At 48.8% G+C, this 1,153,433-nt stretch overlaps 6 protein-coding genes across 8 annotated transcripts in view; 3 read left to right on the top strand and 3 right to left on the bottom strand.

Moving 5' to 3' along the window:
• Window positions 1-12,383, bottom strand: part of DDX31 (DEAD-box helicase 31) — a 227,763-nt gene extending 215,380 nt beyond the window's left edge. The window contains exons 1-3 of the mRNA XM_078646174.1: window positions 12,243-12,383; window positions 1,568-1,809; window positions 24-99 (exon numbers count right to left, since the gene is read on the bottom strand). Coding sequence (XP_078502300.1) covers window positions 24-99; window positions 1,568-1,809; window positions 12,243-12,260 — 336 coding nt within the window. The 5' untranslated portion in view covers window positions 12,261-12,383. The remainder of the gene's footprint in view (window positions 1-23; window positions 100-1,567; window positions 1,810-12,242) is intronic.
• Window positions 12,384-29,125: 16,742 nt separating this feature from the next.
• LOC144756388 (general transcription factor 3C polypeptide 4-like) lies at window positions 29,126-77,770 on the top strand. The gene is made up of 5 exons (XM_078646173.1): window positions 29,126-29,504; window positions 50,582-52,363; window positions 68,019-68,149; window positions 68,603-68,691; window positions 76,855-77,770. Exons 1-5 carry the CDS (start codon window positions 29,223-29,225, stop codon window positions 76,917-76,919), a joined length of 2,349 nt encoding a protein of 782 aa, XP_078502299.1. The 5' UTR covers window positions 29,126-29,222; the 3' UTR covers window positions 76,920-77,770.
• Window positions 77,771-119,175: 41,405 nt separating this feature from the next.
• Window positions 119,176-146,395, top strand: LOC144754020 (general transcription factor 3C polypeptide 4-like). Its single transcript, XM_078641534.1, has 5 exons — window positions 119,176-119,467; window positions 136,654-138,402; window positions 140,934-141,058; window positions 144,818-144,906; window positions 145,835-146,395. Exons 1-5 carry the CDS (start codon window positions 119,222-119,224, stop codon window positions 145,897-145,899), a joined length of 2,274 nt encoding a protein of 757 aa, XP_078497660.1. The 5' UTR covers window positions 119,176-119,221; the 3' UTR covers window positions 145,900-146,395.
• Window positions 146,396-207,252: 60,857 nt separating this feature from the next.
• AK8 (adenylate kinase 8) lies at window positions 207,253-1,021,017 on the bottom strand. 2 transcript variants are annotated; one of them, XM_078646171.1, is made up of 13 exons: window positions 1,020,843-1,021,017; window positions 945,167-945,251; window positions 868,774-868,823; window positions 785,205-785,318; window positions 703,835-703,903; window positions 610,941-611,022; window positions 596,796-596,867; window positions 595,369-595,569; window positions 517,354-517,485; window positions 500,575-500,664; window positions 394,267-394,408; window positions 219,281-219,361; window positions 207,253-207,647 (listed from the first exon to the last, which is right to left on the bottom strand). In XM_078646171.1, the coding sequence occupies exons 1-13, from the start codon at window positions 1,020,924-1,020,926 to the stop codon at window positions 207,356-207,358; spliced, it is 1,494 nt and encodes a 497-aa protein (XP_078502297.1). In that variant the 5' UTR covers window positions 1,020,927-1,021,017; the 3' UTR covers window positions 207,253-207,355. The 2 variants fall into 2 exon arrangements, with proteins under 2 accessions (XP_078502297.1, XP_078502298.1); XM_078646172.1 differs by lacking the exon at window positions 703,835-703,903.
• Window positions 1,021,018-1,074,305: 53,288 nt separating this feature from the next.
• Window positions 1,074,306-1,078,105, bottom strand: CEP97 (centrosomal protein 97). Its single transcript, XM_078646169.1, has 2 exons — window positions 1,078,008-1,078,105; window positions 1,074,306-1,077,162 (listed from the first exon to the last, which is right to left on the bottom strand). The coding sequence occupies exon 2, from the start codon at window positions 1,077,112-1,077,114 to the stop codon at window positions 1,074,649-1,074,651; it is 2,466 nt and encodes an 821-aa protein (XP_078502295.1). The 5' UTR covers window positions 1,077,115-1,077,162; window positions 1,078,008-1,078,105; the 3' UTR covers window positions 1,074,306-1,074,648.
• A 515-nt stretch (window positions 1,078,106-1,078,620) lies between these two features.
• SPACA9 (sperm acrosome associated 9) lies at window positions 1,078,621-1,149,323 on the top strand. Of its 2 annotated transcripts, XM_078646168.1 has the most exons (5): window positions 1,078,621-1,078,728; window positions 1,085,179-1,085,332; window positions 1,097,233-1,097,435; window positions 1,136,386-1,136,665; window positions 1,144,647-1,149,323. In XM_078646168.1, exons 2-5 carry the CDS (start codon window positions 1,085,189-1,085,191, stop codon window positions 1,144,656-1,144,658), a joined length of 639 nt encoding a protein of 212 aa, XP_078502294.1. In that variant the 5' UTR covers window positions 1,078,621-1,078,728; window positions 1,085,179-1,085,188; the 3' UTR covers window positions 1,144,659-1,149,323. The 2 variants fall into 2 exon arrangements, with proteins under 2 accessions (XP_078502294.1, XP_078502293.1); XM_078646167.1 differs by lacking the exon at window positions 1,144,647-1,149,323 and having other exon boundaries at window positions 1,136,386-1,137,003.
• Window positions 1,149,324-1,153,433: the final 4,110 nt, after the last annotated feature.

Below are 1,153,433 nucleotides of genomic sequence, written 5' to 3'. Positions count from 1 at the left end.
GATTGAGAGACAGATGTACTAACCAGATGTGGATGCAAATCAAGCGCCTCGAAGGAGTCAGAAGTGAAGACTTTCTCCTGTAACTGCTTGACGCTGGATCTGACAAAAAGAAAGAAAAAACAGATTTGGATTGTATTTTAAACGTTTCTTCAGCGCTGATGTAATCAAGCCAGGTACTGAAAAAGGCACCACAAAAATCACAAAAAGAAGAATTCCAAGTCAGCTCTGGACCATCCAGTCCAGTAACTGCCTATTTACAGTCTGCATCTCACTCACACACACACTCAAGGTCTGCAGCTTTACACTTTCTTTGTTTTCATTTCCGATCCCCTCTAAGGACTTTCTCAATGTACAAGTCTTGTTTCTACAACTCTTGTAGGGAAGCTAATCAACACAAACTACATATACTGTGCAAAAAAATATTCTCTGATGTTACTCCTGTTCTTCCGCCTCTGATCTACTAAATGTCTTCACCCTGAACTTCCAGGCTCATACTTGAATGTGTAACTCCCAAGACTCTGACTTCTCTGCTAATCTGTGGACCTCTGACTTCTAAGTGAAACCATTTACTCCCAAATCTTCTTTAATGACATAGAATGGCCACATTTGCTGATACTCCTTACCGCAAGCCTCATCTAACAACCTCCTATCTATGCAACGCCAACTGTGCTGTATTGCATACTCTTATTCCACACTCCTCACCAGCTCATGTTATGCCATCTAATTCATTTTACAACTAAGACAGCAAAGTCAACTGCGCTGAGGATTTATTTTGCCCATCAAACTGCCTCTCTCATCACGGTGTGTTAACCCAGTGAAGGCATCACACTCAGGCATGGGGAAGTACCAGCATTTCGATATTTGAGTCGCAGAGGGTACCGGACGTCAGAGGAGTGGAGGTGCACTACAGAATATCTATTACACGGTGCAGCCGAGCTATTATACAGATGAACTGCTGCAACCTGCAGACTAACTGAACACCTTCGCTGCACAGAGGAGCGGAGGAGGTGTACACTATCACATGAAATGTGCAGTGAAGGAGTTATGAATAGTATCTGCAACAAAGACATACCCTACATCTGATTTAATGTGCAGTCAAGGCATTGCTATATCTGCTATTACGCGCAGGCTGGTGTAATGTGCAGTCAAGGCGCTGCTATATCTGCTATTACATGCAGGCTGGTGTAATGTGCAGTCAAGGCGTTGCTATGTCTGCTGTTAAGGGCAGGTTGGTGTAACGTACAGTCAAGGCATTGCTATATCAGCTATTGCGCACAGGCTGATGTAACGTACAGTCAAGGCGTTGCAATATCTGCTATTACGCGCAGGCTGATATAACGTGCAGTCAAGGCGTTGCTATGTCTGCTGTTAAGCGCAGGCTGGTGTAATGTGCAGTCAAGGCATTGCTATATCTGCTATTATGCGCAGGCTGATATAACGTGCAATCAAGGCGTTGCTATGTCTGCTATTATGCTGCGCAGGCAGGTGTAATGTGCAGTCTAGGCATTGCTATATCTGCTATTACGCGCAGGATGATGTAATGTGCAGTCAAGGCGTAGACACTCACCTGTGTATTTCAGGAATCTCTGGGTTGTTCTTGAACAGTGAGGACGTCTTGATAAGGGGTCTCCCTTCACGGCTGGCATTGAAAGTTAGCTTTGCTGATGAATCGGTGTCTGCTCCTCGTTTTGAGGGTCCATACCTCTCCTTTGAGGTTTTTCTTTCCGACGAGGAGAGCGGTTGAATGTTGAGCTTCAGCGGCGGTCCATCCTCGGACTGCTGCAGTTTCCGTTTTGCCGCCTTATTCCCCTTTAAAGGAGGATTAAAAGGAGAATGCATCAGGCACTTTGGATTATCCAGGCAAAGATACAAGGCTGGGCCTGGATTACTTACAGTGCAAGGGCTCTTGCACAGCAGGGGGTCTATTATGTGCTACTTAGAAGCATGTTGTGCTAAATAACTGGATACTGCGATTCCTCCTACAAGGTTAATAGTTGCACCAAGCAACAATATTACTCACTTGAAATCTACTGCATTACACCTTCCCAAGCTATATACATCCCAGGAACACTTTTGCAGATTGACTGTGACAAGACCTATGTGCTGTACACCAATGATATTGAACAAGTGGCCGCACTTGCTCTGACTATGTGATGCTCAAGTTTTGCATTGGAAACTCAAACACATTCAATTAAAAAAACCACACACATCTTTCCATACTTTACGAGATCATATGCATCTACATACTTAGAACCCCAGGGCTCTAACTGCTCAGAGATCTATTCTGTACACACATGTAAACTGCTTAAAAGGTCCTCTCAGGTGCACGCTCTCCCAGCCACTACTTTATATTGGCAGGCTCTTGCAGACTCTTGCCCTGGGAAGCATACATGCCTGCTCTTTTCAAGCAGAACTGAAGCAGTCCACAGGAAGAGAAGCACTTACCAGCAGGCTGCATGCACTTCAGTATACGGGAGCTCCTGCCTGCTAGCTTTTATACAATCTAGTTTTGTGTCACCTTTTGACACAAAGACCATAGGAGCTTTGTCCGGGGAACATCCTTTACAACGCAACTTTTACCACGCAGTGCCTTTACGACGCAACTATTACAACGCATGTCATTACAACGCATTGCGCTGGGGGGCGCTCTAGAATAGGGAATAGATTTAATTTACTATCCAACACCTTCCCTACTATCCACGGGGACTGGAGTTGGAATAGTAAATTAAACTATCCACTATCCAGCACCCCTTAGCGCTATGCGTTGTAACAGCATGCGTTGTAAAAACTGCGATGTAAACGCATGTGTGGTAAAAGCATGCGTTGTAATGTCATACATCCGCTTTGTCCATACAAAGCTTGGTTGCTGTCCTTTGTCTGTTCATTGCCAATGTCAATCTAGTTACCACTTCTGAAGAGAGCTCCGATTTCACATGATTACCTATTCATTTATGAATACGATCTGGGTCTTATACCAGTGTGAACTTTTTCTCTCATATTTCAACATGCAGATGCACAGGCAATACAGATGAGCTGAGTTTGTTCTGTGTGTCCCTGTGTATTCCTAGTATAGACCTTTGACCCTGCTCACAGGCAGGTCGCTCCCCACGCTGCTGCACGGCCAGGTTGGCATTGTCTTCTGCGCAGATACTGAATTGCTTGCGGTTGTGTTTTTTTTTGTTTTTTTTTTGCTCACTGCCTAAATTCATGTTTCTCCCTCCTGCCTAATCTCCTTCTAATCTCCTTTTTCCCGCCCTGCCACTTTTCTCTCTGCCCTGCTTTGCTTTTGTTTTCCCCCTTGCTGTACTCCACCTGTCTTTTCCCGCCGCTGCGTCCCCGCCCCCTGCTCGCCGCCCGCTCCCGCCTCCCAGCTGCTCCTCCCTCCCACCTCCCCTCATATCGAGGCTGCGCAGCGGTGAAAGGAGCGACCTTCGACCCTGCTCTCAGGTAGGTCGCTCCCCACGCTGCTGCACGGCCAGGTTGGCATTGTCTTCTGCACCGATACTGAATTGATTACTGTTGCGATTTCGTTTTTTCCTCACTGCCTAAATTCCTTTTTCTCCCTCCTGCTATAATCTCCTTCTAATCTCCTTCCCCCCTGCCACTTTTCTCTGTGCCCTGCTTTGCTTTTTCCCCCGCCCTACTCCACCTGTCTTTTCCCGCCGCTGCGTCTCCGCCCCCCTGCTCGCCGCCCCGCTCCAGCCTCCCAGCTGCTTCTCTCTCCCACCTCCCCTCATATGGAGGCCACGCAGCTGGCTCACAGCATGCATGCCGCTGGCAAGCCTAAGGCAAGCCCGTCTGCGCCTGGCCGCGCCCAGCACCAGAACCCCTGGTCCTCACGAACACCACGACGTCCGTCGCCACTACGACTCCAGCGCCCTCCACACACTCAACGCTAGAGGATCATGCACCTGCTGCCTGGCCGCCCCGAAGCGCACCCAAGGACCCTTCTCCAGCCGGAACTGCAGCTTCACCAGCATCCAACCCACCAACCAAAGAACCCAACTACCTCAGATGCATCCCCCTCAACACCCGCTCCGCCCGCAATTACGCTGTTGAACTCTGGGACCTACTCGACTCAACCTCCCCCAGACGTCGCCTTCCTGACAGAGACCTGGCTGAACCCCTCCTCGGCACCCAACGTCGCCTTAGCCATCCCGGAAGGCTACAAGATCACCTGCAAGGACCGCAACAGCGGAGTAGGAGGAGGACTCGACATCATCCACAGGAACACTCTCAAAGTCTCGACAAACACCGACGACACCCTCAGCTCCGCCGAACACCTGCACTTCCAGATCCACACCGACCCCAACACCACCCTCAGAGGAACACTCGTCTACAGAGCCCCCAGACCCCGACCACAGTTTAGCGACTCCATCGCCGATTTCGTCAGCTCACACGCCCTCGCCTCCATGGACTACATCCTCCTCGGGGACCTGAACTTCCACCTCGAGAACAATAACAACGCCAACTCTTCAACCCTGATCGACAACCTCGGACTCAGGCAACTCATCACAACACCCACCCACTCTACCGGCCACACGCTCGACCCAATCTTCTCCGCAAGCTCCCACGTCTTTTTCTACTACACCACCGAACTCCACTGGAGCGACCACCGTTACATCCACTTCACCTTCCGGAAACCCACCACCGCACCCAACAGATGCCTCGACCGCTGCTGGAGCAAAGTCACCGAAGACCAGCTAACCACCACCCTTGCCCGGAGCCCACCCGCAGACCTGACCGACCCCGCCGCCAGCAACCTCAGACAGTGGGTCGATGACTGCGCCAACACCCTTGTCCCGCTCAAGAAACACTCCAACAGCCACACCTGAAAGAACAAACAACTAATGGGAAACCCAATCAACCCTTGTAGGTATGGGCAATAAACTGTATGTTGTAAGGGTATCTACAAGGGATTTTATTTCCAATATCTCTTAGTAATATTCTTGATATTAATTCAGTAAAGAGTCAGTCATTCGATCAAACTCATATGTGTCCTTAGGACAACAGCAATCAATGGTCAAGTTCATACAAAAAAAACAATGAAAAAGCACACGAGAGCACCTGATAGTATTGCGTAGATATGTATTTCAAAATTTCATATCTTTAAAACATGATTTACATGGGGATATATATACATAGAAAACCAATCAATTGCAAAAGATCATGAACAGATGTATGATTAATAGACAACTAAAACAATTCATGACATTCATCAGCTCCTTTAGACATGGGAGTAACTGAAACAAACGATATGTAAACGTTACTCAACAGCAGATAAAGGCTTATTTGGAGATGATGGAGAAGTCTACGTTTCGGTCTTGGCAGCAAAAGTCTATAAGACCATCATCAGGACAATGGATATTGCAGAATATGAGCCCCGTAGATGTAGAAGGTACGCTATCACACTTGCGGTTTCCTGTTTGGGTCGGATTCCATGCTGTACTCTACTCTATTTTTCTCTGAAAATTATCTCCGATACTGCGGCAACCTAGAAAAATTTGAATAGACGGATGCTTCAAGATTCAATATTAACCCAATTTTACAAGGAATTTGACTGTTTAGATACCTTTGCGGTCTGAAAACAAGTGATACACCTGAAAGAAAGCCTGCTGGTTCACTGAAGACCTCCAGGCCTCCAAACAAACCTGCCGAAAGGGAGAGAAGAACTGGATCCATGAACAAACAGCGGAAAGCTGCACAACCCACAAGAACGCCACCCGCAGACACCACCACCTCATCAGAACCGCCAAAAGGGCCTCCTTTAAAGACCGCCTAGACCACAACGCACACAACAGCAAAGAGCTCTTGAACATCGTGAAGGAACTCTCCAACCCCAGCTCCAACACCAACGACATCCCATCTTCGCAAGACCTGTGCGACTCGCTGGCCACCTTCTTCCACCGCAAGATCGCAGACATCCACGACAGCTTCAACGCCACGACCGCCAACCACCGAGACCTCCGCCCCCATGACCACCACCCACACCAACCGCTTACTCTCCTGGACCAACATCAACGTCGATAACACCATCAAGATCATTAACACTGTCCACTCCGGATCCCCAACAGACCCATGCCCACACCACATCTTCAACAAAGCAAGCACCACCATCACACTGCATCTCCAGAAAGCCATCAACATCTCCTTCGAGACAGCAACATTCCCGGAGAGCGGGAACCACGCCGAGATCAACGCCTTACTCAAGAAACCCAACGCGGACCCCAGGGACCTCAAGAACTTCTGACCCATCTCCCTGCTCCCGTTACCGGCGAAGGTCATCGAGAAGGCCGTCAACAAACAATTGACCAGCTTCCTCGAGGAGAACAGCATCCTGGACCCTGGTTCCGCAGCAACCACAGCACCGAAACTACCCTCATCGCCGCCACCGATGACATCAGGGCCCTACTGGACAATGGAGAAACCGCAGCCCTCATCCTCCTAGACCTGTCAGCCGCGTTCGACACGGTCTGCCACCGCACACTACGAACACGCCTCAACAACGCCGGGATCTAAGAGAAGGCCCTGGACCACCTCCTTCCTCTCTGGCAGAACACAGAGCGTCAGCCTTACGCTCCGAAGCCACTGAGATCATCTGCGGCATACCCCAGGGCTCATCCCTCAGCCCAACGCTGTTCAACATCTACATGGCACCGCTCGCCCACATCGCCGACTACACGACCTCAACATCATCTCTTACGCCGATGACACCCAACTGATCCTCGCCCTCACTAAGGACCCCCACACCGCCAAAACCAACCTCCACAAAGCTGAACTTGGACAAGACGGAGGTCCTCATCCTCAGATTCTCCAGCTCGGCCTGGGACGACTTCTGGTGGCCGCCCGCACTAGGAAGAGCTCCAACACCCACCGACCACGCACGCAACCTAGGGGTCATCCTCGACTCTACCCTCTCCATGACGAAGCAGGTCAACGCCATATCTTCCTCCTGCTTCAACACCCTCCGCATGCTCGGCAGGATCTACAAGTAGATCTCCACAGAAACGAGAAGGACGGTCACCCAGGCCCTCGTCAGCAGCAGACTGGACTACTGAAACACCCTCTACGCAGGAGCCTCGGCCAAACTTCCGAAACGGTTCCATTGCATCCAGAACGCCTCCACATGCGTGATCCTCAACATGTTATGTTATCACAATTTCTATTGCGCACTACTACCCTTAGGTGTCTAGTCCCTCGCCGCAGCCACATCACACCCCACCTGAGAGACCTGCACTGGCTCCAAGTCAACAAGAGGATAACCTTCAAGCTCCTCACCCACGCACACAAAGCACTCCACAACACCGGACCAGCATATCTCAACAGCGGACTCAGTTTCTACACCCCCACCCGCCAGCTCGGCAGACCATGCCCTCGCCACTGTCCCCCGCACCCGAAGAGTGACCACTGGTGGGAGATCATTCTCCCATCTCGCCGCCAAGACATGGAACACTATCCCCATCGGCCTACGGCAGACCGAAGACCTACTGACCTTCAGAAGACTCCTCAAGACCTGGCTTTTCTAACAGTAGCAGCTTTCCCCACCCATTAGCACCTTGAGACTCTCACGGGTAAGTAGTGCGCTTTACAAATGCCTTGATTGATTGATTGTTGAGGTCCACATTGTAGAAATCGTTTGGTGGGGGTATCTGGCTATCAGTTGCTACCCAGTGGGGTCCACAGAAGTGAAAACTGATCTAGAAGACAACATGAAACATCATACCACAGTGAAGTGAACATAACCTGGACCCCTCAGTAGTATCATTACTGAATGGCAGCTACTATGGAATACTATCCACTTATTTACTCCATAAGTCGAACAGTCACTCTGCACTTAAGCAACACATTTTACCATTATACTGTCTACAAAACAAATGTTATTGAACTTGGAAGAATGAAAAGCTTTGTTGGCCTAGTTGCCCGTGAACGTGGAGGAGGTCTTTGCTGCTTTACTTTTCTCTTTTCCATCCTTTACTGGAAGAGCAGCCTACAAGGAGCTGCAATACTCCCATCTCGATTTGGATCCGTACTCCAATCAAAGTAAACTCTTATGGTAAATAATATTGCATGAATATTTTATAACCATTATGACTTCTATCAAACCTAGATTGTCTAACACTGCAAAACGTTTCTGCTTCCTTTGTATCAGACGCAATGCTGATGAAATGCTTCAAAAGGTCACTATTTTAATATGATTAACTTCTACAGAGTAGTAAAGTAGCCAATTATTGGGAGACAACGTGTGCATACAAAAAATCAGTTTGTCATATATGGTAAAACATAAAAATGAAGGAATCCACAGAACTATTCTACGGTCATTAAAAACTACGACTAAGTACATGGTGAAGGAAAACGTTAAATGAAAAACACGAAATGCAGCCCGTCTGATAGAGAACTCTATGGGCAATATATAAAGATTGAACTAAGTATAGTGAGCCACGACAAAGGACAAGGAATGGGGGTGAAAGGGTAGGCACCCATTCCTAATTCACCATCGACATCAAGGTTTACTCAAAGAGGCAAACAAAAGAGGGCCCACTCCCATTCTAGCATTCAACCAACTACCTTGCATCCACTTACTGAGAGACACTCAGTGAAAACAAAAAAATAAGAAAAGCATTCCACTTAAGATGTCTCGATACCGGTAATTCTTTAACATGATCAGGCTATCACTACAGTACCAAATAAATAAAGATCGTAGCACATGAGCCACTGCACAGAGGTAAATATGTGATTAACTGACAACAAGGATCACACTTGGGGATACAGGAAGAGTAAATGGAAGTTTTACACAATCTGTAAAAGTTTAGATTTTGCTGCATATTCTCGTTGACAGCTCAGACTTCCATCGACTATCTTCAAAACAGAACAATTGAGCCATTTCCAAAACTGAAATTCACTCTCTTGATGCTCTACACTGAATTCCATCTGGGGCTCACCGTTCACTTACATTAAACTACCCTGAACTTTTCCATTACATTTTTGTACAGTGGGTACTTATAACACATCAACGCTAGTTAAGTTGTTTCAAGTCACCAACAAGTAATTATTACAAGAAGCAGAAAGATTGAACTTCATGCCAGTACCATTCCATGACATGACAATCATTATATACAAGAACCATAAAATTATTTGTATTGATACCCCTAGAAAATTTGTTAACTGTCTGGGGAACTGGGTTCGAGTCTTGGCAGCGACACTGAACATCCTGTGATTCTGGGCAAATCACTTAATCTCCCCGTGCCTAACAAAAAATGAATGTGTCCTCATGTAACGCAACTGGTGCTATGTAAAGCGCTCTGATACCCGATACCTTCGGGTCAAGATTGCGTTATATAAAACTCTGTAAAAAAAAGAAGAAAAAAAATTGATGGCCTCCACCTCAAGAATATGTTGTAGATTTTGACAAAGGGGTTGTGTTATTTATAATAAAAATACTTTTGATGATCATTTGATTAATTGTCTTGGTCATTACAGTTTTTGATTAGCTACATCATTGAGAATCAACAAGGTAAATTTCACGCTTTTTTTATATTTAGCGTGGCAACTTTCTGTGACTTAAGGGCCCACCTCCTCCCTTGAAGAAATGTTGCTCCAATGAGCAGTCACCACCAGTGCTTGGGCCACACATGGAAAGATCCTTTAGGTTAGAAAGTCTTTGCAAAACATGGGCACCCCGGGGGCACACAAGGAAGATTCAAATTAACCTTAAAACTAAGTGCAATTCACAAGTTATGGGCAGGAAGCCAAAAGAAGACAACGATGTCAAATTGAAAGGGGGCAAAAAAAAAAAAAGGTTGTGTCCCAATTTTAAATTGAAAGAGCTTGGTCTCTGATAGGTAGGGAAAACAAGTAATACTATAGGTGCTCATGCTTGCTCCACGAAATCCATGGTGATTGCACGTCCCAGGACAGCAGCATACAACGTCTGAACTGGAAAATGCATCTCAGTTCAGTTCTGTGTTTACAACAAGCAGAGCAACCTTCGAATTTTAGGATAATGCATCTCAAATATTAATCTCAACGTTATGGGTTATACATTTCTACGTAGTACTCCGAGTCCATTAAAAGTTATACTTACTTACAAGAAGCTCTTTTGAAAGTTTGACAAAACATATTACACAACTTCATAAACTGCAACTCCATAAATATGTTTGTTTTTTTAACCTAGTTTTTAGGAGTGATTACAACTGGTATGAAGGTATGCAATATAAACGGAGGTGTCGGAGACTTCATATTAGAGAAGTGTACTATGCCAACTACTGTGAAAGCAAGCCAAATTACATTTCAGATATATGAAATGAATCTTTCTAAAAAACTCGAAGGTGCTTCGTTTGTCATACTATTAAAATTAAGGCATCACCAGTGTACTGGCAGTGCCAAAAGAGCTCATGTGTGCTGATATGATTATGTAAATGCCTTTGTAATTTTGCTAACCAGTGCAGTGCATGGTCGTGCAATCTCCAAACAATTGTATTAGCTCTGTACTCGAAAATCCGAACCGGTTCTGTGGTTGGTATGCAATCTCTAAATCTTTTTATAACATCGAAACTCAAACAGCTGAACTGGTTCGGTACACGGTCATGCATTCTACAAAATAACTGCATAACATCTGTAATAAAAAATCTGAGCAAAACTGTAACGCACTGCAGCTTGGCGCTGGAACACACGATTTAAAGACCATATAAAGTACATAAATCCTTGCACTGTTGCACTGAAGCCTCTCTATCTGAGGTACTTCAAACCTAAAAACTTGCCAATAGTCTACAATGACTTCCCTCAACTAACTCCCACTAGTTCGACCAGACAGGAACAGCTGGAGGATGATCACTATATGCCCTTGGAGCCGCCGCGGCAGCGCTTATGATCTCGAGAACACTTCATGACACAATTTCAATGAAGGGGTCGAGCCTTTACCTCCCTGTATAAAGGGCAGCCCATTTACCAGAAGCCACAAAGCCTCCTGTAAGATCCACGTAAATCAATTAGCAGGAATCAGGTGTGGGGGTAAAGGTTACTTTATTAAGATCCAAGTAACTGAGACCTCATCCAACGCACAGGACTAGCAACTGTCATCTGAGTCACAGCTCTGCCCTACACCAAGTCCAGTGTTCTAGATTCCATACATAGTTAAAGGGCAACACAAGTTTACATTACATCAATTAAGACACTACATTACCCTCCCCCTATTAATACAACGTAAATAAAGAAAGAAAACATGCTTAACATAAGACTAAAAATCATTATACCCGAGAATAAAACTAAACATGTTCATGATTAAGATCAATGAAATCCTGTAACTTAGGACGTCTAACAGCCCTTTTGTGTCTCACGCGAGAGGATGATGACGAAGTATAAGCTGAGTGAGAAGAAGTAGAAGCTGAGTGAGAAGAAGTAGAAGCTGGGAGAGATGAAGAACATGACACTTCCAAGGAAGACACTTAGACACTCTATTTAGATCCCATCCTCGTCGCCAAATGTAGGATCCAAGTAAATTAATTAGCAGGAATCAGGTGTGGAGGTAAAGGTTACTTTATTAAGATCCAAGTAACTGAGACCTCATCCAACGCACAGGACTGGCAACTGTCATCTGAGTCACAGCTCTGTCCAGCACCAAATCCAGTGTTCTAGATTTCATACATAGTTAAAGGGCAACACAAGTTTGCAATACATCAATTAAGACACTACACCTCCCTCGAATGTAACAAATGTTGAATAAGGATGCCTTTACGTAATAAGCGGCAAAACATATTAGAAGTAAAAACCACAAATCCCCTTCCGGGTGCAAATCGTTTTGGCTGAACCAGTTATCATCAGACTCACTTCATGCTTATAAAGTGATTACAATATCAGAACAGACTGGGTATTTAGGGTTAGAATTGCTGGGTTGCAGAGAGTGGGCAGAGGTCTTATATTTATGCTTGGAAGTAATGAAGGGCAATGAAAAGTAAAGAATAGCCAGAGTTACTACTGCAAGACGTGCAAGCAAAGGGCACTGACAACAGGAGAACCAACATGCTCAGAGTGCATACCAGTGATCTGATGCAACTGGGCATAACATGAGAATTATTTTGGTTCAGCTACGAACAAGGAAACATCCGATAAAAATGCAGGTCTAAGAAGCCACGATCGACTAAATTGCCATGATCATTTGAAAACATCTCTGGGATCAATCACCACTTTGTAGAGAAGGAACAAGTTCTAAGAGCCCTTTACACAAAAGCTGTACCAAACACACATACCGAAAAGCCCAACGCCATGGCTCCCTTACTGCTCTCCCCCTGGAAGCTTCAATCCTCAAAGGAACGATTCAAAGACTCACTACTGCACCCTAAAACTACACGCATCTACGAAAACCACGTGTATGCAACTGAACTGTAAACATTAGCACTTCCGGGTCGCATAACAACCAATCCGGAGGCAGAACATATTATAGCAGCCATCTGGGAGTAGCCATTCTGCGGGAGGTGACGAAGGATTGGTTCAGCTCAGCCAATCCTAGTGCGCCATGCAGAAGTCTGACATGCTGATTGGTTGTGATCTGCTGATTGGCCCAAAGTGCCTTTGCCCTTTTCCTCGCTTTCCAATCGGCGCTGGGGGTGGGAGTTGATATTGTCAATGGGTTAAGCGAATTGCCCAGAATCACAGGATGTTGAGCCGACGCTGAGATTCGAACCTTGTTCCTTTGGGTCTGTCAGTCTGTTAATGCCTTATAGAGTGGAAGCCTTTGTTTCTAGAGCTCAGGTCAGGCGTAAGAGCTCTAGGCTGGCACCGCGGCCCTGTTGGATACTGGTTGATGCACCATTGGCATACCTAGCATCGTGACACTGCATAGTCTGTTTTTAAAGCATGTCCTACTCTCTGGTCATTTCATTTTTATGATGCAGAGTACAGGGCCGGCTCAAGGCATGGGCAGAGTGCATGGGCAGAGTGGGCAGCTGCCCAGGGCCTCGCACTCTACCTACCAGGATGGGGCCCCACACAATGGCAACACCCCACCAGTCCTCGTGTACCCCTGCCCATCAAAGTGAAAGAAATGCGTCTCTTTACAATTGGACTCATGGGAGCCCCCCCTTCCTGGGGCTTCTAAGATGGTGTGGGAAGGCCTAGGGGAGGGGGACACCTCTCTGGCTGCCCATTCAGAGACTCTGCAGGCCGCCCATTGTCAACACTTTACCCACACAGGTTTAAGTTCGCCCCAAAGCAATTCTCACACGTTCAGTTCGAAATAGCTGTACAAGAGGTGCTTGGGGTGGCTGAGAGGAGGAGCTGTGGCCCAGTTGGAGTCTGCATAAAGCAGCTTCCCAGACATCAGAAGGTGTCACGTATGTAAATTTCAGGGGCCTCCCACATTCCCTTTTGCCCAGGGCCCCGAAAATCCTAGGACCAGCTCTGGCAAAGTAAGTAAGGCACAGGCTTCTCCAGTGACAGCCTGTTAGTTGGAGGAGACTCATGCCTGCTGATGGCCAATTGTCTTCAGCCAAGTCACAATCTGTTTTCACCCCACGGTCCACCATTAATTCACTTTCTGTTCAGGACAGCTGCTCGGTCGGGTTAAGCTTTCTATCTCCAAACTTGAACACTGTTCTGGAAGTCTAATTCCTCCAGTGGGGCAAGGCCGAAGGTGGTTAACATCATCAGATGCTGGCCAGGACAGCTGAAATGGATTTGCTGCTACAGAGAGGAACATAGCGGGAGCGATGGCAAAGTCAGGCCTATCGGTGATACGCCCTCAGCGGGTCTGCTTGGCAGGTTGCTCCTGGTCTAATGTCAGTTACCCAGGCATCAAGTCTTGAAAAAGTTTCAGAGTCCCATGTTTTAGGGTTATGCAAGAGAAGTAGACCCTAACTTCAGGCAAGGGCTCCAAGACCTTAGAAACAGCACTTGGGAGTCAGCACTTCAACAGATGCCACCAGCAGGGTTTAGAGCAGCTCCAGTAGAAACTGTTCTGCTGGGCTCTTCTAGACAAGTTGGCTTCTTACAGTTTTTGTGGCCCTGTAGCTCAATAGATATGCACCAGCTGACCATTGCAGTTCATTTCTTTGTCCTGGGTAGAATTGGGAGCAGCTCCTTCCCTTTGGGTTCTCCTCACAGGTCTCAAGAGCAGGCACAGTCCCCCTCCTGTCTTCCACATGTCGAATAGTGTTCTGAAGAGGCAGCCCATGAGTGCCACAGTTATGTCTGGCACTAGCCTGTGGGTGGGGGGACACCTGCCCCCCAGTAGAGAAAAGTTTGTAGGGGGTAACCCTATTCACTTTTGCAAAAACAACAGTTGATGGACAGAATGCAGAAAAATGTCATACATTCACCCCAGTACAGAGATCTGGGCCTAAATCCATCATTGTTTTGCTTACCATGCCGTTCTAGTTTGAACCCAGCCATTTGCAAATCAGTCTTGACCCTGTGCCTCATGGGAACAGTCCAGCCCGAACTGCCAAGCCAGGTCCTCCCTGTACTGGAAACAAGCATCCTAGGACCGGTTTCGGGGTTTCACCCCTCTTCAACCAGGATAGCTTGATTCCAGTGGCATGGAGAGTACGGAACCCACATCTGGGCATACCCGTCCCACTCTGGGTAACAAATACGAAAACAACAGTTGATGGACAGAATGCAGAACAATGTCATACATTTACTCCAGTTCAGAGATCTGGGCCTAATCCATCGTTCTTTTGCTCACCATGCCATTCCAGTTTCAACCCAGCCATATGCAAATCAGTCTTGACCCTGTGCCTCATGGAACAGTCCAGCCCGAACTGCCAAGCCAGGTCCTCCCTGGACTGGAAACAAGCATCCTAGGACCGGTTTCGGGGTTTCACCGCTCTTCAGCCAGGATAGCTTGATTCCAGTGGCACGAAGAGCACGGGACCCACAAGCATCCTAGGAATGGTTTCGGGGTTTCACCCCTCTTCAGCCAGGATAGCTTGATTCCAGTGGCACGGTGAGCACGGGACCCACAAGCATCCTAGGACCGGTTTCGGGGTTTTTACCCCTCTTCAGCCAGGTTAGCTTGATTCCAGTGGCATGGAGAGCACGGGATCCAAGTCTGGGCATACCCGTACCACTCGGGGTGATAAATGCAAAAACAGCAGTTGATGGACAGAATGCAGAACAATGTCATACATTCGCCCCAGTATAGAGATCTGGTCCTAAATCCATTGTTTTTTTGTTCACCATGCCATTCCAGTTTGACCCCAGCCATATGCAAATCAGTCTTGACTCTGTGCCTCATGGGAACAGTCCAGCCCGAACTGCCAAGCCAAGTCCTCCCTGGACTGGAAATAAGCATCCTAGGACCCGTTTCGGCGTTTCACCCCCCTTCAGCCAGGATAGCTTGATTCCAGTAGGATGCTTGTTTCCGCTCCAGGGAGGACCTGGCCTGGCAGTTCGGTCTGGACTGTTCCCATGGGGCACCGGGTCAAGACTGATTTGCATATGGCTGGGTCCAAACTGGGGTGGCGTAGTGGGCAAAAGAACGATGGATTTAACACTTTTCGCCTTAAGTGGAATGGGTATGCCCAGATGTGGGTCCCTTGCTCACTGTACCACTGGATTCAAGCTAGCCTGGCTGAAGAAGGGTGACATACCCAGAAAGTGGTCCCAGGATGCTGGTTTCCAGTTCAGGGAGGACCTGCCTGGCAGTTCGGTCTGGATTGTTCCCATGGGGCACAGTGTCAAGACTGATTTGCATATGGCTGGGTCCAAACTGGGGTGGCGTAGTGGGCAAAAGAACGATGGATTTAACCCAGATCCTTTCGACTGGGGGAGAATTTTTGCATTGTCAGCATTCCGTCCATCATTTGTTTGCAGTAACACTTTTCGCCCTAAGCGTGATGGGTATGCCCAGACGTGGGTTCCTTGCTCACTCTGCCACTGGATTCAAGCTAGCCTGGCTGAAGAAGGGTGACATACCCTGAAACCCGTCCCAGGATGCTTGTTTCCAGTCCACGGAGGATCTGGCCTGGCAGCTCGGTCTGGACTGTTCCCATGGGGCACCGGGTCAAGACTGATTTGCATATGGCTGGGTCCAAACTGGGGTGGCGTAGTGGGCAAAAGAACGATGGATTTAACCCAGATCCTTTGACTGGGGGAGAATGTTTGCATTGTCAGAATTCTGTCCATCATTTGTTTGCTTTAACACTTTTCGCCCTAAGTGGAATGGGTATGCCCAGATGTGGGTCCCTTGCTCACTGTGCCACTAGATTCAAGCTAGCCTGGCTGAAGAAGGGTGACATACCCTGAAACTGGTCCCAGGATGCTTGTTTCCAGTTCGGGGAGGACCTGCCTGGCAGTGTGGTCTGGATTGTTCTTATGGGGCACAGTGTCAAGACTGATTTGCATATGGCTGGGTCCAAAGTGGGGTGGCGTAGTGGGCAAAAGAACGATGGATTTAACCCAGATCCTTTGACTGGGGGAGAATGTTTGCATTGTCAGAATTCTGTGCATCATTTGTTTGCTGTAACACTTTTCGCCCTAAGTGGAATGGGTATGCCCAGATGTGGGTCCCTTGCTCACTGTACCACTGGATTCAAGTTAGCCTGGCTGAAGAAGGGTGACATACCCTGAAACTGGTCCCAGGATGCTTGTTTCCAGTTCAGGGAGGACCTGCCTGGCAGTTCGGTCTGGATTGTTCCCATGGGGCACAGTGTCAAGACTGATTTGCATATGGCTGGGTCCAAACTGGGGTGGCGTAGTGGGCAAAAGAACGATGGATTTAACCCAGATCCTTTGACTGGGGGAGAATGTTTGCATTGTCAGCATTCCGTCCACCATTTGTTTGCTGTAACACTTTTCGCCCTAAGCGGGATGGGTATGCGCAGACTGGGTCCCTTGCTCACTGTGCTACTGGATTCAAGCTAGCCTGGCTGAAGAAGGGTGACATACCCCGAAACCGGTCCCAGGATGCTTGTTTCCGGTCCAGGGAGGACCTGGCCTGGCAGTTCGGTCTGGACTGTTCCCATGGGGCACAGGGTCAAGACTGATTTGCATATGGCTGGGTCCAAACTGGGGTGGAGTAGTGCGCAAAAGAACAATGGATTTAACCCAGATCTTTTGACTGGGGGAGAATGTTTGCATTGTCAGCATTCCGTCCATCATTTGTTTGCTGTAACACTATTCACTTTTGCAGCAGTTTATGCCCAACTGCAAACAATCCCACTGTGCCTTCTCTGCCTAAATCCAACATTGAAGAACATTTATAACCCAGTACAGAGCTGCTGTGCCCACCCTTGAAGTGTAGCCAAGGAAACGCCCAACTTCTCTGTGGTCACTCAAAACTGGTTCTGGGGCAGCTCCTCTCCTGGAATTGGAGCATGGCTGACTGGAGGGACAAAGGAGGGGGCAGGCCCATTTGGTAGCTAGATCTGCCTGTGACAGAGTAGTCCTCTTTCAAGTTAATTAAATTGATGGGCACTTCCCAGATGGTCATCCTGTCAGAGAGACAGAACATATCCACACACCCAAGGCCTTTGTCTCAGCATTGTGTGCAAGTTCACACCACATAAAAATGCTATTCAGCTCTTGGTTAACAGTTGGAAGCTCATGTCGTGGGATTCTAAAGGCTTTAAACAGGTAAAATGTACTTTTTTTTTAAAGTATCCTTTTCAAAATATTTATTACAGAGCTAACTTTACCAACAATTGGGCTGGTAATAAATAGTTTTACAAATTCAATGATTAAATGTTTAGCTCTGTCCTAAGCAGAGGTAGCAAGGTTATATTTTAATAGTACTTCTCAATGCTTTCCTATGGAACAGCTAACGTTTTCATGTCCTGTTTTCAAATACCACACACTCTGCCTTATGGGTATTTAAAGCCTACCCAAGGGTGACTTATTATTTAAAAGGATGGTTTAAACCTTCCAAAATGGGTTATTGTGGCGGGTCGCATTTGCAGTTTATAACTGTACACACAGGCTACAGTGGTAAACCTGCAGTCATGTTTTGTACTGTCACTCTAGTGGTGAAACAATTTATTTAATGTATTTATTTAATGTGTTTTTATAAATTGCAAACTTTACCTAAAGGTGTCATAGTGCTTCACAAAAGGACCAGTTACATTACATCAGGACTTCAGAGTACATAAGTTACATGAAAGATACCAACAGAAAAACTCTAAATTTACATGAGAATGGTAGCAAGTAGAAAAGCCTACTACAGATACTAGTGATTAGTTACAAATATAAAAGTTGCAAATTAACTCCAGGAAAAGATACAAACAGATTAACTCTAGATTCGCATAACAATGGTAGTAAGTTCATAAGACTACTACAGTACTAGTGGTTAGAGTTACATATATACAGGTTGCAAATTCACTCAAGATTACATTTTAATGAAAGTGGAAGCGGTTAGGGTTGGACGAATATAAAATCAATATTTACACCACATGATCTCGCCATTGTTTGTGTTCTTGCTTTCAGCCAGGCCTTCAGGGCGTACACTCACGGACGGTGATCTTGGGCCTGGAGGGATCCCTGAGCTGGTGATGCACAGAGCACTCCACATGCTGCAGGCGATGTCCATAGCAGGGCTCCTCTTTGCCATGTTGTTTACAGGGACAGGCAGTCCCCCGCCGGCAGCAAGCGCGCCTCCCCTATGCTGCGGGGCACCAATTGCACCTGTACAACACTTACCAGCAGCAGGTGAAGTCCGCAGCGGGGCTACCCCACACCTCGCGTCCACCGGTACAGGCAGTCTCTGGCCAATGTGTGCTGCATCCACTGATGACATTTAACTTGTAGGCCCGGGGTTCACTTTGTAACGTATACTGGGCACTTATAGGTAGGTTAAATATACCAGTTGAAAGTGTAGTCAAAATGTAAATGCTTTATGAACCAGAGCATATGCACTAGGGCCTGGTTAAGTGAGTCCAAGTGCACAGAGTCAAGAAAATGTGGATGATCTTGCAAGGAGAAATTTTGCTACAGAGACTATGTAGGAAACACCTAATTGCAGTTTGTTCTGGTAACTGGAAATATAGCCTACATATTTCCTATATTCCAATGACATGATCTCCTAACCAATTGTTTGTTCTATGGGTTCGAGCATTTCAGACATAATAACTTGGTGCTTTTTCCTTTCAATTGTGACTTTTGTAAGGTAAGACAAATGTGCCATTTAATTCTAGTACAAGGGACACTATCCGTTCAAAGCTTCTTGTATCAAGAACAGGTCTGCTTGGTAACTGATGTAGAGTCTTCTTGGTGCACAGGAACGTCCTACTACCTCCTGAAACAAAAGAATGCCTGAGTTAAACTAGGTATCTAGAACTGCCCCTGAAATGTATCAGGTTGAAGGTAAAAACTGGGGGTTAAAATAACCTTTCCACTGTTCAGGCCAAGCAGCAGGGTGAAGAGCAAGGAAGAGTAAAGGCAACAACTGGAGAAGGCAGAGATTTCACAAATCCACGAGCAAGCAATGAAACAAGCACCATTGTGATGCAACTGGACTCCTTTTTTATAGTACCAAAGTGGGTGTGATGTATTGTTAGACTAGCTTCAGCCATCTTGGAATGGAAATAAAAAGGATATTAAAACAATAATCAATAGTTATATAATATACTAATGCTTCTGGAACAAATATGATAATATGAAGGGTTATCCAGGAATGAGGGTGGTGTTAACAAAATGTGGGGCTAACAACTCTTCTGAATTCTGCAATCCAGGGATGCAGGGTGTGATTGCCCCATAATGCCCTACACAGGCTCGGCTGAGATGAAGAAAAACAAGCTGACTGTCTACGATGCTGTGGCATCCTGGGACTGGTGGAGGCCGGGCATGAGTAGGAGCCCACAGAGGAGATGCACCTCTGCACCCCTGCGCATGTCTTGCTTTACACTCCCAAATAAAATTAATTCAGCACTCCTTAGCAGAGGCATTTGGCAAAGCAAGAAAACACCTGGAAAGGGGCTCTACCCTCACCAAGTGAGGCACATCAAGAGACAGTTTTCAGAATAAAGCATGGGGTTTTATTAGTGCAACACTCTCTTAACAGAAAGGCTTTCCCAGATGTAAAATGAAAACAACATGCAAATGTAAATATACTTATATATATGAGCAAACAGTCAATAATGAAACACTCACAAAATAATCATAATGCATGGGATAAAACACAAGTTGATAATTATGGTAAAACACATGCAGATAATAAAGACTTACAAGTCAGATTATAATGAAACATTCACAAGTGAAATGCAAGGAAGTAAAACCTAAGCAAATAATAATAATAGATCGTCCAGTGCAAGAAACAAGCGCTATCAAATGCAAGTAATCAAATAAAAGAAATAAACACTATGAAATAAAAAACTCAAATATAAAGAGCATGTATACGCAGAATGCATCAGATAATGCCAATGAACAAGAACCAATGAATAAAAATACTTCACAGGCTGGCAGGCCCGGACTGGCAGTTGCGGGCACCGGGCAATCCCCCGGTGCGTCGCAAGGGTGGGGGGCGGTTTTGGGCCCTGGGGGCCGTTTTTGTTACAGGGCCGTTTTTGCAGCATAGCTGCAAAATCAGCCCTGTAACACAATCGGCCGAAAACCGGCCCTGGCAAAGAGCTCGGTCGCACCCCCAGGGGGCCGGCCGAGCACTTTGCCAGGGCCGGTTTTGGTTCTCAGTCCGGCCCTGCAGACTGGCCACTCAGCACACAGACAAAAACGTAGGTACAAATAACTCTATCTCTACATATATCTCAATACCAATGATCAAGGAAAATACCTCACCGGCTGTAATATCTTCATCTTAGCCCACACAAGACTGGGGTAGCCCAAATTACAGTCCTGGGGTCAAGAGACTCCTCAAGCCAGTAAATGCAGCACTGAGCAGAGGTGTCCGTCTCTCAGGAGAAAACCCGGTTTCCCAGCCAAGAAACCCCAGTTGTATAATATCCTCAATGCACGAGAATACACTCTCTACAGCAAGGAAACTTACTGGTTCTAGCCAAGCTCCTGCAAGCATTCCAAGGCAAAGGATTTCTCACACATTCTCGACATGTTCCAGCCACTTACCTTAGCGAAGCTTGCAGAAGTAGAAAACATCGACAAAAGTATAGGAAACACCCTCAAAGAGGAAAACAATCTTGAACGCAAATAACCTAAATAAACGTGAATATCCTGGGGGCCTACTTGTGTGTGTGACAGAGTCAGAACTCAAGATGGAGTTAGGGCATGGTAAGGCCCATAGGTGAAACTCAATTTCACAAGGTACAAAATAATGCACATTTGCGCACCACTGCCTACATCACTATACTCTGAGACAGAGAAGTAAATTCTACACATTTCTGTCTCTCGTGGTTTCAGACGCACATCCCACACGTTCTGCCTCAAGGCAAGACTGTCTTAAAACACTCCTACGCTGAAGCAATAAGAGACACTAAATGAAATCACAAGTTAAAATGCAAGTGCACAGAAAATTATATTGTACATTTAAGATAGAGGAAATTGAAACAAATGGAGTCAATTAGAACATTGGTATTCAAAGGTCATCATGTGGTCCCAATACATACGAGTGCATATAGCACTATAGCACCCTGGAAAAACAGGTAAGGGAAAACCCCCTTCAACTCTGCCTTTTCTTAGGAGCTCCCAGATTATAGAGACATTTTACATTGAGTTGTTTAACCGAAAAAGGAACATGAACTTGTTCTGTTCTGATAGTTCCCATGAGTGATCACAAAGATTGTACCTGTTCCAGTCACTGAGATAATTAAATTTCCCTTTGAAATTCGAGGAATCACAAATCTCCTAAACCTCATACTCAGGTTGTCATCCATCAACATGAATGGGAGCTGGTCTTTTTTTAATCTTAAGGCCTTTACTACAAAGATAGGGTTTTAGATGGAAAACATGAGATGAAGGGCAAGCAGTCCAGGAAAGGAGAAGCACGAGTCATACAGTGACAGGATTAATGATCTTGGACATTTTATAAGTTTTAAAGAAATGAGTAGAAAATGAAAACTTAGACCTACAGTTAGAATTAGGCCTGTAATCTTTGTTTCAGTTTATATGCCTGCACATTTTGAATTACCTTTTCTCTGACCATTCTTAACTTCTCTAATGAATCTTAAACCACATGTACTAACTTCCACAACTGCATGAAGAATGTCTCAGACTGGATGAAGGGCAACTGTTTGAAACTAAATATGACAAAACTGAAGTGCTGATCGTTGGCAGACATGCCTCCCACTGTAACAACACCTGGTGGCCTGCCAAACTCAGACCCACTCCTGCACCAAAAGACCATGCCTGCAACCGCGGCATCAGCCTCGAGAGTAAACTCACCATGAAACATCAAATCAAAGCAGTCACCTCCATCTGCTTCCACATCCTCTGCATGTTCCAAAAAATCTTCAAATAGCTCTCCATCAACACATGAAAAACAGTCACACAAGGCTTAATCACCTCTGGCTGGACTATGGAAAACGTACCATACGCAGAAACCACCTCCGAACTCATGCGAAGGCACCAGACGATGCAGCACCTATCAGCCAAATTGATAATTAACCTGCCAAAATGAACTCCCACCACCTAACACCTGAGGAACCTGCACTGGCTCCCTGTCCAAAAAAAGATACCAATTCAAGCTACTGACACGCCTACAAAGCCCTTAATAACCAAAGGCCAGCATACATGAACCATCGCCTAAATTTCCACCAACCATCCAGAAACCTTTGCTCTGCCTCCCTTGCACTCGCACAGACCTGCACATCTGCCATAGCCACAACAGAGGACGCTTCTTCTCCCACCTCGCCGTCCAGTCCTGGGATGCCCTCCACCTTAGAACTGCACCCTTGCTGACAGACTTCAGGAAGAGACTCAAGACCTGGCTGTTCGACCAGCCTAACAACCCTGTACTTCGATACCCTCATGGATAGTAAGCCATGCTGTACAACTACTGGTTGATTGATTGCTTGATTGTCTGACTGCTACACCCTTCAATAAGAATGGCAAACAATGTGTTTGATACCTGCACAGACTATTTAGTGCCTTGTAACCTTGCTGCAGTCTCTGCTGTCAGTGAACACGATTTTATGATGCCATTATTTTATATTTTTCCATGCATGTTTGAGTTTTTATTGTTTTGAGCTATACTTTCCTGCAGTTGCAACTTCAGTGACTGTGGTTCGTTGGGCTGCACCTGTTTCCTGTAATCTGTGAGCCGGACATGTTGCAGATCAGCTATTCCATCATAACCCCTGTATGCTTATACAAAGTTGTGTACATTAATAGCCATTTTCAACTTCTATTATAAGTGTACAGTGCACCGAAAACTGTTTCAGGTGGAGTTCATGCTGTGGTTTTTGAATTAACAGGTGCTGCAAATTGATGCTTTTGACCACTCTGTTGTTCCAAGGAAAGAGGTCAGAGTAGAACAAAAAGTCCATACTGTTCACTTTTATAGAAATGGAAGGCAGTATTCCATGGTTTGATGGGAAGTCAAATACAGTGAAGCCTAAACGACAGCTTCCAGAAGCTCGTTGTCTGTATTTGCTTTGTTTATAGACAAAAAGTTTTCTTTCATTCAGTGGAAAACATGGTCCATAACTGTGGAGCGTTCCTTTTTGGAAGAAGGCATTTAACGTGAATGAGATATTTGGGGGGAAAACCAAATGGATTCCAGGCACAGGTATCCAGCAGCTGTCTTTATTATCCACAGCCGCCTCTAACTCCAGATGCCCTATTAAAAAAAAAACTCCCTTTACATTCTAGAGCACCTTCCAAGAGTGCTCCAGCAGTGGAACTGTATTCAGTGTTCACTGCTGCAACCAGGACTCCGATCCCACAATATCCTCTTTGATTAGGGGAAGGAGTAGTTTCAGGAGGATGTACAAGGTTTCGTAGGCATCGTATTTAGTTTTAGGAGCCTGAACTTATTTTTTTCACAATGCCCTGTCATTTAATTGTATTACATGCAGATTTCAAGCAAGGGGTGTACGGGTAATGGTCTGAGTGACAGGAGATGCACTTGCCTATTTTTGTTATCACATGGTAAGTTATGACATCTGATTAGACAGCTCCTGGTAGATGTTTAAGATCTCCTTTGCTTCATTGAGGCCCTCGTTGTTCCACATTGCATGATAGGCTCTAGTTGGTAGCTTTATGATAATTCCATGTATGTGTCCTGCAGAAGGGCTTGTCCACATTACCAAATTGTTTGCGTCTAACACTATGTAAGCTTCGTAATTATGACTCTCTTGTTAGTGGCCAGGTCACTTAGAAAAATAAACAGGCGAAGGGTGGAATGTTTGAATTATCCTCAGTCATTGTGGGGCTTCATTCCAGTCCATCGATTTTTTGCCTGCTGTGCCACTGAAGATAGAGACCAACCATATGCAAATCAGATTGTGTGCTGCTCCAATGGGAGGAGTCATTCCAAACTTGCGTGCCCCTGTGCCTCAGCCTCCAACCTTGTACATTGGGCCTATGTTCCAAATGCTACTGCCTTGGTCTCAATCATAAACCTTCAGTTGTATGAAATTCTATGTATTTCCACAACAAAGCAGGGGCTTACCAGAACACAACACTACTGTCAGGTATAAGGCTCCATTAATTGGGAATGTGCAAGAGCGTGCACCTGTCATTTAGGTGCTGGGGTTTGGCATATATTAGAGCTGCAGTAGGAAGTATCAGTAGCACCTTTGTGGAAAGAGTACTACAAATCTATTCCACCATTGTCATAGTTCAAGCAATCCTGGCTGGTTGAAAGGTGCGTTACAATAGAAGGTATATAGGCTGCATAAAGCACAAAGGTGAGGCATGTGCCAGGTGTACTTGCAAATGTTTGGAACAGCAGTAAAACGCCTTCAGATTGGGCAGAAGCTGTGAGTTTGCTTTCTGATGATTTCTTCTGAGAATTGACACAAGGCATAGACTGTTGTCGGGAAATTCAGCAGTTGTGAGGTTACTTGGAGGTTCCACACCTACTACGTAAAAGAGTGACCCCTAGGCCCTACTTTTCAAAGAAACATAGGCCACCTGCTATATAATGAAAAAGCGAATGACCTGCAGATTCCAAGATACCTCCACGTTTCACATTTCTCTCGAGTGAAAATTGGTAGGAAAGAAATGACTGCCTTTGGGTAGGTTGTACAGGTCTTGGCTTCTGCAGGACTTGTAGATCGTTGAGAAACAGTTCCATGTGAAATATCATTTGATTATAGTTTGCTGATTCTGTATTATCTGGGAGATTATTAGTGTAATCATTACTGTTAGGCGCTGAGTAGAGCTGGAGAAAGATGCTCACATTAACAGCATTCACGTGAATGTAGAAACTTAAGACTTGGCTGCGATTTCCACTTGAAGTCATTTTTAAAACAGATTTTATTGTTTGCTTGTGTATTTTAGGTACTTATTCCAGTATAGTTCACTTACAGCGCTTTCAAGTATCTCAGATCCATGTGTAAGTAGCTCATCCACTTCAAGTTGATTCTCTGCGTTCTGCCATGAACAGAAGGTAGGTGCAACTCATGAATAAATATTTATTAAAATAAAAAGATATGTATAATTGTGCACAAATTGTCCAACTGCACTGGGGCCCATGGCAAATATATATCTTTTGATACATAACGATTGCTTCAGTATTCCAACGCCTAAAGGTCAGTGTGCACTCCAAATGTACATGAAACATGTCTCGTAGCCACTTATTAGCATGTATAAATTGGCACAGCTGAAAATGGCAGACATCTTTATTCAAAGGTGGCAATCATTGTCAATGGACATAGTGTTTCACGTCCCCGCATGTCAGACTCCCAGTTTTGAATGTATTGGTTCTAAGGTGGTATATCTTCATCCAATATTCAATGGCTATTAGGCAGCTACCTAGATTTGAACCATCTATGTAATTTGTTTTGTCAAATTTTAAAAATATCTGGATATCATCAGTGTAGTTATAACGTGTTGAGTGAGAGGATTTGATTATTTCTGGCATGTTATGTTATGTTATGTTATTTATTACTTATTAAGCGCGCGTACGCCCAAGAGCTTCTTGGCGCTGAGGAGAGAATCAAAACATAACAAAGCATAAAAGAAAATCGCTATTTCAAATAGGCCTGTGTAAAAAGGAAAGTTTTAAGTGCCTTTCTAAAGGCGAGAAGATCCCTGCTATGTCGCAGAGTCAAAGGAAGGGAGTTCCACAAGGAAGCGGCTAAAAAATGAAAACTGCTACCTCTCTGTCGTTTCTTTTTAAAACGGGGGACCGCAAGTAGGTCTTTGTGAGCTGATCTCAAACTTCGTGAGGGACTATATCTCCCTATCAGTTGTCTGATAAACATTGGGCCCTTGCCCTCCAAGGCCTTGAAAACAATGCAGCCTACCTTGAATGTGGCTCTCTGTGCCACGGGCAACCAGTGCAAGTTCTCAAGTCCAGATCGAATTGATTCCCATTTAGGTACCTTGCAGATTAGTCTGGCAGCTTGATTCTGCAGGTATTGCAATCTTCTGAGTTGACCAATGGGTGCGCCCAGATAGAGGCCATTTGAGAAATCAATATGAGAGAGAACTAAGGCACTGACTACCTGAATTAAAGCCAAGTCAGTGAGGAGGTGTGCTATCTTCCTAATCTTCCTCAGTTGGAAAAAGCCAGAGGAAACCACCGTTCCAATATGAGATTTCAGGGTAAGGTCCTCATTGAGAGTCACTCCCAGGCTTTTTACTGTTTGGGATTTTTTTGGAGGGGAACCCATGTCAGGCGGCCAGAAGCGTGGGCTCCAACTGATCTCGCTCTTCCCAGGCAAGATCAGTTCGGTTTTCCCCGGGTTTAATTTGAGATGATTTAGAGACATCCACCTTTGAATAAGAGACATGGTTGCCTGAAAATCCTCGGCCGCATTTAATGAGTTTAATACAAAAACCAACTGCAGGTCGTCTGCATAGTTATATACAGTAACCTTGTGCTCTCTTAGGGAGAACAGAAGAGGCCGCATATATAAATTAAATAATAAAGGGGATAGGGAAGATCCTTGAGGAACCCCACACAGGGAACTGTTTTTTGGGGCTGTGAAAGATCCCAGCCGAACAGACTGGGTACGTTCTGATATAAAGGACTTGAGCCAGGCCAAGGCCGAGTCTCTGAGACCGGCCTGTTCGACACGGTTGACCAGAATGGTATAGTCAACCGTGTCGAATGCAGCAGACAGATCCAGAAGCACCAAGGCCTGGTGCAAGTCCTTGTCGGCATTAGACCTTAGAGTATTCTGAACGGCCAGTATGACTGCCTCTGTGGAATGGCCAGGCCGAAAGCCTGCCTGGTTAGGTTGTAAGTAACCGGAGTCTTCCACAAAATTTGAAAGGCTGTTGGTGACATGAGCCTCCAATATCTTAGATAAGTAGGGCAGAAGTGATATTGGCCGATAGTTAGAAAGGTCTAAAGAGTCAATACCTGATTTCTTTTTTAAGGGAATCAGTAAGGCCTGTTTGAAGCTGTTAGGAACTATCCCCGACGTAAGGGAACTGTTAAGCAAAGGGATCATGCTATCTGGGATTGCCCGACCGATTTCTCTCATTATTTGGGGGGGGCAAACATCCTCAGGAGATCCAGATTTAACTCTAATGAGTAAATCTAAAAAAGTTTTGTCATCAATTAAAGAAAAAGAATGCAATGTTGAAGGATTAAAAAAGATATCATCCATAGGGGCACAAACTGGAAGTTTGGCATGTGGGTTAATGTATATGGTAATGAGACATGATGATTGACACTTGGGGTACCCTGCCTTGAAACTGCTAAATGAAGAGGATGTACCATTATCATGCTTGATTTGTCTGAAGTTAAGAGAATCAGCCTGGGATGGTTCCTTGAAAGTCTGCTTTGTCTGTGTCTCATAAGGAAGGTAATTGTGTGTTTGAGCACCCTGTAATGTATGTTGGTTATTCAGAAGGGATGAATAATAAGCGTAGGTTTCAATTCAAAGAGGAGTTTAATCCAGATAAATCAGCATCACACGGGAGCGCCACTGGCAAGTAGCAAGCATAACAGTTGAATGACAAGTTAAACCACAGTTAAGCAAAGCAATAGTTAAACAGACATTGCATCCTCGAGAGATGCACCTTCAAACATAAACATGTTTGAAGGAACACTCTCTACGAGGATGCAGAGCATGGAACATAGAAGGTTAAGAATGCATGACCTAATAAGAGCAGTGATTACAAAGGAAATAGAAGAAATACAGTACCTTACATCATCTCCCTTTTTATAATGAAGAATAAATGAAACACAAAAGAACTAAGACATATAAAATTCTTTAAACCTAAAAGGAAAGGAACAATTATGATTTAGTCTAATAGGTTCATGTATTTCACTTGACATATAAGATATCTGTGAGGAAATTGGTGACGTTTGCAAAATCATACCTGCAGATGAAGTGAAAGGAATAACAGAAGAACAAGCATTGTTATGAAGAAAATCTGATGAAGTGGGAGGTAAAACAGGGAAAGAAAGAAAGTTATGAGGATAATCAGAGAGTTTATCTAAAGAAAATTGTGAACATACATCATAGGGAAAATCAGATTTGTAACAAAGAATTCTTTTAGTTATAACCATGAAAATGTTTGAACCATGAACATTTTCATAAAAGCCCTATTCCACCACCTCTTCTTTTCAAGAAAATTCAGACATTTTGAAGTCTTCAGAGTCCTTCATAGAAAATTGAAAAGAATCCGAAGAAGCATCAATCTACTTATTTTGCAAGTTTCTGACTATTGGTTTTCATATATAACCCCAAAAAATGAGTTTTTGGAAGATTCTAAACAGAAGATGGTAACAGGTAAACTGCTTCATTTCCAATAGAAAATAAGCATTACCCTTATTAATGCTCCAGTGCCCAGGGAGTGAACTTCAAATGTAGACTGGAGTATAATACCAAGAGAATATATATTTTATTACTGAACCAGCTGGGCTTGACTACATAACAGAAACTGACCTCTCACGTGTAGTCACAAACAGCAACAGTTATATTTAATTTTGACATTTCTGTTTGAAAAGGTTAATGAAGGACTCTTGTAAATCTTGGCGCCACCAGCATACTTAAAACTCTGGCTAATACAAGAGTGGGCGTGACACGGCGGCCATGTTACTGCAGGGTAACCTCTTCAGCCATCTTGGGAGAGGCTTCACTTTGCTAACAGAGCTTTACAGCCTGCCCTGACTTAAGATGGCCGCTGCGCGCACGCCACGCCCATATCTGAGGGCGCGTGTGTCTGTCGCCGTGACGCTATGACGCCGGAACGGAGGGAAAATGTCAGCCACGGAGGAACCCGAGCCGATGCTGCCTGAGGAGGAGCCGGCGCCCAGCGCGGGGTTCCGCCTCAACCCCACGCGCCGGGAGCCGCCGGTGAAGCTGCAGCACCCCTCCTGCGGCCCTCAGCCGCTGCGCTGGTCCGAGGACCACCGCGTGTCGGTGTGCACGAGCCGCGGGGTCTCGGTGCTGGAGCAGATCTGCGACATCAACACCAGCTCCTCCGACCTGGTGCTGCACCGCACGGCCGTCCCCGCGCCGGAGCAGGCCTGCACGCTGAAGGTGAGCCCGGCACGCGCTGCGCCTTCCTACAGCACACTGTCCAGTGCTGGTCTTGACGTGCGCCGTTGGCATGGCTCTCTTCCTATTGGTCACTCAGATATCAACACCGTTACGTTTCTATCTTCTCTTTGGTCTCTTTTGATGATGTCATCACCTGTGGTATGGCAGCTTTCCCATAGGCTGCCATGTGTGATGATGTCATTTATAGGTATGGTCACTTTTTTTCCTTCCAATTGGTTAGTAACTGGTGATGGCATCAGCTAAAGGACGCCGTTGCCATGGAGGTCTTCGCAGTGTTCAGTGTTAGCTCTGTCAACAAGCATTTGCAATGCAATAGGTCTCTCATTTATGCTAGTTTAAGCAATTGGCATTGCACATGACAATGCCTTTTATTTATGCTTTCAAAACCAAAACCTAAATAAAGGACATTGTCATTTACAATGCCAATAGCTCAAACTGCGTAAATGCAAGACCTATTACATTGCAAATGCTTGTTCTAACCTTGGGGTCGATCGTCGTAGCCGTTGGGCCTGTGAGCTGGAGAAGCCCCATGACCAGTTAACACCAGCACTCACACTGCATGCAGTTTAGAGTTTCATGAAATCACCCCACCCACCCCTCTGACAAACTAAGTGTGACGAGCAAGCACCCGAGAGCAGTGGGAGGTACAGCGCCCAGGTCTTACGAGAAACGCACCTGGACAGCCACCACTGGGGTACAGCGCGGGAACCTCATGCTGGAGACGGAAGACAGGGGGGCCTTATCACCCTGATGAGGCGGCACCCTCCGGAACACAGAGAGAGACTCCGCCCCACGGAACTTATGTACCACTGCGAAACTGCACAAAAACTGCTAACACATACACACTCCTGCATGACTTTGTGAAAACTCTGCACTGATTTCCTGCAGAGTGTGACTAAATCAGTAATAAGATTGCTGCCCTGTGGTGCTCAGATGTTATGCTTTTCACCACCACCACACACACACACTCACCCCTCAGTCACAACAGTGGGCGGTAAACAGCTCCTCTTTAATCCTATCCTGCACTTTACTCCTTCAGCCCGGCAGTATTTTCAGTGTGGAATATGCAATTGTATTTATATAGCGCTTACTACCCCATCGAAGCGCTTTTCGGCGAGTAGTAAAGGATTAGAGGTGAATTCTCTGTTAAAAGCGCGCACATTTAATTCCAGCCACATCTGCAATTGTGTCTAACTGGCCTCTAAAGTCATTCTTGCCGCTAAATGCACTTGTAGGTTATGTCTTTCAAACAACAAAATACCCGAAACCCTTGCGGCTCCACATAAAGAAACCAACCCTGGAAGGACTTACTGTGTGTCATATTGCATTGCAGCCTTCGTCACTGAATAATGGACCGTAACGCGTGATGTTTTGGCAGAAAACCTGCCACGCATGTACCTTGGAAAAAGGTGCGCAGGTTCATCCATGTACCACCTTAGGACAGCGAAAACAGGAGCGCCTAAAATGCAGACTCTAGCAGGATTTTCAAGAACACCAGAGACGTCACGGAGAACAAGCGCAGTGCGCCCTGAAGCCACAGTGCCAGGACAGCTCATGACGCAGCATTTTCTCGCCAACTTAAAAAAATGTGCAATGCAAACTTCTACTGCTCCTGAAAAACTGCAGTCATGATGGGTTTTGCCTAGTCCCTTGCCATTTACAAGTTGTACAGCATATATAATTTAAAAACAACACGGCACATGTAGCATCTGTAACAAATGGTGCAGAGAATCGAAGCAAGGAGGTGGCTCAACATAACGCTGCTGACTTTGGAGCTGGAGAACACGGGTTGAGCCTCAGGTGGGCTGTATGACTTAATCGCATATAAATAAACTGAGATCTCGGAGGGGAGTGGGGAGAGACAAATAAAACAAGGGGGTCACAAAGAGCGCATTACCTCCTCGTCCTGTCTTCCTCGCCACAGTAATATACATATGAGCCTCCGGCTCCACACAGAACTCCAAGTAAAATAAAAGAGCAGCGCTCTAGTCTCCCCTCCCTCCTCCAATATGGCCCCCGAGGCTTCATCCAATCCTATAAAAGGATACATATCAACCAGCCCAGCCTGTTCTTTTTTTCTGCACTTCTCCGAGTGCTTTGACTTCCCTGCTGGTCAGGTGAGTGGGGCTGGGTTCCTGCTTTAGCGGTTCCCTGTATCCTGTGGTATTTAGTTGGGGGAAGTTAGTTTTTGTTATATGTGCTGACTTCTATTTCGTTGTTTGTTGTGGTCGTGACATTTTTCATTTAGGTAATTTAATGGTTTTTCTCCCCCTTCTTTTGCCTTTGTGCCTCGTGTCCTGCTTTAGCGGACTTGCGTGGCCTTGCGGTTGTCGGCTGTTTTACTGGGCCGACTTGTGTCCTGTTTGCCGTTTTGTACCGCCGCCGCCGGGCTCCGTCATACCGGCGTCTCGCTCAGGCTGAGTTATGATTCCCCGACCGCGCGTCCTGCTGAGCGGACGTTGCGCGGCCGGGTGCGGGTTCTCTGGGAGCCGGAGGCTTCTTTTCTGTTCCCCTTACCTTCTGCCTCACCGGCGTGGTTTTCCTGCATCTTCGGATCTCGGCGCCGCTGGTGACGCCTTCGGGGGTGGACGCGCTGCGGTCCTTGCCTCGTTGGTTTCCTTATGGGTGCGCGCGGCTCTTCCTGATGCATTTCAAGCCTTCGGCTGAGTTGAGGTGGGATTTGTTGGTTGCTTAGCTACCTTGGGTCCTATTTTACCGGGCTGTTCTGCTTTTTGCCGGTGTTTGTTTTCTTTCACGGCTGGCTGTCGTGGATCTTTCCTCTGGTGATCCTGATCCTTTGGACGTGGCTTCCGGTTCGGGGGTGCGTGTTCCCTCTATGGCAATTTTGCAGCGGATGATCAATACTGCTGTTTCTGCTGCTTTGCAGGGTCATGTTCCTGTCCCTCCTACTAAATAGGCGAGGGTTGATGGCGCTGCGGCTGATTCTGCTTCTGATAATGAGGAGGAGGTTGATGTCAGGGGTCGCTTTGTGCAAGGTGCCGACCTGAAGGTGGTGCTGGGCCACATTCGCGTAAACTTGGTGTTCCCTGCTTCTGTGGTGCCTATTGAAGACGATCTGTTCTCGCAATATCGTCGTCCCGAGCCTGATTCTTTGCCTCTCCATTCCTCTGTCTTGAAGGTCCTGGAGAATGAATGGAAGGAGGTGGACAAGGGTTCTTTTCCTCGTTTCTTGAGTAAGCGGTACCCTCTTCAGGATTTTGCTGTGAAATACCCTGCCTCCGTGAAGGTTGACTCTTTGTTGGCTAGCATGTCTTCGCGTGGGTCCATTGTCTCGGAGGACTCTTCTCCTGCTGACCCGGTTGACCGTAAGGTGGATAGTGCTGTGAAACGCACTTTTGCGGCTGCCAATTTTTCTATCAGGGCTGCGGCCTATTCGTCTTACACGATCCAGTCCTTGCTCAATCATGGAAGGCTGATGCTGCCCTGAAAAACTTGCTTATGGAAATCCATTTTTCGGGGGTTGAACTTTTTGGTTCCTCTCTTGCCGACATGGTGAAGAAGACGGCGGAGGACCGTAAGCTGCTTGCTCCTGACCGTCCTGGCAGGTTCCGTGCCTTTGGTTCTCAGCGGTCTTTTGGTGCCTCGAAGAGGGGTCGGGCTGGTCAGCCCTTTCGTGGACGGGGACGTGGCCGGGGTGCTCCCTCCTTTGATAAATCCCGGTTCTCCGGAGCTTCTGCCTCCTCCGCTCCCGCTTCAAAATCATGACTGGATCGCTCCTGGTGTGGGTCCGGTTGGGGGTCGGCTCACTTGCTTCCTGGACTCTTGGCAGGCGACTGTGTCGGACCAATGGGTGCTTCAGGTGGTCTCAGAGGGTTTGCGCTTTGATTTGCCCGGACACCCCCAGACTGTTTCAGGGCCACTCCTTGCCCGAGAGATCCTGTGGAACGATTGGCACTTTTGGACGGCATTGCGTCCCTGTTGATCAAGAAGGCGATCGTTCCTGTGCCCAGCGATCAGTTGGGGCAAGGGGTGTATTCGATCCTTTTCCTAGTGTCCAAGCGCACAGGGGATCTTCGGCCTGTGATGGACCTGAAGTGGGTGAATACTTTTCATCCCTCACCAACGGTTCAAGATGGTTTCCCTTCCCTTGATCCTTCCTCTGTTCTCTCAAGGGGATTTCCTTGCTTCACTGGACCTGATGGATGCTTACCTTCATGTTCCTCTTCATCCGGACTTTCGGAAGTTTTTCCGGTTTTGTGTGCGGGGTCTTCATTACCAATTCCAGGTATTGCCTTTTGGGCTCTGCTCTGCTCCCCGGATCTTTACTAAGGTTCTGGCTCCTCTTATTGGACATTTGCATGGAGAGGGAGTTAGTGTTTTTCCTTCTCTGGACGACATTCTAATTTCTGCTTCTTCTCTTCCTAAGGCGGAGTTGCGTGTCCAGATGGTGTGCCATGTCCTGGAGCATCATGGGTTCCTCGTGAATGTGCCGAAGTCCTCCCTGGTTCCAGCTCATGAATTGACTTTCATTGGGGCTCTGTTCAAGACTCAGTTGGGGATGGTGTTCCTGCCCCCTCCCCGTGTTTTGTCCCTGATGTCTGCTGTTCGTTCCCTGTTGGTGGGGGTTTCTCGTCCTGTGAGCCTGTGGTTACGTGTTCGGGGTCTGATGTCGGCTTCATTGTTGACGGTGCCGTGGGCTCGCCTCCATTTGTACCCGGTGGTGTCCCACATTTTATCGCATTGGGACCCCTGTTCCCTCGATATGGATGTTCTGGTTCCTATGTCGGAGGTGGTTCGGGTGGTCCTGGGTTGGTGGTTGGACGTGGGTCATCTGTCCAGGGGCCGCCCTTTTCTGATTGTTCCCACCCGCGTGGTCACTACCGATGCCGGCCTACTGGGATGGGGTGCTACTCTGGGAGTTTCGGCGACTCAAGGGGTTTGGCCTCAGTCGGTTTTGTCGTGTTCCTCCAACTACGAGGAACTGAAGGCCGTCCTTCTGGGTCTGTTGGACTTCTCGGATCTTGTTCGGGGTCACCACGTGCAGATCCGGACGGACAATCAGGTTGTGATGTCTTGTGTGAACCATCAAGGGGGGTGCGAGGTTCGCTCCCTCAGTTGCCTGGCTCGTCGGATTGGTTCTTGGGCGGAGGTGCATCTGGAGTCCCTGTCTGCCATCTACCTGCCTGGGGCGGAGAACACTGTGGCGGATTGTCTGAGCCGGGTGTTTCCTTCCATGGGATCATTGTCTCTCACGAGGTGGATGTTCGGGTGGTTGCGGATGATGTTTGGGTGTCCGATTGTGGACCTGTTTGCCTCCCGGGACAATGCCCAGACCCGTTGTTTTTGCGCGATTATGCCTTGCCAGGATGCCTGGAGGGTGGACGCCCTTTCGTTCCCATGGCCGGTGGGTCTGCTGTATGCGTTTCCCCCTGTTCCCCTGCTTCCTGCTGTGTTACAGAAGATCATGAGGGAGGGGTCGTTGGTGCTTCTGATTGCTCCTTGTTGGCGGCGGCGCCCTTGGTTTCCCCTTCTGAGGGAATTGGCTGTGTCTCCGGGGTGGCCCTTGCCGTTCGTGCCGTACCCTCTGATGGGTCCTATTCTTCCTCTGCCTGTGTTCCGTTCCCTGGGTCTGCGGGCCTGGCTCTTGAGAGGGGGTCTCTGATACGTGAGGGTTGTTCGGTGGCTGTGGCTGGTGTCATTCAACAGTCCCGGAGGCCTTCTACGCTTATGTCTTACGCCAAGCATTGGGATCATTTTGCTTCTTGGTGTGTTGTTCATGGGCTGACGTTGGATTCTTTGGATCCGGCTCGCGTTCTGGACTTTCTGAACGATGGGTTTGTGTTGGGTTTGGCCATTTCGACCCTTCGGGCTCAGTGGGCCGCCATTCGGGCATTTCATGTCCTGCCTTTGGTTTCCATTTCTCCGTTGGTTGCTCGACTTTTAAGTCTCTTTCTTTCCAGCGACCACGTCCTATCATGTGTCCTCCTCCTTGGGACCTTCCTTTAGTTTTGCGATCCTTGCAGTTGGCTCCTTTCGAGCCTTTGGAGTCTGTGGACCTGAAGTTTTTGTCTCTCAAGGTGGTGTTTCTGGTGGCGATTGCCTCTGCCAGACGTGTGGGGGAGTTGGGGGCTTTCCTCCGTTCTGCTCCGTTTTTGTTGGTTTTGGCGGACCGTGTGGTCTTGCGCCCTCATCCCACTTTTGTTCCTAAAGTGAATTCTTTTTTTCACCGGTCTGCCGAGGTGGTTCTTCCGGTTCTGTGTCCTGTTCCCTCCTCGGCTGAGGGGTCACTTTTGCACCTCTTTGATGTTAGGCGTGCCTTGCTGATTTACATTTCTCGCACTTCTCCCTTCTGTAAGGTTGACTGCTTGTTTGTGAATTATGGTTTGTCGCGTCAGGGTATGAAGCCCTCCCTGTCCACGATCAGTCAGTGGATCAAGGAAGCCATTCTCTTGGCTTATGCTTCGGTCTCTGTGGTTCCTTCCCTTCCTGTTCAGGGTCGTTCCACCAGGTCGGTGGCTGTCTCCTGGGCTTCTTTCGAGAGGGTGTCTATGGAGGATGTTTGCAGGGCTGCTTCATGGTCTTCTCCACATACTTTCGTGAACCATTACCGCCTCCAAATTGGGGGTGGGGGTTCTGTTTCGTTTGCCTCTTCTGTTTTGTCTGCTGGGGTACCTGGAGAGGTTGTCCATTTTTTGGGTTGTTATGCCTCTGTATATTGAACATGTGTTTCGCTGCACTGATGATGTGGTATGTTTTCCTTACATGAAGCTGATTGCTTTGGTATCGGCTCATATGTATATTACTGTGGCGAGGAAGACAGGACGAGGAGGTAATGCCCCGGTTACTTACCGGTAATCTTCATTACTCCGAGTCCATGTCTTCCTCGCCACAGTATAGTTTCCCTTCCCTCCCGGCCCTGGTGGTGGCTTCATGTCTGCGGCTTGGTTTTTTCAGGCTGGGCTGGTTGATATGTATCCTTTTATAGGATTGGATGAAGCCTCGGGGGCCATATTGGAGGAGGGAGGGGAGACTAGAGCGCTGCTCTTTTATTTTACTTGGAGTTCTGTGTGGAGCCGGAGGCTCATATGTATATTACTGTGGCGAGGAAGACATGGACTCGGAGTAATGAAGATTACCGGTAAGTAACCGGGGCATTACCACTGCATCATGCTGCTCCTTTGACAAAGAGCGCACAACGCAGGGCTCCTCTGCAGAGCGTTGTCATTGTGCTAATACAAGCAAAAAATTATTAGCGCTAATTAAGAGACGCTGCATCACGCCATGAGCAAAAGATCCAGTCCGGGTGGGCGGGACCACAAGGAGACAGGGCAGTAACCATGAAGCCTAATTTTAAATCTGAAGCCAGCGTTTAGCATAAATGATGCCAGCCAATGAAAATGATGGGCGGCGCTTCAAGTCCCCTTCAGCTAGGCGACAACGAAAAAGGCTGCTGCGTATTGTTTTTCTACCACAGAATATCAATTTATCTGAAAATTAACTGAATTTTTAGTTGTTTGTCGTCTTAAGGAAGTGTGAATGAAATGTAGTTTTTATGGAATATTTGTAGATATATACTTGTTATTTGAAGGTATTTATTATTGTTATGAATATTTTTTTTTAAATTAATACAAAAATACGTTCATTCGTCAGTGCTTGATTGTCATCGCCCAAAGCCTTAATGTTTTCCAAGTGGTCTCTAATTATGTATTGTCCAGGCTGCCTTTCTGCTGGTTAATACTTTTGATGTAATTTCGTACCTGTTATGGTTGTAGGTTCACATCTGTGACTGTTGTGGTACTGTGGATGTCCTCACCTATTGATATTGTTGCGTTTCTATTGGTTGCAAATCGTTATCCCATCAATTATTTTGATGGCCAGGCTTACTATCTGTCATATTGCTGTTTTCATCAGTTAAAGGAAAGTTTTATGAATGTCTCCCAACTTTCCCTCATGATTGTTTGCTGGGCCACTTATTGGTGTCTAGTGATATCAACGTTGTCAAGACAGCCTTAGACACTAATGTTTGTCACATTTTGTGTTGACTTCCTTCTGAGCTGTCCATATTAGGGTGTGGGGTGATGCATAGTTTTTTGTAAATATAAATCCGTATTTGTAACGCGCAAATTACTCATCCTTACGGGTCTCAAGGCTGTCTTGGAAATTAAGTGAGCTATTGCCCAGAGTCACATGGTGCTGAGCTGGAGCCGGGGATCGAACCGTGAACCCTGTGCTCCAAAGGCAGCTGCCCTGGCCGCTGCACCACACCTCTCCACTAGCTTTTAGCTTTGTACTGCGCCAAGGTGGCCTACATAATGCTTCTAAACATAGTGGCTATCTCGGAACATTAAAACTGTATACTGGAAGAGCACCATTCAGAGTTATCCGCCTTATGTAGAAGTGGTATCTGCACAGGGTGCAGCACACTGCAAACTAAATAAGCAGCATGCATGTAGACAGCCCGTTAGAACTGTATGGGGAGCTTCAGGTTGCTCTAAAACAAATGGAGGAGGAAACCAATGTAAGGGGGCCTGCAAAAGGAAAAATATTGAAAACTTAATGATCTACAAGTATCACAGACTCTGAAGCACACTTTTTTTTAATTTATTTTTTACGGATCTCAGGACAAATGCCGTTCCTCCGAGGGCAATTGAGCCAATGGTAGAAATGAGTTGGCCCATACAGTAAGGAGGATATGATTGGCACTCAAACGGATAGAAGAGGACTGACCCAATGACCAATATATGTATTTTTATTTTTTATTGCAAAGGACCTTGCGGGTCCTTTCTAAGATTGTCTAGCAAGGATTATCACAGTGTAGTTCTTCTACCCTTAGGATTTGTCAAAAGAAATAAGCACAAAATTAACATAGTAATTCCATGTTTGAAAATGTCTGTCTACAGGTATTAACAGTGTAGTATCAACCTACCCTTAACGTCCTGTTGGCTTTAATGTATGGGGTACACAATAAATTATCCAGACTTACTGCCTCCAGTAATTTTTCATAATTAAAAGAATGTCCCTATGGCCTCTGACAAAACGTTTTCAACCAACGCCAACTAAAATGTTCTGAGATTCCATATAACAAAATATCTCTGTTCGAACTTTAACACAATGTAAGACAATCTGACCGTAAAGGCTTATTGACTGTAACAAGCTTTTCAGTGTAAAGAAGGGAGGCCTACTGTCTTTGTTATAACTTTATATAATAAACTGATTAGGCTTATAGCCTTATTTAATGTCTCCTCATAACAAACTCAGTCCTGCTGTTCGACACAAGCTTTTCTACATGGCAAAACGAGCACCTTTTTTAGTGGAAGCACACAGCTTCTGTGCAGCCAGAATCTTTTCTCAAGGAAATTCATATAGGGTTGGAGCTAATGCTCCTCTCATTCGTGCTTCTAAAAAGTATTTTTCTGTTGATTACCTAACATCTGGCAACAGCTGCGCCAGCAGGACATCAAGTGGACTGCAACCCATTCAAAGACAGCTGCCAAATGAAAGTCAAAGCGGTTTATGGGAGAGCCTCATTACAAACAAGAGTAAGTAAACATCAAGAAATAGAACATTGTCCACCACTGCTTGGTGAGGTGAGTGTGTGTGGTAGAGAAAAGTTGAGGGAAGGTTGTCTATGGAGGACAACTCACTGAGGCCTTCCAAGTGAGGACCTGAGTCTGCCAGGATTGTTTTCTTTCACCTTTTTCTTCTTGCTGGCCATAGACTGGATCATGAAGATATCCACAGCAAGGAGAAGAAATGGGATAAAGTTGACACTTTTTGGACGCAGCTCAACGACCTGGACTTTGCAGACTATCTAGCCCTACTCTCCCATACCCATCTGCAGATGCAAATGAGGCCCGACAATGTTGCAGCCCCATCAACACAACCTGGCCTCAACATCCACAGGGGGGAAAAAGATCCTCAAGACTAACCTGGCCAGCACAACTGCAGTCACTCTTACAATCAATGCACTGGAAGATATTGAGGCCTTCACCTACCTGGGCAGTGTCCTGGACAACCAGGGTGGCACGGACGCCAACATCAAGACAAGAATCGGCAAAGCAAGGGCTACCCTCATTCAGCTAAAGGAGATCTGGAGCTTCAAGGACATAACGCTGCAAACCAGGATCAGGCTTTATAACACCAATGTAAAATCTGTCCTTCTGTACGGAGCAGAAACTTGGAGGACAACAGTGACCACACCAACAAAGTCAAGACCATCAACCTTTGAGGAAAATCCTTCAAATCTGCTGACCAAACCCCATCATTAACAACTATGGCAGCCGACGTCCCAACTCCCTGCTCATGAAGAAAAGACGCTGGGGTTGGGTAGGTCACACCTTCCGCAAGCCCGCATCAATCACTACCAGGCAAGCTCTAACCTGGAACCCTCAAGGGAAAAGAAAGGGGGAAGGCCAAGAAACACCTGGTGCTTCCGCCTCGAGGCGGACTGCAAGGAGATGGGTTGCACCTGGAGTCATATTGAAAGAAGAGCCCAGGACCGAAATGGCTGGAGAGTCCTGGTTGATGGTCTGTACCCGAGGAGGGGTAGAAGGCACAAGTATTCCTGAGCTGCCAACCCAGATCTTCCACTGGATGGCTCTTCAGTGTTCAACTCCTATAAAAATCAAATTGTCTTCTTCCTTGCCTCAAGAAACCACAATTTCTCAACCCCTCTGTTTCTTACCCTCCCAAACACACTTATCACACCCTCCTTCGATGTGGAATCCCAACATGGATTTTGATTCCCATTTGAGTCTGAGCTCCTTTATCCCTGCTGCCTCCGGAGTCTGTCAGCTGCTCTATATAATAACAAAAAAAACTGTCACCACCTTCCATTCCACAAAAAAGAATATTCATTCCCCCATCATGCACAAGCAGGGCTACCTCAACAGCTGAGTATGCTTCACTCTATACCACGAGCCCAATACCCCATACCACTTAAAAATGTAACAGTCTAGTTAATTAAATGTAAACTCCTTGCCCTGTTTTTCAGCACCCCCTCCCGTTTGCAGCAGCCCTCTCCTGCTTCAGCCCAATGCTTACTCCTACTTGACCCTCTCCGCTGGACTACCACATACACCATCACGTATGCTTTAAAATAAAAAGAAATACATAAAAAATACCCCACCTCCTTGATCTACAAGTCACTACAGCTAACGAATCGAAGTATTTTATTCATTTTGTTGACAGATTTTAATAAGCAGACTAAATATATATTTTTTCCAAATTATGACCACTTAATGAGGTATAAAATGTTAAAAACCCTAAACAAATTTCAGTAAAATATGTAAATACTAATACATTGGCTTAGTTGCGCAGGTAAGAAGACCAAATGTAATAATGTCTGTGATGCTACTTTACAATCAGAATTTAGAATGTTTTTATGTTAATAAAATTTTTGCATATTTTAAAACCGGGCAGTTTAAAATTACCTGACACAATTATTTTTATTATTATTATTTTGACAACTCAATTGTAAACAGCTACATATGTTAAATCTTGGTCTTTCTTTGCTGTTTATCCTACCATAAAATAGAGAATCAGTACGCCACCGCAGCCATTCACCCTTCAGTATTTTAACTCTCTTAACGGATTATGGTCATAGGTGCCAAAATTGTTCTTCTCCATAGCTTTTGTCTGAAATACTTCTAGGCATTAAATGAGAAAACATGAACACACGGAGACCCATTTTGATCCCCTGTCAAGCAGCACAGCCTGGTCCGTTACTCAATAGATCCAATAAATCAAATTGGTATGTGTACTCTTAGTTTTCTCTACTCTTTTTCTCCATTCTTATTCAGCATTTTTCAATTCTTTATCGATTTATTTTATCCATTTTTAACCAATTTCCAAGGAACTTCACAACCAGGAGGTCTTTCCACATATAACGACTTTATTTAAAATGTACCCAATGCATTTCGGGAAAGATTTCCCTTCGTCAGGGGTATCTATAAAAAACATTAACAGAGCACCATTAGTCTAAAATGTTTACATTACTCATTCCATACACAACAACGAGATCTCTTTAGCTTTACACCAGTGTGTTACTTGCTGACATTTGCCTGTGCACCAAAAATGCTTACCAACATTGCTCCCTTTTACTTATGGATATTAATTCGAACTGTCATCCCTTATTAAACACTCCCGCTGTTATACTAACAAATCACATGATTCTTCACAAAAACTCTCAGTTGGACTACAGCCCCATATCTCACCCGCAACTTCTTTACTATTATCTAACATCTATAGCAATCTCTCTTACCGTGATATATGTGGCTTTAAAAACACAGATTCAGAGCCCCATCTTGCTCTGTTTACAATTTCATTCTCGTTTCAGCGAGTGCCCCAGCACGTCCCCATAGAGAGTAACTATATAAACTGTTTCTGCTTCCCGCCACCGTTTATTACTCCTCCCACTAATTTCAGGTGTGCAGTCAATTAACTAGGTGTGAACAGCAAGCTTAACATCCGCGTTACCAGACTGCATTTACCAATGGCGGGAAGCAGAAATAGTTACTCTCTATGGGGACGTGCTGGGGCACTCGCTGAAACGAGAATGAAATTGTAAACAGAGCAAGATGGGGCTCTGAATCTGTGTTTTTAAAGCCACATATATCACGGTAAGAGAGATTGCTATAGATGTTAGATAATAGTAAAGAAGTTGCGGGTGAGATATGGGGCTGTAGTCCAACTGAGAGTTTTTGTGAAGAATCATGTGATTTGTTAGTATAACAGCGGGAGTGTTTAATAAGGGATGACAGTTCGAATTAATATCCATAAGTGAAAGGGAGCAATGTTGGTAAGCATTTTTGGTGCACAGGCAAATGTCAGCAAGTAACACACTGGTGTAAAGCTTAAAGAGATCTCGTTGTTGTGTATGGAATGAGTAATGTAAACATTTTAGACTAATGGTGCTCTGTTAATGTTTTTTATAGATACCCCTGACGAAGGGAAATCTTTCCCGAAATGCATTGGGTACATTTTAAATAAAGTCGTTATATGTGGAAAGACCTCCTGGTTGTGAAGTTCCTTGGAAATTGGTTAAAAATGGATAAAATAAATCGATAAAGAATTGAAAAATGCTGAATAAGAATGGAGAAAAAGAGTAGAGAAAACTAAGAGTACACATACCAATTTGATTTATTGGATCTATTGAGTAACGGACCAGGCTGTGCTGCTTGACAGGGGATCAAAATGGGTCTCCGTGTGTTCATGTTTACTTGCATGCGCAATTGGACGGAGCGCGTATCGAGCATTGCACGCCAGAACGAGTCTGAAGCTGTTAAACAGACCTTCAAACAATATGAGCAGATAAGGAGTACAAAGGTGTGCATCTCACCATCTCACATGTACATTGTATTAAATGAGAAAAGCCAGACATGTTGTCAGTGATTACATTTGGGAAGGAGCAGTGATGCATTGGAACATTTACATCGCCTATCCCATGGGTCCATGCAAGGTAAATCATCCACCTTTGTGGTTGGTTAACCCTTGTGATATTGTTGGCTGTTGTTTTTGCTGCCATTTCAGCAGTCTCTACCCATGATTTTGACATCTACTGCTGTTTATCACAACTTGGGCTGGCATCAGTCCGTGTCAGGGCATCCCAGTGTTCAGTGTTTCTCATTCATCATTAGTGGATCTTGCTTCGGGTGGTCCGGATTCATATACAATGAGGTCTCAGTCTGCCTTGACCACTGCAGCGTTGAAGCTTTGTATCCACTGTTATCTGGACTGTATTATAAAAGGCTTTTCAGTATGGTCTACGTATCAGGCTCCGACCAGTGATAAGAGTAGAGTGCTTATTGCCAAAGGACCTCGCGTATAACAGTGCTGTTTTCAGACTGAGTGGTATTGCTTTTTCTGCTGCTAAATTGGTGCTGAGGTGGTGGTACGCTGGTGCTTAGGTGGTGGTACACTGATGAGGTGGTGCTGAGTTGGTGCTGAGGTGTGGTTTCACTGATGCAGAGGTGGTGCTCTGCTGAAGTGGAGGAGGTGGTGCTCTTCTGAAGCGGAGGAGGTGGTGCTCTGTTGCTGTGCTTGTGCGGAGGTGGTGATGTGGTGGCGCCGAAGTGCTGCTGTGTTGGCGCTGTGCTAATGTTATGCTGTGCTGGTGGTGCATTGATGCAGAGATGGTGCTGTGCTGAGATGGTGCTGCCCTGACTGTGCTTTGGTGGTGCTCAGGTTCTGCTGTACTGTTGTGGAGTCATGATGCGGTGGTGGTGCTGAGTTGGTGCTGCAGTGGTGGTTCACTGATGAGGTGGTGTTTTGCTGGTGCTTAGATGGTGCTTTCCTGGTGCTTAGTGATGCTGAGATGGTGGTGTGCTTGTGTTGAGTGATACTAAGGTGGCGCTGAGATGCTTTGGGGGTACTAAGATGCTTTGGTGGTGCTGAGGTGATGCTGTATTGGTGCTGAAGTTGTGCTGCGCTAATGAAGTGGTGCAAGGCTTGAAAAATCCACTGGTCCACAGGGTCAGAGCTGATTTGCATATAGCCAGTGTCTAACCCAGGGTGGTGTGGAGTGCAAAAAAACGATGGATTTAGGCCCAGATCCTTGTACTGGGGTGAATGTATGACATTGTTCTACATTCTATCCAACTGTGTTTTTTGCAATTTTCACCCTGAGTGTGCTGGGGATGCTCAGACGTGAGTCCCAGGCTCTCCACACCACTGGAGTCAAGCTATCCAGGCTGATGAAGGCTGATAGCCAGAAACCGGTCCTTGGATGCTTGATTCCGGTCTGGGAAAGACATGGCTTGGTAGTTCGGACTGGACTGTTCCCATGAGGCACAGGGTCAGAGCTTATTTGCATATAGCCAGTGTCTAACCCAGGGTGGTGTGGAGTGCAAAAAAACGATGGATTTAGGCCCAGATCCTTGTACTGGGGTGAATGTATGACATTGTTCTACATTCTATCCATCAACTGTGTTTTTTGCAATTTTCACCCTGAGTGTGCTGGGGATGCTCAGACGTGAGTCCCAGGCTCTCCACGCCACTGGAGTCGAGCTATCCAGGCTGATGAAGGCTGATAGCCAGAAACCGGTCCTTGGATGCTTGATTCCGGTCTGGGAAAGACATGGCTTGGTAGTTCGGACTGGACTGTTCCCATGAGGCACAGGGTCAGAGCTGATTTGCATATAGCCAGTGTCTAACCCAGGGTGGTGTGGAGTGCAAAAAAACGATGGATTTAGGCCCAGATCCTTGTACTGGGGTGAATGTATGACATTGTTCTACATTCTATCCAACTGTGTTTTTTGCAATTTTCACCCTGAGTGTGCTGGGGATGCTCAGACGTGAGTCCCAGGCTCTCCACACCACTGGAGTCAAGCTATCCAGGCGGATGAAGGCTGATATCCAGAAACCGGTCCTTGGATGCTTGATTCCGGTCTGGGAAAGACATGGCTTGGTAGTTCGGACTGGACTGTTCCCATGAGGCACAGGGTCAGAGCTGATTTGCATATAGCCAGTGTCTAACCCAGGGTGGTGTGGAGTGCAAAAAAACGATGGATTTAGGCCCAGATCCTTGTACTGGGGTGAATGTATGACATTGTTCTACATTCTATCCATCAACTGTGTTTTTTGCAATTTTCACCCTGAGTGTGCTGGGGATGCTCAGACGTGAGTCCCAGGCTCTCCACACCACTGGAGTCAAGCTATCCAGGCTGATGAAGGCTGATAGCCAGAAACCGGTCCTTGAATGCTTGATTCCGGTCTGGGAAAGACATGGCTTGGTAGTTCGGACTAGACTGTTCCCATGAGGCACAGGGTCAGAGCTGATTTGCATATAGCCAGTGTCTAACCCAGGGTGGTGTGGAGTGCAAAAAAACGATGGATTTAGGCCCAGATCCTTGTACTGGGGTGAATGTATGACATTGTTCTACATTCTATCCAACTGTGTTTTTTGCAATTTTCACCCTGAGTGTGCTGGGGATGCTCAGACGTGAGTCCCAGGCTCTCCACACCACTGGAGTCAAGCTATCCAGGCTGATGAAGGCTGATAGCCAGAAACCGGTCCTTGGATGCTTGATTCCGGTCTGGGAAAGACATGGCTTGGTAGTTCGGACTGGACTGTTCCCATGAGGCACAGGGTCAGAGCTGATTTGCATATAGCCAGTGTCTAACCCAGGGTGGTGTGGAGTGCAAAAAAACGATGGATTTAGGCCCAGATCCTTGTACTGGGGTGAATGTATGACATTGCTCTACATTCTATCCATCAACTGTGTTTTTTGTTTTTTTTAAATCTTATGTTGTCACATTTGCTAGGCTTTCAGAGACAAAGGTCAAATGTCAGTTTGTCTTCCTACATTTACTTTTCTTTCTGTGACTGAAGAGAACTGTGCAAAGCATGTAAAATTAAAGGCTGTAAGATGGCAGGCTTATTTTCTAACCCAGCAGTAAAATAGTCAATTTGGTGAACTGTTCAAACATTTCACATATATTTCACTAGTTATGAAGACACATTATTGTAATTCTATGGTGGAAAAAAGACTTTTATAGGATCAAAACAAATTGGAACACTTCGTGATGTGAAAATGTTAACTATTTTCGCTGAAACCCAATTTCCAAACATTGTGTATGCGCTATATAGATAAGTAAAGCTTCATGTTAGTGGGAACGTTTTGTGTCCATTTCAATGGAAAATGTGCAATCTGTAAATAACAGTGCACTACTAAATCATGCTTTCATACTAGATTTATGAAAAGTGAGTTTTTAAACATGGACTGGGAAATATTCCTGCCCAGGTGACAATGCTATTAGTGAGCTAAGAGGCAAGCCAGGGATCATGTGTACCATATATGTGGGTTTATTCTTATTATACATGGAGCAAACATTTAGTCTAGTAAATAGTTTCTTTTGTACTGCAGAAATAGTAAACTTGCATATTTGAAGGTGCTTTCTTGCGTGATAATGAAGAATAAGGCGGCTCCTTAAGACAATAAATTTGCCTAGGATCAAACAAATAGAGAGAAGTTCACGGAGGAAGTACATTACAGTTAGGTCGAGTAGATTATTCAAGTTACTAGACCTGCAGGTATTGATTTTTCTAGCCCTCTTGTGCTGCATAGGTGCAGAAGTAGTACTGCACTGGGGCTGAGTTGGTGCTGTGCTGATACACGGAGGTGGTGCTGCTGTGCCGCTGCACTGATGCTTGGGTGATGCTGCGCTGGGGCTTACTGATGCTGAGCTGCTGGAGTTGTGGTGCCCATGTGCTGCTGAGTGATACTGAAGTAGTGGTGCGGAGTGACACGGACTGGTGCCGAGCTGGTGATGCACTGATGCGGACTGTGAAAAACAAAATAAGGACCTGATTTGCAGCCCTTGGCTGAGCGCATTCAGAAAGCCAATATAAGCTCAAACAAAGAAAAAAAGTAGTGAAGGGATCCATGTAACGGGGCCAGTCTCCAAGGTGTCGACACAACAGCAAAAGGAGAGACAAATGTAAACTATTGACCAACCAAAATGGAATTTCTAAAGGCACATGAGGAACTAATCGAAACCGATGGGCATGCTGAAAGCCCTTACGGTAGATACAGCATGCCTTGAAAGACCGCACATGTGCCTCCTAGGTGAAACCTAAAAACTGGCCAGAGTTGCCAAGATTGGAACCTATAAAATGCAGGGTGTCCACAGACAGCCACAGGTGTTAACCCTTTTCTAGCTGAAAGGCATAATCGACAGTACTTACAATCAGTATTGTAAGCCTTCACTAGAAACTTCGTTTTCTGCACTCACAAGGTTATCTCCAAATTCTTCTCTGCACACAAAATCACAAATGGAAACTGCAAATTATCTGATTTGGGAGATAGACTGCTAGAAATGAGTAGCCCAGGGGAATGGAAGGGCTCCTTCACAGTGCTAATGGAGGAGGAAGTCCACTTTAAGTGTTAGAAAATAAACGGACAGTCCTTCCGTGCCAGACCTTCCAGTAAGCTGTCCACACTGATCTAATCGGTCAGTGATATACCCCTCAACACTATGCGGTCACACTCCAATTGAGCCATTGTATTTATAATTGGGCCTATTCACCCAAACTGCTGTTACCTAGACTTGTATGCACCAGTACATTAATTACAGAGTAATAGCTATGCTCTAGACTTAGAATATTGCTTATTTAATCTTCTTGCGGACATATTTGCTCTTCAAATCACCAAACAATTAAAAACCAAGTTAAATGCTTCTACAATGCTCAGTGTTCTTCAGTTTTGAATGAATACAAAGTAGATATGTGAGCTGGAATGTTTATATACATTTATAAAAGTGCTCAATCACCCACAAGAGTATTAGGACACTGTGCAGGTGTGAGAGCCTAGCACCGAAGGTGGGCTAGGGTGTTGGTCTAAGAGCCAGGTCTTAAGCTTCTTGTGGAACCACAAACGAGAGGAGGAGACTCTGATGTGCAGTTGGAGGTTGTTCCACTCTTCAGGATCAATGTAAAAGAATGTTTGTCGTGTTCTGGGCCTGTATGTGTGGGGGCATGTGCAAGTAGAAGTCTGGTTTAGTAGAGGTGCCTGACTGGTTGATGGAAGGAGATGTGGCTGATCGGGTGGGCCCGTGTTGTTGAGAGCTTTGAGCCACTCTAGTTCCCTTAGGTGTGGTGTTGTGTGTCTTGCGTGAGAGGTTTAGGATGAGTCTGTCTCCAGTGGTCTAGATGGTTTGCAGTCCATGTGGCTACTTCAGACATGCAGTCGGTGAACTTGTCCTAGTTTTGGGATTTTTGCCGAGAGGGACTACGTTGGTTGCATCCCATCGACGTAAAAGATGCTGATGTTGGTCAATGGGGTCATGTAGCTTGTGTAAGATGGTGGGGCTAAGTGAGCCTTACAGTACTCCGCAGACGAGTTCTCTGGCTTTTGAGGAATAGAGAGCCAGGTTGACTGCTGGAGTTCTCCCTGTTGGGAAAGAGCAAATCCAGCCGAGTGCGGGTCCTTGAATGCCAGTCTTGTGGTGTTGTCTGATGATCATAGGGTGTGCAACTGTGTCAAATGCTGTTGATGGGTCCACTAGGTTGAGGGCTGCGGTATCTCCTTTCTCTAGGATCATGCAGATGTTTGTTGCTGCGATGAAGGCCATTTCCGTGCTATAGTTTGGTCTGAATCCAGACTGTGGTGTCAGGGTGATGTGTGAGGCACTTGTTGATGGCTTTTTCAAGGACATTTTCCAGGTAGGGTAGGAGGGTGATACCTTGATACTTCAGAGCTTTGGTGGGTCCGCAGAGGGTTTCTTCTATAAAGCGGTGAAAACTGCTTGTTTCCAGTCTTCTGGGAAGGTGAAGCGTCAATGGTGGTGTCTCGCAAATGCGGGAAGAGTCCTTTGCTGAAGGCGTGGTAGGGGCCTGGGTCAGAGGGGGCTCCAGAGTGGTTGGACTTCATTGTTACAGGGATCTCCTTTGTGGTGATGGCTTTCACGTGGTCGGGGTTTGTTTCTCTTGCATTGAGATTGATGCGGTCCTATTGGGGTCTAAGTTGGCATACATGGCTGTGATTTTGTTGAAAAAATCCAAGAGGTTGTTGCAGAGGTCTTTGGAGGCAGAATGTTGTGGTAGCGGGCATGGTGAAAGCTCTTATGAAGAAGAATATTTCCTTGTTGCTGTTCGTACCCGTGTTAATGCGTTCTGCAAGGACTGGTCACTCTGTTTTCTGGATTTGCTACTGGTAGGTTCTCTGAGCTGACTTGTAAACCTCTTTCTTTGGTGTAGTGGTTCCTTCTCCACTTACCTTCCAGTTGCTTGCAGTGCCTTTTTCGTCATCCAGAGTTCTTCAGTGTCCGTGTCCGTGTTATTGCTGTTTTGCAGCGTTTCAGTGGGACCAAGATGCCTGTGCAGGTGCAGATCCAGGCATTGCAATTCTTGATATTGTCGGTTAGGGTGTTGTTTATTTCGGGACAGTGCTCCGGGAGAGTTGAAACCCATACATTCTCTGAGATGTTCCAACTGTGACCGCTAAGTCCCACGGTGGTGGGTCTAGTACGATGCAGGATGGTGACTTTGAAGCTGATGAGGGCGTAGTTAAGTTAGTCCATGTGAAAGGTGTAGGTTTGTAGACCGTGATGTTGCTGAGGGTGGAGAAGATAAGGTCCGTAGCGTGTCTGGCCGCATGGGTGGGTCTAGTGGCCTGCTGAGCGAGACCGCGCTTCTCGAGGCTCTCGAGGAGGATGGTCAAATGAGGTATGTGCTGTCATCTAAGTGAAAGTTTAGGTTCCCAGGCAGGATGTAGGTGCTGGTGCTTGCGTTGATGAAGAGCAAGGTGAAGTCTGTGATGTTGACAAAGTTGGTGCGGGGTCCTGGTTGTATGTATATGAGCATTCCGCAGATGTTAAAGTTAGATGTGGCTAGTAACTTTAAGGAGAGGTGCTCCATGTACCTGGTAGTAGTGTCCACGAAAGTGGTGCAGCTGAAGGCGTCTTTGAATATAATGGTGACTACTCCTCCGGCGTGTGTTGACCTCTTTTGTGATGATTTTGTAGCTGTTACAGATAGTTGCGGCAATGGCATGTGTGTTTCCATGAAGAAAATGTCTAGGTCAGCAGGTCCCACATCTGTAGTGTGTTCGCTCATCGAGCCGTTATTGAGGAGCATGCACATGAAGGTAGAGACGTGAGAAAGTAGTGGCTGGTTGGAGTTTGCAAGGGCAGAGGAGGTGCTGGGTGGGGTGGTTGTGTTTGGTGTTGGAGGAGGCGAAGTGCAAGAGAATCTGCTGGCGATGCAGGTGAAGGCTTCTAGGTGTGTGGCACAGTGCCGCAGCACTGTGTTAGCAGGAGCCGGGATGGGGTTGTGGTGGGTCAGTGTGAGACTAAGGGTCCAGGGGCTAGGTGCAGTTCAGGTGCAGGGGGGCTGTCTTTGGAGTGAAACTTTGACGAGCTGTTGTTGTGGATTGTTTACAGTTTGGACTTTTGCTTAGCACAGTTTAAACCTTTCATGTTCGTTTCATGTTGGTAACTATTCTGCAAGTGTCTATTGCTTTGTTATAAAATACCTGTTTTATATAACCCCACAAAACTGCAAGTGAATAATGGCAGTGCTTAAGAAAAACAAATGGCTATTTGCAAACTTTATTAGTGTTTTGTGGATCCCTCACTAATGATGTGGTTTCTTTCAGGTCGGCATAAAAGATGAAGTGGAAGAATGTAAACAAAAATTTGCCAGCTCCAGCGATCCAACAGTCAGCCAGACTTTTATGCTGGACAGAGTGTTCAACCCAGACACGAAATCCTTACCATCCATGCGAGGATTCAAGTACACCAGCTGGTCCCCAATGGGCTGCGATGCCAATGGGCGATGTCTTTTAGCAGCGCTGACTTTAGACAATAGACTGACCGTTCAAGCCAATCTGAACCGATTGCAGTGGGTCCAGCTGGTGGATCTGACCGAGCTGTATGGGGATCGGCTCTACGAAGCCAACTTCAAACTCTGCAAAGGGGACATCCCGAAAGGAGAACTTGGGGACTTTGCAGAATTTCAGAGGCGTCACAGCATGCAGACACCGGTGCGCATGGAGTGGTCTGGTATCTGCACGACTCAGCAGGTGAACCAGAACAATCAGTGTCGTGATGTCGGCTCTGTCCTTTTGGCAGTCCTCTTCGAGAATGGAAACATTGCAGTCTGGCAGTTTCAGCTCCCCTTTGTAGGTAAAGAATCCATCACTTCCTGCAATACTATTGAATCTGGAATCAGTGCTCCTAGTGTCTTATCCTGGTGGGAATACGAGCATTGTAACCGTAAAATGAGTGGACTAATAGTAGGAAGCAACCATGGACCCGTTAAAATCCTTCCTGTCAACCTGAAAGCAGTCAAAGGCTACTTCACATTGAGGCAGCCGGTGGTGCTTTGGCAAGATGCCGACCAGATGCCCGTGCACAGCGTTCAATGCCTCCCTTTGTACCACCCCTACCAGAAATGCAACTGCAGCCTGGTGGTGGCTGCTCGAGGCCCCTATGTCTTCTGGTGCCTGCTCCTAATCACCAAAGTAGGTTTAAATGTTCATAACTCCCACGTTACTGGACTTCATTCGTTACCTATCGTCTCAATGACTGCTGACAAGCAGAACGGCACAGTTTACACCTGCTCAGGCGATGCAAAAGTGCGGCAGCTAATCCCCATATTCACTGATGTGGCGCTGAGGTTTGAACACCAGTTGATCAAGGTGCACGAGATCTTCGGCTCCGTAAAAACCCACGGCATTGCTGTCAGCCCATGCGGAGCCTACCTGGCCTGCATCACCACTGAGGGCATGAACAATGGTCTTCATCCTGTTACCAAGACGTACCAAGTTCAGTTCATTATGCTGAAAACATTTGAGGAAGCTGCGGCACAGCTTCTTGAGTCCCCTGTCCAAAATTTGTTCAAACAGGTGGATCTGACTGACATAGTGCGATGGAAGATTTTAAAAGACCGGCAAATCCCTCAGTTCTTACAAGAAGCCTTAGATAAAAAGATCGAGGATGGGGCTCCATACTTTTGGCGTTTGAGGTTGTTCCTGCTTAGAATATATTGCCAGTCATTAAAGAAGTCTCCCCCAGACCCTCCTTGGAGGCCATTGCACAATGAAACTAAAGTCCTGATAACCGATACTGGTGCAGAAGAGAGCAAAGTTTCTGAGGAACAGGAAAGTATAAAGTCAGAAGAAGTAGAGACCTCTTTAGAGTCAACAGATATAGCTCCTTCAAGTGAAATTGAAGTACAGGAAATGATGGAGGAGAAGCTTTTGGAAACACAAGGGAAGATTGAAGCAGTGGAAATGCATTTGACCCGCGAGCGCATGAAACGTGTCCTGGGAGAGGTGTACATGCACACATGGATCGTCGAGAACACCAGCATCCCAACTAGAGGAGTCTGCGACTTCCTGACCTCTGATGAGGAGCACGAAGACCGCACCGCTAAGGTAAGGCGCGTGGGAGAGCTAACTGCAAATTCAGGTTTTACTGGGTAGTCTTGCTTAATGAAGTGTTCTAATTTGATTCTTAATAAAAAATAAACTAACCCTAACCTTCCAGCCCCAAGATGACATTTCCCTCCCTCCTGAAGGCTGAGCTCTTAAGATCCTTAAGAAAAGTCCATCGCTTTAGCCAGTGGACGTATACATTTTCGTTAATGGTCGCTTTCCAGTTCTACTTCCCAGGATCTAAAATGTTGGTCATAACTACAATATTTCTGTACCTTTCGGTTACCTGCTTCTCCTCCACCCTCATCACAGAATTGAACAGGGAGGTACTTTCACTCTTGATGTAAAACAAGCTGAGTAGCACGTCACAAAACGAGATGGTCTGAAGCATGACTGACTGCTCCTGGATTTCATACCAGAGTCCGCCACGGTAAGTATAGAGCCAGGATGAAGTAGCAGTTGGGTCAGTGAGTTTCAAGGGCTCTGCTAAGTGGTGCCCTTTTGGTCTTCTGTGAAAACATTACTATCCACGTTTAGGGATGATAGGGTTTGTACACCAGTGGGGTTAAATTTGTTCAGGACATTGCTAGTCACACATTGAGCACTTTAATTCATTTTGAAATAATGTGATTTTACTGCACTGCAAATGCATGGAAATGCCACACTGGAATGTAGGACCAGCCAAACGTTGCTGCTAATTCTACACCATTACATTTTGAACCACTTAACGCAAGTTATTTGCCTTTAGAAGTACATTTATGCTAATACTGCTTATACCAGGAGTGGTAATTCAATTATCAATGCACAAGATTATAGCGCATGCACTGACAAATTAAATGCAGGCCAAAGGCTTTCTGCAAGAGCACGGATGCAGCTCGTTCAAAATGATGAACCTGCTGAAGTGAAGAAGAGGCGTGGAGGGTGCCCTCCTGTTGGGCCACTGACACTTGCAGAATAATTAAATAGGGGACTCTGCTTGCGTAGAGAACATTGTGGAGCAAAACTTAACACCACCGAGTTGGGTATCAAACTAATCCCAGACAAAAAAGAGCACTACAACGAAAAGACCATTTATCTGAAAACTCTTTGCATGAAGTACCTTTATTCTAGGATCTCAGAAGCCTAGTATAGGACGCAACATGGGAGACAATGGAGGAACGAACCATCAAAAGCTGCCAGGCTACTTCCACGTAATCTATCTTACTTTAATTATCTTGTTCTAAATTTACTCCACTGAAGACCCACACATCACAAAATCATAAGTGCCTTTTAGCTTTACTACAAGCCAGAATTATCAGAACTGGAGAGGTTTCGCCCCAACCTGACAAGTGTGCACATAGAATTCAAACTCACTGGTGAAGTTTTCACACACAAAAGACTTGCACTAGATTAATTTTAGTGCCCTAAGAAAGGGGAGTCAACTTTGTGTTTGAGAAAGGCAGGGGAAAAAAACATGTCCGATCGTAGGCAGACACTGCAGATCATAAAAAATTTAAAAAAAGCAAAAGGCGGTTAATTTGTGCATATTGTGAGCATTCAGCAAGGTTGCCACATGCTTAGGCTGCCCAAGCGAAGCACGTGGATAGTCTAGCGCCACCCCTATTTCACATCTGTCACCACCAAAAGACCTATCTGCCACAACAGTGCACTGCATTGTGACTGCGTAGCACTCTGGAAATCTATTGTCCCCAACGTTACTTCAAAAACATCAACAATTGTTTCAAAATGAACTTACTGACATTCTGAACCTCATATTACTCAAGAAGTGCCCATATGCATAAAGTCCTCTCCCCCCCCCCCCTCTTTACCCTGATTCAATCTGAACCTGCTATAATTTACCACAATAAACCGCTATTAAAGCACCCCAGAACCCAGTCTCATAGAGCAGTGCTTAGCAACTAGAGAGAATGTAAACAGTCTAGGTCCTTGATCAGGGGTCATAAAAGTTTCTGCAGGTCTGTGTTCTGCAATATAAAAAGTAGATCTTAACGCCACCCTCTGTGCCTTACCTTAAATCAACAGTAGATTCACTCCTCATTTTCTTTAAAGAGGCACCGCGCTGCAAGTCTGCCTGTACCTTTACACCTCTTTCATGAACGCCTTGCCCCCTGAAAGCCAAACTGTCACCCAGCAGCCTGGCAAATATTGTGCCTAAAGGTAGTTACATGTTGCTGTTGTCCACCAGTCTAACTCCAGGCTGCTGTAATCATTCAAAATGTGCCCAGTACAGATGCACTGGGTCACTAAGAGAGGAAGCTGACTACCTCACAAGGGCCTGATAAAAGTTTGAATCCATGAAGGTGAGAGAGCTGTTTTAACAGACTAGGTGGGAAAAGAAGCATTTGTGAAAAGATGACATTGAGGTGTAATAATTCAAACAAAAGACTTGGAGAATTTCTGAAGGAGAGAGGGGAAAAAAAACTTGGAATGGGCAATTCCAAAGCAGAAAAACACTAAAACCAAAAACCTGGTGAAAGTCTGTTTCTAAGGAACCAGTAAGGGGACCTGCCTTAAATTCTGAGTGCCAAGAGAGGAGGCTGTGTCCCGGTCGGTAGAAAGTGATGACTTTGAATCTTAAGGAGCAGGGTTGCTAGAGCTTCTGTTAGCACTTGTGATACACAGGTCTATCAGTAGTGACTGGAGTAATCTGGACACTCTAAACCAGAATTTAAAAATGTTTCTGGCTTCGCATTGTTTGGGAGTCTTCTATTTAAGCCTAAAATGGGGACTTGTCTGATTATGACAAAGAGTTGAACTTGTTCACATTCTGAACGAATGCCAACGTGCCGTTATGACTGCTGTATACATGCTATGGTACAATACAGTGACTTGTTCGAAAATAATAATAAAACATAAGCACTAGACTTTCATCCAAAGGCAAAATAGGAGTGTTGTATTTCTTAATTCATTCAAATGCATCTGAAAAAGACTTTGGGCCAGATGTACAACTGTTTTTGTGGTTGCAAAAGGGTATTCAACTTCTTTGCAACCGCAAAAAATGGTGGTGGTATGTACCAATGCTATTTTGCGAGCCTGTGACTCGCAAAATAGAGTTTGCGACTCGCTGTTAGGAAGGGGCGTGCCAAAGGCGTCCCTTCCTAATAGCGAGTCCAAATGGTATGTACCATTGTTTTCGGTTGCAAAACACTCGCAGTTTACCACCTACTTCAAGTCGGTGGTAAACCATTCGCAAACGGGAATGGGTCCCCAGGAGACCCCTTCCCCTTTGTGAGTGGATGCGAAAATATTTTTTAGGAAATATTTTCCTGGGACCACTGCCTGCCCTTAAAAAATGAAACTGAAAAGTTAAATTTTTCTCTTTTAAATGCATCCTGTTCTCCTTTAAGGAAAACGGGATGCATAAAAAAAAAAAAAAAAAACCTGCTTTATTGAAAAAGCAGTCAGACATGGTGCTCTGCTGACCCCAGCAGGCCACCATCCCTGTGAGTGCTAGCCTTTTCCAATGGGGTCGCCAATTGTGCTTGCCTCATGAATATTGATGAGGCATGCACTTTGCGACCCCATTGAGAATCGCAAACAGTGTCTGAGACACTGTTGTAAATTGCATTTTGCGAGTTGCAAGGCAATTTGGGAGTCGCAAAATGCAAGCGTCGTACATCTGGCCTTGAGTTTCTGTGTCAAGACATGCAATGGTTATTTAATAGGCTGAGGCTGCAAGGTGTCTTGTTGCAAAAGACCAATCGTGAGTTAACAAAAAGCTTACAGGGACTTTCATCCCGCCCATTGGTTAGCTTTATTGTTACTCTAATTTCCTTGCTTCTTATTCATTGCCTTTCCTTGTCCATCTTGTTTGTTCCTCCCCTGGAGCATAGTCTCTTTACCACTCTCTTGACTGGCTGACTTGTGTCATTTCCCTCCTCGCTTTTTAGGTCTCGCCTGTCGATGCGCATGCGCATCGAGCTTGCGAGACTATGGGGGCTTAAACAGTCTTTAACCAACTTGCAAGGAATCGTGGCGATTCCTTGCAGTGCCCGTGAAATTCAAGCTCAATGCGCATGCGCTTAAAAGCGCGTGCACATGCCCCCAGCCGCCTGCCTGCCCCTGCTGCTTTCACACCCTCTCCCCGCTCCGCCCCCTCCCCTGCCCGCCGTGTCGCATTTCTCCTCCCCCCTCCCCTTCTCTGCCTTCCCTCCGTCTTGTCTCTTTTGGGCCCCCTCCTCCTCCTACTCTCCTCCCCCCTCCTCCTCCTACTCTCCTCCCCACTCTCTCTCTCACAGCCTCCCCCAGCTCCGCCCCCTCACTTCTTGGTTGCACGGCCGCTAGGCCGTGCCTCCCCTACTCTCCTCCCCCCTCCTCCTCCTCCTCCTACTCTCCTCCCCCCTCCTCCTCCTACTCTCCTCCCCACTCTCTCTCTCACAGCCTCCCCCAGCTCCGCCCCCTCACTTCTTGGTTGCACGGCCGCTAGGCCGTGCCTCCCCTACTCTCCTCCCCCCTCCTCCTCCTCCTCCTACTCTCCTCCCCCCTCCTAGTGCGTTAAAAAAAAAAAAGAACACTGCCATCACCTTAGCAACCGCACCGGGGCAATTTCTCATTGCATTCTCCTCGTGTCAGATCCTCGCAGCCATTGCACGCTGGATCTCTTACATAGTAAATTGTAATTGTATTTATGTAGTGCTTACTACCCCTAGTGAGGCGTCGAGGCACTTTACGCTGGCCAGCACGCAGCTCCAGAACCCAAGGTTAGTCCAGTGTTATGGGTTACTGTTAGTTATTGAACGTAGTCTTGTGCGCTCAAAGCAAAACATTCCATGTCGTCATTTCCGTTTCTGTGCAATGCTCTTTGTTTCACAGACGTCCTCACACGCAACTCGGCCAGCTCAGGTCACACTTCTGTCGCACAGTCCTTCCACGCCCCCTCATGCCACTGATCCGTCGTGCACACGGCGAGAACTGGCACGGATCCCAGGCACGCCCCGTGCCAGCCGTCGGTTACCAAGCGGCGCCCGGTGTTTAAATCAGGAAGATGAGATTATCTTAATTGCTGTTTACTGAGCTGCGCGGCAGGTGGTGGGGGGTTAATTACAGCCCTTGGAAGGGGAGAATGCGTGCTTTACTCCTGCCCAGGAGGCGTGGGCATGCTTACCTCATTTTACACTGAGTGTTCCATTATTTCACTTCTGCTGGCTGTGTTTTTTTTCTTGACGTGTTTTGGCCACCCCCTCTTACAAAAGCGCACCAAACGCACGCCTACACCACCCTCAAGCTACAGATTTTGAAGGGGCCACTAATTAAGCTGAACAGGTCACGCAGGCATCCTTACCGCCATCTCTGCTTTAATTGGATGTATTTTATTGTGAATAGCGCAGTAAGGCACAGAGTTGGTGTGATCTTGCGTCACACATATAACCCAGCAAAGGACCTTGGGAAACATAACTTAGAATGACATTGTTATGACATAACAACGAATGCAAAATGGGGGACCGAAAGGTGTTATCGATGCATAGGGTCAGAGGTCAAACCAGTTTTGGGCTACCTCTCAGCGAGTTATATTTGCGTTCAATAACACATCACACACAAACAAGCATACACTTCATTTAAAATAAAAAAATAAAAGCCCGCCGTGTCGCATTTCTCCTCCCCCCTCCCCTTCTCTGACTTCCCTCCGTCTTGTCTCTTTTGGGCCCCCTCCTCCTCCTACTCTCCTCCCCCCTCCTCCTCCTACTCTCCTCCCCACTCTCTCTCTCACAGCCTCCCCCAGCTCCGCCCCCTCACTTCTTGGTTGCACTCTCCTCCCCCCTCCTAGTGCGTTAAACAAAAGAACACTGCCATCACCTTAGCAACCGCACCGGGGCAATTTCTTACAATTCTAGGTTTCCTTAAAATTAAAAGTGAAATTCTACCGGTGCTATGCCCATAACCTCACAGCAGGGCAACCCGTGCCAATATCAGAAAGGCTGACTGAAGCACAAACAACAAATATATATAGAATGAGCGAGTCTGCATGATTCAGACTGTTCTACTGTGTCCTTTCCTCCGTTCTACTCTCAACATTTTAAAAGTTTCCGAATGAAGCTCTGGTTGGAAATTCTTAGTACGAACCCTTCAGGTGGGCTGAAAAATGTGTGTGAGGGTTGCTCTGAAAAAGGTGCGACCCACAAATTGTAACTAGTAATGACGTAAGTAATTATATGTTTGACTTACACGTGACCTAAAATACTGTGCATTATATGCTGTGCCACACGACCAGTTTTGGGCTACCTCTCAGCGAGTTATATTTTGGGTTCAATAACACAACACATCACACACAAACAAGCATACACTTCATTTAAAAAAATAAAATAAAAAAAGACAAACATTTTGGAATGTTAATGGCTTTTTTTATTTGTAATTCTTTACCATTGGCTACAGGAAACAAAAATGCTAAAGATTTACAACAAAAACCCATAAACAATTCTAAAAGCACTAACTCTAATGATGCGAGACCTATTGCATTTCCAATGCTTGTTTAGGTTAAGCATCCCCATCAGAGTATGCGTTTTCCGGGGGCTCTTCTTCCTGTTTTTCTCTTACCTTCCCCTGCTCTGTTTGCAGTTGCGTTTGTGGTGACTCGCTCCTTCTCCCGTGTTTTCCCTGTTGCTGACTTCCTCGTTTGCTTCTCCCCCGTGCCACCCTTTTATGCTGCGGTCTCGTGCCTCCTATTGCTTATTCACAACCTGCTTTTCCATTGCGCCCCCACCCCGCAGTTTTTCTAAAATGTGTGTGTGTGTGTATATATATATATATATATATATATATATATATATATATATATATATATATATGTGTGTATATATATATATATAGGTGTGTGTATATATATATATATAGGTGTGTGTATATATATATATAGAGGTGTGTGTATATATGTGTGTGTATATATACTTTTTTGTCTTATTCACTTGTTTAGAGAGCACTTTTCTGTTCGTTGGTTTTAATAAAAAAAAAAAAAAAAAATGAAAAATATGCACAAAATAATAACATGAGAAATAATTCGTTTAAGGGTTAGGTTCTGGGGATGCACTGTGTATATTTTATAGGCATTTAGATCAAACGCATACAATGATGGTTTAGATATCAAATGTGGTACTAGATTCGTAATTTGATATTGACAGAGGTAAAGTGTCAAAAAGTTGTAAGTAATTTTGCCAAATTAACTGTATACTATTAGGAGTTTGGCCATTCGATATACAGAAGCTAAAAGTTACTGCATTTAAGCACGAATGTCACTTTAAACCATTATTTAAAAATATAAAAAATTTTGTATTATGTATTTTACACTTGCTATCTAATTTAGAAACGCTGTCAGTTTGGTACATGTATTATACAAAAATGTAAAATGAGAAAATACTGACAGTATTTCTTCTATGCCTATTGTTGCACTGTCACTTTAAATGGAGGTGTATCTCACGACACTGTTGTCATGTGATCAAGGCAGGGATCTGCCGAAACGCGTCGTGACGATATGGCAAGCACAGGAATAAATATTTGAAAAACTTGCACTAAATTTGGGTCTTCCTCGTCTTTTCGTCTTGTTGAAGGCGAGCCTTGCAGTATATAGCGCTGGATAGCTTTCCCCAGCGACGAAGACCCCCTCCTCAACAAGTTGGCTCTGGAGACAGATGGAAGGTTGCAGGTACGGACGTTCTACAAACTGCTTTTGCGTAACTGAGGTGCCTTGCTTTGAAACGCGCCGGAAAACGGAAACCTTCGGAGCCCCCTGCTGTGGCGGAAATTTTGCTGAGACCAGGAAGAAGGAGTCGCCCATTTCCGGTAGTCAGGCGAAGCTCGGAGGAGCGGGAGCTCGGCAGCTGGAGTAAGCGGCAACGGACCCTGGGGGCGAGGCAAGTCCGAAACAAACAGCAGGTAAGGAGGTGTGCGCCCAAGTAGCTACGGGCAAAAGAAAAGAAGCCCGATATCTGTGTGCAAAGCAAACAGTGGCGAAAAGCGGCAAAGACCAATGCGTGCAATTTTGCCATGGCGGCAGCAGTAAAGAACCGCGAACATGCAGCGGCAGGAATGTTCTCTGACGAGGCAGTGCAGCCAAAGCAGACAGAGACAGTTACCGGCTTAAACATTGCTGCCGGGGGGACAGGAATAAAAGACAAATATAAAGCGCTAGAGAAACTAATGCGCAGAGAAACAGCCAAATGGTGGGAGGCCAAATCTTTACGTGGCTATCTGGATGTTAATCGCATACCTCGAGGGCTTAGGATAATGATAGCCCCTAACTACGATACACCAAACCCCCGCCTAATGGCTGAATGGGCAGAGTGCAATTTAGATCACTCCAGGAGGTTGGTGGAGATTCTAGTAAGGCACGCGGAAACTGACCGCGATGAAATTCTGCCGAATATTGATCTGCTGCGCAGAGAAATAGAGGCGCTTAGTGACTCACAAGAAATCAAAGACAAGTTTGAGCAAGAAATGGAACAACGCTTACAAAAAGAGGAAGAAAAAATAAAAGTGCGCAAAACGAACAAATTTAGACGAGACAAGGAGGACTACGAAAATGGAAGGATTTTCACGTTTTCTAGAAAATATGATGTGGTGAGGCAGAATGCAGGTAAAATGCCTAATCAACCTAGTGGCGGAGTCCAGCAAGCAGCGAGCTCTGCACCTGAAACCTCCTCAATCTCGGGGTCAAGTGTATATACAGAAAGTGGCTCAGATGAAGGAGAGGGAAACAGCAATGCCATTAAACCTACGATGGGGGAGGAATTGGAGTATATACGGCAGAGCAGGCGGGAGACTCTACGATCTGCAACCACAGTGCAGCCGGCAAAAAACGGCGCAGCAGGAGGGAGAGGAGGACCGCCCAGAAGAAACGCGACAGTGCGAGGAAGTTGGAATCGGGGCTCATTGAAAAAGAAAAACAAAAATCAATGAGAGGAGAAAGAGACAATATGGTGGAGGTGGGAACAAACGCCAATACCATCATCAATTTGTCCGAAGTAACCCTCACAGTGGCGGAGAAGCAATTGCTAATATTTTAGAAAAAGGGGACCCCTATATGTTATAGTTCTACTTGCTATACATAGGGAAGGAACAAGACATTTGGAAAAGGTCTATAGCCAAGTAGTACAGATTCTTTTTTAGATATCAATATTCGAATGTTTGGGTATATCAACATCTATCCTCCAATTGTAGTAAGACACTTCAAAAGGATAACTTATTTGATATTAAATTTTATTAATGATTTATGTTTTACATACGAAAAATGTTTATATATCTTTTTGTAGATTTTTTGTATATTTCTCTTTTTTTGTTACAATAACAGTGTTCGAGGCATGTGGGCTGCTAACATTCATATCTTAGCATTAGATCGCCGCCTAGTGTTGGGCTCGGATGATTGCACATTGTTGTCCTGGAAGAGTCTTCGAAGTATCCTGAGATAGGTGGCTCCTCCCCTGGACTACAGTGCGCATGGGCATCGGCTCCATCCCCAGATTGTTTTTCGCCATTGTGGCAGGAGATGGAGTGAAAGTGTAAAGGATGTCCATGCTAATGAATAAATACAATAGTATATCTGCAGCTGCGACAGGCACCGGGGAGGAGGGCGGGCGATATGAATGTTAGCAGCCCTACATGCCAAGAACAGATGCATACTGGTAAGTAGCATATTCAGTTCGAGGCATGTGGGCTGCTAAATTCATATCTTAGCATAGAATACATAGCAGTCCCTCCATCAGCGGCGGTTGCCCGTGCCAGCTGCAGAAACCTGAAAAAGTGTCTTGAGAACAGCCTGTCCTACAGCTGCTTGCTGCTTGGAATGCACATCAACACAGTAGTGTTTTGTGAAGGTATGTGGTGTGACCCACGTGGCTGCTCTGCAAATATCCTCTAAAGGAATGTTCCCTAGGAAAGCCATGGATGCCCCCAGTTTGCGTGTGGAGTGCGCTCTGGGGGGTATTGTTAAAGTGCGCTTGGCTTTCTGATAACATATCTGGATGCACTTAACAATCCACCTGGCTATCCCTGCTTTGGAAATTGGGTTGCCTTTGTGTTGTGGTGCGAAGGCAACAAAGAGTTGTTTTGTCTTTCTAAAGGGTTGTGTTCTGTCTATGTAGTACATCAACGCCCTCCGTACATCTAAGGTATGGAGCATTCTTTCCGCCACCGTTTGCGGGTTTTGAAAGAATGCTGGTAAGTCAATAGTTTGGTTAAGATGAAACTGTGACACCACCTTAGGAAGGAATTTAGGGTTAGTGCGTAGCACTACCCTATTTGGGTGAATTTGAATGAACGGCTCTTGTATGGTGAGCGCTTGCAGCTCACTGACACGCCTCAGAGACGTAATAGCTATCAGAAAGGCCACTTTCCACGTAAGGAATTGGAGCTCACACGAGTGCAGTGGCTCAAATGGTGGCCCCATCAGTCTGGTGAGAACGACGTTGAGGTTCCACACCGGAGCTGGTGGTGTTCTTGGGGGAATGACTCTCTTCAGACCTTCAAGGAAGGCTTTAATGGCGGGCACTCTGAAGACAGAGAGGTGCTGCCTGTTCTGAAGATAAGCCGCTATGGCTGAGAGATGTATCCTAATGGAAGTGTACGCCAGATTGCACTTGTAGAGATGTAACAGATAGCAGATGATGTTGGGAATAGATGCATCTAGTGGGTTGATGTCATTGGACGTACAGTAGATGACAAAACGCTTCCACTTAGCAGCATAGCATGCTCTAGTAGTTGGTTTCCTCGCCTCCTTGATGATACTCATGCATTCTGGAGGTAGGTTAAGGTATCCAAACTCTAGGACTTCAGGAGCCAGATCGCCAGGTTGAGCTGTCGTGCAATGTGCAATCATCCGAGCCCAACACTAGGCGGCGATCTAATGCTAAGATATGAATGTTAGCAGCCCTACATGCCAAGAACAGATGCATACTGGTAAGTAGCATATTCATTATGAAGAACAATACAGTGTATGAAGTGACTGATATTATACATAGGATTCGTGTATTTACATATTTATCTAAATTCAGAAAAGGTTTAAAAAACATGAACACAGAAGATAGAAGACATAATCAAAAAACTAAAAAAACTCAGCAATTGAGTTGAAGGCAATACGGTAGATAACAGAAGCAATTGCTGTCACTAGGTCTATCATATTGCCCAGAATCCAACTTCCAATATACACGGACCAGAGCTGACATTTACTAGTTTATTCGCAAACTAAAGCTCCAGAAATTCCATAAGCTGCAAACGAGGGGCAAATCAAAAAATACAGCCATGGTTGAGACAGGAAACAAGAATTCTAATTTGTCGTCCAGTGATTTTGAGACTTTGGCTGCGGCCCAAAGTATCATCAACTTACCAGATTCGGCGCTGCAAGGTGAAATGTCACAGGAAAGAGAGATCTTTGGAGAACCTTTCCCAATTTTGCAAAAAAGTACGCAGCCTTGGTAACACCAAACCGGAAACACCGTTCAAAATCAAGTCTAAATTTGTGCCAGTCATGATTAAAGATTCGATAGATGTCTTCAATGAAATTGTAGTGGCACAAGTGAAAAAATTAAATAGGAGAATCCAATCCACAAAAAGACAACGTTCAAATGAAGAAATTAAATATGGTCGATTAGTCGACAAACTGAAAAAAGAAGATAAGGTAGTAATAAGAAATTCGGACAAAGGAGGGAATATTGTGTTGTGACCCCTTTCTGAATACCTTATCGAAGCAAACAAACACCTAGGAGATAACCAATGCTATGTCACCAGTACACCACTGAATTACAAACGTATGCAAGATGACCTATGTACTTAATTACTGGCTTGGAAAAGTTTGGGGTTGTTAAACAATGACGAGTTTAAGTACTTGAAAAAGAATTCCCCAAGACACCTGTAATTTACTTTATACCAAAGATACATAAGGACCGTGCAAAGCCTCCTGGTCGTCCAATAATTGCAGCCTGTGATGGCCCACTTGAAAATCTATCCAGGTACATCGACTATTTTTTACAGGAGCATGTGGTGAACTTGGAATCTTTTATAAAAGACACAGGAGATTTTTTATTCAAGATTAACAAAATCGATTGGCAAGATGGATACTATATCATTACCTTAGATGTGTCATCACTATATACCTGTATTAGAAATCAAGACGGGCTAAGGGCAGTGAAACACTTTCTAAATAAAAGAAATATGGAGTTTGCAGAACATAACAGGATGCTTATAGACCTATTGACTTTCTGTTTGGAACATAATTACTTTTTGTTTAACAAGCAAATGTATCGCCAAGTCCAAGGGGTAGCTATGGGGGCCAGTTTTTCCCCCAGCTACGCTTGCCTATTTATGGGCTGGTGGGAAGAACTGGTCCTCAAAAGGCAATACTCCGATATATATACAGAAAAAGTTGTATCTTGGCTAAGATACATAGATCTGATAATTGTGTGGAAAGGTACAAGAGAAGAAGCCATGGATTTCATTAGAGAGATTAACATCAATGACATCAATTTACAATTGACGCACAACATAAGCAACTGTCAGGTATCCTTTTTGGATGTGTCAGTAAATATAGTTGACAACAAGATATGTACAACCCTGTTTAGAAAGGAGACAGCAGGGAACACGTTGCTACACGCAACTAGCGCACACCCCAGACACCTCATACACAGCATCATGTACGGGGAAATGCTTAGGCTACGCAGGATATGCAGCAAGGAGGAGGAACTCAAAAAGCATCAGCAGGATAGCAAGGCCAGGTTTTTAGAACGGGGCTATGGTGCAAAAGTGATTGATGCCGCAATTGCCAAATCCATTGTAAGGCCAAGGGAGGAACTGATTGAAAATACGGTCAATCTTAGGCAGTCAGCCATTGCTGATGCCCAAACAATTCAAACACCCCCCAGGCTGATTCTAACTTACAACAGACAGCATAAGGATTTACGTAAAATCATTCAGCGTAATTGGCATGTGGTGAGGGATGACCCTGTGATAGGTGGTTATCTTCCAGAGTTCCCGGCAATTACATATCGTAAGGCCACCTCCATGGCTGACGTACTGGTAAAAAGCAGTCCTGAGTATAAGGATTCCACAGGTCTATCTTTGGCACGAAAGGGATTTTATAAATGCCCTCAGTGCAAAGCCTGCACATATGGAGTAAATAGGACCTCTTATCTCACTGCCTTTAACACGATACCACAAAGTATTAAACATCACCTTACTTGCAAAAGTGAGTATGTGGTATACGTGTTAGAATATAGCTGTAATTTGAAATACGTCGGAAGTTCTAAGTTACCGGGCCATAGACGTATATTACAGCACATAATGGCAATCAATAATAACGATCAGAGCTATCCGGTGGCCCGTCACTTTCACGATGTGCATGGGGGAAAACCTAAAGATCTAAGATATTTCCTGATAGATACGGTACCGATGCAAAGAAGAGGAGGGGACAGAGAGGGGATGTTACGCAGATTGGAGACTCACTATATTCTCCTATTAGACACAAAACAACCAAATGGTCTAAATATGAGTGAGGACCTGTACACCTATCTGGATTAATAGATCAAACATATACTGACACAAATGATTTGGGTACCAAGGCGTTCCACTTCCATCACATAGAAAAATATGCCTTCAGGACCATAACATCATCAAACTTTGTATATAAGAAATGAAATAGGCAACTATGGTTAACATTTTTTACATTGTACATAGAAAGAGATATATATATTTTTGATACTATAGCTTAATATTATATTGAGATTTTTTAACAAAGATTTGTATTATATTTATGGATGAATTAATTGATGGAGTACTGATTGGCAACATTGATTAACTGTGGGAATCTTTCATGATTATGAATATGAAAATTTGTCGTTCAAATTAAGGAAATCCTGTTTTCATAGTTGACAAATTTAATTCAAGCTATAGTGGTCTATGCAGTGAATTACATGTATATATAATTCTTTTATCAATAATCTTTGGCTGCACGTAAGTTCCTTAATGACTTTTTTGTCTTATTCACTTGTTTAGAGAGCACTTTTCTGTTCGTTGGTTTTAATTTTAAAAAGAACAAAAAATAAAAAATATGCACAAAATAATAACATGAGAAATAATTCGTTTAAGGGTTAGGTTCTGGGGATGCACTGTGTATATTTTATAGGCATTTAGATCAAACGCATACAATGATGGTTTAGATATCAAATGTGGTACTAGATTCATAATTTGATATTGACAGAGGTGAAGTGTCAAAAAGTTGTAAGTAATTTTGCCAAATTAACTGTATACTATTAGGAGTTTGGCCATTCGATATACAGAAGCTAAAAGTTACTGCATTTAAGCATGGATGTCACTTTAAACCATTTTAAAAATATAACAAATTTTGTATTATGTATTTTACACTTGCTATCTAATTTAGAAACGCTGTCAGTGTGGTACATGTATTATACAAAAATGTAAAATGAGAAAATAATGACAGTATTTCTTCTATGCCTATTGTTGCACTGTCACTTTAAATGGAGGTGTATCTCACGACACTGTTGTCATGTGATCAAGGCAGGGATCTGCCGAAACGCGTCGTGACGATATGGCAAGCACAGGAATAAATATTTGAAAAACTTGCACTAAATTTGGGTCTTCCTCGTCTTTTCGTCTTGTTGAAGGCGAGCCTTGCAGTGTGTGTGTGTGTGTGTGTGTGTGTGTGTGTGTGTGTGTGTGTATATGTATGTGTATATATATATATATATATATATATATATATATATATATATATATATATATATATATATATGTGTATATATATATATCTGTATTATATATATATATATATAGACAGACAACAAATTGATGCCGGCCGGCCACAAAAGCACTTCAACGCACTTATTTATTTTATGACCAATGTCAATGGCGGTTTACACTGGTCAATAAAGAATGAAAACTGCACCTGCATCACTCTATAGACGCACACAAACAGTAATTGATGTGTGTGCTACAGAATGATGCAACCATCTATAGTGGGCGCATCATTGCACTTTTTATGCTGATACTTAATGGTATCCGCAAAAAGCATTGCTTTTAACTGATGCTGTTCATGGTCACCAAAAATCATTGGCAAAACTAGTAGGCCCCAAAAACGAGACCTATTGGCTTTGATAATGTTTATTTTTATATAAGACAATTGTATGTCATTTGGGGACTTTCAAACATAGGCATATAATTAAGGAATCCCACAGATTTCTCTGTACAAATGTTGGTTTAACCATAAGATCAGATGGGATTGTAACCAAGGTTTTAGACTGTTCTAGTCTGTAGCACCCTCTTCTTTATAAAGTAACTTGGAGCCTCGTGCAGTTGGAGGAGGTTTCGATCTATAGTCCCTCAATCTGTAAATTATGCAGGATTTCAGGTAGCTTGAAAATAGTATATTTAATATATATATTGTGAGTGGGGGTGCTTTGGTAGTGTTAATGTTTTGTATTCTCAGATAATCCTGTGTGGAAAGACACCGCTCCTTGGCTGCCAGTGTTTGATTGATTTCCTCCATGCCTGCACCCCCAGTTCTTGTGATGTTTGATAGTCTAACTGCTTAATGATGATAGTCTTGGAAGCCCGGAGACACCTCAAAGTGCATGAATAAACAAACCTGTTTTTTGACATGTACAATTAGTCCTTGCCAAGTGGCCAGTCTGTAAATTTTGTTTACTTTGTGCTATACTCTTAGGTACTGATTGGACACGTACTCAAGAAGATGAACAAGCAAACGTTCCCAGAGCACTGCAGCCTGTGCAAAGAGATCCTGCCTTTCACTGATCGCAAGCAGGCCGTCTGTTCAAATGGACATATCTGGCGAAGGTAGGCATCTTCATGGAAGGATTTTCCCTCCAAGACTGTATGCATGTTGTGGAACAAGAGGGCTAAAGGTTGGTGATCTCCAGTGGTGTGCTTGGGAGTGCTAACCACAAGGCCAGTAATAGTGTGGGAGAAGAGGTGAATCCTTATTCATTGGTAGGAAAAACAGTTGTGGTGACACAGATTTTTTGATGTCCTTGCTTCTCTGTTAGTAGAAAGAGGCTTCATTAAAGTGCTGGTCACTTTACCCACCACTTTGGTGTGCTCTTCAATGGTCTCGCAGTTGTTTTATTTAGTCACTGTATACATCTCCGGATTAGCTGCATGGTTGAATTGATGCTTTACGAAAATCTTACATGTCATGATTGAAAATAACCCTCCCCATAGGCAATAATATCTTTCAGCGTTTGAATCAAACTCCCATAGCATCATTTGTTTACTGATTTCTTCTTTCAGATGTTCCTTAACCTACCAGGCCTGCCAGAGCTTGATCTACAGAAAGTGTTTGATCCAGGACTGCATCGCAAGGTATTCCGTTCCAGAAGGTAAGCCAGGAAGAACCAGAAATGTGTGCAAAGATTCCAGTTTATATTGTGCGTAAGCTTTGCTGCTTGTAGTAGGTTGCTCCTCTTGTGCAAGCCACCGCATACTGTGTTAACACTTGGCAAGGTTAGTTGAGAGCAAGTAAACACCACTTCAGCATTTTCAATGTAGTCTTCTCTGTATGGATAGGTTTCCCCCAAGCTTGCTGATAAAGTGTTTGAGTTTATGCACTACCAATGCAAACGGTGTGCACAGTTTGATCCTTCAGGTGCATTCCTTTAATATCCCTTGCTCTTTGCCAAGGCTTGGAGGTCATCAGTACTTTATTAGACCTACTCGAGGGGTGGCCATACTAATTCACAGATCAACTAATTTGCATCACTTATGCACACTCCCAGACCCTAAGGGGGAGATATATTTTGGCACTGGGGTTGTTTGGCTCTGTCCATATTACCCTGCTGAATTCATTTGACCCAAACGCTGCTGGAATTTTTTACAATATTAATCTCCAACAGCCATATGTTGGATATGCACACACTGTGCTCTGGGGAGGGAACCATAGTCCCACCCTCATCTACCGACCCCCGGGACCACGCACACAATTCAGCGAAGACATCGCCGACTTCATCTGCCCGCATGCCCTCCCCTCCGCTGACTACATCCTCCTGGGGGACATCAACTTCCACCTGGAGAACAACAACGACCGCAACACCACCGCCCTGCTTGACAACCTCGCCAACCTCGGACTTAAGCAGCTGGTGACCACCCCCACCCACCTCGCCGGACACACACTCGACGCCGTCTTCTCATCCAGCAAGGACATCGTCTTCAGCCACGCCACCGGACTCCACTGGACGGACCACAGCTGCGTCCACTTCAGCTTCAGAAGGACCACAACCCACCACCACCAGCAACAGGTCGCTCGAAGAAACTGGAACAAGATCACGGCAGACCAGCTCGCCGCTTCCCTGACCCAGCACCCTCCCGCCAGCTCAGCGAACCCCAGCCAGGCCGCCGATAACCTCACGAAGTGGATCAGCAACTGCGCAGACGACCTCGCCCCACTGAGGACCCCACCTAGCAGACCCGGCAGCAAGAAGGCCCCATGGTTCACTGACGAACTCAAGAGCTCCAAAAAGAACTGCCGAGCCCTCGAGAAAGCCTGGAGAAGGGAGCCAACACCGGACAACATGACCACCCTCAAGCTCGCTACCCGGAAGCACCATCAACTGATCCACGCCACCAAGAAAACAGCATTCAAGGACCGACTAGACAACAACGCACACAACTGCAAGGAACTCTTCAACATCGTGAAAGAGCTCTCCAACCCCAACGCCGGAAACAACGACATCACCCCTTCGCAAGACCTCTGCAACTCCCTCGCCTCCTACTTCCACAACAAGATCGCTGACATACACAACAGCTTCAGCCCACGAACAACTCTCCCCACGACCGCACCAACGCCCCCCACCACCACCCTCAGCGCCTGGACCCAGATCAACACAGAAGACACCATCGGCACGATGAACTCTATCCACTCCGGATCTCCGACCGACCCCTGCCCCCACCACGTCTTCAACAAGGCCGACGCCATCATCGCACCCCACCTGCGGGACATCAACACCTCCTTCGACACAGCCACCTTCCCTGAGAGCTGGAAGCACGCCGAACTCAGCGCCCTACTAAAGAAACCAACAGCGGACCCCACCGAACTCAAGAATTACCGCCCCATCTCGCTCCTCCCGTTCCCAGCCAAAGTCATCGAGAAGACCGTCAACAAGCAGCTGGCCGCCTTCCTCGAGACGAATGGATCCCTCGACCCCTCACAGTCAGGCTTCCGAGCCAACCACAGCACCGAGACCGCCCTCATCGCTGCCACCGATGACATCCGAGCCCTGCTGGACAACGGTGAAACAGCGGCCCTCATTCTCCTAGACCTCTCCGCGGCGTTCGACACCGTTTGCCACCGCACCCTAGTGCAGCGCCTCAGCGACATCGGAATCCAGGAGAAGGCACTGGAGTGGATCATCTCCTTCCTCGCTGGAAGGACACAGAGTCCGCCTACCACCGTTCAGATCGGCAGCCACGGAAGTCATCTGCGGCGTTCCTCAGGGCTCCTCGCTCAGCCCCACCCTCTTCAACGTCTACATGAGCCCCCTGGCGGCCATCGCACGCCAGCACAACCTCAACATCATCTCCTACGCCGACGACACCCAGCTGATCCTCTCCCTGACCAACGACCCCGCCGACGCCAGAACCAACCTCCACGAAGGGATGAAAGATGTAGCCGAGTGGATGACGACCAGCCGCCTGAAACTGAACTCAGACAAGACGGAAGTCCTCATCCTGGGCTCCTCGCCCTCCGCCTGGGACGACTCCTGGTGGCCCCTCGCCCTGGGCACCGCACCCAAACCGACAGACCACGCACGCAACCTGGGCTTCATCCTGGACTCCTCCCTCTCCATGACCAGACAAGTCAACGCCGTCTCCGCGTCGTGTTTCAACATCCTGCTCATGCTACGAAAGATTTTCCGGTGGATCCCCACCGAGACCAGGAAGACGGTCACCCAGGCCCTCGTCACCAGCCGACTGGACTACGGCAACGCCCTCTACGCCGGAACCACCGCCAAGCTCCAGAAAAGACTCCAGCGGATCCAGAACGCCTCAGCCAGACTCATCCTCGACATCCCCCGACGCAGCCACATCTCCGGACACCTGAGACCTGCACTGGCTTCCCGTCAACAAAAGAATCACCTTCTGTCTCCTCACCCACGCACACAAAGCCCTACACGACCAAGGCCCGAGCTACCTCAACAACCGCCTCAACTTCTACGCTCCCAAACGCCACCTCCGATCGACCAACCACGCCCTCGCCGCCGTCCCCCGCATCCGAAGAGCGACAACAGGAGGAAGGTCCTTCTCCTACCTGGCTGCCAAGACCTGGAACACCCTCCCTACCGCCCTCCGCCTGACCCAAGATCACCTCTCCTTCAGGAAGAAGCTCAAGACCTGGCTGTTCGAGCAGTAGCGCCCCCCCCCCCCCCAAGCGCCTTGAGACCCTCTGGGTGAGTAGTGCGCTCTAGAAATTGATTGATTGATTGAGTCCAGTCCTAGACCCGACACTTGATCGCACCATGGGTTCCACCCGCACACATATCCAGGCAGTGATGATGATGGGCAACATCCTACGAGATAACGACATGCTAGACATTTGGAGGGCGCTGCACCCCCACGACTGGGCCACACATTCCATTCATCGGTACAAGATTCCTCCTCCAGGTTGGATCCTTGGTTTGATATGAAAGATATTCTGGGGTGGACACATTCCAGTACGCTCATGCCCTGTAGTCTGTCTTCCCCTTGCGCCCCCATACTACTTGATTAAGGCGCATTTGCCCCGAGAATTTGCTAGATGTGGCTTATTGCAACGATATACGCCAAGCCACTAGGAATTACTTTACCTAAAATATGAGCTCTGTGGATTCTGCTTTTACCTTATTGGAGGCATGTAAGGTGGTAATTAGGGAGGGGGGGGTGAATTGCCAAAAACCAGGGTATTCTAAAATCACAAATGAATGAAGCTGGAGGGAGAAATACAATCACTAGAGAAGTATGACCGGTGAGGGAGTGGATCATAAAGAAGTGGCTGAAAGAGAAATCAATTTTTGTAGCAAATACAAATCAGTTTGTATCTATGGTGAGGGAGAACGCCCGGGGTATATACCCTTTCACCGCTGCTCCAGGTTAATTGGGCGGCGAGCCATGTTACAGGGATCACATATGAAGATTGGTGGGATCACAAATGAAGATTGGTGGGTATGTCATGGATCACGAGATATACTGGATTGTTTCACCGCCTTCTATAAACACTTGCATATCTCCAGAACAGCAGATTCCATCCACAACATGCATAGTTATCTAGATGATGCTCGCCAGGCATCATTGACCCCTAACCACTGGGAGAAGTTATGCCAGCAGATTACGGGGGAAGAACTTAAGGGAGTTGTTGCCCAATTGAAGAATGGTAGCGCTCCTGGGAGTAACTGGCTCCCAGCTGGATTCTACAAAGCTTATGCCAATGCCCTGACCCCAATCCTACTCTTGGTCTAAGAGGAGGCATTCCGGACGGGTCATCTCCCTAACTCGATGGCTGAGGCAAATCGTTATCACGCTCTTTAAAGTTGGACAAAGCCCCAGATAAATGTAGCTTTTACCACTCCATATCCTTAATTAATTTAAACGGTAAAATACTTGTCAAACTTATGGCCAATAGACTTTTGCTACTAATGCCTGCCCTGGTCCGGCTGGACTAGTCTGGGTTTATACCTGGCCGTTGAACAGCTGACGATTTGCATTCAATATTTATAGTTACACATCAAATAGACTCCAAGCTTGAACTGGTGGCTACTTTTTTAGATGCTGAAAAGGCATTCGATTCAGTTGAATGCGGTTCTTGTTTATGGTCCTGGAGAGAATGTGTGTGGGAAGGGCATTTTTACAATGAATTAAATTCCTATAGGATTCTCCAAAGGCATGGATATGGGTGAATGACTTACTGGCTGAGCCATTTAATATTGGCAGAGGGACGAGTCCCAGCTTCTCTTTGCTATTGTCATAGTCGATGACCTGCCTCCCTATAAGACCGTCACCACCATAGAGGTATCCGCTTCAGATAACTGCATGCTCTATTGTTCATATATGCGGATGATCTCCTACTAATAGTTTTTTTTGTCTAAACCCTGCCTGTAATTTGAACCCAATCATGTGAGATAGAATTGCATATGAATGGTGGTCGGGCTCCAAATAAATTGAGCACATCATTATTAGTCACCTTCGTTGATACCATTTAACGAACGGCGCTCGAATTCCCGTTGTGCTGGACAACCGAGCCTGTCCGATACTTGAGTGTAATGAACCATAGGGATATGGACACTGTTGTGCGGGCAAACTATGGGACCTGTATTGCCGGGCTTACTTACTCGATCAAGAAACTGATTAAATTGTCTTCATCGGTCACTGACCAGATCGCCCTAATGAAAATGTTAGTGCTTCCAAAACTACTGTATCTGTTTCAGAACATTCCCATGGGAGAGGTGTGGCGCCGCGGCCAGGGCGACTGACGCTGGAATCTGGGGATCACGGTTCGATCCCCAGGGCCGGCGGCAGATTAGCTCAGCACCATGTGACTCTGGGCAATAGCTTGCTTAATCTTCCCGACGGCCCCCAGCCCCTGGAGACCCTCACGGGTGATTGTTCGCGCAAATGTGGATTATTATTATTCCCCTCTGCAGAGTGTTTCTTCACACCTGTGCTCCCTCATGATCACTCTGGCATGGCCTGGGAAACACCTGAGGATAAGCTGGTCTAAGTTAAAGAAGTCCTATCATTTGGGAAGGGGCGGTTTGGGGCAATGCATTTTGAGCTTTACTACTTAGTGACTCAGGCACAGTTTGCTCATCATTGGGTCTATAATGTCCGATGGGCACTGCACGTGGACTTGGAATGTGATTTGATTGAACTAGCCCCCGTTCAGTCTAAACTTTACTGCGGATCACCTTACCCAGACAAGGAGATATATATATATATATATTCAGTACTCCGCAGTTTTGCCCCGCTCCGGGATGACCAGCCAGGGCACACCAAAAAACTCACGGACACGGACCACAGAAATCTTTTCTTCAGTTTATTTTCAGTGCGGGCATGTCAAAGACGTTTCGGCTCCACGAGCCTTGTTCATATATATATAGTGGTGTGCTCAGCCTTGGCGCTGACTCGGCTGGCGGAGCTCAGTGGAGACCGTCTTTGGTTTGCGGCCCCTGACAAACAATAGTCCTTTTGTTGTGCACAAACCAAAGAAATCTCCCAGAATGGGAAATATAGACTTAATCATTATAAATACTTGCACAGTATCTATTCTACCCATGTTGGCATGATGAGCCATGCCAACATGGCCGCGGATGTGTTGCGTGAGGGCTGTCGCCAATTTCCAAATTAGATTTGGCGTGAAGGTTACCCCCGCCGTGAGCCCAAAGAAGGTATTGGACGCTTGGAAATTCCAGGATTGTCCACTCAAACCGCGAGTTAGTTCCAGTAAAACACACACCCCGAGGTCAGGATACGCCTCAGCGTGTGTATACCGCCCGGGGCCACTTTCTTTCCATTGGTCCTGATGAAAGCTCTGCTGAACAAGCCACTATGAGCAGAAACATGTCGACCTATTTTTTACACTAAGGACACTATTTGTTCAATTTTATGACCTTTCCGTGTCCGCCCCACTTGTTATTAACGAACGCATTCTGGTCCTTTAATTTAAAAAAAATTGGGATACAGGCTGCTTTCTTTTAAATCCTCACTTATCACCACCCCAAACACAAAAACCAGCTCCGCTGTAACAGGCATTGTAGCACACCGGGTAGACATTCGGTCTTCCCGGTGTGAACCCCATGATGAAGCATGTCACCGACCGGTGAGGGTTCTTTATACTAAACAATAATTTTTCCTCACTAACCCTTTTCTTACCCCAGTTTTTCCTTTGCGGGTGTAACCACTAATCTCATCTTGGTCCACATCCGTGGTCACTCTTTTGTCGTTTAATTGTATTTGTCAGGGGCTGAAGAGTGATTCGTTGCCCTGTCTCTCTCTTTGTTTGTGTTCTCACCCCTGCAGTTGGCACTACCGGCCTCTTTCATAGATTTTAATGAAGGCAATATGTTGAACTAGTAAATTAAACCTAGGAGTGTTTACACCTTGGTAATTGATCCCATGACTCGTTCAGCTCGCTGAGCATTGCATTATATTGTCCTGCGATTACTTGGCATGGCTTTGTTGCCGGTATTACGGCCTGCGTTCTGCAGTGTCTTTAGAAATGTTTATCGTGCTTTTTCGCAAGCCAGTGCGTGTTGAAATATTCTTTGTGTAGCAGTTGTGCGGGTGAGTTCCCCCATATCAATGTATATCCAATGACTCCTTCAAGTAATCAATTTGTGTCTGTGTAGTAACCACATCATTGAAGCTCTAACTTGGTCTGAATGGCATTTTTCGGCTGGTTCTGCTGAAAAGCTATGCAGATTGCGCTCTCATGACATGAATGTGGGTTGATGTGACCGCCTACTCTCCTGTTAATAATCTCCAGCCAAGAAGTAGAGCACATGCATTCCTGTGCAAGCGTTTAACCCGTTGCATGCAGTGCGAATTTTCGCGCTGTGCGGCCGTTTTGAAGAGTGGGCGGGATCATGACGGCCCCCAGCCGTGATCAGCACACGCCCACCGTGATGCATGACGGCCGGGGACGTCATCAGCATGCAAGGGGTTAATCTGCATGATAGCGATTGCACATTATATCCTGTGCGGTGTGATATATTTGAGCTCAAATGCTATAGCTAATTTCAAAGCAAACTGCTTATAGCAGTCACTTAATTAAGCTAAAATATACAATAAATAACTATGTGCCTTATTGGCCCTTTCGTGTGGGAAAGGGCAAATGAGTTACACCTCTGTTGCGGTCCGGTGCAGTTTTTCTATTGGTTTTCTCCATTACTGGCCTCCTAATACGAGCCGGTGATGATCTGAGCCTGCAGTGCAGCAGCTGCCGCCGCCTGTTACCCACTTTGCCCTTCACAACCCCCCAAGCGCCCATACACAGCAGCATGCAGATTTGAGTTATCGGCCTATGCTGCCTTCCCACAGTACACAAGTCCACCCATATGGAAAAGTGCCCGACAGGCCCACCCGAGCTTCTGATGCTTCCCTTTCCACATCTGCAGAAAGGCCCCAGGAATGCCCTCGGAATGGCTCTAGTCCACCAACTCTACCAAGCAAATATCGTCTTTATGTTCCGGGAACCACAGCTGGAATGGTGTTTAGTCAAATTAACACAGATAAAAGTACTTAAGCAATGCTACGTGTCTAATATGTAAAGGCCTAAGTGCAAGAAATGGGAAATAATCTAAATGTCCCCATCCATATAACAATGAGTGGGAGGGAAGGGGGGACGGTCGGGGTGAGCACTGCTTCTCGAGTAAATATTGGCCAGTAAATTACCAAAAAGAGACACTGCCCATTATCTCTAGAGCAGTGCTGTCTTGTCAGTGTTTCTTGACATTATATTGTGTTGCAGCATGGTTTCTCTTGGGTGGTGCTAATTCTAACTTGTTTTTTCCTTCTAGATCCCGAGTGGCTGCAGAGGCTGCTGCAGGATCCCTGCAACTTCTGTGATTCCCCCGTCTTCTGAAGAGTAGTACGGCGGAGCGCTCGCGCCACAAACACGTGGGAGCTGATGAGTGGACACCCCCCTTCACCTGCAGTCAGAGTGCACAATGAAGCCAGCTGCCTTTGCGCATTGTACGGTGGCCACCAACATTCTCCAGGCAGTGCTGCGGGCATGTATCCTGCAGTGTGGATTGTTGTAGGAACTTCTCTCCCTGTACAGTGTCTGCTCTGCTCACTCATGGTCATGTGACTTGCAGCTGCCACAAACTGTTCGAGACACTTAACAAATGAAGGTCTTTATGGGGCACAGATTGTGCCCGTTTCATATAGGGTACCCAATGAGATGATTAGGGAAACTGTTTTTGTTCCCTTACATCCTAAGGTACATGAAATGCATGTGCACCGTGTGCACGTGTATAGCCTTTTGTGTTTCAGAGCAGGAATCTAGTGGCAAAGGGAGATTAAACCCCCCCGCCCCAGGTCTGTGGGAATCCCAGAGAGGCAGCGGCTTAGTTACACACATCACCCTGCATCGATCAAGGGATCAGCAATTAATGCCCACCTCCGCTCAACTGGTTTGTCTTTCATCATCAGCTTGGTTCGTTGGGGTCCAGTCGCTAAAACTCCAGGTCATCTTCACGTCATGAGTGCGTCCTGGTTTGTAGGACGATTAAAGAGCAGACGTCGTCGGAGGCTGCTCCCTGCAGTACATGGTCTCGTTACAGCAGGAATGATAGCACCGAGGTTGGGATGGAGCTCGAGAGGAGGTGACCTCTAGTGCCCACCATACGAACATCGAGATGTCTTCATTTTTTTATTAATGTACTACTGCCATGAGTTTGTAAATAAATAACTCCTCTTGTTTAACTTTGATTATGTTCTGTTTTCAGTAAGAAAATTGGTTGATGTGATTAAATTGCAATATTTGCCAGGGATATAAGGCACCTAAAAAAAGACACTAAGAACATTGCACAATGCAGGAAACATGATGGGGACAGATCCAGTTCCCACTGCTCTCTATAAATAGAGAATCTCTTATGTTCGAGGCATATGGGCTGCAGATGGTACATTTATGAATAGATCGCCATCTGTTGTTGGGCTCGGATGATTGCACTTGTTTTTCTCTTGGAGAAGTCTTTTGTAGTCACGAGACTGGTGACTCCTCCCTTGGGTGATAGTGCGCATGGGCATCGGCTCCATCCTTAGATTGTTTTTTTCCGCCATCGGGTTCGGATGAGGATCGAAGCGCTCCGGATCGACTTCGAGAAAGAAGCTATATTTCGGCGCGTATTCCCTTTCCAATTCGACGGTATTGTTTATCGAACGTGAGTTCATTCGCATTTCGACGCGCTTCGACGTCAACAACAAAAATTTCCAACTCTACGTCGACGAGACCGGGAGGCATATCTCGACGTAGTCCAGCCCGGAGTCCATGGAAAGGACTCCATTCAAAAAATGTCCAACGTGTGGAGCTAAATTCCCACACAAGGACCTACACGAGGTGTGCAACCTCTGTTTATCACCTGACCACGAATCCGGGGACTGTGAAGCCTGCGCGGCTTTCTCCTCCAACTCGACGATTAGAAACCGTCGAGCCCGTAGACACGAGATGTCGAGGATGGAGTCGGATGCAATCCCAGAACTGTTCGAGGTCCAACACCCTGAGGAGGAAGAAGATGAGAACGGGTCGGGGTCGGAAGCGGACAAGTCTGAAGTCGAAGAAGTCGACGTTCATCAAACCGTGAGTACGACGTCCCTTTGCCAAAAAAACGACCCCCGATTGGTGTCGACCCCGCCTTCGAGCCCGGTCTGACAACCGAAAAAAGTTTCCGACGCCCCGCCTTCTGGCTCGGCACGAAACCGAAACACTCTGCCTCCCACTATGTCGGACCCGAGAAACGGTCGACATCGACACTGAAGCTCCATACCAAAGAGAGCTTGCAGTCGAAACATTCCCTGTCGAAACCGAAACATGCTTCGACGTCGATTCCCTCGACACCGGAAAAATCGGACTCGAGCAAACTCTCGGTGCCGAAAATACATAACACCGAGACACAGAAGCAAAAGCACCTTTCGGACCCAAAGACTTCGGTACCGACACAGGAGCAACACACCGATCCAAAACAAAAGACTTTGTTCATTGATCCACAAACTGGCATGGTGGTGACAAAACTACCTAAAAAGAGGAAGACTCAACAGTTGGAAAACAAAGCTCCTCCTCATAAGAAGAGAACAATGGGACAAATACAACTCCTCCCCTTTCTCCACAGCCTATGGGCACACCCTCTTCTCCTCTTCCTCATACTCTGCCAGCTACTCCTCCACCCTCTACACCACGCCCATCTACACCTCAAACAGATGTAGAAAGTGACACAGGGGATAGGGACCTTCCTAGGGATGATAACAATACTATCCCAGAAGACACAGACCCATGGGAGGATTATGACGCAGTGTCAGATAATGATAATGACCCTGACCTGTATCCCTCAAAACCCTCTCCCCCTGATGATAATTCGGGTTTTGCACAATTAATTAATAGGGCAGCAAAATACCACAAGGTAGATTTACATACCGAACCTCAGATAGAAGATTTCCTTTTAGAAACACTACCTGCTGCACAAAAATCTTCAGGGACCCTACCAATGCTTAAGGGTCTCCTCACTCACACATCATACATATTCAGAGACCTGGTGAGGGCTAGGGTGTTAAACCCAAGAATTGACAAAAAGTATAAGACAGCCCCAAAAGACCCAGTATTTATTAAGGGGCAAATACCTCTGGACTCGTTAGTAGTCTCAAACGCTCGTAAGAGGGCAAACTCACTAACAGCAGGAGTCCAAGTTAATAGATGCCTCTGGCAAAAGAGTAGCATCCCAAGCAGCAAACAGCTGGCGCATAGCAAATACTCAAGCGCTACTTGCACGTTATGATAGAGCTCATTATGATGAGTTAGAAAAACTCATTACACATCTCCCTAAGGAACATCAAAAAAGGGCAGATCAGCTGATACAAGAAGGGAAGATAATAACTAACACTTCCATTAAGTGCGCCTTAGATGCAGCAGACACTGCGGCAAGATCCATAAACACCAGTATCCTGTTAAGAAGACATGCATGGCTCAGGGTTCAAACAGGAGGTACAAACTTCTTTATTGAACCAGCCTTTTGAAGGGAAACACTCTTCGGCTCAGGTACAGATAAGGCATTGGAAAAAATGAAAAAGGACACAGACACGGCTAAGTCAATGGGAGCATTGCAACAGCCAGCTCAGAGGGGTTCCTTTCGTAGGTCCACCTATAGAGGCGGATCAAAGAATACAGGCACAAGCCAGCAATCAACCTCTTTTACACCAACATCACCCAGAGGGAATTCTAGAGGCAGTTACAGAGGTAACAACAACAAGGGTAGAGGTCGCGGAAACCACAACGACCGCAACTCTCCTACCCTATAACAGTGACTTCATACAGCTCCCCCCCCAGACCATGCAACACCGGTCGGGGGACGCCTATCACAGTTCCTACCTGTCTGGGAAAACATCACATCAGACAGGTGGGTGAGACAAATTATCCAACATGGTTATTGCCTAGAACTCACGTCTACCCCACCAAACACCCCCTCCCCCCCCAGACAGCGTCCAATGAGTCAAGATCATCTGGCATTATTAAAACAGGAAGTACTATCACTGCTACAAAAGCATGCCATAGAGAAGTTTCCACAACATCAACAGGGAACAGGAGTATACTCTCTATACTTCCTAATTCCCAAAAAAGACGGATCTCTAAGGCCAATACTAGACCTCAGACCTCTCAATGCATACATAAATTCGGAACATTTCCACATGGTCACGCTCCAACAGGTACTTCCTTTACTGAAGGAAGAGGACTTTCTTTCTACACTGGATCTAAAAGACGCTTACTTTCATATCCCAATTCACAAAGCCCACAGAAAATACCTCAGGTTTGTAGTAGAAGGACAGCATTATCAGTTCAAAGTCCTTCCGTTCGGAGTCACAACAGCACCAAGGGTGTTCACAAAATGCCTAGCAGTGGTTGCTGCACACCTAAGAAGACAGCAAATACATGTCTTCCCTTACTTGGACGACTGGCTAATAAAGGCCACGTCACAAAAGGAATGTCTTCAAAACACACAAAAGACAATTCAACTGCTGCACCAGCTAGGGTTTACGGTGAACTACACAAAATCCCACCTGCAACCAAACAAGGTTCAACAATATCTAGGGGCTACTATAAATACAGAAAAAGCCAGAGTATACCCCAATCCAGTCAGGATTCAGACAATGCTCACATTGATTCAAAGATTTCAATCGCAACACTCATTAACAGCTCGAGTGTTCATGCGGGTATTGGGGATGATGTTCTCTTGCATACTGCTGATCCCATATGCCAGACTACAAATGCGTCCGCTTCAAGAATGTCTAGCAACACAGTGGAATCAGGCTCAAGGTCAGATTACAGATCTGGTGTTGGTAGACGACCGCACGCATCGCTCTCTGAAGTGGTGGAATACAACAAACATTTCCAAAGGGCGGTCGTTCCTAGAACCAATTGCACAAGTGGTGCTAACAGTAGATGCATCGCTCACCGGATGGGTAGCTCATATGGACAGATACACAGTACAAGGAAGATGAGTGTGCAACAAAAACAACTGCACATAAATCATCTAGCACTACTAGCGGTGTTCCTAGCATTAAAAGCTTTCCAAATGCATGTTCTCAACAAGGCAGTCCTGATCAGAACAGACAACATGACAGCAATGTATTATATTCAAAAACAGGGGGGACACACTCTCTCCAACTATCCAGACTAGCGCAGGAAATTTTGAGATGGGCCATTCCTCAAGCCATCTATCTGTTTGTAGAACACCTACCAGGAGTTCAAAATCAGATAGCAGACATCTTAAGCAGAGAGTCGGAACAAATACACGAATGGGAACTGCACAACCAAATACTGCAGCCATTCTTCCAAAGATGGGGACAACCGGAGATAGATCTCTTTGCCACTCATCAGAACGCAAAATGCCAAAGCTTCGCATCCAGGTACCCACACCACCTGTCGCAGGGCAATGCATTATGGTTAAATTGGTCCAACAAATTTGCATATGCTTTTCCCCCTCTCCCACTAATTCCATTAGTGGTTCGAAAACTGCAACAGCATTCAATGACCATGATACTAGTAGCACCAACGTGGGCACGGCAGCCGTGGTTCACCACGCTCCTACAACTCTCACAGGTGCCACACCAAAAATTAAGAATCTCACCCATGCACCTTGCACAGAACCATGGAGAAATAATGCACCCAGATCCCAAACAACTGAACCTAGCGATCTGGCTCCTGAGGTCTTAGAATTTGGATACTTAAATTTACCTCCAAACTGTATGGAAATTATTAAGCAAGCAAGACGTCCCACCATCAGAGCCTGCTATGCAGAAAAGTGGAAAAGGTTTGCTGTATACTGTAACAGTAACAACATCAACCCTCTGGACGCATCTACACAAAATATTATTTGCTACTTACTGCACTTACAGCAATGTAACCTTGCTTAAACTTCCATTAGAGTACATCTTGCAGCTATAGCAGCATACCTGCAAAACAGGCAACATCTATCCCTGTTTAGGGTACCCGCAATTAATGCTTTCATGGAAGGCCTCAAAAGAGTTATTCCACCAAGACTACCACCTTCCCCAGTCTGGAACTTAACATAGTACTCACCAGACTAATGTGACCACCTTTTGAACCTATGCATAGGTGTGAAATACAATTTCTTATATGGAACGTGGCCTTCCTTATAGCCATTACCTCCCTCAGGAGAGTGAGTGAGTGAGTTACAGGCATTAACAATACAAGAACCATTTCTACAACTAGACCAGAATAAAGTGGTTCTTAGAACAAACCCAAAGTTCTTACCTAAAGTAATTTCGGCATTTCACATCAATCAACCAGTGGAACTACCAGTCTTCTTTCCAAAGCCACAGATGGTAGCAGAGAGGGCCCTACATACACTAGATGTCAAAAGGGCAATATTATATTACATAGAAAGAACTCAAACTTTCAGAAAAACTAAACAACTATTTGTAGCGTTTTCCCCAACACATAAAGGCAATCCTATCTCTAAAGCAGGCATTGCCAGATGGATCGAAAAATGTATACAAATATGTTACATAAAAGCAAAGAGAACATTAACTGTTCCCCCTAGAGCTCATTCTACATGCAAACTAGGGGCATCTATGGCATTCTTGGGGAACATTCCCCTAGATGACATATGCAATTCAGCAACTTGGTCTACACCGCACACCTTCACAAAACACTACTGTGTTGACGTGCAGGCAACACAACAAGCAAGAGTGGGCCAGGCTGTATTAAAAGCTTTATTTCAAACTGTTGCAACAGACACTGGTGACCACCGCTAGGGAGGTAACTGCTGTGTAATCTATTCATAAATGTACCATCTGCAGCCCATATGCCTCGAATGGAATATGCTACTTACCAGTATGCATCTGTTCTTGGCATAGAGGGCTGCAGAATGGTACATGCCTTCCCTGCCTCCCAGGAAACCTGTGTCTGTTCCAACATTATCTTATTTAGATACACTTACATGGGCATCTCTTTCTGTATTCTATGATATTACTCCATCTAACCCTACTATGGCAAAACAATCTAAGGATGGAGCCGATGCCCATGTGCACTATCACCCAAGGGAGGAGTCACCAGTCTCGTGGCTACAAAAGACTTCTCCAAGAGAAAAACAAGTGCAATCATCCGAGCCCAACACCAGATGGCGATCTATTCATAAATGTACCACTCTGCAGCCCTCTATGACGAGAACAGATGCATACTGGGAAGTAGCATATTCCTTCTGTGCTCACAGAAGTAAACATTACTTTCAGAGACCATTGTGAAGTGAAATTGGGAGAGGAGTTAGCCTAACGGCTAAGGCGCTCGACCTCGGACCTGGGGATCTGGGTTCGAGTCTCGGTAACGATGCCAAAAACCTGTGATTCTGGGCAAATCACTTAATCTCCCCGTGCCTAAAAATGAAAGTGTGTGTCCTCATGTAAAACGTAACTTGTGCTATGTAAAGCGCTCTGATACCTGATTCGGGTCTAGTTCGCGCTATATAAAACTCTACTAAGAAAAAGAGTGTAAACAGCAGTTGGAAGAATCCCAGTTTACCCACGACCAGCGTGTAAACCTGCGTTCTGACTGACTCTGGTTGGAGTGGCCATGTTAACGAGCAGACCTTTGCTATGTAACGTGCATCCAAAAGTGTGATAATGCTACTGTGGGTACACAACTTATGTGATCTACTTGACTTTGGTGTCAACTCTTCCGTAAATCAGCTCTGCAGAGCCCCTACAACAAAGGTTTCCACGCAGGGCTATAGGAGTGACAAAGTCACGATCTGGTTTGATTTAATAAATATTCCATTGGAGGTGAGAAACTTCAAAGGGTGATCAATATTTTTTTTATTTCTCTCAAATACTATAAGGGTCATTCAGAAGGCAGTTAATTCTGTTATCAGGCTGACTGTATCAACAGCATTCATCATCCACTGAGAGTAATAAAGCACTAAATTTAAGAAGAGAATGCAAGCTGAAAGTCCATGCGAAGGAAGTCCATGCAGGAGGTGTAATGTTTGTGTCCTGATAACAAGCCCCAGGGACGTGTATATGAGCAACCTGGGTCTGAGGCAGCAAAGGACGCGGACACAAGATTCTTAGGCTTAGTAATAAGAATGAGGATCCGGATAAGCAAGAGAAAAGAAGCAAAATCCAGATGAGTAGAAAGCGATACCATAACCACCGTGGGAGCCTGGGGCAGCACTGCACAGGGCCTGGAACCCCTTCCTGATTGGGGAAAGAAGGGTAGGGGGAGCAGGGATGGCAAGCTGGGTGTTGGGGTACGGCACCCAAATGCAAGTGGGTCAGCAGTACCCGAGTAGGGCTGAAAAACCATGTTATTTAGATGAAAATAGTATCTAGATGGCAGCTTCGAAAATGGTGAATCCAATTATGAACTTCAGTCTGTCTAAATTTCTTTTGGGCAGTTTTCTGCTCCTTGCTCTTATTAGATGTACCCTGGCGGAGCAGCGCAGGCGCTTCCTATCCAGCGGGTGAATTGTATGACCTCCTGCTTCACCCTAGGCTAACTGCTTCCTCAGTACCCAAGTAACTGCAACCGGTCACCAACAAACTGCATGTCTCTCCTCCTCCTTACATCATGCAGGTAGGAAACCAAAAATGACCCCATCAGAGCTACACAGCCTTCAGGAGGATCCGCGCAATCTATCTCAGCCACACTCCATGGTGTGTGTAGACTCCGCCTTTGAATAGTCCAGGTACGCACAGGTCTGTGACCATTAATCTGTCCATGGGTCACCGCTGCCATGTAAGCCAAATTTATACTTAATCTGATGGATTTGTCATATGTCCCTGGTGTATGAACTGCACTCACACTTCCTACACTCAGGCTGTTTATCAACCAGACATTTGTCAATACGATTGCCACTATGAATGAATGAATGTAAGACTTTTAGAGCGCGGACTTAGCCCAAGGGCATCAAGGCGCTAGCACCAAACAACATACAGGCGGAAGTCGGGTTTGAGTAGGAATCGGTTCTAAGGAAACAACCACGTCTTCAGGATGGATGCTCTTTTTGCAAATTACTGGCTCGTAATACGAAGCCACTGTGCAGCATTGCAAGTTTCATGCCTGTTAATGGGAGGAGAAGACCACCGGTTGGTCCTGAGTGACTGACATCTGATCAGGATCGAGTGAAGAGTGGAAGTCCTGGTGCTTCATCACTCACTAAGCACATGTCCAGCACTGTCCTATGGAATGGACCTACCACACCATAGGAAATGTGTCCCACATGCACAATAGTGTATGTGCTACCAGTCAGCAGTATTATTCGGGATAGCAAGCCACACATCAGATTTCCCCTCCCCCTCACGTCTGTGTGCAGCCACAGTCTCAAATTATTCATCACCATAGAAAAAAGATCTTGTGCCCATGTTAGTCACACGTTTAGTGCAAATCAGCAAAAAAAACCTTTTTCCTCATCTTCTGAATGTTCCGATTGCTTGCTCTTGTAGAGCTACTGTATTTATACCATCGCAGCCTAAAGGAAGGATATATTTATATATCCCGATGTGTCCACACGATCTCTGAGCAAGCATTGAGTTCGCCAGGCCAGAGATGATGTAAATGCTTGTAAATGTAGTAGTAGTACTTGTATAGCGCACGAATCGACCCATGAGGGTATCTCGGCGCTTGTATGCATACTGCTGTGGAACCCTTCCTGGCTGTTCCCTGTAAAGTGTCCACTCCTGGGCACCCCCAAGGTGAAGCCAGGCATCCCAGCGCTGTTGGGGCCGTTGTGGAGATTAAGCAAGCTATTGCCCAGAGTCACAGAGTGGGACCCATGAGAGTCACAGAGTGGGACCCATGATTAGAGTAGGCACCGAGGCGGGAATTATCAGGTCCGAGGAAATTGAGCTCAAGACCCGCCGAGGCGGGAATTGAACCCTGGTCCCGGGCTAGACCTCTACATCAGGGTCTGCCGCTCTAACCATTGAGCCACACTTCTCCACTGCTTCAAACTTGTTCCACTGATTTCTCCCATCCCCACTTGGCATTCCACTCCGCTCCTTTCTTCAGACGTCGAAATCTTCCAGCATGGTGGATTTAATAAATATCACCCTCGCCAAAGAAATCAAATAAAGCTCGGTGTGTACGCTCTAGGATGCAGAAAAAGCTTTCCATAGGGTAATGTTGCCTTTTTATTTCAGACTGTCCTTGCATGACCTCCTTCCGACTCATTCAAGTTCACCACTAACTAAACAGGGGTGTAAAACATACTGCTACCAGGCCCGGACTGGCCGTTGTGTGCACCGGGCAATCCCCCGGTCGGCCGCAAGGGTGGGGGCCGGTTTTGGGCCCTGGGGGCCGTTTTTGTTACAGAGCCGTTTTTGCAGCACAGCTGCAAAATCGGCCCTGTAACAAAATCGGCCGAAAAGCGGCCCTGGCAAAGCGGCCGAGCACTTTGCCAGGGCCGGTTTTGGTTCCCAGTCCGGCCCTGACTGCTACTGCCCCTGAGGTTCAGGGGGACCTTCCAGGGGACCCCCATAATTCAACAGAATATGCAAGATATGAGACCCTGGCCCCTTCATCCCATTCTGTTGGGGGCGGGGGACATCTTGCATGAGGCCACTACGCTTTAAACACTACACTCTACTAAACCGCTCCAGCCAGGTGCACCTCTCTGGGATATCCCCCTTCTCACTAATATCTTGTCATGCATTCAAACTACAATAGTCTTTCTGGCAAACACCCCATGAAAATAGATATCTACTCCGGACATAGGTGAAATTCGAATAAGCAATTACAAAAACCTATTATCTAGGCTTGCAGTAGTAAAAATGAATTTCAAAGCATCACTTTGAAAATTCTTGTAGGCACCCACAAAAGGTGCAATCCTTCTGGAGAGGGAATACATTACCAAGAGAACAATTGTTGACACACCAATGTAGTTTAACAAAGAAATCAAGATTAGCATGGGAATTAAATACTGGAAGAGCTGGAAAGAAAAAGGAATTTTCAGATGTGTTCAGTTTTTTTTTCTCCATGGGGCAGAATGGACTTCTTTCACCACTTTCTAACTACAGTTTAATTAGGCATTCATTCCTCCTGCATGAGGTGGAATTCCTCCATAAAAGGCTGAAGGTGTTTGTATGTAAATTAACTGGATGCATATAATTTATTAAATGGAAAAATCTTGAGAACTAATAAAAGCGAGATCACGCCGAAAACAAAATGCATGCCTAAGTCCGAAAACATTCAGAAAGGAAGAAAATTAGCGTCGGTATAAGGTAACACACATGAACAGTATGGCGGGGAACATTTAACAAACTGAGTCAAGATTTCCCAGTGCATGTACATTGAACAAATGCATGGTCAGGTGAAACTAAACATGAGCGGTGGTAAGCAGTAACCCTTGGAAGTATGAAACAAGCATTAGAAATGCAATCGGACTCGGATTTATTTGAGTTTGAGCTAATGGCATTGTAAATGCCAATGTCTTTTTGCCATGTGTTATGGAGTGTGTGCATGTGGTGTGTAGTGGAAGTATCTTGGTTGAATTGTAATGTTACCAATGGTGGCATGCTGTGCTTTATATGAATATGTTTAAAAGTAAAGTGTACCATACTGCGATTGCTTGGTGGAAAAGTGCACTGCCGGCTGGAGGTGTGTGTGCCTGGTGGAAGGGTGCACTGACGGCTGGTGGGTGTGTGCTTGGTAAAAGCGTGCACAGATGGATGATGGTTGTTGGTGTTTGTGCATGGTGAAAGTATTCATTGACGGCTGGGGGTGTGTTGTTGTGTGTGTTGTTTTCTGTGTGCTGGTGAGTGTGTGGTGGTGAGTCTGTGGGGGTGAGCCTGGGGAGTGAGTGTGGTGGTGAGTGTGTTGTGTTGAGTGGTGACAAGTGTGTGGTGTTGAGAGACTGAGGTGTGTGGTTTGTGTGTGCGTTATGTGTGTGTGGTGTATGTGTGTGTGGTGTTTTCTGCACACTCACACACTGCCCCTACACATTCACACACTGCTCACCCGCACACTCCCAATGTCACCCTGCATAGTCACACACTGTTTACCCTGCACACTCATTCTGCACACTCACACAATGTGCACCCTGACACACTGTCTCTGCAGTCACTCTGCACTCACTGTCACTCTGCACTCACTGTCACTCTGCACTCACTGTCACTCTGCTGTCACTCTGCAATCACTGTCCCTCTGCACTCACTGTCACTCTGCACTCACTGTCACTCTGCACTCACTGTCACTCATTGTCACTCTGCACTCACTGTCACTGCACTCACTGTCACTCTGCACTCACTGTCACTCTGCTGTCACTCTGCAATCACTGTCACTCTGCACTCATTGTCACTCTGCACTCACTGTCACTCTGCACTCACTGTCACTCTGCACTCACTGTCACTCTGCACTCACTGTCACTCTGCACTCACTGTCACTCTGCACTCACTGTCACTCTGCACTCACTCTGCACTCACTGTCACTCTGCACTCACTCTGCACTCACTCTACAGTCACTCTGCCCTCACTGTCACTCTGCACTCACTGTCACTCTGCTGTCACTCTGCAATCACTGTCACTCTGCACTCATTGTCACTCTGCACTCACTGTCACTCTGCACTCACTGTCACTCTGCACTCACTGTCACTCTGCACTCACTGTCACTCTGCACTCACTGTCACTCTGCACTCACTGTCACTCTGCACTCACTGTCACTCTGCACTCACTGTCACTCTGCACTCACTCTGCACTCACTCTACAGTCACTCTGCCCTCACTGTCACTCTGCACTCACTGTCACTCTGCTGTCACTCTGCACTCATTGTCACTCTGCACTCATTGTCACTCTGCACTCATTGTCACTCTGCACTCACTGTCACTCTGCACTCACTGTCACTCTGCACTCACTGTCACTCTGCACTCACTGTCACTCTGCACTCACTGTCACTCTGCACTCACTGTCACTCTGCACTCACTGTCACTCTGCACTCACTGTCACTCTGCACTCACTGTCACTCTGCACTCACTGTCACTCTGCACTCACTGTCACTCTGCACTCACTGTCACTCTGCACTCACTGTCACTCTGCACTCACTGTCACTCTGCACTCACTGTCACTCTGCACTCACTCTGCACTCACTGTCACTCTGCACTCACTCTGCACTCACTCTACAGTCACTCTGCACTCACTGTCACTCTGCACTCACTGTCACTCTGCACTCACTGTCACTCTGCTGTCACTCTGCAATCACTGTCACTCTGCACTCACTCTGCACTCACTCTACAGTCACTCTGCACTCACTGTCACTCTGCACTCACTGTCACTCTGCACTCACTGTCACTCTGCACTCACTGTCACTCTGCACTCACTCTGCACTCACTCTACAGTCACTCTACAGTCACTCTGCACTCACTGTCACTCTGCACTCACTGTCACTCTGCACTCACTGTCACTCTGCACTCACTCTACTGTCACTCTGCCCTCACTGTCACTCTGCCCTCACTGTCACTCTGCCCTCACTGTCACTCTGCCCTCACTGTCACTCTGCCCTCACTGTCACTCTGCCCTCACTGTCACTCTGCCCTCACTGTCACTCTGCCCTCACTGTCACTCTGCCCTCACTGTCACTCTGCCCTCACTGTCACTCTGCCCTCACTGTCACTCTGCCCTCACTGTCACTCTGCCCTCACTGTCACTCTGCCCTCACTGTCACTCTGCCCTCACTGTCACTCTGCTGTCACTCTGCTGTCACTCTGCACTCACTGTCACTCTGCACTCACTGTCACTCTGCACTCACTGTCACACTGCTGTCACTCTGCACTCACTGTCACTCTGCACTCACTGTCACTCTGCACTCACTGTCACTCTGCTGTCACTCTGCACTCACTGTCACTCTGCACTCACTGTCACTCTGCACTCACTGTCACTCTGCACTCACTGTCACTCTGCAGTCACTCTGCCCTTACAGTCACTCTGCCCTCACTGTCACTCTGCCCTCACTGTCGCTCTGCCCTCACTGTCGCTCTGCCCTCACTGTCGCTCTGCCCTCGCTGTCGCTCTGCCCTCGCTGTCGCTCTGCCCTCGCTGTCGCTCTGCACTCGCTGTCTCTCTGCACTCGCTGTCACTCTGCCCTCACTGTCACTCTGCCCTCGCTGTCACTCTGCCCTCACTGTCACTCTGCCCTCACTGTCACTCTGCCCTCACTGTCACTCTGCCCTCACTGTCACTCTGCCCTCACTGTCGCTCTGCCCTCGCTGTCGCTCTGCCCTCGCTGTCGCTCTGCACTCGCTGTCGCTCTGCCCTCGCTGTCGCTCTGCCCTCGCTGTCGCTCTGCACTCGCTGTCTCTCTGCACTCGCTGTCTCTCTGCACTCGCTGTCGCTCGGCACTCGCTGTCGCTCGGCACTCGCTGTCGCTCGGCACTCGCTGTCGCTCGGCACTCGCTGTCACTCGCTCTGCACTCGCTGTCACTCGCTCTGCACTCGCTGGCACTCGCTGTCACTCGCTGTCACTCGCTGTCACTCGCTGTCACTCGCTGGCACTCGCTGTCACTCGCTCTGCACTCGCTCGGCACTCGCTCGGCACTCGCTGTCACTCGCTGTCACTCGCTGTCACTCGCTGTCACTCGCTGTCACTCGCTCTGCACTCGCTCGGCACTCGCTCGGCACTCGCTCGGCACTCGCTCGTCACTCGCTGTCACTCGCTGGCACTCGCTGGCACTCGCTGTCACTCACTCTGCACTCGCTGTCACTCGCTGTCACTCGCTGTCGCTCGCTGTCACTCGCTGTCACTCGCTCTGCACTCGCTCGTCACTCGCTCGTCACTCGCTCGTCACTCGCTGTCACTCGCTGTCACTCGCTGTCACTCGCTCTGCACTCGCTCTGCACTCGCTCTGCACTCGCTCTGCACTCGCTCTGCCCTCGCTGTCGCTCTGCCCTCGCTGTCGCTCTGCACTCGCTGTCTCTCTGCACTCGCTGTCGCTCGGCACTCGCTGTCGCTCGGCACTCGCTGTCACTCGCTCTGCACTCGCTGTCACTCGCTCTGCACTCGCTGGCACTCGCTCTGCACTCGCTGGCACTCGCTGTCACTCGCTGTCACTCGCTGTCACTCGCTCTGCACTCGCTGTCACTCGCTCGGCACTCGCTCGGCACTCGCTGTCACTCGCTGTCACTCGCTGTCACTCGCTGTCACTCGCTGTCACTCGCTGTCACTCGCTCTGCACTCGCTCGGCACTCGCTCGGCACTCGCTCGTCACTCGCTCGTCACTCGCTGGCACTCGCTGGCACTCGCTGTCACTCGCTGTCACTCACTCTGCACTCGCTGTCACTCGCTGTCACTCGCTGTCGCTCGCTGTCACTCGCTGTCACTCGCTCTGCACTCGCTGTCACTCGCTCGTCACTCGCTGTCACTCGCTGTCACTCGCTGTCACTCGCTGTCACTCGCTGGCACTCGCTGTCACTCGCTGGCACTCGCTCTGCACTCGCTCTGCACTCGCTCTGCACTCGCTCTGCACTCGCTGTCACTCGCTGTCACTCGCTCTGCAATCGCTCGGCACTCGCTCGGCACTCGCTGTCACTCGCTGTCACTCGCTGGCACTCGCTGGCACTCGCTGGCACTCGCTCTGCACTCGCTGTCACTCGCTGTCACTCACTCTGCACTCGCTGTCACTCGCTGTCGCTCGCTGTCGCTCGCTGTCACTCGCTGTCACTCGCTGTCACTCGCTGTCACTCGCTCGTCACTCGCTCGTCACTCGCTGTCACTCGCTGTCACTCGCTGTCACTCGCTGTCACTCGCTGTCACTCGCTGGCACTCGCTGGCACTCGCTGTCACTCGCTGTCACTCGCTGTCGCTCGCTGTCGCTCGCTGTCGCTCGCTGTCACTCGCTGTCACTCGCTGTCACTCGCTCGTCACTCGCTGTCACTCGCTGTCACTCGCTGTCACTCGCTGTCACTCGCTGTCACTCGCTGTCACTCGCTGTCACTCGCTGTCACTCGCTCTGCACTCGCTCTGCACTCGCTCTGCACTCGCTCTGCACTCGCTCTGCACTCGCTCGTCACTCGCTCGTCACTCGCTCGTCACTCGCTCGTCACTCGCTCGTCACTCGCTGTCACTCGCTGGCACTCGCTGGCACTCGCTGTCACTCGCTGGCACTCGCTGTCACTCACTCTGCGCTCGCTGTCGCTCGCTGTCGCTCGCTGTCGCTCGCTGTCGCTCGCTGTCACTCGCTGGCACTCGCTGGCACTCGCTGGCACTCGCTGGCACTCGCTGTCACTCGCTGGCACTCGCTCTGCACTCGCTCTGCACTCGCTCTGCACTCGCTCTGCACTCGCTCTGCACTCGCTCTGCACTCGCTCTGCACTCGCTGTCACTCGCTGTCACTCTCTGCACTCGCTGTCACTCGCTGTCACTCGCTGTCACTCACTCTGCACTCACTCTGCACTCGCTGTCACTCACTCTGCACTCGCTGTCACTCACTCTGCACGCACTCTCAAACTGCACTCTCCACTCTCAATCTGCACTCTCCACTCTCAATCTGCACTCTCCACTCTCAAACTGCACTCTCCACTCTCAAACTGCACTCTCCACCTGCACACTGCACTCTCAATCTGCACTCTCCACTCTCAATCTGCACACTGCACTCTCAATCTGCACTCTCCACTCTCAAACTGCACTCTCCACTCTCAAACTGCACTCTCCACTCTCAATCTGCACTCTCCACTCTCAAACTGCACTCTCCACTCTCAATCTGCACTCTCCACTCTCAATCTGCACTCTCCACTCTCAAACTGCACTCTCCACTCTCAAACTGCACTCTCCACTCTCAAACTGCACACTGCACTCTCAATCTGCACACTGCACTCTCAATCTGCACACTGCACTCTCAATCTGCACTCTCCACTCTCAAACTGCACTCTCCACTCTCAAACTGCACTCTCCACTCTCAAACTGCACTCTCCACTCTCAATCTGCACTCTCCACTCTCAAACTGCACTCTCCACTCTCAATCTGCACACTGCACTCTCAATCTGCACACTGCACTCTCAATCTGCACTCTCCACTCTCAATCTGCACACTGCACTCTCAATCTGCACACTGCACTCTCAAACTGCACTCTGCACTCTCAAACTGCACTCTGCACTCTGCACTCTCAAACTGCACTCTCAATCTGCACACTGCACTCTCAATCTGCACACTGCACTCTCAATCTGCACACTGCACTCTCAATCTGCACACTGCACTCTCAATCTGCACACTGCACTCTCAATCTGCACACTGCACTCTCAATCTGCACACTGCACTCTCAATCTGCACACTGCACTCTCAATCTGCACTCTCAATCTGCACACTGCACTCTCAATCTGCACTCTGATTCTGCACTCTCAATCTGCACTCTGATTCTGCACTCTCAATCTGCACTCTGATTCTGCACTCTCAATCTGCACTCTGATTCTGCACTCTCAATCTGCACTCTGATTCTGCACTCTCAATCTGCACTCTGATTCTGCACTCTCAATCTGCACTCTGATTCTGCACTCTCAATCTGCACTCTCAATCTGCACTCTCAAGTCTTATACTGCACTCTCAAACTGCACTCTCAATCTGCACTCTCAATCTGCACTCTCAAACTGCACTCTCAAACTGCACTCTCAAACTGCACTCTCAAACTGCACTCTCAAACTGCACTCTCAAACTGCACTCTCAACTCTCATACTGCACTCTCAACTCTCACACTGCACTCTCACACTGCACTCTCACACTGCACTCTCACACTGCACTCTCACACTGCACTCTCACACTGCACTCTCACACTGCACTCTCACACTGCACTCTCACACTGCACTCTCAAACTGCACTCTCAAACTGCACTCTCAAACTGCACTCTCAAACTGCACTCTGCACTGCCCGTAGTCCCATCACACGCAGGCGGCTATGTCCGAAAACAAATGGAAGCGCACTAGCTGGTAAAACAGTCCTGAGGGTTAATGCTCCTGCTCCTGCTGCTGAGGTATGGGTGTAGCCTGCAGGTCTCAGGGAAGAATCCAATGGACAAACCTAGGTGAGCGACTGTACATTCTCTAAGCTCCGTGTTTAATTTGCAGATCACACCCTCGTATCCGGGTAAGATAGCTCAGTTGGTTAATGTTGCTGCAATCTTTGTATATTCACGAGGCAACAGGGTTGAACGCTGGTCGAGTACATCAGTGAGTTAATGGTTCTTCAGCCAGTGTCTCCTTCTGCCCATGGTTACGAGGAGCCAAAGCAGGGGCCAGGCCCACCCAAATGTGAACTTTGGCCCACCCAATCACGGCAGAAGAGGCCACGGAGAAGGCACCTGTTAAGTGCTCCATCAATCTCAACGTCAGCATGTCGAAATGTTGTTTTCACCGTCTTTAAAATTGAAAATGGGTTTTGGGGTTAGAGGTGAGAGAGGAAACAAGTTAACAGGGACAGCCAAGCTCAGGCTCTGGCTTGGCTCTTAGAGCCATGCACAATCCGAGCCCTGAAAATGTTTGCTATGTAAAACATATAACAAACATCATGTAATTTGTTATTTATGGTGTAGTTTTCTCAACTATTGGGTGAAACCTGACGATTTTATATCTCTGCAACTGTAATGTTAATTGTGCTTATATAGAGCTTCATGCATCTGACGAGTCGCCAAAGCGCTTTACCGAACGGGTACCATCTGTGAGGAAGTGCTTGATCGCAATAATTTGCAGAGGTCTTGTGGGAAGAGTTTAGTGTCACTCATGAGTGACTGACCAGAGTGGCCCTCTTATTCTGTCTGTTCAGTAGTGGAGAGAAGAGAGTGAGTGATAGCGGACACATGGTTTAACATTAGTTGGTTTCTAACACACACACGCCCGCTTGTAAGTATGTTAAGTTGCATGTGGCTGCTTTGAAACGGGCATCTTTTACCCAATTCGAAGCGCTCCATGGTGCATCTAGCCAGCTCCTAGGCACTCTTTATTGCATCTGTCCTGTTTCGCCGATACAGATGAGGGAGGGGGCCTGTCTCAGCGCCGGATGAGTGAGGCTAATGAAGCCCTTTCCCGGCCTGGCATGCAGCAGCTGCGCGCTGAGCGCTGCTGAATGGTGAACGCGCCCGGCCATCTGGATTCACTTACGGAGGCACCCTGACAGCTCCTAATTATAATTAATGTACTTCTTTGCGCGCACACGAACGAAAAATGCCCAACATGGCGGACGGAAACTACATTTACCCTATCACTTCAAGCCTATTAAAACGACACCACAACGAAGACGAATCACTGGCCAGATGACAGAACACACTAAGGAATGTGTGGAATTTGTCTCGCCAAAGCCCTAGGAGATACTTTTTTTTTCTCTTCTTTAACATTAGGATCTCGAAACTCCTCCCACTTACGTGGGCGGAGGCCTCGCCCTAAAAAGCCTTTGACGTGGCTGCTCGAGTCATTTTGTAGACCCATGTGTGTGCCTACAAAATGACTCTGGTGCTTTTTTTTTCTTTTTCGTTTCTTTCTCTCCTTTTTAGGTCTCGCCTATGCAGCGCACGTGTTGCATAGGAGGACCTTTAGCTGTCGCTCTGGTCATTTTCAAGCACACACTCTTGCTTGTAGCGGCATCACCTTGCGGGAGTGCGCAGGGGCGCGCCACAAGCACCAGTGCAGTGCTTGAAAGTGAGCAGACCGCACGCAGCACTCCCGGGCGCGCTCTCCACTCGCTTTCTCTCTGTCTAAATCCTTCAATTGCCTTTGCATTCTTATCGAAGTCTTTCCTATTTGCTCACTCCCTAAAACTCCCTTCACTTCCCGCACCACTTCTCAATTTCTCACAACACACACTGCTCCAGCTCAGCCACCACGTCACTCGCCACCATCTGTTCCCTACTCTACACTCTAACTCCACCTTCGCACATCAACTCCTACCATCTATTCCTCTAATGCCCTCAGCATCCTGGTCACTCCAGCACCTTCTCTACAGATTCAAACGTACAAATTGTTGCCCCAGATCACCACCTAATTACCTACACCCCTTCAAACCAATGAACACACAACCTCCACAGTAATCGTTGACATATTTATTCAGTTCCCTACCAATTATCTGAAAACCTACAACTCAGCCCTCACTTGGGAGGAAATAACTGCAGCCACTAGGACAGCATTTGAAAACTCCCAAGCCAGCTGTAAACTGGAACACCCACAACCACCCAATGGCAGTGGATCCAACAAAACTGTTTTCAGTTGAGAAGCTTAGGAAAACCACATGCTCCACAATAGGCACCCTGATTAACAAGAGAGAAACCAAAGGTTCTGGGATACTACAGAACAGAGGCGTAGGGCAAGGAAGACTACCACAACAGTGCTTAACTGAGCAAGTCACAATTACAACAAGCATTGGCATAGCCAATAGGTCTCGCCTTTGGGACCTTATAAGTTTTTAGCCATGCAACAGTTAATGTTGCAGTAAGGATATTGTGCTGCATAACTAAATACTTATAAGGTCCCAAAGGCGAAGCCTATTGGCTTGCCAATGCTTGTTTAGTTATATCAGTTGGATCGGTAACCAAAAAGAAAATGCTACCTGTGAAAGGATTTCTTTTTTAATATAAAGTGAGCCATTGATGCTGAATGGAAGCTTCGGGGAGCCAAAGGAATACATGGGATGAGAGAGAAGTAGCGAATGTGGAAACAACACAGAGAATGGTTCGGAGGAAAGATACAGAAGCAACATTGGAAGGGGAGCTGGGGTGGACTGGAAAGCAGCTTGGGGAGGGAACATGGAGCGTGCGAGTGATGGGGAGAGGCACACGCGTGAGCAACAGCAAGGGGATGGGTGACTGAGCACCGTCGGGAAAGAAGTGAAAGAGGAAAACTGCTCAAACACATGCACTCTCTTAGTGAATAAAATAAGTGATGGTAAAGAGGCAATACTCCATGGGAAGGAAAACCACAAGATTGACATGCTGGGATACAAATAAGTTGACAAATGACATAGATAAGGAAAGCCAAACAATGGTAAACAGTAGGCAGGCTTCAAGCCCCTCTATTTTTGGTAAGTCACAATTTGCCTCGCAACAGACCACACATACACAGTCTAGTACGATTGACCTAACAAGGTTTAACTTAGAATGTGGTCACTTACAGATGAATTGTTATGTTCGAAGTCAATATAAAATTTGTTGCAAAAATATTTGGGCTTTTAAATCTAGTTTGATTAAACAGTATTAGATTGGAATTAAGTCTGCTGTGGGTACCTCCAACAAGCTTGTGGCTCTTCCGACTGACAAGTCAGCAACACATGTACATAAAGAGATTTATTATGTTGTGCTTTAAGTGCAACATGTAATAGTCACTAGAAAACACGGATGGCAAAAAATAGATAGCAGGTCCATTTCTCAACGCCTATTACGAGCCATTTCGTTGCTCTATTCAGACACCTGGGTCAGGGTAAAACTCAGTTATAACTGGTCAGTCTTGGCTAAGGTTTATGCATATAGAGTTCTTAAACAAGGGTGTGTGCTAGCCCCGCTGCTTTTTAACTAGTATATATTGGACTTAACCAGGCAACTTGGTGCTGCAAACTCTCATCCACCAAAAATCCGTTCTTGCCATACAACTTCCCTTCAATATTAGGATAGCATAGTTTTATTAAGTCCTACAGGGGTGAGTCTCCAAAACTTAACTTTGCTGAATTCTTTCTGCCAAATGAATTGCATGTTGGTGAATTTCAATAAAACAAACCTAGTTGTTTTTGATAGGAAAGTGCATACCTGGGGCTTGTGGAACGTCTCCAAATACTCGGTTGGTAAGATACCCAAATATAACTGTAGGAGAGTAGGATCTGCATCCGATGATCACCCCCACTTTTTTGCTGTGCCTCACTGGTGTTTCGACTTTAGTCTGGCTGTGGCCCTGCTAATCAGGACCACAGCCTAGCTGTTCTCTCTCTAAATTGATACCATGTACTTTACGTACATACCAGCTTGGTTACTGGGTTACCCTTGCGAGTCCCTATATATTGTACCTTAGGTACTAAGTGCATAGGTACCCCGGAGGCCTACCATGGGCTGAAGCATGTATTATGCCACCCCTAGGAAGCCTTCCAAAATGGCACCACAGGTCTGCACTTCCAGCATGGGTAAGGTGGTGTAAGCACCCCTTACTTAGATATAGTATACCTATATCTACCTTTACATATAGACACATAGTAACCTATAAGTCACTCCTATGGCAGGCCTTGCCAAACCTGAAGGCAGAGTGCTTGGTTTTGATTTAGAGGGTGCCCTAGCATGAGCTGAGCCCCTCAGCAGCTTTCGGAACCATCTCCTTATAGCTGTTCTATGATATAGCCATACCATATACTCTTAAGTGCATTAAAATCCTCGCGGTTAATGCTAACTTTGGTTTGGCTTTGTCAAAACATGTTGTGTAAGGTGTCAAATACTTTGGAATACTACCCCCCCGCCAGTTCTGGCGGCGGGGGTAGCATTCCACCCTTCTAGAGGGAGAAGACCTGTACACACTGGTATACCCGGGTAAAGTTTAAAAGAGCCTCAGCATCACAAAATGGATGCTGCTGCCACAGACACAAGTCTGACCTGCTGCTGGACGAAACTCCGGCAGGGGAGGCTTGGACAATAGGTTTCCTGTCCAGGGAGGTGCCAGCACCTCCCCAGACAGACTTTAGTGTATTGGGGCATGGTTGGTTGCATTCAGTGAATGCTTTTGAGACCCTGTCTGGGGCACACCAGGTGCTCCATGTATTTCCCAGTTCAAACCGGTTGCTGGCGCACTCTGCACCAGCTCTGGCACGAAACTGAGCAATACAAAAGGGGATGATGGATGGAGCGTTTGAGCAAATCAAACACTCACCCCCAGTCAACTGATCTGGGTTTAATCCATCACCATTCTTTAGCCCACTCAGCCACCCCATTTCAGACATGGCTATATGCAAATCAGTCTGACCCTGTGGCTCATGGGAACAGTCCAGCCCGAACTGCCAAGACATGTCTTCCATGGACCGGAAACAAGCATCCTGGGACCGGTTTCGGATTCATAATCCTCATCAGCCAGGCTATCTTGAATCCAGTGGCCAAGTGAGCAAGGGACTCACGTCTGAGCATATCCTGCCACACTTAGGGCGAACAAAGCGATACAAAAGGGGATGATGGACGGAGCGTTTGAACAAATCAAACACTCACCACCAGTCAACTGATCTGGGTTTAATCCATCACCATTCTTTAGCCCACTCAGCCACCCCATTTCAGACATGGCTATATGCAAATCAGTCTGACCCTGTGCCTCATGGGAACAGTCCAGCCCGAACTGCCAAGCCATATCTTCCATGGACCGGAAACAAGCATCCTGGGACTGGTTTCGGATTCATAATCCTCATCAGCCAGGCTATCTTGAATCCAGTGGCCAAGTGAGCAAGGGACTCACGTCTGAGCATACCCTGCCACACTTAGGGCGAACAAAGCGATACAAAAGGGGATGATGGACGGAGCGTTTGAGCAAATCAAACACTCACCCCCAGTCAACTGATCTGGGTTTAATCCATCACCATTCTTTAGCCCACTCAGCAACCCCATTTCAGACATGGCTATATGCAAATCAGTCTGACCCTGTGCCTCATGGGAACAGTCCAGCCCGAACTGCCAAGCCATGTCTTCCATGGACCGGAAACAAGCATCCTGGGACCGGTTTCGGATTCATAATCCTCATCAGCCAGGCTATCTTGAATCCAGTGGCCAAGTGAGCAAGGGACTCACGTCTGAGCATACCCTGCCACACTTAGGGCGAACAAAGCGATACAAAAGTGGATGATGGACGGAGCTAAGCATGGGCGTAAAATCCGTTCCGCTCGCGGATTTTGCGGATTTTCGGTAAATTCGCAATCCGCGAACTCTCGCGAACTTACCGAAAATTCGTAAATCCGTGCAAAGCGGATTTTTTTGCTTGGTCGCACTTGCCAACTAGCATACTATACAATTTCGCGGGAGTAAACACTTGCGAAAACGTAGATGCGGCGGGCAGCGACAATCTCGCAATTGCGAGATTGCAAAATTTGCAATTTCGCACAAGAAATCCACCAGCAGGGAGCATAAACCTTAAATTATGATTTTTATCAGAATAACTCCTCAGGTTGACATTTGCCTGCACTTATTTTTTGCAAGGAGTCCATTTTGGGGGGGGGGGGGGTGGGAGGAAGGAAGTGCCCCACAGTCTCCAACTTCCTGTTCCTGTCCAGCAGCCTCCTCTCAGTGCTTTCTTCATGTGCTGGTCACTTTGATTTGGATCTTGACCTGGAAGCACTCAGCAGGTGCAAAAGTTCAATCTTATCATTAGTAACCATTCCCTGTAGTGCCTGGAAGGATTACTTTTTGTGGATGCTGCTGGATATTTGGATTTTTGCAAAACTGAAAGCACTCAGCAGGTGCAAAAGTTCAATCTTATCATTAGTAATCATTCCCTGTAGTGCTTCCTGAGGGGCCCCTTCAGAGTTCAGTTGCCTACTTGCAACTATTCTATGACCCTGCTCTGACCCTCACAGCAGGCTCAGAAAAAGCAATTACAGATAAGGAAGCAGGTTCCAGCCAGGAAGTTCAAATTCAGAAACACATTAATCAGCCCCTAATTCATTTATGTCAGTTGAGGCAGGGCAGGTGTGCTTTTCCACCCATAATCTACAGTGATGAACTAGAGGGTGGCATGGGAGAGCCAGAGGGTGGCATGGGTGAGCCAGAGGGTGGCAGTGGTGAAACAGAGGGTGGCAGTGGTGAAACAGAGGGTGCTGTGATGAACCAGATGTAGAAACAACATGTTCGCGACCGTTGCTACCCGAAAAGTAAGTTCGCGTTTGCAAACTGGTACAAAATCCTCGCGAACTGGCAGAAATCCTTGCGAACACAAAAAAAATAAAAAATTCGCGAGAGTTCGCGGATTTTGCGGATTGCGAATCCGTAAATACGCAATTTCGCGGATTGCCAATTCGCAAAATCCGCCCATGCTTAGACGGAGCGTTTGAGCAAATCAAACACTCGCCCCCAGTCAACTGATCTGGGTTTAATCCATCACCATTCTTTAGCCCACTCAGCCGCCCCATTTCAGACATGGCTATATGCAAATCAGTCTGACCCTGTGCCTCATGGGAACAGTCCCGCCCGAACTGCCATGCCATGTCTTCCATGGACCGGAAACAATCATCCTGGGACCGGTTTCGGATTCATAATCCTCATCAGCCAGGCTATCTTGAATCCAGTGGCCAAGTGAGCAAGGGACTCACGTCTGAGCATACCCTGCCACACTTAGGGCGAACAAAGCGATACAAAAGGGTATGATGGACGGAGCGTTTGAGCAAATCAAACACTCACCCCCAGTCAACTGATCTGGGTTTAATCCATCACCATTCTTTAGCCCACTCAGCCACCCCATTTCAGACATGGCTATATGCAAATCAGTCTGACCCTGTGCCTCATGGGAACAGTCCAGCCCGAACTGCCAAGCCATGTCTTCCATGGACCAGAAACAAGCATGCTGGACTGTTCCCATGAGGCACTGGGTCAGACTGATTTGCATATAGCCATGTCTGAACTGGGGTGGCAGAGTGGGCTAAAGAACGGTGATGGATCAAACCCAGATCTTTTGACTGGGTGTGAGTGTTTGATTGGTTCAGAAGCTCCGTCCATCCCCCCCCCTTTTTTTGTGGCACGAAACTGGACAAAGGGAAAGGGTGAAACCACCCCCAACCCTGGCCCTCCCATAGGAGAGGCCATAGAGCTAGTCCATCCCCTAAACTTGGTATAAGTATAGAATCCCAGTCCGTAGGACTTTAGATTACCCTGGGCGAAACTCTGAAACATAAATCTTGGACCTTCGACATTCCATATCGACTGGAAGACTGAATAATCTCCTTTGTGGTCAAGGGGTGACCACCCTGTTCAAACAGGCAACAAGAAGCATCTTTGCCGGTCTGCATTTTCGAGGCTCCCACCGGATCCTGAAGAATCTGCGACACAGGACACCGACTTCCAGACAGCTCTGACGTTGACCCGAGCTCCCAGCAAAGCTGAGACCCGTAGCGGACACGAGAGACATGGGAGCAGAACTCCTGGACATCCTGCATTTTTGCAACTGCACCTACTTCCCGAAGTTGTGCATTGGGGTATTTGAAGCCCCTGCCCCGAGCACCTTTTGAACCGAAGCTCAGAGGCCTACACTCCACGAGTGTCCCGTGGGCCCTCTTTGTGCATTTCAGCTCCAGGCTCTTTCGCGGTTCCTAGTCCATTAGCTAGTGAGCCCCCACAAAGGACAATCCTTTATTTCTTGAGCTTTCCTGGTTGCTCCAGATGTGCTCTCACTCCTCTCCAAATGAGGTGTCCCCAGGCCTTGCTGGTCTGAACCGAAGCCAATCTCGACATCTTGCGTGGGTTGCTGTTGCCAAGGCTTGTTGGATCCAATCCGGATTCTTTCGCTGCAGCACTCTACATCCTCCGTGGGACAGCTCGAATCCAGCTCCTGGTCGTCGTCGACCCCTCCTGGTCCTAGTGGCTGAAGAATCAAGCTTCACCTCTTTTACCTGAAAACACCTGACATTGGTTGGCATCTTCCCAGTGCCATCCTCGTCACTGGCAAGTGACCCAGACTCTGTCCCCTCTGCTCTCAGGTTCTTCAGATCTCCGATCCACCCGGACACTTTTCCTCTGGTCGCCTGCAGCATTTCTTCGCAGCTCTCCATAGGAATCGATGACGAAACCCGACACCAAAAGACACCTACGCACCCGACTTCCCTGGGTGAGGTAACACGAGTACTCCGGTGCTCCCGTGGGTCTTGACTCTCTAAGTGACTAAGTCTAAAAGGGTTCCATCGTAGTTAACCTAGAAGTGTCCGTAATCTTTAAAATTGTAACTAGTTTGTTTTCCATAGAAAGTCAATGGTGATCCGCAGCTGTGTTTAGACACTGCACGTGTCCCCCGTGGGCCTCCTACGTCCTAACCTTGGGTTGTTCCTGGTTGCCCCAGCGGTTCTACAGGCCCTAGGCCTGCTCTCTCTCTCACGTGGTTCTTATACCACTATTTTAGTATATGGTTTGTGAGGCCCCTAGGGCATAACGTATACTGTGCAACTTATCGTATGCTAATTAAGTTCCTGGTATTGTACTTTTACCTCTGACCTCATAAAGAGACCAGAGGGGTTGTGTTTAGATTAAATACATATATATTTGATATATACCTTGTGTGGTGTGCTTTCATTTAACCATTCAAGAGATTATAATTGGTAAAACAACTTGCTTAACTCGCCTATAAGTCTTAGCCTGAAGGCTGCTCTCCACAGCTACCACTAAGATAGCTTTCTATAAGGTTGACTTTACAACCTCAAAACGGTGGGGCTGCCTTCTAGCCCCACTCCAGTTGCAACAGCCTTATTTTTAACAACGCATTTGCATCCATTTTCTTCATTTAAACAATGTGTCATTTCTTATTCGCAATCTTTTCCTGTTGTTCTTTCTGATTAATGTTACATTTAGTCATCCATTTTCTCTATACCCTCATGCAAGGGAGTGCTAATTTTCAAAGTTTCTCATGATCTGGCGGGCCATCCGAACCTCATTTCCAAAATCACGAACAAAAAGCGTGGTTCTTAGCAAGCAGTATATTTTATTTTCCAATGCATTTCGGACCCACCAGGTCCTTCGTCAGGGAAATACTGTAAATAATAATTGGACATACTTTAGCACATCTCATTTATAAAATTGAAAAATTTCAAATACATACAGTGTCACATTTCATCCTTCCCAACTGTATTGTATTTATAAACGCTACCACAGCATGCAGAACATTTCATGAACGATCTATGACAGCTGCCCATTCCCCTGCTATAAACATCCTTTCACTCTGTTTATTCTCCCTCCAAGTCAACACGCCTACTACCTATTGCGCTGTCGTCTTCCTGTCCCTTATTTTCCATCACTATGTGTGAAACACATTACGTTCCTGCAAACTACCGACTGAACTTCCCCACGTTTCTCCCCTTCCTGCCTTACCCTCGTCTTTTACTCTCTTTGCCTTTTGAAAACCCGCAGTGAACTCACTTGTCTAAACATACCTTCCCCCTTCACCCCTTCACAATCCGTAATTCACAACCCTCCACATTTCTCTCAGGACATACCTGCTTAATTTTCAAACATCCTCCTCCATATCGAAAAACGATTTTATGCCTCCCCGCCTTTTAAGCAGTGCGCTCCCTCTTGACACGCCCAAATAATCACTCGCACCTGGGTGACCGGACATTTTTCCAGAATGCCTACAACTCCCATAATCCTCCTACTAACTCCCTTGCCCATGCTAACGTGGTTTCTGTCTCCCCAAACTCTGCGTTACTGAAACAGTCACATTAACTTTGTATCATTAAAACGGATTCATGTGTTTGCTTCCATATTACACGGTCCATAAAAATGTTCACAATATTATTCGTTCGTTATCTGACTCATCTTCCAAAAATAAAATATTGGCTTAATGAACCCATATCTTCCTCCTTGCATGAAGTGCGTTCTCATTCCTCTCGTTTCCTTCTGTTCACGTGTTGATTTATCACTGGGTGCAAACCCGAAGGGGCTAACCAATGAAACATTCACATAAGATGGGTTGCACTCCTTACTTCAAACAGCTTAGTCAATGTCTTTTATGAACCTATATTTTATTCAAGCGGCGTGCACACTGTTTCATGCCAAGCCCACACGGCATGTGTAAACGAAACACCAAAACGGTGGGGCTGCCTTCTAGCCCCACTCCAGTTGCAACAGCCTTATTTTTAACAACGCATTTGCATCCATTTTCTTCATTTAAACAATGTGTCATTTCTTATTCGCAATCTTTTCCTGTTGTTCTTTCTGATTAATGTTACATTTAGTCATCCATTTTCTCTATACCCTCATGCAAGGGAGTGCTAATTTTCAAAGTTTCTCATGATCTGGCGGGCCATCCGAACCTCATTTCCAAAATCACGAACAAAAAGCGTGGTTCTTAGCAAGCAGTATATTTTATTTTCCAATGCATTTCGGACCCACCAGGTCCTTCGTCAGGGAAATACTGTAAATAATAATTGGACATACTTTAGCACATCTCATTTATAAAATTGAAAAATTTCAAATACATACAGTGTCACATTTCATCCTTCCCAACTGTATTGTATTTATAAACGCTACCACAGCATGCAGAACATTTCATGAACGATCTATGACAGCTGCCCATTCCCCTGCTATAAACATCCTTTCACTCTGTTTATTCTCCCTCCAAGTCAACACGCCTACTACCTATTGCGCTGTTGTCTTCCTGTCCCTTATTTTCCATCACTATGTGTGAAACACATTACGTTCCTGCAAACTACCGACTGAACTTCCCCACGTTTCTCCCCTTCCTGCCTTACCCTCGTCTTTTACTCTCTTTGCCTTTTGAAAACCCGCAGTGAACTCACTTGTCTAAACATACCTTCCCCCTTCACCCCTTCACAATCCGTAATTCACAACCCTCCACATTTCTCTCAGGACATACCTGCTTAATTTTCAAACATCCTCCTCCATATCGAAAAACGATTTTATGCCTCCCCGCCTTTTAAGCAGTGCGCTCCCTCTTGACACGCCCAAATAATCACTCGCACCTGGGTGACCGGACATTTTTCCAGAATGCCTACAACTCCCATAATCCTCCTACTAACTCCCTTGCCCATGCTAACGTGGTTTCTGTCTCCCCAAACTCTGCGTTACTGAAACAGTCACATTAACTTTGTATCATTAAAACGGATTCATGTGTTTGCTTCCATATTACACGGTCCATAAAAATTTTCACAATATTATTCGTTCGTTATCTGACTCATCTTCCAAAAATAAAATATTGGCTTAATGAACCCATATCTTCCTCCTTGCATGAAGTGCGTTCTCATTCCTCTCGTTTCCTTCTGTTCACGTGTTGATTTATCACTGGGTGCAAACCCGAAGGGGCTAACCAATGAAACATTCACATAAGATGGGTTGCACTCCTTACTTCAAACAGCTTAGTCAATGTCTTTTATGAACCTATATTTTATTCAAGCGGCGTGCACACTGTTTCATGCCAAGCCCACACGGCATGTGTAAACGAAACACCAAAACGGTGGGGCTGCCTTCTAGCCCCACTCCAGTTGCAACAGCCTTATTTTTAACAACGCATTTGCATCCATTTTCTTCATTTAAACAATGTGTCATTTCTTATTCGCAATCTTTTCCTGTTGTTCTTTCTGATTAATGTTACATTTAGTCATCCATTTTCTCTATACCCTCATGCAAGGGAGTGCTAATTTTCAAAGTTTCTCATGATCTGGCGGGCCATCCGAACCTCATTTCCAAAATCACGAACAAAAAGCGTGGTTCTTAGCAAGCAGTATATTTTATTTTCCAATGCATTTCGGACCCACCAGGTCCTTCGTCAGGGAAATACTGTAAATAATAATTGGACATACTTTAGCACATCTCATTTATAAAATTGAAAAATTTCAAATACATACAGTGTCACATTTCATCCTTCCCAACTGTATTGTATTTATAAACGCTACCACAGCATGCAGAACATTTCATGAACGATCTATGACAGCTGCCCATTCCCCTGCTATAAACATCCTTTCACTCTGTTTATTCTCCCTCCAAGTCAACACGCCTACTACCTATTGCGCTGTCGTCTTCCTGTCCCTTATTTTCCATCACTATGTGTGAAACACATTACGTTCCTGCAAACTACCGACTGAACTTCCCCACGTTTCTCCCCTTCCTGCCTTACCCTCGTCTTTTACTCTCTTTGCCTTTTGAAAACCCGCAGTGAACTCACTTGTCTAAACATACCTTCCCCCTTCACCCCTTCACAATCCGTAATTCACAACCCTCCACATTTCTCTCAGGACATACCTGCTTAATTTTTGAAATTAAGCAGGTATGTCCTGAGAGAAATGTGGAGGGTTGTGAATTACGGATTGTGAAGGGGTGAAGGGGGAAGGTATGTTTAGACAAGTGAGTTCACTGCGGGTTTTCAAAAGGCAAAGAGAGTAAAAGACGAGGGTAAGGCAGGAAGGGGAGAAACGTGGGGAAGTTCAGTCGGTAGTTTGCAGGAACGTAATGTGTTTCACACATAGTGATGGAAAATAAGGGACAGGAAGACGACAGCGCAATAGGTAGTAGGCGTGTTGACTTGGAGGGAGAATAAACAGAGTGAAAGGATGTTTATAGCAGGGGAATGGGCAGCTGTCATAGATCGTTCATGAAATGTTCTGCATGCTGTGGTAGCGTTTATAAATACAATACAGTTGGGAAGGATGAAATGTGACACTGTATGTATTTGAAATTTTTCAATTTTATAAATGAGATGTGCTAAAGTATGTCCAATTATTATTTACAGTATTTCCCTGACGAAGGACCTGGTGGGTCCGAAATGCATTGGAAAATAAAATATACTGCTTGCTAAGAACCACGCTTTTTGTTCGTGATTTTGGAAATGAGGTTCGGATGGCCCGCCAGATCATGAGAAACTTTGAAAATTAGCACTCCCTTGCATGAGGGTATAGAGAAAATGGATGACTAAATGTAACATTAATCAGAAAGAACAACAGGAAAAGATTGCGAATAAGAAATGACACATTGTTTAAATGAAGAAAATGGATGCAAATGCGTTGTTAAAAATAAGGCTGTTGCAACTGGAGTGGGGCTAGAAGGCAGCCCCACCGTTTTGGTGTTTCGTTTACACATGCCGTGTGGGCTTGGCATGAAACAGTGTGCACGCCGCTTGAATAAAATATAGGTTCATAAAAGACATTGACTAAGCTGTTTGAAGTAAGGAGTGCAACCCATCTTATGTGAATGACTTTACAACCTACCATCAATAAGGGTCGTTTGGACTGGTGCAAGGTGCCCACTAGTATAGTGGACATCATTTAACAGGCCAACTTCTCACATTGGTGTGCAGCATGTGGGATTACAGCTTGCATTGTTTTACAAGATAATCTTGAGAATATCATTTGAAAAATCACTTAAGGTATCAGTAGGTACATATAAATCAAAGCTTATAATACATACGGTCTACTGAACATAGAAGTTGTAGGTGGTAAGGGCTTAGCACACCCTGACTACAACTACTAGGGAGGTTTAGTAGGAAACCAAATAGTGTAGGTAGGTGCATAGACCACCCCTCACTAGCCATGTCCTTAAGGGCTGGACCTAGTGGGTCTATGCCAGATGGCAGTCAGATACAGCCATCTAAGTATGACACATTCCCTTTTCAGGAGTTAAGGGCTCTGTGTTCATTCAGGAAATTAAAGACCGGTCAGAATCCCAATACCAACCGCCTTATAGAGGTGTTATTGCTGGATGACTTCCTAAAAGCATCCAATCCTTTGGGGACAGATAATGGTAATGGGGTTAACACATCAGAAGAAGAGGATCCTAGTGGGGTGACCCACCAGGACTCTGAAGATGATGAACACCAGGATGAGGAGGAAGATCGCAACCTGGGGAATACAGATTTCCCTGGGGATGAGGAAGGCCAAGGTGTGTGTCTCTTTCTTCTACCAGGTAGAAATAGTGTGGTACCAGGAAGGAATAGGTCTCCTTCCAGGGAGTCTAATCATTCTGCAGGATCACTAGGGTCGTCTGCCTCTGCTCATAGGAGGAGAACCTCCCCTGAGAAGAGGGAGTATGAAGCTAGGATGGAAGAAGCCCAGCTTAGGATAAGGAGACAAAAAGTAGCCTTAGAAAAGGAGAGACTGGCTCTTGAAAGGGAGAGGAAAAAGATGGGACTAGAGTCCCCTGGTGGCAGCAATATCCCTAGTGGCAGGGATAGGTCTTATGACCATAAAAACCTAAGCAAGATTGTCCCTTTCTATCAGACTGGGGATGACATCCACAAATGAATCACTGCTCTGGAAAGGGCCTGCAAAGTGCAGTAGGTACCCCCAAAGCAGTGGGCAGCAATCTTGTGGCTCTCCTTTGCAGACAAAGGTAGAGACAAGCTCCTCACTGTCAGAGAAGAGGATGTTGACAATTACAAAGTCCTGAAGAGTGCTCTAATAGATGGGTTTGGCCTAACCACTGAACAGTATAGGTTGCAGTTCAGAGATACCCAGAAGACACAGACTCCGGACTGGACTAACTTTGTAGATTGTGCTACTAAGGCTCTGGAGGGCTGGTTACTGGGCAGTAAAGTGTGTGACTACACAGGATTGTATAATCTAATCGTGAGAAAACAGATTCTTAATAACTGTCAGAACCAGGTGTTGCATGAGCACCGGATTGACTCTCATCTGACCTCTCCCCAAGAATTGGGAAAGAAGGCAGACAAATGGGTCAGAAGCAGAAGGTACAGAACCAAGGTGGTGACCAGAAGAAGCAAGATCAAAAGGGTGGGGAGAAAGCAAAACACCAGAAGTCTGCACAAGGTCCCCAAAAATATTCTACTGGTGGGGGTCCCCAAGCTAAAAAGAAAGAAGGTCCAGAGAAACCATGGTGCAAGATTTGTAAGGTTAATACTCACTGGACTAGTGAGTGCGCCAAAAAGGAGACGGCTCCAGCCACCATTGCCCCTAAGGCAACTGTTCCCCCTAGTTCAGCTACAGGTGGTGGTTCTCAACAGAAGTGTGTAGTAGGGTTACTCCTGGGAACTGAGATGGACTCTGGCCTAGTCAGAGTACCAACTCAAGCTGTTTTGATCTGTGATGGAGGCGTGAATATGTCCTCCTCTTTGAGTCCCAGTAACCTAGGCAAGTACAGTAAAACTCCTTTAATCAATGAGAAAAAGACCTATAGGGACACGGGCTAGTGTCACCATGGTGATACCTGACTTTGTGGACCCTGGACAAGTCATACTTGGAGAGACTTACCAAGTGATCAATGCTAGCAACGTCAGTACCACCCATCGTATGGCAGTTGATAATTTCTCCTGTGGAGAGGTAACTGGCCTTAAGAAGGTTGTGGTTAGTTCAGACCTCCCTGTTGAATGCTTGCTTAGCAATGACCTAGAAACTTCAGCCTGGTCTGAAGTGGAGTTTAGGACTCATGCAGAAATGTTAGGAATCTCAGCACATGTCCTTGCAGTGACTAGGTCACAGGTCAAAAAGACTAATACTGAACAGGCACTGGATTCTGGAATAATGGACCAGTTGCCTACCAGGAAAAGGAGCAGTAGGGTTAAGGCAGTGCCTTCCCCCTTGACTCAGAGTGAGGATCAGCCTTCTGAGGAAGCTGATTGCGAGCCTGAAGAAGGAACTGTCCTAGATGAGCTTGAGCCTGATCAGGTTATGTTTCTTGGGACAGGGGGCCCTTCCAGGGCAGATCTGAATCAGGCGCAGTTGGACTGTCCTTCTCTTGAATCCCTCAGACAGCAAGCTGCTGCTGAGGCTGCAAGGAATGCTAGTGGTACCCATAGAATCTATTGGGATGAAGGGCTCCTGTATTCAGAGAGTAGAGACCTCAAGCCTGGTGCTTCCAGGAGGTTGGTCATTCCTTTGGCATTCAAGGGCTTCCTTTTTACACTAGCCCATGATATTCCCCTTGCAGGACATCTTGGCCAGAACCAGACTTGGGACAGAATTGTCCCTCACTTTCACTGGCCTCACATGTCAGAAGAAGGCAAGGAGATTTGTCGCTCCTGTGTGACCTGCCAAGCCAGTGGCAAGGCAGGTGGCACTACAAAGGACCCCTGATACCACTACCTGTGGTGGGGTTTCCCTTTGAACATGTAGGGATTGACATTGTTGGACCAATGGATCCCCAAACAGCATCTGGGCACAGGTTTATCCTGGTGGTAGTGGATCATGCCACTAGGTACCCAGAGGCAATTCCCCTTAGAACCACTACAGCACCTGTTGTGGAAGGAGCCCTCCTGGGAGTTTTCTCAAGAGTGGGTTTTCCTAAGGAGGTAGTTTCAGACAGAGGTGCAAACTTTGTCTAGCTATCTGACTGCAATGTGGAAGGAGTGTGGAGTGAACTACAAGTTCACCACACCCTATCACCCACAATACAATGGTCTAGTTGAAAGGGTATGATTAAGGGTCTCCCAGAAAAGCTCAGGCGGATATGGGATATCCTACTGCCCTGCCTTTTGTTTGCATACAGGGAGGTTCCTCAGAAGGGGGTTGGCTACAGCCCATTTGAACTTCTGTTTGGACACACTGTCAGAGGCCCACTTTGTCTAGTGAAGGAGGGATGGGAGTTACCTCTCAAACCCCCTAAACAGGATATTATGGACTATGTACTTGGTCTCCGCTCCAGGATGGTTGAGTACATGAAACGGCATCCAAAAACCTTGAGGCTAGCCAGGAATTATCAAAAGCCTGGCATGACCAAAAGGCTGCATTGGCTGTTTACCAGCCAGGACAGAAAGTGTGGGTGTTGGAGCCTGTGGCCCCGGCAGCACTCCGAGACAAGTGGAGTGGACCCCATACTATTGTTGAGCAGAAGGGAGAGGTTACCTATTTGGTAGACCTAGGAACTCCCATGAGCCCCCATTGGGTGCTTCATGTCATCAGACTGAAACCATATGTTGACAGGGCAGACATGGGCTTGCTCATGGCTACTGATGAAAGACAGGAGGAAGAGAGGGACCCTCTCCCAGACCTGCTCTCTCAGAACCCTGATGATGGATCAGTAGATGGTGTAGCCTTGGCAGGCAGCCTCACTGATCAGCAGCAAACTGATTGCAGACAAGTTCTGCAGCAGCACAGACATATGTTTTCCCTGACTCCAAGTCATACTACCTGGTGCACTTATGAAGTGGACACTGGGGACAGACTACCTGGTAAAAATAAGATTTACAGGCAACCTGATCATGTCAGGGACTTTTTTTTAGGACTGAAGTCCAGAAAATGTTAGAATTGGGGGTGATTGAACCTTCAGATAGTCCAGTAGTCCTAGTGCCCAACCCTCACACCCATGGTGGTAAGGAGAGATGGGGTTTTGTGTAGACTACAGAGATCTCAATGCTGTCACTAAGACAGATGCCCATCCAATACCCAGAGCAAATGAACTCCTAGACACTTTGGCCTCAGCCAAGTTTCTGAGTACATTTGAACTGACAGCTGGCAAATCAGGCTAGCTGAGGATGCCAAGCCAAAGACAGCATTTTCAACAGCCCATAGTGGGCATTATCAGTTTGTGGTGATGCCCTGTGGTCTGAAAAATGCACCTGCCACATTTCAAAGGTTGGTGAATAAAGTCCTAACAGGCCTGGAAGGCTACCGTGCAGCTTATCTTGATGATATTGCTGTCTTTAGCTCCACCTGGGAGGATCACCTGATCCACCTGAAAAATGTTTTGGAGGCCCTGCAAAAAGCAGGCCTAACTATCAAGGCTAAAAGTGATAGATAAGGCAGAGTCAGGTTGTGTACCTGGGCCACCTTGTAGGTGGAGGCCAGGTTCAACCATTACAGAGCAAAATCCAGACCATAATGGACTGGGTTGTTTCAACCATCCAGACTCAGGTCAGAGCTTTCTTGGGCCTGATTGGGTACTATAGGAGATTTGTCAAGGGGTATGGTTCCATTGTGACACCCCTGAATGACAACTTCTAAAAGAATGCCTAAGAAAGTTCAGTCGGCTGTCAAAAGGCATTTGATGACCTGAAACAGGTCATGTGCACTGCACTAATTCTGCAAAGTCCTAACTACTCCAAAGAATTCATTGTCCAAACAAATGCATCTGAGTTGGGGACAGGGGCTGTGCTATCACATTTGAATGATGAAGGTCAGGACCAGCCAGTAGCTTTATTAGCAGAAGGCTGACCCCTAGCGAGAAACGTTGGTCAGCTATTGAGAGGGAGACCTTTGCTGTGGTTTGGGCTCTGAAGAAGCTGAGGCCATACTTGTTTGGCACTCACTTCACAGTTCAGACAGACCATAAGCCCCTCTAATGGCTTAAACAGATGAAGGGTGAAAATCCCAAACTACTCAGGTGGTCCATTTCCCTACAGGGGATGGACTATACAGTGTAACATAGACCTGGGAGTAACCATGCCAATGCAGATGGACCCTACAGATATTTCCACTTAGAACATGAAGACTCAACTGGTCAAGGTTAGTTTAATGTCCCTGCGTTGGGGGTGGGTGGGATGTAGGAGAGTAGGATCTGCATCCTATGGTTACCCCCACTTTTTGCTGTGCGTCACTGGTTTTTCGACTTTAGTCTGGCTGTGGCCATGCTAATCAGGACCACAGCCTAGCTGTTCTCTCTCTAAATTGATACCATGTGCTTTAGGTACATACCAGATTGGTTACTGGGTTACCCTTGTGAGTCCCTATATATATATATATATATATATATATATATATATATATATATATATATATATATATATATATATAGTACCTTAGGTACCCCAGAGGCCTACCAGGGACTGAAGCATGTATTATGCCACCCCTGGGAAGCCTTCCAAAATGGCACCACAGGTCTGCACTTGCAGCCTGGGGAAGTGGTGTAAGCACCCCTTACTTAGATATAGTATACCTACCTTTACATATAGACACATAGTAACCTATAAGTCACTCCTATGGCAGGCCTTGACAATCCAGAAGGCAGAGAGCTTGGTTTTGTGTGAGAGGGTGCCCTAGACTGAGCTGAGCCCCTCTGCAGCTTTCGGAACCATCTCCTTATAGCTGTTCTATGATATAGCCATACCATATACTCTTAAGTGCATTATAATCCTCGCGGTTAATGCTAACTTTGGTTTGGCTTTATCAAAACATGTTGTGTGAGGTGTCAAACACTCTGAAATACTACCCCCCTCCCCACCAGTTATGTCATTGAATGAGTCATGTCAACGGTACAAGATATTAAGTTGCTTAGATGAAACGTTGTCCCACTGCGGTGTCTGCTTGCTTTAGAGGTAACAGTCTCCCACTTGCTTTAGACTTGGGCGTTATAATAGCTACATTTTGTGATGATCTAGCGACTACTTGTTTTTTTTTTAATCATTAAAAGTTGATGGAAAAATATGCACAAAAGGGGCTGTTGAGAGAAAAAAATTAGCAAAATGTGCAGAAAAGCACCTATTGCGAAAAGAGGCCCAGAAGCAATCTGCAACGTCCAGGCTCGCCCAAAATAACGTAAAAAAGAATGCAACTTGGAAATACAGAGGAACAACAAAGTATCGAGATGGAGGGGAGGAAGTCAATGCTGCCATTGGCGAGAGCGCCGATGGATGGGGCAAGGAGCAATGGAAAAGCGGGCGCATTTTTTAAGTAATGGAATGGCTGTTGAGGGGGGAGACACGTAGATTGAGGGCTGTGAGGAGGGAGGCATTAAGAAAAAATGGGGTAATCCTAAGGCATGGACCTGGGTATACAATGTTATCAAAAAACAATGGTCCTAAACCTATGAATTCTAAACCATATATATTTCAGTAGCTACTGAAATATATATGGTTTAGAATTCATAGGTGAGGAGGGAGGCAGCACACAAGGGAGTGAACAAGAAAACACATGAAAACAGTAGTTCCCTCTATGCAAGCTATGTAAGGACACAGATCATTCAATAAGCACACAGGAAACCAGAAATGCGCCAGAGGTAGGACAAACACAAAATAGGGAGGCAATCCATTGCATAAGAACAAGGAAATGAGATACACAAGAGAGCCATCGAAGGCAAGGGCAGACCTAAAGCCCTAATATATGAGAGACAACAGGTCTACAACAACATCCCGCATAAGGTACCTGTAGGCGAGACCTAAAAAGCACTTGGGATTTAATGTACAAAATATTCTAAGGAGTCTGGAAATTTCTACAAATCGAATTGTAAAAACAACCACTAGGAGGGTAAAGTAGATTAATTTCATGTCTACTTATTTCCTTTACCTTAAGTTGAATTCACAGAGTAATGTATTGAAATACAAATCTATGGATAAGAAAATGTAAAAAAACGAAGTTATTAAAAAGGTCAAGAGCGCACAAAAGGAAATATGAGAAATATAGCAAGCACCCGTAAAATATGGTCATATCAAGTGTCACGACGCTGACTGATTTATTAGGAAATGAAAGATCACACCTCCAGACTAAACAATATAGAATAGATCGCATAGGACCAATATCTTGCGATCGTTTGCCTCGGAAGCGGTGTCCTAATCCTCAGTACTAGTGATGTGAGCTTTGATGAGGCGACATTTACAGATGTCAGCGTACCGTACTGACTGCAGCTACAAAATACAGACATTTCTTTATATCACCATAGAGAGAATACATGACGGCCAATAAAAACATCTTATTTGGAAGAAGCATACAAACAAACACACATGCATTCTCCTATTACTGCAAGGAAAAAGTCAAATCCGATGTCATTGCCATAGGGCAGCTACATTAACGTAAGGAAACATTGCTTCCTCGTTCATAAACTGTATGTTACAATGACTGCAGACCTAACCAACTGGGCACATTTTCATAAGGCAGCTTTGATGTGATTATAACTTGACGGGTTTAACTCCTTGCGTCCTGGCTCCTTAGTTTGGAACTGCTACATTTGAACAAACATTATGACAGAATCTTCACATGCGTATGGAGTGACTCTCTATTGATCAGCAGTGTTTAGAGCCGAGGGACTTCGTGGGCCACTCGATCCTTCGTATCTCACCAGTTTTGGCTATTACCACACTGAGCAATAAATAGCTTCATCCATTCTACACAACTGTGTGGTGTGTGCGCGCACACATAACATATCGTGCATTTGTAAAGCGCACGTTCACCCAAGGGCGTCTTGCAGCTGAATAACAGATGCTTATTGTTACCCAACTCAATGGTACACAGTTCATCGACCTCAGCCCTATGTAATTTGCCCATATGCATGCCAAGTCTAAGATTTGCTGACGACATGGTGCCAAGCAGAGGTCCAGCCTGCTTCAACACCCTTGGATCAAGTTAGTTTACAGCTTTCCCCTGACTCAGTGATAAAACTGGGTTATAGCAGCGCAGGTCACAGAAATCGAAGCAGCTAAGGGGAGCCTGCTAGGGTAACCACACTAGACGCTAACGTATTATTTTCACATTGAATCTCCCTTTTACTCTGGAGCTAAATAGAAGTCTTATATCATGAGCATACGCACGTATTCTGCTCTTGCTGAGGCGCACCCTATAATAAGACACATCAACACGTCATCAGAGACAATATACTGCAATTATACAGCGTTCCACAGCAGTTGCAACACAAACTGTTTAACACTTGAACTTCACAGATGAACTGATAGTATGAAACATATCGAATCCGAGGCAGCACGAAGCTAGAATACTACAAATTAAAACAAGCCGTGGGCGGTATGGCTTCCAGCTCCTCACCTTCCCCTCCCACCGTCATCAGCAGGCTAAAAATAAGTATATGTGGCAATGCAGCAGTGAGTTCTCTCACATACACCAAAAGGCGCGGGCGGCATGGCTTCCAGCAGTGCATCTACCCCTGCCGCTGTCAGCACGATGAGAATAAGTGCATGTGTGAACACATCAGCGCATTCTCTCCGGCATGCTTAACCCGTTCCGTGCTTCCGTCGGCCAACGGGAGCACGCCCTCCCCAGTGCAGTGTACAACCGTTGGCCGTCGCAGCCCCGCCCACCCTTCAGAACGCCCGCACTGCGCCGAAATAACGGCCGCAGTAAACGGGTTAAAGCCGGGAGCGGTATGCCTTCCGGCAGCACTTCTTCCCTGGTTATCTGCAGCATCAAAATAAGTGTATGTGGCAATGCAGCAACGAATTCTCTCCTGCACGCCAAAAGCCACGGGTGGTATGGCTTCCAGCAATGCGTCTTCTCTGGCCATCAGCAGGATGAAAATAAGTGCATGTGGCAAACAAGCAGCGATTTCTCTCCCGCACACCGACAACAGGGGGAATGACAAACAATGAGCGGTATGGCTTCCAGCTCCTTGCTTTACCTGCCATCATCCTCAGCAGGATTAACATAAGTGTATGTGGCAGTGCAGCAGCGTGTTCTTTCACACACATTCAAAGCCACAGGCGTTATGGCTTCCAGCAGTGCGTCTACCCCCACCGCCGTCAGCATGATGAAAATTCCCTGGCCATCAGCAGGATGGAAATAAGTGCATGGGGCAACAGGGCAGCATGTCCACTCCCACACACTGACAACAGGGGGAATCACAAGCCAAGGATATCCAGCAGTATGTCTTCCCTGGCCTGCCGCCATGAGCAGGAGCAGCCTGGTTTGTGCAGGGTGTGCAGACTGCACAAGTGAAGGCAGGAAAGGGAGAGATGAAGCACTTCCGCGGACTACTGCCGCCCTTCAGGAAAATGAGCCTAGGGTGGCTGGTAACAACTAATATATAAACAAGCATTGGCTGCGCGGCCGTAAAAGTGAAAGTGATCGCGATGAAAGCGATCGCGAGGACGCGTACTGTGGTAAGCACGCGAGTGGTGTGTGCGCAGCTGTGATCGCGCTGGAAGGGAGGCAGATGGCGGCTGCGCGCGTAACCGCAAGCTTGAGGCCAGCGAGGTCTGGTAGCACTTTGAAAACCCCAATACTAAATGTATGGCAGCGCATGCGCTGGCTCATGCGAGACCTAAATAAGCACCTGCGGCACGCTAACAAGTGAAAAGCCCTTAAAACTGAATCACTGTCTTCTGCATGACCTTAATGCGAACAGGTCTGTGCGCCTTTCTAAACACTGGCCCAAGCTCGCCCATGTAGAAAGCTGGCCCTGCTAGCTTCTAAAGCAGCAGTGTTGACATATATGTTCCAGAAAAAGAAGTTATGCTTCCTTATTTCCTCCACCGCAACCTGAATTATAGGTATTTTGAAACAGACTGTTATTGACAGAAGCAGCTTGCTTCCGCACTCACTTAATCCATTTCCAGTTATTGGCACTCTTATTCTCATTACTGATTTATCTTTTCTATGCTGTTTTTCACTTGTAATGTAAAACGCAATAAAGATTCATTACAATTCTGCTGGTATACATCGGTGCTGCCTGTTAGTGTGTTTATTATGTCTCGTCAGTTCTGGATTACTAAATAGGCACCGGCCTATGGGCCCCGCTACTTTTAGGGGCCTGCAACAATAGATCAAAATAATAGTTAATTTGATCTTGAAAAAAATTACAATCAAGCTTTCTTAAAGTGTTTCCAAAAGAAAGAAAAAATGAATCAACTCAAAGAAATGAAAACTTTCCATTAAAGACTATAGAGAAACTACTGTATTGTGTAATGTACCTAAATCAGAGACATTAGATTCACATAAGAGTTTGTCTCTTAAAAGCTCATCTTCTGGCAACCTTTTCGAAGTTAAAACTACTGAAAAATTGTCTTTGCTCTTACATGACACAAGAGCGACTGAACTCACTGGCGATTATGGCCACTGAATACGAAGTCTTGAAAAAGTTAGACTTCCAAGATATCCTGAAAGATTCACCACAAACAAATTGAGGAAAGTAAACATTGAAAGTTTTGTTGGTTTATTAAAATGTAAAAAAAAAACGTTAATAACAATAATTGTTTAGTTGTGAGTAAAAAAAATTGGTTTATTAAAATTGTTGGTTGGTAAAATTGAAAACACATTAGGACATAATTTTGCGAAAGGAATCGACACTGTCTGTCGTGAGCCAATCATTCGTCGAGCTGGTCTCGGTGCGAAGTTGCTGTCAGCGGCCATGTTGGGTGAGGATAAACACTGCCGCTCGGGTGTATTTCAAACGTCAGTCACGTCACAGCGCCTCCGCGCGCGGCCTAGTGAGAAGCCGGATGTCTGCCGAGCAGGGGATGCCGGCCTCGAGCCCCCGAGCCACCCCCACGCGCCGGGAGCCGGCAGTGCGGCTGCACTACCCCGTCTGCGGCCCACAGCCCCTGCGCTGGTCCGAGGACAACTGCGTGTCGGTGTGCACGAGCCGAGACGTGTCCGTGCTCGAGCAGATCTCCAACATCCACAGCAGCGCCCCTGAGCTGGTCCTGCACCGCACGGTCCTACCGGAGCCGCCTCGCGCGCCCAAGGTGAGCCCACCACGTGCCACAAAGCCGGACGCTCATTGGGCTGCGCCGAAGACGTCACCAGTCTCTGCAAATGCCTGTTTTCTATTGGTCCCCGTGACGTCTGCTTTGTAGAACTGGTTGAATTCAGGACTCAGCCGATGACGTAATCTCACATGAATAAGGCTCCTTTCTCATTGGTCCGCTGACATAATTACCTGCGATGACTGCATTTTCATTTGTAGCCACTTATGATGTCATCACCTGTTATTACAACTGATCATTATGTGTGGGCATAACCCACGAGTCCAATAGGGCCCTACTACTGACATCACCGATTGGTATGATCTCCTTGCTATTAGGCATTTCTGTCAGGGTTAGTGACAGGAATAATTTTAATGTGCCTGATGCAATCCTATTTGTTGCTACAGGTGATGTGATCACAATCTGTTGCTTTGACTTCATCACTGATTGTTCTGACAGCTTTTCCATTTGTCGCCTACTAGTGATGTCATCACACAGTGCCATGGCTGCCCTCCCAGAGGTCACTGTTGGTGCTCTCACACCCATTGTTATGTCTGCCTTACCATTATTCACTGCTATGTTATGGTATTGGTGTTCTTATAGCGTGCTAATCGCCCGTGAGGGTCTCAGAGTGGTCTATACATATATATAGCAGGAGGCCTACCTATCCTAGTTACTACATGTGCAGGCTCCAGCTGTCCAATCATTTGTCGAGGCAGTCTTGGTGCAAATAAAAGTGAAGAAGTTATTAATGCGCTCTGCTTGTTAATTGATGTGTTCCGACATCCTATCCATTCTGGAAGAGGTGTGGCGTAGTGGCCAGGGTGCCTGACTCCGGACCACAGGGTTCACGGTTTGATCACCGGCGGCACGTGAGCCCCGCACCATGTGACTGGGCAATAGCTTGCTTAATCTTCCTGAGGGCCCTCAGCGCCGGGAAACCACTTCGGAGATAGCTGTGCGCTTTGCAAATTCAAGGTTATTATTATTATTATTCTGTAGGAGAAGGCATCCATCTTCCTGTTGATTTTGGTTAGGCTAAGTTGCTTAGATGTTAGGATTTGCCTCAACTCGCTCCCCATCCCTTGTCCAGAAGCATCCGCGGTAGGCTCAGGCGCCACCGCCTCCCTTTGGCAGGTCCTGTGCGTTTTGTGGTGCTCCAATTGCATTTTAGGTTGTTTTTTGTCTGTTTTCTCCAAACTGAACAGTGTTGCAGAGATTGTAGTAACAGTAATGGCCAGGATATGTGTGCCACTGGGTACCAGGTCAAAAGATCAGACGGCCAAAGACTCTGTGAGTCACATCCAGCGCAGACTCCTTCCAGGAGAAAACGGCAGCAGACACCTCGAATCGGGTACATCCCGCAACTTTGTTATCTCAGGCAGCAATGCGTGCAGGGCAAGGGGCAATCCAGTCCTGGGCCCCACTCTTGTGTCTCAAGCAGCTGATGACTCAGTAACCCCCAAGTAGTACACAGTCACACCAAGCACTGACACATCAACCGTTCTGGTGTTACATTAATATGCATTGCAAAGTCAAATGACACCAACTAACACTGGCAATTAGTAGTCTCGTACAGAAGCTCTTGTAGTTACTGGCGCCTTCAGCACCACCTGAGATGAACACAGTCCCCGCAGTCACTGCAGGACAGGCCCAATGCAGCCCAGGACGTCAGGGAGCAGGTCAGGCATAGTCCAAGGATCACACCTCCTGCAGTGTAGGCAGGGACGGCCTTAGGCATGTGGAAGCTGTGCACCTGCACATGGCCGCCAAACGCCAGGGGCCGCCACGCCAATATATATCCTTAATATAATAATCCTCTGAGGATGGATACATATTTGCGTGGCGGCCCCAGTGGCAGGGATTTGGCAGCCTCCGGCTCTGCTCCACTTCCAAACACCATGACCCCCTTCATGAGCTCTGCCCCACCCAGACCCCCTCTTCCGGGGCCCACTACCTACACTCCTTGCCCAGGGCCACCATGAGCCTATAGCCGCCCCTGGTGAATGGCTCAGGGGACCCGCCGCAATATACTGAAAGCTCAGTCAACCTCCCAGGCTGCCGGCGCCTGGTCACCTTAGACACACCACCTAGCACCGGGAGGTCGCAGGCCGATGCAAGTCGTCCGACCCTTGCGGCCAGGTCCTCAGCAGGGCAAAGACATCAGACCAGAGGTCTCGGGCCCCCGTGGCATCGTCAACGGTTCGGAGCTGCCGCCACCATCCGTCCCCCCGCCCCCCAAGACAACAGGGTCTCCGCCAAACGCCAGTGGTGGTTCACACAAGGTAGTGTAGAGAGCCACCTGGCATCTTCCGTACTTGGTTTCACCCCAGACACCCCTCGACTGGGCTCGGTCCGAGGGTGTAAATAAAGGAGCCAGGATTGCATGCAACCACTGGCTGAAGAGAGACCAAAGTGTCTTGCGTGAGCTTCTTTTGTGCTGCGTAGTGCAGGCCTTCACTGCTGGGCCTTGTCTGCTACAGGTAGGTAGCTGCCAGGGCCAGGCCTAGTGTGCGTCACGTCCCAGTCAAGGGGTAGGGCGTACAGGCTGCCACAGACCTCCAGGAGCCTCTCCTCTGCACAATAAATGAAGCGGTGCACAGGCAGCACAGGGCAACGTTTTAGGAAGCGCTCTGCAGCCCGATGAGGCAGGATAATTCATGAGAAACATCGAAGGAGCTCGCTTAGCAGGCGGCCATCTTTGGTCCAGGCAAGCCCCGCACAATCTATATTAATGTTTCTAAAGTGGCTATGTGTCTTTGTGACTGGTTCGAAGATGGTGACAGCCTGTGTGATATAGTGCTTGTGCCTGCCGCCTGAGACAGAATAACTATCTGAGGAGAGCTCCTGCCCGTTCTTTCCTCAGGCAGAGCCCATGGGTGTGTGCACTCCTACTAATTTTAGCCCTGCTACGACTAGTAGACTGAATCGTAATGAAGATTTGGCTGTAGGAGGAGTGCTCGAGTTCCAGATGTTGGTAATTTTATTATGCACACCTATTTACGTCTTTGTACGAGACAGTTACCTGTAGTTCAGTCACATTTCATGCACGTATTATACAAGAAAACCAGCCCTGTGGTTAAAACAATCCTTTTAGTCGCCAGCTATTTTTCATACATGTAAAAGTAATATGACGGTTTCACTGCCTTAAGTTAACCCTCTACAATCGCAGGCACACCATCTGAAACTTTTTTAGTAATGCCGCGCTCCTCCTTATTTATTTTAACGCGCTGGCCTCTCTGCTCTCTCTTGTCATGAAAGAACATAATATTTTACCTTCTGACGTCACTGCCAATCAATCCCACCGTCTCTCATAACACTGTTTTTTTAAAAATATTATGTGGCAAACTACCCATGCTACATGCATGGTGATAAACGCAGCGACTGTTCGCCATCTTTTTATCTAGCACATCAGTAGCGCTCTTCATTTACTGTCCTCCATAGATGTTCCTATTTTTGATCCTATGTGTTACAATCTTCTATCCCACATCTTTTGCCTATACTACTACTACATTGTTTTTATGTAGCACCTAATACCTCTGTTTTTGTGGTTCTCAATCTATCAGCCTCAGAAGAATGAAAGACTGACTCATCTCTGCTGTGAATTGATATTGTGACCTATAGGAGATACAAGATGCCAACAATTAGAACTTTACCCACTTTGTGCTCTTGCCAGCTCAGATTACTATGTGCAGGAGGCCTTACTAACCTAATTAAAGTCTGCATTGAATTCCTAGAGGTCACCAGAGTGTGACAACACAAGCTGCCACTAGTGATTCCATTTCAGGGGGTCGCAGCTTTCCAACACATGTACAAGCATTTTGGGGTCTTTAGTAAGATCCTGGGTTAACTTTTCTCCAAAGGACTATTGATCACCGCTGCTCCGATCATGGAAGGCTCTGGCCAGGTGTTGCATGGGTTCAGCCAGCACCCTTCCTGCCTATTCTCTTTCTGCTGAGTATCTATGTTTTGTTTCTAGAACACTTCTGACCAGGTTATATTCTGTGTCGATGGTTGTAGCTCACAACTCTCCCTTTAGAACACCTTCCACAATGAAAGGGGTCCAGTGCCTGTACCCCACTATTATTATGTACGTAAGCACCATTCTTCGTCACTTAAACAGGCACACGAACCAAGACTTCACAACTCCTTGGGAAACAAGGTACTACCTGTAACTCAGGTGTGTCACTGTGAAAAACTGGACAATGCTCACACGGGCTGAGCTCCGCTGGTAAGGTTGCTCCCCAATTGCTTTCTGTCAGGTATATTTGTAACCAGCAAGTCGAACCAGACAGGATCTGTTAAGCCCTTTAATATACCGAGCCTGAGTAAATGACTACAGTTATTTTAGTTATTTATTAATTTCTGAATTTACAGCCCATGAAAAGGCAAAAGTGCATCTCTGACCCAGTATAAAATGTTTATAGGTAACTAGAATGTAAAAGCATTTGTACACACAACACTTAAAATAGAATAGGAGGGTAACGTAGTTTCGGTCTTAACTGGTAATAGTCCTAATCCCTCCCACCCAACATGCTTTTCACATACAAATAGTTTCAGGTTATACCATAAGACATTTACATGGTTAGATAAGTAATTTTGTACTGAACTTTGAATGTCACATTGGGTGCAAATAGTGTCATTAAGCGCCACCACAGGATAACTGAGCACCACCTGAGCAGCATCTCCTCAGCATCACTCAACACCAACACAGCGCCACCTCACCATTACCACAGCACCAACTCCACATCAGTGCACCAGTGCAGCACCACCTCAGCACCAGTGCAGCACCACGTAAGCAGCAACTCAGCACCACTTCAGAATTAGCACAGCACCACCTCAGCACCAGTGCAGCATCACCTCCACGCCAGCGAAGCGCCAACTTAGCATCACTCAGTACCAGCACAGCATGATCTGAGCACCACCTCCGCATCAGTGCAGCTCAACTTCCGCATCAGTGCAGCACCACCGTAGAATCAGAGCAGCACCACCTGCGGTCGCGGCTGCTACCTTCCAGCCGCAGTGGGGGGGGGGGGGGGGGTGTAAGGGGCAGGGATCGGATAAAAAAAAATCACTAGGCTGGCCGTCTGGCCGGCCGCTGCTGCCTCTCCTGTGTCCTCTTCCTTCTTGGGAGAAACAGGAAGATCCAGGGCTCCCACGCTCCCTGCAACCAATCACGACGCTGCAATGCAGTGTTGTGATTGGTCTGAGCACCGTGACACGGCGCTCAGCCAGGGACTTGAGGGGTGGGCATTTTCTCCACGCAGGCTGTAATGCCGCTTGAATGGAGAACACTGAAAGTGTGCAGGACTGTTTTGTGCGGCCCCAGACGGCGGACCGAAGAGGCACTGTGCACTTAGGAGGGTTGTACCCTCCTCCCATGCTCTTCAGCTCTGCCCCCTAGCATTAGTTATTATCATTTAATTTTTTCCTTTCTTTCCCTGCATCAATGCAGTGGGGTGACGCTCCTCCGCCTTAACCAAGGAGCCGCCACTGACCACCTCAGCATCAGCACCTCCCCGTGTTACAAAGTAGCTCTGTTGTTGGCTGGTGTGCAATGCACTTTGCCATCCCAGCACAAACGTGGAAGCTCCCACTACACACCTCTGTCTTGCACCAGTGTGTGAATACTGAGGCAGCCGCAGGGGGTGCTTCTCTGCCCTTGCGTGCACAGTGGTCTGGTATCCCAGAACTGGCTCATTACCCCCAGGTCCCTCCTGTCCTCGTCCCATTCCTCAACATAGTGGAGATCACTATCTCCGCGACAGAAAAAAAGAACAGGAGCATGCTGGGATACCGAACACACTCCCTCCTGCTGGGAGTACATAAGTGGTAGCAGCCCAGAATGCAGCCTGTTCTTTTTTTTTTTCTGTCTTCCGACAGAATGGGACGTGTTTGCTGACTTATCTGTGAAATGTCTTCCATGGATGTCTCGTCAGGCTGCTGATCTGTCCTCGACGTCCTGTTCCGCGTCTCCTGGCCTGCCGGGCTTGCTGGGAGTCGTGTTGATGGGCTCCCGGCCCTTTGCGGCTGGGGCGCCGTTCCTCAGGGTTTTTTCTGGGTTACTTCCTACGGTATGGCCGGACTGGAAGACGCGCAGGTGAGGCTGTTTTGGGGGTCCAGGGGCTGCGCTGGGCGGTGCTTCTGGTCTCCCTGCTTGGCTATTTGGAGGTGTCTGGGCAGGGGGTTGAGGGGATGGTCTCTGTGTGGTGGCGTTGGCCTGTCCCCCTGGTAAGTACTGCATTGCAGATTTCTTTCTTCCCTGTGCTGTGCTCTACTGCTGTGCTGGCCTGTAACCTTGGCTCCCTGTTTTCCACTGCTGGGGGTGTGCCGGGGCTGGCGGGTGCTGTGGGCTTCTACCCGTACCCCTGTGCACGCGTCTGCTCTCGTGGGCTTTTCGTTTTTGGGCGAGATTCGGCCTGGTTCGTTCCTCTGGCCTCTGGGCATCCAGCCTTCCTGCCCTGCTTGCTTCTGTTCTCCCTGGTCGGGCCTGGTTGCTGTCTGGTTGGGTGTCCGCCTTGGTTTGCCTGTTGCCCGGCTTCTTTTGCCTACTGCCTGTCCGCCCTGTTGGTTCCTGCCCTTTCTTGTGGGTTTGGGCCTGGTGTGTGCCTGTCTGGGTGGCTGCCTGCGGCTCCTGGTGCTGGGTGCTCCTTGCGTCCTTCCGGGTGTGCTGGCTTGGCCTGTGCTCAGGGTGCCTTGTTTCTTCCTGCCTCCCTCTGCTTGACCGGTGCTCTGGGCTTCGCTGTGTGGGTTTTCCTGGCCTGTTGCCTTTCCTCCCTGCTGGCGCCTGGTCGTGCCCGGGGGTGTCAGCTAGGCCCGCCGGTGCCCATGCGACCCCGCCTCTCCTCCCTTCCAACGAGCGTTCCTGCCCAGGTTGGTGGGCTCCTTCCCACAGCCCAGCAGGTTCCCTGTGGGTGGGGTACGTGAGGGTTGCTTGAGGGGGAGATGGACATGCGGTCCCCGATCCCGCCCCATCTCCAGGTGCGGCTCTCAAGCTTGGCCCCTGCTTGGGTGTGGCTGGGTCGCTTCTTGCGTCCTGCGTCAGGGTCCTTGGGGATTGGTTTTTCTGGGGGAGGGGGGCTGTTCTGCCCTCCCTCTATCCTGGCTAGCCTTGGTTGGCTGTTGGCTCCAGGGCTGTGCTGGAGGGTCCCCTGGTGGGTCTTTCTGGCTGGGGTTGCTGCTTGCCTCTTACCTGGTGCTGTGTTGTGTTGCACTTGGTTGGCTGGTGGGGTTTGGTTTCCTGTTGTGGTTTCCTTCTCCCCTCTGGTGTTTCTTTTTGTGGCTTGGTGCGCTTTGTCTCGCTGCCACTCCCTTTGCCGCCTGTGGTGGCTGGGTGTTGTGGGTCTTCCTTGGCTTCTACCTGGGTGGCTCCTTGGTTTCTTGGGTGCAGTGCTTCTGTGCCCCTCCCTGTCTGTGGGTTCGGGCTGCCCTGTGCCCTTTTTCCTGCTTCGTGGGTGCCGTTCCCGGTGTCCTCCACGCTGTGTGTTCTCTTGGTCTTGGCCGGTGGGTTTGTTGGTGGGGCTGCTAGTTGTGGTCTGGTGTCGGCCTTCCCTGGTGTGTGGGTCGCGTTGATGCTTCCCCGCTCCCCTCTTGTCGACTTTGTGCTGGCGGTTGGCTTTGCCTGGGCCCTGGTGCTGTGGCTTTCCCCTTGTGGGCCTGTCCTTGGGCTTGTGCGTTTCCAGCTTCTGTGCGGAATGCTTTCGGCCTGTGGTGTTTCTGGCCGTTGCTCTTGCTGGCTCTATGGGGTTCGTTCTTCCCTTTTTGGGTCTGTTTCCGCGCCCCCCGGTGGGTTGTGCGCCTCTGGTTTCTCTGGGCTCCTCTCCTTTGGTTTGGTGGTGCCTGGGGCGTTCCGGGGTGCTGTTGGGGCCTCAGCTCTGCCTCTGTTGGGTTGAAACCCTTGCGGTCCCTGTATTTTGCCTCCCTTCGCGGGGTCGCTGCCTGGGTCCTTCCCTGGCCGCTCGTTCTCTGGTGCTTTTGGGCCTCTTTTTGGGCCTCTTGGTGGCCGTTGGTTCTGGCCCTGGTGGTCTGGGTACTGGGTTCGTCCTGTGTTCTTTCCTGTGCCACTCCTATGTGCCTGGCTGGTGCGCCGGAGCCTTTGTGTTGGTTGACGGTTGTGGCTTGCCCGTCTCCCTCTCTGTCTTCCTGCTGCTTCTCCTCTCTTGGTGGCATGGCGTGGCTGGCTTTGGTGCCGTTCCATGGGTCCCTTCTAGGTTGGGGGTTTTTGGGTTTGGGTCGGTTGGCCCTTTGCCTCTCCTTCCGGGTTCTGCGGGCTGCCGAGTTGGGGGCCTCCTGGCTGGCTGGCCTGTCGGTTGTCTGGATGGCTTCGTGGGTCTTTCTGGGCCTCCTGCATTGTTGGGCTGTTGGCCTTCTTGTTGGTCCTTCCTGTTTTGCCCTTCTTTGGGTTTGCCTTGGGTGGTTTCTTGGTGTCCTCCTGACCTGTGGGTCGGCTCTTGGTTGGTAGCGGTTCCTCCTTCCCGGTTCTGCGGTTTGTTTCCCTGGTTCCGTGTTGGCCCATGGTTGTTCTCACTTGGCTGTGCCCTGGTCGTGTGTGGAGTCTGCTTCGGGTGGCGCTTGTTGCTCTCTCTGGCCTTGATTGGGCGGGTTCCTGAGTTCATGTCCCTGTGTCTCCTGTTTTTGGGGGTTTGCCTCTCGCCTGGCCGCTGGGGGGTTCAGGTGCCTTGGGTTTCTTCTCCCGGTGTGGCAGCCTTAGCTGCGGCCGTTCAGTGTCTCTGCTGGAATTGGCGGCTTGTCTTTCCTGCCTTTTGTCCTGGGCCTTCTGTGGGGTTTCTGTGCCTCTGGTTCCCTGTTGCCGCTGTTGTCTGCTGTTGGTCGGGGGGGTTGTTTTGGTTCCTTGGCCCCTTTCTTCCTGGTTGTTGCTCTGGGTAGGTGCCTGATTTCTTACCTGGTTCCTCCCTCTTTGGTCTTTACGGCTCTGCTGGTGGCTTCCCCTGGTGTGTTGGGGTTGGTCCTGTGGTTGGTCATGTCGTTTATTGTTCTCTTGCTTTGTCTGGCCTCTTCGGTCTCATCTTCTTTCCCCTTGCCTTTTGGTGTGGTCGTTTGTGGGTTGGTCCGGCTGTGGGTTGCCTTCTTCCCTGCTCTGGGGGATTCGCTCTCTGTCTTACCACTGCTGTGTTCCTTCCAGGGCCTTCGGCCGTGTCGCCATGTGCGGCCTGCTCTCGTATGCTCTCGGGCAGTGGGCCGGGTTTGCCTGTTTTGTCCCTGTGGGGCGCTGCTTGGTAGTTTCTGGGGCTGTGGACTTCTTCCTTGGTGGTTTTTCTCCCTGGTCGTTTGCCCTTCCTGGCTGGGTTGCTCCGTTGGGGCGCTTCTGCTTCTCCGGGGCTCCCTTTCCCCTGGAGATTCGGGGTGGGTCTTTATTTCTGCCCCTCCGGGTGTCCCTTGGGGCTTGGCTCTGGGTGCGGGGCTTCCTTCGGGCTTGCCTGGGGGGTTTTGTGCTTGTTGGCGGTCCTTTCTTGGTCGTCCCCTGCTTGTTTTGGGGTCTCGGCTCTGCCGGCCTGGTTGGGGGCGTGGCTGGTTGTGTGCTCCTGCCTGTGTTTTCTTGTGGGCTCCCTTCTGCTTCGGTTGAGTGCCGTTTTGCTTTTCGGTCTGGTGCCCCTGGCGTTGGTGGGTTTCCAGAATGCCGGGTTGTTTGCTTTGGTATTCTCCACTATGTTTAGGAATGGGACGAGGAGAGGAGGGACCAGAGGGACCTGGGGGTAATGTCCTTCCTATTACTTACTGGTAATCTTCATTACTGCTGGTCCCGTTGTCCTCATTCCATTTGGCGAAGAGGTGTGGCGTCACGGCTAGGGCGACTGACTCAGGAATCTGGGGATCATGGTTTAATCCCCGGCACCGGCGGCAGATTAGCCCAGCACCATGTGACTCTGGGCAATAGCTTGCTTAATCTTCCCAACGGCCCCCAGCGCCTAGAGACCCTTGCGGGTGATTGTGCGCTTTACAAATGTGGATTTATTATTATATTATTATATTCCTTGCGCCTCTCCCTCCCTCCTGGGTGGTCGGCCTTCCGGTTGTTGGCTCGGTGTTTTCATGCTGGGCTGGTACCGCTTATGTACTCCCAGCGGGAGGGAGTGGGTTAGGTATGTTTAGGAATGGGACGCGGACAACGGGACCAGGAGTAATGAAGATTACCGGTAAGTAATAGGACATCAGCCGAGCTCTCTCCCAAAGCACCTCTGTGGGAGCTGGAATCTCTGGGCTGAGGTACTGTGAGCACTCTTAATTGATGCAACATATTTGAGTAGAAATTTCCTTTAAATCTTTTTTTAGGTAATAAAGTTCAGTGGTTAACATATCTTCTGATATGTGCTTGACTTGCAGGTTCACAGTTTCAAATCCCTGGCGGAGGGGGTGGGGGGGGGGCTGTTCTGCGTTTAATCCTTCAATGGAAGATTAAAAAAAAAAACCTTGAGTTTAGTGATAGGATTTTTAATTAACTGCCTCAATGTAGTTCACTTTAAATGTTCTATTCAAATGCTGCCCTTTTCATCTTCAAATCGCAAGTGCTTGTAGAAACTTAAATGTGTAAGGTAATAAAATTAAGCCATTTAAATCCATCTCACCTTTCGGATATCTGCGGTGTATTAATAGATCCTGCGAGGAGACATTAAAAGCTGATTGAGCCGCAGAAGGCTGTGTTCTGTAGGTTCTAACACCGGCACGGTCGCTCGTGAGGTTTAGTGTCTGCTGCTGTGGTCTGTGTTTTACTTACCGGTTAGAGGCTCGGGTGGCAGGAAGGTAGCTTGGTCTGTTAGTGCTCCTGCTGCGGAAGTGTGTGTGATACAGAGGAGGTGGGAGTTCGTCTGTAGTGAAGTTTCTGCAGCAGGGAAACAGTTTCTCTGTGTTTATCTAAGGGTCACGTGTCCCTGTCGCTGTGAAATAGTTCAAGTTGTGAATATTACTAGTGTAGAAAGTTCCATCACAGTAGCGATGGACGAACTGGCACCTCCCTCCCTACGCTATTCTGTCAGAAAAAGGCCGTCGGCCCCTTGGTTCTCTGAGTCACTAAGACGCCTAAGACAGGGTTGTAGGAGGCAGGAACGACTTTGGAGGGCCACTTGGGATACACAGGAGAGGGAAACTCATAAAACTCTTCTGAGGGGTTATAAGGCTGAGGTTATGAGAGTAAAACAGGAGTATTTTTCGAATCTTACTACCGCCCTTTCCTCACCGAAAGAGTTGTTTAAGATCGTGGACTCTTTGACTACTCTGCAGACCCCGGACCCCGTCATCTGCACTCAGCAGCTCTGTGACGATATTGCCCTTTACTTCTATACAAAGATTGTCGAGATTGTCTCGGCTTTAGAGGTACAAAGGGCTTTAACACCTCTCTCCCCCTCTCAATCCATTCCCTCCTTAGTATCTACTGGGCCTTCTACTCGGGGATGTCTGTTTAGTTTTCCTCCCCTTTCCCTACAGGAACTGGATGTCCTTCTCACTAAGACTAGATCGGGGTCTCCCCTTGACCCTTGCCCTCTTATAATCCTTAAACAGTGTAAGGAAACCCTCCTGCCCCCTTTACTGGAGATTATGAACAGGGCGATGCGGGATGGCATTTTTCCCTCTCAGTGGAAGAGGGCGGTGGTCAAACCCCTTTTAAAAAAGCCTACCCTAGACCCGAAGGTTCTCAAAAACTTTCGCCCCATTTCGTTGCTCCCAGCTCCTGCAAAGATGCTGGAAACACACCTTAACCAGCATCTTGCATCTTTTCTGGAAACCTCTGGTCTTTTGGACCACTCGCAGCACGGATTTCGGAGGGGCCATAGTACGGAATCGGCCCTTACCATAGTGCTTGACAACATCCGCACTACAGTAGATAAGGGCATGGGTACCCTCCTTATCCTGTTAGATCTTACGGCTGCGTTCGATACCCTGTCTCCCTTGGTGTTAATATCTCGGCTGAGGGAGACAGGGGTGGAGGGGCCAGCTCTTAGTTTGTTGGCCTCCTTCCTTGACCAGAGGGAACAGAGAGTCAAGCTGGGGGAGTTCCTATCTCCATCCAAGCCTGTGCAGTGTGGGGTCCCACAGGGGTCGGCATTAAGTCCGACCCTGTTTAACATCTATGTGACCCCCACTTGCCAGGCTTATTAGATCGTTTGGGATGGAGGTAGTTTCCTACGCCGATGACACTCAGATACTGTTGTCTCTCGCCCAGTCTGTCAGCTCTTCTGCCTCCAATTTTAGACACTGTATGGAGGCAGTTGCTCAATGGATGATTGACAACTGATTGAGGCTGAATGGCGAGAAGACGGAGATCTTAGTGTTCGGCGGGAAGGATGACATCTGGTCTGCGGAATGGTGGCCCGCATCTCTGGGGACTTGCCCTGTTCCTACCCTCTTGGCCCGAAATCTGGGGGTCATGATTGACCCGGCCCTTGCGATGGGTCAACAAGTGAATAGGACTATTTCCACTTGTTGGGGCATTATCAAGATCCTGCGGAAGATCAAGCACTATCTGCCCCTGCAAGCTCGGAAGCAAGTTGTAGTTGCACTAGTAGCCTCTCGGCTGGATTATTGTAATGCTTTATATGCAGGAATAAATAAGTGCTTATTACAGCGATTACAAACTGTGCAGAATGCCGCGGCAAAGTTTGTCCTGGACATGCCTAAGAGGTCATCAGCCACTGCCGCTAGGAAATCTTTGCACTGGCTTCCGATTGAAGCCAGGATCTCCTTTAAGGTTCTTTGTCTGGTCTATGGTGCCTTGACCAGAAAAGAGACGGGAGGAATAAAAGATCTGTTGGTTCCAAATGTTCCTTCTAGAAACCTCCTTTCTTCTCAGAAGCTTCTTCTATCAGTCCCCCGAGTCCGTAGAGCTAAGTGGGGCGGCAGGGCTTTCTCCAGCCTTGCTCCTAGCTGGTGGAATATTTTACCCTGTGAAATTAGGTCCCTGCCATCGATGCAAGCTTTTAGAAAGGCCCTGAAGACATGGCTTTTTGCCAAAGCTTACCCCTAGTTTTTGGGATCTGCCTTTTATGATTCTTTTGATAGGCGCCTTGATGCCGTCGGGCAAAGTTGCGCGATATAAGTTTTTATTCATTTCATTCATTAGACCTACTTTACTCTACAGTTCACTAATGTCCGTCCCTGTGGGATGCATCTGCTGAGGCAGCCTTCCTGGGCGACTCATCACCCCTCCTACCTGGACACAGCCACTGCCACGCCAGATCTTGAGGCTTCGAACTGGACTTCCTGTTGGAGACTGCCTCAAGGGGCGAGGGGGTGGTTATGTGCCTGCTGTATACATCTACTTGTGATCTGCAGCCCACAAGCACAGTCCCAAAGACACTTTTCAGTGACCTAGCGTTCTGTGTGTGCTCGGCAGGCCGGAGGATGGAATCCTTCAGGGCCAGCTCCGCGCTTCACTCTCCTCTGGACGACAAAATAAGCAGGTTTGGACATGATAAAATAACCATCATTTGTCAAATGAGAATCAGATGACGCAATTTTAGACTTGCTGGTATTTTAACATGGAAGCCCCGTCTCAAGAAATAAGATTCACTGCCTGTCGACATTTGGCTGAATTCATTTTAATAAAATGAGTAAAAATGTGAACACATGCATGTAATAAATGTGGGTCTTTGAATGAAGACTTGTTGGCATAGACTTAGAGGAAGAGCTTGGGTGCACAGGACAGCCCTGGCCACATCCCTACTCCCAGGGGAGCCCAAAACACATGGCGCGGGGTGTCGGTTTACTTCTGTCTGATGATGAACGGCGTCAACTCAGACAAACGGAAAGGTCTTGGAGACAGAACCCCTCGACCTTACACCTAACACAACTTAGATCTGCTCGGCGGTCATACAAAAAACACATTTTCAGTGAAAAGGCGTTTTTTTTCTGCAGCCAACTAGATCTGGCGAAAAACAGACCAAGAGAACTCAACATTGTTAAAAGCCAAACTAACTGCACTCCCTGTCAAGAAATCGAAGCCACCCATGAGCGATGTGAAGAAATTGCCACCTTCTTCACTAATAAAGTCTCTAAAATTGATCAATCCTTAATACAAACGCTAACCCTCCTTCCCTATTAACCTGCCCCCCTTCAACCACCCTTGACCACTCAGAAAGAGTTCTTAACAAGGACAATCAGACCTGCCTCCAGCTAAAAAACAATGCGCATTGGTCCGACTTTGAGCTAATGTCGGTAAACGAGGTCTACGATATAAGGTCTAATTAAAACCTTCCTCCCACACTATGGACCCCCTCCCATACACAATTATAAAAGACCTCAATCACACCATTTCCCCTTTCTGGACAAAAATCATCAACGCCTCACTCACCTCAGGTAGTGTCCCAGAATCCTTTCAACTAGGACAAATCACACCCATTCTCAAGAAACCTGGGGCTGATCCTATTGATCTTAACAACCTCAGACCTATCTCTAACCTCCCATTCCTTGCAAAAACATTGGAGAAATGTAGTCTCCACCATCTCAATACACATTGATGAGTTCAACCTCCTCAACGCCTTTCAATCTGGATTCAGAAAAGGCTGTAGCACGGAAACAGCTATACTCAACGTCTCCGACGACATTCACAAGGCCTTAGATAAAGGCGATGCCTCTCTACTCATCCCTATTGACCTATCTGCGGCATTCGACACAGTAAACCATCCAGCTCTTCTGGAGACCCTGTCGAAGCGCTCCGGCATTAATGGCACAGTACTAAAATGGTTTACCTCCTTCCTTCTACACCGCTCGCAACAAATTAAAATCAACTCCTGTCTCTCAAAGCCAACAAAAGTCACACTTGGGGTCCCACAAGGCTCGATCCTCTCCCGTCCCTCTTCAATCTCTTCATGGAGCCCCACACAACCATCTTGAAAAAAGCTGGAGTGAATTACCACCTTTACGCGAATGACACCCAAATCTATTTCAAAATCAAGTCTCCCAGCGACATCCAACTCCTCAATACCACTCTAACCGAGATCCAAACTTGGTTCAACGTTAACCACTTAAAGCTCAACCCAGATAAAACAGAACTAATCCTAGTCTCTCCAAAAAGCAACCATCGTCCAATCCAAGAGTGGCTCAAGAATCTGGTTGCCCTAAACTGCCCCCTCACCCTATCCAACTCAGTTAAGTCTCTAGGCATCACCCTTGACAAGAACTTATCAATGGAGGCCCACATCAAAAACTCTGCAAAAAGTGCTCTTTTCTCTCTAAAACACCTCAAGAAATTGAAACCTTTTCTTCCCCATGATGACCTCAAGACAGTAGTCCAATCCCTAGTTCTCTCTAAAATCGACTACGGGAACGCCATCCTTACAGTGTCTCCAAAAGCTCACCTAGCCCCTCTAAGGGCAGTGCTGAACATGTCCACTCGACTCGTATCTGGAGTAAAAATATTTGAACACATCACTCCAGCTCTCAACTCCCTCAATTGGCTTCCCATGGAAGGGAGGTGTATCTACAAGCTGGCCTGCATCACACACAAATCCCTTCACTCTCCTGCCCCCAACTACCTGAACAACAAACTGTTAAGAGCAGGCCAATCCAGAACACTGAGAAGCTCCAACTCACTCCTTCTTATTCCTCCGAAACTGAAAAAGAAAACCACCCAATACCGATCGTTTTCTGGCAACACTCCCAGGATATGGAACGCTCTCCCGGGAGTCCTCAGATGCAACCCCCCCTTCTCCTGTTTCAAAAGGGACCTGAAACTCCATCTCCTTAACAAATACTTTCCTGACCAATGTCAACCAACCTAGACTTCAATATCCGAGTTGACTCCTCTCTCTCTTGACATTCAAGGATAGTTGGTGACCGGACTATGTTAATCACCTTTTCCTTTGTATTGTTCTCGCCCCCTCCGCTGCACTGTATATTTATTTCCCATGCTGTATTTTTTATCTTTGGTTTGCTTCCTTACTGCCGGCCTACTATGTAATGTAATGTCCTTCTGTTTTTCACAGTGTGTATGTAAAGCGCTCTGATACCTTCGGGTCAAGCTAGCGCTATATAAAACTTTAAAAATAAAAATAAATAAATAAAATTGACAGATGGCCACCTGGATCAGGGGTTCCCACCCAGGGGGCGCGAGATGGCATTTCAGGGGGTTCCACAAAGCGGGGAAGGTGTGTTCTGCATGCAGTAAAAGCGGATTTGTTTTAGTTAATTTTGTTCACCCGCAGTCCAGTATGTGGTTCAATCCCTGGTTCCAAAATAAAACGTAAACTTTTCATCTTCAAATGTGATATTACTTTTGTAGGCGGTGCGAATATTAATCAAACATTTCCTGGGGGTGTGGGCAGTTTGGGAAACCCTGACCTGGCTGATCATAGAATCCTTAAAGCCGAGAGAGGATGCGAGCACATGTTAACATTTCACTGGTTTCTCTGGGATGCTCTTTGAATGAGCCCAGAGCCAGGCCTTGGTGCTTGTAACCACACGAGCTGTGTTGTGACTGCTTCACACACCTCTTGCATCTGTGTGAAGCAGGCCTGTGGTTGCAAAAGCAGTAATTCCACCCAATGGACGAGTTTCTGGGTTTGCTGATGCCATTTTCCGGGGTACCATACCCCCACCTCTGCCCCTCAGGGCAGATGGTTTGATCCTTGGGCATACATTTATTTGAGAGCCAGTGTTGACTCGGGTGTGCACGTACAAGGGCAAGACACCAGCCCTGATTGATAGTCTGGGCGGGTGGCACTGTACCCTCTTGTATGGCACGTGCCCACCTGGAAACTCGACCAGTACGGGGGGATTGTTGCCTTCACCCTTATAGGGCTGGGCACTGGTTAGGGGACATTCCAGACAGACCTCGCCTGCAATAGTGGGTACGCGGTGGGAACAGGGACGAAAACAGCCCATTTGAAGTGGCGGAGAGGAGCAGGTCACAGCACAAGGGAGGGAAATAGTTGTCCTCTGGAGAAACAAAAGTTAAATATGCGAATACACATTGTCACATTTCTTTGTACATGGCTTCTCACCTGGTGGAACTCTGCATGCGCTTCTGAAACTCCTTGAGGGTTCCGTAAAAGTCAAGTTTGCTTCGTTCCAAACATGGGAGTCAAAAGGTTATCCATAGGGATCAGCCCAATCTTGTCCGTCCGTGATGGTACTCACACACTGTGCTTCACCTGTACCTGCATGACCTGAAATGCTGTCCTATGCACCAACATTCATTCTTTGGGACCTTTCACTGAATAGTTGTTTTATTTCAGGTTGCCATAAAAGATGAAGCAGAAGAACGAAAACCAGTGTTTGCCAGCTCCAGCGATCCAACAGTCAGCCAAGACATTATATCGGAACAAAGTTTCAACCCAGAAAAGACCCCGTTACCATCCATGCAAGGGTTCAAGTACGCCAGCTGGTCCCCGATGGGCTGCGATGCCAATGGGCGATGCCTCTTGGCCACATTGACGATGGACAACAGGCTGAGTGTTTATTCCAGCCTGGACCGGCTGCAGTGGGTGCCGCTGGTGGACCTGACCGAGCTCTATGCACAAGAGCTGCACGAAGCCAACTTCAAGCAGTGCAAGTGTCGCCTCTCCGAAGCGGAGACCCAGCGGCGGCAAAGCATGCAGACGCCAAAGTATATGGAGTGGTCGGGACTCTGCACTACCACCAAGAAAACGCACAACAACCAGATTCTCAACGTAGGCTCGATTCTCCTAGCCGTCCTCTTTGAATATGGAAACATTGCCGTCTGGGAATTTCAGCGTCCATTCAGGGGGAAAGAGTCCATCGTTTCCTGCGACACCATTGATTCGGGTGTAGCTGCCCCTAGCATCCTATCCTGGTGGGAGTACGAGCATTCAAACCGTAAAATGCGCGGGCTCATAGTGGGTAGTAACAATGGACCAATTAAGATCCTTCCCGTCAACCTGGCGCCAGTCAAGGGCTACTTCACGGTGAGGCTTCCCTTGGTCCTCTGGCAAGATGGCGACCAGATGCCAGTGCACAGCATTCAGTGCCTTTCCTTGTACCACCCACACCTGGAATCCAACTGCAGCCTGGTGGTGGCCGCACGAGGGACATCTGTCTTCTGGTGTCTGCTCCAATACAGTAAAGGTAATCTAAATATCCATAACTCCCACGTCACCGGACTCCACTCCTCACCCATAGTCTTCATGACGGTGGACAAGCAGAACGGCGTCATTTACACCTGTATGGGAGACGGGGCCGTGCTGCGGCTCAATCCTATTTTCACCGACACGGCGCTGAAATTCGAACACCAGTTGATCAATTTGAAAGACATTCTTGGCCCTGTGACCACCCACGGCATGGGGCTCAGCCCGTGCGGCGCCTACATGGCCTGCGTGACCACCGAGGGCTTGGACCGCGCACTGCCTCTGGTGAACAGAACATTCCAAGTTCAGTTTGTCACTCTAAAGACTTTTGAGGAAGCCGCTGAGCAACTTCTGGAGTCACCTGTACAGAACCTTTTCAAACAGGTGGACTTGACAGACGTCGTACGCTGCAAAATTTTAAAAGACGAACAAATCCCTCCGTTTTTACAAGAAGCTTTGGACAAAAAGATTAAGGAGGGGAGCACATACTTCTGGCGCTTGAGATTGTTTCTACTGAGGATATATTGCCAGGCGCTAAAGAAATCCTCCTCAGAGGTTCTTTGGAGGCCCTCGCACAATGAAACAAAGATCCGGGTGACTGATGCCTGTGTGTTGCAGAGGAAAGACTCTGAGGAGGAGGACAGCAAAAAGGGACCAGTGGGAGAAACGGATCTTGCGTCATTAGGCGTGGCTGAAGGACAAGCATTGATGGAGGAGAAGGTCCTAGAGCTGCAAGGGAAGATCGAAGCAGTAGAAATGCGAGTCGTCCAGGAGCACATGAAACGAGTCCTGGGAGAGGTTTACCTGCACACACAGTGCGCCGACGACACGAGCATTCCGGTGAGCGGCATCTGCGACTTCATAACGTCTGACGAGAAGTACGACGACCATGCCGCGCGGGTAAGTCTTGGCAAACATAAACTGATCATTTTCTGGTTATTTGTCTCTCCAATCATCTTTAGTGATAGCGGCACATTTAGCTCAGGATTCTGCATGCACATGAGTGGTTGCCACCAGCTCACTGGTGTAACGTTGCATCGTTTGGTCCAACTGAGACTTCTGACTTTCTTGCGCTCCGTCCCAATTCTGCCTCCGGATACCAAGACGCCACCATATGGGTTTAGCATGGAACAACTTTGTCGTTTTCATGCAATGTACCCTTCTTCCACAGTACCCAACTAGCTGTTAAAGTTGAGCTCTTTTCTCTAAAGGATACTAACCTCCCACCCAGCACACCCTTTTCTTACCAGTTGTTAGTGTAGCCGCCTTGAACTTCTTGAATATTCCTGGCTCTGTGCTATCTTTTCGACATTCCAGGCCATCACTGATGGATCTTGCAGATGGTGTGCCCTGCTTGCATACCAGGTCACAACATTAACCTGTGATTCTCACTGAACCTTGATGCAGGTTCCCAATGCTTTGTAACACTGCACCTGGGACTGGAATAGATCCTGTGAGCATAATACAAAAACACGTCAATTGATTGTGTTGGTGAAAGGGGCAGGCTGGGTAAATACCCAGACAAGCACCCTAGTCCATAGGGCTTTCGTGGGTTCAAGAAGGCTGGGTTCCAGTGGAAGCCCTACATTAGGGGTTCCAAGGCAAGTTGTGTTTCCAGGTCAGCAAAGGTCAGCGACAGGAAGTCACTGGTAGATATGATCTTGGCGAAGCTGCATGAAGCATTGGGCATGCTTTGTTTTGTCGAGTTGTGACAGCCATTTCCAAGTAATGTAAGCAGTTTCCTGTTCAACTTTGTTTGCTTCACTTGGAAAAGGGTTAATGGAGGCAGTGGGATGAACCTGTCCATCTTCAGTGTAAGCGACAATCAGGGGGTTGTACCTGAGTGTCTTCTTGCCCATACGCGACAGATCCTTAGGACAAAGCTCAGTCCCAAAGCGAGGTGATGTTGCTGGTGATGTTGCTGGAGTATCCCCTGATCTGTCGGAGACACTTTTGAAACAAAGGGAAGCTGCTGCTTAAAACCCACATTGGCCTGATCAGTAAAAGGGGCCCTTGTTCATTCAAAAATAAGTATGATTTGAAGCACACAGAAGGCGAAAAATGTCAAAGAAGCAAAATATGTGTAGTACTGGATTTCAGAATGACTTTACGTGCAAGGGGTGGCGTCAAGGTGCCAGGCATGTTTCGATTGTCGCATTGTGAACTGTAGGAGTGTTGTAGGGCAGTGTTTCCCTACTGTGGGTCGTGACCGTCTAGTGGTCAGCAACCAGTTTTTGGTGGGTCATGAAAGTCCAAGCAATAAATAAAAGAAGCTTCTAAAAACCTGTATTTATCTTGTCAGTACTGCTGTGCTCCAAAGGCAGAGGCCAAATTCTTCTGACAACCTGCTGCTTATGTTTTTTTAGCACTTGGCTTGATTTTTACAAACTTCTCTCACTTCAGTCAGAGAAACGAAAGTAAAGGGAATTCTGAGACATATTTCTGGGTTACAAGGAATGGCTGTAGGATGTCATTTTTGTCAATGTAAATACCTGTAAATGAATTGTGCACATTCAGCAGTTAGGAAAGCACAAATGAAGTAAATTTTTGGAAGGAAAGATGTTAACAGGACCAAAACAAATCAAGACACTTTCCTTGGTGGTGCACAAATGGTAAATATTCACTGAAACCCGATTTCCTCACATTCTCATTTGTGTGCAATAACATTTTATCAGTAAAACTGTGTGTCTGTGCACATTTAGCAGTCATTTCAATGGAAATGTGCTGTCTGTAATTGACAGTGCCCTGCCATTCAATGCTTTAGTTACATTACAAATCACCCGCCTCATATTCATTAACGCTAGGTGGGTCTTGAAAGTTTGTCATTCTAAAAAGTGAGTCCAAGACTTTTAGAGAGCACTGTTTTAGGGCCTTGTTTACAGTTAGATGGATGCAGGACATGGGCCAAAAAAGCAGGGATGTCCATCTGTATTGAGGGCATTGATGTCAGTGGTACTCCAAATATGGCGGATGTTGGCAGATGCCACGCTCTGCCGCACTCTTGATAAGTTCCTTTGCGGTTGATTATCATGAGTGGGCCTGCATAGTTAGTACACTAGTCTCTAAAATGTGCAACAGGTTTTTGTTCTTTAACAAAAACAATTAAAATTTATTTTTGGTTTTACAAATCCAGCTTCCGAATATTGTTAAATTTATGGCAACAAACCAGAGCATGGGGGAAATGTTAACTGTGAGCCCTACAGAACTAACCCATATTCCATTTAGTAGTGTCTCTTAGTCCTACACAAGTGAGATAATATTGGGTAAAGTTAAGTTTAGCCCGTGTGATGATTGGCAACCTCCCTCATCCTGGCTTGAGGCCCAGCTTGTCTTTTCATCACAACCTAGAAGCATATGAAGAGATCTGTGCCCTGCCTTTGCTTTCAGGGGCCTTTGCAAGGAGTTTTCTTAATGTGTTTCTTGTTTTGCAGGTTCTGATCGGATATGTGTTAATGAACAAGAAGTTCTTCCACGAGCGCTGCAGCTTGTGCAAAGAGGTCCTGCCTTTCGCTGATCGCAAACAGGCCGTCTGTTCAAATGGACACATATCACGAAGGTATGCAGCCTTTGGATCAGTGCTAAAAGGGTTCCCGGACTAGTATGGTGGGTGAATGCTAGCCAGCTGGATAACTACCGGCCAGTCTCGCTACTTCCATACTTTTCTAAAATTGCAGAGAAGGTGGTTAACATGCAACTAACCTCGTATATGAATGAGCACAACCTATTACATCCCACTCAGTCGGGTTTCTGGGCCTCTTATTCGACGGAGTCAGCTCTTCTTGTATCTACTGAAACAATACGTAGGCATGCAGACGACGGCAAGACGGTGGCGCTGATGCTGCTTGACCTCAGCGCCGCTTTCGACACCGTCAACGACTCTCTGCTCCTACGCTGCCTTAAAAAGGGAGGGCTGGACGAATGGGCCTTGGAATGGATGAGATCCTTCTTACAAGAACGGAGCTTTCAAGTGTCTCAGAGTCCGTTCTACTCGAAAAGCATCAGGCTGACTCAAGGAGTGCCCCAGGGGTCTATCCTTAGTCCCACCCTTTTTAATTTATATATGCCCCCCCCCCCCCGCAGACCTAATTGCAAAATACGACATTGTGTCTTCCACATATGACATGACACTAATTAGTGGTATCTCTATCGCAATTCCATGACAAAGCAGCCATCGATTTATCCACTTGTTTACAGGAGCTTGAGGTCTGGATGGCTAGCAATTACCTTAAATTGAATGGAAACAAGACGGAGGTTCTAATAGTGGATAGAACTCCGTCTATATGGTCCTCGAGGTGGTGGCCTCAGTCCCTGGGCTCCACCCCCGCACCCAAGGAGCAGGTTAAGAACCTGGGGAAATGGCTGGACCCAAAACTTTCCTTTGACCACCACACCAGGGTGGTTGCTGGGAAATGTTTTGGAATAATGAAGGTCCTCCGGAAGACGCTGGATGGGCTCCCTGCAGCCGCCAGAAGACGCTGGTCCATGCACTAGTGACATCGCGCCTGGACTATGGGAATGCGCTACACCTTGGGGCAAATAAGAGGTGTGTCCAAAGACTGCAATGCATTCAAAATGCAGCAGCCTGCCTTGTTCTGAGGCTACCCAGAAGAGCTCCATCCAAGAACGCTCGCGCAACGGTACACTGGCTCCCGGTTAGGGAAAGAATTGTGTTCAAAACACTATGCATTAGTCACCCCATCCTGCAGGGAAAGGGCCCTAGCTACCTGCACAATCTACTGACCCCTTATATGCTTACTAGAGCTTTGAGATCTGTAGGGACAGGAAGGGTAACACTACCAGTAATCAAAAGAGCGACATTGGGGGGGGGGGGGATCTTTCAGATGGATGACTGCCAAACATTGGAACGACTTTCCGCAGTCACTTAGGTCCGAACCATCGGAGAGGATCTTCCGAAAATGTAAAAACATGGCTCTTCCACATATAGCGTCTTGGGGCTGTTTGGTTCATCTTGGATATCTGACCAGTGATGGGTTACTTGCTGGGGACATACTTGGTAGTATATCCACGCGCTTTAGAAACTCATTTATTATTATTATTATTATTCCACAGTTCCCAAAACTACAGGTGTCCTCTTGGAAAAGGAGGCTGGAGCAGTAGGTCTCCTCTGTCAGCGCCTTTTGCAAATGTGGAACAAATTGCCAAACATCATAAAAAGCCTTTGCATCACACGTCCACACATTGAGATGATGGACGGAGTGCTGACACCTTTCAACCACACACCGGCAGTCAATGAGGTCTGGCTTTAATCCATCGTTGTTCTGCTCACTAAGTTTCCCCAGTTTAGACCCAGCCATATGTAAATCAGTCTTGACCCTGTGCCCCATGGGAGCAATCCAGACCAAACTGCCAGGCCAGGTCCTGCCTGGAGGTGATTGGAGTGGGGTGAGTTGTTGAGATGTTTCAGCACTCTGCCCATCATCATGTTGTGTTTGCGGTTGCATCACATGTCCGCAAAAAATGTAAAACAAAAACCCTGCAGCAAGATGACTTTGACTCACACTTAATCACACGCATGTGCACCGGTTCATCATAACATGGCAGACATTTTCTTTTACACAAAGTTTACCATTCCAAGATGGCAGGCACCAACTTTGGAGTGGTAATAAAAAAATAAATTTGCAAAAGGGCATCAGAAAGGAGCAGCTCCACAACAAATTGCAACTGACAGCATAGACAATCTGGACAAGGGGTTGTAAAATAAAATTAACGTCAGAGGATGAGCGCTGAGAAGCAACAGGTGTACTGAGGGAGGGGCAGGGTTTGAGGAGGGAAGCAGCACATGATGATGAGTAGGAAAATACATATACTCCCATGGAGCGTCGGAACAATCCAAAACCACTTGTTCCCCTGAGAAGTGAATGCATTATCTAGCCAAAATGATGGTAACAAGGCTCTGCTCCAGTGGAGGAACAAACACAAGAAGGGGCAAGCACATGAGATTCAGAAGAAAGTCAAGCTACAGGCAGACCCTGGGCGCCCTGTCGGTGGTCTTGTGTGAAGCCAGGCTCTGATGGCGCTTTCTAGATCTACAGAAACAGGACACAATGTGCTTCATTCCGTTGTTTTCTATGGATACACTGCGTTCTCTTGTCTGACATACCTGTTACAGCCCAAAGTGGAGCACTGTGAAGAAAGAAAGCATGGCCGGGCAGCGGCCTCATTGCCCCAATACGTGGTTGAGGATTTCCTGGATTGAGAAGTGATTGGACTGCAGGACGTAGAAATGTAATGGGAACAATGATGGCCAGACACTCGTTGAGGTCCAGGGTAGGCTACCAAACGGAGGGCGTACCAGGGCGAGAGAGAGAGGATATATATATATATATATATATATATATATATATATACACACACACACACATATCTCCTCATTCAGAGCTGCGTGATGGCTGCGTGCAGCCCAAACGCCAGGGGTGCTTGCAAAATGCCTGGGCGAGTTCAAATAAGTTCCCTCCTCCTTAGATACCGAATGAAATGGCTTCCTCGTAGCTTAAAATGTTTAGTTTATTTACTTGACGGACATACTCTAAAAGCGCCAGGCAAACTTTACCTTTCTCACGATGCCTGCGTGCAGTAAGAATTCAGATTATATCGTCATGTGTCAGAACTATAGAAGGAAAATACATGCCATTTTTATTTTCGGTGGCCATCTTTGAACATGTTCTATTAGATGAAATCTTAATATTTAAGACTGCAATGTAGTCCCATTGGACATATGCACTAAATTCCACATGTGAAACAAAACATGTGTATGTATATATATATATATATTTATATATATATATGAACAAATCCTCGCCACACGCCACAAGCGCTACCAACTTGCTGCTGGTTGAAATGACGATGAGCTGAAACCCAATCTGATGCCAAACAAATATATATATATATATATAGATATATATATATATATATATATATATATATATATATATATCTATATATATATATATATATCATCTCCTGCCCAGACTGATTACCTGAGATGGGGTAGCTAGGATAATCCAGAGGTTGGGTATAAAATGCAATTTTTGTTATGATAGCAGACACACAAAAAACCTATAATCCTCAAAGTCATGCGGCTCCTTTAGGACACGCTTGCAGAATGCCACGGTGTGGTGTTCACGGGCTTCCCACTTGTCACCTTTCACTGTGTCCCTTTGTCCTAAAGCTGTGTGAAGCATCCTTAACGATGCGTGGTAGTGCGACCTCAAACCACTCCCATGAATCATCACAGCATTTCTTTGGTTTAGACTCTCTGTAGTTTTCCTTTTTATGGAGTTATTCTTTTTTTCAGGTGCTCTTTGACCTATCAGACCTTCGAAGGCGAGATGTTCAGAAAGTGTTTGCTCCACGATAGCATTGCAAGGTGTTCCGTCCCTGAAGGTGAGCCACGAAGCGCATTCAGTTCCTGAGCATGATTCAGTTTTAACTTGTACCCTTGATTCAGTTTGTGTAAGTTGCTTTTCTTTGATGCTTTAACATTTTGTGCCACTGAATAAGAGATTGTTAATTCAGCTTGTTGTTTTTAAAGGGTAGTCCATCTTTGTGGAGTCCTGTCCTTCACAACTTCCAACAGTGCCTAATATTTCAGACTTCTGTTGCTGCTCACGGTGGCAGATTCTCTTCTCTTCTCTTTTTAGCTACCAATGCAAGCCTCACCCCCTCCTAAGCAGTGCACAGGTTCACTTTCTGTGCACCACACCTGCTCAGGTTCATGCAAAACAAAATCAGAATATACATCAGCACTGCTGCGGGACGATTGCACTGCTCCTGATATAGTGCATCTGTACGCAATATTCTCCTTATCTGTCCCAAGAGCAACTAATATTAAACATTTTATACAAAGACATAACCCACTGTAATGCACTGCTGAAATTCCAATATGCAAAAAACATAAATATTGATTGTTCCACCGAGCAACCCACCACAATTAAAGTTATGCAGTCTACCCCCTCAAATCTCACTGTGTGTCAGTAAACGCAGGTGCATGTAGACGTAATAAACCACTGGACAAACGCCAAGCTGTGAAATGGATGGGTAACTGCAGGGAATAGAAAGCATGTAGCAAAGTATGTCTTTCAAATATTTGTTTTTTCTCTTTTGTAAATCACTCCTTGTCAGATGTGACTTTTTATTGTTTCTTAATATGAACAGTTGACAGAATTTAAGGCATCACCATATGTGTGTAGATATCACTTATTTAAAAGTTGTGAAACACACACTATGTAACTACTCTGCTCATGCTTTTCAGCCCGACAGTATCACTTGGAAGGCTCATGTTTCTAACTTCTTTATCCTGCCCTCTTTCCAGATCCAGAGTGGTTGCAGAGACTGCTCCAGGACCCCTGCACCTTCTGTGATTCCCCCATCTTCTGAAGACGAGCCCCGCTTTCTTCTCTCAGTTGGGCAAACAACTTTCAGCCCAGGTGGCCAAGAGGACCATAGGACTCTAAAGAAGAACTTTACCCACCCACACCCCTGGCTGCATCATTGTCCTTAGAAGCACAGGAACATGGCGGCAGCAGAACCTACTTCTGGCTCAGGAGGAAGTTGGGAAATATCCACCACGTCTTTCAGGTCTCACACGCCTAACTCCCAGGGAGCGGCTTTGGGTTCTTGACTTAGAAACGGCTGAGCACCGCCACGGCCTCCTTACAGCAGCTGGACATCCTTGGGTCAAGGGAGCCAGCAATACAATTCTTTATGATGTGCTCTCTTCATGCCACTTTTATTGCTTGGTGAAACTACAGATGCCAGCGGAGACCGCTACGGGCAGCGATTGGGTTCAGAATTGAGCGTTACTTACGGAGTTTATTTTTATAGTTGTACCTCTACTGTGAGTTTGTAAATAAATATGTTTGTAAAACTTGAAGTCTCCTTGTCTAAAGTGAGCTAGATCTCGGGGAAAGGCTAGATTTTATTTGAGGAAACTCTTAAAGCAAACACTAGGTTGCTACAAGTATTGGTGTGCCCTTACCGGCACCACCACCGCAGGAGCATCTGGTCACAGGGAGGCAAGGCTATTGTTGGTTTCTAGTTGGCAGTGGCTTGCACCCTGTCCATGTAGGGACCCTTATCCTAGTCAGGGTAAGGGGATTACACACCCAAGATAACAAGACCTTGGCAGCTTGGCACAAGCAGTCCGGCTTATCTCAGTGGCAATCTGTAAAGTATTTGCACATAAACGTACAGTAACGTAGTGAAAACACTATAAATGGACACCATACCAGTTTAGAAAAATAACCATTCTTTATCTAAATAAAACAAGACCAAAACGACCTAAATCCAACATACACAAGCAAAGTTATCACTGTTAAAAGGTTCAAAATAGTTCAGTTCAAAGAAAAGTATGGATGCGTCACTTTTGAGTGCAAAGTACCTGGTATGCGTCAGAATCAGAAGACGAAAACAGGCGCATGGGAGGTGAGGCACCGAAAACAAAGCGATGCATCGAATCCTTACTCTCAGGGGAGGTGATGGTTGATTCCTTACTGCCAGAGGAGGTGATGCCACGATGCCTTGCTGCGGTGTAGAGGACGGGATGTATCAATTCCGTGCTGTCAGGGGAGGTGATGCGTCGATTCCCTTCTGCGAGGAGAGGTGATGCGTCGAGTTTCAGTCTCACGACATCGGTTCCTTACTGCTGGGCAATGGTGATGAAGATTTGGTGCACAGGGGCGATGTGTGAAAAATCCAGTCGCGCTGCATCGATTTCCCATCCGCGATGCAGGTGATGCGTTGAAACTGCAGCCGCACAACAGAGCCGGCGCCAGAGTCGGAACGGGTACCTCGGTACTCAGGTTATCTTTGGGCCGTACAGCCGGTGCTGCATCGATTCTTCTGCTGCACCACGGCGACGCATTGTTTTTTCAACCGCCCGGCAAGACTGCAGCAGGAAAAACAGGCACTGAAGGTCGGTGCATGAATTTTCTTCTCTTCTTGCAGCAGAAGCCAAGTCCAAGGGCCCAGAATTGGAATTAGAACCAATTGGCAGTTCAGCACTCTCATCAGAGGAGTTCCAGGCTACAGGTGAAGTATGTGATGGCCCTGAGACTTCTTAGCAGGAAGCAAGTACACACAAGTCATTGTATAGACTTGACAAGCAGGATGATAAAAACAAAGTCCAGTAATTTCACTCTCCAAGACAGAAGCTGCAAGCAGCAGGTCAACACAACCCAGCAAGAAGAAGAGTGGCAGTTCCCCTCCTACAGCTTCTCCAGCTCTTCTTCTTGGTAGAATCTCCTCTTAGTCCAGAAGTGTTTTGAGGTTATGGTGTCACAGCTCCAGTACTTACACCAGCTTCTGCCATTGAAGTTGACAAACTTCAAAGGAAAGTCTTTGTAGTGCACAAGACCCTGCCTTTCCCTGACCTGGCTCCAGACACACTACAGGCGGGTGGAAACAGCTTTGTGTGAAGACAGGCACAGCCCTGTTCGGGTGTCAGTGACAACTCCTCCCACCACTCTAGCTCAGGAAGACCCATCAGCCATCAGAATATGAGGGCACACCTCGGCTCCCTTGTGTGACTGTCTAGAGTGAATGCATAAACAGCCCAACTGTCAGTCTAAACCAGATCTGGATTCCACAGGCTGGCAGAGGCACAGAAATCTAAAGCAAGAACATTTTCATTTTCTAAAAGTGACATTTTCAGACATGCAATATAAAAACCAACTTCACTAAAAGATGTTTTTTTAAATTGCGAGCTCAGGGACCCCAAACTCTAAATCTGTATTTCTTCCCTATTGGAAGTTTCAATTGTAAGAGGTTACAAGGCAGCTCCAATGATAACCCATGGGAGAGTTAGTCCTTGCAATAGTGAAAAACAAAATTAGCAGTATTTCACTATCAGGACATGTAAAACACACCAGTTCATGTCCTACCTTTCAAATACAATGCTCCCTGCCCAGGGGGCTACCTTGGGCCTTCCTTAGGAGTACCTTCCATGCCGAAAAAGGGATGTTTTGGGCCTGGCAAGTGGGTGCACTTGCCAGGTCGGCATGGCAGTTTAAAACTGCATACACAGCAGTGGCAGGACTGAGACAGGTTTGCAGGGCTTCTCATGGGGGTGGCACAATCAGTGCTGCAGACCCACTAGTAGCATTTGAATTACAGGCAGTAGGCACACACAGTCACTATACTAGGGACTTACCAGTAAATCAAATATGCCAATCACGGATCACCAATCATAATCACAATGTAAACAGGAAGTACTTACACTTTAGCATTGATCAGCAGTGGTAAAGTACCCGAGTTCTAAAGCCACCGAAAACTAAATTATTATTATTATTATTAAAAAAATTTATAGAGCGCGTAGTCACCCTAAGGTATCCCAGCGCTGAATGCAGCACACAGTCAAAAACAGGAGGTCAGAAGCAAAATTGACAGGGGAATAAACACGCCAAAGATGTCGGGTCTAACAGCAACATATTGTGCAGGACTGAAAACATGGCTGGTGATTACATCATCCCCAAACAAAACACATTTGAAAAAAAAATTCCCAGCATGCTGTCAGTTCCCATAGAAAAAGTATAGATTGAAAAAGCATGGCGGAAGCAATTCAAATGGTGCCACTGGAATGAGTTTTAACACTAGATTGTTTCTTTTTTAAATATGTTAGTGCCCATGGATTTAGTTTTCTGATATTTGACACCAAGTTGCAACCACAGAAGTGATGTTCTTATTCTTGACTTCCAACACTGGAGTATGGGCTACGCTTCTTTCTTTCAGAAACAGGTTAGAGCCACCTTGGTGGCTGTGATTGGATAAAATTGGAGATCAGGTGTTATTTCTATCCCTCAGCGGAAGGGCAGTGACAATACATCTGTGTGTAAGAAAAGCCTTCTTCGGTCTAAGCACCTCATATAGGGGATGCTTTTTCCTTCCCAGTTTTTACTCTTGTATGTGCCTTCCAGCTCCTTAAAATTCAAGGTCTGCCTTGTTCTGAACGCTCTCTGGGATCTAGAGCGCCACAGTCACTGCACACGGGCAGTATGAGAGTTGCTTGTATCTCCAGCCAGAACATCGCTCCGCGCTTGGTCTCTGGGAGAGCAATGACACAAGCGCTGCTTGGGGTTGGCTGTTTTGACACAAAGTGATTTCTAAGCCCCTGCCATGTTTTTGTCTTTTTTTTTATGAAACCATGCACCTTTCTCCTCAATGCTGCCAATTTCTCCATATTGGGTGACCTCAGCCTTCACTTGGAGGACCCCGAGTGTGCTATTCGCACCACTTTCATTTCTGACTTGGCAGCAATGAATATTCTACTCTGCAACTCCGGTCCGACCCATGTGGCTGGCCACTTATTGGACCCCATTTTCTCCAGCTTACCAAACATCATATGCTCCTCAGCCTTGCCACTGTACTGGTCAGACCATTTTGCGGTCGTTTTCTGGTTCGAGACATTGATGAGCCCGTCTATAGCTGTATCTGGCACAAAAAAGCGAATTAGAAACTGGGGAAAATTGGACATTGAAGCTTTTAATAAGCTCTAATCTGCCAATGTTCCCACCTTTAAACAAATGTCTGTCATTGCCCTGGTCGCCATCCAGAACTGGATTCTGAAAGCCATTGATGCTTATCTTCCAGCCTCAATCAAGAGGGTGAACTAACATTGCCCCTTGGTTTACCGAGAGGTTAAAAATTGAGAAAACTAAATGCAAGATTTTGGAGGGAGGCTGGAAGAGGGACTATGCGTCTGACACCAAACTTGCCTATAAAAGAGCCAAAAGAGATTATCATTCGCTCTGCAGGTCGGCCTGTGCTGAATATGTTTCCTCTATGATTGCCGGAGCACAGAACCGCTCCAAGATTTTGTTTAAGATGGTTAAGGAATAGTCTGGCTCAGAAACTCACCCATTCCCCCTAGCCTGAATGCATTGCAATGTGATGATCTGGGTAAATTTTTTCTTAATAAAGTAGAAAAAATATACTCTGTTTTGAATGATGATCAACTGGTTGACACCATCCAACAAGCATCTACATTACCACAAGAAGTCAGAACTTATGATGACAGAGATAGTAAGGCCTCAGTATCCGCTAATAAACTGGAATCCTGGTCGCCATTAGATATGAACTCCTTCAAGCAGCACCTAGGAAGCATTAAATCAGACTCCCCCCTGCGATCCCCTTCCTATCTCAGTGCTGCAGCAGCTTGAGCTGCCTTTATTTACGATAATCATGGAGCTCCTTAATGCCTCTTTACAGGAGGCATTTGTCCCCCCAGAATGGAGACATGCAATGGTCCTTCCCTTGCCAATGCTGACCCTGCCCAGCCCTCTAATCACCGGCCAATTTCACTACTCCCAGCTTTTTCCAAAATTCTAAAAAAAACACATCAATGGGCAGCTATCCCGTTTTGTTGAAACACAAATTTTCCTACACTCTTCTCAATCAGGCTTTAGAGCCGGTTTCTCGACTGAAACCACCCTTCTGGGAGTCACGGAAATGTTACGACACCACTGGACGAGATACAGTTGCTCTTATATCACTGGACTTGAGTGCAGCTTTCGACACGGTGTCTCACACCGTGTTACTGAAGGCTCTAGGGGCCATATTATCAAGAAAGGGCGATACATTAGTGCCGCTTTTATCGGCAGGAAACTGCCGATAAAGCGGCGATAATGGGCTTGATAATATGCCCTTGTGAATTCCCATAGAAGCCCAGGTTCTGGTGTTAACCTGGGCTTCTATGGGAATTCACAAGGGCATATTATCAAGCCCATTATCGCCACTTTATCTGCAGTTTCCTGCCGATCAAAGCGGCGATAATGTATCGTCCTTGCTTGATAATATGGCCCTACATTCTTTGGGTGTAGTTTGCTCTGCACTCAACTGGCTTACTTCTTTTCTCGCTGACTGTACGTTCCAGGTTTTCTCCCCTACTCAGTCCTCTCCTTATGGGGTACTTCAGGGCTCGATCCTTAGTCCTCTGTTGTTTAATATTTACGTTAGACCTCTTGCAAAGATTGCGGAAGAGGCTGGGTTGTCCCTGTTTTCCTTTGCAGACGACACCCAGATTATTTTCTCTCTCTCCGCTGAAAGGGAGTTTGAGTCATCTGTTCTCCGGCTGGGGTTGGGTAAAATCGCATCATGGATGCAAACCAATTTTCTCAAACTTAAAGGTGAAAAAACGGAGGTTTTGATTTTGGGGAAAAACAAAGATCTCTGGGGCCCCCCATCATTAGCCTGCAGAAATGGGTGCTCTGCCTCAGCCCTCTCACCAAGTCCGCAATCTTGGCTTTATTATTGATGACCAATTATCAATGCGTCAACACGCCGTGAAGGTGGCCGCAACCTGTTTTACCATCTTGAAATGGCTTAGGAAAATTGTCTGGATGCTGCCTGGTTCTACCCAAAGCATCGTAGTCCAGGCTCTTGTCATCTCTAGACTGGACTACGGCAACATTCTTTACCTTGGGGCTAATAAGGATGTGATATGCAAGCTACAGGTGGTGCAAAACTCTGCTGCTAGACTGCTCTGTCAGATTCCCGGAGCGGTCTCCATTTCAGGCTCCCTGAGGGACCTTCATTGGCTTAGGGCTGAAAACCAGATCAAATTCAAAGCTTTGATTTATAGGTTTAAGATCAAATCCGGAATGGCCCCATAGCATCTGCAAGCCTTAGTACATCCCTACCGGCCATCACGCACTCTCCAATCCACTAACTCACATTAGGCCCTTCTTTGTGGAATTCTCTTCCCATGCCACTCCGCAACGAAACTGCGTATGGGAATTTTCGTAAATCTGAAAAAACTTGGTTGTTTTGATCAATAATCTTTAACTGCTTTGTTCCTCTCAGGCTGGTGCCGGGAAACCCTTATTGGGTAGCTGTTGCGCCGTATAAATCTAAAATAGCATAACATAACATGCACCTCTTTAAAACAGTTGTGTAATTACAGTTTGCAATTTGAGGACAAAAGTGTTTCTCATACTCACTCAAAAAAAGCTATTTTTACCATTGCACAGTGGAACCAGAATTTGCTACTACTGATCACAACAACGCGGTTCTTAGAAGTTGGTTCAAATAATGTCTCGATTTAGCTCTGAAACCCAGGTTATCGCAAGACCGGTGTCTTGAAGACCTGCCGAGTGTGCTTCAGGCACATTTCCCTACTTCTGATGTGAGCACATGATCATCAGTGAAGTGGGCCACCTTTTATGATGTCTCAGACCACTGCAATGTGACCTTGCTCCAGCTTGTGATATCTGTGTTGTGGTGCATCGCAATGCACAAGTTGTGAGGATCTAACAAAGTCAGACCTAGGATGGACAAGTAAGACTTTAAGACTTGCAGCTTCCACATTAAATAGTGTCAAAAAGTCTCCTTTAGCGGCGGAAGGTGACATGTTTATGCAAACTGCAACAGTTGCATTTTTATTTTTTAATTTTATAAAGTTTCATATAGTGCGAACAAGCTTCCGAAGGATATCAGAGTGCTTTAAAAAAGGATGGAAGGAAGGACATAAATGCAATAACGACATCAAGTAAAAATTAAAATAACAGGAATAAACTCATGTTTACTTCCTGCCTTCACAGTTGCCCTCAGAGCACCCTCCGCCCTCTACCTTGTTTCTGGTCAGGTGCATTCTCTCATTCTTTATTTCCATCCCTCCCCAACACTTGGCCTTTGGTTCTTGTCACTTACATTAGTTCCTCTGCTCTGAAGGTGACATGGCTGTTCCTGCAGAGAGGTCATGAAGTGAACATGTCTGAGCAGGTCTCCAGGACCCTATAACCACAAAGAGCTGAGGAACAACTTTCAATGAAGGTTGATTTGATGGAGATCTGGGTGATGTGAGGCTGTCGTTGAGCTATGACTTTCTGCTCGCTACGTCAAGGTGCGCCAGCAGCAAAACTGGCATCCTGGGCACCGTCTCCCACAGAATTGGCCAGGTCTGGGCATGGAGCGAGCGCGGACGATTTTGTGGAAGTGAAGCAAATTGCATGTGACATTGTGTTGATTATTTCTCACCTCCTAGGGGCCTGCCACCTCAGATGAGGTGTAATCTTGGCGTAGATCACTCGCCCAGCGAGAGCTGAAGCGGTGTCAGCAGGCTCCAGGGTCGACCAGAGACTCTGAAGGGTACGCCAATGACTGCAGCCGACAAGGCTGGTTCTCCTAAACGCGAGCAGTCGGCCGATAGATCTACGCTAAACCTTCGTTGAACAAGGGCCACCTCGCCTAAGCGGCATCAGCTGCCTCGTCGCCGTCCCAAAATGGCTGGAGGTGCCTGTGTGAAGACCATGGAGTACAAGGCCACCATGGGGACCCACGCGCTTTAATGCACTTGATTCAAAATGGCCGGCAGGGAGTGGTGGTTGGAGGCAGTTATTCTGCAAATCTGATATTTGGCCATCTGGTGATAAAACAAGCCCAAGCAAAGCCGATAAGTAGGTCTTGGCAAGTTGGTGTGATGCTCAATGTTTCTTTATGGTAAGTCCAAACATGCTACAAAAATGAGAAGAAAAAAAATTGGAGCCTCCTAAACCTGGTTGCAGATGCTTGCAATAAAGATGTTAAATTAAAAATGAATTAGCCACTGTGTGATTTTGCTTTAACAGTACGAGTGCAGCCGGGGCAGGTGTATGGGACATTATAAACCCTTTTCCTTTTTAAAACACATCACAGGAAAATATAATTCTTATTGCACAAAGGAAAGGCACTATTAGCTTTTATGTATTGTAACCCGAAGACATAGTTTAATTGCACCAAGGTTACTAAAAACGCGAGAATGGAGGAAAAACGGAGGAAAAAAACATTGCCCGTCAGCCCTGGCATTGCAGTTTGCTTCTTTTTAGGCAGAGGCAATCAGACAAAATGCTGTGCAAGAGACCGTGGCTGGCATGGGTTGACTCACTGCCCGTTCTGTTGTGGGCAGAAGCAACATGTGAATGACAGTCGAACATACCAATGGATGAAGAGGGCTGACCTAAAGCCTATCTATCAAGCTTGTTTTCCAATTGTGTATTTTAGCAGTTTTTAAATGGGGTTAAAATATAATCAAGTCTTTCTCCCAGCATACATTGGCAGGGACGTGATCACAAAGTCACTCAAAACAAGGCACCACTCTGCAGCAATGTCCTGCACTCCAGGTACCCTTAAAATAGTTGTGTCATTTCTTTTTATCCGCTCACTGAGTCAAGAACTGTTTTAAGGCAGTTTAATGAAAGTTTCTTTGAAGTGTAAGAGGTCCATGATATGTACTCTTGCGAACAGATCGAAGTGATGTCATGACCGTATGGCTGCCGCGCAGGGCACCTTGTAGGATAAGTGTCTTGTAATCTGCATCGGTCTGAAAAAGATGTATAGCACCAAACGATGAGCTGTAAGGGCATTGAGTGCTGCCTTCGGAGCATAATGTCCTCAGGACCCCAGAGAGAGACCCTGAACAGCTAACGTTGAACACTGAAATGTGGCAGCTGGTACATTTTCACATATTGGGGTGTAAATACATGGATCCTCTTCAGAAAGTCTTTTTTTAGGGGGGAGTTCTCCTAAAAAAAGTAGGTAATAGCAACATTTGCCAGGTATTTTGGCAAAAATGGGTTCTACATGAAAGCTGGGGGAAGGCCCTGAAATATTCTAGTGCTTCTGTTTCTGCTGCAGTGCCCTGGTGCAGTGCTTCTCTGCAGCAGCAAAGTAAAGTGTGTCTCTCAGGTGACTGCATCTGCAGTAGAAACGCACAATACAATAAGCGGATTGTATGCCAGTCAAATAATACCAGCTTCACACATGCCCCCCCCAGAATAGTCAATGTGCATCTTTGCTACTGTGCCAGTTAATTGGACAGGATTTCTAATGCATTGAGATTTCCTGCAGTCTGTGCCAGGGGTGCTGCATACATATGTCTTATGTTCTCCTCCATGTGCCCCAGTAATCTGTGTTTACATTGTTAAGCTAATGTCACTGTGCCCCCTGTAAACACACATTGCTGTGCCAGTTTTTGGATTCTCCCCAGAAAATGGTACTGCCAGTTTTTGTATTGATCAGGGGCTGATAAGAGCAAATGATTCAATCAATCAATCAATCAATCAAGGACATTTATAGAGCGCACTACTTACCCGGAGGGTCTCAAGGCCCTTGGGGGGGGTGCTGCTACTGCTCGAACAGCCAGGTCTTGAGCTTCTTCCTGAAGGAGAGGTGGTCTTGGGTCAGGCGCAGGTCGGTCGGGAGGGAGTTCCAGGTCTTGGCGGCCAGGTGGGAGAAGGACCTTCCTCCTGTTGTCGTTCTTCGGATGCGGGGAACGGCGGCGAGGGCGTGACTGGCTGATCGGAGGTGGCGTTTGGGAGCGTAGAAGTTGATGCGGTTGTTGAGGTAGCTCGGGCCTTGATCGTGCAGGGCTTTGTGTGCGTGGGTGAGGAGACGGAAGGTGATTCTCTTGTTGACGGGGAGCCAGTGCAGGTCTCTCAGATGTCCGGAGATGTGGCTGCGTCGGGGGATGTCGAGGATGAGTCTGGCTGAGGCGTTCTGGATCCGCTGGAGTCTCTTCTGGAGCTTGGCGGTGGTTCCGGCATAGAGGGCGTTGCCGTAGTCCAGTCGGCTGGTGACGAGGGCCTGGGTGACCGTCTTCCTGGTCTCGGTGGGGATCCACCGGAAGATCTTCCGTAGCATGCGCAGGATGTTGAAGCATGACGAGGAGACGGCGTTGACTTGTCTGGTCATGGAGAGGGAGGAGTCCAGGATGAAGCCCAGGTTGCGTGCGTGATCTGTCGGTGTGGGTGCGGTGCCCAGGGCGGGGGGCCACCAGGAGTTGTCCCAGGCGGAGGGCGAGGAGCCCAGGATGAGGACTTCCGTCTTGTCTGAGTTCAGTTTCAGGCGGCTGGTCGTCATCCACTCGGCTACATCTTTCATCCCTTCGTGAAGGTTGGCTCTGGAAGCGGCGGGGTCGTTGGTCAGTGAGAGGATCAGATGGGTGTCATCGGCGTAGGAGATGATGTTCAGGTTGTGTTGGCGTGCGATGGGCGCGAGGGGGCTCATGTAGACGTTGAAGAGGGTGGGGCTCAGCGAGGATCCTTGAGGGACGCCGCAGATGACTTCGGTGGCCTCTGACTTGTACGGTGGTAGACGGACTCTCTGTGTTCTTCCGTCGAGGAAGGAGACGATCCATTCCAGTGCCTTCTCCTGAATTCCGACGTTGCTGAGGCGCTGCACTAGGGTGCGGTGGCAGACAGTGTCGAATGCCGCGGAGAGGTCTAGGAGGATGAGGGCCGCTGTTTCTCCGTTGTCCATCAGGGCTCGGATGTCATCGGTGGCAGCGATGAGGGCGGTCTCGGTGCTGTGGTTGGCTCGGAAGCCAGACTGTGAGGGGTCGAGGGATCCATTCGTCTCGAGGAAGGCGGCCAGCTGTTTGTTGACGGTCTTCTCGATGACTTTGGCTGGAAACGGGAGGAGCGAGATGGGGCGGTAGTTCTTGAGTTCGGTGGGGTCCGCTGTTGGTTTCTTTAGTAGAGCGCTGAGTTCGGCGTGCTTCCAGCTCTCCGGGAAGGTGGCGGTGTCGAAGGAGGTGTTGACGATGTCCCGCAGGTGGGGTGCGATGACAGCGTCGGCCTTGTTGTAGGACGTGGTGAGGGCAGGGGTCGGTCGGAGATCCGGAGTGGATGGAGTTCATTATGCGGACGGTGTCATCGGTGCTGATCGGAGTCCAGGCGCGGAGGGTGGTGGTGGGCGGCGTTGCTGCGGTCGTTGTGTGCGATGGTTGAATGCTGAAGCTGTTGTGTATGTCCGCGATCTTGTTGTGGAAGTAGGAGGCGAGGGAGTTGCAGAGGTCTTGCGATGGGGTGATGTTGTTGTTCCCGGCGTTGGGGTTGGAGAGCTCTTTCACGATGTTGAAGAGTTCCTTGCAGTTGTGTGCGTTGTTGTCCAGTCGGTCCTTGAATGCAGTTTTCTTGGTGGCGCGGATCAGTTGGTGGTGCTTCCGGGTGGCAAGCTTGAGGGTGGTCATGTTGTCCGGTGTTGGTTCCCTTCTCCAGACTTTCTCGAGGGCTTGGCAGTTCTTCTTGGAGCTCTTGAGTTCGTCGGTGAACCATGGGGCTTTCTTGCTGCCGGGTCTGCTGGGCGGGGTCCTCAGAGGGGCGAGTTCGTCCGCGCAGTTGCTGATCCACTTCGTTAGGTTGTCGGCGGCCTGGCTGGGGTTCGCTGAGCTGGCGGGAGGGTGCTGACTCAGGGAAGCGGCAAGCTGGTCGGCTGTGATCTTGTTCCAGCTTCTTCGGGCAACCTGTTGCTGGTGGTGGTGGGTCGTCGTTCTTCTGAAGGTGAAGTGGACGCAGCTGTGGTCCGTCCAGTGGAGTCCTGTGGCGTGGCTGAAGGCGATGTCTTTGCTGGATGAGAAGACGGCGTCGAGAGTGTGTCCGGCGAGGTGGGTGGGGGTGGTCACCAGCTGCTTGAGTCCCAGGTTTGCGAGGTTTTCCAGCAGGGTGGTGGTGTTGCGGTCGTCGTTGTTCTCCAGGTGGAAGTTGAGGTCCCCGAGGAGGATGTAGTCGGCTGAGGGGAAGGCGAGCGGGCTGATGAAGTCGGCGATGTCCTCGCTGAATTGTGTGCGTGGTCCCGGGGGTCTGTAGATGAGGGTGCCTCTGAGGGTGGTCTTGGGGTTGACGTGGATCTGGAAGTGCAGGTGTTCGGCGGGTGCGATGGTGTCGTCGGTGTTGGTCGTGATGCGGATGGTGTTCCTGTGAATGATGGCGATGCCTCCTCCTGTCTGGTTGACGCGGTCTCTCCGGATGATCTTGTAGCCGTCCGGGATGGCGATGGCGGTGTCGGGCGCTGAGGAGGCGTTCATCCAGGTTTCCGTGAGGAAGGCGACGTCTGGGGCTGTGGTGTCAAGCAGGTTCCAGAGCTCGACGGCGTGTCTGTGGACGGAGCGGGTGTTGAGCAGGATGCACTTCAGGTGGGTGCTGCTGGAGTTCGGCTTGGTGGGTGCTGGTGCAGTGCAGGTCCGGGTGCAGGAGAACTTGCAGGACTGGCAGATGAAGGGTCCGTGGGTGCGTCTCGGGGTGGCTCGGTAGCATCCAGGGGTTCGGCCGGCGTTGAGTGTGTTGAGGGTGGCGGCGTCGTACGTCCGGCGGGTGGGCTGGGGTCTGCGAGGGCCAGGGGTCGTGGCGCGGTCCAGGCGCGGACGGGCGCAGACGGGCTTACCTTTGGCGCACCTTCGGCGCTCAATCGGTGCTCCCGCTGCGCGCGTCCGCTGCGCGGTCGCTCTGGGGACGTCATAAGAAGGGAGCCGGTCGGGAGGGTCTGCGGGGAGGCGGGAGCGCGAGCCAATCGGCTGTCGGGGGGGCGGGGCCACGGGCTGGGGCGGCGGGAAAAGCTGGTGTGGGCTCGGCGGCCCTCGGGAGGCTGGGGCGGCGGGAAAAGCTGGTGTGGGCTCGGCGGCCCTCGGGAGGCTGGGGCTGCGGCAGCGGCAGCAGGCACAGGAGCGTGGGGGTGACCAGGCCGTAGGCGCAGTGGTCACTCCCTGGATCTTGCTCTGGCTCCCCTTAAGAAGGGAGCCGGTCAGGAGGGTCTGCGGGGAGGCGGGAGCGCGAGCCAATCGGCTGTCGGGGGGGCGGGGCCACGGGCTGGGGCGGCGGGAAAAGCTGGTGTGGGCTCGGCGGCCCTCGGGAGGCTGGGGCGGCGGGAAAAGCTGGTGTGGGCTCGGCGGCCCTCGGGAGGCTGGGGCTGCGGCAGCGGCAGCAGGCACAGGAGCGTGGAGGTGACCAGGCCGTAGGCGCAGTGGTCACTCCCTGGATCTTGCTCTGGCTCCCCTTAAGAAGGGAGCCGGTCGGGAGGGTCTGCGGGGAGGCGGGAGCGCGAGCCAATCGGCTGTCGGGGGGGCGGGGCCACGGGCTGGGGCGGCGGGAAAAGCTGGTGTGGGCTCGGCGGCCCTCGGGAGGCTGGGGCGGCGGGAAAAGCTGGTGTGGGCTCGGCGGCCCTCGGGAGGCTGGGGCTGCGGCAGCAGGCACAGGAGCGTGGGGGTGACCAGGCCGTAGGCGCAGTGGTCACTCCCTGGATCTTGCTCTGGCTCCCCTTAAGAAGGGAGCCGGTCGGGAGGGTCTGCGGGGAGGCGGGAGCGCGAGCCAATCGGCTGTCGGGGGGGCGGGGCCACGGGCTGGGGCGGCGGGAAAAGCTGGTGTGGGCTCGGCGGCCCTCGGGAGGCTGGGGCGGCGGGAAAAGCTGGTGTGGGCTCGGCGGCCCTCGGGGGGCTGCGGCAGCAGGCACAGGAGCGTGGGGGTGACCAGGCCGTGGAGTTTAAGGCCTAGAAGGAACTCTGACCCAGGGAGCCTTTCCCTAGCTGTGTTGCATTTTCTTTGATACACATCTCTGGGAGTTTGCCATTCACTTGAAAGTAATGGTGTCATCATAATCATAAAATGCGTAGTTTGGGATGGGAATTTTGGGGCAATAGAAAATAGCTTTTTAAATACTGATTTAGATTTGCATCCTTTAAATACCTCTGGCTGTGCCAGTGACCCAGACAAATACACCGGAGCCTGAAAGAGGATGGATGAAACTATCTGCCAACCACTGGGTCTCAGGATTGTACCAGGTGATCTCCTGCGTTACTCCCCGGGACAAAGGAAGTGATGCGGGCTGGTGTAGGGCTGTTCGGCCTGTGGTAATTTTAGAGTGGCCTGTTATGAAGCTCTGTCTGCCCTATGGGGCTTCTTCCCTGAGGACCTACGGGTGCTTTAAAGAGACTTACAGACATACGTTTTTTTCTGGTCGTCCCTGCTGCTGTTTACTTATGGGCCAGTCAGTGCTTGGGGGTCACATAAGAACTGCAAAGACTTTTCTATAAGTTAAATCAGTGCATTGGGGGTTAATGCCGCCTCGTCATGGACCTGCTTATTAAGATTCTAGAAACTGACTCCGTGCACCTCGACAGCTTCATGCTCGATCCATCAGCCTGACTTGATGTCCAAACTGTGTTTGGACTTGTTCATCTATCGACACCGCTTTCTGGAACACACAAAGGCTGTTTGTTGGCTGTAGGCTTGAGTTTGACTCGTCTGCCACTGTTCGTCTTCACGGGCATGGCTACACTAGAGTGACAGCTCGATGTTTTCCACTACTGATTCAACCCAATGCCTTACATCAAGTTCCTCATTTTTAGGTCTTGCCTGTGACAGTGCATGAGTTCTTGCTTGCGAGACATATTTGATACAAAAAGGGGTGTGCAGCCCTCTCATTGCTTACCATTCGTTGGCTTTATTGTCACTCATATTTGCTGACTTCTAATTGGCCAGTGTGTACTGGCTTTACTTCCTCTTCTTCCGGCTAGAGCATGGACCAAGTACTGATTGCTTCAGCTTGATGTCTGTCCTTCCCGGGATCCCGCTATGATACGGGTCCTACTTTTCTTTTTCCTGTCCTTGTTGAACCTCTTGCCATTTGTAGCTATGCACACTTCAAAGAAGCCCTTTTCTCCTTTGAAATAGATGTTTATTGTGACGACAGATGTTATCTATTTTTATTGTGACAACAGATGTTATTTGCTTCCAAATGCTTTTTCACTTAAACATGAACATTGGTGCAATTGCTTTCTTTATGTGATAGGATCGTTTGCCAAATGACCTATTTCTTTCTTTTTCATACATGGGGATATTAACTGATTTGATTAGAATCACAGGGTTGTTTTGTGTCGAGACCTAAAAAGCATTGGCAATGAAAATAGGTTCCGCCTTTGAGACTATTGGCACTGCCATAGCCTTTTGGTCCTGCTGTACAGTATGAGCATTGCCCACTTTGGCAATGTTGTGTAGCCTCATGACCAAAAATAATAATATACAAGCATTGAAAATGCAATAGGTCTCGCAATAGAAGAGTTTAACATTTTTCGTTTTGCAAATAGATGAGTGGCGTTGCGTGGATGAGTGGCGTTGCGTGGATGAGTGGCGTTGCGTGGATGAGTGGCGTTGCGTGGATGAGTGGCGTTGTTTGTGTGAGTGGCGTTGTTTGTGTGAGTGGCGTTGCGTGTGTGAGTGGCGTTGCGTGTGTGAGTGGCGTTGCGTGTGTGAGTGGCGTTGCGTGTGTGAGTGGCGCTGTTGTTTGAGTGGCGCTGTTGTTTCAGTGGCGTTGCGTGTGTGAGTGGCGTTGCATGTGTGAGTGGCGTTGCGTGGTTGAGTGGCGTTGCATGTGTGAGTGGTGTTGCGTGGATGAGTGGCGTTGCCTGTGTGAGTGGCGTTGCGTGTGTGAGTGGCGTTGCGTGTGTGAGTGGCGTTGCGTGTGTGAGTGGCGTTGCGTGGCTGAGTGGCGTTGCGTGGCTGAGTGGTGTTGCGTGGGTGAGTGGCATTGCGTGGGTGAGTGGCATTGCGTGGGTGAGTGGCGTTGCGTGGTTGAGTGGCGTTGCGTGGGTGAGTGGCGTTGTGTGTGTGAGTGGCGTTGCGTGTGTGAGTGGCGTTGCGTGGTTGAGTGGCGTTGCGTGGTTGAGTGGCGTTGCGTGGTTGAGTGGCGTTGCGTGGTTGAGTGGCGTTGCGTGGTTGAGTGGCGTTGCGTTGTTGAGTGGCGTTGCGTGTGTGAGTGGCGTTGCGTGTGTGAGTAGCGTTGCGTGTGTGAGTGGCGTTGCGTGGCTGAGTGGCATTGCGTGGCTGAGTGGTGTTGCGTGGGTGAGTGGCGTTGCGTGGGTGAGTGGCGTTGCGTGGGTGAGTGGCGTTGCGTGGGTGAGTGGCGTTGCGTGTGTGAGTGGCGTTGTGTGTGTGAGTGGCGTTGTGTGTGTGAGTGGCATTGCGTGGTTGAGTGTCTCGTCTTCATAAACGTTGGACAGAGTAGCGGATTGCCTCGTTGACAAAGGCCACATGAATTAGACAAACGGAAATCCAGGTAAGCACACACTGACACGGGAACTGAACAGAAAAAGACAAGCATGCACATGCATTAAAGGACATACACACAAGCCTATGAAAACACATACAATGCTAAACTAAAGCACTAGTTAGTCAGATGAGACGTTATGCAAACCTTCTTTACACAGTAATCCCGCACCAAAATTAAATAGCAGGGCTAGATTTTCCTAGAGGTTAGAGAAGCTATGTGGCCTTTAATTGAGATAGATGGCCGCGTATGACAACTCCATGTTTGTTCTGGAGTGGTTTATTGTCCCAGGAGAGCCGCAGAGTCTCATGTGAAGCAGAGGGTTGAGTAGTGTCCGCATTTTGGCAGCCCCTTTATAACAAGCATGAGATGGGACCCGAAAACACTGGAATGAGAAGGGGCTGAAAGGAGCTAGTGACAGAGTTCAACTGGAGGAGAGGTGGGCAAAAACAATGAAAAGGTGGACAAGGGAGGAGAGAAGGAAAGGTGACAGAGAACTGCTGGAGGAGCAAAGAGGAGAAAAGAAATGCGACACGGCGGGCAGGGGAGGGGGCGGAGCGGGTAAAAAAAAAAACAAGACGGAGGGAAAGGCAGATAAGGGGAGGGGGAGGAGAAATGCGACACGGCGGGCAGGGGAGGGGGCGGAGCGGGGAGAGGGTGTGAACAAATATGTTTACTCACAAGTTAAGTAATTTCACTCCATACCTTCTGGTGCTAGCACATACAATTACATTAAGAATATTACAGTGAGTGGATTGATTTTGTTACGGTAATTTTAGCAACATATCATCTTCGAGCAGCGTTTTCACTAGACTTCAATGGAATTAACAATATTTGAGGATTCTGTCAATTATTCAATCGTTTTAAGGTCTGTTTCTTTCTGATGTAAACAACGAGAACACTAGCAAAGGAGTAAAACGTGATGTGTGCGAGTGATTAATCAATGCTTGTACTGCGTCTGTGTGGTGTTTCCTGGTGCGTGTCTGTCCGTTTTCCCGTGCATTTGCAGGCAAAGGGAGCTTAACCCCAAGCATGAGATGGGACCCGAAAACACTGGAATGAGAAGGGGCTGAAAGGAGCTAGTGACAGAGTTCAACTGGAGGAGAGGTGGGCAAAAACAATGAAAAGGTGGACAAGGGAGGAGAGAAGGAAAGGTGACAGAGAACTGCTGGAGGAGCAAAGAGGAGAAAAGAAATGCGACACGGCGGGCAGGGGAGGGGGCGGAGCGGGTAAAAAAAAAAACAAGACGGAGGGAAAGGCAGATAAGGGGAGGGGGGAGGAGAAATGCGACACGGCGGGCAGGGGAGGGGGCGGAGCGGGGAGAGGGTGTGAAAGCAGCAGGGGACTGGAGTGCGGCTGAGGGAACTGATGTGCACGCGCTTTTAAGCTCAATGAGCATGCGCATTGAGCTTAAAAGTCACGGGCACTGCAAGGAATCGCCACGATTCCTTGCAAGTTAGTTAAAGAGTGGTTAAGCCCCAATAGTCTCGCAAGCTCGATGCGCATGCGCATCGACAGGCGAGACCTAAAAAAGGACTAGGATACATCCAGCGCTAATGTACTTTAAAAAAAACACATCAGCACTGGCTGTGTATAACCCTTTTAAAGTTAGCTTTAGCCGCAATGCAATGCATCTGAGTTGCTGTCTAGCATGGCTACATAACATTACTAAATCCAATAGCTCTTAGGGAGACCTATTGGTTTTGCCAATGCTTATCCACCAAGGAAGCTTTGCCTGGCTGTAGCACAATTTGCCAGGCACAACTACCGATTCCAGCTCTGGTTTGACAGCAGTTCTAGTAAACACTGTTGTTTCGCATCCAGATGGGCTGCCACTGTTTTAAGAACGCTTCGATAGCTAGAGCCTTTATTCTCTTGGGAACATATTTTGATGATTAATAAACTCTTGATTCAAGGATGCAGTTTGATTGTCATGCAGGTAATTTTTATTAAATATTTAACTTTAATTTGAATGTGATTTTGCCTTTCAAGTATTTAATGTCGTTTCTGTGACCATTCGGAGGTATCTGAGGGCAGGGCTTTAAATGGTATGAAAAAACTGTGGGGGGGAGGGTCTCAAAGGGACGTGGCCAATGTAATTAAGGGCGTGGCTTAAAACACATAAGCTAAAAATCTGTGTTTAGCATAGTGTGCCGTCTGAATTGTATTTTGCTGTTTCTGTCATTGCATCCAGATATATGATACACAGGTAACATCATACCTACAACAAGTCAGGACTATTGGCTTTGTCAATGGTTGTTAGTTGTATTAGATAAATAAGCAGCAACTATGGCTTGTATATAATATTGAAAAAGCTTCCACTTAAAGCCCTGCTGACACCAAAACAATGTTGGTGCTTTTGAGTTTCAAAAAGAGAAGTGGCAATTTGCCGTGTGCGCTATTCAATACGGCCCCCTCCCTCGCAACAGCGCTCGGAGTCTTGAGTTTTAAAAAGTAGGCACATGGGAAATGTAGAAGCAAGGATTTCCCTTCCCCTACAACGCTCACTTGGCATTAGGTCATGCCATTACTTCTCCACTAGTGAGAAGTGAGGCAGTGTGAGCAGCGCCCATCAATGTGCCTGCCGTCACTGCAGTCTGGAAAAAACGGAGAACCGGTGCCAGGGCACAAAACAGAGCCCGATAGAGACCCGTTTCAAGGCCCCCTTTAAAAAACTGCCGGTGCTCTGCACCGGTGAGACCCGGCCCACTTAAAGCCCTGTCTGAGGGTCTGTGGGAGTCCCAAGCTGCAGTGTCTGAGGTGATAGGAATAGGAGCGTAGCTGATGGTCAAAGCCCTTTGATCAAAGGACCCCAGAGGGCCTGGAAACTTTAGCCCAAGTGTTATCTCAAAATGGTGGCCAGAAGATGTTTGTGTCGTATTGTAATTGGATTTATATAGCGCTTACTATCCCCAATGAAGCGTTGAAGCACTTTATTGTGGGTAGCACACTTCACCTTAAACCACAGTTAGTAGTTTATCCAGTGGGTACTAGTTATTGTTGTATAATGTTGGCTATTGAATCAGACTTGTAATCTTATTAAATTGTTGGAGGCATTTCCTCCTATTTCTTGTGGTGTACTAAGCTTGTAGGAGTTGGGTGATATTATTAGTGAAGGTTCATGCAAGTTGAATATGGAGATGGGCTAGAGGAGGTTGCATCATGTTAGTTAGCAAGGAGAGGTTACACGGCAGCAGAGTTTGTGATGTGTGAAGAGCGGCGGATCACACTGGTAAGCGTAGACAGGTCTGATAGGATTGGTTACCCAGAAGCCAAGATAGTGATTCTGAGGAGAGTTATGGATAGTTTGCTGAAATGTAGTAGAGAGTAAAGTGGACAAGCATGCAGCAGAGTAGGACGTGTAGGCATTAGGAGCATTCAACAGAGAGGAAGTAGAGAGAGTATTCTCAAGCTATAAGACCAGGTCCATTTTCATGTAGGGATTTCGGAAGTAATGGGAGCAGGTGTTTGAGATAGGATGAGGTCTGAGGAGGTAGAAAGAAAGCTTGAGGGTGATTGATGCGGTTGATATAGTCTGCCCATTTTTGTTACATAAATATATGAGTATTTAGATTTTTCTGACTTCATACATGGCTTTTTGGAATATGAGGTACGTGGTATGTCCGTATAGCTGGTCCTTTACAATTATTCTGGTATGATCCGGAGGATTAGGGGATCTCCAGGATTTGCAGTTAATAATTCCATTATGAATGAGTTTGAGCCGGGCGTGTGGATGGCATGGTTCCAGAGACACGTGCTTCTCCCTGAATAAGGATGGGACTGTTTGTCAAGGTGTCCTCCTGATGTGGTTCTTATTTAATCTTAGAAGGTCCTCGAGTGGCATCTATCCATAGGTTCCGAGGCCAGAAATTGAGGTGATGTAAATTTGCTGTTGTATCACATTGGCAATATTCAAGTCTTAAACATTCTTCTGAACTCTTCTGTGTTTCTTAGCGGCCTCTACCAGGAGATGCCGCCGGACCCCCACTGAGGGTGGTTGAGATCCAATACTCTTTATGATGGAGCAGGTTGCAGACTCGCAGCGGGGGAGTATGATTCTTGAAACATGGATCCATCAACAATGCGAGAGGCTAGATTTTCTGTGGCCTTGAATTGCCTCCCCTGTTCCCAGCGAAGTCTTGCAAAGCGTAAGCTCCCCAGAGGATCCAAGTTTAAAGGTTGCACAAGGCCTCCGCAAGTTTTTTGTTGCACAAAGCATTGCTCTTTAACTGGCGAATTGACTAACAGCCTGTTTTACCGATCCGCAAGCAGGGTAAAAATGAATTAATAAGGCTTGACGATGGCTAGTGTATAACCCCTTCGCTGCGGGGTGTTTTCCCCCGGCTGTGCGGGATGTGGGGGCGCGCAGCGCCCCCATGCTGGAGACGAGCTGAGCTCGTCATGAGGCAAAGCGGAGCTGCCCTCATGACGAGCTGAGCTCGTCACGGCCGCACCCGTTTTTAGAACGTTCAGCACAGCGGGGAAATTAGCCCCGCGTGCGAACGTTCCAACGGCCGTGACGAGCTCAGCTCGTCATGAGTGGTGCTCAACTGTACTCCATGATGACCAGGTAGTAGCTAATTGCTCTACCTCAAAACCCCCTTCTTAACGTCCCCAGCTAGGGAAGTGAATAAATTGTTTTTTTCCACTAGCCAGAGGATTTTTAGCTTTTTCTTAATTCCCACACATTACTAGGTCCCTACACTTCACTGACACCACCCACCTTGCACTGTCACATAGCCTTTGTCACCATACTAGTGCTCCCGCGTAGTTCGTCAGGTCGTAGCACGCCCCGCCCCGTAGAGGGACGGGAAGACCCCAATGATGAAGCATGACACTAAAGGATTTTTCTAGTGTGTGAGGGGTATTTTAACAAGCACATTGTGCTCTCATCTTTACCACCCAAAGAGAGAGTTAATTAATTTTTCACCACCCACAAAAACAAATATAAAAATTTAATTCACCACACATTGATAGAATCTCTTTGTTTATGCATATCGAATTGGAGGGTGATTCTGTCAAAACCTCTTCACTTCCTCTATTGTTTTGGAGCTGAGCTCGTCACCAGCATGGATGAAGTTAAGCTGTCTAAAGGCACTTGCACTTTTCCCATACAAGGAGTAAGCAGTAGTGACATTCTTGGCTTAACAAATTATCTGCACTTTTGCTTAGTTGCATTTTACTTACAACAGTTTTTTTATTGCAGGATATTCTACACAATTTTAGAATGCACCTTTGAAACATTTTAATGGATTTTAGAGATGTTAGGAATGATTTTACTCTTTTAATGTACTTGAAATGGTTTTATTGGTATGCAATTTTTTAATTAACTATGTAAAAAAAATAAACTTGAAACTTGGAGCAAAAAACAAACAAAAAAGGTTTCTAAAGAAGAGGTGGGTTTCTTCCCAAAAGGGTGCCACAGAAAGGACCCTCTTGATCCTATGCCAAAAAAGGGTGTATTATATGGTGTGTTTGTGCGACCTCACCGTGTAATAAACTTACCAACCCCTTTAGGTCCAGTAGGTTTTGTCTGTAAAACCCTCAGTTCAACCCTGGGTAAATGTGGCACTGAGCAGCAAGGCATACACAGAGGAACAAGTGTTAAGCATTTAAACCGCACCAAAACTATTGAAGACTAAATCGACATGACACTCAAGAAATCGCACACCAATTTATAAACATAAACTGTTATTTTATAAGAATTTAGACACTAGAATGAAAAAGATCCACAAGAGGTTCCAGAGATATAGATTTTACAAGCAATAATAAATCAAAGCAATTTTACTCAACCACAAACAAGCCTTGGCTAAGTCAATGAATTAAAGAATTAGAAACGTTCTCAAGGAAAGCTTAGGTAAGTGTCAATGCGGTTGGTTGAGGTGACCAACTCCGGCAAGGACCTAGTCAGGGGGACAATCAAGGTGCTCAAGAGCAGTTACCTTCACAGAAGAAGCAGCCCTTCAGCAGTTCCAGGCACTTTATCCGCATTGCAATCCGCTCTTACATCAGGACCACTCCATAGGACCTGATGCAAGAGATGAAGGATAGTGAAGATGCTCTAAGGATGCTGTGAATACGACACTGTCAACGGGGGTCTTCCTTCAGGGAGTCCTCAATCCACGAAGATGGTGAGGAGGTGCTGGTTGCAGGGTCAACGTCCCACGGAGTCCTCTCTGGTCTAGCCAAAGTCCAGTCGCCACTGGACTACCAGTTGCCCATTGTTGTGGTCACATGCCAATCCTTCCTGGTTTGGGGACTCGCCTTATGAGGGTCCCAGTAACTCTCCCACAGCACTCCAGGGCTCAGCGAACTCGGGTGCAACTCTGTGTGTTGGGTCTTGGTCCTCGGTCCTGCATGGCATCGGTGGTAGTGACTTGAAGACTTTGGGCTGCCAACTTGCCCCATCAGGCTTCTTCAGCTGTTGTGTCCCTGTGCTGCGAACAGGAGGCCAGTCAGTTGGCCCTTGGAGTTCTCTTGGCTTGACTGGGCTCTTGGAGGCGACTCCTTCTCGACCAGGACAGGGCAGGCACACTCCCTCTCTTACTTAGCTAGCCACCAGGTGCAGTTCTCATCCGTGCAGCCTCTTTTTGCTGGTCCCTCGGTGCAGCAGGGCAGTTCCCATTTGGTCATTTTTCCAAGTCGTTCTTAAGTTTGGGTGCCAGTGCTGCCCCCATTATACTTGGAAAGGGTGCTCGGGGCAGGATGGGGTTGGCAGCCAAAGGGCTACCAGGTTCCCTCCCACCTGACAACCACTTCCTGTATAGTGTGGCATCTGGCTACCGCAAGGTGCACCATTCTGCCCATTCCTAAGATGGCGAGACCCCTTCTAGGTGTTCATACCTCGCTAGCCCACCCCAGTGCTGTGGCTACCTCAGGGTTAAATCCCCTTGGGGAAACTGATTTGGCAGCTTGCTTCCTCTCTGCTTCTCGTGCCAGCCTGTCTACCTCAACACTGGGACAGCCTTCCCTCCTGGTGTTACACATATGCGCTTGAATGGCGGCTTCACCTTTGAAGCCTGCCTTTTGAGGCTAACACCCAAGTGGCTTCTTGTAGGAGGGAAATGCCACCTCCCTTACCTGCAATCCCCCATTGTTCTCCTTCATGAGAGTCATTGGCACGTCTCGCCAGGAGGGCAGAAAGCTCTCTCGTGGAACAGGAGGCACAGGAGTTTTAAAGGCAACAATGTATGTATGTATGTATTTTAATGCTTGTTAAGCGCAAACTGTCACCCCGAGGGTATCCTGGCGCTAAGATCAGTTCAGCCATCTGGTGTAAACTTATTCTGCTCTTGGGAAAAGGTAAGTTTTAAGGTCCCTTTTAAACGAAGTCAGATCTTGTCTGCTCCTAAGTGTCAAAGGAAGAGTGTTCCACATTGTGGCGGCAGTGAAACTAAAAGCACGGCCGCCCATTCTCACTCTATTTATCCTCGGGATTCTTACTAGAAACGCCGAGGCGGATCTCAAAGGTCTGGCAGCCTGGTACCATGAAAAAAGATTTTGCAAAGGTATTGGTCCTTGACCATGCAACGCTCCAAAGGTCAGGCATAAGGCCTTATAGGAGATCCTCTGCTGGACTGGCAGCCAGTGTAGGACTGCCAGGGCGCCGAAGGAAGAAGCCGATCGAGGAAGGGAAAGAGCCAATTTAGCCGCCATATTTTGGATCCTTTGTAGTTTAAGGATCAGGGTCTTTGGGGCTCCCAGAAGTAGTGCGTTGCAGTAGTCTAACCTACTGAGGATGGTACTACGCACTACTTCTGTTCTAGCTTCCCGAGGGAGGAGCGGCAGTATCTTCCGAAGAACGCGGAGCAGACCCATACACGTCCCTACAGTCCTGTTCACAGAGACATCCAATTGTAAATTGGATTCAAATATAACTCCCAAGTTGCGGGCCGATTCTGTCACCTCCACCGAGCCTGGTATGGAAGTAGGCCAAAAGTCTTCCGGCAGTGGGCGGGGGAGTCGGTCTAAGGAGCAGTGCAATATCTCCGTTTTTGCCCCATTGAACTGGAGTGAATTGGCTTGCAACCACTCTGCTGTGGCCGACATACACTGATGGAAAGTGTCCCTCGATACTGCCTCTGAACCCTCAAAAGAAAAAATCAATTGAGTATCATCGGCATAATTGATGACTTGTATGCCGAAAGACTTTATTAGTTGTATCAAAGGCTGGAGGTACAAACAAGGTGGGAGCTTTGCTAAAGCTGCACGCTGCAACAAGTTACATTGATTTTGACTTGGGATACAAGTCGGGTTTAATATAACAAGTTGTTTGATACCTTGGAGTACTCACTTTTGGTCGCACCATTCAGTCAGTGTGTAATCCAGTACTCACCAATCGGACAACCAAGTCTTTACACAGTAGCATTGGTAGTTTTGTGTGTTTTACTGCCAAGACATGCAAAGTACATGTCCTGCCTGTGTTGCACCCTGTCTTTAGGGCCTGGTAGGCCGGACAGAGGCATGACTGCCACACTTGTCCACAGGTAGAGGAGGCTTTGCCATTGATTTTAATGGTAAAGTCAGGCTAACCGTGCATAAAGGCTCCAAAAAGAGGCATTTCTTTACAGTGGGTTTTCCCCAAGTGAGGCTATGATTATGTTGCTTTGTGATTTACAGCATGATTCCCAGTGCATTGAGACAAAAATATTTGCACAGACAGTAATCTTGGACGAAATTAAGGGCAGTGAGAAAGTGACTGAGAAAGGGGTGAATGATGTGGAGAACCTGTGCTTAGACAGGGAAAATGGCCATGAAGTGTTTTCTAACCAGGGGGTGGTGGTCCGTGGGTGTCAGACCAGCATCTACCACCCTCTCCATGAAGTGTTTTCTATCCAGACGGTGGTGGTCAGTGGGTGCCAGAGCTGCATCCTCCACCCAGTCCAATGCAGTGTTCCCTAACCAGCGGGTGGTGGTCGTTGGGTGGGTGCCAGACCAGCATCCACCATCCTGTCCATGAAGTGTTCTGTAACCAGAGGGTAGTGGTCCCATGAAATGTTCGCTAACCAGAGGGTGGTGGTCTCATGACGTTTTCTGCAACCAGAGGGTGTTGATCCGTGGGTGTCCGACAAACATTCACCCCCCCTGTACATGAGGTGTTCTCTGTAACCAGAGTGTGATGGTCCACGAGTGCCAGACCAGCATCCACCACCCTGTCCATGAACTGTACTCTAGCCAGAGAGTGGAGGTCGTCCACGGGTGCCAGATCAGCATCCCCACCCTCTTCATGAAGTGTTTTCTAACCGGATGGTGGAGGTCTGCGTGTGCCAGACCAGCATCCACCACCCACCACCCTCTCCATGAAGTGTTCCCTAATCAGAGGGTGGTGGTCCGCTGATGTCTGACCTGCATTCAACACTCCCTCCATGAAGTGTTCTCTAACCAGAGGTGGAACGCGGGTGCCAGACCAGCATCCACCACCCTGTCCAACAAGTGTTCTGTATCCAGAGGATGGTGGTCCGTGGGTGTCCAATCTGCATTCATCCCCCATCCATCAAGTGTTCTCTACCCAGACGGTGGTGGTCTGCTGGTGCCAGACCAGCATCCACCACCCTGTCCATGAAGTATTCTCTGTAACCTCAGAGTGGAGGTCAACGGGTGCCAGAGCTGCATCCACCACCCTTTTCATGAAGTGTTCTCTGTAACCAGCAGGTGGTGGTCCGCAGATGCCAGACCAGCTTCCACCACCCGCTCCATGAAGTGTTTTCTAACCAGGTAGTGGTAGTCGGCGGGTACCAGACCTTTATCCACCACCCTCTCCATGAAGTGTTTTCTAACCAGGGAGTGGTAGTCGGCGGGTGCCAGACCAGCATCCACCACCCTCTCCATGAAGTGTTTTCTAACCAGAGGGTGGTGGTCTGCAGGTGCCAGACCTTTATTCACCACCCTCTCCATGAAGTGTTCTCCACGCAGAGGGTGGTGGTCTGCGGGTGCCAGACCTGCATTCACCACCCTGTCCATGAGGCTTCCTCTGTAACCAGAGGGTGGTGGTCCTCTGGTGCCAGACCAGCACCCACCACCCTCTCCATGAAGTGTTTTCTAACCAGAGGGTGGTGGTCCGCAGGTGCCAGACCAGCACCCACCCCCCTCTCCATGAAGTGATTTCTAACCAGAGGGTGGTGGTCCGCAGGTGCCAGACAAGCACCCACCACCCTCTCCATGAAGTGTTTTCTAACCAGAGGGTGGTGGTCCGCAGGTGCCAGACCAGCACCCACCACCCTCTCCATGAAGTGTTTTCTAACCAGAGGGTGGTGGTCCGCAGGTGCCAGACCAGCACCCACCACCCTCTCCATGAAGTGTTTTCTAACCAGAGGGTGGTGGTCCGCAGGTGCCAGACCTGCATCCACCACCCTCTCCATGAAGTGTTTTCTAACCAGAGGGTGGTGGTCCGCAGGTGCCAGACCAGCACCCACCACCCTCTCCATGAAGTGTTTTCTAACCAGAGAGTGGTGGTCCGCAGGTGCCAGACCAGCACCCACCACCCTCTCCATGAAGTGTTTTCTAACCAGAGGGTGGTGGTCCGCAGGTGCCAGACCTGCATCCACCACCCTCTCCGTGCAGTGTTTTCTAACAGGAGGGTGGTGGTCCGCAGGTGCCAGACCAGCATCCACCACCCTCTCCTTGAAGTGTTTTCTAACCAGGGGGTGGTGGTCCGCAGGTGCCAGACCAGCACCCACCACCCTCTCCATGAAGTGTTTTCTAACCAGAGGGTGGTGGTCCGCAGGTGCCAGACCTGCATCCACCACCCTCTCCTTGAAGTGTTTTCTAACCAGAGGGTGGTGGTCCGCAGGTGCCAGACCAGCACCCACCACCCTCTCCATGAAGTGTTTTCTAACCAGAGGGTGGTGGTCCGCAGGTGCCAGACCAGCACCCACCACCCTTTCCATGAAGTGTTTTCTAACCAGAGGGTGGTGGTCCGCAGGTGCCAGCACCCACCACCCTCTCCATGAAGTGTTTTCTAACCAGAGGGTGGTGGTCCGCAGGTGCCAGACCAGCACCCACCACCCTCTCCATGAAGTGTTTTCTAACCAGAGGGTGGTGGTCCGCAGGTGCCTGACCTGCATCCACCACCCTCTCCATGAAGTGTTTTCTAACCAGAGGGTGGTGGTCTGCGGGTGTCTGACCTGCATCCACCACCCTCTCCATGAAGTGTTCTCCACGCAGAGGGTGGTGGTCTGCGGGTGTAGTGTTTTCTAACCAGAGGGTGGTGGTCTGCAGGTGCCAGACCTTTATTCACCACCCTCTCCATGAAGTGTTCTCCACGCAGAGGGTGGTGGTCTGCGGGTGTCTGACCTTTATTCACCACCCTGTCCATGAAGTGTTCTCCACGCAGATGGTGGTGGTCTGCGGGTGCCTGACCTGCATCCAGCACCCTCTCCATGAAGTGTTCTCCACGCAGAGGGTGGTGGTCCGCAGGTGCCTGACCTGCATCCACCACCCTCTCCATGAAGTGTTCTCCACGCAGAGGGTGGTGGTCTGCGGGTGTCTGACCTGCATCCACCACCCTCTCCATGAAGTGTTCTCCACGCAGAGGGTGGTGGTCTGCGGGTGCCAGAGCTGCATTCTCCCCCCTGTCCATGAGGCGTCCTCTGTAACCAGAGGGTGGTGGTCCTCTGGTGCCAGACCTGCACCCACTACCCTCTCCATGAAGTGTTCTCCACGCAGAGGGTGGTGGTCTGCGGGTGTCTGACCAGCACCCACCACCCTCTCCTTGAAGTTTTCTCCACGCAGAGGGTGGTGGTCCGCAGGTGCCTGACCTGCATCCACCACCCTCTCCATGAAGTGTTCTCCACGCAGAGGGTGGTGGTCTGCGGGTGTCTGACCTGCATCCACCACCCTCTCCATGAAGTGTTCTCCCCGCAGAGGGGGGTGGTCTGCGGGTGCCTGACCTGCATCCACCACCCTCTCCATGAAGTGTTCTCCCCGCAGAGGGGGGTGGTCTGCGGGTGTCTGACCTGCATTCACCCCCCTGTACATGAGGCTTCCTCTGTAACCAGAGGGTGGTGGTCCGCAGGTGCCAGACCAGCACCCACCACCCTCTCCATGAAGTGTACTCTAAGCAGAGGGTGGGGGTCCTCCTTGCCAGGCCTGGGGGCTCGAGGCGCGCCCCCCCCACTGCCCCCCTATCGTCTGTGCGCCCCGCTCGCCCCCTCAGACTTCGAAAGAAGCTTCCACTTTTCAAAGCGCGCACTTCATGCCCGAACTTCAGGAAAGAAGCCCCATTTGCACTTGAAAGCCGCCTGAACAGACTCTGCGATAGAAGACCTGTGCCCCCCGCAGCGCTGCGCAAGAAGCACCGGCTCACCCCCCAGCCCCCCAGGGCGGCTTTCATCCTGCCCCGCTCAGATCACCAGCCGCCACTTGATGTTTGTTTCCGGGAATAAAATGCAAATGCGTCGCCGCTTCTTGTAAAACGAGGTTTGAAGATGAAGACATCGCGCTGTCCCTGCACCGGCGGAGTGCGCGCATTATCAGCGTCAGTGGGGGCATTAACGCTCTGCAGCCCCTCCCTGCAGGCATTAATGAGCCTCGGGGGTGTCCGGGGGAGGCTCGGACATGGTGTCAGCGTGACCCGCTCCCCTCCGCTCCCCTCCGCTCAGTACTGCGGCCCTGAGACAGGCCCATGGGGGGCCTGGCACTGACCCGGGGCTGGGGGAGCGCGTGCGGTGCCTTATAGGAGCGGCCCTGCGACCCCCCAGCATGTGGAGGCGGCGGAGGGGAGCTAACAGAGCTGAGGGTACAGATGAGACCGGAATCAGGGGGACAGGCCGGAGAGAGGGGCCCTTACCAGACAGAGGGGCCCTTACAAGAGGGAGAGAGGGGGCCTTACCAGAGAGGTGGCTTTACCAGAGAGGGGGTCTTACCAGGGGCGTAGGAGACACTAAAATTCTGGGGGGGACAGGGACAACCTTGTGGACTTCCCAGTGACCCTATACAAATCACCTCCCGTTAAACAAATACAATCGCATACTTTCGAAGTAAAATTGTGAGAAAAGCAGGCATGTTGTCACAGTTTGCATGTATGCTTGTTTGTTATTTCATATAGTAATCAGACTAAATGTTAAAAAAACATGTACATGAATTTTGCATCTTCATGCACCAAGCAAACAAAGGTCGCGGACTTAGGGTGGGGACGTCGTGTTTGCAAGTGCATTATGGTTTGAAAAATACCTGCTGCTGCATTCCTGGTCTCCAGCAATTTTCAGGCAACAATAAAAATGTGAAGATAACTTTGGTGATTAATAACCTTTATTGAGAGAGATTGGAGGTTTGTCTAGTGGAAGTTTTGACTATTGGTAAGGTAGCCACAGTGGGGTAATGTGCCTGCAGCAAAGAACGTGCACCACACAGATCACAAAATGCATATCATGTAAATAGGTCAGTGAGTTACTACTTTTGTCTGAGAGATTATTTTGGTATTTGCAGTTTAGAAGTTAAAATCCTAACATAGAAGAGTGAGCTATTAACCATCATCAAAGAACTGCATGAAAACTTCAAGGTATAGATTAGAATGTTATGATTTTTCCCCAGTCTTTCCTTATCCTAATGTTGGGAAATGGGTTCATTAGGATAGAAATCAATTCTGATTATTAAAGAGAACCCCACAACCACGCTGTTATGTTTTAAATTCTGATTTGGTGCTTCTTTAGTGTTGCAAAGCCATCCTCTGCCCTGGGCCCTCTCCAACGTTTTGCTGACTGGTACTGGTGGTACCTGACCCTGGCCTCTGCCTGAACAGGCACAGGGCCAGTGCTATTCTGAAAGAGACACCTAAAGATACTGTGAAAACACCTACATACACTAGGGTGCACTATGGGCTAGGGTACCCCTATGATTAGCATGACCTCTCCTATAAGGCCCTATTACATAATAGGGCAGGGGGATTAGAACTACCTTTTAGTCCCTAGAATATAATAGGGCATGGCAGTTTTGAGGCCAGCAGCCCTTTCTGCGTTTGCATGTGTGCTCTGCTGAAGCCTGCAGTCAGTTTAAAAATAGCCCTGTGTTGTAGGACTGCTTTTAAAATGCAAATGTTGTGCCCAAACTCGACTTTTGGGTTTGGGGAACTTGCAGATTGATCAACTACAATGCTGGGGCAAAATTAAGTTAAGTGGAAAAAAAAATTCCACTTAACTATGGCTGTGTCATATTTGCCACATAATACATCATCAGCTGCATAATCTAACGATTTGACCCAAAACAATTTTGTTGCTCAAACGGATCAAAAATTACTAAGAGAAATGTGACTTATGTTGCTGTGAAGTGTAGGGCCCTTTGCAAAGGTTGACGAGTCACCTTTCCCACTGCTGCATTTGTATGTTACACAGGTAGTAATGAGGCAAAAGCTTTGTGGAGGGTGTTAGTATGCATAAATATGCAAAAATAATAAAGTATCATAAATGCCCTGCATTACGCTGCAGCCTTTTTATTGTTGCATAATTTAGTCAACACTGCAACATCTTTTTGGCCTCCATTGCTGCATAACCCCAGTTGCCCGAAAGCAGGCTGCACATGTTAAAAGTGTTTGTGCATGAAGCAGAGACCATGAAGTTTGCAAACTTAGGGGCTGACTACGATGGCAGGCGGACTTCAGTCCATCCGCCATCGAATCGGGGAATGGGACAGCTGGCCTTCAAGGTGGCGGCCTCACGATAGGCATTACAATGCGACCGCCACTATGGCATTCGCAAGTGCCTATCTTTTACATTGCAGCAGGTACTGCTGGCTGCATCATCTGCCGCAATATAAACAAGCATTTGCAATGCAATAGGTCTCGCATTATTAAAGTTTGAGCTATTGGCATTGCTAATAATAATGCAACACCAATAGCTCAAACTTTAATTATGCAAGACCTATTGCATTGCAAATGCTTGTTGGTATGGTCCACAAGAGGCTTTGGCCTTCAGACAGCAAATTGCTGTATGTGAGGCCTAAAAACAGAGATAGAAGTATCAGCTGCGAAATCTTTGCAGCATGAAGACATAAATAAGGTACCATTGGGTAACGTGGCAGCTACAGAAATCTATGTCCTACCTGCAGGTCACTGGCCAGTTACCCAGAGACTGACTTCATTTTTCATCCTCCCAGGATCTATAAATGATGTACTAGTTAATGGGATAGTTGCAGCAACTAATATTTAAAGAACCATGCAAGCATGAATCATCGGACAATGGCAGCGAACATAATATCAACTAGATACAAAGATAAACAAGGTGATGAATGAATGGCCGAGAGATGGATGGACGGAATAAAGTGATATAAGAATGGAAGCAGTAGGGTGATGGGTGGATGAATGTAAGAAGGCGATGGATGAATGGGTGCCTGGCGGATAGATGAAACAAGTGGACGAATGGAATAAGATGGATGGATGGGTGGATGAGTGGGGATGGATGGATGGAATAAAGTGATATATGAATTGATACAATATGGTGATGGATAGGTGAATGGTGCTGGCTATGAATAAATGGGTGTCTGATGGATAGATGAAATGTGATGATGTGTGGACGAATGGAATAAGATGGATGTGTAGGTGGGTGTTTGGGTTGGAGGAAGGAAGGGTGGATGGATGGGTGGACAGGTGGATGGATGGATGGTGGGTGGGTGGATGGATGGATGGGTGGGTGGATGGATGGGAGGATGCGTGGAAGGGTGGGTGGATGAATGATTGAATGGTGGGTGGGTGGATGGATGGACAGGTGGGTGGGTGCGTGGTTGAGTGTATGGATGGGTGTATGGATGGGTGAATGGATGGGAGGATGGACAGATGGGTGTATGAATGGATGGTTGGATGAATGGATGGTGTGTGGATGGATGGACAGGTGGGCGGATAGTTGGGTGGGTGGATAGATGGATGGGTGGATAGGTGGGCGGATGGACGATGGATAGGTGGATATATAGATGGATGAATGGAGCAAGTGTCTGTCGCACACCGTGAGCTGGGTGCATATTCTCTTACCTTGCATTTCAGGGCCGCCTCTTCCAGGGGTGCCGCCTCGTGGGAGCGGTGCTCCTTGGCCTATCTGCACACCCCACAGATGGTCGTCTCCTCCTTCCTACAGAAGAGCTGCAGCTTCTCGCAGTGCCGGGTACACTCCCCCTCCACCCTCAGCTGTGCCACCTGCTAGCACAAGTCCTTGGCGATCTGCACAATGTTGGCCAGCTGCTGGTTGGAGCTCAGGGCATCCTTGGGTGACGCCTTCCGGCACTCGGGGCAGGGGAAGTTTGAGGCCACTCCTGTCCAGCATCGGGCGAGGAAGGGCAGGTAGAAGTTGTGCCCGCACTGCGTGGTCACCGGGTCTGTGTCGTAGTCCAGACAGATGGAGCAAATGGTAATGACGCATGCGCTTCCACTCGCCTGTTGATGTGAGCCGAGCTTCTCCATTCCTAAGTCCTGTGGGAGAAGCCTAGGAAGTTGTCTTTTGAAGTGACCAGACATCCATCTGAATTTCCAGGGTGAATTTCCAGGGTGGATTTCCTTGTGATTGGGCACTAGTTCTATACCCGCTTCGCCCATGCTGAAGAAGCTCTTTAAACTTGCATTGAGAAAATGGGAAAAATCGGAAGTTTCCTGCTTTGCTACGACCCAGAAAACAAAGATTAGACCTATGACTACGAGGACCCCCAGCTGCTGGGCTCATTGTTCAGAATGGAGGCTCAATGCTACAAGGACCTGCTCGAAAAGATGGCGCCTTGCAAACACCTTGATTCTGTGCAAAGGCCTAAGTAACTGCTTAGAACTGATGAGCAGCTCTTAAAGGCCGCTGGAAGTTATTGAGTCAACAGATTGATGGATAGCGCCGTGTCCAGGTCCAGTGACGGCACTTCAGTGAGTCACTCCAATGGGTCCTTTCCTGGTGTCGCAGGGTGCACAATATAGTAGTAATCCCGCCCCACACATGCTGAAGTAGATGTTCAGGTTCTTGATCACTCTTGAAGACTCTGCATCTTCATGTACGTTGTGCGGCTGCCAACAGGCACTCCGCTGCTACCAACATGCATGTGCTCAAAACAGCAATGAATTAATACACATGACTAAAGTGAACTTCTGTGTTAAAAAATCTGGTTGATGGCGGCTCTCAATGTGATGTTGCCAAGACATTGAAAGAGTCGATAGCATTGCATCTTAATACTATTCTCTGCTTCGCTTTCATTGCTTTCCTTCCATAGTCTATGCCTCACGTTTTTCTTGCAAGCAATTTTAAATTGACCCAGGAAAGTGTGATTAAGTTCTCAGGTCCTCTTCTCTCCTCTCCTTCTCTGATCTATGCGATTAATTGAGTCCAAGATTGCAAATAACTACAGTTCCACCAAACCGTAGAAAAGGTCCTCCTACTTTAACTTGATATATGACTGAAACTTTTGAGGGATTTCAAGCCTTCCAGAAAAAAAACTGTGCCCCATCTCTACTGTCATCCAAGCAAAAGACTGGGCTGTTACAGGCCTTTCAGAGGCACATGTTGCTTGTGACTGACTAGCCTTCATTTCATAAGCGTCTTTCAGGTGTTGCACTGACTTTGACAATGTCCTACCAGCCTCTCAGAGCAATGCTTGGGCTTGGATGACGCTGCTCCATCACTTGCAACCTTTCAGAACCTGGCTAGCTCATGGGGCTAGTGGGTTTGTTTGAGTTTGATGGCCCTGTTCTGCTCCTACACACCAAATGTCAAGTATCTTCCTGACACACTTTTTTGACAAAATTCAGCAACGTTATGTGTATCTATACCAAATGTGCCCTTATTACATTTGGTATGACATCAATAAATATGAAAAGCAAGAATTACAAACAGATACACAAAAAGTACAATAGGTTGTCTTGCATGCTTTTCTCATGATTTGCAGTATTCCAGCGTTTAGCTTCAGATGAAAACAATTCCTGTGTCACATTGTTTGGTAACTGCCAACCCGTGTTTCGCCGAATATTCCACTTTACCAAGGCTACAGAAAATTCTAATGGTCTTCCTATTGGACACTGATTCATTCATTGAAAATGTTGGCGCACGACACCTAATCAGTGGTCACACTGCCTTTTACAAGCCTTGTCCTTAGGGATTACTTTAAAATCCGATGAACATTACAGCCATATGCCTGAACAATCAACCATGTTAATCGCCCACCATCACAAGCCTTTTGACAGCGCAGTACTTATCAAAGTTTGAAACATAAAGGGTGCCTTGTAATAAATGGCAAGCCATGTCAATCCAGGAATCGATCTCCAATTGAGAAAACAATTGTCATATTCTGTAGCCTTGAGAAAGTGGAGTGTTCAATGGCATCTGTGTTGGCTGTCACCACACATTATGACATGCAAACTTTTTAAATCTGAAGAATAAAACCGTGGCTCTACAAATCACAAGAAAAATCACACAAAGCAGTATCTTGGACTTTTTGTGCATCTGTGTGAACCTATTGTGTGAAATATTTTTTAATGTCATGTCAAAAATAATAAGGACAAATTAGTTATAGGTGCACTGAAGTTTCTGAATTTTGTTGAATTGTGTTGAATAAGTATTTAGGCTACTCCATCCCACATACCAGCTTTTCAAAGGGGGGGGGGGACAGTATTCCCTCAGCGTGCACACATTTCAAACTTCCCTCCTGCACATTCCTCGGTATGTACAGGCACAGCTGTCGATGAACTATAAAACGGTGATGCTAGTGAAGGGAATGAGCTCGGATTGTGTAAGGATGGGCCTTTCACCCAACCCATCTGTCGGGTTATCACACTCACACATCAATCCACTGGGGGTAGAGTGTACGTGGTAGTGGGTATTGACTCCTCCATCTTTTGTTGATATGCGTACTTTGGGTGGGGGAGGCGTGGCTTAAGATAAGCACAGTTTAACATTAAGCCTCTGTCTGACTCAGAGAAATGTCCACCACGACGCACAGCACTGGGCCGCACACATTCTGGAGACAAGCCAATCCCAGTGGAGAGATGGCTCCCATAAGTTATCGACTGTTTAGAAAAGGCATGAAGAGCGCTGCGCTTCGCAAAGAAGGCTTTCAGATGACTATTTTGTTAGCGTAATTAAAGTATCTATTGCACACCCCCCATTATAATCACCCCCTAAGTTTGGTGTGCATGCAAATCCTTCATTGCTGATCCCTAAGTTTGGTGTGCATGCAAAACCTTCATTGCTGATCCCTGGTGAGTTGCACCACTACTGATGAAAAAGGCCAATGGAGGTACCAATGGGTGTGGTGGACTGGCCTCAAGGATCTTGTGACCTCAGTGACAGTCACTGTCGATGGTGTGTCTAGGATGTGCTTGTATGCCTGCTCGCAAGACTGGAGGTGAACTGTGGTGGACTGTGGTGGACAGGCCTTCAAGGTTAACTCACACTTGCCGCCATTAGGGTCCGCCATTAGGGTCCACCTACGGGTGCTAAGACACCAGGGCTTCTAAGGTCTATCGGGCCTTCTAAGGTGTAGCATCAGAATGAGCTCTGTCAGGAGTGTGTAGTCTGGTGGACTGGTCATGAAGGCTGAAAATGGTGCTAAAGTTCCAAATTCAACAGCTCTGGCCAGCGTGCCACATCCTCTCCCACACTGAACACCATACTGTCCCACTGAGAGAAACTTGCACTGCCTTCAGCTACATATCAATTGGGCTGCGACTAAATTCAAATTATGCTCTAAACAACAGTAAAATGCTGCCTGAAAAAAACGAATAACACCCTGGAAAAAGCAGACACTCATAAGGAATGCAAGAGTAAGCAAAGCATGTGAAATGTATACAGGAACAACATGGTTCCCTTAGCAGTTTAAACTCAGTATTCAGAAATCAGTAAGTGATTTTTCCTGTAAAATTCAGGACATGGCTACAGGACCAGGCAGGAAGGGACCTGTTTCAATGTCCATTGCTTACATCCTTTCAAAATGTAAGCAGTTTGGTTTAAAAACACCACATCCACGAACAAAGAGCCGCAGTACACATTTTATAAGCTAAAATAATAAAAACAGTTGAAAACGATCATATTAAATGTTTCTACTCCACTCAACCAGGTATTGCAGACCCTTTAGGAATGTAGCACTTCCCCACCCTGGAAAAACAATGTTGTTCAAAGAAAGAAGAAAGTAGCGCTTTCACTGGCAAACTCTGTAAAGTTGTGCTAATGTGTGTGGGTGTAAATAACAATCTGGCCTGTCTGCTGACCACTCTCTATCGCTTTATTTAGGTATTCAATAATGTTTTCTCTCCGTCCCGAGGTTTTTCTTTGGAATTATAAAACGATCAGCAAATGAGGACATTTCCAGCCAGTGTTCTTCCTATTTTGGATCCATTTCACAAGGGAACAAATAAAGACTAGGAGAGGCAAGAGAGAGAACGTAAGAGCTGTCTCTTGAAATCAGAACTTAACTAGGAGAGAGACAGAGACAGACGAGATACAGGAAAAAGAAAGAGAGGGGGAGGAGGGCCGCTGCCAGAGGCAGATCAGGAGAAGTTGACACTCTGCTTGCCTTCTCTGGGATGAATGAAAAGAGACAGAGTTTTTTTCCTTCTCTGCCCTTCCCAGGACACTGAACCTTCCTGCAGCATAACAAAGGGCAGAGGGCGGGTGGCCTCTTTGACTCCTGGCAGGTAAGTGCAGGGCCATTAGGTAGCGCTTTCACGCGCTAATGGCCCAGTGAATAACAGACGGGTGAGGGGAAATTCTTTTGTCCCCCCCCCCCGTGCCCCCCCCCCCCACACTTTAAAATCTGGGGGGGATATATCCCCCGCGTCCCCCACGCTTCCTACGCCCATGGCTCTTACCAGAGAGGGGGTCCTTACAAGAGGGAGGGGTCTTTACAAGAGGGAGGGGGCCTTCTAGCAAGGAGAGGGGTCCTTACCAGAGAGGGGGTTCCTGACTACAAGGAGAGAGGGCCTTACCAGACAGAGGGGGCCTCACTAGAGAGAGGGGCCCTTAATAGAGAGAGGGGGCCTTACTAGAGAGAGGGGGCCTTACAAGACAGAGGGGGCCCTACTAGAGAGAGGGGCCCTTACTAGACAGAGGGGGCCCTACTAGAGAGAGGGGCCCTTACTAGACAGAGGGGGCCTGTGGAAGGGGGATACCACCTACCTCAACCGGGCGACGCCCGTGTGGGGGTACCACGACCTCTAACCCTCCCGTGTCTCTGACGACCGGGAGTCCTTCTTCTTTGTGTCCTGTGCAGGTACGAGACCAGAGGAACAGACACCGGCCCGTCCCAGAAACGGAGAACCCCGAACACCCGGAACCCGGAAAACCCGAACCGGAAACAGCCTACAGGGGAACCGGAAGTCCTGAACCGGAAGCAGTCCACTGGGAAACCGGAAGTCCCTCCCCCTGCCCAGGACCTGGACGTACAAAAGCCGACGACGAAGAGAGGAGAGCGTTCCAGATAGCCGACTCGTGGCAGGAGACAGCGCGCAGCGAACCCTTGGCGGAGAGTGGAAGGAGTGAGAGGATCGAAGACGGAGAGTTGGAGGACGTCTGGACCGAGGAGTGGTGGAGTCCTCTGGAGGTGGCTGGAGAGCGGCCGTAACTCTCGGGAGAGTTACGGCGGGGCACGTGAGTACCTTGTTACCGTCTCCGTGTCCCCTTTGTATATAGCTGTATCTACTTGTAAATTGTATAGATATTGCATGCACTGAGAGAGCACCCTTACGCACTGTATATATTAGAACGTAGAGACACTGCACTTAGACCTTGTATCATAGTCCATACACCCCGACCCATCACCGGAGCACCTCGTCTATACCCTTTCCCCTCCTACTTGATCCCCTCCCGTCTACCCCCTTCCCGTTCCCATCCTCACGGTCCTCTTTAGTCCCACACGACCCTGGTGTTGGTAACGGTACATGTGTAGTCCATACTGAAAGGACTAACCCCTGCTTCTCTATCTCCCTCCGAGGTTATCCCAACGCCCGGAAGACGTGAAGACCTCCGGACGATCCATCAGCCGGTGCATACCAGAAAGGCGACTACGGCTTCACCCCAACCCTCTGTACTGACTCCGGTTTTCCTTGTTACACCGAATAATAAAAACATCTACCATAGCCCAATACATACGGCCTCCACGCCTGTTATTCCGGACCGCCGCAACCCCCAGTCCACACCTGGTGTCAGAAGTGGGAACCGGAAGCATGGAGGCCGCCGTGAAGCAACTCGCAGAAAGCCAGGATCTTCTTGGGAAGATGATGGAGCGGTTTCTCAAGACGGCCGAAGACGACCGTGGCCAGCTGCACGACGTTCTGAAGGATCAGGGCACCGCTCAAGACCGAGCCCTTGGGAAACTAGTCGAAGTCATGGGGCAAGCTAGACCCGCGACTGCCTTACCCTCGGTGGTATTACAGAAATACGTCGCAGGAGAGGACCCGGACTTCTTTTTTACAAACTTTGAGCGTTTGGCTCAGGCGGCTGCTTGGCCAGTTGATCGCTGGAGCCACTATCTTGGGCCACTGCTAACGGGGGAACTCCAGGCGGCGTTCCAACAGGCCAACATCCAAGGGCTGACACCATACCAGGATATAAAGACTTGCATCCTTGAACGGCTTGGGATCGATGACGAGACCTACAGGGCACGACTGCGACAGGTGCGGGAGGGACCACAGGAAACACCCCGAGCCCTGTCGTTTCGCATCCAAGACCTAACCAATCGCTGGCTGAAGCCTGCCACGTCTACCAAGGAGGACATAATGGCTAAAATATACCTGGAGCAATTCCTGTCCTCCCTTCACCCAGCAACACAGAAGTGGGTCCGCCAGCACTCAAGACTCACCCTGGACACAGCGGTCGAGATCGCAAGCGCCTTCAGCCGTGCACAAGACTCCCAGAAGAAGGACGAACCTCCAGCACGAACGATCCATGGAAATCATCCCAGAACACTGAGGCCATTGGTACCTCGAAAACCAGAACCTATCCCTTTTGTTCCCTTTCCGGTGATTCCAAGACCAAGTCATCCCGGCCCTCAATGCTACCACTGTGGGGGATATGGCCACATTGCACGGTTCTGTCCACAGAAGGAGGAACCAATGGAGGTTGGACTGGCTCGGAACTATGTGTGTCTCACCACGGATGCCAGTCCTCCTCCCTTCCGGTGTCCGGTGAAAATCGATGGCTACCCCATGATGGCGTTAGCCGACTCCGGTTGTCGGCAAAGCGTGCTAAGGCCTCAAGAAATGGCCAGGCCAATGGGGCCTGTGACTGGCACCGTTGACATCCAATGTGTACACGGTGACACCAGAAGATATCCCACCACCCAGGTGCAGGTACAACAACCCTCCGGAGAAAGAAGCCCTCTGAACGTCGGCCTAGTACCCAACCTGCCGGAACAGGTTATCCTGGGTAGCGATTACCAAGGACTACCCCGTCTGTTGCATGATGCCACGAATTCCTTGGAGAAATGGTGGTCTGAGGCCCCCTTTTTCAGAAACCAGCCTCCCGTAGAGCCAACAACCAAAATCCCAAAGACCAGACGGCAAAAGAAGAAAGAAAAAAGGTCATACGCCCCTGCCTATCCTGTTCAGGTGGACCCGCATCCATGGGAAACCGACCGGGAATTTCATGCAGCCCAACAAGAGGACCCAGTGTTACAAGACGCCTGGGGACGTGCCCTGGAAAACGAGGATCCCTTGCACGTATGTCCCTATTTCTTTAAACGAAATGGTCTCTTGTACAGGAAGGGCGGACCCCAACAAGAACCACAGCTACTCGTTCCCGGTCCCTTTCGCGACAAAGTACTATTTTTGGCCCATAGTCATTTGTTGGGAGGGCATTTCGGGGACGAAAAAACCGGACAAACGATACTGGAAAAATTCTATTGGCCTGGCATACACAAACAAGTGAGCCAATACTGCAAAGAATGTCCGGTGTGTCAAAAGAACAGCCGATACAGGCCCCCAAGAGTTCCCCTTCAGCCGCTCCCCCTCATAGATGTCCCGTTCACCAGGGTTGGGATGGACCTGATAGGCCCCATGTTACCCTCAAAAAGTGGATGCCGGTATGCTCTCGTTCTCGTAGACTACGCCACTCGGTTTCCGGAGGCCGTTCCACTGAAACATCCCACCACACAAAACATAGCAAGAGCCCTTGTAACCATCTTCACCCGAGTGGGTTTTCCCCGAGAGATCTTGACGGACCAGGGAACCCCGTTTGTCTCTTCTCTCATGCGTCAGGTATGTTCGCAACTGGGCATTAAACAAATCAGGACCTCGGCCTACCACCCCCAGACCGACGGACTCGTGGAACGGTACAACGCGACCCTGAAAACCACACTCAAGAAATTGATGGGTCTAGAAAGCCGTCGCTGGGAGGAAATGCTTCCGTTGGCCCTCTTTGCTATCCGTTGCAAAGTACAGAGCAGCACAGGGTATTCGCCATATGAACTACTCTACGGAAGACCCCCTAGAACCCTCCTGGATATGGCACGGGAGGCATGGGAAGCCGAGCCCGACCGTACCCGTCCCCTGCCCGAATACGTGGCCAACCTTAAGACGCACTTGGGCCAGATCAGGGAAATAGTGAGGCAGAACCTATCAGCCGCTCAGGCTACACAAAAGCGCCAATATGACAGAGGATCCAAAGCCAGAACCTTTGCCCCCGGAGACCTTGTACTACTCCTCCTTCCCTCCTCCGATCATAAACTACTGGGACAATGGCAGGGACCGTATCCGGTGACGAGACAGGTAACCCCTGTTACGTACGAGATAGATTTAGACCATACCCGTAACCAGAGACAGATCTATCACATCAATCTGCTTAAGAAATGGGAGGGTCCCCAACCTGTACTGTCCAACGCGGTTGTTCCTGGAAGCCCACTCTTCGAGAGTTGTGTAGACCCAGACCTATCCCCGACACAACGAGATGACCTCAGGAATGTCTTGTCCCCCATACAAAAAGTGTTTTCCACTTCTCCGGGACACACCGCGGTCATAGAACATGCAATTCATACAGAACCAGGAAAGGTCGTGAGACAGCGCCCCTATCGCGTCCCAGAAGCCCGCCGGAAAATAATCCAGGAAGAAACCAAAGAAATGATGAACATGGGAATTATAGAGCCATCTATCAGTTGCTGGAACTCACCCATCGTGCTTGTTCCCAAACCCGATGGCTCCACAAGGTTTTGCATTGACTTTAGGGAAGTCAATAAAGTGTCGAGTTTTGATACGTATCCGCTACCCAGAGTAGACGAGATGATAGAACGCATTGGTCGGGCTCGCTACATCAGCACGCTGGATCTCTGCAAGGGATACTGGCAAATCCCCCTGAAAAGTGAGGACAAAAAGAAAACGGCGTTTTCTACGCCTGATGGACTATTCCAATTCAGAGTCATGCCTTTCGGGCTTCATGGGGCCCCCGCAACTTTTCAACGGGCTATGAATATTGTCCTGCAGCCCCATGCCCGATACGCAGGAGCATACCTTGACGATATTGTCATATACAGTGATGACTGGCCGGAGCATCTGTCCCACCTGACACGGGTGATCACCTCTCTGGGGGAACACGGGTTCACTATTAACCCCGCTAAAACCACTCTTGCTGCACAAACAGTCAAATACCTGGGTTACCTCCTTGGGAAGGGGGTCATACGACCCCAAGATAATAAAATAAAGGCTATCCAGTCAATACCCTTCCCCCAAACCAAAAAGGATCTCCGGGCTTTCCTTGGGCTTTTAGGTTATTATCGGAGGTTCATCCCTAATTTTTCTCAGTTAGCCGTGCCCCTAACAGACCTCCTAAAGAAGAACATAGGAACAGAATCCTTGTTACGCCATCCCTCCCTTCAGATGCTGACAGCTTTCCGGTCCCTTAAACAAGCACTACTGTCTGAGCCGGTTCTCATCAGTCCTGATTACACGCGTCCCTTTATTCTCCAAACCGACGCCTCAGAACAGGGACTGGGAGCAGTCCTTTCCCAAAAAGACCAAGCAGGCATAGAGAGGCCCATCCTCTACCTTAGCAGGAAACTCTTCCCTCGTGAAATGAACTACGCGGTAGTCGAAAAGGAAGCCCTGGCCATTAAATGGGCCATAGAGAGCCTGCGGTACTATTTGGAGGGGCGGGAATTCGTCCTATACACTGATCACGCACCTCTAGAATGGATGGCACGTAACAGGGGACATAACGCCAGAGTGCTCCGTTGGTTTTTGTCCCTACAGCCCTACAGATTCCAGACTTTGCATAGGAAGGGGGCCGAGCAGGGCAATGCGGATTACCTGTCCAGATATCCCCCGCCATCCTCCCCCACAAGAAAGACAGCTAGGGAAAGGGGATGTGGAAGGGGGATACCACCTACCTCAACCGGGCGACGCCCGTGTGGGGGTACCACGACCTCTAACCCTCCCGTGTCTCTGACGACCGGGAGTCCTTCTTCTTTGTGTCCTGTGCAGGTACGAGACCAGAGGAACAGACACCGGCCCGTCCCAGAAACGGAGAACCCCGAACACCCGGAACCCGGAAAACCCGAACCGGAAACAGCCTACAGGGGAACCGGAAGTCCTGAACCGGAAGCAGTCCACCGGGAAACCGGAAGTCCCTCCCCCTGCCCAGGACCTGGACGTACAAAAGCCGACGACGAAGAGAGGAGAGCGTTCCAGATAGCCGACTCGTGGCAGGAGACAGCGCGCAGCGAACCCTTGGCGGAGAGTGGAAGGAGTGAGAGGATCGAAGACGGAGAGTTGGAGGACGTCTGGACCGAGGAGTGGTGGAGTCCTCTGGAGGTGGCTGGAGAGCGGCCGTAACTCTCGGGAGAGTTACGGCGGGGCACGTGAGTACCTTGTTACCGTCTCCGTGTCCCCTTTGTATATAGCTGTATCTACTTGTAAATTGTATAGATATTGCATGCACTGAGAGAGCACCCTTACGCACTGTATATATTAGAACGTAGAGACACTGCACTTAGACCTTGTATCATAGTCCATACACCCCGACCCATCACCGGAGCACCTCGTCTATACCCTTTCCCCTCCTACTTGATCCCCTCCCGTCTACCCCCTTCCCGTTCCCATCCTCACGGTCCTCTTTAGTCCCACACGACCCTGGTGTTGGTAACGGTACATGTGTAGTCCATACTGAAAGGACTAACCCCTGCTTCTCTATCTCCCTCCGAGGTTATCCCAACGCCCGGAAGACGTGAAGACCTCCGGACGATCCATCAGCCGGTGCATACCAGAAAGGCGACTACGGCTTCACCCCAACCCTCTGTACTGACTCCGGTTTTCCTTGTTACACCGAATAATAAAAACATCTACCATAGCCCAATACATACGGCCTCCACGCCTGTTATTCCGGACCGCCGCAACCCCCAGTCCACAGGGCCTTACTAGAGAGAGGGGTCCTTAGAAGTGGGAGGGGGCCTTACTAGAGGGAGGGGCCCTTACTAGAGGGAGGGGGCCTTCTGGCAAGGAGAGGGGTCCTTACCAGAGAGGGGGTTCCTGACTACAAGGAGAGAGGGCCTTACCAGACAGAGGGGGCCTCACTAGAGAGAGGGGCCCTTACAAGTGGGAGGGGGCCTTCTGGCAAGGAGAGAGGACCTTACCAGACAGAGGAGGGGCCCTACTAGAGAGAGGGGCCCTTACTAGAGAGAGGGGGCCTTACTAGAGAGGGGGGGCCTTACTAGAGAGGGGGGCCTTACTAGACAGAGGGGGCCTTATAAGACAGAGGGGGCCCTACTAGAGAGAGGGGCCCTTACTAAACAGAGGGGCCTTACTAGACAGAGGGGGCCTTACTAGACAGAGGGGTCCTTAGAAGTGGGAGGGGGCCTTCTGGCAAGGAGAGGGGTCCTTACCAGAGAGGGGGTCCTGGCTGCAAGGAGAGAGAGCCTTACCAGACAGAGGGGCCCTTACATGAGGGAGGGGCCCTTACAAGAGGGAGGGGCCCTTATTAGAGAGAGAGGGCCCTTACTAGAGAGAGGGGCCCTTACACAAGGGAGGGGTCCTTCCATGGAGAGGGAGCCTTACTAGAGGGAGGGGGTTCCTTACCAGACAGAGGGGACCTTACATGAGGGTGGGGCCCTTACTAAAGAGAGGGGGCCTTACTAGAGAGAGGATGCCTTACCAGAGAGAGGGGGCCTTACCAGAGAGAGGGGCCTTACTAGAGAGAGGGGCCTTACCAGAGAGAGGGGCCCTTACATGATGGAGGGGCCCTTACAAGAGGGAGGGGCCCTTACTAGAGAGAGAGGGCCCTTACTAGAGAGAGGGGCCCTTACACGAGGGAGGGGTCCTTCCATGGAGAGGGAGCCTTACTAGAGAGAGGGGCCCTTACATGAGGGAGGGGCCCTTACTAGAGAGAGGGAGCCTTACTAGAGAGAGGGGCCCTTACATGAGGGAGGGGCCCTTACTAAAGAGAGGGGGCCTTACTAGAGAGAGGAGGCCTTACCAGAGAGAGGGGGCCTTACCAGAGAGAGGGGCCCTTACATGATGGAGGGGCCCTTACAAGAGGGAGGGGCCCTTACTAGAGAGAGAGGGCCCTTACTAGAGAGAGGGGCCCTTACACGAGGGAGGGGTCCTTCCATGGAGAGGGAGCCTTAATAGAGAGAGGGGCCCTTACATGAGGGAGGGGCCCTTACTAGAGAGAGGGAGCCTTACTAGAGAGAGGGGCCCTTACATGAGGGAGGGGCCCTTACTAGAGAGAGGGGCCTTACTAGAGAGAGGGGGTTCCTTACCAGAGGGAGGGGCCCTTACTAGAGAGGGGGCCTTACCAGACAGAGGGGACCTTACATGAGGGAGGGGCCCTTACTAAAGAGAGGGGGCCTTACCAGAGAGAGGGGCCTTACCAGAGAGAGGGGCCTTACTAGAGAGAGGAGGCCTTACCAGAGAGAGGGGGCCTTACCAGAGAGAGGGGCCTTACCAGAGAGAGGGGCCTTACTAGAGAGAGGGGGCCTTACCAGAGAGAGAGGGGCCCTTACTAAAGAGAGGGAGCCTTACCAGAGAGAGGAGGCCTTACCAGAGAGAGGGGCCCTTACCAGAGAGAGGGGCCCTTACCAGAGAGAGGGGCCCTTACCAGAGAGAGGAGGCCTTACCAGAGAGAGGGGCCTTACTAGAGAGAGGAGGCCTTACCAGAGAGAGGGGCCCTTACATGAGGGAGGGGGCCTTACTGCAAGAGGGAGGGGGCCTTACTAGAGAGAGGGGCCCTTACACGAGGGAGGGGTCCTTCCATGGAGAGGGAGCCTTACTAGAGAGAGGGGCCCTTACATGAGGGAGGGGGCCTTACTAGAGAGAGGGGGCCTTACCAGAGAGCGAGGGGGCCTTACCAGAGAGAGAGGGGGCCTTACCAGAGAGCGAGGGGGCCTTACCAGAGAGAGAGAGCCTCACCAGAGAGCGAGGGGGCCCTTACCAGAGAGCGAGGGGGCCTTACCAGAGAGAGAGGGGGCCTACCAGAGAGAGAGGGGGCCTTACCAGAGAGAGAGGGGGCCTTACCAGAGAGAGGGGGCCTTACATGAAGGTGGGGCCCTTACTAGAGAGAGGGAGCCTTACTAGAGAGAGGGGCCCTTACCAGAGAGAGGGGGCCTTATCAGAGAGAGAGCCTTACCAGAGAGAGAGAGAGAGCCTTACTAGAGAGAGGGGCCCTTACATGAGGGAGGGGGCCTTACTAGAGAGACGCTGTGCATGAGAGAAGGACTTTACAAGAGGGAAGGATCCTATGAAGAGAGGGGCCTTACAGGAGAGAAGGACTTTACAAGCGGGGGGGATCCTATGAGGGAGAGCGGCCTTACAGGAGAGAAGCAGTGCATGAGAGAAGGACTTTACAAGAGGGAAGGATCCTGTGAGGGAGAGGGGCCTTACAGGAGGAAGGGTCCTATGAGGGAGAGGGGCCTTACAGGAGAGACGCTGTGCATGAAAGAAGGACTTTACAAGAGGGAAGGATCCTAAGAGGGAGAGCGGCCTTACAGGAGAGAAGGACTTTACAAGCGGGGGGGATCCTATGAGGGAGAGCGGCCTCACAGGAGAGAAGCAGTGCATGAGAGAAGGACTTTACAAGAGGGAAGGATCCTGTGAGGGAGAGGGGCCTTACAGGAGGAAGGGTCCTGTGAGGGAGAGGGGCCTTACAGGAGAGACGCTGTGCATGAAAGAAGGACTTTACAAGAGGGAAGGATCCTATGAGGGAGAGGGGCCTTACAGGAGAGAAGCTGTGCATGAGAGAAGGACTTTACAAGAGGGAGGGATCCCTTGATGGAGAGCGGCCTTACAGGAGAGAAGCTGTGCATGAGAGAAGGACTTTACAAGAGGGAGGGATCCCTTGATGGAGAGCGGCCTTACAGGAGAGAAGCTGTGCATGAGTGAAGGACTTTACAAGAGGGAAGGATCCTAAGAGGGAGAGCGGCCTTACAGGAGAGAAGGACTTTACAAGAGGGAAGGATCCTGTGAGGGAGAGGGGCCTTACAGGAGAGAAGCTGTGCATGAGAGAAGGACTTTACAAGAGGGAAGGATCCTAAGAGGGGGAGCGGCCTTACAGGAGAGAAGCAGTGCATGAGAGAAGGACTTTACAAGAGGGAAGGATCCTATGAGGGAGAGCGGCCTTACAGGAGAGAAGCTGTGCATGAGAGAAGGACTTTACAAGAGGGAGGGATCCCTTGATGGAGAGCGGCCTTACAGGAGAGAAGCTGTGCATGAGAGAAGGACTTTACAAGAGGGAGGGATCCCTTGATGGAGAGCGGCCTTACAGGAGAGAAGCTGTGCATGAGTGAAGGACTTTACAAGAGGGAAGGATCCTAAGAGGGAGAGCGGCCTTACAGGAGAGAAGGACTTTACAAGAGGGAAGGATCCTATGAGGGAGAGGGGCCTTACAGGAGAGAAGCTGTGCATGAGAGAAGGACTTTACAAGAGGGAAGGATCCTAAGAGGGGGAGCGGCCTTACAGGAGAGAAGCAGTGCATGAGAGAAGGACTTTACAAGAGGGAGGGAAGGATCCTATGAGGGAGAGCGGCCTTACAGGAGAGAAGGACTTTACAAGAGGGAAGGATCCTATGAGGGAGAGGGGCCTTACAGGAGAGAAGCTGTGCATGAGAGAAGGACTTTACAAGAGGGAAGGATCCTAAGAGGGAGAGCGGCCTTACAGGAGAGAAGGACTTTACAAGAGGGAAGGATCCTATGAGGGAGAGGGGCCTTACAGGAGGAAGGGTCCTGTGAGGGAGAGGGGCCTTACAGGAGAGAAGGACTTTACAAGAGGGAAGGATCCTATGAGGGAGAGGGGCCTTACAGGAGAGAAGGACTTTACAAGAGGGAAGGATCCTATGAGGGAGAGGGGCCTTACAGGAGAGAAGCTGTGCATGAGAGAAGGACTTTACAAGAGGGAAGGATCCTAAGAGGGAGAGCGGCCTTACAGGAGAGAAGGACTTTACAAGAGGGAAGGATCCTATGAGGGAGAGGGGCCTTACAGGAGAGAAGCTGTGCATGAGAGAAGGACTTTACAAGAGGGAAGGATCCTAAGAGGGGGAGCGGCCTTACAGGAGAGAAGCAGTGCATGAGAGAAGGACTTTACAAGAGGGAGGGAAGGATCCTATGAGGGAGAGCAGCTTTACAGGAGAGAAGCCGTGCATGAGAGAAGGACTTTACAAGAGGGAAGGATCCTAAGAGGGAGAGCGGCCTTACAGGAGAGAAGGACTTTACAAGAGGGAAGGATCCTATGAGGGAGAGGGGCCTTACAGGAGGAAGGGTCCTGTGAGGGAGAGGGGCCTTACAGAAGAGACGCTGTGCATGAAAGAAGGACTTTTCAAGAGGGAAGGATCCTATGAGGGAGAGCGGCCTTACAGGAGAGAAGCTGTGCATGAGAGAAGGACTTTACAAGAGGGAAGGATCCTAAGAGGGAGAGTCGCCTTACAGGAGAGAAGGACTTTACAAGAGGGAAGGATCCTATGAGGGAGAGGGGCCTTACAGGAGGAAGGGTCCTGTGAGGGAGAGGGGCCTTACAGAAGAGACGCTGTGCATGAAAGAAGGACTTTTCAAGAGGAAAGGATCCTATGAGGGAGAGCGGCCTTACAGGAGAGAAGGACTTTACAAGCGGGGGGGATCCTGTGAGGGAGAGGGGCCTTACAGGAGAGAAGCTGTGCATGAGTGAAGGACTTTACAAGAGGGAAGGATCCTATGAGGGAGAGGGGCCTTACAGGAGAGAAACTGTGCATGAGAGAAGGACTTTACAAGAGGGAAGGATCCTATGAGGGAGAGGGGCCTTACAGGAGAGAAACTGTGCATGAGAGAAGGACTTTACAAGAGGGAAGGATCCTATGAGGGAGAGGGGCCTTACAGGAGAGAAACTGTGCATGAGAGAAGGACTTTACAAGAGGGAAGGATCCTATGAGGGAGAGGGGCCTTACAGGAGAGAAACTGTGCATGAGAGAAGGACTTTACAAGAGGGAAGGATCCTATGAGGGAGAGGGGCCTTACAGGAGAGAAACTGTGCATGAGAGAAGGACTTTACAAGAGGGAAGGATCCTATGAGGGAGAGGGGCCTTACAGGAGAGAAGGACTTTACAAGAGGGAAGGATCCCTTGATGGAGAGCGGCCTTACAGGAGAGAAGGACTTTACAAGAGGGATGGAACCTATGAGGGAGAGCAGCTTTACAGGAGAGAAGCTGTGCATGAGAGAAGGACTTTACAAGAGGGAAGGATACTATGAAGAGAGGGGCCTTACAGGGGAGAAGGACTTTACAAGAGGGAAGGATCCCTTGATGGAGAGCGGCCTTACAGGAGAGAAGGACTTTACAAGAGGGAGGGATCCTATGAGGGTGAGCGGCCTTACAGGAGAGAAGCAGTGCATGCGAGAAGGACTTTACAAGAGGGAAGGATCCTGTGAGGGAGAGGGGTCTTACAGGAGGAAGGGTCCTGTGAGGGAGAGGGGCCTTACAGGAGAGACGCTGTGCATGAAAGAAGGACTTTACAAGAGGGAAGGATCCTAAGAGGGAGAGCGGCCTTACAGGAGAGAAGGACTTTACAAGCGGGGGGGGGATCCTATGAGGGAGAGCGGCCTTACAGGAGAGAAGCAGTGCATGAGAGAAGGACTTTACAAGAGGGAAGGATCCTGTGAGGGAGAGGGGCCTTACAGGAGGAAGGGTCCTGTGAGGGAGAGGGGCCTTACAGGAGAGACGCTGTGCATGAAAGAAGGACTTTACAAGAGGGAGAGCGGCCTTACAGGAGAGAAGGACTTTACAAGCGGGGGGGGGGGTCCTGTGAGGGAGAGGGGCCTTACAGGAGAGAAGCTGTGCATGAGTGAAGGACTTTACAAGAGGGAAGGATCCTATGAGGGAGAGGGGCCTTACAGGAGAGACGCTGTGCATGAGAGAAGGACTTTACAAGAGGGAGGGATCCCTTGATGGAGAGCGGCCTTACAGGAGAGAAGCTGTGCATGAGAGAAGGACTTTACAAGAGGGAGGGAAGGATCCTATGAGGGAGAGCGGCCTTACAGGAGAGAAGCTGTGCATGAGAGAAGGACTTTACAAGAGGGAGGGATCCCTTGATGGAGAGCGGCCTTACAGGAGAGAAGCTGTGCATGAGAGAAGGACTTTACAAGCGGGGGGGGGATCCTATGAGGGAGAGCGGCCTTACAGGAGAGAAGCTGTACATGAGTGAAGGACTTTACAAGAGGGAAGGATCCTAAGAGGGAGAGCGGCCTTACAGGAGAGAAGGACTTTACAAGAGGGAAGGATCCTATGAGGGAGAGGGGCCTTACAGGAGAGAAGCTGTGCATGAGAGAAGGACTTTACAAGAGGGAAGGATCCTAAGAGGGGGAGCGGCCTTACAGGAGAGAAGCAGTGCATGAGAGAAGGACTTTACAAGAGGGAGGGAAGGATCCTATGAGGGAGAGCGGCCTTACAGGAGAGAAGGACTTTACAAGAGGGAAGGATCCTATGAGGGAGAGGGGCCTTACAGGAGGAAGGGTCCTGTGAGGGAGAGGGGCCTTACAGAAGAGACGCTGTGCATGAAAGAAGGACTGTTCAAGAGGGAAGGATCCTATGAGGGAGAGCGGCCTTACAGGAGAGAAGGACTTTACAAGAGGGAAGGATCCTAAGAGGGAGAGCGGCCTTACAGGAGAGAAGGACTTTACAAGAGGGAAGGATCCTGTGAGGGAGAGGGGCCTTCCAGGAGGAAGGGTCCTATGAGGGAGAGGGGCCTTACAGGAGAGACGCTGTGCATGAGAGAAGGACTTTACAAGAGGGAAGGATCCTAAGAGGGAGAGCGGCCTTACAGGAGAGAAGCTGTGCATGAGAGAAGGACTTTACAAGAGGGAAGGATCCTAAGAGGGAGAGCGGCCTTACAGGAGAGAAGGACTTTACAAGAGGGAAGGATCCTGTGAGGGAGAGGGGCCTTCCAGGAGGAAGGGTCCTGTGAGGGAGAGGGGCCTTACAGAAGAGACGCTGTGCATGAAAGAAGGACTTTTCAAGAGGGAAGGATCCTATGAGGGAGAGCGGCCTTACAGGAGAGAAGCTGTGCATGAGAGAAGGACTTTACAAGAGGGAAGGATCCTAAGAGGGAGAGCGGCCTTACAGGAGAGAAGGACTTTACAAGAGGGAAGGATCCTAAGAGGGAGAGCGGCCTTACAGGAGAGAAGGACTTTACAAGAGGGAAGGATCCTGTGAGGGAGAGGGGCCTTCCAGGAGGAAGGGTCCTGTGAGGGAGAGGGGCCTTACAGAAGAGACGCTGTGCATGAAAGAAGGACTTTTCAAGAGGGAAGGATCCTACGAGGGAGAGCGGCCTTACAGGAGAGAAGGACTTTACAAGCGGGGGGGATCCTGTGAGGGAGAGCGGCCTTACAGAAGAGAAGCTGTGCATGAGTGAAGGACTTTACAAGAGGGAAGGATCCTATGAGGGAGAGGGGCCTTACAGGAGAGAAACTGTGCATGAGAGAAGGACTTTACAAGAGGGAAGGATCCTATGAGGGAGAGGGGCCTTACAGGAGAGAAACTGTGCATGAGAGAAGGACTTTACAGGGCGGAAGGATCCTATGAGGGAGAGGGGCCTTACAGGAGAGAAGGACTTTACAAGAGGGAAGGATCCCTTGATGGAGAGCGGCCTTACAGGAGAGAAGGACTTTACAAGAGGGAGGGATCCTATGAGGGAGAGCAGCCTTACAGGAGAGACGCAGTACATGAGAGAAGGATTTTACAGGACGGAAGGATCCTATGAGGGAGAGGGGCCTTACAGGAGAGAAGGACTTTACAAGAGGGATGGAACCTATGAGGGAGAGCAGCTTTACAGGAGAGAAGCTGTGCATGAGAGAAGGACTTTACAAGAGGGAAGGATCCTATGAGGGAGAGGGGCCTTACAGGAGAGAAGGACTTTACAAGAGGGATGGAACCTATGAGGGAGAGCAGCTTTACAGGAGAGAAGCTGTGCATGAGAGAAGGACTTTACAGGACCGAAGGATCCCACAAGAGAGAGCAGCCTTACAGGAGAGAAGGACTTTACAGGGCGGAAGGATCCTATGAGGGAGAGCAGCCTTACAGGAGAGAAGCTGTGCATGAGAGAAGGACTTTACAGGGCGGAAGGATCCTATGAGGGAGAGGGGCCTTACAGGAGAGAAACTGTGCATGAGAGAAGGACTTTACAAGAGGGAAGGATCCTGTGAAGGAGAACGGATTTACAGGAGAGACGCTGTGCATGAGAGAAGGACTTTACAAGGGGGAAGGATCCTATGAGGGAGAGGGGCCTTACAGGAGAGAAGCTGTGCATGAGAGAAGGACTTTACAAGATGGATGGTGTAGGAAGGTGGAGGCTGACTATATGGTTACCCCCACTTTTAGCTTGGTGTTTTGCTGGTTTTTGACTTAGTTGGACTGGGACCCTGCTATTCAGGACCCCAGTCTATCTGCTTTCTCTATAAAAATGGACTCTATGTACCTTAGGTACATACCAGATTGGTTACTGGGTCACCCTTGTGAGCCCCTGTATATGGTACCTTAGGTACCCAGGGCATAGGTGCACCTTAGGCCTACCAGGGGCTGCAGCATGTATTGTGCCACCCCTGGTTAGCCTTCCAAACTGACACCACAGGTCAACAATTACAGCCTGGGTAAGGTGGTGTAATCATCCCTTACTTAGATATAGTATACCTATGTCTATATATCTATATAGACACATATTAACCTATAAGTCACTCCTATGGCAGGCCTTGACAATCCTGGAGGCAGAGTGCTTGGTTTTGTGTGAGAGGGTGCCCTAGCATGAGCTAAGCCCCTCTGCAGCTTTCGGAACGATCTTCTTATAGCTGTTCTATGATATAGCCATACCATATACACTTAAGTGCATTATAATCGGTACACAGTCTAAATATCGAGTTTTTAATATCGAACTACAGAAATATCGATTTGGAAATATCGGAGGTACAGAATATCGAGGTCAAGAATATCGTTGGACAGAATATTGACCCTATGGTAAGTAATATCGATTTTTTTTATATCGATGTAAGTAATATCGAAGTCAGTAATATCGATATCAAAAATATCGATGTTACTAATCTCGATGTTACTAATATTGATATTTGTATTATTGGTATGTATTTAATATGTTTTATTATATGTTTTTTGTTAAGTATTTTACTTGCTTTAAATTATATGTGTACTATTTTTATATATTAATAATGTTATTTTTAAGTCAATTTTATATTTTAGTACCGGAGCGGGTTGTGGGTTTATAGGGGAATAGTGTGGGAAGTAATTTAATTATACTAAATTAATTATTAATTTTTAGGAGTTATAAATTAATTTAAATTCATTTTTGCGTTTAAGTTCTGTAGCGGGTTGTGGGTTTATAGGGGAATTGGGTGGGAAGTATTTTAATTGTAATTAAGTAATGATTTTTTTTATTTATTGGTATAGATAATTAATTTTTTTAATTGGTAATTAATGTTTGTAATTGGTAATTAATGTTTGTAATTGGTAATTATTTTTTTTAATTGGTAATGTTTTATAAAAAGTATTTTTGGGTATAAATAATAATTTTATTGTTTAATGTTTTTTAATTGCTAATCAATTTTTAATAATATGTTTTTTGTTTTGAAAAATATTTTATTGTTCAATATTTATTATTTGGGGACTAATATTTATTAATTAATATTTATTGGTATTCATTGTTAATTTATTGTTAATTAATTATTCAATTGTAATGATGTTTTTAATAATTATTAATGGGTATTTGTGAATGATGTAGAGTTATTTAAAATTGTAATTATTAATTATTTTAAATACAAAAATTATTTATAAGTATGTTAGATTTAAATTCTATGCTATCCAACGCTTTCCCTACTGTTTCACTCTCTTGAGTGGGAATAGTAATTTTTACCCCTACGCTATCCAATGCTTTCCCTACTGTTGCACTTACTGGAGTGGCAATAGTAATTTTACCCACCCGCTATCCAACGTTTTCCCTACTGTTGCACTCACTGGAGTGGGAATAGTAATTTTTACCCACCCGCTATCCAACGCTTTCTCTACTGTTGCACTCATTGGAGTGTGAATAGTAATTTTTACCCCCCATGCTATCCAACGTTTTCCCTACTGTTGCACTCTTTGGAGTGGGAATAGTCATTTTTACCCCTACGCTATCCAACGCTTTCCCTACTGTTGCACTCACTGGAGTGGGAATAGTAATTTTTACCCCCATGCTATCCAACGTTTTCCCTACTGTTGCACTCTTTGGAGTGGGAATAGTCATTTTTACCCCTACGCTATCCAACGCTTTCCCTACTGTTGCACTCACTGGAGTGGGAATAGTAATTTTTACCCACCCGCTATCCAACGCTTTCTCTACTGTTGCACTCATTGGAGTGTGAATAGTAATTTTTACCCCCATGCTATCCAACGTTTTCCCTACTGTTGCACTCTTTGGAGTGGGAATAGTCATTTTTACCCCTACGCTATCCAACGCTTTCTCTACTGTTGCACTCATTGGAGTGTGAATAGTAATTTTTACCCCCATGCTATCCAACGTTTTCCCTACTGTTGCACTCTTTGGAGTGGGAATAGTCATTTTTACCCCTACGCTATCCAACGCTTTCCCTACTGTTGCACTCACTGGAGTGGGAATAGTAATTTTTACCCCTACGCTATCCAATGTTTTCCCTACTGTTGCACTCTTTTGGAGTGGGAATAGTAATTTTTACCCCTACGCTATCCGTTTTCCCTACTGTTGCACTCACTGGAGTGGGAATAGTAATTTTTACCCCTACGCTATCCAATGTTTTACCTACTGTTGAACTCTTTGGAGTGGGAATAGTAATTTTTACCCCTACGCTATCCGTTTTCCCTACTGTTGCACTCACTGGAGTGTGAATAGTCATTTTTACCCACCCGCTATCCAACGCTTTCCCTACTGTTGCACTCTTTGGAGTGGGAATAGTAATTTTTACCCCTACGCTATCCAATGTTTTCATTACTGTAGTTTTTTTGGGACTTTAAATAGTAGTTTAATTTCTTTATCTTTTTAATAGTTTTTGTATTATTTTAGATAATGTAGTATTTAATTAATTTTAAAAATATTGAAAGTATATTACATTTTTTTATTTATTAAACATAATTATTTACTTTTTATTTATGTTATTATTTTATGTGTGTAAATGTATTTGTAATTTATAGTATTTTTAAATAATTTATAAGTAATTAAAATAATTATTAAAACATATTATTAAATAGGTATATATTATATATTTTATGTATATGGTTAATTAATGTTTTATTATTATATATGTATTATTTATTAATTTTAAACATTATTACATATTTTTAACAATGTTTATTTTATTTATAAGTATTATTTACTTTATTTTACAAATTTTGTTAACAGAAAAAACCCAATATTTTTAATTACGATATTTTTAACATCGATATTTTGGTTTCGATATTTTTGTACTTACAATGTTGTAGATAGGATGTCGATATTCTTGCCTTCGATATTCCAGCGTCGATGTTTCTGTAGGTCGATATTCTGTCGGTCGATATTCTGTCAGTGATTCATTATAATCCTCGCGGTTAATGCTAACTTTGGTTTGGCTTTATCAAAACATGTCAGGTAAGGTGTCAAACACTTTGGAATACTACCCTCCCCCCCCCCCGCCAGTTCTGGCACCGGGGGTAGCATTCCACCCTTCTAGAGGGAGAAGACATGTAGTTACTGGTAAACCCGGTTAAAGTTAAATAGAGCCTCAGCATCACAAAATGGATGCTGCTGCCACAGACACGAGTCTGCCCTCCTGCTGCTGGACGAAACTCTGGCAGGGGAGGCCTGGACAATAGGTTTCCTGTTCAGGGAGGTGCGGCACCTCCCAAGACAGGCTTTAGTGTATTGGGGCAGGGTGGGTTGCATTCAGTAAATGCTTTTCAGACACTGCCTGGGGCACACTAGGTGGTCCATGCATTTCCCAGTTCAAACCGGTTGCTGGGGCACTCAGCCCCAGCTCTGGCGCGAAACTGGACAAAGGGGAAGGGGTGTAACCACCCCCTCCCCAGGTCCTCCCATAGGTGGGACCCTAGAGTTAGTCCAACCCCTAAACTTACTATAAGAATAGGATCCCAGTCCCTAGGATTTTAGATTACCCTGGACGAAACTCTGCAACATATATGTTGGACCTTCGACATTCCATATCGACTGGAAGACGGAAGGAATCTCCCTTGTGGTCAAGGAGTGACCACCCTGTTCAAACAGGCACCAACTGCATCTTTGCCGGATCCCGAAGAATCTGCGACACAGGACACGGACTCCCAAAATCTCTGACGCTGACCTGCGCTCCCAGCAAAGCTGAGACCTGTAGCGGACACGAGAGACGTGGGACCGGAACTCCTGGACATCCTGTATTTCTGCAACTGCACCTACTTCCCGATGTATTCCGAAGTTGTGCATTGGGGTTTTTGAAGCCCCTGCCCCGAGCACCTTTTGCACTGAAGCTCAGAGGCCTACACTCCACGAGTGTCCCGTGGGTCCGCTTTGTGCATTTCCGCTCGAGCCCCCTTCGCGGTTTCTAGTCCATTCTAGCGAGCCCCCATGAAGGGCCATCTTTGATTTCTTGAGCTTTTCTGGTTGCTCCAGACGTGCTCTCACTCCTCTCCAAAGGAGAAGTCCCTCAGACCTTGCTGGTTCGCACCGAAGCCAATCTCAACATCTTACGTGGGTTGCTGTTGCCAAGGCTTGTTGGATCCAATCCGGATTCTGACGCTGCAGCACTCAACATCCTTCGTAGGACAGCTCGAATCCAGATCCTGGTCGTCGTCGACGCCTCCTGGACCCCGTGGATGAAGAAGTCAAGCTTCACCTCTTTCACCTGAAATCACCCGACATTGGCCGGCATCTTCCTATCGCCATCCTGGTCACTGGCAAGTGACCCAGACTCTTTCCCTTCTGCTTTCAGGTTCTTCACATTTCCAATCCACCCTGGATCCACCCGGACACTTTTCCTCTGGTGGCCTGCAGCATTTCTTAGCAGCTCTCCATTGGAATCGACGACGAAACCAGACATCAAAAGACACCTACTCACCCGGCTTCCGTGGGTGAGGTAACTCGAGTACTCCGGTGCTCCCGTGGGTCTTGACTCTCGAAGTGTCTAACTCTAAAAGGGTTCCATCGTAGTTCACCTAGAAGTGCCCTTAATCTTTAAAATTGTAACTTGTTCGTTCTCCATAGAAAGTCAATTAGACACTGCGCGCCCCCCCCTGCATCCTAACCTTTGGTGGTTCCAGGTAGCGCCAGCGGTTCTACAGGCCCTAGGCCTGCTTTCTAACGCTCACGTGGTTCTTATGCCACTATTATAGTATATGGTTTGTGAGGCCCCTAGGGCATAACGTATACTGTGCAACTTATCGTATGCTAATTAAGTTCCTTGTATTGTACTTTTACGTGTTTAGAATATATACATATATATTTGATATATACCTTGTGTGGTGTGCTTTCATTTGATCATTCAAGAGATTATAATTGGTAAAACAACTTGCTTAACTCGCCTCTAAGTCTTAGCCTGAAGGCTGCTCTTCACAGCTACCACTAGGATAGCTTTCTATAAGGTTGACTTTACAACTTTCCATCAATAAGGGTCGTTTGGACTGGTGCAAGGTGCCCACTAGAATAGTGGACATCATATACTAGGCCAACTTCTCACAGATGGATCCTATGAGGGAGAGCAGCTTTACAGGAGAGAAGCTGTACATGGGAGAAGGACTTTATAAGAGGGAGGGATCCTGTGAGGGAGAGCGGCGTTACAGGAGAGAAGCTGTGTGTGAGAGAAGGACTTTACAGGAGGGAAGGATCCCATGAGGGAAAGGGGCCTTAAGTAAGTGAGATGCTGTACATGAGAGATGTAGGGGTAGATTTATGAACTTGTCAGGCAGTGCAGCACAGGGCAGCAAGTCACCTTCTTTGTCTGCACTACATGACAGGGTAAGGGCAGGAATGCCCAGTAATCACGGCAATCTGGTGCATTCCTGTCTTTTCTGCTACATTGGCACCCTTTTGGCAGCCTAGCACCAACGCAGGCACCCTGGCACCATGGTGCAAGGATGCCTGTGTTGCAGCAGATTGTTTTGTACAGGAAGGGGCTCCTTACTGCACATAAACAATCCTGAGAGGCATATTCCTCTTACTAAATAGATATTTCTCCTTGTTACACCTCTCCTGGGAAGGCATATCTTTTTGGCGACATCTCCCGTTTACCAGGGATCCTTTGAGGAAGAGGGGCCTACGGACGCAAGAAGCCGTACATATGAGAGATAGAATGTACAGGAGTGGGGGGGGGGGGGGTCCTATGAGGTAAAAGGGTCTTACAGAGAAAGAAGCAGTACATGAGAGATGACTTTACAGGAGGGAGGGACCCTATGAGGGAGAGGAGCCTTACAAAGAGAGAAGGTCTACAGGAGAGACAAACTTTACAGAGGGAACAGATCCTATGAGTGAGAGGGGCTCTACAGAGAGAAAAACTGTACACTGGAGCTGTAGTTTACAGCAGCGAAGGGTTATAAGAGGGAGAGATGCCTTACAGGAGAGGAGCTATACATGAGAGATGGACTTTACAGAAGGGAGGGATCCTAAGAGTGAGAAGGCCCTTACAGGAGGAAGGGTCCTGTTGGACTCGGCCCTTCTGGCAGGTTCACCCCTGAACTTTTTGCTGTTATTGGTGACCTGGTGATGGTGATTGCTGGTCTTTGCGCACTTTGACACTGTGGCGCAGTGTAAAGTGCGTGCGCTCCCTGAGTGCGTGTGTGAGATTGGCCTGCCCTCCCATAGGAATGCATGGGGAATGTATGTGTCCCTGGTAGTTCCTGATGCGTGGGGTGTGCAGGCTCGAGTCTGGTGTGTGCGGACTCGTGTGATTGAATGCTGCGAGATGATGTATGCGGCGTGTATGTGTCTAGTGTGGAAGTGCTACTTCTAGACAATGGTGTGCGTGTGCAGTAAGTATGCTGGCGCGTGATTGGCTGAAGCTGGCTGGGGAGCCTGGCTCCAAGAGTCTGTGTGGGTCTGCCCCGGTGGTGAATGGAGAGATTAGCATGCTGATGTGAGGGAGGGGCTGCACCTGGGTCCTGAATAGGGCTGGGCTTTTCCCACACAATGCCGGCTCTGCCCCCTGTGGTGCGACTGATGACCATAGCCTGCCTGGTGAATGGAAAGGGTGGCTGAGGTAAACACAGTGCTCCACAACCAGCTGCGACTGGTTCTCCCCCCACCCTGCACCTGAAGACAAAGGGAAAAGGTGTATAAAAGAGGGGCTGTGACCCCATGAAAATGTTCTTGTTCTTGTTTGCAGACTAGAATCTTCCAGGGGCGTGCTGCTGCTGGGGCCCAGGGGAAGGCTTGCCTCCCTGGGCCCTGCCCAGCCCCTGGCTTACTGAAGGACTCGGTTGTTCTCTGCTTGCCCTAGCGCTTTCCTTTGGCCCCTAGCGCTTGAGAGCGCTTTTCCTCCTGCCTAGCGCTTGGCAGCGCTGGTTATTTCCTTCTAGCGCTTGAGAGCGCTTCATTTCTGCCATAGCGCTGGAGAGCGCTGTATTTTACTGCTAGCGCCTGAGAAGCACTTTACTTATCTTTACCACCGGTGCCCACCCGGCATTGCCCGGCGAAATTGTCCCCGTTGCCGCCCGGCCGCGACCAGGAAGTCAGGCAGGCCGGGGGCGGGACTGCGGGACACTCCGTGACATCATTCCCCGGGCAGCGCTCTGATTGGCTGCCGGCCCGGGACAGGAAAGAGGAATCCGGAAGCTGCCGGGAGCCGGCCCCGGGATCCGGTAAGTGAAGAGGGAGAGCGGCGCCTGCCTTCTCAGGGCTCCCGGGACCAAGGGAGAGCCCCGGAGCCCAAGAGCCACCGCAGCACGACCGGGAGCAGAGTGGAGCTCCCCAGCGTGGAGAATCAGCCCGAGAGAGGAGACGTCCCTGCGCGAGCCACTGGTGAGTGGGGCCCGGTGTGGGTGACAGAGGGGGGCCGTCGGGGCACATTGCCGGTGCCCCCCCCCCCCCCCCAGTGCTCTGTCCGTGTGGGCGCAGTGTGATTTTGAGCCCAAGAGGCACCGGGGGCCATTCGGGTTGTTTGAGGGCCACAAGAGGCCCTTGGGGGCATATCGTTATTTTAGAGTCCCCCGAGCGGGACTCCGACGTCTGGCCCGCATTGCTTCCGAGCCCACGAGAGGCTCCACCCGCCTACCTGAGTTACGAGCCTGAGAGGCTCCCAATGCCCCAGTTATTCTTGAGTCCCCGAGCGGGACTCCAACGACCCAGGGGGCAGTTTGCTCACTTCGAGTCCCCAGAGAGGGGGACTCCAACGCGGGGCATATTCTTAATTGGAGCCAGAGAGGTTCGTAGCGGCATCACGTTGTTTTCGAGCCTAAGAGAGGCTCGTGGGGGCAGATTGGTTTCATTTGAGCCCTGAGAGGCTCAGGGGGACATTTTATTTCTACAAAGCCTGCGACGCTCCCACGTTGGCCCCATCATTGTTTGCACCAGTTGCCCAGCACTTTGTGGGCAACTGCCACGTTTAGGCCCCTGACTTTGGGACACAGGGCGTCCTAGCCCCTGCAAGGCCAGTTGGCCTAGGGACAGTCACAGGTGGTGACTAATGTGATTTTTGCGCAATTGTGTTCTTTGATACACCTCTGAATGTTTTTAGGCATCATGTGTTTTCCTTCTCTGCACCTCTGAATGTGTTGTTTATGCATCATGTGCCTTGTTCCTTACACATCTGAATGTATGTTATGCATCATGTGTTATGTGCTTATACCCCTACAGGTATTGTGATACTTAGGTGGTTGTTCTCCTAGTACAGGTGGTGCTAGTGAGGTCCTGGTTACCAGTAGTTACTGGTTGTGTGCTAAAGTGATTTTACATTCTATGTTCTATATACTAAGTGCTAGTTCTAAAAGTGCTGATCCCTGACAGTGGTCCATGTGGCCCTGTCTTGTACATATCCCCTGTAAATTCTGCCCGTGCCTGTTGGCACATTGTAAAGTGTGTGTTTTTATCTAATGTGTTTTGGTGTAATACAAAGGCTATTTTTATATATAACCTTGTGTGGAGTTTCTTTTGTGGTGGGCCTTGGGTGTTGTTGCTGGGGTGCGTGCGCAAATACTTAACTCACATCGCCTCCAAGTTTAGCCTTACTGCTCGTGCTATGTTACCAAGGGGGTGAGCAGGGGTTATCTTGGCGTGTAACTCCCTTGCCCTGACGTGGAAGTGGTGGTCTCTGACTGACTTTGGCGCAAGCCCTGGCCAGCCAGGGATCCCATTTCTAACAGGTCCTAATGGAAACAAGTCTTACAGGTGTAAGTGGCTTTACGCAAGAGCCACATCTTACAGGATGGAGGTGTTTTAAAGGAGCTGAGGGTCTTACTGAAGGACAGTGAGGAAGATGAGAATAGACACATGATTCTTACTAGGGTAGAGTCAGGTGCCCTGGGAGAGAAGGGCACAGTTGTATGTGGTGCAGATATGCCAATGGCAGAGAAAGAAAAGCCCTTACTATCCCCTCCAAATCTCATTAAGCTTTCAGGAGCATCTTGATTTGATTTGCAAGCTACTGATTAAAATACATTTAAACTATTTAAAATACATCTTTATTATCTACTGCGCTCATACCAGGGTGAATATGCCAAACAAATGTCTATACAAAGACATCAACAATGACGCAAGAGCCCTAATATTCCTCTGGTTCCCCTTCAGTGGTGTGGGGGATGGGCGGGGAGGCTTCTTTGGGGCCCGCCTTTGGTAGGGGGTGTATGATGCAGCTTTCGATGTACTCAAATATGGTGTTGGGGTCTTGGTCAGCGTTGATGTGGATAACCCCATCATAGAACTCCTCCACCAGTTGGAAGTTGGCGTGGTAAACGTCAAGCTTCTCCTGTATTGCGTCCAAGGAGTTCAGAGGGTTCTGCTGGAGGCGGGCCTGCACCTCCAAGCTGGGCGCTGGCTTGTATACGGTGTGGTACCTGCAAAAGAGGGGACAAAGACCAGATCTGAGGTCCAAGCGCAGCTCAGTAACACATGCTTCAAAAATCCAATGCCAAATCCGCCCTACACCCAAGAGGACTTTTCATCAGTGGTCACAGTACGAGCGGCTTAAAGATAAAGCATTTAAACAAGGAAGAGGTGTAAGCACTCTTTGCTTTGTTGATGAAACAGTACTATGTGTATTGACAGTCTGTGCAAGGATTAAACGATCATCACAAGAACGGGTAGATCATTCTACAATCATCGCTAGAACGGTTAGAAAACGCTGAATCATCACCAGAACGTTTGGATAATTCTGGGATTATCAACAGAATGGGTGGATGATTCTGGGATTATCACCAGAACAGGTGGATAATTCTGGGATTATCACCAGAACAGGTGGATAATTCTGGGATCATCGCCAGAACAGGTGGATAATTCTACAATCATCGCTAGAACTGTTAGAAAATGCTGAATCATCACCAGAATGTTTGGATAATTCTGGGATTATCAACAGAATGGGTGGATAAATCTGGGATTAACACCAGGGTGGGGATTATCACCAGAACAGGTGGATAATTCTGGGATTATCACCAGATCAGGTGGGTAATTCTGCGATCATTCTTAGAACAGTACTAAATACTGGGACTATCACCAGAAAAGGGTGAATAATTCTGGGATCATCCTTAGAATGGTAGGTCATTCTAGGATCATCAACAGAACGGGTGGATAATTCTGGGATTATCACCAGAACTGGTGGATAATTTTGGCATCATTGCTAGACCAGTAGATCATTCTGGGATCATCACTAGAAAGGAAGATAATTCTGTAATCTTCGTTAGAGTGGGTAGATGGATAATTCTGGGACTTTGATGTTTAAAAGGGTACGCAGAAACCTGAAAGGGCGAGCTATAGCAGACATTGGGTGAGCTATAGGAGACAAGGAGCGAGCTATGGCAGACATGAAGTGAACTATGGCAGGCATGAGGCGAGCTATGTTAGACATGAGGTGAGCTATGGCACACATGAGGCGTGATGGCAGACATGGGGCGATATGGCAGACATGGGGCGGGCTAGACAGGGGAAGAGCTATGGCAGGCATGGGGCAAGCTATGGCAGGCATGGGCATGGCAGGCATGAGCTATGGCAGACATGAGGCAAGATGGCAGACATGGGGTGAGATGGCAGACGGGTGATTGCGATGACAGACATGAGGCGCTATGGCAGATATGAGGCGAGAAATGGCAATCATGGGGCGAACTACGGCAGACATGGGACGAGCTATGGCAAACATGGGGCGACCTATGGCAAACATGAGGCGAGTAACGGCAGTCATGGGGCGAGCTACGGCAGTCATGGGGCGAGCTACGGCAGACATGGGGCGAGCTACGGCAGACATGGGGCGAGCTACGGCAGACATGGGGCGAGCTATGGCAGACATGGGGCGAGCTATGGCAGACATGGGACGAGCAATGGCAGTCATGGGACGAGCTATGGAAGACATGGGACGAGCTATGGCATACATGGGACGAGCTATGGCAGACATGGGACGAGCAATGGCAGACATGGGACGAGCTATGGCAGACATGGGACGAGCTATGGCAGATATGGGGCAAGTTATGGCCGACATGGGGAGGGCTATGGCAGCTATGGCAGACATGTGGCGAGCTATGGCAGACATGGGGCGAGCTATGGCAGACATGGGGCGAGCTATGGCTCACCTGAGGCAAGCTATGGCTCACATGAGGCGATCTATGGCAGACATGGCGCGAGCTATGGCATGCATGGGGCGAGCTATGGCAGGCATGGGGCGAGCTATAGACATGGAGCAAGCTATGGCAGACATGGGGAGGGCTATGGCAGCTATGGCAGACATGGGGCGAGCTATAGAAGGCATGGGGCGAGCTATGGCAGACATAAGGTAACCTATGGCAGACTTAAGGTGAACTATGGCAGACATAAGGTGAACTATGTAAGACATGGGGCGAGCTATGGCAGACATAAGGTGAACTATGGCAGACATAAGGTGAACTATGGAAGACATGGGGCGAGCTATGGCAGACATAAGGTGAACTATGGCAGACATAAGGTAAACTATGGCTCACGTGAGGCATGCTATGGCTCACATGAGGCGATCTATGGCAAACATGAGGCGAGCTATGGCAGACATGGCGCGAGCTATGGCAGACATGAGCGGTATGGCAGAAATGGCGCGAGCTATGACAGATGAGAGGTATGGCAGACATGGATGGAGCGAGCTATGGCAAACATGGGACGAGCTATGGCAGACAAGGGACGAGCCATGGCAGACATAGGGTGAGCTATAGCAGACATGGGATGAGCTATGGCAGACTTGGGGCGAGCCATGGCAGACATGGGGCGAGCTATGGCAGACATGGGACGAGCTATGGCAGACTTGGGGCGAGCTATGGCAGACTTGGGGCGAGCTATGGCAGACTTGGGGCGAGCTATGGCAGACATGGGGCGAGCTATGGCAGACATGGTGTGAGCTATGGCAGGCATGGGGCGAGCTATAGACATAGGGCAAGCTATGGCGGTCATGGGGCGAGCTATGGCAGTCATGGGGCGAGCTATGGCAGACATGGAGCGAGCTATGGCAGACATGGAGCGAGCTATGGCAGACATGAGGCGAGCTATGGCAGAAATGGGAGGAGCTATGGCAGACATGGGGTGAGCTATGGCAAACGGAGTGAGCTATGGCAGACATGAGGCGAGCTATGGCAGACATGGGACGAGCAATGGCAGTCATGGGGCGAGCTATGGCAGACATGGGGTGAGCTATGGCAGACATGGGGCGAGCTATGGCAGACATGGGACGAGCTATGGCAAACATGGAGCGAGCTATGGCAGGCATGGGACGAGCTATGGCAGACATGAGGCGAGCTATGGCAGACATGGGACGAGCAATGGCAGGCATGGGGGGAGCTATGGCAGGCATGGGGCGAGCTATGGCAGACATGGGGCAAGCTATGGCAGACATGGGGCGAGCTATGGCAGACATGGGGCGAGCTATGGCAGACATGGAGCGAGCTATGGCAGACATGGAGCGAGCTCTGGCAGACATGGAGCGAGCTATGGCAGACATGAGGCGAGCTATGGCAGACGTGGGGCGAGCTATGGCAGACGTGGAGCGAGCTCTGGCAGACGTGGGGCGAGCTCTGGCAGACGTGGGGCGAGCTATGGGAGACATGGGGCGAACTATGGCAGACGTGGGGCGAGCTATGGCAGACATGGGGCGAGCTCTGGCAGACATAGGGCGAGCTCTGGCAGACATAGGGCGAGCTCTGGCAGACGTGGGGCGAGCTATGGCAGACATGGGGCGAGCTATGGCAGGCATGGGGCGAGCTATGGCAGGCATGGGGCGAGCTATGGCAGACATGGGGCGAGCTATGGCAGACATGGAGCGAACTCTGGCAGACATGGAGCGAGCTATGGCAGACACGGAGCGAGCTAAGGCAGACATGGGGCGAGCTAAGGCAGACATGGGGCGAGCTCTGGCAGATATGGGGCAAGCTATGGCAGACATGGGGCGAGCTATGGCAGACTTGGGATGAGCTATGGCAGACATGGGGCGAGCTAAGGCAGACATGGGGCGAGCTATGGCAGACATGGGGCGAGCTATGGCAGACATGGGGCGAGCTAAGGCAGGCATGGAGCGAGCTATGGCAGACATGGGGCGAGCTCTGGCAGACATGGGGCGAGCTAAGGCAGACATGGGGCGAGCTATGGCAGACATGGGGCGAGCTAAGGCAGACATGGGGCGAGCTCTGGCAGACTTGGGGTGAGCTCTGGCAGACTTGGGATGAGCTATGTCTAAGTCTTGACAAAGGCTTCACCCTTAAGCACGGTTTATGCTAGGGGTCTCGCTGTAGTGGAGGAGAATGTCTCTTCAGATTTAGAAGGTATTCAGGACACGTGGGCGGTGACAGTTCAATACTGAAGCGTTGAAACATTAATCACACTCCTGAAGGCCAAGTCCAACCTTCCACATTAAACTCAGGGATGAGATATTTGTACCTTTTTGTGTGAGCTCCCAGCTGGAGCTTGGAGCCCTCGCCCCCGCTGAGCCCAGCGCGCAGCACACACCTGCTGAGTCCATCCCCACCCAAGACCCAGAATGCACACACCTGCTGCGAGTCCATCCCCACCCAAGGCCCAGAACGCACCCGCCTGCTGAGTCCATCCCCACCCAAGACCCAGAACGCACCCGCCTGCTGAGTCCATCCCCACCCAAGGCCCAGAATGCACACACCTGCTGAGTCCATCCCCACCCAAGACCCAGAATGCACACACCTGCTGCGTCCATCCCCACCCAAGGCACAGAATGCACACACCTGCTGCGAGTCCATCCCCACCCAAGACCCAGAATGCACACACCTGCTGCGTCCATCCCCACCCAAGACCCAGAATGCACACACCTGCTGAGTCCATCCCCACCCAAGGCCCAGAATGCACACACCTGCTGAGTCCATCCCCACCCAAGACCCAGAACGCACACACCTGCTGCGTCCATCCCCACCCAAGGCACAGAATGCACACACCTGCTGAGTCCATCCCCACCCAAGACCCAGAACGCACACACCTGCTGCGTCCATCCCCACCCAAGGCACAGAATGCACACACCTGCTGAGTCCATCCCCACCCAAGACCCAGAATGCACACACCTGCTGCGAGTCCATCCCCACCCAAGGCCCAGAATGCACACACCTGCTGCGTCCATCCCCACCCAAGGCCCAGAATGCACACACCTGCTGAGTCCATCCCCACCCAAGGCCCAGAACGCACACGCCTGCTGAGTCCATCCCCACCCAAGGCCCAGAACGCACACACCTGCTGCGTCCATCCCCACCCAAGGCACAGAATGCACACACCTGCTGCGAGTCCATCCCCACCCAAGACCCAGAATGCACACACCTGCTGCGTCCATCCCCACCCAAGGCCCAGAATGCACACACCTGCTGCGTCCATCCCCACCCAAGACCCAGAATGCACACACCTGCTGTGAGTCCACCCCCACCCAAGGCACAGAATGCACACACTTGCTGTGAGTCCACCCCCACCCAAGGCCCAGAATGCACCCGCCTGCTGTGAGTCCATCCCCACCCAAGACCCAGAATGCACACACCTGCTGCGAATCCATCCCCACCCAAGACCCAGAACGCACCCGCCTGCTGAGTCCATCCCCACCCAAGGCCCAGAATGCACACACCTGCTGCGTCCATCCCCACCCAAGACCCAGAATGCACACACCTGCTGCGTCCATCCCCACCCAAGACCCAGAATGCACACACCTGCTGAGTCCATCCCCACCCAAGACCCAGAACGCACACACCTGCTGCGAGTCCATCCCCACCCAAGACCCAGAACGCACACACCTGCTGAGTCCATCCCCACCCAAGATCCAGAATGCACACACCTGCTGAGTCCATCCCCACCCAAGACCCAGAATGCACACACCTGCTGCGAGTCCATCCCCACCCAAGACCCAGAATGCACACACCTGCTGCGAGTCCATCCCCACCCAAGACCCAGAATGCACACACCTGCTGCGTCCATCCCCACCCAAGACCCAGAATGCACACACCTGCTGCGAATCCATCCCCACCCAAGACCCAGAACGCACCCGCCTGCTGAGTCCATCCCCACCCAAGGCCCAGAATGCACACACCTGCTGCGTCCATCCCCACCCAAGACCCAGAATGCACACACCTGCTGCGTCCATCCCCACCCAAGACCCAGAATGCACACACCTGCTGAGTCCATCCCCACCCAAGACCCAGAACGCACACACCTGCTGCGAGTCCATCCCCACCCAAGACCCAGAACGCACACACCTGCTGAGTCCATCCCCACCCAAGATCCAGAATGCACACACCTGCTGAGTCCATCCCCACCCAAGACCCAGAATGCACACACCTGCTGCGAGTCCATCCCCACCCAAGACCCAGAATGCACACACCTGCTGCGAGTCCATCCCCACCCAAGACCCAGAATGCACACACCTGCTGCGAGTCCATCCCCACCCAAGACCCAGAACGCACCCGCCTGCTGAGTCCATCCCCACCCAAGACCCAGAACGCACACACCTGCTGCGTCCATCCCCACCCAAGACCCAGAATGCACCCGCCTGCTGTGTCCATCCCCACCCAAGACCCAGAACGCACACACCTGCTGCGTCCATCCCCACCCAAGACCCAGAATGCACCCGCCTGCTGAGTCCATCCCCACCCAAGGCCCAGAATGCACACACCTGCTGAGTCCATCCCCACCCAAGACCCAGAATGCACCCGCCTGCTGAGTCCATCCCCACCCAAGACCCAGAATGCACCCGCCTGCTGAGTCCATCCCCACCCAAGACCCAGAACGCACACACCTGCTGCGTCCATCCCCACCCAAGACCCAGAATGCACCCGCCTGCTGAGTCCATCCCCACCCAAGACCCAGAACGCACACACCTGCTGCGTCCATCCCCACCCAAGGCCCAGAATGCACACACCTGCTGAGTCCATCCCCACCCAAGACCCAGAACGCACACACCTGCTGCGTCCATCCCCACCCAAGACCCAGAATGCACACACCTGCTGCGAGTCCATCCCCACCCAAGACCCAGAATGCACCCGCCTGCTGAGTCCATCCCCACCCAAGGCCCAGAATGCACACACCTGCTGCGTCCATCCCCACCCAAGATCCAGAATGCACACACCTGCTGTGAGTCCACCCCCACCCAAGACCCAGAATGCACCCGCCTGCTGAGTCCATCCCCAACCAAGACCCAGAACGCACACACCTGCTGCGTCCATCCCCACCCAAGGCCCAGAATGCACACACCTGCTGAGTCCATCCCCACCCAAGACCCAGAACGCACACACCTGCTGCGTCCATCCCCACCCAAGACCCAGAACGCACACACCTGCTGCGAGTCCATCCCCACCCAAGACCCAGAATGCACACACCTGCTGCGTCCATCCCCACCCAAGACCCAGAATGCACCCGCCTGCTGAGTCCATCCCCACCCAAGACCCAGAATGCACACACCTGCTGCGAGTCCATCCCCACCCAAGACCCAGAATGCACACACCTGCTGCGAGTCCATCCCCACCCAAGATCCAGAATGCACACACCTGCTGCGTCCATCCCCACCCAAGGCCCAGAATGCACACACCTGCTGAGTCCATCCCCACCCAAGACCCAGAATGCACACACCTGCTGTGAGTCCACCCCCACCCAAGGCACAGAATGCACACACCTGCTGCGAGTCCATCCCCACCCAAGACCCAGAATGCACACACCTGCTGCGAATCCATCCCCACCCAAGACCCAGAACGCACCCGCCTGCTGAGTCCATCCCCACCCAAGGCCCAGAATGCACACACCTGCTGCGTCCATCCCCACCCAAGACCCAGAATGCACACACCTGCTGCGTCCATCCCCACCCAAGACCCAGAATGCACACACCTGCTGAGTCCATCCCCACCCAAGACCCAGAACGCACACACCTGCTGCGAGTCCATCCCCACCCAAGACCCAGAACGCACACACCTGCTGAGTCCATCCCCACCCAAGATCCAGAATGCACACACCTGCTGAGTCCATCCCCACCCAAGACCCAGAATGCACACACCTGCTGCGAGTCCATCCCCACCCAAGACCCAGAATGCACACACCTGCTGCGAGTCCATCCCCACCCAAGACCCAGAATGCACACACCTGCTGCGAGTCCATCCCCACCCAAGACCCAGAACGCACCCGCCTGCTGAGTCCATCCCCACCCAAGACCCAGAACGCACACACCTGCTGCGTCCATCCCCACCCAAGACCCAGAATGCACCCGCCTGCTGTGTCCATCCCCACCCAAGACCCAGAACGCACACACCTGCTGCGTCCATCCCCACCCAAGACCCAGAATGCACCCGCCTGCTGAGTCCATCCCCACCCAAGGCCCAAAATGCACACACCTGCTGAGTCCATCCCCACCCAAGACCCAGAATGCACCCGCCTGCTGAGTCCATCCCCACCCAAGACCCAGAACGCACACACCTGCTGCGTCCATCCCCACCCAAGACCCAGAATGCACCCGCCTGCTGAGTCCATCCCCACCCAAGACCCAGAACGCACACACCTGCTGCGTCCATCCCCACCCAAGGCCCAGAATGCACCCGCCTGCTGAGTCCATCCCCACCCAAGACCCAGAACGCACACACCTGCTGCGTCCATCCCCACCCAAGACCCAGAACGCACACACCTGCTGCGTCCATCCCCACCCAAGACCCAGAATGCACACACCTGCTGCGAGTCCATCCCCACCCAAGACCCAGAATGCACCCGCCTGCTGCGAATCCATCCCCACCCAAGACCCAGAACGCACCCGCCTGCTGAGTCCATCCCCACCCAAGACCCAGAATGCACACACCTGCTGTGAGTCCACCCCCACCCAAGACCCAGAATGCACACACCTGCTGCGTCCATCCCCACCCAAGACCCAGAACGCACACACCTGCTGTGAGTCCATCCCCACCCAAGACCCAGAATGCACACACCTGCTGAGTCCATCCCCACCCAAGGCACAGAATGCACACACTTGCTGTGAGTCCACCCCCACCCAAGATCCAGAATGCACACACCTGCTGAGTCCATCCCCACCCAAGACCCAGAATGCACACACCTGCTGAGTCCCTCCCCACCCAAGGCACAGAATGCACACACTTGCTGTGAGTCCACCCCCACCCCAGGCCCAGAGTGCACACACACCTGCTGTGAGTCCACCCCAGAGTGCACACACCTGCTATGAGTCCCCCCAGGCCCAGAGGGCACACACCTGCTGTGAGTCCACCTCAGGCCCAGAGGGCACACACCTGCTGTGCGTCCACCCCAGAGTGCACACACCTGCTATGAGTCCCCCCAGGCCCAGAGGGCACACACCTGCTGTGAGTCCACCTCAGGCCCAGAATGCACACACTTGCTGTGAGTCCATCCCCACCCAAGACCCAGAATGCACACACTTGCTGTGAGTCCACCCCCACCCAAGGCCCAGAATGCACACACCTGCTGTGAGTCCATCCCCACCCAAGACCCAGAATGCACACACCTGCTGTGAGTCCACCTCAGGCCCAGAATGCACACACCTGCTGTGAGTCCACCCCCACCCAAGGCACAGAATGCACACACCCGCCTGCTGAGTCCATCCCCACCCAAGACCCAGAACGCACCCGCCTGCTGAGTCCATCCCCACCCAAGACCCAGAATGTACACACCTGCTGCGAGTCCATCCCCACCCAAGGCCCAGAATGCACACACTTGCTGTGAGTCCACCCCCACCCAAGGCCCAGAATGCACACACCTGCTGTGAGTCCATCCCCACCCAAGACCCAGAATGCACACACCTGCTGTGAGTCCACCTCAGGCCCAGAGGGCACACACCTGCTGTGAGTCTGCCCCAGGCCCATAGAGCACACACCTGTTGCGAGTCCACCCCAGGCCCAGAGTGCACACACACCTGCTGTGAGTCCACCCCAGAGTGCACACACCTGCTGTGAGTCGACCCCAGGCCCATAGGGCACACAACTGCTGTGAGTCCACCCCAGGCCCAGAGGGCACACACCTGCTATGAGTCCACCCCAGGCCCAGAGTGGGCACACCTGCTGCGAGTCCACCCCAGGCCCAGAGGGCACACATCTGCTGTAAATCCACCCCCACCCCAGAGTGCACACACCTGCTATGAGTCCCCCCCAGGCCCAGAGGGCACACACCTGCTGTGAGTCCACCCCAGGGCCACAGAGCACACACCTGCTATGAGTCCACTCCAGGCCCAGAGGGCACACACCTGCTGTGAGTCCACCCCCACCCCAGAGTGCACACACCTGCTGTGAGTCCACCCCAGAGTGCACACACCTGCTGCGAGTCCACCCCAGGGCCAGTGTGCACACACACCTGCTGTGAGTCAACCCCAGAGTGCACACACCTGCTGTGAGTCCACCCCAGAGTGCACACACCTGCTGTGAGTCCACCCCAGGCCCAGCGTCCACCCCAGAGTGCACACACCTGCTGCGAGTCCACCCCAGGCCCAGAGTGCACACACACCTGCTGTGAGTCCACCACAGAGTGCACACACCTGCTGTGAGTCCACCCCAGGTCCAGAGTGCACACACCTGCTGTGAGTCCATCTCAGGCCCAGAGGGCACACACCTGCTGTGAGTCTACCCCAGGCCCAGAGGGCACACACCTGCTGTGAGTCCGCCCCAGGCCCAGAGGGCACACACCTGCTGTGAGTCCACCCCAGGTCTAGGGTGCACACACCTGCTGCGAGTCCGCCCCCCAGGTCTAGGGTGCACACACCTGCTGTGAGTCCACCCCCACCCCAGAGTGGGCACACCTGCTGCGAGTCCACCCCAGGCCCAGAGTGCACACACACACCTGCTGTGAGTCCACCCCAGAGTGCACACGCCTGCTGTGAGTCCACCCAAGGCCCAGAGTGCACACACCTGCTGTGAGTCCACCCCAGGCCCAGAGGGCACACACCTGCTGTGAGTGCACCCCAGGCCCAGAGGGCACACACCTGCTGTGCGTCCACCCCAGGTCCAGAATGCACACACCTGCTGTGAGTCCGCCCCACGCCCAGAGGGCACACACCTGCTGTGAGTCCACCCTAGGTCCAGAGTGCACACACCTGCTGCGAGTCCACCCCAGGCCCAGAGGGCACACACCTGCTGTGAGTCCACCCCGGGCCCAGAGGGCACACACCTGCTGTGAGTCCACCCCAGGTCTAGGGTGTACACACCTGCTGTGAGTCCGCCCGCCCCAGGTCTAGGGTGCACACACCTGCTGTGAGTCCACCCCCACCCCAGAGTGGGCACACCTGCTGTGAGTCCACCCCAGGCCCAGAGGGCACACACCTGCTGTGAGTCCACCCCCAGGCCCAGAGTACACACACCTGCTGTGAGTCCACCCCAGGCCCAGAGTTCACACACACCTGCTGTGAGTCCACCCCAGAGTGCACACACCTGCTATGAGTCCACCCTAGGCCCATAGTGCACACACACCTGCTGTGAGTCCACCCCAGAGTGCACACACCTGCTGTGAGTCCACCCCAGGTCTAGGGTGCACACACCTGCTGTGAGTCCACCCTCACCCCAGAGTGCACACACCTGCTGTGAGTCCACCCCAGAGTGCACACACCTGCTGTGAGTCCACCCCAGGTCTAGGGTGCACACACCTGCTGTGAGTCCACCCCAGGCCCATAGTGCACACACACCTGCTGTGAGTCCACCCCAGGTCTAGGGTGCACACACCTGCTGTGAGTCCACCCCAGGCCCATAGTGCACACACACCTGCTGTGAGTCCACCCCAGAGTGCACACACCTGCTGTGAGTCCACCCCAGGTCTAGGGTGCACACACCTGCTGTGAGTCGTCCCCCACCCTCACCCCGAGGCCCAGAGGGCGCACACACCCTGGTAGTTTCACTTTTAGGCAGCTCGGGCCCCGTGGGGGTCACACCGAGATTTAGAATTACGGCGGCCCACAAGGCCTGGCTCGCTGCGGGCTGGGGTCGGGGGTCCTGTTTGAGTCCCCCCCCCCCCAACCCCCCCCTCTTGAGCGACGGATAGCCCGACTCACCTCTCCCCCGTCACGGGATCCGTCATCCTCTGGGTCAGCCGCTCCAGGGCAACTTCATCCGGAATATTGAGGAAAAACACCCTGCGGGAAGAGGAACAGAGCTTTATTAATGTCATGTCCTTCCAAGCTGGACGCCACGACTTTCAGAGCAGATAAGCAGGGACATCTTAAGGATTTTGTGGGCCCTGGGCCACACGTATTTTGGGGGCCCCTGCTCGGAATAGCTTTGAATTTATGATCTACTTCAGCTCTTTAATGTACTCTTTGGCCAGGCCGCACTCGTCCAAACTTTAAATGTGTTTACATCTAATTTTCAGGGATTGTGATTGTAATATTGCTGCAAATAATCTCTGTGACAGCCTCCTATTTCTCATATGTGAGGTCCTGTTTTCATCTAAAAAACTTTTTTATGGACGTTGTATTAAACCTAAACACAAGATTTCTCTGCAAAATGTTTGTAATAGACACAAACAACAACCACATTAAAAATACATTTAAGGAAAACATTATTTATAACAATCTGTTTAAAAATTACTCAAGGTGACAAGGACAAGACTTTCTGCAGAACCCAGCTAGCTCTATCAGGTGGCCCCCTGAAAGGCTGAGGCCCTGGGCCAGAGCCCACTTTGCCCATGGCTTAAAACGTCTCTGCAGATAAGCATACAGCGGCCGAGCCCCCTGTACAACCTGGACAATAGGAACCAAAACCACAGACCACACTGCAGGAAACACACAGGACCCTTCGTTGCTTCTCTCGAGACGGTCTGGAGGTAGGGCTGGGGAGGGTAGGTGACACGGGGGGCCACTGAGGGGCCACTGAAGCCCATTCCTGGGGGCGGGGCGGGGGGCAGAGGAGGCCTCATCACAGAAGAGAAATATCTGAGCGGGCAAGAACCCTGGAGGGAAGAGACGAGCTCACTGTGGTGCAAGAACCCCGGAGGGAAGACACGAGCTCACTGCGGTGCAAGAATCGAGCCAGGCCCGGGGAAGTATCCTACGGCTGGGCTTGGTTTAAACTAACAAGATTCACAGCTTCTTTAGGGTGAGCGGTGGCGTAAGGGAGGGAGACAGGTAGAAAGGAGGCGGCATGTCCTCCGTAAGTAACTGCTGACTCTCCTGGGACGCGGCACCAGCCCCTGCCAGGTGCAGACGGGCGCAGGTTGGCACCATCACACATGGAGAGCTGGTGGGGGAGGGGCTCTTCTGGAAAGCATCGGCACTTTGGGGCCCAGGAGTTCTCATCCTCTGTTAAATGCGCAGATTTCTCATTCCAGTTCAGGTGGCAGCGACAAAAATAGCATGCCATGCGCCCCGTGCCAGAGACGCCATCCATCCAGCCTCCTCTGGCCGCTGCCAGCTGCAGCGCTTCCGGCCTCTGCGCCACTGAAGACAGCGAAAAAGGTCCCTGCTGGCCAAAGCTTCTCGAAAACTGTACATAATTAATAGTGGCAAATGTGCCCAAGCTGTGCCCAGGCTCTCCAGGGGGCGCAGGAACACGGTCTGCGATTGTCTTTACCCAGTGAATTAGCGCTACGTGAGGCTCAACATCCAGGCTCAACGGAGGGCATCTCTCTGCTCCACGGAGGCTGGAGCGAGGTATGGATTCTGTACGCAGTCTACCGACTGGTGCCATGTTTCCTGGATGGACCACTGTTTACCATCACCACCTTCACCTGGTGAGCACCTCTGCTTGAAGGTCAACACTGTCACTAGGCACTACAGAAGGCATCTCTCTGCTCCACGGAGGCTGGCGCGAGGTATGGATTCTGTACAGTCTGCCGGCTGACGCCATGTTTGATGGATGGACCACTGTTTACCATCACCACCTTCACCTGGTCAGCACCTCTGCTTGAAGGTCCCAACACTAGGCACTACAGAAGGCATCTCTCTTCTCCATGGAAGCTGGCGCGAAGTATGGATTCTGTACAGTCTGCCGGCTGACGCCATGTTTGATGGACGTGCCCTGGTTTACCATCACCACCTTCACCTGGTGAGCACCTCTGCTTGAAGCTCAACACTAGGTTCTACAGAAGGCATCTCTCTTCTCCATGGAGGCTGGCGCGAGGTATGGATTCTGTACAGTCTGCCGGCAGACGCCATGTTTGATGGATGGACCACTGTTTACCATCACCACCTTCACCTGGTCAGCACCTCTGCTCGAAGCTCAACACTGTAGGTACAACAGAAGGCATCTCTCTTCTCCATGGAGGCTGGCGCGAGGTATGGATTCTGTACAGTCTGCCGGCTGACGCCATGTTTCCTGGATGGACCACTGTTTACCATCACCACCTTCACCTGGTCAGCACCTCTGCTCGAAGCTCAACACTGTAGGTACAACAGAAGGCATCTCTCCGCTCCATAGAAGCTAGCGCGAGGTTTGGACTCTGTTCGTAGTCTACCGGCTGACGCCATGTTTGATGGACGTGCCTTGAGTACCACCACCTGCTCCTGATGAGGCACCATTGCTGGAAGGTCAACACTGTAGGTTCGACAGAAGGCATCACTAGTCCACAGCGTATGGTGCGATATATGGATTCTGTACACAGTCTGCCGGCTGATGCCATGTTTAACAGGCGTGCCCTTGTTTACCACCACCTCACCTGGTGAGGTACAACTGCTCGAAGCTCAACACTGTAGATTCTACTGAGGGCATTGGTCTGCTCCATGGAGGATGGGGCAGGGTATGGGTTCTGTAGTCTATCGGCTGATGCCATGTTTAATGGACGTGCCACCTTCACCCAGCGAAGCACCATTTCTCGAAGGTCAACAATGCAGGCACTATAGAGGGTATCGCTCTGCTCCACGGATTCTGGTGCAGGGTATGGATTCTGTACACAGTATACAGGTTGGCACCATGTCTAACGGACACACACTGGCTGTAAAGAAGGAATCCCTCTGCCCCACGGAATCTCGTGCGGGGTATGGATTCAGTACAGAGTCTACCGGCTGACACCATGTTTGATGGGCATGCCCTTGAGTACCACCACCTTCTCCTGGGGAGGCACCACTGCTCGAAGGTCAACACTGTAGGTTCTACAGAACGCATTACTTTGGCCCATGGAGTCTGGTGCGGGGTATGGATTCTGTACAGAATCTACCGGCTAACACCATGTTGCACTATATGACATTGCACTCTATGCCACTGCCCTCTACTCTGTATCACTCCACTCTACACCACTGCACTCTATGCCAATCCACTCTATGCTACTCTAATCTACTCTGCACAGCTGCACTCTACGGCACTCTAACTCAGCACCACTGCACTCCATGCCACTCTACTCTCACCACTCTAAGCACTCCGCTCTGCAATACTGCACTCGCCACCACTGAACTCTATGTCACTCTACTCTGCATCACTGCACTCGACTCTGCACCACTCTACACCAATGCACTCTAAGCCACTACACTTCACTTCACTCCACTCTATGCCAATTCATTCTATGCCAGTGATCTCTAAATAATTGCAATCTACTCTGCACCACTCTACCCTATGCATTCTATGCCAATGTACTCTAAGGCACCACACTTTGCTCCACTCTACTTTGCATCACTTCACTCTAGTGAGTGAGAACTTTATTGTTTGATTAATTAAAATCATTACAATAGGAAACATACATCAGCGAGAAAAAAACAAAACACTTGTCTAATCTCTAAAAATTATTTTTTTCCTTTAAGAATATTCCTGTGAATGTCCGTTTTAGTCCGTTTGTTTCATCACAGTGAGTTAAAAGGTAACATTCATCTAAAAAATGGTTTAAAAATAAAAAGAATTATTTCGCATAGTTGTACAACCTCATAGTGAGTATTAGAAAAATATTTGGGAGCCGTTGTTGTCCCTTGTGGTTTAACATCTGCTAAAAACACAGAGCAAAACCATGGTTATTGAGAATACATAATAGGTACTACTGGAGGCGTGAATCTGCTAATATGGTAAAGACACTACACATGATGGCTTAATGGTCCTAGAACACACGGGGCCCAGAAATAGTCTGTGTAAAGAATGAGGCCATGGTCAACTGCTATTTGATGGAACAGAGGAGTTGGTCCTCCCATTTATTGTTGACCATTGTTTACTTGCTGGCTTCTCCGGTTGTAAATCTTCTTACTGCTCTTGTCATGAACTTGGTAAACCGAATATTGAGCATTGGGTTGTCTGGGTTCATTGATGCAAGTATAGCTTGTCTGCACGTGCGAATGCAGAGTTTATTCCATTCGCTCTTTAACATGATCTTCCGGTCGTCGAGAAGTGCAGGACAAAGGCATGCCACATGCTCGATTGATTCCTTGCTACTCCCAACCCCCCTGCACATTACATTGGTATTTACGTGTTGCCTGCTCGGCAGGTGTTACAGGAATGGCCATTCGCCCATTCTGAGGGCCATGAATCTTTTTTTCCACAGCGCAGAGTAAGTACATGACAGGTATGGAGCCATAATCCCTGGCTTCAACCATGATACAATTGTCCAAGCGTGCTTACGTTCGGCCAGTTGAGCTCTGTCTGAATGAAAGGACCAGAGGCGGACATTCCTTTTGATGTGGATTTTGAGTGCATGCTGCGATGGGTTCAAATTCCAGATTTCTTCAAAATCCAGGAGTTTTAGTGAGTTTTGTAGATGGCGCCAGTATGATCTACCAAGCTGACCGACTAAGATTTCCTGCCACAGGAGTGCCTCCAGGCTTCCTTTTCTGGAGCTTCGCAACTTATTACACAGCCTGATGAATGCTCCAGCCCCTACTGCGTGATGATCTTGAAGGCCAAACTCAAGACGTATTTGAGCAGGGGATGAGGATTTCAGAAGGCTCAACGCTTGTTTGAATGTTCTTGTTGTTATTTTATTCACAAGATTGTTGTCCTTCCCTTGCATAATCTCCTGGCCGTAGGTGAGGAATCTGGTAATTTTTGCCTTCATGACTGTTATGAGCGGGGTCAGGGATGGCCCGCAAAGTTGTCTGGCAAGGGTCTTAAAGGCAACCTGGATTGACAGGGCTTTAGCTTCTACCTCATCTCTGTGTTTGGAAGAAGAGCCCCTACTGTCCATGTGGACCCCCAGGTACTTATAAGAGATGGCTTTATCTACACTTTTACCGTTACATAACCAACCCGCGCATCTGTATTTCCTTGACACAAAGATAATTGCCCTTGTCTTTGTTAGCTTCAGTTCTAGTTTGTTTCCGATGGTATAAAGGGACAGTTCATCGAGGAGTCTCTGCAAGCCAACCCTGGTATGGCTTAGCAGTACTAAATCGTCTGCGTACAGTAAGTTACTAACTCTTACCCCGGCGAGTTTTGGTGGTTGAGAATTAACTTCGTCGAGTGACTCTGACAGGTCGGAAATGAAGAGGTTAGAAAGAAGGGGCGCTAACACGCAGCCTTGTTTTACCCCGCATGATGTTAGTATTTTCCTTGAGGAGTGTGATCCGTCCCCAAGTTTTATGCGGATCCAAGCATTGGTGGAATCCCCCATTTCCGCAATTTGAGCCATAGTAGGCTTCGAGGCACGCGATCAAAGGGGGCCTTAAAGTCCATGAAGCAGCCGTGCATAAACGTTCCTGAGGAAACCGCTTTGTCCAACAGGACGGATATTGCGAGCAAGTTTGTTATGGTGCCTTATTTTTGCACAAATCCTGTCTGATTAAAAGGTATTAGATGATTTTTTTGTTGCCCAGGACGCCAGTTCATGAAGGAGCAGTTTGGCGTAGTATTTCGCCTCCACATCCAATAGAGTAATCATCCTATAATTTTCTGGGTCTGATCTCTTGTCTCCTTTAAAGATTGGATGTATGATGGCGCCACGCCATGATTCTGGTAATTCAGAGTTAGACCAGCAGTGGGAAAAGAGGGGTACCAGTTGATGGGCCCAGAATTCTGTGTCTTGTTTAAACAACGCCTGTGGTAGGCCATTCGGCCCTGGGGCTCCGTCAGTGCGACCCTCAGTTATGATTCAAACTATTTTATCCATGGTAATTCTCAAGTTTGTAAATGCATGGTCAGGTGGTTCTAAAGACTGAAGCGAGGATTTAGTATTGGTTGCCAGTGGCGTCCTTGTGTTGCATTCAGCTTTTTTCTTTGATGAGGCTGCATCCGTTGTGCCCGATGTTCAGCAGCAATTGGGTTGTTGGACCACTGCTGGTGAATTGACAGGTGGAGCAGCTTTTTTTTCTTGTTCCTCAAAATGCGTTGTTAAATAAAGTACCCATTCGGCTTCAGGGATGTTAGTGCTACTTAAACCTCCTTGCTTGTGTATTTTGGAGTTGACGAGTGACCAGAAAGCTTTTGGGTTATGACTTTTATTCGCATGTATCAGTTTTAACCAAAACTGTTCAGAGCGTTTGTTTTTTTCGCAAAATATTGCTTGTCGAAGTGCTTTCTGGGCGACCTTGTAGTTATTGCATTTATGATCTTCCCCTGGATGCTTACAAACTTGTCTTAACATTCTGTCACATTTTGATTTTAATTTCTTGATTTCATCTGTTATTGTTGCTGGATTGCATTTTGTGGTGTTTCCTGAGGTGCGGGAAAAGATTTTAAGCAGTTCCTGGGAGAAGCGGTCCCATGCCGTAACTGGTGATGATTTGTTGGTGCTCCTTTGGTTTTGCAAGACTCTACATTTACTCATTATTGCTGGTATAATTGGATCGGACCATTTCAACCTTTTGAGGTTTTCAGTATAATCTCCTCCTGAGGTTTGGTTGGTTACGGCGTGATATGCTAGGTTAGATGACATTGTGATCACTTGAGGACGGTGATCACTGTCACCTCGAGCAACTATGGTGTAATTCTCGATCAGGGGGAAGATTTCCTTGTTACAAACGCTGTAGTCTAGGAAGGAATGAATAAGGCCATTTGACCGTGTCCAGTTCGGTGGATTATCCTTAGGGAAACGACCATTCAAGATTGCATCACTTTGCACTGCACTTTAAGCAACTGCACTCTATGCCACTCTACTCTGCAGCGTTCCACTCTATGCCACTGCACTCTGCATCACTCTACACCACTACACCCTACGTCAATCTCCTCTACGTCACTGCATGAAACTGCACTCTATGCCATTCTACCCTAAGTCACTGCACACTTCGCAACTGTACTCTATGCCGTTCTACTCTACTCTCCACCACTGCACTCAAGGCCACTCTACTCTAATCAACACCACTGCATTGTACGCTACTGCATTGTGTGCCTATGCGTTGTTTGCCGCTGCATTGTCCGCCACTGCACTCTATGCCACTCTACTCTGCACCACTCCAATCTATGCCATTGCAATTTACGCCACTCTACAACACAGTACGCCAGTCCACTCTACTGAATGGCACTTTGCACCACTCCACTCTATGCCACTCCACTACATGGCACTCTATGCTACTCCACTCTACACAACTCCACTCCACACAGTGCCACTCTACGCCACTGCACTCTACTCTGCACTACTCCACTCTATACCACTCCACTACTCTATGCCTCTCTACTCTGCACCACTCTACCCTATGCCAATGCACTCTACGCCACTCTACTTTATTCTGCACTCTACAACATTGCCCTGTAGGCCACTCCACTCTATGCTACTCCTCTCTACACTACTACAATCTACGCCACTGTACTCTGCAACAATGCACTCTATGCCACCTTACTGTACGCCAATACACTATGCCAATGCACTCTACCCTGCACCACTGCACTCTATACCACTAGACCCTGCCCAGCACCACTCCAGTCGATGGCACTTCACTATACTGTGAACCACTGTACTCTGCCACTGCACTCTACGCTGCACCACTGCACCAGTCTACTCAATTCTACAGCACTCTATGGCACTTGAAACCACTGCACTCTACTCTGTACCACTCCACTCTGTGCCACTGCACTGTAAGCCACTCCACTCTACACCTCTCTACCATGCGCCATTCTACTCTTTGCCACTGCACTCTACGCCACTCTACTTTGCACCACTGCACTCTACAACACTCCCCTCTAATGCACTCCACTCCATTCCACTCTGTACCACTACACTCTGTACCACTCCACTCTACTCTACCACTCTACTCTACTCTATCCAGTCTCTTTCAAGCCTGACCTGTAGGCAGATGCGGACTTCGATGTACACCAGAAGATAGTACGGCTTCGCCATTAAAGTTCACACAATAATACCTACATTCTGTTAAGTTGTTGCAACTTGGAGTGCGTGCTGGGGGGCACCCAAGATTGCCACTGGGATATGATCCTCCCGTCTCCCCCAAAGAAGCAGTACATTTTTTGGTTGTTATACTGCTTTCAGTTTACTGCAGGTGAGATGTGGTGGCCTCTAAATGGGTGGGGAGTGACGTGATCAGTTTTTAGACCTTTTTAAGGTAATTTTCTTCACTTGCCAATGTGTGACATCACTCATCATGCTGGGCCACCGTGGCCGCCATTTTGTTGATATTCCGCCCTCACAGTATAGGCGGGCTCTTGGCACCACCACATCTTCATGAAGGGGATGAGATGATGCTAGGTAACACTCTCCCCCCAAATAAACTTCTATATTTTATTCAGGATCACTTGCTGGTGGTTTTTGGGGGCACTTTCTCTGTGGCATATGGTTGAAATGCATGATGACTGAGCACCTCATTATCATCTTCAGGAAATTGGTTACGCAACGCTTTGAATACATTTTTTCCCTCCAATACTTTACTGGTGCTCCTATTTATCTTCTTCATTATCATCACTGAACTGCTTCATAAAGTTCTCATTCTGTTTGAACCTCCATACTCTACCATGGATCCTCAATTGCAGTCTACATCTAAACATTTTACTTCCCCCATTCCATCCTTTACACCGCGTAGCAAACCATCTGGAAATGTTAAAAAGAGGGTGAAAAAGGATCCAACATTTCCCTCCAAATCTCCTTTGCCTCTTACGTTGGAAGATTTAAAGATGAAATAAAAAACTGGAGGCCTTTCTACATGGACACTAACACCACTCTTCAGAGAATGGAGGAGAAATAGCCCAATGTTGAAAACAGAGTATGCAAAATTGAACAAAGGATCAGCGATGCTCAGGATTTTGCTACAAAAGTGGATAACATGACTAAGGAAATATCCCAACTAAAAAAAACACACAGAAGACCTAGAAAATTGTATGTAAAGAAATAACCTCAGAATATATGGTTTCCTGAGGGTCTGGAGGATTTGGACATGAATACCTTCCAACAACTTACCATTCCTAAGATTGTGGGACAAAACGATTGCTCCTCTCTCAACATATAAAGAGCACATTGAGTTGGTCCGCCACCCAAATCCTCTATTGCTCGCTGATGAGGTACCATTGCATATTTTCTGCAATATTCTGATCAAATGACACCTCATTCGGCCTCTAAACAATGCAAACAAATGCTGTGGTCCAGCCAGAAGATTTTCATTAGCCAAGATGTAGCTCGCCCTACAATCCTCAAAAGGAAAGTATTTCTTGACCCGCACCCTGCTCTGAGATCTATGAATGCCCATTATGGCATTATCCATCCGTGCATTTTTAAAGTCACATATAAGGAGAGATCCAATGCTTTTGAAAACTGGAAGACTTAAAAAAAATCATTCACTTGCATAAAGAAGAAGCAAAGGACCTTGCCAAAACCTGAACTTTTTTGCCTCATTACTGTATTGACTTTATATATGTTCATTGTTGTTAACGCTTACGCTTCCACCATAGTATATATGACGATGTGAGATTTGTTCCCACTCCTCCGCAGTTTCCCTTCATGTTACGGAAGTTGGATTGCTGTGTTCCGTGGCCCTATGTTTTGTTGATCCCACCTGTTTATAATCGTCATTGTTTGTCTGCCCAATTGTGTTGTACTGGTAAGTTTTCAAACCCCTTTATACTGTTCTTTTCACCTCTCCTTGTTGGTACCCCCTCCTATCCCTCTCTCACTATTTCCTTTGTCATTCAAGGGTTTGTCCTCCAAATCACTATTTCTTATTCTTCCGGTTACTTCCCTGGTCCGGGGTACAGGCTCCTGGCCAGTCTCTGATCCTGCGCTCCACAACTTTCTCTGTTTTCTGTGTTTTAAAAAATAAGATATATTTTCATTCAAGGTTAGAGCCTTGGACTTTTCACCATCTACTAATCTACTTATTCGTCATGTAGAGCTTAATGATTTTCCCTGTGCTACCTTCCCTCTCCTCATCCTCCTTGATATTTTCTTTTTCTGCCCTTTTCTCTTCTCTTCTTCTTGGTTTCTTTTTCTACAGCCTATTTATTTGCTATGTTTATGTATACAACTCTTATTGGATGATCTTATTGTGTACCATAGTCACTGGCAACCTTGTATTTCTCAGCATATATATTTTGTAGTTATATCTTTTTGTCCTTTGGGTTGGCTGCTACGGGTAGCTTACACATTGTCTCAGGGAATGTGAAAGGCCTTTGTAATCCCATAAAACAAAGAGTTGTGATTCATTTATCTAAGCTGAAATGTCAGATTGCTTTATTACAAGAAACTAACCTTGTAGAACAAGATATGCATCCTTTCCAAAAATAATGAGTGGGACATACTTTCTGTTCTGCCGCTAATCACAAAAATTGTGTTATAATCTTATTTCACAATCCTTAGCCCTGAACGAGGCAACTGTTTTTAAAGAGGATAATGGTAGGTGGCTACTAATAACTCTCAAAATCAATAATGTGCCTCTTTCTATATGTAACGTCTATGGTCCCTCTGGAGTGGATTTCCAAGTTTGGGACTTTTTTTTGCTTTACTCCAAACATGCTCTCAAGATAATTTTGTTGTGGGAGGGGATTGTAATCAATGAATGGACCCTTTCATTGATCTTTGTTCCACATCCAGATATATCCCTGATAAAACGCAAAAATCCTTTACAAAAGCAATTCCTTCTAGAGGACTTACTGATGTTTGGAATACAGATAATTCTAGAACCTTTTTAAATATTATACATCTCACCTCTAAATGCAAGGTCCCAGTTGCAGCCTTCCCCGTAGATGCGGTAAAAGCTTTTCACCGCCTGAATTGGGATTTTATGTTTTGAGCTCTGAAAACATATGGTTTTAAAATACATATGCCTGTTGTACTCCTCCCCTACCCCTTCTATTTTTCTTAATGATAATCAACGCTCTTATTTTCAATTTTTTAGAGGCGCTCGACAGGGGTGCCTTCTTTCTCCTTTATTGTTCATCCTTTCTCTTGAACCATTTTTGGAAAAGATACGCCAATTGAGTTATTTCTCTGGCTTTAAACAAAGATATTGAGGTCAAATTTACAGCTTATGTAGCTAATATCTTTCTTTTTGCTTCTGATCCTACCCAAACTATTCCAGATTTTTTCACCCTATTAAAGGAATATTCGTGGGTATCAGTTTATAAATTGAACATTAATAAATTAGAGATGTTTACAGATTCGGGTTTCACTTGGTGTTATACCGCTATCAAATGCTTAGGAATTAGATACTCTTCTTCTTTACAGGAAACTTTACAAATCAATATCTCGACAGTCAAGCAAAAAATACTTACTCTCTCAGAACAAAAGTCACCATCTTTTAAATCACAGTGGGGCAGATTAGACACTATTAAGTGTTGTCTATAATGAACGTCAACTTATCTATATTAACAACGATGCTCCCTCATTTATTTTGCCAATATTTAGATAGCTCCATAAGAACATTTATGTGGAAAAATACAAACGCACACATTTTCTTGCTTAAACTCCAACAACCTTAAGCTCTTGGTGGAGTGAATTTTCCTAATTTTAAGAAATATTCTGTGAATACTCTGAAACAGATTTGGAGCTTTTTACTTGAGAATCCTAACTCCATTCCACAATTTGGCAAAGGCTAGAAAGTTATATTTACTACCCTTTTTCCCTCCATCAATTGGCATGAATTTCACTACCTCCCAAATCTTTTTCTTCACCTCTCATTTCTTTTTCTGTCTCTCTAGCAAAACTTCTTATTTCACATGTATGTTCCGGCAATGGAACTGCATGTTGTTCCCTCTAAGGTATTGCAAAAATATTAACATAATTAATAGAGTTATATTCGGGAAGGACTGGTGCCAGAAAAGTATTGTTATAATAAACCAAGTCGTTTCAGACTCCAGCCTTCTCCCTTTTTCTACACTTCAAACTCAATTTGGTCCACCCACTTCCTCCCTTCCAAGATATAATCAAAGTAAGGCTTACTTTTTACATTCACCTTTATTCACTACAATCTCAATACAAATTTCTGCCAATAGGTCTCTACATTCGATTTCACACTTCCTACTAAGGCTTCCTTCATTTCTAAAAATACGATAATCACCTTACTAATTCTTCAGAAAGATCAAAACAAATCTTGACACCCAATGGGAATCTGATCGCCAACAATTCTTCTCAGGACAGTCATGGCACAAACTTTGGCCTACAATACACACAATCTCTCATTCTGCCAGCACCACACAGACATTTTTTTTCTCTTTATAACAGGCTATATCTCACCTCTCCTCTTTATACAAGTAATAACCAGCTACGGATAATCACTGTTGGAGAATCGTGATCTTCTTCACATGTTTATTGAATGTTCCCTGGTCAGTCATTTTTGGTCACAGGTATGGGTCATCCTCATTGATATTTGTTCCATCTCCTCTCCATTTGATAAAATACATATTTTTCTGGGTGGTTCCTCTAATTTAGGGAATAATTCTATAATGATGGGAAAATGTGTTGACATGTCAATAGCATTTGCTTTTCAGGTTATCACATCCAGCTGGAAGAACGCTCAAGAAGTTGTGTTGATCAAATGGTGGAATATGCCCAGCAACCATCACAGACTTGACTGTGCTAAAGTCACTTCGATACAATAATTAAGAATCCGTGATATACTGTGGATGCCACTTTTCTTCCTCGACAATTGCACACTCTGCTGCTGTTACTCATCAGTTTGACCCCCCATAATATATTTTTTTAATTTGAATTTAAAATAACTTATAAAGCGCACGTACACTGAATCAGTTTCATGGCGCTGGTGAGGTCACTGAGTGAGAACAAGGAGAGAGCTTAGGTGCCAAAGGCCTGCTGGAATAGTAACGTTTTTAGTGACCTCCGAAACTCCATGTAGGAGGAGGAGAGTCTTAAAGGTAGGGGGAGGTCATTCCAAAAAGTGGGTGCAAGTACAGCAAACTTCTGCCCCCCTGCCCGCTTCTTTTTAAAATGAGGCGTAGTTAGTAAGGCCAGGCTTGAGGAGCGAAGGTCTCTAGAGGGAACATAGGGAGAGATTGCCGAATTGATGAAGGCAGGGGCAGTGCCCGCTCTTGCTTGAAAAGTTAGACACCCTAACTTGAACCTGGCTCGTTGTTTTATAGGGAGCCAATGGAGGCTCCTGAGCAATGGGGTCGAATGATGAGACCTGGATAAGCCAAAAACCAGGCGAGCAGCCTGGTTCTGTACCAACTGCAGGCGCTGCAGAGTATAAGCAGGGGCTCCATTGTAGATGATGTTGCCATAGTCAATCTTTGACAGGACCATGGCCATTAGGATTAGTTTTAATGCAGAGGTGGAGAAAAACCTGGCAACTTTCCGGATAACTCGAAGTGTAAAGAAACAGGAAGAAACCACCGAGTTGATATGTGAATGGAGAGTTAATTGATTATTAAGCAAGATCCCGAGTGTTTTAACTGAACAAGAAGGGAGAGGAGGGGACCCAAGTGAAAGGGGCCAAAAGGAGGGGGACCAGGGGTTGGCAGCACCGCCCGTCGCCACAAGTTCTGTTTTATCCGGATTAAGTTTTAACTGATTGATGTTCATCCAGTCTCGGATAAATAGCATGACGGACTGGAAACTGCCAACTCCTGAAGGGGAAGAAAGATCAAAAATGAGTTGTAGATCGTCTGCATAATTATATACAGTGACCTCCATATTCTGTAAAGCAAACACCAGTCTAAAGATATAAAGATTAAATAATAAAGGGGAGAGAGCAGACCCCTGGGGGACACCACAGTTGACATTACGAAGAGGAGCCGAGAAGGTGCCTAGGTGAACTGTCTGAGTGCGGTCCATCAGGAAAGACTCGACCCAGGCTAATGCTAACCCCCCTATCCCCGCCGCCCTGACACGTGATAACAGAATGTCATGATCCACAGTGTCAAAGGCGGCGGATAAGTCTAATAGGACCAGTATCTTGGGGGTGTTGGCGTCGAGTCCCTCCCTAAGTTGGTCCATGACCGAGATCACCACCTTCTCGGTTGAATGTCGTGGTCGGAAGCCAGCTTGACATGGGGCCAGGTAATTGCTGTCCTCAATAAAGGAGCTCAGCACCTGGGAAACATGCGCCTCAGCCACCTTTCCCAAGTAGGGGAGCAAGGATATGGGACGGTAGTTAACTAGGGAAGAGGAATCAGCCCCGGGCTTCTTTAGAATGGGGATGATAGTGGCAGATTTAAATGCAGTGGGGACTAGGCCTTTAGAGAAGGTATCATTTAAGACAGTGGGGGCAGGGGCAGGACAGGCCAAGAACACCTGGGCCAGAATGCGGGCCGGACACGCGTCAGAAGGAGACCCAGATTTTACACGCTTAAGAAGCGGGGAAAGAGATTCACTAGTTAGCTCCTGAATGTAAGTGAGGCACTGGGTGTTTTGTGGCGAGGAACAATCTAAAGAAGGGTTTGAGGGGGGAGGGATATGTGCTTTTATTTGTGCAACTTTGTCAATAAAAAACTCATTCAGTGAGTTGCACAATGACTGGGAGGGTGTGATCATGGGTGAGGGCCTGTCTGATAGAGCTAGCTCGTGGACAGTTGCAAAAATTTCACGGGGCTGGCATTCTGCTGTCAGTATGCGTTGTGAGAAATAAACTTTCTTGGCCTCTTGGATGGCTTTTTTATACTCTGAAAGTAAGGTGGTATAGTTAATTTTACTGGCAGGGCAGTATTTCGTCCTCCAAGCCCGTTCTGCTTGACAGACCGTTAGTTTAAGTGCCTTCAGAGCAGGAGTAAACCACTTGTTAGCATAGTGGTGGTGGTTAATGGTGACCTTCTTCAAAGGGGCCTTTTCATCATGAAGATGGATTAACCAACTGTCCAAAGTGGCCAGCTGGAGTTGAGGAGGTGTATCAGTAAGATCAGGGCAGGTGGCAATTAAAGAATCACAGAACGCAGGAATATCAACACGATTCCAACTTCTAGCCCATAGGGTTTTAGAACCGCGAGGGGCATTTCGCAAGCGCAGGTCCAGGGAAAAGGACAGTAGATGATGGTCGGACTATACGCAAGGAGCGATGGACAGGTTGGTAGTGGGTAAATTAAGGGTCCATATTTGGTCTAAAATGTGGCCCCGGGTATGTGTAGGGGCACGGACGTGTTGAATAAAATTTAAGCTCGATAGCAGTGAGGTAAAATCCTTAGAAGTAAGGTCTTCTGCGGGATCGCTGGGCCAGAAATTAAAATCGCCAAGCACAAGTACAGTAGCGTTATTAACCACTAGAGGGGCCAGCAGCTCCTGGAACGCAAGAATAAACTGGGAAGGGGTCTGGGGAGGGCGGTAGACCAACACACAGGTTACGGGGGATTTGGGTAGAACAGAGCGTGCAACCAAGCAGTCCGCTACAGGCAAAGGGGGGGATGCCAGTATTTGAAACCTGAGGTTGTCACGGAAAATTAAGGCAACCCCACCACCCGTTTTGCCAACAGGTCAGTCAGCTCGTAGAATGGAGTAAGAAGGAGGAAGAGCCGCCAAAACACTAGGTTGGGAGTCAGGACGATACCATGTCTCGGTTAAGCACAGTATGTCGGGGCTGTCGCCGTCAAGGAGGTTAAAAATCTCCTGCTGATGCGCGACTGCCGATCTGGTATTTAATAAGGTAATGGAGGTGCCTGGGTGCGGGGGATTGCTAGGGGGTGAGGGCAGGGGGTTAATAGCCTCCAGTGAAGGTGGGGGTCGGGTAATGCCTAGGGCCAAGATGTGTGAGGCGGTTAATGGGTCTATGGGGTGGCTCTTACGCAAGGATAACAAATACCTGGATGAGTATTCCAGGGAGAATCGACCATGGTGGCAGGCCCCGGGTCCCGTGCGGTCACGGACGGGCACAGACGGGCTTTCCTTTGGCACGTCTTCGGCGCGCCGCCGTCGCGCCCGCTGCGCCCGTCCGCTGCGCTCCCGGAAGCACATTGCCTTTTGTATCCTGTCCCACCCGAGCACTGGACCGCTAACTCCGGCCAGGCTCGTGGGACTCCCCCTCCCAAGATGGCGGCCGCCCTCTACTCTCTCGGCACCGAGGCCGGTGAGGATCTACGAGGGGAAGACCGTGAGGAGTATAGGAGCGCTGGGATCCTGCACAACAAAAGGGGTTAGTGCACCAGGAATACAACAGTACAATTAACATTTGTTAAAAAATATCGCCGAACGGCGCAATTAAAACAGTTTCTGGCACAGCTCTCGAGAACGTTTTTCCCCCCCTGCAGGAGACCTCAAGCGTGCCTCAGGCTCTGCCACCGCCTGAAGATCGCAGCGACCCCCTGCCTAGCTGGCCCTTTTGTATCCTGTCCCACCCGAGCACTGGACCGCTAACTCCGGCCAGGCTCGTGGGACTCCCCCTCCCAAGATGGCGGCTGCCCTCTACTCTCTCGGCACCGAGGCCAGTGAGGATCTACGAGGGGAAGACCGTGAGGAGTATAGGAGCGCCGGGATCCTGCACAAAAAAGGGGTTAGTGCACCAGGAATACAACAGTACAATTAAAATTTGTTAAAAAATATCGCCGAACGGCGCAATTAAAAACAGTTTCTGGCACAGCTCTCGAGAATGTTTCCCCCCCCCCATATTTTGACTTCTTTAGTTGTTACAGATCATCGATATAATACTTTTGTACCTTATAGCCTCCTTTTCTCCCTATTTGGCTTCTATTCTCTCCCCCCCCCTTCTCCAACCCTTTATAAAAACTATAAAATGTTGTGTTATCTTATTATTCACTTGAATATTTATGTGTAGATTCACATACGGTTATAAGGTATCTGTGTTATTACTCAATCATCTTCGTTAGGTTATGATGATACTTTCACTTTTTCTGTTCTAGTGAGTTTTATTTCATTCATACTGAACCTTTACTGATGTAAGTTCTACAACTATCAAATAAAACATATTTAAACGGAGCACCTCAGCACTTGCACAAGGAAGCGGTCTCCGACCCACAAGCCAAGGGCGAAGCCCATAGAGATGTGCCCATGGAAAGTAGCAGTGGAGGTGATGGGAAGGCCACTCAAGGGGGCATCAATTGAAGGGAGCAAAGCGGGGGAGCCTTACCAGGACTGGTTGATCACAATGCTTGCTGCTGCCACAAATCAGCAAGACCTGGCTCTTTAGCTAAACAGATGTACGGACCCACCCAACCCCCCCTCAGTGCCTTGAGACCTTCACTGGTGAGTTGTGCGCTTACAATTCCCTTATTGATAAATTCCCAATAAATGAGGTCCGTCTCCTCTGATCTCACAGTGGTCGCTGGTAACACCCTGGCCACAGGGCACCAACGGAGAAGGGCTACCTCACATTCCTTTGTAATGTGCGCGTGTACCACCCTCTAGGGAGGAGATACTAAAATCAACTGATCAGTCGTATAGAACATATTGTAACACAGAACTCATGGCTTCTGATTCCTCTGTGAGTGAGTGTGACTGCAGTGCAAGATCAGACTACACAGATTGTGAGTCTAAGGGAGAGGGGGGTTCTTTACAATAAGATGAGAGGCTGTGTGGTTTAAGGACAGCCTTGATAGGCCGAGCAGCAAGGACTGCTTTGGACTCTATATGGGTGAAGGAACAAGCTCCTGATGGCTGGAATATTCCCAGAGGTCGGCGTGGGAAGGGTCTGTGGGGCACAACATGCCCATACATTTTTAATTGGACAAAAAATTTCCCTCGCTTTTTGTTAAAAGACAACCATCTCTCTCGGACTGTTAATTCCCACATTTGAGATGCCTCAGCTGAGGTAGGGGGGCGGGGTCTCTTGTGCTATGAAGCAGAGGGAGGGCAACGAGCTAAACAAGAACCGAGCCTTCTTGCCAGGGTGCCTGCTCCCTGAATGATATGTAAACGTGAGTAAGACATAAACCCTCCTCAGAGGAGGAGAGGGGTCAGGCATCAACCCTCCTCAGAGGAGGAGAGGGGTCAGGAATCAACCCTCCTCAGAGGAGGAGAGGGGTCAGGCATCAACCCTCCTTAAAGGGAAAGATAGACAGGCAACAACCCTCCTCAAAGGGAGGGACCAGGCACCAATGTTCCTCCAAGGGAGGAGGGACCAGGCATCAACCCTCCTCAAAGGGACGAGGGATCAGGCATCAACCCTCCTCAAAGGGAGAGAGGGGTGACCAGGCACCAATCCTCCTCAAAGGAAGAGAAGGACCAGGCATCAACCCTCCTCAAATGGAGGAGGGGTCAGGCATCCACCCTCCTCCAAGGGACAGGCATCAACCCTCCTCAAAGGAAGGAGGGATCAGGCATCAACCCTCCTCAAAGGAAGGAGGGATCAGGCATCAACCCTCCTCAAAGGAAGGAGGGATCAGGCATCAACCCTACTCAAAGGGAGGAGGGAGCAGGCACCAACCCTCCTCAAAGGGAGGAGTGACAAGGCATCAACCCTCCTCAAAGGGAGGAGGGACCAGGCATCAACCCTCGTCAAAGGGAGAGGGGGGGACCAGGCATCAACCCTCCTCAAAGGGTGGATGGACCAGGCATCAACCCCCCTCAAAGGGAGAGATGAGGCAGCAGGCATCAACCCGCCTCAAAGGGAGGAGGGCCAGGCATTAACACTCCTCAAAGGAAGAGAAGGACCAGGCATCAACCCTCCTCAAAGGGAGGAGGGGCCAGGCATCAACTCTCCTCAAATGGAGAGAGGGGGGACCAGGCATTAACCATCAACAAAGGGAGGAGGGACCAGGCATTAACCCCCCTCAAAGGGAGGAGGGACCAGGCACCAACCCTCCTCAAAGGGAGGAGGGACCAGGTATCAACCCTCCTCAAAGGGAGAGAGGGGCGACCAGGCATCAACTCTCCTCAAAGGGAGAGGGGGGGACCAGGCATTAACCATCCTCAAAGGGAGGAGGGACCAGGCATCAACCCTCCTCAACGGGAGGAGGGACCAGGCACCAACCCTCCTCAAAGGGAGGAGGGACCAGGCATCAACCCTCCTCAAAGGGAGGAGGGACCATGCAGCAACCCTCCTCAAAGGGAGGAGGGACCAGGCATCAACTCTCCTCAAAGGGAGGGAGGAGGGACCAGGCATTAACCATCCTCAAAGGGAGGAGGGACCAGGTATCAACCCTCCTCAAAAGGAGAGAGGGGGGACCAGGCATCAACCCTCCTCAAAGGGAGGCGGGACCAGGCATCAACTCTCCTCAAAGGGAGAGAGGGGGGACCAGGCATTAACCATCCTCAAAGGGAGGAGGGACCAGGCATCAACCCTCCTCAACGGGAGGAGGGACCAGGCACCAACCCTCCTCAAAGGGAGGAGGGACCAGGCATAGACCCTCCTCAAAGGGAGGAGGGACCAGGCAGCAACCCTCCTCAAAGGGAGGAGGGACCAGGCATCAACCCTCCTCAAAGGGAGGAGGGACCATGCAGCAACCCTCCTCAAAGGGAGGAGGGACCAGGCATCAACTCTCCTCAAAGGGAGGGAGGAGGGACCAGGCATTAACCATCCTCAAAGGGAGGAGGGACCAGGTATCAACCCTCCTCAAAAGGAGAGAGGGGGGACCAGGCATCAACCCTCCTCAAAGGGAGGCGGGACCAGGCATCAACTCTCCTCAAAGGGAGAGAGGGGGGACCAGGCATTAACCATCCTCAAAGGGAGGAGGGACCAGGCATCAACCCTCCTCAACGGGAGGAGGGACCAGGCACCAACCCTCCTCAAAGGGAGGAGGGACCAGGCATAGACCCTCCTCAAAGGGAGGAGGGACCAGGCAGCAACCCTCCTCAAAGGGAGGAGGGACCAGGCATCAACTCTCATCAAAGGGAGGGAGGAGGGACCAGGCATTAACCATCCTCAAAGGGAGGAGGGACCAGGTATCAACCCTCCTCAAAAGGAGAGAGGGGGGACCAGGCATCAACCCTCCTCAAAGGGAGGCGGGACCAGGCATCAACTCTCCTCAAAGGGAGAGAGGGGGGACCAGGCATTAACCATCCTCAAAGGGAGGAGGGACCAGGCATCAACCCTCCTCAACGGGAGGAGGGACCAGGCACCAACCCTCCTCAAAGGGAGGAGGGACCAGGCATCAACCCTCCTCAAAGGAGAGAGGGATGACCAGGCATCAACCCTCCTCAAAGGGAGGAGGGACCAGGCATCAACCCTCCTCAAAGGGAGGAGGGAACGGGCATCAACCCTCCTCAAAGGAAGAGACGGGGACCGGGCATCAACCCTCCTCAAAGGGAGAGACGGAGGGACCAGGCACCAACCCTCCTTCAAGGGAGGAGGGACCAGGCATCAATCCTCCTCAAAGAAAAAGAAGGACCAGGCTTCAACCCTCCTCAAAAGGAGACTGGGACCAGGCATCAACCCTCCTCAAAGGGAGGAGGGACCAGGCATCAACCCTCATCAAAGGGAGAGGGGGGACCAGGCATCAACCCTCCTCAAAGGGTGGATGGACCAGGCATCAACCCCCCCCTCAGAGGGAGAGAAGAGGCAGCAGGCATCAACCCTCCTCAAAGGAAGAGAAGGACCAGGCATCAACCCTCCTCAAAGGGAGAGAGGGACCAGACATCAACCCTCCTCAAAGGGAGGAGGGACCAGGTATCAACCCTCCTCAAAGGGAGAGAGGGACCAGGCATCAACTCTCCTCAAAGGAAGGAGGGACCAGGAAACAACCCTCCTCAAAGGGGAGGGACCAGGCATCAACCCTCCTCAAAGGAAGAGAGGGATCAGGCATCAACCCTCCTCAAAGGGAGAGGGGGGACCAGGCATCAACATTCCTTAAAGGAGGAGAAGAGACAGACATCCACTGTTCACATGAGGATGTATTCTGTGGGGCGCAGTGCTGACTTCATAAGTGCCATTTCCAGAAATGTACATCCACAGGACATTGGAGAAGTGACAGGCTGGACACTGCAAGACAGGGTAGCTTCCTGCTGGGTAGGCCTGCACGTTAACAAGTAACAGGGTCGGACCCAGATAGTCACTGGGACCTGGGTAATTGGTTATTATGAAAGAAGGGGGGTCCCAGACTGTAAGACAATTATTTAGAAAAGCAATGGAATAACAATAATTGAGGAATTCATATAGCATATGAATTAGAGGTTACGGTGTTTTATTTCACAGAGTAACCTAAACAAACCGATACATGGTTTATACAATTTTAAAGTTTCTTTAAAGTTCATACGCATATTAGTGCCCACAAGGAAGAGGGGGTGGGAAGTGAAGTGAGGGATTTCATGTGAAAAAAAGTGAAAAAATACATAGTTGGTCAATTGCACATCATTGATCAAGAGTTCTTTTTTACACTGGTCTCCTCAAATTTGGAGCCAACTTCATACAGGATGAGTCAAAATTCAAATGTCAAAAGAAACAATATCTCCTCTTTATGGCTGTATAAATCCTGTGTGACCATAGGAGTACATATCAAGGAAAAAACGTCTACGTTTCGACCCTATGTGGTAGGGTGATTGGCCCTTACAAGGCGGGTCTTCATCAGGACATTAGGGCAGTGGGCATACCTCCTAGGGTAAAGAGAAAATGAGAGACTACTTAGCAGGATAGTAGTTATCAAATTACCTCTGCGTGTTTGATACGCAGGGCAGGACAATAAAAACAGTATTAAAACAGGACTATCATGATCACATGCTATTACCTTTAGGAATGGAGGGGCGATGTAGTGGCCTTTAGATTTGTTCGTTCTTGCTTAGGAGTATTCTAAATGTAAAACGGAACCCAAGGGTTAGGCCCATACACATCTGAAAAAGAGATCAAGAGACACTGATTGTTTACATACGGAGAGAAAAGGCGGAAAGTACCTCTGGTCCCGTTCAAAACGTCAGGAAACTTGTCAACAGATCTAATCTGGGATAAATGAGAAAAATAAGTTCTCATCAGTTACGCAGGGTTTACTGCGAGGTATTAGCGCCTGAGCGCGTTCGTAGGTATCTATCTGCAGGAGCGGGAAGTTACCTTGTTAGACACAGCAGTGGCGTGGTCTCGAGGCAGTCAGTGTCAGCGGCTCGCGTAACCAGGAAGTGAGAATGGAGGGGCGTGGTTACGTTTATAACTTCAAGCGCAGACACAGTTGAAGGACTAAAACCCAGCGGTTGCTAAGAGATGAAGGACGCTAAAAAGGCACCGGTGAATGTGTGCATATTAAGGACATCTGTCGCACAGTACGCTCTGAAGGCTGCGATATTACCATATTATTACTGCATATGGGTGCATGTACCTACCCAACATGGCGGTAAAATGCCCTTTGTTGAGATGCAGTCAGGACGAGATGTACACATGTTAAACAATGGGCATGCCGGCATAGCATGGGTGCATGTACCTACCGTGCAAGGTGGTAAAATGCACATTCATTTTGATTGTTAAACTGTTCGCAGAAAAAGGTAAAATGCCAATGTTTTTATCAAGAGATATCTTATAGAATCGCAAGTTGGGCAAAGCTGCTATCAGATTCGTTCAACCCCTTCTGTACTGAGTCAAAAATTTGCATCCATTTAAGTTCTCTAAGATTGAGGATAGGTGCAATGTTGCCACCCCTGGGGCCTAATTTCACCTGTTCCAAAATGATCCACCTCAGGCTTTCTGGTAGGTGGTTGTTTTTAAGGCAATGTTCCACAAGGGGTGCACCCTCCACCGTGCATCTTATTCTACTACAGTGCTGGAGGAAGCGCGTTTTCATGCGCTGTTGAGTTTGGCCGACATATATGAGATCACATGGACATATAATGCAGTATATTACATTCTCTGTATTACAATTGGTGTGAGATTTGAGTTTCACACGGTGCTGTTTGAAGGTGAACTCCTTGGTTTGAATAGTTGATGGGCAAGCTTTGCAGCTCCCACACTTGAAGTGTCCCACAATCGGAGGCAAGTTCCAGAGGGAAGTAATGGAGGGCGTAGGGGTAGTGCCCAGGAGTGCACACACCACATGGTCACGTATGTTCTTCCCTTTCCTAAAAGAGTGTAGTGGTAGGTCGTGGCACCCCAAATCTTTAGATATCATTGGCCAGTGTTTATTAACCGCTTTTTTAATCTCATTACTCTTCGTGGAGAAAGTGGTAACGCAGATGAGTTTATGCTCATTCTTGTTGACGCGGTCATTGGGTTGTAACAGCGTCTCCCGATGGTTGAACCACGCTCTCTTGAGGGCCTTCTTAGTCAGTCTCGTTGGATAACCTCGTTCAATTAAACGGTCCATCAATCTTTGTGATTCCTCCATGTAGTCTTCCTTCTTACTGCAGTTTCGTCGTATTCTGAGGAATTGCCCGAAGGGCAGATTATCCCTCAGACTCCTCGGATGATGACTTGTGTATTGCAATAGAGAATTTCGTTCTGTGGGTTTCCTGAAAAGGTTGGTATGGAGTACCCAATTTGCAGCAATAATTGACAGGTCTAGAAAGTTAATCTTGTGTTTATCAAAGTGGATCGTGAATTGTATATCACGTGATCTATTGTTGAGCCAGCAGAAGAAGTGGTTTATGTCGTCATCTGTGCCTGACCATATCAGGAGGATGTCGTCTATATATCTCATCCATAGTTTTATTCCTGACCGGAAAGGGTTGATATCATTCAAGATGAAAGAGGTTTCAAAAGTGGACATAAAGATGATCGCTAGGTCCGGGGCATAGGCGGCTCCCATTGCCACCCCCTTTGTCTGTAGGTAGAAGCAATTCTGAAAGATGAAGAAATTACGCATCATCGCAATTTTCAGTAATAGGACAATAAATCTGGTCGGGACCCGGACAGGAGCTACCCGTTTCTCCAGTGCCAGAGTAGCCACCGCTATATTGATATGATATGGGAACCACTGTGTCGATACATAGACTTTTTTCTCAAACCGCTGGCTGAACAGACTGGAACATAGCTGCGTGATACTACACATACAATCAATATAGTTGACGGACGCCCTTTTGACCAAAGTAAAGAACTACTGGCAACATGTGACATCGTTTCTTTGTACACGAGTATCCCCCAGGACGAAGCACTCGCGGTGGCTACTCTGGCACTGGAGAAACGGGTAGCTCCTGTCCGGGTCCCGACCAGATTTATTGTCCTATTACTGAATATTGCGATGATGCGTAATTTCTTCATCTTTCAGAATTGCTTCTACCTACAGACAAAGGGGGTGGCAATGGGAGCCGCCTATGCCCCGGACCTAGCGATCATCTTTATGTCCACTTTTGAAACCTCTTTCATCTTGAATGATATCAACCCTTTCCGGTCAGGAATAAAACTATGGATGAGATATATAGACGACATCCTCCTGATATGGTCAGGCACAGATGACGACATAAACCACTTCTTCTGCTGGCTCAACAATAGATCACGTGATATACAATTCACGATCCACTTTGATAAACACAAGATTAACTTTCTAGACCTGTCAATTATTGCTGCAAATGGGGTACTCCATACCAACCTTTTCAGGAAACCCACAGAACGAAATTCTCTATTGCAATACACAAGTCATCATCCGAGGAGTCTGAAGGATAATCTGCCCTTCGGGCAATTCCTCAGAATACGACGAAACTGCAGTAAGAAGGAAGACTACATGGAGGAATCACAAAGATTGATGGACCGTTTAATTGAACGAGGTTATCCAACGAGACTGACTAAGAAGGCCCGCAAGAGAGCGTGGTTCAACCATCGGGAGACGCTGTTACAACCCAATGACCGCGTCAACAAGAATGAGCATAAACTCATCTGCGTTACCACCTTCTCCACGAAGAGTAATGAGATTAAAAAAGCGGTTAATAAACACTGGCCAATGATATCTAAAGATTTGGGGTGCCACGACCTACCACTACACTCTTTTAGGAAAGGGAAGAACATACGTGACCATGTGGTGTGTGCACTCCTGGGCACTACCCCTACGCCCTCCATTACTTCCCTCTGGAACTTGCCTCCGATTGTGGGACACTTCAAGTGTGGGAGCTGCAAAGCTTGCCCATCAACTATTCAAACCAAGGAGTTCACCTTCAAACAGCACCGTGTGAAACTCAAATCTCACACCAATTGTAATACAGAGAATGTAATATACTGCATTATATGTCCATGTGATCTCATATATGTCGGCCAAACTCAACAGCGCATGAAAACGCGCTTCCTCCAGCACTGTAGTAGAATAAGATGCACGGTGGAGGGTGCACCCCTTGTGGAACATTGCCTTAAAAACAACCACCTACCAGAAAGCCTGAGGTGGATCATTTTGGAACAGGTTAAATTAGGCCCCAGGGGTGGCAACATTGCACCTATCCTCAATCTTAGAGAACTTAAATGGATGCAAATTTTTGACTCAGTACAGAAGGGGTTGAACGAATCTGATAGCAGCTTTGCCCAACTTGCGAATCTATAAGATATCTCTTGATAAAAACATTGGCATTTTACCTTTTTCTGCGAACAGTTTAACAATCAAAATGAATGTGCATTTTACCACCTTGCACGGTAGGTACATGCACCCATGCTATGCCGGCATGCCCATTGTTTAACATGTGTACATCTCGTCCTGACTGCATCTCAACAAAGGGCATTTTACCGCCATGTTGGGTAGGTACATGCACCCATATGCAGTAATAATATGGTAATATCGCAGCCTTCAGAGCGTACTGTGCGACAGATGTCCTTAATATGCACGCATTCACCGGTGCCTTTTTAGCGTCCTTCATCTCTTAGCAACCGCTGGGTTATAGTCCTTCAACTGTGTCTGCGCTTGAAGTTATAAACGTAACCACGCCCCTCCATTCTCACTTCCTGGTTACGTGAGCCGCTGACACTGACTGCCTCGAGACCACGCCACTGCTGTGTCTAACAAGGTAACTTCCCGCTCCTGCAGATAGATACCTACGAACGCGCTCAGGCGCTAATACCTCGCAGTAAACCCTGCGTAACTGATGAGAACTTATTTTTCTCATTTATCCCAGATTAGATCTGTTGACAAGTTTCCTGACGTTTTGAACAGGACCAGAGGTACTTTCCGCCTTTTCTCTCCGTATGTAAACAATCAGTGTCTCTTGATCTCTTTTTGAGATGTGTATGGGCCTAACCCTTGGGTTCCGTTTTACATTTAGAATACTCCTAAGCAAGAACGAACAAATCTAAAGGCCACTACATCGCCCCTCCATTCCTAAAGGTAATAGCATGTGATCATGATAGTCCTGTTTTAATACTGTTTTTATTGTCCTGCCCTGCGTATCAAACACGCAGAGGTAATTTGATAACTACTATCCTGCTAAGTAGTCTCTCATTTTCTCTTTACCCTAGGAGGTATGCCCACTGCCCTAATGTCCTGATGAAGACCCGCCTTGTAAGGGCCAATCACCCTACCACATAGGGTCGAAACGTAGACGTTTTTTCCTTGATATGTACTCCTATGGTCACACAGGATTTATACAGCCATAAAGAGGAGATATTGTTTCTTTTGACATTTGAATTTTGACTCATCCTGTATGAAGTTGGCTCCAAATTTGAGGAGACCAGTGTAAAAAAGAACTCTTGATCAATGATGTGCAATTGACCAACTATGTATTTTTTCACTTTTTTTCACATGAAATCCCTCACTTCACTTCCCACCCCCTCTTCCTTGTGGGCACTAATATGCGTATGAACTTTAAAGAAACTTTAAAATTGTATAAACCATGTATCGGTTTGTTTAGGTTACTCTGTGAAATAAAACACCGTAACCTCTAATTCATATGCTATATGAATTCCTCAATTATTGTTATTCCATTGCTTTTCTAAATAATTGTCTTACAGTCTGGGTAGGCCTCCAGGCAGAGCTATCAAGAGCATAAACATGGTTGTGGTCTGGCAGGGGCTCAATGTGGGCTCTCTATGCCATCCCAGATGAGCTAGAAAACACTACAGGGACAAATGTCACATTCACAAAGAAACACTGAAGGAAACCTTCCCACTGTTTGGACAAAACACTTTCCACAGTGCACCTGAACACAACACACATCACATGTCATAACTTACTAGACGCACGGGGAGTGAAGAACTACAGTTAGGGGGTGTGAAGTAGAATATACTTGGATAAGGCTTGCTGACACCTGTCCCAGGTACTCCTCACTATCATCCCAGCTGCTATTAATGGATGCCTCTCCTCCCCCATAGCCTGGGGAGGGAACATTAGCTACTATGAGTGCACCCACCCCTGGCCACAGTGCTTTAAGTTCTGCTGGAGGAGGTCACAAAAGATGGCGTCACATTGGTGGACACACATTGTTGAGCACAGTGAGGGAGAAACACAGGATAGGTTAGAAAAAAGTAACAAGCATTGGTGAAGCCATTGGTCTCGCCTGAGGGACCTATTGGTTTTGCCAATAGCTTTCAGGGATAATGTACACCATGGATACTCGCAAAAATTTCCTAGGAGCCAAAAATTATGGTCTGCGATGCAGCTGAGGGACGCAATGATGCCAACAGGGTGGGGGTCAGGGGACAGGTAGATGTAAAGTGGGTGTAGGTGGAGTGGAAGATGGACATGGTGTTGGCTGTGAGTATTGGAGTTATTCCAGCCTGCCCTCTAAATTATGCCTCAAGTCTCTTGAAGAGACACAGACTTGACAATACTGTGCTAAGCTGAATCTGGTTCACTGTCCCTCTACCACACCCTGGGGTACGCCATCTCTGGTTGCTACCTTTGGCGAGTCAAGTGTGCAAAGGAAGTACCTTAGTTATTGAAGTGGACTGAAATGGAATCTTAGGTCTCCAACTCCCCTTATTCCTTGGATCCCCCATCTGTAAACACTAGGCATGCCTAGAAACAGGCTCTGTTAAGGTAGGAAGTGCTATAAAAACTATTTGACAAAGAGCCCACCCGCTTTGTCGGGATTTGGGCTACAAGTGTTGCTGATAAAAGAAGCCTATTGGGTCGTTCTAATTGTTATTTCTAATGTCTTCGCACATTCTTCCTTTATTGTTTTGATTATATCACTGTAGTTTTAGATACTTGTGAAAACTCCTCTGAATGTGTCCCTGCACCGTCTTCAGCAAATCCTATTAACATCTGGTATAATGTTTTGTTGATATGTGAATTTCAAATGATACTGTACACACGCTTCATTGATGAAGACTAGTTTTTTCAGCACTTGTGTTAACACTTCGGTACTGAAGTAAAAACTGAGAAGTGCACATTTAAATTACAGTCTTCTGCTTCTTTCAAGACCTGCGCAGGAACAGGACAGTGGAAAACAAGTGTAACGGCAAGGGCTCATGCATGAATTGATATTTTGCAAACGTCACGGTCCAGTGGTGCTGACGCAATTTTCAGAATGGGGGTGCTGCCATTAATGTTACATCACTGAAGTCTTAGGGATTGTGAAAAATCCATGTATCACACATGAAAACAAGTGTAGAAAATGTATTCAGGAGAGTGCTACTGATGTAGTATGTAGCTGGTGGTATGTTTTGGGGCACACTGTCACAAATATATCACTAAAGCCCGGTGTGGGAGCGCACTGCCATTACAGGGAACCCATTGACATGACCACTAAATTTGCACAAACACACAGATTTACTGATCAAACTATACAGTGCACCAACAATAATGTGGGAACTCTGCATCATCTAGTGTATTGATTATTATTATTTTTTTAATTGGTATTTACACATTTACAACATATGACACATAACATGTATAGTCCCTTGGCGTTTGTTCTCGCGGGGGCCATTGTCGTCCACTTTTGGCTGACGGTATCTGTGGAATTTTCCAATTGTCCATAGTCCATAGTTGCCTGCGCCGGCAGCGGCCAAAACGGTGCTAACCAGATGGAAAGACACAGCCAAAGCCACATTCAAGGGGTGGCTGAATTGATTTGTTTTGATTGTATTAAAATATTTGTTTCCACCACACTTAAGAATTACAAAAAAGACATGTTTCATGTGTGCTTTTCTTACTTTATATTTTCTGAAATATTTGTATAGTTCATTTGCTAGCATTTAAATGTTGTGTGCTAGAAGAAAATGTCATCCTACAGCCTTTCCTCTCACACTCTCAGTATCCAGCAAGATTGTCACATAAATCCTCTCACTTTGCAGTTAGAGAAAGAAAAGTAAACACCAATCTCCCTTTCAAAAGAAAACACAGCATTTTGTTGGAAGACAGCGCCTGACATTTGACCTCCGTCTTTGAAGACACAGCAAATGTGACAGGATCAAAACAAAGTGTAAAGGCCTTTTTTTGCTCATTGGACTTCTGAACTCCTGCATGGTTATTTTGAGGGTGCTTCAGCACCACATGCCACCCTGCTTTCAGTGTCTAAGGCCACGATTAAGGGAGATTGGCGAAGTGGTAGTGGCAGAGATGAGTAGAATCTGTCAAGCAGACGGATAGGAGGCAGGAAGAAACACAGCATGTTTCTTCTTCCTGAACTAGCATACAAGGGAGTCAACTGAAAACACATGCACTCTCATGAACTGCCTCACAGAAAAGAAACAACAGAGTTTCCGGAAAACGAACACTTGAGAAAAATACAAAGATTCAATCAGAGAGGCAGTAAACTGGCTATGCTCCACTGGGGGTGGGGGGGGGACAAAGACATGCTGGAAGGCCTAAAATAAATAAAGACCACAAATAGAAAGCAATCAAATGTGATTCATTAAAACACAAAGCCAATGGTACGCAATGGGCAGAATGTATTCCTTGGTAAGCTTTCAGCATGTCCCCAAATTGTCTTTGCAACCTGTCTGGTAGATTTCAACCTAAAAATAAAAATACAGATGGCAAAATGTCTCCTTACGTTATTGCTTTCACCACTTTGGGGCATTAATCCTGGATTTAGTGTAGGACACCATGTGGAAGTCATAGGGGACAGACAGGATGAATTAAAGAAGGGTAACGTGAGAGGACCGGAGCGAGGGAGTGAGTGTGTGTGTAAGGAAGGAAGTCAAAAATTAGGCACACAGAAGAGGGCCCAAAATTGGGATTAAGTGCACTAGCAGGAGACGGGCACAAATGTGGTTTAGTATGTGTGTGGTGGAGTGGAAGGGTATGTGCGTGTGTTTAGGATTAGTAACCAGGGGCGGCCTTAGGCATGTGCACGCTGTGCACCTGCACAGGGCCACCAAACCCCAGGAGCCTCCACGCCAATATATATCCTTAATATAATAATCCTCTGAGGATGGATACATATTTGCGTGGTGGCCCCTGGCAGGGATTTGGCGGCCTCCGGCGCGGTTCCACTTCCAAACACCCTGACCCCCCCCCCTTCACTGGCCTCCGTGCTCCGCCCGGACTCCTCTTCCGGGGCCCCCTACCTACGCTCCCAGCCCGGGGCCGCCATGAGCCTAGAGCCGCCCCTGTAGTAACCAATGAAATCCGCCCTGCAAATGTATTTATTTTCAGAGTTCTGTAAAGTCCAATGGTGTTGGCTTTCTGCTACTTCAAAGTGATTGGAAACTCACGAAAGAGAGGAGGTGAAAGTGATCTAAGTAAAGATAGGGACCACGCAGGGACGGCTCCTCCACTAGGGTTGGGAAGCGTCGCCCCACTGCTTTCACACAGTGTGAGAAGCAGATACATAAAATGATAAAACTACCATTTTATGTTTCTGCTTCTCGCATTGCGAGAAAGCAGAAGGGTTTGGTTGGGGGAGGGCGGGTGGGCAGGTTGGGGAGGAATGGCTTGCCCACTGCTGAGGGCGCTGACCGGTTGGTCGGCCCAGTCGTGCGCACTCTGCCTTTTCTCCATATAGGCTGCATGCAGCCTACATGGAGAAAATAGCCTCCCCATAGGCGCCTGGATGGTCGGCATCCCGACCAATTACAACTCTGCCATTGCAGCATTGTGATTGGCTGGGAGGGGGGGGGGAAAGGAGAGGCTGCCTGTTTCCTGTTCTGTACGGAGGCAGGAGAGGAGCAGAGATTACACGGGAACGGGAGGCAAAGGTAAGTTAACTTTTTTTTTAATTAACCCCCCCCAGTGCGACCCCCGCCCCTTCACAAAAACAAGGCAGCCGGCCATCTATGCACCCAGGATCTGGAGCAACATCCCCTTATCCATCAGGACTGGCCCAACAATGCTCCAATGTAGGGAGAGTTGAAGACTCACTTCTCTAAAGAACTCTTCACCACAAAGCAGTAACAATGCAATAACCAGCTTCCCCTCCTATAACCCACTGACTTCATGCTTATCTTTGACTCTGTACAGCGCTCTCGGCCTCTTGGCTAGGTATGTGCTCTAGAAATTACTTACATTAATCGTCTTTTTTCAGATGGGTTTTTCTTTTTTTACAAAATGCACCCTGAACCTTAAATTGTGTCTCACTACATTTCCGAAATGATACAAAATACAGATGTTAATACAGCGCCTATGAAAACTCACCGTTAACGTCACATGAAATTAGAGCACAGCAGTGGAGATGATGCTGAAGTGTTCAAGACTATGCCTACCAATAGGGTCGTGTGTCGTCCACTCATGATAGACAATAGCAGTCGGTTTGATATCCAGCAAGTCCAAGACAGAGGAGGCCAGATGACAGTGTAGCTTGTAGTTAAAGCTATACAAGTGCAGAAGACATCCAGTCAGTTCAAGATGTGAAAACAGTGGCGATGATACACAGTTGTTTAAGATAGCATACTCCAGTGGAGATGATACCTCATTGGTTCATGATAGACAATGACAGTGGATATGATGTCCAGTCGGCTCGAGATAGAGGACACCAGCAGATACGATATGCAGTTGGTTAATGATAACCATAACACACAGAGATGATATCCAGGGCGTCCAAGGCACAGGGTACAGGCAGTGAGAAGAGCGTGCCAATTAGGGATATATCATATCAGTGGAGACAATATCCAATTGGTTCATGATAAACAATACCCATGAAAACGATATCCAGTCCCTCAAAGACAGAGGGTACTAGTTTGGAGAAGATATCTTTTGGTGACAGTTGACAATACCAATGGAGAATATATCCAGTCAGTTTAAAACAGATGATAACCAGGTGGTGGAGATCATACCAAGTCAGTTTGCGATTAAGGAAACCAGTGGAGATGATACCCAGACGATTTGATATCCAGTAAGTACATGGTAGACATTACGAGTGAAGGCAGAGGATACCAGAGAAGGTTGAGACCCAGTCCATCCAAGAAAGAGATTATCGGCCCAAGATAAAGGATTCCAGTGGAGATGAAATTCAGTCATTTGAAGACAGACATTACCAGTGGACATGACATTTAGTTGGTTCAAGACAAAGGATCATACCGAGTTGGTCCAAGACAGAGGATACCAGCAGAAATGATAGCCATTTGATCAAAGTCAGAGGATACCAGTAGAGATCATACCCATTTGATCAAAGACAGAGGATACCAGTTGAGATGATACCCAGTTGTTCCAAGGCAGAGTATACCAGCAGAGATGATATTCAATTAGTACAAGACAGAGGATACCAGTGGAGATCATACCCAGTTGGCCCAAGACAGTATACCAGCAGAGATGATACCCAGTTGGTCCAAGACAGAGGATACCAGCAGTTGGTCCAAGACAGAGGATACCAGCAGAGATGATAGCCATTTGATCAAAGACAGAGGATACCAGTAGAGAACATACCCAATTCATCAAAGACAGAGGATACCAGTAGAGTAAATACCCATTTCATCAAAGACAGAGGATACCAGTGGAGATGATACCCAGTTGGTCCAAGGGAGAGTATACCAGCAGAGATGATATCCAAGTAGTACAAGATAGAGGATACCAGTGTAGATGATACCCAGTTGGTCCAAGGCAGAGTATACCAGCATAGATTATATCCAATTGGTACAAGACAGAAGATACCAGTGAAGGTGATACCCAGTTGGTCCAAGACAGAGGATACCAGTGGAGATGATACCCAGTTGGTCCAAGACAGAGGACACCAGTGGAGATGATACCCAGTTGGTCCAAGGCAGAGTAAACCAGCAGAGATGATATCCAATTGGTACAACACAGAGGATACCAGTGGAGGTGATACCCAGTTGGTCCAAGACAGAGGATACCAGTGGAGGTGATACCCTTTTGGTCCAGGATAGAATATACCAGTGGATATGATACCCTGTTGGACATCTCAAATCTTGCCCCACCTGCAGGGAATATAAAAGAGAAGTCAGACTTCCCTTTTATTCCTGTGGCAATCAAAAAGACAAGAGACTGATGGTCTCTCCGAGAGACAACACTTGTCACAAGTATCTCTCCCGTCACTAGCTGCACGAGTTACTTAGTGATGCCCTTATAACTGCCAAAGGAATTGTTAACCTAAAAGTTGTCTTTTCAATCTGAAGTTCTAGCCACTTTTAGGAATTGTGATTGAAAGGATGAGCTGTCACCATCCACTTCTTAACAGAATCTTAATCATATAAGATGGTGCCAGCCTGGCTTCTACCTCATACATGGTGTTGAGACAATACAGACTAGCCCATATCAAGTAGTGGAACTTCTTTCTTGGCAAGCTTTTAGTAGCCAAAGCTTCTTCAAAGCTTGATGTTCCTGTGGCTTATTTGTACTGTCCACTTCCACCGACATAGGAGTGATGCACTTCTGTGAGCACCATTACCATCTCAAAGTTCACAATCCAACCACATCCTCCAACTGTCCCGAGTGTCCATAAAGCGTGCTCCGCCAAACCAGGTGACATTGACGCTGTGAGTAACTGGGCCACATCAATGAGAAGAAATGACAAACAAAAGTCCTTCATATAGGTGTGAAAGGGAAGAAGCTCTGCAAGAATCAAGTCGAGCGATCTCTGGCATCATAAGGATGAGCCGTTACGACAGCAACACTGTCAATAAACCTGAAACCCTTATCAATGCCAACTTGCCTACCCTGCCAGGAGTCAAATAAATACCCAAGACAAAGACAAGGGTTCTTCCTTCTGAACCAGCCTTAGGCCATCAGACCAGTAGGAGACATTCTAGAGGATCCCAACCAGATTTTGGTATCAAGCTGTCAACAGGGTTTAACAAAGGGTGACATGTTCCTTGCAAAAGTTCATGGAATGAGGTGGATAGCTAATGAGCGAGGTGTGGTGGCCACTGTTTGAGTACAACAGAAAACACAACCAGCCTCACTTGAGGCTGCTCCACCGATACTTGAAAAATTCTGAATTGAGCACATTGGCGCGTCAGTAGAAGGTAGTCGAGCACATCAGAGCACCAGTAAAAGGTAGCGCAGTTGAGCACATCAGAGCACTGGTAGAAGGTAGCGCTTTCGAGCACATCAGAGCACCAGAAGAAGGTAGCGTAGTTGAGCACATCAGAGCACCAGTATAAGGTAGCGCAGTCGAGCACATCGGAGCACCAGTAGAAGGTAGCGCAGTCAGGCACATCAGAGCACCAGGAGAAGGTAGCGCAGTCGAGCACATCAGAGCACCAGTAGAAGATAGAGCAGTCAGGCCCATCAGAGCACCAGTAGAAGGTAGCAAAGTCGAGCACATAAGATAATCAGTAGAAAGTAGCGCAGTTGAGCACATCAGAGCACCAGTAGAAGGTAGAGCAGTCGAGCACATCAGAGCACCAGTAGAAGGTACCGTAGTCGAGAACATCGGAGCACCAGTAGAAGGTAGCGCAGTCAGGCACATTAGAGCACCGGTAGAAGGAAGTGCAGTTGAGCACATCAGAGCACCAGTAGAAGGTAGCACAGTTGAGCACATCAGGGCCACAGTAGAAGGTAGCGCAGTCGAGCACATCAGAGCACCAGTAGAAGTTAGTGCAGTCAAGCACATCAGAGCCACAGAAGAAGGTAGCGCAATTGAGCACATCAGAGCACCAATAGAAGGTAGCGTAGCTGAACACATCAGCGCACCGGTATAAGGTAGCGCAGTTGAGCAAATCAAGCACTGGTAGAAGGTACCGCAGTCCAGCACATCAGAGCACCGGTAGAAGGTAGCGCAGTTGAGCACATCAGAGCACCGGTAGAAGGTAGCACAGTCAGTGAGCTCTATTCAGACCCTCCAGGATTTCGTGATTTGCAAAAAAATTTAGAAATCTGCAGTTTTATAAAAAGGCTACGCTTTTTACAAAGTCGGCCGCGAAATTGGAAGAAAATGCGATCTGAGATTTTTACAGCAAGTCAACTTCATCACTTTGACAAATGGCCAGATTGGTAAAACACAGAATGCGAAAACGTAGGTTTCTATATAAATAATGTGCTCATGCAGAGGTAACGTACTCCAGAATCAGTGCCTACATGCTAGGTGATAATGGGCCCCCAGTAATGAGATTGTGCAAAAATGAATAGAGAAGAAATGTGTTGTACTCTGCTAACAAGTCAATTTCTTCTATACTCCAGCAGCAACATTGCCTACTTGTAGCTCCTCTGTGCTCACATCATTGAAATAAAAGTGCTACAGACATATTTGTCTAATACCACTTGTATCAGACCCCAAACTAACCAGGCAGGCAACTCCCCTGCAGCGCTGGCTAACAGCCACCTTCAAGTAACTGAGCCAAACGGCATGTTTAGAGGGAAAAATACCACACACCACAAGCTGTCACAGTGGGTGAAGACAACCTAATTTGTACTCAGCCCCTATTTGTGGGGGAGCTGTCTGTCACATGATGGGCTTTTGGATATACTCACGGTTGCAGATAATGGAGTATGTTACTCCTTGTATGAATTTGGTGGAAAACAGATTTCTTAACAAGTTATACAAGCATTGGCATAGCCAACAGGTCTTGCTTTTGGGACCTTCTAAGTATTTAGTTATGCAGCACAATATCCTTGGTGCAACCACATCAACTGTGCGTGGCTAAACACTTATAAGGTCCCAAAGGCGAGACCTATTGGCTTTGTCAATGCTTGGTGTGGTTGTGTGTTTGGTTGTGTGTGGTTGTGGGTGGGGTTGTGTGTGCGGGTGTGGTTGTGTGTGGTTGTGTGTGTGGTTGTGTGTGGTTGTGTGTGTGTGTGTGGTTGTGTGTGTGGTTGTGTGTGTGTGGTTGTGTGTGTGGTTGTGTGTGTGGTTGTGTGTGTGGTTGTGTGTGTAGTTGTGTGTGTGGTTGTGTGCATTGGTGTGTGTGTGTGTGTGGTTGTGTGTGGGTGGTTGTGTGTGTGGTTATGTGTGTGGTTGTGTGTGTGGTTATGTGTGTGGTTGTGTGTGTGTGTGAGAATGTGTGTGGTTGTGTGTGTGTGGTTGTGTGTGTTTGTGTGTGTGGTTGTGTGTGTGGTTGTGTGTGTCGGTGTGGTTGTGTGGGTGGTTGTGTGGGGGTGTTGTTTGTGTGTGTGTGGGTGGTTGTGTTTGTGTGTGTGGTTGTGTGTGGTTGTATGTGTGGTTGTGGGTGTGGTTGTGGTTGGGTGTGGTTGTGTGCGTGTGTGTGGTTGTTTGTGTGTGGTTGTGTGTGTGTGTGAGTGGTTGTATGTGCGGTTGTGTGTGTGGTTGTGTGTGTGTGTGAGTGGTTGTATGTGCGGTTGTGTGTGTGGTTGTGAGTGTGTGGTTGTATGTGTCGTTGTGGTTGTGTGTGGTTGTGTGTGTGTGGTTGAATGTGTGGTTGTGTGTGTGGGTGTGGTTCTGTGTGTGGTTGTGTATGTGGGTGGGTGTATGTGGTTGTGTGTGTGGTTGTGTGTGTGTGGGTGTGTGTGTGGTTGTGTGTGTGGTTGTGTGTGTGGTGGTTTTTAGGTCTCTAGCAAGACCTGAAAAGGAAAGCGCCCTAAGTGCAGAGATACTTTTATCAGTCCTGAACATGTATGCTGTACATTTGAGTAGTAGAATAGCCAGGGCACTGCTTTGTACTCGGACAGCTGGAGGAGAGAGGCACAGAAGCCAGCATGCGATGCAGAACATACATTAACAGGTGGCTGTGTACTGTTATACGCTACATTTTACCACTCTGAAAAATCGCCCGACCTCGTGTCATGCAGGCCACTGTGTCGCCTCGATGGACACGTCGGCAGATTTCACTTATTACTGAGAACATATTTGGCTTCAAAATGAAATCAAACAAGGGCAAACTCTGCAACGTTTAAGAATGAAACAGTGCTATGATATGTTGGAAAAGGTTCATTTTGGGCTGAAATGGAACTCCACATTGGCTGTCTGATTCAATGGGAAGATCGCGCTTTGTTTGTTTGCTTTACTTTTGACATTAAACGTCGCGGCACCCGCGCTTTACTTTTAATGTTAAAAGTAAAGCGCAGGTGCAGCGATTATAGCAAAAGTTAAGAAATAGAAGTTTTTTTCTATTTCTTTACTTTTGCTATAATCGCGGCACCCACGCTTTACTTTTAATGTTAAAAGTAAAGCGCCGGTGAAACGATTATAGCAAAAGTAAAGAAATAGAAAAAAAACCTATTTTCTTTTGCTATAATCGTGGCACACGCCTTTAAGGCGCCGCGAAAGTGAAAGGAAATGTGGCGCACGTGCTTGTGCGCGTGAGAGTAAGCTGGCGGCAGCTTTGGAGGCACTTCCAAAAGCCAGTTACTAAATGTCTCGCTGACAGCGCATGCGCGCTGGATCAGCGAGACCTAAAAAGGACTAATTTTAAGCAGGCACAAAAAATTCTAAACCATTTTTACCTGTTGGCAATAAAAAAAGATGTACGTTCGTTTTGCCATGATATGGGGAGTCTCTCACGTCTCCATGGTCAGGGGTCTCTCCAACATCTCTATGGTCAAGGGTGTCTCCAATTGGACCATGGTCAGTGATGTCTAACATCCCCATGGTCAGGGGTGTCTCCAACGTCTCCATGGTCAGTGGTGTCTAATGTCTCCATGGTCAGGGGTGTTTCCAACGTCTCCATGGTCAGTGGTGTCTAACATCCCCATGGTCAGGGGTGTCTCCAACGTCTCCATGGTCAGTGGTGTCTAATGTCTCCATGGTCAGGGGTGTCTCCAACGTCTCCATGGTCAGTGATGTCTAACATCCCCATGGTCTGGGGTGTCTAACGTCTCCATGGTCATGGGTGTCTCTGACATCTCCATCGGCAGGGGTGTTTAACATCCCCATGGTCAGGGGTGTCTCCAACGTCTCAATGGTCTGGGGTGTCTCTCACGTCCCCATGGACAGGGGTGTCTCTGAAATCTCCATCGGCAGGGGTGTTTAACATCCCCATGGTCAGGGGTGTCTCCAACGTCTCAATGGTCTGGGGTGTCTCTCACGTCCCCATGGGCAGGGGTGTCTAACGTCTCAATGGTCTGGGGTGTCTCTCACGTCCCCATGGACAGGAATGTCTAAGGTGTCAATGGTCTGGGGTGTCTCACGTCTCCATGGTCAGTGATGTCTAACGTCCCCATGGTCAGGGGTGTTTCCAACGTCTCCATGGTCTGGGGTGTCTAACATCCCCATGGTCAGTGATGTCTAACGTCCCTATGGTCAGGAGTGTCTAAGGTCTCCATGGTCAGGGGTGTCTAATGTCTCCATGGTCAGGGGTGTCTAACGTCTCCATGGTCAGTGATGTCTAACGTCCCCATGGTCTGGGGTGTCTCTCACTTCTCCATGGTCAGGGGTGTCTCCAACGTCTTCATGGGCAGGGGTGTCTCTCACGTCTCCATGGTCAGTGGTGTAGAACGTCCCCATGGTCAGTGGTGTCTAACATCTCCATGGTCAGTGATGTCTAACGTCCCTATGGTCAGGAGTGTCTAAGGTCTCCATGGTCAGTGGTGTCTAACGTCCCCATGGTCTGGGGTGTCTCTCACGTCTCCATGGTCAGGAGTGTCTAAGGTCTCCATGGTCAGGGGTGTCTAACGTCTCCATGGTCAGTGATGTCTAACGTTTCCATGGTCAGTGATGTCTAATGTCTCCATGGTCAGGGGTGTCTAAAGTCTCCATGGTCTGGGGTGTCTCACACTTCTCCATGGTCAGGGGTGTCTCCAACGTCTTCATGGGCAGGGGTGTCTCTCACGTCCCCATGGTCAGTGGTGTAGAACGTCCCCATGGTCTGGGGTGTCTCCAACGTCCCCATGGTCAGGGGTGTCTAACGTCCCCATGGTCAGGGGTGTCTAACGTCCCCATGGTCAGTGGTGTAGAACGTCCCCATGGTCTGGGGTGTCTCCACTGCCCCCATGGTCAGGGGTGTTTAACGTCCCCATGGTCAGGGGTGTCTAACGTCCCCATGGTCAGGGGTGTCTAACGTCCCCATGGTCAGGGGTGTCTCCAACGTCCCCATGGTCAGGGGTGTCTCCAACGTCTCCATGGTCAGGGGTGTCTAACGTCTCCATGGTCAGGGGTGTCTCCAACGTCCCCATGGTCAGGGGTGTCTCCAACGTCCCCATGGTCAGGGGTGTCTAACGTCCCCATGGTCAGGGGTGTCCAACGTCCCCATGGTCAGGGGTGTCTCCAACGTCCCCATGGTCAGGGGTGTCTCCAACGTCTCCATGGTCAGGGGTGTCTAACGTCTCCATGGTCAGGGGTGTCTAACGTCTCCATGGTCAGGGGTGTCTAACGTCTCCATGGTCAGGGGTGTCTAACGTCTCCATGGTCAGGGGTGTCTAACGTCTCCATGGTCAGGGGTGTCTAACGTCCCCATGGTCAGGGGTGTCTAACGTCTCCATGGTCAGGGGTGTCTCTCACGTCTCCATGGTCAGGGGTGTCTCCAACATCCCCATGGTCAGGGGTGTCTAACATCCCCATGGTCAGGGGTGTCTAACGTCCCCATGGTCAGGGGTGTCTCCAACGTCCCCATGGTCAGGGGTGTCTCCAACGTCTCCATGGTCAGGGGTGTCTAACGTCTCCATGGTCAGGGGTGTCTCCAACGTCCCCATGGTCAGGGGTGTCTAACGTCCCCATGGTCAGGGGTGTCTAACGTCCCCATGGTCAGGGGTGTCTCCAACGTCCCCATGGTCAGGGGTGTCTCCAACGTCCCCATGGTCAGGGGTGTCTAACGTCTCCATGGTCAGGGGTGTCTAACGTCTCCATGGTCAGGGGTGTCTAACGTCCCCATGGTCAGGGGTGTCTAACGTCTCCATGGTCAGGGGTGTCTCTCACGTCTCCATGGTCAGGGGTGTCTCCAACATCCCCATGGTCAGGGGTGTCTAACGTCCCCATGGTCTGGGGTGTCTCTCACGTCCCCATGGTCAGGGGTGTCTAATGTCTCCATGGTCAGGGGTGTCTCTCACGTCTCCATGGTCAGGGGTGTCTCCAACGTCTCCATGGTCAGGGGTGTCTAACGTCTCCATGGTCAGGGGTGTCTAACGTCTCCATGGTCAGGGGTGTCTCCAACGTCCCCATGGTCAGGGGTGTCTAACGTCTCAATGGTCAGGGGTGTCTCCAACGTCTCCATGGTCAGGGGTGTCTCCAACGTCCCCATGTTCAGGGGTGTCTAATTTCTCCATGGTCAGTGATGTCTAACGTCCCCATGTTCAGGGGTGTCTCTCACGTCTCCATGGTCAGGGGTGTCTCCAACGTCCCCATAGTCAGGGGTGTCTCCAACGTCCCCATGTTCAGGGGTGTCTCTCACGTCTCCATGGTCAGGGGTGTCTAACGTCTCAATGGTCAGGGGTGTCTCCAACGTCTCCATGGTCAGGGGTGTCTCCAACGTCCCCATGTTCAGGGGTGTCTAATTTCTCCATGGTCAGTGATGTCTAACGTCCCCATGTTCAGGGGTGTCTCTCACGTCTCCATGGTCAGGGGTGTCTCCAACGTCCCCATAGTCAGGGGTGTCTCCAACGTCCCCATGTTCAGGGGTGTCTAATGACTCCATGGTCAGGGGTGTCTCTCACGTCACCATGGTCAGTGGTGTCTCCAACGTCCCCATGTTCAGGGGTGTCTCTCACGTCTCCATGGTCAGGGGTGTCTAACGTCCCCATGGTCAGGGGTGTCTAACGTCCCCATGGTCAGTGGTGTCTCCAACGTCCCCATGTTCAGGGGTGTCTCTCACGTCTCCATGGTCAGGGGTGTCTCCAACGTCCCCATGTTCAGGGGTGTCTCCAACGTCCCCATGGTCAGGGGTGTCTCCAACGTCACCATGGTCAGGGGTGTCTCCAACGTCACCATGGTCAGGGGTGTCTCCAACGTCACCATGGTCTGGGGTGTCTCTCACGTCTCCATGGTCAGGGGTGTCTCTCACGTCTCCATGGTCAGGGGTGTCTAACGTCTCCATGGTCAGGGGTGTCTCCAACGTCTCCATGGTCAGGGGTGTCGAACGTCTCCATGGTCAGGGGTGTCTAACGTCTCCATGGTCAGGGGTGTCTCTCACGTCTCCATGGTCAGGGGTGTCTAACGTCTCCATGGTCAGGGGTGTCGAACGTCTCCATGGTCAGTGGTGTCTCCAACGTCACCATGGTCAGGGGTGTCTCCAACGTCACCATGGTCAGGGGTGTCTCCAATGTCACCATGGTCAGGGGTGTCTCCAACGTCTCCATGGTCAGGGGTGTCTCCAACGTCACCATGGTCAGGGGTGTCTCCAACGTCACCATGGTCAGGGGTGTCTCCAACGTCCCCATGGTCTGGGGTGTCTCCAACGTCACCATGGTCAGGGGTGTCTCCAACGTCACCATGGTCAGGGGTGTCTCTCACGTCTCCATGGTCAGGGGTGTCTAACGTCTCCATGGTCAGGGGTGTCTAACGTCTCCATGGTCAGGGGTGTCTCCAACGTCTCCATGGTCAGGGGTGTCTAACGTCTCCATGGTCAGGGGTGTCTCCAACGTCTCCATGGTCAGGGGTGTCTCCAACGTCCCCATGGTCAGGGGTGTCTAACGTCCCCATGGTCAGGGGTGTCTAACGTCCCCATGGTCAGGGGTGTCTCCAACGTCCCCATGTTCAGGGGTGTCTAACCTCTCCATGGTCAGGGGTGTCTAACGTCCCCATGGTCTGGGGTGTCTCCAACGTCTCCATGGTCAGGGGTGTCTAACGTCTCCATGGTCAGGGGTGTCTCTCACGTCTCCATGGTCAGGGGTGTCTCTCACGTCTCCATGGTCAGGGGTGTCTAACGTCCCCATGGTCAGGGGTGTCTAACGTCCCCATGGTCAGGGGTGTCTCCAACGTCTCCATGGTCAGGGGTGTCTAACGTCCCCATGGTCAGGGGTGTCTAACGTCTCCATGGTCAGGGGTGTCTCCAATGTCCCCATGGTCAGGGGTGTCTCCAACGTCTCCATGGTCAGGGGTGTCTAACGTCTCCATGGTCAGGGGTGTCTCCAACGTCCCCATGGTCAGGGGTGTCGAACGTCTCCATGGTCAGTGGTGTCTCTCACGTCTCCATGGTCAGGGGTGTCTCTCACGTCTCCATGGTCAGGGGTGTCTCTCACGTCTCCATGGTCAGGGGTGTCTCTCACGTCTCCATGGTCAGGGGTGTCTCCAATGTCCCCATGGTCAGGGGTGTCGAACGTCTCCATGGTCAGTGGTGTCTCCAACGTCTCCATGGTCAGTGGTGTCTCTCACGTCTCCATGGTCAGGGGTGTCTCTCACGTCTCCATGGTCAGTGGTGTCTCCAACGTCTCCATGGTCTGGGGTGTCTCTCACGTCCCCATGGTCAGGGGTGTCTAACGTCTCCATGATCAGGGGTGTCTCCAACGTCTCCATGGTCAGGGGTGTCTCCAACGTCCCCATGGTCAGGGGTGTCTCCAACGTCTCCATGGTCAGGGGTGTCTCCAACGTCTCCATGGTCAGGGGTGTCTAATGTCCCCATGGTCAGGGGTGTCTAATGTCCCCATGGTCAGGGGTGTCTAATGTCCCCATGGTCAGGGGTGTCTAATGTCCCCATGGTCAGGGGTGTCTAATGTCCCGATGGTCAGGGGTGTCTCTCACGTCACCATGGTCAGGGGTGTCTCCAACGTCTCCATGGTCAGGGGTGTCTCCAACGTCACCATGGTCAGGGGTGTCTCCAACGTCACCATGGTCTGGGGTGTCTCTCACGTCTCCATGGTCAGGGGTGTCTCTCACGTCTCCATGGTCAGGGGTGTCTAACGTCTCCATGGTCTGGGGTGTCTCCAACGTCACCATGGTCAGGGGTGTCTAATGTCCCCATGGTCAGGGGTGTCTAACGTCCCCATGGTCAGGGGTGTCTCCAACGTCTCCATGATCAGGGGTGTCTCCAACGTCTCCATGGTCAGGGGTGTCTAATGTCCCCATGGTCAGGGGTGTCTAATGTCCCCATGGTCAGGGGTGTCTAATGTCCCCATGGTCAGGGGTGTCTAATGTCCCCATGGTCAGGGGTGTCTAATGTCCCGATGGTCAGGGGTGTCTCTCACGTCACCATGGTCAGGGGTGTCTCCAACGTCTCCATGGTCAGGGGTGTCTCCAACGTCACCATGGTCAGGGGTGTCTCCAACGTCACCATGGTCTGGGGTGTCTCTCACGTCTCCATGGTCAGGGGTGTCTCTCACGTCTCCATGGTCAGGGGTGTCTAACGTCTCCATGGTCTGGGGTGTCTCCAACGTCACCATGGTCAGGGGTGTCTCCAACGTCACCATGGTCAGGGGTGTCTCCAACGTCACCATGGTCAGGGGTGTCTCTCACGTCTCCATGGTCAGGGGTGTCTAACGTCTCCATGGTCAGGGGTGTCTAACGTCTCCATGGTCAGGGGTGTCTCCAACGTCTCCATGGTCAGGGGTGTCTAACGTCTCCATGGTCAGGGGTGTCTCCAACGTCTCCATGGTCAGGGGTGTCTCCAACGTCCCCATGGTCAGGGGTGTCTAACGTCCCCATGGTCAGGGGTGTCTAACGTCCCCATGGTCAGGGGTGTCTCCAACGTCCCCATGTTCAGGGGTGTCTAACCTCTCCATGGTCAGGGGTGTCTAACGTCCCCATGGTCAGGGGTGTCTCCAACGTCTCCATGGTCAGGGGTGTCTAACGTCTCCATGGTCAGGGGTGTCTCTCACGTCTCCATGGTCAGGGGTGTCTCTCACGTCTCCATGGTCAGGGGTGTCTAACGTCCCCATGGTCAGGGGTGTCTAACGTCCCCATGGTCAGGGGTGTCTCCAACGTCTCCATGGTCAGGGGTGTCTAACGTCCCCATGGTCAGGGGTGTCTAACGTCTCCATGGTCAGGGGTGTCTCCAATGTCCCCATGGTCAGTGGTGTCCAACGTCTCCATGGTCAGGGGTGTCTCCAACGTCTCCATGGTCAGGGGTGTCTAATGTCCCCATGGTCAGGGGTGTCTCCAACGTCACCATGGTCAGGGGTGTCTAATGTCCCCATGGTCAGGGGTGTCTAACGTCCCCATGGTCAGGGGTGTCTCCAACGTCTCCATGGTCAGGGGTGTCTCCAACGTCTCCATGGTCAGGGGTGTCTCCAACGTCTCCATGGTCAGGGGTGTCTAACATCTGCATGGTCAGGGGTGTCTAACGTCTCCATGGTCAGGGGTGTCTCCAATGTCCCCATGGTCAGGGGTGTCTAACGTCTCCATGGTCTGGGGTTTCTCTCACGTCTCCATGGTCAGTGGTGTCTCTCACGTCTCCATGGTCAGGGGTGTCTAATGTCCCCATGGTCAGGGGTGTCTCCAACGTCTCCATGGTCAGGGGTGTCTAACCTCTCCATGGTCAGGGGTGTCTCCAATGTCCCCATGGTCAGGGGTGTCTAACGTCTCCATGGTCTGGGGTGTCTCTCACGTCTCCATGGTCAGTGGTGTCTCTCACGTCTCCATGGTCAGGGGTGTCTAACATCTCCATGGTCAGGGGTGTCTAACGTCTCCATGGTCAGGGGTGTCTCCAATGTCCCCATGGTCAGGGGTGTCTAACGTCTCCATGGTCTGGGGTGTCTCTCACGTCTCCATGGTCAGTGGTGTCTCTCACGTCTCCATGGTCAGGGGTGTCTAATGTCCCCATGGTCAGGGGTGTCTCCAACGTCTCCATGGTCAGGGGTGTCTAACCTCTCCATGGTCAGGGGTGTCTCCAATGTCCCCATGGTCAGGGGTGTCTAACGTCTCCATGGTCTGGGGTGTCTCTCACGTCTCCATGGTCAGTGGTGTCTCTCACGTCCCCATGGTCAGGGGTATCTAACGTCCCCATGGTCAGGGGTGTCTAACGTCCCCATGGTCAGGGGTGTCTCCAACGTCCCCATGGTGAGGGGTGTCTAACCTCTCCATGGTCAGGGGTGTCTCCAACGTCCCCATGGTCAGGGGTGTCTAACGTCCCCATGGTCAGGGGTGTCTAACATCTCCATGGTCTGAGGTGTCTATCACGTCCCCATGGACAGGGGTGTTTCCACTGCCCCCATGGTCAGGGGTGTCTAACGTCCCCATGGTCAGGGGTGTCTAACGTCCCCATGGTCAGGGGTGTCTAACGTCTCCATGGTCAGTGATGTCTAACGTCTCCATGGTCAGGGGTGTCTAACGTCCCCATGGTCAGGGGTGTCTAACGTCCCCATGGTCAGGGGTGTCTAACGTCTCCATGGTCAGAGGTGTCTAACGTCCCCATGGTCAGGGGTGTCTCCAACGTCCCCATGGTCAGGGGTGTCTAACGTCTCCATGGTCAGTGATGTCTAACGTCCCCATGGTCTGGGGTGTCTCCAACGTCCCCATGGTCTGGGGTGTCTCTCACGTCTCCATGATCAGGGGTGTCTCCGCTGCCCCCATGGTCAGGGGTGTTTAACGTCCCCATGGTCAGGGGTGTCTAACGTCCCCATGTTCAGGGGTGTCTCTGGGGTCTCCCTGTGCTATTGTGCTGGTTTTAACCTTTGCTCCAGAATGCTACTATAAAGGAGAATATAGCAACAACAAAAAAAACACTCTCATTCACTTTAAACATGCCTATTTCAAAGTTAAATACTCTGCTAAAACAGTTTCCATTGATTTAAGGCTGACGTCCCCATGGTCAGGGGTGTCAAACGCCTCCATGATCTGGCGTGTCTCCAACGTCTCCATGGTCAGAGATGTCTAACGTCCCCATGGTCTGGGGTGTCTCCAACGTCCCCATGGTCTGGGGTGTCTCTCACGTCTCCATGGTCAGGGGTGTCTAACGTCTCCATGGTCAGGGGTGTCTAACGTCTCCATGGTCAGGGGTGTCTAACGTCTCCATGGTCAGGGGTGTCTCCAACGTCCCCATAGTCAGGGGTGTCTCCAACGTCCCCATGTTCAGGGGTGTCTAATGACTCCATGGTCAGGGGTGTCTCTCACGTCACCATGGTCAGTGGTGTCTCCAACGTCCCCATGTTCAGGGGTGTCTCTCACGTCTCCATGGTCAGGGGTGTCTAACGTCCCCATGGTCAGGGGTGTCTAACGTCCCCATGGTCAGTGGTGTCTCCAACGTCCCCATGTTCAGGGGTGTCTCTCACGTCTCCATGGTCAGGGGTGTCTCCAACGTCCCCATGTTCAGGGGTGTCTCCAACGTCCCCATGGTCAGGGGTGTCTCCAACGTCACCATGGTCAGGGGTGTCTCCAACGTCACCATGGTCTGGGGTGTCTCCAACGTCACCATGGTCTGGGGTGTCTCTCACGTCTCCATGGTCAGGGGTGTCTCTCACGTCTCCATGGTCAGGGGTGTCTAACGTCTCCATGGTCAGGGGTGTCTCCAACGTCTCCATGGTCAGGGGTGTCGAACGTCTCCATGGTCAGGGGTGTCTAACGTCTCCATGGTCAGGGGTGTCTCTCACGTCTCCATGGTCAGGGGTGTCTAACGTCTCCATGGTCAGGGGTGTCGAACGTCTCCATGGTCAGGGGTGTCTCCAACGTCACCATGGTCAGGGGTGTCTCTCACGTCACCATGGTCAGTGGTGTCTCCAACGTCACCATGGTCAGGGGTGTCTCCAACGTCACCATGGTCAGGGGTGTCTCCAACGTCACCATGGTCAGGGGTGTCTCCAACGTCTCCATGGTCAGGGGTGTCTCCAACGTCACCATGGTCAGGGGTGTCTCCAACGTCACCATGGTCAGGGGTGTCTCCAACGTCCCCATGGTCTGGGGTGTCTCCAACGTCACCATGGTCAGGGGTGTCTCCAACGTCACCATGGTCAGGGGTGTCTCTCACGTCTCCATGGTCAGGGGTGTCTAACGTCTCCATGGTCAGGGGTGTCTAACGTCTCCATGGTCAGGGGTGTCTCCAACGTCTCCATGGTCAGGGGTGTCTAACGTCTCCATGGTCAGGGGTGTCTCCAACGTCCCCATGGTCAGGGGTGTCTAACGTCCCCATGGTCAGGGGTGTCTAACGTCCCCATGGTCAGGGGTGTCTCCAACGTCCCCATGTTCAGGGGTGTCTAACCTCTCCATGGTCAGGGGTGTCTAACGTCCCCATGGTCAGGGGTGTCTCCAACGTCTCCATGGTCAGGGGTGTCTAACGTCTCCATGGTCAGGGGTGTCTCTCACGTCTCCATGGTCAGGGGTGTCTCTCACGTCTCCATGGTCAGGGGTGTCTAACGTCCCCATGGTCAGGGGTGTCTAACGTCCCCATGGTCAGGGGTGTCTCCAACGTCTCCATGGTCAGGGGTGTCTAACGTCCCCATGGTCAGGGGTGTCTAACGTCTCCATGGTCAGGGGTGTCTCCAATGTCCCCATGGTCAGGGGTGTCTAACGTCTCCATGGTCAGGGGTGTCTAACGTCTCCATGGTCAGGGGTGTCTCCAACGTCCCCATGGTCAGGGGTGTCGAACGTCTCCATGGTCAGTGGTGTCTCCAACGTCTCCATGGTCAGTGGTGTCTCTCACGTCTCCATGGTCAGGGGTGTCTCTCACGTCTCCATGGTCAGGGGTGTCTCTCACGTCTCCATGGTCAGGGGTGTCTCCAATGTCCCCATGGTCAGGGGTGTCGAACGTCTCCATGGTCAGTGGTGTCTCCAACGTCCCCATGTTCAGGGGTGTCTCCAACGTCCCCATGGTCAGGGGTGTCTAACGTCCCCATGGTCAGGGGTGTCTAACGTCTCCATGGTCAGGGGTGTCTAACGTCCCCATGGTCAGGGGTGTCTAATGTCCCCATGGTCAGGGGTGTCTCTCACGTCTCCATGGTCAGTGGTGTCCAACGTCTCCATGGTCAGGGGTGTCTCCAACGTCTCCATGGTCAGGGGTGTCTAATGTCCCCATGGTCAGGGGTGTCTCCAACGTCACCATGGTCAGGGGTGTCTAATGTCCCCATGGTCAGGGGTGTCTAACGTCCCCATGGTCAGGGGTGTCTCCAACGTCTCCATGGTCAGGGGTGTCTCCAACGTCTCCATGGTCAGGGGTGTCTCCAACGTCTCCATGGTCAGGGGTGTCTAACATCTCCATGGTCAGGGGTGTCTAACGTCTCCATGGTCAGGGGTGTCTCCAATGTCCCCATGGTCAGGGGTGTCTAACGTCTCCATGGTCTGGGGTGTCTCTCACGTCTCCATGGTCAGGGGTGTCTCTCACGTCTCCATGGTCAGGGGTGTCTCCAATGTCCCCATGGTCAGGGGTGTCGAACGTCTCCATGGTTAGTGGTGTCTCCAACGTCTCCATGGTCAGGGGTGTCTCTCACGTCTCCATGGTCAGTGGTGTCTCTCACGTCTCCATGGTCAGGGGTGTCTCTCACGTCTCCATGGTCAGTGGTGTCTCCAACGTCTCCATGGTCTGGGGTGTCTCTCACGTCCCCATGGTCAGGGGTGTCTAACGTCTCCATGATCAGGGGTGTCTCCAACGTCTCCATGGTCAGGGGTGTCTAACGTCTCCATGATCAGGGGTGTCTCCAACGTCTCCATGGTCAGGGGTGTCTAATGTCCCCATGGTCAGGGGTGTCTAATGTCCCCATGGTCAGGGGTGTCTAATGTCCCCATGGTCAGGGGTGTCTAATGTCCCCATGGTCAGGGGTGTCTAATGTCCCCATGGTCAGGGGTGTCTCTCACGTCACCATGGTCAGGGGTGTCTCCAACGTCTCCATGGTCAGGGGTGTCTAACGTCTCCATGGTCAGGGGTGTCTAACGTCCCCATGGTCAGGGGTGTCTAATGTCCCCATGGTCAGGGGTGTCTCTCACGTCTCCATGGTCAGTGGTGTCCAACGTCTCCATGGTCAGGGGTGTCTCCAACGTCTCCATGGTCAGGGGTGTCTAATGTCCCCATGGTCAGGGGTGTCTCCAACGTCACCATGGTCAGGGGTGTCTAATGTCCCCATGGTCAGGGGTGTCTAACGTCCCCATGGTCAGGGGTGTCTCCAACGTCTCCATGGTCAGGGGTGTCTCCAACGTCTCCATGGTCAGGGGTGTCTCCAACGTCTCCATGGTCAGGGGTGTCTAACATCTCCATGGTCAGGGGTGTCTAACGTCTCCATGGTCAGGGGTGTCTCCAATGTCCCCATGGTCAGGGGTGTCTAACGTCTCCATGGTCTGGGGTGTCTCTCACGTCTCCATGGTCAGTGGTGTCTCTCACGTCTCCATGGTCAGGGGTGTCTAATGTCCCCATGGTCAGGGGTGTCTCCAACGTCTCCATGGTCAGGGGTGTCTAACCTCTCCATGGTCAGGGGTGTCTCCAATGTCCCCATGGTCAGGGGTGTCTAACGTCTCCATGGTCTGGGGTGTCTCTCACGTCTCCATGGTCAGTGGTGTCTCTCACGTCTCCATGGTCAGGGGTGTCTAACATCTCCATGGTCAGGGGTGTCTAACGTCTCCATGGTCAGGGGTGTCTCCAATGTCCCCATGGTCAGGGGTGTCGAACGTCTCCATGGTCAGTGGTGTCTCCAACGTCTCCATGGTCAGTGGTGTCTCTCACGTCTCCATGGTCAGGGGTGTCTCTCACGTCTCCATGGTCAGGGGTGTCTCCAACGTCTCCATGGTCAGGGGTGTCTAATGTCCCCATGGTCAGGGGTGTCTCCAACGTCACCATGGTCAGGGGTGTCTAATGTCCCCATGGTCAGGGGTGTCTAACGTCCCCATGGTCAGGGGTGTCTCCAACGTCTCCATGGTCAGGGGTGTCTCCAACGTCTCCATGGTCAGGGGTGTCTCCAACGTCTCCATGGTCAGGGGTGTCTAACATCTCCATGGTCAGGGGTGTCTAACGTCTCCATGGTCAGGGGTGTCTCCAATGTCCCCATGGTCAGGGGTGTCTAACGTCTCCATGGTCTGGGGTGTCTCTCACGTCTCCATGGTCAGGGGTGTCTCTCACGTCTCCATGGTCAGGGGTGTCTCCAATGTCCCCATGGTCAGGGGTGTCGAACGTCTCCATGGTCAGTGGTGTCTCTCACGTCTCCATGGTCAGTGGTGTCTCTCACGTCTCCATGGTCAGGGGTGTCTCTCACGTCTCCATGGTCAGTGGTGTCTCCAACGTCTCCATGGTCTGGGGTGTCTCTCACGTCCCCATGGTCAGGGGTGTCTAACGTCTCCATGATCAGGGGTGTCTCCAACGTCTCCATGGTCAGGGGTGTCTAACGTCTCCATGATCAGGGGTGTCTCCAACGTCTCCATGGTCAGGGGTGTCTAATGTCCCCATGGTCAGGGGTGTCTAATGTCCCCATGGTCAGGGGTGTCTAATGTCCCCATGGTCAGGGGTGTCTAATGTCCCCATGGTCAGGGGTGTCTAATGTCCCCATGGTCAGGGGTGTCTCTCACGTCACCATGGTCAGGGGTGTCTCCAACGTCTCCATGGTCAGGGGTGTCTAACGTCTCCATGGTCAGGGGTGTCTAACGTCCCCATGGTCAGGGGTGTCTAATGTTCCCATGGTCAGGGGTGTCTCTCACGTCTCCATGGTCAGTGGTGTCCAACGTCTCCATGGTCAGGGGTGTCTCCAACGTCTCCATGGTCAGGGGTGTCTAATGTCCCCATGGTCAGGGGTGTCTCCAACGTCACCATGGTCAGGGGTGTCTAATGTCCCCATGGTCAGGGGTGTCTAACGTCCCCATGGTCAGGGGTGTCTCCAACGTCTCCATGGTCAGGGGTGTCTCCAACGTCTCCATGGTCAGGGGTGTCTCCAACGTCTCCATGGTCAGGGGTGTCTAACATCTCCATGGTCAGGGGTGTCTCCAATGTCCCCATGGTCAGGGGTGTCTAACGTCTCCATGGTCTGGGGTGTCTCTCACGTCTCCATGGTCAGTGGTGTCTCTCACGTCTCCATGGTCAGGGGTGTCTAATGTCCCCATGGTCAGGGGTGTCTCCAACGTCTCCATGGTCAGGGGTGTCTAACCTCTCCATGGTCAGGGGTGTCTCCAATGTCCCCATGGTCAGGGGTGTCTAACGTCTCCATGGTCTGGGGTGTCTCTCACGTCTCCATGGTCAGTGGTGTCTCTCACGTCTCCATGGTCAGGGGTGTCTAACATCTCCATGGTCAGGGGTGTCTAACGTCTCCATGGTCAGGGGTGTCTCCAATGTCCCCATGGTCAGGGGTGTCGAACGTCTCCATGGTCAGTGGTGTCTCCAACGTCTCCATGGTCAGTGGTGTCTCTCACGTCTCCATGGTCAGGGGTGTCTCTCACGTCTCCATGGTCAGGGGTGTCTCTCACGTCTCCATGGTCAGGGGTGTCTCCAATGTCCCCATGGTCAGGGGTGTCGAACGTCTCCATGGTCAGTGGTGTCTCCAACGTCTCCATGGTCAGGGGTGTCTCTCACGTCTCCATGGTCAGTGGTGTCTCCAACGTCTCCATGGTCTGGGGTGTCTCTCACGTCCCCATGGTCAGGGGTGTCTAACGTCTCCATGATCAGGGGTGTCTCCAACGTCTCCATGGTCAGGGGTGTCTAACGTCTCCATGATCAGGGGTGTCTCCAACGTCTCCATGGTCAGGGGTGTCTAATGTCCCCATGGTCAGGGGTGTCTAATGTCCCCATGGTCAGGGGTGTCTAATGTCCCCATGGTATGGGGTGTCTAATGTCCCCATGGTCAGGGGTGTCTAATGTCCCCATGGTCAGGGGTGTCTCTCACGTCACCATGGTCAGGGGTGTCTCCAACGTCTCCATGGTCAGGGGTGTCTAACGTCTCCATGGTCAGGGGTGTCTAACGTCTCCATGGTCTGGGGTGTCTCTCACGTCTCCATGGTCAGTGGTGTCTCTCACGTCTCCATGGTCAGGGGTGTCTAATGTCCCCATGGTCAGGGGTGTCTCCAACGTCTCCATGGTCAGGGGTGTCTAACCTCTCCATGGTCAGGGGTGTCTCCAATGTCCCCATGGTCAGGGGTGTCTAACGTTCCCATGGACAGGGGTGTTTCCACTGCCCCCATGGTCAGGGGTGTCTAACGTCCCCATGGTCAGGGGTGTCTAACGTCCCCATGGTCAGGGGTGTCTAACGTCTCCATGGTCAGTGATGTCTAACGTCCCCATGGTCAGGGGTGTCAAACGCCTCCATGATCTGGCGTGTCTCCAACGTCTCCATGGTCAAAGGTGTCTAACGTCCCCATGGTCAGGGGTGTCTCCAACGTCCCCATGGTCAGGGGTGTCTAACGTCTCCATGGTCAGTGATGTCTAACGTCCCCATGGTCTGGGGTGTCTCCAACGTCCCCATGGTCTGGGGTGTCTCTCACGTCTCCATGGTCAGGGGTGTCTCCGCTGCCCCCATGGTCAGGGGTGTTTAACGTCCCCATGGTCAGGGGTGTCTAACGTCTCCATGTTCAGGGGTGTCTCTGGGGTCTCCCTGTGCTATTGTGCTGGTTTTAACCTTTGCTCCAGAATGCTACTATAAAGGAGAATATAGCAACAACAAAAAAAACACTCTCATTCACTTTAAACATGCCTATTTCAAAGTTAAATACTCTGCTAAAACAGTTTCCATTGATTTAAGGCTGAAAAGGAATGATCACAAGTAAAATAAAGTGCTGCAATAATGCCACAACGTTTCAATTGTTGTGCCGCTAAATTTGCAAATCTATGGCGCAATATTCCGGGGGGGGGGGGGAAGGGGTCTGTCTGTTGGGGCTTCCTTCGCGTGACTCCAAGAAAGACATAGAAGCACCTGTGGCTTTGGCACTAGTGAAGCCAACGTGTGCAATACACATCTGCACTGAACCGGTGCCTATTCTGTGTAGATGTAGTGCCTTGAGGCTGCATTCTGCATTAGTGTCGAGCTACTGTTTAAGAGGTGGCAGTACCTTACCTGGATGGACGTGTCACCACACATCACTACTATAGGAAATGCGAAGCCTTGTAAGACATCTTAGTTGGCGCCATGTCGCAACTAATGTCCTTCCATGCTACAGAGCCTGGCCTGGAAAAACCACAAGCCAACAAGTGTTCAAACATGGAGTAATGAGGCCCAACGGAATGGGATTCACAGTTGCCACCAATGTCGAAGTTCTACCTCGGCCCACTGACGTCACTGGGCCCAGCCACAGAACCCCACATGCCAGCCTACTGACGTCACTGGGCCCAGCCACAGAACCCCACATGCCAGCCCACTGACGTCACTGGGCCCAGCCACAGAACCCCACATGCCAGCCTACTGACGTCACTGGGCCCAGCCACAGAACCCCACATGCCAGCCCACTGACGTCAATGGGCCCAGCCACAGAACCCCACATGCCAGCCCACTGACGTCAATGGGCCCAGCCACAGAACCCCACATGCCAGCCCACTGACGTCACTGGGCCCAGCCACAGAACCACACATGCCAGCCCACTGACGTCACTGGGCCCAGCCACAGAACCCTACACGCCAGCCCACTGACGTCACTGGGCCCAGCCACAGAACCCCACATGCCAGCCTACTGACGTCACTGGGCCCAACCACAGAACCCCACATGCCAGCCCACTGACGTCACTGGGCCCAGCCACAGAACCCCACATGCCAGCCTACTGACGTCACTGGGCCCAGCCACAGAACCCCACATGCCAGCCTACTGACGTCACTGGGCCCAGCCACAGAACCCCACATGCCAGCCCACTGACGTCACTGGGCCCAGCCACAGAACCCCACATGCCAGCCTACTGACGTCACTGGGCCCAGCCACAGAACCCCACATGCCAGCCCACTGACGTCACTGGGCCCAGACACAGAACCCCACATGCCAGCCTACTGACGTCACTGGGCCCAGCCACAGAACCCCACATGCCAGCCCACTGACGTCACTGGGCCCAGCCACAGAACCCCACATGCCAGCCCACTGACGTCACTGGGCTCAGCCACAGAACCCCACATGCCAGCCCACTGACGTCACTGGGCCCAGCCACAGAACCACACATGCCAGCCCACTGACGTCACTGGGCCCAGCCACAGAACCCCACATGCCAGCCCACTGACGTCACTGGGCTCAGCCACAGAACCCCACATGCCAGCCCACTGACGTCACTGGGCCCAGCCACAGAACCCCACTCGCCAGCAAAGGGACCCTGGGCCGGTCCAAGAAACACGTCCACTTCACAATCAAATGTGTAAATGATCCAAAAAGGGCCTGCTGAATATTTCATGGATATTTGTCATAAAACAGAAATAATAACCAGCGTGCAAAGCTATTAGAATTAATATTTATGGTGGCTGGCATGAAATATTCATGGCTCCCGCAGCGCGGGCGGAGTGACGGTACAAGGGATGCTGTTTACCTGACGGCTTGATGTTTAAAGATGGCTGACAAGGGGAGATGTGAACCCGTCACTCACAGCTGGCGCCGCGAGGCGGGGTGGGCCGGGGCTGCTGACACTTCACCCGCTCCCTGCCTGACAGCCTTTCAGGGGGAAAGCAAACCTTCAGGCCCCCCACGCCTTTTTTTATCCCTTATTTCATGGCCTGAGGCGGTCTGTACTGCCTCCTTCACCCAATCTCCCTTCCATCTGCTGAAATTAAGGAATTAATGAGATATATACACTTTACAGCGGGGCCCCAGGAATGTTTACTGCGTATTAAATTATAATGCAGCGGCGTGTATTATTCATGAGCCAATTAAAGGAAGTGTTACTTGATTTGATGGGCTGAGGACGTACAAAATGCATTTAACTAATAGCGAGCCGCCGGGCTGCCGGTTCGGCGGCTCGCTCGGATTACGCGGCTAATTGCCTGACTTTACAGGGCTGTCATGGATAGCCCCATGCATTTTTCATCCTTCCCAAAGACTTCAATTGTCCCCCCTCGTGTCGCTGCTGTAATATGTAGCAGGCCGGCCAAAGTTGGGTGTAGTTAAAGCGTCGACTCTGCGCGCGGGCGGGGGCGCGCGGCCGGGGCGCGGGCCCGCTCACAAAGAGGTAACACAAGTCCGCAGACTTGGATGTCACTTCGCAATTACATGATTAAAAGGCTCAACATACGATCGTCGTTTGTTTTACAACTCCTGACACTCATTGTGCAGGCTGACTTCATGGCAGAGGCAATATTAGGAAACGACACCATTCGGGGCAGTGATTTTTGGTAGGGAGGGGGGGTGGGGGGAGGGGAGATTGGTCCAGGGTGGGCCCCCAGAACAGAGAGTCCTGGGGTCGTTTCTGATAATCCTCCTGTGAGTAGACCAGGCAGGTGCGAACACCTCAGCCCCTCACAGGCCTATCTTTGCTCCATACAGTGACATCGCAGGGGTGTCTTCAATATGATATTAAAGGCATATGGCCAGGTACAGCCGAGTCCCCCTCCTCCCTTAACTCTCGCCCTTGGGGGGTGGTGGCCCCGTTTCCTGGTGCCCAAGTTGCTCACCGCCCATCTTCCTCCAAGGCAAACACCGTCATCAATACCAACATTTGGATTAAGGGTCGTAAACCCCGGCCGTATTTATTACAAACAATAATCACACATTAATATATTTACATTATATACACAATACGCAGAAAGTCCAGTCAGTTACATTGATAGGGACAGTATGTCTTTTGGCTAACCTTAACATGTTTCTAATACATAGCCATGCCTATCCTAAGCTAAACATTCAACAACATATCGCTGTTTGAGCCTACGGCAAGGTCAATGACTGGATCAAGCTATACCCAAACTCCTACCGGAGTGACCTTGCGCAGGAGGGCCCGCTCACCGAAAGGATACCTCCCCCCCGGGCGGCAAGGAAAGAGGACGTCCCCGCCGCTCCACAGCCTTTTTATGGCTCTTCATACCGGCAGCCGGTTCAAACCGGCTTTCCCGACATTAGAACGGCGCGCGACGCTGAAGCGGTTTGTACCGCTTCAGTTGCGCGCCGGCCCGCCAATCAGAAGGGAATGCAAGGCGTTGCATCACTGTTGCGCGTGGCGCAGCCCCACCTCCCTGCTGCTGCAGGGGACCTGCACAACTGCCTTAGATGCGGCGCGTCTGATGCCGTCCCCTGCCTTGCTAGGAATGGGGTTTCTTGGCTGCCGCTCTGCGAACATGCTGATCTTGGGCTCATGGTTCATTCGAAGGCACATTCGGTGTGCTGCTGCACAGCAACACTTAGCAGTGCTTGTTTTGTAAAAAATGAAGTGCCAGGGCCCTCGTCAGGAGGCCAATGCAGCCTGAGCCACGCATTGCCCTGCCAGTGCTGCCAATAACAGTACCAACATAACACCTACAAATGTGACAATTCAGACTATCTCAGGCCACACAAAGATATAATTATGGCATGAGAGGCTGGTATCATTCATTTAAATGCGATTTGACTTAAACACAATTGTGCTCATCTCAAAATGAAACAGACAGTGCCATCATGGTGGACTGTCACTATGGCCGGTGCTGATGGTTGCCGAGCACTGGAAACCACCGGCTCGAATTAAGCACTGGTAGGCAAATAAAAAGCCATGCCGTTCTAGCCCCATGGAGACCAGCGGGAACTCTTCTCCTGCATTCTAAGCCCCCTGGGTCAGAAAGCTGCCCAGCCAGGTTCACCAAGCTACTCCTCTATATCTGCGAGAGCCCAAACCCACAAATCTTAGTCATAGCATTGTGAGGGATGAGCTGCCCCCGGCCTGTGGCCAGAAGGTGCCATGGTCTTTCTGAGGTGGGCAGCGATTGGGCATGTACCTGGGGCACAAAGTAGGCATTTCAGCGCTTCGCTACTCAAACTTCCAGCGTCGCTGGCAATTTCCACATGTCGAACAGTGGTCCTTAGGCGGACGTGCTTACAGCAAAATAGAAGAAATGTTGGTCCGCCCATGTAGCTGCCTCTCAGATCCCCAGTACATAATGGTTTCAGGAAAGCTCCTACGTTAATGTCATTTTTGCACTTCCCATCATGTGAGCTAAAGGCAGATAATCGGAATCTTACAGTTATATTTGGTGGTAGCCCCAGAGTAAGCCACAATGAGACTGACTAGAGGTTTCTACCCTGCTTTGCCTGCTCTTCTGAGAGATCATGCCTTTTTAGCTTGCTTTGCTCTATACAACTACACCCCACTGTAATTATGTTGGAACATGCTAACATCTCTTACCCTACTCCCCCAGTGACTGAATTTGGTAGCGTTGCCTTGGGTTGCATTCGCACTGGATTGACTTTACAAGGCCTACGCCAGTTGAAACTGGTTGTGTTGCTTTGGGTTGCATTCACGCTGGATTGACCTGATAAGGCCTACGCCAGTTGAAACTGGTTGAGCTGCCTTGGGTTGCATTCACACTCATTTGACCTGATGAGCCCTGCGCCGGTTAAATTAGGGTTGAATTGCCTTGGATTGCATGCGCCCTGGATTGACCCGATGAGCCCTACGCTGGTTCAATTGTGTTGAGTTGCTTTGGGTTGCATTCGCACTGGATTGCCCTGATGAGCCCAGTGCCTGTTGAATTGTGTTGAGTTGCTTTGGGTTGAATTGGCACTGGATTGACCTGATGAGCCCTACGCCTGTTGAGTTGTGTTGAGTTGCCTTGGGTTGCACTAGCACTAGGCTGGCTTGTATGTCTCCTGTGGTGAATCTCAGCATCAGAAATGCCCGCATCCCTCTGTGACCATGACTGCAGCACGCGACTGGTACTTATCTGCGAGCTACGATCGACTTCAAATGGTCAGCGTGCTGAAAGTAAATGGTCAAGCGTCTCATCTGCTCACGCATGACTCACTTGTTAAATATTAAAAGGTCTTTACGCTGATAGACACCACTTAGTGAACACAAGACCTGAGGGAAGCAGATGTCCAGGACACGGTGCCTACCTATCTTAGTTGTAACTAAATACACGCCTGCTCCTTCAGTGCCACAAGCATCTTTTTGTACCAGCTCCTACAGAGGCCTTTCCTTTGCTTGCTTCTCTGACGTGGTCTCAAGTCTGTGCCAAACTTCTTTCTTAAAAAAGCGGCACCCTGAAAAAAGTCAGTCAACGTAACCACCTTCTCTGTGACTGTATTTTTGTGATGTAGGCAGTGTTTCATTTGAGCCAGTTGTTTCTGGTACTCGGCACCAGCACTTAATTGTCAACATCAGAAGTTATGATAGTCTGCCACATAGTGGTGCTGTTTTTCTAAAATAGAGATGAACATAACAGCAAGTGTTTATTAATTCAATAGATATTAAAAATGAGGCATACCTGCTGCCCACGCCATTCTTTTAGCTTTGGGGGTGGGGGGGGGTGGGGCCCTGGAATAATCTGAATTGTCACACTTGTAGGGTGAGAGGGTTAGTATTTGTGTTGATTGTGTCCCTGGCAGCGCTAGCAGGGGCAGTGGGTGGATCAAGCACCAGTGGCCTCTTGACAAGGGCCCATGCATGTATTTTTTTTTTTACAAATTAGGCACTGGAAGTAGGTGGTCCAACACAGTCCTCCTGCCCTGTCTCCAATCCGAAACCCTGCCAAGTGGTTTATTATCTCAGCAGGAGGTCTGCAGCCAGTGATACCTGAATGATTTCCAGAGTAGAAATGCTGATACACATATTATATCACTGAACTAAAAGGGATTCTGAAAAATCCTTGCATCACACAAAGAGCAAGTGTTGCAAATGAGCTGCGCCCATTCAGCAGGACCGGGGTACGGGGTGGTATGTTGCTGGTGTTGCATTTAAGAGCACACTGTTGCAAATATATTACTAATCCATGGTGTGGAAGCCACTGTCATTTATAGACAGCACATTTTCCTTTAAAATGACCACTACATTTGTACTGACAAAAAGGTTTACTGATAAAACGCCTTAGTACACAAACAATAATGTGTGGAACTTGCGTTTCAGCGAATATTTGCCATTTGAGCATCTACAAGTAAAGTGTCTTGATTTGTTTTGAACCTATTAACATTTTTGCTTCATCACACTTCAGAATTAGAAATTAAAGTGCTTCCTTTGTGATTTCCTAACTGTTTGTTTATTTGGAAATATGTGTACAGTTCACTTATAGGTATTTAAAGTTTGTTGTGCTAGAAGAAAACAACATCCTAGAGGGTTTCTTTTACACCAGCAAGATTATCACATAGTTCACTTTATAAAATCCTCATCCTTTGCGGTAAGAGATAAAAAAGTAAACACTAGACTCCATGTTAAAATAAACAGCAATTTGCCAGAAAACTAGAGTGACATTTGATCTCTCCTATTCACCTTCTGAACCCCAGCATGGTTATTTTTGAAGTGCTGCAGCACTCTCCAGCCCCCCAACTTCCAGCACCTATGTCTGGGGCATTGGCGTCGGTGGAGGACATTGCGAAAGGACTTTAAAGAGGCCGTAGTCTGCAGGGTGCACATATCCAACTAGTCCTCTCTAGTTCCAGGCAGAGACGTTTGAAGGCATGGGCAAAGTGAGCTCTGGCCCAGGACCCCCTGATAGAGCAGGCTTTGTTCTCCACACAGTCCTGCCCTGATGACATTGAATGATTTCTAAAAACAGATTATATTAAATATAATTTTCCTTTAATGTATTTTAATACGGGTAATGAGTGGGAATCTATTACAGACATTTTGTAGGGAAAAGTTGTGTTTATGTTTTTCAGTAACATGCAACAACATGCAAAACAGGACCTCACATATGAGAAATGGCAGTGGGTCGCAGAGACTATTTGCAATGATATTAGTGAGCTGCTGCAGTGTTACAATATTTAAAAAGACATCACTATCCCTGGACATTAGATGGAAACACATTTAGAAGTTGGACCAGTGAGTTTGAGCAGTATTAGTGGCCTGGCCAAAGAGAGCATGAAAAAGCTGAAATTGGATCATAAATTCAAAGATGATCCGAACAGGGGCCCCCAAAATATATTTGGTCCAGGGCCCCCAAAATATGTTAGGTCCAGGGCACCCAAAATCCTTAAGATACCCTTGGTTCCAGCCAGATGAGGCCACAGGCCATCTTCTGAGTGAGAGGGATAACTGGAGATCCCCACCTCAAGGGGCCAAAGCGCTCTGCTGACCACCAGGTGCCATTCCTTCCTCATTTAAAGTCAAGGGAAAGCTTAAATCTTTCTTGGACAACGGGTCTTACCACCCGAGAGACAAAGGGACCATGGGCAGCAAGTAAGTCCAGTTTCATTTGTAGCGACTGATGTTATCTGATAGTCCTACCCTTATGCATCACAGGTACTGCACTCTGAGCTGTTGAGCTCAGATCTTTAGAACAATCTGAACACACAGTGGCATGATATGCCACCCCAAGGTAATTCGAGGTGGCATAAGTGAGGGCAACCTTTCAAGGGGATCCATCATGCCCCGTCACAATGTCCAGCATCTTTCTGAACCCCGAATCATCATCTCACCATGGTCTTTATTCAACCATGGATCCATCAATAGAGGGGGCTAGTGGTTGTCCACACAACGCCCTCCAAATCCCTCCTCCAGGCTGATGGAAAGTTAGACAAACTGTGTTGTTGCCATTCCAGTTTTTGGCATCAGTGTAGCTACAGTCTCCTCTAATGGGTTAATGAGTGCCACTTCCAAGGAAGAGGCGCTTTAGGCAGCTACCTACCTGTCCGGTGCCTGGCAGACGCTCCACCACCCCGTAGCTAAAATCAAACAACACCTCCAAGTAAGGGGAGCTTTAGAAAACCACCTGCGTGACCTGTGCCTGGCAACAGCTCCTCCTTTCAGCTAAAATCCAACAACACCTCCAAGAAAGAGGAGCTTTACACAACCACCAGCGAGGCCTATGCCTGTCAACAGCTCCTCCTTTCAGTTAAAATCCACCTCCTCCCAGCAGTGGGATCTTTGGACAACCACCAGCGAGGCCTGTGCCTGGCAACAGCTCCTCCTTTCAGCTAAAATCCAACAACACCTCCCAGCAAGGGGAGCTTTACACAACCACCAGCGAGGACTGTGCCAGGCAACAGCTCCACCAACATGCAGCTAAAATCAAATGACACCTCCCAGCAAGGGGAGCTTTGGACAAGCACCTGCGAGGCATGTGCCTGGCAACAGCTCCTTTCTTCAGCTAAGATCCAACGACACCTCCCAGTAAGGGGAGCATGAGGCAGCCGCTTGTAGGGTCTGTGGGATGTTGTGGAGGGAGTGTTGTGATGGTGAGCCTCAGAGGTCGAGTGTGATTCTGTTGGCTGCATTCTGGATGGTCTGGAGTTTGTGTAGGAGTTGTTTGGAGATTCTGGCGTAGAGACTGTTGCGGTAGTCCAGCCTGCTGGTGATGAGTGCTTGCCTCCACATTATGCATTCTGGATGTTGTTTGTGGCCAGTGGCTGTGGGTCTGTAGACACTGGGAGATTTCAAGCTCTGCTGCCGTGGACACTCCCTTGGAGTACAGCCCTTACCGCCCCTTCTATCTGGTTGTGAAGTCAATGATAATTTGGGTCTTGTTCCAAATCAGGCGGTAATCTCATTTCCGCTACTAACCGGCATTACCAACTGACGCTGAGTTACTGATAACAGGGTCTCACCACACTGTTGATTTTTGGCTGGCTAGGAATCAGGCCTTTTACTATTATTCCTCAATGAAGACTCAAAATCTGATTTCCACTTGGTGAAGAGTGTTTAGTCTCCCATGAGTGGGTTCCCTCACTCAATCAATAATTTATTATTTTAGCCCTAAACCAAACAAAAAGAGACAGGACAATGATGCTTAGGAACATAAAAAATTATCGATGCAAACATTCCAAAGCGCAAGCCTAAAAGCGCTACGTATGTTTCAATTAATATGTATAGCGTTGCCAAAATCTCAAAATACTTAAGAGTTAAATTGGCCAGGTTTATCTAGCCAAGTGTATAGTATAAAAACGAGCATTGGCAATGCCATTAGGTCTGGCTGTAAAGGAATGTTGTATGACAATGTGCAGAATTACAAGTAAATAGCATGGGGTATGTATTTTGTGGAAACAAATAACTGTTGAATAATATTGGTGTAGGTTAAGAGGACACGTGATGATGGCACTGTCAAGCCAGACCTAAAAATCCATGTATGGTAATGACTGCCCTTTTCCCATCTGTATAAGTGCCAGAGAAAACAACACAAATTAACTAGTTATCTAAGGCCCTTTATTTGCATTACAATGGCATGCGTGTGCCCCTGAAAATTCAAGATTAGGAGCTGAATAAAACAAAATGATCCCCAATGTGTGGCGGGCAAGCACTTTTTTGTGGAAGCACACAACTACTCAATCAAGACACGTACTCCTGGCTCTAAAGATGTGAGTGGAGCCAAAGACCCTCTTCTGGTGACTCTTGCCTAATTGTCTGGCGACAGCTACACTGCTAAGCCAGATCATATTATCAGTGCAAATGTATCACAGTGCAACCTAAGAAAAGTGTGACGTATACCTTTAAATTCCTATCTGCAGCACTGCCAGAGTCTCAAGATACTTAAAAGCTAAGAGAGCCCTGGTAGTGGAGATCTGCGTGGCCCTGACAGTGAGGGAGCTTGTCATCAGTGATTCAACTGTCCCAGAGGCTTGAGGATATCAGGGACGGCAAACAGCCTGAACAACACGGGGAGAGCCACAAGTGCAGTGCCAACGCAAGGGCAACCACGCTTGCCTTAACCACACAAATGCCTTAACCTCACATATGCATGGTGAAGGCAATGCGTGGTCTAGATACTGAAATGTGCGGGCCCAGGAGCAGGAAGGATCAGGAAGGATCAGGAGAGGACCTGGTTAGGTAAGTGGGGCTCGACAGATTTGGATGGGGGGGGGGTACTTTTTAAGGGTTGGTGTAGTCTTTAGGGCTCAGGGTAAGGGCTGGGAGGCGGGATTGTTTTAGGGCTGGGGGGTCAGGGTTGCTTTTAGGACTCATGGGGTGGTAGGGTCGTTTTTAGGGCTCAGGAGGGGTTGTAGTGGTTTTTAGGGCTCAGAGGGCAGGGGCTTGGGCAGTTTTTAGGGCTCAGGGTGTGGTTGTGGTACTTTTTAGGGCTCAGGGGACGGGGTAGTTGTTAGAGCTTGGGGGGTCAGGGTCGTTTTTAGGGCTCGGGGGGTAGGAGAAGTTTTTAGGGCTGGGGGGTAGGAGAAGTTTTTCTAGTGTTTGGGTGGTCATGTTCGTTTTAAGGGCTCAGGATGGGGTTGGGGTACATTTTAGGGCTTGGGGGTCAGGTTGTTGTTTGGGCTAGGGGCAGGTGGCATACGGTGTGATTTTAACCACACATCCCTATACCAGTCATGCCTTTAGCAAGAAATTGCGTGGTAAAGGAATGCGTTGTTCAGACGCATTCTTGGTTTAGGCAGCGTAGTAGAGGCAGTAGCAACACCGAAGGACTGCCTTGGTGGTGAGCCTAGAAGTCAGTAGTGACCCCCAGGGCTCGTGACCAAGTGATGAACAGAGGGGGTGATGCCTAAAGCTCCCAGAAACACCATGACTGTGTAGGACCCTATATCACCAGCTCCTGGGAGGATATGAGAGCTCCTTCTCCGCCAAACCTTTCATTTTAGGCCAGAAGGGGCAGTGGGGTGCAGAATTCAGTTGAACTTGTTGTAATGACCTCAGAACTCTCTGAGACATAGCCCTAAAATCTGCAGTTCCTGGATTATCACGGTTTAAGGTCGGCTGACAACCTCACCCTAATCCTGTGGACAATAGAGCCTCACCTGGGCCATGCGTCCAGCTGGACTGTGACCAGCCATTTTGGAGGGAGGTCCCTATAGACTTGAAGCAAGTGTGAGGGCCCATTAACCTGCACCCCTGGCACCCACATTTAATTGTAGGACCAGATAGGGCCATAACTGATCTCTGAGGTGTGTTCAGTAATCCCTCGTTATTCCGCTGGAGGACCTGCTACACCAAAGGCTAAAGAAATGTTAAACTCTTCCAATCCCCTGGTACTTGTCAACGCCCTGCATCAGAAATGGTGTGTCAACACTAGAGCTGTGGCATTGGCTTCCGAAGGTCCTCTCTTCCTCCACAGTTTCTGAAATCATGACAACTATTCTCTCTGTGCAGCCCAATCTGCTGAGGGAGTGGTTCTGCAGCCCTAGTTCACGAGAAAAAAGCACTATGGTCTTCTTTTGATCAAACACAGAAGGATAAAAGACTGAGACCAAAGTCATGGGATGCACAGACCTACCACTAATACAAGATGGCATTACACTCCACCCTCATTAAATGTTACTACTTTTTGTGCCAGAAGATAAACACTGGAAAGGGTAACAGAGGGATGTACCTGGGGTTAGCAAGGTTTGAAGACTAGCCTTCACAGTGCACTTGTAAAACCAGCTGTATGGTGTTACTGGTGAAAAACCGTGAGAGTTTCCCCACGTTCTAACATCCATCCCAATAGTCAAAACTAGCTCTGTTGGACCAGCATTCAAGCTAAGTACCCAAAACTCCATCTGGGCGTTCGCACACAGACCAAGGTTTGGGTGTCCTACATGATGAGGCTCCGCCATCTGGGTGGGCTGATAGGACTCAAACAGCAATTGTTGACAGTCAATCTGATTTCTGGTTACTGACTCAATCCTCTCTGTGCAACTTGTCCAGTGTTAGTTCAAGTATCTCAGCGTCACTCGACCTACAGGCTTTTTTGTTCTTTATGTAGTTACACTGGGGGTATTCACCTGTTTGGTCGTTAAACATTTCCCTCGGACCCTCCCCTACGAGTAGTTGTTATATTGACCAATTCATACCCAGAAACAGCATCACACAAGTCACTTGTGCATATTATCCACTTTGCTGCGTGCACGATTTCCCCACTGTGCGGGCGAATTCCATGAGTGCGCAAATCAGTGCCCAGGTGCTGTTGCAGGCAATTAGCTGCGCCCTATAAATGAATCCTGATTGATTGATTGTGTTATGTTATATTGATTTGATCTGTATACCACACTAATCACCCGAGAGGGCATAGAGTTGCTTGGGCAGGCGTGTAGGTTTGTGGTTGCGAAGGTGCTTACACTAAGAGTGTTATTCAGCTTCTTATGGAACTCAAGAAGTGAGGAAGAGGCTCTTATGTGATGAGGGAGGTCATTCTATGTCTTGGGTGCAATGTAGGAGAATGTGCAGCCTCCAGTTTTGCTTCTGCAGATGCGGGGAATGTGTGTGAGTGAGACTGAGGCGGAGAGTAGGTGTCTGGTGGGTTTGGTTCAAGTGGACGGGGTGTTCAGGTATGTGTTGTGTAGGGGTTTGTATATGTGTGTGAGAAGTTTAAATTGGCAGCACTTGTGAATGGGAAGCCACCGAAGCTTCCCGAGGTGTGGTGTGGTGTGGTGTAATGTGGGTGTGGTGTGGTGTGGGAGGTTGAGAATGAGTCTTGCAGCAGTGTTCTGGATGCTCTGGGGTCTGAAATGTTTGGGGATTCTGGTAGAGTGTGCTGCCATGGTGCAGCAGGTGCGGTAACACTGGGCCCAGAGTCCTGAGGGGCCCACTGAACCCTGATTATTGCTGTATTTGGCAATTCAAATGGCGGCCAGGAGGGCCATTTCCTTCCTCACACAAGGGCCCATGACACACCAGGGACCCTCTGACCCGCTTCCCCCTTCCAGAGAGAGCAGGTAAGGCTGGCAGAGCAAACATACAGAAGGCTAACAGTGTGACTTGGGACGAGACGTGACGTCACACGCTGCCTCGCCCTCGCAGCCGCACGCTCGGGGCAGACGTAGCGCCCACGTCGCGTCAGATTCTGCCTGACCTGGTCATGGCGGCTGCAGCCAGGTGCTGGTGCGCAGCTCCGAGCACAGGTACGGCACTGCTAGCGCCCACGTCCCGTCAGATTCTGCCTGGCCTCGCGATGGCGGCTGCAGCCAGGCCCGGCGCTGCACGGACGGCTGCCGCCGCCACGGCCCGGGGCACATTGTTTACATCACTTACGGCCAATTACTAGAGTGGCTCCAGCCTTCCTTCCGAGTGCCAAGAAGCCCGGCCCTTCGAGCGCGGCTGTCACTTAGCGTCCCTGCCGGGGAATCCGATAGCCGCTAATTAATAAAGCTGTCAGGCGGATGGTCCGGGCTCGGATCATTATCCATGCGGTAACACGAGCCCGGATCATCCCGGCTCTCAACCCGCGCTTCCAGCGCAATTAACTTAATGCTATGCAAATCAGCCTCTCCTCCTCGTTAGCTTCCCGCGCACAAATGTTAATAGTATAATTGGGCCTTCAACGGGGTAATTAGACACGATTCCTTCCATTACTCTTACAAGGCTAATTACTGGTGATGGCGGAGCCGGGGCCGTGTCCCTGGCTGCCTGTACAGAGGGGGCATCTGCTTAAAGCTAATATAGACAGAGCTTCAACAAGGCACAACAATGGCTGAGATATGTAGTGGGTCAGGGGGCGCCCAGGAAGACATCAAGACGCTTCCCAGCGGTGCCACTGGTTCAAGAGCGCGCGCCTGCACGATCAGCCCTTGGGCAAAGCCTACTCATTACTGGCAAATATGACTCAGGGTAGCGTCTCGCTTCAAGGCACCAAAGATCGCTGGCAGACCTCCTTTCTGACAACATGAATCAGTGTTACCTGTAGCCAATTGTAACAGGTGTTTGAGGTCGCTGGTAGAACTCCTACCTGGTATCATAATCAGAGTGACACATAGCTAACCGCAACAAGGCATTTGAGGTCGCTGGTGGACCTCCTTCCTGGTAACATGACTCAGAGTAAGGCATAGCTAACCGCAACAAGGCGCTTGAGGTCGCTGGTAGAACTCCTTACTGGTATAATGAATCCGTACAACACATAGCTAACCGCAACAATGCGCTTGAGGTCGCTGATGGACCTCCTTCCTGGTATCATGAATCAGAGTGACGCATAACTAACTGCAATGATGCGCTTGAGGTCGCTGGTAGAACTCCTTACTGGTATAATGAATCAGTATAACACATAGCTAACCACAACAATCCGTCTGAAGTCGCTGGTAGAACTCCTTCCTTGTATCATAATCAGAGTGACGCATAGCTAACCACAACAAGGCACTTGAGGTCGCTAGTGGATCTCTTTACAACGCAACTTTTACCACGACCTACCATTACCACGCATTTTTTACAACGCATGATCCATGACAACGCATACCATTACCACGCATGTATTTACAACGCAGGTACTTTTACAACGCATACCATTACAACGTAAGTATTGGTAAGTATATTATTTTATTAAAAATATTATTTGGGTTTTTTTGTAAAGGGGTATTTTTTGGGTTCAGGGTCAGTTTTGGGTTTTTGGGTCAAGGTGTATTTTTAGGGTTCAGGGTCAGTTTTCAGTTTTTGGGTAAAGGGGTATTTTTAGGGTTTAGGGTCAGTTTTCAGTTTTTGGGTAAAGGGGTATTTTTAGGGTTTAGGGTCAGTTTTCAGTTTTTGGGTAAAGGGGTATTTTTAGGGTTTAGGGTCAGTTTTCAGTTTTTGGGTAAAGGGGTATTTTTAGGGTTTAGGGTCAGTTTTCAGTTTTTGGGTAAAGGGGTATTTTTAGGGTTCAGGGTCAGTTTTCAGTTTTTGGGTAAAGGGGTATTTTTAGGGTTCAGGGTCAGTTTTCAGTTTTTGGGTAAAGGGGTATTTTTAGGGTTCAGGGTCAGTTTTCAGTTTTTGGGTAAAGGGGTTTTTTTAGGGTTCAGGGTCAGTTTTCAGTTTTTGGGTAAAGGGGTATTTTTAGGGTTCAGGGTCAGTTTTGGGTTTTTGGGTAAAGGGGTATTTTTAGGGTTCAGGGTCAGTTTTGGGTTTTTGGGTAAAGGGGTATTTTTAGGGTTCAGTGTCAGTTTTGGGTAAAAGGGTATTTTTAGGGTTCAGGGTCAGTTTTGGGTTTTTGGGTAAAGGGGTATTTTTAGGGTTCAGGGTCAGTTTTGAGTTTTTGGGTAAAAGGGGTATTTTTTGGGTTCAAGGTCAGTTTTGGGTTTAAATTTAAATTACTATAAATTAAATTGATTAAATTAAATTAAATTATTTAAATTAAATTACATTAAATTAAATTAAATTAATTAAATTAAATTAATTAAATTAAATTAAATTACATTATATTAATTTTAATTAAATTAAATATTAAAAAATATTATATACTTACCAATACTTACGTTGTAATTGTATGCGTTGTAAAGGTATATGCGTTGTAAATACATGCGTGGTAATGGTATGCGTTGTCATGGATCCTGCGTTGTAAAAAATGCGTGGTAATGGTAGGCGTGGTAAAAGTATGCGTTGTAACGTCATACATCCGTCTGTAGTCGCTGGTAGAACTTCTTCCTTGTATCATGAATCAGTAGAGCACACAGCTAACCGCACCGATGCGATTGAGGTCGCTGATGGACCTCCTTCCTGGTATCATGAATCAATACAACACATAGCTAACCGCAACAAGGCGTTTGAGGTCGCTGGTTGACCTCCTTCCTGGTATCATGAATCAGTACAACACATAACAAACTGCAACGATGCGCTTGAGGTCGCTGGTTGACCTCTTTCCTGGTATCATGAATCAGTAGAACACATAACTTACCGCAACGATGCGCTTGAGGTCGCTGGTGGACCTCCTTCCTGGTAACATGAATCAGAATAAGGCATAGCTAACCGCAACAAGGCGTTTGAGGTCGCTGGTTGACCTCCTTCTTGGTATCATGAATCAGTACAATACATAACTAACTGCAACGATGCGCTTGAGGTCGCTGGTTGACCTCCTTCTTGGTATCATGAATCAGTACAACACATAACTAACTGCAACGATGCGCTTGAGGTCGCTGGTTGACCTCTTTCTTGGTATCATGAATCAGTACAACATATAACTAACTGCAACGATGCGCTGAGGTCACTGGTGGGCCTCCTTCCTGGTATCATGAATCAGTAGAACACATAGCTAACGGCAACGAAGCGCTTGAGGTCGCTGGTGGACCTCCTTTCTGGTATCATTAATCAGAGTGACGCATAACTAACAGCAATGATGCGCTTAAGGTCGCTGCTGGACCTCCTCCCTGGTATCATGAATCAGGGTAAAGCATAGCTAACCACAACAAAGCATTTGAGGTCGCTGGTGATCTCCTTCCTGGTATCATGAATCAGAGTAAGGCATAGCTAACCACAACAAGGTGTTTGAGGTCGCTGGTAGAACTCATACCTGGTATCATAATCAGAGTGACGCATAGCTAACCGCAACAAGGCACTTGAGGTCGCTAGTGGACCTCCTTTCTGGTAACATGAATCATAATGAGGCATAGCTAACGGCAACAAGGCGCTTGAGGTCGCTGGTGGACCTCTTTCCTGGTATCATGAATCAGTACAACACATAGCTAACCGCAACGAGGCGCTTGAGGCCGCTGGTGGATAATGAGGCGCTTGAGGTCGCTGGTGGACCTCCTTATTGGTATCATGATTGAGTGTGAGGCATAACTGACTCCAATGATGCGCTTAAGGTCGCTACTGGACCTCCTTGCTGGTATCATACATCAGAGAAAAGCACAGCTAACCATAACAAGGCATTTCAGGTCACTGGTGGATCTCCGTCCTGTTATCATGAATCAGAGTAAGGCATAGCTAACCACAACAAGGTGTTTGAGGTCGCTGGTAGAACTCCTTCCTGGTATCATAATCAGAGTGACGCATAGCTAACCGCAACAAGGCTTTTGAGGTCGCTGGTGGACCTCCTTCCTGGTACCATGAATCAGTACAACACATAGCTAACCGCAACGAGGCGCTTGAGGTCGCTTGTGGACCTCCTTCCTGGTAACATTAATCAGAGTAAGGCATAGCTAACCACAACAAGGTGTTTGAGGTCGCTTGTAGAACTCATACCTGGTATAATCCGAGTGACGCATAGCTAACCGCAACAAGGCACTTGAGGTTGCTGGTGGACCTCTTTCCTGGTAACATGAATTAGAGTAAGGCATAGCTAACCTCAATAAGGCGTTTGAGGTCGCTGGTGGATCTCCTTCCTGGTATCATAAATCAGAGTAAAGCACAGCTAACCGCAACGAGGCATTTGAGGTCGCTACTGGACCTCCTTGCTGGTATCATACATTAGAGAAAAGCACAGCTAACCATAACAAGGCATTTGAGGTCGCTGGTGGATCTCCTTCCTGGTATCATGAATCAGAGAAAGGCATAGCTAACCACAACGAGGTGTTTGAGGTCGCTGGTAGAACTCCTTCCTGGTATCCTAATCAGAGTAACGCATAGCTAACCGCAACGAGGCGCTTGAGGTTGCTGGTGGACCTCTTTCCTGGTAACATGAATTAGAGTAAGGCATAGCTAACCTCAATAAGGCGTTTGAGGTCGCTGGTGGATCTCCTTCCTGGTATCATAAATCAGAGTAAAGCACAGCTAACCGCAACGAGGCATTTGAGGTCGCTACTGGACCTCCTTGCTGGTATCATACATTAGAGAAAAGCACAGCTAACCATAACAAGGCATTTGAGGTCGCTGGTGGACCTCCTTCCTGGTACCATGAATCAGAGTAAGGCATAGCTAACCACAATGAGGGGCTTGAGGTCGCTGGTGGACCTCCTTGTTGGTATCATGAATCAGAGTAACCGATAGCTAACCGCAACAAGATGTTTGAGATCTCTGGTAGAACTCCTTCCTGGTATCATAATCAGAGTGACGCATAGCTAACCGCAACAGGGCGTTTGAGGTCGCTGGTGGACCTACTACTGGTATCATGAATCAGAGTACGGCACAGCTAAACGCAAGCAGCCGTTAGAGGTCGCTGGACGACCTTCGTGCTTGTATCATGAAGCAGAGTGAGCCACAGCTAACTGCAATCATGCGCTTGAGGTCGCTGGCGGCTCTCCTTCCTGGTATCATGAATCAGAGTGACGCACAGCTAACCGCAACAAGGCATTTCAGGTCACTACTGGACCTCCTTGTTGGTTTCATAAATCAGAGTAAATCATAGCTAACCGCAACAAGCCGTTTGAGGTTGCTGGCAGAACTTCTTCCTGGAATCATGAATCAGAGTTACCCACAGCTAACCGCAAGGAGGTGTTTGAGGTAGCTAGTAGACCTCCTTCCTGATATATTGGGTCACAGTAACGCATAGCTAAACACAACAAGGTGTTTGAGATCGCTGGTAAACTGGTATCATGAATCAGAGTAACACAGAGCTAGCCACAAGGAGGCGTTTGATGTCGCTAGTAGATCTCCTTACTGGTATCATGAATAAGAGTAAGGCATAACTAACCGTAATTAGGAGTTCGAGATTGATGGTATACCTCCTTGCTGGTATCATGAATCAGAGTAACACATCGCTAACGCAAGGAGGCGTTTGATGTCACCAGTAGATCTCCTTCCTGGTATCATGAATAAGAGTAAGGCATAACTAACCTTAACAAGGAGTTTGAGGTCGCTAGTGGACCTCCTTGCTTGTATCATGTATCAGAGTAAGGCATAGCTAACCACAACGAGGTGTTTGAGGTCGCTGGTAGAACTCCTTCCTCGTATCCTAATCAGAGTAACACATAGCTAACCGCAACAAGGCACTTGAGGTTGCTGGTGGACCTCCTTCCTGGTAACATGAATTAGAGTAAGGCATAGCTAACCGCAACAAGGTTTTTGAGGTCGGTCCTTCCTGGTTTCATGAATCATAATGATGTTCAGCCAATTGAATTGAGGCACTGGAGATCGCACGTAACTGGCATTGTGAATCAGAGTATTGCATAGCCAATTGCATTGAAAAGTTGAATATTGCTAGTAGACCTTCTTATAGGTATTGTGAATCAGAGTAAAGCATACCTAACCGAAACGAGGAGTTTGAGATCGCTATTAGATGTTCTTTACTGGTGCTGTGAATCAGAGTAACACATAGCCAATCGCTACGAGGCGTTGGAGATCCCTAGCAACCTTCTTTACTGGTGCTGTGAATCAGAGTAATGCAGAGCGAATCGCAATGAGGCGTTAGAGAACCCTAGCAACCTTCTTTACTGGTGATGTGAATCAGAGTAATGTAGAGCGAATCGCAACGAGGCGCTGGAGAACCCTGGCAACCTTCTTTACTGGTGCTCTGAATCAGAATAACACATAGCCAATCGCAACGAGGACTTGGAGAACCCTGGCAGCTGTCTCTACTGGTGCTGGGAATCAGAGTAACGCAGAGCGAATCGCAATGAGGCGTTGGAGAACCCTGGCAACCTTCTTTACTGGTGCTGTGAATCAGAGTAGTACAGAGCAAATCGCAACGAGGCGTTGGAGAGCCCTAGCAACCTTCTTTACTGGTGCTGTGAATCAGAGAAATGCACAGCAAATCGCAACGAGGCGTTAAATAACCCTAGCAACCTTGATTACTGGTGTTGTGAATCAGAGTAATGCAGAGTGAATCGCAACAGGACGTTGGAGAACCCTAGCAACCTTCTTTACTGGTGCTGTAAATCAGAGTAACACATAGCCAACTGCAACAAGGCGTTGGAGATTGCAACAAACCTCTTTACGGCTATCATGAAGGAGAGTAACGGTTAGCCAAACACTTCATGGTGTTAAAGAAACTTAGCAGCCCTCTTCCCTGGCATCAGGGATCCAGTCACAATGACGCATTGAACGGGTGTAGACCTCCTTACTGGCATTGTGATTCAGAGCAATGCTTAGTCAATTATTCTAAGGCAATGGAGAATGCTAGCCGACTCCCACCCTACGGTCATCTCTCCAGGAGAGCGAACATGGCAAAGCAGGAGTTCTGATAATGTGCACCAACTTTCAAAGTGGGTCTTCATCAAGTAAGTCTATGTATCCCGTTCATAGCTGGGGAAGTGGCGGATGGAAACTTTTTGTTTAAACTACAAAACTTTGGGCCATGAATACATATACAGGTGTCATATAAGTGCCATCAAAAGGTTCATCAAACTCCCACAAAAGCACTTCTTTAACCAACCAGTCTAGAACTTAGCATGCCCCAGAAGCTGTTCTGAAGAGCCCAGGGCTTGAGTCGGGGGTACACGCAGGTACACGGTGTCCCCCCACTCTTTTCACAGGGTGGACTCTGTCCCCCCTGCCAAGAAGATGGGATCCACAGAAATATGCTGAACGTGTCCCGTAGTAATTTTCAGACACGTTCAGCACTTGACGTCATGAGGTCATTTGCATATTGTCAGTCACCCCACTTCTTTTTATAGGACTTGTGCCCAGGAAGAGCCCCGCTTCATAAGGGTTCAGTATGTGCCTGGAACTGGCCATTTAATGACAGAGAAAGATATCCAAAACAAGTCTTCATCGCCCATCATCATCATTTCATTAAAATGCGCAACACAACGGCTAACTCTTAAATTAGCCAATCCTGCCGCCTGGTCACTGCGATCATCTGTTTGGTGCCACGCGTGTTAAGTGGTGGCTTTGTAACAGAGTGCCATCGGCTAAATATCATCTGAAAAAAATACACTGTCCAAAATATCACCCCTTAAGTTAATGAGAGAAAACCCACGGCCAATGGTACAATATTTTTGTAAGCAATATTTAGGACACAATGTTTTAAAATTCGATATTTTGTAAATTAATTCTCACATACAAGCGTAGGTGGCACCTCCTATGGGATCCTGCAGTCTTGAACAAGGTCCCTGAAGATATCAGATCGAATGAATCCAGACCCTCCTCCAGAAGAAACCTGAAGACCCACCAACTTAAAGCCTCTCTGTAAAACTCTAGTGACCTCGCTATGTTCGCTCGTCACTGTGGCACCTACAAACAGCATCCTCCGATGGGGCCCTGTAGTCTTGAACAAGGTCCCTGAAGATATCAGAATGAATGAATCCAGACCCTCCTCCAGAAAGAAACCTGAAGACCCACCAACTGAAAGCCTCTCTGTAAAACTCTAGTGACCTCGCTATGTTCGCTCGTCACTGTGGCACCTACAAACAGCATCCTCCGATGGGGCCCTGTAGTCTTGAACAAGGTCCCTGAAGATATCAGAATGAATGAATCCAGACCCTCCTCCAGAAAGAAACCTGAAGACCCACCAACTCAAAGCCTCTCTGTAAAACTCTAGTGACCTCGCTATGTTCGCTCGTCACTGTGGCACCTACAAACAGCATCCTCCGATGGGGCCCTGTAGTCTTGAACAAGGTCCCTGAAGATATCAGAATGAATGAATCCAGACCCTTCTCCAGAAGAAACCTGAAGACCCACCAACTCAAAGCCTCTCCATAAAACTCTAGTGACCGCATTATGTACGCTTGTCACTGTCGCACCTACAAACAGCAACCTCCGATGGGGTCCTGTAGTCTTGAACAAGGTCCCTGAAGATACAGAACGAATGAATCTAGACCCTCGTCCAGAAGAAACCTGAAGACCCACCAACTCAAAGCCTCTCCATAAAACTCTAGTGACCGCGTAATGTTTGCTCGTCACTGTGGCACCTACAAACAGTATCCTCCGATGGGTCCTGTAGTCTTGAACGAGCTCCCTGAAGATATCAGATCAAATGAATTCAGACCCTTCTCCAGAAGAAACCTGAAGACCCACCAACTCAAAGCCTCTCAGTAAAACTCTAGTGACCGCGTAATGTTCGCTCGTCACTGTGGCACCTACAAACAGTATCCTCCGATGGGGTCCAGTAGTCTTGAACAAGGTCCCTGAAGATATCTGAACAAATTAATACAGACCCTCCTCCAGAAGAAACCTGAAGACCCACCAACTCAAAGCCTCTTAGTAAACCTCATGTGACAGCGTTATGTTCGCTCGTCACTGTTGGCTCCTGTCTTCCTGGCCCCCTACACTCCATTACCCATGTGGACAAATATGAGCTATGGCAATGCGTTTAATAAATAAAGAAATACAATACATAAACACAGCCTCTAAAAAAATTAAAGGGAAAAGAAATATTCAGGGCATTGGCATGGAAGAAATTTGTGATCTCTATCTTTGAGAGACAGGCACCCAAAGTAGGAATGCTCACTCACTAAAATGTGAGGGGTAGCAAAAAAATATGTCATACTATTAAATATCATTCAGTCTTCCTTATGGGCAGTAGGGCTAATATAGAGGTGATGTATTAATTTTTAAAAGGAGTGTGGACGCCTCTCAAAAGGAGTTATTGCCACATAACATTTGCCAACCATGGGCTACAGGCCAGAGGCCTCTTTTGGCAGGGGACTGCCTAGACAATGAGTGGATATTGCCTCACATGATAAGAGAGCTGCTCAGTACTGTGCTAGGCCGCATGAGGGGGAAAGGCCCATGCCAGCCTTTGGACAGGTGCCTATATAACTATTTAAGACTCTCAGCGGTGGGAGATAAGGGGTTCTCTTGGTTGGACTACATGGGGGCCCATACCCCTGGACAAGCTTCCCCAGATTGCTTGCCGCTTCAGGCCCTGAAGGGTGGGCAGTGTGAGGTGTTCCTGCCACACCTGTGCCTCCGTCTGCCCTCCAACTCCCCCCTGACACCCATCTTTTCTTATTTCACCAATTGGCCTGCTTGGAGCCTGGGCATAGAATTCCTTGCCTGGCCTTGAAGGGGAGGAGGGGGGTTGAGGTTGTCCTTTCTGGACACTGCCTCGCCTGATGACACCAGCGGCCTCGCTTTGGTCCCAGGAGGAGGATTCCTAATGAAAACCAGGAAAGAGGCTAGTGGATGCAAGAGGGCCCCCATCCTGTGCCACCTTCCTCCTGTTGCTCGCTGACCCCCTAGATAACGGGCTAAAATTTAACAATCTCCTGCCACCGGTGGGGGTCCCCTTCTATGCAGTTTCGGGAGACCCCCAAGGCCTTGCCCTACCTTCTTACTGCACTCCTTTTCTAGTCACCCTCCTCCATGACCCACAGTCAACGTCATCATCAATATCATCCAGTGAAGAATACCGGGCGAGCACAACCTGGACTACTGTAGCAGTAGTAACTTCACTACTAAGCAACTGCCCAGAGGCTGTGAACTATGTTAAAGACTGCTGCTCCTCTGACAGGTTGCTGGGGCTGGTCGCATCCTTTGGTGCTGGTGGCCATGGAGGGCAGGCCTGTGCCTCAGACCTAACCACTGCTGGAGTCAATAACTGGTCAGTGACGTGAACTCGGAAGATGTGGTAACCAAGAGTGGAAGGGTCATGAACTACTGCTGAGATAGTGATCTAACTACAAGCTGCTCTCCTTGAACTACTGCTGAGATAGTGATCTAACTGCAAGATCCATTCCTTGAACCACTGCTGAGGTAGTGATCTAACTACAAGCTGCTCTCCTTGAACTACTGCTGAGATAGTGATCTAACTGCAAGATGCTCTCCTTGAACTACTGCTGAGGTAATGATCTAACTACAAGCTGCTCTCCTTGAACTACTGCTGAGATAGTGATCAAACTACAAGATGCTCTCCTTGAACTACTGCTGAGACAGTGATCTAACTACAAGCTGCTCTTCTTGAGCTACTGCTCAGATAGTGATCTAACTACAAGCTGCTCTCCTTGAACTACTGCTGAGATAGTGATCGAACTACAAGATGCTCTCCTTGAACTACTCTTGAGACAGTGGTCTAACTACAAGCTGCTCTCCTTGAGCTACTGCTGAGATAGTGATCTAACTGCAAGATGCTCTCCTTGAACTACTGCTGAGATAGTGATCTAACTGAACTGAAAGCTGCTCTCCTTGAGCTACTGCTGAGATAGTGATCTAACTGCAAGATCCTTTCCTTGTACCACTGCTGAGGTAGTGATCTAACTACAAGCTGCTCTCCTTGAACTACTGCTGAGATAGTGATCTAACTGCAAGATGCTCTCCTTGAACTACTGCTGAGATAGTGATCTAACTGAACTGAAAGCTGCTCTCCTTGAGCTACTGCTGAGATAGTGATCTAACTACAAGATGCTCTCCTTGAACTACTGCTGAGATAGTGATCAAACTACAAGATGCTCTCCTTGAACTACTGCTGAAACAGTGATCTAACTACAAGCTGCTCTCCTTGAACTACTGCTGAGATAGTGATCAAACTACAAGCTGGTCTCCTTGAACTACTGCTGAGATAGTGATCTAACTGCAAGCTGCTCTCCTTGAACTACTGCTGAGATAGTGATCAAACTACAAGCTGGTCTCCTTGAACTACTGCTGAGACAATGATCTAACTACAAGCTGCTCTCCTTGAGCTACTGCTGAGATAGTGATCTAACTACAAGATGCTCTCCTTGAACTACTGCTGAGATAGTGATCTAACTACAAGCTGCTCTCCTTGAGCTACTGCTGAGATAGTGATCTAACTGCAAGATCCTTTCCTTGAACCACCTCTGAGGTAGTGATCTAACTACAAGCTGCTCTCCTTGAGCTACTGCTGAGTTAGTGATCTAACTACAAGCTGGTCTCCTTGAGCTACTGCTGAGATAGTGATCTAACTGCAAGATGCTCTCCTTGAACTACTGCTGAGATAGTGATCGAACTACAAGATGCTCTCCTTGAACTACTGCTGAGACAGTGATCTAACTACAAGCTGCTCTCCTTGAGCTACTGCTGAGATAGTGATCTAACTGCAAGATGCTCTCCTTGAACTACTGCTGAGATAGTGATCTAACTGAACTGAAAGCTGCTCTCCTTGAGCTACTGCTGAGATAGTGATCTAACTGCAAGATCCTTTCCTTGTACCACTGCTGAGGTAGTGATCTAACTACAAGCTGCTCTCCTTGAACTACTGCTGAGACAGTGATCTAACTACAAGCTGCTCTCCTTGAGCTACTGCTGAGATAGTGATCTAACTGCAAGCTGCTCTCCTTGAACTACTGCTGAGATAGTGATCTAACTACAAGCTGCTCTCCTTGAGCTACTGCTGAGATAGTGATCAAACTACAAGATGCTCTCCTTGAACTACTGCTGAAACAGTGATCTAACTACAAGCTGCTCTCCTTGAACTACTGCTGAGATAGTGATCAAACTACAAGCTGGTCTCCTTGAACTACTGCTGAGATAGTGATCTAACTGCAAGCTGCTCTCCTTGAACTACTGCTGAGATAGTGATCAAACTACAAGCTGGTCTCCTTGAACTACTGCTGAGACAATGATCTAACTACAAGCTGCTCTCCTTGAGCTACTGCTGAGATAGTGATCTAACTACAAGACGCTCTCCTTGAACTACTGCTGAGATAGTGATCTAACTGCAAGATCCTTTCCTTGAACCACCTCTGAGGTAGTGATCTAACTACAAGCTGCTCTCCTTGAGCTACTGCTGAGTTAGTGATCTAACTACAAGCTGGTCTCCTTGAGCTACTGCTGAGATAGTGATCTAACTGCAAGATGCTCTCCTTGAACTACTGTTGAGACAGTGATCTAACTACAAGCTGCTCTCCTTGAACTACTGCTGAGACAGTGATCAAACTACAAGCTGCTCTCCTTGAACTACTGCTGAGACAGTGATCTAACTACAAGCTGCTCTCCTTGAACTACTGCTGAGATAGTGATCTAACTACAAGATGCTCTCCTTGAACTACTGCTGAGACAGTGATCTAACTACAAGATGCTCTCCTTGAACTACTCTTGAGACAGTGGTCTAACTACAAGCTGCTCTCCTTGAGCTACTGCTGAGATAGTGATCTAGCTGCAAGATCCTTTCCTTGTACCACTGCTGAGATAGTGATCTAACTACAAGCTGCTCTCCTTGAACTACTGCTGAGACAGTGATCTAACTACAAGCTGCTCTCCTTGAACTACTGCTGAGATAGTGATCTAACTACAACCTGCTCTCCTTGAACTACTGCTGAGATAGTGACTAACTGCAAGATCCTTTCCTTGAACCACTGCTGAGGTAGTGATCTAACTGCAAGCTGCTCTCCTTGAACTACTGCTGAGATAGTGATCTAACTACAAGATGCTCTCCTTGAACTACTGCTGAGATAGTGATCTAACTGCAAGCTGGTCTCCTTGAACTACTGCAATGGTAGTAATCTACTGCTGTGGTAGTGATCTAACTCCAAGCTGCTCTCCTTCAACTACTGCTGAGGTAGCAAGCTAACTACACGCTTCTCTCCTTCAACTACAGCTGAGGTAGCAAGCTAACTGCACGCTGCTCTCTTTGAGCAAATGACCCATAGACCTGTGGAAGGTTCATCGTATTCTCTCCTAGCCGGATACTCGCCCTCTGTAACTGGCCACATCTCTTGGGGTTGGCCTGCTGTGGAAAGCAGGTCTGTGCTGTAGATTTGACGACCACTGGCCTGAACAACAGCTCACTCACCTTGCATGCTTATACAGGATGAGATACACTGGTTTGTACGTGCATCTCTCCTATCTATTAATGCACGTAGAGCCACTGTGATGTTGAGAAGAACCTGACTTGTCAAAGTAGCCCAGTCTTCCTCCAGGGTTTCTCAAAGCTCCAAGGCCACAGCTTCTTTGACCTCAGATACCCAGTCATGTTAGCCTGATACATCTAACAAATAAAACACTATCCTGGAAACTACTAAAAGGTCAAGTACATCCAGTAATCATAGTGTGAGGGGAACTAAGGGGCAGGACGTGCTCAATATTTGTTCATTTCAGAAAAACAGTGCCCCTACCTTTTGTGGAAACACAACCATCCCAAGATGGTTAATTCCAATAGTTTAAATGCTTCAGCTGAAGTGTAAGGTAGTGACTCTCTTTTGCTTTGAAACAGAGGGAGGGGAGATAGCTACAAAACCTTCCTGCCAGGGTGCCTGCTTCCTGAAAGAATGCAAATGTGTGCGACTGGTCAATCTGCGAATGTAAAGGGTGCTTATAAGCCGGTATTGGCTTTAATTGATGGGATCACTTGAACCTTTCTGATGACACTTTTTTTTTTAGAGGTATTGTAAGGGAGTTACCAGCTAATCTATGAAGTGCGTGCTTTTATATCTGCCAACTTGAATTATCTCACCATGTAAGGAGGGGGTAGGGCCCCGTGTGAAGAAGTAACAACGAGGCACTTTTGAACCCCACCATGCCCTCAAGCTCCCTTCTGCCAAAAATTAAACAAAAGCTTGAGTAGGCTGCTGCTGATGTTCTGGGGTGTTTTCACACCCCTTAATGGACGTCAACAGTTCAAAGCCTTGAAAAACAAGCTGGAACACCACTATTTACAGTGGTTTTCAGCTCTGTTTCCCTGCCACCATGTGATATCGACTCCTTATCGGTAGATCGTGTGAGGGGAGCCGATATCGTGTGTACCACTGTTGCTCCGTGTGAGTTGGCAGGTATGGCGCTACGTACAGTGTGAGTATTACCAAACTTTATATTTTCAAAGCACTATCTTAATCCTTTTTGTAGCAGTCTATCTTCTACAGTATGTAATGCAAGTATAAAATAATGACTTACATATTCACAGTAGTTTCTGTCACAGGCTAGGACCTCGTAGCACTAAACATACACAAGTCACTATTATCCACTGCACCAACCAGGATTCAATTCTTTGGCTCCCAGGTGCAGTGCATTATCTAACAGAGATTTCATAATGTATGTTAGTGCATTTCCCACTGATTAACATAACTTGCATTTACTTTTCATTTGAGCTGTGCATTATTTTTTGTATTTACCTGAAGGTGAAAGACTAAAACAATTACTGAATATTTTGTTTTTTAGCCACGCCTTTGACCACGCCCTACGCTCACTCACCCTGCCCCCTTTGCACACAGCATCACTGTTCCCATCCTTTTTTTTGCACTTCGACGACTGAGTACATCCTTTGAAAATAAAATAGATGCTGTGGCGCTTGATGTAAGCTTATTATGAGCAGACAATAGAATAATGTCTGGAAGGTTGTCTCAAGCAGAACACAGACCACAAGACCTACAACCCCAAACCCCAGAAGCACAGAAGAAGCTACTTGATCTGAGAGACCAAGAGCATCTAATGGAGGGCAGAGCTGAAGATGCTGAAGGCCGATCTTGACGGAGGAACATCAGAACTGTGGGCCTGCTCAAAGGCTCCGAGGGCTAGACACTGAAATCTTTGGAGACATGGTTTAAAAGGTTTGTGCTCCCTCATAAGCTATCTTCATTTTGGGCCATCGACAGGGCCCACAGAGGTATTCTGCACCGAGGCCTCCTCCTGGCTCTGTGCCTGGACTGGTTGTTGCTAAATTACTGCACTTCAAAGACTGCAATAAAATCCAGTGTCCTGCAAGAAAAGCTACTCACTTTAAAAGAGGCAACAATCAGCTTCTTGTGTTCTCGAACTATGGTATGCCTGACAGTACAACACCAGTGAGCCTCCGTCGGGGGAGTAAGATTTAAGCTGGGAGAAATGGGGCTAAAATACTCCTATTCCCTGTGAAACTCAGAATAATATCTGAACACAAATCACATGGTTCCATTGATCCAGCACAGCGACTGGGAACTGCTCCCCAAGAGATGCCTCCAGGAAATGTGAACAGCAAACAGGAAAACACTTGTGGGGAAGAAGCAAGAAGTCTATTCATACAAACCACCTCACAACCCCATTGGATGAACAAGCAGAAAGATGGCAGATGCTGGGAGCTTCATTCAGAGACTGGCACTAGTCACTGAAGAAACTTCCTCCTTCCAAATACCCCTCCAAGGGTTAATAACCCTTCTGGAGAGACCCCACAAACAGTGGACAAGCTACTCTTAAGACGTATCCATTAGGACCCCTGCTCCTACTGAGCTGCTGTTGGCTGGTACTTGCCCCAACAGGCGCCGCCCCACCACCTGCACCCACATTTAGATCCTATCCTTAGTACCTAGCATTTGAGATATTTGTGGCTCCCTACTTACTAGACCCAAGCACACATCAAAATGAGTAAATAAAAAGCTTGTTACTTTAGTGGTCCCCACGCCCCTAACACCCTCAGAAATTAAACTACCCAAGCAGGTATTCTGTTCAGTACTGATGTTAGGGTGTCAGATGGAACCCCAATCAACAAGGCTTTTCACCCAGGATCTAAAGGACACCATCGGCTAATCTCAACCTCATCGCAAGAGACACACCATATACTCAAACACCAAACAGAGGGATGCATATCACCCCACTCTAAGAATCCCACAGCACAGAGATAGACGCTTAATGGCTTCAGAAGCATTGGAGAGGACAGATGTTCTCCACAAATTACTCTACATATGCCTGTGGAGTCCCAGTTCAGTGTTATACTGCAGTATTGGATAAAAGCTGGAGTCCCAGGTCAGCCTTATGCCACAGTATTGGATAAAAGTTGGAGTTCCAGTTCAGCCTAATGCCACAGTATTGAATAAAAGCTGGAGTCCCACCTCAGCCTTATGCCACAGTTTCAGATAAAAGCTGGAGTCCCAGGTCAGCCTTATGCCACAGTATTGGATAAAAGCTGGAGTCCCACTTCAGCCTTACGCCACAGTATTGGATAAAAGTTGGAGTCCCAGTTCAGCCTAATGCCACAGTATTGAATAAAAGCTGGAGTCCCAGTCCAGCTTATGTCACAGTATTGGATAAAAGCTGGAGTCCCAGTTCAGCCTTATGCCACAGTATTAAAAAAAAAAAGTCCTCGTTCGCCATTATACCAGAGTATTGGATAAAAGCTGGAGTCTCAGGTCAGCCTTATGCCACAGTATTGGATACAATTTAGAGTCCCAGTTCAGTCTTATGCCACAGTATTAGATAAACGCTGGAGTCCCAGTTCAGTCTTATGCCACAGTATTGGATAACAGCTGGAGCTCCACTTCAGCCTTATGCCACATTACTGGATAAAAGCTGGAGTCCCACTTCAGCCGTATGCCACGTTATTGGATACAAGCTGAAGTCCCTGATCAGCCTTATGCCACATCCTTGCATGAGGCACAGGGTCAAGACTGATTTGCATATAGCTGGGTCTGAAAGGAGGTGGCGCAGTGAGCTAAAGAACAATGATGGATCAACCCTGATCTGTGACTGGGGGTGAGTGTCTGAAATGTTTCAGCACTCCGTCCATCATCTCTTTGTGTATGCCTTGTTCGCCCTAAGTTGGCAGGGTATGCCCATACGTGGGTTCCTTGCTCACTTTGCCACTGGATTCAAGCTAGCCTGGCTGAAGAGGGCTGTTACCCCAAAACCGGTCCCAGGAAGCTTGGTTCCGGTTCAGGGAAGACCTGGCTTGGCAGTCTTGCCTGGACTGTTCCCATGAGGCACAGGGTCAAGACTGATTTGCATATAGCTGGGACTGAACTGCGGTGGCAAAGTGAGCTAAAGGATGATGATGGATTCAACCCAGATCTGTGACTGGGGGCGAGTGTTTGAAAAGTTTCAGCGCTCCGTCCATCATCTCTTTGTGTTTGCTTTAATAGATAGTGAAGGCAGATATGTCCTTCTGACAGGGAGGTTGGCGGGTTGGGAGATAATGTTGGACAACATTTATGCACCTAATCCGGATCAGGTTGCTTTCCTCACCTCCCTCTCTGCTAAAATGGCCAAACACATAAGAAGACAAGTGGTGCTAGGTGGGGACTTCAACTGTGTCACGGACATGGCGGCTGAACGCTCGCACCCCCCTCTCCCAGGTGCACAGACACACAGCATCAGGGTTCCGGGACTGGATAAACCACTGGAGCCTGGAGTACACCTGGAGGATACAGCACGAAACAGACAGGGAATTCGTTTTCTCCCAGATCCACCAAGTACACACCAGACTTGACACCTTCCTGTGCACACCGGCTTTCAGCAGCTCCATCACCCACACTGAGTATTTAGGGTGCACCTTATCTGATCATAGTCCACTATTGATGACCCACCTGCCTCTGGATGGTACACTTATCGAAACTTTCTTTCCCACTAACGCTCACGTAGCCTCTTGTGCCTTAGTGGAATGGGAGGCATTTAAAGTGGTGGTGAGGGGCCATTGTATGGGTCAGTCCACTGGGGTGCAGAGAGAAATCCATCAAGAAATACTTGACCTAGATGGTAATCCACGTCAACTGGATAATACTCAGAGCATTGATCCCACATCTTTGTTAAGATTGCAGGAAACGCGCGTGAGCTACAATGAAGTGCTAGAAAGTATTGGGATGCCACAACTATAAGGAACATCTGGACAGAATACAGAAGGAGGAGGGGAGGGCTGGTCGTCTCCTGGCATGGCTATCAAACCGGAGACCAGTCCGTCACAGATCACACAGCTGCGGGCAGAAACGGGTGACCTAGTTTACCATCCTGTGGAAATAACACTTTATTCCAAGAATATTATGAGAGATTGTATACCACCCCTGTAGCGGTCCCACAGACATTTATCGGGGACTTCCTGGACCCCCTGCCACTTCGGACAGTAGACAGACAGACACAGGAAGAATTGGGGGGGGGGGGGGGCGGTGACTCTGCAGGAAATCTGTGCAGCCATTGCAGATATGGCGCCTGGTAAAACACTAGGACATGCTTAGTGCAGCAACTAGTGACATTATACGCGGAGTCTCTCACACTCGGCAAGCTTCCCGAAACTACCCAGAGTGCGCTTGTGATTCCCCTCCCTAAATCTAAGCAGGTAGGTGCCCGGTTGTTAGATTTTAGGGCCCGCTCTATACTTAATTTAGATTTTAAAATTCTTAGTAAGGTACTGGCGGGCAGGCTGCTCCCTCACCTCAAATCTCTAATCCACCCTGACCAGAATGGCTTTATTCCCTCCCGCAGTACCTCTTACAATCTGCGCAGACTCTATTCTGTCCTTTATCACTTGGAAGAGTCACTGATGCAGCAGGCTGCAGTACTCTCAATTGATTTGGAAAAGGCCTTCGGCACAGTCTGCTGGTAATACCTGTTCGAAACAATGCTGCGTATGGGCCTTGGGAGTGGCTGGGGGAAGTGGGTACAGCTCCCCTATGCATCTCGTACGGCGAGAGTCAGGACGGGCAAAACAATATCTAGTCAATATAAGATCTCCCTGAGAACTCGGCAAGGATGCCCTCTCTCTCCCCTCCTGTTTGCCCTGGCAATTGAACCGTTGGCTGAGAGGGTCAGTCAGGGTGCTGAGGGGATGTGCCTCAGGAAGGGTGAGCGGGTTCATATTATCTCTCTTTACACCTATGACTTGGTGATTTACCAGGGGGAGGCTGTGAAGGGCGTGGCCTCTACAATGCAGCTCCTGGTGAGGTTTGAACACATATCGGCTTCCGGGTTAATAAAGCAAAGATGTATTTATTTCCAGTGGCGGGTCCTATACCTAGGCCAATAGCCCGGACAGCTGATATTAATTGGACCCTTCAGTCATTCAAGTATCTGGGCATTCACATCTTCCACTCTATGGAGGACCTGAGGGAGGGAATTTTGAATAGAGCTATGCAGTCACTTAGATCCTGTGTTATTTTTTGGCTCACCCTGCAGTTGCCTTTAATGGCTAGGATTTCCTTATCTACAATGGTTATGCAGCCCCGACTACTCTATTTTTCGTCAATCTTCCAGTCCTGATGCCCCCAGGGTGGATCCGCCCTTTGAACTCCCTACTACGTGACTTGGTGTGGGAGAGATGGGCGAAGGAGAGTGTCATTGAAGACATTACAACGACCTATGACAGAAGGTGGGTGGGCGTAACGAATTTTGAACTTTATATGTTAGCCTCCCAAATGCAATGGCTGGTCCAATGGCTGGAAGGAGTGAATGAGAAGGGCACATCTTTAACGGAGCCCGGCGCCTACCCTAGCTTCCTGTTAGCAAAGCTGTTGGATCCAACAATTGCAGTCCCATATCACTCAATATTGCAAAAGCCAGCCTTGCAGACCTAGAAAAGATGTCTGACCAAAATGCTAAGAACCCCGAAGTATACCTAATGCTGCCTCTAGTGGGCCTGCCCCCGAACAGTTCACCCGAACAGTTGGCACCCTGGAAAACGGCAGGGCAGGAGAATGTTGGGAATTGGATAAAGCACTGATCCCATTTAAGGAATTGGTGGAGAGATGTGGTCCCCTCCCCTGCCCCCCGGGGCAGTTCCTACAGTATGAGGTCCTGACTCGCACCTTTGGACAGTTGTGGGAGATGGGAGGGAGTAAACTGAGACTGACCCAGTGTTGCAATCGTTGATCACCCTGGGTTGCGCGGAGCACCAAGTGAAGTGGTTCTATGCTACCCTGCTCACCACGTCCCTTACCCCATTGCACGACTTGTGGGGGAGATAGGAGAGGATTGTAGATGGGGAACTCTCAGATGTAGAATGGGGCACAATTTTACAATCCCCTAAGAAGGTCTCCCGAAATACCCGCCCGAAATATATACAGTTCCATTTTATACACATGACCTACATGACACCTCACCACCTCAACGTCGCTTACGAAGGGGAAATACGGAAGTGCCCAAGATGTTCCCACATAGACGCACATTTCATACATATGACATGGGAATGTCAGAGCACACGTATATTCTGGAAAGCAATGTTAGCTAAGATTAAAGATGCCTTGGGACGAGAAGAACAAGTTACTTACCTTCGGTAACGCGTTTTCTGGTAGATACAGTATCTGCATGTGGATTCCTCACCTTGTGAATATCCCCCTTGCGTCAGCAACATCCGGAAATTCTTTTGTAGCCTCGCGCCGACGTGGACGTGGATGACGTCATAGAGACGCAGCATCGCACGTGCCTCCGCTGACGTCACCGACACTACAATAGGCCCACGCCGGCGTGATAACATCAGTTCCGCTCTTTTTTCCGTGCCGTTGAGGCACAAGGACGGACCAATGACAGTAGACATATACACAGTATACGCAGTACAACATCAAGGAAACACACATAGTGTGAAGCACATGCAATAAAACATTTGAATAAAACAACTCCTTGACAATAAAATAAATACATTAGAGCAACTCTGGTATAGAAGAGTGGACAACGGGGAGGCGGGTGGGTCAGTGATGAATCCACAGGCAGATACTTAATCTACCAGAAAAAGCATTACCGAAGGTAAGTAACTTGTTCTTCTGATAGATACATCTGCCAGTGAATTCCTCACCTTGTGAATAGAGTCCCACAGCAATCCCCACTCCCGGAGGAGGGTGTCCACTCTCCTAAACCAGAAAATCCTGGAGGACAGAGCGCGCAAAGTGGCCGTCCCTCCTCACCTCAGTGTCCAAGCAATAATGCTTTGCGAAAGTGTGGAGGGAGGCCCAAGTAGCCGCCCTACAAATGTCCTCAACAGGCACACCTCTAGAAAGAGCAGATGTTGCAGACTTAGCTCTAGTAGAGTGGGCTCTAATACCCTCTGGAGGATCCTTACCAGCCAAAGGAACATGTTACTTACCTTCGGTAACGCTTTTTCTGGTAGATACAATATCTGCCTATGGATTCCTCACCTTGTGAATATCCCCCTTGCGTCAGCAACGTTCGGAAATTTTCTTCGTAGCACGCCGACGTGGACGACGTCACAGGAGTACGACCTTGCGCGTGACTCCGTCTGACGTCACTGACTCCTTATAGGCCCACGCCGGCGTGATGACGTCAGTTCCGCCCTTTTTTCCGTGCCTTCGAGGCACACGGACGGACCAACGACAGCAAATATGCAAATATACAATGTACACAGTACAAGCAAATCAAAATCGCACACAAAGTGTGCAGCAGAAATAGTACAAATTGCAGAAAACATATATACATAAAGACCAGGTATAAAGACCAGGTATAGCAGGGTGGACAACGGGGAGGCGGGTGGGCATGTGAGGAATCCACAGGCATATATTGTATCTACCAGAAAAAGCGTTACCGAAGGTAAGTAACTTGTTCTTCTGATAGATACATCTGCCGTGTGGATTCCTCACCTTGTGAATAGAGTCCCACAGCAGTCCCCACTCCCGGAGGAGGGTGTCCACTCTACTATACCAGGAAATCTTGGAGGACAGAACGCGCGAAGTGGCCGTCCCTCCTCACCTCGGAATCCAAGCAGTAATGCTTTGCGAAAGTGTGGAGGGAAGACCAAGTCGCAGCTCTGCAAATATCCTCAACAGGTACACCTCTAGACAAAGCAGATGTTGCAGACTTTGCTCTAGTTGAATGTGCTCTAATACCCTCAGGAGGGTCCTTACCCGCCAAAGAGTAGAAAATCTTGATGCACAGGATTATCCACCTGGAAAGTGTGCGCTTGTGCACCGCTCTGCCCTTCTTGCAGCCAGCAAAACCAACAAACAGCTGGTCGTCCATCCGGAAGTCTTTAGTCCTGTCCAGATAGAAAGACACCGCCCTCTTAGGGTCCAGGCGATGCAGTCTCTCTTCCTCCTTAGATGGGTGAGGGGGAGGATAGAAGGTAGGAAGGGTAATGGACTGTCCAAGATGGAAGGGAGTTACCACCTTAGGCAGAAAAGCAGCCCTGGTCCTAAGAACCATCCTTTCAGCATGAATGGTCAGGAATGGGGGTTTGGAACTTAGAGCCTGAAGCTCACTTACCCTCCTTGCCGAGGTGATTGCAACGAGGAAGACCGTTTTAAAAGAAAGAAGTCTCATGGGACACTTGTGCAAGGGTTCGAAGGGAGAACCCATCAAAAAGGTCAGCACAAGATTCAAATCCCAATGAGGAACAACAAAAGGAGTAGGAGGGAATCTATTAGTGAGTCCCTTCAAAAATCTCAAAACAACTGGAGACTTAAAAAGAGAAGGCTGATCCGGCAAACAAAGGAATGCCGACAAGGCTGAAAGATACCCCTTGACTGTGGCAACAGCAAATCCAAGCTGCGCCAGAGAAAGAGCAAACTGTAAAATGTCAGACAAATGAGCCCTCAAAGGGTCAACATCCCTCTCCCTGCACCAAGAGACAAATTTAGACCATCTATACGAATAAATGGACTTAGTGGAGTCACGCCTGGCAGAAAGAATGACATCCACCACATCGTGAGGGAGAGAAAAAGAACTCAAGTTGCCCCGTTCAATCTCCAGGCATGAAGGTGTAATGTCTGGAGGTGGGGGTGTAGAACCTGCCCGCCCATCTGGGAGAGGAGATCTGCCCTGTGAGGGAGACGGAGCGGCGGGTGAGAGGAGAGGTGGAGTAGGTCCGTGTACCACACCCTTCTTGGCCAATCCGGGGCGACCAATATGACTTGGGCCCGGTCTTGACGAATCTTCCTCAGAACCCGAGGAATCAAAGGTATGGGAGGAAACGCGTAAAGGAGTTGATTTCCCCAACTCAACTGAAACGCGTCCCCCAAGGCTCCTTGCATCGGATACTGGAGACTGCAGAAAGACGGGCAGTGAGCATTCTCGCGAGTGGCGAACAGGTCCACCTGAGGAGTCCCCCACATCTGAAAGATGTCTTGAACCACCTCCGGGTGAAGCCTCCACTCGTGGTCGGCAGAGAACTGCCGACTGAGAACGTCTGCACGTACGTTCAGAACCCCGGCCAGATGATTTGCCATCAGACAAATCTGATGGTCCTGAACCCAGGACCAGAGACGCAGAGCCTCTCTGCAGAGACACTGCGACCCCACTCCTCCCTGTTTGTTGACATACCACATCGCGGTCGTGTTGTCCGTTAGGACTTGAACCGACTGACTGCGAAGGGAGGGGAGGAAGGCCTTGAGCGCCAAACGTATCGCCCGCAATTCTAGATCGTTGATGTGAAGCAACCTTTCCTCTGGAGACCAAAGACCTTTGACCTCTAGATCCCCCAGATGAACACCCCACCCTAGAGTGGATGCATCCGTAATCACCGTGGCCACTGGTGGAGGAAGTTGAAAAGGCTTTCCTTGAGACAGATTGCCTTCCACGCCCCACCAAGATAGATCCGCCGCAGCTTCTCTGGAGATCCTCACTGACTCCCTGAGATCCCCGTTGTGCTGATACCACTGCCTGCGGAGGCACCACTGGAGTGCCCTCATATGCCAGCGTGCATGACTGACCAACAGAATGCAAGAAGCCATCAGACCGAGCAGACGAAGGACCTTCAGGACTGGAACGACCGCTCCATTGTAGAATAAAGGAATCATTTCCTGTATGTCGTGAATCCTTTGAGGTGCAGGGAATGCACGACATACAGTAGTGTCCAGTACCGCACCTATGAACAGGTTGCGCTGGGAGGGCACCAGGTGAGACTTGGGTACATTTATCGAAAAACCCAACCTGTGCAACAACTGAGTTGTTTCCTGCAGATGATGGAGCACAATCTCCGGCAACCCTGCTTTGATTAGCCAGTCGTCCAGGTAGGGGAAAACTGGAATCCCCGAACTTCTGAGATGCGCAGCCACCACTGCCATTACCTTGGTGAAAACTCGAGGTGCAGTAGTAAGTCCAAAAGGAAGGACCACAAACTGGTAGTGCTGCGATCCCACCGTAAAACAGAGATACTTCCTGTGCGACTTCAGAATGGGGATGTGAAAATACGCATCCTGCAAGTCGATCGACACCATCCAGTCTTCTTTCATCAGCGCTTGAAGAACCTGAGCAAGGGTGAGCATTTTGAACTTCTCCTGTTTGAGATAGAGGTTCAAAATCCTGAGATCCAGGATTGGCCGAAGCCTGCCATCCTTCTTGGGAATCAAGAAATACCGGGAGTAGCACCCTTGACCCCTCTCCTGCTCTGGAACCACCTCTATCGCACCTTTTCGGAACAGAGCCAGGACTTCTTCCTGCAGGAGCAGCAGGTGGTCCTCTGAACAATAACCTTGGCAAGGAGGGTAATTGGGAGGGAACTCCTGAAAAGGAAGTGCATACCCATTTTCCACGAGATTGAGAACCCAAAGATCTGATGTAACCGATTCCCAATCTCATAGAAAATGAGTAAGCCGACCCCCTACTGGACCCACATGATCCAGAATGGTGGATCTAGGGCTGCTTTGCTGATGCGGGTGGGGGTTGGGCATTATTGGAGGAAGTGGAGGAAGAGGAGACTTGACGCCCACGTCCACGACCTTTCTGTCTACCTCTATAGGATTTGTACAGAGGGTTCTGTTGCTGTTGCTATTGCTGTTGACCCTGTCTGAAGGGACGAAAAGAGGATCTACCGAAGCCTCTAAACTTTCTAGTTGTGGACCCTCTCATCTGGAGACCCAAAGATCTTGCAGTAGCTCGACTATCTTTAAATCTTTCCAAGGCGACATCAGCCTTTTTTCCAAAAAGACCAGTCCCATCAAAAGGTAAGTCCAGCAACGTAGATTGAACATCCGCAGAGAAATTAGAGGATTTCAGCCATGCAGCTCTCCTGGTTGCAACCGTAGAGCCCATAATCCTGGCAACAGAATCAACAGTGTCCATGCCACTTTGAATAACCATACGTGCCGCAGCTTGAGTATCAGAGACCACTTCGTTAAAAAAATTTCTATCCTCCTCTGGAAGCTTAGATGATAATTGCTTCACAGAGTCCATCAATGCATGGACATATCTCCCCAAAAGGCAAGTAGCATTAGTGGATTTTAGAGCCATGCTACCCGAAGAGAAAATCTTCTTTGCAGACTGATCCAACTTTTTGGCGTCCTTATCTGCCGGTACTTGAGGAAAAGAACCCGCAGATTTTTTTTTTTTTTTTTTTAAACCTTTATTGAATCACAAAAGCATACAGACACAGGCCTACAACCATCGTGGCCGGCCTCAAAAGCAATATGCAGCACAAATGTAACCATAGAACGGCTCAACAGTCTCCAGAGAAAGACCAACCAGTGGTCAAAATGACACATATGAAAAGGTGACCGTCGAGCACAGGATAGATCAGGTTAAGTTTTAAGTTTATAGTTGAAAAATATATCGCCATACGATCCACAGTTCACAAAGAGGGGGCAATGAACCCAACAAGTTATCAGCAATGCCAACAGTTGCAACCGGAGGATTAGCTAAAAAATATGTTATCAGGATAAAATCACATGTAAATCAAATAAAGATCAGAAGGCCATGAAATAACCTCCAAAGGTCAAGTCATCGTGCATCACAGGATCGTGACATTAGAAACTCCAACGATGCCAGCAACAATAAATCAGGTTAGACGATCAGAATCGGCCGCAGTTGTACAGGATGTGAGAGGCGTCCAGTTCAAATAAAATTGAGGAATCAGATTAAATGCAGCAGTACGACATCATTCGCTATACAATGCACATCTATGGACAATAGCCTTCAATTCAGCGCAACAATGAGAACATAACAAGAGGATATAAGTCCGGAAGCAGTCTATCAAGGCACAGGTACCCACCCACTAAGCGAGTAACATGAACAGGATCATGAAGCAAAAAGACACAAATAACCATCCACTCGAGGAACCTAAACCCCCGACTCCAACTATAAAGTTAGAAAGGAAGAAATATTAAGACATAAAAAGGAAAGAAAAGGAAAGAAAAAGCGGGCCATAGAGACAAAGAGAAACGAAAAAACACACCCCACCCCCACCCCCCACCCAGCATGCAGCGGAAGGCCACGGCCCCCCCCCCCCCATAGGCATGCCTGTCGCCCTAGAAAACCCGAAAAGGGAAAAGAAAAAGGGGAGAGAAAAAAGAAGGGGGGAGAAAGGTTATCACGAAAGTATGGAGGAGGGTCATATACGTAAGTCCAAACCAGTTAGCATGGAAATCCTCGGCCGCCCATCCCAGAACCCGCAGATTTGTTAGAACATGCAGCCTGCACTACTAGACTCTCCGGAGAAGGATGTGTAGAGAGAAACTCCGGGTCATCAGGAGCCACTCTGTAGCGTCTTGCAACAGACCTAGAAACCGCAGGAGCAGTCAACGGTCTCTTCCAGACCTCCATTATCGGATCAGTCAAGGCATCAGTGAACGGCAGAGTAGGTTCAATAATAGAAGATGGAGAGTGCAGAACTTCTGTCAAGATGTTGGGCTTGTATTCTACAGTAGGCAAGGTTAAGTTGAGAAGATCTGCAGCCTTCCGTATAACCACATGGTAGGGTGCCACGTCCTTAGATGGTGCATCAGAAACCGAAGGCAAACCCCATTCAGGAGAGAGCTCCAGACCACTAGCATTATGTAGGTCTTCAAAATAATCATCATGATCAATAAGCTCACCCTCTTCCACATCAGAATCTTCACCCCTCTTTTCTTCCAAGAGACGCTGAGCCCTGCGTCTCGACCACTCCATACGAACCGAAGTCGACGGATCCGGTAACGACTCCGACGGAGCCGGTTCCGACGTCGAGCGAGGAGTCGGGGCAACTGGAAGACGAGACTCACGGATTGGCGTGACACCTCGATCCAAACTACGAGGTCGATCCGGAGTCGGCGAAGCCACATGCGGAGTCGAAGACCTCGGCGGAGCCGTACCGAGCCAAGGTGTCAAAGACGTCGGAATAAACGGCACAAATGGAGCTGGGGCATAAGACTGAGGAATCCCCAAATTGTAAGACAACGGACCCATGGGACCAACAGGTGCTTCAGTGGGGTACATTGCTCTAGAGTAAACCCCAAACATCGCATTTAGAAAATGCGAGGGGTCCTGTCCAGGACCAGGAAATGGAGGGTAAGAACCTACCGGATGTTCTGACTGAGGTCGTTCCGACATAGGTTCATTTTGACCTTCCTGATCTAAGGGAGTTTCCATCGGAGTCGGAGTTTGAGGAACAACCTCTTCCTCTTCTTCATGCACCGAAGAATGCGGAGACACTGGATTCGGTTCTTGTTCCGGAGTCGGGGAACGCCCGGGAGACTGAGCAGGAGAAGGTGAAACGAAGTCTTTACGATGCTTACGAGACTTCTTTTTCGAATCCGAGGAGTCCTTTCCTGAATGATGTCTAGAGCTGTGCTTCCTCCTCTTGTGCTTCCTCTTCGAGGAACTCGAAGCGTGACCTGAAGCCGATTTGGATCCAGATCTCTATCTCTCCCTGGATCTCGACCTCGCTCTGGACCTCGACCTTGAAGCCGACCTCGACTTCGAGCGAGATTTTTGCCTCGATTTCGAGCGTCTCGACGTCGACCTCGAAGATCTCCCAGCTTCTCTTTCCTTTATCTTCGCCAGAAGAAGTTTTGCCTCGCGCTCTCGTAGAGCCTTAGGGTTCATCTTGAAACAAGACCGAGAGTTCTTGACATCGTGGTCTGATCCAAGACACCACAAACAATCGCCATGTGGATCGGTGATTGACATCATACGAGCGCAAGATCCACATTGCTTGAAGCCTGTCTTTCTCGACGACATCTTCGATGAAGAAGGAAGAATTAAAGGAAAAACAGTAACACTGATAATTGTAGAAAGATACTAAGTATCATCCCAGAAACCGTTAGCGTCGAGGACGCGGAAAAAAGGGAACTGACGTCATCACGCCGGCGTGGGCCTATAAGGAGTCAGTGACGTCAGACGGAGTCACGCGCGAGGTCGTACTCCTGTGACGTCGTCCACGTCGGCGTGCTACGAAGAAAATTTCCGAACGTTGCTGACGCAAGGGGGATATTCACAAGGTGAGGAATCCATACGGCAGATGTATCTATCAGAAAGTAGCAGATCTTTATACAGAGGATGATCCATCTTGAAAGAGTTCTTTTATGTACCGCTCTTCCTTTCTTGCAGCCAGCAAACCCAACGAAGAGCTGGTCATTCACCCGATAGTCTTCAGATCTATCAATATAAAAGCTCACCGCACTCTTGGGGTCCAGACGGTGTAGCCTCTCCTCCTCCTTGGAAGGGTGAGGGGGGGGATAAGAGGTAGGAAGGGTAATAGATTGACCTAAGTGGAAGGGAGACACCACCTTAGGGAGAAAAGCAGCCCTGGTCCTAAGAACCATTCGATCAGCATGAATGGTCAAGAACGGGGGCTTGGAACTAAGAGCTTGAGGCTCACTTACCCTCCTTGCCGAGGTGATCGCAACCAGGAAGACTGTCTTAAAAGACAAAAGCCTCATGGGACACTTGTGTAAGAGTTCGAAGGGAGAACCCATCAAGTAGGTTAATACAAGATTTAAATCCCACTGAGGAACAATAAAAGGAGTAGGAGGGAACTTATTTGTGAGACCCTTCAGAAATCTCAAAACTAAAGGAGATTTGAAAAGAGATGGCTGGTACGGCAAACAGAGAAATGCCGACAATGCCGAAAGATAGCCCTTCACCGTAGCAACAGCAAAACCTTGCTGTGCCAAAGAAAGAGCAAACTGTAGTATATCAGATAAATGGGCTTTCAAAGGGTCAACAGACTTCTCCCCACACCAAGAGACAAATTTAGCCCATCTGTAAGAATAAATGGACTTAGTGGAGTCAAGCCTAGCTGATAATATGACATCCACCACATCGTGTGGGAGAGAAAAGGAATTCAGGTTGCCCCGTTCAATCTACAGGCATGAAGGTGTAATGTCTGGAGGTGGGGGTGTAGAACCTGCCCCTCCATCTGAAAGAGGAGATCTGCCCTGAACGGGAGACGGAGCGGCGGGAGAGAGGAGAGGTGGAGAAGGTCTGTGTACCACACCCTTCTTGGCCAATCCGGGGCGACCAAAATAACTTGGGCCCGGTCTTGGCGAATCTTCCTCAGAACCCGAGGAATCAAGGGTATGGGAGGAAACGCGTAAAGGAGTTGTGAGCCCCAACTCAACTGAAACGCGTGCCCCAAGGCTCCATGCATCGGAAACTGGAGGCTGCAGAATGACAGGCAGTGAGTATTCTCGCGAGTGGCGAACAGGTCCACCTGAGGAGTCCCCCACGTCCGAAAGACGTGACGAACCACCTCCGGGTGAAGCCTCCACTCGTGGTCGCCCGAGAACTGCCAACTGAGACTGTTTGCTCGCACGTTCAGAACTCCGGCCAGATGATTTGCCATCAGACAAATCTGGTGGTCCTGAACCCAGGACCAGAGGCGCAGAGCCTCTCTGCAGAGACACTGCGACCCTACTCCTCCCTGCTTGTTGATATACCACATCGCGGTGGTGTTGTCCGTCAGGACTTGCACCGACAGACCGCAAAGGGAAGGGAGGAAGGCCTTGAGTGCCAGACGTATTGCCCGCAATTCCAGAAGGTTGATGTGAAACAACCTTTCTTCTGGAGACCAAAAACCCTTGATCTCCAGATCCCCCAGGTGAGCACCCCACCCTAGAGTGGAGGCATCCGTGATCACTGTGGCAACCGATGGAGGCAGATGAAAGGGCTTTCCTTGAGACAGATTGCCCTCCACGCTCCACCAAGACAGATCCGCTGCAGTTTCTCTGGAGATCCTCACTGACTCCCTGAGATCTCCATTGTGCTGATACCACTGCCTGCGGAGGCACCACTGGAGTGCCCTCATGTGCCAGCGTGCATGGTTGACCAACAGAATGCCTGAAGCCATAAGACCGAGCAGGCGAAGGACCGTCAGGACTGGAACAACTGCTCCATTGAAGAATAAAGGAATAATTTCCTGTATGTCGCGAATCCTTTGAGGTGGAGGGAATGAGCGACATACAGTTGTGTCCAGTACAGCACCTATGAACAGTTTGTGCCCGGAGGGCACCAGGTGAGACTTGGGTACATTTATCGAAAAACCCAACCGGTACAACAACTGAGTTGTCTCCTGCAGATGCTGGAGCCCTTTCTCTGACGACTCTGCCTTGATCAGCCAGTCGTCCAAATAGGGGAATACAGGTACCCCCGACCTCCTGAGATGTGCTGCCACCACTGCCATCACCTTGGTGAAGACTCGAGGCGCAGTAGTAATTCCAAAAGGAAGGACCGCAAACTGATAGTGTTGCAATCCCACCGTAAAACGGAGATACTTCCTGTGCGACTTCAGGATTGGGATGTGGAAATACGCATCCTGCAAGTCGAGCGACACCATCCAGTCTTCTTCCAGCAGCGTTTGAAGAACCTGTGCAAGGGTGAGTGTAGGAAGGTTGATCCCTGACTATGGTTGCCCCCAACTTTTTGCCTGGTGTTTTGCTGGTTTTCTGACTTAGTTGACCTGAGGCCCTGCTATTCAGGACCTCAGGCCCACTGCTCTCTCTGTAAAATGGATTCCATGTACCTTAGGTACATATCTAAATTGGATACTGAGTCACCTTATCAGTCCCTGTACAGTGTACCTTAGGTACCCAGGGCATAGGTGTACCCAGGGCCTACCAGGGGCTGCAGCATGTATTATGCCACCCCTGGCTGGCCATCCAAATCTGACACAACTGGCTGCTTGACAGCTGGGGCAAGGTGGTGTAATCACCCTTTGCTTTAGATATAGTATACCTATATCTAACCCTAAAAATGGACACACAGATCTCCTATCAGTCACTCCTATGGCAGGCCTTAACAATCCTGAAGGCAGAGTGCTTGGAATCGTGTGAGATGGTGCTCTGGCATGAGCTGAGCCTGTCTGCGGCTTTCGGGATCCATCCCTTAGCCGTTTCCATGATATTGCATACCATATACTCTTAAGTGCATTATAATCCTCGCGGTTATATGCCAACTCTGGTATCGCTTTATCAAAACATGTCGAGTAAGGTGTCATACGAATTGGAATACTAACCCCTCGCCAATTCTGGCGACGGGGTTAGCATTCCACCCTTCTAGAGGGACACGACATGTATGTAACCCCTAACCCCGGTTAAATTCAGACAGAGCCTTAGCATCCACAAAATGGATGCTGCCACCGAGACACAAGTCTGCCCTCCTGCTGCTGGGAGTCCTCCCAGAGCAGGAGATAAGGACAAAGGGTTTCCTGCCAGGGGCGGTGCCAGCACCGTCCCAGACAGGGTTTTGTGTATTGTAGGTAGGCAGGGCTTTAGAGGAAGGTGACTGCACGTGGCACCCCGGTGCTCACTGTGCATAGGCTGGCTGGAACCAGTTCCAGGGTCACCCCAGACCCTGTGCTGGGGAAAAGCCCGCCAAGGAAGTGGGTGTAACCACCCCCCTCCTAGTCCCACCCATAGGGCAGGACTTAGTCGCGTGCCAGCCCCTTTTTACAGGATAAAGGTAGAGACTGGCCCCCTTCCAAAGCAGATCATCTTTGAATCCTGAAACTACTTTCTGCGAAAGGAACTCAAGACTTCTTCCTAAGATTTCTCCCTTGTGACTAAGGAGTAGTCACCCTGCATCCGCAGGCACCATCTAAGAACACTGCGGTCTGCTGCAAGTCCTTCCTCCGGAATCCGACTGCCCAGCTCGACGAGAACCGGCTTCCCTGGCACCTCTGACCTCTACCTGCATCATCAGTCACGCTGAGATTCGTGGGTGTGACGAGACCTCGAGGGACCGGCCATCTTCAAGACTGCACGACTTCTTTCCAGCAAGCCCGCCGAGTGAATTCCTGGTGAGTGCTTTGGGGTCCGAGAAGCCCCCACCCTGAGCAGCTCCAGCACCGAAGTGCAGCCCCCCAGCATCTCCACGATCTGCGTGGGGCCCTTCTGCTTTTTGCTGCCCACCGCGTTGTTTGGCTACTAGCCCGCTGGCTTGTGGCCTTCCTGACGACGCCCGATGACGTTTCTGCTGCTGGTCTGGTTGCTCCAGACTGGCCCTTGCTTCCCTCCATCGGAGAAGTACCCTGGACCCTCCGGGTCCGCCCAAGACGCCATTTTAGGTCCACCGCGTGGGCCTTGCATTTGCCAAGACTTGTTGCCCAATCCTGGGTCCAGCGACGTCGACAGCAAGAACCTTCGTGGGACAGCTCGCACCTCCATCCTGGTCGCCGACAACGCCTCCTGGTCCGAGAGACTGCAGAGCCCAGCAGCGCCCACTCACCTGACTGCGGTGACTTCGCCCGGTGCCATCCTGGTGCCCACTTAATCACTGGCTAGTGATTCAAGAACTTGGTCCCCTCTGCTTTCAGGTTTTCTTCTTCCTTGATCCAGGCTTGGATCCATCGAACTTTTCTTCACTGGTCGCCTGCCAGCAACTTCTTCCTTCCAGGCTCCTGGTCCGGCAACGAGATCCCCGACGTCTTTTCAGACCTATGCAGCTGCAGCCCCTGGGCTAGGTAACTTCGGCACTTCGGTGTCCCAGCATAGCCTCACTACCCTAGGGTCAGGATCCACTGTCGTTTTCTTCCTACCAGGTCGGGTTCGCCCGTGAACACTAACTTTGCCTTTACTAGCCTCCATAGACTTTGTCCCGCATCCCGCGTGAGAGTGCACACTCTGCACCCGAGTCCCCTAGGTCTCCTAGTAGTAATCTAACGATTCCCTAGTCCAGTCCTAGCGATTCCAAAGCCTATTAGTACTGTACTTACCTGCTAGTAATTTCGCATTCCACTTTTTAAGTATATGGTTTTTCGTGCCCCTCGGGCATTTGTGTATAACGTGCTAACTTAAGTATTTTCGTAAGAGTTTTGTTGTGTGCCTAGCACCCTGTCCTCATAAAGAGTACAGGGTTGTTGTGATTCTAATAAATACACTGTTTATTTTCATAACACTTGTGTGGTGTCCTTTCACTGGGTGTTCAAGGGGTAATGTGATGGTAAAACAGCTGGCTTAACACGCCCTCTAGAGTCTTAGCCTTAGACTGCTCGTATCCACGCTACTAGGATAGCTGGTCTATAAGGTTGACTTACAACCAATCATCAATAAGGGTTGTTTGGACTGATATATAGTGATCACTAGAATAGTGAACACTGCACATCAGGCCAACTTCTCACAGTGAGCATCTTGAATTTCTCTTGTTTCAGATAGAGATTCAAGATCCTGAGATCCAGGATTGGACGAAGCCTGCCATCTTTTTTGGGTATCAGAAAATACCGGGAGAAGCATCCCTGACCCCTTTCCTGCTCTGGGACCACCTCTATCGCACCCTTTCTTAACAGTGTCAGCACCTCCTGCTGCAGGAGTAACATATGTTACTCGATACAAAAACCTTGGCAAGGAGGGTAATTGGGAGGGAATTCCCAAAAGGGAAGGGCATACCCATTTTCTACGAGATTGAGAACCCAAAGATCTGATGTAACCGATTCCCAATCCCGTAGAAAATAGGTAAGCCGACCCCCCACCGGACCCACATGATCCTGAATGGCGGATCTAGGGCTGCTTTTCTGAGGCTGGGGGGTTAGAGGAGGTAGAGGAGGAAGAGGCTTGACGACCTCGAGGCCTAGCTCTTTGCTTTCCCCTATAAGATCTGTACAAGGGGTTCTGCTGCTGCTGTTGCTGCTGCTGACCTTGCCGATAGTTGCGAAAGGAAGAGCGTCCAAAAGCTCTGAACCTCTTGGCTGAAGAACCTCTGATTTGAAGCCCTAAAGATTTAGCAGTTGCTCTACTGTCTTTAAATCTCTCCAGTGCCGTATCAGCCTTCTTGCCAAAGAGGCCAGATCCATCAAACGGCAGATCCAGCAAAGCCGTCTGAACATCTGCCGAAAAGTCTGAAGATTTCAGCCAAGCCGATCTCCTAGTGGCAACAGCAGTGCCCATGATACGTGCCACCGAGTCTGCAGTGTCCAGACCACTCTGTATCACTTGGCGTGCCGCAGCCTGTGCATCTGATAAAACCTCCTCAAAATCTCTCCTGCTGTCATCAGGAATCTTAGGAGCTAAAGTACGTATAGTGCCCATAAGGGCATGCACATACCTCCCCATAAGGCAAGTGGCATTAGTCGACTTCATCGCCATACTTGCAGAGGAGAAGGTCTTTTAAGCCACCTGATCTTGTTTCTTTGCCTCTTTGTCACCGGGGACCTGAGGAAAGGCACTCACATTCTTTTTGGAACAGGCCGCCTGTATGACTAGACTCTCAGGTGACGGATGAGATGTCAGAAAAGCAGGGTCTTCAGGAGCAACCCTGTACCTTCTCGCCACACTCTTGGATACTGCAGGAGCTGTCAGTGTTTTTTTCCACACCTCCATAATAGGTTCCGTTAAGGCTTCATTCAATGGAAGCAATGGCTCCACCACAGAGCTAGGTGAATGCAAAACTTCTGTAAGAAGATTAGACTTAAACTCCACTGTTGGTAAAGTCAATTGCAGAAGTTCTGCTGCCTTCCTCATCACTACATGATAAGGCTGGACGTCCTTTGAAGGTGCATCAGAGCCCACTCTGGAGAAAAATCCAGACAACCAGCATCAGCCAGATCCTCAAAACAGTTATTCTCCAGTTCACCTTCCTCCATATCAGGATGTGACTCCAAATATCTTTGCTCCTCCAAAAGGCGTTGTGCTTCCCTTCTGGACCTCTCCTTTACAAGCTTCGCAGCCGGATCCACCAACGGCTCCGTTCGACGTCGTATAGAATCGGATGGCCCAGTGGGATGCTCTTGAGGACGATCTGGAGCGGGCGAAGCCGGAACCGGCATCGACGACCTCGGTGGAGCCGGGTATTGCCATGGCGGCGTCGGCATTAAGGGCATGAATGGAGCAGGAGGATAGGAGTGAGGGACTCCTAAATTGAAGGCCAGAGGACCCATGGGACCCGAAGGTGCGCCAGAGAGGTACCACGCCCTTGAAAAGACGCCATACATAGCGTTTAAAAACTCTGATCGGTCCTGGCCTGGGGCAGGGAAGGGTGGCTGAAAACCCTCAGGCTGGTCTTGTGGAGGGTTCGGATTGGGCTCTTCGACAGGCGCAGAATCCACATCCACATGAACATCTTCCTCATCTCGGGCCAGGGACGGCGCCGGAGACGGATTCGAAGCCGGAGTCGGCGACTGTACCTGCGACTCCGAAGGCGAGGCCTCACCTTCATGATCCGAAACAGCCATCGTGACCACCTTGGAACGTACCTTCTTCGGTGACCTCGACCTCGAGCCCGACTCCTTACCGGAACGACGTCGGGACTCATGCCTCTTCTTCTTATGTCTCCTCTCGACTTCAAAGCATGGTCTGAAGCGGACTTCGAAGACGACTCCTCTTGAGATCTGGATCTTGACTTCGATCTCGACCTCGCCCGTCGAGAGCGAGACCTCGAAGATTTTCCCTTGCCAGCCTTCAGCTTTGCTACCAGGAGTTTGGTCTCTCTTTCTCTCAGGGCCTTCGGGTTCATCTTCCGACAAGATGAACATCCATCCACATCATGGTCAGAGCTCAAACACCAAATGCAGTCCTCGTGCGGGTCAGTAATGGACATAATTTTCCCGCACTCCCTGCAGGGCTTGAAGCCGGTCTTCTTTGTCGACATCGTGAAGAAACAAGAAACAAAAAGCAGAAATCGAACAATAAGGCAACAAAGTCACCAGTTGGCTACTGAGATTCCCGAAGCCGTTAGCGTCGACGACGCGGAAAAAAGGGAACTGATGTCATCATGCCGGCATGGGCCAATTGTGTCGGTGACGTCAGCGGAGTTGCGTGCGATGCCGTGTCTCTATGACGTCGTCCACGTCCACGTCGGCGCGAGGCTACAAAAGAATTTCCGGATGTTGCTGACGCAAGGGGGGTATTCACAAGGTGAGGAATCCACTGGCAGATGTATCTATCAGAATTAGCCCTTACAGTGCAGTGATGTTTATTAACAAGAAACGATGAGGAACCAAGAAGGAAACTAGTATATTATGAGAAACCCTCCCAGCCCAATTTGGGGCCCATTGATGAGCTCTGTAAACTGTATACCATGAGTAAGACACTTTTGTTTCCATACACATACCACCCACCTGCACAAGTTTTAGTTAATAGTTAGAAGCTATTGTTTATCCCTCAAATATGAAGGATGTTGTTATGTACTAGAATGGCGCTGACAACTGCCCACTTAGAAAAGACTGAATAGACTGCGAAACACATTGCGGAGTAAATATCTGTTTATTAAAGGCTAGGCCACGCCAATAGGCTGCATTCTGGTTCCAAAATCTGAGTACACATGGAATTTGACATGTGTCCTGTGAACTCGAAAGTGTATAATTTGATGCAACAGTACTGTACAAGATAATTGTTTTTAAAGAATAGCTGGATTTTTGTAAGCAGTAATGTTAAATATAAATGCCAATAAAAATATGTTTTGAAAAATCATTCTACTTTCCAGGAAAAGCTTCCATCAGAATGTGTGAGGGACTATTTGCCGCTGCAGCAAGTGACATGGTATTAGCATGTGTCATGGTATTGGCTCACTTCACAAGGTCACCCGGGGAAGAGCCAGTATCACATGGTGGATGGAAACCCTTTCACAGCGTGGGTTTTCCAGCTTTGAAGCAGGGGCGGCTCCTCCATAATGGTGGAGAAGCGTCGCGCCACAGCCCGCACCAGCAGATGTTAAATGAAATAATGATACCACTAGCATTATCATTTTATTTATGCTGTCTGAGCCCCGCAATAAGTATAGTGCGGAGCCGGGCATATCAGGTAGGAGGAGTAGTGTGCACTTATAAGTGCGCATGTATGTTGCCAAATACATATGCGCACTTATTATTCTCCAACCCAGTTGTGTTACTCAGCCGGGTCAGATAAAAGCTAGAGGCTTCAATGCACTGTCTGAGTGGTCAAATTAATCTGCTCAGACCAATCATGGTGCTCCTCTCAGGCTATGAGAGCAGCGTCTTTATTGGGTCTGGAGCTTGTGCCCTGAGGGCCCAACTCCTTCCGGCCCGACGAGAGGAGCAGTGAGGCAGCCGTCAGCGGTGACGGAGCGGCAGGTAAGTCTTATTTTTTTTATATTATTTCTCCCCCCAACCCCTCGCCCTCCCCCCACAGGCGCCCTACCACTTTAGATAGGCGGGCCACCACTGCTTTGAAGTACTGAAATTCATTACTGATTTCACAACCTCACTGGGGCTAACACACTGTGAATGCAGTTCAGAAGCCTTTTGTGTTTGTGGCCCAAGAAGGAGTCACTACCCCCCTCTCCAGGTCCCATTCCGTCAAGTGCTTCCCCAAACAATTACAGTTTAAGCACTGTTGCCATATCTAGGCCAGGCCTCCATCAATGTCCTTTACAAGGTTCACCAGGCTCTCATAGTCTGCAGAGTCCCACCCCCATCCCCGGGTCCCGCCCCCTCTGTTGCCCTGCTTCCACCCTCACACCTTGAAAATGTGTCACAAGTTGGCAGGTCTCAATTTTACCTCTTAAAAATGCAATCACCAGTTTTTGTTGTATTCAATTTGTTTTCTCCTGTATGTGGTCTATATAGAAAGCATTCCTTTTTCATGGTCCAGGTTGTCAGCACAGCTGTCACCATACAATTATGTGATTATCACTAGAGGCAGGCGCTTTGACTCCTCCCATAGGTTGGGTACCAGGAGTACATGTTTTGATTGGGAAGAAGTGTACATCAACAAAAAGAAAATGCTTGCTCTCCACCGGCTGTGATTAATTTGTTTATTTATTCAGCTGCCTGAGCTTGAACTTTCAGGGGCACATACATTACACAGTAATGCTATTTACCAGCGAGGTGTGCCTGTCTATCGGCACTGTTTAAAAAATTGATTCAATTGTGCTTTTAACTTCTCTTGCTGCTATTTGTGCACTTACCCACTTGCTCTGTGTCCGCTTGAGACGCCCCGGTCCACCGCAGCCATTCTGGCTGATTGTTGTGGAGGGCGCCCCGAACACTTTGAGGGAAGTACTCACTTCCGGCTCGTCGGCTAGCCGCCATATTGGTCGGCGGTCTAGCTGTCAGGACCTCCCTTGCCTCCTTGGGTATTTAATCGGGCTCGAGTTAGGGGCCTGGTTGATACCAGCGAGGTGTGCCTGTCTATCGGCGCTGTTTTAAAAATTGATTAAATTGTGCTTTTAACTTCTCTTGCTGCTATTTGTGCACTTACCCACTTGCTCTGTGTCCGCTCGAGATGCCCCAGTTCACTGCAGCCATTCTGGCTGATTGTTGTGGAGGGCGCCCCGAACACTTTGAGAGAAGTACTCACTTCCGGCTCGTCGGCTAGCCGCCATCTTGGTCGGCGGTCTAGCTGTCAGGAGACGGTTCCTAGCAGTATTTAGGAGGGCAATAAAACGGGAGCGCAGCGGACATGCGCAGCAGGCGCGCCAAAGGCGAGCCCGTCTGCGCCGGCACGGGCCCAGGGACCAGGCACCATGGTAAAATTTTCAGCTACTCCTCTATGGAGCTTCGCTCATTAAAACATTCATGCCTTCCATGCCTGGACCCAGCTACACTAACCTGTTTAGTGGCTAATAACATCCTCCTCTCCCGGGTGGGCCTGGTTTCTCCACCTACACCCGAACCTTGTTTTCCTCCCATTAGAAAAACCTTGATGATCAAGGACTCTATTCTCCGCTGTCTGTATTTGAACACGCGGTCCTTGGTAAAACATCAATTGAACATTTTTTTACTCCTTAACACCGACAAGCCCGATATTTTACTTATCACTGAAACGTGGCTCACCCACGATTCTCTGCCGAATGTTCTCGCAGCCCTCCCCTCTGACTACTATATACTGTCAGCGAACCGGTCTCCGGGGAAGCTGGGGGGTGGTGCTGCAGCCATTATCCACAAGGATCATAAGTTCACTATTCTGTCCCCCCTGATCCTGCCGGACATAGAGAATCTTGTAGTTAAAATCGACACAGATAAAGGGACCATGGTGTTGGCACTTATTTACCGCCCCCCTTACGTAATGCCCACCTTTCCGGTCTCATTAAGTGATCAATTGGCAGGTTTAGTCGTCAATTTCGCCATGGTCCTGTTGGTCGGGGACTTAAACTATTGGTTCGATGACATAGCGGGAGGGCCCCGGGCCACCGAACTCTCTGAGCTACTCTCTCACTTGAACTTTATTCAACATGTTCGGACCCCCACTCATGAAAAAGGACACATTCTGGACCAAATTTGGTCCTATAATGTACCTTTGTCCATTCCTACAGCAACTCCATGTATCTGGTCAGATCATTATCTAATCCAGTTCTCACTTACTTGGCATGGCCATTCAAAAGCCTCCATCCCAGTGGGAGGGGTAACCAGGAAATGGAGATCATTGAACAACCAGGATTTTCTCAGTTCCCTGACCAAATCAATTCCTGCTCCCAGTCATAATCTCAACCTCATGGTAACTAATCTTTCTGACTGGCTCCTGGCAGCATGTAAAGAACATGTACCTCTCACTAAATTCTCTTGTGCCCGTCGCTCAGATGCTCATAGATGGTTCTCGGCTGACCTAAAGAAACAAAAATTGGAACTGCGTCAACATGAAAGGAAATGGAGACACGGTTACTCTGACAAAGACAGGGTGTTATATAAGACTGCCCGTAGGAAATACAAGAATATCATACTAACTACTAATGCAGCATTTTTCTCTGAGAAAATCTTAAATGCTCAAAACAAATCAAAGGAAATGTTTAAGGTTGTGAACGACCTTTGTAACGATAAAAGAACTTCTCCTCCCCAAGTCCCGACGCAAGAGCTCTGTAATTCGCTCAATGACTTCTTTATGGATAAAATAGTTACCATCAAAGAAAGCATACCGGAAAGGTCTAGTATTGCCCCAACAGAGGACATGCCTAGTAACCCCTTTGAACTGGATGTTATCCCTTCGATCGACCATTCAATGCTAGTCGAACAGATGACCCGGGTCAAATCAGGCTCACCTAATGATTGTTGTCCCCCTCACGTCCTAAAGGACGTTTTTTCGGCGCTACCACTTAGCGTACTCCCCCTTCTTAACGAGTCACTCGCACATGGTAGGGTTCCCGGTGCTTTTAAAAATGCGACGCTGGTACCGCTTATTAAAAAACCTGGGGCGGAGCCTGCCAATCTTTCTAATTATCGGCCCATATCTCTCCTTCCTTTTGGAGCAAAAATCCTGGAAGCTCACGTGGCTAGATGTCTCTCCAACTTCATCGAATCTTCAGATTATTTGGAGCCTAACCAAGCCGGTTTTCGTCCGGCGCACTCAACTGAGTCTGTGATTCTTGCGGTCCTGGACACTATGAGATCTAATGCTGACAGGGGTATCCATCAGGCCTTAGTGCTCCTGGACCTGTCGGCGGCGTTCGACACGGTCGACCACACCATCTTATTGCACCGTGTCGAAGAGGCCGGCCTGCGGGGCTCCGCTCTCAGCTGGGTGAACTCCTTCCTGACCGACCGTACTCAAGCGGTCAGGCTCGGGAACTTTACTGCGCCCAAGCTGGCTACTACCTGCGGTGTCCCACAAGGCTCGTCATTGTCTCCACTTCTGTTTAACTTATATCTTAAACCCCTGTTATACTCTCTAAAAACCGAAAGGTCACAACCTTTAATTATTCCGACGACCTGCAATTAATATTCACATTGGACTCCCCGGACTCTGCCACAGAATTCCAGGCCACTATGCTGCACATCCAGCGGTGGATGGAGTTGAACCATCTAAAACTTAACCCAGGGAAGACAGAGCTGGTGCTTCCTGGCAAAAGTGAGGCCAGTTGGGGCTTGCACTTCTGGCCGTCAAAAATGGGGTCACCTCCCTCTCCATCTCCCTCCGTGAAAAGCCTCGGGATCACCATTAACTCAGATCTTTGTCTTAAAGGACAGGTGGGAGCTGTGATTTCTTCCAGCTTCCATCAATTGCGCAAAATTTAAAAAATTGCCCATTTGCTTACCCACTCCGCGCTTATATAGGTGGTGCTTGCTTTGGTTTTATCCCGACTGGATTTTTCTAATTCCATCTATTTAGGATTACCTATATTTTTGTCAAAGAGCTTGCAAATTGTCCAGAATCAAGTGGCCAGACTCATTTTCAAACATCCTAATTGGAGATCGGCAAGACCGCTGTTGGCCGACCTTCATTGGCTACCTATTGTTCAAAGGGTGACATTTAAAGTAGGATGTTTGGCTTTCAAGGCCCTGCATGGGAAAAGTCCCAGGTTTATCAACAGCATGATCGTGAAGCATGAGCCTACCCGCAATCTTCGCTCAGCTCATCTCTCTCTGCTTACCTTACCCTCCTTCAAACGGAAGCGACAGGGAGGGTGTCGATTTGCTTATCTCGCCCCTGGAATACTCTCCCTTTGACAATCAGGAGTTGTGCAAACCTTATGGAGTTCCGGAGAGCCTTGAAGACCTGGCTTTTTAAGCAAGCATCCGGATAGGTTATCTGCCGTCAATTTTCCTCACTGTCAGCGCCATGAAACCCTTGGGTGCCCGTGCGCTTATAAATTTTGATTAACATAACATAACAAGTGTCTTCGATAACTAGGTAAATTGATGGTGGTGTTCTCTGGCCGCAGCATGGATGGGAGGAGGGCAGTCATTAACCATGGATTTTTCGGTCTGGCTTGAAAGTCCAACTGTCACCTGACCTTTTAACCTACACCAATATTATTCTACAGTCCTTTGCTTCCACACGAATACATATCCATTCTCACGCTATCTACCTGTAATGCTGCAAAGTAAAACCAATTAGCATTGCCAATGTTTGTTAGTAATTTTTCCCAGTATTGGCAAACCCAATAGGGCAGGCTTTAAAGAGATAACCAGCGTGTTTGCATGCACTGTATCACGCAGCACATGCGAATAGCTGCGCTTAAATGCGTTGGAACATGAAAGCCAGACATACCCCCTGTGCCATTGCTTGTTTTCCTTCAGCTCGTACATATGTGAACGGTAGTAGAGCGCCCTCTAGTGGTCAGACGGGCTCGTGCTGCTCAATACACAGACTGAACAGGCACAAGCAGGGAACACACTTCGGATTCAATGTCAATCCCGTTTGTTGTGAATATTAGCCTCGGATTATGGGGTAAAACTGCTGGGAACTACTTTATCTAGAACGCCTGTTCCGTCTGATGTCACCCAGGAAGACATTCTGAGTATACACGTGTGTTTTTTGTTGTATCTTTACCGTAGCCATTAGTTTCTTCTCCTCCCAAATGGCTGGGGAGTTTATTCCGGATTAGCCAAAACAGTGTAATCCTAGTCGAATTAGCTGGGGATGTGTATCCATTCTTGAGTAAACAATGTATTAATGTATGTTTCTCAGTGCGCCGATTGCATCTTCAACCCTTTGAACGTGTGTGTTTAGCTCGTGCAGTTTCACTGTTTTTAAATCTACTTTTGTGTAGTCGCTCCGTTCCTTATTTCTTGTCGGTTCGAGTCGTGCATCTGTCAGTGTTGAGGATTTAGGCTCGGACAGAGCTATCTAATGGCCATCCCCGGTGCCTGTGTTCGCTTCTAGGCGCTCACAAACGGGTTTGGGAGTTTGCAGGAACTCTGCTCCAGCGCATTGAACCCGTGGCTTCGGTGCCACCGGGAGGGGCCCTGCCAGTGAGGCCCTGAGGATATGTTTGCTTTTTCATATGGATTCGGCCAGGCGGGCAACTAGAGCCAAATTTGGGGGGGGGGGGGGGGGAGGAAGAGGGGGAGGGGGCTGGGGATGAAAATATTTCGGGGAGGGGCTAATTCTTCCAACCATGGACAAAGTGGCTGTGAGAAGGGGTGACCACACAACAAAAGCCTCATTTACAACTAAATGGTATTTTAAAGACCTGTTAAGTACTCGGGTGCGGCTGCAATTACATGCTCGCCAGCCACGAAGCTGTCTCTGCCCGGGCTGACGGACACGAGGGGTTTTTTTTCCATTCATCTTCATCAAACCCTCCCTTGTGGCATTCTTACATGTTCAAAACTTTTAAAACACTTGTACAAGCCGCTCATATCCTGCCCACAAAAACGACCTGGTTGCGTCATGAAGGACGGAGGTAGCAAAACGGGCGCGAGCCCGTGGGGGGGGGGGCAGGGATCTCCGAAGACACGGTAACAGATCAGCAAACCCTGCAAACCGGAATCAAATAGAGCAGGTTATCCCAGCTCCTCCGCAGCCTAGAGCAGCAACACCGACCCGGTGATTGTGATAATAACATCGACTTGTCATACCACATTCCTGCCGTTTCTAAGCGCTACAAATGACAGCGATTGCTAATTTATCGCCCTTTGATGTATTAAAGGCGGGATCTACCTTGCCTCGTGTGAACTCGTGACCGTCAGAAACTTCCATTGCCAGCAGCGAGAGTTAAACTAGTGAACACATCTTATGATTCCATCACAAAGGGCGCACTGCAAGAGCTGTCAGGGGGCCTCCGACCGCACAACAGGGCCCGTGGCCCCACCCAAAGGTGGCAGTGACCCTCACTGCCTGGGGGCCTCCCACCGCACAACAGGGCCCCTGGCCCCACCCAAAGGTGGCACTGACTCTCACTGCCCGGGAGCCTCTCACCGCACAACAGGGCCCCTGGTCCCACACAAAGGTGGCACTGACCCTCACTGCCCGGGGGCCTCTCACCGCACAACAGGGCCCCCTGGCCCCACCCAAAGGTGGCAGTGACCCTCACTGCCCGGGGGCCTCTCACCACACAGCAGGGCCCCTGGTCCCACCCAAAGGTGGCACTAAGCCTCACTGCCCGGGGGCCTCTCACCGCACAACAGGGCCCCTGGCCCCACCCACAGGTGGCACTGACTCTCACTGCCCGGGGGCCTCTCACCGCACAACAGGGCCCCCTGGCCCCACCCAAAGGTAGCACTGACTCTCACTGCCCAGGGCCTCCCACCGCACAACAGGGCCCCTGGCCCCACCCAAAGGTAGCACTGACTCTCACTGCCCAGGGCCTCTCACCGCACAACAGGGCCCCTGGTCCCACCCAAAGGTAGCACTGACTCTCACTGCCCAGGGCCTCCCACCGCACAACAGGGCCCCTGGCCCCACCCAAAGGTGGCACTGACCCTCACTGCCCGGGGGCCTCTCACCGCACAACAGGGCCCCCTGGCCCCACCCAAAGGTGGCAGTGACCCTCACTGCTCGGAGTCCTCTCACCACACAGCAGGGCCCCTGGTCCCACCCAAAGGTGGCACTAAGCCTCACTGCCCGGGGGCCTCTCACCGCACAACAGGGCCCCTGGCCCCACCCACAGGTGGCACTGACTCTCACTGCCCGGGGGCCTCTCACCGCACAACAGGGCCCCTGGTCCCACCCAAAGGTAGCACTGACTCTCACTGCCCGGGGGCCTCTCACCGCACAACAGGGCCCCTGGTCCCACCCAAAGGTAGCACTGACTCTCACTGCCCGGGGGCCTCTCACCGCACAACAGGGCCCCTGGTCCCACCCAAAGGTAGCACTGACTCTCACTGCCCAGGGCCTCCCACCGCACAACAGGGCCCCTGGCCCCACCCAAAGGTGGCAGTGACCCTCACTGCCTGGGGGCCTCCCACCGCACAACAGGGCCCCTGGCCCCACCCAAAGGTGGCACTGACTGTCCCTGCCCGGCCTGCCTCGCCTGTCAGAGGGCCTCTCACCACACAACAGGGCCCCTGGTCCCACCCAAAGGTGGCACTGACTCTCACTGCCCGAGGGCCTCTCACCGCACAACAGGGCCCCTGGTCCCACCCAAAGGTGGCACTGACTCTCACTGCCCGAGGGCCTCTCACCGCACAACAGGGCCCCCTGGTCCCACCCAAAGGTGGCACTGACTCTCACTGCCCGAGGGCCTCTCACCGCACAACAGGGCCCCCTGGCCCCACCCAAAGGTGGCAGTGACCCTCACTGCCTGGGGGCCTCCCACCGCACAACAGGGCCCCTGGCCCCACCCAAAGGTGGCACTGACTGTCCCTGGCGGGCCTGCCTCGCCTGTCAGAGGGCCTCTCTCCACACAACAGGGCCCCTGGTCCCACCCAAAGGTGGCACTGACTCTCACTGCCCGAGGGCCTCCCACCGCACATCAGGGCCCCTGGTCCCACCCAAAGGTGGCACTGACTCTCACTGCCCGAGGGCCTCTCACCGCACAACAGGGCCCCTGGTCCCACCCAAAGGTAGCACTGACTCTCACTGCCCGGGGGCCTCTCACCGCACAACAGGGCCCCTGGTCCCACCCAAAGGTAGCACTGACTCTCACTGCCCGGGGGCCTCTCACCGCACAACAGGGCCCCTGGTCCCACCCAAAGGTAGCACTGACTCTCACTGCCCAGGGCCTCCCACCGCACAACAGGGCCCCTGGATCCACCCAACGGAGGCACTGACCCTCACTGCCCGGGGGCCTCCGACCGCACAACAGGGCCCCTGGCCCCACCCAAAGGTGGCACTGACTGTCCCTGGTGGGCCTGCCTCGCCTGTCAGAGGGCCTCTCACCACACAACAGGGCCCCTGGTCCCACTCAAAGGTAGCACTAACTCTCACTGCCCAGGGCCTCTCACCGCACAACAGGGCCCCTGCTCCCACCCAAAGGTGGCACTGACTCTCACTGCCTGAGGGCCTCCCACCGCACAACAGGGCCCCCTGGCCCCACCCAAAGGTGGCACTGACTCTCACTGCCTGAGGGCCTCCCACCGCACAACAGGGCCCCCTGGCCCCACCCAAAGGAGGCACTGACTCTCACTGCCTGAGGGCCTCCCACCGCACAACAGGGCCCCCTTGCCCCACCCAAAGGTGGCACAGACTCTCACTGCCCGGGGGCCTCCCACAACAGGGCCCCCTGGCCACACCCAAAAGTGGCACTGCCTGTCCCTGCCCGGCCTACCTCGCCTGTCAGAGGTCCTCTCACCGCACGAAAGGGCCCCTGGCCCCACCCAAAGGTTGCACTGACTCTCACTGCCCGGGGGCCTCTCACCGCACAACAGGGCCCCTGGCCCCACCCAAAGGTGGCACTGACTGTCCCTGCCCGGCCTGCCTCGCCTGTCAGAGGTCCTCTCACCGCACAACAGGGCCCCTGGCCTCACCCAAAGGTGGCACCGACTCTCACTGCCCGGGGGCCTCTCACCGCACAACAGGGCTCCAGGTCCCACCCAAAGGTGGCACTGACTCTCACTGCCCGGGGACCTCTGACCGCACAACAGGGCCCCTGGTCCCACCCAAAGGTGGCACTGACTCTCACTGCCGGGGGCCTCTGACCGCACAACAGGGCCCCTGGTCCCACCCAAAGGTGGCACTGACCCTCACTGCCCGGGGGCCTCCCACCGTACAACAGGGCCCCTGGCCCCACCCAAAGGTGGCACTGACCCTCACTGCCCAGGGCCTCTCACCGCACAACAGGGCCCCTGGCCCCACCCACAGGTGGCACTGACTCTCACTGCTCAGGGCCTCTCACCGCACAACAGGGCCCCTGCTCCCACCCAAAGGTGGCACTGACTCTCACTGCCCGAGGGCCTCCCACCGCACAACAGGGCCCCTGCTCCCACCCAAAGGTTGCACTGACTCTCACTGCCCGGGGGCCTCTCACCGCACAACAGGGCCCCACCCAAAGGTGGCACTGACTCTCACTGCTCGAGGGCCTCCCACCGCACAACAGGGCCCCCTGGCCCCACCCAAAGGTGGAACTGACCCTCACTGCCCAGGGCCTCTCACCGCACAACAGGGCCCCTGGTCCCACCCAAAGGTGGCACTGACCCTCACTGCCCAGGGCCTCTCACCGCACAACAGGGCCCCTGGTCCCACCCAAAGGTGGCACTGACCCTCACTGCCCGGGGGCCTCTCACCACACAACAGGGCACCAGGTCCCACCCAAAGGTAGCACTGACTCTCACTGCCGGGGGCCTCTCACTGCACAACAGGGCCCCAGGCCCCCATGGTGAGGTTTAGCAACACCCCAGCTCTCCCTGGGGTGCTGGGTGGATAAAGGATGCTACTTGGGACATACAGTGCCCACCAGCAGCAAAAACAGGAAGAATGTCCACACGGGGACATTTGAAAAAAAAGAAACCGCCAGGTTATTGCTACAATAAATGCCATGAGTAAAAATGTCAAGAATGTGAAATCATGAATCCGATACTATCCGATGTTCACCTCGTGGTGTCAGTGGCGCTGCAGGGCTGGGGTGTCTCTCTGTAGCGCTTCTGAAGCCCAAGGCTGGCGCGGCGGGAGCTTGTCTTTGCAGTTACTGCATAATAGGGGACTCCCTCTACAAATTGCACTTTCAGGCCAGGGAGAAGAGGGGGAAAGGACCAAAAAACACTGAATATATACTCCCTTGTGGCCTATCTTTCTGTTCTATTAGAGACTTAGGGAAGCATTAGGATGGCGAGCGGACATTCCGACGCAAAATGGGACCGCCCGCCATAAGGGCAGGGGTCCCGTTTGGGCCATTAGGATGCGCCCGCCAAAGTGGCATGCGCAACCCGCATTTTCAACATTGCAGCGGGCGGTGCTGAAAGCACCGCCCGCAGCAATGCTAAAAATGCATGTCAAGCAGTTTAATGTACAACATGACAGGCAACGCGCGGTGCCTGCCACTTTGTATATTGAAATGCAGGGAGGTACCATAGGTACCCCCCCATATGCACTCCCCAACCCCAGAATCCCTGGGGGCCCGCAACGGGCCCCCGTAAGTGATTCCCGCATGCCTCGTTGCCGCCACGGAAAGGCATGTGTCCGCCCCCATCATAATATGGTTGGCGGTGTCTAACAGACACCTCCAACATATTAAACTCTTTTCCGCCCGATCAACTTGTCGACCGGGCAGAAAAGCGGTGGACGGTCTTCCCGTCCGCCGTGGTCACCCCGCCATAGTAATGTGGTGGGGGGAAATGGGTGGCGGGCGGGGGCGGATGTCGGGCGGATCGCCACCGCCATGCGGGCCGTGGCGATCCGCCCCCGACATCCTAATGGGGCCCTTATTCTCTTATGGGCTACATACTACATTGACTCACAACAGTGACAATAAACATATTGATTCTCATTTCTTTTATTATTTCATTACTTCATATACTTTATAACATTTCATTTTTTCTTTTTTCTTTTTTTAAATAATTTTATAAACATGTATACATTACAAAAAACAGTCACTTCAAAGGCATATTATACCTATTTCCATACATACATTCACTTAGAAAAGAAAACAACCCCATGGCACACTCATATAAATACATCCATAACCCAAAACCATTCAAACACATCCAAACTCACACAGACTTCATACAAACTTCATCTGAACAAGGGGGGAGGTTATAGATGACGAATACATCTCCACGACCAAGTTGAATCTGATGTTCAAAACAAGGAGCTGAACATATGGTCGACGCGCGTTTCGGCGGTATACGAAGAGTAGTTAGACAACCTGCATCAGGACCTTTTCAGATACCCACATAACTTTCACAGCAACCAGGGGACAGCAGAAGGACAAGATGGAAATTCAGGGCCAATGGCACCTATTCACACCTTCCATTTAATCGATTTCTATATTTCTAGCGAGAAGCCGGCGCTCTATCCTAGAGATGTCATGCATTGACCATGATGCCTAGGGGCGAACCTGCTGGGAGGTGAAGCAGTGTGATCCCACATTTGTTTTCTATATTCCTTATTGTAGTCAATTCACCAACTATGTTCAATAAAACCCGTACTTAGAAAAGAACAACATCTTCACAGAGGTATATTTTGTAGATGGATCCTAGAGCTTTTCCCTCATTTTTCTTACATCAGCTGGCTCAGTAATAATTGTTCGGATTTTCCAGTTTTTATAGAAGTAATTCGACAGCCAATAATATGCTGCTGGCGTTAAAGTTTCGCTCTTCCTCTCCGGGACGCTCCACGCCTGGAGACGGCGTGCCCTGGAAGACATTTCTGTTCTACCCAAGCTCTCGACTGGCAAATTAATAAAACAATGAACATTAAAACAAAGTTACTGGGCTTTTGCTAACAGACAGAGCAGATGTGTTCTCCAAATTAAAACGGAACGCTTCCCGATATATTCTTTTGCGTCATTTAATAAAATATATTGAGCAAATATGTAATGCAAGACAAACACGCCTCGGTGCCTGGCTGATCAGTGTAAAGGGGGGGGGGGGGGGGGAGGGCTGGGACATGCTCGACTCCCTGCTCGGAAGATTCCAGCACCTCAGTCAATCTCTGCTGGTTGCACCGAGCGCAGCGCCCAGCCGTGAACGGCGGCTTCTAGGCGCCAGCTCATTCAAGGGCGTGGCGCTGAGTACCAGTGTTGTTACTCGTGCGGTCAACAGAAGGTCAAGGGTCACCTCAGTGGAGTAAGGCAAAATGATGGGGGCTGCCCCGGAATCTCCCCGCTTGCACATATATTCCTTGGCTTGATGGGGGTCCCCTGAAAGGTTTTGGGGTCCCGGAAAGGTTGGGGGGGGGATGAGAGAGGGGGGAGGGGGCTCCTGCTCCGCAGGGGCCTGTGTTACTCCACTGGTGCACCTACGTCACAGGCTTTAGATACATTCGTACTGGGCAGCTCTTGAAGGGAGCAATTTACAGAGATTAGAAAAAACCTAAACTACTAGGATCTGTGTAACTCACACCTACGAATGCACGAGGAACACATTACTTACGACTGGTAACCCTCTACCTGACGGATACCGTATCTAACTGCAGATTTCTCCCCTTTGGAGTAATCCCATGCCCCAGGATGCATCCAGTTTCCGTGCGCTGGTAGATGGCTCAGGTGGACTCCATGGTGGCCCGAGGCCGCCAGAGAACTGACAGGGCCGATGATATGATGATGAGACGCTAGGAGGTATTTATAGCGCACTGTCACTCATGACTGAGCATCCTGGCGCTAGGTCAGCAACAAACACAGTAACCCATCACCTACCACATAACAAAGTAGTATGAAGAACCGAGGAGAGAAAGGAGAACCTACAAATCCGTAGGTCGAACGCCTACAGGAATCATCAGATAGAGAAAAAAAGCCAAGTTTTGAGATGTTTAACCCGTTCTGTGCTCCCATCGGCCAACAGCTGACGGGAGCACGGATCAAGCACCCTGCCTTCAGGTTTGCAAAGGCCTTCTATAGGCGTTAAGTGCAGTGACCCTTAGATATAGTAAACCTATATCTTTAGTAATTGGTGCATGCACCAACTTACACAGGCTGCAATGGCAGGCCTGGTCTCTCATGGGTGGCATAATACATGCTTCAGCCCATGGGAGGCCTCTGGGGTACCTATGCCTTGTGTACCTTAGTACCATATACTAGGGACTGATAAGGGTACCCAAGTATCCAATCTGGGATGTACCAAAGTACTGAACACAACAATTTAGGGAGAAAGCAGACAGACTGGGGTTCTGATTAGCAGGATCCCAGTCAAACTAATCAAAAACAGCATCACAGCAAGCAAAAAGTGGGTGTAACCATAGAAGCAGATCCTACGTTCCTACAATGAGATACCAAAAGAATCTATAAGACACATAAGAGGGCTGCACATTGGCACCACCTATTGGCACTAACAACAGTTTTGTCTCCGCATTTTTTCACGGACACAGACGCAGATCAAACATGGCAACAAGGAGGTGACAATGCACAGAAACTAAAATGGGCCATTTTTAACAGCTACAGGAGTCCACTCACAATGAGGTAAAGTATCCACCAGAAAGAACCTTACTGACAATAAGTAACTTATTTTCCTGATGGATACTTCTAAACACAGATTCCTCAGCTTTAGAATAGATACCTAAGCAGTGGAGAAGTGTGGCTCAATGGTTAGAGCGGCAGACCATGATGCAAAGGTTACGCCCGGGACCAGGGTTCAATTCCCCGCCTCGGCGGGTCTTGAGCTAAAAAATTCCACGTACCTGATAATTCTCGCCTCGGTGCCTATTCCAATCATGGAGTCCCACTCTGCAACTCTGGGCAATAGCTTGCTTAATTTCCACAACGGCCCCCACAACGCTAAGGATGTCTGGCTTCACCTTGGGGGTGCCCAGGAGTGGACACCTCACAGGGAAAGCCAGGATGGGGTTCCACAGCAGTATTCGTACAAGCGCCTTGAGACCCTTGCGGGTGAGTAGTGCGCTATACAAGTATCAATTTACATTTACATTATTTTTACCTCGGAATAGGAGGAGGGTCTGAGGTGTGGACTTGTACCAACAAGACCTACAGAACCAACAGGTGTAGTTTCCCCCTCTGTGGACTTGACTGTTGATGCAGCAGTGCTTGGTGAAAGTATGCACGGATGCCCATGTAGCAACTTGGAAGATGACTAGGACAGGAAAACCCACCAGCAGTGCCGATGAGGCAGCTTTGGCTCTGGGAGAATGAACATGTATAACACACAAGATGTGCAACATCCCGTCCATCATCTTGTGTGTTTTGCTGTTCATCCTATGTGGGAAGGGTATGCCCAGACGTGGGTCCCGTGCTCTCCATGCCACTGGAGTAAAGCTATCCTTTCTGCTGATAGCCAGAAACCGGTCCTAGGATGCTTGATTCCGGTCTGGGAAAGACATGGCTTGGCAGTTCGGGCTGGACTGTTCCCATGAGGTACAGGGTCAAGGCTGATTTGCATATGACCATGTCTGAACTGGGGTGGCTTGGTGAGCAAAATCACGATGGATTAAACCCAGATCTTTGACTGGGGGTGAATGTTTAGCCATTGTGCAACATTCCGTCCATCATCTTGTGTGTTTTGGAATGATCATGTATGCCCTCAAGGAGTTCCTTCTGGGCTACTGTGTAGCAGGTCTTTATGCACATGAGGATCCACCTGGACAGGGTCATTTCCAGTACTGCCTTACCCTGTTTAGGACCTCTAAAGCCCACGAAGATCTGGTCATCTACACAATAGTCCTTTATGCACTCAATGTAAAAGCGGAGTGCTCTCCTGGGTTCGAGCCACTGGACCTCTCCTTTTTCAAGGGATGTGGCTGAGAGAAAAAGGCAGGAAGGGTGATGGACTGACCCACATGGAAGGGTGATGGACTAACCCACATGGAAGGGTGATGGACTGACCCACATGGAAGGGTGATGGACTGACCCACATGGAAGGGTGATGGACTGACCCACATGGAAGAGCGAGGCAACCTTTGGCAGAAAGGAAGCCTCGGTGCTCAGCAGCAGTTTGTCAGGAAAGAAAGTGCTGTACACAGGTTTCATTGATATCTCCTGCAGCTCGCTGGCACAATGCATGGATGTCATTGAGATTAGGAAGAACATCTTGATGGTCAGGAGCCATACAGAACAGATATGCAGGGACTTAAAGAGCCTGTACATCAGAAACATGAGGACCTAACTGATGTCCCATTGAGGCACGATTAAGGGCTTTGGATGGGAACAGGTGTGTTACCTCTTTTCACCACCTCATCACAACAGGTGCCTTGAGTAAGGAAGATAAGCCAGGCAAACGTAATAAGGCTGAGAGGGCCCACATATAATCCTTAACAATGCCCACCACAAAGCATTGCTATGCCAAAGACAAGACAAACAGTAAGACATCTGATACCTGTACCTGTAAGGGATGAAGGTGAAGGTCCCTAAGCCAGGCCACAAATTTCACCCAATGCTATGAACAGATGGACTTACTCAAAGGGCGCGTGGATGTGAAAATCACATCCAGTACCTCAGCCAGCAAATTGGAACTACTCAGTTGTTGCTGCTTAATCTCCATGCAAGGAGATGTAGACTGCTAAATAGCCCCCTTACCTACCTCCTGTAGTCTGAAGCACCTTCATCTCACAGACACGGCTACCTTCAGAGAGCCTAGCTAAGAAAACCCAGTGTCAGAGCCCCAAGACAAGATTTCTGTCACCAGCCAGGTAAACTGGGAGGGCACGGAGACAGTGACATTCAACGTTTCAGTATATGGGAATGAGTGGGCACATGCCAATGAGCTGGCACCCAGTTCAATGAATCAGAATCTGATTGGCAGCGCCCGATGGGTTGATGGTTAGCAGATGGGGCAACATTTTGGCTCTCAATGGCATAGTGGCAATAGCAGGCTACAATCTCGCTGCCCCTGGCAGAATGGAGACCCATGCTTGACACAGTGGACAGCATTCTGCCTACCATTGACATAATGAAGGCATAGCCTTCACACCGTGAGCGTTCTTGGCAGTATCCCGACTATCGCTTGTACAATGGCACTAAAAATCTCTCTGAGTGGGTGATGGTGGTAAACGGCAGAATCTGTTTACATGTAAGAGCAACAACAACAACAAACAACATTTGTAAAGCGTGCTACATACCCGTGAGGGTCTCAAGGCTCTGGGGGGGGGGGGGCAGCTACTGATCTAAGAGCCAGGTCTTGAGAAGTCTTCTAAAGGTTGGCAGGTTCTGGGACTGTCGTAGGTCGGTAGGGAGAGTGATCCAGGTCTTGGCGGCGAGGTAGGAGAAGGATCTGCCGCCGGCGGTGGTTTTCCGGATGCGAGGAACTGTGGCGAGGGCGAGGATGGCTGAGCGGAGGCTGCGGGTGGGGGTGTAGAAGCTGAGTCGGTCATTGAGGTATGCTGGTCCGGTGTTGTGGAGGGCCTTGTGTGCGTGGATGAGGAGCTTGAAGGTGATCCTCTTGTCGACGGGGAGCCAGTGTAGGTCTCTCCGGTGGGGGGTGATGTGGCTGCGTCGTGGGCCGCGGTGTTCTGGATGCATTGGAGCCGTCCCAGGAGCTTGGTTGTTGTTCCTGCGTAGAGGGCGTTCCGGTAGTCCAGTATGCTGGTGACGAGGGCGTGGGTGACGGTCTTTCTCGTGTCTGAGGGGATCCATTTGAAGATTCTGCGGAGCATTCAGAGGGTGTTGAAGCAGGACGCGGAGACGGCGTTGACTTGCTTGGTCATGGAGAGGGCGGAGTCGAGGATGATCCCCAGGTTGCGTGCGTGTTCGGTGGGTTCTGGGAGTGTTCCTAGCGAAGTGGGCCACCAGGAGTGGGGGGTGGAGCCGAGGATGAGGACCTCCGTCTTGTCTGAGTTCAGTTTCAGTTTGCTCTCCTTCATCCATTCGGCGACGGCCTTCATTCCTCTGTGGAGATTGTCTTTGGCGGTGAGGGATATGATCAGCTGGGTGTCATCGGCGTAAGATATGATGTTGAGGTTATGTCGTCGTGCGATGTGGGCGAGTGGTGCCATGTAGATATTGAACAGCGTCGGGCTGAGGGAGGATCCCTGTGGGACGCCGCAGATGATCTCGGTGGTCTTGGAGCGGAAGGGTGGGAGGTGGACGCTCTGGGTTATGCCGGAGAGGAAGGATGTGGTCCTTGCCAGGGCCTTCTCTTGGATTCCGGCGTCGTGGAGGCGTGCTGTTAGGATGCGGTGGCAGACCGTGTCGAAGGCTGCTGATAGGTCCAGAAGGATGAGGGCGGCTGTTTCTCCTTTGTCCATCAGGATCCTGATGTCGTTGGTGGCGGCGATGAGGGCGGTCTCGGTGCTGTGGTTGCTGCGGAAGCCGGACTGAGATGGGTCCGAGATGCTGTTGTCTTCGAGGTAGCGGGTCAGCTGTCTGTTGACAATCTTCTTTGTGACTTTCGCCGGGAAGGGGAGCAGGGAGATGGGCCGGAAGTTCTTGAGGTCCTTGGGTTTCTTCAGTAGGGCGTTGATCGCTGCGTGTTTCCAGCTCTCCGGGAAGGTAGCTGTCTCGAAGGAGGTGTTGATGGTTTTCCGGAATTGGGGTGCGATGACTGTGCCGGCTTTGTTGAAGACGTGATGGGGGCATGGGTCCGATGGGGATTCGGAGTGGATGGAGTTCATGGTCTTGATGGTGTCTTCATCGCTGACGTTGGACCAGGCGGTCAGGCGACTGGTGCGGGTGGAGGTCGCGTGGGTGGTGTCGGCGGTGAATTTGGGGGTGTCGGAGTTGAAGCTGTTGGATGTCGGTGATCTTGCGGTGAAAGAAGGTGGCCAGTGAATCGCACAGGTCTTGTGAAGGTGGGATGTCGTTGGTGTTGGAGATGTGGGGTTGGAAAGTTCTTTCACGATGCTGAAGAGCTCTTTGGAGTTGTGTGCGTTGTTGTCTAGGCGGTCCTCTTTGCGGTCCTGATGAGTTGGTGGGCTCAGCACCGCCACTTAATTGTCAACACCAGTGCTTATGACAGTCTGCCACATGGTGACATGGTCTATGTAATTTAGAGATGAGAGCAACAACAGTTGTTTATTAATTCAATATACATTAAAAGCGACAAATAGCTGCCGCCCAAGCCATTCTTACAACTTTGGGGGCTTGGTATAGTCTGAATTGCCACATTTGTAGGAGTATTAAGGTTAGTAGCTGTGTCGATGCTGTCGATGGCAGCACTGGCATGGGCAATGGGTGGTTTCAAGCTTCAGTGGACTCCTGATGACGGCCCTGGCAGATATTTTATCAGAAATTAAGCACTAGGACCATCATGTTTATGATCGCATTTAAATAAAGTAACCATTAATTTTTAAATACGGCCCATTTTCCTTCAAGAAAAAGGGTCTGCAATTAAAAAGAAAGTTTTTCTTTTTTTCTTTTGAGAGTCCCCCCCCCCCCCGCTCCCCTGCGCCCCCCCCCCCATCCCCCCTTTTTTCGAATACATTATCACCCCATCTCAGGAGTCTGTAACTTTTAAATGTTTTCCTACTGGATTTCAGTTGCAAAACATGGATACATATCATAACAAATATTGATACAGAAGGGTCCCCTAAACACTCCCCTCCAAATCGTCATTTGTTATGCATTTCTAAACCCATTTTGTGATTCGATAACCATTTACCAGATCTCAAAATGGGCTTAGTACGTAACAAAAATCATTTTGCGGTCACACACACTGTGATTTTTCGACTCACAGGCTTTGTGATCACAAAGTGGCCTGGTACTTCTGGCCCACAGATCTCCATTTAATTGTTAAGGAAATTGTGCTGGTAAATGTCCTCTTTTCCAAGCATGCAGCGGGACATGCAAGTTACCGGTGCCAAGCCAGGATGCATGTCCTGAAACTCATCACCTGGTAATGCAGAGGAAGATTTGTAAGGTACCAGTTGCTACAGGCTGGCCCCCTTGGCTCGCTTGTAAGGTACCAGTGGCTACAGGCTGGCCCCCTTGGTGCGCTTGTAAGGTACCAGTGGCTACAGGCTGGCACCCTTGGCGCGCTTTTAAGGTACCACTGGCTACAGGTTGGCCCCCTTGGCATGCTTGTATGGTACCAGTGGCTACAGGCTGGCCCCTTGGCACGCTTGTAAGGCACCAGTGGCTAGAGGCAGCCCCCTTGGCACGCGTGTAAGGTACCAGTGGCTACAGGCTGGTCCCCTTGGTGCCCTTGTAAGGCACCAGTGGCTACAGGCTGGCCCCCTTGGCGCACTTGTAAGGTACCAGTGGCTACAGGCTGGTCCCCTTGGCATGCTTGTAAGGTACCAGTGGCTACAGGCTGGCCCCCTTGGCGCACTTGTAAGGTACCAGTGGCTACAGGCTGGCCCCCTTGGCGCACTTGTAAGGTACCAGTGGCTATAGGCTGGCCCCCTTGGCACACTTGTAAGGTGCCAGTGGCTCCAGGCTGGCCCCCTTGGTGCGCTTGTAAGGTACCAGTGGCTACAGGCTGGCCCCCTTGGTGCGCTTGTAAGGTACCAGTGGCTACAGGCTGGCCCCCTTGGTGCGCTTGTAAGGTACCAGTGGCTACAGGCTGGCCCCCTTGGTGCGCTTGTAAGGTACCAGTGGCTACAGGCTGGCACCCTTGGCGCGCTTGTAAGGTACCAATGGCAACAGGCTGCCCCCTTGGCATGCTTGTATGGTACCAGTGGCTACAGGCTGGCAACTTGGCACACTTGTAAGGCACCAGTGGCTACAGGCTGGCCCCCTTGGTGCGCTTGTAAGGTACCAGTGGCTACAGGCTGGCCCCTTTGGTGCGCTTGTATGGTACCACTGGCAACAGGCTGGCCCCCTTGGCATGCTTGTAAGGTACCAGTTGCTACAGACTGCCCCCTTGGCAGAGCTTGTAAGGTACCAGTCACGAAAGGCTGTCCCCTTGGCACACTTGCAAGGTACCAGTGACTACAAGCTGGCCCCTTTGCTACACTTATAAGGTACCAGTGGCTACAGGCTGACCCCCTTGGCGCAACTGTATGGAACCAGTGGCTACAGGCTGGCTCCCTTGGCACGCTTATAAGGTACCAGTCACTACAGGCTGGCCCTTTGGTGCGCTTGTAAAGTACCAGTGGCTACAGGCTGACACCCATGGCGCGCTTCTACGGTACCAGTGGCTACAGGCTGACCCCCATGGCGCGCTTCTACGGTACCAGTGGCTACAGGCTGGCCCCCTTGGCATGCTTGTATGGTACCAGTGGCTACAGGCTGGCCCCTTGGCATGCTTGTAAGGCACCAGTGGCTACAGGCAGCCCCCTTGGCACACGTGTAAGGTACCAGTGGCTACAGGCTGGTCCCCTTGGTGCGCTTGTAAGGCACCAGTGGCTACAGGCTGGCCCCCTTGGCGCACTTGTAAGGTACCAGTGGCTACAGGCTGGCCCCCTTGGCATGCTTGTAAGGTACCAGTGGCTACAGGCTGGCCCCCTTGGCGCACTTGTAAGGTACCAGTGGCTACAGGCTGGCCCCCTTGGCGCACTTGTAAGGTACCAGTGGCTATAGGCTGGCCCCCTTGGCACACTTGTAAGGTGCCAGTGGCTCCAGGCTGGCCCCCTTGGTGCGCTTGTAAGGTACCAGTGGCTACAGGCTGGCCCCCTTGGTGCGCTTGTAAGGTACCAGTGGCTACAGGCTGGCCCCCTTGGTGCGCTTGTAAGGTACCAGTGGCTACAGGCTGGCACCCTTGGCGCGCTTGTAAGGTACCAATGGCAACAGGCTGCCCCCTTGGCATGCTTGTATGGTACCAGTGGCTACAGGCTGGCAACTTGGCACGCTTGTAAGGCACCAGTGGCTACAGGCTGGCCCCCTTGGTGCGCTTGTAAGGTACCAGTGGCTACAGGCTGGCCCCTTTGGTGCGCTTGTATGGTACCACTGGCAACAGGCTGGCCCCCTTGGCATGCTTGTAAGGTACCAGTTGCTACAGACTGCCCCCTTGGCAGAGCTTGTAAGGTACCAGTCACGAAAGGCTGTCCCCTGGGCACACTTGCAAGGTACCAGTGACTACAAGCTGGCCCCTTTGCTACACTTATAAGGTACCAGTGGCTACAGGCTGACCCCCTTGGCGCAACTGTATGGAACCAGTGGCTACAGGCTGACTCCCTTGGCACGCTTATAAGGTACCAGTCACTACAGGCTGGCCCCTTGGTGCGCTTGTAAAGTACCAGTGGCTACAGGCTACAAATGTGGACTTTTTTTTGCTGACACCCATGGCGCGCTTCTACGGTACCAGTGGCTACAGGCTGACCCCCATGGCGCGCTTCTACGGTACCAGTGGCTACAGGCTGGCCCCCTTGGCGCGCTTGTAAGGTACCAGTGGCTACAGGCTGGCCCCCTTGGCGCGCTTGTAAGGTACCAGTGGCTACAGGCTGGCCCCCTTGGCATGCTTGTAGGGTACCACTGGCAACAGGCTGGCCCCCTTGGCATGCTTGTAAGGTACCAGTCACTACAGGCTGGCCCCTTGGCACACTTGTAAGGTACCAGTGGCTACAGGCTGGCCCCCTTGGCACGCTTGTAAGGTACCAGTCACTACAGGCTGGCCCCTTGGCACACTTGTAAGGTACCAGTGGCTACAGGCTGGCCCCCTTGGCACGCTTGTAAGGTACCAGTCACTACAGGCTGGCACCCATGGCACGCTTGTAAGGTACCAGTCACTACAGGCTGGCCCCTTGGCACACTTGTAAGGTACCAGTGGCTACAGGCTGGCCCCCTTGGCACGCTTGTAAGTTACCACTGGCAACAGGCTGGTCCCCTTGACGCGCTTGTAAGGTACCAGTGGCTACAGGCTGGCCCCCTTGGAGCACTTGTAAGGTACCACTGGCAACAGGCTGACCCCCTTGGCATGCTTGTAAGGTACCAGTTGCTACAGACTGCCCCCTTGGCAGAGCTTGTAAGGTACCAGTCACGAAAGGCTGTCCCCTTGGCACACTTGTAAGGTACCAGTGACTACAGCTGGCCCCTTTGCTACACTTATAAGGTACCAGTGGCTACAGGCTGGCCCCCTTGGCGCAACTGTATGGAACCAGTGGCTACAGGCTGGCTCCCTTGGCACGTTTGTAAGGTACCAGTCACTACAGGCTGGCCACTTGGTGCGCTTGTAAAGTACCAGTGGCTACAGGCTGACACCCATGGCGCGCTTCTACGGTACCAGTGGCTACAGGCTGACCCCCATGGCGCGCTTCTACGGTACCAGTGGCTACAGGCTGGCCCCCTTGGCGCGCTTGTAAGGTACCAGTGGCTACAGGCTGGCCCCCTTGGTGCGCTTGTAAGGTACCAGTGGCTATAGGCTGGCCCCCTTGGTGCGCTTGTAAGGTACCAGTGGCTACAGGCTGGCCCCCTTGGTGCGCTTGTAAGGTTCCAGTGGCTACAGGCTGGCCCCCTTGGTGCGCTTGTAAGGTACCAGTGGCTACAGGCTGGCCCCCTTGGTGCGCTTGTAAGGTACCAGTGGCTACAGGCTGGCCCCCTTGGTGCGCTTGTAAGGTACCAGTGGCTACAGGCTGGCCCCCTTGGCGCGCTTGTAAGGCACCAGTGGCTACAGGCTGGCCCCCTTGGTGCGCTTGTAAGGTACCAGTGGCTACAGGCTGGCCCCTTGGCGCGCTTGTAAGATACCAGTGGCTACAGGCTGGTCCCCTTGGTGCGCTTGTAAGGTACCAGTGGCTACAGGCTGGCCCCTTTGGTGCGCTTGTAAGGTACCAGTGGCTACAGGCTGGCCCCCTTGGCATGCTTGTAAGGTACCAGTGGCTACAGGCTGGCCCCCTTGGCGCACTTGTAAGGTACCAGTGGCTACAGGCTGGCCCCCTTGGCGCACTTGTAAGGTACCAGTGGCTACAGGCTGGCCCCCTTGGCACACTTGTAAGGGACCAGTGGCTATAGGCTGGCCCCCTTGGCACACTTGTAAGGTACCAGTGGCTACAGGCTGGCCCCCTTGGCATGCTTGTATGGTACCAGTGGCTACAGGCTGGCCCCCTTGGTGCGCTTGTAAGGTACCAGTGGCTACAGGCTGGCCCCTTGGTACGCTTGTAAGGTACCAGTGGCTACAGGCTGGCACCCTTGGCGCGCTTGTAAGGTACCAATGGCAACAGGCTGCCCCCTTGGCATGCTTGTATGGTACCAGTAGCTACAGGCTGGCAACTTGGCACGCTTGTAAGGCACCAGTGGCTACAGGCTGGCCCCCTTGGTGCGCTTGTAAGGTACCAGTGGCTACAGGCTGGCCCCTTTGGTGCGCTTGTAGGGTACCACTGGCAACAGGCTGCCCCCCTTGGCATGCTTGTAAGGTACCAGTTGCTATAGACTGCCCCCTTGGCAGAGCTTGTAAGGTACCAGTCACGAAAGGCTGTCCCCTTGGCACACTTGTAAGGTACCAGTGGCTACAGGCTGGCCACCATGGGGCACTTGTAATGTACCAGTGACTACAAGCTGGCCCCTTTGCTACACTTATAAGGTACCAGTGGCTACAGGCTGGCCCCCTTGGCGCAACTGTATGGAACCAGTGGCTACAGGCTGGCTCCCTTGGCACGCTTGTAAGGTACCAGTCACTACAGGCTGACACCCATGGCGCGCTTCTACGGTACCAGTGGCTACAGGCTGACCCCCATGGCGCGCTTCTACGGTACCAGTGGCTACAGGCTGGCCCCCTTGGCGCGCTTGTAAGGTACCAGTGGCTACAGGCTGGCCCCCTTGGCGCGTTTGTAAGGTACCAGTGGCTGCAGGCTGGCCCCCTTGGTGCGCTTGTAAGGTACCAGTGGCTACAGGCTGGCCCCCTTGGTGCGCTTGTAAGGTACCAGTGGCTACAGGCTGGCCCCCTTGGTGCGCTTGTAAGGTACCAGTGGCTACAGGCTGGCCCCCTTGGTGCGCTTGTAAGGTACCAGTGGCTACAGGCTGGCCCCCTTGGTGCGCTTGTAAGGTACCAGTGGCTACAGGCTGGCCCCCTTGGTGCGCTTGTAAGGTACCAGTGGCTACAGGCTGGTCCCCTTGGTGCGCTTGTAAGGTACCAGTGGCTACAGGCTGGCCCCCTTGGCGCGCTTGTAAGGCACCAGTGGCTACAGGCTGGCCCCCTTGGTGCGCTTGTAAGGTACCAGTGGCTACAGGCTGGCCCCTTGGCGCGCTTGTAAGATACCAGTGGCTACAGGCTGGTCCCCTTGGTGCGCTTGTAAGGTACCAGTGGCTACAGGCTGGCCCCTTTGGTGCGCTTGTAAGGTACAAGTGGCTACAGGCTGGTCCCCTTGGTGTGCTTGTAAGGTGCTACAGGCTGGTCCCCTTGGTGCGCTTGTAAGGTACCAGTGGCTACAGGCTGGCCCCTTTGGTGCGCTTGTAAGGTACCAGTGGCTACAGGCTGGCCCCCTTGGTGCGCTTGTAAGGTACCAGTGGCTACAGGCTGGCCCTTTGGTGCGCTTGTAAGGTACCAGTGGCTACAGGCTGGCCCCCGTGGCGCGCTTGTAAGGTACCACTGGCAACAGGCTGGCCCCCTTGGCATGCTTGTATGGTACCAGTGGCTACAGGCTGGCCCCTTTGGTGCGCTTGTAAGGTACCAGTGGCTACAGGCTGGCCCCCGTGGCGCGCTTGTAAGGTACTACTGGCAACAGGCTGGCCCCCTTGGCATGCTTGTAAGGTACCAGTGGCTACAGGCTGGCCCCTTGGCATGCTTGTAAGGTACCAGTGGCAACAGCCTGGCCCCCTTGGCATGCTTGTAAGGTACCAGTGGCTACAGGCTGGCCCCTTGGCGCGCTTGTAAGGTACCAGTGGCTACAGGCTGGCCCCTTTGGTGCGCTTGTAGGGTACCACTGGCAACAAGCTGGCCCCCTTGGCATGCTTGTAAGGTACCAGTCACAACAGGCTGTCCCCTTGGCACACTTGTAAGGTGCCAGTGGCTCCAGGCTGGCCCCCTTGTAAGGTGCCCGTGGCTACAGGCTGCCCCCCTTGGCACCCCTTCAAGGTACCAGTGGCTATAGGAAGGCCCCCATGTAAGGTACCAGTGGCACAGGCTGCCCCCTTGGCACGCTTGTAAGGTACCAGTGGCTACAGGCTGCCCCTCTTGGCACGCTTGTAAGGTACCAGTGGCTACAGGCTGGCCCCCTTGGCACGCTTGCAAGGTACCAGTGGCCCCTTGGCGCAGAGAGGCACGTGGAAGGCTGCACGCAGTAGGCCGCAGCCCCTTGGCTCACTGCCTCCACAGGGTTCAGAGGTAGGGTACATTTTGATGGAGTTGCGTCAGAAATAATTGCTCCTGGGTGCTGCAAGGAAGACCAGGAGGCTGTCATAAACTCAGTTTTAACCCGCGCGAGCAGCCGTGACCCCCCTCATCGGCTCACAATGTAATTCTGCGGATTTTTCGAGCGCAAACACTTGAAAGAGACAATCAGACACCGCGCCCCCCTGAGGACGGGGAGCGGGGGAAATGTCAGCGCTCATTTCTGGACTCAATTTAAAGGCGCCCTGCAATGTTCGGGGGCTTTGGAAACAGATTGCCGAGGGGTGATCCCGGTCCGCGGGGGGGCACGTCTCGGAGTGCGATGGCGAGGGGTCAGAGGGTCACACGGAGCAGCGGTTGTCTCATTTCATGGCGCAGACACTGCAGGAAAGATGCCATTTGAAACGGAAAAGTGAAAATATCACAACATAATGAACTAGCAAAGACGCTGCTTCCCTCAGACGGGCGAGTTTGGCTGCACTCTTAGAGGGTCAAATGGGCAGGTGCAGCATCTGTAACACAACTTTGACGCAAGTTGCTGCTGCCGCGGGTCACGAGATGTCGCGACTCTTGTGAGGGAGGCACTGGTGAAACCTCTGTCCCTGTGGGTCCTCTGGGCATCTCACCAGCCACACCAATAACGTGTGCCCCTCATATCACTACCGTCTAAGTTGATATTCAACGCCTGGGGCACTGCAGGGCTTACTTTGTGAAAAAGAAAAGAAAAAAACATTCTAAAGTAATAATAAGCGCCGCCAGGGCCAAAACCTTTGTTGGCAAGCCCGCCACCAGTATTATCCAAGGTTGGGGTGCTTCAATTCATAGGGTGGGCAGAACACGCGGAGTTTCACTGCACGGAATTCCGTTAAGTTACATGAAAACTCCCCGAGATTCCACAGAGTTCCGCGAACAGGCAGAAACCGGCTCGTTGCGCTGCTCGTGCTGACTTTTAGTACGGGAAGCTCGATCCATGCTACCAAACAAGCAGGATCCAAGAGGGCGCTACTGCTCCAGCAAGACGACAGAGGGCACCGCTGCTTCAGCAGGACGCAAGAGGGTGCAGCTTCTCCAGCAAGACGCCAGAGGCCGTCCTGGTCATCAACAAACAACTGATCCGCTACCTAGAGGAGAACAGCATCCTGGACCCATCCCAGTCCGGGTTCCGCAGCAACCACAGCACTGAAACCGCCCTCATTGCCGCCACCGATGACATCAGGTCCCTGCTTGACAACGGAGAAACAGCGTCCCTCATCCTCCAGGACCTGTCAGCCGCCTTCGACACGGTCTGCCACAACACCCTACGCACACGCCTCCACAACGCCGGAATCCAAGAGAAGGCCCTGGACTGGACCACGTCCTTCCTCTCCAGCAGAACCCGGAGCGTCTGCCTCCCCCCCTCAGCTACAGTGCCACGAGATCATATGCGGCGTGCCCCAGGGCTCTTCCCTCAGCCCGACGCTGTTCAACATCTACATGGCACCCCTCACCAACGTTGCCCGACAGCACGACCTCAACATCATCTCCTACGCCAACTGAAGCTGAACTCGGACAAGACGGAGGTCCTCATCCTCGGAATACCCCTTCGGCCTGGGATGACTCTTGGTGGCCGACCACACTGGGAACCGCCCCAACACCCACCGACCATGCACGTAACCTAGGGGTCATCCTCGACTCCACCCTCTCCATGACTAAACAGGTCAATGCCATCTCCTCCTACTGCTTCAACACCCTCCGAATGCTCCGCAGGATCTTTAAGTGGATCCTCACCGAAACTCGAAGAACAGTCACCCAGGCCCTCGTCACCAGCAGACTTGTCTACGGAAACGCCCTCTACGCAGGAACGTCGGCCAAGCTCCTGGGACAACTGCAACGCATCCAGAACGCCTCGGTACGTCTGATCCTCAACATCCCCTGCCGCAGCCACATCACACCCCAACTGAGAGACCTGCACTGGCTCCCCGTCAACCAGAGGATAATCTTCACGCTCCTCATCCATGCACAAAAAGCTCTCCACAACACCGGCCCAGCATACCTCAACAGACGCCTCAGCTTCTACACCCCCACCCGCCAGCTCGGCTCTGCCGACCTCGCCCTCGCCACAGTCCCCTGCATCCGAAGAACCACTGCCGGCGGCAGATCCTTCTCCCACCTCGCCGCCAAGACCTGGAACACCCTCCCCATCCACCTACGGCAGACCCAAGACCTGCTGTCCTTCAGAAGACTCCTCAAGACCTGGCTCTTTGAGCAGTAGCAGCGCCCCTTCCCCCCCCCAGTGCCTTGAGACCCTCACGGGTATGTAGTGCGCTTTATAAGTATCCTGATTGATTGATTGAGAGGCCGCTGCTTCTCCAGCAGGACGCCAGAGGGCGCAGCTGCTCCAGCAGGACGCCAGAGGTCGGCGCTGCTCCAGCAGGACACCAGAGGTCGCAGCTGCTCCAGCAGGACGCCAGAGGGCGTGGCTGCTCCAGCAGGACGCCAGACGTCGCCGCTGCTCCAGCAGGACGCCCAAGGACGCCGCTGCTCCAGCAGGACGCCAGAGGGCGTGGCTGCTCCAGCAGGACGCCAGAGGGCGCTGCTGCTCCAGTTGATTTTGCTGCCGCTTGAGTCGATTTCCTACTCGAGTGGCGGCTTTCGCATTGCGAGCTGTTGCAACCAACCACGACCGCCCGGGTTGGGAAAATATCGCCAGTGCCCTCCTAGCACCTGAAAATTGTGCCAGGGGACGCCAATCCTGGCTCGCCAACTTATCATTGGTGAGCCACGTGCAAGCAAAAAGTCCGCCATGCAGAGTTTGGTCAGTAATCCGCGTTACAAGTGTCCAAAACTCTGCCAACTCCGTGGGCAGAGCGGAATTTATCACCTCCCCTAGCGCTGAATACCGGGGCTCCCTCATCCATCGGCAGGAACTCTCGGCCTCCTTATCTCACTCCTGGAGGTTCTTTTCATCCCTGTTTACTCTTTTAGACACTGGTTATGCGTCTTTCCCTCCTTTCCCTCTTTTATGTTTCTGTTTCTTGCTCTGGAGTCTGCAACCACCGGTTCAAATTAAGCACTCGATCTCTAAACCAGTTTTGTTGACAAGGCCTGCGAGGCACAGACTTTGAGAGTGAAAAACATATGCAGCGACACACCAAAGGTGCAGTGCAAGCGGCCACGGTCTGCGCCAATCACAATGGACACTTTACTGCTCCTTATGAATCTTTGGGAAAGGTGGCCTGGGACGGTTGCCCCGCCCCCTTCGGCCCCCACCCCTCATGATTCATCAATGCATCAATGGCTTGCAACCTCGGTTCCAGAGGCAAAGCATTCATACCGAAGGGGGCGGGGTTTCGGTCTGTCTCTCAATAGTTATACACCAGTCGCCCACCTCAAGGCCCCAGTACAACCCCTCCCTCGCCAAGGCGGCAACAGTCTGAGAAGAGCAATGCCTAGGTTCAGCAGGGGCAGTGGCACCGGGGCCCTTTGAACCTTCTTGTTAGCTGCATCAGGGCCCATGGCCAGAGGCGTAGCTTGGTCAGTAAGAGTGTGTGTGGGGGGTGGGGGAGGGGGGGCTTCAGATTTTCCAACAGTCAGACTGGCATATCATGTTAAAATACATTATTCGACACGCAGGGTGCACGAGAGAGGCCCAGGGAGCAGTGGAAAGGGAGAGGAATGCGGATTTGTAGGAATACTAAGAGAAAGCACAATATTTTGTAAAATAACCAACTTTTTTGAGGACATTCAGAACAGAGAGGGGAAGAGCATGTGTGCGTTTTTGTCAGTCTGTGTCCTTAAACCAGACAGACCTCACCTTACCCGAAGGAAAGCACCTGGACCCAACTATTTATCGGAAAATACATGTATTAGGAGGGTGCGTGTAACACACCAATACCCCCCCCCCCCCCCCACAGCGTTCCCTGCCAAGCTACTGGCAGTGCCCTCTGTATCACCCTGCTCTCGTGGGCTCGTCTTTGATCCGTTAGTGGGACCCCCCAGCAACCGGTCCCGCTGCTCCTCCAAGGAGGGGGTCTGTGGCGTTCTCGGCAGAGCCCTCACCCTTTCTTGCAGTCTCTGGGTGGAGTATGAGGGAACCGTGAGGCCGTCTCCCACACCAGCCTTAAAATTCTTCCCCATTTCCATCCACCCACCACCGTTCACTCCTCCGACCTACCAGGTCACTGCTATCTGCCTGCTCCGGGAGGGTACTCCCCTCCCCTTCCAGCGACCCCACCCACCCACAACACTTCCAGACCTTCTACCACTGACCTTAAACCCCCCTCTCTACCAACCACCCCACCCACCCACAACACTTCCAGACCTTGTACCACTGACTTTAAACCCCCCTCTCTACCAACCACAACACTTCCAGACCTTCTACCACTGACCTTAAACCCCCCTCTCTACCAACCACCCCACCCACCCACAACACTTCCAGACCTTGTACCACTGACTTTAAACCCCCCTCTCTACCAACCACAACACTTCCAGACCTTGCACCACTGACTTTAACCCCCCCTCTCTACAAACCACCCACCAACCCCACCACTACCTAACCATGTACCACTGACTTTAACCCCAGTCCCCCTCTCTACCAACCACCCCTCCCAACCACAACACTTTAAGACCTTGTACCACTGACTTTAACCCCAGCCCCCCCTCTCTACCAACCACCCCACCCAACCACACTTCCAGACCTTGTACCACTGACTTTAACCCCCCCTCTCTACCAACCACCCTTCCCAACACTTCCAGACTTTCTACCACTGACTTTAACCCCACCCCCTCTCTACCAACCACCCCTCCCAACCACAACACTTTAAGACCTTGTACCACTGACCTTAACCCCCCCCCCTCTCTACCAACCACCCCACCCAACCACAACACTTCCAGACCTTGTACCACTGACCTTAACCCCCCCTCCCCTCTCTACCAACCACAACACTTCAGACCTTGTACCACTGACCTTAACCCCCCCCTCTCTACCAACCACCCCACCCACCCACAACACTTCCAGACTTTCTACCACTGACTTTAACCCCACCCCCTTTATCAACCACCCCTCCAACCCCTCCACTACCTAACCTTGCAACACTCTGTCGCTCCACTTCCCTCCCCTACCAAGCGTACTGCTCACATCTGGTATAAATCAAAAACATTATCGGATTCTCAGAAATATCGACGGAAATATGGTTTCTTCTCGAACGCCAATGAATCTGCAGCAGGTGATTCGGAGGAGTGGGGTGGGCGGTCAGTTGAGGCAGAGGGGTGGGGGGAGTGGGGGGGGCGGTCAGTTGAGGCAGAGGGGTGGGCGTGGGGGGGAGTAGAGGGGTGGGGGGAGTGAGGGGGGCGGTCTGTGGACGCAGAGGGGGGGGGCGTGGGGGGAGCGGTCTGTGGACGTCCATGGGGAGGGAGGGGCGGCCTGTGGACGCAGAGGGGGGGGGGGGGGTCTGTGGAAGCAGAGAGGGGCTTCCGGGACTCTCAAGCATATGCCGCTGCATGGCTGGCAAACGAAGAGATAATGGAGCCGGGAGGGGTCGCCGGGTTGTGTTAGCTCAATTAATGCGCAGTAAGCGAGGCGCGCGCACCTAGCGCTTCGGCTGCCGAGGCGCTTAGCTGCCAGTAATGGAGTTATTAACCTCCGCCAGCAGTGAGATGGAGCCGCGCATTCAAAACCCATCATCCAGTTCAAGCCGGTATTAAGAGCCTCTTTATGGGCATTAAACCGCAGGGGCGGGGCAGGGAGAGGGGACGGTGCAGGGAGAGGGGACGGTGCAGGGAGAGGGGGCGGTGCAGGGAGAGGGGGCGAGCTGTCGAAATCTGAGGCGTCTTTTAAAGTCTGAACTGTAAGAGAGGTGACAAGAAGATCGCCCCACCCCAGTCAATAATGTCTTATGGGGGTCATCGATGAACATGTAAACTCTGAACTGTAAGAGCGGTGACAAGAAGATCGCCCCACCCCAGTCAATAATGTCTTATGGGGGTCATCGATGAACATGTAAACTCTGAACTGTAAGATCGGTGACGAGAAGATCGCCCCACCCCAGTCAATAATGTCTGATGGGGGTCATCGATGAACATGTAAACTCTGAACTGTAAGATCGGTGACGAGAAGATCGCCCCACCCCAGTCAATAATGTCTGATGGGGGTCATCGATGAACATGTAAACTCTGAACTGTAAGATCGGTGACGAGAAGATCGCCCCACCCCAGTCAATAATGTCTGATGGGGGTCATCGATGAACATGTAAACTCTGAACTGTAAGATCGGTGACGAGAAGATCGCCCCACCCCAGTCAATAATGTCTTATGGGGGTCATCGATGAACATGTAAACTCTGAACTGTAAGATCGGTGACGAGAAGATCGCCCCACCCCAGTCAATAATGTCTGATGGGGGTCATCGATGAACATGTAAACTCTGAACTGTAAGATCGGTGACGAGAAGATCGCCCCACCCCAGTCAATAATGTCTGATGGGGGTCATCGATGAACATGTAAACTCTGAACTGTAAGATCGGTGACGAGAAGATCGCCCCACCCCAGTCAATAATGTCTTATGGGGGTCATCGATGAACATGTAAACTCTGAACTGTAAGAGCGGTGACGAGAAGATCGCCCCACCCCAGTCAATAATGTCTGATGGGGGTCATCGATGAACATGCAAACTCTGAACTGTAAGAGCGGTGACGAGAAGATCGCCCCACCCCAGTCAATAATGTCTTATGGGGGTCATCGATGAACATGTAAACTCTGAACTGTAAGAGCGGTGACGAGAAGATCGCCCCACCCCAGTCAATAATGTCTTATGGGGGTCATCGATGAACATGTAAACTCTGAACTATAAGAGCAGTGACAAGAAGATCGCCCCACCCCAGTCAATAATGTCTTATGGGGTCATCGATGAACATGTAAACTCTGAACTGTAAGAGCGGTGACAAGAAGATCGCCCCACCCTAGTCAATAATGTCTTTTGGGGGTCATCGATAAACATGTAAACTCTGAACTGTAAGAGCGGTGACGAGAAGATCGCCCCACCCCAGTCAATAATGTCTTATGGGGGTCATCGATGAACATGTAAACTCTGAACTATAAGAGCAGTGACAAGAAGATCGCCCCACCCCAGTCAATAATGTCTTATGGGGTCATCGATGAACATGTAAACTCTGAACTATAAGAGCAGTGACAAGAAGATCGCCCCACCCCAGTCAATAATGTCTTATGGGGTCATCGATGAACATGTAAACTCTGAACTGTAAGAGTGGTGACAAGAAGATCGCCCCACCCTAGTCAATAATGTCTTTTGGGGGTCATCGATGAACATGTAAACTCTGAACTGTAAGAGCGGTGACAAGAAGATCGCCCCACCCCAGTCAATGTCTGATGGGGGTCATCGATGAACATGCAAACTCTGAACTGTAAGAGCGGTGACGAGAAGATCACCCCACCCCAGTCAATAATGTCTGATGGGGGTCATCGATGAACATGTAAACTCTGAACTGTAAGAGCGGTGACAAGAAGATCGCCCCACCCCAGTCAATGTCTGATGGGGGTCATCGATGAACATGCAAACTCTGAACTGTAAGAGCGGTGACGAGAAGATCGCCCCACCCCAGTCAATAATGTCTTATGGGGGTCATCGATGAACATGTAAACTCTGACCTGTAAGAGCAGTGACGAGAAGATCGCCCCACCCTAGTCAATAATGTCTTATGGGGGTCATCGATGAACATGTAAACTCTGACCTGTAAGAGCAGTGACGAGAAGATCGCCCCACCCCAGTCAATAATGTCTTATGGGGGTCATCGATGAACATGTAAACTCTGAACTGTAAGAGCATTGACAAGAAGATCGCCCCACCCCAGTCAATAATGTCTTCTGGTGACCTTAATGAACATGTAAACTCTGAACTGTAAGAGCGGTGACGAGAAGATCGCCCCACCCCAGTCAATAATGTCTGATGGGGGTCATCGATGAACATGTAAACTCTGAACTGTAAGAGCATTGACAAGAAGATCGCCCCACCCCAGTCAATAATGTCTTCTGGTGACCTTAATGAACATGCAAACTCTGAACTGTAAGAGCGGTGACGAGAAGATCACCCCACCCCAGTCAATAATGTCTTATGGGGTCCTTATTGAACATGTAAACTCTGAACTGTAAGAGCAGTGACAAGAAGATCGCCCCACCCCAGTCAATAATGTCTTATGGGGTCTTAATGACAATTTAAACTCTAAACTGCAAGAGCAGTGACAAGAAGATCGCCCCACCCCAGTCAATAATGTCTGATGGGGGTCATCGATGAACATGCAAACTCTGAACTGTAACAGCAGTGACGAGAAGATCGCCCCACCCCAGTCAATAATGTCTTATGGGGGTCATCGATGGACATGTGAACTCTGAACTGTAAGAGCGGTGACAAGAAGATCGCCCCACCCCAGTCAATAATGTCTGATGGGGGTCATCGATGAACATGCAAACTCTGAACTGTAAGAGCGGTGACGAGAAGATCGCCCCACCCCAGTCAATAATGTCTTATGGGGGTCATCGATGGACATGTAAACTCTGAACTGTGAGAACAGTGACAAGAAGATCGCCCCACCCCAGTCAATAATGTCTTATGGGGTCATCGATGAACATGTAAACTCTGAACTGTAAGAGCCGTGACAAGAAGATCGCCCCACCCCAGTCAATAATGTCTTATGGGGTCATCGATGGACATGTAAACTCTGAACTGTAAGAGCAGTGACAAGAAGATCGCCCCACCCCCGTCAATAATGTCTTATGGGGGTCATCGATGAACATGTACACTCTGAACTGTGAGAGCGTTGATGAGAAGATCGCCCCACCCCAGTCAATAATGTCTTATGGGGGTCATCGATGAACATGTAAACTCTGAACTGTAAGAGCAGTGACGAGAAGATCGCCCCACCCCAGTCAATAATGTCTTATGGGGGTCATCGATGAACATGTAAACTCTGAACTGTAAGAGCGGTGACGAGAAGATCGCCCCACCCTAGTCAATAATGTCTTATGGGGGTCATCGATGAACATGTACACTCTGAACTGTGAGAGCGTTGATGAGAAGATCGCCCCACCCCAGTCAATAATGTCTTATGGGGGTCATCGATGAACATGTAAACTCTGAACTGTAAGAGCAGTGACGAGAAGATCGCCCCACCCCAGTCAATAATGTCTTATGGGGGTCATCGATGAACATGTAAACTCTGAACTGTAAGAGCGGTGACGAGAAGATCGCCCCACCCCAGTCAATAATGTCTTATGGGGGTCATCGATGAACATGTAAACTCTGAACTGTAAGAGCGGTGACGAGAAGATCGCCCCACCCCAGTCAATAATGTCTTATGGGGGTCATCGATGAACATGTAAACTCTGAACTGTAAGAGCGGTGACGAGAAGATCGCCCCACCCCAGTCAATAATGTCTTATGGGGGTCATCGATGAACATGTAAACTCTGAACTGTAAGAGCGGTGACGAGAAGATCGCCCCACCCCAGTCAATAATGTCTTATGGGGTCTTAATGAACATTTAAACTCTAAACTGCAAGAGCAGTGACAAGAAGATCGCCCCACCCCAGTCAATAATGTCTGATGGGGGTCATCGATGAACATGCAAACTCTGAACTGTAAGAGCAGTGACGAGAAGATCGCCCCGCCCCAGTCAATAATGTCTTATGGGGGTCATCGATGGACATGTGAACTCTGAACTGTAAGAGCGGTGACAAGAAGATCGCCCCACCCCAGTCAATAATGTCTTATGGGGGTCATCGATGAACATGTAAACTCTGAACTGTAAGAGCGGTGACGAGAAGATCGCCCCACCCCAGTCAATAATGTCTTATGGGGGTCATCGATGAACATGTAAACTCTGAACTGTAAGAGCGGTGACGAGAAGATCGCCCCACCCCAGTCAATAATGTCTTATGGGGGTCATCGATGAACATGTAAACTCTGAACTGTAAGAGCATTGACAAGAAGATCGCCCCGCCCCAGTCAATAATGTCTTATGTGGGTCATCGATGAACATGCAAACTCTGAACTGTAAGATCGGTGACGAGAAGATCGCCCCACCCCAGTCAATAATGTCTTATGGGGGTCATCGATGAACATGTAAACTCTGAACTGTAAGAGCGGTGACGAGAAGATCGCCACACCCCAGTCAATAATGTCTTATGGGGGTCATCGATGAACATGTAAACTCTGAACTGTAAGAGCGGTGACGAGAAGATCGCCCCACCCCAGTCAATAATGTCTTATGGGGGTCATCGATGAACATGTAAACTCTGAACTGTAAGAGCATTGACAAGAAGATCGCCCCGCCCCAGTCAATAATGTCTTATGTGGGTCATCGATGAACATGCAAACTCTGAACTGTAAGATCGGTGACGAGAAGATCGCCCCACCCCAGTCAATAATGTCTTATGGGGGTCATCGATGAACATGTAAACTCTGAACTGTAAGAGCAGTGACAAGAAGATCGCCCCACCCCCGTCAATAATGTCTTATGGGGTCATCGATGGACATGTAAACTCTGAACTGTAAGAGCAGTGACAAGAAGATCGCCCCACCCCCGTCAATAATGTCTTATGGGGTCATCGATGAACATGTAAACTCTGAACTGTAAGAGCGGTGACGAGAAGATCGCCCCACCCCAGTCAATAATGTCTTATGGGGGTCATCGATGAACATGTAAACTCTGAACTGTAAGAGCGGTGACGAGAAGATCGCCCCACCCCAGTCAATAATGTCTTATGGGGGTCATCGATGAACATGTAAACTCTGAACTGTAAGAGCGGTGACGAGAAGATCGCCCCACCCCAGTCAATAATGTCTTATGGGGGTCATCGATGAACATGTAAACTCTGAACTGTAAGAGCGGTGACGAGAAGATCGCCCCACCCCAGTCAATAATGTCTTATGGGGGTCATCGATGAACATGTAAACTCTGAACTGTAAGAGTGGTGACGAGAAGATCGCCCCACCCCAGTCAATAATGTCTTATGCGGTCTTAATGAACATTTAAACTCTAAACTGCAAGAGCAGTGACAAGAAGATCGCCCCACCCCAGTCAATAATGTCTGATGGGGGTCATCGATGAACATGCAAACTCTGAACTGTAAGAGCAGTGACGAGAAGATCGCCCCGCCCCAGTCAATAATGTCTTATGGGGGTCATCGATGGACATGTGAACTCTGAACTATAAGAGCGGTGACAAGAAGATCGCCCCACCCCAGTCAATAATGTCTTATGGGGGTCATCGATGAACATGTAAACTCTGAACTGTAAGAGCGGTGACGAGAAGATCGCCCCACCCCAGTCAATAATGTCTTATGGGGGTCATCGATGAACATGTAAACTCTGAACTGTAAGAGCGGTGACGAGAAGATCGCCCCACCCCAGTCAATAATGTCTTATGGGGGTCATCGATGAACATGTAAACTCTGAACTGTAAGAGCATTGACAAGAAGATCGCCCCGCCCCAGTCAATAATGTCTTATGGGGGTCATCGATGAACATGTAAACTCTGAACTGTAAGAGCGGTGACAAGAAGATCGCCCCACCCCAGTCAATAATGTCTTATGGGGGTCATCGATGAACATGTAAACTCTGAACTGTAAGATCGGTGACGAGAAGATCGCCCCACCCCAGTCAATAATGTCTTATGGGGGTCATCGATGAACATGTAAACTCTGAACTGTAAGAGCGGTGACGAGAAGATCGCCCCACCCCAGTCAATAATGTCTGATGGGGGTTATCGATGAACATGCAAACTCTGAACTGTAAGAGCGGTGACGAGAAGATCGCCCCACCCCAGTCAATAATGTCTTATGGGGGTCATCGATGAACATGTAAACTCTGAACTGTAAGAGCGGTGACAAGAAGATCGCCCCACCCCAGTCAATAATGTCTTATGGGGGTCATCGATGAACATGTAAACTCTGAACTGTAAGATCGGTGACGAGAAGATCGCCCCACCCCAGTCAATAATGTCTGATGGGGGTCATCGATGAACATGTAAACTCTGAACTGTAAGATCGGTGACGAGAAGATCGCCCCACCCCAGTCAATAATGTCTTATGGGGGTCATCGATGAACATGTAAACTCTGAACTGTAAGAGCGGTGACGAGAAGATCGCCCCACCCCAGTCAATAATGTCTGATGGGGGTCATCGATGAACATGCAAACTCTGAACTGTAAGAGCGGTGACGAGAAGATCGCCCCACCCCAGTCAATAATGTCTTATGGGGGTCATCGATGAACATGTAAACTCTGAACTGTAAGAGCGGTGACGAGAAGATCGCCCCACCCCAGTCAATAATGTCTTATGGGGGTCATCGATGAACATGTAAACTCTGAACTATAAGAGCAGTGACAAGAAGATCGCCCCACCCCAGTCAATAATGTCTTATGGGGTCATCGATGAACATGTAAACTCTGAACTGTAAGAGTGGTGACAAGAAGATCGCCCCACCCTAGTCAATAATGTCTTTTGGGGGTCATCGATAAACATGTAAACTCTGAACTGTAAGAGCGGTGACGAGAAGATCGCCCCACCCCAGTCAATAATGTCTTATGGGGGTCATCGATGAACATGTAAACTCTGAACTATAAGAGCAGTGACAAGAAGATCGCCCCACCCCAGTCAATAATGTCTTATGGGGTCATCGATGAACATGTAAACTCTGAACTATAAGAGCAGTGACAAGAAGATCGCCCCACCCCAGTCAATAATGTCTTATGGGGTCATCGATGAACATGTAAACTCTGAACTGTAAGAGTGGTGACAAGAAGATCGCCCCACCCTAGTCAATAATGTCTTTTGGGGGTCATCGATGAACATGTAAACTCTGAACTGTAAGAGCGGTGACAAGAAGATCGCCCCACCCCAGTCAATGTCTGATGGGGGTCATCGATGAACATGCAAACTCTGAACTGTAAGAGCGGTGACGAGAAGATCACCCCACCCCAGTCAATAATGTCTGATGGGGGTCATCGATGAACATGTAAACTCTGAACTGTAAGAGCGGTGACAAGAAGATCGCCCCACCCCAGTCAATGTCTGATGGGGGTCATCGATGAACATGCAAACTCTGAACTGTAAGAGCGGTGACGAGAAGATCGCCCCACCCCAGTCAATAATGTCTTATGGGGGTCATCGATGAACATGTAAACTCTGACCTGTAAGAGCAGTGACGAGAAGATCGCCCCACCCTAGTCAATAATGTCTTATGGGGGTCATCGATGAACATGTAAACTCTGACCTGTAAGAGCAGTGACGAGAAGATCGCCCCACCCCAGTCAATAATGTCTTATGGGGGTCATCGATGAACATGTAAACTCTGAACTGTAAGAGCATTGACAAGAAGATCGCCCCACCCCAGTCAATAATGTCTTCTGGTGACCTTAATGAACATGTAAACTCTGAACTGTAAGAGCGGTGACGAGAAGATCGCCCCACCCCAGTCAATAATGTCTGATGGGGGTCATCGATGAACATGTAAACTCTGAACTGTAAGAGCATTGACAAGAAGATCGCCCCACCCCAGTCAATAATGTCTTCTGGTGACCTTAATGAACATGCAAACTCTGAACTGTAAGAGCGGTGACAAGAAGATCACCCCACCCCAGTCAATAATGTCTTATGGGGTCCTTATTGAACATGTAAACTCTGAACTGTAAGAGCAGTGACAAGAAGATCGCCCCACCCCAGTCAATAATGTCTTATGGGGTCTTAATGACAATTTAAACTCTAAACTGCAAGAGCAGTGACAAGAAGATCGCCCCACCCCAGTCAATAATGTCTGATGGGGGTCATCGATGAACATGCAAACTCTGAACTGTAACAGCAGTGACGAGAAGATCGCCCCACCCCAGTCAATAATGTCTTATGGGGGTCATCGATGGACATGTGAACTCTGAACTGTAAGAGCGGTGACAAGAAGATCGCCCCACCCCAGTCAATAATGTCTGATGGGGGTCATCGATGAACATGCAAACTCTGAACTGTAAGAGCGGTGACGAGAAGATCGCCCCACCCCAGTCAATAATGTCTTATGGGGGTCATCGATGGACATGTAAACTCTGAACTGTGAGAACAGTGACAAGAAGATCGCCCCACCCCAGTCAATAATGTCTTATGGGGTCATCGATGAACATGTAAACTCTGAACTGTAAGAGCCGTGACAAGAAGATCGCCCCACCCCAGTCAATAATGTCTTATGGGGGTCATCGATGGACATGTGAACTCTGAACTGTAAGAGCAGTGACAAGAAGATCGCCCCGCCCCAGTCAATAATGTCTTATGGGGTCATCGATGAACATGTAAACTCTGAACTGCAAGATCGGTGACGAGAAGATCGCCCCACCCCAGTCAATAATGTCTTATGGGGGTCATCGATGAACATGTAAACTCTGAACTGTAAGAGCAGTAACATGAAGATTTTCCACCCGCAGCAGGACTGGTACTGCTAGAAGCTGCTGATCACAGGGACACTTCCCACACACAGCAGGTCTGGTACTGCCAGGAGCTGCTGATCACAGGGACACTTCCAAGCCGCAGCAGGCCCAGTACCGCCAGGAGCTGCTGATCACAGGGATATTTCCCACCCGCAACAGGCTTGGTACTGCTAGGAGTTGCTGATCACATGGATACTTCCCATCCGCAGCAGGCCCGGTACTGCTAGGAGCTGCTGATCACAGGGATATTTCCCACCCACAACAGGCCTGGTACTACTAGGAGCTGCTGATCTCAGGGACACTTCCCACCCGCAGCAGGCCAGGTACTGCTAGGAGCTGCTGATCACAGGGACTCTTCCCACCCACAGCAGGACCGGTACTGCCAGGAGCTGCTGATCACAGGGACACTTCCCACCCGCAGCAGGCCGGGTACTGCTAGGAGCTGCTGATCACAGGGACACTTCCCACCTGCAGCAGGCCCGGTACTGCTAGGTGCTGCTGATCACAGGGACACTTCCCACCCGCAGCAGGGCCGGTACTAGTAGGAGCTGCTGATCTCAGGGACACTCCCCACCTACAGCAGGCCCGGTACAGCTAGGAGCTGCTGATCACAGGGACACTTCCCACCCGCAGCAGGCCCGGTACTGCTAGGAGCTGCTGTTCACTGGGACACTTCCCACCCGCAGCAGGCCCGGTACTGCTAGGAGCTGCTGATCACAGGTACACTTCCCACCCGCAGCAGGGTCGGTACTGCTAGGAGCTGCCGATCACAGGGACACTCCCCACCCGCAGCAGACCTGGTAATGCTAGGAGCTGCTGCTCACAGGGACACATCCCACCTGCAGCAGTCCCGGTACTGCTAGGAGCTGCCGATCACAGGGACACTTCCCACCCGCAGCAGGCCCGGTACTGCTAGGAGTTGCTGATCACATGGACACTTCCCATCCGCAGCAGGCCCGGTACTGCTAGGAGCTGCTGATCACAGGGACACTTCCCACACACAGCAGGTCTGGTACTGCTAGGAGCTGCCGATCACAGGGACACTCCCCACCCGCATTAGGCCCGGTACTGCTAGGAGCTGCTGATCACAGGGACACTTCCAAGCCGCAGCAGGCCCAGTACCGCCAGGAGCTGCTGATCACAGGGATATTTCCCACCCGCAACAGGCTTGGTACTACTAGGAGCTGCTGATCTCAGGGACACTTCCCACCCGCAGCAGACCTGGTAATGCTAGGAGCTGCTGCTCACAGGGACACATCCCACCTGCAACAGGCCCGGTACTGCTAGGAGCTGCCGATCACAGGGACACTTCCCATCCTCAGCAGGCCCGGTACTGCTGCTAGGAGCTGCTGATCACAGGGACACTTCCCACCCGCAGCAGGCCCGGTACTGCTAGGAGCTACCGATCACAGGGACACTCCCCACCCGCAGCAGGCCCGGTACTGCTAGGAGCTGCTGATCACAGGGACACTTCCCACCCGCAGCAGGCCTGGTACTGCTAGGAGCTGCCGATCACAGGGACACTCCCCACCCGCAGCAGGCCCGGTACTGCTAGGAGCTGCTGATCACAGGGACACTTCCCACCTGCAGCAGGCCCGGTACTGCTAGGAGCTGCTGATCACAGAGACACTCCCCACCCGCAGCAGGACCAGTACTGCCAGGAGCTGTTGATCACAGGGACACTCCCCACCCGTAGCAGGCCCAGTACTGCTAGGAGCTGCTGATCACAGGGACACTCCCCACCCGCAGCAGGCCCAGTACTGCTAGGAGCTGCTGATCACAGGGACACTTCCCATCCTCAGCAGGCCCGGTACTGCTGCTAGGAGCTGCTGATCACAGGGACACTTCCCATCCTCAGCAGGCCCGGTACTGCTGCTAGGAGCTGCTGATCACAGGGACACTTCCCATCCTCAGCAGGCCCGGTGCCACTAGGAGCTGCTGATCACTGGGACACTTCCCACCCGCAGCAGGCCCTGTACTGCTAGGAGCTGCTGATCAGAGGTACACTCCCCACCTGCAACAGGGCCGGTACTGCTATGAGCTGCTGATCACTGGGACACTCTCCACCTACAGCAGGGCCGGTACTGCTAGGAGCTGCTGATCACAGGGACACTTCCCACCCGCAGCAGGGCCGGTACTGCTAGGAGCTGCTGATCACAGGGACACTTCCCATCCTCAGCAGGCCCGGTACTGCTAGGAGCTGCTGATCACAGGGACACTCCCCACCCGAAGCAGGCCCGGTACTGCTAGGAGCTGCTGATCACAGGGACACTCCCCACCCGCAGCAGGCCCGGTACTGCTAGGAGCTGCTGATCACAGGGACACTTCCCACCCGCAGCAGGCCCGGTACTGCTTGGAGCTGCTGATCACAGGGACACTTCCCATCCTCAGCAGGCCCGGTACTGCTGCTAGGAGCTGCCGATCACAGGGACACTCCCCACCCGCAGCAGGCCCGGTACTGCTAGGAGCTGCCGATCACAGGGACACTCCCCACCCGCAGCAGGCCCGGTACTGCTAGGAGCTGCCGATCACAGGGACACTTCCCACCCGCAGCAGGCCCGGTACTGCTAGGAGCTGCTGATCACAGGGACACTTACCACCCGCAGCAGGCCGGGTACTGGTAGGAGCTGCTGATCACAGGGACACTTCCCATCCTCAGCAGGCCCGGTACTGCTGCTAGGAGCTGCTGATCACAGGGACACTTACCACCCGCAGTAGGCCAGGTACTGCTAGGAGCTGCTGCTCACCGGGACACTTCCCACCCGCAGCAGGCCCGGTACTGCTAGGAGCTGCTGATCTCAGGGACACTTACCACCCGCAGTAGGCCAGGTACTGGTAGGAGCTGCTGATCACAGGGACACTTCCCACACACAGCAGGCCCGGTACTGCTAGGAGCTGCTGATCACAGGGACACTTACCACCCGCAGTAGGCCAGGTACTGCTAGGAGCTGCTGCTCACCGGGACACTTCCCACCCGCAGCAGGCCCGGTACTGCTAGGAGCTGCTGATCTCAGGGACACTTACCACCCGCAGTAGGCCAGGTACTGGTAGGAGCTGCTGATCACAGGGACACTTCCCACACACAGCAGGCCCGGTACTGCTAGGAGCTGCTGATCACAGGGACACTTACCACCCGCAGCAGGCCAGGTACTGCTAGGAGCTGCTGCTCACCGGGACACTTCCCACCCGCAGTAGGCCAGGTACTGCTAGGAGCTGCTGATCACAGGGACACTTCCCACCCGCAGCAGGCCCTGTACAGCTAGGAGCTGCTGATCACAGGCCAGGCCCGGTACAAATATGAATATATTCCAGGCCACTGGTAGCCCGGTGCTGGCTCGTGACGTGGAGACGGCTCGCATCGGATCCAATTTATAAGCCGAGTCTGGGATTTGTGCCTCGCTCCGCGGACTGGAGGCCCCTTCGGTAAACACAGGAAAAGAACCCTCCGCGGCGCCGAGCGCGGATGTTACTGGATATTTCAGATTTGCTTGGCTCGCTTCGTTGTATATCCTCAATAATGCTAAAATATCGGATTCTTCCGGCAACGGGAAGATGCGGCTGAGATGCACCAATTCAGCCCGAATAAGACCCCCTGCGAGGGATAACGGGATGTGAATCCGAAACCGGTCTAAACCTGACGGACGCCGCCCAACGTGGGGACCTTCACCGGGGTGAATAGTGCCTCGGGTTCAAACACTTGTATATGTGAAACAGCGACAATATTTTCCCAAACGCGCGGCATTTACCCGTATTCCCCTGTGGGGGGTGCACTGCAGTCGGGGCCCCTGGGACGGGATGCACTGCAGTCAGGGCCCCTGGGACGGGATGCACTGCAGTCAGGGCCCCTGGGACGGGATCGGGATGCACTGCAGTCGGGGCCCCTGGGACGGGATGCACTGCAGTCAGGGCCCCTGGGACGGGATGCACTGCAGTCAGGGCCCCTGGGACGGGATGCACTGCAGTCAGGGCCCCTGGGATGGGATCGGGATGCACTGCAGTCGGGGCCCCTGGGACGGGATGCACTGCAGTCAGGGCCCCTGGGACGGGATGCACTGCAGTCAGGGCCCCTGGGACGGGATGCACTGCAGTCGGGGCCCCTGGGACGGGAGGCACTGCAGTCGGGGCCCCTGGGACGGGATGCACTGCAGTCGGGGCCCCTGGGACGGGATGCACTGCAGTCGGGGCCCCTGGGACGGGATGCACTGCAGCCAGGGCCCCTGGGACGGGATGCACTGCAGTCAGGGCCCCTGGGACGGGATGCACTGCAGTCAGGGCCCCTGGGACGGGATGCACTGCAGTCAGGGCCCCTGGGACGGGATGCACTGCAGTCGGGGCCCCTGGGACGGGAGGCACTGCAGTCGGGGCCCCTGGGACGGGATGCACTGCAGTCAGGGCCCCTGGGACGGGATGCACTGCAGTCAGGGCCCCTGGGATGGGATCGGGATGCACTGCAGTCGGGGCCCCTGGGACGGGATGCACTGCAGTCGGGGCCCCTGGGACGGGATGCACTGCAGTCAGGGCCCCTGGGACGGGATGCACTGCAGTCAGGGCCCCTGGGACGGGATGCACTGCAGTCAGGGCCCCTGGGATGGGATCGGGATGCACTGCAGTCGGGGCCCCTGGGACGGGATGCACTGCAGTCAGGGCCCCTGGGACGGGCTGCACTGCAGTCAGGGCCCCTGGGACGGGATGCACTGCAGTCAGGGCCCCTGGGATGGGATCGGGATGCACTGCAGTCGGGGCCCCTGGGACGGGATGCACTGCAGTCAGGGCCCCTGGGACGGGATGCACTGCAGTCAGGGCCCCTGGGACGGGATGCACTGCAGTCGGGGCCCCTGGGACAGGAGGCACTGCAGTCGGGGCCCCTGGGACGGGATGCACTGCAGTCGGGGCCCCTGGGACGGGATGCACTGCAGTCGGGGCCCCTGGGACGGGTTCTGGGTGAATGTGGACTGGCTCCTCGTGACACATAATTCACTGTCTGCTGCTGCACAGTTTGAAGAGTTCAACAAAAACGTTTCTAGCAAAGACGGGCCAAAGATCGCTATAAGTGCCAGATGAGACAGGACGCAAACGATGCGACTGTGAACTGTCCCCTCACAGCTGCCGTCTGCTGGGTTCCGGCACTTACAGGCACGGACGGCAAGGCACCGAAATGCTGGGGGTCGCGGAAGTGACATCACAGGCCATATGACCCCTATGCGGCACAAAAGGGGGTGGTGATGGACGGAGCATCTGAACCAATCAAACACTCACACCCAGTCAAAAGATCTGGGTTTAATCCATCACCGTTCTTTAGCCCACTCTGCCACCCCAGTTCAGACATGGCCATATGCAAATCAGTCTGACCCTGTGCCTCATGGGAACAGTCCAGCCCGAACTGCCAAGCCATGTCTTCCCTGGACCGGAAACAAGCTTCCGAGTACCGGTTTCGGGCATTCCAGCCGTCTTCAGCCAGGATAGCTTGAATCCAGTGGCAAAGTGAGCAAGGGACTCACGTCTGAGCATACCCTGCCACACTTATGGCGGCCAAAAGCGGTACAAAAGAGGGTGGTGATGGACGGAGCATCTGAACCAATCAAACACTCACACCCAGTCAAAAGACCTGGGTTTGATCCATCACCGTTCATCACAGGAAGTGACATCCCCTCACCTGTAACCCTGATTACATCACTGGAAGTGAAGTCAGATGATATTTGGTCTGAAGAAACCACTGAAATCAACATTAAAGGCGAATATCGTTAAAAGTACGTATCCCAAATCCCAGTAACATTTTCCACCCACATACTCTTGATCGGGACAGTTGAAGGATAGCGGTTGGTGCTGTCTAGAAGACGTGCCTTGACGTCTACCCACAAACCCGTTGGTGAATGGCTGGCACTCAAATAGTGCCCAACTGCAATCGATTCACATTGTGTCACCAGGCGTCAGTTACTTCCCTTGTCACGGACTCACCTAACACCACAAAGTTATGCACTTTTTACATAAAGTCACCTTTATCTCTAGCAGTATTGGGGCTAGGGAGGCAGGCGTGAACCCCAGAAGGAGGGTGCTGCCATATAAAGCCATTCATAAAGGGGGTGGTGATGGACAGAGTATCTGAATTAAGCTGAACACTCCTACCCAGTCAAAAGATCAGGGCTTGATCCATCACCGTTTTTTAGCTTTCATAAAGGGGGTGGTGATGGACAGAGTATCTGAATTAAGCAGAACACTCCTACCCAGTCAAAAGATCAGGGCTTGATCCATCACCGTTTTTTAGCTTTCATAAAGGGGGTGGTGATGGACAGAGTATCTGAATTAAGCAGAACACTCCTACCCAGTCAAAAGATCAGGGCTTGAACGGTGATGGATCAAGCCCTGATCTCTTGACTGGGTAGGAGTGTTCTGATTAACTCAGATACTCTGTCCATCACCACCCCCTTTTTGTAATTATTTTGGCCATATAAAGCCATCTCTGATGTTTCGTTTATACAGCAGTTCTCAAGTAGATTATTTTGTGAATTGTGGGAACGAAATTTATTTTAATTTTCAGACTTTATATAAGTAAAACGAGTCTTTTACTGGCTAACTACCGATAAAAGTGTCTAATCCGTTTGCCTGTTGTGTTTTTTTCTTGTATGAGGTAACATTGCTGTAGTGCGTTTCCGGCAACTGCTGAAACAAGCACTAAAAATGCAATAGGTCTTGCCTTTTATTAAGTTAAAGCCATTTGCTTTGCTATACAATACCCTCTCTCCTCTCTCTTTCCTACCCTCACTCCCCCCGCCTCGCATCTCCCTTACACATTACTGCACAGGCTTGACTTCCAAGCACCCCCCGCTGTGTATGGCGGAGTCTGCTGTGACCCTAAATCGAGCCGGACATGAAGCCTCCCAGCTATATATTTAGGGTGAGGAGATCAATCATGAACCCCAAAACCTTCTGGCTGGAAATGCTTCACGGTCCGATTCCCCACACTGCACTTCGTGAGTACCCTGGCAAGGAATGGTGGATGGGCTGGCAATGTGCCACTCTTATCAGCCAGCCCAGTATGCTGATTCTATTGTCCTCAGAAGGATGAATGGCTGAATCCAGCAAGACACAGGACCAGCTGTGCCTAGGTCCGGATGTCATGCGCCCCAGTCAGTTATATGCAGGGCCACTGACAATATGGGATTGTGCGGCTGTGGTTTTCGCATAATTGCATATTTGCTGCCTTTGCCACACAATTCATCGTCTTCTGCAAAAATTTTAACAAAAGAAAAAAAATCTATCTCAAGCGATCCAAAAGTTACAAAAAATGCAGCAACACGTCACACGTGTTGCCGTAAAGAGGAAGGCCCGATGCAAAGCTTGACTGTCACCTTACTGTTGCTTATTGCTGCCTCGGGGTGTCACACTGGTACTAATGAGGTGCAAACAATACCAAGGCAGTGTAAAAATGACAAAATAATGACTACTTTCACAAAATGTGCGACATTGCACCGCATAATTTACTCACATTTGCTGCATCATTTTTGCCTCTCCCCTATCACATAATGCCAATGGCCCTGGTTATGTGACTAATAATACAGAACTTTGCTTGCCTTGTAGAGACCCCAGACATGCACGTTACGGACTACTGACTACTCAGCCCTATTGCCCTTCCTGATGCAGGAAGTTCACACGTGACTGACCCAGCGCCAGCTTTACCGTCCTTTCTGCGTCCCCAGATTTAAATGTTGCCTGATCGACCCCAGTCCTACCGGCCTCTCCGAGGCGCTAGATGTACATGTGACTGTTAGATTGGGTGTGCCCTGGGGGGCAGAGGTGAGTACATCTGTCCCAGCCGGGACCAGCCTTCTCTAGTTAGGATAGGGGGCTATCCCCTTAGTAGTATCACCAAGCAGTCAGACTGAACCTCGAGGGCCAGTGTAAAGCATTTATAATCATATACAGTGATATCTTGCCACACTACGAACAGACACCACACCGGGTTTCTATGAAAATATAGTATCTTTATATATTGATTTAACACAAGGCCCAATGGCAGTACACTTCCACAATAAGTCGGTTCGGGTGGGGTTCGAGTAGGTAGGGCGACTCAGTTACTCACAGTCCAAGGGTAGGCGTGCGATTCTCAAGGTTCGAGCCGCGACAAAGTCAGCAGGGCTCGGGCGGGTGAACTGCTTCGCGTACCGGAGGTACGATTCTCAAGGTCCGAGCCGCGACAAAGTCAGCAGGGCTCGGGATGGTGAAATGCTTCAAGTACCGGAGGTACGATCCTCAAGGTCCGAGCCGCGACAGAGTCAGCAGGGCTCAGGATGGTGAAATGCTTCAGGTACGGGAGGTACGATTCTCAAGGTCCGAGCCGCGACAGAGTCAGTAGGGCTCGGGATGGTGAAATGCTTCGCGTACCGGAGTTACGATTCTCAAGGTCCGAGCCGCGACAAAGTCAGCAGGGCTCGGGATGGTGAAATGCTTTAAGTACCGGAGGTACGATTCTCAAGGTCCGAGCCGCGACAGAGTCAGCAGGGCTCGGGATGGTGAAATGCTTCAGGTATCGGAGGTACGATTCTCAAGGTCCGAGCCGCGACAGAGTCAGCAGGGCTCGGGATGGTGAAATGCTTCAGGTACCGGAGGTACCATTCTCGGGGTCCGAGCCGCGTCAAAGTCAGCAGGGCTCGGGATGGTGAAATGCTTCAGGTACCGGAGGTAGGATTCTCAAGGTCCGTGCCGCGACACAGTTAGCAGGGCTCGGGGTGGTGAAAGGCTTCAGGTACCAGAGGTACGGTTCTCAAAGTCCGAGCCGCAACAAAGTCAGCAGGGCTCGGGATGGTGAAATGCTTCAGGTGCCGGAGGTACGATTCTCAAGGTCTGAGCCATGACAAAGTCAGCAGGGCTCGGGATGGTGAAATGCTTCAGGTACCGGAGGTACGATTCTCAAGGTCTGAGCCGCGACAAAGTCAGCAGGGCTCGGGTTGGTGAAATGCTTCAAGTACCAGGGATACGATTCTCAAGGTTCGAGCCGCGACACAGTCAGCAGGGTTCGGGGTGGTGAAAGGCTTCAAGTACCGGAGGTACGATTCTCAAGGTCCGAGCCGCGACACGTTCAACAGGACTCTGGATGGTGAAAGGCTTCAAGTACCAGGGGTACAATGCTCAAAGTCCGAGCCGCGACACAGTCAGAAGGGCTCGGAATGGTGAAAGGCTTCAAGTACTGGCGGTACGATTCTCGAGGTCCGAGCCACGACAAAGTAAGCAGGGCTCGGGATGGTGAGATGCTTCGTGTACATGAGGTATGATCCGTGAGCCGCGACGGGGTCAGCAGGGCTCACTCGTGTCCCAAAAGCGATCTGCCCTCCAGTTCAAGTGTTCCCTAGTTATATCCCAGAAAGTCTTTGAAGTCTTTGATCTGATAGGGTGTTCCCCTCCACTCAGGTCTCTGTTGTCGGTCTTTTCGGCCAGATGGCACCCTCGTACTTTGAAGGAGGGAGTCCGGCATTGTTGTAATCAGGACACTTGCCAGGACTACCCCGCCTCTCTGATCTGGCAGCAGCCAGCCACCCCCAGGCTGTGGGAGATAGCCTAGACATCCAACTACACATCTGGGCCCACTGCAAGGTTAGGAATCTGGACATTTCTCTGCAAGGGTAATTTCTATGTTCCGGTTCTAACCTGCATTCCTCGACAAGAATATCTCACATACCCCTGACGTTAGGGACACTAATCTGGAGCTCCATTTACTCTGGGTCAGATACACTGTTCGTGGTTATACTTTGAAAGGCAGCACTCTCACTGTGGCGTTGGTTAGCAGGGGTGCAGTACGCAGCGCGTCGTAGTCCAGCACAAAAAGAAAGGGGTCATACGTGAGAGGGTGAAAAAGTGGTTGGGGAACCCACGCCAAGGATGTCAGATCTAACAGTGACTGACTCCTCCCCAGCTCCACAGGCCCGCAGCCAGGGCTTACCTTGTTGATGAAGGAGACAAACTGGTTGTTGAGGCCTTTCATCTGCTCCTTCTCCATGGAGTGGATCTGGTGCAGCTGGGGGTCGATCTCCAGGGTGGGCATGGAGGAGGGCAGGTAGCCGGGGGTGGCCCGAGTGAGCCCCGACCCATTCCAGGCCTGGGTCAGGGCGCTGGTGGACCTATGGAGCCCGAGCTGGTAGCCCATCACCCCACCGCTGGACCCGGGGCGGAGGGACAGTGACCCCTGGGAGCTGCTGCTGAAGCCGCCGCGATCGTCCCCATAGCGGCTGCCGTACAGACTCATCGCAGGCACCGGGTGGGCTGGGGCACTGTCAGGCGGGGTGGGAGCTCTTCAAAGAGAGGGGCACTTGTGGGGAGTCCTGGAGCTCCTAGAAGTGGAGCACTGGGCGCTGCGGGAAGAACTGCTCGGAGTACCACCTGGGGGTGCGGGTACCAGCTAAGAGCTGCTCAGAGAGGGCACCTGCCAGGTGTGGTAGCAGGGCTTCGGGGTTGGGGCACCTGCAAGGTGTGGGAGAACGTCTTCAGAGTGGGGGCATCTGCCAAGGGTGGTAGCAAGGCTTCGGTTGGGGGCACCTGCCAGGTGTGGGTGAAGCTCCTCTGAACCAATGTCTCTCAGGAGTGAAGAAGGCAGAGCAGCTCCAACTGCTGGACAGCTGGAGGTGGTGGCGTAATAAGAGTGGGGGTGGGTCACCCTGGATCCTCGGAACGTGCCAGGGTACACCTGCAACCAGCACCCTTCAAATCAGGTAGTACCTGGCCAGCCTCACCTGGGCAAATCTGCATAGCCCGGGCCCTCGAGGGGTGTATGGAGTACTCATCTTGTGGCTCTGCCCCCTCTCCCCCACACCCTCCCTCCGTGGGTCACTAAGGCTGTGCTCGGCGCACCTCTAAAGGGGTCCCACCTCACGCATGAAGGATTGGAGGGGATTTGTGAGGGGCGGAAGACAGGAACAACAGGCGGCAGGGGCGGGAAGAGATGGCGGAAGAGGGAATAAGGGAGGAAAGAGGGACTGGAGGTGGGGGGTGAGGAAGGAAGAATGTAGCAAAAGAAAGAGGTTGAGTGGAGGGATGTCTGGTGAAGATAACAGAAAGAACAGGAGTATTCAGAGAGAGAGGGGAAGGAAGAGAAATACAGTAAAGCAGAAGGAAGGGAGAGAAAGAAGGGGAGAGGGAAGGAAGAGGGGGACAAATAGGAACGGAAGGAAAAGGGATAGAGGGAGGAATTGCGAGAAGCGGGGCAGAAGATGAAACATGGGGGGAATGAAGAAAGGAGGTAGCTAAAGAGAGAATGAGGAAAACGAGAAGTAGGGGCAGAGAGAAGGACTGCTGGGCAGAGAAAAGAGCAGTATTAGCGAAAGCTGGGTGCCGCTTCCCCTCATATAGCGCTAGAGGTGCCAGAGGAGACAGATCCGCTCAGAGTCTCGCAGACACCCCGGAGATGTCTTACCAGGTGTCCATGCGCAGACGCCACGCTCCAGCTCCTAGAGTCTGTATGGCGCTCCCAGGGAGCTATGCATCTCCACCTCCCGCTTGAGTTCCCTCCAGGCCAACATGGATGCCTCCCTGCCCGGGCTCCGGGTCGGCATGGACCCGCTGCTGTCTGCCAGTAACCACCAGGAGGCCATGCAGGGACTGAACGAGCGGCTGGCCAGCTACGTGGAGAGGGTGAGGGGCCTGGAGGCGGCCAATCGCCACCTGGAGGAAGAGATCCAGGACATCTCAGCCAACCGGAGCACCCCCGCCCAGCGGGACTGGGAGCCCTATGAGAGCCCGCTGGGGGAGCTGTGCAAGCAGGTGAGAGCTGGGGGCTGTCCTAACACCGCGGTGAAGCGAGCACATCATAGCACCTCGGTACCGCAAGCAGGTCAGATTTGTGTGCTGTCATAGTTTCGCGGTACCGTGAGCAGGTCAGATCTGTGTGCTGTCATAGCGCCTCGGTACCGCAAGCAGGGCAGACCTGCATGTTCTCTTAACGCTTTGCTGGGCTGGGGAGAGGTCCCGTGTTCATCAAAGATCATACACTGTCAGACTAAGATCACACAGAGTGTCAGCGCCACAGACACCAAGACCACGCATAGGGTCATCCACAGTCATTTGTGCTACAACAACTTCCAAGGTGGGGTAGGGGGCGAGAGGGAAGGGGGCGCTGCCTTTAATGTTAGCGATAGTGAACAAGCGCTCGCCACGAAGCAGAGTTCTCTTTTTCTGCCGTTCCACTTGGACGGACTGCCCTGACTTCCAGCTGGCGTAAAAGGTTTTTTATGGGGCCATGTGTTTAGCCCCATAAAGATAACATACCTTTTCAGCAAGCAGGAAGTCAGGCCAGTCTGTCCAAGTGGGACGGCAGAAAAAGAGAAAAGAATACGTCACCATAACCTCTTTCCCAATGACTGGCCACCGTTTAGCATAAACGGTGACGCTAGCCAATGGGGAAGAGGGGTGTGGTTTAAACCCCGCTAGTGAACCCTCCCAAAAACACTAAATCTCGCAAGCAAGACTGCGCATGTGCGCAGCTCTAGGCTTCGACCTAAAAAGACCCCTATTTAAATTATGGCACCAGATTAGAGGAAAAATGTGTAATTGCCGCAAACTGCAATACATATTCATACTTCGTGCAACTCTGTAATGTTTATAATTGAGGACAGCGTCAAACTTTCTTGGTTTCCCAAACCCTAATTGGAATTGGATTCTGTCAGACCTGACCCTCCCTGGCTGTATTGCTTAAAGTGCTCGACAAGCTAGTGTTGCCACACGGCACGTTTTAAAGCACACAGTGACATCCCCGTCCGGCAGCCACCCAGACACTCACACCTTGAGTTTACAAAGAAGTGGCTCTTTTATTTCCTTCCGCTTTAGGCGCGCTGGCCCTGCTTACTCGAAGCCAGGGGTCGCAGAGTGCAGGTCAGGGGTCGCAGCTGCGACCCTTGAATGACATCCATGCTTACAGAGGAGCCAGTGTTGCCCCAGTGGTGTTAACATCCACATATGGATGGGAAGTGGGCTTTTGTCTAGAACAAAAACCACAACCCTCACAAAATTCGATGGAATTCACATAGGGTGTAATGAACCAGTCCTTCCTCTTGAAAATGTTTTCTTTCAATATTCATGCTCATATCGCGGACACTGTTCCGAAAGTACCAACTATTCCAAAAGGCCACTCAAAGTGTCTTTTAAACTTTAGATCTATGCAGCCCTAAATGCAGGATGCTGTCCTGCAGAACTGATTAATATTGAAAACCACTGATTTTGGACGCCGTCTGCTGTGAGCCTGGCATAGCTTTGGATATCTGGGCAGGATCTTGCCTACCGTATTTTCCGGGGTATAAGACGACTGGGCGTATAAGACAACCCCCCTACTTTTGTTGTTAAAATATAGGGTTTGGGCTATACTCGCCGTATAAGACTACCCCTCTTCAATGGGTCAATGGGTATTGAAATTAATGACCCATCCAACCTCAAATATGTTCAAAAGGCCTATCCAACCTCTATTGTGTTGTGATTCACTCACCCTTGGTTCTTTAAAATCAATTAATAATCCCAGCTGCTCTATTCAGGGAGTGAATTTATCCAATCTGTAAGGAAAAGAATTCAATTGTACACTGTACTAATCTTGTGCACTGTAACATTGCACATTACTTGAAGGACACAATTTACAGATCAACACACGCTCATTTCACTTGACACTGGGACACTGGCAATTAGACACCCGGCGTATAAGACGACCCCTGACTTTCAAGAAGATTTTCAAGGGTTAAAAAGTCGACTTACACGCCAGAAAATACGGTACTTAAGGCAATGTGGTGTGCAGTCACACCGCGGAAGGCGTTCTAAAGGCAAGCCCGTCTGCACCCGTCCATGCCCGTGCCGCACACAGCGTCAGCCATGCTTCCAGGATTTCCATCTACCAGCTACAAGGTAACACGTCTTCCATGACAGGTCACATAAGGTAATCCAGGTAGATGCTGTTAGGCTGGACAAGACTTGGCTTAACTTCTCAGACACAAGTAGACCTCCTAACTTCTCAGACACAAGTAGACTTCCTAACTTCTCAGACACAAGAAGACCTCCTAACTTCTCAGACACAAGTAGACCTCCTAACTTCTCAGACACAAGTAGACCTCCTAACTTCTCAGACACAAGAAGACCTCCTAACTTCTCAGACACAAGTAGACCTCCTAACTTCTCAAACACAAGTAGACCTCCTAACTTCTCAGACACAAGAAGATCTCCTAACTTCTCAGACACAAGTAGACCCCCTAACTTCTCAGACACAAGAAGACCTCCTAACTTCTCAGACACAAGTAGACCTCCTAACTTCTCAAACACAAGTAGACCTCCTAACTTCTCAGACACAAGAAGACCTCCTAACTTCTCAAACACAAGTAGATCTCCTAACTTCTCAAACACAAGTAGACCTCCTAACTTCTCAGACACAAGTAGACCTCCTAATTTCTCAAACACAAGAAGACCTCCTAACTTCTCAAACACAAGTAGACCTCCTCCTAACTTCTCAGACGCAAGTAGACCTCCTAACTTCTCAAACACAAGTAGATCTCCTAACTTCTCAGACACAAGTAGACCTCCTAACTTCTCAGACACAAGAAGATCTTCTAACTTCTCAAACACAAGTAACCTCCTAACTTCTCAAACACAAGTAGATCTCCTAACTTCTCAGACACAAGTAGACCTCCTAACTTCTCAGACACAAGTAGACCTCCTAACTTCTCAGACACAAGTAGATCTCCTAACTTCTCAAACACAAGTAGATCTCCTAACTTCTCAGACACCAGTAGACCTCCTAACTTCTCAGACACAAGTAGATCTTCTAACTTCTCAAACACAAGTAACCTCCTAACTTCTCAAACACAAGTAGATCTCCTAACTTCTCAGACACAAGTAGACCTCCTAACTTCTCAGACACAAGTAGACCTCCTAACTTCTCAGACACAAGTAGATCTCCTAACTTCTCAAACACAAGTAGACCTCCTAACTTCTCAAACACAAGTAGATCTCCTAACTTCTCAGACACAAGTAGATCTTCTAACTTCTCAGGCACAAGTAGATCTCCTAACTTCTCAGACACAAGAAGACCTCCTAACTTCTCAAACACAAGTAGATCTCCTAACTTCTCAAACACAAGTAGACCTCCTAACTTCTCAGACACAAGTAGACCTCCTAACTTCTCAAACACAAGAAGACCTCCAAACTTCTCAAACACAAGTAGATCTTCTAACTTCTCAGGCTTGAGTTATGACACTGTCCCATATGCAGCAGTCCGACCTCTTGCTTATGAGTCAAGTGCGATGATGGAGCCTACCCTGACTTGCATATGTGCCCTGTCAGGAGGAACCTTCTCATCCATAGCGACTCAATCAAAGCACGGTCATGAGTAAATCATGCTGAGGAAATCAATGATGTGTTGCTTGTGGAGAAATCAGATCTACTTTTTATTACCATCACTGAGTCTAATCCTCGCCGGTGCCTGACCTGCAGGTTTTACAACAATGCACCTCCCTTGGGCCTTATGCAGAGGGGGCAGGCTGTCCGTAATATTCAAAGACTTTGGGAACCCGTGGTCCCCTACGCTTTTTGAACTCTCCCAGGCTGACCTGCTTGGACTTTCACTGCCCACGATGGGCTCCCTCACCATAGCAGCATTGCTGTCATTGTCCACCGGGTCTTTCTTGTGATTTTCCAGAACTATTGGCTGAGTTTCTTACACCATTGCTTTTGTCGCACACACAGTTTGTTGTTTTCAGTGACTTTGATGTCTGCGCTGATATATTTGTCAGGTTTTGAGTTGTTCCGGTTATGCGCTGCCTGTCATCGCGCGATAACCAGAGAATTAGTCTCAGGAAAACTACATGTCCCAGCATGCTAGGGGAAGCACGTCGTACGTGCTCTGGGCGTCACGCAACGGAAAGAGAGTAAATGGCAGCCGGAACTCCCCAGCACTGCTGATAATTCTGGGGCGGATTCCCAGACATTCTCCTTCGGTATTTGCAGCCTCTCATATAGTGGTGTAAGAGTGTGGTTTCCCTATTTTCAGTAACCTTGATCTCTCGGATGAGATATCACCTTTGCCGTACAGCGCTTTCGTTTTCTAGCCTCCCCGTTGGCGAGACTGCTTGTGCTGTCTCTTGCGGGGAAGGGCTGGTCTATCTTACTAACTCCCCCAGAGGAGCGAGTTTGTCTCTCCCATTGGCAGAGGCTGGCTAGTAGCAGTCTTGTGCGGGGGAGGTATTGTGGTAAATCCTCATTGTGTGGATTTAGCTCTCCCATTGTTCCTTTGGTCTCTTGCGGGGAGCTTTGTTTTGCATTACTGTTTACACTCAGTTCTTGGATATCATTTAATTCATGGCTTTGGAGTTATCCGCTAACAGCACAGCGAAAAGTAAAGTATCATTACCAAGAGAAATTGCCTAAACAGGATTGAACTATTTCTTTGTTGACGCTTGGATGAACTAACACTTTACAGCGGGCACTGTTAAGAAGTATTATCATTGCCTGTTATGTACTTTATCTTATCCTGGTTGTTCTTAATATTCTATCCCAGGAGAGAGGTAGAAATAAGGGTGCCATACCAGTCGGGGCTTTGCAAACTCCAGGTGTTAACACAGATATTTATGGGTAGGTAGAGAGAGAGCTTTTTGAGATATGTAGACGTGTCACTGTTGCTAGATCTTGCTTCTCATGTGTATTCTTTTTTCCTTATCAGAGTATGTGAGAACCATGCTTTCACCCTACTCTCTTCTGGCATCAAAAGAGTACTTTTTTTTCCTTTACAGGTAGGAAGCAAGATAGTTAGTACTTCTTTTGTGGGGATACGGGATATAAGTAAAGACAGGCTTATGATCATACACTTATGTTGTGTTCCATTGTTTTGTCTCACCCAGATCTCCCTCCCTGCTGTTCCTACCCTTTCCTTCCCTCGCTTGACTATCCCAACAGTCTGTGTGTATACACATTCCAGACTTGGGGTCGTCGAGAGGTGGACCCCATTTGAGCATCAGCATAATCCCGAAGATTCTGGAAGGAGGAGCCTGACAAAATCAGTCAAGGATTAATAAGTGTTTGATCTTGCAAGCCGCATGTTTGGTGGGACCACTCTGAATCTATTTCAGTAATCCACACTCGTAACAATCCACAGAATGGTGCCATTACACTACCTCTGCATTCACGCACCCACGGTCCGACCTATGCCATAAGACCCCTATGATGCTCATGCTACTAGGCAGTGATCCTCACACAGCCCTTCTATAGATGATGAATACAGCATCTTTGACAACCTGATTAAATCAGCTTTAGACACTGTTCTACCTGAAAAGAAAATATACTTACGTTCACGCCCTTCTGCTTCTTGGTAGAGCTAGGCTCTTAGAGCCGCCAAGGTTAAATGTAAAAAGTGCAAAAAACTCTTGCAGGCAAATTATATGGCTTATCTCAAGCTCAAACTCAAGGCATCCTTGAAATCCTACAAAAAACTTTTTAGTGCTTCTGAAGCAGAAACCTATGCTAAAGAAATATTGGACGCCCTGAATTCATCTAATTTGTTTCCTCTATTGCGCATTCTTTAGCAAATCCGATCTGAATCTCACAAAGATTTCAAGGTTCCCAATGTCTGTGACATCCTCGGTTCTTTTTGTCACAACAACATTTTAAGTATGGTCAGTAGTTTAAGTCCTCATGTGGCCATTTTAGAGCCTCTCAGCCCCACTACTTTGTCGCTGGATATGCCCCCGGTGGGAAACACCTGGGCGTCTGATTTGCCTTTAGACGGGAGTCCTTCTTCCCTCTTGATAACCAATTTGGGCAGATCAATTTGGATAGCTTTACAAAGGTGGCTAGTTCCATATCCTCTGGATCCCCGTTTGATCCCTTAAGGCCAAAGATTTGGAAAGTAAAGCCTTCTTTCTTGACTGATCCTTTGCAAGGCATCTGTAACCACTCCTTATCGATGGGCTCAGTGCGAAAGGAGTATAAAAACCCATGGTGGCTCCATTATTGAAAAAACTGGCCCTTCCAATCTGAATAAATTCCAACCCATTTCTCTTTTGCCATTTCCGGTAAACTTTCTGGAGAAATTTGTGAAAAGGTGCCTTCCCAAATTGTCCGGCAGAATTTTTTTCTGGAATACGGTGATAATACCGCTAGATCTGCTACTTCAGTAAGAAACATGGGGTTCCACTTTTTGACGAGTCACTCACTCTTTCCAGTGAGGCCACTAGACTGCGGTTTACTTGCGTGTCCATGCTGGAGCTCCCACGTCATGTTCTCCCGCTTCTCTCGAGTCATGCTCGTCCTTTGGTGGTCCAGGCCTCCAGCAGGAGCAGGCTGGATTATTTGAGTGCTCCTGAATCCCTCCTTAAACGACTCTATCCCATCCAGACTGCCTCAGCCAGGCCTGATGGTCTTCCAAAGCCGGCATCCGCCTCCTGGTCTCTTTATAATTTACATAGGCTCCCTGGACCTGAGAGATTTGTGTTAAAAGCTCTCTGCTTGGTTCACAAAGCTTTTCTTCAAAGAGGACCCCAGTATCTTCAGCAGAATTTTCAGAACTACTCACCTGGACGCTAACCTGGCTTATCAACCTACAGTAGGAAGATCATGTTCAGGAGGCAAAGGTTCTCTGTTCAAGCTGCCTGTCCTGAAACAGCCTCCTCGATCGACACACAATCTTCTTCGGTTTAGGAACGCTTTAAAAGCATGGCTTTGCAGATGCTAAAACTGCCTGTTTTATATTGTTTCTTACGTGCGGTTATCAACGCCAGGAGGTCTAACAGGTATCAGCTGCGCTTTATAAGTTGAAATACTACTACTACTAACAATAATAATAATAATAACATGGGGTATAACTGAACCCCAAGACTCGTTTCGAAACAGAAATGGGATGTGCAGAATAAAAGAGGCACATCTTTTATTACACGAAGCATGCACATGTAGGCTTATTTTCTGCCACATACAACATTGTTCATAAAGGTTAAACACAAACTGTTTTACTCTGGGAGGCAAATAGAGATAGAACAGAAGAGCGTTCATGCAAGACAAAATCAATAATTGTTTCTTAATACAATGTGAACATTTCTGCTCAAGATATTCACCGTTGAATAATTCCTTTAGCAATGGCTCCAGTGCCCGTTCCCTAACAGCGGGGGCTGGCACTCCAGTACCCAGGAGCACAGGCTCCCAGACTCCCCACGCAATCCCAGCGATGCTCTCATGCTATTACACGCAGCATGAGAGAAGCGCTGGGATTGGGCGGAGCGGTCCAGTCTCACGCTCAAACAGGGAGTGGGAGCCTGTGCCCTGGGGATAGCGCCCGTATTACTCCCAGCATGACAGAAGCGCTAGGATTGGGTGGAGTGGACCAGTCTCACGCTCCAGCAGGGAGTGGGAGCACAAGCCCTGAGCACTGGGGATATCTCCAATATTACTCCCAGCATGAGAGAAGCGCTGGGATTGGGCGGAGCGGACCGGTCTCACGCTCCAGCAGGGAGTGGGAGCCCGTGCCCTGAGCACTGGGGATATCTCCAATATTACTCCCAGCATGAGAGCGGCGCTGGGATTGGGCGGAGCGGTCCAGTCTCACGCTCCAGCAGGGAGTGGGAGCCCAAACCCTGAACACTGGGGATATCTCCAATATTACTCCCAGCATGAGAGAAGTGCTGGGATTGGGCGGAGCGGTCCAGTCTGACGCTCCAGCAGGGAGTGGGAGCCCGTGTCCTGAGCACTGGGGATATCTCCAATATTACTCCCAGCATGAGAGAAGCGCTGGGATTGGACGGGGCGGTCCAGTCTTACGCTCCAGCAGGGAGTGAGAGCCTGTGCCCTCGGATAGCTCCAATATTACTCCCAGCATGAGAGAAGCGTTGGGATTGGACGGAGCGGTCCGGTCTCACGCTCCAGCATGGAGTGGGAGCCCGTGTCCTGAGCACTGGGGATATCTCCAATATTACTCCCAGCATGAGAGAAGCGCTGGGATTGGGCGGAGTGGTCCAGTCTCACGCTCCAGCAGGGAGTGGGAGCCCGTGCCCTGAGCACTGGGGATATCTCCAATATTACTCCCAGCATGAGAGAAGCGCTGGGATTGGGCGGAGCGGTCCAGTCTCACGCTCCAGCAGGGAGTGGGAGCCCGTGTCCTGAGCACTGGGGATATCTCCAATATTACTCCCAGCATGAGAGAAGCGCTTGGATTGGACGGGGCGGTCCAGTCTCACGCTCCAGCAGGCAGTGAGAGCCTGTGCCCTCGGGATAGCTCCAATATTACTCCCAGCATGAGAGAAGCGCTGGGATTGGGCGGGGCGGTCCAGTCTCACGCTCCCACAGGGAGTGAGAACCTGTGCCCTCGGGATAGCTCCAATATTACTCCCAGCATGAGAGAAGCGCTGGGATTGGGCGGAGCGGTCCAGTCTCAGGCTCCAGCATGGAGTGGGAGCCCAAGCCCTGAGCACTGGGGATATCTCCAATATTACTCCCAGCATGAGAGAAGCGCTGGGATTGGACGGGCGGTCCAGTCTCACGCTCCAGCAGGGAGTGAGAGCCTGTGCCCTCAGGATAGCTCCAATATTACTCCCAGCATGAGAGAAGCGCTGGGATTGGGCGGAGCGGTCCAGTCTCACGCTCCAGCATGGAGTGGGAGCCCGTGTCCTGAGCACTGGGGATATCTCCAATATTACTCCCAGCATGAGAGAAGCGCTGGGATTGGGCGGAGCGGTCCAGTCTCACGCTCCAGCAGGGAGTGAGAGCCTGTGCCCTCGGGATAGCTCCAATATTACTCCCAGCATGAGAGAAGCGCTGGGATTGGGCGGAGCGGTCCAGTCTCACGCTCAGCAGGGAGTGGGAGCCTGTGCCCTGAGCACTGGGGATATCTCCAATATTACTCCCAGCATGAGAGAAGTGCTGGGATTGGACGGGGCGGTCCAGTCTCACGCTCCAGCAGGGAGTGAGAGCCTGTGCCCTCGGGATAGCTCCAATATTACTCCCAGCATGAGAGAAGCGCTGGGATTGGACGGAGCGGTCCAGTCTCACGCTCCAGCATGGAGTGGGAGCCCGTGTCCTGAGCACTGGGGATATCTCCAATATTACTCCCAGCATGAGAGAAGCGCTGGGATTGGACGGGCGGTCCAGTCTCACGCTGCAGCAGGGAGTGAGAGCCTGTGCCCTCGGGATATCTCCAATATTACTCCCAGCATGAGAGAAGCGCTGGGATTGGACGGGCAGTCCAGTCTCACGCTCCAGCAGGGAGTGAGAGCCTGTGCCCTCGGGATAGCTCCAATATTACTCCCAGCATGAGAGAAGCGCTGGGATTGGACGGGCAGTCCAGTCTCACGCTCCAGCAGGGAGTGAGAGCCTGTGCCCTCGGGATAGCTCCAATATTACTCCCAGCATGAGAGAAGCGCTGGGATTGGGCGGAGCGGTCCAGTCTCACGCTCCAGCATGGAGTGGGAGCCCGTGTCCTGAGCACTGGGGATATCTCCAATATTACTGCCAGCATGAGAGAAGCGCTGGGATTGGGCGGAGCGGTCCAGTCTCACGCTCCAGCAGGGAGTGGGAGCCCGTGCCCTGAGCACTGGGGATATCTCCAATATTACTCCCAGCATGAGAGAAGCGCTGGGATTGGGCGGAGCGGTCCAGTCTCACGCTCCAGCAGGGAGTGGGAGCCCGTGCCCTGAGCACTGGGGATATCTCCAATATTACTCCCAGCATGAGAGAAGCGCTGGGATTGGGCGGAGCGGTCCAGTCTCACGCTCCAGCAGGGAGTGGGAGCCCTTGCCCTGAGCACTGGGGATATCTCCAATATTACTCCCAGCATGAGAGAAGCGCTGGGGATGGGCGGAACGGTCCAGTCTCACGCTCCAGCAGGGAGTGGGAGCCCGTGCCCTGAGCACTGGGGATATCTCCAATATTACTCCCAGCATGAGAGAAGCGCTGGGGTTGGGCGGAGCGGTCCAGTCTCACGCTCCAGCAGGGAGTGGGAGCCTGTGCCCTGAGTACTGGGGATATCTCCAATATTACTCCCAGCATGAGAGAAGCACTGGGATTGGACGGGCGGTCCAGTCTCACGCTCCAGCAGGGAGTGGGAGCCTGTGCCCTGAGTACTGGGGATATCTCCAATATTACTCCCAGCATGAGAGAAGTGCTGGGATTGGGCGGAGCGGTCCAGTCTGACGCTCCAGCAGGGAGTGGGAGCCCGTGCCCTGAGCACTGGGGTATCTCCAATATTACTCCCAGCATGAGAGAAGTGCTGGGATTGGGCGGAGCGGTCCAGTCTGACGCTCCAGCAGGGAGTGGGAGCCTGAGCCCTGAGCACTGCGGATATCTCCAATATTACTCCCAGCATGAGAGAAGTGCTGGGATTGGGCGGAGCGGTCCAGTCTCACGCTCCAGCAGGGAGTGGGAGCCCGTGCCCTGAGTACTGGGGATATCTCCAATATTACTCCCAGCATGAGAGAAGTGCTGGGATTGGGCGGAGCGGTCCAGTCTCACGCTCCAGCAGGGAGTGGGAGCCCGTGCCCTGAGTACTGGGGATATCTCCAATATTACTCCCAGCATGAGAGAAGCGCTGGGATTGGGCGGGGCGGTCCAGTCTCACGCTCCCGCAGGGAGTGAGAACCTGTGCCCTCGGGATAGCTCCAATATTACTCCCAGCATGAGAGAAGCACTGGGATTGGGCGGAGCGGTCCAGTCTCACGCTCCAACAGGGAGTGGGAGCCCGTGTCCTGAGCACTGGGGATATCTCCAAAGGAACAGCCTCGAGATATCCAAGTGTTCACAAAAACGGCCCTGCACCCTTCAAATGTTTAACACAATGCAGTTCGTAACATTATTCACATCATTAACAATTTCAATTGTTTTCCCAAGTAACCAGATGACCGCTTACATTTGAGGATCTACACCTCTTGTTGTGAAATTACTCTTGACATTTTTTTTTTTTTAAATAATCTTTTTATTAGAATAACCAGCTCCATAACATTGCACATCGGGTAGTAGCGGGAGTTCATTGACCATTACAAATAGAATTAATCATAAAATCACTGTAAATAATTGGACCTACATACAAAGATCAAGCCCCTGAACAGACATTGATGTAACAGCAAAGGCGCCCCAATTGCCACAGAAATATGTCAGATCATCTGCAATCATCGTCCACAGTTCGCTCCCCCCTTATCCCTCCGAATCCCTGTTGTGTCCATCTTGATCCACAGTAGCAGCCCGTGTGGCTCAACGCAGGCCGGGTGACACAGGACATCAGCATAAACCAAACAGTCAAGAAATACAGCTGGGAATCCATCAACTCTCCCCTGTACCGCCTCCAAGCCACCCATATTTTCTCCCATTTCTTGGGGCAACCACGGCTTTTATAGATAACCTTTTCAGCCCATTGGCACCAGTCCAGATCCCGCTCCCACTCCTCCACCGTTGGCACAAGGTTACTTCCCCATAACCTTGCTATATTTCTCTTGGCTACCATACTTGCTAGAGCCAGCCATATCTTGTCCCATTTCGGCCAGGTGACGTTGCTCGTAATACTCTTGAATTTTAAAACGCCACTGGAGCACATATACCAGTTTCTTTCAAATTCACTGATTTTTATCAATATGTAAGGATTTGAAATGCGAACACTATAAGGAAGTCAAAAGCCTGAAGAAGTCCGGTAACGGACGAAACGCGTTGGCTATCTGTTGTATAAAGAAATCTGAATAAAGAACCCTTTTTTAAACTGAAGAGCCTTCATCTGAACTTCATGGGAAAACGATTGAAATTGTTAATGATGTGAATAATGTTACAAACTTTACCAAGCATTGTGTTAAACATTTGAAGGGTGCAGGGCCGTTTTTGTGCATATTTTTGTTGAGGAAGTAGGGGATTTGTCTCACTTCTCTCACTAATGGGACATAGGGGATTATGTTCTAGGCCATTTGCACCTTCATCATATTAGATATTTACTCTGGGGACTTTAGTACCGGTGCAGGCATCTTAGCCTTCATCCCCAATTGTTCTTGTTGCGATATCAAAGTGTGCATGTCGGTTTGGCCGGCCGTGAACAGCCGGCCAAACCAACATGCACACATCCGGTGCATAGCACCCCACTGCCCCTCCACCCCTCCACTCCCTCCCACTGCTGCTGACGTGACAAGGCCCGTCCCGGCCCTAGACTCGCGGATTAGAAGTAAAAAATAAAATGACAATATAATTGTTTTACTGTCATTTTATTTTTCTTCTGCCTGCTGCGTTTCAGCAGTGGGGCGATGCCCCTCCACCGTAGTGGAGGAGCCGCCCCTGCCTAGAAAGACTCCCCAGACTTTCTGCCCACTCTTGCTGCCATGGACACAATAGTAACTCATGCGCAGGCCCAAAAAAACCATATCAAAACCAGTCAGAGCCAGGAATTTGCACTCAATTGGAAAGCTTTATGAATCCTGGCAAAGATGTGGTTTGAGCTACAGCAACACTACACTACACTCACATAAAACTAATATAACTACCTCAGAATCTCTGTAACAAATGCGAACAACTAGAAATAAATTGCCAAACACTCCTGTTATCCTGCGTCAGAGGGGCAGAGGGCACTGCCAATCTGGCTAGGGGTGTATTTAGTGGTAGTGCCTGACCATGGAAGACTGGAGCCCTTATGCAGGTTTCTGCATCCGCCAAAACGTGTGATCTGAAGCAGATCACTTTATCTCCATGTGCTCAGGTCTCTCCTCAGTAAAAAAGTCACAACACTTAGAGGCAAATATATAAGATAGGCCCCTTGCCAGCAGAAAGACTAGCAAACGATGTTTTGTTATTGTCGTTTGCGCTTCACTTTACACGATTGTTATGGCTTTTAGGCGCTTAATCAATCTGGGTATCTTTTTGCGTGGACCTAGGAATGCCAACACTTGATTGTGGCTTTTATTTTGTTGTGTGGTTAGTAGAAGTGTGTTCCATGTTTAGTTTAGAAGTGGTTTGTGTAGGTTACCGTGGAAGTAAAAAGACACTGATCTTGGAAGAACTCTGCAGTGTTGTATGTGTGTGGGTGGGTCTTCCAGAGGATTTGATTGGACGGCCTCTTGACCAGGACTTGACCACAGCAAGGAGCTTTGTTCATGTGCGCCAGATGCTCTCGGTAGGTAATGCTGATGCAGATTAGTGGGTGTAGATACATGCAGGGTTCATTGGAGTGGTTCTAGAGTGAATGTTGGTGCGGCACCTCACAGTGCTGTTGGTTTCGGTGGCACATTGCAGCATTATTGCTTTGGTGCTGTCATGTCCAAAAAGGATTAATGGTCTGTGCAAGTGTAATGGTCATTTCAACTGAAAATGTGTTGTCTGTAAAGGCAGTACGCTACCACAACATTCATCGTCCACTCGCAACACTCTACTCCACTCTATGACACGTCACTTCATTCTACGCCACCCCACACCCCTCTACCCCACTCCATTCCACTCAGCATTATGACACTCTACTCCACGTCACTCCACTCTTCAACATGCCACTCTACTACGACACGCAGCTTCACTCTATGTCACTCCACGCTACACCACTCTATGACACCCCACTTCATTCTACGCCATCGCACTCACTTTTCTCTATGACACTCCACTCTAGCACACGCCACTCCAATCTATGCCTTTCCACTCTACGCTACTCTATGACATGCCACTCCAATCTATGCCTTTCCACTCTACGCTACTCTATGACATGCCACTCCACTCTATGCCTTTCCACTCTACGCTACTCTGACATGCCACTCCAATCTATGCCTTTCCACTCTACGCTACTCTATGACATGCCACTCCACTCTATGCCTTTCCACTCTACGCTACTCTGACATGCCATTCCAATCTATGCCTTTCCACTCTACGCTACTCTATGACATGCCACTCCAATCTATGCCTTTCCACTCTACGCTACTCTATGACATGCCACTCCAATCAATGCCTTTCCACTCTACGCTACTCTATGACATGCCACTCCAATCTATGCCTTTCCACTCTACGCTACTCTATGACATGCCACTCCACTCTATGCCTTTCCACTCTACGCTACTCTATGACATGCCACTCCACTCTATGCCTTTCCACTCTACGCTACTCTATGACATGCCACTCCACTCTATGCCTTTCCACTCTACGCTACTCTGACATGCCACTCCAATCTATGCCTTTCCACTCTACGCTACTCTATGACATGCCACTCCACTCTATGCCTTTCCACTCTACGCTACTCTATGACATGCCACTCCACTCTATGCCTTTCCACTCTACGCTACTCTATGACATGCCACTCCACTCTATGCCTTTCCACTCTACGCTACTCTATGACATGCCACTCCACTCTATGCCTTTCCACTCTACGCTACTCTATGACATGCCACTCCAATCTATGCCTTTCCACTCTACGCTACTCTATGACATGCCACTCCAATCTATGCCTTTCCACTCTACGCTACTCTATGACATGCCACTCCACTCTATGCCTTTCCACTCTACGCTACTCTATGACATGCCACTCCAATCTATGCCTTTCCACTCTACGCTACTTTATGACATGCCACTCCAATCTATGCCTTTCCACTCTACGCTACTCTATGACATGCCACTCCACTCTATGCCTTTCCACTCTACGCTACTCTATGACATGCCACTCCAATCTATGCCTTTCCACTCTACGCTACTCTATGACATGCCACTCCACTCTATGCCTTTCCACTCTACGCTACTCTATGACATGCCACTCCACTCTATGCCTTTCCACTCTACGCTACTCTATGACATGCCACTCCAATCTATGCCTTTCCACTCTACGCTACTCTATGACATGCCACTCCACTCTATGCCTTTCCACTCTACGCTACTCTATGACATGCCACTCCACTCTATGCCTTTCCACTCTACGCTACTCTATGACATGCCACTCCACTCTATGCCTTTCCACTCTACGCTACTCTATGACATGCCACTCCAATCTATGCCTTTCCACTCTACGCTACTCTATGACATGCCACTCCACTCTATGCCTTTCCACTCTACGCTACTCTGACATGCCACTCCAATCTATGCCTTTCCACTCTACGCTACTCTATGACATGCCACTCCACTCTATGCCTTTCCACTCTACGCTACTCTATGACATGCCACTCCAATCTATGCCTTTCCACTCTACGCTACTCTATGAAATGCCACTCCAATCTATGCCTTTCCACTCTACGCTACTCTATGACATGCCACTCCACTCTATGCCTTTCCACTCTACGCTACTCTATGACATGCCACTCCAATCTATGCCTTTCCACTCTACGCTACTCTATGACATGCCACTCCACTCTATGCCTTTCCACTCTACGCTACTCTATGACATGCCACTCCACTCTATGCCTTTCCACTCTACGCTACTCTATGACATGCCACTCCACTCTATGCCTTTCCACTCTACGCTACTCTATGACATGCCACTCCAATCTATGCCTTTCCACTCTACGCTACTCTATGACATGCCACTCCACTCTATGCCTTTCCACTCTACGCTACTCTAAGACATGCCACTCCACTCTATGCCTTTCCACTCTACGCTACTCTATGACATGCCACTCCAATCTATGCCTTTCCACTCTACGCTACTCTATGACATGCCACTCCACTCTATGCCTTTCCACTCTACGCTACTCTGACATGCCACTCCAATCTATGCCTTTCCACTCTACGCTACTCTATGACATGCCACTTCACTCTATGCCTTTCCACTCTACGCTACTCTGACATGCCACTCCAATCTATGCCTTTCCACTCTACGCTACTCTATGACATGCCACTCCACTCTATGCCTTTCCACTCTACGCTACTCTATGACATGCCACTCCAATCTATGCCTTTCCACTCTACGCTACTCTATGAAATGCCACTCCAATCTATGCCTTTCCACTCTACGCTACTCTATGACATGCCACTCCACTCTATGCCTTTCCACTCTACGCTACTCTATGACATGCCACTCCAATCTATGCCTTTCCACTCTACGCTACTCTATGACATGCCACTCCACTCTATGCCTTTCCACTCTACGCTACTCTGACATGCCACTCCAATCTATGCCTTTCCACTCTACGCTACTCTATGACATGCCACTCCACTCTATGCCTTTCCACTCTACGCTACTCTGACATGCCACTCCAATCTATGCCTTTCCACTCTACGCTACTCTATGACATGCCACTCCACTCTATGCCTTTCCACTCTACGCTACTCTATGACATGCCACTCCAATCTATGCCTTTCCACTCTACGCTACTCTATGAAATGCCACTCCAATCTATGCCTTTCCACTCTACGCTACTCTATGACGTGCCACTCCACTCTATGCCTTTCCACTCTACGCTACTCTATGACATGCCACTCCAATCTATGCCTTTCCACTCTACGCTACTCTATGACATGCCACTCCACTCTATGCCTTTCCACTCTACGCTACTCTATGAAATGCCACTCCACTCTATGCCTTTCCACTCTACGCTACTCTATGACATGCCACTCCAATCTATGCCTTTCCACTCTACGCTACTCTATGACATGCCACTCCACTCTATGCCTTTCCACTCTACGCTACTCTATGACATGCCACTCCAATCTATGCCTTTCCACTCTACGCTACTCTATGACATGCCACTCCAATCTATGCCTTTCCACTCTACGCTACTCTATGACATGCCACTCCAATCTATGCCTTTCCACTCTACGCTACTCTATGACATGCCACTCCAATCTATGCCTTTCCACTCTACGCTACTCTATGACATGCCACTCCAATCTATGCCTTTCCACTCTACGCTACTCTATGACATGCCACTCCAATCTATGCCTTTCCACTCTACGCTACTCTATGACATGCCACTCCAATCTATGCCTTTCCACTCTACGCTACTCTATGACATGCCACTCCAATCTATGCCTTTCCACTCTACGCTACTCTATGACATGCCACTCCAATCTATGCCTTTCCACTCTACGCTACTCTATGACATGCCACTCCAATCTATGCCTTTCCACTCTACGCTACTCTATGACATGCCACTCCAATCTATGCCTTTCCACTCTACGCTACTCTATGACATGCCACTCCAATCTATGCCTTTCCACTCTACGCTACTCTATGACATGCCACTCCACTCTATGCCTTTCCACTCTACGCTACTCTATGACATGCCACTCCACTCTATGCCTTTCCACTCTACGCTACTCTATGACATGCCACTCCAATCTATGCCTTTCCACTCTACGCTACTCTATGACATGCCACTCCAATCTATGCCTTTCCACTCTACGCTACTCTATGACATGCCACTCCAATCTATGCCTTTCCACTCTACGCTACTCTATGACATGCCACTCCACTCTATGCCTTTCCACTCTACGCTACTCTATGACATGCCACTCCAATCTATGCCTTTCCACTCTACGCTACTCTATGAAATGCCACTCCAATCTACGCCACTCCACTTGGCTCTACGACACTCCACTCCACTCCACTGTAGCATACTCAACTCTACAACATGCCACTCTATGACATGTGACTCCACTGTACGCCATGCCCCTCCACTGTACAACACAACACCCTACGCCACTCTATGACACTTTAATCAACTGTACGCCACGCCACTCCTCTCTACAACACTTTACTTTACTGTATGTACCTTCACTCTAGAATGATCTACTCCACTCTATGCCACTATGCAACACTCTACGCAACTCCCTCTACATCACTCTACTCCACTGTGCTCTAGGACACAGTACTCCAATCTACTACGCCACTCTATGCCACTCCACTTTACAACACCCTGCCACTCCAGTCCACCTCACTCTAATCTACAGGACAACACTTTACTGTCTGAGAAAGACCATTACTACGTGTATGTGGAAGGATTTCAGGCGGTGATTTTGTTCAGTGCCTCTGGATAGCAAATGACACAGATTATGGGATATTGGAAGTATGTTGGGTGCATATTGTAAGGGTTACCTATAATGTACGTATAGCGAGTATGCATGGTACATTTTGGTTTCGGTGGGCTGGGCATCCAAATAGTTAATTATCCTTTAAACCAGAGCTGACATTTGATGTTAAGCACAGCGGTCTACTGATGGGGCGACAGTCCTGTAAGCGAGAAGCAGGGTGTGCATGGCAGGTGAATGTAGCCTGGAGTTTTAGAATGACCACACATGGTTACAAGAGGCAGATGAATCGGCATCAATAGAGCATGCTTTAGAGATGACATGGCATTGTCTAAAAGTAATGTTAGCGTGACGTGATGCTCTCTACACTGGTATGAAGCCGGTCCTGAGAGACAAAAACACCAGGAGAGGCAATGCAAGGCTCATAATCAGACACAGACAGACCAGAAACAACAGTTATCTGACAAGACTCAAAACATCAGCAAATATTATGAAAAATCCTGGCATTGGATGCCCTCCCTCTCGACCGAGTGCACCAGAGGTAAACAAACCCCAAACTATGGACCAACCACCATGCTTCAGTTTCTTATTGTCAGGGAAGACAAAGTGGGCATTATGGTGGCATGCTCTCTTACTGGAATAGTGTTTGGACGGGAATGTCCCCTCATGGTCTATGGATGTGTATCACCGTCCCGAGGACTCGACTGCAAGAACATTTCTGACTTCTCACTGGCCAAGTTACCAGGATACTCTACTACGTGCATTAATGGCCTACGCCTGCCCCGGTAATGCTAAGGTCCAGACCAGCAGGGGTGCCCCAAGCGCGCTGTCCTTTGCTGACATGTGACAACTGTTCATGTCCTGGGGTGTTAACATGAAGCAGTGGTGGCAGCTACTGAGCTTTGGGGATTAATGGCCCTGAATAGACCTTTTTCTGTGTCTGAGGCGAGTGTGAACTGCTGGCCCCATCTGTGTACATTTCTGCTTCAATGTGGGGCCCAGACCCTTGCGCAGACCTTCCGCTTGCATGTCAAGTGCATACGTACAATGTGTTTGTGCTTCACATCCAAGGCACTGAGACTGTGTGCAATGTGGGATCCATTCTGCAAGGTACAATAATGCAAAGATGAAAGACAGGTTCAGCAGATAGATCCAGCTTCCTCAAACAGTGGCAGTGAAGTGTTGTCCTCCTGTGGCCGTAGGGTGAGACACAGAAACTGAACTGAGGGGTCATTGTTACAGGACTACCCTTAAAAATTCCAAAAGGAACTTGTAGCTGGGGACTGCTCATTAGGTTTTCCGGATTACTGTCATTCGATAGATAGTAGGGGTGGGGGTGACTTGGCAAAGTCTGTTGTTAAAGGCGGGGAAGATTCCAGGCAGGGCCTTCCCTTTTTAAGGTCCCCGACTGCACCTCCAGGAAGGCTGGAGCCAGGTGCAGCCTCTACTCTTCATTGCACCCACATGTTGGATACTCCTGATGGGATCCAGCATCACCAGTGCCTACAGGGAGAGCCATCACCACACAAAGGCTGATCACTACAAGCAGAGAATGGCATTTGAAAGAGACCCGCCCCAAAACTGCTCCAGGACCATAGGCAGTGGATCCGCAGTCTGAAACTGAGTGTAAAAGTGGAACCCAAACCACCCACTCTGTCCATTTCATGATCAAGAAAGGGTGAGCTCTGGAGAGTACTGCAGGAGCTGCTGTTTAAGCAGAGCTGGTGTCTGCATGACTGACAGACTGCCAGGGGTAAGAGGATCTCACCAGATGTCTCCGCATCTCCCTGAGGAAGCCGAGGGTTTGCCTGCAGGCCTGATATGGAGGGGGGCAAGGAGAGTCCCTGTGAGTAGGTAGCACCTCCCTAGAACTCATCAGCGAGGTTGCAACCCTCTAACTCCAACCTCATCGAATTGTGCAGTTTTTTGTTTTGAAGGGAGATTACTTTTTTGCCAAAAAACATTAAACTGGGCCAGAGAGTAAGTGATTGAATCTGTTGGTTGACTATTGAGTTCAGACCTGTTGAGCCCCACATTACCTTCCTGTAAAGCCTTTGACTGCTCGTCCTCGCTACCGTATGAGTCAAGTGCGGAAACGCTGTACTTGGCCCACGTTTGAGAGCCACGTCATAGGGTGGCAGTTCCTAGGCAGTACCAGATTGGTGTAAATGTGGCTAAACTAGAGGTGAAAATGTAGCCATATTATCTTGGTCACCTTGACAAAGACGGTGCAACTCCAGGATCCTGAAACCGATCATTCATGGACGACGTCATGTCCGCCTTCACAAGTGTATGAGGATAATGACACTACAAACAAAAAGTGCAACGCAACACACAAGGATACAAACATGGCTCACCTGTTGGGCACAAAGCCGGAATCGGTGAGCAGGCCAGCCTGTTCGACGTCCAAAGGGTATCGGTGCAGAACCCACCCCCGCGTGGCCGCCTCCAGTTTGCTGAGGTGTTTCGTAAGGACCCTGACCACAACGCTGTCTGGGACTGGAAGAGAGGAAAGGACAGGGTTGTTATTCGTCCCTAGCCACCTGACCGGTCAGAGAGTGATCGACAGTACGCACACGACAAATGGAAACACTCAAAGAACTTCTTGGCCTGGGGCCCAAGCGCCAGCTATAACACACCTTGGCAGCCCAAGGGTCAGGCCACACCTTTCACATTATATTTCTTAGCTGGACCTATCTGGCATTGATGTGCTGCCCAACACCTGCTTTCTGAGGGACTGGATTTAAATATAGAGAACTGCACAAGCGAGGCTGCCTGGGGCAGGGAGGTGGGAGGGGGGGGGGGGCAGCGACACAGGTAATTTCTCTTAGATTGCTGAGGGCCTGAGAGTTTCCCCAGATTTGCAAAACCTATGACAAAAGAAAATAAGCATTGACCAATCCAAAAGTATCCAGCAAGTACCAGAACTATTGGCCTTGTCAATGTTGGTTTCTTTTGCTCTCAGTAACTCATGTAGGTGGATGTATGTTCCTGCCCTCTCCTGGGTGAGCTGCTTTCCCGCCCACATTCCCGCTCCCGGGTCTCCATTTTGATCTGCCTTCTTCCTGCTCCCCCAGCTCACTTGTTGCCCCCCCACCTCACCGGCTGTGATTGATCAACATTTTGTATCGCTCCGCTCTTCCCTTGCTCACTCACACTCCTGCTCCCTCTGCTCCTCCCCTTTGCAGCTTTCAATTGATTGCCCTGCTCTACCACCTCCCCTTTTATTCACACATCTATATTTGTATTTTAACAGTTTGTGAGGGCCCAGCAGTAGCACTCTGCTACGGGTCCTTTCTTTAAAATGGGCTTTCACGTACCTTTGTATGTCATATTTACCACTACAACTTCTGCCACCTTGGAACGACAAATGTAAACATCCAAAATGGCTGCCACAGTTTCCGATGTATGCGCCAGCATGCATGACACGCGCGGTATGAGATCAGCCTGGAGCAGGTCATTTGCCTTTTTTTTGCATCACAGCCTGTTCACTACACGAGGCCTCACTGCACTGGGGTCAGAGATGATACTGCACTCCACTGGTTATTACTACCAAACCGGTGAATAGGGTCCCTAGAGCCACTGCCACTACTCACAGCCTGCTCGCTGCCTCACTGCATGAGGCCGCAGTGCATACTGTGCTTACAGCCTGTGCACTCTCTCACTGTACGATGCATCACATTGGGGCTGCCTGGACTGCAGTACTCACAGCCTGCTCGCTGTCTCACTGCATGAGGCTACAGTGCATGCTGTGCTTACAGCATTCCCACTCTCTCACTGTAAGATTCATCACATTGGGCTGCCTGGACTGCAGTACTCACAGCCTGCTCACGGTCTCACTGCATGAGGCCGCAGTGCATGCTGTGCTTACAGCCTTCCCACTCTCTCACTGTACGATGCATCACATTGGGGCTGCCTGGACTGCCGTACTCACAGCCTGCTCACTGTCTCACTGCATGAGGCTACAGTGCATGCTGTGCTTACAGCCTTCCCACTCTCTCGCTGTACGATTCATCACATTGGGCAGCCTGGACTGCAGTACTCACAGCCTGCTCACTGTCTCACTGCATGAGGCTGCAGTGCATGCTGTGCTTACAGCCTTCCCACTCTCTCGCTGTACGATGCATCACATTGAGGCTGCCTGGACTGCCGTACTCACAGTCTGTTAGCTGTCTCACTGCATGAGGCTACAGTGCATGCTGTGCTTACAGCCTGTGCACTCTCTCACTGTACGATGCATCACATGGGGGCTGCCTGGACTGCCGTACTCACAGCCTGCTCGCTGCCTCACTGCATGAGGCTGCAGTGCATGCTGTGCTTACAGCCTTCCCACTCTCTCACTGTAAGATTCATCACATTGGGCAGCCTGGACTGCAGTACTCACAGCCTGCTCACTGTCTCACTGCATGAGGCTGCAGTGCATGCTGCGCTTACAGCCTGTGCACTCTCTCACTGTACGATGCATCAGGTTGGGGCTGCCTGGACTGCCGTACTCACAGCCTGCTCGCTGCCTCACTGCATGAGGCTGCAGTGCATGCTGTGCTTACAGCCTTCCCACTCTCTCACTGTAAGATTCATCACATTGGGCAGCCTGGACTGCAGTACTCACAGCCTGCTCACTGTCTCACTGCATGAGGCTGCAGTGCATGCTGCGCTTACAGCCTGTGCACTCTCTCACTGTACGATGCATCACATGGGGGCTGCCTGGACTGCCGTACTCACAGCCTGCTCGCTGCCTCACTGCATGAGGCTGCAGTGCATGCTGTGCTTACAGCCTTCCCACTCTCTCACTGTAAGATTCATCACATGGGGGCTGCCTGGACTGCAGTACTCGCAGCCTGCTCACTGTCTCACTGCATGAGGCCGCAGTGCATCCTGTGCTTACAGCCTTCCCACTCTCTCGCTGTAAGATTCATCACATTGGGCTGCCTGGACTGCCGTACTCACAGTCTGCTCACTGTCTCACTGCATGAGGCTGCAGTGCATGCTGTGCTTACAGCCTTCCCACTCTCTCACTGTACGATGCATCACATTGGGCTGCCTGGACTGCAGTACTCGCAGCCTGCTCACTGTCTCACTGCATGAGGCTACAGTGCATGCTGTGCTTACAGCCTTCCCACTCTCTCACTGTAAGATTCATCACATTGGGCAGCCTGGACTGCAGTACTCACAGCCTGCTCGCTGTCTCACTGCATGAGGCTGCAGTGCATGCTGTGCTTGCAGCCTTCCCACTCTCTCACTGTAAGATTCATCACATTGGGCTGCCTGGACTGCCGTACTCACAGCCTGCTCGCTGCCTCACTGCATGAGGCTGCAGTGCATGCTGTGCTTACAGCCTTCCCACTCTCTCGCTGTACGATTCATCACATGGGGGCTGCCTGGACTGCAGTACTTACAGCCTGCTCACTGTCTCACTGCATGAGGCTGCAGTGCATGCTGCGCTTACAGCCTGTGCACTCTCTCACTGTACGATGCATCGCATCGGGCTGCCTGGACTGCAGTACTCGCAGTCTGCTCGCTGTCTCACTGCATGAGGCCGCAGTGCATCCTGTGCTTACAGCCTTCCCACTCTCTCACTGTAAGATTCATCACATTGGGCTACCTGGACTGCCGTACTCACAGCCTGCTCGCTGCCTCACTGCATAAGGCTGCAGTGCTTGCTGTGCTTACAGCCTTCCCACTCTCTCACTGTACGATGCATCACATTGGGCTACCTGGACTGCCGTACTCACAGCCTGCTCGCTGCCTCACTGCATAAGGCTGCAGTGCTTGCTGTGCTTACAGCCTTCCCACTCTCTCGCTGTACGATGCATCACATTGGGCTGCCTGGACTGCAGTACTCACAGCCCGCTCACTGTCTCACTGCATGAGGCTGCAGTGCATGCTGTGCTTACAGCCTTCCCACTCTCTCGCTGTACGATTCATCACATGGGGGCTGCCTGGACTGCAGTACTTACAGCCTGCTCGCTGCCTCACTGCATGAGGCTGCAGTGCATGCTGCGCTTACAGCCTTCCCACTCTCTCACTGTAAGATGCATCGCATTGGGCTGCCTGGACTGCAGTACTCACAGCCCACTCACTGCATAAGGCTGCAGTGCTTGCTGTGCTTACAGCCTTCCCACTCTCTCACTGTACGGTGCATCACATTGGGGCTGCCTGGACTGCAGTACTCACAGTCTGCTCACTGCCTCACTGCATAAGGCTGCAGTGCTTGCTGTGCTTACAGCCTTCCCACTCTCTCACTGTACGATGCATCAGGTTGGGGCTGCCTGGACTGCAGTACTTACAGCCTGCTCACTGTCTCACTGCATGAGGCTGCAGTGCATGCTGTGCTTACAGCCTTCCCACTCTCTCACTGTACGGTGCATCACATTGGGCTGCCTGGACTGCAGTACTCGCATTCTGCTCGCTTTCTCACTGCAAGAGGTTGCAGTGCATGCTGTGGTTACAGCCTTCTTACTCTCTCACTGTACGATGCATCACTGTGGGCTGCCTGGCCTGCAGTACTCGCAGCCCTCTCGCTGTCTCACTGTACGATGCCACACGCTGCAGCTGCATGCAGTTCTCACATGCTGCCTGTTGTTTCACTGTACGAGATCCCACACACTGTGGTTGCATACAGTGCTCAGAGCTTGTGTGCTGTCTTACTCCATAAGGCTGTGCCATTGGCTTCTTGCTGCTCTCATAACCTGTTTGTTGCCTCATTGTACGAGGCCTCACAGTGCTGCTGTATGCAGTGCTCACAGTCTGTTTGTTGTCACACTGTACAAGGCCTCACAGTGCGGCTGCATGCAGTGCCCCCAGCTTCTTGGTTGTCTAACTGTACGAGGGCGCACACTGTGCTGCATGCAATGCTTACAGCCCGCTTTCTGTCTCATTGTACAAGGCCAGCTTTCTGTCTCATATATGCTGCGAAAAGAAGTGGGGTTGTAAGCGCACACCAATTAACCCCTTCCATTCTGGTGACGAACCCCAGCCGTCACGCTCCACGGTGCTCGTGTGCTGATGACAGCTGGGGTTCATCACGGCCCCGCCCTGTTCGTTTGTTTACCGCACAGCGGCGGAAAGGGGCCAGCATCGAAGGGGTTAAAGGTACTCAAAAGGTAATCAAATATTGATAACAAATAAACAATCTTAACACAATGCGTGCAGCAGTGTAACCCTCGCTGTCTAACAGGGGTCAATAGACAAAAGTGGAAAAATGCTACCAAGACGGTTGCAACACTGCGCACTATCCACAAATGGTCACAAATTGACCCTCTAGGTCATTGAATACAATTTAACAACCCTATATCAAAAATGAATCACAAGAATAGCAAATATACTTGTAAATGTAAATCTTTACAGGTAATTGTTGAAATTCAAAAACATTTTTTACATTGATATCATTTTTTAGTTGCATTCACATAGAAATCAAAAGAACGAATTCCTTATACATGTATCATGAGAACATTTACAAAGAGACAGATAATCAATTGTTTACGAAATTTTTTTTAGACGTGGTTCAGTTTCAGGTCCACCAATAGGACTGAGCCCTGGGACATCAGTGGTCGGCAGCTTTCATCCACACAGACTGAGCCCTGTAACCCCTGCTTGCTCTGGGACTCTGGGGAGGGAGAAGGGGGCCTGCGAAGCCCCCTGGAGTCACAGTCCAGCTCCAGAGAGGGGCTTTGTGTAGGGCAGAGGTCTTCAAACTTTTTGATACCGAGACCCCCTTGTAAAACCTTTTTAGGCGTAAGGACCCCCTTCCAACAAAAGTTTCTAGAAACTGGTACTCCTCATCATCAACTTTTGGCAACCATAAATGCCCCTGTTAGACCTCATCACATCCCTCCATCATTCATCCACCCACACTTTCACACATCCATCCATCCACCCTTCCATCCATACATCCATCATTTACCCATCCACCCTTCCATCTATCCACCCATCATTCATCCACCCACCTTTTCACACATCCATCCATCATTCATCCATGCAACCTTGTATCCATTCATACATCCATCCACCCTTTCATTCTCCCATCCATTCACCCATCATTCATCCACCCATCTTTTTACACATTCATCCATCATTCATCCATCCACCCTTTCATCCATCCATCCTTCATCCGTCCACCCTTTCATTCTTCCATCCATACATCTATCCTTCACCAATCTATCCTTCATCCATCCACCCTTTCATCCTTCCATCCATACATCCATCATTCATCCATCCACCCTTTCATTCATCCATCCATTCATCATTCATCCACCCACCTTTTCACACATCCATCCATCCTTCAGCCTTACATCCATCCATCCACCCATCATTCATCCACCCACCTTTTCTGTGCCTCTCTCATGGGGGGGTGGGGGGGATCAGTATCTCTCTGCGTCATCTTCCTTCTTCTTTCCCGCTCATGGGAGGGCATCTCTGTGCCTCCCTGCTGGGGGCGGGGGACGGGTCACGGGACCCACAGCTCCAGGCGCGCAACATCCATTGAACTCCAAGGGTTACACTACAGCCTGCTCACCCCCCCCCCCCCAGCTCCCCCCAGCTCGTGTATGTGAGCCCGGCTGAAACAGCTTCAGGGACACACACACACAGTCACACCCAATTACTTGACAGGTCTTTAAAAGACCTTTTACTTGTTCATGAGGCGTTGATGTTTTTCACACCTCGGAGTGAATTAGGCCTTCGCTGTGAGCACCCTCGATCAGCCCAATGCCAGGAACTGCACTCTGCAGGATCTGCGACCCCCTTCCCAGGACTCCACGACCCCCCTGGGGGTCGCGCCCCAAAGATTGAAGACCTCTGGTGTAGGGTGACCAGATTTTGAAAACCAAAACGGGGATATTTCACAATAGGAAAAGGGCGATAAGTTGACGTCATCCGAGGGGCGCAGAATGGCGGCGCTCATTAACACAAACAACGAGGCACTATGGAAATAAAACGTTATTTTTGCGCCCAGTATCTTCTTACCTCTTAATTCAATTGCTTTTTGATAAGAGCTGTTTCTTAGTCCTGCTTTGCAATACACAGAAAGTGCTTCTCACAGTCTTCAGCTGGCCCTCTCTGAAATCCAGGACTTGAGCCAAATTTGATGAAATCGGTGGGAACAGGTGGTGAAAAACCGGGACTGTCCCAACAAATCCGGGACTCCTCGTCACCCTAGCTTTGTGCAACAATGGTATTCCAGTTACGAAAAAGATGGATGTCCAAGCAGGAGGACAACAGGAAAAGGAATATTTCTTTAACAAGCACATTAAAATTGCAGAATGGTAAACATCAGAAAGAAGGGCGGTAGTCTGGGGTCTGTATCTTTAGCCGCTAAAAATCAATCAATCAGTAGATTTGTAGAGCACTTCTCGTCACCTGTGAGGTGATCGTCTGCATGATCTTTTAGGCAGGGTTGTTCTTCCAACCTTCATGGAGCCGTACTCCTCACGAGTGGGAGCCACTGGCATTCTAGAGCAACAACAGCGTTAGGAGCCGTACTCTTCACGAGTGGGAAGTCACTGTCGTTCTAGGTCAACAACAGTATTAGGAGCCGTACTCTTCACGAGTGGGAAGCCACTGTCGTTCTAGGTCAACAACAGTATTAGGAGCCGTACTCTTCACGAGTGGGAAGCCACTGTCGTTCTAGGTCAACAACAGTATTAGGAGCCGTACTCTTCACGAGTGGGAAGCCACTGTCGTTCTAGGTCAACAACAGTATTAGGAGCCGTACTCTTCACGAGTGGGAAGTCACTGGCGTTCTAGGTCAACAACAGCATTAGGAGCCGTACTCTTCACGAGTGGGAAGTCATTGTCGTTCTAGGTCAACAACAGCATTGGGAGCCGTACTCTTCACGAGTGGGAAGCCACTGTCGTTCTAGGTCAACAACAGCATTAGGAGCCGTACTCTTCACGAGTGGAATCCACTGGCTTTCTAGGTCAACAACAGCATTAGGAGCCGTACTCTTCACGAGTGGAATCCACTGGCTTTCTAGGTCAACAACAGCATTAGGAGCCATACTCCTCACGAGTGGGAGCCACTGGCGTTCTAGGTCAACAACAGCATTAGGAGCCATACTCTTCACGAGTGGAATCCACTGGCTTTCTAGGTCAACAACAGCATTAGGAGCCGTACTCTTCACGAGTGGGAAGTCACTGTCGTTCTAGGTCAACAACAGCATTAGGAGCCGTACTCTTCACGAGTGGAATCCACTGGCTTTCTAGGTCAACAACAGCATTAGGAGCCGTACTCTTCACGAGTGGAAGCCACTGGCTTTCTAGGTCAACAACAGCATTAGCAGCCATACTCTTCACGAGTGGGAAGCCAGTGGCATTCTAGGTCAACCACAGCATTAGGAGCCATACTCTTCACGAGTGGGAAGCCACTGGCTTTCTAGATCAACAACAGCGTTAAGAGCTGTACTCTTCACGAAAGGGAGCCATGGGCATTCTAGGTCAACAACAGCATTGGGAGCCGTACTCTTCACGAGTGGGAAGCCACTGGCGTTCTAGGTCAACAACAACATTAGGAGCAATATTCTTCACGAGTGGGAGCCACTGGCTTTCTAGGTCAACAACAGCATTAGGAGCCAGACTTGTTGCGAGTGGGAGCCACTGGCTTTCTAGGTCAACAACAGCATTAGGAGCCGTACTCTTCACAAGTGGAAGCCACAGGAATTCTAGAACAACAACAGTGTTTAGAGCCATACTCTCCTCGAGGGGAAGGCACTGGCATTCTAGGTCAACAACAGCGTTAGGAGCCGTACTCTTCATGAGTAGGAGCCACTGGCATTCTCGAGCAAAAACAGCATTTAGAGCCTTACTTGTCACAAGTGGGAAGCCACTGGCATTCTAGGTCAACCACAGTGGTAAGAGCTGTACTCTTCACGAGTGGGAGCCACTGGTATTCTAGAGCAACAACAGCGATTAGAGCCATACTGGACACGAGTGGGAAGCCACTGGCATTCTAGATCAGAGAAAGCGTTAAGAGCCATACTCTTCGCGAGTGGGAAGGCACTGGCATTCTAGGTCAACAACAGCGTTTAGAGCCATACTTGTCATGAGTGGGAAGCCACTGGCATTCTAGGTCAACAACAGCATTAAGAGCCATACTCGTCACAAGTGGGAAGCCACCGGCATTCTAGATCAACTACACTGCAGCATGAAGAGCCACAATCATTACGAGTGGAAAGCCACTGGCATTCTAGAGCAGTAGTTCCCAAACTTTTGACTCCTGAGGACCCCCACTGAATCACTACTGGAAGCCGGGGACCCCCAAGCAATTTGTACAATTTAAAAATCAAAAAATTAAAACAGTAATCACCGCACTAAAATGCATAGACACACATTAGTACCCCTTCCACACGTCCAGCTTGCTGCCTGATGTAGCCGGCTGGGAGGTTCGATGTACGATACTGAGTGAAAGCTGGAGAACATAAGAGCACAGTGACTCTGTGTGCTTAATCTAATGGCCTGGCGCCTAATGAAGAGGTGCTTCCTAGGAGACGAGTGACAGCCCCGGTTTCTCTAGCAGAGTCTCCGCTACTCGGACCGACTCCCCATATGGGAGACTACTGTCAGCGGCAGTGTTGAATCTATGGAGCACGCAAACATGCGGACTTCCAATCTCAGAGAATCCGCCCGTTGAAATGTAACGGTTTCTTTCCTCAGGACTCGTTCTGCCTTTATTTTGGTGGATAATAACGTACCGCTAAAACCGAATCAACCAGACCCTACAGTGTGGCTTTAGAGTTTTTCTTCCCCCTGGGCTGTCGGATAGGAAAACGGGTGGAGAGCAGCGTACAGAACAAGACATCCGATAAAAAACCTGACGTGGCTCGAAAATTCCTTCTCTACACATACACAACGATGATGCTCACCCATTTGTACCACCTCCTGTGTCCCGTCTAACATCGGCATTACATTGACTATTATCCAGGAAGCGCACACTTTCTGGCACCTAAGCGGCCTCTCTCTTGATTGATCTATGACTGTGATTTAAACTCTGTTAAAACTTTCCGATCCCTCGGAGACATTTTGTGGTTGCGTGTCCCCTACCCCACGATACATCACCGCCCTGACGAAGGTGTGGCCCGAAAGAGCCTCACACCGAAACGCGCGTTGGCGTGGTTCCTGTGAGCGGCAGAAGCTGTTTTACCGTGGCTAAACTATTTCACCGTTTCTCTGCCACCTCACCCTCCTTATATTTGTCCATACAGCCTCACTTCCATCTTGGCTGTGGGCTCTGTTGTACTAGTGTGAAAATGAAAACGTTGTGTGATTGTGTATGCTTGGCAATTATTTCTGGTGTGTAACTGAGTGTGTATGTTGTTGTGATTAATGGGTGTGTGTGGGACACCTATGTTTCTAAGATGATGTCTTTGAGTTTGATATGAAACCCAGTGTATACAAATTGATTTATTTATTATTCCAATATTAATTATGTGTATAATGAATGACCATGTCTTTGATAAAATAATAAATGCTTTATAAAAAAAAGAAAATTAAATGGTGATGTGTAGTATTTGGCTCTGATGTTCAGCAGTTGATCACCCCAGTTTCTGATTGAAAGGATCCTCTTGTAGGACCTATACATATGCCTTGGCAGGGTTTATGCCTTTCTTTCTTTTTTGCCTAATGAAGAGCAGCCTGTAAATATGACAGCTAATGGCTTTATTCTAACCCGAGGCCGTGCTAATCAGATGATGTCACGTGCACCTACCTCGGGAATCAGACTCAATGCCCAGCTGCCAGTGCACTCTTGTTGAAAAGTAATTGAGAGGAGAAAGATGGAACAAGAGTTTCACGCTTGCTTGTAGCAAATCCACAGCAAGCGCAGCAACGTGTTTGAATCCTTTCAATTGAGGAGAAAGGACAAGTAGGTTTGCACGCATACATGAAAAGAAGGAACGGCCTCTGTTTTTCCAGTGCATTGCTTTAAAAGTGTCCTCCTCAATTGAAATGTAAAGAAAGGAAGTGTCACATTTACTTTGAAGTCTTGCTGTGGTTCTGGCAGACTCTAAACACAAAGACAAAACATGCCTCTTTCTCAGGTGCTTCTATGACAGCGTCAAAGGGCTCTATGTTGTGCTGCTGGGGGAGAGGGGGTTGAGGTGCAGCCTGGTGCTCAAAAGGCACACAGGGACATGTTGTAAAGACACAGGCTCTCAAAAGGCATTTGAGCTCTCACCGGCAGAGTCCACTTGAGTGTGTGCACTGCAGAAGGTATGGCCCGAAGCTCATTACATTCACTGACTGATGTAAAGAGTCAGTGCCGGGGCTGCCCAATGGCTACTTTCATTCCCAGCCACTGTGTTTTTGAGAAAAAAAATCGGCTGCGGCGCAAGTGGGCGTCATGTTATGAAATTTGCACTGCAGTGAGGAGCAATCATGGCACCAGGGCAGTTATGATCCGCGACTGGACCCAATCTTACTACTTATTACTACTATACACAGTGTACTCTGTATGCTGAACTTATCCAAAGAGAGACCACCCGCTTAAAATAACCAAGGTCTGACGCTGCTAAAGCTCATACTTCCTGCAGCCTTCATACTGTGGTGAAACCCTTACAGATAGCCCATGTTCTGAAGAGACACAAGCACACATACATTGGTTAGTACCTGGTGCACACAGTCTTCTATGTTAAGTAGAAATTGTCATGTTGAGACAATTCGGTCTAGTAACTGAATGCTGCTTAGCATACTTCATATGTAGATTCTTTGCCCTGCTGGAAACTTTTTTTGCAGCACCAAAAAACTTGTGTGGAACATAATGAACACAAGTCAACTGTCACCTGCACACATAGCTACTCTTCAATACAAAGGTTTATAATGTGTTCAATACCTCTACACACCTATGGCACATTAGGAGCACATGTGTTTTGTTAAAACTTACACTCATCAGCTGGACACAGGCTGTGCAAAATTCGGTAGAAAAGTAATATGGTATATAAATAAAAAACAAACTAGCACACTCATTTGATGATGTAATCAGTGATGTCATCAATGATGTAATTTGAGATGTCATTCAGGGATATCATAGAAAATGTCATAGAACATGTCACGAGTGATGTCATATGCGAGATTATAAGCAGTGCATAGCGGAGTGCAAGTTATAATTAGTGCAGGTCTGTGGGGTTTATTCCAGTTCAAAACATTAATGTATATATATATATATATATATATATATATATATATATATATATATATATATATATATATATAAATCAAATGCAGTCTCCCACATCACCGCAGCCGCAAATGTAGAAACCACGCAAATCCAACGTATTTCTTAGGCACAAAGATTTATTCAAAAATAGCCACTAAATCAGACGCGTTTCGGGCATCCGCCCTTGCTCACAGATGGTCAGTTAATGCATTTGTCACCATTTAAGTAAAAGATTTTCTCCAACTTTTTTTTAAACCATTTTTTTCATATACCCCATGTGATCATGGAAATGAAGGACATACTACAAATTACAGACCTAGCAGTCTTGTTTCATAATGTTTTTACCCTCCTGTTTTTTTAGTCAAGATAATTAAAACTTTATGCCTAAGCCTTGCAAAATGTGTAAAAGCTTATTTTACATAAATATTAGTTTAACATATCCAAATAAAATGTATGAATACAATTCTTAAAAGAGACGAAGTTTCTAACATACCTGCTTAAATGCAATAACACAAGGAAACTCATTGAAACTATTATCTGTTTCAAATAAAGATATCCATTTGCAGAGATAAATCACATTGTAAAATATAGTGACATCTGATATGGTACAGATTGTACATCACTATATTGACACCAAAAAGTGTAAAGTGTCACAACTAATATGTGCAAATAGCATGTCTAGCAGAATGTGCAAATTACGCAAACAAAAGTGCATGGTATTGATGTGCAAATACGCAATAAAGTGCTAGAGTGTACATAAACAATTCATGTGCAAATCATTGCAATCAAAAACATCTTGTTTTGTAAACAATACCACTCATATAGTTCTATCGATGCTAACACTGTCTCTGCAACAGATGAACAAGTTACTTACCTTCGGTAACGCTTTTTCTGCCTGTGGATTCCTCACCTTGTGAATATCCCCCAGCGTTAGCAGTTTCCGGAAATTCTTTTTGTAGCTTCGCGCCGATGTGGACCGACGTCACAGAGGCACGGCATCGCGCGCGACTCCGCTGACGTCACCGACCCCATATCAGACCCACGCCGGCGTGATGTCATCAGTTCCGCCTTTTTTCCGTGCCTTCGAGGCACACAGACGGACCAATGGCAGTAGAACAATACAAAGTATACACAGTACACAATGTCCACATTACACACATAAAACCAATAAAGGAAAGCAAAATGCAATAAACATTTCCTTTGACAATAAATATATATAAATATATACAATAAACATAGTATACAAGAGTGGACAAACGGGGAGGAGGGCGGGTCAGTGAGGAATCCTCAGGCAGATACTGTATCTACCAGAAAAAGCGTTACCGAAGGTAAGTAACTTGTTCTTCTGATAGATACATCTGCCTTGTAGATTCCTCACCTTGTGAATAGAGTCCCACAGCAGTCCCCACTCCCGGAGGAGAGTGTCCACTCTTCTATACCAAGAAATCCTGGAGGACAGAGCGCGCAAAGTGGCCGTCCCTCCTCACCTCAGTATCCAAGCAATAATGCTTCGCGAAAGTGTGGAGGGAGGCCTAAGTCGCGGCTCTACAAATGTCCTCTACGGGCACACCCCTAGAAAGAGCAGATGTTGCAGACTTAGCTCTAGTGGAATGAGCCCTAATACCCTCAGGAGGGTCCTTACCGGCCAGAGAGTAGCAAATCTTGATGCACAGGATAATCCATCTAGAAAGTGTGCGCTTGTGCACCGCTTTGCCCTTTTTGCAGCCAGCAAAACCCACGAAGAGCTGATCATCAACACAATAGTCTCTAGTCCTATCAAGATAGAAACTGACTGCTCTCTTTGGGTCCAAGCGATGAAGCCTCTCCTCCTCCTTGGAAGGGTGAGGGGGAGGATAAAAGGTAGGAAGGGTAACGGAGTGCCCCAGGTGGAAAGGAGTTACCACCTTCGGCAGAAAAGCAGCCCTGGTCCTAAGAACCATTCGATCAGCATGAATGGATAAAAACGGGGGCTTAGAACTAAGAGCTTGAAGCTCACTTACCCTCCTTGCAGAGGTAATTGCTACAAGGAAGACCGTTTTGAAAGACAAAAGCCTCAAAGGACATGAGTGTAATGGCTCAAAAGGTGAACCCATCAAAAATGTTAGAACAAGGTTCAAGCCCCATTGAGGAACAATGAAAGGAGCGGGAGGAAATTTATTGGTAAGGCCCTTGATGAACCGTAAAACAATAGGTGACTTAAACAAAGAGGGCTGGTCAGGCAAACAAAGGAAAGCCGATAAGGCCGATAAATAACCCTTAATAGTTGCCACCGCAAAACCCTGCTGGGCCAAGAAAAGAGCAAATTGAAGAATATTGGACAAACGAGCCCTTAAAGGGTCAATGGACTTTTCCCCACACCAAGCAACGAACTTTGACCATCTATAGGAATAAATGGACTTAGTGGAGTCACGCCTTGCTGACAAAATGACATCCACCACATCGTGTGGGAGGGAAAAGGAACTCGGTTTGCCCCGTTCAATCTACAGGCATGACGGTGTAAGGTCTGGAGGTGGGGGTGTAGAACCTGCCCCTCCATCTGGGAGAGGAGATCTGCCCTGTGAGGGAGACGGAGCGGCGGGTGAGAGGAGAGGTGGAGAAGGTCTGTGTATCACACCCTTCTTGGCCAATCCGGGGCGATCAATATAACTTGGGCCCGGTCTTGGCGAATTTTCCTCAGAACCCGAGGAATCAAGGGTATAGGAGGAAACGCGTAAAGGAGTTGTCTTCCCCAACTCAACTGAAACGCGTCCCCCAAGGCTCCTTGCATCGGATACTGGAGACTGCAGAATGACAGGCAGTGAGCATTCTCGCGAGTGGCGAACAGGTCTACCCGAGGAGTCCCCCACATCTGAAAGATGTCGTGAACAACCTCCGGATGGAGCCTCCACTCGTGGTCGGCAGAGAACTGCCGACTGAGAACTTCTGCACGTACGTTCAGAACTCCGGCCAGATGATTTGCCATCAGGCAAATCTGATGATCCTGAACCCAGGACCAGAGACGCAGAGCCTCTCTGCAGAGACACTGCGACCCCACTCCTCCCTGCTTGTTGACATACCACATCGCGGTGGTGTTGTCCGTCAGGACCTGAACTGACCGCCCGCGAAGGGAAGGGAGGAAGGCCTTGAGCGCCAGACGTATCGCCCGTAATTCCAGTAGGTTGATGTGAAGCAACCTTTCCTCTGGAGACCAAAGGCCCTTGACCTCCAGGTCCCCCAGATGAGCACCCCACCCTAAAGTGGATGCATCCGTTATTACCGTGGCCACCGATGGAGGAAGTTGAAAAGGCTTTCCTTATGACAGATTGCCTTCCACGCTCCACCAAGACAGATCCGCTGCAGTTTCTCTGGTGATCCTCACTGACTCTCTGAGATCTCCGTTGTGCTGATACCACTGCCTGCGGAGGCACCACTGGAGTGCCCTCATGTGCCAGCGTGCATGGTTGACCAACAGAATGCAAGAAGCCATCAGACCGAGGAGACGTAAGATCTTCAGGACTGGAACAACCGCTCCATTGGCGAATAAAGGAATCATTTCCTGTATGTCGCGAATCCTTTGAGGAGGAGGGAATGCACGACATACAGTAGTGTCCATTACCGCACCTATGAACAGGTTGCGTTGGGTACATTTATCGAAAAACCCAACCTGTACAACAACTGAGTTGTCTCTTGCAGATGAAGGAGCACCTTCTCTGGCGACTCCGCTTTGATCAGCCAGTCGTCCAGATACGGGAATACAGGTATCCCCGACCTCCTGAGATGTGCTGCCACCACGCACCTTGGTGAAGACTCGATGCGCAGTAGTAAGACCAAACAGAAGGACCGCAAACTGGTAGTGTTGCGACCCAACCGTAAAACGGAGATACTTCCTGTGTGACTTCAGGATGGGAATATGAAAATACACATCCTACAAGTCGATCGACACCATCCAGTATTCTTCCAGCAGTGCTTGAAGAACCTGTGTAAGAGTGAGCATCTTGAACTTTTCCTGTTTCAGGTAAAGGTTCAAGATCCTGAGATCCAGGATTGGCCGAAGCCTGCCATCCTTCTTGGGGATCAGAAAATACCGGGAGTAGCATCCTTGACCCCTTTCCTGCTCCGGAACCACCTCTATCGCACCTTTTCTGAACAGTGCCAGGACTTCTTTCTGCAGGAGAAGCAGGTGGTCCTCCGAACAAAAACCCTGGCAAGGAGGGTAATTTGGGGGAAACTCCCGAAAAGGAAGAGCATACCCATTCCTACGAGATTGAGAACCCAAAGATCCGATGTAATCAATTCCCAATCTCGTAGGAAATGGGTAAGCAGACCCCCCACTGGACCCACATGATCCAGAATGGCGGATCTAGGGCTGCTTTGATGCGTTGGCAGGGGGCTGGGACGGGGAAGAGGAGGAAGAGGAGGAAGCTTGACAGCCTCGAGAACGGGCTCTTTGCTTGCCCTTATAAGACCTGTACAGCGTGTTTTGTTGCTGCTGTGGCTACTGCTGCGTTGTCTTGTAGGATCGAAAAGAAGATCTGCTAAATCCTCTAGAACGTCTCCCAAAAGTGCCCCTGGTCTGAAGGCCCAATGACTTAGCCGTCGCCCTGCTGTCTTTAAAGCGTTCTAAAGCAGCGTCTGCCTTCTTGCCAAATAAACCAGACCCGTCGAACGGGAGATCCATCAATGCAGACTGGACATCTGTCGAAAATTCACTCGACTTCAGCCACGCAGCTCTCCTCGTTGCTACAGAAGAGCCCATGACCCTTGCCACAGAGTCCGCCGTGTCCAATCCACTCTGAATCACCTGCTTCGCTGCAGCCTGAGTATCAGAGATAACTTCCTGGAAGTCCTTCCTATCCACTTCCGGCATTTGGGCACCAACTGTTTTACAGTGTCCATAAGGGCGTGAATATAACGCCCCATCAGGCAGGTCGCATTTGTGGACTTCAGTGCCATACTGGCAGAGGAGAAAACCTTTTTAGCAGCCTGATCCTGCTTTCTCTACTCCTTTTCAGCTGGAACCTGAGGAAAAGCTCCGGTTGATCGTTTGGAACAGGCCGCCTGCACCACCAAACTCTCAGGCAGAGGGTGAGTGGATACAAATTCTGGATCCTCAGGAGCAGCTCTCGCTCCTGGCAACAGCTCTAGACACAGCAGGAGCTGACAAAGGTTTCTTCCAAACTTCTAAAATTGGATCTTTAAGGGCATCATTAAAGGGCAGCAATGGTTCAGTCACTGATGATGGAGAGTGAAGGACCTCTGTGAGAAGATTTGACTTGAACTCAGCAGTAGGTAAAGCAATGTTTAACAAACTCGCAGCCTTCTAAATCACAAAATGGTAAGGAGCCGCATCCTTAGAGGGTTCATCCGGTACTGAAACCAAATCCCATTCAGGGGACAGTTCAAGGCCACTGGCCACTGAAAGATCCTCAAAAGGGTCCTCAGGATCCTGCAGCTCACCCTCCTCCAAACACTCCTCACGATATCTCTCTTCCTCCATCAGTATCTGGGCTTCATGCCTCGACCTGCGCTTCACATTCGAAGCCGCTGGATCCACTGATGGCTCAGTCGAAGCCGGTGCCGGCGCCGAGCCCGACGAGAAAGAATCCCACGACGTCGCTCAGGGTTCAGCATCAGGGTTGATGGAATCGGCGTCGGAGGATTCGGCGTCGATGGCTTCGGAGTCGAAGGCCTCGCCGGCGTCGGAAAATGCCAATGTGGCGACGGAGCCGGCATAAAGGGCGCAGAAGCATAGGTTTGGGGAACACCAAGACCAAACGCCATCGGACCCGTGGGACCAACAGGAGCCCCAGAGGGGTACATAGCCCTGGAATAAATACCAAACATCGCATTTAGAAAATGCATCGGATCCTGACCTGGAGCCGGAAAGGTTGGGTGCGAACCCCCAGGCTGTTCTTGAGGGCGTGGAGTCGGTACGACGCCGACTTCCTCTTCAGGCTGGTGCACCGGAGTCGACAGACCTTCGGGCAACGGAGCCTCTCCCTCTCAACCATCTCCCCCTCACCTCCATCCTCCCGATCCGGAGAATGGGATGGAACCGGAGATGGATTCGCTGTCTGCTTCGGCGAACCTGGCGAATTCGCATGCGACGCCTTAACCTCGGCGTCCTGATCTTCCGAAGCCACCACCTCTTTCTCAACCAGCTTCACCTGTGACTTTGGCTTAGAACCCGAATCCTTCCTCGAACGATGTTGGGATTCATGAGACCTCTTCTTATGCTTCTTTTTAGACGATCTCGAAGCTTGGGCCGAGGACGAGTCCGATCGCGACCTCGAGCGAGTTCTTGACCTCGAGCGTCGAGTCCGCGACCTCGATTTCTTCTTCTCCTTACTTCCCTTAAGCTTTGCCACAATAAGCTTAGCTTCTCTCTCTTGGAGGGCCTTGGGGGTCATCTTCTTGCAAGACCGGCAGTCTTCGACGTCGTGGTCGGAGCTAAGACACCATAAACAGCATTCATGCGGATCCGTAATGGACATGGTCTTGCCGCATTCTCCACAGGCTTTAAATCCGGTCTTCTTCAAAGACATGTCGAAAGAGATGACAATGAAACACCAACAACACAAAGTAACAAAGTTACTGCAAAAGCTACGGACGATCCCTAGAAAACCGCTAGCGTCGACGACGCGGAAAAAAAGGGAACTGATGTCATCACGCCGGCGTGGGCCTGATATGGGGTCGGTGACGTCAGCGGAGTCGCGCGCGATGCCGTGCCTCTGTGACGTCGGTCCACGTCGGCGCGAAGCTACAAAAAGAATTTCCGGAAGCTGCTGACGCAGGGGGATATTCACAAGGTGAGGAATCCACAAGGCAGATGTATCTATCAGAATTATGCATAAATGCATACAGGGCTAACGTCTCTAAAAAGATGAAAAATAGAATATATTTGGACATGGAAATAATATGTAGATAAGAGGGTAACATAGAAACGAGTGGGCAATGCCAGTACTAGAATGTCTATGTCCAAAATAAAAAATTAAAAAGTGCACATGTACTAGCTACTATCAAAAAGTGAAAAAGGAGAAAAATAAATAAAAGAAAAAAAGAAAAACGTGCAGATCCTCAGTAGTATTCAACCTGTTAGGGAATTTACTGTCCAACTCTAAAATCATTTGGGATTCAAGTCTCCTGCGCAGTTTAGAAACAGAAGCGATGACATAATAATTATGACACTGCAAGTTGTTATTATATATGGCTTTAAAGTGCCTTGCCACAGGGTACGCCCCATCATTGTTAACGATGGCGCGTAAATGCTGGAGAATTCTGACATGCACCTGTAGCTTAGTACTGCCTACATATCTAAGGCCACAGGTGCATGTCAGAACGTAAACTGCATATTCTGCTTTGCAGTTAAATGAACCCCTAATGTTGGACATATTAGGGTTGAAAGGAGTGGAGTATTGGGTAGTATTTATCCCAAATTTACAGGCTCTGCAACTGGAGCAACGTGTAAATCCCAGCCGGGATTGTAACCATATTTCTTTTTTAACCAGCTCCGGAAAGTCTCGACTTATCTGAGTTTTAAAGGAAGGTCCCTTCCGATAAGTAATGGTGGGGCCATCTGGTAGTCTAGGCGACAAAACCAAATCAGTTTTTAAAATGGAGCAACTTTGTTTAATAATGGATCTGATCTTTCTCTCTTGTCAGTTAAAGGTGGTAATAAGCATAGGAGCTTGCTCATTAAAGTTGGCATCTGTTTCCTAAAGGACATTGTCAGTGGGTGCCAAAAGTGATTCACGGGATCTTGCATTCGTTTTTTGGACGGCCTGTTTAAGTATGGATTCCTTATATCCCCTTTGTCTGAATCTGTCTAGGGCTTCAGCTGTAGTAGAAGCCAGATCTTTCTCTGTACTACAAATGCGTTTGAGTCTGAGAAGCTCACCAAAGGGAATATTGTTGATCACATGCCTGGGATGAGCACTGCTGGCGTGAAGAGTGTTATTGCCAGCAGTGCTCTTTCTGTGGAGTTTAGTGGCCAAATGCCCTTCATGAATAAATACTTTTACATCAAGGAATTCTGCTTCCAACTTATTGATGGTAGATGTGAATCTAAGATTCTCTTGATTGATATTAATAGTAGTTACAAAGGCATTGGCACTGTCCATGTCCCCCTTCCATAAAACAAAAACATCATCAATATAACGCATCCATTTTATCACATGCTCATTAAAAATGGCACCATGTGTGCGTTTCAGGACCTGCTCCTCCCACCAGCCTACGTGAAGACACGCATAGCTGGGGGAGAAGCAGGCCCCCATTGCCACACCTTGTTTCCGGAGATAAACATTATTACCAAACATTAAAAAATTATTGTTGAGACATCATGTTGTTAATTCAATAATCATTTTGTTGTGGTTATGGCAGTCAATAGGTCTTTTTCACAGAAAGTGTTTGAGGGCCTCTAGACCAGTTTCATGCACAATGCTCGTATAGAGCGATTCAATGTCTAAAGTAATGAATAGTAGGTCTTCAGTCCAAGGAACATCTTTTATTTTTCTGAGAAAATCTCCAATGTCTTTAATATAAGTTGGCAGGTCTTTTACTACATCTTGCAGAAAATAGTCAACATACTCTGTGATGTGTTCTGCAACACCAGAGATAGCCGAGATAATAGGACGACCAGGAACTGTAGTCACCTTTTTATGCACCTTAGGAAGAAGGTATAACTTGGGTAGGACAGGAGATTCCACATGTAGAAATTCGAATTCTTGCTTGGATAGCATCCCTTCTCTCTTCATCTATGTAGTAGTTTTTTAAGTGAATGCTTTGCCTCATTGTACTGTTTTACATTTGTCTTCGTGTAGCATGAACAGTCATTTAATTGGTGCATGGCTTCCGCAATGTACTCACTTTGAGGCCATTTATATATATAAGCAGAACTTCGTCTCCAAACACCAAATCCTGACGGAAAGATGAACACGGACCCAGGAAGTTGAGTGCATGAATATATTTATTTTCCTTCAGACACCATGCACCGCTATGACGCGTTTCGGCTTCCCAAGAAGTCTTGTTCACATGACGCTGACAGTGCAAGCCGCCCTTTTAAAGTGCTAGTGCAAACCATCACATGATTGGCGGATCAAACAACATGGAAAACATACTAAAGGTATCACAGCATAAATAACAGCTTAGAATGCGCCTATTAATGTCTAAAATACATTTTGGCAACATTAAATAAAACCTGTTCCAAAAGATGTGCAAACTGGCAAAATACAGTACAGGCAAATGCTTGACAATGCAGTTGTGTGCAAGATGTGGTTAACCCCATAGTGGGGTGCACATCACGCATGCATAAGAAAACAAGTTACTTACCTGTAACTGAAGTTCTCCAGTATTAGAAGCTTTCATAGATTCACATACCTGAATCATTTCCCCGTCGTCGAGACGGGAGTCTCCAGTACATAAAAAAGTAATGGTTAGCAGTATAGCTAACTGTAAAATAGGCCTAGGCCCATTTTTCTTTTGCAACCCATAACTTTCGTTATGTAAAAAAGGACCAAACGTTTCTCTTAACCAATCAGAGGCACTCACCGTCTAGAACCCTCCTGAGAGAACCTCTTGCCCCTCAGATTTTCGGGCATTTGTGCTATAATACTTTCCGTACCCAATCCGAGGTGAGCCTCTTAGGGGAGGAGGGTGGGCGTATGTGGATCTATGAAAGCTTCCAATACGGGAGAACTACAGTTACAGGTAAGTAACTTGTTTTCTTACTCCAGTATTGGAGCTTTCATAGATTCACATGCCTGAATCAGAATAGCGAGCAGCAAATTATAGCACATTTTGTCTTTGTCACCTTGTTTTCATTAACATGCAACACATGATACTTGCACATAGTAGTAACCATATCAATATATACATAGACACAGGCGCGCAACACCCATTGGGCTCACGGGGCTTCAGCCCCCCCCTGTCGTGTCCGTCAGCCCGGGCAGAGACAGCTTCGCGGGCTGGTAAGCATCTTATTACAGCCACACCCGAGTACTTAACAGGTCTTTAAAAGACCATTTACTTGCAAATGAGGCTTTTGTTGTGTGTTGACCCCTTCTTACAGCCACTCTGTCTAAGGTGGAAGAATTAGCCCCCCCCCCCCGAAAAAAATGTCAGCCCCCTCCCCCCCGAAATTTGGCTCTAGCTGCCCGCCTGCATGATAGACATATTGCCTCTCAATGACATATCCATTATCAATCAACAATAAAATGTGCTTTCCTTACCCAAGAAAGGAAGGAGGGATGAGAAAGAGGCTCACCGTTATTGGAAAAGGTTCCGCAGCACTGCTTGTCCCACTGCTACATCGCTCCTTGCATGAGCATCTAAGGCAGTAATGCATGGTGAAGGTATGCGTACTCCTCCAGGTGGCTGCTCTGCAGATGTCCTGTATGGAGACGCCTGAAAATAGAGCAGTTGAGGTTGATACCGCTCTTGTGGAATGCGCACAAACACGTGCAATCAATGGTTTTCCCGCTGCGTGGTGGCAGAACTGGATAGCACTTGAGATCCATCTTGAGATTCCTCGCTTTGACAACGGGAAACCTTTTCTGGGGGCACTAAATGCCACAAACAATTGAGTAGCCTTTCTAAACGGCTTTGTCCTTTGCAAATAGAACTGCAGACAACGCTGGACATCCAGAGTTTGGAGAGTCCTTTCCGCCGCCGTCGATGGTTGAGGAAAAAATCTTTTCAAGATTAAGGGCTCATTTAAATGGAAAGCTGTTGGTACTTTCGGAATGAATCTTGGATTCGTTCTGAGAACTAATCTGTCTTCCCTGAATTGGAGAAATGGTTCTTGCGTTGTAAGGGCTTGTATTTCTCCTACGCTTCTGGCTGATGTTAGAGCTATTAAAAGAGCCACTTTCCAGGAGAGGAATTTTAGATCAGCTTTATGTATTGGCTCAAATGGCGGTTTCATAAGTTGTGACAAGACAACGTTCAGTTGCCATACAGGTGGTGGAGGTCTGATGGGTGGGTAAACTCGAAATAACCCCTTCATAAATTGCTTCACAATTCTTTCCGACCACAGAGAAGGATGTGCTGAGTTTCTCCTGTATCGTGAAATAGCCGCCAAATGCATCTTAATAGATGCATGGGCTAATCCCGATTTCGCTAGTTTTAGCAAATATGGGATAATCTGATGCGCCTCGGCCCGCAGAGGATGTAAGGCATTCTCCTGACACCATAAGCAGAATCTCTTCCATTTCATCCTGTACATTCTATCAGTGCTTTCCGCTCTTGCTTTTGCCAGAATTTCTCTGCATTCTGCTGGAATGTTCAAGTGCTGAAATTCTCCGTAGTCAGGAGGCAGGCCGCTAATTGCAATGATGTCAGATCTGGATGCCGTACTTGTCCCTTCTCCATAGTCAGTAGTGTTGGAATTGGTCGAAGACGGATTGGCTCGGTCTCCGATAAAAGGAGCCGCTCTGTGAACCAATGCTGCCTGGGTCACCAAGGAGCTATAAGTATCATCCTGCACGGTTCTTTTTTTCATCTTCGTGAGCACTCGTGGCAGGAGGGGAATCGGTGGAAATGCGTAGGCAAAGACGCCTGACCATGCCATCAAAAACGCATTCCCCCATGATCCCCATTGGTGACGCCAACTTGCAAAGAATCTGCATTTCTTGTTCTGGGCTGTGGCAAATAGATCCACCGTTGGTATTCCCCACCTGGTAAAGATGGACATCAGTGTGTCCTGATCCAGCTCCCACTCGTGACAGGTCGTTTTCTGCCTGCTGAGGGTGTCCGCTGTCATGTTTTGATCTCCTGGAAGATGTATGGCTTTCAGAGTCACTCCGTGATCTATCGCCCATTTCCATATTTTCTGTGCTTCTTTTGACAGAGAGAGAGAGATCTTGTTCCTCCCTGCTTGTTTATATAGTGCATTGCAGTTGTGTTGTCTGTCCGCTCTAACACTGATCTTTCTTCTATTCTTGGCAGGAAGGCCAACAACGCTAATCCTATTGTCCTTAATTCCAATAGGTTTATGTGAAGGTGTTGTTCTTGTCTGCGCCATCGACCGCTGACCTGTAACTCCTGTAGGACGGTCCCCCATCCCTCGAGAGAGGCATCCGTGGTGACCACCAACTGAGCTGGTTCGGTCAGGTAAGAGAGACCCACAGAAATATTGTTCCTGCGAGTCCACCACTTTGCTGCCTGCAACATTGGACGCGTGATTCTTATATTGTTCTCGAAGGATCCCTTTGCTTGGCACCACTGAAGATCCATTTCTTCTTGTAACGGTCGCATTCGTAAGCGACATAGGGGAATGAGTGGTATGCAGGAGGACATTGTTCCCAGAAGCGACTTGTATCTTCTGACTGAAAGAGACTTTCTTTTGCCGAATCCCTTGGCTACATTTACGAGTCCCAACTGTCTTTCCACTGACGGGAATGCTTTGTCTTGTGTTGTATCCAGGATTGCACCTAGAAACTTGATCGTCCTGGATGGCTGTAGAGATGATTTTTCTACATTCAAGGTCAGGCCCAGATCCGCAAACAGCTGCATGCATGCTACGGTGGAAGCGTGAGCTGCTTCCTGCGACGGTGCCTTTATCAACCAGTCGTCCAGGTATAGAAATATCTGGTGTTTTTGTCTTCTTAGATAGGCCGCCACCGGCGCCAGACATTTTGTAAATATTCTCGGTGCAGACTTTAGGCCGAATGGTAGCACCTTGAATTGGTAATGGTCTTTCGCCACTGCAAAACGAAGGAACTTTCTGTGGGACTGATGGATGGGGATATGGAAATATGCATCTTGTAAATCGAGGGAGGTCATCTGATCCCCTGGGTTTAAGAGCAGCAAAATATACTGCAGGGTTACCATTCTGAATGACTGTTTCTTGAGGTAGGCATTTAGGGACCTTAAGTCCAAGATCGGACGCCACCTGAGAGCATCTTTTCTGATCAAGAAGAAACGGGAATAAAATCCTCTTCCTCTCTGGGAGTTCGGCACCGGTACTATTGCTCCCTTTCGGAGCATTGCCCAAATCTCCCGACGCATCTGGGATAGGGGTTTTGCTTCTTTATATGTCGGTGGCGTGGGAGGAGGGAAGTGGAGGAATTCTAATGTATTTCCGAATTGTATCACGTGGAGAACCCATTTGTCCGATGTTATCTTCCGCCACTGTGGTAAATAATGAGTCACTCTTCCACCCAGGGGAACATTTGACAGGATAGGAGGAGAAGGATCCGCAATCTGTAGGTTGTCATTGTCTTTTATTATTACCTCTTCCTGAATTACCTCCTCGTCCTCTAGGAGTTGACTTAGAGTAGCCTCCCGATTATTTCTGCCCATATTTCTGCCGATAGGGCTGCGAAGAGGAAGGATAGGATTATATCTTCCTTGCTGGTATCCACCTGTATACGAGGGCTGTCCTCTTCCACGGGCGCCTCAAAAAGGCCCCGTCCGGTACTGTAATGCACCTAAGGATTTCGCTGTATCTGTGTCTTTTTTAATATTTTGAAGGGTGTCATCCACCATGCACCCAAAGAGATCCTCCCCATCAAAGGGTAGGTCCAGAATCTTATTTTGGACCTCTGGTCTAAAGGAAGTGGCCCTTAGCCAACCTTGGTGCCTCAAAACTGCTGCTCCTCCTAGGGAACGAAACGCTGTGGTAGCTATGTCCATAGCGCAATCAATAACTTCAGCCGAAGTTCTCTCTCCCTCTTGTAAAACCTTCTTCGCCTCCTGCTTAGAGTCTTCCGGGAGGAGGTCGATATAGGGTGCTACATCACACCACAGCTGTCTGTCATATCTGCCCAGGATGGCAAGGGCATTAGCAGCTCTTTTTCCTGCATTATCAAAACGCCGTCCCTCCCTGTCCGGAGGTGCCGAAATAGTTGCTGCTGGATTTTTTTACTTCTGCTGCGCTGCTTGCGAGATGATGGAGTCCGGTTTAGGATGGCCCAGTAAACACGCTGGAGCATCCGCAGGTGCCTTATATTTTTTATCCAGCCTCGCTAGTACCGGTGTAACCGTTGCTGGAGTTGTCATGACCTGCAATCCTTCCTTCCATATGTGGTCAATAATTTGTATAGACCTGACTGATCTTTGATATGGCTCTTTAAAGTCATAAAGAAAACATTCTGTTTGAGTTGTTTTCATTGGCAGTTGGAATCTTTTTGCTGCCCTCTCCATTAAGTTGTGGAATCCACCAATATCCACCGGTGGAGAATCTGTCGGTACTTGGGTGGGCGAAGGCGGAGAAGGAATCAGATAATCATTCCATTCTCTGTGGAGTTCTGGTAGTTCCCCTTCTTCACGGTCATCATCATCATCTGTTGTCACAGGATCCTGCTGCTGACGGTTCTGAGGTGTCAGCGGAGCAGTGTTCAGCAGGTTTTCTGTACTGCGGACTGGAGTGTCCGGAATTGAAGGAGGACGTGAAGGTGGAATGTCGTGAGAAACTCCTGATGTAGGAAACCTCCGTTTATAATCCGCCAACATAGATTGCAAATCCGTGAACATGGATGATGGCATTGCTACCATCTGTTCCTGAGTTTCTTGTTGGTAGCGGTGGTATGTGACACTGTGGTATTCCTCATACCCTTCCTCATCATCCTCATCTTGACATTTCACATGGAGCTCCGATGGGCTTGTGGCATACCCAAAGGGCCCATCATCCTCCTCATCTTCTGACTCTTCTTCCTCCAAAAGGTGTGACGGGACCAATGGAGTAATTTTACTAGGAGAAGTTACTGCTGGCGAGATCTTCTTCCTGCTCTTTTCCGGGGTTTGTCTCGTCTACGAGCCCGTCGACGAGATCGTTGTCGATACCACCGTCGACGAAGCTGTTGTCAGCGCCATAGATCCACTCCTCGCCAATGACATAGTAAATCGGCGTCGACGTTCCCGCCGACGATCTCATTGTCATCACCGTCAACGACAATCCCGTCGTCGACACTGCCGTCGTTGTCCTCACCGTCGTCGACGATGTCACCGGCGTCGACTGTGTCGTTTCGACACTCCCGTCGTCGACGCTCCCGTCGTCGATACCTTCGCTGTCGACGCCTCCGCCATCGACGATCTCGTTGTCGACGCTCCCGCCGTCGACGCTCTTGTCGACGCTCCCGTCGACGCTGGCTCCAATACCACTACTGGTAACTCCTGTACCTTGGTCGTCGCCGTAGTCGATGATTTCTTCGTCGACGGTTTCGTTGACGCTCCCATCGACGATGTGGATTTTTTAACCTTCTCCTCAGGAATACTAGAGGATGGCTTTTTGAATGATGCCGGAGCCGATGGTGGTGTATTTGAAGGCACAGAAGAGGCTCTTTTGGATTCTTTCTCTTTTAAAGTGAGTCCTTTACTCTCCTTTGATTTTTTCTGAGGAGATTTTGAAGGACTACGCCCGGAAGACCCTTGGTTGGTCTTTTTTAGGGCCTTCTCAGGACGGTCCCCTGAGGAATGAGCCTGAGGAGATCTTGACCTTTTTTGAGATCGCCTGGAAGAAGTGGAGGATTCCTGGTCGGTATCGCTAGAAACCACCTCCTTTCTGGCCTTGATCTTCTGAAGCCAAATTAGCAGGCGTCCTTCACGATCTCTAAGGGTCTTACTAGAGAAAGTGCGACATACCTTGCAATCCTTTGCTTGGTGGTCCGGGTAAAGACAATATATACAGTCTTCATGTGGATCATCTGTGTAGAGTCTTTTCTTAGAGCAGGTGGCACAGGCTCTAAACAGACCCTTTTTCTCCGTTCCAGCCATTTTCAGGAATGTAGATAAGAAATAGATTCTAATTTCTCTAATCCAGACGAAATAGCCTGAATATGAAGCTTCTACAAAGTTAGAAATCCAGATTTTGAGCAGAGCTCAAAGGAGACTCCCTAGCACAACGTGCCGGTAGAAAATATGAGGGGCAAGAGGTTCGCTCAGAAGGAGGGTTCTAGAGGGTGAGTGCCTATGATTGGCTAAGAGAAAAGTTTGGTCCTTTTTTACATAACGAAAGTTATGGGTTGCAAAAGAAAAATGGGCCTCGGCCTATTTTACAGTTAGCTATACTGCTAACCATTACTTTTTTATGTACCGGAGACTCCCGTCTCGACGACGGGGAAATGATTCAGGTATGTGAATCTAGGAAAGCTCCAATACTGGAGTAAATTGAATATGCAGTACAGTTAGACATAAAATGAATAACTATCAATGAGCAGAAAACAAAACGGGATAAAACATAGTTGATAATGAATCCTATACGTTGTGATGGATGTGCAAATAGGCAATAATTGTGCAAACACATGCAAGTCAGTGCAAAATTGTTCAACGCTTGATACAACCCATAATGGGCGATGGTGCACAGGTATATTGAGTATCTGATTCAAGTAATCAAGTATGTGCATGGGCAATTATCAGTCCCTTGGAACATATGCATAGCGCCTGGCTGTTAATAAATTACCCGATTTTAGTAAAGTGCCTTAGTGTTAATATGGGCCAGAATGCTGCCTGGGTGCAAAGATGCCAGATCAATTGCAACCTGCGGTGTGAACCTATAATTAAATGAATGTATACATGGTCAGCTGCCAATGGGATGCAATTAGCTCGATGATGCTCTCACCTTGAAAAGACTAAAAAAATCCTAAACTATAAAGTGTGCAAAAGTCCGCGATCTTAAAAGCGGTCTAAAATAGCTCATTAATTCATGTCTACCCCCTTGCAAAATTGGGAGCATATCGCTCAAATGGACCAGAGTCAATGGTGGTTATGTATGACTGTTGGAGGCAGTGAAATAAAAATCAATAAAATAATGATTTTTAAACACTGTGTTGTGCTCACTATCCTCTATAATAACACATACCAACACAAAAGAGCGTCATGAATTGGGTCTTTGAAATTTCTATTGCACAAAGAATAAGTACAAATATCTATCACATCATAAATATTTTAAAAGCCACATAAAACTTTAAGACAATAAAAACATCCTAAGGTATGGCCCTCACACCAGCATGGTAAGCTAGTTGCAACCCGCCTATCATAGACAGGTTGCCAAGTAGAGCATCTGAAAAATTATATTGTGTGCACCCCATAGTGGCTAGCTGAGTCCATGTATATCCATGCTACCCAACCGGGGAGTTTGGTCCCCTGAGATCATGATACTAAGTAAAAAAACAGGAGGAGTGAAGTGTGGACAAAGGGAAAAAGTGATTTAAAAAGTAATTGGAATACGATCACGGGAGACCATCTACTGCTTAAAGAAGTCGATTACAGTGAAGCACATAGATATAGATGGATTCTCATCTGATGCTGAAATACTCATAAGTGCTGGGAGGAGATTTATAAGTGGGTATATAAGTCTTCACTCGAGTTCAGACCGTTAGGGCTCTTGGTAATGAGCACGAGAATATATCTTGTTTCCAGTTTCCTGAGTAAGGCCTCACGGTCCCCCCCACGGCGAAGTGGGGGCACCATGTCCACCACAAAGTAGCTGAGGTGTTCCAAGCTACTCTTGTGGGTCTCTTTGAAATGCCTGGCCAATGGATACGAGGCATCTTTGTTGCTGATAGCCCTCATGTGCTGGAGTACACGTTTGTGGACCTGCAATTTGGTACTACCAGCATATTGCAGCCCACAAGTGCACTCCATCACATCCACCGCAAAATCAGATTTGCAGGTGAGCTTCTTGCTGATTACCCTGGGGACATCACTAAATGGACTTTTGTATGTCGTTCTATTCCTTCCCAGTTAACACGCTTTGCAAGAAGCACATTTGATAAATCCTTTGGTGAGCTGCAGCCAAGACCTGGCAGGAGTTACTTCAGGGCTACTTTTAACTAACATGTCACTCATAGAGTGTGCTCTACGAAAAGTTAACTCAGGATTCCTAGGGAGAGTGTGACAGACATACATACATACATACATACATACATACATACATACACACACACATATATTTTTTTGGGGGGGGGCTCCCAAACCCCATTTTCTGTTTATAGGGGTAACTCCTCTATAGCCCTCCTTTAAAAAAATCCCTATCTCCTTTATCTTCATGTCCCTGAGTCCTAAACCCCGTGCCTACCTTTACCTCTACCTACCCCAAACTCTGAAAACACCTTAACCCTCCCCTCCCCGATATCTGAAAAAACCCTTACCGCCCTATAACACTATCTGCCCCTGAACCCCCAAAACAATTGACCTCTTTACCCACCCCTAAACCCTAATAATCCCATCCCCCCTTTTATCTCTACCCGCCCACTGCTGAACCCTAAAAATCCCTTTACCTCTCTCCTCCCTTACCACACTGAACTCTCAACCATTACACCCCTTATTTTTTGATTTTTTTAAATGACATAATAAATATGACATTACAAATACTTAGTTAAATACTGAAGGGTAGAGTACCAAAAGTACGCGTTACTTACCTTCCGTAACGATGTATCTGGTAGAGACGATTCTAGCCACAGATTCCGTAACGTAGAATTATCCCCAGGCGTGAGACTGGATCCGGAAACTTTTTGCCACAGCATCCCTGCGCGCCGGGGGGCGGGGCGACATCACGCATGTGATGTCATCCGGGCACATGACATCAGCGAGGTCACATAAGCCCCACCCCCGTCAGATTTCTTCGGAGAACTTTTCCGCACCACAACGCGGAGCCACCAAACAAAAAACTGTGGGAGCATGGGCACAGTGTGCAAAAGAGTATACAAAAAAGAACCCCATAAAGAACATTGCAACACCGCAGTGTCCAAGGGCAGAGAGAGAGAGAGGAATAACAGAGCAGAGCACTGAACAGCCACCCCGCCAATACATAGACAGCAACCCCCCACCTCACCCCCGGAGACAGGGAACCTGTGTAAAGTCATGACACATGTAGCAGGCCTACAATCACACACCGAAACAAGGAAGGGGAGACAGCCCCAACAGGCAGGAACAACCAACCTCCAGCCACCGCAGCCTAGAGGACATCCACCTCCCAAGAAACAAGGGTAAGGCACGGCCAGAGGGCCCCAACTCAGAGGAAGGGAGAGGAGACATTGGAGGCAAACCTCCCGACCTGGAGCAGCCAGAGCAGCGGGGCATAGGAGCACCAGAACCCCACCTTCCCAGAACCAAGGAGGAGGGAAGAACAGCAACCAGATGGAGCCACCGTCAAGAGCAAAAGAAGGTACTCACAGAAGACATGGCCCACCACCGGGAGGCGAGTACCAAGGACCAGCCCAGGGGTCCTCGCAGAACAGGGAGGAAGGGCGGACCGTGAAGGAATCTGCGGCTAGAATCGTCTCTACCAGATACATCTTTACCGAAGGTAAGTAACTCGTACATCTGATAGAGACTACTAGCCGCAGATTCCTTCACGTAGAATAGATACCCTAGAAATACCCAAGGGGAAGGAGGGTCTGCGGAAGGACCCCACCAGTCTGGACAGAACAGAAGGCCCACAGGGGACGAGACCTGTAGACCAGGGAGGTAATCTCGTCCCTAGCAGGCAAGAGGACCCCACAAGTCAAACACCAGCAGTCCCAGAAGGGATGTAGGAGGAAGAAGGAAGGATGGGGGCCCACACACTCACAACAGAGGAACCTAAGGAAAGGACGGAGAGGCCGAAGCACCCCACTCTACCCCAGGGCAATAGAGCTTCCACCCAATGCCAGGACAGGCAGAGGAAAAAGAAGAAGAAGCCCAGAGGGTCCAGGAAACCAAGGAAAGAGGCGAGCCCACCCAGAGGGAAGGTAACAGGCCAGCCAGAACGGTAGCTATAACCATAACCTGCCAGAAGCAAGAATGACACTGAAGCACCCCAGTTCTCAGCACAAGAGCAGGAGAGGAAATGGCCGGACCTACTACTACAAGGGCCGCGCACACAACCTTAAGAAGCAATAGCAACATACAGAAACGCCATGGAGAACAGGCACCCGAAGGCAACCAGCACTCCCCAGCAGAGCATAGCTATATAACAGCTACCACTTCCCCACAAGGGGTACAGTAAGTCCCAAAACACGGGAACCTTCTTTGGAAGAACTTCCGCAGCAGAGGAGAAAACAAAGCGTCATGGGAAAAAACAGCACTGCTAAAGGTTTGACATCAGCCCCAAGAAAAACAGAAGGCCTAATCTCAGGGCCAAGTCTGTGTAACCATTCCAGCAAAAAACACACACACACACAGGCAACAAGGGCCTTCCAGCAGCCAACAAAGCCAAAGTTAGTGATAGAATCCTTACCTTAGAATAGATACCCCAGCAATACCAACCCCAGTGGTGGGTCTGCGAACCAAGATCACACCAGAAAGACCCGGAGAACAGAACAGCTAAAGAAGCCGTCTCTCCGGACTTGGCTGTCCAGGCAGTAGTGCTTAGTAAAACTGTGCAGCGAGGCCCACGTAGCTGCCTGACAGATGTCTTGCAGGGGGACACCACGTCCCACTGCTGTAGTGGCTCCCATCGCCCTGGTAAAATGGATGCAAAGCCCCACTGGAGACTCCTTGTTAGTCAAAAAATAGCATGCTTTGATGCACAGAACGGCCAACCGAAAGATGGTCCGCTTGTGCACAGCCCGACCTTTCTTGGCTCCTACATATCCAACAAAGAGCTGGTCATCCACCCGGAACTGTTGTGTGCGGTTCAGATAGAATGAGAGCGCATGTTTTGGATCCAGACGGTGGAGCCTCTCTTCCTCTCTAGAAGGTTGCGGAGGCAGAAAGAAGGTGGACAAAGTGATGGTCTACCTGATGTGAAAGGCAGTAACATCCTTTGGCAGAAAAGATGGACGTGTTCGTAGGACAACTTTGTCCGGTTGTACAGATAGAAAAGGAGGTTTACAAGAAAGAGCCTGGAGCTCACTCATTCTTCTGGCAGTGGTGATGGCAACCAGGAAGGCAGTCTTTAAAGTTAGAAGATGAAGAGGACAGTTATGAAGTGGCTCCAAAGGAGCACACATCAAATAGGTCAAAACAAAATTCAAGTCCCACTGAGGCATCACGAAAGGAACAGGAGGAAACGTGTGTAATGCCTTTAAGGAATCTATTTACAACAGGGGACTTGAAAAGAGAGGGCTGATCAGGGAGCCTGAGAAAGGCCGAAATAGCAGAAAGATAGCCCTTGATAGTGCCCAGAACAGAGCCCTGCTGAGCCAAAGAAAGAAGGAACAGAAGAAAATCTGAAAGAGAGGCAGAAAGAGAAAACCACAGCCTTTGCTGTGAACCATGCCACAAATTTGTTCCACCTGCAGGGGTGTACCATCTTAGTGGAGGAACGCCTGGCTGCCAAGATGACATCACAGATTTCGGGAGGAAGGTCTATAGATGTCAACTATCGCCGCTCAATCTTCATGCATGGAGGTGGAGGCTGGACAGGTTTGGGTGGAGGACCGTCCCCTGCTGCTGTGACAGAAGATCCTCCAGAAGAGGAAGTCGAATCGGGGGATCGATGGTCATGCGGAGTAGCTCGCGATACCAGTATCTTCGTGCCCAATCTGGAGTCACAAGGATGACTTGGGCCCCGTCGCGCATCATCTTCTTCAGCACTCTGGGGAGCGGGATCTGCCATTGACCCAATCGCAATTCGTGAGCCACCACTGCAATCGTCGTGCAGCACCCTCTGAGATCTGGACGTGATCGGACAGGTTGCCCTGATGCTGTGCCCACTGGGACTTCATGTCCCACTGCAGAGCCTGCATATGCGACCTGGCATGATTTACCAACAGGATGCAGGAGGCCATCAGGCCCAGCAGCCGGAGGGTCATCATGACCGAAACCCGGGATAGACGCTGAAAGATCGGAATCGTAGCCTGAATATCCCGGACTTGCTGCTTAGGAGGCTAAACCCGAAACTGCGTGGAGTCCAGAACCGCCACCATGAAAGGGAGCTTCTGGGAGGGAACCAGGTGCGACTTCGGCACGTTGATGCAAAACCCCAGCAAATGCAGGAGGTCGGCCGTAGTCTGGAGGTGGGAGACGACTGTCTGGGGCGAGCCTGCCTTCAACAACCAGTCGTAGAGATAGGGGAAGACTGGAACCCATGATCTGCGCAGATGGACTGCGACCACCGCAATCACTTTCGTCAATACCCAAGGGGTACTGGTAAGGCCAAAGGGGAGCACAGTGAACTGAAAATGCTCCTGACCTACCGTGAACCGCAAGTAACGCCGGTGGGCCGGCAGGACGGAAATGTGCAAATATGAGTCCTGCAAGTCCAATGCTACCATCCAGTCTCCAGGGTCGAGAGCAGATAATACCTGAGCCAGCGTCAAAATCTTGAACTTCTCCTTCTGGAGGAAGCGGTTGACGTTCCTGAGATCCAAGATAGGACGCAGGCCTTTGTCCTTCTTGGGTACCAGAAAGTAGTGGGAATAGCAACCACGGCCTACTTCTGGCACAGGAACGCGCTTGATGGCCCCATTGGCCAAAAGGACCGTAACGTTCTCTTGCAAAAGTTGCAGATGATCCCCCGACATGCGGTTGTACTGGGGTGGCATGGCTGGAGGGGTAGTCTCGAAGGGGAGGGAGTAGCCTCTTTGGACAATTTGCAGCACCCACTTGTCCGATGTGATGATGCGCCAGTGGGGGAATTGATGGTGAATCCTACCACCCACTGGCGTTTGATGGGCCTGAAAACTCGGACTAGGAAGGCTTTGAGGCGGATGCTGCGGGGTGGGGGGGGGCTGTCCTGCCCGCTGGCCCCCAACCCCGCCATAGCAGAGCCAACGTCCACCTCTAGGTTGGTTCTGCGGCTTGTGGCTGAATGAAAGTGTCGGGCGTCCCTTCCGTGGCCACAAAAGGGACGAAAAGCAGAAGTGGCCTTGTGCGTGGTGGAAAGGTCTAAGCACTTGGCCGTAGCCTGAGAGTCCTTAAAGAGCTCAAGTGCATGATCTGCTTTGTTGCCAAAAAGGCGACGGCCATCAAAGGGCATGTCCATAAGGGAGTTTTGGACATCCCCCGAAAAGCCTGTGAACCGCAGCCAGGCGTGGCGGCCAAGCGCCAACATTGTGGAAATCGCTTTGCCTAGCGAGTCCGCGGTATCCACTCTACATCGTATAGTGAACTTCGCTGCATCCCTTCCTTCAGCAACAGCCTGGGAGAGCAGAGTCCGGGCCTCCCCCGCACACTGAGGCACCACTCGCACACCTGTATCCCACACAGAGTCGGAATAACGGCCCAAGAGGCGTGCGGTGTTCACCGACCGCAGCGCTAAGCTGGCAGATGAAAACAGTTTCTTACCAAACTGCTCCAGCCTCTTGAATTCCCTATCCGGAGGGCAGTAGGGAATGCGCTCTGGGAAGTACAGGCCTGGATAACCAGACACTCAGGAGTGGGGTGGGTGGACAGAAATGCAGGGTCGCCCGGAGCTGGGCGGTGGCGTCTGGCACGTTCCTATCTACAGGAGCCCCTATGGTGGGCCTGGACCAAGTGCTGATAAGAACATCAGTCAGTGCTTTATTGAACGGCAGCAGAGGCTCCGAAGAGCTTACTGCCGGTTGGAGCACCTTAGTGAGGAGGTTAGTCTTCAGGGCCACCGTAGGGAGTTTGAGGTCAAGGGCTTCGGCTGCCCTAAGCAAAAGCACACCATAGGTCGCTCCCTCCTCCGAAGTCACAGAAGGAGGAGACAGGAAGCCAAGGTTAGGCGATTGGTCAAGACCACTAGCATCCCCTAACTCATCTGCCCAGTGCTGATCCAACTCACACTGCTGTGTGAGAGGGTCCTCAGACCCCTCCCAGTCCTTCCCTTCATCCATGGCCTGAGGAACAGGTCGAAAGATGGAGGCTGAACATAGGGATAGAAATCCCCCATCGGCGTCGGAATCGGCGTCGAACGAAGCTGGACCGGCGCCGTGTTCAATTCGGTGCTGAAACCGGGGCCGACGTCCTCCGAGGGAACCGACAACATCACAGGCAGTACCGGGGGAGTCGGTGCTGGCGGAGGAGTCGTAAGGTCAATCGGCATCGACCGGGATCCAGGCCTGGATCCAAGGGGGTTCTGCAACGCCGGGACCGAAGTCGTCGGGGTCGCCAAAGCTGCCGGCAGCACAGGGCAAGGACCCCCAGTCGGGCCCGCGTGGCCCGAAAGCGCACCAGCGGGGGCCAACGGCCCAAAAAGGGCAGCCATGGCTGCAAGAAAATCTTGCACCTGGGCCGGAGTCGCTCCCGGACCCGGAAAGGGTGGGTAGGCCGGGGTCAACTGCACAGGCTCGGAGCCTCAGCTGTGGCACAGCCTGCACCCTCAGCCGCGTCGCACGACCGGCGAGGGGAAGTCAGAGAGCAATGGTGCTTCTTCGACTTCTTTGAGTACCTTGACTTACCTGACTCCGAGTGCGAGGACTTGGAACCCGAAGAATGGTGATGGTGTCTTCACGTGCGATCCCTTGACTTCCTTCTTGACCGGGACCTCGAACGGCACGGAGCTGACTGTCGGGCTTACAGCAACTTTCGGGACCGCTCCAGCAAAGTTTTTGGCGCCATGGCCCGACAGTCAGAGCACGACCTGGGGTCATGGTCACGCTCGAGGAAGTAGAGACACACGTCATGGGGGTCGGTCACCAACATCATGCGGCGAAAGGCATCCCTATTTGGCACCAGGAGTCAATAGAATCAAAAAATGGAGGCAAAAAATCTAAAAAAAACTCAGTCAAAAAGTGACTAGAGGTCCTTGCTCTTCCCGGATCTGCGCTTGCTGATGCGGAAAAAGAAAGAACTGACGACAGCGCGCGAGGGCGGCATCTAAGTAGTTGCCGCGACATCATCCCGGTGACCACAACGCCAACGAAGGACGCGAAGACGCACAACACCTTCCGACGCGCAGGGGTACTGCTGACGAAAACTTTCCGGATCCAGTCTGACTCCTGGGGGTAATTCTAAGGTAAGGAATCTATCACTAACTAATGTTTCTTACAGATATAGCGTTACCAAAGGTAAGTAACTTGTGCGTGAAGGTGTACAGCTTTCTGCATTATGATCTGCTACCCATTTGCTAAGAAGCTGTCTATGGAAGGATTGAGGGCCCATTCCACAAGGGCAAAGGTTGCTGCCATTGTGTTGGTATGGTGAGTGTCTATTCTTCATATCTGGCAGGCCTCGACGTAGGCATCAGTGTACACATTCACAAATCACTAATACTTTGATAGCCAGGTCTGACTAGATGGCCATTTTGGCCATTCTGTTCTGCAGAACTTTCTGATCTGAGCCATTCCACAGACGCACCATCTTGGGAACTACTGCTTGGGTATATATTCCAAAGGTGAGAAATCCGCAGTTAGAAGTATCTAGCATGTCGATACTGTATTTAACCCCATATTCCTCACCACCCTTCCTCCTTATTCTGTGGAATGGCCTTTTTCCATATAAAAAGGTCCCAAGCTAGATATCTGTACGTCAGTTCCTCTAAGGTAAGGAATCTATCACTAAAGTGTTTCTTTCAGATAGATTCCTTTTCAGCACTGCTTTGTCTTCGTTTGCCCAAGAGAACCCCACAAAAAGCTGATCGGCCACCAGACGGTCTTTGATGTGATTGATGTAAAAGCTCACTTGGGGTCCCACTGATGTAGTCACTGCTCCTCTTTTGAGGAACGAGGCAGAATAAAGAAAGTTCAGAGAGTGATGGACTGTCCAACGTGTAAAGAAGTCATGACTTTTGGCACAAAAAGGCCGTCCTATTTCTCTACACCAGTTCATCTAGAAAAAATGTGATGTAAGATGGCTGCACCATGAGCTTGGAGTTCACTCATGTAACAAGCAGAAGTTATTATGATCAAGAATTCTGTCTTCAGAGGCAAGAGATGTAGTGGACAGTTCTGCATTGGTTCAAGGAGAGTACACATGAGGAAAATGAGGACCCAATTGCGATCCCACTATGTTAACAGGTGATGGTTCAGCAAATGCAGAAAGATTTGACAAATAACCTTTAATGGTGCCAACCGAAGATCCTTGCTGGGCCGGAGATAAAAAACACAAGAGACAATGGTTTGGCTTGTAATTTATCCGGATTGTGAGTGCCAGGCTACAAACGTTTCCCAGTGCCTGGCATAGACAGACGTTGTAGAAGGACGCCTGGCAGCAAGTATGGCATCCACATCTTTGGGAGGAGGATCGAACAAAGTCAACTGCTGCCGTGCAATCTCCATGCATAGAAGTGCAGATTGCGCAGATTCAGGTGCAGGAACCTAACCTGCTGCTGCGACAGATCATGCTGAAGCAGTCACCTGATCGAAGGACAGATGCTCAAGCCAGGAAGTTCCGGGTACCACACTCTCCTGTCCCAACTTGGTGCCATTAGAATGACTTGGGCCCAGTCACTACTAATCTTCTTCAGAACTCAAGGCAAGCAAGGCAGTGGCAGAAACTGGTACAGGAATCCCGTGCTCCACATTGAATGCGTCGCTGCCAGAGAGCCTTCTTGGAAACTCCAGTGCGCAAAAGTTTTGACACTGCGCATTTTCAACAGTGGCAAACAAATCTAGCCAGGGCACTCCAAATTGCTGGAAGACTCCCCGGGCCACCTGGAGATGTACCTGTGTTCATGATCTGCCAGACGAGGCTGGCTTAGTTTGTCTGCCCTGGTGCTGAAGAATTCCACCAAGTGGTTCACGACCAGTGAAATGCCCTGACACACCAACCAGCTCCAGAGACGACATGCCCCTGGCACAGGACCCAGGACTTGCCATGCTAGTTGCAATATCACATGGAGGGGGTGTTGTCCATGAGCACCTAAAGCAGCCCATCTTTAATGAATGGAAGGAAGGCTTTGAGAGCCAGGTGATTGGTCTGCAACTTCATCAAGTTGATGTGGAGATGGGTCTCCGCCAGAGATCAGGTTCCTCTGATCTCCACCTCTCCCACATGTGACCTCTCTCTGGAGGTGCATGTGGGGAAAGTGGTGAGCTGCTGTCTGGGGATTCTGCGCTCTTTGAGGAAGATCTTTCCCCTCCTACCACCTCAAGCCCGTGCCCTAATTGCATGCAGTACCATACTCAGTCGGGTAGACTATTGTAATGCTCTACTCCTTGGATCCCCCAAATTCCTGCTAGACAGGCTCCAGCGGGTTCAATCTGCTGCGGCTAAGTTGGTACTGGGCTGGTCAAGGCGGACCTCTGCCTCTGGAGCACTGTCGGAGCTGCATTGGTTGCCAGTGGCACAGAGAGTTAAATTTAAACCTCTGTGCCTAGTCTTTAAAGCCCTGCACGGAAAAGGTCCAATCCCTTTTCAGCAAATGTTTGAATGGTACATTCCGGGCAGAGAGCTTCGCTCTTCGAAAGGAATGTTAGTAAAGGTACCACGATTCAACAAAGTCAGGGCAGGGGGCAGAAGATTTGGGGTGGCGGCAGCTAGGCTGTGGAACACTCTTCCTCTTGTTCTGCGGCAACATGGGGAGCTGCTTGCGTTCAGAAAGAACCTTAAAACCTGGCTATTCCCTATGAGCTAGCCTTGCGCTTCAACTCCCTCCTGTGCTGACATGGTCTCAGAGTTACCAGCGCCAAGATGCCTGTTAGGTGGTAGTGCGCTTAAGAAATTGGATAAATAAATAAATAAATAATAACATGACCTCCCCATGTCAGTATTGATGCATCCGTCATCGCTGTCAGCTCTGGGTGGGGTAGAAAGAGGGGTCTGTGCTGGTCCAACTCTGGGTGAGCAGCCACCACTGCAGGTCTTTTGCAGTCTCCTCCGAAACCTGGATGGAATCTGAGAGGTTTCCCTGGTGCTGGGCCCACAGAGACTTTAGGTTTCACTGCAGAGCCTGCATATGCCACCTGGCAGAATTGACTAGCAGGTTGCAGGAGGACAATAAGTCATGAAATCTCAGAGCCAACCACTGAGGCCCAGGACCGAGGCTGAACCATTGGGATCATAGCCTGAATGTCCTGGACTCACTGCGGTGGAGCGAAGGTCCATAACACTACTGTACTTAGAATGGCCCCACTGAAATGGAGCCTTTGCGAAGAAGTGAGGTGGGACTTCATCACACTGATGGTGAACCCTAATGAAGTCAGGAGGTTCGCCATTGTCTTGAGGTAGTCTATGACTTAGTGTGGTGAGGACGCCTTCAGCAGCCAGTCATTGATGTACAGGAAAACTGGAATCCCCAATTTCTGAAGGTGTGCTGCGACCACCTCAATCACTTTTATGAACACGTAAAGGTCACTGGTGAGGCCAAAGGGGAACGCCACAAATTGAAAATGCATGTGGCCTACCTTGAACTGTAAGAGGCTTCTGTGGGTCGGCAGGATGGGAACATGAAAGTAGGCGCCCTGCAGGTCCAAATCTACCACCCAGCAACCTGGATTGAAGGCAGACAGAAAGTGGGCCATCGTGAGCATCTTTAATGTGTCCTTCTGCAAGAAGGCATTCAGAGGGCACCGATCTGAGCTAGGTGGGACGCCTCGGTCCTTTTTCAGCAAAAGAAAATAGTGAGAGTAACAGTCAGTCCCTATTTCCATAGCCAGAGCCCTCTCTATGGCTACTTTGACCAAAAGAGCTCGCACCCCCTGGGGAGCATGGAAAGCTTTGAGAGCTGCTTTGATGTGGCAGGTCAGAAAGAATGGCCCGGCATAGCCCCACTGAGCGAACTGAAGAACTCCATCTGCCGGATGTTGCTTTTTGCCAGACTTGGAGAAAATGCCTCATTCTGCCTCCTACAGGGTAGTTGTGTGTTCCTCAAGGTAAACTAAAGCGGTTTGGAGGCTGTTGCTCCAAGGCGGGGGACTGGGAAGTTTCTATGCCTGTTGACCTGGATGTAGTCTGCTTGTTCCTGCTCATGACCCCAATTGACTGGAGTGCCCGCTTGCAGAGGCGGTGGACCTTGGTGTTGCTGGTATGCCAAGCTTCTAGAGTAGCCTCAAAAGAGATGGAATTGCTAAGGTTACTGTCTAGCTGAGGAAGAAAAGCTTAAGTAATATGCAGTAGCCCGGCTCTCTTTGAAGCATTCCACCCCAGAATCAGCTTTCTTGACAAACAGATGAGACCCACTGAAAGACATATCCATGAAGATGGCCTGCACAAAGGGGCGTAGCTTAGTCCGTGAGATTCAGAGAGTGTGAATCCTAAATTTCCAGACTAAGAAACAGTATGCCGAAGGGTGGAGGGATGACCAAGGTTTGGGATACATTGTTCCCATGAGGAACAAGTTCAATACTGCTTTGCAGTAGGCGGGTCCTTGTCTAAGCTCCTGATAAAAAAAGAAAAACAATAACAAGTTAAAACCTTGTAGTCAAACGAGGACCAACAAAAGCATAGGAGACCAAACTCAGGATCCCCAGACCCAACTCTCAAGCCATGGATGCATATATTTGGGTGGGTGTCACACCCCAAACAATCCCCCGGAGCTACATCCCTGCCGGCACGTCACCAGAGAAGCCCGTGGCTCTCATTCACACCATGACGTTGCAGCACCATGCTGGTGCTGATTAATCAACCCAAGCAATCAATAGTGTAGAATCCAGAACAGATTATTTGGCCACAACCTGACCAACCTGGATTCTTTGAGGCAAGTTGGCCTAAAATTCCTCATGGACTGTCGAGAAGAGCTTGTTAACCATGTCCCATAAAGCATGGGACTATCAGGTAGATTCATCAAGCATTTTTGCGAGCGCAAACCGTGCGAATCGCAAAAATCGGCCGTTTGCGCCCGCAAAAATGGCATTTGGAATTCATCAATGGTTCATGAACTCGCAATTTGAAAAATCGCAAATAATTGCGATTTCTCAAATTGCGATCGCATTTAAGGAATCTCAATTAGAGATTCCTTAAATGCTATTCATGAACCTTTTAAAAATTGCGATTTCGCTATTTTTTGCCGCTATTTACTGCGAAGTCTGACTTGGTAAATAGCGAAAACTTAGAAAAATGCACTTTAGTGCATTTTTCTAAGTTGTATGTTACACACACACATGTCCTTTGGACATGTGTGTGCGCAGCATCAGTCTACATTGACATTTCAGGGGTGCTACAGGGTGTCCTTTGGACACCCCTGGCACCCTTGAAATCGCATCCTTATTTGCAATTAGCAAATTGCTAATCGCAAATAAGGAATACCTCCCCATTCATTCCTATGGGCCTTTAGGCTTTAGGCCCATAGGAATGAATGGGGAGGTATTCCTTATTTGCGATTAGCAATTTGCTAATCGCAAATAAGGAAGCTGTAGGAATCGCAATTTTCTTTGCGATTTCTACATGAATCTTGTTTTGCGAGTCTTTAATAGCGATTCCTTAATAATCGCTATTAAGGACTCGCAAAACGGGACATTGATGAATCTGGCCGTATCTCTCTAGTGCCCTCTCCCTCGCTAACAGCTGGCATTGGCTGACCAGAAGGCTAGGCTAACTGATGAAAACATCAGTTTCACCAATGCTTTAAATTCTCTTCGACTCTGTCTGGTGAGGCGTCGTGGGGAATAAATTGAAGTTCATCCTGATAGTGAAAGCCGGAACTACCAAACTTTCTGGCATAGGGTGCTGCATCAAGAACTCAGAGATGCCGGACTCCGGTCTATGTGCCGGGCTACCTGTCTGTTAGCTGGATGTCAGGAAGAAGACTTAGACAAGGCGCCCAATAGAGTGTCAGTCAGGGCTCCATTGAAGGGCAGTAAAGGCTCAGATGTAACAGCTGCCCAGGTTGTAAAACCTCTGCTAAAAAGTGACTTTTAACTTCTGCAGATGACAGCAGTACGTCTATTACCTCTGCTGCATGTTTTACCACAGTGAAAGAAGTGCTCCCTTCCGCTGATGGTCCAGGGGTACAATACAACGCAGTGTCCAGAGAAGCGTCCAAATCAGCAGACTCCTGCAAATCCATGTATAGATTGTCATCATCATAGTGTGGGGAAAATAATCCCATTGTCATTTCCGAAAGCTGGGTGACTTTGATTAGAGTGGGAACCAAAAAGTTGCTTGATGGTGAGGGGTGGCTCCGAGGTAAAGGCATGGTTCTATCTGAGTAAGAGTGGACTGGTACCAGCAGTGTCTGTGACGCTTTGGGATGCAACCTCGGGCAGAGTCAAGACGAATTTGGCTCAGAGTCAGATAGAACTAGAGGGTCAAACTCTTCCACTGGCGCCTGCGGAGTCCGTGCTGGCGTCAATAGTATAGGGACCACTGAGGATATTGGTGCGGAATTAGAAGTTCGATCCAATTCCGGAAGGCAACTCGAAACAAGTTTAATAGGGACAGACAGCGTCAAGGATGGACCTGCTGGCATTAACACGACTGGAGGCCTCCAAGGTTCGTTGGCTGCCAGAAGGCACGTCTGAAAGAGCCGGAAGAGTGACAGATTTTCACAATAAGGCCTCTCTAAAGACTTAAGTCTGTAGCAACTTCACCAATGACCCATGAAGCGAAGGGTCCATAGGGATCAACTGTGGAATCGGGTTCTGGCAGGGGACTGGGTGCGAGACCAAGAGGCACCAAGATGTCCTCACAGCATCTCTGGCAGAGAGAAGCTGGGTGAGGAGAAGCCCCTCTGGGCCTTCTTGTGCTTCCACTTTGACGCCAACTTAGAAGACGTGGACCGTGGTGAGGTTCTGCTGTGGGAAGAGCCGGAAGTGGACGCACACTCTCACTTTTCAGCGTGAGCGTGACTTCCTCTGGTGCTCCACAACATGCATCTTCGCTTCAAGTCCCCAGATCACTTTCGGATTCATAAGGGCACACTCCTTATGGGACTTGGAGTTGTGTCCTGAACCAAAACACCCGAGGCACCACCCCTCGTGGGGGTCTGTCAGAGGCATCAGTTTGCACCATCCCCTGCAAGGTTTAAACCCTGTAATTCTGGGAGGGAACACAGGAAACAATCAACATTTAGAGAAAAAACGTGTAAACTGATGAGGGTAAAAAGGGAACCAGCGCTGGATCCGCATATAAAAGCCCTGAACGAAAGGAAGTGACAGACACGCGTCTGTGGCGTTTATAGGTGGCTCCATCCTCACTTCCGGGTGAGGAGGAAGTTAGGGCGCCACCTGTTGGCAAGCAGGAATAATGCTTTACACAACGTGGAATGTGACAAGGTGATCTGTTTTAAACTCGGATCGCGCTAAGAGGATAATGTACATTGTCCACCCCTAGTGAAGAAGGAACATTTCAGCCGCCTCGGTAATTCTAAAACGCTGTACGTCCTCGGTAATTTTAGCTCGTGTTTTGTGCATGAGCGCTGTAGTTTTGTTAAAGAGTTGCTGACAGTGGCATGAAACGTGCTGAGCCTGAGGGCACACACATTACCTGTCCACCTACCTCTGAGGGCGCACACATTACCTGCCCACCTACCTCTCAGGACACACACATTACCTGCCCACCTACCTCTGAGGGCGCACACATTACCTGCCCACCTACCTCTGAGGACACACACATTACCTGCCCACCTACCTCTGAGGACACACACATTACCTGCCCACCTACCCTGTCCACCTACCTCTGAAGACACACACATTACCTGGCCACCTACCTCTGAGGACACACATATTACCTGCCTACCTACCTCTCAGGACACACACATCACCTGCCCACCTACCTCTGAGGGCACACACATTACCTGCCCACCTACCTCTGAGGGCACACACATTACCTGCCCACCTACCTCTAAGGGCACACACATTACCTGCCCACCTACCTCTGAGGGCACACACATTACCTGCCCACCTACCTCTGAGGGCACACACATTACCTGTCCACCTACCTCTGAGGGCACACACATTACCTGCCCACCTACCTCTGAGGACACACACATTACCTGCCCACCTACCTCTGAGGACACACACATTACCTGCCCACCTACCTCTGAGGGCACACACATTACCTGCCACCTACCTCTGAGGGCACACACATTACCTGCCCACCTACCTCTGAGGGCACACACATTACCTGCCCACCTACCTCTGAGGGCACACACATTACCTGCCCACCTACCTCTCAGGACACACACATTACCTGCCACCTACCTCTGAGGACACACACATTACCTGCCCACCTACCTCTCAGGACACACACATTACCTGGCCACCTACCTCTGAGGACACACATATTACCTGCCTACCTACCTCTCAGGACACACACATCACCTGCCCACCTACCTCTGAGGACACACACATTACCAGCCCACCTACCTCTCAGGACACACACATTACCTTCCCACCTATCTCTGAGGGCACACACATCACCTGGCCACCTACCTCTGAGGACACACATCACATGCCCACCTACCTCTGAGGAAGCACACATTACCTCCCCACCTACCTCTGAGGGCACACACATTACCTGGCCACCTACCTCTCAGGACACACACATGACCTGCCCACCTACCTCTGAGGACACACACATGACCTGCCCACCTACCTCTGAGGGCACACACATTACCTGCCCACCTACCTCTGAGGGCACACACATTACCTGCCCACCTACCTCTGAGGGCACACACATTACCTGGCCACCTACCTCTCAGGACACACACATTACCTGGCCACCTACCTCTGAGGACACACACATTACCTGGCCACCTACCTCTGAGGACACACACATTACCTGCCCACCCACCGCTGATGACACACACATTCTCTGCCCACCTACCTGCAGGGCCCGTGCAGCGAGAAACGTAAACACAAACGGAGCAAGTCATTAATGTGAAGAGCTGAGCGGGGGGCAGCGCAGGAGAGCACACACAGGGGGGTTTTGAGGGGATGTAAATACATGGGAGGGGGGGCCCGCGCGGCCACTGAGGCTTGTGAAAAATGAAAGTCGGCGCATTCAAACTGCCCTATTTCCACTTCAAACGGGACGAGCGCAGCGCCCCACGCGGCTTCAAACACCGGCGCCCGCCAAGGCTTCCAGGAAGGAGCGAGGGGAGAGCCGCGGCTCCCGGGCCCCGAGCACGGGCCGCGCCGGCAGCCGCGGCTAATTACACCCGAGGGGGACTACTAACTAGGCGCTAGACCATGGAGGGGCCGGGAGGGAGGCGCGCGGCCTCGCGAAGGAGGGGGGCACGGGGAGGGGCACCGCCAGGGCGGACTGGCAGGGCCCGAGAGCTCACTGGCAAGGGTCTCACGCAGAGGGGAGAGGGGAGGGCTGGCAGGGCCTGAGAGCTCACTGGCAAGGGTCTCACGCAGCAGGGCCGGCGCTAGGCATGGGCGGCATGGGCAGCGTGGGCAGCTGCCCAGGGCCTCGCAGCCAGGGGGCCCCGCGCATTCACAAACTTCAGAGTTTGGAGGCCCAGGAGGCCCAAAGGATGTGATCAACATCTGCCTGCCGGCCTAATCGCTGCATCTGCATGAGGATAGCAGCGATCAGACAGGTCATTAAAGAGCCCTCCCTTGTGGGGTGCGCCCTGCCCCTGCTTGGATAACCTGCAGGGCGCAGAACAAAAGTATAACGAGGGTGGCTCACACTGAAAACCGCTCAGCTCCCCCAGGACGAGGGAAAGGGAGAACAGAGTGAATGAAAGGGATACGAAAAACGGAATAAAGTGAGAGGGGGTGGGGGAGTAGATAGGTGTGAGTACACCAGCCCAGACAAGAGGTGCAGGAAGAGGAGCACAATCAGGATGTACAATTGGCTGGACTAGGGCTTTCAGTGTGCTAGGTCCCTCGAGTCTTTACCTGGTGGTAAATTAAAATGGACATTGAAACAGGTCCCTATCAGACCCTATATTCACATCCTTTACTTTACCTACAAAAACAATGATTCTGTATCTGCACAATAATTGTATAAAGTGGCCGGGTTGGACCGGCATTAGGGCAATCAGGCAGTGGGTAATGGTCTAATCTGCCAGGTTAGTATGTGACCTGTTTTTAAGGCTGTTTGTTTTCCTGCATTATGGTCAGATGAACATGTTTTTAATGTTGATTTTCATGAGGTTACTTCCTGTCAGGTTAAATCTTATGCAAATTATAGGGGCCTCGCAAGTTCCTATTCTGCCCGGGGCCCCACAAATCCTAGGACCGGCCCTGTCACGCAGAGGGGAGGACTGGCAGGGAAAGAGTGCTCACTGGCAAGGGTCTCACGCAGAACGGAGGACTGGCAGGGCAAGAGTGCTCACAGGATAGGGTCTCACGCAGGAGGAAGAGGGGAATCACGAGGAGGACCGGCAGAGCCCGAGAGCTCACTGGCAAGGGTCTCGAGCAGGAGGAAGAGGGGAATCATGAGGAGGACTGGCAGAGCCCGAGAGCTCACTGGCAAGGGTCTCACGCAGAGGGGAGGACTGGCAGGGCCTGAGTGCTCACTGGCAAGTGTCTCACGCAGAAGGAAGAGGGGAATCATGAGGAGGACTCGCAGGGCAAGAGAGCTCACTGGCAAGGGTCTCACGCAGAGGGGAGGACTGGCAGGGCCCGAGTGCTCACTGGCAAGGGTCTCACGCAGAGGGGAGGATTGGCAGGGCCCGAGAGCTCACTGGCAAGGGTCTCACACAGAGGGGAGAGGGGAGGACTGGCAGTGCCCGAGAGCTCACTGGAAAGGGTCTCACGCAGAGGGGAGGACTGGCAGGGCCCGAGAGCTCACTGGCAAGGGTCTCACGCAGAGGGGAGGACTGGCAGGGCCTGAGAGCTCACTGGCAAAGGTCTCACGCAGAGGGGAGGACCGGCAGGGCCCGAGACCTCACTGGCAAGGGTCTCACGCCGAGGGGAGAGAGAGGAGAGGACTGGTAGGGCCCGAGTGCTCACTGCCAAGGGTCTCACGCAGAGGGGAGGACTGGCAGGGCCTGAGAGCTCACTAGCAAGGGTCTCACGCAGCGGGGAGGATTGGCAGGGCCCGAGAACTCACTGGCAAGGGTCTCACGCAGAGGAGAGAGGGGAGGGCTGGCAGGGCCCACAAGCTCACTGGCAAGGGTCTCACGCAGAGCGGAGGACTGGCACAGCCCGAGAGCTCACTGGCAAGGGTCTCACGCAGAGGGGAGGACTGGCAAGGCGGGAGAGCTTACTGGCAAGGGTCTCACGCAGAGGGGAGAGGAGAGGACTGGCAGGGCCCGAGAGCTCACTGGCAAGGGTCTCACGCAGAGGGGAAGACTGGCAGGGCCCAAGTGCTCACTGGCAAGGGTCTCACGCAGAGGGGAGGATTGGCAGGGCCCGAGAGCTCACTGGCAAGGGTCTCACACAGAGGGGAGAGGGGAGGAGAGGACTGACAGGGCCCGACTGCTCACTGGCAAGGGTCTCACGCAAAGGGAAGGACTGGCAGGGCCCGAGTGCTCACTGGCAAGGGTCTCACGCAGAGGGGAGGACTGGCAGGGCCCGAGTCCTCACTGGCAAGGGTCTCACGCCGAGCGGAGAGAGAGGATAGGACTGGCAGGGCCCGAGTGCTCACTGGCAAGGGTCTCACACAGAGGGGAGGACTGGCAGGGCCTGAGAGCTCACCAGCAAGGGTCTCACGCAGCGGGGAGGATTGGCAGGGCACTTGAGCTCACTGGCAAGGGTCTCACGCAGAGGGGAGAGGGAAGGGCTGGCAGGGCCCACAAGCTCACTGGCAAGGGTCTCACGCAGAGGGGAGGACTGGCACGGCCCGAGAGCTTACTGGCAAGGGTCTCACGCAGAGGGGAGAGGAGAGGACTGGCAGGGCCCAAGAGCTCACTGGCAAGGGTCTCAGGCAGAGGGGAGGACTGGCAGGGCCTGAGACCTCACTGGCAAGGGTCTCACGCAGAGGGGAGAGGAGAGGACAGGCAGGGCCCGAGTGCTCACTGGCAAGGGTCTCACACAGAGGGGAGGACTGGCAGGGCTCGAGAGCTCACTGGCAAGGGTCTCAAGCAGAGGGGAGGACTGGCAGGGCCAGAGAGTTCACTGGCAAGGGTCTCACGCAGAGGGGAGGACTGGCAGGGCCTGAGACCTCACTGGCAAGGGTCTCAAATCGAGGGGAGAGAGAGGAGAGGACTGGCAGGGCCCGAGTGCTCACTGGCAAGGGTCTCACGCAGAGGGGAGGATTGGCAGGGCCCGAGAGCTCACTGGCAAGGGTCTCACGCAGAGGGGAGAGGAGAGGACTGGCAGGGCCTGAGTGCTCACAGGAAAGGGTCTCACGCCGAGGGGAGGACTGGCAGGGCAAGAGTGATCACAGGCAAGGGTCTCACGCAGGAGGAAGAGGGGAATCACGAGGAGGACCGGCAGGGCCCGAGAGCTTACTGGCAAGGGTCCCACGCAGAGGGGAGGACTGGCAGGGCAAGAGTGCTCACTGGCAAGGGTCTCACGCAGGAGGAAGAGGGGAATCACGAGGAGGACCGGCAGGGCCCGAGAGCTCACTGGCAAGGGTCTCACGCAGGCGAAAGAGGGGAATCATGAGGAGGACTGGCAGAGCCCGAGAGCTCACTGGCAAGGGTATCACGCAGAGGGGAGAACTGGCAGGTCCCAGGTGCTTACTGGCAAGGGTCTCAAACAGAGGGGAGAGGGGAGGACTGGCAGGGCACGAGAGCTCACTGGCAAGGGTCTCACGCAGAGGGGAGGACTGGCAGGGCCCGAGTGCTCACTGGCAAGTGTCTCACGCAGAAGGAAGAGGGGAATCATGAGGAGGACTCGCAGGGCAAGAGAGCTCACTGGCAAGGGTCTCACGCAGAGGGGAGGACTGGCAGGGCCCGAGTGCTCACTGGCAAGGGTCTCACGCAGAGGGGAGGATTGGCAGGGCCCGAGAGCTCACTGGCAAGGGTCTCACACAGAGGGGAGAGGGGAGGACTGGCAGTGCCCGAGAGCTCACTGGCAAGGGTCTCACGCAGAGGGGAGGACTGGCAGGGCCTGAAAGCTCACTGGCAAGGGTCTCACGCAGAGGGGAGGACTAGCAGGGCCTGAGAGCTCACTGGCAAGGGTCTCACGCAGAGGGGAGGACCGGCAGGGCCCGAGACCTCACTGGCAAGGGTCTCACGCGGAGAGAGAGGAGAGGACTGGCAGGGCCCGAGTGCTCACTGGCAAGGGTTTCACACAGAGGGGAAAGGGGAGGACTGGCAGGGCACGAGAGCTCACTGGCAAGGGTCTCACACAGAGGGGAGAGGGGAGGACTGGCAGGGCCGAGAGCTCACTGGCAAGGGTCTCACACAGAGGGGAGGACTGGCAGGGCAAGAGTGCTCACTGGCAAGGGTCTCACGCAGGAGGAAGAGTGGAATCACGAGGAGGACCGGCAGGGCCCGAGAGCTCACTGGCAAGGGTCTCACGCAGGAGGAAGAGGGGAATCATGAGGAGGACTGGCAGAGCCCGAGAGCTCACTGGCAAGGGTCTCACGCAAAGGGGAGGACTGGCAGGGCCCGAGTGCTCACTGGCAAGGGTTTCACACAGAGGGGAGAGGGGAGGACTGGCATGGCACGAGAGCTCACTGGCAAGGGTCTCACACAGAGGGGAGAGGGGAGGACTGGCAGGGCCGAGTGCTCACTGGCAAGGGTCTCACACAGAGGGGAGAGGGGAGGACTGGCAGGACAAGAGTGTTCACTGGCAAGGGTCTCACGCAGGAGGAAGAGGGGAATCATGAGGAGGACAAGCCGAGCCCCAGAGCTCACTGGCAAGGGTCTCACGCAGAGGGGAGGACTGGCAGGGCCCGAGTGCTCACTGGCAAGTGTCTCATGCAGAAGGAAGAGGGGAATCATGAGGAGGACTCGCAGGGCAAGAGAGCTCACTGGCAAGGGTCTCACGCAGAGGGGAGGACTGGCAGGGCCGGAGTGCTCACTGGCAAGGGTTTCACCCAGAGGGGAGGACTGGCAGGGCCCGAGTGCTCACTGGAAAGTGTCTCACGCAGAGGGGAGGACTGGCAGGGCCCGAGTGCTCACTGGGAAGGGTCTCACGCAGAGGGGAGGATTGGCAGGGCCCGAGAGCTCACTGGCAAGGGTCTCACACAGAGGGGAGAGGGGAGGACTGGCAGTGCCCGAGAGCTCACTGGCAAGGGTCTCACGCAGAGGGGAGGACTGGCAGGGCCCGAGAGCTCACTGGCAAGGGTCTCACGCAGAGGGGATGACTGGCAGGGCCCGAGAGCTCACTGGCAAGGGTCTCACGCAGAGGGGAGGACCGGCAGGACCCGAGACCTCACTGGCAAGGGTCTCACGCAGAGGGGAGAGGGGAGGGCTGGCAGGGCCCGAGAGCCCACAGATACTCACAGATACGCCAAGATACTCCTTGGAGTGGTAGTGCGCTATATAAGAACTCAATCACAATCACAATCACAGGAAAGGGTCTCACGCAGAGGGGAGGACTAGCAGGGCAAGAGTGCTCACAGGCAAGGGTCTCACGCAGGAGGAAGAGGGGAATCACGAGGAGGACCGGCAGGGCCCGAGAGCTTACTGGCAAGGGTCTCACGCAGAGGGGAGGACTGGCAGGGCAAGAGTGCTCACTGGCAAGGGTCTCACGCAGGAGGAAGAGGGGAATCACAAGGAGGACCGGCAGGGCCCGAGAGCTAACTGGCAAGGGTCTCACGCAGGAGAAAGAGGGGAATCATGAGGAGGACTGGCAGAGCCCGAGAGCTCACTGGCAAGGGTCTCACGCATAGGGGAGGACTGGCAGGTCCCGGGTGCTCACTGGCAAGGGTCTCAAACAGAGGGGAGGACTGGCAGGGCACGAGAGCTCACTGGCAAGGGTCTCACACAGAGGGGAGAGGGGAGGACTGGCAGGGCCCGAGAGCTCACTGGCAAGGGTCTCGAGCAGGAGGAAGAGGGGAATCATGAGGAGGACTGGCGGAGCCCAAGAGCTCACTGGCAAGGGTCTCACGCAGAGGGGAGGACTGGCAGGGCCCGAGTGCTCACTGGCAAGTGTCTCACACAGAAGGAAGAGGGAAATCATGAGGAGGACTCGCAGGGCAAGAGAGCTCACTGGCAAGGGTCTTACGCAGAGGGGAGGACTGGCAGGGTCCGAGTGCTCACTGGCAAGGGTCTCACGCAGAGGGGAGGATTGGCAGGGCCCGAGAGCTCACTGGCAAGGGTCTCACACAGAGGGGAGAGGGGAGGACTGGCAGGGCCCGAGAGCTCACTGGCAAGGGTCTCACACAGAGGGGAGAGGGGAGGACTGGCAGTGCCTGAGAGCTCACTGGCAAGGGTCTCACGCAGAGGGGAGGACCGGCAGGGCCCGAGACCTCACTGGCAAGGGTCTTACGCAGAGGGGAGAGAGAGGAGAGGACTGGCAGGGCCCGAGTGCTCACTGGCAAGGGTCTCACGCAGAGGGGAGGGCTGGCAGGGCCTGAGCTCACTAGCAAAGGTCTCACGCACCGGGGAGGATTGGCAGGGCCCGAGAGCTCACTGGCAAGGGTCTCACGCAGAGGGGAGAGGGGAGGGCTGGCAGGGCCCACGAGCTCACTGGCAAGGGTCTCACGCAGAGCGGAGGACTGGCACAGCCCAAGAGCTCACTGGCAAGGGTCTCACGCAGAGGGGAGGACTGGCAAGCGGGATAGCTCACTGGCAAGGGTCTCAAGCAGAGGGGAGAGGAGAGGACTGGCAGGGCCCGAGAGCTCACTGGCAAGGGTCTCACGCAGAGGGAGGACTGGCAGGGCCCGAGTGCTCACTGGCAAGGGTCTCACGCAGAGGGGAGGATTGGCAGGGCCCGAGAGCTCACTGGCAAGGGTCTCACACAGAGGGGAGAGGGGAGGAGAGGACTGGCAGGGCCCGAGTGCTCACTGGCAAGGGTCTCACGCAAAGGGAAGGACTGGCAGGGCCCGAGTGCTCACTGGCAAGTGTCTCACGCAGAGGGGAGGACTGTCAGGGCCCGAGTCCTCACTGGCAAGGGTCTCACACCGAGCGGAGAGAGAGGATAGGACTGGCAGGGCCCGAGTGCTCACTGGCAAGGGTCTCACGCAGAGGGGAGGACTGGCAGGGCCTGAGAGCTCACTAGCAAGGGTCTCACGCAGCGGGGAGGATTGGCAGGGCACTTGAGCTCACTGGCAAGGGTCTCACGCAGAGGGGAGAGGGGAGGGCTGGCAGGGCCCACGAGCTCACTGGCAAGGGTCTCACGCAGAGGGGAGGACTGGCACAGCCTGAGAGCTCACTGGCAAGGGTCTCACGCAGAGGGGAGGACTGGCAAGGCCCGCGAGCTCACTGGCAAGGGTCTCACGCAGAGGGGAGAGGAGAGGACAGGCAGGGCCAGAGTGCTCACTGGCAAGGGTCTCACGCAGAGGGGAGGACTGGCATGGCCTGAGAGCTCACTGGCAAGGGTCTCACGGAGAGGGGAGGACTGGCAAGGCCCGAGAGCTCACTGGCAAGGGTCTCACGCAGAGGGGAGAGGAGAGGACAGGCAGGGCCAGAGTGCTCACTGGCAAGGGTCTCACGCAGAGGGGAGGATTGGCAGGGCTCGAGAGCTCACTGGCAAGGGTCTCACCCAGAGGGGAGGACTGGCAGGGCCCGAGAGCTCACTGGCAAGGGTCTCAAGCAGAGCGGAGGACTGGCACAGCCCGAGAGCTCACTGGCAAGGGTCTCACGCAGAGGGGAGGACTGGCAAGGCGGGAGAGCTCACTGGCAAGGGTCTCACGCAGAGGGGAGAGGAGAGGACTGGCAGGGCCCGAGAGCTAACTGGCAAGGGTCTCATGCAGAGGGAGGACTGGCAGGGCCCGAGTGCTCACTGGCAAGGGTCTCACGCAGAGGGGAGGATTGGCAGGGCCCGAGAGCTCACTGGCAAGGGTCTCACACAGAGGGGAGAGGGGAGGAGAGGACTGGCAGGGCCAGAGTGCTCACTGGCAAGGGTCTCACGCAAAGGGAAGGACTGGCAGGGCCCGAGTGCTCACTGGCAAGTATCTCACGCAGAGGGGAGGACTGTCAGGGCCGAGTCCTCACTAGCAAGGGTCTCACACCGAGCGGACAGAGAGGATAGGACTGGCAGGGCCCGAGTGCTCACCGGCAAGGGTCTCACGCAGAGGGGAGGACTGGCAGGGCCTGAGAGCTCACTAGCAAGGGTCTCACGCAGCGGGGAGGATTGGCAGGGCCCTTGAGCTCACTGGCAAGGGTCTCACGCAGAGGGGAGAGGGGAGGGCTGGCAGGGCCCACGAGCTCACTGGCAAGGGTCTCACGCAGAGGGGAGGACTGGCACGGCCCGAGAGCTCACTGGCAAGGGTCTCACGCAGAGGGGAGGACTGGCAAGGCCCGAGAGCTCACTGGCAAGGGTCTCACGCAGAGGGGAGAGGACTGGCAGGGCCCGAGAGCTCACTGGCAAGGGTCTCAGGCAGAGGGGAGGACTGGCAGGGCCCGAGAGCTCACTGGCAAGGGTCTCACGCAGAGGGGAAGACTGGCAGGGCCCGAGACCTCACTGGCAAGGGTCTCACACCGAGGGGAGAGAGAGGAGAGGACTGGCAGGGCCAGAGTGCTCACTGGCAAGGGTCTCACGCAGAGGGGAGGATTGGCAGGACCCGAGAGCTCACTGGCAAGGGTCTCACGCAGAGGGGAGAGGAGAAGACTGGCAGGGCCTGAGTGCTCACAGGAAAGGGTCTCACGCCGAGGGAAGGACTGGCAGGGCAAGAGTGATCACAGGCAAGGGTCTCACGCAGGAGGAAGAGGGGATTCACGAGGAGGACCGGCAGGGCCCGAGAGCTTACTGGCAAGGGTCCCACGCAGAGGGGAGGACTGGCAGGGCAAGAGTGCTCACTGGCAAGGGTCTCACGCAGGAGGAAGAGGGGAATCACGAGGAGGACCGGCAGGGCCCGAGAGCTCACTGGCAAGGGTCTCACGCAGGAGAAAGAGGGGAATCATGAGGAGGACTGGCAGAGCCCGAGAGCTCACTGGCAAGGGTCTCACGCAGAGGGGAGGACTGGCAGGTCCCGGGTGCTCACTGGCAAGGGTCTCAAACAGAGGGGAGAGGGGAGGACTGGCAGGGCACGAGAGCTCACTGGCAAGGGTCTCACACAGAGGGGAGGACTGGCAGGGCCCGAGAGCTCACTGGCAAGGGTCTCGAGCAGGAGGAAGAGGGGAATCATGAGGAGGACTGGCAGAGCCCGAGAGCTCACTGGCAAGGGTCTCACGCAGAGGGGAGGACTGGCAGGGCCCGAGTGCTCACTGGCAAGTGTCTCACGCAGAAGGAAGAGGGGAATCATGAGGAGGACTCGCAGGGCAAGAGAGCTCACTGGCAAGGGTCTCACGCAGAGGGGAGGACTGGCAGGGCCCGAGTGCTCACTGGCAAGGGTCTCACGCAGAGGGGAGTATTGGCAGGGCCGGAGAGCTCACTGGCAAGGGTCTCACACAGAGGGGAGAGGGGAGGACTGGCAGTGCCCGAGAGCTCACTGGCAAGGGTCTCACGCAGAGGGGAGGACTGGCAGTGCCCGAGAGCTTACTGGCAAGGGTCTCACGCAGAGGGGACGACTGTCAGGGCCCGAGTCCTCACTGGCAAGAGGGGAGGACTGGCAGTGCCCGAGAGCTCACTGGCAAGGGTCTCGGGGAGAGGGGAGGACTGGCATGTCCCAAGTGCTCACTGGCAAGGGTCTCACGCAGAGGGGAGGACTGGCAGGGCCCGAGAGCTCACTGGCAAGGCTCTCACGCAGAGGGGAGAGGAGAAGACTGGCAGGGTCCGAGTGCTTGAGGTTCCATGGATTCTGGACCCGTGGCATAAATATCGTCGTATCATGACTATTTTGATACCAGCAGACCGAGAATGACGAGTATACTATATACGATTATTTTCGGCGTGTTCGAATGACGAGATCACCATAAAATCGGAGATTCCGTTCTGAACCCTCAGGTTCCATTTTGTGCACGGCAACCATTTTGTGCTTGGGACACGTACACCTTCAGCTGACTTCTGTGTGACCTGGGCAAGCTGACTCCGTTGCCCGAGGCCCGACTTGTTAGGCCAGTTCCTTTCACGGTAGCTGGTCGAGATTGAGGATCAAAGCACAGGACACCATAAACTCTTCATTACACACAACTATGCCCTATCTCACTCACACTTGTCTCTGCTCCTTTATTTATGGCCTGTTTTACGATGAGGAGGTGCCCGATTTTATTAGGGGCCGTTCGACTTATCTGATGAAGAGTGTTGGGTATTCCCGAGATATCAATGGTGGGCTGGACAATGAAATGTGGGTTTGTCATGCAATGCTTTTGTCGTGTACACATGGGATTGGTCTACCGTAAATAAGGAATGTTTGCCTGAAGCATAATATTTTGTATAAAAAGGGATGGCTGGCTTTGTAAGATTGAGCAGTCTCCTACAAATATACATCACTGTACTGTAGTGTAGTTCCTATTATCCCAATAGGCTCTGCGCATTGGAATAATACCTTCAATAGTATAGGCCTAGACCAGACGTTAACTAGGTCTTCTATTGTCGATATTAGACTTAAAGTTTTGGGTTTGCCAGCTAGCTCAGAGTTCACTAGAAACTTTCTCGAATAGGGATTTAGTTTCTGACAACCATAGAACATGACAACTTTGCTCTCCCCTAATCAAGAGTGTATCTCTAGAGTCGTGTGAAAACAAAAGACAACTTATTTTACTCAGTACGTGCATTCTTAGTTTCACCAGTTTGTAGAGAAAAGGAAGAGACGGGCGTGTTCAATAAAAGATGGTATTTATTGATCAGTCTCTTTTCTCGTACAAGAGAAATGAATCGATATTATTGCAATACTTATGGTTAAGTAAAGTGCATACAATAAAAGCAGAAGTATAAAATAATACTGTAAAAACATTTATATGGTTTCTAAGCCATATGGTGGTTTAAAATGGATAAAATAGATACATACATATAAACATTTGACTAATCGTACTCAACTGGTGCTTCTAACTACGCCTACCCCAGTGTACCTGACCTAAGCCTAATACGTGGGCGGGGATATAAAGTAGCAGTTTAAGTTAAGTTTGTTTTGCCAAGTGACTGATTCAAGAATTCTCTGCAAGGGGTTATTCAGTTCTGTACCTTGAATCTAGGATGGTTGAGGGATGGTATCTCTCATCTTTGGTCTCGATATTCCAGGCTGCCTGCAAGGGCTGCTCGGAAGCGCCAGAGCTGGATTTCTCGGCAGGAGAAAGGCAGCGTCTCGTTCTCAGCGCGTCAGGAAGGCGGGGCAGCGCCAGTGGGCTTCGCTCTCTGCTGGGCTTCGGCAAGTCTCGCTGCTCCGATCTCGTCACCACCGCGTGTGTTTGCTTAAGGCAATATCGGTAATATTTATACCTGTAAGGTGCCGAGATTGACGTAAGGATGGACATAGATACGTCAATAAGGATGTCATACGAACTGGTCGTTAGCACATTCTTATGCTGAAGTTCTCGGTGAAATCAAAACAATGGCCGCAGGGTTTTTCCCAGGTTGTCATAGGTTTGATTTGTTTTGAGAACTCCGTATGCCTTATCAGGGGCTGGAGGAATATTGCTTGTCTAATTAGATGGCAAGCGTTATGACCTAATCAGATAACGCGTTCCTGTGCCGTGGTGTGGCTTAATCAGATAACGGTTTCTGCATCATGGGATGGCTGCTAGTTAACTTGTTAACCAGAACAGGGTCAGGAATAGGGGGATCGATACAGAACCTATAGGAATACATCACACCCACTCCACGCTAACTATGGCCATATTTACGAATCTAGGCATAGTAAAACACACTGTAGAGTATCGTGTATACCTTACCACCCCAAAATACACATAATGCATTTCGAAATTATGTAATATACGGGAGAAAAAAAAAATTTGTCACATGTACTATATGCACTCAAGCTGTAGAGTAATGCTAAAGTAATCACGCATATGTATACATTATTACTAATTTGTATATTAGAACTACACATGAAATGGCTCTTAATACAGAAGAAAGGTTCGAGACCACTTCATCACAGTTCAAAAAATATTTACGAACATACCAGCGGGCAGCTAATGTCTATGAAGTTTCTAAAAACAGAAATTAGTTCTTTAAGAATAGTTCCTACTTTAAGCAGAAGATAAGTGTCCCAGAAAAATCGTTAAAAAAAATATTTTGGGGCTGCTAAAAAAATTGCTGTCCGTGGACTGGAGGAAATGTTGATCTTGCTTACTTTATTATTAAAGTTGAAGGCCAAATTCAAGGTGTCGGGAACGCCGTGTGCTAGCCTGTTCAAGAGTCATTATTTCTGCTCTGGTGAGAACATCATATCATTGAGAGTGCTGAAAAAGCTGTCAACAGCTTCCTGTGAGAGTTCCACTAACTCGGAAAAAGATGTAACCATGCATTCGTGTGCATGATTGTCTCCATTGACGTTTTGATTAGTATTGCTGACAGAAGGTTGTACCTGATCGATGCTGCTTTCATCTTGAACTTCACTACCCCTTAATCGTAGTGGTGAAGTTTCCACGAATGCCGTCATCAGGATTGGCAGCCGTTGAGGGCAGCACAATGCATGAGCCGTTACCGGACCCAACAATGTTTCTGCATCCATTGGCGCATCCGATTGTAGCGTCAGACAGGTGTCCAACACGCATTCTTCTCCGCACAGCATGCACCTTAGTACAGGTAAAACACATCTTTGCCATATCGGCCGAAATGAAAGAAACCAAGTCATGTTCAGGTCTCTAAGCCGGGTTAGTCCCAGGATTTCTGATATCCGGTCCCGGTATCCAATGGCTCGGATTGTTTCTTCCCTTGTCGCAGGTGTTTTGTCTGTGACATGGTTTGCCATAACGAAATATAAGGACTAAGAATAGGATTCCTGCAATTAGTCCCAAAATGAGGGGAAGTCCGCCAAAAATCGAATGGACGAAGTCTGGAAAAATACCCAGTATGGCTTTGAATGGTGTTAATGCCATCGAAAATACTGTCTTAAATACATTTGAGACTCCACTGGTATCAGAAATATTTAAGATTTCATTCAGGATTTCTGCGAAATGTATGGGGGAATTAGTTGATAGCAATGAGTGAATCTCTGCAGTCGTCCTTGCGACTAGGAGATCATATGTTTCTTTTGATGACGTGAGCCTGGTCGTCGTCTGAAGAAGCACTGTTTTCATTCTGCTTAAAGTATCAACTCGAATAGAAGTAATTTTCAAGTTAGGCCATGCCCTTGCCTCCCTGTCTGGAAAGGAGCTGGGGAACAATAAGCGTCCACAGCACATGACCTTCGCAGTCGTACTTATGAGATAAGGAACCCCGGGCAGTAGACTACAACATCTGCGATCCACAATTAGAACGTAACTCCCGTTATAGAGTCTTTTAAAGAATGGTTCTATCTCTGTTGCAGGTGCGCCTAGCTGGTGACATGAAAGGTTATTTGAGTTCCCTTCACAGGCTCCATGCAAACTAATTCCATTACACAGAAGTGTACCGCTTAGTGACATCGCACAATTATTGCCACTAAGAAACACTTTCTGTCCTTTATTACTGACACATGCATGTGAATAGGGCAAGTTCCATGTTGTCTTAATGTACCCTTTTCCCAATTTTTCGTACATGCCAGCCTGTATATATTTTTGGCTGTATTGAAACCTGAAAGTCGATATTGGAATATTAATTATCCCATGTATTATCCATTCAATGACAGGTCGTTCTGACATTGTCAATGGTAATCTCTCAAGTTTCTCAATGCTCAGGATTGTATAATCAGCACCCTTCTGTGCCATACTAATTTGTAAGGTTAAAGATATTGAATAGTGACGTTGTGTTGATTAAACGCCAAGGCACATAGCCTGAACGCAGGTTTTGTAACGTCCAGCCAAGCTGTACAATAGAACGCAATTGAGACTGACCGTGTTGTAACAACAGTAAGTCTTGCGATATTATGTCGATTGCTGAAGACACAATACTGTCCAATGAAAAAATTCTGGAGGACAGAGTCATTAACCCATTGTCCACTACAGAAAGCGATTTTTCCAAATTAATACGGTCAATTTCCCGTATACTTTCTGCTGTCTCAATTTGAGTTATTTTCCAGGCCTCGTTGTAAGCTGCATATATAGAGGCTGCTATGAAGCGTTTTTGACGCTGTTTGCGCGGTCCCATAATGAAATCACGCAAGTCAGCACCATCAGTAAGTAAAGTTAGGTGTTGCTTAATTTCTGTCAGTGTGGAAGTTTGTAGCCATTGAAGGCAGAGTTTTCCCACACTGTAGGTGGTGATTATCCCTGGGTGTTGTCTTTGGGAATATCTAGGGTCTGGCCTGGTCAATGTGAACCCCTGTGTTTTGTTCAGGAATCTGTCTTGACAGTTATTAGTATCTGTGGGCCAGATTAACCATTGTTTCCAATCAGGATTTGTTCTGTTTTGGTTTAATACATAGTTTACGTCTATCTCTTCATCTGCAGAGTTATTGCTGTTCATTGTTGGTTTTGGAATAGACGGTTTATTTAAGTCTTTGATTTTGGCTAATCCAAGACAGGTAGTTTGTTGAATAGTGTCATTCAAGAATATAATTTGTTCTGGGATCATGCAGGCTCTAAACAATGATTCTATACCCTGAACTTGCCATTCTCTTGTACCCCAAACACTTTTTACTTCCACATTTTTGTCCCAATAATCAAAACCAAATGTATTCATTTGTTCAAAAAATGAGTCCGAATATATCAATTTTGTGTTTGTAAGCATGGTTTTTGTTCCTGTCTTATTTGACAATTTAAAATAAAATGTTTCAGCTTTACTTGTATTGAACCCTGAAAAATATGAATATTTATCATAAACGGTTCTTGAGCTTCCTTTTGGAGGGGTTGCACAATGTTCCCTTTGATTATAATTTAAAACATTTCTAGGTTGTGCAGATTTATGTAGAAAATGGTTACCATAGTGGTTGTAGCAGTACATACTATCATAATTAGACGAACCCTGCAAATAATCATGTTTGGTAAATTTAGCAGACATCACTAGGTCAGACATCATGTCATTAATACTTTCAAAGTCCCAATCATCAGCAAATGAGTTTGGTTTTACAAAGTCACTCAACGAGATCTTGATTTGGTGTGGATATTTGAGGATTTCAACCGGACCATAAATTTCATAGTCAGTATTGTCCCATGCTACCCCACCCGGTATAGGATTGGCTGTGAAGTTGACTGAACAAAGTTCTCTTTTCTCGACGTGTGAAGACGTGTGTGGCTTGAGGATCAAGTTGATTTTCTGGCTTGCTGTGTCCATTTTTGCATATTTTCCCTCAATGAAGCGTCCCAAACATAGTACCATGATGAGCCAAAGTATGAGGATAAATACACCAAAGGACACCCAAAATTCAATCCATGGAGAAATCAGATAGGTTTCTTTCAGTTGTTTCAAAAGTTCCTTAGCTTTGTCTTTAAGGGTTTTTGTTGATGGCTGTGTCTTTGATTCACTGAGGTCTTCAGAGGAATCATTGAAGTTTATGAAGTAGCCGGATGCTGTTCTATCAATTGTTCCAATTGTTTCAGGATTACTGTTTCTTGCATATTCATTTGTTACTTCATTGTAGGTTGGTGTGTCTCTACTAAACGTTTTTATTTGGGTTTTCAGAGGTGTGAGTTCCATTGCATTGTTGCATAGTCCTTGTTGTTCTTCTGTAGGCGTTTCGAATGTGATTAGCCTTTTAGTTAGCACCTCTGTACTTGTAGCAAACCTCGGTGTTCTACTACTTATCGGGAGTCCACTTGGCCTACTGTTTGTTATCGGCCACATGATTGTGGTTTTACCAGGTCGATGGATACAACTTGGTTCTCCTTTTTACCAGCAAGCGGCGGTAGTACAACTGATCTTGTCCCGTTGATGGACAAGACAGGAACTGCTTTTCTGTAAGAAGGCCCAAATTCCTTCTTTACCGCGATCTTTTCTCTGACTAGATCCCCGACTTTTGGAATCCAGACAGGTCTTGCTGGGACAGGTGGTGGTTCTTCAGTGGTTGTTGGCTGCTGTTTCAACTTTATGTTGCTCAGGTCTTTTCTTGTTTCGTTTAAGTCCTGCAAAATAGCCAAACGGTCTTTGATATCAAAGCCTTTTTCTTTCACCACTGAAGTCTGACTGTCAAGATCTAAGACTAACATCCTAGTTCCAAACAACAATTCGTACTGACTGAATCCCTTCAGAGAATTTCTTGGCAAGTTGTTTAGACTACGTTGGACACTTATTAGATGTTTGACCCACCCAGCTCCCGAACCTAATATCCTTTCTGTTATAGACAGCTTTATGCCTTGGTTTTTTCTTTACACCATCCCGTATCCCTCAGGAAGGAAGTGAGAAGAATCCCGCTTCGCTATGCTCATTTGGCCGTGCTTCCCCACAAGCTTGAGGGCTAAAGTGAAAACATTGGTCAAACGTAGCCTGCTCCTAGCGTATATGCCATTTAGACTCGCAAATCTTTGTATAACAGTCCCGACGTCAGCCGAGTGCTGGGGTCTACATTATAAGTGGAAACTAGTCTTTGTTTGTTAATGGGACGCATTATTTACACCGGTTTTACTGATTATTGTTTAGCCCTTATTGAGTGAAACGCCATGGTATTACCCCGTTCCTCTCGCCGCTGCGATCTCTGTTGCAGCCCGGGCATTTTTTTACAAAAATGTGATGCTGCAGGCTCATGCCTGGCCACCAGTATACTGATTGTAATTCTTCCAGAGAATCTTTTAGTTTGAGGTGTCTGAGACCCTCGCCCATATGTGCGTCTGCTATTAACAAGTCTCTCCTGTCCATGTTTGGAATCACTCTATCCCCCACTCCAGGGATTCAAGCAAAAGGAACGGAGTTCGCATCGATTATGTATGTATATTTGAGTGGGTAACTGATCGGTAACGCTGAGCAGTCGCCTTTTGATGACGTTTTCACCGCCAGCATTGTTTCACCGTCAATGTATTTTACTGTACGCTTTTTCCTAGCTACGGAAGCCGATTCAGTTGCTACCGCTGTGGCTTTCTCAGCCAATGAATTCCCTGCAACGTGAACGCCATCACGCTGATGACTCAGTGAGTGTATCACGTGAGTCTTTGGTAGTTCTTTCTGTAACAGAACTATTTGTTCCCAGAGCATTTTTTGCTTTATTGTTGCACCTGTGTCATCTTTGTAACCGTTTTGAATCCATTTCTGTAAATCGCTGTTATATGATTTGACGCAGTAATATGAATCGGACACTATGAGTGTCGGGAATTCGCGATCTGCATTATCTAGCGCCATTTTCAATGCTATTATTTCAGTCTGTTGTTCTGAATTAGTTTCTACTGAGTGTGTTTTTGTTAATAGAGGTCTTAGTTTACCTCCGCGCCACACTTCTTTTGTAATCTCACATGTGGGGTTGTATGCTTGTTCTCCCCAAACGGGGGGTTGAGCATGTCCGTCTGTATAGATTACACAAGCGTACGGTCGTAAGGGCAGAATGTCGATTGGCAGAGGGAATGTTCTTTCATATTCTAGATGTTTTAGTTCCTTTAGTTCCGGATCAAAGTAGTATTTTACTTTGTCCATTGTAATGGAATTCACCCATTGTATCCATTCCGGATTCAATGCTGTTGTTGGTAAATTACACAGGGTTGTTAATGCCTCAAAGGCTGATTCTGCTGTTCTGACTGTGATGTGTCTACCGTCAGCTTTATCTTTTTCTCTAGCTATTGCGGTTTGAACTGCATGAACAATGTTTTCTTTAATGCTGAATTTCTTTTCAGCTTCTGTGTACAAGTGTGATTTGAATGCAATTGGTACCTTTTCTCCCTCATTAGAGGTCAGGTATGTGAATCCGCATCTTCCTGGGATGACACGAATCACAAGGTTGCGTGTGTTATCACGTGTTTCTAATTTTGTTTTAATTAACATATCTGTTTGTAAGGATCTCAGAATATCTGTGTGTTTTTGAGTCCAATTGTTTTTTTTTAAATCTGGTTTTATTAGATCATAAAGGGGTTTGACCCTTTCTGCGTAATTTGCAATGTATGTTCTTCCGAAATTTAGGAAGCCTAGAATTGTACTGTAGGTTTTTTAGTGTTCTAGGTGCTTGGAGTACGGCACATTTCTCTAGGAAATTGTCAGCCAGGCTTTTGCCTTCACTTGATAACTCATATCCTAAGAACAGGACTGTTAGATGGGCAATTCTAGATTTTTTAAAGTTGAATTTGTAACCCTCTGCTGCGAACCCAAGTATTATGGTGTTCACTCTCTTCAAGTGAGTATCCAAGTCATCATCTGTTAGGTATATGTCGTCGACATAAGATAATGCTTCGTCATCATAGGTTTGTAGCAACTCTGTTACCCTCGCTGAGAATAATCCTGGGCTGTTCTTGTACCCCTGGGGTAACCGACAGAATTGTTTTTGAGCGCCATTTATTGAGAACGCAGACAAGTATCTGCTCTCTGGTGCTATATTTTGACAAAAGAATCCATTAGAGATGTCTAATGTTGTTTTATATTTTTTGCGCACTATGTTATTCATTAGTGCAGCACTGTGCGAGTTTTGTACTGCAAAGGTTTTGCAACATGAGTTAAGGTGTCTGTAATCCAAAACTAGACGATATGAATTGTCTGGTTTGGAGACAGGAAACAAAGGGTTGTTCATTTGTGAGGTGCAAGTTTCAATCACCCCCTGGTATTCTAGTTGATCTAGAATTTCTTTTACCTGTTTTTTAGCTTCTTGCTTGATTGGATACTGCCTTTGTGCAGTAGGTTGTGATTTTAACTGGATTTTGTGTGGAGGAGATTCCTCATCCCATCCCACATGATTTTTATATAAAGCAGGAGCTTGAGCTACTGCCCACTTTCTTGCAAGTGTATATTTTTTATGAATTGGAATATGGTTTGAGAAGGCAGGCATAATTATTTCTTCGCCATGTGGGCACTCCCTGACAAACTCTGGTGGCCAATCTTTTTCAGCTAGAAGGATGTCATAGCCCTTGGAGAGATTATCCCAAAAAAGCCCCTTATTTTTCTAGTCTTATCCCCTTCTATACGTAAAGTTATTTCATATATTTTGTGAGGTTTGCTAACTCTGGTGTCTGCAGTTTCCACTTGAATGTATTCATTCGTGTCCACTGTCTCCAGATGATTCATAAGGACTTTGCGTGCTATGCTCACTTCTGCTGCGCTGTCTAGCATTGTCTGAGCCCACTCTCCGTTTCTCAGCTGTGTCCTCAGTATTCTCGGCATTGTTGAATACTTTAATGCTGGCTACCTTCTTCTTTGGAAACTGTAATTTTTTATTTGGATGAGCAGGTTCCTTGTCTTTGGACTTGACGTGCCCTTCCCTGGTTCCGATCGTCCTCTTCTTTCCGATTTCTGCGAGGAAGTCTGAAAAGATTGAGAGGGACGTGTATCAAAATCTTGATATCTATCCGGTTTCTTTATGTTATCCCTATTTCTAAGGTTGTATCTTTTCACAGAGGGCTCCCTCTGGGGAGACTTGGGTCCTTGGTCCGGACATCTTTCTCTCCGCCGAGGAGACCTTCCTCTGGACTGGAATCTTTTTTCTTTTGGATTGGATTGTTTGTTTCCATCCCAGTTCTTCTTTTGACTGTTTAGATTATTTTTAATAAATATTTTTTCAGGACTTTCAATTAGTTGGGGTTTCACTGGTATTCCACCCAAACTATCTCTACCTAGTTCTTCATAGGATTTTTCTATAATTCTGACAATTTCAGCTGGTTGGTCTGCTATATCTGTCTCTTTTAACCTCTGGCGGATCGCCACATTCGCTGCTTCTCCTTTTATGTTGGCTAGTAATATTGCCGAGACCTGCTTGAAGTCTTTTAGTAATTTCATACCAAGAGTTAAAGCGGGTTCTGGACCGTATTCGTCTTGAATTTGTTTTAGCACATCTGGTATTACTGACATGGATGGAACTCCATGTGTTTTTGTGTAAATGGAAGCAAAGACTGTACCCCAAGTGTCACAGTCCTCCACGTGTGGTGCGATTCCCATTGGAAGACAGATAGTCAGAATCCTGTGTTTATCCACAGGGGTGGTGTCTGGAAACACCGCCTCTATTTGGGTGATTTATTGTGCTAACCAGAATGGTATTTGTTCCCGTTTAGCTGGTACTTTACCTAAGCAGGACTGTATGTTCTGTGGTGTAATTTTATTTGTGTTCCCCTGATGAGGGGTCAGCTGTGGAATTTTAATTACTGGTTGGACAGTTGAAGTCCGCATTACATATTGGACTAATTGTCTATATATTTCAATTAATTGTTTTAGTTGTACTAAAAGATCTGCTGCAGACATTCTTTCGATGTCTGGATGTGGTGTGTATCCGGCTAGGACCGGCCACGTTGCTCCTGGTCTACCTAGTGGACCGAGCCTGGTGATGTGATTATTATGTTTTAGGGCGCCATTAAACAAGAGCAGGTGCTCTTGGAATTTAAGTGGTACTTCTACTTCCTCGAAAGGAGTGTACTCATTAGGAGGTTCCTCTATTTTATAATAGTGGAACTCCTTCGTTACAGCATTTGCTGCTGGACAGTTTATCCATGAATAGAATACCTCTGTCTGCCGATATTCGTGTGCCTCAATTACGAATATGACTGTACCACCTCTTGGTGTCAGTCCATTGTCTATAAGTTTTAACGTTATAGATCTTCTTATGTTGACCGGGATGAGTTTTATATCCGGGTCTGCTTCTTGCATAGTATTATCAGCTTCTATTAGTTCAGCTGCTAATCTAACTCTCTCTCTTTCATCATCACTTTCTGACATTTTACTGTCAGGAAGGTTATTCTGTTTGTTTGCAGATCAGGTTCCTTATGGAAACAAAGATTAGATGCACAATATTTTGGAACAGTGTATCCTTCAACGTTGACTAAACCAAAAACCATACATAGGAGTTTCCTCCTGCGAGGTTTGGCGGATATTACCTTTCACCCACTCCAGACGTCTTTGGAGTATTATGGGAAAAAAAGGGTCTGAGTGAAAGAGCACGATTGAGTTACTCTAATGTCTTGCGTTAGTTTTATCGCCTTTCCAAACGTTGGGCGCCATGTAGTGTAGTTCCTATTATCCCAATAGGCTCTGCGCATTGGAATAATACCTTCAATAGTATAGGCCTAGACCAGACGTTAACTAGGTCTTCTATTGTCGATATTAGACTTAAAGTTTTGGGTTTGCCAGCTAGCTCAGAGTTCACTAGAAACTTTCTCGAATAGGCAAGGAGGAGTTGAACCTCCCTGGATAGACAAGAAGGGATTTAGTTTCTGACAACCATAGAACATGACAACTTTGTTCTCCCCTAATCAAGAGTGTATCTCTAGAGTCGTGTGAAAACAAAAGACAACTTATTTTACTCAGTCAGTACGTGCATTCTTAGTTTCACCAGTTTGTAGAGAAAAGGAAGAGACGGGCGTGTTCAATAAAAGATGGTATTTATTGATCAGTCTCTTTTCTCGTACAAGAGAAATGAATCGATATTATTGCAATACTTATGGTTAAGTAAAGTGCATACAATAAAAGCAGAAGTATAAAATAATACTGTAAAAACATTTATATGGTTTCTAAGCCATATGGTGGTTTAAAATGGATAAAATAGATACATACATATAAACATTTGCCTAATCGTACTCAACTGGTGCTTCTAACTACGCCTACCCCAGTGTACCTGACCTAAGCCTAAAACGTGGGCGGGGATAGAAAGTAGCAGTTTAAGTTAAGTTTGTTTTGCCAAGTGACTGATTCAAGAATTCTCTGCAAGGGGTTATTCAGTTCTGTACCTTGAATCTAGGATGGTTGAGGGATGGTATCTCTCATCTTTGGTCTCGATATTCCAGGCTGCCTGCAAGGGCTGCTCGGAAGCGCCGGAGCTGGATTTCTCGGCAGGAGAAAGGCAGCGTCTCGTTCTCAGCGCGTCAGGAAGGCGGGGCAGCGCCAGTGGGCTTCGCTCTCTGCTGGGCTTCGGCAAGTCTCGCTGCTCCGATCTCGTCACCACCGCGTGTGTTTGCTTAAGGCAATATCGGTAATATTTATACCTGTAAGGTGCCGAGATTGACGTAAGGATGGACATAGATACGTCAATAAGGATGTCATACGAACTGGTCGTTAGCACATTCTTATGCTGAAGTTCTCGGTGAAATCAAAACAATGGCCGCAGGGTTTTTCCCAGGTTGTCGTAGGTTTGATTTGTTTTGAGAACTCCGTATGCCTTATCAGGGGCTGGAGGAATATTGCTTGTCTAATTAGATGGCAAGTGTTATGACCTAATCAGATAACGCGTTCCTGTGCCGTGGTGTGGCTTAATCAGATAACGGTTTCTGCATCATGGGATGGCTGCTAGTTAACTTGTTAACCAGAACAGGGTCAGGAATAGGGGGATCGATACAGAACCTATAGGAATACATCACAGTACTTCGTGGACCTCTGTTACTGGTTGGAGCCAATAGATTTGTTTGTTGACAACACCAAGAAGATTCCGCGTTTCTGTAGATTCTGAGACAAGTGAATCTGGAGACTTCGGGTGTGTTCCCTGACACCGCTGGGTTCTAAATAACCCGGTTCTTCATTTGGCGCCCAACGTAGGGCGACTTCAGCGGTACCGGTCCAAGCCAGACGATCGTGAGGAGCTTCGTGTCAAAATTCTGGAGGAAGGCCATCCACTTCATCGACCCCTGTATGTCGTCGTGGTCCGAAAGTCTTTGCTGCGAGGTTCCCCGCTTTCCGACAGCTACGAAGGACTGCTGCCCTGACTGTCGCCCTGTCTTGGAGCCTTAGACGATTTGTAGAGCGAGACGATAGACGGGTCTTCTGGTGACATCATCGATACCTCAGTTAAGTATGAGTGGAGCGTCTCCCAGTCCTTAGTTTAAAGTATCCCTAGGGATCTTTTGACTTGAGTTCTTTGATTTGGGCCTTGCAAGTACCAAAGCCGAGGGAATCGTGTATTCACTAGACTATCGTATTCGATAATCCTTCGAAGTTTGAAGCTAGACTAGAGAGCGAAGATGCCTGGTCTTAGCAGACTTGGAAATTTGTTTTGTTGTGGTCGAAATAGGGATTCCCGATTGGAGGACTCGTGTCCGGTTCCTCCGATTGGAACTCCAATCTATGAGTTGTATGTGAAACATGGCGTGGGCCCCATCACGTATAATGAAGCATGGATTAGGTACACAAGGAAGGACGGTGTCCTCAAATGGCCCCAATATGGTAGTTTTGACACGGAAGTTCTAGATAATCTAGAGGTTAGACTTTTTAAGAAGAAAGCCCGGCCGGCGATGTTTGACTCTTTCCGCCTATGGCGAAAGGAAGCCAAACAGAAGGAAATTAAATTAGCAAAGAAAAACAAAAGAGAGAGGGGTATATCGATAATGCAAGCTGCTATACAGTTTAAAGATAACGAAGAAGAACAGGCGAGTGAGCAGTTGCACAGGCAATGTAAAATGGCGATCGATAAATGCTATCCGGCTTTGCCGCTTCTTCAGCAAGATGCAGCAAAGGAACTTGAGAAAGATCCCTTGATGTCACATTTGTTGACTTCACCACCACCCTATGCGCAGAGTGCTACAGCACCCCCGCAACCTTTAGTTGTGCAACCTCCAGCTGCGCAGCCACTTGCTATTGCACAGCCGCCAGCTCCTCTGCAGCTGGCTCCTACTCCTCTGGCGCAGCCTCCTCAAGGGCCACCGACGTTGCTACCTGCTCCGTCTTTAATTCCTGTGACTTTTTCACCTCTCCTTGCTACCTCCTCTACTACTGCTCCTACGTTGACCTTTTCTCAGTCTGCTTTATCTCCTGTCCTGTCGACCTCTCCTTCTGTTCGCCAGAGAATGACGGATACTGTTACTGGTCTTTTGTCTCCTTTCTTTGGGGCATTTAGTGCGACCCCTGTTTCAGAGCGTAAACAGTTGTGTAGCCAACTGCCTGATTCTCGAGAGAGAGAAATATTGGATCGTTTGGCGCGTAAATGGGCTACTCGTCCTTTAAGATACGATGTAGAGTCTGTTATGAATGTCTTCCGTCAATGGGAAGCACCGAAGCAGAGATATGTTTTCGATAAGGTGTGTACTTTCCTTCATGAAGAATGGGAAGATGATGACGTGGGACAGACTCCGTCCGAGTTGTTCCATATACAGTCTGAGTTTGCGAAAGGTACGATTTTGGGTTCCGATGTTGAGAAAGCAGTTGCGACATTGTTGTCGTTTAGGAGTGAGTCTCCTTCTCAGTCGCTGTTTGAACCTGACCCCGCTGTTAGGAGAAAGGTGAGACAGTACCCAATGAGAGAAGTTCCTCCGGTATGGAAGGAAGCAGTTCAGGCTGATGCAGGTCTTAATATCGTAGCTGCGCCGGCTCATTTTCAACGTGTTTGGGTGCATGTTCCGTGGAAACGAGCTGAAGTTCTGGCTCTTAAGCAGACTTTACCTGACCCCCGTAAAAATCCAGCAGGATATTACAAGGAATTATCGCAGACTGCAGACTCATGTGTTATGAATTTGGCGGATATAGACATTTTGTTTGGATGCGCTACAAGTTGGTGGTGCTAAACCTGAGCCTTTAGTTGCAGAACTTCCTGATCATTACCTACATGAAAACCTTAATGCCCGCTATGAGAGTAAATTGGGACAAATTGTCTGCATGTAAGCAGAAGAAGGATGAAACCGTGTCTGACTTCTTCACTAGGTTTGAAGAGACGTTTATTGACCATAGTGGTCAAGACATGAGTACCGAGGGTGGTCAACGGTTGTTTGTTGATAAATTTGTGCATAATTTACTTCCTGAGTTATGTAAAAAGTTGAAGGATTCAGAGAGTTCTTGGGCCGTTTCCTCTTCAGCACAGATATTAGCTACTGCGCAGTACTATGAAAATCGGGATAAGGACGAAAAGGATAGAGCAGACAAGAAAACCAAAGAGTTGAAGACGAAGGTGCTTTTACAGCAGGCGTATCCGCCCCGTAATTATCAGCGTGATTATCAGCAGCCTCAGCAGTTTCAAAGAAACTCGCAAAGGTTCGAGTCTCCTCAACAACGTTTCCTGGTAGGCCCTAATCAGTGTTCATATTGTAAGGAAGAGGGTCATTTTAAGTATAGTTGCCTTATTTTGTTACAGCGTATGAATGGTGTTTCAGGTGCAAGAGGTCGAGGTGTTCAGCAAGCTCCTAGAGGTAGAGGACGTGGAGGTTTTCCTCAGAACGCGCGTTCCTTTCCTCAACAGAATACGATGAATAGTTTTGATCAGCAGAATGGTGCATCTGGTAGGACGACTCAGTACTATGCTGACGACTACTATGTCGAGGGTGAGAATATAGACGGTAATGATTGCTAGGACAGCCATGGACAAAGAGAGGGACTTGTTTCAGTTCCAGTAGATCCGAGTGGACCTTACGTTGAGGTGATTACATCAGGTGTGTCAGAGCCTTTTCTGTTGGATACTGGTGCTACGAAGAGTTCTATTATGCACTCTAAGCTCCCTGGCGCACCATTGTCTGGCCTAACGAATGTCTCAGCAGGTTTTTCTGGCGCCCCAGTTAGAAACCCGATTTCTGACCCTTTGTCCCTTTCTGTTGGACCTTGTGAATTTGAAGCACCCCTTATTCTGACGACAGGTTGTGGTGAGAACTTGTTGGGATTGGATCTGTTGAAAAGATTGTATGCGACGTTGTATTGTTCTCCTTCAGGAGTACAACTTACACTGGGTAAGAAAGTGGTCTCTCCAATGTATTTGTCAAGGGACCAATTTCCGACAGAATTGTCTTCTCTTCCTGATACTATTTGGGCGACTGGTCCTAATGATGTAGGTCTCCTGGAGATACCGCCATATGTTGTGACGATAAAAGCGAATGTTAAACTGCCACGTATTCCCCAATATAGGATCTCTAGTGATGGTGAAAGAGCGCTGCTAACGATCATTTATGATTTGATTGAGAAAGATGTGATCGAAGAAACAAGAGGTAATGTTTGCAATAGCTCTGTTTTGCCTGTTTTGAAAACGCACTGATTCTTCTCAGCCACCTGTTTACAGGTTTGTGATTGACCTTAGAGAAGTTAATAAAATAGTCGTGCCACAATTTCCTGTTGTCCCTGATATCACTGCCTTATTGACGATGATTCCGGCTTCGGCCACGTGGTTTTCGGTGATTGATTTGAAGAATGCTTTCTTCAGCATCCCGATTGCCGAGGAGAGTAGGAATATTTTCGGTTTCTCTTTAGGAGGTCGAAGCTTCCGTTTTAAGCACGCTCCTCAAGGCTATTGCGAGAGTCCATCGATCTATAGTCAGGCTTTGAAAACATAACTTGATACAATCGTTTTACCTGATGGTGCTGCTCTTCTCCAGTACGTTGACGATTTGTTAGTCGCTGCCGATACTGAGGAGATTTGTAAGGAAGCTACTTTATCGTTGTTGCGTCATTTGTCTGATTTCCATCACAAGGTGTCTCTTTCGAAGTTACAGTATTGTCGACAAGAAGTGACCTACTTAGGTCATCTCTTATCGAAGGAGGGAAGAAGGTTGACCCCAGAAAGAATCCAAGCGATTGCGAAAATGAGTGTGCCAGTTACACAGAGAGAAGTGCGTGCTTTCTTGGGTATTACGTCATATTGCAGACAATGGATACCGAATTTTTCTCTGCTGGCTAAACCGCTGGTGGCATTGACTTGTAAAGACACACCGAATCCCCTCCCGTGGTCTGAAGATTGTCAGAAAAGTTTTTCCGAATTGCGTAGTGCATTGTGTTCGGCTCCTGTGTTGGGTACCCCCGACTACAGTAAGCCCTTTACGTTGTATGTCCACGAGAGAGAGGGATGTGCGTTATCAGTGTTGACACAATCTTTTGGGGACAAGCAGCGTCCATGTGCATATTTCTCATCGACTTTGGATCCGGTAGCTAGGGCGTTGCCGAGTTGTTTGAGAGCCACAGCGGCAGCAGCTGTTTCTATTCGACAGTCTGCTGGTTTGGTGATGAATAACACGCTGGTCGTGATGGTTCCACATGCAGTGGATACTTTGTTAAACAGGAACAAGACACGGCACTTAACTAGTGCTCGATTGTCAGGTTATGAGCTGACACTCCTAGCGAGTCATGTGCATATAAAGAGATGCAATACGCTGAATCCAGCCACGTTGTTGCCGATTTCAGTAGAGACAGATGTTGTTGAGCAACATGATTGCTTTCTCAGAACAGAGGAAGAAACAAAAGGGAGAATAGATCTTAGGGACACTCCTCTTGCAATGTGTGATGGTACCTTATGGGTGGATGGTTCATGCTTCAAGCTTCCGAATGGTGATACGACTGCGGCATATGCGGTTACGACTTTGCATACGATTGTTGAAGCTGCACGTATCCCACATAATTCAGCTCAAGCAGCAGAATTGATTGCACTTACGAGAGCGTGTGTGCTGTCGAAAGGAAAGAAAGTGACCATATATACCGACAGCCAGTATGCGTTTGGTGTGGCTCACAGTTTTGGACGTTTGTGGAAGGAACGTGGGTTCCTCAAGTCACACGGGACGAAGATACAGCATGGTCAGTTGGTGAATGAGCTCCTGGAGTCACTTACCTTGCCATTGCAAGTTGCGATTGTGAAATGCAGTGCACACAAGAAGATTACCGATGATGTTGGTCGTGGTAATAAGTTTGCGGATGAAGTTGCGAAAGATGTGGCGAGGGATGTGATGAGTCGAATGTATGTTTCAGGCCCTGCAAGATGGATTGGTGACGTTGGAATGTGTGAAGATACGATAGAAAGTGTGAAGTCGATTCAAGCTGAAGCTACAGAGAAGGAATTGAGTGCGTGGAGAGAAAGTAAGGGTAAATTGGATGCGAATGGTTGTTGGGTTGAGTTGTCAGAGCATCAGCGATGGTTATTACCCGATGCGTACGTGCTTGCAGTTGTTACAATGGCACATGGAATGGCTCATATCAGTGTGAAAGGGATTTGTAAGTTGTTGGCTTCAGTATGGCAAAATGCTGGAATTCCTAAGTGTGCAGAGAATGTAGTCAAGAATTGTATGGTCTGTCTGAAGTACAATCCTGGTACGGGAACCCCAACTCCAGCTGGTCATTTTGCTCCTCTGACGTATCCGTTCGAGGTTTTGCAGCTAGATTTTATTCACATGGAGAGATGCAACAACGTAAAATATGTACTTGTGATTGTTTGCGCCTTCTCCGGATGGGTAGAAGCATATCCCCTGAAAGATAATACTGCCCTGTCCACAGCCAAAGCCCTTGTCAAAGAATTCTTCCCTAGGTTTGGTTTGCAGAGAATGGTCTGGAGTGATAATGGGAGTGAATTTGTGGGTCAAGTGATGAAGAGAGTATGTGAAGGGCTAGGAATCCGGCAAAAATTTCACGCTGCAAATCACCCCCAATCAGCTGGACTAGTAGAGTGCTATAATGGCACTCTCAAACTGAAACTGGCCAAGATACAGGCGAGCTCTGGTCTTAAATGGCCTGATGCTTTGCCTTTAGCCCTTTTATCGACAAGAATGACTGTACATTCACGAGTGGGACTTAGTCCCTATGAAATTGTGTTCGGTCGCCCGGCCAACATATGGGGAGTGCCGAGGCCGACGAAATTCAGCGAGGTTGAACACCCTGTACTGCTTGATTACTTGTATGAACTGACGGCTAAATTGCGTGTTTTACACCAACAGGTTCACGATACATTGCCTCAGGCTTCTGAAGATCCAGGACACGTCATCGATCCTGGCTCGTGGGTCCTAATTAAGAATTTCCAGCGGACAAAGAATGATGAGCCCCGTTGGATCGGCCCCTATCTAGTCCTGTTATCAACGAGATCCGCAGTACGAGTGCAAGGAAAAAAGAACTGGATCCACGGCGTACACTGTAAGAGGGTCCCTTTGCCTCTGCCGTACGACCGGTGGGTCCAGGAGGGTATTGCTGATTCTGAGACTGAGACTGTGCCTCGTTTTCTGCCTTTTAGCGATGCACGTTTAATGGGGACAAGTTCTGAGCGTGAAAGCGACGATCTTCTGCAAGAAGCTGTGCCGCCGTCAGTTCGATTGGACACTACCGAACCCGAACTCTTCTTTTCTGACCAGAGAGTGCCCGGGAAGGGCCGTTATAATTTACGACTGAGAGTCTTGGGACTAATAAAAGGATTTCCTTTGCTATTTTTGAACATACAGATCTCCCATCTGAGAAACTGTTTTGACCGATTTTTGTTTTTCGAACCGCCATCCGGGTTCAGCTGTAGGGTCGCGGCGTCAAGTCTTTGGAGTGCAAGCCGAAGACACAAGGTCGACGGTTCTGGTTGGTCCAAGGGCGTTCCCTGGACTGACAGACGCATTCCTTAGCACGGAACACCCTACCTCCGCGAGAAGCACGGTTAGAGGATGGAGACCTGTTGAAGAAATGAATTTTAGAGCCAGAATGTGTACAATGATGACTAGAAAACGTTTTCTGATATTATGCCTTTTTATGTTGTTTAGCGTAATGATGTTTTTAATAGGATATGTTTTATTCTCTTTGAGTGACGTTTTTACCCACTGCACAGCCTATGCCTTCTTCTACTGTTTCCTCACATTCTTTTCACCCTCTGCCTGAACATGAATCCGTTAGAAGATTAGAGTTCGTCAATAACTCCTTCGTTCAGCTTCTGCACCAACACCAATTAGTAGTGAACACAACTAACTGTTGGGTGTGTGGTCTTATGCCTCATATTACTGATAAAGGTATTCCTTACCTAGTCCTGCCATTTAGCTACAATGGTTCCGTGTGGGCATACAGAACGATGTTTATCTATGCTCGAGAAGTTCACCCCCTACGTTCCTCAAAGGACAATCCGAAGAATAGTGCTCTAGTTAAGGGAATAGTCGATATGATTAGAGGGTTTAACTCCTATGAGACGATCCCGAGAGAAGAGATACTAGCATATATTGGATGGAACGTAACCGGATATGGAGTTAGTCTGAGTGAGAACCAGCAAGCGAAAAGATCCTCTCCGATTTGGATCGCACCCCATCAGGCTCATTACTGTCTGCAGGGTAATGGCAAGAATCCGAGAGCTCAGTTAGGGAAGAGTATTTGCATTGAGACGTATGTTTTTGCGTCCCAGACTTCCCCATCATTTTTAGCAGCTAAGGGTACCTATTTTGTCTGTTACGACAGGGCATATACATGGTTGCCCCCTGATTTCTCGGGTACTTGTTTTGTTTCGTTCCTATTGCCTCCCACCTATACAGCTGCGGCAGACTACCACAGGACGAGAATTGTTAGAGGTGTCTTCAGTAAGGAAGATACTGCAGGACAAGAATTAGGTGATTTCTTAAAGGGTTTTCTGCCGTTTTGGGGACCTATGGCTAACAGCAGGAACATACGACAATTGACGAGAGTGGTTGAATCCACCGTAATTGAAACTGCTGGTGCCCTTAGTAACTTGAATGCTGAGCGCCACTCGGATCATCTTATGACTCTCCAGAACAGAGTTGCGTTAGACGTTATACTTGCAGATCGAGGTGGGGTATGTAAAGTGATCCAATCAAGCTGCTGTGTTTTCATTCCAGACAACGCTCCGACAGTGTACCAGGCCATCTCTACAACTGCATAAGATCTCCGAATCTATACACGTGGATAAAGGAGATTGGTCATTAATGGGATGGTTTCGGGAGCTGTTATCCGCCTGGGGATGGAAGATTCTAATGGTCATTGGGATGATCTTAGCCATTCTTTTCCTGTTCTGTCTTTGTGTACAGTGTGCTCCTACTATATGTGGACTCTGTGCTACATCGTGTGTAAGGAAACCTGTATCAGGAGACAAGCTAAGTAATAGGATGATGCTACAGCAACATCTCAATGATTTTATGAATATAGACCTGGACTCAGATTAGCGTGAGTGTAGATTATTGCCTATGTAAGGGCAAAAGGAGGGTCTGAGGTTCCGTGGATTCTGGACCCGTGTCATAAATATCGTCGTATCATGACGATTTTGATACCAGCAGACCGAGAATGACGAGTATACTATATACGAGTATTTTCGGCGTGTTCGAATGACGAGATCACCATAAAATCGGAGATTCCGTTCTGAACCCTCGGGTTCCATTTTGTGCACGGCAGCCATTTTGTGGTTGCCCTCACATAGGCCGATGATTAAGGCCGAACGAGTCCTTGGGACACGTACACCTTCAGCTGACTTCTGTGTGACCTGGGCAAGCTGACTCCGTTGCCCGAGGCCGGACTTGTTAAGCCAGTTCCTTTCACGGTAGCTGGTCGAGATTGAGGATCAAAGCACAGGACACCATAAACTCTTTATTACACACAACTATGCCCTATCTTACTCACACCTGTCTCTGCTCCTTTATTTATGGCCTGTTTTACGATGAGGAGGTGCCCGATTTTATTAGGGGCCGTTCGACTTATCTGATGAAGAGTGTTGGGCCTTCCCGAGATATCAATGGTGGGCTGGACAATGAAATGTGGGTTTGTCATGCAATGCTTTTGTCGTGTACACATGGGATTGGTCTACCGTAAATAAGGAATTTTTGCCTGAAGCATGATATTTTGTATAAAAAGGGATGGCTGGCTTTGTAAGATTGAGCAGTCTCCTATGAATATACATCACTGTACTTCGAGGACCTCTGTTACTGGTTGCAGCCAATACATTTGTTTGTTGACATCACCAAGAAGATTCCGCGTTTCTGTAGATTCTGAGACAGGTGAATCCGGAGACTTCGGGTGTGTTCCCTGGCACCGCTGGGTTCTAAATAACCCGGTTCTTCATGCTCACTGGCAAGGGTCTCATGCAGAGGGAAGGACTGGCAGGGCCCGGGAGCTCACTGTCAAGGGTCTCATGCAGAGGGGAGAGGAAAGGACTGTCAGGGCCCGAGTGCTCACTGGCAAGGGTCTCACGCAGAGGGGAGTACTGGCAGGGCCCGAGACCTCACTGGCAAGGGTCTCATGCCGAGAGGAGAGGAGAGGAGTGGCAGGGCCCGAGTGCTCACTGGCAACGGTCTCACGCAGCGGGGAGGACTGGCAGGGCCTGAGAGCTCACTAGCAAGGGTCTCACGCAAAGGGGAGGGGGGAGGGCTGGCACGGCCCGAGAGCTCACTGGCAAGGGTCTCACGTAGAGGGGAGAGGGGAGGGCTTGCACGGCCCGAGAGCTCACTGGCAAGGGTCTCACGAAGAGGGGAGAGGGAAGGGCTGGCAGGGCCGAAGAGCTCACTGGCAAGGGTCTCACGCAGAGGGGAGAGGGGAGGACTGGCAGGGCCCGAGAGCTCACTGGTAAGGGTCTCACTCAGAGGGGAGAGGGGAGGGTTGGCAGGGCCCAAGAGCTCACTGGCAATGGTCTCGGAGAGAGGGGAGGACTGGCAGGGCCCAAATCCTCACTGGCAAGGGTCTCACGCAGAGGGGAGGATTGGCAGGGCCCGAGAGCTCACTGGCAAGGGTCTCACACAGAGGGGAGAGGGGAGGACTGGCAGAGCTCGAGAGCTTACTGGCAAGGGTCTCACACAGAGGGGAGGACTGTCAGGGCCCGAGTCCTCACTGGCAAGGGTCTCACGCAGAGGGGAGGACTGGCAGGGCCCGAATCCTCACTGGCAAGGGTCTCACACAGAGGGGAGAGGGGAGGACTGGCAGTGCCCGAGAGCTCACTGGCAAGGGTCTCACGCAGAGGGGAGGATTGGGAGGACCCGAGAGCTCACTGGCAAGGGTCTCACACAGAGGGGAGGATTGGCAGTGCCCGAGAGCTCACTGGCAAGGGTCTCACGCAGAGGGGAGGACTGACAGGGCCCGAGAGCTCACTGGCAAGGGTCACAGGTAGAGGGGAGGACTGGCAGGGCTCGAGTGCTCACTGGCAAGGGTCACAGGCAGAGGGGAGGACTGGCAGGGCCCGAGAGCTCACTGGCAAGGGTCTCACGCAGAGGGGAGAGGAGAGGACTGGCAGGGTCCGAGTGCTCACTGGCAAGGGTCTCATGCAGAGGGGAGGACTGGCAGGGCCCGAGAGCTCACTGTCAAGGGTCTCACGCAGAGGGGAGAGGAAAGGACTGGCAGGGCCCGAGTGCTCACTGGCAAGGGTCTCACGCAGAGGGGAGGACTGGCAGGGCCCGAGAGCTCACTGGCAAGGGTCTTACGCAACGGGGAGGACTGGCAGGGCCCGAGACCTCACTGGCAAGGGTCTCACGCCTAGGGGAGAGGAGAGGAGAGGACTGGCAGGGCCCGAGTGGACACTGGCAAGGGTTTCACGCAGAGGGGAGGACTGGCAGGGCCTAAGAGCTCACTAGCAAGGGTCTCACGCAAAGGGGAGGATTGGCAGGGCCCGAGAGCTCACTGGCAAGGGTCTCACGCAGAGGGGAGAGGGGAGGGCTGGCAGGGCCCGAGAGCTCACTGGCAAGGGTCTCACGCTGAGGGGAAAGGAGAGCACTGGCATGGCCCGAGTGCTCACTGGCAAGGGTGTCACGCTGAGGGGAGGACTGGCAGGGCCCGAGAGCTCACTGGCAAGGGTCTCACGCAGAGGGGAGGACTGGCAGGGCCCGAGACCTCACTGGCAAGGGTCTCACGCTGAGGGGAGAGGAGAGGAGAGGACTGGCAGGGCCAGAGTGCTCACTAGCAAGGGTCTCACGCAGAGGGGAGGACTGGCACAGCCAGAGAGCTCACTGGCAAGGGTCTCACGCAGAGGGGAGGACTGGCAAGGCCCGAGAGCTCACTGGCAAGGGTCTGACGAAGAGGGGAGAGGAGATGTCTGGCAGGGCCCGAGTGCTCACTGGCAAGGGTTTCACGCAGAGGGGAGGACTGGCAGCGCCCAAGAGCTCACTGGCAAGGGACTCACGCAGAGGGGAGGACTGGCAGGGCCTGAGAGCTCACTAGCAAGGGACTCACGCAGAGGGGAGGACTGGCACGGCCAGAGAGCTCACTGGCAAGGGTCTCACGCAGAGGGGAGGACTGGCAAGGCCCGAGAGCTCACTGGCAAGGGTCTGACGCAGAGGGGAGAGGAGATGTCTGGCAGGGCCCGAGTGCTCACTGGCAAGGGTTTCACGCAGAGGGGAGGACTGGCAGCGCCCAAGAGCTCACTGGCAAGGGACTCACGCAGAGGGGAGGACTGGCAGGGCCCAAGAGCTCACTGGCAAGGGTCTCACGCAGAGGGGAGAGCTGGCAGGGCCCGAGAGCTCACTGGCAAGGGTCTCACTCAGAGGGGAGAGGGGAGGGCTGGCAGGGCCCGAGAGCTCACTGGCAAGGGTCTCGGGGAGAGGGGAGGACTGGTAGGGCCCAAGTCCTCACTGGCAAGGGTCTCACGCAGAGGGGAGGTTTGGCACGGCCCGAGAGCTCACTGGCAAGGGTCTCACACAGAGGGGAGGACTGGCAGTGACCAAGAGCTTACTGGCAAGGGTCTCACGCAGAGGGGAGGACTGTCAGGGCCCGAGTCCTCACTGGCAAGGGTCTCATGCAGAGGGGAGAGGGGAGGACTGGCAGTGCCCGAGAGCTCACTGGCAAGGGTCTCGGGGAGAGGGGAGGACTGGCAGGGCTCAAGTCCTCACTGGCAAGGGTCTCACGCGGAGGGGAGGACTGGCAGGGCTGAGAGCTCACTGGCAAGGGTCTCATGCAGAGGGGAGGACTGGCAGGGGCCGAGAGCTCACTGGCAAGGGTCACAGGCAGAGGGGAGGACTGGCAGGGCTCGAGTGCTCACTGGCAAGGGTCTCACACACAGGGGAGAGGGGTGGACTGGCAGGGCCAGAGTCCTCACTGACAAGGGTCTTACGCAGAGGGGAGGACTGGCAGGGTCCGAGTGCTCACTGGCAAGGGTCTCACGCAGAGGGGGGGACTGGCAGGGCCCGAGTGCTCACTGGCAAGGGTCTCACTCAGAGGGAAGAAGAGAATCACGAGGGGGACTAGCAGGGTCTGAGTGCTAACTGGCAAGGGTCTCACGCAGAGGGGAGGACTGGCAGGGCCCGAGTGCTCACTGACAAGGGTCTCACACACAGGGGAGAGGGGTGGACTGGCAGGGCCAGAGTCCTCACTGGCAAGGGTCTTACGCAGAGGGGAGAGGGGAGGACTGGCAGGGCCCGAGGTCTCACTGGCAAGGGTCTCACGCAGAGGGGATGATGGCAGGGCCGAGAGCTCACTGGCAAGGGTCTCACACAGAGGGGAGAGGGGAGGATTGGCAGTGCCCGAGAGCTCACTGGCAAGGGTCTCACGCAGAGGGGAGGACTGGCAGGGCCGAGAGCTCACTGGCAAGGGTCACAGGCAGAGGGGAGGACTGGCAGGGCCCGTTAGCTCACTGGCAAGGGTCTCACGCAGAGGGGAGAGGAGAGGACTGGCAGGGTCCGAGTGCTCACTGGCAAGGGTCTCACGCAGAGGGGAGGACTGGCAGGGCCCGAGAGCTCACTGGCAAGGGTCTCACGCAGAGGGGAGAGGAAAGGACTGGCAGGGCCAGAGTGCTCACTTGCAAGGGTCTCACGCAGAGGGAAGGACTGGCAGGGACCGAGAGCTCACTGGCAAGGGTCTCAAGCAGAGGGGAGGACTGGCAGGGCCTGAGTCTCACTGGCAAGGGTCTCACGTCGAGGGGAGAGGAGAGGACTGGCAGGGCCCGAGTGCTCACTAGCAAGGGTCTCACGCAAAGGGGATGATTGGCAGGGCCCGAGAGCTCACTGGCAAGAGTCTCACGCAGAGGGGAGAGGAGAGGACTGGCAGGGCCCGAGAGCTCACTGGCAAGGGTCTCACGCAGAGGGGAGGACTGGCAGGACCTGAGAGCTCACTAGCAAGGGTCTCAAGCAGAGGGGAGGATTGGCAGGGCCCGAGAGCTCACTGGCAAGGGTCTCACGCAGAGGGGAGAGGAGAGGGCTAGCAGGGCCCACGAGCTCACTGGCAAGGGTCTCACGCAGAGGGGAGGACTGGCACGGCCTGAGAGCTCACTGGCAAGGGTCTCATGCAGAGCCGAGGTCTGGCAAGGCCCGAGAGCTCACTGGCAAGGTTCTCAGGCAGAGGGGAGAGGAGAGGACTGGCAAGGCCCGAGAGCTCACTGGCAAGGGTCTCACGCAGAGGGGAGAGGAGATGTCTGGCAGGGCCCGAGTGCTCACTGGCAAGGGTCTCACGCAGAGGGGAGGACTGGCAGGGCCCGAGACCTCACTGGCAAGGGTCTCACGCAGAGGGGAGAGTAGAGGAGAGGACAGGCAGGGCCCGAGTGCTCACTGGTAAGGGTCTCACGCAGAGGGGAGGACTGGCAGGGCCCGAGAGCTCACTGGCAAGGGTCTTACGCAGAGGGGAGGATTGGCAGGGCCCAACAGCTCACTGGCAAGGGTCTCACGCAGAGGGGAGGATTGGCAGGGCCGAGAGCTCACTGGCAAGGGTCTCATGCAGAGGGGAGGACTGGCAGGGCCCGAGTGCTCACTGGCAAGGGTCTTACGCAGAGGGGAGAGGGGAGGACTGGCAGGGCCCGAGTTCTCACTGGCAAGGGTCTTACGCAGAGGGGAGAGGGGAGGACTGGCAGGGCCCGAGTTCTCACTGGCAAGGGTCTCACGCAGAGGGGAGGATGGCAGGGCCGAGAGCTCACTGGCAAGGGTCTCACACAGAGGGGAGAGGGGAGGATTGCAGTGCCCGAGAGCTCGCTGGCAAGGGTCTCACGCAGAGGGGAGGACTGGCATGGCCAGAGAGCTCACTGGCAAGGGTCACAGGCAGAGGGGAGGACTGGCAGGACCCGTTAGCTCACTGGCAAGGGTCTCACGCAGAGGGGAGAGGAGAGGACTGGCAGGGTCCGAGTGCTCACTGGCAAGGGTCTCATGCAGAGGGGAGGACTGGCAGGGCCCGAGAGCTCACTGGCAAGGGTCTCACGCAGAGGGGAGAGGAAAGGACTGGCAGGGCCAGAGTGCTCACCTGCAAGGGTCTCACGCAGAGGGAAGGACTGGTAGGGCCCGAGAGCTCACTGGCAAGGGTCTCACGCAGAGGGGAGGACTGGCAGGGCCCGAGTCTCACTGGCAAGGGTCTCACGTCGAGGGGGGAGGAGAGGACTGGCAGGGCCCGAGTGCTCACTGGCAAGGGTCTCACGCAGAGGGGAGGACTGGCAGGGCCTGAGAGCTCACTAGCAAGGGTCTCACGCAAAGGGGATGATTGGCAGGGCCCGAGAGCTCACTGGCAAGCGTCTCACGCAGAGGGGAGAGGAGAGGACTGGCAGGGCCCGAGAGCTCACTGGCAAGGGTCTCACGCAGAGGGGAGGACTGGCAGTGCCCGAGAGCTCACTGGCAAGGGTCTCACGCAGAGGGGAGGACTGGCAGGGCCCGAGACCTCACTGGCAAGGGTCTCACGCCGAGGGGAGAGGAGAGGACTGGCAGGGCCAGAGTGCTCAATGGCAAGGGTCTCACGCAGAGGGGAGGACTGGCAGGGCCCGAGACCTCACTGGCAAGGGTCTCACGCCGAGGGGAGAGGGTAGGAGAGGACTGGCAGGGCCAGAGTGCTCAATGGCAAGGGTCTCACGCAGAGGGGAGGACTGGCAGGACCTGAGAGCTCACTAGCAAGGGTCTCAAGCAGAGGGGAGGATTGGCAGGGCCCGAGAGCTCACTGGCAAGGGTCTCACGCAGAGGGGAGAGGAGAGGGCTAGCAGGGCCCACGAGCTCACTGGCAAGGGTCTCACGCAGAGGGGATGTCTGGCACGGCCCGAGAGCTCACTGGCAAGGGTCTCATGCAGAGGCGAGGTCTGGCAAGGCCCGAGAGCTCACTGGCAAGGTTCTCAGGCAGAGGGGAGAGGAGAGGACTGGCAGGGCCCGAGAGCTCACTGGCAAGGGTCTCACGCAGAGGGGAGAGGAGATGTCTGGCAGGGCCCGAGTGCTCACTGGCAAGGGTCTCACGCAGAGGGGAGGACTGGCAGGGCCCGAGACCTCACTGGCAAGGGTCTCACGCAGAGGGGAGAGTAGAGGAGAGGACAGGCAGGGCCCGAGTGCTCACTGGTAAGGGTCTCACGCAGAGGGGAGGACTGGCAGGGCCCGAGAGCTCACTGGCAAGGGTCTTACGCAGAGGGGAGGATTGGCAGGGCCCGAGAGCTCACTGGCAAGGGTCTCACGCAGAGGGGAGAGCTGGCAGGGCCCGAGAGCTCACTGGCAAGGGTCTCACGCAGAGGGGAGAGGGGACGACTGGCAGGGCCCGAGAGCTCACTGGCAAGGGTCTCACGCAGAGGGGAGAGGGGAGGGCTGGCAGGGCCCAAGAGCTCACTGGCAAGGGTCTCACGCAGAGGGGAGGGCTGGCAGGGCCCGAGAGCTCACTGGCAAGGGTCTCACACAGGAGGAAGAAGAGGGCCAAGGGGAGGAGGGGCATCACAAGGGCAGACTGCCAGTGCACAAGGGGTCACTGGCAAGGGTCTTACATTGGAGGAAAAAGAGGGCTAAGGGGGGAGGGGCATCACGAGGGCAGACTGGCAGTGCTCTAGAGCTCACTGGCAAGGGTCTCACACTGGAGGAAGGGGCAAAGGGGAGCGGCATCACAAGGGCAGACAGGCAGTGCACAAGAGGTCACTGGCAAGGGTCTTACACTGGAGGAAGAAGAGGGCCAGGGGGAGGAGGGGCATCATGAGGGCAGACTGGCAGTGCTCAAGAGCTCACTGGCAAGGGTCTTACACTGGTGGAAGAAGAGGGCCAGGGGGAGGAGGGGCATCATGAGGTCAGACTGGCAGTGCACGAGAGTTCACTGGCAAGGGTCTCATACTGGAGGAACAAGAGGGCCAGGGGGAGGAGGGTCATCACGAGGGCAGACTGGCAGTGCTCAAGAGCTCACTGGCAAGGGTCTCACACTGGAGGAAGAAGAGGACCAGGGGAGGAGGGGCATCATGAGGGCAGACTGGCAGTGCACGAGAGTTCAATGGCAAGGGTCTCGTACTGGAGGAAGAAGAGGGCCAGGGGGAGGAGGGGCATCACGGAGGCAGACTGGCAGTGCTCAAGAGCGCACTGGCAAGGGTCTCATATTGGGGGAAGAAGAGGGCCGGGGGAGAGGAGGGGCATCACTAGGGCAGACTGGCAGTGCACAAGGGCTCACTGGCAAGGGTCTTACACTGGAGGAAGAAGAGGGCCAGGGGAGGGGCATCACGAGGGCAGACTGGCAGTGCTCAAGAGCTCACTGGCAAGAGTCTCACACTGGAGGAAGAAGAGGGCCAGGGGAGGGGCATCACGAGGGCAGACTGGCAGTGCTCAAGAGCTCACTGGCAAGAGTCTCACACTGGAGGAAGAAGAGGGCCAGGGGAGGGGCATCACGAGGGCAGACTGGCAGTGCTCAAGAGCTCACTGGCAAGGGTCTCACACTGGAGGAAGAAGAGGGCCAGGGGAGGAGGGGCATCATGAGGGGAGACTGGCAGTGCACGACAGTTCAATGGCAAGGGTCTCATACTGGAGGAAGAAGAGGGCCAGGGGGAGGAGGAGCATCACGGGGGCAGACTGGCAGTGCTCAAGAGCGCACTGGCAAGGGTCTCATACTGGGGGAAGAAGAGGGTCGGGGGGAAGGAGGGGCATCACTAGGGCAGACTGGCAGTGCACAAGAGCTCACTGGGAAGGGTCTTACACTGGAGGAAGAGGAGGGCCAGGGGGAGGAGGGGGATCATGAGGCGGACTGGTAGTGCACAAGAGCTCACAGTCAAAGGTCTCACGCAGGAGGAAGAAGAGGGCCAGGGAGAGGAGGAGCACCATGTGGCGGACTGGTAGAGCACCAGAGTTAACTGGCAAGGGTCTCACACAGGAGGAACCAGGCCAAGGGGCGGGGCATTGCAAGACAAACTAGAAGGGCAAGATTGCTCACTAGCAAGAGTCTCACACAGGAGGAAGAAGAGGGCCAGGGGGAGGAGGGGCATCACAAGGGCAGACTGGCAGTGCACAAGAGTTCACTGGCAAGGGTCTCATACTGGAGAAGGAGGGCTGGAGGGGGCAAGGGGTCACTCGTGCTGGATATGGTTAGTCGGAAGGAGTTCTTGTGTGCGATGGCGAGTCCTCCTCCCGGGTGTTTGAGGCGGTCATTCCTATGGATCTTGTAGCCGTCGGGGATGGCGTTAGTGATGTCGGGTCGGAGGTGGCATTGGTCCAGGTTTCTGTGAGGAAGGAGACATCTGGCGACAGTGTGTTGAGGAGGTCCCAGATTTCTACTGCGTGTCTGTGCAGGGAGCGTTTCACAATATTGTAGCATTTTATGTCATTTTTGTTTTCAATTTTGGGCAGAGAAGGCATGCTTCTGGGTCCCTCCCATGGGGCCCAAGAGGGTAGGATAACCCTATCCTGCCCGCTTAAATTATTTGTTTGTGTATTTTCCGGACAGGGGACTGAGTCCCAGAGTCCTGTAATGGCTGCCAGCAATATTTTTCTCATGTTGTTGGCAGCCAATCAGAGTGCTTGCTCTCATGGAAGTCTGACTCCTGTGGGAGCGGGGTGGCCCAAGGGAAATAAAGCTCACTGGGCCTATCAGAATACTCTGTTTTTAAACTGGTGCTCCTGCAAGCCCAATCGTCCAAATATCTTTTTTTTTTGGACCCTTAATATCTCAAAAACTACAGAATGGATTTACACAAAAAGCACCATCTGCGAACCAAGATTTACCTTCCTGCCGAATTTGGTGTAATTCCATTTAGCAGTTTTCGCTGTTACCTTGTTTAAAGAAATGTATGGGAAATGCATGGAGATTTTGCGTTTTAGGACCCCCCCTTTTTGCTCTGCCCCGGCTTGACATATCACCACGAAACATTCCCTGAAGGAGCTGAGGTAGATGAACTTTTTTGGAAAGATTAGTGAAACGGGGTTGAAGTTATTAAACTAAAAACGCTGTCTATGCAAAAGCAGACTTAACCATAACAACCTAGTGGTGACCGCCAATAGGTAATATATGTGTATACAGGTTGTCGATTCCCCTTCTCATGGTACAGCAGCACAAAGCACAGAAAAAGTCACAGCAACTGGTGGTGCAGAATAACAGTGTGCTTTATTGTAAGCATCTGACAAACTCTACGATAGAGTGCAAAATACAAAGGAAAAATATTACAGCCGACGCTTTTCGGCTGGATGCCTTCTACTTGGCCTATGTTACAGTCATGGTGGACATTGTTCATTATATAGTCCTTCAACACTTTCCATCACCCACAAAACACTACAACATTCAATATCTGGCAAAGCGACCCACTCTGATCTGAAATATTATCACATTGTAGACAAGCAGTATCTCCTGACAATACAATGCATTCATTACATCAGATGTACAAGATTACGCGCCTCCCGAAATTTATGCAGAGAAACCATCATTTCCTTTCCATTTCCAAATTCAATACGTTCATGCATTTTTCTGTGTCTGTTTTTAGGTCTCCCACTTGCGACACATCGCGAAGCGATGTCGCTGCGAGGCCTATTGTGATCAGTTCTGCTTACAAGGAGCCAAGGGAGACAAGAGATGGGCACGCGCGGAAACGAATCAGGTCGCGCGCGCGTTCACCATCTCCTGTCTCCCTTGGCTCCTTGTAAGCAGACACACACGCACGCACTTACACACACACATAGAAAACTCACCCCCCCGCCGCCGCCGCACGTGCACGTATACACACACACACACACACACACACATAGAATGCCCCCTCGTCGCCGCCGCCGGAGGCGCACACACACACACACACATCCCCTCCCTCTAGCCCCCTGACTCTCCCCTCACTCACCGGGCTCTTTTCGCATGTCCCTCTCCCTCCGCAGCGGGTCACTCGGCGGCAGCAGGCTCCAATTCAGAGTCGGAGCTCGGCGTGTCTTCTCTGCGATCCGCATCTTGCGCCGGGACAGCCGATGTGCACGCTCACGGCAACGGCGTCTCGTGCGCTCACACCGCGGTTTCGGTTTCGCGCCCAGCGATCCTCAGCTTGTTTATCATGGCTGCTATTTTCATGTATGTTCAGACACTTAGTCCCCTAAAGGATGGTGTTATACCAGTATTTAAGAGATACTTTATATAACCTTCTGATCATGTGGACAAGCTAGTGGTTACAAGGAACATTGTACCATAAGTTAATATTATTTGTATATTTATGTTTTAGTTAATCGTAGTTTATCAGGTTTATCCTTACACTGCAGAGTGACATTGACATAGCAGGAAGTGATGTTTTTTGATGGAGTCTTGCAGTGCGATCTGAGACTATAATTGTAGGATTTTTAGGCTTTACCCAGTGGGTCATGGAGCGTTTTACATTGTGCAAAGTAAATGAAGTCGCCATCAAGCCTTGCAAGGAGGAGACGAGGGTGCTGCAGTAGTCCGAGTGCTGGAGTGCGTCTCCCTGCCTCCCGATCACTGCCTAAACCATAACTGGCGCATTGCACCACCCAGGGAGAAGGAAAGAGCGTGACCGTGGCCCCCAAAGGCTGCACTGGCAGGCAACCTCCAGTGCTGACTCTTCCAATGAGCAGAGGATTCCAGAAGCCTAAAGAATTACCAGGAAGGCTATTTACGTAATTTCAGAAAGCCGCAGAATCCTAGTTGTTTCCTATCATAACCCTCTGGCCGTGCCATGTTTGCATCACTCAGATGATACCGGCGCACAGGTTCACCTCTAAGTACATTACTCTAAGTGTCATTACTAAGCCTAACTTTTCACCACCACCTTATTTGTTTGAGAGGAGTGGTTTGGGACTGTACCTCCTGCTGGACCTGTTGCAGCACCCGCTGACCATTTGCAGTCTGCCAGGTACTCCTCAACAACATCCAAGGAAGGCTTGAACACTGTTGGGACAGGAATGTCCCTCGCATGGTAAACGGGCATGTACCCTTTCCCTCTGTGCCCATCTGCATGTGAAACTGATATCCTTACTTGCTGGCCTTGGTTTCACACTAGTAATGGCTCGTGGTCATCGGGCAGTGTTGATGTTTAATGTAACTTCTAAAACAAGCATTTGCAATGCAATGGGTCTCGCATTACTGAATGTTTGAGCTATTGGTGTTGCATTATTATTAGCAATGTCAATAGCTCAAACTTTAATAATGCGAGACCTATTGCATTGTAAATGCTTGTTTACATTTGCGAATGTCTTTCGTCCATTTCAACAACCCCATAAGCCATTGCGGCTTTCATAGCTTCACCGTTCCATCTTTTGCGTAGAAACAGGAGATGTTCATACAGCCGAAAAGTTTCCAGGTATGGCAACACCTATTGCGCTTTTCCAACACCCTGTTCTGATGGTTTATCATGCACAACAATTGTTAAGAACATTGGGGGCTTACATACACCATGTATCAGGTACATTTGAAATGCATGCCTCATCCATTGGCTGAAGTGTAGTGTCACATTCTAGGTCAATAAACTGGCATGTGCTTCCTGCTGGGTGACATACATGTAATATATAGTGCACATTTCACACGATGTAAGCCAATACATTTGAGGCTGAACCTTAATAAAGTGACATGTGCTTCTTGTAAGGCGACATACAAATGATATCTATTGCACAATTCTCTCGATGTAAACAAATGTATCGCAGGCTCACTCTCAAGAACAGCTGTCCAACGGGCTATTATACACACTTCCTCTATTCGATCAGATTCAATGGCGTATGGTCATCAGGATACTCTCTGTTGTTTCATAAAGTGACGTGTATTTTGTGTAGGATATTTTAAACAACACAAAGGGACGAACTGCACACATGTTCAGTATATATTTTACATTTCCCTTAGCAGCAGAAATGGACTGGAAAGGGAGAGGGGTAATGCAAACAACAGAGACAAGAGACCAAATAGGTGCCGAGGTAAAAAGTGCATGCACAGAGTTTTCAATATCATATTCAGTAAGGTGCTATGTGCTCAGACTAGTACGAACCAGTATCACAAAAAAATCCATAACGGAAACGAGATCTAACCAAGCAGACATCCAACGTAGAAATCTAACCTGCATCGAAGAGTGTACTGTACTTGCTGCAACCTACAAGGGCAAAGGTTATTTAGCAAAACATGATAAAAAATATATACCAATAAGGGGTCAAAGTGGGGAGGTCAGGGGGAATCAATTGGACAAAGGTCAAGGTAGGTATGGATTGTCCATGAGCCATGGTCCATATCTAAGTTACAGTTGTACATGGAGATCTGCATCAGTATCCATCACCCACCGGGTTCATTTTAACATGTTTAATCCAATAGTATTTGGAGGCTGCCAAGGATCACTCATGGTGTTGTTCAAAATGGTAGGCCATGAGATAACTCTTGCCCCCAATCTTTATATCTCATATGTGTTGCAGAATCCTCATTCTCAAACTATTGATGGCGCTGCCCACATACAGTTTATTACAGTCACACCTCAACACATACACAACATAGTCCGTACTACAGGTGATCCAATCCTGGATTATACCATTGCGGCCCTCAGATATCTGATATGACCTTTGCTTTGACCCATACTTGCAAGCCTTACAAAAGTTACATTTAATGAAGCCATTCCTGTTGTTCGACAACCAATTCCTCTCTACCCCTGATCAAAAAAACTTGGTGTGAGGATGTCACCAAACAATCTTGTTTTCCTTGAGGTTATTCGGGGACCAGCGCCAATGACTCCTTTTAGATGATCATCCTTCTCAAGGACATGCCAGTTTCTTTGTAGGAGCTTTTTAATACTAGGTTGAGCCTGATTATATTCTAGAAAAAGCCTCTTTACCTTCTCGCTTTTTCGTATTGGATCTTTAACTTGTCGGTACAGTAGGTGATCCCTTTGCTTTTCACTGGCTTTCTCTCTTGCATCCATCAAGACAATTGATGGATAGCCAGGTCAGTCGAATCTTTTCGTCATTTTGTTTTCACTTCCTTTTCAAATTCATTATCTGTTGAACAAATCCTCCTTGCTCTCAACATCGGACCATTTGGTATGCTCCATTTTAACACAGCTGGGTGACCACTGTTTTCATGCAGAATTGAATTTGTGGCTGTTGCCTTTCTGTGTATTACAGTTGTTAACTTCTCATCATGAATATTTAGCTCGATATCCAGAAAATCACAATGTATTTTTCAACGCGCTGCAGTAAACTGGATATTAGATCTGTTAAAATTCAGTGTCTGTGTAGTTCCTCTACTCGAAAAAAACAATGAAGGAGTAACCCCTCGTGGGTAAAGAAAAAATAATAACTCTCTAACAATGAGCACAAATGCTCTGGTTAGCACATTTTGCCCCAACCTGTTACTGGATAAAGCATATCCTTATAGAAGACCCCTCACTCACCAACCTGGTTGGTGACATGCTTCATCATCGGGGTCCCACCCCATAGGCCGAGTGCCTACAGGGTGTGCTGCGACACCTGATTACAGTGGAGCTGGTTTCGTTTTTTATGTGTTCAAGACTATCAAAATTGTGTTTAAAAAGGGCCAACACTACTCACTTCAAGTATTTATTCTTGAGTGCTTGAACCCTTAGTAAAATTAAAGTGTGGCACCTTTGCCTAATTAGGAAGGCTTTGGTGTCAAAAGTCGTATTAAAATATATAAAAATAGCGAAAGTGTGCTATGTGAATGTGAATGTACAAAACTATTGTTTAAAAAGGTCTACATGTTTCAACCCATACATGGATTCAAGGGTTTTCGTCAGGACCGTAGGTGATTTGAACTGGGTGGTCCGCCCACGCTAAGGAGCGTCCTGCCCTAGTTCAATTTAGAGATCGTAAATAGTGATCTCGTGAGAAAAGTGCGTTTTTCTCTTTTGAAAAAAACCTGTGAAAAGACAGGAAGACAAAGAACAGGAAGGGGTCACACACAGGGGTAGACAAAATGGATTATACCACATATAACACATATATTCATGATCAGTAGCACAATCATAATATCCACGTGTGGAATCATGCCAGCACATCACTATCGTGATTAGAACATATCTATTGCGTGGGTGGCAACAGAAATACAGTGATAAGATGCCGGGAGGTGCCTTTCAATTGAAGGGCAGGCGCCAAATGAGAGGTGTCGATATGGTTTGGCGTCTGGAATATGTGAAAAATCAAGGGTCGGTAAATGGGAGAGTGACCTATTAGCGTGCTGCGCTGTGAACGGCTGCCAAATGAATGTAAGCAGTCGTGAGAAAAACCGTCTCAAATGTATGGAGGCGGCTAGTTATTTAGTGCTTACGCTTAGAAGCGAAACTGTCGCTTCATGGGCACCAGCGTTACCAAGTTGACAGGATTCCGTCTCCTGTAGGTAGAAAAACAAATATCTAGTGTCAGCGCTGTGGTCATTGAGCGCTGACAATCGAGTATTGCCTCAAGAGAAAATGCGGTCGATCGTTACCGCATTGCGATCCTTCAAGTGTACTTACTTGTCGCTTCTGTTCATCAGACCGAATAACCTACTTGGTTCTTGCTCGGCGTGCCCCGTGGAGTGTCTCCGGTACCTGGATGCCGGTAATGTGAGCACTTCCTCGTTGGGCGTGGCCGGGTCACGTGTGGTGAGCACGTGATCTAGAGATAGCCAATCACGATGTTCAGTAAACACTGTGGTAGGACTTGCCCAAAAGGGTCAGTGTGTACATCGCTATGGTAACGGGTGTTGTGATCTAGGGCGAACAGCGCTCGTTTTGCTGAGGCATGGTTCTAGGGTTTTTTACGTTTGTAGGGGCACAAACACGGGTTGGAATGGGACATATTTACAAGGTATTAATTTACAGAGAATACTATCAGGACACAGACAAGCGGGCAGAATTACCGCTTCTTGGATTTTGAATAAGATGGAATAAAACAGAATGGAACGGGCACATAGTGATTCCGTATAATTCAGCTGGGCCCTCTTATGTCAATACATTGTTCCACGGTATATTGTCGTTTAAACCGGTTTTATGCGTGGAAAGTCTGTAGACCCACCTCTGTTCCTTTTCATATAGACGTTTGGTCAAGTTTGTACCAGGTTGCACTTGTTCAATTATTGTCCATTTAATGTCATCGGCAGTGTGACCTGTCGACAAAAAATGTTCAGTAAGCTTTGTATTTGTCTTCCTGCACCTGATGGTGCTCCTATGCTCTCCGATGCGTAGTTTTATTTTCCTACTGGTCATTCCTACATAATGCAGGTCACATGGGCATGTCAATCTATAGATGACGTTCTCGCTATTGCAGTTGGTCTGCCCTCTGATTGTCCACACTTTGTTAGGTTCCAGCAGTAGTGTTTTTGTATTTGTGGTAAAGGGGCAAACACTGCAACTTCCGCATTTGTAGTGGCCAGTTACCTTAGGTAGACCCCATAGATTTGTTTGTGTTTCTTTTCTAGGGTGTACCGCTAGGGGTCTGGTATTGACCACTGCATCTTTTATGCTTCGTGCCCTTTTAAAAGAGAATAAAGGTTTGTTCCATCTTAGGTTGCCTGTATTCAGAATGTTCCAGTGCTTTTTTATTATCCTTGACACGTCATTGGATATAGTGTTATATGTCGTAACACACGTCAAAGGAATCTCTTCCGGGACCCTTTCTTTTGGTTCCAAAAGCGCTGTGCGAGGCTGATTACGAGCTCGCTTCTGGCTTTTCTGAAGGATTCTGTTTGGGTAACCTCGGTTTTGAAGTTTTTGAGAGAGATCATTGGCTTGTCTCTTGTAGTCTTCTAGTTCACTACAGTTCCTACGGATTCTGAGGTATTGCCCGTATGGTAAATTTTCGCGTAGGGGTCTGGGGTGGAAGCTTTCAAAACGGGGGAGGTTGTTTTTCGCAGTCGGTTTGTAATGGGTAACAGTAGTCAATTTCCCATCTTTTTTTGTGATTTTTACGTCTAGGAAGACCAGAGTGTCACTGTTTTTTTCATATGTGAACTATAGATGATTGTCTCGGGTGTTTATCCAGTTAAAGAAAGAGGTTAGTGATTCCTCTGAGCCTTTCCAAATGGTTAGCACATCGTCAATGTACCTACGCCATATCAGGAGATTGGAGCTATAGGGGTTTGTATCGCTGAGAATGTATTTCTCTTCAAAGTCAAATACATACAAACCCGCTATGCTTGGAGCAAAAGAACTGCCCATGGATGTCCCACCCGTCTGTAGGAATATTTGACCTTCAAACTCAAAATAATTCCTTTTCAGTGCTAGCCTTGCACACTCGAGGACAACATTTTTGGGTGTTCTTGATGTCCATGTTTCTTTCTCTAGAGCTCTTTCTAGTACTTCCAGCGTTGCATCCTGGGGGATGCTGGTGTACAGGCTCTCAATGTCAAAACTCACCAGGATGGTGTCATTATCCACAGTAAGTTGGTCTAGAATTTGTAAAAGGCTCTTTGTGTCCTGTAGGTATGTGCTGGTTCTTTGCACCATAGCTTTGAAAAAAACGTCGCAAAATTGTGACAGCGGTTCGAGGACTGATCCCAGACCAGAGACAATCGGCCTACCTGGCGGTGGTGTCCTGTTTTTATGTATTTTGGGGAGGGTATAGAAGTAGGGGATTTTCCCTTCGCTGTTGCAAAGGAAGTTTGCCTCCTGTTTAGATATAAAGCCCTTGGTTTCTCCATATTCCACTAGCGATGTTATCTCGCTTTTCAAATCTTCTGTTGGATCCACCGGTAATCTGCGATAGCTGTTGTCATCTGATAGAAGTCGAAGACATTCGATTTGATAAGCTGTGCGATCTTGCACAACAATTCCACCACCTTTATCCGCAGGTTTTATCACAATTGTTTCACAATTCCGCAAGGTTTCGAGGGCGACCCTTTCCTGGTTGGTCAGGTTCATGAATTGTTTCTTTGGTTTTGTATTCTCAATTTCATTGAATACCGCCTGCTCGAATGTGGAAATTTCCACAGGTATCAGGTATGGCGGAGGGGTGAAAGTGGCTTTATTTCTCAGACCTGTTTCATTAGGATCTGGATTCTCCTCAGTGATTGGTCTTTTTTCGAAAAAAGCTTTTAGCCTGAGTTTTCTAAAGAAAGACGAGAGTTCGCAGTGAAGTCTGAATTTATCCAGATTCGCTGTCGGTACAAATCCTAAGCCTTTATTCAGGACTGATTCTTCGTCTGTGCTCAGTGGTCTAGTTGCGAGGTTGGTTATCAGGTTCTCCGGTTGCTCGGTCCTGCCTGTTGTGGTCTGGGTTTGTTCTGGTTCGCACTCGGATCTTCCGGTGCCCAGTGTACATGAGCTCCCTGATTTTGATTTCTTCTTTTTCCCCTTCCCCTTCCGCCCCGGTATAAAAAAGGCGGTGTGTACGGGTTTGGTTGGAAAAATGGCTGCTGGAATGGTGGTTGCCAGCCATACATTGGCATATTTTGTGGGTGGTAGTATGGATCAGGTGGTCCTTGCATTGGTACTGGTGCGTAGTGTGACCAGTTCCCTTGACCTCTACCCCGTCCTCTCCCTCTTGGTTTGGAGTTGCTTCCTCCAGAATTTATACTTGAATTAGAAGTATTGCTTGAGGCATTACTGGAGGCATCTGAGTTGTCTTCTCCTTTTGATTGAGGGGTAAACTCTGGGTCAGAGTATGGGTATGCCTTAGTATAGGAAAATTTCTTTAGATCTTTCTGGAATTTTTGCACTTTTTGCTGGGTCAAATTGTCTTTATAGTCTGTCATTTCCTTGTTTAATTCATCAAGCTTTTTCTTAAAGCCTGTAATCGTAGTTTTCATGTGACTTTCTGTCACCTGGATCTCGACTTGGATTTTTTCGGACAGTCTTAAGGCTGTCTTTAATATCAGTACGATCCAATCGTGCGTGCAATGCCATGCTATGGCTGCCCAGTGTTTTCGAAAAGCTTCGTCTTCAAGGAAAATGCGGGGTGCATTTGAAACCAATAGTCCTTTAGGAGCCATACTGTTACTCAAATATTCTTTTAGAATTGTCCCATGCAGGATAGTCCTGATTCTGTTTCTCTTCATCTCTGTAAGATTTTCCCAATCTTTTGTTGTTGAAATACTTTGTGCTATATTTGCATCTGCGAACGCAGATAGGTCACTCATGATCTCATCGACCTCTGCAGAGGTATATGATAGACCCTGGTTTTCGGCCATGTTGCCAAAAGGTTTGGCAAATGTTGTGTGGTTTCTTATGTGTTTTATACAACTCTCGCAGCTGTGCGCTGCCTAAATCTTCGCAACAATGGAGAGAGAGAGGGATAATAATAAAGACAGGCACTATGTGAGGTGGGAACTCCTGGTCCCCCAATTAATATGAAAAAAACAATGAAGGAGTAACCCCTCGTGGGTAGAGAAAAAATAATAACTCTCTAACAATGAGCACAAATGCTCTGGTTAGCACATTTTGCCCCAACCTGTTACTGGATAAAGCATATCCTTATAGAAGACCCCTCACTCACCAACCTGGTTGGTGACATGCTTCATCATCGGGGTCCCACCCCATAGGCCGAGTGCCTACAGGGTGTGCTGCGACACCTGATTACAGTGGAGCTGGTTTCGTTTTTTATGTGTTCAAGACTATCAAAATTGTGTTTAAAAAGGGCCAACACTACTCACTTCAAGTATTTATTCTTGAGTGCTTGAACCCTTAGTAAAATTAAAGTGTGGCACCTTTGCCTAATTAGGAAGGCTTTGGTGTCAAAAGTCGTATTAAAATATATAAAAATAGCGAAAGTGTGCTATGTGAATGTGAATGTACAAAACTATTGTTTAAAAAGGTCTACATGTTTCAACCCATACATGGATTCAAGGGTTTTCGTCAGGACCGTAGGTGATTTGAACTGGGTGGTCCGCCCACGCTAAGGAGCGTCCTGCCCTAGTTCAATTTAGAGATCGTAAATAGTGATCTCGTGAAAAAAGTGCGTTTTTCTCTTTTGAAAAAAACCTGTGAAAAGACAGGAAGACAAAGAACAGGAAGGGGTCACACACAGGGGTAGACAAAATGGATTATACCACATATAACACATATATTCATGATCAGTAGCACAATCATAATATCCACGTGTGGAATCATGCCAGCATATCACTATCGTGATTAGAACATATCTATTGCGTGGGTGGCAACAGAAATACAGTGATAAGATGCCGGGAGGTGCCTTTCAATTGAAGGGCAGGCGCCAAATGAGAGGTGTCGATATGGTTTGGCGTCTGGAATATGTGAAAAATCAAGGGTCGGTAAATGGGAGAGTGACCTATTAGCGTGCTGCGCTGTGAACGGCTGCCAAATGAATGTGAGCAGTCGTGAGAAAAACCGTCTCAAATGTATGGAGGCGGCTAGTTATTTAGTGCTTACGCTTAGAAGCGAAACTGTCGCTTCATGGGCACCAGCGTTACCAAGTTGACAGGATTCCGTCTCCTGTAGGTAGAAAAACAAATATCTAGTGTCAGCGCTGTGGTCATTGAGCGCTGACAATCGAGTATTGCCTCAAGAGAAAATGCGGTCGATCGTTACCGCATTGCGATCCTTCAAGTGTACTTACTTGTCGCTTCTGTTCATCAGACCGAATAACCTACTTGGTTCTTGCTCGGCGTGCCCCGTGGAGCACTCCACGGGGCACGCCGAGCAAGAACCAAGTAGGTAACGATCGACCGCATTTTCTCTTGAGGCAATACTCGATTGTTCTCCTCGACTCTCGACCCAGGCTACCCCCTTCTCCCGCCACCCCATGAACAAGTTTGCATAGGTTGGGGCGAAGGAGGTACCCATTGCTATGCCTGTTGTTGGTAGAGCTAGCTATTAAAAATGAACATACTGTGGGTAAGACAGAAACGTAACATATCAATCATCATTCATGTATGTTTTAGATGTTCTATCGATCTATCCCTCAGGAAGTACTCACATGCACGTATTCTAACTTTATGCTTAATTGAAGTGCACAGTGACACTACATCAAGTGTGATCATGGTATATACAGATTTCCAGGATACTCCAACCATTGTTTGTTTACAAAATCATTTTTTTTTTTTTTTGGGGGATTTATAGAGCGCGTAGCTACCCTAGGGCATCCCAGCGCTAGTGACCATAACTCCAGCAAGGTGGGGAAACAGGGGAGAGGTAATCAGGGGAAATTTAGGGGAAGAGCCAGGTTTTTAGTCGCTTCCTGAACCTGAGGTGGTTGTGTTCTTGCCTCAGAGAGAGTGGGAGGGAGTTCCACAATCTGGGGGCATTGTAAGAGAACAGGCGACCGCCGGTTCTGGCCTTCCTAATTCTAGGGACGTTTGCAAGGGATAGGGAGTTAGATCTTAATTGTCTACTGGACTGGTGCTGTGTCAGAAGTGGTCTGAGAATGGGGGGGCCTTCATCATGCATTATTCTGTGGGCAATGCACAGGGTTTTAAAGTTGACCCGTTCTTTTACTGGCAACCAGTGCAGGTTTCTGAGGGCTGGTTTGGCCGAGCTCCTCGCTTTAGTTCCTGTTAGGATTCTTGCAGCCGCATTTTGTGCACATTGAAGTCTGTGGACTACAGAGGCTGGAGCCCCCAGATACAACACATTTCCGTAGTCTAATCTGGAGTTCACCAGCCCCTGCATCAGGAGCTTCCTAGATTGGTGGGGGATTAGATGGAGAATCTTTCGTGCCATCTTTAAGAGGCCGAAGCAGGTCCCCGCAGTTTTTCTAGCTTGAGTCTTAAAACTGAGATCCTGGTCCAGCCATATCCCCAGGCTCTTTACCTCGGATTTGGGGATTGGTGGAGTTCCCATTCATGGCGGCCAGGGAAGGGATGTGGGGATTTTGTTTGGATTTCCCAAGAGGAGTATTTCTGATTTCTCACCGTTTAATTTTAACCGGGAGTCGCACATCCACTGGTGCACCTTCTCAAGACAACTGGATAGATTAGAGAGGGAATTGTCTGATTGGTTAAGGGAAACGACGAGCTGTGTGTCGTCGGCGTACATTATAGATTTGATGCCAAAAGGTTTGACAACATCCTCGAGGGGTGCCATGTACACATTAAAAAGTGTGGGGCTCAGGGAAGATCCCTGGGGAACCCCACACTTGAGTGCCTGAGCCTTGGAGGAGGAGTACCCATCTGCCACTTGAAAGGACCTATCTTCGAGAAAGGATTTAATCCAGGCTAAGGCGAAGTCCGCCACTGATATCAGACCAAGCCGTTGTATGAGGGTTGCATGGTCCACCGTGTCGAAGGCGGCACTTAGGTCGAGGAGGATCACTGCCACTGATCCTCCTGCGTCCATAATGCTCCTAGTTTCTTCGACCACGGCTAACAGTGCGGTGTCGGTCCCTTGTCCCGGTCTGAAGCCTGTCTGAGACTGGCGGAGGAGGTAATTAGTTTCTAGGAACTCGGAGAGTTGTTGGTTTGCTACACGTTCGGCGATTTTGCTGATGGCCGGCAGCAGTGAGATAGGTCTAAAGTTAGATGGGTCCATAGGGTTTAGATGCAGCTTTTTTATAAGCGCCCTGACAGTGGCTTTTTTCCAGTTTGCCGGGACTGTGCCAGCTTTGAAAGAGGCATTGATCAAGTTGGTAAGAGGGGGGGCTACAGTAGAAGCAACCAGCTTGAGTTTACTGATCGGGGCTGGGTCTGACGGGGCACCACTTTTGATCGTATGTAGGATGTTAAGAAACATCTCAGTGGTGATTTGGGGGAAGGTGGATAATCTCGGGGCGTCTTGGAGAGGAGAGGAGATAGAGCATCCTTGGGAGATGGAAGGGGCCGGTAGGGAGGTCAGGATTTTTTCAATTTTTGCCGAGAAAAATTCGGCCATCTGGTTACATTTTACGCCCTCCAGGTCTGGAGTCGGCGGTGGGTCCTGCATTTTGGTGAGGAGATTAACTATGCGGTAGGTCTCTTTTGCGGAATTGGACGCTGAGGCTATTTGATCCTCGAAGTAGGAGGCCTGCGCTGTTTTTAAAGTGTTTTTATAGAGCCTAATATGGGCTCTGTATTCACTTTTGTCTTCTGTAATCCAGTTTTTTCTCCATTGGCGCTCTAGCCTTTTGCCTTTCTTTCTTAGTTCACGTAATTCCTGAGTAAACCACGGCAGTTTGGAGGATTTCCTGCTAGTTGGAAGAGGTTTGAGTGGCAAGACTGAATTAAGGGAATCGTTAATCCATTTATGCAATTGGACTTCGGCTTTAGAGGGGTCTGGGTCTACTACTGGTAAAGTGGTTGACAGCGAACGTTCCCATAGGTTGGTGACCAATTTTTTCCATGGGCGTGATGGGACCTGGGGACGGGGAGTTTCCGACTTCTTCCCTGGAAGTTGAAGTTTAAAAGGAACCAAGAAGTGGTCTGACCAGGGGAGGGGCAGAGGAGTTTGTACGGAAAGTTTGGTGAGATTGGAAAAAATGGGATCTAGCAGATGTCCTTTCATATGAGTAGGTTCATTGCTGCGCAGTTGTAGATTGAGGGATGTTAGATCGGTTTTTAAATCTGAGGCAAGTTTGTTAGCGTGGTCATCGAAGTGGAGATTTAAGTCTCCAAGGATTGTGAAATTTGGAGTCACGCAGGCAAGAGAAGAGATGGCGTCCATTAGTGAGTTTATGAAACACCCTACCTGTCCTGGTGGGCGGTAGATTAAGACCCCAGATAGGGTGGTAGATGGAGGCAGATGTAAGGAGAAAAGAACATTTTCGCTATCTAGGATGGGGCTGTCTTTAAACTGACATGATAGGTTGTCGCGATATATAATCGCTAAACCCCCTCCCGTTCCCTTCGGTCTGTTGAGGGTTTTGATGAGGTACCCAGGTGGTAATGATTGGATAATGTCCGGGTCGGAACTTGTAGACAGCCAAGTTTCTGTTAAAAACAGGACGTCAATGGCGGAGTCTGTCAGCAGTAGGTTGATTTTTGTCTGGTGCTTAGGAAGGGACCTACAATTGAGCAGAGCCATCTCGAGGCAGGCGGGTTCTGGATGGGGGGAAAGCGTTAACCTGTAGGCGCAGTTCGGGCATCTTGGATGCTTGTCCTCCGGGGTAATGAGTCCGTTGCACCTAGTGTGTAAAGGTTCTCTGAGTTGGTGCAGAGATTCTTGTGAATATTTGATTAGAGGGAGGCTGGGCCCGGCCGGGGTGTGGGCTCTGAGCTCGGTCTGGCGCGGACGGGCGCAGACGGGCTTGCCTTAGGCGCGCCATCGGCGCGCAAACGGCGCTCCCGCTGCGCTCGTCCGCTGCGCTTCCGCCATAGACGCATTATAAAATGATTGTTGAGGGAGGGGACAGGGGGGCGTGGCCAAACAAGTGGGCGTGGCCTGAGTCCTCGCGCTGCGAGCGTCAGAGGAGTGAATCAATTAGGGGTCAGCCGGCAGCGTTAGAGTCCGCTACCTGAACTGAGTGAAGTGCTCGATTCTTAGCAGTTTACAGAGTTGCTGTGGTGAGTTTTAAAAGCTAGCACAAGTAAATTCGTGACAGTTTTACAATTTTAAAAAGCAATGCAATGCGCTATGCGCTCTCCCGGCTTCCGCCTCAGGAGTCTGATCAATGGGCTACCTGGCGCTTTTACTCAGCGTTATGTAGTCGTCTCCGGGGGGCGTGGCCAAACAAGTGGGCGTGGCCTAAGTCCTCGCGCTGCGAGCGTCAGAGGAGTGAATCAATTAGGGGTCAGCCGGCAGCGTTAGAGTCCGCTACCTGAACTGAGTGAAGTGCTCGATTCTTAGCAGTTTACAGAGTTGCTGTGGTGAGTTTTAAAAGCTAGCACAAGTAAATTCGTGACAGTTTTACAGCCGGGGTGTGGGCTCTGAGCTCGGTCTGGCGCGGACGGGCGCAGACGGGCTTGCCTTAGGCGCGCCATCGGCGCGCAAACGGCGCTCCCGCTGCGCTCGTCCGCTGCGCTTCCGCCATAGACGCATTATAAAATGATTGTTGAGGGAGGGGACAGGGGGGCGTGGCCAAACAAGTGGGCGTGGCCTGAGTCCTCGCGCTGCGAGCGTCAGAGGAGTGAATCAATTAGGGGTCAGCCGGCAGCGTTAGAGTCCGCTACCTGAACTGAGTGAAGTGCTCGATTCTTAGCAGTTTACAGAGTTGCTGTGGTGAGTTTTAAAAGCTAGCACAAGTAAATTCGTGACAGTTTTACAATTTTAAAAAGCAATGCAATGCGCTATGCGCTCTCCCGGCTTCCGCCTCAGGAGTCTGATCAATGGGCTACCTGGCGCTTTTACTCAGCGTTATGTAGTCGTCTCCGGGGGGCGTGGCCAAACAAGTGGGCGTGGCCTAAGTCCTCGCGCTGCGAGCGTCAGAGGAGTGAATCAATTAGGGGTCAGCCGGCAGCGTTAGAGTCCGCTACCTGAACTGAGTGAAGTGCTCGATTCTTAGCAGTTTACAGAGTTGCTGTGGTGAGTTTTAAAAGCTAGCACAAGTAAATTCGTGACAGTTTTACAATTTTAAAAAGCAATGCAATGCGCTATGCGCTCTCCCGGCTTCCGCCTCAGGAGTCTGATCAATGGGCTACCTGGCGCTTTTACTCAGCGTTATGTAGTCGTCTCTGGGGGGCGTGGCCAAACAAGTGGGCGTGGCCTGAGTCCTCGCGCTGCGAGCGTCAGAGGAGTGAATCAATTAGGGGTCAGCCGGCAGCGTTAGAGTCCGCTACCTGAACTGAGTGAAGTGCTCGATTCTTAGCAGTTTACAGAGTTGCTGTGGTGAGTTTTAAAAGCTAGCACAAGTAAATTCGTGACAGTTTTACAATTTTAAAAAGCAATGCAATGCGCTATGCGCTCTCCCGGCTTCCGCCTCAGGAGTCTGATCAGTAGAATCACTTAGATAGGATGGCAAGCTAGTAACATATGGTTGCAAGAATAGGTCTAAGTACCTTGAGCTGTTCTCTAGAAGAGAACCAATGGAATTGACAATTTGTCTGCCAGGTAGTGTGTTGATATTTTTGAGGATTTTAGGGCGGAAGCATATTTTGGCTGTCAATGCTTGCTCTGTACGAAGATACTGGCATACATCCCAGTCCAAGAGGTCCTTCTCGTGCCAAAATTTTAATTTCTGATGGTATCTCTTTTTAATTGATCTCACTGGACTCTGGGGGAGACACACGTAATGGGTCGTGTTGTTCAACTGCCGTTTTGCTTCCATCAAATATGTATCTTGATCCATCAACACGTTATCTTCTTTATCTGATGTATATGTGTGTGTGTGTGTGTGTGTGTATATATATGTTTTAACTGAAAGAACCAAAGGTTACAGGGATGTTATAGTTAGGCTGACATTTCACTCATACAAAACCAGAGAAATTCAGTAGTTATAGTTAGCTGAGCTAACTATAACTCGTGCCCCCGCAATGCACTGCTTATGACCTCACATATTCCATCATTCATGACATGGTCAGTGACATCACTTATGACATCTCAAATGGCTTCACTGATAACATCATTGTAGTTTGTCTAGAGCCAGGGCAGGCGAGACAGGAAACCTGTGCCCTTCAAAGGTAAACCTTCAGTAGCTTCTCCCACTTCAAAGGAGGCTTCTGGTAGACATATTGGACCTCAGACACCAACTCTTCGGTACACCTCTGGACTTGTGGAGACACTAACAAGAAGAAAGACTGCTGTGCTGCTGAAAGGACTGCCACTCTGCTAGACTGCTGCCCTGTTGGATTGCTGCAGGACCTCCACCTGAACCCAGTACTCCCAGAGTTACACCAAAGGTTAGTCTGCCGGCCTCATTTTCAGAGCCAAGGGGACATAGCAGACTCACAACCACCAGAACCAGCACCTGGATGTAGCTGAGCAAGTTCCTGAACCCCAAGTGGTGCCCTTCAGGACCTTGACCCTTGGTGTGGCCTCAGAGAAGCTGAATTCATGTTTTTGGGCTCTTCGTGACTGCGAATAGGCCAGCTGGTGCCTAAACCTCCCCGCTCACACAGCCCGCCAACATGACTTTCCATCAACTCAACTCTTTACGCTACAGCATCAACCGCTTGCGGGCACCTGCTGTTTGTGCTACATCGATGACTGCCCACAGTGCTACATCTCCTCGTGGCCCCCTCCATCGCGAACGGGACTCTTTAAGCTGGACTGAGACAGTAACTTTTCAGCAAGACTAACCTGGTCCCTGTATCTGACCCGGTCTCCATCATGGTCAGTCAGAATTTGTGACTTTTTCCGGTCTCGCATGTCCAGATAGCTGCGAGTGGCGCTTTGGGCTTTTTGGTGCTATTTTCACTTAAACCTTTAAAACGTAATTTCTCTGGTTATACTTATTGGATCTTTGTTGTTTGGTCCTGATTTATTACGTTTGCTCCATTTTTTTAAAAATAGCTGTGGAATTTGTCTTGCGTTGCGCCTATGTTGTTTTCTTGAGAGCTCTTTTCTTTATTTCTTGATGGACAGCCCATCTCAGCAATGGCAAATCTTGAAAAAACATGTGAAACAGCTGAAGAGAGCTCACCCAGAACACAAAACAGCCAGTGGGTGAAGGGGACTTCATCAAAGCACACTCTCTTGCTCTCTGTACCTTTTAGAATAATTGATGATATGAGGCACAGAAACAACTAAAGAGGTCTATAGCCAGACCTAATGAATGTGTGCACACTCTATGCAGTTTTCTGTGACGCCCTATTTCATGTGCATGATGCTTAGGGTGTGAGGGTGTGTCAAAGACCTTATCCCCTCCTCTGCTACCTGTCAGTTTCCTTTGTTATTCCAAGTGAGGAGGATACATACAATCATTGCTTCCTGTAATGTGCGTGCACCAACACACACACACACACACACACACACACGCACACACGCACACACACACACACACACACAACCCCAAGCGCACAGTGTCTCGGGTAAAAAGCACACACACTTCACTGCACATCACACGTCGCTGCTTTTAAAAAGCCAGTGTAGCGTACAACGGTTATTTGCTTGTTGTGGGGGAGCAGTGGCAGAGATCTCAGGATAGTGTCAACATCAACAGATGATGAAGCCCCTTCCGGGTCAGAGGGCACTTCTGTTGGGCTGCCCACCGGATAGTGACAGCGCTCCTATAAGCCCCTAAGGTACCAACAGGGCATCTGGCCTCAAGCAGGAGGCTCGCGGTTTGTAGCGCCTACATGCGCTTTCTGCACTCTCTGAATGGATGAAGAAGGCAAGAACAGTGTGTTCAAGACCGGCCGTGAACAGTCATGGGGGTCACCCTGCCAGAGAGAGCAACATTTCTATTTTTGGTGATTTTGCACCCCTTTCAGCATCGTGTTTTAAGACTGGGTTTTTAAAAAAAGTTCTGTTTGCGGTTTTAAAAAGCCTGAATCCGAGCCTTAGTGTGGTTTATATGAGCACTGGGATGCGTTGCATATTTCTTTTGAGCTTGGGAACAGCACAGGATGTTGAGCCGAGGCTGGGATTAGAGGCTGGTTCCCCAGTACCAGAGTCCGCAGGTATAGCCACAATGCTGCTGTGGTGAGCCCACCAGGCATTTCAGCAGATGCGGAATTAGGGTCGAGGCTGGCAACACCAACTTTTATGTCATTTCTCCTTAAGACCTTCTGACAGCGTCGCACTAGAGCGGGGGAGACCCCTGTGCCTCGGTGCTTTCCAAGGCACCCGCACCGTCTTCCAAAATTGACTAATTTCATTTGGATGCAACATTCAAAACCATATCCCAATTTTATGAAATCGTTACCAAAGATTTGCAACATCAGTAAACAAACAGGGCAGTCGTTTTTGTAGCATCCGCTGCAGAGTGCCTTGTATATCCAGTGGTGTTCAGGCAACAATACAAGTGTCAAGATAATTAATGGTGATTAATGGACCTTCTGGAGAGAGATCCGACTTTTGTCTAGTTCCAGTTTGGACTCCTCTAAGGTAGAACAGGGGGTTACTATGCCTGCTGCAAAGGAGGTGTACCATGCAGATCACAGAATGTGCATAGCTCAGTGGGTTACTGCTTTTGTCCCAAATACCCTTCTGTTTGTGTGCAGTTCATGAGTTACAATTGTAATCTAGCACAGTAAACTATGAAGTGTCATCAAAGAGCTGCATGCAAACTGCATGGTACAGGTTAGAAAGTTATATTATTTTCATGTCTTTCATAATCCTAATGCTGCTAAAAAGAGTTTGGGTGGGAATACATTCATATTAGTAAAGCCAACTCTAACCACTGTGTTATATTCTCAATCCTCAGTTTGTTCCTCTCCAGACAGAGCGCTCTTAAAAATGCCTACCAGTATGGATGAAATGGATCCAGCACATGAATGGATTTATAATTTATATCGCGCTCGAATGCCCAAGGGCGTCTAGGCGCTACAGCGGAGGAGAAATACCAGAGAGGAAGAGATCAGTGCAAGAAAAGCCAGGTTTGTATCGCCTTTCTGAAGGAAAGAAGAGTTGTACTGTTCTTTATGGATATCGGCAGTTTATTCCACAATTTAACAGTGTGGAAGAAAAAGCTGCTTCCTCCCCGCGCACCCTCCTGAATTTGGATACCTGAAGAAGTTTGCTCATGGCTGAACAAAGTGTCCTGTTTGGATGATTGTAGATCCCTTTGTCTAAAGTAACATTTTCTATACACTGATTAACAAATGAATGATTCACACTCTCTGTATTTGATAAAAGTGCTCTGACATCCTACACTGGTTTGAGAGGCGCTATAAAACAAATTAAATACATGTAAGAGCAGGGCAATGGAGAGATGACGGGCGCTGTTGGACGGTGATAGTGAGAGAATCATTGACGAACCCCAACAAAGATTGTTGAATCCTGCTGCACACTGAGGTCATCATTTACTATGTTTTGAAAGGTAATTCAAGTAAAAACATAATGAAAAATACGTTGTAGAATGCACCATTTTCTCCCAAACATTTTAGGGGGAAGAGCCGCCCCCCCCCCAACACTCCTGGTATTGGTCAGGCTCACTCTCTGCACTCACTATGCACCGTACAGAGCTTGGCCTCACAATTTACCAAGGCCGCTTTGTGTTCCTAGTTGGACCCTGTGTAGGACACGTTTTATAATGGTACAAACGTTGGGAGTCCTGTGCTTTTCAAAACGCAGAGTGTATTTGCCTGTGTAACCAATTCATGTCATGGCGTGTCGATCTAAATTACAAACCTGTCTTAAGACTCCCTCACGTGGTGCTGTTTGTGTGGAAACGCACCTTCTTTTCACTTTTTTGAAGCAACATTTTCGAGTGGTATTTAGACTGATTTGTCGCTGCACTCGCATGCATGCTCGGGTTCTTAACGCACATAGCCTTGGCTGCAGTGCACAGAGATACACTGCCGCACAAGTACGATAAAAAATTAGATGGAACATTGCATACAACGGGTCTTACCTTGCTGTCTCCTCTCGATGTACGGCCTAATCAGCTGCCCGAGTTTGGTCTCATTCGCCACCTCTTGTTTTAGAACTTTCCCGCAGCTGACTGCAAGTGAGTGTAAACAAGACAGCGCAGGTTACATTTTAAAATGGAAGGGGGCGATAAACCTGCATGCAAGCAAAGAAGATTTTAAATAAAATGAACAAGTTAATTACCTTAGGTAACGCTCTTTCTTGTGGATATTCTATCTAACTGCAAATTCCTCCCCTTATAAATATCCCCAGGTGCCTGATTTGATAAGGAAAATTGAAAGCAATGCTTGTCCACACCAACGGTGCTACTGTGTGACTCTGCATCGACGCCATTCTACGGCAGAAGTAACGAACTGAGTTGTATATAAGCTCCATCCGTGTGTGCTGATGTCAGTTTCTTTCATGAACTGTTCCACACCCTCAGACGCAGAGCCTCTCAGCAGATTGAACAAATGAGTGTGCAGAAGAGCTCATACGACAGAACAGGGAGGTGGGAGGGCAGCGAGGAATCTTTGCTTGGTGAAAGTATCCACCAGAAAGAGTGTGAACAAAGGTATGTCATTGGTTTTTCGGATGGATGCTTCTACCCGCAGATTCCTCACCTTGTGAATAGATACCAAAGCAGTACCTGCTATAGTGGTTGGTCTGTCGAATGGCTCAAACTAATAAGTCCAACAGTATTGTGTGGGCAAAATGCCAATCTCCACAAGCCTGACTGTGCTTCTTCTTCGAAGAGCCCGAAGCATGACCCGAAGCAGACTTGGAACCGGACCTCGACCTCTCTCCGAACCTCGACCTCACTCTGGACCTCGATCTCGAAGCCGATCTCGACCTCTACTTCGATCGCGACTTCTGTCTCGACCTCGAACATCTGGACGTCGACCTCGAAGACCTCCCAGCCTCTCTTCCTTTCACCTTTGCAAGTAGAAGCTTAGCCTCACGCTCTCGTAGAGCCTTAGGGTTCATATTAGAGCAGGCAGCTCTTAACATCATGGTCCGATCCAAGACACCACAAACAATCGTCATGCGGATCGGTAATTGACATAATTCGGGCACACGATCCGCACTGCTTGAACCCCGTCTTCCTCGACGACATCCTCGGCGAAGAAGAAACACTCAACAGAGAAACAGTAACACAAAATAGTAATAAGTTACTATCTGAATCACAGAAGATCCCAGAAACCGTTAGCGTTGACGATGCGGAAAAAAGGGAACTGGTGTCATCACGCCGACGTGGGTCTTATAAGGAGTCGGTGACGTCAGACGGAGTCGCGCGCGATGCCGTGCTCCTATGACGTCGTCCACGCCGGCGTGCTACAAAGAATTTTCCGAACTTTGCTAGCGCAAGGTGGATATTCACAAGGTGAGGAATCCACCAGGCAGATGTATCTATCAGAATGTCGTGGCAGAGAGCTTTATGAAGGTGTGGACTGATGACACAAACCACAGAGGTAGGGACTGGGAGGGAAAAAAAGAAAAAGAGGTCCAGTAACCATGCTCCCTAGAACACTTGAGTACAACACTCAAGGGTAGCTGTTCCTAAAGGGGATTTCGGCCCAATAGGCAGCAGACAGAGTGAGGATGAGGGTTGGGGGGGAGGGAGCTAGAAGTTTTGTTAGTCTCAGGATGGATGTACAGGTTGGGGGAAATTTCCTTATTTGGAAAAGTTGCCCTCACACACCCGTGAAGGTGTCATGCTTCATTATTAGGAGTACTAGCTTCTCGTGTGGTCGGTGCTGTATACCCCACGGGCCCGCGAGAGGGCTCTTTGGCGAAGATCTTTTTGAAAAAAACTCTGTTGTGGTGAGTGCGGGTGTGTGGAGCTAGTGGGATAGTGAGTTAAAAATACCCCAGTGGTGTCCAATAAAAAGGGTTTTATTCCTCTGTCCACTGTGTAGAATAAAAACAGAAACCAAACTGCTGCTTTCCACTAATGAGTAAATATAGTTTGGTTCAAATAGTACGTGCAGTGAGTGAGGTCGACATGTTTCACGCCCTATTGGTCCATAAAGGATCCTCTGTGTTTCATCAGGACCCGGTATAATGTAAAAAAATGTTTTAAATTAGAAAAAATGTGCTTAAAGAAACAGGGGAAGTCTCCCTGAGTCTTAATCTTAGAAAGACTGATTGTCATGATGCCGGAAAAAATACTAGTAGGTTTGTCTTCAGTCACCCAAGAAAAATAATCCAACCTGAAAGAGACAAAAGAAAAAATAGTGTGAGTATGTATCAGCCATATGGAATGTATAGTGGCTAAAAAAGAGGTACCACGTGAAGAATGAATCCGTGCTACATGTGTGAAGGGTGAGATCGTATCAGAACGTGTGTCATTCATCTAGAAAAGTTACTAGAGTGAGAGATGAATGATCGGATGCCCAAAGACATAAATATCTTTAGCAAGATCAAGCATGCTCATCCCATCGTATTTATATCCAAGATGTATGAGAAAACATGTAGAAATGGTATCTTGCTTATCCTCTTGAAATGCTGGGGAGGACCTCTATGGTTATGGCAGGTTGTGGCAGGCTATCGGCAACCTGTCAGGTGAGGTAACATGAAAGGGTTCAGGACCATCAAAGGTGAGACGGGCCGGTGGGAACCCAATGATGAAGCATGTCACCAACTAGGTTGGTGAGTGAGGGTTCTTTTAATCAGAGTGATTCCTCTTGCTAGCTCTTTCCTTACCGGATGCACTCTTTTGTTGTTGGATTTACATTGTTTAGGGGGACCAAGAGTGGCTCCAGTTGCTTTCCCTCCCTCTCTTGTTGTTTAATTGTGGAAGTGATCAATGCCATCACTTTTGTGTACACCTGACAGGCACTGGGGAGGCTGAAAGGGAGCACAGCAAAGTGGAAGTGCTTGAGGTCCACCTTCAACCGCATTTAGTATCTGTGGGCCGGCAGGATGCGGATGTGAAAATAAGTGTCCTCTAAGTCCCAAACCACAATCCAGTCTCCAAGATTCAGGGCAGACAGAACCTGGCACATGGTGAGAATCTTGAATTTTCCTTTGCACAGTAAATGCATTTAAAGTGTAAAGATCCAGGAAAGGGCAGCGGTCTCCATCCTTCTTTGGCACACGGAAGTAGCAGGATAACACCCAGTCTCCACTTCTGAGGCTGGTACCCTCTCTATGGTTCCTTTGGCCAAAAGAGCGAGCACTTCCTAGCATAAGACATATAGCTGGTCCTCTGACAGGTGTTCCACTGTAGGTGGAAGATGTGGTAGGTTGAAAAGTAACAGCAGGGTGGAACCTAACTGGATAATCTGCAAGACGCATTTTTCTGATGTAACGTTTTGTCACTCCGGTTGGAAGTGGCTGAGCCTGCCTCCCACTGGATGGCTGTGGCCGCTAAAGGCATACTAAAGACGCTTTGTGTTGTGGTCATTGCCGGAGGGTTGTAAATTGGGATAAACCTAGTGGCCGAACAGTTGTCAGACAGACCCATAGCCCATTGTCGAAACGGCTGGGAAGCCTGTGGTGTGGGCAGTGGGGGCTGGCAAAGTTGATACGCCATACCCCTGTAAAATTTACTAAAAAGACAAAATTGTTGTGGAGATTGCCAGATTGGTGCTGAAACGCTCTTAGACGGTGCCGTGGCTCGGCTTTCTTTAAAACGTTCCAGGTACAAATCCACCTTTTCACCAAACAGGTGGGAGCTGTAGAAAAGCATGACCATTAAGGATGCCTAGTTGGCCCCGGAGAAGCCCGTGGACCTTATCCATGTGTGGCACCGAAGCACCACACTAATTCCCACAGTCCTGGGTAAATAATCTGTATTATCTCGGCCTGAGCGGATGACTAATGTGACGCATCTAATCATCTTGAATGGTTTGGGCTAGTGAAAGTCTGGTGTCTTTGGGATCGCAGGTAAGATCTCACCCACCCTGTCCCAAAGTGCATTGGTATAACACCTCTTAACTCTCCTCAGAGCAAGGGGGGCCAAGGAGAACATATGCTTGGTAACCGCTTCCGTTCATTTCGACTCCCTGTCAGGGAGGAGTGGTTTACTTTACTGGTGGACGCCTGGACCACAAGCTCTCTGGTGTTGGATGTTGGGTCAAAGACTCCGGGTCACCTGGAGCAGGTCTGTGGTGACTGGCAATGTGTGGGTTGACTGGGGGGCCCAGAGCGTGGCTTAGCCCGAATGTTCCAACGGTGTGTCAGTAAGGGCTTTAGTAAAGGGCAATAGATGCCCGTCGGTGCCAGGCCAGGCAGTAGGGCATATGTAAAACCTTTTTTTTAACCTACATAGTTGGGAGGTGAGGATTAAGGACCTCAGCAGCCCTTCTATGTACTGTGGCGAAGTAAGAACTCTACTCTTGCTGGTCCGGGTGGGGGGAGTAGCCAATCCAGTGGAGGGTGAGGCGTCCACTCCACTGACCTCCTGTAATTCCATGTACCAGACGTTTGCCTCAGGGCAAGTTCTTCCCTGTCCCTCCATTTTTCTCTCCAAATGGCTGGCTCTGATCAGAGTCAAAAAGCTGGTGCAATGTATATGCAGAGCTGCATGGTAGTGGGATGGTAGAGAGCCCGATGGGCTCAGGATTGGCTGTGGATTGACTGCGGATGCAGTCAAGCCAAAGCTGGTTTGAAGTCGGACAGAACAAAGGGTTGGTGGTCCTCCTCTGGTGCTGGTGGTGTGGGTGCTGGACAGAACAAAGGGTTGGTGGTCCTCCTCTGGTGCTGGTGGTGTCGGTGCTGGATAGAACAATGGGTTGGTGGTCCTCCTCTGGTGCTGGTGGTGTCGGTGCTGGATAGAACAATGGGTTGATGGTCCTCCTCTGGTGCTGGTGGTGTGGGTGCTGGATAGAACAATGGGTTGGTGGTCCTCCTCTGGTGCTGGTGGTGTGGGTGCTGGATAGAACAATGGGTTGGTGGTCCTCCTCTGGTGCTGGTGGTGTGGGTGCTGGATAGAACAATGGGTTGGTGGTCCTCCTCTGGTGCTGGTGGTGTCGGTGCTGGATAGAACAATGGGTTGGTGGTCCTCCTCTGGTGCTGGTGGTGTCGGTGCTGGATAGAACAATGGGTTGGTGGTCCTCCTCTGGTGCTGGTGGTCCTCCTCTGGTGCTGGTGGTGTCGGTGCTGGATAGAACAATGGGTTGGTGGTCCTCCTCTGGTGCTGGTGGTGTCGGTGCTGGATAGAATAATGGGTTGGTGGTCCTCCTCTGGTGCTGCTGGTGTCGGTGCTGGATAGAACAATGGGTTGGTGGTCCTCCTCTGGTGCTGGTGGTGTCGGTGCTGGATAGAACAATGGGTTGGTGGTCCTCCTCTGGTGCTGGTGGTGTCGGTGCTGGATAGAACAATGGGTTGGTGATCCTCCTCTGGTGCTGGTGGTGTCGGTGCTGGATAGAACAATGGGTTGGTGGTCCTCCTCTGGTGCTGGTGGTGTCGGTGCTGGATAGAACAATGGGTTGGTGGTCCGCCTCTGGTGCTGGTGGTGTCGGTGCTGGATAGAACAATGGGTTGGTGGTCCTCCTCTGGTGCTGGTGGTGTCGGTGCTGGATAGAACAATGGGTTGGTGGTCCTCCTCTGGTGCTGGTGGTGTCGTTGCTGGATAGAACAATGGGTTGGTGGTCCTCCTCTGGTGCTGGTGGTGTTGGTGCTGGATAGAACAATGGGTTGGTGGTCCTCCTCCGGTGCTGGTGGTGTCGGTGCTGGATAGAACAATGGGTTGGTGGTCCTCCTCTGGTGCTGGTGGTGTCGGTGCTGGATAGAACAATGGGTTGGTGGTCCTCCTCTGGTGCTGGTGGTGTCGGTGCTGGATAGAACAATGGGTTGGTGGTCCTCCTCTGGTGCTGGTGGTGTCGGTGCTGGATAGAACAATGGGTTGGTGGTCCTCCTCTGGTGCTGGTGGTGTCGGTGCTGGATAGAACAATGGGTTGGTGGTCCTCCTCTGGTGCTGGTGGTGTCGGTGCTGGATAGAACAATGGGTTGGTGGTCCTCCTCTGGTGTTGGCGGTGTCGGTGCAGGATAGAACAATGGGTTGGTGGTCCTCCTCTGGTGCTGGTGGTGTCGGTGCTGGATAGAACAATGGGTTGGTGGTCCTCCTCTGGTGCTGGTGGTGTCGGTGCTGGATAGAACAATGGGTTGGTGATCCTCCTCTGGTGCTGGTGGTGTCGGTGCTGGATAGAACAATGGGTTGGTGGTCCTCCTCTGGTGCTGGTGGTGTCGGTGCTGGATAGAACAATGGGTTGGTGGTCCTCCTCCGCTGCTGGTGGTGTCGGTGCTGGATAGAACAATGGGTTGGTGGTCCTCCTCCGGTGCTGGCGGTGTCGGTGCTGGATAGAACAATGGGTTGGTGGTCCTCCTCTGGTGCTGGTGGTGTCGGTGCTGGATAGAACAATGGGTTGGTGGTCCTCCTCTGGTGCTGGTGGTGTCGGTGCTGGATAGAACAATGGGTTGGTGGTCCTCCTCTGGTGCTGGTGGTGTCGGTGCTGGATAGAACAATTGGTTGGTGGCCCTCCTCTGGTGCTGGTGGTGTCGGTGATGGATAGAACAATGGGTTGGTGGTCCTCCTCTGGTGCTGGTGGTGTCGGTGCTGGATAGAACAAAGGGTTGGTGGTCCTCCTCTGGTGCTGGTGGTGTCGATGCAGGATAGAACAATGGGTTGGTGGTCCTCCTCTGTTGCTGGTGGTGTCGGTGCTGGATAGAACAATGGGTTGGTGGTCCTCCTCTGGTGCTGGTGGTGTCGGTGCTGGATAGAACAATGGGTTGGTGGTCCTCCTCCGCTGCTGGTGGTGTCGGTGCTGGATAGAACAATGGGTTGGTGGTCCTCCTCTGGTGCTGGTGGTGTCGGTGCTGGATAGAACAATGGGTTGGTGGTCCTCCTCTGGTGCTGGCGGTGTTGGTGCAGGATAGAACAATGGGTTGGTGGTCCTCCTCTGGTGCTGGTGGTGTCGGTGCTGGATAGAACAATGGGATGGTGGTCCTCCTCTGGTGCTGGTGGTGTCGGTGCTGGATAGAACAATGGGTTGGTGGTCCTCCTCTGGTGCTGGTGGTGTCGGTGCTGGATAGAACAATGGGTTGGTGGTCCTCCTCTGGTGCTGGTGGTGTCGGTGCTGGATAGAACAATGGGTTGGTGGTCCTCCTCTGGTGCTGGTGGTGTCGGTGCTGGATAGAACAATGGGTTGGTGGTCCTCCTCTGGTGCTGGCGGTGTCGGTGCTGGATAGAACAATGGGTTGGTGGTCCTCCTCTGGTGCTGGTGGTGTCGGTGCTGGATAGAACAATGGGTTGGTGGTCCTCCTCTGGTGCTGGTGGTGTCGGTGCTGGATAGAACAATGGGTTGGTGGTCCTCCTCTGGTGCTGGTGGTGTCGGTGCTGGATAGAACAATTGGTTGGTGGCCCTCCTCTGGTGCTGGTGGTGTCGGTGCTGGATAGAACAATGGGTCGGTGGTCCTCCTCTGGTGCTGGTGGTGTCGGTGCTGGATAGAACAAAGGGTTGGTGGTCCTCCTCTGGTGCTGGTGGTGTCGGTGCAGGATAGAACAATGGGTTGGTGGTCCTCCTCTGTTGCTGGTGGTGTCGGTGCTGGATAGAACAATGGGTTGGTGGTCCTCCTCTGGTGCTGGTGGTGTCGGTGCTGGATAGAACAATGGGTTGGTGGTCCTCCTCCGCTGCTGGTGGTGTCGGTGCTGGATAGAACAATGGGTTGGTGGTCCTCCTCTGGTGCTGGTGGTGTCGGTGCTGGATAGAACAATGGGTTGGTGGTCCTCCTCTGGTGCTGGTGGTGTCGGTGCTGGATAGAACAATGGGTTGGTGGTCCTCCTCTGGTGCTGGTGGTGTCGGTGCTGGATAGAACAATGGGTTGGTGGTCCTCCTCTGGTGCTGGTGGTGTCGGTGCTGGATAGAACAATGGGTTGGGGGTCCTCCTCCGCTGCTCGGGTCAATTAACGAGGGGCTGGCATAGGTTTTGGCACCAAGCTCGAGGAAGGGGCCGAGTCCCGCTTGGACTTTTTAATGTTTTTTCTTCGACTTACCTGAAGACTTCGACCTTAAGGAAGATCGGCCTTTGGAACAACTGGAGTGAGAAAGGGACCGGAAGCAGGTCCGCACTCTCGATTTAGACTTGCAGCGGGGCCTGCGTGGAGCCTTTCGGTGCTTTGCCGCGTCTTGCTTCATGCGATCCCGGATGGTTCTCCGATTCACCAGGACGCAGGCCTTGGAGCCATGCAACAAACCCAAGCACCAAAGGCATACCTAGGGGGGATAAGTCTCTACAAGGCTTGAATTCTGTAGTCTTAGGGGGTGACATCCCTTGCACCCTGGAAAACTAAGAAAGAAAGAGCGGAACTCCAGATCGAAAGAAGGGAACCGACGTCAGAGCACGTGGCAGGCGGGAAACGGCTTTTACAACGAAGCCGTTTCCACGAAATCTTTAACCACGCATGCAGTACAACGCATGCGTGGTTACAACTAATGCCTTTACCACGCAAGCCTTTACTACGATGTTTGTAGTAAAGGCATATGTGGTAAAAGTAAAAAAACAACTCACCATAAGTCACGTCGGCATCAGAGTCGATTAAGAGAAATCGGTAAAAAAATGCCGTTTTCTTTTAACGACGTATGACGTCACCACGCAAATAGTCGGTGAAAGGTTTATGCGTGCTAAACGAATTCCGTTGTAACGCATGCGTGGTAAAGGCATGCGTTGCAACGGAATTCGTTGTATCATCATATATTCGTGGCAGGCGCCTATATGCAGCTTTGTTCGTCACTTTCGAAACGGCATAGCAGTGGCGCCGAGTCACACGGAGCCACCTGCCGGATGCAGCATTGGGTCTGGGGATATTCACAAGGTGAGGAATCTGCAGTTAGAAGTATCCATCAGAAATCTTGAATTTTTATTGTTGGCCAAAGCAGCACAAAAATCAACAGACAATAGAGCAGGTGCTGTGCTGGACAGGGTACAGGAGAGCAGGTCTCTTCACCAAAGCAAACAAGAGGGTCCCGGGCTCTTCTGGAAATCACAGAGAGGCTTACAAAATGAGAAGTATATGACCGGAATTCCACATTTTGCTAGGTGTATTTTCTAACAACAGTACTCAGGAAAGTACAATTCAACCGTCCAGCCCTTGTGACTCGGACTCTCAAACTTCGACCTGTGGGGTCCAGAAGCTCTGGATGTCAGGAGCATGCCAGACTTGCTGTCCCATCCGGTATACAAAAAAACATACCCTCACGCCGGTGCCACTGAACCTGCTGCACTCTTGAGAGCCGGATACAAAGGAGCGGTCATCGCACCCCGGCAGACACAGATGTCAGTCAGTACCCCCAGGGGCCGGAGCGCAGTGGACCCCTCCAGTCATTCATCCATCATTCCCGACGTGAATCTACAGCTCTGGATACCTGAAGCCCGGGTTATGAACCTCAATGCACTTTGTTGCTTGCACCAGGACACTACTGTCTCGCTCGCTTGTGTCCTTTTCCAACCCTGCCGCTTTTAGTAGGGCCGATTGCCCGTACCATGCCCACTCTGCAGGGGATCCATGCCCACTCTGCAGGGGGTCCTTGCCCACTCTGCAGGGGATCCATGCCCACTCTGCAGGGGGTCCATGCCCACTCTGCAGGGGATCCATGCCCACTCTGCAGGGGGTCCTTGCCCACTTTTCAGGGGAACCATGCAGAGCATGTAGCGCTCCAAAGCAAAATGCGGAAAGCCAGGAGCTGTAAACAGAAACAAGTGACAGTGCCAGAGATGCAGGAGACGAACGCTCAGATGGCAGAACGGCCATGTGGCACACTTCGATGCCCTGCAGACATGGCACTGGCGTGGATGACATCAGAGGGCGAGAAGCGCAGACGTAAAGTCTGTGGCAAGGGGGTCGTGCGCCAGAGTGGTCTGGACTCCAGACGTGTGCAGGGGTGCACTGGGCAAGCATAGGGGTCAAATCTCTAGTGTCTGGAGGGCACTGGGGCAGTGATCCCCGAAGACAACCGCAGCCCCCACTGGATAGCTCAGGGCCTCTGTATGGGATGGGAATAGTCACGCTTGGGCATAGTTATCCCTGGGTTAACCTCACGACCCCGGACTGAGGTGTAAGCTAAAGAGAGGAATGAGGTAGAGAGGTGTTGTGGTACAAGGTAGAGGGGGGAGGGAGGGGATGGGGAAGGTAGAAAACCTGAAGCTGTCAAAAAATAGAGAGGCAAAGGAAAGAGAGTGAGGTTGAGAGAAGTGAAGTAGATGGAGGAGAGATATAGAGGTGAGATGTTAATACAGCAGTGAGGCACAGAGGTGAGATGTAAACAGAGCAGTGAGGCACAGATAGGTGAGATGTAAACAGAGCAGCGAGGCACAGAGGTGAGATGTAAACAGAGCAGCGAGGCACAGAGAGGTGAGATGTAAACAGAGCAGCGAGGCACAGAGGTGAGATGTAAACAGAGCAGCGAGGCACAGAGAGGTGAGATGTAAACAGAGCAGCGAGGCACAGAGGTGAGATGTAAACAGAGCAGCGAGGCACAGAGGTGAGATGTTAATACAGCAGTGAGGCACAGAGAGGTGAGATGTAAACAGAGCAGCGAGGCACAGAGAGGTGAGATGTAAACAGAGCAGTGAGGCACAGAGAGGTGAGATGTTAACAGTTCCGTGAGGCACAGAGAGGTGAGATGTAAACAGAGCAGTGAGGCACAGAGAGGTGAGATGTAAACAGAGCAGCGAGGCACAGAGGTGAGATGTTAATACAGCAGTGAGGCACAGAGAGGTGAGATGTAAACAGAGCAGCGAGGCACAGAGGTGAGATGTAAACAGAGCAGCGAGGCACAGAGAGGTGAGATGTAAACAGAGCAGCGAGGCACAGAGGTGAGATGTAAACAGAGCAGCGAGGCACAGTGGTGAGATGTAAACAGAGCAGTGAGGCACAGAGAGGTGAGATGTAAACAGAGCAGCGAGGCACAGAGGTGAGATGTAAACAGAGCAGCGAGGCACAGAGAGGTGAGATGTAAACAGAGCAGCGAGGCACAGAGAGGTGAGATGTAAACAGAGCAGCGACGCACAGAGGTGAGATGTAAACAGAGCAGCGAGGCACAGAGAGGTGAGATGTAAACAGAGCAGCGAGGCACAGAGGTGAGATGTAAACAGAGCAGCGAGGCACAGTGGTGAGATGTAAACAGAGCAGTGAGGCACAGAGAGGTGAGATTTAAACAGAGCAGCGAGGCACAGAGGTGAGATGTAAACAGAGCAGCGAGGCACAGAGGTGAGATGTAAACAGAGCAGCGAGGCAGAGAGGTGAGATGTAAACAGAGCAGTGAGGCACAGAGGTGAGATGTTAACAGATGACTGAGGCACAGAGAGGTGAGAGGTAAACAGAGCAGCGAGGCACAGAGAGGTGAGATGTAAACAGAGCAGCGAGGCACAGTGGTGAGATGTAAACAGAGCAGTGAGGCACATAGGCCAGATGTAAACAGAGCAGTGAGGCACAGAGGTCAGATGTAAACAGAGCAGTGAGGCACAGAGAGGTGAGATGTAAACAGAGCAGCGAGGCACAGATAGGTGAGATGTAAACAGAGCAGCGAGGCACAGAGAGGTGAGATGTAAACAGAGCAGCGAGGCACAGATAGGTGAGATGTAAACAGAGCAGCGAGGCACAGAGGTGAGATGTTAATACAGCAGTGAGGCACAGAGAGGTGAGATGTAAACAGAGCAGCGAGGCACAGAGGTGAGATGTAAACAGAGCAGCGAGGCACAGAGAGGTGAGATGTAAACAGAGCAGCGACGCACAGAGGTGAGATGTAAACAGAGCAGCGGGGCATAGAGGTGAGATGTAAACAGAGCAGCGAGGCACAGAGAGGTGAGATGTAAACAGAGCAGCGAGGCACAGAGGTGAGATGTAAACAGAGCAGCGAGGCACAGAGGTGAGATGTTAATACAGCAGTGAGGCACAGAGAGGTGAGATGTAAACAGAGCAGCGAGGCACATAGAGGTGAGATGTTAACAGTTCCGTGAGGCACAGAGAGGTGAGATGTAAACAGAGCAGCGAGGCACAGAGGTGAGATGTAAACAGAGCAGCGAGGCACAGAGAGGTGAGATGTAAACAGAGCAGCGACGCACAGAGGTGAGATGTAAACAGAGCAGCGGGGCATAGAGGTGAGATGTAAACAGAGCAGCGAGGCACAGAGAGGTGAGATGTAAACAGAGCAGCGAGGCACAGAGGTGAGATGTAAACAGAGCAGCGAGGCACAGAGGTGAGATGTTAATACAGCAGTGAGGCACAGAGAGGTGAGATGTAAACAGAGCAGCGAGGCACTGAGAGGTGAGATGTAAACAGAGCAGTGAGGCACATAGAGGTGAGATGTTAACAGTTCCGTGAGGCACAGAGAGGTGAGATGTAAACAGAGCAGTGAGGCACAGAGAGGTGAGATGTAAACAGAGCAGTGAGGCACAGAGGTGAGATGTTAATACAGCAGTGAGGCACAGAGAGGTGAGATGTAAACAGAGCAGCGAGGCACAGAGGTGAGATGTAAACAGAGCAGCGAGGCACAGAGAGGTGAGATGTAAACAGAGCAGCGAGGCACAGAGAGGTGAGATGTAAACAGAGCAGCGGGGCATAGAGGTGAGATGTAAACAGAGCAGCGAGGCACAGAGGTGAGATGTAAACAGAGCAGCGAGGCACAGAGAGGTGAGATGTAAACAGAGCAGCGAGGCACAGAGAGGTGAGATGTAAACAGAGCAGCGGGGCATAGAGGTGAGATGTAAACAGAGCAGCGAGGCACAGACAGAGAGGTGAGATGTAAACAGAGCAGCGAGGCACAGAGGTGAGATGTAAACAGAGCAGCGAGGCACAGAGGTGAGATGTAAACAGAGCAGCGACGCACAGAGGTGAGATGTAAACAGAGCAGCGGGGCATAGAGGTGAGATGTAAACAGAGCAGCGAGGCACAGAGAGGTGAGATGTAAACAGAGCAGCGAGGCACAGAGGAGAGATGTAAACAGAGCAGCGAGGCACAGAGGTGAGATGTTAATACAGCAGTGAGGCACAGAGAGGTGAGATGTAAACAGAGCAGCGGGGCATAGAGGTGAGATGTAAACAGAGCAGCGAGGCACAGAGAGGTGAGATGTAAACAGAGCAGCGAGGCACAGAGGTGAGATGTAAACAGAGCAGCGAGGCACAGAGGTGAGATGTTAATACAGCAGTGAGGCACAGAGAGGTGAGATGTAAACAGAGCAGCGAGGCACAGAGAGGTGAGATGTAAACAGAGCAGTGAGGCACAGAGAGGTGAGATGTTAACAGTTCCGTGAGGCACAGAGAGGTGAGATGTAAACAGAGCAGTGAGGCACAGAGAGGTGAGATGTAAACAGAGCAGCGACGCACAGAGGTGAGATGTAAACAGAGCAGCGGGGCATAGAGGTGAGATGTAAACAGAGCAGCGAGGCACAGAGAGGTGAGATGTAAACAGAGCAGCGAGGCACAGAGGTGAGATGTAAACAGAGCAGCGAGGCACAGAGGTGAGATGTTAATACAGCAGTGAGGCACAGAGAGGTGAGATGTAAACAGAGCAGCGAGGCACAGAGAGGTGAGATGTAAACAGAGCAGTGAGGCACAGAGAGGTGAGATGTTAACAGTTCCGTGAGGCACAGAGAGGTGAGATGTAAACAGAGCAGTGAGGCACAGAGAGGTGAGATGTAAACAGAGCAGCGAGGCACAGAGGTGAGATGTTAATACAGCAGTGAGGCACAGAGAGGTGAGATGTAAACAGAGCAGCGAGGCACAGAGGTGAGATGTAAACAGAGCAGCGAGGCACAGAGAGGTGAGATGTAAACAGAGCAGCGAGGCACAGAGAGGTGAGATGTAAACAGAGCAGCGGGGCATAGAGGTGAGATGTAAACAGAGCAGCGAGGCACAGAGAGGTGAGATGTAAACAGAGCAGCGGGGCATAGAGGTGAGATGTAAACAGAGCAGCGAGGCACAGACAGAGAGGTGAGATGTAAACAGAGCAGCGAGGCAGAGAGGTGAGATGTAAATAGAGGACTGAGGCACAGAGAGGTGAGATGTTAACAGTTCAGTGAGGCACAGAGAGGTGAGATGTTAACAGTTCAGTGAGGCACAGAGAGGTGAGATGTTAACAGTTCAGTGAGGCACAGAGAGGTGGGATGTTAACAGTTCAGTGAGGCACAGAGAGGTGAGATGTAAACAGAGCAGCGGGGCACAGAGGTGAGATGTTAACAGAGCAGTGAGGCACATAGAGGTGAGATGTTATTAGAGCAGTGACGAACAGAGAGGTGAGATGTTAACAGAGCAGTGAGGCACAGAGAGGTGAGATGTAAACAGAGCAGTGAGGCACAGAGAGGTGAGATGTTAATACAGCAGTGAGACACAGAGAGGTGAGATGTTATTAGAGTAGTGAGGCACAGAGAGGCGAGACGTAAACAGAGCAGTGAGGCACAGAGAGGTGAGAGGTTAACAGAGCAGTGAGGCACAGAGAGGTGAGATGTTATTAGAGCACTGAGGCACAGCGGTGAGATGTTAACAGAGCAGCGAGGCACAGGGGTGAGATGTTAACAGAGCAGTGAGGCACAGAGAGGTGAGATGTTATTAGAGCAGTGAGGCACACAGAGCGGAGTGAGGCAGACAGAGCAGAGATAAGCAAGGCTCCTCATTTCATCTCTTACAAAGTAAGAACAACCAGTGTAAGTGAAGGTAGAAAGGTAAGAGATTTAACGGACGGCAGAGGTATGGTTGTAAGAAAGAGATGTATTTGAAAGAACAGTAGAGACAGATGTGAGGTAGTGAGAGAGGGGTAGATTCACAGGGAAGCAGAGAGGCAAGACAGATGTGAGGTAGAAGAGATGAGCTGAAAGAAGGCGAGAGACAGGAGACAAGACAGATGAAGCAAAGAATGACAGAAGATGGAAGAGGAGTGACACTGAGGTAGTTAGAATCAGGTGAAGAGAAGTGAAGAAGAGAGGGGATGTTCATTCAGTGAGTAGTGAGACAGAGAGCTAGAGATAAAGTACAGAAATGTGGGATAAAACTTGTGAAGTGGTAGAGAGAGAGAGTCAACGTAGGCAGGTAAGTTATAGAGAGGAAGACTGAGAAGCAGAAAGGTAAAGGGATGAGGCAATGGAGGTAGAAGGTAGAGCAAAGATGGGTGAGGTAGAGTAAGAGGTCGAAAGATAAAATCTTGTGCTGTAAGGCGAGAGATTCAGAGGTGGAGATAGGCAGAAAGTGGGCGAAAGATAAGCAGAGAGACAGGGAGAGGAGAGCGTGAGAGGGGGGGCCTGAGAGCGAAAGGAAGATCCGAGAAAGAGAGCGAGAGGTAGAGCTGAACAAGAGGGAGAGAGAGAGAGAGAGAGAGAGAGAGATATGAGATGAGAGAGAGAGAGAGAGAGAGAGCGAGAGAGAGAGAGAGAGAAAGAGAGAGAGAGAGAGAGATATGAGATGAGAGAGAGAGGGCTGGAAAAGGTGAGGGAGGTGATATGTAGAAGTGAGATAGAGCTGAGGGAGAGAGGAGAGGAGAGAGGGAGAGAGAGAGAGGGAGAGAGAGAGACAGAGAGAGAGAAGAGAGAGAGAGAGAGAGAGGAGAGAGAGAGAGGGGAGAGAGAGAGAGAGAGAGAGAGAGAGAGAGAGAGAGAGAGAGAAAGAGAGAGAGAGATATGAGATATGAGAGAGAGAGAGAGAGAGAGAGAGAGATATGAGATGAGAGAGAGAGGGCTGGAAAAGGTGAGGGAGGTGATATGGAGAAGTGAGATAGAGCTGAGGGAGAGAGGAGAGGAGAGAGGGAGAGAGAGAGAGGGAGAGAGAGAGACAGAGAGAGAGAAGAGAGAGAGAGAGAGAGAGGAGAGAGAGAGAGGAGAGAGAGAGAGAAGAAAGAGAGAGAGAAAGAGAGAGAGAGAGAGAGAGGAGAGAGAGAGAGAGGAGAGAGAGAGAGAGAGAAAGAGAGAGAGAAAGAGAGAGAGAGAGAGAGAGGAGAGAGAGAGAGAGAGAGAGAGAGAGAGAGAGAGAGAGAGAGAGAGAGAGAGAGGAGAGAGAGAGAGAGGAGAGAGAGAGAGAGAGAAAGAGAGAGAGAAAGAGAGAGAGAGAGAGAGAGGAGAGAGAGAGAGGAGAGAGAGAGAGAGGAGAGAGAGAGAGAGAGAAAGAGAGAGAGAAAGAGAGAGAGAGAGAGAGATATGAGATGAGAGAGAGAGGGCTGGAAGAGGTGAGGGAGGTGATATGGAGAAGTGAGATAGAGCTGAGGGAGAGAGGAGAGGAGAGGAGAGCGTTAGATGAGATGGAGAGAGAGAGAGACGGACGGAGAGAGAGAGAGACGGACAGAGAGAGGGAGAGGTCATTGGGGCTCCTTGGCAGGTGGGAGTCCTAGGAAATCTTTGCCCAGGACTTAAAACATGTCTGGAGATCTGCATTTTCCTTCTGAGCCTCGTCCTCTCCCTGGCACCATGGCTTGCCTGCGCCGCGGGCATTTCCAAGGCTGCATTGAATACTTCGGGCAAGGGCCTTGAGCTGGGACTCCAGCTCCCAGTGGCATTGCTTTTTACAGCGGGGACATCTGATTTACCCCTTACCCCTCCTTCCCCGCTCCCCCTCCCCCTCAGTGCACACAGCCCCGGCTGGCCCCGCCCTGCACCTCGGCTACGGCTCCACAAAATGGCGCCCGAGTCAAAGGGCGGGAAAAGCAATCATGGGAGGAAACGGCGGGGCCTGCGCTTGACGAGGCCGCGGCCTCCTCTGGGGGAGTTTTACTGAACGCTGGCGGGGCGGCGAGGTGTGAGCAGGCTGGCAGGAGCACCGGATCGATATTACAGATGACAGCATGCGCACAGCGAGGACTTACTGTTGACGATGTTGTATTTCTGCGCCAGGAGCGCGGCCTGCAGGCTCGTGCCGCTGCCCGGGGGCCCGTAGAGCAGGATCCGCGGAGTGTGCGGGGCCACAGATCGATGGCGGCTCTGGACGAAGGTCAGCACTGCAAGGAAAAGAGGGCTCGCGGTCAGGGCTGGGGAGACAGACAAGGCAAAGCCCCAGGCCACCCCCTCCATGCCCCCCTCCAACCCCCCCACGCCTCAACAAGCTCTTACACTAGCATCGATGAATACATGCATGCATCAATCTTAAGCGTGCGAGGAGATGGCGTGTTCAAGGAGGTTCAGTCCAGTGCTATCGCCCCCATCACTGTGAAGAGGCCTGGTGTCTGGGCGCGCCTCCTGCCTGCATGGTCATCACCGCAGTGCTTCAAAGCGCTACCACCTACCGAGGACCATACAATTCCTGGATTCGCTCACCCTTCCTTGCTTCTACGATCCTTTCTATCCTGGAGCTCCCGGGCACACACCTGTCTCCAACACACCTACCTCACTGGGGAGTACCCAGAGTGCTCCAAGCCCACCGTGGTGCTCACACCGGCTCCTACAGGGTCTTCGTCTCCCATGCTCCCCTCTCTCAACAATCCTGGAACTTGCAGTCCTCAACACGCTCCCGCAGGTAGCACTACTGCAGTACGATTTCAATCAGAATATGCCTCAGGGGGTTTAAATCACCACCAAGCCCACTTGCTTACATGGGGTTCCTGCCAATGAAATACCCTCAAGGTTGATACAATGGCTGAGCCCCCCCTCCCTCCCCACCACCACCCTTTGATCTACAGTGTCGCAGAACACCAGCCTACTTGGGGTCCCTGCCAATGAAATACCCTCAAGGTTGATACAATGGCTGTGCCCCCCCTCCCTCCCCACCACTACCCTTTGATCTACAGTGTCGCAGAACACCAGCCTACTCGGGGTCCCTGCCCATGAAATACTCTCCTGACAGTAACAACGGCTGTCCCCCCCACCACCTTTCGATCTACAGAGTCGCAGAACGCCAGCCAATGGGCGCCCACTTCTTGCAACAACAGGTGAGCTTCATTTAGTCAGCACAGCCCAAGTTACGTTGTACAACGTTTTCGTTTACTTTTGTACCTCTTTCACTTCACAGCCCTACAGAAGAGTGCAGTATGTACATCATTACTGGGTACAGCTCTCAATGGAAGGCACTCAAGACCCAACCCTGTGCCAGTCTGGGAGAAAGCTGGCAACAAGCTATGCCCACCAGAGAAGGAACTCTCCGAACCCAGCTCTCCTCCCTTAACAGCATCCTTGCCTTTGACCCTGTCTTGATCTGTTTACATTCTACAAACATCACATACATACAAACAAGATAGGGGACCTCCAGGAGGGACGCACCGTGTTTGGGATTCTTCTAAACTCTGAATGGCATCTTGATAAACCCGCTGCTTTGAGAACAGTGTCTCTGAACTGGACATAAACTTGTGTGGACCGAAAAAAAAACATTGACATAATAAAGAAGGAATCATTACTCCACTCTCTCTGAACTACATTTATGTATTCTAAATGGTTTTTTTCTTGATGCAGTGAATAACCATCCCCCAGTCCATAATTAGGGCTGCTCGCACCATCCAGGCACAACGTGCTCCCCTTTAAGGGTCTGCACACAGCAGTCCACAGATTGTCTTGTATTCGTATTTTACAGAGCCTTCCTTTCCCTTATGATGAGAGGGGACCAGTTCCAAGGTGCACAGTGTCAGGCTCTGGGTCGTACTTACTATGGCTGCACAATAGTGTTGATCCCGTGGCCCTCCCTGAAGAGACGGGAAGATTTCCTGAAGGGGGGGGAGGGGGGCACAGACCAGTAGGGTAGAGTGCGGGACGGATTTAGATCTCGGTGGACGGGTTACTTTGTCACAACAATGGCCGCTATCCCATCCACCGAAATATAAATCCCATTCTATCCCATTCTATCCTCTCGGATTTATATGTCGGCGGATGGGATCTCCGACACCTTTTTGATGGAGTAACCCGACCGCCGAGATCTGAAGCCAGCCCAAGTCCTCTGTGAGTGAAGGCCTACCAAGGCCAGATCCAGTGATGGTCTACCAGGCCCAAGGCCAGGGGGATCCAGTGATGGTCTACCAGGCCCAAGGCCTGGTAAGAAGATGGAATGACATCAATAAGGAAGAGTTGGTCGGTCATCTTCTAAACTCCGTCGAATTAAATATAACTAATGAGAATGTCGAGGTAGGCAGCCAAAAATTACTCGACAACTAGAAAAACGCCATTGATGTTGTGGGTCCAGCTAAAAAGGTGAAATGGGTGGAAAGAGGGAGGGGGGCTCCCTGGTTTGATGAAACCTTAAGATCTAAGAAACAGGCGCTTCGAAAGGTGGAGAGAGCCTGGAGGAGGGATTATAACAACAACGCCCGGTATATATATGTGCAGGAACTTGCACAATATAAAAGGGCTATATTAGCTCGTAAAGCAGAGTTTCTTGAAAATAGAATAGCGTCAGCCCGGGTTCCGCAAAAAGAAATCTTTAAGGTACTCAAGGAATTGAGGAACATTAAAGAGCAGAAACCAGAGTTCTCACAGGTAGACTGTCAGAATTTCCAGGATTTCTTCATAAGAAAAGTTGAAGACATCCAGAGTGAAATATCCCGGACACCAATTTTGGATTGTCCATTACTTATTGCGCCAGAACCCCCTGAGGTACATCAGCGTATAAATACATTTCCATTGATCACTAGGGAAATGTTGGCTAGTCTAGTAGAGAGAGTAAATTCTGGCTCGCAGGCAGATCCCTGCCCACCTAATGTTTTCAAACTAGCGATGTCAGGTCTGGAAGAGGATGTACTTACCCTCTTCAATAGATCTTTAGAGATGGGTCAGGTTCCCACTTCGTTCAAAGAAGCTAGACTGATACCGCTCCTTAAGAAACCGGGTGCTGACGTTAAAAATCAAAAAAACTATAGGCCCATCTCTCAATTACCTTTCCTGGCCAAAATGATGGAGCAGCACGTCTTGATACACATTTCAAAACACCTGGAAACCAACGCTCTGCTAGAGCGGAATCAGGCAGGCTTTCGAAAACACCACAGCACGGAGCTGGTGATGATTTCCATTTTGGATGAATTAAGATGTAGAGCTGACAAAAAGATCCCCGGGGCCCTGGTGCTTTTAGATCTCTCAGCCGCGTTTGACACGGTGAATCACAACTTATTGCTGAAACGCCTGAGAGATCTAGGCATCGGGGGGACCGCACTGGGCTGGTTGACTTCATTCCTGCAGGGAAGATCGCAGAGGGTCCAGTTGTCAGATTTGATCTCTACATCAGCGGCAATAACCTGTGGGGTACCGCAGGGATCCGCCCTCTCGACGCTCCTATTTAATATATACTTGCAGCCTCTGATTGCCGCTCTAAACCAGATGGAGTGTCAGATCTACAACTATGCCGACGACACACAGATTATCATACAAATTGAGGATCCATCTGAAGCCCAAGCTAGGTTACACAACATTCTAAAGTTCACGAGTAACTGGATGTCCTCCAACTCCCTAAAGATCAATCCAGAGAAGACCGAAGTGTTGCCCATCACCATCTCGGGCAACCCGTGGAACGATCTTCTCTGGCCTTAGGAGTTGGGTACGGCCCCGATACCAGCGAAGGTGGTAAAAAACTTGGGTATCCACATTGATGGTAATCTATCCATGAAAGATCAAGTGTCGTCGGTGGTAGGCACATGCGTTGGCCTCCTTAGGCAACTCCGGAAAATCTCGCCAATGTTGTCTTTTTCCACTCTAAGGACGGTGGTGTCGGCAATGATTTTAGGGCGTCTGGATTATGGGAATGCCCTTTATGTTGGGCTTACCCAGCAATTACTCTCGAGACTGCAAATTGTGTTGAATGATGCAGCTAGACTGATTTTCGGAAAAGCTAGAGGCACGCATGCCTCTCCTCTTCTATACCAATTACATTGGCTTCCCATCAGGCAGAGGATCTTATTCAAAGGTCTATGCATCGCACACAAGGCGGTCTTTGGTAATGCCCCCAGTTACATCAAAGCTAGACTGGTGCAGTATATCCCTAGAAGAACTTTGCGCTCGTCTGAGGACACTCTTTTGGTAAGCCCTCGTTATCGTCTGACCACCCTTGGTGGACGCGGATTTTCAACTACCCTGCCGGCAGCTTGGAACAAGCTACCACCAGGTGTACGGAAGGAACCAAATTTATTGCCTTTTAGGCGAATGTTAAAAACTGTGCTTTTCCGAGAAGCCTGGGGTTCAATATAATTTGTCTTGCCTGTCCTCCTGCGATGATTAGGTTTCCTAGTACAAGCGCTTAGAGACCAATCGGTGATAATGCGCGATATAAATGTAATAAATAAAAAAAAATTAAAAATAAGGCCAGGGGAATCCAGTGATGGTCTACCAGGCCCAAGGCCAGGGGGATCCAGTGATGGTCTACCAGGCCCAAGGCCAGGGGGATCCAGTGATGGTCTACCAGGCCCAAGGCCAGGGGGATCCAGGGATGGTCTAGCAGGCCCACGATCAGGGGGATCCAGTGATGGCCTATCAGGGGGATCCAGTGATGGCCTACCATGCCCAAGGCCAGGGGGATCCAGTGTGGTCTAGCAGGGCGGGGTCCATGTCAGATTTTCAAGGTATCCACATAAGATACAAGTGCTTATATAGAAACCAGATGGAAATAAGCAACCTAATTATTGAATTAGCGTTTATTTTAAAATTCTATAATTTTCATAATCTGCTTTCATCCTGAGAACCTGACATGGATCAGGAACTCCTGGGCTTCTGTCGGATGACCCCGCCCTCGGGGTAAAGTATGAATCGCAGAGAAAGTCTTGTAGGGGAAGGCCCGTTGGGGTACATGAACAAGGCATTTTTGCTGTTGCAAACGGCCCCATTCACAGAATGCTTTTTGTAATGTACAAACACCAAATTGCGATCCGGTAACTTGTGACAGTATTGCAGCTTGGATTTGCACAAGTAAACATCATTGCTGTTTGGAAGGGGTGTGTTCAGGACGTCCCTTCCAAATAGGGAATCTGAATGGTATGTACTAACGTTTGGAAACAGATGTGCGGTCACAAAACATTTGCACTTTACCACCAATTAATAGTTGTTGGTAACATATTCGCAAATGAGAACAGGGTCTCCTTTGGGAATGTTGGAATATATATATTTTTTTTTTTAAGAGCAGGCAGTGGTCCCCCAGTCCTTTAAGGAAAACAGGCTGCGTTTGAAAAAGAAAAGATTGCTTTACTTAAAAGCAATGACAGGCATGGAAGTCTGCTGACGCCAGCAGGCCACCATCCCTATGATGGCAGCGAATTCTAGTGGGTCACAAATTGTGACCTACCTCATTAACATTTTTGAGGTAGGTCTATTGGCGACCCACTAGGAATTGCTAATTTGGAAATCAGGGCCAGATTTCACCTTAGTACATTAGTAATAGCGAATATCAAATAGCGATTCGCAAAATATTGTTATTTGGTCATCGCTATTAGTAATGCTCGTCCATCTAGCCCTTAGTGTAGACATTTAACACATAAGCAAATAGCGTGTCTCAGCAGAGTGTGCAGCACACATAGAGCTACTCACGGTCAGTCACATGGCCCGGCCCAGAGCGTTTATCTATGCAAAGACCGCACTCTGTGGACACGCATGAACACACCATACTACCCTGCTCTTTCGCTCTTTAAACAGGATACAACTTAAATCATTCCTGTTTGTGAACACCACACCAAGGTAAACAAGGAGACACAAACACACACCAAGGGAAAACACAACACAACAGTAGGTTATTATCTATGAGTGGAGGCTGTCTCACTTTATTTACTGTGGCGTCCTGTACATCAATGTAAGTTTCCCCCACTCCAGACAGCTTATCTGGCCTGTTAGTGCCAACATTTCCTGTTATTTCATGTTTAGTGCCTTTTTAAACTATAAACTTCCGCAGAGTACGATGATTGCATACCTTGTCCAAGGGGGTACAATAAAGATACAAAAACACCCCTCTTTGAACCCCAAAGCACACAGTGAGCTGCACAAGTGGGCAACTCTGCCTCTGGGAGTCCGGGGATCCATGGGTCCACTGAGAACATTTTGGTTAAAAAAATATATTCTGCATTCTAAACACAATGTTCAAAGAATGTATCAACAACGTTACAAGTTCACGGTCAGTTGTGAATGGACACTCGTGAAATGATCCAAGACATCAACTACGGTCTATTAAGGATTGCCTTCAGGGGTACCAGTGGCAAGAGAGTACACACGGAGCATTTTAGTACAATTTACCTACAGGTTGGTTAAAAAACCAAAGGGATTTAGAGGCACTTTATGGATCTGCCTATGCAACTTGACATTTGCACGCTATGTACAGACCACCTTTCTTCAGTCCGACCACAAGCTATGTACTGACCACCTTCCTTCAGTCCGACCTCAAGCTATGTACAGACCACCTTTCTTCAGTCCTACCTCAAGCTATGTACAGACCACCTTCCTTCAGTCCGACCTCAAGCTATGTACAGACCACCTTTCTTCAGTCCTACCTCAAGCTATGTACAGACCACCTTCCTTCAGTCCGACCTCAAGCTATGTACAGACCACCTTTCTTCAGTCCTACCTCAAGCTATGTACAGACCACCTTTCTTGAGTCCTTCCTCAATCTATGTACAGACCACCTTTCTTCAGTCCGACCTCAAGCTATGTACAGGCCACTTTTCTTCAGTCCTTCCTCAAGCTATGTACATACCACTTTTCTTCAGTCCTACCTCAACCTATGTACAGACCACCTTCCTTCAGTCCGACCTCAAGCTATGTACAGACCACCTTCCTTCAGTCCTACCTCAAGCTATGTACAGACCACCTTTCTTGAGTCCTTCCTCAATCTATGTACAGACCACCTTTCTTCAGTCCTACCTCAAGCTATGTACAGACCACCTTTCTTGAGTCCTTCCTCAATCTATGTACAGGCCACCTTTCTTCAGTCCTACCTCAAGCTATGGACAGGCCACCTTTCTTCAGTCCTACCTCAAGCTATGTACAGACCACCTTTCTTGAGTCCTTCCTCAATCTATGTACAGACCACCTTTCTTCAGTCCTACCTCAAGCTATGTGCAGACCATTTTCTTCAGTCCTACCTCAACTTATGTACAGACCACCTTTCTTCAGTCCGACCTCAAGCTAGGTACAGGCCACCTTTCTTCAGTCCTACCTCAAGCTATGTACAGACCACCTTTCTTCAGTCCTTCCTTAAGCTATGTACAGGACACCTTTCTTCAGTCCGACCTCAAGCTATGTACAGGACACCTTTCTTCAGTCCTTCCTTAAGCTATGTACAGGCCACCTTTCTTCAGTCCTACCTCAAGCTATGTACAGACCACCTTTCTTCAGTCCGACCTCAAGCTATGTACAGGCCACCCTTCTTCAGTCTGACCTCAAGCTATGTACAGGCCACCTTTCTTCAGTCCTACCTCAAGCTATGTACAGGCCACCCTTCTTCAGTCCGACCTCAAGCTATGTACAGACCACCTTTCTTCAGTCCGACCTCAAGCTATGCACAGGCCACCTTTCTTCAGTCCTACCTCAAGCTATGTACAGGACACCTTTCTTCAGTCCGACCTCAAGCTATGTACAGACCACCTTTCTTCAGTCCGACCTCAAGCTATGTACAGGCCACCCTTCTTCAGTCCTACCTCAAGCTATGTACAGGCCACCTTTCTTCAGTCCGACCTCAACTTATGTACAGGCCACCTTTCTTCAGTCCGACCTCAAGCTATGTACAGACCACCTTTCTTCAGTCCGACCTCAAGCTATGTACAGACCACCTTTCTTCAGTCCGACCTCAAGCTATGTACAGGCCACCTTTCTTCAGTCCTACCTCAAGCTATGTACAGGCCACCCTTCTTCAGTCCGACCTCAAGCTATGTACAGACCACCTTTCTTCAGTCCGACCTCAAGCTATGTACAGGCCACCCTTCTTCAGTCCGACCTCAAGCTATGTACAGGCCACCTTTCTTCAGTCCTACCTCAAGCTTTGTACAGGCCACCCTTCTTCAGTCCGACCTCAAGCTATGTACAGACCACCTTTCTTCAGTCCGACCTCAAGCTATGTACAGGCCACCTTTCTTCAGTCCTACCTCAAGCTATGTACAGGCCACCTTTCTTCAGTCCGACCTCAAGCTATGTACAGACCACCTTTCTTCAGTCCGACCTCAAGCTATGTACAGGCCACCTTTCTTCAGTCCTACCTCAAGCTATGTACAGGCCACCCTTCTTCAGTCCGACCTCAAGCTATGTACAGGCCGCCTTTCTTCAGTCCTACCTCAAGCTATGTACAGGCCACCCTTCTTCAGTCCGACCTCAAGCTATGTACAGACCACCTTTCTTCAGTCCGACCTCAAGCTATGTACAGGCCACCTTTCTTCAGTCCTACCTCAAGCTATGTACAGGCCACCTTTCTTCAGTCCGACCTCAAGCTATGTACAGACCACCTGTCTTCAGTCCGACCTCAAGCTATGTACAGGCCACCCTTCTTCAGTCCTACCTCAAGCTATGTACAGGCCACCTTTCTTCAGTCCGACCTCAACTTATGTACAGGCCACCTTTCTTCAGTCCTATCTCAAGCTATGTACAGGCCACCTTTCTTCAGTCCGACCTCAAGCTATGTACAGACCACCTTTCTTCAGTCCGACCTCAAGCTATGTACAGACCACCTTTCTTCAGTCCGACCTCAAGCTATGTACAGGCCACCTTTCTTCAGTCCTACCTCAAGCTATGTACAGGCCACCCTTCTTCAGTCCGACCTCAAGCTATGTATTGACCACCTTTCTTCAGTCCGACCTCAAGCTATGTACAGGCCACCTTTCTTCAGTCCTACCTCAAGCTATGTACAGGCCACCTTTCTTCAGTCCGACCTCAAGCTATGTACAGACCACCTTTCTTCAGTCCGACCTCAAGCTATGTACAGACCACCTTTCTTGAGTCCGACCTCAATCTATGTACAGACCACATTTCTTCAGTCCGACCTCAAGCTATGTACAGACCACCTTTCTTCAGTCCGACCTCAAGCTAGGTACAGACCACCTTTCTTCAGTCCTCCCTCAAGCTATGTACAGACCACCTTTCTTGAGTCCGACCTAAATCTATGTACAGACCACCTTTCTTCAGTCCTTCCTCAAGCTATGTACAGACCACCTTTCTTCAGTCCGACCTCAAGCTATGTACAGACCACCTTTCTTCAGTCCTTCCTCAAGCTATGTACAGACCACCTTTCTTCAGTCCTACCTCAAGCTATGTACAGGACACCTTTCTTCAGTCCGACCTCAAGCTATGTACAGACCAATTTTATTCAGTCCTACCTCAAGCTATGTACAGACCACCTTTCTTCAGTCCTACCTCAAGCTATGTACAGACCACCTTTCTTCAGTCCTACCTCAACTTATGTACAGACCACCTTTCTTGAGTCCTTCCTCAATCTATGTACAGACCACCTTTCTTCAGTCCTTCCTCAAGCTATGTACATACCACCTTTCTTCAGTCCTACCTCAAGCTATGTACAGACCACCTTTCTTCAGTCCTACCTCAAGCTATGTACAGACCATTTTCTTCAGTCCTACCTCAAGTTATGTGCAGACCATTTTCTTCAGTCCTACCTCAACTTATGTACAGACCACCTTTCTTCAGTCCTACCTCAAGCTATGTACAGGCCACCCTTCTTCAGTCCGACCTCAAGCTATGTACAGACCACCTTTCTTGAGTCCTTCCTCAATCTATGTACAGACCACCTTTCTTCAGTCCTTCCTCAAGCTATGTACATACCACCTTTCTTCAGTCCTACCTCAAGCTATGTACAGACCACCTTTCTTCAGTCCTACCTCAAGCTATGTACAGACCATTTTCTTCAGTCCTACCTCAAGTTATGTGCAGACCATTTTCTTCAGTCCTACCTCAACTTATGTACAGACCACCTTTCTTCAGTCCTACCTCAAGCTATGTACAGACCATTTTCTTCAGTCCTACCTCAAGCTATGTGCAGACCATTTTCTTCAGTCCTACCTCAACTTATGTACAGACCACCTTTCTTCAGTCCTACCTCAAGCTATGTGCAGACCATTTTCTTCAGTCCTACCTCAACTTATGTACAGACCACCTTTCTTCAGTCCTACCTCAAGCTATGTACAGACCATTTTCTTCAGTCCTACCTCAACTTATGTACAGACCACCTTTCTTGAATCCTTCCTCCATCTATGTACAGACCACCTTTCTTCAGTCCGACCTCAAGCTATGTACAGACCATTTTCTTCAGTCCTACCTCAAGCTATGTACAGGCCACCCTTCTTCAGTCTGACCTCAAGCTATGTACAGACCACCTTTCTTCAGTCCTTCCTCAAGCTATGTACAGACCACCTTTCTTCAGTCCTACCTCAAGCTATGTACAGACCACCTTTCTTCAGTCCTTCCTCAAGCTATGTACAGACCACCTTTCTTCAGTCCTACCTCAAGCTATGTACAGGACACTTTTCTTCAGTCCTACCTCAAGCTATGTACAGACCACCTTTCTTCAGTCCTACCTCAAGCTATGTACAGACCACCTTTCTTCAGTCCTACCTCAACTTATGTACAGACCACCTTTCTTGAATCCTTCCTCCATCTATGTACAGACCACCTTTCTTCAGTCCTACCTCAAGCTATGTACAGACCATTTTCTTCAGTCCTACCTCAAGCTATGTGCAGACCATTTTCTTCAGTCCTACCTCAACTTATGTACAGACCACCTTTCTTCAGTCCTACCTCAAGCTATGTACAGACCATTTTCTTCAGTCCTACCTCCCAGCTCCTTTCCAATGACCGATATCGCACTTTCCAACTAGATTTTCAGTAATAATGCTATTATGAATAAACTTACATAGGCAGTTTGGAAATGATGTCATAAAAAATGTAACTATTGGTTAAGAAAAACCTTTATATACAATATATATCACAGCAGCTGGAATTCTCTGAGGCCAGGAAACTAGCATCAGCAGTCAGTGGGACTTTTTCAGCATGAATTATCACTCAAACATCATATTTGAGTATATCCTGGAATTGCAATAATTTTGTCCCAAGTATCAGCTTCACACTTCTTCAAAAGACAAGTTTTGTTACCATCTAGATCTTTTCATTTTAGGTAAATAGATCTAAATCTCATAGACAAATGTGTACAGATTTTTAAGATAACTTCCTGTCACAAAAAAAAAAAAGCATTGACAAAGTCAATAGGTTTTGCCTATGCAAGTGCTATTGGCTTTGCCAATGTGTTTTAGCCATGATGTACACCAGGATGGCTGTTGTTCTGCATTGGCTAAAAGTTAGTGGCATAGAGGAGAGTGATATGGAGGGTCATAGAGTGGAATGGCGAAGAGTTGAGCAGAGTGTCGTAGAGTGGAGTGCCACAAAGTGTTGTGTACTAGAGTGGCATAGAGAGGAGTCGCGTAAAGTGGCGTACATCAGAGTGGCGTAGAGTGCAGTGGGGAAGGGTGGAGTAGTGTGCTGTAGAGTGGAGTGACATAGGGTGTTTTTTGTTTTTAGTCCTCATTGTGCAATAACTTGGAGCGAGAGGTGTCAGGGGCCCGGCCGGTTTGTTCTGATTCGTGTCCACCCCTTGAGGAGACGCCTGGAGGAAAGGGGGGTTTCCCAATTTTTCCACTCGTCGGGCCCCTTTATATCCTTTTCCAATATTGACCACTTACGGGGGGGAGCTAGCCATTATGGCTACTCGCAAGCCCTTTGCTTGATGGTTATTTCTATTTCCTAATCATAGGACATCCACGGTGCATTCAAAAGGTCATCATGTGGACTGATTGTCTTGTTCCCAGATATCCCAAAATTTGTATCTCTTGCTTTTCCTTCCATTTCTATCTAGCTTATTCACTCTCCGAATTGAGGCCAAACATTCCCTTTGTGTTGGAGGCATAGGTTTAACCCACTTAATGCATATTTCTCTTCTAGCCAACAATATCAGCAGGAAAAGTGAGTTTTTCTGGTACTTGCTTAGTTTCAGATAACCCTCACTAATATGACCAACCCCGAAAACAACAAGATCTACGCTTACCTCTCCTGGTTGGCCAAGTAGCCTCAAGAAGACCTTACCCGCCTCATTCCAGAACTCCTCAAGCTGGGGGCACTGCCGAAATATGTGTATATCGTTTGCTCTTTCTTCTCTGTATTTTGGGTAGCTTCTCACCTTCTGCTTGCTGAGTTTGGATAGCCTCTTTGGTGACCAGTACGCTCTATGTGTGGTAAACAGATGGTCTTTTCTAAGGAGGGGCAGATTTTACAATACACCAACATGTAGCCATAGATACTTGCCATCTGTGTTGTACATCTCGCGTCGGCAGTTCTTTCCCCCAGATCATACTCAGAATTGTGAAATCCTCTTCCCCTGCCTCTATGAGGGCCCAGTACCAGCATGAGATTTCTTTTTCAGGTGTCCTGCTTCCCTGAACTTTTTTCTAGATTCCCCTGTTTCCTGTTTCCTCTTCTCCGAGGCTCTTGACCTAGCTCGATAGTTGGCAATATTAAAACTTTGCTAGGATACCGTTGGTCTTGGTTGAGAGGACTTCCCAGTCAATATTAGAGTTTTCTCTATGAGTTGGCCCCATTTGATTTTACCCCCCTTCCCTCAGTGGAGTGGCTAGCTTATCCCTAAAACATTCAGGGGTTCCAGGAGATTCCCAGATAGGGGTGAGGTCGCTGTAATAGGGTATTTTCAGAGTTCTTCTTATCTGGTACCATAGATTTGGGGCTGACCAGAGAGTCTTCAACTTTATCTTTTTGAAGTACATTGGATGTCCACATTTGGACACAAAGTGGCTTCCTTCTGTATTAACCAGTGCCTCTAAGTACGCGAGGTAGACCTCATATCTGTGCATTAATATCCTTGTATATTTAAATTGGAATGCTCTGCAGTATTCCAACAGGTCAGGGCTTGCTATCCCCCCTGTTCTTTTTTTCCTTCAGAGTTTCTTCCAAACAATTCTTGTCCACTTGGCGGCCCAAATGAAACTACTTAATTCTCCTTGCAGTATTTTCATCCACTCTTTTTTAAATTCCAGTGGTATAGCACTGAAAATGTATGTGAATTTAGGTAAGATTGTCATTTTGATTATGTTCGATTTTCCCAAGAAGGTCAGCGGAGGCCCCCCTCAGACTTTAAGACGCCTGACCTCTCCAAGAATTCTGTTAAAATGTTGCTGGCTATTTTCTGAATGTCTTTTACTAGGTCCACACCTTATTAGTTCATTCACTAAAGGATTTTTGCAGTCATAGTTCCATTCTAGGATTTTGTATTTAGATTGGTTGATCAAATACCTTACCGTACTGATCCATGATATCTTCTATCACTGGGAGTGCTCTTGCCAGGTTGTTGGTAAATAACATCAGATCATCGGCGTACAACACCACTTTTTTCTCCCAGCCTTGATAAGTAAAGGGGATTACCTCCTGATTAGTTCAGAGCATACATGCCAAAGGTTTGATGTATAAGTTGAAAAGGAGGGGGGATAGGGGACAGCCCTGCCTGGTACCTCTCATCATTGTTATCTTATCCATGAGGCTGTCATTATAGAGTGATTTTATGGCATCCTGGAAGTTATCCCCAAGATTATATTTTCCTAACGTTGTATTCAGGAATGGCCAACTGACTCTATCAAACGCTTTGGCAGCATCAAACGTAATAATTGATAACGGAGTGTTCTGGTGTGTTGCTATATCTATTGCACTTATTAGCTCGTGGGTTAATTCTTGTATTTGTCTCCCTCTAATGAAGCCTTTTTGATTTGGATGTACTTAGGGTCCAGCTACTCTTCCTAACCTTTTGGCCAATACTTGTGTATAGATCTTATAGTCACAATTTAAGAGTGAGATGGGCCTACAGGATTCACATTTGGCTGGGTTTTTCCCGGGTTTTAATAATATGCTGATAATTACATCGTTCCATGAGTCTGGGAGATTCTTTTGCGCTAGAAAGATATCATTTAGAAGCTCCGTCGGGAGGGCGGGGGGCAATACTTCTTGTAGTCTGACATATAATTTGTTGGAAAGTGCGTCAGGGTCAGCCGCTTCCCCCTTTTTTAGGCCTTTGATTGTTTCAGACACCTCTTTCGTTGCGATTTCTCATTTGAGTTCCTCTCTTTATTCCTGGGACCGGGGGGAGCGTTATCTTTTCTAGGAGGCTGTTTATTTTTTCTGATGTTGCAAAGGTATCTTCAGAGTAAAGGTTTTCAAAGAAATTTATGAAAGCCTCTTTGATCACAAAATCCTCAGAACTATGAGCGAGCTGATTACCTATTTGAATGTTTGCTACCTTATTATGGGTTTGGTCAGTTTTTATTTTTCAGGCAAGCAACTTGTAACAGCCCTCTTCGTATTCATAGTGGGAACATTTGCTTGCCTCCCACTTACTTCTCTTTTAGTTATTCTTTCAGTTGACTAATGCTGATCTTTGTACTCTTATATTTATATGCCACAAGGTTTAGTATTTTCACTCTGATACCCGCCTTATATGCATGCCAGGCTACTTGTCTTGAGGTTCCTTCCTTATTTAATAGGAAGAATTGCTCTGTCTCTTTAGCTACTGCTTCTATATAAAGGGGATCAGTGAAAATACCATGATCCACTGTCCACCTTAATTGGGGGTGGTTCTAGGCAGGAGTTGCAATAAGACTGCTGAGTAGTCGGACAGGTGTGCTGTGAAGTGGCATAGTGCTGTCTATTGGAGTGGCATACAGTGGAGTTGCATAAAGTGGCTTACAGTGGAGTGGCGCAGAGTAAATTGGACGGGTGTAGAGTGCATTGGCAGCGAGTGTTGCAGAGCATAGTGGTGTAGTGTGCAGTGGTGTAGAGTGCAGTGGTGTAGAGTGCAGTGGCGTAGAGGGAAGCGGCATACAATTCAGCAGAGTAGAATGCAGTGTCGTAAAATGCAGTGTTGTAGAATGCAGTCACGTGGATTAGAGCTTTGCATAGTAGGGTGTCGTGGCATAGAGTGCCGTGGTGCAGAGTGCAGTGATGCAGAGTAGAGTGAAGATGTGTAGAGTGGTGCAGAGAAGAGTGTCATAAAGTGGTGCAGAGTAGAATGACATATAGTGGTGAAGAGTAGAGTACAGTGCCCTAGAGTGCAGTGGTATGGAGAAAAGTGCTGCAGAATGCAGTGGCGTAGAGTGGGGTGATGTTGAGTGTCGTAAAGTGCAGTGTTGCAGAGTAGAGTGACGTAGAGTGCAGTCTTGTCGAGTGGCAGAGTGCATTGACGTAGAGGGCATTGGCGTAGAGTACAGTGGCGTAGAGTGGCGCAGAGTGCAGTGTCATTGAGTTCAGTAGTTTACGACAATATACCATTTGGTATTTCATCAAGAACCTAAACTCTAGTCCTGATGATGATCCCATAATTTTAGAGGGATCAAAACGCCATCGACACACACTCGGACCCGCTAGATGATGTTTAAAATCTTTTCCGTTCTGGGTGTAGAAGTGTACTGTTTTGCCATAAGAGTCACCTGATTGTTGTACATATTTACTGTCACTGTCTCTTTCCTGTATGTATGTAAATGTCTTAGTCTACCAGTTTTTAACACCGGCTTTAGATCTACAATTCATCTATATCATTTCCTTGTTGAAATTTATGTCTTTAAATAACAATGTTTAAGAGTTGGTCATCGAAGCCCTCCATGGAAATGATTATTTTATCCATGAGCACTATATTTCAAACATTGTTTTTGTATAATGTTTAGGGACGTTGGTTTCTATAATCATCAAGCAGAGTGCAGTGGCGCAGAGTGGAGTGGCATAGGATGCTGTGGCTTTGAGTAAAGTGGTGCAGAGTAGAGTACAGTGCAGTGACGTACAGTGGAGTGGCGTAGAGTAGAGTGGACTGGTGTGGAGTGCATTGGCGAATAGTGTTGCAGAGCACAGTAGCACATAATGTTACAGAGTGCAGTGGCGCATAGTGTTGCAGAGAGAAAGTGGCGTAGAGTGTAAGGGCATAGAATTCAGGGCGAACAATGCAGTGTTGTAGAATGCAGTGGCAGAGATTAGAGTGGTGCGTAGTAGAGCGCAGTGGCATAGAGGCCATTGGTGCAGAGTGGAGTGGTGTTGCAGAGTAGAGTGGCATAGAGTTTAGTGAAATAGAATACAGTGGCGAAGAGTGCAGTGGTGCAGCGTAGAGTGGCATAGAGTGTAATGGTGTAGAGTGGTGCAGGGTAGAGTTTAGTGGGGTAGAGTGGAGGGGCACAGAGTGCTGTGGCTTCGAGTAGAGAGGGAAAGAGTATGTTATGTTATTAAAATTTCAAGAGTGGACAAATACCAAAACGGTGTCTTGGCGTTAGCATTCCTGAGTAAGCTAAGATCTCTATTTGTTGAATAACCAAGTTTTGGGAGTCTTCCTGAAGGCTGTCAGAGAGGAGAGTCCTAATGGAACTGGGAAGGCTGTTCCAACGTTTCATGCCCCCCACTGTGAAGCTTCTGCCGCCCCAGTTAGTTGTAAGAAACCTGGGGAGAAGCATCGGTTTTGCTCCTTCCGAGCTGAGGCATCTATTTGGGGAGAACCATTGCAGCAACCGCCTCAAGAACTGAGGGCCAGTACCGTGAAGCGCTTTATAAGTAATGCATAAAGCTTTGAAACTGATACGGTTTCTGACTTGTAGCCAATGAAGGTTTTGAAGGTGCTTTCCTACGGATTGGAACTTAGAGATCCCTAACAGAAGTCTAGCAGAGCATTCGGAATCATCTGAAATTTCATAACTGCTTCTCAGGCATGCTAAGATAGAGCTGCTGCAATTACAAAGCTTGGAAAGAACTAAAGATGTTGCTAAGATTTTTCTGCAATCTACAGTAATAAGAGGCAGAATTGTCTTCATCACTTTAAGTAGATAGAAGCTGTATGAGGAAACGGTATTTATTTATTTATTTATTTGCTGGTTTATATAGCGCTATGAATAAACTCCCGAAGGAGTATCTCCGCGCTTATGACAGCTGTGTTACAGAGTGATGTGAGTAATAAAAGTATTAACTTCTATTTTATTTTTATTATTTGCAATAAATAAATGATCAAAATCCAGAATAAGGGGATTTAGCTAAAATAGACTAAACAAAAAAGTTTTCAGATCCTTTCTAAAACGAAGGTGGTTGGGACATTGTCTCAAGTAAAGTGGGAGCGCATTCCAAACATGAGGGCCCACCACAGACAAGGCCCTGCCACCTAACCTAGTTTTGCTAATTTTAGGTACATTCAGAAGCAGCTGTTCACTGGACCTAAGGGAACGGACAGGAACATATGGAACAAATTTTCTTGCCAAATATTCTGGTCCCAAATCATGGAGACCCTTATGAATGACACAGCAGGTCTTAAACTTTACTCGAAGGCGTATAGGCAGCCAATGAAGTTTGTGTAATAAAGGTTTCGATGGAGATCTGGGGGGGGCATTTAGCACCAACCTGGCTGCTGTATTCTGCACTACCTGCAGACGATCTAAAACCTCCTCATTTGCACCTGCCAGGAGCCCATTACAATAGTCAAGGCGGCTGATCACCAGAGCCTGAACTAAGGTTCTCCTATGGGTGTCGGGAAGAAATGGAAAAATCCTGCGGAGAAGACCTATCACATGAAAACAAGATCCCACAGTGATATTAACATGCTTTTTCATGATCAACTCTGGATCCAATCGAACCCCCAGGTTCTTGACTATTGATGTAGGTTCAGGAACTGGGCCTAAGTCCAATGGCCACCAATCAGGGGACCACTGGGCCTTGGCTTTACCAAAAAGCATCACCTCTGTCTTTCCAACATTACATTGAAGAAAGTTGGAAGACATCCAACTCGCTATTGCCTTCATCCCATCGGAGAAAGATTGTATAATCTCCGATGTTAGTTGTTTAAAAGGGAAGAGCAGCTTTCGGCTGACTTGAGCCTCGAAATTCAGTTTCGCATCGATGATCACTCCCAGATTTTTCGCTTTGGGAACAGGAGTGGGTACTACCCCCAATTCGTCCGGCCAACATGTATGCGACCAGTTGGGGGAAAAGTTGCCAAAGAGGACTATATCACTTTTTCCTGAGTTCAGTTTAAGACACTGAGAACTTATCCCGGAGCTGACTGCCAACATACAGTCCCTAAACTTAATGACTGAAGACAGATTGTTTTTATGAACGGACACGACAATTTGAGTGTCGTCCACATAACATGTCAGTGCCAAACCGAAGGATCTGAGTAGTGCTGCTAATTCTGATCTGAAGAGTAGGACTCATCGAAGAACCCCAGGGAACCCCGCAGGGGAGAGCTAAGGAGGGAGATTCATAACTGCCCAGAGCAACCGATTGTGCTCTTCCTGATCAGAAAGAGGAGACCAGTGATAGTGCATTATCCTTGATGCCCAAAGTACTCAAATGATTGAGTAGCAGATTATGTTTGACCGTGTCGAACGCTGCCGACAGGTAGAGCAAGATAAGAGCCACAGCACCCCCGACATCTAGAACTGCCCCGATTTCATCAGTGGCTTTGATCAGGGCTGTTTCAGTGCTGTGGCCTGCCCTAAAGCCAAACTGGGTCTCATCCCAAAAATTATTTTCTTGAAGATAGTTTGATAGCTGTTTATTCATGACTTTTTACACCACTTTAGCCGGAAGTGGAAGACACAAAATCGGTCTATAGTTATTTGGTTTGGCTGGGTCAAGACTGGGTTTTTTCTAGAGTTGCAAAATTTATGCTCTCTTTCTAAATGGAAGGGAAAACTCCTTCCTTAAACATGGAATTAAAGATGGCAGTTGAACTAGATCTGAGAATTTCCGGAACCTGTTTGAATATCGTGGGGGGGGGGGGGGAATGGGTCGTAAGGAGAACCCGATTCGGCCTGGTGGATTAGAGCTAATATCTGATCATTGGTTACTGGAATAAATTCCGTGAATACTGGAGAGCTGGGGGATCACAGTTCTTTTGAAGATTGAGCCTCAGACTTGTGTCTATTCACAAAAGTGGAGTAGATTTGCTCCTCTTTATTTTGTACGCTCTGGGCTAGGGAGTTACAAAAAACGTGTTCTTTGACAGCTTTGTCAGAGAGTGTAGTCAATTTAGTGAACACCTCGAATAATTCCTTGGTGGACTTTTTAGCCTTCTCAATCAGCTTAGAATAATGAGAGCGCTTTTCCTTAAAGATTAGATATTTATATTTGGATAGTAAAGTTTTGTACAGGGAGAGCTCATCCTCGTTGTAACTAGATCTCCAAAGTCTTTCTTGTCTTCTGCATTCTTGGTTTTTGGTTCTAAGAGCTTCTGTGAACCAAGGAGCAGCCAGGGCTTTCCTATTGCTTGAGGCTTTTTTGTAAGGAGCAAAGCTATCGGCTACCGATGGGAGCCAATGGTTAAACTGAGCTCCGCGTTCTCAGGCAGTTTAGTTTGGGAGCGAGAAAGATGGTGACTAAGCATGTTGTTGTCCACCTGCTTCCAAGTACGGTAAGACACGTGAGGCATGTTAGAGGCGCATGCCTGAACAGTGACAGGGAATAGCAAAATGGTCGGTCCATGGTAATGGTAAAATCTCTTTAATATTAGTTGACTCACTGTTTGTAAGAATTCCATCTAGGGAATGGCCCGCCTGATGCGTAGGGCCAGTGACCTTATGACTTAGGCCGGCCATGTTCATAATGTCTAACAGTGAGGCTGTGTTAAATCACTAATGGCCTCTAATGAAAGTTAAAATCACCCAGAGCACAGGATTCTAGAAGTGGGTTAAGAGTGGTAAGAAACCCATTTTCGGCCCTGACCGGCGTTCGAGTAGCGTCCCTTTAAAAGAAAATTGGTTAGCCATTTTTAAATTAAAAAGAAAAGCATCGCGTTCTTGGGAGGATATAGGCTCAAAGGGGGCTTTGTAAATATCACGGTAAATCTACGTGAGTCCTCCTCCTTTTTTGCGTGTTCTATCATGTCTGAATACTGTGACAGCAGGAAGGACAGCAGTACAGAAATCTGGGCCTGCTGCCTGGTCCGCCCATGTTTCTGTAATAAAAAGCAAATCTAAACCTTGAGCATCACTCAGTTCAACGGTATCGAGTTCATGCTTAGGCAAGGAGCGAGGGTTTAGAAGTGCACCGCGAGTGCAGTGGCGTAGAGTGCAGCGGCATAGAGTGGACTGGTTTAGAGTGCAGTGGCGTAGAGTGGAGTGGCATAGAGTGCAGTGGCATAGAGTGGAGTGGCATAGAGTGGAGTGGCATAGAGTGGAGTGGCATAGAGTGCAGCGGCATAGAGTGGACTGGTTTACAGTGCAGTGGCATAGAGTGGAGTGGCATAGAGTGCAGTGGCATAGAGTGCAGTGGCGTAGAGTGGAGTGGCATAGAGTGCAGTGGCATAGAGTGCAGCGGCATAGAGTGGACTGGTTTAGAGTGCAGTGGCATAGAGTGGAGTGGCATAGAGTGCAGTGGCATAGAGTGCAGTGGCGTAGAGTGGAGTGGCATAGAGTGCAGTGGCATAGAGTGCAGTGGCGTAGAGTGGAGTGGCATAGAGTGCAGTGGCATAGAGTGCAGTGGCGTAGAGTGGAGTGGCATAGAGTGCAGTGGCATAGAGTGGAGTGGCATAGAGTGGAGTGGCATAGAGCGGAGTGGTTTAGAGTGCAGTGGCCTAGAGCGGAGTGGTTTAGAGTGCAGTGGCGTAGCGTGGAGTGGCATAGAGTGGACGGGTGTAGAGTGAAGTGGCGTAGAGTGTTGCAGATTGCTGTGGTGCTTAGTATTGCACTAATAGGGTAGAGTGGACTGGTGTAGAGGTTTGCAGAATATAGTGGGGTTGAGTGCAGCGGCATAGATTTCAGAGACAAACAATGCAGTGTTGTACATTAGAGAGGTGCATAGTAGAGTGCAGTGGCATAGTGTGGAGAGGTGCAGAGTACAGTGGTGTACAGTGGTGCAGGGTTGAGTATAGTGGCATAGAGTGGCATAGCATTCAGTGGTGTAGAATGGAGTGCTGCAGAGTGCAGTTGCATAGAGATCAGTAGTACAGAGTAGAGTGGCAGAGAGTGCAGTATTGCAGAGTGTCATAGAGTGCAGTGGCGTAGAGTGGTGTAGAGAGCAGCGGCATAGACGACAGTGGTGCAGTGTAGAGTGCAGTGGCATAGAGGTCAGTGGTGCAGAGTAAAGTGGTGAAGAGTGGAGTGCATTGAGTGCAGTGTCATAGAATACAGTGGCGTAGAGTGCAGTGGTGTAGTGTACGGTAGCAGAGTTAAGTTGCATAAAGTGCAGCATAGTGTAGTGACATAGAGAGCAGTGGTGCAGAGTAGAGTGTCGGAGAGTGCAGTGTTGCAGAGTAGAGTGTCACAGTGCAGTGCTGTAGAGAGGCGTAGAGAGCAGCAGCATAGACTACAGTGATGCAGAGTAGAGTGTAGTGGTAGAGTGCAGTGCCGTAGAGAGCAGTGCTGTAGAGTAGAGTGAAGTGGTGTATAGTGCAGTGTTGTAGAGTACAGTGGCATTGAGTAGATTGTTTCAGAGTAGAGTGAAGTGGTGTAGAGTGGAGTGGTGCAGGGTAGAGTGCAGTGGTGTAGAGTGGCGTAGAGTGGTGTAGAGAGCAGCGGCATAGACCACAGTGGTGCAGAGTAGAGTGCAGTGGCATAAAGGTCAGTGGTGAAGAGTGGAGAGTGGAGTGCATTGAGTGCAGTGGCATAGAATACAGTGGCGTAGAGTGCAGTGGTGTAGAGTATAGTAGCGTAGAGGCAAGTGGCATAGAGTGCAGTTGCGTAAAGTGCTGCAGAGTGCAGTGGCATAGAGAGAAGTAGTGCAGAGTAGAGTGGGGGAGAGTGCAGTGTTGCAGAGTAGAGTGTCAGAGTCATAGATTGCAGTGTTGTAGGGTGGCGTAGAGAGCAGCAGCATAGACTACAGTGATGCAGAGCACAGTGTAGTGGTAGAGTGCAGTGCCGTAGAGAGCAGTGGCACAGAGAGCAGTGCTGCAGAGTAGAGTGAAGTGGTGTAAAGTGCAGTGTTGTAGAGTACAGTGGCATCGAGTAGATTGTTTCAGAGTAGAGTGAAGTGGTGTAGAGTGGAGTGGTGCAGGGTAGAGTGCAGTGGTGTAGAGTGGCGTAGAGTGGTCTAGAGAGCAGCGGCATAGACCACAGTGGTGCAGAGTAGAGTGCAGTGGCATAAAGGTCAGTGGTGAAGAGTGGAGAGTGGAGTGCATTGAGTGCAGTGGCATAGAATACAGTGGCGTAGAGTGCAGTGGTGTAGAGTATAGTAGCGTAGAGGCAAGTGGCATAGAGTGCAGTTGCGTAAAGTGCTGCAGAGTGCAGTGGCATAGAGAGAAGTAGTGCAGAGTAGAGTGGGGGAGAGTGCAGTGTTGCAGAGTAGAGTGTCAGAGTCATAGATTGCAGTGTTGTAGGGTGGCGTAGAGAGCAGCAGCATAGACTACAGTGATGCAGAGCACAGTGTAGTGGTAGAGTGCAGTGCCGTAGAGAGCAGTGGCACAGAGAGCAGTGCTGCAGAGTAGAGTGAAGTGGTGTAAAGTGCAGTGTTGTAGAGTACAGTGGCATAAACTGGATTGTTTCAGAGTAGAGTGAAGTGGCGTAGAGTGAAGTGGTGTAGAGTGGAGTGGTGCAGGGTAGAGTGCAGTGTTGTAGAGTACAGTGGCATTGAGTGGAGTGATATAAAGTGGCATAGAGTAGATAGTTTCAGAGTAGAGTGAAGTGGCGTAGAGTGAAGTGGCGTAGAGTGAAGTGGTGTAGAGTGGAGTGGTGCAGGGTAGAGTGCAGTGTTGTAGAGAACAGTGGCATTGAGTGGAGTGATATAAAGTGGCATAGAGTAGATAGTTTCAGAGTAGAGTGAAGTGGCGTAGAGTGAAGTGGTGTAGAGTGGAGTGGTGCAGGGTAGAGTGCAGTGTTGTAGAGTACAGTGGCATTGAGTGGAGTGATATAAAGTGGCATAGAGTAGATAGTTTCAGAGTGGAGTGAAGTGAAGTGGCATAGAGTGGAGTGGTCTAGCATGGAGTGGTGCAGGGTAGAGGGCAGTAGCGTAGAGGGAGAGAGTAATGGCATAAAGTGGTGTAGAATGCAGTGGCATAGAGTGCAGTGGTGGAGAATAGATTAGAGTGGCATAGAGTGGATTGGTATAAAGTGCAGGGGTATAAAGTGAGGTGGTAGAGTACATTGGCGTAGAATGTATTGGAATATAGTGCAATGGCATAGAGTGCAGTGTTGCAGAGTGGTGTGGAGTGGTATAGAGTGGAGTGGCATAGAATGGAGTACGCACTGTGTGGTAGCGCACTACCGTTACAGACTGCACATCTTCAATTAAAATGACCATTACATTTGCACAGACATAGTTTTACTAATACAACTATGCAATGCACAAACGATAATGTGTGGAAATGGCATCACCAAGAGTATTGATTTGTTTTCATCATGTTAGAGTATTTATTTCCAACACACTTCATATTACAAAATATGTTCTTCATCTGTGCTTTGCTAATTCCGATATATTCTGAAATACTTTCACAGTTCGTTCAAATGGTATTGTGCGTAAATCCCCTCACTTAAGAGTTCAGAGAAAGAAAATAAACACCAAGCTCCCTTGAAAGACAGATCCTGACATTTGACCCCTGACTTTGAATGGACAGCAAATGTGACAAGATAAGAACAAGATGTACATGCCTGTTTACAGAAAGGAGCACTTCTGGAAGAATACAAGGAGAGGTAGTGTGAAAAGGTTCATCTCCTTGGGGAGAAGAATTGAACCTGCACAGCCTAAATTAAACACATAAAGACAGCAATAGAGAGACAGAAAATGTGAGATATAAACCACAAAGCCAATGGAAAGCATCGGGCGGAATGCATTCCCAGGGAAGCTTTCAGTGGCTCCCCAAGATGAATTAAGAAAACCAGAAAGCTATGCTTCTGGCAGGTTTCGACCTAAACAGCTTTTCATTTTCAGGAAACCTTCATGTACTACCGCCCAGTGTGGACAGAATCTTCCCCACATGAATTACTGCCCATCGTGGACAGAATCTTCCCCACATGCACTACTGCCCATCGTGGACAGAATCTGCCTCACATGCACACTACAGCCCATCATGAACAGAATCTGCCCCACCGCAATACTGCCCATCGTGGACAGAATCTGCTCGACATGCACTACTGCCCATTGTGGACAGAATCTGCCCCACATGCACTACTGCCCATCATGAACAGAATCTGCCCCACATGCAATACTGCCGAACGTGAAGAAAACAAGTTACTTACCTGTAACTTTAGTTCTCCAGGATTGGAATCTTTCATAGATTCACATGCCTGAATCATTCCCCGTCGTCGAGACGGGAGTCTCCGGTATATAAAAAACAGTGCTTAGTAGTATAGCAAACTGAAAAGAGGCCTAGGCCGATTTCCCTTTTGCAACCCATAGCCTTTGTTATGTAAAAAAGGCCCAAACTTTTCTCTGAACCAATCAGAGCTCCTCACCCTCTAGAACACTCCTAGGAGAGAACCTTCTGCCCCTCAGATTTTTTGCGCACTTGTGCGTATAACACACTTCTTGTGCTAAATCCGAGGTGAGCCTCTCAGGGGAGGAGGGTGGGTGCATGTGAATCTATGAAAGATTCCAATACTGGAGAACTAAAGTTACAGGTAAGTAACTTGTTTTCTTACTCCAGTATTGGAACTTTCATAGATTCACATGCCTGAATCAGAATAGCGAGCAGTGAAAAAACAAAGCACATTTTCCTGATACATTACATAATCATGCAATACCATTAGAAAATTAAGCATAATCTCATATACATATATACATACTTATATAAAATGTGACTTTGTAAATAAGAGAACTTATGGATGGAGGGATGCAAGAAAGGCTCACCGTTACTGGATGATGTTCCGCAGTACCGCCTCTCCCACCGCCGCATCCGATTCTGCGGCCGCCTCCAAGCAGTAGTGCCTGGTGAAGGTGTGCATAGATGCCCAGGTTGCTGCTCTGCAGATATCCTGGATTGGCACTCCTCCAAACAGTGCAGTGGATGTGGCCACCGCCCTCGTGGAATGGGCACGGACTCGTGCATTCAAAGGCTTTCCAGCAGCTTGATGACAGTAGACAATCGCACTGGAAATCCATCTGGCAATTCCCCTCTTTGACAGCGGGAAACCTTTCCTGTGTGCGCTGAAGGCGACGAATAACTGGGAAGACTTGCGAAACGCCTTAGTTTCTTTCAAGTAAAATTTCATACATCTCTGAACGTCCAGCGAGTGTAATACTCTTTCTGCCGCTGTTGATGGATGAGGAAAGAAACGCTTCAGCACCAATGGTTCGTTCAAATGATAATCAGTTGGCACCTTCGGAATGAACTTTGGGTTTGTCCTGAGAATCATCTTATCTTCTTGAAATTGCAAGAAAGGCTCCTGAATCGTGAGCGCTTGTAGTTCACCTACTCTTCTCGCTGAAGTCAATGCAATGAGAAGAGCCACTTTCCAGGACAAGAACTTCAGGCCTGCCCTGTGTATCGGTTCAAATGGTGGGTTCATCAATTGAGAGAGTACAATATTCAGATTCCATAAAGGTGGGGGAGGCTTTACTGCTGGAAAGACTCTGAATATCCCTTTCATGAATTGTTTGATAATCCTTGAGGACCATAAAGATGGGCCTGACGATGATCTCCTGTATCGGGATAACGCAGCCAAATGCACCTTGATGGAGGCGTGTGCTAATCCTGACTTTGCTAACAGCAGAATGTACGGTATAATTTGATGAGGTGCAGCAGTAAGAGGGTGAACATCATGTCTCTTACACCATAGACAAAACCTCTTCCATTTCATTCTGTAGGTTTTGTTGGTACTCTCCGCTCTGGCCTTGGACAGGATCTCCCGACATTCATGTGAGATGTTCAGATGGCTAAACTCACAGTGTTCAGGAGAAAGGCTGCTAATCGCAAGGATTTCGGGTCCGGGTGGCGCACCTGCCCCTTGGACATTGTCAGAAGCGATGGAATCCGGAGCAACCGAATTGGACGGTCCTCCGACAGTAGCAGCAGTTCCGTGAACCAGTGTTGTCTGGGCCACCACGGGGCTACTAGGATCAGCCTGCATGGCTCTTTCTTGATCTTCACCAGTACGCGGGGGAGAAGAGGAATTGGAGGAAAACCGTAGGCAAAGATGCCGGACCATGCCATGGAAAACGCATTCCCCCAAGATCCCCTCTGGGGAAGCCAGCTTGCGAAGTACTGGCATTTTCTGTTTTCCCTTGTGGTGAAGAGGTCCACCCATCGGTGTTCCCCATCTCCGAAAGATGCTGTCCAGGATCTCCTGGTCTAGCTCCCATTCGTGGCAGGACGATTTTAGCCTGCTGAGAGTATCCGCTTTGACGTTCTGATCTCCCGGGAGGTGTGCTGCTGTCAATGATATTCCCTGCTGAATAGCCCATTCCCATATCTCCTGGGCTTCCTGAGACAGGGAGAGAGATCTTGTTCCCCCTTGCTTGTTCACATAATGCATCGCCGTGGTGTTGTCTGTTCTTACCAACACCGGCGCACCTTTTATCCTTGGCAGAAAGGCCAGTAATGCCAAGCAGATCGCCCTGAGCTCCAGCTGATTTATAGGCAATTGCTGTTCCTCTGCCTTCCAACGGCCGCTGACCTGAAGGTCCTGAAGGAAAGCTCCCCATCCTTCTAACGACGCATCCGTCGTTACCACTAGCGGAGCTGCTCTTGCTAGAAACGTCAGTCCTTGAGACACATTTGCTTTTTGCGTCCACCACTTTGCTGCCTGCAGCATCACTGGTGTCACCTTTATTGTATCGTCGAAGGATCCCTCCGCCTGACGCCATTGGAGATCGATCTGTTCCTGCCATGGTCTCATCCTTAGCCTGCAGTGGAATACAAGAGGACATTGTGCCCAGCAAGAATTTGTACCTGCGGACTGAAAGAGACTTTCTTTTTCCCAAGTCTTGGAAGAGCGACACAATCCTCAGTTGTCTTTCCTCGGAGGGAAATGCTTTGTTGCATTCCGTGTCCAATATTGCCCCCAGAAATGTGATCACTCTTGCTGGGTGGAGGTTTGACTTTCCCTCATTTAGAGTCAATCCTAAATCGGCGAATAAGTCTATGCTAGCTTGCGTCGACGCTCTGGCCTGTGTCTTTGATGGTGCATTGACTAACCAGTCGTCGAGGTAAGGAAATATTTGATGTCTTTGCTTCCTCAACACAGCCGCCACTGGAGCCAGGCATTTCGTGAAAACTCTTGGCGCTGACTTCAAGCCGAATGGCAGTACCCTGAATTGGTAATGTCCTCCGGCTACCCAGAACCGAAGGTACTGCCTGTGTGCAGGATGTATCGGCACGTGGAAATACGCGTCTTGTAGGTCCAATGTGGTCATATGATCTCCTGGGTTTAATAACGGAAGGATGTCCTGTAGGGATACCATCCTGAAAGATTGCTTCTTGAGATAGGTGTTTAAGGATCTGAGATCCAGAATGGGACGCCACTGGAGCTTGTTTTTCTTGATAAGAAAAAAACGGGAGTAAAACCCCTTGTTTTCCTTGGATTTCGGTACCTTTTCTATTGCTCCCTTTCGGAGCATTGTCCGAATCTCCTGCCGGAGTTGATGCAGATGATTGGCTCTCTGGTGCATCGGTGGTGTACAAGCGGGCGTCTGAAGAAATTCTAGGGTGTGACCGAATTAAACTATTTTGAGGACCCATTGGTCCGTTGTTATTTTCCGCCAATTGTGAAGATAGTGAGCAATCTTTCCACCCAGGGGAGCATCTGACAGAGCCGGAAGATGGAGGTTGTCATTGCCGACAGATGTTGTCCTTTCCTCGGCCACCTCGTCCTCTTGGAGTTGATTTTGTGTATCCTCCTGACTGACGCTGGTTATATTGCGGATGGTACGGCTGTGATGAGGACTGATAAGAAGACGAATATCTCTCTTGTTGGTATCCTCCTCTATACGAGGATTGTCCTCTCCCCCTGGAGCCACGAAAAGGGGTTTTCCTGTACTGCTGTGTTCCCAGAGCCTTTGCCGTATCAGTATCCTTCTTGATACTTTCCAGCGTATCATCTATATGTTTTCCAAATAATTCTTCTCCATTGAAAGGGAGGTCTAAAATTTTGTTTTGCACCTCCGGCCTAAATGCTGTTGCCCGTAGCCAACCTTGCCTGCGCAGGACCGCAGCTCCTCCCAAGGATCTAAATGCTGTGGTCGCTATATCCATAGCGTAGTCTATGACTTCAGCCGAAGTCCTCTCTCCTTCCATGAGAATTTTCTTCGCCTCCTGCTTCTCTGGATCTGGCACGAGGTTAACGTACGGAGACAGGTCACACCACATCTGCCTGTCATACCTTCCCAATATAGCGAGGGCATTAGCGGCTCTCACAAGCAGAGCAGACATTAATGAAAAACGCTTCCCTGCGTTATTCAACCTTCTGCCCTCCTTGTCTAGAGGTGTTGCAATCGGAGCAGATGGGTTCCTGGATTTCTGTTGTGCCGCCTGCGTGATCACAGAATCCGGTTTGGGATGACCCACAAGGCAAGATGGAGCATCGACCGGTGCTTTATACTTTTTATCCAGTCTGGCCAGAACCGGTGTTACCGTCGCTGGCGTCTCCATGACCTTCAATCCTTCCATCCAGATATGAGACACTATAGGCAGAGATCGTACAGATCTCCTATCCGAGTCTTTAAAGTCATATAGAAAACACTCCGTTTTCTCCTCTGTCATGGTCAGTGCAAACCTCTTAGTGGCTCTCTCCACCAAATTATAAAATCCACCAATGTCCTCCGGTGGCGAGTCCACTGGTCTCTGCGGAGGAGTTGAAGGTGATTGGGCGACATAGTCATGCCATTCCGCATTTGTGTCCACAATCTCACCCTCCTCTTGATCCTCATCCGAGGTATCGTGGTGTGTTGTCGGTGGTGGGGACCTAACAGTAGGTTCCGGCACAATCTCTCTCCTACGAATCGGAGTTCCTGGAACCGATCGTGGACGTGGAGTAGCCTCTATGGCCTGTTGAGCGACTGGTGTCGCTGGGTGTCTTCTCCTATAATCCTCCAACATTCCCTGGAGATCCTTCAACAAAGAGGATGGCACACTTGTCATCTCCTCTCGTTGCTGTTGGCGATATCGGTGTTGTTCCTGGGGTTGCTCTTGATAACCCCCATATTCCTCCTCAGAATCGTATTCTTGGTACTTGACCTGTAATTGTGAAGGGCTACTGGCAATACCATACTCCTCATCTTCCTCCGAATCTTCCTCCTCCAGTAAGTGAGACGGCAGCAATGGGGAGACCTTGCTTGGAGATGTAACCTCAGGTGTTATAGGTTTTTTCCAAGGCACCAACCTTTTTTCTGGTGTTTTTTCTCTAGTCGACGAGCCCGTCGACGAGATTCCCATCACCGTCATCGACCAAGTCATTGCCGTCGACGCCACCGTCGACGTTGTAGTGATCGTCGACGCTGTCCTCGTCGACGTCGTCGTCCTCGCCGACGCTGCCGTCGACACTGCCGTCGTCGACACAGTCCTGGTCGACGCTGCCGTCGTCGACGCCGTCGTTGACACGGTCGTCGACGCCTTCTTCGACGGTGAAATCGTCAACGCTGTTTTTTCACCAGCCTTATCCTTTTTCGCCGACGACGGAGGTGTTTTCGTCGTCGTCGATGGTCCCTTTTTAGTCGACGGTCCCGTCGACGGAGTTGATTTCTCCTCAGAAGGCACAGAAGAAGATCGTTTGATGGTAATCTTGATCTTCTGAGGTGACTTTAGTGGATCTGAGGTGGATTTTACTCCTTTCACCTCACAAGCAGATCCCTTCTTCCCCTTAGATGAGACTGAAGGGGATTTTGAGGGACTGCGCCCTGAAGACCCTGGAGTGGTCTTTTTTGGGGCCTTCTCAGGTCTTTCCCCTGAGGAATGTGTCTGAGGAGATCTACTTCTCTTCTGAGATCTCTTAGACGCCACAGATTCCTCCTCACTCTCACTTGAGAGGATTTCCTTCCTGGCTTTGACTTTCTGAAGCCAGATCAGTAGCCTTCCCTCACGATCTCGCAAGGTCTTATTTGAAAAGGTACGACATACCTTACAATCTGCTGCCTTATGGTCTGGATAGAGACTGTAGATGCAGTCCTTGTGAGGGTCGTCTGTAAACAGGCTCTTCTTGGAGCAGGTTGAACAAGCTCTAAATAATCCTTTTTTCTCTCTTTCTCAGACATGGTTGATGTAGAAACCTCAAATCCAAGTCAAAATACTGTAGAAGTAAAGAGTTTGAGCAGAGCTCAAAGGAGACTCCCTAGCACAACGTGCGGTAGAAAAATCTGAGGGGCAGAAGGTTCTCTCAGGAGTGTTCTAGAGGGTGAGGAGCTCTGATTGGTTCAGAGAAAAGTTTGGGCCTTTTTTACATAACAAAGGCTATGGGTTGCAAAAGGGAAATGGGCCTAGGCCTCTTTTCAGTTTGCTATACTACTAAGCACTGTTTTTTATATACCGGAGACTCCCGTCTCGACGACGGGGAATGATTCAGGCATGTGAATCTATGAAAGATTCCAATACTGGAGAACTAAAGTTACAGGTAAGTAACTTGTTTTCTTCACGTTCGCCAGTATTGCATGTGGGGCGGATTCTGTTCATGGTTGAGCACTTGCGGATTGTATTGGATGCAGGTCAAACGGCAGCGCTTATTTTATTAGACCTGAGCGCTGCCTTTGACACTGTCTCCCATCGCATCCTTCTACACCGCCTGCAGGACATTGGCCTTGGTGGTTCAGCTCTGCAGTGGTTCCGCTCCTTCCTTAGTGATCGCTCCTTCTGCGTTGCCACCCCTCCTTTTCAGTCCAAATACCATCCGTTGGACCTGGGGGTGCCTCAGGGCTCCTCGCTGAGTCCCACGCTTTTTAATCTGTACGTGCAGCCGCTGGCTGAAGTCGCCAGGCAATGGGGCCTAACCATGGTTTCCTATGCCGACGACACTCAGCTGGCGGTTACGATCAGCGGGGATGCCAAGAAGGATGCCCTCAGGTTCCGCAGTGGACTGAGAGAGGTGGCCAGCTGGATGAATAACAACTGTCTCCAGCTGAACGCATCAAAAACGGAGGTGATGATCGTAGGAAGGGATGCGGACCTCTGGGGAGATGGATGGTGGCCTCCTGAGCTGGGAACAGCTCCAGCCCCTGTCCTGGAACTCAGGAATCTGGGAGTATGGCTTGACCACACGTTAAGCTTTGTGACTCACACGAAGAGAGTGGCGGCCTGCTGTTTTGGAGTATTACGCGGGCTAAGACCCCTGCTCAAATTCTTCGATGCTCCTACAAGACAGCTGGTCATTCAAGCGATGATTATTTCTCGCCTGGACTATGCTAGTTCACTCCTTTTAGGAGCGAACCAAGCTGAGATACTCCGTTTACAGCGAGTCCAGAATGCTGCGGCTAGGGCGGTGGTCGGCTTGCCCCGGACTTGCCCTACCTCCAATACTCTGCGGTCCTTACACTGGCTCCCGATGAATAAGCGAATTCAATTCAAAGCCCTCAGCCTGGTTTTTAAAATTCTTCGAGAGTCGGCACCTTTGCTACTTAATAAATTGATCTCTCCCTATGTGCCAACTCGCTCACTTCGTTCCCTTGGACAATCCTTGGTGGTTGTTCCCCGGTTCAGATTCAGCCGGATGGGGGGACGCTCTTTCCGAGTGAAAGCTGCAGTTCTTTGGAATGCGCTCCCTCTGGAAATCCGCCTTCTGGATGATCTAATATCCTTCCGTAGGGCCTTGAAAACTTTTCTGTTTTAAATTTCCCCTGTTTTAAGTGCTCTGTTTTTTTGTTGCTGGTTTTAGTGTTGTGTTGTGTTTGCCTTTCCCTGCGCCAGGACGCTCCTTCGCTGGAGCATCTGTGCGCATTAAAAATGTCACATAACATAACATAACATAACATGGGCAGTAGTGCATGTGGGGCAGATTCTGTCCACAATGGGCAGTAGTGCATGTCGAGCAGATTCTGTCCACGATGGGCAGTATTGCGGTGGGGCAGATTCTGTTCATGATGGGCTGTAGTGTGCATGTTAGGCAGATTCTGTCCACGATGGGCAGTAGTGCATGTGGGGAAGATTCTGTCCACGATGGGCAGTAATTCATGTGGGGAAGATTCTGTCCACACTGGGCGGTAGTACATGAAGGTACTGCCCATCATGAATAGAATCTACCCCAGATGCAATACTGCTGAACGTGGACAGAATCTGCCCTACATGCACAACTGCCCAATGTGGACAGAATCTGCCCCACATGCACTACTGCCCATCATGAACAGAATCTGCCCCACATGCAATACTGCCGAATGTGGACAGAATCTGCCCCACATGCAATACTGCCGAATGTGGACAGAATCTGCCCTACATGCACAACTGCCCATTGTGGACAGATTCTACCCCACATGCACTACTGCCCATCATGAACAGAATCTTCCCCACATGCAATACTGCCGAACGTGAACAGAATCTGCCCCACATGCAATACTGCCGAATGTGAACAGAATCTGCCCCACATGCAATACTGCCGAATGTGGACAGAATCTGCCCCACATGCAATACTTCCGAATGTGGACAGAATCTGCCCTACATGCACAACTGCCCATTGTGGACAGATTCTACCCCACATGCACTACTGCCCATCATGAACAGAATCTTCCCCACATGCAATACTGCCGAACGTGGACAGAATCTGCCAGACATGCACTACTGCCCATCTTGGACAGAATCTGCCCCACATGAATTACTGCCCATCTTGGACAGAATCTGACCCACATGCACTACTGCCCATTGTGGACAGCATCTGCCCCACATGCACTACAGCCCATCATGAACAATATCTGCCCCACATGAATTACTGCCCATCTTGGACAGAATCTGCCCCACATGAATTACTGCCCATCGTGGACAGATTCTGACCACATGCAATACTGCAGAACATATACAGAATCTGCCCTACATGCTCCACTGCCCAATTTGGATAGAAACTGCCCCACATGAATTACTGCCCATCGTGGACAGAATCTGCCCCACATGCAATACTGCAGAACGTTAACAGAATCTGCCCTACATGCACTACTGCCCATCGTGGACAGAATCTGCCCCACATGCAATACGGCTAACCGTGGACAGAATCTGCCCTACATGCACTACTGCCCATCATGGACAGAATCTGCCCCATATGCACTACTCTCCTTCATGGACAGAATCTGCCCCACATGCAATACTGCCAAATGTGAACAGAATCTGCCCCACATGCAATACTGCCGAATGTGGACAGAATCTGCCCCACATGCAATACTGCCGAATGTGGACAGAATCTGCCCTACATGCACAACTGCCCATTGTGAACAGATTCTACCCCACATGCACTACTGCCCATCATGAACAGAATCTTCCCCACATGCAATACTGCCGAACGTGGACAGAATCTGCCAGACATACACTACTGCCCATCTTGGACAGAATCTGCCACACATGAATTACTGCCCATCTTGGACAGAATCTGACCCACATGCACTACTGCCCATTGTGGACAGCATCTGCCCCACATGCACTACAGCCCATCATGAACAGAATCTGCCCCACATGCACTACTGCCCATTGTGGACAGCATCTGCCCCACATGCACTACAGCCCATCATGAACAGAATCTGCCCCACATGAATTACTGCCCATCTTGGACAGAATCTGCCCCACATGAATTACTGCCCAATTTGGATAGAAACTGCCCCACATGAATTACTGCCCATCGTGGACAGAATCTGCCCCACATGCAATACTGCAGAACGTGGACAGAATCTACCCTACATGCACTACTGCCCATCGTGGACAGAATCTGCCCCACATGCAATACGGCTAACCGTGGACAGAATCTGCCCTACATGCACTACTGCCCATCATGGACAGAATCTGCCCCATATGCACTACTCTCCTTCATGGACAGAATCTGCCCCACATGCACTACTGCCCATTATGGACAGAATCTGCCCCTCATGCACTACTGCCCATCATGGACAGAATCTGCCCCACATGCACTACTGCCCATTGTGGACAGAATCTGCCCCACATGCACTACTCTCCTTCATGGACAGAATCTGCCCCACATGCAATACTGCTGAACGTGGGGGGGAGGAGCCAAGATGGCGATCGGAATAGTCGCATGAATGCTTTGCTCTGAGGTCCCTTCCTCCCCGCCCGCCTATCCTGTCGATAATCCTGAGCGAGGCTTTTTGATTAATGCTGTTCGAGACAAACGCTCACTTACCATCAAATTTTGGGGCTCCGCCGTGCAGTGAATCCGAAGATCTGCCCTCGCCTGTTTGCCGGCCTTCGTGGCGCTGACGCCGGGGCCTCGAGTGCAGAGGTTGCCGACAGTATTCGTAGTGTCAGCGGCCCTGGTTTGGCTGAGAAACCGGTTAGTGGGAGCCTGAGAGCCGCGAGCCGGGAGAGGTGGTGCTGACCCGCTCCCAATAGCGGGTCGCCCCATATGCCCGAGCTGTCGACGAGCCAGAGAGCAGCCGTGTCGCCCAGTTCCCCTGGGGTGACACGCCCGCCCATGTTAATAGTCCCATCTGGGAACCGGCGGTCGGCTCCCGGAGAGCTGCGGGGAGCGCGCCCGGCCTTTCGGTGACTCCCCTTTCTGCACCAGACGTCAACTGCCGCTGATCAGCCGTGAGACCTGTTGCCCCTGGTGGCCGGGCTGGACTCGGAGGTGGAGGAGAAGTGGCGGAGAACGAAGTGGTTAAGATGGCGGATGGTGCCTCGGAGTGTACCCCTCCCGGGGACGGAGACACGACTGATTTTGAGACCCCTGGACTTCGGCGGCATGGAGAGACGCTTACGTACAGTCACGTGCTGGTTGCACTAGTTACCCTGCGGATTGCTCTGCTCCGGGACTCCCGGGATTTGGAGGTACGGCTCACTGCCATTGTTGATCCGCCATTTTGTGGCGCGGTGGCTTCCCCCCGAGTTGGTGTTGCTGAATCTCCTTCGGTCGCCGTGCCAGATTCCCTGGATGAATCTACAGTTTTGAGGGTGCGAACGGATCTGGCTCCTGTGCTGCGGTGCTTCCCGCATCCTGTACTTTCTTTTCCGTGCTTGGCAGACCTGTTTTTGGACTTGGACTTGTTGGTGGTCGGTGTATTGTTGAATTCTGGCTGCCGCCGTGCATCGTTGGTTGTTACTTGGTGGTTGGGACGATGTGGTGCGGCAGCGCTGCCTGCTCCGCCTGGAAGGATTGAACTTTTAGTATCGACCTGTCTTCTGACTGCAACACTGTTTAGCAGTTCTACTATTCACAGAAGTGGCCAGGGGTGACCTCGCTTGGGTCTTGGAGGGACGTCTTGCTGGTTACTGGTGATTCAAGGACATGTTTTGTGGGGCTGTTACTGATTGCGTTTTGTGCGCTCGCTGCTCTTTGTACTTTCTATGGCCTCTGTCTCTACGATTTTAGTTGCGGGAGTGGGGGGGACTGAGTGTCTGAATCGCCGGCTCCTCTCCTCGCTCTTTTTCTCTTTTGTCTTCTTCTTTCTCTCTTTATTTTCTTCTTTAGGGTGACTCTGGGGCGACAGGCACGCTGTTAGTGGGGTAGGCCATAGCCATTACGGTGATGTAGGGTGGCGGGTGTTGGAAGGGTTTTGTTATTTTAGTTTGTTTTGTTCTATGGTCCCTTTCTTCTCTTCTTTCCCAAGGGGGTTGGCTTATCTTCTTCTTACATCCTTTTTCTGTTCGGCATTTGCACTTGTCTCTTCTTTCTGTCTTGTACGGGTGGGTTTTTCGCGCGATGTTTTTGCTAAATTGTTCGCCATTGTTTGACCTTTACTCCTGGCCCGCTTTCGGCGGGCGTAGGGTGTCTATGGCCTTATTGCTTACCATTGATTTTTGATTGCCTGGGGGGGTACACCCCTCCCGTCTCTTTTTGTATATTGTGTAGTATGATGCCCCTGTTGATATAGCTGCTGCCTCCTTCTCCGTATTATAAAAATGAAACCTCTCTTATCCTTGTGTTTCGCTGTGCTACGACCACATACTATGACTATTGCGTGCTTCCTCCTTTTATCGTACACATTTACACTGCTCCTGTTTAGCTCCTGATTTTGCGGCCGGCCCCTGTGGTTGTAGGCCTGCGCCTGTATTGCTCTGTTTGAATCAATAAAGGTTTAAAAAAAAAAAATACTGCTGAACGTGAACAGAATCTGCCCTACATGCACCACTGTCCATCGTGGATAGAATCTGCCCAACATGCACTATTGCCCAACGTGGACAGAATCTGCCCAACATGGACAGAATTTGCCCATTGTGGACAGAATCTGCCCCACATGTGCTACTGCCCAAAGTGGACAGAATCTGCCCCACATGCACGACTGCCCATTGTGGACAGAATCTGCCCCACATACGCAACTGCCCATCGTGGACAGAATATGCCCCACATGCGCTACTGCCCATCATGGACAGAATCTGCACCACAAGCGCGACTGCTAACAGTGGACGGAATCTGCTTCACATGCACTACTGCCCACCGTGGACAGAATCTGCGTCACAAGCACTACTGCCCATTGTGGACAATATCTTCTCCACATGCGCTACTGCCCATCATGGACAGAATCTGCCCCACATGCGCTACTGCCACAGTGGACGGAATCTGCTTCACATGCACTACTGCCCACCGTGGACAGAATCTGCGTCACAAGCACTACTGCCCATCATGGACAGAATCGGCCCCATCCGCTCCTGCCGAACGTGGACAGAATCTACTTCACATGCACTACTGCCCACAGTAGACAGAAGCTATCCTACATGCCGACGTATTGCCAGCTCATTGCAGGGATGTGCATCGTGTGCTTGTAGTGGACACTAAATGGAACCTTATGCCAGGATTCTCCTCATAAGCCACTGCTGAACGCCAGCGGGCAAAGATGGCCAAGGACTTGGCTTGGTTGGTCTGGATAACGGTAAGGATACCAATGATATACCTAAAACAGCCCCCTTATTCCAGGAGCAACATTGCCAGTAAAATACTGACACACTTCTCACTGATTTTTTTCTTGATATTTCTACTTTATTTCTTTGTTCTGGCTTTGCCCTCTTTCTTTTTTGTTCCTTCTCACTGTTGCTTCTTTCCTCACACTTTCTTCTCTCTTACTTTGTTTGTTTCACATTAGGTCATATCCCCTTTCTTTCTTTCCCCTCATTACAGTCATCTCCCCTTTTTTTGTTCTTCCATTCTTTCTTCTCATCTACTTTGTTTCATTACCCTATCTTTGTTCTTCTTTCTTTGTCTACCTTCCTTCCTTCGATATCCCCTTCTTTCTTGTTTAATGCCTTTTTTTATCTGTTCCTGTCATTTTCTTTCATTTTCCCCTTTCCTTTACTTCCGTTTTTCTGTTTTCTTCCTTTATTCATCCATCTCCTTTTGTTTGCATCAATTCTTTGTCTTTCTTTCTTAATTTACTTTCTTTTTTTTATCCCATATCTTGCTATCTTCCATTCCTTCTTTGTCTCCCTGTCGGCATTCTCCTTTTCTTTCTTTCTTCTTGTTTCTATGACGTCCTTGCTTCCTTCTTCCCATTTACAATCTCTCTTCCTTAACCCTTGCATTCTTCTTCCACACCTCTCTTCATAGTTTCCTTCAGTCTTAGTTGCTTACTTGAATTATTAACTTCCTTCTTCCAGTCCTTCTTCCATGTTTTCTTTCTTCCACCCTTCCTTATGCCTTCATTTGCTTCCCTTATTCCCTCTCCCCTCTCTCCTTCATCATACCCTCCTCTTTTTTTTCTCCCTTCGTTCCTTTGTTTTCCTTCTTTTAATAATCCCATGTTTCCAACTTCTGTTGCGTTCTTCCTCTGCTGCCTTTCTTCCTTCCGTTGATTGTTTAGTCTTCTCTGTATCATCTTTTCGTTTTTCCTCCCATCTCTCTTTTCTCCATGCCTTGCTTCTTTTTTAGGTCTCACCCTAGGATAGGGCCTCTTGGAATCACTTTAGACTTCCAAGAGACTTCTTTGTATGTGTCTGCCTTCTCCCACAGATTCCATTGGCCTTTGCGTGTGGCATTCAATAATGAAAGCATGCAAATGGCCAAAGACGGGTGCATGTCCCGCCTTTCCTCTAAACTTTCACTCCCATGGCCTAGGGGTCTCGGGAGCGAGCAGCGGCGCGCATTGTACCAGCTGCATTCCTCCCTTATCGTTATCTTGGCTCGTGTTAGTAATTAAACAAAGCACGGCCGCGAAACGGCCTCGCTTGTTTGAACCTTGTTTTTCTCCCTCTTTAATGCTAAGGCAGGGTTCGCAGGTTGCTTCAAGGATGCTTACTGTGGGAAAATACAACCCCCAACTACAATTTCTGCACTTTAACAAACCATCCTCAGAATGCCACTTTCTACATTTGCGTGTAAATTAACGAAACTCGTTTGCTTGCTTAAGTAAAACAAACATTCACAGCCTGCCTGAAGGCATCTTTAACTCCGACTACATCAGCCCTCAGCTGCTTCTCTGATCAGCTTTCCTTCCCCGCCCCCTCACTCTCCTTTATGCAGCCTCTAGACTAGAGTCTGCACCTCCGCTGCCTTTCCTCTCCCCCCCTCACAATCTTGGGGCCACTGGCCTGCAAAACGTGCCTAGGTCTGTGCATTAGACACATTAACCCCGAGGCCTTTTTTTGCTGAGACTGGAATGTGTGATCTGCTCAGATCTTTAAGGCAGCGCTATTTACGTTAAACTCTTAGCAGTCATCATAGTACTGGAGCTGCGGTTACAGACTGCGTTCTGCAGAAGTCACCAGCTCTGAGCATTCTCGCTGGCTCTGGAACCTCCCTCTGCATTTCGCAACAGCTGCATTAACCCCTTGCGCTATCTTATTGGTCTTGGAGCCAGTTGTGCACATGTCCATTTAGCAAAGCCAGATGCGCATTTATAGATCATGCACAATGTATGGGTTTAGGCCGTGCTCTGTGTGACCCACATACAAGAAATGATTCAGACTCTAGGCTTGATTAAATATAAGCCAGGAAGAGTAAGTCAAAAATAGTGGTCCAAACACAGGCCAGGGACTACTTATTTTTGGGTTGAGAGGCATGAACCTATGAAACTTCGTATACTTGCCTACCCAGTTGAGAAAGCAACCGTTTACAATATAATCTGTTGTACTTATAGTTGTGTTGCCACTTTTCTAATCTGGTGTTTTAGTTTTGCCCTCAATTGGTAGGTAGGATGTGCCCTTGTGTTCTGCTCTAGTATATGTTTCCTTAATGACCCCTATATGTGTGAGTCCACCATAGGTCCTTTGCGAAGGGGGCTTCTCCTGCCGAGCACTAGGTTTGTAAGAGAGGAGGCGCATTTAGTGCAGCTGTGTTTGTTGGCTATGACTCGTCAGTTAAAATACTTCGTTTAACTTGTAAATGCCGCTTAATGGTCACACATAGAATGTTCTCTTCATCACATGGAAGCAGTTACCTCTCTGACATCAATATTTTTTGCCTAAATTAATGTACAATTACATTACAAAGGGATTTTGTTTGTTGACCTTATAGTTGTAATAACGTTTTTTTTAGTTTTACTGCTATTACTAATGTCAAATATAACCCCCTTAACCATCTTTGACAATCATCACAATTGTATATGCTTAATATATAGATGTCCTAGAAAACAGCAAATGTGGTTTATGTATTGCAATTACACGGTTTTCACGTTTCTGAACCATACTGCCCTCTTGGTCACGATCACCTTGGCTGCATGATGGGGGCCGCCCGCTTATGCATATGTTATCTTTTTTTTTACAGCGCTGTGCTTTTCACAAGCGCTACTGCCTACTTGTTAACAGTAGCCCACTTATAAGGTCCCAAAGGCAAGACCTATTGGCTGTGCCAATGCTTGGTTTTATTCCCATTCTTGCAACCTCTCTCTCCGTCTGCCTTTTATCTTTTCCTCTTCATAATTTCCCTTTCCTCCTGTAGAAAACCACTTTGTAATTGACAACACATGGTTTTATACAAATATGTACTCGTACATTGATTTTCGTGTGAGTAAATGTCCTACAAAAGGCCGGGAATGGGCATTTAGGTGTAGGACAGGCCACGAGTAAGTCCCTTTCCAGAGTGATAGGGGACTGCAGCTGTAACTAGACAAACCCTTTTGTAGTAATGCAGGTGACCCTATCCGCTGGCTACACCCCAAAAATCCACCAACATGGAGAATAATTGTCAAAGTGAGGACAGCTCTTGTACTTATGCAGTAGTTCATAAAATCAATTCTCCAAAGGACCGTAGAGACTTTAGTTTGTCACATGTTGACCTTACAGGATCTAGAAGAAGTGATTTTGAGATACATGCATTGAGAACGCTCTTGGTGGATTAGCCAGATGGGCGAAACACTTTTTTTTTTTAAACAAATTTTTATTGATTTTCTGCACACATCATACAATCACGCTGCGTATGCATCTCTATTCACAGGATGTACAATAAAGCAGCGTCGTTAACAGTCCCAACCAACAGAGCCCTAACCACCGTTTCCCACCTCCCCCACTACCCCCACCTCCCCCTTGTCAGTGTGCCTCTACCGCCCCTTCTACGGCATGTCATAAACCTTCCAGATGCAGCGGGCGACCTCCCCCAACCATTTCCAGTCACGGTTCTACAGCCAAACGGGAGTCCAGATGCTGTTCAGGGCAGTGTATGTTACCCATTCCGCTCATGATCATATGCGACACATGTAATCCATCATCGCTCACTGCCGGCCATGCTGCCTAGCGCCCCGCCTCCTCAGCCAGTGCCCCCACGCTCTCCACCCCCGTGGCCCCCTCCCGGCTCGCAAGCGCGCCATCCCCACCATCCTCATCAACCTCCGAAAGAGACTGTAGGTCCGTCACTAGCGCGCTCCACGCCCTGGCCGCATCTAGCGCTTTATCATTAGCGGTGCACCTAGCTAATTGTAATCTAAGAGACCCTTCACTAGCAGCCCATTGCAGAAAGCACCCCCGCCACCTCAGGAAGTTAGGCCCTCCTCTGGATTTCCAATGCAGTGTAAGTATCCTCTTGGCCAGAATTAACCCCAAGTCTAAAAATTTGCTGGTAACCTTCGTGGTTGGAGTATGTGGAAACCAGAGTAAAAGGCAAGTCCCCACGTCCGTGTCGATCTGGCGTCCCGTAACCGCATTCAGACAGGACAGAACTTCAGTCCAGTAAGTGCCAAGCCCTGCGCACGACCAGAACATGTGCACAAAGTCAGCTCCCTTCGTAGCGCAGCGGGGACATACCGAGTGCGCGCCACCAAAGACCCGTTGTATTTTGGCCGGTGTCCAGTACGCCCTATGTAGAGTGAAGTACTGTACAAGTTGGAACCTAACATTGCGCGTGCCCTTCCAGGCCCTACGTACAAGCTGAGGCCAGGTCGTCTCTGGTATCTGCCGACCGAGGTCAGCCTCCCAGCGCTCCCGCAGCCTGTCTAGGGGGGGAGGTTCAGCTAGCGCCAGTCTCCGGTATAGGCAGGTGATGGCCTTAGAAGTGCCAGCTGCCATCACGACGTACTGGCAGCCCAGCGACGTGGATGGTTCTACCAGCCCCATCCTCCAGCGCTTCTGAATCCCAGTCACCAGGGCTGCATGGAGCAAGAAGTCACCCCTCGGGAGATCGAAGGCCTCTTGCAGGTCACAAAACGACAGCAGGGCACCATCCCTATACAAATCCCCTATCATGTGGATCCCGCGATCCTCCCAGGTGGCTAGTGCCGACCAGTCCCCACCATGTGGGAGGGCCGTACACATGCCCAAGGGGATCTCCGGCGCATATGGAACGTGACATCCTGCCCGCCTGTGGCCACGGAGCCAGCACTGGCGAAGGGTGCGCTCCTCCAGAGTCAGCTGATCCAACCGAAGCCCTTGTTGGAGCACGATGAAGGTCAGGACAGGGCGCTGCATAATCCGACCCTGCGGGCCGTCCGGGCCTCTAAACTCCCGCGCCACAGCCTGCGTGAGCCACTGTAGCTGCGCTGCCAGATAATACCATTCTAAGTCCGGCACCGCCAGGCCACCTTCTTCTCAGGACCTAAGCAAGGTATTCAAAGCTACACGTCTCCTGCCAGAGCCCCAGATAAACGCTATCACCATTGACCGCAATGTTCGGAAAAAGGAGAGCGGGATCCACACCGGCAGTGTGCGGAAAAAATAAAGCAGGCACGGAAGGACCACCATCTTCAGCAGCGCTATTCGTCCGGCCACAGACAGCGGAAGAGTGTGCCAAAACCCCATACTGCCTCTGATGCCCCTCAGGGCCCTGTCCACGTTCCCCTCATATAGGAGCGAATGGGTATGATAAATGTGGACTCCGAGGTATGGCAGGCAATCTGGTTCCCAGCGCAGTCCCTCAAGCTCCACAGGCGGGACACAGCGGGGGGTCAAGGGGAATCGACAGGTCTTAGACCAGTTAACACGGAGCCCCGACAAGTCTCCGAACTCTTGGAGCAAGGCCCGTGCACCCTGCACCGACGCCTCCACATCGGCCAAGTACAGCAAAAGGTCGTCGGCATACAAGGAAATATAATGCGAAACGCCGCGCAGTGAAACCCCCTCATAGTACCGACCTTGTCGGGCCCATGCCGCTAGGGGTTCAATCGCCAATGCGAAGAGGAGCGGGGATAAGAAGCAACCCTGTCGGGTGCCTCTTTCCACCGAGCATGCCGCAGATATCGAGCGGCCCGTGCGGACCCTAGCAGTAGCGGACTCATACAACAACCGCGTCCAGCGGACGAAGCCGTCCCCTAGCCTGAACCGAAGGAGCACGCAGAACAAATACGGCCACTCCACACTATCGAACGCCTTTTCGATATCTACCGAGAGCACAGCCGCACCTGCGGGGCCCTCCCCCTCAACGTCCATGACCTGTATCAGGCGCCGTATACACGTCAAGGTGTTCCGGGTGGGGATGAAGCCCGACTGGTCCGGGTGTACCAGAGAGCACATATGGACAGACAACCGCGTCGCCAGGATCCTGCTTAGCACCTTATAGTCCACAGTAAGCATCGAGAGCGGGCGATACGCCGTTCTAGCCGTGGGAAGCCCGCCCTTTTTCAACAACGGCACTATAATCGCCTCTCTTGTCGACACTGGCAGCCTGCCCCGCTCCCACGCCTCTCCATACACCTGATGTAGTCGGGGTGCCAGGAGATCGACATATGCAGCGTAGAACTCCACCGGGAGGCCGTCACCTCCCGGCGTCTTCTTTCTGGCCATGTGTTTAATCGCCGCTCTGATCTCCCCCAGTGTAATAGCTGCACCCAACACGGTGCCCTGCTCCGAGTCCAGCCGCTGTAACTGAGCCTCTTCCAGAAAGGCATCTAGTCCAGCCGGTTGCGCCGACATTCTGCTCCGATAAAGTTCCGCGTAATAAGCCAGGAACTGACCGTTGATTTCTTGTTGAGAATGGACCAAATCCCCGGTCGGAGTGGTCAGCGACAGTATTGGCGTACCCCTAGTTTGAGGGTTGGCCAGCCACGCCAACAGCGAACCGACCCGATCCCGCTCAGCGTGCGCTCGGACCATGTATTCCTGGTAGTCATGGCAGCGGAGCCTCTCCACCTGGGTAGCAACTCGCTCTCGAGTCGCCGACACTTCCTCCTTATTGCCCCCGGCCGCGTGACCATTCCTCTCCGCCTGCCGCAGTGTGGCCTCCTCCCGCTCGACATCGTCCAGCAGTGTCCGACGCACCCCCGTCGAGGACGAGAGGCACGCGCCTCGTATCACCACCTTAAAGGCGTCCCACTCGATCGCTCGAGTGGTCGCAGTACCAGAGTTCTCATGGAAGTAGCGCTCAATGCATTCCTGCACTTCGGTGTGAAAGATCGGGTCTTCCAGCGCCAACGGATTCAACCGCCACATGGGGACCGGCTGCCGTTGTCTGGACCAGAGGACCGTAAGTAGGCAAGGGTTGTGGTCCGATATGGTCCTCGCAGTTGCGCGTTTGAGTTCCTGGGCCCCAGTCGAACAAAGAATGGTGTCGAGGCGCACATGTAGGTCATGAGGTGCGGAATAAAACGAATAGTCCCTATCGGTGGGGTGATATGTCCGCCATGCGTCCACGAGCCCCCACCGCTCTTGCCAGTCCCTCCGAGCCTTGGCCACCCTGCGCACTACCGACTGAGCCAGCGGAGGGTGGGAACGGTCTATCTCCACGTCCGCCACTGAGTTAAAGTCCCCCCCCATGAACACCGTGCCCACTAACATAGGCGTCAACCTCCTCGACAACACAGAGAAGAATGCAGCCTGATCAAAGTTTGGGGCATAAACGCAGCAAAGCGTAACATCTCTGCCATCCAACCGCCCCAATACTGCCACAAACCTCCCATCCGAGTCCACCCTCATCGTCAAGGGCTGAAAGGGGATACCTGCCCGCACCCAAATCAACACCCCTCTAGCATGCGCGGAATAGGTAGTATAGAAGAGTTGCCCCCGCCATCGCCGCTGCAGCGCTTGCCCCTTCGCCAACGTTAAATGCGTCTCCTGCAAAAAAGCCACCTGGACCCCCCTGCGAACTAGGTATGCATGCACTTTGTATCTCTTTCTCATGGAGGTAAGCCCCCGCACATTCCAGGTAATGCACTTCAATTCTAATCTAGCCGCCATCAATGGGCTCGTATCGGAGTCCAATCCCTGATAGCCCCAGCGGCACACTGACAATCCCCCGAAACCCAAAACAACCCCAACCAACCCCAACCCCACCCTCCCCCAGAACAGGCACCAAACAGTTGTTACCCATCCAAACCCTACCCCCGTAGACGAGGGAAACTCTGGGAGTTACCAGAGACTCACAAGTTATGTGAGAGCGAGGAGGTGACTCCCCACCAGCCGGCCGGACAGCCAAGGACCCACCACACCATGAGAGGTCGATCCCGACTAAGAGTAGATCACCCCCTTTTCCCCTCCCAGCAGCACCACCGCCCCACCAAAGAAGCCAGGGTCCCTGCGTACTCCGGCACTACTCCCATAAAGCAGATGACAACTTCAGTCCCAGCACCCCAGACTGCAAGACCCCATCAACCCAGGCAATGCCATCCCCACAGGCCGAGCACACCCCCTTACTGTCCTTCGCTCAGCTGCCCGGAAATCATTCGTCCATTAGCCCATCGGCAGTCTGCGGGGTGACCTGAGGCAACTCCCCAGGGTCCTTGTCCGAACCCCCATCTGAACCTCCTGGCTCCGCCTCATCAGAGCCCAACCGGGAGCCCGAGTCCACCGCCGGAGTCTCCGGCACTGCTCCAGAGATGTTCGACACCGCCTGTAGGGCAGCCTTCCTCTCCAGGTCCGTCTGTGACGCCGTCGGGGACCTCCTGTTTTGCTCTCGCCTCCGATTACGCCTGCTCCTGCGTGGCTTCGGCCTGTCCTCCGCGGTCTCTGTCCAGGTGCCCGTGCCATCCTTGCCTGCTCGATACCGCTCCAACCACTGCCAAGCGTCATCCGGCGAGTGGCAGAACGTCGCCACTCCATCCACCAGCACCTTCACGCGCGCCGGGAACAGCAAAGAGTACTGCACCCCCTCGTCGCGGAGAGCTCTCTTGACAGCGAGGAAGGAGAAGCGGCAGTGCTGGACCTCCTGGGAATAGTCGGGAAATATTGACACCGAGGCATTGTCCACCTTGTATGGGCCAGCCGACCTAGCCTGCCGCAGGATAATGTCCCGGTCCCTGAAATGTAGCAGTCGGGCTATCACTGGCCGGGGGGGACGGCCCGGGGCCGGAGGGTGAGCTGGGACCCTATGGGCCCGTTCCAGGGTATAGAAGTGCGTCAGACCCTCAGGGACCACCACATCACGCAGCCAGTTCTCCAGATACGAAACCATGTCGCCCCCTTCGATATTTTCGGGCAGACCCACCAATCGGACGTTATTGCGTCTGTTGCGCCCTTCCGCGTCAGCCGCTCTCCTTTCCAGTTGCTGCACCCTGCGCGTTAAGTCCTCCAACGTGGCATCCGACGCTTTCTGGGCCGGTTCTAACGTCTCTAGCACCAGCTCCGCAGCCTTGACGCGGTCAGCAAGCTTGTCGTGATCCGCCTTCAAGAGGCCAAGGCCTGTGGAGACCTGAGCGATGTCCTGGCGCAGCGCCTCTCTTGTGTCCCCTATGGCCTTGAGGATCTGGTCCATCTGTTGCTGTTGCAACCCTGTTGCCTGGCCATCCGTGGGCCGCCGTTCGTGGGCCTCAAGGGAGACTTCGGCCTGGTCTGGCGGCACCGCGCCCGCTCCCTTCCGCGGCTTCCTCATGGAGAGTCACCGGCTCTCGCACTGACGCCAAGTGCCGCAGATCCGTCCCGATGCACGCTCCGGGTGGTGACGGGAGCCGTCGTCCCGCAGTCCGGCCAGGCAGGGGACTGGGGTCGCACACACAAAAAGTTTCCAGGGGGCGCAGTCGGGCCCAAGGCACTCGGTGCTCCTATGGGGCCTCCTCCACGCCAGGCCCCACGGCCGTCAGCGAGGGCCACCAGTGACGCTGAGCCGCTCCGGACCCCCTGCGAATGTCAGGATATGAAAATGGCAGAACCCGGGAGGGCATCAGCGCGTTCCCAGGCCCCTCACCCAACGCAATAGGGCCGCGCTGGGGGGTCAGCAGCGCTCCCAGAACCTGGTGTTCAACGGCGTAGGTACCAAACCGCCATCACCTGCGTCCACACTGGGCCAAGGGTGGGGCCCCCTTCGGCCGATCCTGGACGCTCGGCTAACACGGCGGCCTCCAGCCGCCCAGCACCGCCGCCGCTTCCCCAGCAGGTCCCCAGCAGGTCAGGCGCCCTCACAGCTCCTGAGGTGGTGCCACTCCCCGGTTGAGATCCGCAGGGCCAGTGCGCCAGTCGCTGGTTGTACAGCCGACAGCAGAAAGGTGCCACCAAGGGGCAATCCCGACGGGACCGCCGTGGGCAGGGCCCCCTCCGGAACTGCTCCGCACCTCAGCTCCATGGCGATGACTTCACAGCCCCCTCTCTCCGGTGCCTCCGCCCGTCGTCCCCGGCCAGTAGGGACCTCAGCGCTCGGTCCCCAGCTCCAGGCGCCAGCGTCCGTCCCGGTACCGTCCTCTGGGCTCCCACAAGGGTCCGGTCGCCGAGCAGTCCTTCTGCAATCGAGGCCGGGGATTGACAGTTCGTTGTAGGCCCCGGCAAGATGGCCGGCCGTCACCGACCCGGTGCCCTCCGACGGGCCGATTTCCGAGCAGCCGCAGGTCCCCACTCACATCCGACCGACGCCGGAGTGCTCCGCGTCGGCCAGGGACCAAGCCTGGTCAGTGGTGCCGCTGAGGGGGTCCTCGGTCAGGATAAATACCGAGATCGACCCGGAGCTCGGGGCACAGGCGACCATGCTCGGCAATGTCGTAGCCACGCCCCCCAGATGGGCGAAACACTTGTCAGCTATTCATTCTCTATATTTTTTTAACTTGTGCTTCCGTAATTAAACGAGGAATCTTTAACACATTGACGATGCAATTTAGAGAACTTATTCTAAGAACTTCTGCATTAACGGCAGGAGCTGTCCTCTCTGACAATTATTCCTTTCCAGAGAGGCAATGAGCAGGGAACCCCCATCTACCTGGGTGGGGCTGCTGGTAAAGAGGCTTCTCCACAGTGACAAATACTTCCTCTGTATGGGAAAAAAGAGACAAAACAAGCACGGACAAAGCCAATAGACCTGGATATAACATGCAAATGTATATAAACAACATTAGTAGATAGATGCTTGTGTTGCAATATATAAGCCACACCTATTAATTTTCCAATGCTAGTTTAACAGTGCTTACGGAGTTCTACGATTGGTAAATAGTCTACATTAAAACATGTTGGTGCAGTGAAAAGAACAAAAGAGTAAGAAATGCTTTCTGCATTCAATGTTGTGATATGTTGCTGGCGTGTAAAGTGCCCCATTCTGGCCTGATGCCAACATAAAGTGCTGTAAGTGACCCTGAGGGAAGGATACCTGCCAACTTTAAGAACAATGTCACAGTGTGAGGAGGGGGCGGGGCCTTGCGCCCAAAAGTACCTTTGAGGCACCCTTTGAACCCCGCCCCAAAAGCCCCCTCCCCCCCACAAAAGAAACTTGCTGAGGCTGGAGCCCATGTCCTGAGGAGTCTTCACACCTCTTAATGACATCAGAAGTTCAAAGCCGCTCGAAAACGAGCTGAAAACACTATTTGAAAAACACAGTCTCAGTTGAAAGCGCTGTTTGCTGGTGGTGCTCACACAAGCTCTTTAACTTTTAACTCGTTTTAAATTGTTTTGCTATTTTGCAGCTTAAGTACTATTGTTGCCACAAGGTACGGGGAAATTAAAAATTTATACCAGGAAAACTAGCGGGACGCCGTAATTAAATCTGCTGCTTGTGAAATACCTTTTAACTGCTGTTCTCATACTCGCACAATAAAAATCACTCCAAACGCACTCCGCTACTTCAGCGGGTCTCGGGGAATACTATCTACCACAGCGCCATCTTTGTTAGCGCTCTAGTGGTTGGATCGCCTGCAACTGCTCATCTATTTAGAGAGGGCAGTGCTGGCGCGCGCTCATCTTGAAAAACACAGTCTCAGTTGAAAGCGCTGTGTGCTGGTGGTACTCACACGAGCTCTTTAACTTTTAACTCTTTTTAAATCGTTTTGCTATTTTGCAGCTTAAGTACTATTGTTGCCACAAGGTACGGGGAAATTAAAAATGTATACCAGGAAAACTAGCGGGACGCCTTAATTATATCTGCTGCTTGTGAAATACCTTTTAACTGCTGTTCTCATACTCGCACAATAAAAATCACTCCAAACGCACTCCGCTACTTCAGCGGGTCTCGGGGAATACTATCTACCCCAGCGCCATCTTGGTTAGCGCTCTAGTGGTTGGATCGCCTGCAACTGCTCATCCTATTTAAGCAGTCCAATGCAGGAGCGCAGCGAATGCGCGCAGCGAAGCGCCGGAGATGCGCCAGAGATAAGCCCTTCTGTGCCCGTCCGTGTCCCGGCCGCGTCGAGCGCCATGGGGACTGTCAGAATAAGGTATTTAAGGGAGGCTTTATTGAGTATAGGAACGAGGGGAAGGGACGGGCCCCAATATGGCGTAACACATACCTCTGTCAGCTTGGGGTGTGGTTTGATTAACAGCAGATCCCTGATCAAACATCATCAGGAGGTATCGGACCTGCTGAGAGATATGAATCTGGACGCCCTTTTTATTACTGAGACCTGGGCTAGCGCGGCCTCCTCCGTTGAGTTGGGTCAAGCGTGCCCGGTTGGGTACAAGATGTTCCACAAACCTAGATCTCAGGGAAGAGGGGGGGGTGTCGGGGTGATCTATAAGGACAGGTGGAACTTCGCCCCCTTACAGATCGACGCAGTTGCAGGGATAGAACTGATGGGCTTTACCCTACAGGAAACCAAAGGAAGGATACTAACTGGCATGCTCTGCTACAGACCACCAGGCCTGGATACAGGGTACCAGGCATTGTTTAATTCTATTGCCGCACTTGCCGTAACTCATTCCAGACTGTTGCTTCTGAGGGACTTACAATATATATGTGGAAACTGTGGCCTCAATCAACTGATATTGGAATCTACTCACTTAGGCGGACACGCACTGGATCTGGTGTTCGCAAATCAGTCAGAGACTAAGGTGATTGGTATTCTACCCCAAAGTTGGACTGACCATTCCCTGATTCACTTTCAGATCACGGTACCGACTCAGGTGAACATAAATGCTCGTCCTGTAAACTACCGAATAGAAAGTGGTTAGCAGGTCCCTGTCAAGCTACCTGGAAGATAATTGTCTATTGGACGGGGATCAGTTTGTGTTCCGCCCAGGTCATGGGACAGAAACTGCATTGGCAACCATGTTGGACACTCTGCGAATGCGAGCCGACAAGGGTAATTCCTCAGTACTTGTACTGTTGGATATGTCTGCAGCATTTGACACGGTTAGCCATGCAGTTTTGCTAAACAGGCAGAAGAAACTGGGCGTGAAAGGCAAGGCTCTGAAATGGCTACAATCTTATCTGTCCGATAGACAACAGATAGTGACCATGACTCCGTTTGCTTCCCCTAAGTCCCCGGTCCATTATGGAGTACCACAAGGCTCGTCGATCAGCCCTATCCTTTTTAATATATACTTGCAGCCTCTGATCCCTATTATAAAATCTTACGGGATCGAATTGATCAACTACGCTGAAGACACCCAACTGGTGTTCTCTCTGGAAGGGAAACATGCGGTACCCATGGACAGATTCCAGGATTGCATGGGTCGGGTCTCCGCCTGGCTCAAAGCAAACTCCCTTCAATTTAATGAGGGGAAAACGGAGGTAGTCTGCTGCTCAACGGTTAAATTAAATCAACAGATACCGTGCGAGCTTAGGCTCTCGCCGGGGGACGACCCCTGCATCCCAGTAAAGACCGTGCGGAATCTGGGAGTGTTATTTGATGAAAACCTTCAAATGGTGTCACAAACTAACAAAACAATTAGTGTTTGTTTTGGTCTGCTAAAAGCACTAAGGCAGATTCTCCCTCTCCTGCTCGATGACGCTAGACCCCTGGTGGCAGTCACGCCATACAAGAGCAAAATACAATACAATACAATGAACATCAGAAGTTCAAAGCCGCTCGAAAACGAGCTGAAAACACTATTTGTAGTGGTTAAAAATGATCGATTGATTGATTGGTTTCCAGCTCGTTTTCCCTGCCACAGTGTGATATCGGCGCCTCACCGGGAGACCGTGTGATGGGAGCCGATATCGTGTGTCAGCTGTGGCACCGTGTGAGTTGGCAGGTATGAGTACGGACTTTAAATGCCTTATCTTCCAGGGTGCTGGCCAGGTGTTAGTTACCTCCCCCCCACCCCGTTTTTAGCCATGGTCCAGAACAGCAGGGCAGACAATTACCTGGGGTTAACGCCCTCATCGGAGGGCGAGATCACGCAAGGGGCGGGGCGAGATCACGCAAGGGGCGGGGCGAGATCACGCAAGAAGCGTGCCACTGAGCAGGGGCCGATAAAGAGCAGGGCAATCATTCAGTTAACTGTTAACTGGAGGAACCCACCGTTTTTTAGGTCTCGCCTGTCGATGCGCATGCGCATCGAGCAAGCGAGACTATAGGGGCTCATCGACTCTTTATCTAACTTGCAAGGAATCGTGGCGATTCCTTGCAGTGCCCGTGACTTTTAAGCTCAATGCGCATGTGCATTGAGCTTAAAAGCGCGTGCACAGCCGCCCGCATTCCTCCGACACCTTTGAAGTGAAGCTTAGCTTCACTTCAAAGGCCCGGCTTCTTCACACCCACATGCCGCTCTGCCCCGCTCCGCCCCCTCCCCTGAGTCATCCTGCCTGCCCTCGACGTTCCCCCCGCCCCCTCCCGCCACGCAATGCCGAAAGCTTGTTTGTTTTTCTTTTCTTTTTTTGACAAAGGAGGAACAACATCAGCGGAAGACTTTAGCAATGCCAAAACTTCAGGTAAAGCCATTGACCGGTGAAGCCTATTGGTTTTCCAATGCCTGTTGACTTGGTGACTGTTCTATCGAGTGGAGGGGTTTCCTCGCAGCTGAAGTCAGGTTTTGACAATCGACTTGGAGATGCAGGCCTCTTTACTATTGCGGTTGCTTTTTTTGTTGTTTTGCTATGATTAACCTCCTGTGTCTGTCTTGTTTTTTTTCTGTTACTGATGTAACCACTACAGTTCCTTCTGGGAGGCTTTTCTATGCATAAATGACCTTTCTGTAAATGACTTCTTAATTTGTTCTTACCAGGCCTCTCCTAGAGCTTTGGAAGTACTCTTCTCATCCATGCGCATTCAGCTGTGTGAAAGTACATTTGAGACCAGTTTGTAACTGGCATTTGTATAGCGCGCAATACCATCATTATTGCTTAATAGCGCTAGCTCAATCAGGTTCACTAGTCTGCGATGGATAAGGAATTGAGCTTTGTACTGACTTTTTTGACAATTTACTGTGCGTCCTGTTTGGTTCGCAAAGCATCCGAATATGTATTCATGATAGCTTTGTGCATGATGTACGTTCTGTTGTGTTTTCCGCGCATTCGCTGAATATGACTTTGTTCTGTCTGCACGCACCCACATTATTTCTAAGTCACTTTTCACCTTTTTGAGGCACAGCCTCGGTAGATTCTAGGTTCATGTTAAATTTTGTTAAATTTGATGTACAGTTTTAAGCCATTTTCATTGTGCGTGCTATATCCAGCATCCCATGTTAATATAGTGCTGAATACAAACTTCAAAAGTAAATTTTTAAATTTTGTCCGATGGGTTGTTGGTCAGAAATTTCCAGAGTGGAAGGGAAAAGCTGTTTTAAAAAGAAATTACAAAACAAATTCTTGTAGAAAGCGCACTGCACTGCTGTATTTTTTTTAATGCATATAGTGCTACTAATCACTTGTTTGATACTTATAGGGTCGATGTAGGGAATAACCATCTATTGTGTGGTGTACTCCAGATTGTTGCTCTGTTTTTGCTGGCTGTAAAATTCTGTGCACTTTACTCATGCTAACCAGTCGTAAAGCAACTGTGCTCCCCATTTTATGATTCCACTCTATTTACTTATCCACCTACATCCACTGTCTGGTCAGGACCCTCACTCACCCTCACCCTCACTCACCCTCACTCACCCTCACTCACCCTCACTCTCACTCACCCTCAACCCCTCACTCACCCTCACTCACTCACCCTCACTCACCCTCACCCACCCTCACCCTCACTCACTCTCACTCACCCTCACTCTCACTCACCCTCACCCTCACTCACCCTCAACCCCTCACCCTCACACAGTGCAATAGGTCTCGGAGCATTTGAGTTAGAGCTTTTACATTTGTTTATGGCTTTTTTTCTTTGTAATTCTTTAGCATTGCCTACAGGAAACAAAAATGCTAAAGATTTACAAAAAAAACCCATAAACAATTCTAAAAGCACTAACTCTAATGCTGCGAGACCTATTGCATTTCCAATGCTTGTTTGGGAGAGCGCGCATGGCAGGAGCCGAGAGAGCCCCCTCATCTCCACCGCAGCTGAACGCGCCAGGCAGACGCATCCAATGGCGCGACTTCCAGTAAATAACGGAGTTAATTAGCAGTAATGATTCCCTCAGTACTGGGGCTAATTACTGAGTGGAGTGGAGCGGGGCCGGCGCTTGATGGGATCTGCCGAGAGCTTGTTTAGTGCCCGGTTCCCACACTCCGCTTTCAATTTACCTCTCTGCATTATTAATTAGTCATAATTAATATTCAAGCGCCCCCAACTTTACTTACAATTCCAGGCATGAATTCTTTATGACTTCTGATATAAACTTTTACATTTAATGAAGCAATTTAGGAGATAATTAATGAATTTGTGTTTTCGGAGCCAGAGAAACAAAGCGACGCCTCGAAAGCGCAGCACTCGGCGGGAAGGGTTCGGTTCTGCTGGGCACCAGGTACCCGTCTCTGGGGTACAGTGACGTCACGGGTGGGCAAAGTGTGCCAGAACTTTCTACCTGCAGCCCACAGTGTTCATTGGTGAGGTTTCAGTTACGAGCCAGGGAAGGAGCCGAGCCACTGAAAGGGACACCCTGTATTTATTTAGGGGCTTTGTAAGGCGCGTCAAGAGATCCTGTGCAGAGCGCCCTCCAAAGACTGGCACAGGGAGTACAGAGAGCAGATAAAAACGAGGTGATACTGTATTGTAAGAGCAGTACCACCCTGTGCTCATCTCAAAATGAGACAAACCGCGCCACCAGGTGTAGAGAATGAGGTGTCTGTGCTGAGCACCGGAAAACATTGCCTCAAATTAAGTACTGCTCCCTGGTTCTTCCCATGGCTTCTCTGTCTTTGGACCACACTGAATCCATACGCTCTGGGGTTTTGCCTGCTCCTTTCCTGCTTTTTGACCCCATCGACCACTGAACTCCCGGGATCTGCCTGTTCCTTCACTGCCCTTTGGACCTCTCCAAACCCAGTGCTATCTGTTACGCCACCGCTCCCAGTACACGCTGGTTCTAATGACTCTTCCTTCAGGGGTCTCAGAACCTCATTTCACCCACAGCTCTCTCAGTCTACTTGTTCCCTCAAGGCATGTGGTCTTCGTTGGAACGAGTCCACCCTGCTTACGCCTGTTCCTTCACTGCCCGGCCTTAGAACACCAAGCTTTTATCTTTTCACTCACTCCGCTCCGGACCTCACTGGAATCAGTACAGCCAGTTCCTCCACTGCCTTTCAACCGCACCAGAACATCCTGGTTTTATCTGCACCACTACTGCCTTTGGGCCTTACTGGCCACGTATCACCCGGTTTTGATCTGTTCCTCAAATTGCCTTTCGCACATCACTGGGCCAAGATCATGCCCGTTCTACGTGTTCCTTCACTGCCCTTTGGATGTCCCTGTGCCCACAAGATCCTGGTTCTACCTGTTCCGTCCCTGCCCATCAGACATCCCTGGGCCCAAATCATCCTGACTCTACCTGTTCCTTCACTGCCCTTCAGATCTCACTTGACCCAGATCCTCCTGGCTCTACCTGTTCCTTCACTGCCGTTTAGATCTCACTCGAACCAGATCATCCTGGCTCTACCTGTTCCGTCACTGTCCTTTAGATCTCACTCGACCCAGATCCTCCTGGCTCTACCTGTTCCTTCACTGCCGTTTAGATCTCACTCGAACCAGATCATCCTGGCTCTACCTGTTCCTTCACTGCCGTTTAGATCTCACTCGACCCAGATCATCCTAGCTCTACCTGTTCCTTCACTGCCGTTTAGATCTCACTCGACCCAGATCATCCTGGCTCTACCTGTTCCTTCATTGCCGTTCAGATCTCACTCGACCCAGATCATCCTGGCTCTACCTGTTCCTTCACTGCCGTTCAGATCTCACTAGACCCAGATCCTCCTGGCTCTACCTGTTCCGTCACTGCCGTTTAGATCTCACTCGACCCAGATCATCCTGGCTCTACCTGTTCCTTCACTGCCGTTTAGATCTCACTCGACCCAGATCATCCTGGCTTTACCTGTTCCTTCACTGTCCTTTAGATCTCACTCGACCCAGATCATCCTGGCTCTACCTGTTCCGTCACTGCCCTTTAGATCTCACTCGACCCAGATCATCCTGGCTCTACCTGTTCCGTCACTGCCCTTTAGATCTCACTCGACCCAGATCATCCTGGCTCTACCTGTTCCTTCACTGCCGTTTAGATCTCACTCGACCCAGATCCTCCTGGCTCTACCTGTTCCTTCACTGCCCTTTAGATCTCACTCGACCCAGATCATCCTGGCTCTACCTGTTCCGTCACTGCCCTTTAGATCTCACTCGACCCAGATCATCCTGGCTCTACCTGTTCCGTCACTGCCCTTTAGATCTCACTCGACCCAGATCATCCTGGCTCTACCTGTTCCTTCACTGCCGTTTAGATCTCACCGACCCAGATCCTCCTGGCTCTACCTGTTCCTTCACTGCCCTTTAGATCTCACTCGACCCAGATCATCCTGTGTGTCACGGTGTGTCATAAGCTGTTGTTGAAGCGGCTGAGAGATCTGGGCATCGGGGGGACTGTGTTAAGTTGGCTAACCTCCTTTCTGCAGGGAAGATCGCAGAGGGTTCAGTTGTCAGACTTTGTCTCCACTGCAGCAGCCTTGACATGCGGGGTTCCGCAGGGGTCAGCCCTCTCACCGCTCCTTTTTAATATATACCTCCAGCCTCTGATTTATGCTCTCAACCATATGGATTGCCAAGTCTATAACTACGCCGACGACACCCAGATCATCATACAAATTGAAGATTCATCTGGAGCCCCGGATAGATTACATAACATCTTAAAGTTCACAAGCAACTGGATGTCCACCAACTCCTTAAAAATTAACCCAGAGAAGACTGAGGTGTTGCCCATAACCATCTCGGGAAACCCTTGGAACGATTGCCTCTGGCCTAAGGAGCTGGGGAGGACTCCGGTACCAGCTGCGGTGGTGAAAAGCCTGGGCATCCACATTGACGAGAAACTGTCAATGAAAAATCAGGTGTCGTCGGTGGTGGGTACATGCGTCGGCCTTCTTAGGCAACTGCGGAAAATCTCGCAGATGCTGTCTTTCTCTACCTTGAGAACGGTGGTGTCCGCAACAATCTTAGGGCGTCTCGACTATGGAAACTCCCTTTATGTTGGACTCCCTCAGCAGCAACTCTCAAGATTACAAATTGTAATGAATGATGCTGCGAGATTGATTTTTGGAAAGGCTAGAAGAGAACATGCTTCCCCTCTCCTATGCCAATTACATTGGCTCCCAATTAGGCAGAGGATTTTATTTAAGGGCATGTGCATTGCGCATAAGGCAGTCTATGGCAATGCTCCTAGATATATTAAGGATAAGTTGAGACACTACCTTCCCAAAAGAACATTGCGCTCATCTGAGGAGTCATTTTTAGTTTGTCCTCGCTACCGCACGACCACATATGGTGGACGTGCTATGTCCACTACTCTCCCGGCAGCTTGGAATAAACTACCGCTCTGTCTGAGGAAAGAACCAAACTTACTGCCTTTTAGGCGTAAGCTAAAAACGATCCTGTTCCGAGAAGCTTGGGGTCTGGCATGATTTGGGCGATCTTCTCCTCTGTACTGATTCAGTTTTTTACACCATAAGCGCTTAGAGACCTATCGGTGATAATTGCGCTATACAAATTGAATAAATAAAAATAAAATAAATAAATCCTGGCTCTACCTGTTCCGTCACTGCCCTTTGATCTCACTCGACCCAGATCATTCTGGCTCTACCTGTTCCGTCACTGCCCTTTAGATCTCACTCGACCCAGATCATCCTGGCTCTACCTGTTCCTTCACTGCCCATTTGACGCCGCTGGACCCAGATGAATACTACGTTGTAAAGACTTGTAATGCATTACATCACGTGCTATTACAATGCGGTCGTTACAACGACCGCAATGTTAGTACGTGATGCATTTACATCGCAAGTCTTTACAACGAATTCCACTAGAGGGCGAGCTGGACTTAGGAATAGTATTATTTACTATTCCTACTCCAGTTTGCGCAACAGTAGGGAAGGTGTTGGATTTCATTTCCAATACCTCAGCGCCCCCTAGTGGAATTCGATATAAAGACTTGCAATGTAAATGCATCGCGTACTAACAATGCGTTGTAACAACCGCGCTGTAAAGGTATTGCGGTGTAATGACCGCGTTGTAAAGGATGTTTCCCGACCCAGATTATCCTGGTTCTCCCTGTTGCTTCACTGCCCTTTTGCTATTTCCCAGTGAATTTGGTTGTCATACATGAGCACTACTGTTTCCTCCCTAAACATAAACATTTTATAAAGCAGAATAATAGCAGTGTTTTCAACATCCCATTCTGTGTGTTTCACAGATTTTCTAGAGTCAATATCAACTCACCCTGAAAGTACACAATCAGACTGTCAAGAGTTGACATCCACGCCCCACAAGAGTAAATGTCCAGACTGTCAAGCGTCGACATCCACGCCCCACAAGAGTAAATGTCCAGACTGTCAAGCGTCGACATCCACGCCCCACAAGAGTAAATGTCCAGACTGTCAAGCGTCGACATCCACGCCCCACAAGAGTAAATGTCCAGACTGTCAAGCGTCGACATCCACGCCCCACAAGAGTAAATGTCTAGACTGTCAAGCGTCGACATCCACGCCCCACAAGAGTAAATTGTCATGTATTCCTATAGGTTCTGAATCAATCCCCCTATTCCTGACCCTATTCTGGTTAAACTAACTATCAAGTTAACTAACAGTCAGCCCATGAGGCAAGAAAAGCCCCCATGATGCAGATACCGTTATCTGACGCAGTCACACTACGGCACAGGAACGTGTTATCTGATTAGGTCATAACGCTTGAGATCTAATTAGACAAGCGACATTCCTCCAGCCCCTGATAAGGCATACGACGTTCTCATAACAAATCAAACCTATGACAACCTGGAAAATCCGTGCGGCCATTGTTTTGATTTCACAGAGAACTTCAGTAAAAGAATGTGCTAACGAGCAAGTCGTATGACATCTTTATTGACGCATCTATGTCCATCCTTACGTCAATCTCGGCACCTTTAAGGTATAAATATTGCCGATCTTGCCCTATGCAAACACACGCGTGGTGACGAGACGGAGCAGCCATACTTGCCGAAGCCCAGAAGCAGAGCAGACCCCGCTGGCAGCAGCCCCGCCTTCCTGACGCGCTGAGAGACGCGCTGCTATCTCTTGCCGAGAGACCCAGCACCGGCGCTTTCGGGCAGCCCTCGCAGGCAGCCTGGAATATCGAGACCAGAGAAAGAGATACCATTCCTCATTCATCCTAACTTCCAGGTACAGAACTGAATAACCCCTCACAGAGAATTCTTTAGTTATTCACTTGGCAAAAACAAACTTAACTTAAACTGTAACTTTCTATTCCCGCCCACGCATTAGACTTAGGTCAGGTACACGGGGTAGGCGTATTTAGAAACACCAGTTGAGTACGTTTAGTCAAATGTATATGTGTATGTAAATATATTTTAATCATTTTAAACATCATATGGCTCAGAAACCATATCAATGTTTTTACAGTATTATTTTATACTATTGCTTTTAATGTATGCACTTTACTTAACTATAAGTATTGCAATAATATCGATCCATTTCTCTTGTACAAGAAAAGAGACTGATCAATAAATAACACCTTTTTATTGAACACGCCCGTCTCTTCCTTTTCTCTACAATCTGATGAGACTAAGAATGCACGTACTGACTGAGTAAAATAATTGCCTTGTGCTCAAACGACTCTGGAGATACACTCTTGATTAGGGGAGAGCAAAGTTGTCATGTTCTATGGTTGTCAGAAACTAAATCCCTTCTTGTCTAATCAGGGGAGTTAATTCTTTCCTGAACATTCGAGAAAGTTTCTAGCGAACTCTGAGCTACGCTGGCAAACCCAAAACTTAAGTCTAGTATCGACAATAGTAGACCTAGTTAACGTCTGGCCTAGGCCTTTACTGCTGTAGGTATTATTCCAATGCGCAGAGCCTATTGGGAAGATAGGAACTACACTACATGGCGCCCAACGCGTTTGGAAAGGGCGATAAAACTAACGTAAGACATTTAGAGTAACTCAGTCGTGCTTTCTCACTCAGACCCCTTTTCCCAAATACTCCAAAGACGTCTGGAGTGGGTGAAAGGTAATATCCTCCAAAACCTCGCAGGAGGGAACTCCTATGTAAGGTTCTTGGTATAGTCAACGTTGAAGGATACACTGTTCCAAAATATTGTGCATCTAATCTTTGTTCCATAAGAAACCTGATCTGCAAACAAACATAATACCATCCTGTCGGTAAAATGGGAGACAGTGATGAAGAAAGAGAGGCAGTTAGATTAGCAGCTGAAATAGTAGCAGCTGATACTGCAGCACTAGATGCGGACGGGGATATAATACTCATCCCGGTCGCCAAAAGGAAATCTATAACCTTAAAACTTATAGAAAATGGACTGACACCTAGAGGTGGCACAGTCATATTCGTAATTGAGGCACACGAATATCGGCAGACAGAGGTATACTATACATGGATACATTTTCCAGCAGCAAATGCTGTAACAAAGTACTTCCACTATTACAAAATAGAGGTTCCACCCGACATTTACACTCCTTTCGAGGAGGTGGAAGTACCACTCAAATTCCAAGAGCATTTGCTCTTATTTGATGCCGCCCTAATACATAATAATCACATCACCAGGCTCGGTCCTTTAGGTAGACCAGGAGCAACGTGGCCGGTCTTAGCCGGATACACACCACACCCAGACATCAAAGGAATGTCTACTGGAGAGCTGTTAATACAGCTAAAACAATTACTAAAAATTCATAGACAATTAGTCCAGTATGTAATGCGGACTTCAACAATTCAGCCAGCGATTAAACTTCCACAGCTGACCCCTCACCAGGGGAACACAAATAAAATCACACCACAGAACATCCAATCCTGCCTAGGTAAAGTTCCGGCTAAACGAGAACAAATACCATTCTGGTTGGCACAGAAAATCACCCAAATAGAGGCGGTGTTTCCTGACACCACCCCGCTAGAAAAACACAGGATTCTGACTATATGTCTCCCAATGGGAATCGCACCACACATAGAGGACTGTGATACTTGGGGTACAGTCTTTGCTTCAATCTACACAAAAACGCACGGTGTTCCATCCATTTCGGTAATACCAGATGTGCTAAAACAAATTCAAGATGAATACGGTCCAGAACCAGCTTTAACTCTTGGTATGAAATTACTGAAAGACTTCAAGCAGGTCTCGGCTATATTATTAGCCAATATAAAAGGTGAAGCAGCAAACGTGGTGATCCGCCAGAGGTTAAAAGAGACAGATATAGCAGACCAACCAGCTGAAATTGCCAGAATCATAGAAAAATCTTATGAAGAACTAGGTAGAGATAGTTTAGGTGGAATACCAGTAAAACCGCAACTGACTGAAAGTCCAGAAAAAATATTTTTTAATAATAATTCACCAAAAAAGAACTGGGATGGAAACAAACAATCCAATCCAAAAGAAAAGAAATTCCAGTCCCGAGGAAGGTCTCCTAGGCGAAGGGAGAAATCTCCGAACCAGAGACACAGGTCACCCCAGAGTGACCCCTCTGGGAAAAGATATAACCTTAGAAATAGGGATAATATTAAAAAACCTGATAGATATCAAGACATTGATACACGTCCCTCTCAATCTTTTCAGACTTCCTCGCAGAAATCGGAAAGAAGAGGACGATCAGAACAAAGAGAAGAGCACGCCAAGTCCAAAGACAAGGAACCTGCTCAACAAAAAAAGAAATTACAATTTCCAAAAAAGAAGGTAGCCAGTATCAAGGTAGTTAACAATGCCGAGAATACTGAGGACACAACTGAAAAACGGAGAGTGGGCTCAGACAATGCTAGACAGCGCAGCAGAAGTGAGCATAGCTCGCAAAGTCCTTATGAATCATCTGGAGACAGTGGACACGAATGAATATCTTCAAGTGGAAACTGCAGACACCAGAGTTAGCAAACCCCACAAGATATACGAGATAACATTACGTATAGAGGGAGATAAGACTAGGAAAATAAGGGGACTATTTTGGGATAACCTCTCCAAGGGCTATGACATCCTTCTAGCTGAAAAAGACTGGCCACCAGAGTTTGTCAGGGAGTGCCCTCATGGCGAAGAAGTAATTATGCCTGCCTTCTCGAATCAAATCCCGATTCATAAAAAATACACACTTGCTAGAAAGTGGGCAGTGGCCTTAGCACCTGCTTTATATAAAAATCATGTAGGATGGGATGAGGACTCTCCTCCTCACAAAATCCAGTTAAAATCACAACCTACTGCACAAAGGCAGTACCCAATCAAGCATAAAATGCTATGGGAACAAGTAGTTCTTCTGCAAAAAGAACTACCAAAGACTCACGTGATACATATGCTGAGTCATCAACGTGATGGCGTTCACGTTGCAGGGAATTCATTGGCTGATGAGGCCGCGAAGGCAGCTGTGCAAACGGCTTCCGTAGCTGCCGTCACCCGGTCAAAAACAAAAATAGACAGCGAAATATTACAAGCTGTCAGCGCTTCAGAAAAGGATTCGATAGAACCACTCCCTAAAGGCTTTCCAGTAAAATACTCATACATAACTAATGCAAACAATGTTCCTTTTGCTCGAATCCCTGGAGTGGGGGATAGGGCAATTCCAAACATGGAACATAGGTTAGGACTAATAATAGCGGCACACGAAGGGCTTGCTTCTATTCATGCTGGCGTCTCAGCCACAGTATCATTATTAAAACAGAGATACTGGTGGCCACAAATGAGAAGACAAACGAGGAACTATGTTCTAGCATGTGAAATATGTCAAAAAATGAAAGTATCAACGGTGAGACGTCCAGCTCAGACGCCCCTTCTAATCTCGGATAAACCATTAGCCTGTGTTTATCTAGACCACTGCGGTCCCTTACAGAGGGATGGTAACTATAAATATATCTTGGTCGCAGTGGATTCATGCACGAGATTCATATGGATGTGGCCCCAGCGAACGGCTGACGCCAGAACTGTTATAAAAGATTTGCGAGTCTTTATCGGCACATACGCAATTGGCATGCTGCATTCGGACAATGGTCCTGCTTTTAGCTCTCGGGCTTATAAGGAGGCCATGGTCAGCATGGGCGTGCAATTGCGGTACTCTTGTCCATTTCACCCTGAGGGGAACGGAATTGTTGAAAGAAAAAACCGTGACATAAAGCAATCTATAACGGCAAAGGTATTAGGTTCGGGAGCTGGGTGGGTCAAACATCTAATAAGTGTCCAACGTAGTCTAAATAACTTGCCAAGAAATTCTCTGAAGGGATTCAGTCCGTACGAATTATTATTTGGAACTAGAATGATTATCTCTGACCTCGACAGTCAGACTTCAGTGGTTAAAGAAAAAAGCTTTGATGTCAAAGACCGTTTGGCTATTTTGCAGGACTTAAACAAAACAAGAAAAGACCTGAGCAACATACAGTTGAAACAACAGCCAACAACCACTGAAGAATCACCACATGTCCCAGCAAGACCTGTCTGGATTCCAAAAGTCGGGGATCTAGTCAGGGAGAAGATCGCGGTAAAGAAGGAATTTGGGCCTTCTTACAGAAAAGCAGTTCCTGTCTTGTCTGTCAACGGGACAAGATCAGTTGTACTACCGCCACTTGCTGGTAAAAAGGAGAACCGAGTTGTATCCATCGACCTGGTAAAACCACAACATGTGGCCGAAAACAAACAGTAGGCCAAGTGGACTCCCAATAAGTAGCAGAACACCAAGGTTTGCTACCAGTACAGAGGTCCTAACAAAGAGGCTCATCACATTCGAAACGCCTACAGAAGAACAACAAGGACTATGCAACGATGCAATAGAACTCAGACCTCTGAAAACCCAAATAAAAACATTTAGCAGAGACACACCAATCTATAATGAAGTACCAAGTGAAAATGCAAGAAACAAAAATCCTGAAGCAATTGGAACAATTGACAGAACTGCATCCAGCTACTTCATCAACTTCGATGATTCCTCTGAAAGCCTCAGTGAATCAAAGACACAGCCATCATCAAAATCCTTTAAAGACAAAGCTAAGGAACTTTTGAACCAACTGAAAGAAACATATCTGATTTCTCCATGGATTGAATTTTGGGTGGGTTTTGGTGCATTTATCCTCATACTTTGGCTCATCATGGTATTAACTTTGGGACGCTTCATTGAGGGAAAATATGCTAAAATGGACACAGCAAGTCAGAACATCAACTTGGTCCTCAAACCACACACATCTTCACACGTCGAGAAAAGAGAACTTTCTTCAGCCAACTTCACAGCCAATCCTATACCTGGTGGGGTAGCCTGGGACAACACTGACTATGAAATTTATGGTCCGGTCGAGATCCTGAAATACCCACACCAAATCAAGATCTCCTTGAGTGACTTTGCAAAACCAAACTCATTTGCTGATGATTGGGACTTCGAAAGCATTAATAACATGATGTCTGACTTAGTAATGTCTGCTAAATTTACAAAACATGATTATTTGCAAGGTTCTACAAATTATGATAGTATGTATTGCTATAACCACTATGGTAACCATTTTTTACATAAATCTGCACAACCTAGAAATGTTTTAAATTATAATCAATGGGAACATTGTGCAACACCTCCAAAAGGGAGCTCAAGAACTGTTTACGACAAATATTCATATTTTTCAGGTTTTAACACAAGTAATGCTGAAACATTTTATTATAAATTGTCAAACAAGACAGGGATGAAAACCATGATAACCAACACAAAGTTGATATATTCAGATTCCTTCTTCGAAGAAATGAATACTTTAGGATTTAATTATTGGGACAAAAATGTTGATTTGAAAAGAGTTTGGGGTACAAAAGAATGGCAAGTACAGGGTTTAGAAGCTTTGTTTAGAGCTTGCATGATCCCAGAACAAATGATATTTTTAAATGACACTGTTCAACAAACCACCTGTCTTGGCCTAGCCAAAATCAAAGATTTAAATAAACCGTCTATTCCAAAGCCAACAATGTTTAGCAATAGCTCTGATACAGATGAAGAGATAGACATAAACCATATATTAAACCAAAACAGAACACATCCTAATTGGAAACAATGGTTGATCTGGCCCACAGATACAAATAACTGTCAAGACAGATTCCTGAATAAAACACAGGGGTTCAAAATGACCAGGCCAGACCCTAGATATCCCCAAAGACATCACCCAGGGATAATAAAAACCTACAGTGTGGGCAAATTATGCCTTCAGTGGCTACAAACTTCCACACTGCCTGAAATTAAGCAACACCTAACTTTACTTACTGATGGTGCTGACTTGCGTGATTTCATAATGGGACCACGCAAACAGCGTCAAAAGCGTTTCATAGCAGCCTCTGTATATGCAGCATACAATGAGGCCTGGAAGGTTAATCAAATTGAAACAGCAGAGAGAATACGGGAAATTGACCGTATTAATTTGGAAAAATCACTTTCTGTAGTGGACAATGGGTTAATGACTCTGTCCTCCAGAATTTTTTCTTTGGACAGTATTGTGTCATCAGCAATCGATATATTATCGCAAGACTTACTGTTATTACAACATGGTCAGTCACAATTGCGTTCTATTGTACAGCTTGGCTGGACGTTACAAAATCTGCGTTCAGGCTATGTGCCTTGGCGTTTAATCAACACAACGTCACTATTCCAAATCTTTAACCTTACTGATAGACAAATCGGTATGGCGCAAAAGGGTGCTGATTATACAATCTTGAGCATTGAAAAACTAGAAAGATTACCAATGACAATGTCAGAACGACCTGTCAGTGAATGGATAATCCACGGAATCATAAATATTCCAATCTCAACCTTCAGGTTTCAATACTGCCAAAAATATATACAGGCTGGCATGTACGAGAAATTGGGAAAGGGGTACCTTAAAACAACTTGGAACCTGCCCTATTCGCATGCATGTGTCAGTAATAAAGGACAGAAAGTGTTTCTTAGTGGCAACAATTGTGCTATGTCACTAAGCGGCACGCTTCTGTGTAACGGAATTAGTTTGCATGGAGCCTGTGAAGGGAATTCATACAACCTTTCATGTCACCAGCAAGGCGCACCTGCAACCGAAATAGAACCATTCTTTCAAAGACTCTATAATGGGAGTTACATTCTTATTGTAGACTGCAAATGTTGTAGTCTTATGCCCGGGACTCCTTATCTAGTCACTACGACTGCGAAGGTCAAGTGCTGTGGACGTTCTTTGTTCCCCAGCTCCTTTCCAGACAGGGAGGCAAGGGCATGGCCCAGTTTGAAAATTACTTCTATTCGAATAGATACTTTAAGCAGAATGAAAACAGTGCTTCTTCAGACGCCTACAAGGCTCACGTCATCAAAAGAAACGTATGATCTACAAGTCGCAAGGACGACTGCAGAGATACATACATTATTATCGACTAATTCCCCCGTACATTTCGCGGAAATCCTGAGCGAAATCTTAAATATTTCTGATACCACTGGGGTCTCAAAGGTATTTAAGACAGTATTTTCGATGGCATTAACACCATTCAAAGCCATACTGGGTATTTTTCCAGATTTCGTCCATTCGATTTTTGGCGGACTTCCCCTGATACTGGGACTAATTGCAGGAATCCTATTCTTGGTCCTTATTTTTCGTTATGGCAACCCATGTCACAGATCAAACTCTCGCGACAATGGAAGATACAATCCTAGCCATTGGATACCGGGACCGGATATCAAAAATCCTGGGACTATCCCGGCTTAGAGACCTGAACATGACTTGGTTTCTATCATTTCGACCAATGTGGCAAAGATGTGTTTTACCTGTATTGAGATGTCTGCTATGCGGAGAAGAATGCGTGTTAGACACCTGTCTGACGCTACAATCGGATGCGCCAGTGGATGCAGATACATTGTTGGTTCCTACCAAGGTTCAGGCTTTGTGCTGCCCTCAAAGGCTGCCAATCCTGATGACGGCATTCGTGGAGTCTTCACCACTACGATTGAAGAGTAGTGAAGTTCAAGATGAAAGCAGCATTAATCAGGTACGACCTTCTGTCAGCAATGCGAATCAGAATGTCAATGGAGACAATCATGTGCACGAATGCATGGTTACACCTATTTCCGACTTAGTGGAACTTTCCCATGAAGCTGTTGACAGTTTTTTCAAAAGCCTTAATGATATGATGTTCTCTCCAGAACAGAAATAGAGACTTTTGAGCAAGCTCGCACACGGCGTTCCCTGAATTCGGCCTTCAACTTTGAAAATAAAGTCACATGAACAATTTTTCCCACCAGTTCACGGACAACAATTTTTTAGCAGCCCCAAATTATTTTTTACAAAATTTTCGGGACACTTATCTTCTGCTTAAAGTAAGAAACTATTCCTAGAGAACTAAGATTTCTATTTTTAGATACTTTATAAACTTTAGTTGCCCGATGGTATGTTCACAAATATTTTATTATGTGATGAAATGGTCTCGAACTTTCTTTCTGTATAGCCATATTAAGAGCCATTTCATGTGTATTTCTCATATACCAAATAAGCAATAATGTCTACAAATGCGTGTTTACTTTTGCGTTTAATTCATAGCTTAAGTGCATACAATATATATGACTGCAATTTTTCAGTATATTTGAAAATTTCAAAATGCATTTATGTATTTTGGGGTGGTGAGGTATACACTATACTCTATAGTATGTTGTACTATGTTATACTATGCATAGATTAGTAAATATGACCATAGTTAGCGTGGAGTGGGTGTCATGTATTCCTATAGGTTCTGAATCGATCCCCCTATTCCTGACCCTATTCTGGTTAAACTAACTATCAAGTTAACTAACAGTCAGCCCATGAGGCAAGAAAAGCCCCCATGATGCAGATACCGTTATCTGACGCAGTCACACTACGGCACAGGAACGTGTTATCTGATTAGGTCATAACGCTTGAGATCTAATTAGACAAGCGACATTACTCCAGCCCCTGATAAGGCATACGACGTTCTCATAACAAATCAAACCTATGACAACCTGGAAAATCCGTGCGGCCATTGTTTTGATTTCACAGAGAACTTCAGTAAAAGAATGTGCTAACGAGCAAGTCGTATGACATCTTTATTGACGCATCTATGTCCATCCTTACGTCAATCTCGGCACCTTTAAGGTATAAATATTGCCGATCTTGCCCTATGCAAACACACGCGTGGTGACGAGACGGAGCAGCCATACTTGCCGAAGCCCAGAAGCAGAGCAGACCCCGCTGGCAGCAGCCCCGCCTTCCTGACGCGCTGAGAGACGCGCTGCTATCTCTTGCCGAGAGACCCAGCACCGGCGCTTTCGGGCAGCCCTCGCAGGCAGCCTGGAATATCGAGACCAGAGAAAGAGATACCATTCCTCATTCATCCTAACTTCCAGGTACAGAACTGAATAACCCCTCACAGAGAATTCTTTAGTTATTCACTTGGCAAAAACAAACTTAACTTAAACTGTAACTTTCTATTCCCGCCCACGCATTAGACTTAGGTCAGGTACACGGGGTAGGCGTATTTAGAAACACCAGTTGAGTACGTTTAGTCAAATGTATATGTGTATGTAAATATATTTTAATCATTTTAAACATCATATGGCTCAGAAACCATATCAATGTTTTTACAGTATTATTTTATACTATTGCTTTTAATGTATGCACTTTACTTAACTATAAGTATTGCAATAATATCGATCCATTTCTCTTGTACGAGAAAAGAGACTGATCAATAAATAACACCTTTTTATTGAACACGCCCGTCTCTTCCTTTTCTCTACAATCTGATGAGACTAAGAATGCACGTACTGACTGAGTAAAATAATTGCCTTGTGCTCACACGACTCTGGAGATACACTCTTGATTAGGGGAGAGCAAAGTTGTCATGTTCTATGGTTGTCAGAAACTAAATCCCTTCTTGTCTAATCAGGGGAGTTAATTCTTTCCTGAACATTCGAGAAAGTTTCTAGCGAACTCTGAGCTACGCTGGCAAACCCAAAACTTAAGTCTAGTATCGACAGTAGTAGACCTAGTTAACGTCTGGCCTAGGCCTTTACTGCTGTAGGTATTATTCCAATGCGCAGAGCCTATTGGGAAGATAGGAACTACACTACAAAATGTCCAGACTGTCAAGCGTCGACATCCTTGCCCCACAAGAGTAAATGTCTAGACTGTCAAGCGTCGACATCCACGCCCCACAAGAGTAAATGTCCAGACTGTCAAGCGTTGACATCCACGCCCCACAAGAGTAAATATCCAGACTGTCAAGCGTCAACATCCACGCCCCACAAGAAATGCGTTACTTACCTGTAACTGCAGTTATCCAGTATTGGTATCTTTCATAGATTCACATGCCTGAATCATTCCCCGTCGTCGGGGTGGGAGTCACCGGTATATAAAAACAGTAATGTCATAAAGACATATACACACTAATAGGCCAGAGGCCTCACATTAGTAACCTATCCAAGTCCTTTTGTAAAAAGGACCAAACTTTGGCCAGGAGCCAATCAGCTACTACCACCCTCTAGAACCTTCCTGGAAGGAGCCCTAGTCCCTCAGATTTTCGTAAGCACAGTGCTAAGTAGTACCTACTGAGAGAACTAAGGTGAGCCCTTCCAGGGGAGGTGGGTGGGTTGCATGTGAATCTATGAAAGATACCAATACTGGATAACTGCAGTTACAGGTAAGTAATGCATTTCTTATCCAGTATTATGGGTATCTTTCATAGATTCACATGCCTGAATCAGAGTAGCAAGCAATAGGCAGCACATTTCGCATAATATAGCATGTAAGACACTTGATAACAACTTATCAATAGTGCAAAGCAATAAACTGCAAACAGGAGCAGGATAAGAAATGTGCAATTAGGTAATAGGAAAGGTGGGATGAAAGGAAGAAGGCTCACCTCTAATGAAATAGATGACGGAGCACTGCCTGACCCACTGCAGCAGCCTTCATAAGTTCTGAATCCAAGCAGTAGTACTTGGTGAACGTATGTGGTGTCTTCCATGTGGCCACCCTGCAAATGTCGACAATGGGCACCCCAGAAAAGAGCGCCATGGAGGTGGAAACCGCTCTAGTGGAATGAGCCCGAACCTTGGAGGGCAGAGGATGTCCTGCCTGCTGATGGCAGAAGGCAATGGCCGCAGAGATCCATCTTGAAATGCTCTGCTTTGACAGTGGTAGGCCCTTCCTGGGCCTGATGAAGGCAATAAACAATTGGTTGGACTTGCGAAATTGTTCCGTTCTATGACTGTAGAATTTTAGACATCTTTTCAGATCTAAGGAATGTAGAGATCTCTCCGCTGCTGAAGATGGATTCGGGAAGAAGGATCTCAGGACAATAGGTTCGTTTAGATGAAAAGTAGACGGAACCTTTGGTATGAATTTGGGGTTAGTTCGTAGAATGACCCTGTCCTGTTTGAACTGAAGAAACGGGTCTTGAATGGAGAACGCCTGCAGTTCACTCACTCTTCTTGCCGACGTGAGAGCCAGCAAAAGAGCTGTCTTCCATGACAAGTATTTGAGATCTGCTTTATGCATTGGCTCAAAGGGGTGTTTCATCAATTGAGCCAAGACCACATTGAGTTGCCATGTAGGTGGTAAAGTTTTTATTGGAGGGTAAGTCCCGAATAAGCCTTTCAGAAACTGCTTGACCAGTCTATTGGACCATAGGGAAATTCCAGACGAAGAGCGCCTGAACCTAGATATGGCTGCCAGGTGGACTTTGATTGAGGCATGGGCCAATCCAGAGTTGGCCAGGTGAAGCAGGTAAGGCAGAAGTTGAGCTGGAGACAACGAGAATGGGTGCAGTTTGTTAGCTTTGCACCACAAACAGAATCTTTTCCACTTAAGGGAATACGTTTTGATGGTACTGTCAGCCCGAGCCCGGGCTAAGACAACTCTGCAGTCCTGAGGAATATCTAGGTCCTGGAACTCTCTGAACTCAGGAGCCAAGCCGATCATCTGAGAGATGTCGGATCTGGATGTTGAACTTGCCCCTGGTTCATAGTGAGGAGATGCGGGTAAGGCCTGAATGGAATCGGAGGCTCCAGTGACAGAATGTGTAGTTCTGTAAACCAGTGTTGGCGCGGCCACGCTGGGGCTATCAGGATCAGGGTGCAACGCTCCGCTTTCAGTTTCCGGAGGACCCTGGGGATCAGGGGAAATGGAGGAAAAGCGTAAGCAAAGACGTTGCACCATGCCATCAAAAATGCATCCCCGAGAGATCCTTTCTGGGGATGCCAACTTGCATAATGTTGGCATTTTGCGTTGATCTTCGTCGCAAATAGATCCAGTTGAGGCCTGCCCCATCGGGAGAACACTGTGTCGAGAGCATGTTGGTCGAGCTCCCACTCGTGACAAATGGAGCGTTGCCTGCTTAGTGAGTCCGCCAGGGTGTTGCCCGCTCCTGGGACATACTCCGCTCTCAGAGAAATGTTGTGTTGGAGTAGCCACTCCCAAATTCGCTGTAATTCTTGAGATAATGTCATGGGTCGAGTTCCCCCTTGCTTGTTTAAATAGTGGATTGTGGTGGTGTTGTCCGTCCTCACAAGCACTGGGGAGTTCCAGATCCGAGGCAGGAATGCTCGAAGTGCCAGGTATACTGCCCTCAGCTCGAGCAGATTGATGTGGAGCTGTTTTTCTGCCAGCGACCACTGACCATGAATTTGAAGTTCCTGCAGGAACGCACCCCATCCTTCCAATGATGCATACGTTGTTATGACGTGTGGGGAGATTGGAAGTAAGAATGGAAGGCCCTGGTTTAAGTTTTTTGTTTGAAGCCACCAGTGCAGGGCCTTCACCATGAACGGAGTGATCCTGATCAGATCGTCGAAGGATCCCATACACTGGATCCACTGAGAGGACAACGCCTCCTGTAAGGGACGCATACGGAGTCGGCAGTGTGGTATTAGGAGGATATTGGAGGACATCATTCCTAGTAACGTCTTGAAAAGTCGCACCTTGATGGTCTTCTTGACCTGAATGAGGGCTGCAAGAGACCTCAGTTTGACCTGACGCTCTTCTGACGGGAAGGCCTTCTCCTGATACGTGTCCAGAGTGGCTCCCAGGAAAGTGAGGCGTTGAGAGGGCTGCAATACTGACTTTTACTGGTTGAGTGTAAGCCCCAGGCTCTCGAAGAGCTGAAGACAAGCGTTGGAAGATCCTCTTACGCCTTCTAGAGTAGGAGACTTGATGAGCCAATCGTCCAGGTAAGGGAATACCTGGTGATGGAGCTGTCGAAGGTACGCTGCCACTGGAGACAGGCATTTTGTAAAGATGCGTGGTGCCGACTTTAGGCCAAATGGTAACACTCTGAATTGGTAGTGTCTGCCCGCCACTACAAACCTTAGGTATTGGCGGTGGCTTTTGTGGATGAGTATGTGAAAATAGGCGTCCTGGAGGTCTAAGGACACCATGAAGTCTTTGGAATTGAGTAGTTGTAACACCTCCTGAATGGATACCATACGGAACGATTGTTTTTTGAGGTATCCGTTGAGGTTTCTTAGATCCAATATAGGTCTCCATTTCTTCTCCTTTTTCCGTATTAGGAAGAATCGGGAATAGAATCCTTTCCCCCTCTGACCTCTGGGAACTCTTTCTACGGCTCTTTTCTGGAGTATTAGTGAAAGTTCCGCTTGCAGGAGATGCAGATTCTTGTGCTGCATAGGACCTGGGGGGTTCGAAGGAGGAGTTTCCACGAACTCCAAAGTATGGCCGAAACGAACAAGTTGCATGACCCAACGATCCATAGTTATTTTTTGCCAATTGTGTAGGAAGTGGGAAATCTTTCCTCCAACTACGTAATGTGGAGAAGAAGTGGCGGTCTGTAGGTGAAAGAAGTCATTGTCTTCTGGTATCCTTCTTACCTCCCCTCCCTCGAAAGGAAGACTTATTGTACGAGGACTGGCCTTGTTGCTGCCTCTGTTGCTATTGAGGCTTGTATTGCTGGGACGAACCGGAGGAGGATTTGTATCCCTGATAGCCACCTCTTGTCTGCTGGCCTCTTCCTCTGGAGCCCCGAAAGGAAGTATTTCTGAACTGGAGGGTACCCAAGGCTTTTGCGGTCTCCGTATCTTTCTTGATACCCTGTAACATTTCATCAATATGCTCCCCAAAGAGCAGGTCTCCGTTAAACGGCATGTCCAGTATTTTGGACTGTACCTCAGGCCGGAAGGAGGTAGACTCAAGCCATCCTTGGCGTCTAAGGACCGCTGCCCCTGCTAGCTGCCGAAATCCTGTTGAGGCGATATCCATCGCCACGTCAATCATTTCCGAGGCGGACCGCTCTCCCTCAAGTAGGATCTTCTTTACCTCTTCTTTCTGCTCTTCTGGCAGTGTGCCTAGATATGGGGCAACATCTGCCCACATCTGGCGATTGTAACGCCCTAGAAGCGCTAGCGAGTTTGCCGCCCTGACCGTAAGGGCCGACATCGACGAGAATCTCTTCCCGATGTTATCCAGTTTACGGCCCTCCTTGTCCGGAGGCGCCGTCAGCGTAGCAGCTGGGTTGTTGGATTTCCGCTGCGCGGCTTGGGTGATAACGGAGTCCGGTTTGGTATGGCCTGTTAGGCATGCCAGAGCTGAATCTGGGGCCTTATACTTTTTATCAAGCCTGATCGGCACTGGTTGCAAAGATGAGGGGTTTTTCATTATCTTTATCCCTTGGTCCTTGATGTAATCGATAATAGGGATTGACCGAACCGTCTTCTTGAACGGCTCTTTGAAGTCATATAGGAAGCAATCCTGAGGCTGCGTGGTCATCTCTATTTTGAACCTCGCTGCTGCTCTCTCCACGACATTATGAAATCCCCCGATATCTTCTGGGGGTGAATCCGCCTGAGCCTGGTCTGGGGAAGCCGGACGTTCAATGACATATTCGTCCCACTCGTCATCCTGTATTTAACCTTCCTCCTGTTGACCTTCTTCGTCTTCTCCTACTGCTTCCTCCTCCTCTTCATCAGAAGACGGTAGAGGGGGCAAAGTCACATGGTCTTGGCGAATGACCAGTGGTGGCGGGCGAGGAAGAGGAGCTGGTGTCACAAGAGTTTGAGGCACCACTGAAGGAGGCGGAGTAGGCGGAAACCGCTGCTTGTAGTCCGTTATGAGGAATTGAAGGTCTGTGACTATTGAGGCCGGGAGGGACACCATAGGCTGTGGAGGCGGTTGATATTCCTCCTGGCATGGCACTTCTGCCTGACCAAGTTCTTCATAGTCCAAAATCTCTTGGACCTTTACATTGAGTTGTGAAGGACTTGTTGCAGTGTGGAACAAGGCCCCATCATCAGAATCCTCAGTCTCCAGAAAGTGGACCGGCAGCAGTGGCTGGACCTTGCTAGGAGATGTAGTTTCTGGCGTCAGCGTACGCGTTGACATCTTGAAGTGGGTATAAATACACTTCAGATTAGGAGATTCCTCCGTCGACGGGCCCGTCGACGGGGTGGTCATCAGCGGTGGGATGCTGTCAGCTACCGCAGACATCTCTGTAGTCTTCGTCGACGACGGTAGCGTCGTCAACGATGGCTTCTTCGTCGACGGCTTCGTCGACGCTGGTGCTGCCGTCGATGGCTTCGTCGACGCTGGAGTCGACGTCGATGGCTTCGTCGATGGCTTCGTCGACGATGACATCATCGACGAGTTCGTCGTCGACATCGATGGGATCTTCGTCGACAACAATGATTTTGACTTCATCGACGCTGAAACTATCGTCGACAGAAGCGTCGTCGACACTTTTTTGACAGGAATTATTGAGGAAATCGACCTACCTGTCGACGACGAAGCTGAGGTAGTTGTCGACAAGGTGGTGAAGGTTGAAGCTGTCGTCGTAGAGATGGTTACTGTCTACGCTGTCACAGGCAAGGCAGAAGACACCAGCACAGGCTTCTTAAAGGTGGTTTCCTGAAGAGAAGTCTTAACTGTCATTGCCCTTGGAGGACCCTCTGAAGACTTTGGCGTCTTCTTTTGAGGTGGCACATCAGACGGACCTGGAGATGTCTGTCTTGGCCTTTTGGCTGAGGAGTGTGAGCTCCTGAAGGAACACTCGCTCTCACCTGAGGAGACTGTTTGATCCTTGTCCTTTAGTCTCTGAAGCCACAGGAGCAGGCGACCTTCTCTGTCTTTTAAAGTCTTGACAGAGAAAGTGCGGCAGACCTTACAATCCTTGGCAGAATGTTCAGGATAGAGACAGTAGAGGCAGTCTTCATGTTTGTCATCCACGTGCAGTCTCAGCTTACTACACGAGGCACAGGGTCTAAAGAGCCCTTTTATAGGAGTGGTAGACATAGCTGCTCTAGCACTCCTTCACAAGAATAATCTTGAAGAGAAAAATATGGAAATAATCCAAAAATACCAGAAAACTGAGCAGAGCTCAGTGGAGACTCACTTAGCACGACGTGCGGTAGAAAATCTGAGGGACTAGGGCTCCTTCCAGGAAGGTTCTAGAGGGTGGTAGTAGCTGATTGGCTCCTGGCAAAAGTTTGGTCCTTTTTACAAAAGGACTTGGATAGGTTACTAATGTGAGGCCTCTGGCCTATTAGTGTGTATATGTCTTTATGACATTACTGTTTTTATATACCGGTGACTCCCACCCCGACGACGGGGAATGATTCAGGCATGTGAATCTATGAAAGATACCCATAATACTGGATAAGAGTAAATGTCCAGACTGTCAAGAGTTGACATCCACGCCCCACAAGAGTAAATGACCAGACTGTCAAGCGTCGACATTCACGCCCCACAAGAGTAAATGTTCAGACTGTCAAGCGTCGACATCCACGCCTCACAAGAGTAAATGTCCAGACTGTCAAGCGTCGACATCCACGTCCCACAAGAGTAAATGTCCAGACTGTCAAGCGTCGACATCCCCTCAACCGAAGACTATAGTCCAGGCTTTCCATCCACTCCTCCTGAAAGCACAAGTTGGGATTTTAAGAGTGCGCATCCAAACTTTGCGAATGTGATATCTACTCACCTTGAGCATAGACATCCAGAGTTCAAGAGTTGATACCCACTCACAATGGGATTACACGCCCAGACCTCCTAGGTATCTACTCAACCTGACAGCACAAGACTATCAACAGTTCAGATGCACTCCTCCCATCCACCTTCAGAGTAAGTTGCCACACTTTCTAGAGTTGAGATCTGACTTGACCTGAGAGTGCCTATTAGCACTTTAAAGAGTTGATATCTACTCACAATGGGATTACAGGCCAGGACCATCTAGAGATTTCTACCCAACATGAGAGCACAATATCAGAATTTCAAGAGATCAGATCCACTCCTCCCATCCACTCTGAGAGTAAGTAGCCACACTTTCTATAGTTGAGATCTGACTTGGCCTGAGAGTGTATATCCACCATTTAAAGCGCACAGACTTTCCGGAGCTGATATCCGAGTAACCTTGAAAGAACATATCCACACTTTCAGAGTACACACACAGACTTTCAAGAGCTCGGATCCACTCCTCCCATACACTCTGAGAGTAAGTATCCACATGTTCTAGAGTTGAGATCTGACTTGCCCTGAGAATGTATCTCCACCATTTAAAGCGCACAGACTTTCCGGAGGTGATATCCCAGTAACCTTGAAAGAACATATCCACACTTTCAGAGTACTCACACAGACTTTCAAGTTAGTGAGACCCTTACCTGCTGAAGTCTAAAGTGTGGATTGAGCCTGTCTGTCTCCTAGGAGATTCTGAACAGGAGAAGCAGCTTCCAAATCCCTGGCCAGCAAACCTTGTCTGAGGTCGCTGGGACCTTATATGATCTGCTAGTGGTTGGTACATGTCTACACTGATTGGTGGTTGTATCTGGTGTTTCTATTGAGGTCAATGTCCTCATTGGTTGGGTATTTGAGGGTTCTGCTTGGTTTCTGGGTATGTGATTCAATCATTGTAGGGTTGGGACTAGGGCTAGGGTTAGGATTTCTATTGGAAGAAGGGACTAGGGCTTCCTATGTTATTGGTTGTTGGGAGTAGGGTAGGACTAGGGCTAGGGTTAGACCTTTAATTGGAAGTAATGATTAGGGCTTCTGGTGTGATTGGTTGCTGGACTAGGTGTGGGACTAGGATTCGGGTTAGGCTTTCTATTGGAAGTCGGGACTAGGGCTACCTGTGCCATTTGTTGCATGGACTTGTTTTGGGACTACTGGTAGGGCTAGGGCCTTTATTGGATGTAGAGATCAGGGTTTTTTAACTGATTGGGTGCTTGGACTAAGGCTAACTTTGGCTGTAAGGTCCTGGTCTCCTATTGGTTCCTAGATTTTAGGGCTAGTATTGTGATTGGATAGTGTTAGGGCTAGGGTTCCCATTGGCTGAAGGGGTCACCTGATTACTAGGGCTATAAAAAAGGCCAGGTGTAGGGCGTCTCAGCCCAGGCGTCGAGGCTAAGGGCAGAGAGGACAAGGGCAGTTGCCTGTTTGAGCCTGTACGAGACTGGTCGGGACTAGGGCCAGAAATGCTGCCCTTTTTCTCATTTAGCAATACCCAGCCCACACCATTCACATCCAAAAACAGAGCAACACACTCACACCAAATGTACACCACGCAATACACTATGCACAGATTAATGTACCAGCCTGCACTAGAAACCCAACCAAACCACATCTACACAGCCTACTATCCCAACTACCACACATATCCACCATCACCTACAAACAGTACACAACTCTATCCTATACCACTAACCAATACACTCATCACTAACACAACACCAATCAACACCATACATAACTACATCCCATTCAGACACACTCTCCCTGCTGTAATTACACCTAACACACCACCTTTTATCACTAACAAACGTATAATCATCCTTCCATCTGTTGTCCAACAAACACCCTCCTCTCCCTTCTACCATAATAACACTAACGCACAACACACACACAGCACACCACCACACTTTGTAACTCTTGCAACACATATACTTTCAATGTAATTATGGATCAACATATTTATCACTTTCTTCTAATTTCGAATTTCCAATGCACTACCCTATCTCTCATCCTATACATCTATCAATATATCCTCTACATCCACTCTCTCATTTATCCCAAACCCCATACCACTGTGATTGCCAAAATAACCCTTTCTAGACTCTCTCTTACTCTACCCCTCCCTGTATCATCTGACACGTCTTTTACTACACCGATCCCCTAAAACAAACCTTTCTAAACTCTTTCATCTGAGTCATCCCCTCCAAAACTCCTTTTTACTCATCCAAAAGCCTCCTCCTATTGCTAAGACCTAAAAAAAAATATTTCACTCTTTTTTCCCTCCACTATCCTTTTCAATCGAAATCAACAGACTAACATGTTCACTTCTCAAATTCCATATTAAACTATACTAATATACTACCCAAATAACTGAATACCATGCCCACTACTCAAATTACTTCATTTTTTTCATTTTATTTTTACTATATTCATTTTCAACACTAATCCTTTATGGGTTCCGGAGTGGCGTGCTATTCACCAGAAAAGCTATTCAACACCCATCAGGGGTAACAAGTGCTACATGAATGCAAATCATTCTTTCCAGTTTATCCCTCTCCGCTATCCTTCTCACTCCAAGTAACAGACTAGTATCCACCACTGAAATGACTTCATATTTCACCATAATAATTCACCACTAATCCTTTGTAGGCTTCCTGAATAGCGTGCGTCAACAAGCGCTATATAAATACAAACCTTTGTCCTCCTCTATCCTTCTGCTATCATTCCAAGTCCAAATAACGGACTAACCTATCCACCACTTAAAATATACTTGCATGATTCACAATAATAATTCAACACTAATCATATATGGGTCTCGTAGTAGCGTGCTACTCACCGAAAAAGCGCTTCGACGCCTCGTCAGGGGTAGTAAGCGCTATATAAATGCAATTACAATACAATACAATACTCAGACTCTGAAGAGCTCGCATCCACTGAGGCCTTCAGTGCATGTCCAGACATCCAGGAGTTGATGTCCACTCACCCTGAGAATACACGTCCATGAATGGCTGGTCCGCGTTGACCACCTTGTGGTTTTTCTTGTAGGCTTCCAGTACTCCCGGGATGCTGCGGTGGTACTCAAGTAGCCTCTTCCCAGTTTCCTTTTCCGAGGTTCCTTTGGGCACCACCAGGCGCTCCTGCACATCGGGGTCCGCGGGCCAGTCGAAGGATGTGTGGTACACCTCTAGAAGGGGCAGAGGAGGGGGAGAGTCATTGGTGTTATTCCTCATTCCCAAACAAGTGCCCCTTTTGATTCTGTAGCAATCACTGCATGACCTAGTCATATTCTGAGGGCAGGAAAGTGAATCATTTTCCAGTGTAATTTTAGTAGTTATTTTCACTTTCTTCGCATACTGCAGAAGACTGTTGGTGAGAACCTCTTACAAAGCACCCTCGTTAACTTAATTATCAAGACTTTTGTAAAACACAACTATTTATTTGTTGATTTGAGTTTTTATATAGCCTGGACCAGACCTAAAATGGAGACAGAGCACGTCTGATAGGCTCTCTGTAGTGGGACAGAGAGGAAGCACATTTACACAAAAATACATTTACAATAGAGAAGTTATCAGAGTTATTTTGATCCAATTGTCTCCAGACATGTATGTCTGTTTTGTAGCAGGCATAAGCGCTACACCCATCTAATAGGCATGTCGCCTCTTGGGTACTTCAGCCTGTGAGTGGGTCAGGCATAACCACCTTTTACTCCAGGAGTCACAACTTTGCGCCTGTGCAACTACAGGGGAAAGCTATTTTTCTGTTTGGGTAATATGGAATCGAGCAATTAGTTTTGCACAGCTGAGACAAAAAATATGTTTTTGAATTAACAAATTGCGGGAAATTGGGAAATCCAACCCACAAAGCCCTCATCAAATAAAGAGACATTCTGGAAACTACAACCCAACAATGGCTCATTACACAAGGGGACACTCTGAGTTAAAGGGATATTCCGGATTCCAAATCTCAACCAGATATCAATAAAAAAGGACATATGAGAATCCAAAAACCAACATCATCAAATAACGGAATACACTGGAATTCAGATTTTTGGTGATGTACGATGGACATACAGACATACTGAAAGGGGGAACCCAGTGTGTCTCATCATAGTACACCCCAGAACTAAACCAGAGGGATATTCCAGAATCCAAGACACGTCCAGGCATGATCAATCAAAGGTATATTCTGGGATCGAAAACTAAATCAGACCGTAATTAAGCAAAGCTACATAACCAGACATCATTATAAAAAGACAGACATTGTGGATTTAACATCCAATCAAAGCTCGCCTGTCAAAATGACATTCTGGAATCCAAAATCCGACGATACGTCACCAAACAAATGGATATTCTGTTTCGGCTTCTTTGACCAGGATAGAGCCGTTTAAGTTACATTAAAGGTCCTCCTTACCATCGTCGAATGGGTCGATCCTCTTCCCAAGGTTCCTCTCAATCAGGACGGTGTCTGGCGCATCCAGGACCACTGAGAACAGAACGATACAAAAGACATGTATCCAAGCATGCGTTGATGACAGTACAAGGTACAATGAAGCACAGAACAGAAGTCTGTCTCTACACTCACATACAGACAAGACAAACATCAAAACAAAGGAGACTTGGTCCATTGACGGACATAAAGAGATGAGAAGAGAGTCACGTTCTTCACAGAGAAATGGACAGAAAAGAGACTCACAGCCGATCAAGAGACATGAAGAGAAGAGCCTCATGGTCACTCAAGGGTCATGAAGAAAAAAGAGACTCATGGTCTATTAAGTGACATAAAGAGATGGGAGTCAGAGTATCAAGAGACATAAAGAGAGAACAGACTGATGGTCAACCAAGGATCATGACGAGAGAGCACACACTCACAGCCTTTCAATGGATGGGGAGAGAGAAGAGACTCCTGGTCTATCGAGGAACATGAAGACAGCTGGGAATCCTGGTCTATCAAGGGACATGAAGAAAGAAGAGACAGGCTATCAAAGACATGAAGGGAAAACAGATTAATAGATATCAAGGGTTGAAGAAGAGACAGAGTATCAAGAGACCTGAAGGGAGAACAGACTGATGGTCTACCAAGGGTCGTGAAGAGTAAGAGGCTCGCGGTCGATCAAGAGACATGAAGAGAGAAGAGACTCATGGTCTACCAAGGGACATAAAGTGACAGCACGCTCACAGCCTTTCAATGAATGGGGAGATAGAAGAGACTCCTGGTCTATCGAGGAACATGAAGACAGCTGGGAATCCTGGTCGATCAAGGGACATGAAGAAAGAGACTCACGGTCTACCAGTGAAGATGAAAAGAGAAGAGGTTCACAGTCTCCCTTGAGGGAGAAAAGACTTGTGGTCTATCAATGGTCGTGAAGAGAGAAGAGACAGAGTATCAAGTGACACAAAGAGGGAAGAGACACTTGGGGTATGAAGGGACATGAAGAGAGAACACACTCACAGCCCATCAATGGATGTGAAGATAGAAGAGACTCATGGTCAACCAAGGGTCATGAAGAGAGCAGAGACTCACGGTCAATCAAAAGACATGAAGAGAGAAGAGACTCATGGTCTATTAAGGAACACGAAGAGAGAGCACACTGTCAGCCCATCAATAGATGCTGAGAGAGAGCACACTCATAGCCTATCACTGGACGTGAAGAGAGAGCACACTGCCAGCCTATCAATAGATGCGAAGAGAGAGCACACTCATAGCCTATCACTGGACGTGAAGAGAGAGCACACTCATAGCCTATCACTGGACGTGAAGAGAGAGCACACTGCCAGCCTATCAATAGATGCGAAGAGAGGGCACACTCAGCCTGTCAATGGATGGGGAGAGAGAAGAGGCTCTGGTCTACCAAGGAACACGAAGAGAGAGCACGCTCACAGCTTATCACTGGACGCGAAGAGAGAGCACACTGTCAGCCCATCAATAGATGCTGAGAGAGAGCACACTCATAGCCTATCACTGGACGTGAAGAGAGAGCACACTCATAGCCTATCACTGGACGTGAAGAGAGAGCACACTGCCAGCCTATCAATAGATGCGAAGAGAGGGCACACTCAGCCTGTCAATGGATGGGGAGAGAGAAGAGGCTCTGGTCTACCAAGGGACATGAAGAGAGAGCACGCTCACAGCCAATTAGACATGAAGAGACAAAAGCCTCAGTCCATTAAGAAACATTAAATGAGAAGAGACTCCAGGTTTATCAACAGACCTGGGAAGAGAAGAGGCTTATGGCTGCCTATCGAGGGACATTAGTAGAGAAGAGACGCCCGTTCTATTGAGAGACATGGTGTTGGACTTGGCTCTTTTTGCAGGGTCTTCCCAGAACTTTTTGCCTTCCTCCTGTATTTTTTCTGGCCTGTTGTTGGTGGTGGTTTTAGGATTCTGGGCACTTTTTCTGTTGATCAGTGCTAAAGTGCATGTGCTCTCTTTGGTAAACTTGGTAATATTGGTCTACACCTGTTTGGCATATTTCATTTACTTATCAGTCCCTTGTACAGAGGTATCAGGGACTGGGCCAGTAAATTAAATGCTTGCACCACCCACGGAAGTAGCCTTTTAAACCTTTCTCAGGCCTCTGCTACTGCAGGGCCTGCATGCGCAGTTTACTGCAGCAGTGACGTGGCATATAAAGTTGTTGCCCTGTCTGCAACTCCCCTTTTACTACATATCTGTCACCCCTAAGGTAGGCCCCAGCTAGCCCTATGGGCAGGGTGCGGTGTAGGTAAAAGGTGGGACATTTACCTTAACTGTGTGGCATGTCCTGGTAGTGACAAGCAGCCTATTTGGTTTCTCACTCATGTTCGGCTGGCCTCTCATTGGTTTGCAGTGGGGATTCCCTGATATGTGCTTCAGTGGTAATTCCTGACATGAGAGGGATAGAGCAACCATGTTTGGTAAATTTGGAATAGTAGTGATAAATCCTGCTTATTGGTTAAAGCGTATTTATTATTACTATTTTTGAAATGCCTCTTTTAGAAGTGGGCATTTCTGTGTGCTTAGGTGTCTTTGTGCCTCTGCTGGGTTGTGAATTGACTGTCTGGTTTTGGAGTGACAGAGACAGTCGATGTGAATTCTTTTCAGACAGCCACTGGGGCGGTTGAGTGTGACCTGCCTTTCCTGGAATGAGTCGGGCTGGGATGAATAGCCCTGGGCTGCATATAGAATGGTGGGAGGAGGTTCGCCTTACACCTGAATAGGCCTGGCCTGCCCTGCACAATGCTGTCTCCACCCCTGCCAGGAAACTACTCAAGTGAGGACAGAACTGGTCTGGACTGGGCTCAGAGCCCTCTCCCAGAAGAGAACAAAGACTTTCTACACTGTAAGAGAAGGGGCTGTGACCCCATGTTTTTTAGCTTTGGCTTGGAAAAGGAAGAAGAGACTGCGTGGGACCAGAGGATTGCTGTGCTGGCAGGGAACCACCACTGGGATGGTGCCTGGTGTGCTGGGCTGCTGGAGGGACTGCATCTATGCCCAAGGACCCTCTGGGCGGGCCTGCTGCCTGCTCTCCTGGAACACGAATTGTGGCTGCACTACTGCACATGGCAAGGTAAACCTGGACTAATTCATTTGTGGGGTATGGTGGTAGTGGTCCCTACCTCTTTTCTCAGGATCCCTCCTTGTTGGGCTTATCAAGCGATCATCTTAATGGGCTTTAAAGTTACAGCCTCTCTGGTCTCTTCCATACTGTGAGTAGGTCAACAATGGACTTTAATAAGTGCTGCAATGGCCCTCTTATGCGATAGGACAGCATCTAGTTTTCCGGTGCTATTTGTACCATCATTAGCACCAGCAGCGGCTCACAGGGGTAGCAGTAAAGCTTCCTGTTATTTTGCCTGGGATTGGAGCTGGCAATGTCATCAAACTTTGCAGTCTGAAACTGATTAGGCAAAGACATACCTGTGATGATGCAACAGGCACTCAGCTGTAGAACCAGCTAGTTTCAACATAATACTGGTATACCGTCAGTGATAAACATAAGGTTGTGGGCTACACACGAATAGGCACTTTCTGTCAGCTGGGGCGTGAGTGTGCCATTCCCAAGAGAGTGTGGGTTACCTTGTTAGTGCTGATATGGAGGGATGAAGCACTTATACCGAAAAATACCAGAGCACATTTTGCAATCATAGGTAAGGTTAAATTGATTATATTGTTGACAGGTTACCAGTTGCTTCAGTTAAGCGAACTTACCTTGGGAGTTGTCAGTGAACATTCAGACTACAAGGTTGGTGGTTAGCCGGTTGGCAGGCCTTTTAGATGTGTGTTCCTAGTTCAGGCATGTCTGATTATCGGTTAGGGTGCCTGAAGTCTGTCCTGGGATACAAGTTCACAGGCAGGTGGAGTGGCACAACTGACAGGGGCATGAGTGCAACCGCAGGTCACAGGTTCAGATCCTGGTAGGTCCACTGAGCAGTTCATCCTGCTAAGGTCTTTGATACAGGAACCATTGAGTTGAGTAACTATAACATGGGCAATTTCTTCCGCCCTATAGCCTTGGCCTGCAGCCATGCAGGTTGTGGAAGTGTCAAACGTGAGTGATATGGTCCATATATTTGGAAACGCCCTGGTTTAAGCACAAATGGGCTACTAAGTAAACACTTGGCATTCCCAGTTTTCGATTGTGCAGGTAGTTTACTTATGATTCCCCTCTGGTCCACACGGTCCTGTCTGCTTCCTGGTATACTAGCAGAAGTTTGGGAGGGCAGGGCTTCACCTAGGATGGTGGCTGGCTGATTGCGATGGACATACTACAACACAGGCTATACATAGATAACTGGGTGAAACAGGTAGTAAGGCGGGATTGTTATCTCTTACTTCAACCCGCATTGGCACTTCTTGTCAGTAGTGGCTTGTCAAAAGTAATGCTCTTCAGCCAGGCAATGTCAACATCGAACCAACACCAAACCAAGTGTTTTAGGACATCCTGGGCGCATAGACATGAAGGGCTGGGCGAGGCGGGTACCACAGATACTGGGTCCCCCTACGAGTGCAGACGCAGCAGGACATGCTAACATGTGGGGCGATGGGAACCCCAAGGCAGTGAAGGGGACAGCTGGCCGTAGGCCACCCTGGGAGGGGTGGTGTAATTGTGCAGGCACTGGAACAGCGGCCCGGGCAGGGGGTGGGGGGGTCTCCCCTCTCACCACTGGGGGACTGACAGCTAGGAGGCGATTTTTGACCTTCCAAGGAAGGAGGGTCCTGATGCCAGAATTGAATTTCCCCTGGTGTAAGTTATGCATCCATCCCTGAACAGAGGGGTTTTGGGTTTATCAGTCTAAAATCCACAGGGAGTTTAGTAAGGATGGGGGCACCTGTCCAGAGGGGGCATGCTGGCCTCTGGTCCAGTATGGGCTTGGACTTGTTTTTTCTGGGCCTGGGAGCGGTCCGGTAATCAGCTTGATGTAGGTAAAGATGCCTACCTTGGTGTGGGGGCCCTGGTTGTGTCGGTGGCCACCCCCAGGGCTGTGGAGGAGTTACAGGGCGATCCAGGGTCTGCAAAGTACAGATGGGCACGATATGCAGCGGCACAAGGGTGCTAAGCCAAGGATACCCAGGGATGTCTTAGCGTGTCCCCTAGAAGAACTACGGCGCCCCGTTAGTCCTATGGGAGGTTGTGTGCCTGAGCAACCGGGGGCTGCCTGGAACGCTCCGCCCCCTTCAGGGGGTGCGAGAAAGGGCGTGACTGGTGGTCCACTGATGGGAGGGGTGGCCCCTCCCAAAATTGGTACTCACCGATTGGTGATGGCCACGGTGTAAGTTGGCTCATCAGGCGGGCAGGCAGCAGAGGGGCTGACCTGCCCTTGGATTGCCCGTAAGATAACTCACCATGTTGGCATATTTTGTTATGCAAAATAAACCTGCAGCAATATTCTCCACTAACAAAGTGTCTTGTGGTTTATTTATGTATGTTGCATTATTACAACTGATGAGTGTTGCCGATATTGGCACTATGGAACTGTGCGCTCCCACTACTCTTCCAAGAGCCCAGCACAAGGGGCCTGCCCCTGTGCTGGAGAAGCCCGAGTATGGAAAAAGCGCTTAACGTTTCCTGCATTTGTTCCCGGGGTTAAGTGCAGGCGGAGCACTTTTGTTTTTGAACTTTATCACAGCGCGCTTTGAGAGCACCACATCTGTTGCCCAAGGAGTAGGCTCAGGAAGAGAGCTCTGGGGTGTCGACAGCGCGTGCAGCACTGCCCTGCCTGCCTGCTTCTGCAGGGTGCCTGGCATGACCGAGGAGATCACACCGCTGGAGCTCCGTGACTGCTCCTGGGACGCGGTGGCTTGATTACCGCCTACGACCCCTCTGTGGTAAAGAGGGCTGCGACCTACATCTGTAGTAGAGTAACTGGCGAGTGCCCCGCCGCTTTGCCATCAGAGATCCTCCTGAGAGAGCCCGCCTCCCTGGACTAGAGGATAAGCCCGGCACGGAGTGACTCGAACTCAGCAGGACCAACTGGAGGGACTGCAGGGCCGTGCACCCTGTAGCGCGTTACCAGGAGCTCTGAGGCGAGGCCGCCCACATGCGCAGTCCTTACACCCGTCTCCGAGGCCCAGGAGGGCTCCAGACGGGCTGCAGGGCTGTACGGCTTGCGGAGAGGTAGCAGGACACTCGTCTTGCCCGGCAGTTGGCTGCTTGTGGGAGGCAGAGACCCGGTGCGTGTGCGCCCCACCCCTGTATTCGGTGTGCAGGGCTACTGGGGCCTTCTTGTTCGGCAGTACCTGGTTGGAACCTCGACGGAGCCCCCCGGATCCTAAATCAAACAGGATCATTGTAAAAGTACTGCATTCCCCAATAGAGGCACAGGAGTGAGGTGCCAGAGGAGGCAGGGGTAATATGCCTATGGTACTGTGTCTCGGAGATTAGGGGTGTTACCTATCACCGGTTCTCATGTGTTTCAGATTCAGGATCAGACAGTGAGTTGATGTTCTTGTTCCTAATGAGTGCACACTGCTAGTATCTACTCTAGTGCACAACCGATGATGGTCATGCCTAATGCTTTGTGCTAAAGGTAATCCTACTAGTGGTTACTGGGTGGGGACAACTGTGATGTTTTATGACAGTGGCCCGATTGGCCAAGTGATTTATGTAATTCCTGCGAAGCCATGGCAAGTGCCTAGCGGCTCAGTAATATATGCGATTGTGATATGTGTTTTTATGGATAATACAAACGATATTTTTATATAACCTTGAGTGGAGTTTCTTTGGTGGTGTGCCTAGTGTGTCGCTGCTGAGTGAGTGTGTTGCGTAAATGCTTTACACAGTGCCTCTGGGATAAGCCTGACTACTCTGCCAAGCTACCAAGGGGGTGAGCAGGGGTTATCTTCAGCGTGTCACTCCCTTGCCCTCACTAGAGTGGTGGGTTCTGCCTGACTTGGATGCACACCCTAGCCAACCAGAAACCCCACTCAGGAGCTCTAGGCTCATGGCAGCCCTGGGCAGGGAGCGTAGGTAGGGGGCCCCGGAAGAGGAGGTCCGGGCGGGGCCCCAGAAGAGGGGGGTGGTCAGGGTGTTTGGAAGTGGAACAGAGCAAGAGGCCGCCAAATCCCTGCCAGGGGCCGCTACGCCAATATGTATCCATCCTCAGAGGATTACTATATTAAGGATATATATTGATGTGGCGGCCCCTGGGGTTTGGCGGCCCTGTGCAGGTGCACAGCTTGCACATACCTAAGGCCGTCCCTGCCCCACTTCTAACACATGGAGGCAAATGAGACACAGGGTCCATCTACCGATGTTCAGAAAAAGCTCAAGACCTATAGTGAGACACAAAGACAGAAAAGGCTTACAGTCTATCAAGCGATATGAAGGTGGACGAGAATCACAGCCTACTGAGGGATGTAAAGAGAAAGAACAGACTTGCTAGATACAATGAGACATGAAAACAGGACAGACTCATGGTTAATCTACAAACAGACAGGAGAGACACGCTTTGGCCTGGATAAAAGCACTAATACAGACCCTCCTTTGTATGGAAACATTAGGACACCGTAGTCTACTTAGATGCTAACAGTTAGAAAAGAGGAAGTGGTGTTACATCTAGACAGTGGCAGCTCGCCGAGGGAGTGCTGCGGGGCGGTGGGATGGGGTGGGTGGGTTGTGGAGTGCGACATACGACGGACAGGAGTACGGTAAGTAATTAAATAAATAAAACTATTTACCTTGCGCGAGCTGCATCGCCGAGGTGGCGATGCATCGCGCGCAAGGTAAATAGTTTTATTTATTTAATTACTTACCTTACTCCTGTCCGTCATATGTCAGACTCCACAAACCCCCACACTGCCCCTCCCCCACCCCACCGCCCTGCAGTACTCTCTTGGCGAGCCGCCACTGTATCTAGAACCAAGGTTTGTCATACAATGGACCTGTGTTGTATCGTACCTAGAGACATTGGCAAAGAAGGAACGATGGTGAAACTGCAATCAGGACACAAATACATATGGGCCTATTGAGAAGCACAGATAGTGTTATAAAGGATTCATGTATCTAGAAACCTAGAAAGAGATGGAGGTAACCAGTGGCGTGTCTAAAAATATGAGTAAGTAAGAAGGGGTGGATAGTGTATCTAGTCAGAGTTAGAAGGCGCTAAAGATGTATCTAAAGATGGGCAGAGTTGTGTGACTAAAAACATGGACAGAGTAAGAAGGACAGTGTGTGAAGGAAATGCTACCGTATCAAGCAACATAGATTAAGTTGGAAGGGCCTGATGCTGTCTAGGAACATGGACAGTTTAAGAAGGGACTGGTAGTACATCTAAAAACATGTGAAACAAGCATTAGCAATGCAATAGGTCTCGCATTTGCTAGAGTTTGAGCTATTGGCATTGCAAATGACAATGCCTTTTATTTATGTGTTTTAAAAACTTGCAAGCGGTGCGTAAACACCCACTTTGTACTTAAAGGTTCTTGCATATGAGAAGCAAGGCTGGCAGTATAAGAGGTGCAGTTACTGCCAGCCTTGCTTCTCGTAAGCAATGACAATGTACAAAGTGCGTGTTTATGCACCGCTTGCAGGTTTTCGAAAAAAATGAATAAAAGGCATTGTTATTTACAATGCAAATAGCTCAAACTCTTGCAACTGTGAGACCTATTGATTTGCTAATGCTTGCTGCGCTCCGAGGCAGAGGCGGCACCAGCCATAGGAAGGCAGGGACCCTGACGCCAGGCCATGCCTTTCAAAAGCAGGAAGGAAGAGTGGGCAGCTACAACCAAAACAGACCTTAGTCTTTGAATGCACAACAAATGCGGCAAGATAAGAGCAAGATCTACTGCCCTGTTTACAACAGAGCTCTGTACACCACGCACACTGGTTTCCAGTGCCCCACTTTAAAGAAAGAAATAGTGCTCACTAGCTTTGAGAAACACCACACGTAACAGGGGTGGCCCTAGAAAATAGGCAGAGCTTTTAAAGCCCATATCCTGAATACAGCATTTTTCGCAGACACAACGCAAGGGCTGGCTAGGCGAGACCTAAAAACGAAAGTGGATAGGGTTTGGCTACGGGTTATAGACAGTGAATGGGAATGGGGAAAGGCCGCGCTGGGAACAGGATACTGAAACGAAGAGCTGTGGGTGTGAACTGAGCACTGCCCAACTGAACAAGGGCAGGGCAGGCTGATGGGCGAGAATGGGAGCACAGCAAACAGCACAGGAGAATGGGATGGGTAAACAAAGGATGAAACAATGCAAGAAGAGAGGAGACCCTGAAGGAAAGCAGGTCAGCACAGTTCTGAAAGGCATGTCTGGACAACAGGGGAGCGCACACAGGACAGTGTTAATGGGTAGGTCACTTAATGGGGAGCAGAAAAGAAAAGAACTGCGTGGCATCAAATATAGGGGAACACAGTTGGACTGCAGGGCTGTAGAATGGTTAGGACCACTGATGCCAGGACAGTGGAAAGGAGTGGGGTGGACAATGAAGGCGGTGAAACAGAGCACAAGAGTGGGGGGAAAAGCAGAACCTAGGTGCAACATGAGACTACTTGACGGAGCAGAGCATATTACATGCCGAGAGTTGGTTTGGGACACAGAAGAGGACACAATGGTACAGCACTTGTGCAGGGCATGGACAGCGAAGAGCAGCAAAGTGTGATGGATGAGAAACTAGCATGGGCACCGAAGGACAGCCGGGCTTACAGTGACAACTGGTATAAAGGGGTCAAAGAATAGGAGGGGAGCCAGGTGGACTTGATCTGTTAGTTTTATATGTGAATTGTCTGAAATATTCTACAACCGAATGCAGCAGAGTAGGAAATGTCACACACAACACCATCCCTGCCCCCATCATAAACTAACCAATTTGCAGGAAACACCACTTCCGCCCAAGCATCCCTGATGGTATGCTGCACCCACCTTTAATGATAATCTGGGCAGAGGTCTCTGGTGAAGTGAGAGGGTCCCATTTCTTTATGGTGTTCAGGGGTGAACCGCTCATCCTGACGCCGTTTGCAATCTCCAAACCCCGGCAGTGATTCTGTGTTGCTAGCCTTCTCTTTTGCAGCTACTGGCTGCTTTCTGATCAGCATCAGATCATTAGCGCCAAGGCGTGAAAGTGAAACCTCAGAAACGCCCTGAAGTCACAAGACAACTTCAATAGAGAAACATTCTGCGGAAAACTACTTCCTGGAGCTCGTATGTAAGGCAGCTCTTGATTGCAGAAGGTAATTGGCATTGATTGGTAGCTGTAAGCTGCATGTTTATTGGTCAGTTTAGTTGCGTGCTCTTCACGCGTTCTTTGACTTGCAGTGCATGTGGGCCTTACTGTGAGAGGTCTAAATGTGAAACCAACCAAACCCATTGTTTAACAGAGTTTTCTTCTAATATGTAATAACTGAGGATTGTGAATTCTTTTTAATTTTTATAATATGTTTAAGAATTGCGCCCAAAGGCTAAGACACATACGCTTTAAACCTATTGGGAGTCAGTTGGTCAATTTAACAATACCTCAGTCTCTGAGGTCGTGCGTGTTGAAAGAGATGCCGTGAGCGTGCACCTCAGCTGTCCAGGCACACGCTGAAAGAGACGCCGTGAGCGTGCACATGGGCTGTCCGGGCGCCGTGAGCGTGCACATCCCTGTCCCCCTTCGGCCACCAAACCGACGACTATAGGTCTCGCCAAGGCGAGTAGGGCATGCGCTGCATTGCTAGGCGAGACCTAAAAAGTGATGGGTGATGATCAAATTAATCTCTGCCACTGGTAGTTTCTCTTTGCCACATTCCAGTCCCTTCTTGTTTTGGTCTCCATCCTACAACAGACACGGACAAACCATATCAGCCTTGATTGAGCTGCAGGAGCAAGCGTCCAGGCAGAAATGTTAGACCAGCTCCACACAAGCAACCGCAGACCGGCTCCTGCTTTGTTGGGCAGCTTGATACCTGGAGCACAGTGAGTAGGGGTGCCCATGCTTAAGAACACCAGTCACGCTGACGATGCTGCAGTGCGGAACACATAAAGTAATGATTGGAGTGCTGTAATTAATCTGAACAATTTGTAATTACTCTGCTCCAGATTCCAGTGCTCATGGTGCTGATACTGTGCCACTACAGACAAGGACCAACCATTTCTATGGAAATCAGACGTGGTCAATGTGGAACAGTCCAGTTTGAACTGTTAGGCCAAAGTCTCAGAACACAAGCCACCCCAAACTGGTGCTGGCCCTTCCTTTGGCTCAAGAGAGGTGCAGCTGGAGTCCTTGGCAAAGTCAGCATGGGGCCCCGCCTGGAAATGTCAGTCGAACTAAGGGTGTTGCACTGAGAAAATCCAAAAGGGATGAGGGGAATGTGGGAATTGATCTAAGCTACTGGGCCACTGACAATTACTTGGGGCTGCTGATTATTCCATTCGTCCATAAACTTGAACAGTTAAACAGTGACTGACAGTATATCCAGAAACAAGGATGGGGCAAGAAAGGACTTATAATGCACCTCCAAACAACAACAGGAATGGTGAACCTAGGAAGATGGCAAGAATACAAAGGGGCTGATAGTGTACCTACAAACATGGAGACTCAGAAGTAACATCTGCTAGATCTAGAAACATGAATAGTATAAAAGGGAGCAGCATACTGTGTCTAGAAACATGGCCAGAAGAAGAAGGGACTGGGGTGTATCTAGAAGCATGGGAAGCTAGAAGGGTTTGATGTTGTATACAGACATTTGAAACGAGTACGAAAGGGCTAATAGTGTTCCTACAAACATGGAGACTCGGAAGTGATGTCGGATATATCTAGAAACATGAATAGTATAAAAGGGAGCAGCATGCTAAGTCTAGAAACATGGACAGAATAAAAAGGGACTGTGGTGTATCCAGAAACATGGGCAGTTAGGAGTTTTTGATGTTCTATACAGAAACATAAACTGATAGTGTACCTACAAACATGGAGAGTCATAAGTGACATCTGATAGATCTAGAAAGATTAATAGTATAAAAGGGAGCAGCATGTTGTGTCTAGAAACATGGACAGAAGAAGAAGGGGCTGGTGTGTATCTAGAAGCATGGACAGTTAGAAGGGTTTAAGGTTGTATAAAGAAACATGAACAGAGTACGAAAGGGCTGATAGTCTTGCAGCAAAGTGGCAATTTTATGTGGTATGGCTGGGAGGCCTTACCGTGTAATATTAACACAGTCCCCAAAAGAGGACCCTGGATTCACACTAGAAATCCTTCTCTTAGTCCTGGTAGAGTGGCAACGAGCAGACAGGCTTACTTAGAGGAACATGTGTTAAACATTTTACAGTGCCAACAGTGGCAATAACTAATGGACACGACTTGATAGAAATTCAACACCAATTTATAAATATATAGAATATTTGATATAAATATAGCCACCAAAATAAAATCCATACAATGCAGATAGCCGGAGTTACCCATTTTCAAGTGTTCAAGAAATCAATGCTCTGCAGCTGTCAAACTCTACCATTGCGGTCAATGGGGAAAATCTCAGGTGACACTCGGCCACTTGCAGGGTGAGTTCAACGGAACTCACTTGGAGTTAAGTACTTGCGGGTCCACAGACCAAGCTGCGACAGTCACAACAATTTCATACTATACTTGCAGGTTGTGTACAGAGGAGCCCCTTTGAGGTGGAGCTTGGAGGGGCCCCTGGACCGGGAATCACCAGGTAGAATAGCTCTACCTAGCTCTGGCGTCTCCGGTGCAGAGGTGTATTTTGCTATCGGTGGAGGAAAACGGGACTGCAGGTGCTGACTTTATCAGGTGTCCCAACAAAGCCCTCTTTGAGATGCGAGAGCTTAACAACTGGTCCACAGAAGAGTAGGGGGAACGATGAATGAGGTTCCCTCCGTGGGACGTCGAGTGAAGTAGCTGGTAGTCACCCAGACCACCAAAAAGCCTTGATCCTTGCAAAGGTCACGGCTGGGCCAGTCTTCTCCCAGAGGCTCAGGGAACGCTCTAGTGGGCTGAGACTTGCTGAGGTTCAGGAGTACGCTTCCCAGAAGGCACCTGGCCAGTTACTCTTGGGCTAGTCCACAACGGAGCCTGGTGGTAGGTCTTTGGTCAGATCTTGAAAGTGCCGTTTGTGCCTGCCGACTGCAGGGTACTAGTACTTCTAGTCCTAGGGAGTCCTGATGGAGTCTTTGGGTTGCAGAAGGGCTGCGACAGGTGCTGCCTTCACGCCGCTTCTTTGTGTAGTCCTGCCTTGTGCTGACACATGTCTCTTCTTTGTCCTTTTTTGCTTCAGAGCAGATGTGGAGTTCTGGTGTCAGGGGTGCCCCTTAAATACTGGATTTAGGGGGGTGAGGGCTAGTAGCTAATAGACTACTAGTCCTGCGGCTAATCCGCCCCTGAGGTGACAACATCCGGTGTCTGTGTCACCAAACTACCCAGAACCCACTATTTTTAGGAGTTCTCAAGATGGCATGGGCTCAGCTGTACCGACCCACTATCCCACGCAGAGGTGTGTCTAGCCTTTGGGCGGGTGTACACCTCAGGCATACTTATTCCCTACCTGCCCACAAAGCACGAGGTCCTGGGGGCAGGGGGTGCCTTTGAATCCACAGGGAAACAAGTCACTTACATATCAGAGAAACATGAATAATATGAAAGGGAGCAGCATGCTGTGTCTAGAGACATGGACAGAACAAGAAGGGGCTAGGGTGCATTTAGTAACATGGGCAGTTAGAAGGGTTTGATGTTAGATACAGAAACGTGGACAGAATAACAAGGGGTGAAATTGTATCTAGAAATTTAGCAAGACGTCTGGCATGCCAGGACACATGAACAGCGCTTAGAAGAGGCTGGTGACATGTTTATAGGAACAGGCAGTCACTCAGGCTGACAGTACATCAAGAAACATGGACAGTGAGAAGTTACTGATGACGTCCTAGAAGCGAGGAGAGAGTTAAGATTAGTCTATTGTGTGTCCAGAACACAGACCACTTGGAAGGGAGGAGTGTGGGGCAGCCACAGGCATAAGCCGGGATAGCAAGTACTGATGTGGTACCTTGACCCATGGGCAGCTATAAGAGAGCGATGTGTCTAGAAACAGAGACAGAAAAGGAGTCTGAGGGGGCTCTAAAGGGCACAGTATAAGGTGTTTCCTTACCGACGTGTACAGGTGCGATGCCAGCCATCTGTATCCTTAGAGCCTGCTCCCTCGTCTGGGGAAAGCCTTCGATGACCCAGCCCTGGGGACCAGAACCACAAAAGCATCTTAACATACATTCTTTGTATCTCTGTGGCAATGTATGCCAGCATCCTTGCAACCAGCCAATCAGCACACAGGAGGTAGACAGGACACGCACCAAACACCTTTCTGATAGGTCACAGTGGGTCATCTTCAGACACCCAACAGCACATGCAGGCCACTACACAGTGCGTTCCAATGACACTTAGAACCTTCCTTCCTCAAGCAGGATTCCGCGGGCAGACCCCATGACACGCTCATGTGCACAACACAAGACCGAAGAGACATGGTTGGCAGAGTGTTGTCAAATCAATGGCACTCCCACTGCCCCATGCCAACAAACAGCTTAGGATCATTCAGATAAAACTATCTTTCAACTCTTTACCTCATCCGACAGCGGTATGAGGCCACAGTACAGGCAACGCAGCGCTATACAAATCTCTGTTAACATAACATTCCCTTTCTGGATGGCGTGTAACGACCAGTCGCTCTCGTCTCTCTTGGGGTCTTCAATGAGCCTGTGATGGCAGCGGTCAACCCTCGGCTCCCTGGTCCTCAGGGTGACAAGGTGCATCAGGGCCAGAGCTGGTGAAAACATCACGCTGCCACCACTGCTGACCTCTCAGCGTCTACCGGCTCGGACACTGATCCCCACACACAATGACAAAGGCATTACTCACGCGCATTTTTTTCATGTATCCAGCGTGGCATGCCTTGTCAAGAACAATGGCGGTCACGCTTTTCTTTTGTTATTTGCTGGCCGAACGCGGCCGCACCCTTTTTTTCTATTTATTTACTTTTGTTACAATGGCGGCACCCGCGCTTTAACTTTGAACATCTTAAACTAAAGCGCAGGTGGCGGGATTGCTTCAAAAGTGCACAAATTGAAAAAAATAGCACTTTTTGTTATATTTGTTTACTTTTAAAGCACTCCGAGTACCTGCGCTTAAGCTTAAGATGTTTAAAACTAAAGTCCGGACTTAAGCTTAAGATGTTTAAAACTAAAGTCCGGATACTGCCACTGTTAAAATAAACAGAAAAAGAAAGGCATGCAACAACGCTCGACCAGCAAATAACAAAAGAAAAGCACAGCCGCCATTATGCTTGCTAAGGCACGCCGCACTGGATAAATGAAGAAAAAAAAGCATTGAGGAAGAGCGGCTCCTGCCTGCAACACAGCTATTCAAAAAAATAGCACTCGGAGGCTGTAATTAAAGCCTACTGAGTAACAACACATGTAAGGGGGGTGTTCTCATGGGAGGATACAAGAAGAGAAAAGGCAGTATTAGAAGGGACTACTAAGCCTGTTGACCAATGAAAAGCCACCATTTACAAAGGACAGTGACGGGAGCCAATTAAAAAGTGGGCAGAGTTCATCTCCTTATACTAAATATCGGTGATCATGACGGCCAGCTGCCTCCATCCACACATGGACGGCCAGCTGCCTCCATCCACACATGGACGGCCAGCTGCCTCCATCCACACATGGACTGCCAGCTGCCTCCATCCACACATGGACGGCCAGCTGCCTCCATCCACACATGGACGGCCAGCTGCCTCCATCCACACATGGACGGCCAGCTGCCTCCATCCACACATGGACGGCCAGCAGCCTCCATGCACACATGGACGGCCTGCAGCCTCCATGCACACATGGACGGCTAGCTGCCTCCATGCACACATGGACGGCCAGCTGCCTCCATGCACACATGGACGGCCAGCTGCCTCCATCCACACATGGACGGCCAGCTGCCTCCATTCACACATGGATGGGGAGCTGCCTCCATGCACACATGGATGGCCAGCGGCCTCCATCCACACATGGACGGCCAGCTGCCTCCATCCACACATGGACGGCCAGCTGCCTCCATCCACACATGGACAGCCAGCTGTCTCCATCCACACATGGACGGCCAGCTGCCTCCATGCACACATGGATGGCCAGCTGCCTCCATCCACACATGGATGGCCAGCTGCCTCCATGCACACATGGATGGGGAGCTGCCTCCATGCACACATGGATGGGGAGCTGCCTCCATGCACACATGGATAGCCAGCGGCCTCCATCCACACATGGACGGCCAGCGGCCTCCATCCACACAGGGACGGCCAGCTGTCTCCATCCACACATGGACAGCCAGCTGTCTCCATCCACACATGGATGGCCAGCTGTCTCCATCCACACATGGATGGCCAGCCGCCTCTATGCACACATGGATGGGGAGCTGCCTCCATTCACACATGGATGGCCAGCGGCCTCCATCCACACATGGACGGCCAGCTGCCTCCATCCACACATGGACGGCCAGCTGTCTCCATCCACACATGGACGGCCAGCTGCCTCCATGCACGGCCAGCTGCCTCCATGCACACATGGACGGCCAGCTGCCTCCATCCACACATGGACGGCCAGCTGCCTCCATGCACACATTGACGGCCAGCTGTCTCCATCCACATATGGACAGCCAGCTGCCTCCATGCACACATGGACGGCCAGCTGCCTCCATCCACACATGAATGGCCAGCGGCCTCCATCCACACATGGACGGCCAGCTGTCTCCATCCACACACGGATGGCCAGCTGCCTCCATGCACACATGGATGGCCAGCGGCCTCCATCCACACATGGATGGGGAGCTGACTTCATCCACCATCCACACATGGATGGCCAGCTGCCTCCATCCACACATGGACGGCCAGCTGCCTCAATCCACACATGGATGGCCAGCGGCCTCCATCCACACATGGACGGCCAGCTGTCTCCATCCACACACGGATGGCCAGCTGCCTCCATGCACACATGGATGGCCAGCGGCCTCCATCCACACATGGATGAGGAGCTGCCTTCATCCACCATCCACACATGGACGGCCAGCGGCCTCCATTCACACATGGACGGCCAGCTGCCTCCATGCACACATGGATGGCCAGCTGCCTCCATGCACACATGGATGGCTAGCTGCCTCCATCCACACATGGATGGGGAGCTGCCTCCATCCACACATGGATGGCCAGCTGCCTCCATCCACACATGGATGGCCAGCTGCCTCCATCCACACATGGATGGCCAGCTGCCTCCATCCACACATGGACGGCCAGCTGCCTCCATGCACACATGGATGGCCATATGCCTCCATCTACACATGGACGGCCAGCTGCCTCCATGCACACATGGACGGCCATCGGCCTCCATCCACACATGGATGGCCAGCTGCCTCCATGCACACATGGATGGGGAGCTGCCTCCATGCACACATGGATGGCCAGCGGCCTCCATCCACACATGGACGGCCAGCGGCCTCCATCCACACAGGGACGGCCAGCTGTCTCCATCCACACATGGACGGCCAGCTGTCTCCATCCACACATGGACGGCCAGCTGTCTCCATCCACACATGGATGGCCAGCTGCCTCCATGCACACATGGATGGGGAGCTGCCTCCATTGCACACATGGATGGCCAGCGGCCTCCATCCACACATGGACGGCCAGCTGTCTCCATCCACACATGGACGGCCAGCTGCCTGAATTGCACACATGGATGGCCAGCTGCCTCCATCCACACATGGATGGCCAGCGGCCTCCATCCACACATGGACGACCAGCTGTCTCCATCCATACACGGATGGCCAGCTGCCTCCATGCACACATGGATGGCCAGCGGCCTCCATCCACACATGGATGGGGAGCTGCCTTCATCCACCATCCACACATGGATGGCCAGCTGTCTCCATCCACACATGGACGGCGAGCTGCCTCCATCCACACATGGACGGCCAGCTGCCTCAATGCACACATGGATGGCCAGCGGCCTCCATCCGCACATGGACGGCCAGCTGTCTCCATCCACACATGGATGGCCAGCTGCCTCCATGCACACATGGATGGCCAGCAGCCTCCATCCACACATGGATGGGGAGCTGCCTTCATCCACCATCCACACATGGACGGCCAGCTGTCTCCATCCACACATGGATGGGGAGCTGCCTCCATCCACACATGGACGGCCAGCAGCCTCCATTCACACATGGACGGCCAGCAGCCTCCATCCACACATAGATGGGGAGCTGCCTCCATCCACACATGGATGGCCAGCTGCCTCCATGCACACATGGATGGGGAGCTGCCTCCATCCACACATGGATGGGGAGCTGCCTCCATCCACACATGGATGGCCAGCTGCCTCCATGCACACATGGATGGCCAGCTGCCTCCATCCACACATGGATGGCCAGCTGCCTCCATGCACACATGGATGGCCAGCTGCCTCCATCCACACATGGACGGCCAGCTGCCTCCATCCACACATGGATGGCCAGCTGCCTCTATGCACACATGGACGGCCAGCTGCCTCCATCCACACATGGATGGGTGTAGTGTAGTTCCTATTATCCCAATAGGCTCTGCGCATTGGAATAATACCTTCAATAGTATAGGCCTAGACCAGACGTTAACTAGGTCTACTACTGTCGATATTAGACTTAAAGTTTTGGGTTTGCCAGCTAGCTCAGAGTTCACTAGAAACTTTCTCGAATAGGCAAGGAGGAGTTGAACCTCCCTGGATAGACAAGAAGGGATTTAGTTTCTGACAACCATAGAACATGACAACTTTGCTCTCCCCTAATCAAGAGTGTATCTCGAGAGTCGTGTGAAAACAAAAGGCAATTTATTTTACTCAGTCAGTACGTGCATTCTTAGTCTCATCAGATTGTAGAGAAAAGGAAGAGACGGGCGTGTTCAATAAAAGATGTTATTTATTGATCAGTCTCTTTTCTCATACTAGAGAAATGGATCGATATTATTGCAATACTTATGGTTAAGTAAAGTGCATACATTAAAAGCAGAAGTATAAAATAATACTGTAAAAACATTGATAAGGTTTCTAAGCCATATGAAGGTTTAAAATGAATAAGATATATTACATACACATATACATTTGACTAATCGTACTCAACTGGTGTTTCTAACTACGCCTACCCCGTGTACCTGACCTAAGTCTAATGCGTGGGCGGGAATAGAAAGTTACAGTTTAAGTTAAGTTTGTTTTGCCAAGTGACTGACTAAAGAATTCTCTGTGAGGGGTTATTCAGTTCTGTACCTGGAATCTAGGATGGATGAGGGATGGTATCTCTCGTCTCTGGTCTCGATATTCCAGGCTGCCTGTGAGGGCTATCCGGAAGCGCCGGAGCTGGATTTCTTGGCAGGAGAAAGCAGCGTCTCGTTCTCAGCGCGTCAGGAAAGGCGGGGCTGCGCCAGCGGGGTCTGCTCTGCTCTGGGCTTCGGCAAGTCTGGCTGCTCCGATCTCGTCACCACCGCGTGTGTTTGCATAGGGCAATATCGGTAATATTTATACCTTTAAGGTGCCGAGATTGACGTAAGGATGGACATAGATACGTCAATAAGGATGTCATACGACCAGGTCGTTAGCACATTCTTTTGCTGAAGTTCTCGGTGAAATCAAAACAATGGCCGCAGGGTTTTTCCCAGGTTGTCATAGGTTTGATTTGTTTTGAGAACTCCGTATGCCTTATCAGGGGCTGGAGGAATATCGCTTGTCTAATTAGATGGCAAGCGTTATGACCTAATCAGATAACACGCTCCTGTGCCGTAGTGTGGCTTTATCAGATAACGGTTCCTGCATCATGGGGGTTTTCTGCCTCATGGGATGGCTGCTAGTTAACTTGTTAGTTTGTTAACCAGAATAGGGTCAGGAATAGGGGGATCGATACAGAACCTATAGGAATACATCAGACCCACTCCACGCTAACTATGGACATATTTACTAATCTATGCATAGTAAAACATACTGTAGAGTATCGTGTATACCTTACCACCCCAAAATACATAAATGCATTTTGAAATTATCAAATATACGGGGAAAAAAAAAAAGCATTTACATGTATTGTATGCACTCAAGCTGTGAAATAATGCTAAAGTAATCACGCATTTGTATACATTATTGCTAAATGGTATATGAGAATTTACACATGAAATGGCTCTTAATACAGAAAAAAGTTTCGAGACCATTCCATCACAGAATAAAATAATGATGAACATACCAGTGGGCAGCTAATGTCTATTAGCTATCTAAAAGTAGAAATCTTAGTTCTCTAAGAATAGTTCTTACTTTAAGCAGAAAATAAGTGTCCCGAAAAATTTGTAAAAATATTTTGGGGCTGCTGAAAAAAAATTTGCTGTCCGTGAACTGGAGGGAAAATTGTTCATGGTATTTTGCTATTCTAGTTGAAGGCCAAATTCAGGGAAAGCCGTGTACGAGCTTGCTCAAAAGTCTCTATTTCTGCTCTGGTGAGAACATCATATCATTTAGACTCTCGAAAAAGTTGTCAACAGCTTCCTGGGAGAGTTCCACTAACTCGGAAATAGGTGTAACCATGCATTCGTGCGCATGATTGTCTCCATTGACATTCCGATTTGGATTGCTGACAGAAGGTCGTACCTGATCGATGCTGCTTTCATTTTGAACCTCACTACCCCTTAATCGTAGTGGTGAAGCTTCCACGAATGCCGTCATCAGGATTGGTAGCCGTTGAGGGCAGCACAAAGCATGAGCCTTTGTTGGACTCAACAATGTTTCTGCATCCATTGGCGCATCCGATTGTAGCGTCAGACAGGTGTCTAACACGCATTCTTCTCCGCATAGCAGGCACCTTAATACAGGTAAAACACATCGATGCCACATTGGTCGAAATGAAAGAAACCAAGTCATGTTCAGGTCTCTAAGCCGGGGTAGTCCCAGGATTTTTGATATCCGGTCCCGGTATCCAATGGCTAGGATTGTTTCTTCCCTTGTCGCAGGTGTTTTGTCTGTGACATGGTTTGCCATAACGAAATATAAGGACTAAGAATAGGATTCCTGCAATTAGTCCTAAAATGAGGGGAAGTCCGCCAAAAATCGAATGTATGAAATCTGGAAAAATACCCAGTATGGCTTTGAATGGTGTTAATGCCATCGAAAATACTGTCTTAAATACTTTTGAGACTCCACTGGTATCAGAAATATTTAAGATTTCATTCAGGATTTCTGCGAAATGTATGGGGGAATTAGTCGATAACAATGAATGTATCTCTGCAGTCGTCCTTGCGACTAGGAGATCATACGTTTCTTTTGATGACGTGAGCCTTGTCGGCGTCTGAAGAAGCACTGTTTTCATTCTGCTTAAAGTATCTATTCGAATAGAAGTAATTTTCAAGTTGGGCCATACCCTTGCCTCCCTGTCTGGAAAGGAGCTGGGGAACAATAAGCGTCCACAGCACTTGACCTTCGCAGTCGTAGTTACGAGATAAGGAGTCCCGGGCATAAGACTACAGCATCTGCGGTCCACAATTAGAATGTAACTCCCATTATAGAGTCTTTGAAAGAATGGTTCTATCTCTGTAGCAGGTGTGCCTAGCTGGTGACATGAAAGGTTATTTGAGTTCCCTTCACAGGCTCCATGCAAACTAATTCCGTTACACAGAAGTGTACCGCTTAGTGACATCGCACAATTATCGCCACTAAGAAACACTTTCTGTCCTTTATTACTGACACATGCATGTGAATAGGGCAGGTTCCATGTTGTTTTAATGTACCCTTTTCCCAATTTTTCGTACATGCCAGCCTGTATATATTTTTGGCAGTATTGAAACCTGAAGGTTGAGATTGGAATATTAATTATCCCATGTATTATCCATTCACTGACAGGTCGTTCTGACATTGTCACTGGTAATCTTTCGAGTTTCTCAATGCTCAGGATTGTATAATCAGCACCCTTCTGGGCCATACTGATTTGTTTATCAGTAAGGTTAAAGATATTGAAAAGTGACGTTGTGTTGATTAAACGCCAAGGCACATAGCCTGAACGCAGATTTTGTAACGTCCAGCCTAGCTGTACAATAGAACGCAATTGAGACTGACCGTGTTGTAACAACAGTAAGTCTTGCGATATTATGTCAATTGCTGAAGACACAATGCTGTCCAGAGAAAAAATTCTGGAGGACAGAGTCATTAACCCATTGTCCACTACAGAAAGTGATTTTTCCAAATTAATACGGTCAATTTCCCGTATTCTTTCTGCTGTCTCAATTTGAGTAACCTTCCAGGCCTCGTTGTATGCTGCATATACAGAGGCTGCTATGAAACGTTTCTGACGCTGTTTGCGCGGTCCCATAATGAAATCGCGCAAGTCAGCACCATCAGTAAGTAAAGTTAGGTGTTGCTTAATTTCTGCCAGTGTGGAAGTCTGTAGCCATTGTAGGCATAATTTGCCCACACTGTAGGTGGTTATTATTCCTGGGTGTTGTCTTTGGGAATATCTAGGGTCTGGCCTGGTCATTTTGAACCCCTGTGTTTTGTTCAGGAATCTGTCTTGACAGTTATTAGTATCTGTGGGCCAGATCAACCACTGTTTCCAATCAGGATGTGTTCTGTTTTGGTTTAATACATAATTTACGTCTATCTCTTCATCTGTGGAGCTATTGCTGTTCAATGTTGGTTTTGGAATAGACGGTTTATTTAAGTCTTTGATTTTGGCTAAGCCAAGACAGGTAGTTTGTTGAACAGTGTCATTTAAAAATATAATTTGTTCTGGGATCATGCAGGCTCTAAACAAAGATTCTATACCCTGTACTTGCCATTCTTTTGTGCCCCAAACACTTTTCAATTCAACATTTTTGTCCCAATAATCAAAACCAAAAGTATTCATTTGTTCAAAGAATGAGTCTGAATATATCAATTTTGTGTTGGTTATCATGGTCTTTGTCCCTGTCTTATTTGACAATTTGAAATAAAATGTTTCAGCATTACTTATGTTAAAACCTGAAAAGTATGAATATTTGTCGTAAACGGTTCTTGAGCTTCCTTTTGGAGGGGTTGCACAATGTTCCCATTGATTATAATTTAAAACATTTCTAGGTTGTGCAGATCTATGTAGAAAATGGTTACCATAGTGGTTATAACAGTACATACTATCATAATTTGTCGAACCCTGCAAATAATCATGTTTGGTAAATTTAGCAGACATCACTAAGTCAGACATCATATTGTTTATACTTTCAAAGTCCCAATCATCAGCAAATGTGCTTGGTTTTACGAAGTCACTCAATGAGATTTTAATTTGGTGTGGATATTTCAGGATTTCAACCGGACCATAGATTTCGTAGTCAGTGTTGTCCCATGCTACCCCACCCGGTATAGGATTGGCTGTGAAGTTGACTGAAGAAAGTTCTCTTTTCTCGACGTGTGAAGATGTGTGTGGTTTGAGGATCAAGTTGATTTTCTGACTTGCTGTGTCCATTTTAGCATATTTTCCCTCAATGAAGCGTCCCAAAGTTAGTATCATGATGAGCCAAAGTATGAGGATAAATGCACCAAAACCCACCCAAAATTCAATCCATGGAGAAATCAGATATGTTTCTTTCAGTTGTTTCAAAAGTTCTTTAGCTTTATCTTTGAAGGTTTTTGTTGATGGCTGTGTTTTTGATTCAGTGAAGTCCTCGGAGGAATCATCGAAGTTTATGAAGTAGCCGGATGCAGTTCTGTCAATTGTTCCAATTGCTTCAGGATTACTGTTTCTTGCATAGTCGTTTGTTACTTCATTATAGGTTGGTGTGTCTCTGCTAAATGTTTTTATTTGGGTGTTCAGAGGTCTAAGTTCCATTGCATTGTTGCATAGTCCTTGTCGTTCTTCTTTAGGCGTTTCGAATGTGATTAGCCTCTTTGTTAGGACCTCTGTACTGGTAGCAAACCTTGGTGTTCTGCTACTTATGGGGAGTCCACTTGGCCTACTATTTGTTATCGGCCCCATGATTGTGGTTTTACCAGGTCGATGGATACAACTCGGTTCTCCTTTTTACCAGCAAGCGGCGGTAGTACAACTGATCTTGTCCCGTTGACAGACAAGACAGGAACTGCTTTTCTGTAAGAAGGCCCAAATTCCTTCTTTACCGCGATCTTTTCTCTGACTAGATCCCCGACTTTTGGAATCCAGACAGGTCTTGCTGGGACAGGTGGTGGTTCTTCAGTGGTTGTTGGCTGCTGTTTCAACTTTATGTTGCTCAGGTCTTTTCTTGTTTCGTTTAAGTCCTGTAAAATAGCCAAACGATCTTTGATATCAAAGCTTTTTTCCTTTACCACTGAAGTCTGACTGTCAAGGTCAGAGATTAACATCCTAGTTCCAAATAATAATTCGTACGGACTGAATCCCTTCAGAGAATTTCTTGGCAGGTTATTTAGACTACGTTGGACACTTATTAGATGTTTGACCCACCCAGCTCCCGAACCTAATATCCTTTCCGTTATAGATTGCTTTATGCCTTGGTTTTTTCTTTACACCATCCCGTATCCCTCAGGAAGGAAGTGAGAAGATTCCCGCTGTGCTATGCTCATTTGGCCATGTTTCCCCTCAGGCTGGAGGGCTCGAGTGAAAACAATGGTCAAACGTAGCATGTTCTTAGCGTATATGCCATTTAGACTCGCAAATCTTTGTATAACAGTCCAGACGTCAGCCGAGTGCTGGTGATCTACATTATAAGTGGAAACTAGCCTGTATATGTTAATCGCAAGCCTTGCTTTTTACTGTTGATTTTTTCTGGAGTGAAACGACACGGTATTACACCGTTTCTCTCACCACTGCGATTCCTGTTGCAGTTTGGGCACTTTTCTACAAACATGGTGTGATGCAGGCTCATGCCTGGCCACCAGTACCTTGATTGTAATTCTTCCAGAGAATCTTTTAGTTTGAGGTGTCTGAGACCCTCGCCCATATGTGCGTCTGCGATTAACAAGTTTCTCCTGTCCATGTTTGGAATCACTCTATCCCCCACTCCAGGGATTCGAGCAAAAGGGACGGAGTTTGCATCGATTATGTATGTATAATTGAGTGGATAGTTGATCGGTAGCGCTGAGGAGTCGCCTTTTGATGACGTTTTCACTGCCAGCACTGTTTCACCGTCAATATACTTCTCTGTACGCTTTTTTCGAGCTACGGAAGCCGATTTAGATGCTACCGCTGTGGCTGTTTCAGCCAATGAATTCCCTGCAACGTGAACGCCATCACGCTGATGACTCAGTGAGTGTGTCACGTGAGTCTTTGGTAGTTCTTTTTGTAAAAGAGCTATTTGTTCCCAGAGCAGTTTCTGCTTTATTGTTGCACCTGTGTCATCTTTGTAACCGTTTTGAATCCATGTCTGCAAATCGTTGTTATATGATTTGACGCAGTAATATGAATCGGACACTATAAGTGTCGGGAATTCGCGATCCGCATTATCTAGCGCCATTTTCAATGCTATTATTTCAGTTTGTTGTTCTGAATTAGTTTCTACTGAGTGTGTTTTTGTTAATAGAGGTTTTAGTTTACCTCCGCGCCACACTTCTTTTGTAATCTCACATGTGGGGTTGTATGCTTGTTCTCCCCAAACGGAGGGTTGAGCATGTCCGTCTGTATAGATTACACAAGCGTATTGTCGTAAGGGCAGAATGTCGATTGGCAGAGGGAATGTTCTTTCATATTCTAGATTTCTTAGTTCCTCTAGGTCTGGATCAAAGTAATAGTATACTTTGTCCGTTGTAATGGAATTTACCCATTGTATCCATTCCGGATTCAATGTTGTTGTTGGTAAATTACCCGGGGTTGTTAATGCCTCAAAGGCTGATTCTGCTGTTCTGACTGTGATATGTCTACCGTCCGCTTGATCTTTTTCTCTAGCTATTGCGGTTTGAACTGCATGAATAATTTTTTCTTTAATGCTGAATTTCTGTTCAGCTTCTGTGTACAAGTGTGATTTGAATGCAATTGGTACCTTTTCTCCCTCATTAGAGGTCAGGTATGTGAATCCGCATCTTCCTGGGATGACTCGAATCACAAGATTGCGTGTGTTATCACGTGTTTCTAATTTTGTTTTAATTAACATGTCTGTTTGTAAGGATCTCAAAATTTCTGTGTGTTTTTGAGTCCAATTGGTTTTTTTAAAATCTGGTTTTATTAGATCATAAAGGGGTTTGACCCTTTCTGCGTAATTTGCAATGTATGTTCTTCCGAAATTTAGGAAGCCTAGAATTGACTGTAGGTTTTTTAGTGTTCTAGGTGCTTGGAGTACGGCACATTTCTCTAGAAAATTGTCAGCCAGGCTTTTGCCTTCACTTGATAATTCATATCCTAAGAACAGGACTGTCAGATGGGCAATTCTGGATTTTTTAAAGTTGAATTTGTAACCCTCTGCTGCGAACCCAAGTATTATGGTGTTCACTCTCTTCAAGTGAGTCTCCAAGTCATCATCTGTTAAGTATATGTCGTCGACATATGATAATGCTTCGTCGTCATATGTTTGTAGTAATTCTGTTACTCTCGCTGAGAATACTCCCGGGCTGTTCTTGTACCCCTGGGCTAACCGACAGAATTGTTTTTGAGTGCCATTTATTGAGAATGCAGACAAATATCTGCTCCCTGGTGCTATGTTTTGACAAAAGAATCCATTCGAGATGTCTAATGTTGTTTTGTATTTTTTGCGCACTATGTTATTCATTAGTGCAGCACTATGCGAGTTTTGCACTGCAAAAGTTTTGCAACATGAGTTAAGGTGTCGGTAATCCAAAACTAGACGATATGAATTGTCTGGTTTGGAGACCGGAAACAAAGGGTTGTTCATTTGTGAGGTGCAAGTTTCAATCACCCCCTGGTATTCTAGCTGATCTAGGATTTCTTTTACCTGTTTCTTAGCTTCTTGCTTAATTGGGTACTGCCTCTGTGCAGTAGGTTGTGATTTTAACTGGATTTTGTGAGGAGGAGAGTCCTCATCCCATCCTACGTAATTTTTATATAAAGTAGGAGCTAGGGCTACTGCCCACTTTCTAGCAAGTGTGTATTTTTTATGAATTGGGATGTGATTTGAGAAGGCAGGCATAATTATTTCTTCGCCATGAGGGCACTCCCTGACAAACTCTGGTGGCCAGTCTCTTTCAGCTAGAAGGATGTCATAGCCCTTGGAGAGATTATCCCAAAATAGTCCCCTTATTTTTCTAGTCTTATCCCCCTCTATACGTAAAGTTATTTCATATATTTTGTGAGGTTTGCTAACTCTGGTGTCTGCAGTTTCCACTTGAAGATATTCATTCGTGTCCACTGTCTCCAGATGATTCATAAGGACTTTGCGAGCTATGCTCACTTCTGCTGCGCTGTCTAGCATTGTCTGAGCCCATTCTCCGTTTTTCAGTTGTGTCCTCAGTATTCTCGGCATTGTTGACTACCTTGATACTAGCTACCTTCTTTTTTGGAAATTGTAATTTCTTTTTTAGCTGAGCAGGTTCCTTGTCTTTGGACTTGGCGTGCTCTTCTCTTTGTTCTGATCGTCCTCTTCTTTCCGATTTCTGCGAGGAAGTCTGAAAAGATTGAGAGGGACGTGTATCAATGTCTTGATATCTGTAGGAAGGTGGCTACCTGACTATGGTTACCCCGGATTTTTTGCCTGTGTTTAGCTGGTTTTTTGACTTAGTTGACCTGGTTCCCTGCTAATCAGGGCCCCAGGCCATCTGCTCTCTCTGTAAAATGGATTCCATGTACCCTAGGTACATACCACAATTGGAAATGGACTCCTTGTCAGCCCCTGTATAATGCACCATAGGTGCCCAGGGCATAGGGGCCACCAAGGCCTACCAGGGGCTGCAGCATATCTTTTGCCACCCCTGGCTGGTTCTTAAATTGACACAACTGGCTGATCACTCAGCTGGGGTAAGGTGGTGTAATCACCCCTTGCTTAGATATAGTATACCTATATCTAAACCTATATCTGGACACATGTAAACCTGTGAGCCACTCCTATGGAAGGCCTCATCAATCCTGGAGGCAGGGTGCGTGGTTTTATGTGAGATGGAGCTCTAGCATGAGCTGAGCCTGTCTGCAGCTGTCGGGAACAACTCCCTAAGCTGTTTCAGGATAATGCCATACCATATACTCTTAAGTGCCTTATAATCCTCGCGGTTAAATAGCAACTTTGGTTTGGCTTTATCAAAACATGTCGTGTAAGGTGTCATACGATTTGGAATACCATCCCCTCGCCAGTTCTGGCGACGGGGATGGCATTCCACCCCTCTAGAGGGGTAAGACATGTTCCTTTACTAAATGCGGTTAATTTCTCCAAAGACCTTAAGATCCACAAAATGGATGCCTCTGCCACAGACAAATGTCTGGACCCCTGCAGTTGACCGAAACTCAGCAGATGGGGCCTGGACAAAGGGTTTCCTGTCACAGGAGGGTGTCACCACCCTCCAGACAGGAGATAGTGGATTGTAGCAGGGAGGTTTGAAAGAAACCAGACACTGCCTGGGGCGCACAAGGCTGCCCCTTGCATAATCCGGCCAAACCGGTTCTGGGGCACTCCAGCCCTCGTGCCAGGGTGGCCTGGATCAAAGGAAAGGGGTGTATCCACCCCCTTCCTGGGTCCCACCCATAGGAAGGGACCTAGCAGGTAATCACGCCCCCCAGATTGGAATAAGAGTGGGAGCAGTGCCAATGCACATCAGATTTCCTGGAAGAAACATTTGAAACGAAATTCTGGACCCTTCGCCCTCCATCTCATCGTGGAAGCCCGAAGAATCTCCCTTGTGGTCAAGGAGTGACCACCCTGCAGCAGCAGGCACCATCCAGCCCTCGGCGTCTACTTAGTTGCAGTTCCCGCCGGAACTCGAGCGACTGAGATCGACGAGATCAAGCTTGCCTGCCTTCCAACAGCCCGATCCCCAGTCCCTGCAGAGCTGAGACCCGTGGAGGCGACCGGAAGCGTGGGGCACGCCATCTTGAATTGACCACGAGACGCTGACCGTGCAGCCCACGAGTGACCCTCGAAGCTGTGCACCGGGGTTTGAGAAGCCCCCACCCTGAGCTGCTCCTGAGCCGAAGTTCAGCCCTCCACACTCGATGAGTACTGCGTGGGGCCCTTTGGCTCTATTTGGCTCAACGCGTTGGCCCGGTCACTTGCCAGCCGGCTAGTGGTCCCTGTGCCGACGAACTACCTAAGAAGACTCGTGAATCTGGTTGCTCCAGATCCACACCAGCTCCCCTGAAAAGGAGCCCCGACTCTGACCTTCCTGGTCCGAGTGAGAAGCAATCTTCCGATCCCGCGTGGATTGCTCTTGCCAAGGCTTGTTTGCTCCAAACTTGAAGCCGACTGCACCGACGGTGAGAGCCTGCGTGGGACAGATCGTGACCTGCTCCTGGACGTCGCAGATGCCCCAGAGCCCACGTGACAGCGGAGAGAAGCTCCTCGACGACCACCTGATTGCGCCCGACATTGCCTGGTTCCGTCCTGGTTCCACCCTGGTCACTGCTGAGTGACCCAGACTCTGTCCCCTCTGCTTTCAGGTACTCTACAACTTGAGTCCACCCTTGGACTCCACCGGACACTTCATCTTTAACCCGCCTGCAGCCCTTTCAGCTTCAAGCACCAAGAGCCTGCGTGTCAAAACCCGACGCCACTTCGACCCTATGCACCCACTTCCTGTGGGTGAGGTAACTTTGCTCCGCCGGTGTTCCCACACTGGTGCACACCTCTAGGGTCTGTGTGTTAAGTTTTGTTCCTCTAGGTTCAGCGGAAGTGTCCTTAAACTTTAACTCTATGACTTTTACGCACCATTGGTTAACATTGGTGCATGCGTGCGCTTTCCGCACATCTCCCGAATCCCGAGGGCCATTCCCGACTTCAGCATTGCTTGTCCTGACTGCTCCCAGCGATTCCCTAGGCCCTAGGCCTAACCACTGTTCGAGTGGCCTCTCTTATACCACTTGTTTAGTATATGGTTTGAGTGGCCACCCGCCCTCATCCATAATTGTGCAACTTGTATGTTTAAACAGTGCTTTTGATTTAACGCTTGTGCCCCTTTATTCATAAAGAATACTGGGGATTGTTTTTAGTAATAAACACATATATTTTTATAATATATACTTGTGTGGTGTCCTTTCATTTGGTATTACAGGATTGTATGTGGTAAAACAGCTCGCTTAACACGACCTCTTAAGTTAAGCCTTTAGGCTGCTTAGTCCATGCTACCCCTAGGATAGCTTGTCTAATAAGGTTGACTTACAACCAGACACCATAAGGGATTGTTTGGTCAGGTAGTAGGTGGTTCCAGAATTGGAAACATCCCCTACCAGGCCAACTTCTCACAATATCTATCAGGCTTCTTTATATTATCCCTATTTCTAAGGTTATATCTTTTCCCAGAGGGGTCACTTTGGGGTGACCTGTGTCTTTGGTTCGGAGATTTTTCTCTCCGCCGAGGAGACCTTCCTCTGGACTGGAATTTCTTTTCTTTAGGATTGGATTGTTTGTTTCCATCCCAGCTGTTTTTTTGTGATGTTGAATTATTATTTAAAAATATTTTTTCAGGACTTTCAATCAGTTGTGGTTTTACTGGTATTCCACCTAAACTATCTCTACCTAGTTCCTCATAGGATTTTTCTATAATTCTGGCAATTTCAGCTGGTTGGTCTGCTATATCTGTCTCCTTTAACCTCTGGCGGATCGCCACGTTTGCTGCTTCTCCCTTTATGTTGGCTAATAATATAGCCGAGACCTGCTTGAAGTCTTTTAGTAATTTCATACCAAGAGTTAAAGCGGGCTCTGGACCATATTCGTCTTGAATTTGTTTTAGCACCTCTGGTATTACCGAAATGGATGGAACACCGTGCGTTTTTGTGTAGATGGAAGCAAAGACTGTACCCCAAGTGTCACAGTCCTCAATGTGTGGTGCGATTCCCATTGGAAGACAGATAGTCAGAATCCTGTGTTTTTCTAACGGGGTGGTGTCTGGAAACACAGCCTCTATTTGGGTGATTTTTTGTGCTAACCAGAATGGTATTTGTTCCCGTTTAGCTGGTACTTTACCTAGGCAGGATTGTATGTTCTGTGGTGTAATTTTATTTGTGTTCCCCTGGTGAGGGGTCAGCTGTGGAATTTTAATTGCTGGTTGAATTGTTGAAGTCCGCATCACATATTGGACTAATTGTCTATGTATCTTTATTAATTGTTTTAGTTGTACTAAAAGATCTGCTGCAGGCATTCTTTCGAACTCTGGATGTGGTGTGTATCCGGCTAGGACCGGCCACGTTGCTCCTGGTCTCCCTAAGGGACCGAGCCTGGTGATGTGATTATTATGTTTAGGGCGCCATTAAATAAGAGCAGGTGCTCTTGAAATTTAAGTGGTACTTCCACCTCCTTGAAAGGAGTGTACTCATTAGGAGGTTCCTCTGTTTTGTAATAGTGGAAGTACTTTGTTACAGCATTTGCTGCTGGAAAATGTATCCATGAATAGTATACCTCTGTCTGCCGATATTCGTGTGCCTCAATTACGAATATGACTGTACCACCTCTAGGTGTCAGTCCATTTTCTATAAGTTTTAAGGTTATAGATTTCCTTTTGATGACCGGGATGAGTATTATATCCTGGTCTGCTTCTTGCAGTGCAGTATCAGCTGCTGCGAGTTCAGTTGCTAATCTAACTGCCTCTCTTTCATCATCACTGTCTACCATTTTACCGACAGGATGGTTACTTTGTTTGTTTGTAGATCAGGTTTCTTGTGGAAACAAAGATTAGATGCACAATATTTTGGAACGGTTTATCCTTCAACGTTGAGTAAACCAAGTACCATACATAGGAGTTTCCTCCTGCGAGGTTTGGCGGATATTACCTTTCGCCCACTCCAGACGTCTTTGGAGTATTATGGGAAAAGGGGTCTGAGTGAGAAAGCACGACTGAGTTACTCTAAATGTCTTACGTTAATTTTATCGCCCTTCCAAACGCGTTGGGCGCCATGTAGTGTAGTTCCTATTATCCCAATAGGCTCTGCGCATTGGAATAATACCTTCAATAGTATAGGCCTAGACCAGACGTTAACTAGGTCTACTACTGTCGATATTAGACTTAAAGTTTTGGGTTTGCCAGCTAGCTCAGAGTTCACTAGAAACTTTCTCGAATAGGCAAGGAGGAGTTGAACCTCCCTGGATAGACAAGAAGGGATTTAGTTTCTGACAACCATAGAACATGACAACTTTGCTCTCCCCTAATCAAGAGTGTATCTCGAGAGTCGTGTGAAAACAAAAGGCAATTTATTTTACTCAGTCAGTACGTGCATTCTTAGTCTCATCAGATTGTAGAGAAAAGGAAGAGACGGGCGTGTTCAATAAAAGATGTTATTTATTGATCAGTCTCTTTTCTCATACAAGAGAAATGGATCGATATTATTGCAATACTTATGGTTAAGTAAAGTGCATACATTAAAAGCAGAAGTATTAAATAATACTGTAAAAACATTGATATGGTTTCTAAGCCATATGAAGGTTTAAAATGAATAAGATATATTACATACACATATACATTTGACTAATCGTACTCAACTGGTGTTTCTAACTACGCCTACCCCGTGTACCTGACCTAAGTCTAATGCGTGGGCGGGAATAGAAAGTTACAGTTTAAGTTAAGTTTGTTTTGCCAAGTGACTGACTAAAGAATTCTCTGTGAGGGGTTATTCAGTTCTGTACCTGGAATCTAGGATGGATGAGGGATGGTATCTCTCGTCTCTGGTCTCGATATTCCAGGCTGCCTGCGAGGGCTACCCGGAAGCGCCGGAGCTGGATTTCTCGGCAGGAGAAAGCAGCGTCTCGTTCTCAGCGCGTCAGGAAAGGCGGGGCTGCGCCAGCGGGGTCTGCTCTGCTCTGGGCTTCGGCAAGTCTGGCTGCTCCGATCTCGTCACCACCGCGTGTGTTTGCATAGGGCAATATCGGTAATATTTATACCTTTAAGGTGCCGAGATTGACGTAAGGATGGACATAGATACGTCAATAAGGATGTCATACGACCAGGTCGTTAGCACATTCTTTTGCTGAAGTTCTCGGTGAAATCAAAACAATGGCCGCAGGGTTTTTCCCAGGTTGTCATAGGTTTGATTTGTTTTGAGAACTCCGTATGCCTTATCAGGGGCTGGAGGAATATCGCTTGTCTAATTAGATGGCAAGCGTTATGACCTAATCAGATAACACGCTCCTGTGCCGTAGTGTGGCTTTATCAGATAACGGTTCCTGCATCATGGGGGTTTTCTGCCTCATGGGATGGCTGCTAGTTAACTTGTTAGTTTGTTAACCAGAATAGGGTCAGGAATAGGGGGATCGATACAGAACCTATAGGAATACATCACATGGGGAGCTGCCTCCATGCACACATGGATGGCCAGCTGCCTCCATCGACACATGGATGGGGAGCTGCCTCCATCCACACATGGACGGCCAGCTGTCTCCATCCACACACGGATGGCCAGCTGCCTCCATGCACACATGGATAGCCAGCGGCCTCCATCCACACATGGATGGGGAGCTGCCTTCATCCACCATCCACACATGGACGGCCAGCGGCCTCCATTCCCACATGGACGGCCAGCTGCCTCAATGCACACATGGACAGCCATCTGCCTCAATACACACATTGACGGCCAGCTGCCTCAATGCACACATTGACGGCCAGCCAACTTTATGTACACATACTCAATGCACATACAACGAAGCGAGCATACTCAGTGCAGATACAATGAAGCGAGCATACTCAGTGCAGAAACACTGAAGCAAGCATACTCAGTGCAGATACACTGAAGCAAGCATACTCAATGTGGATAAAATGAAACGAGCATATTACGTGCATATACAATGAAGCGAGCATACTCAGTGCAGATACACTGAAGCAAGCATACTCAGTGCAGATACACTGAAGCAAGCATACTCAGTGCAGATACACTGAAGCAAGCATACTCAGTGCAGATACACTGAAGCAAGCATACTCAATGTGGATACAATGAAACGAGCATATTAAGTGCATATACAATGAAGCGAGCATACTCAGTGCAGATACACTGAAGCAAGCATACTCAGTGCAGATACACTGAAGCAAGCATACTCAGTGCAGATACACTGAAGCAAGCATACTCAGTGCAGATACACTGAAGCAAGCATACTCAGTGCAGATACACTGAAGCAAGCATACTCAGTGCATATACACTGAAGCAAGCATACTCAGTGCAGATACACTGAAGCAAGCATACTCAATGTGGATACAATGAAACGAGCATATTAAGTGCATATACAATGAAGCGAGCATACTCAGTGCAGATACACTGAAGCAAGCATACTCAGTGCAGATACACTGAAGCAAGCATACTCAGTGCAGATACACTGAAGCAAGCATACTCAGTGCAGATACACTGAAGCAAGCATACTCAGTGCAGATACACTGAAGCAAGCATACTCAGTGCAGATACACTGAAGCAAGCATACTCAGTGCAGATACACTGAAGCAAGCATACTCAGTGCAGATACACTGAAGCAAGCATACTCAGTGCAGATACACTGAAGCAAGCATACTCAGTGCAGATACACTGAAGCAAGCATACTCAATGTGGATACAATGAAACGAGCATACTAAGTGCATATACAATGAAGTGAGCATACTCAGTACTGATACATTGAAGTGAGTATACGCAGTGCAGATACATTAAGGTGATCATTTTCAGTGCACATACACTGAGGGATCATTCTCAGTGCAGATATACTGAGGGATCATTCTCAGTGCAGATACACTGTGTGATCATTCCCAGTGCAGATATACTGAAGTGACCATACTCAGTGCATGGAGTATGAGTGCAGTCTGGCATCACAAAAGATAAACAGCACTTGTGTTTGCAGAATGAGTTTACAGAGGATGGAGAATGTGCAGAATGAGCGAATCTGCGACGTCACATTTCCATAAAAGCCTACTCTTGTAGGTCAACGCCCAGAGGCTGGAGAGGTGGCTGCCATTTCTACTCCAGTCATCACCCAAGGGCTTCTGTCCCTTGTACGTTGTACAAGCGAGCCCCTTAATGTTTGGGGTATTCTACCTTTGCATCCACCTTCCAGGATCTAGCCTATCTTTGTAAACTTGCAATCCTGCATATCTGCAATGATATCACTGTAGTGACCTTTGAACCCTTGCAAGACACTTTTCGGGGGTCCTAGGGCTGACAAGTGTTACTGGGATCAGATGGTGCCAACCAAGGCCCTGTGCCACTCATGACCTGAGGCTTAGCCTGACTGTCGAACCCAGAACTGAGCTCCAAGTGAACCCCGTTAGCACTGGACCTAAGGATGGCGGATGCGAGCAGTCCAAGGGTTACTCAAGGCGGTGCTGTGGGGTAACCGACAGCACCACCATCTATCAGCAAATGCATAAATCAAGGTCTAGTGCTTTTAAGTAAAAGAAAGAGGACCTTACTTCCAGACACACAGCACAATACTGTACATATGATTTAGAAAGGCACATTGTGTTCAATATATGATGTCCTTGGGGATACAGCCATTGTTCCCGCTCAGACTGAGTTCTCCTGGGGATTGTACAATATTCTGTTCAAGTCCTCTTCATGAGAGCTTCCCCTGGGAACGATCCGTCCTTTCAATAACTCTCCCTCCTTCTTCTTGTAGGAGCAGCCAAGCCCGCTCTCCCCACAGGGCTTTAGTCAGACCTGCCACCTCCCACGGTGCCACCATGTGACACACGAGATCAGCTCCCATCACACGGTCACTCGGTGAGGAGCCGATATCACATGGTGGCAGAGAAAATGAGCTGAAAACCACTGTAAATAGTAGATTTCCATCTTGTTTTTCAAGGCTTTGAACTGCTGACGTCCACTAAGGGGCATGAAAACACCCCAGTACTTTGGCACTAGACCCAGCAAGCATTGTTTTTTTTTTTTTTTGGGAGGAGGGGGCTTGGGGACAGGGTGGAGGCAACATTGCCTCTTAGGTACTTCTCAGCACAAGGCCCGCCCCTTTCTCACAGTGAGATTTTTAGGTCTCGCCTAGCGTTGCAGCGCTGCTCGCTCTGCGAGGCATATTGTAGTAGGGTAGGTTTTAGAAGTAGAGTGGAAACCCCGCCCCTTGTTTCCATTGGCTGGTGTCATCTGCCATGCTAAACACTGGCTTTCGATTCTAAATCCCGGGCTGCTGGGTACGCCCCTCAGGACCACTAATGCAGGCATAGGGGCAGCCTGAAGTAACCTACATTTATTTGGGTACAGTGGCAGGGTGCTGGGCTTTGCCTCTTCTGTGAACATAATGTGAACACAATGTTCAATATTTCAGAGCAGATCACCATATGAGCACGAGGCAAGGCCCAGGTTGCATACACTTTGTACTGATGCAGTGCATGTGTGCACAGATTTAGAAGGAAAAACGATATTTGCTATGATCCAACGGTGCAAAAACTGTGTTTTTCATCAGTGGTTCCATTCAAGATTTATTTCAAAATTGATTTATTTAAGTGATCGGTCTTTTTAAAAAAAAAAAACATTACACCAATGAAATTTAAATAGTACTACTGTATACTTATATAAACACGCGAAAACATTAGTAGACTTTTTACACGGTTGGTCTACAACATACTTCTATATATCAATTATTTAAATTTCGTTTAAAATGGAGATTTGGGAGTTCTTGTCTTTGTGACAGTCTATTGCGATTTCCATGGAGTTTCAGTCAATTTTCTTTAAAAACACATTTAAAAGTTTCACCCCCCTGCATACTAGGGGGATTGAGGCCCCGTCAAGCCAGGTGATTACAGCTTCTCTGCACGTTCGTTTGTTCATACTATTCAGTAGTGCTTTTATTAGTGACTTCTGTTCTTTTAGTAACTTCGGGCATACACAAAAAATATGTTGAATTGATTCATATTTGTATCCACAAAGTCTGCAGTCTCGGTTATCACTTTTATCCTTCCATGCTGGGATTAAATCTTTTGTATCCCACATGCCAAGACGCAGCCTCATAAATTGATGTTTTAGGGTAGGCGAGAAATAGGCTGGTAAATATTCCTGTGGCTTCCTTTTACCATATGAGCTGATAACCGTCCAGGCATGCCGTCTTAGCAGTAAGGTATTCTCATCTGTTGAGTGAGGCAAGAGTTTTATTGTGGTGTTAATTAGTTTGTTAAAAGCCTTCTTCCCTATGCTGAGATTCCAAATGTCTTGCGCAGACAGATCCTCTATCACCTGGTTTAAATAACTACCCCTGGATCCATGCATCCTCTTTTCTTTTTGTCTGCCTATTTCTTTCCAGCATAGTTGGGCTATGGACCCGCTTTCAGAAGCACGTAACCTTCAACATAATTTAATAAAGGCGCCTTTGCTCCGAAATTTCTGATTTTGTAAGCCAAACTCTAGCCGCACCTGGGCTGGCAATACACACTGTTGGATGTGAAAAACTTTTTTATAGACTTTAGTTTGTATTTTGTTCAAGGCAGGGATGTCACAACCATTCATTATTTCAGTGCCATAGGTTACTGTTGGCATTAACTGTGCCTGCATGACAGTTAATAGGTTACCATATGATGGACAGCTTATTTTCCTTTTTAGAACGTTAAAACCATATATCAGGTTTTGAGATTTTGACCTCATTGAGGTGAGCTGTGATTTATAGCTCAATTTTTGTTCTACCATGAAACCAAGATATTTATAGGAGGTGACCGCTTCAACTTTTTACCCTCTATGTGCCATATGAATCTCTTGTATTTGGCATCCAAAAGCCGCACAAACTTTGTTTTCAGTAAATTCAGTTCTAGCCCTTGAGCTGACAAATATTTGGCTAAGGCCTCGTTGTAAGCCGATTGGAGTTTGGCTTAATAGTACTAGGTCGTCTGCATACTGAAGGCACCTGATTTCCTCATTGGCTATCGATGGGGGATGACTATTGGTTTCCAGAAGAGCGTCTTCAAGATCACATATGTACAGATTGAAAAGAGTTGGTATTAACAAGCACCCCCATTTCAGACCATTTTGGGTGTGTATTTTCTTTGTTATCCACTGGCCATCCCCTAACGTTACCTGACTCCATGTGCACGAATATAGTTCTCTGATGGTGTTTAATAACTTTGTTGGGATGCCCCAGCTGTCCAGTTTTCCCCATAAACGTTTACGGGGCACACTGTTGAAAGCTTTCTTAAGGTCCACAAAACAGGCAAATACGCGGGTGTTCTTAAATTTGGCTTTTTCGGCTAGCAATGTTAGTGCTGTTAGGTTTGTTAGCGTACCTGCTCCGGCCCGAAACCCTGTTTGAGATCTTGGGATGAGGTTGTGATTGTCTGACCAATTTTTCAATTGAGTTAACAAGCTGCTTGCATATAACTTTGCTTCAACGTCAATTAAAGCGATCAATCTGTAATTTGTCGGCTTCGTTGAGTTTCTCCCTTTGAAAATTGGCTAGATGATGCTTCCCCTCCATGATTCTGGGATTCCATTTGTAATGAATAACTCGTTGAAGAGTGGAGTAAAGTAATGGGCCCAATATGAGGTGTCTCCCCTAAAAAGGGCATTGGGGATTCCATTGGGGCCTGGCGTGCCCTCTAAATTTAATTTCTTTATAATTTGTATTAATTTGCTTACTTCCGTTAATTCATCTGAGTTTTTGTGTTGTATGGCGATAGGTTTGTTATTCAAGTTGATGACCCCCGGGGGAATTTCCTTTTTTCGTTCCTCGCTCCTCCTGCAGTCCTTTTTTGCTGTTTGACGGACTGATGTTGATTTGGGTTTTGGTTCTTTGTACATACTCATATTGTGTGCTACCCATGTATCTTGGTTTATCCCTGCGTTTTGATGTCTAGTTTTCCCAAGTGTCAGTGAATTTATATGATATCAGAAGTGTTTTCCGTCCCGTTGTTTACTTGCCAGAAGAAATGTATTCCATATTGCAACTCAGTATCTGGTTTTGGCTATTCGTCAGTTTTTCTTATATTGCTTTCTTGATTTTTTTAGCTCACTTCTGTCTGGTTTTCCCCCCATTTTTAGCTGGTTTGAGACAGCTCTTATTTTACGCACTTTTTAGACTTTTCTGTTTTCGTATTCATGCCGGACTGTCCAAATGTGCTTCCTGGTTCCATTCAGATGCAAGTGATGGTGCATAATTCCTCTGTACAGGAACAACCTTCCATAATCCTGTAAAAATTAATTTTCAGCGTTATATCTGACTATTTCTTATGCATCATTTGTCGTATTCTCTCCTCGCTAACTTTAAGTGTTTCTAATCCCTTTCCTCATGTTTGCTTTTCCTGGCGTTTCCCCTTCCTCGGACCTTTAAGTGGGATGAAAAAACTAGGGAGGGAGGTGGGTCTCTCAAAGGGGATAGATTACAAACATTTAAGCTAAGAATCAGTACTTCGCATAGTGTGCCGCCCGACTGGTATTTTGCTACTTCTGACTGCATTCAAAAATACAAGTAACATTACACCTATAACAAGCCAGAACTCTTGGCTTTCTCACTGGTAGTTAGTTGCATAAAGTTGTATATAATATTTAATATGGTTCGACTCTTCTGGTAAGGGTTGTGGTGTACGCTAGAGTTGCCGACTTTGGAGATGGGGAAGCACGGTCGAGTCTCGGGTCAGCTCAACATCCTGTGATTCTCGGCAAATCACCTGATCTCTCGGTGCATATCAAAAGAATAAATAAATGTCATTGTGCAATGTAGCTGGTGCTCATGTATAGCACTCCAATACCTTTGGGTCGAGTTTGTACTATATAAAGCTTCAAAAAATAAAATGGGTGATGGCAAAAATGTTGAGCCCGATAGGGACAGTCTTAGTAACATGAATGGGTGGGTTCAATTTTGCAAACGTGTATACAGATTTTATGCTGCATCCTTGGTCAGAAATGCAAGTGGCGCTTACAGTTTGCGGCATTAATATTTAAATCCCAGCAGAAGTTACGATTTTCTCACAAAGCACAGTTTTGTAGAGCTTAGTGAACTTCCCAATGTTAGTAGTATTGCAAAAAAATGCAGTGAGTTTGTGAAAAAAATTTTTTTCCCATTCCTAACCTCTGATGACTTGCTGCTTCGGTATTATTGCTCTTGCAGAATCCACTACCTCTCTTAACCCGTTCCGTGCTCGCGTCGGCCAGCTCTACCTCCCTGGTGCTGCGCACAACCGTTGGCCGACGCAGCCCCACCCACCTGATGGAATGCGCGCACCGCGGCGGAATTTGCGCCGCAGTAAACGGGTTAATAGTCCCACATTCTTGAGTTTCTGTCCCCACCTGGCATTGTTGACCTCTCATGTTGTCTTAACAACAAAAGCCCTAAAAAGTGTGTAACGGAGGGGGGTTTTGCACTCCCATAATATCTTCCAAGGCTGCGATCCATGGGTGTAGTGACCATTTAGGGTTGCTAAAGGTAAAGACACCAAAACACAGCTGCAGCACTATCTTTTGGCACAGCTGACAACTATCTATCGTCGCCACCCCAAACATGCACACAGTTTTTGAATCCCCATTCTAACGGCACCTCATACTTATGGCATGCTGGCCGGTGCCACTCTTTTGAATAAAATGACCCTCTTTCAAAGAGGATGCACCACAAATTATGTTTAACGCATTACTACACGCTTCCTTCATCGTATAGATGTAATATTGCTGCGTTTCAGCCATCTCTTACATATTATATGTGCATCTTCTGTCAACATTTTTCAAAGGACAGATAATCACTTTGGTGTCTAATTAAAGATAGTTAGCAAAGGCTGGAATACATTTACACAGTACAATGATCTGTCAATTAGCTGACTAAAGCACCAGTGTCACTCAAATGCTGACTCCTTGCAAAATGCAATTAGCTTGCTGTAAAGGTGGTATCTACAGCATAGTGCAGGTGAAAGAACCACAAACACCAATGCCTTTTATTTTTATTTTCGTTTTTAAAACATAAATAAGAGGCATTGGAACACATGCATCATTCTAAATACTGGTCGCAGAGGGGCTGATTCGCAGAATCTGCCCCTTTGCGACCGGTATTTTTGCATTTGGGATGCATCATCCCAAATGCAAAATCGCAATTTAAGTAATCACACAATTTGCGATTACTTAAATTGCAAATGCATTTAGGGAATCGCAAATTGCGATTCCCTAAATGCAATGCATGATGCAATTTTAAATTGCGTTTTCACAAATTGGGATCGCAAATTACCATGAATTTAAAGTTGATGGTAATTCGCGAAATCTTTGAAAAATACACTAAAGTGCATTTTTCAAAGTTCCATGTTACACACACACATGCCCTTGAGGCATGTGTGTGCGCAACATATGGTCACATGGCAATTTCAGGGGTGCATCAGGGTGTCCTTTTGGCACCCTTGAAATTGCATGTGCAATTTGCGAGTACCTATTTGGTACTCGCAACTTGCGCATGCAATTCCCATTCTTTCCTATGGGCCTCTGGGCCCATAGGAATGAATGGGAAGCTATTCCTTAATTGTGAATCGCAATTCGCAACTAAGGAATATATAGGAATCGCAATTTGTTTAACGATTCCTACATGCATAAGGAATTGCGATTCCTAAATAGCGATTTCTAAAAAAAATCGCTATTAAGGAATTGCAATTCCTTATGTTGATGCATGTGCCCCATTGTCATTTACAATGCCAATAGCTTAAACTTGCATAAATGCGAGACCTATTGCATTGCAAATGCTTGTTGTTCAAGTTGGCAGGTCCGGTTCAGGGATATTCAAGGATGGCGAGTCGAAGAGCGACTGTACGCCCTGAGTGGCAGCATCGGCCTGGCCTACCTTCCCTCATCCATCAGTGGTATGATCTGTTCATGGCCCATTGAATAGCATCATTAGCGTTTCGCCCGAGTCCAGCCCAAGTCTTGTGGTGTGCAGTTCTGGTGCCAGCATACACCGGGCCAAGTGAGTATCGGCAACTGCAGCGATGGACCAGCTGTATTGAGCTGCTCGTGGCCCGGAGGTCTGTGGCTTTGCGTTTCCTTCCTCAGGCCCAGACACACACCCCACACTGAAAGCAAAGGTAGGAGTGGGGCTTAACGTGAGCCGGTGGTTGTCGGTGCCCACAAGCACTCATTTTTTGGGACCGGCATTCATTTTTCCACATTAGACACTGACCCAGAGCAAGAGAGGGAGAAACACACAAAGGGGAAAGACGGGAAAAACATTACAAGGGAGAAGGTGGGAACCTGCAGGAGAGAGATAAAGGGACAGGGTGTGTCTGGTAATAAGTTGGAAGGAAAACTATGAATTCTGCACATCGACGTTTGATAGCAGCAGCGGCCGCTGGCTTCTGAGCAGAGCTTTAGGCACCGACACTCATTCTTTTACAAACTAGGCCCGGCCTAGGAGCCTATCCTGGCTTCACGGCTGACCTTCCGTGTGGGTCACTGCTATCGTGGGTCTCAGGATCTTGCGCGCAGGTCAGTTTGTGGTGACCATGAGACCGGTCAAGAGGTATCCAGTACCACACATTTCTATTTGCACCTTCACCCAGTGGGCTCAGTACAGGGCACTGAGTGGCCTATAGTTGGCCCCAAGGACCTTCTCACTTCCGCAGCAAGACACAGCTGCAGGGATGCTCAGGACTCCTAGATCTTATCCTTCGATGTGAGAAGGACAGGTCCTTCCACACTGCAGCAGCTGGTTCAGTCTGTCCTTCCGAGGCTCCTAGCAGTCTTTCTCTTCTGAGTTCATCTTCCTCATGCAAGAGCATCTCCAATGCCTTTCTCGGGCAGTGTGCCAGCACCCTCATCCAGGCAGGGTTCAGCAGCCTGCCCTGGAAGGCCCATAGAACCTCCCCAGGTTTCTGGTCTCAAACCTGGCAAGGAGAGTTGGCAGTAGTTATGCCAACTCTAGAGCACGGAGGAATGTCTCAGTCACCCTGTAAATTCAAAGGGGGCCTCTCTCTCTTCTCTCTCTCCTTTTCTAAATATTGCTCAGTCTGACCCACTACACTGGATGCCTGGACTGTTCTGAGGCAGCCTGACAATTCACTCCTGCTTTCTGGGCTCTTCTTCCAAGCCTCCATCTTAGGCACCACTAGAATGTAGCAAAGACAAAATGGATGCCAGCGTGGCTATGGATACCAGTGCCCAACATGCTCTCCGTACGCATTCTCTGTACACTAAATGGTACACATATGCAGCACGCATGTCCCCGTGGATGGATGAAGGACTCTGTTTCAGGGGACAGGAAGACCAAGTTAAAAACATGGGAGAGGCTGTAAGGCCACCCTCCCTAGCAAGCTACAGGTATAAAACCCAGTACTTTTTCTAGAATCGTATTGCTGCCAAGAGTGTCCTGTACGGCCCGGTTAGTTGCCTGGAATGATGCTCTTCGAAAGGAGGCTGCATATGGTGTGTCCCTCTGACAGCAGAACCCACTCGGGGTCTCAATTCTTGTCACAAAGGTGCCTCCAGCGCACACTTGTGATCACTGTGTGTGTTGAGATAGGAGTAAAAAACCAGCAGCTTCCACGGTCAATGAGACAGAGGTGCAAGCTCTCCAGGCCATGCGGGGGCTTTCTCCACCCCAACGCCCTTTTTTCTGTTGATAAGGTGACTTGAGGAGTGCTGGGGTTGGATTGAGGTGTGCGGGGGGTGGATTGAGGCATGCGGGGGGGGGGTGGATTGAGGCATGCTGGGGGCGGATTGAGGCATGCGGGGGCGGATTGAGGCATGCCGGGGGCGGATTGAGGCATGCCGGGGGCAGATTGAGGCATGCTGGGGGTGAATTGAGGTGTGCTGGGTTGGCGGGGCCAATGAAAGCCAACAGCGGATTAACCACACTGTATCCTTTCCTGAACTAGTTGTTTATATGCTGTGTTCCTCTGTTGTGGATACCCAGGCCACTAGAACACACAGGTCGTTTATAAATATTGTGGTATATAAATAAATAATACCGGATCTATTTTTGAATGAATGAATGAATAACAGATAGCTCAATAAAATAAGAGTCAAGATTCGAGGTAGTAGGAGTTTCTGCAGGTTTATTACAGCATAAGGACAGGATCAGGACAACCTGCATAGAACGGGGGTAACAGGGCCCGGCAGGACAACCGGGGCCCAGCAGCTGCCGGGGCTTGATCTGGAATGAGCGCGCTAACTTTTAATAACAATACATCAACTTATATACATAGCGCAAACACATAGCATTACATTGCAGTAGGCGTAACAGTGGGTGGAGCAGAAGGCGTGACGCGTAGCAGTCGCGAAAGATAACAGTAAAAAGAGGTGTAACTGGGAGTATACATAGACATGTGATGCAAACGTAACAGAATATGTCATGAATGGGCGGAATCATTGGAGGGGGCTACCTAAGGAGCCGGGACCTCTAACCTAATGGTGCGCGAAAACTGGCAATGACGGGTTACTAGGAGAAGCTGGGGGCTACGAACTCTGTGCTAGGAGCAGAGACTAGAGTCTGGAGGGTCGGAGCGACATGTACCTAAACCCTATCTAGTATCTGATGTTTAGGGAACATGTCGATATAAACTAGAAGTCATGAGGGGAAAAGCTAACTTGACTCTAAGACTGGACCATGCATTATTCTACATGTAGTGCGTGATGAAGAATATTAAATAACCATTAATACAGTATTTCTCTAACGTGGAGCCGAATAGGCTAGACAATGACGGAAACTATTGATGCAGTTCAGTAGCTTAGGAATGCAGAGAAGAAGGACTGAACTGATAGCTGGATTCATAACATACTCTTGGCAGACTCAGAGGCAGAGCCAAGCTGCACCGGGCACTGCGAGGCAGGAAGTAAGTGAAGGGTCGAGGATACAGGTGGGGGCTGTATCGCTCCTCAGCGAGGCTTTCAGGAGACAGGAGCTGAATCTGATGTCCGGGCCCTTTTGAGGCCTGGAAACGGGGACTTTATAATGAAATAACGTGCACACTGGGAAACGTGGCAACGTAGCTTTACATAGGCCTGATATTCGTATTATTCACGAGGACTGGAAACTAACATACCAGAGGTGGACACAACTGTAATTGCGTCATTAATCAGACATGGGGAATAACATATGCATATTGGTCATGCACACATAACATATGATGGATGAGGCGTAGGGACACAGAACATGGCAAAATTTACTTTTCCACATTCCCTCCTTGTCACTACGTTTCCATCAGGAAACATCAATTTTCATGATACCATCTATCATTTCATACAGTATCATTTGCTCGTCTCGAATTGTCTTGGAACGGGATTTAGAACGGGGCTTGGGACTAGGAATACAAGAGGTAGCACACATGCTGCAAATCGCAGGGCCACATTGTATACAGAGGCAGCAGCTGAATATGATCGCTACTGCAATACCTAGAAAGGACAGGACTTTCCATCCCCATGCGGAAATTATATTCCAGAACCAACCGGACCATGTCCAGGTGCCTGGATCTTGGTGTAACAGATGGGCAATTTTATGGAGTCTGGTTATAGCTGAATAAACAGACGGCGCGTTATTTGGAATGAAAATGCAGCAACTAGATCCGATGACTCTACAGGCCCCGCCCCTATCGGCCAGTATGACGTCAAGGACGAGACGATTTTGCAAAACGACAAATCTCATAGCAGATTGTTCTTCGGTTAGGTTACCTAGAGCAGAGGCAGTCTCATTTACTACTGCTTCAAGGGTTCTTGTTAACCTACGGATCAGTTTACTATTCTGGACAGGTCCTACAAAGAAGAAGAAACCTTTATTGAAATCTGTGTACTGTTCTAGAGTAGTTTCAGTATAATCGACAATCGGGGACTCCCTTCTATGTCTAATGTGTACTAGATGTGTGTTTCTGTGATAATCAGATGGAGCTAGGAAAACAGGTGGCAGTAGGAAAGCAATGTAACAGGTTCCCTCCCAATCGAGGGGCAGACGAACATATGCGGTTTGACCACAAATAAAATAAGAATGACGTGAGGCTTTAAAAATAGATTTCCCACTGTCACTATACTTGATAACAGTAGTACATTCACTATGTCCTACGTGTACAGAACCATAACTACGGACACATAATTCGCCTTTGACTGGTAGTACTGAAATAGCAGGTAAGTCTGGAGTAGTATCAGACTGAACATTCAGGACCATGAAATTCGACGAATAATTACCTAAATTATATACTTCATTTTCTAGATCTAAACCTGTTCTGTGGGGGAAACCTTGCTTGTCTGGGAAACATGTATTGTTAAGAAAAAACATATCTGTTGAGGATGACGTTAACGTGGACCATGCTCCACATGAACCATTATGAGAAAATGGATAAGGAAAGAGTGGCAGAACTCCCTTCGGTGTCTGGAAAGGGGGGAGTCGACCACACACCCAACAATTAGTGGCATTGCTGGTCTGGTGTGAGTAATGTAACATACGGATAAATGTGTTGTTGCGCATAGCGAGGCGGTATGAATATTCGTGAGGAGGCAGATCACTAAACGTGTGCTCTACTGTAGCATTAGCAGACATATTTACATGAGGAACTGGAAAATACAGATAGAACGCATAGCTGATGCAGGAAATCACAATGCTGATGAATAATATGAAACTTAGAAAAACGATACATCTGATTGAACTTTGACTGACTCTCTCACTATGGGGGTCTATTTTATACATGTCAGAAACAATCTAACCGTTTCACCTAGGGGAGGACTTATACAATCAAACTGACTGACTTATTTTGCTAGACCTGAGCTTTTGCTTATACTCCTGCTGCGGAGTTTTCTCTAACCAGGGAGGGGTTGTAGTAATGTCTTTTGCGGGACAGTCCTTTAAAACAATGTTCTGGCAATCTTTCGAATCCTGGGAAATGTTTTTAGAAACGGATTTCAATCCTTTAAAAAGTTTAATATGAGAAAGGTGGATCCATCCTTTTCTGCCTTCCAACTTGACGGCTGTACGGGTGGTGAGGAGGACCTGACGGGGCTCCTTCCAACGAGGCTCCAGCGGACTTGATCTGTCAAAATTTCGGATCATCACCAGCGAACCTGGAACGATTTCATGCGGTGCCACCTCGGTATTGTCTGGAAATGCGGCGGCAACCTGTGAACGACATGAGTTGAGGGCAGACATCAAGGAAGCTAGGTAATCTGTCAGCATATTACATGAAACATCGGTAATACTTCGGGGTCTAGGAGTACCCCACATATTAGGGGGGCGGCCGAATACGACCTCATACGGGGACAGACCTGATCTAGAATGTGCGACCATGCGCATATAAAACAAAGCAACTGGCAGAGCTACTAGCCAGTCCACACCTTTTTCTTTACAAACTTTGGCAATACGGATTTTCAGGGTCTGATTATGTCTCTCGACTAGACCGGCTGCTTCAGGATGGCGTACACAATGAAACTTCCACTGGTACCCTAACAAAAGGGAAACGTGCTTCATTAACTCTGAGGAGAATGGCTGACCGTTATCAGAATATACGACTCTAGGGAGTCCATATCTAGGGAAGAATTCACGAACCAACTGCTTGGCAGTGGTCGCGGCTGTGTAATCTGGGACTGGATATGCTTCTGTCCACCTGGACAAAGCGCATACAACTACAAGGACATACTTGAAACCTCGACATCGCTCCATCTGAATATAATCCATCTGGAGGACCTCAAAAGGGTGGTCAGGGGGCTGGAAACCACCTTGTTCCACCGGGACACTTTTACCTGGATTAAACTGACAACATATCATACAGGTACGGACTTTCTGCTTGGCTGCAGCTCGTAAATGCTTGTTGAACCAAATGTTCTGGATACTGTCTAACATAGCTTTTTCTCCTAAATGTGCTGGACTATGTGCGGTATTGATAATGACTTGAACCATAGAATCGGGGAGAAACCATGTGGCTCTACCCTTCGTTAACCATCCTTGATCTGTCTGGACCCCTCCTTGTTCAGACCATTTCTTGATTTCGTCGGGAGTAGCATGTAACTGGATATCTATGACATCTTGTGTAGGGTCCTTAACTGTCATGCATGTAATCGGATCTGGAGTATGTGTCTGATTAACTGGAATGTCTAGAGTCTGTGCTGTAAGCTTGGCTGTGCGGTCTGCTAGATCATTACCTTGGGAAATAATGTCAGTAACTTTCGTATGTGCTTTGCATTTCATGATAGCAATAGATGTCGGTAAATGTATGGCATCTAACAGGGCTTGAATAAGGAGACCATGCTGAATCTTGGTTCCATGAGAAGTCATGAAACCTCTCTCCTGCCAGAGCACTCCGAAGTCGTGTACAACTCCGAATGCGTAACGTGAATCTGTGTAAACATTAACTTTCAGGTTCTTGGCATGTATACAGGCTTGTGTCAGAGCAACTAGCTCTGCTGCTTGAGCAGACAGGGTGTCAATACGGTGTGTTTCAATAACTTCGGTGTCAGTAGTCACTGCATACGCGGCGACTAGTTCTCCTGTACTAGTTCTCATACATGAACCATCCACATAAAGTGTCAGGTCGGGATCTGGTAACGGAATATCTGTCAGGTCTTGTCTTGGCTTTGTCGTAATATTAACTACTTCCACACAGTCATGTGGGTCAGGATTTGAACTAACTGATGGTAACAGTGTAGCAGGATTCAGGACGTTGCAGCGTCTAATTTCTATGTGTGGCTGGAACAGTGTCAATTCATAACCTGTTAAACGTGCAATTGTCAAGTGCTGAGTTTGTGTTCGGTTTAAAAGAACTTCTACTGAATGTGGGACTTGTACTGTCAGGGAGTGTCCTAAAACTATGGAATCACTTTGTCTGATAGCTAGAGCTGTGGCTGCAACTGACTTGAGGCACGCAGGCAACGCCTGGGCGACTGGATCTAATGTGCTCGAAAAATAAGCACAGGGCTTGTATTGTCCTGCTTGATCTTGTGTAAGAACAGATAATGCTGTACCTTCACGTTCAGTAACGAAAAGTGTAAAAGGCTTACTGTAGTTCGGTGTAGCTAGAACTGGAGCTTGACATAGGGCTTTCTTTAACTCGTTGAAACTAAGTGTGTGTTCAGATGTCCAAGGGAGGACAGTCGATACGGCTGCCTCCTGTGTCGTTAACTGTATCAGTGGCTTGGCTAGAAATGCATACTGGGGAATCCATTGTCTACAATAAGAAGTAAGGCCGATAAAGGCACGTACCTCCTTCTGGGTTCTGGGCTGGGGAAGACTCGCTATTAACTGGATACGGTCGGGTGTCAACTGCCTACCCCTCTTGGACAGCAAGTGTCCTAAGTATACCACTTGCTGGACACAGAATTGAAGCTTCGAAGGTGACACCTTGTGCCCCATCTCGGCAAGGAAATACAGAACTGTCAGTGACGCTCGCTCGCAGTCACGTTCAGAACGGGCTGTGATCAGTAGATCATCGACATACTGGAGCAGGGCAGTGTCAGTTGGCATGTGAATATTGTCTAGTTGTCTCTTGAGTGCTTGACTGTAAATACTAGGACTTTCTGTGAAACCTTGAGGAGCGCGTGTAAACATATAGCTCCTTCCATTTAAACAAAATCTGAAAAGAAACTGGCTGTCTGGATGAATAGGAACACTAAAAAATGCATTCTTGAGGTCTATGACAGTGAAGAACATGGCTTCGGAATCAATGGCTGTTAACAGGGAAGAGATGTCTGGAACAACTGGGTATTGAGGAATAATACATTTATTAAGCTCTCGTAAATCAATCACTAATCGATATACTGGGGGTGCATTTGGATCAGTGCGTTTCATGACTGGAATGATCGGAGAATTGCATACATTGGAGTCAGTTTCTACAACTACTCCTTGAGCCATGAGCTCGTCAATAATTTTGGATAAGGCTGCTACAGCCTCAGGTGGCAATCTGTACTGTCTGATTCGTGGTAACACTACACCTGGCTTGAGAGTCACACGATGGGGTGTGATTTGCATATAACCTACATCAGTTGGGCCTTGCGCCCATAAATGCTGCGGAACTTTAGACAATCTCGAATCAAAATCTCGTAATACATAGTGACCCTTGAAGTCACGTAGGAACAATCGTATTCCCTCTGGGGAACAGCAAATAACTGCACCTAATTCTTTCAGTGTCTTAATGCCTAATAGGTTTTCTGGACATGACTTAGTAAGTAACAGATCAGTAGTACGGGACAATGGACCTACTTCTAGAGTGACTGGCTTTGATATCTCATTAACTATTGGCTTTCCTGAAAATCCAAGGGAAACATTTCTTGAGCCTGAGAGCGGAGCCCCTGGAACTTCGGCGTGACTAATAGTGGTCCTACTTGCCCCTGTATCGATCAAAAACTTTCTGTCTTTCCCTAATACTTGACTGTGAACATAGGGACCCTCTTGATCTACAGGTATCTCGATGAGAGGCAAGCCTACCTCCCTCTCTAGGCTGTTTCATGAATATGGCTGGTACTCTGGATACTCTGTCTGAGCATACTGGTACATCTGCGATGTAACGTGCTGTGTTGCAGCAATAGGCTGCGGTGCGGAAACTGTCTGTTGTGCATTCTGTGACTGAGGAATCTGTGAAACTTGTTCTTGTCTAGGCGGACGTGGTCTTTCTTTAGTCTTACCAGTAGCTATGTTATGTTTCAGAACTGCACACTCGTTTATAAAATGACCTGGCTGTTTACAATAATTGCAGTTCCCTTTAACGGGAGCGGCAGGATGACTGGCTTGATTCGGACCCCTCTTCTGACTGTCTTGAGGAATAGATTGTGCAACTAGCACTTTCATTTTCGTGTCTTTCATACGTTTTCTCTCGTGTTCTTGCTCTTCCCTGATTCTATTCTGGTGATACTGGAGCATCTGGAGCATTTGGGACGGAGTATTTGCTTGCCAGGTGCTTTCGACTTTCAAAACTCGGTTTTTAATTTGTGGACTTGAATTCTCGACTAATTTAGTAACGAAAAGGTGAGGGTATGACTCACTACTTGTCTTGAGACCACTGTTGATACTGAAACATTTTTCAAATCTAGAATAAAAATCACTAATATCTTCATCTTGTTTCTGTTTACAGGCTGAGATTGCATCCCAGTCTTCTTTTCTCGTTGTCAATAATCTGGGTAAAACTTGAATCAATAATTCTGGTAATTCTTTACATTTATCTCCAAGACCGGTACCTGGTACTCGTGCCTTGTCTTCAGCTTCTAGAGCTGCCCAATCTATCTTTTTCTCTCCCACCTCCCATTCTTTTTCCTTTAACTTTTCATACACCCCTGCGGGTAACAGGACCTTTAACATTTTAATGATATCTGGGTAAGTATATTCTCCCATACGGAGCATGTCTTTTAATTCTCTATGGAACCCTGCTGGATCTTTGTCATGACAGGGAATTAATTTCTTCATTTCAAGAAGTTCCATCTTTGAAATCGGAGTGTATACAAACACTCGTTGCATTACTCCACCCGCCCCTTGGACTGGGTGGACTTCTCGTAACGGATTCTGTCTGTCTATGTAGAATGATTTGCTTTCTGGGGGTGAGACATGAACAAAATGCGGGTTCAAAAACGTTCTATATTTGTGACGCTGTTCTAGAATGACACTAATTAAATCGGTACCTAGACCTCTCCATCTATACTGGAGTAACTCGTTCAGGATATCGTGTAACGGGCCTGGATCAGAGTGTTGACCCTCATACAGAGTAATGAGGTACTGGATCATATACATACCCACCAGTCGTTGCTCGGCTGGGGGCAGTTTCAGAAACATCTGTGCCACTATTTCGTCCGGAAAAGTGGTAGAATCAGTAATCCATCGGACTGCTGATCGGGCTAGTTCTTGTTCATGCATGGTACTTAACTCACTGTAACCGATTCGTGATTTCAGAATGTGATCGGTAGCTTGAAATACTTGTTCTAGAGAACCTTGTTCTGGTGCTGGATGATGAAAAATAGACTTGGGTTCTAGGCGTAAATGGCGATCGGGAAATCTAGATTTTCCTACATACGCTATTCTGGCGGAATTCTCGTCTTCCTCTTCAGGATCAGAGATACTTTCTTTCTCGCTTACTTGTGCTGCTTTACGTTGTTCGTGTATCTTTATTATCTCTTTACGGATTTTCTTGTACATACTCTCCATAGCACCGACGGTCTTGTGCTTACCCTCGGCTATATTATCACTCCACCTTGTCAGGATTCTCATTTCGGCGGAATCTTTAGACGGGTAATCTTGTTCTCTTATTAGACAATTGATCAGGAACTTTAATATCATGAGCTGGATCTCGGCTTTCCTTTGAGACATAGTCTCGCTAATACTTTCTGGATCATCCCCTGTACGGATGAAACGATATATTCTGTCTAGATCTTCTTTCATATTCGGCAAGGTGACTAGATACTCGGTCACTCTCCTTACACGTAAGGAATATAAAACCATATTATATTCGCCTGGAACTGGATCATAGACACATTCGTTAAGGGTTTGCCTGATTTCTGTAACAGACTGATGTTTAGGCGTGCGCTGTAACGCTTGAGCATGTAATTCGAGTAATGTTAAACGCTTATGTGGCGGCGGGGTTTGAGGAAGACCTCCTCCTGCGGCCCCTATACTAGAATCGTCGACTGACATTCTTCGTGCTGACAGGGTCGGTAATTGTAACATGGGCTGGACTTGTATGGTGGACTGGGCCGGGGGAGCTGTCAAGGGCACCCCGGTTTCTGAAGGAGCAGGAAGTGCCTGATTTACAGGGACTGGCGGAGCGCGAACAGGATTTGCATATTCGGGGACTGTGTCGTCCAAATAGGACGAAATAAAAATATCAGCTGCGGTCGGTTTGTGACGTAGCTTGGTCGGAACTAATGGTGGCGGGAAATTACTGGATGCCTCCGGGGTCGCTTTTGGCAAGCCCTCGGCAAGGAGAGGATACATACCCTTAATGAGGGCATGCCTCTGTCTGTCTGACTGTTCGGCTTTGACTTGTTCACCTATCTCGATTAATTCTCTTTCTTGGGCTCGTTCCTGGGATTCTCTACTTAACTCTGACTTTCTGACTTCCTTTTCAGTTCTTCTATGCGCTTCTTTACGCCATAACTCGATGGCATCTTTCTGTGACTGTCTGGCTTTCTTTTTCCATAATGCTTCTTCTACTCGCATGATACATTCGGCATCCCATGTACCCGATACGGGCCATCTATACTTTTCTTCTAACTGTTTGGTATACTCTACCCATAAATCTAGATACAATATGGCGCTTATGCCATGTTTCTGATACATAAAGTGACCTGGACTGTCCCTGGGCGGGACAGGAACTGCTTCTTCTAATAAACCCTTTCTAGTTTTTAACTGACGTAACTTGGAAAATATAGGCATGACTGAACTGTAATCTGGACACAATACAATACACAATAAAAACACGAAATCACATCACACTCATACCACAACATTAAAATACATAAAGAACATTATAAATAACAGTTCGAGCAGAATATTACCTGAAATACTGAGAACAGAAACAGAACAGAATTTCTCGAGAACGGAACAGACTAGAGTTACTGGATGCACTGCTGTAACAGTACGGAACATACCGGTCCCATAAAGGGACGCATCAAGACCCGTATCCACCTAGGTGAACACTTCGTTTGTGAGTCTGGGCACCACCAACCCACGGACCAGGAGTCAATTTAGATTGGTCCTGTCTAGATACTACCCCAGCAATGGTACTCACCGGGCAGCACGGAACGGAAGGCCTCGGACGGGACTGGACTGCTACGACGACGAACTTCGGACTTCAGTTACGGGTGGGCCTCCGGATACCTCGGACCTTGGACTCTCGGCTTGGGCTCTGGTCGGGACTCGCCGCGTTCCTCCACCGTCTCGTTCGGATGCTGGACCGCCTCCTCCGTCTCCTCCGTGGGCCTGAGGGATACTTGGAGCAGAAATATCTGCCAGTGCACGGTATGGTTCCGTCACGACTGCAGAGGGTCAGGGGGTCGGCGTGGCTTCACCGACGCGTGGGGAAAGGGCAAGTCCCTGTTCGGGCGCCATTATGTGGTATATAAATAAATAATACCGGATCTATTTTTGAATGAATGAATGAATAACAGATAGCTCAATAAAATAAGAGTCAAGATTCGAGGTAGTAGGAGTTTCTGCAGGTTTATTACAGCATAAGGACAGGATCAGGACAACCTGCATAGAACGGGGGTAACAGGGCCCGGCAGGACAACCGGGGCCCAGCAGCTGCCGGGGCTTGATCTGGAATGAGCGCGCTAACTTTTAATAACAATACATCAACTTATATACATAGCGCAAACACATAGCATTACATTGCAGTAGGCGTAACAGTGGGTGGAGCAGAAGGCGTGACGCGTAGCAGTCGCGAAAGATAACAGTAAAAAGAGGTGTAACTGGGAGTATACATAGACATGTGATGCAAACGTAACAGAATATGTCATGAATGGGCGGAATCATTGGAGGGGGCTACCTAAGGAGCCGGGACCTCTAACCTAATGGTGCGCGAAAACTGGCAATGACGGGTTACTAGGAGAAGCTGGGGGCTACGAACTCTGTGCTAGGAGCAGAGACTAGAGTCTGGAGGGTCGGAGCGACATGTACCTAAACCCTATCTAGTATCTGATGTTTAGGGAACATGTCGATATAAACTAGAAGTCATGAGGGGAAAAGCTAACTTGACTCTAAGACTGGACCATGCATTATTCTACATGTAGTGCGTGATGAAGAATATTAAATAACCATTAATACAGTATTTCTCTAACGTGGAGCCGAATAGGCTAGACAATGACGGAAACTATTGATGCAGTTCAGTAGCTTAGGAATGCAGAGAAGAAGGACTGAACTGATAGCTGGATTCATAACATACTCTTGGCAGACTCAGAGGCAGAGCCAAGCTGCACCGGGCACTGCGAGGCAGGAAGTAAGTGAAGGGTCGAGGATACAGGTGGGGGCTGTATCGCTCCTCAGCGAGGCTTTCAGGAGACAGGAGCTGAATCTGATGTCCGGGCCCTTTTGAGGCCTGGAAACGGGGACTTTATAATGAAATAACGTGCACACTGGGAAACGTGGCAACGTAGCTTTACATAGGCCTGATATTCGTATTATTCACGAGGACTGGAAACTAACATACCAGAGGTGGACACAACTGTAATTGCGTCATTAATCAGACATGGGGAATAACATATGCATATTGGTCATGCACACATAACATATGATGGATGAGGCGTAGGGACACAGAACATGGCAAAATTTACTTTTCCACAATATTACTAAATATTCTTTGGTATTTCTCATCCGGAGGTCTCCCTGGTCCTTTTACAGCTTCAATCTGCGGACAACTGCTGAGAGCCACAGTACACCAGTCCCCAAAGTCCGTGCTGCCATATCTTCAGCGTGTCTGCCCAAGGTAAAAATGTCCTTTCTACCCAGAAGCAGTGTTTAATTTGAGTTGGTGGTTTCCGGTGCTCGGCACTGGCTCCTATTTGGGAACACCGGCACTTATGACAGCTGCCACATGGTGGCACTGTTTGCTTAATTTAGAAATTAGCAGAACAACAGTTGTTTATTACTTCAATGTACATTAAATCCAACAAACGCCTGCTGCCCAAGACATTCCTATTGCTTTGGGGGCCTCAAATTTTCTGAATTGTAACACTTGTAGCAGTGTGATTGTTCGAAGTTGTGCTAGTCATTGACAGAGCTGGCACGGCCAAGCTGTAGTGGACTCCCGACGCGGTCCCTGGGGCTTTTTTTTTTAACAAATGAAGCACTGCATAGGTGGGGATGCTGGGAAGTACATATCCACTCATTAGTAAACTTTGTCTTTCTTTTCCCAAAGGTCCTCGTGGCGTGAAATTTACTGCACATGAAACCAGGGCTTTAAGTGGGGTGGGTCTTGCCAGTACTCAGCATCGGCAGTTTTAAAACCAGGTGCGGAGACTGGTCCCTATTGGGCTCTCCATTTTTGCCCTCACCCTCAGGACAAAAAATACATCTTAACTCTGCAGCAGTACCACCCATCACTGCCTTTGATGGAACTTCATAGAGACAAAGTATAGTTCTTTCACAGTTTAACCATTTCAGAACTGAAGCATTTTCAATATACTATACTACGAAGCCATAGTTGTTTTTTCTTCCTATGCAACTACCAACCATTGACAAAGCCAATAGTCCTGGCTTGTTGTAAGTGTAATGTTACTTGCTGTATTATATGTCTGGATGTAATGTCTGAAGTAGCAAAATATCAGACGGGAGCACCACAGATTTTCAGCTTAGGTGCTTTTAAGTCACGCCCATGACCACATTAAAGAGATCCCCCCAGTGTTTTCATCCCACTTAAAGCCCTGCCTGAAACTTTAAGAACTTGCCCTGCTCCTGCAAGGCCACATTGCCTGTGTCCTATATAAGCGGGTCTCTGTACCACACCGTCAGTATACATCCGCACACCACCCCACGCGTCAGTATGCATCCGCACACCGCGCAACGTCATCAGTATACATCTGCACACAGTGCCACGCCATCAGTATACATACGCACACCACACCATGCGTCACGCACACCACACCATGCGTCAGTATACATCAGTACGCCATCAGTATATATCCGCACTCCCCGCCACGCCGTCTGCACACCTTGCCACGCGTCAGTTTGTATCCGCACACATCCGTCCACTGTGCAACGCCGCCAGTATACATCCGCACTCCGCGCCAAGCCGTCCACACACTGTGCCACGCGTCAGTATACATCCGCAGACATCCGTCCACCATGCTACATCCACACGCTGTCATTATACATCCGCGCACCAGGCTACGCCGTCTGCACACTGTGCCATGCGTCAGTATACATCCATACACTGTGCCACGCGTTAGTATACATCTGTACACCGCGCCATGTGTCCGTATGCTTGTTTCCGATCCAGTATGCTTGTTTCCGGTCCAGGGAGGACCTGGCCTGGTAGTTCGGTCTGGACTGTTCCCATGAGGCACAGGATCAAGACTGATTTGCATATGGCTGGGTCCACCTGGGGTGGCGTAGTGGGCAAAAGAACGATGGATTCAACCCAGATCTTTTGACTGGGGGAGAATGTTTGCATTGTCAGCATTCCGTCCATCATTTGTTTGCTGTAACACACATACTCAATGCATTGAATATCGTTGGCACTGCCGCTCCTGTCGGATTTCTGAAGACCCCTTTTAAAAGCACTGAAGCAATCTTGGCGCAAGGCCCGCTGGACCAAGTCAGCTCTTTCTACAGATGCGTGATTGGCAACGACACTTAGCGGCTGTCGCATCCGTGGGTCCCGGCGCCCTGGGTCTGCGGACGCGCACAGTGCGCCCCGGCCTGCCAGTGCCTTCTGACGCGTCCACACAGGCGCGGCTCGGGCCGGCAGACGCGCACAGTGCGCCCCGGCCCGGGCCTGCCAGTGCCTTCTCACTGGCGTCCATGGCGCACAGGCGCGGCTCCGGGGTCCCGGCGCCCTGGGTCTGCGGACGCGCACAGTGCGCCCCGGCCTGCCAGTGCCTTCCGACGCGTCCAAGGCGCACAGGCGCGGCTCCGGGCCTGCCAGTGCCTTCCGACGCGTCCATGGCGCACAGGCGCGGCTCCGGGGTCCCGGCGCCCCGTCCTGCCAGTGCCTTCCGACGCTTCCAAGGCGCACAGGTGCGGCTCCGGGGTCCCTGGGCCTGCGGACGCGCGCAGTGCGCCCCGGCCTGCCAGTGCCTTCCGACGCTTCCAAGGCGCACAGGCGCGGCTCCGGTGCGCGGCTCCGGGCCGGCTGCGCGCTTTGCTCGGAGCAGGTTCATTGATATGCATTCACCGCCTCGCCCCGGCGCTCTCCGGACCCCCAGCGGCTTGCTTCTGTTTTATCACACATCAAAAAGCGCGTCTGCTCTGGGCACCTCTGCGCGCCCGCCGAGCTGGCGCACGGAACAGATGCGCGGAGTCTGCGATCACAGGAGGGACCGGCGCGGAGCAGATGTCACGGATAACATGAAATAAAGAAGACTTCGAGGTGGAAATGTGTGCGGCGGGGCTGGGAAGACAGCCGGCGACCCGCGGAGGCTCAAGGAAGCCTGTGGCCCCCAGGGGCGCCCCAGGAGGGCTCCGCGGTGTGATGTGTGCCATCCGCTGTGTTACTAACACGCACGGGGTCACCTGCTCGTTACAGCCTGGGGCCCCTGGGAGGAAGGATGCGGGCCTAGGAGAAGCGCCACGATACCCTCCCAGGTGCCTCGTGCGCTATACAAACACACACAACTTAAGTTTCAGAGTATTTGTGCCCACGGTGGCAGGATTGAAAATAGATTTTAAAGTGAACTCTTTAAATAAATGTTTCTCGGGCATGCTGCCGCCTCGGTAGATGGGCAGTGAGCTCCTCCAATGGCCTCGCCCAGGTCTGCGTACAGTAATCCTAATACATAGATTCTTTATGACACTTTGCGGATTATAGGTGTCTGGTCGCTCAGGGCGCACGCTTGTTACTTCCACCTCTGTGGGCCTCCTCTCCACCACCCCCCACCCCCCTCCCCACCGACTCCATGCCCTCACCTGGGGTCACATTTACAACTTACGGAAACTCCCCAATGTTTCCGTAGGTCCCTTCAACAGGTCTGTAAATTCCATTTTCACTTGTTTAATTATATGTCTTTATATTTGCTCCTTTGGAAATGCAAATGACCCTGATTTTTCTAGGTCGAGCCTGGGCTGAGCATGCGCTGCTCTGCAAGGTATGCTGTATGCGAGTATGGACTTGCAGCCCCGCCCACTCTCCGCCCATATTTGTCATTGGCTTGTGTCATTGGCCTTCGTAAATGCTGGCTTTTGATTCGTTAATACGCTTGTTGGTCCCTCCTTAATGCCGCCTTGTCTTCAATTGTAACCGCCCATGAGGATTGGCCTTTTACTTCTGTTGTAACACAGTATGTCTTATTTAGCCTGTAAGAACTATTTTCTGTAATGAGTTTCTCCTACTGCAGGCCCGACATGCTTTTCTGCAACGTTCAGCACACCATGTGGCATTCACTTTCCAAGCAACCTGGGACAATGGCGGCCGCATCTTATGAAAGAGGTCTCGCATTTACAAGAGTTTGAGCTATTGGCATTGTACATGACAATGCTGATTATTTTTGTGCTAATTATCTAAACATACATTTTTAACTTTTAAAATCGCATTTGTTTGCTGTATTCTTATTTTCTGCACTGTCGACCAATTTTTAAAACTGTTTGGGGCTGATTTGGGGGGCTCATAATTCGCTACCATACTTTGTGACCTACCTTCCTCCTCTGTTGGGCACAAGGGACGGTAGTTCGGGACCGTTAATAGCGGGGCTTCACAAAATGTATTAGGGCCTCCAGCGTATGCTCCCCGGTCCACCACAGCGTTTGCTGATTGAGTGGAGGGAGCGCCATGCTACAGTTCACCCACTTCCGGTGGGACAGTCTCGGACGCCATCTTTGAGTAAGAGACGGTCTAGTCTCTAGCTCCACTAGTCATAAATGAAGGGTTGGACGCGGAAGCGCAGCGGACGCGCCGGCAGCACGCCAAAGGCAACCCGTCTGCGCCCGTCCGCGCTCGGGACGCGATCTGCGCCAGCCACCCTGCCTGTTTGGGACCAGGTAGGAGGTATTTAGCTAGACACCTATTTGATTTAAAGCCCAAAAATGAGTGTGACCACTCCCTGGATGTGGACAGAATCATGGGTCCATTGACATGCCTGAAATGTAAGACTAAGCTTCCCTTTTGGGCTAAGGTGAAGAGAGTCGAGGAAGCCAAGGGAGAGGGCCCTCAGAGCCTTATTAAGGGTGGTTTGATAAATGCACGTTCATTAGGCCTTCATGCCCTAGAGGCCAGGGAGCTGATTATGGACAATGACCTGGAATTTTTGGGTATAACCGAATCCTGGCTAAAAGAGGACTCAAACCTGGATATTGCAGTCGCTTTGCCGCCAGATTTCACAATATGCAGGGTGAACAGGAAAAATGGGAGAGGGGAGGGGTAGCAATGCTACATAAGAAGACTTTGCCTTGGAAAGCTTTTTCGCTCCCAGGTATCAGTGGAGCTGAACACATGGGCTTCTGCTGTAGCATTGCTGAAACCTTTTCCTTCTCAGGGGTATTGGTGTACTGCCCTCCAGGCAACAGCAAGGCCTTCCTGGACTCCCTCGGTGATGCACTCAGTGAAGCTATGCTTAGGTACGCAAACTTTACTCTTCTCAGTGACGTCAACCTTCACTTGGAATCTAGCAATAGCCCGGGGGTTTTACCCTTTGTGGAGACAATGCAACTGTTGGGTATGGAACAAATGGTCCAGGGGCCAACCCACAGGGCAGGGCATACACTGGATGTAGTTTGCACCAATCTTAGCACTCTCCAGATTGGAAAGCCATCCCCACAGATCTGGTCCGACCACAGCTTCATTTCACTATATATCCCGATTCCGGGGAAGGGGCATAGAGAAGGGAAGTTAGTGGCAGGGCCTCCTAGGAAAGAGTGGCAGCGCTTACTCACTAACAACTTGCTACAAACAGTGGCACAAGACAAGGTTCCTACTCTCACAGGAGTTCCTGGGGAGGACACCAGCAGGTTCCATGATTAGATGTCGGCGATAGGGGAGGAATTGCTCCCAGCCGGTCGTCCAGCTGGTTTAAGTAAAAGGAAACCCCACAGAGACCCCTGGTTCTCGAAAGAACTAGAAGAACTCCACCTGCAATCCAAGCAGTTGGAACGCAGATGGAGAAAGGGTTATGAGGAATCCAATTGTCTGATCTTTAAAAAGTTTAGGAAAGCATACCATGCAGCCATCAAGTCAGCAAAAAAGTCTTACTTTTACGAACAAATCACCAGGGCAAAACACAGTCAAAAAGAGATCTTTTCAATTGTAAAATCATTCATTGACCCTAAGGGGTACATGTCGAAATCCCCCCCTCCCAAAAGCTATGTGAAGACATTGCAATCTACTTTGACCAAAAAATTAAGGTGATTCCAAAGAACTTTGTGACCCACGATCATTTGGAGCTTTTAGAGGTACAGGGGACCGCAAATACGGATGACAGTGTTTGCCTCCAAGCTTTTGAACTGGCTACTCTCTCCCAGACTAAGGAAGCTATCCTGGCCTGTAAATCAGGTTCTCCTCTGGATGCTTGTCCACCGTTTCCCCTACATCATATAATCGACATCGTTAGCCCAGTGATTAATGAGATTGTGAATTCCTCTTTAGCCTAGATCTTACAAATTATAGACCTATATCTCTGTTACCCGTTTTGGGTAAAATTGCAGAGAAAATTGTATATAAGGAGCTTTCGAACTACTTAGAAGTAACAAAGGCTCTTCATCCCTGTCAATCTGGCTTCCGACCAAAATACTCCACTGAGTCGGCGTTACTTGAGATATCAGATACCATCACATTTATTTTGGACGTGGGCAAGAAGGCAGTCCTGATCCTCTTAGACTTGTCAGCAGCGTTTAATTCGATCTCACATAAAATCTGGCTTACCAGACTAAGATCGTGTGGCATATCAGATCAGGCCTTGGCATGGATTACATCTTTCCTGACCAATAGGACACAATCAATCAGGCTGGGACCATTCAGGTCACCAGTACAAGTCATCACTACAGGGGTGCCGCAGGGGGCTTCTTTGAGCCCTCTGTTGTTTAATGTATATATGGCCCCTCTTGTCTCTCTGATCTCTAATTATGGGATCGAGATCATGTCGTACGCCGATGATACCCAATTTATCCTTTCCCTGGATAAGATCACCACTAATGCGGAGGGAAACTTTCAAATCTGTCTGACGGCTGTGTTGCAATGGATGAGGGAAAACCATCTCTGTTGCAATACCAGCAAGACAGAAATCTTACCAATTGGGAAAGATAATCCCTTTCATCCAAAGGATTGGTGGCCAGACGACACCACAGCACCGCCATCAACGGTGGAAGTGGCCAGAAACTTAGGCGTGTGGTTTGATTCCGTCCTTTCTTTCATGCCCCATGCTTTGAAACTGACTGGGACCTGTTTTGGATTTATAAAGACTTTGAGAAAGTTTTTTAATTTGATTCCCCTGGTGGCCAAAAAGATTGTAGCAGTGGCCCTCATACCATCGAGACTGGACTACTGCAATAGTCTTCTTGTGGGAACTAATAAAATCATCCTGAGGAGACTTCAGGTAGTCCAGAACGCAGCAGCCAGACTGGTATTGGGACCACCACGCAGGGCGTCGGCTTCATCTGCACTGAAGACCCTTCATTGGCTCCCGGTCTGTAAGAGGGTTCATTTTCAAACTTCTATTGACAACATTTAGAGCCTATCGTCATCTAGCCCAGGATATCTTTCAGCAAGATTTAGGCCGTATATCACAACAAGAACGTTAAGGCCAACTACGGCCAACCTGCTCAGCATCCCAGCATTTAGTCTAGTTACCAGAGGCGGAAGGTCAGCGACCGTCCTGGGAGCAGTATGCCTAATGAGCTTAGAGCCATCGAACAGGAGGGGCAGTTCAGAAAACAGTTAAAAACGTGGATCTTTGGTCTATCAGTTGCTTGATGCCAAAAGCTCATTTAGGCCTATGTCACTCTCTTGATCTGTTGTTGATAGCGCCAGGAGACTACGTCAGGAGTGACAGTTCGCGCTTTATAAGTTCTCTTTTCATTTCATTTCATTCATAAATAAAAGGCATTGTCATTTACAATGCCAACAGCTTAAACTCTCGCAAATGCGAGGCCTATTGCATTGCAAAGGCTTGTTTCTTTTTCTTCACAGAGGGGAAACCACTGCTTCTACACCTTCATTTTGCGGGTGTCCCCGTCCACTTTTACCACGAGAAAGAGAGCTTAACCTCCTTTGTGGTGACTTCCAACCGTTTCCAGATACTGAGAGGGTTGATGAGCTTGTGAACACCCACAAACTTGTATACTGTTGAGTGAGTGCGTACAGATTTCAAGGGCATCTCAGCCCTGAAGCCCCCAATCCCTGACACCGGAAGTAGATTTCCTCACAAAAACCTGTGTGAGTAAACATTTTATGAATAACAAGCAGGTGTGATTGTTCACTTGTAAAAAAACAGAGTGTAAGCAAACCTTACACATTCAAAGAGCTTTATGACACAGGTCTTGTTATTCTGTGTGTGTGACCAGGTGCCGCGAGCGTGAGGGGTAGGTGCTGCCGCCGTCCCAGCGTCCGTACACCGGTACAATTACCAGACAACGCTGGCCTCACGGGAGCATGCTGCGAGGCCCGTATTACTCTCCCTTTGGGTCGCCTAATTAGAGCAGGACCCCTGGCCCTCTTTGAACCCGACCCAGTGAGGTTGTATTCTACATTTGCTTTTTACCTCCTGAATGAGCAGTGTTTAAAATTTCTTTCTTGTGTAGTACCCTTTTAAGGTCCTGACGAATCGCCGGCTGGCGAGAAACATGTTGACCACATAAGGGGGTTGAGTTAGTTTTCTGCATACCCGACAGTCTCTAGCTCCCCTCTCACCCCTTTTAATCAGGGAATCAGCCACGTCAATAAAATCCATTGTGGACTGCTTACCCTGTTTTAACATTCACTCACTTTTCACTGACTACACTCCCTATTCTCACTCACACACACCATCGGCAAGGAACAAAAGAACTCCGCCAAAAGAGTGCCTCCTGGCATTCCGTCAGACATTGCAGCGCCGGTCTGACGAGGAGCAGTGAGCCGATGATGAAACTGAACATCCTACAGTCAGGGTGTGTTTCACACCTAGCACTCTGGGTGTGTGAGGCTCTCTAGTTCCGACAAGGGAACTTCCCTAGTTCCTTGACTCTGCCCTTCTTCTGGTTCTCCACACTGCTGCACTCTCTCCCCCCAGGGAACTTTGTATCCTTCTGTGTGTGCTATTGACCAATCATGATGCAGATGTGCTGGACACATGCATGTAATTGGCGTGCTTGTATCATGCTAGGTCAGCGGTGAGCTGCTGCAGTGATGGATGGGGAAGGTCGGTGGACAGACTGAGGCTTCTCCACCAAGTTAGTTAGGGAATGTGTTGTTTTACGAAAAGTGGGGTTTTGGCTTTTTATCAGCTAGTTGTAATAAGTGCTCAGATCGCATCTGCTTATGGAGAAGGTTCTGCCTGTAGCTGATGCCAGTGTCCATTTGTTTTAAGGGCGTAAACTTAGTGTCAGGACCCAACATGGTTTTTTTAATCATATTTTGGGGCTTGCCCAAAAGGGTTTTTGTGTGGTAGTGTTAGTGTCTTAAACTAAGTTCCCTCATATATCAGAAGTCAGTGTATGTGTAGAAATCCGGTGTGTGGTCAACTCAGATTTCCCCCCTTTTTGCTGGACCCCATATTTTTGCTGGTGTTAGAGCTCTGCGCTTTACCTCTGCTAACCAGGGCTAAAATGCTTGTGCTTCCCTTTTAAACACGATCGAATTTACATATTTCTAATTGGGATATTTAATTTGTCTATTAGTCCCTAGTATATGCTACAAAAGACACCCAGAGCCTGGAAGTTAAATACTACTAGTGGACTACAGCACCTTTTGTGCCATCCACTACAGTGGCAGTGCCAACATGGCCTACCAGTGCATCCTGACTGTACTGTGCAAAACTTGCACTGTGACCGGTCAACTTATACCCTCTTGGCAGGCAAAAACCTTTTTTTGAAATATTAAGTCACCCTTATGTAGGCCTTGTTGCCCACACGGCAGGGTGCATGGTATTTAAAAGTAGGACAAGTAAAAATGTAGTTAGCATGTCCTTACAGTGTCTAGCCCAGGAAAGCTATTTTCACTGTCAGAAGGTTGGTTGTTTCATAGAGAAACACAGGGAAGCAATATTAACTAATACTACTGTATCTCAGGAAAGGGACCAGATCGAAAAATAGTCAAACCACTACTTTTAATAGGTATTAAATCCAATTCAAAGGGGAAGTCAGCTTTTTAATACATATTAAGAAAAATCTTTTTTTTTTTACAAAGTTATTCCTTATCTGCCTGAACGGTGAAAAGGCGAAATAGCAGAATCCTCTGCCAGCTCTCATTCTTGTGCACAGCCATGAACAGGTGTCGAAAAAGGTGTGAAATGTCTCCCCATAGCAAACAATAAGCTGACCGCCAAACCAGCGGTGGTGGTGCGGCTACTGCGACACTGGCGGTCCGACTGCCGTATTACAAGTTTGCCAATTGGACCGCCATCGGACCGCTGCTACTGCCAGGGATCCATGAGGCCTGAAAGCCTTGCAGTGGTCTGAGGCCTGCAATATGCTGGTGGTGCCCCTTTTGTACCACTTTGTTCGCCATAAGTTGGCAGGGTATGCTCAGACGCGAGTCCCTTGCTCACTTTGCCACTGGATTCAAGCAAGCCGGGCTGAAGACGGCTGAAATGCCAGAAACCGGTCCTCGGAACCTTGTTTCCGGTCCAGGGAAGGCATGGCTTGGCAGTTCGGGCTGGACTGTTCCCATGAGGCACAGGGTCAGACTGATTTGCATATGTCTGAACTGGGGTGGCAGAGTGGGCTAAAGAACGGTGATGGATTAAACCCAGATCTGTTGACTGAGTGTGAGTGTTTGATTGGTTCAGATGCTCCGTCCATCACCTCCCCCTTTTGTACCACGGTGGTGCCGCTGCGGCACCACCAACTATATTACGATTTCTCACACTACAGTTGTCATGGCTGGAATCCACCATGAAAAGTGTGGCTGTGAGGAAACTAAGGGCTCCCTGTTGCCTCTGGCCCAGGGGATGCATGCAGGGGGGCACATGGTGTTCCCCCTATCTGTATGCACCCCCTGTTCCAGCAATGGCATGGACTTTATAGTCCATGCCATGCTGGAACGCGCTGAGGCAGTCCCACAATGCTGCCTTTGTAAGCTCACATACGAGCCTTTAAAAGGCACCGCCGGGGGCCAGCCGCTGCAGGACTGCTGGACCTGAATTCCAATTGGAATATGGCGGCTGGCCAGATTACGGGTTTGGCGTCTTGGAGAGTGGCGCCGGCGAGACGGCCCGCTCCAAGACTGCCAAACTCATAATCAGGCCCTAAGATAGAAGCTAACATTTTTGTTCAGAACAAACCTTGGTGGTATATTTTACCATCACTCCATGGGAGGATCAAACTTAAATTGTGCCTATGTCCCGGTCAACTGCAACCATTAACTATTATTATGCCTAGCCTCCTGATACGAGTCTCAGGGACATAAAAGGCTCTCCAGCGAACTCCTGACCCCCAAGTGGTGCCTCTCAGGTCCTGGCCCTTGGGGAGGTCTTGAGCTCTTGAAATCAAGCATTTGGGCTCTTTATGACCGCGAATAGGCCTATTCGCACAGAGACCACGCCGCTCATACCTAAAATCTGCATGAGCTGCCACCAGCCTGTCACTTTGCACAGCAGCATCAACAACCCGCGAGGGACTACCAATGCGAAGGTGCAGCCCGCCTGTCCACGATGCCTGGCCTGCTCTTCGCACCACAACGACTGCCACCTGCGATGCTCCTCAGGACCCTCTTAAACATGAACAGGACTCTTGGCACAAAACGTGAGAAGGTAAACCTTCAGCAGGACTAATCTGGGACTGTATCCGACCCATCGCGGTCTGCTTGAACTTTGACTCGGTCCAGCGTGACCAGATAGCCCTGGTTGGTGCTTTCTGCTTCTAGGCACTATTTTACAGTATAGTCTCTAAAAATTCATAACTCTGGTTCTACTGATTGGATTTTGTCATTTTGGTCTCGTTTGTTAAATTAAACTCTATTTTTCGAATCTGCTGTAGGGTCTTTTGTGTCGTGTTTTTCACTGATTTGCAGTTTGAAGTGTTGCACAAATACTGAGAGATTGAGGTTGCTGCTTGACCAGGGCTCACACCCCAGTCAACCAGTAACCCAATTTCCAACAAGAGTGTACGCTAAACTAGCTTTCACCACCTGGAGGATCCCGGACGTTTTCTAATAACCAAAAGGTATTTCAGCTAGATCCAAGCTATGGTTTAAAATGTATTTATCAACTATCAATCCAATTTTCGAGCAAAGAAATGGCAGGAAACGAAATCATGCAGTAACCTTTGTCTTACTAACTTATCAACAGGTCCTGAGTTCTACTTAATTTCCACAGTTTAACAGGGAGAATAGATTTTATCTAACCTGCAAACGATTTAATATAGTACATTTCTTTAGTCACGTTTCCAACTCAGGGATCTTGGTTTCCAAATCTCCCAACCTGTCCCTGCAATAATGTTTCACAAAGAAGCACAGCACACTTTGTGCTTTTTTGCACACTGTATAAGCTCCATCGGAAACATATTCTGCCTCCTATTCTGCAAGACGCAAGCATTAGACAGCACAAGATAGCCACAGCCTTTTTTTGCAACAGCTCGGCTCCCTCGACACGACATACTGAAATCAATGAAATGAGATGCTCTCTGCCTACAAGGCAGAGACATGGGTAATCCATGTGTACAAGTATAATCTAAGCTCTGCATGTGGCCTACTTTTGAGTAACATCATGGGATTCCAGATGTTTTTCTTCCTCTTGCCAGTACTGTACTCTTGCACTTCAATGCCAGTTCCACTGTGCGGTTTATGTAAATGAGACAAGCAGCTGTGACACAAGATTTGCAAACTAGGCTCTGCTTTGCCAAGTGAAATGTATGTAAGACCCAGGAGCTTCTAATGGCCTCAAAGCCACGCTGAAGACGCTCTTATTAATCGCTTGTAGTGTGTTTTTATATTCCAATTGCTGTAAGCACTTTAAGTCCTCTTGTATGATTTAAGATGTTGCTATAGCATTTTAATTATTAGCAGATTTTAATGTTTTTCCTGTATTTATTGTTGTCTTTTTAATTGATGTTCTGAACTTTCATTGCTTTCTTGTAGCCGAATGAAGATGGTTTCACTGAATGACATTATGACTGTTTCGGAACTGCATAACTACTTTACACATTGCCCTAAGTTACTTCTGTCTGCTCTGTGCCATAGCTACCAGCAGGTTGAGTTTAGACTTGGACGGTTCATCCCAACAAGGGGTGTGACTTCCTTGAGATGGGCAGCTCTCCACCCCAAATAATAGTCCAGTTTCTTACAGTATTTATGTACGAGAGCTATGACCTTCCATTGAACAAGAGTGTTTGTACTGCACATTTTCCCTTATGTGAAATGTTACGCAGAAGACCGTAGGGACAAATTGGTGATGGTGATAAGCCGATGGTCAAGCCTTTAGGCCTGATTGGTTTACTGGGCAATGGTATGTCTGGCACCATAAGTTACGACAAGGACAGTAGGCTCGACTTATTCTGAAAAGCATTTGATAATGCCAATCGGCATATAAGGGTGAATTCATTTTACCCGTGCTTATAGGTCAGTCCTTTAGATTTTGATTTTCTCCTTTTATGGCCCCCTTTCAATTCTGCCCTTCTCCTCGCTTTATTTTCATTCTTTAGAGCAGACTCCAGCTCCCAGCTTGCTTGCCTGTCACTTCATCTGCAGTGCACTGCATCCTGAACAGCCAGTGCCTCTAGACCAACCAGGCAGCCATTATGGAAAGGTATTGTCCACAGAGCCTTATTACTTTACCATTCCAAGATGGCCAACACATTGGTCATGTCATGTCATGCAGATTTGAATAGCACACTATCACCCAGGAGTGTTTCTCTACGCTGAGCATGTGTGAGTCTAGCCACACCTAGGTCCTAGTGGGACTGCTCAAAAAGCCTGGTCTTCAGCTTCTTGAGGAATTAAAGTAGTGACAATGAGGCTCTTATGTGCAGCAGCAAGTCAGTCCTCGTTTTAGCAGCAATGTATGTGAAGGAAGGTTCGACTGCCAGGTCTGGTTTTCTGTATGTGTGTAATGTGTACAAGTAGAAGTCCGGACGAGCGGAGGTGTCTGGAAGGTTTGTGAAGCAGATGCAATTGTTGAGGTATGCTGGTGGTATGTAGTGCCTTGAAAGTGTGGGTGAGGAGTTTGAATTTTGCTTGTTTGTGAATGGGGAGCCAGGGAAGCTCCTGCAGGTGTGGTGTGATGTGAGTGCAGAAGACGAGGTTGAGAGTGATTCTAACTGCCGAGTTCTAAACGGTCTGCAGCGGTCTGGTGAGGTTTTTGTTGACCCGGCACAGAGGGTGTTTCCGTAGTCCAGCTTGCTTGTGACCAGGGGATGCATGACGGTGTTCCAGGTGCTGATTGGGAGCATTCGAAAATCTTCTTCAGAATCATCACAGTATGAAAGCATGAGGCAGTGACGGCATTGGCGTGGGCCCTCACGTTGAGATTGCTGTTGATGATCAAGAGGTTCTTGGCGTAGGAGGGGAGGTTGTTTGTGGGTGTCAATACCCACTCAAATGGCCACCAGGTGGAGTCCAATGGTGATGTGCTATTCCCTGAAGATCATGATTTGGGCCTTGTCAGGGTTCAGCTTTAGAAAGTTGGTCTTCATAAAGTGGGTGAGATCAGTCACGCAGGGTAAACATGGTGGCTATGACGGAGCTTTAAAGTAATAGTCTACGTTCAATACCATTGAAATATGACCACCCACTGCTATGTTCAATCAATCAATCAATCAAGGGTTTGTGAAGCGCACTACTCACCCGTAAGGGTCTCAAGGCGCTAGGTGTTGGGGGCAGCTCCGGATCAGTTGGAGCTTCTGGATCAGTCGAAGAGCTAGGTCTTGAGGTCCTTCCTGAACGTTTGCAGGGTTGGGGAGCGTCTGATGTTCCAGGTCTTGGCTGCGATGTAGAAGGCTCTTCCACCTGTTCTGGTTCTGCGGATGCGGGGGACCTCTGCCAGGGCAAGGTCAGTGGAATGGAAGTTCCTTTTTGGTACGTGAAAGGAGACTCTCTCGTTGAGGTATTTGGGTCCGGTGTTGTTGAGGGACTAGTAGGCGTGAGTGAGGAGTTTAAAGGTGACCCTCTTCTCGACGGGGAGCCAGTGGAGGTCTTGCAGGTATTGGGTCATGTGTTCATGACGCAGAGTCCTGAGGGTGAGTCTGGCAGCGGCGTTCTGGATGGTCTGGAGTCTGGTTAGTAGAGCTCTGTTGATTCCGGCGTATAATGCGTTGCCGTAGTCCAGTCGGCTGGTTATGAGTGCGTGGGTGACGGTCTTTCTACAGTCGGGGGGGGGATCCATTAGAGGGTCTTGCGAAGGATGCACAGGTAGTTGAAGCTGTGGAGGCGACGGCGTTGATCTGGCGATTCATGGAGAGGGTTAAGGATGATGCCGACGTTTTGTGCGTGGTCTGTAGGAATGGGAGGATTCCCGAGGGCGGGGGGCCACCAGGTGTTGTCCCAGGCGGACATGCAGGGTACGAGGATGAGGACCTCGGTCTTCTCCGAGTTGAGCTTCAAACAGCTGTCTTTCATCCAGGCTGCAACGTTCTTCATCCCTTCCTGGTAGCAAAGTCTGGTGTCTTCGGGTTTCTTCGTGAGTGAGAGGATGAACTGGGGGTCGGCGAAAGATATAATGCTGAGCCCATGCTGTCTTACGATGGTGGCGAGGGGGGCCATGTAGATGATGAAGAGCGTGGGGCTGAGCGAAGAGCCCTGGGGTACTCCGCAGTCGATATCAGTAAGTTTGGAGATGTAGGGAGGGAGGGAGCCAGATCCTCTGGGTTCTGCCGGCGAGAAAGGACCGGATCCAGTCAAGGGCGGCTCCTTTTATCCTGCGTCATGAAGTCTGGCTGCAAGTGTGCGGTGGGAAACGGTGTTGAAGGCTGTGGAGAGGTCTATAAGGATGAGAGCCGCGATTTTCCCCTGGTCGAGTAGCATGCGGATGTCATCAGTTGCGGTGAGGAGGGTGGTCTCTGTGCTGTGGTTGCTGCGGAATCCAGACTGGAAGGCCTCAAGGATGGAGTGCTCTTCAAGAAGGTGGTCAGTTGGGTGTTCACGAGTCCCTCAGTGACTTTGGCCCCGAAAGGGAGGAGAGAGAAGGGCCGGTAGTTTCTCAGGTCAGTTGGGTCAGCCATGGGTTTCTTGAAGAGTGATTTAACCTCTACCCGCTTCCAGGCCTCTGTGAAGATGCCGGAAATGAAGGATGCGTTGAAGGTCAGTCTAAGTTTGGGAGCGATGGCGGCGGCGGCCCTGTGGAATATGTGCAGAGGGCAGGGGTCTGTTGGGGCTCCTGACTGGGTTTTCTTCATGGTCGCAGTGATGTGTTCGACGGTGGCGGGATTCCAGGTCATGATGGTTGGCTTATCTGCGGCATATGGGGGGGAGGTAGCGTCCTGCGTCCGTTCACTAAAGTTGTCGTGGAGGGCCTTGATCTTCAGATGGAAGTATGAGCTGAGCTTGTCACAGAGTTCCTAGGAGGGTGTGATGTCTGTGGCTTCGCTGGAGGGTTTTGTGAACTGCTGAAGGATGTTGAACAGTTCCTTGGTGTTGGTCGCGTCGGTCTGAACTTTGTCTCTGATGAAGGTCCGTTTGGTGTCTCTTATGCGCTGGTGGTATTCCTTCAGGGCGCTCCTGTGGTTGTTCCGTGCTTTTGGGGTTTTCAGGTTTTGCTAGGTTTTCTCTAGGCGTCCGCAAGCGCGTCTGGCTTCCTGTAGTTCAGTGGTGAACCAGGCGGCCTTCAGAGGGCGTTGTTTGGTGGGGTGGTATGTTATATTTAACTTGTAATTGCAAGCACATGTCACCCATGTTTGGTCAACAGCATTTTTTCTTTTTCTACTTTTATACCTTTAATTTAACCTGCATACATTGTTGGCTGTGTGTGTGTGTGTCTGTCTGTGTTTTATTAAGGGTGTATACGTGGGTAAATACATGAATGTGTAAGTGTGTGGATGAATGGATGCATGAGTGCAAGGATGAGTGATAGAATGCACGTTTGATGACTTATTGAGTGCCAAACCCATCACTGACTTACAAACCCCTTCTCCTTATAAGCCAGGCCTGCAGACATTGCGGCATTGCCAATGCTTGTTTTATATAGCGCACAGCTAGTACCTCACATGCATCTCAGCTGCTCTCTTTACACTTACTTTGCTTCCAGCTCCCTTCCTACAACATAGAGGGCTGTACATGAAAACTGCCTCCATACTAAGTTCCTGTAATGGTGTCGGTAAGATTCATAGCGGGCAAGCTGCGGAGCCCAGGCCTCAAGGCGCTAATTTAGACATAATCTGGATGAATCTTCCGTCCATCTCTGGGTCTGCAGGCTTGTGAAGCCCCTTTGTTCCAATGATCCCAAACCTTCAACAGCACAGCACCCCACATTCAGGCCTCGCCCCACTAAACACACCCCACGGTGGGGCAGCAGGGTCTGTGGCGTCCTCACAACATGGATCGCACTGGGAGATGCCCTTCTGGTTGCAATATTCTTCCTGGTTTCGTCTGTCAGTGACCTGCGGGGGCTCGTCCATGGACACATGTATGTATTAAAGCCCTACCTTTAAATCTAAAGTGGGCGGGGGCCTGGCACCAGGCAAAGCTCTCTGCCCCCTCCTCTCCTCTGGCAGTGCCCGGGAGCTGAGTCGAACCCGCTGCTCACCCACAGAGGTGGACACAAACCCACTTACAACAATCAAAGGTCGTACCTTTAAAAATCAAATAACTGGGTGGTGTCTTTATTGACAGATTGATTCATGCATTCCCTGAATAAAACCAAAACGCATTCCACCGTGTCAGAAGGCAGGCTGGGAGAAAATAGAGGCATCACAGAGGCATCTGTCAGCCATGACAGGCTCTCGCACCCCCTGAGGGCGCAGAACGGCTTCCTCGCGCGCCTCGAAGGACCGGCCCCTGAAGGATGACAGGCCGTCGCCCCCGACCCAGCCCCGGCTCTAGGCATCCTCTGTGCGCCCCGAAGGACCGACCCCAGAAGGATGACAGGCCGTCGCCCCCGCCCCGGCTCTAAGCATCCTCTGCGCGCCTCGAAGGACCGGCCCCTGAAGGATGACAGGCCACCGCCCCCGACCCAGCCCCGGCTCTAGGCATCCTCTGCGCGCCTCGAAGGACCGACCCCAGAAGGATGACAGGCCGTCGCCCCCGACCCAGCCCCGGCTCTAGGCATCCTCTGTGCGCCCCGAAGGACCGGCCCCTGAAGGATGACAGGCTTTGCCCCCGACCCAGCCCCGGCTCTAGGCATCCACTGCGCGCCTCGAAAGACCCGCCCCTGAAGGATGACAGGCCGTCGCCCCCGACCCAGCCCCGGCTCTAGGCACCCTCTGCGCGCCTCGAAGGACCGACCCCAGAAGGATGACAGGCCGTCGCCCCCGACCCAGCCCCGGCTCTAGGCACCCTCTGCGCGCCTCGAAGGACCGGCCCCTGAAGGAATGAGAGGCCGTTGCCCCCGCCTCACAGGTCCCCGGCCCGACCCAGCCCCGGCTCTAGGCACCCTCTGCGCGCCTCGAAGGACCGGCACCTGAAGGATGAAGGACCGGCCCCTGAAGGATGACAGGCCGTCGCCCTCGCACCGACCCAGCCCCGGCTCTAGGCACCCTCTGCGCGCCTCGAAGGACCGGCCCTGGAAGGATGACAGGCCACCGCCCCCGACCCAGCCCCGGCTCTAAGCATCCTCTGTGCGTCTCGAAGGACCGGCTCCTGAAGGATGAAGGACAGGCCCCTGAAGGATGAAGGACAGGCCCCTGAAGGATAACAGGCCACCGCCCCCGACCCAGCCCCGGCTCTAAGCATCCTCTGCGCGTCTCGAAGGACCGGCCCCTGAAGGATGACAGGCCATCGCCCCCGACCCAGCCCCCGCCCTAGGCATCCTCTGTGCGCCCCGAAGGACCGGCCCCTGAAGGATCACAGACCGTCGCCCCAGCCCCACAAGCCCCCGACCCGGCTCTAGGCATCCTCTGCGCGCCTGAGCCCCCCGGAGTCCGATCCGCAGCAGTTCCACGCACACTTGCCGGAGATTTACCGCAGACACAGCGCCTCGGCAGGGCTCTCCATCAGCCGAGGCGCTCCTCCGAGGACGCGCCTGACATCTATAGCGCCGGAGCTCGTCAGAGCCGCGCCGGAGCAGCGGGCCTGGCGGCTGTCAGTGCCCAAAGTGTCGCAATTAATAGCAGCCCGAGGCCCAGCCAGGAGACATAAAGCACACGCTGCAGACAGGCCCGCCCGCGCCTCAACTCCATGTGAACATTTACAGTGTGAAAAGGAGAATAAACAACTCCAGTGTGGGCTGGGGCCGCGCAGCCTCTGCAAAGGCCCAGGGGGCTTCTCTTCCTGCCATCTCTGTACATGGCCGGCTTTACTTCACCGTCCAGAGCTGCAGAAGGCTTGCTTCTACCCCTCCTCCACCCACCTGTCCGGCTTCCACCCCTCTGTATCTGCCCAGCTCCCCCCACTCTCTGTACCTGTGAACGGCTTCCCTTCTCTCTCTGTACCTGTGGACGGCTTCCCTCCACACTCTGTACCTGTGAACGGCTCCCCTTCACTCTCTGTAACCTTCTGGCTTCCCTCCTCGCTCTGTTCCTATGGACGGCTACCCCCCCCCCCCCGCCCCCCCCCCGACTCTTTGTACCTGCTTCCCCCCACTCTCTGTCCTGCTGACAGCTTCCCCCCACTCTCTGTCCTGCTGACAGCTTCCCCCCACTCTCTGCACCTGTCTGGCCTCCCTTCTCTCTCTGTAGCTGTGAACGGCTTCCTTTCCTCTCTCTGTACCTGTGGACGGCTTCCCTTCACTCTCTGTACATGTGAACGGCTTCCCTTCACACTCTGTAACCTTCTGGCTTCCCTCCTCGCTCTGTTCCTATGGACGGCTACCCCCCCCTACCCCCCCCCCGACTCTCTGTACCTGCTTCCCCCCACTCTCTGTCCTGCTGACAGCTTCCCCCCACTCGATGTCCTGCTGACAGCTTCCCCCCACTCTCTGTTCCTGCAGCTTCCCTTCCTCTCTCTGTACCTGTGAACGGCTTCCTCTCACTCTCTGTACCTATGGACGGCTTCCCTCGACTCTCTATACCTGTCTGGCCTCCCTTCTCTCTCTGTACCTGTCTGGCCTCCCTTCTCTCTCTGTACCCGTCTGGCCTCCCTTCTCTCTCTGTACCCGTCTGGCCTCCCCCTCTCTCTGTACCTGTCTGGCCTCCCTCCTCTCTCTGTACCTGCCTGGCCTCCCTTCTCTCTCTGTACCCGTCTGGCCTCCCTCCTCTCTCTGTACCTGCCTGGCCTCCCTCCTCTCTCTGTACCTGTCTGGCCTCCCTTCTCTCTCTGTACCTGCCTGGCCTCCCTTCTCTCTCTGTCCCTGTGGCCAGCTTTCCTCCTTTTTCTGTACCTGTCTGGCTTCCCTCTACTCTCTGTACCTGAGGCCAGCTTCCCTCCTCTCTCAGTACCTGTCTGGCTTCCCTCTACTCTCTGTACCTCTGGACGGCTTCACTTCACTCTCTGTACCAGTCTGGCTTCCCTCTACCCTCTGTACCTGTCTGGCTTCCCTCTACTCTCTGTACCTGTGGACGGCTTCACTTCACTCTCTGTACCTGTCTGGCTTCCCTCCACTCTCTGTACCTGTGGACGGCTTCACTTCACTCTCTGTACCAGTCTGGCTTCCCTCTACCCTCTGTACCTGTCTGGCTTCCCTCTACTCTCTGTACCTGTGGACGGCTTCACTTCACTCTCTGTACCTGTCTGGCTTCCCTCCACTCTCTGTACCTGTGGACGGCTTCACTTCACTCTCTGTACCTGTGGACGGCCTCCCTCTGAGGTTCTTTAATTTTGACTCCATCTTACATTTGTCATCATTTTGCGTTGACTTTACACAGGCTGCTCTATTCATATAGTGTCTCTGCCCTTTGGACTGCAACATGTTGAAAACCCCCTCTGTCCTTGTTTTGAAAACCAATCTCAGACACCAGCTGGCCTAACTGCATACAGACATGTCCTGCCATTACTGATTGACCTATAGGTGCTGTAATAGATTTACTTGTGGGTTGGGCAGAAACACGACGTAAGGGGAACGTTCTGGTTACATGATGCCTTGTTCTGAATGTTTTCCTATTGGCTAATATTTTGCAGATCTTGTATGTCCATATTAGGTATTTTGCATGCTTGCAAAAGCTAGGACTGCCCCTTACTTTTGTGCTGAGTTATTAAGCCTAAGCATATAAAAGGCCTCTGTGTTCTGTACTCTTTAAACTGCCTCTTTCAGTTGCTAAGGCTCCTGTGTGACGTAGTCTCAATTAAGTTTAATAAAGATGTCTTTTCATTTTCAGCTTCTGTGCCAAGTTCTTTGTATTAGTGAGACCCCTGAGAATGAAGATTACAGTTCTTCAAATGGCGCCCAACAACGCAGGCTTCATCAGAGAAGTGACTTTCTGAAGGAGTGATCTTGTCAGGAGACTGAAATCTACTGAGGAGGACAGGACGGGACTCTACTACTCTGTGCACAAGGATTCTGGAGATTCTTTGTCTTTGCAGCCCAGTATATTTCTGATCTTCCTGATTTTGATCCTCCACATGATGTCACTCCTGACTGAGAACCTTTTTGGCGTGAGTATTCTAAAGAAGGACCGTTAGGTCATTTAGAACTTGGCAGTTAGAATTTGGACAACCTTTTGATTGGTAAGAGTAAGGTAGTTTAGTAACGCTTACTGTAACTTTGGAACTTTGGAATTTGTGTTGGCCAACTTTTGATTTGTATGGATTTGATATGCAAATTGCAATTTGTGTAGACAGGTAATGAGGAGATTTTTCTCTATTTGGTTTTGTTGAACGGTGCACGTACGAAAAGTACATTAAGCACTACTTTGATTATAATACTTGTATATTCTGCAGTATTTTTGGCATGCCTGTTTTCAAAGCTCACATAGAGGAATGTGTTGCTTTTTCTTGGTGGTACCATAGTGTGATGTGAAATTAATTAGCCGGCTCTCCTAGAAGGAATACCTAAATAGGTTTAGGTAAACAAACATATTTCTTCCTTGGTGATTCTGTATCCCCAGGGAATTAAAATATGGACATAATACATACAAGGATCCTTTGTTCTGTGCAATTTTATGAATGAAGATATGCAGAGCGATTTTTGGTGTTCTGCTAGCCAAAGCTAGTGAATTGAGTGCATTTTCGCTTCTTGGACATACACCAGTCTGTTGGGCTGTTTTTGCAGTCTTTTGGAACACAATTGAGAAGTGTTTCTTGTAAATATGACTTACAACTAGTATTTACAAATGGTTTGGTTTAAGTACAGTCTGTGGCTGTCCTTTGATTTTGTTCTGAGTATTGATATGTGGGTTAAATGTGTGTTTAAATGTCTATGTGGTTTTCCCATTAGTACAATTTCTGTAAGTGAATAGCGATGGCGCTATTCACGAAATAAATGGCTAAAGCGTGCCGTATTGTGTGTCCTGAGTGTTTGACCCCTTTCTGTTTATGTCTGAAATGAGCTCAATGTCTGTTCGTGGTTTTTCTTGATGTTTTCAGTCTATTAAGCAAAATGTCTAAATGCTTAAAAACTAAAATTTAAATTCACATTCACTAGGAATAAAAAGAGCCCCCAAAAACGAAATTGGGTGTTTTGCAAAAAAATAAATAAACTTGCAGCATTTTCCTTAGATACATTGTATTAGATATTAACAGGCAAACACATCATCTGAATACATTGCATTTTGCTGTATTGTACACGCATTTTGAAACTTGAAATGTCTTAGTTTTAGTTTTAAATAGACAGCCACCATGCTCATGTTACAAACACTGAGAGACAAGCTAAATAGACAGGAATATTTACTCAAGCCAGGACTTTGCCCTCAGTTGCACGTGTGAATCTTTGCATTTCAGAATGTTGTTTTAAAAAGGTTCCAAAACTAAGGTTCATTATTTTGTATTATAGGAAGACATTTCAATTAAGGGTTTTCCTCTCTTTAAGCATTTCTGTAAGCATATTCTTGGCTCTGTTGCTAAATAATAATTAACCCATATAATGAAGAAACATAAAAAAAGAAAAAAAAAGAAACAGTAACAGATGATGAAGCAAGATAAGGCATGTGCAAGGAAACTAAAAAGTTAACGATTCCTTGAACATTGATTGGCAATCTCAGATAAAGATCAATCAGGGAAATTGGCTTTGCAAGGTCAGTTTCAGGAGAAGAGGTCAGTTTCTTATAGTTTAATTTCAGAGTAAACCTGGTTAATGTGTACATGAACTGGGGAGGCCAGGCCACCTTGTTCACCAGGCTACCTTTGCAGGCCTACGTGGCACAGAGCAAAAAAAAAAAGAAAATGAAGTCAGATTCCAGGAATTACAGAACCTTAATATGTGGAATTATCAAAAATGATTGGGTTTATTAAAAATAATTATTAATTATGTAAATTAATTATTAAAAATAAGTGCTACAAAATTTGTTTTTTACTATTCATGAAGCTTAATACTTATACTGTGACCTCCTAGCATTATAATTTAATTTAAGTTATGTTATACTGCATAATGAGGACATTAGCATATAGAATTTCACTTGGCGCAGGCGTGAAAAACTCATTTTTCTAAGGAATTACATGAGATATGTCTAATGTCCAATCTCTGCAATTTGTAAAGAACATTCTGAGGATGATTAATATGTATCACAATTATAGGATATTTATTTTTAAGTGCCCCAAATATCAAAGTCGAATTTGGGTAAAATGTGGGCATTTTTTTGCCATTTACAATAGCTTTAAAGTGCTTTAGGCTTCAGTAAAAGCATACATTTAGGTATAATACAAATTTGCAGGTTGTTCCCATTTGGGGTTGCTTTTAAATGGCTCAGTGAGCCAATGTGCCCGGTGCAGAGGTTTGAGTTTAATATCAGGGTGGAAGGTTTTAACTTTGGCTGGACCTAACTGAGACCTTCATCCATTTAAGGTTGATGAAATGAGTACCATTGCAAACAAGCATTTGTTCTAAAAACTGGTATGTGTGTTATTATGTTCTGCGAATTATTCACAGTAACTGTTTTAATAATCTAAGTATAGAAATAAATTGTAGCCCCTAATAGGAGTAATATATATCTCATGTGTTTTAAATAGGGTTGGTTATTGCAGGTTAGAAAGAGTTGGGAAGTTTTTTTGTCTTTTTCAGCCTTAGAGAGAGGGAGAGGGCTGAGGAGCCCCAAGGCAGATTTTGACCTTAAGGTCAGTGAGGTGTGAGGTAGGAGTAAATGTAAACAGATGGAGAAATCCTTGCTTGGAAAAGCAGGGCCTCAAAGGGTGTTGGCGCACGGGACACACAGAGTGTCTGTGAAAGAGTTTTTGGGAAGTCAAAATTAAGGTGGTTTAGCATGTTTTCGAAAGATGGTTGGTTACAGTTGATATTTTGTGTGTGATGTGCAGTGTCAGCAGTATGTTGAAAAAAAGATGTGTTTTTTTTATTATGACTTCTTTTGAAAAGAAATGTTCGTGCGTTTTACATATTTTTGCATTTTATCCTTTTATGAATTGTTCCTGCTGGTCCTGTGTGTCAGAAGCGACACAGTAAGTTGTGTTTGACAGCCAAATCTCCACTGACTGGTGATCTGCTGTCAAAAGGAGGGTGAGGATTTTAAGCCTGACAAATTAAGCAGGCCCGAATATTGGGTTTTGGGCTGCAGGTTCACAGTGCATAAAGTGCATGCAATAGTGTTGTGTGTCACCGCTTATTTACATATGCTATTGTTTTGTCTATGCTTTTTGTGCTTGATATACAGCGCGTATATCTGATGGCTTGGCATGTGTGTGTGTTTTTTTTTATTTTATGCATGTTTTTGTTTTATGTTGCTGCTTTAGATACTATTACAAGTTCACCTGTGTTGTGAAGGGTTCTACATGACGATGTATATCGCTGCACAACAGTTGGGTGAATTTGCGCTGATACTAAATTTCACAGATATGATTTTTCGTGCTGTGAACAAGACAGACAATACTTCACCAGTGTATGTCAAATGTGGCTATCTGGTATTGAAGTAAAATAAAAGAGATATACAGGATCAAAGTGTGTCACCTGCAATTAGTCACGATACTGTCCTCTTCCCTTAAGGAACAGGCAGCCCTAGATTTCTTGATTGGACCTAAGGATGAAATTATAGATTTGTGGCTCTTGCTAAAGGTGACCTAAACTTTTCATTTTTTCCCCTAAAAAAGGAACTGGAACATTAGCTGAGATTACCGTATATGGTGTAGCGGCCAGCGGTAGAGCTAACATTTGTGTACTATTTTGACTTCTGTGCATCACCCATACTCTTGGTATTATGTCACAAACTTGACTATCACCCGAGTAATTTTTTTGTTCTTCCTATAGATTTTTCTTTTGCCGCTTCTCCCCTGACTGATGTTGCATTTGTGCCTAGTTATTGGGGATTTTAGCTGTGTCCTACTCACATTTCCCTTTTCCGTATTCTTTTCACCAGTCAGCTCATTTTTTCCTTTTGTATGACCAGACTGGTTTTCAAGAATTTTCTTTAGGCCTACTTTGATGTTTTCCAGTCTGACTGTCAGGGTAGTGATGGACTGGTTAACTGACTCAATACTATAGTAAGATAAGTTTTCCACCTCAATAGGAGACACCTTACGTTTTTTTGAATATGACAAATTCAATGCCTATTTTAATTTGGTTTTTAGTTCCTTTTTTCTGCTGCTTTAATTTTTGGTGGATCAGATATGTTCTAAATAATGGAAATACCAGGACTCTCTAGTTCTTGTTTTTTGTTTCCACATTTTGATCATTAGCTTTTGTATTGCATAGTCTACCTGATGCACAGTTATTAAAGGGAGGTAGCTACATGTCCCTGATAATCTGTGTTATGTGATTTCTCTTTTGAGGTGTTCGAGATAAGGAATTTAGGAACACCTATATGTAATCATTTAGAGAACAAAACATTTGTTTACCCCATTAGACGATGCCACTATGTGTGAGGACATCCATTCAGATAGAATTCCCATGTAACTATCTACCCTTAGATGGCAGAGGATAATGAAGGATACCCAATTGAAGAGATTAGAAGTATTGCCTTTGAGAATGACAGTGTATTCTAGATCAGAAATGTCCCATGACGTATGGCCACTCCTTTAAAGATTGCAGGCCACCTGCTTGCAGTCCCCTTGTTATACAATGAACTGCTTTTGTACTTAATTGAAGGAAACTAACAACTGTGTCACATTTCTTACGTCACTAGGTTCTGCGGGGTTAAGTCATAATAACCTGCGGAACTCACCTACAATCCCATCAGTGACAGCTATAGATGAAAAGTCCCAGCACCCAGAAAAGTAGCAAGACTGGACAGCGATCGCCAGCGCGCCATCAATGGTATCTCTAAAGCATCGCACGTGCTCCATCAGACGGCATTGGACATCACAGAACCAGAATTTCAATGCAAAAGAGCGAAAGAGAAGGATTCTTGTTGTTTTGAGGCTTCAGTTTTCCACCTGTCATGTGCTGGTAACCTCTGACAGTGTGCAGTCCCTTGAGCCCCTTGGTCTGAGTTTTGGCCACACACACCCTTTTCTTTGCTCCAACGGAAAGGCAGTGCACCGGAGGATCCAGGATTGGCAAAAGGCACTACATTGTGGTACCTATGATTAAATGAAAGAGCAGCCCGAGCATCCTCTGACACTGAAATGAGAGTGTTGGAGCCTGAAAGTGTTGCTGAGTGTGAAAGTCTGTTGCTCTTTCCCAATTAATAGTACTTGGGTCTGCATGAGATGATCTGTGCCCATGACTAACGAAGAGCACAATATCTGTAGTGCCTGCAGCACAGGAAATATATTGGTGCACTGCATTGAGACATTGAGACTTTCAAATGAGCTGTGAGTGTTTGCCAGGAGGGCACTCCAACGGATACTGAGAAGCACCATTTTCATGAAAGGCCTGAATGAAGAGGCCCATGCAGAAGAAAACAACAGAAGCAGATTTGATGGACAATAGAAGCCTGCCAGAGAGGCTTGGACGGACTCTGGGTATTTCCCGTGCGATTGCATAGAATGGGTGTTTGGAGACTGATTCCTATTGTTTTACTGGCATTGTCAATAGTCGCTGAAATAACTAGGAGCCCTGAAAATGTTTGCAAAATAATTTTAGGATTTGCTTTTGCTGATAGCTTACATATTCTTGATTTTATAAAATGAGTAGAATGCTCACCTAGCAATGAATTAGGATTTGCCTGTGTAATGGCAAAAGGAGGGTCTGAGGTTCTTTAATTTTGACTCCATCTTACATTTGTTATAATTTTGCGTTGCCTTTACACAGGCTGCTCTATTCATATAGTGTCTCTGCCCTTTGGACTGCAACGTGTTGAAAACCCCCTCTGTCCTTGTTTTGAAAACCAGTCTCAGACACCAGCTGGCCTAACTGCATACAGACATGTCCTGCCATTACTGATTGACCTATAGGTGCTGTAATTGATTTACTTGTGGGTTGGGCAGAAACACGACGTAAGGGGAACGTTCTGGTTACATGATGCCTTGTTCTGAATGTTTTCCTATTGGCTAATATTTTGCAGATCTTGTATGTCCATATTAGGTATTTTGCATGCTTGCAAAAGCTAGGACTGCCCCTTACTTTTGTGCTGAGTTTGTAAGCCTAAGCATATAAAAGGCCTCTGTGTTCTGTACTCTTTAAACTGCCTCTTTCAGTTGCTAAGGCTCCAGTGTAACGTAGTCTCACTTAATTAAGTTTAATAAAGATGTCTTTTCATTTTCAGCTTCCCTCCTTTTTCTGTACCTGTCTGGCTTCCCTCTACTCTCTGTACCTGAGGCCAGCTTCCCTCCTCTCTCAGTACCTGTGGATGGCTTCCCTCTACCCTCTGTACCTGTCTGGCTTCCCTCTACTCTCTGTACCTGTGGACGGCTTCACTTCACTCTCTGTACCAGTCTGGCTTCCCTCTACCCTCTGTACCTGTCTGGCTTCCCTCTACTCTCTGTACCTGTGGACGGCTTCACTTCACTCTCTGTACCTGTCTGGCTTCCCTCCACTCTCTGTACCTGTGGACGGCTTCACTTCACTCTCTGTACCTGTGGACGGCCTCCCTCTGAGGTTCTTTAATTTTGACTCCATCTTACATTTGTCATCATTTTGCTTTGACTTTACACAGGCTGCTCTATTCATGAAGTGTCTCTGCCCTTTGGACTGCAACATGTTGAAAACCCCCTCTGTCCTTGTTTTGAAAACCAATCTCAGACACCAGCTGGCCTAACTGCATACAGACATGTCCTGCCATTAGTGATTGACCTATAGGTGCTGTAATTGATTTACTTGTGGGTTGGGGCAGAAACACGACGTAAGGGGGACGTTCTGGTTACATGATACCTTGTTCTGAATGTTTTCCTATTGGCTAATATTTTGCAGATCTTGTATGTCCATATTAGGTATTTTGCATGCTTGCCAAAGCTAGGACTGCCCCTTACTTTTGTGCTGAGTTTGTAACCCTAAGCATATAAAAGGCCTCTGTGTTCTGTGCTCTTTAGACTGCCTCATTCAGTTGCTAAGGCTCCTGTGTGACGTAGTCCTCACTTAATTAAGTTTAATAAAGATGTCTTTTCATATTTCAGCTTCTGTGCCAAGTTCTTTGTATTAGTGAGACCCCTGAGAATGAAGATTACAGTTCTTCACCTCCACTCTCTGTACCTGTGGACGGCCTCCCTCCACTCTCTGTACCTTTCTGGCCTCCCTCCTCTCTCTGTACCTGTGGCCAGCTTCCCTCAACTCTCTGTATCTGTGGACGGCTTCACTTCACTCTCTGTACCTGTGGACGGCTTCCCCTTCACACTCTGTACCTGTCTGGCCTCCCTCCTCTCTCTATACCTGTGGCCAGCTTCCCTCCTTTCTCTATACCTGTCTGGCTTCCCTCTATTCTCTGTACCTGTGGCCAGCTTCCCTCAACTCTCTGTACCTGTAGACGGCTTCACTTCACTCTCTGTACCTGTGGACGGCCTCCCTTCACTCTCTGTACCTGTCTGGCCTCCCTCCTCTCTCTGTACCTGTGGCCAGCTTCCCTCCTTTCTCTATACCTGTCTGGCTTCCCTCTACTCTCTGTACCTGTGGCCAGCTTCCCTCAACTCTCTGTACCTGTGGACGGCTTCACTTCACTCTCTGTACCTGTGGACGGCCTCCCTTCTCTCTCTGTACCTGTCTGGCCTCCCTCCACTCTCTGTACCTGTCTGGCCTCCCTCCTCTCTCTGTACCTGTCTGGTCTCCCTCCACTCTCTGTACCTGTCTGGCCTCCCTCCACTCTCTGTACCTGTCTGGCCTCCCACCTCTCTCTGTACCTGTCTGGCCAGCTTCCCTCCTTTCTCTATACCTGTCTGGCTTCCCTCTACTCTCTGTACCTGTGGCCAGCTTCCCTCCACTCTCTGTACCTGTCTGGCTTCCCTCTACTCTCTGTACCTGTGGACAGCTTCCCTCGACTCTCTGTACCTGTCTGGCCTCCCTCCTCTCTCTATACCCGTGGCCAGCTTCCCTCCTTTCTCTGTACCTGTCTGGCTTCCCTCTACTCTCTGTACCTGTGGGCGGCTTCCCTTCTCTCTCTGTATCTGTGGATGGCTTACCTCCTTTCTCTTTACCTGTCTGGCCTCCATTCTCTGTCTGTACCTGTTGCCAGCTTCCCTCCACTCTCTGTACCTGTCTGGCTTCCCTCTACTCTCTGTACCTGTGGACGGCTTCCCTCGACCCTCTGCCAGCTGCCCTCCACTCTCTGCAACACTGGGTGGCTTGCCTACACTCTCTGGTGCAGGGTGGAGTTCAGTGGCAAGGAGTGCAGTGGTGCTGAGTAGGCTATAGTGGCGTACAGTGGATTGGCTTAAAGTGCAGGGACTTAGGGTTGAGTGTTACAGAGTAAAGCGCATTGGCATAAAGTGCAGCGACTAAGAGTGCAGAGGTGTAGAGTGGCGTAAAGTGTACTGGTAGAGAATATATAGTCTGGGATCCCTCTGGTGCCACATAACATGATACAGCAGGGTCAGTCAGAAGAGGAGATATAGCCTGGTGTCACTCCAGTGCAACATGGCCTGACAGGGCAAGGTCAGTCAGGAGAGGAGATATACAGTCTGGATCACTCTGGTGCCACATAACCTGACAGAGGAGGGTCAGTCAGGAGAGGAGATATACAGTCTGGATCACTCTGGTGCCACATAACCTGACAGAGGAGGGTCAGTCAGGAGAGGAGATATATAGTCTGGGCACTATATAACCTGACACAGCAGGGTGAGTCAAGAGAGGAGAGATAGCCTGGTATCACTCTTGTGCCACATAACCTGACAGAGCTGTTGTGGGGATTCTGTGTAGGCACAGAATTGTGCGCAGGAAACCAGGACCTCAGTGACTTTTGGTGTACCAGAAACTCACCTCAGTACCCAGAACGCCTATACGAGGAGCATCAGTGTCTCATTAGCTCTCCGTCCTAAAGCGAAGCTACCAATGATTAGACAACCCAGAACATGCGACTTAGGGTAATCTCAGGAAAAGTGAGAATCAAGAACACTCTTACGTTTTTATTCTCATACTAGCCCACAACGTGAGTAATCAGAGACACGGAAAAGTTTAAAATGTTTATTTTAACGACGCGCTCTAAGATGCAGTATTTTGGCTAACATAAGCAGGCATATGATTAGAAATAATACGATCAGCATTGTTACAATTCCATAAAACACAAAGGGAGAAATCATGTTATAATGATAGTGGAAACAGGTCCTATAGCGCCTGGTGAACCACCCTCCCCTGCTAGGAACTACGTTTTAAAATAATACAGGGTCTCTTAGGCTTGAACGGGGAACCCCATACCTCCAAGATCAGCAGAGGTGAATCACATCACAGGATCAGCAAAGCTCTCTCACTGGAAAAGGTTTTTCTCCGAGTGCCCAAATCATGCATGCAGGGCAATATTAAAGGCACTACCATTTCAGTTGGTTGCAGCTGTGTGCTTGTTGTGTCTAGAGCGGGGGCCGATCACCCTGAATAAAAGCATACATTGTTATGGTGACCTTGAAGGCTTCTGCACACAGTGTACAGACTAATGTCACGATGTAAGCCTAGGGATGTGAAAAAACAGACCGTTCTCATGCGAGGAACCCATGCAGTCTAACGTACAAAAACAGTTACATGTAGTATCGTGTGCAAAAGCTGCAAAGTGGCAAAATGGCGTTTAAACTTCTATTAAGCTTATGCGAACATAGCAATGTGTGTACGCAGGGCCCTGTCTTCACTACAGAGCCTAACAAGAGCAGGGTCAGCCAGGACTAGAGAGATCGTCTGTGGTCACCCTGGTCCCACATAACCTGACACCGGAGGGTCAGTCAGGAGAGGAGCGATAGTCTGGGATCACTCTAGTGCCACATAACCTCACGGAGCAGGGTCAGTCAGGAGAGGAGAGAAGAGATACTCTGGGATCACTCTTGTGCCACAAAGCCTGACAGAGCAGGGTCAATCAAGAGAGGAGAGATAGCCTGGCATCACTCTAGTGCCATATAACCTCACAGAGCAGGGCCAGTGAGGAGAGGAGATACAGACTGGCATCACTTTTACCACATCACCTGACAGATCAGGAGAGAAGAGATAGTCTGGGATCACTCTGGTGCAACATAACCTGACACAGTAGGGTCAGTCAAGAGAGGAGATATATAGTCTGGGATCACTCTGGTGCCATATAACCTCACAGAGCAGGGTCAGTCCGGAGAGGATATATATAGTGTGCAATTACGCTGGTTACATATAAACTGACACAGGAGGGTCAGTCAGGAGAGGAGAGATAGCCTGGTATCACTCTAGTGCCATATAACCTCACAGAGCAGGGCCAGTGAAGAGAGGAGATACAGACTGGCATCATTTTTACCACATCACTTGACAGTTCAGGAGAGAAGAGATAGTCTGGGATCACTCTGGTGCAACATAACCTGACACAGTAGGGTCAGTCAAGAGAGGAGATATATAGTCTGGGATCACTCTGGTGCCATATAACCTCACAGAGCAGGGTCAGTCCGGAGAGGATATATATAGTGTGCAATCACTCTGGTTACATATAAACTGACACAGGAGGGTCAGTCAGGAGAGGAGAGATAGCCTGGTATCACTCTGGTGCCATATAACCTCACAGAGCAGGGTCAGTCCGGAGAGGATATATATAGTGTGCAATCACTCTGGTTACATATAAACTGACACAGGAGGGTCAGTCAGGAGAGGAGATAAATAGTCTGTGATCATTTGTTTGCCACATAGCCCGCCAGAGCAGGGTCAGTCACGAAGGGAATGGAGAGATAGTCTGATATCACTCTAGTGCCACATAACCCGACACAGGAGGGTCAGTCAGGAGAGGAGAGATAGCCTGGGATCACTCTTGAGCCACAAAGCCTGACCAAGCAGGGTCAGTCAAGAGAGGAGATATATAGTCTAGGATCACTCAGGTGCCATATAATCTCACAGAGCAGGGTCAGTCCGGAGAGGATATATATATATAGTGTGCAATCACTCTGGTTACATATAAACTGTCACAGGAGAGTCAGTCAGGAGAGGAGAGATGAACAAGTTACTTACCTTCGGTAACGCTTTTTCTGGTAGATACAATATCTGCCTGTGGATTCCTCACCTTGTGAATATCCCCTTGCGTCAGCAACATTCGGAAATTCTTTTTGTAGCTTCACGCCGACGTGGACGACGTCACAGAGGCACGACACCGCGCGCGACTCCGCTGACGTCACCGACACCATAATAGGCCCACGCCGGCGTGATGACATCAGTTCCGCCCTTTTTTCCGTGCTTTCGAGGCACACGGACGGACCGATGACAGCAGATATATACACAGTATACATAGTACACAAATGTTAAGATGACACACACAGTGTAAAACCAATGCAAGAAAACAAATTGCAATAAACATTTCCTTTGATATGAAAAATATATACATTACAGTAACACAGGCATAGAAGAGAGGACAACGGGGAGGCGGGTGGGTCAGTGAGGAATCCACAGTCAGATATTGTATCTACCAGAAAAAGCGTTACCGAAGGTAAGTAACTTGTTCTTCTGATAGATACATCTGCCAGTGGATTCCTCACCTTGTGAATAGAGTCCCACAGCAGTCCCCACTCCCGGAGGAGGGTGTCCACTCTTTTTTACCAGAAAGTCCTGGAGGACAGAGCGCGCAAAGAGGCCCTCCCTCCTCACTTCCGTATCCAAGCAGTAATGCTACACGAAAGTGTGGAGGGAGGCCCAAGTCGCCGCTCTACAAATATCCTCAACAGGTACACCCCTAGACAAAGCAGATGTTGATGACTTTGCTCTAGTAGAGTGAGCTCTTATACCCTCTGGAGGTTCCTTACCCGCCAGGGCGTAGCAGATCTTAATGCAGAGGATAATCCATCTCGAGAGCGTGCGCTTGTGCACCGCCTTCCCCTTCTTGCAGCCAGCAAATCCAACAAACAGCTGGTCATCCAGCCTGAACTCTCTCGTCCTGTCCAGGTAAAAGCTCACCGCCCTCTTAGGGTCCAAGCGGTGAAGTCTCTCCTCCTCCTTGGAAGGGTGAGGGGGAGGATAGAAGGTAGGGAGGGTAACGGACTGCCCCAGATGGAAGGGAGTTACCACCTTAGGCAGAAAAGCAGCCCTGGTCCCGAGAACCATTCTCTCAGCATGAATGGACAAAAATGGGGGCTTTGAACTAAGAGCTTGAAGCTCACTTAACCTCCTTGCCGAGGTAATTGCCACTAGAAAAATAGTCTTAAAAGACAAAAGTCTCAAGGGACACTTATGTAAAGGTTCAAAAGGCGAACCCATCAAGAACGTAAGAACAAGGTTCAAGTCCCATTGAGGCACAATAAAATGTGTTGGAGGAAATTTATTGGTAAGGCCCTTAATGAATCGTAATACAATAGGAGATTTAAACAAAGAGGGCTGGTCCGGCAAACAAAGGAAAGCCGATAAAGCCGACAAATAACCTTTGATAGTTGCCACCGCAAAACCCTGCTGGGACAAAGAAAGTGCAAATTGAAGAATATTGGACAAACGAGCCCTTAAAGGGTCAATGGACTTCTCCCCACACCAAGCAACACATTTAGACCACCTATAAGAATAAATGGACTTGGTGGAGTCACGCCTGGCCGATAAGATGACATCCACCACATCGTGTGGGAGAGAAAAGGAAATCAGGTTGCCCCGCTCAATCTCCAGGCATGAAGGTATAAGGTCTGGAGGTGGTGGTGTAGAACCTGCCCCTCCATCTGGGAGAGGAGATCTGCCCTGTGAGGGAGACGGAGCGGAGGGCACGAGGAGAGGTGGAGAAGATCTGTATACCACAACCTTCTTGGCCAATCCAGGGCGATCAATATGACTTGGGCCTGGTCTTGGCGAACCTTCCTCAGAACCCGAGGAATCAAGGGTATGGGAGGAAACGCGTAAAGGAGATGAGAGTCCCAACTCAACTGAAACGCGTCCCCCAAGGCTCCCTGCATCGGAAACTGGAGGCTGCAGAATGACGGGCAGTGAGCATTCTCGCGAGTGGCGAACAGGTCCACCCAAGGAGTCCCTCACATCCGAAAGACGTGACGAACTACCTCTGGATGAAGCCTCCACTCGTGGTCGGCGGAGAACTGCCGACTGAGACTGTCTGCACGAACGTTCAGAACTCTGGCCAGATGATTTGCCATTAGACAAATCTGATGGTCCTGAACCCAGGACCAGAGACGCAGAGCCTCTCTGCAGAGACACTGCGACCCCACTCCTCCCTGCTTGTTGACATACCACATCGTGGTCATGTTGTCCGTCAGGACTTGAACTAACTGACCGCGAAGGGAAGGGAGGAAGGCCTTGAGCGCTAATCGTATTGCCAGCAACTCTAGAAGGTTGATGTGAAGCAACCTTTCCTCTGGAGACCAAAGTCCTTTCACCTCCAGATCCCCCAGATGAGCACCCCACCCTAGAGTGAATGCATCCGTCATCACTGTGGCCACAAATGGAGGTAGTTGAAAAGGCCTTCCTTGTGACAGATTGCCTTCCACGCTCCCCCAAGACAGATCCGCTGCAGTTTCTCTCGAGATCTCCGCTGTGCTGATACCACTGCCTGCGGAGACCCACTGGAGTGTCCTCATGTGCCAGCGTGCATGGTTGACCAACAGAATGCAAGAAGCCATCAGACCGAGCAGGCGAAGGACCTTCAGGACTGGAATGACCGCTCCATTGTAAAATAAAGGAATCATTTCCTGTATGTCGCGAATCCTTTGAGGAGGAGGGAATGCACGACACACAGTAGTGTCCAGTACTGCACCTATGAACAGGTTGCGCTGGGAGGGCACCAGGTGAGATTTGGGTACATTTATCGAAAAACCCAACCTGTGCAACACCTGAGTTGTCTCTTGCAGATGATGGAGCACTATCTCTGGAGATTCTGCTTTGATCAGCCAATCATCCAGATATGGGAATACCGGTATCCCTGATCTTCTGAGATGTGCAGCCACCACAGCCATCACCTTGGTGAAGACTCGAGGTGCAGTAGTAAGACCAAACGGAAGGACCGCAAACTGGTAGTGATGCGATCCAACCGTGAAACTGAGATACTTCCTGTGCGACTTCAGGATGGGAATATGAAAATACGCATCCTGTAAGTCGATTGACACCATCCAGTCTTCTTCCAGCAGCGTTTGAAGAACCTGTGCAAGGGTGAGCATCTTGAACTTCTCCTGCTTCAGGTAAAGATTCAAGATCCTGAGATCTAGGATTGGACGAAGTCTGCCATCCTTCTTGGGGATCAGAAAATACCGGGAGTAGCATCCCTGACCCCTCTCCTGCTCCGGAACCACCTCTATCGCACCCTTTCTGAACAGTGCCAGGACTTCTTCCTGCAGGAGCAGCAGATGGTCCTCCGAACAATAACCCTGGCAAGGAGGGTAATTGGGGGGAAATTCCAGAAAGGGAAGAGCATACCCATTCTCCACAAGATTGAGAACCCAAAGATCCGATGTAATCAATTCCAATCTCATAGAAAATGGGTAAGCCGGCCCCCCACTGGGCCCACATGATCCGGAATGGCGGATCTAGGGCTGCTTTGCTGCGGTGGTTGGGGCCTGGGAAGGGGAAGAGGAGGAGGAGAAGGCTTGGCGACCGCTAGGACGAGCTCTTTGCCTGCCTCTGTACGACTTGTACAGCGTATTTTGCTGCTACTGCGGCTGCGATTGTTTGTAGGCCCGAAAGGAAGATCTGCCAAAAACTCTAAATCGCTTTCCAAAAGAGCCCCTGGTCTGAAGGCCCAAAGACTTCGCTGTCGCTCTGCTGTCTTTAAACCGCTCTAAAGCAGCGTCAGCCTTCTTAACAAACAATCCTGACACATCAAAGGGCAAATCCATTAAAGCAGACTGAACATCCACAGAAAATTCCAAAGATTTCAACCACGCAGCTCTCCTTGTGGCCCCTGATGAGCCCGTCACTCTCACCACTGAATCAGCCATGTCCAGCCCACTCTGGATTACCTGCCTTGCCGCAGCCTAAGTGTCAGAAATAGCCTCCTGAAAATCCTTTCTATCGTTCTCAGGAATTTTAGGCACCAACTGTTTGACGGAATCCATCAAAGCATGGATGTATCTACCCATCAGGCAGGTTGCATTTGTAGACTTTAGTGCCATGCTGGCTGATGAAATGATTTTCTTTGCCGCCTGGTCTTGTTTCCTTTTTTCCTTTTCCCCAGGAACCTGCGGAAAAGCACCCATAGACTTCTTTGAGCAGGCAGCCTGCACAACCAAACTCTCCGGCAGGGGGTGCGTTGACAAAAAGTCCGGGTCACCAGGTGTCACACTATACCTCCTCGCAACAGCCCTTGAAACAGCCGGAGCTGTCAGAGGTTTTTTCCACACTTCATAAATAGGCTCAGCCAAAGCGTCATTAAATGGAAGCATTGGTTCAATAACGGAGGAAGGCGAGTGTTAGAATGTTAGACTTGTATTCAGCAGTAGGCAGAGTAATATTTAACAAGTCTGCAGCCTTCTTAATAACAACGTGGTATGGTGTTATATCCTTGGAAGACACGTCAGATACAGAGGCCAAATCCCACTCAGGAGACAGCTCAAGACCACTAGCCTCTCTCAGGTCATCAAAAGGATCCTCCGAATCCTGCAGTTCACCTTCCTCCAAATTTTCATCCCGATACCTCTCCTCTTCCAGAAGCCTCTGTGCTTCACGCCTCGACCTCTCCTTCATAAACGAAGTTGACGGATCCGGGACCGACCCTACCGGAGCCGGAGCCGAACTCGAAGTCTGAAGAGGCAGCTTAACCCGAGGACGAACTGGATTCGGCATCGGAGTCATGGGTATCGGCGTCGATGGATTTGGCGTCGATGGAACCGGCGTTGGAGGCTTTGGCGTCGGAGGCTTCGCCGGCGCCGGAAAATGCCAATGCGGAGCTGGAGCCGGCATAAAAGGCGCAGGAGCATAAGCCTGGGGGACACCCAGATTAAACGCCAATGGACCCGTGGGACCAACCGGTGCACCAGAGGGGTACATAGCCCTGGAGTAAACTCCAAACATGGCATTCAGGAACTGAGAAGGATCCTGACCTGGAGCCGGAAAGGCTGGATAAAAGCCCCCAAGATGCTCTTGAGGGAGCGGAGTCTTATCGACTTCGGCATCCGGGCTGATGCACCGGGGTCGACGAACCCGCAGGCAACAAAGCCTCGCCCTCACCTTCTTCTTCATCTTCTTGACCAGAAGGATGGGATGGATTCGGAGAAGGATTCGGTAACTGCTTCGATGACACAGGCGAATCCGCAAGCGAAGCCTCACCCTCGGAGACCTGTACTTCCGAAGCCGAGGCCACCACCTCCTTTCAAAGTAACTTCATCTGTGACTTCGGCCTTGAACTCGAGTCTTTCTCAGAATGATGGCGAGTGTTGGAAATGGGATCCCTGGCTGGCCAGGGCTTTCGCCAAAGTCAGTCAGAGACCACCACTACCAAGTCAGGGCAAGGGAGTTACACGCCAAGATAACCCCTGCTCACCCTCTAGGTAACGTGGCGCGAGCAGCAAGGCTAAACTTGGAGGCGATGTAAGTTAAGTATTTGCGCATGCACCCCAGCAACAACACCCAGGACCCACCACAAAGGAAACTCCACACAAGGTTATATAAAAATCGCCTTTGTATTACACCAAAACACATTAGATAAAACACACACTTTACAATGTGCCAGAGGCACGGGCAGAATTTACAGGGGATATGTACAAGACAGGGCCACCTGGACCACTGCCAGGAATCAGAAGTAACACTTTCAGAAATAGCACTTAGAATGTAAAATTACTTTAGCACAAAATAGCACACAACCAGTAATCACTGGTAACCAGGACCTCACTAGCACCACCTGTACTAGGGAGAAAACAACCACCTAAGTATTACAGTACCTGTAGGGGTGTAAGAACATAACACATGATGCAATGCATAACATTCATTCAGAGGTGTAGAAACAAGGGAAAACACATGATGCATCACAATACATTCAGAGGTGTAGAAATACAACACAGTTGCGCAAAACTCAGATAAGTCACCACCTGTGACAGTCCCTGTGTCCCAAGTGTCAGGGTCCTAAACGTAGCAGTTGCCCACAAAGTGCTGGGCAACTGGGTAGCACAATGATGGGGCCAACACGATGGGGGAGCCTCACAGGCTCTGCAGAATGACTGTCCCCTTGGAGCCTCGCTGGGCTCTGAATAAACAAATGGCCCCTGAGCCTCTCTGGGCTCTAAACAACAATGGTGGCGCCTGAGCCCCTCGTGGGCTCTCAATAATCAAAATGCTCCCTTGAGCCTTTCAGGCTCAACACAAAATGTGCCGTCTCTAGAGCCTCTCCGGGCTCAACAACACATGTAAGGCCCCCACGAGCCTTTCACTAGGGCTCTCAGTAACAGGGGCCGCCCCTCTGGGGCAGGGGGGTCCCTCACGGGGACCCGCGAACACGTGGGGCGCCTTTGGTGGGAGTCCCCCCTCTGGGGGACTCGAGAACACTGGCCCGTCGTTGGAGTCCCAAACGGGGGACTCAAGATTCACTTTGGCCCCGGAGCCTCTCAGGGCTCACAACAAGGACCTTCTGGCTGGAGGGGAGAGGGCGGGCACCGACAGCGTGTCCCGACGCCCTCCTCCCTTCACTCGTTCTCCCGGCCCCACTCACCGGTACTTGGAGCGAGGACTCCTCTCTCCTGCTGCTTCCAGGGCCGGCTCCTCTGGCTTCTTCCGGTGCGGGGCTCTCCTCTCCTCACGGGAGCCCCGCGAGCAGCGCCACCCTTTCTCCCCTTCTCACGCTGCGGCGCCGGTGGGCGGGACTTCCGGTCCTTCTCCTGGTCAGGCCGCGTCGGGATTGGCCGGCCGGCCCTTCACTTCAGGGTCACCGCGGGCAGCGCGGCAGCCCGATTCAGGCAGGCAGGCGGGGTGTAAACAGCAAATGCCGGGTGGACACCGGCTCCGTTTAAAATTGAGAATAGATCGAGGTGGGCACTCGATCAAAGGCGGCAATGTCCCTGGCAGGGCGGGCACCTGCCAGAGGACTCGAAAATCGGCAAAAGCGGCGTGGGCAGCCGCGGAAGGACAATGACAGCGCTCCCAGCGCTTAGCCGATAAATAAAGCGCTTCCAACGCTTCAGGGGTAAAAGAAAGCGCTCTCAAGCGCTAAGGGCCACAAGGAAGCGCTTCCAAGCGCTAGAGGCAAAGTCCAGGCCCCAAAGTCCTTGTAGGCAGGCAGGGGGGGCAAGGCTGGGCCCAGAGCCAGCACACTGGGTCTCCAGGCAGGGAGACACCCCAAGTGGCGGTCCTCTGGCCCAGCAGCAGCAACAGCCCCCTCAGGATCCTAGAAGAGAACAACTTCTGTGGGGACACAGCCCCATTTTTATACACCATATTCCTTTGTCTGAGGGCAGTGTGGGGGCGGAACCAGTCGCAGCTGGTTCTTGAGTACTCTGTTTACCTCAACCACCCTCTCTATTCACTGGCAGGGCTTGGGTCATTAGACGCACCACAGGGGGGCGGAGCCAGCATTGTGTGGGGAAAACCCAGCCCATCCAGGACACAGGTACACTCCTCCCACACATCACTCATGCTAATCTCCCACTCACCACCGGGCAGACCCATCCAGACTTCCTGGAGCCTGGCATGCCAGCCAGCTCCAGCCAATCACACTCCAGCACCCTCACTGCACACGTACAGCCATGTCTAGGAATGACACTTCCCCACTAGACACATACAAGCAGCACATACCGTTGCGCAGCATTCACTCCCACGAGTTCACACATACCAAACTCGAGCCTGTACACCCCACGCATCAGGAACTACCAGGGACACATACATTCCCCATGCATTCCTATGGGCGGGCAGGCCTAGCTCAGCACATGCACTCAAAGTGCGCACGCACTTTCCACTGGGACACAGTGAAAGTGCGCAGAACCCCAAAAATCACCATTGCCAGGTCACCATTTCAAGCAAAAAGTCTAGGGGTTAAACCTGCCCTAAGGGCCAAGTCCAACACAGACAATTTTTCATATGCAGCCTTTTAGGCTAATAACTGTTTACAACAGGTTCTTTGATGAAAATAAAAGTTTTTCATGGTTATGAAATGCATTTTGGGCTCATGCCTGTTTATTGCATTTATATACGGCATATTTTCATGCTTCAGAACGTGTGTAATGTTGGCTTTATTAGCCTATGTATATATGTTAGGCTGCATATTATGGTTATTATACATGTATATGTGTATAATTAGTTTAGTACTATGTACTTTTTGATATATTTACACATATATATGTATATTGTTATGTGTTCCGGGTTCCCGCTCATGGGCGGAGATAATTCAGTGCTTATGACTATTAATGAGTATCCCCTGGAAGAGAACAGAGCTCTTATATAATGAGACTGCTGCCATAATTGTCGCTGGACTACTTGGCACCATAGGGACAAGTGGGTTTTGTCACAGGACAAGCAGATTTATGAAGCAACCTGCCCCATGGACAAGAAGATATTTTATTAAATTCCACACACCTGTGGCAGACCCATCCTCACTGCTCTGCATAGTGAGTAGCAGACCCCCTCTCATGGTGCTGTATGGTCAGTAGCAGTCCCTCTCTCACGGCGCTGTATGGTCAGTAGCAGACCTTCTCTCGCAGCGCTGTATGGTCAGTAGCAGACCCTCTCTCACGGCGCTGTATGGTCAGTAGCAGACCTTCTCTCGCAGCGCTGTATGGTCAGTAGCAGACCTTCTCTCGCAGCGCTGTATGGTCAGTAGCAGACCTTCTCTCGCAGCGCTGTATGGTCAGTAGCAGACCTTCTCTCGCAGCGCTGTATGGTCAGTAGCAGTCCCACCCTCACGGCCTTGCATGGTCAGGTAGCAGACCCACTCCCATGGCGCTGTATGGTCAGTAGCAGACCCTCTCTCACTGCGCTGTATGGTCAGTAGCAGTCCCACCCTCACGGCCTTGCATGGTCAGGTAGCAGACCCACTCCCATGGCGCTGTATGGTCAGTAGCAGACCCTCTCTCACTGCGCTGTATGGTCAGTAGCAGTCCCACCGTCACAGCCTTGCATGGTCAGGTAGGGGACCCACTCCCATGGTGCTGTATGGTCAGTCACAGATCCTCTTTCTTGGCCCTGTGTGATCAAGTGGTAGACCTTCTCTCATGGTGCTGTATGGGCTGGTAGCAGACCCACCCTCACGTCGCTGTATGGTCAGTAGCAGACCCACTCCCATGGCGCTGTATGGGCTGGAAGCAGACCTTCTCTCGCAGCGCTGTATGGTCAGTAGCAGACCCTCTCTCACTGCGCTGTATGGTCAGTCGGAGACCCTCTCTCATGGCCCTGCATGATCAGGTGGTAGACCTTCTCTCGCAGCGCTGTATGGTCAGTAGCAGACCCTCCCTCAAGGTGTTGCATGGGCTGGTAGCAGATGGACCCCTATGGCGATTTAGGGTCAGGCAGGAGACCAGGCCCGGTTCTAGCGGGTAGGCCGAGTGGGCCAGGCCTACCCAAACATGAGCCTGGCCTACCCAAACATGAGCCTGGCCTACCCAAACATGGGCCTTGGCCCTCGCAGTGGCGGCTTGAAGGCCAGTAGAAAATGGCCACTTAATTTAAAACGATCCTCCGAATATTGTTTTTCTACCTGTTATGGGAGATGCATCTCCTTTTAGAAAGGTGAGCTGTGTCGTGCAGGTACAATGGGGCATGGCGAGAGGGACAAATTATTTCTTTGGAACCGGCTGTATGGATATTTCCTTTTCTACTCAGTGCTGGAGAAAAGGAGTTTGTTTATTCTGATTCACCTTTTCTGACCCCTGCAGCTGTTTATCAGAGTGGGTTGTGAGGCAGAGTTCTATGAACCAAGTAGGAAAGAAAATGTGTGACTATTTGTTTTTATTTTTAAAATCTGCAAAGACCCAGCAATGCACATACTTTGTGTATGCTTCATTTAAATTGTTTATTAAATTATTATCTTGTCCATGGATGCAAGCCAACAATAAAAGTGTCCAGATAACTGGTGATTAATGAGCCTGCTGGAGAGCAATCCTTTGTCTGTTGGTGGTTTTGTAATGCAGATAAACTGCATTTTATGTGTATAGCTCAGTGGGTTACTGTCTGTCACAGAGATTTTTGTGTTACTTGCAGTTCAGAAGTTACAATCCTAACATAAGACAGAGACCTATGAACTGTCATCAAAGAGCTGCATACAAACATTTTTTTGGTATTGAGATATAGTTAGAACTTCCCCAGTCTTTCATTATTCTATTGTTGCTAAAAGGAGTTTGTTTGGGCAGACATACATTTTTAGGAGTAAAGCCAACTCCTAACCACTGGGGTATGCTTTAGATCCCGAGTTTGTGCTTCTCCAGACCAAACCCTCTTAAAATATACTGCCTACCAGTATGGATGACGTGATTCCTCATCTTGTAATCCTCATTGGTTTAGGTGACATACCCTATAGACTGATTTACATACTTGTATGATTCATTGTCTCTGTGTAATGTGTGCGTGGTGTAAAGTTCTAGTGACATCCTACACTGATAGGAGTAGCGCTGTACAACAAATGAAACGCATATGAGGGAGTGGCTACGGAGAGATGAGGGGCGCAGGTGGAGGGTGGTAGTGAGGGAGTCTGAGGAGGAGGTCATGAGGGGGAGGGGCTACAGAGAGATGAGGGGCGCAGGTGGAGGGTGGTAGGGAGGGAGTCTGAGGAGGAGGTCATGAGGGGGAGGGGCTACAGAGAGATGAGGGCGCAGGTGGAGGGTGGTAGGGAGGGAGTCTGAGGAGGAGGTCATGAGGGGGAGGGGCTACAGAGAGATGAGGGGCGCGGGTGGAGGGTGGTAGTGAGGGAGTCTGAGGAGGAGGTCATGAGGGGTAGGGGCTACAGAGAGATGAGGGGCGCGGGTGGAGGGTGGTAGTGAGGGAGTCTGAGGAGGAGGTCATGAGGGGTAGCGGCTACAGAGAGATGAGGGGCGCGGGTGGAGGGTGGTAGTGAGGGAGTCTGAGGAGGAGATCATGAGGGGGAGGGGCTACAGAGAGATGAGGGGCGCAGGTGGAGGGTGGTAGTGAGGGAGTCTGAGGAGGAGGTCATGAGGGGGAGGGGCTACAGAGAGATGAGGGGCGCAGGTGGAGGGTGGTAGTGAGGGAGTCTGAGGAGGAGATCATGAGGGGGAGGGGCTACAGAGAGATGAGGGGCGCAGGTGGAGGGTGGTAGTGAGGGAGTCTGAGGAGGAGGTCATGAGGGGGAGGGGCTACAGAGAGATGAGGGGCGCGGGTGGTAGTGAGGGAGTCTGAGGAGGAGGTCATGAGGGGTAGCGGCTACAGAGAGATGAGGGGCGCAGGTGGAGGGTGGTAGTGAGGGAGTCTGAGGAGGAGGTCATGAGGGGGAGGGGCTACAGAGAGATGAGGGGCGCAGGTGGAGGGTGGTAGTGAGGGAGTCTGAGGCCGAGGTCATGAGGGGGAGGGGCTACAGAGAGATGAGGGGCGCAGGTGGAGGGTGGTAGTGAGGGAGTCTGAGGAGGAGGTCATGAGGGATAGGGGCTACAGAGAGATGAGGGGCGCAGGTGGAGGGTGGTAGTGAGGGAGTCTGAGGAGGAGGTCATGAGGGGGAGGGGCTACAGAGAGATGAGGGGCGTGGGTGGAGGGTGGTAGTGAGGGAGTCTGAGGAGGAGGTCATGAGGGGTAGCGGCTACAGAGAGATGAGGGGCGCGGGTGGAGGGTGGTAGTGAGGGAGTCTGAGGAGGAGGTCATGAGGGAGTGGCTACAGAGAGATGAGGGGCGCGGGTGGAGGGTGGTAGTGAGGGAGTCTGAGGAGGAGGTCATGAGGGGTAGCGGCTACAGAGAGATGAGGGGCGCGGGTGGAGGGTGGTAGTGAGGGAGTCTGAGGAGGAGGTCATGAGGGAGTGGCTACAGAGAGATGAGGGGCGCAGGTGGAGGGTGGTAGTGAGGGAGTCTGAGGAGGAGGTCATGAGGGGTAGCGGCTACAGAGAGATGAGGGGCGCGGGTGGAGGGTGGTAGTGAGGGAGTCTGAGGAGGAGGTCATGAGGGATAGGGGCTACAGAGAGATGAGGGGCGCGGGTGGAGGGTGGTAGTGAGGGAGTCTGAGGAGGAGGTCATGAGGGGGAGGGGCTACAGAGAGATGAGGGGCGCGGGTGGAGGGTGGTAGTGAGGGAGTCTGAGGAGGAGGTCATGGGGGGTAGGGGCTACAGAGAGATGAGGGGCGCGGGTGGAGGGTGGTAGTGAGGGAGTCCGAGGAGGAGGTCATGAGGGGGAGGGGCTACAGAGAGATGAGGGGCGTGGGTGGAGGGTGGTAGTGAGGGAGTCTGAGGAGGAGGTCATGAGGGGGAGGGGCTACAGAGAGATGAGGGGCGCAGGTGGAGGGTGGTAGTGAGGGAGTCTGAGGAGGAGGTCATGAGGGGGAGGGGCTACAGAGAGATGAGGGGCGCAGGTGGAGGGTGGCAGTGAGGGAGTCTGAGGAGGAGGTCATGAGGGGGAGGGGCTACAGAGAGATGAGGGGCGTGGGTGGAGGGTGGTAGTGAGGGAGTCTGAGGAGGTCATGAGGGGGAGGGGCTACAGAGAGATGAGGGGGCGCAGGTGGAGGGTGGCAGTGAGGGAGTCTGAGGAGGAGGTCATGAGGGGGAGGGGCTACAGAGAGATGAGGGGCGCAGGTGGAGGGTGGTAGTGAGGGAGTCTGAGGAGGAGGTCATGAGGGGGAGGGGCTACAGAGAGATGAGGGGCACTGGTGGAGGGTGGCAGTGAGGGAGTCTGAGGAGGAGGTCATGAGGGGGAGGGGCTACAGAGAGATGAGGGGCGCGGGTGGAGGGTGGTAGTGAGGGAGTCTGAGGAGGAGGTCATGAGGGGGAGGGGCTACAGAGAGATGAGGGGCGTGGGTGGAGGGTGGTAGTGAGGGAGTCTGAGGAGGAGGTCATGAGGGGGAGGGGCTACAGAGAGATGAGGGGCGCAGGTGGAGGGTGGTAGTGAGGGAGTCTGAGGAGGAGGTCATGAGGGGGAGGGGCTACAGAGAGATGAGGGGCGCAGGTGGAGGGTGGTAGTGAGGGAGTCTGAGGAGGAGGTCATGAGGGGGAGGGGCTACAGAGAGATGAGGGGGCGCGGGTGGAGGGTGGTAGTGAGGGAGTCTGAGGAGGAGGTCATGAGGGGGAGGGGCTACAGAGAGATGAGGGGCGCGGGTGGTAGTGAGGGAGTCTGAGGAGGAGGTCATGAGGGGTAGCGGCTACAGAGAGATGAGGGGCGCGGGTGGAGGGTTGTAGTGAGGGAGTCTGAGGAGGAGGTCATGAGGGGTAGCGGCCACAGAGAGATGAGGGGCGCAGGTGGAGGGTGGTAGTGAGGGAGTCTGAGGAGGAGGTCATGAGGGGTAGCGGCTACAGAGATGAGGGGCGCAGGTGGAGGGTGGTAGTGAGGGAGTCTGAGGAGGAGGTCATGAGGGGTAGCGGCTACAGAGATGAGGGGCGCAGGTGGAGGGTGGTAGTGAGGGAGTCTGAGGAGGAGGTCATGAGGGATAGGGGCTACAGAGAGATGAGGGGCACAGGTGGAGGGTGGTAGTGAGGGAGTCTGAGGAGGAGGTCATGAGGGGTAGCGGCCACAGAGAGATGAGGGGCGCAGGTGGAGGGTGGTAGTGAGGGAGTCTGAGGAGGAGGTCATGAGGGGTAGCGGCTACAGAGATGAGGGGCGCAGGTGGAGGGTGGTAGTGAGGGAGTCTGAGGAGGAGGTCATGAGGGGTAGCGGCTACAGAGAGATGAGGGGCGCAGGTGGAGGGTGGTAGTGAGGGAGTCTGAGGAGGAGGTCATGAGGGGTAGCGGCTACAGAGAGATGAGGGGCGCGGGTGGAGGGTGGTAGTGAGGGAGTCTGAGGAGGAGGTCATGAGGGGGAGGGGCTACAGAGAGATGAGGGGCGCAGGTGGAGGGTGGTAGTGAGGGAGTCTGAGGAGGAGGTCATGAGGGGGAGGGGCTACAGAGAGATGAGGGGCGCGGGTGGAGGGTGGTAGTGAGGGAGTCTGAGGAGGAGGTCATGAGGGGGAGGGGCTACAGAGAGATGAGGGGCGCAGGTGGAGGGTGGTAGTGAGGGAGTCTGAGGAGGAGGTCATGAGGGATAGGGGCTACAGAGAGATGAGGGGCGCAGGTGGAGGGTGGTAGTGAGGGAGTCTGAGGAGGAGGTCATGAGGGGGAGGGGCTACAGAGAGATGAGGGGCGCAGGTGGAGGGTGGTAGTGAGGGAGTCTGAGGAGGAGGTCATGAGGGGTAGCGGCTACAGAGAGATGAGGGGCGCGGGTGGAGGGTGGTAGTGAGGGAGTCTGAGGAGGAGGTCATGAGGGGTAGCGGCTACAGAGAGATGAGGGGCGCAGGTGGAGGGTGGTAGTGAGGGAGTCTGAGGAGGAGGGGCTACAGAGAGATGAGGGGCGAGGGTGGTAGTGAGGGAGTCTGAGGAGGAGGTCATGAGGGGTAGGGGCTACCGAGAGATGAGGGGCGAGGGTGGTAGTGAGGGAGTCTGAGGAGGAGGTCATGAGGGGTAGCGGCTACAGAGATGAGGGGCGCAGGTGGAGGGTGGTAGTGAGGGAGTCTGAGGAGGAGGTCATGAGGGGGAGCGGCTACAGAGAGATGAGGGGCGCGGGTGGAGGGTGGTAGTGAGGGAGTCTGAGGAGGAGGTCATGGGGGATAGGGGCTACAGAGAGATGAGGGGCGCGGGTGGAGGGTGGTAGTGAGGGAGTCTGAGGAAGAGGTCATGAGGGGGAGGGGCTACAGAGAGATGAGGGGCGCAGGTGGAGGGTGGTAGGGAGGGAGTCTGAGGAGGAGGTCATGAGGGGGAGGGGCTACAGAGAGATGAGGGGCGCAGGTGGAGGGTGGTAGGGAGGGAGTCTGAGGAGGAGGTCATGAGGGGGAGGGGCTACAGAGAGATGAGGGGCGCGGGTGGAGGGTGGTAGTGAGGGAGTCTGAGGAGGAGGTCATGAGGGATAGGGGCTACAGAGAGATGAGGGGCGCGGGTGGAGGGTGGTAGTGAGGGAGTCTGAGGAGGAGGTCATGAGGGGGAGGGGCTACAGAGAGATGAGGGGCGCAGGTGGAGGGTGGTAGTGAGGGAGTCTGAGGAGGAGGTCATGAGGGGTAGCGGCTACAGAGAGATGAGGGGCGCGGGTGGTAGTGAGGGAGTCTGAGGAGGAGGTCATGAGGGGTAGCGGCTACAGAGATGAGGGGCGCAGGTGGAGGGTGGTAGTGAGGGAGTCTGAGGAGGAGGTCATGAGGGGTAGCGGCTACAGAGAGATGAGGGGTGCGGGTGGAGGGTGGTAGTGAGGGAGTCTGAGGAGGAGGTCATGAGGGGGAGGGGCTACAGAGAGATGAGGGGCGCAGGTGGAGGGTGGTAGTGAGGGAGTCTGAGGAGGAGGTCATGAGGGGTAGCGGCTACAGAGAGATGAGGGGCGCGGGTGGAGGGTGGTAGTGAGGGAGTCTGAGGAGGAGGTCATGAGGGGTAGCGGCTACAGAGAGATGAGGGGTGCGGGTGGAGGGTGGTAGTGAGGGAGTCTGAGGAGGAGGTCATGAGGGGGAGGGGCTACAGAGAGATGAGGGGCGCAGGTGGAGGGTGGTAGTGAGGGAGTCTGAGGAGGAGGTCATGAGGGGGAGCGGCTACAGAGAGATGAGGGCGCGGGTGGAGGGTGGTAGTGAGGGAGTCTGAGGAGGAGGTCATGAGGGGGAGGGGCTACAGAGAGATGAGGGGCGCAGGTGGAGGGTGGTAGTGAGGGAGTCTGAGGAGGAGGTCATGAGGGGGAGCGGCTACAGAGAGATGAGGGCGCGGGTGGAGGGTGGTAGTGAGGGAGTCTGAGGAGGAGGTCATGAGGGATAGGGGCTACAGAGATGAGGGGCGCAGGTGGAGGGTGGTAGTGAGGGTGTCTGAGGAGGAGGTCATGAGGGATAGGGGCTACAGAGATGAGGGGCGCAGGTGGAGGGTGGTAGTGAGGGAGTCTGAGGAGGAGGTCATGAGGGGGAGCGGCTACAGAGAGATGAGGGCGCGGGTGGAGGGTGGTAGTGAGGGAGTCTGAGGAGGAGGTCATGAGGGGGAGGGGCTACAGAGAGATGAGGGGCACAGGTGGAGGGTGGTAGTGAGGGAGTCTGAGGAGGAGGTCATGAGGGGGAGGGGCTACAGAGAGATGAGGGACGCAGGTGGAGGGTGGTAGTGAGGGAGTCTGAGGAGGAGGTCATCAGGGGGAGGGGCTACAGAGAGATGAGGGGCGCGGGTGGTAGTGAGGGAGTCTGAGGAGGAGGTCATGAGGGGGAGGGGCTACAGAGAGATGAGGGGCGCGGGTGGAGGGTGGTAGTGAGGGAGTCTGAGGAGGAGGTCATGAGGGGGAGGGGCTACAGAGAGATGAGGGGCGCAGGTGGAGGGTGGCAGTGAGGGAGTCTGAGGAGGAGGTCATGAGGGGTAGGGGCTACAGAGAGATGAGGGGCGAGGGTGGTAGTGAGGGAGTCTGAGGAGGAGGTCATGAGGGGGAGGGGCTACAGAGAGATGAGGGGCGCGGGTGGTAGTGAGGGAGTCTGAGGAGGAGGTCATGAGGGGGAGGGGCTACAGAGAGATGAGGGGCGTGGGTGGAGGGTGGTAGTGAGGGAGTCTGAGGAGGAGGTCATGAGGGGGAGGGGCTACAGAGAGATGAGGGGCGCGGGTGGAGGGTGGTAGTGAGGGAGTCTGAGGAGGAGGTCATGAGGGGGAGGGGCTACAGAGAGATGAGGGGCGCGGGTGGTAGTGAGGGAGTCTGAGGAGGAGGTCATGAGGGGGAGGGGCTACAGAGAGATGAGGGGCACTGGTGGAGGGTGGTAGTGAGGGAGTCTGAGGAGGAGGTCATGGGGGGTAGGGGCTACAGAGAGATGAGGGGCGCAGGTGGAGGGTGGCAGTGAGGGAGTCTGAGGAGGAGGTCATGAGGGGGAGGGGCTACAGAGAGATGAGGGGCGCAGGTGGAGGGTGGTAGTGAGGGAGTCTGAGGAGGAGGTCATGAGGGGGAGGGGCTACAGAGAGATGAGGGGCGCAGGTGGAGGGTGGTAGTGAGGGAGTCTGAGGAGGAGGTCATGAGGGGTAGCGGCTACAGAGAGATGAGGGGGCGCGGGTGGAGGGTGGTAGTGAGGGAGTCTGAGGAGGAGGTCATGAGGGGGAGGGGCTACAGAGAGATGAGGGGCGCGGGTGGAGGGTGGTAGTGGGGGAGTCTGAGGAGGAGGTCATGAGGGATAGGGGCTACAGAGAGATGAGGGGCGCGGGTGGAGGGTGGTAGTGAGGGAGTCTGAGGAGGAGGTCATGAGGGGGAGGGGCTACAGAGAGATGAGGGGCGCGGGTGGAGGGTGGTAGTGGGGGAGTCTGAGGAGGAGGTCATGAGGGATAGGGGCTACAGAGAGATGAGGGGCGCGGGTGGAGGGTGGTAGTGAGGGAGTCTGAGGAGGTCGTCATGAGGGGGAGGGGCTACAGAGAGATGAGGGGCGCGGGTGGAGGGTGGTAGTGGGGGAGTCTGAGGAGGAGGTCATGAGGGATAGGGGCTACAGAGAGATGAGGGGCGCAGGTGGAGGGTTGTAGTGAGGGAGTCTGAGGAGGAGGTCATGAGGGATAGGGGCTACAGAGAGATGAGGGGCGCGGGTGGAGGGTGGTAGTAATGGTATCTGCGGAGAAAGAGGTCATTGGGGAAGCGACAGAAAAAAAAGACTTTCGCACTAGTGCTAAAACCAGCCCTGTCATGGCCTTTCTCTTTTTGTTTTTTTTCATTAGCGTCAGGTCATTAGGGCCACGGTGGAACATATTTTAAAGTGCGTGGCTAATTATATTTACTGCTATACTCAATGTTTTAAGTTTGAAGGTGATTTTACGAATGTTCTTTACTAGGAATAATGAAAGTGGAGCTGGACGGTGGCTGGTATCGGGCTGGGGCCCAGGGTCAGCTGTGAGCTAAGGTGCACAGGAGAGGGGTGATAGAAAAGTGGATAATCGGGCCTGGAGTACTTGTGTTGAAACCTGGCCTGCTGGAATTGGAGGGTTTGCACTTAGGCCAGATATTGCTCTTACTCTCCGCGTGCTCTGACTACACACAGAATCGATCCATTGTTTCATGATGACTGTTTGCAAGTAGATATGATGTAATGTGAGGCTTTATGCCTACTTCCAGTCTGTGTCTGCGGGCGAGGGTGTGTCTGCGGGCCAGGGTGTGTCTGCGGGCGAGGGTGTGTCTGCGGGCCAGGGTGTGTCTGAGGGCCAGGGTGTGTCTGCGGGCCAGGGTGTGTCTGCGGGCCAGGGTGTGTCTGCGGGCGAGGGTGTGTCTGCGGGCCAGGGTGTGTCTGCGGGCCAGGGTGTGCCTGCGGGCGAGGGTGTGTCTGCGGGCCAGGGTGTGTCTGCGGGCCAGGGCGTGTCTGCGGGCCAGGGCGTGTCTGCGGGCGAGGGTGTGTCTGCGGGCGAGGGTGTGCCTGCGGGCGAGGGTGTGTCTGCGGGCGAGGGTGTGTCTGCGGGCCAGGGTGTGTCTGCGGGCCAGGGTGTGCCTGCGGGCGAGGGTGTGTCTGCGGGCCAGGGTGTGTCTGCGGGCGAGGGTGTGTCTGCGGGCCAGGGTGTGTCTGCGGGCCAGGGTGTGTCTGCGGGCCAGGGTGTGTCTGCGGGCCAGGGCGTGTCTGCGGGCCAGGGCGTGTCTGCGGGCGAGGGTGTGTCTGTGGGCGAGGGTGTGCCTGCGGGCGAGGGTGTGCCTGCGGGCGAGGGTGTGCCTGCGGGCGAGGGTGTGTCTGCGGGCCAGGGCGTGTCTGCGGGCCAGGGCGTGTCTGCGGGCCAGGGCGTGTCTGCGGGCCAGGGTGTGTCTGCGGGCCAGGGTGTGTCTGCGGGCCAGGGTGTGTCTGCGGGCCAGGGCGTGTCTGCGGGCCAGGGCGTGTCTGCGGGCCAGGGCGTGTCTGCGGGCCAGGGCGTGTCTGCGGGCCAGGGTGTGTCTGCGGGCCAGGGTGTGTCTGCGGGCCAGGGTGTGTCTGAGGGCCAGGGTGTGTCTGCGGGCCAGGGTGTGTCTGAGGGCGAGGGTGTGTCTGCGGGCCAGGGTGTGTCTGCGGGCCAGGGTGTGTCTGCGGGCCAGGGTGTGTCTGCGGGCTAAGGTGTGTCTGCGGGCGAGGGCGTGTCTGCGGGCCAGGGTGTGTCTGCGGGCGAGGGTGTGTCTGTGGGCGAGGGTGTGCCTGCGGGCGAGGGTGTGCCTGCGGGCGAGGGTGTGCCTGCGGGCGAGGGTGTGTCTGCGGGCCAGGGCGTGTCTGCGGGCCAGGGCGTGTCTGCGGGCCAGGGTGTGTCTGCGGGCCAGGGTGTGTCTGCGGGCCAGGGTGTGTCTGCGGGCGAGGGCGTGTCTGCGGGCGAGGGCGTGTCTGCGGGCCAGGGCGTGTCTGCGGGCCAGGGTGTGTCTGCGGGCCAGGGTGTGTCTGCGGGCCAGGGCGTGTCTGCGGGCCAGGGCGTGTCTGCGGGCCAGGGCGTGTCTGCGGGCCAGGGTGTGTCTGCGGGCCAGGGCGTGTCTGCGGGCCAGGGCGTGTCTGCGGGCGAGGGCGCGCAGCGCAGCGCCTGGACGCTCGGCTTAGGCGCTTTGGCGCAGTGTTGGCCCCGGGTTCCAGACTCAACCCTGCTTGTTCCGCTTTGATCTGCTGCGTGTTCTCAGATTAGCATATGCAGAAGTTCACCCGCCCCTCTTTGTGGCTAATGAGGCCCCAGCGCTCCCCTGGTCCCCTCTGAACCCTGCATTCCAGAAAGGGCCCCCCGCCCCCGCGCCTCTGCGAGCGCGGGGCCCGGGCAGGAGATGCGCGCGGCCCCCGGGGGGGCGGCTTACCCGTTTGATGCAGTCCACTTTTGACAGCCGTTCCGCAACGAGCTTGGCCCACAGCGCAGTGGGAATATCCTGAAGAAAAGAACAAAAAAAGCCAAGAATGAATATTTACAAAGGAGTTCAAAAGGAAATGTTTCCAGCCTGCTCAGTCCCCCCCAAACCTCCCGCCCCCAAACCTCCCGCCCCCATCCCTCCCTCGCCCCCAAACAGTCCCAAAATCATCCATTATCCAGGCAGCGCCGGCGAAGAGTAAAAATACACGGAAAAGGCAGATTTCCGCGCTGGCAGTCGTGGGCCCGGTGGGTGGCGGGGGGGGGGGGGGCGCCCCATCTCCTGCGGGGTCTCGCTGCTGGGGGGCTGCTCCGCGTCTTTGAGCGCTTTACTTCCAAAGGTGTAGCCTGCTGCTCGGCCTGCCAGCCGACGTCAGGCTGGCATCTTTGATGTGTCTCGTCAAGAAATGTTGGTGACTGCTGCCAGGCCCCTGGGCCCCCAGCCTGGAGTCTCCGGCCTGTTCCAAGTCACATTTACTTGAGTGTTTTTTGCCCTCACTCCGTCCGAGGGATGTCTGGGAGGAGGGCATGGCTCGAAGAGGGCAGAACAGCCTGGCACACTGCGTGCCAGCGCCTGCACGAGGACCTCGAGGTGCTGCTTACAGGCGCCCGGACTGCTGCCAGGCTTCGGGCACTGCCCCCCGCCCGAACCCCTAGCCTGGAGCCTTTGTCCCTCTGTCCTGAGGAGGGCATGACCCTGGAGGGCAGGACAGGCTGTCACTGCCTGCCAGGCCGTGCACGGGGCTGGCAAAGCGCGAGGTGCCGCTCACATGCACACGGACTGTAACAGAGGCACGCCGCCCCACGAGGCGCGGCCCTCAGGGCGCTATACGGTTGTGTCTGGAGAGCGAAGCATCTCCAACGGGGGCATCTGTCCACCCTCCCCCCCCGTTCTGCCATCTCATGTAGAGTTCTGGAAAGAGAGGTTTACCCAGCAGCGCGGTGGCAGGTGGCACGGAGGCCATTGGAGGGGGCCCCGCCCTATGAAGCATGTTAGAAAAACCAACAAAATACTCCCCATACTGAGAAAGTCCTAACAAATAACGGACACAGCACGCTAGCACGCTGTCAATTGCAGAAAGCCAAATCATTTTTAAAATCGCCGTATGTACTGATGTTAAATGAATAATATTTGCACAGTATAATTTTAAATTGTTGACACTGTAGTACAATTGTACCTTTGTGTGGGAAAGACACCGCTCATCTCCCCGTTCCACCGCAGCTTGTGCTGTTTGTTGTGGAGGGAGTAGACCAGCGCGGGACAGAGGGAGTCTAGCACCCTCACTTCCGGGGGCCATTTTAGAGAGGTGACGGTCTAGTGGTTTCACTAGGACCGTCAGGAGCCTCCTACTTAAAGCTCACATGGGGCTGACGCGCAGCGGACGCGTGCAGCGGGCGCACCGATGGCGCGCCGGAGGTGCGCCAGAGGTAAGCCCGTCTGTGCCCGTCTGTGCCCGTCTGTGCCGCGGCCGGGCCTAGGGACACTGCCCTTTGCCATTCCCATCAGGATTTACACATTTCCAGGGACATGCTATACTCACTGCAGGTCCAGGATAGCTGCTGTCAAAATACTCTACGAGTAGACACCTGGAGGGGACCTTTATGTTGTAAACACTGTAAAGCTGAGTGAGCCCGCAGATACATGCTATCACACCTAACGGCTCGAAAATTTTCCAGGGTGGACTCATTAACGCTAGGTCAATGGTTAAAAATGGAGCGCATATACACGACCTCATTACTGAGAATGACCTGGATTACTTGTTCGTTACAGAGACATGGCTTAAAGCCTGGTCTACCCCTGATGTTGTGCTAGCACTACCGCAAGGGTACCACATCCAACGATTGGATAGACAGATACAACGTGGGGGGGGGCTTGCCATCATCCATCGTGACTCGATCAAATGCACTACATTTGATCTCCCAGATATCAAGGAGGCAGAAAGTCTAGGTTTCAATCTTCATATACACAATACCCCGACTTTCACTCTGTCAGGAGCACTGATATACCGACCTCCTGGTCAACAGAAGAAAAACTTCCTAGATAGTTTGGCTGAGGTGATTAGCAACCTCGCCCTCAAATTTGCCAATTTTACTGTTCTAGGCGATCTAAACCTCCACCTTGATTCTGACTCCGACACAAATGCGTCCTGTTTTAAAGATCTCATAGATATATTAGGGCTGACCCTATTGACACGGGCCCCTACGCACAGGGCAGGACACTTATTGGACTGCGTATGCTCAAACCTAACATCTCTAAAGGTTAAACCGCCCCGCCCCCTAACCTGGACCGACCACATGTTCATCCTATTTGATCTTTTAGTGGAAGGAAAGGGGATCAAAAAGGGTTTCCCTAAGGTAAATACCAGTATGAAACATGACTGGAAGAAAATAAGTAAGGACCCGGATTTGCAGCAGAGAGCTGTGGCACTTAAACCCATTCGGACGGGCATCACGGAGGTAGATAATAAAAATTTTAATCACTGGCTTGAGGAAATAAGTGGTCCTCCTAAGGCCACAAATCCCAGCAAACCATTCCATAATAAAAAATCGGCACCCTGGTTCTCACTCTCCCTGAAGGAGAAACACGTAGAAGTTCGAAAATTGGAGAGAACATGGCGCCGCTTATATAAGGAAGAAGACCTCAGCCATTATAAAGAATCTAGGAGGCAGTACCATGCTCAGATTAAAACTGCTAAAAAAGAATACTACCTAAAAGCAATCGATTCTTCTAATAACAAACAGAAAGAGATTTTTAAAGTGGTCAATGACTTTATGAAACCAAGGTTCCTCCTATCAGAGATTCCGCCCTCCCTTACTTTATGCAACTCGATTGCGGATTTCTTTGAGCAGAAAATACTAAACCTTACCAAAGGTTTTTCTGAACAGCCCGCTGTCATGGCAGCAGAGGACCTTGAAATTGCCCCTGGAGTAGCACAATTCAGTGATTTCCTGCCTATTAGTTTAGAAGACTCACGTCAACTGATCCTGTCCACTAAATCTGGTTCTCCCTTTGACCCCTGCCCCCCTATGATGCTACATGCCCTAGTAGACACAGTTAACCCCATCATAAATAACATTATAAATTCATCTCTATCCTCTGCTGAGATTCCCTCGGAATGGAAATTGGCGGCAGTTAAACCCCTGCAAAAAAAATCTTTGCCAGACCCATCAACACTCTCCAACCTCCGCCCAATTTCCCTGCTCCCGATGCTTTTTAAAATGACTGAAAGGGTGGCGAATAAACAGTTGACTAAATTCCTGGAGGAAGAGGACATCCTGCACCCTAATCAATCTGGGTTTCGGGCCTCACACTCAACGGAATCCGCCCTTCTGTACACCGTGGAGACACTGAAGACCGCCATGGATCAAGGGAAGAAGGCCGTCCTTATCCTACTTGATCTATCGGCGGCCTTCGATACGGTGTCCCACCCAATACTAATCAGGCGATTGAGGGCAGCTAGGATTGGAGGCACCGTGTTGGACTGGCTGAAGAATTTCCTCGACCATCGTAGACAGGTCACGGTTTTAGGAGATTACCGCTCTGAGGAAAAAGTCACACAAACAGGGGTACCGCAGGGCTCCAGTTTAAGCCCGGTACTGTTTAACGTATACATGATCCCCTTGATTGAGCTGATTTCGTCTTTTAACATCAGTACTATATCATACGCTGACGATACTCAGCTCATTCTAGTGCTAGACAGGGAAAATGGAAAAACAGAGGAAAATCTAAAAGCCTGCCTTACCGCAATTTTCATTTGGAGCGGGACAATCATCTAAAGTGTAATGCCGGGAAGACCGAAATCATACCCTTCGGCCCCCAAAACCCCTTTTCCCCTAGCTTATGGTGGCCACTGGGGGTGGAGTCCCCTCCGGATACCATCACCACGGCCCGTAACTTAGGGATCAGGTTTGACAGTGCCCTATCTTTCAAACAGCAAGCAGGGGCAGTGGCAGGGTCCTGTTTTAATATCATCAGAGGGCTTAGAAAGTTTTTTGATTTTCTCCCTCTGACAGCCAGGAAGACGGTGACAGTAGCACTTGTAACATCTCGTTTGGACTACTGCAACAGCTTATATGCAGGATCAAATCGATCCGTCCTGCATAGGTTGCAGGTTGTCCAAAATGCTGCTGCCCGTCTGGTCCTAAAATGGCCGAGGAGGTCATCTGCCTCGGCCGCTCTCAAGGCCCTACACTGGCTACCCATTCACAAACGCATTCTGTTCAAAATCTTAGTGATTACCTTTAGGGCATATCACCAAAAAGGACCCAAATATTTCCTTCCCTGGTTTAAACAGTATGCACCAACACGCCCCCTAAGATCAGCCAACATGAATTTGTTGCAGACCCCCAAATTCAAACTCTCAACTAGAGGAGGGAAATCTCTCGCAACACTGGGCGCAAAAGCTTGGAATAGACTTCCTCCCAACTTGCGCTTGATCTCTGTTGAGAAGAATTTCCGTAAGGCTCTGAAAACCTGGATTTTCAACCTTTCAGACTCGGCCAGTATGACTCTGGTTTAGACACAGCGTTCTGTTCAGAGGAGATGGATGTGTGAGCTGACTTTTCCGGCCTTCCACCTAGGCTACGGGCTACAAGCGCCAAGATGCTCCTTGGAGTGACAGTCGCGCTATAAAAGTGCATACTTACATTACATTACATTACAATAGTTGCATTTTATCTGAATAAAGACCCCACCTTGGAGGGGAGGGGGTCTTCGGCACGTTTGCCGCGCTCCACTGGCTGGGGGCTGCTGAGCGCGGCCGCCAGGAGCTGCTTCAGGGCAAACCTGTCTCCGACCCAGCGCGCACCTGAACCTCAGGTGGCATCCAGTGTATGTTTGGGGGTGCACAGGCCTGGCTCCTGCAGCTGCCCTCCTGCCACGACGTGCCGGTGCCACAGGAGCAGGCGCGCTGGGCAGGGAAGGGGGCACAGTGCTTCCCCTCATGAAGACACCTTGAGAGCAACACAAAAAGACGAGCAACAAAACGATGGATTCAACCCAGATCTGTGACTGGGGGGGAATGTTTGACAATGTTTAGCATTGTGTACATCATCTTTTTGTGTTGCTAGAGTCCCCTAAATTGGCAGGGTGTGCCCAGACATGGGTCCCGTGCTCAGTACGCCACTGTAGTCAACCTAGCCTGGCTGATGAGGGGTCCTACCTCGAAACCAATCCCAGGATGCTTGTATCTGGGCACAGGTGCCTATAGGGGCCATCACTGGGACCAAAGGGCCCAGCACAGGTGCTTATAGCGCCCGGCACTGGTGCCTAAAGGGCCCGGCACAGGTGCTTATAGCGCCCGGCACTGGTGCCTAAAGGGTCCGGCACAGGTGGCTAAAGGGCCCGGCATAGGTGCCTAAAGGACCCGGCACCGGTGCCTAAAGGGCCCGGCACCGGTGCCTAAAGGGCCCGGCACTGGTGGCTAAAGGGCCCGGCACAGGTGGCTAAAGGGCCCGGCATAGGTGCCTAAAGGACCCGGCACCGGTGCCTAAAGGGCCCGGCACAGGTGCCTAAAGGGCCCGGCACAGGTGCCTAAAGGGCCCGGCACTGGTGCCTATAGGTCCCGGCACAGGTGCCTAAAGGGCCCGGCACAGGTGCCTAAAGGACCCGGCACTGGTGCCTAAAGGGCCCGGCACAGGTGCCTAAAGGGCCCGGCACAGGTGCCTAAAGGGCCCGGCACTGGTGCCTAAAGGACCCGGCACTGGTGCCTATGGGCCCGGCACAGGTGCTTATAGCGCCCGGCACAGGTGCCTAAAGGGCCCAGCACAGGTGCTTATAGCGCCCGGCACAGGTGCCTAAAGGGCCCGGCACTGGTGCCTAAAGGGCCCGGCACAGGTGCTTATAGCGCCCGGCACAGGTGCCTAAAGGGCCCGGCACAGGTGCCTAAAGGGCCCGGCACTGGTGCTTAAAGGGCCCGGCACTGGTGCCTAAAGGGCCCGGCACTGGTGCCTAAAGGGCCCGGCACAGGTGCTTATAGGGCCCGGCACAGGTGCCTAAAGGGCCCGGCACAGGTGCATAAAGAACCCGGCACAGGTGCCTAAAGGGCCCGGCACAGGTGCATAAAGAACCCGGCACAGGGGCCTAAAGGGCCCGGCACAGGTGCCTAAAGGACCCGGCACTGGTGCTTAAAGGGCCCAGCACTGGTGCCTAAAGGGCCCGGCACTGGTGACTAAAGGGCCCGGCACTGGTGACTAAAGGGCCCGCACAGGTGCTGATAGGGCCCAGCACAGGTGCTTATAGGGCCCGGCACAGGTGCATAAAGAACTCGGCACAGGTGCCTAAAGGGCCCGGCACAGGTGCATAAAGGACCCGGCACTGGTGCCTAAAGGGCCCGGCACTGGTGCCTAAAGGGCCTGGCAAAGGTGCTTACAGGGCCCAGCACAGGTGCCTAAAGGGCTCGGCACAGGTGCATAAAGAACCCGGCACAGGTGCCTAAAGGGCCCGGCACAGGTGCATAAAGAACGCGGCACAGGGGCCTAAAGGGCCCGGCACTGGTGCCTAAAGGACCCGCCACTGGTGCCTAAAGGGCCCGGCACAGGTGCCTAAAGAGCCCGGCACTGGTGACTAAAGGGCCCGGCACAGGTGCATAAAGAACCCGGCACAGGTGCATAAAGAACCCGGCACAGGTGCCTAAAGGGCCCGGCACAGGTGCATAAAGAACCCGGCACAGGGGCCTAAAGGGCCAGGCACAGGTGCCTAAAGGACCCGGCACTGGTGCTTATAGGGCCCGCACAGGTGCTGATAGGGCCCAGCACAGGTGCTTATAGGGCCCGGCACAGGGGCATAAAGAACTCGGCACAGGTGACTAAAGGGCCCGGCACAGGTGCATAAAGATCCCGGCACAGGGGCCTAAAGGGCCCGGCACAGGTGCCTAAAGGGCCCGGCACAGGTGCATAAAGGGCCCGGCACAGGTGCCTAAAGGACCCGGCACTGGGGCCTAAAGGGCCCGGCACAGGTGCCTAAAGGACCCGGCACTGGTGCCTAAAGGGCCCGGCACAGGTGCCTAAAGGACCCGGCACTGGTGCCTAAAGGACCCGGCACTGGTGCCTAAAGGACCCGGCACAGGTGCCTAAAGGACCCGGCACTGGTGCCTAAAGGGCCCGGCACAGGTGCTTATAGGGCCCGCACAGGTGCTGATGGGGCCCAGCACAGGTGCTTATAGGGCCTGGCACAGGTGCATAAAGAACTTGGCACAGGTGCATAAAGAACCCGGCACAGGGGCCTAAAGGGCCCGGCACAGGTGCCTAAAGGGCCCGGCACAGGTGCATAAAGGACCCGGCACAGGTGCCTAAAGGGCCCGGCACTGGTGCCTAAAGGGCCCGGCACTGGTGCTTATCGGGCCCGGCACAGGTGCTTATCGGGCCCGGCACAGGTGCATAAAGAGCCCGGCACAGGTGCCTAAAGGGCCCGGCACAGGTGCATAAAGAACCCGGCACAGGGGCCTAAAGGGCCCGGCACAGGTGCATAAAGGACCCACCACTGGTGCCTAAAGGGCCCGGCACAGGTGCCTAAAGGGCCCGGCACTGGTGACTAAAGGGCCCGGCACAGGTGCATAAAGAACCCGGCACAGGTGCCTAAAGGGCCCGGCACAGGTGCATAAAGAACCCGGCACAGGGGCCTAAAGGGCCCGGCACAGGTGCTTAAAGGACCCGGCACTGGTGCCTAAAGGGCCCAGGCACAGGTGCTTATAGGGCCTGCACAGGTGCTTATAGGGCCTGCACAGGTGCTGATAGGGCCCAGCACAGGTGCTTATAGGGCCCAGCACAGGTGCTTATAGGGCCCGGCACAGGTGCCTAAAGGGCCCGGCACAGGTGCATAAAGAACTCGGCACAGGTGCCAAAAGGGCCCGGCACAGGTGCATAAAGAACCCGGCACAGGGGCCTAAAGGGCCCGGCACAGGTGCCTAAAGGGCCCGGCACAGGTGCCTAAAGGACCCGGCACAGGTGCCTAAAGGACCCGGCACTGGTGCCTAAAGGACCCGGCACTGGTGCCTAAAGAGCCCGGCACAGGTACATAAAGAACCCGTCACAGGGGCCTAAAGGGCCCGGCACTGGTGCATAAAGGACCCGGCACTGGTGCCTAAAGGGCCCGGCACTGGTGCCTAAAGGGCCTGGCACAGGTGCTTATAGGGCCCGGCACAGGTGCCTAAAGGGCTCGGCACAGGTGCATAAAGAACCCGGCACAGGTGCCTAAAGGGCCCGGCACAGGTGCATAAAGAACGCGGCACAGGGGCCTAAAGGGCCCGGCACTGGTGCCTAAAGGACCCGCCACTGGTGCCTAAAGGGCCCGGCACAGGTGCCTAAAGAGCCCGGCACTGGTGACTAAAGGGCCCGGCACAGGTGCATAAAGGACCCGGCACTGGTGCCTAAAGGGCCCGGCACTGGTGCCTAAAGGGCCTGGCACAGGTGCTTACAGGGCCCAGCACAGGTGCCTAAAGGGCTCGGCACAGGTGCATAAAGAACCCGGCACAGGTGCCTAAAGGGCCCGGCACAGGTGCATAAAGAACGCGGCACAGGGGCCTAAAGGGCCCGGCACTGGTGCCTAAAGGACCCGCCACTGGTGCCTAAAGGGCCCGGCACAGGTGCCTAAAGAGCCCGGCACTGGTGACTAAAGGGCCCGGCACAGGTGCATAAAGAACCCGGCACAGGTGCATAAAGAACCCGGCACAGGTGCCTAAAGGGCCCGGCACAGGTGCATAAAGAACCCGGCACAGGGGCCTAAAGGGCCAGGCACAGGTGCCTAAAGGACCCGGCACTGGTGCCTAAAGGGCCCAGCACAGGTGCTTATAGGGCCCGCACAGGTGCTGATAGGGTCCAGCACAGGTGCTTATAGGGCCCGGCACAGGTGCCTAAAGGGCCCGGCACAGGTGCATAAAGAACCCGGCACAGGGGCCTAAAGGGCCCGGCACAGGTGCATAAAGGACCCGGCACTGGTACCTAAAGGACCCGGCACAGGTGCTTATAGGGCCCGCACAGGTGCTGATAGGGCCCAGCACAGGTGCTTATAGGGCCCGGCACAGGGGCATAAAGAACTCGGCACAGGTGACTAAAGGGCCCGGCACAGGTGCATAAAGATCCCGGCACAGGGGCCTAAAGGGCCCGGCACAGGTGCCTAAAGGGCCCGGCACAGGTGCATAAAGGGCCCGGCACAGGTGCATAAAGGACCCGGCACTGGGGCCTAAAGGGCCCGGCACAGGTGCCTAAAGCACCCGGCACTGGTGCCTAAAGGGCCCGGCACAGGTGCCTAAAGGACCCGGCACTGGTGCCTAAAGGACCCGGCACAGGTGCCTAAAGGACCCGGCACTGGTGCCTAAAGGGCCCGGCACAGGTGCTTATAGGGCCTGGCACAGGTGCATAAAGAACTTGGCACAGGTGCATAAAGAACCCGGCACAGGGGCCTAAAGGGCCCGGCACAGGTGCCTAAAGGGCCCGGCACAGGTGCATAAAGGACCCGGCACAGGTGCCTAAAGGGCCCGGCACTGGTGCCTAAAGGGCCCGGCACAGGTGCTTATCGGGCCCGGCACAGGTGCTTATCAGGCCCGGCACAGGTGCATAAAGAGCCCGGCACAGGTGCCTAAAGGGCCCGGCACAGGTGCATAAAGAACCCGGCACAGGGGCCTAAAGGGCCCGGCACAGGTGCATAAAGGACCCACCACTGGTGCCTAAAGGGCCCGGCACAGGTGCCTAAAGGGCCCGGCACTGGTGACTAAAGGGCCCGGCACAGGTGCATAAAGAACCCGGCACAGGTGCCTAAAGGGCCCGGCACAGGTGCATAAAGAACCCGGCACAGGTGCATAAAGAACCCGGCACAGGGGCCTAAAGGGCCCGGCACAGGTGCTTAAAGGACCCGGCACTGGTGCCTAAAGGGCCCAGGCACAGGTGCTTATAGGGCCTGCACAGGTGCTTATAGGGCCTGCACAGGTGCTGATAGGGCCCAGCACAGGTGCTTATAGGGCCCGGCACAGGTGCCTAAAGGGCCCGGCACAGGTGCATAAAGAACTCGGCACAGGTGCCAAAAGGGCCCGGCACAGGTGCATAAAGAACCCGGCACAGGGGCCTAAAGGGCCCGGCACAGGTGCCTAAAGGGCCCGGCACAGGTGCCTAAAGGACCCGGCACAGGTGCCTAAAGGACCCGGCACAGGTGCCTAAAGGACCCGGCACTGGTGCCTAAAGGACCCGGCACTGGTGCCTAAAGAGCCCGGCACAGGTACATAAAGAACCCGTCACAGGGGCCTAAAGGGCCCGGCACTGGTGCATAAAGGACCCGGCACTGGTGCCTAAAGGGCCCGGCACTGGTGCCTAAAGGGCCCGGCACTGGTGCCTAAAGGGCCTTGCACAGGTGCTTATAGGGCCCGGCACAGGTGCCTAAAGGGCTCGGCACAGGTGCATAAAGAACCCGGCACAGGTGCCTAAAGGGCCCGGCACAGGTGCATAAAGAACGCGGCACAGGGGCCTAAAGGGCCCGGCACTGGTGCCTAAAGGACCCGCCACTGGTGCCTAAAGGGCCCGGCACAGGTGCCTAAAGAGCCCGGCACTGGTGACTAAAGGGCCCGGCACAGGTGCATAAAGAACCCGGCACAGGTGCATAAAGAACCCGGCACAGGTGCCTAAAGGGCCCGGCACAGGTGCATAAAGAACCCGGCACAGGGGCCTAAAGGGCCAGGCACAGGTGCCTAAAGGACCCGGAACTGGTGCCTAAAGGGCCCAGCACAGGTGCTTATAGGGCCCGCACAGGTGCTGATAGGGTCCAGCACAGGTGCTTATAGGGCCCGGCACAGGTGCCTAAAGGGCCCGGCACAGGTGCATAAAGAACCCGGCACAGGGGCCTAAAGGGCCCGGCACAGGTGCATAAAGGACCCGGCACTGGTACCTAAAGTACCCGGCACAGGTGCTTATAGGGCCCGCACAGGTGCTGATAGGGCCCAGCACAGGTGCTTATAGGGCCCGGCACAGGGGCATAAAGAACTCGGCACAGGTGCCTAAAGGGCCCGGCACAGGTGCCTAAAGGGCCCGGCACAGGTGCATAAAGAACCCGGCACAGGGGCCTAAAGGGCCCGGCACAGGTGCCTAAAGGGCCCGGCACAGGTGCCTAAAGGGCCCGGCACAGGTGCATAAAGGGCCCGGCACAGGTGCCTAAAGGACCCGGCACTGGGGCCTAAAGGGCCCGGCACAGGTGCCTAAAGGACCTGGCACTGGTGCCTAAAGGGCCCGGCACAGGTGCCTAAAGGACCCGGCACTGGTGCCTAAAGGGCCCGGCACAGGTGCCTAAAGGACCCGGCACTGGTGCCTAAAGGACCCGGCACAGGTGCCTAAAGGACCCGGCACTGGTGCCTATAGGGCCCGCACAGGTGCTGATGGGGCCCAGCACAGGTGCTTATAGGGCCTGGCACAGGTGCATAAAGTCCTTGGCACAGGTGCATAAAGAACCCGGCACAGGGGCCTAAAGGGCCCGGCACAGGTGCCTAAAGGGCCCGGCACAGGTGCATAAAGGACCCGGCACAGGTGCCTAAAGGGCCCGGCACTGGTGCCTAAAGGGCCCGGCACAGGTGCTTATCGGGCCCGGCACAGGTGCTTATCGGGCCCGGCACAGGTGCATAAAGAGCCCGGCACAGGTGCCTAAAGGGCCCGGCACAGGTGCATAAAGAACCCGGCACAGGGGCCTAAAGGGCCCGGCACAGGTGCCTAAAGGACCCACCACTGGTGCCTAAAGGGCCCGGCACAGGTGCCTAAAGGGCCCGGCACTGGTGACTAAAGGGCCCGGCACTGGTGACTAAAGGGCCCGGCACAGGTGCATAAAGAACCCGGCACAGGTGCCTAAAGGGCCCGGCACAGGTGCATAAAGAACCCGGCACAGGGGCCTAAAGGGCCCGGCACAGGTGCTTAAAGGACCCGGCACTGGTGCCTAAAGGGCCCAGGCACAGGTGCTTATAGGGCCTGCACAGGTGCTTATAGGGCCTGCACAGGTGCTGATAGGGCCCAGCACAGGTGCTTATAGGGCCCGGCACAGGTGCCTAAAGGGCCCGGCACAGGTGCATAAAGAACTCGGCACAGGTGCCAAAAGGGCCCGGCACAGGTGCATAAAGAACCCGGCACAGGGGCCTAAAGGGCCCGGCACAGGTGCCTAAAGGGCCCGGCACAGGTGCATAAAGGACCCGGCACTGGTACCTAAAGGACCCGGCACTGGTGCCTAAAGAGCCCCGCACCGGTCCCTAAAGGGCCCGGCACTGGTGCCTAAAGGGCCCGGTATATGAACAAGGGTTCTCCCAGAATTGATTTATAGGTCTAGAGGGGGGAGTAAAAACAGAAACTGCAAAAAAGAACCTCTATACTGAACTGTTTCTTATTCACAAGTATGAATAAATCTAATATATTCTTTTAGAGATGCAACTAGAATAAAGTTATTCAAATAGACATAGAATTCTTTGGTTTGTTGTTTATTATCATTTATCACTTTAAGTCAAAAGATCATTTCATCATTTTTTTCTTATTTTATAATTATATTAGAGCAAAAAAAACATTTTTAACAAATGAAAAAGAAAATACTTAATTCGGACCCCACGACAAAGGAATACTGTCAAAAGACCTCATACATTCATCATCATTCATTCCATCTCATACTCTCTCAATTGTGACTTAATGCAAAATAGAAATACAGACAAAAAAACAACAGTACAGCTGAGATCCCAATGAGTTCTTTACAAATTGAGTGACCAATTGCGTCTTCTTTAACAATTTCCAAAACCATAAATCATTTGTTTTTAGATTTCTCTCTCTTTGTGGTCTTGTTGTGCACGGGTCTCAGGTGTATATGGCCTACGTACGTTTCGGTGATCTTGGTACTATCACCTTCATCAGGGCCAACATTAAACATAGACTACTACAAACATAGTTAAAATCTAATTTAAATTTAATGTAAAAGGAGTCGCATTAATGAGTCCAACTAGTAGGTATGCGTAAGGGAAGAGGTTATTTGTACTGCTACATAGTGATCTATTTTTAGTTTATATAACCTCTCAGGGAGTCAGCTTGCATAGTCGTCTACGGGGTACGGTCATTACTGGTCCCGATAAGGTGTACTAGCATTTAGTGCGATATCTAAGGATTACCGCTGTTGTAATTGCTTGGAGTTTATTCTGTTTCTTAGCGCTGTTTCTTTAAAGGAATGCTCACAGATCATATGTGTCTCCTAAGTTGAGCCTTTAAACGAGCCAAACGAGCTTCGTGACCGCTTTCGCACTCCCCCGTGACGCCGTGACCTAAAGGGCCCGGCACAGGTGCCTAAAGGGCCCGGCACTGGTGCCTAAAGGGCCCGGCACTGGTGACTAAAGGGCCCATCACTGGTGCCTAAAGGGCCCGGCACTGGTGCCTAAAGGGCCCGGCACTGGTGCTTATAGGGCCCGGCACAGGTGCTTATAGGGCCCGGCACAGGTGCCTAAAGGGTCCGGCACAGGTGCATAAAGAACACGGCACAGGTGCATAAAGAACCCGGCACAGGTGCCTAAAGGGCCCGGCACAGGTGCTCTGAGGGCCGGCACAGGGGCCTAAAGGGCCCGGCACTGGTGCCTAAAGGGCCCGGCACAGGTGCTTATAGGGCCCGGCACTGGTGCCTAAAGGGCCCGGCACAGGTGCTTATAGGGCCCGGCACAGGTGCCTAAAGGGTCCGGCACAGGTGCATAAAGAACACGGCACAGGTGCATAAAGAACCCGGCACAGGTGCCTAAAGGGCCCGGCACAGGTGCTCTGAGGGCCGGCACAGGGGCCTAAAGGGCCCGGCACTGGTGCCTAAAGGGCCCGGCACTGGTGCCTAAAGGGCCCGGCACTGGTGCCTAAAGGGCCCGGCACTGGTGCCTAAAGGGCCCGGCACTGGTGCCTAAAGGGTCCGGCACAGGTGCCTAAAGGGCCCGGCACTGGTGCCTAAAGGGCCCGGCACTGGTGCCTAAAGGGCCCGGCACTGGTGCCTAAAGGGCCCGGCACTGGTGCCTACAGGGCCCGGCACAGGTGCTTATAGGGCCCGGCACAGGTGCCTAAAGGGCCCGGCACAGGTGCATAAAGAACCCAGCACAGGTGCCTAAAGGGCCTGGCACAGGTGCCTAAAGGGCCCGGCACTGGTGCCTAAAGGGCCCGGTACAGGTGCCTAAAGGGCCCGGCACAGGTGCCTAAAGGGCCCTGCACTGGTGCCTAAAGGGCCCGGTACAGGTGCCTAAAGGGCCCGGCACAGGTGCCTAAAGGGCCCGGCACTGGTGCCTAAAGGGCCCGTTACAGGTGCCTAAAGGGCCCGGCACAGGTGCCTAAAGGGCCCAGCACAGGTGCATAAAGAACCCAGCACAGGTGCCTAAACGGCCTGGCACTGGTGCCTAAAGGGCCCGGTACTGGTGCCTAAAGGGCCCGGCACAGGTGCCTAAAGGGCCCAGCACAGGTGCATAAAGAACCCAGCACAGGTGCCTAAACGGCCTGGCACTGGTGCCTAAAGGGCCCGGTACTGGTGCCTAAAGGGCCCGGCATAGGTGCCTACAGGGCTGTCTGAGCCTGTGATGGGCAGGCTTACCCGCTGGAAGGTAGGAGAGGCAGTGCTGTCTGTGCCTGTGATGGGCAGGCTTACCCGCTGGAGGGCAGGAGTGGCACCACTGACTGAGCCTGTGTTGGGCAGGCTTACTCGCTGGAGGGCAGGACAGGCAGCGCTGTCTGAGCCTGTGATGAACAGGCTTACCTGCTGGAGGGCAAGAGAGGCAGCGCTGTCTGAGCCTGTGATGGGCAGGCTTACTCGCTGGAGGGCAGGAGAGGCAACGCTGACTGAACCTGTGTTGGGCAGGCTTACCTGCTAGAGGGCAGGTGAGGCAGCGCGGTCTGAGCCTGTGATGAAAAGGCTTACCTGCTAGAGGGCAGGAGAGGCAGCGCTGTATGAGCCTGTGATGGGCAGGCTTACCCGCTAGAGGGCAGGAGAGGCAGAGCTGTCTGAGCCTGTGATGAACAGGCTTACCTGCTAGAGGGCAGGAGAGGCAGCACTGTCTGAGCCTGTGATGAAAAGGCTCACCTGCTAGAGGGCAGGACAGGTAGCCCTGTCTGAGCCTGTGATGGGCAGGCTTACCCACCAGAGAGGGCAGGAGAGGCAGCGCTGTCTGCGCCTGTGATGGACAGGCTTACCTGCTAGAGGGCAGGAGAGGCAGCGTTGTCTGAGCCTGTGATGAACAGGCTTACCTGCTAGAGGGCAGGTGAGGCAGCGCTGTCTGAGCCTGTGATGAACAGGCTTACCTGCTGGAGGGCAGGAGAGGCAGAGCTGTCTGAGCCTGTGATGAACAGGCTTACCTGCTGGAGGGCAGGAGAGGCAGCGCTGTCTGAGCCTGTGATGAAAAGTGTTGGACCTGGGCCTCTTGGCATGGTCATCCCTAAACTTTTTGCCTTCCTCCAATACTCTCTCTGACCTGTTTTGTTGGTTTAATGACTCTGGGCACTTTACCACTGCTGACCAGTGCTAAAGTGCATATGCTCTCCCTGTGTAAAATGTACATGTGATTGATGTCCATGATTGGTTCATTGGATTTACTGTCAGTCCCTAGTAAAGTGCACCAGGAGTGCCAGGGCTTGTAAATGCCAATACTGCTAGTGGGCCTGCAGCGCTGGTTGCGCCACCCACAGAAGCAGCGTTAAGATATGTCTAGGGTCTGCCATTGCAGAACCTACGTGCAGTCTGGTACTGTCAGGCTGGCTGGGCAAGTGCACACACTTGCCAGCCCCTAAACCTTCCCTTAACTTCATATTAGTCACCCCTACGGTAGGCCTAAGGGCAGGGTGCATTGTAAGTGTAAGGTAGGACATGCTCTGATGTGTGTGGCATGTCCTAATAGTGAATTACTGCCAAATTCGTTTTTCACTATTGTAAGGCTACCTGTTCCCTTTAGGCCAGATGGGCTGCTGGAATTATTACACTCTATAATCCCAGCAGGCTCAGGGACCATGGTAGAAATTAATGTTTAGTATGCCTGAACTCAGAATAATAAATACTTCTTTTAGTAAAGTTTATTTTAATATCCTGTGTTTGCAAATGCTACTTTTAGAAAGTTAGCATTTGCTTGCCTAACCATTTCAGCCCGCCTCTGCCCTTGTTTGTATCTGACTGTCTGGTGTGTGTGAGTGACAGGGCTGGGAGTTGACAGGTAGTGAATAGCAGGATGACACCTTAGTGGGAGGTGGGAGTTTCCCCTGAATGATGCATCAGGCTGTGCTCTGCCTCCACAATGCTGGCTCCGCCCTCCTGGGGAGCGACTGATGACTCAGCCTGCACCTGGCCCAGGAAGGACCGAAGCTTGTCAACAAAGTGCTCCAAGCTGCCCCTGTCCTCACAATGCTGGCTCCGCCCCCCTGGGGAGCGGCTGATGTGCCTGCCCTCACACTGAATGCAGAAGCAGAAGTACCCACCACAAGTGCTCAGGGACTGGAGCAGTTATGCAAAGGCCCCCCTGGCCTGCTAGAACAAAAGAAACTGGGTATAAAAGTAGGAGCCCTGCTCCTTGTAAATTAGATCCTGTTTGCGCTACAGAAGAAACTCTGCCCGAAGAGAAGGACCTGGAAGGACTACAAGGAGGAGTGCTGTCTCTGGCCTGTGTCTGGTGCCTTGCTGCAGAAGGAGAGGAAAAGAAGAGACTACAAGAGACTTTTGCTTTTATTGAACTTTGTGCCAAACTCTGCTAAAGATCTCCAAGGGCTTGCTGTGGAACTTGCCCCCTGAACTGCGCCCCAGGAACAGTGGGCGCTACCCCCCCCTGGAAGAGGAACGGCTGCTGAGGATTGTGTCCCTGCATCGCTGCCCCGGAAAGCTGAGTGCGCTTTGCCCCCATCGTGCCCTCAGACAAGCCTGCGCTGCCCCTGTCCTGCCAAGCACCGTGAGCTCCTGCCGCCGAGCCGCAGCTCGCACAGCAAAGGTCAGCGCCGCCTGACCCAAGCACCGTGACTGCCTCCCTGAGCCGAAGCTCTCAACGCAAAGCAGAGGACCCGTCCGGTCCAATCGCCACGATCTGCTGGCCCCCGCCCGTGGAAAGTACAGAAAAGACGGACCAGAAGCGTGGGCTCGCCTTCCGTGAGAAGCCCTGCTGTAAGCGATCATCCCATCTGCTGCACCCCTCTCCAGGACCCCAGGACTCTGCCCTTGTGAGCCTGTGTCCCCCGGAGCACCGCCAGCCTGAAGGAAAGCGACCCCGTGGCCCCCGCGTCACCCCGCCCTCCAGGACAGCACCGCCCCGCTGGACGACAGCCTAGAGCCGTCCGCACCGAACCAACATCAAGAGCCAAGGTATTGTGCGCTGTGAATGGATGCGCAACGTTTTGCTGTGTCCCCGAGGCTGGCACGCCTCATAGTGCGCTTTTAAAACTGTTTGCTGCTTATGCCTGTTCGCTGGAGGCTAGTACGCCTCCCACTTCACTGTAGTGCCTCGTGGAGCGCTTCGCATCCAGTGCGCCACGGACTGTGTTTCCTGAGGCTGGTACGCCTTCCGCTTCACCCTGAGCCTGTGCGCGCTGTACTGAAGCTCTCCCGAGGCTGGTACGCCTCGTACTGCTGGGTTCAGTGTTCGCGTCGTACCCCGTCTCACGCGAGATGCGTGAGACTTGGTAGGGCCGTTTTGCCGTTATCGTACGGAGCGCACAGGAGCGCCCCAGAGGGCCCAGACCTTCAACAAACAGTGAATTAAGTAGTACACAGTGCCTGGAGGGCCCGAAGTTGTCCTGAGAAGTAATCCCCCCTTTTAAAAGAGACTGGACATTGTGAGGTTGTGTTAAGGAGTATTCAAACCTCTTTCAAGAAACTGTCCAGTGTGACATTAAGAACGGTGGCCCATTTAAAGAGTAACTGGAACCACTTTTAAAGTAAAAAGACTGTATTTACAAGGCACTGCTGGAAGAGTATATATGGTCTATTTACAAGTAACTGGAACCGCGATTAAATAACCAAGACTGTATTTACAAGCCTGCTTTTAAGAATATATAAAGAGAATATATTTTTACTATAAAACAGTTTGGTGTCGTTGTGTGATGGGTTGGTTGTGATGGTGTGATACTGCAAATGTTTAACCCCATGTGCCCCAGAGATTAGCCTAGACTGCTTGCGCCACACTACCTAGAGGGTGAGCAGAGGTTGTTCTTGAAGGTAACCCTTAGCCCTGACGTGGAAGAGAGGGTCCCTGCTTGTCGCCAGTGTTGCACTGCGCCAACCAGAGACTCCCCTTTCCAACATTGGACGCAGCGGTGAGGATAGCGAATTTACGTTTGCAGTGTCTTTACCTTAACTACTGACCATTGCACAGTGATGACAGTCCAGTAACTAAGCCACAGACTTTTTTTGATTTATGTTTTTCTGAGAGAATCCCCATTTGTTGTGAAGTCATGCCTGGATCAGTCAGAATGGAGATTGAACCAGCAGGAAGCATCATGGATTTTGGTAGAGCCCTGTCGCCAGAGGAGTTGACAGACAGGAAGGAGGCCAGAATACATGAAATGAAGTTGGCGGAGCTGAAATTGAATTGCCAACTGGAGCTAGAATCTAGGAAGTTAGCCCTGGAAGAAATGAAAATGGAGCTTGCGCATGACTTAAGAATGAGGAAACTTGACTTGGAGCTCGAGGGGCTTGAGGCCAGGAGGGCGTCAGCCCAGCAACAAGAAATGTGTTTAGCTCAGAGATTGAGCTTTGCTGAGTTGGAGGTGGAGTCTAGCTCAGATGGTGGCAGCAACATTCAGGTATCTAGTGCAGACAGCATAGCGCGCGCACCTAGAGATATGGCACCTGACTTGGAGGGGGTTAACTTACACCAGGAGGTTCAAGGGCATGAGGTAGCTCCAGTAGTGCGCAGCGTTCCTGAAGGGAATAGGGTAGCTGGCGTAGGAGTTCATGGTCCTAGTGGCGGGAGGGGTTCCCCCATGGTTGAGGTCCTGGTGGGTGAGTGTAAGGACCGCCCAGAAGAGTGTGGGTTGTGTGACAGAGACAGTTCGCTACTGTCTGGCCAGTCTCAGAAAGATGGTGTGGAGTATGTGTGTGAGGCGCTGGATGGAGAGGTGAAGGATAGTTTGGTTAACCCTGCTAGGGGGCTGTGTAATCCAATTGTGGGAGAGCATACTTTAAGTCCCAGTTTTCCAGAGCTATGCCAACACCTGTTTGAGAGTGAGTTCTCTGACCCCAGGGAGCTCACATTGGAGGCAGACCTTGTGGTGGATTCCAGAGGGTCTGGAGAGGCATTGGGGTGTGTTCCTGTGGGGAGTGGCTCGGGTATCTTCCAGCCCAGAGAGGTGGAAGTGGCGCAGAGTAGCCCAGCTAGGTCCTGTAGTAGTGAGAGGGGTGTAGGGCCTCACGTCTTGTCCTTGAGGGGAAGGAGTGAGAATGGGTTTTGTCCCGGTAGTGCCCAACCTCAGTCTCAGAGCCTGGATGGTTCTTTAAGGGAACACCAGGTGGGGAGCCTAGGCTGTCCGGATGAGTCATCCTCTGAGGGGGATCCCCCAGTGGCTAGAGAACGTGGAGGCTCTGTAAGCAGAGCTCCAGTAGTTCTGGTGTCTGGCAGTACCGCTCCAGTTGGGAGGGTGCAGAGGTCCAGAAAGAGGGGCGAGAGGGGGAAAGAGTCCCCAGTGGAAGAACCAGTGGGTCAGGGGCCAGCCAGCAGGGCTGCGCCCCCAGTGAATGACCAGGGGGACACCACTTCTGTCCTGGGGGATCTTCCCACACTGTCAGAGGGACAGGGTTTGGGAGATCTGCGCCAGGCAGACTGCCGCACGACACATGAGCTATGTGCCACCCTCAGGGGGGGCATGCGTGCTCCCCGGGAAGTCCTGGTGCGCCAGGCAATGGTTCAACTGCAGGGTTGGGTCCCTGAGTTGGAGAGCCAGGTTCAGGTGTTGTCTGACCTGGAGGGTGGGACCACTGTAATCAGTGTCCTGACCCATGTCACTTCTAGGGGTACCACTCCAGTTGGGATTGGGCAGTACTCTGGAAGGGGGTGGAGAGGGAGGGAGTCCTCGCCTCTGACCCCGGTGAGGCTTGAGGGTTTAGACCCTAGGTTTAAGGGCCAGGTGCAGGGTGTCCCCCCTAACCTGGTGCCCCAGTTGCAGGATAGCACCCCTGAACTGGTGGGCGAATTGTGCAGGTCACCTGCCCCAGGTGCCCTGACAATTCTGGAAGGGGGTACCACTCCAGGTGGGAGGGTACAGAGCCCCAAGGAGGAGGACCGGGTGTGGGAGAGGCCACCCCAGTCTTTGGTACAGCCGCCAGGTACAGACCTGGGACTGGTGGGTCAGTGCCAGGATGTCATACCTGACCTGACAGGAGGGAGAGTGGACAAAGGGTGCCAAGCACCTGGGGTTACTGCCCCCCACTCTTTAAGGCCACAGAGGTTTGAGAGCCCTGAGAGGCATGAGGCCTGGGTCTCATCTCTGACTACCGTCAGTGGCCGCTATGACTTGATGTCTGTCTGTTGGGACACACCTGTGAGCGAATTAAGGTTCAAGGCTGCGCAGGTGGTGTCCACAGAGGGAGAGAAGGGTGCCCCATGGATTAGCTGGGTGGACCCTGAGAGTATGGACAGAGGATTTGAAATAGGTTCAGTTTGGCGTAGAACTGGAATGTGCCCCTGCTGTTGCGGGCCAGGTCCATGTTCTATCGCCCTAAGCAGGGAAGCCCATCACAGTGGTGATTGGTCTACCCTGCGTTTTGGCTGGAAGGGGGTTGTGTTGGACCTGGGCCTCTTGGCAGGGTCATCCCTAAACTTTTTGCCTTCCTCCAATACTCTCTCTGACCTGTTTTGTTGGTTTAATGACTCTGGGCACTTTACCACTGCTGACCAGTGCTAAAGTGCATATGCTCTCCCTGTGTAAAATGTACATGTGATTGATGTCCATGATTGGTTCATTGGATTTACTGTCAGTCCCTAGTAAAGTGCACCAGGAGTGCCAGGGCTTGTAAATGCCAATACTGCTAGTGGGCCTGCAGCGCTGGTTGCGCCACCCACAGAAGCAGCGTTAAGATATGTCTAGGGTCTGCCATTGCAGAACCTACGTGCAGTCTGGTACTGTCATGCTGGCTGGGCAAGTGCACACACTTGCCAGCCCCTAAACCTTCCCTTAACTTCATATTAGTCACCCCTACGGTAGGCCTAAGGGCAGGGTGCATTGTAAGTGTAAGTGTAAGGTAGGACATGCTCTGATGTGTGTGGCATGTCCTAATAGTGAATTACTGCCAAATTCGTTTTTCACTATTGTAAGGCTACCTGTTCCCTTTAGGCCAGATGGGCTGCTGGAATTATTACACTCTATAATCCCAGCAGGCTCAGGGACCATGGTAGAAATTAATGTTTAGTATGCCTGAACTCAGAATAATAAAATACTTCTTTTAGTAAAGTTTATTTTAATATCCTGTGTTTGCAAATGCTACTTTTAGAAAGTTAGCATTTGCTTGCCTAACCATTTCAGCCCGCCTCTGCCCTTGTGTGTATCTGACTGTCTGGTGTGTGTGAGTGACAGGGCTGGGAGTTGACAGGTAGTGAATAGCAGGATGACACCTTAGTGGGAGGTGGGAGTTTCCCCTGAATGATGCATCAGGCTGTGCTCTGCCTCCACAATGCTGGCTCCGCCCTCCTGGGGAGCGACTGATGACTCAGCCTGCACCTGGCCCAGGAAGGACCGAAGCTTGTCAACAAAGTGCTCCAAGCTGCCCCTGTCCTCACAATGCTGGCTCCGCCCCCCTGGGGAGCGGCTGATGTGCCAGCCCTCACACTGAATGCAGAAGCAGAAGTACCCACCACAAGTGCTCAGGGACTGGAGCAGTTATGCAAAGGCCCCCCTGGCCTGCTAGAACAAAAGAAACTGGGTATAAAAGTAGGAGCCCTGCTCCTTGTAAATTAGATCCTGTTTGCGCTACAGAAGAAACTCTGCCCGAAGAGAAGGACCTGGAAGGACTACAAGGAGGAGTGCTGTCTCTGGCCTGTGTCTGGTGCCTTGCTGCAGAAGGAGAGGAAAAGAAGAGACTACAAGAGACTTTTGCTTTTATTGAACTTTGTGCCAAACTCTGCTAAAGATCTCCAAGGGCTTGCTGTGGAACTTGCCCCCTGAACTGCGCCCCAGGAACAGTGGGCGCTACCCCCCCCTGGAAGAGGAACGGCTGCTGAGGATTGTGTCCCTGCATCGCTGCCCCGGAAAGCTGAGTGCGCTTTGCCCCCATCGTGCCCTCAGACAAGCCTGCGCTGCCCCTGTCCTGCCAAGCACCGTGAGCTCCTGCCGCCGAGCCGCAGCTCGCACAGCAAAGGTCAGCGCTGCCTGACCCAAGCACCGTGACTGCCTCCCTGAGCCGAAGCTCTCAACGCAAAGCAGAGGACCCGTCCGGTCCAATCGCCACGATCTGCTGGCCCCCGACCGTGGAAAGTACAGAAAAGACGGACCAGAAGCGTGGGCTCGCCTTCCGTGAGAAGCCCTGCTGTAAGCGATCATCCCATCTGCTGCACCCCTCTCCAGGACCCCAGGACTCTGCCCTTGTGAGCCTGTGTCCCCCGGAGCACCGCCAGCCTGAAGGAAAGCGACCCCGTGGCCCCCGCGTCACCCCGCCCTCTAGGACAGCACCGCCCGCTGGACGACAGCCTAGAGCCGTCCGCACCGAACCAACATCAAGAGCCAAGGTATTGTGCGCTGTGAATGGATGCGCAACGTTTTGCTGTGTCCCCGAGGCTGGCACGCCTCATAGTGTGCTTTTAAAACTGTTTGCTGCTTATGCCTGTTCGCTGGAGGCTAGTACGCCTCCCACTTCACTGTAGTGCCTCGTGGAGTGCTTCGCATCCAGTGCGCCACGGACTGTGTTTCCTGAGGCTGATACGCCTTCCGCTTCACCCTGAGCCTGTGCGCGCTGTACTGAAGCTCTCCCGAGGCTGGTACGCCTCGTACTGCTGGGTTCAGTGTTCGCGTCGTACCCCGTCTCACGCGAGATGCGTGAGACTTGGTAGGGCCGTTTTGCCGTTATCGTACGGAGCGCACAGGAGCGCCCCAGAGGGCCCAGACCTTCAACAAACAGTGAATTAAGTAGTACACAGTGCCTGGAGGGCCCGAAGTTGTCCTGAGAAGTAATCCCCCCTTTTAAAAGAGACTGGACATTGTGATGTTGTTATAAGGAGTATTCAAACCTCTTTCAAGAAACTGTCCAGTGTGACATTAAGAACTGTGGCCACATTTAAAGAGTAACTGGAACCACTTTTAAAGTAAAAAGACTGTATTTACAAGGCACTGCTGGAAGAGTATATATGGTCTATTTACAAGTAACTGGAACCGCGATTAAATAACCAAGACTGTATTTACAAGCCTGCTTTTAAGAATATATAAAGAGAATATATTTTTACTATAAAACAGTTTGGTGTCATTGTGTGGTGGGTTGGTTGTGATGGTGTGATACTGCAAATGTTTAACCCCATGTGCCCCAGAGATTAGCCTAGACTGCTTGCGCCACACTACCTAGAGGGTGAGCAGAGGTTGTTCTTGAAGGTAACCCTTAGCCCTGACGTGGAAGAGAGGGTCCCTGCTTGTCGCCAGTGTTGCACTGCGCCAACCAGAGACTCCCCTTTCCAACAAAAAGGCTTACCTGCTAGAGGGCAGGAGATGCAGCGCTGTCTGAGCCTGTGATGAACAGGCTTACCTGCTAGAGGGCAGGAGAGGCAGCGCTGTCTAAACCTGTGATGAACAGGCTCACCTGCTGGAGGGCAGGAGAGGCAGCGCTGTCTGAGTCTGTGATGAAAAGGCTTACCTGCTAGAGGGCAGGAGAGGCAGCGCTGTCTGAGCCTGTGATGAACAGGCTTACCTGCTAGAGGGCAGGAGAGGCAGCACTGTCTGAGCCTGTGATGGGCAGGCTTACCCGCTACAGGGCAGGAGAGGTAGCGCTGTCTGCGCCTGTGATGGGCAGGCTTACCAGCTAGAGAGCAGGTGAGGCACCACAAACTGTGCCTGTGATGGGCAGGCTTACCCCCCCGGAGGGCAGGAGAGGCAGTGCTATCTGAGCCTGTGATGGGCATGCTTACCTGCTGGAGGGCAGGAGGGACAGCGCTGTCTGTACCTATGATGGGCAAGCTTACCCGCTAGAGGGCAGGAGAGGCAGCGCTGTCTGCACCTGTGATGGGCAGGCTTACCCGCTAGAGGGGAAGAGAGGAATAGCTATCTGAGCCTGTGATGGGCAGGCTTAGCCGCTGGAAGGCAGGAGAGGCAGTGCTGTCTGTGCCTGTGATGGGCAGGCTCACCCACTGGAGGGCAGGAGAGGCAGCGCTGTCTGAGCCTGTGATGGGCAGGCTTACCCGCTGGAGGGCAGGAAAGACAGCGCTGTCTGCGCCTGTGATGGGCAGGCTTTCCCGCTGGAGGGCAGAAGAGGAGGTGCTGTCTGAGCCTACGATGGACAGGCTTACCTGCTGGAGGGCAGGAGAGGGAGCGCTGCCTGTGATGGGCAGGCTTACCCATCAGAGAGGGCAGGAGAGGCAGCGCTGTCTGAGCCTGTGATGGGCAGGCTTACCCGCTAGAGGGCAGGAGAGGCAGCGCTGACTGAGCCTGTGATGGAAAGGTTTACCCGCTGGAGGGAAGGAGAGACAGCGCCATCTGCAACTGCGCCTTCTTTGGTGAATTTGTCGCTTTTTCCAAGAGCAAGACCTTAAAACCCTGGTGCAATCGCTGGTCCTCCCAGACTGGACTACTGCAATTCTATTCTTACTGGCCTCCCCAAATCCCACTTGTCCCCCCTTAGATCTGTTCTGCACTCAGCAGCTCGTATCATTTATGGGGCTAAAAGAAGCAACCACATCACATTGATGTTATCCACCCTCCGCTGGCTTCCCATCGAGGCTAGCGCTATCTACAAGACTGCCTGTACCACCCACAAAGCCTTGCACTCCTCCTCTCCTCGCTATCTGGCGAATAAACTGAAACTCTCTGGAGGCTCTAGACCATCACGTAATGCGGAAAATCTACTGCTTGAACCTCCCACTTTCAAGAAGGAAAGAACAATGGCCCAATCCTTTTCAGGCAACGCAGTGAGAATCTGGAACTCACTTCCGCCTCAGCTCTGGACCACCACCTCCTCCCAGGTCTTCAAAACGGACCTCAAAGTTCTCCTCCTCCAAAGACACCTCCAAAAGTAATTCACCCCCTCTCCATTACTGAAAACTCTATTCTCCATGACTATGGAAGTTCCTTCCCAATGTGTTCTTGTGGTTGGAGTGTTTGCAATTTATTGCAGTATTATCCTTGTACCTGTGTTTGGTACTCTTTTGTAACATGCACACGCCACTTTTCTCTTGTAACACACTGTTTGCTACCTTTCACATTTTGTTTGCTTTTGATACTAGCACAAGTGCCACCATTGCCTACGTAACGTTTGTTCTAGTGCCTGAGTGTCTAGCATATATTGCAGTATATTACAACACCTCAGCAATGTCGGAATACAAGGAAAAGCATTGGACTGGATCATCTCGTTCCTCGCCGGAAGAACCCAGAGAGTCCGCCTCCCCCCTTTTAGATCAGAGGCCACCGAAGTCATCTGCGGCGTACCACAAGGATCATCACTCAGTCCCACCCTCTTCAACGTATACATGAGTCCCCTCGCATCCATCGCGAGCCAACACAACCTCAACATCATCTCCTACGCTGACGACACCCAGCTGATCCTCTCCCTCACCAAAGACCCAAACACCGCCAAAACCAACTTACACGAAGGAATGAAAGATGTAGCCGAGTGGATGAAGAACAGCCGTTTAAAACTGAACTCGGACAAAACGGAAGTCCTCATCTTAGGCTCATCCCCCTCTGCTTGGGACGACTCATGGTGGCCACTGGCCCTGGGAACCGCACCCATACTAACGGACCACGCACGTAACCTGGGCTTCATCCTGGACTTCTCCCTCTCGATGACCAGACAAGTCAACGGCGTCTCATCATCATGCTTCAACATCCTACGCATGCTCAAAAAAATCTTCCGTTGGATTCCCACCGAAACAAGAAAAACGGTCACCTACGCACTGGTCACTAGCCGACTGGATTACGGAAACACCCTTTACGCCGGAACCACAGCTAAACTACAGAAAAAACTCCAACGCATCCAAAACGCCTCAGCCAAACTCATACTAGACATCCCCCGCCAAGATCACATTTCCGATCACCTGAAAGACCTCCACTGGCTCCCCGTCAACAAGAGAATAACGTTCCGTCTCCTCACCCACGCACACAAAGCCCTCTACGACCTAGGATCCGAATGCCTCAACACGCGCCTGTCCTTTTACACCCCCACCCGACAACTGCGATCGTCCAATCAAGCCCTCGCCGCAATTCCGCGCATCCATAGATCCACCATGGGAGGTAGATCCTTCTCCTTCTTAGCGGCCAAGACTTGGAATTCTCTCCCCACCCACCTCCGCCTTACACAGAACCACCTCTCCTTCAGAAAGCAACTAAAAACTTGGATATTCGATAAGTAAAATACCCCCCCATCCCTCAAGCGCCTTGAGACCCTCTGGGTGAGTAGTGCGCTATACAAATTCTTGAACTTGAACTTGAATTGTACTTTGTTTTCCCTTGTAACCTGCACACTTGTCACTCTTTCCTCCTGTAATGCACTGTTTGCTACCTCATTTATTTTGTTGCTCACAATTGTCACTTTTACCTCATGTAACTTAACGTCTGCTTTTGTAATTTGTTCATTTGTAATTTTCTGTTCCTTTTGTGAATCGCTCTGACGCCTTCGGGTAAAGTCCGCGCTATATAAAAATGCATAAATAAAGGTAAGGCTGTGTGAGCCTGTGATGGGGGAGGGGCTTACTAAAGGTGAGTCGCTTCACGGTCTGCCCATCTTTTCTATAAAAACACCGGATAGTTCCACACTCAACGCACCTGGTGACTTTCTAGGTGAGACCCTGAAGACCAGTCGATCCATGACTGGGAGAACTTTATCTCGGAGCCGCGGAGATTAAGAAATCTCCAGTCTCAGCCCAGGTTACTTCAGCTTTCTGAGAGCTTCCTGCTCTACCTTGTTCCCAAACCCAGATTCTAACCTCTCACTGACCCGGAAGCTGAAGCACGATCTCCAAGAAGGGCTCCTGGCTGGACCTTCCACCCGCGCAGCCGTTCTAGTGGCACGGGGGGCTGGGGTGTGGTGGGTCTTTGCACCCTAACTATGGCTGCACGTCACTACCCACACAGAGTGTAGGGGGCCGCTTCCTAACTGCAGTAGGGGCCCCTGGTACCCTTGCTAAGCCATTGAGCTTTTTATGTGCCAGGTATGGAATTGTAGCATTTTTATTAGGCTTAGGCAGTGAACTCTGCTCCATTTGCGGAGTTTGTGGTGTTCCGCACTCGCAGAGCACACAGAGTTCCCAAAAACTCTGCTCCTTTCACATTGCGTTTTTTTTTTTACTGGCCCGCACTCGCCAACGTTAAATTGGCGAGTGAGGAAAATCCAACTCTAGACCACCTCCCAGTGAGATTCCTCAATGTGGGCTGTCACGGATGGCCGCACCCGCTCGCGTTGAGAAACCTTTCATTCGCGCTGAGGAAGCTGCCGGTCATCAGGAAGGAGCAGCGCTCTCTTGCGCTGCGCACGCTGCCGCTCAGCAGGAAGGAGCAGTGCTCTCTTGCGCTGCGCACGCTGCCGCTCAGCAGGAAGGAGCAGCGCACGCTGCCGCTGTCGCTCAGCAGGAAGGAGCAGCACTCTCTTGCGCTGCGCACGCTGCCGCTCAGCAGGAAGGAGCAGCGCTCTCTTGCGCTGCGCACACTGCCGCTCAGCAGGAAAGAGCAGCGCACGCTGCCGCTGTCGCTCAGCAGGAAGGAGCAGCGCTCTCTTGTGCTGCGCACGCTGCCGCTCAGCAGGAAGGAGCAGCGCTCTCTTGCGCTGCGCACGCTGCCGCTCAGCAGGAAAGAGCAGCGCACGCTGCCGCTGTCGCTCAGCAGGAAGGAGCAGTGCTCTCTTGCGCTGCGCACGCTGCCGCTCAGCAGGAAGGAGCAGCGCACGCTGCCGCTGTCGCTCAGCAGGAAGGAGCAGCGCTCTCTTGTGCTGCGCACGCTGCCGCTCAGCAGGAAGGAGCAGCGCTCTCTTGCGCTGCGCACGCTGCCGCTCAGCAGGAAGGAGCAGCGCTCTCTTGCGCTGCGCACGCTGCCGCTCAGCAGGAAGGAGCAGCGCACGCTGCCGCTGTCGCTCAGCAGGAAGGAGCAGCGCACGCTGCCGCTGTCGCTCAGCAGGAAGGAGCAGCGCTCTCTTGTGCTGCGCATGCTGCCGTCCGTCCTATTTTCCAGTGTGGGACAAACCCCAGGCACTAAAAATCAGCAGGAACACATGACCTCATGCACTCTGCCGCTGGCGGACCTCCGCGTAGCACGTAACTTTTTTTTGGTCACTTTGCGGAGTTCCACGTAACAGAACTCCACGAATGCCGCCCAGGCCTAGTTTTTATAGCGCTTCTTACCCCACAGTGGGGTGCTGAAGCACATTCTCGGAGGAGCAGCATGCTACAGAGTCAGGCCGTGCGTGGGTAGCAGAGTGCTGCGTTTGTTGTGGTCCTTGTGGGAAGTATTTGGTGTCGTGCTTGAGCGCCTAGAAGCGTCCTGTCATCTGTCTGAGGGCGCAGCGCCTAGAGTGTGGTGAAGAGGAGCTGTGAGAGGCACGCGCACAAATAAGAATTAGAGCAAGGACTGAAACACTTGGGGATTTCAGGTACCAGCCTCTACAACCTCAGGGTGACGGGGAGTCGAGGAACTACACGAAGTGTAAGCTGCGCGAAGCAGGGCGCCTGTTGAAATGCTGTGCGAAGCAGGGCGCCTGTTGAAATGCTGCGCGAAGCAGGGCGCCTGTTGAAACGCTGCGCGAAGCAGGGCGCCTGTTGAAACGCTGCGCGAAGCAGGGCGCCTGTTGAAATGCTGCGCGAAGCAGGGCGCCTGTTGAAATGCTGCGCGAAGCATTGCGCCTGTTGAAATGCTGCGCGAAGCAGGGCGCCTGTTGAAATGCTGCGCGCTTCACCACTTCGCAGGCCTCCTTGACCCAATTATCGAGGACATGCTCCTCGTTTCATCCTTCCCGTCATCAGTGTTCTTACCTCTAATAAGCCCGTAAGGCGGCCCTTTAAAGCGCCTCTGCACAGCCTGGTGTACACGGTAATCCGAGTAATTAAACCTCGGGGATCGCCCCCAGCCGTCTGGGGGAACACGGGGGAGGCTCAGCCGCACTTTAAAGGGGCTTTAGAAGAACAGCTGTAGCCTTAAACACATCCGGGAGGGGCCCCGGGCTGGGTAAGGGGAGGCCACTGCCAAAGCGATCCCTTGGCATCTGCCAATCCTGTACCCACTTCCGAACGAGTCCTGTGCGTCTGCCGCCCCCACCCCCTCATTCCACACCCACCGGTTCCTCTCACATTTGTTTCCTTCCAGTTTTTATAGACACTTCGCATCGGTCTGCCCCACTCCCCTCTATCCCACACAGACCCTCTGCACCTGTCCGTCTCCGACCCCCTCTTCAACAGACCCTATGCACCTGTCTTTCTCTCTTCCCCATTTTCCACAGAACCTATGCAACTGTCTATCCTTCTTCTACCTTATCAACAGAACCTATGCACCTCCTATCACTCTCCTCCCTTTGCCCCAGAACCTATGCACCTGTCTATCCCTCTTCCCCACTTTTCCACTCAACATTATGCATCCATCTATCTCGCTTCCCGCTTTTCGACACAGGCCCTATTCATCTGTCTATCCCCTTCCCCCTTTTCCAGGTGGACACTATGCATCTGTCTATCCCTAAGTCCCATTTCCCACAGACCCAATGCACCTGTCTATCCCTTTTTTTTTTTTTTAAAGTATATTTTTATTGCAGAATTACAGATAAAACATCGAGAAAAGCAACCATTAGCACCCCCACCATACAAGGTACCACATGTTTCCTGGAATGTACACAGCCCATCAGCCCACATCCCGGAGGCCGGGCGGCGTAAGTTCAATGTCCAACAAGGTTTCCTAGTATGTTACATAGGGATGACTGGTCAAAATTATAATCCAGTTTCCGCATTTTATGTCCCCTCAACAACAACTTCCCCCCCCCCCTAGACATCCCCCGGAAGGGTCGTGCTCACCGTACAAGTCACACTGAAGCTTACAGAGTGTACAGAGCATAGTCCCGCCGATACATCAGCGTGACGACTCATCCGGTTCATACTCTGGACTACCTGCATTCCAGCTCTAACGGGATAGTCCACGAACTCCTCTATTCCCCCCCCCCCCTAACTGCTGCTGATGTGGGTGGTGGTGATGTGTGTTGGACAAAGTGGCGCGTCTGCAAGAATGTTTAAATGTTCGTGTTTCTAGTCTCCTGGAACTCAGTTTCCGAAGATCCCTCCTCTGTATCGTCCGTCAAATAATCACACAAGGCCTGCACAATCGTCTCCCAAGCCCTAGCTGCCTCTATGCCCTTCTCATTCCCCAATCTGGTGGCCTGCCGCATCCTCAGTGCACTCTCGCATCTCGACCACTTCAGCAACTCATTCGACCATCTCCCCACCACAGGGCCTTCCTTGGTTTTCCAGCGCCACGTGATCTCCCTCTGTGCCAACATAAGCCCCAAATCAATGAACTTGCTCGTGATTTTTGTCTTCGCTGTGTGGGGAAACCATAATAATAGGCACGCCGCCATGTCAAATTCCACCCCCCTATCCGTGACCGCGTTCAGAAGGGCACCCACCTTGGGCCAATACGTATCCAGCTTCGGACAACCCCACATCATGTGGTCCAGTTCAACCTCCGGTGCCGAGCACCTCGGGCATGCCGCGTCTTGCACTTGAAAGTGCCGGCGGAGCTTCCCCGGGGTCAGGTATGCTCTATGTAAAAGGAAGAAATGTATTTGTTGGAATCTAGCATTTCAGCTACCCTTCCATGTCCGTTTCAGGATGTGGGCCCAGTCTACATCCGGAATAGGCTTGCCTATACTGTCCTCCCATCTGGCTTTCAACGCCGCAAGCGGTTCCAGCCCGTCGTTCAACATCCGCGATTGGAGACATGTCACCGCCTTGATCGTACCCGCGGCCATCATCACGTACTGACAGGCCATGGTCGTATCCGGCTCCGTCAATCCCACCTTCCAGTGTTTCTGCATTGCAGCAGATATCGCCGCATGCAGGAGATAATCCCCATCCGGGAGGCCAAATTGCTCCCGAAGCACCGCAAACGGGGCCAACACTCCTTCCATAAACAGATCACCCACAACTCTTCCCATTCCGCCAGCGAAGACCAATCTCCCCCATGCGGCAGCGCCGTCAGCATCCCTATAGGGATCTCCGGGGCATACGGCCTCACTGCCCGCGCCCGCCTCAGGCTCCTATTCCAGCATAGCCGGAGGGTTTTTTCTTCTAAGGTGAGCTCCCTCAATGCCAATCTCTGTTGCATAACAATATAAGAAAGGACATGTCTCTGGATACCCATCCCTCGGAGCCGATCAGGACCCCTAAACTCCCTGGCCACGTTCTGTGTCAGAATCTGAAGCTGGGCCGCCAGGTAGTATAGTTCAAAATCCGGCACCGCCATCCCCCCCTCAAGTTTGGGTCGAATCATGGTGTGCAACGCCACCCTACGCCTGCCATGCCCCCAGATGAACTCAATAATCATCGACCGCAGGTCCTGAAAGATCCGCTGCGGGATCCAAATAGGCAGAGTTCTGAAATAATACAGCAGTCAAGGGAGTGCCACCATTTTCAACAACGCCACTCGCCCTTGCACCGACAAAGGGAGAGATGCCCAGAAGGACATGCAGGCACGCAATCCCCTGATACATCGCCCAATATTTCCCTCCAGGAGGCTCGTCGCATCATGGAAGATCCGGACTCCCAGGTACGTAAAGCACCTGTCCGCCCAGAGCACATCTACCGCAAGAGGAGGGCGCTGGGTATCCGCTCGCAGCGGGAAGACACAGGTCTTATCCCAATTCACCCTAAGTCCCGACAAATCGCCGAAGGAGGAGAGCAGCCCCACGGCCCCGCTTAAGGCCACCTCCGTATCCTCCAAATACAGCAACAGGTCGTCGGCATACAATGAGATGTAATGAGTACTCTCTCCGCAGCGTACTCCCATAAAGGAGTTCCCCGCCCTGGCCAGTGCCGCCAGCGGTTCCATCGCGAGAGCGAACAGAAGGGGAGAGAGCGAGCAACCCTGCCTAGTCCCTCTGCGTACCGGATAAGCGGATGATATGAGTGACCCCACTCGCACTCTAGCTGTGGCCAATGAATACAGAACTTTCGTCCAGCGCACAAACCCCTCACCGAGTCCGAACCTCTCCAGTACCCCATCCAGGTAACACCATTCAAGGCTGTCAAAAGCCTTCTCAATATCCACCGACAAAACAGCCGACGCACCGTCCGAACCCAAGGCACCCTGCAGTAAACGGATCAGCCTGCGTGTGTTAATGGCCGTGTTCCTAGTAGGGATGAACCCTGCTTGGTCATCGTGCACCAGCCTGGTCATATGAGGGAGCAGTCTGGTGGCCAAAATGCGGCTCAATATCTTGTAGTCCACCGTTAGCATAGAGAGGGGTCTGTACGACGTCACATCCAGCGCATCCCTACCCGGTTTCAGAAGCGGGACCACTAGCGCCTCCCTCATGGAAACGGGAAGGCTCCCCAACGTCATCGCCTCCGAGTACACTGCCAGCAATCTGGGTGCTAGTACATCCACATATTTCGCATAAAACTCGATCGGCAGGCCATCCACCCCCGGCGTCTTATTCCTGGCCATCCGCTTAATAGCCCCACGGATCTCCAATAGAGAGATCGGGCCGCCCAAATCCTTCGCTGGCTCCTCGTCTAGTACCGGGAGCTGCACCGCGCGTAAATAACCACTTATGGTCGAAGGCCCCGCCTCCAGCTGAGTATCATAAAGGTCCATATAATACGACTGAAAACGCTCCAAAATGGCCGTTTGAGAGTGGACCACCTCCCCTGTGTCGGTTCTGATGCACATAATCGGGCCACTCTTCGGTGCCGGGTCAGCAAGCCTCGCCAGCAGAGTGCCCACCTTATCTCTCTCCGCATGGACTTTCGTGAGGTATAGTTTATAATCATAGCATCTCAGTCTCTCCGTCTCTCTCGCCACCACTTCCTTCGCTTCCATCAGTCGTCCCTGCAAATCCGGACATTCAGGCCTATTCCGCTCAATCTCTCTCAGCACACCTTCCGCTCTCTCTAAATCCGCCAGGACGGCTGTCCGGACATTCGAGAAGCTACCCATGCACACACCCCGCACCACCACCTTCATTGCGTCCCACTCCATCGATCTCGTGGCAGTCGATCCCTCATTCTCCTCAAAATAAAGCGTTATACCCTGGCTAACCCTGTCCCCAAACACCAAGTCCTCTAGAGTGTCTGGCCGTAGCCTCCAGGTCGGGATCGCAGATCTCGCTCTCTGCCATCTGACCGCCATCAACAAGGGATTATGGTCTGAAATGGTCCTAGCAAGGTATTCAGTGTGTGTTACCATGGCAGCTATGGGGGCGCTACACAGTATGGAATCTATTCTGACATGTAGAGCGTGCAGTGTCGAGTGGAAGGAGTAATCCCTAACAGCTGGATGTTGCGTCCTCCACACATCCAGCAGACCCCACCTTTCCTGCCAGTCCCTTCTACGTTCCGATAGTTTACGCACCGGGGAGTCAGCCAACGGCGGATGGGACCTATCCCACACTATATCTGTGATGGAGTTAAAGTCTCCCCCTAGGATAATGGGGCCCGCCAGAAAGTGGGCCAATGAGCCCGAGAGAACATCAAAATAACGGGCCTGATCTACATTGGGGGCATAAACGCTACAGAAGACTACCTCAGAACCATACAGCCTCCCCCCCACCGCCACAAATCTGCCTCCAGGGTCCACCATCTGATCCGTTACCTGGAAAGGAACCCCCGCCCTGACCCATATTAGCACCCCCCTCGCAAACGCCGAATAAGAGGTTCCAAACACTTGGCCACGCCACCTTTTCTGCAATGCATCACACTCTAGTTTGGTCAAGTGAGTTTCCTGCAACATGGCAATTTGAACCCCCCTTCTCACCAGATAGGCATGCACCTTGTACCTCTTTGACATTGTCCTAAGACCTCGAACATTCCATGTGAGGCACTTTACATCAGGTAATGACCCCATCGCTGCCGTCTCTCCTCCACCCCACCAGTGTTAACCAACCCACCACATCATAGCAGCCATACCCTCCCCCCCAAACACCCCAACAAACTTCCCCAACCCCACTCCCCAGGACAGGACCTAACAGCACTGCTCTAGCCCCCATCCAAACCCATAACATCACACACATTCTACTAACCTGTGGCAGTCACCACAGGGAGCCTTAAGGGCAAGAGGGGGGTTCTCTGACACCAACCCGCGACGGGCCAACCCTCACCCCAAACCCATGATCCCATGAGAAAATCACAACAGAGTACCTGCCAAACGCCGACCAACAGGAGAAACGTACAGCAGTGAAGAACCATCATCAAACCCCCGTATTATTCATTAAACAGGCCATCCGCCGTTTGTGGCGTGACCGTCGGTCCTGCAGCGCTGTCAGCTTCTGAAAGTTCTCCACCCGACTTGCGCCCTCCACCTTCCGAATCCGAGTCCTCCTCCAACTCTCCTTGCTGCGAGCCCGTGATAGTTGCCGTGGCAGCCAGTGCTCCCCTCCGTTCTGCCGCCAACAGGTCTTCTCTCATCGCCTGCTTGAGCCTGTCGCGCTTACGGATCCGTTGAGATTTTGGGATCTGGACCGGCCTCTTCTTCTCCTTCCCACCTTTGTGCTGCCGGTCAGTCCCCGCCCTGTACGATTCTAGCCACGACCAGGCCTCAGCAGGGGACTGGAAAAAGTGGGTCGTTCCGTCCAGGATCACTCTCAGCCGGGCTGGGAAGAGTAGCGAGTATTGAATACCCTCCTCCCTGAGCTCCTTCTTGACCGCAAGGAACGTTGCCCTGTTCCTCTGAACTTCCTGGGTATAGTCCGGGAAAATTGTGACTTGGCTATTGTCCACTTGGAAGGGTCCCGCCGATCTTGCCCTCTGTATCAACAAGTCACGGTCTTTGAAATGCAAGAGCCTCGCCACCATCGGTCTGGGGGGACGACCCTGCATGGGCGGACGAGACGGAACCCTATGCGCCCTTTCTATTGAAAAGAACGGAGACAAGCCTTCAGGAGCAACTGTGGATCTGAACCATTTCTCCATATACGCCACTGCATCGTCCCCTTCGATTTTTTCCGGCAGGCCCACCACCCTCACGTTGTTCCGGCGGTTGCGACTTTCGGAATCCTCCGCTCGTCTCTCCAGCGCGGCCAGTCGGGTCAGGATATCGGACAGTTTATGTTCCGCGGTGACCACCGCAGGTTTTAGCTCCTGGAGCAGCAGTTCATTTTCTTTCACCCTATCGGACAGTTTTGCGTGATCCGCCCTCAGGAGGCCCAACCCCGTAGCCACCTGACCAATGTCCTGGTGCAATGACTCTTTGGTCGCCGTAATCGCCTCCAATATATTATCAAGGCGTGCATTCAGTCTGCGTTCCTGCGCTGACGCATCTGGGCAGTCCTGGAGAGCGCCAGCCATGTCCGGCCCAGCCGTCACATCCTGAGTCCGTCCCGCCGCCAGGTCGCCACCCACGTCAGCCATCTGGAGTAACACACGGATGTTCGCCACAGCCCCCGGGGGCGAGCCGTTCAGCCTAGGTCCCAAGTCCTCGGGTAGGGTTATCCCTCTACGCCAGCACCGCCCACGCGCCAGATGTGGGCGCTCCCCTCCCAACTTTAGGCCGCCCGACGTGAGGGAGAGCACACTAGGTATTAAAGTGAGCTGAGACCACGTGCCTCTCTACGATCAAGTCACCTCTGTGTGGACGGCAGGCCCCAGTGACACATGAGCCCGGGTCCGGACCCCACCATGTCCACTCTCACGGCGACGATTCCCTGCCGCCCAGTGCTCCGTTTCAGGCCGACGCCGGAAGTCCAAATGGGGAAAGGAGACCCCAGCGCCACCACCTCCGCGGGTCCCACAGTCCAGTCCCCCGCCTAAGGCCTTGCAGGGACCCCCAGCTGCGCAGTGTTATGCCCGCCGACGGCCTCCTGGGCAGTGCTCCCTTAATGTGGGTGAGATCATGAATCCTGTCCAGCGCCGTTCCAGCTGGAGAAGCCCCACACTCGGCACTCCAGTGGCCTGCACTCCGCCACCCGCTGTCTTCTCAGGCTCTGCAGACGTCAGGACGGTCCCCGGGACCCCCCACCAAGCAGCCGATCCGCCGCCTCCCCGGGGCCCGCTGCACAACGCCGGCGCCCCGTATCCCCAGGACTGTCCGCTTCCTCCGCCCCACAGTGCGCTCCAGTGAAGGGCAGCCGGCCCCTTGAACCCGCCGGGAGCAGCAGTGGGGGAAGGGCCACCAGCCCGCCAGCCGCGGACCAGCCGAGCGCCCACCGCAGCGCAGATATCACCGGCCCTTCCTGTGCCGTCGGGTCGCTGTCCCGCAGTATGCACGCGGCGGCCGCCCCCAGCCCACCGCGGCCGGGCAGCACCTCTGATCTCCGTCCCTCAAGCTCAGACCACCGCCGCCGCCATCTTGGGTCTCGGGGCACAATTCTTCCGGAGCTCCGCTCTGGCTCCTCACACCGCTGCAGGACAGACTCCAGTCCCCCAATGCTCGCCCCCGTCAGTCCGATGCGGGGGGCGAAAGCTCAGGACGTTTCGTCGGCCCTATAGCAGGGATTAGCAGGATGAATGCGGGATCCGGGACGGAGCTCCGGGCTCACGCCGCCATCCCAGTCGGCGCTCAGACCACGCCCCCTGCACCTGTCTATCCCTCTTCCCACTATTCCACTCGACACTATGCATCAGTCTATCTCGATTCCCACTTTTCAACATAGTCCCTATTCATCTGTCTATCTCCTTTCCCCTTTTCCATGTGGACACTATGCATCTGTTTATCCCCTTCCCCTTTTCCAGGCAACACTATGTATGTCTGTATCTCGCTTCCCTGTTTTTACACACAGACCCTATGCACCTATCTATCCCTCTTCCCCACTCAACATTATGCATCAGTCTATCTCGCTTCCCGGTTTTCGACATAGACCCTATTCATCTGTGCACCTCATTTCCCACACAGATACTATGCATCTGTTTATCCCCCTCCCCTTTTCTATTCAACACTATGCATCTATTTCATTTCTTCCTTTTCCACACAGAGCATATGCATCTCTCCAGCCCCCTTTTCCACAGACCCAAAGCATGTCTCTCACCCATCCCTGCACAAACCCTATGCATCTATCTATTCCTCTTCCCTTTCATACAGTCAACACTGTGCTTCTGTCTATCTCACTTCCCTCTTTCCAGTCAGATCCTATGCATCCCTATCACTCTCCCCTTTTCCACACAATCCTGTGCACCTGTTTTTCCTTCTTTGCCATTAACCATACGTAGGAAAAGATTGGTTGACAATGATGCAATGGGACCAATCCCTCTTCCTCACACAGAATCTGTCCCACACAGACCCTGTGCATTTGGCTACCCTTTCCCCCCTTTACCACACAGCTCCTATTCATCTATCTCTAATCACTCTTTTCAACACAGACCCTATGCATCTATCAATGAACCTCATTTCCACACACACTCTGTGCAATTGGTCTATCTCTTCTCTTTCCACCATTTTTTACTCCAACTGTATGCATCCGCCTAGTTCAATTCCCTCTTTTCCCCACATACACTGTGCATCTGTCTAAGACTCTTTCTTCTTTTCCACTAACCCTATGCATCTGAATGTCTTACCATCCCCTTTTCGAGACAGACCCAACGCATCTGTAGATCACACATTAACATTTTCCAGACAGACCTTATACGTCTGTATGTCCTACTTCCATCTTGTCCACACAGACCCTATCCATCTGTATGTCCTACTTCCATCTTGTCCACACAGACCCTACGCATCTGTATGTCCTACTTCCATCTTGTCCACATAGACCTTATGCATCTGTATGTCCTACTTCCATCTTGTCCACATAGACCCTATGGATCTGTATGTCCTACTTCCATCTTGTCCATACAGACCCTACGCCTCTGTATGTTCTACTTCCATCTTTCCACACAGCCCTATGCATCTATGTGTCCTACTTCCATCTTGTCCACACAGACCCTACACATCTGTATGTTCTACTTCTATCTTTCCACACGGCCCTATGCATCCGTGTGTCCTACTTCCATCTTGTCCACATAGACCCTATGCATCTGTATGTCCTACTTCCATCTTGTCCACACAGACCCTACGCATCTGTATGTTCTACTTCTATCTTTCCACACGGCCCTATGCATTCGTGTGTCCTACTTCCATCTTTTCCACACAGGCCCTATGCATCTGTATGTCCTACTTCCATCTTGTCCACACTGACCCTACGCATCTGTATGTTCTACTTCTATCTTTCCACACGGCCCTATGCATCCGTGTGTCCTACTTCCATCTTTTCCACACAGGCCCTATGCATCTGTATGTCCTACTTCCATCTTGTCCACACAGACCCTACGCATCTGTATGTCCTACTTCCATCTTGTCCACATAGACCCTATGCATCTGTATGTCCTACTTCCATCTTGTCCACATAGACCCTATGCATCTGTATGTCCTACTTCCATCTTGTCCACACAGACCCTACGCATCTGTATGTTCTACTTCTATCTTTCCACACAGCCCTATGCATCTATGTGTCCTACTTCCATCTTTTCCACACAGACCCTATGCATCTGTATGTCCTACTTCCATCTTGTCCACACAGACCCTACGCATCTGTATGTTCTACTTCTATCTTTCCACACAGCCCTATGCATCTATGTGTCCTACTTCCATCTTTTCCACACAGACCCTATGCATCTGTATGTCCTACTTCCATCTTGTCCACAAAGACCCTATGCATCTGTATGTTCTACTTCTATCTTTCCACACGGCCCTATGCATCCGTGTGTCCTACTTCCATCTTGTCCACATAGACCCTATGCATCTGTATGTTCTACTTCCATCTTTCCACACAGCCCTATGCATCTATGTGTCCTACTTCCATCTTGTCCACACAGACCCTACGCATCTGTATGTTCTACTTCTATCTTTCCACACGGCCCTATGCATCCGTGTGTCCTACTTCCATCTTGTCCACATAGACCCTATGCATCTGTATGTCCTACTTCCATCTTGTCCACACAGACCCTACGCATCTGTATGTTCTACTTCTATCTTTCCACACGGCCCTATGCATCCGTGTGTCCTACTTCCATCTTTTCCACACAGGCCCTATGCATCTGTATGTTCTACTTCTATCTTGTCCACAAAGACCCTATGCATCTGTATGTTCTACTTCTATCTTTCCACACAGACCCTACACATCTGTATGTCCTACTTCTATCTTTCCACACAGACCCTACTCGTCTGTATGTCCGCCTTCTAACTTTTCACAGACCCTATCTATCTGTATGTCCTACTTACATCTTTTCAGCACAGACCCAATACATCTGCATGTCCAACTTCTATCTTTCCACACAGACCCTATGCATCTGTAGGTACACTTCTTCCATCTTTTCAACACAATCAATCAATCACTACATATATAAAGCGCGCTACATGCCCCTGAGGGTCTCAAGGCGCTGAGGGGGGGGGGGGGGGGGGGGGAGAGGGTGCCGCTAATGGTCTGAATGTTCTACTTCTACTTCTATTTTTCCACACAGACCCTATACATCTGTATGTTCTACGTCTAGCTTTCTACACAGACCCAAGACATCTGTATGCCCAACTTCTATCTTTCCACACAGACCCTACGCACCTGTATGTTCTACTTCTATCTTTTCCACACAGACCCTATCCATCTGTATATTCTACTTCCATCTTTTCCACACAGACCCTATACATCTGTATGTCCTCATAACTTCCCACAGACCCTATCCATCTGTATGTCCTACTTCCATCTTTTCCACAAAGACCCTATCCATCTCTATGTTCTACTTAATCAATCAATCAATCAATCAGAATATTTGTAGAGCGCGCTACTTACCCGTGAGGGTCTCAAGGCGCTGAGGGGGATGGGGGGTGCTGCTACTGCTTGAAGAGCCAGGTCTTGAGGAGTCTTCTGAAGGTGAGAACATCTTGGATCTGGGGTATGTGGGTAGGGAGGGTGTTCCAGGTCTTGGCAGCGAGGAAGGAGAAGGATCTGCCGCCGGAGGTCGTTCATTGGATGCGGGGGACAGCGGCGAGGGCGAGGCTGGCAGAGCGAAGCTGCCGGGTGGGAGTGTAGAAACTGAGTCTGCTGTTCAGGTAGGCTGGTCCGGCGTTGTGGAGTGCTTTGTGTGCGTGGGTGAGGAGCTTGAAGGGAGCCAGTGTAGGTCTCTCAGGTGGGGGGTGATGTGGCTGCGGCGGGGGATGTTGACGATCAGTCGGGCAGAGGCATTTTGGATGCGTTGAAATCGTCGTAGGTGTTTTGCTGGGATTTCTGTGTAGAGTGTGTTGCCGTAGTCCAGTCTGCTGCTGACGAGGGCCTGTGTCTCCGTTTTCCTAGTTTCTATCGGGATCCATTTGTAGATCCTGCGGAGCATGCGGAGGGTGTGGTAGCAGGAGGAGGAGACGGCGTTGACCTGTTTTGACATGGAGAGGGAGGAGTCGAGGATGAATCCTAGGTTGCGTGTGTGGTCGGTGGGTGTTGGTGCTATTCCCAGTGTGGTCGGCCACCAGGAGTCGTCCCAGGCTGAGGGGGTGGGTCCGAGGATGAGTACCTCCGTCTTGTCTGAGTTCAGTTTTAGGCGGCTACTCTTCATCCAGTCGGCGACGGCCCTCATTCCCTCGTGGAGGTTGGTTTTGGCGGTGTGTGCATCCTTTGTGAGGGAGAGGATGAGCTGGGTATCGTCGGCGTAGGAGATGATTTTGAGGTTGTGATTGCGGGCCATTCGTGTGAGAGGGGCCATGTAGACGTTTAACAGCGTCGGGATGAGCCCTGGGGACGCCGCAGATGATGTCGGTGGCTACAGATTGGAAGGGTGGGAGGCGGACGCTCTGGGTTCTGCCGGAGAGGAAGGGCATGGTCCAGTCAAGAGCCTTCTCTTGGATTCCGGCTTCTATGAGTTGTGTCTTTAGGGTGCGATGATAGACCATGTCGAAGGCGGCCGACAGGTCCAGGAGGATGAGGGCTGATGTTTCACAGTTGTCCAGTAGGCACCTGATTTCGTCTGTGGCTGCGGTGAGGGCTGTCTCGTGCTGTGGTTTCGGACTGGGACGGGTCCAGGATGTTGTTGTCTTCCAGGTGGCAGGCCAGTTGTCCGTTGACGATTTTCTCGATGACCTTTGCCGGGAACGGGAGCAGGGAGATGGGTGATGGGTCGGAAGTTCTGGAGGTCTTTGGGGTCCACTTTGGGCTTCTTGAGGAGGGCGTTGATTTCGGCGTGCTTCCAGCTTACCGGGAATGTCGCTGCTTCGAAGGAGATGTTGATGACCTTCCGTAGTTGGGGGGCGATGGCTGCGTCTGCTTTGTTGAAAAAGTGGTGTGGGCACGGGTCTGACGGAGATACTGAGTGGATGGAGTTCATGACCTTGCGTGTCTCGTCGTCATTGACTTTGGACCAGGAGGTCAGGCGGGTGGCGCTGGTGGTGTTCGCAGGGGAGGTGGGGTCTGGCGTGGTGGGGTGGTCGTGGTGTTGAAGCTGGCGTGGATGTCGGCAATCTTGCGGTGGAAGAAGATGGCTAGTGAGTCGCACAGTTCTTGTGAGGGCGGGATGTCGTTGGCGTTGGTGCTGGGGTTGGAGAGTTCCTTTACGATGCTGAAGAGCTCTTTGCTGTCGTGTGCGTTGTTATCCAGGCGGTTTTTGAAGGAGGATCTCTTGGCTGATCTGATGAGGTGGTGGTGTCTGCGGGTGGCGTCCTAGTGGGCTGCGTGGTTGTCCGGTGTGCGTTTGTGGAGCCATATTTTCTCCAGTTTCCGACATGCGCGTTTGGATGGCTGGAGCTCGTTGGTGAACCAGGTGGCTCTCTTGCTGGCGTGGTTGTTGGAGGGTTTCTTGAGCGGAGCGAGGGTGTTGGCGCAGTCGTTGATCCACTGTATGAGGTTGTGGGCTGCGGCGTCTGGGTTGGTGGGGTGGGTGGGTGGGTTCTGGGCTAGGGTGGTAGTCAGCTGGTCTTTGGTGACTTTGCTCCAGCATCGGCGAGGTAGCTGTTGGGTGCGGTGGTGCGTGGTTGGTTTCTTGAAGGAGAAGTGGATGCAGCGGTGGTCGGTCCAGTGGAGTTCGGTGGTTTGGTCAAAGGCGACATTGGTGCCTGTGGAGAAGATGGAGTCCAGCGTATTGTCCGGAGGCGTGGTCGGGTGCAGTGACGAGTTGTCTGAGGCCGAGGTTGACTAGGTTGTTTATTAAGGTGGTGGCGTTGGCGTCGTTGTTGTTCTCGAGGTGGAAGTTCAGGTCCCCGAGGAGGATGTAGTCCGTGGAGGCGAGTGCGTGGGTGCTGGCGAGGTCGGCGATGGAGTCGCTGAACTGAGCCCAGGGTCCGGGGGGTCTGTAGATGAGCTTTCCTCTGAGGGTGGTGTTGGGGTTGGTGTGGATCCGGAAGTGCAGGTGTTCGGCGGTGTTGAGGGTGTCGCCTGTGTGGGTGGTGACCTTGAGGGTGGACTTGTGAACGATGGCTATTCCTCCTCCGGTTCTGTTGGTGCGTTCCCTGTGGGTGATCTTGTATCCCTCCGGGATGGCTATGGCGATGTTGGGTTCCGAGGAGTCGTTTCACCAGGTCTCGGTCAGGAAGGCCACGTCTGGGGCAGAGTTGTCGAGCAGATCCCAGAGCTCGACGGCGTGTTTGCGTGCGGAGTCGGTGTTGAGGAGTATACAGTGGAGGTGGTTGGGTGTTGTCCTTGGAGGTTTGGTGGGTCTGTCGCAGGTGAAGCTGCAGGTGCGGCAGGAGAAGGGTCCGTGTGTCCGTTTCGGGGCAGCCTGGAAGGAGGTGTGGTTCCGGCCGGCGTTGAGAGCGTGGAGGCTGCTGGCGTCGTAGTGGAGTCTGGTGTCGTGGTGTTTGCGGGGTCCAGGGGATCTGGCGCTGGGCGGGGGCCAGGCGCAGACGGGCTTGCATCTGGCGCGCCTCCCGCGCGCCAGTGGCCCCCATAATAAGGGAGGTGGGAGGGGGATCAGCTGGGAGGTGGGTGGGGAACAGCCAATGGGCGCGGGGGGTCGGGCCGCAGGGGACGCAGCGGGGGAAGGCGAAGGGAAGGAGGGGAAGGGGGCGGGGACGCAGGGGGCAGCAGCGGGAGGGAACGGTGCGAGCGGGGACACGGTCAAGCCGAGGGGTAAAGAAAAACACGAACAGGCACAGTGGAAATACTACGAATGCGCTACAGAAGTCACACAGCAGTACAGTGACAAAGAGATAAACCAGAATTGATACCAACACCAGAGCGGCAAGTAGCAGCCCAGGGGGGTCTCAAACCGTGTAGCGCTGCTCCTCTCGGCAGCAGCGGGAACGGGCGCAGGCAGGTGGTGCTGCGCGGTGTGTGGGGCGACCGGCTCAACCAAGGTCAAGGGTGGTGTAAGATACATTTTTGCCGTAATTGTGTGCGTTATCCGATTCAAGGCACACCAAGGGAAAGGCGAGGAACTGATACTGCACAGAAGACCAAGAAGGGCGATCTTCAGCTTGCAGCCAAAGGTGTGGAGCGAGGGGTTGCCTGTACACGAGAGATGCTCTGAACTCAAGGGGGGGGGTGCACTGCAGACAGTCAGTCTGCGCTCACCAGGGGGAGCTTTATGTACTGAAAGTGAATAACACTGGCCATTCATGCAGCTGCCTCACTGCTCCTTTGGAGTGCAGGCAATGGCCGCCACAATTGGGCTACAAAGGGGTTGCAGAATGGGCCTGACCTTCCACTTGGCATCACAAAGGGCAGCAGAGACCAGGGCAAGCTCCCTGGCACCAGGGCTCACTCAATGCCCCTAATGGTCCCTGTCATTCAATGGCCTTCGAGACAGCCTCATGCACTGGCCTGCGGCCCGGGGTCACCCTGACTTCCAAACTGCAGAAGCCACCGAGTACAGCACGGCTGGGGAGCCCAATGTCAGCAGGCCTGGTCCGAGGCGAAGAGGACTTGCATTAAAGACAGAAAGCTACAGATATACATTCATGGGTTTCCAGCTGCTTGTTTGGGTACAGCGCTAGGAAGCAAGTGCTGGCTTGGCCTTGGGGTGGGCATCTGGTCCCCTGAGCATGCATCTTGTTCTTGCTCCTAGTACCGGTGGTGGTACACTGGCACTGCCAGACACCTGCAGAGCGCACAATGCAATGCTTGAGTTTCACAGCTTCACCCTTTGCGGCCTCTGTCCTGCAGCTCATAGAAGCTGCGCCATTAAATGTGCCAGTCCCAGGCCACTTTATACATCTTGGCATCTAGTTTGGCTGGCATGCACCACTGACTGCTCGCTGCAGCAGAGTTGAAGGTGTCAGGAGCTGCAGTGTGTGCGCTCAGCGAAGGCCCGCGTGTGAAGCGCTGCGGGCACACAGTGCACCCACCAGGGAGCACAGTTATCAAGCGTGCATTAGGTGCCGCAGCACTGGTGCCCGCCACACCTCTAGCAGCTTCTTCCAACTAAGGCTCTCGCGCTCCCACCCAGATATTACAATACTATTTCCAGGGTTATATCCCGTAGTGAGTTTAAATCTCATAAAAAATAGGTCTGGCAGAAGTAGGGCCCCAGCTTTTCCACCGAAACCTGATTGCAACATGAGGTCCGTGAGTCCCTGAACGTCGATTCCCGAGTTAAGCAGAAGTATTGGAATAGCTCCAGTTTTGAGAGCTGCACTCAAGTAGTACATGTGAATATGTATGTGCTCACGTGTTCTACATTAACTGTTTACTGTTCATCAGGCGACATATGTGTTCATTGGTATAATGACGTAAATGCATTTTTATGTAAAAAACGGCGCGCTTCTTAAATTGAGTTTATCTCAATTCCACGGTGACCACGTATGGGCTCCGCTCGCTTTGTTTCCATGTTGATCGCCTGGACATCCCAAGTTGGGTGGTTAGAAAATCCAGGACGACCCGGGATCTTCAGATGTCCTACTGTACACACGAAGCACTGGAAGGGGCGGAGACAGCGAAGGACTGGCCGGTCTCTGCTCGAATAAGAATTGACATGTTTAACCTTTTTGATTAAGAGCCTCTCAAGCGCAGAGAAGGTAAATATTGCTACCAATCAGAGAGCACAAATACACAACTATTTGCCAATCCATGCATTGGTTTTGCTTTCCGAGTAGCCAATCAAATAGAAGCGAGAAGGCACCACTGTGGCGTCTGTGCTAGTAACTCGGCACACAGCCTATCACGAGAAGCTTGAAGGCTACTGAAAGAAATAGATGTTTTTCTATTTCTTTCATTTTGGTATAATCGCGGCACCCGCGCTTTACTTGTAACATTTTGAAAGTAAAGCGCGGGTGCCGTGATTATACCTAAATGAAAGAAATAAATGTTTTTTTCTATTTCTTTAATTTTTATATAATCTCGGCACCCGTGCTTTACTTGTAACATTTTAAAAGTAAAGCGCGGGTGCCGCGATCATACCAAAATGAAAGAAATAGAAAAAACAACTATTTCTTTCATTTTGGTATAATCGCGGCACCCGCGCTTTACTTTTAAAATATTACAAGTAAAGTGCGGGTGCCGCAATTATACCAAAATGAAATAAATAGATGTTTTTTCTATTTCATCATTTTGGTATAATTGCGGCACCCGCGCTTTACTTGTAACATTTTAAAAGTAAAGCGCGGGTGCCGCGATTATACTAAAATGAAAGAAATTTCTCTTTTAGAGCCTTCCCACTTGGACGGACAGCCCTGCTTAAAAGGTTTCTTATCTTCTTTATGGGGTGAAACAGATGGCCCCATAAAGAAGATAAGAAACCTTTTACCACAAACGTAAGTCAAGGAAGCCAGTCCAAGTGGGACGACTTCAAAAGAGAAAAGAGTACGTCATTAACACCTCTTTTCCAATGGCTGGCCACCGTTTAGCATGAACGGTGACGTCAGCCAATGGAAAAGAGAGGCGGGGCTTAACCTCGCAGGTGAAACGTACTGTAACTCGTTAAATCTCGCCAACGAGACTGCGCATGTGCGCAGCCTACGCTAGCCGAGACCTAAAAATTGACCTGTGGGGGAGGGGGTACATAGGAGCAATGATGATCAAGAAGAGGAAACACCCATCCTTATGTAATACAAGCTCAATTTCTTCTGTTGACACCGTCCTTTGCAAAATGTTACGATTAAGCATTAAGGCAAGTGTGAATAGTGTGCCAAGTGCACCCCTTGCACAGAACCCTTTTCATTGGCTCTCCTTTTACATGTCAGCTAGAAGTCCCATGCTCCTCCCACTAAACCTTTCAACTTCTCCATTGTGAGCGGACATATCCTCCAAAAGTTACTACACGGATTCCAACTGCTTTCCTTTTCCCCTCACTCTCTCACTTACTCACTCTCTTCTCCTCTGACTACCTTCTGGCATATCACTTACTCACTCTCTTCTCCTTTGACTACCTTCTGGCATATCGCTTAATCACTCTCTTCTCCTCTCAGCCCCCGCTGGCATATCGCTTACTCACTCTCTCCTCTCACTCCATCTGTCATATCAATTACTCACTCTCTTCTCCTCTCAGTCCCCGCTGGCATATCACTTACTCACTCTCTTCTCATCTCATCTCAGTCTCCGCTGGCATATCACTTACTCACTCTCTTCTCCTCTCAGTCTCCGCTGGCATATCACTTACTCACTCTCTTCTCCTCTCACTCCCCTCTGACATATATCTTACTCACTCTCTTCTCCTCTTAGTCCCCGCTGGCATATCACTTACTCACTCTCTTCTCTCAATCCATCTGGCACATCACTTACTCACTCTCTTCTCCTCTCACACCCCTCTGGCATATATCTTACTCACTCTCTTCTCCGCTCAGTCCCCGTTGGCATATCACTTACTCACTCTCTTCTCTCACTCCATCTGGCATATCACTTACTCACTCTCTTCTCTTACTCCATCTGGCATATCACTCTCTTCTCCTCTGACTCCCTTCTGGCATATCGCTTACTCACTCTCTTCTCCTCTCACTCCCATCTGACATATATCTTACTCACTCTCTTCTCCTCTCACTCCCATCTGACATTTATCTTACTCACTCTCTTCTCCTCTCAGTCCCCGCTGGCATATCGCTTACTCACTCTCTTCTCTTCTCACTCCCATCTGACATATATCTTACTCACTCTCTTCTCCTCTCACTCCCTTGTGGCACTTCACTTACTCACTCTCTTCTCCTCTCAGGCCCCGCTGACATATCACTTACTCAATCTTATCTCTTACTCCATCTGGCATATTACTTACTCACTCTCTTCTCTCACTCCATCTGGCATATCACTTACTCACTCTCTTCTCCTGTGACTCCCTTCTAGCATATCGTTTACTCACTCTCTTCTCTCACTCCATCTGGCATGTCACTTACTCAAACTCTTCTCCTCTCAGTCCCCGCTAGCATATCACTTACTCACTCTCTTCTCATCTCAATCCTTGCTGGCACATCACTTACTCACTCTCATCTCCTCTGGCTCCCCTCTGACATATATCTTACTCACTCTCTTCTCCTCTTAGTCCCCGCTGGCATATAACTTACTCACTCACTTCTCTCACTCCATCTGGCATATCACTTACTCACTCTCTTCTCCTCTCACTCCCCTCTGACATATATCTTACTCACTCTCTTCTCCTCTCACTCCCCTCTGACATATATCTTACTCACTCTCTTCTCCTCTCACTCCCCTATGACATATATCTTACTCACTCTCTTCTACTCTCACTCCCCTCTGACATATATCTTACTCACTCTCTTCTCCTCTCACTCCATCTGGCATATCGCTTACTCACTCTCTTCTCTCACTCCATCTGGCATATCACTTACTCACTCTCTTCTCCTCTCACTCCCCTCTGACATATATCTTACTCACTCTCTTCTCCTCTCACTCCCCTCTGACATATATCTTACTCACTCTCTTCTCCTCTCACTCCCCTCTGACATATATCTTACTCACTCTCTTCTCCTCTCACTCCCCTCTGACATATATCTTACTCACTATCTTCTCTCACTCCGTCTGGCATATCGCTTACTCACTCTCTTCTCTCACTCCATATGGCATATCACTTACTCACTCTCTTCTCTCACTCCATCTGGCATATCACTTACTCACTCTCTTCTCCTCTCAGTCCCCGTTGGCATATCACTTACTCACTCTCTTCTCTCACTCCATCTGGCATGTCACTTACTCACTCTCTTCTCTTCTGACTCCCTTCTGGCATATCACTTACTCACTCTCTTCTCTCACTCCATCTGGCATGTCACTTACTCACTCTCTTCTGACTCCCTTCTGGCATATCGCTTACTCACTTTCTTCTCTCACTCCATCTGGCATATCACTTACTCACTCTCTTCTCTCACTCCGTCTGGCATATCGCTTACTCACTCTCTTCTCTCACTCCATCTGGCATATCACTTACTCACTCTCTACTCCTCTCAGCCCCCGCTGGCATATATCTTACTCACTGTCTTCTCTCACTCAATCTGGCATATCACTTACTCACTCTCTACTCTCACTCCATCTGGCATATCACTTACTCACTCTCTTCTCTTACTCCATCTGGCATATCACTCTCTTCTCCTCTGACTCCCTTCTGGCATATCGCTTACTCACTTTCTTCTCTCACTCCATCTGGCATATCATTTACTCACTTTCTTCTCCTCTCACTCCCCTCTAACATGTATCTTACTCACTCTATTCTCCTTTCAGTCCCCGCTGGCATATCACTTACTCACTCTCTTCTCCACTCAGTCCCTACTGGCATATCACGTACTCACTCTCTTCTCCTCTGGCTCCCTTCTGACATATATCTTACTCACTCTCTTCTCCTCTCAGTCCCCGCTAGCATATCACTTACTCACTCTCTTCTCTCACTCCATCTGGCATATCACTTACTCACTCTCTTCTCTCACTCCATCTGGCATATCACGTACTCACTCTCTTCTCCTCTCACTCCCCTCTGACATATATCTTACTCACTCTCTTCTCCTCTGACTCCCTTCTGGCATATCACTTACTCACTCCTCCTCTAAGTCCCCGCTGGGATATATCTTACTCACTGTCTTCTCTCACTCAATCTGGCATATCACTTACTCACTCTCTTCTCTCACTCCATCTGGCATATTACTTACGCACGCTCTTCTCCTCTCAGTCCCCGCTGGCATTTATCTTACTCACTCTCTTCTCTCATTCCATCTGGCATATCGCTTACTCACTCTCTTCTCTCACTCCATCTGGCATATCACTTACTCACTCTCGTCTGATCTCAGTCCCCACTGGCATATCACTTACTCACTCTCTTCTCATCTTACTCCCCTCTGTCCTATCACTCACTCACTCCATTTCTCCCCACACTCACTTCTGGCCTGTCATTCACTCCTTCTTTCCTCACACCCCCTCTGGCATATCACTCACTCTCGCTCTCCTCTAACTCACGCCTGGTCTGTCTCTCACTCGTTGTCATCCTCTCCGAACTCTCTTCTCTGGTCCGTCACACACTCTCTGCCCTTATCTCCGGTAATTCTCCTCTCTCCCTCCCTCTTTCAGTTCTTGGCTACTCACTCTCACCTATTGTTAGATTTGGGGGTCTCTGGTTGGCACAGGTAAGTACTTGTGACAAGCAGGGACCCTCTCCTCTAGTCAGGGCAAGGGACTTACTTCTTAGAATAAGCCCTGCTCACCCTCTAGGTTGCGTGGCACGAGCAGATAAGGCTAAACTTCTGGGCACTATTGGTTAAGCATTTATGGATACACACAGTAATTAGTTGACCCACCACAAATGGACACCAGTCTATGATTTATAAAAATAAGTAGGCTTTATGTAAATATATATCTATGCAGGCTTAATACAATACCATCATAACATTTTTAAAAATGAGCCACGAGATTGTTTAGGCAAAGTTTTCTTTAAATAAGCGTATTGTATTCTTTGTTGCGCGTTGCGCACTCTGTCCGACTCCCCTGGGAAAATGTGCCTTGTCAAAGGGAAAAACAAGGCAGGCACACTCGTTGGGGCCCCCCCCCGTCTGGCCCGAAGCGTGCGTGCGCTCCTTTTGGGGAGAGTCCGGCTCATCGGCGGCGTGTGGGTCAAAGAACAGCCTGGGAGAGTGGGCGGCCCCTCTATGTTGTGGTCCTGGCTCAGGGCGGCACTTCTGAGCACGGCGTGGAGCAGAGGGGGTCACAGGGTTTTGATGCGGGCGGTCCGGGTCTCAGCGGCGTTCGTGACGGGGGCAGCGTTTGAGCAGTACCTTCGGTTTCTGGAGCGGGCGGCCCGGTGTTTCAACACGTTGTATGAGACGTACTGGGCGGCACGGCTTCAGGAGCTTAGGCGGGCGGTGCGGTCCGATGCGCTGGCAGCGTACGTACCATACCTGGCAGGGAAGAGGCTTGTTCCGAGGCGGACAGTGCAGCACTAGCGGCCCGTACGCAACGTACTGGGCGGCCCTGGCAGTGCGGCGAGGCCTCGGAGGGTGTCAGCGGGGTGCGGACTGAGTACGCTTGGATCATACGAGTCGTACCTCGCTGGCTAATCGTTTCCGTAGTCTGTGGTGGCGGGGTGCAGTGGCGGTGCGGCTCGCACAAAGGGGGAAAGTGGAGCACGGTGCGGCGCGGCCCAATTGAGTACGGTGCGAAATACCGCTTTAAGAGCAGTGGAGTCACACGGTGCAGGGCGGCAGCGGCACGGGCTTCCAGGCGGCAAAGGGGAGTGGGCGGCGCACTAGGAGACCGTTCCAGCAGGCACGGGCAAAGGCAATCCAGCAGCTCCTAGCGAAGGCAGGGGAAGAGCCCAATGTTCCTGGGGCTCAGTTCAGGGGGCAAGCTCGCTTCCAGGCCCTTGGACATCGTTTTGAGCACAAGTCTTTTTAGTAAAATAAAATAAGTTTCTGTAGGTTCCTTCTCTCCTTTGGCAGCAAGGCAACCACTGCAGGCAATCCCCCAGGATAGGAACAGTATTCCTCCTTCAGCTTTCCCGGTTCCTCCTCCTCGGGCAGAAATTTCTTCTTGGTTCAAAAGCAGGATCTGATTTCTTAGAAGCAGGGCTCCTACTTTTATACACAAAATCCTTTGTTCTTGCAGGCCAGGGGGGCCTTTGCCTAATCCAGTCCAGTCCCTAAGCACTTTGTTTTGCAGACTCTGGCTTCTCCTTTCAGTGAGCAGGGCAGGGACATCAGACGCTCTGCAGGAGGTGGAGCCAGCATTGTGGTGACAAGTGCAGTCCAGGAGTACTCTGTTGATAGTCTTCCCCTCTCTCTTCACAAGGTGCAGGGCAGAGACATCAGATGCTCCCCAGGGGGCGGAGCCAGCATTGAGGTGGCAGAGCACAGCCCTATTCAGAGTCAAGGGGCACTCCCCCCACCCATCCTGGTGTAATCTCCCTTTTCACCACCTGGCTGTCCAGCCTGTCTCCTGGAATTCCTCAGCCGTGTCACACACAGAAACCAGACAGCAGATACACATCATAGCAGAGGCGGGCTGAAATGGTCAGTCAAGCAAATACTATCTTTCTAAAAGTAGCATTCGCAAACACAGGATATTAAAATAAACTTTACTAAAAGATGTATTTTATTATTCTGAGTTCAGGCATACTAAACTTGACTTTCTACCATGTTCCCTGAGCCTGCTGGGATTATAGGGTGTAATAATTCCAGCAGCCCATCTTGGCCTATGAGAACAGGTAGCCTTACAATAGTGAAAAACGAAAATGGCTGTAATTCACTATTAGGACGTGCCACACACATCAGGGCTTGTCCTACCTTATGCTTACAATGCACCCTGCCCTTGGACCTACCATAGGGGTGACTCATATGAAGTTAAGGGAAGGTTTAGGGACTGGCAAGTAGGTGCACTTGCGCAGTCAGCATGACAGTACCAGACTGCACGCAGGTTCTGCAATGGCAGACCTTAGATACATTTTACAAGGCTGCTTCTGTGGGTGGCACAACCAGTGCTGCAGGCCCACTAGCAGCATTTGGATTTACAAGCCCTGGGCACTCCTGGTGCAATTTACTGGGGTCTGATAGTAAACCAAATAAGCCAACCATGGAAGTCAATCAATATACACATTTTATACAGGGAGAGGCTATGCACTTTAGCACTGGCCAGCAGTGGTAAAGTGCCCAGAGTCATTAAACCAACAAAAACAGGTCAGAGAGAATATTGGAGGAAGGCAAAAAGTTCAGGGATGACCCTGCAGAGAGGGCCAAGTCCAACACCTATGGCCTGTCACTCACTCCCTCTCTCCTTACATCACCTCTGGCCTGTTACTCTCGCTCGCCTCACTTTCACATCGGGCCTGTCACTCACTCCCTCTCTCCTCACAAGCCTGGCCTGTCACTCACTCCTTCGCTCCTCACACTCACATCTGGCCTGTCACTCACTCACTCTCTCCTCGCAGTCACGTCTGGCCTTCCATTCATTCCTTCTCTCCTACACTCACATCTGGCCTGTCACTCACTCCCTCTCTTCTTGCACTCACGTCTGGCATGTCACTCGCGCCCTCATGTTTTCTTCACACTCACCCTGGCCTATGACTAAATCCCTTGGTTTGTCTCTTCGCACACTCACATCTGTCCCTCACTTCATGAGTTCTTCTCTTCTCAGACTTACCTCCAGCCTCTCATTCACTCCCAGTCCTTCTCTCCTGAAGCCCACGTCTGGTCTGTCTCTAACTCTCGCTGTCATTCTTTCCGTACACTCCTGTCTGGCCTATCACTGACTCCCTCTCTCTTCACATTCACAATTCACATGCACCAGGGCCCATGGCACACTGACTATGCTCCTGTTGCAATGACCGTGTACATGCTGCGTACCGCTAAGGGTCACTAGTCTACTGAGCCCATGTCCTTCCTTGCACCAGGGCCCATGGCACACTGGCTACGCTCCTCGTACAGTAACCGTGTACATGCTGTGTGCCGCTAAGGGTCGCCAGTCTATTGAGCCCATGTCCTTCCTTGCCCCAGGGCCCATGGCGCACTGGCTACACTCCTGGTACAGTGACCATGTACATGCTGTGTGCCTCTAAGGGTCTCCAGTCTATTGAGCCCATGTCCTTCCTTACACCAGGGCCTATGGCACACTGGCTACGCTCCTGATGCAATGAGCGTGTACATGCTGCGTGCCTCCAAGGGTCACTAGTCTATAAAGCCAATTTCCTTCCTTCCACCAGAGCCCATGGCACACTGGCTACGCTCCTGGTGCAATGACCGTGTATATGCTGCTTGCCCCTAAGGGTCGCCAGTCTATTGAGCCCATGTCCTTCCTTGCACCAGGGCCCATGGCACACTGGCTACGCTCTTGGTACAGTGACCTTGTACATGCTGCGTGCCGCTAAGGGTCACTAGTCTATTGAGCCCATGTCCTTCCTTGCACCAGGGACCATGGCACACTGGCTACGCTCCTGGTGCAATGACCATGTACATGCTGCGTGCCGCTAAGTGTCGCCAGTCTACAGAGCCCATGTCCTTCTTTGCAACAGGGCCCATGGTACACTGGCTACGCTCCTGGTGCAATGACTGTGTACATGCTGTGTGCCGCTAAGTGTTGCCAGTCTATTGAGCCCATGTCATTCCTTGCACCATGGCACACTGGGTACGCTCCTGGTACAGTGACCGTTTACATGCTGCATGCCCCCAAGGGTCGCCAGTCTATTGAGTCCATGTCCTTCCTTGCACCAGGGCCCATGGCACACTGGCTATGCTCCTGGTACAGTGACCGTGTACATGCTGCGTGCCTCCAAGGGTCACTAGTCTATTGAGTCCATGTCCTTCCTTGCACCAGGGCCCATGGCACACTGGCTATGCTCCTGGTGCAATGACCGTGTACATGCTGCGTGCTGCTAAGGGTCGCCAGTCTATTGAGCCCATTTCCTTCCTTGCACCAGGGCCCATGGCACACTGGCTACGGTCCTGGTGCAATGACCGTGTACATGCTGCGTGCCTCCAACGGTCACTAGTCTATTGAGTCCATGTCCTTCCTTCCACCAGGGCCCATGGCACACTGGCTACGCTCCTGGTACAGTGACCGTGTACATGCTGTGTGCCGCTAAGTGTTGCCAGTCTATTGAGCCCATGTCATTCCTTGCACCATGGCACACTGGGTACGCTCCTGGTACAGTGACTGTTTACATGCTGCATGCCCCCAAGGGTCGCCAGTCTATTGAGTCCATGTCCTTCCTTGCACCAGGGCCCATGGCACACTGGCTATGCTCCTGGTACAGTGACCGTGTACATGCTGCGTGCCTCCAAGGGTCACTAGTCTATTGAGTCCATGTCCTTCCTTGCACCAGGGCCCATGGCACACTGGCTATGCTCCTGGTGCAATGACCGTGTACATGCTGCATGCCGCTAAGGGTCGCCAGTCTATTGAGCCCAAGTGCTTCCTTGCACCAGGGCCCATGGCACACTGGCTACGGTCCTGGTGCAATGCCCGTGTACATGCTGCGTGCCTCCAACGGACACTAGTCTATTGAGCCCATGTCCTTCCTTGCACCAGGGCCCATGGCACACTGGCTATGCTCCTGGTACAGTGACCGTGTACATGCTGCGTGCTGCTAAGGGTCGCCAGTCTATTGAGCCCATTTCCTTCCTTGCACCAGGGCCCATGGCACACTGGCTACGGTCCTGGTGCAATGACCGTGTACATGCTGCGTGCCTCCAACGGTCACTAGTCTATTGAGCCCATGTCCTTCCTTCCACCAGGGCCCATGGCACACTGGCTACGCTCCTGGTACAGTGACCGTGTACATGCTGTGTGCCGCTAAGTGTCGCCAGTCTATTGAGCCCAAGTCCTTCCTTGCACCAGAGCCCATGGCACACTGGCTACGCTCCTGGTGCAATGACCGTGTACATGCTGCGTGCCCCTAAGGGTCGCCATTCTATTGAGCCCATGTCCTTCCTTGCACCAGGGCCCATGGCACACTGGCTACGCTCCTTGTGCAATGACCGTGTACATGCTGCGTGCCTCCAAGGGTCACTAGTCTATTGAGCCCATGTCCTTCCTTGCATCAGGGCCCATGGCACACTAGCTACGCTCCTGGTGCAATGACCGTGTACATGCTGCGTGCCGCTAAGGGTCACTAGTCTATTGAGCCCATGTCCTTCCTTGCACCAGGGACCATGGCACACTGGCTACGCTCCTGGTGCAATGACCATGTACATGCTGCGTGCCGCTAAGTGTCGCCAGTCTACAGAGCCCATGTCCTTCTTTGCACCAGGGCCCATGGCACACTGGCTACACTCCTGGTGCAGTGACTGTGTACATGCTGTGTGCCGCTAAGTGTCACTAGTCTATTGAGCCCATGTCCTTCCTTGCACCATGGCACACTGGCTACGCTCCTGGTACAGTGACCGTGTACATGCTGCGTGCCCCCAAGGGTCGCCAGTCTATTGAGTCCATGTCCTTCCTTGCACCAGGGCCCATCGCACACTGGCTACGCTCCTGGTACAGTGATCGTGTACATGCTGCGTGCCTCCAAGGGTCACTAGTCTATTGAGCCCCTGTCCTTCCTTCCACCAGGGCCCATGGCACACTGACTACGCTCCTGGTGCTATGACTGTGTACATGCTGCGTGCCTCCATCGGTCACTAGTCTATTGAGCCCATGTCCTTCCTGGCACCAGGGTACGCTCCTGGTGCAATGCTGGCTACGCTCCTGGTGCAATAACCGTGTACATGCTGCGTGCCGCTAAGGGTCGCCAGTCTATTGAGCCCATGTCCTTCCATGCACCAGGGCCCATGGCACACTGGCTACGCTCCTGGTACAGTGACCGTGTACATGCTGCGTGCCTCCAAGGGTCACTAGTCTACAGAGCCCATGTCTTTCTTTGCACCAGGGCCCATGGCACACTGGCTACGCTCCTGGTGCAAAGACCGTGTACATGCTGCGTGCCGCTAAGGGTCACTAGTTGTTGAACTTGGCCCTTCTGGCAGGTTCACCCGTAAACTTTTTGCTTATTAGGGTAACTTGGTGTTAGTGATTTTTGGTTTCTGCGCACTTTACCACTGTGTCCCAGGGTAAAGTGCTTGCGTGTGGTAAGGTTGGCCTGCCCTCCCATAGGAATGCATGGGGAATGTATGTGTCCATGTTAGTTCCTGATGTGTGAGGAGTGGAGGCTCGACTTTGGTATGTGCGGACTCGTGTGATTGAATGCTGCGCGATGATGTGTGCGGCATAAATGTGTCTAGTGTGGAAGTGCCACTTCTAGAAGTTGGCCTGTCTGTGTATAAAAGGTGAAATGGCTGTCTGGCTTGTGATTGGCTGGGACTGGCTGGTGTGCCTGGCTCCATGAGTCAGGATGGGTCTGCCCCAGTGGTGAATGGGAGATATGCATGTTAATGTGAGGGAGGGGTGCACCTGGGACCTGAATAGGGCTGGGCTTTACCTACACAATGCTGGCTCCGCCCCCTGTGGTGCGACTGATGACCCTAGCCTGACTAGTAAATGGGAAGAGTGGTTGAGCACAACAGAGTGCTCCAAAACCAGCTGCGACTGGTTTTCCCCCCACCCTGCAGACACAGACAAAAGGAATTTGGTGTATAAAAAGGGGCTGTGACCCCTAAGAAAAGGTTCTTCTCCTGATCCTAGTTTGAGGGGGGCCTGCTGCTGCTGGGCGCCAGGAGGAACCACCACTGGGGACTGGCTCCCTTCCTGGAGGGCCTTGTGAGCAGGCCCCTGGGCCCAGCCTTTGCCCCCCTGCCTTCCTGAGGACCTTGCTGGACTTTGGACTCTTAATTCCTGTGGCGCTGGGGCGCCTGATTCTTCCCTCAGGAGAGCGCTGGGAATCTAGCCTGCAGCCCCGAGCTGCAATTCCCCGTCTCGAGGGATTCCCCGGCGTGGGGATCCCCCTTGTTGCTAATTTGCGGCGCGGGTGCCCACCCCGCACTGCCTGCTGCTTATTGTGCCCATATTTTCATTAATTCAGCACAGGTGCCCACCCTGCGACTTTGGGTATTGTTTATTTATTTATTCGGGTGCCACCCCGTTTTATTCTTTATTCCCCGGGTGCCTACCCCGGTTTGCAGCCAAACAAGAAATAAACCCGTGCGGGCCGCCGCGATGCCTGCGGCGACCCTGAAGTAGAGGCCGTCGAACCGGAAGCCGGCGGTAGCCCACCCCGCGCTCCGGTGCACAAGGGAAGTGAGGAGAAGCGTCCTTGCTCTCGAGGGAGGATGGGAGCCTACCCCGCCTCCCAGGACGTCCCCGTGTCGGGAGAAGAATCAGGGAGTGTTCGGGCTCCCCAGCGAGGCTCTGCCAAGGAAGAGAGCCCCGCCCGCCGCCTTCAAGAACACCCGGCCCCAGGAGCAGGAACGGGTGAGAAAAACAAGTTACTTACCTTCGGTAACGCTTTTTCTGGTAGATACAGTATCTGCCTGTGGATTCCTCACCTTGTGAATATCCCCCTTGCGCAAGCAACGTTCGGAAAATTCTTTGTAGCACGCCGGCGTGGACGACGTCATAGGAGCACGGCATCGCGCGGGACTCCGTCTGACGTCACCGACTCCTTATTAGACCCACGTCGGCGTGATGACGTCAGTTCCGCCGTTTTTTTCCGTGCCTTCGAGGCACCCGAACGGACCAACGACAGTAAATATACATATATACAGTGTACACAGTACATACAAATCAAAACTGCACACAAAGTGCGGAGCAAAAGTATCAAAAACCAGAAAATATAAATACATAAAACCAGGTATAGCAGAGCGGACAACGGGGAGGCGGGTGGGCATGTGAGGAATCCACAGGCAGATACTGTCTCTACCAGAAAAAGCGTTACCGAAGGTAAGTAACTTGTTCTTCTGATAGATACATCTGCCGTGTGGATTCCTCACCTAGTGAGTAGAGTCCCACAGCAGTCCCCACTCCCGGAGGAGGGAGTCCACTCTGCTATACCAGGAAATCTTGGAGGACAGAGCGCGCGAAGTGGCCGTCCCTCCTCACCTCGGTATAGTGTGGAGGGAGGCCCAAGTCGCAACTCTGCAAATATCCTCAACAGGAACCCCTTGAGACAAAGCAGATGTTGCAGACTTTGCTCTAGTTGAATGTTCTCTAATACCCTCAGGAGGGTCCTTACCCGCCAGGGAGTAGCAAATCTTGATGCCCAGGATTATCCACCTGGAAAGTGTGCGCTTGTGCACCGCTCTGCCCTTCTTGCAGCCAGCAAAACCCACGAAGAGCTGATCGTCAATACGATAGTCTTTAGTCCTATCAAGATAGAAACTAACTGCTCTCTTAGGGTCCAAGTGATGAAGCCTCTCCTCCCCCTTGGAAGGGTGTGGGGGAGGATAGAAGGTAGGAAGGGTAATGGATTGACCTAGGTGGAAAGGAGTTACCACCTTAGGAAAAAAAGCAGCCCTAGTCCTGAGAACCATTCTTTCAGCATGAATGGTCAAGAACGGGGGCTTGGAACTAAGAGCCTGAAGCTCACTTACCCTCCTTGCCGAGGTAATTGCAACCAAAAAGACCGTTTTAAAAGATAGAAGCCTCATTGGACACTTGTGCAAGGGTTCGAAGGGAGAACCCATCAAATAGGTTAACACAAGATTCAAATCCCAATGAGGAACAATAAACGGAGAAGGAGGGAACTTATTAGTGAGACCCTTCAAAAATCTTAAAACCACTGGAGACTTAAAAAGAGAGGGCTGATCCGACAAACAGAGAAATGCCGATAAGGCTGAAAGATACCCCTTGACCGTGGCAACAGTAAATCCCTGCTGCGCCAGAGAAAGAGCAAACTGCAAAATGTCAGACAAATGAGCCTTCAAAGGGTCAACATCCCTCTCCCTACACCAAGAGACAAATTTAGACCACCTATACGTATAGATGGACTTAGTGGAGTCACGCCTGGCAGAAAGAATGACATCCACCACATCGTGAGGGAGAGAAAAGGAATTCAAGTTGCCCCGTTCAATCTCCAGGCATGAAGGTGTAATGTCTGGAGGTGGGGGTGTAGAACTTGCCCCTCCATCTGAGAGAAGAGGTCTACCCTGAAAGGGAGACGGAGAGGCGGGTGAGAGGAGAGGTGGAGAAGGTCCGTGTACCACACCCTTCTTGACCAATCCGGGGCGACCAATATGACTTGGGCCCGGTCCTGGCGAATCTTCCTCAGAACCCGAGGAATCAAGGGTATGGGAGGAAACGCGTAAAGGAGTTGATTTCCCCAACTCAACTGAAACGCGTCCCCCAGAGCTCCTTGCATCAGATACTGGAGACTGCAGAATGACAGGCAGTAAGCATTATCGCGAGTGGCGGACAGGTCCACCCGAGGAGTCCCCCACATCTGAAAGATGTCGTGAACAACCTCCGGGTGAAGCCTCCACTCGTGGTCGGCAGAGAACTGCCGACTGAGAACGTCTGCACGAAAGTTCAGAACTCCGGCCAGATGATTTGCCATCAGACAAATCTGATGATCCTGAACCCAGGACCAGAGATGCAGAGCCTCTCTGCAGAGACACTGCGACCCTACTCCTCCCTGCTTGTTGATGTACCATATCGCGGTCGTGTTGTCCGTCAGGACCTGAACCGACTGACCGCGAAGGGAAGGGAGGAAGGCCTAGAGCGCCAGACGTATCGCCCGCAACTCTAGAAGGTTGATATGAAGCAACCTTTCCTCCGGAGATCAAAGACCCTTGATCTCCAGATCCCCCAGATGAGCACCCCACCCGAGAGTGGATGCATCCGTTATCACTGTGGCAACCGACGGAGGAAGATGGAAAGGCTTTCCCTGAGACAGATTGCCTTCCACACTCCACCATGACAGATCCGCTGCAGTTTCTCTGGAGATCCTCACTGACTCCCCCGAGATCTCCGTTGTGTTGAAACCACTGCCTGCGGAGGCACCACTGGAGTGCCCTCATGTGCCAGCGTGCATGGTCGACCAACAGAATGCAAGAAGCCATCAGACCGAGTAGACGAAGGACCTTCAGGACTGGAACAACCGCTCCATTGTAGAATAAAGGAATCATTTCCTGTATGTCGCGAATCCTTTGAGGTGGAGGGAATGCACGACATACAGTAGTGTCCAGTACCGCACCTATGAACAGGTTGCGCTGGGAGGGCACCAGGTGAGACTTGGGCACGTTTATCGAAAAACCCAATCTGTACAACAGCTGCGATGTCACTTGCAGATGATGGAGCACCTTCTCGGGCGACTCTGCTTTGATCAGCCAGTCGTCCAGATAGGGGAACACAGGAATCCCCAACCTTCTGAGATAAGCAGCCACCACTGCCATCACCTTGGTGAAAACTCGAGGCGCAGTAGTAAGTCCAAACGGAAGGAACGCAAACTGGTAGTGCTGCGACCCCACCGTAAAACGGAGATACCGTCTGTGCGACTTCAGGATTGGGATGTGAAAGTACGCATCCTGCAAGTCGATCGACACCATCCAGTCTTCTTCCAACAGCGCTTGAAGAACCTGTGCAAGTGTGAGCATTTTAAACTTCTCCTGCTTGAGATAGAGGTTCAAAATCCTGAGGTCCAGGATTGGACGTAACCTGCCATTCTTCTTGGGGATCACGGAAAACCGGGAGTAGCACCCCTGACCCCTTTCCTGCTCTGGAACCACCTCTATCGCACCTTTTCGGAACATTGCCAGGACTTCTTCCTGCAGGAGAAGCAGGTGGTCTTCCGAACAATAACCTTGGCAAGAAGGGTAATTGGGAGGGAACTCCTGGAAAGGAAGTGCATACCTATTTTCTACGAGATTGAGAACCCAAAGATCTGATGTATCCGATTCCCAATCCCGTAGAAAATGAGTAAGCCGACCCCCTACCGGACCCGCATGATCCAGAATGGCGGATCCAGGGCTGCTTTGCTGTTGTAGGTGGGGGGTGGGTATTATTGGAGGAAGTAGAGGAGGAGGAGGCTTGGCGTCCACGAGCACGGCCCCTTTGTTTACATCTGTATGATTTATACAAAGGGTTCTGCTGCTGCTGTTGCTGCTGCTGGCCTTGCTTATAGGAACGAAAAGTGGATCTACCAAATCCCCTAAACTTCCTAATGGCAGAACCTCTAGCCTGAAGGCCCAAAGACCTTGCCGTAGCCCGGCTATCTTTGAACCTCCCCAAAGCCACATCCGCTTTCTTCCCAAAGAGGCCTGTCCCATCAAATGGCAAGTCCATTAAAGTGGATTGTACATCTGCTAAAAAATCAGAAGATTTCAGACATGCGGCCCTTCTAGTGGCAACAGTAGAGCCCATAATCCTGGCAACAGAGTCCGCCGTGTCCATGCCACTCTGAATTACTAAGCGGGCTGCAGCCTGAGTATCGGAGACTACTTCATTGAAGTTCTTTCTATCATCCTCTGGTAGCTTAGATGACAATTGTTTCACAGAGTCCATCAGTGCATGAACATATCTCCCTAGCAGGCAAGTAGCATTAGTTGATTTTAGAGCCATGCTACCTGAGGAGAAAATCTTTTTCGTAGACTGGTCCAATTTTTTAGAGTCCTTGTCTGCTGGCACTTGAGGAAATGAACCTGCAGATCTGTTGGAACAAGCGGCCTGTACCACCAGACTCTCCGGAGAAGGATGTGAAGAGAGAAACTCGGGGTCACCAGGTGCCGCCCTGTAACGTCTTGCCACAGACCTGGAAACCGCAGGAGCAGTCAATGGTCTCTTCCAGACCTCCATTATTGGTTCAGTCAAAGCCTCAGTGAATGGAAGTGTAGGCTCTATTATAGATGAAAGCGAGTGTAAAACCTCTGTGAGGATGTTAGGTTTGTACTCAACAGTAGGCAAGGTCAGATTGAGCAGATCCGCAGCCTTCCTAATCACAACATGGTAAGGTGCCACGTCTTTTGATGGTGCATCAGAAACTGATGGTAAACCCCACTCAGGAGAAAGTTCTAGGCCACTAGCACTGTGCAGGTCCTCAAAACAGTCCCCTTGATCCAGAAGTTCACCTTCCTCTACATCAGAATCTTCATACCTCTTTTCCTCCAAGAGGCGCTGAGCTCTGCGCCTCGACCACTCCATACGAACCGAAGTCGACGGATCCGGTAAAGACTCCGACGGAGTCGGATCCGGCGTCGAACGAGGAGCCGGGGCAGCTGGAGGACGAGACTCACGAAACGGCGTGGCACCTCGATCCAACTCACGAGATCGATCCGGAGCCGGCGAAGCCGTATGCGGAGTCGATGACCTCGGTGGCGCCGCACCGAGCCCAGGTGTATAAGGCGCCGGCATAAAAGGAGCTGGGGCGTAAGCCTGAGGAATGCCCAAGTTGTAAGACAATGGACCCATGGGACCAGCCGGTGCACCAGTGGTGTACATTGCTCTCGCATAAACTCCAAACATCGCTGTAGGAGAGTAGGGTCTGCTATCCTATGGTCACCCCAATTTTTGCTTTTTGCTTCACTGGTTTTCGACTTAATGTGGCTGTGGGCCTGCTAATCAGACCCCCAGCCTGCTGTTCTCTCTCTAAATTCAGACATGTACTATAGGTACATAACCAATTTGGTACTGGACACCTTGTCAGCCCCTATCCAGTGCACACTAGGTGCCAAGGGCATAGGTGCATCCAAGGCCTACAAGGGGCTGCAGCATATCTATTGCCACCCCTGGCTGGTACTTAAATCGACACAACTGGCTGTTCACACAGCTGGGGCAAGGTGGTGTACTCACCCCTTGCTTAGATGTAGTATACCTATGTCTAAACCTATATCTGGACACATCTATACCTATCAGTCACTCCTATGGCAGGCATTTACAGTCCTGGAGGCAGAGTGCATGGTTTTATGTGAGATGGTGCTCTAGCATGAGCTGAGCCTGTCTGCAGTGTTGGGACCAATTCCTTAATGCTGTTCCAGTGATACTGCCATACCATATACTCTTAAGTGCATTATAATCCTTACGGTTATTGCAACTCTGGTTTGGCTTTATCAAAACATGTCGTGTTTGGTGTCATACACATTGGAATACTATCCCCTTGCCAGTCCTGGTAATGGGGATAGCATCCCACCCTTCTAGAGGGTGAAGGCATGTTACTTACTGAAAACGCGGTTAATCCTAACCAGAGCCCCAGCATCACAAAATGGATGCTGCTGCCACAGACACATGTCTGGCCTCCTGCTGCTGACGGAAACTCGGCAGAGGACGCCTGGACAAAGGGTTTCCTGTCACAGGGAGGTGTCACACCACCCCAGATAGGAGATAGTGGATTGTAGCAGGGAGGGTTGAATGAAACTAGACACTGCCTGGGGCGCACAAGGTGTCCCTGGGCAGATTCCAGTCAAACCGGTTCTGGGGCCACCCTGCCCCAGTCCTTGCGCGAATCTGGACAAAGGGAAAGGGGTGTAACCACCCCCTTCCCAGGTCCCACCCATAAGAGGGACCTAGCAGGTAATCCAGCCCCTTGATTTGACTTAAAAGTAGGAGCTGTGCAGATGCACATCAGATTATCCTGACTGAAACTTATGAAACGAAATTCTGGACCCTTCGACATCCCACTCCTCGTGGAAGACTGAAGAATCTCCCTTGTTGGCAAGGAGTGGCCACCCTGTGCAAACAGGCACCATCCAGCACCTCGACGTTTGCTTTGTTGCAGTTCCCGCCGGAACTCGAGCGACAGAGATCGACAAGACCCAGCGAGCCTGCCTTCTAACAGCCCGATCCACAGTCCCTGCAGAGCTGAGACCCGTGGAGGCGACCTGAAGCGTGGGAGCGGCCATCTTGGAGAAACTACGAAGCGCTGACCGTGCAGCATCCGAGGCCCCCTCGAAGCTGTGCATTGGAGTCTGAGAAGCTCTAGCCCCGAGCAGCTTGTGCACCGAAGCTCACCCCTCCACACTCGACGAGTGCTGCGTGGGGCCCTTTTGCATTTTCCTGCTCGACGCGTTGGTCCGGTCGCTTGCCTTTTGGCTAGTGGCCCCAGTACCGACGAAACCTTGAATTTACACAGCTAGTCTGGTTGCTCCAGACTGGCCCTCGCTCCCCTGAAAAGGAGCACCCTCTCAGACCTTGCTTGTCCGAGTGTTAAGCCATCTTCGAATCCTGCGTGGGTTGCCTTTGCCAAGGCTTGTTGACTCCGATCTTGAAGCCGACACCGCCGACAGCGAGAGCCTTTGTGAGACAGCTCGTGATTCACTCCAGGACATCCTCGGTGCCCCAGAGACAACGTGGCAGCGGAGAGAAACTACACGACATCGACCTGATTGCGCCCGACATTGCCTGGTTCCTTCCTGGTTCCTTCCTGGTCACTGGCTAGTGACCCAGACTCTGTCCCCTCTGCTTTCAGGTACTCTACAACTTCGATCCACCCTTGGATCGCTCCGGACACTTCTCTTCTGGACGCCTGCAGCATCTTCATCTTCAGGCACCCTAGATCTTCGTGACGAAACCCGACACATCTTTGCACCTGTGCACCCGCTTCCTGTGGGTGAGGTAACTCTTGAACGCCGGTGCTCCTGTAGTGGTTTACACCTCTAGAGTCTAAGTCTAAAGTTTTGTCCTTCTAGTCCAGCCGGACGACTCTTAAAACTGTAACTCGATAACTTTTACACACCATTGACTTTACATTGGTGCAAGCTTGCGCTTTAGGCACTGCACCCGAATCCCGCGGGCTACTCCCGTCCTAACTGCTGTTAGTGCATCGTAGTCCAAGCGATTCCCAAGGCCCTAGGCCTTACCCCCGATCGATTAGTGATTGTTATACCACTTTATTGATATATGGTTTGAGTGGCCACTGGCCTCATCCATAATTGTGCAACTTGTGTATGTTATAATGTGCTTTTATTTAAACGCGCGTGCTTCATTGCTCATAAAGAGTAGTGGGGATTATTCTAAGAATAAATACATATATTTTTATAATATATAACTTGTGTGGTATCCTTTCATTTGGTATTACAGGATTGCATATGGTAAAACAGCTCGCTTCACTCGCCCTCTGAAGTTAAGCCTTTAAGGCTGCTTAGTCCATGCTACCCCTAGGATAGCTTGTCTATAAGGTTGACTTACAACCACCACCATAAGGGATTGTTTGGACTGATATAAGGTGCTCCCAGATCTGGAGACATCATACATCAGGCCAACTTCTCACAATCGCATTAAGGAAATGTGAGGGGTCCTGTCCAGGACCAGGAAAGGGAGGGTACGAACCTATTGGTTGTTCCGAAGGAGGTTGCTCCGGCATCGGTTCATCTTGGCCCTCTTGATTTACAGGGACTTCTACCGGAGTCGGAGCCCGAGGAACTTCCTCTTCCTCTTCATGCTATGAAGAATGGTGCGACTCCGGATCCGGTTCTTGCTCCGGAACCGGGGAACCTCTAGGAGACTGTAAAGAAGAAGGAGATACGAAGTCTTTATGATGTTTTCGAGACTTCCTCTTCGAATCCGAAGACTCTTTACCAGAGTGATGTCTTGAGCTATGCTTTCTCCTCTTGTGCTTCTTCTTCGAGGAGCCCGAAGCATGACCCGAAGCAGACTTGGATCCGGACCTCGACCTCTCTCTGGATCTTGACCTCGCTCTGGACCTCGATGCCGATCTCGACCTCGACTTCGAACGCGACTTCTGTCTCGACATCGAGCGCCTGGACGTCGACCTCGAAGACCTTCCAGTCTCTCTTCCTTTTACCTTTGCAAGTAGAAGCTTAGCCTCTCGTTCTCGTAAGGCCTTAGGGTTCATTTTGAAGCAGGATCGACAGTTTTTAACATCATGGTCCGATCCAAGACACCATAAACAATCGTTATGCGGATCGGTAATCAACATCATTCGAGCACATGATCCGCACTGCTTGAATCCTGTCTTCCTCGACGACATCCTCGACGAAGAAGAAACACTTAACAGAGAAACAGTAACACAAAATAGTAACTAGTTACTATGTGAATCGCAGAAGATCCCAGAAACCGTTCGCGTCGACGACGCGGAAAAAAGGGAACTGACGTCATCACGCCGACGTGGGTCTAATAAGGAGTCGGATGACGTCAGACGGAGTCGCGCGCGGTGCTGTGCTCCTATGACGTCGTCCACGCTGGTGTGCTACAAAGAATTTTCCGAACGTTGCTGGCGCAAGGGGGACATTCACAAGGTGAGGAATCCACATGGCAGATGTATCTATCAGAACGGGAGCTTCCCCGAGCAACCCCCGCCCAGGAGAGTCGCCAGAGAGCCCCCCGTGCAGCCGCCGCCAGGAGCAGTCCGGTGAGTGCGGGGGGGGTCTACAACGTCAGAGGCATTTGCTTAGAGCCCCGAGGCCCCTCCAACGACAGGGACAACATTGTTTTAGAGCCTAAGAGGCTACCGGGCATTTTTGTTATTCCGAGTCCCCAGAGCGGGACTCCAACGATTCCAAGGGCCATTGTCTGCCGAGTCCCCAGAGGGGGGACTCCAACGCTGGAGGCCACAGTTCATTCAGGGCCCACGAGGGTCCAGTTGCCAGTGGATTATTGCAGGCCCGAGAGGCTCTAACGTCACGGGGCATATTTGTTTTAAAGCCCACGAGGCTCCACGCACATTAGGGCATTTCTTAGGTTAGAGCGGCCCCGGTTGACAGAGGGCCGCTCCCCCAGTGCAGAGGAGAGCTACAGCTGCCCAGCACTTAGTGGGCAGCTGCTTCGTTTAGGCCCCTGCATCCTTCTTTGGCTGCCCGCGCAGCCGGTCCTGACTTTGCTGGACACAGGGTGTTTTAGCCCCTGAGAGGCCAGTGGCCTGGGGACAGTTCTGGTGTTGTTGTGCCCTGGCGTGGGGTACATGTTTATGCCAAATGTGATGTATGCGCTAATGCTGTGGGTGTCAGGAAATGTACTGTGTGTAGTATGTTTGGCGCACCCTGTGTTCTGACACCTCTGAATGTGTTTTTATGCATCATGTGTGAAGCTTCTGGCCTATACCCCTCAATGTATTTTTATGCTTAGGTGGTTATTTTTCCTAGTATAGTTATACTAGTGAGTTCCTGGTTCCCAGCGTGATATTTTCCTAAGGTGGTTAGGGTTGCGTAGGTGGTACTTACCTTTTACCAGTGGTTACTGGTTGTGTGCTATATTTGTTATTTGGTGCAACAAGTGTTCTATGTTCTAAGTGCTATTTCTACAGAGTGCTAGTTCTACCAAGTGCTAGTACTAAAAGTGCTTATTCCTGACAGTGGTCCATGTGGCCCTGTCCCATGTAAATAATCCCCTGTAGATTCTGCCCGTGCCTATGGCACATTGTAAAGTGTGTATTTATTATCTAATGTGTTTGGTATAATACAAAGGCTATTTTTATATATAACCTTGTGTGGAGTTTCCTTTGTGGTGGGCCTTGGGTGTTGTTGCTGGGTGCGTGCACAAATACTTAACTCACATTGCCTCCGGGATAAGCCTTACTGCTCGCGTCACGTTGCCTAGAGGGTGAGCAGGGGTTATCTTTGGCGTGTAACTCCCTTGCCCTGACTAGAGTGGTGGTTTCTGTCTGGCTTTGGCGCAAGCCTTAGCCAACCGGAAATCTCATTTCTAACACTGGAAGTCAGCGGAAAGGATCCGGATTTGTGTTTGTGCAGTACCACAGCGACAACTGGCTCCACTACAAAACTCTGCATTTTAGATAGTCACATGAAAGGGGATTATTGTTTTAAGTTTGTACAAAATGTAATTTCTTTGGAAATGTGTTTCTACTGCAGTGTGTTTTCTGGATTCACCAGTAGGGTGGGATCCAGTGGAAGTAGTATAATTGTGTCCAGTGCATGTGTTCCCCGTTCCGTTCCCAGAGTCTGGTACCTGGTGCTCAGTAAGAGGGGTGCAGGTTGAGATTCAGGGGCAGTAGATACTGTCTCACCGGTCTGGGGGGGTATGTGCGGATGAATGGTGTGTTGCACTGGACAAATGAGTGTGAGTTCTCTGGGATAGGGAGCTTGCTGAATACTTTGTGAATTGTGTACTCCTGTGTTAGCTCAGACCCTTAGGTTCCCTGTGTTAAACTTTTCTCGAGAACGTCCGCCAAAATGGAGCCTGCTTTTGATCTCTGTGGTCTGTTTAGATACAGTGCGTTAGAGTTGGTAAGGTTCTGTGAAGAGAGAGGCATAGAGGTGGGTGAGCCAGACACCCAAACTGAGGGACAGCCTGATCCTATGGCAAAAGGATCAATGGGATCTTGAGTTCAGTGAGGAGGAAAGGGCCCGTGCCGCACACCGTGAGGGTGGTGGGTCTGTGGAGAGCCCTGAAGAGGAGGAAGAAGATGACACTGCATGGACGACAGTAGATAGCGAAGACCCTTGCTGGGTCCAGTGTCGGGAGCAGCGCCCCATCCCTCCCCCAGTCCCCAGAGGAGTGGGTAGATAGGAGGGAAGAAATGGAGCATCAGCTGGCTTTAGAGAAACTCCAGAAGGAGAGCTATGAGCATATGGAAGCTCAGAGATTGGAGTTGGAGAATAGGAAGCTAGCCTTAGAGGTGAAAAGGGCATTATGGGCTCAGGAGTTGAGTCTTAAGGCGTTGGGCCTTGAACAACAGAAGCTAGAGACTGAGAGGGTCTTAGCGCAGGCGAGGATGGAGGAGGCTGAGGGGGCCTTCACCAGAGAGAAATTAGCTATGGAGGGTAGATTAACCCCTGAGCACAGTTGTAGTTTTCTTGATTCCCCAGGGAGGGTTGAGTCCAGTGGAGGCAGCAATATGGAGTCCAGTGCAGGGAGTCCCATTCCCAGAGTATGGTACCTGTTTCCAAAGAAGAGGAGTATAGGTTAAAATTCAGGGGCAGTAAAAAACGGTCTCACCAGTCTTGGGAAGACTTCACAAAGGAATGTCAGGTGGCACTGATTGAGTGGTTAGAGGTTCCCACGGGACCTGATTTTGACAAACTGTTTGATATTGTTCTCAAAGAGCAGGTGCTCAGTCGTTGTTGGCCGGAGTTGCGCCAGCACCTGTTGAGGTATGACTCCTTTTGCCCTTGAACGCTTGCCAAGGAAGCAGACAGCTGGGAAAGTGCTAGAGGTTCTGAAGAGTCATTGGTGAGTGATTCCAAAAGTAGTGGTTCAGGTATCTTCCAGCCCAGCGTGGTGGAAGAGGTTCAAAGTAGCCCAGCTAGGTCCCAGTGTAGTGAGAGGGGTGTAGGGGCTTACTACCTGTCTCAGTGGAGCGGGAGTAAGTGTATGTGACTGAGAGTCCTCAGATGCCCGAAGCCCTGTCTCAGAACCTGGGTGGTTTCTTTAGGGAACACAGGGTTGGGGACCTGGGCTGTCCTGTTAGTCCACTTGAGAAAGATCACCTAGTGTATAGAGTACCTGGAGAGTCTGTAAATAGAGCTCCAGTGGTTCTAGTGTCTGGCAGTGCCACTCCAGTTGGGAGGGCACAGGAGTCCGAAGTGAGGAGTGATTGGGGGATGAGTTCCCCAGTGGAAGAACCAGTGGACCAGGGACTAGCCAGTTGGGCTAGATTCCCTTGGGGGGACCCGGGCGACACCACTTCTGTTCTGGGGGGTCTTCACGCACTGTCAGATGGACAGGGGACGGGAAATCTGTGCCACACAGACAGTCACACGACATATGAGTCATGTGTCAGCCTCAGGGGGGTGGTGTGTAAATCACCAGAAGTCCTGGAGTGCCAGGCAATTATTCCACCAAAGGTTTTAGACCAGAGGTTGGAGGCCAGGTTCAGGATCCGCCTGACCTGAAGGGTATGACGTCTATAACCAGCGTCCTGACCGGTTCATCTTCCAGGGGTACCGCTCCAGTTGGGAGGGTGCAGAACTCTGGAAGGGGGTGCAGAGGGTGGGAGAGCCCGCCTCTGACCCCGATGCAACCTGAGGGGTTAAACCCTAGGTTGGGAGAATGGCGTTCTAAGGGTACCTCTCAAAGGACGAGGAACCCTAGTAGGAGAGGTAGGGGAAGGAGAGCCTTCCCTGTGACTCCTGGTCCGCCTGAGGGTGTAGACTGGAGAACCAGTGGCAGTCTAGCCCTGTCCTACAGACAGGAAGAGTGGAGAATGGCTACTATGTACCAGGGGTACCTACCCCCCACTCTGTGAACAGGCAAGGACCGGCAGGGCCTGGTTCTTGCCACGGACCAGCGGGGTAGCCCAGTTGTTCCAGACAGTGTTTTTAGAAGGAACCCCATGGGTTCACCGTGGTGTAGAACAGGAGGGTGTCCCTGCAGTTGCGGGTCCGCGTCCGTGTTCTATCGCCCCAAGCAGGGAAGCCCATCACGGTGGTGACTGGTCTACCCTGCGTTTTGGCTGGAAGGGGGTTGTGTTGGACTTGGCCCTTCTGGCAGGTTCACCCCTAAACTTTTTGCTTATTAGGGTGACTTGGTGTTAGTGATATTTGGTTTCAGCGTACCTTACCACTGTGCCCCAGGGTAAAGTGCGTGCATGTGGTAAGGTTGGCCTGCCCTCCCATTGAAATGCATGGGGAATGTATGTTCCATGTTAGTTCCTGATGTGTGGGGAGTGCAGGCTCGAGTTTGGTATGTGCGGACTTGTGTGATTGAATGCTGCGCGATGATGTGTGCGGCATAAATGTGTCTACTGTGGAAGTGCCACTTCTAGAAGTTGGCCTGTCTGTGTATAAAAGGTGAAATGGCTGTCTGGCTTGTGATTGGCTGGGACTGGCTGGTGTGCCTGGCTCCATGAGTCAGGATGGGTCTGCCCCGGTGGTGAATGGGAGATCTGCATGTTAATGTGAGGGAGGGGTGCACCTGGGACCTGAATAGGGCTGGGCTTTCCCCACACAATGCTGGCTCCACCCCCTGTGGTGCGACTGATGACCCTAGCCTGACTAGTGAATGGGAAGAGTGGTTGAGCACAACAGAGTGCTCCAAAACCAGCTGCGACTGGTTTTCCCCCCACCCTGCAGACACAGACAAAGGAATTTGGTGTATAAAAAGGGGCTGTGACCCCTAAAAAGGTTCTTCTCCTGATCCTAGGTTGAGGGGGGCCTGCTGCTGCTGGGCGCCAGGAGGAACCGCCACTAGGGACTGCCTCCCTGCCTGGAGGGCCTTGTGAGCTGGCCCCTGGGCCCAGCCTTTGCCCCCCTGCCTTCCTGAGGACCTTGCTGGACTTTGGACTCTAATTCCTGTGGCGCTGGAGCAGCGCCTGATTCTTCCCTCAGGAGAGCGCTGGGAATATAGCCTGCAGCCCGAGCTGCAATTCCCCATCTCGAGGGATTCCCCGGCGTGGGGATCCCGCTTGTTGCTAATTTGCGGCGCGGGTGCCCACCCCGCACTGCCTGCTGCTTATTGTGCCCATATTTTCATTTATTCAGCGCAGGTGCCCACCGTGAGACTTTGGGTATTGTTTATTTATTTAATCGGGTGCCACCCTCAGGCGGACCAGGAGTCACAGGGAAGGGTCTCCTTCCCCTACCTCTCCTATCGGGTGCCACCCAGTTTTATTCTTTATTCCCCGGGTGCCTACCCCGGATTGCAGCCAAACAAGAAAGAGTCCCCTGCGGGCCGCCGCGCTGCCTGCGGCGACCCGGAAGTAGAGACCGTCGAACCGGAAGCTAACGGGAGCCCACCCCGCGCTCCGGTGCACAAGGGAAGTGAGGAGAAGCGTCCTTGCTCTCGAGGGAAGACGGGAGCCTACCCCGCCTCCCAGGACGTCCCCGTGTCGGGAGAGGAACGGGGAGTGTTCGGGCTCCCCAGCGAGGCTCTCCCGAGGAAGAGAGCCCCGCCCGCCGCCTTCAAAAACACCCGGCCCCAGGAGCAGGACCGGGTGAGAAGGGGAGCTTCCCCCGAGCAGCCCCCGCCCAGGAAAGTCGCCGGAGAGCACCCGCGTGCAGACGCCGCCCCAGGAGCAGTCCGGTGAGTGTGGGGGGGTCTCCAACGTCAGAGGCATTTGCTTAGAGCCCCGAGGCCCCTCCAACAACGTGGGCAAAATTGTTTTAGAGCCTAAGAGGCTACCGGGCATTTTTGTTATTCCGAGTCCCCAGAGCGGGACTCCAACGATTCCAGGGGCCATTGTCTTCCGAGTCCCCAGAGGGGGGACTCCAACGCTGGAGGCCACAGTTCATTCAGGGCCCATGAGGGTCCAGTTGCCAGTGGATTATTGCGGGCCCGAGAGGCTCTAACGTCACGGGGGCATATTTGTTTTAAAGCCCATGAGGCTCCACGCACATAGGGGCTTTTCTAAGGGTAGAGCGGCCCCGGTTGACAGAGGGCCGCTCCCCCAATGCAGAGGAGATCTACAGCTGCCCAGCACTTAGTGGGCAGCTGCTTCGTTTAGGCCCCTGCATCCTTCTTTGGCTGCCCGCGCTGCAGGCCCTGACTTTGCTGGACACAGCGCGTTTCAGCCCCTGAGAGGCAAGTGGCCTGGGGATACTTCTGGTGTTGTTGTGCCCTGGCGTGGGGTACATGTTTATGCCAAATGTGATTTATGCGCTAATGCTGTGGGTGTTAGGAAATGTACTGTGTGTAGTATGTTTGGCGCACCCTGTGTTCTGACACCTCTGAATGTGTTTTTTATGCATCATGTGTGAAGCTTCTGGCCTATACCCCTAAATGTATTTTTATGCTTAGGTGGTTCATTTTCCTAGTATCGTTATACTAGTGAGTTCCTGGTTCCCGGCGTGATATTTTCCTAAGGTGGTTAGGGTTGCGTAGGTGGTACTTACCTTTTACCAGTGGTATATTTGTTATTTGGTGCAACAAGTGTTCTATGTTCTAAGTACTATTTCTACAGAGTGCTAGTTCTACCAAGTGCTAGTTCTAAAAGTGCTTATACCTGACAGTGGTCCATGTGGCCCTGTCCCATGTAAATAATCCCCTGTAGATTCTGCCCGTGCCTATGGCACATTGTAAAGTGTGTATTTATTATCTAATGTGTTTGGTATAATACAAAGGCTATTTTTATATATAACCTTGTGTGAAGTTTCCTTTGTGGTGGGCCTTGGGTGTTGTTGCTGGGTGAGCAGTGGTTATCTTTGGCGTGTAACTCCCTTGCCCTGACTAGAGTGGTGGTTTCTGCCTGGCTTTGGCGCAAGCCTTAGCCAACTGGAAATCCCATTTCTAACACTAGTCTATTGAGCCCATGTCCTTCCTTGCACCAGGGTCCATGGCACACTGGCTACGCTCCTGGTACAGTGACCATGTACATGCTGTGTGCCGCTAAGGGTCGCCAGTCTATTGAGCCCATGTCCTTCCTGGCACCGGGGCCCATCGCACACTGGCTATGCTCCTGGTACAGTGACTATGTACATGCTGTGTGCCGCTAAGGTTCACCAGTCTATTGAGCCCATCAGGGCCCAGGGCACACTGGCTATGCTCCTGGTACAGTGATCGTGTACATGCTGCGTGACGCTAAGGATCACTAGTCCATCAGCCCGTGTCCTTCCTTGCACCAGGGCCCATGGCACACTGGCTATGCTCCTGGTGCAATGACTGTGTACATGCTGCGTGACGCTACGGGTCACTAGTCCATCAGCCCATGTCCTTCCTTGCACCTGGGCCCATGGCACACTGGCTACGCTCCTGGTACAGTGACCGTGTACATGCTGTGTGCCGCTAAGGGTCGTCAGTCTAGTGAGCCCATGTCCTTCCTTGCACCAGGGCCCATGGCACACTGGCTACGCTCCTGGTGAAATTATCTTGTACGTGCTGCGTGCCACTCTAAGGAACCCCTTTTGTTCCTTGAGCTAGGGCCTTTGAAACACAGGCTACACTCCTGGTGCCGTGACGCAGTGCAAGCTCCATGCTTCTAAGGGCTGCTAGTCTATTTTGCCCATCTCCTTCCTTGCACCAGGGCCCATGACACATTGGCTACACTCCTGGTGCAGTGACATAGTACGTGCTGCGCGCTTCTAAGGGAACCCAATCTAATCAGCCCATCTCTTTCCTTGCACTAGATCCCATGACATACTAGCTACACTCCTGGTGCAGTGACGTAGTACATGCTGCCTGCTTCTAAGGCGACCCAGGTTATTGAAACCATCTCCTTCCTTACGCTAGGGCCCATGGCATCGTAAAGACAATAAATAAATAAATAAATAAATAAAATGCTCATTCCTCACCGCCAGAACTCAGAGGGTCAGACTCTCCCTACATCTCGGAACCGACAAAGACCAACTGTGGTGTGCTCCTGGCTCCTCCCTCAGCCTCATTATCTTCAACGTCTACATGGCCCCAATCACAACCATCGCCAGAAACCAAAGGCTCAGCATCGTCTCCTTTGCCAGCGACATCCAGCTCATCCACTCCATCACCAATGAACCCAACATCCAAGAAGGAATGAAAGTTGCGCCACCTGGATGAAGAACAGCTGCCTGAACCTCAACTCAGAGAAAACATAAGTCCTTATCTTTGGCTCCACCCCTTCTGTATGGACCTACTCCTGTTGGCCCCCTCCCTCGGGAATCCCCCCACCCAGACGGACTACACACGAAACCTCAGCATCAAAGTAGACTCATCGCTCACAATGAGCCGCCAGATCAACGCCATATCCTCGACCTTCTTCAACACCCTCTGCATACTTCGAAAGATGTTCAGGTGGATCCCATCCAAATCCAGAAAAACTCTCATGCATGCTCTCATCAACAGCAGACTGGACTATGGCAATGCCCACTACGTCGGAATCAACAAGAAACTACTTGGCAAACTTCAGACCTTCCAGAACGCCACAGCCAGAATGATCCTCAACATCCCCCGTCATAGTCACATCACCCATTATCTCTGAGATCTCCTCTGGCTCCCAATCGAAAGAAGAGTAACCTTCAAACTCCTCATGCATGCATACAAGGCTCTTCACAACACCAGACCAATATACCTGAGCAATTGTCTCTCCTTCCACGCATCCAAAAGACACCTTCGATCAGCCAACCTCACTCTGGCCTCTGTCCCACGCATCTACAAGACCAGAATGGGAGGTTAGTCCTTCTACCTCGCAGCCAAGGCCTGGTACGACCTCCCCCTCCACCTCCGACAAGCCCCCACATTGCCCCAGTTCAGAAAGGACCTCAAGACCTGGCTGTTCGTATGACCCAGTACTCAACTGAGCCGCCCCCTCCCCCTCAGCGCCTTGAGACCCTCATGGGTGAGTAGTTGCGCTTTGCCAACCCTGATTGATTGATGGCACACTGACTACACACCTGGTGCAGTGACGTAGAACACTGCACCAGGTGTGTAGTCAGTGTGCCATCAATCACTAGTCAAGGGTCACTAGTCTATTGAGCCCATCTCCTTCCTTGCGCTAGGGTCCATGGCACACTGGCCACGCTCCTCTTGAAGTAACCTTGTATGTGCTTGGTGCCTCTAACGTTCGCTCTCTACTGAGCCCATCTCCTTCCTTGCACTATGGCCCTCGACATACTGGCGACGTGCTGCACCCTTCTAAGGGTACCCAGTCTATTGAGCCCTTCTCCTTCCTTTAGCTATGGCCCATGACACACCCGCTACACTGCTTATGCAGGGACATAGTGCGAATTCCCTTCTTCTAAGGGAAGCTAGTCTATTGAGCCCATCTCCTTCCTTGCACTATGGCCCTCGACACACTGGCTACGTGATGCATGCTTCTAAGGGTACCCAGTCTATTGAGCCCTCCTCCTTCCTTTAGCTAGGGCCCATGACACACCCGCTACACTCCTTATGCAGGGACATAGTGCGAATTCCCTTCTTCTAAGGGAAGCTAGTCTATTGAGCCCATCACCTTCCTTGTACTATGGCCCTCGACACACTGGCTACGTGCTGCATGCTTCTAAGGGTACCCAGTCTATTGAGCCCTCCTCCTTCCTTTTGCTAGGGCCTATGACACACTGGCTACACTCCTTATGCAGGGACATAGTACGAGTTCCGTTCTTCTAAGGGAAGCTAATCTATTGAGCTCATCTCTCTCCTTGTGCTAGGGCCTATGACACACTGGTGCATTCATGGTGCGGTGACCTTGTAGGAGCTGTGTGTTTCTAAGGGTCACCACTCTAACGAGCTCATCTCCCTCCTTGCACTAGTGCCCAAGGCACACTGGCTACGCTCCTGGTGAAGTGACATTGTATGTGCTGTGTGCCTCTAACAGTAGCTAGTCTATTGAGCCCTTCTCCTTCCTTGCACTATGGCCCATGACACACTGGCTACACTCATTATGCAGTGACATGATGCGAGTTCCGTTCTTCTGAGGGAAGCTAGTCTATTAAGCCATCTCCCTCCTTGTACTAGGGCCCAAGGCACACTGGCTACACTCCTGGTGAAGTGACCTTGTATGTGCTGTGTGCCTCTAACGGTAGCTAGTCTATTGAGCCAATCTCCTTTCTTGCACTAGGTCCCATGACACAATGGCAACTCTCCTGGAGCAGTGACCTTGTACGAGCTGTGAACTTCTAAGGGTCGCCAGTCTGAACCAAGAATTCATGGATATGACTCATGATAAAGTTTTCTAGCTCCTCCTATAAGCGTGGCAGCAACGTTGAGACTCTGAGAGGTGCCTGACGAGTCTTGGGATGTAACGCGTTCCTTTGTTCGATCCCTGAGATGACCACAGCTTGTACTTTAAGGGATGCTAGCTAAGTGTGCTATTTCATTGTTCGGGAGGCCTGCGAGTAAAGCAATCTTTTATTCTATCAGTAACATGACCAAAAATTGTAGGTTGTAGGGTACTAGTCAAGTGTTGGGGAGGCCTGTGAGGAAAGAGGTCCTTTATTCGATCCATGAGATGCCCGTGGTTGTACTTTGAGGTGTACTAGTTGAGCCTTGGAGCTGCCTCTGAGGTAGGCACTTCTTAATTCGATCCACGTGATGACCAAGGTTGTACTTTGAGGTGTACTAGTTGAGTCTTGGAGATGCCTTTGAGTTAAGCATCCCTTATTCGATCCATGTGATGACCATGGTTGTACTTTGAGGTGTACTAGTAGAGTCTTGGAGATGCCTTTGAGTCCTGGTGAAGGTGACCTGCGGCTAGAGTCTGCCTCAGCGCCTCTGTGCTGGTCGCGCGCGCTTAGACCGCTGTCTGTTTATTTTAAATTGCCCGTTTTTCTATTTATTTTAATTTTTTGGTTCGAGTTACCCTTGTTTTTAGCGACCCTGTCCTGCCCCTTACCTGCACCATAATTCTTCAGAAACCTCACCGCTGCTTTGCGGGTCCGGTTCCGGGGAGGTTGTGGGCGGGGAGCGCCATCTTGGATCAGGAAGGAAAGTATCGCCGCCATCTTGGAGCGTCCCTGCGCTCGTGGACTGAGAGAGCAGGCTATTTAAAGCACTCTTCCTGGCTCGCAGAGGTGACGCGCAGCGGGAGCGCCCTCCCTGCGCCTGAGTCGTGCCAGAGTCCTGCCCGTCTGCGCTCGTCAGCGTCTCAGAGGCGGACGAAGTAGGACTACTGGCCTCTTTTCTTTCCTCTTTCATATTTTGGGGGCGTGTTTGCATTTCCTGTCATCATGCTCTCCTATTCTTCCATGGAGCTACTCGCGTTGCGATGACATTCCACTAAATGCCATCATGTCTTCCCGGGTGGACGAACACTTAGGAAGGGCTGTTCGGGTTGCGGCTGGCGCATTCCTGGTCAGGATGGACTCTTACTCGAGACCCCACTCACGTACAATCAATGTTCTCTCCTTAATACCAGATCCCTCAGTAGACATTCCATTGACATCTGGAATTTGTTGTCGGACTCTAAAACATCCTGTCTGTTTCTAACTGAGACCTGGTTGGGAGAGTGCTTTGGTCCAGATTTGGTGACTGCCATACCTCCGGATTACACAATCTTTAGGAGGGATAGAGTGGTAGGCAGGGGCGGGGGTGTGGCACTGATTGTGGATAAGCATCTCCCTTGCACGCCTTTTCCCGTTGATAACATCGCGGGTTGTGAAGCCTTGGGTTTTACCCTTCGGCTATCTCCCTGTCAAGCATGCGCAGGGATCCTTATCTATAGAGCTCCTGGTCCCCTCGGCTCTTTTTTTGATGAACTGCAGGCGGCGCTCTCCGTGCCCTGCCTTAGATCCGAGCACTGCTTTTTATTGGGAGACTTGAATCTTCACATGGATAATACAACGGATCCTGATACTATTAAGTTGCAGGACATTGCCTCTTCGTTAGGGTTGGTCCCCTACATCACCAGTTCCACCCATATTAAAGGCCATACCATTGACCAGATACTTTCGACTAGGCCGATTGACGTGTCCCCGCCGCTTCCAGTCCTATGGTCAGATCACTTTTTAATTAATTTTCGTATTCTTTCCTCTGCTATGACTTGCCCAAGATCGCTGAAAGATGTTAGAGGGGTGGCCCGGCCATTTCATCAGGTTTCGGTGGAAATGTTGTCTGATGCTCTCCGCCGTCATCCCTGTCAGCTATCTGGTAATTTGGAGGAAAATCTTGATTTGGTCCAGAAGTGGCTGATAGCTAGATTTGAGGAGTTAGCCCCTGGAAAGCCAGCCAAGTCTGCGGGTAGGCATGCCTCGGCCCCTTGGTTTACTCCCTCTCTTGGTAAGATGCGCCAAGACTGTAAGAAGGCTGAAAGAGCTTGGCGGCGCATGTATGACCCGGGTGATAAAGTAAAATATAGGGATGCTATCAGGCTTTATCATAAACATATTATGGATGGAAAAAAAGTATACCTGGAGCGTAGAATCGATGAAGCTGAAAACATGAGTAAAGAAATCTTTAGGATAGTAAAAGAGTTCACCTCCCCCTCCTTGAGTACGCCCTCCCACTCTCACACCGAAGCTTGGATCAGCCAGCTTGGTGATTTTTTCATAAATAAAATTAAATCCATTCAGGATTCTTTCCCCCATGCTGGCTCTATTTCAGCTGCTAGCCACCTGACCACTTTACCCTTTTCATTGGAAGGGAAAGGTCCATTTCTCTCCGTTTTTCCTCCTATGTCTTCTGCTACTTCTCTTGATCTCCTGTCTCGGCTAAAATCTGGCTCGCCACTTGATCCTTGTCCAGCGAAATGCCTGGGGAGAGTAGCGCCTGCAGTTAACACCTTGCTTAATCCGCTGCTTAATTCCTCCCTGATCACAGGAGAGGTACCTCAGGCTTGGAAACATGCCCTGATCCTGCCGCTGCTCCGCTGCTCAAGAAGCCCACTTTGTATCCCCTTATCCAAGCCAATTATAGGCCGATCTCCCTCCTCCCTGCTCTGGCAAAGGTGACTGAGAAGCACGTGCATCTCTCCATTTCCAGCTTTATCGAGAGCAACAACATCTTGCATGATTCTCAATCGGGTTTCCGTGCTAATCTTAGCACGGAGACAGCCCTTCTCGAGATCACCGATGCCATCAGAGAGACTCTTGACTCTGGGGGTAAGGCTATTTTGGTTATGTTGGATTTGTCGGCGGCTTTCGACACCGTTCCCCACGACGGTCTCCTTTTAAGACTCTGGGAGATCGGCCTTCGTGGGACGGTGTGGAACTGGTTTAAGTCTTTTCTGACCGGCCGCCAAGTGGTCTGGGCACCTCCGTTCTCCGCCGAAATGCTGCCACTGGAGGTGGGGGTTCCTCAGGGGTCTATCCTGAGCCCCACCCTCTTCAATATCTATATGGCCCCTCTGGCGGCGGTGGCGGAATCCTTTGGTGCCCGGATCATATCTTATGCTGACGACACCCAGCTTCTTTTCACCTGTAATAAGGGTGAGGCCTTCGATGGTAGTCGGATCAAAGAATGCTTGGGCGCTGTTTTTGACTGGTTTCAGCGGCACAGTCTGAAATGCAACTCCGATAAATCGGAGTTGCTTTTCTTCGGATGTCCGCCTGATCCCAGCTGGAAGACATGGTGGCCTCTGGACATGTTTCCTCCCGACGATGCCTCTTCAAAAGCCAAAAATCTTGGTGTTCTGTTTGATGACGGCCTTTCGTTCAGACCCCAGATCATTGGGCTGTCCGGGAAATGCTTTGGCATTCTGAAAATGCTGCGGAAGTTTCTCCCGTTGTTGTCTCTGCAACATAAAAAAACCATTGTTCAGGCTTTGACAGGCTCGCGTTTGGACTACGCGAATGCCCTCTACCTCGGTCTGCCCAAATATCTTCTGGCACGTCTGCAGATTGTGCAGAATTCTGCTGCAAGAGCCATCTTTGGTCTTCAGCGCAGGGCAAAAGCCTTGGAGCTGCTCAAGAGACTGCATTGGCTTCCTGTCTCTAACAGAATCACTTTTAAGGTTTTGACCCTTGCTTTTAAGGCCCTTCATTCGATTGGCCCTAAATACATCGGGAAGCGTATGGCCTTCTACCCGCCTAGGAGGATTCTACGGTCGGCCTTGTTGGCCAAAGCCGTTGTTCCCCCCATTAGACGTGCACGTATTGGAGGTCGCTCCTTTCGATACCTGGCACCTCAGTGCTGGAATGAGCTCCCCGTTTCCCTAAGAAAAGCCAACAGTCTGTTCTCTTTCAGAAAGGAGTTGAAGACCTGGCTTTTCTCTCAATAATTTTCTTTTGGCCCTCTGTGGGTTGCTGTGTTGTGTACTCTTTCCCAGTTCTCTTTGCCAAAGCGCCGGGACACTCCTTGGAGTAGCCGTGCGCTATATAAGAGACCTTATAACATAACATAACAGTTAAGCATCCTTTATTCAATCCATGTGTGACCATGGTTGTACATTGAGATGTACTAGTTGAGTTTTAGAGATGCCTCTGCTAGTTGATTCTTGGGGAGGTCAGAAGTGAATCAGTCCTTTATTCGATGCAAGTGATGAACACAGCTTTTACCCTGAGCTGCTTGTCAAGTTGTGTAAAAGCCTCCAAAGTTGAGATCAATGTATCAAACTAGGGGTAAGTTCAAAGGCATTAAACAGGACAAGAACATAGGGACCTGATCGCATGATATGGTCTCAATGGATGGGAGATTCTACAGGATTGAAGCCTGGAAGCAGTCGTGGTGTATGGAAAATGATTCCACGTGCACGCTGGAGATACCAGTGCAACAAGCTGGGACAGCATTCAGTGGGGAAGCAGTCAAATAGCCGGCGTTCATTGACAATGTCTTGTTTTTGGGGCTGACACAGTATCCGCAAGTTTTTGGGGGTTATTAAGGTTGTCAAGGAATAGTACATGGGCATTTCTTTACCTGGGTAATTTTCTTGTCAACTTACTGTTTCTCTTCTATACACCTGTTGAGGTTGGATGGATAGAGTTTCCTGGATAGATTGGGCTTATATATTAAGTTGTCACAATATATGTAAAAAGAAAAGGAAAGGATAATAAAGAGTTTGTTTTTGATTGGGGACACTTCAGGGAACAGTGACTCAGGTGGGCCAGTGATAAGGCACATGAGGGGGACGAACTGAAACAATGAGGTATGTAAGGATTTAAAGTTCTGCCTATTATGTTTTCCATGTGTAACTTAGCATGTTTTGTTCAGCAAGTTCAGCCTGTTATGAGCGTGGAGATAGGTACACGTCAATCCATACCTTGCCATCATCTATATAATCAGCAGCCTCTGCAGCCAATGGAGATGTGTCGCTCTCAAGGAAGTCCTGGCGTCTCAGGTGTGTTGCTTTCAGCTGATGAGCGAGGAGTTTTGCCTGTGGAAGAGAAAACATTGATCTCAACACTTCAAGCGAAAGATGATTTCATGACTAGGTGCGATTAAGCGGTATCTTTGGCGTATCGCCTGTATCAATACACTATCGTTCTAGTAGTTTATGCAGAGTGTTCCTGGTGTCTCTGAAATGGAACAGAAAGTTCAACAGTGCTGCATGTCTAGTTTTCAGATGCAAAACAAGTCTTTGATTCCAGAGTATACCAGTCAGAAGTAGTTTACTGACTGTAATAATCCATTTGAGGAAGTATTTACGCAAGCAGTGCAAGGCGCATGCCATGGTCAGCAGTACAGAAACCTCCTGACATTGCCAGAGTCAGAATTTAGAAACCCGCTGAAGATTATACCCCTGGAACTGACCATCCAGAAGGCAGTAACCTTTGCATACAGGAGAGGTAAGACCTGATCTAGTTGTTATGTGGCGATGTCATCTAGCAGTTGAGATGTTGTCTAGTGGGTATGTTTAGTTGCAGGCTAATAGTTAAGGTGGACTAGTAGTTGTGTTCAGGGGAATGCAAGTTGTCATTTATTTATTTGAAAGGTTTTATGTAGCCCGAACATGACCACATGGGGGTATCAGAGCGCTTTACAATTTAGCAATCATAAAAGTTATGAGGAAGTAACAGCAAGGCAACAAAACAACATACAATAATAACAGTCTCATAAAAACCAGCGAGTCCTCGAGCTTTGGAAGCTAGGGTTCTAAGGCAGAAGTTTCTTCATCAATATTGTTTTAACTTCCTTTTTGAAAAAGGCAATATAGGGATTCCGTCTATATTGAGACCAAGACTGAGATATCATCTAGTTGCTAAGTTGAGAATTGGTTTAGTTGGTATTTTGACACATGGGGCCTGATTCGCAAAGGTAAACACACTTTTGTGTAAGTTTAAGATTGTTTGATATTCAGAATGTTATTTTACTCATAGTATTTGTATGACTGCAGAGACTTCACATATAAACTGTTAGGACAGTCCTATTTTCCGATGTATGGAGACTCGGCAATCATAAAGATACAACTAGTAAAATACCTTTGTGAGTAGCAAGCAATCTTAAACATACACAAAAGTGTAAGTTTACCTTTGCAAATCAGGCCTGTGATCTATTGGTTAAGCTGCAAGGCGGTCTGTTGGTTGAGATGTAGTATGTTAAGCTAAGATGTAGTCTAGTTCTTAGACCAATGTGATATCTAGTGGTTAAGTTGAGAACTGGCATAATGTTTATGTTAAAGTGTGTTTTTGTGGTTAATCAAGATGTGAGCCACTGGATAAGGTGATGTACGTTTTAGTGGTTACGTTTAGGAGTAGTGCAGTAGTCAGCTTTAGATGCAATCTAGTGGTTATGTTGAGAGTTGGTCTAGTCTAGTGCATGAGATGCAGTGGTTGAGAGTTGGTGCAGTGCTTCTGCAGAGTGACAATCTAATGGTCATAATATGGTCAAGTGGTTAGTTTGAGATTTTGCCTGAGAGATAGTTTGAAATGCATTGAAATGTGCAGTGCGCAGCCAAACCCCTCCATATCTGCAGGGGACAAGGTTTGGGTTCACTGTACTGTGGCTGTGCACCAAGGCTCTGGGCCCAGGACCAGGTAGCCCTGGAGTCAACAGTACTTACTTCACATGGTCTTTTCCATGCATAGTTGGTCTGTGAATATCTAGTCTTGCCAAAAATTCACACATCTACTCTCGAAATTGCAGATCCAGAGATCCAAATTTCAGGGCAGGAATACTGTGAGAAAAAGCGAGGTGCTTTTTAAAGTGCTGGGGGAAGCATCTGCCCCTTTGGGATGCCTTCCATTCCCCTGCCCAACATATATATATATTTTCACTGAAAAAAACAAAGGCCACAGGGACGTTATAGTTAGGAAATAGAGTTTAAAAAACCTTAGAAATTCACTTGAAAAACCAAAGGTTACAGGGACGTTATAGTTGAGCTCAGCTCACATTTCAGTTGTATAAAAACAAGAGAAATTCAGCAGTTATAGTTACCTGAGCTTATTATAAATGTTTAACAAACAAACTCTTAGAAAAAACTTACACTCCTGGATGATGTCATCAGTGATGTCATTTGAGATGTCATTAGTGATATCATCAATGATGTCATTGACCATTTCGTGAGTGAGGTCATAAAACAGTGCATTTTGGGGAGTAAGTTATAGTTAGCTTAGGTAACTTTAACTGCTGAATTTCTCTGGTTTTGTACAAGTGAAATGTGAGCCTAACTATAACGTCCTGGTAACCTTTGGTTTTTGTTGGTGAATTTTGAAGGTTTCTTTTTAATTCTATTTCCTGACTATAACGTCCCTGTAACCTTTGGTTTTTTCAGTGAATATACATATGTATTCCTAAACATAGATACACATATATACATATGTAAGCAATAGCAGTTTGGTTCAAACAGGTTGGTGGTGGTGATATGGTGATATTTGTACCGACTAAATAAAATGAAAAGAAACGTTCCTTTCATGAGAAAGACATTATTCATAATTTGATGGAGAATATATAATATATAGGGCGTGGCCTCGAAAACCTCTTAGAAATCCTGCTGTATGGGACTTACTGGAGGTAAAAGGAGGGGTTGTTCAGGCCCAAGAATCCTCTGGAGCAGAGGGGACTTCATTCCCCAACTAGCAGTGTGCCAGGAGATGTATTTGCAGAGTGGTAGAGAAAGGGGACGGGCCACGAAGACCTATCAGCAATCCCGCTGTGTGGGACTTAATGAAGGTACTAGGAGGGGAGGTTATCCCACAAGGACGTCCTTAGGGGCCAACAACTCCTCCTGTTACCGCCAGTAACTGCCACACAGCGCAACTGCTAAAAGGTCTCGGAGGCCACGCCCCCTTTTTCCACCACCCGTTTGCAGAGGGGTGGAGAAAGGGGGCCTGGCCTCCAAAGACCTCTTAGAAATCCCGCTGTGTGGGACATACTGGAGGTAACAGGAGGGCAAGGACCCCCTGGAGCCAAAAGGGACTTCATCCTCCAACTGGCAGTGCACCAGGAATGCATTTGCGGAGTGGTGAGGAAGGGGGCGTGGCCTCTAGAGATTTGCTGATTTTTTTTTCTTTAATTTTTCAAGCCGTTTCAGCCCTGGGGACACAATCTCTCTTGGCCTGGCCTTTTTTCAATGGCGGAGGGCATGTGCAGCCCTTCTGCCCTGGTCGATTTCGGCCCGGGGCCCCATCCCCTGGCCTTTTTTCCTCTTATTTTCTTTAAAGGGAGGAGGCCAAATGCCCCCTCCCAGGACCTTTTTAGCCCTGGGGACCCCATTCCCTGGGGTCTGCCGCTTTTTAAATTAATTAATTTTTTTTATAAAAAGAAAGGGGGGGCATGCAGTTCACCTTCTGACCCAGTTTTGGCCAGGGAACTCCCTCTCACAGGGCCCGACCTGTGGTGTGGTTTTCCTGGTCCCATCCAGAGCACCCACTTTTTATGGTTTAACCCCTTGAATGCTGGTGCCGGAACCACTCCGTCACCAGCCACGGGTGGGATGTGCTAATGACGGAGTGGTTCCGTCACGGCCAGGCCGCCGCGCCTGCGAGGTGCTAATTTCGCGCCTGCGCGGGGCGTTCTATTAGGCGGGCGGGGCCGTGACGGAACCACTCCGTCACAATCACAGCGCGCCCGTGGCTGGTGACGGAGTGGTTCCGTCACCAGCATGGCAGTGCCACGCGGCCGCCCCTCCCCCCCAGCGCCGCGGCGGAATTACCGCCGTGGCCAAGGGGTTAAATCTTTTTATTGAAACATTTTCAAAACATTCAGCATTTCAGAGGCAATACTAGAGCCGTGGGCACCCGACCAAGGCATGCCGTAGCCAAGAAATCAGTGCAAATAAAGCACTTGAGGCAATTAGATAAAACAGAACATGACTTATAAAGGAATCTTAATCCAACCCCCCCTACCACCCTCCACCCCGCCCCTTGTCCACTAAGAAAAACAAACTGAAAGGAACATGGCCCAATGTTAGTCATGCTGAATAGGACATCATGACCCTGCCGGTTGCTGGTCAGAGAGACGCAAAAGGTAGAGATACCTGGGACAGGTGACTTCCCTGAATTCAGAAGAAAGGAGGGACAGAAACGGTTGCCATAGATCGTTGAAAGTGTATCCCTTCCCTGCTATAGTCAGAGTTAACTTCTCCATATCAGGAGGTGGTACAGCCAACCTGCGAAGGTAAGAATCTGAGGGGTACGCCAGTGTGTCAGAATGTTTTGGACTGCTGATCCTAGCGCTATTGCAATCAGGCAGCCTCTGCGGGATTTTAATGAATAGGTTAATGGGTTTGGGAGGCCCAGGAGGACGTATGCGGGATAACATGGTATTTGCGTATCGGGGTGCTTATCTACACCCTCGAGCACTTGGGCCCAGTAAGGCTGGAGATGAGCGCATTCCCACAATAGATGCACAAGAGTGCCCCGGCCCCCACATCCACGCCAGCATTCCGTCCCTTTAGAGGATCCATTAAGTGTAGACGCTCAGGGGGTATAATACCAATAAGTGGGCAGTTTGGTAAGGGTTTCGGTCAATCCATATGAAATGCCGAATGACAGGCTCTATAATACACCTCCTCCCATTCCTTATGGCTAAGTGTTCTCCCTAGATCTCTTTGCCATCTCTCGCGGCTAGCATAGTACATGTGTATGTTCCTAATAAGCAGCATCTTATAAAGATTTGAAATGAGTTTTTTGTCTGAGGTGCGGTTTATAAGCCACTTTTCATATGCGGAGAGGTGTCTATTGGCAGAGGGTCTAACCTGGTTGTGTAAGGCCTAATGCCTAATCTGGAGGTATTGATGCCTTTCGGTTTGGGCAACCCATAGCCGACTTAAGCTGCTGGAATGATATGACCCCATCCACGTCAAACAAATGGCCAAGGGAACAACACCCTGTGGACCTCCACTGTGTGAAGGTGGCTATATCCAGGCCTGGATGGAAGTCAGGGTTGTCGAATAGGGGAATCAGCGGCGAAGGGAAAGTGGTTGAATTATGCTTGACGTTGATGCGGTCCCATGCTTCAAGGGTGGCTCGGGTGATAGAGGACGTGTATAGATTAAGTGGGCTATGCACCTTACGAAGGAGGGGGATCCCCTGCAGGGGCCTGGCAGCTACTGCTTGGTCTTGGAATAGCCAGTGTTTTTCCGACTCCAGCCGGCTCCATTACACTAAGTGACGTAATTAAGCAGCCTGAAAATAAAGCTGGAGGTCAGGAATACCGAGGCCCCCCTCCTCAGGGGGAAGCACCATCAGAGCTTGCTTCATCCGTGGTTTGCGACCGTTCCAAATGAAATGTGCCAGTTCAAACTGGGTTTGTTGTAGCCACCCCTGTGGGGGTCGAAGAGGCAAAGTTTGGAACAGATAAAAAAGATGGGTCAGTATAGTCATTTCAACTGTCTGGATTCTACCAAGCCAGGACAGCCGGTAGTGCTTCCATTGGCCCAGTTCCTTGGGTATTTTCACCCGCAACCGTGCAGTCACCATAGTTGGCAGAGAGGTAGCTAGCTGAATCCCGAGATTTGGAACTGAACCTGACGCCCACTGTATAGTGTGGCGGTCCTGAAGGTGTGCCCGGGTGAAAGACGTCAAGGAGAGGTCGAACGCCACTGATTTATCTATATTCACCCTAAACCCCGAAATTTGTGCAAAGGTCTCCATTTCTGTGAGGCATGCCGGAAGTGCGAGAGTCGGGTTCGATAACGAGATCAGGACATCATCTGCAATAAACTAATCGTGTGGATGTCCCCCCCAAATTTAATACCTGTTATCTCTGGGTTGTGTTGAAAGTGGGAGGCCAAGGGTTCCATGTAGAAAGCGAAGAGAAGTACCCCTCTCTATGGGAAACCGAGATGACGTGTGGCCGTTTACACGCACTGGGGCCGTTGGAGACCGGTAGCAGTTGAAGATGCACGTTCGGAACTTCTCCCCCATCCCCACCCATTCGACGACCTATTTCAGGTATGGCCAGTGGACCCTACTGAAGGCCTTTTCGGCGTTGATGGGGAGTAACATGTATTGCCCTTGCGTTTTAGAGGCTTTCTCGATAAGGTGGAGAGCCCGCTTTGTGTTATCACTTGTTTGGCACTGGGGGATAAAGCCTGCTTGATCCGGGTCTATCAGGCCCAGCATATAAGGCGCGAGGCGAGTGGCCAAAATCCCGATGTACTGCTTAATGTCCACGTTAAGGAGAGATATAGGGCGGTAGGCTCCGCATGTCGTTCTATCTTTGCCCGAATTTGGGATGACCACTATGGAGGCTTCCAGCAAGTCTCCCGGAATCGCCCTGGGCTCCGTGAAGGAATTAAAAAGCTTAGTGAAAATCAGGGCCACCAGCGTGCAGAAGGTTTTGTAAAATGTGTCCGAAAAGCCATCCAGCCCAGGGGTCTTGGCAGGCTTAAGGCGAGAGATGGCTATCCTTACATCTCTGTCCAAAATATCAGCCAGCGCTTTAGTCTGAGTAGACAGGTCGGTGGCTGTGAGGTAATCAGCACCGTCTGTAGAGGACAAGGGTGTGCTAGCATATAAGCGGGCGTAAAAATCTCGGAACGCCTCAGCGATATCGGAGTCCTCTGAGACCCGGCGACCGCCCCCATCGTAGATCTCCTGAACCCCTTGTCTCTGTCCGGTCTCCCGCAATTTATGTGCAAGGAGTCGAGCACATCTGTCACCCCGGTGTAATAAGCATGTCGCAGCCGAAGGGCTGCATACTCTGTCCTGTCCTGATCAAGTGCTGCTAACTGTTGCTGCACGGCCTTCAGTTGACGCCAAATCTGTGGTGCCCCTGTCCGCTGATGCATCTGTTCAAGCTCCTTTGTTTTTTGGGTGAGATCTTCTCTCTTAGGCTCGCAGTCTGCGATTTCTGCCACTGAAATGGCCAGTATTTCCCCACGTAAGACTGCTTTGAGCGCTGCCCATTGTGTGGCTAGGGACGTGTGATTATTATCGTTGTGGAGAGATAATCTTTTATTGTGCACTGCAGTTGTTCTACCACTGATGCACAGTGTAAGAGTGTCACGAAGGCGCCATTGTCGCATGGATCACTGCATGGGGAGAAGAGTGAAGGTGGCAAGTACTGGTGCATGGTCTGATAGGGAAGCTACTCCTATTTCTACGGTCGATGCTAGCGCATGCAGAGGGGCTGAGGTCTGCAGGTAGTCCAGTCTAGCGTATGTTTTGTGGGAATAAGAGTAATAAGAGTATTCCCTGGAGTTGGGGTGGAAACTGCGCCACAAATCTTTGAGGCCCAAGACTCGCAAGCGCGCCAGCCCTGCAGGTGATGACGCCCCAGTCTGCCCTGTGCGGTGGCCTGATATGTCTGCTACATTGTCAAAAACCCAATTCAGGCCTCCCCCCAATAAGATCCGTCGTCCCGTCGTGGCTGTCACTTCGGTGAGCGCTGTGTGTAAAAACCTTTCTTGTCCCTCATTGGGGCCGTACACGGAGCCCACCATGAATGTGAGGCCTCCTAGGGTGAAGCAATATGTAAGGAGTCTCACCTTAATCTCGGCTTCTTTGTGAAGGACCTGACCCTGAAACACCTGAGCAACTAGTATAGCGACTCCTGCTGTTTTGGTGGGACCAGAGGAGAGCAGTTGAGTTGGGAATTTACGGGACTTAAGGCGGTGACAGTCTTTGGATAAGAGATGTGTTTCCTGCAAGAGGCAAATATCGGCATTAGTATTTTCAAGACAGGAAAAAACTGCTTTGCGTTTAACAGGGTTGTTGAGCCCCTTTACGTCAGAGAGAGTGTCTTAAGTGTGGTGGGGGCCAATCATTCCGGCGGGAATGATGAGGGCCATGGGTGGAGCCCAGTGTCTTTCCCTGTGCTCGTAGGGAGCGGATTATGATGCCACAGGGCTCTACCTATACATAGCTGTATTATCGATAAAAAGGGGTGGACAAGGGTCCATAAAACCTCTAAACCCCCCAAAACAAATAAAGTGAAACTCCTCTGCATAGGGCAGAAGTGAAAAAGAGAAATAGTGTAATCACAATAAAGTCAGTCATCCTCAGATGAGCGTGTGAATCTCTCCATTGGGGGAAAGTTGCCGCCAGGGGTATCCCCCACCTCCCCACAGGCAGCCCATTATGAGAAGATATAGGTCAAGAAGAGTCAGTGGGGCAAATGAGCTTCAGCAAGGCTGTGTTTTCGCCAATTTTGTGGACAGTCTCGAGCACCGCTTTTCGTCCCTCTGAGTTCTCGGCGGGGTCTGGCCGCTGTGGCCGGCGGCGTCGTTGTTGTTGTCTCCAGCGTGGCCTCGTGTCCTCCATCTGGGGGGTAGAGCCGTCGTCTCTACTCTCCGCCAATGGAGGATCTATACCAAGCAGGCGGCAGGGCTCCGTAAGGGAGCGTAGCTGGAAAAGTTTGCCTTCCATTCGGAAAATAAGGAAACATTGCGTTGGCGGAGGTACGAGGTAACAGGTCTAAAGGTTCTCCTTTTTTGCAGGGTGAGGGCTGCTAGGTCTTGATACAGGACAGGGTTCTGTCTGCGGAAAGTCAAGGGTGTTTCTGTCGGGCGTTCTGAAGAATTTCTTCCTTGGTTCGATAATCTTGAATGCATACTAATATGTCCGAGGGTGGGACCGTGTCGGGGCGTGGTGGTCCCACCCTGAGTGCACTATCAAGCTTAAGCTCAGAGTCCAGTGGGTTGCCCAGGATATAGTTAAAGAGTGCCCTGGCATATTGGAAATGAGGTTCCGTGGCTTTCGGGACCGGACTCCATTTTGTTTGCGTTGTTCGTGACGCCATTTTGTGTTGCCCTCACGTAGGCCATAGGGGTAAACGAACGAACGAAGTTGCATGGGCCTTGTTGTTCATGTAAGCATTAACGTGGGCCTTTTCGACTTGCGAGTGAACTGCAAGATGCTGACCCCGTCACCTGAAACTGACCCTTTCATGAAACTAGTTTCTTTAGCCGATCGTTGTCTGGAAATTACTGATCAATGTTCAGGATATCGTTAACTTTTAGTTTCTTGCACATATCTTATCCTACTCAACATCTGAATTGTTTCTTTTCTTTACGACTTTTCATTACATGGGTAGTGCTTTCAATTATGGGTTTGTCCGGCTTGTGGTAATCGAATTTGGGACAGTCCTAATAATTAACTTGTGGGTTGGTACGATGTAAAGTGAGCTTTTTGGAATGTAATAATGTGTAGAAATGTATTTTCATTGGTCAGAATTTGCCGCAGTGGGTGTGCATATGTAATGGAGCGAATTGGTGATAAAAAGTGGTGTCTTGCTCTACGAAAATTGAGCAGTCTCCTGAGTTGTACACCGTGTTGTATTGCTTGGTTTACTGTTACTAGCTGCAGCTAATAAATTTGATCTCCCACGCCACCTAGAAGTATTCCGTGTCTCTGTTTGCCAGGACAGGGGAATCCGAAGACTTCGGGCGTGTCCCTGACGCCGCTGGGTTCTGAAAACCCGGTTCTTCAGTTGGCGCCCAACGTGGGGCAACTTCAGCGGTACCGGTCCAAGCCCGAGGATCGTGAGGAGCCACGTGAGGAAATTCTGGAGGAAGGCCGCCACTTCATCGACCCCTGCATGTCGAGGTGGACCGAAGGTGTTTTCTGCGAGGCTTCCCGCTTTCCGACGGCTACGAAGGACTGCTGCCCTGACTCTCGCCCTGTCTTGGACCCTCGATTGATTATTTGTAGAGCGAGACGATAGACGGTCTTCTGGTGGCGTGACAGATATTTTGGTTAAGTATAAGCCGGTCGCTCCCACGACTTTGTTTTGGTTCTTGGTTTTGTTTGATTCGGTTGCTGCAACAATTGAAGCCGAGGGGCTCGTATATTTACGAGTATATCGATAGTTGATAACCCCTTGAAGTTTGAAGCTAGATTAGTGAGCTATAAGATGCCTGGTCTTAGCAAAGTTAGGAAATGGTTTAGTTGTGGTTGTAACAGGGATTCCCGATTGGAGGATTTGTGTCCGATAACTCCGGTTGGAACTCCGACTTATGAGCTCTATTCAAAACACGGAGTGGGTCCTATTACTTATAACGAAGTATGGGTCCGCTATACGAAGAAAGATGGTGTTTTACGATGGCCCCAACATGGTAGTTTCGAATTAAATATTTTAGATAATCTGGAAGTTGCGCTATTTAGGAAGAAAGCCCAGCCGGCAATGTTTGACTCTTTCCGCCTTTGGCGAAGGGAAGCCAAACAGTGAGAAATTAAGCAAGCAAAAAGACATAGGAAAGATAAAAATATGTCAGTACTACAAGCTGCTAGGCAGTTTAGGGACGATGGAGAAGAACGTGCGAGTGAAGTCTCAGATAGACAACGATGCATGGCCATTGTAAATGTTATCCGGCCTTGCCGTCTTCTCCTCCGAAAGTGATTGAAGACCTTGAAAAAGATCCTTTGATCTCTCATTTACTGAGATTGCCACCTCCCTATGTGCAGGGTACTACTGCGCCTCCATTACCCCCGGTTGTTCCACCCTTTGTTGTTCAACCTCCTGCTGTTGTTCAGCCACCCGGTGCTCCACAGATGGTTTCCTTCCTCCTGCGCAACCCACTCTAGGGTCGCCAGCTTTGCTACCAGCTTTGCCTCAAGCTCTTGTACCTTACATTCCTGTATCTCCGACTATTCCTGCTACTCCTGTCACTATGCCTTTGTCACCTCCGAATATTCATTCTACTGTTCTTATGTCTGCTTCTTCTCCTTCTGCTCGAAAACGAATGACAGAGACTGTTGCTAATTTGTTGTCTCCATTGTTTGGGTCACTGAATATGACCCCTGTTTCGGAACGTAAGCAGAGTCATAGTCAGCTTCCCAGTTCCGAGGAACGGGCAGTGTTGGATTTGTTGGCTCGTAGATGGATTTCGAATGTTTCTAGGTATAATTTGCAAGTGATTATGGATGTTTTCTTTCAGTGGGAACCGCCTAAGCAAAGGTATGTTTTTGATATAATGTGTACTTTTCTGCGTGAGGAATGGGAAAATAATGAGTTGGGTGCGATTCCGCAGGAAGTACTTGATGTTCAGTCAGAATTTGCTAAAGGGACGATAGTGGAATCTGATGTTACAGATGCCGTAGAGATGATACTTGCTTTTAGGTCTAGGTTACCACCTCAGACATTGCATGAACCGGATTCCTCTGTTAGGAGGAAAGTGAAGCAGTATCCTATGAGAGAAGTTCCTCCTGTATGGAGAGACGCAGTTCAGGCTAATGTCAATTTGGGTATTGCGGCTGCAGAGGCACATTTTCAGCGAGTATGGGTACACGTCCCTTGGAAGAGAGCAGAGGTCTTGGCTCTTAAGCATACCTTACCTGACCCCCGTAAGAATCCTGCTGGTTATTACAAGGAGTTGTCCCAGACAGTTGAGGCATGTATTATGAATTTAGCTGACATTGATATGTTGATGGGTAATGTAGTTCCACAACCTTTGTGGGAGAAGATTCGCCATGAGAATCATGTGGCAGAACTAGGCGATACGTGGGCGAATATTATTGCTGCGGATGGTCGACAGGTAGGAGGTGCCAAACCTGAACCTTTAGTTGCAGAATTACCTGGTAGAATTATTAATTTGATGAAAACTATGATGCCTCCTTTACGAGTGAATTGGGATAAGTTAGCAGCATGCAAGCAAAAGAAAGACGAGAGTGTGTCTGATTTCTTCACTAGGTTTGAAGAGACGTTAATCGATCATAGTGGTCAGGACATGAGTACTGAAGGTGGTCAAAGGTTGTTTGTGGACAAATTAGTCTTTAATTTGCTTCCAGAACTTTCTAATAAGTTAAAGGACTCTGAGAGTTTATAGGCTGTTTCTTCGTCGGCTCAGATATTGGCTACTGCACAATATTACGAGAATAGGGATAAGGATGAGAAGGATAAAGCGGAGAAGAAAACTAAAGATTTAAAAACGAAAGTTCTTTTGCAGCAAGCTTATCCGCCTTGTCAGAATCAGCCTCAGTTTCAGCAACCTCTACAGTTTCAGAGATTGTTACAGAAGCCTGAGCCTTACGCTCAGCGATTCTTTCCTGGACCTAATCAGTGTGCTTATTGCAGAGAGGAAGGTCATTTCAAGAATAGTTGCCTGGCTTTGTTACAGCGTGTTGAGGTTCCGTGACGATTTTACTCGTGTTTGTAACATTGTCGTAAATACATAATTTTGGTATCAGTGAACCGCAAATGATCCATTTAGTATATCCTGGTGTTTTCGCTATGCTACGAGCAAGAGCACTCCAGTTACAAACACATTTCTGTTCTACCCGTGGCATCCATTTTAGAACACGGAAGCCATTTTGTATTCCTTGCCCTCACATAGTCAATGGACACGCAATGACTTCTTCTTATTTAAGGACACGTAGGCTTTAACCGGCGATTCACCTTGCTAGTGACACGTGCACCTTAGGCCAGCAACGCTGTAGCAGCATGACTCGGCAAGAACTGCCTCCCCAGCCTGAGGCCAGTCCTGCTATACTGGTTCTTGTGTTCGTTGGCCTGATCATGATTAGGCGGCCGAAGCTGGTAACCGTGCCCATTTACGACCCACAAACATTTCTTATCCTGTCTTTCTATCTTCTGCACCTGGCTCTGCTCCTTTCCTTCTGGGCCTTTATTAGGGGGAGGTAACGAAATTTACGATGAGGCGGTCCGGGTCTTGAATGAAGAATTGACATGGGATTATGATGGACTAGTGGGAAACCCCTCATTTGTAATGTTTTGACATCAGATACTGTCGACGATCCCTGTGCAACGCCAAATATTTATTGTTTAAGACACGAATGTTTAGAACTGTGGTAACATGTAAAGAATTTGCCTGAAGCCCAATATTTAGTATATAAGGAGCAACCCTCTTTGTACAAATTGAACAGGCTCCTAGATACTGCCCATGTGTAGTTTCTGTGACTTCTGTGTCCCTGCAGTAATAAACCTTTGGTCTTTGACGCCACCATCGAGAAGCCCGTGTTTCTGTTTGTTTGTGCACCGAGACAGGTGGAACTCCGGGGTCTTCGGGTGTTATCCCTGACACCTCTGGACGGAACCAAAAAGTCCAGAACTCCAATTGGCGCCCAACGTGGGGCGACGTCATTCGGTACCGGTCCAAAAGCCTGAAGAGTTCGAGGAGCTTCGTGTGAAGATTTCAGAGGGAGGCGCCCCACTTCATCGATCCCGGCATATCGCAAAAGTGGCCCCGACGTTCTCTTCCACGAGGGTTCCCGTTCAGACGGCTGCAGTGGTCCGTTGCCTTGACCGTCGCCCTGTCTTGGACCCGAGGTGCAGTCCTCAGTACGGCGAAACGTGACGGGTTTCTCCTTGGTGACGTCTTCAGTGCCTCAGTTAAGTATTCAGTGGTTGCTAGTTGGTTATTTTGTAAGGGTTGCTCCTATTTGGATAATTTTTTTTTTAGTTCTCAGTTCAGTTCAGTTCTGTAAGGTTATCACTGGTTATTCTGGTTACGATAATCATTCTGTTCAGTTCAGGTATCGATACATTTGTCAGTTCTGGTAGGCCTAAGTTCTTGGTTCGAGTGCGCATCTTTTCTGTTTGTGTCTTGTTTGTTTTGTGTTCCGGATTATAAAATGGTAAGTCGGAAAAATTGTATGTTGTCTTGTTTTAGTTGCAACAGTGATTCCCGGTTAGAGGACTCGTGTTTGGTTCCTCCGATTGGAACTCCCCTTTATGATCTATATTGCAAATTTGGTGTGGGCCCTATCTCTTATAACGAGATATGGATCCGCTACACAGAGAAAGATGGTGTCCTTAGTTGGCCACTACATGGTAGTTTTGAACCTGAAGTTCTCGATAATCTAGAAAGAAGGTTGTTTAAGAAGAAAGCCCGGCCGGCAATGTTTGATTCTTTCCGTTATTGGCGAAAAGAATCTAAACAGAGAGAAATTAAAAAGTTGAAGAAAGAACAGAAAGAGCAAGAGTTGACTTTAGAACAGTCTGCTAGGCAGCTGCGACTCAACGAGTCTGAGAAAGCGATGGAGGTGGCCGATAGAGAGCGTAATTTAGCGATAGACAAGTGCTATCCTGCTTTACCACCGAGTACGGCTAAGATAGTAGAGGACCCTGAAAAGGATCCCCTGTTGTCTTACTTGTTACGATCACCCCCACCGTATGCACAGGGTGCTACGGCTCCACCCATACCGAATGTTCAATTACCGGTTGCTGGACAACCTGGTGTCCCTGTTCCCGCTCCCCTGAATCAAGTTCCTGTACCTCCTGTGGTCAATATTAATGTTCCTTCGACAACCCCTCTTCTAGGGTTGCCGGCTTCTTTACCTATGCCTGTGTCGCTCACACCTGCTACTTCACGAGCTATTTTGCCTGCTACTCTTACTGTTCCTGATCTATCTGTTCCAACTGCTACTCTATTCACTGCTTCTGCTAATATTATGACTCCGCTTTCTGTTCGTCGAAGAATCACTGATTCTGTCTCCAATATTCTATCTCCCTTCTATAAAACTCTGATTAAGACTCCTACCTCTGACTCTGTGCAGAGACGTAGTCAGATTCCCAGTACTGAAGAAAAAGGAATATTAGATTCCACTGCTCTTAGATGGGTTTCGAAAGTTGGAAGATATAATGTACAAAATGTATTAGATACATTTATGCAATGGAACGAACCGACACAACGATATGTGTTCGATGAAATGTGTTTCCTTCTACGAGAGGAATTGGAAGAGGATGACCCTGAATCAAATCTAGGAGAATTAATTAATGTTCAGAAAGAGTTTGCTGCAGGTATGATAGTTGGCCAGAATATAAAAGAAGCGATGGAACTGATTTTAAGTTATAGGAATGACCCATCCCTTCGTTCACCAAGAGAATTAGAGAAACATAGTACAAAACGAAATCGTCAATATCCAATGAGAGAGGTTCCACCAATTTGGCGTGAAGCTGTGCAAGCTAATGCAAACCTTGGTATTGCAGCCGCTCCGGCCCAATTCCAGAGAGTATGGATACATATTCCATGGAAGCGAGCTGAAGTATTAGCAGTGAAACAGGCTTTGCCAGATCCGCGTAAAAATCCTGCAGGGTACTACAAAGAGTTGGCTCAAACAGTTGACGCTTGTGTATTGAATCTTGCTGACATAGATCTGCTATTCGGTAATGTAGTACCGCAACCCATTTGGGCTAAAATTCGTAAAGAGAATCATCCAGTTGCCCTAGGTGGTGACTGGGCAGCTATAATTGCAGCGGATGGTCAACAAATAGGTGGTTCCAAACCTGAACCTTTAATTGCTAATTTGCCTGGTAGAATAATCGATTTAATGAAAACCTTGATGCCAGCATTGCGCGTTAACTGGGACAAATTGTCCGCGTGCAAACAAAAGAAAGACGAAAGCGTCTCCGACTTTTTCACAAGATTCGAAGAGACTTTCGTGGATCATAGTGGTCAGGATATGAGCACAGAAGGAGGCCAGAGATTATTTGTTGATAAATTTGTGCACAATCTGTTGCCAGAACTTAGTGGTAAATTAAAGAATTCTGAAAGTGCGTGGGCTGTCTCTACGACTGCGCAAATACTTGCGACTGCTCAGTACTATGAAAATAGAGATAAAGAAGAGAAGGAAAAATCAGATAAAAAGACGAAAGATTTAAAAACTAAAGTACTTTTACAGCAAGCTTATCCGCCTCGCATGAATCAAACTAATATGCAGCAAGGGTCATATCAAAGAACGGATTATAATTTTCAAAGGCCACAATACCAATGGAATCAATGTGCTTATTGCAAAAAGGAAGGTCATTACAAAAGTGAATGTCCAGTTCGAACGCAAAATAATGCTGCGGCAGCTCAGAGAGGTCGTGGTAGTTCTATGCAAAACTCTAGAGGTCGAGGACGAGGTGCTATGCCTCCGCAGACGAGTGATCGCCCCTCTAATTATTTCGACCAGCGAAATGGACAATCTGCCCAACAGAATAGGTCTCCACAGTATCATGTCGAAAACTATTATGAAACTAGTGAGGAAATTCAGCAAAGTGAGTACTAGGACAGCCATGGACAAAGAGAGGGAGTAGTATCAGTTCCAGTAGATCAGAGTGGGCCTTATGTCGCAGTAGTAACATCAGGTATAGTCGAACCGTTTCTGTTGGATACTGGTGCAGCAAAAAGTTCTATCATACATGCGAAACTCCCTGGCGCACCTTTGTCTGGCTCAACAAACGTTTCAGTAGGTTTTTCGGGCGCCCCTGTTCACAACCCTGTTTCTGGTCCTTTGTCTATTTCAGTTGGACCCCGTCAATTGAAAGCACCTCTGATTTTGACGACAGGTTGTAACGAAAATCTGCTTGGTTTAGACTTGTTAAAACGCATGTACGCGACATTGTACTGTTCTCCAGCAGGAGTACAGCTTACATTGGGTAAAAGAATAATATCCCCGATGTACTTGTCGATGGATGCGCTCCCACCAGGGCTGCGTTCACTCCCTGATACTCTTTGGGCGACTGGTCCTAATGATGTAGGTCTATTGGAAATTCCACCCTATGTAGTAACTTTGAAAGTAAATGTTAAGCTTCCACGAATTCCACAATACAGAATCTCTAGTGAAGGTGAGCGTGCGCTCCTACTGATAGTACAAGACCTGATCAAGAAAGATGTTATAGAAGAAACTAGAGGTAATGTCTGTAATAGTCCTGTACTGCCTATTTTGAAACGAACTGACCCTACAAAGCCTCCAGTATATAGGTTCGTAATTGATCTCAGAGAGGTTAATAAAATCGTGATCCCACAGTTTCCTGTGGTACCAGACATTACTGCATTGTTAACGTTGATTCCTGCTACAGCAGCATGGTTTTCGGTTGTCGACTTGAAAAATGCCTTTTTCAGCATTCCGATAGCCGAGGAAAGCAGAGATATCTTCGGTTTCTCTCTAGGAGGACGAAGTTTTAGATTTAAACGCGCTCCACAAGGTTATTGTGAAAGCCCATCCATTTACAGTCAAGCATTGAAAAGCCAGTTAGATTCCTTCGTACTTCCTCGTGGTTCTGTTTTAGTACAGTATGTCGATGATCTTCTAGTGGCTGCCGATGACAAGGAAACTTGCAAAACAGCTACGATTTCTTTATTGCATCACTTGTCAGATTTGAATCACAAGGTGTCACCTTCAAAAATGCAATACTGCTGCCAAGAAGTGACCTACCTAGGTCATCTCTTGTCAAAAGAGGGAAGGAAGTTGACCCCAGAGAGAATAAAAGCAATTACACAGATAAACGTTCCTAGCACGCAGAGAGAAGTACGTGCCTTTTTGGGTATTACCTCATATTGTAGGCAATGGATCCCAAATTTTTCTCTTCTAGCAAAACCATTGGTAGCCTTGACTGGGAAAGGTGTTCCGAGTCCGGTACCATGGTCTGCTGAATGTCAGCAGAGTTTTTCTGAGTTACGAAATGCACTGTGTTCAGCACCTGTATTGGGTACACCCGACTACAGTAAGCCATTCACGCTCTATGTCCACGAGAGAGAAGGTTGTGCATTGAGTGTTTTGACGCAGAAATTTGGTGATAAACAACGCCCTTGTGCGTATTTTTCATCAACATTAGATCCAGTAGCTAGAGCATTGCCTAGTTGCTTGAGAGCTACAGCCGCAGCTGCAGCTTCCATTCGACAATCTGCTGGTTTAGTAATGAACAACATGCTAGTAGTTATGGTTCCTCATGCTGTGGATACACTCATGAACCGAACCAAGACGCAACACCTTACCAGTGCTAGATTATCAGGTTATGAACTGACACTGTTAGCTAGTCATATTCAGATCAAAAGATGCAATGTATTGAATCCAGCAACATTGTTGCCGACTAGCGAAGAGTCGAGTGATTCCGAACCACACGACTGTTGTTTCAGAACTGAGGAAGAAACAAAAGGACGAATCGATCTAAAAGACACTCCGTTGTCAGATCCAGATGGCACGTTATACGTGGACGGGTCTTGCTTCAAATTGGAGAATGGTGATGTGACTGCTGCTTATGCAGTAACAACTTTGAGTACGATTGTGGAGACTGCAAGAGTGAGTCAGAATTCTGCCCAGGCTGCAGAATTGATCGCGCTAACAAGAGCGTGCGTTTTAGCTAAGGGAAAGAGAGTGAATGTGTTCACAGATAGTCAGTACGCGTTCGGCGTGGCTCATAGTTTCGGCCGTTTGTGGAAAGAAAGAGGTTTCATTACGTCCCATGGGACTAAGATTCAACATGGTCAGCTAGTTAATGACTTGTTGGAATCTCTAACCTTGCCGACTGAAGTTGCGATTGTGAAATGCAGTGCTCATAGAGCAATCACGGATGATGTTGGTCGTGGGAATGCTTTTGCTGATGAGACTGCAAAACAGACAGCTAGAAATATGATGAGTAGAATGTATGTTGCAACGTCTGCAAGATGGATTTCTGAGTCTGGAATGTGTGAGAACACAGTGGAAAGCGTGAAAGAAATTCAGAAAGAGGCGACTGAGGAGGAAAAACTTGCATGGAGAGAGAGCACGGGTAAATTGGACTCGAGTGGGTGTTGGATTGACTTGTCGGAACAACAGCGTTGGATGTTGCCTGATGCGTATGTGCTTGCAGTAGTAACGATGGCACATGGAACAGCGCACATCAGTTCGAAAGGGATTTGTAAGATGTTGGCTCCGGTCTGGAAGAATGACGGGATTAGTAAGTGTGCAGAGAGAGTGGTGAGAAATTGTATGGTATGCTTGATGCATAATCCTGGCAAGGGAATCCCCACACCTGCAGGTCATTTCGCTCCTCCTTCCTGCCCCTTTGAGGTGATCCAGCTAGACTTCATTCACATGGATCGTTGCAATAATCTGAAATACGTCCTAGTGGTAGTTTGTGCTTTCTCCAGATGGATCGAAGCATACCCACTGAAGGACAATACTGCCTTATCCACTGCCAAAATTCTTCTTAAAGAATACTTCCCCAGATACGGAATGCCACGGATTGTATGGTCAGACAACGGAAGTGAGTTCGTAGGGAAAGTTATGCAGAGTGTGTGTGCCGGCCTAGGGATTAGACAGAAATTTCATAGTGCGAATCATCCCCAGTCCGCGGGTTTAGTCGAGGGTTACAATGGCACCCTTAAACTGAAACTCGCTAAGATACAAGCATCCACGGGTTTGTCCTGGCCAGACGCATTGCCTTTGGCTTTGCTTTCAACCAGAGCAACTGTACATTCTAGAGTAGGGCTTAGTCCTTACGAAATAGTTTTTGGCCGTCCTGCAAATGTTTGGGGGGTACCTAGACCGAAAGAATTTAAGCAGCTGGAATACCCAATGTTAATTGATTACCTTTTCGACTTGACTGCTAAATTGAGTCTTATTCACCAACAGGTTTTCGATGCATTGCCAAAGCCACCGGAGAGTCCAGGCCATCAGCTGAAACCGGGTGATCAGGTGGTCATCAGAAATTTTGCAAGAACAAAAAATCTTCAGCCCAGATTCATTGGCCCTTTCCAAGTCCTGCTAGCAACGAGAACTGCTATTCGTGTGGCCGGAAGAAAAAATTGGATCCATACGACACATGCTAAACGTGTGCCTCTGCCACTTCCTTACGACAACTGGGTAAAGAAAGGAATCGGTGCCTCTGAAACGGAACAAGTCCCCAGGTTCATACCTTTCAGCGATGCAGAACTAATCACGGATTCACCAAATTCTGACTCTCCTCCTGAAACTGCTCTTTTGAACCCTGAACATTTGTCATCTGCACCAAAAGAACATTTGCCATCTGAAAACGTGAACATTGCAACGTCAGCTGAAAATACATTGTTTCCAGATCAGACAGCTCCTGCAAAACTGAGATACAACTTACGTTCTCGCAATATGGACAGATAAAGCAGGAAACTGCCTATTTTCAGATTTGAATTTGCTATACATTGCCTCCAGCCAGGAAGTTTGCTAATACTTTGTATTGTTTCTTTTTGTTTTAAAATTTGCCTTGCCGTCTGGGTAGCCGTAGGGTCGTGGCTGTGTGCCTAGTTGAATCTGCGGGGGTCAGACACAAGGTCGATCTTTCTGTTAGTTCTGGGAACTCCCAGGGCTGATAGAGGCATTTTCATCTACGTACACATCATCAGTGGTCGCGAACGGTCGTAGAAGATGGAGCTTCCTGAGCTACAACGAGAAAATGTAATTTATGTTCGCAGAAATAGACTGTACAGAATACTTCACAGCAAATGCTTTCTAATGCAATGTGCAGTTACATTTTTAATTGTTTTGATAACGTTGGTGGGTGGAATCATCTTTGGTGTACATTTGATTTTTATGCCAGTAACTACAGTACCTCCCCTTGATCCTACTACTTCAACTGTTTCTTCTATGCATTCTTTTCACTCATTTCCTGAACACGAACAAGCTCGACGCTCAGAATTTATTAACAATACATTTGTACAGCTCTTGCATCAACACCAACTGATAGTTAATACTACAAACTGCTGGGTGTGTGGCTTGATACCTCACACTATGGATAAAGGCATTCCCTATCTAGTCTTGCCTTTCAGCTATAATAGATCATTTCAGGCCTTTCAGACCATTTTTTCATATGCCCTTGAGACCTATCCTCCGCGTCCACCACGGTCCACTAAATACAACTCAGCCAACAAAGCTTTAGTCCAGGGAATTATTGATATGATTAAAGACGTCAATAATACTCCATCTTATCCTAGAGATGAATTACTGGTGTATTTGAGTTGGAACTCTACAGAGTATCGCCTTAGTTTGGGAGAAAGCAAGCGTAAAAGCTCCACTTCAGTTTGGGTCGTGCCTCACCGAGGTCAGGTCTGTTTGCAAGGAAATGGGAGAAATCCGAGAGCTCAGCTAGGGAGGAGTGAGTGCGTTGAGACTTACGTATTTCCGTCTAACTCCTCCCCTGCCTTTCTGACTGCTAGGGGTACCTACTTCATTTGTCAGGACAGAGCATATACATGGCTGCCTGCTGACTTTTCAGGTTCATGTTATATTGCTCGATTGTTACCCCCGACATACACTGCTTCTTCAGATTATCACAAAACCAGAGTAGCAAGAGGTGTCTTCAGCAAGGAAGATACCGCTGGTCAAGAAGCTGGAGACTTTTTCAAAGGTTTCCTTCCGTTTTGGGGGCCTATGGCCAATAGTAGAAATCTTCGTCAACTAACACGGGTAGTTGAATCTACTATTACAGAAACTGCTGGTGCCCTTAGTAACTTAACAGCTGAGCTTCAGGCGGATCGTCTCATGACGTTGCAGAACCGTATGGTTCTAGACGTAATACTTGCAGATCGAGGTGGGGTATGCAGAATGATCCAATGAAGCTGCTGTGTTTTTATTCCAAATAATGCTCCAACAGTCTATGAAGCAATCTCTAAGCTACATAAGATTTCCGACTCTATACACGTAGATAAGGGAAACTGGTCCTTCATGGAGTGGTTTTGGACTCTGGTATCAGCGTGGGGATGGAAGGTTCTGATGGTCATTGGTGTCATCCTAGTATTTCTGTTCTCGTGCTGTCTTATTATCCAATGTGGTCCCGCTCTGTGTAGCCTCTGTGCTGCAACCTGTTTCAGAAAACCACCTGCATTAGGAGAAAAGGCACAAGACAGGATGATGATACAACAACATGTCACTAACCTAATGAGCATAGAATTAGACTCTGACTCTGATATAGACTGAGTAATTGCCTATGTAAGGGCAAAAGGAGGGTCTGAGGTTCCGTGACGATTTTACTCGTGTTTGTAACATTGTCGTAAATACATAATTTTGGTATCAGTGAACCGCAAATGATCCATTTAGTATATCCTGGTGTTTTCGCTATGCTACGAGCAAGAGCACCCCAGTTACAAACACATTTCTGTTCTACCCGTGGCATCCATTTTAGAACACGGAAGCCATTTTGTATTCCTTGCCCTCACATAGTCAATGGACACGCAATGACTTCTTCTTATTTAAGGACACGTAGGCTTTAACCGGCGATTCACCTTGCTAGTGACACGTGCACCTTAGGCCAGCAACGCTGTAGCAGCATGACTCGGCAAGAACTGCCTCCCCAGCCTGAGGCCAGTCCTGCTATACTGGTTCTTGTGTTCGTTGGCCTGATCATGATTAGGCGGCCGAAGCTGGTAACCGTGCCCATTTACGACCCACAAACATTTCTTATCCTGTCTTTCTATCTTCTGCACCTGGCTCTGCTCCTTTCCTTCTGGGCCTTTATTAGGGGGAGGTAACGAAATTTACGATGAGGCGGTCCGGGTCTTGAATGAAGAATTGACATGGGATTATGATGGACTAGTGGGAAACCCCTCATTTGTAATGTTTTGACATCAGATACTGTCGACGATCCCTGTGCAACGCCAAATATTTATTGTTTAAGACACGAATGTTTAGAACTGTGGTAACATGTAAAGAATTTGCCTGAAGCCCAATATTTAGTATATAAGGAGCAACCCTCTTTGTACAAATTGAACAGGCTCCTAGATACTGCCCATGTGTAGTTTCTGTGACTTCTGTGTCCCTGCAGTAATAAACCTTTGGTCTTTGACGCCACCATCGAGAAGCCCGTGTTTCTGTTTGTTTGTGCACCGAGACAGGTGGAACTCCGGGGTCTTCGGGTGTTATCCCTGACACCTCTGGACGGAACCAAAAAGTCCAGAACTCCAGTGTGAATGGTGTATCTGGTCAGGGAGGTCGTGGTGATTTTCAGCAAGCTCCTAGGGGTAGGGGACGTGGTGTGATCCCCCAGAATGAGCGTTCCTCTTCCCTACAGAATTCTGCAAATTATTTTGATAGACAGAATATTCCGAGTGGTCAGTCTGCTCAGTACTATGCTGAGGATTATTGTGTTGAAGGTGAGAGTGCTGGTTATAATGATAACTAGGACAGCGTGGACAAAGTGAGGAAGTAGAGTCAGTTCCAGTAGACCAGAGTTGACCTTATATTGAAGTGATTACATCAGGTGTGGTAGAACCTTTTCTTTTGGATACTGGTGCGACGAAGAGTTGTATCATGCACTCTAAACTTCCTGGCGCACCTTTGTCTGGCTTGACCAATGTTTCAGTAGGATTTTTAGGCGCCCCAGTTCGTAATCCGGTTTCTAGTCCTTTGTCCCTTTCTATTGGCCCTTGTGAATTGGAAGCTCCACTTATTCTAACGACTGGTTGTGGTGAGAATCTGTTGGGTTTGGACTTGCTGAAAAGATTGTATGCGACATTGCATTGCTCTCCTTCGGGAGTACAACTTACCTTGGTAAGAGAGTGATTTCTCCAATGTATTTGTCTAAAGATTGTCTTCCACTGGAATTGCGTTCGCTTCCTGATACGCTTTGGGCTACAGGTCCAAATGATGTTGGCCTTTTACAGATTCCACCGTATGTTTTTACCCTCAAATCGAATGCTAGGCTGCCTCGTATTCCGCAATATAAGATATCAAGCGATGGCGAGAGAGCTCTTCTAGCGATTGTCTATGATCTGGTTGAGAAGGGTGTAGTTGAAGAAACGAGAGGTAATGTGTGCAACAGTCCTGTTTTGCCTGTCTTTAAGCGTACTGATGCTTCTCAGCCACCTGTGTACCGGTTTGTGATTGATCTTCGAGAAGTGAATAAAATTGTTGTGCCACAGTTTCCTGTTGTCCCTGATATCACTGCTCTGTTGACTCTGATTCCTGCTTCGGCAGCCTGGTTTTCTGTCATTGACTTGAAGAATGTTTTCTTCAGTATTCCGATTGCTGAGGAGAGTAGAGATATTTTTGGCTTCTCATTAGGAGGCCGAAGCTTCCGGTTTAAGCGCGCACCTCAAGGTTATTGTGAAAGTCCCTCCATCTATACTCAGGCGTTGAAAACTCAGCTTGATGGTTTCGTATTGCCTGCTGGTGCTACTCTTATTCAGTACGTTGATGATTTGCTGATTACTGCAGATGACGAAAAGATTTGTAAAGAGGCTACTCTTTTATTGTGGCGATATTTGTCTGACCTTCATCATAAAGTGTCACCTTCGAAATTACAGTATTGCCGTAAAGAAGTAACCTACTTAGGTTATCTCTTGTCGAAGGAGGGAAGGAGATTGACACCAGAAAGAATTCAAGCGATTGCGCAAATGAGTGTGCCATCCACACAAAGAGAAGTGCGAGCCTTTTTAGGTATCACGTCATATTGTACACAATGGATTCCAAACTTTTCCCTGTTAGCGAAACCTCTGTTACCATTGACTCTTAAAGATACTCCGTATCCTCTCCCTTGGTCTGACGAATGTCAGAAAAGTTTTTCTGAATCACGTGATGCATTATGTTCGGCTCCTGTGTTGGGTACTCCAGACTACAGTAAGCCCTTCACGTTGTATGTGCACGAGAGAGAAGGTTGTGCATTGTCAGTATTGACGCAACAATTTGGGGACAAGCAGCGTCCATGCGCGTATTTTTCTGTGACGTTAGATCCGGTAGCTAAGGCGTTGCCGAGCTGTTTGAGAGCTACAGCGGCAGCGGTTGTTTCTATCCGACAGTCTGCTGGTTTGGTATTGGATAATACGTTGATTGTGATGGTCCCACATGCAGTGGATACCTTATTGAACAGGACCAAGACACAGCACCTTACTAGTGCACGTCTTTCAGGTTATGAGTTGACATTGTTGGCTAGCCATGTTCACATTAAGAGATGTAATGTGTTGAATCCAGCTACGTTGTAGCCGATCTCTGTAGAGACAGATGTTCAAGAACAGCATGATTGCTTTCTTCGGACAGAGGAAGAAACAAAAGCTAGAGTTGATTTAAAGGATACTCCTCTTACGAATGTTGATGGTACCCTATGGGTAGATGGTTCGTGTTTCAAGCTTCCGAATGGTGAGACGACTGCAGCGTATGCTATCACAACTTTACATACAGTTGTTGAAACAGCACGCATAGCATAGAATTCTGCGCAAGCAGCAGAGTTGAGTGCATTGACTAGAGCATGTGTGTTGTTAGAGGGAATGCGAGTGAATGTTTACACTGATAGCCAGTATGCGTTTGGTGTTGCCCATAGTTTCGGACGTTTGTGGAGAGAGAGAGAATTTCTTACTTCCCATGGCACTAAAATTCAGCATGGGCAGTTGGTGAATGAACTTCTGGAATCACTTACTCTCCCAAAGCAGATTGCAATTGTGAAGTGTAGTGCGCATAAGAAAGTTGTGGACGATGTAGGTCGAGGGAATGCGGATGAAGTTGCGAAGGAAACGGCGAAAGATATGCTGAGCCGTATGTATGTTGCAGGCCCTGCTAATTGGGTTATGGCTGGTGGAATGTGTGAAGACACAATAGAAAGTGTGAAGATGATTCAGGCTGAAGCTACAGAGAAAGAAGTAAGTGTTTGGAGAGAAACTACGGGTATGTTGGATCCGACAGGTTGTTGGGTTGAGATGTCAGAACACCAGCGATGGTTGTTACCTGATGCGTATGTGCTCAAAGTGGTTACTATGGCTCATGGAATGGCTCACATCAGTTCGAAAGGAATATGCAAGTTGTTGGCTCCAGTTTGGCAGAATGCTGGGATCCCGAAATGTGCTGAGAATGTGGTGAAGCATTGTATGGTTTGTCTGAAGTATAATCCTGGTAAGGGAACTCCAACTCCAGCTGGTCATTTTGCTCCTCCGACGTATCCGTTTGAGGTGATACAGCTAGATTACATTCACATAGAGAGATGCAATAATTTGAAGTATGTCCTTGTGGTTGTTAACGCCTTTTCCAGATGGATAGAGGCCTACCCCCTAAAGGATAATACTGCCTTGTCTACAGCCAAGGTTTTGCTTAAAGAGTATTTCACTAGGTATGGTTTGCCGAGAATTGTATGGAGTGACAATGGGAGTGAATTTGTGGGTCAAATCATGAAGAAAGTGTGTGCGGGTTTGGGTATTAATCAGAAATTCCATGCTGCGAATCACCCCCAGTCTGCTGGTCTTGTTGAGTGCTATAATGGCACCTTGAAGCTGAAAATAGCTAAGATACAAGCGAGCACTGGTCTTACATGGCCGAGATGCCTTGCCGTTGGCATTTTTGTCAACGAGGACGACAGTGCATTCTCGTGTGGGACTTAGCCCATACGAAATAGTTTTTGGTCGTCCGGCGAATGTTTGGGGTGTGCCTCGTCCTAGAAAATACAGCAAGATTGAGTACCCTATGTTGGTGGATTACTTGCATGACTTGACTGCTAAATTACGTGTTCTCCACCAACAGGTCAATGACAGTTTGCCGACAGCTACTGCAGATCCAGGCCATACGATTCAACCTGGCGATTTCGTCCTCACGAAGAACTTCCAGCGAACTAAGAACTTGGAGCCGAGATGGACCGGACCCTATTTAGTTCGTTTGACTACTAGAACTGCTGTTAGAGTAGCTGGTAAAAAAAACCTGGGTACATGCTACCCATTGTAAGAAGGTCCATTGCCCTTACCGTATGACAAGTGGGTGAGGGATGGTATAGCCGACGTTGAATGTGAAAGAGTTCCTAGATTTGTAACTTTTAGTGATGCTCATTTGACATGGACTGAGTCAGAACGCGAGGATGATGACATTCTTCAAGCTGCTGTGCCTTTAAATTTGAGACTTGACACAACGAATCCGGAGCTCCTTTTTCAAGACCAAACTGTGCCTGGTAAAGAGCGCTACAATCTGAGACTGAGAAAGACTAAATTAAAGGACAAATAAAATCTGAATTTTTTATGTAGTGAATTACACCTTGTCAGATCAAGAAACTTTTTTACATTTTCCTTTTTCGAGTCACCATCCGGACTCAGCTGCAGGGTCGCGGTACAGCCTTAAGGGGTGAGCCGCGTATTGACATAAGGTCTGTGGTTCAGGGTCGTTAGTGCGATCTTGGCGCACACTTAAGTGAAGAAGGTTATAGCCGTGAGCAGCACGTTAGAGGAAGGAGTTTTTTGAGTCTGATACGGTTGTTAAGAGAGTTGATTCTAAAGTGAAATTGTGTACATTGGTTCGTAGCAAATGTTTTTTGATACTGTGTTTGTTGGGTTTTCTATGTTACACAACAGACGCTTGCATCTACCTCCCAACCTACTCTTTCTTTTTCTACTGTTTCCCCACATGAGTTTCATACGTTGCCTGAACATGAACAGACACGAAGATCAGAATTTGTGAACAATTCGTTCATACAGACAGCATCAGCTAGTTGTAAATACCACGAATTGTTGGGTTTGTGGTCTTATGCCGCATACGACAGATAAGGGAATGCCATATTTGGTTTTGCCTTTTTCGCCTAATGGGTCAGTATGGGCACTCCAAGCAATGTTTATCTATGCGTATGAAGCCTCTCCTGTACGTTCCGTCAAAGACAATGCGCGTAATAATGCCTTGATACAGGGAATAGTAGATATGATTAGAGATATTGATGCGTATAACGCTATCCCTAAAGATGAGGTACGAGCATATGCTGGTTGGAACAAGACGAGATATAGTATTAGTCTGATAGAAAAAGAGAGACAGAAAAGGTCTCCTCCTATTTGGATTGTACCCCATCTAGGTCATTTTTGTCTGCAAGGTAATGGTCAGAATCCGAGAGCTCAGCTTGGTAAGAGTGTGTGTGTTCACACATATGTCTATACATCCCAGAAATCTCCACCGTTCGTGCCAGCTAAAGGCACGTATTTTGTTTGTTATGACAGAGCATATACATGGTTGCCTTCTGATTTTTCAGGCACATGTTATGTGGCATTTTTGCTTCCCCCTACGTATACGGCTGCTTTCAACTACCATAAGACAAGATATGCTAAAGGTGTTATCGATGCGAAAGATACTGTCGCACAAGAAGTTAGACACTTCTTTAAGGGTTTCTTGCCCTTTTGGGGTCCTATGGCTAATAGTAGGAATATTCGTCAGCTTACCAGAGTGGTTGAGGCCACTATAAATGAGATTGCAGGTGCCCTTAGCAATATTATAGCCGAGCTTCAAGCGGATCGCCTTATGACATTACAGAACCGCTTTGTTTTAGATATTATACTTGCAGATAGAGGTGGAGTATGTAAATTGATCAGGTCTAGTTGCTGCGTTTTCATACCAGATAGCGCCCCGACAGTGTACCAAGCCATCTTGAAGTTGCATAAGTCTGCTGAGTCTATACATGTAGACGAAGGGAACTGGTCATTGATGGGATGGTTTTGGGAACTGTTGACCAAATGGGGATGGAAGATTCTGATGTTACTTGGTATGGTTTTTGCGATCCTTTTCTCGTGTTGCTTATGCATAAAGTGTGGTCCCGCCATTTGTGGCCTTTGTGCTACGATTTGTGTGAGAAGACCCGTCTCGAGAGAAGCGAAGGATAATAAGATGATGTTACAGCAACACCTTGATGACCTGATGAGAATAGATATAGATCTGGATTCAGATTGACGTGAGTTTAGGTCATTGCCTACGTAATGGCAAAAGGAGGGTCTGAGGTTCCGTGGCTTTCGGGACCGGACTCCATTTTGTTTGCGTTGTTCGTGACGCCATTTTGTGTTGCCCTCACGTAGGCCATAGGGGTAAACGAACAAACAAAGTTGCATGGGCCTTGTTGTTCATGTAAGCATTAACGTGGGCCTTTTCGACTTGCGAGTGAACTGCAAGATGCTGACCCAGTCACCTGAAACTGACCCTTTCATGAAACTAGTTTCTTTAGCCGATCGTTGTCTGGAAATTACTGATCAATGTTCAGGATATTGTTAACTTTTAGTTTCTTGCACATATCTTATCCTACTCAACATCTGAATTGTTTCTTTTCTTTACGACTTTTCATTACATGGGTAGTGCTTTCAATTATGGGTTTGTCCGGCTTGTGGTAATCGAATTTGGGACAGTCCTAATAATTAACTTGTGGGTTGGTACGATGTAAAGTGAGCTTTTTGGAATGTAATAATGTGTAGAAATGTATTTTCATTGGTCAGAATTTGCCGCAGTGGGTGTGCATTTGTAATGGAGCGAATTGGGGATAAAAAGTGGTGTCTTGCTCTACGAAAATTGAGCAGTCTCCTGAGTTGTACACCGTGTTGTATTGCTTGGTTTACTGTTACTAGCTGCAGCTAATAAATTTGATCTCCGACGCCACCTAGAAGTATTCCGTGTCTCTGTTTGCCAGGACAGGGGAATCCGAAGACTTCGGGCGTTTCCCTGACGCCGCTGGGTTCTGAAAACCCGGTTCTTCAGAAAATGTCACCTACCTCAACATTGGTCTTCACTCCCTGGATCCTGATGTTATGGCGACGGGAACGGTTCTCCAGGTCCTCAAGGTGGGACTGGAGGTCCACTTGCTGGTCGTGGATACGAAGAACTTCTTGTTGGATAGACGACAGCTCTGTGTCCCTTTTGTCGTTTTTATCCTCTAGCTCAGCAACTCTCTCACCGATGCCATCCATTTCCCTTCTGACATCTTTGATTTCGTCCGTAAGATCCTGCTTGAGTGTCTGCAGATCTTTGCATAACGACACAAACAGGGACTCTAGGAAGGATTTAGTGATGGGCTCTCCGCGGTCACTACTCATTGGTGCAGATAGTTCAGCGTTCGTGGGAATGTTGCCCGCCTGACTTCGAACCTGGGCCTTTGCGAATATTTCTCCTTCCATCCTCGAGAAGAGGACATGGTGCGTGGTCGCAGGCTACTGGAGTGGGTGCAGATAGGGACCGTGCGAGTTAAGGCAGGTAGTCATCAAAGGTCCCCAGTCTCCAGTGCCTTCCGGTAGTTCCCTCTCCAAGGTATTATACGCCAAGTTCGCTCCACCTTGTAGCTGTGCCCCACAATGTCTAAACTGACTATGCAAGCGTGAGCCGTCTACCCACCCAGCCACCGCGGTTAGGTGCGGAGATGACTCCCTCGGCGTGTCGGGGTGCGGCTGCCTCATCTCGTGTCGGGCCCGTGACCCCTGAGGAGTGCTGAGGCCCTGATGTCTCCAATGATAAGCTCGGGCCGGATCAGGCGAGTCTGTGCTCCAGGCAAGGGGGCCGCAGTCGGTTTTCAGTGTTCTGTGTAGCATGTAGTCACGCCCGTGCTACGATGCTCCCGGCCCCCTTTGAGCCTCAAGCAAGACTGCTCCTCAGCTTCCCCCCGTCGCCGTCAGTGCCGACCTCAGCCAAAACTTTGATAATTGTGTCCCGGGCATAGGCCGCTGCCCCTCACCACAGTCTCCCGGGGCGAACGCTGCTGTCTTCCCCAATCTGGTAACCTGCCCGGGTCGCGGCAAGGGGACTGTGGAAAAGTAAATTTTGCCATGTTCTGTGTCCCTACGCCGCATCCATCATAGGTTATGTGTGCATGACCAATATGCATATGTTATTCCCCATGTCTGATTAATGACGCAATTACAGTTGTGTCCACCTCTGGTATGTCAGTTTCCAGTCCTCGTGAATACTACGAATATCAGGCCTATGTAAAGTTATATTGCCACGTTTCTCAGTGTGCACGTTATTTCATTATAAAGTCCCCGTTTCCAGGCCGCAAAAGGGCCCGGACAACAGATTCAGCTCCTGTCTCCTGAAAGCCTCGCTGAGGAGCGATACAGCCCCCACCTGTATCCTCGACCCTTCACTTACTCCCTGCCTCGCAGTGCCCGGTGCAGCTTGGCTCTGCCTCTGAGTCTGCCAAGAGTATGTTATGATTCCAGCTATCAGTTCAGTCCTTCTTCTCTGCATTCCTAAGCTACTGAACTGCATCAATAGTTTCCGTCATTGTCTAGCCTATTCGGCTCCACGTTAGAGAAATACTGTATTAATGGTCATTTAATATTCTTCATCACGCACTACATGTAGAATAATGCATGGTCCAGTCTTAGAATCAAGTTAGCTTTTCCCCTCATGACTTCTAGTTTATATCAACATGTTCCCTAAACATCAGATACCAGATAGGGTTCAGGCACATGTCGCTCCGACCCTCCAGACTCAAGTCTCTGCTCCTAGCACAGAGTTCGTAGCCCCCAGCTTCTCCTAGTAACACGTCATTGCCAGTTTACGCGCACCATTAGGTTAGAGGTCCCGGCTCCTTAGGTAGCCCCCTCCAATGATTCCGCCCATTCATGACATATTCTGTTACGTTTGCATCACATGTCCATGTATACTCCCAGTTACACCTACTTTTACTGTTATCTCTCGCGACTGCTACGCGTCACGCCTTCTGCTCCACCCACTGTTACGCCTACTGCAATGTAATGCTATGTGTTCGCGCTATGTATATAAGTTGATGTATTGTTATTAAAAGTTAGCGCGCTCATCCCAGATCCAGCCCCAGCAGCTGCTGGGCCCCCCTATTGCCCTGCTGGGTCATCCTATGCAGGTTGTCCCGATCCTGTCCTTATGCTGTAATAAACCTGCAGATACTCCTACTACCTCGAATCTTGACTCTTATTTTATTGAGCTATCTGTTATTCATTCATACATTCAAAAATAGATCCGGTATTATTTATTTATATACCACATAATGGCGCCCGAATAGGGACTTGCCCTTTCCCCACGCGTCGGTGAAGCCACGCCGACCCCCTGACCCTCTGCAGTCGTGACGGAACCATACCGGCCACGTGCAGATATTTCTGCCTCAAGTATCCCTCAGGCCCACGGAGGAGACGGAGGAGGCGGTCCAGCATCCGAACGAGACGGTGGAGGAACGCGGCGAGTCCCGACCAGAGCCCAAGCCAAGAGTCCAAGGTCCGAGGTATCCGGAGGCCCACCCGTAACTGAAGTCCGAAGTTCGTCGTCCGTCGTCCAGTCCAGTCCGAGGCCTTTCCGTTCTTGCTGCCCGGTGAGTACCATTGCTGGGGTAGTATCTAGACAGGACCAATCTAAATTGACTCCTGGTCCGTGGGTTGGTGGTGCCCAGACTCACAAACGAAGTGTTCACCTAGGTGGATACGGGTCTTGATGCGTCCCTTTATGGGACCGGTATGTTCCGTACTGTTATAGCAGTGCATCCAGTAACTCTAGTCTGTTCCGTTCTCGAGAAATTCTGTTCTGTTTCTGTTCTCAGTATTCCAGGTAATATTCTGTTCGACCTGTCATTTATAATGTTGTTCAATGTATTTCCAATGTCGTGGTATGCCTGAATTGTTTTCCCAATTGTTATTGTTTTTCGTGTATTGTATTGTGTTCCGATTCAAGTTTACAATGCCGCTCTTTTCCAAGTTACGTCAGTTAAAAACTAGAAAGGGTTTATTAGAGGAAGCAGTTCCTGTCCCGCCCAGGGACAGTCCAGGTCATTTTATGTATCAGAAACATGGCATAAGCGCCATATTGTATCTAGATTTATGGGTAGAGTATACCAAACAGTTAGATGAAAAGTATAGATGGCCCGTATCGGGTACATGGGATGCCGAATGTATCATGCGAGTAGAAGAAGCATTATGGAAAAAGAAAGCCAGACAGTCACAGAAAGATGCCATCGAGTTATGGCGTAAGGAAGCCCATAGAAGGACCGAGAAAGAAGTCAGAAAGTCAGAGTTAAGTAGAGAATCCCAGGAACGAGCCCAAGAAAGAGAATTAATCGAGATAGGTGAACAAGTCAAAGCCGAACAGTCAGACAGACAGAGGCATGCCCTCATTAAGGGTATGTATCCTCTTCTTGCCGAAGGTTTGCCAAAAGCGACCCCAGAGGCATCTAGTAATTTCCCGCCACCATTAGTTCCGACCAAGCTACGTCACAAACCGACCGCAGCTGATATTTTTATTTCGTCCTATCTGGACGACACAGTCCCCGAATATGCAAATCCTGTTCGCGCTCCGCCAGTCCCTGTAAACCAGGTAGTTCATGTTCCTCCAGACACCGGAGTACCTGTTACGGTACCCCCGGTCCAGCCCGCCATACAAGTCCAGCCCACGTTACAATTACCGACCCTGCCAGGACGAAGAATGTCAGTCGACGATTCTAGTCTAGGGGCCGCAGGAGGAGGTCTTCCTCAAACCCCGCCGCCACACAAGCGTTTAACATTACTCGAATTACATGCTCAAGCGTTACAGCGCACGCCTAAACATCAGTCTGTTACAGAAATCAGGCAAACCCTTAACGAATGTGTCTATGATCCAGTTCCAGGCGAATATAATATGGTTTTATATTCCTTACGTGTAAGGAGAGTGACCGAGTATCTAGTCACCTTACCGAATATGAAAGAAGATCTAGACAGAATATATCGTTTCATCCGTACAGGGGATGATCCAGAAAGTATTGGCGAGATTATGTCTCAAAGGAAAGCCGAGATCCAGCTCATGATATTAAAGTTCCTGATCAATTGTCTAATAAGAGAACAAGATTACCCGTCTAAAGATTCTGCCGAAATGAGAATTCTGACAAGGTGGAGTGATAATATAGCCGAGGGTAAGCACAAGACCGTCAGTGCTATGGAAAGTATGTACAAGAAAATCCGTAAAGAAATAATAAGGATACACGAACAGCGTAAAGCAGCACTAGTAAGCGAGAAAGAAAGTATCTCTGATCCTGAAGAGGAAGAGAACGAGAATCCCGCCAGAATAGCGTATGTAGGAAAATCTAGATTTCCAGATCGCCATTTACGTCTAGAACACAAGTCTATTGTTCATCATCCAGCACCAGAACAAGGTTCTCTAGAACAAGTATTCCAAGCTACCGATCACATTCTGAAATCACGAGTCGGTTACAGTGAATTAAGTACTATGCACGAACAAGAACTAGCCCGATCAGCAGTCCGATGGATTACTGATTCTACCACTTTTCCAGACGAAATAGTGGCACAAATGTTTCTGAAACTGCCCCCAGCCGAGCAACGACTGGTGGGTATGTATATGATCCAGTACCTCATTACTCTGTATGAGGGTCAACACTCTGATCCAGGTCCGTTACACGATATCCTGAACGAGTTACTCCAGTATAGATGGAGAGGTCTAGGTACCGATTTAGTTAGTGTCATTCTAGAACAGCGTCACAAGTATAGAACGTTTCTGAATCCGCATTTTGTTCATGTTTCACCCCCAGAAAGCAAATCATTCTACATAGACAGACAGAATCCGTTACGAGAAGTCCACCCAGTCCAAGGGGCGGGTGGCGAAATGCAACGAGTGTTTGTATACACTCCGATTTCAAAGATGGAACTTCTTGAAATGAAGAAATTAATTCCCTGTCATGACAAAGATCCAGCAGGGTTCCATAGAGAATTAAAAGACATGCTCCGTATGGGAGAATATACTTACCCAGATATCATTAAAATGTTAAAAGTCCTGTTGCCCGCCGGGGTGTATGAAAAGTTAAAGGAAAAAGAATGGGAGGTGGGAGAGAAAAAGATCGATTGGGCAGTCCTAGAAGCAGAAGACAAGGCACGGGTACCAGGTACCGGTCTTGGAGATAAATGTAAAGAATTACCAGAATTATTGATTCAAGTTTTACCCAGATTATTGACAACTAGGAAGGAAGACTGGGATGCAATCTCAGCCTGTAAACAGAAACAAGATGAAGATATTAGTGATTTTTATTCTCGATTTGAGAAATGTTTCAGTATTAACAGTGGTCTCAAGACAAGTAGTGAGTCATACCCTCACCTTTTCGTTACTAAATTAGTCGAGAATTCAAGTCCACAAATTAAAAACCGAGTTCTGAAAGTCGAAAGCACCTGGCAAGCAAACACCCCGTCCCAGATGCTCCAGATGCTCCAGTATCACCAGAATAGAATCAGGGAAGAGCAAGAACACGAAAGAAAACGTATGAAAGACACGAAAATGAAAGTGCTAGTTGCACAATCTATTCCTCAAGACAGTCAGAAGAGGGGTCCGAATCAAGCCAGTCATCCTGCAGCTCCCGTTAAAGGGAACTGCAATTATTGTAAACAGCCAGGTCATTTTATAAACGAGTGTGCAGTTCTGAAACATAACATAGCTACTGGTAAGACTAAAGAAAGACCACGTCCGCCTAGACAAGAACAAGTTTCACAGATTCCTCAGTCACAGAATGCATCACAGACAGTTACAGTACCGCAGCCTATTGCTGCAACACAGCACGTTACATCGCAGATGTACCAGTATGCTCAGACAGAGTATCCAGAGTACCAGCCATATTCATGAAACAGCCTAGAGAGGGAGGTAGGCTTGCCTCTCATCGAGATACCTGTAGATCAAGAAGGTCCCTATGTTCACAGTCAAGTATTAGGGAAAGACAGAAAGTTTTTGATCGATACAGGGGCAAGTAGGACCACAATCAGTCACGCCGAAGTTCCAGGGGCTCCGCTCTCAGGCTCAAGAAATGTTTCCCTTGGATTTTCAGGAAAGCCAATAGTTAACGAGATTTCAAAGCCAGTCACTCTAGAAGTAGGTCCATTGTCCCGTACTACTGATCTGTTACTTACTAAGTCATGTCCAGAAAATCTATTAGGCATTAAGACACTGAAAGAATTAGGTGCAGTTATTTGCTGTTCCCCAGAGGGAATACGTCTGTTCCTACGTGACTTCAAGGGTCACTATGTATTACGAGATTTTGATTCAAGATTGTCTAAAGTTCCGCAGCATTTATGGGCACAAGGTCCAACTGATGTAGGTTACATGCAAATCACACCCCATCGTGTGACTCTCAAACCAGGTGTAGTGTTACCCCGAATCAGACAGTACAGATTGCCACCTGAGGCTGTAGCAGCCTTATCCAAAATTATTGACGAGCTCATGGCTCAAGGAGTAGTTGTAGAAACTGACTCCAATGTATGCAATTCTCCGATCATTCCAGTCATGAAACGTACTGATCCAAATGCACCTCCAGTATATCGATTAGTGATTGATTTACGAGAGCTTAACAAATGTATTATTCCTCAGTACCCAGTTGTCCCAGACATTTCTTCCCTGTTAACAGCTATTGATTCCGAAGCAACGTTTTTCACTGTCATAGACCTCAAGAATGCATTTTTTAGTGTCCCAATTCATCCAGACAGCCAGTTTCTTTTCGGATTTTGTTTAAATGGAAGGAGCTATATGTTTACACGCGCTCCTCAAGGTTTCACAGAAAGCCCTAGTATTTACAGTCAAGCACTTAAGAGACAACTAGACAACATTCACATGCCAACTGACACTGCCCTGCTCCAGTATGTCGATGATCTCCTGATCACAGCCCGTTCTGAACGTGCTTGCGAGCGAGCATCCCTTACAGTTCTGTATTTTCTAGCCGAGATGGGGCACAAGGTGTCACCTTCGAAGCTTCAATTCTGTGTCCAGCAAGTGGTATACTTAGGACACTTGCTGTCCAAGAGGGGTAGGCAGTTGACACCAGACCGTATCCAGTTAATAGCGAGTCTTCCTCAGCCCAGGACCCAGAAGGAGGTACGTGCCTTTATCGGCCTTACTTCTTATTGTAGACAATGGATCCCCCAGTATGCATTTCTAGCCAAGCCACTGATACAGTTAACGACACAGGAGGCAGCCGTATCGACTGTCCTCCCTTGGACATCTGAACACACACTTAGTTTCAACGAGTTAAAGAAAGCCCTATGTCAAGCTCCAGTTCTAGCTACACCGAACTACAGTAAGCTTTTTACACTTTTTGTTACTGAACGCGAAGGTACAGCATTATCTGTTCTCACACAAGATCAAGCAGGACAATACAAGCCCTGTGCTTATTTTTCGAGCACATTAGATCCAGTCGCCCAGGCGTTGCCTGCGTGCCTCAAGTCAGTCGCAGCCACAGCACTAGCTATCAGACAAAGGGATTCCATAGTTTTAGGACACTCCCTGACAGTACAAGTTCCACATTCAGTAGAAGTTCTTTTAAACCGAACACAAACACAGCACTTGACAATTGCACGTTTAACAGGTTATGAATTGACACTGTTCCAGCCACACATAGAAATTAGACGCTGCAACGTCCTGAATCCTGCTACACTGTTACCGTCAGTTAATTCAAATCCTGACCCACATGACTGTGTGGAAGTAGTCAACATCACGACAAAGCCAAGACAAGACCTGACAGACATTCCGTTACCAGACCCCGACCTGACACTTTATGTGGATGGTTCATGTATGAGAACTAGTACAGGAGAACTAGTCGCCGCGTATGCAGTGACTACTGACACTGAAGTTATTGAAACACACCGTATTGATACCCTGTCCGCTCAAGCAGCAGAGCTAGTCGCTCTGACACAAGCCTGTATACATGCCAAGAACCTGAAAGTTAATGTTTACACAGATTCACGTTACGCATTCGGAGTTGTACACGACTTCGGAGTGCTCTGGCAGGAGAGAGGTTTTATGACTTCTCATGGAACCAAGATTCAGCATGGTCTCCTTATTCAAGCCCTGTTAGATGCCATACATTTACCGACATCCATTGCCATCATGAAATGCAAAGCACATACGAAAGTTACTGACATTATTTCCCAAGGTAATGATCTAGCAGACCGCACAGCCAAGCTTACAGCACAGAATCCAGACATTCCAGTTAACATAATACATACTCCAGATCCGATTACATGCATGACAGTTAAGGACCCTACACAAGATGTCATAGATATCCAGTTACATGCTACTCCCGACGAAATCAAGAAATGGTCTGAACAAGGAGGGGTCCAGACAGATCAAGGATGGTTAACGAAGGGTAGAGCCACATGGTTTCTCCCCGATTCTATGGTTCAAGTCATTATCAATACCGCACATAGTCCAGCACATTTAGGAGAAAAAGCTATGTTAGACAGTATCCAGAACATTTGGTTCAACAAGCATTTACGAGCTGCAGCCAAGCAGAAAGTCCGTACCTGTATGATATGTTGTCAGTTTAATCCAGGTAAAAGTGTCCCGGTGGAACAAGGTGGTTTCCAGCCCCCTGACCACCCTTTTGAGGTCCTCCAGATGGATTATATTCAGATGGAGCGATGTCGAGGTTTCAAGTATGTCCTTGTAGTTGTATGCGCTTTGTCCAGGTGGACAGAAGCATATCCAGTCCCAGATTACACAGCCGCGACCACTGCCAAGCAGTTGGTTCGTGAATTCTTCCCTAGATACGGACTCCCTAGAGTCGTATATTCTGATAACGGCCAGCCATTCTCCTCTGAACTGATGAAGCACGTTTCCCTGTTGTTAGGGTACCAGTGGAAGTTTCATTGTGTACGCCATCCTGAAGCAGCCGGTCTAGTCGAGAGACATAATCAAACCCTGAAAATCCGTATTGCCAAAGTTTGTAAAGAAAAAGGTGTGGACTGGCTAGTAGCTCTGCCAGTTGCTTTGTTTTATATGCGCATGGTCGCACATTCCAGATCAGGTCTGTCCCCGTATGAGGTCGTATTCGGCCGCCCCCCTAATATGTGGGGTACTCCTAGACCCCGAAGTATTACCGATGTTTCATGTAATATGCTGACAGATTACCTAGCTTCCTTGATGTCTGCCCTCAACTCATGTCGTTCACAGGTTGCTGCCGCATTTCCAGACAATACCGAGGTGGCACCGCATGAAATCGTTCCAGGTTCCCTAGTGATGGTCCGGAATTTTGACCGATCAAGTCCGCTGGAGCCTCGTTGGAAGGAGCCCCGTCAGGTCCTCCTCACCACCCGTACAGCCGTCAAGTTGGAAGGCAGAAAAGGATGGATCCACCTTTCTCATATTAAACTTTTTAAAGGATTGAAATCCGTTTCTAAAAACATTTCCCAGGATTCGAAAGATTGCCAGAACATTGTTTTAAAGGACTGTCCCGCAAAAGACATTACTACAACCCCTCCCTGGTTAGAGAAAACTCCGCAGCAGGAGTATAAGCAAAAGCTCAGGTCTAATAAGTCAGTCAGTTTGATTGTATAAGTCCTCCCCTAGGTGAAACGGTTAGACTGTTTCTGACATGTATAAAATAGACCCCCATAGTGAGAGAGTCAGTCGAAGTTCAATTCAATGTATCGTTTTTCTGAGTTTCGTATTATTCATCAGCATCTTGATTTCCTGCACCAGCTATGCGTTCTATCTGTATTTTCCAGTTCCTCATGTAAATATGTCTGCTAATGCTACAGTAGAGCACACGTTTAGTGATCTGCCTCCTCACGAATATTCATACCGCCTCGCTATGCGCAACAACACATTTATCCGTATGTTACATTACTCACACCAGACCAGCAATGCCACTAATTGTTGGGTGTGTGGTCGACTCCCCCCTTTCCAGACACCGAAGGGAGTTCTGCCACTCTTTCCTTATCCATTCTCACATAATGGTTCGTGTGGAGCATGGTCCACGTTAACGTCATCCTCAACAGATATGTCTTTTCTTAACAGTACATGTTTTTCAGACAAGCAAGGTTTCCCCCACAGAACAGGTTTAGATCTAGAAAATGAAGTATATAATTTAGGTAATTATTCGTCGAATTTTATGGTCCTGAATGTTCAGTCTGATACTACTCCAGGCTTACCTGCTATTTCAGTACTACCTGTCAAAGGCGAATTATGTGTCCGTAGTCATGGTTCTGTACATGTAGGACATAGTGAATGTACTACTGTTATCCAGTATAGTGACAGTGGGAAATCTGTTTTCAAAGCTTCACGTCATTCTTATTTTATTTGTGGTCAGACCGCATATGTCCGTCTGCCCCTCGATTGGGAGGGAACCTGTTACATTGCCTTCCTACTGCCACCTGTTTTCCTAGCCCCATCTGATTATCACAGAAACACACATCTAGTACACATTAGACATAGAAGGGAGTCCCCAATTGTCGATTATACTGAAACTACTCTAGAACAGTATACAGATTTTAATAAAGGTTTCTTCTTCTTTGTAGGACCTGTCCAGAATAGTAAACTGATCCGTAGGTTAACAAGAACCCTTGAAGCTGTAGTAAATGAGACTGCCTCTGCTCTAGGTAACCTAACCGAAGAACAATCTGCTATGAGATTTGTCGTTTTGCAAAATCGTCTCGTCCTTGACGTCATACTGGCCGATAGGGGCGGGGCCTGTAGAGTCATCGGATCTAGTTGCTGCATTTTCATTCCAAATAACGCGCCGTCTGTTTATTCAGCTATAACCAGACTCCATAAAATTGCCCATCTGTTACACCAAGATCCAGGCACCTGGACATGGTCCGGTTGGTTCTGGAATATAATTTCCGCATGGGGATGGAAAGTCCTGTCCTTTCTAGGTATTGCAGTAGCGATCATATTCAGCTGCTGCCTCTGTATACAATGTGGCCCTGCGATTTGCAGCATGTGTGCTACCTCTTGTATTCCTAGTCCCAAGCCCCGTTCTAAATCCCGTTCCAAGACAATTCGAGACGAGCAAATGGTACTGTATGAAATGATAGATGGTATCATGAATATTGATGTTTCCTGATGGAAACGTAGTGACAAGGAGGGAATGTGGAAAAGTAAATTTTGCCATGTTCTGTGTCCCTACGCCGCATCCATCATAGGTTATGTGTGCATGACCAATATGCATATGTTATTCCCCATGTCTGATTAATGACGCAATTACAGTTGTGTCCACCTCTGGTATGTCAGTTTCCAGTCCTCGTGAATACTACGAATATCAGGCCTATGTAAAGTTATATTGCCACGTTTCTCAGTGTGCACGTTATTTCATTATAAAGTCCCCGTTTCCAGGCCGCAAAAGGGCCCGGACAACAGATTCAGCTCCTGTCTCCTGAAAGCCTCGCTGAGGAGCGATACAGCCCCCACCTGTATCCTCGACCCTTCACTTACTCCCTGCCTCGCAGTGCCCGGTGCAGCTTGGCTCTGCCTCTGAGTCTGCCAAGAGTATGTTATGATTCCAGCTATCAGTTCAGTCCTTCTTCTCTGCATTCCTAAGCTACTGAACTGCATCAATAGTTTCCGTCATTGTCTAGCCTATTCGGCTCCACGTTAGAGAAATACTGTATTAATGGTCATTTAATATTCTTCATCACGCACTACATGTAGAATAATGCATGGTCCAGTCTTAGAATCAAGTTAGCTTTTCCCCTCATGACTTCTAGTTTATATCAACATGTTCCCTAAACATCAGATACCAGATAGGGTTCAGGCACATGTCGCTCCGACCCTCCAGACTCAAGTCTCTGCTCCTAGCACAGAGTTCGTAGCCCCCAGCTTCTCCTAGTAACACGTCATTGCCAGTTTACGCGCACCATTAGGTTAGAGGTCCCGGCTCCTTAGGTAGCCCCCTCCAATGATTCCGCCCATTCATGACATATTCTGTTACGTTTGCATCACATGTCCATGTATACTCCCAGTTACACCTACTTTTACTGTTATCTCTCGCGACTGCTACGCGTCACGCCTTCTGCTCCACCCACTGTTACGCCTACTGCAATGTAATGCTATGTGTTCGCGCTATGTATATAAGTTGATGTATTGTTATTAAAAGTTAGCGCGCTCATCCCAGATCCAGCCCCAGCAGCTGCTGGGCCCCCCTATTGCCCTGCTGGGTCATCCTATGCAGGTTGTCCCGATCCTGTCCTTATGCTGTAATAAACCTGCAGATACTCCTACTACCTCGAATCTTGACTCTTATTTTATTGAGCTATCTGTTATTCATTCATACATTCAAAAATAGATCCGGTATTATTTATTTATATACCACAGGACGATAGTCAGTGGGTCTGATGATCCACCGTTCCACTTCAGAAATTTCCTCCCGCTGCTAGGCCGCACCGCTATCGGCGGTTCACTCGCTGCTTCAATACTGGCTGCGCAGCTGCGAAGCCTGCCCATACTCCCTATGTTGCGCTGGGCCTCCGCTGAACCTCCCGCACTGAATACCAATGTAAACTCGAGCCTAGTCGCGCTGTGCTCTATCGGGCCCCCAGGGACAAATCCCTGCCCCACTCCGTGCCTTCTAGTGCTGAGCGATTACCAGGATCGCAGTCTCTTAATTGTGCAGTTGCCTGAGCTTCAACATGGTGGGCGGGAATCTGATATTTTTTATCATGGCGACACACCGCTGCAAGGCCTTGTCTCAATATGGCGTTCCTCACTCCGTGGTAATGCCGGCTCTGGGGTATGCTAGTTCTCTGCACTGAATGGGGTGTCCACTGCTCCCGGGACATCAACCGGCAAGCGCGCCATCTACCTCCCGCCAGCCGCATTTCTGATGAGTGCTGGGGTGCTTGCTGGCTGCGGCGATGCAGGGCCGCTACCGGACTGATCCGCACCTCGGCAGGCCCACGCCCGGCCGCGCTGCGGATTCCGCGGCCACGGGCGAGAGACTCGACAGTCACCCGTCCCCACAGCTGTTTCCGCAATGTCCTCGGTGTGTGGGCACACTGCAACAGGAGTCTGCCTGCTGTAGACGGCGGAACGCCAGTGCTTTACTGGGTCGCCGGATGGAGCGGAGAAGCCTCACGTCCAATCAAGTCGCCATCTTGGCCACGCCCCAGCACCCACTTTTTAAGGTTGGTGACCGTCGGGGGCCCATCAAGGCCCCCGCGGTCCCTGCCAGCTCCCCTCCTCCTGCAGGATCTGGCAGTGCTTTTACACTTAGAGAGCTGCTAACATACAGCTTCCTGTGTGTAAAAGCGATTCTGCTACGCTTCTAGTAAGTGAGAGCATTTTCTGCTCTCGCTTACTAGAAGCAAAGTAGTGTTTGCTATGGCATACCGGGAGCGGTGGCACCCCGGGACATTGCAGGAGCCGGCCCTGTGGGGGGCCATGTGGCCCCCTCCCATTTTCTAATTTTCCCCAGGGATGAGGTGGTCCCTGGGGTTCCTGGGGTCCATGCGGCCTCCGCATCAAATTGCAATAAAGCCCAGGGGAGGTGATGGTCCCAGAGCGGGATGGGGGGGGGGGGGGGGGGTCGGAGAGGCCCTCCCCATTTGAAATTAAAAAAGCTACGGAGAGGTGGGGTTCCTGCCCTGCATTAATACTTTAAGAAACACCAAGAGGGGGGGCCAGTGCACCCCATTCCCTTATTAAAACAATGCCCCCGAGTCCTGGCCCACCCGGTGGCCGGTAAAAAACGAAGCGCAGGATCCCACGCTTCAGTTTTTTTTCCTGGCCGGATCTGCGGATCCTGCCACAAATAAAAAGAAATGGTTGTTTTTCCCGGGAGAAGGACTAGTGCGTCATGGTGTTTCTAAACTGACCCTTTTTCTTATTTTTTCAAAACATTTTTTGTGGGACTCAGTTCAACCGAGTCCCAAGATGGCTGTCAACACTTCCTGGTTGAAGTGTTGGCAGCCAATCAAATTTTAGTAGGATTTCAGTAGGCTGTTGGGATTTGGATATCAATATCTTTATAACTTAAATATCTTTGAAACTACTGAACAGATTTACACTAAATCAAAAAATGCACGCTTTCTGGACCAACATCTAACTTTCTGTCTAATTAGGTGTAATTCCGTTAAACAGTTCAGGCTGTAGTTGTGTTAAAAAATGAAAAATCCCCATAGACATAACATGGGGAAAACGTGTTTTGAGAGCCCCCTTCTTTCTCGACCCCGCTTGACCGATCACCCCGAAACATTCAACACAGCACCTGAATCAAAAAGGCAAAGTTTTGTGGAAAATTTGTGATGATTCGTCAAGCGGTGCCAAAGTTACTGGCAAAACAAAAAATGCTTTTCCTATAGAAACTTTGGTCCTAACTATAACTACAAACTGGCGACCGACAGTAGTTAAAAATTGAATATGAATATATATATTATCATTCTCTCTCTCTCTCTCTCTCTCTCTCTCTCTCTCTCTCTCTCTCTCTCTCTCTCTACCTACCTAACTACTTACCTACTTACCTACCTACGGTCCCCAGTAGGTAGTTATAGTTAGGACCTAGTTTCCATAGGAATAGCATTTTTTGACTTGGCTATCACTTTGGTGTCATTTGACCAATCTGCATGAAATTTACCCCCAAAAGAGTCACAGTGGGTAGTATTGTTATGGAAAGTTTGGACGTGATCTGTGCAGAGGGACCGAGAATTTGGGGTGCAAAATAAGGTTGCGTATGTAATGTTAATTCCCATGGGAACCTTTAGCCACACCTACAGCCCGAACCGCTGAACGGACTTACACCAAATTTGGCAGAGAGGTAGATGTCGGTTTAAGGAAGTGCCTTTTGCTTATTTGGTGTAAATCCGTTCAGTAGTTGTTGAAAAATGTAAGTTTAAAATTATAATCATATTTCTGGCCGCAGATATTTCGCTGTGGTTTCCTGAATAATTGCAAATGCACTTACCAACGGGAATGCTCTGATTGGTTGGAAGCAATCTGAATAGAAAGTTGCAGCCACCATTTTATCTACCGGGAACGGTTCCAGGGGATGAAATTCTATGTGAAAGCCCACATAAGGAGTCAGGGTGGAGATACTCTGATACCATGGTTAAGAAATAGGGGTGTTAGTGACACAAGTTATATGTCCAAAATAGATTTTTTTTTTATTGCGCACAATATTTGCGGTGATGCCGTGTCCGCCAGCGCGGACCCCACGTGTATCATCGCGGGGACATTGCTACCATCAACGACATCGCGAATATTGGTGAAAATATAAACAATTGACATCTATTAATTATTAATATGCACTGTTATAGAGATATTGATTAATGTTTTAATAGAGGTATTTATATGGTGAGTTATCTACTGCGATGGTTAGAATGAAATATATAGTTATAATTTTTTTATGTGATGGTGGCTATTGAATTCCTGCTTATGCTTTCTGCTTTCGCGATGTAACCGCGGGGATAACGATCACCGATGTCATCGCGATTTCCATCCTCAACGTGACAACGGAAAATAGGTTTTGGAGATGGTTGCAGAGTGGTGGAGTAAGGGGGCATGGCATGTGTCACACCTCTCAGCAATCCCACTATCTTGGGCATAATGGAGGTATCAGGTAGGCTAGTTGCCCTTACTCCCCATCCAAGAGCGCGCCAGGGAGCACGTTTGCAGACTGGTGGGCAAAGGGGGCGTGGCCTGCTACAAGAACTTACCATTGCTGCTGTGTGGAACTTACTGCATGTAATAGGAGGGGTCGTTGGCCCCCAAGGTTGTCCTTGGGGGCCAACTACGCATCCGGTTACCTCCAGTTAGTCCCACACAGTGGGATTGCTAAGCGGTCTTCGGAAGCCATACCCCCCTTTCTCCACCACTCTGCAAATGCGCCTCCTGGCACACTACGGGTTGGGGGATGAAGTCCACTTTATCCATGACTTTGGGCCCAACAAGCCCTCTTGGTACCTCCTGTAAGTCCTACGCAGCGAAATTCCTGAGCACTGGCCGGAGGCCTAGCACCCTTTTTCCAACACTCTGCAAACACATCTACTAGTTAAAGAAGTGTTTGCAATGCAATATGTTTTGCATTTGCGAGAGTTAGAGCTATTGGCGTTGTAAATGTAAACGTTTTTTACTAATTTTTTGGGAGTGGAGTGGATGTATGTTGTGTGTAGTGGAATTATGTGGTAAGTTGTGCAGTGAAATTATGTGGATAGAAAGTAAGTGGTATTTAGTGTGCAGGAATTATGTAGAATGGGATTATGTGTTATGGAGAGTAATTATGTGGTTTGGTAGTCTTTGTTGTGGAGTGGTAACCTCAGGTTTAGTCTTCCTCGTTTCTATAGTCTATAGTCTATAGTCGTTTCTATAGTCGTTTCAGTAGTCTTAGCCTAAGACTACTGAACAAATTAAAACCCTACATTCCGCCCAATAACCTCAAACAGACCACCCAATCTCTGGTTCTGTCAAGACTGGACTATGGGAACGCAGTCCTCTCAGGAATTCCAAAATCACACTTGGCTCCCATCAAAACAATGCTACATGCGGCTGCTAGAATGATCACCGGTATCAAGAAATATGATCATATCTCCCCCGCACTCAACGAACTGAAATGGCTCCCAGCAGAAATGCGGATTAGCTTCAGAACAGCTTGCCTCACCCATAAAGCCCTTCACACCGGCAAACCAGATTACCTGGCAAAAAAACTCATAAAAGCAGGTCAGTCCAGGAACCTAAGAAGCTCAAACTCCCTTCTACTCATCACAGCTAAGACCAGAAAGAAAAAACTGCTGACCGATCTTTCACCGGAAGCGCTCCCAGAATCTGGAATTCCATCCCCCCGCATATCCGAATCATTCCCTCTTATGTAGAATTCAAACGCCAACTCAAAAACCTGTTCCTCAACCGCTCCTTTGGAAATGGATAGTGGGGAGCAATTAACAATGATCGAGCTCCGCTCCAGCTCTAAGACTCTGAAGATCCTTGAAGAAAAAAAGGTAATTTACTACAATGTGTTGCTCTTTCATTTTTTCGCTCCTCTGTGGATATGTCTCCCCTCTATTCTTTATCTGTTGATTATCTGTGCTGTACCTACTGTAAAGCGCTCCGATACCCTGGGGTCTGGCTAGCGCTATAGAAAACTTCTTAAATAAAAAATAAAAATAAAAAATAAATATAGAAGCTCAACTATGAACTAAGTGAGACAAAAAAGAAGGAATCAATGAGGAGCATCTGTGGACCTAGTCAGAGGTATGAGAAGGGCCCTGGAATTATGCGACTGTTTGGCTGCACTGACTTTTGCACAATTGTACATTTTCCGCATTAGCCACATGATCCATCATCTGCTCCCTAATCTGCAGATTTAAACAAAAAAAGTCTTATTTCTAGTTCAAACGTTACCAAAAATACAGCGACAAGTGTTACAGCATGGTGGAAGGCTCTTTACAAGCCTAGAACCTATTGCTAAATGTGGGTGTTAAATTGGTACGAATGGTGTGCAAGCAACCCTTACTTCCTTCTGCGCCTCTCTTGCCTCTTTCTGCATTTCTGTTGCTTCTTTCTACACATTTCTTTCTATTTCTGCACTTCTCTTGCCTCTTTCTGCAAATCTGTTCTACTTTCTGCACCTCTGTTGCCTCTTTCTGCACCTCACTTGCTTCTTTCTGTACCCCTCTTGCCTCTTGCTGCATCCTTCTTCCCTCTTTCTGCACCCTTCTTGTCTCTTTCAGCACCTCTGTTGCTTCTTTCTACACTTCTCTTCCTTCTTTATGCACTCCACTTGCTTCTTTCAGTACCCCTCTTGCCTCTTTGTGCCCTCTCCTGACTCTTTCTGCGCCTCTCTTGCCTCTTTCTCCACCTCTTTTGCTTCTTTCTGCACTTTTCTTGCCTCTTTCTGTACCCCTCTAGCCTCTTTCTGCATCCCTGTTGGTTCTTTCTGCACTGCTCTTGCTTCTTTTTGCACCTCTGCTACAAATTTCTGCATCCCTATTGCCTCTTTCTGTACCCCTCTTCCCTCTTTCTGCACTTCTCTTGCCTCTGTCTGCACACCTGTTCCCTCTTTCTGCCCCCCTGTGTGCCTGTTTCTGCAACTCTCTTGCCTATTTCTGCAGTTCTCTTGCCTCCTTCTGCACTCACTTGCCTCTTTCTGCACTTCTTTTGCTTCTTTCTGCACCCTTCTTCCTTTTTCGGCACATCTCTTGCCTCTTTCTGCACCTATCTTGCCTCATTCTGCACATCTTTTGGTTCTTTCTGCACTGCTCCTGCCTCTTTCTGCACCCTCTTGCCTCTTTGTGCCCCTCATTTGCTTCTTGCTGTACTTTTCTCTTCTCTTTCTGCACCCCTCTTGCCTCTTTCTGCCTCTCTTGCTTCTTTCCGTACCCCTGTTGTCTCTTTCTGCACCTCTGTTGTCTCTTTCTGCACTCGTCTTCCCTCTTTCTTCACCTCTCTTGCTTCTTTTTGCACTTCTCTTGCCTCTTTCTGCACCTCTCTTGCTTCTTTCTGCACCCTTCTTCCTTTTTCTGCACCTCTCTTGCCTCTTTCTGCACTTCCCTTGCTTCTTTCCACACCTCTGTTGCTTTTTTCTGCACTTCTCTTCCTTCTTTCTGTACCCCTCCTGCCTCTTTCTGCACTTCTCTTGCCTCTCTGTGCACCTCTCCTATCCTTTTTCTGCACCCCTCTTGATTCTTTTTGTACCTCTGTTGGTTCTTTCTGCACTGCTCTTGCTTCTTTCGGTACCTAATTTGCCTCTTGCTGCACTTCTCTTGCTTCTTACTACACCTCTGTTGCTTCTTTCAGCAATTCTCTTGCCTCTTTCTGCACTTCTCTTGCTTGTTTCTGCACCTCTCTTGCGTCTTTCTGCACCTCTGTAGCCTCTTTCTGCAGTTCACTTGCTTCTTTCTGCACCTCTCTTGCCTCTTGCAGCACCTCTATTGCTTTTTTCTGTACTTTTCAAGCCTCTTTTTGCATCTTTGGCTTAGAGATAGTTTTAACCCCCTGCCCTATTATGTATAGGCTGTCCGGAATTCGGTTAAAACCGACTCTCAACGACAGTACACCTCCGGATGAAAATCAGGTGACCCGGTTTAAACCGAGTGTCACTTATTTTCATAGCTGACGTGGGGGGAGAGGAGCTGTTGTGGTCTGCCGTCTGTTTAATTACGGCCGGCCACACCAGAGTACTTCACGGTCTTTAAAAAGACCATTCACTTAATGAGGCTTTGTTGTTCTGTTGCCACTTCTCAGAGTCCCTGGGGGCTCTGTTGAGCCTCAGAGTGTGTGCAGGCGAGAGGAACAGCCGCCTCCACAGAGAGAACGCGGCTGTGCGCCCCTCTCCTCGCTGCCCCATATGCTCTTCCATTAATAAAAATCTCACCTGCGCACACCATATGTGTACTTCATGTGGACACCTCTAATTGCTGATCTCCACCTCCAATCTTTAGAATCAGTGGCTCTCAAGCGGTTTTACCATCCAAGTATTGCTCAATGTGAAACGAGTGCAGCTTTAGACATCAGTAGCTCTCCCACAGTCCAATCTACCCATTCTCTGACTGTTTATCTGCAGGTCTGTGGCAATCATCTTATCAGATACTCCAATTGTTGAGAAGAAAGCAGGGGTGGCTGTTGAACTTTGGAAGTGGTGGGGCATAGCCTCAGAGTGTGTGCAGGCGAGAGGAATAGCCGCCTCCACAGAGAGAACGCGGGCGCCCCTCCCCTCGCTGCCCCATATTCTCTTCCATTATTAAAAATCTCACCTGCAGTAACGTGCTGTTGCGATGCACGGTAGATTGCAGGGCTCGGCCTCTTCCCCCCCCCTCCCCCCCCCCCCCGGGAGTTACTTTGGCAGCTGCCCCAGGGAGCTTGAAGACACCAATTGGGCTGAAACGGGATTCAGTCCCCCCTCCCACCTCCTCCCCCCCTCCTAGTGTGAGAGCCCGGGCTGAGCAGCCTCCAGGGCAGACACGTTTTTGATCTGCCAGCCGCACCCGAGTACTTCACAGGTCTTTAAGACCATTGACTTGTTAATGAGGCTTTGTCCGCAGCCTCCAGTGACTTTCCACAAGAGGCGGCTGGAGGGGTGCCAAAGCCCTCATTCGTAAGGATGTGTCAGTGTCCATGTGATTGTACTCTCTGCAGATGTCTCTCGTTTTGAAGGTCGGCTCGCATTTACATCACAGCTCGGAAGGATGGAAAAGAGAATAGGAGGGGAGGAGGGCTGTAGGAGAGGAAACTGGGGTCGAGGGAGATGCAACAGATGCGTCTGTGAGAAAGTAGGTGCATTCTGTGACATCACTCTACACTCGGCACTGTGACTTCTCATTTATTTCAGTGACTTCATCGCTCACTCTATGTCTCCTTTAAGGTGATTTTTTTTTCTCTTGCATTCATTCATTCTTTCTTTTTCTTTCTTTAACCTTCTTTATTTCTTTCCCTATTCTTCCCTTCTTTCTATCTCCTGCTGTCGTTCACCCTTGCTTCCTTTCTCTTCTCGTGTTTCCGTTACTCTTTCTCTGTCTCCCTTTGATCTTGTGTTTCTTCCCTACCCCCATCTTTATTCCACTTCCCAATATTAGTTGAAAGATAAGCATGTTATGGCAGAACAGGTGCATGATCCGTGTAGCAGTTACAAGACGCATTGAGTCACGCCCTTTTGTGCTTGTCTGTGCGTGACACGCATCTCACGCTGTGATCGTGTGCAGAGGTTGCACATCTTGGCTGGGGTTGGTAGCGGACCAGCAGTGTCTGGAAAGGGGGCTTCGGCACATACTGCCTTAGGATCAAATGCACATTCATTCAGCTGTTTCGGAGCGCCTTGCTTCGCAGCGCACTGCTGTATGGGCTGTCTCGGCGGCACTTGAACACTTTTCTGTTGTAGCGCCAAGAGGCGCGTGTAGCTCTATTAGGTATATAGCGGCTATTCTTGGGAGCAGTGGGTGGTCCCTGCACGGAAGATGTGTGACTGACTCTACCCCATGGTGGCAGGATGCTCCGGAGTCAGTACTGTGAAGGGTCTCCTTGTTAATTCCCTCCTCCCAGAGCTCACTCTCTCACCACATTCTAATGGTAGAAGGATACTCTGGACTGCCATTTATTGCAGTATTGTACTTCTACTTGTATTGTGTACTCTTTTGTAACATGCACACATGCCACTTTTTCCTCCTGTACCGTAGCGTTTGCTACCTCTTGTATTTTGTTTGCTCTTGAAACATGCACAATTGTCACTTTTGCCTCATGTAACGTAACATTTGCTTTTGTAACACGCTCACTTGTAATTTTCTCCTCATGTATCACTACTGTTCCTATTGTGAAGCGCTCTGACACCTTCGGGTAAAGTCCGCACTATATCAAAACGCATAAAATAAAAAATAAAATAAAAATAAAAAAGTGTGGGGGGATGTTGGAGGGAGGGGAGGGCAGGAGAGGAGGGAACAACAATGAGCAGTGAAGGATGAAACTAACTCTGCACAGAAGTTTGCGGTTCTTAGGTGGGAGGAGGGGGGCAGCCAGGCTGCAACTGTTCATTATACCACCAAGGATTAAAAGTGCAAGGAGTGAAGGGCGCTCCTTCACATTCCTAGCCCCTAAACTCTGAAATGCCTCCCCTCTCTCTCCAAGGGACCTATAAAACCATCTTAAGGCCATCCAGAGAACGCAGAAATGGTCTCTCTAAGCTAAGGGGAAGCAGAGACCTATAGACGATGGCACTGGGATGTGCATGTTTTTTTAAATTCTGTAGCACAGATTGTTTTCCACGCTACAGGAGAACACACCAACAAGGTTAACACATGGCTGGTAGCACCATGCTATTGTAGTGTAGTTCCTATTATCCCAATAGGCTCTGCGCATTGGAATAATACCTCCAATAGTATAGACCTAGACCAGACGTTAACTAGGTCTTCTACTGTCGATATTAGACTTAAAGTTTTGGGTTTGCCAGCAAGCTCAGAGTTCACTAGAAACTTTCTCGAATAGGCAAGGAGGAGTTGAACCTCCCTGGATAGACAAGAAGGGATTTCGTTTCTGACAACCATAGAACATGACAACTTTGCTCTCCCCTAATCAAGAGTGTATCTCTAGAGTCGTGTGAAAACAAAAGACAACTTATTTTACTCAGTCAGTACGTGCATTCTTAGTTTCACCAGATTGTAGAGAAAAGGAAGAGACTGGCGTGTTCAATAAAAGATGTTATTTATTGATCAGTCTCTTTTCTCGTACAAGAGAAATGAATCGATATTATTGCAATACTTATGGTTAAGTAAAGTGCATACAATAAAAGCAGAATTATGAAATAATACTGTAAAAGCATTGATATGGTTTCTAAGCCATATGCTATTTAAAATGGATAGAATATATACATACACATATACATTTAACTAATCGTACTCAACTGGTGCTTCTAACCACGCCTACCCCGGTGTACCTGACCTAAGCCTAATACGTGGGCTGGAGTAGAAAGTAGCAGTTTGAGTTTAAGTTTGTTTTGCCAAGTGACTGACTCAAGAATTCTCTGTAAGGGGTTATTCAGTTCCGTACCTGAGATCTAGGATGGTTGAGGGATGGTATCTCTCGTCTGTGGTCTCGATATTCCAAGCTGCCTGCAAGGGCTGCTCGGAAGCGCCGGAGCTGGATTTCTCGGCAGGAGAAAGGCAGCGTCTCGTTCTCAGCGCGTCAGGAAGGCGGGGCAGCGCCAGTGGGCTTCGCTCTCTGCTGGGCTTCGGCAAGTCTCGCTGCTCCGATCTCGTCACCACCGCGTGTGTTTGCTTAAGGCAATGTCGGTAATATTTATACCTGTAAGGTGCCGAGATTGACGTAAGGATGGACATAGATACGTCAATAAGGATGTCATACGAGCTGGTCGTTAGCACATTCTTTTACTGAAGTTCTTTGAGAAATCAAAACAATGGCCGCAGGGATTTTCCCAGGTTGTCATAGGTTTGATTTGTTTTGAGAACTCCGTATGCCTTATCAGGGGCTGGAGGAATATTGCTTGCCTAATTAGATGGCAAGCGTTATGACCTAATCAGATAACGCGCTCCTGTGCCGTGGTCTGGCTTAATCAGATAACGGTTTCTGCATCATGGGATGGCTGCTAGTTAATTTGTTAACCAGAATAGGGTCAGGAATAGGGGGATCTATACAGAACCTATAGGAATACATCACACCCACTCCACGCTAACTATGGCCATATTTACGAATCTAGGCATAGTAAAACATACTGTAGAGTATCGTGTATACCTTACCACCCCAAAATACACATAATGCATTTCGAAATTATGTAATATACGGGAAAAAAATAGTCACATGTACTATATGCACTCAAGCAGTAGAATAATGCTAAATTGATCACGCATATGTATACATTATTAGTAATCGAATACGAGAATTACACATGAAATGGCTCTTAATACAGAAGAAAAGTTCGAGACCACTTCATCACAGTTCAAAAATATTTATGAACCTACCAGCGGGCAGCTAATGTCTATGAAGTTTCTAAAAACAGAAATTAGTTCTCTAAGAATAGTTCTTACTTTAAGCAGAAGATAAGTGTCCCGAAAAAATTATAAAACTATTTTGGGGCTGCTAAAAAAATTGCTGTCCGTGAACTGGAGGAAAAATTGTTCTTGCTACTTTATTATTAAAGTTGAAGGCCAAATTCAAGGTGTCGGGAACGCCGTGTGCTAGCTTGCTCAGGGGTCGTTAGTTCTGTTCTGGTGAGAACATCATATCATTGAGACTGCTGAAAAAGCTGTCAACAGCTTCCTGTGAGAGTTCCACTAACTCGGAATAAGATGTAACCATGCATTCATGTGCATGATTGTCTCCATTGATGTTTTGAGTAGTATTGCTGACAGAAGGTCGTACCTGAACGATGCTGCTTTCATCTTGATCTTCACTACCCCTTAATCGTAGTGGTGAAGTTTCCACGAATGCCGTCATCAGGATTGGCAGCCGTTGAGGGCAGCACAATGCATGAGCCGTTACCGGACCCAACAATGTTTCTGCATCCATTGGCGCATCCGATTGTAGCGTCAGACAGGTGTCCAACACGCATTCTTCTCCGCAGAGCATGCACCTTAATACAGGTAAAACACATCTTTGCCATATCGGTCGAAATGAAAGAAACCAAGTCATGTTCAGGTCTCTAAGCCGGGTTAGTCCCAGGATTTTTGATATCCGGTCCCGGTATCCAATGACTCGGATTGTTTCTTCCCTTGTCGCAGGTGTTTTGTCTATGACATGGTTTGCCATAACGAAATATAAGGACTAAGAATAGGATTCCTGCAATTAGTCCCAAAATGAGGGGAACTCCTCCAAAAATCGAATGGACGAGGTCTGGAAAAATACCCAGTATGGCTTTGAATGGTGTTAATGCTCCTGAAAACAATGTCTTAAATACATTTGAGACTCCACTGGTATCAGAAATATTTAAGATTTCATTCAGGATTTCTGCGAAATGTATGGGGGAATTAGTTGATAACAATGAGTGAATCTCTGCAGTCGTCCTTGCGACTAGGAGATCATACGTTTCTTTTGATGACGTGAGCCTGGTCGGCGTCTGAAGAAGCACTGTTTTCATTCTGCTTAAAGTATCAATTCGAATAGAAGTAATTTTCAAGTTAGGCCATGTCCTTGCCTCCCTGTCTGGAAAGGAGCTGGGGAACAATAAGCGTCCACAGCACATGACCTTCGCAGTCGTACTTATGAGATAAGGAACCCCGGGCAGTAGACTACAACATCTGCGATCCACAATTAGGATGTAACTCCCATTATAGAGTCTTTTAAAGAATGGTTCTATCTGTGTTGCAGGTGTGCCTAGCTGGTGACATGAAAGGTTATTTGAGTTCCCTTCACAGGCTCCATGCAAACTAATTCCATTACACAGAAGTGTACCGCTTAGTGACATTGCACAATTATTGCCACTAAGGAACACTTTCTGGCCTTTATTACTGACACATGCATGTGAATAGGGCAAGTTCCATGTTGACTTAATGTACCCTTTTCCCAATTTTTCGTACATGCCAGCCTGTATATATTTTTGGCAGTATTGGAACCTGAAAGTAGATATCGGAATATTAATTATCCCATGTATTATCCATTCAATGACAGGTCGTTCTGACATTGTCAATGGTAATCTCTCGAGTTTCTCAATGCTCAGGATTGTATAATCAGCACCCTTTTGTGCCATACTGATTTGTTTATCAGTAAGGTTAAAGATATGGAATAGTGACGTTGTGTTGATTAAACGCCAAGGCACATAGCCTGAACGCAGATTTTGTAACGTCCATCCAAGCTGTATAATAGAACGCAATTGCGACTGACCGTGTTGTAACAACAGTAAGTCTTGCGATATTATGTCGATTGCTGAAGACACAATACTGTCCAATGAAAAAATTCTGGAGGACAGAGTCATTAACCCATTGTCCACTACAGAAAGCGATTTTTCCAAATTAATACGGTCAATTTCCCGTATACTTTCTGCTGTCTCAATTTGAGTTATCTTCCAGGCCTCGTTGTAAGCTGAATATATAGAGGCTGCTATGAAGCGTTTTTGACGCTGTTTGCGCGGTCCCATAATGAAATCACGCAAGTCAGCACCATCAGTAAGTAAAGTTAGGTGTTGCTTAATTTCTGTCAGTGTGGAAGTTTGTAGCCATTGAAGGCAGAGTTTGCCCACACTGTAGGTGGTGATTATCCCTGGGTGTTGTCTTTGGGAATATCTAGGGTCTGGCCTGGTCAATGTGAACCCCTGTGTTTTGTTCAGGAATCTGTCTTGACAGTTATTAGTATCTGTGGGCCAGATTAACCATTGTTTCCAATCAGGATTTGTTCTGTTTTGGTTTAATACATAGTTTACGTCTATCTCTTCATCTGCAGAGTTATTGCTGTTCATTGTTGGTTTTGGAATAGACGGTTTATTTAAGTCTTTGATTTTGGCTAATCCAAGACAGGTAGTTTGTTGAATAGTGTCATTCAAGAATATAATTTGTTCTGGGATCATGCAGGCTCTAAGTAATGATTCTATACCCTGAACTTGCCATTCTCTTGTACCCCAAACACTTTTTACTTCAACATTTTTGTCCCAATAATCAAAACCAAATGTATTCATTTGTTCAAAAAATGAGTCTGAATATATCAATTTTGTGTTTGTAAGCATGGTTTTTGTTCCTGTCTTATTTGACAATTTAAAATAAAATGTTTCAGCTTTACTTGTATTGAACCCTGAAAAATAAGAATATTTGTCATAAACGGTTCTTGAGCTTCCTTTTGGAGGGGTTGCACAATGTTCCCATTGATTATAATTTAAAACATTTCTAGGTTGTGCAGATTTATGTAGAAAATGGTTACCATAGTGGTTGTAGCAGTACATACTATCATAATTAGACGAACCCTGCAAATAATCATGTTTGGTAAATTTAGCAGACATCACTAGGTCAGACATCATGTCATTAATACTTTCAAAGTCCCAATCATCAGCAAATGAGTTTGGTTTTACAAAGTCACTCAACGAGATCTTGATTTGGTGTGGATATTTGAGGATTTCAACCGGACCATTAATTTCATAGTCAGTATTGTCCCATGCTACCCCACCCGGTATAGGATTGGCTGTGAAGTTGACTGAAGAAAGTTCTCTTTTCTCGACGTGTGAAGACGTGTGTGGCTTGAGGATCAAGTTGATTTTCTGGCTTGCTGTGTCCATTTTTGCATATTTTCCCTCAATGAAGCGTCCCAAGCATAGTACCATGATGAGCCAAAGTATGAGGATAAATACACCAAAGGACACCCAAAATTCAATCCATGGAGAAGTCAGATAGGTTTCTTTCAGTTGTTTCAAAAGCTCCTTAGCTTTGTCTTTAAGGGTTTTTGTTGATGGCTGTGTCTTTGATTCACTGAGGTCTTCAGAGGAATCATTGAAGTTTATGAAGTAGCCGGATGCTGTTCTATCAATTGTTCCAATTGTTTCAGGATTACTGTTTCTTGCATATTCATTTGTTACTTCATTGTAGGTTGGTGTGTCTCTACTAAACGTTTTTATTTGGGTTTTCAGAGGTGTGAGTTCCATTGCATTGTTGCATAGTCCTTGTTGTTGTTCTGTAGGCGTTTCGAATGTGATTAGCCTTTTAGTTAGCACCTCTGTACTTGTAGCAAACCTCGGTGTTCTACTACTTATCGGGAGTCCACTTGGCCTACTGTTTGTTATCGGCCACATGATTGTGGTTTTACCAGGTCGATGGATACAACTCGGTTCTCCTTTTTACCAGCAAGCGGCGGTAGTACAACTGATCTTGTCCCGTTGATGGACAAGACAGGAACTGCTTTTCTGTAAGAAGGCCCAAATTCCTTCTTTACCGCGATCTTTTCTCTGACTAGATCCCCGATTTTTGGAATCCAGACAGGTCTTGCTGGGACAGGCGGTGTTTCTTCAGTGGTTGTTGGCTGTTGTTTCAACTTTATGTTGCTCAGGTCTTTTCTTGTTTCGTTTAAGTCCTGCAAAATAGCCAAACGATCTTTGATATCAAAGCTTTTTTCTTTCACCACTGAAGTCTGACTGTCAAGATCTAAGACTAACATCCTAGTCCCAAACAATAATTCGTACGGACTGAATCCCTTCAGAGAATTTCTTGGCAGGTTGTTTAGACTACGTTGGACACTTATTAGATGTTTGACCCACCCAGCTCCCGAACCTAATACCTTTGCTGTTATAGATCGCTCTCTGCCTTTGGTTTTTTCTTTACACCATCCCGTATCCCTCAGGAAGGAAGTGAGAAGATTTCCGCAAATGCAATGCTCATTCTGGCCAAGCACTCCTCACAAACCCGAGAGGCAAATGGAAAGATATTGGTCAGTACGTAGCATGCTTCTAGCGTATATGCCATTATAGACTTGCAAATCTTGATATAACAGTTCTGGCGTCAGCCGAAAGTTGGGGTCTACATTATAAGTAAAAACTAGTCTCTGTATGTTAATACGACGCATTTTTCATATTGGGATTATTTTTTATTGTTGATCCTTTCTGGTGTGAAACGCCAAGGTAATATACCGTTTCTTTCACCACTGCGATTCCAGTTACAGTTTGGGCAGTTTTTTACAAAAATGGTATGATGCAGGCCCATGCCTGGCCACCAGTACACTGATTGTAATTCTTCCAGAGAATCTTTTAGTTTGAGGTGTCTGAGACCCTCGCCCATATGTGCGTCTGCTATTAACAAGCCTCTCCTGTCCATGTTTGGAATCACTCTATCCCCCACTCCAGGGATTCGAGCAAAAGGAACGGAGTTTGCATCGATTATGTATGTATATTTGAGTGGGTAACTGATCGGTAACGCTGAGCAGTCGCCTTTTGATGACGTTTTCACCGCCAGCATTGTTTCACCGTCAATGTATTTTACTGCACGCTTTTTTCTAGCTACGGAAGCCGATTCAGTTGCTACCGCTGTGGCTTTCTCAGCCAATGAATACCCTGCAACGTGAACGCCATCACGCTGATGACTCAGTGAGTGTATCACGTGAGTCTTTGGTAGTTCTTTTTTTAACAGAACTATTTGTTCCCAAAGCAGTTTTTGCTTTATTGTTGCACCTGTGTCATCTTTGTAACCGTTTTTAATCCATTTCTGTAAACCGCTGTTATATGATTTGACGCAGTAATATGAATCGGACACTATAAGTGTCGGGAATTCGCGATCTGCATTATCTAGCGCCATTTTCAATGCTATTATTTCAGTCTGTTGTTCTGAATTAGTTTCTACTGAGTGTGTTTTTGTTAATAGAGGTCTTAGTATACCTCCGCGCCACACTTATTTTGTAATCTCACATGTGGGGTTGTATGCTTGTTCTCCCCAAACGGATGGTTGAGCATGTCCGTCTGTATAGATTACACAAGCGTACTGTCGTAATGGCAGAATGTCGATTGGCAGAGGGAATGTTCTTTCATATTCTAGATAGTTTAGTTCCTTTAGTTCTGGATCAAGGTAGTATTTTACTTTGTCCATTGTAATGGAATTCACCCATTGTATCTATTCCGGATTCAATGCTGTTGTTGGTAAATTACACGGGGTTGTTAATGCCTCAAAGGCTGATTCTGCTGTTCTGACTGTGATGTGTTTACCGTCAGCTTTATCTTTTTCTCTAGCTATTGCGGTTTGAACTGCATGAACAATGTTTTCTTTAATGCTGAATTTCTTTTCAGCTTCTGTGTACAAGTGTGATTTGAATGCAATTGGTACCTTTTCTCCCTCGTTAGAGGTCAGGTATGTGAATCCGCATCTTCCTGGGATGACTCGAATCACAAGGTTGCGTGTGTTATCACGTGTTTCTAATTTTGTTTTAATTAACATATCTGTTTGTAAGGATCTCAGAATTTCTGTGTGTATTTGAGTCCAATTGGTTTTTTTAAAATCTGGTTTTATTAGATCATAAAGGGGTTTGACCCTTTCTGCGTAATTTGCAATGTATGTTCTTCCGAAATTTAGGAAACCTAGAATTGACTGTAGGTTTTTTAGTGTTCTAGGTGCTTGGAGTACGGCACATTTCTCTAGGAAATTGTCAGCCAGGCTTTTGCCTTCACTTGATAATTCATATCCTAAGAACAGGACTGTTAGATGGGCAATTCTAGATTTTTTAAAGTTGAATTTGTAACCCTCTGCTGCGAACCCAAGTATTATGGTGTTCACTCTCTTCAAGTGAGTTTCCAAGTCATCATCTGTTAGGTATATGTCATCGACATAAGATAATGCTTCGTCATCATATGTTTGTAGTAACTCTGTTACTCTCGCTGAGAATAATCCTGGGCTGTTCTTGTACCCCTGGGGTAACCGACAGAATTCTTTTTGAGCGCCATTTATTGAGAACGCTGACAAGTATCTGCTCTCTGGTGCTATATTTTCACAAAAGAATCCATTAGAGATGTCTAATGTTGTTTCATATTTTTTGCGCACTATGTTATTCATTAGTGCAGCACTATGCGAGTTTTGTACTGCAAAAGTTTTGCAACATGAGTTAAGGTGTCGGTAATCCAAAACTAGACGATATGAATTGTCTGGTTTGGAGACCGGAAACAAAGGGTTGTTCATTTGTGAGGTGCAAGTTTCAATCACCCCCTGGTATTCTAGTTGATCTAGGATTTCTTTTACCTGTTTTTTAGCTTCTTGCTTGATTGGATACTGCCTTTGTGCAGTAGGTTGTGATTTTAACTGGATTTTGTGTGGAGGAGATTCCTCATCCCATCCCACATGATTTTTATATAAAGCAGGAGCTTGAGCTACTGCCCACTTTCTTGCAAGTGTATATTTTTTATGAATTGGAATATGATTTGAGAAGGCAGGCATAATTATTTCTTCGCCATGTGGGCACTCCCTGACAAACTCTGGCGGCCAATCTTTTTCAGCTAGAAGGATGTCATAGCCCTTGGAGAGATTATCCCAAAAAAGGCCCCTTATTTTTCTAGTCTTATCCCCTTCTATACGTAAAGTTATTTCATATATTTTGTGAGGTTTGCTAACTCTGGCGTCTGCAGTTTCCACTTGAATGTATTCATTCGTGTCCACTGTCTCCAGATGATTCATAAGGACTTTGCGTGCTATGCTCACTTCTGCTGCGCTGTCTAGCATTGTCTGAGCCCACTCTCCGTTTTTCAGCTGTGTCCTCAGTATTCTCGGCATTGTTGAATACTTTAATACTGGCTACCTTCTTCTTTGGAAACTGTAATTTTTTATTTGGATGAGCAGGTTCCTTGTCTTTGGACTTGACGTGCCCTTCCCTGGGTTCCGATCGTCCTCTTCTTTCCGATTTCTGCGAGGAAGTCTGAAAAGATTGAGAGGGACGTGTATCAAAATCTTGATATCTATCAGGTTTCTTTATGTTATCCCTATTTCTAAGGTTGTATCTTTTCACAGAGGGCTCCCTTTGGGGAGACTTGGGTCCTTGGTCCGGAGATCTTTCTCTCCGCCGAGGAGACCTTCCTCTGGACTGGAATCTCTTTTCTTTTGGATTGGATTGTTTGTTTCCATCCCAGTTCTTCTTTTGACTGTTTAGATTATTTTTAATAAATATTTTTTCAGGACTTTCAATTAGTTGGGGCTTTACTGGTATTCCACCCAAACTATCTCTACCTAGTTCTTCATAGGATTTTTCTATAATTCTGGCAATTTCAGCTGGTTGGTCTGCTATATCTGTCTCTTTTAACCTCTGGCGGATCGCCACATTCGCTGCTTCTCCTTTTATGTTGGCTAGTAATATTGCCGAGACCTGCTTGAAGTCTTTTAGTAATTTCATACCGAGAGTTAAAGCGGGTTCTGGACCGTATTCGTCTTGAATTTGTTTTAGCACATCTGGTATTACTGACATGGATGGAACTCCATGTGTTTTTGTGTAAATGGAAGCAAAGACTGTACCCCAAGTGTCACAGTCCTCCACGTGTGGTGCGATTCCCATTGGAAGACAGATAGTCAGAATCCTGTGTTTTTCTACCGGGGTGGTATCTGGAAATACCGCCTCTATTTGGGTGATTTTTTGTGCTAACCAGAATGGTATTTGTTCCCGTTTAGCTGGTACTTTACCTAGGCAGGACTGTATGTTCTGTGGTGTAATTTTATTTGTGTTCCCCTGATGAGGGGTCAGCTGTGGAATTTTAATTACTGGTTGGACAGTTGAAGTCCGCATTACATATTGGACTAATTGTCTATATATTTTAATTAATTGTTTTAGTTGTACTAAAAGATCTGCTGCAGACATTCTTTCGATGTCTGGATGTGGTGTGTATCCGGCTAGGACCGGCCACGTTGCTCCTGGTCTACCTAGTGGACCGAGCCTGGTGATGTGATTATTATGTTTTAGGGCGCCATTAAACAAGAGCAGGTGCTCTTGGAATTTGAGTGGTACTTCCACTTCCTCGAAAGGAGTGTACTCATTAGGAGGTTCCTCTATTTTATAATAGTGGAACTCCTTTGTTACAGCATTTGCTGCTGGAAAGTTTATCCATGAATAGAATACCTCTGTCTGCCGATATTCGTGTGCCTCAATTACGAATATGACTGTACCACCTCTTGGTGTCAGTCCATTGTCTATAAGTTTTAACGTTATAGATCTTCTTATGTTGACCGGGATGAGTTTTATATCCGGGTCTGCTTCTTGCATAGTATTATCAGCTTCTATTAGTTCAGCTGCTAATCTAACTCTCTCTCTTTCATCATCACTTTCTGACATTTTACTGTCAGGAAGGTTATTATGTTTGTTTGCAGATCAGGTTCCTTATGGAAACAAAGATTAGATGCACAATATTTTGGAACAGTGTATCCTTCAACGTTGACTAAACCAAGAACCATACATAGGAGTCTCCTCCTGCGAGGTTTGGCGGATATGACCTTTCACCCACTCCAGACGTCTTTGGAGTATTATGGGAAAAAAGGGTCTGAGTGAAAGAGCACGACTGAGTTACTCTAAAGTCTTGCGTTAGTTTTATCGCCTATCCAAACGGTTGGGCGCCATGTAGTGTAGTTCCTATTATCCCAATAGGCTCTGCGCATTGGAATAATACCTCCAATAGTATAGACCTAGACCAGACGTTAACTAGGTCTTCTACTGTCGATATTAGACTTAAAGTTTTGGGTTTGCCAGCTAGCTCAGAGTTCACTAGAAACTTTCTCGAATAGGCAAGGAGGAGTTGAACCTCCCTGGATAGACAAGAAGGGATTTAGTTTCTGACAACCATAGAACATGACAACTTTGCTCTCCCCTAATCAAGAGTGTATCTCTAGAGTCGTGTGAAAACAAAAGACAACTTATTTTACTCAGTCAGTACGTGCATTCTTAGTTCCACCAGATTGTAGAGAAAAGGAAGAGACGGGCGTGTTCAATAAAAGATGTTATTTATTGATCAGTCTCTTTTCTCGTACAAGAGAAATGAATCGATATTATTGCAATACTTATGGTTAAGTAAAGTGCATACAATAAAAGCAGAATTATGAAATAATACTGTAAAAGCATTGATATGGTTTCTAAGCCATATGCTATTTAAAATGGATAGAATATATACATACACATATACATTTAACTAATCGTACTCAACTGGTGCTTCTAACCACGCCTACCCCGGTGTACCTGACCTAAGCCTAATACGTGGGCTGGAGTAGAAAGTAGCAGTTTGAGTTTAAGTTTGTTTTGCCAAGTGACTGACTCAAGAATTCTCTGTAAGGGGTTATTCAGTTCCGTACCTGAGATCTAGGATGGTTGAGGGATGGTATCTCTCGTCTGTGGTCTCGATATTCCAAGCTGCCTGCAAGGGCTGCTCGGAAGCGCCGGAGCTGGATTTCTCGGCAGGAGAAAGGCAGCGTCTCGTTCTCAGCGCGTCAGGAAGGCGGGGCAGCGCCAGTGGGCTTCGCTCTCTGCTGGGCTTCGGCAAGTCTCGCTGCTCCGATCTCGTCACCAACGTGTGTGTTTGCTTAAGGCAATGTCAGTAATATTTATACCTGTAAGGTGCCGAGATTGACGTAAGGATGGACATAGATACGTCAATAAGGATGTCATACGAGCTGGTCGTTAGCACATTCTTTTACTGAAGTTCTTTGAGAAATCAAAACAATGGCCGCAGGGATTTTCCCAGGTTGTCATAGGTTTGATTTGTTTTGAGAACTCCGTATGCCTTATCAGGGGCTGGAGGAATATTGCTTGCCTAATTAGATGGCAAGCGTTATGACCTAATCAGATAACGCGCTCCTGTGCCGTGGTCTGGCTTAATCAGATAACGGTTTCTGCATCATGGGATGGCTGCTAGTTAATTTGTTAACCAGAATAGGGTCAGGAATAGGGGGATCTATACAGAACCTATAGGAATACATCACACTATGGTAGACTCTTCCGTAAACCTTGAAAATAACAGCAGCAGAGGATGTAGTCTAATGGTTAGGGCGGTGGACCTCAAATCTGGCGAACAGGGTTCGAGTCTCGGCAATGACACTCAACATCCTGTGATTCTGGGCAAATCACGTAATCTACCCGTCCCTAACAAAAATGAATGTGCCCTTGTGTAACGCAACAGGTGCTCATGTGAAGCGTTTCAATACCTTCAGGTCGAGTTAGCACTATATAAATCTGAGGGGGAAAAATAGCAGTGAAAACCAGCCTAGCTTTACTCATAGCCGTGCCATCATGCTATGTGATTTGTGAGGAGTGCCCAAAACCATGAACATGTCACCAAGCTCTCACTTTCTTCAAATGACCACACATTGATTCTAAATGAGCTATGAGAACTGCCTGCCTTGCCTACAACGCCCAACACCCCCAGAAATCTCTCATTTCCAAAAAGTTCTCTCTGTACCCAGTTCAAGAGGTGTGCCTTGCACAGAGCCTCCCTTTTCAGGCAAATTTCTGAAAGTGCTGACTTAACCTTCAACTTGTAAAAATGCATGTGGACCTCATACACACTGTACATAGACTGTCTATATACTATGCATCAATGAAGAAAGCAAGCACTAATAAAAGCAAAGCGTTCCATAAACACCGGTAAAACACCGTTTCAGTTGTTTTTTATGGAGCTAAAATGAGTAACCACTGAAAAGCACTGTTTTTTGAGGTATTGAAATCACTGGAAAACACTGTAAAAACACCACCAGAATTTACCAAAAATAGAAACTGAAAACAGGAAAGCCTAATTATGTACTATGGCAAAACAGGGGAGGTCATGGCAATCACAGGGGTACCCCAACCCATAGTGTACCCTAGTGTATGTAGGTGTTTTCACTGTATTCTAAGTGTCTTTCAGCATAGCATTGGCTCCGGGCCGGGTTAGTCAGAGTGAGTTACCACCAGTACCAGTCAGCAACAAGTTGGGTTCACAAGTTAGAAATTAGCATTTAAAAAACCTTTGAAATTCACTGAAAAAACCTTCATGGCCCCCATGGTACCAGCAGACTCCCAGCCTCCAGTGGGAGCTGGCCTTGCTTTCACACACATGCAGCAAGCTGTGTTTGAAAGAAATGTGTCTGTTTCCCTGCTAGCTTGACTGCAGGCAGAGAAACAGACAAAAACTCCACTTTCAGCAAACAAGAGTATTTTCACAGCTCTCTCTTGCTGAAAGCGGAGTGTTTGCTGTGACTTGGCGTGAGCGGTTAAAGCTCCCGTCAAGCCAAAACCAACAGCTATATCCCAGGGGTGAGCACCCCAGGACATAGCAGGAGCCTGCCTTGGGGGTGGCAGTGCCCAGGGCCATCTATTGCTTCAGGCGCGGGGTAGTGTGGCCCCCTCCAATGCAGTACTTATCCCCGGGGAGGTGGTGGTCCCCGGCCCCTTGTTGCGGGGGGGGGGGGGGGGGGGGAGGGGCAGTCCCCTTAATTAGAATGAATTTCCCTGGGGAGTTGGCAGTGATATGACCCCAGGACCTGGCCTACCAGGGGGGTTATTTAAAAGCAAGTGCTGGAGCCCATGCTTTGGGTTTTTTTAACCGCGAATTTGCGAATATCACAAGTTTATGGCAATTTTTTTTAATGCTTTTAAGCGATGACAGGGTTCAAAGGGGACCCCTATACCAAGACTTGGGAATCACTTTTTCTCTTTAAATTTTTTTTTATGACTCGCTTGAAGCCGTGTCCCAAGATGACTGCCTACACTTCGTGGTTGAAGTGTTGGCAGCCAATCAGAGCTCTGCATTTCTGTGCATGAGCTCATTATTATTTGCGAAGTCGTCGCAGCCACGGAGATCACTAACTTTATTCTCCTAAATTTCTCAACAACTACTGAACGGATTGACACCAAATAATCAAAAGCAGTATCTGGGAAACAAAATCTAGCTTTCTGCCAAATTTGGTGTAATTCTGCCCAGCATTTCTGTCTGCACACCTGTTCCATCTTTCTGCGCCCCTGTGTGCCTGTTTCTGCAATGTCATCAGTGATGTCATTTGAGATGTCATCAGTGATGTCATGAGTGATGTCACTGACCATGTCATGAGTGATGTAATATGTGACGTCGTCAGCAGTGCATTGCGGGCTTGCGAGTTATAGTTCGCTGAACTAACTATAACGGGGGAATTTCAATGGTTTTGTATGAGTGAAATGTTCAGCTAACTGTAACATGTGTGAAATCTATGGTTTTGTTCAGTCAATTTCTAAGGTTTTTTAAATGCTAATTCCTAACTATAACGTGGCTGAAACCTATGGTTTTTTCAGTGAATTTCTAAGGTTTTTTTAAAAGCTAATTCCTAACTATAACGTGACTGAAACCTATGGTTTTTTCAGTGAATTCCAAAGGTTTTGTAAATGATAATTTTTTTAATATATTAATTGTTATATTTTTTATACTGATTTACTACATTGTTTTAAAGTATTTATTTTTAGATATTTTATTTTTTAAATTACATTACATATTTTTAATATAAATTGAAAAACAATGTTTTTAAAAATATTGAAATTGTAATATTTAAATTTTTTATTTTATATATTTTTAATTTATATATATTTTATATAGCAGGCAATGATATCCTATGGAAGGAAATTCAAGTTAATGGTAAGTACGGTTAAAATTACTTTTCAGGATCAGTAGTGGGTTGAAAGATGCAGCACTGAGGTCTCTCCTGATAACAGGTGAGTAAATCGGAATTCGTACTTCGGCTGATTTTAGAGGAATTTTTTAAAGTTCCAAAACTCCACACTTAAAAGAATTTCCAGGTGAAACCAGTCAATGTTAGCCTAAGGAAGGAAATTCAAGTTACTGTAACTATGATTAGAATTACTTTTCAGGATCAGTAGTGGACTGAAAGATGCAGCACTGAGGTCTCTCCTGATAACAGGTGAGTAAATCGGAATTCGTAGTTCGGCTGATTTTAGAGGAACATTTGTATGTTTCAAAAATAGACACGTAGAAACTTTTCTGGTGAAAACCACACATTCGATTCCTATAAAGGAAATACAAGTTGCTGGTAAGTACGCTTAGATTTACTTTTTAGGGTCCGTACTGGGCTCAAAGATGCAGCACTGTCGTCTCTCGTGATAACAGATGAGTAAATCGGAATTCATAGTTCAGCTGTTTTAGAGGAATATTTTGCTCAATAGTGATGGAAGAGGGCGCGGCCTGAGGTGACGTGTGCAAACACGAGCTGTGGCGCTCTTTAAGTTGAGGAATTAATTCCTCTTCAATCCTGAGGTCCCCTGTGGGCCAACTAGCCCACCAGGTACCTCCAGTATGCGCCAGGGAGCTGCGTTGCAGAGAGGTGTTCAGAGGGCTCGCCCCCTTTTTTACAACACTCTGCAACGCAGCTCCATGGTGCTTACTGGAGGTACCTGTTGGGCTACTTGGCCCCTAGGGGACCTCTGGATTGAAGAGGAATTAATTCCTCAACTTAAAACGCGCCACAGGGCATGTTTGCACACATATCCCCGCAAGCCCCGCCCCCTACCTTCACCACTGTGCAAACGCGCCCCGTAGCGCCTTCTGAGTTGGGGGATTAAGTCCCCTTGCATACTGGGGGTCCCTGGGGGCCAACTAGCCCACCAGGAACCTCCAGTATGCGCCAGGGGGCTGCGTTGCACAGAGGTGTAAAAAGGGCCGTGGCCACATTACACCTCTCTGCAACGCAGCCCCCTGGCGTGTTTCCAGAGTGGGAACTAAATCCCCTTGAATACTGGGGGTCCCTGGGCGCCAACTAGCCCACCAGGAACCTCCAGTATGCGCCAGGGGCTGCGTTGCAGAGAGGTGTAAAAAGGGGCGTGGCCTCATTACACCTCTCTGCAACGCAGCCCCCTGGCACTTTTCCAGAGGGGGAACTAAATCCTCTTGAATATTCGGGGCCCCTGGGGCCAACTAGCCCACCAGGAACCTCCAGAATGCGCCAGGGGGCTGAGTTGCAGAGAGGTTAATGAGGCCACGCCCCTTTTGACACCTCTCTGGCGCATACTGGAGGTTCCTGGTGGGCTACTAGCCCCCCCAGGGACCCCCAGTATTCAAGGGGAATTACTTCCCCCTCTGCAAAAGTGCCAGGGGGCGCGTTTGCAGAGTGGTGTTTATTTTGGGATCGGCAGGGTACACGTACCCTACGCGCATCCCGCGATTTAAAAATAAATAAATAAATGTTTGGGCCTTGGGGGTCCTTCTGGGACCCCCTAAGCTGGCCTAGGAGGTCAGGGTGTGTCTACCCTGCCCCCTTTGCATCTTTTGCGCTCTTGTTTTTTTGTTTTCACACATATCACCTCAAGCCCCGCCCCCTACCTTCACCACTATGCAAACGCACACCGTAGCGCGTTCTAAGTTGGGGGATTAAGTCCCCTTGAATACTGGGGTCCCTGGGGCCAACTAGCCCACCAGGAACCTCCAGTATGCGCCAGAGGGGGCAGCGTTGCAGAGAGATGTAATGAGGCCATGACCCTTTTGACACCTCTATGCGATATATATATATATATATATATGTATATATAATTATTTCCTGACGGTTCAAGCAGTGAGACTTCTACTGCACCTGAAATAAAAATTTGGAGCACTACAACTGGTCCGTGTCCGTTGGTTTCTTCCTGGCTGGAGTTGGTCCAGAGCGCGAGAAAAGTGGAAAAAAAAAAAAAAAAAAAAGGTGTTTGATGTATATATATTCCTTTTCCCCTTCATGTTATTATATATTTTTAGACACAATATGTTTTTCCCAGTATATAAGGACACTATGTCCTATATTACTAAACGACTGTCTGTTAATTTTCGTATTTTTAAATTATGCCAGTTTGCTATTGGTTGCCTGCACTATAAATGCCGTTTTCTATCTCCTTGACATGACATGTGATCAAGCCTCGGCTGAGGCGAAACGCATCATGGCAACTTGTGGGCTTATGATTATGCACAAATAAAGGCACTGAAAGATCAGCACGGAGTTGGTAGTTCTATTCAACTTTCGTTTTTCCTTGGCTTGCCTGGGTTTTTCGAACTTTTTGGAATCTATATCTATATCTATATCTATATCTATATATATATATATGTAATTATTTCCTGACGGTTCAAGCCTCTTCGGGTTAAGCGACCATAGCCAATTGCTTTTCCAGGCTGAAACCAGGAGACAGCACAATTCCAGTTAGTAGCTGGATTATTTATTTTTTCATTTAATTTCTTGCGAACCAAAGTGCATCGTGCTGGCAAACCAAATAGTGGGGGGAAGGGGTTTGTAAGGGTTTACCCACATATAAAATATTACTAATACATAAATACAGTTTTCCAACCCATGAAAGATTTTTATGAAATGTGGAACCATAAAATTGTATCATCGTTATTAACAAATATTTTTGGGACATCCTCTTTAAAAATGGCTCCCCCGAGTTGAACCTGTGTAAACACTGAGATTCCACCACTGGATTTAACTTATTAATATTCTGCCAAAATGCAAAATCCGACCATGAACACACACCGGCTGCCGCCAAAGTGTAACGCATCTTCACAGAGGCAGCAATAGTTTTTCTGTAGTTATGATTAAGTCGAATGTTCCATCAAAAAGCCTTATCTTTGTTAATAACTTTTCGGAAGTACAAACAATTCACAGTATTCTTTCCAAACAAATTACCCGTAACACTATGAAAGGGATGACTACCAGTATTTTATTATTTATTGTCTAGAGTATATGTTGTTAGTTAATGACCTTCAGCAGGAGCCACAGGGCCTAGCAACTGGCCAGACCACCCGAGGTGGCCAACACTGGCTTTACATCGCCTCTAGCCCTACACAGCAGGGTTAGCCGAAGGGTCTGGGCTTTGGACGGGCCCTGTACCCAACCCTCAAAGGGAGTTGGCCACAGGGCCTGGTCTCCCATCATGCCATGTGCCCAACCCTCGGTGGGCAACCAACTCTAGCCACACACAGCCTTCCGCTATGTACAGATGGGTCTTGGCCGCACAGCCTGTACCGTGGCCAGCTCCCGCTCCCACCCCACAGCGTGCGTACATCCCCCAGATATAGTAAAACAAGAGTATTCCTTGGTACAACTGTAAATACTCTGTAGACTGTAGAAAAAGTGTTTCAGGGCTTCCACTGGGAGGATTTGCGAACAATAAGTTAGACTTCTCTCTGTGTATATATGGATTTAAATAAAAAATGTTTTTTCATATACATTCCCCCAGCAGAGATGGCCACAGTGTTGCGTAGAAAGCCCCTACACTTCTATTGAGGGTGCATCTTTTACAGAAAGAAGTTGATGTTTGTCAGTGGGCCGAATTAATGACCCACCCTTTTTACTCCTACATTTGGGGAACCAATAAAAGCCTTATTAACCACCAATAGCCAGTTTTGAGTTCTAATCCATACCTCTCCCAACTGGGCCCTCTATCCCTTATATTCAAGACACTCGTCAAAAAGCTATCGTCCTGTTACTAACTCTTAAAACACCTCATAAGCTCCCCGACACCAGGGTAGTTGCTTGCACCTGAGACTTTCAGACCAGTGCCATGGGGGGCTCAATGATGAAGCATTGGGTGGATGAAGGCCTTCTGCCCTGAAAACACAAGTACTTTCTGACTATTTACTACAGATTATTCATACTTTTAGCAAGAAGTCCTCTTTTGCATGAATGTATGTAATGGAGGGTGTCTGTTCTTAGTTTCCGCCTCCTCTAGTCTCCCTCCATTGTGCATTGACAACCCCCTACATTTGGCAGTTGGCCAAGCACAGCAGTAGTGCACTTAACATTTGTTTTCCATTTTTTGGGGATTGGTAGATCCCATGCTGGATTCCAAATCCTGAGGCCCCAGAAGTGTTAGCAAGAACCAAAGAGGATCCAAGATTCACATGGGTTCTGCAAATCCTGCTGTAAAGAACAGTCTACTTATCGTCATTAATGATCTTTCTGGTGGATACTCTATCTAACCGCAGATTCCTCGCCTTGTGACTATTCCCCAGGAATCGGATGGGATCTGGAAACTTTAAAGCAGTACTCCTGCCAGCCTGTAGGTGGCATCGTGTGGCTCCACGCTGATGTTGTTCCATTCTGAAATGATCAATGAAGCCTCATATACGCTTGAGCCATGCACTCGCATCTCAGTGGATGTCTTAGGCAGTCTACACCCTCAGATGCAGAGCCTATCGACAGATTGGCATGACCAGTGTGCAGATCTCAACTTTGGGACTTTTTAGATGAAACATTCTAGTTCACATAACAGGGAGCTGAAGGGTCGTTAAAGAACATGCGATTAGATAGAGTATTCACTGGCCTGGCGGTTCGGACTGGATTGGGATACGGCCCGAGCATCTGCCAGTGGGTGAGATTATTCAGGCATTGTGAGAAGTTGGCCTGATATATAATGTTCACTATTCTAGTGAGCACTTTGTATCAGTCCAAACAACCCTTATTGATGATTGGTTGTAAGTCAACCTTATAGACCAGCTATCCTAGTAGCATGGATACGAGCAGTCTAAGGCTAAGACTCTAGAGGGCGTGTTAAGCCAGCTGTTTTACCATCACATTACCCCTTGAACACCAAGTGAAAGGACACCACACAAGTTGTTATGAAAATAAATGTATATTTATTTCTAACAAGTCTACCCTGCACTCTTTATGAGTCAGGGAGCTAAGCACAATACAAAACTCTTAAGAAAATACTTTAAGTCGCACAATTTACACAAATGCCGAGGGGCACGAAAAACCATATATTACAAAAGTGGAATGCGAATTACTAGCAGGTAAGTAACTATTCTCATAGACTTTAGAAACGCTAGTCCTACAACGCTAAACACTTAGATTAGTTGCAGGAGGCCTGTCGACGTCGTGTGCAGAGTGGGAACTCTCACGCGTAAGGCGGGAAAAAGTCTATGGAAGCTAGTAAAGACAAAGTTACTGTTCTCGGGCGAACCCGACTAGGTGGGTCGAAAACGGGAGTGGATCCGAACACTTAGGGTGTTGGACTATGCTGGAGCACCGGAGTACTCAGGTTACCTAGCCCAGGGGCTGCAGCTGCATAGGGTTGAAGTTGCGTCGGAAACCCACGTTGAAGATCCAGGAGCCTGAAGAAAGAGTTGCTGGCAGGCGGCCAGTGAAGAAAGTTTGTGGTGATCCAAGCCTGGATCAGGGAAGAAGAAAACCTGAAAGCAGAGGGGACCAAGTTCTGAATCACTAGCCAGTGATTAAGTGGGCACCAGGATGGCACCGGGCGCAGTCACCGCAGTCAGGTGAGTGGGCGCTGCTGGGCTCTGCAGTCTCTCGGACCAGGAGGCGTTGTCGGCGACCAGGATGGAGGTGCGAGCTGTCCCACGAAGGTTCTTGCTGTCGACGTCGCTGGATCCAGGATTGGGGCAACAAGTCTTGGCAAATGCAAGGCCCACGCGGTGGACCTAAAATGGCATCTTGAGTGGACCAGGAGGGTCCAGGGTGCTCCTCTTTTGGAGGGGAGCACGGGCTAGTCTGGAGCAACCAGACCAGCAGTGTTAGTTGTCGTGGAGCGTCGTGAGGGGGCCACTAGCCAACGGGCAAGCGACCTGGACAACGCGGTGAGCAGCAAAAAGCAGAAGGGCCCCACGCCGATCTCGTGGATGCAGGGTGGCTGGACTTCGGTGCTGGAGCTGCTCAGGGTCGGGGCTTCTCTTACCCCAAGGCACTCGGTCGAGGGTCACTCAGGCGTCGTGCTGGACAAGCGTCGTGCAGTTCTGAAGATGGCCGGTCCCTCGAGGTCTCGTCACACCCACGGATCACAGCTGGGCTGATGATGCAGGTTGAGGTCAGAGGTGCCAGGGAAGCCGGTTCTCGTCGTGCTGGAGCAGTCTTGATCCGAAGGAGAGACTGGCAACAAACCGCGATGCTTGGTTGGTGCCTGCTGCTGCAGGGTGACTACTCCTTAGTCACAAGGGAGAAATCTTGAGAAGAGTCTTGAGTTCCTTTCGTGGAAAGTTGGTTCACCATTCAAAGATGATCTGATTTGGAAGGGGGCCAGTTCCTACCTTTATCCTGCAAAAAGGGGCTGGCACGCGACTAAGTCCTGCCCTATGGGTGGGACTAGGAGGGGGGTGGTTACACCCCTCTCCTTTGGCGGGCTTTCCCCAGGCCAGGGGCTGGAGTGCCCCTGGAACTGGTTTCAGCCGGCCTATGCACAGTGAGCACCGGGGTGCCACTTGCAGTCACCTTCCTCTAAAGCCCTGCCTACCTAGAATACACAAAATCCTGTCTGGGACGGTGCTGGCACCGCCCCTGACAGGAAACCCTTTGTCCTTGCCTCCTGCTCTGGGAGGACTCCCAGCAGCAGGAGGGCAGACTTGTGTCTCGGTGGCAGCATCCATTTTGTGGAGCTAAGGCTATGTCTGACTTTAACCGGGGTTACAGGTTACATACATGTCGTGTCCCTCTAGAAGGGTGGAATGCTAACCCCGTCGCCAGAATTGGCGAGGGGTTAGTATTCCAATTCGTATGACACCTTACTCGACATGTTTTGATAAAGCGATACCAGAGTTGGCATATAACCGCGAGGATTATAATGCACTTAAGAGTATATGGTATGCGATATCATGGAAACGGCTAAGGGATGGATCCCGAAAGCCGCAGACAGGCTCAGCTCATGCCAGAGCACTATCTCACACGATTCCAAGCACTCTGCCTTCAGGATTGTCAAGGCCTGCCATAGGAGTGACTGATAGGAGATCTGTGTGTCCATTTTTAGGGTTAGATATAGGTATACTATATCTAAAGCAAAGGGTGATTACACCACCTTGCCCCAGCTGTCAAGCAGCCAGTTGTGTCAGATTTTGGATGGCCAGCCAGGGGTGGCATAATACATGCTGCAGCCCCTGGTAGCCCTGGGTACACCTATGCCCTGGGTACCTAAGGTACACTGTACAGGGACTGACAAGGTGACTCAGTATCCAATTAGGTATGTACCTAAGGTACATGGAATCCATTTTACAGAGAGAGCAGTAGGCCTGGGGTCCTGAATAGAAGGGTCCCAGGTCAACTAAGTCAGAAAACCAGCAAAACACCAGGCAAAAAGTTGGGGGCAACCATAGTCAGGGATCTACCTTCCTACAGGCATTACAACCATTACAGTTGACGCCCTAAGTACGATGTGACTGCCCAGACGTGGGTCCCATGCTCACTGTGCCACTGGAACCAAGCTATACCGACTGAGGAACCCGAGTCAGGCCGAAACTGTTCTTGGGTTGGTTTTGTTCCAGTTTAGGTAAGACCTGGCCTGGCAGTTCGGGCTGGGGTGTTCCTAGTGGAGACTGATTTACCTATGGCTGGGTGCAAACTGAGAGGGCATGGTGGGTAAAAAGTGACGGATTAGGATTCAGTGATTGCCAGTGGCTGAGATTAATTCTCATTCCACCTATCATCTTGCGGTTCTTAGGATTCATCTGGGCACAGTTGTTGCAGGCCCTGGGGTCGTGCTCTGACCCCAGAAACAGACTTTGGGAGGGTCCATTACTGAAGTCTGCTTTCAACAGTCCCAACACAGTTTGAACCCTTTTGTTTTAGGGGGTTACATTTTCCATTGCACACTGGAATTTGTTTTTGAAAAAGGGTCTAAAAGTGCACCAAGAACGGAACTGATGTTAGCGTGCAGCTTATGTGCAGGTCTGTTTGCCATGTCCAAAGCGGCACAGCATTGGCGCGGAGCCACACAGCGCTACCTACCAGCACGCAGGAGTACTGCTTTAAAGGTTCCGCATCCAGACTAACGCCCAGGGAATATTCACAAGGTGAGGAAACGTAGTTACTATTATCGATCAGAAATCATTTTTGTGTTTCATATTTTAATGACGGAGTCCCTTTAAAGCCACCCCCACCCGGCATTGGCCTGGGGCCAGGGTAAGCCGCCTCTGTACCCTTAGGCCTTTTTACTTTTCAATTCTTCCCTAAATGGTGCTAAACGTACTGCACAGGGTAACGGTACCACAACAGAAACTTATCTGTGACAGCCACCCTAACAGAATGCGATGGATTCACAAATTTGATGTAAGATTCTCAAGTTCGCAACAGATCACTGGGGAAAAGCTGCCAAGTTCAATGGGGTACATACAATATGTTTTTTAAATAGAGTAGCAAACCTGTGCAGGATTCCTGAATCGACAGTCCAGCTATCTCTAAAATAGAATTTCTTCATGCCAAACCCGAGCATCTTTTTAAAAGTTTGACTCAAAATCTAGTGGATGGATTTACACCAAACCACATAAAGGCCTGTCCTTGCGTAAAGTTCTACCTTCATGTCAAATCTGCTGCAAGTCCATCCAGTATTTTATTCTGCATTGAGGCCAAAAAATCCTATGGGAATTAAAATGAGAAATGTCACTTCTGGGGCTCCCTCTTTTTCTTTGCCCTTGCTGGATGGCCTTGCAAAACAATTGCGATAAAGAACCTAACATGCATGTACTTTTATTTTGGAAAGTTGTGTGTGCATTCATTGAATGGTGTAAAAACTATTGAGAAAACAAAAAATGCCTTTGCTCTATCACCGCCAACGTAATTTATATATGCCAAGCCAATGAAAAGAAATGTGGCCAATTAACAAATGATTTGGAAGAATACGTATACTAGTAATGTCACAATCACATAGCTATACTACAATGCAAAGGTCAAACTCCATGCTACTATCATGACAGAGCAGATACATTGACGCTCACAGAAACTGACATGCTAGAGACTAAGAATATCACCCCAAAAGCTCTGAAGTGTGGGTGTTACTTCATACTCTGAACAGGGTTCACCTGGTGATGGCCAGTTGAAACGTGTCAGTAATCAAAAATTCTATTCTCAAATTCGAGGTAGATTTTCAGTTTTTTAATAATAATGAATAACCAATATTAGACATTTAATGACAAGAAACAGTATGCAAATAAATTCTTCTCGGACAGAATAATTTAATTTATTTAAGTCTAACGTATCTTTTCATATGTTGATGTACGTTAGAAACAAAGGGTCACATCTACTTGGAGATGATATCAAACCGAAGAGGCTTTGCAGCTGCTAACAGCTGGTTTGCACATTGTGGCCTCCAGTCTGTGAGACAATGCATAGTGTTTTCTTGTGTCACTGTCATGTTTTAGTGCAACATGAAAGAGCTCTCTAAAATGACAATTTACATATTGAAACGCACAAAAATCACATCAGTCGCTGCAGGCTGTATTGGTTTACAGCTCGACAGCATGTTGCTACTAGTTCTGTCACCAGTGGGACGTTTACTCGCGGTACTAAGCAGATATTGATTTTATTTAAATACCATGTCTTACGGAACACACGTGACAACAGCATTGCATAAACCATGTGTGCAGATCTGCATCGAGTATTATGCTATCTATCAGCATTGTTGAGTTGAGGGTAAGACATCCTCACGTGCAGGGCTTCAAGTGGGATGAAAAAAGTAAGAGGGTCTCTCAAAGGGGCGTGTCTGATGTAATTAAGGGCGTGGCTTAAAACACCTAAACTAAAAATCTGTTCGTAGCATAGTGAGCCGCTGGACTGCTATTTTGCTGTTTCTGTCATTGCATCCAGAAATATAAGACAACAAGTAACATTACACCTACAAGTCAGGACTATTGCCTTTGTTAATGGTTGTGCTGGTGGAATTTCCCCAGATGGATGCGGACCAACTCGCCTCCCTTATGCGTCAGGTGAAATCAGGCTCCCCTAGGGACCCAGCACCACCACATATTCTAGTCTCTGCTATACAGACCATCCTCCCTACACTGTTAGCAGTACTTAACACCTCGATCTTTACCAGCACAGTCCCAGTGGCTTGGAAACAGGCCATGGTGAGGGCCCTCGTTAAAAAACCCAACTTGGACACCAGGAATCTGAACAACTTTCGCCCGATCTCCTTGCTGCCTTGGGCAGCTAAAATCTTGGAGAAATATATAAACGGTCTATTAACAACCTTTCTTGAACAAAATCAGCTGCTTGACCCCTCCCAGACAGGATTTCGACCCAAGCATGGGACCGAGACTGCACTACTGGCTGTCACAGAGGAGTCCAGGAGGATCTTAGATCGGGGAGGATCGGTGGCAGTCATCCTCCTCGATCTGAGCGCCGCATTTGATACCGTTAACCACGATATCCTTTTGCGGCGCCTCCTGGACACCGGAATATCTGACAAAGCACTGGAATGGTTCAGGTCTAACCTGAATGATAGATCTTTCCAGGTATACGAGGGAAACGTCACCTCCACCAGTAAGCCTCTGGGTTGTGGAGTCCCGCAGGGATCATCGTTGAGCCCGACGTTATTCAACGTCTATATGAGGCCACTGGCTGAGATCGTCCGTCCGTACGGCATTAAGATCATTACCTACGCGGACGATACTCAGCTGGTGGTCTCTCTGGCACAGGAAGGGGGTTCCGTAGCGGGTGTGGATCTTGCAGGCTGCCTGGAGATGGTCAAGAGCTGGATGACCAAGTCTTGTCTCAAACTTAACGGAGACAAGACTGAGCTCATGCTCTTAGGTCACCTCGCACCATCTTCTATCGACACTCTTTGGCCACCCTGCTTAGAACCTGCTCCGGCACCTAAAGATACCATTAAGAGCCTTGGTATCTGGCTGGATAGGTCCTTGTCATTTGACCAGCAGGCAATAAGACTGTCTGCCATCTGTTTCGGCATCCTCAGAGTCATCAGAAAGGTCCTCCCTCTACTCCCCTTCGAAGCAAGAAAGATCGTGGTTCTGGGCCTGATCCAATCACGGTTAGATTTCGGGAACGCTCTATACCTGGGATCCCCTGACTTCACTCTGCGCAAATTACAGCTGATACAAAATTGCGCCGCACGGACTCTTTTAGAAATCCCCCGCAGATTAACAATAAAGTCCGGCCTGAGGAGACTGCACTGGCTCCCCGTTAGGGATAGAGTCAATTTTAAATCACTCTGTATTGCACATCAGGCCTTTTGGTCTTTAGGCCCAGCAATCAATCTCCCTCTCATTACACCCTACCTTCCTGCCTGACAGCTGCGCTCTACCGCTGCCAACCTGGCCATCATTCCAAAAATAAAGAAATCAAGATCGGGAGGCCGCTCTTTTTCCTATAATGTGGCCAAGCTGTGGAATGCTCTCCCCCAGCATCTAAGGTCCAACCCCGATCTCAACTCTTTCCGCAAACAGTTGAAAACGCTTCTGTTCATTAATCAGTAGTTGAGCAGATAACCTTCCCTCAAGCAATTTAAGCCTCAGTTGGTAATCTCAGCGCTTGGACGCCTAAGGGCAGCTATGTGCGCTCTATAAAAATGAATTCATTCATTCATTCATTGTTAGTTGCATAAGATACATAAGCAACATCTATGGCTTTGTTGTATATAATATTGAAAAGGCTTCAATTCTGAAATGATCAGGCTGTGATAGGACAATAGCGAGTCTCCTCAAAGTTACCTCGAAGGCAGTGATGGGTGGTGCTGCTGCAGAGGTAAGATTTTTTTTCCACCCTGAGGGTGAGGGTAAAGTTAGAGAGCTCAATAGCGATCCGTCTCAACATCTGCTTTTTAGAACTGCCAGTGCGGAGCACCGGGAGGACCCGGTCCACTTAAAGCCCTTGTTACATGCAATCTAAGAGGCAGTACAAAGAGTTCTTCTCAGGTCAATTTGTCTTTATTGTGGAAATAGACTCGAATTCGACCTTTGCTCTGTAGTAATAAATATGCGAGTGTGTGCTTATTGTACAGTTCCCATCTCTCCAGTAATGCTGCTCAAACCTTTATCACCCCTTGGCAATCTCTTCCTTTTCCCTCCCCCGGGCCTAGCAGAAACCATACTCTCTCTTCAACTACCCTCTAGGTCAATCCTCCCCACTCAGCTAGGTGCCAGTCCCCATACAGGAGACCCTCCTGGCGGACACCAGTTCGAGTTTGTGTATTACATAAACTCGGTAAGTTTTATCTACGAGTGGGTCATTAGCCTAAACGATGGCTTTTTAACGACGTGCCTGTTTTATAGAGTGGTTCACTCGTGTCGGGTGTGTGTGGGTTTACGAGAGTCCAAGGCCTGGCCACGGTAGCAGGAGTGTGTTGCACATATCATTATAAAATCACTAATCAAAGGTCATGAATGAAGATGAAGTGATTGTAGTCAATCACCTGGAGTATTTGAAGTAAAGAAACCCGGGTTGTAACACCATAAAAATAAGGTTAACACTGGAACCTCTGTGAGCATATTTCATTCATTTTGAGTAACACCCTATTTAGAGAAGCAGAAAATCTAAAGGGGCGCGTTGAGTGAAGGGGGATAGAATGTGTGTCTCTATCATCACTCTTTGCTCTTTTCTAGTGAATGTTTTCCCCGCATTATGGGGTCTAATCTCCACTGAATGATCAGAAGATCTGGAGGAGTACGGATCTGCAAGACCTACTCTAGTCTGGAGGCCCTGTGAGCGAATTACGGCAGGGCGAAAAGTGGTTCTGATCGCGACAGTCCTGATGAAGACCGAGGTGACCTTTCGAGGCACAATTCAAGCGGTCGAAACATGTTGACTTCAGCAGTGGTAGGAGGGAAGTCTTGAGGAACCTAATTTTCTCAATAAGACATTTTTCCATCCTTTTCTTACTTTTAATCCGGATAGGGGTATCAAACTGTGTCTAATAAAGTAATTTTGTCTATTGGCACCCTTAATCAGTTTTAACCACATCCTTACTGCACTTTTTTGTCGCACTATCAGTTAATCCACCAGGTGTTCACTGCACGTTCTATTACTTATGTGTGTTACTCGTTGTACGTATTGATTTATCTGGCTGTACGTCTTGTAGTGTGGAATTTATTATTTTCCCCCCTCCCTAATGCTCCGCCCTGGATGTGGCTACACCAGGGCGTCTGTAGCAGGCCCTATGATGAAGCATGTCACATACCTTGGTATGTGAGTGAGGGCAATTTTCTTCAAATTGGAAAATTTTCCTTTGTTGGGTCTTTGTTGTGTACTCTATATATCCCTTTTGTGGGATCATTGGTTTGTACTAGGGGGCCTGGGGTATTGGAGTTTAAACAGTATTGGCTCTCTCCCCTCATTTGTGTTGACGAGTCCCCATACCCTCACCTCCCCCAGCCCACAGGACCTCTCCAGCCCCTTCTCCTCTCTCCTTTCCTAACCTCCTGCCATTCTATGACTCCCCTCTTCCCCTCCCCGCATTCTGCTCTCCCTCCACGTTCCACACCTGTCTCCTCCTAAATTTGAACTCAATACTTCTCATCTGTTCAATATCTGCAAAGATAACTCTCTTTCCACCTCAAATGCACCAACAACTTCTATCAACCATCATCTATCTCCACCTTTTACTCCTGCACCCCAATACTCCCTCTTCACCCCCACCTCTCCCTGCCCTCCTTTGCCACCACCTAACATTCTGTGCTCAGCCCTACTCTCTTTAGAAAACAAATTAGGATTTCTCATCTCCTCTATCTTCCAGCTTGAAACTACCATCCCACTCTTAAGTACTAAAATGTCCACCTTACCCAACAACCCAATTCCCCTGGCAAGCACTCACTTCCCCAAACTCCAGAGGAGTACCTTGTTCCTGCGCCACAAAAAAGCCACACACAATCTGCCACCTGCAGACATTGCTAATTTACTGGCTAGTTACAAGACTTCTAACGCCATCCCCATTCCACTCTCCTCTCCAATTAGGTCTACTCTGTGCACTATTCCGACCATCTCTTCTGCCAGAACTAAACATCAGCCTTATTCTACCCTGGCACCCTCATACAAGAACATTATCCCTTTCACCCCTAAAAGTCCAAACGCCCCTTTCACCAAAACAGTCTCGTCAGAGTTGCGCTGTTTGCTCCAGAACTGCAGATCTGCAATTAAACGCAAGCTGGAAATTTCTGACACCATCATTCTTCACAATCTTGACATTCTTTTCCTCACAGAGACCTGGTTCAACAACACCTCTCAAACTATTTTTGATCTTCTGTTACCCACCGACTATTCCATCTTTAGAAATGACAGAACAAATAAAGTAGGGGGAGGTGTTGTAATCATCTTCAGAAACTCCCTTCAATTCAAGGCTTTTCCTAACAGCTCCTTCCGTACAGTATATTCAAATGCCTTTCTCTGGAGCTTCAAGTGCATCACTGCTCCCCTCTCAGATTTCATGCCATTTATCACCTGCCTGGTGACAGCTCCTCTTTCTTGGAAGAACTCACTGACTTCGCCAGCAACCAATACTCTCAAAGTGACAGACAGATTTTCCTGGGAGACATTAATCTTCACTGGGGCTCTTTGGAAGACTCAGCTGCCAATAGACTTGGCACTTTTCTCTCAGTAAACAATCTTATCCAACACGGCACGGAACCAACACACTCCAAGGGCTCAATTCTTGACCTTGTTACATCCAAAGCAGTTATGCTAATTGTTGCTATCCCTATTCAAGTAGACTGGTCCGACCACTTCCTCAACCTCTTCTCTCTTCACCTATCTCACTCTGTAACTCTTGGCCAACCTAAAAGGACTACTACCTATTCCATAACAGCCAAAACATTGACCTTGACATTCTTTGAGATTCTGCTATGCTGTCACTTCCAATGTTAGACCCTAACTTGGATGTCAACAATCTTACCTCCCAATGCCTCTCCAGGATTGCAGTCGAAATGGATAATGTTGCTCCACTTCAAAGCAAAAAGAAAAGGCCTATTCCTTTGGCACCATGGTTCAATAACTCCCTTTATGAAGAAAGGAAGAACCTGAGATTCCTGGAGAAACAATGGAGACAATCTCCATCCACCACTAAATTTTCTATTCTACGTTCAGCAAGATCAAAATACTACAAACACATCTTCTATAAAAAAGCGTCACACTTCAGTACCTTCCTCGACTCAGCCAAAAACAGACCCCAAAAAACTATTTGACCTCATCAAAAAAATACAAACTTCTCTCCGTCAACCATCAAGCCTCCGATCCTCCAAAGAAAGCAGCAGAATTCGTTATATTCTTTGATGAAAAATTGGAATCACTGGTGGATCAGGTCATTCACCCTACCCCCCCTAGAGGAGTGCAAATCTTTAGTCATTTGGTAGAACTTTGACGTCATCTCTGAAGATGCCCTCCTCAAATGCATTCTCAAAACAAAACCCTCTAACCATTCTTTCGAACTTATCCCGAGTGACATCGCCATTGACTTCTACACCCATACTCTTTCCTATTGGACCAGACCAGTTAACCTCTTCCTAAGCCAAGGCTCCCTTCCTGTTGCCCTTACAACAGGATAGGTTACCCCACTTATTAAAAAGCCCTCCGCTGATGCGAATTACCTCAACAACTTCCGCCCCATCACCAACCTGCCTTTTCTTGTGAAAATCACAGAAAGATGTGTAGCGAAACAACTTTTCCTACATATTAAAGATAACAATCTTCTTAATGAATTCCGATCTGTTTTCATGCAAGACTACAGCACTGAACCAGCCCTGCTGCAAGTTATCGACGATGCCCTGCATGTATTTGACTCGGGTAGCCTTGTCTTTTCTTCTAGACCTTTCTGCAGCCTTTGACACTGTTAATCACAAGACTCTCCTAAATACTTTAAAACAGAGAATGGGATTGGAAGGCACAGTGCTTCACTTGTTTGCTTCATTCCTCTCTGACAGATCCCAAGTGATTAAAATAGCGATCAGCCTTTCGTCTTCACTGGTGGTGGGTCAAGATGTCCCTGAAGGATCCATCCTCGCACTCACTTTGTTCAATCTTTATTTGGAACCATTGGGAAATCTTCTCAGTAAATCTGGGATCCTTTACCATCTCTATACGGATGACACCCAAATGTACCTTAAGGTGTCTTCCGCACACGACATCTCAATCCTCAACACGACTCTCAACTCTATTCAAAACTGGATGATAGCTCATCAACTCATTCTGAATCCTTCCAAAACTGAATTTCTCCTCCTCTCTACCTCACTCTCTCCTCCTCCTGTTCAATCTTGGATGGATACGCTGAATTTACTCAACAAACCTATTGTTGTCGACAGCGCTAAATCCCTTGGTGTCATACTTGACAAAAGGCTCAATCTAACCTCCCATATCAATTCCATCGCAAACAATGCATGTTACCAACTGTGCCTTCTCTGGGGCATTCGATGTTTCTTTCCGAACAAGACCTAAAAACCTTGGTCCAATGTCTGGTTCTTTCTAGATTGGACTATTGCAATTCTCTTCTTGCTGGCCTCCCCAAATCTCACTTTTCCCCTCTTAAATCCGTACTCAATTCAGTGGCTCATTTTGTTTTTGGGGGCAAAAGAAGTGACCACATCACACCCATATTGTTTTCTCTTCGATGGCTTCCCATCGAGGAAAGGTCAATCTACAAGACTGCCTGTATCACCCACAAAGCCTTGCTCGCTTCCTCCACTCGATACCTGGCAAATAAACTTAAATCTCTGGAGGCTCTAAATCTTCTTGTAATGCGAAAAATGTACTGCTTGAGCCCCCCACCTTCAAAAGGGAAAGATCTATGGCTCAATCCTTCTCAGGCAATGCGGTTAGAATCTGGAACTCGCTTCCTCCACTACTCCGTACCACTACCTCTACCCGGACCTTCAAAACTGACCACAAATCTCTTCTCTTCCAAAGACACTTCCAGAATAAATACATGCCTTTTGATGTCCCTCAAGGAAGTTCTCACAATGTTGTAAATATGTAATCTATGCCTGTATGATCCTCATACTAATGTGTTTTTGTTTTTTGGGTGACTGCCACCTATTTCCCCATGTAACATACTTGGTTCGATTGTGAAGCCCTCCAACACCTTTGGGTAAAGTCTGCACTATATAAAAATGCATCAAATAAATAAATATTGTGGGGCCAGATGTACTTTACTTTCACTGTGATGGATGGAGGGATCGATGGATAACTTTTGAATGATAAATTAGAACAATTTCCCTTATGGTCTTGTAATGAAACTATTATTCAACAGGCCTAATAAAATGCACACTTCACCACCCCATCGGCTGTCCCACAGCAATGACGCACCCTTCACCGACCCATTGGCCGTCCCACAGGAATTACGCACCCTTCACCACCCCATCGGCAGTCCCACAGCAATGACGCACCCTTCACCGACCCATCAGCCGTCCCACAGCAATAACTCACCCTTCACCACCCCATCGGCCATCCCACAGCAATGACGCACCCTTCACCGACCCATCAGCCGTCCCACACCAATGACGCACCCTTCACCACCCCATCGGCCGACCCACAGCAATGACTCACCCTTCACCACCCCATCGGCCGTCCCACAGCAATAACTCACCCTTCACCACCCCATTGGCGGTCCCACAGCAATGACGCACCCTTCACCGACCCATCAGCCGTCCCACAGCAATGACGCACCCTTCACCGACCCATCAGCCGTCCCACAGCAATGACTCACCCTTCACCACCCCATCGGCCGACCCACAGCAATGACTCACCCTTCAACACCCCATCGGCCATCCCACAGCAATGACGCACCCTTCACCGACCCATCAGCCGTCCCACACCAATGACGCACCCTTCACCGACCCATTGACCGTGCCACAAGAATGACGCTACTTTTCATGACAACACCCAAGAGGCAGCCTGTACTCACCAGTGTTCTTTTCCCAGATGCTGGGGGACCTAAAACGAAAATTCTTGGAACTAGAGAGAAGAAAAATATATAGATTAGTAAATTTATAATTTCAAAATCTTGTCTGCCTGTTTTTCAAGAGCAACTTTCTTTTATTTCTACCCATTGTTACTTCGGTGCGGTTTATGCTGAGTTTGTTGTGACTCTGAAACGTAAAGTTTAATTTTATTTTCTGTGATGGAAACTCTTTTGTCCAGTGTTATGCAATGTCCTGTGCGTGTGCGGAGCGATGTGAGTGAAGTCCTTTGGTGCGCGCTGTCTGGTGCAAAGAGTGATGTGAGTGAATCCCTCTGGTGCATGTTGTCTGGTGCAAGGAGTGATGTGAGTGAAGTCTTACGGTGCACACTGTCTGGTGCAAGGAGTGATGTGAGTGAAGTCTTACGGTGCACACTGTCTGGTGCAAGGAGTGATGTGAGTGAAGTCTTACGGTGCACGCTGTCTGGTGAAGGAGTGATGTGAGTGAATCCCTCTGGTGCATGCTGTCTGGTGCAAGGAGTGATGTGAGTAAAGTCTTACGGTGCACGCTGTCTTGTGCAAGGAGTGATGTGAGTGAAGTCCTCTGGTGTGCACTGTCTGGTACAAGGAGTGATGTGAGTGAATCCCTCTGGTGCACGCTGTCTGGAGCAAGGAGTGATGTGAGTGAAGTCTTACGGTGCACGCGGTCTGGTGAAGGAGTGATGTGAGTGAATCCCTCTGGTGTGCGCTGTCTAGTGCAAGGAGTGATGTGAGTGAATCCCTCTGGTGTGCGCTGTCTTGTGCAAGGAGTGATGTGAGTGAAGTCTTACGGTGCACGCTGTCTTGTGCAAGGAGTGATGTGAGTGAATCCCTCTGGTGCATGCTGTCTGGAGCAAGGAGTGATGTGAGTGAAGTCTTACGGTGCACACTGTCTGGTGCAAGGAGTGATGTGAGTGAATCCCTCTGGTGCACGCTGTCTGGAGCAAGGAGTGATGTGAGTGAAGTCTTACGGTGCACACTGTCTGGTGCAAGGAGTGATGTGAGTGAATCCCTCTGGTGCATGCTGTCTGGTGCAAGGAGTGATGTGAGTAAAGTCTTACGGTGCACGCTGTCTTGTGCAAGGAGTGATGTGAGTGAAGTCCTCTGGTGTGCACTGTCTGGTACAAGGAGTGATGTGAGTGAATCCCTCTGGTGCACGCTGTCTGGAGCAAGGAGTGATGTGAGTGAAGTCTTACGGTGCACGCTGTCTGGTGAAGGAGTGATGTGAGTGAATCCCTCTGGTGTGCGCTGTCTGGAGCAAGGAGTGATGTGAGTGAAGTTTTACGGTGCACACTGTCTTGTGCAAGGAGTGATGTGTGTGAATTCCTTTGGTGTGCGCTGCCCAGTACAAGGAGTGATGTGAGTGAAGTCTTACGGTGCACGCTGTCTGGTGAAGGAGTGATGTGAGTGAATCCCTCTGGTGTGCGCTGTCTTGGGCAAGGAGTGATGTGAGTGAAGTCTTACGGTGCACACTGTCTTGTGCAAGGAGTGATGTGTGTGAATTCCTTTGGTGTGCGCTGCCCAGTACAAGGAGTGATGTGAGTGAAGTCTTACGGTGCACACTGTCTTGTGCAAGGAGTGATGTGTGTGAATTCTTTTGGTGTGCGCTGCCCAGTACAAGGAGTGATGTGAGTGAAGTCTTACGGTGCACGCTGTCTGGTGAAGGAGTGATGTGAGTGAATCCCTCTGGTGTGCACTGTCTTGTGCAAGGAGTGATGTGAGTGAAGTCTTACGGTGCACACTGTCTTGTGCAAGGAGTGATGTGTGTGAATTCCTTTGGTGTGCGCTGCCCAGTACAAGGAGTGATGTGAGTGAAGTCTTACGGTGCACACTGTCTGGTGCAAGGAGTGATGTGAGTGAATCCCTCTGATGCACGCTGTCTGGAGCAAGGAGTGATGTGAGTGAAGTCTTACGGTGCACGCTGTCTAGTGCAAGGAGTGATGAGAGTGAATCCCTCTGGTGTGCGCTGTCTTTTGCAAGGAGTGATGTGAGTGAAGTCTTACGGTGCACGCTGTCTTGTGCAAGGAGTGATGTGTGTGAATTCCTTTGGTGTGCGCAGCCCAGTACAAGGAGTGATGTGAGTGAAGTCTTACGGTGCACACTGTCTGGTGCAAGGAGTGATGTGAGTGAATACCTCTGGTGCACGCTGTCTGGAGCAAGGAGTGATGTGAGTGAAGTCTTACGGTGCACACTGTCTGGTGCAAGGAGTGATGTGAGTGAATCCCTCTGGTGCACGCTGTCTGGAGCAAGGAGTGATGTGAGTGAAGTCTTACGGTGCACACTGTCTGGTGCAAGGAGTGATGTGAGTGAATCCCTCTGGTGCACGCTGTCTGGAGCAAGGAGTGATGTGAGTGAAGTCTTACGGTGCACGCTGTCTAGTGCAAGGAGTGATGTGAGTGAATCCCTCTGGTGTGCGCTGTCTTGTGCAAGGAGTGATGTGAGTGAAGTCTTACGGTGCACGCTGTCTTGTGCAAGGAGTGATGTGTGTGAATTCCTTTGGTGTGCGCTGCTCAGTACAAGGAGTGATGTGAGTGAAGTCTTACGGTGCACACTGTCTGGTGCAAGGAGTGATGTGAGTAAATCTCTCTGGTGCGCGCTGTCTGGAGCAAGGAGTGATGTGAGTGAAGTCTTACGGTGCACGCTGTCTAGTGCAAGGAGTGATGCGAGTGAATCCCTCTGGTGTGCGCTGTCTTGTGCAAGGAGTGATGTGAGTGAAGTCTTACGGTGCACGCTGTCTTCTGCAAGGAGTGATGTGTGTGAATTCAATCCACTCTGGCTCACCTTCTGACCCCTGTCCCCACTACATCTTCAACAAAGCTGACTCCATCATCGCTCCCCAACTCCGCGATGTCATCAACTGCTCCTTCAACTCCGCCACCTTTCCAGAAATATGGAAACACGCCGAACTCAGCGCCCTTCTGAAAAAACCAACAGCAGACCCCTCAGATCTGAAAAACTACCGACCCATTTCCCTCCTCCCTTTCCCGGCCAAAGTCATCGAGAAAGCCGTCAATAGCCAACTCGCAGCCTTCCTTGAATCCAACAACTCCCTGGATCCCTCACAGAACGGCTTTCGAGCCAAACACAGCACCGAAACCGCCCTCATTGCGGCGACCGACGACATCCGAGCACTCCTGGACAACGGTGAAACAGTGGCCCTCATTCTACTCGACCTCTCCGCCGCCTTCGACACTGTCTGTCACAACACCCTCATACAACGCCTCAACAACATCGGCATACAAGGAAAAGCCTTGGACTGGATCATCTCGTTCCTAGCCGGGAGAACACAGAGAGTCCGACTCCCCCCTTTCTACTCAGAGCCCACCGAAGTCATCTGCGGCGTACCTCAAGGCTCCTCACTCAGTCCCACGCTCTTCAACGTCTACATGAGTCCCCTCGCCTCCATCGCACGTCAACACAACCTCAACATCATCTCCTACGCCGACGACACCAAGCTAATCCTTTCCCTCACCAAAGACCCCAACACCGCCAAAAACAACCTTCACGAAGGTATGAAAGAAGTAGCCGAATGGATGAAACAGAGCCGCTTAAAACTCAACTCAGACAAAACGGAGGTGTTCATCCTAGGATCCTCCCCCTCAGCTTGGGACGACTCCTGGTGGCCTTCCGCTTTGGGATCTGCGCCCACACCCACAGACCATGCACATAACCTTGGCTTCATTCTAGACTCCTCCCTCTCAATGTCCAGACAAGTCAACGCCGTATCGTCCTCCTGCTTCAACGTCCTTCGCATTCTCAAAAAGATCTTCCGCTGGATCCCCCTCGAAACAAGAAAGACTGTCACCCATGCACTGGTCACGAGTCGACTGGACTATGGCAACACACTCTACGCCGGAATTACAACAAAATTGCAGAAAAAGCTCCAGCGCATCCAAAACGCATCACCGAGACTCATATTAGACATCCCGCGCCAAGAGCACATCACCGGTCACTTAAAAAACCTCCACTGGCTTCCCGTCAACAAAAGAATTACTTTCCGCCTTCTTACCCACGCACACAAGGCCCTTTATAATCTAGGACCCGAATGCCTCAATACCCGACTGTCCTTCTACTATCCCACCCGCCAACTAAGATCATCCAATCAAGCCCTCGCCGCAGTCCCGCGCATCCGAAAAACCACCATGGGTGGCAGATCCTTCTCCTTCCTGGCTGCCAAGACCTGGAACTCACTCCCCACCCACCTCCGCCTTACTCAGAATCACATCTCCTTCAGAAAAGAACTGAAAACATGGCTATTCGATAAACAGTAAACCCCTCCCTCCAGCGCCTTGAGACCCTCTGGGTGAGTAGTGCGCTTTATAAATGCATGAACTTGAACTTGAATTCCTTTGGTGTGCGCTGCCCAGTACAAGGAGTGATGTGAGTGAAGTCTTACGGTGCACACTGTCTGGTGCAAGGAGTGATGTGAGTGAATCCCTCTGGTGCACGCTGTCTGGAGCAAGGAGTGATGTGAGTGAAGTCTTACGGTGCACGCTGTCTAGTGCAAGGAGTGATGTGAGTGAATCCCTCTGGTGTGCGCTGTCTTGTGCAAGGAGTGATGTGAGGGAAGTCTTACGGTGCACACTGTCTTGTGCAAGGAGTGATGTGTGTGAATTCCTTTGGTGTGCGCTGCCCAGTACACGGAGTGATGTGAGTGAAGTCTTACGGTGCACACTGTCTGGTGCAAGGAGTCATGTGAGTGAATCCCTCTGGTGCACGCTGTCTGGTGCAAGGAGTGATGTGAGTGAAGTCTTACGGTGCACACTGTCTTGTGCAAGGAGTGATGTGTGTGAATTCCTTTGGTGTGCGCAGCCCAGTACAAGGAGTGATGTGAGTGAAGTCTTACGGTGCACACTGTCTGGTGCAAGGAGTGATGTGAGTGAATACCTCTGGTGCACGCTGTCTGGAGCAAGGAGTGATGTGAGTGAAGTCTTACGGTGCACACTGTCTGGTGCAAGGAGTGATGTGAGTGAATCCCTCTGGTGCACGCTGTCTGGAGCAAGGAGTGATGTGAGTGAAGTCTTACGGTGCACACTGTCTGGTGCAAGGAGTGATGTGAGTGAATCCCTCTGGTGCACGCTGTCTGGAGCAAGGAGTGATGTGAGTGAAGTCTTACGGTGCACGCTGTCTAGTGCAAGGAGTGATGTGAGTGAATCCCTCTGGTGTGCGCTGTCTTGTGCAAGGAGTGATGTGAGTGAAGTCTTACGGTGCACGCTGTCTTGTGCAAGGAGTGATGTGTGTGAATTCCTTTGGTGTGCGCTGCTCAGTACAAGGAGTGATGTGAGTGAAGTCTTACGGTGCACACTGTCTGGTGCAAGGAGTGATGTGAGTAAATCTCTCTGGTGCGCGCTGTCTGGAGCAAGGAGTGATGTGAGTGAAGTCTTACGGTGCACGCTGTCTAGTGCAAGGAGTGATGCGAGTGAATCCCTCTGGTGTGCGCTGTCTTGTGCAAGGAGTGATGTGAGTGAAGTCTTACGGTGCACGCTGTCTTCTGCAAGGAGTGATGTGTATGAATTCAATCCACTCTGGCTCACCTTCTGACCCCTGTCCCCACTACATCTTCAACAAAGCTGACTCCATCATCGCTCCCCAACTCCGCGATGTCATCAACTGCTCCTTCAACTCCGCCACCTTTCCAGAAATATGGAAACACGCCGAACTCAGCGCCCTTCTGAAAAAACCAACAGCAGACCCCTCAGATCTGAAAAACTACCGACCCATTTCCCTCCTCCCTTTCCCGGCCAAAGTCATCGAGAAAGCCGTCAATAGCCAACTCGCAGCCTTCCTTGAATCCAACAACTCCCTGGATCCCTCACAGAACGGCTTTCGAGCCAAACACAGCACCGAAACCGCCCTCATTGCGGCGACCGACGACATCCGAGCACTCCTGGACAACGGTGAAACAGTGGCCCTCATTCTACTCGACCTCTCCGCCGCCTTCGACACTGTCTGTCACAACACCCTCATACAACGCCTCAACAACATCGGCATACAAGGAAAAGCCTTGGACTGGATCATCTCGTTCCTAGCCGGGAGAACCCAGAGAGTCCGACTCCCCCCTTTCTACTCAGAGCCCACCGAAGTCATCTGCGGCGTACCTCAAGGCTCCTCACTCAGTCCCACGCTCTTCAACGTCTACATGAGTCCCTTCGCCTCCATCGCACGTCAACACAACCTCAACATCATCTCCTACGCCGACGACACCAAGCTAATCCTTTCCCTCACCAAAGACCCCAACACCGCCAAAAACAACCTTCACGAAGGTATGAAAGAAGTAGCCGAATGGATGAAACAGAGCCGCTTAAAACTCAACTCAGACAAAACGGAGGTGTTCATCCTAGGATCCTCCCCCTCAGCTTGGGACGACTCCTGGTGGCCTTCCGCTTTGGGATCTGCGCCCACACCCACAGACCATGCACATAACCTTGGCTTCATTCTAGACTCCTCCCTCTCAATGTCCAGACAAGTCAACGCCGTATCGTCCTCCTGCTTCAACGTCCTTCGCATTCTCAAAAAGATCTTCCGCTGGATCCCCCTCGAAACAAGAAAGACTGTCACCCATGCACTGGTCACGAGTCGACTGGACTATGGCAACACACTCTACGCCGGAATTACAACAAAATTGCAGAAAAAGCTCCAGCGCATCCAAAACGCATCACCGAGACTCATATTAGACATCCCGCGCCAAGAGCACATCACCGGTCACTTAAAAAACCTCCACTGGCTTCCCGTCAACAAAAGAATTACTTTCCGCCTTCTTACCCACGCACACAAGGCCCTTTATAATCTAGGACCCGAATGCCTCAATACCCGACTGTCCTTCTACTATCCCACCCGCCAACTAAGATCATCCAATCAAGCCCTCGCCGCAGTCCCGCGCATCCGAAAAACCACCATGGGTGGCAGATCCTTCTCCTTCCTGGCTGCCAAGACCTGGAACTCACTCCCCACCCACCTCCGCCTTACTCAGAATCACATCTCCTTCAGAAAAGAACTGAAAACATGGCTATTCGATAAACAGTAAACCCCTCCCTCCAGCGCCTTGAGACCCTCTGGGTGAGTAGTGCGCTTTATAAATGCATGAACTTGAACTTGAATTCCTTTGGTGTGCGCTGCCCAGTACAAGGAGTGATGTGAGTGAAGTCTTACGGTGCACACTGTCTGGTGCAAGGAGTGATGTGAGTGAATCCCTCTGGTGCACGCTGTCTGGAGCAAGGAGTGATGTGAGTGAAGTCTTACGGTGCACGCTGTCTAGTGCAAGGAGTGATGTGAGTGAATCCCTCTGGTGTGCGCTGTCTTGTGCAAGGAGTGATGTGAGTGAAGTCTTACGGTGCACACTGTCTTGTGCAAGGAGTGATGTGTGTGAATTCCTTTGGTGTGCGCTGCCCAGTACAAGGAGTGATGTGAGTGAAGTCTTACGGTGCACACTGTCTGGTGCAAGGAGTCATGTGAGTGAATCCCTCTGGTGCACGCTGTCTGGTGCAAGGAGTGATGTGAGTGAAGTCTTACAGTGCACACTGTCTTGTGCAAGGAGTGATGTGTGTGAATTCCTTTGATGTGCGCTGCCCAGTACAAGGAGTGATGTGAGTGAAGTCTTACGGTGCACACTGTCTGGTGCAAGGAGTGATGTGAGTGAATCCCTCTGATGCACGCTGTCTGGAGCAAGGAGTGATGTGAGTGAAGTCTTACGGTGCACGCTGTCTAGTGCAAGGAGTGATGTGAGTGAATCCCTCTGGTGTGCGCTGTCTTGTGCAAGGAGTGATGTGAGTGAAGTCTTACGGTGCACGCTGTCTTGTGCAAGGAGTGATGTGTGTGAATTCCTTTGGTGTGCGCAGCCCAGTACAAGGAGTGATGTGAGTGAAGTCTTACGGTGCACACTGTCTGGTGCAAGGAGTGATGTGAGTGAATACCTCTGGTGCACGCTGTCTGGAGCAAGGAGTGATGTGAGTGAAGTCTTACGGTGCACACTGTCTGGTGCAAGGAGTGATGTGAGTGAATCCCTCTGGTGCACGCTGTCTGGAGCAAGGAGTGATGTGAGTGAAGTCTTACGGTGCACACTGTCTGGTGCAAGGAGTGATGTGAGTGAATCCCTCTGGTGCGCGCTGTCTGGAGCAAGGAGTGATGTGAGTGAAGTCTTACGGTGCACGCTGTCTAGTGCAAGGAGTGATGTGAGTGAATCCCTCTGGTGTGCGCTGTCTTGTGCAAGGAGTGATGTGAGTGAAGTCTTACGGTGCACGCTGTCTTGTGCAAGGAGTGATGTGTGTGAATTCCTTTGGTGTGCGCTGCCCAGTACAAGGAGTGATGTGAGTGAAGTCTTACGGTGCACACTGTCTGGTGCAAGGAGTGATGTGAGTGAATCCCTCTGGTGCACGCTGTCTGGAGCAAGGAGTGATGTGAGTGAAGTCTTACGGTGCACGCTGTCTAGTGCAAGGAGTGATGTGAGTGAATCCCTCTGGTGTGCGCTGTCTTGTGCAAGGAGTGATGTGAGTGAAGTCTTACGGTGCACACTGTCTTGTGCAAGGAGTGATGTGTGTGAATTCCTTTGGTGTGCGCTGCCCAGTACAAGGAGTGATGTGAGTGAAGTCTTACGGTGCACACTGTCTGGTGCAAGGAGTCATGTGAGTGAATCCCTCTGGTGCACGCTGTCTGGTGCAAGGAGTGATGTGAGTGAAGTCTTACGGTGCACGCTGTCTGGTGCAAGGAGTGATGTGAGTGAAGTCTTACGGTGCACGCTGTCTTGTGCAAGGAGTGATGTGAGTGAATTCCTCCGGTGTGCGCTGCCCAGTACAAGGAGTGGTCTGCTGTACAGAAAACACTTTTGTTGGATTTAATAGATTAAACTTTTGCTCCATATATAAAACAAATCTAGACACATAAAGGATACACATGACCGCTGACTTGTCTCTTAGTTCATTAATCGCATTGTCATTAGGGCGGGAGAAGGAATGTTTTTAAAGTCAAGTTTAAAATAAATGCAGACCAGAAGCATGAAGTGGTAGCACACTTATTTGTAATCATCAGATTTTCCATTGAAACAGCCACAACATTTCCCACTGACATGTCACTTTACTGATAAAACTATGTAGGGTACAATGTTTGAAAATTGAGTTTCTGCAAATATTTGCCATTTACACATCACAAAGTAAAGTGCTCTGATTTATTTTGCTCCTATTTAAATCTTTGTTTATATTACATTTCTGACTTACAAAAAAAATCTTCATTTCTGATATATTTTTAAAAGCTTGTACTATTCATTTAGAAGCTGTGTACATTTTTTGTGTTAAAAAAAATCTGATATCTTACAGTCTTTTGTTTCACAAGGATTGCCGGACAGCTCATGAGACAAAAACCTCTAACTGTAATAAACGAATGACTAGTAAACACCATATTCCAGGATAAGATCGGAAACAATTAGTAAAAAGACAAACTGACATTTGGCCTCTGTCCTTGAACAGACAGCAAATGTATCAAAATAAAAACAAGATTTAAAGGTGTCTTTGTTTCTCATTCACTTTCTGAATAAACAGAACGCCTGTTCCTCCCAGCTTAAGTTCACTCACCAGAACGGGGCTCGCCATAGGGAGTGGGCGAGTAGATTCCTCGAGGCCTGCCACTGTTGTGTTGTGGGAGGTGTGTTGTCCTGTGTTGTGTTGTATTCTGTAGGAAATGAGTGGCTTGTGTATGCAGTGACTGAACTGTGAGTTGTTTAGTGTAAGGAAGGGGTGCTCTGTTCTCTGCTGTGGAAGGTTAGAGGTGGCTGGTGCACAGAGTTGTGATGTGTTCTCTGTTAGGATTGAGGTGTGTATTGTCCTTTACCGTAGGCGGTGTCCATATGCTTGGTGTCCTCTATTTTTCTTTTTTCTTTTGAGTATAGTATGTTGTTTGTGTTCTCTCTTGTGTAATCTTGGATGTGGGTGGTATTCTAGGTTGTGCTCTGTCCTGTATAATGTAAGTGGGTGTGGTGAATTGTACTGTACTCCTGTGTAAAGTTGGAGGTGTGTGTGTGTCTATAATATGCTCTGTCCTGTGTATGTTTGAAGGTGTGTGGTAAATTGTATTGTACTCAGTCTTTTAAAACATGTTTTTATTGGTTTTCAGTCTAATACAATGTGTAATTACATTCCCATTTCCCCCTGCATGGCTCTGGTAGAGTGGAAAAAGTACACTCTATATTGTTATAGTAAAGGTGCGATGTGAAGGTATTATTATATATCATGTTACGAAGTCAGCAAGATAAGAACATCGACCGTGGTCGTTACCGGCTCAGAAAAAAATCAAAGAGCCAATATTTCAGTATACATGCGGTGAACCTCAACCGGCCTCGTGTCTTTTGTTGGTAGGACCATGCCTGTCCCACCTTCATTGAGATCCTTAAGCATTTGTCTTTATGCTGCCAAACCTTCCTCCGGTCAATCCACCCACCGTACATGCTTCCTGTGCCACCGCCCACTCTGATATGTCACGCAACCACTCTTCTTATGTAGGCGGTTAGGGGTTTAACCATTAAATGGCTATCCGCCTCTTCGCCAATGCCAATACCAATGTACGACTAGGTTTCTTTTTGGCGGGGGAGGGGAGAAGGCCCAGCAAGACTACCCGAGGGACGCCTTCGACCTCCCACCCCTCGACCACCCTCATACTCTGTAGTACCGCTCCCAGAAGGGCTCAATAATTGGACAAGTCCACACCACATGTAAGAACTCTGTGCCAGATGCATTGCACCGCGGGCATTTGTCAGAACGGGAAGGATAGATAGTGTGCAATGTTTTTGGGGTGAGGTACAGCTAGTGCACGAAATTATACTGAACTAATACTAATTGAAAGCGCGGTTTTGAGGTTACTGTGCACGTCTCCATATGGATCTTGCACCAGTCACGTGTCGTCAGATCCTCCTCCAATTTATTTCCCACCTGGTGTGTGCCTTCGGGGTTATCTCCAGTGAATCATCCCACAGTGCCCTATATAAATGTGTTACGAGCTTCCATCCTCCGGCTAGGGCTAGTAATATTTGTGAGGGTAGGGGCTCCGCCGGGAAGCTGGGCCAAATTTCGTGGGCTGTGGCTGATATTTTATTATACTGTGTAGGTATTGACCGTGGCTCAGCGCAAATTAATCTATCGCATGGGTTCTCATGATGAATTGTCCCCCAGGGTATCACAACCTCCCTGTCGCCATTCCCGGATGGACATAAGCCCCGCTATGTCTGAAAACGGTTTAAGTGTCCAGATAGGCATATCACACGCATATGGGGCATGACGCAAGACTTTCGTGACCACTCGCTCCCAAATGAGGCCTACATGTCTAATTAAGTATGGATATAGTGATCTTTTCACTGACACGTCACTTAATATATATAAATAAAATATTGTTTTGAAAAATCTTTCGTTAGACACACATTTTCAAATCCTATGGTGGGATTTTCCTTCACCGCGTCTAGTAACTCACGTAATCTTTGGATTATCACGTATTTGGTGAGGTGTGACACGCCCTTGCATTTCACTGTATCAATAGGTTTTCTTCTCTCCATCTTTCTTGGGTTATAGATAAATTGAGGTACCCTCATCTTCCTGATCAATTGATATTTATCGGCTTAGCGTGGTTTTGTGCAGCAATTCCACCGTGTGCATGCGAACTGATTTTCCTGAAATAACTTTTGGATATAGATGTATGTAGTCAATGCACTACTGAATCTAAGGGAGTCCAGTGGTGTGTGTTTATGTGTTTATACTCATACAGCCTTGAAAAAGTCACGGGATAACCTCCCTGTATGCGACGAAACACGCGTTGGCTGTTGAAGGCTGGTTGAAGATCGACGCAATTAAAGAACTGAGAAGAGAGAAAAAAAAATCTTGTTTATTTTATGTAAATTGTGCTGATTAAGTGCACTGCTTAGTTGAAAAGTTTCACTGGAACTTAACGTGTGCTGGGGAATGTCTACCTCTGGAACTGCCCTAGTTCGCTTGAAAATAGTGATCGAGAGTTTCCCGGACCTGAGCAGCAAATAGGGGGCAGTGTGGTCAGTCAGCGCCTCTACCCGCGAACGCCAAAGTGACACCGCGTGACGCTCACATCCCAACGCCAGAGATAGTAACAATGGGGGGAGTGGTCTGAGATACATCTCGCTAAATAAGCAACGCCGTGGATTGTAATGCAAGCAAGCATAGGGGTGAGGAGGCAATATTCTTACCTACTATAAGTACTCGCTGCAGGCGTGTAACCAGAAAGTATTCTAGAGTTTGGGTGTCTCTCCCTACATGCATCCAAGAGGCCAAAGCTCTGCATCAATGAACGTAGTTTGGCAGTCGTGAGGTTTCGCATGGGCCTTGGAGGGATCCTGATCCAACACTGTATCAATCGCACAATTGCAATCCGCAGCAAACAGCACATCAGTGCTACGGAATGGAGCAGCGACTGTGGCCACATCTGTCAAAAAGTGCTGGCAGTCAACATTAGGGGCATATACGTTCACGAATCAGATATCCAAAACTCCAGACAACACCACAAAGCGGTCCTCCAGGTACGCCTGGTGCTACCCAGATCATGATCCCCATGCCAAACTAGAGTATGAAGTGGCATAGAGCTGTCCCCTCTAGCATCCATGGAGGCTGGGCACACAATTCACCCATACATGTATCTCCTGTAAGAAGGCAATGGAAACACAATATCGTTTGAGGTAGGCCTATACGCTGAGACGTTTCTCTAGTTGTGGTTGATCAGGAGGGAGGGATAAGGGATTGGAACATCCGTTTCTTTCCCCAGGATAAGCTGTAGATTTATCAAGATGAAAAACGGACACTAGTTACACCTTTTGACCATTGGTAAAAAGTGGGTATATTAGAGTATCCTCAAAAAACTCAATGTTTTAGTGATAGTGCGGTATATCTGTTTCATCCGCCCCATATTGATGTTTTTGGCAGTTATCATTGGATACTCCAAACAAGTGATTTTGCCAGCCTCAACCCGAGGCGCCTCTGGTCTTGGGTGCAGTGTCCAGAGAAGTGAATGAGAAAAGTGTGAAAAATAAATTATTCAAAAAAGGAAAAAATATTAAAAAACTGGAAAATCACCCCCGAAAGATTTTTAATGTTGGCGTGATATCCAATAGGAATTAAAATGTTGGATACTACTCATTAGATCGAGTTATTGGATCTAGCAGTATATTGCATAATTCGTTTCTCTAGTTGTACCAGTCCCCTGACATTCCAAGTTATGAATTTAGACATTGCCTTAGGCATTCTATGGAGTGGACTGGCCTAGCCCGGCCACTATGTGGCACCGCAGACATTGCGTTGCCACAGTCATCATCCACCACTCACCCGAGCCATCAGGAACACCACTAAAGTGGAATAAGAACAAACTCCCTCCTCCCTGAACTCCATGGGCAGCGATGCAAACCAGTTCTGCCCTAGAACGAGAGGGACATTAACCTGCAGATCCCGCCCCATACCAAAAACAGTCAATAAAAAAGCTAAGTGAAATACAATTTAAGCGCTATGCTAGGGGCCTGTATCACGTCTCTGCACCGAAGGCCCTGTAAATCCTATCCGGGGTCCACCAATCTCCTGTTGCGCCCGCGGCCTCCCATGGGTCCACTGACTGGCAGATGACGTCCACCAGGTTAATGAATTAGCAATATGGACCACAACGGCAGATAACGACCACCAGGTTCATGAATTAGCAATATTGACCACTAAGGCAGATAACGACTATCAGGTTCATGAATTAGCAATATGGACCACTACGGCAGATAACGACTATCAGGTTCATGAATTAGCAATATGGACCACTAAGGCAGATAACGACCACCAGGTTCATGAATTAGCAACATGGACCACAACGGCAGATAACGACCATCAGGTTCATGAATTAGCAATATGGACCACTAAGGCAGATAACGACTATCAGGTTCATGAATTAGCAGTATGGGTCATGAAGCAGATAACGAGCACCAGGTTCATGTATTAGCAATATGGACCACTAAGGTAGATAACCACCAGGTTCATGAAATAGCAATATGGACCACAACGCCAGATAACGACCACCAGGTTCATGAATTAGCAATATGGACCACTAAGGCAGATAACGACTATCAGGTTCATGAATTAGCAGTATGGATCATGAAGCAGATAACCACCAGGTTCATGAATTAGCAATATGGACAAATAAGGCAGGTAACGGCCACCAAGTTCATGAATTAGCAACATGGACCACTAAGGCAAATAACAACTACACAGTTGATGAATTAGCAATATGGACCACAAAGGCAGATAACAACTACCCAGTTCATGAATTAGCAATTTGGACTACTAAGGCAGATAACGACTATCAGGTTAATGAATTAGCAGTATGGATCATGAAGGCAGATAACGACCACCAGGTTCATGAATTAGCAATATGGACCACTAAGGCAGATAACCACCACCAGGTTCATGTATTAGCAATATGGACCACAAAGGCAGATAACAACTACCCAGTTCATGAATTAGCAATATGGACCACTAAGGCAGATAACCACCACCAGGTTCATGAATTAGCAACATGGACCACAACGGCAGATAACGACCACCAGGTTCATGAATTAGCAATGTGAACCACAAAGGCAGATAACAATTACCCAGTTCATGCATTAGCAAACACAGACCCATAAGGCAGATAATGACCACCAGGTTCATGAATTAGCAATATGGCCCACAAAGGCAAATAAGGAGAACCAGGTTCATAAAATAGCAATAGGGACCACAAAGGCAGATAAAGATGACAAGGTTCATGAATTAGCAATATGGACAAATAAGGCAGGTAATGGCCACCAAGTTCATGAATTAGCAACATGGACCACTAAGGCAAATAACAACTACACAGTTGATGAATTAGCAATATGGACCACAAAGGCAGATAACAACTACCCAGTTCATGAATTAGCAATTTGGACTACTAAGGCAGATAACGACTATCAGGTTAATGAATTAGCAGTATGGATCATGAAGGCAGATAACGACCACCAGGTTCATGTATTAGCAATATGGACCACTAAGGCAGATAACCACCACCAGGTTCATGTATTAGCAATATGGAGCACAAAGGTAGGTAACAACTACCCGGTTCATGAATTAGCAATATGGACCACTAAGGCAGATAACCACCACCAGGTTCATGTATTAGCAATATGGACCACAAAGGCAGATAACAACTACCCAGTTCATGAATTAGCAATATGGACCACTAAGGCAGATAACGACCACCAGGTTCATGAATTAGCAATATGGACCACAAACGTAGGTAACAACTACCCGGTTCATGAATTAGCAATATGGACCACTAAGGCAGATAACCACCACCAGGTTCATGAATTAGCAACATGGACCACAACGGCAGATAACGACCACCAGGTTCATGAATTAGCAATGTGAACCACAAAGGCAGATAACAATTACCCAGTTCATGCATTAGCAAACACAGACCCATAAGGCAGATAATGACCACCAGGTTCATGAATTAGCAATATGGCCCACAAAGGCAAATAAGGAGAACCAGGTTCATAAAATAGCAATAGGGACCACAAAGGCAGATAAAGATGACAAGGTTCATGAATTAGCAATATGGACCACACAGTCAGATAACAACCACCAGGTTCATGTATTAGCAATACAAACCACTAAGGCAGCTAACGACCAGCAGGTTCATGAATTAGCAATATGGACCACGAAGGCAAATAAGGAGCACCAGGTTCATAAAATAGAAAAAGGGACCACAAAGGCAGATAACGACTATCAGGTTAATGAATTAGCAGTATGGATCATGAAGGCAGATAACGACCATCAGGTTCATGTATTAGCAATATGGATCACTAAGCTAGATAACTACCCGGTTCATGAATTAGCAATATGGACCGATAAGTCAGATAATGACCACCAGGTTAATGTATTAGCAATATGGACCACAAAGGCAGATAACAACTACCCGGTTCATGAATTAGAATTTGGACCAATAAGGCACATAACGACTATCAGGTTAAAGAATTATCAGTATGGATCATGAAGGCAGATAATGACCGCCAGGTTCATTATATTAGCAATATGGACCACTAAGGTAGATAACAACCACCAGGCGCATGAATTAGCAATATGGACCACAAAGGCAGGTAACAACTACCCGGTTCATGAATTAGCAATATGGACCACTAAGGCAGATAACCACCACCAGGTTCATGTAGTAGCAATATGGACCACAAAGGCAGATAACAACTACCCAATTCATGAATTAGCAATATGGAGCACTAAGGCTGATAACGACCACCAGGTTCATGAATTAGCAATGTGAACCACAAAGGCAGATAACAACTACCCAGTTCATGAATTAGCAATACGGACCCATAAGGCAGATAACGACCACCAGGTTCATGAACTAGCAATATGGACCACAAAGGCAGATAACTACCCGGTTCATGAATTATCAGTATGGACCACTAAGGCAGATAACGACCACCAGGTTAATGAATTAGCAATATAGACCACAAAGGCAAATAACAACCACCAGGTTCATGAATTAGCAATATGGACCACAAAGGCAGATAACGGCCACCAAGTTCATGAATTAGCAACATGGACCACTAAGGCAGATAACGACCACCAGGTTCATGTATTAGCAATATGGACCACTAAGGTAGATAACAACCAGCAGGTTCATGAATTAGCAATATGGACCACAAAGGCAGATAACAACTACCCGGTTCATGAATTAGCAATATGGACCACAAAGGCAGATAACGACCACCAGGTTCATGAATTGGCAATATGGACGACAAAGGCAGATAAGGACCACCAGGTTCATGATTTCGAATATGGACCAAGAAGGCAGATAACGACCACCAGGTTCATGAATTAGCAATATGGACCACAAAGGCAGATAACGACCACCAGGTTCATGAATTAGCAATATGGACCACGAAGGCAAATAACAACCACCCGGTTCATGAATTAGCTATATGGACCACAAAGGCAGATAACAACCACCAGGTTCATGACTTAGCAATATGGACCACAAAGGCAGATAACAACCACCAGGTTCATGAATTTGCAATATGGACCACAAAGGCAGATAAGGACCACAAGGTTAATGAAATAGCAATATGGACCACTAAGGCAGATAACGACTATCAGGTTAATGAATTATTAGTATGGATCATGAAGGCAGATAACGACCACCAGGTTAATAAATTAGCAATATCGACCACAAAGGCAGAGAACGACCACCAAGTTCAAAAGTTAGCAATATGGACCACGAAGGCAAATAAGGACCACCAGGTTCATGAATTAGCAATATAGACCAAGAAGGTATATAATGACCACCAGGTTCATGAATTAGCAATATGGACCAAGAAGGCAGAAAACGACTATCAGGTTAATGAATTAGCAATATGGATCATGAAGGCAGATAACGACCACCTGGTTCATGAATTAGCAATATGGACCACAAAGGCAGATAACGACCACCAGGTTCATGAATTAGCAATATGGACCACTAAGGCAGATAACGACTATCAGGTTAATGAATTAGCAGTATGGATCATGAAAGCAGAGAGAGAGCACCAGGATGATGTATTAGCAATATGGACCAATAAGGTAGATAACAACCACCACGTTCATGAATTAGCAATATAGACCACAAAGGCAGGTAACAACTACCCGGTTCATGAATTAGCAATATGGACCAATAAGGCAGATAACGACCACCTGGTTCATGTATTAGCAATATGGACCACAAAGGCAGATAACAACTACCCAGTTCATGAATTAGCAATATGGACCACTAAGGCAGATAACGACCATCAGCTTAATGAATTAGCAGTATGGATCATGAAGGCAGATAACGACCGCCAGGTTCATGTATTAGCAATATGGACCACTAAGGCAGATAACGACCACCAGGTTAATGAATTAACAATATAGACCACAAAGGCAAATAACAACCACCAGGTTGGTGAATTAGCAATATGGACCACAAAGGCAGATAACGGCCACCAAGTTCATGAATTAGCAATATGGACCACTAAGGTAGATAACAATCACCAGGTTCAAGAATTAGCAATATGGACCCCAAAGGCAGATAACAACTACCCGGCTCATGAATTAGCAATATGGACCACGAAGGCAGATAACGACCACCAGGTTCAGGAATTAGCAATATGGACCACAAAGGCAGATAACGACCACCAGGTTCATGAATTCACAATATGGACCAAAAAGGCAGATAACGACTACTAGGTTCATGAATTAGCAATATGGACCACAAAGGCAGATAACGACCACCAGGTTCAGGAATTAGTAATATGGCACACGAAGGCAGATAACGACTATCAGGTTAATGAATTAGCAGTATGGATCATGAAGGCAGATAACGACCATCAGGTTCATGTATTAGCAATATGGACCACAAAGGCAGATAACGACCACAAGGTTCATGAATTAGCAATATGGACCACTAAGGCAGATAACGACTATCAGGTTAATGAATTATTAGTAGGGATCATGAAGGCAGATAACAACCACCAGGTTCATAAATTAGCAATATCGACCACAAAGGCAGAGAACGACCACCAAGTTCAAAAGATAGCAATATGGACCACAAAGGCAAATAAGGACCACCAGGTTCATGAATTAGCAATATGGACCAAGAAGGCATATAATGACCACCAGGTTCATGAACTAGCAATATGGACCCAGAAGGCAGATAACGACTATCAGGTTAATGAATTAGCAATATGGATCATGAAGGTAGAGAACGACCACCAAGTTCATGTATTAGCAATATGGACCACTAAGGTAGATAACAACCACCAGGTTCATGAATTAGCAATATGGACCACAAAGGCAGATAACAACTACTGAGTTCATGAATTATCAGTATGGATCATGAAGGCAGATAACGACCACCAGGTTCCTAAATTAGCAACATGGACCAAGAATGTAGATCACAATCACCAGATTAATAAATTAGCAATACGGACCACGAGGGTAGATAATGACCACCAGGTTCCTAAATTAGCAATACGGACCACGAAGGCAGATAACATCCACTAGGTCAATGAATTAGCAATACAAACCACTAAGGGAGCTACGACCACCAGGTACATGAATTAGCAATATGGACCAGGAAGGCAAATAAGGAGAACCAGGTTCATAAACTAGCATTAGGGACCCATAAGGCAGATAACGACCACCAGGTTCATGAATTAGCAATGTGGACCACAAAGGAAGATAACAACTACCCAGTTCATGAATTAGCAATACCGACCACTAAGATAGATAACGACCACCAGGTTCATGAATTAGCAATGTGAACCACAAAGGCAGATAACAACTACCAAGTTCATGAATTAGCAATACGGACCCATAAGGCAGATAACAACCACCAGGTTCATGAATTAGCACTATGGACCACAAAGACAGATAACGACTATCAGGTTAATGAATTAGCAATATGGATCATGAAGGCAGATAACGACCACCAGGTTCATGAATTAGCAATGTGAACCACAAAGGCAGATAACTACCCAGTTCATGAATTAACAATACGGACCTATAAGGCAGATAACGACCACCCGGTTCATTATTTAGCAATATGGACTACAAAGACAGATAACGACCACCAGGTTCATAAATTAGCAATATGGACCACAAAGGCAGATAGCGACCACCAGGTCCATGAATTAGGAATATGGACCACTAAGGCAGATAACGATTATCAGGGTAATGAATTAGCTTTATGGATCATGAAGGCAGATAACAACCACCAGGTTCATGTATTAGCAATATGGCACACGAAGGCAGATAACGACTATCAGGTTAATGAATTAGCAGTATGGATCATGAAGGCAGATAACGACCATCAGGTTCATGAATTAGCAATATGGACCACGAAGGCAGATAACGACCACCAGGTTCAGGAATTAGCAATATGGACCACAAAGGCAGATAACGACCACCAGGTTCATGAATTCACAATATGGACCAAAAAGGCAGATAACGACTACTAGGTTCATGAATTAGCAATATGGACCACAAAGGCAGATAACGACCACCAGGTTCATGAATTAGCAATATGGCACACGAAGGCAGATAACGACTATCAGGTTAATGAATTAGCAGTATGGATCATGAAGGCAGATAACGACCATCAGTTTCATGTATTAGCAATATGGACCACAAAGGCAGATAACGACCACAAGGTTCATGAATTAGCAATATGGACCACTAAGGCAGATAACGACTATCAGGTTAATGAATTATTAGTAGGGATCATGAAGGCAGATAACAACCACCAGGTTCATAAATTAGCAATATCGACCACAAAGGCAGAGAACGACCACCAAGTTCAAAAGATAGCAATATGGACCACAAAGGCAAATAAGGACCACCAGGTTCATGAATTAGCAATATGGACCAAGAAGGCATATAATGACACCAGGTTCATGAACTAGCAATATGGACCCAGAAGGCAGATAACGACTATCAGGTTAATGAATTAGCAATATGGATCATGAAGGTAGAGAACGACCACCAAGTTCATGTATTAGCAATATGGACCACTAAGGTAGATAACAACCACCAGGTTCATGAATTAGCAATATGGACCACAAAGGCAGATAACAACTACTGAGTTCATGAATTATCAGTATGGAACACTAAGGCAGATAACGACCACCAGGTTCCTAAATTAGCAACATGGACCAAGAATGTAGATCACAATCACCAGATTAATAAATTAGCAATACGGACCACGAGGGTAGATAATGACCACCAGGTTCCTAAATTAGCAATACGGACCACGAAGGCAGATAACATCCACTAGGTCAATGAATTAGCAATACAAACCACTAAGGGAGCTACGACCACCAGGTACATGAATTAGCAATATGGACCAGGAAGGCAAATAAGGAGAACCAGGTTCATAAACTAGCATTAGGGACCCATAAGGCAGATAACGACCACCAGGTTCATGAATTAGCAATGTGGACCACAAAGGAAGATAACAACTACCCAGTTCATGAATTAGCAATACCGACCACTAAGATAGATAACGACCACCACGTTCATGAATTAGCAATGTGAACCACAAAGGCAGATAACAACTACCCAGTTCATGAATTAGCAATACGGACCCATAAGGCAGATAACAACCACCAGGTTCATGAATTAGCACTATGGACCACAAAGACAGATAACGACTATCAGGTTAATGAATTAGCAATATGGATCATGAAGGCAGATAACGACCACCAGGTTCATGAATTAGCAATGTGAACCACAAAGGCAGATAACTACCCAGTTCATGAATTAACAATACGGACCTATAAGGCAGATAACGACCACCCGGTTCATTATTTAGCAATATGGACTACAAAGACAGATAACGACCACCAGGTTCATAAATTAGCAATATGGACCACAAAGGCAGATAGCGACCACCAGGTCCATGAATTAGCAATATGGACCACTAAGGCAGATAACGACTATCAGGTTAATGAATTAGCAGTATGGATCATGAAAGCAGAGAGAGAGCACCAGGATGATGTATTAGCAATATGGACCAATAAGGTAGATAACAACCACCACGTTCATGAATTAGCAATATAGACCACAAAGGCAGGTAACAACTACCCGGTTCATGAATTAGCAATATGGACCAATAAGGCAGATAACGACCACCTGGTTCATGTATTAGCAATATGGACCACAAAGGCAGATAACAACTACCCAGTTCATGAATTAGCAATATGGACCACTAAGGCAGATAACGACTATCAGCTTAATGAATTAGCAGTATGGATCATGAAGGCAGATAACGACCGCCAGGTTCATGTATTAGCAATATGGACCACTAAGGCAGATAACGACCACCAGGTTAATGAATTAACAATATAGACCACAAAGGCAAATAACAACCACCAGGTTGGTGAATTAGCAATATGGACCACAAAGGCAGATAACGGCCACCAAGTTCATGAATTAGCAATATGGACCACTAAGGTAGATAACAATCACCAGGTTCAAGAATTAGCAATATGGACCCCAAAGGCAGATAACAACTACCCGGCTCATGAATTAGCAATATGGACCACGAAGGCAGATAACGACCACCAGGTTCAGGAATTAGCAATATGGACCACAAAGGCAGATAACGACCACCAGGTTCATGAATTCACAATATGGACCAAAAAGGCAGATAACGACTACTAGGTTCATGAATTAGCAATATGGACCACAAAGGCAGATAACGACCACCAGGTTCATGAATTAGCAATATGGCACACGAAGGCAGATAACGACTATCAGGTTAATGAATTAGCAGTATGGATCATGAAGGCAGATAACGACCATCAGGTTCATGTATTAGCAATATGGACCACAAAGGCAGATAACGACCACAAGGTTCATGAATTAGCAATATGGACCACTAAGGCAGATAACGACTATCAGGTTAATGAATTATTAGTAGGGATCATGAAGGCAGATAACAACCACCAGGTTCATAAATTAGCAATATCGACCACAAAGGCAGAGAACGACCACCAAGTTCAAAAGATAGCAATATGGACCACAAAGGCAAATAAGGACCACCAGGTTCATGAATTAGCAATATGGACCAAGAAGGCATATAATGACCACCAGGTTCATGAACTAGCAATATGGACCCAGAAGGCAGATAACGACTATCAGGTTAATGAATTAGCAATATGGATCATGAAGGTAGAGAACGACCACCAAGTTCATGTATTAGCAATATGGACCACTAAGGTAGATAACAACCACCAGGTTCATGAATTAGCAATATGGACCACAAAGGCAGATAACAACTACTGAGTTCATGAATTATCAGTATGGAACACTAAGGCAGATAACGACCACCAGGTTCCTAAATTAGCAACATGGACCAAGAATGTAGATCACAATCACCAGATTAATAAATTAGCAATACGGACCACGAGGGTAGATAATGACCACCAGGTTCCTAAATTAGCAATACGGACCACGAAGGCAGATAACATCCACTAGGTCAATGAATTAGCAATACAAACCACTAAGGGAGCTACGACCACCAGGTACATGAATTAGCAATATAGACCAGGAAGGCAAATAAGGAGAACCAGGTTCATAAACTAGCATTAGGGACCCATAAGGCAGATAACGACCACCAGGTTCATGAATTAGCAATGTGGACCACAAAGGAAGATAACAACTACCCAGTTCATGAATTAGCAATACCGACCACTAAGATAGATAACGACCACCAGGTTCATGAATTAGCAATGTGAACCACAAAGGCAGATAACAACTACCCAGTTCATGAATTAGCAATACGGACCCATAAGGCAGATAACAACCACCAGGTTCATGAATTAGCACTATGGACCACAAAGACAGATAACGACTATCAGGTTAATGAATTAGCAATATGGATCATGAAGGCAAATAACGACCACCAGGTTCATGAATTAGCAATGTGAACCACAAAGGCAGATAACTACCCAGTTCATGAATTAACAATACGGACCTATAAGGCAGATAACGACCACCCGGTTCATTATTTAGCAATATGGACTACAAAGACAGATAACGACCACCAGGTTCATAAATTAGCAATATGGACCACAAAGGCAGATAGCGACCACCAGGTCCATGAATTAGCAATATGGACCACTAAGGCAGATAACGACTATCAGGTTCATGAATTAGCAGTATGGATCATGAAAGCAGAGAGAGAGCACCAGGATGATGTATTAGCAATATGGACCAATAAGGTAGATAACAACCACCACGTTCATGAATTAGCAATATAGACCACAAAGGCAGGTAACAACTACCCGGTTCATGAATTAGCAATATGGACCAATAAGGCAGATAACGACCACCTGGTTCATGTATTAGCAATATGGACCACAAAGGCAGATAACAACTACCCAGTTCATGAATTAGCAATATGGACCACTAAGGCAGATAACGACTATCAGCTTAATGAATTAGCAGTATGGATCATGAAGGCAGATAACGACCGCCAGGTTCATGTATTAGCAATATGGACCACTAAGGCAGATAACGACCACCAGGTTAATGAATTAACAATATAGACCACAAAGGCAAATAACAACCACCAGGTTGGTGAATTAGCAATATGGACCACAAAGGCAGATAACGGCCACCAAGTTCATGAATTAGCAATATGGACCACTAAGGTAGATAACAATCACCAGGTTCAAGAATTAGCAATATGGACCCCAAAGGCAGATAACAACTACCCGGCTCATGAATTAGCAATATGGACCACGAAGGCAGATAACGACCACCAGGTTCAGGAATTAGCAATATGGACCACAAAGGCAGATAACGACCACCAGGTTCATGAATTCACAATATGGACCAAAAAGGCAGATAACGACTACTAGGTTCATGAATTAGCAATATGGACCACAAAGGCAGATAACGACCACCAGGTTCATGAATTAGCAATATGGCACACGAAGGCAGATAACGACTATCAGGTTAATGAATTAGCAGTATGGATCATGAAGGCAGATAACGACCATCAGGTTCATGTATTAGCAATATGGACCACAAAGGCAGATAACGACCACAAGGTTCATGAATTAGCAATATGGACCACTAAGGCAGATAACGACTATCAGGTTAATGAATTATTAGTAGGGATCATGAAGGCAGATAACAACCACCAGGTTCATAAATTAGCAATATCGACCACAAAGGCAGAGAACGACCACCAAGTTCAAAAGATAGCAATATGGACCACAAAGGCAAATAAGGACCACCAGGTTCATGAATTAGCAATATGGACCAAGAAGGCATATAATGACCACCAGGTTCATGAACTAGCAATATGGACCCAGAAGGCAGATAACGACTATCAGGTTAATGAATTAGCAATATGGATCATGAAGGTAGAGAACGACCACCAAGTTCATGTATTAGCAATATGGACCACTAAGGTAGATAACAACCACCAGGTTCATGAATTAGCAATATGGACCACAAAGGCAGATAACAACTACTGAGTTCATGAATTATCAGTATGGAACACTAAGGCAGATAACGACCACCAGGTTCCTAAATTAGCAACATGGACCAAGAATGTAGATCACAATCACCAGATTAATAAATTAGCAATACGGACCACGAGGGTAGATAATGACCACCAGGTTCCTAAATTAGCAATACGGACCACGAAGGCAGATAACATCCACTAGGTCAATGAATTAGCAATACAAACCACTAAGGGAGCTACGACCACCAGGTACATGAATTAGCAATATGGACCAGGAAGGCAAATAAGGAGAACCAGGTTCATAAACTAGCATTAGGGACCCATAAGGCAGATAACGACCACCAGGTTCATGAATTAGCAATGTGGACCACAAAGGAAGATAACAACTACCCAGTTCATGAATTAGCAATACCGACCACTAAGATAGATAACGACCACCAGGTTCATGAATTAGCAATGTGAACCACAAAGGCAGATAACAACTACCCAGTTCATGAATTAGCAATACGGACCCATAAGGCAGATAACAACCACCAGGTTCATGAATTAGCACTATGGACCACAAAGACAGATAACGACTATCAGGTTAATGAATTAGCAATATGGATCATGAAGGCAGATAACGACCACCAGGTTCATGAATTAGCAATGTGAACCACAAAGGCAGATAACTACCCAGTTCATGAATTAACAATACGGACCTATAAGGCAGATAACGACCACCCGGTTCATTATTTAGCAATATGGACTACAAAGACAGATAACGACCACCAGGTTCATAAATTAGCAATATGGACCACAAAGGCAGATAGCGACCACCAGGTCCATGAATTAGGAATATGGACCACTAAGGCAGATAACGATTATCAGGGTAATGAATTAGCTTTATGGATCATGAAGGCAGATAACAACCACCAGGTTCATGTATTAGCAATATGGACCACAAAGACAGATAACAACCACCAGGTTCATGAATTAGCAATATGGACCACAAAGGCAGATAGCGACCACCAGGTCCATGAATTAGGAATATGGACCACTAAGGCAGATAACGATTATCAGGTTAATGAATTAGCAGTATGGATCGTGAAGGCAGATAACGACCACCAGGTTCATGTATTAGCAATATGGACCACAAAGGTAGGTAAAAACTACCCAGTTCATGAATTATCAATATGGACCACTAAGGCAGATAACCACCACCAGGTTCATGAATTAGCAATGTGAACCACAAAGGCAGATAACAACTACCCAGTTCTTGAATTAGCAATACGGACCACTAAGGCAGATAACGACCACCAGGTTCATGAATCAGCAATGTGAACCACAAAGGCAGATAACTACTACCCGGTTCATGAATTATCAGTATGGACCACTAAGGCAGATAACGACCATCAGGTTAATGAATTAGCAATATAGATCACAAAGGCAAATAACAACCACCAGGTTCGTGAATTAGCAATATGGACCACAAAGGCAGATAACGGCCACCAAGTTCATGAATTAGCAACATGGACCACTAAGGCAGATAACGACCACCAGGTTCATGTATTAGCAATATAGACCACTAAGGCAGATAACAACCACCAGGTTCATGAATTATCAACATGGACCACAAAGGCAGATAACAACTACCCGGTTCATGAATTAGCAATATGGACCATGAAGGCAGATAACGACCACCAGGTTCATGAATCAGCAATGTGAACCACAAAAGGCAGATAATGTCCACCAGAGTCATGAATTCGAAATATGGACCAAGAAGGCAGATAACGACCACCAGGTTCATGAATTAGCAATATGGACCATAAAGGCAGATAACGACCACCAGGTTCATGAATTAACAATATGGACCACAAAAGCAGATAACCACCAGGTTCATGAATTAGCTATATGGACCACAAAGGCAGATAACGACCATCAGGTTCATGAATTAACAATATTGACCACAAAGGCAGATAATGACCACCAGGTTCATGAACTCGCAATATGGACCACTAAGGCAGATAACGACTATCAGGTTCATGAATTTGCAATATGGACCACAAAGGCAGATAACGACCACAAGGTTAATGAATTAGCAATATGGACCACTAATGCAGTTAACGACTATCAGGTTAATGAATTATTAGTATGGATCATGAAGGCAGATAACGACCACCAGGTTCATAAAGGAGCAATATCGACCACAAAGGCAGAGAACGACCACCAAGTTCAAAAGTTAGCAATATGGACCACGAAGGCAAATAAGGACCACCAGGTTCATGAACTATCAATATGGACCACAAAGGCAGATAATGACCACGAGGTTCATGAATTAGCAATATGGACCACTAAGGCAGATAACGACTATCAGGTTGATGAATTAGCAGTATGGATCATGAAGGCAGATAACGACCGCCAGGTTCATGCATTAGCAATATAGACCACTAAGGCAGATAAGGACCACCAGGTAATAAATTAGCAAAATAGACCACAAAGGCAAAGAACAACCACCAGGTTCATGAATTAGCAATATTGACCACAAAGGCAGATAACAACTACCCAGTTCATGAATTGTCAATATCGACCACAAAGGCAGAGAACGACCACCAAGTTCAAAAGTTAGCAATATGGACCACGAAGGCAAATAAGGACCACCAGGTTCATGAACTATCAATATGGACCACAAAGGCAGATAATGACCACGAGGTTCATGAATTAGCAATATGGACCACTAAGGCAGATAACGACTATCAGGTTGATGAATTAGCAGTATGGATCATGAAGGCAGATAACGACCGCCAGGTTCATGCATTAGCAATATAGACCACTAAGGCAGATAAGGACCACCAGGTAATAAATTAGCAAAATAGACCACAAAGGCAAAGAACAACCACCAGGTTCATGAATTAGCAATATTGACCACAAAGGCAGATAACAACTACCCAGTTCATGAATTGTCAATATTGACCACTAAGGCAGATAACGACCACCAGGTTAACGAATGAGCAATTTGGGCCACAAAGGCAAATAACAACCAACCGGTTCGTGAATTAGCAATATGGACCACTAAGGCAGATAACGACCGCCAGGTTCATGAATTAGCAATATGGACCACTAAGGCAGATAACGACCACCAGGTTCATGTATTAGCAATACAGACCACTATGGTAGATAACCACCACCAGGTTCATGAATTAGCAATATGGACCACAAAGGCAGATAACAAGTACCCGGTTCCTGAAATATGAATATGGACCACGAAGGCAGATAACGACCACCAGGTTCATGAATTAGCAATAGGGACCACGAAGGCAGATAACAACAATCAGGTTCATGAATTAGCAATATTTACCACAAAGGTAGATAACGACCACCAGGTTCATGAATAGCAATATGGAGCACAAAGGCAGATAACGACCACCAGATTCATAAATTAGCAATACAGACCACGAAGGCAGGTAACATTCACAAGGTAAATGAATTAGCAATACAGACCACTAAGGCAGCTAATGACCGACAGGTTCCTAATTTAGCAATACGGACCACTAAGGTGGATAAAGACCACCAGGTTCATTAATCAGCAATAACGACCATCATGCTTGTGCAAACTTCTCGTCAATTATCAACAGACAATCTGAAGAGAGATAATACACTCTGCTCAGAAATTATCAATCCAGACTGAACATCACTAAGGTTCATGCAGTACACACGCTGAAGGCAGATAACGCCTGGCAGTTCATGCAGTCTACTCATAAATTATCATGCAGATCCTGTTGGATGGTTATACCTGCCAAACTCATGCAGTGTACACTTGAAAAACAATAAAGACTCAGAAGACAGACAGTGCATGCCAGGGTCATGCAGTCTACACACGAAAAAAGCAAACGGATCCTAGTGCCAGATAACACCCACCAGGCTGAAGCAGTCGGCTGCTAAATTACCAGTACAGATCCTGCTGCAAGGTAATACCAGTCGGACTCATGCAGTCTGCTCATAAAGTACCAATACAGAACCTGCTGACAAATAATCCCGGTCGGGCTCATGTAGTTTGCTAATAAATTACCAGTACAGACCCTGCTGACAGGTAATACCAAGCGGTACAAAAGGTGGTGTGATGGACGGAGCATCTGACCCAATCAAACACTCACACCCAGTCAAAAGATCTGGGTTTAATCCATCACCGTTCTTTAGCCCACTCTGCCACCCCAGTTCAGACATGGTCAGCCTGACCCTGTGCCTCATGGGAACAGTCCAGCCCGAAACTACCAAGCCATCCCTGGACCGGAAACAAGCTTCCTAGGACTGGTTTTTGTACCGCTTTGTTCGCCATAAATTGGCAGGGTATGCTCAGATATGAGTCCCTTGCTCACTTTGCCACTGGATTCAAGCAAGCCGGGCTGAAGACGGCTGGAATGCCAGAAACCGGTCCTCGGAAGCTTGATTCCGGTCCAGGGAAGACATGGCTTGGCAGTTCGGGCTGGACTGTTCCCATGAGGCACAGGGTCAGCCTGATTTGCATATGGCCATGTCTGAACTGGGGTGGCAGATTGGGCTAAAGAACGGTGATGGATTAAACCCAGATCAGTTGACTGGGTGTGAGTGTTTGATTGGTTCAGATGCTCCGTCCATTACCACCCCCTTTTGTATCGCTTTTGGCCGCCATAAGTGTGGCAGGGTATGCTCAGACGTGAGTCCCTTGCTCACTTTGCCACTGGATTCAAGCAAGCCGGGCTGAAGACGGCTGAAATGCCAGAAACCGGTCCTCAGAAGCTTGTTTCCGGTCCAGGGAAGGCATGGCTTGGCAGTTCGGGCTGGACTGTTCCCATGAGGCACAGGGTCAGACTGATTTGCATATGGCCATGTCTGAACTGGGGTGGCAGATTGGGCTAAAGAACGGTGATGGATTAAACTCAGATCAGTTGACTGGGTGTGAGTGTTTGATTGGTTCAGATGCTCCGTCCATCACCACCCCTTTTTGTACCACGACAGGTAATACCAGTCAGACTCATGCAGTTTGCTCATAAATTACCAGCACAGACCCTGCTGACAGGTAATACCAGTCGGACTCATGCAGTTTGCTCATAAATTACCAGCACAGACCCTGCTGACAGGTAATAACAGTCGGACTCATGCAGTCTGCTCATAAATTACCAATACAGACCCTGCTGACAGGTAATCCCAGTCAGGCTCATGCAATCTGCTCACAAATTACCAGTACAGATCCTGCTACAAGGTAATACCAGTCGGACTCATGCAGTCTGCTCATAAAGTACCAGAACAGACCCTGCTGCCAAGTAATATGAGTCGGGCTCATGCAGTCTGCAGATAAAGTACTAATACAAACTCTGCTGACAGGTAATCCCTGTCAGGCTCATGCAGTCTGCTCATAAATTACTATCACAGACCCTTGTCCCAGGTAATACCAGTCGGTCTCAAGCAGTCTGCTCATAAAGTACTAATACAGACCCAGCTGACAGGTAATACCAGCTGGGTTCATGCAGTCGGCTCATAAATTACCAATACAGACCCTGCTGACCGGTAATACCAGTCGGGCTCATACAGTCTTCTCATAAATTACCAGTACAGACCCTGCTGACAGGTAATCCCAGTTCGGCTCATGCCGTCAGCTCATAAATTAGCAATATAGACCCTGGTGACATGTAATTCCAGTCAGGCTCATGCAATCTGCTCATAAATTACCAGTACAGACCCTGCTGACAGGTAATCCCAGTCGGGCTCAAGCAGTCTGCTCATAAATTACCAATACAGATCCTGTTGACAGGTAATACCAGTTGGACTCATGCAGTCTGCTCATAAATTACCAATACAGACCCAGCAGACAGGTATACCAGTCAGAATCATGCAGTCTGCTCATAAATTCCCAATACAGACACTGATGCCAGGTAATACCAGTCGGGCTCATGCAGTCTGCTCATAAATTACCAACACAGACCCTGCTGGCAGGTAATACCTGTCGGGCTGATGCAGTTGGCTGCTAAATTACCAGTACAGACCCTGATGCCAGGTAATACCAGTCGGGCTCATGCAGTCTGCTCATAACTTACCAATACAGACTCTGATTCCAGGTCATACTAGTCAGGCTCACGCAGTCTGCTCATGAAGAACAAGCTACTTACCTTTGTTAACTCATAATCTGGTACAGACAATATCTAGCTGAAGATTACTTAACTTTGAATTTCCCTGGTGTCAGACCGGATCCAGGAACTTTTACTTAAGCAGTATCCCCGTTCGACATCGGTTGGCTCCATTCAGCTCCACGTGGTGTTACTGGCGCCGAATGTGGCGTTGCGGTCACCTATATAGGCGCCACCCAGTTACTTTTCATGGATTTCAATGCCAGAAGCGCAGAGCCATGAAGTGAACTGACTAGTGTGTGTCTAAACTAAGGCTCTGAAAAGGGAGCAACCGTAGCCCTCTAAATGTGTCTGCGGAGCAGGGAGGCATTGGTGGGTCAGTAAGCTGGATATTATCTCTACCATATAATGCGCTACCATAAGTAAGTAACTTGTTCATCTGATAGAGACCTCTAGCTGCAGATTCCTTACCTTTGAATAGATACCCAAGCCATGGCATCCAGGCAGTGGGCTGCGGACAGGTTGTCTAAACTAAGTAATCCTGCAGGACCGAATGGGCAAACTGCCCATCTCTGCAGACCTAACTGTCCAGGCAGTAGTGTTTGGCAAATGTGTGCAGGGATGCCTACATCACTACCTGGCAGATGTACAGGACTGGAACACCACAAGCCAATTCTGTGGTTGCAGCTATTTCTTTGGTAGAATGGTCTCGTAAGCCCTCGGGAGGCTGCCTTTTAGCCAGGGCATAGCAGATCTTATTGATACAGAGAATAACCCAGTGTGAAATGGTTTGTGCCTGAACTGCCCGACCTTTTTTAGCCCCTACATAGCCTTAGAAGAGTTGGTCATCCACCCAACACTCTTGTGCGATCAAGGTATAATGACGACTCGCTTTTTGGGTTCAGACAGTGGAATCACTCTTCCTCTTTAGGAGGGATGTGGAGGAGCATAAATGGTGGGCAGGGTGACAGATTGCCCCGAATGGAATGTGGTCACCACCTTAGGTAGGAAAGAGGCCCGGATGCGAAGCACCACTTTGTCCGGGAATACCACAAAATAGGGAGGCTTGGATGATAAGGCCTGCAGCTCAGTCACCCTCCAGGCCGATATTATTGCCACTAGAAAGGCTGTCCTGATGGTAAGCAGCCGAAGGGGACAATAATGTAACGGATCAAAGGAAGCATACATGAGGTAAGTGAAAACCAGGTTCAGATCCCACTGAGGCACGATGAAGGGTGAAGAAGGAAACACTACTGAAAGAGACAAGGCACCACCTCCGAGTGCAGATGCCATTCATGATCAGCTCAATGTCGACAGCTGAGTTTATCAGCCCTGGCGTTCAAAGTACCTGCCAGGTGGTGAACCACCAGGGTTATGCCCTACTGTTCCAGCCATGTCCAGAGGTGCAGGGCCTCTTAACAAAGGGTCCATGATCCCACCCCGCCCTGCTTGTTGCAGTACCACATGGCGGTGGTGTAGTCCGTGAACACTTGCACTAACTTCCCCTTGACTGAAGGAAGGAATGCTTTCAATGTTAGTCGGATTGCCTAAAGCGCTAACAGGTTGATGTAAAGCCGGGATTCTGCCTACACCTCTTCCCAATGGCTGCCTCATTCCAGGAGTGACACATCTCTCAATACTGTGAGATCTGGTTGGGAAAGGGGTCTGCTCTGACCCAATTGCGGTTTGTTAGCCACCACAGCAGGTCCTGTACAGATCCCTCCAAGATCTGGACCACATCAGAGAGATTGTAGAAGGACACCCGTAGTCAACGTGGGAAACAACAGTATGGCGCGAGGCCGCCTTAAAGAGCCAGTTGTTGAGGTGTGGGAATACTGAAACCTCCAACTTGCGCAGATGAGCTGCTACCACCATCACCTTGGTGAACACCCGAAGGGTGCTGGTAAGGCCGAAGGGGAGCACCATGAACTGAAAGTGGTTGTGGCCTACCTTGAACCGCAGGTAACGCATGTGGGCTGGCAGGATGAGGATGTGAAAATATGCATCCTGCAAGTCCAATGCTACAAAGCAGTCTTCTTGGTCTCAGGCAGTAGCAGGAATAGTAACCACTGCCGACTTCTGATATCGGAACATTTTCTATAGTCCACTTGGCCATGAGAGCCATAACTTCCTCAACGAGCAACATAAAATGATCCTCCGCCAGCTGATCATGAGATGGAGTTAAAGGGGGAGGAAAAGATTAGAAAGGGTGGGAATAAGCCCTCAGAATGATCTGCAAGCCCTATCTGTTTTATATTATGGACTCACAGTGGAGGAGATGATGTTGGATTCTCCCTCCAACTGGGCACCCATTGTTTTACAGAACCAAACTAGGAAGGCTTTGAGGCTGAAGCTGCTAAGGAGTTGGTGGCCGATGACTTCTGGCGTGGAACCGGACAGGGCCGCCTTCGACCCCGCAGGGCCCGAGACGCCCCGGAAGGGGTCGCCCCGCTCTAATCCTCTACGCACGGCCTCGTAATACTCTTACTTGAGGGGGGTCACTCCAGTTCCCAGAAAAAGGGGGAGGCGCGGAGTCGGATCTCGTAACGTCTGCGCAGAACTGTGCCTAAAACGTTGATGGTGCCTGTCTTGTCTCATCAAAACTCAACAGAATAAGTGAAGTCAAAGTCCGTCTAGATGATGACTTCTTTTTGTGCTTCTTCCCTGAGGGTCTTGAGGACCTCGAGTGCAACAAAGAAAGACTCGGGGCTCCGGAAGCAGTCCTGCAACCTTATTTTCCACATTTGGAACCCGATCTCCTAGGAGTTGCGCCATATGGTGTTGAATGCCGGGCTGCAAGCAGCTTTACGGACCACTACCTTAAAGCCTTTGGCACCATGGCCCGGCAGTCCGAGCATGATTTCGAGTCGTGGTCGCACTCAAGACAACATAAACACACAAGGTGCGGGTCGGTAACCGACATGGACGGGTGGCAAGCACCATGCGCCTTGTACTCTACCTTTCTAGAGGACATTCCCTCGACACACAAGAAACAATCTTAGAATAAATGTCGACAAAAGTCTGTCAAAAAGAGACAGATGGGTAGCTCTTCTCCGGATCAGCGGTAACTGGCGAGGAAAGAAAAGAAGTCTACGTGCCTGGGTGGTGCCTATGTAGGTGACCGCAACGTCACATCCAGGGCCAACGACGCCATGAGGAGCCAAACGGAACCACCCGACAGCACGCAGGAGTACTGCTCACACAAATGGTTTTGGATACAGTCGGATGCCTGGGAAATTCAAAGTTAAGGAATCTGCAACTAGAAGTCTCGATCAGATGTACCAATACAGACCCTGATGTCAGGCAATACCAGTCAGGTTCATGGAGTCTGTTCATAAATTACCAATAAAGACCCTGAGACTCATTGAGTCTGCTCATAAAATATGAATACAGACCCTGATGCCAGGTAATACCATTTGGGCTCATGCAGTCTGCTCATAAATTACCAATACAGACCCTTTAATTAGCATTACAGGCCCCAAAGGCAGATAATCATGCAGTCTGCTTGTGACACATCCTGGAAACTCTGAACCCCCGCCAGGCTCGTGCAGTCTGCTCATGAACCAGCATTTCAGACCCCAAAGGCAGATAATCATGCAGTCTGCTTGTGACACATCCTGTAGACTCTGAACCCCCACCAGACTCATGCACTCTGCTCATGAACTAGCATTGCAGACCCAGAAGGCAGATAATCATGCAGTCTGCTGGTGACGCATTCTGGAAACTCAGAACCACCACCAGGCTCATGTACTCTGCTCATGAAGTAGCATTACAGACCTAAAAGCAGCTAATCATGCAGTCTGCTTGAGACACATCCTGGAGACTCTGAACCACCACCAAGCTGATGCAGTTGGCTCATGAATTAGCGACACAGCGCCTGAATGTAGATGACCGATGGTACGTTCATGCAGTCTGCTCATTAATTAGCATTGCAGACCATGCAGACTCAGAACACCCACCAGGCAACTGCAGGCTACTCATGAATTACTAATACAGACGCCATTGGCAGAGATGGCTTACCTGGTTCATGCAGTCTGCTTGTGAATCACTCTAGTGACTCAGAACCCCACCAGGCTCATGCAGTCTGTTCATGGGTGGGCAGACGGTAGGTGTTGAAAGACACATCATGTGACTACTGAAGAAAGGTTTATCTTTGTGTAAGCAAACTCCCTGAGAACTGCTGACATCAGATATTTTAGAAAGATTTAAAACATTTGCTTTTCCAATAAGCTTCTCTACAGGTGTTGAGGGGCTATTCTTTGTCATCCTTCTCCTTTCCTGCATGATGTGGTAAACAGACGTCTCAGAAGAATGGCTTTCAAAAAGAAACGAGGCAAACCCAGGAACTGGTGCAAGGGTCCCGCAACCTCCAGGCTGGCGAAGAAGGAGAAACGGACCACTTGGATATTCAGCCAAGATGTTTATTAGACCATATCTTCCATATCTCTAAGCAAATAACGCGTTTTGGGCTCGGCAGCCCTTGTTCACATGCGGGTCATAGATAGACTTACTATTTTTAAATGCTGCAAAGGGCACTCCCACTTCCACATGTTGCGAATCACATGACCATGGAACAAGAAAACAGACTATATTTTTGTCAAACACCAACACAGCGAGTTTAAATAAAAAAAATAAAAAAAAACATTATAGATCTTTTGGTGGTTTAGGAAACATAAAATATTTAGCATTTACATTTCAACTCTCAATCAGTTTTACATATTTCTTGCTGTATAAATACATAGATTGAGAGCAATTCTAAACGTGCTGCTTTATATTAACAACTCATGTTTTATAAATATATCAGACTCGCACATTAAAGAATGAGATTGCCCTCTACAGCTAAGCATCATAACCAATATAATATTGCCACAAACAATTATTATATGTATATTCACTAAAAAAGCCATAGGTTTCAGAGACGTTATAGTTAGGAATTAGCATTTAAAAAACCTTAGAAATTCACTGAAAAAACCATAGGTTTCAGGAGTGTTATAGTTAGCTGGACATTTCACTTGTACAAAACCATAGAAATTCCTCTTTTATAGTTAGTTCTGCTAACTATAACTCGCGCGCCCGCAATGCCTTGCTGATGATGTCACATATTACATCATTCATGACATGGTCAGTGATGTCACTGATGACATCTCAAATTACATCACTGATGACATCACTGATGACATCATCCAGTGAATGTGGTTTAGTTTGAAATGTAAATATGTATTATACATATACCAATCTGTATTGAAGTTTGAGTAGATATATAACTGTCTGGATGGAGGATTTAGTAGCTGTCTAACTGTCTGTTTAAGTGAGTAATTAAAAGTATATGAATAAATACATGGGTTAGTAACTAAACTATGTGAATGTGTGCATCACTGTCTCTGTTGTTGTATAACCTCCTGCATCAGTTGGTCACTAACTACATGAGTGTCTATATTAGTTATTCATTAGTTGGCTGAGTATTTGTATGGGAGACTGAGTGTGAGTATGGTTGGGTTGAGGGTGTGTAACTCTATGGATAGATGGGTGAGTGGTTGATTGACTAGGTGTATGGGTTTAAGAGTGGATGTTGAATCAGTTGTTTGGGTGACTGGGTGTATTTATTTGTGTGTTGGTGAGCGAATATATGTTTTAGTTGTACATCTCCAGCAAAGCACAAAAATAAAGGCATTGTATGTGAGAGCTGGTGTATATAAATCAGTATATTTAAGAGTCAGTGATCGTTAGAGTAACTGTATGAATCAGTGTATAATTGTAATGGTGATTTTTAAAATAGTAACTATGAGTTACTATGTGTATGAATAAATTAGGTGTATTGGTATGTAGTAAGTGGTATTGGTGTGTCAATGGTTTCAAACATGGTACTCTGTATTTTACAGTGAGTAATGAAAGGTTATACTAATGTGTGATGAGGTGTATCAGATTGACACGAGAATGATGTCATCAGTGATGTCATTTGAGATGTCATCAGTGATGTCATCAGTGACGTCACTGACAATGTCATGAAGGAAGTAATATGTGACATCATCAGCAGTGCATTGCGGGCGTGCGAGTTATAGTTAGCAGAACTAACTATAACGGAGGAATGTCTATGGTTTTGTACGAGTGAAATGTCCAGGTCACGAGAACACCTCTGAAACCTATGGTTTTTTCAGTGAATTTCTAAGGTTTTTTAAATGCTAATTCCTAAATACAACTTCTCTGAAACCTATGTTTTTTTTTTAGTGAATTTCAAAGGTTTTTAAAATGTTAATTTCTAACTATAACGTCTCTGAAACTTATTGGTTTTTTAAGTGAATTTCAAAGGTTTTTTAAATGCTCATTTTTAAGTGTAATAGTAGTTATACCTATATTTTTGTACTGCATTTCTATAGTTTTTTAACTGTTTATTTACAAATATTTTATTTATTAAACGTTATATATTTTTTCTGAAAATTGCACACAAAAAATGTAAATCAGTTCTAAACTGAAATATTTTTAATTATTTTATTTTTGTATTTTAATATATTTATATAATTTTCTTTCTTTTTTTCAGATTTTTTTGGGAAAACGCATACCAAAAGCGTACCTACCGCAGCGGGTCTACGTATTCTACGAGCCATTTTGGAAAATTCGGAGGGATCCGCGTATGGTGAGCGACCAGTGTTACGTGGTGTGCGCGACTGGTATGTGACCGGTCCGCGACTCCTGCTCTAGCGCATTCGTGACAGATGGGCATTACGGTACGCGATGCTTGCGCGGTGGCGGGCCCCACGTGACATCATATACTTACTGTGACGCGTTGGGTGTGCGATTCCCTCGAAAATGTTTTATGTTCTAAAATGATATGTATGTGTCTTTAATATACACATTAGGGCAAGAGATTATCTAAGGTATTCATAAAAATAATACATTTCAACTTGTAATAAACGTATATTATTTTTAAATATATTTTTGCGAAGTCGCGTCGGGTGCGTGCTTCGTGAGCGCAGGATGCACGGATCCCATGTGACCTCAAAAAAAAAGATTTGATTGGTTCATAACTTTTCCCACTGTAACTATTGAAAGACCCCACCCATTTCAATCATTCTTGTTAGAGCATCTTTAGAGAATCATCTCTTTTCCTACAAGAACCCTTTTTGCTTGTTTTTTTTGTGGTGTTTTTCAAAAAATATAAAAAAAATGGCTTCTAGACAGCAGCAGGAGTAAGTATCTTCTGTAGAAGAATTTTTGCAGGAGGCACCACGTCCACAGAGGCAGGAATCTGTTGTGTGGAAATTCTTCACTGTTCCACTTGGAGAGAAAAAAGTAAACGCGAGAAAGGTGACGTGCAAAACTTGAGACCGAGTCCTGTCAAGAGGCAGTGAAAAAAAATACTCTTGTGGCACTGCTTCTATGTACAAGCATCTCCGGACCATACATACTCTCAATCTTGCTCGGGAGGAAATGAGGCGAGCTGCTTTGAACCCCTGACCTGTTGTGGCAAGTACGTCTGGAGCATCCTTAGCAACACCTGCATCGGACATTAAGCCAGAATTCGCCTTTCTTGAACAGCACTGCGAGAAGTGCAAGAAACTAATATGCTTCGGTGAGCAGTCGGTGGATGCAGTTTGTGCTGCGCAACGCAAACATAGTGGTTAATTTTTTTGTTTTTCTGTTTTTTGGAATGATAAGTAATTCCAAAAGTTTCCTGTTTTATTCATTCTTTTTTTTTGTTCATTTTTTGAAAAAAACACCCAAATAAATAAAAAATTGTTAATTTAAAAAAAAAAAATACAAAAGAAAAAAAACGAAAAAAAAAGTTCTTATCCGGACTACCTTCTCTGGTTAAAGAAAGAACTATAATTGCAAGGTAATGTGTGAAAGTTTGGTTGAATATATGTATAGAACATGATTGACTGAAAGAATGCATTACTAGTGTATGATGAATTTTTAGATGAAGATTTATGAGGAAGTACTGCAGCGTGACACTGCAAGCTCTTTAGCTGCACTGCACTGTGGCACTTCTGAAGCACAGGGATGTGACATATGTACATGAATTTGTTGCAACTCTGTGCTTCCCTCTACACTGCTGCAAAAACTTCAGCCATGCGGTGATACAGGTACCCTTGCACCATGGGGCAAGGATGTCTGTGTCATGGGGAGATTATTTTTGTACAGGAAGGGACACCTTCCTGCACAAAAAACAATCAGTAAAGGCATTTTCCTCTTTCAGTCTATGCTGTGGAATGCTGCATGCATTGAAAAAGGAAAAAATGAGGAGAAATGAAAACAGTTCTCCTCGTTGTGCCTTGCTACACCAAGTCTAGGATGGCGCAGCATTCACATTTATCTCCAGATTTAAGATTTCTCATAAATCTAGAGATGTGTCTTGTTCTATGAGTGTTGCGTGGGAACACCCACAACACCACCTATGGAACGCCCCTTCAACGCAAAGTGCTGTGTATGAAGAGGTCGTATTTACAAGGAGAAGAAACGCCACGCAGGGTGGCTTTTCCTCTCCTTGTAAATATGAAGGAGTGTTTGGCGCCATCACTAACTTACAAAAAGTGAGGTACTGGTGGTGCAGGGTGCTTGTAAATCTACCCCATAAGTGCTTAGGTATTGTCAGACTGATACAATAAGAACATAGTGCTGGATGGGTGTTTGAAGAATTGCATGAGAGTGACAGGGGACAGGGGGTATCCTACGCTGCATGGGTACTACTTCAGTATTTAATGGAGTGGACCAATAGTATGTATCTGCTTAGAGATTTGTAGGGTTTATGCACAGAATATTGTATGTGTACTTGCGTTGGTGCCTAGGTCATTTTATAAGAATACCACTAGTAACTGGAATGATGACAGTGCTGCAAACAGAGTGAACACTTCATTAATAAGTGCTTACCTATTGGTGGAGTGATAGGATAAGTAGATAGTGGTAGATAAGTGATTAAAGAAGTGCATGGGACAGACTGGACGATTCCTAAACAGCAGGAGTACTAACTAGGTATTTAGAAGAGTGTATCAATAATATGTAGCTAGTTAGAGGTCTGCTTGGATAGTGCACAGAATATTATAGCTGTACTTGCGTTAGTAGCTAGGCCATTCCATAAGTTCATGACTAGTAACTAGAATAATTACAGTGTTACAAACAGAGTGTACAGTGAATTTATAAGTGCTTAGGTATTGGTGGAGTAATAGGATAAGTAGATAGTGCTGGATGGGTGAATGGAGAAGTCCTAGACTGCAAAGGTACCAGCTGGGTATTTAGAAGAGTGTACTAATAGTATGTAGCTGGTGCGATGTCTGCATGCATAGTGTACAAAGTATTGTACCTGCACTTGTGTTAGTGGCTAGGCCATTCCTTAAGTATATGACTAATAACTGGAGTAATTTCAGTGCTGCAAAGAGAGTGCATGCTAAATGTATTAGTACTTAGGTATTGGCAGAGTGATAGGATACGTAGATAGTGCTGGATGGTTGAATGGAGAAGTGCATGGGACAGACAGAAGGATTCCTAGACAGCATAAGTACCGAGTATTTAAAAGACGGTATCATTGTTATGCAGCTGATTAGAGGTCTGCATGCATAGTGCACAGAATATTGTAGCTGTACTAGTTTTACTGGCTAGACCATTGCTTAGGTACATGACTAGTAAATACAATAATTTCAGTGCTGCATACAAAGTACATGTTGAATTTATAAGTGCTTAGGTATTGCGGAGTGATAGGATATGTTGATAGTGCTGGATGAGTGAGAGACGTATTGACTTAGACCTAGGTTTACAAAATGTGGACATTAAATGGTTTGCACAGAGAGGATTAAAGTGGCACCAATTGATGCCATTGGTTAAATCCTTTTTGCATCTCCAACACCCTGACCTCATAATTGTGCACTGTGGTGGCAATGACCTAGGCACATTGCCTGGGGTAGGTCTGGAAATGCTAATGAAGGACACCTTTGCAGAATTGATGTTACTTTTCCCCCCAAACTGCCTTTGTACACTCTAACATATGCCAAAGACAGAAATGGAACTGGTCCAATCGATTTTGTCCACAGATTGAGAAAGCTAGGAAACATGTCAATAAAGCTGTTTCTGCTTATCTCAGAGATTATAGTATGGGGTCCATATACAACAACAATCTGCGTTTTAATACGGATGGCATCTACAGGAGAGATGGTGTACATTTCGCAGATGAGGGAAGCAGAGTCTTTCTCAACAACTTTAGACTCTGACTAGGCACTTATATGTAGATACCAAAATCTCCCAATAATCACAAGGGCTCTTTTTAGAGCCACCCAAGATCCAAACATATAACCTAGATTCATAATAAAAAAACGTAAATTTTTTTTGCAGGGAGTCGTGCATCCAGCGCATTCACACCATAAAAAAAACCTGCCTCCTACCACTAATTTCTATTCGCCCCAGGAATCCCATCCCCCGGGGCCTATGCACTTATATGGGGACCGTGGGGGGAGCCCCAATGCCCCCACGGTCCCGCCAGCTCTCCGCGTCCTGCGAGAGCCGGCATTGATTTTCCACATGGGGAGCTGCTAACATGCAGCTCCCCGTGTGGAAAAGCAATTCTGCTTTGAATTTTGGAAGAGAGAGCAGGTTTCCCTGCTCTCTCTTCCAAAATCCAAAGCAGAGTTTGCTACGGTAGGGCGGGAGACGTGCTCCCGCCCTACCGTAGCAAACAGCAGTGTCCCGGGGTGGGTACCCCGGGACACTGCAGGAGCCGGCCCTGGGAGTTGGCGGTCCCCAGGGCCATCAAAGGCTCCAGGAGGGGGGCGCCGCGGCCCCCTCACAACATTTGAAAAGCTCCGGAGAGGTGGTGGTCCCTGGGGCTAGGGGGTCTTGTACGGACCCCCAAAGTTTTTACTGTTAGTGCCCCGGGAAGGTGGTGGTCCCCGGGGCATGAAGGGGGCCTCCAGCCCCCCCACACAGGAATTATGTAAAAAATAAGAGCCCCAAGGGGTGGCGGTCCGCAGGGCAGCAGAGGGGCTGTGTGTCCCCACAAATTTATTAATAAAAGCCCCGGGGGTGGCGGTCCCCGGGGCTTGGGGGGGCTTGGATGCCCCCCACGTAAAAAAATCAACGCTCCGGGGGTGGTGGTCCCCGGGGCAGTGTGGGGGCGATTGGGCCCTCCCCACACATTTTTTTCTGCCCCCAGCACTGAATTAAACAAATGTTACAGGGATGTTATAGTTAGGGAATACATTTTTTTAAAACATGTATAAATTCACTGAAAAAAACAAAGGTTACAGGGAACTTAGTTAGGCACAGATTTCAATCGTACAACATCAGTAAAGTTCAGCAGTTAAAGTTACCTGCGCTAACTATAACTTACGCCCCCGCAATGAACTGCTTATGACCTCACATATTACATCACTCATTACATAGTGAATTTCACTGGTTTTGTATGAGTATAACGTCCTGTATGTAACCTTTGTTTTTTTTCCCAGTGAATTTCGAAAGTTTTTTTTAATTCTATTTCCTAATTATAACATCTCTGTAATCTTTGATTTTTTTCTGTAAATTTCTTAAAATATATATATATTCTGTTTAAAAACTATAATGTCCCTGTAACCTTTGTTTTTTTTAGTGAATTTGTAAGATTTTTTAGATTTTTTATCCTAATTGTAACCACTAACCTTTGACATCAAGTGTGTGAGTGAGTGCATGAGTGTCTCAGTGGGTGTATGAGTGGCTGAGTAGGTTTGTAAGTGGGTGTGAGAGAGTATGAGTGGGACTGTAAGTGGGGGCATGAGTGTCTGAGTGCATCTGTAAGTGTTTGTGTTAGTCTCTGATAGGGGCCGGCGGGGTTTGCGGAGTTTTGCCACTCCATGCTCTGCTTGCAACGTTGAGGTTGGCAAAAACTCCACCCACCGCCGGTGGAGCAGAGTTTACCAGCGCGCTCACCCCTAGACTTCATCCCTCAACCAGTAGGGCGCCAGGAGGCCCCTTTGCAGAGTGTTAGTAAACAGCACACTGGCAATTTGGGCTCCAAACGACGCACTGGTATGTAATTAATACAAATTATGTTTCATCCAACACTCTACTTTTGAGACCCCATTGCAAAGATGACACCCATTCGTCCCAGCCAACGCATTTCGTCCATCAGCCCTGATGAAGTCCTACTGGGACGAAACGTGTTGGCTGGGCCAAATAGATTGCTTCTGTCTAATTGGCATTTTTTAAAACAAAATTGGATTCAAAGCAACTCGCAAGACTCCTGAATAACTTTTATTCGTCACATCATGCCTACTTGATCTATTGCTGGAGAACAGTTTGACCATCTGTTGATTTTGGAACAGATAATCCTGTATAGAACCGAATGCTCCTTTTCCTTTGTTATTTCGTGACCCTTTGCAGAGTGGTTGAGAAAGGGGGCAGGCCCTTCGACGAGATCTGATAAATCTCGTTGTTGGAGGGGACTTACTTATGGCAACAATATGGCTTCTTGGCTCCTAACGATCCTCAGCAGCCAAGGGGACTTCATCCCCCAACCAGTAGTGCGCCAGGAGGCCACTTGCAGAGTGGTTGAGAAAGGGGGTGGGGCCTCCAACGAGGTCTCAACTATCCTGCTGTGTGGGACTTACTTGTGGCAACAATAATGGTTCTTGGCCCCCAACGACCCGCAGCAGCCAAGGTGACCTAATCCTCCAAACAGTAGTGCACCAGAAGGCTCCTTTGCAGAGTGGTTGAGAAAGGGGGCGGGCCTCCAATGAGGTCTCAACAATCCTGCTGTGGGGGACTTATTTCTGGTAACAATAGGTGTTCTTGGCCCCCATCGACCCTCAGCAGCCAAGGGGACTTCATCCCCCAACCAGTAGTGCGCCATGAGGCCTCTTTGCAGAGTGGTTGAGAAAGGGGGCGGGGCCTCCGACGAGGTCTCAACAATCCTGCTGTTGGGAACTTACTTCTGGCAGCAATAGGGATTAATCTTTCTTCAGCCCTTGGAGGTGGTGGTCCCTGGGGCTCAATAAGCCTCCAGAGCGGAGCCCAATTAGCCCCCTCCTTTTTTTTAAAAATGCCCCCAAAACATGGCCCATCCGGGGATGTATTCAGAACAAGCACAGGAATCCACATATAGTTTTTTTAAGAGTGGATTTGCAGCTCAGTCGCCATGTTTTTGGGCCCTGTCTGAGTCCCTCTCGGACCCCATGACCAGAACTAAGGGGTCAGGGTATTCCAACCCTGCCCCCTTTTCTTTTATTAAAACATTTTTGTGGGACTCAGCTGAAGCCGAGCCCCAAGATGGCTGCCAACATTTCCTGGTTGTAGTGTTAGCGGCAAATCAGAACTCGCGATCGGGAGCGTTCGCAAAGCCTTTGCTTCCCTACATATACAAATTTGAATTTTCATTAACATCAAAAAATTTACTGAACAGATTTACACCAATTTACAAAAAGTTTGCTTGCTGGACCTAAAGCAACCTTTTGGCCAAATCTGGTGTAATTCTATCCTGCAGTTTTGGCTGTAGTCGTGTCTAAAATCCCTAAAGAAAATTGCATGGGAAAAACGCGTTTTGGGACCACCCCTGTTAACTTCAGTAAATCCAACACTACAGGATTGCTAAGAGGTCTTCGTGGTCAAGCCCCCTTTTTCTACCACTCTGCAAACACGCCTCCTGGTGCACTACTAGTTGGGTGATGAAGTCCCCTTGGCTGCTGAGGGTCCTTGGAGTTGAACAACCATTCCTGCTACCGCCGCTAAGTCCCACACAGCTAGATTGCTAGGGGGTTGTTGGAGGCCACGCCCCCTTTCTCTAGCACTCTGCAAACATGTCTCCTGGCACACTATTGGTTGGGGAAGGAAATCCTCCTGGATGCTGAGGGACCTTTGGGGCCAATAACCCCTTAGCCTCATGGTACTTTCTGTAAGTCCTACACAGCTGGATTCCTGAGAGCTGGTCAGAGGCACTGCTCCTTTTCTCCATCATTCTGCAAACACCATTACTACTTAAAAAACATAGAAAGTCACAGAAAAAACCAAAGGTACAGGGACGTTATACTTAGGCTCAGGTTTCACTCATACATCGTACTCTGAAATCTGTGAAATCCAGCATAACTTGCGCCCCCACAATACACTGCTTATGACCTCACATATTACATCACTCATGACATGGTCAGTGACATCCCTGATGGCATCTTAAATGACATCACTGATGACATCATCCTCAAAATCACCAACGCACCAACTCACACCCCCATAGCAAATAACCATTCACAAACCCATTCACAGACCCATACCAGTACCTGCACACCCACTCACTGATTCAAAGATCTGCATACACATCAACTCACTCACCTATACAGCCCCTCATACAGCCATTCACTCAGCCACTGACATATCTACTCATACACCCATACAGCCACTCACCCACTGAGTCAATCACTCATTGAGCAACTCACACACCTACTCACTCACCCATACAATCACACGGCCACTAACTTACCCATACAGTTACACACACACACGCTTACTTACACATACAGTTACTAACATGTACTCACTCACCTATACAGACACTGACACAAGCACAACTCACCCATACAGCCACTCTCACATTCACTTTCTCACAGTCACTCATATAGCCCATCATTTACGTAAACTGCCTTTCACATACCCAGTTACTCACCCATATATCACTGACATTCACTTGCCCACACAGCCATACACACACTCACTCACGCAGCCCCTCACACATGCACTCACTTACCCATATAGCCATTGACTCACCCACTCACTCATCCATACAAGCAGTCACACACCCCCTCACCGACCCACACAGAAACTCAGACACCCACACAGGTACTCAGACAACCAATCACTCACTCATGCAGCCACTCACACACCCATACAGCCACTTAGACACCAACTGGCAGATTGATACAAACATTCACACTACCAGTCACTCACCCATACATTCACTGAGACACCTAATCACTCACTTATACAGTCAGTCACGCATACACTTAATCACCCATACAGGCATTCATACTCACTGATTCACCAATACACCTAGGTATACATGTATTTAACACTCATAATATTTCTAAAAACACTCAGTCACTGGCTAATATCATCAGTGATGTCATTTGAGATGTCATTAGTGATGTCGCTGACCAATGTCATGAATGATGTAATATGTGAGGTCATAAGCAGTGCATTGCGGGGGGGTGCAACCTGAGCCTAACTATAACATCCATGTAACCTTTGTTTTTTTCAGTAAATATATATACATACATATATATATACATACATATATATATATACATATATACATACATACATACATATATACATATATACATACATACATATATATACATACATATATATATATACATACATATATATATATACATACATACATATATATACATACATACATATATATATATATACATACATACATACATATACATACATACATGCATACATACATATATATATATATATATACATACATACATACATACATATACATACATACATGCATACATACATACATATATATATATATATATAATCCCTTAGTCACCTACAGAAAGGCCAGATCTCTTAGAGACCATCTAGTCTCCAGTCATTTCCAGCCCCAAGTTTCAACTCCTAAGATGCCGGTTCTTAACGGTTTTTATCCTTGTGGTAAGTGCAAGGCATGTAAATATAGTAAGCGGACGCTTACATATAAAATACCTGGCCTGGCAATCCCGAAACGCATCACTAAGTTTCTTACTTGTTCAACACCTTATGCCATATATTGCCTTGTATGTCCTTGCGGCCTAAAATATATAGGCAGCCCGACCAATGCTGTGAAACTTAGAATTTTAGAGCACATGCGTGCGATTGCTAATAAGGATGCCTCTTACCCTGTAGCCAGGCACTTCGAGAAAAAGCACAATAGCAACAGGGATCTGTTGGTCTACATATGTCTCGATAGTGTACCTGCAAATATCAGAGGGGGGGATCGCCTTCTTAAATTACGTCGCCTGGAATCCAGGTACATAATTGACTTGCAATGTAAAATCCCACATGGATTGAATATGCACGAGGAGTTATCAGTACACTTGGGATGACCTATGATGTAATTGTGTTGCATGGTATTGGTATACAGACTGTTTGAATCATCCATATTTCTGAAACTTAGAACCTTTTTAAAAATAATTTCTCAATTATTTTTAATAACCATTATTTTTACAATATGAAATTCAAAATTTATATTTACAACTGTCATTCTTCTAAGCAGGACATTACCTGTATTTAAAGTGAAGCCTCTGGTCCTGCCTATATAAGGCTTTATTGTTTGCAGTGTACATTTTCATGTATTGACTCCTATCATGGTCGTCCAACAAGATTTGCACAAATATGTAAAAATTGTAACACTTATATAGCTATATTTATGACTATGCCTTTTCACCTTTCTTACTATTGTAGTTGGATATTGGTGGTACTTTATGTTTGCGGAATGCCTACATGTACAAGCCCATCCAGGGCTCAATTCAGAACTAATAGCTGCCTAAATGCGATGTTTATATCATATCGTAATGTTGGGCGCATGTATTTACATTTGTATAAATATGTATTATAAGGTTGTTTCTTCACTTTAAAACACATTGTGACCGTTCAAATATGGCGGCCACTGTAGCGTGTTACAAGTTAGTCCTTCTTTGCTTATGATTTTAAGAATGACGTCTTTTTAAGCTGACCGGCGCCTCGGCTCTCTGCACAATTTGACAAAGCCCGATGGCGAAACGCGTCTTGTTGCTGTGAGCGTTCCGACATTAAAGATTCTTGTCTGGAACCACCCCTGCGTGTGCTGCATTCTTTTGGATTTAAAATATCCTGTGAATCTGGAGCTGTAATATATATATATATATATATATATATATATATATATATATATATATATATATATATATATATTACCTACTGGCGGTCGCCAGTAGGTATATATAGTTAGGATTTTTTCTCTATGGGATTTTTGAAAATTCTATGTCTAATAACTTTGGCGTTTGTGGACGGAATTGGCTGAAATTTTCAGGAAAATGGCACATTTTGTTTCTGAGCAGCCCTTATAAATTTGGGGGGGTTCGTCAAGGGGGGGCCGAGAAAAACGGGGGGTCCCAAAACGTGTTTTTAACATTGAGTTTTCCATAGGGCGGTTGGCCTCACTTTTAGCCCGAACGGCTGAATGGATTTGCACGAAACTTGGCAAAATTGTAGGGACTGGTAGCCCGATGTGCCTTTTGTAGGTCTCAATATATGTGCTCCAGTGGATTTTGAGAAATTAACGTTTAAAAAAAGATATATATCTGTAACAGCGGACCGGGCAGCGCTCCGGTTCGCGGACTTTTCGCGGTACGGAGCTTTGTGAAGCGAAGCTGATTGGTTCTCCGGCGTCTGTGAACATTCCAAACAGTCCGTAGCGGCCGCCATCTTGTCTCTCGGTAGGATCGAGAGACAAGAGGAGGCCAAAGCGAAGGGGCAAATGACCATAAGGGGGCATAGTAGATCCTCGCTGACCCCCTAGGTTTGATGTGGAGGTTTTAAAAGGGTCCCGCGGGGCAAAAAAAAATAATAATAATAATAATGGAACGGCTGAATGGATTTGCACGAAACTTGGTAAAATATTAGGGACTGGTAGCCCGATGTGCCTTTGCTAGGTCTCAATATATGTGCTCCAGTGGATTTTGAGAAATTAACGTTCAAAAAAAGATATATATCTGTAACAGCGCTCCGCTTCGCGTAACGGAGGTTTGCGAAGCTGATTGGTTCTCCGGCGTCTGTAAACATTGCAAACAGTCCGTAGCGGCCGCCATCTTGTCTCTCGGTAGGATCGAGAGACAAGAGGAGGCCAAAGCGAAGGGGCAAATGACCATAAGGGGGCATAGTAGATCCTCCTTGACCTCTTAGGTTTGATGTGGAGGTTTTAAAAGGGCCCCGCGGGGCAAAAAAAAAATAATAATAATAATCGAACGGCTGAATGGATTTGCACGAAACTTGGCAAAATTGTAGGGACTGGTAGCTCGATGTGCCTTTGCTAGGTCTCAATATATGTGCTTCAGTGGATTTTGAGAAATTAACGTTAAAAAAAAGATATATATCTGTAACAGCGCTCCGCTTCGCGGAGATAAAATTATATCTGTATTACCTAGCTGTTGCTAACACCAGTTAGCGACGGCTAGTAGGAGATAGCGACCATCTTGGGCCCCACTTTGCATGTGAGTGAGTGATATTTATCACTAATGACATGCAAAGTGGGCATGCCAAGATGTTAGCGACTGGAAACAGTCGCTAACATCGCTATCTCCTATTATCAACTTTTGGAAATATTCGAGATAAGCGCGAATATCTCCAAAAGCTAGCACCTGCCCTGAGCAGTTCTTAGCCATGTTATCCAATGGGAGGTGGATAACATGGATAAGAGCATTAGCTCGGTAATGCATGAATATCGCTGAGTTTTCAGCGATATTAATGCATTGCGGTCGTTTTTTATCGTATTTGCGATAAACCTTGATAATAGCAAGGTTTATCTGCGATAATTTCTGACGATGCTTAGCGGTAAAAAAATCGTTGCTAAGCATCGTTAGGGATAAATATCGCTTAACTTTGGTAATATGCCCCAACGTCTGTTAACGTTCGATTCGAAGGAAATCAGGAAGTGTTGAAAAACATTGTCTGCGCCATCTTGTCTTTTTTCAAATGCCACACTTTTGTCGTGCACGGCAGCCATTTTAGATGCCTTGACCAGACCCACTCTGTGCACGCTGTCGATCCTTAGCATGGCTCCCCACCCTCGCAAGCATCTCCCCCAGGCAGTGGTCACCCCCGCTCTCTGTCTTATGCATGGGTAATAAACCTCCCCCCATCTGCGCTGCTCTTCCCTGAGAATCACACCCTGTGCCCGCCCGACACCTCCCTTTCGCCCTATTCACTACCGCACCCTCTGACACTCCTTTTCCTCTGTGTCCGATTGTCCAGGCCGGTCCTAGGGTATCAGCTAGCCCTGCAGATGTAGTTTATGGCCCCAGCTGTAAAGAATCACCCCTCTTCAAAGGAGTTATAGTAGATCAAGGCCCACACTCGATGAGATCCGTCACAGCAGACGCGTTCCTATTATCTGAAAACCATCCTGTATTGTGATTGGGGAGGGGACCGAGCCTGAAGCGGAAGATTCCAGGCATGACTCTTTGTACATCAAAGTTTTTACAATTATGTGTCACATTAAAAATATATAGCACTCCGACAAAGTAGTAAGATTATAAAACTTTAATAACTTATAAATATATACAAGAAAACAAAAATAGTAATAACATATAAACATTTTTAGGGAAAAACAACGAAGTAGCGGTCGGCTGTGCGAATAGTCCCAACGCAGCACAACGTCCAGATTTCCGGCGTGGGGCGTCGCGGGGGGTGGGTCATCAGTAGCAAACTGTTGTGCGAATAGTTCCAAGGCAGCAGAACGATGGCACCAAGGTGATGTCCAGTAAGTTGCCGCACTGGTTTTGGTATCCTACAATGCTGCTCCGAATAACGGCGTGGGGCGCCCCGGGGGAGGCGGCGTGAACGGGCCTCTCCAGGTGGAGTGTCATCTGTTGTAGTGGGGCGCCCCTTTACCGTTTCAGTTGCCATTCCGTCCGTTTTTGGTCCACTGTGTCAAAAGCCGCAATTCAGCTGAGTTGCGCCCACTCTTGCGGTGCAGCGATAGGCGGCTGTCACAGGACTCTCAAAATGGCGGCAGGCTGTTTCCTTTTTGGGCCTGGTCCACTGAAATGGCCCTGGGACACCTTGGAAATCGGACGCTTGTCTGCTAGGTCTTGGACCCCATTCTCGAAAGCGTCCCCTCCGCCTTGAGGATTCATCAAAAGTTTTGGGGGCCCCCGACTCCTGTAGGCTTCTGGTGGGGAGCGGTTGCCATGATTGCTCGCGGAATGACCACGACGGAGCTACGAGGTGGTGGTGCTCTCATGCTGACGCCAGCTTCAGTCTGAAACATCCAGAAACAAGGTGGGGCTTTCATCGTTTGGGAAAAAAAAAAAGTTTTCATCCAATGAAAAGTGTTGTTTTTAGGTCATATGATCAAGCCTTCCATCATTAGGAAACCAAAAGTAAAATGAACCAATGAAAAGTTTTATAAACAAGTCACATGACCTGTTATGCGGCATAGGGTATAAAATGCGGAGAAAATACGTTGGCACGTGAGGCGGCGTCAGTAGCGGACCGATGTGCGAATAGGCCGAAGGCAATACAACGCGCCAAGATCCGGATGGCACCGAGGTGGTGTCCAGCAAGTTGCAGCACTGGTGTGGCCATCCTACAATGTTGAAAGTCGGCGTGGGGCGCCCCGTTGGCCTGTGAGATGGCGGCAGTAGCGGACCGATGTGCGAATGGGGCCAAAGGCAGCGCAACAATATTTTCGGAATAGAAGACACCACAAGGCGCTGAGATGCCAAGATCCGGATGGCACCGAGGTGGTGTCTAGCAAGTTGTGGCACTGGTGTGGCCATCCTACAATGGTAAAATTCGGCGTGGGGCGCCCTGTTGGCCTGTGAGATGGTGTCAGTAGCGGACTGATGTGCGAATGGGGCCAAAGGCAGCGCAACAATAGTTTCTGACTGACACCACAAGGCGCTGAGATGCCAAGATCCGGATGGCACCGAGGTGATGTCTAGCAAGTTGCTGTACTGGTGTGGCCATCCTACAATGGTAAAAGTCGGCGTGGGGCGCCCTGTTGGCCTGTGAGATGGTGTCAGTTGCGGACCGATGTGCGAATGGGGCCAAAGGAAGCGCAACAATATTTTCTGTATGGAAGATACCACTAGGCGTTGAGATGCCAAGATCCGGATGGCACCGAGGTGATGTCTAGCAAGTTGCTGTACTGGTGTGGTCATCCTACAATGCTGAAACTCGGCGTGGGGCGCCCTATTAGCCTGTGAGATGGCGTCAGTAGCGGACCGATGTGTGAATGGGGCAAAGGTAGCGCAAGAATATTTTCTGAATAGAAGACACCACAAGGCGCTGAGATGCCAAGATCCGGATGGCACCGAGGTGGTGTCTAGTAAGGTGCACTGGTGTGGTCATCCTACAATGCTGAAACTCGGCGTGGGGCGCCCCATTAGTCTGTGAGATGGCGTCAGTAGCGGACCGATGTGCGAATAGGCCGAAGGCAGCACAACGCGCCAAGATCCGGATGTCACCGTGGTGGTTTCATAGTTGAGAGGCACTTCATCTGCAGTGGGGCGCCGAGATCCGGATGGCACCGAGGTGATGTCTAGCAAGTTGCTGTACTGGTGTGGTCATCCTACAATGCTGAAACTCGGCGTGGGGCGCCCCATTAGCCTGTGAGATGGCGTCAGTAGCGGACCGATGTGCGAATAGGCCGAAGGCAGCACAACGCGCCAAGATCCGGATGTCACTGTGGTGGTTTCATAGTTGAGAGGCACTTCATCTGCAGTGGAGCGCCGAGATCCGGATGGCACCGAGGTGATGTCTAGCAAGTTGCTGTACTGGTGTGGTCATCCTACAATGCTGAAACTCGGCGTGGGGCGCCCCATTAGCCTGTGAGATGGCGTCAGTAGCGGACCGATGTGCGAATAGGCCGAAGGCAGCACAACGCGCCAAGATCCGGATGTCACCGTGGTGGTTTCATAGTTGAGAGGCACTTCATCTGCAGTGGGGCGCCGAGATCCGGATGGCACCGAGGTGATGTCTAGCAAGTTGCTGTACTGGTGTGGTCATCCTACAATGCTGAAACTCGGCGTGGGGCGCCCCATTAGCCTGTGAGATGGCGTCAGTAGCGGACCGATGTGCGAATGGGGCCAAAGGCAGCGCAACAATATTTTCTGAAGAGAAGACACCAAAAGGCGCTGAGATTCCAAGATCCGGATGGCACCGAGGTGGTGTCTAGCAAGCTATGCAGTTGAGTTGTGTGCGCACTTGCGGCGAATAGGTCGAAGGCAGCATAACAATGTTTTCTGAATAGAAGACACCACAAGGCGTTGAGATTCGGTTACCACCGAGGTGATGTCTAGCAAGTTGCCGCACTGGTGTGGCCATCCTACAATACTGCTCCGAATAACGGCGTGGGGTGCCCGAAGGGGGGGGGGGGAGGCAGCGGGAACGGGCCTTCCTAGGTGGAGGCTCGTCTGCTGTAGTGGGGCGCCCCTTTACCGTTTCAGTTGCCATTCAGCTGAGTTTCGGCTGCTCTTGATGCTACAGCGACAGGCGGCTGCAACAGGACTCTCAAAATGGCGGCCTGTTCTTTGGATTTGGGCCTGGTCCACTAAAATGGCCCTGGGACACCTTAGAACTCGGACGCTCGATTTTTTTTTCCTTTCCTGTACATGCAAAAAAAGGTAAATGCCCGGTACGTTACACGCTTCATCTGCCACGATGAACTCTCCAGAGGAACCGAAAAAAAATATAGTTATGGTAACTATACCATGCATCGTCATATGGAGAGGTGGCACCAATTAATTATAGTGCTGCATAAAAGAGAGATTTGGAGGAGAACCCCTGACCTGCTAGTACATTCATCAAAGAAGTGGCACTGACAGCATCAGAGGCAAGGGAAACGGTCCCAAATATTTAGAAGAACTTTGGAAAGATTAAAATGACATGTTTAGATTGTGGCAAATTAATTTCATGTGGACAGATGAGTGTTACTCTAATAAATACAGCATATGAACATCATCATAGTCGATGGTAGGTAGAGACATTTTGACTATATCCTGGACCTGCCCGTCCTCGCCCAAAATGGCGCCGGAATAAATGGGACTCGTAACTCCTTGTTGTGTACTGGTTGCAGAACCTTGAAATCACGAGATACGTATGCAGTTTTGAAGCACATGGCGGGCGGGGACGAGAATTGATTGAATATTTCGACATCCCTATTGATATTAAGTTCTGATGTGTTATTGATTACTGTACTATTGAAAGTTCGAATTAACGTCACCCATGGTACTTGCCCGCAAATGTATATCTAGATAATTTTATTGTAACTGGCCCTGTCGTATTTTAATTATAAAATGTACGTCCACCGATTCCGTAACTGTTAGACACCTTAGTTCTTGCAACCTAATGGCCCGCCCGTTACGTTCCTCTACAGTGTAAATGTCTACTCATCATATACGATTACAGTTTGCTCCGTGGCCGGCCCACGTGGTTATAGGCTCGTATTTGTATAATGAAATTTTCACAATAAAGGTTTTTAAAAGAAAACATGGTAGTAGTATATACATTGGTAAAGTTTTTAATAATAGTCACTGTTTTAGAATCATTAAAAGGCAAGTGAAATAAAGCAGACCAATTACATGAAGGGTAAAAGGTATAATACGAAGGAACGCAGTAAAGATAAATGGTCAAGGGCTGTTGTGTTTTCTATTCCTGCAACATAGTGATCGATAAGAATCTCATATTCAGGCGTATCGGCGACTAAGACAGCAGGTCGACCCTCTTTTGCTCAACGGCTCCGTCATGGGACGAAGAAACGCTCTTTTTCTCGAAAAAAGAATATATTTTACTTGCAGGACAGTTGTAAATTTTCCGGGAAAGTACATTAGCCTGGAACATTATAACATATATTTAAGAAAAAATAATGTTCGGAAGTAATAAAAAGCGTAATTTTTAGGTCATATGACCAAGCCTTTCATCATTAGAATAAGAAAAGTAAAATGAACCAATGAAAAGTTTTATTAACAAGTCACATGACTTGTTATGCTTACGTTACGCGCTGCGCGCCCCGGATGACTTCCGGATGCGCTAACGCGGCGCGTCATATGACGCATTACGCGACAACGCAGGTCCAGAATATAATCAAAATGTCTCCACCAACCAGCGGTCGGAACACAACCCCTTTCAGCAGGCTAAATAGTTCTGTTAAATGACAACAGAAGGGACAGGCAACAAGAACCATCAGTCAAAGAGGGGAGGGCTAGTTCTTCTCTACCGGGTTACATTGGGGCGCTACCGGAACTGATCGAATTGGTAGTCTACAGTGTTTCTGGATGTTTCAGACTGAAGCTGGGGTTAGCATGAGAGCAGTACCATTTCGTAGCTCCGTCGTGGCCATTCCGCAACCAATCATGGCAGCCGCTCTTTATCGTTATTTTGGGCGGGGTGGGTGGCGGAGCCGAGCTGTTTTGCAGCCATCATTGTGTGGAGTTCAGTTCATTTCACTAGTTTTGTATTTGTCATGAGGGGTTGTTCCTAATGTTTCTATTTTAGCGAGGTCAAAAAGAGATCCCGTTAGTGGCCTACTGATTTTGCTCGATTCCTTTTCTTTTTTTTTTACACGATTTTTCGTTATCTGCAAAGACTAAACAGAGTATTGCGACTCTGTGTTTGTTTGTAAATAGAGAATGAACCAAAGAGAACCAATTCTAAAACAGTAAATACTTGGATAACAATCAATCAAATGGAGAGAGAAGCAGGCACGACGTATTACAACGGGGGCAAAGGCCTGCGTTAACTACCCTTCACTATGTGCAAAGAGAGAGTACTCCTAATAGAAATGAGGGGGGGGGGCACCATTCAAAGCAGATCAGTGTGCATAAACACGAAAATGTTTTCACTTACCACGTACTTGACATTCGACAGCTTATGATATTTGCTATTAAAAAAACATTGAAATTCACTGAAAAAACCATAGGTTATAGATCATATATAGTTAGGAATTAGCATTTACAAAACCTTGAAAATTCACTGAAAAAACCATAGGTTATAGACCATATATAGTTAGGAATTAGCATTTAAAAAACCTTATTTTACTCGCACAAAACCATTGAAATTCCATATATAGTTAGTTGCACTAACTATATATCGCGCACCCGCAATCCACTGCTGATGATGTCACATATTACATCATTCATGACATGGTCAGTGACATCACTGATGACATCACTGATGACATCTCAAATGACATCACTGATGACATCACTGATGACATCTCATTTGACATCAATGACCACATCACTGATGATATCATTCATGTGACAATACAATGCATCTCCTCATATTTTAATATAACCTCTGTTTCACCCAGTGTTAAATACAGAGTATAATTTTTGAAACCATTGACACACCAATACTAGTTACTACATATGTACTCACTGATTCCTACGTCTACACACACATTCACTCATTCACCCATACAATCATTCATACATACAATCACTCATCTTTACAACACTATCATATGCACTCATACACCTATACAGACACTCACACTCTGCCACTCATCCATGGAGTTACTCACACACCTAGTCAGTCCTGTAAAGAATCAATCACACTTCCATTTTCTTGTCTATACAGTTAAACATAGAGCACCTTATATTTTCAAACATATACTAACACATACTTACCTTGTTATACAATCATTGATATAAGTACACATTGATCTGCACAGAGTCACACACCTCCCAGCCAGCCACACACACACTCAGTCTCCCATACAAATACTTGGACAATCAATCAATAACCCATATAGTTACTCATATAGCTACTGATCAACACATGCAGCAGTTTACAGAACAACAGACATAATGATGCACAAATTAAGACAGTTTAGTCACTAACCCATGCACTCAGTGAGACACATTTAATCACTCACTCATACAGTCAGTCATGCACCTACTAAATCCTTCGTCCAGACACTTATACATCCACTCATTCTTCAATATGTAAGACATATTTAAACTTTACAGAAACATAAAATCACTGGATGTTGTTATCAGTGATGTCATTTGAGATGTCATCAGTGATGTCATCAGTGATGTCATTTGAGATGTCATCAGTGATGTCATCAGTGATGTCACTGACCATGTCATGAATGATGTAATATGTGACATCATCAGCAGTGGATTGCGGGTGCGCGTTACATAGTTAGTGCAACTAACTATATATGGAATTTCAATGGTTTTGTGTGAGTAAAATAAGGTTTTTTAAATGCTAATTCCTAACTATATATGGTCTATAACCTATAGTTTTTTCAGTGAATTTTCAAGGTTTTGTAAATGCTAATTCCTAACTATATATGATCTATAACCTATGGTTTTTTCAGTGAATATATATATATATATATATATATATCTCGCCGGTCGCCAGTAGGTAGTTATAGTTAGGATCGTTTTCCATAGGAAATCCGCAACATTCTATTGGGAATAACTTTGGCGCCGAATGAGGGATCTGCCTGTAATTTTCCTTAACTTTGCCTCGCTGCGCTCCGTCCTTCCCTGGAAGTTTCGGGGGGATCCGTCAAGCGGGGGCCGAGATAAAAGGGGGGTCCCAAAACATGTTTTCCCCATGTTAATTTCCATAGGGCGGTTGGACTCACTTTTAGCCCGAACGGCTGAATGGATTTCCACCAAACTTAGCAAAATTGTAGGGACTGGTACCCCGATGTGCCTTTGCTATGTCTCAAGATATATGCTCCAGTGGTTTTTACGAAAATTAACTTTGAAAAAATATATATTGGGCTACATTTGGCTATATATATGTTAGAGCCCAAATGTAGCCCAATGTAGGCCAAAGATGGCCACCAGAGACAAAAAAAAACAAATGTAGCCCAAATATCAGCCAGATGTAGCCCAACTATAGCCCAATGACAGAATGTCCCAGAGTGTTCTAAAGAACAACTAGAGCGCTAACAGTCTTACTTATGACAAAAGTATGGCACACCTGAAGTCATCTTGATTGGAATAAAGTGTTAACACTTAAAACATTTAATTTGCAAAGGAACAAAATGAGGGGGTTCATTTTGCCATAGAAATTATGATTAGTGCTGAAGAAAGAAAAATTAGGGCACATTTTGAGTGACTTCTCAAATCCTCTTATATGAATACCTTTTACAAACATCATCAGTTACTAGTTATGTAACCAGAAGGACCTATGCAATAAGGCAGCATCTTACATGTCACTCAACATGCATTATTTATGTGATTCAGTGCCAACGGTAAAGCTGTAAAAAACAATATGTAGGCCAAACAGTGAATGACCTCCGCACACGATTCAGGAACCACAAATCAGCAATAATTAATAAGAAAATTGACCAGCCTGTAGCCAATCATTTTAACCTTGTGGATCATTCACTATCAGATTTGAAGATTTTCCCCGTGGAACATGTCTCAAAGGAAGAACTACTGGACTCCAGGGAAAACTTCTGGATGTACCGTTTAAAATCATTGCATCCAGATGGACTGAACATTACTGACAATACAACCTGATTACTGCATATCTCAAGAACTCTCAGGACTGCATTGATTCCACATTCCAAATGGAATCTTCACTCATGATGATTTTTGAAAATTCAGCTGTGTCATCTGTGCAGCCACTGAGCTTACCATCTTGAAACTACCTGAGGAAGGCGGAAGCTGAAACGTTGTAGTGGAAATGTATTTTTGTTCTTTGATGAATCCATCTGTTTGAGTCACTTCTTACTTGGATATTTTATTTCTTTGTGACTCATTGTATCCTTTGGGATTCAGATTTTTGCCCTGGCTTGTGATCCTTCATCTTCAAAAAAAAAAAAAAATATATATATATATATATATATATATATATATATATATATATATATATATATATATATATATATATATATATATATATATATATATATATATATATATATATATATATATATATAATATGGTATTTATAAAGATCAAACCTAGCCAAAAACAGCAGTGTGTAAAGGTTCAAAGGCAAAGATGCAGTTAACACATCGAGGGGCAGCGGGGTTCTGAGAGTGAACGGGGACTGCTATTGTTATTGCATCATTAACCCCTTCGACGCTCATGACGAGCTGGGCTCGTCATGCAGTAGCCTCCCAGCACGCTCATGACGAGCCCAGCTCGTCATGAATGCTCTATATCCCCCATACCCCCAGCACAGGAGGGGAATATGCTGAGCATCGATGTGGTTAAGAATTGCACCTTAGACATGTGTGTCTTCCCTTTTTTTCTAAACTGGAGCAGGGTTGGGGCACTCCTGAAGAAAATGAAGAAGTTGCTCCAGATCCTGGGTGCATTGGTGGGAAGGCCTGTTGCTTCAATGTTCTTTTTTGCACTGCTTTGTCTCTAGTTTGATGGTACAGCTGTGCTGAGTGTTATCAGAAATGGTGAGCTTAAAAGCCAGATAAGGAAGAGTGTTGTTCGTGATGGCTTTGCAGAGGAAGTAGCTGGTTACGAACAGGATGAGGTTGGCAAGGGGAGCCAAGATGGTGGTGATATGGTCATGTTTTTCAAACCCTTACAGAAGGTGTACTGCACCATGTTAACACTCATACGGGGACCAATGTGGAGTCTGGGAATTCATGGAGCAGGGCACTGCCAACACCCAGATACAAGAGTACTCAGGCTTGAATGGCAGTCTTGAGCTTCCCTTTTGGTCGAAAGGCTTTGCGCTGCTCCAATGTTGTCTTGGTTTCTGGAGGATGAAGTCAATGTTCGGGTTTAATCCAAGTCACTTGGTGCAGGGTGCAAGTTGGAGTTCATCCAGCTTTAAGTTGTTGAGACAGGTTTGGCCTAGTTGCTGATTGTTGTTGTTATCAGACTAAGCTTAAGGTGTGCTGGACATCCAGGTCTGGGTGAGATACAAGCAGAGTTTGAGGCACTGGATGCCTTCAGCAGGGGAGAATATCAAACAGGTGTGTGTCACTGGTGTGATGGTGAATGTTGATGTTTGTGGTGGGTAGAGTCCCAAGTGGCACCATGTAGGGCAGAGGTCTTCAAACTGTGGAGAGCGCCCCCCAGGAGGGGGGGAAGAAAAATCCTAGGGGGGGGGCGCGAGCTTCACAGAAAGATTTCCCCTTAACATCATTCATTCTGACATGTGAAGCACGTTTACTCCCGTTTATTCTCGAGAATCATGGCCATCGCAAACAGGACTCTCTCTGATTGGGGGCAGCAGTCAGAGCAAATAATAAATATGTGGAGGCTTCAACTTTGACATTCCTTTAATCCGAGACAAAAGGCAGGCGGCAGCAAATTTCACTTTCACTCAAAATGAAACTTAAAAACGTATGCTGCTTTGTGTGGTGCATCTTCCCGGGCCTTAGCTTTTCTTGCTGGTGCCTTTTGGCGTCCTTGCTGCTACCTTTTACATCGGTTCATTGCACAGCTGTCTAGACATTTGAGGCGACTCATAGGTCAAATTTAAACAATTTCCTGCTGTATAATTTCCTTATTCCCCCCATCTTCTCACTACTTCTGTTTTTTTACCACTGCCAAACATAAGTTGAGTTTTGCCTCACAGCACAGCCCTTGTACAAACATAATCACTCAACAGGTGTTCACACTACTAGACAAGCTGATATTCTTTCAAACATAAATACACACACACGTAAGGCATGCAACAGTTCCATGGCCTGTACACGTACTTAAAACAGGGAAATGTTCACGAAACATGGGTGGGTTTAAACACCACTAGAAGGGAAAGGAATTAGTGACTCAGAATGTAATAGCCAGAAACTTTACTACGCTCTGGCTTTCAGATTGCAGCCTCCGAGTCACTCCAATTCTACAAACTATGGGTCACACCAAAAGGTGCAATTCTGGAGTCACTTCTGTTGACCTTCTCAAGATCCGGGTGATGCTTTCTTTGCTGAGAATCTTTCTTAAAGGCAGAGGAACACCCAGATAGCCAGACAAAAAGGAACCATTAAATGAAAATAAACTGAAAAAATAAATAGTGCGCTTTGAGGTTTTACACAGGGCATAACTGCGCTGTGCAAAGGCTGATGTCCTAGCGGCCTTGCACTTTGTTGTCCAGTGGTCTCAGTTGAGAGTCGTATACCTGTTTAGCTAACAGCAGTTTGGCTTCTGCAAATCTGCTGTGATGCAGGCATTTTCAGAGCTTGAGGCGAAATTACATTTGACCATTTGCCATAGTATTTTCCATACTACAGCATTTTCAGGTCATTTGTTGCAGTTTTACACCCATTCATGTTCATGTGTGATAATGCTATCAGGAAGCTTCCTGCACAGCCTTAATGTAGATTCGGCCCATTAAAACCTGACAGTTGCTGTCTATTCCTATCCCAGCTCTAGTCAAGGAGGTCATTTTTTTTGCCTGCACCAGGGCCCATGGTATCTATACTGCTTTTACATAATAATACAAAATAAACATATATGGCAGTGAGAATTTCAGTTGATTGAGATGTATTTTCAGAGCAAAGACCTTGCCCCGAGAATGATTTGGTTGCCAGGTCTGCCATCATTCTGCTTGTTCGCTAGATCAGGCTGCATGGTATTATATGGGGTCCTGAAAGGTGGGGGTGCATGCTCTGGCCTTGTGGTGGTTTTCCCCAAAAGAAAGTTTCCCATCAAAGGGTGTTGAATGAGTTCAGTGATTGTGGGCCAGATTTACAACTCCCAAATCTTAACTTCACAAAACCCTGCTAATGTTGTTTTGCTAATGTGAAAATTAGTTGTCAGCTGACACCTCAGGGATAAACCGGTTGTCACAAATTCCAATTTCCAGAAATTATAGTGATGGGGGGGCCCCGGCTTCTAAAAAATATTGCCAGGGGGGCTCGGCCTAAAAAGTTTGAAGACCTCTGATGTAGGGGCTCCATGTATAGGCTCAAGAATACAGGGGGACCCAGAGTTGAGAAGGGGGCTCAAAAAGTTGCCAGGAGGTGACAGCAAAATCAGGAGAGGTCAACAAGGCCGCTCAGTGAGGTGACAGCAAAGTCAGGAGAGGACAACAAGGCCGCTCAGTGAGATGACAGCAAAATCAGGAGAGGACAACAAGGCCGCTCAGTGAGATGACAGCAAAATCAGGAGAGGACAACAAGGCCGCTCAGTGAGGGGACAGCAAAATCAGGAGAGGACAACAAGGCCTCTCAGTGAGGTGACAGCAAAGTCAGGAGAGCACAGCAAGGCCGCTCAGTGAGCTGACAGCAAAATCAGTAGAGCACAGCAAGGCCGCTCAGTGAGGTGACAGCAAAGTCAGGAGAGGACAACAAGGCCGCTCAGTGAGATGACAGCAAAATCAGGAGAGCAAAGCACACGGCTCAGTGAGGTGACAGCAAAATCAGGGGAGAACAGCAAGGCAGCTCAGTGACCTGACAGCAAAATCAGTAGAGCACAGCAAGGCCGCTCAGTGAGGTGACAGCAAAATCAGGAGAGCACAGCAAGGCCACTCAGTGAGATGACAGCAAAATCAGGAAAGCACAGCAAGGTCGCTCACTGAGATGACAGCAAAATCAGGAGAGCACAGCAAGGCCGCTAAGTGAGGGGACAGCAAAATCAGGAGAGCACAGCAAGGCCGCTCAGGGAGGTGACAACAAAATCAGGAGAGCACAGCAAGGCCGCTCAGTGAGGGGACAGCAAAATCAGGAGAGCACAGCAAGGCCGCTCAGTGAGGTGACAGCAAAGTCAGGAGAGGACAACAAGGCCGCTCAGTGAGGGGACAGCAAAATCAGGAGAGCACAGCAAGGCCGCTCAGTGAGGGGACAGCAAAATCAGGAGAGCACAGCAAGGCCGCTCAGTGAGGTGACAGCAAAGTCAGGAGAGGTCAACAAGGCCGCTCAGTGAGATGACAGCAAAATCAGGAGAGCAAAGCACACGGCTCAGTGAGGTGACAGCAAAATCAGGGGAGAACAGCAAGGCAGCTCAGTGAGCTGACAGCAAAATCAGTAGAGCACAGCAAGGCCGCTCAGTGAGGTGACAGCAAAATCAGGAGAGCACAGCAAGGCCACTCAGTGAGGTGACAGCAAAATCAGGAAAACACAGCAAGGTCGCTCACTGAGATGACAGCAAAATCAGGAGAGCACAGCAAGGCCACTCAGTGAGATGACAGCAAAATCAGGAGAGCACAGCAAGGCCGCTCAGTGAGGTGACAACAAAATCAGGAGAGCACAGTAGACAGCTCAGCGAGGCGACAGCAAAATCAGGGGAGCACAGCAAAGCAGCTCAGAGAGCTGACAGCAAAATCAGAGGAGAGCACAGCAAGGCCGCTCAGTGAGGGGTCAGCAAAGTCAGGAGAGCACAGCAAGGCCGCTCAGTGAGGTGACAGCAAAATCAGGGGAGCACAGTAGACAGCTCAGTGAGGCGACAGCAAAATCAGGGGAGCACAGAAAAGCAGCTCAGTGAGCTAACAGCAAAATAAGGAGAGCACAGTAAGGCAGCTCACAGAGCAAATAGCAAAGTCAGGAGATTACAGCAAGGCCGCTCAGTGAGGGGACAGCAAAATCAGGGGAGCACAGCAAGGCCACTCAGTGAGATGACAGCAAAATCAGGGGAGCACATCAAGGCCACTCAGTGAGGGGACAGCAAAATCAGGGGAGCACAGCAAGGCCAGTCAGTGAGGGGACAGCAAAATCAGCACAGCAAGGCCACTCAGTGAGATGACAGCAAAATCAGCAGAGCACACCTCACAGCTCAGGGAGATTACGGCAAAATCATGAGAGGCAGGGCAGCTCAGTGAGGTGACAACAAAACCAGGAGAGCACAGCAAGGCAGCTCAGAGAGGCGACACCAAAATCTGCATGAGTGGAACAGGTTTTCTAGGGAGGAAGTCATTCTCTTTCAGGGCTGGTGTTTCCATCATGGCGGTGTGCGGAGTGAGGGGATGCTACAGATCTCCCGGGCCCTGGCACGCGCTTCCAGACAGCTGATGGGAGATGTACACATTGTTCATTATGGACCAGGAAGACGTGAAACAAGGCAAAGATGGTGGTGATGGGTCCTCTGGGGCAGGTGAACGTGTGCACAGCAGCATGTTTGAGTCCAGCACCTCCACCTCACCCCCTCCCGTGCACAGCAGCATGTTGGAGTCCAGCACCTCCACCTCGCCCCCTCCCGTGCACCGGAAGTCCCGCTCCGCCAGTAACACCTTGGAAGTGAGCCTGGCACCGCGGAATTATTGATGAGGCCTCGGCTGAGGGCACGAGGCCAGCGCTAATCAGCTCCTTGCACACTTCAAAGCAAATGAAAGGCCCTCCCCGGCTGCCGACTCGTTTGAGGCTTAACTAGGAACAGGCTTTAAAATTCAGAGAACCCCCCAGGTATTAGCAGTGTAATATGCAGCTTTCTTGGACAAACGTTTGATAGAGACGGAAGCGCGCAGGATGTTCGGCGGAAGGCGCTTTACCATAGCCCCGGGCAACAATAAACGCTCGCTTTGTACCAATCCCAGCGCCTCCGCCGATGAGACAGCGGCTCTCATCTGAGGAGGGGTGGGGGGCATCAGGGGGCAGTCCCTAGGAGAGGCCCACGACCCCCGACCGCCCTCGTGGGTGCCACGAGAAGGGACTGTGCCACACTCGGCTCCCGTGAAGAATCCTCTCCCTCACCAAAGACCCAAACACCGCCAAAACCAACCTACACGAAGGGATGAAAGATGTAGCCGAGTGGATGAAGAACAGGCGCTTAAAACTGAATTCAGACAAGACGGAAGTCCTAATCCTAGGATCATCCCCCTCTGCATGGGACGACTCATGGTGGCCACCGGCCCTGGGCAGCGCACCCAAACCAACAGACCATGCCCGCAACCTGGGATTCATTCTAGACTCCTCCCTCTCGATGACCAGACAAGTCAACACCATCTCATCATCATGCTTTAACATCTTACGCATGCTCCGAAAGATCTTCCGATGGATCCCCATCGAAACAAAAAAGACGGTCACCCAAGCACTTGTCACAAGCCGACTGGACTACGGAAACACCCTCTACGCCGGAACCACAGCCAAATTACAGAAAAAACTCCAACGTATTCAGAACGCCTCCGCCCGACTCATCCTAGACATACCCCGCCACAATCACATATCCGGTCACCTGAGAGACCTTCACTGGCTCCCAGTCAACAAGAGAATAACGTTCCGTCTCCTCACCCACGCACACAAAGCCCTATACAACCTAGGACCCAGATACCTCAACACGCGCCTGACCTTTTACACCCCCACCCGCCAACTACGATCTTCCAATCAAGCCCTCGCCACAATTCCACGCATCCGAAGAGCCACCATGGGAGGAAGATCATTCTCCTACTTAGCGGCCAAAACCTGGAATTCTCTCCCCACCCACCTCCGCCTTACACAGAACCACCTCTCCTTCAGACAACAACTCAAAACTTGGCTATTTGATAAGTAGCGAACCCCCCCACCCCCTCAAGCGCCTTGAGACCCTCTGGGTGAGTAGTGCGCTATACAAATGTTGACTTGACTTGAATGTAAACACACTTAACAGTGCTTAATTCGAAGAAAAAAAAAAACACAACATAAGTGCCAGGGCTCTTCTTGTCCGGAGGCAACTGCAGCTTGCGACACCTATTGCCCCGGTCTGCGCTGCCAATCAATCAATCAATCAATCAGGGATTTTTAAGCGCGCTACTCACCTATGAGGGTCTCAAGGCGGTCAGGGTGGCATGGGCATCTCCTTAGGTCATCGAAAGGACAGGGCATTGATCTGGCAGTTCATGCTGAGTGCAGAGTCGAGTACGATGCCGAGGTTGCGAGTGTGTACCGTAGGGGTGGGTGGGTTTCCGAGGGCGGGAGGCCACCAGGTGTTGTCCCATGCGGACAGGGTGAGGTCAAGGATGAGGACTTCTGTTTTCTCCGAGTTGAGCTTCAGGCAGCTGCTGCTCAGCGACGTCCTTCATCATTTCTTGGAAACTAGGCCTGGTGATGTTGGTTCCTTGGTGAGGGAGAGGATGAGCTGGGTGTCGCCAACGTATGAGACGATGTTGAGCCCATGTTTTTTCGACCATGGTTGGGAGGGGGACCATGTAGACGTTAAAGAGCGTGCGGCTGAGGAAGGATCCTTGAGGTACTCGGCATCTGATCTTTGGAGGTTCAGAGAGGAAGGACAGGAGTCTTATTCTTTGTGTTCTGCCTGCGAGGAAAGATCAAATCCAGTCTACGGCTGTTCCCTGGATGCCAGCGTCGTAGTGTCTGGTGGCTAGTGTGTGGTGGGAGACTGTGTCGAAGGCTACTGAGAGGTCTAGGAGGATAAGGGCTGCTGTGTGGTCTTGGTCGAGGAGGTGGCGGCTATGAGAGCGGTCTGGGTGCTGTGGTTGCAACGGAATCTGTATTGAGAGGTGTCGAGGATGTTGTAGGTTTCTATGAAGTGAGCTAGCTGGGAGTTGACGGCTTTCTCGATGACTCTGATGGCAAAGGGAAGAAGAGAGATGGGCCTGAAGTTCTTGAGGTCTTTCAGGTCTGCGGAGGTCTTCTTGAGGAGGGGTTTGACTTCGTGGCGTTTCCAGTCATCGGGGAATGTGGCAGTCTCGAGAGAGCAGTTGATCGTCCATCGTAGTTCGTCCATCGTAGTGCGGGTGCAATGGCAGCCTGTTGAAGATGTGCAGCGGGAAGGGGTCAGTGGGTGCCCAGGAGTGGATGCTTTTCATAGTCTTTGCAGTGTCTTCAATGGGGAGAGGGGTCCAGGTGAGGAGGGTCTGCTGGGTGGTGTCGCTGGTGGGGGGGAGTTGCATCCGTGCCATGGTCATAGTTGTTGTTGTAGAGCGTCTTGATCTTGTGGTGGAAGAAGGAGCTGAGTTTGTTGCAGAGGTCTTGGGCGGGAGGGACGTCAGTACTTTCGCTGTTTGGTCTGGTGAATTCTTGTATGCTGGCAAAGAGTTCCTGGGAGTTGTGGGAGTTGGAGAGGATTCTGTCTTTGATGAAGTTTCTCTTTGTTGTTTTGATGAGTTGGTGGTGTGCTGTGGTGGCGGCCTTGTAGACGGAGTGTGCTTCCAAGATTTTGGTGTTTCTCCACGTTTTCACCAGTCGTGGGCAAGAGCAATTGGATTCTCGGATGTCCGTGGTGAACCAGGTGGCTTTTGCATTGTGTCGTATGGTGGAGTTCTGGAGGGAGGCGAGAGTTTTGGCGCAGTTGGCGATCCATTGGTGTAGGTTGTTTAATGCTGTTGTTTGATGCTGTGTTGGCCTCTGTCGTAGTTGGGGGAGGAGTGCAAGTGAGTGGGGAGGTGAGATGTTCTTCTGTGATTTTGTTCCAGTTTCTGTGGTGGGTTTCGAGAAGGAGAAAATACAGCACCAACACAACTTCTAACCATCACACTCCTACAAGTGTGACAATTCAGACTATTCCAGGGCCCTGAAGCTATAAGAATGGCTTGGGTGGCAGGTATTAGTCATTTTTACTGTATATTTAAAAAATAAACAACTGTTGTTGTCGTCATCTCTAAATTAGACAAACTGCGCCACCATGTGGCCGACGGTCATAAAACCCAGGGTTGACAATTAAGTGCAAGTGCCGAGCACTGAAAACCACCGGCTCAAATTAAGCACCGACTGATCACTTGTAACTGAGAAACTCTGGAACCGACTGTGTACCACCGGGGGCCAGTGGTGCATCTTCAGCACCAAGTTGCAGCATTTGAGGTGGCACAGTGAAAGGGCTGGCACCAGGGGAGTAACGCAGGACCAACAGCCCATTCGCTGCCAGGGCCCCCACCAACCCCAAGTCAGCCCAAGGCCTATGGGTATCTATGCAGTATATGAGACCCAGTGGTCCCTGCCACATTCTGCCTGCCTCCCCCCATGTTTTGCCACTGGCTGCCCCAGTGCAAGAGTTGGTAAGGCTGTCACAAGGGGGAACATCCAGAAGCAATACTCGGGCCTGGGCAGGCCATTCCTTTAGCTCCTGGCAAAAAGGGCATTTCACTTCCAGGACCACAGACCCAATTTGACCCTCTTTGACAGTGGCCAAACTGAGCAGAAGTTCACCCGGTGACCACCATCGCACCACACTGTGGTGTCGCTCAAGTACCTAGTCAGTACAGGGCCCGCTAATAACAAGCATTGACAAAGCCAATAGGTCTCAGTCTTTAGTCACGTGAAGCAACCTTTCGGCTTCAACTGTGTTTTTTTTACCAGTGCTATTTGGCATCAGCAAAAAAGAAAGAAAAGCTTCCTTGTCAATGCGAAACAGCCTCAGCGAAAATAAAAATAAAGAGGCTGAAGCATAATACTGTATATGCGTGCACGGCTTGTTTCGGAGGAGTGCCGGTACTCTCCAATTCAAAGTATTGCATTTCTCTTAAAAAGTGCCGGTACTGTCCCTTTCAAAATAAAAAAAAAGTGCTGGTACTCGGTACCGGCCAGTACCAGCCCACTGAAAGCACTGTTTGGGACCCTGTACCCCAGTTGACCATCCATTGTTTTTAAGCAGTTTGAATGCCTGTTGATGGATCAGGTGTGTCGTGGATAATAGGAGAGTCGTGAAAGGTATGCTCTGGCATGTCGGCTTGAAAGGTCTCTTCCAGGAGCCTTGTGCACCGCGCATGAGGTCTTAAACCGCGTCCTTGACTCCACCAGTCGACAGTGCAAGGTTTTCGGGGCTGGTCTAACATGATCCTGTTTCTGCAGGTTCAGGTACAACCCGTCAGCCTGGTTCTGGTGTCTCTCTAACCGGTCTATGTGCCTCAGGTCTGTGTAGATTGTGTCGCGGTAGACATGGGGGATCCCTGCCAGGCCTCTTGCCAGTCTCTCCAGCATGTGAGGCCTGTAAGAGTGAGAGGATGCCATGAAGGGTGCTGATACCCGAGACACTGCATTTATCAATGCATTAATTTTCTATTTGAGCAGTAAAGAAGCGGTGAGTATTGAACATGATCCCAGATGTCTTTCTCTGGTTGCTGGAGGGGTCTTTGGGGCCAGTTGGTTGAAGCGCGGCGCGATCCTCTCTGGTCGCAGTGACAGAAGGTCTTGTTGGACTCTTTGCCAAGTGGAGAGCTGCTCTCATCCAAAGATGGACCTGATCAAGGGATGGGGTGGTGTGCGCTGGGCTCCCAGGGCTGTTCTCCAGACAGATCTGGGTATCACCGGCACACACCTGAAGTGCACCTCGTGCAGCGGTGGTGCATGCTCTAGAGGTCGCTTGTAGCGGTTAATCGACCAGGCACAGGCCAGTGAGTCCTGTGGCTCGCCCCGTAACGCGTCTGGCTGGATGGCTCAGTATCCAATGGAGGTAGGTAGATCGTGTCTGGTCAGAAGAGAGAGAGAAAGAGAGAAAAGAGAAGAGAAGAGAGAGAGAGAGAGAGAGGAAAGAGGGAAAGTTGAGAGAGAGGAGAGAGAGAGAAAAAGAGAGAGGGAGACTGAAAAGAGATGCTACGGGCCAACTCTGGAACTGGGGAGCAGGTTTGGACCCCAGCCTCAGCTAACATCCTATAATCCTGGGTAAATCACTTCATCTCCTGCGCATCGAACTTGTGTTCCATGATCTGGTTCTCTTGTAAAGTGCTTTAATACTGTGCTATTTCTCCTAATCCAAGCACAAGCATCACTCAAATATAAGGATGAATAGGTTTGTTCTCCGCCTGCTCACTTTCCCGCAGTCCCGAAGCCCCTCAAAGGTGGTATAACAACACTAGAGAGCAGCAGAGCCGCAGCTGCTCCCCGCAGCTGCTCCCCGCAGCCCCCCAAAACACGCCGTGGACTTCTGCTCATCCAAAGCACGGCCTCCCCCGGAGGACGCTGTGCTGCCAGTATCAGACGCCGCGCACAGCTCCTGCGCCGAGGGTGGGCCCAGGCCACGGCGTAAAGTTTTATGAGAGGGAGGTGGGTGGCGGCTGGGACTGCTGCCTCTTCTTCTGAAATGCCACCGAGCGGTGGGACTCATTACCGAGGCAAGCAGGGGCTCATCAGAAGAGCAGCGCATCCTGGGGCCGCCGGCGCCATCCAATCCGAGGCGCGCGAAGGGGGCAATTATTGGGCTTAGAAGCACCGGGGCAAATCAGAGCCGGGCGGAGAGGGCCTGGGATCCGGATCCGCCGCTTCATGTGTCTGCTCCAGCGGGCGCCATGTTAGGAGCTGTTTCCGAGCTGAGCCTGAGTGTCCGGTCTGGCACCCGGATGGCTGGCTACGGGACAACCCGGCCTACATCTAAAGGCCCGAGCTGGGCCGGGGGGAGCGCCCCCCAGTAAGGGCTTAACCCAGCACTAGTCAGTACAATTCAGTGCCTTTGTCAAGTTCTTAAATTGAGCCGGTGGTGGCAAGTGGGAAACAGCGGTACTCAGTTTTGGAGACTGGCTCTTATTTTCCCTTTGAGAACTAAGATCCAGAGCGGGAGAGACAAGCATTTGCAATGCAATTGGTCTCGCATTAGGAAAGTGTGAGCTATTGGTATTGTAAATGACACATTTTTTAAATGTGTTGGCTTTGAAAATATATAAATTAATAGCATTGTTATTCACAAAGCCAATAGCTTACACTTTCCTAATGCTTGTCCTATTGGCTATGGCAATGCTTGTTGGTAGCAAGCAAGGACGGTGCTGAGTGATGATGTGGTGGTGTATTAGAGTGATGTGGTGTTGTCCCCGAGTGACGTGGTGGTGTCCCTGAGTGACGTGGTGGTACCCCTGAGTGGTGTCTCTGAGTGATGTGGTGGTGTTCCTGAGTGACGTGGTGGTGTCCCTGAGTGAGGTGGCGGTACCCCTGAGTGGTGCCCCTGAGTGATGTGGTGGTGTCCCCGAGTGATGTGGTGGTGTCCCCGAGTGATGTGGTGGTGCCCCTGAGTGATGTGGTGGTGCCCCTGAGTGATGTGGTGGTGCCCCTGAGTGATGTGGTGGTGTCCCTGAGTGATGTGGTGGTGTCCCTGAGTGATGTGGTGGTGCCCCTGAGCGGTGCCCCTGAGTGATGTGGTGGTGCCCCTGAGTGATGTGGTGGTGCCCCTGAGTGATGTGGCGGTGCCCCTGAGTGATGTGGTGGTGCCTCTGAGTGATGTGGTGGTGTCCCTGAGTGATGTGGTGGTGTCCCTGAGTGATGTGGTGGTGCCCCTGAGCGGTGCCCCTGAGTGATGTGGTGGTGCCCCTGAGTGATGTGGTGGTGCCCCTGAGTGATGTGGCGGTGCCCCTGAGTGATGTGGCGGTGCCCCTGAGTGATGTGGTGGTGCCCCTGAGTGATGTGGTGGTGCCCCTGAGTGATGTGGGGGTGTCCCAGAGTGATGTGGTGGTGTTCCCGAGTGATGTGGTGGTGTTCCCGAGTGATGTGGTGGTGTCGCATAAACAAAAAGATTCTATCAATGTGTAGTGATTTAATTTTTATTTTTTCTATTTTAGTGGGTGGTGAAAATCTAATAAATAAACTCTCTCTTTGGGTGATAAAGATGAGAGCACAATGTGCTTTTTAAAATACCCCTCACACACTAAAAAAATCCAATAGTGTCATGCTTCATCATTGGGGTCTTCCCGTCCCTCTACGGGGCGGGGCGTGCTACGACCTGACCGACTACGCGGGAGCACTAGAATGGTGACAAAGGCTATGTGACAGTGCAAAGTGGGTGATGTCAGTGAAGTGTAGGGACCTAATAATGTGTGGGAATCTAAAAAGGTTAAAAATCCTCTGGCTAGTGGAAAAAAACAATTTATTCACTTCCCTAGCTGGGGACGTTAAGAAGGGGGTTTTGAGGTAGAGCAATTCGCTACAACCTGGTCTACATGTTTCGTAGGCAGTCCCCTACTGCCTACTCATCAGGACCTTCTAATGGTCCCTACTAGAACAAAGCTCAGTTGCTAAATGTAATAAGCCTGTCGTCCTAAAAACCAGCAGTAAAAATCCACTGTTAGTTTTAGCTTCAGGGCATGAGCTGGCCCCAGGGAAGCAAAAATATCAAAAATGATGACCTGAATGTGGTCTCTGTAAAATAAAATAGGAGAAAAAAGGGGAGAGAAAAGCACAGATTTTTACAATCGTAACTGTAATTTTGTCTTTTGACACTCATTATTAATAGCGCCACAAGTCCCACTTATCATTTTCATTTACCCATTTAGCAAAGAATGTACTTTGAATTTTATGGACAGAGTGATGGTTCAATCTGCCATCCCCTGAATGTTCGTTTTTGTGCCCGAACATTGTGATGCCCCTTGTAATTAGGGCTGGCTTTATCTTAACACACACACACTCTCATAACTCGATGCACACAGCGGCACCCCACAGGGTTAAAAACGAGGAACCCGACTCTTCCAATGCAAGTAGTGGTCTTAGGATCAATCATTAAAATCCCCAAAGGGCACACCCCAATTATTGAGTAGTTTGTGATACATACTGCTGGGGCGCATGTGGTATGCCCCATGAGCTGACAATCGGTAGGTAATCACCGCGGCGCTCTGAAAAAGAGAAACCACGCCCTTAGCGTCGCATAAAAGCACAACCAACAAACATTATAGCCACTGTCTCAAAAGCCAAATATTTTGAGACTTTTGGCAAAGTCTATAACTCACATTGTCCGCATAATCATTTAGCCTTACTTCTACCCGTGTTGCCGCTCTGAAGAATGATCGCGTCTGGGACACGGCGATCATATAAGCTACACTGGGCGCCGGTCTCGCGTTTGAAGTCTACTTTTGCAAGACTAGCGCGCTGACCCAAGATGGCCGCCTGGGATGGAACGGGAGTGTGCTAATGCGGAAGTCTTTCTTCCGTGCCTATGAACTTAACAGAAGTTGCCAGCCCAAATATTTTTATAATTTGTAAAAGAAACGTAATTAATAGAAATGTGAACCCATCATGAAAGCTTATGATTTCTCAATGATAATTCTTTAAACCGGACATTATTGTGGATTCTGTAATTAGTAGAAATGTGAACCCATCATGAAGGGTTGTAATTTCTCAGTGATAATTCTCTAAAACGGACATTGTTGTGGATTCTGTTAGCCTTTGTCACCATTCTAGTGCTCCCGCGTAGTCGGTCAGGTCGTAGCACGCCCCGCCCCGTAGAGGGACGGGAAGACCCCAATGATGAAGCATGACACTATTGGATTTTTTTAGTGTGTGAGGGGTATTTTAAAAAGCACATTGTGCTCTCATCTTTATCACCCAAAGAGAGAGTTTATTTATTAGATTTTCACCACCCACTAAAATAGAAAAAATAAAAATTAAATCACTACACATTGATAGAATCTTTTTGTTTATGCATATCAGATTGGAGGGTGATTCTGTCAATACCTCTTCACTTCCTCTATTGTTTTGAAAAAGATGTGGTGGTGTCCCCGAGTGATGTGGTGGTGTTCCCGAGTGATGTGGTGGTGTCCCCGAGTGATGTGGTGGTGTCCCCCGAGTGATGTGGTGGTGTCCCCCGAGTGATGTGGTGGTGTCCCCGAGTGATGTGGTGGTGTCCCCGAGTGATGTGGTGGTGTCCCCGAGTGATGTGGTGGTGTCCCCGAGTGATGTGGTGGTGTCCCCGAGTGATGTGGTGGTGTCCCCGAGTGATGTGGTGGTGTCCCTGAGTGACATGGTGGAGTGTGGAGTGTGGAGTTGGAGTTGGAGTGTGGAGTTGGAGGGTGGAGTTGGAGGGTGGAGTTGGAGGGTGGAGTTGGAGGGTAGAGTTGGAGGGTAGAGTTGGAGGGTGGAGTTGGAGGGTGGAGTTGGAGGGTGGAGTTGGAGGGTGGAGTTGGAGGGTGGAGTTGGAGTTGGAGGGTGGAGTTGGAGGGTGGAGGGTGGAGTTGGAGGGTGGAGTTGGAGTTGGAGGGTGGAGTTGGAGGGTGGAGTTGGAGTTGGAGGGTGCAGTTGGAGGGTGCAGTTGGAGGGTGCATTTGGAGGGTGGAGTTGGAGGGTGGAGTTGGAGTTGGAGGGTCTGGTCAGAGGAGGATACATTACCAATATACATGCTGGAGTGAGAGGCATAGGGAGCTAACAGCATAGTATGGTTAGGTTTGGAATCATGTCAGCAGCGAATAGTAGCGGAAACAAAGGTCAGGCCAAAGATGTAGTGCTGGCACGTTGAAAAAACGTTCACAAACGCATCACCTAGAAGTCTAGGTTAAATTTAGTGTCCCAGCTAGAATATTTTTAAATCCTTCTGAAAAAAGATTGTTGTCTGTATACAATACATCCACAAATCATACACCTGGAGTAAGAGGGCAACTGTTGATGACGTCTCTGAGACTCCAGTACAGCCCGAGTGGCTCTCGGCGGCCGATAGAGTTTAAAAATGCTATAAAACTAAATATATATATATATATAGTGTATCCAAACACATTTGCATTCTGAGGTGGTTTAAAATATGTTTGAAGTCAGATTACCAGAGGCTGGCAGAGCTACGGTTTCCGGTTTAAACCTGCCCTGGAGGTCGCCACAAATATTTACACACAGGTCTCTTATTTGTTGTGTTTTCCAAGGCAAACATGGTGAATCTAGACTTTACCATTGGCAGTGTACATTCCCACACCGTCCTCACATAAATAAATGTAAACGATTTTAAAATAAGCCTTTCACCAGTCCAAACGTTTAACATTGAAGTAGGGACACTGCTGGCTTAAAATAGGGTAACGTAGCGCAGCGCTACTACAGGCAAACTCCATACAGGCTTGGCATTCAGGATGGACACAGCAAGAAACGAGGAGTGACTATGGGGAAGTACCAAAACAAGCTTTCGGCGTTGCTGGGGGGCGGGGGAGGGGGAGCAGCAGTAGCCTTTGATGTGGTGAGAGGAAAGAGTTTAAGTGAGAAATGGCAGAGGGAAAAAGAGCCACTGCGAATGAGAAGTAGGTAGTGAGTGCGCAATGAGAGTTAAGAAGAGACAGAGCGAATGTAAATAAAGAAACTTTGAGTAAGGGGGTCAGCGCTCTCATTTATATAGCGTCCATCACAGAGTCGAAGCCTGGTGGGGGGCGGGATGCGAGCGAGTGGGAGGGAACGGGCCAAGCGCGCGCTGGAGAAGCGAGACAGAGCGAATGTAAATAAAGAAACTTTGAGTAAGGGGGTGAGCGCTGTCATTTATATAGAGTCCATCACAGAGTCGAAGCCTGGTGGGGGGGCGGGATGCGAGTGAGTGGGAGGGAATGGGCCAAGCGCGCGCTGGAGAAGCGTCACGGTTGAAAAGTTAACATGCATTGTAGGAAATCCAGCTGGTTCAAGAGACTTTGGTTCAGATTTAATAGGTTGAGAGCAATTAAAATTACTCGACCTAAAAAGACAAACTGGGAAAGGATGGGGAAGAAAAAGACGGAAAAACAGGGACAAAGGGAACAAGCAGGGGGAAAAAGATTAAGCCTACCAGAGTGAAGTAAAGGGGCAGGGAGTGACTGCTAGATTCAAGATTCAGGAGGTGGAATTATGACTACGCAGACTTGATATCCATACCCTGACCTTTCCATAGGGCCCACTGCGGGTTGCGGAACACAACTTTGGGCCCCTCACAAATTCTTTCACAAATGAGGCGCGGTCTTTGTTTGGCCGTGGTGGGGCTTTGGGGCTGTCATTCCCCTGGTACCGGCTGAACGCACAGCTCAGTTTTTGTGGTGCAGCTCCTTTACATCTTAGTCGTGTTAGTGCCAGGCCCGCGGTTCACCTTTCTTAGAGAAGCGTTTCTTCAAGTTTAGAGACGCAGAAAGGAAGAAGAGCTGGTGCTTCAATTAGCATTTGTGTAAAGTTCCTGTGTGTTCTTTTGTTTTAACAGAGAAGTTGTGCCTGTGTGTTTCAATAATCAGTAGGTTAAACAGTTCTCAAATAACTTTGTAATTGACATCTGCTTGTGTTTGCTTTTCTGTGCTGCAGCCTGATCACCAATAAAACATGAACCTTTCAGCTGGAGACTCAGATCACCGCCTGATAGTACTTAAAAAAATTGTATTCACCAACATTCCCATAACAACCTATTGATCCATGACGTCATCAGACTGGCAGAATGACAAGAGAGAGTGCAGCAGTCAACTGAAAGACTTTCTGGAAGACTACGGTCTCACCCAGAACTCAAAGTCTCCCCCACACAAGAAAGACTCTATTATTTGTTGATCTCTTCCCAAACGCTAGATATCCCCTCAAGGGATTTGTCACTTATTCCTGCCTCTTCTCCAATGCAATCCTTCTATTCAGAGCACACCTAGAAAGCCCATGGGGGCCACCGTAGACCTTAAGAACATCAATCCAACAGTCTTCCTCCAGGGGTCCTGCATTGACCACCTATAGGGCTCTAAAATGAGAACAGGCAGAGGGAGGAGTGAAAATTGATGTTACAATCACACAACTATGGCCTGATTTAGGTCTTGGCAGACAGGTTACTCCGCCACAACAGTGTTCGATATCCTGACCCCCGAAATAAAAATCCCATAGGATATAATGGGATTTATATTTCGATGGACAGGATATCGGACACTGTTGTGACGGAGTAACCAGTCCACCAAACTCTAAATCAGCCCTATATCCGTTATGCGAGTTACTTGGTGAATTGAGGATCACCTCGGTTTATGTTGAAGTCGAAGAAGGGGCAAAGTGAGACTTGAGGTGATCATTTTTGGATAAACATTTGGGACAACTAGGATTAGAACACAGAAAAGCCAAAGGTGCAGCATCCTCCTACCTTCGTCGCTGTCCCTTTTTAAGTGATCAATGAGATATTGGATAGTGTCCTCCGGCCTGTCCTTCAGCAGCTTCTCCAGCATCGTCTGGAAATAAACAGGTGTTGATGAGTTGCAGGTCACAGGCGAAACGACATAACACAGATCATATGCACTGAAGTGCGGTCTCTGACTTGGAATCTCCAAGATTCAAACTAAGTAAAAGAATTTCTGCAACTGTTCCAGACCCTGTGCTTCAGCAGTTACAACCCATTCAGAATAAATCAGTGGCGGCCTGCATGGCTCGTGGGTGTGGGGCGGAAAGTGGGGTAGGGGATAGGTGTTGAGTGCAATATATAAAAAAAAACATTTAACCTTGCTGCAGCTTCCCGCGCCTCTGCTCCTGCTCTTCTCGTCTTGACTCAAGCAACAGGAAGCACAGCTAGGCCCCCCTTGGCCAATCACAACGCTGCAATGCAGCGTTGTAATTGGTCTGAGCGTCCTGGTTCGACACTCAGTCAGGGAATGGGGGCCTGGGCTTGTTCCCGCATTACAGCCTGCATGGAGAACAGGGAAAGTGTGCATGACTGTCTGTTTTAGGTGGCCCGAGAGGGCTGATCAAACAGTCATTGCGCATTTAGGAGTGGGCAAACCACTCCTCCCCTGCCCTGCTCCGAGAGCAGAGCAGCCCCGCCCACCCGTCCGCAAAGCAGCACAGAAACAAAAAATGATAATAAGTCCAAGTTATTATCATTTTATGTTTAATTTACTTTGCACTGCTTAAAAGCAGTGGGGCAAGGGTCTTCCGCCATAGCAGAGGAGCCGCCACTGGAATAAATGTATTTGAAATACCATTTTGGATTGGTTTCCTACTGGAATAATCACATGATTGAAAATGGCAGTGAAAATGTGTCCTGGAAAGATCGTCATCCAAGAGGTATTACTAATCTCTGTAATTTAATTTGTAATAATTTGTCAATTACCCTGGCACAATTTATGGAGTTCTTTCAGTTTCCACCCGAAGAATATTCACACTACTTGGCACTTAAAGCAGCTATTCTGGAACATTCAGATTTGTCCGTAACATTTGTAATATCCTTTCTAATTCATACAATCTAGTGCACTCCCACCTCATTTATAAACCTAAACCTTTAAATGTTGTTTGAACAAAGATGAAAGTAAATTATTTGATATTCTGGTGGTTTTAGGGATTGAGCAAATTTCTTTCAAATGAAAATCCACACCTGGTTTCCCTTATGTCTAGTTGGAATGGTTTAATTTTACAAAAAGGTTTATTTACCTTGTTTTATCTCAGTTAATACAGATTTTAATACTGTCGCTTGGTGATCACCTATATATTAGCAATGGATCGGGATCGTGTTTTAACTCGTTGTTATTTCATGTGTATCACTTGACGGATTCTCCTCCTCTTTTTTAAGCTTGCATTTCAATATGCAATGTTTTTGTCTGTTACTCTCAATTAATGTGCCATACTTTTCATTATAACCGCTTAATAAAATATTTTGACCGTAAAAATGAAATATGATTTTGTCAACTGTGGTGATTGCTTAGTCCTCGAAATTCGAGGTAGAGGCCTTTCTCGGCAGAGGGTCTATAATCTCCTAGTCCTTACATTACCATATATATGTTTAGTTTGAATCTGGAGCTGGGCCGGGGTTGTCTACCTTGCTGGTGTCAAGCACTGCCTGATAACCATGTCATGTCATGGTGGAAAGTGGCACTGAGGAGGTATCTTGTCCTGATGGGAGAGGATGCTAAAGATGAGGACTGCATTGCAGATGAAAACAGAGGATGAAGCCATGGCATGGGAAGTGAGTTGGGAGACTACCATGCCCTGGTGGAGCGGCACCAAGTTCAGGAGTGGGATGGAAGCGAAACCAGTTCCGAACGGTGGAGATGAAAGTTGGAGGGTCAGACCCTCGTGGGACCCTTGTGGGATCTGGGGAGTGCTTGAGAAAGGGATTAGGAGAGCGACAAACTTACACACCTGAGAGAGCAGTCACCCCGCAGACTCCCCGCATACACGCAACGCAATGTAACGCTAGCTCCCTGACGGCAGCTACTCCAACTTAGAGGGGGCAGACAGGCTTGGGAGGTGGAGTGGAAGCAGAGCGGAGTTGGGAAGTGAAAAAAAAGGAAGAAAAAGGAAAAAAAAAATAATAAATAAATAGGGGAATGAGGTCTGGGAGAACAAGAACAAACCCCCCCCTAAATACAAGGAAAAAAGCTAAGGCCAAGACCAAATCCCCCATTGCACCAACTGAGGGGAGTGCACCCGCATCATTAATATCCCCAGTATACCCAATTTTCACCAACATAAATCCTACCGGAAAATTTACTTTCCTGAAAGACCCAATGACTGCCATTTATGCAATGCCGACTACACCAAACGGATTACAAAAACCACTGTCACCAAAAAAAGCAGATCTGAGACCAACAGACACAAGGTCTCCTCCAAGCGCCTTACACACCAATGAAGACAGGCCCAATGGAAGAGAGGAAATACCCAATTATATGGATGCCACCCTGAAGAAAAACGTGTTTCATTTTCAAGCTCAAGTGCACAAGGAAAATGAAAGGTACGACCCACTCCAAAGGCAAGGTCATGAGAAACCTTCAACAACACATATAGGAGCTATCAAGTCTATGGACTACCACACAAAAGGGCATACAATAATATCCTCCCCCAGTAAAATAGAGAGCAAAAGTGAATCAATTGCTACAACCGAATCAGTATCAACCAGGGCTACAAATCAAGACCAAACAATAACGGGAAGCTACGTGGTTCAATCCAAAAACGAGGACTGTCATAACACTACTGGGTATGAACTAGCATACAAGGTGCCCCCATACAGCCACTCAACCCCAAGATCAGATTCACGCATGATCCCGGTAATGAATAAATCCACAGAGAGGATAAAGGAATTAAATCCCTGTTGGGCGCCTCAAGTGCCTACCCTCAAAGGAAGAACCATGACAAAAAAAGCCTGCCAGGACATCCATGCAACTGAAAGCAACTTGGAGAGATCAAAAATCTTCAGTAAATCAATCATCACTGAAATGGAGGCCCAGGAAGGAAACAATATCAACGTACAGGGATTAAAAATCCCCAACAAAACAAAGGTCACTGTAAAGAAGGACCAGGGAGTACCACCAATCGATTGGTGCACAAAAATCTCTCCAAATAAAGAGCCATTAAGTAACAACACAGTTGAGATATCCAGTGGAGTGAATCAGGAGGAGGACATTAATGCACCAATAGACTCTCCAAACATGAATGACGCAGGTGCTCAAATGGAACCCTCAATAATAGAAATTGCAAGTGGTTCAGCTATTGCTGATGTAGCAATAACAAAAAGCCCAGAATCGCGCCCCGTAACACGGCAAAAGATCAAAGTACGGCAGAACGACACAACATCTAAAAAACAAGCCTCACAGGGATTTTCCTCCAACTACAACACAGGGGACCTGCACCGGCACGAAACAGGGCACAAGATAAACGAAAACTTGGAATCAATAATCACATTACACAGTGCACTGGGGTGCATATTGGAAACCTCTATTAAAACCCTCAACATGCAGTCATACAAACTCGACATCCAGATACACCTTATGAGCACAATGGCGGAACACATATCCAACATAAACAAAAAGCTAGATACCATGACCAGTATCTCCAACATTATTAAGGATCAGATCCAACCGTGGGCAGCATCCCAGTCATGCACCTGCCACCCAATCTTGGAAAAATTAAAGGATCTGCCTTCAATACTTAAAGACATATTACTAGAATGCAAGATCGCCAATCAGTGCAATAACTGCACACCAATCAGATGCGACCTTATTTATTTTGAAAATTGTAAGAGTTCACAAAAGGTATGTCCGATTAAATCTAAAGTGGATGAGTCATCACGGCAAACATCAGCAGAAAAGAACCAATCAAACAACCGGACAATGACACCTGATGGTATAATAGAGGAAACCAAAACAACAGGTGAAAGTCACCTTATCTCACAAAATAATGGCCGCAAACCACTGGAAACAGAGCACTCAAACCAGGATGGGGAAATTAACCAAAACGACCACAAAGGTCTAACCAAGCGGCAAAAAAAGCGAGCAAGAAAAAACAGAAATCAGATATCAAACCACCCGCTTGCAAACACCCAGATGCCGGTCACTTTTCCTATCTTCAATCAGGTAAAAATTAAAACTAAACAGGAACTTACCGTCAAAGAGGGGACTAATCACTCATCAGTCGGGACACACAAAGAGCAAAAAAACGGGAAAAATCAAGAAGAAGGACAAATACCACTAAGCATAAGCCCGAATGACACGACCCAATCGAGGACAACAAAAAAACTAACGAACAAAGAGGAGATAGCCTCTTTTAACTCCAGTCATACTGATCTTTCAAGCCCAACACCCGCTGCAAGTGACACTGATCCGAGCCGGAATCAAGGGATCAGCAACAACACACAACTAAATAAAATCTTAGATAGTCGGCCAGTTGACCAACAAAAAACTGACTCAACCACTCGTCAAAAAGGTCGCACTACCAATGAAGATAAAAAGCATTCTATAAATGAGATCGATCAACACAATAAAAACGAACCAAGCAGTCAAAGGCCCCATTGGGTAGTAGCTAAAGCCATGGACAAAAACCAAAAACCTCCCTCCATTCGCATCACCGTACGAGTAATAACTCAACGGTAGGGAAAAGCATCACAATACCAAGTGAAAATCCAACACTAGGGAATAGCGACCAGATGACTAATAGACAAGTAAGAACAAAGGCAGACAAACACGCACGATCAAATACAACTTACGATATTCACAGGCAACAACGACACACAAAAAATTACAGAACCCACAAAGGTAGAATGGACAGGACCATGCCTCGGAACTGACACCAAAGTAAGTGGGCGCTACTTAGAACAGGTCAGCCCAAAACGAACAGGCCGAGAAGCAAAGGCCATAGTAAACATGCCACTCACGCAAACCCAAAGCAATGGGTACAATCAAATAGCCCAATATCTCCATCTCAACGCAAAGGATCATGATGATCACATGCCTATAAAATCCTCCTCAGAGGGAAAAGCTCAGACTAGCAATGACCGACCATTGGAGAAGCAAACAGCTACAGCAGGAAAGATACTTTTTATCCCTAACTACGAGCCTCAAGGCACAAAAAATCTATTAAATCGAGGGAACATTCTCCACCTTACATCCTCCATCCCAAGCTTAAGCCACCTAACATCTGCCGATTTACTATCAATCGAATTCATCCCATTAGGGGACAATGTGGCCAAGGAAGGCACGCTCGCCACCTGGAGGAATATAGAAATAGTAAAAAACATACTCACAGAAACACGCAAATTTGAAGAGTGGGGAATCACGCTGAAAGAAGAAATAAAAAAGGGTTATCTGTCACCCCTACTAAGAAGAAGTGGGAAAAGAGATGACTGCAAAACCCGAATTACTCACTCAGTACTGCAAGGCGCCAGGGGAGCTGAAACCCCGACTAATAATCACTGGAGACAGACATTGGGCACTAGTGACAATTGAACCCACTGGGAAGCGGGAGAGAGCAAAGGAACACTAATAAAGCTGCTCTCCTGGAACATCGCAGGAGCGAAAAACATCTTAAACCATAGTAGAAAAACAGCAACCTGGGACCAATATGACATCATAGCACTGCAAGAAACGTGGACAACAGAGCCAATTGATGTACCGGGAAGAGTATGCTTCCATGAAAGCGCGACACGTCTCCAGTGCTACGGACACGCAAGGGGGGGTCTTTCAATATATATATCCACAGCACTGAAGATCAGAGCCTCACAAATGGTCACATCAGCACCAGATATACAAATTATTAAACTGGAGAGCACAACAAAAAGCAATGCCAGAACAATCATCTTGATCAATTTATACGCCCACCCGAAAAAAAACGGCTAAAAAGGACCTCTTCGACCGTGTAGTCAATGTAGTAACCAACACCCGCATTGAACATCCAAGTTGGGAGATTATTGTCACGGGCGATTTTAACATCAACCTTCTACATCCACCGGAAGATGAGGTCAACATCTCTGTAGCAAACGAACTGTGGGATGTTGAACCCCAGGAGATTATACCTGTTAAGAAGACAGACAAAGTGGGTAGGCAACTGATGTGGGACTTTGAACGCCTTGGCCTACGGGTAATAAACGGAAGAACCTTCCATGACAAACCCCCTGCCGTTACCTATATAGGCCACAATGCAAGCTCCACCTTAGATTATACATTAGTTACACTACCCCTGCTAAGTCTAATTAAAAAATTCCAAATACTCTGCTCACTAGACAGCGATCACTCAATGCAACACATCGAGATGAAACTGAGTCCCTCCAGGCACGTAAAGGCACCAACTATCCCAGGCATAACCTCAACAATCAACCTGAAGCGGTTAAGGTGGTCAAGTAACACCCTACCACAAATAGCGTTAGACGCTAAGAAACTGTTCAAACAAACAACTGCAGAAAAAGACTGGTGCTCAGAAACCTGGTCTGACTTCCTGGAAAGGCTACCAAGGTCCAATAGTAACGCAAAAAAGAAGACCTATCGGAAGACTGGTATAGAACTCACAAAAACAGCACTGTCTATGAGGAAACAACTTCAGAAGCTCACAAGACGGGCACAAGGACTAAGGAGAAACCCAAGTATCTGGCAAGAAGTCCGATCGACAAGGAGGCAATACAAGAAGCTGGTTTGGATGGAAAAAAGGAACAAAGCTAACGACTTCTGGGTCAAGCTGCTGCACAACATAAAAAAATCAGACTCCAGGTTGTTCTGGATACAAGTCAACACCATTAACAGAGCAGCTCAACCTGTAAATATGACACGCATCACCGAAAGCGATTGGGCCAAACACATAGTCGATACATTCTCAATAAACCTAACGGCGAACCAGATTACAACGTCAACAATTGAATCCGAAATGCCAAGAGCTATGAACCAGGAAAGAACGACTATTACCAGCACTAATGGCTCAATCATCGGCCAGGAAGACATGGATCAATCAATATGGACAGACGACGATTGCCGAATACTAAAAATAATCAAGAAAGGCAAACAAGAGAGTGCGCCGGGGCCGAATGGCATTACGCAGGCAATCTACAAAGACGACCCCAAGTTCTGGGCACGCAAATTCAACATTCTGTTTCGGTCAATTAGCAACTCAGGTCGGGTCCCGGAAAGCTGGAGGGGTGCCATTATCAACCCCATCTACAAAGGCGGAGACCGCAAAAATCCAACTAACTACCGCTTAATAGCCCTGATCGATGCGGAAGCCAAATACTACGCATCTCTGGTGCTAGCTGATCTAGCTCAATGGTCAGACATGCACAGCAAAATCCCGTTAAACCAGACGGGGTTTAGTCGCGGAACAGGCACCATGGCAAACGCAATGGCATTATGCTTAATCGGTGAAAAAAGCCTACAAAACCACCAGGAACTTTATACCTGCTTCGTTGACTTTAAGGCGGCCTTCGACCGTGTCAACAGGAAATTACTATGGGCCAAATTGAAGCAGCAGGGCCTGCCAGACTCAATCCTAACGCCGATCATTGACCTGTATAGTAACACCTGGATGCAGGTAAAAATCGAGAACGGACAGAGGCTAACCCGGAAGATCAATACCTTTGATGGCTTAAAGCAAGGCTGTGTCCTGGCCCCTCATCTTTTCAATTTATTCATGGCGGATTTAACAGCAAGCCTTGATCAAATCAATGCTCATCCACCGCGGCTAGGTAATCTCTGTATAACACACCTATCCTATGCCGACGATGTGGTCCTACTAAGCCAGACAAGAATAGGCCTGCAGCGTCTATTACAGGAATTGACCTGCTACACCAAACAGAATAAAAACCAAGATTATGGTCATAACCCGACGCCATAAAGTGCAACCAACCTTCACTATAGACAATGTCAAACTGGAAGCGGTTGAAAGTTATAAGTATCTCGGGATACTACTGGACAAGCGTCTTTACTTCACTACGCACCTAAACAGCATGGAAAAGAGGAGCATGGTCCTATTGAACAAGTTACTTACCTTCGGTAACGCTTTTTCTGGTAGATACAATATCTGCCTGTGGATTCCTCGCCTTGTGAATATCCCCCTTGCGTCAGCAACGTTCGGAATTTTTTCTTCGTAGCACGCCGGCGTGGACGACGTCATAGGAGCACGGCATCGCGCGCGACTCCGTCTGACGTCACCGACTCCTTATTAGACCCACGTCGGCGTGATGACGTCAGTTCCGCCCTTTTTTCCGTGCCTTCGAGGCACACGGACGGACCAACGACAGCAAATATGCATATATACAAAGTACACAGTACATACAAACCATAATAGCACACAGTGCATAGCAAAGGTATCAAAACCCAAAATATATACAAACAATAAAACCAGGTATAGCAGAGTGGACAACGGGGAGGCGGGTGGGCATGTGAGGAATCCACAGGCAGATATTGTATCTACCAGAAAAAGCGTTACCGAAGGTAAGTAACTTGTTCTTCTGATAGATACATCTGCCGTGTGGATTCCTCACCTTGTGAATAGAGTCCCACAGCAGTCCCCACTCCCGGAGGAGGGTGTCCACTCCGCTACACCAGGAAATCTTGGAGGACAGAACGCGCGAAGTGGCCGTCCCTCCTCACCTCGGTATCCAAGCAGTAGTGCTTCGCGAAAGTGTGGAGGGAGGCCCAAGTCGCGGCTCTGCAAATGTCCTCAACAGGTACACCTCTAGACAAAGCAGATGTTGCAGACTTTGCTCTAGTTGAATGTGCTCTAATACCCTCAGGAGGGTCCTTACCCGCAAGGGAGTAGCCGATCTTGATGCACAGGATTATCCACCTGGAAAGTGTGCGCTTGTGCACCGCTCTGCCCTTCCGACAGCCAGCAAAACCAACAAACAGCTGGTTGTCCACCCGGAAGTCTTTAGTCCTGTCCAGATAGAAAGACACCGCCCTCTTAGGGTCCAGACGGTGCAGTCTCTCTTCCTCCTTAGAAGGGTGAGGGGGAGGATAGAAGGTAGGAAGGGTAATGGACTGTCCAAGATGGAAGGGAGTAACCACCTTAGGCAGAAAAGCAGCCCTGGTCCTGAGAACCATCCTTTCAGCATGAATGGTCAGGAATGGGGGCTTGGAACTAAGAGCCTGAAGCTCACTTACCCTCCTTGCCGAGGTGATTGCAACGAGGAAGATCGTTTTAAAAGAAAGAAGCCTCAATGGACACTTGTGCAAGGGTTCGAAGGGAGAACCCATTAAAAAGGTCAGCACAAGATTCAAATCCCAATGAGGAACAACAAAAGGAGTAGGAGGGAACATATTTGTTAGACCCCTCAAGAACCTTAAAACCACCGGAGATTTAAAAAGAGAGGGCTGATCCGGCAAACAGAGAAATGCCGATAAGGCCGAAAGATACCCCTTGACCGTGGCCACAGCAAAACCTTGCCGCGCCAGAGAAAGAGCAAATTGTAAAATGTCAGATAAATGAGCTTTAAAAGGGTCAACATCCTTCTCCCTGCACCAAGAAACAAATTTAGACCACCTATAGGAATAAATGGACTTAGTGGTGTCACGCCTGGCAGAAAGAATGACATCCACCACATCGTGAGGGAGAGAAAAAGAACTCAAGTTGCCCCGTTCAATCTCCAGGCATGAAGGTGTAATGTCTGGAGGTGGGGGTGTAGAACCTGCCCCTCCATCTGAGAGAGGAGGTCTGCCCTGTGAGGGAGACGGAGCGGCGGGTGAGAGGAGAGGTGGAGAAGGTCTGTGTACCACACCCTTCTTGGCCAATCCGGTGCGATCAATATGACTTGGGCCCGGTCTTGGCGAATCTTCCTCAAAACCCGAGGAATCAAGGGTATGGGAGGAAACGCGTAAAGGAGTTGACCTCTCCAACTCAACTGAAACGCGTCCCCCAAGGCTCCTTGCAACGGATACTGGAGACTGCAGAATGACGGGCAGTGAGCATTCTCGCGAGCGGCAAACAGGTCCACCCGAGGAGCCCCCCACATCTGAAAGATGTCGTGAACCACCTCCGGGTGAAGCCTCCACTCGTGGTCGGCAGAGAACTGCCGACTGAGACTGTCCGCACGAACGTTCAGAACCCCGGCCAGATGATTTGCCATCAGACAAATCTGATGGTCCTGAACCCAGGACCAGAGACGCAGCGCCTCTCTGCAGAGACACTGTGACCCCACTCCTCCCTGCTTGTTGATGTACCACATCGCGGTCGTGTTGTCCGTCAGGACTTGAACCGACCGACCGCGAAGGGAAGGGAGGAAGGCCTTGAGCGCCAAACGTATCGCCCGCAATTTCAGAAGGTTGATGTGAAGCAACCTTTCCTCCGGAGATCAAAGACCCTTGATCTCCAGATCCCCCAGATGAGCACCCCACCCGAGAGTGGATGCATCCGTTATCACTGTGGCAACCGACGGAGGAAGATGGAAAGGCTTTCCCTGAGACAGATTGCCTTCCACACTCCACCATGACAGATCCGCTGCAGTTTCTCTGGAGATCCTCACTGACTCCCCGAGATCTCCGTTGTGTTGAAACCACTGCCTGCGGAGGCACCACTGGAGTGCCCTCATGTGCCAGCGTGCATGGTCGACCAACAGAATGCAAGAAGCCATCAGACCGAGTAGACGAAGGACCTTCAGGACTGGAACAACCGCTCCATTGTAGAATAAAGGAATCATCTCCTGTATGTCGTGAATCCTTTGAGGTGGAGGGAATGCACGACATGCACTTCCAGATCCACACCGACCCGAAGACCACCCTCAGAGGCACCCTGATCTACCGACCCCCGGGACCACGCACACAATTCAGCGAGGACATCGCCGACTTCATCAGCCCGCTCGCCCTCCCCTCCGCTGACTACATCCTCCTGGGGGACCTCAACTTCCACCTGGAGAACAACAGCGACCGAAACACCATCACCCTGCTCGACAACCTCGCCAACCTCGGACTCAAGCAGCTGGTGTCCACCCCCACCCACCTCGCCGGACACACACTCGACGCCGTCTTCTCTTCCAGCAAAGACATCGCCTTCAGCCACGCCACAGGACTCCACTGGACGGACCACAGCTGTGTCCACTTCACCTTCAAAAGAACGACGATCCACCACCACCAGCAACAGGTTGCCCGAAGAAGCTGGAACAAGATCACAGCCGACCAGCTCACCGCTTCCCTGAGCCAGCACCCTCCTGCCAGCTCAGCGAACCCCAGCCAGGCCGCCGACAACCTCACGAAGTGGATCAGCAACTGCGCGGACGAACTCGCCCCTCTGAGGACCCCGCCCAGCAGACCCGGCAGCAAAAAAGCCCCATGGTTCACCGACGAACTCAAGAGCTCCAAGAAGAACTGCAGAGCCCTCGAGAAAGTCTGGAGAAGGGAACCAACACTGGGCAACATGACCACCCTCAAGCTGGCCACCCGGAAGCACCACCAACTGATCCGCGCCACCAAGAAAACGGCATACAAGGACCGGCTGGACAACAACGCACACAACTGCAAGGAACTCTTCAACATCGTGAAAGAGCTCTCCAACCCCAACGCCGGAAACAACGACATCACCCCATCGCAAGACCTCTGCAACTCCCTCGCCTCCTACTTCCAGAACAAGATCGCGGACATACACAACAGCTTCAGCATCCAACCGACGCACGCCACAACCGCAGCAACACCACCCACCACCACTCTCCGCGCCTGGACTCCGATCAGCACCGAAGACACCGTCCGCACAATGAACTCCGTCCACTCCGGATCTCCGACCGACCCCTGCCCTCACCACGTCTTCAACAAGGCCGACGCTGTCATCGCACCCCACCTGCGGGACATTATTAACACCTCCTTCGACACCGCCACTTTCCCTGAGAGCTGGAAGCACGCCGAACTCAGCGCCCTACTCAAGAAACCTACAGCGGACCCCACCGAACTCAAGAATTACCGCCCCATCTCGCTCCTCCCGTTCCCGGCCAAAGTCATCGAGAAGACCGTCAACAAACAGCTGGCCCCCTTCCTCGAGTCAAATGGATCCCTCGACCCCTCACAGTCTGGCTTCCGAGCCAACCACAGCACCGAGACCGCCCTCATCGCTGCCACCGATGACATCCGAGCCCTGATGGACAACGGAGAAACAGCGGCCCTCATCCTCCTAGACCTCTCCGCGGCATTCGACACTGTCTGCCACCGCACCCTAGTGCAGCGCCTCAGCAACGTCGGAATCCAGGAGAAGGCACTGGAATGGATCACCTCCTTCCTCGACGGAAGAACACAGAGAGTCCGCCTACCACCGTACAAGTCAGAGGCCACCGAAGTCATCTGCGGCGTCCCGCAAGGATCCTCGCTGAGTCCCACCCTCTTCAACGTCTACATGAGCCCCCTCGCGGCCATCGCACGCCAACACAACCTCAACATAATCTCCTACGCCGACGACACCCAGCTGATCCTCTCCCTGACCAACGACCCCGCCGCCGCCAGAGCCAACCTGCACAAAGGGATGAAAGATGTAGCCGAGTGGATGACGACCAGCCGCCTGAAACTGAACTCAGACTAGACGGAGGTCCTCATCCTGGGCTCCTCGCCCTCCGCCTGGGACGACTCCTGGTGGCCCCCCGCCCTGGGCACCGCACCCAAACCGACGGACCACGCACGCAACCTGGGCTTCATCCTGGACTCCTCCCTCTCCATGACCAGACAAGTCAACGCCGTCTCCTCGTCATGCTTCAACATCCTGCGCATGCTACGGAAGATCTTCTGGTGGATCCCCACCGAGACCAGGAAGACTGTCACCCAGGCCCTCGTCACCAGCCGACTGGACTACGGCAACGCCCTCTACGCCGGAACCACCGCCAAGCTCCAGAAGAGACTCCAGCGGATCCAGAACGCCTCAGCCAGACTCATCCTCGACATCCCACGAAACAGCTACATCTCCGGACATCTGAGAGACCTGCATTGGCTCCCCGTCAACAAAAGAATCACCTTCCGTCTCCTCACCCACGCACACAAAGCCCTACACGATCAAGGCCCGAGCTACCTCAACAACCGAATCAACTTCTACGCTCCCAAACGCCACCTCCGATCAACCAGCCACGCCCTAGCCGCCGTCCCCCGCATCCGAAGAGCGACAACAGGAGGAAGGTTCTTCTCCTACCTGGCCGCCAAGACCTGGAACTCCCTCCCGACCGACCTGCGCCTGACCCAAGACCACCTCTCCTTCAGGAAGAAGCTCAAGACCTGGCTGTTCGAGCAGTAACGGCACCCCCCCCCCCAAGCGCCTTGAGACCCTACGGGTGAGTAGTGCGCTCTATAAATGTCTTTGATTGATTGATTGATTGACATACAGTAGTGTCCAGTACCACACCTATGAACAGGTTGCGCTGGGAGGGCACCAGGTGAGACTTGGGTACGTTTATTGAAAAACCCAACCTGTGCAACAACTGAGTTGTCTCCTGCAGATGATGGAGCACCTTCTCCGGCGACTCCGCTTTGATCAGCCAGTCGTCCAGATAGGGGAACACAGGTATCCCCGATCTCCTGAGATGCGCAGCCACCACTGCCATCACCTTGGTGAAAACTCGAGGCGCAGTAGTTAAGCCCAAACGGAAGGACCGCAAATTGGTAGTGCTGTGATCCCACCGTAAAACGGAGATACTTCCTGTGCGACTTCAGAATGGGGATGTGAAAATACGCATCCTGCAAGTCGATCGACACCATCCAGTCTTCTTCCAACAGCGCTTGAAGAACCTGAGCAAGGGTGAGCATTTTGAACTTCTCCTGTTTGAGATAGAGGTTCAAAATCCTGAGATCCAGGATTGGCCGAAGCCTGCCATCCTTCTTGGGTATCAAGAAATACCGGGAGTAGCACCCTTGACCCCTCTCCTGCTCTGGAACCACCTCTATCGCACCTTTTCGGAACAGAGCCAGGACTTCTTCCTGCAGGAGCAGCAGGTGGTCCTCTGAACAATAACCTTGGCAAGGAGGGTAATTGGGAGGGAACTCCTGAAAAGGAAGTGCATACCCATTTTCCACGAGATTGAGAACCCAAAGATCTGATGTAACCGATTCCCAATCTCGTAGAAAATGAGTAAGCCGACCCCCTACTGGACCCACATGATCCAGAATGGTGGATTAAGGGCTGCTTTGCTGATGCGGGTGGGGGTTGGGTATTATTGGAGGAAGTGGAGGAAGAGGAGACTTGACGCCCACGTCCACGACCCTTCTGTCTACCTCTATAGGACTTATACAGAGGGTTCTGCTGTTGCTGCTGTTGTTGTTGGCCTTGTCTGAAGGGACGAAAAGAGGATCTACCAAAGCCTCTAAACTTTCTAGTTGTCGACCCTCTCATCTGGAGACCCAAAGATCTTGCAGTAGCACGGCTATCTTTAAACCTTTCCAAGGCGACATCCGCTTTTTTTCCAAAAAGGCCAGTCCCTTCAAAAGGTAAGTCCAGCAACGTAGATTGCACATCCGCAGAGAAATCAGAGGATTTAAACCACGCGGCCCTCCTGGTCGCAATAGAAGAGCCCATAATCCTGGCAACAGAATCAACTGTGTCCATGCCACTCTGAATAACCATGCGTGCAGCGGCCTGAGTGTCTGAGACCACCTCATTAAAGTTCTTTCTATCCTCCTCTGGAAGCTTGGATGATAATTGCTTCACAGAATCCATCAATGCATGGACATACCTTCCTAAAAGGCAAGTAGCATTAGTGGATTTAAGAGCCATGCTCCCTGAAGAGAAAGTCTTCTTTGCAGACTAATCCAACTTTTTTGATTCTTTGTCCGCTGGTACTTGAGGGAAAGAGCCTGCAGCCCTGTTAGAACATGCCGCCTGCACCACAAGACTTTCTGGAGATGGGTGCAAAGAGAGGAACGCAGGGTCATCAGGAGCCACCCTATAGCGTCTTGCAATAGATCTTGAAACTGCAGGAGCAGACAAAGGTCTCTTCCAAATCTCTTTTATTGGATCCGTAAGGCATCAGTGAACGGCAGTGTAGGTTCAACAATAGAAGAGGGAGAGTGCAAAACTTCAGTAAGGATGTTGGGCTTGTATTCAACCGTGGGTAGTTTCAAGTTGAGAAGATCTGCAGCCTTCCTAATAACGACGTGATAGGGTGCCACGTCCCTAGAAGGAGCATCAGAAGCTGAAGGTAAACCCCACTCAGGAGAGAGCTCCAGACCACTAGCATCACGTAGATCTTCAAAGTCATCATCATGATCAAGAAGTTCACCCTCTTCTACATCTGAATCTTCATCTCCCCTTTGTTCCAGAAGACGCTGAGCCCGTCGTCTCGACCACTCCAATCGAACTGAAGTCGACGGATCCGGTAACGACTCCGACGGAGCCGGATTCGACGTCGAGCGAGGAGCCGGGGCAGCAGGAGGACGAGACTCACGGACAGGTGTGGAACCTCGATCCAAACTACGAGGTCGATCCGGAGTCGGCGAAGCCGCATGCGGAGTCGAAGACATTGGCGGAGCCGTACCGAGCCAAGGTGTAAGAGGCGCCGGCATAAAAGGCATAAATGGAGCTGGGGCGTACGATTGAGGAATGCCCAAATTGTACGACAATGGACCCATGGGACCAACAGGTGCTCCAGTGGGGTACATTGCCCTGGAATACACTCCAAAGATCGCATTGAGAAAATGCGAGGGGTCCTGACCAGGACCAGGAAAGGGAGGGTACGAACCTACCGGATGCTCTAAAGGAGGTCGTTCCGACACATGTTCACTCTGACCTTCTGGGTCCACAGGAGTCTCCATCGGAGCCGGAGTCTGAGGAATTACCTCTTCTTCCTCCTCATGTTCCGAAGAATGTAAAGATACCGGATCCGGTTCCGGTTCTGGAGTCGGGGAACCTCCGATTGACTGAGCAGGAGAAGGAGAAACGAAGTCCTTATGGTGTTTGCGAGACTTCTTCCTCGAATCAGAAGATTCCTTCTCTGAATGATGTTTTGAGCTGTGCTTCCTCCTCTTGTGCTTTTTCCTCAAGGAGCTCGAAGCGTGACCCGAAGCCGACTTGGATCCAGACCTAGATCTCTCTCTGGACCTCGACCTCGCTCTGGATCTCGACTCCGCTCTGGTTCTCGATCCCGCTCTGGACCTCGACGCCGATCTCGACTTCGATCGAGACCTTTGCTTCGACTTCGAGCGTCTCGACGTCGACCTCGAAGATCTTCCAGCATCTCTTCCCTTAACCTTCGCGAGAAGTAGTTTTGCTTCACGCTCTCGAAGCGCCTTTGGGTTAATCTTAAAACAAGAACGACAGTTCTTAACGTCGTGGTCTGAACCCAGACACCACAAACAATCCTTATGTGGGTCGGTGATAGACATCATGCGGGCACAAGATCCACATTGTTTAAATCCTGTCTTCCTCGACGACATCTTCGATGAAGAAATAAGTCGCAAGGGAGAAACAGCAACAATTAAATAACAGCCAGATACTAAGTATCGTAGTAAGATCCCGAAAACCGTTAGCGTCGAAGACGCGGAAAAAAGGGAACTGACGTCATCACGCCGACGTGGGTCTAATAAGGAGTCGGTGACGTCAGACGGAGTCGCGCGCGATGCCGTGCTCCTATGACGTCGTCCACGCCGGCGTGCTACGAAGAAAAAATTCCGAACGTTGCTGACGCAAGGGGGATATTCACAAGGTGAGGAATCCACACGGCAGATGTATCTATCAGAAGCACGCTTTCAGTAGCTTGGCGTCCGAACTCAGAGGCCCCCTGGTCTCTCCCCTGCTAACAATAATGAAAGCCAAGCTACTTCCAACAATAGCTTATGGGAGCATATTACATCATGGCAAGAGTGCACAACTCTTGGACAAACTTCAAATGAAAATCTACAAGCGTGTATTTGTGTTTCGAACGAATGCATCACCCGCACAAGTCAGACTCGAATTCGCTTTGCAATCTCAAGTCCTGCTGAAAAAGTACGAGACCATAAAATTCTGGTACGATGTGTGGATGAACCAAGAAATTGCGCTGTACCGTGCCATGTGGGAAACAATCAATAAAAGTCCCAACTCGTACTATGCCAAGTACCTTAAATCATCACTTGAATCAACTAACTTGGCTGCACTTTGGGAATCCAAGCTTCCAGTGCTTTCCTTTAAACAGTTGTCAAAAAAGGCTGTCAATAGGCATTCGTTGCTAAATGATAAAATAACTTTTAGTCATCGGTCCCATGCTTGGATGACAATTCAATCTTATAAAAAAAACTAGTACCAGCAACCTACCTAGACCTTGCTTTCTCGACATTCATCAAACGGAAATACCTCAATTTAAGGCTGGGCAGCTTACCAACAAATGCTGAGTTACCAAAATGGAAGCCCCAAGAACGTGATGGATGCTGTTTATGTGGCGCAGGAAGACAAGACTTTATCCACCTGATCTGTATTTCCCCAGCCCTGAACCAGGAACGTCGGAGTTGGTTGAAGACCAAGTTTAAGGAATATGGAACACGCACCTGCCGGTCTGCGATCATGCTAATCCTGTGCTCAGTAGATCCGCAATTAATTTGCAGGGCAATCAAATTCATTCACAATTTCGAGAAAAAGCAAAATAAACTGGCGAAGTCTTGAGCCCTGAACACATTTACTTTACTAACCCGAAAGACGCTCTCATTTTTATAACATTTTTTATTCACTCAGCACTGTAAATTTTCGTGTGTTTTAATATTGCTGCATTTACATTTTGTAATGGTTTTTACTAACTATACAATAAATATTATTATTATTATTACAGGGTGAGACAAGCGGTGGTATACTGCATGGGTGGGGCATGAGTCAAAAAGTGTGATCAATGAACTGCAAAGCTGACTGGAGTGGAGCAGGCCCTGTAGGGGTGTAGGGTTTGGGAAATGCATTCAGAGGGGAGGTACCGCCTATGTGGACATGCCAAGGATTACAAAGCTGGCTGAGAAGAGGGTGAGACCTGGTGGGGTGGGTTAAACACTGGGAACTTTGTGAAGATGCTGGGAACTGACTCTAGTGGAGTTGCTAATAGTTGTAAGTGCGGTTAAAGATGCAGGAACTGGCCCTAATGGAGTGGTCTAACAGTTGTAAGCGTGGTTGAAGATGCAGGACCCTGCTCTAGAGAATTGGCTATCAGTTGAAAACGTGCTTGAAGATGCAGAACCTTGCTCTGGTGGACTAGACTAACAGTTGTAAGCATGGTTGAAGATGCGGAATCTAGCTCTGGGGGAGTGCGCTAACGGATGTAAGCATGGTTGAAGGTGCGGGACCTAGCTCTGGTGCTGCGGGTTAACAGTTGTAAGCGTGGTTGAAGATGCAGGATCAGGCTGTAATGGAGTGGCTAACAGATGTAAGCATGGTTGAAGATACAGGGACCTAGCTCTGGTGCTGCGGGCTAACAGTTGTAACCGTGGTGAAAGATGCAGGAACTGGCTCTGGTGATGTGGGCTAAAGGTAGTAAGCATGGTTGAATATGCTGGAACTGGCTCTAGAGGTGTGGGTGAACTAATGTAAGCATGGTTGAAGATGCAGGATCCGGCGCTAGTGGAGTGGCTAACAGTTGTGAGCGTGGCTGAAGACGCGGGACCTAGCTCTGGTGGAGTGGCTAACAGTTTTAACCGTGGTTGAAGACGTGGGACCTAGCTCTATTGTTGTGGGTTAACAGATGTAAGCACGGTTGAAAATGCTGGAACTAGCTCTAATGGAGTTGGCTAACAGTTGCACCCATGGTTGAAGATGCGGGATCTGACTCTGGCGGAGTGGGCTAACGGCTGGAAGCATGGTTGAAGATGCATGATCTAGCTCTGGTGGTGTGGGCTAACGGCTGGAAGCACGGTTGAAGATGCATGATCTAGCTCTGGTGGTGTGGGCTAACGGCTGGAAGCATGGTTGAAGATGCATGATCTGGCTCTGGTGGTGTGGGCTAACGGCTGGAAGCATGGTTGAAGATGCATGATCTAGCTCTGTTGGTGTGGGATAACGGCTGGAAGCACGGTTGAAGATGCAGGATCTAGCTCTGGCGGTGTGAGCTAACGGCTGGAAGCATGGTTGAAGATGCATGATCTGGCTCTGGTGGTGTGGGCTAATGGCTGGAAGCACGGTTGAAGATGCATGATCTAGCTCTGGTGGTGTGGGCTATCGGTTGTAAGCATGGTTGAAGAGGCATGATCTAGCTCTGGTGGTGTGGACTAACGGCTGTAAGCATGGTTGAAGATGCATGATCTAGCTCTGGTGGTGTGGGCTAACGGCTGGAAACACGGTTGAAGATGCACGATCTAGCTCTGGTGGTGTGGGCTAACGGCTGGAAGCACGGTTGAAGATGCATGATCTAGCTCTGGTGGTGTGGGCTAGCGGCTGGAAGCATGGTTGAAGATGCATGATCTAGCTCTGGTGGTGTGGGCTAACGGCTGGAAGCATGGTTGAAGGTGCATGATCTACCTCTGGTGGTTTGGGCTAACGGTTGGAACTGTGGTTGAAGATGCATGATCTAGCTCTGGTGGTGTGGGCTAACGGCTGTAAGCATGGTTGAAGATGCATGATCTAGCTCTGGTGGTGTGGGCTAACGGCTGTAAGCATGGTTGAAGATGCATGATCTAGCTCTGGTGGTGTGGGCTAACGGCTGTAAGCATGGTTGGAGATGCATGATCTAGCTCTGGTGGTGTGGGCTAACGGTTGGAAGCACGGTTGAAGATTCAGGATCTAGCTCTGGTGGTGTGGGCTAAAGGCTGGAAACACGGTTGAAGATGCATGATCTAGCTCCGGCGGTGTGGATTAACGGCTGGAAGCATGGTTGAAGATGCAGGATCTAGCTCTGGTGGTGTGGGCTATCGGTTGTAAGCAAGATGCATGATCTAGCTCTGGTGGTGTGGGCTAACGCTGGAAGCACGGTTGAAGATGCATGATCTAGCTCTGGCGGTGTGGGCTAACGGCTGGAAGCATGGTTGAAGATGCATGATCTAGCTCTGGCGGTGTGGACTAACGGCTGGAAGCATGGTTGTAGATGCATGATTTAGCTCTGCTGGTGTGGGCTAACGGCTGGAAGCACGGATGAAGATGCATGATCTAGCTCTGGTGGTGTGAGCTAACGGCTGGAAGCACGGTTGAAGATACATGATCTAGCTCTGGTGGTGTGGGCTAACGGCTGGAAGCATGGTTGACCATGCATGATCTAGATCTGAGGGTGTGGACTAACGGCTGGAAGCATGGTTGAAGATGCATGATCTAGCTCTGGCGGTGTGGGATATCGGCTGGAAGCATGGTTGAAGATGCATGATCTAGCTCTGGTGGTGTGGGCTAACGGCTGTAAGCACGGTTGAAGATGCATCATCTAGCTCTGGTGGTGTGGGCTAACGGCTGGAAGCATGGTTGAAGATGCATGATCTAGCTCTGGTGGTGTGGGCTAACGGTTGTAAGCATGGTTGAAGAGGCATGATCTAGCTCTGGCGGTGTGGACTAACGGCTGGAAGCATGGTTGAAGATGCATGATCTAGCTCTGGTGGTGTGGGCTAACGGCTGGAAGCATGGTTGAAGATGCATGATCTGGCGGTGTGAGCTAACGGCTGGAAGCACGGTTGAAGATGCATGATCTAGCTCTGGTGGTGTGGGCTAACGGCTGGAAGCATGGTTGAAGATGCATGATCTAGATCTGGTGGTGTGGGCTAACGGTTGTAAGCATGGTTGAAGAGGCATGATCTAGCTCTGGCGGTGTGGACTAACGGCTGGAAGCATGGTTGAAGATGCATGATCTAGCTCTGGGGGTGTGGACTAACGGCTGGAAGCACGGTTTGAAGATGCATGATCTAGCTCTGGAGGTGTGGGCTAACGGCTGGAAGCATGGTTGAAGATGCATGATCTAGCTCTGGTGGTGTGGGCTAACGGCTGGAAGCATGGTTGAAGATGCATGATCTGGCGGTGTGAGCTAACGGCTGGAAGCATGGTTGAAGATGCATGATCTAGCTCTGGTGGTGTGGGCTAACGGCTGGAAGCATGGTTGAAGATGCATGATCTGGCTCTGGTGGTGTGGGCTAACGGCTGGAAGCATGGTTGAAGATGCATGATCTAGCTCTGGTGGTTTGGGCTAACGGCTGGAAGCACGGTTGAAGATGCATGATCTAGCTCTGGTGGTGTGGGCTAACGGTTGTAAGCATGGTTGAAGATGTATGATCTGGCTCTGGCGGTGTGAGCTAACGGCTGTAAGCATGGTTGAAGATGCATGATCTAGCTCTGGTGGTGTGGGCTAACGGTTGGAAGCATGGTTGAAGATGCATGATCTAGCTCTGGTGGTGTGGGCTAACGGCTGAAAGCACGGTTGAAGATACATGATCTAGCTCTGGTGGTGTGGGCTAACGGCTGGAAGCACGGTTGAAGATGAATGATCTAGCTCTGGTGGTGTGGGCTATCGGTTGTAAGCACGGTTGAAGATGCATGATCTAGCTATGGCAATGTGGGCTAACGGCTGTAAGCATGGTTGAAGATGCACGATCTAGCTCTGGTGGTGTGGACTAACGGCTGGAAGCATGGTTGAAGATGCATGATCTAGCTCTGAGGGTGTGGACTAACGGCTGGAAGCATGGTTGAAGATGCATGATCTAGCTCTGGCGGTGTGGGATATCGGCTGGAAGCATGGTTGAAGATGCATGATCTAGCTATGGTGGTGTGGGCTAACGGCTGTAAGCACGGTTGAAGATGCATCATCTAGCTCTGGTGGTGTGGGCTAACGGCTGGAAGCATGGTTGAAGATGCATGATCTGGCGGTGTGAGCTAACGGCTGGAAGCATGGTTGAAGATGCATGATCTAGCTCTGGTGGTGTGGGCTAACGGCTGGAAGCATGGTTGAAGATGCATGATCTAGCTCTGGTGGTGCGGGCTAACGGCTGGAAGCATGGTTGAAGATGCATGATCTAGCTCTGGTGGTGTGGGCTAACGGCTGGAAACACGGTTGAAGATGCATGATCTAGCTCTGGTGATGTGGGCTAAAGGCTGGAAACACGGTTGAAGATGCATGATCTAGCTCTGGTGGTGTGGGCTAACGGCTGTAAGCATGGTTGAAGATGCATGATCTAGCTCTGGTGGTGTGGGCTAATGGCTGGAAGCATGGTTGAAGGTGCATGATCTACCTCTGGTGGAGCTTGCTAACAGCTGGAAGCATGGTTGAAGATGCATGATCTAGCTCTGGTGGTGTGGGCTAACGGCTGGAAACACGGTTGAAGATGTATGATCTAGCTCTGGCGGTGTGGGATAACGGCTGGAAGCATGGTTGAAGATGCATGATCTAGCTCTGGTGGTGTGGGCTAACGGCTGGAAGCATGGTTGAAGATGCATGATCTGGCGGTGTGAGCTAACGGCTGGACGCATGGTTGAAGATGCATGATCTAGCTCTGGTGGTGTGTGCTAACGGCTGGAAGCATGGTTGAAGATGCATGATCTAGCTCTGATGGTGTGTGCTAACGGCTGGAAGCATGGTTGAAGATGCATGATCTAGCTCTGGTGGTGTGTGCTAACGGCTGGAAGCATGGTTGAAGATGCATGATCTAGCTCTGGTGGTGTGGGCTAACGGCTGGAAACACGGTTGAAGATGCATGATCTAGCTCTGGTGGTGTGGGCTAACGGCGGGAAGCACGGTTGAAGATGCATGATCTAGCTCTGGTGGTGTGGGCTAACGGCTGGAAGCATTGTTGAAAATGCATGATCTAGCTCTGGTGGTGTGGGCTAACGGCTGGAAGCATGGTTGAAGGTGCATGATCTAGCTCTGGTGGTGTGGGCTAACGGCTGGAAGCATGGTTGAAGATGCATGATCTAGCTCTGGTGGTGTGAGCTAACGGCTGTAAGCACGGTTGAAGATGCACGATCTAGCTCTGGTGGAGTGGGCAAACTGTTGTAAGCATGGTTGAAGATGCATGATCTAGCTCTGGCGGTGTGTGCTAACGGCTGGAAGCACGGTTGAAGATGCATGATCTAGCTCTGGTGGTGTGGGCTAACGGCTGGAAGCATGGTTGAAGATGCATGATCTAGCTCTGGCGGTGTGGGCTAACGGCTGGAAGCATGGTTGAAGATGCATGATCTAGCTCTGGTTGTGTGGGCTAACGGCTGTAAGCATGGTTGAAGATGCATGATCTGGCGGTGTGAGCTAACGGCTGGAAGCATGGTTGAAGATGCATGATCTGGTGGTGTGGGCTAACGGCTGGAAGCATGGTTGAAGATGCATGATCTAGCTCTGGTGGTGTGGACTAACGGCTGGAAGCACGGTTGAAGATGCATGATCTAGCTCTGGTGGTGTGGGCTAACGGCTGGAAGCATGGTTGAAGATGCATGATCTAGCTCTGGTTGTGTGGGCTAACGGCTGTAAGCATGGTTGAAGATGCATGATCTGGCGGTGTGAGCTAACGGCTGGAAGCATGGTTGAAGATGCATGATCTGGTGGTGTGGGCTAACGGCTGGAAGCATGGTTGAAGATGCATGATCTAGCTCTGGTGGTGTGGGCTAACGGCTGGAAGCATGGTTGAAGATGCATGATCTAGCTCTGGTTGTGTGGGCTAACGGCTGTAAGCATGGTTGAAGATGCATGATCTGGCGGTGTGAGCTAACGGCTGGAAGCATGGTTGAAGATGCATGATCTGGTGGTGTGGGCTAACGGCTGGAAGCATGGTTGAAGATGCATGATCTAGCTCTGGTGGTGTGGACTAACGGCTGGAAGCACGGTTGAAGATGCATGATCTAGCTCTGGTGGTTTGGGCTAACGGATGGAAGCATGGTTGAAGATGCATGATCTGGCGGTGTGAGCTAACGGCTGGAAGCACGGTTGAAGATGCATGATCTAGCTCTGGTGGTGTGGACTAACGGCTGGAAGCACGGTTGAAGATGCATGATCTAGCTCTGGTGGTTTGGGCTAACGGATGGAAGCATGGTTGAAGATGCATGATCTGGCGGTGTGAGCTAACGGCTGGAAGCATGGTTGAAGATGCATGATCTAGCTCTGGTGGAGTGGGCTAACGGCTGGAAGCACGGTTGAAGATGCATGATCTAGCTCTGGTGGTTTGGGCTAACGGTTGGAAGCATGGTTGAAGATGCATGATCTAGCTCTGGTGGTTTGGGCTAACGGATGGAAGCATGGTTGAAGATGCATGATCTTGCTCTGGTGGAGTGGGCTAACGGCTGGAAGCATGGTTGAAGATGCATGATCTAGCTCTGGTGGTTTGGGCTAACGGTTGGAAGCATGGTTGAAGATGCATGATCTAGCTCTGGTGGTGTGGGCTAACGGTTGGAAGCATGGTTGAAGATGCATGATCTAGCTCTGGTGGTGTGGGCTAACGGCTGGAAGCATGGTTGAAGATGCATGATCTGGCGGTGTGAGCTAACGGCTGGAAGCATGGTTGAAGATGCATGATCTAGCTCTGGCGGTGTGGGCTAACGGTAGGAAGCATGGTTGAAGATGCACGATCTAGCTCTGGATGTGTGGGCTAACAGTTGTAAGCATGGTTGAAGATGAGGGGAACGAGCCCTGTAGGGAAGTGCTAAAGATTGAGATATAGGTAGGTTGTTCTGGGCATGACCTCAGTGTGGTGGGAGCCAGGAGGGGCAGAGAGTGGGGGTGGGTTGGGGGGGGAAGCCTAGGACTGGTGAGTGTGATCAGAGACTGAAATGCCCTGGGGAGGATGGAACAATACATGGGAGGTGGATGCGGGAGTGGCAGAGCCCTGTTCAGCGTTAAACAATGGGTGGGGGTTGTATTGGTAAAGTTTTAACACCAGTGGGGTGTGCCATGCGTCGAGAGGCGGTTTGGGATGGCAGCCAGGCCTTGCAGGTTGGAAAGACGGGCCAGGCACATTACAGGGCCTGGAATCAATTCCAATCAGTTATTTCACTGACCGAGCGCGCTTCCAGTCCAGGCACGCTGAAACGGTCGCATGCAGTGAGGTCATCAAATCAGCGACAGGTCCAGTGGCCTCACGTCAGAAGCCAGAAATAATGTCACTTCCAGGATCTGCTCTCAGGTGCTCAGAAACTGCCCCTGAATAACCCTGACGCTGTGTCAATGCAATGGGGTCAGAGAAAGCACTCCCCCGCTCCTGCCCCCCTCACCCCATCCTCCCCACCCCCCAACAGCCAGGGGATACCTTACTCACCGGCCTGGCCTGAAACAGTTGGTCGGACATTGGTCTCATGTTTTTACAGCCCCAGGGGCGTGCTTTCATAAATACCACTTGAAACAGTTTTAATAGTTATCTTCAGAGTTGCCAACAGATTGTGCTTTCCTACACAAATACTCTAAATCTAATACAAGTCTGAGCTTTACTTCCGTAAAAGGCCAAGTCATTTTAAAAATGAGCGTGCATTTAATGATTTGAGGTCACCTCTGTTATATGTACTACTTCATGTTGGAGGGTGGCATTTTGACTACCAATGTGCCACATTAAATGTGCCCACGAGTGGGGGGTATTCTTTCAGTGCTGCCACATCTTGTTCAAAAAGAACAACTGGTGGACAGAATGCAGAACAAAGTCATACATTCACCCCAGTAAAGAGATCTGGGCCTAAATCCATTGTTTTTTTGCTCACCATGCCATTCCAGTTTGGACCCAGCCATATGCAAATCAGTCTTGACCCTGTGCCTCATGGGAACAGTCCAGCCCGAACTGCAGGCCAGGTCCTCCCTGGACTGGAAACAAGCATCCTAGGACCGGTTTCGGGCTTTCAGCCCTCATCATGCCAAGATAGATTGATTCCAGTGGCATGGAGAGCATGGGACCTACGTCTGGGCATACCCGTCCCACTCGGGGTGACAAATGCAAAAAGAACAATTGATGGGCAGAATGCAGAACAATGTCATACATTCATTCCAGTACAGAGATCCGGGCCTAAATCCATCGTTTTTTTGCTCACCATACCATTCCAGTTTGGACCCAGCCATATGCAAATCAGTCTTGACCCTGTGCCTCATGGGCACAGTCCAGCCCGAATTGCAGGCCAGGTCCTCCCTGGACTGGAAACAAGCATCCTAGGACCGGTTTCGGGCTTTCAGCCCTCATCATGCAAAGACAGCTTGATTCCAGTGGCATGGAGAGCAAGGGACTCACATCTGGGCATACCCGTCCCACTCGGAGTGACAAATGCAAAAAGAACAATTGTGTGACAGAATGCAGAACAATGTCATACATTCACCCCCCCCCCTGCCCCCCACCGGTGCAGAGATCAGGGGCCAGATGTAGGTGAGGGACATTTACCGACTCATAAATACCGAATTTTACCGATTCGGTATTTATGAATCGGTAAATATGAAGGAGGGAGATGTAGCTAATTTTAAAATTAGAAATACCGATTCGGTAACATTCGGTATTTACCGATTCGGTAAATACCGAATCGGTATTTCCTATTGATTCCTATGGGCTGTGAAGCCCATAGGAATTAATGGGAAATACGATTCGGTATTTACCGAATCGGTAAATACCGAATGTTGCAAGGGTGCAGGGGGTGTCACTTTGACACCCTCTAGCACCCGAAGTAAAGGCATGCGTGACATGTGGCACACATACATGCCCTTAGGGCATGTCTGTGTGTCACATTGCACAGTGTGCATGCACAGATGTGCATGCACACCTGGATTCGGTATTTTACCACACAATAGGATTGTGTGGTAAAATACCGACTCTTAAGGGCCTGTGACACTCTTAGGAGTGTCACCTACATTTGGATTTACCGAATCGGTAAAATTACCGATTCGGTATTTTACAGAATCGGTAAAATTACCGAATCGGTCAATTTCCCGATTCTGTAAAATAATGGCCCCTACATGCCAATTCCTAAATACCGGTCGGTAACGGTTACCGACCGGTATTTGGGCTCCTACATCTGGCCCCAGGTTCTCCACATGGTCGGTAAAGGGTTTTACCAGCAGGTGACCAACACAGACCTCACTTTTTGACGAAAGTCGGTGCCAGTTCTAACCAACCTTTCCGAGGCGGTCCTTCTCGGTGCCAGCCCCGCCGACCATGGCGGCGGACGGGCCTCCGTGGCCGGGTGGCACCACCACGCCCGTCTTTGACCTTCAGGGCACAGATGGCAGCGGCTCTTGGCTGGTGGGATGCCCGCCATGGACAGGAAGCAGCCTCCGGAGGTACTGACGGATGACTGACTGTCTGCCGACAGACTCATGTACTATCATCCCCTATACATCGTGCCCACAGCGCGCGCCAAGCGCCGGGGTCCTATACGATTAGGAATGAACCCAAATGTAGAGTTTTCTCAGAGGATTATTCAAGGGATCTTCGGTTTTCCACATGTAGGAATGCGCTGCAAAAAAAGATATGATCAAAAGACAACTTGGCCGCCCCTTGGAGCTCTAGCGCCTGGCGACCCTTCAGTGATATGAAGCGCTGTATAAAGCCCACAATACATTGAGCCCCGGGGTTCACTCTTCCACTACGGACTATCGGTGGGAGCGTAGCCTGGCTCGGCCAAGAGATAGGGTGTTTTGTTTGTGGATTAACAGTGCCCCCGTGTGGTCGATTAAAGGAAATTACAAGCGTCTTTCAGACCTCATCGCCTACTCAGAAAGTATAACAAGCACTGGCAATAGCAATAGAGCATGCTGATAACTAAAAGGGCCTGTTCAGTCACTGATGAGTTGACGCCCTCTTTAATGTCACTCATCCTTGCACTCCTATGTCCATTCAACCACCTTCTGATTTTCTTCCATTCACCCACTTATCCATCGGCAATAAAACAGACGCACAAATTGCCACAATCATGGAAGATAAATTAAAATAATAAAAGTAGAACAAAGAACTCTTGCTGCCACCTGATTAAAAACAATGATGCCTTCTTCGCAATACCAGTCTAAGGTGGCCGCTCTGTAAACATCGCACTGGGCAGCCATCTTCGAATGCTATAGTGTATGGTGTGTGAATATATTTCTTCGAAGCATGGTGGCATCCTGAATAGTAAATCAACGACACCTAAGGGCAAAACAATTTAGAGAGTCACCCAGTTTAGAATTAGAGACCAGACGGGACGCAGAATACTCCAGACGGCCCAGTAGGTCTATCGAGGAGCTACAGGGCGCTCAAAAAGAAAAAGATAAATGAAAGAAATTAAAGTGGACCTGTAAAAAGAAAAATGCAAAATTAAGGACTGGCCCCCCGCCCCGACACTGAAGTCCCCTCTTATTAGGAGGGTGCGCACGTGAGCACGCACAGTGCCCTTACTCAGAGGGCAGCAGAACCCAGGGGCTCACCCATTGTCTCATCCAGTAATCCGTCATGGGGAGAAAAAGAATGGGAAGGACAATTTAACAGACAGGAGAAGAAAGTACAGTTTTAACATCTCTTTTGCTGCAAGGGCGTGAGAGACAGATGCATCTGCTACGCCCCTCGTAGGAGTATCTAGCAAGGATTACCAAAGTGCAAGTCTTCGATCTCTGGGGTCTGTGAGAGGAAGAGATCACCACCAAAATCATCGATCACTAACTACAGTAATAAGTGAAAATTCATGTAACATATTCCTATCTACAGGCATCAAGAGACAAACAATAGATGGACGGAATGGATACAAATGAAAACATTCACCCCCAGTCAAGAGATCTGGGTTAAATTCATCATTCTTTTGCTTACAGGCATTAGCACAGTGTGATGTCAATGAGCCCTTAAAGTCCCAATGGCTTTAACATGATACTCGCAGTAAATAAGTCAGATCTCCTGCCTTTCTGGTAATTTTTCATAATAAACAGACCAGGCCTATTGCCTAGGTCCACGGCTTGGCGCCATAACCAGCTCGGCCTGCTCTGGTAATCTCTGACCTTCCCTGCAACAAAATACTAGTGAACAAGCTTTAACAAAGAGGGACCATCCACCCTGACAGGCGTACTGGCTCCAACATATGCTTGTCACAATAAATTAGAAACCTACTGCCTTTGTCAAAACTTTACACCACTGACAGATGAGGCCTACAGCCATGGTCAGGGCTTTCTCACCGTAACCAACTGACTCAGTCCCGCTGCACTGAGTATAAGCTTTTCCACAAGGGAGAAAGTGCAAGACAAGCAGTCTTTTTTAGCAGAAGCATACAACCTCTGCACAGATAAAATGTGTACTCAAGGTTATTAAAGTTTCAGCAACGCAAACACCTCTCTCTCAGTAGAGCTTCTTCAGGTGACATAAGGTACAGCGACAGAAGCACTCTCATGCTAGACCTAAAACGAGAATGTAGGAAATACGGCTGAATAAAAGAACTTGTATTTTTAGATAGGGCATGCTACCACAATCATGCCCTTTCAAAGCAAAGTCAATCTTAAGATCATCAGCACGATTGATAGTTCATCGATGCTGGGACGGTGAAAGGAAGCACAGAAACCCCATGGGATTCTAATGTGTGACCAACAGGTGCGCGCAGGTGGACACTCCGCGGGATTCTAACCGGTGGACACTTCGCGGGATTCTAACCGGTGGGCCCTCCGCGGGATTCTAACCGGTGGGCCCTCCGCGGGATTCTAACCGGTGGGCCCTCCGCGGGATTCTAACCGGTGGGCACTCCGCGGGATTCTAACCGGTGGGCACTCCGCGGGATTCTAACCGGTGGGCACTCCGCGGGATTCTAACCGGTGGGCACTCCGCGGGATTCTAACCGGTGGGCACTCCGCGGGATTCTAACCTGTGGACACTCCGCGGGCGTCTAACCTGTGGACACTCCGCGGGCGTCTAACCTGTGGACACTCCGCGGGCGTCTAACCTGTGGACACTCCGCGAGATTCTAACCTGTGGACAATCCGCGGGATTCTAACCTGTGGACACTCCGCGGGATTCTAACCTGAGGAAAATCCGCGGGATTCTAACATGAGGAAAATCCGCGGGATTCTAACATGAGGAAAATCCGCGGGCTTCTAACCTGAGGAAAATCCGTGGGATTCTAACCTGTGGACACTCCGTGGGAGTCCAACCTGTGGACACTCCGTGGGAGTCCAACCTGTGGACACTCCGTGGGAGTCCAACCTGTGGACACTCCGTGGGAGTCCAACCTGTGGACACTCCGTGGGAGTCCAACCTGTGGACACTCCGTGGGAGTCCAACCTGTGGACACTCCGTGGGATTCACACCCGTGGACACTCCGTGGGTGTCTAACCCGTGGACACTCCGTGGGATTCTAACCTGTGGACACTCCGTGGGATTCTAACCTGTGGCCCAGAGGTATGCACAGGTGGACACTCTATGGGACTCTAACCTGTGGACAATCCAGGGGGTTCTAACCTGTGGACACTCAAAGGGGGTTCTAACCTGTGGACACTAAAAGGGGGTTCTAACCCGTGGACACTAAAAGGGGGTTCTAACCCGTGGACACTAAAAGGGGGTTCTAACCCGTGGACACTCCGTGGGAGTCCAACCTGTGGACACTCCGTGGGAGTCCAACCTGTGGACACTCCGTGGGAGTCCAACCTGTGGACACTCCGTGGGAGTCCAACCTGTGGACACTCCGTGGGAGTCCAACCTGTGGACACTCCGTGGGAGTCCAACCTGTGGACACTCCGTGGGATTCACACCCGTGGACACTCCGTGGGTGTCTAACCCGTGGACACTCCGTGGGATTCTAACCTGTGGACACTCCGTGGGATTCTAACCTGTGGCCCAGAGGTATGCACAGGTGGACACTCTATGGGACTCTAACCTGTGGACAATCCAGGGGGTTCTAACCTGTGGACACTCAAAGGGGGTTCTAACCTGTGGACACTAAAAGGGGGTTCTAACCCGTGGACACTCCGCGGGTGTCTAACCCGTGGACACTCCGCGGGTGTCTAACCCGTGGACACTCCGCGGGTGTCTAACCCGTGGACACTCCGCGGGTGTCTAACCCGTGGACACTCCGCGGGAGTCTAACCCCTGGACACTCCGCGGGAGTCTAACCCCTGGACACTCCGCGGGAGTCTAACCCCTGGACACTCCGCGGGAGTCTAACCCCAGGACACTCCGCGGGAGTCTAACCCCAGGACACTCCGCGGGAGTCTAACCCCAGGACACTCCGCGGGAGTCTAACCCCAGGACACTCCGCGGGAGTCTAACCCCTGGACACTCCGCGGGAGTCTAACCCCTGGACACTCCGCGGGAGTCTAACCCCTGGACACTCCGCGGGAGTCTAACCCCTGGACACTCCGCGGGAGTCTAACCCCTGGACACTCCGCGGGAGTCCAACCCGTGGACACTCCGCGGGTGTCTAACCCGTGGACACTCCGCGGGAGTCTAAGCCGTGGACACTCCGCGGGTGTCTAACCCCTTGACACTCCGCGGGAGTCTAACCCCTGGACACTCCGCGGGAGTCTAACCCCTGGACACTCCGCGGGAGTCTAACCCCTGGACACTCCGCGGGAGTCTAACCCCTGGACACTCCGCGGGAGTCTAACCCCTGGACACTCCGCGGGAGTCTATCCCGTGGACACTCCGCGGGAGTCTATCCCGTGGATACTCCGCGGGATTCTATCCCGTGGACACTCCGCGGGACTCTATCCCGTGGACACTTCGCGGGATTCTAACCCGTGAACACTCCGCGGGAGTCTAACCCGTGGACACTCCGCTGGAGTCTAACCCGTGGACACTCCGCGGGAGTCTAAGCCATGGACACTCCGAGGGAGTCTAACCCATGGACACTCCGAGGGAGACTAACCCATGGACACTCTTGTAGGAGAGTGGGGTCTGCAATCCTATGGTCACCCAAGACTTTTGCTTTTTGCTTCACTGGTTTACGACTTTCCCTGGCTGTGGGCCTGCTAATCAGACCCACAGCCTAGCTGTTCTCTCTCTAAATTGACATCCATGTACTTTAGGTGCATTTACAAATTGGTGCTGGGCCACCTTATCAGTCCCTGTACAGTGTACCTTAGGTACCCAGGGCATAGGTGTACCCAGGGCCTACCAGGGGCTGAAGCATGTATTATGCCACCCCTGGATGGCCATCTAAACAGACACAACTTGCTGGTAAGACAGCTGGGGCAAGGTGGTGTAATCACCCTTTGCTATAGATATAGTATACCTATATCTAACCCTACAATGGACACATATATTCCTATCAGTCACTCCTATGGCAGGCCTTATCAATCCTGAAGGCAGAGTGCTTGGAATTATGTGAGATGGTGCTCTGGCATGAGCTGTGCCTGTCTGCAGCTTGCGGAACCAAGTCCTTATAGCTGTTCCATGATAACGCTATACCATATACTCTTAAGTGCATTATAATCCTCGCGGTTAAATGCTAACTTTGGTATAGCATTATCAAAACATGTCGAGTAAGGTGTCATACGAATTAGAATACTACCCCCTCGCCAATTCTGGCGACGGGGGTAGCATTCCACCCTTCTAGAGGGACACGACATGTATGTAACTGTGAACCCCGGTTAAAGTGAACTCGAGCCTTGGCATCACAAAATGGATGCTGCCACCACAGACACAAGTCTGACCTCCTGCTGCTGGGAGTCCTTCCAGCGAGGGAGGCTTGGACAAAGGGTTTCCTGCCTTGGGAGGTGCTAGCACCACCCCAGACAGGATTTTGAGTATTGGGTAGGATAGGCCTGAAAGGAATGAGACATGCCTGGGGCACACAAGGTGTCCTGTGCATACACCGGTTCAAACCAGTTGCTGGGGCATCCCTCCCCAGCTCTGGCGCGAAACCGGACAAAGGATAGGGGGTGTAACCACCCCCCTTCCTAGTCCCACCCAGGGTAGGGACCTAGATACCAGTACAGCCCTCTTTAGCAGGATAAAGGTAGGAGCTGGTCCCATTCCAGATTAGATTAATCCTGAACTACTCTACAAGAAGAAACTCTGGACTTCGACGTTCTGCTCCACAGAAGACTGAAGAAATGTCCCTTGTGGACAAGGAGTGTCCACCCTGCAACTGCAGGCACCATCAAGCGTCCAGCGGCTTCACTTTGTCGTCTTCCCATGAGGATCCAGACTTCAGAGCCCGACGAGACCCGGATTCCCAGACCTCTCCGACCTCAACTCACATCTGCAGCACAGCTGAGATCTGTGGGTGCGACGAGACACGTGGGACCGGCCATCTTGAAAGAAACTGCACTTCGCTTCCAGCACGACTCCCGAGGTAAACTCGACCAAGTGCCCCAGCCACGAGTAGCTCCTGCACCGAAGATCAGCCCTCCAGCTTCCACGAGATCTGCGTGGGGCCCTTCTGCTTGTTTGCTCTGGTCACTTGCCGGCTGGCTAGTGGCCTCCTAGACGACGACCTTTGAAAACTACACTGCTGGTCTGGTTGCTCCAGACTGGCCCTTGCTCCCTTCCAAAAGAGGAGCACCCCGGACCCTCCTGGTCCACTCCAGACGCCGTTTCCACTCACCGCGTGGGTTGCCTTTGCCAAGGCCTGTTGACTCCAAATCCGGATCCGACACTGCCGACAGCGAGAGCCTGCGTGGGACAGCTCGTGCCTCCATCCTGGTTGTCGAAGACACCTCCTGGTCCGCGTGGCTGCAGAGACAAGCGTCCACTCTTCACCTGATCGCGACGACAACATCTGGTTTCTTCCTGGTTCCACTCAAGTCACTGGCTAGTGACTTTGAACATTGTCCCCTCTGCTTTCAGGTCTTCAGCATCTCTGATCCACCCAGCCTCACCCTATGGCTATCCAACACCGCCGACATCCTAGCACCACTGAAAAAACGTCAAAGCAAACCTGGCAGCAAGAAGGCCTCTTGGTTCAACGAGGATCTTAAGAAATCCAAGAAACTCTGCCGCTCCCTCGAAAAAGCCTGGAAAAAAGACCCATCCACCAGCACCAAGGACGCCTTCAAAAGCGCCACCCGCACTCACCACCAACTGATCCGAAAAGCCAAGAAAACAGCATTCAAGGATCGACTTGACAACAACGCCCACAACAGCAAGGAACTTTTCAACATCGTCAAGGAATTTTCCAACCCCTCGGCCAACTCCAACGACATCACCCCCTCTCAAACCCTCTGCGATTCCCTAGCCTCTTTTTTCCACAACAAGATTGCTGACATCCACAACAGCTTTGACAACCAACCCGGAAACCAACCCACCCCACCATCTGTTGACCATCCTCCCCCCGTAAACACCCTTAACGCCTGGAACCCAATCTCCACTGAGGAAACCATCCGCCTGATGAATTCCATCCACTCTGGATCCCCCACAGACCCATGCCCTCACCACATCTTCAACAAAGCAGACTCCGTCATAGCACCGCACCTCCGAGACGTCATCAACTGCTCCCTGATATCCGCGACCTTCCCAGTAGACTGGAAACACGCTGAACTCACCGCCCTTCTGAAAAAACCAACAGCGGACCCCACCGAACTCAAAAATTACCGCCCCATCTCGCTTCTTCCATTCCCGGCCAAAGTCATCGAGAAAGCCGTCAACAACCAGCTCGCCGCCTTCCTCGAAGCCAACAAAGCACTCGACCCCTCACAATCTGGCTTCCGAGCAAAACACAGCACTGAGACCGCCCTCATCGCAGCAACAGACGACATTCGAACTCTACTGGACAATGGAGACACAGTCGCCCTCATCCTCCTCGACCTCTCTGCAGCATTCGACACAGTCTGCCACAGCACCCTTCTACAACGCCTCAATAACATCGGAATCCAAGGAAAAGCACTTGAATGGATCACCTCGTTCCTCACCGGAAGAACCCAGAGAGTCCGCCTACCACCATTCAAGTCCGAGGCCTCTGAAGTCATCTGCGGCGTGCCTCAAGGATCATCACTCAGCCCCACCCTCTTCAACGTATACATGAGCCCCCTCGCGGCCATCGCCCGCCAACACAACCTCAACATCATCTCTTACGCGGACGACACTCAACTGATCCTTTCTCTCACCAAGAACCCCAGCACCGCCAAAACTAACCTACACGAAGGAATGAAAGAAGTCGCCGAATGGATGAAACAAAGCCGTCTGAAACTGAACTCAGATAAAACAGAAGTCCTCATCTTAGGCACATCCCCCTCTGCTTGGGACGACTCCTGGTGGCCGGAAGCCCTCGGAAAAGCACCCATCCCGACAGACCACGCACGGAACCTTGGCGTCATCCTGGATTCCTCACTCTCAATGAACAGACAAGTCAGCGCCGTATCCTCTTCCTGCTTCAACATTCTTCGCATGCTCAGAAAAACATTTCGCTGGATCCCCTCCGAAACAAGGAAAACAGTCACCCACGCACTAGTCACGAGCCGACTGGACTACGGAAACACCCTCTACGCAGGTACCACCGCTAAACTCCAGAAGAAACTCCAACGAATCCAAAACGCCTCAGCCAGGCTCATATTAGACATCCCACGCAACGAACACATCTCCGGTCACCTTAAAGACCTTCACTGGCTCCCCGTCAATAAGAGGATCACTTTCCGACTGCTTACCCACGCACACAAATCACTCTACGACATCGGACCAGATTGCCTCAACTCTCGACTGTCCTTCTACACCCCCTCCCGCCAACTACGTTCTTCCAGCCTAGCCTTCGCCACTGTACCTCACATCAACAAGACCACCATGGGAGGCAGATCCTTTTCATACCTGGCTGCTAAAACATGGAACTCACTCCCCGCTTACCTTCGCCTCACCCAGAACCACCTAGCGTTCAGAAAGCAGCTTAAAACGTGGATATTTGACAAATAATCCTCCTCCCCTTCCTAAGCGCCTTGAAACCCTCTGGGTATGTAGTGCGCTATACAAATTTTATGACTTGACTATGACTTGACTTGGATCGCACCGGACATCTTCCTCCTGGTCGCCTGCAGCATCTTTTCTTCCAGGCTCCATAGACTTCAACGCAGAAACCCAACACGATTTCGCACCTATGCACCCGCAGCCCATGGGTGAGGTAACAAGAGCATTTTGGTGCTCAAGGGTAGCTTGACTCTCCTAGTGTCCAGATTCACAGTCGTTTTAGTAAAATATTGCCCTCCTATAAGACAGGAGATGATATCCAAAAGTGGATAACTGCTCTGGAGAGAGCCTGCAAAGTACAGCAGGTACCCCAGAGTCAGTGGGCAGCTATATTGTGGCTCTACTTTGAAGGCAAAGGTAGAGATAAGCTCCTCACTGTTAGAGATGAGGATGCTAATGATTACCAAGTCTTGAAAACTGCACTGATTGATGGGTTTGGCTTAACAACTGAACAGTACAGGTTAATGTTCAGAGACACCCAGAAAACTCAGGCTCAAGATTGGACTGACTTTGTTGATTGTGCCACTAAGGCTTTGGAAGGCTGGTTACTGGGAAGTAAAGTTACTGATTACACAGGATTGTATAATCTAATTATGAGAGAGCAAATCTTAAATAATTGTCAGAACCAGTTGTTGCATCAGCACCTGATTGACTCAGATCTGACCTCTCCCCAAGAATTGGGAAAGAAGGCAGACAGATGGGTCAGAACCAGGGTCAAGCAGCAGAACCAGGGTGGTGGCCAGAAGAAAGCAGACCAGAAGGGTAATAATGAGAATAAGCAAAATGACCAGAAGTCTTCAACAGGGCCCCAACAATCTAAGAAGGGTGGGTCCCAGAATTCCCAAAAGAAGAAGAATGATGGTCCTAAGAAACCATGGTGCCAATACTGTAAAAGTAAAACTCACTGGTTTAGTGAGTGCACCAAGAAAGGCCAAACCCCTACCACTACTGTCCCTAAGACACCTGCACCCCCTAGTACAGTTAGTAGTGGTAGTGTACCTCCCAAGGCTATAGTTGGGTTAACCCTGGGAACTGAGGTGGGTTCTGACTTAGTCAGAATTCCGACTCAGGCAGTTCTTGTTTGTACTGGGGACATGGATATGACCCCTACTGTAAGTCCTAGTACCCTGGGCAAATACAGACAAACACCTTTTGTCAATGGAAAAATGGCTCAGGCCTACAGGGACACATGTGCCAGTGTCACTATGGTGACACCAACATTTGTGGACCCTGACCAGATCATGCTAGGTTCAGATTACCTAGTGACCAATGCTAGCAATGTCACTACCAATCACAGTATGGCAGTTGTTAATTTCTCCTGGGGAGGGGTAACTGGCCTCAAAAGGGTTGTAGTTAGTTTAGACCTCCCAGTGGATTGTCTTTTGGGCAATGATTTGGAATCCTCACTGTGGTCAGATGGGGAGTACAGGACTCATGTAGAAATGCTAGGTCTCTCCTCACGTGACCAGGTCACAGGTCAAGAAATGCCCAGCTGAACAAGTGCTGGATCCTGGAAGAATGCACCAGACACTACCCAAGAGGAAGTGCAGTAGGGGTAAGGCTGAGCCTTCCCCCCTGCCTCAGGTTGAGGATCAGCCCTCTCAGGAGGCTGACTCAAAGACCCCAGAAGGAACTGTTCTAGAAGAGCTTGAACCTGAACAGGTTGAGTTTCTTGGGACAGGGGGACCTTTCAGGGCAGACTTGAGACAGGCACAGTTAGACTGTTCCTCCCTTGAACCCCTCAGACAGCAGGCTGCTGCTGAGGCTGCAGGGAATGCTACAGGTGCCCACAAAGTATATTGGGATGATGGACTCCTATACTCTGAGGCAAGAGACCCCAAGCCTGGTGCTACCAGGAGGCTGGTCATCCCCTTGTCTCTAAGAGGTTTCCTTCTCACCTTAGCCCATGAGATTCCCCTTGCAGGTCACGTAGGCCAGAACAAGACTTGGGACAGGCTTGCCCCACACTTTCACTGGCCTCATATGTCTGAAGACACTAAAGAGTTTTGTCGCTCATGTGTCACCTGTCAAGCCAGTGGCAAATCAGGTGGCACCACAAAGGCCCCCCTTATACCACTACCTGTGGTGGGGGTACCCTTTGAGAGAGTGGGGATAGACATTGTTGGACCAATGGACCCCCAACAGCATCTGGGCACAGATTTATACTGGTGGTAGTGGATCATGCCACCAGGTATCCAGAAGCTATTCCCCTTAGGACCACTACAGCTCCTGTTGTGGCCAGGGCCATACTTGTAGTTTTCTCCAGAGTGGGGTTTCCTAAGGAGGTTGTCTCTGACAGAGGTGCAAACTTCATGTCAGGATACTTGACTGCAATGTGGAAGGAGTGTGGTGTAAATTACAAATTTCCCACACCCTATCACCCACAGTGCAATGGGCTTGTTGAGAGATTCAACAAGACCCTAAAAGGGATGATAAAAGGGTTACCTGAAAAGCTTAGGCGAAGATGGGACATCCTTTTACCCTGCCTCCTGTTTGCTTACAGAGAGGTCCCACAGAAGAGGGTTGGCTACAGCCCTTTTGAGCTTCTGTTTGGGCATCCTGTAAGAGGACCCCTATGTCTGGTGAAGGAAGGATGGGAGTTACCTCTCAAAAAGCCTAAACTTGACATAGTGGACTATGTACTTGGTCTCCGCTCCAGGATGGCAGAGTACATGGAGAAGGCATCCAAAAACCTTGAGGCCAGCCAAGAACTTCAAAAAACTTGGCATGATCAAAAGGCTGTCCTAACTGTTTATCGTGCAGGACAGAAGGTGTGGGTGTTGGAGCCAGTGGCCCCAGCAGCTCTCCAAGACAAATGGTCTGGACCCCATACCATCATTGAGCAAAAGGGAGAGGTCACCTTCCTGGTGGACCTTGGAACTCCCAGGAGCCCCCATAGGGGGCTTCATGTGAACAGGCTCAAGGCATTTGTCAACAGGGAGGACATGGGCTTGCTCATGGCCACAGATGAGGGGCAGGAGGAAGAGAGTGACCCTCTCCCAGACCTGCTCACTCAGAACCCTGATGATGGGTCAGTAGATGGTGTGGTCTTTTCTGACAGCCTCTCTGAACATCAACAAGAGGATTGCAAACAGGTTCTTCAATCCTTTAGACAAATGTTTTCACTGACACCCAGTGTCATGCCCCAAGCCCCCTCCTAGTGTGCTGGCCCTTTAAACATGCACTACTTAGGTGTCCTTAACCCAAGGAGCGACGCTTCACGTTCTTGCGTCTAGCTCCGTTGGGTCCGTTCCGGTGCCTGACTTCCTGTGCCTGACTTCCGGTTTCTCTTCGTCTTGGTGTCTGTTCCGTTGTGAGAGTCCTCGGCTCTGTTTGGTTCGTTCTGAGCCTTTCCCGGCCGTCGCTCTCCTTTACACATTGCCACCCCACCGCGCTTGTGTACATTCGACACGTTCAGTGTCTCTACGCAGTTAGACTGCATTGCAATATTTCTCTTGTCTCGCCCGGCGGCCGGGTTTTACTCCGCCATCCGGCGAGATTCCCTTACCATACCCTTTGCCTCATTTCAGCTCCGCCTTTCAGCCGGGCTTTGCTCCGCTGAAGAGCCGGGCATCCTCCCTCTGTTTTTGACCTCCTTGGTGTTCCGCTCCGCTTGTCAGCCGGGTTTTACTCCGCTGACAGGCCGGGCACACATTCTCCCTCACGTTGTCTTGCCTCACCGGGTTGCTCCGCTACCAGCCGGGTTTTGCTCCGCTGGTGGCTGGGTTGTTTACCGGTGAACTCTATTTAGTTAGTTAGGTCTTTTCCTTTTCCCTGATCTTACCATATTCCTTGGGGTTCGTATGTACTGGTGTTTATTCACCTCATTTGGACTTGAACTATTGCGTGGACCAGTGAGGAGTGGGATACAGATTCATGTTCCAGAAATACGGTAACAGCGCATTTCCGCGCTGCACATTATATTGTTATAAGTGTCACTGTATTTTGGTTCTGACTCCTTGTTTTGATCATCATAGATGTTGTTCTCACCATCAAGAATATTGACTATCAAATGCTTGTAATCAGGATATCCTTTGGGGTGTGCTTCGAGGCTGTTAAAGACAATAGAACAGAGTGAGCACGATATATTGTTAGTCCCTTACTACTACAAGTATACATTGGGTCCGTAGACTTATGAGGTTATTGTCTTCTTCACTGCAGCTCCAGTTATATCCCTTTCCAGAGGTTTTCACATATGCATTCAGGGACAGCAATGTACAAACATCTAGGTATGTAAGGTTATGTCATAAACTTGGGAATGTGATTGTCCTCTTCAGATTGAAGAATATAACTCTTTGCATTTCAGTCTCTCCTGATTACCAAGTCCACACGAAGGTTGAGACGACCAGTCTGAAGACCCTCAACACCCACTTGTTACCCCAACCTTTCCTTGTTTTGTTTCCCTATTTTCCCCTGGCTTGCCTCCTGTGCTCTAGTGCTTGATAGAGTAGTAGGCAGCAGGGGAAGGCTGTGGATTATACTTCGGATTCCTGACGCTCCTGCAGAATCATCGTGTATCCTTTACAGAACGTGAAGCCCAAGTGGTTAGTTCTGCCCGAGCGTCATGGATCTCGAAGCGGTCACACTGGCGGATGTGGCAGGTATGTTGGGTAATCTGCAGGTTGAGACTCAGACATTGATGGCCAGAATGGACTCCCTGCAGAGACAACAGACTTCTAATGCCACAGGAGGGGGGCCATCGGTAGTACAAGTGACTACTCCACATTCAATACCTCTAGCACCCCCTGAGCGTTTTTCAGGAGAAACAGCGCGATGCGCGGCTTTCCTCAGTCAATGCCAACTTCATTTCTCCTGCAAGGCTCAATGTTTTCCCTCCGACCAGGCCAAAGTAGCCTTTGTAATTTCTTATCTCAGTGGTTCTGCCGCTGATTGGGCTATACCCTTAGTAGACAGAGATGACCCCCTGTTACATAACTATGCAGCTTTTCGACGAGAATTCCGTAAACTTTTCGATAGACACATGTATACTCATTCTGCCGATACTGAATTATTAGAACTAAAACAGGGTAATCAGGATCTGGTGACCTATATTACTAAGTTTCGCCGGTTGGTGATTGAGTCCGATTGGCCGGAAGAAAAACGCAGTACCATGTTCTACAGGGGGTTGCGAGAAGAACTGAAAGATGCCTTGTCCCAGATAGTCGATCTTCCTACCTCTTGTAGTGCTCTCATAGATTTGGTAGTGAGGATAGATCATCGTTTACATGAACGAAAGAAAGAAAAAGGGAAGCATGAGTATCGGTATGTTGCTCTGAAGGATAAAAAACCTGCCCCTGAAAAAGCCACGGAAGACAGCGAACCCATGCAGATAGGCATAGTCCGAGGTCCTCTGACTTCCGAGGAAAGACAGAGAAGACGAACTCTACGGTTATGTCTGTATTGTGGGAAAGCGGGTCATTTCCTAAGGGAATGCCCAGTCAAACCCGCTCAGTCCAAGGTGTCGGGAAACTAGTCAGCCTGAGTTCTTGTGAGACGAGGAACTCAGGTAGGTCTGGACTAACAGTCTCTTCTTCCGACTATACGTACGCTCCTACTAACCATCTGTATATACCAGCATATCTCACACAAGGTACTCTTGGTCTACACGTATTGATAATGGTAGACTCCGGGGCTTCTGGAAACTACATGGACAGGGAATGGGCTAGGGAGAATATGATAACCGACACTAAGAAGGAGATTGCCAGTAATGTCACTACCATCGATGGCAGTCCCCTTCTTTCCGGTCCGGTTACTCATCACACCAACTCGATGCACTTGGTTATAGCTCCTGATCATCATGAGGATATAATGTTTGATTTAATCTGTTCCCCACAGTTCCCTGTGCTTCTGGGTATCCCATGGTTAAGGACGCAAAATCCTGTCATCAATTGGGAAACATCCACTATAACCTTTCCTCCGGCGGTTCTGGGGCCTGTTGTAGGAGTTTCTCATAGAGAGGTACACACAGCCGAGGAGGGAAAGGAAGACTGTCCTGTTCTACCATCCTGTTACCATGAATTACAAGCAGTCTTTGATGTACAGGAAGCGGAGGGTCTTCCGCCGCATCGTGTCTACGACTGCCGTATTGATCTCGAGGCAGGAGCCAGAATACCATGTAGTAGAGTGTATGCACTCACTGAGAAGGAGAACGTGTATTTACGGGAATATCTTGACTCTATGCTTGAGAAAGGTTTCATCAGACCTTCGCGATCCCCGGCCTCTTCGTCCTTGTTTTTCATTCCTAAAAGGGAAGGGGGCCTGCGGTGTTGCATCGATTACAGGAAGCTTAATGAAGTGACCATAAAAAACCGATACCCTCTTCCTCTCATAGCCTCCCTCCTTGACAGAATACGCAATGCCCAATATTTCACCAAGTTGGACTTGCGGGGCGCCTATCATCTGGTACGAGTCAGGGAGGGAGACGAGTGGAAGACGGCGTTCTGCACTAAGTATGGTCTCTTCGAGTACCTTGTAATGCCCTTTGGGCTCTGTAATGCCCCAGCGGCGTTTCAATTCTTCATAAACGAAGTCTTGAAAGACATCCTCGATGACTACGTCATTGCCTACATTGATGACCTGCTGATCTTTTCCTCTACCTTGGAGACACACCGACAACATGTCCGTAACGTGTTAGAACGGTTACTTAATAATCAGTTGTACTGCAAGTTGGAAAAATGTACTTTTCACACTCAGGAAGTTCCGTTCCTAGGATATATAGTTTCCCCTGGTGGCCTGCGCATGGATCCCTCCAAGGTGGAGGCTGTACTGGCATGGCCGGCTCTGCGGACGGTTAAAGAGGTCCAGAGTTTTATAGGTCTGGCCAATTTCTATAGGAGATTCATTCGCAATTTCTCGGACTTGGTATCGCCCATAACATCTTTGTTAAAAAAGGGGGTTCCTTTTGTCTGGTCCGGTGAGGCAGAGCGTTCCTTCCAGATGCTTAAGAATGCATTCACTAGTGCCCCGGTGCTGCTTCATCCCGACCCTGCTCTGCCCTTTGTGGTGGAGGTAGACGCCTCGCAAGTGGCAGTGGGAGGTGTTCTATCTCAGGCGGATGCAGTGTCCGGTGAGTATCATCCGGTGGCCTATTACTCGCATAAACTCTCCCCTGCGGAATACAATTATGCGGTCGGGGACAAGGAACTCCTGGCCATCAAGAAGGCATTCGAAGAGTGGCGGCAGTATCTCCTAGGTGCAAGACACCCTGCGGTAGTCTACACCGATCATCGCAATCTCCAATATCTGAAGTCAGCGAAAGCACTTTCCATGAGACAACTGCGTTGGGCTCAGTTCTTCAGTGAGTTCGACTTCACTGTACAGTACAGACCAGGCAAACGTAATGGGAAGGCAGATGCCCTTTCACGGTTGGGTTTTGATACGCCTACAGATCCCATTGAGCCTACACCGATTATCCCTAGAATGAATATTGTAGGAGGAACTAGGTCAGAGGAGGAGTTCTTGGTACAAGTTAAGTGTAGTCAAGCGTCAGCAGACATGAAGGCTCTAGTGGGTTCACAAGACACGACCAAGAAGGGAGACCTCGTGTGTGTACAAGGGGGAGTGGTTATACCGACAAAGAACCTCCAAGACCAGGTTATGCAGTGGTATCATACACATCCCATAGCGGGCCATCCTGGGATTAAGAAGACCATTAGTACTGTGCGTGAGCGCTATTGGTGGCCTACCATGTTGGCAGACATAGAAAACTTTGTGAAGACCTGCTATGTGTGTGCACAGACTAAGGTTTCTCGCCTCAACCCTGTAGGCCTTCTCATGCCATTACCTCCCCCTCCCGGTCCCTGGCATACGGTGTCCCTTGATTTTATAGTGGAACTACCGCTCACCAAGGCAAAGAACACTACGTTACTGGTGGTGGTGGATATGTACACCAAGATGGCTCATTTTGTACCGTTACAACGTCTTCCCACTGCAGCAGAATTAGCCGCCATATACATGCAACACATAGTGCGGCTTCATGGTTTCCCATCTGCATTAGTTTCCGACAGAGGAGCACAGTTTGTGTCAAGGTTCTGGAAGAGTCTGTGCTCTTTGCTTCAGATAGACGTCCGTCTGTCCTCAAGTCACCATCCACAGTCAGATGGACAGACGGAGAGAGTCAATCAGTGTTTTGAGCAATACATAAGGAATCAGGTGTTGCAGTCTCCAGTGGACTGGGATGAGTTGGTTTGGTTGGCAGAAATCTCATATAATAACAGCACGCATTCCTCTATTAAGATCTCTCCGTTCTTTTGCCTGTATGGCTATCATCCTAAATTGCTGCCCTCTGGTGGTTCCTTAGATTGTCCAACCCCTGCTGCTGCAGATAGAGTAGAAGAGTTACATGAAATACAGAGGAAGGCATTGGAGAGTCTTGAGATGGCCAAGGTGAGATACACAGAGGGGGCAAACCTACACAGAAGATTAGAACCCATATACACACCAGGAGATGAGGTTTGGCTTTCCACTAAATACATTACTCTCGGGGGTCCACGCAAGTTCAATCCCAAATACATAGGTCCCTATAAGGTGGAAAAAATAATCAATCCTGTTGCCATACGATTACTACTTCCGCCTTCATTCAGGATTCATCCGGTTTTTCATGTTTCCCTACTAAAGCCGGTTGAACCAGGGACTACTCTGCCAGCAAAACCTACTCCGTTAACTCTGCAGGACTCGGAGGAATATGAGGTTGAATCAATCTTAGATTCCCGTAGAGTTAGGGGTACGGTTCAGTATCTGATTCACTGGAAGGGGTACGGTGTGGAAGAACGTACATGGGAACCCTTGTCTAACGTCCATGCACCCAGACTGTTAAGGGCTTTCTATAAAAGATACCCTGACAAGCCAAAACCGGTTGGGGGTTGTTGTGGGGGGAGTATACTGTCATGCCCCAAGCCCCCTCCTAGTGTGCTGGCCCTTTAAACATGCACTACTTAGGTGTCCTTAACCCAAGGAGCGACGCTTCACGTTCTTGCGTCTAGCTCCGTTGGGTCCGTTCCGGTGCCTGACTTCCTGTGCCTGACTTCCGGTTTCTCTTCGTCTTGGTGTCTGTTCCGTTGTGAGAGTCCTCGGCTCTGTTTGGTTCGTTCTGAGCCTTTCCCGGCCGTCGCTCTCCTTTACACATTGCCACCCCACCGCGCTTGTGTACATTCGACACGTTCAGTGTCTCTACGCAGTTAGACTGCATTGCAATATTTCTCTTGTCTCGCCCGGCGGCCGGGTTTTACTCCGCCATCCGGCGAGATTCCCTTACCATACCCTTTGCCTCATTTCAGCTCCGCCTTTCAGCCGGGCTTTGCTCCGCTGAAGAGCCGGGCATCCTCCCTCTGTTTTTGACCTCCTTGGTGTTCCGCTCCGCTTGTCAGCCGGGTTTTACTCCGCTGACAGGCCGGGCACACATTCTCCCTCACGTTGTCTTGCCTCACCGGGTTGCTCCGCTACCAGCCGGGTTTTGCTCCGCTGGTGGCTGGGTTGTTTACCGGTGAACTCTATTTAGTTAGTTAGGTCTTTTCCTTTTCCCTGATCTTACCATATTCCTTGGGGTTCGTATGTACTGGTGTTTATTCACCTCATTTGGACTTGAACTATTGCGTGGACCAGTGAGGAGTGGGATACAGATTCATGTTCCAGAAATACGGTAACAGCGCATTTCCGCGCTGCACATTATATTGTTATAAGTGTCACTGTATTTTGGTTCTGACTCCTTGTTTTGATCATCATAGATGTTGTTCTCACCATCAAGAATATTGACTATCAAATGCTTGTAATCAGGATATCCTTTGGGGTGTGCTTCGAGGCTGTTAAAGACAATAGAACAGAGTGAGCACGATATATTGTTAGTCCCTTACTACTACAAGTATACATTGGGTCCGTAGACTTATGAGGTTATTGTCTTCTTCACTGCAGCTCCAGTTATATCCCTTTCCAGAGGTTTTCACATATGCATTCAGGGACAGCAATGTACAAACATCTAGGTATGTAAGGTTATGTCATAAACTTGGGAATGTGATTGTCCTCTTCAGATTGAAGAATATAACTCTTTGCATTTCAGTCTCTCCTGATTACCAAGTCCACACGAAGGTTGAGACGACCAGTCTGAAGACCCTCAACACCCACTTGTTACCCCAACCTTTCCTTGTTTTGTTTCCCTGTTTTCCCCTGGCTTGCCTCCTGTGCTCTAGTGCTTGATAGAGTAGTAGGCAGCAGGGGAAGGCTGTGGATTATACTTCGGATTCCTGACGCTCCTGCAGAATCATCGTGTATCCTTTACACCCAGTCAGACAAACTGGTGCACCCATGAGGTGGACACTGGTGACAGTCTGCCTGTCAAGAGTAAAATCTAAAGGCAACCTGACCACGTCAGGGACTGCATTAAGAAAGAAGTTCAAAAGATGTTAGAATTGGGAGTCATTGAACCCTCAGAGAGCCCTTGGGCTAGTCCTGTAATTCTAGTGCCAAAACCTCACACCCAGGATGGTAAGAGAGAGATGAGGTTTTGTGTAGACTACAGGGGTCTCAATTCTGTCACTAAGACAGATGCCATCTAATACCTAGGGCAGATGAACTTATAGACAAGTTGGCTTCTGCAACTTTCTTGAGTACATTTGACCTAACAGCTGGTTATTGGCAGATCAGGTTAGCTGAGGATGCCAAGGCCAAAACAACATTTTCTACCCCAGGAGGTCATTACCAATTTGTGGTAATGCCCTTTGGTTTGAAAAATGCACCTGCCACTTTTCAAAGGTTGGTGAACCAAGTCCTCGCTGGGTTGGATGACTTTTGTGCAGCATATCTAGATGATATTCCTGTCTTCAGCTCCACCTGGGAGGATCAACCGATCCACCTGAGGAAAGTTTTGGAGGCCCTGCAAAAGGCAGGCCTCACTATCAAGGCCACCAAGTGCCAGATAGGGCAGAGTCAGGTTGTGTACCTGGGCCACCTTGTGGGTGGAGGCCAGGTTCAACCCTTGGAGAGCAAGATACAGGCCATAAAGGACTGGGCTCCTTCAACCACCCAGACACAGGTCAGGGTTTTTTTGGGACTGTCTGGTTACTATAGGAAGTTTGTCAAAAAGTATGGGTCCATTGTGACACCACTTAATGACTTGACAAGCAAGAAAATGCCAAAGAAAGTTCAGTGGACAGTTAGCTGTCAGAAGGCATTCGATGACATGAAGCAGGCCATGTGTACTGCACCTATTCTCAAGAGTCCTGACTACTCCAAAACCTTCATTGTCCAAACAGATGCATCTGAGTTGGGTGTGGGAGCTGTTCTATCTCAACTGAATATTGATGGTCATGACCAGCTCATTGCTTTTATAAGTAGAAGGCTGACCCCTAGAGAGAAACGTTGGTCAGCTATTGAGAGGGAGGCCTTTGCTGTGGTTTGGGCCCTGAAGAAGTTGAGGCCTTACTTGTTTGGAACTCACTTCAAGATTCAGACCGACCATAAGCCCCTCTTATGGCTAAATCAGATGAAGGGTGAAAACCCCAAACTTCTTAGGTGGTCCATTTCCCTACAGGGGATGGACTTTACAGTGGAGCACAGACAAGGACTGACCATGGCAATGCAGATGGTCTCTCCAGGTATTTCCACTTAGAACAGGAAGACTCACCTGGTCAAGGTTAGTTTAATGTCCCTAAGTTTAGGGGGGGGGGGGGTTATGTAGGAGAGTGGGGTCTGCAATCCTATGGTCACCCCAGATTTTTGCTTTTTGCTTCACTGGTTTACGACTTTCCCTGGCTGTGGGCCTGCTAATCAGACCCACAGCCTAGCTGTTCTCTCTCTAAATTGACATCCATGTACTTTAGGTGCATTTACCAATTGGTACTGGGCCACCTTATCAGTCCCTGTACAGTGTACCTTAGGTACCCAGGGCATAGGTGTACCCAGGGCCTACCAGGGGCTGAAGCATGTATTATGCCACCCCTGGCTGGCCATCTAAACAGACACAACTTGCTGGTAAGACAGCTGGGGAAAGGTGGTGTAATCACCCTTTGCTATAGATATAGTATACCTATATCTAACCCTAAAATGGACACATATATTCCTATCAGTCACTCCTATGGCAGACCTTATCAATCCTGAAGGCAGAGTGCTTGGAATTATGTGAGATGGTGCTCTGGCATGAGCTGTGCCTGTCTGCAGCTTGCGGAACCAAGTCCTTATAGCTGTTCCATGATAACGCTATAACATATACTCTTAAGTGCATTATAATCCTCGCGGTTAAATGCTAACTTTGGTATAGCATTATCAAAACATGTCGAGTAAGGTGTCATACGAATTGGAATACTACCCCCTCGCCAATTCTGGAAGTGAACTCGAGCCTTGGCATCACAAAATGGATGCTGCCACCACAGACACAAGTCTGACCTCCTGCTGCTGGGAGTCCTTCCAGCGAGGGAGGCTTGGACAAAGGGTTTCCTGCCTTGGGAGGTGCTAGCACCACCCCAGACAGGATTCTGAGTATTGGGTAGGATAGGCCTGAAAGGAATGAGACATGCCTGGGGCACACAAGGTGTCCTGTGCATACACCGGTTCAAACCAGTTGCTGGGGCATCCCTGCCCCAGCTCTGGCGCGAAACCGGACAAAGGATAGGGGGGGTAACCACCCCCCTTCCTGGTCCCACCCAGGGGAGGGACCTAGTTACCAGTACAGCCCCCTTTAGCAGGATAAAGGTAGGAGCTGGTCCCATTCCAGATTAGATTAATCCTGAACTACTCTACAAGAAGAAACTCTGGACTTCGACGTTCTGCTCCACAGAAGACTGAAGAAATGTCCCTTGTGGACAAGGAGTGTCCACCCTGCAACTGCAGGCACCATCAAGCGTCCAGCGGCTTCACTTTGTCGTCTTCCCATGAGGATCCAGACTTCAGAGCCCGACGAGACCCGGATTCCCAGACCTCTCCGACCTCAACTCACATCTGCAGCACAGCTGAGATCTGTGGGTGCGACGAGACACCTGGGACCGGCCATCTTGAAAGAAACTGCACTTCGCTTCCAGCACGACTCCCGAGGTAAACTCGACCAAGTGCCCCAGCCACGAGCAGCTCCTGCACCGAAGATCAGCCCTCCAGCTTCCACGAGATCTGCGTGGGGCCCTTCTGCTTGTTTGCTCTGGTCACTTGCCGGCTGGCTAGTGGCCTCCTAGACGATGACCTTTGAAAACTACACTGCTGGTCTGGTTGCTCCAGACAGGCCCTTGCTCCCTTCCAAAAGAGGAGCACCCCGGACCCTCCTGGTCCACTCCAGACGCCGTTTCCACTCACTGCGAGGGTTGCCTTTGCCAAGGCCTGTTGACTCCAAATCCGGATCCGACACCGCCGACAGCGAGAGCCTGCGTGGGACAGCTCGTGCCTCCATCCTGGTCGTCGAAGACACCTCCTGGTCCGCGTGGCTGCAGAGACAAGCGTCCACTCTTCACCTGATCGAGACGACGACATCTGGTTCCTTCCTGGTTCCACTCAAGTCACTGGCTAGTGACTTTGAACATTGTCCCCTCTGTTTTCAGGTCTTCAGCATCTCTGATCCACCCTTGGATCGCACCGGACATCTTCCTCCTGGTCGCCTGCAGCATCTTTTCTTCCAGGCTCCATAGACTTCAACGCAGAAACCCGACACGACTTCGCACCTATGCACCCGCAGCCCGTGGGTGAGGTAACGAGACCATTTTGGTGCTCAAGGGTAGCTTGACTCTCCTAGTGTCCAGATTCACAGTCGTTTTAGTCCTACCTAGTCGGGATTGTCCGTACTTACCTTTTTCTTGAACTGTACTGTTCATAGACGTTGTTACGCATCTCGTTTGTGAGTTCACACTCTGCACACGTGTTCCGTGGGCCTCCTATTACTTACCTAAAGTTAGCGTAGCGTGGTCCCAGAGATCCTACAGCTTCTGGACAGCTCCATTCCTTCTATCGATTTCCTTATACCATTTACTTAGTATATGGTTTGCCGTGCCCCTAGGGCACCATTGTAATTTTGTGCAACTTATCGTATTTTTCCTAAGAGATTGTCATGTGCTTAGCCCTCTGATCTCAAAGAGTTCAGAGGTGTTTGTTAATAATAAATATATTGTTTATTTTCATAACAACCTGTGTGATGTCCTTTCATCTGGTATTCAATGGGTTATATTGTGGTAAAACAGCTGGCTTCACATGCCAAAAGAGTTTAACCTAAGACTGCTTTGTCCATGCTACCGTTAGGATAGCTGGTCTATAAGGTTGACTTACAACCAATCACCATAAGGGTTGTTTGGACTGATACAAGGTGATCACTAGAACTAGTGAGCATCATATATCAGGCCAACTTCTCACAACTCTGAGGGAGTCTAACCCGTGGACACTCCGCGGGAGTCTAACCCGTGGACACTCCGCGGGAGTCTAACCCGTGGGCACTCCGCGGGAGTCTAACCCGTGGACACTCCGCGGGAGTCTAACCCGTGGACACTCCGAGGGAGTCTAACCCGTGGACACTCCGAGGGAGTCTAACCCGTGGACACTCCGAGGGAGTCTAACCCGTGGACACTCCGAGGGAGTCTAACCCGTGGACACTCCGAGGGAGTCTAACCCGTGGACACTCCGAGGGAGTCTAACCCGTGGACACTACGCGGGATTCTAACCCGTGGACACTACGCGGGATTCTAACCCGTGGACACTCCGCGGGATTCTAACCCGTGGACACTCCGCGGGATTCTAACCCGTGGACACTCCGCGGGATTCTAACCCGTGGACACTCCGTGGGATTCTAACCTGTAGACACTCTGCGGGATTCTAACCCGTGGACACTCTGCGGGATTCTAACCTGTGGACACTCTGCGGGATTCTAACCTGTGGACTGTGGTAAGGACGGGGAGCCCGCCGCGGTTAAAGACCGGAAGTGGAGCCTGTCGGGCGGAGACACCCATGACCGCCCGGAAGCAGCTGACGGTCTAGTTGCTCGCGAATTCGTGCTGGCGGGGAAATCGAGGAAGGACGATATAAACACAGCACACACAGAGTCCCGGCAGCATCTTCAGGAAGCGATTCCATGGTGCCCGGAGGAGGACAAGGAGCCGAGCAGTTCAGGAGAGGAGCGGCGACCGGAGGAGCCCAGCGGCGACCGGAGGAGCCCAGCAGGTCAGGAGAGGAGCGGCGACCGGAGGAGCCCAGCAGTTCAGGAGAGGAGCGGTGACCGGAGGCGCCCAGCAGTTCAGGAGAGGAGCGGCGACCGGAGGAGCCCAGCAGATCCGGCAGGAAACAGCATCTGGAGGAGCCCAGCAGTCTCGGAGGAGGTGCGGAACAGAACCCGTGGGAGTACACCCCAAGATTGTACACGGCGCTCACGCCCGGCGGTCCCAGGAAGGTAGAAAACACCCCGGGTCCGGGCGCCACGGCCCTGTGGACGGGCCGTGGCCCAAGGCAAGTGCCATTAAGGGGTGCCTTCCAGTGGGGTGGTGGGGGTTTTAACTAGTTGACTCATGCCGGCCTCCTTCCCACACACTCCCTACCTTCCCTTGTATCCCCACTATCTATGGTGACGGTAGCACGTAGCATTTGTTGAAGAGCAGCGTGATTAATCCCGACCCCTTTTCTTTTTCCTTCCGCGGAGAGCCAACAGGGAACAGACCAACACCAGGAAGACGGTACACCACGAGCAGACCAGGTATCCCGGAAAGCATCTGTCGCATCACCTGTTCATATTCATAGTTGTCTTTTCATGTACAGTAAATCTAGAAAGAGAGTGGTCCTAACCGGAAAAGTAAGAACAAACATTCTCAATAAAGACGCTCCACACTAATACCCCGCATGACCCGTGACTCATTGTAACGACCACTCGGACATTCTTACATGGACACTCAGTGGGATTCTAACCTGTGGGCACTCCGCGGGATTCTAACCTGTGGACACTCCGCGGGATTCTAACCTGTGGACACTCCGCGGGATTCTAACCTGTGGGCACTCCGCGGGATTCTAACCTGTGGGCACTCCGCGGGATTCTAACCTGTGGGCACTCCGCGGGATTCTAACCTGTGGGCACTCCGCGGGATTCTAACCTGTGGGCACTCCATGGTATTGTAACCCTTAGACACTCCGTGGGATTCTAACCTGTGGACACCCCACGGGATTTTAACCTGAAGACACTCCAAAGGATTCTAACCCGAAGACACTTCAAAGGGTTCTAACCCGAAGACACTTCAAAGGGTTCTAACCCGAAGACACTTCAAAGGGTTCTAACCCGAAGACACTCCAAAGGACTCTAACCCGAAGACACTCCAAAGGACTCTAACCCGAAGACACGCCACGGGACTCTAACCTGCGGACACGCCACGGGATTCTAACCTGCGGACACTCCGCGGGATTCTAACCTGCGGACACGCCGCGGGATTCTAACCTGCGGACACTCCGCGGGATTCTAACCTGCGGACACTCCGCGGGATTCTAACCTGCGGACACTCCGCGGGATTCTAACCTGCGGACACTCCGCGGGATTCTAACCTGCGGACACGCCGCGGGATTCTAACCTGCGGACACTCCGCGGGATTCTAACCTGCGGACACTCCGCGGGATTCTAACCTGCGGACACTCCGCGGGATTCTAACCTGCGGACACTCCGCGGGATTCTAACCTGCGGACACTCCGCGGGATTCTAACCTGCGGACACTCCGCGGGATTCTAACCTGCGGACACTCCGCGGGATTCTAACCTGCGGACACTCCGCGGGATTCTAACCTGCGGACACTCCGCGGGATTCTAACCTGCGGACACTCCGCGGGATTCTAACCTGCGGACACTCCGCGGGATTCTAACCTGCGGACACTCCGCGGGATTCCAACCTGCGGACACTCCGCGGGATTCCAACCTGCGGACACTCCGCGGGATTCCAACCTGCGGACACTCCGCGGGATTCCAACCTGCGGACACTCCGCGGGATTCCAACCTGCGGACACTCCGCGGGATTCCAACCTGCGGACACTCCGCGGGATTCCAACCTGCGGACACTCCGCGGGATTCCAACCTGCGGACACTCCGCGGGATTCCAACCTGCGGACACTCCGCGGGATTCCAACCTGCGGACACTCCGCGGGATTCCAACCTGCGGACACTCCGCGGGATTCCAACCTGCGGACACTCCGCGGGATTCCAACCTGCGGACACTCCGCGGGATTCCAACCTGCGGACACTCCGCGGGATTCTAACCTGCGGACACTCCGCGGGATTCTAACCTGCGGACACTCCGCGGGATTCTAACCTGCGGACACTCCCCGGGATTCTAACCTGCGGACACTCCCCGGGATTCTAACCTGCGGACACTCCCCGGGATTCTAACCTGCGGACACTCCCCGGGATTCTAACCTGCGGACACTCCCCGGGATTCTAACCTGCGGACACTCCCCGGGATTCTAACCTGCGGACACTCCCCGGGATTCTAACCTGCGGACACTCCGCGGGATTCTAACCTGCGGACACTCCGCTGGATTCTAACCTGCGGACACTCCGCGGGATTCTAACCTGCGGACACTCCGCGGGATTTTAACCTGCGGACACTCCGCGGGATTTTAACCTGCGGACACTCCGCGGGATTTTAACCTGCGGACACTCCGCGGGATTTTAACCTGCGGACACTCCGCGGGATTTTAACCTGAGGACCCTCCGTGGGATTTTAACCTGCGGACACTCCGTGGGATTTTAACCTGCGGACACTCCGTGGGATTTTAACCTGTGGACACTCCACTCCTGGCTGTCTAGCGATTCTGACCAAGATCTAGTACAAACCCTTCCCATCGGCCATCTCATCCAGAGACTTGATCGTGATAGCGGTAAAGGCGGAGGCGTTGCCATCATATATAAAGAGTGTTTCTCCTGCCGTGTCACACCTGACTTATTGCTTAACTGTGAAAACTTTATGTTCTCCATTAACTTCTCACCGACTCAAAAATTTTCGGGTCTTCTGATTTACCGTCCCCCGGGAACACGGGGGGCGTTTCTCAAATCCTTTAGCGAAATAGTGGCCAACTTAGCCAGCACTCCCGCTAATTTTTCAGTTATGGGAGATCTTAACCTGCATTTAGATGAGGCTGACAACTCAGTTATTGTGGAATTAGTTGAGGACCTCTCAGCTCTGCAGCTCAATCAAAAAGTGTCCGGTCGCATGCAAATCAAAGGTCACCTTTTGGACCCAATTTTTACTAATATTGAGGATCTCTGGATAGAGACATCAATCCAACTTTCATGGTCCGACGATTTTCTCATCCCTTTCTTATGGGCCACTATAGGACCACCAACTCTATCTAATAAGATTATTATACAGGACCGCTTATGGTCCAAACTCCCTCTTGAACAGTGGATCTCAGTTTTAGACGCCACCATACCCCCTAAAAATGACAATCCGAATATGGATAATGATATGTTTGATCAATGGACTGAACATTTGTTAGACCAAATCCTCCCTAAACAATAAATATCCAAAAAGAACATATCAAAGATATCACCATGGTATTCCCCAAGCCTCAGTGAACTTAAACAAGCCTGCAAAAAGCTAGAGAGAAAATGGAGAAGAAACTATGCGTTATCCACCAAACGAAAATTTAGGGCCAGTATTAAGGTCTACTAAAATTAAATTAAAAAAGCAAAAGCCTCATTTTATGGGGAGAGAATCACTATAGCCGCAAATGCCTCACGGGAAATTTTCCGTATTGTTAAAACACTTACTAAACTTCCCGCACTCCCGGCTAGCACAGACAGGGCCCTTATGCGCTGCAATGACCTGGCTGAATTCTTCTATAAGATTCACGATATATACCTCACATTCCCGGGCTCAGCAGCTCACATCCATTCATATCCATCGGATATGAAATCCCCAGATGTACAAGTAAAATTAGAGCAGATCCCCCTTCTGGACACGAGTGCTCTCGAATATATCCTTACTAAGGTTAAATCAGGTTCACCCCATGACCCAGCTCCCCCACATATCCTGAATTTGGCAAAGAATACCACCCTTCAAGTGATCTTAGAGCTTATCAATAGTTCTAGCTCCTCAGGAGTGGTCCCCTTACCATGGAAAAATGCCATGGTTAAAGCATTGCTAAAAAAAACAAAAACTAATCTCTATCCTAGAACATTGGGGAATTATCGGCCAATCTCCCTACTCCCAGTAGTCAGCAAAATCCCAGAAAGGCATGTCAATTCGGTTCTATCTGAATCTGTCGATCAAACTTTTTTTCCACTCCTCACAAATGGGGTTCCAGCACGGTCACGGTACAGAAACATCTCTCCTAGCTGTGGCTGAAGAGACTAGGAGGATTCTGGATCAGGGAGGTGTTGCTGCTATTATCCTCCTGGACCTTAGTGTTGCTTTTGACACAGTCAATCATGCCATTTTGATGCACAGACACAGAGTCTGGGAGTGTCAAGAGATGCAGCCATGTGGCTAGAATCCTTCTTAGAAGACAGATCTTTTCAGGTCTTTGAAGGAGCAGTGGTGTCTAAACGTATGGCTCTCAGTTGTGGGGTGCCTCAGGGATCTTCCCTGAGCCCCACCCTATTCAATATATATATATATATATATATATATATGAGGCCGTTGGCCGACATAGTACAACCATTTGGCATAAAGATTGTCACGTATGCCGATGACACACAACTTGTTGTGGCCTTAAATCGTCCTGATAATTCTTCCGCAAGGTTAGGCCCTTGTCTTGAGAAAGTTGCACAATGGATGGAGTTCTCCTGTCTAAAATTGAACGGAGATAAGAGCGAATTCATGCTACTAGGTAACTCCCCCATCTCTAGCACAGGACCACTATGGCCAAAATGTTTCGGCCCCACACCACCGGTGAAAAATCAGATCAAAAGAATGGGTGTGTGGCTGGACTGCTCTCTGACCTTTGGATACCAGACTGCCAAATTCTCAGCAACATGCATTGGCATCATGAGGATGCTTCATAAAGTGCTCCCCCATCTCCCGTTTTTGGCCAGAAGGATAATGATCCAGGCTCTCATTCTTTCACGAATGGACTATGGAAATGCACTATATACCTGGGAGCCCCGAAAGCCACGATAAATAGACTCCAGATCACCCCGAATTGTGCAGCTCGTCTGCTTATGGGTCTTTCCCGTAGGCAATCAGCTAAACCCGCATTAAAGACCCTACATTGGCTGCCTATTTCAGAAAGGATTAAATTCAAGGCGCTTTCTATCGCCCATAAATCCTTTTACGGAACAGGACTGGCAATCAATGAGCCCCTGATTATCCAATACCATCCTAACCGAAGCCTTTGCTCATCGAATATGCTCCTTGCAACAGTTCCAAAAATAAAAAGGGCAAGAAGTGGTGGCCGTTCTAACGCATATAATTTTGCGAAATTGTGGAACACCCTCACCCTTGACATTCGAAAGGAAACCAACCTCCTGTCCTTCAGAAACAACTTAAAACCTGGGTATTTTAATTTAACTCAACTACCTCTAGCAGAGCTGGCCTTTGGGTCCAGGTCCGCAGACAGGGCTGGGATGCCTTTGGGTAGCTATGCGCTTTATAAATGTTTATTTCATTCATTCATTCACTCACTCCATGGGATTCTAACCTGAGGACACTCTGTGGGATTCTAACCTGAGGACACTCTGTGGGATTCTAACCTGAGGACACTCTGTGGGATTCTAACCTGAGGACACTCCGTGGGATTCTAACATCTGAATTCGCCATGGGATTCTAACCTGTGGACACTCCAGGGGATTTAACCTGTGGACACTCCAGGGGATTTAACCTGTGGACACTCCAGGGGATTTAACCTGTGGACACTCCAGGGGATTTAACCTGTGGACACTCCAGGGGATTTAACCTGTGGACACTCCAGGGGATTTAACCTGTGGACACTCCGCGCGGATTCAGACCCGGGGGGGCACTCCGCGCGGATTCAGACCCGGGGGGGCACTCCGCGTGGATTCAGACCCGGGGGGGCACTCCGCGCGGATTCAGACCCGGGGGGGCACTCCGCGCGGATTCAGACCCGGGGGGGCACTCCGCGCGGATTCAGACCCGGGGGGGCACTCCGCGCGGATTCAGACCCGGGGGGGCACTCCGCGCGGATTCAGACCCGGGGGGGCACTCCGCGCGGATTCAGACCCGGGGGGGCACTCCGCGCGGATTCAGACCCGGGGGGGCACTCCGCGCGGATTCAGACCCGGGATTCTGACCCGTGGACACTCCGCGGGATTCTGACCCGTGGACACTCCGCGGGATTCTGGCCCGTGGACACTCCGCGGGATTCTGGCCCGTGGACACTCCGCGGGATTCTGGCCCGTGGACACTCCGCGGGATTCTGGCCCGTGGACACTCCGCGGGATTCTGGCCCGTGGACACTCCGCGGGATTCTGGCCCGTGGACACTCCGCGGGATTCTGGCCCGTGGACACTCCGCGGCATTCTGACCCGTGGACACTCCGCGGCATTCTGACCCGTGGACACTCCGCGGCATTCTGACCCGTGGACACTCCGCGGCATTCTGACCCGTGGACACTCCGCGGCATTCTGACCCGTGGACACTCCGCGGCATTCTGACCCGTGGACACTCCGCGGCATTCTGACCCGTGGACACTCCGCGGCATTCTGACCCGTGGACACTCCGCGGCATTCTGACCCGTGGACACTCCGCGGCATTCTGACCCGTGGACACTCCGCGGCATTCAATAGGGACTGGTATTGTTTCATTGACTATATTATTTTTATTAGGGAAGGCACTAGTGAAACTCTGGTTGAATTTTTAGAACGGCTAAATTTAGGAGACCCAAATATTAGATTCACTGCCCAGTGGAGTAACGCTAGATTCATTTCCTGGACATATCTATTAAGAACAGGGAGGGAAGATTAGGGGTAGAACTATACACAAAATCAACTGATAAAAATACCCTCCTTCATTATGACAGCTATCACCCCCAAAGCCCAACGGGATAATATACCGTTTAGGCAGTTTCTAAGGCTTCGCAGGAATTACTCACTGGATGATTTTTATAAACACTCTGATCTGTTGAAAAAGAAGTTAAAAGATAGGGGATAACCGAAAAAAACTAATTAAAAATCATTTAAAAGAGCAAGGTTTTATGATCCTGAAAGTATGTTGGATATGGACAGAGAACGGACTAAAAATAAGAACAACAACAAAATAGTATTTGTCAGCCAGTTCTCAGGTGTGAATAATCAAATTAGGAATATTGTCAATAGAAACTGGAATATTCTTAATGATGGAGAGGAATTACTCCATGGTCACATGCGAAGGAGGTACGGCTCTGAAAGTTAAATAGCGGGAAGTAGTACGGCTGACCAGCTGATAGAATATTTGGAATTGACTGGACGCGGATTAGTGCCGATTATTAGAACGAAGGTGGGAGGAATAGATGGGGTAATATAAGTCCCATGTGGACTTTATATTTACACTAGGCGGGGGTGTTTAACCCGCCTTTTGTGATTGTTGGGCATAAAAGGGCCAGTAAAATTCTGTAATTTGGGCATCTTGCTATTTTAGCTTGGGCCACAATGATCACTTATTAACGCCTATGTATGAAATGTGACAAATTTTCTTTGTTTCTTTTTAGCTTCCACAAGAGCTAGCAGCTTAATTTAGCAACAAATTGTGAGTGCAACAGTAGGGAAAGTGTTAGATAGCAGAGGGGTAAAAATTACTATTCCCACTCCAGGGAGTGAAAAGCAGGGAAAGTGTTGGATAGCGGAGGGGTAAAAATTACTATTCCCACTCGTGAGTGCAACAGTAGGGAAAGTGCTGGATACCACACCAATTTTTTATTTTTTTTAAACATTTTTATTACATTTAATTTCCATTATTAACATAAATAGTATTGCAATTTAAATATATATTTTTTTAAATAATAAACATTCATTAATTACACACTGTTTCACACTATAAAATCCACAACACAAACCTAAAATTAGACAATTACAATTAATAATTAATAATTAATTAATACACATTAACAAATAATTATTCATCAATAAAAATAAATTACTTCCCACCATTTACACCTATAAACACCACAACACACACCTAAAATTAATTAAACAATTACCATAATTAATTAGTTAAAATTAATTAACTAATTATCAAACAATTATTAATAAATTAATGTACACATTTAACTCAATAACATCAATTATACAATTATGAATAAATATAAATGATTGAATACATTTCATATAATTAAATTACTTCCCACCCTATTTCCCTATAAACCCACAACCCGCTACAGAACTAAAAACGCAAAATTCAATTAAAAAAAAATGTATTAACTACTATAAATAATAAATAAAATCTATATAGTTAAATTACTTCCCACCCTATTCCTCTATAAACCCACAACCCGCTAGTCTTAAAAAAATAATAACTACGAAAATTTTAACACATATACTTAAAATACAAACAATTCTCATAAAATACTAAAATACATAACATTAATAACAAAACCATATTTTTAACTATATTTTTGTAAACGATATTTAACACTTCGATATTTATGCAAACAAGATTACTTACCTAACAATCGATATTCCTGACCACGATATTTTTTTCCAGCGATATTTCTATCCCACAATATTTTTACCTCGATATTTCTGTACATCGATATTCTAGCTATGTAACATTAACACTTTGTCAACCCTGGATTTGTGTGCAGTCAGTTCAACCACTGGTTTCCCTCCTGTTAAAAGGGAACTTTCTTGTTTGTCCCTTTAGGAAGGTTTTGGTTCTAGAGTGGGGTCTCGCTTAGGCGTAACAGGGCCCACCTGAAATCGCTGTTTGAATTTTTAAAATAGGTGTCTTTCAAGTTTCAAGTTTCTGTGTTACTTGTAATGACATCTGTGAGGATTTGGGGGGATTTGAGGGCCTCAGCCAGCAGTGATCCTTACCTCAGGCTGCTTTCTGATTATTTGGTATTACGGAAGAAGGTGCATTATATGCCCTAGTCTTTTCCATCTTCCATCTTAAGCAGGCGGGAATTCATTTTGTCTACTTCTTTAATTTGATTACCCAAAAAGAAGACAGATCCCTTTCATCCTGGATATGTGTAAAAAAAAAAAACAGAGGTGTCATTGGATAGCACCTTCTCTTTAAAAAAAAAGTCAACTTGGTGAAAATCACAGGATTCTTCAAACACTGCAGTTCAACATGAGCCAGTAGATCCACAAGGACATCTCAATAGCTGATGAGTTGGATGAGTCACCTACCTCCGATTTTGCAAGGGCATTCCATAAGGAGAATGGTAGTGAACTGGGCTAAAGCACTGTTGTCCCTTTGTGATACCTGTAAACAGGGGCCTCTCCTTGTGCGTTCTTTACTCGCGGCATGCATGTACATGAACCTGATTAATTTGTGACCGCTCTCAAATTCTCATTTCTGAATTTTACAAAATGGTTTTCCAATTCATTCACAGATGTTGCATCTAGAGATGGATGTGGTCTTTTTTTTTAGTTGGATGGGTTATGTTGCCTCATTTTATTTTTTAACGGTACGGTCATCAAGGAGTATGTTGGTGCTAGAAAAAAATCAGGAGACACTAAAATGGAGCAGACTCAAAGCGAAGACAGGGATTAACGAAACAATTGGGGTTTAAGAGCTAATTTCAATTGGACAAAATTAGCTAGACGTCACATCTCAAGAGCTGAGGGCTCATCACTCCAAATGTTCTACCACAACAGCAAGCCTGTTTGAAAGGCAAGACTCTTGGTGTCGGACGAGTTCCAGAATGCTGAGGCATACCTAGCAGGTACATGCAAGATCAGAGGAAGTGACAAAACTTGCAACTAGTCGGTGAAGGGTCCAGCGAGCCAGGATCATAGCTTTCAAATGGATACACTCCTTCCCCGGTAGCCAGAGTAGAGCGCACCAGGAAGTAGTGTTATGGTCAAATTTACTGAGGCCACGTGTATGCTTAACAGCCATATTTTGGAGCCACTGTCATTTGGTGGTCAAGATATCTGGATGTCCAAGATAAACAACATATCTACAACCCAAATAGGACAGGACGCAAGCTCCCAAGATTGAGAGTGGCAAGCTTAGAAGAATTAAAAGGAAGAAAGTTCCTCTACATTTTCAATTGCATAAAGTTTGTGGACTGTGACGAGGAGGACCAGGACTCGGGCCCTCCTGGCTTACCTTTACCAGTGTCCCCTCTGTTTGTACAGCACACCGATACCTGGAAAACGGCTGGCGACTGGTGCAATCCCTCACAGGACAGAGAGGAGCCGTGTTACTTTATCTGGGCGGAGTTGGACCCTGAACCCGCCCACCAATTGGAGGTAAAGGAACGCCCGACAGAGACTCAGGTGTGTTTTACACCCGGAGGTAGCGGAGAGTGGTGGCGTGAGCGAGGAGCAGAGAGGAAGAGGACGGAGGACAGAGAACCGAAGGAGGCGGGAGAGCAGAGGAGGAGATCGGGAGAGGAGGAGAGCGTGCAACATCGGCTGGAGGTGGGAGAGCAGAGGAGGAGATCGGGAGAGGAGGAGAGCGTGCAACATCGGCTGGAGGCGGGAGAGCAGTGGAGGAGATCGGGAGAGGAGGAGAGCGTGGAACATCTGAAAGCTGAGGTGGGAGAAGAACGGCGGAGGACGGAGACAGAAGTGGAGAGCGGTAGCGGATCGCGGACCTACGGAGACATCTGCGGCAAGCCGGGAGGCCAACGGGAAGGCGCATCGCCCAGCCACACTTCACACGAAGTGTGGCTAGAACAGGTACGGTCACGGTTCTCGGGGTGGGCGGGCCGTAAGTGGGGTAAACCTCCGTGACACAAGCGATCCTCTGTGCACCGATCCCCTCCCTCACTTACCGGCACAGTTATTATTTCGTATTTGTTGAGAACACGTGTGATCCCTCACTTCCCTACCCTGACCTAGCAGCCTTACCGTTGCCTAAATATTGGTTTCTTTTCTTTCTCGGGGTCTTCCTGACGATAGTCGACAACGGCAGACGCAAGGCCTACAGACCCCAGGAGACACCGGGAGTTCTATCGACTGGGAACAGCGAAACAAGTAGCGGAGGACGCTGAAACCCCCTTACCTTTCTATCGAGTGCCAGTACAGAAAAGGAAACAATACAAAACAATAAAACCCTCGTTACCAAGAACCCCTTTGTCTGTCAGCTTATTCGACAACCCGGTCAAAAGCTCACATGGACATAACCTTTTGAACTTCATCATAAGGAAAGCCTACATTTTGTTATGACAAGAGGAATAGGTAGTAGGTGAAGCTGGTCTGGCCAGAGCTTGGGGGTCCAACAGCTCTCATTACCTCCGACCACCAACATTTCTGTCTTCCCTCCAGTGAGTAAACTGTTTGTATTCCTTTAGATGACCAATCCCCTGAGAGAATTCCATTATTGGGATGTTTTTACTGGTGTAAGCATTGTAATGAGGAGGGTCGTGGTGTCCAGATAACTTGCCGGCTATCTTTAATGTGTTCTCTCTTCCGTGACACAGTACCTACACCTTCTCCTCCCTGTAAGGTGTCAACAAAGATTTGGGGAAGGCACAGAACAAGAAGCAGCAGTAGTGGCGCCCATACTGTATGTGTCTACTGAGACATTTATTTTATTTATTTACGATTCTTGTAGAGCGCACAGCTACCCCCGTCGGGGGTGTCCCGGCGCTAAAACAGTCAGCAGAAAGAAGAAGGGCCAGTCTAAATAGAAGAGAATAGCCAAGTTTTCAAGCGTCCACGGAACAGTGATTCAGAAGGAGCAAATCTGAGTTCTAAGGGAAGGCTGTTCCAATGTTTTGCCGCAAGGACAGCAAAGGCTCTGCCACCCATTCGGGCGCGGCGGAAGCGTGGCACCACCATAAGCCGAAGACTGTTAGAACGTAGGTCTCTTACTGAGTGAGATAATGTCAATCTCTTTCTCAAGTATTCAGGTCCGGATCCGTTCAGAGCACGGAACGCAAGAGTGAGAATTTTAAACTTAATGCGGCAGGCTATAGGAAGCCAATGGAGCTGTTTGCGAAACATTGAGATAGGGTGTCGGAAAGGGATATTGCCAATTAGTCTTGCTGCCGCGTTTTGGACTACTTGAAGGCGTTCAATTTGGTACAATGGGGCCCCCGCATACAGACTGTTGGCGTAATCCAAATGAGAGGTTATTAAGGCCTGGGTAACTGTTCTGCGCGCGTCCATTGGCAGAAATGGAAAGATTTTTCTCATCATTTTTAATTTCCCAAAGCAGGCGGCAGTAACTTTATTAATTTGTGGGCTGCAGGAGAGCGTATCATCAAACTGGAATCCCAGATTTCGAGCAGAATGCACCGGAATTGGGGGGGGGTTGAGGACCGTAGGCCACCACAGTGAGGGGGGTATTTTCATTTTTTGATTAAAAAACAGGACTTCCGTCTTGTCAGTGTTGAGACGGAGATGGTTCAGGGCCATCCAAGAGCAGATCTCGCCCAAACAGTGGCGGAAACTAGAGAGGCTGGAGTCAGAGTGATCTCTAAAAGAGAATATCAGCTGAGTATCATCAGCATAAGAAATCACTCTGACTCCACATGCCTCCACTACCCTGGCCAACGGTGCAAGGTAGACATTAAAAAATAGAGGACTCAAGGCCGAGCCCTGCGGGACTCCACAAGTTAGAGGTTTACACTCCGATTTAAAAGGTCTGAGAAGAACCCGCTGAGATCGACCCTGAAGGAAAGAGGTGATCCACCGTAGTGCCGAGCCGCTCAGTCCAATCTGCTCCAGTCGATCTAGAAGTATTTGATGAGACACCGTATCGAAAGCGGCGGACAAGTCGAGGAGTACCAACATGGCCTCCTCGCCCTTATCCATACACTCTCGAACAGTCTCAGATACCTCTAGTAATGCCGTTTCCGTGCTGAAACCCGCACGGAAACCGGACTGGGAGTCATGGAGTAGGGAATTAATCTGGAGATATTCTGCAAGTTGAAGTTGGACGGCCTTCTCCAGGACCTTCGCTGGTTTCGGAAGGAGGGAAATAGGCCGATAATTACAGAATTGTGTGGGGTCCGCATCTGTTTTCTTCAGGATAGGCACCAACAAGGCTTCTTTCCAAGCCAGGGGGAATTGGCCTAATTGTAAGGAGGCATTCCATAATGAGGTAAGCGGCTCTAATAATAGAGTAGCCAAGTCATTCATGATCTTAGGGGGAACCGGGTCCAAAGGAGAACCCGATTTGCACTGTGTAAGGAGTTTAAGAGCAAGATCGGGGGTGAGGTCCTTGAATGCTACAAGGGCAGGTGCAGTATCGTGGCTGATTGAAGTTAGGGGAAGAGAGCGATCAGACGCCACAGCTGGAGGGAAGGTTGCTGCGATTTTCTCAATTTTTTCCTGAAAAAAATCTGATAGGCCGTTGCAAAGAGACTGGTTGGCAACATTGTTGGGTGTCATTGCAGGAGGTTTTACAAAGTCTTTGACAATTTTAAACAACGTTTTTGCCGAGTTGTCTGCGTCTTTAATTTGCGAGGAGAAGAACTCTTTCATTGCAGATTTTTTAAGCTTAGTAAAGTGCTTTAAGGCCGTTTTGTAGATGAATTTAGCCTCTATATCATAAGTTAATCTCCAGCTGCGTTCTAATTTTTTGCAGCGGCTTTTTTCTTCACGTAAGGCAGCTGAAAACCAAGGAGCGGAGGGACGAGATCTAGCAGAAGACACCGGTAGAGATGGTGCAATGCCGTCTATCGCAGATAATAGTGCAGCATTGAACTTAGAAACACCAGCATCAATGTTGTCTATGTGAGGCTCTAGAGGGCAACTAAATACCGACTCTAGGGCTTTGCAAGTAATTTTGTGCCATTTTCTCCTATAGTCTGTTCCTCGTCCTACCGGCCTAGGTGTCTGAGGGAGAGAAATATCGACTGTGAGGAGGTAATGGTCAGTCCAGGTGAGGGGAGTGGAGGGGTAGGTGATGATACCTGGGAGATTAGAGAAAATTAAATCTAAAGTGTGGCCCGCCTCATGCGTCGAACCTTGAATTAGTTGTGTCAGGTTCAGGTTCTGAAGGGAGTCGAGGAATCGGGTGGCTAAGGCACAGGTAGGGTCATCAGCATGTAAATTGAAATCACCCAAAACAATAAAGTGCGGGTGCTTGAGAGACAGGTCAGTAATAGTGTGAACCAGCTGCGTTAGAGAGGAAGGGGAGGCTTTGGGAGGGTTATAGACTAAAATGCCGGTTAGGTAGGCTGAAGCAGAGTCGGCAATTGAAAAATACAAGGCTTCAATCAACCCAATGTTCGTTAATTTTTTTAATAGTCATATTGAGGTAAGATTTAAACATAATAGACATACTCCATTGTAGTAAACACTGTGACAAAGAAGCGAGGATGACGAGTAATGAGGACTGCAGTTAAGTAGCCTGGATATTACATTTTGAATCTGCACAAACGTGGAAAAGGTTGGTGAAGTTCCTCTTCGCCGCAGACTGGGAGGCATCTTTTCACTATCTTGGTCTGCGTTTGCTTGAAACAGTGATTTCATTAGAAGAAAAACACACATTTCAGAATATCAAGATGCTTATGGGTGAGAAACAGCAGAAAACGGACACTGGCTCGGCTCTAGAACATCTTTCAAATGGAACTAGAGCCAAACCAGAGCCAGAGATCAGACTCGCGCCTGCCTTAGATCCCCCCACCCATAATTGAGACATGTTCCTTTTTATAGGCATACCTTTGTTCATCTTGCGTCGTGGATTTGACCTCTTGAGCTAAAATTTTATTATTTAATGAGCATTCAGGGTCGATGTATGATGTTTCGACATGGAGAGCGGGTGCCCCTACACCTCGGCGCCTCCTCGGGTGTCTCTCACTCCCTCTTGTCTAGCAAACACTCTGCAGCTCCAAAGAACCTTCATCGGCTGCGTCTCCCCTCAGTCTTCTCCTACCCTCCTGCCTCTTCCTCCTTCAAGTCTCACCTCGAACCTTTCACCGTCTCGGTTTCCCCCTCATGTATCTCTCATCATCAGGTAGCGTCCAGCCCTGAAGTATCGCCTCGAGTATCTATACACGTATCTTACACCAGGAAGTCTCCCTTCGATCCATTCCTAGGGTCTCTTCCATCCTCAAGTTTCTACTTAAGCTTTTCTCATCCACAGACTCCTCCCACCCTCAAGTATCCCCTCAGTTATATCCCACCCACCCTCAGGTATCCCCTCGCTCTCTCCGTCAGGTCTCCTCCCATCACTTTCAGGTATTCCTCCAAAGTATCCTCTCAGGGGTCTACCCGTCACCCCCCTAAGGTATCGCTCAAGTATCTGGCACTGTCAGGTATCCCCTCAGCAAGCATGACACTCTTCGGGGTGTGTGAGGGCAACAGAGGAAACACAAGGGTCTTTTATACCTAGGAATCCCCCTTTCTCTTTTTTCTTTCTTTTTCTTCCAATTTTTTAAGTATGGGTGACTTTTTGCACCACGATGCATGGGTGACTTTTTGCTCCCTGGCATAGGAACTTTGTCCTCCTTGTTGTTTAAACATTGATTTTCGGAGCACGGACACTGGACCTTATAAGCTCCTTGGTCCCCCCCTCTCTTTTTGATATATATATTTAGCACGGCTGTTTAGCCGTGGGACCGTTAATTTTATTCTGTCCTTTCTTTCTTTTCTTTTCGTGAGGCACACGAGACAGGATTACTTTTTCAGTGGGACTTGGTTTCACGGTATATCTGGACTTCATTGTCATTGCGATGCAGTGAAGTTTTGCCCCACTTTCGTAACTGTAGATGTGCGCAAGGTACGTAATGGATAACCCTTTAAGATAGCAATTTAACAAATTGTATTTTAAGAAAGTGCTGGAGTCCATTTGAGTGTTCACCATTAGGTAGCAGTATCACAGAGCTATATTACTTGCAGGACGAAGTGCGGTCCAGATATGACATTAAGATAACCCCTTTATGGTAAATTATGTGGCGATGGAGGGCATTGTACTTAAATTATTTCATTTTGCAAATTGCCTATATGTTTCTGGGTATTTTTTCGACAATTCCCGTTCCTTGATCATGTAGTGAGCCATTGCGCATGAGCAGGGGAGTAGTGTGCCCGATTAAAGCTCATGCGCGTTTATCTCCGGTGCTCACACATGCGCATTTAGTTGCTTCTCACTAGGATTCCTTTCCTCCCCGGAAAAGGATACCGCCTCACACCTGACCCGGCCTGTGCATTTAAACCGGCGGTTTTGCCGATGTGAGTCTCCTTTCGGCAGAAGCGTGGTCTTGGGTAGGTTGCAAGAAGGCAGCACCCGCACTCATTTGTAAGTACTTCAAAGATGCAATATCCTGCACTGTGAGCACTCGGCCCAGCACTTCAGATGATTGGCTAATGTGCCTGTAGGCTGCTGTCTCTGTGTTTGTTTTTACAGCCCGGTTACTTGCGGGCGCCCATAATTCTGACCACGTAGGATTACTACACGCAGTGCTTGGTGAGCATATTCTTTGAGCACTTATCACTTTACAGTTTGTACGCTCGTTTTAAGTAAACAAACCAGGACAGATTGCTTTGTCGTATGGAGCATATATTTTAAACTTTACTAGGTTGGGGACCACTTAAACTCCTCCCCGCCTTTTTTCAATATTAATGCTATGTAGGGTAGGGGCCAAAACCACATTAAACTAAGCCCCCCCCCTCTTTTTGACCAGTTACGATCAACCTGTCCTGTGTGCCTTTCTACTTTATTGCTTAAGTGTAATTGATGTACACACATGTGGTACATTTTGCGGCATCAAGTTGTTATCGATGCTGTCTTATTACTTTGTTTTGTTCTTTTTCAATTTCCTAGGCTTCATTCAGGAGTGGCTTCCACCTATTAGCTGTGACCATGATAAGGGTACACAGGTTCTACTCCACCCTGATTGAGATAAAAAGGGTAATTTTTATACTCACTAAATCACGTGCACTTTACATACTCTTTATGGTCCTGACGAAGCGCTAACGACCTATGGGCAACGGAAGCGCGAAACATGTTGACCTTGACAATTGACACCTAGGCATAATAGGCCTCTTGGGTCAATAATTTTTAGCAGTATTGACTGCCAAGGGTATACTTTTAAACATATCGCTGCATGTTTACCCTTGTTTTAATTTCAATCTATCACACTGGCACGGTTTTTCTTTACCCTCCTCTTGACTCATTACCCGCACACCCGCATGCATCATCCGGCATTCCTCTAAAAGATCTCCGATAAAGTGACCCTTCGGGGGACCTGTAGGGAATTGCAGCGCCGGCCCTACGAGGAGCAAACGCCCGATGATGAAGCATGACACTCTTCGGGGGGTGTGAGGGCAACAGAGGAAACACAATGTCTTTCCCTCTCATAATTTTGGGTCTTTTATACCTAGGAATCCCGCTTTCTCTTTTTTCTTTCTTTTTCTTCCAATTTTTTAAGTATGGGTGACTTTTTGCACCACGATGCATGGGTGACTTTTTGCTCCCTGGCATAGGAACTTTGTCCTCCTTGTTGTTTAAACATTGATTTTCGGAGCACGGACACTGGACCTTATAAGCTCCTTGGTCCCCCCCCTCTCTTTTTGATATATATCCCCTGAGGTATACCCACCCACTCTCAGGTATCCACTTGCTCTCACCGTCAGGTCTCCTCCCAGCACTTTCAGATATTCATCCAAAGTATTGTTCCATCTCATGTGTCTATCCCAAGCACCCCCTCTTTAAGATATCGCTCAAGTACCTGGCACTGTCAGGTAATCCATGAGTCTGGTCACTTACCACCACTTTCAGGTATTCCCTAAAAGCATTGTTCCGCCCCATGTGTCTATTACCCCCTTTAAGGTATCGCTCATGTATCTGACAATGTCAGGTATTCCCTGTGTTATATCCCACCCACCATTAGTTATCCACTCACTCTCTCCCCATCAGGTCTCCTCCCACCATTTTCAGGTATTACCCAAAAGTATAATTCCCACTTATGTGTCTAACCCCCTCCTTAAGGTATCACTCAAGCATTTGGCACTTTCAGGTATTCCCTCTGTTATATCCCACCCACCCTCAGGTGTCACTTATGTACAGGGCATTAGTCAAGGGTACACATGGGTGGACAGGCTCTACCCACTCTTTTCACAGGGTGGACGCTGTCTATGCTGACAAGAGGTTGGACCCCACAGAAATTTGCTGAACTTGTCCCGGTTTAATTTTCAGACACAGTGACACATACAGCAGTAAGCCTGCACGGTGTCTGCTTTTGTTCCCAGCGGACACGTGCAGGCAGGGAAGGGGCTTATCAGAATCCAGCTGGTCCCATAACAAAGGTTAAAGTTAAGGGGCCGCCAGGCTTCATTTTGTTGGACTGCCTTGACTGGGGGTGATCAGGAGCCTCACACCTAGATACAAATGCAATGAGGGGAAATAAAGGGTCACAGCTTATCACTTCACAGGGACTTAAGAGAGACATGCTGTTGCATTCTGTTGTACATTTATACTACTTTGTTCTGTTCCCTTTGCCTTTCCCTGTCTGGGTCTGCTGCCTGGAATGTATGATGCGTGCCTGCATCTTACATGCTGGGTTCCAGATTCCAGACCAACTGTATTATAATATCTGTATCTGAACCTGTACTGATGTGCTGTGCTTCAACTCCTATTCAAGTATTAAATTCTTTCATGAAGCTCAACTACAAGCATCTTTGAATCATTATATTGGCGACGAGGTAAACCCTACTATTTCTGCCACTATCCTTGAAGCACAGGAGCAGAAATTTTATTTTTGAAACCGAATTACAAAAGAAGAAAACCTGAAACTACCTTTCCATCATCTCTTTCTTCAAAGATAACACTGAATAATCCTACTAAGTCGTAATTGCGAAGATTTACGACCTACCAGTGTTTTACTACATATTTTCAAGCTTTTCGTATTTCCAACGAAAAAAAGAAAACGACAAGCAATACATTAAAATCACCGCTTCTACCTTCGTGTGTGGCGCATGTCCTGACGTCTCCAGCGCTCCTACCTCGGCGGATGGGTGATGTACTGAACCATTTTTGTCTAATTTTGTGCAATTTTCCGATATTTGTGTTATAGCGCGCGAGCCTGTTGGCAAGCTCGAGGCATCTCCTGACGTTGTCTTCACACGCTGCGTCATCATCACGGGACACGTCTCTGCTGTCACCACGCTGCACTTCTCAGCGCCATCTTGTGCATCCATAGCAACAAGATACACAATTTTACCGGAGACGCTGAGAAGTCGATTTCTAAGCATACTTGATCGGAACTTGCACGCCGGAAGGTAAAATAAACTATAATTACACGCCGGAAGATAGAATAGACGATACTTTCGCTGTTCTTCAATTTTCAAATACTTTTATCAAGATTACGTTTGTTTTAAAAAAAAAAAAAAAAAAAAAAAAAAAAAAAAACAGTAAAAGGATTTCACTTACTTTTTCAAACACTTGACTATTATCTTTTACAGAAAAGAAAAACGTTTTATTTTACCTTACTGCATTCATTTTGTGTAAACCATTACTTTTGGAGAAACTAAAAAAAAAAAAAAAGAGAGTACCTCTACTTTACTCTAGCCAACATGCAATTTGACCCACCTTCAAAATTTTTACAAACTAAAGGAGATCCGCCCATCCCTTGGACCAGATGGAAGGAAGAATTTTTTACTTACCTTAAGGCTATGGATGGTGAGAGGATGTCAGCGGAAAGAAAAAAGAACATTTTTTTACATTGTCTTGGGTCAGAAGGACAACTTGTCTTTAGAACTTTACCTCATGTGAGATCTGTGTATGACGAAGCTGTACAAAGAATAGAGGGAAGATTTAAACCAGTAACCAGTGTAGCCTTAAATAGGTTTAAGTTTTATACCAGAGTACAAGATGAGAATGAGTGTTTTGATGATTTCTTAACTGCTTTACGTGCACTTTCCCTCCATTGCAATTTTGGTCTAATAACTGACGAAATGATTAGAGATCAAATTGTGGTGCATGTAAAAAAAACAAGAAAGTACAAGAGCAGTTATGGATTTTAGGGGATCCAAGTTTAGAGACTGCTATTAGTACAGCTAAAGCTTTAGAACAATCCGACAAGTGGATTAAATCCTTAGACAAAGCTTCTGTTCATACTACCCCTTCCACATCCACTGGTGAAGTTAGCACAGTAAATGTGAAAACTCAAAGTTCTAATAAATATGATGGCAAAGGTAAACAGTTTTACTGCTTTAGGTGTGGAAGTCCAGATCATATAGCTTCTTTTCCACAGTGTCCCGCTTTGAATAGACAATGTAATAAATGTAATCGTACTGGACATTTTTCTAAGTATTGTAAAACTTCTGTTAAGTCAAGTAACGATTACAAGAAGCCTTCTTCTAATACTCCGAGACGTACTAATAGTAATGTATCTTACATTGCGGAGAGAGAGAGTAGTGATTCTTCTGTTAAAGAATCTGGTATTGTAATTTCTATACAAACCCCGTTTGATATGACACTAGCAGATAGTCTACCATCGCCAAAGACTCTAGTGAGTATTCTAGGTAAAACTCTTGAACTCAAGGTGGACTCCTGTTCTCCATGGACCATAATTACTCATGATTATTGTGTGGAGTCATTTGGGAATCTGGTTGATGTAAATTCTTTGTCTAAACCAGATATTGATGCTTATAATTTTGATACTTCCAAGATCAGTTTTATAGGCTTTAAAGAAGTCCCTATTATTATTAAGAACAATTCTGCAATTATTAAAATGTATGTAGCATCTAAAGGTGTAAATGTCCTAGGTTGGCGGGATCAAGCTAAGTTGGGGATCTCTTTGAATCCTAGGTTGAAAGATCCTGTGTGTGTACTAGCTATATCTGATGGGGACTATGACATAGCATCTATATCTAAAGAGATATCTGACTCCTTTCCCAAGGTCTTTTCTGAAAAACTTGGGATGTTGAATGGTTTTACGCACAAAATCAAAGTCAAACCGAATACTGTGCCTCTGAAGCAGAAGTTAAGAGATGTTCCCATTAGTGTCAGGGAGGAGCTCAGAGTCATGCTTGACAACATGGTCAAGGATGGTGTCATTGAGGAGGTAGAATCCTGTGAATGGGTTTCGCCTATTGTTTTGGCGATTAAACCTGATAAAACTATTAGGTTGTGTGTAGACCTGAGAGCGTTAAATAAATGTTTGGTCATAGACTGTCACCCATTACCTAACATAAATGAAATGTTGTGTATGCTTGATGGAGCCTGTGTGTTTTCCACATTAGATCTTAGGTCTGCATATCACCAGATAGAGCTCACGGAAGACTCAAAGCACTTCACCGCTTTCATCACTCCCCATGGATTGTTTCAATTTAAAAGGATGCCTTTCGGCCTAGCGTCGGCCGCTTCTGTTTTCCAGAGGGCAATGTATCATATATTCAAGGACCTGAATGTTTACGTCAAATGCTTTCAGGATGATATTCTTGTCTTTTCTAAAAATGTCTCTGAGCATGATAGTCACCTTAAGGAAGTTTGTTCCAGGTTGGAGAAGTTTGGTTTGACTATCAAAGCTAATAAGTGCAAGTTTTTTTGCAAAACAGTAGACTATTTAGGCCATTCACTTTCAGGGGATGGAGTTGTACCAAAAAAGAATCTTGTGGATGCTATTGTTAAAGCTCCTTCCCCGGATAATAAGGAAAAATTGCTTTCATTTGCAGGGCTTTGCGAATATTATAGCAAATTTATCCAGAATTTTGCAAACAAAATGGAGCCTCTTAGAGAACTTACAAGGAATTCAGCCAAATTTATTTGGTCTGAGAAGCAGGAACAAGCTTTTAAACAAATCAAAGAGGAAATTGTTAATGCTCCTACTTTGAAGTCCTTTTGTGTTAACAAGAAATGCATTATTACAGTCGATGCTAGTCTTTATGGCATTGGTAGTGTGTTAAGTCAGTCATCGGGTAAGGATGAGTGGTGTGTCGCCTTTTCCTCGAGGACATTATCTCCTACGGAGAGAAGGTACTCCGTGATTGAAAAGGAACTTCTGGCCTGCATTTGGGCTGTCGAACACTTCAGGAATTATGTGTGGGGAAATCGATTTGTACTGCGTACAGATCATAAACCCTTGGTTGGGATTTTATCTCCTGGAGGCGGATGGAACTCCACAGCGCGCATAGCTCGTTTGTCTTCACGCCTTCAGGAGTATGATTTCGAGATTGTGTATGTTCCTGGTAAATGTAATGTGACTGCAGATTTTCTTTCAAGGTTCCCTTGTGAGGATTCTCCAATGGTGGATAATGACGACGATGTTGTTGCCTCTGTTGGAGATTGTGTTTCCAAGGAGTTCATTTCTTTATCGGAAGAAGAATGGTTTGTTGAGCTTGGCAAGGATGAGGTTTGTCAACATCTGTTTGATTTTGTTAGGAATGGTTGGCCATCCTGTAGGGGTGTTTCTCCGGATATAGCTCCTTTTTGCCAAGTTTCATCGGAAATTGAAGAATTTTCTGGTCTACTTTTCAAGGCTGGTAAATTAATCCCGCCCCAATCCTTACAAGAGAAGATTCTGCTTCTCGCTCATCAGAGTCACATTGGCATGTCATCAATGAAACGTCTGATTAGAGAGAGCTTTTGGTGGCCGGGAGTGGACAAAATGGTGGATAGGCTAGTAAGAGATTGTTCGCATTGTGTTAACAGTGATAAAATGCTTCATGTGACCTCAGCTCCCCTTAAGCCTGTGTCCTGGCCCACCTTTCCCTGGCAGAAGGTGGGATTTGATATATCTGGCCCATTTAAACAGTTGCCTTACAATGCTCGTTATGCTTTAGTTCTGGTGGACTATCACTCCAAGTGGCCCGAAGTAAAGTTTGTCAGTACTGTTTCTTCTCACTCGGTTATCCTTTTTCTTAAGGAAGTCTTTGCTAGAGAAGGATTTCCTGAGACGTGTGTCACAGATAATGGGGTTCAGCTTGTTTCGACTGATTTTGAGAAATTCCTCAGTACGTGTGGCATCAAGCATTACACCACCTCTCTGTATGAACCTAGGGAAAACGGCCAAGTTGAACGATTTAACCGTGTCCTTAAGGATTGTTTGAATGGTGTGCAAACTTCAGATGATGGTTGGTTGGATGTTGTGAGGAAAAGGTTGTGGACATATCGCATCACCCCTCACTCTGTTACTGGTGTCAGTCCCTTCAGACTCCTTAAGGGTAGGGAGCCTCCTTCTGATATATGTCCCTGGTGGATAAAAAAACTTGATGTAAATAACTCTGCTTTGGACCTTGCTGCTGTGGCCCAACGGGTTGAAAACAAACAACTACAAATGAAAACCCTGTTTGATTCCAAAATGAAAACCAAAGATAGTGATTTTGTGGTGGGGGAATGGGTGCGAATTAAGAAACCTGGTTTTCTAGTCAAGGGTTTTTCTAAGTTTTACCCTCCTATCAAAATTGTTAACGTTTTTAAAAATAGCGTTGTCACGCAAGATGGTAGAGTCTGGAATGTCCGCAGAGTGGCTAAGTATTACAATGTTGAAAATGTATGTAGCTCTCCTTCTTCTGCTCTTGATTACTGCCAAAGGACATCTGATGTTTTTCCCCCTATGTCTTCTCCAAATGCTGTTCATGTAGATTCTTCTGTTGCTTCTAGAGTTAAGGCTTGCAATAGACAAAAGAATGTTCCCAGCAGATATTTAGATTAATATGCTCCCAACGTTCCCCTTCTTTTTTTTTATTTTTAGGGGTAAGATGTGTTGCATTCTGTTGTACATTTATACTACTTTGTTCTGTTCCCTTTGCCTTTCCCTGTCTGGGTCTGCTGCCTGGAATGTATGATGCGTGCCTGCATCTTACATGCTGGGTTCCAGATTCCAGACCAACTGTATTATAATATCTGTATCTGAACCTGTACTGATGTGCTGTGCTTCAACTCCTATTCAAGTATTAAATTCTTTCATGAAGCTCAACTACAAGCATCTTTGAATCATTATACATGCTTTAAACTTTGTTCTGTGCCTTCATATAAGAGATATGCATGTACTGTAGGAATGTCAGATGTGTTGGTCTGTCACAGTATTTACACAAATAACAATTTAAATACCTCCATTTTGTTTTATTTCTTTTATAGCGCTATATATAGTTACTCAACTCATTGCATAATGTCAGAGTGCTTTACATCACACATACATATTATACATTGACAATAAATCGTATGTGTGTAAATCAATGTACAGCATGTGTTACATAAGACAGTGAGAGTTAGAAAGTGTAGGAGTTACATGTCCTTCACAGTCCACTGTGCTATATTAGAAGGATTACATTTTATGAACTTTAAGTAACAAAAGGATCTATGTGTTAAAAGCAGTAACCCAATTACCTATTTAAATTAAATAAAAATCTGTAATCTGCATGTTACATAATGTGCTTTGCAGGAGACATTCTAAACCGCATGCTACTTTGATTAAAAACTGAGACTAGACAAGCCACAGATCTCTCCAGCCAATACGTTAACATCCAGTGTTACGTTACCATTATTACTATTATTATTATGGGATACAGTTTGCACACAAAGATTTCTGCAGCAGATATCTTAACACCATACGATGTTTTAAAATACAGACTTTGCAACCGATTAAGCAGAACAAATTTACTACCACGTTTCTCATTGTTGCCCGTTTCTTTGTCGCAGGGTTTTAAAAAATAAATGTATAAGTGGAAGCCCAGATTTTCCGTAGGGGTGGAGTCACTTTTTTGGCACAACCCTGAAGGAAAATCTAATTTGTTAAATATTGTAATGCGCTGAGAAGTTCTCCTGATAGACCTGCTAAACACGTGTGAGGTCTTATGTCACTTCTTGTGATGTCACTTGTTGAGACGTCATAGGTTGTGATGCCACTTCCTGTGATTCCACGTGCGATGATGGCGCACGCCGTGATGTCATGCACTGTGGCGTCACGCGCCATGACGTCACTTGACCCCCCCCCCCCCCTCCACACACACACACACACACACACACGCAGTCTCTATCGCCCCCGCCCTGGGGCTCTCTGTCAGGTTTCAGCTCAAGTATCTCCCACCCCCTGCCCCTCGCCTCAGCCTCCCCGCCCCCTCACACCGCACCTGTATGATGTCGAAGACCCGGTGCTGCTCGGCGTACACCCCCAGCTCCGGGGGCACCCGCAGGGGGCGGGCGCAGACGTCCATGGGGCCGGTGCCTGGGTGGGGAGGGCGAGGGAAGAAGCCGCCTTCAAACTTCAGCACAGACTGCAACCGCTAACCGCCCCTTAGCAACCGCCGTCTCCAAGGACTCTGCGACGTCATCAGCGTGCGCCGCAGGGAGCGGAAGAGAGGAACGAGGAGGTCAGGCAGGACGGAGCGCATGCGCAGATCCTGGAGGCCAGGCATACTCACCTCAGGGCGAGGAGGCAGTCCAGAGAGCAGAGCCTGGGGGCCAGGCAGGACGGAGCGCATGCGCAGAGCCTGGAGGCCAGGCAGACTCACCTCAGGGCGAGGAGGCAGTCCAGAGAGCAGAGCCTGGAGGCCAGGCAGGACGGAGCGCATGCGCAGAGCCTGGAGGCCAGGCAGCCTTCACCTCAGGGCAGGGAGGCAGTTCAGAGCCCCAGCCTAGGCCGGCCATGGACTCTACAGAACAAACCACACCAGCTCAGTCGATGGAGACCCAGCCTCACCTCTCCAGGGCATCTCCAGCCCTGTCCTTCCAACTATTTCCAATCCCCCCACTCCTGTATACCCCTGCCTCATAGTCCATCACAGGCCCATGCTCAGTCCACCACCAGTCCAGCCTCTCAGTGCACACCCACCCTACACTTCAGCCACACTCCTCTGCAGCCATGGTTGCCACCTTCTTCGGAGAATAAACTGCCCATTTGTGAATGTTTTTGGAATCTGAAAGGGACATGAGCTGATACTCGACTATCAGTTTGTGCACAATTGCCTGTGTTCGTATTTTTAACACAGCATCCCAGTTTGGTTGATGGGTTTTCTTTTTTTATCTGCTCATATAAGGTTATTTTTGAAAGGGGAAAAATATCGGCTTGTTATGATTTTCCTGATTGCTTTTTTTCTACTTGGATACTAGCCCGGTGGGTGTAATACAGATCAGGTGGCAACTTTCTCCAGTTCAACCTGCACAGTCCACAGTGCAAGCCCGCCCTAATTCAGACCCAGCCCACTCCTGTGCAACTTCGCAGTATATCACAAGCTCAGCCTCGCAGTGTGGTGCAGCGTCCTAGGTCCAGCGTCAGCCACCAGTGCAAACTCAGGCTACTACAGTCCCTGTCCTCTCAATAAAGCCTAACACCTGTTCACCAGCCCACCCCTTCAGTGCAGCCTCACAGCCTGTAATGCCAACCACAGTGCACAGATGCCTTCCAGTGCAGACTTAGTTCTCTGTTACAATCTCCCGGTTCTCCCCACCTTCACTGGAGCACTCAGTGAAACCTCCTACGTGTCTAAGTAAAGCTACTAAGCACTCTTTTCTAGCATAGCCCAGAGCTTTCAGGGTTCAACATTCAGTGCTGAGTAGCTCCTCCAGTCCAGGTTTCTTTGCATTCTGGTACTTGTAGTCCAGTAGACATGATGGTATAAAGAGGGCTACGAGTACTACAATGCAAAGACAAATATTTGGACTGGATGAACTACGCATGCGTGGAACCAGGAAAGCTGAAATCGCAGCCTCATAACTTTCCATCCCAGACTCCTGATTCCCTAGCACAGCCCAGGTGGAGTTTCCATTCCACCAAATGCAGCCTTACCCTCCCAATCCAAGCCCTGCTCAGGTCTAACTTGTTGCAACCACCAAGTTCGGCCACTGTCCTTTCTCTTCACCTCTTAGAGTTGAGCTTTGCCCTCAGGGCAGTCTCACAGTCCTGCACGTGGTACTCTCCATGCCATCCAAGCCACCCAGTCAGTGCTTCGTTTGTAAATATTAATACCATCATAAATGCCAAGGGTCCCATAGGTTTTAATAGGAGCCGGCGGTGTCGAATGCTGGTGTTACCAAATTCCAAAGCTTTCTACTCTTGATTCCACCAAATCCCTCTTTTCTTCCATCACACACTTGTTTTATCCTACGCTTGTGATTCTTTTTCCTCTTTGCCTTTTTCCTTGATCACTGTTCTTCTAGCTTTCTCTTCTTTCTTCTTCTTCTGCCCTTCTATCTCTTGTTACGAGTCAAAGTCTGATTCACAAAAATAATTAATGGAACCCAAAGATAAGTGCCTTTGTTTATCACCGGTAACCAACAGCACAAATTGAGCATGCTGAACTCAGTCCACTCCTAGACTGAATAGTCCCACAATACAGCAATCGACTCAGCTCTGTTGATTCTTACTGGGCTTTTGTGAATTCACTCTTTCGACTGACCCTCATTTGGCGGGCCCAAACCTTCTCTTACCTTCAATTTTAGTAAGAAAGATAGGTTTCCTAGTGCAACCCTACAAGCTATTCACCCATGTCAATGCTTATTAAAGGAAAGTTCACGTTGACCGACTGATTTTCAATGTCTGAATATGGCCTGCATGTCTAATGATATTGTGGTGCTGTAGGTAAGCTACATTTTCGTACTCTGCTTCCACATTTTTCCCCCACTCATTTGCCATTTCAGAACCAATGCCGAGTGCTGAACACCAGGGGTGCAGCTATCACTAGAGCAGAAGGTATAGTGACACTGGAGCCAGACGTGACAGGGGTCCAGTGCACCCAAATGTTGGCTGTATTTTACTGTCCTGCCAGTAAGCGGACCCATTTGCCTTGCTTGCACCAGGGCAACTGTGCAGCTGTTGAAGGCTAAATGTTCCCGGGTGTCTGTGGCACCCTCCAGTAAAGGGCACTACAGTCACCTCCTGTGAGGCCTCTGTGCAACAAGAGACCCTGCCAGGTGATCTCAGTAAGAGCAGGGCCAGTTAGGAAGCTATGAGTACCACTGAACCCTTCATTGCAATGCTATTTTCTGCCTGTTTCTGAGCCTATAAGGAACAACAGCATCTCTCTCAGAAAAATATAACATTAAAGTACCCTATCGCTCCAGACTTCCTGAAACCCAGCTCGGATATACAGTACAGTAGTCACAGCCCTGCTATTCAAACTTCTACAGGCACATACCTATAACTGACAAAAGACCTATCACTAAAAAAGTGAAAATACAAGCCCCATAATCCAGAGAGTACTTCAGGTTTAGCTGGAAGTTACTTTTGGTGACTATGTGACTCCACTCCACTATGTTACTCCAGCTTGATCTCCAAGTATAACACTAGTTAACTCTAGTAAGAATTGGGATGTTAGTGGGGGCGTGGAAGCCCCACCCAGGCAACAAACAAATCATGGCAGAGTGAACCATAAAAGTCACTAAATTAACCTATGCTTAACCCTCTGGTAGCTTGGCACCAAGGCAGACAGGCTTAAGTTGGAGGCAATGTGTAAAGTATTTATACGTGTGTTAGGAGCAACAAGGGACCCCAATTCAGTCAGCATAGGACCTCGGGGAGCATACTATTTAGAACAACAACGGTCCCATGCATACAAGTTTATGCGGAACAATAAATATAGACAGAATCAGATCTATATTTGGAGCGACATATCCAGACGGACAGAGGTCTTCAAATTTACTCAATAAGGAATTAATTCATACAGAAGGAATACCTTCAACAGTTCACCAGTGTGGGGCACAAGCCTGTACCCAGACACTCTTAGATCCAATACAGAACAAAGAAAAGGGCTTTTTAAGGCAAAGGGCTAAGAGTGTCTGGGTACAGGCTTGTGCCCCACACTGGCGAACTGTTGAAGGTATTCCTTCTGTATGAATTAATTCCTTATTGAGTAAATTTGAAGACCTCTGTCCGGCTGGATATGTCGCTCCAAATATAGATCTGATTCTGTCTATATTTATTGTTCCGCATAAACTTGTATGCATGGGACCGTTGTTGTTCTAAATAAAGTATTTATACAGCACTCAAACATTAATAAAATGAAAACACAAGAAAAATCCCAAACTAATTAAAAAGGAGAATACATTTTAATAAATAACATGATACCAGTCAACAAAAATGCAATCAGTAGTACCGGAGATATGTAATTTCAAAGTTTTAGGTAAAAATAGGTCTGAGAAGCACAAAGCACAAACTACGATTATCTGGTCACATTGGACCAAGACAAAATCAGACGTTCAGGCCGACCGTGATGTAGCCCAGGCCAGCTACTGGGACCAGGTTAAACCAGGTTAGCCCAGCTGGGAATTGCACCTTACATCCTCAATGCAAGGCTTAGCGTCATGCTGCGCCGGTTTCAATGAGGAGCTGCGATGCAAGATCGTGCATCGAGTTTCGGTGTGCTGCGTTGGTTTAATGAGGAGCTGCGATGCAAGATCGTGCATCGAGTTGCGGTGTGCTGTGTTGGTTTAATGAGGAGCTGCGATGCAAGATCGTGCATCAAGTTGAGGTGTGCTGCGTTGGTTTAATGAGGAGCTGCGATGCAAGATCGTGCATCGAGTTTCGGTGTGCTGCGTTGGTTTAATGAGGAGCTGCGATGCAAGATCGTGCATCGAGTTGCGGTGTGCTGCTTTGGTTTAATGAGGAGCTGCGATGCAAGATCGTGCATCGAGTTGCGGTGTGCTGCGTTGGTTTAATGAGGAGCTGCGATGCAAGATCGTGCATCGAGTTGCGGTGTGCTGCGTTGGTTTAATGAGGAGCTGCGATGCAAGATCATGCATCGAGTTGCGGTGTACTGCGTTGGTTTCGATGATGCAAGTAAATCAGGAGCTGAGAGGGCCGGCAATGCAAGATCCTGTGTCGAGTTGTGTCATGCTGTGTCTGTTCTGATAGAACCCACACACAAAGGGGAGTACACTCTGATGCCCGTCAAAGGTCCAGGGTCAGGGGAGGCACCTCAGGAACCCATTCCAGCAGAGACCAACAGGACTCGGGCAGGGTCAGTTGCAGGTCAGCTGGGCCGGTGCAAGGAGGCCTCTGGAGCTTATTGTGTCCCTATATCTCAGACAAGAGGTCAGCCAACTGACCCTTGGGGACACTCAGGTTAGCCTGGAGCAATGGTAAGGAGGTCAATCCGCCTTCTCAGAGAGCAAGGCAGCCCTCAAGCAGAAGGTCAGTCCTCTGGTAACAGCAGAGCAGTCCTCTGGTGGCAGGGCAATCTTTCTTCTGTAATGTCCACAGGTCAAGGAGTTTAGTGAAGGGTGGCTCTGGAGGTCCAATATTTATAACTGGTGCCAGCCTTTGAAGTGAGGGTATTTCCCACACTAACCAACATCTGGGGCAAGTATTATCAGCATTTTGCGCAACGCAACACAACACAGCTAGACAACTTCCTGCACTGCTTCAACTGGTGAGAGCAGGAATGTCCCACAATTACTAACATATGGCTCATTCCTGCACTCTGTGCACTGGAGCACTTGTGCCTGCCAATCGCCAACATAGGCACCCGTGCGCCATGGTGCAAGGGTGTCAACATTACAGGCAGTTTTGTTTTGTGCAGGAAAAGACTCCTTGCACAAAAACAATCCTCAGAGTTTTTTCCTCTATCTATGTGCGCTGCAGATTGCAGCACCTGTAGAAAGAGGGAATAACAAGGAGAAATAAACATATTTTTCATCTTTAGGCCTCACCTGGGAAGGCCTATCATTTTTACATATTCCTAGGTTTACTAGTCTTAGTAAACCTGGGAATGTGCAAAAAAAACACGGGTGGATAGATAGAAACACCCAGGCTCCACCCTTGAAACGCCTTCTAAATGAAAAGTAACGCAAAGCAGCAACTTCTACTGCCTTGTGCTACTCTAGATTTACTAGGCCACTCAAGGTGGCTCCATGGTACATAGTAAATCTGACTTAAGGCCTTGCGTTGCATTGTATGTCAGAATTGAGACACAAACCCCTAATACATCTGGGTCTCGGTACTGTAAAGTTCTTCCCTTCCGCTGTCAAGTCTCTAAGAAGTCAGGTGGTGACAAAAAACAGGGCAAGCCTGTCAGATTCTATTGTGTGTGGAGGTGACAACACCCTTTGAAATGTAAGTGGTGCTGGGTACAGCCCCTCCTGGTCATCGTACCAGGATGGCCCATCCTGTCCACAACTAAACCCCCTTTGTGTTACTCTCTGGAAGGAATACACAAACCCAAAAAGCAGAGCCACTCACAGTCATGTGACCCAGGACACTGGCAGAAGGCACCAATGGTTAGGACAAGAAAATACCAACTTTCTAGAGGTATGAGAATCAAAAAGTGGCATTTTTAGAATTGTGACTTAAAATTTGACTTCATCACTAAAGAGGATTTCAAGTTACTATTCATTTGAGTGTAAACAGTGGATTTCTGTCTGCTACTGTGGCGGCGTGGAATGAATGGTCCGGAAACTGGTTCGAGGTAGATAGGGTTTTATTTTCTTTAAGACACACTTGTTTCTACTAGTTATTCTCTCGGTTGCAAACTTGGCGGGATCTGTGATGGCGGAAGGGTCCCAGGTCTCCAGTCTGCTGGTTCGGCTTCTCTTGGACTTCCTCGTCAGTCCCGGGATAGGAGTGGTAACCCCAAAAGAGCTCGACAGAGAAGAGGCTGTTAGTAAGGTTACTCTCGGAATATCACTAGTAGCAGGGTGAGGAAACACCTAAATCACTTGTGAATTGCAGTGCACGATACCGGTTTCAGGATAGTGACTGAGTGAGGTGCCGGGATAACGGGGAGGGAAAAAGGAGTGAGGAAAACGGGGAGGGGGTACGCGAGTGCTTCTGTACAGTGAACGCCGGACTTCATATGGCAGTTCAACTGCGCCTCCGCCTCCCCACCCAGCCTGAGATACGGTCCCTTACCTGCAGAAGCCACGCTCCTCCGTGGGCTTGGCTCAGGGATAAGTGGATCTGTTGGCCTCCTGGCACTGCTTCAGTCGCCACCAACGGCTCTTCTCCTGACTGCTTCTCCTCACTGCCTTCGGACCGGTTCTCGCTGTTCCTCGATTCGGCCGTGGCTCCTCTGCTCTCCTCTCTCACGTCGGTGACGTCGCACACCTTGTTGTGCACTTCCCGGACTTTATCCAATGGGCTTCCCATGACGGCCCAAGGGGTATGGAGTCTCGTCACAGTAGAAAGCTTAGTTAAAGGCGCATGGTTCTTTTTCTTCAGTTGTATTCCAATCCCAGGACCAGTCCTCCTGTTGGGGATCAATGAGAGGAGGTGACGGGGGTAGAACAGTCCACCAATCTTTACTGTCGTCATGTGACCCGGGGTTCAGGTCTGCCCGGTCACAGCTACCAATCCAAAGTTATCACTTATTAAATGAAACATGGAAACCCAGTTAGTCAACGGGAGAGATAGGCTTCACAACAGTGAAAAACAAAGTTAGGAGTCTTTCACTGCTAGTACATGTAAAACTTAAACCCACATGCCCTACTTTTTTAAATACAATGCACTCAATGCGCCTTACGGGCCTACTTTAGGGTTGACATATGTATTAACGCGCATTGGCAAAGCCAGTAGGTCTTACCTTTGCAAGAGCTATTGGATTTCCCAATCTGTTTAAGCCGTGTTGTACACCAGCATGGCTGCTGTTCAGCATGACTAACAGTGGCATAGAATGGAATGGCGAAGAGTAGAGTGTCACAGAGTGAAGTGGCATAGAGTGTAGTTGCGTAGAGTGGCATTCAGTGGAGTAGCTTAGAGTAGAGTGGACTGATGTGGTGTGCATTCATGTAGAGTGTTGCAGAGTATAGTGGTGTAGAATGCAGTGGCGTAGAGTGCAGCAGCATAGAAATTCAGTGGCGTACAATGCAGCGTCGTAGAATGCAGTGGCGTAAATAAGAGTGCTGCATAGTAGAGTGCAGTGGTGTAGAGTGCAGTGGTGCAGAGTAGAGTACAGTGCCATAGAGTACAGTGACGCAGAGTGCAGAGTAGAATATAGTGCAGTGGCATTGAGAGGTACAGAGTAGAGTGGTGCAGAGTGGTGCAGAGTAGAGAGTGCAGAGGCATAGAGTGGAGTGCTGCAAAGTGGCATAGAGTACAGTGGCATAGAGTGCTTTGGCATAGAACGCAGTAGCGCTGAGTAGAGTTCAGTGGCGTAGAGTGCAGTGTTGCAAAGTAGAGTGTCTCTATACCACTCTACACGCAGTGGTGTAGAGTGGCATAGAGAGCATCGATGCAGAGTGTGGTGTGGCATACAGTAAAGTGGTGTTAAGTGGAGTGCGGTGGTGCAGAGTAGAATGCAGTGGCATACAGTGGCGCAGAATAGAGGAGGGTGGTGTACAGTATATTGGCGTAGAGTGTTGCAGAGTATAGTGCTATAGAGTGCAGGCATAGATTTGAGCAGCGTTCACTTCAGCATCTTAGAATGCAGTGGCATAGATTGGAGTGGTGCATAGTACAGTGCAGTGGTGTAGAGTGCAGTCATGCTGAGGAGAGTGGCGTAGAGTATAGCGCATTGGCGTAGAGTGGTGCAGAGTGCAGTGGCCTAGAATGGAGTACTGCAGAGTGCAGTAGAGTGATGCAGAGTAGAGTGATAGAGTGCAGTGGAATAGAATGCAGTAGTGCAGAGTAAAGTAGTATAGAGTTAAGTGGTGTAGAGTGAAGTGTTGTAGAGTAGAGTGTCAGTGCAGTGGTGAAGAGTAGTGTAGAGTGCAGTGACATACAGTAGAGTGGCATAGATAACAGTGGTGCATAGTAGAGTGCAATGGAGTGGTGCAGGATGGAGTGCAGTGAAGTAGAGTAAAGTGGTGTGGAGTGCAATGGCATAGTGTAGTCATGCACAGTAGATTAGTGTGGCATATAGTGAATTGGTGTAGAATTGAGCATTACAAAATAGAGTGCATAGACATAGAGTGTACTGGCACAGAGTGCTGTGGTGTGTAGTGTTGCAGAGTGGCATAGGGTACAGTAGAGTTATGTATAGTACAGTATAGTGGGCTGGCCTGGAGTGGTGTAGAGTGCAGTGGTGTAAAGTGGCGTAGTGTACATTGGTGTAGAGTAGAGTGGTGCAGAGTAGAGAGGCACGGAGTGGAATGGTGCAGAGTGGAGACAAACTCACTCTGGACAGCCTAAAACAAATAAAACCAGTAATTAGAAAGCCTGAAAATGTGAGTTACAACCCACAAAGCCAATAGGAAGCAACGGGAGAATGGATTCCCAGGGAAGCATTCTGAAAGTCCCCAAGATGTCTTTAGCAAACCAGACTGCTACACTGTCTGGTAGGCTTTCACCTAAAAAACAAGACTTAGGCCATACAAAAGGTTTTTTCTGCCTGGTTGAAACTGTAGTTAAAACTGCACTACAGACTGCTGTGGCAGCCCTGAGACATGTTTTAAAGGCTACTTTAGTGGGTGTCACGGGTGCAGGTCTATTAGTAGCATTTAATTTACAGGCCTTCGGTGCATGTTGTACCATTTACTAGGGATTTACAAGCAAATTAAAGGTGCCAATCGGCTTTAAGCCAATTTGACCATGTTTGAAGGAGAGAGCACACGCACTTTAGCACTGGTTATTGTGTTAAAGAGTACAGAGTCCTAAAATCAACAAAAATAAATTCAGCTAAACAGGAGGAGTGAAGGCAAAACGTTTGGTGGAATACCACGCCAAGGATGTCAGGACTAGCAACTAGTCATTGCAGTCCACTTACAGGCACAGTCTGAGTGCAGCCTCCCCTTCTGTTTAGCTTTTTAAGGCAAATACTATAGAAATGTAGTTGTGCTAACTTTCGGAATGTGTAACCTGTAGGTGCCTTTACCTGAAACGCTTATCTCACAGCTATACAGGATTTATATCTTGGTACCAGACACATGATTTTTTTTTTTATTGTGTGTAGGGACCTCATTCCTTTTTAGCTACTATTGAAGGGCACTTGCAATAAAATGTCCACATGACCCTTGACTCCACCCTTGCACCTGCCAGATAGAGAACTGAAACTTGAAGTAATCTTACTGGTCTAAAGGCATGTGTAGTTTTCTATAAATGTGTGCGCTATCTTAGCCCATGGAGTCCCTCTCCTTGGCAACTGTGGGGCAGAATTGCTGTCTGGTTTTTGTGATCACTGCTTTTCAATGGATGCATTTTGCAGACCCAGCCTAACAGAGATTATGGATGTTTTCTTCAACACCCCCAGCCACCTAGCTCCCACTCACCGCCTCCCAGTACAATCATAGCAAGTTCCCGGTACATCACTTGTGTACAGCCCCTCCAATGCAGCCTTTTCCATCCTTCTTTAAGTAATTCGCCCACTAGTGCCCATGAGTTCAGCATCCTTTTCCTACTGCAACAGTCCTTGGCTTATTCAGCATTTGAGAATTCTAATATTTAAATGGAACAGGTGTGAAATGTCTTAATGCTTTGCTGACATACACAGAAGATGTAGCACTTTATTGGAGTGAAAATGAAAATTGTGTAACATTTGAGGTGTAAAGGAAACATGGGCAGTACCACAATTATAAGGAAAGTGGACATGTGTGGTCAGCCCTCCCCCACAGATATCTTCTAACCCAAGGCAGCTGCAGTCCATGTAAGCCCCTTCATTCCTCCACAGATACTTCCAGGGTTGGCCTGCTGCCTTTTCGAAGTTTGTAATTGCACTCATGATAGAACCAGTGCTGATTTTGAGCAGAGAACAAGTTGTGCCTGCTTGGCTGTTGATCTCGCTTTTACCACCTATCTCTAGCTGGTGGTAAAAGCAAGGGCAAAACACAGAAAATGGAGTAAAGCACAATGCAAAATTGATATCAATACAATTAGTGTGTTGTGTTATTTCGATTCTTTGAAATATACCATAACAGCCTCATTCTGAGGCCACACAAGAATTCACCACAGAAACCACCAGGGAAATACTCTTATTGCACGGAATCAGGCGGGTTTTACACCCAAATACTGATTTTCTTCTTTGCAGTGACTGTTTGTGACTAGTTTTGCCACATGAGATTGCCCTTATTTGTTCCAGGTATTATCTGGAGCAAATAGATTTTTTTAAAAACAGGATCAGGCACAATATACACCAAACTTGTGACTTAAATTACTTATATAATTTTTTTAGTTTACACTTTCACGGTGTGGTTTGGGCACTACCTCGGCTTCCCTTGCTCTGATTAACCTTATTTTTATTTCTCTTTGTCTTTTTAGTGCTTTGCAGATTTCCTGGATTTATTACAGGCAGCAATTATATGTGCTGTGCTCTTTTTGTCCTGATGATGACCTCAAACTAAGAAAGGTCGAAACGCCGTCGACATACACCGGTCGATATATGGATATCTATTGTGTCATGATACCGTATTGAAATATTGGACTGGCTCTATCCATACACAATATTGATTAATTTGGTCCTTTTTGCCGTCTCTTATTCTTGTATGTGTTTCACTTTCCGCAGTTCACTTGTTCTTCACAAGCACTATGTATTCACTTTGCACCCTGAGCACACCTGTGATTAATAGTTGATGCTGCTTTTAGCCATTCATTTTTAACATTGTTCACATACATGTGATTACCAGTTGTGTTGCCATATTTTCTTTCTGCTGTCACAAATCAGTGATTGACATAATACACAACTTTTTAATGATACTCTATGAGACATTGTTGCATGATACAAATCCCAGTGACAGGACTAACGACTACCAGTCCCACTCTGAGCTGCAGGTTTGCGATGTTGAAAAACAGACAGAGCGCCACCATGTGGTGGACTGCCATAAATAAGTGCAGATGGTTAAAAATAAATGCCAGTGCTGAGCACTGACAAACACCAGCACAAATTAAACACTGCCTGGCTGGCTTCAGAACTTCCAGAGGCCTAGAAGCAGCACTTTCAAACAGAGAAGCCTGCCTCGTAACTCTTTTTTGTTTAAATTATTTTTATTCAATTTTCAACAACATATCAGACACTCACCTTACAAGCTACATATTGCTTCAGTTGCCTCTGCCAGGTATATACGACAAAGTGCATTATAACACAGCATCAGTCGTGACTCCCCAATACTGTATGTATATTAGTGACTGAGACGAACAAAAGCTGTGCTTGTGTCCCATGTTGACCCCCTTCTCTGCAGATCAGAGGCCAGTTCTCCGGCAGTGTCGCAGTCAGACATCTATGACTTAGTGGCTCTGAGTCGGTCTGTTAAGTAGGGAGGTGGGTAAGAATGGATGGGGCAAATAAAAATGAACAGGTAGAGGTGTGTTTAACTGGTGCGACCCCTGCTCCCTATTTTTTTGTTTGCATATTTATATAGCGCGAACTCGACCTGAAGGTATTGAAGCGCTTTACATGAGCACTGTATTTACATTACGCATTCAGGCACGGGGAGATTAACCCGTTTACCGCGGTGATAATTTTGCCGCAGTGCGGGGGGTTCTTTTATGTGGGCGGGGCCGCGTCGGCCAAGGTAGTGCTCGCGACGGCCTTTGGCCTTTGGCCTTTGGCCGACGGCAGCAAGGAAAGGGTTAAGTGATTTGCCCCGAATCATAGGATGTGGACGCGACCCCGAAGCTCGAACCCATGTAGGTTCATTTTGGCGAGATCGCCATGGGTGATGAGTTGCAGTGGCCTTAGACTACACCTGCGTCAGGGTCTGGCAGTCTCCCCTAGATCACGCTCAGTGGTGTCGTCTGTGTCTGGTGTATCTGGATCTCTATTGTGTTCATTCAGTAGATCACTCATGAACGTATCCCAGTGTGCTGCAATGGGTACCCTGCGAAGGCCCTGTGTATCTTCCCGGTGCAGCGCAACACTTTCAGCCTTGGCCCACACCTGTAGGGAGTGCCGCCAGGACAACACCTGAGGGGGCTCTGGGGATTTCCACCTTTTCGTGATCAGTCGCTTCATCCCTAAGTCGATAAAACGAGAGGTCACTTTCTGTTGCTTACTTGTACGGTAGCGGTGCAGGATACATGTCTCCCACTCCAGAGGGATTGAGTGCTCCGTGCAACGCGACAGGTCTTGTACGACCGCCCTCCACTACTCCTAAAGGGAGCTTGGCAGCTCTACAGCTTATGCAGCAGGTCTGCGTCCACCCAAAGGCAGTATCCGCCCGGGCATAATACTAGTTCATTTTGGCCAGTGTGAGATATGCTGTCTGTGTAATGTAGTACTGTATCATTCGAAAGCGCGCGTTCCTGGGAATGTGTATAGGGCCTTCCAGTGGAAGCCCACTCAGAGTGGGTGAAAGGGCGGCTGAGGTCTTCGTCCCAGCACTGCTTTAGAGGGGCTAATGTTATCGCTGTGTGTTGTCAAAGGGAGGCAGCAAACCACCTTGTAAGATGTCTTCCCTGTCCCATGATACGCAGATATTGGATCGTTAGATGCATCAGTGGCTCACTCGAAATGTCACCCCGCTGGCTGGTCAGGGCTACCAGGAGTGATCAATGCAGCAAAAATGTACCTGGGTGCAGCCCGTCTTCCGCAATTAACGTGTCATATGGTATTAGGGCTCCTTTCCTGTATAGGTCTCCCACTTCGCTATCCCTGCCTGCCACCACTAGCGCAGCTCAGCAGCCACAGTGGCCATGCGACCCCTAGGCATGCCCTGCAATGGTAGCTCGAGCACATATGGCTTCATGCTGTGTTGAGGTATAAACACCTACAATAACTGCGGTACCCTGTATTCAAGTGTAAAGGCATTGGTGGTTTGCCCCTTCCATAGGGGTGGAAAAGCACAATGAGCGCCCTAAGGTGCCAGGACAGTGGTTGCTGTATCTTGCAATTGGTGGCCAGACAACCACCGCGCCAACCACTGCAGTTGTGCTGCAAGGTAGTAATGTTCCTTATTAGGTAATGACAGCCCCCCTGGTTTGTTGGTAGGTATAGTTTTGTAAGAGCTACCCGGCAGCCCCAATGGTTTTCTCCAGTATGTGAAAGAAGGATGGTGGGACATACAGGGGTAAGTTAGTGAAGTAATATAGGAGACGGGGTAGGACCACCATTTGAATAAGTGCCACTCAGCCCATGACCGATAGTGGGTGCACACTCCAAAAGGACATCCGAGATCGGATGGATGTTGCCCTCCAGAAGATCTGCATGTTGGCGATATATCCATATCCCCAGGTATCAGAAGGTGCCACCTCACCATTCTGACAACGTCGTAACTCTTAATGAAGGACAACAAGGAGCTTCGATCTTTAGTTCACAACTGCCAATAACATGGTCAGCCACACCATCCTGCTGTACAGGTTCACCGAATGGGTAGAGGTGTTTTGGACAAACTTTGAATGTACTTGTGTGTTTATTTTGACTCGGAGTCAACAAATTATTTTAGAATCTTCTTCTATTCCATAGGGGTTTACCCTCTCCCTGCTACTCTTTAATGCCTACATGCTTCCCATGGCTGTAGTGCTGGGTGATCACCAGGCAATATTACAGACTAACCAGTAAGACATGTAGAAACACCACCGCCCAGAGAAATGCCTGAGAAGTATACGCTAGCATTGTGGGGTGCCTAGACAGTGTCTGCTTTAGGATGAAGGAAAGTTGTGTTTGTCTGAACCGATCAAAGACTGAAGACCTCATCGATGGCGGGGTCATCTCAAAGTCGCTTCCTTTCAGCGAGCTTTCTAATCTGGCCTACCACATCTCTTTCTAACAGGTTAGAAATCTGGGAATCATCTTTCACTCAGACCTCAACTTCACCTGACAAATCAATGCAGTGGTCAAGAGATCTCACTTCTAACTCCCTCGCTTCTGTAAAAAACCCATTCCTCCACACTATCCATCAAACAGAGCTTGTACACGATCTTGTCATGGCCAAGTGCACTAATATAGCCTATAGCCCACTGCCGAGGGCTATAGCGATAGTCAAATGCCCTAAACCCGAGCCGCAGGCGAGGGCCTATAACAAGGGTGAGAGTCTTTAACAACTGGTATAGCCCAAGGCAGATGGGTATAAGGTTATTAGAACAGTCCACACACTAAGGGCAGAATGTTCTAAATCCCAAAGGGAGAAACATTAAGACAAACATTGGAATGCTGGAGCTCCGTGCTTACACCAGCCATTACAAGGCTGGAGCTACTCCATTGTTTTCAATGGAGCTCCCGACATTCCAATGTAATGTAGTCTACAAAGCCCTACTCAAAGAAGCTCATTGCTAGTCTGTAACGCATGCACAATCAGGCAGCGAGAATGTGCCTGCACCCAGAGAAGCACCCTTCACAGCCCTCCACTGGCATCTGGCTGAACTAAAGATCTAGTTGAAACCTCTCTGCATTGGGGCAGAGTCACTGGCTACCTTCAAAATCTAGTGTCTCACTAGGATCTTGCCCAGTGCTTAATTTGAGCTGGTGGTTACTGGTGGGGCCCCACCGGCACGTATATTTGGGGACAGCACTTATTTTTCCTCTTCTGACATTTACAGAGAGCAACAGAGGGAAAAACACACACAGCAGAAAGACAGAGGAAGGGAAAGACAGAAAAAACGTGACAAAGGGAGAAAGCAGCAACCTGCAGGACTGATATAAAGGGAGTGTCTGGCAGTGGATTAAAGAGAGCAAACACAAGAAGATGATGGGCGGAGCGCTAAACTTTTCTGACACTCACCCCCAGTCACAGATCTGGGTTGAATCCATCATCGTTCTTTAGCTCACTCTGCCACCTCAGTTCAGACCCAGCTATATGCAAATCAGTCTTGACCCTGTGCATCATGGGAACAGTCCAGCCCGAACTGCCAAGCCATGTCTTCCCTGGATTAAAGATGCCTGAAGGGAGTTGAAGATTGCCAAGCTTTGGTAGTCGGCACGCTCATGGTGAATTTCACCAGCTGCGGCTTCTTCTGAGCAGAGCTTTGGGCACCTGCACACATTTATTTACAAACTGAGCTCTGATCACTAGCTACTGATCAGACAAAGCCCCTAAAACCCGAGAGTACTGTTGAAGATGCACTGGGCCGTGGTCTTTTTGGGTAGGTTACCTTAAATTCAAGTCCTATGTCTGAATCCCAAACATCCTGGACTAGGCGGCCTCTTACTTTCAAGTTCTCACAATTTTGAATTGTCATTTTTTTATATTTCTTTTGCGAACTTTGGAGGTGACGTCTAGTGCTAAGCAAAGCTCTTAAATAAATAAACTTTAGCAATGCTTCCACACATCTGGGGCCATATTATCAAGAAAGGGCGATACATTATCGCCTTTTTTATCGGCAGGAAACTGCCGATAAAGCGGCGATAATGGGCTTGATAATATGCCCTTGTGAATTCCCATAGAAGCCCAGGTTAGAACCTGGGCTTCTATGGGAATTCACAAGGGCATATTATCAAGCCCATTATCGCTGCTTAGCAGCAGTTTCCTGCCTATAAACGCGGTGATAATGTATCGCCCTTTCTTGATAATATGGCCCTACATTCCTCAGTACTATTAGAAAAAAAAGTCCATGTGGCTCAAAGCAGCCATTAAGCATTTTCCAGCAACTGCACCTGCCCCCTCCTGTCCTGTTTTCATAGTGCCCACACCGTCATCCGCTCCCGCCCGTTCACACACAACACAATCCCTACCCAAATGATACTCTGGACACGTGGTATGGGAAAGAACTGTTGCAGGTTTATTTTCATACAACAAACATATGACGTTTAGGTGGGTCATCTTACAGGCGATCCAAAGCAGGCAGCCCCTCACTGACCCGCATGCCTAAAGAGCCGTCTTGCACGGTCAGTCGATGCTCTGACGGTGCAGCACATTGCCATCTTCGTTATACTCCCGTCCCCGCCCCCGACCGCCCGAAGGACTAACGGGGCGCCGTCGCGGTTTCCCGGAACCTCCTGCGGCTCCTGGTCCTTGGCTCTGGCACCCTTACTGTACCATGCAGAGGAACCCTTACTGTATCATTCTGCCGCAGAGGTACCCTTACTGTACCCGTCTGCCTCCAGATCGCCCTGTAACTCCGCCTGCAACACAAAAAAGAAAATTACAACATTTTATCACACCGCCCGCTGCTCGAGCTGCTGGGTCAGGGTTAGGGAGGGAACAGCGCTTGGGCCGCGGGCGGACAGCTTGCAAAAGTGGCCGGGCCGAGGGCGAGCTGTGGTTAAATAGGGGGGGGTGTACGCCCCTCCCAACAGGTGAGCCCAACCCCTTGGCCGTTGTCCGGTGGGCGCGGGGAGGGGCCAGGAGCCCCGCTTATCCTTTCTCCGCCCCCTCCCCTTGCGTTGGCTAGCGCTGCGACGAATGGCACTATCGCGCTGCCTTGCTCAGGTTCCCCTGCAGGTCACGCAGTCAGAGGCATAGTGCCCACACCGTCATCCGCTCCCGCCCGTTCACACACAACACAATCCCTACCCAAATGATACTCTGGATACGTGGTATGGGAAAGAACTGTTGCAGGTTTATTTTCATACAACAAACGTATGACATTTAGGTGGGTTATCATACAGGCGATCCAGAGCAGGCAGCCCCTCGCTGACCCGCATGCCTAAAGAGCCGTCTTGCACGGTGAGTCGATGCTCTGACGGTGCAGCACATTGCCATCTTCGTTATACTCCCCCCCCTGTCAGGGCGGAGCGGTGTGGCACACCCCCGGTCGGTTCAGGCCCCCCGACCGCCCGAAGGACTAACGGGGCGCTGTCGCGGTTTCCCGGAACCTCCTGCGGCTCCTGGACCTTGGCTCTGGCACCCTTACTGTGCCATGCAGAGGTACCCTTACTGTACCATTCTGCCGCAGAGGTACCCTTACTGTACCCGTCTGCCTCCAGATCGCCCTGTACTCCACCACAGCTCTGGGGGAGGCCCACGTTGATGACAGAGCCCCCCCACCCACTCTGCTACTTACAACCTGACGCTGTTAGTGCCTCTTGTACATCCAGAAGGAACATATCCATCCCTAATCCAGACAAGTGCACCCCGTCTCCATCGTAGTACCCTTCGGTCTTCTCCTGTATGAGTGCATGCCTAATAAAACCCAGGCCTCTCCTTTCCATGAACTTCTGCATGGATCTGTTGACCCTCCTGCGGGAGTGCTCTATCGCTGCTGGTGATCTAGCTCCCCTCCATTCTCTGCGAGGGACAATTTCTGACCACAGAAGCTCAGCAGCTCCTAACCTGTTGCTCACTGCTACTAAGTCCCTCTGCATGACCTGAATCAGGGTCCTTCTCCCAAGTGTGACTAGGTCGTTCCCTCCCAAGTGGATGATGAGGACATTGGGGGCGCCGCCCCTTAATGCAAGGTGCTGATCTAGCTTGGACCTCAATTTGCCCCATTTCATTCCCGGAAGGCCCAACCATACGATCTGTGTTCGTGCGAAAGCCCGGGTCCACTTCTTGAGTGCCGCCCATCGTTCCAATCTGGTAACATAAGAATGTCCCATCACCCACACGCAACAATCAGCTGTAAAGAAAACAAAATATTGTTTAAATAAAAAGGGGAGAAGGACACCGTACTGTTAGCACACGTGGTTTAATAGTTCACACTGCACACCGTTTACTGGAAAGATGTAAACGAACACTCGGTTAAATGGTACACACTGCACAAAGGTCATTGCAAAAGGCGTTGCTGAATGGTATCCACTGCACAAAGTTCACTACAAAAAAGGCGTGGCAGAGATCATCAGGCATAATTACATGACGCGCACATCTTCGGAGACATCCAGATATCCCACCCTTCAACTGCTGCTATTCCTAAGGGCGGATGTAACGCTGGAAACAGGTGGATGACCATTGTCCTACCCTCTTGACTCCTTCTGCCCCCATCCCTGCTTTGAATGCCGCCGTGGCCGCTCCAATCCTAAAGGAGTGGCTTGAGAATTTCAGACCCGCTCCTGAGAGCCCAGCTTTGGCCAGAGCTGCCCCATGATGCGTTCCAGCTGGAACCTTGTTAGTGGTGACCCATCTGCATGCATGAGGAAGTGCCCGGCTAACAGTGGCCTGATCTTCAAATATTCTCTGACCTTGGCAACCGGGCAGTATCTGGGGTCCACCAGCGCCTGAAGCACTATTGTTGAACCCCTCCCGGCCTGATCAGTCTTGGATTTGCGGATGTGGAGCACCAGGTTGTCTCTAGCACAGACGTCCAACATATCCAACGCTGTCCCAGATCTATCTGTCTTAGCTTTGGCTACTAACTCGCTCACCCTAAAGGCGCCAAAAAACGCCAGGCAGAAGGGCGTAGAAAAAAGCTGAGCTTCAAATGGAGAATTGGTGACCATTGGCAGGGCATCTATCATACGCTGTAGTGCGGGGAATTCAATCGCAGCTCTCTTGTCTGCTGGCCTGGTCTCTTCCCGCGCCCACCTCTTGAGTGCTGCCCTAACCCTGAAGGAACAAGTGGGGTCATCCACCCCGTTCAGTCTGGTGTCATGCTTTAAGGCTGCCAAGTGGCCGCACACCCATGAATGAATCCTGCCAGTCTCCCTGGCCCATACCACAAAAGTCTCAACCTGTTCTCGTAGACCCAAAGCTGTTGCTCCTAAGGACACTATCGCTGCTCTGAAAGTAGTGAGCTGTGCAGCATGTCTTCTCCGGGTGGCCTGTGCCAGGGATCGTTGGCCCATCTTCTTCAATCGTTCCCCCACCGAAGGAGTCGTCACAGCGGTGCCGGGAATGGTGTCATCGCCGCCCTCGCCTGCGGACAGGCCTCTCGGAAACGGAGCCACTGAAAGCGAGAGAGAGCGTCAGCTGCCACATTCTTCACACCCTCAATATGTCTTGCCCTAAACTCAGTGTTATTCTGCAGACCCGCCCTAACTAATTCCCTGAGCAAACTCAGAACTAAGGGACAAGTGGCCGATAGCCCATTGATGGCCTGAACTACAGCCATGTTGTCTGACCAAAAGACTACCTTTCTGTTGCCAAGCCCGCCTTGCCACAAGTGCACTGCTGCCACTATGGGGAAAAGTTCAAGAACCGTTATGTTTTCTGTTACCCCCTTCTTCCGCCACGCATTGGGCCAGCGCATCGCACACAACTCTTCACCAAAGATAACCCCAAAACCTTCCCTTCCAGATGCATCTGAAAACAAGCAAAGTTCTTGGCTGCTTTCCCATGGTGCCCTCCAAATCACTGTTCCATTAAAGTTCTCTAAAAATTCATGCCACATTTTCAGATCTGCTTTCAGACCAGGACCAAGGCGTACCAGGTGGTGTTTCTTACCTATATTGGCTGTAGCCCTCGCTAACCTGCGGGAAAAATCCTTGCCGGACGGTATGACTCGCGCTGCTAAGTTCAGCTTGCCTATGTACCACCTCTAAGGTTGCCTTATCCCTGCCAATCAATGACCTAATGTCCTGCCTCAAGTCTCTAACCTTGTCGGCCGGGAGCCTGGATTCACCTCTGATGGTGTCCAGCTCAATGCCCAAAAAAAGTCAGGATCTGTGCCGGACCTTCTGTCTTGTCAGGGGCAAGGGGCACCCCCATATCAGCTGCCATTGTTTCGAATGCCTGCAAGCCTTCTGTGCACTCCTGAGTCCCTACCCTGCCGAAAAAGAGGAAATCATCAAGATAATGGGTCACTTGAGAGATGCCATGTTTGGTGGTCAGAACCCACTGAAGGAAGGAACTGAAGGCCTCGAAATAGGCACATGAGACGGCACAACCCATTGGCATGCAGCGATCAAAGAAATATGCGCCATCCCACTTAAAACCTAGCAGGTGTTGACTCGCTGGATGAACTGGCAGTAGGCGGAACGCCGATTCAATGTCGGCCTTGGCCGACCATGCCCCCTTCCCAGTCCTCCTTATCATATCTATGGCCATGTCCAGCGAACAATAAGACACAGAGCAGGCCCCTTCGTCCTGCCAGTGATTGACCGAGTTGCCCTCCGGGTAGGATAGATGGTGTATCAAGCGATATGTCCCTGGCTGCTTTTTTGGTACTACTCCCAGGGGTGAAACTAGAAAGTGCTCAAGTGGTGGGGATGAAAAGGGGCCCGTGACCCTCCCGAGGGCCACCTCCTTCTTGATTTTCTCCCTGACCACTAGCGGGAGTTCTCTAGCTGATTTGAGGTTCAAAGCATCCCTGCAACCCAGAGGTCCCTTGTATGGTATCTTGAAGCCATCTACAAAACCTTCAGACAGCAGCGCTCGCTCCTTCAAGTGCGGATACAACCTGACTAATGGGAGAAAATTCTGCAACACAATAGGTGAGGGGCCCTTGCTGGATCCATGAAGCTGGCCCTGCCTAATGGGAATCTTTGGGGCACTGAAATCTGTTATCCTTGCGGTCCGTCCCCAGCCAACACCTTTACTGGCTTGCCCCGTCTGTTCTATGGGTCTGGGCAGGAGGCAAACTTTGGCTGGTGGTGCAGGCGATGGCTGCATGTTGAGCACCGCATTTGCTACAGCTATGGGCGAACTTGCACGCTCTTCCCCAGGTGCATACCCCCCCATTAAACAATCTACATGTCCCTGAATTGAATTGTCTCGGTCCAGACCTCTGGCCCCTAGCCCGGCCCCCACGAAAGGACTGCTTGAAAGGACGCCTCAGGAACTGTTCCCATTTCCTGTTGTCTGACTCACCCTGCGCCTTGTATGATATGTCTTTCTTTTCGCTGACTGTTCTGCACATGTGCTTGATCCAGAGTTGGATTTCTTTCTGGTCCCAACCTAACTTAGGGCAAATGGCCATTGTTTTCCTAAAATCCTGATCATACAAAAACCAACCCATCCCTCCTGACTCTCTCGCTTCCTGCTGGATGGTGTTAGCGTATTCCATCAGCGCCTCGCTCTGGGCCGGATCCTTCTGCACTATTACTGCTGCTAGGATGTTAAAAGCCTCAGTCCAATTCTCTATCGTTTTCTCGGGCCATCGCTGGTACCTGACCTTCTTCTCATCTTCTTTCCCCACCATCTTTCTAGTGTCTGCTCCTGCGGTGCTATGCATCAATAATGTCAAAATATCAATATACTCCCTTCTCCATATCCCTTCTTTAGCTGCTTGGGGTACCTGCCATGCCAGTGAACAGGGGCCTGAAGCCAATGGAGCCTGGGTGACTGCCGATTTAGGTAACCCTCCCCCGGCTGCTTGTACTACCTTAACCTGAGCCGGGACAGCCACGGCTGGGCTGGGCCGTTCCGTTTCCGCTGAACTGCCAGCGTTAGCCTCACCGCTAGCGGATGGTGTTGTTGCACAAACTATTGCACTGGGCGGGACGGGTGCCGACCCCGCGGCCACAGGATGGCCAGTTGCAGGAGTATTATGGGGGGGTGACATGACGCTAGGGGGGGGATGCGGCCCTGTAGCTGGCGTTGCTGTGGGGGACGACATGATGCTAGGGGGGCAGGCGGCCCTGTAGCTGGCGTTGCTGTGACGGCAGCTGTGGGGACCGGCAAACTGACTGTTGTAAGCCCCGGCCCTTTGGTCAGAGCCGTCGGAGCACCTTGCTGGGCCCACACTTGCAGAACAGATGCAGAGGCCGCAGATGCAGGAGCAGGGGGCAATACTTGTTGTACAGGAGCAGGTGGCAAAACTTGTTGTACCGCCACCACATCATCTAAACGTTTCTGAAAAAGTGCCATTAGCCCCATCATTTCGTCCATGGCCTTACCCATTTGGGCCAGGTCTGTTAGGCCACTGGCAGAATCCTACACAACGTCAGGTGTCAATGTCTGTTTTGGGGCCCGTGCTGCGGGGGGCGGCGGCGTCGGTCTTGGATCCGGTCGCGTTGCCTCGGCCGGGAAGTCCTTGCGTGCGTGTTTCCGTTTGCGAGTGGACCTCCGCGTTGCTCCAACTGAGGTACTTGCCGCGTTCTCGGGAGTCGGGGTGATTGCGACTCCGGACTCCTCCTGCCTACGTGCCTCGATAAAGCCTTGAGCCCACCCCGGCCCTTTTGCCTGGGCCAAGGCCAAAAACTCTGCCCATAGGCCCTCCTGCGGTGGAGCGGTGCCGCGAGCGTCCATAGCGATGGCGTCTACCCTTGCGGGTCCCTATGGGTGAAAAAATTACGTGAGGTGGTGCTACTGATTCAACGGGCACCTAAGGACAACTCTACGTGGCAGGGCCACAGGGCCAGGTTGACCCTTACCAGGTTGCATGCACAACTGACACTTCCGTGGTGATACAGTACATCTTTGGCCACCTGTGGGACACCCCCGCGCCGCACGGCCACCAGCTGCTGCGTGTGCCCCCAGTGCCTGCCTCTGCCTCAGCGCAGTTCTCGCTGCTGCCTTGAGCGCTCCCCTTTGGTTTTTGCCCGTTTTGTCGGAAAATTGTGCTTGTTTTGTTTCTGTGCCCGAGATCGCGTTTCCACTGTTTTTCCCCCGTTTTGTCCTGTATTATTGCCTGTTTTCTCTGTGACGTTTTTCTCCTCGTGTATTTGACCTCCATTGTGCCTGTCTCCTTCCTGCTTGCCCGCCTACCTCGCCGCTCTCCCTCCCCGCTCCCGCTTCCCGCCACCGCCATTAGCCCCGCCCCTTTTTCTTCTGTACCCTCCCCGCTCCCGCCTCCCAGCTGCTCCGCCCACCCGCGCACTTCGCCTTAAATGGCGACCGTGCGAACGCGCAGCGTTGACGCGCAGCGGGCGCGCCGATTGTGCGCCGAAGGCGCGCCAAAGGTAAGCCCGTCTGCGCCCGTCCGCGCCTGGACCGCGCCCAGTGCCAGGACCCCTGGACCTCGACGATCCCGACCGACCCGCAGGACGTACTCCGCCGCCACCCTCAGCGCACTCAACACCGGCCGACGCCCAGAGTGCCACCAAGCCACTCCACGACGCACCCACGGACCTTTCAGCTGCCACGCCTGCAAGTTCGCCTGCATCCGGACCTGCCTCACACCAGCACCCGCCAAATCGAACACCAGCAGCACACACCTCAAGTGCATCCTGCTCAACACCCGTTCCGTCCACAGACACGCCGTAGAACTCTGGAACCTCCTAGACGCCACAGCCCCTGACGTTGCCTTCCTCACAGAGACCTGGATGAACGCCTCTTCAGCTCCCGACATCGCCATCGCCATCCCAGAAGGCTACAAGATCGTCCGCAGGGACCGCAACGCCAACCAGATGGGAGGAGGCATCGCCATCATCCACAGGAACACCATCCGTCTCACGACCAGCACCGACAACACCCTGACCAGCGCCGAACACCTGCATTTCCAGATCCACACCAACCCGAACACCACCCTCAGAGGCACCCTGATCTACCGACCCCCCGGACCACGCACACATTTCAGCGAGGACATCGCCGACTTCGTCAGCCCGCATGCCCTCCCCTCCGCTGACTACATCCTCCTGGGAGACCTCAACTTCCATCTGGAAAACAACAACGACCGCAACTCCAGCACCCTGCTCGACAACCTCGCCAACCTGGGACTCAAGCAACTGGTGTCCACCCCCACCCACCGCGCCGGACACACACTCGACGCAGTCTTCTCCTCCAGCAAAGACGTCAGCTTCAGCCACGCCACTGAGCTTCAATGGACGGACCACAGCTGCGTCCACTTCACCTTCAAGAGAACGACGACCCACCACCACCAGCAACAGACCGCCCGCAGAAGCTGGAACAAGATCACAGCAGACCAGCTCGCCACGTCCCTGAGCCAGCACCCTCCTGCCAGCTCAGCAGACCCCAGCCAGGCCGCCAACAACCTCACGAAGTGGATCAGCATCTGCGCGGACGAGCTCGCCCCTCTGAGGACCCCGCCTAGCAGACCCGGCAGCAAGAAGGCCCCATGGTTCACCGACGAACTCAAGAGCTCCAAGAAGAACTGCCGAGCCCTCGAGAAAGTCTGGAGAAGGGAACCGACACCGGACAACAGGACCTCCTTCAAAATTGCCACCCGGAAACACCACCAGCTGATCCGCGCCGCCAAGAAAACAGCTTTCAAGGACCGGCTGGACAACAACGCACACAACTGCAAGGAACTCTTCAACATCGTGAAAGAGCTTTCCAACCCCAGCGCAGGAAACAACGACATCACCCCATCGCAAGACCTCTGCAACTCCCTCGCTTCATACTTCCACAACAAGATCGCCGACATACACAACAGCTTCAACAACCAACCAACGCACACCATGACCGAACAACCACCCCCCACCACCACCCTCCACGCCTGGACCCCGATCAGCACCGAAGACACCATCCGCACGATGAACTCCATCCACTCCGGATCACCGACCGACCCCTGCCCTCACCACGTCTTCAACAAGGCCGACGCTGTCATCGCACCCCACCTGCGAGACATCATCAACACATCCTTCGACACCGCCACCTTCCCCGAGAGCTGGAAGCACGCCGAACTCAGCGCTCTTCTCAAAAAACCCACAGCGGACCCCTCCGAACTCAAGAATTACCGCCCCATCTCGCTCCTCCCGTTTCCAGCCAAAGTCATCGAGAAGATCGTCAACAAGCAGATGGCCGCCTTCCTCGAGACGAACGGATCCCTCGACCCCTCACAGTCCGGCTTCAGAGCCAACCACAGCACCGAGACCGCCCTCATCGCCGCCACCGATGACATCCGAGCCCTGATGGACAATGGAGAAACAGCGACCCTCATCCTCCTAGACCTCTCCGCGGCATTCGACACGGTCTGCCACCGCACCCTAGTACGGCGCCTCAGCAACATCGGCATCCAGGACAAGGCGCTGGAATGGATCATCTCCTTCCTCGACGGAAGAACACAGAGAGTCCGCCTACCACCGTACAAGTCAGAGGCCTCCGAAGTCATCTGCGGCGTCCCCCAAGGATCATCCCTGAGCCCCACCCTCTTCAACGTCTACATGAGCCCCCTCGCGGCCATCGTACGCAAACACAACCTCAGCATAATCTCCTACGCCGACGACACCCAGCTGATCCTCTCCCTGACCAACGACCCCGCCGCCGCCAGAGCCAACCTGCACGAAGGGATGAAAGAGGTAGCCGAGTGGATGACGACCAGCCGCCTGAAACTGAACTCGGACAAGACGGAGGTCCTCATCCTGGGCTCCTCACCCTCCGCCTGGGACGACTCCTGGTGGCCCCCCGCCCTGGGCACCGCACCCAAACCGACTGACCATGCACGAAACCTGGGCGTCATCCTGGACTCCTCCCTCTCCATGACCAGGCAAGTCAACAACGTCTCCTCGGCGTGCTTCAACATCCTACGCATGCTACGGAAGATCTTCTGGTGGATCCCCACCGAGACCAGGAAGACCGTCACCCAGGCCCTCGTCACCAGCCGACTGGACTACGGCAACGCCCTCTACGCCGGTACCACCGCCAAGCTCCAGAAGAGACTCCAGCGGATCCAGAACGCCTCAGCCAGACTCATCCTCGACATCCCACGAACCAGTCACATCTCCGGACATCTGAAAGACCTTCACTGGCTCCCCGTCAACAAAAGAATCACCTTCCGCCTCCTCACCCACGCACACAAAGCCCTACACGACCAAGGCCCGAGCTACCTCAACAGCCGAGTCAACTTCTACGCTCCCAAACGCCACCTCCGATCAGCCAACCACGCCCTCGCCGCCGTCCCCCGCATCCGAAGAGCGACTACAGGAGGAAGGTCCTTCTCCTACCTGGCCGCCAAGACCTGGAACTCCCTCCCGACCGACCTGCGCCTGACCCAAGACCACCTCTCCTTCAGGAAGAAGCTGAAGACCTGGCTGTTCGAGCAGTAGCGGCACCGCCCCCCCCCCCCCCCAGCGCCTTGAGACCCTACGGGTATGTAGCGCGCTTTATAAGTGTCAATGATTGATTGATTGATTTGTATTTACCTGTTTTTTAACTTGCGCTAACTGCCTGTAACGGGGCCAACCGGTCCTTCCTAATCTTTGGAGCGCGACCTGAAAGACAATGCCAAGTTAGAAAATTGCCCCTTCTATTGTAGCGTTAATCAGGCTATGCTGTGACTGGCAATAGTGTTTAGCAGCTCATGACTCACACCCCTCACAGCACATAGTACGGATGCTGCACAGGCAACTGGCGCCCCTCTGAAACCCACGTGACACCACCTTAGCTGGCGAGCCTACACGATTTACTTCCACAATTTGCACAATTACACGAGCCTACGATTTACTTTCCCCTGTATCAGGGAGCACGCCCGCATTCCAGTCCCGGGACCCGGGTCACAAAATATCACACGCCTGAGCAAGGGGTGATTCTGGGAAATCGCAGTATCCCCGTTCCAGCCGCCTAGGAGACAATTGCTGCGTGGCTTCTGAATCTATATAATCCTTTGTTTGATTGCCAACTACCTAAGTGACACGAGGCACGGGCGGAAGGCCCGATTATTTCAACGTTTTTTTCAGGTGCTGCGATATCGCTATCAGATAGGGCAATTTAACTCGAACATGTTTAAATTTAACCCGCACAGTACTAAAGTGCGTTCAGGCTCCGGGCTACTAACCGCCTCCCTGCAGAGGGGGGGCTGTGACGCATCTGATCCACATATTCTGAATACAGCGTGTCCACTTAAATTTAACAAAGCGATCCCGTTGTGTAACCTACACATCGTTAAACCGCGCCACGGCCGTACCACTAACTGTTGCACTGCAGAGGGGTGGTTCGTGATGCACTTGAGCCCCGATTTCAAAATGCAGCCTGCCCTTTTAAAGTTAATCAAGCAGCCTCGCTGGGTAACACTAAACATCTGTTAATCGGTGCCGAACCGCTCCAATAAAGCGCAGGCCGGAAAAAGACCTCGGTAGCCCTGCTTACTAGACCGCGTGTCTTATTGCATGTAGCGAGAATCCCCGAGCGCCTTATTGCGGTTACCGCTGCACACCCTGCAATCGCTGCGGAGTCCCTGGCGTGCTTTACTAGACCGCATGCCACAGTGCGCGAGTCCAAAACTCTCTGAGCCCCCCGTTATGCTTCCCGCTGCAGAGCCCGTAACTCGCTCCGGAGTCCTTGTGTGCCCCATCCCGCGATCATCTCCACGTAATCAAAACCATGCATAAATGACTACCGCTCTGATAATAGGATACGTGGGGTGGTGCACAAAAAAAAAACAGCACGGAGCGAGGAACCCTGTCTGCTACCACTCATTATAGCCCCCAACTAATGTCTAAACGCTGTGAAATGGGCCGTTAAACTAGTTCTCCGTGTATCCCGGCTAGGCCCACCCTCCAGCTGCGGTTAGCCGCCATGCGGCCGGCTGGTAACCACCATCCGCCGAGCCGCTGCCGAATGCCGCCATGCGGCCGGACTGGTGAGGCTACTTGTGTAAATGGGGCAATTGCGAGTGAGGGCTCGTGCACCTCGTGGCTGAACCCAGGTTCAGCCCCCTTGTCTCCCGGAGGCCCTAACTGGCTCTGCTCGAAATGACCGGGAAACTGAAGTCAGCCGCCATGCGGCCCGGCTGGTAATCCCCATCTGCCGGGCCGCTGTTGAATGCCGCCATACGGCCGAACTGGTGAGGCTGCGTGTGTGCTTTGGGGTACATCGCGCGTGAGGGCTCATGCACCTCGTGGCTGAACCCAGGTTCAGTCCCCTCGTCTCCCGGAAGCCCTAACCCGCTCTGCACAAAACAACCGGTAAACAGGAGCTACGAGTTAGCGCGCGCAGGTGGCCTTCGCCGCCATAAAGCCGACAGCATGGCGCGATCAACCCCTTCACAAAGAGGAAGACTCCTTGCTAGGGTGCTACGCTCTTCCCACCCGTGCTAATCTCTCGACCGGGGCCTGGTGTCCCATCCGCTTCCCGGCCATGTAGGGGGGGTGCCCCAGGGATAAATGTGCACATAATGCACTCCCTCCCACCACCGACCCGAACCCGAGGCCGCTAACTCATCCGCCCGCATCCAATGTTGTGGCTACAACTCACCCCCCCCCGTGGTCATCAACCACTGAGGCGAGAAAGCAGCGCATACCTGATTGAAGAAGGACGACGCACACGACGAACAGCGCTTGGGCCGCGGGCGGACAGCTTGCAAAAGAGGCCGGGCCGAGGGCGAGCTGTGGTTAAATAGGGGGGGGGGTGTACGCCCCTCCCAACAGGTGAGCCCAACCCCTTGGCCGGTGTCCGGTGGGCGCGGGTAGGGGCCAGGAGCCCCGCTTATCCTTTCTCCGCCACCCCCACCCCTTGCATTGGCTAGCGCTGCAACAAATGGCACTATCGCGCTGCCTTGCTCAGGTTCCCCTGCGGGTCACGCAGTCAGCGGCATTCCTTGCTGTTGGTTCCTTGCTCAACCATTAAAGTCATTTAAGAGTTGCCTTGGGTGGCCATTGCGTCCCTTGCTGTGGCCATAGGAACCACATGGCACTGCCCTTCCTAATCCTGTTTTAAGGCCATTTTGCTGGCGGGAAGACAGCGGTAAACAGGGTTTAAGAGACATGTCTACTTAAGTGCCATTGTAATGCATGGGCACGCTGGACAGTTGCCCGGGGACCCCATGAGCAAAGGGGCCCCATGCAGACCAGAATTTAGCACTTATTTTCTGTTAAACATTTTTATTCCTGTGAGTGGTTGTGTAGGCAGGGCCCAGCGCACTGCTTTGCCCGGGGGCTTATAATGCTGTTAAGACGACCCTTATTTACGTGTCGTGGTATCCACTTATTCGCCCGCCCACAAGCAATACCCCAAGTGGGATAGGTATGCCCAGACGTGGGTCCCGAGCTCTATGCCACTGGAATCAAGCTATCCTGGCTGAAGAGGGGTGAAACCCCGAAACCAGTCCTAGGATGCTGGTTTCCAGTCCAGGGAGGACCTGGCTTGGCAGTTCGAGTTGGACTGTTCCCATGGGGCACAGGGTCAAGACTGGTTTGCATATGGCTGGGTTCAAACTGGAATGGCATGGTGAGCAAAAAAACGATGGATTTCGGCCCAGATCTCTGTACTGGGGTGAATGTATGACATTGTTCTGCATTATGTCCATCAACTGTTGTCTTCACTAGCGTTCAGCAGAAAATAGGAGGCGGTTTAAGGTCTAAAGGTTGATGTAGGAGTCATAGGGTGCATGATGTCACTTCCGCTACCCCTGGACTTTTGGTGAATCAATGTCCATGTGCGCAACAGCTTTTGGAAATTGACAACAAGGCTGTTGCCCCTTCCTCGACCCGCTGCTGGCCGCTGCTCACAACCAAGGGGCTTATTTACAAGCCCCTTGCGCCTCCGGTACGTCACTTTTTCCCATATTAAAAGTGACACAGTGGCTTGTAAATAAACCACCGAGTTTTCATTTTTGGTCGTTCTCAGGGAGGGATGGATGGATGGGTGAATAGCCTGGCACTTTGTTGTTCCTCTTTCAGTTTACCTTACCTATATCGACCGTGCATAGACAGTGGTCTCAAAACTATGAGGACTTAAGGGCAACGAGGGGGCGAGCCAGGCTTCAAAAAGGAGGAAGATATTTGATATTTTAAATATTATATATCAATGGCGCTTCAGCCTCTGTGTGGGGAAGCAGGGCCTACTTAAGAGGCCTCCAGGCACTTTGATGCACTGTGAGTCGACCTCCCTAGATATGTAACAATTTCTGAAAATATTTAGGGCCCGATGTAGGTCACCAAATACCGCTCGGTAACGGCCGAATTCGGCCGTTACTGACCGGTATTTGGTGATTGAGATGTAGGGGCCAATATTTTGCACAATCGGTAATTTTACCGAATCGGTAAATTTACCGATTCTGTAAAATACAGAATCGGTAATTTTACCGATTCGGTAAATTCCAGATGTAGGTCGCACTGTTTACAGTGCTAAAGGCCTTCAGAATTCGGTATTTTACCACCCAATCCAATTGGGTGGTGAAATATCGAATCCAGGTGTGCATGCACATGTGTGCATGCACACCTATACCATGTGACAGACAGACATGCCCTTAGGGCACACATGCCCGTCTTTGGGGTGCTAGAGGGTGTCAAAGTGACACCCCCTGCACCCTTGCTGCAATCGGGATTTACCGAATCGGTATTGCCCACTGATTCCTATGGGCTTCAATGCCCATAGGAATCAATGGGCATTACCGAATCGGTATTTACAGAATCGGTAAATACCGATTCTCAACGATTCGGTATTTACCGATTCTGAAATACCTACATCCCCCCCCTCCATTTTACCACTTCTTAAATACCGAATCAGTATTTAAGAAGTGGTAAAATTAAATTACCTACATCGGGCCCTTAAAGTTTAAAATAGCTTCAAGTAGAACAGTGCTTGCCTATCGGGAGAGTTTCATTAGCTAGTGGCTCGTGCAGTAGCGCCCTGAGAGCTGCAGATGGCGCTGTCAGATTACGAGCTGCTGTGCTTCAGTTAGTGACCTGCCCATCCCAGGGCCTCTCCTGGCCTCTGCGCCCAGCTCCCCCTGGTCTCTCCCACCGAGGCCCAGCAGCGCAGACGCCTCCACTGATGCAACGCAAATAAACCTCTCCCCGGTGGTGTCCAGCTCAGGAGTCTGTTTGTTGAGGCATGAACGAGGCGCTATTATCCGTGTTTGCACCTGCAAGTACCAGCCTGCCGGCTCTCGGCGCGCCCCACCTTGTGTACAAAGGGTTTATCCTGGCTACCAAGGGCGTGAAAACAGCAACCACACGGTGCCAGGCTGCGACAGGGCCAGGGTGCTGCTGCGAGGGCGTTAGGGGAGGGGAAAGCTGGGGATAGTCAGGGCAAAAGTAGTGGGGGGGGGGGACTAACCTAATTAATCAGTATGCAAGTGACATCACGGCGCGTGACATCACTGGAAGTGGCGTCACAAGAAGTGACTTCAGATCTTGAGCCCTCACATATGTGTTTAGCTGGTCTATCATTCGTACCTTTGAGCACTTTTCGAGTATACACGCAAACCCTCCTGATTTAGGCAGAAGATTCACACTTTTGTGAACTTCACGTAAACCAATGTTGCCTTTTTTGTCAGAGTAAAGCTACCTCTACCCATAGTGCTTTAAAAGAAAAAAATAGTGATATTTATATTATTACAACGCCTCCTCAAGGGTAGTAAGTGTAGATAAATGCTATTTATTTTGTGGAAATACTGGGAAAGGTCAACACATCTGACTTCTTACAGTGCATGCATATCTTCTAGACAGGGACTGAACAAAGTGAAAAGCTGCCTCTCCTAAGTATGTGTGAAGTGCTAACAAGATGTGAGCCTTTGTTTCCCCTGGGCTGCATTGTTGCCAATGCAAAGGAGACAACGTGCAGGCACTGCTGAATGTGTCCCTTGTTTAAAATGACACCTGGACGAATTCGTCTGAAATGAGTGAGCAACCCAATCAACCCTTGCGGGCTTGGGCAAGATATGTATTCAAAGTGATGTGCCAGCAAGGGATTTTATTTGAACAATTTCAATTAAAGAAAAGAAAATTAAAGTTAAAGCCACAGTGAGAGGTGAATGAATCAATTACCAACACTGATGTCAATTGGTGGCTGAGTTTTTTAAATTACAATTAGAGCAAAAATAAATATTGTTACCACACTAACAATATGAAGAAACACACAAAAACCAGGGTTTTTAGTCAAAAGGTTATTATTTTCTTTACAATCAATAACAAGCATTAGAAATGCAATCGGGCTCGGATTTATTTGAGTTTGAGCTAATGGCATTGTAAATGCCAATGTCTTTTTGCCATGTGTTATGGAGTGTGTGCATGTGGTGTGTAGTGGAAGTATGTTGGTTGAATTGTAATTTTACCAATGGTGGCATGCTCGCTTTATATGAAAAGTGTACCATACTGCGATTGCGTGGTGGAAAAGTGCACTGCCGGCTGGAGGTGTGTGTGCCTGGTGGAAGGGTGCACTGACGGCTGGTGGGTGTGTGCTTGGTAAAAGCGTGCACAGATGGATGATGGTTGTTGGTGTTTGTGCATGGTGAAAGCATTCATTGACGGCTGGGGGTGTGTTGTTGTGTGTGTTCTTTTCTGTGTGCTGGTGAGTGTGTGGTGGTGAGTCTGGGGGGGTGAGCCTGGGGAGTGAGTGTGGTGGTGAGTGTGTTGTGTTGAGTGGTGACAAGTGTGTGGTGTTGAGAGACTGAGGTGTGTGGTTTGTGTGTGCGTTATGTGTGTGTGGTGTATGTGTGTGTGGTGTTTTCTGCACACTCACACACTGCCCCTACACATTCACACACTGCTCACCCGCACACTCCCAATGTCACCCTGCATAGTCACACACTGTTTACCCTGCACACTCATTCTGCACACTCACACAATGTGCACCCTGACACACTGTCTCTGCAGTCACTCTGCACTCACTGTCACTCCACACTCACTGTCACTCTGCACTCACTGTCACTCTGCACTCACTGTCACTCTGCACTCACTGTCACTCTGCTGTCACTCTGCACTCACTGTCACTCTGCACTCACTGTCACTCTGCACTCACTGTCACTCTGCTGTCACTCTGCACTCACTGTCACTCTACACTCACTGTCACTCTACACTCACTGTCACTCACTGTCACTCTGCACTCACTCTGCACTCACTCTACAGTCACTCTGCACTCACTGTCACTCTGCACTCACTGTCACTCTGCACTCACTGCCACTCTGCACTCACTGCCACTCTGCACTCACTGTCACTCTGCACTCACTGTCACTCTGCACTCACTCTGCACTCACTGTCACTCTGCACTCACTGTCACTCTGCACTCACTGTCACTCTGCACTCACTGTCACTCTGCACTCAGTCTGCACTCACTGTCACTCTGCACTCAGTCTGCACTCACTGTCACTCTGCACTCAGTCTGCACTCACTGCCACTCTGCACTCTCAAACTGCACTCTCAATCTGCACTCTCAATCTGCACTCTCAATCTGCACTCTCAAACTGCACTCTCAATCTGCACTCTCCACTCTCAATCTGCACTCTGCACTCTCAATCTGCACTCTCAAACTGCACTCTCAAACTGCAATCTGCACTCTGCACTCTGATTCTGCACTCTCAATCTGCACTCTCAAACTGCACTCTCAACTCTCAAACTGCACTCTCAACTCTCAAACTGCACTCTCAAACTGCACTCTCAAACTGCACTATCAAACTGCACTCTCAAACTGCACTCTCAAACTGCACTCTCAAACTGCACTCTCAAACTGCACTCTCAATCTGCACTCTCAAACTGCACTCTCAATCTGCACTCTCAAACTGCACTCTCAATCTGCACTCTCAACTCTCAATCTGCACTCTCAACTCTCAAACTACACTCTCAAACTGCACTCTCAAACTGCACTCTCAAACTGCACTCTCAAACTGCACACTCAATCTGCACTCTCAAACTGCACTCTCAAACTGCACTCTCAAACTGCACTCTCAAACTGCACTCTCAATCTGCACTCTCAACTCTCAATCTGCACTCTCAACTCTCAATCTGCACTCTGCACTCTCAAACTGCACTCTGCACTCTCAAACTGCACTCTAAAACTGCACTCTCAACTCTCAATCTGCACTCTGCACTCTCAAACTGCACTCTGCACTCTCAATCTGCACTCTGCACTCTCAAACTGCACTCTCAATCTGCACTCTCAGACTGCACTCTCAAACTGCACTCTCAAACTGCACTCTCAAACTGCACTCTCAACTCTCAATCTGCACTCACAACTCTCATGCTGCACTCTGAAACTGCACTCTCAACTCTCAAACTGCACTCTCAACTCTCAAACTGCACTCTCAACGTGCACTCTCAACTCTCAATGTGCACTCTCAACTCTCAATCTGCACTCTGCACTCTCAAACTGCACTCTCAAACTGCACTCTGCACTCTCAAACTGCACTCAAACTGCACTCTCAAACTGCTCTCAACCTGCACTCTCAAACTGCACTCTCACACTGCACTCTCACACTGCACTCTCACACTGCACTCTGATTCTGCACTCTCAAACTGCACTCTGCACTCTCAATCTGTAATATTCAATGTTTTGATATCGTTTACTGCGTATTTGAGCTTGAACGTCACCATTTAACAATAACGAGTTTTAGTTTGTCAGACTTTCATAGTCTATGCCCTATTCAGTCCCCAAGAATGCTAAAATCTGTTAGTTATTTAATTAAAATTCTAGTAAATAACCTCATCTTTCAGTTCTTAATTAACCACCAAAGCCCCTTCTCCATTCACAGAAGAAGCTTCGTTGTGCTTCTTTTAATGTTTTTGCTGATGTGTGTACTACTTGCCCATGCACGTGGACTCTGGAGCACGAACCAAGAGAAGACGGTTTTCGCATGACTGCCTTTTGTGAGAAGGGAGGGCGAAAGATGTAATTGTGCTTTCTGTGTGGAAGCGTTTTAAAATGCAGACGGCACGAATTAAAATGTATGAAATATTTTAACACACAAAAATATATTTTATATTCTTCTTGAGCATGCCCCATTCCTTTGCTTACCTTCAGTAGCTTTACCGAAAAAAATGGAACCTGCAAGTTAACCTTAAAACCTTCGTCATCAGTTATCTTTTACAAGTTGGCTACTCGTGACTCCGCCTGCATGCCCTCTACAATGGAAAAACATATCCATACAGGTGAAGTGTACATTTCTTACCCAGCCTGTGAAATCTTGAAAGTGAAACCTTTCCAAACTACCTACTGGAAAAAAGTTGTCAGGTGACACATCAACAGCTAAAAGCATAGGTGTGTTCGTCCTAAGGTCACAACACATTGAATGTCGGAAAGAAAGCAATTTTGAACACTGTGTATTGTTTGCTGTAACAGCTCGATTATTTACATCTAGGTGCAGCCATCTGAAATGATCATTTGAAACGGTTATATCATGGTGGCGACTGGATATTGCCACTGTTTACTGGACGACCTCTCTTCGCAACCGCAAAGATTGTGTTCTAATCCTGTCTCTAATTTGTGCTTTCTCGCTCTCACCTCATCTTCCCAAACAATCCAGAACAATTTGCAAGTAAGAGATTTGTTTTGTATGCTGCTCCAACAAACCATGTGGGAGTGACGATGCCCGTGTACAGGGACACGTGATAAATGCACACAGGAGGGTTGTCGTTCGATACTGGTGCTTCTCGTTTGCATGGCAGGTGGTAAGCAGGACGTTCCGAGCTTCGCCGATACGGATGAGGGAGGGGGCCGTGGGCCCCCGTGTCTTACTGTCTCAGCGCCGGATGAGTGAGGCTAATGAAGCCCTTTCCCGGCCTGGCATGCAGCAGCTGCGCGCTGAGCGCTGCTGAATGGTGAACGCGCCCGGCCATCTGGATTCACTTACGGAGGCACCCTGACAGCTCCTAATTATAATTAATGTACTTCTGTGCGCGCGCACGCACAAAAAATGCCAAACATGGCGGACGAAAACTACATTTAGCCTATCACGTCAAGGCTACTACAAAGACACCACAGCGAAGACGAATCACTGGGCAGATGACATAAAACACTAAGGAATGTGTCTGGCCAAAGCCCTAGAGATACTTTTTTTTCTCTTTAACATTAGGAGCTCGAAGCTCCACCCACTTCGTGGGCGTAGGCCGAGCCCTAAAAAGGGTACTTGGAAATGCATTTGGGATAAACGAGGAGCATCCTATATACTCCTACTGTAGATCTCCAAGAAAGTCAAAACTGCTAAACGATATTTAAGCAATGATTTCAAATCAACAAGATAAATGAAAATCAATGATGATAAATGAAAATCAGGCAGAATTAGACTTTGTGGTCACGGTCAGTGTACATTGCTGTTGCCCTGATGCTACAGACGCGAGTCGTGCTGATTCATACTAGTGCCCAAATCGTGATAATAACATTCGCACCTCTTGGAATTAAACCGGAAGTTGACATCTGGATCTCTCACAACCAGATCTAAACACCATTAACAATAAGTGCCCGAATACAGTTTAAAGGCCTGGATCCAACTATCCTGTAGCTTCCTGTCAAATTAACTTCGACCAATACCACTGACCGTTAGGCAGTGTTTTTTGCATTGTTTCTTTAGGGTCATCACCTTTAATGCTCATAATGAAGTCCTGATGATGGTCTTATGAAATTGTTCCCAAAGACCGAAACGTCGACCACAAAGTCTAATTCTGCCTGATTTTCATTTATCATCATTGATTTTCATTTATCCTGTTGATTTGAAATCATTGCTTAAATATCGTTTAGCAGTTTTGACTTTCTTGGAGATCTACAGTAGGAGTATATAGGATGCTCCTCGTTTATCCCAAATGCATTTCCAAGTACCCTTTTAATTGATTGTAAAGAAAATAATAACCTTTTGACTAAAAACCCTGGTTTTTGTGTGTTTCTTCATATTGTTAGTGTGGTAACAATATTTATTTTTGCTCTAATTGTAATTTAAAAATCTCAGCCACCAATTGACATCAGTGTTGGTAATTGATTCATTCACCTCTCACTGTGGCTTTAACTTTAATTTTCTTCTCTTTAATTGAAATTGTTCAAATAAAATCCCTTGCTGGCACATCACTTTGAATACCTGGACGAATTCAGCATCTTTTTTTAGTGGGACCCAACTTCTTGGCAGGGTGGACGCGTCCACCCTGTGAAACAAGCATTTACAATGCAATGGTCTCTGCATTGTTAAAGTTAGAGCTATTGGCATTGCTTATGACATTATTTTTGTTTATGGTTTTGTTTTTAGAACATAAATAAATGGCATTGCCATTTACAATCCCAATTGCTTAATCTCTTGCAAATGCGAGATCTATTGCATTTGCACCCACAAACAGAGCCACACACACAAAACCACCCACACACACATACAGAGCCACCCACAGAGTCACCCACACAGATCCACCCACACACAGCCACTCGCACACACACAGAGCCACCCGCACACACAGAGCCACCCGCACACACACAGAGCCACCCACACACACACAACTAATAGTTGCAGTGATATACTTTTACAGAAAATTGACTTTATTGTCTGCATTCTTCATCTATTTAGCCCCAGAGGCAAATCAAACAGCAAAATAGGTTAAACCTTCTCTCTTACACCCAACACAGTTCAGATACACCATGACACACAGATTGCTGTCACAGAACATCCAATAAATGTATTCCATCATATTCAGATTCTCATTTTGCTCTACCCCAACATAACATTTTAGACATCCTGACAGCACCAAGCTCTCAACAGAGCACCAAACGAATGTAGTTGGCACATTCTTCTCTTCACAGGATTATTCACCATATAACGGCTATCCTCCAGCATTTAAGCCATACAACTAGTAGGGTTTGGGATTAGTGGACAAGATGTAGGGAGAACGTCATTGACTAGAAGCTGCTGTCTGTGGCACTAAGAAGTACTCCTTTGTGGGACGTGTGAAGGTGTGTGTTCTGATGCTGTTGCTGGATAGTAACTTACCTTTGCGGTGACAGGTGCCCCCCCCCCTCCGGTTCCTGGTAGGGGCAGGTGCCACGTCGCCTGCGTGGGTGGCTCGGAGGAGGTAAGTGACTGGCCGCGGCGGCAGAGGGGTGTCTGCCTGTCACTCTGCGGGTGTCCAGCTGACAGGAGGAGCTCCGTTGCAGGGTCCTGGTGTTCGCCTCGTGGCTGGAGGTGCCTCTGACGATGAGTGGGCGGTGCTCTGTTGCTGGCTGGATACAGAGGCAGGTCGGTAGGCGTGTGTAGGTAGTTTCAGCAGATATTGGTCTATCCTTCTCCGCCGATGGATCTACTGTAGGAACCCACTTCCTCTCTATTTATCCTCTTTCCTCCCGCCTCGTCATCGCACCGGTAAGTTGCTGATGCCTGGGGGCTGGAGCAGCTCCGAGAAGCCAGCACCGCCCCTCACACGCGCTGCACACACTGTCTTCTTCCTTGTGCTCCCTGCCAAGAGCGACTCTTCTCTCATCAGCAGGCTGACTTCCCCATGGGCAGGGCAGCCATTAACCAATACTTGAATCCCCAGGAAACAAGCCCCGGGCTGGGCGTTATCTGATGGTGATGTGGAGCGCGCCTCCGATAAGGACATGGCAGGAAACGGGGGCCACCACAGGATTTTTGTAGATAGGGATGCGGAGGGGCAGGATCACGGCCAGAGTTGGTGCTGCTCCAGGTGAAAATGCTGAAGTATCACACACGCCCTTTCCGGCGCACGCACAGATCCGATGCCATGCTCGCTTTTGTAAGTCACTGGTATCCATTTCACTTTTAAAGCATTAAGTTTAGCCACCACGCAAGGGGAAACAGTTTTAATAAACAAGCACTCAGCTGGGGCAGAGGACTTGGTGACTTCTTCCGGCGGCGGTCGGGGGGAAATACCAGAACAAAAGCGCCGCCATTTTCGCGATTCGGGGGCGTGTTTTTAGCAGTTGAGTGACGGATGACGTCACGGTTTAAAAACTGCAAAAAACACGCCCCCGAATCCGCTAAAGACAGGGCCTAAACCGAGTGACACCCTTCTCCTCCAATGGCTGGCCAGCATTTACGAGGCCAGCCAATGGAGAAGAGGGGCGGGGTCAAGCCCCCATACTGGAAATCATTAAATCTTCAGCTCCGCCCACTGCTTACAGCAGTGCGGACGAGGCCTCGACCTAAAAAGTGGATGGATTCTGTCTACCCACGTGTACCCGTGACTCGTGCCCTGGGGATAGTGTATGTAAGGACACTTCTAAAAAGAAAAAAAAACACTTTATACAGTCCTGGTATTCCTACAATCTATATTTTGGAAGCACATTTTAATCATAAACCTTGTTGGGCATTTTTTTAGCAGCCTTTCTTCTATTGTGTGTAATGCAAGTTTAAAAAAAATGACTTGCATAACTGAGAATGGATTGTGATGGTTTTCTTCGATCGCACTACTAGGGGCATGCAGCAGTATATTTGTCCGAGAATTTATACAAAGAGTAAGCTTATTGTGGTGCTAAGAGGTACAGATGCATCAAACTACCCAATATGCATTAAATACATTGGTGAAACACCTCTATTAACATGAGAAACTGATGTAACAGAGCACTCAACATATATTAAATCAATAGTGTTGTCGCCATATGTAACTTCGGCGGCTGAACTGATCGTTCTGTATAACTGGTTAATACTGGGTCTCTCATACAAGAATAACGGAGGAGATTTTTGAGGAAGCATATCTAGTCAATCGACTTGGACTGCATTGAGATTACTATCTACTTCTTTAGCTGATAACAAGCTTTGAATACTGACCTGTTGAAATACAGTTTTACGGTGTGGAACAGTGGGACACTTTTGAGGACCCATGATGACACTTTCATTCTAGGCTTTGACTTTAATAATATCTTCTTTACCCAGGCCTGTTGACCCACGGAATCGTGACAACAGTATTATTCCATTTAGCCTTGATGAAGTCACTTATGTGACGAAACACGTGTCGGCTGTATTTTGGATTGCAGTACAAGCTTCTACAAAAAATCTCTGACTCCTGTTCTCTGATTATGTGGTTTGGACAATACTGTATATGGTGACAACACCATTGATTTATTGTATGTTGAGTGCTCTGGTGCATCAGTTTCTCATAATGAATTGCATATTCACAGTGTTTTCTAACACAGACTGGGGCCTCGTAGCACTAAACATACACAAGTAGGGGAGAGGATTTAGCCTTACGGCTAGAGCGGTTGACCTCAAAGCTAGGGGACCGGGTTCGAGTCTCAGCAGCTAAACATCCTGTGATTCTGGGCAAATCACTTAATCTCCCCGTGCCTAACAAAAATGAATGTGTCCTTCTGTAACAAAACTTGCTGCTCTTGTAAAGCTCTCTGATACCCGATTCTGGTCTAGTTCGCACTGCAAAAAACTCTCTAATATAAAATAATAAAATAAGTCACTATTCTCCAATGCAGTACCCATGATTCTGTTCTGTTGCTCTCTGTATACAGACACAGACCTCTGCAGTGCACTAACTAATAGTGATTTCATAATGTACGAAAGGGCATTTCCCACTGATTAACTTAACTTAACAGCCCCCCTCGTGTTTTTGATGTTTGGGGCAGTGCCATAGCTGGTTAATAAATGTTTTAGAAAAATAGCAACCATCCTATTTACAATCTACAAAGCTGGATATGTTTCTGCCCTGGGGTTTGTGTTTGGCAGAACCCCCTTCCACGGGGTTCTGAGCCGATTAATACTACCTCTCGGTTGAAGTCATTCCCTGTGACTCATGGTATGAAACCCAACGAGGGAGAGTGCGATACAAGGCGTGAGACTCACACCAAATGAGTGAGAGTGTGCTACAAGGTCTGAGTCTCACTACCAATTAGTGAGAGTGTGCCACAAGGCGTGAGGTTCACACCCAATGAGGGAGAGTGTGCTACGATGTGTGAGGTTCATTCCCAATGAGTGAGAGTGTGCTACGATGTGTGAGGCTCACTCCCAATGAGTGAGAGTGTGCTACGATGTATTAGGCTGACACCCAATGAGTGAGAGTGTGCTACAAGGTGTGAGGCCCACACCCACTGAGTGAGAGTGTGCTACAAGGTGTGAGGCTCACACCCAATGAGTGAGAGTGAGCTACGAGTTATGAGGCTCACTCCCAATGAGTGAGTGTGTGCTACAAAGGGTGAGGCTCACACCCAATGAGTTAAAGTGTGCTACGAGGTGTGGTGCTCACACCCAGGCACGCAACACCCATTGGCCTCAAAGGGCTTCAGCCCCCCCCCACGTCGTGTGTGGCAGCCCGGGATGAGACACTTCCCGGGCCCGCTCACACCCGCACCGAGCACTTCACAGGTCTTTAAAAGACCTTGTGCATGTTAATGGGGCTTTGTTGTTGTTTCACCCCTTCTAAGAGCCCCTGCAGCTCGACTCTGCCGATTGCCTAAAGATTCAGCTCCCCTGAAATTTGACTCTAGTTGCGCCTCTGCTCTGCGATCCAATGAGTGAGAGTGTGCTACGAGGTGTGAGGCTCACTCCCAATGAGTCATAGTGTGCTACATGGTGTGAGGCTCACTCCGAATAAGTGAGAGTGTGCTGCAAGGTGTGAGGCTCACACCCAATGAGTGAGAGTGTGCTACAAGGGGTGAGGCTCACACCCAATGAGTGAGAGTGTGCTACAAGGTGTAAGACTCACACCCAATGAATGAGAGTGTGCTACCAGGTGTGAGGCTCACACCCAATGAGTGAGAGTATGCTATGAGGTGTGAGGCTCACTCCCAATGAGGGAGAGTGGGCTACAAGGTGTGAGGCTCACACCCAATGAATGAGAGTGCGCTACAAGTGGTGAGGCTCACACCCAATGAGTGAGCTACGAGTTGTGAGGCTCACTCCCAATGAGTGAGAGTTTGCTACAAGGTGTGAGGCTCACTCTGAATAAGTTTGCTACAAGGTGTGAGGCTCACTCTGAATAAGTGAGAGTGTGCTGCAAGGTATGAGGCTCACATCCAATGAGTGAGAGTGTGATACAAAGGGTGTGGATCGCACCCAATGAGTGAGAGTGTACTACAAAGGGTGAGGGTCACACCCAATGAGTGAGAGTGTGCTACGAGGTGTGAGGCTCACTCCCAATGAGAGAGAGTGGGCTACAAGGTGTGAGACTCACACTCAATGAATGAGAGTTTGCTACAAGGTGTGAGGCTTATGCCGAATGAGTGAGAGTGTCCTACAAGGTGGGAGGCTCACACCTAATGAGCGAGAGTGTGCTACAAGTGGTAAGGCTCACACCCAATGAGTGAGAGTGAGATACGAGTTGTGAGGCTCACTCCCAATGAGTGAGAGTTTGCTACAAGGTGTGAGGCTCACTCTGAATAAGTGAGAGTGTGCTGCAAGGTGTGAGGCTCACACCCAATGAGTGAGAGTGTACTATGAGGTGTGAGGCTCACTCCCAATGAGTGAGAGTGTGCTACAAGGTGTAAGACTCACACCCAATGAATGAGAGTGTGCTACCAGGTGTGAGGCTTGAAACTGACCCATGGCGTGAGACTCACATATTCTGCTATAGAAAGAATACGACACTCACTCCAATGACTTGTGCTGTAATATATGAATAAGACTGTGCTATAAGGTGTGAGACTCATCCCAATCAGTGAGAGTGTTCTTTCAGTTCACCTCTGGTGAGTGAGACTGTGCTCCCCTGTGTGAGACAGACACCGGCTGAGGAAGACTGTGCCTCACGGGGGAGACGCATGCCTGATCAGTGAGAGTGTTCTTCAAGGGCCCACCAGTGAGTGAGACTGCGCTCCACTGTGTGTGACTCACTCCCTAGTTGGTGAGTGAGTGTTCCTCATGAAATGACACTCAGTCAGTGGGTGAGCCTTTGCTGCAGTGTGAGGAGTGAGACAGCGCTCTAAGGTGTGAGACTCATGTTGTTTTGGGTGAGAGTGTCTTTCAAGGGAGGGGACCCTCATCCACTGAACGTGGTCCAAGGTGTGAGACCCGTTCCCAAGCTGTCAGATACTTACAGTACTGTGAGCATCAAGAGGTGGCCCTGGGCCTGTAAGGGTGACAGTGACATGAGGGACACCCTCCGAGATCCTAGCATCCCTCGTCCAAGGGTGTGTGTCTCACACCCTGAAGCGCTGCATCACGGCAGGCATGAGTCTCACACCTTGAAGCACAGTGTCATTCATGGGGTGTGTCTCACACCCTGAAGCGCTGCATCACGGCAGGCATGAGTCTCACACCTTGGAGCACAGTGTCATTCATGGGGTGTGTCTCACACCCTGCAGCGCTGCATCACGGCAGGCATGAGTCTCACACCTCGAAGCACAGTGTCATTCATAAGCTGTGTCTCACACTCTGAAGCGCTGCATCTCTTGGCAGGCAGGAGTCTCACACCTTGGAGCACAGTGTCATTCATAAAGTGTGTGTCTCACACCCTGAAGCGCTGCACCTTGGCAAGCGTGAGTCTCACACCTTGAAGCACAGTGTCATTCATATAGTGTATGTCTCACACTCTGAAGCGCTGCATCACGGCAGGCACGAGTCTCACACCTTGAAGCACAGTGTCATTCATATACTGTGTGTCTCACACCCTGAAGCGCTGCATCACGGCAGGCACGAGTCTCACACCTTGAAGCACAGTGTCATTCATATACTGTGTGTCTCACACCCTGAAGCGCTGCATCACGGCAGGCATGAGTCTCACACCTTGAAGCACAGTGTCATTCATACAGTGAGTCTCACACCCTGAAGCACTGCATCACGGCAGGCATGAGTCTCACACCTTGAAGCACAGTGTCATTCATGGGGTGTGTCTCACACCCTGAAGCGCTGCATCACGGCAGGCATGAGTCTCACACCTTGGAGCACAGTGTCATTCATGGGGTGTGTCTCACACCCTGCAGCGCTGCATCACGGCAGGCATGAGTCTCACACCTCGAAGCACAGTGTCATTCATAAGCTGTGTCTCACACTCTGAAGCGCTGCATCTCTTGGCAGGCAGGAGTCTCACACCTTGGAGCACAGTGTCATTCATAAAGTGTGTGTCTCACACCCTGAAGCGCTGCACCTTGGCAAGCGTGAGTCTCACACCTTGAAGCACAGTGTCATTCATATAGTGTATGTCTCACACTCTGAAGCGCTGCATCACGGCAGGCACGAGTCTCACACCTTGAAGCACAGTGTCATTCATATACTGTGTGTCTCACACCCTGAAGCGCTGCATCACGGCAGGCACGAGTCTCACACCTTGAAGCACAGTGTCATTCATATACTGTGTGTCTCACACCCTGAAGCGCTGCATCACGGCAGGCATGAGTCTCACACCTTGAAGCACAGTGTCATTCATACAGTGAGTCTCACACCCTGAAGCACTGCATCACGGCAGGCATGAGTCTCACACCTTGAAGCACAGTGTCATTCATGGGGTGTGTCTCACACTCTGAAGCACAGTGTCATTCATGGGGTGTGTCTCACACCCTGAAGCGCTGCATCACGGCAGGCATGAGTCTCACACCTTGACGCACAGTGTCATTCATACAGTGAGTCTCACACCCTGAAGCGCTGCATCACGGCAGGCATGAGTCTCACACCTTGGAGCACAGTGTCATTCATACAGTGTGTGTCTCACACCCTGAAGCGCTGCATCACGACAGGCGTGAGTCTCACACCTTGGAGCACAGCGTTATTCATGGGGTGTGTCTCACACCCTGAAGCGCTGCATCACGGCAGGCGTGAGTCTCAAACCTTGAAGCACAGTGTCATTCATATAGTGTGTGTCTCACATCCTGAAGCGCTGTATCACGGAAGGCATGAGTCTCACACCTTGAAGCACAGTGTCATTCATATAGTGTGTGTCTCACACTCTGAAGAGCTGCATCACGGCAGGCATGAGTCTCACACCTTTAACCACAGTATCAATTATATAGTGTGTGTCTCACTCTCTGAAGCGCTGCATCACGGCAGGCGTGAGTCTCACACCTTGGAGCACAGCGTCATTCATGGGGTGTGTCTCACACTCTGAAGCGCTGCATCACGGCAGGCATGAGTCTCACACCTTGAAGCACAGTGTCATTCATATAGTGTGTGTCTCACACCCTGAAGCGCTGCATCACGGCAGGCATGAGTCTCACACCTTTAAGCACAGTTTCATTTATACAGTGTGAGTCTCACACCCTGAAGCGCTGCATCACGGCAGGCATGAGTCTCAAACCTTGAAGCACAGTGTCATTCATACAGTGTGTGTCTCACACCCCGAAGCGCTGCATCACGGCAGGCGTGAGTCTCACACTTTTAAGCACAGTGTCATTCATATAGTGTGTCTCACACCCTGAAGCGCTGCATCACGGCAGGCATGAGTCTCACACCTTGAAGCATAATGTCATATATATAGTGCGAGTCTCACACCCCGAAGCGCTGTATCACGGCAGGCATGAGTCTCACACCTTGGAGCACAGTGTTATTTATATAGTGTGAGTCTCACACCCTGAAGCGCTGCATCACGGCAGGAATGAGTCTCACACCTTGGAGCACAGTGTCATTCATGGGGTTTGTCTCACACTCTGAAGCGCTGCATCACGGCAGGCATGAGTCTCACACCTTTAACCACAGTGTCAATTATATAGTGTGTGTCTCACACTCTGAAGCACTGCATCACGGCAGGCGTGAGTCTCACACCTTGGAGCACAGTGTCATTCATGGGGTTTGTCTCACACTCTGAAGCGCTGCATCACGGCAGGCATGAGTCTCACACCTTGAAGCACAGTGTCATTCATATAGTGTGTGTCTCACACCCTGAAGCGCTGCATCACGGCAGGCATGAGTCTCACACCTTGGAGCACAGTGTCATTTATAAAGTGTGAGTCTCACACCCTGAAGCGCTGCATCACGGCAGGCATGAGTCTCAAACCTTGAAGCACAGTGTCATTTATATAGTGTGAGTCTCACACCCTGAAGCACTGCATCACGGCAGGCATGTCTCACACCTTGAAGCACAGTGTCGTTCATGGGGTGTGTCTCACACTCTGAAGCGCTGCATCACGGCAGGCATGAGTCTCACACCTTGGAGCACAGTGTCATTCATATAGTGTCTCTCTCACACTCTGAAGCGCTGCATCACGGCAGGCATGAGTCTCACACCTTGAAGCACAGTGTCATTCATACAGTGAGTCTCACACCCTGAAGCGCTGCATCACAGCAGGCATGAGTCTCACACCTTGGAGCACAGTGTCATTCATATAGTGTGTGTCTCACACCCTGAAGCGCTGCATCACGGCAGGAATGAGTCTCACACCTTGAAGCATAGTGACATTCATACAGTGAGTCTCACACCCTGAAGCGCTGCATCACGGCAGGCATGAGTCTCACACCTTGAAGCACAGTGTCATTCATACAGTGTGTGTCTCACACCCTGAAGCACTGCATCACGGCAGGCATGAGTCTCAAACCTTGAAGCACAGTGTCATTCATACAGTGTGTGTCTCACACCCTGAAGAGCTGCATCAAAGCAGGCATGAGTCTCACACCTTGAAGCATATTTATATAGTGTGAGTCTCACACCCTGAAGCGCTGCATCGCAGCAGGCACGAGTCTCACACCTTGAAGCACAGTGTCATTCATACAGTGTGTGTCTCACACCCCGAAGCGCTGCATCACGGCAGGCACAAGTCTCACACCTTGAAGCACAGTGTCATTCATACAGTGTGTGTCTCACACTCTGAAGCGCTGCATCACGGCAGGCATGAGTCTCACACCTCGAAGCACAGTGTCATTCATACAGTGTGTGTCTCACACTCTGAAGCGCTGCATCACGGCAGGCATGAGTCTCACACCTCGAAGCACAGTGTCATTCATATAGTGTGTGTCTCACACCCTGAAGCGCTGCATCACGGCAGGCATGAGTCTCACACCTCGAAGCACAGTGTCATTCATATAGTGTGTGTCTCACACCCTGAAGCGCTGCATCACGGCAGGCATGAGTCTCACACCTTGGAGCACAGTGTCATTCATATAGTGTGTGTCTCACACCCTGAAGGGCTGCATCATGGCAGGCGCGAGTCTCACACCTCGAAGCACAGTGTCATTCATATAGTGTGTGTCTCACACTCTAAAGACCTGCATCACGTGGCAGGCGTGAGTCTCACACCTTGAAGCACAGTGTCGATTTATGCAGTGTATCACACCATAAAACGTAGCATTACTGATTGGGTTCGAGTCTCACACCTGTGAGCTAACTTCTGAGCACACATTCTCAGCTCTCCCTTCAGTAGCCTCTTGTGACCTGAGGCGTTTCCCGTATCTGCATCGGTGAAGACAGAGTGATTAATATCCCTGTTGTTAACAAAGGAGAGGTGTTTGATAGTAACCAGTGCGTAATACACACACACCGCTCTGTGCGGCTTGTGTTGCTACAGCACACAGCTCGTTAGGGACTCTGTTTACTTCCTTCCATCCCTCCTCCTCCCCGTCCGTCTGTCGTGGTTCAACCTGGCATCGCCCTGGTCCCCAAGAGGGGAGGAAAGAGATGCTTTATTTCTGCGTGTTTGAAATGCGCCAAGTGACAACAACGCCACATTCTAGGCACTGCAGCACAGAGAACAGAAAGGGCGTGTTACGAGATTCTTCGCTATAAATAGTTCACATTTAACATCAAAAAGACAGAACTCAATGGAAATATAGACAGCACAATTAAAACATGGTCAAGTCACGAAAATTAGGCATGGGCGGTAAATTCCGCTCCGCTCGCGGAATTTGGATAATTTTGCATTCCGCGGAGAACGCGGATCTGCCCAAAATTCTGCGATCTGCGTCTTCGCGAAATTTTTTGCTTGGTTGCACTTTCAAACTGCGTGTTTTCTGGATATTTCTCCCCGAGCACGCAAACAGATTTGCCAACAGGAAAAAAGCATCGCGAACGGGCTGAACAAGCAATTCCGCATGTTCGCAGAACTTTTTCGAGCTCGCGGAGATGTTTTTTCTTTTCGCGGAGCTTTGCGTAGCGCAACTACGCAAATTCCGCCCACCCCTATAATTGGTCCAAATAATATTACTTTTCGTTTTGCAAGCATGGATGTTGTTAAATGGTCAAGGACATCAGAGACAATTCAGTTCGAGGCTTTCAAATGAAAGAACTGGTGCATTCTGGTAGTTGCAGTCTTGACTCGCCCAAGTGTCTCAGACAGGAATAATTTTGTAAAGAGGAAAAGAAAGCCTGGATGGAGCATGTGCTCACTAGTCATATGAAGTGCCTCGTAGGCGGTGCTATATTTCATCTGAGATGGAACCCAGCAGTAGTAGGTTAGCTCAGTGGGTTGAGTGCCTGCTGCAGAGATCTGAAAATACCTTGCCCATCACAAGCCCTAGCAAATTGTTATTAAAATAGATAATTGTATTCTAAATATAGAAATGATTAGAAAAACCTAGAAAATACTAGAATGCTGAGACTCAATTCTAATTAGTATATCCGGTGTTTTCTCATTTTAGAACAGAAAAGATTGGTCTAGAACAGAGCCCTCTTTCATATTTCGACTTTGCGGCCATAAATCAATTTTGAGACACATTTGCCACCTCAGATGCCCACATAACAGGTAGCCTGACCTGTGAGCAGATATGTGGCAGGTTCAGTTCTCATGAATCAAAAAGAGGGGGGCTAGGACCCAGATAAAGGTCCAGTACACATGCTCCTCACTATAATTGACACGTCTAATCAGTGTTGGTGTATGTTCCTATGCGAAGAGGGTATTGAAAACGTTAAAGAAAAGGTGTGGTTGGAATACATGGTTCCAGGGGGCGCTTCCATATTTGGAAGTGTTGCCCTCACACACCATGTGGGTGTCATGCTGCTTCTTCGGGCGTTTTACTCCTCGCGTGGCCGGCGCTGCCCTGCGACTGGGCTCTTTGTCGGAGATCTTTTCTTGTATCAGCCGTGATGGTGCATGCAGGTGTGTGGGGTATAAAGTGTAAGGTGGAGAGTGTGATCTTAAAATTACCTAAAGGAGATAACATTTTCTTCAAACTCACATGAATGCATGGGGGTTTGACAGACGTGGACAGGGTATGACACAGGCGGACAGTGTACGACGGATGTGGACAGGGTACGACAGATGTGGCCATGATAAGGCAGAGGCGAACAGGGTAAGAGAGACAGGAAGTGCTTTGTCACGACTGAGTAAGCAGACATGAAGAGACACAGGGATATATAAGGAAAATAGAGGGTGGCAGAGTTAAGAGAGCATAGTAGTAATTTGATTGGGTTGGTTATGGGAGGGTGAATAACGTGGTTAGTAACAGTGATTGCACAACCCAGGAAGTCAACACAGACCACTGAAATGGGCCTGCAGGGTCCACCAGGAGCTGAGATGGCGTAACTCAAGGAAGGCAACACAGACCACTGAAATGGGTCTACAGGGTCCACCCGGGAGCAGAGATGGCGCAGTCCAAGGAAGGCAACACAGACCACTGTAATGAGCCTACAGGGTCCACTTAGGAGCGGAGATGGCACAGTCCAAGGAAGGCAACACAGACCACTGCAATGAGCCTACAGCAATGTTTCCCAAACTGTGGTCCGCGGACCCCCAGGGGTCCGTGACACATTCCCAGGGGGTCCGCAGGCAACAGTTTTAAAAGCACAGAAAAGTTTCTTGTATAAATAGCAGCTTTCCAGCAGCAATAAAAGTGTCAAGATAAAGCTAGTGATTAATGTACCTGCTGGAGCGTGAGGAGAGTTTTGTTTAGTGGCAGCTTTGACTTAACTAATGTAGCACAGAGGGTTAATGTGCCTACTGCAAAGAAGGTGCAACATGCATTTTAAAACGCAGCATTTTATGTGCATAGGTTCGTGGTTACTGCTTTTGTCACAGAGATTCTTTTGTTACTGTGCACTTCATAAGTGACAATCGTAATGTAGCAGAGGGACCTATAAACTGTCATCAAAGAGCAGCTTGCAAACTGCATGGTACCAGTTAGTAACTTTTGTTTTTTCCCAGTTATTAATTATCCTGATGCTGCTAAAAAGGTTTATTTGGGTGGAAATACATTTTTAATGTTAAAGTCAGTGCTAGCCAATGTGTTATGTTCTGAATCCTGAGTTTGTGCTTTTCCAGACCAAACACTCTTTAAACATTTTATATACACACTGTTTTACATGTAAAATTCAATGTCTCTATATGTGTGTGATGTAAAGACATCCTACAATGGTATGAGAGATGCTATAAAACAAATGAAATACATGTGACAGAGGGGCTATTACTTCACTATAAAATACTAAGGGCAAGATGTAACATCCGTTTTTATATGCGTGAACGGGTTCGTGAACCCGCTTTCACTCGCAAAAAAGTATTGGGCCATGTACATTGCCTATTTCGCGAATCGCAATTTGTTTGCGACTCGCTAAATAGGCTTTGCAACTTGCTATTTGGAAGGGGCATTCCCTTCCAAATAGCGAGTCTTAAAACCATGTACAAATGTTTTGCGGTCGCAAACCCCTCGTAATCACCACTTACTTCAAGTACATGGTAATGCATTTGCAAATGGGAAGGGGTCCCCAGGGGACCCCTTCCCCTTTGCAAATGCATGAAAAATTATTTTTTAAGGGCAGGCAGTGGTCCCAGGGATCTCTGCCGGCCCTTAGAAAATGAAACGAAAACGTTTCCTTTTTTTTTTTTTTTTTTAAATGCTTGGTAAATGGGCTGCATTTTTTTTTAAACTGCTTTATTTAAAAGCAGTCCCAGACATGGTGGCCTGCAGAGCCCAGCAGGCACCATACCTAGGAGGGCTGGCATTCCCAATAGGCTCGCAAATTGCGAGAGGCTCATTAATATTAATGAACCTCGCAATTTGCGACCCCATTGGGAATCCGAAACAGAGTTAAACACACTGTTGTACATTTCATTTAGCGACTCGCAATTTGCCACTTGCAATGTGTCGCCAATTGCGAGGCGCTAAATGAAATGGTCGTACATCTGGCCCCAAAATCCTTAGGGGCAGATTTACAAGCCCCTTGCTCCTCTTTTACGCCACAGTTGCGTCACTTTTGTGATGCAGCGGCGATGCAAAAGATGCGCCATGGTGCAGGGTATTTACAACGTGACACATCTGAGAGATGCGCCACGTTGTAAAGCCCTGTGCCAGAAGGAGGCGTTCCGGCGCAGGAACGCCTCCTGAAAGTGGCTGAGTGAAATCTACAAGATTTCACTAAGTCACTTTGGGGCCCATGCTGCGTCAAAACCCTGCGCCTGCTTGAAGCAGGCGTGAGGATTGACGCAGCTTTAACAAGATTCGGCCCCTCAGAGCATTGCTGGAGCTGTGTCGCGCTTGCGACGCAACTCCAGCAAAGCGCCACCTTTACGGCACAGATGCGTCATGCATCTGTGCTTTTTTGCCCCATGAGGCGCAGCATTGTAAATGCGGCGCATCAATGGTGGCGGAGGCATGGCGCACAATAAGTGGCGCATCCCAGCTGATATGCATGGATGCGTCAGTTATTGTAAATCTGCCCCTAAATACTTTGAGTATTTGTTTTGTGTGCACACGTGTGTATTTTTTTCTAATTACTGTTTTCATATTTGAAATTTAACTCATACAAATTGCTTGGGGGTCCCCGGCTTCCAGTGGTGACTCAATGGGGGTCCTCAGGAGTCAAAAGTTTGGGAACCACTGGCCTACAGGGTTCACCCAGGAGAATTGGCCAAGTGCAAGGAAGTCAAGGGACTGCACAGTTGTGGGTCAACAGGTTCCACCCGGTAGTGATGACTGCACAAACCACATGTGTGGGCACTAATAGAGGAACTGGTAAGAGGTGAAAATATGTACAAAGGGAGTAGACCAAGAAAGGGGGGTGGGGCAGGAGCTGTGCTAAAGAGCAGGGACAGGTGAGTATGTGGGCAGACATTCTAGCCCGGTGTTCTACCATGGACAAACAGGGAAGATGCTGAAGCATGTTATTAACTTCTGTAACCCTTTACCTGGACGGCCCGGGAAGGAGGGATAACGTGGCATCATTGTGGGAGGAGCAACCATTCCAAGATGGCGGGAGGCTGAGGGGTAGATGGAAGGTGAGAGCTCCACCCAGGTGGAGGGAGAAAGGAACCAACTAGACAACAGGCCCAGGAAGCAGAGACAAAATCTGTAGACAAAACAGCAGCATATATAAACACCAACACACCGTTTTGTACAGTTACACAACCTTTGCCATTAATAACCCTATGGGGGTCAGTCCGCTCACGACTGAACACACGTGAAGTGGAAGAACCTAGAGCATTAGACAAACCCTGCAAGCAAATGCAGACAAGTCAATTGGCAAGAACACATGCTCATATAGATTTCAGCACAATTTGTTTTCGAAACCACAGTGTCTGTCAGTGAGAACGAAAAACAAAAGAAAACAAACATGCGCATGCTGTGCCAACTCCCGACTGTGATCAATAGCGTGGACGCCTCGCAGTGGTGTCCCCGTCTGTGCAATGGTGCCAGAAAGTCATGTCGGAAAGGAAGAAACCCAGTGGTTGGTAGTAGGAGGCTTAAAAAAATGCCAGTGGCAAGGCCTGACTCAGGTTTTGGGAGAAGAAACGTCCCAGAAGTAGAGACAATAAATCCGTGGGCAAGACAGCAGCAAATGCAAAACGGACTCAACTTCTTTAGGTCTCGCCTACACAGTGCATTTGTTGTGATGCAAGATGTACTGTTTACTAGTCGGTGGGCTTTCAACCCGTCCACAGTACACCATTGGTTGTTTTCATTGTCACGCTCATTTGCAATCTTTTGAGGACTTTTCTCCAGTAGGCTTTCCTTCTTTTCTTCTGTTAGCGCCTCCCTGGAGCATGGACCAAGTACATGCATTCTTCCTCAACTCTTTGCGACACACTATATCATTTATAAGCATTTCCGTATTATTCCTGGATGAGCAATGTGCTTTCCTAGTTTTAACACAGGCATACAGCTTGTCATTTATGTTGAACTCGCTCTATCTGCTGTCTCCATTGACACTATATTTACTTACACCCTCAACTGTACTACTACACTCTACACCATTCTTTCTACTCTACACCACTTGATGTTATTCCACTCCACACTAGGATACTCGACTCTGCGCCACTCCAAACCCTCTATGCCATTCCACCCTATGCTACTATAAGCCACCATGCTGCTGTATAACATGGCTAAAAGACATTGGTAAAGCCAATCGCTCTGGCATAGGCGAGACCTTTTTGCCTTGCCAATGCTTGTTTACAATGGCACACACTTAGGTTGCAGGAGCCTGTGCAGTCAGGCTGCTTGTGACTGAAGGCATGTAGATGAGACTCAGTAACCAGCTACAGCATAAAAAACCTGCAAGGAAATATGTACAGGTTGGTAAGAAAAATCACCTGCAGAAGCTGAATAAAGTAGTGTAGAGAGAATGCAAAGAAAACTGAATTGTTCAATTGTATTTGACAAACCTCTGACGACTTAACTCAAATTGGCACATTCTAATAAAAACATTGAAATATTTTATTAAACAAAAAAATCTATTTGACCAGATTATATATGCACAGAATAAATAATAGGTTTCAAATTGTTATTTTGGCATTTATTTGAATTTTTTATTTATTTTTCATACGCAATGTTCCAGACAAATAATAAGTCTATTGTGCATAGTCTAAAACTACTGTGTAATATTTTAAAAAATAATTTGAGTTGTGTTTTTGCATTTTGTGCAATAGATTTTGTGGCAATTTCTCATGGAATAATATTCTGCAGCAAATCCAGCGACTAAAATATGGAAGGAAAATTAACTTTCCCTTTGCTTACTTTTGTCTTTCCCGTAACTGACTGGTCTCAGGCATGTGAACACCCTTTCAAAAGTGCTTGGTATATGTAAGACTCCTCAATACCATCCATGTCAGGCAATGAAAATTCTAAATTTCCTGCAAATCACTGGCATGGACCCTACTGTCTTCAGTCTGATCACTGCAGCTGGTTACATCATCGCCCTCCGCCAGCTGCTCCACTGTCTTTAAATACTGTTGGAGGAGACTACTGTCTTGGTCACTGTTGGAGCTGTCACTTGGGCACTCACCATTGTCTTTTTGTTGCATTCCCAACAGACTGTCTGGATCTGCTGTGTCGCAATGGTTGACATTGTCGTCTGAATGCCCAGATTCTCGACTCCCTGCGACGGTTCTCGAACTGAAAGATATTCGATCCTTACTGTCAGTTTGATCTGCGAAAATTGAGTGGAAGCCAGAGTCTGGCATGTCAGATGACGAATGTTCATCTTTGATCTCCGAACAACAGGCATGGTTGCAAGTCGTCTCTGAACTTGGACTTGATGAATGCACTGACCAATGCGATGGACAAGAACTAGTCATCCGAACACTTGGCTGACTGGTACCGTCAAGTCGCTGATTTACAGAAAGTTGCCAATGCTGAAGAGACTGGACGTTGCTCCAAAGCAGCTTCACTGCTGCCTCTTGCACCATCCTCTGGATCCTTTCTTCTTCGTTTTCTTTTTGTAGCTTTGACACTTGCGCCCTTAAAAAAAGGATGTGTTCTTGCATTCTGCTCAGCCGGATTTCATATCGGACCTTCTGAGCTTTTGGGTGATAATTTCTTGTGTGGAATCCTCTCCAACATGCCTGCAGCTTAATGGCTGCTTTATTCCTTTGTGAAAGCCAATCAGAGGCCTCCTCCATAGGCACAGACAGTTCATAAGAATCCTCCACCCTACAATCTGACAGTTCGCCACTGCTTTCTTTGGAACAAATGATATTCTGCAATTTTTTCTCAACAGTTGTAGGCGTGTTCACCTGGACGCCTTCCGCGGACACCAAGCAGCAGCCTGGGCAGTTGCTAAATCTAGGAATATCATTTTTGAAAGAGTTTGCCGGACTTACAATGGGGAGGAGTTCACATTGTCTTTGCTCTTCAGGTTTCTTCTCCACTGTATCTCTAGATGCGGAGTCTTGTTTTCCATCACCACCTTCAAGATTTTTGACAAAATCCAGAATATTAGTATGTTGCTCACTATTAATTCCAGACATGCAATCGTCTCCACTGGGAGAAACTGGGGATAGCCCTGAAGCGACTGGCATAAAGGTGGACTCAGAGGAGAGAAGACTGCAGTTCAATTTGTCTTCATCTGTTTGGATATCTTCCAAATAGAGATCATTTGGGTGAGATCTAACAGTGTGGCCTCCATTTGGAATGAAATTCCTTACAGTGTGCGGGCGATCACCAGAGGCGTTTGTTGCAATCCAAGATTCTAAACGAACAGATTCATTTTCAATTGTAGAATGTTGTCCATGGGACATACTTTGATATTGTGAAGAAAAGGTCAGATCTCTACCTGTATTAGGCAATAAAGTTTTAGTTTTTTTACTGCATTGGTGCATTAGCTGTCGCTGGTGATACCTCTGTTTATTCAATATTTTTTCGAGTTTTGCATCCTCAGTTGTCTGCAGCCCAGCTGTGGAGGTCAAAGGACAGACGGAAGCCAGGTACTGGACTAAATGTACATGCTGACCGGGCCGATAGGACCTTCCTTTACCTTGGCTGTAAAGCCATTCTGCTTTCAAACTTTCTTTCTGAGAAACCACATATCCATCCAACACTTTAAGGCTGAGACACCAGCTGACGACGTAAGGCCGATAGTCAAACCCAGGTAGAGATGGTGTGTCCATCACACATGGATTGTTCATAATTGACAGTTGTTCCAATTCCAGGAGAGAAGTCAAGAAGGAAATCTCATTTAAATCGCGGATCTCATTTTCTGCCAGTGAAATAATGGTCAGATTGTGGGGTAGGCAAACAGATGCTGTGCGTAGTGAGGTAATGTTGTTGCCATGGAGAAGCAATGTCTTTAGATTGGTCAGTTTGGAAAGGTCTCCTGTTTGAGAGAGATTATTGTCTGACAAATCAAGATGACGGAGTGATGTACAGCTGTTTATCTGATCGATCGTCTTAAGGTTATTTCCAGCCAGATTCAGCCACTCTAAATGTCCCAGATCTCTCAACCCTTCCACATAACCGATACTGTTATGGGGGAGGTTCAGCACTCGGAGGCAGGTGAGTTTAGCTACACCCATCATCCGCACCAGTCTGTTATTCGCCACAGAAAGCTGCTTCAGGTACTTGAACTTTTCCAGATGTTCAAGCTTAATTATTTGGTTCTTATCCAGAATCAGGGTGTGTGTGTCTGCAGGACAGGGTAAAGATGGGCCCAGTTTCTGCAGTCCCTGACCTGAGAGGTCAATTACAGCGCCAACATCTCCTCTGGGACTATTTGCAGAGTCCTGCCCATTATCCTGACTCTTTCGTTTCTCGCCTTGACTGCACTTGCCGCCTTCCCAGGCTGCCACTGCAGCCTCGTTGTTTCCTGCCATCCTTCTGCTGCTAACTCCACCACTTTCAGTATTTCCCAATGTTGAAACCTGTTTTAAGCACAAATAAGACCAAGGTTAGGGCCAAAATAAGTACAACGCTCCAACACCCACTTAGCAACATCGTAGCCTCTAGGAAACATTTTTAAAGTATTATTCTAGTCTTTATCCTAAGAACAATGCAACCCGCAGCAATAATTGTTTGTAGCATGAAGGCCAGAAAATAATACAAAAATTGTATATTCATTTTGTTAGAACCTCAGCGCAGTACATTAGACAGTGAAGACTTGGAATGTAATGTAAAACAAATGGCTTCTTCTCAACATGTGGAACACAATTCATACATCGTTTTTAATAATACCTGTTAATCAAATAAATAAAATACCTTCAATCGGACTGTCTTTTTATCCACATCAGCACTTTTGTGCTAAATCTTTGTAGTTCCGCTTATAATGGAAAAGGAGGAGCTATAAGCCCCAGAAAGCAACGTTCTACTGTCTGAAACGTAAGAATCATCTCAGGACAAGGGTGGCCAGATGGCTCCTTCTCATCACGACCCCACTTTTCCATTCCTATCTTTTGCTTCAAATTAAAAGTGAATTCTGGGAGTTGTAGTCTTGGTTAATTTCTACTGAGTCATTCGGACCAACACATCTAAAAACAATGATAGGTGATTCCCGGGTAAAATAGATCCATCTGGTCACCCTACTCAAGAACAAACAAATGACACGATGGTCACTTTGTAGCAATGCAGATTTGTGGATCATGTTATTGAGACAAATGGCATTAATGGGTTTCAAGGCAGACCTCTAAATGCTAAATTCTATTTTTATTTATTTATTTCTACAGCTTAGCAAGACTATGACCGCCTCGCCTGCTCTCCAACAGCTATTTACCTGGCCAGGCCGAAGGTTTGGCAGCTCCTGCTCGGTATAAGACAGGTAGCTTCACCCCCAATCCGTCTCGGGCAGCTTCTGCAGGAGTCTGAGGGGAATGTTGCAGTTAGAAATAGAAGAAGGGCTTAGCCAGGAGGCCTGCTTCCAAGAGATCCTCGAAGGTGCACACGAAGCGGCCATCTATGAACGCAGGTGTTTGTATTCCAAACTACCTGATTATGGCAAACATAAGTAATTGCATTCACCTCAGGACTAAAAGAAAGTCAATTTAGTACTATATGACTTGTAAAATAATTGTACGGTAATACCTTCCTGAACTTATTTATTAATGTATGAAGTAACACTGAAACTGTATTTATATTAGAAGTAACGTATCAGTATCTTTTATAGAGGGAGTGGCGTAGATTGCAGTAAAAAAGAGATTCGAAAGGCAGCTTTTAAGTGACAGGACTCATTCTTTCCTTCCTAGATAGCGCCTGTCCTTCCTGTTCCAAGATGGCGCCTCGCTTATCTATTATAGGGAGGCGGCTTCCTGTCTCCCTTCAAAAATCGAGCCAATTTATCCCGCTGCGGCTCAGGTCTTCGACGCATAGTTTTGACGTCACAAGGTTACCAGGCAACGGCTGTCAACAGCCGCGGGCCGGGCCGGCCCCGCCCAGGCAGTGTGCTGCAGACTCGTGGAGGGGAAGAGCTGAGGATAGCCCGGAGGGCACGAGCCGAGGTAGGGTGGGGGTGTGTGAGGGTGTGCGGGCAGGAGCAGACACTATCAGCAGGGCGAGGAGAGCGTGGGGCTGCCGCCCAGGGCCGGCGGAGGAGCGAGGGGGCGGGGGAGGGTGTGCTGGGACTCAGAGTGCCCAAGATCACACCAAGTGCCAAAGAGCACACCAAGTATCAGCATGGGATGAATGGGGAGAGCCCTTTGTATCAATGCAAAAGTACAAGGCTCGGCTTTAGGGTCTTCCCAAAGGTACGAGGAGTAATCTTTTTTTAAGTTTTAAAAGAGAATTTATTGGACATAAATGTAAGATATAACAGCAGTAAGATAAGGTATATAAATCAGATAGAATGCAAACAAATGTATAAATAGGGGGAAGAGGAAGGAAGGGAGGGCAAAAAGGGAGGAAGGAGAATACAGGTACGAAGAGTTTTCTTTTTTAAGTTTTAAAAGATAATTTATTGGACATAAATATAAGATATTACAGCAGTAAGATAAGGTATGCAAATCAGATAGAATGAAAAAAATCATATGGGGAAAAAGGCAGAGGAAGGAAGGGAGGGTAAAAAGGGAAGAAGGAGAATACAGGTACGAAGAGTTTTCTTTTTTAAGTTTTACAAGATAATTTATTGGACATAAATGTAAGATATAACAGCAGTAAGATAAGGTATATTCATCAGATAGAATGCAAACAAATTCATATAGGGGAAAAAGGCAGAGTAAGGGAGGGAGGGTAAAAAGGGAGGAAGGAGAATACAGGTACGAAGAGTTTTCTTTTTTAAGTTTTAAAAGATCATTTATTGGACATAAATATAACATAACAGCAGTAAGATAAGGTATATACATCAGATAGAATGCAAAACAATCATATGGGGGGGAAGGCAGAGGAAGGAAGCGTGGGTCAAATGGGAGGAAGGAGGATACAGGTACGAAGAGTATTAAACCAGAAAAGGAGAGTCCACTGTATACACACCCACAGGTTGGGGGTGGGGGTGGGTTGTTCACTGAACGTCAAACGACATGCATGTTGTTTGTGGCACTTTCGGGGCTGCCAACGAGTACCTTGTAAATGAACCAGGGGAGAACCCATACCACGTCTGCGGTAGATGGGGCGCCACATGGGCGGTGGTTTAAATGGAAATATCGAAGTGCTGGTACTCACTATCCAGAGTACTCGTTTGCAACTTTAACCCCTTAAGTGCTGCCGTCGGCCAACGGTCGTCACGGGCACTACCTCCCCAGTGCTGCGTGCGACCGCTGGACGTCCAGTTCAGCACCGGATAATGGACAGCGCAGCACTGGGGAGGTTTGTTTACTAGCTCCCAAGTGGTTAAATAAGGGCAGGTACGCACTACCCTGCAGTACCTGTCCATTTAAAGCACTGGCTATAGACTGCCCTGGAGCAGGCCCTGCCCCACGAGAGAGGCCTAGAATAAGGAGGGGAGGCTGCCCAAGAGCGCACGGGGTGTCTGCAGGGGAGGCGAGTAGATAGGTAGCCTAATACACTGAGGGGATGCACTGATGGTCAATGCACCCGCCACGGTGAATCCAATGTCACTAGATGTACTGAGAGACTGCCCGAACTGTGCCCAGGAAGACTTAGCAGGACGCATGCAGGGTCAGCAGAGAGAGAGGCTTGACTACCCTCTATACTCTACGAGCACTAAAGGATATTGTAGAGGGCAGAGCCCGTAGCCTCAGTCAGACGGTGTTAGACATGGATCCGAGACATCTGCAGTGACATTGTCGGGCAGCAGCCCCACACCACAATGTCGGCCTGGGATGGAGGTGAAAAAGGGTCCGAGTGTCTCCTGACGAGGGGGCCGTTATACACCCCGATAGGACTAGAGAGATGGGTTGTGAAAGTCGTGCGCAGTAGGACATGGGAGTTGGGATGTGAAAGCTGTGCGCAGTAATAACCGCAATGGTGAGATAGCTTATTGGGTTAATGCCGCTGCCGCAGAGATTCATATGTAACTTGTAGATCACAGATTTGAAGGCCAGCGGCCAGCTCAGCCTCTCATCCTTCAGTGGACGATTCAATGAGTACCATAGGTTGGAAAAGCCTTAATGTTTCCTTTGTCATAGCTCTGCAAAGCTTCAAGGCGCTGGAAACAAGCACATCATAAAAACAAAGCATTATTTCGGATTCGGGCAAAAAGGAGCCACCGGGCAGGTTTGCCCAGGACAGGGGCATCGTTCAGGGTGTGTGACAGTCATAACTTTTGCTGACACTTGTCCGATTGGTTGAATTCGGTGTAAGATGAGCTCTGCAGTGGAACTCTTGGTCACCAGCATGGTTGTTTTTTTTGGGCCGTGGCAACCTTTGTGTGGCCCAGGACTGATCATTATGGTTTGAAACATGTCTGTAATGACCGGGGCCCATTTGTTTAGTTCCAGATTACTCTACATGCTTCCGGGTTGGTCTTCTGTGTCTCGTGGTGGTCGGTACCATACTGAGCTGCTAGTGTGCCTCTGGGTTATCTGGTTCCGGGCTAGTATCTATGTTTCCGACATGTCCTGTATGGTTCTCGGCTGGCCCGTATGACTAAGAACAGGTCTACCAGTTCAAGGATAATGTAGGATTTGGGGGAAGGGGGTCAGAACTGACATCTATTGTTTTTGCCTGACCCATGGACGTCAATTCACTAAAATGCTAGGGGTAGCGGAAGTGACATCACACGCCATTTGACTTTTGCATTTACACACAGCTTACACATTCACTCATATGCACACTCTTACATAAACTCACTGTAACCCGCAAGCATGCACCCAACATATATTTAAAACCATTTTTACTTACCTCGGCTGTCAGCGAGGCTCATATTCCAGCTAATGGTAATTCATATTTTATTTCACTTATAGTGAATCATATGATATTACTCACTATTAGAGTAATAAAAAAGTGGCTGAAAACAAGGAAAGTGAAGCCCCAGCCGAAGTCCATAAGCATGTGCTGTCCCTATGTTCCTGGAAATGATTTGGCCACCTTTGAGTCCAGGGGTCACAAAGGCAGTGCCAGGGTCTGAGAGAGGAAAGCCAGAGGTCGCAGGTGCGACCGCTACATGACATTCATGGGCAGATCTGTAGGGTTCTGGACTGTTAATTATGGTTCCAGAATGACCTAATATTACATGTGTATTTGTAATGCACAAGTTCACCCATAAGCATCTTGGTGCTGAATAACAGATGTTTATTTTTACTCAATTCGATTGTTCTCATTTTATTGACCTCAGAAGGATGAAAGGCTGAGTGGACCGGCCCGGATTCGAATCTGTAACCATGAAGTCGAAGACCGGCCCCTACAGTGGAGGCATTAGTCCACTAAGCCACCAGAACTCTCTGCTTCCTGATTTGTCTCACACTACCTTGCAATTTTCCAGGCTGGCTGGGGTGATTCTGTGGAGATCTGTACCTTCCAAGCTCACGTCAAACCGTCTGTGCTTGTCTTTATTCTCCAGACTAATATTTTAGGCTCTGTGCTTATGTGTATGCTCCAGGCCCACCTTTAAGGTTCTGTGCTTGTCGGTATGCGGCTTGCCTTTAAGATTCCGAGCTTGCCTGTATGCTCCAGAACTTGCCTTTTAAGATTCAGTGTTTGTCAGTGTGCTCCAGGTTTCTTTTTAAGATACTGTGTCTGTCTTTATGCTCCAGACTCGTCTTTAAGGTACTGTGCTTGTCTCTATGCTCCAGACTCGTCTTTAAGGTACTGTGCTTATCAGTTTGCTCTAGGGTCGTCTTTAAGGTTATGTGTTTGTCTGTATGCTCTAGACTCATTTTAAGGTTCTGTGCATATCTGTATGCTCCAGACTTGTCTTTAAGGTTCTGTGCTTGTCTGTATGCTCCAGGCTCGTCTTTAAGGTTCTGTGCTTGATTTTTGTCTCGATGCTCCAGGCTCGTCTGTAAGGTTCTGTTCTTGTCTGTATGCTGACTTATCTTTAAGATATTGTGTTTGTCTCTATGCTGCAGATTTATCTTTAAGGTGCTGTGCGTGTCTCTATGTTCCAGACTCAACTCTAAGGTTCTGTGCTTGTTTCTATGCTCTAGACTCGTCTTTCAGGTTCTGTGCTTGTTTCTCTGCTCCAGACTAATCTTTAATGTTCTGTGCTTGTCGGTATGCCCCATATTAGTCTTTAAAGTACTGTCCCTGTCTCTATGCTCCAGACTCCTCTTTAAAGTACTGTCCCTGTCTCTATGCTCCAGACTCCTCTTTAAGGTACTGTGCCTGTCTCTATGCTCCAGACTCCTCTTTAAGGTACTGTGCTTGTCTCTGCTCCAGACTCCTCTTTAAGGTACTGTGCCTGTCTCTATGCTCCAGACTCCTCTTTAAGGTACCGTGCTTGTCTCTATGCTCCAAACTCATTGTTATGGTACTGTGCTTGGGTACAATGCTTGTCTCTATGCTCCAGACTCATATTTAAAGTACTGTGCTTGTCTCTATGCTCCAGACTCATATTTAAAGTACTGTGCTTGTCTCTATGCTCCAGACTCATATTTAAAGTACTGTGCTTGTCTCTATGCTCCAGACTCATATTTAAAGTACTGTGCATGTCTCTATGCTCCAGACTCATATTTAAAGTACTGTGCTTGTCTCTATGCTCCAGGCTCATCTTTACGGTTCTTTGCTTGTCTGTACGCTCCAGGCTCGTCTTTAAGGCTCTTTGCTTGTCTCTGTGCTCAAGACCCTTCTTTAAAGTTCTGTGCTTGACTATGATCCAGACTCATCTTTAAGGTACTGTGCTCGTCTCACTGCTCCAGACTCATCTTTAAGGTTTTGTGCTTGTTGGCATGCTCCAGACTCCTCTTTAATGTACTGTGCTTGTCTTTATGCTCCTCTTTAAGGCACTGTATTTGTCTCTATGCTCCAGACTCATCGTTAAGGTACTTTGCTGGCCGGTATATTCCAGGCTTGTTTTAACGGTTCTGTGCATGGTGGTAATCTCTACGCTCTTCTTTAAGGTTCTTTGCTTGTCTGTATGCTCCAAGCTTGCATTTAAGGTTCTGTACTTGGCGATATGCTTCAGACTCGTCTTTAAGGTACTATGCTTGTCTGTATGCTTCAGGCTTGGCTTTAAGATTCTGTGCTTGTCTTTTTGCTCCAGGTTACTCTATAAGGTTCAGCACATATCCTTATGCTGTGGGCCTCGTCTTTAAGGTTCTGTGCTTGTCTGTACGCTCCAGGCTTGTTTTAAGGTACTGTGCTTGTCTCTATGCTCCAGATTAATCTTTAAGCTACTGTGCTTGTTGGTATACTACAGGCTCATCTTTTAAATTCTGTGCTTGTCGTTATGCTCCAGACTCGTCTTTAAGGTACTGTGATTTGCGGTATGCTCTAGGCTTGTCTTTAAGGTTCTTTGCCTGTCTGTATGTCCCAGACGCGTCTTTGCGGTACTATGATTATCTGTATGCTCTAGGCTCCTCTTTAAGGTTCTGTGGTTGTCTGAAGGCTCTAGGCTTGGCTTTAAGGTTCAGCGCTTATCCGTATGCTCTAGGCTTGTCTTTAAGGTTCTGTTCTTGTGTGTATGCTCCAGACTTGTCTTGATGGGTTTGTGCTTGTCAGTATGGCCCAAACTTGTCTTTAAGGTTCTGTGGTTGTGTTTATGCTCCAGATTAATCTTCAAGGAACCGTGCTCGGTGGTCTGCTTCTGGCTCGTCTTTAAGGTTCTGCGCTTGTCGCAATGCTCCAGGGTCGCCTTCAAGATTCTGTGTTTGTGTTTATGCTCCAGGCTCATTTTAAGGTTCTGTGTTTGTATAATCCAGGTTCTTCTTTACGGTTCTGTGCTTGTCTCTATGCTCCAGACTAGAGTTTAAGGTTCTGTGTCAGTCTCTATGCTCAGAGCTTCTCTTTAGATTTCTGTGTTTGTTTGTACGCTCAAGGTTTGTCTTTAATGTTTTGTTTTTGTCTCTATGTTCCAGGCTCGTCTTCAAGATTCTGTGCTTGTGTTTCTGATCCGAACTCGTCTTTAAGGTTCTGTGTTTGTAGGTGTGCTCCAGGCTCCTATTTTTAGGTTCTGTGTTTGTACGCTCCAGACCAGTCTTTAATGTACTGTGCTTGTGTGTATGCTTTAGGCTGCACTTCAAGGTTCTGTACTTGTCTGTGTGGCCCAGGCCCCTCTTTAAGGTTCTGTACTTGTCTGTATGCTTCAGCCTTCTCTATACGGCTCAGTACTTATCTGTGTAATCCAGGCTCGTCTTCAAGGTTCTGTGCTTGTCTGTATGCTTCAGCCTTCTCTTTACTGCTCAGTACTTGTCTGTGTGGCCCAGGCTCCTCTTTAAGGTTCTGTACTTGTCTGTATGCTTCAGCCTTCTCTATACGGCTCAGTACTTATCGGTGTAATCCAGGCTCGTCTTCAAGGTCCTGTGCTTGGCTGTAGGGTTGCATGCTGATCTGTGAGGGTCATGGCATTATGTATGATTCCTCAAGGCCTGACTTCAGCTTAAGTTCCTTCTCTGTAGATCTGGCACCATGTGTGAGGTGAAGCAGAACCTGAAGAACCTGGAGCAGCGCTGCAAGATCTTCCATCAGCAGCAGTTTATTTTCATCGCTGCTCTGGACCGCTGTCGTGAGAGTGCACGAGAGAAGATCAAACCCGTGGTCAACCTAGCACAGGTGAGGGGGGCTTTCTACACTTTCCAAGTTCACTCACAGTAGGCAGAAGAACCAGCCACTCCCTTGTACCATATGATGATCCCACACCCTTTAAATGAACAGGGAGCTGCATAGCATTTACAGCAAGTTCTGGAGTGCATGGTGTGCAGGCGTCCCTTCTTTAGGTGGCCCCTGAGACCTGTCTCATCTCCAAGGTTTTCCAGTAAAATGCTCTATGTGGGCCCTAGTGTCCCTGTGGGAATCTCCTTCATCGGCAAGTCAGCGCTTCCATGGATATAGAAAGGGACATCCCTTCCCAAAAGGGGTACAACCTGAGAGGTGTTGGGGGATGTATGGATTGTACATTCTCACCTAGAACAGTAATCATAGACCCCTTCTCTAGCACTGAACTCCTGTAGTAAACATTGAGCCTGATCTAATAGATTGTCACCTCCTAATCCTTTATCCTTTATCTAAATCACCTCCTAATCTGAACCTAGTGGCTTCACCCTGTCTTCAGAGTAGAAACAACTGTGCCACACAGACAGTCCTCTTCGCACCTTGAAATTATCCTTAAGAAGAGTTGATGAACACCTGAGGGTGGAGAAGACACCTGTCCTGGATCTGCTGATATGTTACTGAGTTTTGTGTTGTGGGTTGTCTCCCATTTCCAGTGGCCTTTTGCAGATCTTTCGAAGAACATCTTCTGATGATGATTTGACTCAATTATAAGGTTTCTTGTTTGTGATCCTCAGCTTCTAACAGAGCCACTGGAATTATGCAACAGTGGAGGGCCTTATTATGTGGCAGAGTTTACTAAATTATGGAGCAAGAAAAAGACAATTAGGCTGCATAAGGTGGCACATTTTGTGACCATATTACTGCGTTTTTTTGTCCTTTTTACATGTTAAGGTTGCCTGGGGAAGGGTTCTACGTCAATAGTAACCGTTCAAAAAACTCAAATACAGCAGTATGCAAGTGACAAGTCAACTTCTGTGAATGGCCTTTAACTGTGCAGCAACATGTGTTAGCAAAACCTGCAAATTATGCAATAGGTGGGCGATTATGTGTGAAATGCAGCATCCGGAAAATTGCATAATTCCAGGGGCCTTGGCTTCAAGTCAGAGATTTACCCTAGTTTAACTTTTCTGCCTGATCCTCAGAGCATCGGTCCCTGATAGTCTAATGTGTCTTCCTGCAGTTAAGTGAGGCTGTCTGCTCTTACTCTTAACATGTCCATTGAAATCCACGATGCCACATCCGTGTGACAGCCCGCTTCACATGTCCAGCAACTGTTGTTTTTGCATCTGTCACCCCGAGTGGGACGGGTATGCTCAGACGTGAGTCCCGTGCTCTCCATGCCACTGGAATCAAGCTATCCTGGCTGAAGAGGGGTGAAAACCCGAAACCGGTCCTAGGATACTTGTTTCCAGTCCAGAAAGGACCTGGCTTGGCGGTTCGGGCTGGACTGTCCCCATGGGGCACAGGGTCCAGACTGATTTGCATATGGCTGGGTTAAAACTGGAATGGCATGGTGACCAAACAAACGATGGATTTAGGCCTAGATCTCTGTACTTTGGTGAATGTATGACATTGTTCTGCATTCTGTCCATTAACTGTTGTTTTTGCTGCTGTAAGTGAAACCTGTTTTAAATGTGGAAAGAAAGGGCACTTTGCACATGTGCATAGCAAATTCTGGACAAAAAACTGCTCCTTTGAAGGCTGTCAAAAGTATTGAGGAAAATGTTACTAACTCCGATGAGGATAGCAATGTTGTACTAATGTTATCTTCATCGAGCCAGGAAGGGAGTGGGGTTGTGGAAATATCACCCATAGAGGGGTCACGCAAAAGGAAACACCCCATCCTGCGTAATCTCTGTGAATAATAGGTGTTACATTTTTGGCAGACTCTGGTTCTCCTTTCACATCATTGAATGTGAGGGATTTTGGTGAATTTGGGGATATCGCAGTGCATCAATCTTGCATACAGATATTTGCATATTCGGCAAAAGAGTGGAGGTAGTGGGTAAATTTGATGCTAATTTGAAATTTGATGAAAAAATGTGCTGTGTGACTGGTCTACATTGTCAAGGATTGTGAAAACTTGTAGGGTTAGGATGAGCAAGGGGAATTATTTTGGACCCCAATAATCCTGACATGGTATTATCTAAGCAAAAAATGAGTGGAATGTATTGTGCAGAACTATTGCCAAGTCTCCACAATTCAAGTCAGGAAAGTCATGTAAAAGCTCTGGAGTGGAGCGAGGCTCTGAATGAGAAATTTGGAAAGCTCAAGGATTTCTAGCATTGCATAATTCTAAAAGACAATGTACAGGTGGAGACCCACAAGGTACGCAAAGTGCCATTAAGTTTGCATGAGGAATTGAGATTCAAATTAGAAAGATTACGTTCTTTAGGCACATTTGAAACCATTGAAGGGCAGAATGGTTGGACCTTATAGTGCTAGTGCATAAAGCTGATAAGTCTTTGTATGGATCGCAGATATTTAAATTCTAACATTTGGGTGGATCACCACTCTTTATCCAACATTAATGAAATGCTGGCAACTTTAGATTGTGCTAGATTCTTCACTTTTGTAGATGTATCTTCAGCTTATCATCAAATCAAGTTGAGTAAGGATTCTAGACACCTAACATTGTCCATTACGTCTGAAGGAGCATATAGCTATGTCCATATGCCATTTGGCTTGGCGTCGGCATCAGCCGTATTCCAATGGCTGACGAACAGTTGATTTAAGAACACCAAAGGAGTCATGTTTTTCCAAGATGACATGTTGATATTTGGTGAAACAGAGGGGAGAACATGACGACAGAGTAAGGGGTGTGGTAGAGATTATTAGAGGTAGTGGATTTACCCCTAAAAAAAGACAAATGTAAATTTTGCCAGGTAGGTGTGGACTATTTGGGTCATCATGTATAGGGGAGAGGGGTTGAACCAAAAGTGAAGCTTTTAGATGCTATGCATGGCGCGCCTAAACCAAGAGAAAAAGACCAGCTTCGCTCATTCTTCAGGCTGGTAGAATACTATGGCAAATGTAACAATTTTTCAGATAAAACCGCAAGTTTGCATAAGCTGCAAAAAATAAAAGTGAAATATTTGTAAAACAAAGAATGTGAAGTGATTTTCGAATCAATCAAGAAGGAAATAGTGAGAGCTCACCCTCTTAAACCTTTTGACATCAAAGATTTGTGCGTCATCTCCACCAATGCTGGTAATGTTGAACCTAGTGCAGTGCTTATGCAAACAAGGGGTGATGGGTGGGAAGAAACCATTGCTTTCACTTCAAGAACTTTAAGGGGACCTGAAGTCACCTATTCCACACTGAAAAATAAGTTTTGCCTATGTGGTGGGGTGTGCAACATTTCAAAAACTTCTTTTAGGGGAAGGAATTTGTTTTAAGGATGGACCACAAACCCTTGATGGACCTTTTCACCACAAAACAAGGAGGAAGGGTTACCCCGCGTATTGCCAAATGGCAATACATATTGCAAGAATTTCATTACAAATGAGGCTAAGAATTATGTAGCTGATTGTCTCTCTAGATTGCCATTGGGGGGAGTGAAGAATCACAGGAAGTGGTTGGAAGCTGTTTTGAATGATAAGGAGTTACAAGAAGTGACTCATTTTGTGGTGAATGGTTGGCCTATTATCAAGAATACTCCAGAGGCATTAATTCCTTACAAAAGAGTGGAGGAGAAATTGTCTATTGTCTATTGATGGGAACATTGTGCACAGGAGTGAACAGTTGATTGTCCTGGGGGTGTCTCTGCATTTTTTTGGGGATTTAGCCCATGAATGTCATCTTGGGATACTTGCCATGAAGCGGAGAGTAAGGGAGGATTTTTGGTGGCCTGAAAGCTATTGAACATGTCCGAGATTGTTGCATGTGTGCCCTCGGTGATAAATCGCAGGTGACATGCCCCTCTCCTGTCAACCCTATCATAGTTCAAAATACACCTTGTAGTAAAGTGGCATTTTATGTGTCTGGGCTTTTTAGGTCTCGCACTGCGAACCGGATCGCGAAAGCGATCCGTCGCTGCGAGACTTATTGTGATCATTTCATCTTTCAAGGGCTCAAGGGGAACAGACAGCGGACAAGCAATGTGAACGCGCAGCTCCTTGACTGGGATTAGGTCGCGCGCGTCAACTAAACAGCATGTCAGTTTCAGTTTTTACACGCGACCCTCTACAGTTTGTGCCTCATGCACTTCTCGCATACACACACACACAGCCACAGCTTTTCGCACTAGCACGCACACACACACACGAGCACACACACAGAGAGACACACGAGCGCACATGCACGCAGACACACACACACACACGAGCACACATACCGCCCGCCTGCCGCCGCCCCCACCCGCCCAGGGGTGAGATTTCCCCCCCTCTTTCCTCACACTCACCGGAGAGGTCGGCGCGGGCCCCGCCGAGCAGCAGGAGGCAGGCGGTGAGCAGCAGCGGCGGCTCCATGGCGCTCGGTCCGTCCGTCTTTCTGACTGACTGCTTCTACCTTTCTGCCTTTTTTAGTGCGCATGCGTGTCATTTCACGCTTGCGCACGAAGTAATTTTTCATTCCGTTTGAAGCTCCCGCGGCAGCGTTACCACCATTGCCAGTTGTGCTCCCCAGCTGCAGTCTTTTTTAGTGCGCATGCGTGTCATTTCACGCATGCGCAGTAAGTCCTTGTTATTCCATTTGAAACTCCCGGGGCAGTGATAGTGGCAGTTAACCAGCTTGTGACCGCGGCGCGTTGCTGGACGAGGACCGGACTTTCATCCCTTGAGAAGCCCAGCTAGAGGACAGGAGAGGCTGCTTCAGGTACTGCGCGTTGTGTAATTTATCGGTCATTAAGAGGCTTTGTTATAAACGCATCTAACTGTGCTCACCACTTTCTTGTCAGTGGGCCGCGTAGCTGAAGGCCCCTGGGGCTAGGCAGGCAACCCAGAAGCGGTCAAGCCCCTCCGAGTTTATTTATTTCATGCATTCTTATAAAGCGCGGACTTTACCCGAAGGTGTCAGAGTGTGTGATGGCACTCCCCTCGGCCCGGAGAGCACACATGGCAGCCTCATGGAAGGCGTCTCCGAGGGCCTCCGTGGCCCCCACGGGGCTCTCCGCTGTGGGGAAGGCATGTGAGGTCTAAGTGCGCAGGAGAGAGGGGCTCGTCGAGGCCTGCATGTCGCCTTTGTAGTTTTGAAAGGATCATGTGGGTGAACCAAATGATAGCAGTACCCAGGTGTGCTGTTTAATCCCTGCTATGCTCAGCTGCGGGGTCTTTTTATTCACAAATCTTACGTAGCTCTGGCCATAACGCGGCCTGGTGCGAACAGGTCAAACTGATGTCTCCCCTAGTGCTCCTTAGTAGAGCCAGCCATCACGCCCACAACGCGCCAATGCTAATCCTCCTTCAAATGGATATATCACTCTTTCACCCCCTCATTTTTATTTTAAAAATGCGCCCTAGAAAGTCAGTAATAACTAAGGCCTGTAGATAAGACTCAGCCCTCCCTGGCCGTTCGAGGACGGGTGGGCAGAGCAGGACAAGGACTTGACTGTCTTTTCCTTCTTACCCAAATCAGACAAGCACATTCTCCACTTATGCGCTGCCGCTGCAACCCCCCCCCCTTATTCCCTCTTTGTCTCCCTCCTCACTTAGTGAGAACACCGACTCTTACCCTCTATTTTTTCCATTCCTTCATTTTTCCCCCCTGTGAAATGGATAAACAAAGCAACATTTTTGCTGGAAATGTCTTTATAACGTTTTTGAATTCCAAAGTTCAGCCTCGAGATGGAGAGGGGAAAAAAGGTTCGAAATATAAATAATTAAATGAAACAAGCCAGAGTGATCGCAAAGTGGCCTGATTGGGTTTTATTCACACCCCAACACATTAGGGCCACTTTACAGAGTTTGCCAGTTACGCGCTACTGTTGTTTTCTGCTCTTTTTGTTTGAAAAGTATTGTTTTCCCCGGGTGGGTAAGTGCACTATTCATGTAGGTACTCAATACTCTGTGATGCGTGGAGTGTTAAACTTTTAATATGATGTCTACTTTTTTGCTTACTTTAGCTTATAAAATGTATACCGTTGCTCTGTTTTCAGGAATGTGGTCTTTATAAACCATACTGCTGTCATGTACTTAACTTATCAGGCAAAAATACTTATTGATTTCTGAAAAATGTAAAAGTTAAGTTTACCATGTTGTTCCTGCTTATATTTGACACGCTTTACAAAATCTTGCTTTCACTACGAGTGTTTGCTTTTTCTAGGATGTTACTTTTTTTCAGGCTGCATATTACTTTTTTCTAGTGCATAATTTGAATTGAGTCGCAACCAGGTGTTTATAGCGGGGCCCAATTGGGTTGTAGCTGAAAGAACTGCATGTTTCTCTCAGCGGGGCATTATGGTGTTCAGTAAGAGAGAGAGAGGATGTGGCACTACGGCCAGAGCTGTTCAATTTGGAACTGAGGAACCATGGTTAAGCCTTAATGACCAGACCATTCTCTGGAGGGAGCACATTTCCATACTAGAATTTAGATTGCTTCACTGGACCTTTGAAGCCCTGCTCTCCTAGCACTAGCAGGTGGACCCTAGCAGTGGAAGTGTGGGTTAAGCTTGAAGGCCTGTCCACTACATTCCATACTGAAGTTCATCTCCAGCCTTGTGGGTAATCTCACGAAGCAGCACTCCCTAGAGCAACATTGACTGTCACTGCGGTCACAGGACCATTGAGGCCAGTCCGCCCCACCCATTGGTACCGCCATTGTCATTGTTTCAGCAGTAGGAGGGCAACTCGCCAGGGATTGGCAATGCAGGATTTGCACACACACCAAACTAAATTTTCAAGCTTCACGTTTCAGACACTGGCATTCTTAACTAATTGGTTAAGCGGAGAAGCTTGGAAGAAATTATAGGTTTTCTGATTTTACATTGCTCATTCAGCCACTGGATGAGCATCGTGTGCCCTCTCATAGTTTACATCAAAGGTTAATGTTAATAATGTGTTTAATTTGTGGTGCTTTAGTTTAGTGTGGGCGACAACCAGTAGCCACATGAAAGCTTGGATTCTTTTTTTTCTCAAGGGGCTCCCATGCGGCACCAGAGCTAGGCATCTGGGCCAAGCCTTATTGGCCTGCACACTTTTTAGTTTAATCTCACATTACTTGCACTCAGCGGGAATGTGGATACTGCCAAAGAGGTAGTTGGCTTTGCTACTTGTGATGACATTGGAAAAAGTAGGCCAGGAAATCAGATTTTATAGGCAACACTCACCTGCAACAGTCTGGTGTGTACTGGCTGCAGTAAAACTGCAGATACTGGTCCTACTACTGTGGGACTGATCACATAGACCTCCCCCTTGTAGTTATGTGGTGTTCTGATATGATTAATTGCTTCACTAATTTCTTGGTACTTGCAATGTTTGTAGATTGTCCGTCATTTTAAGCCACCTTTGTCATTGCTCTAAATTCTCCACTTTTCCTTTAGATTGTTTAGGACTCCCAGCCATTGCCACCCTTGTTGTTATTTGTTACTCCGTGAGCACAATTTTATTGTTTGGGTTGCCTCTGCTCGTGTTTTGGGATTGAAGTTATTTTGTGATTTGCGACTACACTGCGCCCCACGTTTATGTTGTGGGATTTGTTCAGCTTTGACACCTGTCGCTGCTCCCAACTGCAGCACCTCTCCCCGTCTCCCGCCCATCCTGTCGCTGCTTGTTATTTTAAGCTATCATACTTCTTTGTAGAAAGCCTTCAGAACTGTGGCTTTGCTGGGCATGTGCATTCACAGTGTATTCATTTCAGGGAGCTTGTGTTTAAAGTGGTGAGGCTAAATATGAAAAGTGATATGGGGAGGTGTCGGTGTGGGCTACCGGGTGAGCATTTTTGGAGTGAGGTTAAATATTGCTTTTAGAGATCTATGTTCATTGTGTTTTGATTGAGGCGAGCCTGTGTATGCAGAAGGATTTTGTTTGGGGCCCTGCGAATATGGAAGGGTCTTGTAGGGGAACGGCGTGTTCCCTGGCCCCTACATTTTTAAAGGATTTGCTTGGAGGAACATCCAAGGCAGCAAAGCGGAATTTCCTGGACATGAATTCTCACGTTATGTTTTGTTTTACAAAAGGTTAACACTTAACTTTCCTTCCTAGTATTGAAAAAAGATATATAAAATGGATACCCAAAGTTTTCAAAGGACGGGCTTCTTGGCTGCACCTCTTTCCTTTCATAGATGTCGCTTTCGGGCGGGAACTTCTGCTCGGGCTTTGCTCCCATTTGAAGATCATTACCGGCTGTGAGCGGGCACCATGGCGAAGAGCGCCCTGGTGTTAAGGAACGCAATCATAGGCTTGGCGGAGTGCCCGTCTCACAGCATGGTGACTGCTGTGTGGGGCGCTTCCGCTGCAGGGTATATGATATATCTCGGTGTTTGTAGATGAGCCTTTGTTGGTACAAAGTGTGTGGTGCATTTATACTGATACCTCCTTGTCTCAGAATCTCCCCGCTTAGTGTCCCCCTCCACCTTCCAAGAGATCCTAACAACTCTCTCCTAAATGCCTTCCTTCATTTTCAAGGAATTGCCAACAACTTACTCCAAAGGGCCTTCTTTCCACAACATCCCAACAACCTCTCCAAAGTGGCCTGCTTCAACAAAATCCTCAAAACTCTCTCCAAAGTGCCCTCTTCCGCCTTCCACAAGACCCCCAACCTTTCTCTCCTAGTTGTCCCATTTCAAGGCCTACAGACTGCACTGTTCATAGCCAAATAATGGCTGTTCACCAGTGGCACGTCAAGTAACAGTAAAGAGTAGATGTTGTAGCACCAAGAATAATGCGCTGCATGGCTAAATACTTCTAAGGTCTCAAAGGCGAGACCTATTGGCTATGCCAATGCTTGTTTGGGGTTACAGGTAGTAAACCAAAATATGCTTTGGCTTTGGTAGATTACATGACTAAATGGCCTGAAGTGAAATTTGTGGACAATATAAATTCTGATGCTGTCATTAGATTCCTCAGGGGAGTGTTTCTGAGAGAGGGTTTCCCCGTGAAATTAGTGACCGATAATGGTGCCCAACTTGTATCCAGTTACCGCTTTCCCTCATCAATGGGTTGCATTGGAAAGAGGCAATTGATGATTTGTTCTGGGCAATACGAACTACCCCTCACATATCCCCTTTTACCTTGTTGAGAGGCAGGGTTGCAGGGTCTAAATTAAACAATGCTTGGATGTCTAGGAAAGCTGTAGATATGGTAAAAATGGCAAGTGTGGTGGAATTAGGGATTGCAGTACTGGAGAAATATAGTACAAAGAACGATTGTCGTAGGACTTTGACAACTCATGTCGGAGACTTCATAAGGATTAAGAGGCCTGGTTTTGTCCACAAGGGTTTATCAGGCTTTTCTGCACCTATCCGAGTGTGGGAAGCGAAGGATCACATAGTAGTGTTGGAAATCGGTAAACCATGGAACAAGTGTTTTGTTTCAGTAGTACCCGAATCCAAAACTGAGTATGTTGGTAGGAAAATGAGGGTACAAACAGATGATAGGCTCGACGGCAACAAGAGAGTTTCATGTGAACAAGGTCAAGTGCTGTGAAGTTTAGGATTACGAAATGCACTACCTAGATACTATGTTAATGCTGTAGATGTTTGTCATACATTTTGTGTTTTTGTTAGCTTGTTATAAGTGCTGAATATTTAAAATTATATGTTTTGTGCAGTTCATTTTGCGTATTTTAAATTTATGTTCATTTTAGTGTTTTACTCTTTATTCGGTTATCTTTATTTTAGTTTTGTGAAGGAAGGGGGTGAGTAGGGATACAATGTAGGGGGTTCTGAGTTCTCTGTCTGAAACCTGGGGTGGGCTCTTTCTGTTGGTAGTTGCTGCCATGATGTTGTGCCTACCAGTCTTAATGATGCTTTCAAGGATGACCCCAGTTGCTTGCTATGAAACATGGGGACTCACCCACATGTGAATGCAATAAAAAAAAATAAAGGGGGATATGCTTTCAAAAAGGTTTCATGTACATTGATGCAGCGGTGTATGGCACTCCCGGACATGGTGAAACTGCAGTGGCCCTGCTGCACAATTGAAATCTACCCTCCTGATGACTTGACTTGGGCATGACTTGGGCTGCTGTGCATTTTTAATACCATCTCCAGCATTAAAAGCCGTTCAACTGACTTCCGCCTCTTAGATGGCTGCTATGTTCTCACATTCACACTCCGAGAACGAGTACGGCCTCATCCTGTCCTTCCCTTTCCTTCGTCAGATCAGAGGCCGCTCCAGCCCTGCTGTCGTAGGGCTCATTCCTCTACTGCCCCGCAGACATTACGGGAAACTGCAGTGCTCTGCACTAGCAACACCTTTAGTCTAGCGCACTAGCTGCCGGCACTGCAGTAACTCATGTGACTGGACAGACACGTACTGCAGTTGCTAAAATGGCGTCCAGCACGCGGGAAGCAGTCTCCGACACCACAAGTTGAGTCTGCACTGGCTCGATTTCTTGGCTTCTCGCCTGCCACACCCCTTCCCAACTCGTAGGATGGGTCCCACCGGAAAGGGTGCAGTGACCGTGCTCTCCACTCCCTGATTGACGCAGAGGCTTAGGGCTACAGGGCTGGCATTTGAAATGCCTGCGGCTAACTGTACCCCCAAGCCATCAGGGTGTGGAGACTGGGCCTTATTGCTAGGTCTTTGCCGAGCTGATAACCTCACAGGCCTCAGGGCTGTGCGATTGTCAGCCTGGCAAATACTTGGAATTTGGGCTCACCCAGGAGAGCAAGAGCAAGTAGTGAAAGCACTGCGAGTCACGTGTCTGCTATTTCAGTTGTTAATATGTTATTGATCACAGTAACACCGCTGGTGAGTGGGGCAGTGTCCCCCATTCTAGCAACTTACAAGTGTGTCTTTTAAAAAAAAAAAAAAAAACTCATGTTCTGCTGCTTTCTGCAAGATATCGGTTATTGTAATCTTGAACTGTCATTGGCTATTGTTGTAACATACCGTACAGCACTTTGAACCCGTGAATTTCTGTCCATAATTGTGCTACTGGATCTACTCACTGTTTGTTACTGCTGAAACAACCAATAAAAACTTGTTGAACAAAAAAAAAAAATAATTAAAACTCATTTAGCATTGCTATGATTGCTTTTGTTTTTACTGTAAATGTTAAAGGGGCAAAGCCCCAACGCCCTTTGCACAGAATCCGCTGCTGGGGAGTATTATGTTCCATGAAGAAATTATGGTGAAAGTTTAAAGGGCTTGCTGTCCAGCTGTTCAAGCTACCAGGCATAAGTTTTGTCCTTTTAACATGCAAACTCTGGAATAAACTGCCCGCCAGTTGAAAAAAAAAATCAGTCCAATCTGACTTGCTTCAGGAAACAACTGAACTCTTTGTTTTTGCACTGAAGTATTTGGTCAGGTTTTACTTACATTATTGGCTTTTAATTATTTTATAATCTTCCTTTGTCGCTAATCTTGCATATGCTAGTGCCAAGATACCCTGGGGCATTTGTTGCACTTTATAAATAATTTAAATTCTTTAGAATCACAAGGGAGAGGTAAGAGAGGACCTGTGGGCAGTCTATAAAGTCAATCCAAGGCATGGTGGCACCACTATTACTGTCCACGCAATGAGTTTTGTCACTTATAATATGTATATGAGGTGGTTAGCCCAGTTGATATTGTGCAGGGCGAGAAGGAGCATTATTTTATGTTCTACCACTGCTCAAACTCTGGCTTGTGGTTTATTTCACATTTTTCAAAGCCAGGCGCTTCGAACAGTAAGCTGGTACCAGAATATGTAGTTACAATCTCCCAGAGGAGATGATGTAATTGGTCAGTTTTTCTCCACCTGATAGTCAATGAGCTGCAGGTAAGTGGTGCTCACTTGTTGTGGTTTCACACCCCTAGGTGCATTACTATCTGGAGAACCACTGCTTCCACACCACCGACCAGCGGATCATAAAACAGTTCCTGGACCTGTGCCGAGACCTGCTGGACTTTGCCCTGGCACTGGAAAAGATGGAGACAGAAGTGAGGACTGCGGGGGGTGCGCTTATCATCTGCAAGACCCTCCTCAGCCTGCAGAATGACCTAACCTGCATCCGTGCCAGGTAGGGGCTCTATAACCAGGGGCATTGTGCTGTGGGAATGTTGTCTTCATTTGTAAAGTAAGGAAATGCTTGTACTTCACAGGCCACTTCCCTGGACTGGTCTGTACGATAAGTGCATACTGCTGCCTGTGAAATGAGTACTTCGGATGTTTGTCTCCTGCAGCATTCAGTAACATCAACATCCAACACTAACCACTTCCATTGTCACAGCCTGTGCCCTCTCCTGTCTTCCTGGCTTCAGCAACATCAGCCCCCAACGCTAACAGCTTCCCTTGTCCCAGCCGGGACCTGCTGCTGGGTCAATCCAGCATCAGTGTATACTCCTTCTTGAATTAGTCCAGCGGCGGAGCAAAATTTGGGGAGGAAAAGAGCAGCTTGGTTGCGGCATTTCGGGCTATCTGGGGTCTTCTTGTGACCCCTTTGTTGGCTCCTAAATAGAGGGCGTTGCAGTAATCAAGGCAGGATAAAACCTCAGCTTACATAATAGTTTGTCTAATACGTGGGTGAAAAAGGCCCAGGATGAGTTGGAGGCTTCTCAGGAGCCCAAAACTGGTGCCCGCAAGGATTTGGCTTGGGCCACAAAGGCCGGCGTATCGTCCATCCAAATTAGTACATTTTTGATTGTTGGTTTGGACTTGGGAGGGGCCGAGGGTAGTCGGCCACCAGTGGTCGCCACAGGAGTGGTAGTGTTTGCCTATTCCAGTCTTATTTGCTTTTAGATGCAGGCATTTATTGTTCATCCACTCAGCAACTGCAAGCATTGCTTTTGTTGCATTTTCAGAGAGTGAAATAATGATGATGTGCAATACCAGCGCGGGCCCAAAATATTTTACGACCTTTGCCAGTGGTTGGATGTAGATATTAATGAAGGTAGGGCTCAATGAAGAGCCTTGTGGGACTCCATAGATCAAATGTTGGTGGTGGGATGGAAAAGGAGAAATAACTCGGAAGGCGCCTCGCTCAATAAGGAGGTAAACCATGACTGTTGAGGCCTGCATATGCCGATGTCATGAAGGCATTGATGTCGAATTCTACGGGATACTGTGTTGAATGCGGCACTTAAATCGAGCAGGATCAGAGCAGATGACCAAAGCCTGTGTGCAAGCCTAAAGCCATTTTGAGACACATCCAGCATTTGTTTGTTCTTCCAGGAACTTGGTCAAATTATTGTTGATGTGTTTCCCCATTACCTTGGCCAGGAATGGTAAGAGGGAGATGGGGCGGAGGTTTTCGGGCATTGTGTCGTCCACAGAGGGTTTGTTTTCAGTAGGGGAATGACTTTAGCAGGCTTCCATGAACCAGGCACTAGAGGACGTTGCAATAATCAAGGCAGGATAAAACCTCTGCTTAAATAATAGTTTGCCTAATGCGTGGGTTGATAAGGCCCAGGATGGGTTTGAGGCTTCTCAGGAGCCCAAAACTGGTGCCCTCCAGGGATTCATCTTGGGCCTCAAAGGCCAGTGTATCGTCCATCCAAATTCCTAAGTTTTTGATAGTTGGTTTGGACAGAAGCAGAAGGTAGGGAGAGATTGTTTCTAGACAGGGAGGGAGCAGAAAATCCAGGAGTTTTAGGAAGAGATCTGGTCGGATAGGGTCGTCAGCAGAACCAAATTTCACTTGGCTACGAGGGCTTGAAAAGAGGACAACCAAAGGGAGGGCAACGTGCTCAGAATGGCCTTTGAACTAATGTTCTCCGGCAAGATCGTGCAATCTGACTGTTCAGCGGAGGCGTTGGAGGTGAAACACGAGAAAATATCCTCTATCTTGCCAGTGTGTTAACTTATTGCAATGTGCGCCGGAGGATTCTGTGGGGTCAGCTGATGGCACTGACTTTCTTAGGCTAGTGGCTAGGTTGAAAATGTCTGACAGGATTGTTACTACTGTCAATTTTATTTGAAAAGTACTCAGCCCTAGAGTTTGTGACCAGCTTTAACTGCTGATCTATTTTGTGTTTTTAAGCAGGGATCATAGGCTTATATCCAGGAGCGTTCTAGAGCCTTGCAGTGTTTTTTTTAGGAGAGATAAAGGACTCATTGAAGCAGCTGGCAGGGATGAAAGCATCACGGGCAGATGTGAGCCAGGATTTCATGTGTTGTCGGCAGCCTCTGCATTGAGGGCCAGCTGGGGGCGGCCAGCCTGGATACAATTCCCAAATACTTGCAAGTCTAGCTTATGTCAGGGACGTTTCAGGATAGTGTCAGAAACTGGGGTATGTACCTGGTGTGGTCGGCAAATGGAAAAGGGGGTCATAAAGTGGTTGGCCCAAGTCATGGGCAAAGGGGTCACAACCCGTAATAAGCTTAGGTTAGAAAACAACTGATTAACCCCTCCCATGCTGGTGACGGAACCGCTCCGTCACCAGCCTTGTTCGCGCTGTGCTGGTGACGGAGCTGTTCCGTCACGGCCCGCTTGGCGCGCCTGCGCGGTGCTGATTTCGCGCCTGCGTGGCGCGTTTTATTAAGCGGGCGGGGCCGTGACGGAACCGCTCCGTCACAAGCACAGCGCGCCCGAGGCTCGTGACGGAGCGGTTCCGCCACGAGCATGGGAGCGCCGCGTACCCCCACCTCCCCCCTAGCGCTGCTGCGGAATTGCCACCGCAGCGAAGGGGTTAAGAGATGACCGGCTGAGTGTTTAGTGCCTGTAACTAGTTGGTTCAGCTGCATAGGAGCGAGGTTGTCCAGGAATTTTCTGATATCACCATCATGAATGGCATCAAGATGATGATTAATTTCCCCAATGATTTTGAAGTTGGCATCTTTTATGACTCGCGGGGCAGTGAAATTCATCAGTGTGTCTCTGAAAGCTTTAGATGTGCCTGACGGGGGCAATAGATTAGTAGCCAAGAGGGGGTGAAATTGATGGTCAGGGAAATTTTTAAAAGGACCTTTCACAGTCTTGAATGGTGTACTGGGTCAGGCTGCAGTCTAGCCTGGTGACGGACCAAGAAGCGACAGTTAATACTAAAAAGCTTACACTTGGTGGAGCGAGGTGGAGTGTGAGAGTGGGTCTAATGATAGTCCTGAGCGAGTAATGTTTGAAAGTGCAGGTTTTACACCTAAAAGACCTCTCATCTGGAGCCCACGCATGCTAACAGAAGTTCTGTGGGGAATAAAGTTCATTGGAGGGATAGACGAGCCTGGTTGAGTAATGCGGGCAGGGTGCCTGGCCCCTGGTGGCTGTGAGCTTCGATTTGGGTAGAAAAGGTGGCAGCAGCTGGACCGCTAGCGGTTAATTGCAGTGGTCGGCCTCTCAAGATGGCCGACCGAGCTCCATCAGCCCTAGCTGAGGTGCACAGTGCCTTGCAGGTAAGAGCGGGCCTGACAGCTCGTTTTGCCTGACAGATTAAATCGGTACATACACCGGCCTGCCTTCAGTACAGTAACATTGTACCCAATTGCATCTACTTCCTCTATCACTACATACTGCTGCCGTCGTCCTGTATCATCAGTACATACTCCGGCCTGCCTTGAGTACGGTTACATCCATACCATAAGCAGTCTACTTCCTCTATCACTGCATGCTGCTGCCGTCGTCCTGTATCATCAGTGCATACTCCGGCCTGCCTTGAGTACGGTTACATCCATACCATAAGCTGTCTACTTCCTCTATCACTGCATGCTGCTGCCTTCGTCCTGTATCATCAGTACATACTCCGGCCTGCCTTGAGTACGGTTACATCCATACCATAAGCTGTCTACTTCCTCTATCACTGCATGCTGCTGCCGTCGTCCTGTATCATCAGTGCATACTCCGGCCTGCCTTGAGTACGGTTACATCCATACCATAAGCTGTCTACTTCCTCTATCACTGCATGCTGCTGCCTTCGTCCTGTATCATCAGTACATACTCCGGCCTGCCTTGAGTACGGTTACATCCATACCATAAGCTGTCTACTTCCTCTATCACTGCATGCTGCTGCCATCGTCCTGTATCATCAGTACATACTCCGGCCTGCCTTGAGTACGGTTACATCCATACCATAAGCTGTCTACTTCCTCTATCACTGCATGCTGCTGCCATCGTCCTGTATCATCAGTACATACTCCGGCCTGCCTTGAGTACGGTTACATCCATACCATAAGCTGTCTACTTCCTCTATCACTGCATGCTGCTGCCATCGTCCTGTATCATCAGTACATACTCCGGCCTGCCTTGAGTACGGTTACATCCATACCATAAGCTGTCTACTTCCTCTATCACTGCATGCTGCTGCCATCGTCCTGTATCATCAGTACATACTCCGGCCTGCCTTGAGTACGGTTACATCCATACCATAAGCTGTCTACTTCCTCTATCACTGCATGCTGCTGCCATCGTCCTGTATCATCAGTACATACTCCGGCCTGCCTTGAGTACGGTTACATCCATACCATAAGCTGTCTACTTCCTCTATCACTGCATGCTGCTGCCATCGTCCTGTATCATCAGTACATACTCCGGCCTGCCTTGAGTACGGTTACATCCATACCATAAGCTGTCTACTTCCTCTATCACTGCATGCTGCTGCCATCGTCCTGTATCATCAGTACATACTCCGGCCTGCCTTGAGTACGGTTACATCCATACCATAAGCTGTCTACTTCCTCTATCACTGCATGCTGCTGCCTTCGTCCTGTATCATCAGTACATACTCCGGCCTGCCTTGAGTACGGTTACATCCATACCATAAGCTGTCTACTTCCTCTATCACTGCATGCTGCTGCCGTCGTCCTGTATCATCAGTACATACTCCGGCCTGCCTTGAGTACGGTTACATCCATACCATAAGCTGTCTACTTCCTCTATCACTGCATGCTGCTGCCGTCGTCCTGTATCATCAGTACATACTCCGGCCTGCCTTGAGTACGGTTACATCCATACCATAAGCTGTCTACTTCCTCTATCACTGCATGCTGCTGCCGTCGTCCTGTATCATCAGTACATACTCCGGCCTGCCTTGAGTACGGTTACATCCATACCATAAGCAGTCTACTTCCTCTATCACTGCATGCTGCTGCCGTCGTCCTGTATCATCAGTACATACTCCGGCCTGCCTTGAGTACGGTTACATCCATACCATAAGCTGTCTACTTCCTCTATCACTGCATGCTGCTGCCATCGTCCTGTATCATCAGTACATACTCCGGCCTGCCTTGAGTACGGTTACATCCATACCATAAGCTGTCTACTTCCTCTATCACTGCATGCTGCTGCCATCGTCCTGTATCATCAGTACATACTCCGGCCTGCCTTGAGTACGGTTACATCCATACCATAAGCTGTCTACTTCCTCTATCACTGCATGCTGCTGCCGTCGTCCTGTATCATCAGTACATACTCCGGCCTGCCTTGAGTACGGTTACATCCATACCATAAGCTGTCTACTTCCTCTATCACTGCATGCTGCTGCCGTCGTCCTGTATCATCAGTACATACTCCGGCCTGCCTTGAGTACGGTTACATCCATATCATAAGCTGTCTACTTCCTCTATCACTGCATGCTGCTGCCATCGTCCTGTATCATCAGTACATACTCCGGCCTGCCTTGAGTACGGTTACATCCATACCATAAGCAGTCTACTTCCTCTATCACTGCATGCTGCTGCCGTCGTCCTGTATCATCAGTACATACTCCGGCCTGCCTTGAGTACGGTTACATCCATACCATAAGCTGTCTACTTCCTCTATCACTGCATGCTGCTGCCGTCGTCCTGTATCATCAGTACATACTCCGGCCTGCCTTGAGTACGGTTACATCCATACCATAAGCAGTCTACTTCCTCTATCACTGCATGCTGCTGCCGTCGTCCTGTATCATCAGTACATACTCCGGCCTGCCTTGAGTACGGTTACATCCATACCATAAGCTGTCTACTTCCTCTATCACTGCATGCTGCTGCCATCGTCCTGTATCATCAGTACATACTCCGGCCTGCCTTGAGTACGGTTACATCCATACCATAAGCTGTCTACTTCCTCTATCACTGCATGCTGCTGCCGTCGTCCTGTATCATCAGTACATACTCCGGCCTGCCTTGAGTACGGTTACATCCATACCATAAGCTGTCTACTTCCTCTATCACTGCATGCTGCTGCCGTCGTCCTGTATCATCAGTACATACTCCGGCCTGCCTTGAGTACGGTTACATCCATACCATAAGCCGTCTACTTCCTCTATCACTGCATGCTGCTGCCGTCGTCCTGTATCATCAGTACATACTCCGGCCTGCCTTGAGTACGTTTACATCCATACCATAAGCAGTCTACTTCCTCTATCACTGCATGCTACCACCTTCCTTCTGTAACTTCAGTACATACCACTGCTTCCACACCACCGACCAGCGGATCATAAAACAGTTCCTGGACCTGCCTTAAAATGTGCTATACAGCCCTGCTGGTCTTTTCCTTGTTGACCTGTAAAACTCTTTAAAATCCACAGCAAAAGGACTTCTTAGGTCACAGCACTCCAATTCAGTTTCAACAAGATGTTAAGAGCAGCCCACAGTAGCTATTTACTTGTGATCCTTAGTATTGCAAGGTGTGCTGTCACATTTTGTGGTTCCGATTCATCTAAAAACACTCATGCTCGTATGACATATTATTGAGATGAATAATATCCAGATACAAAAATGTAATCTAAAGATTATCAAGAACACAGAACCGACATCCTGTACATAAAACACCAATTTCAACAACAAAAATATAGTTGTACATATATTGAAAATAACGCAATATTGAAGGCAAAAATCATCAACCCAATAAAACAAATACAACATGAACCAAACCAGAAAAGCAAAAATATCGCCAAACAAATATTGCTACAGTTAATGACAAAAACTATAAATATATTTATATATATATATTCATTTTCAATATATTAAACCTATACAAATACCAACAAAAAAGGATAATTCGCATATACCAAATAAGGTTCAACACCTTAAAAAAACTTGCCCTGTAACAAATGTAATTCAACTTAAATACCAATAGCAAATAAAAAAACGTTCCCAATAAAAAAAATTATAAAAAGGGAAACAAACACATGCAGCTAACTGCTGGATATGATACAATTGCTGCGAGAAAGTCGGACTGTGCCCAACTGAAGGTAGAGAAAGGCTAACAACAATCTTTAAAAAAAAACTACATCTACAAAGTAAGTACCAAATTGGAACAAACCTCAAACTTACTACAAAAATAATTTTAATATTTTATTATACACAAATACTTCTCTAAAATAGAAGTACCAAGACTGCAACACTAAAGTATGAAAAAAGAAATCTGAGCCACAAAATTAAAGAAATATCATATCGCAACAAAGACAAAACAAAATGCAAGTTAAATAAAAAGAATGAAAACTAAAGCATAACCCCTAAAATAAAACGTGAATCCTACTTTGCTTTTCATTTAAAAACGGCCAATAAAAATGTTGAGAAAAAATTAAATTAAACAAGAATTTAATTTTTTTCCTTCAACAGTAAATAAAAAAAAATGATTAGCAAAAAGAAATATAAGAACCACCCAACAAGCACAATGCCTATTAGCCCGAAAAAAGAGTAAACTTAAAAAATGTGAATAAATAATGTAAAACATTGTATGAAAATGTGATCATAATTTCTAATATACATAAAAATAACATTTATAATAATAATTTTGTAGTCCACAAATAAAATGTGAGAAACTCAACTTATATCAAATCACAAAATGAATGAATGAAGGAGAATATATAAATCGCAAACTAAGCCCAAGGCGCTCCGAGACAGACAGGCCTGCAGGCACGGCACAACCAGTATGCATACTCAGTTTTGCTTTACAGAGAACAACCAGGTCTTAAGGATCTTACGGAAGATTGAGTGAACTTGTTGGCCCGAGAGGGAAACGGGATCATCAACTGGTAAGTTATAAGGAATAAACATATAATAAAGAAAGCACTTATAGTGAAAGAACACATTGAAGTGCACAAAATATGAATCCAATGCCTGCTTTTGGTATGACCACCATAAAAAAGATATTGTTGAAAGTGTAATTGAACATAGTCTCCCTCCCAAAGTGTCTAAAAGTCAAGTTTGGAATGTCCTACAAGACTTGAGAAGCAAGCACAAGCTCACAAAGGATCACAGGAACTCTACTAAAATATAAATCCCTAAGTTCCTGAATAAGCAACTGGGCAAATTTCTTCCACCGAAAACCAATAACTAGGACAAGGCGGGTTGCTAGGGAAACACCAAGAGCACAAGAAACCTACACAGAAGTAGAAGCCCCCCCATCAACAATAGCACATATTAACCAATAATTCTGCATGTCAATGCAAATATCAAAAAAAGCTTCCTTGTCTGTACAACTAAGAATAATTTACTAATCCTAAAACAGTGCAAAACGTGGATGATGAACAGGACACCTTCAGTACTGTTATAGGTGTTCGGATGGTACTGGCTGTGTGTGTGTGCCCAACACTGATGTTTGGGTGGTACTGGCTGTGTGTGTGCCCAACACTGATGTTTGGGTGGTACTGGCCGTGTGTGTGCCCAACACTGATATTTGGGTGGTACTGGCTGTGTGTGTGCCCAACACTGATATTTGGGTGGTACTGGCTGTGTGTGTGCCCAACGCTGATGTTTGGGTGGTACTGGCTGTGTGTGTGCCCAACACTGATGTTTGGGTGGTACTGGCTGTGTGTGTGTCCAACACTGATGTTCGGGTGGTACTGGCTGTGTGTGTGTCCAACACTGATGTTCGGCTGGTACTGGCTGTGTTTGTGCCCAACACTATGTTTGGGTGGTACTGGCTGTGTGTGAGTGCCCAACACTGATGTTCGGGTGAGATTGGCTGTGTGTGCCCAACACTGATGTTCGGGTGGTACTGGCTGTGTGTGAGTGCCCAACACTGATGTTCGGGTGGTACTGGCTGTGTGTGTGTGCCAAACGCTGATGTTCAGGTGGTACTGGGTGTGTGTGTGCGCCCACCACTGATGTTCGGGTGGTACTGGCTGTGTGTGTGCCCAACACTGATGTTCGGGTGAAACTGCCTGTGTGTGCGCCCAACACTGATGTTTGGGTGGTACTTGCTGTGTGTGTGCCCAACACTGATGTTTGGGTGGTACTGGCTGCATGTGTGCACAACACTGATGTTTGGGTGGTACTGGCTGTGCGTCTGCCCAACACTGATGTTCATGGGCTCCTGGCTGTGCGGGTGCCCTATCACTGATGTTCAGGGGCTCCTAGCTGTGTGTGTGCCCAACACTGATGTTCGGGTGGTACTGGTTGTGTGTGCGCCCAACACTGATGTTCAGGGGCTCCTGGCTGTGTGTGTGTCCAACACGGATGTTCGGGTTGTACTTGCTGTGCGCATGTGCAACATGGATGTCCATGAGCTCCTGGCTGTGCATGTGCCCAACACTGATGTTCTGTGGCTCGTGGCTGTGCGTGTGCCCAGCCAGGTGAGGTGGCAGTACTTCCTGTGTGAATAAAGTAAGTGAAGCTCGGTTCCTGGAACTGAGCCCTGACTGTTTCTCCCCAACGCAAATATCTATCCTCTGAACAGCGAGGGAGGGTGTAAGGTGGTAGAAAACAACACTTATACCACCCCTAGATGTCATACGCTCAAACGAGCGGAGGCAGGTTATCATTTCAGTACGTTTGATCAGGTTATCATTTCAGTACGTTTGATCTGGCGAGGAGGCACTGGCACACGGCCCTTGCGCAAGAGAGAAGAAAGTGTTCTTGACAACCCCTCCCACATCCCCTGAAGGAATCTTCTACAATGCCTTCTGTGCAGTTGATTGGTTGTGTTCCGTGAGTCAGGAGCTGTCCCAGTGGGCTCTCAGTCAAGGGAACAAACTGGCCCCAGTGGTGAGCCTTCTGCCACCATGGCACAAGTTTGCACAGCGGGCGGCCTTCTCCAGTGTTGGACACCTGCCTCCTGGGATGGGCCGTCTTCCGTGGGGAACAACTGGCACTGGTGGTGAGCCTTCTCTAGTTCGAACAACTGACCCTAGCGGTGAGCCTCCTACAGTGTGGAACAACTGGCCCCAGAGGTAAGCCTGCTCTAGTGTGGAACAACTGGCCCCAGCGGTGAACCTTCTCCAGTGTTGGAACAACTGGCCCCAGCAGTGAGGCATCCCTTGTGTGGAACAACTGGCCCCAGCGGTGAGCCTTCTCCAGTGTGGAACAACTGGCGCAGTGGTGAGCCTTCTCAAGTGTTGGACACCTGCCTCCTGGGATGAGCCTTCTCTACTGTGGAACAACTGGCCCCAGCGGTGAGCCTTCTCCAGTGTGGAACAACTGGCCCAATGGTGAGCCTTCTCCAGTGTTGGACACCTGCCTCCTGGGATGAGTCTTTTCCAGTGTGGAACAACTAACAGATGTTTTGACACTAGGCTTTTCCACAAGTTAATCAGGCACAGTCATAAAATTGCAAGTGTATACAAATTATAGTTGGCTCAGCAATATACATACTATACCTTCTAGGGGGACTTAAAGAGGATTCTAATAGAACAAATCTTCTACTGCCATGAATTGTTACAGGGGTAACCCACACCAAATACCGTTGCCTACTGCAGTAATGTGCAAGATTTTATATAACAACATTTTTCTCTGTAGGCTTTTGTACAGAGTAGTAACAATCCTCTCTTAAATGGACTGATGTTAACATGCTTTTCAAAATAAATATGCCAGGCCTATTGCCTTTATTGTAACATTTCATAATAAACAAATCTGGCCTGTTGCTATGATTATTGGCTTGCCACAATAACCAATTTAATCCTGCTCTACTTGGCTCCAAGCCAAAAAGTGCAATATAGAAGCAATATTTTCAGTGGAAGCACACAACTTTGACCCAATGAAATTCTGCACTCAGGGAAACCAGCATGTGGGCAGAGACAAAACCCTCTATTATTAGTACTCTAAAAGCTCTTTTTTTCTGTTGATCCCATAAATTCTGGCTACAGCTGCACTATAAAGCCAGAGCTAAGAAGGACTGTCTGGCCGGCCTATTCCCAGTTCTGTAAAGACTGCATGTATCCCATACTGACCAGGATACTGGTTACTGTGTCTGAGCAAAGCCCACCCCATCACCCCCCCCCCCCCCCCACACACACACACACACAGCCTCCACAAATCTCAGTGTAGCTTGGTTGAGCAGTCAAAGCTTATGTGCTGAAACGAGATGTTGCGGTTGTTGACAACAATTATTAGACACACAGTAGACATGACTGTCCAGTCATGGGTATCATAGCTGCAAAGTACCCATGCCTGCAGACAAGGTAAGAGGACTGAGCACTGGCCCAGCTCTCCCATGCTGCTTCACTGCTCTGCTTCCTCCCTGGTTTTCTGAGTGCTTTCTCCTGCTTTTGCCTAGGTTTTTACTTCTTTCTCCCCATTTTTAGGTCAAGCCTAGCGCAGCGCGTATGCGCTGCCCTAGGAGAGGGCCTCTTGGAAACACTCCAGACTTTCTTAAAGCTTGTGCGTGCAGTTGTCACATTCTATTGGCCTTTGCGTGTGGCTTTCACAAATGAAACACGCAAATGGCCAAAGGCGGGTGCATGTCCCGCCTTTTCTCTAAATGTTCACTCCCATGGCCTTTGGGTCTCGGGAGGGAGCATTATCGTGACAGGTGCCAGCTGCATTCCTGCATTCCTGGATCATGTTACTCATTAACCCAGGGTGGCCGCTTTCACTTTCATGACCTCGCATATTTAGCCTGTCAAACAGCGCACAACTCGTGCACATATGAAGGGAATGTGCTTTAAAGGACATACCTTCTGGTTCCAGTCGCACCCCAATGCTTAATTTGTAACCTTGCAACTGCTAGGACCTTTACTAGGCAGCAGCTTCAGACAACTACTTCGGTTTTTAGGTCTCGGCCTGCGTAGGCTGCGCTTGCGCAGTCTCGCTGGGGAGATCTTATGTTTTCCAGAGTGGGGCTTGAATCCGCCCCTCTTCTCCATTGGCTGGCTTCCTAAACGGAGGCCAGCCATTGGAGAAGACGGGCGTCTTTCCATTTAGGCCCCGTCTTTTTGGGATTGAGGGGTGTGTTTTTTTGTTTCTTTCTCTCCTCTTCCCATTGGCTGGAATTTTACATTCCAGCCAATGGGAAGAGGAGAGAAAGAAAAACACGGCCCCCAGTCGGAAAATGACGGGGCGTTTCTCGGAGGCATTTCTGCTGGACCTCGGAGAAACATGGTGGTGTGGAGCGCTCCTCTCTTGCCTTCTTGCGAGCGAGGGGTAGAGGTTACGCGAGGCACAGTGAAAGTTCCCGCAGAGCTGCTCCGAGCTGTGCCCGACTCGAACACTCATTGCATGTCAACAGCAGTAACCGCCTCATTGTAAACCATTCTGCAAAAACACGACGCCGCTGGGGCTTCTGCGCTATACGGCGAAAGCGAGAACCCGCCAGGGAACCAGCGCGACACAAAATGGCGGCAACCCGCTTCAATAACCGCAGTGTCTGGTGCCCATAGTGACCGCTACCGGTGAGCGTGTACCTACAATATTATTATCCTGGAATCACCGGGCCCATTCACGAATAAACGGTAGAGGCTGCTGACTGATGCCAAAAATATATCGATTTTGCTCCGGTAAGGGTGGACTGTGTTGTGGCGGGTAGTGGTGGGAGGCTTCGTGGGAAACGTTGCACGGAGTGATTTGCAATGCTGCACGCTGCCCGGGTGGGAACCCTCTGAGCGAGCGGTGCGGTAGACAGTTAGGAGATACTGTGTGCTGTGCCCAGTTATAGTCTGTGGGGGTATGCCGACCAGCACTTCACTAATTCCAGGGATGGAGTAGCGCTGCAACTAACATTCCTCGAGTAAACCATTCATATGATTGCCTGCCAATTACCAAAGTGCAGCACCTGTGTAGGGTACTTGGCCCCTGCATCCTGTTGCATCTCCCGCGCCAAGGCCATCTGCTGTGGACTGTGAGACTCTGCTATTGGCCTACATTTCCCTGTTATGACTGCAACCTGTATAGTCTGGCGCTGTGATCGTTGATATTACTGGGCTGTGTCTGAACATAAGCAACCCTTGGATCTCTAGCGCTGGCAATCTGTCATTGCTGCATCTATTGCACAGCGGCCTGAACAGCGATTGTTCCGAGAACCCTTTCATATATGCTAATAATTGGAGTAATATTAATCACCCACCAATCGTCATTGCTATCATAATTACATGCGAGGGGTAGAGGTTACGTGCCACGCAGTGAAAGTTCCAGCAGAGCTGCTCTGCGCTGTGTCCGACTCGAACACTCATTGCATGTCAACAGCAGTAACCGCCTCATTGTAAACCATCCCCCGCTATGCCTCTTTATTCCTCGCTTCAATCACTGGCTTCCCACCGCCCTGTCATTCGACTTCCCTCTCCACGTTTTCTCTTTCCCTCACCCTCTTTTCCCCTCTCTGTTCCCTTCCACCTCTCCCTGCCTGCCCTCCACCTCCCTCCCTCCCTAGTCCTCTGGAGGCCCTTCGGGGAAACAAAATAGCAGCCCTTTATATAACTGGACATTTGAGCAAAGCATGAGATGCCCCCTTCACTTTGAATTGAAGGAGGGGGTCCATTTCAAGGGGATTCTCACCCACAGCAAAGCCGAGTAGCAGGAAGAGAAGCTCCGGGGCGGGGAGCCCACAGCCTCCCCCCGCAGCCATCAGCGCGCCCTCCACAACGTATTCCGCCGGTATTAAAGACACTATATGAATAAGTGTGTGATGTACGTCCGCGGGTGCCTCGTGCCGCTGCCCTAGCTCGATTGCTGCCTGCGCCATCTTACAGACCTGCAATCATCGTCCTCCACCACCCTCCCTCCCTCGTGCCACTCACCCCTCCCACTCTCCTTCGCTATTCCTCCTCCTTCCCGATACCTCACCTTATTCCTCCTTTTACCGTTCTTCACCCTTTCCGTGGGTATGTCCTCTCTTCACCCCGTCCTCCCATCACCCCTCCGCTATCCCTCTTTATTCCTCGCTTCGATCACTGGCTTCCCACCGCCCTGTCGTTCGACTTCCTTCTCCACGTTTTCTCTTTTCCTCACCCTCTTTTCCCCTCTCTGTTCCTTCCACCTCTCCCTCCCTCCCTCCCTCCCCCACCTCCCTCCCTCCTCCCCCTCTCCTCAGTCCTCTGGAGGCCCTTCAGGGAAACAAAAGAGCAGCCTTTTATATAACTGGACATTTGGAGCAAAGCATGAGATGCCCCCTTCACTTTGAACTGGAAGAGGGGGGCCAATTTCAAGGGGATTTAATATTAGCCTTTGAATGCCCCCACCTCCAGGGAGGAGCGCGATGCTCTCAGCCCCATGCCTTGACTTTATGCCTCCAATAAAATACTCAAAGAATCGGCAATAATCCAGAAATAGAGCAGTTTATAGGGTAACAATGTTGTATAGCCCACCCGCAATTTACTTACAGATGACAGTATCGTGTGGCTTATGGCATTTTCTGCGTTGTCCCCCCCCCCCCCCCGACACCCACATGTGTTTTGATGGGTGAACCGGAGCATGCTCTTCAACTCAAAATACCAATTTGCAAGACGTATGTTGAACATTAAGAATGGAACACACAAATCTCCACACGTGTTGGAGTTATGATCCTTCTGTTGTTAAGAAGATATAGTCATTTGATTCTTATAGTGCCAAATATTGTCTTATGAATATAGTGGGCTGTGTATGCAATGTTCATCTTTGTTCTTCGAGAATAAAATAGAGCTTATCTACGAGAAAATTAAACAGGCAGTGACTGTTGGGAGCAATACTGCCAGCTCCTCCCCAATATTACCTATCTCACCTCTGCTACCCGCCCGTGGTAATATTCTATTTACCACGTTGCCGGAGGTCAATCTTCCTGATGTCATTTCCCTGGCCAGTCAAATTAAAACAGGATCCCCTATGGATCTTCTGACAGCGAAGATGGTGGGCTCTCTAGGGAATCTGCTCCTACCTGGAATTCAAACTGTGATCAATCTCTCCCTTAGAGAAGGGCATGTGCCAGGTGAATGGAAGAAAGCGGTAGTGAACCCTATTCGAAAGAACGCAGCCCTATCATGGTCAGACCTTTCCAACCTCCGTCCTATCTCCCTCCTTCCTCATATCAGCAATATGACAGAGAAACATGTGAACACCCACCTGTCTAAGTTCATCGAGGCAGCGGGTGGTCTGGACCATTCTCAATCTGGGTTCAGACCTAACCACAGCACCGAGTCAGCCCTCCTCTCCGTGACCAATAACATCAGGGTGGCACAGGATAGAGGGGGTTCTATGATCTTGGTGCTGTTGGATTTGTCCGCTGCCTTTGACACGGTGTCACACGATATTCTTCTCGGTCGTCTGCGGAAGGTGGGGATAGGTGGTTCGGCTCTGGCCTGCTTAAGAGCTTTCTTTCGGGCCGATCACAAACTATCAGGTTGGGCTCCCATCAGTCGATCTCTAGGGAGCTCACTAAGGGGGTTCCACAGGCCTCATGCCTAAGCCCCACACTTTTCAATGTGTATGTGGCCCCTCTGGCGGACATTGTGAGAGAATATGGGTTCACTCCAGTATCGTATGCTGATGATACTCAGCTTTTGTTTCCCTTCCATACCCTGACACCAGCAATTAAACACGCATTTGCCACCGGTATGAGAGCAGTATCTGACTGGATGGCCTCCAATTGCCTACAATGTAATGTGGGCAAGACGGAGGTCATGCTTTTTGGAGAGGCCCCCCTCTTATGGTCGCCTGAATGGTGGCCCCTGGATTTAGGATCTGCTCCCTGTCCCAAGCAGACAGTAAAAAACTTGAGGGTATGGCTTGACCAGGTGCTACTATTAAAGGAGCATGTGAATCAGGTAGCGGGAACCTGTTTCAGGATTATTGGACTCCTGAGGCGTGTGTGCCCGTTTCTGGATGATTGTTATAGGAAAATGCTGATTCAGACACTAGTTGTCAGTAGGTTGGATTACTGCAATGGACTGCTCTTATCTGTCAATGAGGAACAATTGAGCCGGCTGCGTAAGATCTAGGGCACTCTATGATTATGATTTCGATCTGGCATCTTGGAAGATCACATGCTCGGAGATACCCTTCCGGGGGTCGATTCCTGCACTATAGAAGCATATAAATAGAGGAGCACCGTCTGTTCAATTACAGGGGCCGAGATGGGAACTTAGCCCGACCGAATGGCAGCAGCAATTCTCAACTACTACAGGAAAATATCCCAGTGCACGAATGAAAATCTAAACAGCTTATAATGATGCTTGGCGCGACGAGCCCACCATGGGCAAACAACCATTTTCTCGAAAGGACTACAAAGCCCAGCATGCATAGAAACATGTAGCGTACTAACGCTGACTAATTAAATGCGTGCATCAGAGAAATATCAGAAACGCCAGACCAGAGTAACAAGCCCCTGATGAGAGGCGGATGGCCTCGAAACGCGTAGGGCTGACGATCGTACCACCGCATCACTGAGGAATGAGAAAGCTGTTGTGTGCCTTCTGAAAGCATGGACCTTTGGAATAAAATTAATCACACGGCCATCCAGCCGTGCAGAGGAGCACAGTCTGTTCAATTACAGGGGCCGAGATGGGAACTTAGCCCGACCGAATGGCAGCAGCAATTCTCAACTACTACAGGAAAATATCCCAGTGCACGAGTGAAAAACTAAACAGCTTATAATGATGCTTGGCGCGACGAGCCCACCATGGGCAAACAACTATTTTCTCTAAAGGACTACAAAGCCCAGCATGCATAGAAACATGTGACGTACTAACGCTGACTAATTAAATGCGTGCATCAGAGAAATATCAGAAACGCCAGACCAGAGTAACAAGCCCCTGATGAGAGGCGGATGGCCTCGAAACGCGTAGGGCTGACGATCGTAACACCGCATCACTGAGGAATGAGAAAGCTGTTGTGTGCCTTCTGAAAGCATGGACCTTTGGAATAAAATTAATCACACGGCCATCCAGCCGTGCAGAGGAGCACCGTCTGTTCAATTACAGGGGCCGAGATGGGAACTTAGCCCGACCGAATGGCAGCAGCAATTCTCAACTACTACAGGAAAATATCCCAGTGCACGAGTGAAAAACTAAACAGCTTATAATGATGCTTGGCGCGACGAGCCCACCATGGGCAAACAACTATTTTCTCTAAAGGACTACAAAGCCCAGCATGCATAGAAACATGTGACGTACTAACGCTGACTAATTAAATGCGTGCATCAGAGAAATATCAGAAACGCCAGACCAGAGTAACAAGCCCCTGATGAGAGGCGGATGGCCTCGAAACGCGTAAGGCTGACGATCGTAACACCGCATCACTGAGGAATGAGAAAGCTGCTGTGTGCCTTCTCAACGATACAGTAAAGGGGGTGGTGATGGACAGAGTATTCCGAATTAATGCAGAACACTCCTACCCAGTCAACAGATCAGGGCTTGATCCATCACCGTTTTTTAGCTCACTGCACCATCCCAGTTCAGAACCTGGCTATATGCAAATTAGTCTGTCCCTGGCCCAGTGCATCATGGGAACAGGGCAGACCAAACTACCAAGCCAATTCTTTCACTGGAAAGGAAACAAGCTTCCGGGGACCGGTTTCTGGCATTACAGCCGTCTTCGGCCCGGCTTGCTTGAATCCTGATGGTGCAGTGAGCAAGGGACTCGCATCCGAGTATACCCTACCACGCTTATGGTGGCCAAAACGATACAGTAAAGGGGGTGGTGATGGACAGAGTATTCCGAATTAATGCAGAACACTCCTACCCAGTCAACAGATCAGGGCTTGATCCATCACCGTTTTTTAGCTCACTGCACCATCCCAGTTCAGAACCTGGCTATATGCAAATTAGTCTGTCCCTGGCCCAGTGCATCATGGGAACAGGGCAGACCAAACTACCAAGCCAATTCTTTCACTGGAAAGGAAACAAGCTTCTGGGGACCGGTTTCTGGCATTACAGCCGTCTTCGGCCCGGCTTGCTTGAATCCTGATGGTGCAGTGAGCAAGGGACTCGCCATCCAGCCGTGCAGAGGAGCACCGTCTGTTCAATTACAGGGGCCGAGATGGGAACTTAGCCCGACCGAATGGCAGCAGCAATTCTCAACTACTACAGGAAAATATCCCAGTGCACGAGTGAAAAACTAAACAGCTTATAATGATGCTTGGCGCGACGAGCCCACCATGGGCAAACATCTATTTTCTCTAAAGGACTACAAAGCCCAGCATGCATAGAAACATGTGACGTACTAACGCTGACTAATTAAATGCGTGCATCAGAGAAATATCAGAAACGCCAGACCAGAGTAACAAGCCCCTGATGAGAGGCGGATGGCCTCGAAACGTTTAAGGCTGACGATCGTAACACCGCATCACTGAGGAATGAGAAAGCTGCTGTGTGCCTTCTGAAAGCATGGACCTTTGGAATAAAAATAAATATATATATATATATATATATATATATATATATATATATTCACTGAAAAAACCATAGGTTTCACACCAGTTATAGTTAGGTGGAAATTTTACTCGCATAAAACCATTGAAATTCCCACGTTATAGTTAGTTGGACTCACTATAACTTGCGCGTGCAATGCACTGCTGATGACGTCATATATTACATCACTCATGACATGGTCAGTGACATCACTCATGACATCACTGATGACATCTCAAATGACATCACTGATGACAACATCCTTGTGACAAAGTGGCAGACCTCCTATCAGCATAAAATAACCTTTGACACACACATTCAAAAATAGAAACTAACATTTTCTTAAAAAAGGAGAAACCAATACCAATTACAACAACTTATTAGGTAATTCCAACATCTACATACACATCCACTCATTCACCAACAGTTCTATATAGTCACTCATGCATGTACTTACTCATCATATGTACTCATACACCTATACATCCTGTTACACACTAATACTCATCCATATAGTTACTCACACACAAATTCACACATGCAAATAAACTATCAAAAAAACATTTACTTGATTATACTGCTATATACACACCACTACACATACTTCTACAGAAACGGAAACATATTTACTCTCTTAAACAATCAATTATAAAAACACATACTCACTAACCCACCCATACACACAATCAACCACCCATACAGTCTTGCACACATGCTGTCTTCAAAATACATACAAATAGTGATTCACTCCTTCATGCATCTGTGCTCTAAGTAATATCCCCCACCGAACCATACAGACACTGATACTGATACTCAAAAAAACAACTAATAACCCATATACACACTCATGTAGCTACTCACCAACCCATGCAGCCACTTATACACAAAGTGAGACACAGATACAGATATTTAAATATTTAAACATTACTCGCTAATATATGTATTCACTAAGATACATTTAATAAGTCAGTTAACCAATCAATTTTACACAAAAAAACATCCATTTAGACATTTATTTACCCATTTATTCTTCCATCAACCTTTAGATATACATATATAAAACATATTTATTTTTCAGAAAGATACACATTCACTGGATGATGTCATCAGTGATGTCATTTGAGATGTCATCAGTGATGTCATGAGTGATGTCACTGACCCTGTCATGAGTGATGTAATTGAGGTACTGGGTTTTTCAGAACCGGTACCGAACCGGTAACCCAGTGGTGTCAGGGTACACATCCAAAGACCTTGAGTACTTTCCTGATTTAGACCACAGAAACTCAGAGTCTTCTAGGTGAAGTCAAGGATCGATTTTATTGGCTGCAACCAAGTAACAGGTCCTAGAAGTACAACAACACGGGATGTATATTCTCAGGAGACTGCTCAATCTTACAAAGTCAGGCTTCTCTTTTTATACAAAATATTGTGCTTTAGGCAAACATTCTTCGAATTTTCGTATACCATTCACATGTTCCCATTACAAAAAAAAAGCAGAGTCATGAAGACAAGCCACATTTTAGGTTGTCCAGCCCACAACAAATTACCCGGCAAGGCCCAGCATTTCCATCAGATACAGGTGGACCCCCAATAAAAACAGGCACCTCCCCATCATAAAGCAAGTGAGAGAAGAAAGAGCAGGGACAGGTGTGAGCAAGATTCGGCAGGGTGTGTGTGCGATGAAAAGGGTTTATGACATGTTGTGCCTTGATGCAATCTCGTTCGGCCACTGGGAGAGGAACTGACCAAACAGGTTCGGCCTGGGGCAATGGTTTCAGCTTGCTCAGGTCAGAGAAAAGTCAATCAAGGTGTACGTTTACTTTGATATCGAATTTAGCTGTATTATAAGCCTATGTGAGGGCAACCCACAAAATGGCTGCTGTACACAAAATGGAAGCCAAGGGTTCAAGACGAAAATGACGATTTCGAGGTGAAATCGTCACTCGAATATGACGAAAATGCTTGTACATAGTGTACTAGCCATTTTCGGTCTTTTGATATAAAAATCGTCATGCTACGACAAAGTTTTATTCACGAGTCCAGAATTTTCAGAACTACAAACCCTCCTTTTGCCCTTACATAGGCAATTTAACCTAATCTCATGCTAATCTGAGTCCAGGTCTATATTCCTAAAGTCATTGAGATGTTGCTGTAACATCATTCTAGAACTTAGTTCGTCTCTTGATACAGGTTTCCTTACACATGATGTAGGACAGAGGCCACATATTGCAGGAGCACACTCCACGCACAGACAGAACAAGAAAAGAATGGCTAAGACCATCCCAATGACCATCAGAATTTTCCATCCCCAGCCGGATATCAGTTCCCAGAACCATCCCATCAAAGACCAATCTCCTTTATCCACATGAATAGATTCGGAAATCTTATGCAGTTTAGAGATGGCCTGGTACACTCTTGGAGCGTTATCTGGAATGAAAACACAGCAACTCGATTGGATCAATTTACATACCCCACCTCGGTCTGCAAGTATGACATCTAATGCGACTCTGTTCTGAAGGGTCATAAGACGATCCGACTGGAGCTCAGGAGTCAAGTTACTAAGGGCACCAGCAGTTTCAATTACGGTGGACTCAACCACCCTTGTCAATTGCCTTATGTTCCTGCTGTTAACCATGGGTCCCCAGAACGGCAGAAAACCCTTTGCGAAATCCCAAAATTCTTGTCCTGCAGTGTCTTCTTTACTCAAGACACCTCTAACTATCCTTGTCTTGTGGTAATCTGCCGCTGCTGTGTAGGTGGGAGGCAACAGGAACGAAACAAAACATGAGCCCGAGAAGTCAGGGGGCAACCATGTATAGGCTCTATCATGGCAGATGAAATAGGTACCCTTAGCTGCTAAAAACGCAGGGGAAGTCTGAGACCCAAAAACATACGTTTCAGTACAGACACTCCTCCCTAACTGAGCTCTGGGATTCTTGCCAGTGCCTTGCAGACACAGGTGACCCTGATGGGGTACAATCCAAATCGGGGAGGATCTCTTAACTTGCTGTTTCCCACTCAGAGTAGTTCCATATCCGGTCACGTTCCATCCTATATAGGCAAGTGTCTCATCTTCGGGGGTAGTTTCATAAGAAATATCTTCCTTAATCATGTCGACTATACCCTTAACTAGAGCACTATTCTTAGGATTGTCTTTTACAGAACGTAGGGGGTGGACTTCACGAGCATATATGAACATTGTTCTGTATGCCCACACAGAACCATTGTGACTGAATGGCAGGACCAGATAAGGGATACCTTTATCCGTTGTGTGAGCCATAAGACCACACACCCAACAGTTAGTCGTGTTCATTACAAGTTGGTGTTGGTGCAAAAGCTGAACAAAGGAGTTATTAATAAACTCTACTCTCCTAGCTGATTCGTGTTCAGGAAGGGGTTGAAAAGAATGTGAGGAAACAGTGGAAGGAGGAGGTATAGGCGATGTAGTGGGTGCAAATGTTACTTGAAAAGAGAATAAGACATAACTTATTAAAAATATCATCACACTGAATAACATGAAAATGCACAATATCAAAAAGCTTTTCTTTGTCATTATTTTACATATCCTGGCTTTAAAGGTCATTCTTTTGGCAGGTCTCTCCATCTCGAAAAACTCCATCCTCTCTAAAGTGCTGCCCACAATGGGAGGTTGTTTCTGCTAAGGAATGCTTCTGTCAGTCCAGGGCAACTCCCTTGGACCAACCAGAACTGTCGACCTAACGTCGTCAGCTGCACCCCAAAGACTTTGGGCAATCGCGGCCCTAGCAGCGGAACCCGGATGGCGGTTCGAAAAACAAAAATAAGCAAGTTTCTCAGATGGGAGAGCTGCACTTTTCAAAAATAGTAGGGAAAAAATAATTTTATTTGTCCATAGGTCTCGGCCTCAAATTATAGCGCTTTTTCCCAGGTACTGTCTGGTCCTGAAACAGGAGTTCAGGCTCTGTAGTGTCCAATCGAATTGACGGTGATACAGCTGGTTGCAAAATTTTATCACTCTCTTGTTCAGTAAGTGTTCCTTTTATATGTGCATCACTGAAAGGCAGAAAACGTTGCACGGTTTCAGTCTCTGAGTCGGCGACACCCTCCTGGACCCACCCATCCGCTTGCAGTGGATCCCGTGGATCCAGTCTTTCTTCCCCCTCCACTCGAACAGCTGATCTTGTGGAAAGAAGAACGAGGTGCGGTCCGGTCCACCTTGGCTGGTGGTTCTTGGTTCGCTGGAAGTTCTTCACGAGAACCCAAGATCCAGGGTCGATCTGATGACCTGGAGTTTCAGAGACCGGAGGCAGGGTGTCATGGACCTGTTGATGTAAAACACGCAATTTAGCCGTCAATTTGTACAAATAATCAAGCAAAACAGGGTGTTCTATTTCACTGAACTTAGTGGGCCTTGGCACTCCCCATATGTTGGCCGGGCGGCCAAAGACAATTTCATAGGGACTAAGTTTCACTCGCAAATGCACAGTCATTCTGGTGGATAGGAGTGCTAAGGGTAGAGCATCAGGCCATTTAAGACCAGTGCTCGCTTGAATTTTGGCTAGTTTTAACTTAAGCGTGCCATTATAACATTCTACTAGTCCAGCTGATTGGGGGTGATTTGCAGCGTGGAACTTTTGCTGAATGCCTAGCCCTTCACATACTTTCTTCATCACACGACCCACAAATTCACTCCCATTGTCACTCCAGACCATTCTAGGCATTCCGAATCTGGGCAAGAACTCTTTCACAAGGGCTTTAGCTGTGGATAAGGCAGTGTTGTCTTTTAGGGGGTAGGCTTCCACCCATCTTGAAAAGGCACAAACAACAACGAGTACGTATTTTAAATTGTTGCACCTCTCCATACGGATGAAATCTAGCTGCAAAACCTCGAACGGATACGTAGGAGGTGTAAAATGACCAGCTGGAGTTGGGGTTCCCCTACTAGGACTGTGTTTCAGACACACCATGCAATTCTTGACCACATTCTCTGCACACTTGGGAATTCCTGATTTTTGCCATACTGGAGCCAACAACGTGCAAATCCCTTTCACGCTGATATGAGCCATTCCATGAGCCATTGTAACCACTGCAAGCACATATGCATCGGGTAACAACCATCTCTGATGCTCTGACAATTCAATCCAACAACCATTTGCATCCATTCTACCCGTACTTTCTCTCCACATGCTCAATTCTCTCTCTGTAGCTTCAGCTTGAATCGACTTCACACTCTCTATCGTGTTTTCACACATTCCAACATCACCAACCCATCTTGCAGGGCCTGCAACATACATTCGGCTCATCACATTCCTTGCAGTTTCTTTCGCGATTTCGTCAGCAAATGCATTTCCACGACCAACATCATCAGTCACCACCTTGTGAGCACTACATTTCACAATCGCCACTTGCAGAGGCAAGGTCAGTGATTCAAGAAGCTCATTCACCAACTGACCATGCTGAATCTTAGCTCCATGCGAAGTCAGGAACCCACGGTCTTTCCACAATCGTCCAAAACTGTGAGCCACTCCAAACGCATACTGACTATCGGTGTAGATGGTCACTTTCATTCCTTTTGACAACACACATGCTCTTGTAAGTGCAATCAATTCTGCTGCTTGAGCTGAATTATGTGGAATACGTGCAGCTTCAACAATTGTATGCAAAGTCGTGACAGCATATGCTGCAGTCGTGTCACCAATCGGGAGCTTGAAGCGTGAACCATCCACCCATAATGTACCATCACATTCAGCAAGAGGAGTATCCTGGAGATCTACTCTCCCTTTCGTTTCTTCTTCTGTTCTAAGAAAACAATCATGCTGTTCTGAAGCCTCTAATTCCTCTACAATTGGCAACAACGTAGCTGGGTTGAGTGTGTTGCATATTTTTATGTGCACATGACTTGCTAACAAGATTAATTCGTAACCTGACAATCGAGCACTAGTTAAGTGCTGTGTCTTGGTTCTGTTCAACAACGTGTCCACTGCATGTGGAACCATCACGACTAACATATTATTCATCACTAGACCAGCAGACTGTCGAATAGAAACAGCTGCTGCCGCTGTTGCTCTTAAACTCGGCAATGCTTTAGCTACCGGATACAAAGTCGACGACAAATATGCACATGGACGCTGCTTGTCTCCAAACAACTGAGTCAACACTGATAATGCACAACCCTCTTTCTCATGGACATACAATGTAAAGGGCTTACTGTAGTTGGGGGTACCTAACACAGGAGCCGAACATAATGCTGTGCGCAATTCAGAAAAACTTTTCTGACACTCTTCAGACCAAGGAACGGGATTGGGTGTATCTTTACACGTTAATGCCACCAAAGGTTTGGCTAATAACGAAAAATTTGGTATCCATTGCCTGCAATATGATGTAATGCTCAAGAAAGCACGCACTTCTCTCTGTGTTCTTGGCACACTCACTCAATTTTTCAATTGCCTGAATTCTTTCTGGGGTCAGTTTCGTTCCCTCCTTCGATAAGAGGTGACCTAAGTAGGTCACTTCTTGTCGACAATATTGCAATTTGGAAAGTGACACCTTGTGATGCAAATCACACAGATGACGCAACAATGACAACGTGGCTTCTTTACAGATTTTCTCAGTATCTGCAGCAACAAGCAAATCATCAACATACTGAATGAGGGTAGCGCCATCAGGTAAAACAATCGTATCAAGCTGTGTTTTTAAAGCTTGACTATATATTGATGGACTTTCACAGTAGCCCTGTGGAGCGCGTTTAAAGCGGAAGCTTCGTCCTCCTAAACTGAAGCCAAAAATATCCCTACTCTCCTCAGCAATCGGGATGCTGAAGAAAGCATTCTTCAAGTCAATCACCAAAAACCAGGTGGCAGAAGCTGGAATCATAGTCAATAGGGCAGTAATGTCGGGGACAACTGGAAATTGTGGCACAACTATTTTATTCACCTCTCTAAGGTCAATCACAAATCTGTAAACAGGTGGCTGGGAAGGGTCAGTTCGCTTCAAAACAGGCAGAACAGGGCTATTGCAAACGTTGCCTCTAGTTTCTTCAATCACATCTTTTTCAATCAAATCATAAATGATCGCTAGTAAAGCTCTTTCACCTTCACTAGAAATTTTATATTGGGGAATGCGTGGCATTTTAACATTGGCTTTCAATGTTACAACATATGGCGGTATTTCCAAAAGACCTACATCATTAGGACCAGTAGCCCATAGAATATTAGGGAGAGATGACAATTCTGTTGGAAGTTTGTCTCTTGACAAATACATTGGAGAAACCACTTTCTTACCCAGTGTAAGTTGTACTCCAGAAGGAGAACAGTACAAAGTCGCATACAATCTTTTCAGCAAATCTAATCCTAGCAAGTTTTCACCACAACCTGTTGTCAGAATAAGGGGTGCTTCGAATTCACAAGGTCCAACACAAAGGGACAAAGGGTCAGAAATCGGATTTCTAACTGGGGCGCCAGAAAAACCTACAGAAACATTCATTTAACCAGACAAAGGTGCACCAGGGAGTTTTGAGTGCATAATAGAACTCTTTGTAGCACCAGTATCCAACAGAAAAGGCTCTGACACACCTGATGTAATCACCTCAACGTATGGTCCACTCTGATCTACTGGAACTGAAACAACTCCCTCTCTTTGTCTATGGCTTTCCTAGCAATCATTACCGTCCATATTCTCATCTTCTGCATAGTAATCATCAGTATAGTACTGAGCTGTCCTACCAGACGCGTTATTCTGCTGATCAAACATATTCATCGAATTTTGAGGTGGAAGAGACTGTGTGTTCTTGGGGAAATTTCCACGTCCTCTTCCTCTAGACGCTTGTTGAACACCTCGACCTCTTACACCAGAAGCACCATTTGCACGCTGTAATAAAATAGGACAACTATACTTGAAATGACCCTCTTCCTTACAATATGAACACTGATTGGGGCCTACAGGGACACGTGGTTGAGTATACTCGACTCTTTGCGAGTTCCTCTGATACTGTTGAGGCTGCTGATAGTTATTCTGATAGTTATTCTGACCACCATTATTCTGGCCACCACCACCACGTGTCGGATATGCTTGCTGTAACAGAACCTTCGTTTTCAACTCTTTAGTTTTCTTTTCTGCTCTATCTTTCTCGTCTTTGTTTCGATTTTCATAGTACTGTGCAGTAGCCAATATCTGTGCTGAAGAGGAAACTGCCCAAGAACTCTCTGAGTCTTTTAACTTTTTACACAACTCTGGAAGCAGATTGTGCACGAATTTATCGACGAACAGTCGCTGACCACCTTCTGTGCTCATATCTTGACCACTGTGGTCGACAAAAGTCTCTTCAAACCTGGTGAAGAAATCTGAGACCGTTTCATCTTTCTTCTGCTTACATGCAGACAATTTATCCCAATTTACTCGCATGGCAGGCATTAAAGTCTTCATGTAATTAATAATCCTACCAGGGAGGTCTGCTACTAAAGGCTCGGGTTTAGCACCACCAACTTGTCGGTCATCTGCAGCAGCAATATTAGCCCATGTGTCACCTAACTCCTGATCATGATCTGCATGACGAATCTTTCCCCACAAAGGTTGCGGAACAACATTCCCAAACAACATGTCTATATCCGCTAAATTCATGATACATGACCCAGCAGTCTGTGACAACTCCTTGTAATACCCTGCAGGATTTTTACGGGGATCAGGCAATGTTTGCTTAAGGGCCAAAACTTCAGCTCGCTTCCAAGGAACATGTACCCATACACGCTGAAAATGTGCTGGCACAGGTGGTGGAACATTACCAGGACCAGCTGCTACTGCTTCTTTTCATACTGGAGGAACTTCTCTCATGGGATATTGTCTTACCTTCTTCTTACCAGAAGAATCAGACTCAAACAACGACCTAGAAACACCTTCAGTCCTAAGCGACAACAACGTTGCAACTGCTTTCTTAACATCTGAACCCACAATTGCGCCTTTTGAAAACTCAAACCGTACATGGCTCAACTCAGGAGGATTAGAGTCTAAATCATTTTCCTCTAAATCTTCACATAGAAAAACACACATTTTCTCAAACACGTATCTCTGCTTTGATGCTTCCCACTGGGTGAAGACATCCATAACACATTCTAAATCATATTTTTCCGGGTCAGCAACCCATTTATGTGCCAAATAATTTAACGTTTCCTTCTCCCTAGAATCAGGCAGTTGACTACGCAACTGCTTGCGCTCTGTGTCAGGAGTTACACTCGTTGCACCAAAGGGAGGATGCAAAAAATTAGCGACAGTACTACCCACTCTCTGACGAACAGAAGGAGAAGTCGATGAAAAGACAAGAGGGAAAGCAGGGTGAGGCGAGGCAGATGCAGAGGCAGTGTCAGGAGAAGTACCAGGAGTGGTGGTCGATATAATAGTTAAAGTTGTAGGAGGTAAAGGCAGAGCAGATGTCAAAGTCAGAGGCCCTTGAGAAGGCTGCACCGGAGGAGCAGGAGCCAGCTGAAGAGTAGCTGGTGGGTGCTCTGGAGGAGCAGGAGGCAATGCAATCACAGGTTGCGCAACTAAAGGTTGCGGAGGTGCCGTAGCATTTTGCGCATAGGGGGGTGGCGAACTTTATAAATGCGCCATTAATGGATCTTTTTCAAGCTCTTTTGCTGCATCTTGCTGAAGAGGCAGCAAAACTGGATAGCATTTATCAATCACCATTTTACGTTGCCTGTGCAACTGCTCACTCATCTGTTCTTCTTCATTATTTTTAAACTGCATAGCAGCTTGCATAATCGAAATACCCCTTTCTCTCTTATTTTTCTTTGCTAATTTAATTTCCTTACGCCATAGGCGGAAAGAGTCAAACATCGCCAGCCGGGCTTTCTTCTTGAAAAGTTTAACTTCGAGATTGTCTAAGATTTCCGTGTCAAAGCTACCATATTGGGGCCATTTTAAAACACCATCTTTTCTGGTGTATCTGATCCACACTTCATTATATGTGATGGGACCTACGCCATGTTTTACATATAATTCATAAGTTGGAGTTCCAATCGGAGGAACCGGACACGAGTCCTTTAATCGGGAATCCCTATTACTACAACCAAGACAAAACAAATTTCCAAGTCTGCTAAGACCAGGCATCTTCGCTCTCTAGTCTAGCTTCAAACTTCAAAGGATTATCGATTACGATATTTCTCGTGAATACACGAGTCCTTCGGTTTTGGCACTTGCAAGTTCCAAACAAAGTGATCCCAAGGATACCCAAAACTAAGACCAACTAAGGACTGGGAGACGCTCCACTTATACTTAACTGAGATATCGATGACGTCACCAGAAGACTCGTCTATCGTTTCGCTCTACCAAACTTCAAGGGTCCAAATCAGGGCGATAGCCAGGGCAGCAGTCCTTTGTAGCCGTCGAGAAGCGGGGAACCTCGCAGCAAAGACTTTCGGACCACGTCGACATGCAGGGGTCGATGAAGTGGTTGGCCTTCCTCCAGAATTTTCACACGAAGCTCCTCACGAGCCTCTGGCTGGACCGGTACCGCTGGTATCGCCCCGCGTTGGGCGCCAACTGAGGTACTGGGTTTTTCAGAACCGGTACCGAACCGGTAACCCAGTGGTGTCGGGGTACACACCCAAAGACCTCGAGTACTTTTCTGATTTAGACCACAGAAACTCAGAGTCTTCTAGGTGAAGTCAAGGATCGATTTTATTGGCTGCAACCAAGTAACAGGTCCTAGAAGTACAACAACACGGGATGTATATTCTCAGGAGACTGCTCAATCTTACAAAGTCAGGCTTCTCTTTTTATACAAAATATTGTGCTTTAGGCAAACATTCTTCGAATTTTAGTATACCATTCACATGTTCCCATTACAAAGAAAAAGCAGAGTCATGATGACAAGCCCACATTTTAGTTTGTCCAGCCCACAACAAATTACCCGGCAAGGCCCAGCATTACCATCAGATACCGTTGGGCCCCAATAAAAACGGGCACCTCCCCATCATAAAGCAAGTGAGAGAAGAAAGAGCAGGGACAGGTGTGAGCAAGATTCGGCAGGGTGTGTGCGCGATGAAAAGGGTTTATGACATGTTGTGCCTTGATGCTATCTCGTTCGGCCACTGGGAGAGGAACTGACCAAACAGGTTCGGCCTGGGGCAATAGTTTCAGCTTGCTCAGGTCAGAGAAAAGTCAATCAAGGTGTACGTGTCCTTTGATATCGAATTTAGCTGTATTATAAGCCTATGTGAGGGCAACCCACAAAATGGCTGCCGTACACAAAATGGAAGCCAAGGGTTCAAGACGAAAATGACGATTTCGAGGTGAAATTGTCACTCGAATATGACGAAAATGCTTGTACATAGTGTACTAGCCATTTTCGGTCTTTTGATATAAAAATCGTCATGCTACGACGAAGTTTTTATTCACGAGTCCAGAATTTTCAGAACTACATAATATGTGACATCATCAGCAGTGCATTGCACGCACAAGTTATAGTGAGTCCAACTAACTATAACGTGGGAATTTCAATGGTTTTATGCGAGTAAAATTTCCACCTAACTATAACTGGTGTGAAACCTATGGTTTTTTCCGTGAATTTAATAGGTTTTTTAAATGCTAATTCCTAACTATAACTGGTGTGAAACCTATGGTTTTTTCAATATATATATATAAACATTTCTATGGCAAAATGAAACCCCTCATTTTGTTCCTTTTCAAATTAAATGTATTAAGTGTTACCACTTTATTCCAATCAAGATGACTTCAGGTGTGCCATACTTTTGTCATAAGTAAGAATGTTAGCGTTCTAGTTGTTCTTTAGAACACTCTGGGACATTCTGTCATTGGGCTATAGTTGGGCTACATCTGGCTGATATTTGGGCTACATTTGTTTTTTTTGTCTCTGGTGGCCATCTTTGGGCTACATTGGGCTACATTGGGCTCTAACATATATATAGCCCAATGTAGCCCAATATATATTTTTTCAAAGTTAATTTTCGTAAAAACCACTGGAGCATATATCTTGAGACATAGCAAAGGCACATCGGGGTACCTGTCCCTACAATGTTGCCAAGTTTGGTGGAAATCCATTCAGCCGTTCGGGCTAAAAGTGAGTCCAACCGCCCTATGGAAATTAACATGGGGAAAACACGTTTTGGGACCCCCCTTTTATCTCGGCCCCCGCTTGACGGATCCCCCCAAAACTTTCAGGGAAGGAGCGGAGCGCAGCGAGGCAAAGTTAAGGAAAATTACAGGCAGATCCCTCATTCGGCGCCAAAGTTATTCCCAATAGAATGTTGCGGATTTCCTATGGAAAACGATCCTAACTATAACTACCTACTGGCGACCGCCAGTAGGTAATATATATAAAAATATGTTATCAATGATATTTTCCAGGGATGCTGAGTTAGGTTTCTAAATTTTACTCTTTATGCCTCATGTTGCTGTTGATAGAACCAGTGTGTGCGATTTATTTTGTGGGAAAGTGTCAGTTGTATATTTTGTTGTTTTTGGAGAGCATTTGTTGCGTGTAGGGTGCACGGTGTGTGTGTAGCCCTGTGTGTGTGTGTGTGTGTGCCTCTGTGTGTGTGTGTGTATGTGTGTGGGGCTCTGTGTGTGTGTGTGGGGCTCTGTGTGTGTGTGTTGGGCTCTGTGTGTGTGTGTTGGGCTCTGTGTGTGTGTTGGGCTCTGTGTGTGTGTGTTGGGCTCTGTGTGTGTGTGTTGGGCTCTGTGTGTGTGTGTTGGGCTCTGTGTGTGTGTGTTGGGCTCTGTGTCTGCTAATACTCTACTACTCTCTAATGCTCACCTATTGCCATTGTAAATGACAATACCATTTATTTATGTTTAAAAATTGTTGTTTTTTTAATTCCATTTGCAATGCCAATAGCTCTAACTTTAACAAAGACGAGACCATTGCATTGTAAATGCTTGTTTACCCTGCCTAACAGGCAGCACACAACTTGTGTTTATTGGAAGTGAATGTGCTTTTAAGGACAACACTTCTAACTGTATGAGCTCGGAAACCGGGTTCCGTTCTCAAATGCTGCTCAATAGGGTTTGATTTTGGGCAAATCATTTAATTTCCATACATGCAGTAAAAATACAGTTGTCCTGGACTGCAGATAAAGTATTTCTGTTGATTATTAGGTGCCGCTGTTGAGCAGCAGAAACCACCAGCTCATATTTAGCACTGCACTTTACCGGTGTTTAAAACACCACTACATAATATAAAGCACGGTAACCTACATTCAATATTGGTTTCACTATTGAAACACGCTGCACAACCCTTGTACATTTGAAGGGGATGTGCTTTAAAGGACAAAACTTCTGGCTCCAGTGGCACTCCCAATTCTTAATTTGTAACCTTACAACTGCCAGGGATTTTATTAGGCAGCAGCTTCAGACAACATACTTCATTTTCTATCCTGCCTAACAGGCAACACACAGCTTGTGTTAACGGGAAGTGATTGTGCTTTCAAGGGCAAAACTTTTAACTGTACGAGTTCGGAAACCAGGTTCCATCCTCAAATGTTACTCAACAGGATGTGATTTTGGACAAAGCATTTAATTTCCCAAAACGCAGTAAAAAATACAGGTGTCATGGACTGCAGATAAAGTATTTCTGTTGAAGTTCCCAAATGCGAGACCTATTGGATATGCCAATGCTTGTTTTGAGTGCTTTCTCCTGCTTTTGCCTCGTTTTACTGCTTTCTTCTTCGTTTCTTCCTGTTTGTTTGAGTGCTTTCTCCTGCTTTTGCCTCGTTTTTCACTGCTTTCTCCGCGAAGCAGCTAGCAACTTCAGCACCTTGAGACCCTCACGGGTGATTTGCAGCACTTTATAGATCCTAATTGATTGATTGCCATGTCTGGCACTTGGTGAGGTAGAACGCTTACAGCTGGGAGCTGTTGTCCTATGCTGGGGAAGAGTTGCACTGGGGGAAAGTTATTCCATGATGGGGAAGGGTCACCGCTGGGGGTAGCGATGTTCCCGAGGGACAAGGCTCACTACTGGGGTCAGTTGTTCTATATGAAAGAAGGCTTACCACTGGGGTCAGTTCTACGTGGGAGAAGGCTCACCACTGGGGTCAGTTGTTCTACGTGGGAGAAGGCTTACCACTGGGGTCAGTTGTTCTAAGTGGGAGAAGGCTTACCACTGGGGTCAGTTGTTCTACGTGGGAGAGGGCTCACTACTGGGGTCAGTTGCTCTACGTGGGAGAGGGCTCACCACTGGGGTCAGTTGTTCTACGTGGGAGAAGGCTTACCACTGGGGTCGGTTGTTCTACGTGGGAGAAGGCTCACCACAGGGGTCAGTTGTTCTAGGTGGGAGATGGCTTACTACTGGGGTCAATTGTTCTATGTGGGAGAAGGCTTACCACTGGGGTCAGTTGTGCTACATGGGAGAAGGCTCACCACAGGGGTCAGTTGTTCTAGGTGGGAGATGGCTTACTACTGGGGTCAATTGTTCTATGTGGGAGAAGGCTTACCACTGGGGTCAGTTGTGCTACATGGGAGAAGGCTTACCACTGGGGTCAGTTGTTCTACGTGGGAAAGGGCATACCACTGGGGTCAGTTGTTATACGTGGGAGAAGGCTTACCACTGGGGTCATTTGTTCTATTAGGGAGAAGGCTTACCACTGGGTCAGTTGTTCCACTCTGGACAGGGCTTACCACTGGGTCAGTTGTTCCACTCTGGACAGGGCTTACCACTGGGGTCATTTGTTGTTCTATGTGAGAGAAGGCTTACCACTGGGGTCATTTGTTGTATGTGGGAGAAGGCTTACCACTGGGTCAGTTGTTCCTTTCCGGAGAGGGCTAACCACTGGGGTCAGTTGTTCCTTTCCGGAGAGGGCTAACCACTGGGGTCAGTTGTTCTATGTGGGAGAAGGCTTACCACTGGGGTCAGTTGTTCTACGTGGGAGAAGGCTCACCACTGGGGTCAGTTCTACGTGGGAGATGGCTCACCACTGGAGTCAGTTCTACGTGGGAGAAGTCTTATCACTGGGGTCAGTTCTACGCGGGAGAGGGCTTACCACTGGGATCAGTTGTTCTACGCGGGAGAAGGCTCACCACTGGGTCAGTTGTTGTACAGTGGAGAGGGCTTACCACCGGGGTCAGTTGTTCTTCGTGGGAGAAGGCTCACCACTGGGGTCAGTTGTTCTACGTGGGAGAAGGCTCACCACTGGGGTCGGTTGTTCTACGTGGGAGAAGTCTTATCACTGGGGCTCACCACTGGGGTCAGTTGTTCTACGTGGGAGAAGGCTCACCACTGGGGTCGGTTGTTCTACGTGGGAGAAGTCTTATCACTGGGGTCAGTTGTTCTACGCGGGAGAAGGCTCACCACTGGGTCGGTTGTTGTACAGTGGAGAGGGCTTACCACCGGGCTCAGTTGTTCTTAGTGGGAGAAGGCTTACCACTGGGGTCAGTTGTTCTACGCAGGAGAGGGCTTACCACTGGGGTCAGTTGTTCTGCTTACCACTGGGGTCAGTTGTTCTACACAGGAGAAGGCTTACCACTGGGTTCAGTTCTACTCAGGAGAGGGCTTACCACTGGAATCAGTTGTTCTACGCGGGAGAAGGCTCACCTGGGTCAGTTGTTCTACGGTGGAGAGGGCTTACCACTGGGGTCAGTTGTTCTATGCGGGAGAAGGCTTACCACTGGAGTCAGTTTTTCTATGTGGGAGAGGGCTTTCCACTGGGGTCAGTTGTACGTGGGGGAAGGCTTACTACTGGGTCAGTTATTCTACGTGGGAGAAGGCTTACCACTGGGGTCAATTGTACGTGGGAGAAGGCTTACTCCTGGGGTCAGTTGTTCTACGTGGGAGAGGGCTCACCACTTGGGTCATTTATTCTATGTGGTAGAAGGCTTACCACTGGGGTCAGTTGTACGTTGGAGAAGGCTTCCTTCTGGGGGTCAGTTATTCTATGTGGGAGAAGGCTTACTACTGGGGTCAGTTATTCTATGTGGGAGAAGGCTTACCACTGGGGTCGGTTGTTCCACTGTGGAGAAGGGTCACTATGGGAGATAGTACTATGTGGGCGAAGACAATGTGGGGATGGGAGTATAAGGGGCAGCTTTTCTACATGGGAGAAGGCTCGTAGTTCAAGGCAATTATTCCTCATTTGAAAAGACTTACTTGTGGAGGAAAGTTCAAGGATGGAGAAGGCTCACCTCTGGCCGCCGTCGTTTCATGCTCGAGAAGCTGACAGCTTGGGAGACCACTTGAGCAGTCCCATTTGGGAGATAGTAAGTCCAACTCTTTTGGAAGCCTGTTCTACTTTGGAAACATCAGGTCTTGGGCAGTTCTACGTTGTAGAGGCATTAGTGATGGGGGCATTTCTTCCACTGGGCATTGTTTCCATTCTGTGCAAATGGTCCACTCTGGAGAAGCCTCGCCTCTTGGCAGTTGTTCCAATCTGGAGAAGCCTCAGCTCTTGGGCAGTTGTTCCACTCTGGAGAAGCCTCGCCTCTTGGCAGTTGTTTCACTCTGGGGAAGCCTCTGCTCTTAGGCAGTTGTTGCACTCTGGGAAAGCCTCGCCTCTTGGGCATTTGTTCCACTCTGGAGAAGCCTCGCCTCTTGGGCATTTGTTCCACTCTGGAGAAGCCTCGCCTCTTGGGCATTTGTTCCACTCTAGGGAAGCCTTGCATCTTGGGCAGTTGTTCCACTCTGGGGAAGCCTCGCCTTTTGGGCATTTGTTCCACTCTGGAGAAGCCTCGCCTCTTGGCAGTTGTTCCACTCTGGAGAAGCCTCGCCTCTTGGCAGTTGTTCCACTCTAGGGAAGCCTCTGCTCTTAGGCAGTTGTTGCACTCTGGGAAAGCCTTGCCTCTTGGGCATTTGTTCCACTCTGGAGAAGCCTCGCCTCTTGGGCATTTGTTCCACTCTGGAGAAGCCTCGCCTCTTGGGCAGTTGTTTCACTCTGGATAAGCCTCGCCTCTTGGGCATTTGTTCCACTCTGGGGAAGCCTCGCCTCTTGGGCATTTGTTCCACGCTGGATAAGCCTTGCCTCTTGGGCATTTGTTCCACTGTGGGGAAGCCTCGCCTCTTCGGCATTTGTTCCACTCTGGAGAAGCCTCACCTCTTGGGCATTTGTTCCACTCTGGAGAAGCCTCGCCTCTTGGGCATTTGTTTCACTCTGGGGAAGCCTCTGCTCTTGGGCAGTTGTTCCACTCTAGAGAAGCCTCGGCTCTTGGGCAGTTGTTCCACTCTGGGGAAGCCTCTGCTCTTAGGCAGTTGTTTCACTCTGGATAAGCCTCGCCTCTTGGGCATTTGTTCCACTCTGGGGAAGCCTTGCCTCTTGGGCAGTTGTTCCACTCTGGGGAAGCCTCGCCTCTTGGGCATTTGTTCCACTCTGGGGAAGCCTCGCCTCTTGGGCATTTGTTCCACTCTGGGGAAGCCTCGCCTCTTGGGCATTTGTTCCACTCTGGGGAAGCCTTGCCTCTTGGGCATTTTTCACTCTGGGGAAGCCTCGCCTCTTGGCAGGTGTTCCTCTCTGGAGAAGTCTCGTCTCTTGGGCAGTTCTTCCACCCTGGGGAAGCCTCGGCTCTTGGGCAGGTATATTAACTTGGGGGAGTATCAGCTCTTGGGCAGTTGTTTCACCCTGGGGACGCCTCCGCTCTTGGGCAGTTGTTCCACCCTGGGGACGCCTCCGCTCTTGGGCAGTTGTTCCACCCTGGGGACGCCTCCGCTCTTGGGCAGTTGTTCCACCCTGGGGACGCCTCCGCTCTTGGGCAGTTGTTCCATCCTGGGGACGCCTCGACTCTTGGGAAGTTGGTCCATTCTGGGGACACCTCCGCTCTTGAGCAGTTGTTCCACTCTGGAGAAGCCTCGCCTCTTAGGCAGTTGTTCCACTCGGGAGAAGCCTCGCCTCTCGGGCAGTTGTTCCACTCGGGAGAAGCCTCGCCTCTTGGGCAGTTGTTCCACTCGGGAGAAGCCTCGCCTCTTGGGCTGTTGTTCCACTCGGGAGAAGCCTCGCCTCTTGGCAGTTGTTCCTCTCTGGAGAAGTCTCATCTCTTGGGCAGTTCTTCCACCCTGGGGAAGCCTCGGCTCTTATGCAAGTATTTTAGTTTGGGGGAGTATCAGCTCTTCGGCTGTTGTTCCACCCTGGGGACGCCTCCGCTCTTGGGCAGTTGTTCCACCCTGTGGACGCCTCTGCTCTTGGGCAGTTGTTCCACTCTGGGGAAGCCTCCGCTCTTGGGCAGTTGTTCCACCCTGGGGACGCCTCCGCTCTTGGGAAGTTGTTCCACCCTGGGGACGTCTCGACTCTTGGGCAGTTGTTCCACTCTGGAGAAGCCTCGCCTCTTGGGCAGTTGTTCCACTCGGGAGAAGCCTCGCCTCTTGGGCAGTTGTTCCACTCTGGAAAAGCCTCGGCTCTTGGGCAGGTATTTTACTTTGGGGAAGCCTCTGCTCTTGGGCAGGTATTTTACTCTGGGGAAGCCTCTGCTCTTGGGCAGTTTTTCCACCCTGTGGACGCCTCTGCTCTTGGGCAGGTATTTTACTTTGGGGAAGCCTCGACTCTTGGGCAGTTGTTCCACTCTGGGGAAGCCTCTGCTCTTGGGCAGTTGTTCCACTCTGGGGAAGCCTCTGCTCTTGGGCAGGTATTTTACTTTTGGGGAAGTCTTAGCTCTTTGGCAGAAGTTACACCCTGTGGACGCCTCTGCTCTTAGGCAGTTGTTCCACTCTGAGGAAGCCTCTGCTCTTAGGCAGTTGTTGCACTCTGGGGAAGCCTCGACTCTTGGGCAGTTTTTCCAGTCTGGGGAAGCCTCTGCCCATAGGCAGTTGTTCCACTCTGAGGAAGCCTCTGCTCTTGGGCAATTGTTCCACTCTGAGGAAGCCTCTGCTCTTGGGCAGTTGTTCCACTCTGGAAAAGCCTCGGCTCTTGGGCAGGTATTTTACTTTGGGGAAGCCTCTGCTCTTGGGCAGGTATTTTACTCTGGGGAAGCCTCTGCTCTTGGGCAGTTTTTCCACCCTGTGGACGCCTCTGCTCTTGGGCAGGTATTTTACTTTGGGGAAGCCTCGACTCTTGGGCAGTTGTTCCACTCTGGGGAAGCCTCTGCTCTTGGGCAGTTGTTCCACTCTGGGGAAGCCTCTGCTCTTGGGCAGTTGTTCCACTCTGGGGAAGCCTCTGCTCTTGGGCAGTTGTTCCACTCTGGGGAAGCCTCGGCTCTTGGGCAGGTATTTTACTTTTGGGGAAGTCTTAGCTCTTTGGCAGAAGTTACACCCTGTGGACGCCTCTGCTCTTGGGCAGTTGTTCCACTCTGAGGAAGCCTCTGCTCTTAGGCAGTTGTTGCACTCTGGGGAAGCCTCGACTCTTGGGCAGTTTTTCCAGTCTGGGGAAGCCTCTGCCCTTAGGCAGTTTTTCCACTCTGAGGAAGCCTCTGCTCTTGGGCAATTGTTCCACTCTGAGGAAGCCTCTGCTCTTGGGCAGTTGTTCCAGTCTGGAGATGCCTCCACTCTTGGGCAGTTGTTCCACTCTGGGGACGCCTCTGCTCTTGGTCAGTTGTTCCACTCTGGAGAAGTCTCGCCTCTTGGGCAGTTGTTCCAATCTGGAGAAGCCTCAGCTCTTGGGCAGTTGTTCCACTCTGAGGAAGCCTCTGCTCTTAGGCAGTTGTTCCACTCTGGGGAAGCCTCGACTCTTGGGCAGTTTTTCCACTCTGGGGAAGCCTCGACTCTTGGGCAGTTTTTCCACTCTTGGGACTCCTCCGCTCTTGGGCAGTTGGTCCACTCTGGGGAAGTCTCCGCTCTTGGGCAGGTATTTTACTTTGGGGAAGTCTTAGCTCTTTGGCAGAAGTTACACCCTGTGGACGCCTCTGCTCTTGGGCAATTGTTCCACTCTGGGGAAGCCTCGGCTCCTGGGCAGTTGTTACACTCAGGGGAAGCCTCGACTCCTGGGCAGTTGTTACACTCTGGGGAAGCCTCTGCTCTTGGGCAGTTGTTCCACTCTGGGGAAGCCTCTGCTCTTGGGCAGTTGGTCCACTCTGGGGAAGCCTCTGCTCTTGGGCAGTTGGTCCACTCTGGGGAAGCCTCTGCACTTGGGCAGTTGTTCCACTCTGGGGAAGCCTCTGCACTTGGGCAGTTGGTCCACTCTGGGGAAGCCTCTGCTCTTGGGCAGTTGGTCCACCCTGGGGAAGCCTCTGCTCTTGGGCAGTTGGTCCACTCTGGGGAAGCCTCGGCTCCTGGGCAGTTGTTGCACTCTGGGAAAGCCTCGCCTCTTGGGCAGTTGGTCCACTCTGGGGAAGCCTCGGCTCCTGGGCAGTTGTTACACTCTGGGGAAGCCTCGACTCCTGGGCAGCTGTTACACTCTGGGGAAGCCTCGACTCTTGGGCAGTTGTTCCACCCTGGGGACGCCTCGACTCTTGGGCAGTTGTTCCACTCTGGGGAAGCCTCTGCTCTTGGGCAGTTGGTCCACTCTAGGGAAGCCTCGACTCTTGGGCAGTTGTTCCACTCTTGGGACTCCTCCGCTCTGGAGCAGTTGTTACACTCTGGGAAAGCCTCAGCTCTTGGGCAGTTGTTACACTCTGGGGAGGTCTTCTCTGTCATGCGTCACTTACAAGTGCCTTCAAGGTCACACATTTTGCGACTCTTACATGTGAGGACCTTTATTTCCAATATCTGACTTGTTCATGCTTCTCACCTCTTTCCTGCAGGTTCCCCCATGATGAGGTGAACCACCTGAGCGTCGACGAGGCCAAGAACTGGTATGGAGGCATAGTGAGTCTGATCCCCACAGTAGTGGACAACCTGAAGCGTGCCATTGCCACCCTCGAGAAACCCAAGCCCACCGCTCACTTGGAGAGGAGCTCCAATGGAACCTGTCCTGTCCCGAAGAAAGCGGACACTCCAGAGTTCATGGAATGCCACAGCACAGGCGTGCAAACTGGTGTAACAATCAAGTCGCCCACCAAGCCCTGCGTGCCAACTGGCGGGGTGAGGAAACGCTTTCGGCCAGCTTGGAAACCAAGCAGCCGCTACCACTTCTGATGACATAACCCTCATTCCATCAGCTTGAGCAACGGCAGGGCACTTAGGGAAACCAGCAAATGCTCAAAGGAAAGGTCACTTGCCTAGATGCTGCTGTAGTTCTCCAGCCATGGTATCTTGAGAGGTTCATGAGCGATGATGAAGCATGACTCAACATCGAGCTACACTCAACATTGAGTCCTATTTCATCATGAAAGGCGACCCTGGGAGAAACCGAGGCTATGGACCCACAGTACTCTCAGCTCTTTAGCTACTTCCCCTGTTCCCAGCTGGTGCCCCAAATATCGTAGGGCCTGTTTCACAGAACTAACTTACGACAAAATCCTAAACTTACTACCATTTTGGTATTCACAGAAGTTAGGACTCCTAACTTTAGGACTCCTAAATGCCTTCTGTGAATACCGAAAGTCTTAAAGTTAGGATTTTTATCAGGTTAGGAGTAGTAAAGTTAGGACTCCTAACTTTACTACTCCTAAACCGAGAAAAATCCTAACTTTAAGACTTTCGGTATTCACAGAAGGCATTTAGGAGTCCTAAAGTTAGGAGTCCTAACTTTACTACTCCTAAACTGATAAAAGTCCTAACTTTAAGACTTTCGGTATTCACAGAAGGCATTTAGGAGTCCTAAAGTTAGGAGTCCTAACTTTACTACTCCTAAACTGATAAAAGTCCTAACTTTAAGACTTTCGGTATTCACAGAAGGTATTTAGGAGTCCTAAAGTTAGGACTCCTAACTTCTGTGAATACCAAAATGGTAGTAAGTTTAGGATTTTGTCTTAAGTTAGTTCTGTGAATCAGGCCCATAATGTTAACAGGCAGCAGGTCCCACTGGGAAAGAAATATTCGCACATTAATAATTGGCTCATAAAACATACCCAAGGCCCTGGACATCACTGGCGGTGTCACTATACTGTCTGCCAAATGTCTGCCAGGGCAGTATTTGTACCTCATCAACTCCAGCATTGGCTGTAGAAGTCTGTGCAACCTGTAGGTGACAGGTTCAGATCTAAGCATGGCTGTCTTGACTATCTTCCTTCCAGACTTAAACTGAAAGAAGGATTGAGCAAGATAGTTTAGTTTATAGTGTACGCTTTACAAATGATGTGCTACTGAGCATGGTAAGACGCCCCTCAGTAGAGTACATCGCACAATGGTGAAGCATGCTTAAGGTTCTAGATTGTGGTTCACATCTTTGTATAATCCCACCTGTAAAGATGTACAACTTGCAAGCGTCTCAAAAAACCATGGTTCAATCGGACATGTCTACACACTACAGACCATGGTACACGCGCACATGTAATGCTACAAACTTCCCTAAGCCCTCTGCCCCATTACTACGCACCACGGTACAATCCACCATGTAACTATTAACATGCCCACATTCCCCCAATCAATTCAGAAAGTTTATTGATCCTAGCTGGGGGATGCTGGCTCATAGCCACCATTTCCCATCGTGCAGCATTGCTCCTCAAGCCCAGGGTCATCGCGCTTTGCAGCAGTAGTGTGTCGGAAACCAGGATAGAGTTCCAATTTACTCAGGGAGACCTTGTGTAGCCCTCTCAATCCTCACCAGAAAAATGTCCGCTGTTTGGAGGATGAAGAGCATTTAATCCATGTGTGGGAAAAGGACAGAACAAGCACGCTGAAGAAGTAGTCCCTCATCCAGAATGATAGAGCAGGGCTTCCCTTGAGCCAGGTAGCCACTGGCAGTTCTCTAAACGTCAATATAGATCCTGATTGGATCTATATTGAATCTCTCTGCTCAGCGTGGTCTGCGATACTTTGGTCCTACCAGGGCTACCTATGCAGACAGAGAGGGAATAAACCCCTTTGCAGCATCGCAAGAGCGCTCCACCACCTTCCATGAAGGGAGGCTGGGAGAACTACCCAAGACATCAACTCAACCTCACACCACAATAGCAGAAGAGCAATTGAACATATTAAAACCATTCGACCACTCAATATAGGGTTAGGTGCAGACCTTTCCACTGTGACAATAACATCAAAAAAGAGGGGGTGGGGGGGAGGTGGCAACCTAAACCGCATTTGAAAAAGCCCGTGGCCTTATCTGAAAGAGTTGGTTGTAAACGTCATGTGACCATGGGCTCGAAAGTCAACCCCAAAAAAAAATCCCACTACATGCCCCACAATGGATAGAGGACTAATCAATTATAGAGACGATTACAATTTGGGAAGGAGTTAAGGGTTTGCCTCTTTAACGAACGCTGCATCACAATGCAATACCAGCCCACAAAGTGGATACCTCTCGTATCACTCGTTGACTTGAAGCTCGTTTTCGACCCGGAACAGCGTTCTGCTGTCTTTTGTCTAGGTTCATGCTATAGAAGGAATAATAATAATCCACATTTGTAAAGCGCGAACAATCACCCGTTAGGGTCTCTAGGCACTGGGGGCCGTCGGGAAGATTAAGCAAGCTATTGCCCAGAGTCACATGGTGCTGGGCTAATCTGCTGCCGGCGCCAGGGATCGACCCGTGATCCCCAGATTCCGGAGTCAGACGCCCTGGCCGCGGCGCCACACCTCTTCCTTACAATGTTCGAAAAGTCAGAGACAGACGTATTAAACATAAAAGAAACTCCCTCATTATTCAACAGTGCATGAACCTGCTAGCCTCTTTCAAAGCCACATATGCATAAATTCAGATTAACATGTGCACGTTCTCCCTAACTCTTGCCCGACTACCCATATCCAGTGACTACAAACCTGCCTCAATCTCATCCAGAATTTGAAGTGAAGCGACTGCCAAAATCTCGACCCAACTAAGACCGAATTCCTCCTGCTTCCCAACAGCACCTAACAACCAGTCTGAAGCCTGGGTTTCCACAATACACCTGGACTGCTGACCCTCCACCCTCCTCCTGACCACTTGACAGCCAGATTAGTCACTGGGTTTCACCTTTGACATTGACCTCTCCTTCAAAGAACACATTGCCAAAACGACCAAGATGGAGCACCTGCTCCCTCCTGAACAGTGAATCTCTTCTTATATGAAGCTAACTTCAGAAGAACGTAGTAAGCCTTTCACCTGGATGAGTTCACTGACCGAATATTGGAACCAAAAATATCGTGTGCACAGAATATCGTATCAAAAATACAGAGGGCCAAAATATTGAGAAGGCAAGTGCAAATGGGTAAGTATAGATTTACTATTCTTAACGCCACATCTGAGCTCCTTGAAGAGAGATATATATATATATCTATATATATCTATATCTATATATACTTGAAGATGAAGGATCACAAGAAAACAACAGCCAGCCAGGGCAAAAATCTGGATCCCAAAGGATACAATGAGTCACAAAGAAATAAAATATCCAAGAAAGAAGTGACTCAAACAGATATATTCACCAAAGAACAAAAATATATTTCCACTACAATGTTTCAGCTTCCGCCTTCCTCAGGTAGTTTCAAGATGGTAAGCTCAGTGTGCTTACCATCTTGAAACTACCTGAGGAAGGCGGAAGCTGAAACGTTGTAGTGGAAATATATTTTTGTTCTTTGGTGAATATATCTGTTTGAGTCACTTCTTTCTTCTATATCTATATCTATATATATGTAAGTGGAGTTCTATATAGTAGAAACGTTGCTTACCTAGAGAAACTTACCTTCGTGATATTTTTGTCCTGGATATGCTTGACACGATATTTAGTCCCACAATATTTTTTGTTCCTATATTCTGTGCCAACACCTCTGGATCAGCACGGTACTCTGCTCCACAGCTTGCCAACACCAGTTTGGCTCCTGAAAGCTGCGTTCTGCTACACGTTTCATCAAAGGCCTGAAAAAGCTGGACCACATCACCCCAACACAAAGGGAAGTCCATTAGCTGCCGCTCCGATCCTCCATCATATTTTAAACAAATAAGAAAAGTTATGTTACGTGCAAAGCCACCAGAAATGGTACACCTAGCCAGAAAAATATCCATCTCAGGTGTTCAGTGCACAGATTATAAATAAAAAAAAACATGCAAAGGCCTTCTCCAGTGATACACATAGAAGCTGGAACATCATCTTTACCAATATCAGAACTGCTTCCTCAGAAAGGGACTGAACACAGTTCGGAACCTGGGAAGGGGGTGGTTACACCCCTTTCCCTTTGTCCAGTTTTGCGCCAGAGCTGGGTCTGGAGTGCCCCAGCAACTGGTTTGAACCGGGCTATGCCTGGACCTTCAGAAAGGGCTGCCTGCCCATACAATAGGAGTCTAGCTCCCAGGGAATATGCGGATTCGTTTAAACGATCATCAATCATATCGAAGGGCTACACCCACCTTCGACACTTCGCTGCTTTCTCGCTAGATTGGGATTTACAAATGTCGTCACATGCCACATACATGTAACCATGCCCTCCACCAAGGTCCCATCACCCAAGGACTCAGCGAGTCTGGAAAAAACAAAGTATCCCACCTGCCGATTCAGCCAGGTTCAGTTTTCCACCCAAAACAAAGCAATGGCTCCGCTCATCATTCCAGTCATTAATCCATGCCTTCAACAGAGCTCGGCTCCCTGCGCTCTCAAGAACGTCACAATATCTTAGGTGCTGAAGAAGCTCAGTGCGGACCTTCGGAGAGCTGGAGGAGCACCGCACGCGTCTTTGAGCTTCATTCCCAAGTAAGATCCTGGCGTCCACGCCAATACCATTTGGAAGTGAAGAATATCCTCCACGACCAGTAGTCTGGGTACAGAGGGTCCCAAACCTACTTCAGGTGATCTTGGGGGAGAATCTGCTCTGAGCTCTTGATGCAGGACAAGCTTAGGTCTTGCTCATCAGGTAGTGACATAGAGTTCCACAAAGCACAGCTGGAGCACATGGGCAGGTGGCCTGGGGTCTCTGGTGTGGCCCTACAGCGATGCAGATGTCTCTATTGAAGTCCAAACGAAGAGATCCCAGTCAGCGTTTCCACAGGATGCCTGTGATGTCTCACAGATCTCCTCCTCGTCGCCAGTAGTTATATGCAGCCGCTGGCAAAGGTAATTGAACAACGAAGTCTACAAGATCAAATGTATATGGATTATAGGCCTTTCTGGCAACAACTAGGTGACAATGTGAAACATTGGCAGAAGATCACCGGGCTCATAATCTGTAGCAAACCCAACTCCTGCAAAGGAAGTCAAAAGCCTTCAAGTTCATTTCAACCCAAAGCTATCCTTCAAACGATGCACTATAGTATTCCCAATAACAGCAACTAACGGCTAATGACTTCAAGAGTCTTCCTGCTCCTACGCATGAAACCATTGGATCACGGTCCCCAGCCGCTAGTACCACCGAGGCTGCGTTATTGCAACATTATTTACTCAACGCCACCCAAATATATATCCAGAACACCAGACAATCTTAAGATGACGCTGCCAGGACTTTTTATATTCCCACCATGCAGCCGGTGTTGATAGAGCCTTGGTGCCTCTCAAAGCAGCAACATAATCTCCTACACCAACAACACTCAACTGATCCTCTCCCTCACCCAGGACCCCCTCACCACCAAACCCAACCTCCACGAAGGCATGAAGGCCGTCGCCAATTGGATGAAGAGCAGCCGATTAAAGCGGAACATGGACAAGACAGAGGTCCTCATCATCGGCTCCAACCTATCCGCTTGGGACGACTCCTGGTGGCTGACGGCACTGGGGGCGGCCCGACACCCACGCACGCAACCTGGGAGTCATCCTCGACTCCATGCTCTCCATGACCAAGCAAGTCAATGCCGTCTCCTCCTCCTGCTTCAACACCCTCCGCATGCTCCGCAGGATCTACAGGTGGATCCCGACAGATACAAGAAGAACAGTCACCCAGGCCCTCAGCAGCAGACTCGACTACGGAAACGCCCTCTACGCAGGAGCCCCGGCCAAGCTCATCAAATGACTACAACGCATTAAAAACGCCTCTGCAGGCCTCATCCTCGACGTACCATGCCACATCACCACCCACCTGAGAAGCCTGCACTGGCTCCCAGTCGACAGGAGAATCTCCTTCAAACTCCTCATCCACGCACACAAGGCACTCCACAAGACCGGCCAGCCTACCTCAACAGACGACTCCTCTTCTACGTCCCCAACCGCCAGCTCCGCTCCGCCGACCCCTCCCTTGCCACCGTCCCGCACATCCGAAGAACCACCACAGGCGGCAGATCCTTCTCCACTCCTCGCCGCCAAGACCTGGAACACCCTCCCACTGAGCCTATGGCAGACCCAAGACCGGCTGACCTTCAGAAGACTCCTCAAGACCGGCTGTTCGACCAGTAGCGGCCCCCCTTCTCTCCCCTCAGCGCCTTGAGACCCTCACGGGTAAGTAGTGCGCTCTACAAATTCTGTGATTGATTGAACAAATCCAACGCTACAAGATAGGTGGGTGTATCCTGCTGTTCATAGGACCCCATATAACTCTCGCCCATAGATCAGGTTCAAGACTTTGCAGTCCATCACTGTGTCCCATGTACCTTAGAGGGAACCGCTCAGTGGGGCCCTATTCAAAGACCGAAAAGTTATGAAGAGGCAAGAAAACCACATGTTGGTGGTGCATTCCAACACAAATCAAGGGAGAGGAGTTGGCTTAATGGCTAGGGCGGTCGGCCTCGAATCTGGGGAACCGGGTTAGAGTCTGGGCAATGAAACTGAACATCTGTGGCAAATCACTTATCTGCCCGTCCCTAACAAAAATGATGAATGTGTCCTCATGTAACGCAACTGGTGCTATGTAAAGTGCTCTGATACCCGAAACTGGGTCAAGTTTGCGTTATATAAACTCTGTAAATAAATAAACCCAGTGCTGACCGACACACCTCCGCTGATTACAGTACATGCAGCGTAGGGCAGTCCTATCCCGTGCTACGATTCCACTCTCTGCACTTTACATTGGTACAACCTTCTATAATGTACTGTATAAATTAGTCCTCCTGTTTTACATATACCAGAGTATTCACCTTGCTATACAAATATATGGATTTCATGGGTTCCCTGTGAGCTATGCAACTGTTTAACCCATCAGAAGCCTTCAATGTACAGTACCATTGCAATGCCCCTAAGTGGCATTCAATGGTACAGTCCTGCTCATATTCCCCCTCTCTAATATATTCCATAGCTATGTAAATGTGCAGATTTCACAGCTCCTTGTGCACTATACCATGGTATATAGTCCACCCCCGGCGCTAAATAATGTGCTTAGATTGCTCCACTTCTGAGTGAACCCAACCCACATACACCGCAGTAAAACAAGCCGGTTCCTCCTCGTGCCCTGCACCCTGGTACAGTGTGATGTCGAAAGTTGCATAACATTCTCCGATTCCTCTCTCCAATCTGTACACCATGGTATTGGCCATGTGCTAAGCTACAAAACAGGGATGGACACCCCCTCTGTATTGCACACCATGGTACAGTCCTATCTGCAAAGAAAGTAGCATAAACTGAGATTCTCCCATCTGTCCTGAACATCATGGTACAGTCCAATCCACGTGCAAAGCTCCATAACTTGGTAAGACCCCACCTCTGTCTATGCCGTGGTACACTCCCATCTACAAAGCTGTATCATGTGCTGCTATCTCAATCTGTACTATACACCATGGTATAGTATGCAAAGATCCGTATTGTCTTTATTGCCCTCTCTGTACTATATGCGTAGGTAAAATCCTACGTCCACAGCAGGCCCTGACCATCCCTACTGCACCGCATATCGTATAGCCCGATATACAAAGCTCCTAACATGTTCAGATTCCCCTCTATGTGCTGTGTACCATGGTACAGTCTGTGTGAAAAGCAGAGTTTCCCCTCTGTGTTCTACACTATGGTATAGTCCCACTTACACGTCAGGGCCCCCTGTGTGTATACGTGCTGCAATTTAGAGCTATATGTAATAATAATGCACTTATAAGATGTTGCCAGCTGCCTCCTTGCTCATGGTGTGTTTTCCTCCCCGGCAGATTCTGATCTGAGTGCCTCGGTCTCCAATATGGGAATGTCCTCCAGAATAAACCTGTCTGCAACATCTGGCAATTGCAGTGTTTCAGTGAATCTGTTCTCGCCAATAATGGATGCTATGCTCTCTAACTCACAGATAACCAGGATAGAACTTCCTGCTCCGAAACCCTCCTCCTGGGGGGTGAAATGGACCACTCCGCCATTAGGGCATCTTTTCAGGCACTCAGGGTGGAGGGCGAGTGTACTGAGAGCCCTGCAGCCAGTGCTTAATTTAAGCTGGTGGTTTCTGGTGCTCAGCACCGGCACTTAATTGTCAGCACTGACTCTAGTGACAGTCCACCACATGGTGGCACTGTCTATCAAATTTTGAGATAAGCACAACAGTATTATAAGCTAATATACATTAAAGCTGAATAACATCTGCCCCTCACACCATCATCATAGGTTTGGGTGGCTTGGTATAGGTTCTTCTCTCACTGCGATGGTTAGTACTTGTTTTGATGCCGTAGTTGGCAGCACTGACAGGGCCAACGAGTGCGGCAGGGGTCTCTTGAGAAACCCTTGCACTTTCTTTTTACAACTTCAGGATTGCATGCAGGTGGACATCTGCACCCCAGGTGCTAAGAGGACCGAACCATGCAGGGGGATCCAAACCATTGCCGCCACACTTTAATCACGTCTTTCATTACCTTGCCAGCCTACATTCAACATTACTTTTGCCCTTATCTCAACCCCACTCCCCTACACATTTACCTTATTACTAATGTCTAAACCTTACCCATAATACAGTTTTAGTGTTAGATCAATCATGTTAAATGGAAACTGAGTGTCCTGACTTAAGAGTAAATATTTAATTACTTGAATGAATTCAATTGGAATATGGAGCGGCTGTTTAGAGGCCGCTCTGTATTTCACGATTCAGGCGACACCCGCCGTCACTTTAAAGAGGGTAGAGATATCACCTTGCAGGCAGGTGCAGGGATTGACTGCACCTACCTGAAGAGGGATGAAGGGGGGGGGGGGGGTGTCAATGTATTGTGACCAGACTTCCTATACAAAAACTGGGCAATTTCAACGACATAGAAGTAGGACTGTAATTATACCCTCTTCCACATAGGCCCTGAGTATAACCTGGGTGGACTCAAATTACTGCATGCTTTTATTTCGCTCCACCTGATTAAAAGCTCTGGGCGGGGGGTTGGGGGGACCAAATAAGATGCCTCTGGTCAGGAAAACAGGGTTGAACAAAAATAGCACAAACTTTGGCAGCAGCAGCCAAGTCTCAATCTCCATGTTTTTTTTATCAGGCTGAGCCTACAATGCCCATGTGGTTTCATCCTAACCCCATTACCTTGAAACTTGTAATCATAGCCTTTCTTTTCAATAACATAAGAAGCTAGATACAATGTTATGCACAAAGGACATCAAATGCAAATGATCGATATTGAAGGTCCATTTACACCATAAACACATGGCAATGACTGTCACGACAGGGTTAGTGCTGTGAACCTTTCAGTCCTTTTATTTCAGTCGTACCCGATTTGCAGGCCATAAAAGAAAGTGTCTAGTTTGTAAAGTTAGTGGGAGAGCAAATGGGCCTCAATAGGCTTTAGGCAGGGGGAAAAGTAACTTTCTAAAAGTACATTTTCCTTAATATTTATCAAAAAATCACACTACACCATTGAATTGGATTTTTAACAGCTATTCCAAATAGTTGCATAATTATTTTCTAGCCGTTTCTTAACTGAAATTCAAATTATTAAATGTTCTAATGTAAACTATTGTTTTCCTATGGAACTGCTAGCCTTATTATAGTGACAATATCTTTTGGGGCTTTTTCACCGTAAAGCCATGTTTAATATTAAATTCATAAATGTCCTACTATTAAATATCATGCCCTGCCTTAGGGGCAATAGGGCCTACATAAGAGTGACAACTATTTAGAAGGAAGGTTTTGAACTTTCAAAAGTGGTTATTTTGACAGGGTGAATTTGCAGTTTAAATATGAAACAACCAAGCTACAAATGGTAGGCCCCCAGTCGTTTGCAGCGGCACTGTAATGGGTGGGACAATGGGTGGTGTAATCCACTAGTGAATTTACAGGCCCTGGTTACACTTTGTGCCATATGCTAGAGAGTTATAGGGGAGTTGAATATGCCAATTTCACTGTATCGAAAAGGAGAGCACATGCACTTTATCACTGGTTAGCCGGGGTAAAATATAGAGTTCTACAGCCAGAAAAAATATAGAGTTCAACAAAATGGGTACAAAAATCTGGAATGGTCCTGCAGGAAGAGCAAACCTCCTACAGAAATTATTTAATTAATTCCACACTTTAATTTTACATGGAACTTGTGCATAATATGACGATAAATGAGGGAATTATGTTTGTCGTATAGGGCTGTTTGCCCAACGAATGGCCATCAGATTAAAATGCAGGAGGTGAAATGGAATGTCCCCTAGAAGGTTTCCTACACCCCACTTCCCATCCTATTGTGTGATTACACCCAGCCCACAGATCTGAAGCTTATATACTTCTCCAAGAAACATACTGCACAAGGGAGCGAGGAGAGACGGGTTGTTTCTAGCTCGCAGGATTGCAGCACAGGATATGGAAATGCTGAACATTCCGCTGCGGGGTGAACTTGAGGAGCTTGAGAGCCGGCTAGCCGTGCTCAGTTTATTGCACAAACCAGAGTCTCTGGGCCCTAGCCTCTTGCGATGAGGCTAAGAATCCCAGCCTCTGTAGCCATCCACTGCACCCCACTGAGAAATATACCGACCCCATGCGCTACACCCCAATGAGAAATATACCAACCCTATGGATCGAAGGGGGCCATTGAAGGCGGTTTGTCCCTCAGAGGTCTGTCCTGCAGATCTGCTTTGGAGACTGTGCAAGCGGTTGTGGAAATCCCTGTGGGTGTTTGGGGTGGAAGGATAAACAGGCCCTTGGAGTGAAGGCGGAGAATCTTGTAATACACAAGTATGCAGCTGAGCTTTGCTGGCTATGCCGAACACGTGGATAGACTTCCAGGTCACTACATCACGCAAGCAGCAGGTAACGTCTCATTCAGCACTCTGCAGCCACATCATGTCCCTTGGCTGAGGGGCAGTCACACACAGCTTGCTAGATACCATGTTTATCTTGTATAGCCAGAGGTTCTGTAAAAAACAGCAGGCCAGATGCCAAGCTCAACCTGATGTGCCAGAACTAAAGTAATGGTGTGAGAGCTCTTCCAGGTAGCTACTGCTATTGTGAGCACTTCAATTCAAATGCTAAGGTTGAGGACTGTGATGTTTCCATACATTTATGAGTCAGGTACATATTTAAAATATATATTCCAATGATGATATTGGGGTGGAGGGGACGGAGGTTTGTAGTGCGAGTAACAATGTGTTTTGGAGGCACAGGGAAAAATCAGCTACATTTTGGAACATGCAGACTGTCTGTGGCACTCAGGGGCCAATATCTTTCCATTAGGTTAGGTGAGGGGCCAGGCCAAGAAACAGGCACAGTCTGTCTTGTGGTAGGTGTTCTGAAGTACATCTGCTGTTTCCAATCTACTTCCTGCTCACTCATACATTCAACCTGAAGCTTCCAGACTCCTGTTACACTGGGTATATTCCCAATGGGCTTTGTGTCCTGAGCCATCCAAGCCTCATCTCACCCCCAAGGAGGCCAGCACTTGTGTGTTCCAATGAAAAAACTACCTTATCTTGCAAGTTTGCTCCTGCCTTCCTGATTCAGCAGTTCACCTACGTTAATGTCTCCACTCCAAGGCTTACCTGGAAGAGGACACCATCACATTTGGATTAGGTGTATTTCTAACTATTTGCAATTTGCTGAAGTTGGCAAATTCAGGGGCATATTATCAAGAAACGCGATAAAATTATCGCCGCTTTAGCAGCAGGAAACTGGGCTTCTATGGGAATTCACAAGGGCATATTATCAAGCCCATTATCGTCGGCCAATTTTAAAGCCGGCCTTGATAATATGGCCCTCAGTTGAATGTTCTATTGTTTGTCTGCTCTTTTATATTCACTATTACAGTGGTTGTTTATACTTCACTGTGCGATCCCCTAAGAACTGGGCACATTTCTTCGAAGTTGCAAATATAATATGTTATAAGGGGTCATGTTTACTTGTATTATCATGAAATTATCATTGATTATTGCCTTTGACACATTAATTTTGTGATTGACTGTATTCCACACAGAACCTTTGTTTTACATATATACCCGTTTACAAGGCTTATTTGGGCTGTCTCTGTTGCATTTAATTATTTTCACAGGTGTGGGGCACAATGATGATACAACACAAGTAACTTGCTTCTTAAATTAGTAACTTGATTAGAGTAGAAGACTACATCCTCAACACCTGAGAAAGGTGTACTTTTTAATTTTTTTGACAGGAGCATTTCTAATTGGACATATAGCATGAACATTTTCCCTCAATATTAATAGAATTGTACATTGATCAGAAGCTTATGAATGCCGCCTCTTAAGGAAAACTGTGTATATTCTTTTTGTCTAATTTTGAATATTGTGTATATGTAAACATGATCGAATACCAAGATGGATGCAGAGTGTGATGAAATTTATATTTTTATGGATTTTGTTTTCTAACAAAATAAAATGTACCTATGCATTACTTGACAAAACAGCATAGTCCAGCTTAATGGAACTGTGGCAGTGTTTACTTGTATTCTTTCTTGAATGGAAGAGTGATAGAGTTTCATGGTACTTGCTGAGAACCCCAATAAATGCCACAATATACATACCCACCAATCTTACAGAGTGACAAGAGCAACATCCAAAGTGGCACACCTTTTGGGCCCAACAACTAGCATGCACACCTGCTCACGGCTACAGACCCAAAGAGTAACATGCAAGGGGCCATTGGAAAATCCATCTTGAAATAAGTAGCATTTTAGAAACCCCAGTGTAAGAGCTCACAAAGTCTCTAGAATGGTAGATATTTAATAACAAAACTGACCACCTGGCTGGGTCCAGGCGATGCAGCTGTTCCTCCTCTTTTGTGGGGCGGGACAGGGGAGAGAAGGATGGGAGGGTAATGGACTGACCCAGATGGAAAGGAGTAACCACTTTCAGAAGGAAAGCAGCCTTGGTTTGCAACACCAGTTTGTCAGTGAAAAAAGTTGGAACCGGCCTTCAGACTTAAAGTTCACTAACCCACTTTGCCAATGCGACTATGAGGACAGATTTGATGGTCGACAATCGCAACTGACAGCGTAAAGTAGGCCCAAATGAAGACCCCATCAAAAACCGTAAAACGGGATTTAGTTTCCACTGGGGAACAACAAAAGGAGTTGAGGGGTAGAGACTGGCCAACTCCATAAAGAACCCCATCACAATAGAGAACTCGAACAGAGAAGGCTGGTATGGGAGACCGGGAGAATGCAGACATTGTAGCCAAACAAACCAGTTGCATACCTTTGGTAGCACCTTATCTGGTAAAGACTATTTAGCCGCAGGTACCTTACCATATAATATTCCCCAGTAATCCGATTGGATCCAGGAATTTTTTGAGCAACTCTTCCATGCTGGTAGATGGTGTTGTTTGCACTAAAAGTAACATGCTCAGGGGCATATTTACAAGCCCCTTGCGCCTCATTTACGCCGCCGTTGTGTCACTTTTGTGACGCAGTGGCTGCGCAAATCCTGCGCCATGGTGCGGGGTACTTGCAACATGACGCATCTGGGAGATGCGTCACGTTGTAAAGCCCTGCACCACATGTAGGCATTCCTGCGCAGGGGGGGTCTTTCCGGCGCAGGAACGCCTCCTAAAAGTGGCTGAGTGAAATCTTCAAGATTTCACTCAGTCACTTTGGGGCCCATGCTGCGTCAAAACCCTGCGCCTGCTTAAAGCAGGCGTAAGGATTGACGCACGCAGCATTAACAAGATAAGGCCCCCCAGAGCATTACTGGAGCTGCGTCACGCTTGCGATGCAACTCCAGCAATGCGCCGCCTTTACGGCACAGATGCGTCACGCATCTGTGCCATTTTTGCCCCATGGTGCGCCGCATTGTAAATGCGGCTCATCCATGCTGGCGGAGCCGTGGCGCACAATAACAGGCGCATCCCTGAGGATATGCAGGGATGCGCCAGTTATTGTAAGTATGCCCCTCAGTGCCTAATAAAGCGCGACCCTAGCAAGCTGGCAACATTGTTGTTCGTACATGGATTATGGCATACATTGACATTGCTACTGCCAATATTGTTGCTGTTGTCTGGGCATAGATTATTGCATACACTGACACTGCATTTATGGGCACTGTCATAGAGGCACAGGTTGTGGCATAGGTTGACATCACACTTATTGGTAATGCCATTGTAGGGCCTGCACATATCCTGGTTCTCATTGACATCGTATTTACCCATTGCAACACATCCAAGGGGGACTTCTAGCCGTAGATTCCTTACCTTAGAATAGATACCAAAGCAACAACTCCCCAGAGGTAGAACTGTGGTAAACTAAGACGCCCAGCTGAAGTAAACAGGCAAAGTGCCCATTACGCCAGAACTGTCTAGGCAGTAATGTTTGGCAAACATGTGCAGCAATGTCCATCTCACTGCCTGGCAAAATCCAGAACATCCCCTCCCCTCCCCTCCCCTCCCTCCCCTCCCCTCCCTCCCCTCCCTTCCTCCCCTCCCTTCCTCCCCTCCCTTCCTCCCCTCCCTTCCTCCCCTCCCTTCCTCCCCTCCCTCCCTCCCTCCCTCCCTCCAAGGGTTGCAGCTTTAGCTCTGGTGGATGACCTCTTATGCCCTAAGGGGGCTTATTTCAAGCCATTGTGTAGCAGATTTTAATACAGCGGCATATACATCTGGAATCCTTTTTGCACTGCCTTTCTTCACAACTGTAAAACCAACAAAGAGTGGATCGTCCACCCGGAAGTCCATGGTATGACTGATGTAAAACGACAGCGCTCCTTTCGGGTCTTGATCTTCTTGACAAACTCTGGACCATAGTGGCATTGAAAGGCCTGTTCCCGAACGTCACTAGGGATGAAATGCATCTCCGAGCAAGAGCCGTCATGGAAACTCCAGCACGCAGATGTGCTGACATTTTGTGTGCTCTGTGGTGCCGAATAGATCTAACCAAGTTGCTCCCCAGTATCTGAAGAGACCACCACCTCTGAATGAAGAAGCCAGTGTTAATCTGCAAAACATTGATGGCTGAGTTAGTCTTCTCTGGTGTTCAGTAAGCCCACCAGACGTTTAACCACCAGGAACATGTCCTGATTTTTTATCTAGGTCCAGAGATGCAGAGCCTCTTGACACGGAATCCACGACCCCACTCTACCCTGCTTGTTGCAATAACACATAGCAGTGGTTTTGTCTGTGGACACATGAACCCGCCTTCTTTTGATAGATGGAAGAAGGGTTTTGAAAGCCAAGAGAACTGCTCTCTGTTCCAATAAGGCGATGTGGAGCTGACGCTCCGCCACAGACCAGAAGTGATGCATACATCTTTTCCGTGAGCTCTGGGTAAGGAAGAAAGCGGGATTTGCCATCGACCCAATCGTGGGCTGTGAGCCAACGCAGCAGATCTTTTGCACTTCCCTCCGATATCTGGACCAGAACCGAGAGATTGCCCTGATGCTGTTATCACAGGGACTTCAGATCCCACATGTCAATGGGCATGCTTTACCAGCAGGAGGCCATGAGACCCAGCAGATTCCTAGTCAGCCTCACCACAATCCAAGACAGAGGGTGAAACATCTGACTCCTAGCCCGAATATCCTGGACTCACTGTTCTGGGGAATAAGCCAGAAACTGCACTGTATCCAGAACAGCTCTAATGAAAGGGAGCATCGGGTAAGGAGTCGGAGTGACTTTGGCATGTTGATCATGAACCCCAGCAAAAGTTCTGCCATAGTCTGAAAGTGGGCGATTACTGTATGGGCCAGCCCACCTACAACAGCCAGTCATCAAGGTAGGGGAAGACTGAGACCCCTGACTGCCACAGATGAGCTGCAACCACCACCATCACTTTTGTGAACACCCAAGGGGCGGTGGTAAAGCGAAAGGGAAGCACATCTGTGAGGGCTGCATTTAAAGGGAAGTAAGAGTGCCGATTAGGATATCCCGGGCTGAAGAAACTCTGTCAAGACCCTGGTCGTCAACCATGGGTAGCTGCAGGTCCAGGACCGCAACTGCCCTCCAGACTACCATCGCAAAATAAGTTCCTTCCACTGTAGCCACAGTGGAAGGAGAGAGGAAGCCAGTGTCGGGTAAGGTGTTCAGAACAGTGGTGTCAGCCAAGTTCTCGTACCAGGTTTCATTGGCCACGGACTCTGCTAGTCGGTGCAGGAGTCTAGCAATGGCAGTCCAGCTTTATATCTGAGTTAGGAGTCACAATTGGCTCGGCGCCACAGGGAACAGCACCACTGGAACAGTTCCCAGGACATGTTGCGAAGTCGCAGCCGGAGCCGATCCGAATTCACAAACAAACCTTGAGGGCCCAACTGGCTGCGAGGGTAGATCCAGTCGGAGACCCTTTCGAAGCCATGGTATTGGAAGGTCCTCCAGAGGGGTTTTGCTGCCCAAAAATGAGGCTCCGGAAATTCTCATAGTTGGGTGGAGGTCGCTCCAGCTCCAGGAAGTGTGAAGCTGAACCAATGTCCCTCATGTCGTTCGAAGAATGGGAGCAACCTAAAGAAGTCTAAGTGCACTTTGGCTTCTTGGACAACTTCTTGTGAGACTTACCTGAAGAAGTCCGGGATCGCAATGAAGATAGATTCTAGGAGCATCCCGAGACCTCCCA

The sequence above is a fragment of the Lissotriton helveticus genome, chromosome 5_1 (assembly GCF_964261635.1).
Source record: "Lissotriton helveticus chromosome 5_1, aLisHel1.1, whole genome shotgun sequence".
Classification (NCBI taxonomy): Eukaryota; Metazoa; Chordata; class Amphibia; order Caudata; family Salamandridae; genus Lissotriton; species Lissotriton helveticus.
Note: the sequence above shows the minus strand (reverse complement) of the source record. Positions and strands in the feature narration are given on the sequence as shown.

Coding starts and splice junctions, on each gene's coding strand:
- LOC144756388 (XM_078646173.1), top strand. CDS start 29,223: ATGTCAGCCACGGAGGAACCCGAGCCGATGCTGCCTGAGGAGGAGCCG. Junction 29,505..50,581: donor AGCAGGCCTGCACGCTGAAG/GTGAGCCCGGCA, acceptor GGTTTCTTTCAG/GTCGGCATAAAAGATGAAGT. Junction 68,692..76,854: donor AAGGTATTCCGTTCCAGAAG/GTAAGCCAGGAA, acceptor TTTTCCTTCTAG/ATCCCGAGTGGCTGCAGAGG.
- LOC144754020 (XM_078641534.1), top strand. CDS start 119,222: ATGTCTGCCGAGCAGGGGATGCCGGCCTCGAGCCCCCGAGCCACCCCC. Junction 141,059..144,817: donor AATGGACACATATCACGAAG/GTATGCAGCCTT, acceptor TCTTTTTTTCAG/GTGCTCTTTGACCTATCAGA. Junction 144,907..145,834: donor AAGGTGTTCCGTCCCTGAAG/GTGAGCCACGAA, acceptor CCCTCTTTCCAG/ATCCAGAGTGGTTGCAGAGA.
- AK8 (XM_078646171.1), bottom strand. CDS start 1,020,926: ATGGACGTCTGCGCCCGCCCCCTGCGGGTGCCCCCGGAGCTGGGGGTG. Junction 595,570..596,795: donor GATCGACCCATTCGACGATG/GTAAGGAGGACC, acceptor TGCCCCTTCTAG/AGGTGTACCACACATCCTTC. Junction 207,648..219,280: donor GATCCCGTGACGGGGGAGAG/GTGAGTCGGGCT, acceptor CCTCTTTTGCAG/GTACCACACCGTATACAAGC.
- CEP97 (XM_078646169.1), bottom strand. CDS start 1,077,114: ATGGCAGGAAACAACGAGGCTGCAGTGGCAGCCTGGGAAGGCGGCAAG.
- SPACA9 (XM_078646167.1), top strand. CDS start 1,085,189: ATGTGTGAGGTGAAGCAGAACCTGAAGAACCTGGAGCAGCGCTGCAAG. Junction 1,085,333..1,097,232: donor CCGTGGTCAACCTAGCACAG/GTGAGGGGGGCT, acceptor TCACACCCCTAG/GTGCATTACTATCTGGAGAA. Junction 1,097,436..1,136,385: donor CTAACCTGCATCCGTGCCAG/GTAGGGGCTCTA, acceptor TCTTTCCTGCAG/GTTCCCCCATGATGAGGTGA.